The 1,012,552-nt window shown below is 40.4% G+C and overlaps 36 protein-coding genes, 1 long non-coding RNA gene, 451 other non-coding genes and 1 pseudogene across 508 annotated transcripts; 354 read left to right on the top strand and 135 right to left on the bottom strand.

Moving 5' to 3' along the window:
• Positions 1-61,985: 61,985 nt before the first annotated feature.
• traf2a (Tnf receptor-associated factor 2a) lies at positions 61,986-72,656 on the bottom strand. Its single transcript, XM_053420109.1, has 10 exons — positions 72,251-72,656; positions 70,877-70,955; positions 70,362-70,460; positions 69,828-69,989; positions 68,832-68,906; positions 68,631-68,705; positions 67,156-67,641; positions 66,651-66,828; positions 66,392-66,540; positions 61,986-63,756 (listed from the first exon to the last, which is right to left on the bottom strand). Exons 1-10 carry the CDS (start codon positions 72,436-72,438, stop codon positions 63,538-63,540), a joined length of 1,710 nt encoding a protein of 569 aa, XP_053276084.1. The 5' UTR covers positions 72,439-72,656; the 3' UTR covers positions 61,986-63,537.
• A 2,955-nt stretch (positions 72,657-75,611) lies between these two features.
• On the top strand, positions 75,612-91,506 carry rabl6b (RAB, member RAS oncogene family-like 6b). 2 transcript variants are annotated; one of them, XM_053420107.1, is made up of 17 exons: positions 75,612-75,782; positions 77,047-77,441; positions 77,534-77,668; positions 78,023-78,070; positions 78,237-78,266; positions 78,633-78,685; positions 78,880-78,968; positions 81,300-81,440; positions 82,554-82,659; positions 82,833-82,936; positions 83,532-83,911; positions 85,500-85,653; positions 85,818-86,021; positions 86,921-87,173; positions 87,535-87,721; positions 88,144-88,199; positions 88,286-91,506. In XM_053420107.1, exons 2-17 carry the CDS (start codon positions 77,312-77,314, stop codon positions 88,475-88,477), a joined length of 2,262 nt encoding a protein of 753 aa, XP_053276082.1. In that variant the 5' UTR covers positions 75,612-75,782; positions 77,047-77,311; the 3' UTR covers positions 88,478-91,506. The 2 variants fall into 2 exon arrangements, with proteins under 2 accessions (XP_053276082.1, XP_053276083.1); XM_053420108.1 differs by lacking the exon at positions 78,237-78,266 and having other exon boundaries at positions 75,613-75,782.
• Positions 91,507-92,801: 1,295 nt separating this feature from the next.
• On the top strand, positions 92,802-97,613 carry imp4 (IMP U3 small nucleolar ribonucleoprotein 4). The gene is made up of 9 exons (XM_053420815.1): positions 92,802-92,934; positions 93,464-93,572; positions 93,680-93,763; positions 93,893-94,002; positions 95,190-95,322; positions 96,037-96,191; positions 96,301-96,395; positions 96,481-96,554; positions 97,263-97,613. Exons 1-9 carry the CDS (start codon positions 92,932-92,934, stop codon positions 97,373-97,375), a joined length of 876 nt encoding a protein of 291 aa, XP_053276790.1. The 5' UTR covers positions 92,802-92,931; the 3' UTR covers positions 97,376-97,613.
• Positions 97,614-98,414: 801 nt separating this feature from the next.
• Positions 98,415-120,168, top strand: araf (A-Raf proto-oncogene, serine/threonine kinase). The gene is made up of 16 exons (XM_053420814.1): positions 98,415-98,571; positions 99,710-99,932; positions 100,921-101,024; positions 104,526-104,628; positions 104,803-104,957; positions 105,733-105,831; positions 105,942-106,086; positions 106,691-106,718; positions 108,430-108,560; positions 108,740-108,942; positions 109,197-109,373; positions 109,702-109,748; positions 110,521-110,639; positions 112,680-112,811; positions 114,225-114,359; positions 114,594-120,168. The coding sequence occupies exons 2-16, from the start codon at positions 99,822-99,824 to the stop codon at positions 114,732-114,734; spliced, it is 1,830 nt and encodes a 609-aa protein (XP_053276789.1). The 5' UTR covers positions 98,415-98,571; positions 99,710-99,821; the 3' UTR covers positions 114,735-120,168.
• Positions 120,169-120,384: 216 nt separating this feature from the next.
• On the bottom strand, positions 120,385-125,799 carry zgc:64051 (leukocyte surface antigen CD53). The gene is made up of 8 exons (XM_053420816.1): positions 125,649-125,799; positions 124,871-124,956; positions 123,933-124,121; positions 123,567-123,641; positions 122,764-122,865; positions 122,547-122,651; positions 122,362-122,445; positions 120,385-121,041 (listed from the first exon to the last, which is right to left on the bottom strand). Exons 2-8 carry the CDS (start codon positions 124,931-124,933, stop codon positions 120,970-120,972), a joined length of 690 nt encoding a protein of 229 aa, XP_053276791.1. The 5' UTR covers positions 124,934-124,956; positions 125,649-125,799; the 3' UTR covers positions 120,385-120,969.
• A 6,713-nt stretch (positions 125,800-132,512) lies between these two features.
• On the bottom strand, positions 132,513-136,165 carry LOC128438882 (radial spoke head protein 4 homolog A). Its single transcript, XM_053421632.1, has 7 exons — positions 136,065-136,165; positions 135,187-135,409; positions 134,664-134,942; positions 133,998-134,447; positions 133,757-133,898; positions 132,932-133,049; positions 132,513-132,824 (listed from the first exon to the last, which is right to left on the bottom strand). Exons 1-7 carry the CDS (start codon positions 136,163-136,165, stop codon positions 132,596-132,598), a joined length of 1,542 nt encoding a protein of 513 aa, XP_053277607.1. The 3' UTR covers positions 132,513-132,595.
• Positions 136,166-143,463: 7,298 nt separating this feature from the next.
• Positions 143,464-143,536, bottom strand: trnar-ucg (transfer RNA arginine (anticodon UCG)). The gene has a single exon. It is a non-coding gene; the product is annotated as a tRNA-Arg (tRNA).
• A 263-nt stretch (positions 143,537-143,799) lies between these two features.
• On the top strand, positions 143,800-143,873 carry trnai-aau (transfer RNA isoleucine (anticodon AAU)). The gene has a single exon. It is a non-coding gene; the product is annotated as a tRNA-Ile (tRNA).
• A 408-nt stretch (positions 143,874-144,281) lies between these two features.
• On the top strand, positions 144,282-144,355 carry trnai-aau (transfer RNA isoleucine (anticodon AAU)). Its single transcript has one exon. It is a non-coding gene; the product is annotated as a tRNA-Ile (tRNA).
• A 1,073-nt stretch (positions 144,356-145,428) lies between these two features.
• trnai-aau (transfer RNA isoleucine (anticodon AAU)) lies at positions 145,429-145,502 on the top strand. Its single transcript has one exon. It is a non-coding gene; the product is annotated as a tRNA-Ile (tRNA).
• Positions 145,503-146,662: 1,160 nt separating this feature from the next.
• On the bottom strand, positions 146,663-146,735 carry trnar-ucg (transfer RNA arginine (anticodon UCG)). Its single transcript has one exon. It is a non-coding gene; the product is annotated as a tRNA-Arg (tRNA).
• Positions 146,736-147,000: 265 nt separating this feature from the next.
• trnai-aau (transfer RNA isoleucine (anticodon AAU)) lies at positions 147,001-147,074 on the top strand. The gene has a single exon. It is a non-coding gene; the product is annotated as a tRNA-Ile (tRNA).
• Positions 147,075-147,739: 665 nt separating this feature from the next.
• trnai-aau (transfer RNA isoleucine (anticodon AAU)) lies at positions 147,740-147,813 on the top strand. The gene has a single exon. It is a non-coding gene; the product is annotated as a tRNA-Ile (tRNA).
• A 422-nt stretch (positions 147,814-148,235) lies between these two features.
• On the top strand, positions 148,236-148,309 carry trnai-aau (transfer RNA isoleucine (anticodon AAU)). Its single transcript has one exon. It is a non-coding gene; the product is annotated as a tRNA-Ile (tRNA).
• An 840-nt stretch (positions 148,310-149,149) lies between these two features.
• On the bottom strand, positions 149,150-149,222 carry trnar-ucg (transfer RNA arginine (anticodon UCG)). Its single transcript has one exon. It is a non-coding gene; the product is annotated as a tRNA-Arg (tRNA).
• A 264-nt stretch (positions 149,223-149,486) lies between these two features.
• Positions 149,487-149,560, top strand: trnai-aau (transfer RNA isoleucine (anticodon AAU)). The gene has a single exon. It is a non-coding gene; the product is annotated as a tRNA-Ile (tRNA).
• Positions 149,561-150,226: 666 nt separating this feature from the next.
• Positions 150,227-150,300, top strand: trnai-aau (transfer RNA isoleucine (anticodon AAU)). Its single transcript has one exon. It is a non-coding gene; the product is annotated as a tRNA-Ile (tRNA).
• Positions 150,301-150,647: 347 nt separating this feature from the next.
• On the bottom strand, positions 150,648-150,720 carry trnar-ucg (transfer RNA arginine (anticodon UCG)). Its single transcript has one exon. It is a non-coding gene; the product is annotated as a tRNA-Arg (tRNA).
• Positions 150,721-151,796: 1,076 nt separating this feature from the next.
• trnar-ucg (transfer RNA arginine (anticodon UCG)) lies at positions 151,797-151,869 on the bottom strand. Its single transcript has one exon. It is a non-coding gene; the product is annotated as a tRNA-Arg (tRNA).
• Positions 151,870-152,133: 264 nt separating this feature from the next.
• Positions 152,134-152,207, top strand: trnai-aau (transfer RNA isoleucine (anticodon AAU)). The gene has a single exon. It is a non-coding gene; the product is annotated as a tRNA-Ile (tRNA).
• A 424-nt stretch (positions 152,208-152,631) lies between these two features.
• trnar-ucg (transfer RNA arginine (anticodon UCG)) lies at positions 152,632-152,704 on the bottom strand. Its single transcript has one exon. It is a non-coding gene; the product is annotated as a tRNA-Arg (tRNA).
• A 263-nt stretch (positions 152,705-152,967) lies between these two features.
• On the top strand, positions 152,968-153,041 carry trnai-aau (transfer RNA isoleucine (anticodon AAU)). Its single transcript has one exon. It is a non-coding gene; the product is annotated as a tRNA-Ile (tRNA).
• Positions 153,042-153,463: 422 nt separating this feature from the next.
• On the top strand, positions 153,464-153,537 carry trnai-aau (transfer RNA isoleucine (anticodon AAU)). Its single transcript has one exon. It is a non-coding gene; the product is annotated as a tRNA-Ile (tRNA).
• Positions 153,538-153,961: 424 nt separating this feature from the next.
• Positions 153,962-154,034, bottom strand: trnar-ucg (transfer RNA arginine (anticodon UCG)). Its single transcript has one exon. It is a non-coding gene; the product is annotated as a tRNA-Arg (tRNA).
• A 263-nt stretch (positions 154,035-154,297) lies between these two features.
• On the top strand, positions 154,298-154,371 carry trnai-aau (transfer RNA isoleucine (anticodon AAU)). Its single transcript has one exon. It is a non-coding gene; the product is annotated as a tRNA-Ile (tRNA).
• A 422-nt stretch (positions 154,372-154,793) lies between these two features.
• Positions 154,794-154,867, top strand: trnai-aau (transfer RNA isoleucine (anticodon AAU)). The gene has a single exon. It is a non-coding gene; the product is annotated as a tRNA-Ile (tRNA).
• Positions 154,868-155,289: 422 nt separating this feature from the next.
• trnai-aau (transfer RNA isoleucine (anticodon AAU)) lies at positions 155,290-155,363 on the top strand. Its single transcript has one exon. It is a non-coding gene; the product is annotated as a tRNA-Ile (tRNA).
• Positions 155,364-155,706: 343 nt separating this feature from the next.
• On the bottom strand, positions 155,707-155,779 carry trnar-ucg (transfer RNA arginine (anticodon UCG)). Its single transcript has one exon. It is a non-coding gene; the product is annotated as a tRNA-Arg (tRNA).
• Positions 155,780-156,435: 656 nt separating this feature from the next.
• Positions 156,436-156,509, top strand: trnai-aau (transfer RNA isoleucine (anticodon AAU)). The gene has a single exon. It is a non-coding gene; the product is annotated as a tRNA-Ile (tRNA).
• An 817-nt stretch (positions 156,510-157,326) lies between these two features.
• On the top strand, positions 157,327-157,400 carry trnai-aau (transfer RNA isoleucine (anticodon AAU)). The gene has a single exon. It is a non-coding gene; the product is annotated as a tRNA-Ile (tRNA).
• A 422-nt stretch (positions 157,401-157,822) lies between these two features.
• trnai-aau (transfer RNA isoleucine (anticodon AAU)) lies at positions 157,823-157,896 on the top strand. Its single transcript has one exon. It is a non-coding gene; the product is annotated as a tRNA-Ile (tRNA).
• A 343-nt stretch (positions 157,897-158,239) lies between these two features.
• trnar-ucg (transfer RNA arginine (anticodon UCG)) lies at positions 158,240-158,312 on the bottom strand. The gene has a single exon. It is a non-coding gene; the product is annotated as a tRNA-Arg (tRNA).
• A 263-nt stretch (positions 158,313-158,575) lies between these two features.
• On the top strand, positions 158,576-158,649 carry trnai-aau (transfer RNA isoleucine (anticodon AAU)). The gene has a single exon. It is a non-coding gene; the product is annotated as a tRNA-Ile (tRNA).
• Positions 158,650-159,071: 422 nt separating this feature from the next.
• On the top strand, positions 159,072-159,145 carry trnai-aau (transfer RNA isoleucine (anticodon AAU)). The gene has a single exon. It is a non-coding gene; the product is annotated as a tRNA-Ile (tRNA).
• Positions 159,146-159,491: 346 nt separating this feature from the next.
• Positions 159,492-159,564, bottom strand: trnar-ucg (transfer RNA arginine (anticodon UCG)). Its single transcript has one exon. It is a non-coding gene; the product is annotated as a tRNA-Arg (tRNA).
• A 263-nt stretch (positions 159,565-159,827) lies between these two features.
• Positions 159,828-159,901, top strand: trnai-aau (transfer RNA isoleucine (anticodon AAU)). The gene has a single exon. It is a non-coding gene; the product is annotated as a tRNA-Ile (tRNA).
• A 422-nt stretch (positions 159,902-160,323) lies between these two features.
• Positions 160,324-160,397, top strand: trnai-aau (transfer RNA isoleucine (anticodon AAU)). The gene has a single exon. It is a non-coding gene; the product is annotated as a tRNA-Ile (tRNA).
• Positions 160,398-160,743: 346 nt separating this feature from the next.
• trnar-ucg (transfer RNA arginine (anticodon UCG)) lies at positions 160,744-160,816 on the bottom strand. The gene has a single exon. It is a non-coding gene; the product is annotated as a tRNA-Arg (tRNA).
• Positions 160,817-161,079: 263 nt separating this feature from the next.
• trnai-aau (transfer RNA isoleucine (anticodon AAU)) lies at positions 161,080-161,153 on the top strand. The gene has a single exon. It is a non-coding gene; the product is annotated as a tRNA-Ile (tRNA).
• A 422-nt stretch (positions 161,154-161,575) lies between these two features.
• Positions 161,576-161,649, top strand: trnai-aau (transfer RNA isoleucine (anticodon AAU)). The gene has a single exon. It is a non-coding gene; the product is annotated as a tRNA-Ile (tRNA).
• Positions 161,650-162,071: 422 nt separating this feature from the next.
• Positions 162,072-162,145, top strand: trnai-aau (transfer RNA isoleucine (anticodon AAU)). Its single transcript has one exon. It is a non-coding gene; the product is annotated as a tRNA-Ile (tRNA).
• Positions 162,146-162,491: 346 nt separating this feature from the next.
• Positions 162,492-162,564, bottom strand: trnar-ucg (transfer RNA arginine (anticodon UCG)). Its single transcript has one exon. It is a non-coding gene; the product is annotated as a tRNA-Arg (tRNA).
• A 263-nt stretch (positions 162,565-162,827) lies between these two features.
• Positions 162,828-162,901, top strand: trnai-aau (transfer RNA isoleucine (anticodon AAU)). Its single transcript has one exon. It is a non-coding gene; the product is annotated as a tRNA-Ile (tRNA).
• A 422-nt stretch (positions 162,902-163,323) lies between these two features.
• On the top strand, positions 163,324-163,397 carry trnai-aau (transfer RNA isoleucine (anticodon AAU)). Its single transcript has one exon. It is a non-coding gene; the product is annotated as a tRNA-Ile (tRNA).
• Positions 163,398-163,819: 422 nt separating this feature from the next.
• On the top strand, positions 163,820-163,893 carry trnai-aau (transfer RNA isoleucine (anticodon AAU)). The gene has a single exon. It is a non-coding gene; the product is annotated as a tRNA-Ile (tRNA).
• A 343-nt stretch (positions 163,894-164,236) lies between these two features.
• trnar-ucg (transfer RNA arginine (anticodon UCG)) lies at positions 164,237-164,309 on the bottom strand. Its single transcript has one exon. It is a non-coding gene; the product is annotated as a tRNA-Arg (tRNA).
• Positions 164,310-164,572: 263 nt separating this feature from the next.
• Positions 164,573-164,646, top strand: trnai-aau (transfer RNA isoleucine (anticodon AAU)). The gene has a single exon. It is a non-coding gene; the product is annotated as a tRNA-Ile (tRNA).
• Positions 164,647-165,068: 422 nt separating this feature from the next.
• trnai-aau (transfer RNA isoleucine (anticodon AAU)) lies at positions 165,069-165,142 on the top strand. Its single transcript has one exon. It is a non-coding gene; the product is annotated as a tRNA-Ile (tRNA).
• Positions 165,143-165,488: 346 nt separating this feature from the next.
• Positions 165,489-165,561, bottom strand: trnar-ucg (transfer RNA arginine (anticodon UCG)). The gene has a single exon. It is a non-coding gene; the product is annotated as a tRNA-Arg (tRNA).
• A 263-nt stretch (positions 165,562-165,824) lies between these two features.
• trnai-aau (transfer RNA isoleucine (anticodon AAU)) lies at positions 165,825-165,898 on the top strand. Its single transcript has one exon. It is a non-coding gene; the product is annotated as a tRNA-Ile (tRNA).
• Positions 165,899-166,320: 422 nt separating this feature from the next.
• trnai-aau (transfer RNA isoleucine (anticodon AAU)) lies at positions 166,321-166,394 on the top strand. The gene has a single exon. It is a non-coding gene; the product is annotated as a tRNA-Ile (tRNA).
• Positions 166,395-166,816: 422 nt separating this feature from the next.
• On the top strand, positions 166,817-166,890 carry trnai-aau (transfer RNA isoleucine (anticodon AAU)). The gene has a single exon. It is a non-coding gene; the product is annotated as a tRNA-Ile (tRNA).
• A 343-nt stretch (positions 166,891-167,233) lies between these two features.
• trnar-ucg (transfer RNA arginine (anticodon UCG)) lies at positions 167,234-167,306 on the bottom strand. Its single transcript has one exon. It is a non-coding gene; the product is annotated as a tRNA-Arg (tRNA).
• Positions 167,307-180,010: 12,704 nt separating this feature from the next.
• trnai-aau (transfer RNA isoleucine (anticodon AAU)) lies at positions 180,011-180,084 on the top strand. Its single transcript has one exon. It is a non-coding gene; the product is annotated as a tRNA-Ile (tRNA).
• Positions 180,085-180,506: 422 nt separating this feature from the next.
• trnai-aau (transfer RNA isoleucine (anticodon AAU)) lies at positions 180,507-180,580 on the top strand. Its single transcript has one exon. It is a non-coding gene; the product is annotated as a tRNA-Ile (tRNA).
• A 346-nt stretch (positions 180,581-180,926) lies between these two features.
• Positions 180,927-180,999, bottom strand: trnar-ucg (transfer RNA arginine (anticodon UCG)). Its single transcript has one exon. It is a non-coding gene; the product is annotated as a tRNA-Arg (tRNA).
• A 1,145-nt stretch (positions 181,000-182,144) lies between these two features.
• Positions 182,145-182,217, bottom strand: trnar-ucg (transfer RNA arginine (anticodon UCG)). Its single transcript has one exon. It is a non-coding gene; the product is annotated as a tRNA-Arg (tRNA).
• Positions 182,218-182,978: 761 nt separating this feature from the next.
• trnai-aau (transfer RNA isoleucine (anticodon AAU)) lies at positions 182,979-183,052 on the top strand. Its single transcript has one exon. It is a non-coding gene; the product is annotated as a tRNA-Ile (tRNA).
• Positions 183,053-183,395: 343 nt separating this feature from the next.
• trnar-ucg (transfer RNA arginine (anticodon UCG)) lies at positions 183,396-183,468 on the bottom strand. Its single transcript has one exon. It is a non-coding gene; the product is annotated as a tRNA-Arg (tRNA).
• A 263-nt stretch (positions 183,469-183,731) lies between these two features.
• Positions 183,732-183,805, top strand: trnai-aau (transfer RNA isoleucine (anticodon AAU)). The gene has a single exon. It is a non-coding gene; the product is annotated as a tRNA-Ile (tRNA).
• A 1,638-nt stretch (positions 183,806-185,443) lies between these two features.
• On the top strand, positions 185,444-185,517 carry trnai-aau (transfer RNA isoleucine (anticodon AAU)). The gene has a single exon. It is a non-coding gene; the product is annotated as a tRNA-Ile (tRNA).
• A 343-nt stretch (positions 185,518-185,860) lies between these two features.
• Positions 185,861-185,933, bottom strand: trnar-ucg (transfer RNA arginine (anticodon UCG)). Its single transcript has one exon. It is a non-coding gene; the product is annotated as a tRNA-Arg (tRNA).
• Positions 185,934-186,196: 263 nt separating this feature from the next.
• On the top strand, positions 186,197-186,270 carry trnai-aau (transfer RNA isoleucine (anticodon AAU)). Its single transcript has one exon. It is a non-coding gene; the product is annotated as a tRNA-Ile (tRNA).
• A 346-nt stretch (positions 186,271-186,616) lies between these two features.
• On the bottom strand, positions 186,617-186,689 carry trnar-ucg (transfer RNA arginine (anticodon UCG)). Its single transcript has one exon. It is a non-coding gene; the product is annotated as a tRNA-Arg (tRNA).
• A 264-nt stretch (positions 186,690-186,953) lies between these two features.
• Positions 186,954-187,027, top strand: trnai-aau (transfer RNA isoleucine (anticodon AAU)). The gene has a single exon. It is a non-coding gene; the product is annotated as a tRNA-Ile (tRNA).
• Positions 187,028-187,450: 423 nt separating this feature from the next.
• Positions 187,451-187,524, top strand: trnai-aau (transfer RNA isoleucine (anticodon AAU)). The gene has a single exon. It is a non-coding gene; the product is annotated as a tRNA-Ile (tRNA).
• Positions 187,525-187,870: 346 nt separating this feature from the next.
• Positions 187,871-187,943, bottom strand: trnar-ucg (transfer RNA arginine (anticodon UCG)). The gene has a single exon. It is a non-coding gene; the product is annotated as a tRNA-Arg (tRNA).
• A 264-nt stretch (positions 187,944-188,207) lies between these two features.
• trnai-aau (transfer RNA isoleucine (anticodon AAU)) lies at positions 188,208-188,281 on the top strand. Its single transcript has one exon. It is a non-coding gene; the product is annotated as a tRNA-Ile (tRNA).
• Positions 188,282-188,703: 422 nt separating this feature from the next.
• On the top strand, positions 188,704-188,777 carry trnai-aau (transfer RNA isoleucine (anticodon AAU)). Its single transcript has one exon. It is a non-coding gene; the product is annotated as a tRNA-Ile (tRNA).
• Positions 188,778-189,457: 680 nt separating this feature from the next.
• On the top strand, positions 189,458-189,531 carry trnai-aau (transfer RNA isoleucine (anticodon AAU)). The gene has a single exon. It is a non-coding gene; the product is annotated as a tRNA-Ile (tRNA).
• Positions 189,532-189,875: 344 nt separating this feature from the next.
• Positions 189,876-189,950, bottom strand: trnar-ucg (transfer RNA arginine (anticodon UCG)). The gene has a single exon. It is a non-coding gene; the product is annotated as a tRNA-Arg (tRNA).
• A 1,673-nt stretch (positions 189,951-191,623) lies between these two features.
• On the bottom strand, positions 191,624-191,698 carry trnar-ucg (transfer RNA arginine (anticodon UCG)). The gene has a single exon. It is a non-coding gene; the product is annotated as a tRNA-Arg (tRNA).
• Positions 191,699-192,449: 751 nt separating this feature from the next.
• On the top strand, positions 192,450-192,523 carry trnai-aau (transfer RNA isoleucine (anticodon AAU)). The gene has a single exon. It is a non-coding gene; the product is annotated as a tRNA-Ile (tRNA).
• Positions 192,524-193,892: 1,369 nt separating this feature from the next.
• trnai-aau (transfer RNA isoleucine (anticodon AAU)) lies at positions 193,893-193,966 on the top strand. Its single transcript has one exon. It is a non-coding gene; the product is annotated as a tRNA-Ile (tRNA).
• Positions 193,967-194,312: 346 nt separating this feature from the next.
• trnar-ucg (transfer RNA arginine (anticodon UCG)) lies at positions 194,313-194,385 on the bottom strand. The gene has a single exon. It is a non-coding gene; the product is annotated as a tRNA-Arg (tRNA).
• Positions 194,386-194,647: 262 nt separating this feature from the next.
• trnai-aau (transfer RNA isoleucine (anticodon AAU)) lies at positions 194,648-194,721 on the top strand. Its single transcript has one exon. It is a non-coding gene; the product is annotated as a tRNA-Ile (tRNA).
• Positions 194,722-195,143: 422 nt separating this feature from the next.
• Positions 195,144-195,217, top strand: trnai-aau (transfer RNA isoleucine (anticodon AAU)). Its single transcript has one exon. It is a non-coding gene; the product is annotated as a tRNA-Ile (tRNA).
• A 422-nt stretch (positions 195,218-195,639) lies between these two features.
• Positions 195,640-195,713, top strand: trnai-gau (transfer RNA isoleucine (anticodon GAU)). Its single transcript has one exon. It is a non-coding gene; the product is annotated as a tRNA-Ile (tRNA).
• A 343-nt stretch (positions 195,714-196,056) lies between these two features.
• On the bottom strand, positions 196,057-196,129 carry trnar-ucg (transfer RNA arginine (anticodon UCG)). Its single transcript has one exon. It is a non-coding gene; the product is annotated as a tRNA-Arg (tRNA).
• A 13,332-nt stretch (positions 196,130-209,461) lies between these two features.
• trnar-ucg (transfer RNA arginine (anticodon UCG)) lies at positions 209,462-209,534 on the bottom strand. The gene has a single exon. It is a non-coding gene; the product is annotated as a tRNA-Arg (tRNA).
• Positions 209,535-209,798: 264 nt separating this feature from the next.
• trnai-aau (transfer RNA isoleucine (anticodon AAU)) lies at positions 209,799-209,872 on the top strand. The gene has a single exon. It is a non-coding gene; the product is annotated as a tRNA-Ile (tRNA).
• Positions 209,873-210,294: 422 nt separating this feature from the next.
• trnai-aau (transfer RNA isoleucine (anticodon AAU)) lies at positions 210,295-210,368 on the top strand. The gene has a single exon. It is a non-coding gene; the product is annotated as a tRNA-Ile (tRNA).
• Positions 210,369-210,714: 346 nt separating this feature from the next.
• Positions 210,715-210,787, bottom strand: trnar-ucg (transfer RNA arginine (anticodon UCG)). Its single transcript has one exon. It is a non-coding gene; the product is annotated as a tRNA-Arg (tRNA).
• Positions 210,788-211,470: 683 nt separating this feature from the next.
• trnar-ucg (transfer RNA arginine (anticodon UCG)) lies at positions 211,471-211,543 on the bottom strand. Its single transcript has one exon. It is a non-coding gene; the product is annotated as a tRNA-Arg (tRNA).
• A 264-nt stretch (positions 211,544-211,807) lies between these two features.
• trnai-aau (transfer RNA isoleucine (anticodon AAU)) lies at positions 211,808-211,881 on the top strand. Its single transcript has one exon. It is a non-coding gene; the product is annotated as a tRNA-Ile (tRNA).
• A 918-nt stretch (positions 211,882-212,799) lies between these two features.
• Positions 212,800-212,873, top strand: trnai-aau (transfer RNA isoleucine (anticodon AAU)). Its single transcript has one exon. It is a non-coding gene; the product is annotated as a tRNA-Ile (tRNA).
• A 346-nt stretch (positions 212,874-213,219) lies between these two features.
• On the bottom strand, positions 213,220-213,292 carry trnar-ucg (transfer RNA arginine (anticodon UCG)). The gene has a single exon. It is a non-coding gene; the product is annotated as a tRNA-Arg (tRNA).
• A 518-nt stretch (positions 213,293-213,810) lies between these two features.
• trnai-aau (transfer RNA isoleucine (anticodon AAU)) lies at positions 213,811-213,884 on the top strand. Its single transcript has one exon. It is a non-coding gene; the product is annotated as a tRNA-Ile (tRNA).
• A 422-nt stretch (positions 213,885-214,306) lies between these two features.
• Positions 214,307-214,380, top strand: trnai-aau (transfer RNA isoleucine (anticodon AAU)). Its single transcript has one exon. It is a non-coding gene; the product is annotated as a tRNA-Ile (tRNA).
• Positions 214,381-214,802: 422 nt separating this feature from the next.
• trnai-aau (transfer RNA isoleucine (anticodon AAU)) lies at positions 214,803-214,876 on the top strand. The gene has a single exon. It is a non-coding gene; the product is annotated as a tRNA-Ile (tRNA).
• A 346-nt stretch (positions 214,877-215,222) lies between these two features.
• Positions 215,223-215,295, bottom strand: trnar-ucg (transfer RNA arginine (anticodon UCG)). The gene has a single exon. It is a non-coding gene; the product is annotated as a tRNA-Arg (tRNA).
• Positions 215,296-215,978: 683 nt separating this feature from the next.
• trnar-ucg (transfer RNA arginine (anticodon UCG)) lies at positions 215,979-216,051 on the bottom strand. The gene has a single exon. It is a non-coding gene; the product is annotated as a tRNA-Arg (tRNA).
• Positions 216,052-216,315: 264 nt separating this feature from the next.
• Positions 216,316-216,389, top strand: trnai-aau (transfer RNA isoleucine (anticodon AAU)). The gene has a single exon. It is a non-coding gene; the product is annotated as a tRNA-Ile (tRNA).
• Positions 216,390-217,306: 917 nt separating this feature from the next.
• Positions 217,307-217,380, top strand: trnai-aau (transfer RNA isoleucine (anticodon AAU)). The gene has a single exon. It is a non-coding gene; the product is annotated as a tRNA-Ile (tRNA).
• A 346-nt stretch (positions 217,381-217,726) lies between these two features.
• trnar-ucg (transfer RNA arginine (anticodon UCG)) lies at positions 217,727-217,799 on the bottom strand. The gene has a single exon. It is a non-coding gene; the product is annotated as a tRNA-Arg (tRNA).
• Positions 217,800-218,062: 263 nt separating this feature from the next.
• On the top strand, positions 218,063-218,136 carry trnai-aau (transfer RNA isoleucine (anticodon AAU)). Its single transcript has one exon. It is a non-coding gene; the product is annotated as a tRNA-Ile (tRNA).
• Positions 218,137-218,558: 422 nt separating this feature from the next.
• trnai-aau (transfer RNA isoleucine (anticodon AAU)) lies at positions 218,559-218,632 on the top strand. The gene has a single exon. It is a non-coding gene; the product is annotated as a tRNA-Ile (tRNA).
• Positions 218,633-219,054: 422 nt separating this feature from the next.
• trnai-aau (transfer RNA isoleucine (anticodon AAU)) lies at positions 219,055-219,128 on the top strand. The gene has a single exon. It is a non-coding gene; the product is annotated as a tRNA-Ile (tRNA).
• Positions 219,129-219,474: 346 nt separating this feature from the next.
• trnar-ucg (transfer RNA arginine (anticodon UCG)) lies at positions 219,475-219,547 on the bottom strand. Its single transcript has one exon. It is a non-coding gene; the product is annotated as a tRNA-Arg (tRNA).
• A 683-nt stretch (positions 219,548-220,230) lies between these two features.
• trnar-ucg (transfer RNA arginine (anticodon UCG)) lies at positions 220,231-220,303 on the bottom strand. The gene has a single exon. It is a non-coding gene; the product is annotated as a tRNA-Arg (tRNA).
• A 264-nt stretch (positions 220,304-220,567) lies between these two features.
• Positions 220,568-220,641, top strand: trnai-aau (transfer RNA isoleucine (anticodon AAU)). The gene has a single exon. It is a non-coding gene; the product is annotated as a tRNA-Ile (tRNA).
• Positions 220,642-221,558: 917 nt separating this feature from the next.
• On the top strand, positions 221,559-221,632 carry trnai-aau (transfer RNA isoleucine (anticodon AAU)). The gene has a single exon. It is a non-coding gene; the product is annotated as a tRNA-Ile (tRNA).
• Positions 221,633-221,978: 346 nt separating this feature from the next.
• Positions 221,979-222,051, bottom strand: trnar-ucg (transfer RNA arginine (anticodon UCG)). Its single transcript has one exon. It is a non-coding gene; the product is annotated as a tRNA-Arg (tRNA).
• A 263-nt stretch (positions 222,052-222,314) lies between these two features.
• Positions 222,315-222,388, top strand: trnai-aau (transfer RNA isoleucine (anticodon AAU)). The gene has a single exon. It is a non-coding gene; the product is annotated as a tRNA-Ile (tRNA).
• Positions 222,389-222,810: 422 nt separating this feature from the next.
• Positions 222,811-222,884, top strand: trnai-aau (transfer RNA isoleucine (anticodon AAU)). Its single transcript has one exon. It is a non-coding gene; the product is annotated as a tRNA-Ile (tRNA).
• A 346-nt stretch (positions 222,885-223,230) lies between these two features.
• trnar-ucg (transfer RNA arginine (anticodon UCG)) lies at positions 223,231-223,303 on the bottom strand. The gene has a single exon. It is a non-coding gene; the product is annotated as a tRNA-Arg (tRNA).
• A 683-nt stretch (positions 223,304-223,986) lies between these two features.
• On the bottom strand, positions 223,987-224,059 carry trnar-ucg (transfer RNA arginine (anticodon UCG)). The gene has a single exon. It is a non-coding gene; the product is annotated as a tRNA-Arg (tRNA).
• A 264-nt stretch (positions 224,060-224,323) lies between these two features.
• trnai-aau (transfer RNA isoleucine (anticodon AAU)) lies at positions 224,324-224,397 on the top strand. The gene has a single exon. It is a non-coding gene; the product is annotated as a tRNA-Ile (tRNA).
• A 422-nt stretch (positions 224,398-224,819) lies between these two features.
• Positions 224,820-224,893, top strand: trnai-aau (transfer RNA isoleucine (anticodon AAU)). Its single transcript has one exon. It is a non-coding gene; the product is annotated as a tRNA-Ile (tRNA).
• An 842-nt stretch (positions 224,894-225,735) lies between these two features.
• trnar-ucg (transfer RNA arginine (anticodon UCG)) lies at positions 225,736-225,808 on the bottom strand. Its single transcript has one exon. It is a non-coding gene; the product is annotated as a tRNA-Arg (tRNA).
• A 263-nt stretch (positions 225,809-226,071) lies between these two features.
• Positions 226,072-226,145, top strand: trnai-aau (transfer RNA isoleucine (anticodon AAU)). Its single transcript has one exon. It is a non-coding gene; the product is annotated as a tRNA-Ile (tRNA).
• Positions 226,146-226,987: 842 nt separating this feature from the next.
• On the bottom strand, positions 226,988-227,060 carry trnar-ucg (transfer RNA arginine (anticodon UCG)). The gene has a single exon. It is a non-coding gene; the product is annotated as a tRNA-Arg (tRNA).
• A 263-nt stretch (positions 227,061-227,323) lies between these two features.
• trnai-aau (transfer RNA isoleucine (anticodon AAU)) lies at positions 227,324-227,397 on the top strand. The gene has a single exon. It is a non-coding gene; the product is annotated as a tRNA-Ile (tRNA).
• Positions 227,398-228,315: 918 nt separating this feature from the next.
• trnai-aau (transfer RNA isoleucine (anticodon AAU)) lies at positions 228,316-228,389 on the top strand. The gene has a single exon. It is a non-coding gene; the product is annotated as a tRNA-Ile (tRNA).
• Positions 228,390-228,811: 422 nt separating this feature from the next.
• On the top strand, positions 228,812-228,885 carry trnaf-aaa (transfer RNA phenylalanine (anticodon AAA)). Its single transcript has one exon. It is a non-coding gene; the product is annotated as a tRNA-Phe (tRNA).
• Positions 228,886-229,231: 346 nt separating this feature from the next.
• trnar-ucg (transfer RNA arginine (anticodon UCG)) lies at positions 229,232-229,304 on the bottom strand. Its single transcript has one exon. It is a non-coding gene; the product is annotated as a tRNA-Arg (tRNA).
• Positions 229,305-229,567: 263 nt separating this feature from the next.
• On the top strand, positions 229,568-229,641 carry trnai-aau (transfer RNA isoleucine (anticodon AAU)). Its single transcript has one exon. It is a non-coding gene; the product is annotated as a tRNA-Ile (tRNA).
• Positions 229,642-230,559: 918 nt separating this feature from the next.
• trnai-aau (transfer RNA isoleucine (anticodon AAU)) lies at positions 230,560-230,633 on the top strand. The gene has a single exon. It is a non-coding gene; the product is annotated as a tRNA-Ile (tRNA).
• Positions 230,634-231,055: 422 nt separating this feature from the next.
• Positions 231,056-231,129, top strand: trnai-aau (transfer RNA isoleucine (anticodon AAU)). Its single transcript has one exon. It is a non-coding gene; the product is annotated as a tRNA-Ile (tRNA).
• Positions 231,130-231,971: 842 nt separating this feature from the next.
• Positions 231,972-232,044, bottom strand: trnar-ucg (transfer RNA arginine (anticodon UCG)). The gene has a single exon. It is a non-coding gene; the product is annotated as a tRNA-Arg (tRNA).
• A 263-nt stretch (positions 232,045-232,307) lies between these two features.
• trnai-aau (transfer RNA isoleucine (anticodon AAU)) lies at positions 232,308-232,381 on the top strand. The gene has a single exon. It is a non-coding gene; the product is annotated as a tRNA-Ile (tRNA).
• Positions 232,382-232,803: 422 nt separating this feature from the next.
• trnai-aau (transfer RNA isoleucine (anticodon AAU)) lies at positions 232,804-232,877 on the top strand. The gene has a single exon. It is a non-coding gene; the product is annotated as a tRNA-Ile (tRNA).
• An 841-nt stretch (positions 232,878-233,718) lies between these two features.
• On the bottom strand, positions 233,719-233,791 carry trnar-ucg (transfer RNA arginine (anticodon UCG)). The gene has a single exon. It is a non-coding gene; the product is annotated as a tRNA-Arg (tRNA).
• A 683-nt stretch (positions 233,792-234,474) lies between these two features.
• Positions 234,475-234,547, bottom strand: trnar-ucg (transfer RNA arginine (anticodon UCG)). Its single transcript has one exon. It is a non-coding gene; the product is annotated as a tRNA-Arg (tRNA).
• Positions 234,548-234,811: 264 nt separating this feature from the next.
• trnai-aau (transfer RNA isoleucine (anticodon AAU)) lies at positions 234,812-234,885 on the top strand. Its single transcript has one exon. It is a non-coding gene; the product is annotated as a tRNA-Ile (tRNA).
• A 422-nt stretch (positions 234,886-235,307) lies between these two features.
• trnai-aau (transfer RNA isoleucine (anticodon AAU)) lies at positions 235,308-235,381 on the top strand. Its single transcript has one exon. It is a non-coding gene; the product is annotated as a tRNA-Ile (tRNA).
• Positions 235,382-236,223: 842 nt separating this feature from the next.
• trnar-ucg (transfer RNA arginine (anticodon UCG)) lies at positions 236,224-236,296 on the bottom strand. Its single transcript has one exon. It is a non-coding gene; the product is annotated as a tRNA-Arg (tRNA).
• Positions 236,297-236,559: 263 nt separating this feature from the next.
• trnai-aau (transfer RNA isoleucine (anticodon AAU)) lies at positions 236,560-236,633 on the top strand. Its single transcript has one exon. It is a non-coding gene; the product is annotated as a tRNA-Ile (tRNA).
• A 918-nt stretch (positions 236,634-237,551) lies between these two features.
• trnai-aau (transfer RNA isoleucine (anticodon AAU)) lies at positions 237,552-237,625 on the top strand. Its single transcript has one exon. It is a non-coding gene; the product is annotated as a tRNA-Ile (tRNA).
• Positions 237,626-238,047: 422 nt separating this feature from the next.
• trnaf-aaa (transfer RNA phenylalanine (anticodon AAA)) lies at positions 238,048-238,121 on the top strand. Its single transcript has one exon. It is a non-coding gene; the product is annotated as a tRNA-Phe (tRNA).
• Positions 238,122-238,467: 346 nt separating this feature from the next.
• On the bottom strand, positions 238,468-238,540 carry trnar-ucg (transfer RNA arginine (anticodon UCG)). Its single transcript has one exon. It is a non-coding gene; the product is annotated as a tRNA-Arg (tRNA).
• Positions 238,541-238,803: 263 nt separating this feature from the next.
• trnai-aau (transfer RNA isoleucine (anticodon AAU)) lies at positions 238,804-238,877 on the top strand. The gene has a single exon. It is a non-coding gene; the product is annotated as a tRNA-Ile (tRNA).
• A 422-nt stretch (positions 238,878-239,299) lies between these two features.
• On the top strand, positions 239,300-239,373 carry trnai-aau (transfer RNA isoleucine (anticodon AAU)). The gene has a single exon. It is a non-coding gene; the product is annotated as a tRNA-Ile (tRNA).
• Positions 239,374-240,215: 842 nt separating this feature from the next.
• Positions 240,216-240,288, bottom strand: trnar-ucg (transfer RNA arginine (anticodon UCG)). Its single transcript has one exon. It is a non-coding gene; the product is annotated as a tRNA-Arg (tRNA).
• A 683-nt stretch (positions 240,289-240,971) lies between these two features.
• On the bottom strand, positions 240,972-241,044 carry trnar-ucg (transfer RNA arginine (anticodon UCG)). Its single transcript has one exon. It is a non-coding gene; the product is annotated as a tRNA-Arg (tRNA).
• A 264-nt stretch (positions 241,045-241,308) lies between these two features.
• On the top strand, positions 241,309-241,382 carry trnai-aau (transfer RNA isoleucine (anticodon AAU)). The gene has a single exon. It is a non-coding gene; the product is annotated as a tRNA-Ile (tRNA).
• Positions 241,383-241,804: 422 nt separating this feature from the next.
• Positions 241,805-241,878, top strand: trnai-aau (transfer RNA isoleucine (anticodon AAU)). The gene has a single exon. It is a non-coding gene; the product is annotated as a tRNA-Ile (tRNA).
• An 842-nt stretch (positions 241,879-242,720) lies between these two features.
• On the bottom strand, positions 242,721-242,793 carry trnar-ucg (transfer RNA arginine (anticodon UCG)). Its single transcript has one exon. It is a non-coding gene; the product is annotated as a tRNA-Arg (tRNA).
• Positions 242,794-243,056: 263 nt separating this feature from the next.
• Positions 243,057-243,130, top strand: trnai-aau (transfer RNA isoleucine (anticodon AAU)). The gene has a single exon. It is a non-coding gene; the product is annotated as a tRNA-Ile (tRNA).
• Positions 243,131-243,552: 422 nt separating this feature from the next.
• Positions 243,553-243,626, top strand: trnai-aau (transfer RNA isoleucine (anticodon AAU)). Its single transcript has one exon. It is a non-coding gene; the product is annotated as a tRNA-Ile (tRNA).
• An 841-nt stretch (positions 243,627-244,467) lies between these two features.
• On the bottom strand, positions 244,468-244,540 carry trnar-ucg (transfer RNA arginine (anticodon UCG)). The gene has a single exon. It is a non-coding gene; the product is annotated as a tRNA-Arg (tRNA).
• A 683-nt stretch (positions 244,541-245,223) lies between these two features.
• Positions 245,224-245,296, bottom strand: trnar-ucg (transfer RNA arginine (anticodon UCG)). The gene has a single exon. It is a non-coding gene; the product is annotated as a tRNA-Arg (tRNA).
• A 264-nt stretch (positions 245,297-245,560) lies between these two features.
• trnai-aau (transfer RNA isoleucine (anticodon AAU)) lies at positions 245,561-245,634 on the top strand. The gene has a single exon. It is a non-coding gene; the product is annotated as a tRNA-Ile (tRNA).
• Positions 245,635-246,056: 422 nt separating this feature from the next.
• On the top strand, positions 246,057-246,130 carry trnai-aau (transfer RNA isoleucine (anticodon AAU)). Its single transcript has one exon. It is a non-coding gene; the product is annotated as a tRNA-Ile (tRNA).
• An 842-nt stretch (positions 246,131-246,972) lies between these two features.
• Positions 246,973-247,045, bottom strand: trnar-ucg (transfer RNA arginine (anticodon UCG)). Its single transcript has one exon. It is a non-coding gene; the product is annotated as a tRNA-Arg (tRNA).
• Positions 247,046-247,308: 263 nt separating this feature from the next.
• Positions 247,309-247,382, top strand: trnai-aau (transfer RNA isoleucine (anticodon AAU)). Its single transcript has one exon. It is a non-coding gene; the product is annotated as a tRNA-Ile (tRNA).
• A 918-nt stretch (positions 247,383-248,300) lies between these two features.
• Positions 248,301-248,374, top strand: trnai-aau (transfer RNA isoleucine (anticodon AAU)). The gene has a single exon. It is a non-coding gene; the product is annotated as a tRNA-Ile (tRNA).
• A 422-nt stretch (positions 248,375-248,796) lies between these two features.
• Positions 248,797-248,870, top strand: trnaf-aaa (transfer RNA phenylalanine (anticodon AAA)). Its single transcript has one exon. It is a non-coding gene; the product is annotated as a tRNA-Phe (tRNA).
• Positions 248,871-249,216: 346 nt separating this feature from the next.
• On the bottom strand, positions 249,217-249,289 carry trnar-ucg (transfer RNA arginine (anticodon UCG)). The gene has a single exon. It is a non-coding gene; the product is annotated as a tRNA-Arg (tRNA).
• Positions 249,290-249,552: 263 nt separating this feature from the next.
• trnai-aau (transfer RNA isoleucine (anticodon AAU)) lies at positions 249,553-249,626 on the top strand. Its single transcript has one exon. It is a non-coding gene; the product is annotated as a tRNA-Ile (tRNA).
• A 422-nt stretch (positions 249,627-250,048) lies between these two features.
• Positions 250,049-250,122, top strand: trnai-aau (transfer RNA isoleucine (anticodon AAU)). Its single transcript has one exon. It is a non-coding gene; the product is annotated as a tRNA-Ile (tRNA).
• Positions 250,123-250,964: 842 nt separating this feature from the next.
• Positions 250,965-251,037, bottom strand: trnar-ucg (transfer RNA arginine (anticodon UCG)). The gene has a single exon. It is a non-coding gene; the product is annotated as a tRNA-Arg (tRNA).
• A 683-nt stretch (positions 251,038-251,720) lies between these two features.
• Positions 251,721-251,793, bottom strand: trnar-ucg (transfer RNA arginine (anticodon UCG)). Its single transcript has one exon. It is a non-coding gene; the product is annotated as a tRNA-Arg (tRNA).
• A 264-nt stretch (positions 251,794-252,057) lies between these two features.
• On the top strand, positions 252,058-252,131 carry trnai-aau (transfer RNA isoleucine (anticodon AAU)). Its single transcript has one exon. It is a non-coding gene; the product is annotated as a tRNA-Ile (tRNA).
• A 422-nt stretch (positions 252,132-252,553) lies between these two features.
• On the top strand, positions 252,554-252,627 carry trnai-aau (transfer RNA isoleucine (anticodon AAU)). Its single transcript has one exon. It is a non-coding gene; the product is annotated as a tRNA-Ile (tRNA).
• An 842-nt stretch (positions 252,628-253,469) lies between these two features.
• On the bottom strand, positions 253,470-253,542 carry trnar-ucg (transfer RNA arginine (anticodon UCG)). Its single transcript has one exon. It is a non-coding gene; the product is annotated as a tRNA-Arg (tRNA).
• Positions 253,543-253,805: 263 nt separating this feature from the next.
• Positions 253,806-253,879, top strand: trnai-aau (transfer RNA isoleucine (anticodon AAU)). The gene has a single exon. It is a non-coding gene; the product is annotated as a tRNA-Ile (tRNA).
• Positions 253,880-254,721: 842 nt separating this feature from the next.
• Positions 254,722-254,794, bottom strand: trnar-ucg (transfer RNA arginine (anticodon UCG)). The gene has a single exon. It is a non-coding gene; the product is annotated as a tRNA-Arg (tRNA).
• A 683-nt stretch (positions 254,795-255,477) lies between these two features.
• trnar-ucg (transfer RNA arginine (anticodon UCG)) lies at positions 255,478-255,550 on the bottom strand. The gene has a single exon. It is a non-coding gene; the product is annotated as a tRNA-Arg (tRNA).
• A 264-nt stretch (positions 255,551-255,814) lies between these two features.
• Positions 255,815-255,888, top strand: trnai-aau (transfer RNA isoleucine (anticodon AAU)). The gene has a single exon. It is a non-coding gene; the product is annotated as a tRNA-Ile (tRNA).
• Positions 255,889-256,310: 422 nt separating this feature from the next.
• On the top strand, positions 256,311-256,384 carry trnai-aau (transfer RNA isoleucine (anticodon AAU)). The gene has a single exon. It is a non-coding gene; the product is annotated as a tRNA-Ile (tRNA).
• Positions 256,385-257,226: 842 nt separating this feature from the next.
• On the bottom strand, positions 257,227-257,299 carry trnar-ucg (transfer RNA arginine (anticodon UCG)). The gene has a single exon. It is a non-coding gene; the product is annotated as a tRNA-Arg (tRNA).
• Positions 257,300-257,562: 263 nt separating this feature from the next.
• trnai-aau (transfer RNA isoleucine (anticodon AAU)) lies at positions 257,563-257,636 on the top strand. The gene has a single exon. It is a non-coding gene; the product is annotated as a tRNA-Ile (tRNA).
• Positions 257,637-258,478: 842 nt separating this feature from the next.
• Positions 258,479-258,551, bottom strand: trnar-ucg (transfer RNA arginine (anticodon UCG)). The gene has a single exon. It is a non-coding gene; the product is annotated as a tRNA-Arg (tRNA).
• Positions 258,552-258,814: 263 nt separating this feature from the next.
• On the top strand, positions 258,815-258,888 carry trnai-aau (transfer RNA isoleucine (anticodon AAU)). The gene has a single exon. It is a non-coding gene; the product is annotated as a tRNA-Ile (tRNA).
• A 422-nt stretch (positions 258,889-259,310) lies between these two features.
• Positions 259,311-259,384, top strand: trnai-aau (transfer RNA isoleucine (anticodon AAU)). The gene has a single exon. It is a non-coding gene; the product is annotated as a tRNA-Ile (tRNA).
• A 421-nt stretch (positions 259,385-259,805) lies between these two features.
• trnai-aau (transfer RNA isoleucine (anticodon AAU)) lies at positions 259,806-259,879 on the top strand. Its single transcript has one exon. It is a non-coding gene; the product is annotated as a tRNA-Ile (tRNA).
• Positions 259,880-260,225: 346 nt separating this feature from the next.
• On the bottom strand, positions 260,226-260,298 carry trnar-ucg (transfer RNA arginine (anticodon UCG)). Its single transcript has one exon. It is a non-coding gene; the product is annotated as a tRNA-Arg (tRNA).
• A 263-nt stretch (positions 260,299-260,561) lies between these two features.
• On the top strand, positions 260,562-260,635 carry trnai-aau (transfer RNA isoleucine (anticodon AAU)). The gene has a single exon. It is a non-coding gene; the product is annotated as a tRNA-Ile (tRNA).
• A 422-nt stretch (positions 260,636-261,057) lies between these two features.
• trnai-aau (transfer RNA isoleucine (anticodon AAU)) lies at positions 261,058-261,131 on the top strand. Its single transcript has one exon. It is a non-coding gene; the product is annotated as a tRNA-Ile (tRNA).
• A 421-nt stretch (positions 261,132-261,552) lies between these two features.
• trnai-aau (transfer RNA isoleucine (anticodon AAU)) lies at positions 261,553-261,626 on the top strand. The gene has a single exon. It is a non-coding gene; the product is annotated as a tRNA-Ile (tRNA).
• A 346-nt stretch (positions 261,627-261,972) lies between these two features.
• Positions 261,973-262,045, bottom strand: trnar-ucg (transfer RNA arginine (anticodon UCG)). Its single transcript has one exon. It is a non-coding gene; the product is annotated as a tRNA-Arg (tRNA).
• Positions 262,046-262,308: 263 nt separating this feature from the next.
• trnai-aau (transfer RNA isoleucine (anticodon AAU)) lies at positions 262,309-262,382 on the top strand. The gene has a single exon. It is a non-coding gene; the product is annotated as a tRNA-Ile (tRNA).
• Positions 262,383-264,216: 1,834 nt separating this feature from the next.
• Positions 264,217-264,289, bottom strand: trnar-ucg (transfer RNA arginine (anticodon UCG)). The gene has a single exon. It is a non-coding gene; the product is annotated as a tRNA-Arg (tRNA).
• Positions 264,290-264,552: 263 nt separating this feature from the next.
• Positions 264,553-264,626, top strand: trnai-aau (transfer RNA isoleucine (anticodon AAU)). The gene has a single exon. It is a non-coding gene; the product is annotated as a tRNA-Ile (tRNA).
• Positions 264,627-265,468: 842 nt separating this feature from the next.
• Positions 265,469-265,541, bottom strand: trnar-ucg (transfer RNA arginine (anticodon UCG)). The gene has a single exon. It is a non-coding gene; the product is annotated as a tRNA-Arg (tRNA).
• A 263-nt stretch (positions 265,542-265,804) lies between these two features.
• trnai-aau (transfer RNA isoleucine (anticodon AAU)) lies at positions 265,805-265,878 on the top strand. Its single transcript has one exon. It is a non-coding gene; the product is annotated as a tRNA-Ile (tRNA).
• A 1,834-nt stretch (positions 265,879-267,712) lies between these two features.
• trnar-ucg (transfer RNA arginine (anticodon UCG)) lies at positions 267,713-267,785 on the bottom strand. The gene has a single exon. It is a non-coding gene; the product is annotated as a tRNA-Arg (tRNA).
• A 263-nt stretch (positions 267,786-268,048) lies between these two features.
• On the top strand, positions 268,049-268,122 carry trnai-aau (transfer RNA isoleucine (anticodon AAU)). Its single transcript has one exon. It is a non-coding gene; the product is annotated as a tRNA-Ile (tRNA).
• A 422-nt stretch (positions 268,123-268,544) lies between these two features.
• On the top strand, positions 268,545-268,618 carry trnai-aau (transfer RNA isoleucine (anticodon AAU)). The gene has a single exon. It is a non-coding gene; the product is annotated as a tRNA-Ile (tRNA).
• An 841-nt stretch (positions 268,619-269,459) lies between these two features.
• Positions 269,460-269,532, bottom strand: trnar-ucg (transfer RNA arginine (anticodon UCG)). The gene has a single exon. It is a non-coding gene; the product is annotated as a tRNA-Arg (tRNA).
• Positions 269,533-269,795: 263 nt separating this feature from the next.
• trnai-aau (transfer RNA isoleucine (anticodon AAU)) lies at positions 269,796-269,869 on the top strand. Its single transcript has one exon. It is a non-coding gene; the product is annotated as a tRNA-Ile (tRNA).
• Positions 269,870-271,703: 1,834 nt separating this feature from the next.
• On the bottom strand, positions 271,704-271,776 carry trnar-ucg (transfer RNA arginine (anticodon UCG)). The gene has a single exon. It is a non-coding gene; the product is annotated as a tRNA-Arg (tRNA).
• A 263-nt stretch (positions 271,777-272,039) lies between these two features.
• Positions 272,040-272,113, top strand: trnai-aau (transfer RNA isoleucine (anticodon AAU)). Its single transcript has one exon. It is a non-coding gene; the product is annotated as a tRNA-Ile (tRNA).
• Positions 272,114-273,947: 1,834 nt separating this feature from the next.
• trnar-ucg (transfer RNA arginine (anticodon UCG)) lies at positions 273,948-274,020 on the bottom strand. Its single transcript has one exon. It is a non-coding gene; the product is annotated as a tRNA-Arg (tRNA).
• Positions 274,021-274,283: 263 nt separating this feature from the next.
• Positions 274,284-274,357, top strand: trnai-aau (transfer RNA isoleucine (anticodon AAU)). Its single transcript has one exon. It is a non-coding gene; the product is annotated as a tRNA-Ile (tRNA).
• Positions 274,358-275,695: 1,338 nt separating this feature from the next.
• trnar-ucg (transfer RNA arginine (anticodon UCG)) lies at positions 275,696-275,768 on the bottom strand. Its single transcript has one exon. It is a non-coding gene; the product is annotated as a tRNA-Arg (tRNA).
• A 263-nt stretch (positions 275,769-276,031) lies between these two features.
• trnai-aau (transfer RNA isoleucine (anticodon AAU)) lies at positions 276,032-276,105 on the top strand. Its single transcript has one exon. It is a non-coding gene; the product is annotated as a tRNA-Ile (tRNA).
• A 422-nt stretch (positions 276,106-276,527) lies between these two features.
• trnai-aau (transfer RNA isoleucine (anticodon AAU)) lies at positions 276,528-276,601 on the top strand. The gene has a single exon. It is a non-coding gene; the product is annotated as a tRNA-Ile (tRNA).
• Positions 276,602-277,442: 841 nt separating this feature from the next.
• Positions 277,443-277,515, bottom strand: trnar-ucg (transfer RNA arginine (anticodon UCG)). The gene has a single exon. It is a non-coding gene; the product is annotated as a tRNA-Arg (tRNA).
• A 263-nt stretch (positions 277,516-277,778) lies between these two features.
• On the top strand, positions 277,779-277,852 carry trnai-aau (transfer RNA isoleucine (anticodon AAU)). Its single transcript has one exon. It is a non-coding gene; the product is annotated as a tRNA-Ile (tRNA).
• Positions 277,853-278,274: 422 nt separating this feature from the next.
• trnai-aau (transfer RNA isoleucine (anticodon AAU)) lies at positions 278,275-278,348 on the top strand. The gene has a single exon. It is a non-coding gene; the product is annotated as a tRNA-Ile (tRNA).
• Positions 278,349-279,189: 841 nt separating this feature from the next.
• trnar-ucg (transfer RNA arginine (anticodon UCG)) lies at positions 279,190-279,262 on the bottom strand. Its single transcript has one exon. It is a non-coding gene; the product is annotated as a tRNA-Arg (tRNA).
• Positions 279,263-279,525: 263 nt separating this feature from the next.
• On the top strand, positions 279,526-279,599 carry trnai-aau (transfer RNA isoleucine (anticodon AAU)). Its single transcript has one exon. It is a non-coding gene; the product is annotated as a tRNA-Ile (tRNA).
• A 1,033-nt stretch (positions 279,600-280,632) lies between these two features.
• On the bottom strand, positions 280,633-280,705 carry trnar-ucg (transfer RNA arginine (anticodon UCG)). The gene has a single exon. It is a non-coding gene; the product is annotated as a tRNA-Arg (tRNA).
• A 261-nt stretch (positions 280,706-280,966) lies between these two features.
• Positions 280,967-281,040, top strand: trnai-aau (transfer RNA isoleucine (anticodon AAU)). The gene has a single exon. It is a non-coding gene; the product is annotated as a tRNA-Ile (tRNA).
• A 422-nt stretch (positions 281,041-281,462) lies between these two features.
• Positions 281,463-281,536, top strand: trnai-aau (transfer RNA isoleucine (anticodon AAU)). Its single transcript has one exon. It is a non-coding gene; the product is annotated as a tRNA-Ile (tRNA).
• A 346-nt stretch (positions 281,537-281,882) lies between these two features.
• On the bottom strand, positions 281,883-281,955 carry trnar-ucg (transfer RNA arginine (anticodon UCG)). The gene has a single exon. It is a non-coding gene; the product is annotated as a tRNA-Arg (tRNA).
• A 263-nt stretch (positions 281,956-282,218) lies between these two features.
• On the top strand, positions 282,219-282,292 carry trnai-aau (transfer RNA isoleucine (anticodon AAU)). The gene has a single exon. It is a non-coding gene; the product is annotated as a tRNA-Ile (tRNA).
• Positions 282,293-283,210: 918 nt separating this feature from the next.
• Positions 283,211-283,284, top strand: trnai-aau (transfer RNA isoleucine (anticodon AAU)). Its single transcript has one exon. It is a non-coding gene; the product is annotated as a tRNA-Ile (tRNA).
• Positions 283,285-283,706: 422 nt separating this feature from the next.
• On the top strand, positions 283,707-283,780 carry trnai-aau (transfer RNA isoleucine (anticodon AAU)). The gene has a single exon. It is a non-coding gene; the product is annotated as a tRNA-Ile (tRNA).
• A 422-nt stretch (positions 283,781-284,202) lies between these two features.
• Positions 284,203-284,276, top strand: trnai-aau (transfer RNA isoleucine (anticodon AAU)). Its single transcript has one exon. It is a non-coding gene; the product is annotated as a tRNA-Ile (tRNA).
• A 346-nt stretch (positions 284,277-284,622) lies between these two features.
• Positions 284,623-284,695, bottom strand: trnar-ucg (transfer RNA arginine (anticodon UCG)). The gene has a single exon. It is a non-coding gene; the product is annotated as a tRNA-Arg (tRNA).
• Positions 284,696-285,454: 759 nt separating this feature from the next.
• trnai-aau (transfer RNA isoleucine (anticodon AAU)) lies at positions 285,455-285,528 on the top strand. Its single transcript has one exon. It is a non-coding gene; the product is annotated as a tRNA-Ile (tRNA).
• Positions 285,529-285,874: 346 nt separating this feature from the next.
• Positions 285,875-285,947, bottom strand: trnar-ucg (transfer RNA arginine (anticodon UCG)). The gene has a single exon. It is a non-coding gene; the product is annotated as a tRNA-Arg (tRNA).
• Positions 285,948-287,584: 1,637 nt separating this feature from the next.
• On the bottom strand, positions 287,585-287,657 carry trnar-ucg (transfer RNA arginine (anticodon UCG)). The gene has a single exon. It is a non-coding gene; the product is annotated as a tRNA-Arg (tRNA).
• Positions 287,658-288,416: 759 nt separating this feature from the next.
• On the top strand, positions 288,417-288,490 carry trnai-aau (transfer RNA isoleucine (anticodon AAU)). Its single transcript has one exon. It is a non-coding gene; the product is annotated as a tRNA-Ile (tRNA).
• Positions 288,491-288,912: 422 nt separating this feature from the next.
• On the top strand, positions 288,913-288,986 carry trnai-aau (transfer RNA isoleucine (anticodon AAU)). The gene has a single exon. It is a non-coding gene; the product is annotated as a tRNA-Ile (tRNA).
• A 346-nt stretch (positions 288,987-289,332) lies between these two features.
• On the bottom strand, positions 289,333-289,405 carry trnar-ucg (transfer RNA arginine (anticodon UCG)). Its single transcript has one exon. It is a non-coding gene; the product is annotated as a tRNA-Arg (tRNA).
• Positions 289,406-290,164: 759 nt separating this feature from the next.
• Positions 290,165-290,238, top strand: trnai-aau (transfer RNA isoleucine (anticodon AAU)). Its single transcript has one exon. It is a non-coding gene; the product is annotated as a tRNA-Ile (tRNA).
• A 422-nt stretch (positions 290,239-290,660) lies between these two features.
• Positions 290,661-290,734, top strand: trnai-aau (transfer RNA isoleucine (anticodon AAU)). The gene has a single exon. It is a non-coding gene; the product is annotated as a tRNA-Ile (tRNA).
• A 346-nt stretch (positions 290,735-291,080) lies between these two features.
• trnar-ucg (transfer RNA arginine (anticodon UCG)) lies at positions 291,081-291,153 on the bottom strand. The gene has a single exon. It is a non-coding gene; the product is annotated as a tRNA-Arg (tRNA).
• Positions 291,154-291,912: 759 nt separating this feature from the next.
• Positions 291,913-291,986, top strand: trnai-aau (transfer RNA isoleucine (anticodon AAU)). Its single transcript has one exon. It is a non-coding gene; the product is annotated as a tRNA-Ile (tRNA).
• Positions 291,987-292,904: 918 nt separating this feature from the next.
• trnai-aau (transfer RNA isoleucine (anticodon AAU)) lies at positions 292,905-292,978 on the top strand. Its single transcript has one exon. It is a non-coding gene; the product is annotated as a tRNA-Ile (tRNA).
• Positions 292,979-293,319: 341 nt separating this feature from the next.
• On the bottom strand, positions 293,320-293,392 carry trnar-ucg (transfer RNA arginine (anticodon UCG)). Its single transcript has one exon. It is a non-coding gene; the product is annotated as a tRNA-Arg (tRNA).
• Positions 293,393-294,151: 759 nt separating this feature from the next.
• trnai-aau (transfer RNA isoleucine (anticodon AAU)) lies at positions 294,152-294,225 on the top strand. Its single transcript has one exon. It is a non-coding gene; the product is annotated as a tRNA-Ile (tRNA).
• A 341-nt stretch (positions 294,226-294,566) lies between these two features.
• On the bottom strand, positions 294,567-294,639 carry trnar-ucg (transfer RNA arginine (anticodon UCG)). Its single transcript has one exon. It is a non-coding gene; the product is annotated as a tRNA-Arg (tRNA).
• A 759-nt stretch (positions 294,640-295,398) lies between these two features.
• Positions 295,399-295,472, top strand: trnai-aau (transfer RNA isoleucine (anticodon AAU)). The gene has a single exon. It is a non-coding gene; the product is annotated as a tRNA-Ile (tRNA).
• Positions 295,473-296,314: 842 nt separating this feature from the next.
• On the bottom strand, positions 296,315-296,387 carry trnar-ucg (transfer RNA arginine (anticodon UCG)). The gene has a single exon. It is a non-coding gene; the product is annotated as a tRNA-Arg (tRNA).
• A 759-nt stretch (positions 296,388-297,146) lies between these two features.
• trnai-aau (transfer RNA isoleucine (anticodon AAU)) lies at positions 297,147-297,220 on the top strand. The gene has a single exon. It is a non-coding gene; the product is annotated as a tRNA-Ile (tRNA).
• Positions 297,221-297,642: 422 nt separating this feature from the next.
• On the top strand, positions 297,643-297,716 carry trnai-aau (transfer RNA isoleucine (anticodon AAU)). The gene has a single exon. It is a non-coding gene; the product is annotated as a tRNA-Ile (tRNA).
• A 346-nt stretch (positions 297,717-298,062) lies between these two features.
• Positions 298,063-298,135, bottom strand: trnar-ucg (transfer RNA arginine (anticodon UCG)). The gene has a single exon. It is a non-coding gene; the product is annotated as a tRNA-Arg (tRNA).
• A 758-nt stretch (positions 298,136-298,893) lies between these two features.
• Positions 298,894-298,967, top strand: trnai-aau (transfer RNA isoleucine (anticodon AAU)). The gene has a single exon. It is a non-coding gene; the product is annotated as a tRNA-Ile (tRNA).
• A 422-nt stretch (positions 298,968-299,389) lies between these two features.
• Positions 299,390-299,463, top strand: trnai-aau (transfer RNA isoleucine (anticodon AAU)). The gene has a single exon. It is a non-coding gene; the product is annotated as a tRNA-Ile (tRNA).
• Positions 299,464-299,809: 346 nt separating this feature from the next.
• Positions 299,810-299,882, bottom strand: trnar-ucg (transfer RNA arginine (anticodon UCG)). The gene has a single exon. It is a non-coding gene; the product is annotated as a tRNA-Arg (tRNA).
• Positions 299,883-300,641: 759 nt separating this feature from the next.
• Positions 300,642-300,715, top strand: trnai-aau (transfer RNA isoleucine (anticodon AAU)). Its single transcript has one exon. It is a non-coding gene; the product is annotated as a tRNA-Ile (tRNA).
• A 422-nt stretch (positions 300,716-301,137) lies between these two features.
• Positions 301,138-301,211, top strand: trnai-aau (transfer RNA isoleucine (anticodon AAU)). Its single transcript has one exon. It is a non-coding gene; the product is annotated as a tRNA-Ile (tRNA).
• Positions 301,212-301,557: 346 nt separating this feature from the next.
• On the bottom strand, positions 301,558-301,630 carry trnar-ucg (transfer RNA arginine (anticodon UCG)). Its single transcript has one exon. It is a non-coding gene; the product is annotated as a tRNA-Arg (tRNA).
• Positions 301,631-302,389: 759 nt separating this feature from the next.
• On the top strand, positions 302,390-302,463 carry trnai-aau (transfer RNA isoleucine (anticodon AAU)). Its single transcript has one exon. It is a non-coding gene; the product is annotated as a tRNA-Ile (tRNA).
• Positions 302,464-303,381: 918 nt separating this feature from the next.
• trnai-aau (transfer RNA isoleucine (anticodon AAU)) lies at positions 303,382-303,455 on the top strand. The gene has a single exon. It is a non-coding gene; the product is annotated as a tRNA-Ile (tRNA).
• A 346-nt stretch (positions 303,456-303,801) lies between these two features.
• Positions 303,802-303,874, bottom strand: trnar-ucg (transfer RNA arginine (anticodon UCG)). The gene has a single exon. It is a non-coding gene; the product is annotated as a tRNA-Arg (tRNA).
• Positions 303,875-304,633: 759 nt separating this feature from the next.
• On the top strand, positions 304,634-304,707 carry trnai-aau (transfer RNA isoleucine (anticodon AAU)). Its single transcript has one exon. It is a non-coding gene; the product is annotated as a tRNA-Ile (tRNA).
• Positions 304,708-305,549: 842 nt separating this feature from the next.
• trnar-ucg (transfer RNA arginine (anticodon UCG)) lies at positions 305,550-305,622 on the bottom strand. Its single transcript has one exon. It is a non-coding gene; the product is annotated as a tRNA-Arg (tRNA).
• Positions 305,623-306,381: 759 nt separating this feature from the next.
• On the top strand, positions 306,382-306,455 carry trnai-aau (transfer RNA isoleucine (anticodon AAU)). The gene has a single exon. It is a non-coding gene; the product is annotated as a tRNA-Ile (tRNA).
• Positions 306,456-306,877: 422 nt separating this feature from the next.
• On the top strand, positions 306,878-306,951 carry trnai-aau (transfer RNA isoleucine (anticodon AAU)). The gene has a single exon. It is a non-coding gene; the product is annotated as a tRNA-Ile (tRNA).
• A 346-nt stretch (positions 306,952-307,297) lies between these two features.
• Positions 307,298-307,370, bottom strand: trnar-ucg (transfer RNA arginine (anticodon UCG)). Its single transcript has one exon. It is a non-coding gene; the product is annotated as a tRNA-Arg (tRNA).
• Positions 307,371-308,129: 759 nt separating this feature from the next.
• trnai-aau (transfer RNA isoleucine (anticodon AAU)) lies at positions 308,130-308,203 on the top strand. The gene has a single exon. It is a non-coding gene; the product is annotated as a tRNA-Ile (tRNA).
• Positions 308,204-308,625: 422 nt separating this feature from the next.
• Positions 308,626-308,699, top strand: trnai-aau (transfer RNA isoleucine (anticodon AAU)). The gene has a single exon. It is a non-coding gene; the product is annotated as a tRNA-Ile (tRNA).
• Positions 308,700-309,045: 346 nt separating this feature from the next.
• trnar-ucg (transfer RNA arginine (anticodon UCG)) lies at positions 309,046-309,118 on the bottom strand. Its single transcript has one exon. It is a non-coding gene; the product is annotated as a tRNA-Arg (tRNA).
• A 759-nt stretch (positions 309,119-309,877) lies between these two features.
• Positions 309,878-309,951, top strand: trnai-aau (transfer RNA isoleucine (anticodon AAU)). Its single transcript has one exon. It is a non-coding gene; the product is annotated as a tRNA-Ile (tRNA).
• A 422-nt stretch (positions 309,952-310,373) lies between these two features.
• trnai-aau (transfer RNA isoleucine (anticodon AAU)) lies at positions 310,374-310,447 on the top strand. Its single transcript has one exon. It is a non-coding gene; the product is annotated as a tRNA-Ile (tRNA).
• Positions 310,448-310,793: 346 nt separating this feature from the next.
• Positions 310,794-310,866, bottom strand: trnar-ucg (transfer RNA arginine (anticodon UCG)). The gene has a single exon. It is a non-coding gene; the product is annotated as a tRNA-Arg (tRNA).
• Positions 310,867-311,625: 759 nt separating this feature from the next.
• trnai-aau (transfer RNA isoleucine (anticodon AAU)) lies at positions 311,626-311,699 on the top strand. The gene has a single exon. It is a non-coding gene; the product is annotated as a tRNA-Ile (tRNA).
• Positions 311,700-312,121: 422 nt separating this feature from the next.
• On the top strand, positions 312,122-312,195 carry trnai-aau (transfer RNA isoleucine (anticodon AAU)). Its single transcript has one exon. It is a non-coding gene; the product is annotated as a tRNA-Ile (tRNA).
• Positions 312,196-312,541: 346 nt separating this feature from the next.
• On the bottom strand, positions 312,542-312,614 carry trnar-ucg (transfer RNA arginine (anticodon UCG)). Its single transcript has one exon. It is a non-coding gene; the product is annotated as a tRNA-Arg (tRNA).
• Positions 312,615-313,373: 759 nt separating this feature from the next.
• Positions 313,374-313,447, top strand: trnai-aau (transfer RNA isoleucine (anticodon AAU)). The gene has a single exon. It is a non-coding gene; the product is annotated as a tRNA-Ile (tRNA).
• Positions 313,448-313,869: 422 nt separating this feature from the next.
• Positions 313,870-313,943, top strand: trnai-aau (transfer RNA isoleucine (anticodon AAU)). The gene has a single exon. It is a non-coding gene; the product is annotated as a tRNA-Ile (tRNA).
• A 346-nt stretch (positions 313,944-314,289) lies between these two features.
• trnar-ucg (transfer RNA arginine (anticodon UCG)) lies at positions 314,290-314,362 on the bottom strand. Its single transcript has one exon. It is a non-coding gene; the product is annotated as a tRNA-Arg (tRNA).
• A 759-nt stretch (positions 314,363-315,121) lies between these two features.
• trnai-aau (transfer RNA isoleucine (anticodon AAU)) lies at positions 315,122-315,195 on the top strand. Its single transcript has one exon. It is a non-coding gene; the product is annotated as a tRNA-Ile (tRNA).
• A 918-nt stretch (positions 315,196-316,113) lies between these two features.
• On the top strand, positions 316,114-316,187 carry trnai-aau (transfer RNA isoleucine (anticodon AAU)). The gene has a single exon. It is a non-coding gene; the product is annotated as a tRNA-Ile (tRNA).
• A 346-nt stretch (positions 316,188-316,533) lies between these two features.
• On the bottom strand, positions 316,534-316,606 carry trnar-ucg (transfer RNA arginine (anticodon UCG)). The gene has a single exon. It is a non-coding gene; the product is annotated as a tRNA-Arg (tRNA).
• A 759-nt stretch (positions 316,607-317,365) lies between these two features.
• trnai-aau (transfer RNA isoleucine (anticodon AAU)) lies at positions 317,366-317,439 on the top strand. Its single transcript has one exon. It is a non-coding gene; the product is annotated as a tRNA-Ile (tRNA).
• An 842-nt stretch (positions 317,440-318,281) lies between these two features.
• Positions 318,282-318,354, bottom strand: trnar-ucg (transfer RNA arginine (anticodon UCG)). Its single transcript has one exon. It is a non-coding gene; the product is annotated as a tRNA-Arg (tRNA).
• Positions 318,355-319,113: 759 nt separating this feature from the next.
• trnai-aau (transfer RNA isoleucine (anticodon AAU)) lies at positions 319,114-319,187 on the top strand. The gene has a single exon. It is a non-coding gene; the product is annotated as a tRNA-Ile (tRNA).
• A 422-nt stretch (positions 319,188-319,609) lies between these two features.
• Positions 319,610-319,683, top strand: trnai-aau (transfer RNA isoleucine (anticodon AAU)). The gene has a single exon. It is a non-coding gene; the product is annotated as a tRNA-Ile (tRNA).
• Positions 319,684-320,029: 346 nt separating this feature from the next.
• On the bottom strand, positions 320,030-320,102 carry trnar-ucg (transfer RNA arginine (anticodon UCG)). The gene has a single exon. It is a non-coding gene; the product is annotated as a tRNA-Arg (tRNA).
• A 759-nt stretch (positions 320,103-320,861) lies between these two features.
• trnai-aau (transfer RNA isoleucine (anticodon AAU)) lies at positions 320,862-320,935 on the top strand. Its single transcript has one exon. It is a non-coding gene; the product is annotated as a tRNA-Ile (tRNA).
• Positions 320,936-321,741: 806 nt separating this feature from the next.
• Positions 321,742-321,814, bottom strand: trnar-ucg (transfer RNA arginine (anticodon UCG)). Its single transcript has one exon. It is a non-coding gene; the product is annotated as a tRNA-Arg (tRNA).
• A 759-nt stretch (positions 321,815-322,573) lies between these two features.
• Positions 322,574-322,647, top strand: trnai-aau (transfer RNA isoleucine (anticodon AAU)). The gene has a single exon. It is a non-coding gene; the product is annotated as a tRNA-Ile (tRNA).
• An 806-nt stretch (positions 322,648-323,453) lies between these two features.
• On the bottom strand, positions 323,454-323,526 carry trnar-ucg (transfer RNA arginine (anticodon UCG)). The gene has a single exon. It is a non-coding gene; the product is annotated as a tRNA-Arg (tRNA).
• A 759-nt stretch (positions 323,527-324,285) lies between these two features.
• Positions 324,286-324,359, top strand: trnai-aau (transfer RNA isoleucine (anticodon AAU)). Its single transcript has one exon. It is a non-coding gene; the product is annotated as a tRNA-Ile (tRNA).
• Positions 324,360-325,277: 918 nt separating this feature from the next.
• trnai-aau (transfer RNA isoleucine (anticodon AAU)) lies at positions 325,278-325,351 on the top strand. The gene has a single exon. It is a non-coding gene; the product is annotated as a tRNA-Ile (tRNA).
• Positions 325,352-325,697: 346 nt separating this feature from the next.
• Positions 325,698-325,770, bottom strand: trnar-ucg (transfer RNA arginine (anticodon UCG)). Its single transcript has one exon. It is a non-coding gene; the product is annotated as a tRNA-Arg (tRNA).
• A 1,639-nt stretch (positions 325,771-327,409) lies between these two features.
• Positions 327,410-327,482, bottom strand: trnar-ucg (transfer RNA arginine (anticodon UCG)). The gene has a single exon. It is a non-coding gene; the product is annotated as a tRNA-Arg (tRNA).
• A 759-nt stretch (positions 327,483-328,241) lies between these two features.
• Positions 328,242-328,315, top strand: trnai-aau (transfer RNA isoleucine (anticodon AAU)). Its single transcript has one exon. It is a non-coding gene; the product is annotated as a tRNA-Ile (tRNA).
• A 422-nt stretch (positions 328,316-328,737) lies between these two features.
• Positions 328,738-328,811, top strand: trnai-aau (transfer RNA isoleucine (anticodon AAU)). Its single transcript has one exon. It is a non-coding gene; the product is annotated as a tRNA-Ile (tRNA).
• A 346-nt stretch (positions 328,812-329,157) lies between these two features.
• Positions 329,158-329,230, bottom strand: trnar-ucg (transfer RNA arginine (anticodon UCG)). The gene has a single exon. It is a non-coding gene; the product is annotated as a tRNA-Arg (tRNA).
• Positions 329,231-329,493: 263 nt separating this feature from the next.
• Positions 329,494-329,567, top strand: trnai-aau (transfer RNA isoleucine (anticodon AAU)). The gene has a single exon. It is a non-coding gene; the product is annotated as a tRNA-Ile (tRNA).
• A 422-nt stretch (positions 329,568-329,989) lies between these two features.
• On the top strand, positions 329,990-330,063 carry trnai-aau (transfer RNA isoleucine (anticodon AAU)). The gene has a single exon. It is a non-coding gene; the product is annotated as a tRNA-Ile (tRNA).
• Positions 330,064-330,981: 918 nt separating this feature from the next.
• Positions 330,982-331,055, top strand: trnai-aau (transfer RNA isoleucine (anticodon AAU)). Its single transcript has one exon. It is a non-coding gene; the product is annotated as a tRNA-Ile (tRNA).
• Positions 331,056-331,401: 346 nt separating this feature from the next.
• Positions 331,402-331,474, bottom strand: trnar-ucg (transfer RNA arginine (anticodon UCG)). The gene has a single exon. It is a non-coding gene; the product is annotated as a tRNA-Arg (tRNA).
• A 263-nt stretch (positions 331,475-331,737) lies between these two features.
• trnai-aau (transfer RNA isoleucine (anticodon AAU)) lies at positions 331,738-331,811 on the top strand. Its single transcript has one exon. It is a non-coding gene; the product is annotated as a tRNA-Ile (tRNA).
• A 918-nt stretch (positions 331,812-332,729) lies between these two features.
• Positions 332,730-332,803, top strand: trnai-aau (transfer RNA isoleucine (anticodon AAU)). Its single transcript has one exon. It is a non-coding gene; the product is annotated as a tRNA-Ile (tRNA).
• Positions 332,804-333,149: 346 nt separating this feature from the next.
• trnaq-uug (transfer RNA glutamine (anticodon UUG)) lies at positions 333,150-333,222 on the bottom strand. The gene has a single exon. It is a non-coding gene; the product is annotated as a tRNA-Gln (tRNA).
• Positions 333,223-333,485: 263 nt separating this feature from the next.
• On the top strand, positions 333,486-333,559 carry trnai-aau (transfer RNA isoleucine (anticodon AAU)). The gene has a single exon. It is a non-coding gene; the product is annotated as a tRNA-Ile (tRNA).
• A 918-nt stretch (positions 333,560-334,477) lies between these two features.
• trnai-aau (transfer RNA isoleucine (anticodon AAU)) lies at positions 334,478-334,551 on the top strand. The gene has a single exon. It is a non-coding gene; the product is annotated as a tRNA-Ile (tRNA).
• Positions 334,552-334,897: 346 nt separating this feature from the next.
• trnaq-uug (transfer RNA glutamine (anticodon UUG)) lies at positions 334,898-334,970 on the bottom strand. Its single transcript has one exon. It is a non-coding gene; the product is annotated as a tRNA-Gln (tRNA).
• Positions 334,971-335,234: 264 nt separating this feature from the next.
• trnai-aau (transfer RNA isoleucine (anticodon AAU)) lies at positions 335,235-335,308 on the top strand. Its single transcript has one exon. It is a non-coding gene; the product is annotated as a tRNA-Ile (tRNA).
• A 422-nt stretch (positions 335,309-335,730) lies between these two features.
• trnai-aau (transfer RNA isoleucine (anticodon AAU)) lies at positions 335,731-335,804 on the top strand. Its single transcript has one exon. It is a non-coding gene; the product is annotated as a tRNA-Ile (tRNA).
• Positions 335,805-336,226: 422 nt separating this feature from the next.
• trnai-aau (transfer RNA isoleucine (anticodon AAU)) lies at positions 336,227-336,300 on the top strand. Its single transcript has one exon. It is a non-coding gene; the product is annotated as a tRNA-Ile (tRNA).
• A 343-nt stretch (positions 336,301-336,643) lies between these two features.
• On the bottom strand, positions 336,644-336,716 carry trnar-ucg (transfer RNA arginine (anticodon UCG)). Its single transcript has one exon. It is a non-coding gene; the product is annotated as a tRNA-Arg (tRNA).
• A 741-nt stretch (positions 336,717-337,457) lies between these two features.
• trnai-aau (transfer RNA isoleucine (anticodon AAU)) lies at positions 337,458-337,531 on the top strand. The gene has a single exon. It is a non-coding gene; the product is annotated as a tRNA-Ile (tRNA).
• Positions 337,532-337,877: 346 nt separating this feature from the next.
• Positions 337,878-337,950, bottom strand: trnar-ucg (transfer RNA arginine (anticodon UCG)). The gene has a single exon. It is a non-coding gene; the product is annotated as a tRNA-Arg (tRNA).
• A 263-nt stretch (positions 337,951-338,213) lies between these two features.
• trnai-aau (transfer RNA isoleucine (anticodon AAU)) lies at positions 338,214-338,287 on the top strand. The gene has a single exon. It is a non-coding gene; the product is annotated as a tRNA-Ile (tRNA).
• A 918-nt stretch (positions 338,288-339,205) lies between these two features.
• trnai-aau (transfer RNA isoleucine (anticodon AAU)) lies at positions 339,206-339,279 on the top strand. Its single transcript has one exon. It is a non-coding gene; the product is annotated as a tRNA-Ile (tRNA).
• A 346-nt stretch (positions 339,280-339,625) lies between these two features.
• Positions 339,626-339,698, bottom strand: trnaq-uug (transfer RNA glutamine (anticodon UUG)). Its single transcript has one exon. It is a non-coding gene; the product is annotated as a tRNA-Gln (tRNA).
• Positions 339,699-339,962: 264 nt separating this feature from the next.
• On the top strand, positions 339,963-340,036 carry trnai-aau (transfer RNA isoleucine (anticodon AAU)). Its single transcript has one exon. It is a non-coding gene; the product is annotated as a tRNA-Ile (tRNA).
• A 422-nt stretch (positions 340,037-340,458) lies between these two features.
• On the top strand, positions 340,459-340,532 carry trnai-aau (transfer RNA isoleucine (anticodon AAU)). Its single transcript has one exon. It is a non-coding gene; the product is annotated as a tRNA-Ile (tRNA).
• A 422-nt stretch (positions 340,533-340,954) lies between these two features.
• On the top strand, positions 340,955-341,028 carry trnai-aau (transfer RNA isoleucine (anticodon AAU)). The gene has a single exon. It is a non-coding gene; the product is annotated as a tRNA-Ile (tRNA).
• Positions 341,029-341,450: 422 nt separating this feature from the next.
• trnai-aau (transfer RNA isoleucine (anticodon AAU)) lies at positions 341,451-341,524 on the top strand. Its single transcript has one exon. It is a non-coding gene; the product is annotated as a tRNA-Ile (tRNA).
• A 343-nt stretch (positions 341,525-341,867) lies between these two features.
• trnar-ucg (transfer RNA arginine (anticodon UCG)) lies at positions 341,868-341,940 on the bottom strand. The gene has a single exon. It is a non-coding gene; the product is annotated as a tRNA-Arg (tRNA).
• A 741-nt stretch (positions 341,941-342,681) lies between these two features.
• trnai-aau (transfer RNA isoleucine (anticodon AAU)) lies at positions 342,682-342,755 on the top strand. Its single transcript has one exon. It is a non-coding gene; the product is annotated as a tRNA-Ile (tRNA).
• A 346-nt stretch (positions 342,756-343,101) lies between these two features.
• trnar-ucg (transfer RNA arginine (anticodon UCG)) lies at positions 343,102-343,174 on the bottom strand. The gene has a single exon. It is a non-coding gene; the product is annotated as a tRNA-Arg (tRNA).
• A 263-nt stretch (positions 343,175-343,437) lies between these two features.
• Positions 343,438-343,511, top strand: trnai-aau (transfer RNA isoleucine (anticodon AAU)). The gene has a single exon. It is a non-coding gene; the product is annotated as a tRNA-Ile (tRNA).
• Positions 343,512-343,933: 422 nt separating this feature from the next.
• Positions 343,934-344,007, top strand: trnai-aau (transfer RNA isoleucine (anticodon AAU)). The gene has a single exon. It is a non-coding gene; the product is annotated as a tRNA-Ile (tRNA).
• Positions 344,008-344,429: 422 nt separating this feature from the next.
• trnai-aau (transfer RNA isoleucine (anticodon AAU)) lies at positions 344,430-344,503 on the top strand. Its single transcript has one exon. It is a non-coding gene; the product is annotated as a tRNA-Ile (tRNA).
• Positions 344,504-344,925: 422 nt separating this feature from the next.
• Positions 344,926-344,999, top strand: trnai-aau (transfer RNA isoleucine (anticodon AAU)). The gene has a single exon. It is a non-coding gene; the product is annotated as a tRNA-Ile (tRNA).
• Positions 345,000-345,342: 343 nt separating this feature from the next.
• trnar-ucg (transfer RNA arginine (anticodon UCG)) lies at positions 345,343-345,415 on the bottom strand. Its single transcript has one exon. It is a non-coding gene; the product is annotated as a tRNA-Arg (tRNA).
• A 741-nt stretch (positions 345,416-346,156) lies between these two features.
• trnai-aau (transfer RNA isoleucine (anticodon AAU)) lies at positions 346,157-346,230 on the top strand. The gene has a single exon. It is a non-coding gene; the product is annotated as a tRNA-Ile (tRNA).
• A 346-nt stretch (positions 346,231-346,576) lies between these two features.
• trnar-ucg (transfer RNA arginine (anticodon UCG)) lies at positions 346,577-346,649 on the bottom strand. The gene has a single exon. It is a non-coding gene; the product is annotated as a tRNA-Arg (tRNA).
• Positions 346,650-346,912: 263 nt separating this feature from the next.
• Positions 346,913-346,986, top strand: trnai-aau (transfer RNA isoleucine (anticodon AAU)). The gene has a single exon. It is a non-coding gene; the product is annotated as a tRNA-Ile (tRNA).
• Positions 346,987-347,334: 348 nt separating this feature from the next.
• trnai-aau (transfer RNA isoleucine (anticodon AAU)) lies at positions 347,335-347,408 on the top strand. Its single transcript has one exon. It is a non-coding gene; the product is annotated as a tRNA-Ile (tRNA).
• A 346-nt stretch (positions 347,409-347,754) lies between these two features.
• Positions 347,755-347,827, bottom strand: trnar-ucg (transfer RNA arginine (anticodon UCG)). The gene has a single exon. It is a non-coding gene; the product is annotated as a tRNA-Arg (tRNA).
• A 546-nt stretch (positions 347,828-348,373) lies between these two features.
• trnai-aau (transfer RNA isoleucine (anticodon AAU)) lies at positions 348,374-348,447 on the top strand. Its single transcript has one exon. It is a non-coding gene; the product is annotated as a tRNA-Ile (tRNA).
• A 422-nt stretch (positions 348,448-348,869) lies between these two features.
• Positions 348,870-348,943, top strand: trnai-aau (transfer RNA isoleucine (anticodon AAU)). Its single transcript has one exon. It is a non-coding gene; the product is annotated as a tRNA-Ile (tRNA).
• Positions 348,944-349,365: 422 nt separating this feature from the next.
• trnai-aau (transfer RNA isoleucine (anticodon AAU)) lies at positions 349,366-349,439 on the top strand. Its single transcript has one exon. It is a non-coding gene; the product is annotated as a tRNA-Ile (tRNA).
• A 422-nt stretch (positions 349,440-349,861) lies between these two features.
• Positions 349,862-349,935, top strand: trnai-aau (transfer RNA isoleucine (anticodon AAU)). The gene has a single exon. It is a non-coding gene; the product is annotated as a tRNA-Ile (tRNA).
• Positions 349,936-350,278: 343 nt separating this feature from the next.
• Positions 350,279-350,351, bottom strand: trnar-ucg (transfer RNA arginine (anticodon UCG)). Its single transcript has one exon. It is a non-coding gene; the product is annotated as a tRNA-Arg (tRNA).
• A 741-nt stretch (positions 350,352-351,092) lies between these two features.
• On the top strand, positions 351,093-351,166 carry trnai-aau (transfer RNA isoleucine (anticodon AAU)). Its single transcript has one exon. It is a non-coding gene; the product is annotated as a tRNA-Ile (tRNA).
• A 346-nt stretch (positions 351,167-351,512) lies between these two features.
• trnar-ucg (transfer RNA arginine (anticodon UCG)) lies at positions 351,513-351,585 on the bottom strand. The gene has a single exon. It is a non-coding gene; the product is annotated as a tRNA-Arg (tRNA).
• A 741-nt stretch (positions 351,586-352,326) lies between these two features.
• trnai-aau (transfer RNA isoleucine (anticodon AAU)) lies at positions 352,327-352,400 on the top strand. Its single transcript has one exon. It is a non-coding gene; the product is annotated as a tRNA-Ile (tRNA).
• Positions 352,401-352,759: 359 nt separating this feature from the next.
• trnar-ucg (transfer RNA arginine (anticodon UCG)) lies at positions 352,760-352,832 on the bottom strand. The gene has a single exon. It is a non-coding gene; the product is annotated as a tRNA-Arg (tRNA).
• Positions 352,833-353,094: 262 nt separating this feature from the next.
• On the top strand, positions 353,095-353,168 carry trnai-aau (transfer RNA isoleucine (anticodon AAU)). The gene has a single exon. It is a non-coding gene; the product is annotated as a tRNA-Ile (tRNA).
• A 335-nt stretch (positions 353,169-353,503) lies between these two features.
• Positions 353,504-353,576, bottom strand: trnaq-uug (transfer RNA glutamine (anticodon UUG)). The gene has a single exon. It is a non-coding gene; the product is annotated as a tRNA-Gln (tRNA).
• Positions 353,577-353,839: 263 nt separating this feature from the next.
• trnai-aau (transfer RNA isoleucine (anticodon AAU)) lies at positions 353,840-353,913 on the top strand. The gene has a single exon. It is a non-coding gene; the product is annotated as a tRNA-Ile (tRNA).
• A 2,923-nt stretch (positions 353,914-356,836) lies between these two features.
• On the top strand, positions 356,837-357,649 carry LOC128438901 (leucine-rich repeat-containing protein 18-like). The gene has a single exon (XM_053421666.1). The coding sequence runs from the start codon at positions 356,846-356,848 to the stop codon at positions 357,647-357,649; it is 804 nt and encodes a 267-aa protein (XP_053277641.1). The 5' UTR covers positions 356,837-356,845.
• A 2,908-nt stretch (positions 357,650-360,557) lies between these two features.
• On the top strand, positions 360,558-366,143 carry dph7 (diphthamide biosynthesis 7). Its single transcript, XM_053421257.1, has 10 exons — positions 360,558-360,628; positions 360,922-361,094; positions 361,922-362,055; positions 362,138-362,225; positions 362,480-362,574; positions 362,677-362,834; positions 364,120-364,192; positions 364,281-364,346; positions 364,434-364,606; positions 365,055-366,143. The coding sequence occupies exons 2-10, from the start codon at positions 360,963-360,965 to the stop codon at positions 365,486-365,488; spliced, it is 1,353 nt and encodes a 450-aa protein (XP_053277232.1). The 5' UTR covers positions 360,558-360,628; positions 360,922-360,962; the 3' UTR covers positions 365,489-366,143.
• Positions 366,144-367,721, bottom strand: mrpl41 (mitochondrial ribosomal protein L41). Its single transcript, XM_053421258.1, has 2 exons — positions 367,618-367,721; positions 366,144-366,965 (listed from the first exon to the last, which is right to left on the bottom strand). Exon 2 carries the CDS (start codon positions 366,927-366,929, stop codon positions 366,522-366,524), a length of 408 nt encoding a protein of 135 aa, XP_053277233.1. The 5' UTR covers positions 366,930-366,965; positions 367,618-367,721; the 3' UTR covers positions 366,144-366,521.
• A 3,342-nt stretch (positions 367,722-371,063) lies between these two features.
• On the top strand, positions 371,064-491,390 carry pnpla7b (patatin-like phospholipase domain containing 7b). Of its 2 annotated transcripts, none has more exons than XM_053421736.1 (35): positions 371,064-371,178; positions 372,393-372,436; positions 373,683-373,757; positions 374,031-374,118; positions 374,564-374,643; positions 374,853-374,947; positions 375,103-375,243; positions 379,127-379,286; positions 379,475-379,555; positions 379,845-379,973; positions 380,162-380,242; positions 381,335-381,455; positions 381,566-381,643; positions 382,048-382,130; positions 382,489-382,638; positions 382,745-382,822; positions 383,499-383,704; positions 383,806-383,937; positions 384,099-384,222; positions 384,435-384,624; positions 384,838-384,987; positions 385,513-385,576; positions 385,822-385,990; positions 386,645-386,827; positions 386,924-387,042; positions 388,455-388,611; positions 388,847-388,963; positions 389,189-389,258; positions 389,572-389,688; positions 484,709-484,857; positions 487,855-488,007; positions 488,098-488,214; positions 489,316-489,400; positions 490,268-490,398; positions 490,548-491,390. In XM_053421736.1, the coding sequence occupies exons 2-35, from the start codon at positions 372,395-372,397 to the stop codon at positions 490,572-490,574; spliced, it is 3,942 nt and encodes a 1,313-aa protein (XP_053277711.1). In that variant the 5' UTR covers positions 371,064-371,178; positions 372,393-372,394; the 3' UTR covers positions 490,575-491,390. The 2 variants fall into 2 exon arrangements, with proteins under 2 accessions (XP_053277711.1, XP_053277713.1); XM_053421738.1 differs by lacking the exon at positions 371,064-371,178 and adding an exon at positions 371,190-371,443.
• On the top strand, positions 390,269-390,341 carry trnak-uuu (transfer RNA lysine (anticodon UUU)). Its single transcript has one exon. It is a non-coding gene; the product is annotated as a tRNA-Lys (tRNA).
• Positions 390,905-390,977, top strand: trnak-uuu (transfer RNA lysine (anticodon UUU)). The gene has a single exon. It is a non-coding gene; the product is annotated as a tRNA-Lys (tRNA).
• On the top strand, positions 391,539-391,611 carry trnak-uuu (transfer RNA lysine (anticodon UUU)). The gene has a single exon. It is a non-coding gene; the product is annotated as a tRNA-Lys (tRNA).
• trnak-uuu (transfer RNA lysine (anticodon UUU)) lies at positions 392,174-392,246 on the top strand. Its single transcript has one exon. It is a non-coding gene; the product is annotated as a tRNA-Lys (tRNA).
• trnak-uuu (transfer RNA lysine (anticodon UUU)) lies at positions 392,938-393,010 on the top strand. The gene has a single exon. It is a non-coding gene; the product is annotated as a tRNA-Lys (tRNA).
• On the top strand, positions 393,574-393,646 carry trnak-uuu (transfer RNA lysine (anticodon UUU)). Its single transcript has one exon. It is a non-coding gene; the product is annotated as a tRNA-Lys (tRNA).
• Positions 394,210-394,282, top strand: trnak-uuu (transfer RNA lysine (anticodon UUU)). The gene has a single exon. It is a non-coding gene; the product is annotated as a tRNA-Lys (tRNA).
• Positions 394,846-394,918, top strand: trnak-uuu (transfer RNA lysine (anticodon UUU)). Its single transcript has one exon. It is a non-coding gene; the product is annotated as a tRNA-Lys (tRNA).
• Positions 395,471-395,543, top strand: trnak-uuu (transfer RNA lysine (anticodon UUU)). The gene has a single exon. It is a non-coding gene; the product is annotated as a tRNA-Lys (tRNA).
• On the top strand, positions 396,096-396,168 carry trnak-uuu (transfer RNA lysine (anticodon UUU)). The gene has a single exon. It is a non-coding gene; the product is annotated as a tRNA-Lys (tRNA).
• trnak-uuu (transfer RNA lysine (anticodon UUU)) lies at positions 396,732-396,804 on the top strand. Its single transcript has one exon. It is a non-coding gene; the product is annotated as a tRNA-Lys (tRNA).
• Positions 397,357-397,429, top strand: trnak-uuu (transfer RNA lysine (anticodon UUU)). The gene has a single exon. It is a non-coding gene; the product is annotated as a tRNA-Lys (tRNA).
• trnak-uuu (transfer RNA lysine (anticodon UUU)) lies at positions 397,982-398,054 on the top strand. The gene has a single exon. It is a non-coding gene; the product is annotated as a tRNA-Lys (tRNA).
• trnak-uuu (transfer RNA lysine (anticodon UUU)) lies at positions 398,747-398,819 on the top strand. Its single transcript has one exon. It is a non-coding gene; the product is annotated as a tRNA-Lys (tRNA).
• On the top strand, positions 399,372-399,444 carry trnak-uuu (transfer RNA lysine (anticodon UUU)). The gene has a single exon. It is a non-coding gene; the product is annotated as a tRNA-Lys (tRNA).
• On the top strand, positions 400,008-400,080 carry trnak-uuu (transfer RNA lysine (anticodon UUU)). Its single transcript has one exon. It is a non-coding gene; the product is annotated as a tRNA-Lys (tRNA).
• On the top strand, positions 400,644-400,716 carry trnak-uuu (transfer RNA lysine (anticodon UUU)). Its single transcript has one exon. It is a non-coding gene; the product is annotated as a tRNA-Lys (tRNA).
• On the top strand, positions 401,280-401,352 carry trnak-uuu (transfer RNA lysine (anticodon UUU)). Its single transcript has one exon. It is a non-coding gene; the product is annotated as a tRNA-Lys (tRNA).
• Positions 401,916-401,988, top strand: trnak-uuu (transfer RNA lysine (anticodon UUU)). Its single transcript has one exon. It is a non-coding gene; the product is annotated as a tRNA-Lys (tRNA).
• trnak-uuu (transfer RNA lysine (anticodon UUU)) lies at positions 402,552-402,624 on the top strand. Its single transcript has one exon. It is a non-coding gene; the product is annotated as a tRNA-Lys (tRNA).
• Positions 403,188-403,260, top strand: trnak-uuu (transfer RNA lysine (anticodon UUU)). The gene has a single exon. It is a non-coding gene; the product is annotated as a tRNA-Lys (tRNA).
• trnak-uuu (transfer RNA lysine (anticodon UUU)) lies at positions 403,813-403,885 on the top strand. Its single transcript has one exon. It is a non-coding gene; the product is annotated as a tRNA-Lys (tRNA).
• Positions 404,438-404,510, top strand: trnak-uuu (transfer RNA lysine (anticodon UUU)). Its single transcript has one exon. It is a non-coding gene; the product is annotated as a tRNA-Lys (tRNA).
• trnak-uuu (transfer RNA lysine (anticodon UUU)) lies at positions 405,074-405,146 on the top strand. The gene has a single exon. It is a non-coding gene; the product is annotated as a tRNA-Lys (tRNA).
• trnak-uuu (transfer RNA lysine (anticodon UUU)) lies at positions 405,699-405,771 on the top strand. The gene has a single exon. It is a non-coding gene; the product is annotated as a tRNA-Lys (tRNA).
• trnak-uuu (transfer RNA lysine (anticodon UUU)) lies at positions 406,324-406,396 on the top strand. Its single transcript has one exon. It is a non-coding gene; the product is annotated as a tRNA-Lys (tRNA).
• trnak-uuu (transfer RNA lysine (anticodon UUU)) lies at positions 406,961-407,033 on the top strand. The gene has a single exon. It is a non-coding gene; the product is annotated as a tRNA-Lys (tRNA).
• Positions 407,726-407,798, top strand: trnak-uuu (transfer RNA lysine (anticodon UUU)). The gene has a single exon. It is a non-coding gene; the product is annotated as a tRNA-Lys (tRNA).
• trnak-uuu (transfer RNA lysine (anticodon UUU)) lies at positions 408,352-408,424 on the top strand. Its single transcript has one exon. It is a non-coding gene; the product is annotated as a tRNA-Lys (tRNA).
• trnak-uuu (transfer RNA lysine (anticodon UUU)) lies at positions 409,117-409,189 on the top strand. Its single transcript has one exon. It is a non-coding gene; the product is annotated as a tRNA-Lys (tRNA).
• On the top strand, positions 409,742-409,814 carry trnak-uuu (transfer RNA lysine (anticodon UUU)). The gene has a single exon. It is a non-coding gene; the product is annotated as a tRNA-Lys (tRNA).
• Positions 410,378-410,450, top strand: trnak-uuu (transfer RNA lysine (anticodon UUU)). Its single transcript has one exon. It is a non-coding gene; the product is annotated as a tRNA-Lys (tRNA).
• trnak-uuu (transfer RNA lysine (anticodon UUU)) lies at positions 411,014-411,086 on the top strand. The gene has a single exon. It is a non-coding gene; the product is annotated as a tRNA-Lys (tRNA).
• On the top strand, positions 411,779-411,851 carry trnak-uuu (transfer RNA lysine (anticodon UUU)). The gene has a single exon. It is a non-coding gene; the product is annotated as a tRNA-Lys (tRNA).
• On the top strand, positions 412,404-412,476 carry trnak-uuu (transfer RNA lysine (anticodon UUU)). Its single transcript has one exon. It is a non-coding gene; the product is annotated as a tRNA-Lys (tRNA).
• trnak-uuu (transfer RNA lysine (anticodon UUU)) lies at positions 413,169-413,241 on the top strand. The gene has a single exon. It is a non-coding gene; the product is annotated as a tRNA-Lys (tRNA).
• Positions 413,794-413,866, top strand: trnak-uuu (transfer RNA lysine (anticodon UUU)). Its single transcript has one exon. It is a non-coding gene; the product is annotated as a tRNA-Lys (tRNA).
• Positions 414,430-414,502, top strand: trnak-uuu (transfer RNA lysine (anticodon UUU)). Its single transcript has one exon. It is a non-coding gene; the product is annotated as a tRNA-Lys (tRNA).
• Positions 415,066-415,138, top strand: trnak-uuu (transfer RNA lysine (anticodon UUU)). Its single transcript has one exon. It is a non-coding gene; the product is annotated as a tRNA-Lys (tRNA).
• On the top strand, positions 415,703-415,775 carry trnak-uuu (transfer RNA lysine (anticodon UUU)). Its single transcript has one exon. It is a non-coding gene; the product is annotated as a tRNA-Lys (tRNA).
• On the top strand, positions 416,337-416,409 carry trnak-uuu (transfer RNA lysine (anticodon UUU)). Its single transcript has one exon. It is a non-coding gene; the product is annotated as a tRNA-Lys (tRNA).
• On the top strand, positions 416,973-417,045 carry trnak-uuu (transfer RNA lysine (anticodon UUU)). The gene has a single exon. It is a non-coding gene; the product is annotated as a tRNA-Lys (tRNA).
• On the top strand, positions 417,598-417,670 carry trnak-uuu (transfer RNA lysine (anticodon UUU)). The gene has a single exon. It is a non-coding gene; the product is annotated as a tRNA-Lys (tRNA).
• Positions 418,234-418,306, top strand: trnak-uuu (transfer RNA lysine (anticodon UUU)). Its single transcript has one exon. It is a non-coding gene; the product is annotated as a tRNA-Lys (tRNA).
• On the top strand, positions 418,859-418,931 carry trnak-uuu (transfer RNA lysine (anticodon UUU)). Its single transcript has one exon. It is a non-coding gene; the product is annotated as a tRNA-Lys (tRNA).
• On the top strand, positions 419,495-419,567 carry trnak-uuu (transfer RNA lysine (anticodon UUU)). The gene has a single exon. It is a non-coding gene; the product is annotated as a tRNA-Lys (tRNA).
• Positions 420,120-420,192, top strand: trnak-uuu (transfer RNA lysine (anticodon UUU)). Its single transcript has one exon. It is a non-coding gene; the product is annotated as a tRNA-Lys (tRNA).
• trnak-uuu (transfer RNA lysine (anticodon UUU)) lies at positions 420,757-420,829 on the top strand. The gene has a single exon. It is a non-coding gene; the product is annotated as a tRNA-Lys (tRNA).
• trnak-uuu (transfer RNA lysine (anticodon UUU)) lies at positions 421,394-421,466 on the top strand. The gene has a single exon. It is a non-coding gene; the product is annotated as a tRNA-Lys (tRNA).
• Positions 422,019-422,091, top strand: trnak-uuu (transfer RNA lysine (anticodon UUU)). The gene has a single exon. It is a non-coding gene; the product is annotated as a tRNA-Lys (tRNA).
• trnak-uuu (transfer RNA lysine (anticodon UUU)) lies at positions 422,656-422,728 on the top strand. The gene has a single exon. It is a non-coding gene; the product is annotated as a tRNA-Lys (tRNA).
• Positions 423,291-423,363, top strand: trnak-uuu (transfer RNA lysine (anticodon UUU)). The gene has a single exon. It is a non-coding gene; the product is annotated as a tRNA-Lys (tRNA).
• On the top strand, positions 423,916-423,988 carry trnak-uuu (transfer RNA lysine (anticodon UUU)). Its single transcript has one exon. It is a non-coding gene; the product is annotated as a tRNA-Lys (tRNA).
• trnak-uuu (transfer RNA lysine (anticodon UUU)) lies at positions 424,553-424,625 on the top strand. Its single transcript has one exon. It is a non-coding gene; the product is annotated as a tRNA-Lys (tRNA).
• trnak-uuu (transfer RNA lysine (anticodon UUU)) lies at positions 425,178-425,250 on the top strand. The gene has a single exon. It is a non-coding gene; the product is annotated as a tRNA-Lys (tRNA).
• Positions 425,814-425,886, top strand: trnak-uuu (transfer RNA lysine (anticodon UUU)). The gene has a single exon. It is a non-coding gene; the product is annotated as a tRNA-Lys (tRNA).
• On the top strand, positions 426,439-426,511 carry trnak-uuu (transfer RNA lysine (anticodon UUU)). The gene has a single exon. It is a non-coding gene; the product is annotated as a tRNA-Lys (tRNA).
• trnak-uuu (transfer RNA lysine (anticodon UUU)) lies at positions 427,075-427,147 on the top strand. The gene has a single exon. It is a non-coding gene; the product is annotated as a tRNA-Lys (tRNA).
• Positions 427,700-427,772, top strand: trnak-uuu (transfer RNA lysine (anticodon UUU)). Its single transcript has one exon. It is a non-coding gene; the product is annotated as a tRNA-Lys (tRNA).
• On the top strand, positions 428,337-428,409 carry trnak-uuu (transfer RNA lysine (anticodon UUU)). The gene has a single exon. It is a non-coding gene; the product is annotated as a tRNA-Lys (tRNA).
• Positions 428,972-429,044, top strand: trnak-uuu (transfer RNA lysine (anticodon UUU)). Its single transcript has one exon. It is a non-coding gene; the product is annotated as a tRNA-Lys (tRNA).
• trnak-uuu (transfer RNA lysine (anticodon UUU)) lies at positions 429,597-429,669 on the top strand. Its single transcript has one exon. It is a non-coding gene; the product is annotated as a tRNA-Lys (tRNA).
• trnak-uuu (transfer RNA lysine (anticodon UUU)) lies at positions 430,233-430,305 on the top strand. Its single transcript has one exon. It is a non-coding gene; the product is annotated as a tRNA-Lys (tRNA).
• Positions 430,858-430,930, top strand: trnak-uuu (transfer RNA lysine (anticodon UUU)). The gene has a single exon. It is a non-coding gene; the product is annotated as a tRNA-Lys (tRNA).
• trnak-uuu (transfer RNA lysine (anticodon UUU)) lies at positions 431,482-431,554 on the top strand. The gene has a single exon. It is a non-coding gene; the product is annotated as a tRNA-Lys (tRNA).
• On the top strand, positions 432,118-432,190 carry trnak-uuu (transfer RNA lysine (anticodon UUU)). The gene has a single exon. It is a non-coding gene; the product is annotated as a tRNA-Lys (tRNA).
• trnak-uuu (transfer RNA lysine (anticodon UUU)) lies at positions 432,743-432,815 on the top strand. The gene has a single exon. It is a non-coding gene; the product is annotated as a tRNA-Lys (tRNA).
• Positions 433,379-433,451, top strand: trnak-uuu (transfer RNA lysine (anticodon UUU)). The gene has a single exon. It is a non-coding gene; the product is annotated as a tRNA-Lys (tRNA).
• trnak-uuu (transfer RNA lysine (anticodon UUU)) lies at positions 434,015-434,087 on the top strand. Its single transcript has one exon. It is a non-coding gene; the product is annotated as a tRNA-Lys (tRNA).
• Positions 434,640-434,712, top strand: trnak-uuu (transfer RNA lysine (anticodon UUU)). Its single transcript has one exon. It is a non-coding gene; the product is annotated as a tRNA-Lys (tRNA).
• Positions 435,265-435,337, top strand: trnak-uuu (transfer RNA lysine (anticodon UUU)). The gene has a single exon. It is a non-coding gene; the product is annotated as a tRNA-Lys (tRNA).
• Positions 435,890-435,962, top strand: trnak-uuu (transfer RNA lysine (anticodon UUU)). The gene has a single exon. It is a non-coding gene; the product is annotated as a tRNA-Lys (tRNA).
• trnak-uuu (transfer RNA lysine (anticodon UUU)) lies at positions 436,527-436,599 on the top strand. Its single transcript has one exon. It is a non-coding gene; the product is annotated as a tRNA-Lys (tRNA).
• On the top strand, positions 437,162-437,234 carry trnak-uuu (transfer RNA lysine (anticodon UUU)). The gene has a single exon. It is a non-coding gene; the product is annotated as a tRNA-Lys (tRNA).
• trnak-uuu (transfer RNA lysine (anticodon UUU)) lies at positions 437,787-437,859 on the top strand. The gene has a single exon. It is a non-coding gene; the product is annotated as a tRNA-Lys (tRNA).
• Positions 438,424-438,496, top strand: trnak-uuu (transfer RNA lysine (anticodon UUU)). The gene has a single exon. It is a non-coding gene; the product is annotated as a tRNA-Lys (tRNA).
• trnak-uuu (transfer RNA lysine (anticodon UUU)) lies at positions 439,061-439,133 on the top strand. The gene has a single exon. It is a non-coding gene; the product is annotated as a tRNA-Lys (tRNA).
• trnak-uuu (transfer RNA lysine (anticodon UUU)) lies at positions 439,686-439,758 on the top strand. The gene has a single exon. It is a non-coding gene; the product is annotated as a tRNA-Lys (tRNA).
• trnak-uuu (transfer RNA lysine (anticodon UUU)) lies at positions 440,322-440,394 on the top strand. Its single transcript has one exon. It is a non-coding gene; the product is annotated as a tRNA-Lys (tRNA).
• On the top strand, positions 440,947-441,019 carry trnak-uuu (transfer RNA lysine (anticodon UUU)). The gene has a single exon. It is a non-coding gene; the product is annotated as a tRNA-Lys (tRNA).
• On the top strand, positions 441,583-441,655 carry trnak-uuu (transfer RNA lysine (anticodon UUU)). Its single transcript has one exon. It is a non-coding gene; the product is annotated as a tRNA-Lys (tRNA).
• trnak-uuu (transfer RNA lysine (anticodon UUU)) lies at positions 442,208-442,280 on the top strand. The gene has a single exon. It is a non-coding gene; the product is annotated as a tRNA-Lys (tRNA).
• trnak-uuu (transfer RNA lysine (anticodon UUU)) lies at positions 442,845-442,917 on the top strand. Its single transcript has one exon. It is a non-coding gene; the product is annotated as a tRNA-Lys (tRNA).
• trnak-uuu (transfer RNA lysine (anticodon UUU)) lies at positions 443,480-443,552 on the top strand. Its single transcript has one exon. It is a non-coding gene; the product is annotated as a tRNA-Lys (tRNA).
• Positions 444,104-444,176, top strand: trnak-uuu (transfer RNA lysine (anticodon UUU)). The gene has a single exon. It is a non-coding gene; the product is annotated as a tRNA-Lys (tRNA).
• Positions 444,740-444,812, top strand: trnak-uuu (transfer RNA lysine (anticodon UUU)). The gene has a single exon. It is a non-coding gene; the product is annotated as a tRNA-Lys (tRNA).
• On the top strand, positions 445,365-445,437 carry trnak-uuu (transfer RNA lysine (anticodon UUU)). Its single transcript has one exon. It is a non-coding gene; the product is annotated as a tRNA-Lys (tRNA).
• trnak-uuu (transfer RNA lysine (anticodon UUU)) lies at positions 446,001-446,073 on the top strand. Its single transcript has one exon. It is a non-coding gene; the product is annotated as a tRNA-Lys (tRNA).
• trnak-uuu (transfer RNA lysine (anticodon UUU)) lies at positions 446,626-446,698 on the top strand. Its single transcript has one exon. It is a non-coding gene; the product is annotated as a tRNA-Lys (tRNA).
• Positions 447,263-447,335, top strand: trnak-uuu (transfer RNA lysine (anticodon UUU)). Its single transcript has one exon. It is a non-coding gene; the product is annotated as a tRNA-Lys (tRNA).
• trnak-uuu (transfer RNA lysine (anticodon UUU)) lies at positions 448,028-448,100 on the top strand. The gene has a single exon. It is a non-coding gene; the product is annotated as a tRNA-Lys (tRNA).
• On the top strand, positions 448,653-448,725 carry trnak-uuu (transfer RNA lysine (anticodon UUU)). Its single transcript has one exon. It is a non-coding gene; the product is annotated as a tRNA-Lys (tRNA).
• On the top strand, positions 449,278-449,350 carry trnak-uuu (transfer RNA lysine (anticodon UUU)). The gene has a single exon. It is a non-coding gene; the product is annotated as a tRNA-Lys (tRNA).
• On the top strand, positions 449,914-449,986 carry trnak-uuu (transfer RNA lysine (anticodon UUU)). The gene has a single exon. It is a non-coding gene; the product is annotated as a tRNA-Lys (tRNA).
• trnak-uuu (transfer RNA lysine (anticodon UUU)) lies at positions 450,539-450,611 on the top strand. The gene has a single exon. It is a non-coding gene; the product is annotated as a tRNA-Lys (tRNA).
• Positions 451,176-451,248, top strand: trnak-uuu (transfer RNA lysine (anticodon UUU)). Its single transcript has one exon. It is a non-coding gene; the product is annotated as a tRNA-Lys (tRNA).
• On the top strand, positions 451,941-452,013 carry trnak-uuu (transfer RNA lysine (anticodon UUU)). The gene has a single exon. It is a non-coding gene; the product is annotated as a tRNA-Lys (tRNA).
• On the top strand, positions 452,566-452,638 carry trnak-uuu (transfer RNA lysine (anticodon UUU)). The gene has a single exon. It is a non-coding gene; the product is annotated as a tRNA-Lys (tRNA).
• On the top strand, positions 453,331-453,403 carry trnak-uuu (transfer RNA lysine (anticodon UUU)). The gene has a single exon. It is a non-coding gene; the product is annotated as a tRNA-Lys (tRNA).
• Positions 453,828-453,900, top strand: trnak-uuu (transfer RNA lysine (anticodon UUU)). The gene has a single exon. It is a non-coding gene; the product is annotated as a tRNA-Lys (tRNA).
• Positions 454,464-454,536, top strand: trnak-uuu (transfer RNA lysine (anticodon UUU)). Its single transcript has one exon. It is a non-coding gene; the product is annotated as a tRNA-Lys (tRNA).
• Positions 455,100-455,172, top strand: trnak-uuu (transfer RNA lysine (anticodon UUU)). The gene has a single exon. It is a non-coding gene; the product is annotated as a tRNA-Lys (tRNA).
• Positions 455,725-455,797, top strand: trnak-uuu (transfer RNA lysine (anticodon UUU)). The gene has a single exon. It is a non-coding gene; the product is annotated as a tRNA-Lys (tRNA).
• trnak-uuu (transfer RNA lysine (anticodon UUU)) lies at positions 457,970-458,042 on the top strand. Its single transcript has one exon. It is a non-coding gene; the product is annotated as a tRNA-Lys (tRNA).
• On the top strand, positions 458,736-458,808 carry trnak-uuu (transfer RNA lysine (anticodon UUU)). Its single transcript has one exon. It is a non-coding gene; the product is annotated as a tRNA-Lys (tRNA).
• On the top strand, positions 459,361-459,433 carry trnak-uuu (transfer RNA lysine (anticodon UUU)). Its single transcript has one exon. It is a non-coding gene; the product is annotated as a tRNA-Lys (tRNA).
• Positions 460,126-460,198, top strand: trnak-uuu (transfer RNA lysine (anticodon UUU)). Its single transcript has one exon. It is a non-coding gene; the product is annotated as a tRNA-Lys (tRNA).
• On the top strand, positions 460,751-460,823 carry trnak-uuu (transfer RNA lysine (anticodon UUU)). The gene has a single exon. It is a non-coding gene; the product is annotated as a tRNA-Lys (tRNA).
• On the top strand, positions 461,388-461,460 carry trnak-uuu (transfer RNA lysine (anticodon UUU)). The gene has a single exon. It is a non-coding gene; the product is annotated as a tRNA-Lys (tRNA).
• Positions 462,024-462,096, top strand: trnak-uuu (transfer RNA lysine (anticodon UUU)). The gene has a single exon. It is a non-coding gene; the product is annotated as a tRNA-Lys (tRNA).
• Positions 462,649-462,721, top strand: trnak-uuu (transfer RNA lysine (anticodon UUU)). The gene has a single exon. It is a non-coding gene; the product is annotated as a tRNA-Lys (tRNA).
• trnak-uuu (transfer RNA lysine (anticodon UUU)) lies at positions 463,285-463,357 on the top strand. The gene has a single exon. It is a non-coding gene; the product is annotated as a tRNA-Lys (tRNA).
• trnak-uuu (transfer RNA lysine (anticodon UUU)) lies at positions 463,910-463,982 on the top strand. The gene has a single exon. It is a non-coding gene; the product is annotated as a tRNA-Lys (tRNA).
• trnak-uuu (transfer RNA lysine (anticodon UUU)) lies at positions 464,532-464,604 on the top strand. Its single transcript has one exon. It is a non-coding gene; the product is annotated as a tRNA-Lys (tRNA).
• trnak-uuu (transfer RNA lysine (anticodon UUU)) lies at positions 465,803-465,875 on the top strand. Its single transcript has one exon. It is a non-coding gene; the product is annotated as a tRNA-Lys (tRNA).
• trnak-uuu (transfer RNA lysine (anticodon UUU)) lies at positions 466,428-466,500 on the top strand. The gene has a single exon. It is a non-coding gene; the product is annotated as a tRNA-Lys (tRNA).
• On the top strand, positions 467,065-467,137 carry trnak-uuu (transfer RNA lysine (anticodon UUU)). The gene has a single exon. It is a non-coding gene; the product is annotated as a tRNA-Lys (tRNA).
• On the top strand, positions 467,686-467,758 carry trnak-uuu (transfer RNA lysine (anticodon UUU)). The gene has a single exon. It is a non-coding gene; the product is annotated as a tRNA-Lys (tRNA).
• Positions 468,311-468,383, top strand: trnak-uuu (transfer RNA lysine (anticodon UUU)). Its single transcript has one exon. It is a non-coding gene; the product is annotated as a tRNA-Lys (tRNA).
• On the top strand, positions 469,076-469,148 carry trnak-uuu (transfer RNA lysine (anticodon UUU)). The gene has a single exon. It is a non-coding gene; the product is annotated as a tRNA-Lys (tRNA).
• trnak-uuu (transfer RNA lysine (anticodon UUU)) lies at positions 469,701-469,773 on the top strand. The gene has a single exon. It is a non-coding gene; the product is annotated as a tRNA-Lys (tRNA).
• trnak-uuu (transfer RNA lysine (anticodon UUU)) lies at positions 470,326-470,398 on the top strand. The gene has a single exon. It is a non-coding gene; the product is annotated as a tRNA-Lys (tRNA).
• On the top strand, positions 471,091-471,163 carry trnak-uuu (transfer RNA lysine (anticodon UUU)). The gene has a single exon. It is a non-coding gene; the product is annotated as a tRNA-Lys (tRNA).
• Positions 471,716-471,788, top strand: trnak-uuu (transfer RNA lysine (anticodon UUU)). Its single transcript has one exon. It is a non-coding gene; the product is annotated as a tRNA-Lys (tRNA).
• On the top strand, positions 472,352-472,424 carry trnak-uuu (transfer RNA lysine (anticodon UUU)). Its single transcript has one exon. It is a non-coding gene; the product is annotated as a tRNA-Lys (tRNA).
• trnak-uuu (transfer RNA lysine (anticodon UUU)) lies at positions 472,988-473,060 on the top strand. Its single transcript has one exon. It is a non-coding gene; the product is annotated as a tRNA-Lys (tRNA).
• Positions 473,613-473,685, top strand: trnak-uuu (transfer RNA lysine (anticodon UUU)). The gene has a single exon. It is a non-coding gene; the product is annotated as a tRNA-Lys (tRNA).
• trnak-uuu (transfer RNA lysine (anticodon UUU)) lies at positions 474,249-474,321 on the top strand. The gene has a single exon. It is a non-coding gene; the product is annotated as a tRNA-Lys (tRNA).
• On the top strand, positions 474,885-474,957 carry trnak-uuu (transfer RNA lysine (anticodon UUU)). Its single transcript has one exon. It is a non-coding gene; the product is annotated as a tRNA-Lys (tRNA).
• trnak-uuu (transfer RNA lysine (anticodon UUU)) lies at positions 475,509-475,581 on the top strand. The gene has a single exon. It is a non-coding gene; the product is annotated as a tRNA-Lys (tRNA).
• trnak-uuu (transfer RNA lysine (anticodon UUU)) lies at positions 476,133-476,205 on the top strand. Its single transcript has one exon. It is a non-coding gene; the product is annotated as a tRNA-Lys (tRNA).
• trnak-uuu (transfer RNA lysine (anticodon UUU)) lies at positions 476,886-476,958 on the top strand. Its single transcript has one exon. It is a non-coding gene; the product is annotated as a tRNA-Lys (tRNA).
• trnak-uuu (transfer RNA lysine (anticodon UUU)) lies at positions 477,511-477,583 on the top strand. Its single transcript has one exon. It is a non-coding gene; the product is annotated as a tRNA-Lys (tRNA).
• trnak-uuu (transfer RNA lysine (anticodon UUU)) lies at positions 478,147-478,219 on the top strand. The gene has a single exon. It is a non-coding gene; the product is annotated as a tRNA-Lys (tRNA).
• On the top strand, positions 478,783-478,855 carry trnak-uuu (transfer RNA lysine (anticodon UUU)). Its single transcript has one exon. It is a non-coding gene; the product is annotated as a tRNA-Lys (tRNA).
• On the top strand, positions 479,408-479,480 carry trnak-uuu (transfer RNA lysine (anticodon UUU)). The gene has a single exon. It is a non-coding gene; the product is annotated as a tRNA-Lys (tRNA).
• Positions 480,045-480,117, top strand: trnak-uuu (transfer RNA lysine (anticodon UUU)). Its single transcript has one exon. It is a non-coding gene; the product is annotated as a tRNA-Lys (tRNA).
• trnak-uuu (transfer RNA lysine (anticodon UUU)) lies at positions 480,681-480,753 on the top strand. The gene has a single exon. It is a non-coding gene; the product is annotated as a tRNA-Lys (tRNA).
• On the top strand, positions 481,209-481,281 carry trnak-uuu (transfer RNA lysine (anticodon UUU)). The gene has a single exon. It is a non-coding gene; the product is annotated as a tRNA-Lys (tRNA).
• On the top strand, positions 481,846-481,918 carry trnak-uuu (transfer RNA lysine (anticodon UUU)). The gene has a single exon. It is a non-coding gene; the product is annotated as a tRNA-Lys (tRNA).
• trnak-uuu (transfer RNA lysine (anticodon UUU)) lies at positions 482,480-482,552 on the top strand. Its single transcript has one exon. It is a non-coding gene; the product is annotated as a tRNA-Lys (tRNA).
• trnak-uuu (transfer RNA lysine (anticodon UUU)) lies at positions 483,117-483,189 on the top strand. The gene has a single exon. It is a non-coding gene; the product is annotated as a tRNA-Lys (tRNA).
• Positions 491,391-492,867: 1,477 nt separating the features above from the next.
• Positions 492,868-501,020, bottom strand: LOC128438958 (phosphatidylinositol 4-phosphate 5-kinase-like protein 1). 3 transcript variants are annotated; one of them, XM_053421740.1, is made up of 10 exons: positions 500,865-501,020; positions 500,211-500,443; positions 500,079-500,129; positions 499,792-499,946; positions 498,941-499,065; positions 498,670-498,704; positions 498,527-498,582; positions 498,336-498,448; positions 498,077-498,239; positions 492,868-493,724 (listed from the first exon to the last, which is right to left on the bottom strand). In XM_053421740.1, exons 2-10 carry the CDS (start codon positions 500,397-500,399, stop codon positions 493,292-493,294), a joined length of 1,320 nt encoding a protein of 439 aa, XP_053277715.1. In that variant the 5' UTR covers positions 500,400-500,443; positions 500,865-501,020; the 3' UTR covers positions 492,868-493,291. The 3 variants fall into 3 exon arrangements, with proteins under 3 accessions (XP_053277715.1, XP_053277716.1, XP_053277714.1); XM_053421741.1 differs by having other exon boundaries at positions 500,211-500,399; positions 500,865-501,014; XM_053421739.1 differs by having other exon boundaries at positions 500,211-500,404; positions 500,865-500,989.
• A 1,678-nt stretch (positions 501,021-502,698) lies between these two features.
• On the top strand, positions 502,699-508,331 carry fam151b (family with sequence similarity 151 member B). 2 transcript variants are annotated; one of them, XM_053421735.1, is made up of 6 exons: positions 502,699-502,789; positions 503,048-503,173; positions 504,830-504,989; positions 505,067-505,284; positions 506,418-506,553; positions 507,095-508,331. In XM_053421735.1, exons 2-6 carry the CDS (start codon positions 503,053-503,055, stop codon positions 507,252-507,254), a joined length of 795 nt encoding a protein of 264 aa, XP_053277710.1. In that variant the 5' UTR covers positions 502,699-502,789; positions 503,048-503,052; the 3' UTR covers positions 507,255-508,331. The 2 variants fall into 2 exon arrangements, with proteins under 2 accessions (XP_053277710.1, XP_053277709.1); XM_053421734.1 differs by having other exon boundaries at positions 502,722-502,789; positions 502,937-503,173.
• A 2,390-nt stretch (positions 508,332-510,721) lies between these two features.
• Positions 510,722-512,506, bottom strand: ankrd34bb (ankyrin repeat domain 34Bb). The gene is made up of 2 exons (XM_053421733.1): positions 512,304-512,506; positions 510,722-512,210 (listed from the first exon to the last, which is right to left on the bottom strand). The coding sequence occupies exons 1-2, from the start codon at positions 512,504-512,506 to the stop codon at positions 510,731-510,733; spliced, it is 1,683 nt and encodes a 560-aa protein (XP_053277708.1). The 3' UTR covers positions 510,722-510,730.
• A 4,309-nt stretch (positions 512,507-516,815) lies between these two features.
• dhfr (dihydrofolate reductase) lies at positions 516,816-521,356 on the bottom strand. Its single transcript, XM_053421732.1, has 6 exons — positions 521,175-521,356; positions 520,983-521,032; positions 519,616-519,721; positions 519,213-519,336; positions 518,867-518,982; positions 516,816-517,047 (listed from the first exon to the last, which is right to left on the bottom strand). The coding sequence occupies exons 1-6, from the start codon at positions 521,264-521,266 to the stop codon at positions 516,966-516,968; spliced, it is 570 nt and encodes a 189-aa protein (XP_053277707.1). The 5' UTR covers positions 521,267-521,356; the 3' UTR covers positions 516,816-516,965.
• Positions 521,357-522,256: 900 nt separating this feature from the next.
• gtf2h2 (general transcription factor IIH, polypeptide 2) lies at positions 522,257-529,228 on the bottom strand. Of its 2 annotated transcripts, none has more exons than XM_053421730.1 (16): positions 529,120-529,228; positions 528,643-528,690; positions 528,150-528,253; positions 527,357-527,434; positions 526,967-527,003; positions 526,649-526,735; positions 526,503-526,553; positions 525,836-525,890; positions 525,454-525,559; positions 525,281-525,371; positions 524,971-525,166; positions 524,249-524,312; positions 524,034-524,137; positions 523,792-523,894; positions 523,229-523,268; positions 522,257-522,747 (listed from the first exon to the last, which is right to left on the bottom strand). In XM_053421730.1, the coding sequence occupies exons 3-16, from the start codon at positions 528,203-528,205 to the stop codon at positions 522,637-522,639; spliced, it is 1,179 nt and encodes a 392-aa protein (XP_053277705.1). In that variant the 5' UTR covers positions 528,206-528,253; positions 528,643-528,690; positions 529,120-529,228; the 3' UTR covers positions 522,257-522,636. The 2 variants fall into 2 exon arrangements, with proteins under 2 accessions (XP_053277705.1, XP_053277706.1); XM_053421731.1 differs by having other exon boundaries at positions 528,592-528,690; positions 529,120-529,218.
• Positions 529,229-530,745: 1,517 nt separating this feature from the next.
• Positions 530,746-552,228, bottom strand: LOC128437939 (MARVEL domain-containing protein 2). The gene is made up of 15 exons (XM_053420238.1): positions 552,092-552,228; positions 548,992-550,231; positions 547,579-547,611; positions 547,304-547,482; positions 546,065-546,236; positions 545,921-545,971; positions 542,753-542,861; positions 538,132-538,207; positions 535,799-536,513; positions 534,773-534,937; positions 533,643-533,755; positions 533,026-533,130; positions 532,664-532,835; positions 531,640-531,681; positions 530,746-531,542 (listed from the first exon to the last, which is right to left on the bottom strand). The coding sequence occupies exons 2-15, from the start codon at positions 550,216-550,218 to the stop codon at positions 531,444-531,446; spliced, it is 3,258 nt and encodes a 1,085-aa protein (XP_053276213.1). The 5' UTR covers positions 550,219-550,231; positions 552,092-552,228; the 3' UTR covers positions 530,746-531,443.
• Positions 552,229-555,168: 2,940 nt separating this feature from the next.
• sdf2l1 (stromal cell-derived factor 2-like 1) lies at positions 555,169-559,744 on the top strand. The gene is made up of 3 exons (XM_053421331.1): positions 555,169-555,450; positions 557,746-557,942; positions 558,126-559,744. Exons 1-3 carry the CDS (start codon positions 555,273-555,275, stop codon positions 558,402-558,404), a joined length of 654 nt encoding a protein of 217 aa, XP_053277306.1. The 5' UTR covers positions 555,169-555,272; the 3' UTR covers positions 558,405-559,744.
• A 40,554-nt stretch (positions 559,745-600,298) lies between these two features.
• On the bottom strand, positions 600,299-618,071 carry LOC128437688 (uncharacterized). Its single transcript, XM_053419868.1, has 4 exons — positions 618,006-618,071; positions 617,838-617,882; positions 602,167-610,131; positions 600,299-601,432 (listed from the first exon to the last, which is right to left on the bottom strand). Exon 3 carries the CDS (start codon positions 610,079-610,081, stop codon positions 602,174-602,176), a length of 7,908 nt encoding a protein of 2,635 aa, XP_053275843.1. The 5' UTR covers positions 610,082-610,131; positions 617,838-617,882; positions 618,006-618,071; the 3' UTR covers positions 600,299-601,432; positions 602,167-602,173.
• A 298-nt stretch (positions 618,072-618,369) lies between these two features.
• Positions 618,370-648,640, top strand: top3b (DNA topoisomerase III beta). Of its 4 annotated transcripts, none has more exons than XM_053419861.1 (18): positions 618,370-618,687; positions 634,910-635,041; positions 635,352-635,458; positions 635,583-635,657; positions 636,579-636,775; positions 637,245-637,401; positions 637,488-637,601; positions 637,983-638,073; positions 638,586-638,740; positions 638,877-638,982; positions 639,775-639,921; positions 640,816-640,989; positions 641,492-641,620; positions 641,745-641,894; positions 642,904-643,004; positions 645,620-645,821; positions 646,652-646,839; positions 648,184-648,640. In XM_053419861.1, exons 2-18 carry the CDS (start codon positions 634,999-635,001, stop codon positions 648,454-648,456), a joined length of 2,409 nt encoding a protein of 802 aa, XP_053275836.1. In that variant the 5' UTR covers positions 618,370-618,687; positions 634,910-634,998; the 3' UTR covers positions 648,457-648,640. The 4 variants fall into 4 exon arrangements, with proteins under 4 accessions (XP_053275836.1, XP_053275835.1, XP_053275837.1 ...); XM_053419860.1 differs by lacking the exon at positions 618,370-618,687 and adding an exon at positions 630,294-630,544 and having other exon boundaries at positions 648,184-648,635; XM_053419862.1 differs by lacking the exons at positions 618,370-618,687; positions 646,652-646,839; positions 648,184-648,640 and adding exons at positions 630,294-630,544; positions 645,144-645,368 and having other exon boundaries at positions 645,620-645,758.
• Positions 648,641-649,513: 873 nt separating this feature from the next.
• ppm1f (protein phosphatase, Mg2+/Mn2+ dependent, 1F) lies at positions 649,514-661,991 on the top strand. 3 transcript variants are annotated; one of them, XM_053419864.1, is made up of 8 exons: positions 649,514-649,656; positions 651,137-651,370; positions 652,732-652,862; positions 653,896-654,098; positions 656,327-656,515; positions 657,512-657,655; positions 659,880-659,973; positions 661,048-661,991. In XM_053419864.1, exons 2-8 carry the CDS (start codon positions 651,207-651,209, stop codon positions 661,434-661,436), a joined length of 1,314 nt encoding a protein of 437 aa, XP_053275839.1. In that variant the 5' UTR covers positions 649,514-649,656; positions 651,137-651,206; the 3' UTR covers positions 661,437-661,991. The 3 variants fall into 3 exon arrangements, with proteins under 3 accessions (XP_053275839.1, XP_053275840.1, XP_053275841.1); XM_053419865.1 differs by lacking the exon at positions 649,514-649,656 and adding an exon at positions 649,707-649,962; XM_053419866.1 differs by lacking the exon at positions 649,514-649,656 and adding an exon at positions 649,998-650,133.
• A 4,096-nt stretch (positions 661,992-666,087) lies between these two features.
• On the bottom strand, positions 666,088-671,472 carry LOC128437687 (uncharacterized). Its single transcript, XR_008338253.1, has 3 exons — positions 666,659-671,472; positions 666,503-666,577; positions 666,088-666,369 (listed from the first exon to the last, which is right to left on the bottom strand). It is a non-coding gene; the product is annotated as an uncharacterized LOC128437687 (long non-coding RNA).
• Positions 671,473-674,769: 3,297 nt separating this feature from the next.
• Positions 674,770-693,778, bottom strand: LOC128437683 (uncharacterized). Of its 5 annotated transcripts, XM_053419856.1 has the most exons (5): positions 693,681-693,778; positions 693,513-693,557; positions 685,780-685,913; positions 676,777-684,666; positions 674,770-675,941 (listed from the first exon to the last, which is right to left on the bottom strand). In XM_053419856.1, the coding sequence occupies exons 4-5, from the start codon at positions 684,615-684,617 to the stop codon at positions 675,881-675,883; spliced, it is 7,902 nt and encodes a 2,633-aa protein (XP_053275831.1). In that variant the 5' UTR covers positions 684,618-684,666; positions 685,780-685,913; positions 693,513-693,557; positions 693,681-693,778; the 3' UTR covers positions 674,770-675,880. The 5 variants fall into 5 exon arrangements, with proteins under 5 accessions (XP_053275831.1, XP_053275834.1, XP_053275829.1 ...); XM_053419859.1 differs by lacking the exon at positions 685,780-685,913 and having other exon boundaries at positions 693,681-693,719; XM_053419854.1 differs by lacking the exon at positions 693,681-693,778 and having other exon boundaries at positions 693,513-693,654.
• A 47,135-nt stretch (positions 693,779-740,913) lies between these two features.
• LOC128437933 (putative nuclease HARBI1) lies at positions 740,914-742,658 on the top strand. Its single transcript, XM_053420228.1, has 3 exons — positions 740,914-741,583; positions 741,810-741,999; positions 742,604-742,658. The coding sequence occupies exons 1-3, from the start codon at positions 740,914-740,916 to the stop codon at positions 742,656-742,658; spliced, it is 915 nt and encodes a 304-aa protein (XP_053276203.1).
• Positions 742,659-750,849: 8,191 nt separating this feature from the next.
• On the bottom strand, positions 750,850-808,409 carry LOC128437680 (uncharacterized). 3 transcript variants are annotated; one of them, XM_053419852.1, is made up of 4 exons: positions 808,393-808,409; positions 770,398-770,442; positions 752,414-760,327; positions 750,850-751,733 (listed from the first exon to the last, which is right to left on the bottom strand). In XM_053419852.1, the coding sequence occupies exon 3, from the start codon at positions 758,826-758,828 to the stop codon at positions 752,421-752,423; it is 6,408 nt and encodes a 2,135-aa protein (XP_053275827.1). In that variant the 5' UTR covers positions 758,829-760,327; positions 770,398-770,442; positions 808,393-808,409; the 3' UTR covers positions 750,850-751,733; positions 752,414-752,420. The 3 variants fall into 3 exon arrangements, with proteins under 3 accessions (XP_053275827.1, XP_053275826.1, XP_053275825.1); XM_053419851.1 differs by lacking the exon at positions 808,393-808,409 and adding an exon at positions 770,600-770,695; XM_053419850.1 differs by lacking the exon at positions 808,393-808,409 and adding an exon at positions 770,566-770,683.
• Positions 792,203-801,424, bottom strand: LOC128437932 (uncharacterized). Its single transcript, XM_053420227.1, has 4 exons — positions 799,594-801,424; positions 797,844-798,705; positions 793,974-797,440; positions 792,203-793,127 (listed from the first exon to the last, which is right to left on the bottom strand). Exons 1-3 carry the CDS (start codon positions 801,422-801,424, stop codon positions 793,981-793,983), a joined length of 6,153 nt encoding a protein of 2,050 aa, XP_053276202.1. The 3' UTR covers positions 792,203-793,127; positions 793,974-793,980.
• A 6,091-nt stretch (positions 808,410-814,500) lies between the features above and the next one.
• On the bottom strand, positions 814,501-815,897 carry LOC128437682 (C-X-C motif chemokine 10). Its single transcript, XM_053419853.1, has 4 exons — positions 815,616-815,897; positions 815,072-815,213; positions 814,916-814,990; positions 814,501-814,782 (listed from the first exon to the last, which is right to left on the bottom strand). Exons 1-4 carry the CDS (start codon positions 815,668-815,670, stop codon positions 814,677-814,679), a joined length of 378 nt encoding a protein of 125 aa, XP_053275828.1. The 5' UTR covers positions 815,671-815,897; the 3' UTR covers positions 814,501-814,676.
• A 2,443-nt stretch (positions 815,898-818,340) lies between these two features.
• On the bottom strand, positions 818,341-819,633 carry LOC128438557 (C-X-C motif chemokine 10). The gene is made up of 4 exons (XM_053421141.1): positions 819,456-819,633; positions 818,912-819,053; positions 818,756-818,830; positions 818,341-818,622 (listed from the first exon to the last, which is right to left on the bottom strand). Exons 1-4 carry the CDS (start codon positions 819,508-819,510, stop codon positions 818,517-818,519), a joined length of 378 nt encoding a protein of 125 aa, XP_053277116.1. The 5' UTR covers positions 819,511-819,633; the 3' UTR covers positions 818,341-818,516.
• A 13,851-nt stretch (positions 819,634-833,484) lies between these two features.
• On the top strand, positions 833,485-854,395 carry LOC128438995 (neural proliferation differentiation and control protein 1). The gene is made up of 9 exons (XM_053421794.1): positions 833,485-833,554; positions 841,987-842,154; positions 845,754-845,843; positions 845,935-846,162; positions 849,050-849,116; positions 849,554-849,635; positions 850,649-850,728; positions 850,832-850,931; positions 851,814-854,395. The coding sequence occupies exons 1-9, from the start codon at positions 833,485-833,487 to the stop codon at positions 851,880-851,882; spliced, it is 954 nt and encodes a 317-aa protein (XP_053277769.1). The 3' UTR covers positions 851,883-854,395.
• A 1,802-nt stretch (positions 854,396-856,197) lies between these two features.
• Positions 856,198-858,934, bottom strand: LOC128438253 (fucosyltransferase 7). Of its 2 annotated transcripts, none has more exons than XM_053420754.1 (3): positions 858,720-858,934; positions 858,495-858,529; positions 856,198-857,788 (listed from the first exon to the last, which is right to left on the bottom strand). In XM_053420754.1, the coding sequence occupies exon 3, from the start codon at positions 857,733-857,735 to the stop codon at positions 856,695-856,697; it is 1,041 nt and encodes a 346-aa protein (XP_053276729.1). In that variant the 5' UTR covers positions 857,736-857,788; positions 858,495-858,529; positions 858,720-858,934; the 3' UTR covers positions 856,198-856,694. The 2 variants fall into 2 exon arrangements, with proteins under 2 accessions (XP_053276729.1, XP_053276728.1); XM_053420753.1 differs by having other exon boundaries at positions 858,495-858,620; positions 858,720-858,933.
• Positions 858,935-864,076: 5,142 nt separating this feature from the next.
• Positions 864,077-942,681, top strand: abca2 (ATP-binding cassette, sub-family A (ABC1), member 2). Of its 2 annotated transcripts, none has more exons than XM_053420101.1 (49): positions 864,077-864,461; positions 887,242-887,335; positions 899,068-899,179; positions 900,864-901,027; positions 902,657-902,778; positions 909,815-909,928; positions 912,437-912,613; positions 913,649-913,870; positions 914,772-915,142; positions 915,868-916,027; positions 917,467-917,595; positions 917,730-917,897; positions 918,541-918,637; positions 919,338-919,511; positions 920,403-920,505; positions 920,893-921,007; positions 921,193-921,383; positions 922,001-922,151; positions 922,284-922,488; positions 922,577-922,741; positions 923,838-924,018; positions 925,234-925,446; positions 926,546-926,742; positions 927,226-927,399; positions 927,753-927,949; positions 928,167-928,287; positions 928,390-928,680; positions 929,258-929,479; positions 930,068-930,170; positions 930,547-930,872; positions 931,690-931,903; positions 932,601-932,706; positions 932,790-932,901; positions 933,031-933,091; positions 933,300-933,474; positions 933,610-933,725; positions 934,685-934,832; positions 935,141-935,264; positions 935,650-935,782; positions 937,008-937,128; positions 937,747-937,925; positions 938,257-938,398; positions 938,578-938,712; positions 939,090-939,193; positions 939,318-939,410; positions 939,676-939,778; positions 939,911-940,048; positions 940,146-940,352; positions 940,956-942,681. In XM_053420101.1, the coding sequence occupies exons 1-49, from the start codon at positions 864,396-864,398 to the stop codon at positions 940,983-940,985; spliced, it is 7,566 nt and encodes a 2,521-aa protein (XP_053276076.1). In that variant the 5' UTR covers positions 864,077-864,395; the 3' UTR covers positions 940,986-942,681. The 2 variants fall into 2 exon arrangements, with proteins under 2 accessions (XP_053276076.1, XP_053276075.1); XM_053420100.1 differs by having other exon boundaries at positions 940,950-942,681.
• A 17,110-nt stretch (positions 942,682-959,791) lies between these two features.
• LOC128437917 (macrophage mannose receptor 1-like) lies at positions 959,792-960,830 on the top strand. The gene is made up of 4 exons (XM_053420206.1): positions 959,792-959,881; positions 960,162-960,323; positions 960,433-960,549; positions 960,700-960,830. The coding sequence occupies exons 1-4, from the start codon at positions 959,854-959,856 to the stop codon at positions 960,828-960,830; spliced, it is 438 nt and encodes a 145-aa protein (XP_053276181.1). The 5' UTR covers positions 959,792-959,853.
• Positions 960,831-985,017: 24,187 nt separating this feature from the next.
• Positions 985,018-987,564, top strand: LOC128439000 (trypsin-3). The gene is made up of 5 exons (XM_053421801.1): positions 985,018-985,113; positions 985,214-985,367; positions 986,279-986,532; positions 986,891-987,027; positions 987,213-987,564. The coding sequence occupies exons 1-5, from the start codon at positions 985,074-985,076 to the stop codon at positions 987,360-987,362; spliced, it is 735 nt and encodes a 244-aa protein (XP_053277776.1). The 5' UTR covers positions 985,018-985,073; the 3' UTR covers positions 987,363-987,564.
• Positions 987,565-987,929: 365 nt separating this feature from the next.
• On the top strand, positions 987,930-990,005 carry LOC128437916 (solute carrier family 12 member 3-like; annotated as a pseudogene).
• A 3,579-nt stretch (positions 990,006-993,584) lies between these two features.
• Positions 993,585-997,911, bottom strand: paxx (PAXX non-homologous end joining factor). The gene is made up of 7 exons (XM_053420577.1): positions 997,713-997,911; positions 997,130-997,190; positions 996,975-997,024; positions 996,338-996,522; positions 996,156-996,206; positions 994,616-994,709; positions 993,585-994,529 (listed from the first exon to the last, which is right to left on the bottom strand). Exons 1-7 carry the CDS (start codon positions 997,814-997,816, stop codon positions 994,481-994,483), a joined length of 594 nt encoding a protein of 197 aa, XP_053276552.1. The 5' UTR covers positions 997,817-997,911; the 3' UTR covers positions 993,585-994,480.
• A 963-nt stretch (positions 997,912-998,874) lies between these two features.
• LOC128438951 (perforin-1) lies at positions 998,875-1,000,648 on the bottom strand. The gene is made up of 2 exons (XM_053421729.1): positions 1,000,513-1,000,648; positions 998,875-999,411 (listed from the first exon to the last, which is right to left on the bottom strand). The coding sequence occupies exon 2, from the start codon at positions 999,395-999,397 to the stop codon at positions 998,996-998,998; it is 402 nt and encodes a 133-aa protein (XP_053277704.1). The 5' UTR covers positions 999,398-999,411; positions 1,000,513-1,000,648; the 3' UTR covers positions 998,875-998,995.
• A 1,176-nt stretch (positions 1,000,649-1,001,824) lies between these two features.
• Positions 1,001,825-1,004,846, bottom strand: LOC128438949 (perforin-1). Its single transcript, XM_053421727.1, has 2 exons — positions 1,004,688-1,004,846; positions 1,001,825-1,002,310 (listed from the first exon to the last, which is right to left on the bottom strand). The coding sequence occupies exon 2, from the start codon at positions 1,002,294-1,002,296 to the stop codon at positions 1,001,910-1,001,912; it is 387 nt and encodes a 128-aa protein (XP_053277702.1). The 5' UTR covers positions 1,002,297-1,002,310; positions 1,004,688-1,004,846; the 3' UTR covers positions 1,001,825-1,001,909.
• A 1,544-nt stretch (positions 1,004,847-1,006,390) lies between these two features.
• Positions 1,006,391-1,008,097, bottom strand: LOC128438950 (perforin-1). Its single transcript, XM_053421728.1, has 2 exons — positions 1,007,965-1,008,097; positions 1,006,391-1,006,908 (listed from the first exon to the last, which is right to left on the bottom strand). Exon 2 carries the CDS (start codon positions 1,006,892-1,006,894, stop codon positions 1,006,508-1,006,510), a length of 387 nt encoding a protein of 128 aa, XP_053277703.1. The 5' UTR covers positions 1,006,895-1,006,908; positions 1,007,965-1,008,097; the 3' UTR covers positions 1,006,391-1,006,507.
• Positions 1,008,098-1,009,680: 1,583 nt separating this feature from the next.
• LOC128438565 (perforin-1-like) lies at positions 1,009,681-1,011,974 on the bottom strand. 2 transcript variants are annotated; one of them, XM_053421150.1, is made up of 2 exons: positions 1,011,890-1,011,974; positions 1,009,681-1,010,182 (listed from the first exon to the last, which is right to left on the bottom strand). In XM_053421150.1, exons 1-2 carry the CDS (start codon positions 1,011,894-1,011,896, stop codon positions 1,009,782-1,009,784), a joined length of 408 nt encoding a protein of 135 aa, XP_053277125.1. In that variant the 5' UTR covers positions 1,011,897-1,011,974; the 3' UTR covers positions 1,009,681-1,009,781. The 2 variants fall into 2 exon arrangements, with proteins under 2 accessions (XP_053277125.1, XP_053277124.1); XM_053421149.1 differs by having other exon boundaries at positions 1,011,857-1,011,909.
• Positions 1,011,975-1,012,552: the final 578 nt, after the last annotated feature.

Here is a 1,012,552-nt window from a genome sequence, read left to right as displayed (position 1 = left end):
TTCATGCTGCCTGCCTGCTGTTCATCATTTATTCTATTAAAGTCCCTTTCCAAGACTGCTTGTGTGTCTGCACTGGGGTCCTATCACATAGCTGTATGTGGGCCCATCTAACTTTGCTTCTACCATGTGTTGACAGGACAAACTGGTCAAACTGAACCTGTTATACAACCTGGGTGGACTTTACAGTGTCTACGGACATTTTTCTTGAAAACGTGCCAGCTTCCTGAGTCACTGGTTGCATTGTTCGAAAAAAGATCCTGAAAGGTAGCCTTTGCAAGTTGGACGCCCATATCTTGTTTCCCCTAAGCCTATCACCTCTACCGTCCTTTCTGACACGTGGAACATGATAAAGTTCATAGAGCTTTTTTTCTCTTTGATGTGACAAGTGACTAAACTGGTTCATTTTATGTCCAGAGCTATTACAATGTAAATCTTCAAAAGTTCAAAAAGCCTATAATTTATGGGTATACTGTCACTTTACACACCTGTTCTGTTCTTCACCATGAAGGTCAGATTTCGCTCTGGTGTACATACACAGACACACAATGATTTAATATTAACTTTGAAATTGGAGCCCAATAGCTTGCTCGATGAGAATTGACCTGGAGGAGACTGTTTAATAGTGTTTTGATTTGGGTGACTCTACACTGTACAGCTGTTATGCTATTAATTCTTTTAGCAGTATGTGTTTTCGTGTTCCACTTTGTAGATGGTCCCTGTCTACTCACTGCCGGCTGTGCATAGGGACCAAGGGTTTTTCCTCCTGATCGGATCTCTGCTTATTTTTATGAAAATAAAGCTGTAGCTGATTATGCACATTACTCTGACTGGGAGGAGGCTGTTTATTAGTTATTGATCTGTCCAATTCTGTGAATATCTTTCCAACTTTACACAGACAACTACCTCCTGTCATTTCCACACAGAAACATAACTAGCCGAAATGCACTATGGTCAGACAGATGTCCCGTGCACACACAATACTTTCTGGTGAGCACCAGAAACTTCAATTTGCCCATGTCAACTTTGGTGCTCTGTATAAAAGTTTGCCCAATCAACTTAAACGCTGATATTTCAATGTTATGTGGCCAACATTGGTTATTGCAAGTGAAAAAAAGTAATCTAGTCTCATCTTCTGCTAAAGTTCATTTTCACTAGTCCATCTATAATCAAATCGCTTACATACACTGAATTCAATTAAGAGACATTATATGTCCTAGCATGTTGAAAATGTCACTGTGAACCTTACACTATATATTTAGATGGATAAAATTACTGTATCCTCTGTGTTAGTCAATGGGACATGAGCTTAATTAAATTGCCAAAATAATTATTGATAATGATCAATAATTAAAGGTTCAGTGTGTAAGATTTAGGTGAAAGGGATCTATGCAGAAATTCAATATAAATAATCCAGTGATGTTTTAACTAGTGTGTAATCATCTAAATTGAAAAAAATTGAGTTTAATTGAACAAATTGTGGTTTTCTTTACCTTAAAATGAGTCCCTTATATATAAATACTTTATATTTACATCGGGCTGGTCCTCTCTTTGGAGACTGCCATGTTGTCACAGTCGTCCAAACTGGACAAAATTGAGGTTTTATGACAACTAAAGGCTACCACAGGTTATTTTTCTTGTTTGGAAAGGAAGGGTGAGGTGAGGGTTATTCAGCTGCAACATGCAACTTCATCACTAGACGTCACTAAATTCTACACACTGAACCTTTAAATTATATTTTTTCAACGCTGGCTTCTGTCATTTTAGGTACAGCTGATGTTTAATTATATGTGTTTCCAGTGAGTTAGGTTAAAATAAATCTATCGGCAGGACCCCAAAACCGCAGCTCCATCCCAATCAGGACTGCGCACTGACGCCATCGGCACAATGAAGCAGCTCTCAGGAACTTGATTTGATTTCTGGATAGTGGGAGCCAGTGGAGATGTGTTGTGTTATTTTAGTCTCTGGTAAACTGCAGAAGCGGTCAGAAATTGTCACACCACGGGTCAAAAATCCCCATCAGTTAATTTATGATAATTTGATTATTTTTCATTTCGGACTGACCCACAACGGCTGCAAAACTTCATTATGGCAACAACATTCACAGAATCACTTCCTGCTTGGCAAATTGTTTTCAAAGGTAAGACATATCATTTGTTTTGCTGCAATGCTTTAAACCGAGATGAATTACTGACCTCTTATTTTGAAAAGTTGTAAACTTAGGTCTGATGTAATGTATGAAAAAACAACAGCAGTTAGATAAATCATTAAAACTTATATAAACCACATACGTGAACATTAATCAAGTGAATTGAGTTTCATGTTATGAAAATCAATGACAATGAAATCTTCATTGCAGATTAACCAGGTAGGATAAATACAAAGTTTGTTAACTTCACTTTGTACCATAGACAATATAAAAAGCTCTGCACACAACATCTAGCACACAAGCAATACAAAGTGACAGTATATTGTAGAACTGGAGGACTTACTAATGACAACGAATAATTCTGAAGTAGCACTGGAGGAATAATACAAGGAAAGAGAACATACCCGTTCCAAACAGGCAGGTTTAGAACAGGCATAGAGATAGGTACAGTAGAATGTGAGCAGTTAACTGTGGAGGATATAGCATGAAAAATGATATAGATTAACGGTGAAATCTTCAGTGTTGTATTGAGTATTGTAGCGTTTTAGTTGAAAATAAATATAATTCTTGGGAGACAGGGTTGAGTTTAGAAGAGATTACAGCGCCTATAGCTACAAAGAAAAGTGCATTAAATGTGTCAGTAACATTCAAGCAGAAACGAGGCACAAAGGCATATCCAGTTTCAGTAGCTTTACGGAGCAATGCACACATGAACGGATCATATTCAAGAGCTTATAAATTCCTTCAGAATGTCAGTCTGACACATACACGTTCCCTCTGGGGGAAATAAAACCATCCAACATTCGTCATTTTAATTACAGTATAGTGTATACACATGTGGCTGTGGGTTAAATGATCCATCCAGCATCAACTGTCAACATGCTGGGGATTGTTGACACAGCCAAATACTGTGTGTCAGAGGTTGAATGCGGGATGGCACCTTCTCAATCAGACTCTCCCTGTGGTTTGCCTATGACTTCTGCTTGGATATTTTCCATTTGAACTGGTCCATATATGGCATAGGTTTCTTAACAGCCCAAATTATTTAAACCTCAGTTTTTCAAAGGTATCCTATATTGTCTTATGGCAGTTTTGCACCTGCCACACAAGGACACTATTTACCCTGGGAAAAAAATTCTATGGTGTCCTGTCTGCTTTTCTCTTGCATTTTGAAGTTGTCAGATCACTGTGGTTTTCACGCGCTGCTTTTAATGGAAGGGAATAAATATGATTTTATCAATCATGACTGATGTCAGGGCATACAACACCTAGTGAAAATGCATTTTTTCACATTTCCATCCGCAGCACAAATACACCACACGCCCCTGGCGATAAATTTAAAAGTCAGACTCTGCGTCCTTGTTCGGCGCCTTTGACTGGAATCGAGCTACGCACCATTAGTTCATAAATAAAGTCCTCTGTGTGTACAGCCTGTAACAAGATTGAATTTATAAAAAACAAATGTAGGACCTCAGAATATCCGTGGGCAGCACGAAGACGAGAAATCCGTCCTGATAGGTCATCCACTATGCAGAAAATGTCTAAGGGCCAGCAGGCTTTGCCTCTAACCCTAGTACTGTATTGATATCCTCGCCCAAATTAATCAAACAGAAGGTCATTTGTTAAAACTATAGTGCAGTGTCCATTCTAAACCTGCCTGTATGGAATGGGCTGTTTGCTTGTCTTGTGGTAATGCTGGTTGCAGCTCTCATCTGAAACCCTAAACAAAAAGATTTGTAGTTCAGAACTGCTGCTGGACTCAATACACTGAACCTTGAAGCTTCACCACCGTTGCTACACAAAGAGCTGATCACCTGTTTAGCAAAGTTCTGTGAAGCTGGACTCAAAGTGGAGAATCAGCTCTCTTTGACATTGTTGTTAACATGAATGAACCATTGTCATGATCGACAATGTCACTTACGTTGATGAGTCCCAACCGCAGCTGCTACAGAGCACTGGCCGCCTGTTTATTCCGATTTTATTAACATTAAAGAAATCGTCTGTCCTCATCAAACCAAATTCGACACTGCAATTCGACACTGCAATTCATGGGGCGCTAAGATGAACAGTTCCCAAGATATGCGAGCCACAGACAGAGACAGAGATTTGTGGTATTTCAGATACACTACTTTAGAACTTTTAATAGAGAGGATTTGTGGCACCTCAACAAAATTTTGGGAAATACATCAGTCATAACCTTCTGCTGTATCAGTGCGTGTGTGATGCAACTGTTTCAAAGGGCTAGTGTCAGCTGAGCTCCAATAAAAATAATTTTATTGCAGACATTGTGCACATCAATACGTTTTCATCATTCACAAAAAAAGATGTTTCTAAAACACAACCACAGTTTTAAACTGTAACACTACTAAAGGTAGTTAGGTTAAGGTTTCAACATGCAACATGTGTCTTAAATTACAGTTTTGATTATATATAAATTTGACAAAAAGACTTACAATCTATGTTATGTACTCTGATTTATCTCCAACATTTGACATAAATTACAGTACATCCTCTATTTCTGCAACCACTGCTAAACATAAATAATATACCTCTGTGCTAAAAGAAATGACTGTCGAGAACCATCCTCAGAAACCTGTCCTACTTATTTGACATCTGAAGATCAGTCCGTTTACTTTGGTTTTCCACGCAGCACTCAACAACAAGCTGGTGCTTTAATGTAGTAAATAATACATTTGCATCAAATTAGAATTCTGTATACTATATCTGTGAATTAGAGACATGTGATGCAGATGTGTCCTAGTTGTGGAATGGGCGCATTCACGCCTATATATACCCCATTCACACTTAGCTGCCAAGTGTGAACAAGGCAATAGTTCATCAATACCATGTGTGAAAACATTTGAAGCACAAATGTAAACTTAAAAGAAACTGCACAAAGCATCTATAAAGGTTTTACAAAGAGTGTGGTTCAGATTATAAGAGACTTTGAAGACTGACACCAGTATGTCTGTATATAAAGTGCCGACATCCTGTCACTTTATGCCCGAACTGTATTTCGTTCCCCGAAACTATGGTCTATTGCAGTTTAGTTTTTAATCTCAGTTTTATCATGGCTCAAACCATTGATTGTGTTGGTTATTGTTTTCACCAAAGTAATAACTAAGATCTCAGGGGACACATTGCTAGCAGCATTACAGATCGACTCAAGATAATTAATTAATGTACTATTCAATCGGAAAGGTGATTGTATAAAGACAGACAGGAAATGAGGAGAAAGAATCAGAAATGGGTTTTATTGGCAAGCAGTCTTACACATACAAGGAAGGTTTTTTTTTTTTTAAGACTGACACAAATGTTCTTCGGCCTATTCTACGTTGTCCCAGTGTTAAGTATTTACTCATTTGACCACTTTTTGTGAAAAGGAAAAGTGTCTGAAACAGAAGATGGAGTCGGAAATCTATGAAATGAAAGTATTTACATCATCACACAAATCAAGACAGTTACAGAATGTGATTGCAGTCTTGGCCATGTAATGTGTCAACATGTTCACTTGGCTGCTGGTCATGTGAGTAATGTTTATAAAAAGATTCTGCATGTGACTATACAGAATCTATTAGTTAAGGACAAGACTTTGGGGCCATTTGCTATTTAAAAAGAGGGTCAAAGGTGAAGTTCACTCATTATCTACTCACAGCTATACTGATGGAGGGGTGGGTGAATTGTTCCACTATACAATTCTGGAGTTTCTGGGGTAAACAGTGTTAGAGCAGAATGCAATACAACTGAAGTAGCTGGTGACCAAAGCTTTAGACCAGTGGTTTTCAATAGGTGAGGCGCGCCTCCCCTGGGGGGCGCCAAAGAGTCGCAGGGGAGGCGCGAAACAAGCGAAGAAATATTAGCAGTTAGCAGTTACAATAGCAGTTAACTCATTGTTCGTGCTTGCGTGTGTGAACAAGTTGGCCCATTGAAAAATGCATCGCTTTCTGATACAACCACCGAAGTCAGCAGAAAGGGAGGAGCCCACAAAAAAACGTAGGAAATATGATCCCGATTACTTAAAAATAGGGTTTACATGGACGGGTTCCGAGAGCGCACCTCTGCCACAATGTGTGGTGTGCAAAGAGGTTTTGGCTAACGATAGTATGCGGCTATGCAAACTGCGCCGTCATATGGAAACAAAGCACACGACTTTAGTTAACAAGCCACTGGAGTTTTTTGAGAGGAAACGTGATGAATTGCGGTCACAAAAAGCAGTAATTCGTTCGTTTGGCACCACTAACGTCAAGGCAACTGAGGCATCTTATCGAGCTGCTCTCCGTATAGCGAAGGCAGGCAAGCCCCATACTGATGGAGAAACATATCTGCTCCCTGCAGCTAGAGAAATGTGTTCAGTGATGCTGGGAGAAGCAGCTGCAGCTAAACTTGACACGATCCCAGTATCTGACAACACCATCCAGCGATGAATATCCGACATGGCTTACGACGTCAAAGAACAGGTGGTGAACAGTGTTCGCAAAAGCCCCATACACGCCATTCAACTGGATGAGTCCACTGACGTTGCACACTGCGCTCAATTGATGGTGTACGTCAGGTTTATTGAAGAGCTAAATGTGCGCAAGGATTTTTTGTTTTGCATTCCCCTCCCTGCCCGCACAACAGCAGATGAACTTTTCAAGGCTCTGAATGATTTTTACCAGGCCGAAGGCCTTGAGTGGAGCCGGTGTTGTGGCATACTAGGATGGAGCAAGGGCCATGACCGGCCGTCACAGCGGTCTTGTGAAACAAGTGCAGACCGTTGCCCCGGCCGCTGTCTGGAGACACTGCATCATTCATTGCCAGGCTTTAGCAGCAAAAAAGATGCCCAAAGAATTGCGTGCGGTTCTGGATGAGGCAGTGAAAATTGTGAACATAATTAAATCACGTGCCTTAAACGCACGCATGTTTAGAATCATGTGCGATGAAATGGGCGCTCAATTCAAGCAATTGCTCCTGCATTCCGAGGTGAGGTGGCTCTCTCGGGGTAAAGTCCTCACCAGGCTCTGCGAGTTGCGAGAAGAAGCCTTCCTCTTCCTCACCGAGATAAACTCCCCACTCGCAAAACATCTGGAAGACATGAACTGGCTCGCGCTGTTGGCTTATCTGTCTGACATTTTCGAGCGGATCAACACCCTGAATACTTCTCTCCAGGGCAAAGAGTGCAATGTGTATACGGCACACGACCAAGTGTCTGGCTTCATGAAGAAGCTGGATGTGTGGTGTGCCCGTATTGGAAGGGGCTCTGTTGAAATGTTCCCGACATTGGAGGATACGCTGGAGAAGACATTGCAGCCGCTCAGCGCGCATCTGAGCGGGCTGCGTGACCAGTTCGGAGAGTATTTTGGAGAGGAGCCACTGGGAAACCAGTGGGTCCGGAACCCCTTCTCCTTCCCACCCACAGTCCGAGATGATCTGAGCATACACGAGGAGGAGGCTCTTGTCGAGCTCAGCTCAAATGTGGACTTGAAACAGAGACTGGTGGAAATGCCGATTACGCAATTCTGGTTGAGTATCGAGAGCGAGTTTCCCCATGTGTCCGCCAAAGCCATGAGAGTCCTGATCCCCTTCACCTCCACTTACCTATGTGAATGTGGGTTTTCCGCTCTGACCCTGATCAAAAACAAATACCGGTCAAGGCTACAAGTACAGGATGACTTGAGGCTGTTTCTTTCTTCTGTGCAACCTCGCATTGAACAGCTGTGCGCATCAAAGGAGCGCCCGCACTGTTCGCATTGAGAATAGCGACAAGTGTATAATTAGCCTAAAAGTAGGCCTAAATCGGAATATGGAATGTGTTGACGTCTGTTAAATTCAGGATATCTTTATTATTATTATTATTATTTCAGTTGACGTCTCGTGTTGACGCGAGTTCAGTTTGACACTGGCGTCTGTTAAGTTGTCTGCTGTTGAAAACGATCGTTTATGAATTTGCAATGACAGTTCAATTTTAAAAGTAGGCATAGGCCCTCTGTTCGTGATGTTTCAATAAAAGTAGCCTCTGACATTGAAATATTGGATGGACATTTTATGAATAGGCCCTTTTTTGTGAATGTACTTTGTTAAAAGAAATACAATTAAAAAAAACATGTAGGCCTATTGGGCTATCAGTTGTTTTTGAAACAGCATTCCAGGAACACAAAATACCTGTGTGGGGTAGGTTGGGGGGGGGGGGCTTGGTCCTCCTTACCTTTTCCAAGGGGAGGCTCACATTCAATGAAATTGAAAATCCCTGCTTTAGACATTATAAAGCAGCAGAAAAAAACATAACAAGCCTCCATACTACATGTGTGAGGTTATCCTAGTGTCCGCAAGCCCTGACATTCATATTCGACTCGAAACGCGGCATTTACACCGTGTTTGTAGCGTAAATGTCCCCTGATTTGTACCGTAGAGGTTTGTTTAGGGACCGTCGGACATGCTAACGTCAGCTAGCTTAGCCACTTCTGGTTAACATTAGGCTTAAAACACAGTGTAAATGACGCCATTTCGAGTCAAAATTGTATTACATCTACACAAGGACTTCCTTTGACTTAAATTGTATTGGAATTCGGCTTTATCGAATATGAATAGAGGGAATTTTTATTTTTCGGTGAACTATCCCTTTAACCACTCAAAAACTCTACTGGGCACTGGAGAGATGCCAAGTCACTCTGGATTTATCAGTTATAGTGAACCCTCCCACCCGAGTCAGGACTCAGTGTTGATTTAAAAATATTGATTAAAGCAGCTCTTCAGTTAAAAGTTTGGGAAACAATTACAGTTTTATGGCTTAGATGTTGGGGGGTAGCCAGTTGTTGCCACTAATGAACAGTAGCAGTTCTTACCCTGTCGACTATGTGGTGTGCTGCTGAGGCCCATTAGGAAATGCATCTCGTTACCCTGCATGAATGTCAATTATATGTGTGGTAATGACCTGTAGTGGAGCTATTCAACCAGCTAACAGAAACATTGCAATACACATTTAATGTATTTTTTCGTATAGTTTTCTCCATTTCCAGTTAAGATAGAATTTACTGAGAAGAAGCTACTATAAGTTATCACTGTTTAGAAAAAAGAAATGAGAGTTGGCAGATGCTCACAGAGGACAATGATTTCACAAACTGATTAAAATGAATGAAGGACAATAGATTGTATCATATGTATATCTGTTGCCGATTGGAATTTCAGCCTGAACAGGCTCAAATAACAGGAAGTTAAAATGAAGATTATTGACATTTTGTTTCTTCACTTCTCTGCTGTCTTTGCTGACTTAAGAGATATCATTGTCATTCATAGATAACACTTTTGTTTTTTATGAAAAAAAACATAAGGTCAGAATTCAATCATGGTCTATTTGTGTTTTGTCTGTGAAGTTGTTTTGTATCCAGTATTATTCATTTTGTGTCTCTGTTGTCCTTTTTTGACTTTCATCATTTTTGTCAACCATTTTTTTGTTGGACTTTCCAACAAAAGGAACACTATCTGCAAACAGAGGCTCAGGTCCATGGGTCCTTTAACCCTTCCAGCCCAGGGGCATGTGCCTGGTGTGCCCATTCAGATATCCATCCATGCATGTAGTGGATAACCTTTGTCCATACCTGTCAGGTTCTGAAAAGCTATACTCATGTCCTTGTTAGATTAATAGCTGTACTCAATCACTTCCATTAAATATGACTAATTCTAAGTGATCCCGAATGAAAGACAGCTTAAGGTAATTATTTTTTGTTCCATTAGACCACCTACACTTCATCACTCAATGATTGGATTTGAGAGTATGCCATTCACCATTAACTGTCTGCTTTTCTGATTTACTAAAAATAAAGCAAATATCACAGTATATCTAGAAGTCAAAGAGATATATACGATGCACAACAAAGAAAAGCATATACCTGAAAGGAATTGATGTGATGTGGGGGGTTGATCTGTTCATTAACATTGCAAATGAAAGGGAATTTTGTCTAAATATAGAAAATAAGTTTTCTTTTTTTTTTTTGTTGCAAATTTAGGTTAGTGGGACAGAGGAAACTGTCTCGTCTTAAGCTGTAGTCCCCTGAGGTTTGTATTCTCAACATCAAAGCTCTGCTGGTTGGAGCTTGAGAAGAATAAGCACAGTTTTCTTAAACACACACTTGGCTTCATTTTCATGGTAGATGTTTCCAGCAACCAATTATAATTGATAGAAAGTGTGGTGCTGGATGCTTTAGCCACTATGATCCCAAAAGATGTGTTGATAGTTTAGATTAGATTTAGTAATATTCAAATGCAATTTATAATTTAAAAGTGTTCCATGTCCCTGCAATTATTTCAGTCCTTGTTTCTTTTACGTACTAGACATGAAGTGAGCTCTCCCAAATGCAGATGCACTTTAAAAATCAGAAGGTATAGCCACAGCCTTTAGGCATGCTAGCAACTATAACTATAACACACCATGAAAGAAGTGGTTTAACAGTCGTCAAGTTATCGTTACAGTGGCCCTATATAGGGGGATCACATGTATATGAATTATTCATGATTTATTTTGAGAAAAAAAAAATGTCTCTGTCAATTCATCTTGTAGATTGAAATTGTTTGACTTACTGAGTCATCCTCTCTGCAGCATTGACATTCTGTGACAATCTGTCCAATACTTGTTGAGATATTTCTGTTTTGACATTGAAATCCAGATAGAGCCCATCTTTTACAAAAGCAAAGTAATTACTTTTCAAAGTTATTGTATATATAATGAAAGCTTCTGTCTGAGAACAGATATTCCTGCTGGAACATAGTCGAGGGATACATATTGAGAGCTGGATGACACAAAACCTGCAAAAACCTTCATGTGACAGAACAAATAAACCTGATGAGTTTAATTCAGAGTACTGATGTATTAGCTTCAGCTTATGTTTAAATACATTGTTTGATTGTTTTTTGACATGTTGGTATTTAGTACACACAGATAGCCAGGATAGGGTGTGACTCATAGTGTAATTGATTACAGTGACCAAAAAATTGAATATTATATACAGGATGTGAATATTGTTTGAAGTCATAGTTGAAATGAAAAGCATTAAAGGGTGATGCATAATCAGCGTGCACACTTTACACTCCCCTATCAGACAATGCTAACCTTTTAATATTGTTTTAATGAATTTTCAAATCATGTCATCATGACCGGATTTTACCATATAGTGAGGAACAACTGGTTAATAAGATAGATTGTAGATTGTGTTGGTTGCAAAAGTTAATGCATTACAACACTAAATTATGTAATTTTTCTGACTTGATAGTGATGTCATGAATAAATTATTCCTGCCGTATGACCATAAGTTATTTTCAATCTATATAAGCCTCAGGTCTATAGGCCCATACAATTCAGAGATTTCTGAAAGACGTTATTTTCTGACATATGCTTCAAATTGTTTCTGTAGCCCTTTTATGGCCCAATGGCTGAATACAATGTGCACAAAAAGTTGAGGAAAATAAGAATTTATTCACAAAAGGGCAGTGTGCTGACAAAGCATATGTGCAAACTCAGGCTGCTGACAAACTGTGTTTACTCAGATATTAAAAGGTACAAAGAGTCCGTTCCTGCAGTACTATGAGTTTAGGGCAGAGTGAGGCTGAGTGGCTGAACTGCTCTGGGCAGTGAGTGCTTGTATGCGAGAGTGGCTGGCAGATGGAGAGCAGTAGAAGATCTTGAGCACAAGAAGCAACAGGTTTCATTGAGGCAGACAGGCAGGTAACAAAAGGTATATACAAAACTAACCAACTCTGGTTTTAAAATCGGCCGAGGCCTAACTAACACAAAGATTACACAATAATTTGAGGTGGTGTTTGAGCTGTTCTTCATTGGAGAGTCCATAGGTTTGATTGATTGATTCAGACCACATGTGCAGTAGTGTCGGCGGCAGGGCCCAATACAGCAGCGAACTTTCACCTCCCTCTGTAATGAGTGAGAGGGCGAAAAACTTGGTCTCTGTGGTGAAGCAAATCTGCATCATGGAATCACGTGGAGTTCAACTTTGGTAAACTTTGTATGTGCAAGTATGTGTAACTGTGCCATCATACCGACAGGAACATTATTCAGAATAATGACAAGCAGATACAGGCATGCAAACGTCCAAAACAAGAACCAAACAGAAGTTTTTTTGTTGTTATTTTGTACAAACAAACACAAGCATATAAAGACAAGGTGGAAAACGATACCCTGTTACCAGAGCTATGCTGGCACACAGGGTAAAAATGTAGCTAGCATTGCACTCTTTACATTGGACCGCGTGGCCAAACATTTTTACTGAATACTATATAATTCATAATATAATTTATTATATGGTTAATTAGTAGTAAAAGTTCAAAAGTCAAACAGTTAAATAGTAAAGCATGAGAATCATATAAAATTCATATCATATATTCTCTTCTGTTCCCAACTAGCCCACATTTACACAGAAGATCACAGACCTATCATTCACACTGTGCTACTGTGTGTACAGTCAATGGTGTTGAATTGTGCTGTGAAAACTGAGTCACTCAAAGAGATTGAACTGTGTGAGACGACCTCCAGCGAGTCCATCAAAACACAGAAAAACAAAAGTGTTGTCGTGGTGACGGCATCAGACTGGGGAATTAGGTCAACCTTTGGAAATGATAAACCTGTCTGGCTTTCTCTCTCCTGTATTCAATCTTTCATCAGGTAATACGATGCTCAGGCTCCTCGTCTGCTCGGTCTAAGTTGCTTGGTACACCGGCCTCAGCCGCTCTGTTCTAACTCAGTCCATATAGATGGTGATGTCACTGCACAGTCTGAGTCACACAGAGTAGACACGTCTAACCACCAACCACAGCTCATATCTACCAACTCATTCATTCCTCTCCTAGCAGAGACCATGAACATTGAAACTTTCCTCTCACTCACTTAATAGTATGCCTTTGTTTCAAAATATCATGTCATAAACCTATAAAGACTGCATGACGTGTTTCTCTCTGCTTTCAATTTATGTCTTCCTCTTTGTATTAACCTACTCAACAGATTGAACCATCCAACAAACACAACATCTGGTTTAGTCATGTTGCCTTTGTTCAACATTGACTTAACAGTAAGCAGTCCCCCAAAAAATTAAGCAAGCAGCATGTGTTGGTCAATTGTTAATGTCATAGTGGAAATAATCACCTCCGATTTTTTTTGTTTTACCTTGTCTGTCTCCGTGGCAGATGGTTTTCTCATTCACTGCCCCCACCTGCCAGAGAGTGCAAAAAGAAGACTTCAGCCATCAAGCCTGAGCGGAAAGCCCAAGGAAGGAGTCGTGAGGCCCCAGGGAGGCCATCATCCTCAGGTTACCAGGCTGAACATAACTCTCAGTTTGGACACAGGGAATGTGATTAAAGCCAGAGACAGAGGAAGCCTCCTGGTTCCTTTGGTTCCTTTCCACAACGGGAGCTTAACGACCTGTAACCTTGAGCTTCCCATAAACTAAACTTTAAAAAAATCTGTCATGTATTTTACAGTATTCTACCACAAGAAAAAAACAATTAGATTATACATTACCAAAAAGGAAACACAGCTTCAGATAAAGCCTACTGAGAAGCTGACACTGGCCAATCATGTCATCATTTTTATGGCCGTGTACAGTTGTAGGACGAAAACAAGCATCAAAATCACCAAAGCAGTGTTTCCCATTTATTGCAAAGCATCAAAAGATGTTAAGTCTCCAGGGAGACATCCCAAAACCAGGCACTGATCAGAGGAAAAACAGACAGAAACAATGGGCCACTGTTTCCAGCAAATAACCCCCCTGCATACTACCTGCCCAGTCCTCAAACACAGACACACAAAGTTAGAGGCTGGCTAGTGAACAAAGTCTAGTATTTAATCAACTGCAGAGCCACATGAGTCTTGGTGGTGGCTCGAAACAGAGTTAAAGGGAAAGTGAATATTGGACTTCATTAGAATTTAAATACCAAAAGTCTAGTATCAGTTGGACTGAAAATATGACCAAATATTTGATTTTCAAATATAGGTAATGGCTGGTTTCAAACATGGTTATGTGTACGCAACACAAATAGATCACAATGTCCTAAGACCAAATTTCATTATATATATTTGACCAAGAAAAAAATATTTTCCTGCCTTAATCAAAGTTTTGTCAAGTTATACGATGTTTCTGAGACTTTATTAAATACATGGTACAGCGTGTACCGCAGCCAGGGTTACAGTATGTGTCGTCACCCTTGCATGATGCCTTATGGAACAGAAACTTTCTGACCCGGTCTTAGTCATTTCTTCTCTCTCTGTCTCAACTCTCCGTTTAACTTGTATGTTTTTCTGCCCAGAGAAAATATAACGGTGGTTTCAATTCCAAGTTTGCAGACCCGTGACCCTGCTCCCCGGAGACCATGCATTTATGACTCGTCTCTAACCTTGCTTCACCATTATTCTAACATGTGCGACTGGAGCTAATTTGTGACCTCAGGCATTTTTCTAAATTAAGGGAGTAGGTAGATGAGGTATTTGTGCCTTAAAGAACTGAGTGTTTCACCATTGTGTGATAAATGACAGGCGGTGTGTTTAACATCTGGCAGGAGGACAAGAAACTGTGGGAGACCTGGAAGAACTGGGTCAAGTAGTAGCTGCAAATCATCGTGTTTGTTTTAATCTGCATTTGCCGCCAGATGGTTGGGCTTTGCTTCAGCTCAGACAGTAGTAGGTAAGTTGTCAGTCAACGACAGGCAAGCACACACACACTGTTAGAAATATTTCTTGCACGTATATAGTATTTCACACATGGTAAAATCAACAAGTATGTCCTAGCTGAATAAAACATCGATCAAATGACCATAATATAGCAGGTTGGAAGTGATTTCTCCTGAACCGACTCTGGAGTCTGATTCCCTGCTTCCTCCTCAGTCATGACGATGTAAATGTGAATGTGGAACAAAATTAAGCTGTGGTTCCTTTAATGGCCATAAGACAGTGCCATAACAGAAACTGTTACTGCACCTACTACTACACCTACTGAGTTAAAGTGAAAACATTTAACTTCTTATACAACTTGATGAAGAAGTTAAAGGAAGAGGTGGACAATAACAATCGGTCTTTTTAATGAGTCACATAAAACTAGCATTGGTAATTATGGAAGCTAAATGCGACCGATACATGCCCCTCCCATCAGCCCTCTCATCAAAGCTCAGCCCCTAAAGCACATGAACGCAAAATGACAACTACAAGAAGCCGACCTTTCCGTGACTCGCTCTCAAACTTCAGACTATCATGTCTGTGTGCCTATATGGCGGAAGTCTCCAGTCATGGGTAGTGAGAGCACAGGCAGGTCAATCAGTGACAGACAGGAATGCCAGTCCGAATCAAGAATTGGTCATGTTTATTAAAATCCTGTGAGGACCCCAGACAACTTTATTTATGCATGGCTTTCGGGATGTGAAGAGGATTTCAACAAACAAGATCAAATGTGGTTCTACCTTTCAAGGGATAGTTCAACGAAAACTTTAAATGGACTCATTAGCTACTCACCACTATGCCGATGAAGGGGTGGGTGAAGTGTTTGTCTAAAAAAAATTGTTTGAAGTTTCAGGGGTAAACGGCATTGCTGCCAAATCCAATACAATGGAAGTTACTTGTGAAACATTTTTTAAACGTAATAAAACAACAGAAAAAAAAACCTTACATCCCTCCATAGTGCTCGTGTGGTGTCATCCAAGTGTCTGGAAGCCCTGACATAAAAAAAAAAAACATGTTAACCCCTGTAGCTCCTGAAACGCTTTTGTTGATTCAAACACTTCCCCCACCCCTCCATTGGCATAGTGGTGAGTGGATAATGAGTGAATTTTCATTTTTCGGTGAACTATCCCTTTAATTACTTTATCAGTTAGTAATTTATATGCATGTTCTTGTGATGTTAAGTCATAGATTCAGATCCTCATCGACAGTGTTCGATGACAACAGTTCACTTCCATCGCACTGTTATCAACTCCACCCCTGTGAAGTGTGGCTCTTTGGGTTTTAGTCACACGGGAGTGAAATGGAAGACACTGGGATAGATGGCTTTATTGATTCAAGTCGAAGCCTACGAGACAGACGGGTGAAAAATCTCGCTGCAACATGTCTGGTTGCAGGGAGGAAGATCGAGGGACACAGGGGCTCCACAGTCTCACAGAGCGGGTGTGGGGGAGGCAGGCTATGGGTGTGGGTCAATATTTGAAGGGGACATGTAGTAAGTGTGTTTTGAAGGACACTCTCTTGATTGATAGGTGTCTCGACTTCCTTGATCCTCCTTAGCACCTCTTGGCTGAAATGAAAATGTTCTGGTTCTTGCGTGAAGATGTCAGGTACATACGGATGATATCACATATAGTGTCTTATTTTTCTCCACATAAGCGAAAAGATTATATAATGATAGATAATATAGAATTTTTTTCTATATCAAGTTTTGTATCTTAAAAATAATGTAGCACATAGCAATAAGCTTTAAAAACATTATGGTACATAAAACGTTTTATCTGTTTATATGTCTACATCCCCATGTTATTATTAATCACAAATTCAAACAAACACTATCTAACCATAATCATTGTTTAGATCATTGTAAAGCTTACTTTGTTCATGGGTAAATAGTTCGTAATCTATATCTAGAGGATTTTTACCTTATATAAATTTCTCCCCTCTTTTTTCTGACTTTAGATATAGAATCTGAAAAAGCAGATCCATCACTCAAGAGTAAAATAAATGGACACTGCAAATCATGGGAAAAAATACTGCTTTAAACAAACAGATAATAATGTAGCTTGGATATGACATGTTCAGTTTTTCAGAACCTTTTATAAGCCCCCGCGTTCTTGACATATAATAGTGAAATGTAAATTAAAGGCATTTATATGTTGCGTTTCGAGTCATATTGAACATTTAAAGCACATTACAGCACAAGCCAAATTCAGACACGCACATTCATATAATGCTACCATAATCTTCGCTTCTTCTGTTACACACTGCTGGCACAGCCTGCAGGGACATTTTGTGGTTCAGTATCTTGCTCAAGTACACCTTGGAATGTGGACAGGACGATCGAACCACCAACCCCTTTAATGGACGACTCTCTCTACTTCCATAGCCAACCATCCCAAAAATGAAAATCAGGACAAAAATCACATCTTATCAACCCAGGGCTATACTTGCAAAATCTGTGCCCTGTACAAAGCCACCACCTGAATGTCTTAAATGATAACAGTGAGATGAGTGATAGTAAAACTCATTCTGTAAATTCTGGAACACTTTGGGCATGATATCTACAGCCAGAAAAGATGTCTGATGGTTGGCTGAATATGAAAGAAACGTGTGTCAGTGCACACATGACAATTTTTACCTCTCTTGGATTTCATGGTCTTGTTGCTAAACTGCATTTTAATATAACAAAGTAAACATTGTGGGCGTATATGATGTCCCTCTGGAAAGCAATTTGAGTTTTCATTCTCTAGGGAAAGATAGAAATTAAACAGTGTTTCAGACCAGCTAACAAGCAGTGCTGCGAGTCATTAGAAGAAACCGTCCCATGGATACTTCACCTCACTGCTTATTTTTGGAACAACAAAGTCAGCAAAAGGCACATCTTTTCAGTCTTTTTCTCTCTGTTAGGTTTTTCCATCCACATTTGCCTGGTGTCAGTGTTTCATATATAATATTCTTCATGAGACTTAGATGATGTCCACATTTGCAGATGCTGTATCCCTGCGCTCAAAATGTCGGATTCTTGAAAGTCATCTAATCCTTCAGATTGGTGAATTTCAAAGCTTTGACGTTCAACTAAGCTTTCATTTAGTATTCTGATACACTGGTGAAGGCATGGATTAGCGTAACCCGATTACTGACTTGTCCTGCATCTCTGAGAAAGCCATTTATAATGTATACAAGACAAGGTTTTTACATTCTCTAAGGGTTAATGTGATGTTATTAACACTAAAGCAATAGATTACATTAATTTCACCCTCGGCCAAAACATGTTTTAACTAAAATGATGATCACATCATATGATGAGGCGACATCACACTGTCATGTCTTACTGGGACACATGATTAGAATGAAGTCCTTCCTAATAGTTTTGTCCCAATTTAGCGGCCGCCTCCTACGAAGGATGCAGTTTAAGTGGCTCGAAAAGAAGGCTCTCTTCATTGATCACTTAGACTGGATGGTCTGGTCTACAGCGGGTCTCCATGATCAGCGTCACCACCTTCTCACGCCCTTACTGCTGTCGCCTAGCAACAGAGCTGCAGTTGGACACGATGAGAACGTTTTAATGCTCCTTGGTTTTTTAACATGTGTTCTCTGTTAAATTGAACCCTGATACTTGACCGTCTTGTTGATAGGTTGGCCCGAGAAGGATCCACCGGTTGGAGCCATTGTTTCTCGGGGATGGACAGACGCATATGTCGGCTGCTTTGGAAGGAGCCTTCTAGATGGGACAGCCATGCCACTGTGACGCAAGTTGTCTTCAAATGCAGCCTCAGAAGGATGAAGACCCAGCAGACCCAGGATAAGACACAGCTAATGTCATCAGCAACAGCTGTGTCTGTGTTCTGAAAAAGGCTTTGAACCAATCAACCTAACAATAATCAAGAGTAACAAGAGACTATCATGTAACGAAAAAAAGTTAATCAGTAAACCAACTCAAACTAAATTCAACTTAAGTATTAAAATGTTATTTGCTAAGTGTCTGCATTCTGGTGTGGCAAGAAACAACAGTCCAGTTCAGCCTGAAATGCACAGAATGCCAACTGTGTATTCTTAGAAAATATCAGTATGCTAGGTCATCTGTTACCTGCAGAATATACTTGCTGTGCTGAAACTCTTTGAGATTTCATGAAAAATCTATTACGACACAAGGTCAGCATGTAAAGAGAGGGGCCGTGCATAGAATAGTGATGACGGCAGGATGGAGCACAACACAGACACTACTAGGATCTGCTACTTTTCTCCTCAAACCTATGTTCAAGAAAAATACATCACAGATGTAGTGTTAGAGAAAAGGAACATGGAGAATCAAGAGACATGTTTCTCTAAATTGACTTAATGAGTGGATGGAGGCAAGAAAAATTGCTTCAGTCACCTAAACACACTGTTCACTGCTCTTTAAACTAAACTGTTCATCTGGTGGGAAGAAGAAAATGGTTGTTGGTCTCTTCGGAAGCTGACATTTGACTTCCTGGAATGTCTGGCATAAAGAGACTGCTGCCATGGTGATGAATGTGTAGATGACTCCCAAAAGTTGAAGTAGTAAAAGTGAAAAAAGCTAGATAATTACAATAAATACACCACAAAAGAGTTGTAATTTCCTTTGGGCTCTGACCTGTGAGCTGATAGCTGAACATTCTCCCAAAGAAAATTGCTGAGTAAAATGTGACCCTGTAAAGTGTCTCTGGTGCACACTCAGTAGGGACCCTCAAGGAAATTTCAATATAGACTGAGGGTTTGCAGCAGTGGCATCGGAGAAGAAGGGGGCCGGCCCAGTTTTTGGCACTGTCTTCTAGTCATCTATTGAACTGGCCCCGGGTAATGACCTAATTCTCATTGAGCATCCCAGTGTGCCACTGTGCCTCCGTCTCCAACCGCTGCCTCCTGCTTCCCTTCACTCATCGCTGCATTCATTGACTTAAAAAAGATTCAAACACGTAAGCGAGCAAGACGAACCATCAGCTTGATAATGGAGCGAGAGGACTCACGTGAGAGAGAGGTCAGTTCCGTCCCTCACGCCTGGCTTCATCTTCATAGCTCTGACCAACTGTAAGGGATGCGTTGTGAAAATCGAATTCAACAGGGCAGGAGGCATGACCTTCTTCTACGGTATCTTAAAGGACACCGTGTGATTGAGTGAGCTCCATCTCTGAGTACGTCCTTACACACCCGTCCGTTGTCATCATATCCAACACTGGCGTATCATTAACTATGATATGAGATGATTGACTGAAGATGACGACCTCATACAAGTGAAGTGTATAAGCTTGTTTCTTTGTTCAAAATCCTCATCATTCCTCAGTCATATAGCAATGTTGCCGATGAAGCACCCTGTTATTCTTCAACTCACGACTGGATGGGTAATCAAGGAATAAATTGTCCAGACTGCAGGCGACCCCCTGCCTGTCGCACTGCCTGTCATTTGGACTAATCCCCTGTCATCGTCGGGGAAAGTGTAATGGACGGCAATCCTCTGAAGCGTTCCACAAAGCAATACTCTCAGTGATGAGACTATCTTCCAAGAGAAGAAAAACTCTGACATCTCAAATCCCCTTACTTTTCTCACTATTAATCATATTATGTTCCTTATACTGTAGTTCAGATTTTTTTCAAGGGGGGTTTTGGAGGCACATTATCAACTGATGCTGACAACGTGTTTGTCAAATTGATAAAGAATGTCTAGGAAATGGCAGTGCTGGTGTGCAAAGGGAGCTAGATCATCATAATCATCTGATAGCCAGGATCCCATTAGCTATGGGTCTGTGACTTACAATAAAGAAGGGTCAGATTATTGCTGCGATCCAGCTTCATAAACTGTTGACACCACACTGATCTCGCCGGCTTCTGCAGCACGAACTGCGTCAGTGTTGAAATCTCCAATAAGCTCTGATCAACAAGCGCACGATAAAGATCTTTATCTGTGATGGCGAGGACGGAGCACCACAGCTGGTTGATGAAAGGGCCAACAACAATGAATACAGCTGATGTTACATATTACACACGTCCATCATGCACCACTGTATACTTCCTCATTTGAACTGTCCTTGAGAAACTCATGTTTATTGTACTGGAAACTATTCTACATAAACTGGAGGTAGGATTTGTTTTTGTCTCTGACATTTCTTTTTTTTTATATATATGATTTATTCGTAGAAATTTCAAAACAAGACTTAATGTACAATAGTCCTCAAAGATAAGAAATGAGAGGATAACATATCAGACAGCCAAATGGTGAGGATACACATCTGTGACATTTCTATTGTTGTGTCACATTCACATTATCCTTCATATGTGATTTTATATATGGGTTTGTTTTCACAGCAGCAGCACCATAGTGCAATACTGTCTAGGAGCAGTTATTAGCACATGAATAGGCCATATGTTGTTATACATGGGGCTTGGTCATTTGATACACAGAGTATCAAATGACAAAAGTGAAAAAAGAGCTAAAAGAGAGTGAATATTGGACTCTATGTCCAAGTGTGGAAATATAGTGGTCAGAAATATACAGTTAGTCCAGATTTATCGATTATATCTGTATTTATAGTGCTTTTTACAGATATTTTAAATACACTTTTTACATGAACTACATAAAGTTCTATACAATTGTTGGGGATGTAGAATGACTTCTTTAATTTATATATATAAATAGACTATTCTAAATATATTTAAAGGTCCAGTGTGTAAGATTTAGGTGTAAGGGATCTATTGGCAAGAATTGAAAATAAAATAATCCTAGTGATGTTTTTCACTGGAGTGTTTCATCTAAATTGTACAGATTGTTGTTTTCTTTACCCTAAAATTGTGAAGGATGCAGTATGGTGTGAGGATCCAATAGCAGAACACGGAGGCACAGGTAGGAGCAGTTAACAAACTTTACTTCTTGTATATGGTACACGTAAAGGCAGTCCAAACACGAGAACGTGAATCCTATAGGGAGCAGGCAGAAGCAGAGTTGGTAATCGTTAAGGTCCAAGGTCGGTACACAGGCAGGCAGTCGGCGAAGGTGCAGAGTATCCGGCAGGGAAAAGGCAGAGACGAGAAACGTTAAACAGGCAGTGGTCGGCAACAAGAGCGCTATCAAAGAGAAATGCTGGGACGCTAAGAACATGAAGATACAAAGACGAACTGGCAACACGACACAGGAACACAGAGACTAAATACACCGGTTGATTAGGAACAGGTGCAACCAATCGGGGAGGAGCTGACAATCACCAGGGTGGAACACACACACGAGGGAGGGAGTGAGGAGTCTGAAACGAGAGGAGAGATGAGTAGGGACACACAACACAGAACATAAATCATGACCACCCAGGTGAAACAACTTATCGGACCGGACGAGACTTGACAAAAATGGGCCCTTTATATTGAAATACTTTGTTTTAGTATATGTTTCTAATGACATATCTTGGACCAATGAATGTGTGTGAAGATGGACAACGCTACTGTGAAGTCACCTTCACGCCCTGAAGGCTGGTAGCCATGTCGATCTTTACAATACAGTGTAGATCATAAACTCAAAGTGCACACCAAATACATTTAGTCAAAGATGATTTTTGTAATTTTAGGGGGTTCTAAACACACTGAAGGGTGGCTTCAGGGGTGTAGCAGTCTTCCTCTAACCAGAAGGTTGGGGGTTCAATCCCATTGTTCCTCATTGTGTATGACGAAGTGTCATTGAGCAAGATATATAACCCCAAAATTGAGAGAGTGTATTTGTATTGACTTTATGATCAAGTTTGGTTTTAATTATTTAAAATGGGGTGAGACATCATTATTAACAGCTGAGATTGTGCATGTATCACCATAACCACAATAATGCTTCTCAACTATTTCTGCTTCATTTGTGCACAGTGGGAGGAAGTGGCGAGACGTCTACTATTTGTTAGAATATTTGTTTTACATTCTTGTAATCCTCTGACATACCATGAAACTATTAACTAATCTGATATTAAAACCTTGCATCATAACATATTATGTATTTCCACATGCTAATGGAGCAGTTTAATTGTTTGTAAGGTATACAGCTGGACAATTGGCTCTCTGAAATTGCATCACATCTAATTGTGTTGTTGTACACACTTTTCCATCTGTGCAGGGCAGAGTGTTACCATTTCTGTGTCTGCAGGTACAAATGTCTGTTCCATGTGGATTCACAATTCCCCCACATTCAGTACTCTTAGATAAGGTGTTACATAACAGTGGCGACTCTCTTGACAGCTGTCCCACACTTTTGCCTCTTCTGCAACCCACACATCCATAGAGAACTGGATGTATAGCAAGGCAGGGAAAATGATTTACCATACTTACAGTGGGATAATAACCTGACCAGACTTCTGGCAGGACAAAAGCCAAAAACGTATCCCACTAGACCAGGACTAGAGCCGGAAGGCTGGATTCTGATGTGCACTGGTACACAAACAGTAGGGCCAGATAAAGTTCAGTTGGTTCACAGAAATAAAGTAGTAACATATCTGACTGGGAGCAGTAACGCTGTACATATACAAGGACAGTAATATATTAGAAATCCAAATATGAGACGAAAAGTTGCAAGAGGCTATAGAGATTTCTTTTTTGATTTTTGACTGTTTCTTCCATTATAGCTGTCCCCGGTTAACCTCAAAAGCCGACAAGGTAAAGTGCACAAAAGAGACAATAGGTAACATAGCAACTATTTTCGTTTTTTCTTCTTCAGACATATCACCAGTATTCAGGTTTGGCAACAGTCAAATAGATCTGTATATCTGACGGGTGGTCAGCACTTCTGACTCTGCAGAAGTATTCAGATGACACTTCAATGTGGTATGAGACTGTCTACAGGGAGGAAACATTATGATGATTTACCAGGCTGTTGTGGCAAGTGCCACAACGGCCTGGTAAAGCCTGGCTATGTGCTGCTGTCTCCTAAGACTGTAGTTTTACAGCAAGAGACACCAACAAACCTACCTACGTTTTTCGTAAGTGTCAGGTTCTGTCAGTTTAGTTTGTGTATTTCTGCCACTCTGTTTCTGTTTCCTGTTTTATTTTGTATTCTCTGTTCCTTGTGGGTTGTTTCTGTCTTCACTTCCTGTCTTGGTGATTGTCTGTCTAACTCCTCATGTGTTGCACCTGTGGGCAATTACCCCTGCCTTCCCTGTGTATATAAGCCTCTGTCTTTCCCTTTGTCCTTGTCGGATTGTTTGTTCATCTACCCTCTGTCATCCATGGTGCTGTTCTGTGTTCCTGTCCTGCCTTGTCCTGATCCTGATCCCCTGAGACTCTTCACTTTGAACCCCTCTCGTAAGCTTCCTTGTGTTTTTGGTTAGTTAGAGTTTAGTTTAGTTCCTTTTATATTAAATACGTTTTTTGTTAAACATCTCTGCATCTGGGTCCATCTCCTTCCACAAACCGTGACAGAGTTCTGAGGCTCCGGTGGACGGCCCGGAGGCCGGTCAGAAGCCAAGCACGGGAGCTCCTCAGGCGGCCAGCCCGAAGACTGGTCTGGGGCAGAGGCCAAGAGATCCGGCCTCAGCCCTGTACGTGGGGCAGGAACCGGAGTCGCAGCCGGAACCGGGACCAGAATAGGCGCTGTGAGGACTGCTAACGCTGGAACCTGAGCGACGCCAGTCAGGACCCTCCGGCGCGGGACAAGGACTGGAGCAGACTCCGCAGGGGCCTCTGACACCTCGACAGGAGTGTCGTCTGCCGGGACCCTCTGGCATGGAACAGGGACTGGAGCGTGAACTGGACCAGGGACTGGACCAGGGACTGGAGCTGGCACCGGGAGGACCTCCGACGCCGAAACACAGGGGACGTCAGCCGAGAGCCTCCAGCGCGGAGCAGGCACTGGAGCAGGCACTGGAGCAGGCACTGGAGCAAGGACTGGAGGAAGGGCTGGAGCGCGCATCGCGAGGACCTCCGATGCCGGAAAACAGGGGACGTCAGCCGAGAGCCTCCGGCGCGGAGCAGACACTGGAGCAGGCACTGGAGCAGGCACCGTGAGGACCTCCGACGCCGGAATACAGGGGACGTCAGCCGAGAGCCTCCGGCGCGGAGCAGACACTGGAGCAGGCACTGGAGCAGGCACCGTGAGGACCTCCGACGTCGGAATACAGGGGACGTCAGCCGAGAGCCTCCGGCGCGGAGCAGGCACTGGAGTAAGGACTGGAGCAGGGACTGGAGCCAACGCCGCTGTGAGGATCTCCAACGCCGAAACACACGGGACGTCAGCCGAGAGCCTCCGGCGCGGAGCAGGCACTGGAGCAGGCACTAGAGCAGGGACTGGAGCAGGGACTGGAGCCAACGCCGGTGTGAGGATCTCCGACACCGAAACACATGGGACGTCAGCCGAGAGTATCCGGCGCTGGAGCAGGCGCTGGAGCAGGCGCTGGAGCAGGCGCTGGAGCAGGCGCTGGAGAAGGGGCTGGAGAAGGGGCCGGAGCTGGCACCGCGAGGACCTCCGACTCCGTAACACAGGGGACGTCAGCCGAGAGCCACCGGACTCCAACGTCACCATTCCCGGCTTCCAGACGGTTCGAGCCGACAGAGACACCATCGCGACCGGCAAGAAGAAAGGAGGGGGACTCGCGGTGCTCGTGAACAACAGGTGGTGTCACCCCGGGCACGTCACGTTAAACAGCGTGTCTGCAGCCCGGACATCGAGCTCGTCGCCGTCGGACTTCGTCCATATTATTTGCCGAGGGAGTTTACCAGTGTTTTCGCCATCAATGTTTACATTCCTCCATCTGGGAACGCAGAAGCAGCGTGTGACGTCATCCACACTGTGACTGCAGGATTACAGACACAACACCCCGGGGCCTTCATCATCATCACAGGGGACTTTAATCATGCTTCCCTCTCATCCACACTCCCAACCTTCTTCCAGTTTGTAAAATGTGCCACCCGGGAAAATAAGACCTGCTGTATGCAAATGTTAAGGATGCATACAGCTCCACTGCCCTGCCACCACTGGGCAGGTCAGACCACAACCTAGTCCTGCTCTCACCATCATACAAGCCTGTGATTCAGCAGCACCCAGTCACAGTGAGGACAGTGAGGAAATGGTCTCATGAGGCCATGGAAACACTGCGTGGAGCGCTGGAGGCCACAGACTGGGATGCTCTGTATGAGCCACATGGTGAGGACATTGATGGCCTGACTGACTGTGTCTCTGAGTACATTGGGTTCTGCATCGATAACACCATCCCCACTAAAGAGGTCCGCTGTTACCCAAATAACAAGCCGTGGGTTACAAGCGACCTGAAGGCCCTTCTCAACGAGAAGAAGAGGGCCTTTAGATCACGGGACAGAGCAGAACTCAAACGGGTTCAAAGGGAGCTCAAGCGCAGCATCAGGGAGAGCAAGGACAACTTCAGAAGAAAACTGGAGCACAAACTGGAGGACAACAACAGCAGGGACGTCTGGAGTGGGATGAAGGAGATCACTGGTTTCAAGAGGAGAGATGGGGGAGCAGCTGGGGATGAACGACGTGCGAACAAGCTGAACACGTTCTTCAATAGGTTCAACCCCAACCCCCCCACCCCCAGCGGACCCTCCGCTGACTCTACGACTGCGTCTCTGAGCAACAACCCCCCACCTCCCCCCATCACCCCCTGCCCCCCACCACCCCAGTCACCATCTCCCCACACCCCCCCGCTGGCCTTTACCACAGACCTTCTCACACCTCCCACCCCCAGGACATCCTCACATCCCCCACAGCCCCCCACCACCTCCTGCAACACAAACATCTCTGCACCACCCTCAAACCCACCACTGACATCCCCCACCCCCCTGTCTGGACTCCACATCACAGCCAGCCAGGTGAGGAGAGAGCTGGAGAGGCTCAAACCGAGGAAAGCTGCGGGGCCGGACCGCATCAGCCCTCGTGTGCTGAAGGCATGTTCCAGCCAGCTCTGTGGAGTTCTCCAGCACCTCTTCAACCTGAGCCTACACCTTCAGAGAGTGCCAGTGCTCTGGAAAACATCCTGCCTGGTCCCAGTGCCCAAAAAAGGACGTCCTGCTGCACTGGAGGACTACAGGCCGGTGGCACTGACCTCTCACATCATGAAGGTCATGGAAAGACTGGTCCTGGCCCACCTCAGACCGCTGGTGGGCCCATCACAAGACCCCCTTCAGTTTGCATATCAGCCCCATGTTGGGGTTGATGATGCAATCATCTACCTGCTGCAGAAGGCTTACTCCTCCCTGGACAGACCCAACACCTCAGTCCGGATCATGTTTTTCGACTTCTCCAGCGCCTTCAACACCATCCAGCCCAGACTGCTGAAGGCCAAACTGGAGGGCACGCAGGTGAGTGCTCCCCCCATTGCTTGGGTCGATGACTATCTGACGGGCAGACCACAGTTTGTGAGATTACAGAACTGTGTGTCTGATCGTCTGATCAGTAACATCGGGGCCCCCCAGGGAACTGTGCTGTCCCCCTTCCTCTTCACCACATACACTGCTGACTTTAAGCACTGCACAGAGACGTGTCATCTGCAGAAGTTCTCTGATGACACGGCCATTGTGGGGTGTGTTGAGGGCGGAGGGGAGGCTGAGTACAGGGACCTGGTTGACCGCTTTGTGAAGTGGTGTGGGGAGAACCGCATGCAGCTCAACGTGAAGAAGACGAGGGAGATGGTGGTGGATTTCAGGAGTACCAAGCCCCTGCCCTCTCCTGTCTGCATCGGTGGGACGGGTGTGTAGGTGGTCCCTGCTTACAAGTACCTGGGTGTCACACTAGACAATAAACTGGACTGGTCCACCAACACAGAGGCCGTCTACAAGAAGGGCCTGAGCCGGCTTTATTTCCTGAGGAGGCTCAGGTCCTTCAACGTCTGCAACAAGATGCTGCAGATGTTTTATAAGTCTGTTGTGGCGAGCACCATCTTCTTTGCTGTGGTGTCCTGGGGTACGGGCATCAAGGCTAAGGACGCCAACAAACTGAAAAAACTGATTAGGAAGGCAGAGTCTGTGGTCGGCTCTAAGCTTGTCACCCTGGAGGAGGTGGTGGAGGACAGGATGCTGGCAAAACTGCTGGCAATCATGGAAAATCCCTCTCACCCCCTCCACAAAACACTGGACAAGCTAAGGAGCAGCTTCAGCCACAGACTCATTCAACCCCGCTGCTCTAAGGAACGATACAGGAAGTCGTTCCTCCCAACCGCAATAAGACTATACAACTCCTCTACCTCTGTCAGAGCCACCATCACAGAACTGATCTAAATATACCTGTCTCAATTCATCATTTCATACAATAATATTGTCTTTTGCACACTCTGTCTACATATTCTTAAACTCACAGTATATTATATTATCTATTGTATCGCCAAATACTTATATTGATACCCGTACTATATATCATATATTATATCATACTCTTTGTATATTCTTTGTATATATAAGTCTATATACACATATTTTATTTATACATGTGTACATGTTATTATTATTATATTTTACTATTATTATTATTATATATACTGTTGCTGCTATTATTACTATATACTGCTATTATATTGGTATAATTACTATCACATATAAATATATATTATATATTATATACTATATATACTGTACTATCTTTTATATACTGTCTAACAATAACATTACCATCATATCATCAGTACTATTACCATCATCTGCCACTGCACCTTATCTACCTATTTTATCTTTGGTTTCTGTTTTTATTCTTTCTACCGCAATATTTTATATTTTATATTTTATATTTTATTCTATTGTATTGTATTTAATTGTATTCAAATGTACCGGCTGCTATGACGACTTAATTTCCCCTCGGGGATGAATAAAGTAATCTATCTATCTATATCTATATCTGCCTTGTCCTGATCCTGATCCCCTGAGCCTCTTCACTTTGAACCCCTCTCGTAAGCTTCCTTGTGTTTTTGGTTAGTTAGAGTTTAGTTTAGTTCCTTTTATATTAAATACGTTTTTTGTTAAACATCTCTGCATCTGGGTCCATCTCCTTCCACAAACCGTGACAGTAAGTTCACACTTCACAAAGAGCTAGATCAAAGTTGAGTTCAAGAAGATTCATATCTTGAGTTTTTAACCCTTTGAAACCCACCGGGTCGCGATTACAGACACCCATGAGGTAACATATGAAATAAAGTTTTGTCAATATAGACATGTTATACCTTATTGCCCATACCGACGGGCACAGGCTCCACCGAACGAGCCAGGGTGCCCAATGACAGGCAAGAAGCACACGGAGCGAGCGCCCCTCCTCACCTGCCGAGTATTTGGTGTTATTAATTATATTTCCAGCATTCCAGAGATCCCAGTGCCTGCCCCGTCAAGTTCACCCACAGGCTTTTCTCTGTGATGAAGAGGAACAAAAACCCACACAGGAGTCGTCTTAATGATGCACACCTTCACTCCATCTTGAGGGCCAAGAAAAGATGCCAAACATCTGGCTCTGGCACATGTACATAATATAAGAATGTAGTCTACCTAAATATGTACTCCCAGTTTTTTATTTTGGCCCTCTCTATAATTGAGTTTGACACCACTGACCTAAACAAAACACAATTCAAAGATTGAGACTGACCAACTGGTCAGTGGAGGAGGCCCTCTCTGTCCCCCCTCATGGACAAAGGTTGAATCACTTGAACTACGCTCAATGTTTTGGATGGCAAGGCATTAGTAGCAGTTCTCTGTTTCTATTGTTGCTGCAAGGCATTTGAGTAACTATCTCCACGTATACCTACCTTGGGAGAGACTTATTTTACAACCAGTAAGGATATGCATGACCGTAGTTGGAATGGGAACAGTGGGCAGGATGGATCTTCATTCAGCCACTGCTGTAGGTTTTTGAGTGAGGGAAGGATGTCATAGTTTGCTCCAAGCTTTTCTCAATGCTCTCCTATTTCATCCACTGCCCCTGTCTGCCTCTTCCTGACGCCGGATTTCCAGAGCTACCAACTTTTGCCGCTCTGCAGGAGTTGCATTGTTCCACAGGATCTACTCTGACCTAGGCCCAAAACTCCTCTTCCCTGCTGAATGTGAGCATGCTGGAGTGCTGCTTTTGCCTGCTGAGTTGCTTCATGCCGTTGCTTTCTCTGAGAGGGTCATCCCCAGTCTTGTCATATCATATATGTTTACAAAGCAAATACAAACAATTCTGCATCGAAGCTACGCCGTTGCCTACGTGTAGAAATGTACCCTACACAGAGCCCTACGCCGTACCCTGAAGTGCACCTTTGAGGCGACGCAGACCGCAAGAGCTGGGATTTGTCCGCATGGTAGCATTGTTTTTCCAGCATCCTGGCCACTCGTTTTTGATTCAGTGTGACAAGACTGTTGACCCCAGCGAAAACGGACCAGCTAGCAGTCTATGTTCAGATGGACTTTTCCACAAAAGAAGAGTCTTTGACCTTACTTCCACTGAAAAGATACTACACCGCTTTCACAAGTATTGTGACCTCCTGTCCAAGCTTGGGCAGGAATTCGCAGACAGATTCATTGACTTTGAGAAACTTGAGCCCTGTCTGACCTTTACTGCCAACCACTTCATAAATTTGGACATAAGTGAGATTTCAAGACAGATGGCTGAACTATTCTGTGTAAATCCTGTGGAGATGGAGGTGATACATCTCCAAAATGATATCCAGCTAAACTCTACACAGCATTTACTGGCATTCACATTTCTGGTTTTGTTCGGGTGTACTAACCTTTCTGAAGCAGCTTTTTCTGACATTAATGTGATTAAATCTAAGTTCAGAACAAAACTGACAGATGGATATTTAAATTACTCCATAAGAATGAACCTAGGTAGATATACTCCGGCATACACCTCTCTTGTTGACTCCATGCAGTCGCAATCATCTCACTAACCGTAGAAAAGACTGAATACATACCACAGGCATGTGAACTATGGATGATAGGGAAGTGATGTGAAATTAAGGGTAAGTAAAACAACTAATGACACTGTTGTGTTTTACTATGACATTTATTTGAATTTAGTAGTGTGAGCTTGACACAGTAAATGTAATGAAATGCATACAGAAAAAATACATACATAGTGCTAAATTTAAGACGTTTAGAAAAAAAATGAGTGTTTGATATCCAAAAAAATGTAATGTTCACACAAAAGAAGCTCATTCAGCTGGAGAATAGCCATGTTAATAAATGTTACTAATAATATAAAAGATGAGTAGCTCTCGGCCGCTTTCATTTTTTTTCACTCTCAAAGTAAAAAAGGTTGGAGAACCCTCATCTAGATAAATCTAGAAGGCTGTTTTCCAAATCTTTTGAAAGTTTGTGTTAGTGGTAAAATCTCAGTCCTATGAGATTTGTGACATCACATAATTTATCGTCCAGTTTGCAACCTTAGATCTTGTTGAAAGATTTAGATTTAGGTATATCTACTGTATGCAAAAGTTTTTTGTAACAGAGTTGAAATCCGAGTGTGGGTGAGGTATCAGGGTTTTTCTGTATTTCACACAATATTAAAATGACCTAGAATCTCATTTAATCCCAAAGATGTGAGCTGTTGTTTAAATCCTTGCACGCTATACTTTTATGCTCATGATGACTAGTCTTAAAAGAATGCACGGAAATCTAAAAGTTGACTCCAGGCCAAAGAGAAGTAAGTTAGTTTCCTGTATTTTCGCATTACTTTTTTTTACAAGAGGTTCAACAGGATGCGACATTGTTATGGCAGACAGTCTGAAGACAGGGACAGACCAAACACTCGGTAATCCTGTTCATGCTAGCTGCGGGGAATTGAGAGCAGGTCTGGAAACAGTGGCGAGTAGACAATAGTGGCACTGTGAGACAGACAGCTGGGTTTACATCCCCCTCTCTCTCCTCCCCCTCCCCCCTCTCTCTCCTCCCCCTCGCCAGCCCCCACCGAAGTGGCTTTGTTCCACCAGCTTAGTCAGTGGTAGACCCAGGGCTTCCCCAAACCCTCTGACATCACTGCCCAGCTGATAGGAAGCACAAAGGATCCTGCAAAAAAAGGATGCCTTCTATTTATAATCCATGAATGAGCACGGTGCTACAACTGCCTCTGCCTTGGTCGTTTGTGCTGGACCTTCAGGCCAAACACTGAACTGCAAAACATAAAAAAGGGGCAAAATAAATGCCCAAAAAGGCTTTGTTGATCTCCAAAGGGAAACTCATATTGAAAACATCTGAGGTAAACTCTTTACATGGACACATGCTTACACATGCATCAGTGTGAAGTCCAGAGACTTACTTAAATATTTTACTGGAGTACAATAGATTTGGTTTTTCAGAACATTTATCTGTAATGCACTTTGAGGTGAGCTGTGGAGGAAAAACGCATGTAACCCGAGGAATAAGACAAGGACATGTCTTTGAAAAAAGAACACACATTTCCAATTAAATTCACAAGACAAGGTTTGAACATGCCAACAAATTATCAATAGATCCCCGAACACAGGTCAGAATATTTATAGCTCCCTGAGGACGAATCTTATTGACCTTGACGATCCCTTGATCTTTCTTTAACACCATCCACTAAAAGTTATCTTTATTCATGGCAACATCTAATTGATGTATTGACACATCATGTTCCCCATTAGATGAATTGTGGTTGTTGTCATTTTAGTTTTCATCTGATGCCAAGATTAGGTCCAACTTTTATTTGAAATAATCCTTTGCTTCATGAGCAAATAGCTGCAAATATAATGACATTCACATTCAGCTGCACCCTGTTGTTAATGAAAATTAACCAATGTTAGTTTGATAAAAACCTCAAACTTAAGTGGTACTCCTGTTTAACATTATACCTCCTCCATTTTCATTGTGTTTAGCTGTACTGTACACTCCTACACTGAGTCTACACAGGAGGGGTTACAGTGATGCTTTTGTCATTTGTCTCACGCACACATGACCAAACATACATGCTTCTTTCTCAATCAATTCAGCTGTCGACACAGGGTTTGCAACGGTTTGCATTTCATTTGCTCCATCATAAATGGGACCCAGCTGCTTGAAGCCTTCATTCCTCAATAAAGCATCTTCAGTGAAATGGTCGGGCGCTGAGAACTGGCAAAGTGTTGGAATCAACACATTGTACCTGTTGAATGATTGAAAAGAAGAAAAAGAAGCTCACATGTGAAGGTTTGAACCAATTTCACTCTCTCACGTCTCTATGACAGTGACGGTTTTGTGTATTTTTATTGACTTTTCTAGAGGACATATTTTTATTGTGAGGCCTTTAGTTTGAGTGTTATTGTTCACAACATCTCAGATCTATCTAAAATAATCTGACCAAGGACCTGGAATATATTTTAACACTTGATATACGTTTCCTTGTTGAGCCTCAGGTGCTGAGCACTGGCAAAACACAGGTGACCCAACTTCAATATTGTACCTGAACTCATCCTGTATTGACACAGAATGAAACTGAGCTGTTCATGAGCGCTCTTGCAGAGAAATCAATGAAAGGTGAGGGGAGTATTCTTAGGGGCGACAAACAATCTAAGATTTCTAGTATAATAAGGTCATATTATCAGATAAAGTCAAAATTGAGAAGAAAGTCCTAATATTATATAAATATAGTGGTAATAAAACATTTTTAAGAAATAAACAGCAAGGAGATCCTGTGCTTGCTGGAGCTCCATTCTCTTCTGGATCCAAAACCAATCTCACTTTTTCTAGAGAAACTACAAACCCCTTTTTTTGCCTTGAAATGGCCCTAATACTTTGCCATGGGGTTAGAGCAGGTTACATGTTTCGTTGTTTCCTTTGTTAAAGTATTCTAGGTGTGTAATAACACATCTCTGCATCTCTGTTATCTCCATCACTTCATACATACCAAGAAGTCTGTCTCATCATAACCACACACACATTTGAAGACTGGTTATTCCACTTCTCCCTTTCAGACAGCTGAATGAGGTTGGGTGGCCCAGTTCCCTGAGGTTATACTCAGGGGTTTTGATGCGAGGCCGGATGACATACAATAAACTGAGCCAGCTGCAGGGTTGTGTGTGCTCCAGATTTGAGAAATTGTAAAAAAAAATATGCGTCGGGAGATATTCATCCCTCCCTAAAATGCAGCATATGAGGGTTGAGTATGAGGCTGGCAGAGGAGCAGTTCTGCAGATTCTAAATTACCTCACCAAAGGGAAGTGAGGAGTAGTCTAATCGATAAATCTTATATACTACTTCTGGCAGCAGTTAGAGAAGCACAACGAACAGGTACTCTAAGGATCTATCCTGGGATTTCCAACAACTTCATTCTCAGTCACTAGTCATCCACGTCCATTTTATATGGACATATATGATATCCTGTCAAGCCCAATAGATTTATCGGATTGAGCCTAGCGGTCACACATGACTGTTTAAATCAAACGCCATCAATCTAAATATTGACATCCATAAGTGATGGCAAGAAAAACTTATGAAATATAGTTTTTTATTTCAGGACAACCAGACTGACTTTTCCAATACCCTCAAAACTAATTTCTCTAAGGCAGGAGTAGGAAATTACATCAGGGATCATATGTAAATTCAACATGAACTAATAAATGATCCAATAAAGCAAAAAATGACTCAAATAATTGTTTTAATCACAAAGGTCTTTATAAAAGTCTGTAACTTTCATCCAAAATTGTTGCAGTAAAGAAAAATGTATAAGATCTCACGTGTCAGTTACATTCACACAACAACTCTTAACCTTTGTCCATCTCAGTTTATTGAACAGGTTAAATTTGCGGCATTTTTCACATCTGTCAAAGGTGTTTCAGAGACTTGTTTGAGCACAGGGACAGAAAAAAACAAGCATATCTGGAATTTTTATTTACACAATTCACTGAGATTTCCCTGTTTGTTTTCTGTGCCCTGTTGCGCCGATAATCGCTGATACATAAAGGCCTAGATCACACTGGGCTTTGGGAACTGTGGATATTTATTTATCTCTATTTTTTTACACTGTTTTAAGTAGCATTAGCTGGACACTGGACATTAAAAAATGGCATCAGACATTATCTTGGTTTTACTGAACTGATTCTTCTCTATGCATCAAAAATAATAACAGCCAATGTTTATTTCTTTTGACCATTACTTGGATATTTTTTCTGTAAACAAAAAAATACACTCAACAAGATAGGTGGCATATCAACATAACTGCTTGTATGGGTCATTTCAGTGGGAGGATTAGTAGGAAAATGTTTGTCAACAGATAGACCATATCGGATATCATAAATGGTAAATGGTTTTGTTTTTATATAGCGCTTTTCTAGTCTTGATGACCACTCAAAGCGCTTTACAGTACAGTTTTAAATTCACCCATTCATACAGTGCATCTATTAGCAGCACTTTTGTTGTTCTATGAGAGCCAAAACAGGGTTCAGCATCTTGAACAAGGAAACTTCGGCATGTATATGGGGAAGACTGGTGATCGAACTACCGACCTTCAGGTTGGAGAACGGCCGCTCTACCTCTCAGCCACAGCCGCCCCAGCATTGGTTCTGCTTCATAGAAGCATAGCCTTGCCTCTGACACGCAGCATGACTCTGAGACAATTAGCTTCATACTTTTTCAGTCTACCACCACATAATTATTACGTCTTAACATTTTACGGCTTCCAGACTAAAATAAATTCCACTCACATGCTGGAACCGTCGTCATCTCAGTTTCACAGTACTCTAATGCTCTCAGTCGTAGATGTGGAGGGAGAAAGGGTTGTGGGATCGGACTGCAGGCACCAGACAGGACATTCACTCAGGGGAAATTTAATTTTGATTAATGATGGCAATTAAACAGCTGAAAAAAACAGATGCCTAATGAATCTATCAGCGCTCGCTAACAACACTACCACTGCCAAGACCTATGTTAGGATTTCATTCTGTTCATCACCCTATTCAGCACTAATGCCCAACACAGAATGTTATCAGACCTCCCAAATTAGCACGGTCAGTGGGAGATACTAATTGGTAATAATTGCCATATGTTGACTTAATTGAACCTGATGAAAAATCGGTTTTTGTGCAAAAAATAATTGGTTTTAACAGCTGACAATAAAGGTGCACAGTAGATTCAATGCTTAACAAAACGTCATTGGCAATACGTCAGCAGCTCTTTAAACTGAAAAGCAGAGGAAGCAGAGAGATCCAGAGTCCTATCAATCATCAGAGAGGATTAACCCTTACCCCAGGGGCTCTTGATGCAATGGGAAAACCGCTCTATGTTTAAGAAGACTGTCACAGATACAAATCAGCCATGTCTACTGCATGTGCTTTCCTCCCCACACAGACTATGCCAGCCACAGGTCACCACACAGGGCCAGAAGTGACCTCACCTCCTGCTGAATGAGCCCACAAGGAACACCTCATTGGGGTCATCAGCATAGTTTAACAGTGATGTCAGTTGAACAGCAAGTACACGTTAAACAAATGTTATATTCCATGTCATTTCAATCCAACGTAAGACACAAATTGTTAAACTACGTAAATAATCTCCTGATGTTCCTTGCTTTTGCTATCCATTTTATAACATGCCTGTGCAATTACTGCACACTTTAGCCCAGGTTAGTGTTCAGTAACAAATTTGTTTCTGTCTCCTTGTGAAATACACGGTCCTGCAAGCTCAGTAGCGTAGTCACTACTTAAGGGTGTTATAACCCATTAGGAGTTTCGTTCATGTATTTATTTTTGGGTTGGAGTATAGCGTGACATGTAGAGCGAGGTGGTAGGGGACAACTGACACGCCATAAAGAGGCTTGGGGTCAACTCCCCTTTCAGAGGACAACCTGACACACTTAGCTGACAGAGAGTGGGGATCCAACAGACCTGTGGTCAAGACAGGACACTCCTTCATTATGCATTATGAATGGAGCGAGTTGACGCCGAAAAGACCACGGGCTCGATAGTGGAAGACATCAAGAAGATCAGCTAAAAAGCGTGAGTAATCCATAACCTCCCAGATAGTCTGCCTGTATATAGGTAAGTGAACCATATGATGTAAGAAAAGTGCAAAAACCACAGGGATTTCATGGAAAGGTTTTGGAATGTGAAGGAGCTAGCAATGAGAATAGGCCTGTCATTTAATAGTGAGCCAGGTACAATTCAGTTCATCTCATAACAACACCTACGACCTGTGCTGGTAAGTATAAGGTGAGCTAAACAGAAAGACAAAGAGAAACCACACTCAAGACCAAGTTTAGACTCTGGGTTACTGCTGACCTCACAATCCAATCTATCTGCAAGAACAGAGCAGATAAATGCAATAGGTTGACTAAAATGTAATCTAATGCAGCACACTTTACCCATTCTCTGTCACCTTGAGTCTGCCCAGGCCCTCCTTTCTCAGAGACCTAATAGTGCAAACCTGTTGTCACTCTCCCTAATCGACCTGCTAATCTGACCCCACACTACTAGCAAAACAACAATCAAACAGAGCAACATTACTTGCTGTAAAACAAAACAACACACAACTCAACTCAAAAAAGGTGAAATAATATTTAAATGACCAAATGTTTAATGTAGGCCTATAAAAAAAGGGGGGAAAACACCCTTTTCACACTGTCCTTGTAAATGTGTAAAACTTTTTCTGTTGACAAGCAATGGAACAAGTATGAAACATTGACTGAAACATGAAGATAACATGTTATTAACCAGCACTCACTTGCTATGTTTTCCAAGCTGCTGCTCCATATTGTATTTGTTTGTTGGCAGGAAACGTGCTTTCAGACATTTACATTCAAACAGCATTCATGTCCACAAAACTTCAGGTATACTCACTTACGTACATACTTGGTCCAATTCAGAGGCTGAGATTTATGACACCAAGATCAGATCTGAGAAAGTAATCTAGCCAGGGTAGCATTGATTCCAACTCTTGCCGCTCTGGTTACTAAACCTCAATTTATAAAAGTTCCAGACACACATCCTGCTACAATTTATGACCAAACATGTTCCAACCACTTTGTCGATTTTACAAGTGTATAAAAGAAAAAGGTGCAGCAAGAGCTGTGAGAAAAGTGTATTTACTGTTTCTGCAAGGCCAATCACTAAGCTATAAATAAGCTGGTGAATTTATAAATTTACAGATATGTGAATATGAAAATGCTTGTGCTCACAACTTATTTATCTTGTGTTCATAATACAATTTATCTTGAGTGAACAAGATATGACATTTTACCATTCAGAACTTCAATGGCCGTGTAGGTTTTTCCTTTGTGTGGAGTAAATTAATCAGGATTGTGAACATAGGCAAAACACTGTTTAACGAGACAAAGGAAACGAAGACTTCATCAAAAGGAAATTAGATCTCATGATGTCATCAGAACAGACTTGTAATGGTGTAATGGAAAAACACTGTGGCAATGAGCTCATAAAAAGTTTGGATAGAAAGTCATTTCTAGATTCCATGCTTCCTATTCACAAACACAACTCATCTTTCCATCGCAACGAGACTTCTACTCTTGACCAAGAAGCAGCTGGTAGCACTTGAGGTTACATATTCAAGAGCACCTCAACACCAGTTGCTGAAGAGTGGAGAAAATGTTAATCACCTATAACCAGTCTGGTGACTCACATAAACTCCCCCATCTACATGTCAATGCTACCCCTCTAAACTGCATGCCTCTCCTTGGACAGTTTATTATTGTGACTGCTTCCCACACTTAATTTGTAGCAGTCACCCCTGAGTTTTGCCCTCCAGTTCTCAAAAGGGCCATTTTGTCAGGGCGGTTATGTGTCCCTGAGGGGAGGTTACACAGTGTTATGTTGTTTAAAGGTTCAATTTACCCAATGTGATGTCTAGAGAACTATCTCAATAGAAGTGAATGATACGAGGCCCCAAGCATGGGCTGTAGCAGAGGGTCCCTGTCCAGCCAGCAGTCAGAGTCTTGGAGGTCTGTGGAGGTCATTGTTGCCTGACAGGAGAGAAGATCTCACAGAATAGAGAAGCCTTTGTGGCTCAGGCCAAGCCGCTGAACTGTTTGTTCTGTGGTGAGCCACAGGAGTGAAAGAAGTCATGTAGCATTAAAATGAGGTGAGATCACCACCACTGCCCATCACTTTATGTTTATGGAAAGCAGTGTCCCATCTCACCACTGTTTAGTTCCCGTCTACCCATAAATCCTCTACACACCAGTATTTGACTTTGTACATTTAAAACTTATAACATCACTATTTGAGTGACATGGTGAATGTCAACCATTTTCTGCCACATTTTACATGCTGCATCACTTCCAGAACAGGGGAAGATTTTTTTTTTAATCACCGTCTTTTAACAATGTAAGATTTTTTACATCTTCCCTTTTTTTCCAAGGGATTAATTAGGGGCTCTTGATGAAAAAAAAAACATTTAGGGAACTTATTTCCATGAGTGTATGAAATTTAGGGCAGCTTGATGGAGATGAGGACTGTTGGGCCTTGGTCGCCTTGATGGCTCTATTTGGTGCCAATCTATTTCAGTTATATTTGTCTTAGTGTGGATACATTTTAATTTGAAAAAGCTTAACAATTGTTTTTCTTTTAACCCATCAGGTTCTTGAAATAACTTTTGAAGAACTCGTTGAAAAATAGTTCTTTGAAGAACTAAAAGGTAAAATGTTCTTTGCAGAACCTAAAAAGGTTCCCCTATGGCATTGCAGCGGAGAATCACTTTTGGTTCTTTTCTTTAAGAGTTTGATTAACCCACAGAGTAAAATCCCCCAAATCAGCTCAGCTATATGGACTGATGGAGCCGGGAATTTAACCACCGACCTTAGTGGACACTACTGTTCCCCTGGGGATCTCAATAATGGCCGCTATTTACAGGGGTCAATCCCCAAAATGTTTTAAATACTGTAATAAACATCTGTAGAATTGTGGTGTTTTCCGTGATGGATATATGTTTCTCTATACCCTGGTTACACAGATAATTGCCATCAGCTCGAGCCAACAGCTGTACAGTTACGGAGTGAAGCAGAGAACTGCCTTGCAGTTATTGAGATTTTAGCTTGGACAGGTCCCTAATAACACTGACATCAACAGCCTGGTGCACTGCAAACAATTATTTGATATCTACAATGCTTTGCAAATAAACAACTACCAAATTATTTCTCACACAACGGAAATCCTCTCCACTGTTTTAGCTATTGCAAATATTGGTCATATAAGTTCAGACGCCTCATTCCACGTTAAAACCCACCTTTCAAACAGCAGTAAATAGAAATAATGACTATCATTATCATTTCTACTACACAGTTGTACCTTGCAAACTATGAAGAAGATCCAGGTGCTTGTAGTGCACCAGTCTTTGAACTTGAGTGATCAAAGCCTGTGGGGAGGGCTTGAACTGCACATACACAGTCCTTCAGATTGTAAGCAGCAGCAGTAAAGGCTGAACATTTGGTTCTCTGCATTATTACAAGCAGCGCCTGTGACACAGAAGTAAAAGTAGGCGGTAATTGTAGCAGTGGCATGTCTAATGAATGGCTCATTAAAGCTAACTGTATAGCCTCAGCTCATCCAGGCATTTTTAGAGAAGGTGTAAGGGGCAGGACGATGATTTAGAGGTATGGTGATGAAAGTGAAGGAGACTTTTCAATTTTATAGCTGTAAACTCTATCATTCACCTCTTTTAACTACATATCCCAGTGTGCTTCTTGTCTCCAATCATTTGTCTGGCAATCTCACCTATGTCAAGAAACCTTTCATAAGCACACTGCTCTCCTTCTCCACTCAACACCTGTCAGGGACAGTAAGAAAAATGCTTGTCATTCTTTCCACAAACCGGTCACTCCCCCGCGTCGTAAGAAAAGGCTGAATCAGTCCCTTTAGATGTATAATAAGGGGGTGGACAGGATATAGGGGAGAAGGGGGGTCTCTATGCAAAGGTAACAGTCCAAAAGCACCACTAAAGCTCATGAGTTCACGTGTAAGAATCATGTGTGTTCCAGACACCTGGTAAAAAACAAAAATGTGCCATTTTACAGAGGGTTATGTGTCGGACTCTGGATTCATTGTATTACGTTTACTTACATTTCCTCAGACTAACCCACAAGCTCTTGGCTTACACTCAGAAGGAAGCCAGAATTCCACAAAGGACTCATTGCACCACACTTCTGGCCGGTTAATGCAGATGGTCAGAGCGGGGTGCTAATAACACCAAGGTCATGGGTTCAAGCCCCATACTGGCCAGTTCTTTGTAACAGATGCAATAATTATAAAAAATATCCAGCATGAACTGACTTCTAACTGTACCAGTGGGTTTTTTCTCTCACTATTATTTAACCCCCACCCAGACTGCTAGGAACCTGGGTGTGACGCTCGACAGCCAACTTTCCCTTACTGCCAACATTACTTCAGCAATTCGTTCATGTAGATTCATGCTGCACAACATCAGGAGAATATGCCCCCTTCTCACGGCGCAGGTTCTGGTCCAGGCCCTGGTCATCTAACGCCTAGACTATTGTAACTCCCTCCTGGCTGTTCTACCTGCTAGTGCCATCCGGCCTCTGCAGCTCATCCAGAATGCAGCTGCTTGGCTGGTCTTTAACCAACCTCACCCACATTAGAGTGGTCGTCCTCCAACCTGAAGGTCGGCCGTTCGATCCCCAGTCTGACCATCTGCATGCCGAAGTGTCCCTGGGCAAGATGCTGAACCCCGAATGCCCCCCCATAGAACAACAAAGTGCTGCGAATAGATGCACTGTATGAATGTGTGTGTGAATGGGTGAATGTAAAACTGTACTGTGCTTGTGCTTGGAGTTGTCATCGAGACTAGAAAAGCGCTATATAAATACAAAACCAAAACATTTTTCCACTCCGCTCCTCCGTGACCTTCACTGGTTACAAGTGGCTGCCCGCATCCGTTTCAAAAGGTTAGTACTAGGGTACCGTGCTGCGAACGGATCAGGTCCAGTCTACATCCAGGACATGGTAAAGCGCTACACCCCAATCTGTTCACTCTGCTCTGCATCTGCCAATCGGATTGTTGTTCTGGGTTTGTACCCTTATAGTTTAATGCACTAATTGTAAGTCACTTTGGATAAAAGCTAAATTAAATTTAATGTAATGAAGCTCAGTGCTGTGTGTTTATGGTAATAACTGAAAATTTAGATACCTGGAGAGAGAGAGAGAGAGAGAGAGAGAGAGAGAGAGAGAGAGAGAGAGAGAGAGAGAGAGAGAGAGAGAGAGAGAGAGAGCCACAAACTATGGAAGACAAAAAAAAGATGTGTTGTAATGTGAGGAAAATACATGAAAGGCCAGAGGTAGAGAGACAGAAAGAAGATGAGAAGTGCTCAGTGGATGATGAGAGTTACCCCAGCAGTCTACACTGATAGCAGCATTGCTAAGGGAAGGTTCAAGACTCACATGATCCAGATGTAACTATAGGCTTTATCAAAAAAGGAATGTGTTAAGTGTAACCTTAAATGTAAAGATCATGTCTCCCTCCCAAACAGGATTGGTGCTGGTTCCACAGGAAGCAGGTAAGCCTGAGGAGCCTGGTAGCTACCTCCTAACTAAAGCAACAGGAGAACATTCAAACCTAGTTTAAGGACTGGCTAAGGTCAGAGGTGAAAACTGACAATGTAGCAAAAAAACTTTTCGGTGAAATAGATGTAAACCAACCCGATGCAAAATAGCTGTCACTTTAAATTAGAAATATAGAAAAAGAATGTAGCTAAGATTTGTCTTGGACTGGGGCCTTTAAAATAAATGAAATTGCTGAAGGGGTCTGACAGGTCAGTAAATGTAATGATAATGGTGCTAAGTGCCACCACTGCCATGAAAACCCCTGATGATGTGTGGAAACAGTCTGCATAGGTTGAATGATTCAAGAGCAACGGGCTCTGAAGAAACTGAAATACTGGGTGAATGAAAAGTAAACTGTTTTTAGATATACGCTGTGTATAAATGCAGCCATTTACCTTAATTATTTGATCAAATATGAGCAGCAGGAATTGCAGTTGTAGTCTCCAGTGTCTAATTATAATCACCGCTCACACAGCAGGTACCTTCTTCAATTTCATCTTCCAACAAACCAGGAGCTAAAGGTAAAGGCACCATACTTCTCTATCCACCCATGAGCTGTCAGTGTAATAGCCAGTTTATTGGTGGAAAAGGCAAGACTAATATGTAAATATCATTGTGTGTTCTCGGCCAAACAGTCACGCTCTAACTTAAAACAGAGAGCATCAAGAATTAATGCACAGTTTAATTATGTTTGTCATATATTTTGGAATCAACTATTTCACCTCAGAAAAGTGAAAACTAGAATTGCACTCAGTAAAGTGCATACCTCCGTCAATGGCCCAAGTCGTATAGGTAAGGCCATATTGAGTTTCTCAGCAACACATCAGTAATAGTTACAGGTTTTACCTAAAAAAAGCCAATACCCCTTATCAAACCACATTTAAATCATTCAAATCCAGATTTTTATTTGGATCTTGAAATTGCACACACTCATCGATACCATCTACACACATGATTCAGGTCTGCACCAAAATAATGAATTCTTTACTGACTCATACCACATCCTTCCACCATGTTTCATGATGCTTCCATTAACCAGATATTAATCTGAAGTGTTACATTTAGCATCTTAAATTGTACAGTAAGCTGTACTAGTTTTTTCATATACATATATTTGAAATGTGTGTCAGTCTTTTTTGGGAGACAAATGAAGGGTCCAGAGAAACACATTACTAAAGCTGAAGAGAGACTTTTTCTCTTCTTTTTCTTAGAGAAACATGGGGGTTATCTCATCCCATATACAAAGGCAGTAACAGCCTGAACAGGAGCAAAAAAAAACATGCAGACAGGGTCGGAAAGGTTTGTGACTCATTTTTCTGCTTAAATAGAGACATATAGGATCTTAATTTTAAAGATAGGCTTCACACATCTGCAGGTTATTAAACACACAGCCGTGCCACCAGGGAACCACAGTCAGAAGGCCAAGTTTAAATTAGATGACTTAAGCCACTGAACGTGATTTACATCCCTAAACGTGAAATGCAATAAGCATTCATCTCACAAAACAGAAACATCTGTGCGGGAGTCCCTTCGGCGCTAAGCTTGGCTCATAAATTGAAGGTTCAGTATAGAAGGTGTGATAATGAGAAACATATAGAGATTTTCTTCTTTGATAAGGCTTATTTTGTATTGCTCCACAAATGTCAGTCCGTGAGGGAAACACTTAGAGCAGCTCTATCCGTTGACAAGGAAAACACAGCCCCAGTGAGAGGCCCCGGTGAAACACAGGATACTGCCTCCAGCAATGAAAGAAAGCCTCCTGTAAGTCCAGACCATCCAGAGACGGACCCAAACTCTCTGGATCTGAAAGGGATGAATGTTGTGAGGGTTACACAACCGTCCAAAGAATACAGACTTTGTGGGAACATCGCTGCCACCAGCATGCAGAGGAATGTACTGTACATTATGGTTTTAGGAGCATATGTGCATATGTACGGAGCTATAGTGAAGATGTTATTCTCTTCTTCTCTGCATGTTATTTTCTAGCACTATACAAACTAGTTTGTTTCATGTGGGAGGAGCCAGAGGAATGAAACTGTGTTTATGTTTATGCTGGTTAGGTGGTGCAGTGTTAGGCAGTTTGTTGGTTGGTTGGTTTGTTTGTTTATTTATTTGTTTGTAAGCAAGATTACTCACAAACTGCAAGACGGACATCCACAAAGCTTTGGTGACTCTTTGACATGGATATATTGCCCAAGTCTCTGTACTGCCCACTTGTTGCTTATAATGATACAATGTGAATATAGCTTGAGAAAACTAGATAGTCTTGTGCCAGGGAAATGTTTGTGGCTGCAGGGGTCAGCAATTTACACACTGTCGTGAGAAATCTCTTATGTGACTTTATTAATGATTAAATGAATAAAAAGGTAAATCATCTTGGTTTTATCAAATATTAGATTTAGTACTACACAATACCAATCCCTACAGTGGAGACATTGGTATAGATCCTTTTAATATTAATTATACATTTTGTATATATATAAATATATAAATACATCTACTGTATAACTCCTGAAGTTTGCTGACGACACAACCCTTATTGGATTAATCTCCAATGGGGACGAGGCCGCCTACAGAGAGGAAGTTAACAGCCTGGCTTCCTGGTGCAGCCAGAACCACCTGGAGCTGAACGCTTTAAAAACTGTAGAGATGGTAGCAGACTTCAGGAGGAGCCCAGCCCAAACCACCCCCCTCACCATGTGCGACTCCCCAGTTAAAACAGTGGAGTCTTTCAGATTCCTGGGGACTATAATTGCACAGGACCTGAGGTGTCCATCCTCACCGCATCTATCACCATCTGGTTTGCTGCCTCCACTGCCAAGGACAAGGGCAGACTGCAGCGGATCATTCGGTCAGCCGAGAAGGTCATCGGCTGTGACCTGCCGGCTCTCCTAGACCTGTTCCACTCCAGGACCAGTAAGAGAGCTGGCAAGATCATTGCTGATCCTTCCAATCCCGGTCACCACCTTTTCCAGAGACTCCCATCCGGCAAAAGGTTCCGGGCTATCAGAACTAAAACCTTGCGTCATCTGAACAGTTTTTTCCCTATGGCAGTGGGGCTCACAAACAAGCCCCCTGCATCACACTGACTCTGCTGACCCCCCCCCCCCCCCCCCCCCTGCACATAATTTATAACTATATATTATTGGCACTATCACCAATCTCTGCACCTTAGAACCGCACGTGCCCATAACTCTCTTACTGTATATATTGTTGTTCTATTGTTGTTGTTTTTATATTGTTGTTTGTACAGTGCACCAACCACAGCAAGGGGACCATTAGGCCTTGGCGGAGATATGAATAAAGTCATTAAATCCGAATAAGACTATCATTATTATCAAAATATTTGTGACTTAAGATCGGCGTATGCCGCCCAATCTCTCTGAATCAGAAAAAATGATTGTGGCAAGCATGGCTAACAATCATACACTTTTTCGTTTTGAGCTGCAAATTGATTTGTGCATCAAAATACTTTTTTTGGCCAAGCTTGCCACCCTTTGGCAAGTCGGCAATGCCAAACTGTCGGTTGATTGCGAGTGAAAAGCTTACACAGTGTTTCATTTTGGATCTGCAGAAGCTCACAGTTCAGACTGTAGAGTCTGTTTCTATTCACATAAATATTCTGCTCTAAGATATTTTTTGGTGTTGCACAGCAAAGCTGTTCTGTGTCCAAGGAGGATGAGGCTGGCTTCTGTCTGTCAAACTCAATCATGTCCTCAGTGTCAAGAGCTGAGCATAACCATTTATGAGCACAGCTGAGAGTGGGTGGGATATTTCATCGATGGAATATTAGATCTTTAGGCTGAAGATCCATTATGGTTTATCATAAAAAGTGGGAGGAAATTATGTCAATATCATTTATATTGAATGTTCCAGTTTTTTTTCATCCTAAAGAAACAATAACAAACATTTTATATGAAGAACATATGAAAGTCATGATGTAAGCTTTTGGATAGAAATTCTACTGTCTACTGAGGTATTTTACATCATTCCTCGCACATTTTTGAGTATATACTGAAGCATATCATCACATAAGGGATCACACAATTTTTAAGAGATACATTTCACATGCCACTCTCTGGACTTTGGGCCTGTGAGTCAGATTGGGATCACGCCAGAGGTTCCTCTCTGTGGAAAACGTCTGTGCTGGATCTGTGGAGGACAACAAGTTCTGAACAGAGGGCTAACCTGAACCTCTCTCCTCTGAATCACATTGACTGAAATTCAGCTGCTGTTAGTTTCTGATTTATTTTTAAAGTTAAAGGTAGAGTTAAGGGAAATTTTAATAAAAATATAAGCAACAGTATAATAAACCAATCAATTACCTATTTTTAATTGACTTGTTGTAAAAAGTTGTTTGTATATTCTAAACTGTAAAATGTTCTACAAATATTTGTTGGCATAAATAGCAGTTACAGATGAATAAGTTCTTCAAACTTATATCATCACTATCTAAAGTAAAATTAAAGTTGTGTGCTAACGAATAAGGTAGGCAGATTTCAACAGGAGGGATTTTGTCATTATATAATAATTGACTCCGCTAAGAAGGTTGCATCGCAAGTTTGTTTGTTGGTTTATCTATCAACTGATTTCTACCTGGTGGAGGTAAGGGGGCTAGGCCTGGAAACAACCTACTGAATTTTGGTGCAGATGCGGATTGAAGGGCAGATCCAGGATTTCCTTTATACCTTCTTTATGTTTACTTCAAATAACACATTTCTACTTTTCCATTTGTTTTCTATGACTGTAAAACTCCGGAGAGTGTTCGTACAGTTGGGTCCAGAGTTTATCTGGTCAATAAGAGCTCTGGAGCGTTTAGGTGAGGGTTGGTGCATTAACATAATAGTTCCACTGCAGAGATCACGTGTTTTTCTTTGCAGCACATGAACACCAACATTGGCCCTTATCACCGATATCTCTTTTGACATCTTCATTGGTGCTTTGTATGTATATGGCACCAATTTTTCATTCTCGGATATTGTTTTTTGGGGGTTTGTCTATGATGTGTTAGAAACATCATCAAAGGGCCCACTCTGCTGTGAATCCCTTTTTGAATAATCCCTACACATCAGCTCCTTCAGACATTATCCGGAGTTTGTTCTCTTTAGCCATTACCACTGTAAATCTCTTCTTTTAATTTATCCATCTTAGTATGCAGAGGTAAAAAAGGACTAGATATGCTTAGGTTAATGTTCAAAACCGGTGTAATACATGAGGAACATCATTGAATTTCCAACTAAATGGTGTCAAGCATGAAGCTATCAGGGCCAACTCTGTGGATGAGCCTCCTTGTTATAAATGAAAAATTGGTCCCACTGAGCGTCTTCAGACAGCTGCTTCATCATTCCAGTACCCAGGAGATGTGCTGCCTACATCCAACTCTAGCTGACCTCCCTCTCTGAAACCCATCACCATCACAGTGTTGCCCGATGCAGTCCAGCCCACAGAAACAATGACTGTTGGAAAGCTGCAAGACCACCATAGTGTCTTACTCATCTTTGCAGTAATCTGGTCTGGGGTGTGATGTTATAGCTGGGATCTCTGGGGAATCAACAAGTCCTGGCAGGGATATTTCACAGCTTCTCCATGTCAATGGAGGTGAACCCTAACATGACCCTGGTCCTCTTCACCATCTGGTTCAACAGACCAGCTACATGCTTCCATCTTGAGGTGATCACATGGTGACTCACGTGCATAGCACAGACCATTGACATCTGAGGGGGTTTTCTCTATCTGAAGTGACATTTTTTGGTATCAGGGTGGCCCAAACAGGAAATTCTGCAGTGGTTAGGTGATGCTGTACCACACTGAGCCAAACTATGTCCAAGAGGGAAAGATGTCATGGAAACATGAGGAAAACCTAAATAAATACGGAACATAACAGCTCCCCTGCCACAGCCACCCACAAACCTCAACTGCAGGAGCTGTCCATTCATGGGCCTAATGTTAATGATGGGTTAGAGAACACTGACGGGTGATTCATGAACACGACCCATTTCACAGAGCATGTTAAAATCCTTGTATGCTGACGTACTGCATTTCTGTAGACCTTACAATGACCACAATGAAAAGCTAATTGAATAATTGTAAGAAAAGTGCAAGGTGAGGAGGACATGCTCTTTGAAATTTGAAATACCACTTCATACGTCAGCTGGAAATATTAAGGTCCAATTCCAAGTGTGGGCCAAAGGAGACAGTTCAGAAGCAGCCCAAGCACTGAGCAACACAGCAGGTAGAGAGTCGTAGAGCCCAGAGGCATCCTCTGAACGCCATTCACTAATTCATCCAAGTAGTAAAGCATCTGCTGGCCCTGGGACGAATGGACCATAGAACACACAGTGCGTTGTGTCTTTTCAAGCACCAATAAAATAAATAACAATACGTGATTGTGTGCAGAGTGATGTAAGACGAACATAAGAACTGAGCATAGTCCAGTATATCTCTTCCAAGACATATAGCAAGGGGAATGAAATCGTAAAACTCAATATTTGTAGCCTTTGAAAAGACAACTTCTACCCCAAAAAACTTTAGAAGACAATTTTTCAAAGAGGTAATAGCAAACCTCTCAAAGCATATCAAATTAGTTGGAAGACATTGTATACTAGGTCTATTTATTATTATTATTGCTTGTCCAATGATAAGTGAGAGTGCAACTATTTTTCCCATTGGGAACTCAGTCTATTGATTTCCTTTCTAAGAAAAATAAAAATTCAAGGTAAAAAAAATATCGAACTATAGCGAACTATATTGATTTTGCATGGCACTGCTATAACATGCCAAAGCAACAGAGAGGATAAAGAAAAGGATCGAAATCAATACAGCAATGCCAGAGATAGTATATTTTTTATTTGGCACGTATTTCTTCCTTGTCAAAACCTACACCTCATTACCTTGAGATTGGGTTGTGTTTCGCTGGTGCCAGTATATGGAATAGGTCGTGCATCGATAATTATATGTCATTTAGATGTTGAAAAAATATATTATTCAACCAGTCCAGTTATAGCCTGAACATTTAGGCATCTCCACCAAGACAGGTATGTTTTTACTGTCCATTTGTTTGTTGATTGGTTGGTTTGTTTGTTTTTGAGAAAAGATTAGGAGAAATCTACAGGATGGATTACCACAAAACTTGGGGACATGAGGCAGTATTGTTCAGGGAAGAAAGCATTGTTATTATTATTTAAGAAGTTTAGTGCAGATCCAGATCAGGGGGCAGATCCCATTTCTTTCACTTTCTTTAACTTTGCAGGATGATTTATGCATCTTGATGAAAATAATCTGGCATGTTCAGGGGACTGATTCATGAGTGTGTGCATTTCTGTGCACATCCAGATCAAAAGTCTGCATCTAGTTTAGTGTTAATGTGGCGATGTATGAGGACTGTTTGGCCTTGGTGGAAGTATATGCTTTACTGAGTACCATTCAGATTTAATGTGAAATTATTGCTAAATTTATGTTTATTTTGCAACTGGCTAAAAGAATGGCAAAAGGGAAAAGGGAACTTGCAGATGACTAAACTAAGTTCCCAGTACATCGTAAATATTATTGTATTATTCCTTTGTTGATAACAACTGTTAACTTTTGCATATCTAACAGTTAATTAACCAGACATCATTGAAAATATACTTTTTTTGACGCACCATGACATTTTCATGTGTTTAACCTAGAAAATGTACACGTATTCTTGAATTGATTAAATACAAATGTAGCCAAGTAAATACTTACTTGGGAAAAGGATGGATGGGTAAAAGCACGAGGTAAAGGTACATAGTGACAGGAGTTGGTGTCTTGATGGAACTAGTTGCCGTATTTCTCCCCCTGCATTGGGGATACGCTCCATTCAGTGTGCTGCAGCGTAAATGAACTCAGCAGGGAGATGTCTTAGACCACCCACTGTTTTCTGTGAGATTGGATCTTCTGTCTCTAAGTGGGGAAACATAACATTTCTCCACCTAGGCCTCCTCACCAACACTGGGCTGAGACCATGGTTTGCAAACTGTAGAGGATGAGGAGAAATGGAAAGAAAGTATATCATCGAGTGGAAAAAATTTGAAGGTTGCCTCCCTCTATGCCCTTTTGTACTAGGGTATATGGTGACCATGCTGAGGGGGTGACAGGGAGGCCAGGAGAGGAGGATAGATAGATGGATGGATAGATGGAACAAAATACATGTGCGATGACTTTTATCATTCTCCTCACCCATTAGCATTATACCAGGTCTTCCCCCCTGTGGCTCTAGCAGTACACACAGGGTACATACAGAATCACATATTGAGACAGTGGGTGTTTCAACCTATAGAAATACAAAAGACAAACAACAGCACTGTCAATCATACATGAGGCCATAAAGACACAAGAAAATAAACTATACTTAATTCACAATGCACGTTGTAGTGCTGTGTCATTGGAAACTGAGACAAGCCTGCCCTCTACTGATCAGCAACACAGAGAGCCACATCTTTGCAGTTTATTTGAGAGATCTAAATTAAGTTTTTTCATCTGTACCATACTTCAACAATACATAAAGTAATAAAGAGTAAATTTTAAGTCATTGTCACAGGATCATGACATACAATGACAAAAACATCGGTCTGTGGAAAATCTCATAATACTTTTTAAACATTTATTTTACACTTAACAGGATTACAATGCATAATGATATATGGGCCATTCTACAGAATTGGTGCAAAGTATGGTACCCCAACAAGACATTACTCTTCAGAGAAAGGAAGGAAACACAATCTTAACAGGTTAATAATAATACTTTTTTACTATAGTTTATTACTATGTTTCGGTAGTGACAATTTTTGGGAGAGGAAAAACATTCCAACACAGTCTGAAAATACAACATAAAAAATTGATGTTTTTTTTACAAGATATGTGTACTTAGATATGGTACAATATATATACGGAAAAAGTTTTGGGAATAAAACATACAAAATTTCAAAATATTTCCAACCTGACTTTGCACCAATTCGGTAGAATGGCCCATATATTGCTCAGTTAGTGTAAATTGGTTGTACACTACATTTTACAATGAACTGTAGATACACTGAGTTGCAATCGGGTAGAAAAACGTTAATTGACAATATGGACAGCACCACAAAATGGCAAATTCACTATATAGTAGACTAGACTGATTGCAGACACAGCCTGAGTCAACATTGTTGTCACCATGTGTGAAAAAGGCTTTATCTCCAACATACTTTCCATACTAACGTAAATTCACTTAAATAAAGATGAGATGTGGCCCTTTAATGTAGTATTTTTATTTCAATTTGAAAGTGCTCTCAAACCTTGAGAAACTAGAAGAACGTTTAACTGTACAAAATGCCTATGATCTGGACTGCATATAAATCATATTTTTGCAATTGAACCCTTCTCTTCATGGGGTCTGCACCCTAGGAAAGCCTCTCTTAATTCTCTTTCCAGCTTGTAGTTCAAGGCAGCGCAGACCTGGATCAGTGGTGAACTGGAGGGCACATCTCACAAAGATCTGCCTGTGTATACAACAATAGCCTCATTCATAAAAACAGCAGGTAATGTTTCCTCGTCCTTAAGACCAACTCATCGTAATCCTAAGTGGCTGTCACTGGTCATTTCCTTGATTCCAACGGTGCTGACTATTTCAGATGATCTCTGTCTTTGAAGCTTTGGATTCAAAAGAGTTTCCAACTTGCCCAGGATGAATCCAAGAAATAAGTCTTTGTTAAGGCTTTTTCTTGGTTCAGTGTAAGTAAAGATTTCTTTCCATATCACATGGATAAGAAAATTACCTCAAAGATTTTCAAGTTTCACAATGCTGAATGTACATTTCCTAAAACACTAAAACCTAGGATATTGACGTTTGAACAGCAACTATAAGCTGCTTTTTTAAAGTTTGATGTTAAGAGAACATCCAAATATATAAACCATTCAACATATTTTACAATGGATGTAATTTCCATTCATGCTCACTGGCACGGAGTACGATTTGCAGCCTGATCTTCAATCATACACACAGGAGGAAGGCTGTCAGTGGGAGCCTGAAAGAACTTTAACAGATGTGTGTGTGTGTGTGTGTGTGTGTGTGTGTGTGTGTGTGTGTGTGTGTGTGTGTGAAAGACATTAGCTCATAGCAGTTTCAGGGTATTGAACCACTGCTATCAGGATGACATATTAAGGACTCTTCATTCGCTTCCAGTATCTATCTGGATGTGCGTCCAAGTAAATTTCAGATCTTTTGACACCACATGTGCCCGGATGTAACCTGAAGTACTCAGTGAAGGCACTACTCACTATTTCACTGTCTCGGATAAGGGCCTTGGTGACTGGGACTTTTCTCACTCTAGGAAACAATCTCCCTGAGGAGATCCCTCTGGTAAACTCCTCTTCCCATTTTAAATCTCTCCTAATGACATTTTTATAGTTGTTCTCCTTGTTCTGATATTATTATTATTTTAATAATTTGATGTTTTATTTTAACTTGTTTTTACTCTTTTCTCATTGGTTTTACTCTCTCTGCTGCAGTAGAATGAGACAGTTAAAGGTAACCCAAAAGTGTCAGAGACGCTTTTTAATTCATTGGTAGACAAGTGAAGAACGTGACAAGCAAGGTTGAAACCCTACAGAATAAAGCTGTAATCCTGGACCAAAAAAAAAAAAATGCAACGACCTGGACTTTCAGAGACGGAGCAGACAGACCAAAGAGACACAGCTGGTTTCTTACAAGGAGTTTCCACGTTTGTATCTATAATAAACAGAAGTGTTAAACTCAAGCACTAACAAAAGAGAGCTGAGCAGCACATATTATTCTTGATATAACAGTCTAGATGCAATGGCGGTGTATTGCTGCCCCCCTCAGTCTGATCACCAGCATTACAACAGTCATATTCTCAGTTAGCCTGCTGCCTAGAGTCAACTCACAGAGCCCCTATTGGACCTAGTGCCAGACTGTGAGTATGAGCTGCTGCAACAGGAAGCCTCTCTGGAGCTTAAATCAGACACAAAAAAATTGACCCCTTTTACAATGCAGATCTGAGTTAGAGTTTGGCCAAAGTATTAATCCATCAAATACTGGCCCACCTAAAGTGAGTAATCCCCTGGCAAACCAGAAAGCAAAGCAAGGGGAGGACAGAGTCAGTCATGGGTGATTTGAACTATCTGTTGGAGCAAAAATTAAGATTTCGGGCAAGACCTCAGTGGTTTAAACTTGGCTGTTGAAATATGGGAGTTACTTCATTCCAGGCACTGATGGAATGGTGAGTGAAGACACCGTCTCATACTCACATTCTAAGGATGGCGGTTGATGTGGACACATTTTACAGGAAGTGATAGGAAGATGTTGGAGGACAGCAGGCAGAGTTAATAAAAAAATCATCTGTCTGGTTACTCGCAATGCATCTCGTCTTGAAGCTACTGAAAAAGGCATCCATTGAGCAGTATGTGCAGTCAGAGTCCATCATTTGTTTGAAAATGCATATCGACATCCCCCTCCAAAATATCAAAGTCTTTATAGGCTATGAACAGTAAGAGCAACTGTGTCAGTGAATGTGAAGGATACAAAGTTGGAGGAATTCATTGCCTCCTCACTCAAAAGCCCCTGACAGGACAGACACACCCCAGTTACAGATTCTTCTCCACCATCCACAACATCTTCAGATGTCCACATTATTGAAGTGACATGTAATATTCATGGTAAAACTCCACACAAAAAATTGGAACTCAGCCCAAAAGAGGAATATTTGACTCCCAGTTCCGAGCCATCGTAAGTGTGACTGTTGTCTACTGTGGCGGTTTGGGTTTTCTCCCAGCGATCCGGTTCCCTTCCACAGTTATTTAGAAATACATAAAATAATTCAACTTTGACTGAATATTAGCTGTTAATCTAATGCAGTGATTTTCAACCTTTTTTGAGCCGCGGCACATTTTTTTTATTTCCCGGGGCACACCACCAACCAAAATGACACAAAATTATACTCTATGGCCTAATACGGTACATATAATACATATAGTTAGTAATATAGTTTCTAAATGTATTTACACTCACTCAGTGTGAAACCTGGGCCTGTTTACATGAACACAAAACTGATATCCTGGCAGGAACGGAGAAAGACACACACAAAGCTCTTCCTCAACAGCTCACAGTGTCTCTCTGTTTTTAGTTTTTATCGCAGTCAAGCTTGAAAAGCTCAGCTCACACATATGTTGTGGAAAACAGGAGCAATGTCCAAATAGTTTGTTGGCCAGATTGGGGAACTCCTTGGCAGAAGATAACCAAAAACTGTCCAAAGGAAGATCAGCAAAGTTTAGCTTTAAACCACGATCTTGTTTCAGTTCAATGAGTTCCTCTTGCTCCTGTAAAGTCATGTCCTTTCCAGCAACTGATGCTGAGCTGTATGGGTCCCTAACCCAGTCAAGACATTCTGTGAAGGCTCATGAGAAATCAATTGACATCTCCTGTGGCGCACAGCTCCTGCTGCGCAATTCTCCTGCAGCGCAGATGTGCGCACATCCTCTCCTGCTGTGCACATCCTGCGGCGCACATCTCCTGCGGCGGCGCACATCTCCTGCTGCACATCCTGGCGCACATCTCCTGCTGCGCACATCCTGCAGCGCACATCTCCTGCGGCGCACATCCTGCAGCGCACATCTACTGCGGCGCACATCTCCTGCTGCGCACAGCCTGCGGCGCAAATCCTGCGGCGCACATTTCCTGCGGCGCACTTCTCCTGCAGCGCACATCTCCTGCGGCGCAGATGTGCACACATCCTCTCCTGCTGCGAACATCCTGCAGCGCAGATGTGCGCACATTCTGCGGCGCACATCTCCTGCGGCGCAGATGTGCGCACATTCTGCGGCGCACATCTCCTGCGGCGCAGATGTGCGCACATCCTGCAGTGCACATCTCCTGCGGCGCACATCTCCTGCTGCGCACATCCTGCGGCGCACATCTCCTGCTGCGCACATCCTGCGGCGCAGATGTGCACATCTCCTGCAGCGCACAGCTCCTGCGCCGCACATTCTGCGGCGCACATCTCCTGCGGCGCAGATGTGCGCACATTCTGCGGCGCACATCTCCTGCGGCGCAGATGTGCGCACATTCTGCGGCGCACATCTCCTGCGGCGCAGATGTGCGCACATCCTGCAGTGCACATCTCCTGCGGCGCACATCTCCTGCTGCGCACATCCTGCGGCGCAGATGTGCACATCTCCTGCAGCGCACAGCTCCTGCGCCGCACATACTGCGGCGCACATCCTGCGGGCACATCCTTCGGCGCATATCCTGCAGCGCACATCCTGCTGCGCAATTCTCCTGCAGCGCAGATGTGCGCACATCCTGCAGTGCACATCTCCTGCTGCACAACCTGGCGCACATCTCCTGTGGCGCAGATGTGCGCACATCCTGCAGTGCACATCTCCTGCTGCACAACCTGGCGCACATCTCCTGTGGCGCACATGTGCGCAAATCCTACAAAAGCGCAGATGTGCGCACATCCTGCAGCGCACATCCTGCGGCGCACATCTCCTGCGGCGCACTTCTCCGGCGCAGATGTGCACACATCCTCTCCTGCTGCGCACATCCTGTGGCGCACATCCTGTGGCGCACATCTCCTGCGGTGCACATCCTGCGGCACATCTCCTGCTGCGCACATCCTGCGGCGCACATCCTGCGGCGCACATCTCCTGTTGTGCACATCTCCTGCGGTGCACATCCTGTGGCGCAAATCCTGCGGCGCAGATGTGCGCCCATCCTGCGCTGAACATCATCCTGCGACGCATATCATGCTGCATTTCTACTTTTAATTTCCTGTTGTGTTTCTAATTATTATTAATGTTAGTGACATTTCCTTAATAAATGTGTGGAGGTTTTATTACCTCTGCTAAGGAGTTTATGTTTTCATCTCTGATTTGTCAGTCAACAGGTTTATGTAATAAACTACTGGACCAATAACCACAAAACTTGCTAGAAGGAAGTTGCATGGATCAGAGATGAACCTAAACGGCTCTGTTGATCTCTACTGAGTGCCAGTCTAGTAAATGAATCTGGAATCTTCTCTCAAAAAACCTTTCCCCCCCAAGGGGTTCGAAGTGTGAAGCTAATGAGGTGTTTTATAAAGATGTGATCGAAAACGTCAGACCAAGGGAATCAACTTTATTTTAGCATGAACAGAAAAAAAGAAGAGTTTCATTTCACCGTTAGCAGCAGGACAACCTACTGGATTTTTCCTGTCATACGATGAAGGTAACTCTATCTCTTCAGTTACTAATAACGCTCTGTTCAGTTAGACACACAAAGGGATATAAGAACTGGGGTTAATGAAAATGCAAGAGAGTTCAAAACCAACACAAATTAGTCGTCCTTAAGTTTTTCTCAACCTGCGTCCCTGAAATTCAAGTACGTGTCCCTTCCGTATTTCCAAAAACACTTTTAGCATTTTGACACAAAACACTGGCAATGAAATGAATTAAACATGGACACTACAGGGGTTTATCAGACAGTCCATGCCCAACATACTATATTGCCATCTTTCTGCAGCACGAACCTGAGAAACGAGAATACATAACACATCAGTATCATTACTTAGTTTTCCATGGCTGTGACCAAACAGCTGCACCCCAGCTGTTGTCCTGAATGAGCTTTGCTGATGAAAGAATACTGCATAGTCACATGCAGTATGCGTTGAGAGCACAGCATCCTGGTTTAAATGTTACTATCAACACATCTCCTTTGGTGCTCTGTCTGCAACAAGCATACTGTGTCAGAATGAAAATGAATTACACTGCATACAGTACAAGCGACACAAACGTTTTGTACTAATGGGAGAAAACTTCCTTCAAAGTCGTACCAATATGCTATCTATCTATCCATATATGGTGGTGTAGTTGAGGGCGGCGGTGGCGGGCGGCGGGTGCTAACCAGCTTTGGGGGGGCCCAGCTTGCAAAAGTTTGAGAACCGCTGGTTTAGACTAAAACTATTTTATTATCCATTACTAAAAGAGAAATTGCACCAAAGACAAACTAAATAAAGAGGTTAGGAACAAAACATAAACACAAACAACAGTTCACGCTCACACCTCTGGACAAAATGAAAAGCTGAATGAATCTATTCAGAATATCTTAGATACTTATTGTCCCAGTACGTACAGTGATGCTGTGTGCCAGTATTGTCAATAGTGTGCAGGGGTATGGCGGGGTCGCCACACACACACACACACACACACACACACACACACACACACACACACACACACACACACACACACACACACACACACACACACACACACACACACACACACACACACACACACACACACACACACACACACACACACACACACACAGGGGCTGAAGAGCCGCATGCGGCTCCAGAGCCGCGGGTGACAGACACCTGTGTGGAATCGAATTTGTATGATGTATAGGACGTTTTTGTGTCTCCTGTGGCAGCAGTGTCCATCACTTTCAGCTGTCCACTGGAAACACTCCGTTTTCGTTTCTCCTCTATTTGCAGCGCGGTGCTGAGCGTTTGTGTATTTGCTGCGAACCTTTTGTATTTACTGCGCATTTCTGTAATGTGTTGTGTTGTGAAATTGATGCAGATGTTTTCTTACTTTGCTTGTGTTTTGTCAACTTGCATGTGTTTTCTGAAGTTGCTGTTCGTTGAGCTCTCAGGGCCACCGTACCCGGAGTCCGCCCGTGGCAAAATGAGTATAGACACGCTTCTGTATAAAAGGTCCCACACCTCCCTACACTGCGTGTCAGGACAAAAAAATAACTCATGAAGTTCAAGGAACTCCCTGGAGACCGCTGTGATACAAGATGGATCATGTCTCTCCTGCCAAAAAAGTCATGTGCATGCTGAGTTACAACATTGGGACGTTTAAAAACGCTGGAAGTTTGCAGGACAATGAGAGAATGAGGAAAAAGATTGAACTCCAAATAATGTCTGATACAAACCACACATTACCCATCACCTGGCTAAGACCATCACTATGGTGAAGAATGGTGGAGGCAGCATCGTGCTATCAGGGCTCTTCTCAGCAGCAGAGACAGGGAGACTGTTCACAACAGAGAAAGAGCGAATGCAGCTAAATACAGTGGTCCTTCAAGAAAACCTGCTCCAGACCGAGGAGAGGATTCACCATTTATTACGACAATGACCTGAAGCAAACTGCCAAGACAACACGGGATTGTCGTAAGGAGAAGTCGCTGACTGTCCATGAGTGAACCAGACAAAGTCCAAACTTAAACCAGACAGAACATCTGTGCAGAGAACTGAACATATAGTTCACTGACACTTCTCATCCAGTCTGACACAGATAATCTGTCAGGAAGACACTGCACATCCAGCTGTATAAAACTTATAAAGACTTAACCAAGAAGACAAAAGGCTGTAACCTCTACCAAAGGAAACTCTGCAATGTACTGTAAATAAGAGATTTTAGCTATTTTAATAAATTTGCATAACTTTCTAAAAACATATAACATTCTCTTTGTCCTTGTGGGATTCAAACTATATACTTTTGGAGTATGCAAAGCAACAAAGGACTGCCCAAACTCTTTTACAGGTCACAATTACTGTTTTTTTTTTTTTTTTTAAGTTTTCAATATCATGAAATAAAAAGCACCAGCAAATTAACACTTGAAGGAAGTCTCATGTTTTAATATGTTTGCTGCTGGGTTGTATTCCCCCTCTTTTCACTTTCACAAAACATGGAATTTGGCCAGGGGTGGCCAAATGTTTGCATACAACTGTACATCACATTGACATATTCTTTATTCTGTTTGAATAATAATGAGGCACAGTGTGGCATTTCCTACAAGTCAATAACATACAACAATAAATCAGCTTAATTCGTTTCCAGGTTTGAGCCACAGGAGGCGTAAAACACACAAATGAGTTTGTTACATGAAGCAGATGTGGATGAACTGCAAAGCCCTTTTGTTATGTCCGCCAGCTGTGAATAAATCTGAAATCCCAACCCACATTACATTTCACAAGACACAGCATGGATAAATATCAGTGGTGCGAGGCTGCATCTGTCCGAACGAATCTGCACATAGGGCCGAACAAATCTTTTAGCAGCTCTATTTATGGCCAAAGTCAATGTAGTCTATGTACTGTGCAACAATAGCAACACATTCTAAAGGGGAAAAGGGTAGATTTATGTTTCTGTAGAAAGAAAAAAGACATCATAAGCTGCAACCTATCACAGTCAAACTGCAGATGCCTCAGGTCCCTTTTGCTGATAGTCACACTACACATTTTGCTCACATTTTGTATATATTGATGATGAAATTATATACAAAAATAAGAAATAGTGGTCTGTAATGGAAAAGAGTGCCTGATTATCTTATTAGACATCTCATGCACAGAGAGGTTTCTGTATATGTTGAGTATAAAAAACATGTGTTTGGCTAAAGATACAGAACTCATTTGGTGTAAGGGTTAACAAAGGAATGCCACAGTCACACATACGCCAATGTAGCAGTGGAGAACCTTCGCCTGCCTTTAATTTCCAACCAGTGTGAATGAGATGGCGAAAGAACCTTCACTTCGTTGAGGTCAACTTTGGTGAACTTTGACCCGCGAATTTCACTTTACATTAACATATGTGTGACCTGAACCTAATGCTGTATTATTCCCTAGTTGTATAAAAAGGGACAATGGAAACTCTGTCCCTTTTGTCCTTTGATTTCATAACATCAATGTGTCTAGTACACTCAAAGCAGCAAATTGATAAATCAAGGTTTAGGTTTAAACACACAGGAATGCACATCAACAACTTAGTGGGCTGAAGAAGCACAAAAAAGGCCAAAGCTTGCTTGATCATGATCAGTGTGGAAAACTGAGAATTTATATTTAAGACTGTTATCGAATTGCTGGAAACAACTTTCAATGGAAAGTCGCTTAAGCTAAAGATATTATACACTAATAAGCATGGCGTCATCCTGACACATAAGCATCCTGCCTGGTCTGAGCCATTCTCTCCTCTTCTCTGTGGTCACATAAACAGTATCTTTAATACAGACAATTCATTGTACGAAACAGGGACTGAATCCATTAAGACGTCATGTTAACCATGTTCGTCACTTCTCTGCAAAAATTCAGATTTTAAGACCATGATATCATTTGATAAAATCCACATCTGTCAGCTGTGTGTCTGCGGAGGGAAAGCCTGACCTCTCATTCATTGGGCAAAACTGGTGTCACTTCTATGGGAAGTAGCTAAAGTTAGAGTAAACAGTTGCTAGATATGTGTCAATAGATGATTTTTGTGTAAAAAGTCGCTAAAAGGATCGGACAACGTTGAGGCTTATGGGTTTTATTTCCTCTATTTAAGAGTATGGTCTTTCAGTTTGAGAGCTGGACTTCTCTTCATGCTCAAGCTGCTTCTGTGCACTTGTTAAATATCTGCTCTCGAGTTTCTCCTCTGCTCTTGGATTTTTTACCAATCTTTCAAAATTCCACAACCAATAGGATGCCAAGTTTAGTGGTAAATATTGGTGAAATTGTCCCACAATGACACAAGCAGGGTATATACGAGTGGAAGTGTAGGGTTTTGAGTGAGACCATTGCAAAATATGAAAAATCAATGAGTCCTGACCTCAAACTGAAAGACCACGTCCTTTAATAAAGATGGGAATAAACCAATGGGGTAACTGGTCAACCAATGTTGTATCCTTCATCACTTGACGTAATCATTTCTAAGGCTGGCCCTGCTGCTGCGGTCAAGCCAAAAAGGGCCAGGCACTTTTTCTGGTAAAAGGTATATCAGTTCAAAGCTGTAAGAAAAACCCAGAACAGGAACATATAAGAAGAAAATTAACCGTTTTCCTCTTTTAAAACCTCAGCTATCCTTCCATCTTAAGACCTTCACATCTCGACTCTAGTCTCCACACGTGTCCAAGCGTCAACAGAGGCTACACCCATATGGAAATATAACTCAGTGTGCTCACACTGCATTTAGTAATATTACAGGCGTTAAAGTAAATTTGGGCAAGTTGGAAACAGAGCTTATATTTATACATTTTACAGAGCTGATCATGATTATCAAGGAAAACACATCACCCATTGTTGCTCACATTATCTGACACAGATATCTCCACTGAGCAGAACATTTTATAAATTAATGTTAAATACATTTAAATGTTCTTTAAAGGTGATTTATAAGTCCAAATAGCTCACAGCCATGGACAGATTGGGATGTGTGATGTGCCCTTAGGAGCGAGTCACGTCTCGATACAAACTAGAAACATAAAAAGAGCACCACTTTTTCTATGTACACTTAATATAAAATACATGTGCAAATATTATAAGAAACTGAGCTATCGATGAGCTTCTATAACAATTTGTGAGGACACTGAAGAAAATATTTTTTTGATATGCTTAACATGTTGGTAAATATGATTATATCCATAATTCCATTTTGGCCATTTCTATATTTGTACATGCATGTTATAAAATTTACAAATAGAACTTGTGTGCAATTATATGTTTTATTCATAATAAAATATGTTATATTTCCATTTGGGCAAATCCGCTTGACCACATTTGCGGTTTAAGATTTTTAGACGAACAAACCATAAACTGTTGTTATCTACAGAGAATCAGTAACAAATCCAACGTGAAAATAAAACTGCAAATCAGAGCAAATGAATGGAACACACACGCACGCATGGTAGCTAGAACAAGCTCAAGACCAGCTTGATCTATCGCTGTGCTTATCTACAAAGCCAGTACTTTCATGGCTCAGTGTTTTCAGTTTTTAATAATAAAAAACAATAAAAGGAAATATATTCGTGTTTGAAATTTCAAACTTTCAAAATACAAAAATACAATACAAAAACCCCAGGGGAACATCAGGAAACAGAAATACAAGTAGTAGTAGTTTGACAGACAATTTTTTTTTTGATAGCAGCACTACAAATATTTTTACATTAACAATGGGTCATCTGCTGCAGGAACTCCAGCCTAACCCCTAGGTAATGCAAAAGCGGTCCCTCATAGCATCTTTAAACTACTTTTTTTTTTAATTTGTCTCACCACTTTCATCTACCTGGTACCCTATAGCAGCATCAGGCAGCTGTTTTCATTCTAAATGAAAGCTTTGATAAACCCATTGTACACTACCGGTCCAGCACTAAACGGCAGACAAAGCTAGCGGCTAGCTGGTGAACGTAGTAGCAAGCAAGCAAAAGAGCAAGGAGTTGAGACCAAAACTGAGCTCAAAGGATAATTCATATTTAATTTCTCTGGTTGCCAGAGTAGCAACACCTGTTGAATGCTGATGTTACTCTGTGTCTGCTGGATGTGTTCATAAGAAATAATTTGCTAACAAGTTAACCATATCATCTTTTCAAGTCCATAGTTTTCAAATGTGCAATCTTTAGAATTTAACATTAATATTATTAATATTATGAATTAAAAACCAAGATTTAAAGGTGAATGGACATAAAATCCTTGTTAAATCACTTTGAACCTCTCGGTAAAATCAGGTCATTTTGTAGTGGAACTGAACATGGACAACCTCATCTATGGTACAAAAAGCCATAGAGATTACAGACAATGTTTGTAACCATTGTAACAATGTTTTCTACTTATTTCACAAGTATAGTATTTTTTCTATGTCTTGGAATGTGTGACGTTCTGTCATTTTCCTTTTTTGTGGATTTCTGTGTTTTCTGTTTCCTGTTTTATTTTGTAGTCTCGCTTTCCTTGTGTGTTGTTCCAGCTTCTTGGATGTGTCACATCCTGTCTTGGTGATTGTTTTTCCCAGTCCTCATGTGTTGCACCTGTGGATAGCTGTGTCTCTATTTAAGCCTCTGTGTTCCCCTTTGCCCTTTGTCGGTTCGTACTCGTTGTTGCACTCGTTTTACTCGTGGTCATTTATGGGTTTTCGTGTCTCGCTTTCTCGCCAACTTTCCCGTTCTTGTTCTGTGTTCCCTGTGCGCCTTGCCATTCAGCTTCTGCTCCTCTCTAGTATTTCTTGTCTCCAGTGTCACCCTGTAGTGTTTATGTTTTGTTTTTGTCTTGTTTAAGGACTCTTTTTATATTAAATACCCTTTTTGTTACAACCACTGCATCCTGGGTCCATCCACAAACCCTAACAGGAATGTATGTCTCTCAGATTTGTCTGATCCGTTTTCACATACTGCCACCAAAAATCCTTAACAAAACCACAAAGAACTCGACAGAACCTCACAGAGAAATGCCTGTAAATGATGATACAAAAGCCTGTTCAACAAAAGGCAGGGTTGGACTTATGCCATTATCTTTTGCCTAGAGTCCTGTGAGGTCAACGATGGCCTTGATGAAGATGGTTTCATCGCGTATGTAGGAGTTTTTAGAGTCCAGTTTGGAGAGCGAACAGAAGAGTGGACAGCCGCTGGCGATGTTCATATCACTGACGGGCCTCTGGAAGGACGAGGAGGAGATGTCGGGCCGGAAGGCATCAATTATGTGCTCTCTGTTGTTCTGGTCAAGCAGCATTAGGGAGACCTGGGCACAGATTATGGCTGTAATTAACGATTCTTTTCTTTATCGATTCATCTGTGGATTATTTTCTTGATTCATTGTTTGATTCATAAAATGATATTGATCTGTGTCTCCTGAACCCCCAGATGTCCTTTTCAAATCTCTTGTTTTGACCACAAACCAAAGATATTTAAGAAAATGAAATCGTTTTAATTTTATATAACCTTCAAACTGATAATTCATTATCAAATTAGTTGGCGATCAATTTAGTAGTCAATGAATCTATTCATTATTGCAGCCTTAGTAAAACTGTTAAATACTCAATGTTACAAGTCTAAGCTTAAACCTGCTCTGACAGAAAAACTGAAAAAGCAGCTTTGATGACAATGAATAATAATGGATCATAGATAGGATAAATCAAATAACTAAATAATATTGGTTTGAAACCCACTATGAAGTTCAATTGAAACACAAAATAACATCATGAAGCATAGGTCTATATGTCCAATGTTCGTAAAATATTCTGCACACTTCTTTACCTTCTTATTGAGAATCAGTCAAGATGATAAGAATCTCAATATTTCTTGACACTAAAACGGGACAATTTTATTTCTCTGCTGCTGGAAATTAGTTCTTGTCAGCAAGAAGTTTGATTCTAAACTTGCAACATTTCTTCTAAACTGGTAAGTTAAGGCTGCTTATGCTAATGCTAGCTGGAATCAGGATGTAGTTAGCCTACCTCAGCATAGAGGCCATTAGCCTAATTTTAATCCTTACATGAACAGAAGCCTGAAAATGTTGTTTGGTAAAAAATAGTTCACGTTTGTTGCAGAATTTATGCTAAGCTTGGCTAAAATAAAAACTGATGCTAGCTCCGTTCTTAATGAATAGGTCAGACAGTGGTATCAGGCTTCTCATCTATCTCTTTGAAAGAAAGATTTATTTAACTTAACACGTAACACGTAGAAAATGGCCTCTAAGTTGTTGCCAGTTGAAAAATGTCTTGGGATTTTGAGGCAACATCCATTCTGTAAGATTTTCATTCGAAAACACATCAACTGTTCGTCTGATATGCCTGGCGTCCACACTACTCTGCAGTTTTGTTGCCGTTTGGAGATCCCGCTGGCCCTGTTTTAGTTTGAAAACACCGGGGCAGAGTCTTAGTCTGGACGGGCAGAAACTGAAATGTTTGGAAACGATGATGTAGATCAGGGATGCCCAATACGTCGATCGCGATCTACCGGTCGCAAAGGTAGTGTCGGTAGATCGCATCACGCATGCACGATTGGACAAGAGGCATACACGTGGACGCTCCGGCGCTCTCAGACCAAATTGACGTACTCGCCCTTAAAACCACACTTAAGTTACAAGTGCCGTCTACAGGCCCGAACCCTTTCAGACATTCAGTCTCCAGCTACTTACCCTCTCTGGGGTTTTTTGGCCGCCGCCGCCACGCCCTGGACGGTGTTGCGACTGTCGACCGGGGCGGACTATTGTCAGAGCGCCTCAAAAGCGTTGCATCGCTAAGGGAGGAGGGGGGGAACGGGGGGGGCCGTCTTATTAGGTTGGTAGATCATGTTGAGCTGGTCATTTCAAAAGTAGGTCACATGCCTATAAAGTGTGGGCACCCCCGATGTAGATGTTCACAACAGCATGCTGATTGGGTCTTTCGGCCACAACATAGCTTTTGCTGATTTGTCAGGCTCCTATTAAAAACCCTCTTCCTGAAGAAGACAACCAGCATCACCCATGGCTACCAGTTTAGAAACGCAAAATGGATCATCAATTTCAAGAGATGCTGACAAATTGATGTTAAGTAAAATTCTGTATTTTACAATGTTGCAATTACTTACACAAGAATCAGATAAAGTTGTGATCCGAGCAATCTGCAACGCTGAAATGCTTCCCGGCATGTGAACGCCCAGTGTACTTGAGTGATTCGATTTTTCAGGCGTGTTAGTATGGACAGAGATCGTTTTCAAATGAAAACTTAGTATTATGGATGTAGCCTGAGTTTCACCATGAAATATTATCTGTGTGCCCGGTTTGACAGTAGGGGGCTGTGGTTTTTTGACCCATGTGGTATAAAAGCTACATTATTATTCGTAAGGGGACTGAACTTTTTTGTGGGACAATCACATTAGACATAAATTAATCATTTAAATCTTTTAGGTCCCTGAAGACATGGTTCAAAATTGTGTTATTATCAACTACTCATCATTATATGAACAAAAAATTGAAAAACCACAGAGTTTTAGGAATGTCTAATTGAGAGTTTAAAGCTCAAACCCAGCTAATCTGCTTCAGATTGACAGTGTTGTTTAATAATTGCCTAATTTATATACATAATACCAATAAATTCTATTGGTGCACAGAAATCCATGACATCACCCTTTTTCCAAACTCAATTGACAGAGTTCCGGCAGAAATAGAAAAATTCAGAAAAATGTAATAACCGAAATAGTTAAACTGTAGTTGAGGAATGTGTTTTCAGGGTCTGTAGGGTGAATTTTTTATGACATGGACTTAATATTAAACTACTTTGATTAATAGAATTGGTCTTGATTAGTTTAAAGACTTAGGTTTATTATTGTGTCTATCTCAGAATAATTACAGCTATAGAGTAGCATTATCTTTTTCTGATTCTAATGAGTATTACCTTCTGATTAAAAGGCCACTTCAGGAGTGCATCGCTGTGTCCTCTCATCACCACAAAGAACAGAGACAAGTGGGTCCCTCGGCCTGTCCCATCACCGTTCAGGTATATCCGCAAGCACATCTTGTAGCCGTATTTACTGGTATAAAAGGCTGGAAAACACCAATAAAGTTTAATCATGATTGTTATTCAGTGCTTATCAGACAGTTGTCTCATCATTGTCTGGATTATTTCTCATACGTTAGTCATGTGCAGCTGTTACCAGGAGAGAACATGGCAGGGGCACGGCCAGCCACAGCATCCTGCCTCTTCTTGGTGAAATCTGAGATCTTCCAGACAAAGATGCCATCATACGTAGCAGCAGACATCTCTCTCATTTTCCCCTCCATCTCCACGATGGATAGGTCTCTAAGACTCACAGTCCTCTCCAGCTGACGAACCTGCAGCACAGCAGCCCGTGAACAAGGTGGTTTATTTCACTTAACGTTTATTCCAATAGAGTTGTCATATCTTCTACTTTTTATCCAGTCTTTGACTCTATTTGTAAATATGATCTATTCCAAAAGCCCTGTACCAGCATTGGCTGTAAAACACAGTTCATTGATTCATTTATGGCACTTTAAGTAGCATAATGACAGAATTTTGAATACCAAGAGCATCACAGACCACAATCTACAGGAGCTACACTCATAAACCATCCCTGGTACAGTGTGTCAGTTTGCAGTCAAGCTGTGATGTTCATCACAGGTCATGTGTAATTTTGTTACCTTGTTGTTGAGGATCTCTATCTTGTCCTGGTCCAGCCGGTGTTGACGATTGTAGGCCTCCATGGTGGTGCAGGAGCGCTCCATCTCTCGGTTGAGGACGCAGACAATGTTCTCAAACGTGCCAACTTTGAGCTCCAGTTCCTGGCAGCGCCGGCTCAGCTCCGCCACCTTGGTCTTTTCACTCTGGAGCTGTAGCTCCAGGGCGGCACCTACCGCACTTGGCAGTGGGGTGAAGGAGGTAGTTAGAGTCGGGGCGCACGCACCGAGCACGGGAGCTGCACCACCGCCACCACCCAGCTGGCTCATCTTCTGCTCCAGGTCCCTCAGGGACTGGTGGAGTTCCTGAAGCTTGTGGCTGGCCACATCAAGGCTCTGGGGCTGCAGGCTCTCAAGGCTCACCTTGATGCCCATGATGAAATGCAGGAGCAGGTTGAGATGTTCATAGGAACACTGCCGTTCATGGTCATGAATCTTCTCTTTCTCCACCTTGGAGTCAAAGACAGATAAATCAGAAAAACATTAAGAACAAAGAATGAACAATTGTCATATCGTTTACATACATACAATCAGACAGCTGACATTTAAGTGATGTGTGAAAATACGTCACAGCAGAAGAAAACTGTAAAAGCACACAGCAAAAAAATAAAGCTAATAATGGATACATACTCCATACAAAAAATGACTTGATGTTGAAGGGAAAACTGATCCACTTAATTCATTACAAATATAAACCATATGTATTTACACCCTCTACTACCCTGACGAGTCCCATATTTAAAAAATGAAGGATGAAGACTAAAGCCCACGTAAAACTAATTTAGATCACTAATGATAATGAAACTGACTAGTCATGAGAAGGATATAAGAAAATATACAAGGCACTGTAGTGTATATCCCTCTGAGTACAGCTGATCATCTTTCCTGTTTGATAATTTATGTCATAATTTCGTCATACATTATTAATTTAGGAATTTAGAGGCTGCAGCTGTCTTAGTGGCCATGTCACTCTGCTATGTGGCAATATACTTAAACAGTGTAAATCCAGTAGCTTAACAAACTCTGGCTGTACCAGATGAACCACTCCCTTTTCCTTTCCTGCACACGCAGCATTACTACATCGATCCTGTATTCCCCACACGATAGACTCACTGCGGCTTCTTATACAATTTCATAATTGTTGATTAATTTACACAATATTCCTTAATCTAGATTTTTGACTGGTTACAACAGATATTATTAGTGACAGGGACATTACCAAATGCAAGGTGCTATAACTTGAATGTAACAGGGCAGCAGCCAATTCACCTTCTGAAAAAGGGACAGGGTGGCAGAGAAAGCTCTTCTACCAATCATGGGCTACAATGATACAACAGATGTATGGAAGTTGCTGAACACTGAACTAAAAGACATGACTCAGTAGTTATTACATTAACAAGCGTTACATATAGCAAATGATGACAAAAATCTCTACTTACAGACGTATCGCAGCCAACAACATGAAATCTGCATGGAGCTTTAAATTTACTGCAGAACTTAATATGGTCCACATACTGCAAAGCAAAAAAAGAAAGAAGCTAATGATCTATAGAATACGTTGTAGAACTGGATCCCTAGCTAAATGGTGCATGACATCTATCCAACAGAATTATGAAAATCCACTTGATTATCTGGGATACCTTTTCTCTGGGGATCTTTTTCTTTGCACAACCTTCACAAATCATCGGGTACTTTGGACAGATTTCGTCATGAGCCTATAAAAATAAAAGAGTAGAGTTTGTTCACAAACTTATCTCACAGACGTTAGCTATTTTCCGCCTCCTTTAAAATTTGAAAAAATCATTCAAAGTTAAACTGAATTAACGTTTTTCATTTACATTGTGTTTGAACAAAACATTCAAATCTCTTAGCAGCATTGCCCCCTCTTATTTTACTGATCTTCTAATCGGGTACATACCTGCTCCTAATCTCAGATCTGCAGATCGACTGCTGCTCTTGGTTCTCAGGGCAAGGCGGTATAGCTTTTTCAGTAAGGGCTCCACGACTATGTGATAACCTTCCACTGGGAATAAGTCAAGCTACCTCATTTCCTCTTTCAAATCTTGTTCAGGACTCATTTTTATAATATGGCTTTTATCTAGATTTCTCATGTCTTTGTGTCTGTAATTTTTCTGTCTCTATCTTTGTGAAGCACTTTGTAAACTTGTTTTGAAAAGGGCTATATAAATAAAGTTTTATTATTTTTATTTATACTATTTGCGTGATTGGGTAGTGGTCTGTGGCGAGCCTACGTCTAGGGCCCAATAATCCCTCTATGTTTAAGTAAAGTTTACAGCTTCCCTCCCTCTCACTTGTTGTCTTGTTTCTGCAGCAGCATATTACTCTGAGTTAGATGGACAAATAAAGTAAAATAATTTTCATTCAACTTTACTTTGTATTGTGTCAAAAACTGTATATCCACTGATATATTGTCCATATATTTTCATCAAAATCAGCATTTGCCCTGAAGATTCTGTATAGTCCGGCAACAGTTCCAATACGTTGGGCACTTGGACTCATTGAATTTGATGTGGACTAGCCTACTATTTAAGCCTGATGTTTTTATTTTTGTCAAAGGGCCTTCAATTTTCAAGGAGTCCGTAATTGGATTATATAGTCACCCAGAGAAGTCTGACCTTGATGTTCTTCAACAGGAAGGGTTCTTTGCAGTATTTGCAGTTGAGTGTCCTTTCTGGACATTCTCTCTCGTTGTGGCGTTCCTGTTCGTTGGCTCTCATCAGCTCTTTACAGGAAGGACACAGGATGATCATGAAGTCACAGTTGCCCTCATGACTCGCCTGCAGTTGACCAACAGAAAGAAACGCTCAACATTTCAACATTAATCGGTAAACTTGGGTATCCTCTCATAGGTGAATGTAGGCACAGTGTAAGGATGAATCTGACACTTTCAAAAGTGGCCTTCAAAAGTTTGACTTAAACATCAGGGATATATATCTATAATACCAGTGATTGATTAAAAAAATACTGAAAAAATTTTTTTTTCAGTATTTTCAATTCCGATCGAGCGTGAAATCACATTGCCTGCCTGCCTGCCTGCCTGCCTGCCAGCCATATATATATATATAAAGGCTATATAGACTATAAACAAATTAATTATTCATGATGGGAGCAGTTATTAATCTCCCTGCCTCTTTAGCATCAATCTATACCTCAAATTCTTTGATAGTTCCCGTCCACGTGCATCCCTCATTAGGACAAACAGCTGCCAGGGACTCCACTTCTCTCCGAGCTGCATTATCAGGGAAAGCCTGGATGGAAAAGCAGAGCTGTTTGTCAGTGTTGTCTGGTTTGTGTCTTCAGTTACAATCTGAAGTGTAGTGTTACAAACATTCTGCTTCAGATTACTGATGCCCAGGATCCTTGGAGCGCACTTTTCTGTCCTGGCTCTAATTAAGCACATATGGTCTTACATGACTATATTTGTTCCAGCTACTTTGTGAACTGCCAAACCTTTTTAGCGCAAGGACAGTTTTTGTAATGTCAACTATGGACTCATTCACATTAGATCAGAAAAAAATAATAACTTTGACAGAACAGTTCTAACACTCAGGAAAACGTTATCTCTTTTTACTAAAGAGACAACTTCAGTGTATACCAACCAATTCTGCGTTTAATGTAAGTTTGAGAAAATCTGAAATAAATAATAATGTAAAATTATACTTACACCGCCTTGCTTGAGGATAGAGGTGGGTTCTTCAAATAAATCTTCTTTGATGCAAGCACTGCATTTCTGTGGTCCAGAACTAAAATAGAAGAAAAACAAACATTGACATTAACAGAGATACTGCTCCCATGATAAAACACAGACATTGTGTCAGTTAATATGGATATTTAAAGGGATTATAATAACAGCTAATATAATTACTCTTTAAGTTCAGTCACAGCCCTGTGATCAGTCAGTAGAACCATCTCAACTCAAGTTCACATGTCATGGTCTTCAGTTGGGTGCCAGACCAAGTCACAACTCCATTTGCTAATGGAGACCATGAGATAAAGTGTGAAAGCTCCATTTGAAGTTGTGAGCGAACCTTTAGTTGATCAGTTTGTCACACAGGGTTAGAGCTCAATCAACTAATGGATTAATTGATAAACCGATCAATTAAATAACAACTATTTTTCACTATTTTTCTATTGACTAATTCTACAGCTGAGGTTGAGATAGAGTTCCTTGGACCTGACATGTAGTGTGAATTGGGAGACATTACAAACTCAGATGAGACCTTTTCTAAACTATGTGAAGTCAATTCAGTTTGTCACAAGTGGACTACAGTCACATCTCAAGGATAAATGAAGAAAACCAATGACAGAAGAGGGTGTAGCGGCAATTTGCCTATTGTTCTCAGGTTAGATTTTAAAAAGAACATACAATTAAAACAACTGGGAAATAGACTTTGTTATATTAGTCAATGACACAACACACATACACTGTAAGGGATAAAAAACCCTGATCTCACCTCTAAGCCTGTCTTGTGACTGAGCCTTAATGTCCAGACACAAACAATAATCATCTCCTCACTTCTGTTAGTGACAAACAATGAAATATGCTCAGACATATATCCTCATACAGAAAACACTATTGTAGAAAGCAGACGTATTACATTTACTGATCATTGCCAGGTCACTTCATCTGCCATATGGAAGTCATCCTAAACTCGCATCAACACATTTTATGTTGGCTCGCCTCATCAACGAAGACATTTATACACACTCACGCGCGTGCACCATGCACCCACACACAGTGATACACTTGTAGAGATGTTTGCTTCGGTCCGTTTCAGCAGAGGTTAACGGGACTTGTCTTTGAAGACAGCAGGAAAACCCATCACTCAAACTGAGATTTTACTGGGATAAAGTGGTGGCCGGTGAATGCCGAAGGTTGCAGTAGGTCTTCGAAATACACATCGTCTCTTCACACCGCGTCAGCTGTGGCAATGAGCAGCGCAGCGTTAAATTGACAGATATTTTAAGGTTGTTTGGAACCGAGCTCTGGCTGCTACACACACCTAGCTAGCGTGCTAGCAGCCATGCGAACACTCACCTCACTATCTTGTTAAAGCAGAAGGAGCAGAAGCGATGGCCGCACTGAGCTTGCAGGGGTCTTCTCAGGACCTTGTGGCACGAGTTGCACAGATGCTTGTCTTCGAGGCTGTTGGCCAGGATTTTCTTTGGGAAGCCCGGTCTGACGCCTTCCAGGGAAGATGGTGGAGACGGTTCCTGAGCAGCCATTATTTCCCCTGAACAATATCGGGGTACTCCGTGGGGTGTGTTTCGCCCAGCAAACACGGGTCACTGTGGGTTTACAGATCACGACTCATCGCTGTTTGTATGATTTAATTTACCAGGATTTTCCTGCTGATGCCATGTGGCTGATGTTCAGTTGACTAAAAACACACCAGGCGTTTGTGTGATGTGATATAAGTGACAGCTGAGGATGGGGATGCTGCATTCACCTGTAGGTTACTATGTCTGCCACTAGGGGCCGCTAGAGCACCCTGTCCAGTGGACAACAAGCTGCTTGAACTTGGAGTTCACAACCATCACAACTAAATATATGTATCATCATCAATACTAAATATCATCACAACTAATAATGAATATAAATATCATCAACACTAAGTATAAATATCTTCAAAACTAAATAGAAATATAAATATCTTCACAACTAAATAGAAATAGCATCATCAAAACTAAACATAAATATCATCAAAACTAAACATCATCATCACAGATAATTATAAATATATACATCATCATCAAAACTAAATTTAAGTATTAGTATCACAAATAAATATAAATATCATCATCAAACCTAAATATAAATATGAGTATAACAAACAAAAATAAATATCATCATCAAAACTCAATGCAAATATAAAGGTGATTTCCTGATCATCTCATTTTCTCCACTTTTATGAGCTTTCCTACACATCAGAGCCCTTTATAAATCTCCTGGAAACTCTTTTCACACTTCAACACTTTCAACACTTTTCTGGGATAATTATCCGAGACAAATGCCCCCCAAAAAAAAATATTAGTATTCTTCTGTTGATTCTTTTTTTTTTTTATCTTGCCATTGAAATAGGCCATCACTTCTCAAAATAACTTCATGACTTTAATGCTGTATCTAGACCCACATACATAAATTGATTTTGTTCTGTATTGTTAAATGTTAGAATAACAAATTTAATCAAAAGGCTGTTATGTGGGGTGGAACTTCTAGCTCTAGTTCCAACCCTCCTCCTTTGATGTGCGCCGCAGGATGTGCGTGGCAGGAGATGTGCGCCGATGATTTTATTTTTTAATTTTTTTTTGTAAATATATTTTTCATTTATGTGCGCCGCAGGAGATGTGCGCCAGGATGTGCGCTGCAGGAGATGTGCGCCGCAGGAGATGTGCGCCAATGTGTGCCGCAGGATGTGCACCGCCGGAGATGTGCGCAGCAGGAGAGGATGTGCGAATACAGAAGGGACACGTACTTGAATTTCAGGGATGCAGGTTGAGTAAAACTTAAGGAGGAATAATTTGTCTTGGTTTTTAATTCTCTTGCATTTTCATTAACCCCAGTTCTTATATCCCTTTTGTAAATATATTTTTTATTTATGTGCGCAGCAGGATGTGGACAATGTGCGCCACAGGATGAAGTGCACCGCAGGATGATGTGCCCCGCAGGACGCGCCGCAGGATGTGCACGTGCAGTTTTTTATAAATTTAATTTAAATTAAAAAAAAATTGGTAAATATATTTTTCATTTATGTGCGCCGCAGGAGATGTGCACCGACTTTTTTTTTGTATTTTTTTTTGGTAAATATATATTTTTCATTTATGTGCGCAGCAGGTGATGTGCGCCACAGGAGATGTGCGCCGCAGGAGATGTGCGCCGCAGGATGTGCGTGGCAGGAGAGGATGTGCAAATACAAAAGGGACACGTACTTGAATTTCAGAGATGCAGGTTGAGTAAAACTTAAGGAGGACTAATTTGTGTTGGTTTTGAATTCTCTTGCATTTTCATTAACCCCAGTTCTTGTATCCCTTTTGTAAATATATTTTTTATTTGTGTGCGCAGCAGGATGTGCGCGCGCAGTTTTTTTATTAATTTGATTAAAATATATTTTTTATTTATGTGCCGTAGGATGTGCCAGCAGGATGTGCGCGCAGGAGATGTGCGCCGCAGGAGATGTGCGCCAATGTGTGCCGCAGGATGTGCACCGCCGGAGATGTGCGCAGCAGGAGAGGATGTGCGAATACAGAAGGGACACGTACTTGAATTTCAGGGATGCAGGTTGAGTAAAACTTAAGGAGGAATAATTTGTCTTGGTTTTTAATTCTCTTGCATTTTCATTAACCCCAGTTCTTATATCCCTTTTGTAAATATATTTTTTATTTATGTGCGCAGCAGGATGTGGACAATGTGCGCCACAGGATGAAGTGCACCGCAGGATGATGTGCCCCGCAGGACGCGCCGCAGGATGTGCACGTGCAGTTTTTTATAAATTTAATTTAAATTAAAAAAAAATTGGTAAATATATTTTTCATTTATGTGCGCCGCAGGAGATGTGCACCGACTTTTTTTTTGTATTTTTTTTTGGTAAATATATATTTTTCATTTATGTGCGCAGCAGGTGATGTGCGCCACAGGAGATGTGCGCCGCAGGAGATGTGCGCCGCAGGATGTGCGTGGCAGGAGAGGATGTGCAAATACAAAAGGGACACGTACTTGAATTTCAGAGATGCAGGTTGAGTAAAACTTAAGGAGGACTAATTTGTGTTGGTTTTGAATTCTCTTGCATTTTCATTAACCCCAGTTCTTGTATCCCTTTTGTAAATATATTTTTTATTTGTGTGCGCAGCAGGATGTGCGCGCGCAGTTTTTTTATTAATTTGATTAAAATATATTTTTTATTTATGTGCCGTAGGATGTGCCAGCAGGATGTGCGCGCAGGAGATGTGCGCAGCAGGATGTGCGCGCACAGTTTTTTTTAACATTTTCGTCTCTTCTTGTCAACGAAAGTTAAAATAAATTTAGTCCTAATTCTGACAATTTTTTTAATCTCACAGTAATATGGGACAAAGAGCGTCCCTTTTCAGCTCAATACGGGACTGGTGCTTTTGTTTCTAAATACGGGACGATTCCGTTTTTCAAGGGACGGTTGGCCACCCTAACTCTCCAAGTTTCACAAGATGTACTTAAAAACCGTGGTCCTGGTTGTCCTTCAGAATCTGGATAATGCCGAAAAACCATGTCTTAAATGATGGCTTAAGGCAAACCCGAACTGAGATCACTCCGCGATTGTGTGTGTGTGTGTGTGCGTGCGTGTGTGCGTGCGTGTGCGTGTGCGTTTGAGGGAATTGTGTCTTGTTGGAGCTGAAACAGTAGCTTTATTTTGAAGGTGTTTACGGAAGTGAAAGGTTTCTCTGTGACGCTACACGCCAGGGATCGGGTGCTGCTCTCCTTTGCAGAGGAATGTCGCTGCTGTGTTTGTGTGTGTCAGGACCACAGACTGGATGGAGGTCTGACAGATGCTTTGAGTAAAAGATGTCGGGACGGCAGTTTGCTGACATATTGAATAACCGTGAGTATCTGTCGCTGACGATGATGTCAGCTGGAGGAAGAGACCCGGCCGAGCGGCCGCTAAATGTCAGTGAGCGTAGAGAGGAAGCGAAGCTAATATCTGCTGGGTAGCTAGCTAACGAGAGGCAGAGGATAACGTTACATTTGAGACAGAGCAGGTTACTTACCGGGCTGCCTCATCACTGTTACAAGCCTGTGCTGACCTTGAAATGCCAGTTATCTAATATGACTACAGCATTTTATTCGTTGTTGCTTCTAAAATATATAACAATCTCTCTTGTCAGCGGCTGATAGCATGCGCAGCTAATGCTAGCCGGATAACGTTAAAGGGAAATTTCACAGTGTTGTTATTCCAGTGTTCCATTCGGCCACTTTCTCTTTCAGCTTAAGAGAAGCACAATGTACAGATGCTGGTAACGGCAGACGCATGTCTCAGCTGATCTTCATAGTGAATATTGTAACATGCTCTGCTACACACGTATCACTAAACGACGCTGCTTTTCACTTTTCATCATATGAGCCAATCACACATGATTCTTACTGAAAGAAGTACCACCTGACCACATCCTCAAATGCCGCCCCTGTTTGTGACAGTCATGTTTAATCATCAAGTGCGTGGCATAGAGCTGAATAGCAGATTTTCATCGTTTGAAAAGCAAGAACATCTTTTAATATCACCTACAGCTGCTCTGGAGTTTTTATCCGGTACCTCCGAGACTCGTCAGACTCCTCAGTGTAAGATACTTTCCCCCCTAAAAGCTGGTCAACATAAGTCCTTACTCTTTTTGATTGACATGACAAAAATAAAATCAGTTTTGTGTGATATATGAATATGCAAGTCCTCAGTGTAGTGCACAAACCAACAATATTTTAATCATCAAACAGTTACTATGCAGATTATTTGTATTGGTTTGTTCAGTGTAATGTAGTCCAACTGTAAGGAGTGTAATGTAGTCCAAGTATTCTCTTTACCATAATACAAATCATTTGTTTATTGTGTTTCCAGGTGATGGTAAATTTGAAGTGGCTTTAGCCAGAAGATCAGTATAAAACTTATTTTTGTGTTTTTAATCATAGATGTATAATTATTTTTGCAGAAAAATGTCCTTAGACGTTATCGTATCCGGCAGTAAATTTCTGTCACATTTTATTGAAGATTTGATAATGTGTCTGCTTATGTGTTTGTTTATGTCATGCCCTCACCCTGAAAGGGAATGGCTGTTAAACATAACATCACTATTTCTTTGTTATTTTTTTCTTTATAGATGATGCTTATATCAACATGCTAGTTCCCTCCACTACTGACTGTCAAGCAAGAACATTCGTTGAGGTCTAAGAGAACAACTGCCTAATTCAGAGAAAATATTCAGTAATTTGGCATCAGATTCGCTTCTAAGCATGGACCCTTGAATTCCTCAGCCATCAGCACACACTGGTTCTCTATACTGTCAGTTGTGGTGTGACAAATTGTCCGGGGAGTTCCACTGTACTACCACTCGTTTCTGTACAAGCTTGTGAAGCCTCGTGAAGATGTTTTCAGCGCTAAAGAAGCTGGTGGGATCTGAGCCAGGCCAGCTCAGGGACAAGAATATTCCGGCTGGCCTGCAGTCGATGAACCAAAGTCTGCAGAGGCGCTTCGCAAAGGGGGTTCAGTATAACAGTAAGTAGCAGTTGCAGGCTTCAGCAATAAAGAATGTCTTTCCCCTTTGTAAATATCTATATGAATGAATAATCTTTTTTTCCCACTCAAAGTGAAAATAGTCATCCGGGGTGATAGAAACACTGGAAAGAGTACTTTATGGCATCGACTGCAGGGCAAGAAGTTTGTGGAGGACTACATACCCACTCAGGAGATCCAAGCCACAAGCATCCATTGGAATTACAAAAGTAAGTTGGCACATGTTGGAACATTTGACTTGTTTTATCTCTTCACAACTGCTTTGGTTACGTTTCTATTCTGGTTTGTATTTGACATCTGTTTGTGCGTTGGTGATTTATTTCAGTGGCTCCATATCAAGGTAAAAAAGAGACTGCATTTAGATTTAGTTAACCTATTTTTAGAGTAGGTCTGTATTTTTGTTAGGACGTCCATACCAAGCAAACCTTCTTCCAACACTTATTCTCGTAGAGTTATAGTTACTGGATCCTTATTAGTCTCACTTAACAGCCTCTGTGTATTAATGTTTTTACTCTGTGTTCCTAGAACATGAATAATTAACTCACCCTTTCTGTTTCTCACAGCTACTGATGATGTTGTCAAGGTGGAGGTTTGGGACGTGGTTGACAAAGGTGAATGGGAGACACTTGACGTTCTACTGAAGCTGACCTTGCTTTAAGAAGTTACACCCTTTACCTGTCAACGTGTTTCAGTATTTCATGACATCAAATAGATGCACCCCCCCCTCAGTGTTGATATTGTCTTATGTTTTTTGCACCTCTCTTGCACTCATCTCAGGCCAAAAATATCCTCTTCCTGAAGGTGTAGGTGAGAGCCACTATAGTGTGTAGAAACTAAACTTGATTGTGTGCCGTGGGCCTGCCTAGTTTCTCTCTTATCTGAAAGTCAATATTCTGAAGGTTTGACTATTTCTAGGTTTGCTGTGTGGCTATGTGTTCCAGTTTGTCTTTTTTTGCGCTTTGTATGTAGAGAGCATAGGTGTCTTCACAGTGTGAGCCAGCAGCTGGTATTTAGAGGATGAAGTTTGTTGGAATTAAGCTGAAAGTTGCTTTTCCTTAAGAAAAGCACCTGTGCTGCTCTGCTTGCTTAACTCATCATAAAGTAACCAACAACCTAAGCATTGATTGTGAGCTTTTCCTCACCAGCTCAATTAAATGTAACTCTTTTTTTCAGGAAAAGGCAAAAAGCGAGGAGACAACTTGAAACTGGAGAATGAGCCCCAAGAGGTGACTATCACATGACTGTCATGTGCTAAGGCAAAAAAGCTCACTTAAAGTATGTGGGTCAGTAATGGAATTAACCAAAGAGCCCTTATTGGATCTAGACAATAATATAAGTTTTCAAAACGAAAGTATAATGTTTCCTTTGTATATATTTTGTGATTAATCAAGTTAGCTTAATAATAATATATGTGTTGTAGTCAGATGATGTGGCCCTGGATGCTGAGTTCCTGGATGTATACAAGAACTGCAATGGAATCATCATGATGTTTGACATTACCAAGCAGTGGTAAGACTCGTCTTGTCTGAACTGTTGTTCCACTATTGTCTCATCAGGGAGCTCTAATGCTGCAATATGCATGGGGAGATTAGGTTTCAGGGGCTGTGAAGCTCAGAGCCTCCAGTGGTGCGCTTTCTTCAGCTTCAAAGGCTAAAACTTGAACAGACATTTCAGCGTTACTATTTTAAGCATCCTTAAGGAAGCGGATGAGTTATTTTTTTTTTTTTAAACACTTGCATGTCTTAAGAGACATGCACCAATAGTTAATTCAATAATTTTGGTTTCCATGTCTATCTTACTATATACACATTCAGAAATATTTCAATAATTCAGCATATATGTTTTCTGCTATTTACACTTTGCAGTCAAATGTTTTATTGCAAAGGAAATGCCATTTTTTGGTTTATTAGGAATAACAGTGAATGAATATTGGAGAAATTACAATAAATACAAATACTAGTTGTATTCCTATAAATATATCAAATATCATAACGTGATGTAAATTATAGCATAAAGTACATGCATAACTGCATAAGAAAGCAAATAAAGGGGAGACAAATAAATCATACGATGAAGAAAAGAAAGAGGTTTCCGGCACTGACATCTTTTGGTAAATATTATCCACAAAAAGTGAAAACTGTGACTCGTGGTGAAAGAAGAGGTTAAGTCTTCTTTTTAGCAACTGTCAGGCCAGTTAGTACAATGCACCTTTAAAACTTGGTGATAATAAGCTTGGCCAAATTATTTAACAAGGCCGGTACAGACACTGGGATGGTCACTGATACTAAGTCATAGACACTGGGATGGTCACTGATACTGAGTCACACAGCCTGGCTGCCATGTGGGCTCATAACTGTGAAACTAGAGGATTTTCCCTCGTGAAGGAAAGTGAAGGAAAGTAGCCTTCATAGTTGTATAAACTACACAACAGAACACTTGTCGTCTACATCCAATAGTGTTTAAGTAGTATTAGGTGCTTTCTGTGTATATACTTGAAATAACTCAACTCTGGTCAACATTTAAGTAGTTGTAAAAGTTTTAAAACAACTACTTTAGAGATTTCAGCAGTTGTGAATAATCAAGTAGTACAAAGGTCTATGGTTAAAAAAAAAATTGGATTACCAAAAACCAGGAAAATCATGTCAAGGTTATGTTTAGAAATTCCTCAATAAGTTATGAGTAAACAAATTACACTTTTTTCTGCAGCAAATGTAAGGAAATCAAAACTTTTAAAATTGATGCAAGATGATGAATTGAAATTCACCTTTTCTCTTTATAAATACAGTGTTGGAACAGAATGTTACTTTGATACATAATTAGGACAATATTGCACTAAAATATAGTGCTGTGTATTTCTACCAGATTTACAATCAATTAAATTAATCTAATGGATGCTTTGTGATGAACTGAACACAAAATAAAAATAAAGCAAACAGCAAGTGCAATGTGTTAGTGGGAACTTCGGAAACAGAGCTGCTATGTGCTATTCTATCTGATCAGTAGTTAAAGTTAAAATATATTTTTTATTTCAGCAAATTCCACAGTAACCCGAATAAAGCATCAATTAATCCTATTAACAAGTACTCTGTGTAACAAAGCATGATTCATTACAGAGCTTCATTGTTGTTCAAAAACACTGTTGTGAGTTGTTCCTTCATAACCATGAACACACACACAGACACAGTGCTGCTTTTAATATCCATCAGTGCACCAAATTTGATTTAATCTGCAGTTGAAAATAGTCCCTATCAAACTCTTTCCTCCTGTATGAGTAACGGTATTGAAACAAACATACTTGATTTTGACTCGTAATACTTCGGCGTTGGTGTTGGGTCGGCAGAGAAGTCAGCTAGTACTGAAAGACAAAGAGTTGTTTACATCAAGGAAAATGCATCAACAGCCTGATATTCTGTATTAATAGTGCTGACATGTACAGTACTTGTACAATAGCACCTCTAAGACCCATAAATTCTGCCCTCATTTATTTTTACGTCGCGACATTCAGCAGCAGTAAGATAACATGCACGCTGGCCGAACTGGTAAATTATTTCTCAATGGAATATGTGCAAGTGAATAGGCATTTAACCTGTTTAAACCTTTTTCTTGCTTCTCTTAAATATACCTTGTGAACTATTTTTTTCCTAAACTTTACAACTTGTATTGTATTTATTGTAACAACAGAAGTGTAGTAACCTGTAAATTAGTGTTTATAGCAGCTTTTTTTAATTTGAGATATGTGTGTCTTAGAAAACAGCAAACAGTCTTTGATAAATACGTAATATATCAAAGTCTCTAACTTAACCATTGCACACATCGATGCATTTATTTTGTCAATTGCAGGACATTTAACTACATCCTGAGGGAACTGCCCAAAGTACCCACCCATGTGCCGGTGTGTGTTTTGGGAAACCACAGGGACATGGGCGAGCATCGTGTCATCCTCCCTGATGATATAAGGGACCTGATTGCTGGACTGAACAGGTAGAAATCAGCACTCGGCTAATTCTTCACTCATTTTCAAACAAAAACTCTCTGTGATGGTTAATCTGGAAGTTTTATCGACCTGATACAGTGTTTGATTAAATTCATGGAGCTGTTGAATTAAGCCACGTTTTTTGTAATAAACTAAATAACAATTCCATCACAGTGTTTTATATGGTCCCTAAATGCTCCATCTGCTTTTCACTATGTGATGATGTATTGACAAGCAGGGGTGGCACAAAGGAAAATATAACATTTAAGAAAATGACAGCAACAAGGATAAAATGAGTGAGACTCACAGAAAAGTATTTGATATTAGAGATGAGAGAAAAGGGAACATATTTATCCAACTCTAACTAGAACAATTTATGACTCTATTTGAGATGTCCTCAAATTATAATTCTTATGTGGACGAAAAAGTGATTCACTGTATGAATGTGTGTTTGTGAAAGGGTGAATCTAAAATCTGTACCGTAAAGCCCTTTGAGTGGTCATCAGGACTATAAAGGAGCGAAATAAATACAGACCATTTACCATACTTGTAATACATACAATTCCTATATGCAGTTATTGTAATGCATGGTGATTTGGTTAGATCTGAGTATAAGGGGCCTATAGTGTATATAGTGACAATCTATCAGACAGTTCTCAAGTACGAAAGTGCATGTCATGTGGGATATTGTCTGTTGTGGGCAGACACAGTAGTAGCGGCTAGCTGCTAAACATAGTGGAGCAGCTAGCAGCTTAAGAGCTAGATATATTATAGATATATTTCTCTTGAATTAGGGACCAAAGATTGAGCTAAGAGAGTAAATGTGTGTCTTCTTTGATTCATCAGATGTGTACAAAGTTGATTCCTAATGAATGAGCCTGTTGTTCTGGGTTCATTTGATATATAACAATTAAGGGTGATAATATCTTTAATCAACCCCCCGGAAAACAAATGTCCCAAAAAAGTTTTATGCAGGTATAATATGCCAAATATTGTATTCTTAATATACTTAAATGATTAATAGGACATGTACGCCACATACAGTACAGATATACTTTCACCGTTTTTAAATCTATATAATCTTTGATGGTGAATAAACTGGTGATACTTGTGTTTTACAGACCAATGGGATCCTCTTACATCCACTATGCTGAGTCGTCAATGAAGAACGGCTTTGGCTTGAAATACCTGCACAGATTTTTCAATATCCCCTTCTTGCAGCTACAGGTTACTTTTTTTTTGTTGCAATTCTCATTTGTATCATGATCATTTTGATTTCAGACAATTCAGTTCTGTAAATGGGACAATTTGATACTGAGATGAGTATACATGTGAATATAAAGGCTTCATCTGAGCTCTGTGCCCAGGTATTCATGGTATGTGTGTGTGTGTGTTTACAGAGAGAGACCCTCCTGAGGCAGCTGGAGACCAACCAGTTGGACATGGACGCCACACTGGAGGAGCTCTGTGTCCAGCAGGAAACTGAGGATCAAAACTACGAGATGTACTATCTTTTCTTCTTTTTCTCTGCCAGCTTATTGCTGCATGGAGCCCTTACAGGGAAACTAGCATCTTTGTCTTGCAGTTTGTGGTGCACACCAGTTAATAAATTGTTCTGGTTGGAACTCAGGGCTCCATACTGCTGAAAACACTATAGATAGCTGTGCTCATATCCATCTTCCAAAAGTTTAGATCACGTTTCCTGTAAGTTTTCATTGTCGTTGTGAGAAACCTTTTTTTAAATATGTTTTTCTTAAGAATTCATATGTGCAGTTATGGTTCTTGGCTCTCAGCTTACTTTGGCTTGGCGTTTCAAACATATTTATGTGGCAGTGTAAGTACAAATCCACATTTATTTGTTTAGTCAGTGCTGAGTCTATCAAATAATTTAACCAATAGACCACTTCAGTTGATGGTTTTTGCAGATTTATTATACTGCAAATGAGATCTTCTTGACTAACAGATGTTGAGTTAGATTCCCATTGCTTTGTATTTCTTTGTATGGCAAATTATTCTGATCATGCTGTCTTGTATCCCTAACTTAAGATATTATTGCAGGTGAATCAGTTTATTAACCAGTCTTGCTTTGATTTCCACAGTTTCCTTGAGAATTTGGAGACTCGCAGTAAAAGCTATGGCTCTCCTGGTCCAGCCAACGGGTCCTCCTCAGGCTCCCAGTCCCCCATTGTCCCTCCCAGTGGGGCCTCCACAGGCAGCTCCAGCCCCAGCACCCCTCAGCCCCCCATCCCCTTCCAAGTGCTCCCACAGTCACCGTCTGTGTCAGTGTCCTCTCCGCCACCTCCCACGGCGGTGGTTAGCGGGGCACCTTCACCTACTGCTGAGTCAAAACCATCAGCTCAGTCTCCCGAGCACCAACAGGCCTCCGCAGCATCTAGTGGGTTGTCTTTCCAGAAACGCAGCTTCATCTCTCGCTGGTTTGGTCCATCAGCTGCTGCTGATGCTCCTGTTCCTGCGTCAGGTGAGTCTCCTCCTTTCATAACTAACAGTCATTTGTCAAACATCCAACTAGAAGCAGAGATGAAATGTTAAAAGCCATTAGTCTTTTGAATACCATAAGAGAGTAAAATCTGATTCCCTGCCAGCCTCAACTAGGATCTGGAGCTGTTCCAGAGACTTGCAGATAAATTATTTGAAAACCTTTTGCATCACACAGAACTGAGCAACTCATTCAGGTATGAGTTGAGGGTTTGAGAAGAATCTGGGTTCCGGGGTCCTCGTCACTCTCTTTAGCAACTCATCCACGTCTCTCTCTTCCAGCCGATCAAAATTTTGAATAAAGTAAATGGAAATTGTACATGCTGTAAGTATGTATGTATTCTATAAGATGGTTTGTTGTATAAAGACTATATTACAAATTGTAACAGCCCCCCCGCTTCCCCAAACATGACGCAGAGTTTCTCTACTGATGTCACACGGCTCTTTATTGTTCACTTCATCGTAGCCGTAAATACACCGTAAAACTGGAATGACATTAAGTACACAATATTTTAATCCATAAAACCAAACAGAAACGTTAAAATACAAAAAACAAACAAATCTCCACGAGACAAGTCTGATGCGTTAACGTGACATAGCTACTCCCATTCCACGCTACCTGCAGCAAAGTAAATAGGACCAGCATCCTTACCTCATTCCGCTGGCGAGGGGTGTTTAACTATCGTTGTTCGGTCCGTAAGGTTTTGAGAAGTGCCGCACAGCCCGCGTCCGGTCGTTGATCCTGCTCCAATCCTTGTGCCAGGGCTGTACGGCAGGTGTCTTATTGAACTGGTCCGCAAGCGAGGGATCTGGTGCGTCTATTAACATTGTCTGCTCCTTAAACTGCAGGTATTTTATGCGAGGGGAGTCGCTACGTGTAAAACAAAATAAGCCCAACCCAAAATAACAGAATCAAACAGTATGCATAAAGTAGCAGGTGTAGCAGTCAGTTACACAAATACTCTTTAGTGGGACAGCACTAGTAGACTAAGGGGCTGTACCTTTTTGATGCTTTTTAAAGTCTTAAATTGGCAAATTTTTGATCCACACTTCACTAAGCAATGAGCAATCGCAGATTAAACAGGGTTTTAATAAGTACTAACAAGACCACTAAAGGAGATTCAAGGTCCTAAATCTATGAGGATTGACATAACTGAAGTGTATCATAAGATGCCAACATTTTATAGCATTGTTAATATACTCAGCCTTTTTGGAAGAAAGTAGGGCTGTTAATATCAAGGAATGTTGGCTTTATTGGTGTTGGGTACTTTTTCTCCATGTATCTTTGTTATTTCTTAAGGTTTTGTTTGTCTACCTCCTGACAATTTTTGTGGTCACAAATAAGAGAGTGGTTTCAAAATGCTGGCTTATACAGAAATAACTGGGATTGCACCTCATCCAAGACCACATGATTTATCCTACACTTTTGTTAGATTTAAAAAAGTTGTTAAAGTTGTACAAAAGTAGGGAGTTGTGATGAGAGCTTTTTAATTAAATTGCAGTTTTTGATTAATTTGAAATATTTGATTGCTACTCACATTCACATTCATTTGCCTCTATGTTTTTCTCAGAGGACCCTGCTGCACCGATGTGTCCTCTTAAGGTTCAGAGTCTGGATGATTTTGTGCCAGATGAGAGACTGGACAAGAGTTTCCTGGAGGACAGCCTGCCTTTGAAGAACAGGGTTCCTCAACCTGCACCCGCTCGAGCTGTGGACAGTGACAGGTGAGCTATTTGTTAGTAGTTAATCCTCAGATAGGAAGAATTTGTCCATTTCATCTTGTTGTATACACCTTGAAATTAGCTTGTATCATGATGAAAAATCAATAGTTATTTGCAGTTGGATATGAGATTACTGAAAAGAGCAATTATCTTTTTCTTTGTTCCAGTGATGGTGAAGGCAGAGGAAACCCCATGGTGTCTGGTTTCCAGGATGAGCTTGACCCTGACAACACTGAGCCCAGTCTTCCTCAGCCTAAGACCCTGCCTCCCAGTAAAGATATTACTCTAACCAGTGACGAGGAGGAGGGAGTTCCAGCAGCCCTCACCATCACACAGGACCAAGACCTGGACAGTGAACCTGAACTGAAGGCGTAAGTCTTTTTTCAGAACAATACAGGTGTTCACTGCCAGAATTTATCAGAATCCAATGTGAATGCTCTGATATTGAGGGTGGATTTCAATGTCAGAGCCTTGCAGGGATTTAAAGGAAAGATGTGTGGCTTTGAGCATGTCTGTTAAATTAAAACCAACACCACCAGGAGATTATTGCTTCTTGTTATGTAATAATGGGTGGATGTATGATACACAATTCTTTACTAAGAAAAACAGACAAAGCAAAATGATAAGCAGAGAGAGAAATAGAAATTAAAGAAGTATCTTTGAAATATCTATAAAATCTGTCACTCTTTTAAATTATTAACACTTTGCTAAGTTTACAAACACTGCATGAACATTTCCTGCCAGAGATAAGATATGTACTTCAAATAATAATTGATTGAGTAATTGATTAAATTCATTATGTAACTTAATCACAACAGTTTATTTATCTTTAACTGTACTTAACTATAAGTTAAATATTTCTATATTAGCCTATTGCCTACCAACCTAGATTGTCAATAATGGCTATGGGTTTATATCAAGTGGAGCATTAGATTAAACATTTTCCCATGTTCTAATGTTACATCAAAATACAAAAATTGCAATTAATCGTAATATCATATCATAATTCTTCTAGCATGGCGATATACATTGAATTGGTACCCATGTATCGTGATAGGATCAAATTGAGAATCTCCCAGTCCTTCTGTTAACCCAGTTGAGTTTAATGCCGATGTGTAGACTTAACTTGCATTTACATCTGCCACATAAAGATGTGTAAAGGACAATGTAACATTACACTTTCTGTGCACTACATGTGGAGTGAGGAGCATTAATATGTGAATGAAAAAGTATAAAATTGTATATGTGAAATACTCAACTGCTTTTCCAGGCCTGTGGTTCATATCACAAATCCAAAGTTGACATCTAAAGCTCCAGAGCCCAGAGGCCAGACCACAGCGCCCATCTCCCTCACTTTAATCCCAACAACAGAGCAGTCAGCCCGACAAGGCAAGAAGAAGGGAAACACACCCAAAGCTGAGGACTCTGACACAGACCCTGAAGCCCCTGTCGCCCAGCAAATAGTCTCTTTTGTCATGGATGACTTTGAGTCTGAAGCATCAGACACACCAAAAATAGCAACGGTGAAGTAGAACAAATTCACAGCTTCTTTTTACATTTTCATAATATATATTTATTTATCTATATTGTGTGTAAAGCTCTTTGAGCTGCATGTCTTGTATGAAAGGTGCTGTACAAGATAAATCTATTATTATTATTATTATTATTATTATTATTTCTTACTGCTAAGCTTTGATTGAGGTATTATGTGATCTGCCAGTCAGTTGAATTCACAACATGATAGAAAACAGACAGAATGCTCACAGACACAGCGACTAGTAATATTTAATTGCATTACCGCCACACTGCAACATCAAATGCTGTTTTATTTTCCTCTTATTTCTATGTGTAATAGTTCATCTTTGACTGCCCCGTTCTTCCCAGGATGCATTTCCAATCAGGGATGAGCTCCTGTCCGATATCTCTGATGATGACATGCAGATAGCCAAAGTGCCTGAACCTCTGAAGCCCACTGTGATCTCCTTTAAACAAAAGGACGATACCGATCTGTTTGGCCTCGGCATCCAAGAGGAGGCTCCAGCAGCCAAAGACAGCAGCGAGGAACAGGAAGGCAAGTCATGTGGACTTTGAGTGGCAGTTAAAAGCAGAAAAACACTATATAAATACGAAAGGAAAAAGAAGGAATCTTTGGGAAAGGCACGGTTTTATGCGATTCCGATTCTTAACTAATGGCTCTTGATTAATAATTAATAATTTGTTCAAGTGACATCTGATGCTCATCCACAATTAATAAAACTATAGTTACATTATTCCCTATCCAAAAATACAGTGGCTGTGTGGTACCTTGATTATTATATATATGCTGCTGTATAACAATTTTTTTTTAATATTTTGTGTTTTGAATAATTTACTTGGAAGTCCAAAACGTATTCCTTTTCAGACCCAATAATTTATTTTGTTTAGAAATGGACCAAGTCCAATATTGATGGCTTCATTTATTCATCACACTGGATATGTCTGCATCTCTTTCAGAGAAAGAAAGCAAATACTCAAAAGAAAAAAAGAAAAAGAAGAAGAAAAGCAAAGAGGTATGGTGGATTTTGTTCATATTATATGCTTTAAACTATAATGTAATGTAATGTCAATCCATCTAATTCTGTTCTTCCTCTTTCAGGAGGATGATAAAACCAAGAAGAAACACAAACACAAGAAAAAGGAAAAAGAAGATGCTGCTACAGTAGATGACAAAGAGAAGAAGAAAAAGAAATCCCGGACCAAGAAAACAGAAGTGGATGAACTGGAGGACTTTTTGGGCGGAGGAGCAGGATTGATTAAAAGAGATGATGGGGATTATGAAGAACTATAAAAGCTCCTTTGAATTAGGAAATGGAGCCACTGAACCGCAACAAGGGACATGGTTGTTTAAAAACTCCTGGTTCCTTGACTTGTATGTGCAAAAAGCAGCATCTCCAAGCCATACACAATACGCAAGGCTACCAACAACACCCAGGTAAAATAACCAAGGACTCTGGTACCTGTATGTTCCTTCTGACTGATTTTCCTAATCTGCACCTCTGCGGTCACTTCCATTCCAACCAGTAAGAAAAGGCAAGGACGCCCACATGTACTGTAGTGAGCTGTGGTGTAAAAAAAAAAAAAAAAAAATGTTCTTTGTACTTTGACATGATTGAATATGTTGGGTTTAATATTTGTCTTTGATTTGATACATTCTCCAAGTGATCCACTTCAAATTAAGCTGCTGTAAATAAGGATATCATTGTGTCTTAGTGTTTGTGTGGTTGGTGTAATAATTGAGAGCATGCTCAATGTGATGACTGACTCCTTAGAGACTCCATACTGTTCATTTTTCTTTTTCTATTCCCTGTTTGTTAGCTGAAATGGGTTTAAGCAGTTCTTCAGTCTCTCTAAATACGAGCAATGACGAATAGTCCCAAGTGATTTGATATGAGAATCTCGTTGATGACTTCTCCTCTTTGTTCACACTAAGCCGGCTTCATTTTCTCTCCTGTGGTTCTTTGTCCACACTAAACCCATTTTTATCCAAATGTGTTGCTTTCTCAAACAGTTGATACATCTTCAGACATCTGAGTGAAGACTGACAGGCTGTGTCTGTGTGGTAAAATAGTCAAGAAGACACCTTTCAGTTGCCTTCATCTCTCTGATGACCTTTTTTTAATTGACACAGATTGTCAATAGGCTGCTTGGTCCGACTTTCTCATGGTAATAGTGATTGCACTAACTTTTAGGGTGAGCAGAACAGGAAATACAAGAAGATTATTTTAACAAACCGTAATGAAATCACTGTTTACATTAACAAAAGAGAAATCCACAAAAACGCGGTGAGTCAAGTGCTTGATTCTATTAATACTTCCATTTACGGCTGGAATTCAAGCCAATATCGTATCTCCTGTGGCCAAGGAGGTTGTTTTTGTTGTTGAGAATAATTCATGCGTTTTAATGGACAAAATGAGGCATGTTTAGGGGACTGATTTCTATGAGTATGTGCAATGTGGTGCAGATCCAAATAAAAGTCTGGATGTACTGAATTTGGTTTCATAAGGAGACTTTTGGGCCTTGATGGATGTATATGCTCTACTGTGTCTCATTCTAGTTTTCTATCAGCCAGACTGCATGTGGAGCTGGTCAGGCTCAGACTGTTAGTGGATCTCACGTTTCCATTTTGTCTCAGTGTGAATGGAAATGTTTTACAAACGCTCTAACGACAGGTATTGTTTTCACACCTTTTTGGAAATTAGCTGGCTTAGTGTGGATCTAGTGAAACTAATGACAGTCTCCAGGCTAGCGTTGGCCTTTGTCACCACCTGAAGTTTCTTTAGCTGCTACAAACTATCTTCTTGCCCTGCACCATGCACTCCTCTCTGCCACGCTACACAGACTAGATGCTGTACAAGTCCTCTTCATGTTTTCTGCGGTTGCCTTGACGGAGGTTACTACAAAGGACTGGTGTGCCGCTCTCCTCATGATCCATTATTAAGTGTTCTTAATGTAAACGGTTTGGTAATTTGTGGGCTTAAAAATGTCCTAAAGCCTTTTTAGTTGTTGAACAGAATCTGTCATCCTGTTGTAAGATTGCAGTGAATCACTACATGTTTGTTTGTCTTTTTGTTTATTTTTGTCTGAATCTCAGCGGACAGCAACAACACCATTCCTATAAACAGAGTATTCTTTTTCTGTAAGTGCAGCATTTCCAAAACTCTTCATTCTTGTTTTATTTATTGCTTTGGTTTTGTTGTTGTTCTGACGTGTCAGTTTTGTTTGTGTGATTTGTGCTGAAACTGTCATCAACAGTCCAAAAAATCATGTCGCTTTTCTTATGGTATATACTTGTTCACATTTGCGAGCTTTGTCCTGTAAACTATTCTCCAACAGTTTGTCGCCACTTCTTTTGGGAGGAAAAATACAGTGATATGAACTTCCACTCTTCTCATGTGTAACTTCTTTTGTCCAGACGCCTCAAACCGTGGCTGAGACGGAGATGACGTTCAGTATCTTCCATGAACTGCATCACCAAAATGTTTCAAATGAGTAATGTCTTCTTGCATCTAAGAAATATAATATGTATTTTTAGACCCGTTTTGACAAGTGACAGATTTCATAAATTTTTCATCTCCCATACACATGGTTACTATGTTGGTTTACAAAGAAATAATGTTTGATATTCCAAAATTGAAACTATGCAGCATTGATCCTGAATACTGTACGCTTTTTTTTCTTTTTTCTTTTCTGGTCTGTCATGTGATTGAGGATAAATGCTGATAGCAGTTTCAAGCTAAGCATGAGACTTAAATGTACAGTAAAAAGAGAATGTATAAAGTATATAAATGAATATATAAATATATATTTGAAGAGCTTTGTTCCAAAATGTTGTCTACACCATGCAGAAACATTGTCCCTGAAATCTTATCAAATGGTTTTAACAGGACATTTCCAGATGGGATAGGTTACTAGAAATCATGTTAACTAAAGTAATAATGCACTTATATTATACACTCAGTTGTCAGTTTACACATTTATATATAGCCAAAACGTTTGCAGTCTTACTGGACTTCATAATGTTCAGTTTGTGTGGATATTGTTAAAGAGATGATGATTCAACTAAAGAATAATGTCAGTCATCAGTTTGTGAGATGCTGTCGAACTACATTGTATTATGTAGTTTTAGCATGGTGTTCCTAATCAACTGAGTGTATATCAGAAATACTGGATTTGGGAATTTTTTTCTGCATGGATATATCATATTTAGGGATGAAATCCTTCATTTAATTTTCACTCCATGACATGTCTCATCTTTACACTGTGTGCGAGTTTGCTTATGTTTGGTTTGTCCCATAAATGCAAATATTTCTTCATAAAGGCTGGTTCTTGTGTCAATTCTTTAAAAATAGTTTCACCTTCAATAGGATTTGGGGAAAGATCTGTGGAGAAAAACAAGGTGTTAAGTTAGTTTTCTGATGAACACAGAATAAGATGGAGTATGAGATGGCATCTGAATCCCTCATTGTGTGTGTATATATATATATATATATATATATATATATATATACACACACACACAGTCACCGGCCACTTTATTAGGTACACGTTGCTAGTACTGTGTTGGACCCCCTTTTACCTTCAGAACTGCCTTGATTCTTAGTAGCATAGATTAAACAAGGTGTTGCATTTAAACGATGCTCAATTTGTACTAAGGGGCCCAAAGCGTGCCAAGAAAATATCCCCCACACCATTATACCACCAACACAAGCCTGAACCATTGATACAAGGCAGGATGGATCCATGCTTTCATGTTGTTTATGCCAAATTCTGACCCTACCATCTGAAGGCTGCAGCTGAAATCAAGACTCATCAGACCAGGCAACGTTTTTCCAATCTTCTATTGTCCAATTTTGGTCAACTTGTGTGGATTGTAGTAGCTTCAGTTTCCTAACTGGAGTGGTCTTCTGCTGCTGTAGCTCATCTGCTTCAAGGTTCAATGTGCAGTTTAGAGATGGTATTCTGTATACCTTGGTTGTAACGAGTAGTTATTTGAGTTACTGTTGCCTTTCTATCATCTCAACCCACTCTGCCCATTCTCCTCTGACCTCTGACATCAACAAGGCGCTTTCATCCACACAACTGCCGCTCACTGGATACTTTCTCTTTTAGTACCAGTCTCTGTAAACCCTAGAGATGGTTTGTGAGAGAAAATCCCAGTAGATCAGCAGGTTTTGAAATACTCAGACCAGCCCGTCTAGCACCAACAACCATGCCAAGTTCAAAGTCACTTAAATCCCCTTTCTCCCCCATTCTGATGCACGGTTTGGACTTCAGCAAGTCGTCGTCACCGCGTCGAGATGCCTTACTGCATTGAGTTGCTGCCATGTGATTGGCTGATGAGCTATTTGTGTTAACAACAATTGAACAGGTGTGCCTAATAGAGTGGCCTGTGAGTGTATAAAATCAATAGATCTGGAATTTGCTCAGGATGTTGGGTGCTGCAAAGGAAGTTTAAAAAAGGAATGTTCCCCTGTGGATATGAATGTGTTACAATTGCCTTCTGTAAAGGTGAACCTGTATGGCACAAATCTGTATTAATACACACTCTAAACTCTGTTGGTCAAGATGGATGATTTTCTGCACCTAATCCTTGAATCTCGAGCTTTTATTTTGAAAAGCTCACCGGCCAGTATCGAGCGTTCTCATTGGCTACTGTGTTAGCCAATGAAAGATACCCTTGTTCGTCGACTTCCTCCTTCCATGTGAGTTTATCTTCCATGCAACAACCAGCGAGAGAAAAACATGGTAAGTCGAAAACTAAATGAAAAATATATATGAAGCGAAACGTATTTTATCGTTAATTCATGTTGATATCCTAACTGGTGTCACCGTCACACTTTGGCCCCTCTATGTTTTAATTCAGCGAACTAACTTAACTGTCCATGTTCCTTGCCACAGTTATACACGTTGTTTTTGATGAAACCGTCTCCCAACGAGTGTGTAGTTTGTTCAAATGTTAACTACCGTTCAACATTAAATCTTGTTAGATTGGTTTGATCAATAGAATATGATCAGTAAATCTAGGATCAATATATCTAGGATCAGTAAATCTTGGTAATCTCGCATCTTAAAACTACACGTAATCAATTACACAGAATGATGAGATAGATGTACTCACAGTAAAAACCAGCCTGTATCAGCCTGTCTGTCTCACCTGAGAACTTATCCCATGTCTCATCACTCACTTTTTTCTCTTGAAATATCATGTGTCTAGTTAGAGCCTGAATCTTTTCGCAAAAACTTTGATGTAATGATCTTAATGTAATGTGGACAGCTTCGTCGGGAAGTGAGACAGAGGAGAGAGTACCTGTACAGGAAGGCACAGGAGGACAGGCTCCGCACAATAGAGGAGAAAAAACAGAAGTTGAAGGGAGCACTTGAAGGTAGGATGGCACGTTCAGTCGATTCTCTTTTACTCCTTGCCTTGTCTGCACTTTATGATGAACCTAATCCTTGTAATACTTAAGTTGTTTTCTTTCCCTCTCTGCAGAAAATTTGCTTATTCCCACTGAGGTACGCAGAGAAGCTCTGCAGCTACAGAATCTACTGGAGTATGACGATGAAGGGGCAGAAGGTTGGTGTCACGATTTTTTGCTGTTATCAACATCATTCAATCTCATCACTCTATTCAACAAATAAAAAGGCTTATCAGTTTTAATTTATGATTTTTTTTAATTATGCATTTGTCATTTGGTCTGTTCAGGCATCAGCTCTCACATGGATGATGAGTATAAATGGGCCGGAGTGGAAGATCCGAAAGTCATGGTCACTACGTCCAGAGACCCGAGCTCCAGACTTAAAATGTTTGCTAAGGTCAGGCCAGTTTCTCTGTGGTGACTCGCTCAGTTCGGACAGCAGACTGATCATGAGATTGCTAGACGTTAGTGTGATTCAGGGGCACAGGGGCAACAATGAAGTCCACATGTAAACTAGCTTCTCAAAGGTCCATGTTTCTGTCACAGCTCACTGTTTAAGTGTCTGTGAGCAGGGAAGGGAAAGTTATGCTGCAGACACCTTTCACTCTGATCCCCATTATTAACTGCATATGTATAAGCTGTGTGGCGTGATATCTGCAGTAGTTGACAATGAATGTTAAATATTTACTAGAACACTTTGTTGTTTGGGCGTGCTGTGTAGTTTCACACATTTCTGAAAATATTGTTAAAGATTCCTCAAATCAACCATGTAATTTAGTATAGATTAAATTCTAAATGGAAACATTGTTCAACTGGTACACCACCAAATATGGGACAATCTTTTAGTCACTGTACTGCTGCAGATGCACTGAATACGCAAAACTGAAATTTGTGTAACAATTCAGAGTAAAGTTTCTAGTATACAATGAGTCATACATGAATAATCAATTGACCGAACAAATATAATAACACTTACTACCAAATTATTTGCCTTGTATCTGATGAAATTCAATCTAGAATATTTAAGAAATATGACTACAAAGCATAACATTACATTATATACAGCTCTCCGACCTTAGAACAAGATGATAACACTAAATTCAGTCCACCAGCAATCATAATAATAATAATAATAACCCGTTCTTACATTGTTGGCCATTGTTACGGGCCTTAAACAGCCTGAAGCCTGTTCCAGCAAACACAAGGGGTGAAAGGCAGGGAAACACCTTCATCACTCCATATCTATACAGAGACATAATCCTGCATTGATTTGACATTACAGCTACAGGGACTCGAAGTGGGTAAGCTCACTGTTAGCTAACATCACTGTTAACCAACCAAGAAGTAATGCTGCTTATAAACTGCTGTCTGAAAGTAGAAGAAGAACAGTTATTTGGGTGAAACATGTTTATCTGGCTTAAGAGCCATACATATACCTCAGTTACATGTCACTAAAGAGCAACATAAAGCCTCATACAGCTTCCTATTTTACTGTCCATTTTGTACTTAACAATTGATCGGTAAAGAGTGGGAGGAAATATTGAACAGAGAATAACATGACGCACGGTGTGGAACTTGTTACAGGAGGTAAAGCTGATGTTCCCTGGAGCGCAGCGCATGAACAGAGGAAACCATGAGATCGCTTCGCTGGTGCGAGCCTGCAAAGCCAACAATGTTACAGACCTCGTCATCATGCACGAAACAAGAGGACAGCCTGGTATGCACGCCTGTTAACTTAACTTTGAAGCTGACAATAGATGTTGGACAGATTTCTGGCCATTTTTCAATGACATAGCTCAGGAACAGAAGGGGAGATTGTATAATGTTTCATTATTTCAGTACCATACAAGAGTTGCACTGATTTCTTTAAAACCTACTGCAACACCAGTTTATTATGACTTCATGAAAATGTATATCCACATTAGCAGCCTCGTAATTTTTATATTTTTATGTCATGAAACAGCCAAGAACCACTTTGATTGATGAACTTTGGACATATTTGCTATCACTTCTTGATACGGGGGTGATGTCATTTGATGTATATTGGTTCGACTGAAATATCTCACAGATAGTGAATGGCTTGTCATGCAAAACATGAATCCAGAGGAAGTTATTTGAGACCACAAAACCCTTCTAAATTCTCAGGGTAAACAGCGTTTACAATTGAAGTAACTGGTGACCTCTTCTTTAGACGTGAAAAAACATAACATGCCTCCATACTGCTAGTGTGGTGTCATCCAAGGCTCTGCAAGCCCCAACATTCATATTAGACTCGAAACGGCTTCACTTACACCATGTTTTCAGCCTAAAAGTCCATTGATATCCTCCTCTAGAGCTGCAGTCATGTTCACGCCCACACTACGGAAAACCTATACTATAACTGCACTTTGTAGTGTATCTAATTAAATTGTTTGTTCTAATATATCTACAGATGGCCTGGTGGTGTGCCACTTGCCATTTGGACCTACAGCTTATTTCACACTTTACAATGTGGTAATGAGGCATGATGTTCCAGACATAGGCACCATGTCAGAGGCCTACCCCCACCTCATTTTTCATAACTTCTCCTCACAGCTCGGCAAGAGGGTGAGTGAGAGCTGGACCTTGTGCTGTACACGAACACAGACAAACACAATGCTGATATCTTCTTTCACCACTTGTTTGTGCGTAAAACTAATTAATTCTGCTCACACAGGTATCGAATATCCTCAAGTATCTTTTTCCAGTGCCGAAGGAGGACAGTAGGCGTGTTATCACATTTGCCAACCAGGAGGACTTCATCTCGTTCAGGTCAGTGGGAAAGTGCTCCCCCTATATAAATGCTTCACAGATCTTGTGTTACAGTAATAAGAGCAGTAATCCTTTTCTGTTGCAGACATCACACCTACAAGAAAACAGACCACAAAAATGTTGAGCTGACAGAAGTAGGACCCAGGTTTGAAATGAAATGTAAGTATGGAAAGATAAAGATTCTTGCAGTACAGAGATGGGTCCTTGCCTGGTGAGGGTAACTAAGAACAGAAGAAAGGCAGAGTCAGATGTCAAATGTTGGCAGGGATGTTCTGCCTTTTTAATTAACAAAATGCAGGGGGATGAACGGATGACTGACTTAATACACCATGTTAACAACGTTTCTACATTTTACTACTCAATCCAGGCTTATTTTTTTATGAGTAAAATGCTGCATTTTTTTTGCCAGAGTATCCTATTTAGTGAAGGGGTTGTTTTATGTCTAGAAACTGGAAAAGCCAAATGTAAGCTTTTCACAAATCGGTCAATACCAATGAAAGAATTCATGCCTGAGATTTCTTTGAGTTGGTTTTATTTAACCAGGCCTTTGTCTGTACCGGATGTACGTGAATTAAATTTACGGTCTGATACCTGAGGTTTCAAACTGCTTCTTTTAAAATCCAGGATCAGTGTTAAACCACTGGAAGAAGCCAACAGCAGGTTTTTAGTGAAAGTACTGTATCATATGTAAAATATTCACTGTTCATAAACCACCCTTCTGAAAATGTGTTGCACTTGAGGCAATCATTCAGGAATGAGGGGAAAAAAAGAATTATCGAGAAATTTGTCAAAATTCTGTCTAAATTCTCTTTTCTGTTGCAGTTCTTTTGAGATGTTTTAACTGTTAACATCTGTTCTGTTGTTTAGTGTACATGATCAAGCTGGGCACCCTGGAGAATGAGAGCACAGCAGACGTGGAGTGGCGTCACCATGCGTATACCCACACAGCAAAGAAAAGGAGGTTCCTCAGTGTGCAATAAAGGATTTAAAAGGCTCCACCAAAGCTGTCGTCATTAACTGCGTTTTGGACTCGTAAAAGTCTTACGTGAGGTTTCATTAGAATTATCTGCCATCAGTTTTTGCTTTAGTCACCAACTATGGTCACCTTTGTAGTAAATGGGTGATCAGACTGCATCATATCAATGAGTGTCAGTATTTTTTAAATAAGCCTGTTTTGTTGAAACTGTTGTAATAAAGGTTTTTGTAATAACCTGTAAAGGCTCAATGGTATATTGTATTATCTATAGTGGGAGAGAAAATCTTACCTGTCCATGTATAAAATATATTAACACATAATACCAGTAATTGTATATACCTTTTTGAACCATTTTTTTAATACTATTTGTAAAATTCGCATTTTACTTTATAAGCTGCTTTTATCATTGAAACAAAGTGCAATGAAATACACAAAAGAACTGTTTACATTAGGCAGGTAAAAAGGCCCTACTGGCACAATGACAAAAAACACATGCTGTATGAAAAAAGGACGACACTTATAAAGTTTTCCTGAAGTTGTATGTTGTCCAATTTCGTTTCATTCTGTACAACTCTTATCATCGTGGTTTTAAATTTTAGTTATATCGAATTTTGCAGTTATTTTTTCCACTAGGTACATATTCTTTATTCTCTCCTTTCATTGCTCTATAGAGGATAACAGCAGTTTAACACAAGAAAGTCACAATTTTCCTTGCCACCAACAAAAAATGTGTAGGATCTCGAATTAAATTTCTATCTCTCCAACAGATTTTTGTTATATTTGTATAACATTTGAAAGAAATGTAAGGGGGGTTTAAAATATCAAATTTTTAGTTTCCAGTAAAATTTCCACAATGGGCAAATAATAATTTTGTGTCCCTCCTGTCGTTGTAAGCATTTTTATATTCGTCACCCACTTTTTGCACCTCTCTCTGCTAAATTCTCAGATGCATGAATAACAAACGATGTATGTATTTACTTGTTAGTACTGGTCGGTATCATGGTCGGTATGGCTGAGAAGTGTGATTGACGGGACTGGGACACAGTGAGATCCTACCCGCACAGCTGATGTTGTCAAATGACTGGACACGGCTACAAGAATTGACCAATGGCGACTCAGCGTTTCGGAGGTTTTCCGCTTCCCCTGAAGTTCTTGACAGATCCGACTCCAGATTGAAAGAATTCAAGATGGCTGCTACAGGTAAGAGTGTGTTTTGTATCCAAACTGTATTAAAACCCTCTGACGGAGCGTGGTTTCGCTGCTACTATGACAAATATGCACTGAGCCGTGCTGTTTTACGCATGTGATATATTTAAGTCACGGTTGTGTGTTTTGAGAAAATTAGTAAGTAGCTAACAAACTGATGCGCTGGTAAAGCCCCCCAAGTTGGCTAACGATAGCTGGCAAGTAGCGATGTAAGCATTAAAGCTCGATACAGTGACTGTTGCAGGGAGCTAGCTACTAAGTTAGCTGGGTAATCTCCTCTCCCACCCCCGTGAGCATTAAGCTAGCTAGCTAGCTAACACGGTTTCAGTGTACAAAAGCTTCGATAACTAATCGTTTTCTAGCATTATTTCGCCATTATGTCAGTTCTCAACTACTAACGACCACTCTTAAGTAGGGGGTCGGTTATCTTAAGTCATTCAACTTGCGCCCTTAGAGAAACGTGGCCTCTAAAGCTCAAACTGTCATATTACATAGCAGCAAATCCCATGTTAAGCTAGCTGGCTAACGTCAGCTAGCATTAGCATAATTCGAGTTGTTTGCAAGTTTGCTGCGTTACAACTTCGACTGTCAGCCCTTTATTTCATTGTTAAAGTAACTTCCTGCTTGATAACGTGGTTGGTCACAACAGGGAAAGTTAATATCTGTTGTGTTTGGTAATTGGGACTGTAAACACCACTGTCGTTCGTGCAGCAAAGTACTTAAAAGCCAGACCCAACTAAACATTTAAATAATTAAGATAATTGTTTTCCTCCCCTGTGAGAATCAAGACGTAGCCTTCATGACTGTTTAAAGTAGGTCTGAAGTATCGTGTAAATTCAATGATGTTGTGAAGTCAGGATTTTCATTTGAGCCAATTTTGTTATCTGAGAATCAGGGTTTCTTTAGTGTTTGCCATCAATTTGTCTCCATACGACTAAAAGCAGTGTTAAAAGAGTGTAGATGCATTTATCCCCAACAAACATGCAAATTTGATGTATTTGTCCTTTCAAATTTAATTGTTTACGATGATAGGAATTCTGATTTGAGTAGATCTATTATGTTATATTTGATAGAACATTTATTTACACAAGGTATATTTTCCTCTAACGGAAATATGTCTATGTTGTTGCAGGTTGTAAGTAAAGAGGTAACTCCTGGTTCATGCTGCTGTGCATGAAGCTGTCCTGAGGTTGCAGTGTTGCAAGTGCAAGTACTACATCCCCAAGCTCCTCTTGCATCTCATCATGTCCTCCACCTCTTCCTCGTACTCCTCCTCGGGGGAGACTAGTCCAGAGGATGTACCCCGAGGTGGGGGCACCATCCGAGTCTACCTCCCAAACAAACAGAGGACAGTGGTAAGATGAATGGCTCTATAACAATGATGCAGTAGCATACAAAACATTCATGAATACAAATATGACTAGGTTGTAACTAGTTGAATGAGTAAGAGTTGCCAGTTGCCACCTTTAGGTCCGAACTTTGGGGTGTAAGTGTAATTATTCGCACCAAAATTTAACATCAATCACAACAAATTAAATGAGTAAGCTAGTGGGCAGTTGGTTTCAAGTTTCGCAGATGGTGCTTGCTGCCATCTGTGGCTTATTTGACTCATTATTCCTATCAGACATAGATTTAATTATTCTTAAAAATAGTTGATAAATTGTGCTCTCCTGGTGCCATTGTGCTATATTGTTATGTTAGAGATTATGCTGATTGTGCGTTGTAGTGCAAGTGGTGTTGTCGACAATGTGTTCATGTTATTCAAATCTCCCTGTAAGACACCAAACCACATGTTCTAGCGTATACAGTGCAGAGCATCTAGACAACTCAGTCTCCACATATCTACTCTCTACACTTGATTACAATTTGATAACATTTTTTACAGCCTTTCTTTAAATATTGCAGACAACCTATATAGGCCCTCAGCTCTGATATGCTTTGGGGACTGAACAAACAGATGGTTAGAGAGATGCACTGCTTTTATAAAAGGTTCATAGTATTTGATTGGTAGCATAAACAATACAATAGTTGTGACAAATCTTGTGTGGTAAATGCCATTGAAGCAGCAGCTGGGGTTGACTGACATCCCAGTGTTGTCTGTCAGCTTTGTTGCAGTGGGAACAGGAATGTCACATTGTTTGGGGTGAAAAAAAGGATCTGTGCTCTGGACTGAAGTTTTAGTCTGGAAATTCTCTGTCACAACATAGATCATTTGTAGTGTCAACATTTATTCTGTATGTGACTGTCATTTATGCTTCTTAGTACTTTGAGTATGCCTCCATGTTATCTGTGTAAATGTCAAACCAAAGTCACACTTGTACAAATACAATTTTCTGTTAACAGGTGAATGTTCGTGGAGGACAGACTGTGTACGAGAGTCTAGACAAAGCACTCAAAGTGAGAGGCCTAAGTCAAGACTGCTGTGCTGTGTTCCGCCTTCTAGAAGGGTAAGATTACATTATTGTCTGCTGAATGTCCCCATCCACCACACAGGGATAATGGGTTGTAACAACCACATAAAATATTAAGATAGATAGATAGAGCATAAGAATTGTATTAAGTACACATAATCTGCAGTGAAATGATAGTCTAGACACCAGAACTAATACCAAGCTGTCACTCTAAAGAAGTATATGCTAATGGAGATATTGACAATACAGATATTTTAAGTACAAGATGATTGAAAATTTGAGATGAGAGAAGTAGTATAAGGTAGGAAAAGTAACTGAGCCTGAGTATTAAAACCAAATATAAATACAGATTTAAAGATAAATAATGAAACAATACAAAAGTTGTGCATTAGACTATATCCTGTAAAATATGGTACAGCAGATGTTAAGTGTATTAAAAAATAGTGCAAGAATAAAATTTGTATACATAATATACTAGAGATATAAAAATATGAAGATCAGATAAACATGAATATATGAAAATATATAAAGACACACATGCAAATGTGAAAATGGCTAACATAGCCTGTAATGGTGGCAGTCAGCCTAGTAACAGATGTTGGTGATTAATGCATTTAATCGCTCTCATTTCGCCATGTCTGAGAGGAGTTATACAGTCATCTGTAGAAGCAACCGCAAACAATTGTCACTTGTCTCAGGGCTACATAATTGTATCATGTGTTTTGTTTCTACATTAAATCATTTTGAGACTGACGGCAGATAATTAAGTATTGTGCAGGCTTATCTTGTGTATTTAAGTTTTGATTAATTTGTAAAACAAACAAGTATAAATACAGTTTGTGTGTGGGGACAATGCCTGTAGCTCCCGTTTCAATAGTCAATATTATGATACCTGGCTTCAGATTTGTATTGCAATTGTATTTGAAATATTTTACTTATTTAACACCAGACCATGGGGAAAATTACATAATTGTCATCATCAGACGGTGCCCTTTTCACACCAATTATAGTGGTGCTTGTTCCCAAACAATTCAACCATACTAACTGTGAACTGATGTTTAAACTCTTTGATATTACTTTGTTAACTTTCCAGGTTTATGCAAATCATTAATTCATGATCATCTCTCTTCTGATATTTGTTGGTTCCAGTGGTGTATAAAGTACTTGTAAGCCATACTTGAGTAAAAGTACAGATATCTTACCTGCTGAGGTTCAAATAGTATAGGACCAGTGCACCGAACTTCTAGGGACAACAAAGAACCAACACAACAGAATAAACAAGTGCCCCTTGTGTCTGCCTAAGAACACTAATAAACCATAGTATAAACACTAAACATGGACCTTTCATTTTCCGGAGCGCCGAGAAGACGATCAAACTTGACTCTCTAGAGCAGGGGTAGCAAACACGGTGCCCGTGGGCACCTGGGCTCCCGCGAGTCGCCCGCAAGGCATGCTCTAAATTAAAAAAATAAAAATAAATAAAATTGTAAAAAATAAAAATAAATAAAAAAGAAGTCAAACCGCCATCTCACTCTATGCCAGTGATTCTCAAACTGTGTGGCGCGCCCCATCAGTGGTTACTACTGAAACCTGGTTGAAATATATATTCTATTGAAATTATTGACTCAAAAAAACACGCACATAGTAAATTTCAAGTTATTCAATTAAAAACACATTATTGTCTGAACTAGGCATTGGCACTGATCTTTTGATACAATTTTTTTTTTATCACAAAGTGCAGAATCAATTAATCTACATCAGACTAACACCTATTGTATGTAAGGGCTATTTCTTTATCATGGGATCTTAAATTTCGAGAACATTCACCAAGGAAGCTACACACAAAAACAGATGTAAAATTATTTAAACATAACACGTGTCAGTTTTAAGGCCAAGGTTTGCAAAACAGCTGGGCAACAATGCACTGCCTGTCAGTAGCTTGAACTAAGTTCAGCAAATCCTCTTTAATTGTCACTTTTAGACTGGATTGAAACTAAAATACTGCTGTCCAATTAATTTGCACTATAAGTGTTATATAAGTGATCTGCCTGACACGGACTGAAAAATCTATACACTGCTCGAGTGCTTCACATCTCATATCCAGAGATCATATATCTCTTTAACAGACACAAACCAAGGTCAGATTAGTGTGCATAGACTATTTCAGTCTGTCACCCTCATAGATGTGATCTCTAGGTCAGCTACGCCACCGGTCCCCAACTTTTTTGCGCTACGGAGGCCCTCTGGTACGTTGGAAGATTTTTAATATAACAAAATTGACGAATTGTTAATAGGCTGCCTCAAATTAATTATTGCGTGGTAAGTAACCAGAAAGACTGAGACGGACGGATACCAAAGCGCCATTGCTTTGGAGAGTTTTTTTTGTTATTTAAAATTAAAACAATTAAAAAACTCCACCGATGTCACTAGAGGTATTTGGTGGATAAATCTGCCAAGATAAAATGTTATACGACTAGCTGGGGTATTTTCTCAGTATAATAATAAATGTGAAACTGATGTGTATTCTTATGCAACTTTATTAGCAGCGTCCTCGTAGCATGGCACCAACAACACAAAGTGAGTAACAATGAATAAATCACAAATAAAAAACCAATATAAAGTACATGAAACATAACTAACCACAATGCTGAATCAGTGGGAGCCCTGAGCCTGTTTCTCTGCAACAAGGCGGTCCCATCTAGGGCTAATGGGTGACAATGACACCCGAAGTGTGGTGCTGTTGTCCAGTCTACTCCGTAATTTCGTTTTGGTTGCCATCACAGCAGAAAACCCTGCTTCGCACAGATATGATGTCGGAAATGGCAACAGAGTTTTTAGTGCTCTTGTGGCGATCTCAGGGTATTCTGCCGTGACTTTAATCCAGAACACCGGCAGTGTTCTTGTCTCGAACATACTTTTAAGGCCACCGTCATTTGCAATCTCCAGCAGCTGATGTTCTTCTTGCACAGACATGCTGGATTCACCTGGTTTGTTGACAAATGGGTCCGACAAATATCGTGTGGGTTTGTGTTTAGCGAATAGGTCACGTGACCAAGACAAGCATCTTGACTTGCGTAAAGCATGAGTCATAACGGAGAGGATCCTGTCATTTTTCAAAATAAAACACCGTTCAGAATCAGTTAATAAATAAACAGAAATAATGCAAGTTGTTTATTCTTTCTGTGCGGCCCAGTACCAAATTACCCACGGCCCGGTACCGGTCCACTGCCCGGGAGTTGGTAGCTACGCCACTTACTTGTGTAAACCCAAGGCGACTTTTTATAAATTTATTTTAAGACAAAAAATCACATTTATTAGCATGTTGCTGTAACTTCATTTTCACAAAGTAGGGGGGGAAAAGCTATATTGAAGTTGCTGTTGTGTCACAAAAAACAATGTTTGAGTTGGTTGCCCCTCCGGAACAGACCATACAAACAATCAAGGGAAAGGAAAGGTTGTAAAACGGCTGTAAAATAAAGACTGCAACCTGAGTTTTGCCATTTAACTCTTTTCCTTTTTGTGTCTTTGCTTCTTTAGTCGTAAGAGACTGACAGACTGGGACACAGACATCACTCCTCTGGTTGGAGAGGAGCTTTTAGTCGAGGTCCTTGATGATATTCCCCTCACCATGCACAACTTTGTAAGTAGCTGGCCAACACACGTGCCCTGTTTTTTCTTTTTTTTTTAACGTCTTCTCTAAAATACTTTGTGTTTACACAATGCCAGCCTATCCAGAACTTGAAAAAACACCTTATATTTTGTTTCTTGTTTTTTTCCTATTTCTTTTTTTACCATGGCTTCTTTGTTTTTGCAGGTACGGAAAACCTTCTTCAAGCTAGCTTACTGTGATTTTTGCCACAAGTTTCTTTTTAATGGCTTCAGATGTCAGACATGTGGCTACAAATTTCACCAGCACTGTAGTAGCAAGGTCCCTACTGTTTGCGTCGACATGGATACTGTGAGCAAACGGTGAGTTAGAGAAGAATTCTGTGCCTGTCAAAGAATTATTTTTCACCTTGTCACTGTTTCTGTAACAGGTGTGCCACGCATAGTATAGGTCCCCTGAACTTCAAATATTTGTTCAGAATTAAACAAACTGCACCTGCTATGGTAGATGCAATTTTTAAAAAAAAAAATAAAAAAAAAAATGGTGTTTGACTAAATACATCCCTAATAGTCTACTTACTCGATTTTTCATGTGCTTCCAATAATATTTTGCTGTTGTCTAGAGTTAATGGTGCTGTGTCTGGGGTCAAGATTTAACAGTAACAGTCCATGAGGTAGTGATAAGGATAACACAAATCCAACAAATATAAGACAACAATCCTCTTGTTAAAAAAGGATTAAACATTTCTGCCGCAAGCTGAAATGTTGGTGCTACAGTGAAGGGAATTTGGTTGTAAATCATCAGCAAAAAAAATGTCAACATCCACAGATTAAAAATCGGTAAATAGTTGATTATCACATTCTTTTTCGTTATTTCACCAGATTTATATTTTACTGTCCTTAATTTTCATCTTCTATACTATGAGATCAGAAATACCTTTGTCATCAAACAAAAGGTTGTTGATAAATATGTTTTATTGTTAGCTGGCTATCTTTTTTAGGTCCATATTAAAAAAGCAAACATTTCACATAACCAGAGCCTCACCAATCGGATGTCCTTTGTCTTCCCCTTGTTTCATCATGTTTCATTTTGTCTCATGAATCTCGTCCCCTCACTTTTACCCTATGTTTTGTCCAGGTGTGATCCTAATCCTTGCACAGATGAGTACCCACAGATACTATTGCCAGAAAATTCCCCTTCACAGAGCAACCTAGCCTTAACCCCAGAGCCTGCTGGGTAAGCTCCCTCATGAAATAAATTATTTTTAACTAGAAGGACAGCAAGGTCATAGTCTGTGAAATTGATATGTAAATACAAATAGTTGATTATTTCAATTCATCCCACAGGATGGACCTCTTGTCCCCAACCTCGGCCTTTCACTTCCCCATGCCTGGAGGAGATGGCCAGTCCCTACAAAGGCATCGCTCCACCTCCACTCCCAATGTTCATATGGTCAGCACAGTGGGCCCTGTTAGTGCCAGCATGATCGAGGTCAGTGACCATGTTTAGATTAGATTGGTTATTATTGTAACTGTCTTTCATTGTGAAATAATAAAAATGGGCTAACTAAATAACCGCTGTTCACTTGAACTGTTAAGCCATTATCAGCTCTCCTTAGCTGATTGGACCTTTCGATACAAGAGTCAATACAGCGTCTCTATTTAATCTGCTAACAATTAGGACATTTGGTAAACAAGTAAGCTAAATACAGTTTTTAAACCCAGAATAACTTTCCCTTTAGTTAGGCCTATTACAGAAACAGAATATTTTTGCAGTCTATAAAAAAAAAAAGAGTATCTTTATGCATGTGAAATATTTCCAACCAATTGACCAAAATATTTTGAAACAGAGGGAATATACAACAAACAATTATGTTGTTCAAGTTTGGTACCATGGAATAAAACATTAATACGTCTAAAAAGTCTTTCTGCATATTGAAATAAAATTAATAGATTGGATATTGTTTTTTGTATTTTGTTAGAAATCATTAACCAGATTCTCGTCAGACCTCTGATTTGATTTAAACTCTTTTATTACCAATGTATGAATGTTGTCTAATGTGAATTAACAATATGCTGTGGTTTCCTTCTTTTAGGAAGCACTGAAATACAACATCCCAACAGGTAGGGTTTGAATTTTTTGGGTAAATGTTTTTTGTCTATTTCAGTATACAGTGCCTTGCATAAGTATTCACCCCCCTTGGACTTTTTCCCATTATGTACTGTTACTAACTGGAATTCAAATAGACTTAAATAAACTTTTTCCCGTTTGATCAACAAAACATGCATAGTACTTTGGAGGTGCAAAATAAATTTTATTGTGACACCAACAATAATGAGAACAAAAAAGTTGACATCTGTTGGGTGCATAAGTATTCACCCCCCTGTGTCAATACTTGGTAGAACCCCCTTTCGCTGCAATTACAGCTGCAAGTCTTTTGGAGTATGTCTCTACCAGCTTTGCACATCTAGAGATGGAAAGGTTTGTCCATTCTTCTTGGCAAAAAAGATGAAGCTCAGTCAGATTGGATGGAGACCGTCTGTGAACCGCAATCTTCAAGTCTTGCCATAGATTCTCTATTGGATTGAGGTCTGGGCTTTGACTGGGCCATTTTAAGACATTAACATTCTTTAATCCAAACCATTCCTTTGTAGCTCTGGCTGTATGTTTAGGGTCATTGTCCTGCTGGAAGATGAACCTCCGCCCCAGTCTCAAGTCTTTTGCAGACTGCATCAGATTTTCTTCAAGGATTTCCCTGTATTTGGCTCCATCCATCTTTCCCTCTATTCTGACCAGTTTCCCTGTACCTGCTGAAGAGAAGCATCCCCACAGCATGATGCTACCACCACCATGTTTCACTGTTGGGATGGTGTGCTCAGGGTGATGGGCAGTGTTGGGTTTTCGCCACACATAGCGTTTTGCATTGAGGCCAAAAAGTTCAATTTTGGTCTCATCTGACCAGAGCACCTTCTTCCACATGTTTGCTGTGTCTCCCACATGGCTTCTGGCAAACTCCAAACGGGATTTTTTATGGATCCCTTTCAACAATGGCTTTCTTCTTGCCACTCTTCCATAAAGGCCAGATTTGTGGAGTAGACGACTAATAGTTGTCCTGTGGACAGATTCTCCCACCTCAGCCGTGGATCTCTGCAACTCCTCCAGAGTAACCATGGGCCTCCTGGTTGCTGCTCTGATTAATTTTCTCCTTGTCCGACTCTTCAGTTTGGGTGGACGGCCTCCTCTTGGTAGGTTTGCGGTTGTGCCATATTCTTTCCATTTTCTTATGATGGATTTTATGGGGGGGAGAGATGTTCAAAGCTCTGGATATTTTTTTATAACCTAACCCTGCTTCATATTTCTCCACAACTTTATCCCTGACCTGTTTGGTGAGCTCCTTGGTCTTCATGATGCTGATGTTCAGTAATGATCTCCAACAAACTCTGAGTCCGTCACAGAACAGGTGTATTTATACTGAGATTAAATTGCAGACAGGTGGACCCTATTTACTAATTATGTGACTTGCAAATGTGACTTGTGAATGCAATTGGTCGCACCAGATCTTTGTTAGGGGTTTCACAGTTAAGGGGGTGAATACATATGCACTCAACACTTTTCAGATTTTTATTTGTAAATAATTGTGAAATCCATGTAATATTTCCCCCCACTTCCAAATGATGCACTATTTTGTGTTGGTCCATTACATAAACTCACGATGAAATAAATTTTAATCTGTGGTTATACCATGACAAAATGTAGAAAAGTCCAAAGGGGGTGAATACTTATGCAAGGCACTGTATATCAGTCATATTGTTGTGCTTCCTCACAATTCTGCAGGTCCTGAGCCCTCACCGAAGCCCTCCACCAGCCCTCCCTCTTCCCTTGGCTCTCCAGGTAGGAGACCACCAAAGTCTCCCTCAGAGCACAAGGAGCGCAAGCCCTCCTCATCCGATGACAAAAAGAAAGTGGTAGGTAGTCTTTGACCTTATTTACAGATCACTGATTGTCTTTAGACAGGTGTTCAGAAATCTAATAGTGGCTGGAAAAACCTTGAACATCCATTCAAAAAAGCGTTCTGCAGAAAATAAACAAGTTTAATTTATTGTGAGTTATTAGTTCCGAACTCTCAGTCCATGTGTTGTTTCAGCACCGAGGTGGCTACAGAGACTCGAGTTACTACTGGGAGGTCCACTCTCGAGAAGTGACCATTCAGAAGAGAATAGGTGCTGGCTCCTTCGGGACAGTCTTCAAGGGGAAATGGCATGGAGACGTGGCAATCAAGATCCTCAAGGTCACTGAACCAACGCCTGAACAGTTACAGGCCTTCAAAAATGAAATGCAGGTCTTACGGTCAGTAGTGATATATTTGACCCTTTTTTATATATATACTTTTTTTTTTTTTTTTTTTTAGAGGGAGTACACTGGTAAACAACACAGCAGCTTTTTCTTAGTCTTGAAACTGGTTTTCATGTATATCATTTTCTTTTCATGTCATGATCACACTTACTCTGACACAACTATAACGTTTAAATAACTTCAACGTCATCCGGCCTTGAATGAGACAATGGAATTTCTAACTCTGTTATCATTGCTGTTCTCTGCAGGAAGACCCGCCACGTCAACATCCTGCTGTTCATGGGCTACATGACTAAGCCCAACTTTGCCATCATCACACAGTGGTGTGAAGGCAGCAGCCTGTACCGCCATCTGCATGTCTCTGAAACCAAGTTTGAGACAATGAGGCGCATTGATGTGGCCAGACAGACGGCACAGGGCATGGAGTAAGACCTAACACTAGTTTCTATTTGAAATATTTGACAACTGTCAGTTTTTTTTTACCTTTTTCTAGCACACAATAGTATTCTGAAATAATAGATGGCAATTTGGTAGAGATGGATAATTCTTTGAGTTGAACTTCAAACTTATGTAGATTTAAAAAAAATCTCATTTAACTAGTTTACAATATATAATTTCAAAAGCAACAAGGTATTTCACAGTGTCAGATATAGTGCTGGAGGAGAACGTGTAAGAAAACTGATGAGTCTTTTAAAAATGTGTTGGCTGTTCCCTTGATGAAATCAATGATTGAATTATTTTTCTCTCTTTCAGTTACCTTCATGCGAAGAACATAATTCACCGAGATCTGAAATCAAATAGTATCCTTCTTATTTTCCAATGCTTTTGACTGCCAGTAAAGTGTGTGAGACAGGTAGGTGTTTGTGCTTACAATGCTGTAGTCTCGAACAATCACCACGATAGCAATTTTGAACACAATCTTATGCAGTAAGCTAACCACAAACATGAATCAAAGCCTTTTAATAGGCAGATATATATATATTGAGTGGTAGTATTGGCACCGCAAGATGGTCGTTCTTTGTCTTTACCCTGGTGATTTGTATTTGAAATATAACTAGAAAGCGGCTCAGTTGGCATATACCTCTGCCAAGTTTAGCGCCCTAACTTGTCATGTTAAAGAACGTGAAAAAGATTCTTCAATCTACCTGTTTTTTTGGATCCGCTCCAAAATTGTGTTGGTTCTTTGGGTTATGCCCCACTTCTCAAAATTAAATGGGAATGAGTTCAGTAGTTTTTGTATAACCTTGCAAAATAACTTACAAAAAAACTAGGATGAAAACCTATGGCAGAGGTAACAATAACTGTCAGGGTCAAAAAAGATAAACTGGAAAGGTGATAGCATCCATATTGGGTTAAATGTGTAACAGAAGCAATATCCTCATCGACATATATATATATATATAAAGCGTTCTTAGGTCTCTTGAAAGGCGCTATATAAATTCAAGCTATTGTTATTAAAATTATTATTATTAACATGACATAATAAAATCTGAAGATAGGTTTAGTCAGTTTTTGTTGACGGTATTATTGCACCAGCTGTGTGTTGAGATGATTCCTGAGCTCTGCTGCTAGATATTTTTCTCCATGAGGGCTGGACTGTTAAGATAGGTGACTTTGGCTTGGCCACAGTGAAGTCTCGGTGGAGCGGTTCTCAACAGGTGGAACAGCCGAGTGGATCCATTCTCTGGATGGTGAGCTTCTCATTTACTGTATATCAGGACTTCAGACTAACCTTTTCCTTGGTTGCACTGGTGCGCTTAACTTTTTCATTTGGGTGCACCACTGCATATTTTAGTTGCACCCAATATTTCATTTTTAGTGTCTCATCCCATAGACATAGGTAATTCCATATATAATTCTAGAAATTATTGTAAACTGGAACCAACTTTTTCATGAGTATTATCAGTTATTTGAATTTATTGAAGGCCAACTCCTCTTGCTATATTGTAAACAGCATCTGCATTTATTAACTTTTTCATGTTTTCCTCCTTTGCCCCTCTCAATTATATCTTACATCTACATTTTTTTCAAATTCAACTTGTCCTTCTTTTAGATTAAGCAATATGAACAGTCTTGTCAATCCGGGTACATTCTCTTTGTTTGTGTGAAGCCAAATTTTGTATGATACTATTCGATTCAAAAAATCTGATGTGACGCAGTTTTTTATCTGTGGCAAAGTTCAGTCAGAAACATGGACATGGTTAGTTTGGTCCATTAACCTTTATCTGCCTCCAAGATGATGATGATGATGTAGCATACAGTGCTGTGAAAAAGTATTTGCATATTTTTTTGCATATACGTCACACTTAAATGATTCAGATCAACAAACACATTTTAATATTAGACAAAGATAACCCGAGTAAATACAAAATGCAGTTTTTAAATTATTACTCTGTGAAAAAGGAATTGCCCCCTAAGCCTAATAACTGGTTGTGCCACCCTTGGCGGCTTGTTTGAGGTCATGCCACAGCATCTCAATGGGATTTAAGTCCGGACTTTGACTAGGCCACTCCAAAACCTTCATTTTCAGCCATTCAGTAGTGGACTTGCTGGTGTGTTTCGGATCATTGTCCTGCTGCATAACCAAAGTGCGCTTGAGCTCGAGTTCACGAACTGATGGCCGGACATTCTCCTTCAGGATTTTCTGGTAGAGAGCAGAATTCATTGTTCCATCAAAGCAGCCCCAGACCATCACACTACTACCACCACCATGTTTGACTGTTGGTATGCCGTTGTTTTTATGAAATGCTATGTTAGTTTTACGCTAGATGAAACGCAATGCACAACTTCCAAAAGTTCATCTTTTGTTTCGTCAGTCCACAGAATATTTGCCTAAAAGTCTTGGGGATCATCCAGATGTTTTTTGGCAAATGTGAGACGAGCCTTTGTGTTCTTTTTGATCAGCAGTGGCTTTCGCCTTGGAACTCTCCCATGCATGCCATTTTTGCCCAGTCTCTTTCTTATCGTTGAATCATGAACACTGACCTTAACTGAGGCAAGTGAGGCCTGCAGTTCCTTAGATGTTGTTCTGGGGTCTTTTATGACCTCCTGGATGAGTCGTCGATGCACTCTTGGAGTAATTTTGGTAGGCCGGCCACTCCTGGGAAAGTTCACCACTGTTCCAAGTCTTATCCATTTGTGGATAATGCCTCTCACCGTGGCTCCCTGGAGTCCCAAAGCCTTAGAAATGGCTTTGTAACCCTTTCCAGACTGATACATGTCAATTGCTCTGTTTCTCAACTGTTTTTGAATTTCTTTATATCGCGGCATGATGTGTTGCTTTTTTTTAGATCTTTTAGCCTACTTCAGTTTGTCAGACAGGTTCTATTTAAGTGAGTTCTTTATTCAACAGGTCTGGCAGTAATCAGGCCTGGGTGTGGCTAGTGAAATTGAACTCAGATTTCCCAAAAATGTGGTTAATCAAAGTTCATTCATGATTTATGAAAACTGCATTTTGTATTTACTTGGGTTATCTTTGTTTAATATTAAAATTTGTTTGATGATCTGAAACATTAAATGTGATTAATATGCCAAAAATAAGAAACCAGGAAGGGTGCAAATACTTTTTCACAGCACTGTACATAATGTAGTTCGGTCATCACTGTCCAACTTTGGATAATATGATGGTGATTCAATTAGATTTCCTGCACCTATTATGTAGTAATTTATATATGAATATATATATACATTTATATTATATATAATATAAATGTTGTCCTTTTCTTCCTCAGGCTCCTGAGGTGATCCGGATGCAGGACAGCAACCCATATACGTTCCAGTCTGACGTATACGGCTATGGAGTAGTGCTGTTTGAGCTGATGTCAGGGACCCTGCCTTACTCCAATATCAACAACAGAGACCAGGTTACATCACACTCTGTGTTCACATCACACCCACTCAGTCTAATGCAGGGTATCTGATTCATCCAGTTATTCATTTTTGCTGAGCATGGCAATTGAACATGCTTCAAATTAGTTAATTTGTGTTTCATGCTTAAACCAACAACCTACACAACACATTTGATTTTTATAGCCACTCAATTGACGTTTAGACTGTGTTACAGTTGTCTACATCCCTGGAAAGAATGAATTAGTGAGCAATCGGTCAAATGGATGTGCAGAAGAAACTTGCAGAGGTCCAGGTTTACTTGATGATATTGCCTCTACCTATAGCTTGATCCTGTGCAAATGGCAACAGCCAAAGTTTTTTTTTTGATTTTGAGGTGTGTTATTAGGGATTGAAACTGTGAATTTTATTCCATTTAATCCCATTGTGTGCTTTAATGCTTGACAGTGGACATGCCTGGCACTTGGTGCTGGTGCGATCATCTTAACGACAACAACGAATCCAAACTTCCACTAGGGACACACAACATAGACAGTTTTTGTTCTAAGATGCATTGCTAGATGTCCATGTAATGCTATATGGAAGGACACAGGAAATAATCTCTAGATGCTATATCATCAAAGAGCATCAACACTGATCTTTGTTCAGCGAACGCATAGATGACAATTCAAATACACCTGCTGACATTAAACCTGTATCTTCCTCACTCTTCCTGGTGGCAGCTTAAGCACTGTTTGCTTTAAGAATAAAACTTGATCTTAGGATTCAAGGAAATGCTTTGATGCAGCCTGCATTGTGTGTGCACACGCATTCAGTTTCCAAAACAAACTTAAATTTAGCTTAAAAAAAATTGAACTAATTAACCAAAATATGAAAATGCAGTCATAAAAAAAAGGCCATTTAATAAACATCTTCCCTGTCATTTTTCAAGGTTTGGAGCTGTGTAGCTTTAGTGACTGTTTTATTCTTATAAGCCAATTTTATTTTCATATTATGTATTTTGTCTGTTAACGTTTTAATTTGAAAACCGGAAGTGGTTGGAACATAAATATGAATTCTGCAGGTTTTTATAAAGATCAGCTCTAAGTGTGAGTGATTAGAAAATAGAAGAATCTCTTGTTGACCAGTGCAGAGTAATGCGCCAAGGGGGGCAGATCAATGTGGAGAGCACTGATCACTGTTATAGGCTGTTGTAGGCTGATTTTTTTTTTTTTTATTGAAAACCTTATTTTGTTACTAAAATACTTTTTTAAAGCACAAATCATAAGGCTAGGGAAGATGTATCTCTAGTAGTTAAAGTGATAAATAAAAAAAAAAAGAATCATGTATAGAAATAAAATTCTTTGATGTATTGTGAGGTGCCTAGAGATTCCCACACCTAAAAAACACTGTCACTTTTCACTAACGGTCTCCTGTTTTTTCTTTCTTAGATAATCTTTATGGTTGGACGTGGTTACCTGTCTCCCGACCTCAGTATGCTGTATAGTACCTCTCCAAAGTCAATGAAAAGGCTGATTATTGACTGCCTGAAGTTTAAACGTGATGAGAGGCCCCTGTTTCCACAGGTGAGTGGTGTATAGGTAACTGTGGATGTACTGTAGCTTTCATGACTCACTGGAATTTCGTCTGTCATGTACTTATTGATTTGTAAATGCTGATAATGTTTACTTATTGGCAATTATTAAATTAAGCACCTCCTCAGTTTTTGTTAAATCCAGACCTAATAGTAACAACCACATGTATATGAACATCATATACCATCATACAAGTTTTCTTTACATCTGGTTTGCCTTCATCAGATCCTAGTGGCCATTGAGCAGGTACAAGACCTGCTGCCAAAAATTGAGCGGAGTCGCTCAGAGCCATCGCTCCATCGGGCCGTCCATGCAGAGGAACTGAATCCCCTCCTGTTCCACACCACCAGGCTATTGCCCCTCTAAGCTCCCTGCAGCGGTGGGCAGAGAGGCTGTCAATCAGTCCAACACCACGTCATTCCTGTGCCTCGGAGAGGCCACAGCTGGACCTCCTGACAGACCACGACCCCCCCAGCTCACTCTCTGCCCCCACAGAGCCTTGGAGCTTCACCACTCAGTAACAAAGTGCAGAAATAACCTTAAAATGTTGCTTAGAGTGATAGTGAATGTTGTTCTTCTTTATACAAGTGATAAATATCTGGTCACTCATGAAAGAATGGTTGACTGTATCTAGAAGTAAGTTAAAATGCCTACAGAGATCAGGCCAACAGAGAAAATTCATCTAACAGGTTGACTTCATGAGACACTGACCTTATGCGAGTGACAGGATGTTGACTTGTTTTGACAAAAATGTAAAATCATTATGTTTTACATGTGCACTGCAAAATTGCACTGCTCATTTCCAACAGTAAAATAGTCTTACTCAGTCAGACCTTTGAGGAGCACTGTGATCATGGTCAAACATTTTAATCTGTTTAACTCAGCCATGATGCCTGTTGGTTCAGGTCACCTGATTAGCTTACATACTTCAAATACTCTGTGGTAATGCGCCTCTTTTGGTGTAATGTAATGTAAATGAGGTTGAAGTGCTGAGATGTGAAGCAAGTGATTTCAAAGCAGATGAAGTGCCTGTTTGAGAGTGTTTTTTTTTTATTAAAGATAGGATATTTTGTCTCATTTGGAACCTCCAGTCATTACTGCAGACACAAACAATATATTTAATCACAACAACAAAGCAGCCTGAAGAGGCAGAGGGAGATACACTAAGACCTTTAGAATAGGTTTGTACAAGTTTGTCCATACACTGAGCTATGCAGAACTATTGAACTATGTGAAACTGTCTGCATATCGAAGCATAGCAGTGAAAGACCAACTCTTTAGAATAACATTTCTTTATCTGGACAGATGTCCTTAAGCAGGCACTCCTTTGTCTTTCAAATTACCAAGTAATTTTGAACCCAAGCTTCAATCGACCCACCTGTCAACTGTCACAGTTCAAACACCAAAAGAGGATTTTTACGTGTGGAAGTTGAGTTGTCCAAGCAGGACCTGGTCATATTGGCTGTAAATTCAAACCAGAGATAAGCATTAGATAAAGATGTGCATTCTAATTCTCTTTAAAATCTGTTTAGTCTTAAAACCAAATTGTCTGGGAACAATACAACTGGCCAAATTTAACTTGATTCAGTAATTTTTTTCAGAGTTTTACAAACATAATAATGGAATCATGCTCCATCTTAATCCGCTATCAATTCCTGGATCAAAAGGATTTCAAGTTGTGATGTTATTTACCTGACTTTTGTTTTTGCATTAAGTTCAGGTTGAATGCAGGATTCATTTGTTGGGACCAATATTCTCCAGGGAAGAATATTTCTGATATTCAACATTTCCAAGTCAAAATTTTGCGTTACCACACATTTTACTAATGTCAGTGCAGTAAAACAAAACTTTGAAAAAAATCAGTTAAATCACCCAGGAGAATATTTAAATGTTCTGCTTTGGGGCTCAGTAAACCGACCACTATTAACAACTCCCAACATTTCAGACATGGGTGAGTGTGACCGGTTATCTTGTGTAAAATCAAAAGTTTGCTGGTCTACCCCAACACGGTGACAATGAAAAATTCCTGCGTTTTATTCCACAGATTTCTTTTGTACTAGTTTAAAATCAGAATGTCATCACTCTCTGGATTCCAGGATTGGAGATAGGATGGCTTTTACTGAGGTCATATCATAAATTGTCATTTTTAGCCTAACGAGGAACTGACAAATCCTAGCAAGAGATAGTCATAGGTAAATGTTAAGTTGTATTGCTGCTACATTTTGTGACATTTTCATTTTTTTTCTACACCTAGAACATGAGAGACACTTGTCCCACCTGACCGCACACAGCTTAACACGTATTTTGCTACCCTGTCTTAAAACAAATTCTTAATGCCCTCAAACCTTGCATCATGGATTAGCTACTATATTATATGCATACATGCCCACACGCAAACACTTAAAGTACTACTGTGATTCTTCGGTGGAATAATTGACACTGTGAGTGACGTGGTAATTGGTTCCTCAAAATAACAGTTGTAGACCTTACTTAATGTAAGAATGTTTTGTTGCTTTTTTCCAGGCAAAAAGCTAAATTGGGTTTCTATTGAAACAAGAAAGCATGGGAATCTTTTGATGGAAGTATGATGACAGTAATTCAACATGTTCATATTCTTCCACTAGTTTTTCAATCTTTAAATAAAAATTCCTTCTCCTGCTCTCACCTCTGGAAAAAAATGATCGAGCTAAACAGTGACTTGTTGACCATGTTGCTCACAGTGTTATCTCTGCTTTAGTCATGGAACTAGTTCCTGATGTCTTTTGTCCAATATGGTAAATGGACACACACAAAAACCTCCATTCGTTTCCCCCAGTTACTTTATGACCCATGAGGCAATGCTCAGGTGTATCAGGCTTCATGATGCAATAACTTTCCTATAGGTGGATGTATCGTAACTTAAGCTGAGATGGTTAATACAACCTGCCTTACATAACGCTAGCACAGGGTAAAAATACAGGCTACAGCTACTTTAAGACCTTCCTAATCAAAGATGAAACTAAAGTGGTGTTTTGGTTGTAGTTTAGAGGTCAGTGTCTGCTGCATTACGGGCTCTCGTTGACATTGAATTCAACTCAGGATTGGTCGAACATGACGGCTGCTCCAGTTGTTGGAGATTATTTACTGTGCCTTGTTGATCGGGGTGCAGACTGAAACACAGCTCCCACTGAGCAAAATACATCATGGAATTTAATTTTAGTTTGGGACACTGAGCATTTCAAGGATTAAAAATATAATCCCACGTGAAAGCATTGTACACTGATATTGACCCATGAGATCTGGAGGTGGAAGGTGGGACTTTGTGCTGAACCATGCTGAGAGCTGCTCTCTCAGCTTATCTGATCTGTGACACTAGTGGGAGATACTGTATTTCTGTTGTTAGTGTCTGCACTACCAATGTTAATGATTCCAGTGGGGCTTCAACAGAACAGGATTGTGGCGTCTGCTTAGTGGTTTCAGATCTGCTCTGAATAGAAGTAACCACGCTTGGTGTGGTCAGATTATTAGAGACAAAATAAAAGCACTACTTGAGAAACTTTAGCTTTGGCCTTCTGCCAATAAGGTTACAGAGGACAAACGGTAGCATCAGCAGCAGTTGTACTTTGGGTTGAATAAAGGTTCTGTCAGTAGATACATACCTGATCTTTTTAGTCACAGTACAAGTAGTACTTTTTAACACGTTCCTGTTTGTTTCGAAAGCAAACAAGATACAAAAGTAGATGTTTGAATAATAGTTTCTGTAACAGTTTGCCCAATGGTCATAGAATTGTGGATGTTCAGTTTTCCATTTTTCTAAGCACTTTAAGGACTTGATGTGTTGAGGAGTAGATTTTTGTCAAAAACAGCAGCTCTCAGCCCATGATCCATTGAGTATCTTGTGTACTCCATTGCTAAATGGAGACTGCGTTGAGTGAAATGGTCAGAAGCCAGAACAGCCACTAAAAGGACCTTGTTTTAAGTTTATGTCTCTGTTCACTGCAGTTGCACATTGTTGGTCCAGTTTGTGCTACTGGTCAAGGTGTCCACTGAAACACCTGCGGTCCTACGTAGACATGGTGATCGTTGGGTGGATACAAATACAGAGTGTAGAAATAGCAGCACCTTCCTTAATATTGTATCCACTCTTTCAGGGTGTCCTTTACCAGAGCTTTTACGCAGAAATATTTTCTCTAAATGTTCTACATTTCTGTAGCACTCTCCTGTGTGTGACTGGTCTTTTTCCTGGATCTAAAGGTAACAATTAGGGTAACTCTTTGATTTAGTTGTTTATGCACTTGTTGCTACTATGGTTTGGATTTGATCAATTCAAAGCTCACTGTATTAGCGTTATGATTCATATGAGTCTTGGTTCTAGCGTCACACTTGAGTATAAATACGCTTTCAGCAGCTGTGAGGGAGAAGTGTTGGGTGGTGTTGGGTGCTCTGCTGACCGGCTTCCTGTGTAATACTGTATGTGATGTGACTGAGCATGAAGTGGAACAGATGTTTATGTCTGTTAGTTGTTGACGATTAAACCTTGAAACTTTAGTGTTGTGAAACTAGGGGCTGGGAACCCAAACTATTCTTACTCATTCCAGTTATACTGATGGATCATGGTTATGTGTGGGGGGTGGGCATTTATTAACTGGGGTTGGAAAAGGCAGTGCTTGTCTTACTCTTATTTATTTAAGACCATGGCTCTCTGAAGTGGATGAAATGTTTCCACAGACAGATCGCGCTTTGAAACGTTTATTTCTTCTCCACGGCATCTCCAACAAGAATGTTCTTTTAGGCACGGTACTGTCTGTCCCTTCCAATCACTTTTATTCTGATACCGTTTACTGCAGGGGCATTTGTCATGGCTGTTCTTTTAGATATCTTTAGCACAGCGTAGTTTTGGCAACATTTTGTTCATAGGGTTTCACTACGTTAGCATTTATTAATGGCAACACTTCAGAATACTGTAAAAGTACCTTGTTATTTTGGTGAGTGGTGTGATCAACTTGAGCCTGTCCTGTGATATTTAAGTGTAGCTTTTAAGTATTTGTTTGGCCTGAAGCTGCTGAGACGTTGAAAACAAACCCATCATTTCTAAACAAAGCGCTTTGTATAAACTTGAGCAATAGCAAGGACAGAATGTCTTTTTTTTTTTTTATCTGAATGCAAGATCAGGAATACTTTATAACAATGTTGGACCAGGTTTCCTGTGCATCGTTGCTCAGAGCTCAGAGGGACTTGATGTAGCCAATGACTGTATTTGCCTGTTCACAAAGGACATTTAATCATTGTGGCTCAAATTTTTGTTAGTTTGGACTGTAAAAGACTGTCACAGACAATTTCATCAGGTATCGAAAGGAGGAGGGAAGAGAGTGCCTCACTCACTGGAAATCCCTGTAAAAATGGACCGGAATGGCGTCTTGTCTCATTCAAGATACTGTGCTGCCTCTGGAGACTTGTAGAGCCACTGGAGGAGAAAAGTAGTCTTAACACAGCTGATTGTCTGTCTGAGTGAGAAGAGGATGAGAGCTGTATCAGAATAGTTTTTTTTTTTGTCTTTTCATATCTGTAGACGAATTACAATACTTGTGTTTATAGTTACTGAGGTGTCAGGGTTGTTCCGTTTGCAATAAATGGTATATTCTGCTGTGTACAGTTACATTTTTTTATTAAAAAAAATTGTACTTGTTTATATTTTTTGTGTGATGTTTCAGAAGAACAAAATTATTTTAAGTGTAAAGGAAATCTTAGTATTTTTTTAGTTTATTGTCTTAAAATATTGATGCAGGATTTATTCTTTAAATAAATAAACTGTTCTGTGTTACCTGCTTGTATGTAACTTTTTCTGCTTGCTTCGCAGTTTAGTTTGTGTCTGTATTTTAAATTAACATATTTTATCATAAACGTTATTAACAAGGGGAAACTGAACAGATAACAAGTGTTGATTGAACTCTCGACTCTCAAAAGAGGAAGTGGGTAAATATACAGCTCCACCACAGATCAGTGAACCGTGAGCTAAACAGGAAACGCTGAGAAGCTGTAGATGCCTCAAAATGGAGGCTACGGTATCATTTAATACTGTAAACTATATTTTATTGGTATTTTATAGGTTTGATCAAATTTGTCAGTGAAATAACGAGATGTAGATTTATATTGTTCAAAACAATTATTCCTTATGAAATATAAGTGTAGATGTTTGACTGCACAGACACAAATAGCATTTAACACAGCCTTATCTCATCCGACCCAGTGATCTGGATCACGTATGAAATATTTTTAGCTTTACTTTCGAGTACATGAGAAAGTTAGTCAAGTAAAAATGGAACACAATGCAGTGGTCACCGCTGTGTCAAAAAAATTCAAACATGCTTCTGACACAATGAGATGAAAATTGTTACTGATGACCTTTTAAAACTTAGCATAGAGACCGTTGCCCTTTATGGTTAAAAAAAAGACTGTTTTTGTCGCCACGGAAAAGAGCCATCATTTAATCAACAGTTATTTACATTTACCTATAGTAGATTTGTGAATAATAAAGCAAAAGGTTCAGCTCTCTTTGAACGGCCAAATATTTTTCTGAGGGGGCCTAATTTGGTCCATAGGCCACTGTTTGCCTTCCATTGATCTACATCTTGTAGCCCAGTCCAGATCGACTGATGTGGCAGAAGAGCGTCATGGCGAAACACATCCCCAAAACCTGTCACAAACAAGAAAAGACAAATACGGAACATGACATAAACTTGTTACCTGATGTTAGGTTCTGCACTAGAATAAACATGATTATAACATTATTAAAGCCATTTTGTATTTATCGACCACCCTTTATTCTAGTGTCCAAATAGAACATGGACCAAACTAAAAAATATCGATGTTTACGTCAAATAAATTTGTCCATGGTATCTGTCATTTTGAGTTTTAAAATAATGGTGAGACATCATGATTGACAACTGAGATTGAATTGACTGGTCGTGAATTGGCGAGACTTTGACAATACAAGCTCTGCTCCATGAACACTACTGCACAGACTCTGGAACTAAATGACGTCACCAGCACAACATTGCAGTGCCACTCTCTGGGATATTTTGGCTTTTTTTTTGCACAGTGGGAGGTCCATGGTCATATACAGTTGGGTTTATCAGAGCTATTTTACACAGATCTGCTAATAGCACTACTCATTCCTCCACAAGTTTCTTTGTAGAAACTCAAAGCACAATTCATGTGCTTAGATGTTGAGTGGAGAAATAACTCTTTCCTAAAAGTTAGGAAGCTGACCCTGACAGACTCAACAACCACATTGGGAGAACATTTTTTACTCTCTTGATTCTTCTTGTTCTGGGTTTGTACCCTCAAGGTTGAATGCACTTATTCTAAGTTGCTTTGGATAAAAGCGTAATATATAAGTTAATGGAAAGCTGGCTCTGTCCTGGGAGAGGAATTTGAGTCCCTGGTGGAGGAGACAGTGAGGAGGATGCTGAGGAAACTACTCAGTATAGTGAACAATGCCTCCTTCTCTTGGGACCATGGATTATAATCGGACACTTTATTACAACATGCAAAATAGTGCCATATTATCACTCATATGGAATAACCCCATTCACATGCAATTTGTGTAACAAAACTGTTTTGTTCATCGTCACATTCATTGATTATCATGTGCAATATTCTCAATATCGTGCAATATTTTATGTCATTACATTTCAATATAAAGTGCAATATTTAAACTTCAATATAATTTGCAGTATGACATATTACTAACTCCTTGAGCTTTCCTTTCTACTTACCGCCACTGTGGCAAAGTATTCGTTACACATAGTTTTATTTCATTGACAATATATTTATATATTTACTCTATTTTAATCTTCACTTGTATTTTAGACTTAATTCTTTTTAAATAGTTTTTTCATCTTTATATTGTTCTTTGCTGTAATCTTGGAGAAAGCTGGCACAGTTATTTAATAATTCTTAATAAAGTCTTATCTTATCTTGAATACATCCATTATGTCCACCTTTAGCTTACCTCAATCATGCAGAGGACGATGACGGAAATTCCAGTGGTAAGGAAATTGTCCTCGAACAAGGTCGTCATTGTTACCAAACAACCCTGCAAACAGAGAACATGCATTTAAGATTAAACCCAGTGTCAAAGGTGATAATATGACCTCTGACCTCTGGGTCTTAAGCCTACTTCTTTACTGTCTCTACCTTTTCCTTGTAATGAGGCTTTGGGATGCTGCATTCTCCCAGGCAGCAAGATGTCGGCACCTTTGGCTCCCAGTCTGTCACATTTGTGACTCCACAGCAGTTAAACTGAAACAAATCATCCACAGAGAAGAAATAACATATTTGACAAAAACAGACTGAGATCTCTATAGTTATTGAACTGAGTGGACTGTCATTATGTCTGCTCGGGCATACTCACGTTTTTCTGAAGCAGATCCCACTCACTCAGTGTTTGATTTCCAGTACTTCCTTTGGCAACTTCCAAACTCTTTTTGAGATCTTCTGTTATCACTCCAGAGAGCTAACAAGTGAGGTGAGAGTTGTAGGTTAAACATTCATCAAAACGTGACTTTAAATTCCCCGTAAAAATGCACTTTTTAAACAAGTTAATATGTAAACCATATACCTTCTATATGATAAAAGACATATTAGCATGGTTGAGTATTTCAAGCTTGAGGGCAAGGTCACACATATGCAAATTTAAAGCAAATATCGTAGGTGAAAGTTAACAAAGTTGAACTCCGTGTGAAACTTCACTTCACCACAGAAAGTGCATTTTTTAATCGTCCCCTCCTAAGTGAACAGGAGGCAAAGGTTCACCGCTTAAAAATGTGCGTTTGTGTGACCGGGCCCTGACACTGCAGTGAACAAATGGCAGACTATAAAAAGCAGATTCAAACAGCTAGGATTTGTAATGTCACAGGCCTAAGAAACCAATCCTGTCGACTTGTAGTCTCAGTAGCTGGAAAAGGCTCCTCAACTGCAGGTGGTGCTATGTGGGTTAAGAGACCAGGAGCAGTGGCGGGCCATATTAGCATATTCATAAATTCCACTTATGAAATGAGGAAGGAAGATGTGAAGTTATATTTAAGACATTTTTAAGTCTTGAGGGGATTTTTCTGTAACAAACCTTGTGAATATGTAATTTTAAGGAACAAAGCAGAGTTTTAGGGGGTGTCATAAGAACAACCTACAGTGAAACAACTGACGGATGCACCCTACCTGTTCCCCGTACCAGAGTAGCAGACATGCTGCGGTCAGCTCCACCAGCATCAGAAGGAACAGCAGCAGGAAATACTGTCAACAGAGTATATTTCAAACTATTTTCATTTTTATTTGTCACTTTGACCTTCCCACAAAATTGACCAAAGTTTATTGCAACTTGGGTCTAATTGTCTTGGTGTTACCCGTTAGTCTTATCTGTGATAATAATAATTGGCACCAGGATCATTGATATCTGTAGCTATGTCAGATAAAATGTGTGGGGAAAAAAACGCTGCTTTAATAACTGAACAGGACAAGTGCTACACAATCACTTGAACTACTCATGGGATACATAGTTTGTCTGTCTGTGTGTGTGTTTGTCACCATCAGGAGGAGACAGCGGTTCTCCTTCAGAGCACCCAGGAACCCCAGGAAGGACACGCAGGTGATGACAATGCCGCTGATCAGCAGCATGTTGGCAATGTTGACACTGGCCAGGCTGGGGAGGAGTGCGACCATCCTGAATTTCATCAACATGTACACACCAAAGCCCAGAACCGCCACGCCGCACAACTAAAAGCAAAACAACGTGCACCACAGGTTCCTCATTACATCGTCACAGAAACATCCATCTAACAGTCTTCATTGAGCAGCACCACTGCACCAACTACGGCTTCAGTGCCTTGCTCATGGAGTACTTCTTAATTTGATTACAGCAAGAAATATTGTAGTTTTTACTCCATTACATTTATTTAATAAATTAGAAGAAGAAGAAAATATGAAACAATTTTTTTACTGCAGTGTATTTGATTTAACTCAAGCAGCTGCAACATGATATGCTTCTTACAAGTGAATGCATTAAAAAATCTAATCATACAATGTATAGACAATAATATAACAATCACAACATCACCTGCGCTTTATAATGACAATCATTTGTTACTTTGGGTACATTTCACTGATAATACTTTTATTAAACTAAAGAATCGACATCCTTCCTCCGCCACTGACTTTAGTCAGTAAGCTCTGAACTGTGTGCACCACTATCACTTAAAGTGAAACAATCTGAACATGTAAACCATTTATATATTAATTTAGCCTCTTCTGCCACTTTGCTAACTCGTTTTCACATGCTCAGATAAAGCAGGTTTTATTTGACAAACATGTAGATATTATTCGATTATAATTTTTATATTACATGCTGAGCTATACAACAGTGTTTCCCCATAGCACCTGGTCCTCGTAAAAAATCCCCTGGTTGATGCAAAAATAAATGGAAACTAACAACATGTAACATCTGTGAATGAGATGCAGATACGTACAAAACAAAGGAAGTTGGCGACACACATGGTGTATTTTAAAAACTTGAGACATCGTTGAGCCATAATGTGACACCCTCTGACCAGACCTGCAAAACAAAACATAAACAGACAAAGCCAAAACTACTGACTGACTGATCCGCACTCAAAAGCTGCTTTTACTCTTTGTTTCTGTGTGTGTGTGTGTGTGTGTGTGTGTGTGTCTTAAAGTTGACCGAACACCATGTTCACACTGTATGTACAAGTGATGCTGAAACATCTCACTTCCTGTGTTTCTGCTCAGTTTATAGGAAGAAAGTACATTTCATATGCATTCTATATTTATAAACGACATTAATACGGACGTTGCTGATGACATCACTGGGGTGTGGTGTTCTGTGGAATTATCGGAACTTCCTCAAAAATAGAATGAATATGTCTAAATAAGTTATCACAAAGGATTAAGATGTTAATTAAATCCAAAAACATCAGCTTTTTGTTTTGATAGAGAAGAATCACAACTATAAATAATTTTTCTTATACTTGCTATTGATATTTAGGATTAAAAGACAGCTGTGTTGAATTAGTTGTTGTTCTTTTCAGCCTCTTCTACAATCTTTTTTCACAAGTAATCTCATGAGATATAACATCAACTAATTTTATATCAATTAAATTTAAATAAAAGAAGAATTTACTATCTGTTATATTCATTGTATCTATAACACTTCTGATGTTCTAAAAGTTGTCGTTCAAACATTAAGGGGTGACAAATAAAGGAGAAGAAATAAAGTAAGAGTCTTACCTGCTTTGAAGAATAATCTGTATCTGAATAGTCTGTCTGCGTTCTGACAGTGTTGCAATCTTTGCTGATGCTGCTGCTGTTCACACTTCCCCTTCTCGTAGTGCCGCCCCCAATGGGGCTTTCAGCAGCGGTTCTCACTTCCTGTTTGTCAACATGAACACCATGGAAAATGTCTGACTCACAACGAGCAGTTGAGGGCGACCCGAAATAACAGCACCATTATCAGAAGTTGCACATCTGTGATGCACTGATTATATTTAGACAAGATGTGTGTTCAGAATTAAAGCTTCACTAAAAGAGGCCGTCATGGTCAAAAGCTGTGCGTTTTATACAACTTAATATGAGAAGAACTCAAAAGCAAAAATGTCCCTGAACCAGAAGAACAATTTACAATGGTGTTTGAAATCTGTTCAGACTCATGGTGCATGTGTACAGTGCCTTGCATAAGTATTCACCCCCTTTGGACTTTTCTACATTTTGTCATGGTATAACCACAGATTAAAATTTATTTCATCGTGAGTTTATGTAATGGACCAACACAAAATAGTGCATCATTTGGAAGTGGGGGGAAATATTACATGGATTTCACAATTATTTACAAATAAAAATCTGAAAAGTGTTGAGCGCATATGTATTCACCCCCTTTACTGTGAAACCCCTAACAAAGATCTGGTGCGACCAATTGCATTCACAAGTCACATTTGCAAGTCACATAATTAGTAAATAGGGTCCACCTGTCTGCAATTTAATCTCAGTATAAATACACCTGTTCTGTGATGGACTCAGAGTTTGTTGGAGATCATTACTGAACAAACAGCATCATGAAGACCAAGGAGCTCACCAAACTGGTCAGGGATAAAGTTGTGGAGAAATATGAAGCAGGGTTAGGTTATAAAAAAATATCCAGAGCTTTGAACATCTCTCTGAGCACCATAAAATCCATCATAAGAAAATGGAAAGAATATGGCACAACCGCAAACCTACCAAGAGGAGGCCGTCCACCCAAACTGAAGAGTCGGACAAGGAGAAAATGAATCAGAGAAGCAACCAGGAGGCCCATGGTTACTCTGGAGGAGTTGCAGAGATCCACAGCTGAGGTGGGAGAATCTGTCCACAGGACAACTATTAGTCGTCTACTCCACAAATCTGGCCTTTATGGAAGAATGGAAGGCGACAGCCATTGTTGAAAGGGATCCATAAAAAATCCCGTTTGGAGTTTGCCAGAAGCCATGTGGGAGACACAGCAAACATGTGGAAGAAGGTGCTCTGGTCAGATGAGACCAAAATTGAACTTTTTGGCCTCAATGCAAAACGCTATGTGTGGCGAAAACCCAACACTGCCCATCACCCTGAGCACACCATCCCAACAGTGAAACATGGTGGTGGTAGCATCATGCTGTGGGGATGCTTCTCTTCAGCAGGTACAGGGAAACTGGTCAGAATAGAGGGAAAGATGGATGGAGCCAAATACAGGGAAATCCTTGAAGAAAATCTGATGCAGTCTGCAAAAGACTTGAGACTGGGGCGGAGGTTCATCTTCCAGCAGGACAATGACCCTAAACATACAGCCAGAGCTACAAAGGAATGGTTTGGATTAAAGAATGTTAATGTCTTAAAATGGCCCAGTCAAAGCCCAGACCTCAATCCAATAGAGAATCTATGGCAAGACTTGAAGATTGCGGTTCACAGACGGTCTCCATCCAATCTGACTGAGCTTCATCTTTTTTGCCAAGAAGAATGGACAAACCTTTCCATCTCTAGATGTGCAAAGCTGGTAGAGACATACCCCAAAAGACTTGCAGCTGTAATTGCAGCGAAAGGGGGTTCTACCAAGTATTGACACAGGGGGGTGAATACTTATGCACCCAACAGATGTCAACTTTTTTGTTCTCATTATTGTTTGTGTCACAATAAAATTTATTTTGCACCTCCAAAGTACTATGCATGTTTTGTTGATCAAACGGGAAAAAGTTTATTTAAGTCTATTTGAATTCCAGTTAGTAACAGTACATAATGGGAAAAAGTCCAAGGGGGGTGAATACTTATGCAAGGCACTGTAGATGTTTAGGACATTTTATTGGATGACGAACCAATTACTTATATGGCTCATACTATGCAGATACTAAGATGTTTTTTTTTTTTAATTATTTGTATCATTGTGTGTTGCAATTGTTTGTCAGTGATTTTTGCTTCAGTGGAAGACGTGAAAGTGTTGTACCTGAGTGGTGTGTGGGTCCCAGCATACTATAAAAATGTATCAAACTTTGTCACCTAGTCTCATATTTCTGCAGTATTCATGTGTTATGGAGTCAAAAAACTCACCAAAATGTAAATGATTGTCAATGGAAAAATATATATAATGAAATCTGGTACATGGCCAGTTAACATGAACTGAGTTTTAACTGCACCAGTGTGTTTGTTCACACACTATTATGGCCAGTATCCAAGCCAAGTAGTGAACATTGTCTACCATGACAACTCAGAACAATTGAGCTTCTAGTTTCAACCACAAAGGGACTTGAACCCCCAAGATATTGAATAGAAAATGTCTTTACTCATATCATACACTTAGATCTGTGTCGGTCAATTGTTGGTCTTGCTTTTTTTCAGCAAGTGTCTACAAAGTTACTCAAAATGGACATACATTTTTACCAAGCTGACTGGGAATATCAAAGGGTATAGAGGACATGACCAGTTACAGCACCATTGTAATGGTTTCAACCCTATATCGGAAGAAATGTACACCACAGCCAGCATTTCAGTTTTTTCTGGCAGCATTACAGTGTTGATATTTCTGTAAATTGAGTGATATTCAACCACAAAGGGCCTCAAACCCTCAATCTTCTGATCTGAAGTCAGACACCTAATGCTGGAAGCAACATAGTCAATGGCGGGCTGACAGATCTATAATAAGAATTATTTTTTAAATTCATCATCAATTTATTCATTTAACTATGTCGTAAGATAGGAGTAAGGCAAAACATGGAAAATGGATGACACATTTTTTTTTTAAGCAGATAGGGGATTAATTCAGGGATAATTTTGGGAGAACACCTGCACCATCCAGAAAACCTTGGGCCAAACCAGTGTTTAAATAATTAACAAAATAACTATTTGGATTCCTCTTTAGAGCTTTGCCAAGCTCTGATACATAAGTCACGTATCTTTTAAGAGTGTACTGCGAGGGCACACAGGCCTGGGGTGGCCATTTCTGCAATAACTGCAAGAATTTGATTGCGAGCTGAAGAGACACTGCAGCAGTGAGTGGAAAGAATGTGACCCCCAGTGAAGTTGTAGGAACTGCAGTTCCTAGAATTCTGTGTGTCGTGACATCGATTGGCAGCGCTCTACCTAATGTGCTCAGGGCGAAAACAGCAGACAGCCCTAGAGGCGGTGTTGAAGTTTGTGGAGAGTTGTCTCTGTTCGACCCGTGCATGGAGGAGGGCGTCCATCTCGCTGATGGAGGACCAGGTCTTCATTCTTCCGTTGGAGCTTGCTCGAGGCTAGCCTGAGCGCCTAGCGCTAGCCCGAGCAACCACAACAGCTTAGCGGAGACTGCTGCACTGTGTGTCTTTTTCGATTTAGCTTTTCAAGGGGCAAAGGAAGGAGTGGCAGGAGAAAAGCACGGCCACGCCCCCTGATGAAACATAGTTCATATAACTTTAAATCAGAAAGGCTCTAACATGACATAAACCAAATATGAAGTCGATCGCATGAATCTTCAATCTAAAATCCCTGTAGTGGTTGGGCCATAATAATCAGCAAGTATCAATGGGGTCCTTGCACTATAGTGCTCGCCCCTCGGCCCTCCGACCTGTGCAAGTCTGAGTCAGCTGTGGGGCAACGATCAGACACGGACCAGGTGAAACTGCTCCATGTTGTGTGCGTTTTGTGTGCCGTGGGAAGGATAAAGGCGTCACTCCTTGTGTGCTATGGAGGGTTCAAATGTGATGGTGGAGACAATGAACATTGAGCTGACATCACAGGATATAATAATACCAAGCAGACGTTGGGGGCTGCCAGACAGCCTCTTCACCCACAGGGTGTGCTCGATGACAGAGCAGGGGAACAGCTGGATGTCGGAGCCGTAACAAAGAACCCGGAGCTTTTTCACACCGGTTCACACTCTGTCCTTATTTGGGGATCCACATTGCTAAAGACCAAAATCAAGATGCTCCTTAAACTTGTATCAATCGATACAAAAAACTCAGAAGAAATTGGATCAGTGGTTGCAAAGAGACTTATTTTTAAGGCAGTCTTAATTAGGAAGGATGATGCTTTTATCTCGGTTCACTTACACTGCACTGGCCTTACATCTTGATAGTAATGTTAGTAAATCTATTGATTGGATGCTTTTTTATTTTATTTGGAAAAATAATACTAATTAATAATATTAATTAGGCTAAACATTTTCCATCAAAATCCTACTTCATTGTGGAATATTAATCCCCACAACATTTTCTCTGGTCGTGGTTTCCTGGACCTTATTTTCAGTTGTAATTATAATGTTAATAAACTCCCTGTAAAGCTATCCACTTTCCAGAGGTAGGTTCTTCTCGCCTGGTCTCTGATATACAAGCACAACTTCTCGCTACATAGCTATCTAATAATAATAGAGACATTCTGTTCAAGAACAAATCACTTTTATTTGGGAGTTGGGTTCAGAATGAGATTCTGCGAAGGGCTCCCTCGTTATTAAAAAGTTGACTCACCAGCAAGCCCCTGGCTTGTATGTTCGATTGTTATTAGATATAACTCCATGTATACTTGTTTCTTGTTTTGTTCCTTTTACAAAGGTAAAACAACGGTTAAGCACTAAATGAAAATGATTATAACAGTGCTATTTCAAATTAAATATAATGCAGTGTTCTAAAAATATATTTTAACATTTAATAACCCCACACATAGGTGGTGGTTTGAAGCTAATGCTACCAAGCCACTTTTTGTCCTTTTCGGTAAAGATTGCATTCATACACTTTTACATTGGGATGGGGTAGCTGTAGCCTGGATGCCAGACGAACTTAGCCCCGCCCACAACATTTGAGGTCGGGAAGTTCGGTCTGGAGTCGCTCCGTTGGGGAGAAATTATGCCCGGTTCGAAATCGACCGGACCAATCAGATTGTCAGGGCGGGCTTTATACGATGATTGACAGATGATCAACGGTAACGTAATCAACTACGTCATCAAAGAGCGCTTGGGTTGACTTTGTTTTCCACAAACATGCCTGCCGCTGGAGAGCTGAGATGTGTAGAAGGCATTTGTAGATCGAAAAGATGTTTTTGCCATCCTTCCTACGGGATTCGGAAAAAGTTTAATCTATCAGCTGGCCCCGATGGTCTCGAAGGAGATGGGACACGGGAATGTCACGTTTCAACCGTGTTATTAAGTTCTTACAGGACCGACAAATGCGATACGATTTGTTTGATGTGTTGTGGAGCTGTAATCCTAAACGGAGAACTTGTTCGTACGTGCATTCACCTTTACTGTAACTGACTGCTACACCTGCCACTTTATGCATACTGTTTTATTCTGTTATTTTGTGTTGGGCTTATTTTGTTTTACACGTAGCAACTCCCCTCGCATAAATACCTGCAGTTTAAGGAGCGGACCATGTTAATAGACGCACCAGATCCCTCGCTTGCGGACCAGTGCAATAAGACACCTGCCGTACAGCGCCGGCACAAGGATAGGAGCAGGAACGCGGGCTGTGCCGCATTTCTCAAAAACTATAGTTTAACACCCCTCGCCAGCGGAACGAGGTAAGGATGCTGGTCCCATTTACTTTGCTGCAGGTAGCGCGGAACGGGAGTCGCTGTCACGTTAACGCATCAGACTTGTCTCGTGGTGATTTGTTTGTTTATTGTATTTTAACGTTTATGTTTGGTTTTATGGATTAAAATATTGTATACTTAATGTCATTCCAGTTTTATGGTGTATTTACGGCTACGATGAAGTGAACAATAAAGAGCCGTGTGCCATCATTAGAGAAACTCTGCGTCATGTTGGGGGGGGGGGGGCTGTTACATTAACTGTTTCTCTCAATTTTTACAACCCCGGCAAAAATCGTTTTTATTGATCTTCTTCTACTTCTTCCAGCGTGCGTGCAGTTGAGTTCTGTTGACAACAACTATGTGTCGCTTTACATACGTCACATACTACGTTGCTCTGATTGGTTGTAGGTCTATCCAATTGAGCGAAGAGGAATTTTATTTCCTGGTTCGGTTGAAACACGCCCCATAATCACAGCCCAATGGAGCGGTATCAGACTCACATTCTGACTAGAATTGTGAGTATGACAACGTCAGGCTAGGGTAGCTGGCAAGCTTCGGCATTAATTCATGAGAATTGTTATCAGTAGTGCTGATCAGTGGCACTACTAAAAATGTTGGTCCCTATGGAAGAAAATTATATATTAATCAAATACTACATTTCCTTTTTCTTTAAGGTTTGGAAACTCATTTCAGCTGAATTCAATCAGCAGTCTTCTTCTTCTGCCTTTGTTGGAACATAGTGTTTCTTGGTATAATGCCACCACATTTAGATCAGTGGAGCCTTGTTGAAATCATTGTGTGTCAGTACATCACCCCATGTATGTTTTAGGCCAGAGCATTCTAGGGACCAGATAGATCGGTCAGAATGAAGGTGTGCATGTGGATCCAAAATGCAGAAACAAGTAAGATATAAAAAAAGTCTCCTTTTATTAAGGTGAAGGTCATTTAAAAGAAAACACTGGAATCTAGAAAAGACTCAAACAAGGCTAAACTGAAAAACATAGAAACAATAAAAACGGGAACTCTCCATCTTGTCATGACAGGACCCACATGTGAAACATTGTTTCATAAAGCTATGAGTGTTCAAGCCAACTAAAGTGATTTACTGGCCATTGCCTAATAAATAAAACATGAAAGGTCAAACTTAGATTTTTTTTAAATGTGTAACTGTTTTCTCAGTCATCATCTTCATCCTCTCCATCTGTGTCATCCAACTCCTCCTGGGCAGCTTGCTCCTCTTCCAAAGTCTCTTTCAGCGCCAGTTCCTCCTCCGGTGTTGGGTCCAGTGCCTCTGCGATTTCTGGACCGCTAGGATATTCTGTCTGTGGTTGTGATGGGACAGGAGGGCTGTACCCTTCCCCGACATACTTCAGGCCCCATCCAATATAGATGTTGTCAAACTTCCTAAATTTAGAGACAGCAGATGGTTGTTTGTAAATTACAATATTGCTTTCAGTATACTGAGATAAAACAGATTCAGGAAGTCAGAGTATCCTAATCCTTTAACTTACTTTTCACAAGCATATGCAATTGCCCCCGGCCAGAGGTTAGAATGCAGCACAGATATTGCATACTGAGGGATGCGAGTGGAGGACAACCTTGAGCTCCAGGGAGAGGTGCTGAATATATCTGAGACAAGATAAAGTTGGTGTTTGGATTATTGTGGAAAACAAGCTCTGTGATAAAACACAAGTTTATGATATTTACAAGTTTTGCACAACAATGATAATGTTACTGACAAGAACATTTCTGAGGTTGGTTTAGAAGACAGCACAACAGTTAATGTTACAGTGTAAGCTTGAATACATCCAGTTCATTTAAAGGTTCAGTGTGAAGAATTTAGTGACATCTAGTGGAAAAGTTTCATGTTGCATCTGAATATAATGTCCAAGATGTGCATTGATATTTTACAGTTTAAAAAACCTTTCACATCATGTAACAGTTTCAAATAGCCAAGCTGATCTACTTGGCTGCATGATAAGAATAGAGCAGAGGTTAGCGGCATGCAGTGTATGGTTAAGTTTGTTAGAGGAAGAAAAGGCACTTATTTTGATTGGGCAGTAACAGTATACTGTTTCAATGTTAAAATGTTGTCACAAGTGTATGTCGAAGTTGAAAGCACGATAGCAACCTTATCTTTGATTGTTGTTAAATTCTAAAATGTTCATCATAAGATCAGAATTTTTACCCTCCTGACCCCTCTCTCTGGGTCCTACCAGCTTGACAGTCAGAAGACACTTATCACAGAGTGTGGTTCGGGATTTACAATGTATTTTCAAACATTTAACATACCCCTTCCTAGTTTGGCAGAACAATGATCAAAGACAAAGACTGACCCTCATCTTGAGAAAGGGAAGTGAGCAGAGGGGGCCCATCTTCGTGCTCAGGTTCATCAGCCTCCTCTTCTTTCTCCTCAGCCTCTTCTTCATCAATCGAGTCCTCTGGTTCCACGTTCATGTTCATCCAAGTACAACGGCCCTGAAACAGTTCACATTCACATGTTAAATAAGCATACACATACAACAGCTGAGAGAATGGTACTTGCTTTCAAGAGCTTGCTTTTGAGCAGACTAGTACCTGCGGCAGGATGTGCTTAACATGATGAACCCAGTTGGACAGAGACTGAGCCATCTTAGCAGCTGGAATGCATTTAAAATAAGGATTCACTTCATAGCTGTCTCGTGTTTCCTCATCTTCCTCATCACTTTCTTCCTCCACAGTCTGGAAGAAGCCCTGGGGGCTGACCTGTGTGGTAGCAGAGATCCGAGCAATCTGTGCTCTCAGGTAGTTGGCTTCATTCCCAGGAAAAGGTGGGTAGCTGTTAATTGGTGAGTCCAGCTTCCCAGTGAAGAATTTAGGAATCTGGCGAGCAACAACGATCTGGAGAGGACTGACTGACGGCAGCTTCACCCAAGGAAGACCAGGCTCTTTACAAACATAGTAAACAAACTTGTTAACGCCTGTTCCCACGGGCTCCTTAGGCAACACTCGTGGGGGTTTATACTTCGACTGAGGAAGAGGATCCATCTGAAAATATAACCATCAAAGACCAGAAAGATTTATTTCATTTTTTTATCTTCAAAATAAAGTTGTTGGTGAAAATATGTGTAAAGATACAAAGCAGAAAACATTCTGTATGAGTAAAACTCAAAGTCCTCGTCCTCTCGGCACCTGTGGCAGATACTCTCTGAGAATTAATGAGGATTTTCTGGTACATTGATTGGCTACGTTCTAATTCCTCACCTCATTCTCGTCATGCTCCTGAGTCTCTGCCTCTCTCTCCTTTTCCTCAGAGATCTGCTCTTCCTCCTCCTCCCCCTCTCTGCTCTCAGTTTCAGCAACAATATAGTTGCTCTCTAACCCCAGAATCTTCCCCCACAGTCTGCAGCGCAGGAGCTCCTGCGACTCAACAAGCTGCTTGAGCGCGAGAAAAATCATCTGCATCTCCTCTCTGCCCAGACCAGCTCCAGCCTGCTCCAGGTAGAAGCCGATCTCATTCAAATTAGGAAGAGGGTAACCCTCCTGGTGAAGACAAATAACCACAGTCATAATATGAATATTTAGCTTAATATATATATCAGTCAGATTAATAAAATATTCTTCTCATATATTTTCAGGTGACAATGAAAGTTTCTGCCACCTGCCACCAATGAAAGTATGTAGCATGGTGTCATATGTCTAAAAAACGGTTACAAATTAAATTAAATTCCATTTCACCATCATACTGCTAAGACAAATGGACAATTTAATTGTATGTAGCCAATACCAGCTCATCCTCCTGCTCACTGTCCTCTGGCTGACGAAAAAGATGAAGATGCTGTTCAGCGAGCAGCTCAGCAGCTGTAGTGTTTGGCAGGTCTCGCAGGGTGCTTTGCTTGTCTTCAAACAAAGCCCGCTTCAAGTCACGACTAATATCCTCGATCACGTCCACCGCATCCTGTGGCTGCTCATCCATCACCTTTATTAGTAACCGGGTCAGGTGGTCATAGCTGGAACATAAAAGAGCGACACCAGTTCCTGAGCATTGGATCATCCATTGGTCATTAAAGAGAATAAGCCCACAATTATATTCTCACATATAATTGACCTTTTCCTCAGAGAGTGGTATTCTGTATGTTTACTGTATTTACATTACTCTCTCTCTGTTAGTGTTTTTTGTAAAAACTGAGTAAACAAACATATTTGTATTCATAGCTGTAGCTCAGCTAGTGCACAGGTTTTCACTCATTTAAATTTCCAGTTTCCTGGTTTATCCGGACACCTCTACTGAGAAAAACTTTAACACTGCAGTACAACTACGTAGCTTGATTAATTGACAAGAAAACAGACTAAATGTTTACATTGTTTAATAGGGTATTTGCTGTTTTTTCTCCAATATGAGGCTCTCTGTTGTCAATGCTGAACACAGTTATCCAGATAACTGTAGAGGAGGGAGTAACCCTGCCTCTTTGAAAAGGCTGTTAAATGAAACCAACTTTTAACTACATCCGAATTTGAATTAAATAGTTGGCAGTTGTTCAGGTATGGAAATATATGTTTTTGGGAGCCACAACAACTTCTACAGTGTTTTGATCTTGCTAGTGGGCTAGTACAGTTCACAGATTCTACCAAACATGAGCTAACAACAGTACAAGGGGTACTTACAGGTTCAGGCCGCTCTTCGTGCTCTGTTTCAACAGCATAGTCTTTAACATGGCAGCTTCCTGCAGCGTGTGCTCATGGCTGCTGTTCTGCTTTCTCTCCATCCTTAACTCACTGTATTTTTTTCACTTGTTTTGGGAACTATTTCTTGGGTCGGCCACGAACACTGGAAAACAGCAAAACAGTGTAGAGTCAAACCTCCCTGGTCAAACTTCACTAATATGGGGATGATTTTGACGTAATGGAATGATCACAAGTGAAGCCATAGAAGTTCATTGCAGTATGGTGATTGTTGATTTGTCTTAGATTTGTATATTTATTTGCTATATCTATTATCCATGTTTAAGCAATATTTGGAAATGTTTGCCTTGATGCCCCTATGACTCTGCTTTATTTTTTGTAGCAGTTCTGGGTGTTTAATATCCACTTCTTCTTAAAATACCTTATTCCTCTTGCCAAAAAGTAATTCCAGCTCCTTGTTTCTGAATATTTATTTTTTTGATATTCTGTTTGGGGTTCTTCTTGGCTGTTCTTCTTATTAGCAGGCTCACCCAGTCCTTAAAACTTCTGAAATCCCTTTTTTAAATTTTTTCCTATAATCTGTTTCTTTAGATTTTAATAATTGCCTTTAATATCTTTGATGTCTTTATTGAATTGGTCTAACCATAACCCTAAATTGGATGGGCCCAGTAATATGAGTGATTATAATGAAACCATGGCTTTGAATTGAATAAATTAATTGAATAAATGAATGAATGATGTTAAATTACGAATTTATTAATATGGTGTCCATATTGCAAACAAATGCGCAATAAAGTACCAAGTCCACAAAATGTGAGGGGGGGAATCCATTGCGTTTCGCTGCCCCTTATATTTCGATTCGCACACAAAACACACAAACCATTTCCTGACTCAGTCACGTGGTACGGCTGGCTTGCGAGGCTTTGAACGTCACCACATACGTCATCAACACAAGCTCGATACGCGCTTCACAAAAATCTTCCTGGCTTACTAGAGACATGCTTCGAAGCCTCGACCCTGAAGGACACATCACTAATATTTTTAATTTAGTGTATGTAATATAAGAAGAAGAAGAAGAAACTCTATCTGCTGATGAAAACAGTGAGATAAAGATCAGGAAGAAAAGACTGGCGGGAATTGGTTGTATCGAGACACCTCTATCAACATAGCCCGGGACTGGAGTCGAGTGTACTGCAGAGATGTCAGCCTCTCAAGAGCAGCAGGTTGAAAACACAGGAACATGTGCCAACCGTTGAAACCCAGTTTTGTCCTGCATGATGACTCCAACAGTGAAAGAGCTAAGACCATCTTTGAGAACAAAGCATCCCAACAGGAGCTGGGCAGGAATGGGCCATATCAGGACAATTCCTTCAACACAGCCCTTCTTTCTTGAATACAGTAGGTGACGGTAATGCACCTTGATGTGGGTTGCCACCCGCCAATAAACCGACGTGGAAGAAGAAGAAGAAGTAGAAGACGAAGAAGAAGCGCTCAACCAATAGTGCCTCAATTGTGATCATTTGGTTCACAAATACATATCTTTGGTATCACTGTGTAAATAAGCTTAAATTGAACACAATTTGATTTTTAAAGCGCAAAATCATTATATAAATTATCTTAAAGCACTTTACATAGAAGGTTAAGACCTTTAAAATTATAAAGCAACCCAAATAGTTCCCACAATGAGTGAGCACTTTGGCGACAGTGGAGAGAAAAAAACGTCTTTCTTGCTGAAACGAGTGGTTTGCTTCAACACTACCAAAAAGCATGAAAGAGTCAAAATAAAAATATTTCCCTGTTATTAGTGCTCCCTTCAGATTTTGATATTTAATGACAATGATGACAATAATAACATTCTTATAGTCATAGCTACCTCTTAAATATTTTTTTTTATACCACAGCTTGGTTGAAATTACTTTTCTGACGTGTTACTTAAAACTTGGAAAAACAGTCAACAAAATGAGGTTCACCTCTGTCTGAAGAATACCCAAAGTAAATTGAAAGCTGTTCTTGACGCCATTAAGGAATCTGTTCACATTCGGCATAAATATTCACTTGGATTAAATCATTTAATTTGGTGGTCCTCTCTATGGAGGCTGACATGTTTTTAGTCGTCCAAACTGTACAAACTAATCACCTTTTGAGTTTTTTTAGGATCCAAAGGTTCTCCTTCATGTTTGTAAGGGGATGGTGAAGTGAGGGGTATTCAGCTGCAACATGCAACTTCACCACTAGATGTCACTAAACTCTACACACTGAACCTTTAAACTCTGGCTGTGATAATCTGGTATAATTCACTCCCTGTTTTATTTTGTTGTCACTGTTCTTTTGTATGGTGTCTGCTTTAGTTCCTGTAGGTTTCCCCACACACCTATACCTTGTTTGTAATTAAGCTTGCCCTATTTATACCCTGTGTTAACACTTACCCTCTGTCAGATTGTCGTCGACTCCTTTGTGTGCACTTGCTTTCAAGCCTTAATTTCCTTGTGTTTGCTTGCCTGGTTTTTGACTGCCTGGATTACGGATTTTGTGCTTTTTCCCTAATTGGACTTGTTCACTTTGTTTGCTTTGTTTGATTGCTTTCCTGTGTATGACCTTTGAATTGTTGGATTGAAGTAAAGTTTTATTTTGAACTTTTTTTTATGTCTCCCTTGCTTCCTTCTGCATCTGAGTCCCAGCTTTGTACAGAAGTGTCTCAATGGCATCAATTCATTCAGTAGTAAACAACAGTGTGTTGACAAAGTTAATAGCTCAGATCTAAGAAAAAAACAACATGATAAGATGGGTCAAGTTTGATGATTATTAACTTACTACAAGGTTTCTCTTTCAACTTATATGAATACAAAATGTATGATTATTAATTGGCATTGCACAGATGCAGGTGTAGTAGTAGTATACACTACACAGGCAACAATCAAAACTGAATTGTGATCAATGTTGACCTACAGAACTTTAAGCTGTTGTATGCTTTTCATTTACTTCTGATGCTTGTGCTTCCAGACCTTTTCAGTGAGGAAACATACAGATAGTTATATGTGAAGCACCAGCATGTCGCTGGATTGTTTTTCTGCTGTCAAACAGATCATTCTTATGTGACTGAAGCACAATGTAAACTTCAAGAGGCTGGGCTGGACTGTATTTGCCACTTGGATGAGAAACTGGAACCAGATGAAACCCACCTCTAAACCAAAGTCTTCTCTAAATACAGCAGTTATCCCAAATGAAACTGAAAGAGAAAGCTGAATATATTACAAAAAAACATTTTCCCTCAGACAAAGTACAACTGTCTCACTACTGATGATCGGAGTTAGGATTTATGAGTGAGAGAGTCAGTTGAAGGGAGGGCTGATAAATCAGCATCGGCCAGAGAGGAGGGAGAGAGGGAGTGAAAGTTGCAACGGACAGGTACAGAGTTTGTGGATGTTGTAGAGTTGTTAGTTTGAGAGAGTAAGAGATAAAGAAGTGGTCAGAGACATGACGTGGGGTTACAGTGAGGTTAGATGTAGAACAGTATCTGGTGAAAATATAGTCAAGGTGGTTACCAGCTTTGTGAGTGAGAGTAAGGACTGAGTGAGAGAGCAAAGGAGGAAAGTAAAAGTAGTAGGTCAGACGACTTCTGTCTGGAAATTAAAGACACACAGAAGGACAAGTGAAGGGCCATTTTCTGGGCTGTACGATAGGAGGACGTCTTATTCTTCCAAGAAATCTCCAAAAGGGCCTGATGGACGGTAGAGAACAAATATTGTTTATTGTACTGGAAGAGTAACTGTCAAAAGACAGTGGGGTAAAATTTTTAATTTTGGGGTGATGAGTAAACCTGTACCACCACCCCTACCAGTGGGTAGGTCAGTGAGAGTGAGGACAAAGAAGTCAAGTTTTGTGCAATAGTAGTAGACTTGACGTTGGAAAATTATTAATAATCATGAAATATGATTATTAAAATAATAATAAATATTTATTAAAAATACAAATAAATGATAAAGCTATCAATTAAGAATAGTAAAATAATTAATTAGAAATGATACGGTTATCAATTAAGAATAGTAAAATAATTAATGAAAACAATAAAATTATCAATTAAGAATAATACAATCTGTAATTATTACTTATTGTCGCGGGGCAACATCCTGGTTACAGGGACCAACAAGTCAATCTGTAAAGATCAGTCTCAGTTTATAAAAGTTAAATTAATAATCTCAATATTTAATATTAATGATTATATAATAAACAATGAAGGGTTTTAAATTCGAGCACAGGCTATAGTTATCCAGCTGTATTCATATACATATGCACAAATAATCACAAGATACAGATACTTTAATTAGAAAAGGATTTATTAAAAAGGGAAATAAAGTTAATGTTATTCAATGATTCTTCATTTAACAAACTCCAATATTTCAAAAATGACAACAGCAGCAGCACTTATCACAATTTAGAAAACACATGTAATACTGAGGGCATATCTATGTGTGTGTGTGGGTGTGTGTGTGTGAGAGAGAGAGAGAGGGGGGAGTAATGACGCGTTCACGTGGTGACGTAGCCTGGCCGAATTCAAGATGATGTTACGTTAACGTAATTTCAACAATGGAGGTTTACGTTAAGTGTTAAAACTAGTCTCTGCCCATACAATAAAGCCTCCTACTTGTTTGTTGAGCCTCAGGATACATGTGTGATCGGCGGATTCCGGGAAACAAATGACTGATGCCGTGGCCGCTCAAGCTCTGTTGCGCTGGTTCATCTGTGGCAGCGGGCGTCGTGCTGGGCCGGAAAAGAAGAGAATTTGTCTTTCTTCTTCGAAGGAATGAAACTTCGTCCTTCTGCAGGAATAACAACTGTGGCGGAGTTGTTTGTAGATCGTTTAAAAGAAAAGTCTGTGAGCTCGGCCTGCCGAGCGGACTTCCTGTTGCGCTGCCTTTCAAGGTAAAATAACAAAAAGTCCCATCAAAATAAAACGTCGACTTAAAATAAGGATCAAGAAAATGAAAATAAAACAAACGTCTGCGGTTGTCGCCCCCTTTAGCAACTACATCATCTAGATAGACCGGGAACGGTCTGTTGAAGTCTTCAGAGCAGGAAAATCTGCAGTGAGCTCAGCTGATTTATTAACCTGAGGAAGGGCTAGCCCCCTTGAGGTGTGGGCTCTGGGTGATGCAGGCTCTCAGCCAATAGATTGTCAGTGTTCAATCTCAAGGAGAGGCAAGAAACTCAGCAGGGGTCCCCGAAGGACACAAGGGACATCTTCCACCACCAGGGGAAACTCCTAGGATGGATCGGAATGTCCCACAAGGCCTCAAGTTATATGAGGCTTTGTCTCAACCTCTGACCCAGTGTCTGCACTCGTTCCCAACACAAGCGATTGCTGGGTAGCAAAGCCAGAGATGAATTCCATCTTACGGGTATTTGACTGGCAGTTCCAGAGGCCCCTGTGACAAGATGTTGGGTATGTGTGGAGCGGGTGGGATAGATAAAAGAGGAAAGATTATGGTATTTGTGTGAACGAGTGCGAATGTGTATTGTTCAAACAGTCAGCTGTTGATCAGGGGGGAATCATTCGAGTGGTTCAAGTGAAAGAAACCTGCTCCTTAGGAAAATGTTTTTTCTTTATAACCTCGCCCACTTTGGGAACCCCTGATCAGTTAACCTAAGACAGCAGATTCAATAGTAATATAGCAGAGAAGCTTATTTAAAGAATATACTTAACCTAAATCCAAGTAGTCCAGTAGTATGAAACCCCAGAAGTCCAATGCACACTTTTGCTTCACACTTGTGAAACTTTACTTTACAAGTAACCTTCACCCATTCAGACACACATTGATTCATTCATTCACATTCATTCATGCAGAACAGCAGTCAGGGGCAATTAGGGTTTAGTACCGCCAAACTTCTGGTTCAAGGACCACCAATGTGTATCAGCCTTTTTCCCTAAAGATTAAATGTAGTTATCATTTTCAATTCAAATTTGTAATCACCACAGAACACAAAGGACACGAATAGAGTCTGTGAGTTCTTAAATTAATCTTTAAGTGTTTCTCCAAACCAGAAGAAGTCTGAGAGAAGAGAACTCAGGCAGCAGCTGATTTCCTACACATTCGATTTTAATGAGACAGGCTCTATTCTCCTAATGGTGCACACATTTAAGGCTGGTCCAAATTCCTTTGCAAGCAGTAAACCTGCAATAAAAAATGTTTCTGAGTAATAACCAGCATCCTCCTCCTCCAACCAAACCATCTCAGCAGTGGAGCCTGGCTACTTCCGGAACCAGGGTCAGTTGTTGGAGCTGGCTCTGAAGGGGAACAGGATCCACCTTGTGACGGCTGACATGTTTAAGGGAACCGAGCATGTCCGCAATCTGTACCTGGCAGGAAATGAAAACATACGCAGACTGGACTACATATTTGAGCAGATGTCTATAATGCTGTTATGTTTCATTTTCAGGAATTTAAATGGCAAACTCTACATACTTTACAACTACATAGCTATTCAAGATGTATTCTCAGTGTCGTGCTCAGAGTACTGTATATGAAGCTCTGAACATCATGTAGCATTGTGTCCCTGTTGCAGTGTCTGCAGGAGCTTCATTTGCAGACATGTTAGCTGACCAGGCTCTAGCTGGCTTGACCTTCTAACTCCACCTGTGTGTTTGTTCTCTCACTATTATTGCCAGCAGGCACGTGCACAGATAAACCCCTCAAGCACTGGCCCTTTTGCCCTGGATGAGAAAAGTGCCCTTCTGCTGGAGCCCAATTTTTTCTTCATTCATCAATATTTAAGAATAAAAATTATTCTCTTTGTCATCAATTCCCCCCAAATGTGTTTTGATATCTGACCGCATTAATTTGAGTTCTTGTGAGAATTTCGCCCCGACATGCTCCGCGGCGCACGCAATCACATCACTAACCCTAACCCTGACATATTATTTGGTTATTAAATATGGCCTTCTTTTGTCTGATTTTGCCTGTTATTCATTTATTTATTCAAATTGATGATTTGAGTTAGTTTGTTAACGAAAATAAATATATAAGTTGAAAATATCCTACTGTGTTTTTTATTTATTTATTATTATTATTTAAAATTTCATAAATAATTTTGGCGATGGGTACCCTTTTTTGGGGGTCTGAGCACCCACCCCCCCCCAAATGTCTGTGCACGTGCCTGATTGCCAGTATTCTCCCCAAGTTGTGAACAATAATATGATAGTTTGAAGCACAAACATTCTTGAACCCCTGAGATATGGAATAGAAAAGCTACTTCATACAGCAAGAATCATTTTTGTCTTAATCAATTGTGGGTGTTTTTTTTCATTGTGTGTAGACCACATATAGCATTTCAGTTTTTACTTAAGGCACTAGTCTGTAGATTTTTTTGTAAATTGAGGCACTTTCAACCACAAAGGAACTCGAACCCTCAATCTTCTGATTCGAAGTCAGACGCCTTGTCCATTAGGCCACGTGGTCTTAGTTCTCTCATCTAATGTTGAACTCATCGAGATCCAATCATTTATAAAAGCTTCTCTGAATTAAAATACATGGCCGAAAGATTGTTCCATGAAATATCTTACTTTATTGAAGTTTTTTTTTTTAACCATGTGTATTTGTACTAAATATCCAAAAAACGCATAGTGACTCATTCACCTAATCGTACTGCACTTCTACTGTTGTTTTCCCTGTGCAAAATGAACACTGGAATAAAAAATGGAGTCTATCCTCACTCTATGAATGGCCGGTTAGCTCAGATGGTCAGAGCGTGGTGCTAATAACGCCAAGGTCATGGGTTCAAGCCCCATACTGGCCATTTTTCTGTAACAGTGGCAATGCCATTTCACAAAAGCTTCTCTGAATAATGGATGTCAGGAAGATTGCTCACTTGGTGAAATATCCAGCATGGACTGAATTCTAACTGCACCTGTTTGTTTGTTCACTAACTATTATTACCTGTGTCCCTTCCAAGTTGTGAACAATAAAATTATAGTTTAAAGCACAAGGGGTCTTGAACCCCTGAGATATGGAATAGAAAAGCTACTTCATACAGTAAGACTTGTTTTGGTGTTAAGGATTTGTCATTGTGTGTAGACCACATATAGCATTTCAGTTTTTACTTAAAGCACTATACTGTTGATATTTGTTACTGCACTTCCACTGTTGTTCACCCTGTGCAGATGAACACTGGAAAATAAATGGAGTTGATCCTCACTATATACGTGGCCGGTTAGCTCAGATGGTCAGAGCGTGGTGCTAATAACGCCAAGGTCATGGGTTCAAGCCCCATACTGGCCAGTTTTTTGTAACAGATGCAAAGCCATTTCACGAAAGCGTCTCTGAATAATGGATGTCAGGAAGATTGCTCACTTGGTGAAATATCCAGCATGGACTGAATTCTAACTGCCCCTTTCTGTTCACTAACTATTATTGCCTGTATCCTCTCTAAGTTGTGTACAATAGAATGATAGTTTAAAGCACAAGGGGTCTTGAACCCCTGAGATATGGAATAGAAAAGCAACTTCATACAGTAAGACTTGTTTTGGTGTTAAGGATTTCTCATTGTGTGTAGACCACATATAGCATTTCTGTTTTTACTTAAGGCACTGCACTGTAGAAATTTTTGTAAATTGTGGGACCTTCAACCACGAAGGGACTTGAACCCTCAATCTTCTGATTTGAAGTCAGACACCTTGTCCATTAGGCCACGTGGTCTTAGTTCTGTCGTCTAAGGTTGAACTCATCGAGATCCAATCATTTATAAAAGCTTATCTGAATTAAAATACATGTCTGAAAGATTGTTCCATGAATAATCTTACTTTATTGAAGTTTTTTTTTTTAACCATGTGTATGTGTACTAAATATCCAAAAAACGCATAGTGACTCATTCACCTAATCGTACTGCACTTCTACTGTTGTTTTCCCTGGGGTTCAAGCCCCATACTGGCCATTTTATTTGTAACAGATGCAATGCCATTTCACGAAAGCTTCTCTGAATTATGGATGTCAGGAAGATTGCTCACTTGATGGAATTTCCAGCATGGACTGAATTCTAACTGCACCTGTTTGATTGTTCACTAACTATTATTGCCTGTGTCATTTCCAAGTTGTGAACAATAATATGATAGTTTAAAGCACAAGGGGTCTTGAACCCCTGAGATATGGAATAGAAATGCAACTTAATACATTAAGTTTTGGTCTAAGTCAATGGTTGGAGATTTTTTTTTCATTGTGTGTACACCACATCCAGCATTTCAGTTTTTACTAAAAGCACTATACTGTTGATATTTGTAACTGCACTTCCACTGTTGTTCACCCTGTGCAAAATGAACACTGGAATAAAAAATGGAGTCTATCCTGACTCTATGAATGGCCGGTTAGCTCAGATGGTCAGAGCGTGGTGCTAATAACGCCAAGGTCATGGGTTCAAGCCCCATACTGGCCAGTTGTTTGTAACAGATGCAAAGCCATTTCACGAAAGCTTCTCTGAATTATGGATGTCAGGAAGATTGCTCACTTCCAGTGTTAATTTCGTTGACGAAATTTATAACGAAAAATATTCGTTAACGACCCTTTTCTCATGACGAAGACGTAACGAAAACGGATCTTTGAAAATAAAAACTATGACTAAATCTATTTTAACTTTCGTTGACGAGACGAGACGAGACGAAAATGTTGGTGGTTGACTAAGTCACAATAATTTTTAAAACATCATCGTATCAGGCCGTCATGAAGTATCAGTAGCGGGCGAGTGAGTCTGTGTGTCTGTGTGTGTGTGTGTGTGTGTGTGTGCCTGTGCGCTCCCAGATAGCGCACCGGTCCGTAGCTCCACCCCCCGCCCCGCGCACTTGCTCAGGGAGACACAGTGAAAGCAGAGCTCGTTCTCGTGGAGTAGCCGCTCAGTGACTGACTGCTTCTTAACTATGGAAACAGTGAAAACACAGAGTTTCTCTGGTCTCAGCTGCTCAGAGATCAGCGCAGCAGCTTCTTGATCAGAGCAGAAGTTGCAGTTGGTTTGAACCGAGCTGCAGTTTCTGTGTTCGCCTCCAGTCTGACCTGCTCTCACTTTTTGTTTTCACATTTAAAACTAAATATATTTTTTTAAGCTATTAGCCTGCAGCTATATGTTTTTATAGAAAAGGGGTTTAATGTGGCTACTAAATGTGACTAAAATTAGACTAAAATGTAATTCGTTTCCGTCGACTAAAACTAGACTAAAACTAAGAAGGATAAAAATGACTAAATGTGACTAAAACAAATTTTCACTTTCGTCAAAAGACTAAGACTAAGACTAAACCAAAAATAGCTGCCAAAATTAACACTGCTCACTTGGTGGAATTTCCAGCATGGACTGAATTCTGACTGCACCTGTTTGTTTGTTCACTAACTATTATTGCCTGTGTCCTTTCCAAGTTGTGAACAATAATATGATAGTTTTAAGCACAAGGGGTCTTGAACCCCTGAGATATGGAATAGAAAAGCAACTTCATACAGTAAGACTTGTTTTGGTGTTAAGGATTTGTCATTATGTGTAGACCACATATAGCATTTCAGTTTTTACTTAAGGCACTACACTGTAGATATTTTTGTAAATTGAGGGATTTTCAACCACGAAGGGACTCGAACCCTCAATCTTCTGATTCGAAGTCAGACACCTTGTCCATTAGGCCACGTGGTCTTAGTTCTCTCATCTAAGGTTGAACTCATCGAGATCCAATCATTTATTAAAGCTTCTCTGAATTAAAATACTTGGCCGAAAGATTGTTCTATGAAATATCTTACTTTATTGAAGTTTTTTTTTTTTTAACCATGTGTATGTGTACTAAATATCCAAAAAACGCATAGTGACTCATTCACCTAATCGTACTGCACTTCTACTGTTGTTTTCACTGTGCAAAATGATCACTGGAATAAAAAATGGAGTCTATCCTCACTCTATAAATGGCCGGTTAGCTCAGATGGTCAGAGCGTGGTGCTAATAACGCCAAGGTCATGGGTTCAAGCCCCATACTGGCCAGTTGTTTGTAACAGATGCAAAGCCATTTCACGAAAGCTTCTCTGAATAATGGATGTCAGGAAGATTGCTCACTTTGTGAAATATCCAGCATGGACTGAATTCTAACTGCACCTGTTTCTTCACTAACTATTATTGCCTGTATCCTCTCCAAGTTGTGAACAACAATAATATGATAGTTTAAAGCAAAAGGTGTCTTGAACCCCTGAGATATGGAATAGGAAAGCACTTCATACAGTATGACTTGTTTTGGTGTGAAGGATTTGTCATTGTGTGTAGACCACATATAGCATTTCAGTTTTTTCTTAAGGCACTACACTTTAGATATTTTTGTAAGTTGAGGGACTCGAACCCTCAATCTTCTGATTCGAAGTCAGACGCCTTGTCCATTAGGCCACGTGGTCTTAGTTCTCTCATGTAAGGTTGAACTCATCGAGATCCAATCATTTATAAAAGCTTCTCTGAATTAAAATACTTGGCCGAAAGATTGTTCTATGAAATATCTTACTTTATTGAAGTTTTTTTTTTTTAACCATGTGTATGTGTACTAAATATCCAAAAAACGCATAGTGACTCATTCACCTAATCGTACTGCACTTCTACTGTTGTTTTCACTGTGCAAAATGATCACTGGAATAAAAAATGGAGTCTATCCTCACTCTATAAATGGCCGGTTAGCTCAGATGGTCAGAGCGTGGTGCTAATAACGCCAAGGTCATGGGTTCAAACCCCATACTGGCCATTTTTCTGTAACAGTGGCAATGCCATTTCACAAAAGCTTCTCTGAATTATGGATGTCAGGAAGATTGCTCACTTGGTGAAATATCCAGCATGGACTGAATTCTGAATGCACCTGTTTGGTGTTCTCTAACTATTATTGCCTGTGTCCTTTCCAAGTTGTGAACAATAACATGATAATTTAAAGCACAAGGGGTCTTGAACCCCTGAGATATGGAATAGAAAAGCAACTTAATACATTAAGATTTGTTTTTGTCTTAGTCAATTGTTGGAGTTTTTTTTTTCATTGTGTGTACACCACATCCAGCATTTCAGTTTTTACTTAAAGAACTATACTGTTGATATTTGTTACTGCACTTCCACTGTTGTTCACCCTGTGCAGATGAACACTGGAAAATAAATGGAGTTGATCCTCACTATATACGTGGCCGGTTAGCTCAGATGGTCAGAGCGTGGTGCTAATAACGCCAAGGTCATGGGTTCAAGCCCCATACTGGCCAGTTGTTTGTAACAGATGCAAAGCCATTTCACGAAAGCTTCTCTGAATAATGGATGTCAGGAAGATTGCTCACTTGATGGAATTTCTAGCATGGACTGAATTCTAACTGCACCTGTTTGATTGTTCACTAACTATTATTGCCTGTGTCATTTCCAAGTTGTGAACAATAATATGATAGTTTAAAGCACAAGGGGTCTTGAACCCCTGAGATATGGAATAGAAATGCAACTTAATACATTAAGTTTTGGTCTAAGTCAATGGTTGGAGATTTTTTTTTCATTGTGTGTACACCACATCCAGCATTTCAGTTTTTACTAAAACCACTATACTGTTGATATTTGTAACTGCACTTCCACTGTTGTTCACCCTGTGCAAAATGAACACTGGAATAAAAAATGGAGTCTATCCTGACTCTATGAATGGCCGGTTAGCTCAGATGGTCAGAGCGTGGTGCTAATAACGCCAAGGTCATGGGTTCAAGCCCCATACTGGCGAGTTGTTTGTAACAGATGCAAAGCCATTTCACGAAAGCTTCTCTGAATAATGGATGTCAGGAAGATTGCTCACTTGGTGAAATATCCAGCATGGACTGAATTCTAACTGCACCTGTTTCTTCACTAACTATTATTGACTGTATCCTCTCCAAGTTGTGAACAACAATAATATGATAGTTTAAAGCAAAAGGTGTCTTGAACCCCTGAGATATGGAATAGAAAAGCACTTCATACAGTATGACTTGTTTTGGTGTGAAGGATTTGTCATTGTGTGTAGACCACATATAGCATTTCAGTTTTTTCTTAAGGCACTACACTTTAGATATTTTTGTAAATTGAGGGACTTTCAACCACGAAGGGACTCGAACCCTCAATCTTCTGATTCGAAGTCAGACACCTTGTCCATTAGGCCACGTGGTCTTAGTTCTCTCATCTAAGGTTGAACTCATCGAGATCCAATCATTTATAAAAGCTTCTCTGAATTAAAATACTTGGCCGAAAGATTGTTCTACGAAATATCTTACTTTATTGAAGTTTTTTGTTTTTAACCATGTGTATGTGTACTAAATATCCAAAAAACGCATAGTGACTCATTCACCTAATCGTACTGCACTTCTACTGTTGTTTTCACTGTGCAAAATGATCACTGGAATAAAAAATGGAGTCTATCCTCACTCTATAAATGGCCGGTTAGCTCAGATGGTCAGAGCGTGGTGCTAATAACGCCAAGGTCATGGGTTCAAACCCCATACTGGCCAGTTGTTTGTAACAGATGCAAAGCCATTTCACGAAAGCTTCTCTGAATAATGGATGTCAGGAAGATTGCTCACTTTGTGAAATATCCAGCATGGACTGAATTCTAACTGCACCTGTTTCTTCACTAACTATTATTGACTGTATCCTCTCCAAGTTGTGAACAACAATAATATGATAGTTTAAAGCAAAAGGTGTCTTGAACCCCTGAGATATGGAATAGGAAAGCACTTCATACAGTATGACTTGTTTTGGTGTGAAGGATTTGTCATTGTGTGTAGACCACATATAGCATTTCAGTTTTTTCTTAAGGCACTACACTTTAGATATTTTTGTAAGTTGAGGGACTCGAACCCTCAATCTTCTGATTCGAAGTCAGACGCCTTGTCCATTAGGCCACGTGGTCTTAGTTCTCTCATGTAAGGTTGAACTCATCGAGATCCAATCATTTATAAAAGCTTCTCTGAATTAAAATACTTGGCCGAAAGATTGTTCTATGAAATATCTTACTTTATTGAAGTTTTTTTTTTTTTAACCATGTGTATGTGTACTAAATATCCAAAAAACGCATAGTGACTCATTCACCTAATTGTACTGCACTTCTACTGTTGTTTTCACTGTGCAAAATGATCACTGGAATAAAAAATGGAGTCTATCCTCACTCTATAAATGGCCGGTTAGCTCAGATGGTCAGAGCGTGGTGCTAATAACGCCAAGGTCATGGGTTCAAACCCCATACTGGCCATTTTTCTGTAACAGTGGCAATGCCATTTCACAAAAGCTTCTCTGAATTATGGATGTCAGGAAGATTGCTCACTTGGTGAAATATCCAGCATGGACTGAATTCTGAATGCACCTGTTTGGTGTTCTCTAACTATTATTGCCTGTGTCCTTTCCAAGTTGTGAACAATAATATGATAGTTTTAAGCACAAGGGGTCTTGAACCCCTGAGATATGGAATAGAAAAGCAACTTCATACAGTAAGACTTGTTTTGGTGTTAAGGATTTGTCATTATGTGTAGACCACATATAGCATTTCAGTTTTTACTTAAGGCACTACACTGTAGATATTTTTGTAAATTGAGGGATTTTCAACCACGAAGGGACTCGAACCCTCAATCTTCTGATTCGAAGTCAGACGCCTTGTCCATTAGGCCACGTGGTCTTAGTTCTGTCGTCTAAGGTTGAACTCATCGAGATCCAATCATTTATAAAAGCTTATCTGAATTAAAATACATGTCTGAAAGATTGTTCCATGAATAATCTTACTTTATTGAAGTTTTTTTTTTTAACCATGTGTATGTGTACTAAATATCCAAAAAACGCATAGTGACTCATTCACCTAATCGTACTGCACTTCTACTGTTGTTTTCCCTGGGGTTCAAGCCCCATACTGGCCATTTTATTTGTAACAGATGCAATGCCATTTCACGAAAGCTTCTCTGAATTATGGATGTCAGGAAGATTGCTCACTTGATGGAATTTCCAGCATGGACTGAATTCTAACTGCACCTGTTTGATTGTTCACTAACTATTATTGCCTGTGTCATTTCCAAGTTGTGAACAATAATATGATAGTTTAAAGCACAAGGGGTCTTGAACCCCTGAGATATGGAATAGAAATGCAACTTAATACATTAAGTTTTGGTCTAAGTCAATGGTTGGAGATTTTTTTTTCATTGTGTGTACACCACATCCAGCATTTCAGTTTTTACTAAAAGCACTATACTGTTGATATTTGTAACTGCACTTCCACTGTTGTTCACCCTGTGCAAAATGAACACTGGAATAAAAAATGGAGTCTATCCTGACTCTATGAATGGCCGGTTAGCTCAGATGGTCAGAGCGTGGTGCTAATAACGCCAAGGTCATGGGTTCAAGCCCCATACTGGCGAGTTGTTTGTAACAGATGCAAAGCCATTTCACGAAAGCTTCTCTGAATAATGGATGTCAGGAAGATTGCTCACTTGGTGAAATATCCAGCATGGACTGAATTCTAACTGCACCTGTTTCTTCACTAACTATTATTGACTGTATCCTCTCCAAGTTGTGAACAACAATAATATGATAGTTTAAAGCAAAAGGTGTCTTGAACCCCTGAGATATGGAATAGAAAAGCACTTCATACAGTATGACTTGTTTTGGTGTGAAGGATTTGTCATTGTGTGTAGACCACATATAGCATTTCAGTTTTTTCTTAAGGCACTACACTTTAGATATTTTTGTAAATTGAGGGACTTTCAACCACGAAGGGACTCGAACCCTCAATCTTCTGATTCGAAGTCAGACGCCTTGTCCATTAGGCCACGTGGTCTTAGTTCTCTCATGTAAGGTTGAACTCATCGAGATCCAATCATTTATAAAAGCTTCTCTGAATTAAAATACTTGGCCGAAAGATTGTTCTATGAAATATCTTACTTTATTGAAGTTTTTTTTTTTTAACCATGTGTATGTGTACTAAATATCCAAAAAACGCATAGTGACTCATTCACCTAATTGTACTGCACTTCTTCTGTTGTTTTCACTGTGCAAAATGATCACTGGAATAAAAAATGGAGTCTATCCTCACTCTATAAATGGCCGGTTAGCTCAGATGGTCAGAGCGTGGTGCTAATAACGCCAAGGTTATGGGTTCAAACCCCATACTGGCCATTTTTCTGTAACAGTGGCAATGCCATTTCACAAAAGCTTCTCTGAATTATGGATGTCAGGAAGATTGCTCACTTGGTGAAATATCCAGCATGGACTGAATTCTGAATGCACCTGTTTGGTGTTCTCTAACTATTATTGCCTGTGTCCTTTCCAAGTTGTGAACAATAACATGATAATTTAAAGCACAAGGGGTCTTGAACCCCTGAGATATGGAATAGAAAAGCAACTTAATACATTAAGATTTGTTTTTGTCTTAGTCAATTGTTGGAGTTTTTTTTTTCATTGTGTGTACACCACATCCAGCATTTCAGTTTTTACTTAAAGCACTATACTGTTGATATTTGTTATATATAGACCACATATAGCATTTCAGTTTTTTCTTAAGGCACTACACTGCATATATTTTTGTAAATTGAGGGACTTTCAACCACGAAGGGACTCGAACCCTCAATCTTCTGATTCGAAGTCAGACGCCTTGTCCATTAGGCCACGTGGTCTTAGTTCTCTCATCTAAGATTGAACTCATCGAGATCCAATCATGTATAAAAGCTTCTCTGAATTAAAATACTTGGCCGAAAGATTGTTCTATGAAATATCTTACTTTATTGAAGTTTTTTTTTTTAACCATGTGTATGTGTACTAAATATCCAAAAAACGCATAGTGACTCATTCACCTAATCGTACTGCACTTCTACTGTTGTTTTCCCTGTTCAAAATGATCACTGGAATAAAAAATGGAGTCTATCCTCACTCTATAAATGGCCGGTTAGCTCAGATGGTCAGAGCGTGGTGCTAATAACGCCAAGGTCATGGGTTCAAACCCCATACTGGCCATTTTTCTGTAACAGTGGCAATGCCATTTCACAAAAGCTTCTCTGAATTATGGATGTGAGGAAGATTGCTCACTTTGTGAAATATCCAGCATGGACTGAATTCTAAATGCACCTGTTTGGTGTTCTCTAACTATTATTGCCTGTGTCCTTTCCAAGTTGTGAACAATAACATGATAATTTAAAGCACAAGGGGTCTTGAACCCCTGAGATATGGAATAGAAAAGCAACTTAATACATTAAGATTTGTTTTTGTCTTAGTCAATTGTTGGAGTTTTTTTTTTCATTGTGTGTACACCACATCCAGCATTTCAGTTTTTACTTAAAGCACTATACTGTTGATATTTGTTACTGCACTTCCACTGTTGTTCAACCTGTGCAGATGAACACTGGAAAATAAATGGAGTTGATCCTCACTATATACGTGGCCGGTTAGCTCAGATGGTCAGAGCGTGGTGCTAATAACGCCAAGGTCATGGGTTCAAACCCCATACTGGCCATTTTTCTGTAACAGTGGCAATGCCATTTCACAAAAGCTTCTCTGAATTATGGATGTGAGGAAGATTGCTCACTTTGTGAAATATCCAGCATGGACTGAATTCTGAATGCACCTGTTTGGTGTTCTCTAACTATTATTGCCTGTGTCCTTTCCAAGTTGTGAACAATAACATGATAATTTAAAGCACAAGGGGTCTTGAACCCCTGAGATATGGAATAGAAAAGCAACTTAATACATTAAGATTTGTTTTTGTCTTAGTCAATTGTTGGAGTTTTTTTTTTCATTGTGTGTACACCACATCCAGCATTTCAGTTTTTACTTAAAGCACTATACTGTTGATATTTGTTATATATAGACCACATATAGCATTTCAGTTTTTTCTTAAGGCACTACACTGCATATATTTTTGTAAATTGAGGGACTTTCAACCACGAAGGGACTCGAACCCTCAATCTTCTGATTCGAAGTCAGACGCCTTGTCCATTAGGCCACGTGGTCTTAGTTCTCTCATCTAAGATTGAACTCATCGAGATCCAATCATGTATAAAAGCTTCTCTGAATTAAAATACTTGGCCGAAAGATTGTTCTATGAAATATCTTACTTTATTGAAGTTTTTTTTTTTAACCATGTGTATGTGTACTAAATATCCAAAAAACGCATAGTGACTCATTCACCTAATCGTACTGCACTTCTACTGTTGTTTTCCCTGTTCAAAATGATCACTGGAATAAAAAATGGAGTCTATCCTCACTCTATAAATGGCCGGTTAGCTCAGATGGTCAGAGCGTGGTGCTAATAACGCCAAGGTCATGGGTTCAAACCCCATACTGGCCATTTTTCTGTAACAGTGGCAATGCCATTTCACAAAAGCTTCTCTGAATTATGGATGTGAGGAAGATTGCTCACTTTGTGAAATATCCAGCATGGACTGAATTCTAAATGCACCTGTTTGGTGTTCTCTAACTATTATTGCCTGTGTCCTTTCCAAGTTGTGAACAATAACATGATAATTTAAAGCACAAGGGGTCTTGAACCCCTGAGATATGGAATAGAAAAGCAACTTAATACATTAAGATTTGTTTTTGTCTTAGTCAATTGTTGGAGTTTTTTTTTTCATTGTGTGTACACCACATCCAGCATTTCAGTTTTTACTTAAAGCACTATACTGTTGATATTTGTTACTGCACTTCCACTGTTGTTCAACCTGTGCAGATGAACACTGGAAAATAAATGGAGTTGATCCTCACTATATACGTGGCCGGTTAGCTCAGATGGTCAGAGCGTGGTGCTAATAACGCCAAGGTCATGGGTTCAAACCCCATACTGGCCATTTTTCTGTAACAGTGGCAATGCCATTTCACAAAAGCTTCCCTGAGTTATGGATGTCAGGAAGATTGCTCACTTGGTGAAATATCCAGCATGGACTGAATTGTGAATGCACCTGTTTGGTGTTCTCTAACTATTATTGCCTGTGTCCTTTCCAAGTTGTGAACAATAACATGATAATTTAAAGCACAAGGGGTCTTGAACCCCTGAGATATGGAATAGAAAAGCAACTTAATACATTAACATTTGTTTTTGTCTTAGTCAATTGTTGGAGTTTTTTTTTTCATTGTGTGTACACCACATCCAGCATTTCAGTTTTTACTTAAAGCTATATACTGTTGATATTTGTTACTGCACTTCCACTGTTGTTCACCCTGTGCAGATGAACACTGGAAAATAAATGGAGTTGATCCTCACTATATACGTGGCCGGTTAGCTCAGATGGTCAGAGCGTGGTGCTAATAACGCCAAGGTCATGGGTTCAAGCCCCATACTGGCCAGTTGTTTGTAACAGATGCAAAGCCATTTCACGAAAGCTTCTCTGAATAATGGATGTCAGGAAGATTGCTCACTTGGTGAAATATCCAGCATGGACTGAATTCTAACTCAACCTGTTTCTTCACTAACTATTATTGCCTGTATCCTCTCCAAGTTGTGAACAATAATATGATAGTTTAAAGCACAAGGTGTCTTGAACCCCTGAGATATGGAATAGAAAAGCACTTCATACAGTATGACTTGTTTTGGTGTTAAGGATTTGTCATTGTGTGTAGACCACATATAGCATTTCAGTTTTTTCTTAAGGCACTACACTGCATATATTTTTGTAAATTGAGGGACTTTCAACCACGAAGGGACTCGAACCCTCAATCTTCTGATTCGAAGTCAGACGCCTTGTCCATTAGGCCACGTGGTCTTAGTTCTCTCATCTAAGATTGAACTCATCGAGATCCAATCATGTATAAAAGCTTCTCTGAATTAAAATACTTGGCCGAAAGATTGTTCTATGAAATATCTTACTTTATTGAAGTTTTTTTTTTTAACCATGTGTATGTGTACTAAATATCCAAAAAACGCATAGTGACTCATTCACCTAATCGTACTGCACTTCTACTGTTGTTTTCCCTGGGGTTCAAGCCCCATACTGGCCATTTTATTTGTAACAGATGCAATGCCATTTCACGAAAGCTTCTCTGAATTATGGATGTCAGGAAGATTGCTCACTTGATGGAATTTCCAGCATGGACTGAATTCTAACTGCACCTGTTTGATTGTTCACTAACTATTATTGCCTGTGTCATTTCCAAGTTGTGAACAATAATATGATAGTTTAAAGCACAAGGGGTCTTGAACCCCTGAGATATGGAATAGAAATGCAACTTAATACATTAAGTTTTGGTCTAAGTCAATGGTTGGAGATTTTTTTTTCATTGTGTGTACACCACATCCAGCATTTCAGTTTTTACTAAAAGCACTATACTGTTGATATTTGTAACTGCACTTCCACTGTTGTTCACCCTGTGCAAAATGAACACTGGAATAAAAAATGGAGTCTATCCTGACTCTATGAATGGCCGGTTAGCTCAGATGGTCAGAGCGTGGTGCTAATAACGCCAAGGTCATGGGTTCAAGCCCCATACTGGCCAGTTGTTTGTAACAGATGCAAAGCCATTTCACGAAAGCTTCTCTGAATTATGGATGTCAGGAAGATTGCTCACTTCCAGTGTTAATTTCGTTGACGAAATTTATAACGAAAAATATTCGTTAACGACCCTTTTCTCATGACGAAGACGTAACGAAAACGGATCTTTGAAAATAAAAACTATGACTAAATCTATTTTAACTTTCGTTGACGAGACGAGACGAGACGAAAATGTTGGTGGTTGACTAAGTCACAATAATTTTTAAAACATCATCGTATCAGGCCGTCATGAAGTATCAGTAGCGGGCGAGTGAGTCTGTGTGTCTGTGTGTGTGTGTGTGTGTGTGTGTGTGCCTGTGCGCTCCCAGATAGCGCACCGGTCCGTAGCTCCACCCCCCGCCCCGCGCACTTGCTCAGGGAGACACAGTGAAAGCAGAGCTCGTTCTCGTGGAGTAGCCGCTCAGTGACTGACTGCTTCTTAACTATGGAAACAGTGAAAACACAGAGTTTCTCTGGTCTCAGCTGCTCAGAGATCAGCGCAGCAGCTTCTTGATCACATAGTTCTCTCATGTAAGGTTGAACTCATCGAGATCCAATCATTTATAAAAGCTTCTCTGAATTAAAATACTTGGCCGAAAGATTGTTCTATGAAATATCTTCCTTTATTGAAGTTTTTTTTTTTTAACCATGTGTATGTGTACTAAATATTCAAAAAACGCATAGTGACTCATTCACCTAATTGTACTGCACTTCTACTGTTGTTTTCACTGTGCAAAATGATCACTGGAATAAAAAATGGAGTCTATCCTCACTCTGTGAGTGGCCGGTTAGCTCAGATGGTCAGAGCGTGGTGCTAATAACGCCAAGGTCATGGGTTCAAACCCCATACTGGCCATTTTTCTGTAACAGTGGCAATGCCATTTCACAAAAGCTTCTCTGAATTATGGATGTCAGGAAGATTGCTCACTTGGTGAAATATCCAGCATGGACTGAATTCTGAATGCACCTGTTTGGTGTTCTCTAACTATTATTGCCTGTGTCCTTTCCAAGTTGTGAACAATAACATGATAATTTAAAGCACAAGGGGTCTTGAACCCCTGAGATATGGAATAGAAAAGCAACTTAATACATTAAGATTTGTTTTTGTCTTAGTCAATTGTTGGAGTTTTTTTTTTCATTGTGTGTACACCACATCCAGCATTTCAGTTTTTACTTAAAGCACTATACTGTTGATATTTGTTACTGCACTTCCACTGTTGTTCACCCTGTGCAGATGAACACTGGAAAATAAATGGAGTTGATCCTCACTATATACGTGGCCGGTTAGCTCAGATGGTCAGAGCGTGGTGCTAATAACGCCAAGGTCATGGGTTCAAGCCCCATACTGGCCAGTTGTTTGTAACAGATGCAAAGCCATTTCACGAAAGCTTCTCTGAATAATGGATGTCAGGAAGATTGCTCACTTGGTGAAATATCCAGCATGGACTGAATTCTAACTCAACCTGTTTCTTCACTAACTATTATTGCCTGTATCCTCTCCAAGTTGTGAACAATAATATGATAGTTTAAAGCACAAGGTGTCTTGAACCCCTGAGATATGGAATAGAAAAGCACTTCATACAGTATGACTTGTTTTGGTGTTAAGGATTTGTCATTGTGTGTAGACCACATATAGCATTTCAGTTTTTTCTTAAGGCACTACACTGCATATATTTTTGTAAATTGAGGGACTTTCAACCACGAAGGGACTCGAACCCTCAATCTTCTGATTCGAAGTCAGACGCCTTGTCCATTAGGCCACGTGGTCTTAGTTCTCTCATCTAAGATTGAACTCATCGAGATCCAATCATGTATAAAAGCTTCTCTGAATTAAAATACTTGGCCGAAAGATTGTTCTATGAAATATCTTACTTTATTGAAGTTTTTTTTTTTAACCATGTGTATGTGTACTAAATATCCAAAAAACGCATAGTGACTCATTCACCTAATCGTACTGCACTTCTACTGTTGTTTTCCCTGTGCAAAATGATCACTGGAATAAAAAATGGAGTCTATCCTCACTCTATAAATGGCCGGTTAGCTCAGATGGTCAGAGCGTGGTGCTAATAACGCCAAGGTCATGGGTTCAAACCCCATACTGGCCATTTTTCTGTAACAGTGGCAATGCCATTTCACAAAAGCTTCTCTGAATTATGGATGTGAGGAAGATTGCTCACTTTGTGAAATATCCAGCATGGACTGAATTCTGAATGCACCTGTTTGGTGTTCTCTAACTATTATTGCCTGTGTCCTTTCCAAGTTGTGAACAATAACATGATAATTTAAAGCACAAGGGGTCTTGAACCCCTGAGATATGGAATAGAAAAGCAACTTAATACATTAAGATTTGTTTTTGTCTTAGTCAATTGTTGGAGTTTTTTTTTTCATTGTGTGTACACCACATCCAGCATTTCAGTTTTTACTTAAAGCACTATACTGTTGATATTTGTTACTGCACTTCCACTGTTGTTCACCCTGTGCAGATGAACACTGGAAAATAAATGGAGTTGATCCTCACTATATACGTGGCCGGTTAGCTCAGATGGTCAGAGCGTGGTGCTAATAACGCCAAGGTCATGGGTTCAAGCCCCATACTGGCCAGTTGTTTGTAACAGATGCAAAGCCATTTCACGAAAGCTTCTCTAAATAATGGATGTCAGGAAGATTGCTCACTTGGTGAAATATCCAGCATGGACTGAATTCTAACTGCACCTGTTTCTTCACTAACTATTATTGCCTGTATCCTCTCCAAGTTGTGAACAACAATAATATGATAGGTTAAAGCAAAAGGTGTCTTGAACCCCTGAGATATGGAATAGAAAAGCACTTCATACAGTATGACTTGTTTTGGTGTGAAGGATTTGTCATTGTGTGTAGACAACATATAGCATTTCAGTTTTTTCTTAAGGCACTACACTGCATATATTTTTGTAAATTGAGGGACTTTCAACCACGAAGGGACTCGAACCCTCAATCTTCTGATTCGAAGTCAGACGCCTTGTCCATTAGGCCACGTGGTCTTAGTTCTCTCATCTAAGATTGAACTCATCGAGATCCAATCATGTATAAAAGCCTCTCTGAATTAAAATACTTGGCCGAAAGATTGTTCTATGAAATATCTTACTTTATTGAAGTTTTTTTTTTTAACCATGTGTATGTGTACTAAATATCCAAAAAACGCATAGTGACTCATTCACCTAATCGTACTGTACTTCTACTGTTGTTTTCCCTGTGCAAAATGATCACTGGAATAAAAAATGGAGTCTATCCTCACTCTATAAATGGCCGGTTAGCTCAGATGGTCAGAGCGTGGTGCTAATAACGCCAAGGTCATGGGTTCAAACCCCATACTGGCCATTTTTCTGTAACAGTGGCAATGCCATTTCACAAAAGCTTCTCTGAATTATGGATGTCAGGAAGATTGCTCACTTTGTGAAATATCCAGCATGGACTGAATTCTAAATGCACCTGTTTGGTGTTCTCTAACTATTATTGCCTGTGTCCTTTCCAAGTTGTGAACAATAACATGATAATTTAAAGCACAAGGGGTCTTGAACCCCTGAGATATGGAATAGAAAAGCAACTTAATACATTAAGATTTGTTTTTGTCTTAGTCAATTGTTGGAGTTTTTTTTTTCATTGTGTGTACACCACATCCAGCATTTCAGTTTTTACTTAAAGCACTATACTGTTGATATTTGTTACTGCACTTCCACTGTTGTTCAACCTGTGCAGATGAACACTGGAAAATAAATGGAGTTGATCCTCACTATATACGTGGCCGGTTAGCTCAGATGGTCAGAGCGTGGTGCTAATAACGCCAAGGTCATGGGTTCAAACCCCATACTGGCCATTTTTCTGTAACAGTGGCAATGCCATTTCACAAAAGCTTCCCTGAATTATGGATGTCGGGAAGATTGCTCACTTGGTGAAATATCCAGCATGGACTGAATTCTGAATGCACCTGTTTGGTGTTCTCTAACTATTATTGCCTGTGTCCTTTCCAAGTTGTGAACAATAACATGATAATTTAAAGCACAAGGGGTCTTGAACCCCTGAGATATGGAATAGAAAAGCACTTCATACAGTATGACTTGTTTTGGTGTGAAGGATTTGTCATTGTGTGTAGACCACATATAGCATTTCAGTTTTTTCTTAAGGCACTACACTGCATATATTTTTGTAAATTGAGGGACTTTCAACCACGAAGGGACTCGAACCCTCAATCTTCTGATTCGAAGTCAGACGCCTTTTCCATTAGGCCACGTGGTCTTAGTTCTCTCATCTAAGATTGAACTCATCGAGATCCAATCATGTATAAAAGCTTCTCTGAATTAAAATACTTGGCCGAAAGATTGTTCTATGAAATATCTTACTTTATTGAAGTTTTTTTTTTTAACCATGTGTATGTGTACTAAATATCCAAAAAACGCATAGTGACTCATTCACCTAATCGTACTGTACTTCTACTGTTGTTTTCCCTGTGCAAAATGATCACTGGAATAAAAAATGGAGTCTATCCTCACTCTATAAATGGCCGGTTAGCTCAGATGGTCAGAGCGTGGTGCTAATAACGCCAAGGTCATGGGTTCAAACCCCATACTGGCCATTTTTCTGTAACAGTGGCAATGCCATTTCACTAAAGCTTCTCTGAATTATGGATGTCAGGAAGATTGCTCACTTTGTGAAATATCCAGCATGGACTGAATTCTAAATGCACCTGTTTGGTGTTCTCTAACTATTATTGCCTGTGTCCTTTCCAAGTTGTGAACAATAACATGATAATTTAAAGCACAAGGGGTCTTGAACCCCTGAGATATGGAATAGAAAAGCAACTTAATACATTAAGATTTGTTTTTGTCTTAGTCAATTGTTGGAGTTTTTTTTTTCATTGTGTGTACACCACATCCAGCATTTCAGTTTTTACTTAAAGCACTATACTGTTGATATTTGTTACTGCACTTCCACTGTTGTTCAACCTGTGCAGATGAACACTGGAAAATAAATGGAGTTGATCCTCACTATATACGTGGCCGGTTAGCTCAGATGGTCAGAGCGTGGTGCTAATAACGCCAAGGTCATGGGTTCAAACCCCATACTGGCCATTTTTCTGTAACAGTGGCAATGCCATTTCACAAAAGCTTCACTGAATTATGGATGTCAGGAAGATTGCTCACTTGGTGAAATATCCAGCATGGACTGAATTCTGAATGCACCTGTTTGGTGTTCTCTAACTATTATTGCCTGTGTCCTTTCCAAGTTGTGAACAATAACATGATAATTTAAAGCACAAGGGGTCTTGAACCCCTGAGATATGGAATAGAAAAGCAACTTAATACATTAAGATTTGTTTTTGTCTTAGTCAATTGTTGGAGTTTTTTTTTTCATTGTGTGTACACCACATCCAGCATTTCAGTTTTTACTTAAAGCACTATACTGTTGATATTTGTTACTGCACTTCCACTGTTGTTCACCCTGTGCAGATGAACACTGGAAAATAAATGGAGTTGATCCTCAATATATACGTGGCCGGTTAGCTCAGATGGTCAGAGCGTGGTGCTAATAACGCCAAGGTCATGGGTTCAAGCCCCATACTGGCCAGTTGTTTGTAACAGATGCAAAGCCATTTCACGAAAGCTTCTCTAAATAATGGATGTCAGGAAGATTGCTCACTTGGTGAAATATCCAGCATGGACTGAATTCTAACTGCACCTGTTTCTTCACTAACTATTATTGCCTGTATCCTCTCCAAGTTGTGAACAACAATAATATGATAGTTTAAAGCAAAAGGTGTCTTGAACCCCTGAGATATGGAATAGAAAAGCACTTCATACAGTATGACTTGTTTTGGTGTGAAGGATTTGTCATTGTGTGTAGACCACATATAGCATTTCAGTTTTTTCTTAAGGCACTACACTGCATATATTTTTGTAAATTGAGGGACTTTCAACCACAAAGGGACTCGAACCCTCAATCTTCTGATTCGAAGTCAGACGCCTTGTCCATTAGGCCACGTGGTCTTAGTTCTCTCATCTAAGATTGAACTCATCGAGATCCAATCATGTATAAAAGCTTCTCTGAATTAAAATACTTGGCCGAAAGATTGTTCTATGAAATATCTTACTTTATTGAAGTTTTTTTTTTTAACCATGTGTATGTGTACTAAATATCCAAAAAACGCATAGTGACTCATTCACCTAATCGTACTGTACTTCGACTGTTGTTTTCCCTGTGCAAAATGATCACTGGAATAAAAAATGGAGTCTATCCTCACTCTATAAATGGCCAGTTAGCTCAGATGGTCAGAGCGTGGTGCTAATAACGCCAAGGTCATGGGTTCAAACCCCATACTGGCCATTTTTCTGTAACAGTGGCAATGCCATTTCACAAAAGCTTCTCTGAATTATGGATGTCAGGAAGATTGCTCACTTTGTGAAATATCCAGCATGGACTGAATTCTAAATGCACCTGTTTGGTGTTCTCTAACTATTATTGCCTGTGTCCTTTCCAAGTTGTGAACAATAACATGATAATTTAAAGCACAAGGGGTCTTGAACCCCTGAGATATGGAATAGAAAAGCAACTTAATACATTAAGATTTGTTTTTGTCTTAGTCAATTGTTGGAGTTTTTTTTTTCATTGTGTGTACACCACATCCAGCATTTCAGTTTTTACTTAAAGCACTATACTGTTGATATTTGTTACTGCACTTCCACTGTTGTTCAACCTGTGCAGATGAACACTGGAAAATAAATGGAGTTGATCCTCACTATATACGTGGCCGGTTAGCTCAGATGGTCATAGCGTGGTGCTAATAACGCCAAGGTCATGGGTTCAAACCCCATACTGGCCATTTTTCTGTAACAGTGGCAATGCCATTTCACAAAAGCTTCCCTGAATTATGGATGTCAGGAAGATTGCTCACTTGGTGAAATATCCAGCATGGACTGAATTCTGAATGCACCTGTTTGGTGTTCTCTAACTATTATTGCCTGTGTCCTTTCCAAGTTGTGAACAATAACATGATAATTTAAAGCACAAGGGGTCTTGAACCCCTGAGATATGGAATAGAAAAGCAACTTAATACATTAAGATTTGTTTTTGTCTTAGTCAATTGTTGGAGTTTTTTTTTTCATTGTGTGTACACCACATCCAGCATTTCAGTTTTTACTTAAAGCTATATACTGTTGATATTTGTTACTGCACTTCCACTGTTGTTCACCCTGTGCAGATGAACACTGGAAAATAAATGGAGTTGATCCTCACTATATACGTGGCCGGTTAGCTCAGATGGTCAGAGCGTGGTGCTAATAACGCCAAGGTCATGGGTTCAAGCCCCATACTGGCCAGTTGTTTGTAACAGATGCAAAGCCATTTCACGAAAGCTTCTCTGAATAATGGATGTCAGGAAGATTGCTCACTTGGTGAAATATCCAGCATGGACTGAATTCTAACTCAACCTGTTTCTTCACTAACTATTATTGCCTGTATCCTCTCCAAGTTGTGAACAATAATATGATAGTTTAAAGCACAAGGTGTCTTGAACCCCTGAGATATGGAATAGAAAAGCACTTCATACAGTATGACTTGTTTTGGTGTTAAGGATTTGTCATTGTGTGTAGACCACATATAGCATTTCAGTTTTTTCTTAAGGCACTACACTGCATATATTTTTGTAAATTGAGGGACTTTCAACCACGAAGGGACTCGAACCCTCAATCTTCTGATTCGAAGTCAGACGCCTTGTCCATTAGGCCACGTGGTCTTAGTTCTCTCATCTAAGATTGAACTCATCGAGATCCAATCATGTATAAAAGCTTCTCTGAATTAAAATACTTGGCCGAAAGATTGTTCTATGAAATATCTTACTTTATTGAAGTTTTTTTTTTTAACCATGTGTATGTGTACTAAATATCCAAAAAACGCATAGTGACTCATTCACCTAATCGTACTGCACTTCTACTGTTGTTTTCCCTGTGCAAAATGATCACTGGAATAAAAAATGGAGTCTATCCACACTCTATAAATGGCCGGTTAGCTCAGATGGTCAGAGCGTGGTGCTAATAACGCCAAGGTCATGGGTTCAAACCCCATACTGGCCATTTTTCTGTAACAGTGGCAATGCCATTTCACAAAAGCTTCTCTGAATTATGGATGTCAGGAAGATTGCTCACTTTGTGAAATATCCAGCATGGACTGAATTCTAAATGCACCTGTTTGGTGTTCTCTAACTATTATTGCCTGTGTCCTTTCCAAGTTGTGAACAATAACATGATAATTTAAAGCACAAGGGGTCTTGAACCCCTGAGATATGGAATAGAAAAGCAACTTAATACATTAAGATTTGTTTTTGTCTTAGTCAATTGTTGGAGTTTTTTTTTTCATTGTGTGTACACCACATCCAGCATTTCAGTTTTTACTTAAAGCACTATACTGTTGATATTTGTTACTGCACTTCCACTGTTGTTCAACCTGTGCAGATGAACACTGGAAAATAAATGGAGTTGATCCTCACTATATACGTGGCCGGTTAGCTCAGATGGTCAGAGCGTGGTGCTAATAACGCCAAGGTCATGGGTTCAAGCCCCATACTGGCCAGTTGTTTGTAACAGATGCAAAGCCATTTCACGAAAGCTTCTCTAAATAATGGATGTCAGGAAGATTGCTCACTTGGTGAAATATCCAGCATGGACTGAATTCTAACTGCACCTGTTTCTTCACTAACTATTATTGCCTGTATCCTCTCCAAGTTGTGAACAACAATAATATGATAGTTTAAAGCAAAAGGTGTCTTGAACCCCTGAGATATGGAATAGAAAAGCACTTCATACAGTATGACTTGTTTTGGTGTGAAGGATTTGTCATTGTGTGTAGACCACATATAGCATTTCAGTTTTTTCTTAAGGCACTACACTGCATATATTTTTGTAAATTGAGGGACTTTCAACCACGAAGGGACTCGAACCCTCAATCTTCTGATTCGAAGTCAGACGCCTTGTCCATTAGGCCACGTGGTCTTAGTTCTCTCATCTAAGATTGAACTCATCGAGATCCAATCATGTATAAAAGCTTCTCTGAATTAAAATACTTGGCCGAAAGATTGTTCTATGAAATATCTTACTTTATTGAAGTTTTTTTTTTTAACCATGTGTATGTGTACTAAATATCCAAAAAACGCATAGTGACTCATTCACCTAATCGTACTGTACTTCTACTGTTGTTTTCCCTGTGCAAAATGATCACTGGAATAAAAAATGGAGTCTATCCTCACTCTATAAATGGCCGGTTAGCTCAGATGGTCAGAGCGTGGTGCTAATAACGCCAAGGTCATGGGTTCAAACCCCATACTGGCCATTTTTCTGTAACAGTGGCAATGCCATTTCACAAAAGCTTCTCTGAATTATGGATGTCAGGAAGATTGCTCACTTTGTGAAATATCCAGCATGGACTGAATTCTAAATGCACCTGTTTGGTGTTCTCTAACTATTATTGCCTGTGTCCTTTCCAAGTTGTGAACAATAACATGATAATTTAAAGCACAAGGGGTCTTGAACCCCTGAGATATGGAATAGAAAAGCAACTTAATACATTAAGATTTGTTTTTGTCTTAGTCAATTGTTGGAGTTTTTTTTTTCATTGTGTGTACACCACATCCAGCATTTCAGTTTTTACTTAAAGCACTATACTGTTGATATTTGTTACTGCACTTCCACTGTTGTTCAACCTGTGCAGATGAACACTGGAAAATAAATGGAGTTGATCCTCACAATATACGTGGCCGGTTAGCTCAGATGGTCAGAGCGTGGTGCTAATAACGCCAAGGTCATGGGTTCAAACCCCATACTGGCCATTTTTCTGTAACAGTGGCAATGCCATTTCACAAAAGCTTCCCTGAATTATGGATGTCAGGAAGATTGCTCACTTTGTGAAATATCCAGCATGGACTGAATTCTAAATGCACCTGTTTGGTGTTCTCTAACTATTATTGCCTGTGTCCTTTCCAAGTTGTGAACAATAACATGATAATTTAAAGCACAAGGGGTCTTGAACCACTGAGATATGGAATAGAAAAGCAACTTAATACATTAAGATTTGTTTTGGTCTAAGTCAATGGTTGGAGTTTTTTTTTTCATTGTGTGTACACCACATCCAGCATTTCAGTTTTTACTTAAAGCACTATACTGTTGATATTTGTTACTGCACTTCCACTGTTGTTCACCCTGTGCAGATGAACACTGGAAAATAAATGGAGTTGATCCTCACTATATACGTGGCCGGTTAGCTCAGATGGTCAGAGCGTGGTGCTAATAACGCCAAGGTCATGGGTTCAAGCCCCATACTGGCCAGTTGTTTGTAACAGATGCAAAGCCATTTCACGAAAGCTTCTCTGAATAATGGATGTCAGGAAGATTGCTCACTTGGTGAAATATCCAGCATGGACTGAATTCTAACTCAACCTGTTTCTTCACTAACTATTATTGCCTGTATCCTCTCCAAGTTGTGAACAATAATATGATAGTTTAAAGCACAAGGTGTCTTGAACCCCTGAGATATGGAATAGAAAAGCACTTCATACAGTATGACTTGTTTTGGTGTTAAGGATTTGTCATTGTGTGTAGACCACATATAGCATTTCAGTTTTTTCTTAAGGCACTACACTGCATATATTTTTGTATATTGAGGGACTTTCAACCACGAAGGGACTCGAACCCTCAATCTTCTGATTCGAAGTCAGACGCCTTGTCCATTAGGCCACGTGGTCTTAGTTCTCTCATCTAAGATTGAACTCATCGAGATCCAATCATTTATAAAAGCTTCTCTGAATTAAAATACTTGGCCGAAAGATTGTTCTATGAAATATCTTACTTTATTGAAGTTTTTTTTTTTAACCATGTGTATGTGTACTAAATGTCCAAAAAACGCATAGTGACTCATTCACCTATGTTGGGACCTACAGCCACAGAGAACCATAAAATGAGGACTGGTGGAAGATTCCACTCCAGCCTAAAGTACGGGGGGGGAGCAGGCTACAGTTGAAACTGTCAATGACCCCTGCTGTGTCTCTAGCCGCGCCTCAGATTTTGAACTCTGACCTTCCTATTGGCCTAAGACCCTTAGTCCTGCTAGAAGGCGGGAGTCACCTCTAAGGTGCTATTTAAGGGCAAACACACCGAAAATATTTCTTTCCAGTTCCACTCACATTAGAGCTAGCATCTCCAGTTTAGTTCTCAGTGATTCACAGGACACAAAGGAAACAAACTTAACAGCTGTTTGATTTTTCATAAGTTTATTTTAAACTTATCTTTTCGTAGTTTCACTTTTAGTTTAAAGCTACTTTTTCTAATCCAGTTTAAGCTTAATTTATCCTTTTTTAGTACATCGTAAGCTTATTTTATCCTATTTTTACTTAAAGCTTTTAATCTGAATAGCGCGCGGCAGAAGCTCTCCCTCACTCGCTGGCCGAGAACAGAGACACTTTCCCCGCCATCCACGGACAATCCGGCGACGGTTGTTCCTTCCTGCAGACGGGCAAAGACCTTGCCAAGGAGAACGAGAAGCATTCTCTCCGAGACGGGCAAAGACCTTGCCAAGGAGAACGAGAAGCATTCTCTCCGATTCGGCCCAGCGCAATCTCGCCGTCGCCCCCAGCGGCTCCGCGATCAGCGGCCCGAGGCCAGGACATCATCCACTTCCTCCTTCCGGGATTCGCGCTACTCCGGTCGTGCACGAAACCCCGCGAAGCAACACGAAGTAAGAGACATATGTCTGGGCAGAGTCTAGTTTAATAATTAGCGTGTTTTTGTATATGATTGTACTTTTATAGAAAGACCGCCGTGTCGATCTTATTGTGAAAAGCGCGCGGTGACGATCCGGCGCTTCCTGTTTGATTCGTGTTTCCGTCAGGCCGATCTCACAGAAGACGTGCATCTGTTAAAAGACACCTCTTACGTAGCTGGATTGCCGGCCTCACTGTGTGATCGCCTCTGACAGCGTTTTTAAGATCATCTCCGATCTGTGTTACTATATGTTTCTCTCTTTCTCTCTATTGTATTCTCTCACATCCGCCGACATACACATCCTCGCCCACGCACACACACATAGTCGCATTACATATAGTCATTCTGATATCAAGGAGGGCCTGAACGCACCTCGACGCCATTCGGCGCTAAAGCTAAGCTAAGCTAAGACAAAGAACCCCTTTGTCCTCCCTCGACCTTTGTCCCACGTGTGTTTAAGTCGGCCATCTTTGACCATCTTGACTCTAAGTTACGTGGTCCTTCGACCATTGATTGCAATACACATCGAGGCCCGCCCTCCATTCGGACTCTAAATTCCTTAGGCGACTCCGCCATTTTGAGTTGTAGTCCTGGTGTATATTACATCACCAATTTTGTAGTCAAACCCCCAGGGTTAAGCCGGCCCTCTTAAACTTCGTGAGTCATCGACCCCCCTTTCCCTCTCTCTCTCTCACACACACACACACTTCCCCCCACTCACACACACACACACACACGAACACACACACAGCCCTATCAGAAGGATTGCAGTGTGATCAATTGTGCTAAATGTGCTGCGACTGTATTGGAGATAGCGGATTGTGTTAAGTGAAGAATCATTTGGAACAACTTTGACTTTTATATCTTTTTAATAAACCCCTTTTATACTTAAAGTATTTGAATCTTGTGATTATTGGTACGTGTTTATGTGAACACAGTTGGATAACGATAGCCAGTGCTTGAACTCAAACCCTTCATCGTTTATTATATAATCCCTAATATTAACTATTGAGATTATTAATTTAACTTTATCAGATGAGACTGATACTTATAGACTGACTCGTTGGCCCCTGTAACCAGGGTGGTGCCCCTTCTCGAGTATTAATATAGATAGTAGCATTCTTAAATTGACGATTTTATTGTTGTGACTAATTATTTCATTATTCTTGGTTGATAACCTTATCATTATTAATTGATAGCTTGTACTTTCTAAATTGATAATTACTTGTTTTTCATTAGTAGTTGTTATTCATTGATTGATTATTCTTAAAGTTTACATTAATTATTTAATTATTCTTAATCAATAAACTTTATCATTCTCAAATTAGTGATTTAATAATTCTTAATTGTTGAACTTCCTTATTTACTCATTAATGGTTTTATTGTTATTTGATTACTGATCATCTTCAATTAATAATCTAATTATTTTGTTTAATAAATAATCTTTATTGTTTCAATAATCATATTCCATGATTATTGATAATTAGCCAACGTCGAGTCCCCCTACTATTGCACAACATAAATGGTGCCCCGTGTGAGGCTATCTTATTCCAACTGTGTCATAATATCTATGTACAATAATCCAACTTAGTTTTCAATAAATTGATTTTTCAATAAGTTGATTTTCAAGAGATTAATTTGTTTCAATAAATAGATTTTTCAATAAATTAACTTGTCAATAAGTTTAATTTTTCGATAAATTGATTTTCCAATAAATTAACTTTTCAATGAATTTAATTTTTTTTTCGATAAATTGATTTTTCAATAAATAAATTTTTTTCAATAAATTTAATTTTTCGATAAACTGATTTTTTTTTTTCAATAAGTTAATTTTTCAATAAATTAATTTTTCAATAAATTAATTTTTCAATAGAAAATTGATTGATTGAAATTCATTGATTGTTAAGAAAAAAATATTCGAGAGATTTATTTTTCTTTTCAAAATTTTATTTTTGATTCCCTTAAACCTTTGCCAAGCAGGTATATTAGGGCTTTGCGTAACCGTGGTTGGTTGCTGACCGCATTTTCAGTTGTTAGTAACTTTGATTGGAGATTTTCTGCATGTTAGTTTTGATTTTGAGATTAATTGTTGCTTACTAGGTCTAGAGGATTGAGCCGCCGAGCTATCCTGCCTAAAGTTACGTGATAGACACAGGGTAGAGCTCACCCGTGTTTCTGATCGTATAGTGCAATTTAAGATTGTTACATGCTGGTATCCCAGCGAGTTTAAGTAATCCACTGATTGTCTTATAATACTTAGACAATGAGTAACTCTGACCAAAGTGGGGCGCAGGCCTCTCCAAGGCCAGACGACATGCCACATTTGGTCGCAGATCTGGTGAAGCTGTCGGTTGATGAGGTGAGTGAGTTCAGTGGTTACGATGTCAGTGCCTGCGATGACAAGATAAAGGAAATAGTCACGTACATGGAAGACCCTTTTGGCCCCCAACGCTCAGTAACCAAACTTCTGGGCCAACTGGCCATCCTGTACGACCGCCGATCCCAGATGAATGCCAAACAACACTCTGACGAGATCAGTGCCATGGAAGCAGTACATCAGGCAGAGCTTAATGAAAAGTCCCATTTGCAAGGGAGGAATTCCTCTTTACAACAGGAAGTTGATAGGTCCCGTGAAGAATGGGACCAGGCACTGCAGGAGTGCGAAAACCTGCGCGAGCAGGTCAAACGTCAGAGTGAAAGAGAGGCAAGATATATAGGAAACGGTCTGTGGCCCTCTGGAATGGAAACAAGGTCAAGAATTGACACCCTTTCCGGAGGAGCCAGTGAAATAGAGACACCAGAAGAGCAACCGCAAGCACGGCCACGCCAACGTCAGGTGGCCGAAACTGATTCACCCTGGCTTATCACTAACGTTGATCAGAGATCCACCCCGGCCAACGCGAGGACGGAGCCAGCAGAAACCCCTAGGAGCACAGTGACTCTTGACCATCAGGCAACACCGAACGCCCGTCCAGCTGACGTTGGAAATCAACTCACTCTAGAAAGGGCTCCCCCTGTACGAAACTTACCTGCTCCATATCAGGACGACGGAAGAACGCCGCCCTGGATGGCTGAAGGATATTCACAATCAGGGAGGAACCCGGCCAACAACCATCCTCCACCTACCACGCAGGCGGCTGAACGATCTGGTTCTGGGTCACATCCGAACTGGTCCACCAATCTGAAGGCACGCCAAGAAGATGGTTTCTATGACCAGCACCAGGAAGAACCGGATTCGGATGACTCTGAGCACCATGAAGCACCAGTGGTACAGGGAATTCGCACCCGACAGATCGAGTCCCTGTCTAAAGACATCGATCGGTTCGATCCCGACGTCCGAGGGTCCAACGTGGACGATTATCTTCGTGAGGTAGAACGCTGCCTCTTGGACATAACCAACCCCTCATCCAGAGAAAAGCTGAAGCTAGTCTGGAAGACGACAGCCAGAAACGTCCACGCCTTCATGGAAACTCTGTCACATAAGGTCAGAGACAATTATTTCGACCTATGTCAGGCCCTGCGCGAAGAGTACTCACTCTTCACCGACCAGGCCTCCGCAACCCTCGGTGCCTTTGCTGTCCTGCAGAGGAAGAATGAATCTCCGAGGGAATATTACAGACGTCTGAGAACGGCGTACTTCCAAGGGCGTAACGCCCCCGGGCTGGAAAACGACACAGCTTTCAAATCCTTGTTCCTGCACAATCTCCACGATAGTGTGCGATATGATGTTACCATGCACTGCAGAGCTGGTGACCACTCGATGCAAGAGATGAGAAGGTACTCTCAACTAGCCTGGGAGACGCGAACACGCCAAAACAAAGGACAAGAACAGGACGTCAGGGTTCTGGGGATCCAAGCTCAACCCCACATGGATCTGGCGCTGGAGGGTAACGAGATACCTCTGGCCAAAACACACCCCAGGAGAGAGGATCGTGAACGTCGACCCGTCCAACAGGATCCTAGAAGGAACCAAGGAAGGGAGGGGTCAACCCAGCCCCGCAACCAGAGGTCACAGCACCTAACAACCTCTCAACAGAGAGGCAGGGATTGGGCTGAGCGAGGACGCCACGAGAAGTATGACAACAAATATCCCAAACAAGGGAGGTCACAAGAACATGGGAAGAAACAGGACCCATGGAATCCGCAGGATAATTGGAAGAAACAGGACCCATGGAATCCGCAGGATAATTGGAAGAAACAAGAACATGGGAGGAGACAGGGACCCATGAATCAACAGGGACCCATGAATCAACAGGAACGCTGGAATCAACAGGAGCTCCCTCCACAAAGGCATCAACAGATGCATCCACAAATGGAAGATCTGATACGCCGATGGGTATCAGAGGCAGTAGGGAAACCAGATGCCTCTAAGATCCCCACTGCACCGCCTGGCCCCCCAAAGAATCCAGACTGTGGTCCCCCATCAATGTGACTAGAACAGGTGTCCGCCATCCCCACCTCCAGAGTGTACTTTGTCGGTTGGGGAAACTCAAGCACCACTAGACCACACCCTGAAATTTTCACTACAGACACTGCTCCCTTCTTAACTTTCTTGGGCGACCTTGTCCAGAAAGGCAACGCACAGCGCATATATACCTCAGTGGTAATAGGAGGCTGCTTCAGCTCCCTGGCCCTACTTGATTCAGGCTCGGAAATCAGCCTGATGTGTGCTAACACTTTCTCCCAAGTCGAAACAACCATGTTATCCCTTGGAAAACCCCTGCAAATTGAAACCTGCAACATTAATATCACCAGCTACACTCAGGACCAGTCACCCATCACAAAACGTGCCTGGATCGATATCACCTTCCAAGAGACGAGTCTGGCACATCCCATCTACATCTGTTCCATCGACACAGAACCACTGCTCATCGGTCAGGACCTGCTGGATCGATTGGCCCCGCTCATCGACTGTCATCAGGGACGCATTTGGGCTCAAGTCGATAACCCAAAACCTCTCGAGCCTAACGCCAGTCCTCCCATTCAAATCACTGCCATCCAGACACCCAGCAGAATCTCCCCGATGTACCTGCCCCTTCCAGAAACGGACTCCAGCCCGAATCCCATCAGGACCACGGCAAGTGGGCCCGGTCCACCACATGATTCAGGAAACACTTTCAGAACCCATGATTCATTCCTATGTTCCTTAAACAATGAGAACCCGTCATTGTACGTTCCCCGCATCAAAGAAGACGTTTTCCTAAACGGCATCCTGACCTCCAAAACCCTAGTAGCACTCTGGTCCGAGAAATCCGCAATCAGTATGGAAACGTACACTGATCTGTGCAGACTGGAACCCCCACCTCTTTTTGTGCGACGCTGCCACCGACTTCTCTCAGCAGAGATACCACAGACCCCTATCAAAGCGACTGGAGTGTGCGCTATCTCCGTGCGAATCGGAAAACGACAGATCTGGCATTTCGTGAGCGTAGTAGCCCAACTTCCCTTCTCATTCTTGGTAGGAGCAGATCTCCTCATCAGACTTGGAACACAAGTGGACACCATAAACCAAGTTTTGTGGTCACAAGTCAACGCCGAGAGATACTGCCTGTCCAACGACCCAGTCCAGATGCTCTCTGGACAAACGATTCCCCAAGCCTGCCAGGTCGCCAGTGAGGTTGACATGGTCATTCCTCCACGAACCGCCGGGGCCCCGATCCGACTTGAAATCCTCAAGGGACAAAGGTTACCGGGTCCGCAGGCCTTCTTCCAACCGCTGCCCTCCTTCCAGGAACTCAACCTGGCAGTCTGTGGCACGCCACTGCTGGAAGTGAACCACCGAACGACGTATGTGCTTGTGAAAAACCTCACGCACTGCCCCGTTCAATTAAAAGCACACCAAGTGATAGGAATGTTGATTGACAGCTCATTCAACGATTTCGAGCTGACGATACCAGTCATTGGGGAACTTCCCCCTTCTCTAGCCAAAGACGACGCCGTGGATCAAGTCCTTCACACATTCCCAACCAACATGATCACGGTTATGCGTCATGAGTCACTGCAAGATGAAGCCATTTGTGGAGCCTCCCTGACGACAGAAGGGGACATGATGGTGTATGCTCTAGCAACTCAACCAGGGCAGGACAGCCCAGGGGATGCACAGGCTGCAGAACTATATCCCGGGTTCGAGGCTGAGATCAGACAACAACTAGAGAAAGCAGATGCCCTGACAACAGACGCACAGAGAAAAGTGCTCCGGGATCTGTTCCTTGACTTCCAGTCAATTTTCTCCAAAGACTCTACCGATTGTGGAGTCACTGACCTCCACATGGTGCGTATCCCCACGGATCCAAACGCACCTCCGACCTTCGTACGTCAGTACAAAATCCCATTGGCAGCCTACGAGTCCATTCAAGACATCCTCGACACCCTGTTAGAGAAACGTATAATCAGGGAATGTAATTCAACTTACAATTCACCCATTTGGCCAGTGCTAAAACCAACCGGAAAATGGCGTCTCACCATCGATTACCGTCCTCTGAACAAACAAGTCCCCCTGTCCCGCTGGCCCATGATTCACCTTGATCAAGAGCTAGCCAAAGTAAAAGGAGCCACGTTCTTCTCCACCGTAGACGTGGCAAATGGATTCTGGACTATGAAGGTAGACCAAGCCGACCAATATAAACTAGCTTTCTCTTTCGGAGGTAGCCAGTACACCTGGAACCGGTGTCCTTTCGGATATTCAAACTCTCCATCCGAGTTCAACATCTTTCTCCACAAAGACATGAGTGACGCCGCAACACGTGGAAATCTCATTTATGTGGATGACATCCTCATGAGGAGCCAAACCTTTGAGGAACACATAACTGAGATCCGACATGTCCTCAAGCAACTGTCCAATGCAGGAGCCAAGCTGGCTCTCACCAAAGGCCAGTGGGGGTCTCCAAGAAATTCCTCCCCAGCTGGATAGGTCCCTTTGAGGTCGTGGGGAAACTCTCACCGGTAGCATACCGAATCAGGATCCCGAAACAGAGAAGACCCCCCACGTACAAATGGGTCCATTCAAACCAGTTTAAGCCATACCATCCTTCCCCAATCTCAGGAGCAGAGGCCTACCCCACGTCAGAAAGGGGGGAGGCAGCCCAACTCCTAGATGAAAACCACTGAACCACTCACAGGATCAATAGTCGCATGCGTAAAATTCAACCCACCAGCATGCATTAATATAAATCTTCATTCCATTTTCAGTATTAACTAGGGTTTATTTGTTTCAGGATGATGCTCCTTTGGATCCTTGGCATATTCCTCAGTCCCCAAATGGTTCAACCGGTTCAGGTGGTTGAGCAAGGCCCGCCAACCGGGATTGTTCTCCAAAACACACCTGGACTCCTCATCACGCGTTGCGGACTTTATACTCAAAGAGTCTACGTACGACTGGACCCCTGGGATGTGTATAGACTTCACATCCGTTACCCCCCACAGGCGACTGAGGGGAGGTTAAGTTCAATCCAAACGCATGATACAGTGATACAGGTTCCTAGGGGCCCTAGTTCTCGCCGCATCCGCGATCGGATCACTTTTCTCTATTGGCCTATCAGCAGCCAACTCGATCAGCGTCGGTGCACTCCAAAGGCATATGAGTGAACTAGACGACGAAATGCCAGAAATCCAACAGAGACTTAACCTCCAACAAGACCAGTTACAGGACCTGGGAAAAACGCTCCAGGGTACTGTACTGGCTGTCAACCTCCACTCTGCTCTCCTAAATAATACCCGACATGCCTTAGACACTCTGTCAGTTATCGTGAGGGACGATATAACATATGTTCAGGTAGTGAAAGACTTAATGCAGGACCTCTTAAGAGAAGTTGGCTCCACTATCAACAGCTTAAGTGCCGGAAGGATCCCCACCTATCTAGTGTCTTTAGATCTTGTTGAAGAAATCTTGCAGTCAGCTACCACTGCGATCGTGCAGCCCTCTCAGGTACACCTGGCATTTAGTCTTGGCAGTGCAATCCCTATATCAGTAGATCCACAGAACCTCGAAATAGGATTCATAGTCAACCTACCCATCATTGAACAACAGAACGTGTACCACCTAAAGTCCGTTCTCAATGTAGGATTCTGGCAGGGAAATACACATGTTAACCTTAAAACACCACCATTACTCGCCTACCATGACGAAAACCCCTCGCTCTATCTCATCCCAAATTTAAGTTTGTGCACAAAAACGAAGGACATACATTGGATTTGTCCCAGCACACCCTTTATCAGGGATGTTACTAATTACCTCTGTGGTCTGCGAGCCAATGCCCCAGAACAAAAGTGCCAAGGCAGCATGTCCACCAGGAATGAGGAAACTCCTACAAGAGTAGAGCGAGCTGGTGACAAATGGTTGGTTAACACACCCGCCACTGAAGCCATAATGGCCTATGACCGTCATGATTCATCCACTAAACTAAAGCTGTTAAACCAGACGATGTTCTTGGTGGTTCCTCAAGGGGCCACTGTACATATTGGTGACATTGTCCTCCATCATCTCAACTCCGACAGACACGACACAGAGATTGAGATCATGGACACCTTTCAGGGTCACAACCTCACAATTGACACCGCTATCCAACAACAGCTTTTAGCTGAAGGAACAAGGGAGGTAAAGTTCCACGTTAGATCAACTGGACTTACCACCGAATTTGGTAGACACTTTCATCGGACAGCAGGAATTACAGAGCATCCCATTAGCATGGTCGCGCTGGTACTGCTCCTTAGTGGATGGGTTATTACGATAGGTGTGGCTTTCTTTCTGCACAGATACATTCAGAAACTCCAAGCGAAATTGGACTCACTCCTTTTCATTCCCAAAAGAAAGGCTAAGATAGCTCCCCGGGCTACCCAAGACATCCCACTAATTTAAGAAATTTCTGTCTGTCTCTCTTGCGCCTTTTCCTTTCCTTTCTTTTCATTTCACCTTTCGTATCAATTCATAGGTATGTTACAATTACTGCCGAGAAGAGGGTGTGAAACTGAAATCGTGTGCTGTGTTTTTAGAAATAGTAGATAGTCTCTCTGCCTAGATTTTGCCTCTGTCTGCCCAGACATAAATGTCTTACTCTGTCAAGATTATGCCTCCGTCTGCCCAGACATATATGCTCTCTCTCTGCCGAGGACAAACACCTCATGTAAAATGAACTGACTTTTCACTTTTCCCACTTCACTCAAGGATTATCCCATGGATTATAATTGGACTGTTGACCCTTGTTTGCTCTGAAAACCGCGACTAACGTCCCACTCTCCAGACCAAAGGGGGGATGTTGGGACCTACAGCCACAGAGAACCATAAAATGAGGACTGGTGGAAGATTCCACTCCAGCCTAAAGTACGGGGGGGGAGCAGGCTACAGTTGAAACTGTCAATGACCCCTGCTGTGTCTCTAGCCGCGCCTCAGATTTTGAACTCTGACCTTCCTATTGGCCTAAGACCCTTAGTCCTGCTAGAAGGCGGGAGTCACCTCTAAGGTGCTATTTAAGGGCAAACACACCGAAAATATTTCTTTCCAGTTCCACTCACATTAGAGCTAGCATCTCCAGTTTAGTTCTCAGTGATTCACAGGACACAAAGGAAACAAACTTAACAGCTGTTTGATTTTTCATAAGTTTATTTTAAACTTATCTTTTCGTAGTTTCACTTTTAGTTTAAAGCTACTTTTTCTAATCCAGTTTAAGCTTAACTTATCCTTTTTAGTACATCGTAAGCTTATTTTATCCTATTTTTACTTAAAGCTTTTAATCTGAATAGCGCGCGGCAGAAGCTCTCCCTCACTCGCTGGCCGAGAACAGAGACACTTTCCCCGCCATCCACGGACAATCCGGCGACGGTTGTTCCTTCCTGCAGACGGGCAAAGACCTTGCCAAGGAGAACGAGAAGCATTCTCTCCGAGACGGGCAAAGACCTTGCCAAGGAGAACGAGAAGCATTCTCTCCGATTCGGCCCAGCGCAATCTCGCCGTCGCCCCCAGCGGCTCCGCGATCAGCGGCCCGAGGCCAGGACATCATCCACTTCCTCCTTCCGGGATTCGCGCTACTCCGGTCGTGCACGAAACCCCGCGAAGCAACACGAAGTAAGAGACATATGTCTGGGCAGAGTCTAGTTTAATAATTAGCGTGTTTTTGTATATGATTGTACTTTTATAGAAAGACCGCCGTGTCGATCTTATTGTGAAAAGCGCGCGGTGACGATCCGGCGCTTCCTGTTTGATTCGTGTTTCCGTCAGGCCGATCTCACAGAAGACGTGCATCTGTTAAAAGACACCTCTTACGTAGCTGGATTGCCGGCCTCACTGTGTGATCGCCTCTGACGGCGTTTTTAAGATCATCTCCGATCTGTGTTACTATATGTTTCTCTCTTTCTCTCTATTGTATTCTCTCACATCCGCCGACATACACATCCTCGCCCACGCACACACACATAGTCGCATTACATATAGTCATTCTGATATCAAGGAGGGCCTGAACGCACCTCGACGCCATTCGGCGCTAAAGCTAAGCTAAGCTAAGACAAAGAACCCCTTTGTCCTCCCTCGACCTTTGTCCCACGTGTGTTTAAGTCGGCCATCTTTGACCATCTTGACTCTAAGTTACGTGGTCCTTCGACCATTGATTGCAATACACATCGAGGCCCGCCCTCCATTCGGACTCTAAATTCCTTAGGCGACTCCGCCATTTTGAGTTGTAGTCCTGGTGTATATTACATCACCAATTTTGTAGTCAAACCCCCAGGGTTAAGCCGGCCCTCTTAAACTTCGTGAGTCATCGACCCCCCTTTCCCTCTCTCTCTCTCACACACACACACACTTCCCCCCACTCACACACACACACACACACGAACACACACACAGCCCTATCAGAAGGATTGCAGTGTGATCAATTGTGCTAAATGTGCTGCGACTGTATTGGAGATAGCGGATTGTGTTAAGTGAAGAATCATTTGGAACAACTTTGACTTTTATATCTTTTTAATAAACCCCTTTTATACTTAAAGTATTTGAATCTTGTGATTATTGGTACGTGTTTATGTGAACACAGTTGGATAACGATAGCCAGTGCTTGAACTCAAACCCTTCATCGTTTATTATATAATCCCTAATATTAACTATTGAGATTATTAATTTAACTTTATCAGATGAGACTGATACTTATAGACTGACTCGTTGGCCCCTGTAACCAGGGTGGTGCCCCTTCTCGAGTATTAATATAGATAGTAGCATTCTTAAATTGACGATTTTATTGTTGTGACTAATTATTTCATTATTCTTGGTTGATAACCTTATCATTATTAATTGATAGCTTGTACTTTCTAAATTGATAATTACTTGTTTTTCATTAGTAGTTGTTATTCATTGATTGATTATTCTTAAAGTTTACATTAATTATTTAATTATTCTTAATCAATAAACTTTATCATTCTCAAATTAGTGATTTAATAATTCTTAATTGTTGAACTTCCTTATTTACTCATTAATGGTTTTATTGTTATTTGATTACTGATCATCTTCAATAAATAATCTAATTATTTTGTTTAATAAATAATCTTTATTGTTTCAATAATCATATTCCATGATTATTGATAATTAGCCAACGTCGAGTCCCCCTACTATTGCACAACACCTAATCGTACTGCACTTCTACTGTTGTTTTCCCTGTGCAAAATGATCACTGGAATAAAAAATGGAGTCTATCCTCACTCTATAAATGGCCGGTTAGCTCAGATGGTCAGAGCGTGGTGCTAATAACGCCAAGGTCATGGGTTCAAACCCCATACTGGCCATTTTTCTGTAACAGTGGCAATGCCATTTCACAAAAGCTTCCCTGAATTATGGATGTCAGGAAGATTGCTCACTTGGTGAAATATCCAGCATGGACTGAATTCTGAATGCACCTGTTTGGTGTTCTCTAACTATTATTGCCTGTGTCCTTTCCAAGTTGTGAACAATAACATGATAATTTAAAGCACAAGGGGTCTTGAACCCCTGAGATATGGAATAGAAAAGCAACTTAATACATTAAGATTTGTTTTTGTCTTAGTCAATTGTTGGAGTTTTTTTTTTCATTGTGTGTACACCACATCCAGCATTTCAGTTTTTACTTAAAGCTATATACTGTTGATATTTGTTACTGCACTTCCACTGTTGTTCACCCTGTGCAGATGAACACTGGAAAATAAATGGAGTTGATCCTCACTGTATACGTGGCCGGTTAGCTCAGATGGTCAGAGCGTGGTGCTAATAACGCCAAGGTCATGGGTTCAAGCCCCATACTGGCCAGTTGTTTGTAACAGATGCAAAGCCATTTCACGAAAGCTTCTCTAAATAATGGATGTCAGGAAGATTGCTCACTTGGTGAAATATCCAGCATGGACTGAATTCTAACTGCACCTGTTTCTTCACTAACTATTATTGCCTGTATCCTCTCCAAGTTGTGAACAACAATAATATGATAGTTTAAAGCAAAAGGTGTCTTGAACCCCTGAGATATGGAATAGAAAAGCACTTCATACAGTATGACTTGTTTTGGTGTGAAGGATTTGTCATTGTGTGTAGACCACATATAGCATTTCAGTTTTTTCTTAAGGCACTACACTTTAGATATTTTTGTAAATTGAGGGACTTTCAACCACGAAGGGACTCGAACCCTCAATCTTCTGATTCGAAGTCAGACGCCTTGTCCATTAGGCCACGTGGTCTTAGTTCTCTCATGTAAGGTTGAACTCATCGAGATCCAATCATTTATAAAAGCTTCTCTGAATTAAAATACTTGGCCGAAAGATTGTTCTATGAAATATCTTACTTTATTGAAGTTTTTTTTTTTTAACCATGTGTATGTGTACTAAATATCCAAAAAACGCATAGTGACTCATTCACCTAATTGTACTGCACTTCTACTGTTGTTTTCACTGTGCAAAATGATCACTGGAATAAAAAATGGAGTCTATCCTCACTCTATAAATGGCCGGTTAGATCAGATGGTCAGAGCGTGGTGCTAATAACGCCAAGGTCATGGGTTCAAACCCCATACTGGCCATTTTTCTGTAACAGTGGCAATGCCATTTCACAAAAGCTTCTCTGAATTATGGATGTCAGGAAGATTGCTCACTTGGTGAAATATCCAGCATGGACTGAATTCTGAATGCACCTGTTTGGTGTTCTCTAACTATTATTGCCTGTGTCCTTTCCAAGTTGTGAAAAATAACATGATAATTTAAAGCACACGGGGTCTTGAACCCCTGAGATATGGAATAGAAAAGCAACTTCATACATTAAGATTTGTTTTTTGTCTTAGTCAATTGTTGGAGGGTTTTTTTTCATTGTGTGTACACCACATCCAGCATTTCAGTTTTTACTTAAAGCACTATACTGTTGATATTTGTTACTGCACTTCCACTGTTGTTCACCCTGTGCAGATGAACACTGGAAAATAAATGGAGTGGTCAGAGCGTGGTGCTAATAACGCCAAGGTCATGGGTTCAAGCCCCATACTGGCCAGTTGTTTGTAACAGATGCAAAGCCATTTCACGAAAGCTTCTCTAAATAATGGATGTCAGGAAGATTGCTCACTTGGTGAAATATCCAGCATGGACTGAATTCTAACTGCACCTGTTTCTTCACTAACTATTATTGCCTGTATCCTCTCCAAGTTGTGAACAACAATAATATGATAGTTTAAAGGAAAAGGTGTCTTGAACCCCTGAGATATGGAATAGAAAAGCACTTTATACAGTATGACTTGTTTTGGTGTGAAGGATTTGTCATTGTGTGTAGACCACATATAGCATTTCAGTTTTTTCTTAAGGCACTACACTTTAGATATTTTTGTAAATTGAGGGACTTTCAACCACGAAGGGACTCGAACCCTCAATCTTCTGATTCGAAGTCAGACGCCTTGTCCATTAGGCCACGTGGTCTTAGTTCTCTCATGTAAGGTTGAACTCATCGAGATCCAATCATTTATAAAAGCTTCTCTGAATTAAAATACTTGGCCGAAAGATTGTTCTATGAAATATCTTACTTTATTGAAGTTTTTTTTTTTTAACCATGTGTATGTGTACTAAATATCCAAAAAACGCATAGTGACTCATTCACCTAATTGTACTGCACTTCTACTGTTGTTTTCACTGTGCAAAATGATCACTGGAATAAAAAATGGAGTCTATCCTCACTCTATAAATGGCCGGTTAGATCAGATGGTCAGAGCGTGGTGCTAATAACGCCAAGGTCATGGGTTCAAACCCCATACTGGCCATTTTTCTGTAACAGTGGCAATGCCATTTCACAAAAGCTTCTCTGAATTATGGATGTCAGGAAGATTGCTCACTTGGTGAAATATCCAGCATGGACTGAATTCTGAATGCACCTGTTTGGTGTTCTCTAACTATTATTGCCTGTGTCCTTTCCAAGTTGTGAAAAATAACATGATAATTTAAAGCACACGGGGTCTTGAACCCCTGAGATATGGAATAGAAAAGCAACTTCATACATTAAGATTTGTTTTTTGTCTTAGTCAATTGTTGGAGGGTTTTTTTTCATTGTGTGTACACCACATCCAGCATTTCAGTTTTTACTTAAAGCTATATACTGTTGATATTTGTTACTGCACTTCCACTGTTGTTCACCCTGTGCAGATGAACACTGGAAAATAAATGGAGTTGATCCTCACTATATACGTGGCCGGTTAGCTCAGATGGTCAGAGCGTGGTGCTAATAACGCCAAGGTCATGGGTTCAAGCCCCATACTGGCCAGTTGTTTGTAACAGATGCAAAGCCATTTCACGAAAGCTTCTCTGAATAATGGATGTCAGGAAGATTGCTCACTTGGTGAAATATCCAGCATGGACTGAATTCTAACTCAACCTGTTTCTTCACTAACTATTATTGCCTGTATCCTCTCCAAGTTGTGAACAATAATATGATAGTTTAAAGCACAAGGTGTCTTGAACCCCTGAGATATGGAATAGAAAAGCACTTCATACAGTATGACTTGTTTTGGTGTTAAGGATTTGTCATTGTGTGTAGACCACATATAGCATTTCAGTTTTTTCTTAAGGCACTACACTGCATATATTTTTGTAAACTGAGGGACTTTCAACCACGAAGGGACTCGAACTCTCAATCTTCTGATTCGAAGTCAGACGCCTTGTCCATTAGGCCACGTGGTCTTAGTTCTCTCATCTAAGATTGAACTCATCGAGATCCAATCATTTATAAAAGCTTCTCTGAATTAAAATACTTGGCCGAAAGATTGTTCTATGAAATATCTTACTTTATTGAAGTTTTTTTTTTTAACCATGTGTATGTGTACTAAATATCCAAAAAACGCATAGTGACTCATTCACCTAATCGTGCTGCACTTCTACTGTTGTTTTCCCTGTGCAAAATGATCACTGGAATAAAAAATGGAGTCTATCCTCACTCTATAAATGGCCGGTTAGCTCAGATGGTCAGAGCGTGGTGCTAATAACGCCAAGGTCATGGGTTCAAACCCCATACTGGCCATTTTTCTGTAACAGTGGCAATGCCATTTCACAAAAGCTTCTCTGAATTATGGATGTCAGGAAGATTGCTCACTTTGTGAAATATCCAGCATGGACTGAATTCTAAATGCACCTGTTTGGTGTTCTCTAACTATTATTGCCTGTGTCCTTTCCAAGTTGTGAACAATAATATGATAGTTTAAAGCACAATGGGTCTTGAACCACTGAGATATGGAATAGAAAAGCAACTTAATACATTAAGATTTGTTTTGGTCTAAGTCAATGGTTGGAGTTTTTTTTTTCATTGTGTGTACACCACATCCAGCATTTCAGTTTTTACTTAAAGCACTATACTGTTGATATTTGTTACTGCACTTCCACTGTTGTTCAACCTGTGCAGATGAACACTGAAAAATAAATGGAGTGGTCAGAGCGTGGTGCTAATAACGCCAAGGTCATGGGTTCAAGCCCCATACTGGCCAGTTGTTTGTAACAGATGCAAAGCCATTTCACGAAAGCTTCTCTAAATAATGGATGTCAGGAAGATTGCTCACTTGGTGAAATATCCAGCATGGACTGAATTCTAACTGCACCTGTTTCTTCACTAACTATTATTGCCTGTATCCTCTCCAAGTTGTGAACAACAATAATATGATAGTTTAAAGGAAAAGGTGTCTTGAACCCCTGAGATATGGAATAGAAAAGCACTTTATACAGTATGACTTGTTTTGGTGAAGGATTTGTCATTGTGTGTAGACCACATATAGCATTTCAGTTTTTTCTTAAGGCACTACACTTTAGATATTTTTGTAAATTGAGGGACTTTCAACCACGAAGGGACTCCAACCCTCAATCTTCTGATTCGAAGTCAGACGCCTTGTCCATTACGCCACGTGGTCTTAGTTCTCTCATGTAAGGTTGAACTCATCGAGATCCAATCATTTATAAAAGCTTCTCTGAATTAAAATACTTGGCCGAAAGATTGTTCTATGAAATATCTTACTTTATTGAAGTTTTTTTTTTTTAACCATGTGTATGTGTACTAAATATCCAAAAAACGCATAGTGACTCATTCACCTAATTGTACTGCACTTCTACTGTTGTTTTCACTGTGCAAAATGATCACTGGAATAAAAAATGGAGTCTATCCTCACTCTATAAATGGCCGGTTAGATCAGATGGTCAGAGCGTGGTGCTAATAACGCCAAGGTCATGGGTTCAAACCCCATACTGGCCATTTTTCTGTAACAGTGGCAATGCCATTTCACAAAAGCTTCTCTGAATTATGGATGTCAGGAAGATTGCTCACTTGGTGAAATATCCAGCATGGACTGAATTCTGAATGCACCTGTTTGGTGTTCTCTAACTATTATTGCCTGTGTCCTTTCCAAGTTGTGAAAAATAACATGATAATTTAAAGCACACGGGGTCTTGAACCCCTGAGATATGGAATAGAAAAGCAACTTCATACATTAAGATTTGTTTTTTGTCTTAGTCAATTGTTGGAGGGTTTTTTTTCATTGTGTGTACACCACATCCAGCATTTCAGTTTTTACTTAAAGCTATATACTGTTGATATTTGTTACTGCACTTCCACTGTTGTTCACCCTGTGCAGATGAACACTGGAAAATAAATGGAGTTGATCCTCACTATATACGTGGCCGGTTAGCTCAGATGGTCAGAGCGTGGTGCTAATAACGCCAAGGTCATGGGTTCAAGCCCCATACTGGCCAGTTGTTTGTAACAGATGCAAAGCCATTTCACGAAAGCTTCTCTGAATAATGGATGTCAGGAAGATTGCTCACTTGGTGAAATATCCAGCATGGACTGAATTCTAACTCAACCTGTTTCTTCACTAACTATTATTGCCTGTATCCTCTCCAAGTTGTGAACAATAATATGATAGTTTAAAGCACAAGGTGTCTTGAACCCCTGAGATATGGAATAGAAAAGCACTTCATACAGTATGACTTGTTTTGGTGTTAAGGATTTGTCATTGTGTGTAGACCACATATAGCATTTCAGTTTTTTCTTAAGGCACTACACTGCATATATTTTTGTAAACTGAGGGACTTTCAACCACGAAGGGACTCGAACTCTCAATCTTCTGATTCGAAGTCAGACGCCTTGTCCATTAGGCCACGTGGTCTTAGTTCTCTCATCTAAGATTGAACTCATCGAGATCCAATCATTTATAAAAGCTTCTCTGAATTAAAATACTTGGCCGAAAGATTGTTCTATGAAATATCTTACTTTATTGAAGTTTTTTTTTTTAACCATGTGTATGTGTACTAAATATCCAAAAAACGCATAGTGACTCATTCACCTAATCGTGCTGCACTTCTACTGTTGTTTTCCCTGTGCAAAATGATCACTGGAATAAAAAATGGAGTCTATCCTCACTCTATAAATGGCCGGTTAGCTCAGATGGTCAGAGCGTGGTGCTAATAACGCCAAGGTCATGGGTTCAAACCCCATACTGGCCATTTTTCTGTAACAGTGGCAATGCCATTTCACAAAAGCTTCTCTGAATTATGGATGTCAGGAAGATTGCTCACTTTGTGAAATATCCAGCATGGACTGAATTCTAACTGCACCTGTTTCTTCACTAACTATTATTGCCTGTATCCTCTCCAAGTTGTGAACAACAATAATATGATAGTTTAAAGGAAAAGGTGTCTTGAACCCCTGAGATATGGAATAGAAAAGCACTTCATACAGTATGACTTGTTTTGGTGTGAAGGATTTGTCATTGTGTGTAGACCACATATAGCATTTCAGTTTTTTCTTAAGGCACTACACTTTAGATATTTTTGTAAATTGAGGGACTTTCAACCACAAAGGGACTCGAACCCTCAATCTTCTGATTCGAAGTCAGACGCCTTGTCCATTAGGCCACGTGGTCTTAGTTCTTTAATGTAAGGTTGAACTCATCGAGATCCAATCATTTATAAAAGCTTCTCTGAATTAAAATACTTGGCCGAAAGATTGTTCTATGAAATATCTCACTTTATTGAAGTTTTTTTTTTTTAACCATGTGTATGTGTACTAAATATCCAAAAAACGCATAGTGACTCATTCACCTAATCGTACTGCACTTCTACTGTTGTTTTCACTGTGCAAAATGATCACTGGAATAAAAAATGGAGTCTATCCTCACTCTATAAATGGCCGGTTAGCTCAGATGGTCAGAGCGTGGTGCTAATAACGCCAAGGTCATGGGTTCAAACCCCATACTGGCCATTTTTCTGTAACAGTGGCAATGCCATTTCACAAAAGCTTCCCTGAATTATGGATGTCAGGAAGATTGCTCACTTGGTGAAATATCCAGCATGGACTGAATTATAAATGCACCTGTTTGGTGTTCTCTAACTATTATTGCCTGTGTCCTTTCCAAGTTGTGAACAATAACATGATAGTTTAAAGCACAAGGGGTCTTGAACCCCTGAGATATGGAATAGAAAAGCAACTTCATACATTAAGATTTGTTTTTGTCTTAGTCAATTGTTGGAGTTTTTTTTTTTCATTGTATGTACACCACATCCAGCATTTCAGTTTTTACTTAAAGCACTATACTGTTGATATTTGTTACTGCACTTCCACTGTTGTTCACCCTGTGCAGATGAACACTGGAAAATAAATGGAGTTGATCCTCACTCTATAAATGGCCGGTTAGCTCAGATGGTCAGAGCGTGGTGCTAATAACGCCAAGGTCATGGGTTCAAGCCCCATACTGGCCAGTTGTTTGTAACAGATGCAAAGCCATTTCACGAAAGCTTCTCTAAATAATGGATGTCAGGAAGATTGCTCACTTGGTGAAATATCCAGCATGGACTGAATTCTAACTGCACCTGTTTCTTCACTAACTATTATTGCCTGTATCCTCTCCAAGTTGTGAACAACAATAATATGATAGTTTAAAGGAAAAGGTGTCTTGAACCCCTGAGATATGGAATAGAAAAGCACTTCATACAGTATGACTTGTTTTGGTGTGAAGGATTTGTCATTGTGTGTAGACCACATATAGCATTTCAGTTTTTTCTTAAGGCACTACACTTTAGATATTTTTGTAAATTGAGGGACTTTCAACCACGAAGGGACTCGAACCCTCAATCTTCTGATTCGAAGTCAGACGCCTTGTCCATTAGGCCACGTGGTCTTAGTTCTCTCATGTAAGGTTGAACTCATCGAGATCCAATCATTTATAAAAGCTTCTCTGAATTAAAATACTTGGCCGAAAGATTGTTCTATGAAATATCTCACTTTATTGAAGTTTTTTTTTTTTAACCATGTGTATGTGTACTAAATATCCAAAAAACGCATAGTGACTCATTCACCTAATCGTACTGCACTTCTACTGTTGTTTTCACTGTGCAAAATGATCACTGGAATAAAAAATGGAGTCTATCCTCACTCTATAAATGGCCGGTTAGCTCAGATGGTCAGAGCGTGGTGCTAATAACGCCAAGGTCATGGGTTCAAACCCCCTACTGGCCATTTTTCTGTAACAGTGGCAATGCCATTTCACAAAAGCTTCTCTGAATTATGGATGTCAGGAAGATTGCTCACTTGGTGAAATATCCAGCATGGACTGAATTCTAAATGCACCTGTTTGGTGTTCTCTAACTATTATTGCCTGTGTCCTTTCCAAGTTGTGAACAATAACATGATAGTTTAAAGCACAAGGGGTCTTGAACCCCTGAGATATGGAATAGAAAAGCAACTTAATACATTAAGATTTGTTTTTGTCTTAGTCAATTGTTGGAGTTTTTTTTTTCATTGTGTGTACACGACATCCAGCATTTCAGTTTTTACTTAAAGCACTATACTGTTGATATTTGTTACTGCACTTCCACTGTTGTTCAACCTGTGCAGATGAACACTGAAAAATAAATGGAGTTGATCCTCACTATATATGTGGCCGGTTAGCTCAGATGGTCAGAGCGTGGTGCTAATAACGCCAAGGTCATGGGTTCAAACCCCATACTGGCCAGTTGTTTGTAACAGATGCAAAGCCATTTCACGAAAGCTTCTCTAAATAATGGATGTCAGGAAGATTGCTCACTTGGTGAAATATCCAGCATGGACTGAATTCTAACTCAACCTGTTTCTTCACTAACTATTATTGCCTGTATCCTCTCCAAGTTGTGAACAATAATATGATAGTGTAAAGCCCAAGGTGTCTTGAACCCCTGAGATATGGAATAGAAAAGCACTTCATACAGTATGACTTGTTTTGGTGTTAAGGATTTGTCATTGTGTGTAGACCACATATAGCATTTCAGTTTTTTCTTAAGGCACTACACTGCATATATTTTTGTAAATTGAGGGACTTTCAACCACGAAGGGACTCGAACTTTCAATCTTCTGATTCCAAGTCAGACGCCTTGTCCATTAGGCCACGCGGTCTTAGTTCTCTCATCTAAGATTGAACTCATCGAGATCCAATCATTTATAAAAGCTTCTCTGAATTAAAATACTTGGCCGAAAGATTGTTCTATGAAATATCTTACTTTATTGAAGTTTTTTTTTTTTAACCATGTGTATGTGTACTAAATATCCAAAAAACGCATAGTGACTCATTCACCTAATCGTACTGCACTTCTACTGTTGTTTTCACTGTGCAAAATGATCACTGGAATAAAAAATGGAGTCTATCCTCACTCTATAAATGGCCGGTTAGCTCAGATGGTCAGAGCGTGGTGCTAATAACGCCAAGGTCATGGGTTCAAACCCCATACTGGCCATTTTTCTGTAACAGTGGCAATGCCATTTCACAAAAGCTTCTCTGAATTATGGATGTCAGGAAGATTGCTCACTTGGTGAAATATCCAGCATGGACTGAATTCTAACTGCACCTGTTTCTTCACTAACTATTATTGCCTGTATCCTCTCCAAGTTGTGAACAACAATAATATGATAGTTTAAAGCAAAAGGTGTCTTGAACCCCTGAGATATGGAATAGAAAAGCACTTCATACAGTATGACTTGTTTTGGTGTGAAGGATTTGTCATTGTGTGTAGACCACATATAGCATTTCAGTTTTTTCTTAAGACACTACACTTTAGATATTTTTGTAAATTGAGGGACTTTCAACCACGAAGGGACTCGAACCCTCAATCTTCTGATTCGAAGTCAGACGCCTTGTCCATTAGGCCACGTGGTATTAGTTCTCTCATGTAAGGTTGAACTCATCGAGATCCAATCATTTATAAAAGCTTCTCTGAATTAAAATACTTGGCCGAAAGATTGTTCTATGAAATATCTTACTTTATTGAAGTTTTTTTTTTTTAACCATGTGTATGTGTACTAAATATCCAAAAAACGCATAGTGACTCATTCACCTAATCGTACTGCACTTCTACTGTTGTTTTCACTGTGCAAAATGATCACTGGAATAAAAAATGGAGTCTATCCTCACTCTATAAATGGCCGGTAAGCTCAGATGGTCAGAGCGTGGTGCTAATAACGCCAAGGTCATGGGTTCAAACCCCATACTGGCCATTTTTCTGTAACAGTGGCAATGCCATTTCACAAAAGCTTCTCTGAATTATGGATGTCAGGAAGATTACTCACTTGGTGAAATATCCAGCATGGACTGAATTCTAAATGCACCTGTTTGGTGTTCTCTAACTATTATTGCCTGTGTCCTTTCCAAGTTGTGAACAATAACATGATAATTTAAAGCACAAGGGGTCTTGAACCCCTGAGATATGGAATAGAAAAGCAACTTAATACATTAAGATTTGTTTTTGTCTTAGTCAATTGTTGGAGTTTTTTTTTCATTGTGTGTACACCACATCCAGCATTTCAGTTTTTACTTAAAGCTATATACTGTTGATATTTGTTACTGCACTTCCACTGTTGTTCACCCTGTGCAGATGAACACTGGAAAATAAATGGAGTTGATCCTCACTATATACGTGGCCTGTTAGCTCAGATGGTCAGAGCGTGGTGCTAATAACGCGAAGGTCATGGGTTCAAGCCCCATACTGGCCAGTTGTTTGTAACAGATGCAAAGCCATTTCACGAAAGCTTCTCTAAATAATGGATGTCAGGAAGATTGCTCACTTGGTGAAATATCCAGCATGGACTGAATTCTGAATGCACCTGTTTGGTGTTCTCTAACTATTATTGCCTGTGTCCTTTCCAAGTTGTGAACAATAACATGATAATTTAAAGCACAAGGGGTCTTGAACCCCTGAGATATGGAATAGAAAAGCAACTTAATACATTAAGATTTGTTTTTGTCTTAGTCAATTGTTGGAGTTTTTTTTTTCATTGTGTGTACACCACATCCAGCATTTCAGTTTTTACTTAAAGCTATATACTGTTGATATTTGTTACTGCACTTCCACTGTTGTTCACCCTGTGCAGATGAACACTGGAAAATAAATGGAGTTGATCCTCACTATATACGTGGCCTGTTAGCTCAGATGGTCAGAGCGTGGTGCTAATAACGCGAAGGTCATGGGTTCAAGCCCCATACTGGCCAGTTGTTTGTAACAGATGCAAAGCCATTTCACGAAAGCTTCTCTAAATAATGGATGTCAGGAAGATTGCTCACTTGGTGAAATATCCAGCATGGACTGAATTCTAACTGCACCTGTTTCTTCACTAACTATTATTGCCTGTATCCTCTCCAAGTTGTGAACAACAATTATATGATAGTTTAAAGCAAAAGGTGTCTTGAACCCCTGAGATATGGAATAGAAAAGCACTTCATACAGTATGACTTGTTTTGGTGTGAAGGATTTGTCATTGTGTGTAGACCACATATAGCATTTCAGTTTTTTCTTAAGACACTACACTTTAGATATTTTTGTAAATTGAGGGACTTTCAACCACGAAGGGACTCGAACCCTCAATCTTCTGATTCGAAGTCAGACGCCTTGTCCATTAGGCCACGTGGTATTAGTTCTCTCATGTAAGGTTGAACTCATCGAGATCCAATCATTTATAAAAGCTTCTCTGAATTAAAATACTTGGCCGAAAGATTGTTCTATGAAATATCTTACTTTATTGAAGTTTTTTTTTTTTAACCATGTGTATGTGTACTAAATATCCAAAAAACGCATAGTGACTCATTCACCTAATCGTACTGCACTTCTACTGTTGTTTTCACTGTGCAAAATGATCACTGGAATAAAAAATGGAGTCTATCCTTACTCTATAAATGGCCGGTAAGCTCAGATGGTCAGAGCGTGGTGCTAATAACGCCAAGGTCATGGGTTCAAACCCCATACTGGCCATTTTTCTGTAACAGTGGCAATGCCATTTCACAAAAGCTTCTCTAAATAATGGATGTCAGGAAGATTGCTCACTTGGTGAAATGGACTGAATTCTGAATGCACCTGTTTGGTGTTCTCTAACTATTATTGCCTGTGTCCTTTCCAAGTTGTGAACAATAACATTATAATTTAAAGCACAAGGGGTCTTGAACCCCTGAGATATGGAATAGAAAAGCAACTTAATACATTAAGATTTGTTTTTGTCTTAGTCAATTGTTGGAGTTTTTTTTTTCATTGTGTGTACACCACATCCAGAATTTCAGTTTTTACTTAAAGCTATATACTGTTGATATTTGTTACTGCACTTCCACTGTTGTTCACCCTGTGCAGATGAACACTGGAAAATAAATGGAGTTGATCCTCATTATATATGTGGCCGGTTAGCTCAGATGGTCAGAGCGTGGTGCTAATAACGCCAAGGTCATGGGTTCAAGCCCCATACTGGCCAGTTGTTTGTAACAGATGCAAAGCCATTTCACGAAAGCTTCTCTAAATAATGGATGTCAGGAAGATTGCTCACTTTGTGAAATATCCAGCATGGACTGAATTCTGAATGCACCTGTTTGGTGTTCTCTAACTATTATTGCCTGTGTCCTTTCCAAGTTTTGAACAATAACATGATAATTTAAAGCACAAGGGGTCTTGAACCCCTGAGATATGGAATAGAAAAGCAACTTAATACATTAAGATTTGTTTTTGTCTTAGTCAATTGTTGGAGTTTTTTTTTTCATTGTGTGTACACCACATCCAGCATTTCAGTTTTTACTTAAAGCTATATACTGTTGATATTTGTTACTGCACTTCCACTGTTGTTCACCCTGTGCAGATGAACACTGGAAAATAAATGGAGTTGATCCTCACTATATACGTGGCCTGTTAGCTCAGATGGTCAGAGCGTGGTGCTAATAACGCGAAGGTCATGGGTTCAAGCCCCATACTGGCCATTTTTCTGTAACAGGAAGATTACTCACTTGGTGAAATATCCAGCATGGACTGAATTATAAATGCACCTGTTTGGTGTTCTCTAACTATTATTGCCTGTGTCCTTTCCAAGTTGTGAACAATAACATGATAATTTAAAGCACAAGGGGTCTTGAACCCCTGAGATATGGAATAGAAAAGCAACTTAATACATTAAGATTTGTTTTTGTCTTAGTCAATTGTTGGAGTTTTTTTTTTCATTGTGTGTACACCACATCCAGCATTTCAGTTTTTACTTAAAGCTATATACTGTTGATATTTGTTACTGTACTTCCACTGTTGTTCACCCTGTGCAGATGAACACTGGAAAATAAATGGAGTTGATCCTCACTATATACGTGGCCTGTTAGCTCAGATGGTCAGAGCGTGGTGCTAATAACGCGAAGGTCATGGGTTCAAGCCCCATACTGGCCAGTTGTTTGTAACAGTTGCAAAGCCATTTCACGAAAGCTTCTCTAAATAATGGATGTCAGGAAGATTGCTCACTTGGTGAAATATCCAGCATGGACTGAATTCTGAATGCACCTGTTTGGTGTTCTCTAACTATTATTGCCTGTGTCCTTTCCAAGTTGTGAACAATAACATGATAATTTAAAGCACAAGGGGTCTTGAACCCCTGAGATATGGAATAGAAAAGCAACTTAATACATTAAGATTTGTTTTTGTCTTAGTCAATTGTTGGAGTTTTTTTTTTCATTGTGTGTACACCACATCCAGCATTTCAGTTTTTACTTAAAGCTATATACTGTTGATATTTGTTACTGCACTTCCACTGTTGTTCACCCTGTGCAGATGAACACTGGAAAATAAATGGAGTTGATCCTCACTATATACGTGGCTGGTTAGCTCAGATGGTCAGAGCGTGGTGCTAATAACGCCAAGGTCATGGGTTCAAACCCCATACTGGCCATTTTTCTGTAACAGTGGCAATGCCATTTCACAAAAGCTTCCCTGAATTATGGATGTCAGGAAGATTGCTCACTTGGTGAAATATCCAGCATGGACTAAATTATAAATGCACCTGTTTGGTGTTCTCTAACTATTATTGCCTGTGTCCTTTCCAAGTTGTGAACAATAACATGATAATTTAAAGCACAAGGGGTCTTGAACCCCTGAGATATGGAATAGAAAAGCACTTCATACAGTATGACTTGTTTTGGTGTGAAGGATTTGTCATTGTGTGTAGACCACATATAGCATTTCAGTTTTTTCTTAAGGCCCTACACTTTAGATATTTTTGTAAATTGAGGGACTTTCAACCATGAAGGGACTCGAACCCTCAATCTTCTGATTCGAAGTCAGACGCCTTGTCCATTAGGCCACGTGGTCTTAGATTCTCATGTAAGGTTGAACTCATCGAGATCCAATCATTTATAAGAGCTTCTCTGAATTAAAATACTTGGCCGAAAGATTGTTCTATGAAATATCTTACTTTATTGAAGTTTTTTTTTTTAACAATGTGTATGTGTACTAAATATCCAAAAAACGCATAATGACTCATTCACCTAATCGTACTGCACTTCTACTGTTGTTTTCCCTGTGCAAAATGATCACTGGAATAAAAAATGGAGTCTATCCTCACTCTATAAATGGCCGGTTAGCTCAGATGGTCAGAGCGTGGTGCTAATAACGCCAAGGTCATGGGTTCAAGCCCCATACTGGCCATTTTTCTGTAACAGTGGCAATGCCATTTCACAAAAGCTTCTCTGAATTATGGATGTCAGGAAGATTGCTCACTTGGTGAAATATCCAGCATGGACTGAATTCTGAATGCACCTGTTTGGTGTTCTCTAACTATTATTGCCTGTGTCCTTTCCAAGTTGTGAACAATAACATGATAATTTAAAGCACAAGGGGTCTTGAACCCCTGAGATATGGAATAGAAAAGCAACTTAATACATTAAGATTTGTTTTTGTCTCAGTCAATTGTTGGAGTTTTTTTTTTCATTGTGTGTACACCACATCCAGCATTTCAGTTTTTACTTAAAGCACTATACTGTTGATATTTGTTACTGCACTTCCACTGTTGTTCACCCTGTGCCGATGAACACTGGAAAATAAATGGAGTTGATCCTCACTATATACGTGGCCGGTTAGCTCAGATGGTCAGAGCGTGGTGCTAATAACGCCAAGGTCATGGGTTCAAGCCCCATACTGGCCAGTTGTTTGTAACAGATGCAAAGCCATTTCACGAAAGCTTCTCTAAATAATGGATGTCAGGAAGATTGCTCACTTGGTGAAATATCCAGCATGGACTGAATTATGAATGCACCTGTTTGGTGTTCTCTAACTATTATTGCCTGTGTCCTTTCCAAGTTGTGAACAATAATATGATAGTTTAAAGCACAAGGGGTCTTGAACCACTGAGATATGGAATAGAAAAGCAACTTAATACATTAAGATTTGTTTTGGTCTAAGTCAATGGTTGGAGTTTTTTTTTTCATTGTGTGTACACCACATCCAGCATTTCAGTTTTTACTTAAAGCACTATAGTGTTGATATTTGTTACTGCACTTCCACTGTTGTTCACCCTGTGCAGATGAACACTGGAAAATAAATGGAGTTGATCCTCACTATATACGTGGCCGGTTAGCTCAGATGGTCAGAGCGTGGTGCTGATAACGCCAAGGTCATGGGTTCAAGCCCCATACTGGCCAGTTGTTTGTAACAGATGCAAAGCCATTTCACGAAAGCTTCTCTGAATAATGGATGTCAGGAAGATTGCTCACTTGGTGAAATATCCAGCATGGACTGAATTCTAACTCAACCTGTTTCTTCACTAACTATTATTGCCTGTATCCTCTCCAAGTTGTGAACAATAATATGATAGTTTAAAGCACAAGGTGTCTTGAACCCCTGAGATATGGAATAGAAAAGCACTTCATACAGTATGACTTGTTTTGGTGTGAAGGATTTGTCATTGTGTGTAGACCACATATAGCATTTCAGTTTTTTCTTAAGGCCCTACACTTTAGATATTTTTGTAAATTGAGGGACTTTCAACCACGAAGGGACTCGAACCCTCAATCTTCTGATTCGAAGTCAGACGCCTTGTCCATTAGGCCACGTGGTCTTAGTTCTCTCATCTAAGATTGAACTCATCGAGATCCAATCATTTATAAAAGCTTCTCTGAATTAAAATACTTGGCCGAAAGATTGTTCTATGAAATATCTTACTTTATTGAAGTTTTTTTTTTTAACCATGTGTATGTGTACTAAATATCCAAAAAACGCATAGTGACTCATTCACCTATGTTGGGACCTACAGCCACAGAGAACCATAAAATGAGGACTGGTGGAAGATTCCACTCCAGCCTAAAGTACGGGGGGGGAGCAGGCTACAGTTGAAACTGTCAATGACCCCTGCTGTGTCTCTAGCCGCGCCTCAGATTTTGAACTCTGACCTTCCTATTGGCCTAAGACCCTTAGTCCTGCTAGAAGGCGGGAGTCACCTCTAAGGTGCTATTTAAGGGCAAACACACCGAAAATATTTCTTTCCAGTTCCACTCACATTAGAGCTAGCATCTCCAGTTTAGTTCTCAGTGATTCACAGGACACAAAGGAAACAAACTTAACAGCTGTTTGATTTTTCATAAGTTTATTTTAAACTTATCTTTTCGTAGTTTCACTTTTAGTTTAAAGCTACTTTTTCTAATCCAGTTTAAGCTTAACTTATCCTTTTTTAGTACATCGTAAGCTTATTTTATCCTATTTTTACTTAAAGCTTTTAATCTGAATAGCGCGCGGCAGAAGCTCTCCCTCACTCGCTGGCCGAGAACAGAGACACTTTCCCCGCCATCCACGGACAATCCGGCGACGGTTGTTCCTTCCTGCAGACGGGCAAAGACCTTGCCAAGGAGAACGAGAAGCATTCTCTCCGAGACGGGCAAAGACCTTGCCAAGGAGAACGAGAAGCATTCTCTCCGATTCGGCCCAGCGCAATCTCGCCGTCGCCCCCAGCGGCTCCGCGATCAGCGGCCCGAGGCCAGGACATCATCCACTTCCTCCTTCCGGGATTCGCGCTACTCCGGTCGTGCACGAAACCCCGCGAAGCAACACGAAGTAAGAGACATATGTCTGGGCAGAGTCTAGTTTAATAATTAGCGTGTTTTTGTATATGATTGTACTTTTATAGAAAGACCGCCGTGTCGATCTTATTGTGAAAAGCGCGCGGTGACGATCCGGTGCTTCCTGTTTGATTCGTGTTTCCGTCAGGCCGATCTCACAGAAGACGTGCATCTGTTAAAAGACACCTCTTACGTAGCTGGATTGCCGGCCTCACTGTGTGATCGCCTCTGACGGCGTTTTTAAGATCATCTCCGATCTGTGTTACTATATGTTTCTCTCTTTCTCTCTATTGTATTCTCTCACATCCGCCGACATACACATCCTCGCCCACGCACACACACATAGTCGCATTACATATAGTCATTCTGATATCAAGGAGGGCCTGAACGCACCTCGACGCCATTCGGCGCTAAAGCTAAGCTAAGCTAAGACAAAGAACCCCTTTGTCCTCCCTCGACCTTTGTCCCACGTGTGTTTAAGTCGGCCATCTTTGACCATCTTGACTCTAAGTTACGTGGTCCTTCGACCATTGATTGCAATACACATCGAGGCCCGCCCTCCATTCGGACTCTAAATTCCTTAGGCGACTCCGCCATTTTGAGTTGTAGTCCTGGTGTATATTACATCACCAATTTTGTAGTCAAACCCCCAGGGTTAAGCCGGCCCTCTTAAACTTCGTGAGTCATCGACCCCCCTTTCCCTCTCTCTCTCTCACACACACACACACTTCCCCCCACTCACACACACACACACACACGAACACACACACAGCCCTATCAGAAGGATTGCAGTGTGATCAATTGTGCTAAATGTGCTGCGACTGTATTGGAGATAGCGGATTGTGTTAAGTGAAGAATCATTTGGAACAACTTTGACTTTTATATCTTTTTAATAAACCCCTTTTATACTTAAAGTATTTGAATCTTGTGATTATTGGTACGTGTTTATGTGAACACAGTTGGATAACGATAGCCAGTGCTTGAACTCAAACCCTTCATCGTTTATTATATAATCCCTAATATTAACTATTGAGATTATTAATTTAACTTTATCAGATGAGACTGATACTTATAGACTGACTCGTTGGCCCCTGTAACCAGGGTGGTGCCCCTTCTCGAGTATTAATATAGATAGTAGCATTCTTAAATTGACGATTTTATTGTTGTGACTAATTATTTCATTATTCTTGGTTGATAACCTTATCATTATTAATTGATAGCTTGTACTTTCTAAATTGATAATTACTTGTTTTTCATTAGTAGTTGTTATTCATTGATTGATTATTCTTAAAGTTTACATTAATTATTTAATTATTCTTAATCAATAAACTTTATCATTCTCAAATTAGTGATTTAATAATTCTTAATTGTTGAACTTCCTTATTTACTCATTAATGGTTTTATTGTTATTTGATTACTGATCATCTTCAATTAATAATCTAATTATTTTGTTTAATAAATAATCTTTATTGTTTCAATAATCATATTCCATGATTATTGATAATTAGCCAACGTCGAGTCCCCCTACTATTGCACAACATAAATGGTGCCCCGTGTGAGGCTATCTTATTCCAACTGTGTCATAATATCTATGTACAATAATCCAACTTAGTTTTCAATAAATTGATTTTTCAATAAGTTGATTTTCAAGAGATTAATTTGTTTCAATAAATAGATTTTTCAATAAATTAACTTTTCAATAAGTTTAATTTTTCGATAAATTGATTTTCCAATAAATTAACTTTTCAATGAATTTAATTTTTTTTTCGATAAATTGATTTTTCAATAAATAAATTTTTTTCAATAAATTTAATTTTTCGATAAACTGATTTTTTTTTTTCAATAAGTTAATTTTTCAATAAATTAATTTTTCAATAGTTAAATTTTTCAATAAATTTAATTTTCGATAGATTTATTTTTCGATAAACTTAATTTTTTTTATTAAATTTAAATTTTATTAATTTTTTTTTCTTCTTCCAAAATTAATAATTTTTATTTTTTTCTTCTTTTTCCGAAATTTCAAAATTGATCATAATTGATTGTTAAGAAAAAATATTCGAGAGATTTATTTTTCTTTTCAAAATTTTATTTTTGATTCCCTTAAACCTTTGCCAAGCAGGTATATTAGGGCTTTGCGTAACCGTGGTTGGTTGCTGACCGCATTTTCAGTTGTTAGTAACTTTGATTGGAGATTTTCTGCATGTTAGTTTTGATTTTGAGATTAATTGTTGCTTACTAGGTCTAGAGGATTGAGCCGCCGAGCTATCCTGCCTAAAGTTACGTGATAGACACAGGGTAGAGCTCACCCGTGTTTCTGATCGTATAGTGCAATTTAAGATTGTTACCTGCTGGTATCCCAGCGAGTTTAAGTAATCCACTGATTGTCTTATAATACTTAGACAATGAGTAACTCTGACCAAAGTGGGGCGCAGGCCTCTCCAAGGCCAGACGACATGCCACATTTGGTCGCAGATCTGGTGAAGCTGTCGGTTGATGAGGTGAGTGAGTTCAGTGGTTACGATGTCAGTGCCTGCGATGACAAGATAAAGGAAATAGTCACGTACATGGAAGACCCTTTTGGCCCCCAACGCTCAGTAACCAAACTTCTGGGCCAACTGGCCATCCTGTACGACCGCCGATCCCAGATGAAAGCCAAACAACACTCTGACGAGATCAGTGCCATGGAAGCAGTACATCAGGCAGAGCTTAATGAAAAGTCCCATTTGCAAGGGAGGAATTCCTCTTTACAACAGGAAGTTGATAGGTCCCGTGAAGAATGGGACCAGGCACTGCAGGAGTGCGAAAACCTGCGCGAGCAGGTCAAACGTCAGAGTGAAAGAGAGGCAAGATATATAGGAAACGGTCTGTGGCCCTCTGGAATGGAAACAAGGTCAAGAATTGACACCCTTTCCGGAGGAGCCAGTGAAATAGAGACACCAGAAGAGCAACCGCAAGCACGGCCACGCCAACGTCAGGTGGCCGAAACTGATTCACCCTGGCTTATCACTAACGTTGATCAGAGATCCACCCCGGCCAACGCGAGGACGGAGCCAGCAGAAACCCCTAGGAGCACAGTGACTCTTGACCATCAGGCAACACCGAACGCCCGTCCAGCTGACGTTGGAAATCAACTCACTCTAGAAAGGGCTCCCCCTGTACGAAACTTACCTGCTCCATATCAGGACGACGGAAGAACGCCGCCCTGGATGGCTGAAGGATATTCACAATCAGGGAGGAACCCGGCCAACAACCATCCTCCACCTACCACGCAGGCGGCTGAACGATCTGGTTCTGGGTCACATCCGAACTGGTCCACCAATCTGAAGGCACGCCAAGAAGATGGTTTCTATGACCAGCACCAGGAAGAACCGGATTCGGATGACTCTGAGCACCATGAAGCACCAGTGGTACAGGGAATTCGCACCCGACAGATCGAGTCCCTGTCTAAAGACATCGATCGGTTCGATCCCGACGTCCGAGGGTCCAACGTGGACGATTATCTTCGTGAGGTAGAACGCTGCCTCTTGGACATAACCAACCCCTCATCCAGAGAAAAGCTGAAGCTAGTCTGGAAGACGACAGCCAGAAACGTCCACGCCTTCATGGAAACTCTGTCACATAAGGTCAGAGACAATTATTTCGACCTATGTCAGGCCCTGCGCGAAGAGTACTCACTCTTCACCGACCAGGCCTCCGCAACCCTCGGTGCCTTTGCTGTCCTGCAGAGGAAGAATGAATCTCCGAGGGAATATTACAGACGTCTGAGAACGGCGTACTTCCAAGGGCGTAACGCCCCCGGGCTGGAAAACGACACAGCTTTCAAATCCTTGTTCCTGCACAATCTCCACGATAGTGTGCGATATGATGTTACCATGCACTGCAGAGCTGGTGACCACTCGATGCAAGAGATGAGAAGGTACTCTCAACTAGCCTGGGAGACGCGAACACGCCAAAACAAAGGACAAGAACAGGACGTCAGGGTTCTGGGGATCCAAGCTCAACCCCACATGGATCTGGCGCTGGAGGGTAACGAGATACCTCTGGCCAAAACACACCCCAGGAGAGAGGATCGTGAACGTCGACCCGTCCAACAGGATCCTAGAAGGAACCAAGGAAGGGAGGGGTCAACCCAGCCCCGCAACCAGAGGTCACAGCACCTAACAACCTCTCAACAGAGAGGCAGGGATTGGGCTGAGCGAGGACGCCACGAGAAGTATGACAACAAATATCCCAAACATGGGAGGTCACAAGAACATGGGAAGAAACAGGACCCATGGAATCCGCAGGATAATTGGAAGAAACAGGACCCATGGAATCCGCAGGATAATTGGAAGAAACAAGAACATGGGAGGAGACAGGGACCCATGAATCAACAGGGACCCATGAATCAACAGGAACGCTGGAATCAACAGGAGCTCCCTCCACAAAGGCATCAACAGATGCATCCACAAATGGAAGATCTGATACGCCGATGGGTATCAGAGGCAGTAGGGAAACCAGATGCCTCTAAGATCCCCACTGCACCGCCTGGCCCCCCAAAGAATCCAGACTGTGGTCCCCCATCAATGTGACTAGAACAGGTGTCCGCCATCCCCACCTCCAGAGTGTACTTTGTCGGTTGGGGAAACTCAAGCACCACTAGACCACACCCTGAAATTTTCACTACAGACACTGCTCCCTTCTTAACTTTCTTGGGCGACCTTGTCCAGAAAGGCAACGCACAGCGCATATATACCTCAGTGGTAATAGGAGGCTGCTTCAGCTCCCTGGCCCTACTTGATTCAGGCTCGGAAATCAGCCTGATGTGTGCTAACACTTTCTCCCAAGTCGAAACAACCATGTTATCCCTTGGAAAACCCCTGCAAATTGAAACCTGCAACATTAATATCACCAGCTACACTCAGGACCAGTCACCCATCACAAAACGTGCCTGGATCGATATCACCTTCCAAGAGATGAGTCTGGCACATCCCATCTACATCTGTTCCATCGACACAGAACCACTGCTCATCGGTCAGGACCTGCTGGATCGATTGGCCCCGCTCATCGACTGTCATCAGGGACGCATTTGGGCTCAAGTCGATAACCCAAAACCTCTCGAGCCTAACGCCAGTCCTCCCATTCAAATCACTGCCATCCAGACACCCAGCAGAATCTCCCCGATGTACCTGCCCCTTCCAGAAACGGACTCCAGCCCGAATCCCATCAGGACCACGGCAAGTGGGCCCGGTCCACCACATGATTCAGGAAACACTTTCAGAACCCATGATTCATTCCTATGTTCCTTAAACAATGAGAACCCGTCATTGTACGTTCCCCGCATCAAAGAAGACGTTTTCCTAAACGGCATCCTGACCTCCAAAACCCTAGTAGCACTCTGGTCCGAGAAATCCGCAATCAGTATGGAAACGTACACTGATCTGTGCAGACTGGAACCCCCACCTCTTTTTGTGCGACGCTGCCACCGACTTCTCTCAGCAGAGATACCACAGACCCCTATCAAAGCGACTGGAGTGTGCGCTATCTCCGTGCGAATCGGAAAACGACAGATCTGGCATTTCGTGAGCGTAGTAGCCCAACTTCCCTTCTCATTCTTGGTAGGAGCAGATCTCCTCATCAGACTTGGAACACAAGTGGACACCATAAACCAAGTTTTGTGGTCACAAGTCAACGCCGAGAGATACTGCCTGTCCAACGACCCAGTCCAGATGCTCTCTGGACAAACGATTCCCCAAGCCTGCCAGGTCGCCAGTGAGGTTGACATGGTCATTCCTCCACGAACCGCCGGGGCCCCGATCCGACTTGAAATCCTCAAGGGACAAAGGTTACCGGGTCCGCAGGCCTTCTTCCAACCGCTGCCCTCCTTCCAGGAACTCAACCTGGCAGTCTGTGGCACGCCACTGCTGGAAGTGAACCACCGAACGACGTATGTGCTTGTGAAAAACCTCACGCACTGCCCCGTTCAATTAAAAGCACACCAAGTGATAGGAATGTTGATTGACAGCTCATTCAACGATTTCGAGCTGACGATACCAGTCATTGGGGAACTTCCCCCTTCTCTAGCCAAAGACGACGCCGTGGATCAAGTCCTTCACACATTCCCAACCAACATGATCACGGTTATGCGTCATGAGTCACTGCAAGATGAAGCCATTTGTGGAGCCTCCCTGACGACAGAAGGGGACATGATGGTGTATGCTCTAGCAACTCAACCAGGGCAGGACAGCCCAGGGGATGCACAGGCTGCAGAACTATATCCCGGGTTCGAGGCTGAGATCAGACAACAACTAGAGAAAGCAGATGCCCTGACAACAGACGCACAGAGAAAAGTGCTCCGGGATCTGTTCCTTGACTTCCAGTCAATTTTCTCCAAAGACTCTACCGATTGTGGAGTCACTGACCTCCACATGGTGCGTATCCCCACGGATCCAAACGCACCTCCGACCTTCGTACGTCAGTACAAAATCCCATTGGCAGCCTACGAGTCCATTCAAGACATCCTCGACACCCTGTTAGAGAAACGTATAATCAGGGAATGTAATTCAACTTACAATTCACCCATTTGGCCAGTGCTAAAACCAACCGGAAAATGGCGTCTCACCATCGATTACCGTCCTCTGAACAAACAAGTCCCCCTGTCCCGCTGGCCCATGATTCACCTTGATCAAGAGCTAGCCAAAGTAAAAGGAGCCACGTTCTTCTCCACCGTAGACGTGGCAAATGGATTCTGGACTATGAAGGTAGACCAAGCCGACCAATATAAACTAGCTTTCTCTTTCGGAGGTAGCCAGTACACCTGGAACCGGTGTCCTTTCGGATATTCAAACTCTCCATCCGAGTTCAACATCTTTCTCCACAAAGACATGAGTGACGCCGCAACACGTGGAAATCTCATTTATGTGGATGACATCCTCATGAGGAGCCAAACCTTTGAGGAACACATAACTGAGATCCGACATGTCCTCAAGCAACTGTCCAATGCAGGAGCCAAGCTGGCTCTCACCAAAGGCCAGTGGGGGTCTCCAAGAAATTCCTCCCCAGCTGGATAGGTCCCTTTGAGGTCGTGGGGAAACTCTCACCGGTAGCATACCGAATCAGGATCCCGAAACAGAAAAGACCCCCCACGTACAAATGGGTCCATTCAAACCAGTTTAAGCCATACCATCCTTCCCCAATCTCAGGAGCAGAGGCCTACCCCACGTCAGAAAGGGGGGAGGCAGCCCAACTCCTAGATGAAAACCACTGAACCACTCACAGCATCAATAGTCGCATGCGTAAAATTCAACCCACCAGCATGCATTAATATAAATCTTCATTCCATTTTCAGTATTAACTAGGGTTTATTTGTTTCAGGATGATGCTCCTTTGGATCCTTGGCATATTCCTCAGTCCCCAAATGGTTCAACCGGTTCAGGTGGTTGAGCAAGGCCCGCCAACCGGGATTGTTCTCCAAAACACACCTGGACTCCTCATCACGCGTTGCGGACTTTATACTCAAAGAGTCTACGTACGACTGGACCCCTGGGATGTGTATAGACTTCACATCCGTTACCCCCCACAGGCGACTGAGGGGAGGTTAAGTTCAATCCAAACGCATGATACAGTGGGACATGCCAAGCAGACCACTAGGCATATGCTCGAGCAACTGCAAAAGTTGTTGGTCACTGAGAAAGACTTCAGTAACCAAAAGAGACCAAAAAGGTTCCTAGGGGCCCTAGTTCTCGCCGCATCCGCGATCGGATCACTTTTCTCTATTGGCCTATCAGCAGCCAACTCGATCAGCGTCGGTGCACTCCAAAGGCATATGAGTGAACTAGACGACGAAATGCCAGAAATCCAACAGAGACTTAACCTCCAACAAGACCAGTTACAGGACCTGGGAAAAACGCTCCAGGGTACTGTACTGGCTGTCAACCTCCACTCTGCTCTCCTAAATAATACCCGACATGCCTTAGACACTCTGTCAGTTATCGTGAGGGACGATATAACATATGTTCAGGTAGTGAAAGACTTAATGCAGGACCTCTTAAGAGAAGTTGGCTCCACTATCAACAGCTTAAGTGCCGGTAGGATCCCCACCTATCTAGTGTCTTTAGATCTTGTTGAAGAAATCTTGCAGTCAGCTACCACTGCGATCGTGCAGCCCTCTCAGGTACACCTGGCATTTAGTCTTGGCAGTGCAATCCCTATATCAGTAGATCCACAGAACCTCGAAATAGGATTCATAGTCAACCTACCCATCATTGAACAACAGAACGTGTACCACCTAAAGTCCGTTCTCAATGTAGGATTCTGGCAGGGAAATACACATGTTAACCTTAAAACACCACCATTACTCGCCTACCATGACGAAAACCCCTCGCTCTATCTCATCCCAAATTTAAGTTTGTGCACAAAAACGAAGGACATACATTGGATTTGTCCCAGCACACCCTTTATCAGGGATGTTACTAATTACCTCTGTGGTCTGCGAGCCAATGCCCCAGAACAAAAGTGCCAAGGCAGCATGTCCACCAGGAATGAGGAAACTCCTACAAGAGTAGAGCGAGCTGGTGACAAATGGTTGGTTAACACACCCGCCACTGAAGCCATAATGGCCTATGACCGTCATGATTCATCCACTAAACTAAAGCTGTTAAACCAGACGATGTTCTTGGTGGTTCCTCAAGGGGCCACTGTACATATTGGTGACATTGTCCTCCATCATCTCAACTCCGACAGACACGACACAGAGATTGAGATCATGGACGCCTTTCAGGGTCACAACCTCACAATTGACACCGCTATCCAACAACAGCTTTTAGCTGAAGGAACAAGGGAGGTAAAGTTCCACGTTAGATCAACTGGACTTACCACCGAATTTGGTAGACACTTTCATCGGACAGCAGGAATTACAGAGCATCCCATTAGCATGGTCGCGCTGGTACTGCTCCTTAGTGGATGGGTTATTACGATAGGTGTGGCTTTCTTTCTGCACAGATACATTCAGAAACTCCAAGCGAAATTGGACTCACTCCTTTTCATTCCCAAAAGAAAGGCTAAGATAGCTCCCCGGGCTACCCAAGACATCCCACTAATTTAAGAAATTTCTGTCTGTCTCTCTTGCGCCTTTTCCTTTCCTTTCTTTTCATTTCACCTTTCGTATCAATTCATAGGTATGTTACAATTACTGCCGAGAAGAGGGTGTGAAACTGAAATCGTGTGCTGTGTTTTTAGAAATAGTAGATAGTCTCTCTGCCTAGATTTTGCCTCTGTCTGCCCAGACATAAATGTCTCACTCTGTCAAGATTATGCCTCCGTCTGCCCAGACATATATGCTCTCTCTCTGCCGAGGACAAACACCTCATGTAAAATGAACTGACTTTTCACTTTTCCCACTTCACTCAAGGATTATCCCATGGATTATAATTGGACTGTTGACCCTTGTTTGCTCTGAAAACCGCGACTAACGTCCCACTCTCCAGACAAAAGGGGGGATGTTGGGACCTACAGCCACAGAGAACCATAAAATGAGGACTGGTGGAAGATTCCACTCCAGCCTAAAGTACGGGGGGGGAGCAGGCTACAGTTGAAACTGTCAATGACCCCTGCTGTGTCTCTAGCCGCGCCTCAGATTTTGAACTCTGACCTTCCTATTGGCCTAAGACCCTTAGTCCTGCTAGAAGGCGGGAGTCACCTCTAAGGTGCTATTTAAGGGCAAACACACCGAAAATATTTCTTTCCAGTTCCACTCACATTAGAGCTAGCATCTCCAGTTTAGTTCTCAGTGATTCACAGGACACAAAGGAAACAAACTTAACAGCTGTTTGATTTTTCATAAGTTTATTTTAAACTTATCTTTTCGTAGTTTCACTTTTAGTTTAAAGCTACTTTTTCTAATCCAGTTTAAGCTTAACTTATCCTTTTTTAGTACATCGTAAGCTTATTTTATCCTATTTTTACTTAAAGCTTTTAATCTGAATAGCGCGCGGCAGAAGCTCTCCCTCACTCACTGGCCGAGAACAGAGACACTTTCCCCGCCATCCACGGACAATCCGGCGACGGTTGTTCCTTCCTGCAGACGGGCAAAGACCTTGCCAAGGAGAACGAGAAGCATTCTCTCCGAGACGGGCAAAGACCTTGCCAAGGAGAACGAGAAGCATTCTCTCCGATTCGGCCCAGCGCAATCTCGCCGTCGCCCCCAGCGGCTCCGCGATCAGCGGCCCGAGGCCAGGACATCATCCACTTCCTCCTTCCGGGATTCGCGCTACTCCGGTCGTGCACGAAACCCCGCGAAGCAACACGAAGTAAGAGACATATGTCTGGGCAGAGTCTAGTTTAATAATTAGCGTGTTTTTGTATATGATTGTACTTTTATAGAAAGACCGCCGTGTCGATCTTATTGTGAAAAGCGCGCGGTGACGATCCGGCGCTTCCTGTTTGATTCGTGTTTCCGTCAGGCCGATCTCACAGAAGACGTGCATCTGTTAAAAGACACCTCTTACGTAGCTGGATTGCCGGCCTCACTGTGTGATCGCCTCTGACGGCGTTTTTAAGATCATCTCCGATCTGTGTTACTATATGTTTCTCTCTTTCTCTCTATTGTATTCTCTCACATCCGCCGACATACACATCCTCGCCCACGCACACACACATAGTCGCATTACATATAGTCATTCTGATATCAAGGAGGGCCTGAACGCACCTCGACGCCATTCGGCGCTAAAGCTAAGCTAAGCTAAGACAAAGAACCCCTTTGTCCTCCCTCGACCTTTGTCCCACGTGTGTTTAAGTCGGCCATCTTTGACCATCTTGACTCTAAGTTACGTGGTCCTTCGACCATTGATTGCAATACACATCGAGGCCCGCCCTCCATTCGGACTCTAAATTCCTTAGGCGACTCCGCCATTTTGAGTTGTAGTCCTGGTGTATATTACATCACCAATTTTGTAGTCAAACCCCCAGGGTTAAGCCGGCCCTCTTAAACTTCGTGAGTCATCGACCCCCCTTTCCCTCTCTCTCTCTCACACACACACACACTTCCCCCCACTCACACACACACACACACACAAACACACACACAGCCCTATCAGAAGGATTGCAGTGTGATCAATTGTGCTAAATGTGCTGCGACTGTATTGGAGATAGCGGATTGTGTTAAGTGAAGAATCATTTGGAACAACTTTGACTTTTATATCTTTTTAATAAACCCCTTTTATACTTAAAGTATTTGAATCTTGTGATTATTGGTACGTGTTTATGTGAACACAGTTGGATAACGATAGCCAGTGCTTGAACTCAAACCCTTCATCGTTTATTATATAATCCCTAATATTAACTATTGAGATTATTAATTTAACTTTATCAGATGAGACTGATACTTATAGACTGACTCGTTGGCCCCTGTAACCAGGGTGGTGCCCCTTCTCGAGTATTAATATAGATAGTAGCATTCTTAAATTGACGATTTTATTGTTGTGACTAATTATTTCATTATTCTTGGTTGATAACCTTATCATTATTAATTGATAGCTTGTACTTTCTAAATTGATAATTACTTGTTTTTCATTAGTAGTTGTTATTCATTGATTGATTATTCTTAAAGTTTACATTAATTATTTAATTATTCTTAATCAATAAACTTTATCATTCTCAAATTAGTGATTTAATAATTCTTAATTGTTGAACTTCCTTATTTACTCATTAATGGTTTTATTGTTATTTGATTACTGATCATCTTCAATTAATAATCTAATTATTTTGTTTAATAAATAATCTTTATTGTTTCAATAATCATATTCCATGATTATTGATAATTAGCCAACGTCGAGTCCCCCTACTATTGCACAACACCTAATCGTACTGCACTTCTACTGTTGTTTTCCCTGTGCAAAATGATCACTGGAATAAAAAATGGAGTCTATCCTCACTCTATAAATGGCCGGTTAGCTCAGATGGTCAGAGCGTGGTGCTAATAAAGCCAAGGTCATGGGTTCAAACCCCATACTGGCCATTTTTCTGTAACAGTGGCAATGCCATTTCACAAAAGCTTCCCTGAATTATGGATGTCAGGAAGATTGCTCACTTGGTGAAATATCCAGCATGGACTGAATTCTGAATGCACCTGTTTCTTCACTAACTATTATTGCCTGTATCCTCTCCAAGTTGTGAACAACAATAATATGATAGTTTAAAGGAAAAGGTGTCTTGAACCCCTGAGATATGGAATAGAAAAGCACTTCATACAGTATGACTTGTTTTGGTGTGAAGGATTTGTCATTGTGTGTAGACCACATATAGCATTTCAGTTTTTTCTTAAGGCACTACACTTTAGATATTTTTGTAAATTGAGGGACTTTCAACCACGAAGGGACTCGAACCCTCAATCTTCTGATTCGAAGTCAGACGCCTTGTCCATTAGGCCACGTGGTCTTAGTTCTCTCATGTAAGGTTGAACTCATCGAGATCCAATCATTTATAAAAGCTTCTCTGAATTAAAATACTTGGCCGAAAGATTGTTCTATGAAATATCTTACTTTATTGAAGTTTTTTTTTTTTAACCATGTGTATGTGTACTAAATATCCAAAAAACGCATAGTGACTCATTCACCTAATCGTACTGCACTTCTACTGTTGTTTTCACTGTGCAAAATGATCACTGGAATAAAAAATGGAGTCTATCCTCACTCTATAAATGGCCGGTTAGCTCAGATGGTCAGAGCGTGGTGCTAATAACGCCAAGGTCATGGGTTCAAACCCCATACTGGCCATTTTTCTGTAACAGTGGCAATGCCATTTCACAAAAGCTTCCCTGAATTATGGATGTCAGGAAGATTGCTCACTTGGTGAAATATCCAGCATGGACTGAATTATAAATGCACCTGTTTGGTGTTCTCTAACTATTATTGCCTGTGTCCTTTCCAAGTTGTGAACAATAACATGATAGTTTAAAGCACAAAGGGTCTTGAACCCCTGAGATATGGAATAGAAAAGCAACTTCATACATTAAGATTTGTTTTTGTCTTAGTCAATTGTTGGAGTTTTTTTTTTCATTGTATGTACACCACATCCAGCATTTCAGTTTTTACTTAAAGCACTATACTGTTGATATTTGTTACTGCACTTCCACTGTTGTTCACCCTGTGCAGATGAACACTGGAAAATAAATGGAGTTGATCCTCACTATATACGTGGCCGGTTAGCTCAGATGGTCAGAGCGTGGTGCTAATAACGCCAAGGTCATGGGTTCAAGCCCCATACTGGCCAGTTGTTTGTAACAGATGCAAAGCCATTTCACGAAAGCTTCTCTAAATAATGGATGTCAGGAAGATTGCTCACTTGGTGAAATATCCAGCATGGACTGAATTCTAACTGCACCTGTTTCTTCAATAACTATTAGTGCCTGTATCCTCTCCAAGTTGTGAACAACAATAATATGATAGTTTAAAGCAAAAGGTGTCTTGAACCCCTGAGATATGGAATAGAAAAGCACATCATACAGTATGACTTGTTTTGGTGTGAAGGATTTGTCATTGTGTGTAGACCACATATAGCATTTCAGTTTTTTCTTAAGGCACTACACTTTAGATATTTTTGTAAATTGAGGGACTTTCAACCACGAAGGGACTCGAACCCTCAATCTTCTGATTCGAAGTCAGACGCCTTGTCCATTAGGCCACGTGGTCTTAGTTCTCTCATGTAAGGTTGAACTCATCGAGATCCAATCATTTATAAAAGCTTCTCTGAATTAAAATACTTGGCCGAAAGATTGTTCTATGAAATATCTTACTTTATTGAAGTTTTTTTTTTTAACAATGTGTATGTGTACTAAATATCCAAAAAACGCATAATGACTCATTCACCTAATCGTACTGCACTTCTACTGTTGTTTTCCCTGTGCAAAATGATCACTGGAATAAAAAATGGAGTCTATCCTCACTCTATAAATGGCCGGTTAGCTCAGATGGTCAGAGCGTAGTGCTAATAACGCCAAGGTCATTGGTTCAAACCCCATACTGGCCATTTTTCTGTAACAGTGGCAATGCCATTTCACAAAAGCTTCTCTGAATTATGGATGTCAGGAAGATTGCTCACTTGGTGAAATATCCAGCATGGACTGAATTTTAACTGCACCTGTTTCTTCACTAACTATTATTGCCTGTATCCTCTCCAAGTTGTGAACAACAATAATATGATAGTTTAAAGCAAAAGGTGTCTTGAACCCCTGAGATATGGAATAGAAAAGCACTTCATACAGTATGACTTGTTTTGGTGTGAAGGATTTGTCATTGTGTGTAGACCACATATAGCATTTCAGTTTTTTCTTAAGGCACTACACTTTAGATATTTTTGTAAATTGAGGGACTTTCAACCACGAAGGGACTCGAACCCTCGATCTTCTGATTCGAAGTCAGACGCCTTGTCCATTAGGCCACGTGGTCTTAGTTCTCTCATGTAAGGTTGAACTCATCGAGATCCAATCATTTATAAAAGCTTCTCTGAATTAAAATACTTGGCCGAAAGATTGTTCTATGAAATATCTTACTTTATTGAAGTTTTTTTTTTTTAACCATGTGTATGTGTACTAAATATCCAAAAAACGCATAGTGACTCATTCACCTAATCGTACTGCACTTCTACTGTTGTTTTCACTGTGCAAAATGATCACTGGAATAAAAAATGGAGTCTATCCTCACTCTATAAATGGCCGGTTAGCTCAGATGGTCAGAGCGTGGTGCTAATAACGCCAAGGTCATGGGTTCAAACCCCATACTGGCCATTTTTCTGTAACAGTGGCAATGCCATTTCACAAAAGCTTCTCTGAATTATGGATGTCAGGAAGATTGCTCACTTGGTGAAATATCCAGCATGGACTGAATTCTAAATGCACCTGTTTGGTGTTCTCTAACTATTATTGCCTGTGTCCTTTCCAAGTTGTGAACAATAACATGATAGTTTAAAGCACAAGGGGTCTTGAACCCCTGAGATATGGAATAGAAAAGCAACTTCATACATTAAGATTTGTTTTTGTCTTTGTCAATTGTTGGAGTTTTTTTTTTCATTGTGTGTACACCACATCCAGCATTTCAGTTTTTACTTAAAGCTATATACTGTTGATATTTGTTACTGCACTTCCACTGTTGTTCACCCTGTGCAGATGAACACTGGAAAATAAATGGAGTTGATCCTCACTATATACGTGGCCGGTTAGCTCAGATGGTCAGACCGTGGTGCTAATAACGCCAAGGTCATGGGTTCAAGCCCCATACTGGCCAGTTGTTTGTAACAGATGCAAAGCCATTTCACGAAAGCTTCTCTGAATTATGGATGTCAGGAAGATTGCTCACTTGGTGAAATATCCAGCATGGACTGAATTCTGAATGCACCTGTTTGGTGTTCTCTAACTATTATTGCCTGTGTCCTTTCCAAGTTGTGAACAATAACATGATAGTTTAAAGCACAAGGGGTCTTGAACCCCTGAGATATGGAATAGAAAAGCAACTTAATACATTAAGATTTGTTTTTGTCTTAGTCAATTGTTGGAGTTTTTTTTTTCATTGTGTGTACACGACATCCAGCATTTCAGTTTTTACTTAAAGCACTATACTGTTGATATTTGTTACTGCACTTCCACTGTTGTTCAACCTGTGCAGATGAACACTGAAAAATAAATGGAGTTGATCCTCACTATATATGTGGCCGGTTAGCTCAGATGGTCAGAGCGTGGTGCTAATAACGCCAAGGTCATGGGTTCAAGCCCCATACTGGCCAGTTGTTTGTAACAGATGCAAAGCCATTTCACGAAAGCTTCTCTAAGTAATGGATGTCAGGAAGATTGCTCACTTGGTGAAATATCCAGCATGGACTGAATTCTTACTGCACCTGTTTCTTCACTAACTATTATTGCCTGTATCCTCTCCAAGTTGTGAACAACAATAATATGATAGTTTAAAGCAAAAGGTGTCTTGAACCCCTGAGATATGGAATAGAAAAGCACATCATACAGTATGACTTGTTTTGGTGTGAAGGATTTGTCATTGTGTGTAGACCACATATAGCATTTCAGTTTTTTTTTAAGGCACTACACTTTAGATATTTTTGTAAATTGAGGGACTTTCAACCACGAAGGGACTCGAACCCTCAATCTTCTGATTCGAAGTCAGACGCCTTGTCCATTAGGCCACGTGGTCTTAGTTCTCTCATGTAAGGTTGAACTCATCGAGATCCAATCATTTATAAAAGCTTCTCTGAATTAAAATACTTGGCCGAAAGATTGTTCTATGAAATATCTTACTTTATTGAAGTTTTTTTTTTTAACAATGTGTATGTGTACTAAATATCCAAAAAACGCATAATGACTCATTCACCTAATCGTACTGCACTTCTACTGTTGTTTTCCCTGTGCAAAATGATCACTGGAATAAAAAATGGAGTCTATCCTCACTCATAAATGGCCGGTTAGCTCAGATGGTCAGAGCGTAGTGCTAATAACGCCAAGGTCATTGGTTCAAACCCCATACTGGCCATTTTTCTGTAACAGTGGCAATGCCATTTCACAAAAGCTTCTCTGAATTATGGATGTCAGGAAGATTGCTCACTTGGTGAAATATCCAAATATTGTTGATATTTGTTACTGCACTTCCACTGTTGTTCAACCTGTGCAGATGAACACTGAAAAATAAATGGAGTTGATCCTCACTATATATGTGGCCGGTTAGCTCAGATGGTCAGAGCGTGGTGCTAATAACGCCAAGGTCATGGGTTCAAGCCCCATACTGGCCAGTTGTTTGTAACAGATGCAAAGCCATTTCACGAAAGCTTCTCTGAATTATGGATGTCAGGAAGATTGCTCACTTGGTGAAATATCCAGCATGGACTGAATTCTAAATGCACCTGTTTGGTGTTCTCTAACTATTATTGCCTGTGTCCTTTCCAAGTTGTGAACAATAACATGATAGTTTAAAGCACAAGGGGTCTTGAACCCCTGAGATATGGAATAGAAAAGCAACTTCATACATTAAGATTTGTTTTTGTCTTAGTCAATTGTTGGAGTTTTTTTTTTCATTGTGTGTACACCACATCCAGCATTTCAGTTTTTACTTAAAGCTATATACTGTTGATATTTGTTACTGCACTTCCACTGTTGTTCACCCTGTGCAGCTGAACACTGGAAAATAAATGGAGTTGATCCTCACTATATAGTTGGCCGGTTAGCTCAGATGGTCAGAGCGTGGTGCTAATAATGCCAAGGTCATGGGTTCAAACCCCATACTGGCCATTTTTCTGTAACAGTGGCAATGCCATTTCACAAAAGCTTCTCTGAATTATGGATGTCATGAAGATTGCTCACTTGGTGAAATATCCAGCATGGACTGAATTCTAAATGCACCTGTTTGGTGTTCTCTAACTATTATTGCCTGTGTCCTTTCCAAGTTGTGAACAATAACATGATAGTTTAAAGCACAAGGGGTCTTGAACCCCTGAGATATGGAATAGAAAAGCAACTTAATACATTAAGATTTGTTTTTGTCTTAGTCAATTGTTGGAGTTTTTTTTTTCATTGTGTGTACACGACATCCAGCATTTCAGTTTTTACTTAAAGCACTATACTGTTGATATTTGTTACTGCACTTCCACTGTTGTTCAACCTGTGCAGATGAACACTGAAAAATAAATGGAGTTGATCCTCACTATATATGTGGCCGGTTAGCTCAGATGGTCAGAGCGTGGTGCTAATAACGCCAAGGTCATGGGTTCAAGCCCCATACTGGCCAGTTGTTTGTAACAGATGCAAAGCCATTTCACGAAAGCTTCTCTAAATAATGGATGTCAGGAAGATTGCTCACTTGGTGAAATATCCAGCATGGACTGAATTCTAACTGCACCTGTTTCTTCAATAACTATTATTGCCTGTATCCTCTCCAAGTTGTGAACAACAATAATATGATAGTTTAAAGCAAAAGGTGTCTTGAACCCCTGAGATATGGAATAGAAAAGCACATCATACAGTATGACTTGTTTTGGTGTGAAGGATTTGTCATTGTGTGTAGACCACATATAGCATTTCAGTTTTTTCTTAAGGCACTACACTTTAGATATTTTTGTAAATTGAGGGACTTTCAACCACGAAGGGACTCGAACCCTCAATCTTCTGATTCGAAGTCAGACGCCTTGTCCATTAGGCCACGTGGTCTTAGTTCTCTCATGTAAGGTTGAACTCATCGAGATCCAATCATTTATAAAAGCTTCTCTGAATTAAAATACTTGGCCGAAAGATTGTTCTATGAAATATCTTACTTTATTGAAGTTTTTTTTTTTAACAATGTGTATGTGTACTAAATATCCAAAAAACGCATAATGACTCATTCACCTAATCGTACTGCACTTCTACTGTTGTTTTCCCTGTTCAAAATGATCACTGGAATAAAAAATGGAGTCTATCCTCACTCTATAAATGGCCGGTTAGCTCAGATGGTCAGAGCGTAGTGCTAATAACGCCAAGGTCATTGGTTCAAACCCCATACTGGCCATTTTTCTGTAACAGTGGCAATGCCATTTCACAAAAGCTTCTCTGAATTATGGATGTCAGGAAGATTGCTCACTTGGTGAAATATCCAGCATGGACTGAATTTTAACTGCACCTGTTTCTTCACTAACTATTATTGCCTGTATCCTCTCCAAGTTGTGAACAACAATAATATGATAGTTTAAAGCAAAAGGTGTCTTGAACCCCTGAGATATGGAATAGAAAAGCACTTCATACAGTATGACTTGTTTTGGTGTGAAGGATTTGTCATTGTGTGTAGACCACATATAGCATTTCAGTTTTTTCTTAAGGCACTACACTTTAGATATTTTTGTAAATTGAGGGACTTTCAACCACGAAGGGACTCGAACCCTCGATCTTCTGATTCGAAGTCAGACGCCTTGTCCATTAGGCCACGTGGTCTTAGTTCTCTCATGTAAGGTTGAACTCATCGAGATCCAATCATTTATAAAAGCTTCTCTGAATTAAAATACTTGGCCGAAAGATTGTTCTATGAAATATCTTACTTTATTGAAGTTTTTTTTTTTTAACCATGTGTATGTGTACTAAATATCCAAAAAACGCATAGTGACTCATTCACCTAATCGTACTGCACTTCTACTGTTGTTTTCACTGTGCAAAATGATCACTGGAATAAAAAATGGAGTCTATCCTCACTCTATAAATGGCCGGTTAGCTCAGATGGTCAGAGCGTGGTGCTAATAACGCCAAGGTCATGGGTTCAAACCCCATACTGGCCATTTTTCTGTAACAGTGGCAATGCCATTTCACAAAAGCTTCTCTGAATTATGGATGTCAGGAAGATTGCTCACTTGGTGAAATATCCAGCATGGACTGAATTCTAAATGCACCTGTTTGGTGTTCTCTAACTATTATTGCCTGTGTCCTTTCCAAGTTGTGAACAATAACATGATAGTTTAAAGCACAAGGGGTCTTGAACCCCTGAGATATGGAATAGAAAAGCAACTTCATACATTAAGATTTGTTTTTGTCTTTGTCAATTGTTGGAGTTTTTTTTTTCATTGTGTGTACACCACATCCAGCATTTCAGTTTTTACTTAAAGCTATATACTGTTGATATTTGTTACTGCACTTCCACTGTTGTTCAACCTGTGCAGATGAACACTGGAAAATAAATGGAGTTGATCCTCACTATATACGTGGCCGGTTAGCTCAGATGCTCAGACCGTGGTGCTAATAACGCCAAGGTCATGGGTTCAAGCCCCATACTGGCCAGTTGTTTGTAACAGATGCAAAGCCATTTCACGAAAGCTTCTCTAAATAATGGATGTCAGGAAGATTGCTCACTTGGTGAAATATCCAGCATGGACTGAATTCTGAATGCACCTGTTTGGTGTTCTCTAACTATTATTGCCTGTGTCCTTTCCAAGTTGTGAACAATAACATGATAATTTAAAGCACAAGGGGTCTTGAACCCCTGAGATATGGAATAGAAAAGCAACTTAATACATTAAGATTTGTTTTTGTCTTAGTCAATTGTTGGAGTTTTTTTTTCATTGTGTGTACACCACATCCAGCATTTCAGTTTTTACTTAAAGCTATATACTGTTGATATTTGTTACTGCACTTCCACTGTTGTTCACCCTGTGCAGATGAACACTGGAAAATAAATGGAGTTGATCCTCACTATATACGTGGCCGGTTAGCTCAGATGGTCAGAGCGTGGTGCTAATAACGCCAAGGTCATGGGTTCAAGCCCCATACTGGCCAGTTGTTTGTAACAGATGCAAAGCCATTTCACGAAAGCTTCTCTAAATAATGGATGTCAGGAAGATTGCTCACTTGGTGAAATATCCAGCATGGACTGAATTCTAACTGCACCTGTTTCTTCACTAACTATTATTGCCTGTATCCTCTCCAAGTTGTGAACAACAATAATATGATAGTTTAAAGCAAAAGGTGTCTTGAACCCCTGAGATATGGAATAGAAAAGCACTTCATACAGTATGACTTGTTTTGGTGTGAAGGATTTGTCATTGTGTGTAGACCACATATAGCATTTCAGTTTTTTCTTAAGGCACTACACTTTAGATATTTTTGTAAATTGAGGGACTTTCAACCACGAAGGGACTCGAACCCTCAATCTTCTGATTCGAAGTCAGACGCCTTGTCCATTAGGCCACGTGGTCTTAGTTCTCTCATGTAAGGTTGAACTCATCGAGATCCAATCATTTATAAAAGCTTCTCTGAATTAAAATACTTGGCCGAAAGATTGTTCTATGAAATATCTTACTTTATTGAAGTTTTTTTTTTTAACAATGTGTATGTGTACTAAATATCCAAAAAACGCATAATGACTCATTCACCTAATCGTACTGCACTTCTACTGTTGTTTTCCCTGTGCAAAATGATCACTGGAATAAAAAATGGAGTCTATCCTCACTCTATAAATGGCCGGTTAGCTCAGATGGTCAGAGCGTGGTGCTAATAACGCCAAGGTCATGGGTTCAAGCCCCATACTGGCCAGTTGTTTATAACAGATGCAAAGCCATTTCACAAAAGCTTCTCTGAATAATGGATGTCAGGAAGATTGCTCACTTGGTGAAATATCCAGCATGGACTGAATTCTGAATGCACCTGTTTGGTGTTCTCTAACTATTATTGCCTGTGTCCTTTCCAAGTTGTGAACAATAACATGATAGTTTAAAGCACAAGGGGTCTTGAACCCCTGAGATATGGAATAGAAAAGCAACTTAATAAATTAAGATTTGTTTTTGTCTTAGTCAATTGTTGGAGTTTTTTTTTTCATTGTGTGTACACGACATCCAGCATTTCAGTTTTTACTTAAAGCACTATACTGTTGATATTTGTTACTGCACTTCCACTGTTGTTCACCCTGTGCAGCTGAACACTGGATAATAAATGGAGTTGATCCTCACTATATAGTTGGCCGGTTAGCTCAGATGGTCAGAGCGTGGTGCTAATAACGCCAAGGTCATGGGTTCAAACCCCATACTGGCCATTTTTCTGTAACAGTGGCAATGCCATTTCACAAAAGCTTCTCTGAATTATGGATGTCATGAAGATTGCTCACTTGGTGAAATATCCAGCATGGACTGAATTCTAAATGCACCTGTTTGGTGTTCTCTAACTATTATTGCCTGTGTCCTTTCCAAGTTGTGAACAATAACATGATAGTTTAAAGCACAAGGGGTCTTGAACCCCTGAGATATGGAATAGAAAAGCAACTTAATACATTAAGATTTGTTTTTGTCTTAGTCAATTGTTGGAGTTTTTTTTTTCATTGTGTGTACACGACATCCAGCATTTCAGTTTTTACTTAAAGCACTATACTGTTGATATTTGTTACTGCACTTCCACTGTTGTTCAACCTGTGCAGATGAACACTGAAAAATAAATGGAGTTGATCCTCACTATATATGTGGCCGGTTAGCTCAGATGGTCAGAGCGTGGTGCTAATAACGCCAAGGTCATGGGTTCAAGCCCCATACTGGCCAGTTGTTTGTAACAGATGCAAAGCCATTTCACGAAAGCTTCTCTAAATAATGGATGTCAGGAAGATTGCTCACTTGGTGAAATATCCAGCATGGACTGAATTCTAACTGCACCTGTTTCTTCAATAACTATTATTGCCTGTATCCTCTCCAAGTTGTGAACAACAATAATATGATAGTTTAAAGCAAAAGGTGTCTTGAACCCCTGAGATATGGAATAGAAAAGCACATCATACAGTATGACTTGTTTTGGTGTGAAGGATTTGTCATTGTGTGTAGACCACATATAGCATTTCAGTTTTTTCTTAAGGCACTACACTTTAGATATTTTTGTAAATTGAGGGACTTTCAACCACGAAGGGACTCGAACCCTCAATCTTCTGATTCGAAGTCAGACGCCTTGTCCATTAGGCCACGTGGTCTTAGTTCTCTCATGTAAGGTTGAACTCATCGAGATCCAATCATTTATAAAAGCTTCTCTGAATTAAAATACTTGGCCGAAAGATTGTTCTATGAAATATCTTACTTTATTGAAGTTTTTTTTTTTAACAATGTGTATGTGTACTAAATATCCAAAAAACGCATAATGACTCATTCACCTAATCGTACTGCACTTCTACTGTTGTTTTCCCTGTTCAAAATGATCACTGGAATAAAAAATGGAGTCTATCCTCACTCTATAAATGGCCGGTTAGCTCAGATGGTCAGAGCGTAGTGCTAATAACGCCAAGGTCATTGGTTCAAACCCCATACTGGCCATTTTTCTGTAACAGTGGCAATGCCATTTCACAAAAGCTTCTCTGAATTATGGATGTCAGGAAGATTGCTCACTTGGTGAAATATCCAGCATGGACTGAATTTTAACTGCACCTGTTTCTTCACTAACTATTATTGCCTGTATCCTCTCCAAGTTGTGAACAACAATAATATGATAGTTTAAAGCAAAAGGTGTCTTGAACCCCTGAGATATGGAATAGAAAAGCACTTCATACAGTATGACTTGTTTTGGTGTGAAGGATTTGTCATTGTGTGTAGACCACATATAGCATTTCAGTTTTTTCTTAAGGCACTACACTTTAGATATTTTTGTAAATTGAGGGACTTTCAACCACGAAGGGACTCGAACCCTCGATCTTCTGATTCGAAGTCAGACGCCTTGTCCATTAGGCCACGTGGTCTTAGTTCTCTCATGTAAGGTTGAACTCATCGAGATCCAATCATTTATAAAAGCTTCTCTGAATTAAAATACTTGGCCGAAAGATTGTTCTATGAAATATCTTACTTTATTGAAGTTTTTTTTTTTTAACCATGTGTATGTGTACTAAATATCCAAAAAACGCATAGTGACTCATTCACCTAATCGTACTGCACTTCTACTGTTGTTTTCACTGTGCAAAATGATCACTGGAATAAAAAATGGAGTCTATCCTCACTCTATAAATGGCCGGTTAGCTCAGATGGTCAGAGCGTGGTGCTAATAACGCCAAGGTCATGGGTTCAAACCCCATACTGGCCATTTTTCTGTAACAGTGGCAATGCCATTTCACAAAAGCTTCTCTGAATTATGGATGTCAGGAAGATTGCTCACTTGGTGAAATATCCAGCATGGACTGAATTCTAAATGCACCTGTTTGGTGTTCTCTAACTATTATTGCCTGTGTCCTTTCCAAGTTGTGAACAATAACATGATAGTTTAAAGCACAAGGGGTCTTGAACCCCTGAGATATGGAATAGAAAAGCAACTTCATACATTAAGATTTGTTTTTGTCTTTGTCAATTGTTGGAGTTTTTTTTTTCATTGTGTGTACACCACATCCAGCATTTCAGTTTTTACTTAAAGCTATATACTGTTGATATTTGTTACTGCACTTCCACTGTTGTTCAACCTGTGCAGATGAACACTGGAAAATAAATGGAGTTGATCCTCACTATATACGTGGCCGGTTAGCTCAGATGGTCAGACCGTGGTGCTAATAACGCCAAGGTCATGGGTTCAAGCCCCATACTGGCCAGTTGTTTGTAACAGATGCAAAGCCATTTCACGAAAGCTTCTCTAAATAATGGATGTCAGGAAGATTGCTCACTTGGTGAAATATCCAGCATGGACTGAATTCTGAATGCACCTGTTTGGTGTTCTCTAACTATTATTGCCTGTGTCCTTTCCAAGTTGTGAACAATAACATGATAATTTAAAGCACAAGGGGTCTTGAACCCCTGAGATATGGAATAGAAAAGCAACTTAATACATTAAGATTTGTTTTTGTCTTAGTCAATTGTTGGAGTTTTTTTTTCATTGTGTGTACACCACATCCAGCATTTCAGTTTTTACTTAAAGCTATATACTGTTGATATTTGTTACTGCACTTCCACTGTTGTTCACCCTGTGCAGATGAACACTGGAAAATAAATGGAGTTGATCCTCACTATATACGTGGCCGGTTAGCTCAGATGGTCAGAGCGTGGTGCTAATAACGCCAAGGTCATGGGTTCAAGCCCCATACTGGCCAGTTGTTTGTAACAGATGCAAAGCCATTTCACGAAAGCTTCTCTAAATAATGGATGTCAGGAAGATTGCTCACTTGGTGAAATATCCAGCATGGACTGAATTCTAACTGCACCTGTTTCTTCACTAACTATTATTGCCTGTATCCTCTCCAAGTTGTGAACAACAATAATATGATAGTTTAAAGCAAAAGGTGTCTTGAACCCCTGAGATATGGAATAGAAAAGCACTTCATACAGTATGACTTGTTTTGGTGTGAAGGATTTGTCATTGTGTGTAGACCACATATAGCATTTCAGTTTTTTCTTAAGGCACTACACTTTAGATATTTTTGTAAATTGAGGGACTTTCAACCACGAAGGGACTCGAACCCTCAATCTTCTGATTCGAAGTCAGACGCCTTGTCCATTAGGCCACGTGGTCTTAGTTCTCTCATGTAAGGTTGAACTCATCGAGATCCAATCATTTATAAAAGCTTCTCTGAATTAAAATACTTGGCCGAAAGATTGTTCTATGAAATATCTTACTTTATTGAAGTTTTTTTTTTTAACAATGTGTATGTGTACTAAATATCCAAAAAACGCATAATGACTCATTCACCTAATCGTACTGCACTTCTACTGTTGTTTTCCCTGTGCAAAATGATCACTGGAATAAAAAATGGAGTCTATCCTCACTCTATAAATGGCCGGTTAGCTCAGATGGTCAGAGCGTGGTGCTAATAACGCCAAGGTCATGGGTTCAAGCCCCATACTGGCCAGTTGTTTATAACAGATGCAAAGCCATTTCACAAAAGCTTCTCTGAATAATGGATGTCAGGAAGATTGCTCACTTGGTGAAATATCCAGCATGGACTGAATTCTGAATGCACCTGTTTGGTGTTCTCTAACTATTATTGCCTGTGTCCTTTCCAAGTTGTGAACAATAACATGATAGTTTAAAGCACAAGGGGTCTTGAACCCCTGAGATATGGAATAGAAAAGCAACTTAATAAATTAAGATTTGTTTTTGTCTTAGTCAATTGTTGGAGTTTTTTTTTTCATTGTGTGTACACGACATCCAGCATTTCAGTTTTTACTTAAAGCACTATACTGTTGATATTTGTTACTGCACTTCCACTGTTGTTCAACCTGTGCAGATGAACACTGAAAAATAAATGGAGTTGATCCTCACTATATATGTGGCCGGTTAGCTCAGATGGTCAGAGCGTGGTGCTAATAACGCCAAGGTCATGGGTTCAAGCCCCATACTGGCCAGTTGTTTGTAACAGATGCAAAGCCATTTCACGAAAGCTTCTCTAAATAATGGATGTCAGGAAGATTGCTCACTTGGTGAAATATCCAGCATGGACTGAATTCTAACTGCACCTGTTTCTTCAATAACTATTAGTGCCTGTATCCTCTCCAAGTTGTGAACAACAATAATATGATAGTTTAAAGCAAAAGGTGTCTTGAACCCCTGAGATATGGAATAGAAAAGCACATCATACAGTATGACTTGTTTTGGTGTGAAGGATTTGTCATTGTGTGTAGACCACATATAGCATTTCAGTTTTTTCTTAAGGCACTACACTTTAGATATTTTTGTAAATTGAGGGACTTTCAACCACGAAGGGACTCGAACCCTCAATCTTCTGATTCGAAGTCAGACGCCTTGTCCATTAGGCCACGTGGTCTTAGTTCTCTCATGTAAGGTTGAACTCATCGAGATCCAATCATTTATAAAAGCTTCTCTGAATTAAAATACTTGGCCGAAAGATTGTTCTATGAAATATCTTACTTTATTGAAGTTTTTTTTTTTAACAATGTGTATGTGTACTAAATATCCAAAAAACGCATAATGACTCATTCACCTAATCGTACTGCACTTCTACTGTTGTTTTCCCTGTGCAAAATGATCACTGGAATAAAAAATGGAGTCTATCCTCACTCTATAAATGGCCGGTTAGCTCAGATGGTCAGAGCGTAGTGCTAATAACGCCAAGGTCATTGGTTCAAACCCCATACTGGCCATTTTTCTGTAACAGTGGCAATGCCATTTCACAAAAGCTTCTCTGAATTATGGATGTCAGGAAGATTGCTCACTTGGTGAAATATCCAGCATGGACTGAATTTTAACTGCACCTGTTTCTTCACTAACTATTATTGCCTGTATCCTCTCCAAGTTGTGAACAACAATAATATGATAGTTTAAAGCAAAAGGTGTCTTGAACCCCTGAGATATGGAATAGAAAAGCACTTCATACAGTATGACTTGTTTTGGTGTGAAGGATTTGTCATTGTTTGTAGACCACATATAGCATTTCAGTTTTTTCTTAAGGCACTACACTTTAGATATTTTTGTAAATTGAGGGACTTTCAACCACGAAGGGACTCGAACCCTCGATCTTCTGATTCGAAGTCAGACGCCTTGTCCATTAGGCCACGTGGTCTTAGTTCTCTCATGTAAGGTTGAACTCATCGAGATCCAATCATTTATAAAAGCTTCTCTGAATTAAAATACTTGGCCGAAAGATTGTTCTATGAAATATCTTACTTTATTGAAGTTTTTTTTTTTTAACCATGTGTATGTGTACTAAATATCCAAAAAACGCATAGTGACTCATTCACCTAATCGTACTGCACTTCTACTGTTGTTTTCACTGTGCAAAATGATCACTGGAATAAAAAATGGAGTCTATCCTCACTCTATAAATGGCCGGTTAGCTCAGATGGTCAGAGCGTGGTGCTAATAACGCCAAGGTCATGGGTTCAAACCCCATACTGGCCATTTTTCTGTAACAGTGGCAATGCCATTTCACGAAAGCTTCTCTAAATAATGGATGTCAGGAAGATTGCTCACTTGGTGAAATATCCAGCATGGACTGAATTCTGAATGCACCTGTTTGGTGTTCTCTAACTATTATTGCCTGTGTCCTTTCCAAGTTGTGAACAATAACATGATAATTTAAAGCACAAGGGGTCTTGAACCCCTGAGATATGGAATAGAAAAGCAACTTAATACATTAAGATTTGTTTTTGTCTTAGTCAATTGTTGGAGTTTTTTTTTTCATTGTGTGTACACCACATCCAGCATTTCAGTTTTTACTTAAAGCTATATACTGTTGATATTTGTTACTGCACTTCCACTGTTGTTCACCCTGTGCAGATGAACACTGGAAAATAAATGGAGTTGATCCTCACTATATCCTTGGCTGGTTAGCTCAGATGGTCAGAGCGTGGTGCTAATAACGCCAAGGTCATGGGTTCAAACCCCATACTGGCCAGTTGTTTGTAACAGATGCAAAGCCATTTCACGAAAGCTTCTCTAAATAATGGATGTCAGGAAGATTGCTCACTTGGTGAAATATCCAGCATGGACTGAATTCTGAATGCACCTGTTTGGTGTTCTCTAACTATTATTGCCTGTGTCCTTTCCAAGTTGTGAACAATAACATGATAATTTAAAGCACAAGGGGTCTTGAACCCCTGAGATATGGAATAGAAAAGCAACTTAATAGATTAAGATTTGTTTTTGTCTTAGTCAGTTGTTGGAGTTTTTTTTTTCATTGTGTGTACACCACATCCAGCATTTCAGTTTTTACTTAAAGCTATATACTGTTGATATTTGTTACTGCACTTCCACTGTTGTTCACCCTGTGCAGATGAACACTGGAAAATAAATGGAGTTGATCCTCACTATATACGTGGCCGGTTAGCTCAGATGGTCAGAGCGTGGTGCTAATAAAGCCAAGGTCATGGGTTCAAGCCCCATACTGGCCAGTTGTTTGTAACAGATGCAAAGCCATTTCACGAAAGCTTCTCTAAATAATGGATGTCAGGAAGATTGCTCACTTGGTGAAATATCCAGCATGGACTGAATTCTAACTGCACCTGTTTCTTCACTAACTATTATTGCCTGTATCCTCTCCAAGTTGTGAACAACAATAATATGATAGTTTAAAGCAAAAGGTGTCTTGAACCCCTGAGATATGGAATAGAAAAGCACTTCATACAGTATGACTTGTTTTGGTGTGAAGGATTTGTCATTGTGTGTAGACCACATATAGCATTTCAGTTTTTTCTTAAGGCACTACACTTTAGATATTTTTGTAAATTGAGGGACTTTCAACCACGAAGGGACTCGAACCCTCAATCTTCTGATTCGAAGTCAGACGCCTTGTCCATTAGGCCACGTGGTCTTAGTTCTCTCATGTAAGGTTGAACTCATCGAGATCCAATCATTTATAAAAGCTTCTCTGAATTAAAATACTTGGCCGAAAGATTGTTCTATGAAATATCTTACTTTATTGAAGTTTTTTTTTTTAACAATGTGTATGTGTACTAAATATCCAAAAAATGCATAATGACTCATTCACCTAATCGTACTGCACTTCTACTGTTGTTTTCCCTGTGCAAAATGATCACTGGAATAAAAAATGGAGTCTATCCTCACTCTATAAATGGCCGGTTAGCTCAGATGGTCAGAGCGTGGTGCTAATAACGCCAAGGTCATGGGTTCAAACCCCATACTGGCCAGTTGTTTGTAACAGATGCAAAGACATTTCACGAAAGCTTCTCTAAATAATGGATGTCAGGAAGATTGCTCACTTGGTGAAATATCCAGCATGGACTGAATTCTGAATGCACCTGTTTGGTGTTCTCTAACTATTATTGCCTGTGTCCTTTCCAAGTTGTGAACAATAACATGATAATTTAAAGCACAAGGGGTCTTGAACCCCTGAGATATGGAATAGAAAAGCAACTTAATAGATTAAGATTTGTTTTTGTCTTAGTCAGTTGTTGGAGTTTTTTTTTTCATTGTGTGTACACCACATCCAGCATTTCAGTTTTTACTTAAAGCTATATACTGTTGATATTTGTTACTGCACTTCCACTGTTGTTCACCCTGTGCAGATGAACACTGGAAAATAAATGGAGTTGATCCTCACTATATACGTGGCCGGTTAGCTCAGATGGTCAGAGCGTGGTGCTAATAAAGCCAAGGTCATGGGTTCAAGCCCCATACTGGCCAGTTGTTTGTAACAGATGCAAAGCCATTTCACGAAAGCTTCTCTAAATAATGGATGTCAGGAAGATTGCTCACTTGGTGAAATATCCAGCATGGACTGAATTCTAACTGCACCTGTTTCTTCACTAACTATTATTGCCTGTATCCTCTCCAAGTTGTGAACAACAATAATATGATAGTTTAAAGCAAAAGGTGTCTTGAACCCCTGAGATATGGAATAGAAAAGCACTTCATACAGTATGACTTGTTTTGGTGTGAAGGATTTGTCATTGTGTGTAGACCACATATAGCATTTCAGTTTTTTCTTAAGGCACTACACTTTAGATATTTTTGTAAATTGAGGGACTTTCAACCACGAAGGGACTCGAACCCTCAATCTTCTGATTCGAAGTCAGACGCCTTGTCCATTAGGCCACGTGGTCTTAGTTCTCTCATGTAAGGTTGAACTCATCGAGATCCAATCATTTATAAAAGCTTCTCTGAATTAAAATACTTGGCTGAAAGATTGTTCTATGAAATATCTTACTTTATTGAAGTTTTTTTTTTTAACAATGTGTATGTGTACTAAATATCCAAAAAATGCATAATGACTCATTCACCTAATCGTACTGCACTTCTACTGTTGTTTTCCCTGTGCAAAATGATCACTGGAATAAAAAATGGAGTCTATCCTCACTCTATAAATGGCCGGTTAGCTCAGATGGTCAGAGCGTGGTGCTAATAACGCCAAGGTCATGGGTTCAAACCCCATACTGGCCAGTTGTTTGTAACAGATGCAATGACATTTCACGAAAGCTTCTCTAAATAATGGATGTCAGGAAGATTGCTCACTTGGTGAAATATCCAGCATGGACTGAATTCTGAATGCACCTGTTTGGTGTTCTCTAACTATTATTGCCTGTGTCCTTTCCAAGTTGTGAACAATAACATGATAATTTAAAGCACAAGGGGTCTTGAACCCCTGAGATATGGAATAGAAAAGCAACTTAATACATTAAGATTTGTTTTTGTCTTAGTCAATTGTTGGAGTTTTTTTTTTCATTGTGTGTACACCACATCCAGCATTTCAGTTTTTACTTAAAGCTATATACTGTTGATATTTGTTACTGCACTTCCACTGTTGTTCACCCTGTGCAGATGAACACTGGAAAATAAATGGAGTTGATCCTCACTATATCCTTGGCTGGTTAGCTCAGATGGTCAGAGCGTGGTGCTAATTACGCCAAGGTCATGGGTTCAAACCCCATACTGGCCAGTTGTTTGTAACAGATGCAAAGCCATTTCACGAAAGCTTCTCTAAATAATGGATGTCAGGAAGATTGCTCACTTGGTGAAATATCCAGCATGGACTGAATTCTGAATGCACCTGTTTGGTGTTCTCTAACTATTATTGCCTGTGTCCTTTCCAAGTTGTGAACAATAACATGATAATTTAAAGCACAAGGGGTCTTGAACCCCTGAGATATGGAATAGAAAAGCAACTTAATACATTAAGATTTGTTTTTGTCTTAGTCAATTGTTGGAGTTTTTTTTTTCATTGTGTGTACACCACATCCAGCATTTCAGTTTTTACTTAAAGCTATATACTGTTGATATTTGTTACTGCACTTCCACTGTTGTTCACCCTGTGCAGATGAACACTGGAAAATAAATGGAGTTGATCCTCACTATATCCTTGGCTGGTTAGCTCAGATGGTCAGAGCGTGGTGCTAATAACGCCAAGGTCATGGGTTCAAACCCCATACTGGCCAGTTGTTTGTAACAGATGCAAAGCCATTTCACGAAAGCTTCTCTAAATAATGGATGTCAGGAAGATTGCTCACTTGGTGAAATATCCAGCATGGACTGAATTCTGAATGCACCTGTTTGGTGTTCTCTAACTATTATTGCCTGTGTCCTTTCCAAGTTGTGAACAATAACATGATAATTTAAAGCACAAGGGGTCTTGAACCCCTGAGATATGGAATAGAAAAGCAACTTAATAGATTAAGATTTGTTTTTGTCTTAGTCAGTTGTTGGAGTTTTTTTTTTCATTGTGTGTACACCACATCCAGCATTTCAGTTTTTACTTAAAGCTATATACTGTTGATATTTGTTACTGCACTTCCACTGTTGTTCACCCTGTGCAGATGAACACTGGAAAATAAATGGAGTTGATCCTCACTATATACGTGGCCGGTTAGCTCAGATGGTCAGAGCGTGGTGCTAAAAAAGCCAAGGTCATGGGTTCAAGCCCCATACTGGCCAGTTGTTTGTAACAGATGCAAAGCCATTTCACGAAAGCTTCTCTAAATAATGGATGTCAGGAAGATTGCTCACTTGGTGAAATATCCAGCATGGACTGAATTCTAACTGCACCTGTTTCTTCACTAACTATTATTGCCTGTATCCTCTCCAAGTTGTGAACAACAATAATATGATAGTTTAAAGCAAAAGTTGTCTTGAACCCCTGAGATATGGAATAGAAAAGCACTTCATACAGTATGACTTGTTTTGGTGTGAAGGATTTGTCATTGTGTGTAGACCACATATAGCATTTCAGTTTTTTCTTAAGGCACTACACTTTAGATATTTTTGTAAATTGAGGGACTTTCAACCACGAAGGGACTCGAACCCTCAATCTTCTGATTCGAAGTCAGACGCCTTGTCCATTAGGCCACGTGGTCTTAGTTCTCTCATGTAAGGTTGAACTCATCGAGATCCAATCATTTATAAAAGCTTCTCTGAATTAAAATACTTGGCCGAAAGATTGTTCTATGAAATATCTTACTTTATTGAAGTTTTTTTTTTTAACAATGTGTATGTGTACTAAATATCCAAAAAATGCATAATGACTCATTCACCTAATCGTACTGCACTTCTACTGTTGTTTTCCCTGTGCAAAATGATCACTGGAATAAAAAATGGAGTCTATCCTCACTCTATAAATGGCCGGTTAGCTCAGATGGTCAGAGCGTGGTGCTAATAACGCCAAGGTCATGGGTTCAAACCCCATACTGGCCAGTTGTTTGTAACAGATGCAAAGACATTTCACGAAAGCTTCTCTAAATAATGGATGTCAGGAAGATTGCTCACTTGGTGAAATATCCAGCATGGACTGAATTCTGAATGCACCTGTTTGGTGTTCTCTAACTATTATTGCCTGTGTCCTTTCCAAGTTGTGAACAATAACATGATAATTTAAAGCACAAGGGGTCTTGAACCCCTGAGATATGGAATAGAAAAGCAACTTAATACATTAAGATTTGTTTTTGTCTTAGTCAATTGTTGGAGTTTTTTTTTTCATTGTGTGTACACCACATCCAGCATTTCAGTTTTTACTTAAAGCTATATACTGTTGATATTTGTTACTGCACTTCCACTGTTGTTCACCCTGTGCAGATGAACACTGGAAAATAAATGGAGTTGATCCTCACTATATCCTTGGCTGGTTAGCTCAGATGGTCAGAGCGTGGTGCTAATAACGCCAAGGTCATGGGTTCAAACCCCATACTTGCCAGTTGTTTGTAACAGATGCAAAGACATTTCACGAAAGCTTCTCTAAATAATGGATGTCAGGAAGATTGCTCACTTGGTGAAATATCCAGCATGGACTGAATTCTGAATGCACCTGTTTGGTGTTCTCTAACTATTATTGCCTGTGTCCTTTCCAAGTTGTGAACAATAACATGATAATTTAAAGCACAAGGGGTCTTGAACCCCTGAGATATGGAATAGAAAAGCAACTTAATACATTAAGATTTGTTTTTGTCTTAGTCAATTGTTGGAGTTTTTTTTTTCATTGTGTGTACACCACATCCAGCATTTCAGTTTTTACTTAAAGCTATATACTGTTGATATTTGTTACTGCACTTCCACTGTTGTTCACCCTGTGCAGATGAACACTGGAAAATAAATGGAGTTGATCCTCACTATATCCTTGGCTGGTTAGCTCAGATGGTCAGAGCGTGGTGCTAATAACGCCAAGGTCATGGGTTCAAACCCCATACTGGCCAGTTGTTTCTAACAGATGCAAAGCCATTTCACGAAAGCTTCTCTAAATAATGGATGTCAGGAAGATTGCTCACTTGGTGAAATATCCAGCATGGACTGAATTCTGAATGCACCTGTTTGGTGTTCTCTAACTATTATTGCCTGTGTCCTTTCCAAGTTGTGAACAATAACATGATAATTTAAAGCACAAGGGGTCTTGAACCCCTGAGATATGGAATAGAAAAGCAACTTAATACATTAAGATTTGTTTTTGTCTTAGTCAATTGTTGGAGTTTTTTTTTTCATTGTGTGTACACCACATCCAGCATTTCAGTTTTTACTTAAAGCTATATACTGTTGATATTTGTTACTGCACTTCCACTGTTGTTCACCCTGTGCAGATGAACACTGGAAAATAAATGGAGTTGATCCTCACTATATCCTTGGCTGGTTAGCTCAGATGGTCAGAGCGTGGTGCTAATAACGCCAAGGTCATGGGTTCAAACCCCATACTGGCCAGTTGTTTGTAACAGATGCAAAGCCATTTCACGAAAGCTTCTCTAAATAATGGATGTCAGGAAGATTGCTCACTTGGTGAAATATCCAGCATGGACTGAATTCTGAATGCACCTGTTTGGTGTTCTCTAACTATTATTGCCTGTGTCCTTTCCAAGTTGTGAACAATAACATGATAATTTAAAGCACAAGGGGTCTTGAACCCCTGAGATATGGAATAGAAAAGCAACTTAATACATTAAGATTTGTTTTTGTCTTAGTCAGTTGTTGGAGTTTTTTTTTTCATTGTGTGTACACCACATCCAGCATTTCAGTTTTTACTTAAAGCTATATACTGTTGATATTTGTTACTGCACTTCCACTGTTGTTCACCCTGTGCAGATGAACACTGGAAAATAAATGGAGTTGATCCTCACTATATACGTGGCCGGTTAGCTCAGATGGTCAGAGCGTGGTGCTAATAAAGCCAAGGTCATGGGTTCAAGCCCCATACTGGCCAGTTGTTTGTAACAGATGCAAAGCCATTTCACAAAAGCTTCTCTAAATAATGGATGTCAGGAAGATTGCTCACTTGGTGAAATATCCAGCATGGACTGAATTCTAACTGCACCTGTTTCTTCACTAACTATTATTGCCTGTATCCTCTCCAAGTTGTGAACAACAATAATATGATAGTTTAAAGCAAAAGTTGTCTTGAACCCCTGAGATATGGAATAGAAAAGCACTTCATACAGTATGACTTGTTTTGGTGTGAAGGATTTGTCATTGTGTGTAGACCACATATAGCATTTCAGTTTTTTCTTAAGTCACTACACTTTAGATATTTTTGTAAATTGAGGGACTTTCAACCACGAAGGGACTCGAACCCTCAATCTTCTGATTCGAAGTCAGACGCCTTGTCCATTAGGCCACGTGGTCTTAGTTCTCTCATGTAAGGTTGAACTCATCGAGATCCAATCATTTATAAAAGCTTCTCTGAATTAAAATACTTGGCCGAAAGATTGTTCTATGAAATATCTTACTTTATTGAAGTTTTTTTTTTTAACAATGTGTATGTGTACTAAATATCCAAAAAACGCATAATGACTCATTCACCTAATCGTACTGCACTTCTACTGTTGTTTTCCCTGTGCAAAATGATCACTGGAATAAAAAATGGAGTCTATCCTCACTCTATATGTGGCCGGTTAGCTCAGATGGTCAGAGCGTGGTGCTAATAACGCCAAGGTCATGGGTTCAAGCCCCATACTGGCCAGTTGTTTGTAACAGATGCAAAGCCATTTCACGAAAGCTTCTCTAAATAATGGATGTCAGGAAGATTGCTCACTTGGTGAAATATCCAGCATGGACTGAATTCTGAATGCACCTGTTTGGTGTTCTCTAACTATTATTGCCTGTGTCCTTTCCAAGTTGTGAACAATAACATGATAATTTAAAGCACAAGGGGTCTTGAACCCCTGAGATATGGAATAGAAAAGCAACTTAATACATTAAGATTTGTTTTTGTCTTAGTCAATTGTTGGAGTTTTTTTTTTCATTGTGTGTACACCACATCCAGCATTTCAGTTTTTACTTAAAGCTATATACTGTTGATATTTGTTACTGCACTTCCACTGTTGTTCACCCTGTGCAGATGAACACTGGAAAATAAATGGAGTTGATCCTCACTATATACGTGGCTGGTTAGCTCAGATGGTCAGAGCGTGGTGCTAATAACGCCAAGGTCATGGGTTCAAACCCCATACTGGCCATTTTTCTGTAACAGTGGCAATGCCATTTCACAAAGCTTCCCTGAATTATGGATGTCAGGAAGATTGCTCACTTGGTGAAATATCCAGCATGGACTGAATTATAAATGCACCTGTTTGGTGTTCTCTAACTATTATTGCCTGTGTCCTTTCCAAGTTGTGAACAATAACATGATAATTTAAAGCACAAGGGGTCTTGAACCCCTGAGATATGGAATAGAAAAGCAACTTAATACATTAAGATTTGTTTTTGTCTTAGTCAATTGTTGGAGTTTTTTTTTTCATTGTGTGTACACCACATCCAGCATTTCAGTTTTTACTTAAAGCTATATACTGTTGATATTTGTTACTGCACTTCCACTGTTGTTCACCCTGTGCAGATGAACACTGGAAAATAAATGGAGTTGATCCTCACTATATACGTGGCTGGATAGCTCAGATGGTCAGAGCGTGGTGCTAATAACGCCAAGGTCATGGGTTCAAGCCCCATACTGGCCAGTTGTTTGTAACAGATGCAAAGCCATTTCACGAAAGCTTCTCTAAATAATGGATGTCAGGAAGATTGCTCACTTGGTGAAATATCCAGCATGGACTGAATTCTAACTGCACCTGTTTCTTCAATAACTATTAGTGCCTGTATCCTCTCCAAGTTGTGAACAACAATAATATGATAGTTTAAAGCAAAAGGTGTCTTGAACCCCTGAGATATGGAATAGAAAAGCACATCATACAGTATGACTTGTTTTGGTGTGAAGGATTTGTCATTGTGTGTAGACCACATATAGCATTTCAGTTTTTTCTTAAGGCACTACACTTTAGATATTTTTGTAAATTGAGGGACTTTCAACCACGAAGGGACTCGAACCCTCAATCTTCTGATTCGAAGTCAGACGCCTTGTCCATTAGGCCACGTGGTCTTAGTTCTCTCATGTAAGGTTGAACTCATCGAGATCCAATCATTTATAAAAGCTTCTCTGAATTAAAATACTTGGCCGAAAGATTGTTCTATGAAATATCTTACTTTATTGAAGTTTTTTTTTTTAACAATGTGTATGTGTACTAAATATCCAAAAAACGCATAATGACTCATTCACCTAATCGTACTGCACTTCTACTGTTGTTTTCCCTGTGCAAAATGATCACTGGAATAAAAAATGGAGTCTATCCTCACTCTATAAATGGCCGGTTAGCTCAGATGGTCAGAGCGTAGTGCTAATAACGCCAAGGTCATTGGTTCAAACCCCATACTGGCCATTTTTCTGTAACAGTGGCAATGCCATTTCACAAAAGCTTCTCTGAATTATGGATGTCAGGAAGATTGCTCACTTGGTGAAATATCCAGCATGGACTGAATTTTAACTGCACCTGTTTCTTCACTAACTATTATTGCCTGTATCCTCTCCAAGTTGTGAACAACAATAATATGATAGTTTAAAGCAAAAGGTGTCTTGAACCCCTGAGATATGGAATAGAAAAGCACTTCATACAGTATGACTTGTTTTGGTGTGAAGGATTTGTCATTGTGTGTAGACCACATATAGCATTTCAGTTTTTTCTTAAGGCACTACACTTTAGATATTTTTGTAAATTGAGGGACTTTCAACCACGAAGGGACTCGAACCCTCAATCTTCTGATTCGAAGTCAGACGCCTTGTCCATTAGGCCACGTGGTCTTAGTTCTCTCATGTAAGGTTGAACTCATCGAGATCCAATCATTTATAAAAGCTTCTCTGAATTAAAATACTTGGCCGAAAGATTGTTCTATGAAATATCTTACTTTATTGAAGTTTTTTTTTTTTAACCATGTGTATGTGTACTAAATATCCAAAAAACGCATAGTGACTCATTCACCTAATCGTACTGCACTTCTACTGTTGTTTTCACTGTGCAAAATGATCACTGGAATAAAAAATGGAGTCTATCCTCACTCTATAAATGGCCGGTTAGCTCAGATGGTCAGAGCGTGGTGCTAATAACGCCAAGGTCATGGGTTCAAACCCCATACTGGCCAATTTTCTGTAACAGTGGCAATGCCATTTCACGAAAGCTTCTCTAAATAATGGATGTCAGGAAGATTGCTCACTTGGTGAAATATCCAGCATGGACTGAATTCTGAATGCACCTGTTTGGTGTTCTCTAACTATTATTGCCTGTGTCCTTTCCAAGTTGTGAACAATAACATGATAATTTAAAGCACAAGGGGTCTTGAACCCCTGAGATATGGAATAGAAAAGCAACTTAATACATTAAGATTTGTTTTTGTCTTAGTCAATTGTTGGAGTTTTTTTTTTCATTGTGTGTACACCACATCCAGCATTTCAGTTTTTACTTAAAGCTATATACTGTTGATATTTGTTACTGCACTTCCACTGTTGTTCACCCTGTGCAGATGAACACTGGAAAATAAATGGAGTTGATCCTCACTATATCCTTGGCTGGTTAGCTCAGATGGTCAGAGCGTGGTGCTAATAACGCCAAGGTCATGGGTTCAAACCCCATACTGGCCAGTTGTTTGTAACAGATGCAAAGACATTTCACGAAAGCTTCTCTAAATAATGGATGTCAGGAAGATTGCTCACTTGGTGAAATATCCAGCATGGACTGAATTCTGAATGCACCTGTTTGGTGTTCTCTAACTATTATTGCCTGTGTCCTTTCCAAGTTGTGAACAATAACATGATAATTTAAAGCACAAGGGGTCTTGAACCCCTGAGATATGGAATAGAAAAGCAACTTAATAGATTAAGATTTGTTTTTGTCTTAGTCAGTTGTTGGAGTTTTTTTTTTCATTGTGTGTACACCACATCCAGCATTTCAGTTTTTACTTAAAGCTATATACTGTTGATATTTGTTACTGCACTTCCACTGTTGTTCACCCTGTGCAGATGAACACTGGAAAATAAATGGAGTTGATCCTCACTATATACGTGGCCGGTTAGCTCAGATGGTCAGAGCGTGGTGCTAATAAAGCCAAGGTCATGGGTTCAAGCCCCATACTGGCCAGTTGTTTGTAACAGATGCAAAGCCATTTCACGAAAGCTTCTCTAAATAATGGATGTCAGGAAGATTGCTCACTTGGTGAAATATCCAGCATGGACTGAATTCTAACTGCACCTGTTTCTTCACTAACTATTATTGCCTGTATCCTCTCCAAGTTGTGAACAACAATAATATGATAGTTTAAAGCAAAAGGTGTCTTGAACCCCTGAGATATGGAATAGAAAAGCACTTCATACAGTATGACTTGTTTTGGTGTGAAGGATTTGTCATTGTGTGTAGACCACATATAGCATTTCAGTTTTTTCTTAAGGCACTACACTTTAGATATTTTTGTAAATTGAGGGACTTTCAACCACGAAGGGACTCGAACCCTCAATCTTCTGATTCGAAGTCAGACGCCTTCTCCATTAGGCCACGTGGTCTTAGTTCTCTCATGTAAGGTTGAACTCATCGAGATCCAATCATTTATAAAAGCTTCTCTGAATTAAAATACTTGGCCGAAAGATTGTTCTATGAAATATCTTACTTTATTGAAGTTTTTTTTTTTAACAATGTGTATGTGTACTAAATATCCAAAAAATGCATAATGACTCATTCACCTAATCGTACTGCACTTCTACTGTTGTTTTCCCTGTGCAAAATGATCACTGGAATAAAAAATGGAGTCTATCCTCACTCTATAAATGGCCGGTTAGCTCAGATGGTCAGAGCGTGGTGCTAATAACGCCAAGGTCATGGGTTCAAACCCCATACTGGCCAGTTGTTTGTAACAGATGCAAAGACATTTCACGAAAGCTTCTCTAAATAATGGATGTCAGGAAGATTGCTCACTTGGTGAAATATCCAGCATGGACTGAATTCTGAATGCACCTGTTTGGTGTTCTCTAACTATTATTGCCTGTGTCCTTTCCAAGTTGTGAACAATAACATGATAATTTAAAGCACAAGGGGTCTTGAACCCCTGAGATATGGAATAGAAAAGCAACTTAATACATTAAGATTTGTTTTTGTCTTAGTCAATTGTTGGAGTTTTTTTTTTCATTGTGTGTACACCACATCCAGCATTTCAGTTTTTACTTAAAGCTATATACTGTTGATATTTGTTACTGCACTTCCACTGTTGTTCACCCTGTGCAGATGAACACTGGAAAATAAATGGAGTTGATCCTCACTATATCCTTGGCTGGTTAGCTCAGATGGTCAGAGCGTGGTGCTAATTACGCCAAGGTCATGGGTTCAAACCCCATACTGGCCAGTTGTTTGTAACAGATGCAAAGCCATTTCACGAAAGCTTCTCTAAATAATGGATGTCAGGAAGATTGCTCACTTGGTGAAATATCCAGCATGGACTGAATTCTGAATGCACCTGTTTGGTGTTCTCTAACTATTATTGCCTGTGTCCTTTCCAAGTTGTGAACAATAACATGATAATTTAAAGCACAAGGGGTCTTGAACCCCTGAGATATGGAATAGAAAAGCAACTTAATACATTAAGATTTGTTTTTGTCTTAGTCAATTGTTGGAGTTTTTTTTTTCATTGTGTGTACACCACATCCAGCATTTCAGTTTTTACTTAAAGCTATATACTGTTGATATTTGTTACTGCACTTCCACTGTTGTTCACCCTGTGCAGATGAACACTGGAAAATAAATGGAGTTGATCCTCACTATATCCTTGGCTGGTTAGCTCAGATGGTCAGAGCGTGGTGCTAATAACGCCAAGGTCATGGGTTCAAACCCCATACTGGCCAGTTGTTTGTAACAGATGCAAAGCCATTTCACGAAAGCTTCTCTAAATAATGGATGTCAGGAAGATTGCTCACTTGGTGAAATATCCAGCATGGACTGAATTCTGAATGCACCTGTTTGGTGTTCTCTAACTATTATTGCCTGTGTCCTTTCCAAGTTGTGAACAATAACATGATAATTTAAAGCACAAGGGGTCTTGAACCCCTGAGATATGGAATAGAAAAGCAACTTAATAGATTAAGATTTGTTTTTGTCTTAGTCAGTTGTTGGAGTTTTTTTTTTCATTGTGTGTACACCACATCCAGCATTTCAGTTTTTACTTAAAGCTATATACTGTTGATATTTGTTACTGCACTTCCACTGTTGTTCACCCTGTGCAGATGAACACTGGAAAATAAATGGAGTTGATCCTCACTATATACGTGGCCGGTTAGCTCAGATGGTCAGAGCGTGGTGCTAAAAAAGCCAAGGTCATGGGTTCAAGCCCCATACTGGCCAGTTGTTTGTAACAGATGCAAAGCCATTTCACGAAAGCTTCTCTAAATAATGGATGTCAGGAAGATTGCTCACTTGGTGAAATATCCAGCATGGACTGAATTCTAACTGCACCTGTTTCTTCACTAACTATTATTGCCTGTATCCTCTCCAAGTTGTGAACAACAATAATATGATAGTTTAAAGCAAAAGTTGTCTTGAACCCCTGAGATATGGAATAGAAAAGCACTTCATACAGTATGACTTGTTTTGGTGTGAAGGATTTGTCATTGTGTGTAGACCACATATAGCATTTCAGTTTTTTCTTAAGGCACTACACTTTAGATATTTTTGTAAATTGAGGGACTTTCAACCACGAAGGGACTCGAACCCTCAATCTTCTGATTCGAAGTCAGACGCCTTGTCCATTAGGCCACGTGGTCTTAGTTCTCTCATGTAAGGTTGAACTCATCGAGATCCAATCATTTATAAAAGCTTCTCTGAATTAAAATACTTGGCCGAAAGATTGTTCTATGAAATATCTTACTTTATTGAAGTTTTTTTTTTTAACAATGTGTATGTGTACTAAATATCCAAAAAATGCATAATGACTCATTCACCTAATCGTACTGCACTTCTACTGTTGTTTTCCCTGTGCAAAATGATCACTGGAATAAAAAATGGAGTCTATCCTCACTCTATAAATGGCCGGTTAGCTCAGATGGTCAGAGCGTGGTGCTAATAACGCCAAGGTCATGGGTTCAAACCCCATACTGGCCAGTTGTTTGTAACAGATGCAAAGACATTTCACGAAAGCTTCTCTAAATAATGGATGTCAGGAAGATTGCTCACTTGGTGAAATATCCAGCATGGACTGAATTCTGAATGCACCTGTTTGGTGTTCTCTAACTATTATTGCCTGTGTCCTTTCCAAGTTGTGAACAATAACATGATAATTTAAAGCACAAGGGGTCTTGAACCCCTGAGATATGGAATAGAAAAGCAACTTAATACATTAAGATTTGTTTTTGTCTTAGTCAATTGTTGGAGTTTTTTTTTTCATTGTGTGTACACCACATCCAGCATTTCAGTTTTTACTTAAAGCTATATACTGTTGATATTTGTTAGTGCACTTCCACTGTTGTTCACCCTGTGCAGATGAACACTGGAAAATAAATGGAGTTGATCCTCACTATATCCTTGGCTGGTTAGCTCAGATGGTCAGAGCGTGGTGCTAATAACGCCAAGGTCATGGGTTCAAACCCCATACTGGCCAGTTGTTTGTAACAGATGCAAAGCCATTTCACGAAAGCTTCTCTAAATAATGGATGTCAGGAAGATTGCTCACTTGGTGAAATATCCAGCATGGACTGAATTCTGAATGCACCTGTTTGGTGTTCTCTAACTATTATTGCCTGTGTCCTTTCCAAGTTGTGAACAATAACATGATAATTTAAAGCACAAGGGGTCTTGAACCCCTGAGATATGGAATAGAAAAGCAACTTAATACATTAAGATTTGTTTTTGTCTTAGTCAATTGTTGGAGTTTTTTTTTTCATTGTGTGTACACCACATCCAGCATTTCAGTTTTTACTTAAAGCTATATACTGTTGATATTTGTTACTGCACTTCCACTGTTGTTCACCCTGTGCAGATGAACACTGGAAAATAAATGGAGTTGATCCTCACTATATACGTGGCCGGTTAGCTCAGATGGTCAGAGCGTGGTGCTAATAAAGCCAAGGTCATGGGTTCAAGCCCCATACTGGCCAGTTGTTTGTAACAGATGCAAAGCCATTTCACGAAAGCTTCTCTAAATAATGGATGTCAGGAAGATTGCTCACTTGGTGAAATATCCAGCATGGACTGAATTCTAACTGCACCTGTTTCTTCACTAACTATTATTGCCTGTATCCTCTCCAAGTTGTGAACAACAATAATATGATAGTTTAAAGCAAAAGTTGTCTTGAACCCCTGAGATATGGAATAGAAAAGCACTTCATACAGTATGACTTGTTTTGGTGTGAAGGATTTGTCATTGTGTGTAGACCACATATATTATTTCAGTTTTTTCTTAAGGCACTACACTTTAGATATTTTTGTAAATTGAGGGACTTTCAACCACGAAGGGACTCGAACCCTCAATCTTCTGATTCGAAGTCAGACGCCTTGTCCATTAGGCCACGTGGTCTTAGTTCTCTCATGTAAGGTTGAACTCATCGAGATCCAATCATTTATAAAAGCTTCTCTGAATTAAAATACTTGGCCGAAAGATTGTTCTATGAAATATCTTACTTTATTGAAGTTTTTTTTTTTAACAATGTGTATGTGTACTAAATATCCAAAAAACGCATAATGACTCATTCACTTAATCGTACTGCACTTCTACTGTTGTTTTCCCTGTGCAAAATGATCACTGGAATAAAAAATGGAGTCTATCCTCACTCTATATGTGGCCGGTTAGCTCAGATGGTCAGAGCGTAGTGCTAATAACGCCAAGGTCATTGGTTCAAACCCCATACTGGCCATTTTTCTGTAACAGTGGCAATGCCATTTCACAAAAGCTTCTCTGAATTATGGATGTCAGGAAGATTGCTCACTTGGTGAAATATCCAGCATGGACTGAATTTTAACTGCACCTGTTTCTTCACTAACTATTATTGCCTGTATCCTCTCCAAGTTGTGAACAACAATAATATGATAGTTTAAAGCAAAAGGTGTCTTGAACCCCTGAGATATGGAATAGAAAAGCACTTCATACAGTATGACTTGTTTTGGTGTGAAGGATTTGTCATTGTGTGTAGACCACATATAGCATTTCAGTTTTTTCTTAAGGCACTACACTTTAGATATTTTTGTAAATTGAGGGACTTTCAACCACGAAGGGACTCGAACCCTCGATCTTCTGATTCGAAGTCAGACGCCTTGTCCATTAGGCCACGTGGTCTTAGTTCTCTCATGTAAGGTTGAACTCATCGAGATCCAATCATTTATAAAAGCTTCTCTGAATTAAAATACTTGGCCGAAAGATTGTTCTATGAAATATCTTACTTTATTGAAGTTTTTTTTTTTTAACCATGTGTATGTGTACTAAATATCCAAAAAACGCATAGTGACTCATTCACCTAATCGTACTGCACTTCTACTGTTGTTTTCACTGTGCAAAATGATCACTGGAATAAAAAATGGAGTCTATCCTCACTCTATAAATGGCCGGTTAGCTCAGATGGTCAGAGCGTGGTGCTAATAACGCCAAGGTCATGGGTTCAAACCCCATACTGGCCAATTTTCTGTAACAGTGGCAATGCCATTTCACGAAAGCTTCTCTAAATAATGGATGTCAGGAAGATTGCTCACTTGGTGAAATATCCAGCATGGACTGAATTCTGAATGCACCTGTTTGGTGTTCTCTAACTATTATTGCCTGTGTCCTTTCCAAGTTGTGAACAATAACATGATAATTTAAAGCACAAGGGGTCTTGAACCCCTGAGATATGGAATAGAAAAGCAACTTAATACATTAAGATTTGTTTTTGTCTTAGTCAATTGTTGGAGTTTTTTTTTTCATTGTGTGTACACCACATCCAGCATTTCAGTTTTTACTTAAAGCTATATACTGTTGATATTTGTTACTGCACTTCCACTGTTGTTCACCCTGTGCAGATGAACACTGGAAAATAAATGGAGTTGATCCTCACTATATCCTTGGCTGGTTAGCTCAGATGGTCAGAGCGTGGTGCTAATAACGCCAAGGTCATGGGTTCAAACCCCATACTGGCCAGTTGTTTGTAACAGATGCAAAGCCATTTCACGAAAGCTTCTCTAAATAATGGATGTCAGGAAGATTGCTCACTTGGTGAAATATCCAGCATGGACTGAATTCTGAATGCACCTGTTTGGTGTTCTCTAACTATTATTGCCTGTGTCCTTTCCAAGTTGTGAACAATAACATGATAATTTAAAGCACAAGGGGTCTTGAACCCCTGAGATATGGAATAGAAAAGCAACTTAATACATTAAGATTTGTTTTTGTCTTAGTCAGTTGTTGGAGTTTTTTTTTTCATTGTGTGTACACCACATCCAGCATTTCAGTTTTTACTTAAAGCTATATACTGTTGATATTTGTTACTGCACTTCCACTGTTGTTCACCCTGTGCAGATGAACACTGGAAAATAAATGGAGTTGATCCTCACTATATACGTGGCCGGTTAGCTCAGATGGTCAGAGCGTGGTGCTAATAAAGCCAAGGTCATGGGTTCAAGCCCCATACTGGCCAGTTGTTTGTAACAGATGCAAAGCCATTTCACAAAAGCTTCTCTAAATAATGGATGTCAGGAAGATTGCTCACTTGGTGAAATATCCAGCATGGACTGAATTCTAACTGCACCTGTTTCTTCACTAACTATTATTGCCTGTATCCTCTCCAAGTTGTGAACAACAATAATATGATAGTTTAAAGCAAAAGTTGTCTTGAACCCCTGAGATATGGAATAGAAAAGCACTTCATACAGTATGACTTGTTTTGGTGTGAAGGATTTGTCATTGTGTGTAGACCACATATAGCATTTCAGTTTTTTCTTAAGTCACTACACTTTAGATATTTTTGTAAATTGAGGGACTTTCAACCATGAAGGGACTCGAACCCTCAATCTTCTGATTCGAAGTCAGACGCCTTGTCCATTAGGCCACGTGGTCTTAGTTCTCTCATGTAAGGTTGAACTCATCGAGATCCAATCATTTATAAAAGCTTCTCTGAATTAAAATACTTGGCCGAAAGATTGTTCTATGAAATATCTTACTTTATTGAAGTTTTTTTTTTTAACAATGTGTATGTGTACTAAATATCCAAAAAACGCATAATGACTCATTCACCTAATCGTACTGCACTTCTACTGTTGTTTTCCCTGTGCAAAATGATCACTGGAATAAAAAATGGAGTCTATCCTCACTCTATATGTGGCCGGTTAGCTCAGATGGTCAGAGCGTGGTGCTAATAACGCCAAGGTCATGGGTTCAAGCCCCATACTGGCCAGTTGTTTGTAACAGATGCAAAGCCATTTCACGAAAGCTTCTCTAAATAATGGATGTCAGGAAGATTGCTCACTTGGTGAAATATCCAGCATGGACTGAATTCTGAATGCACCTGTTTGGTGTTCTCTAACTATTATTGCCTGTGTCCTTTCCAAGTTGTGAACAATAACATGATAATTTAAAGCACAAGGGGTCTTGAACCCCTGAGATATGGAATAGAAAAGCAACTTAATACATTAAGATTTGTTTTTGTCTTAGTCAATTGTTGGAGTTTTTTTTTTCATTGTGTGTACACCACATCCAGCATTTCAGTTTTTACTTAAAGCTATATACTGTTGATATTTGTTACTGCACTTCCACTGTTGTTCACCCTGTGCAGATGAACACTGGAAAATAAATGGAGTTGATCCTCACTATATACGTGGCTGGTTAGCTCAGATGGTCAGAGCGTGGTGCTAATAACGCCAAGGTCATGGGTTCAAACCCCATACTGGCCATTTTTCTGTAACAGTGGCAATGCCATTTCACAAAGCTTCCCTGAATTATGGATGTCAGGAAGATTGCTCACTTGGTGAAATATCCAGCATGGACTGAATTATAAATGCACCTGTTTGGTGTTCTCTAACTATTATTGCCTGTGTCCTTTCCAAGTTGTGAACAATAACATGATAATTTAAAGCACAAGGGGTCTTGAACCCCTGAGATATGGAATAGAAAAGCAACTTAATACATTAAGATTTGTTTTTGTCTTAGTCAATTGTTGGAGTTTTTTTTTTCATTGTGTGTACACCACATCCAGCATTTCAGTTTTTACTTAAAGCTATATACTGTTGATATTTGTTACTGCACTTCCACTGTTGTTCACCCTGTGCAGATGAACACTGGAAAATAAATGGAGTTGATCCTCACTATATACGTGGCTGGATAGCTCAGATGGTCAGAGCGTGGTGCTAATAACGCCAAGGTCATGGGTTCAAGCCCCATACTGGCCAGTTGTTTGTAACAGATGCAAAGCCATTTCACGAAAGCTTCTCTAAATAATGGATGTCAGGAAGATTGCTCACTTGGTGAAATATCCAGCATGGACTGAATTCTAACTGCACCTGTTTCTTCAATAACTATTAGTGCCTGTATCCTCTCCAAGTTGTGAACAACAATAATATGATAGTTTAAAGCAAAAGGTGTCTTGAACCCCTGAGATATGGAATAGAAAAGCACATCATACAGTATGACTTGTTTTGGTGTGAAGGATTTGTCATTGTGTGTAGACCACATATAGCATTTCAGTTTTTTCTTAAGGCACTACACTTTAGATATTTTTGTAAATTGAGGGACTTTCAACCACGAAGGGACTCGAACCCTCAATCTTCTGATTCGAAGTCAGACGCCTTGTCCATTAGGCCACGTGGTCTTAGTTCTCTCATGTAAGGTTGAACTCATCGAGATCCAATCATTTATAAAAGCTTCTCTGAATTAAAATACTTGGCCGAAAGATTGTTCTATGAAATATCTTACTTTATTGAAGTTTTTTTTTTTAACAATGTGTATGTGTACTAAATATCCAAAAAACGCATAATGACTCATTCACCTAATCGTACTGCACTTCTACTGTTGTTTTCCCTGTGCAAAATGATCACTGGAATAAAAAATGGAGTCTATCCTCACTCTATAAATGGCCGGTTAGCTCAGATGGTCAGAGCGTAGTGCTAATAACGCCAAGGTCATTGGTTCAAACCCCATACTGGCCATTTTTCTGTAACAGTGGCAATGCCATTTCACAAAAGCTTCTCTGAATTATGGATGTCAGGAAGATTGCTCACTTGGTGAAATATCCAGCATGGACTGAATTTTAACTGCACCTGTTTCTTCACTAACTATTATTGCCTGTATCCTCTCCAAGTTGTGAACAACAATAATATGATAGTTTAAAGCAAAAGGTGTCTTGAACCCCTGAGATATGGAATAGAAAAGCACTTCATACAGTATGACTTGTTTTGGTGTGAAGGATTTGTCATTGTGTGTAGACCACATATAGCATTTCAGTTTTTTCTTAAGGCACTACACTTTAGATATTTTTGTAAATTGAGGGACTTTCAACCACGAAGGGACTCGAACCCTCAATCTTCTGATTCGAAGTCAGACGCCTTGTCCATTAGGCCACGTGGTCTTAGTTCTCTCATGTAAGGTTGAACTCATCGAGATCCAATCATTTATAAAAGCTTCTCTGAATTAAAATACTTGGCCGAAAGATTGTTCTATGAAATATCTTACTTTATTGAAGTTTTTTTTTTTTAACCATGTGTATGTGTACTAAATATCCAAAAAACGCATAGTGACTCATTCACCTAATCGTACTGCACTTCTACTGTTGTTTTCACTGTGCAAAATGATCACTGGAATAAAAAATGGAGTCTATCCTCACTCTATAAATGGCCGGTTAGCTCAGATGGTCAGAGCGTGGTGCTAATAACGCCAAGGTCATGGGTTCAAACCCCATACTGGCCAATTTTCTGTAACAGTGGCAATGCCATTTCACGAAAGCTTCTCTAAATAATGGATGTCAGGAAGATTGCTCACTTGGTGAAATATCCAGCATGGACTGAATTCTGAATGCACCTGTTTGGTGTTCTCTAACTATTATTGCCTGTGTCCTTTCCAAGTTGTGAACAATAACATGATAATTTAAAGCACAAGGGGTCTTGAACCCCTGAGATATGGAATAGAAAAGCAACTTAATACATTAAGATTTGTTTTTGTCTTAGTCAATTGTTGGAGTTTTTTTTTTCATTGTGTGTACACCACATCCAGCATTTCAGTTTTTACTTAAAGCTATATACTGTTGATATTTGTTACTGCACTTCCACTGTTGTTCACCCTGTGCAGATGAACACTGGAAAATAAATGGAGTTGATCCTCACTATATCCTTGGCTGGTTAGCTCAGATGGTCAGAGCGTGGTGCTAATAACGCCAAGGTCATGGGTTCAAACCCCATACTGGCCAGTTGTTTGTAACAGATGCAAAGACATTTCACGAAAGCTTCTCTAAATAATGGATGTCAGGAAGATTGCTCACTTGGTGAAATATCCAGCATGGACTGAATTCTGAATGCACCTGTTTGGTGTTCTCTAACTATTATTGCCTGTGTCCTTTCCAAGTTGTGAACAATAACATGATAATTTAAAGCACAAGGGGTCTTGAACCCCTGAGATATGGAATAGAAAAGCAACTTAATAGATTAAGATTTGTTTTTGTCTTAGTCAGTTGTTGGAGTTTTTTTTTTCATTGTGTGTACACCACATCCAGCATTTCAGTTTTTACTTAAAGCTATATACTGTTGATATTTGTTACTGCACTTCCACTGTTGTTCACCCTGTGCAGATGAACACTGGAAAATAAATGGAGTTGATCCTCACTATATACGTGGCCGGTTAGCTCAGATGGTCAGAGCGTGGTGCTAATAAAGCCAAGGTCATGGGTTCAAGCCCCATACTGGCCAGTTGTTTGTAACAGATGCAAAGCCATTTCACGAAAGCTTCTCTAAATAATGGATGTCAGGAAGATTGCTCACTTGGTGAAATATCCAGCATGGACTGAATTCTAACTGCACCTGTTTCTTCACTAACTATTATTGCCTGTATCCTCTCCAAGTTGTGAACAACAATAATATGATAGTTTAAAGCAAAAGGTGTCTTGAACCCCTGAGATATGGAATAGAAAAGCACTTCATACAGTATGACTTGTTTTGGTGTGAAGGATTTGTCATTGTGTGTAGACCACATATAGCATTTCAGTTTTTTCTTAAGGCACTACACTTTAGATATTTTTGTAAATTGAGGGACTTTCAACCACGAAGGGACTCGAACCCTCAATCTTCTGATTCGAAGTCAGACGCCTTCTCCATTAGGCCACGTGGTCTTAGTTCTCTCATGTAAGGTTGAACTCATCGAGATCCAATCATTTATAAAAGCTTCTCTGAATTAAAATACTTGGCCGAAAGATTGTTCTATGAAATATCTTACTTTATTGAAGTTTTTTTTTTTAACAATGTGTATGTGTACTAAATATCCAAAAAATGCATAATGACTCATTCACCTAATCGTACTGCACTTCTACTGTTGTTTTCCCTGTGCAAAATGATCACTGGAATAAAAAATGGAGTCTATCCTCACTCTATAAATGGCCGGTTAGCTCAGATGGTCAGAGCGTGGTGCTAATAACGCCAAGGTCATGGGTTCAAACCCCATACTGGCCAGTTGTTTGTAACAGATGCAAAGACATTTCACGAAAGCTTCTCTAAATAATGGATGTCAGGAAGATTGCTCACTTGGTGAAATATCCAGCATGGACTGAATTCTGAATGCACCTGTTTGGTGTTCTCTAACTATTATTGCCTGTGTCCTTTCCAAGTTGTGAACAATAACATGATAATTTAAAGCACAAGGGGTCTTGAACCCCTGAGATATGGAATAGAAAAGCAACTTAATACATTAAGATTTGTTTTTGTCTTAGTCAATTGTTGGAGTTTTTTTTTTCATTGTGTGTACACCACATCCAGCATTTCAGTTTTTACTTAAAGCTATATACTGTTGATATTTGTTACTGCACTTCCACTGTTGTTCACCCTGTGCAGATGAACACTGGAAAATAAATGGAGTTGATCCTCACTATATCCTTGGCTGGTTAGCTCAGATGGTCAGAGCGTGGTGCTAATTACGCCAAGGTCATGGGTTCAAACCCCATACTGGCCAGTTGTTTGTAACAGATGCAAAGCCATTTCACGAAAGCTTCTCTAAATAATGGATGTCAGGAAGATTGCTCACTTGGTGAAATATCCAGCATGGACTGAATTCTGAATGCACCTGTTTGGTGTTCTCTAACTATTATTGCCTGTGTCCTTTCCAAGTTGTGAACAATAACATGATAATTTAAAGCACAAGGGGTCTTGAACCCCTGAGATATGGAATAGAAAAGCAACTTAATACATTAAGATTTGTTTTTGTCTTAGTCAATTGTTGGAGTTTTTTTTTTCATTGTGTGTACACCACATCCAGCATTTCAGTTTTTACTTAAAGCTATATACTGTTGATATTTGTTACTGCACTTCCACTGTTGTTCACCCTGTGCAGATGAACACTGGAAAATAAATGGAGTTGATCCTCACTATATCCTTGGCTGGTTAGCTCAGATGGTCAGAGCGTGGTGCTAATAACGCCAAGGTCATGGGTTCAAACCCCATACTGGCCAGTTGTTTGTAACAGATGCAAAGCCATTTCACGAAAGCTTCTCTAAATAATGGATGTCAGGAAGATTGCTCACTTGGTGAAATATCCAGCATGGACTGAATTCTGAATGCACCTGTTTGGTGTTCTCTAACTATTATTGCCTGTGTCCTTTCCAAGTTGTGAACAATAACATGATAATTTAAAGCACAAGGGGTCTTGAACCCCTGAGATATGGAATAGAAAAGCAACTTAATAGATTAAGATTTGTTTTTGTCTTAGTCAGTTGTTGGAGTTTTTTTTTTCATTGTGTGTACACCACATCCAGCATTTCAGTTTTTACTTAAAGCTATATACTGTTGATATTTGTTACTGCACTTCCACTGTTGTTCACCCTGTGCAGATGAACACTGGAAAATAAATGGAGTTGATCCTCACTATATACGTGGCCGGTTAGCTCAGATGGTCAGAGCGTGGTGCTAAAAAAGCCAAGGTCATGGGTTCAAGCCCCATACTGGCCAGTTGTTTGTAACAGATGCAAAGCCATTTCACGAAAGCTTCTCTAAATAATGGATGTCAGGAAGATTGCTCACTTGGTGAAATATCCAGCATGGACTGAATTCTAACTGCACCTGTTTCTTCACTAACTATTATTGCCTGTATCCTCTCCAAGTTGTGAACAACAATAATATGATAGTTTAAAGCAAAAGTTGTCTTGAACCCCTGAGATATGGAATAGAAAAGCACTTCATACAGTATGACTTGTTTTGGTGTGAAGGATTTGTCATTGTGTGTAGACCACATATAGCATTTCAGTTTTTTCTTAAGGCACTACACTTTAGATATTTTTGTAAATTGAGGGACTTTCAACCACGAAGGGACTCGAACCCTCAATCTTCTGATTCGAAGTCAGACGCCTTGTCCATTAGGCCACGTGGTCTTAGTTCTCTCATGTAAGGTTGAACTCATCGAGATCCAATCATTTATAAAAGCTTCTCTGAATTAAAATACTTGGCCGAAAGATTGTTCTATGAAATATCTTACTTTATTGAAGTTTTTTTTTTTAACAATGTGTATGTGTACTAAATATCCAAAAAATGCATAATGACTCATTCACCTAATCGTACTGCACTTCTACTGTTGTTTTCCCTGTGCAAAATGATCACTGGAATAAAAAATGGAGTCTATCCTCACTCTATAAATGGCCGGTTAGCTCAGATGGTCAGAGCGTGGTGCTAATAACGCCAAGGTCATGGGTTCAAACCCCATACTGGCCAGTTGTTTGTAACAGATGCAAAGACATTTCACGAAAGCTTCTCTAAATAATGGATGTCAGGAAGATTGCTCACTTGGTGAAATATCCAGCATGGACTGAATTCTGAATGCACCTGTTTGGTGTTCTCTAACTATTATTGCCTGTGTCCTTTCCAAGTTGTGAACAATAACATGATAATTTAAAGCACAAGGGGTCTTGAACCCCTGAGATATGGAATAGAAAAGCAACTTAATACATTAAGATTTGTTTTTGTCTTAGTCAATTGTTGGAGTTTTTTTTTTCATTGTGTGTACACCACATCCAGCATTTCAGTTTTTACTTAAAGCTATATACTGTTGATATTTGTTAGTGCACTTCCACTGTTGTTCACCCTGTGCAGATGAACACTGGAAAATAAATGGAGTTGATCCTCACTATATCCTTGGCTGGTTAGCTCAGATGGTCAGAGCGTGGTGCTAATAACGCCAAGGTCATGGGTTCAAACCCCATACTGGCCAGTTGTTTGTAACAGATGCAAAGCCATTTCACGAAAGCTTCTCTAAATAATGGATGTCAGGAAGATTGCTCACTTGGTGAAATATCCAGCATGGACTGAATTCTGAATGCACCTGTTTGGTGTTCTCTAACTATTATTGCCTGTGTCCTTTCCAAGTTGTGAACAATAACATGATAATTTAAAGCACAAGGGGTCTTGAACCCCTGAGATATGGAATAGAAAAGCAACTTAATACATTAAGATTTGTTTTTGTCTTAGTCAATTGTTGGAGTTTTTTTTTTCATTGTGTGTACACCACATCCAGCATTTCAGTTTTTACTTAAAGCTATATACTGTTGATATTTGTTACTGCACTTCCACTGTTGTTCACCCTGTGCAGATGAACACTGGAAAATAAATGGAGTTGATCCTCACTATATACGTGGCCGGTTAGCTCAGATGGTCAGAGCGTGGTGCTAATAAAGCCAAGGTCATGGGTTCAAGCCCCATACTGGCCAGTTGTTTGTAACAGATGCAAAGCCATTTCACGAAAGCTTCTCTAAATAATGGATGTCAGGAAGATTGCTCACTTGGTGAAATATCCAGCATGGACTGAATTCTAACTGCACCTGTTTCTTCACTAACTATTATTGCCTGTATCCTCTCCAAGTTGTGAACAACAATAATATGATAGTTTAAAGCAAAAGTTGTCTTGAACCCCTGAGATATGGAATAGAAAAGCACTTCATACAGTATGACTTGTTTTGGTGTGAAGGATTTGTCATTGTGTGTAGACCACATATATTATTTCAGTTTTTTCTTAAGGCACTACACTTTAGATATTTTTGTAAATTGAGGGACTTTCAACCACGAAGGGACTCGAACCCTCAATCTTCTGATTCGAAGTCAGACGCCTTGTCCATTAGGCCACGTGGTCTTAGTTCTCTCATGTAAGGTTGAACTCATCGAGATCCAATCATTTATAAAAGCTTCTCTGAATTAAAATACTTGGCCGAAAGATTGTTCTATGAAATATCTTACTTTATTGAAGTTTTTTTTTTTAACAATGTGTATGTGTACTAAATATCCAAAAAACGCATAATGACTCATTCACTTAATCGTACTGCACTTCTACTGTTGTTTTCCCTGTGCAAAATGATCACTGGAATAAAAAATGGAGTCTATCCTCACTCTATATGTGGCCGGTTAGCTCAGATGGTCAGAGCGTAGTGCTAATAACGCCAAGGTCATTGGTTCAAACCCCATACTGGCCATTTTTCTGTAACAGTGGCAATGCCATTTCACAAAAGCTTCTCTGAATTATGGATGTCAGGAAGATTGCTCACTTGGTGAAATATCCAGCATGGACTGAATTTTAACTGCACCTGTTTCTTCACTAACTATTATTGCCTGTATCCTCTCCAAGTTGTGAACAACAATAATATGATAGTTTAAAGCAAAAGGTGTCTTGAACCCCTGAGATATGGAATAGAAAAGCACTTCATACAGTATGACTTGTTTTGGTGTGAAGGATTTGTCATTGTGTGTAGACCACATATAGCATTTCAGTTTTTTCTTAAGGCACTACACTTTAGATATTTTTGTAAATTGAGGGACTTTCAACCACGAAGGGACTCGAACCCTCGATCTTCTGATTCGAAGTCAGACGCCTTGTCCATTAGGCCACGTGGTCTTAGTTCTCTCATGTAAGGTTGAACTCATCGAGATCCAATCATTTATAAAAGCTTCTCTGAATTAAAATACTTGGCCGAAAGATTGTTCTATGAAATATCTTACTTTATTGAAGTTTTTTTTTTTTAACCATGTGTATGTGTACTAAATATCCAAAAAACGCATAGTGACTCATTCACCTAATCGTACTGCACTTCTACTGTTGTTTTCACTGTGCAAAATGATCACTGGAATAAAAAATGGAGTCTATCCTCACTCTATAAATGGCCGGTTAGCTCAGATGGTCAGAGCGTGGTGCTAATAACGCCAAGGTCATGGGTTCAAACCCCATACTGGCCAATTTTCTGTAACAGTGGCAATGCCATTTCACGAAAGCTTCTCTAAATAATGGATGTCAGGAAGATTGCTCACTTGGTGAAATATCCAGCATGGACTGAATTCTGAATGCACCTGTTTGGTGTTCTCTAACTATTATTGCCTGTGTCCTTTCCAAGTTGTGAACAATAACATGATAATTTAAAGCACAAGGGGTCTTGAACCCCTGAGATATGGAATAGAAAAGCAACTTAATACATTAAGATTTGTTTTTGTCTTAGTCAATTGTTGGAGTTTTTTTTTTCATTGTGTGTACACCACATCCAGCATTTCAGTTTTTACTTAAAGCTATATACTGTTGATATTTGTTACTGCACTTCCACTGTTGTTCACCCTGTGCAGATGAACACTGGAAAATAAATGGAGTTGATCCTCACTATATCCTTGGCTGGTTAGCTCAGATGGTCAGAGCGTGGTGCTAATAACGCCAAGGTCATGGGTTCAAACCCCATACTGGCCAGTTGTTTGTAACAGATGCAAAGACATTTCACGAAAGCTTCTCTAAATAATGGATGTCAGGAAGATTGCTCACTTGGTGAAATATCCAGCATGGACTGAATTCTGAATGCACCTGTTTGGTGTTCTCTAACTATTATTGCCTGTGTCCTTTCCAAGTTGTGAACAATAACATGATAATTTAAAGCACAAGGGGTCTTGAACCCCTGAGATATGGAATAGAAAAGCAACTTAATAGATTAAGATTTGTTTTTGTCTTAGTCAGTTGTTGGAGTTTTTTTTTTCATTGTGTGTACACCACATCCAGCATTTCAGTTTTTACTTAAAGCTATATACTGTTGATATTTGTTACTGCACTTCCACTGTTGTTCACCCTGTGCAGATGAACACTGGAAAATAAATGGAGTTGATCCTCACTATATACGTGGCCGGTTAGCTCAGATGGTCAGAGCGTGGTGCTAATAAAGCCAAGGTCATGGGTTCAAGCCCCATACTGGCCAGTTGTTTGTAACAGATGCAAAGCCATTTCACGAAAGCTTCTCTAAATAATGGATGTCAGGAAGATTGCTCACTTGGTGAAATATCCAGCATGGACTGAATTCTAACTGCACCTGTTTCTTCACTAACTATTATTGCCTGTATCCTCTCCAAGTTGTGAACAACAATAATATGATAGTTTAAAGCAAAAGGTGTCTTGAACCCCTGAGATATGGAATAGAAAAGCACTTCATACAGTATGACTTGTTTTGGTGTGAAGGATTTGTCATTGTGTGTAGACCACATATAGCATTTCAGTTTTTTCTTAAGGCACTACACTTTAGATATTTTTGTAAATTGAGGGACTTTCAACCACGAAGGGACTCGAACCCTCAATCTTCTGATTCGAAGTCAGACGCCTTGTCCATTAGGCCACGTGGTCTTAGTTCTCTCATGTAAGGTTGAACTCATCGAGATCCAATCATTTATAAAAGCTTCTCTGAATTAAAATACTTGGCCGAAAGATTGTTCTATGAAATATCTTACTTTATTGAAGTTTTTTTTTTTAACAATGTGTATGTGTACTAAATATCCAAAAAATGCATAATGACTCATTCACCTAATCGTACTGCACTTCTACTGTTGTTTTCCCTGTGCAAAATGATCACTGGAATAAAAAATGGAGTCTATCCTCACTCTATAAATGGCCGGTTAGCTCAGATGGTCAGAGCGTGGTGCTAATAACGCCAAGGTCATGGGTTCAAACCCCATACTGGCCAGTTGTTTGTAACAGATGCAAAGACATTTCACGAAAGCTTCTCTAAATAATGGATGTCAGGAAGATTGCTCACTTGGTGAAATATCCAGCATGGACTGAATTCTGAATGCACCTGTTTGGTGTTCTCTAACTATTATTGCCTGTGTCCTTTCCAAGTTGTGAACAATAACATGATAATTTAAAGCACAAGGGGTCTTGAACCCCTGAGATATGGAATAGAAAAGCAACTTAATAGATTAAGATTTGTTTTTGTCTTAGTCAGTTGTTGGAGTTTTTTTTTTCATTGTGTGTACACCACATCCAGCATTTCAGTTTTTACTTAAAGCTATATACTGTTGATATTTGTTACTGCACTTCCACTGTTGTTCACCCTGTGCAGATGAACACTGGAAAATAAATGGAGTTGATCCTCACTATATACGTGGCCGGTTAGCTCAGATGGTCAGAGCGTGGTGCTAATAAAGCCAAGGTCATGGGTTCAAGCCCCATACTGGCCAGTTGTTTGTAACAGATGCAAAGCCATTTCACGAAAGCTTCTCTAAATAATGGATGTCAGGAAGATTGCTCACTTGGTGAAATATCCAGCATGGACTGAATTCTAACTGCACCTGTTTCTTCACTAACTATTATTGCCTGTATCCTCTCCAAGTTGTGAACAACAATAATATGATAGTTTAAAGCAAAAGGTGTCTTGAACCCCTGAGATATGGAATAGAAAAGCACTTCATACAGTATGACTTGTTTTGGTGTGAAGGATTTGTCATTGTGTGTAGACCACATATAGCATTTCAGTTTTTTCTTAAGGCACTACACTTTAGATATTTTTGTAAATTGAGGGACTTTCAACCACGAAGGGACTCGAACCCTCAATCTTCTGATTCGAAGTCAGACGCCTTGTCCATTAGGCCACGTGGTCTTAGTTCTCTCATGTAAGGTTGAACTCATCGAGATCCAATCATTTATAAAAGCTTCTCTGAATTAAAATACTTGGCCGAAAGATTGTTCTATGAAATATCTTACTTTATTGAAGTTTTTTTTTTTAACAATGTGTATGTGTACTAAATATCCAAAAAACGCATAATGACTCATTCACTTAATCGTACTGCACTTCTACTGTTGTTTTCCCTGTGCAAAATGATCACTGGAATAAAAAATGGAGTCTATCCTCACTCTATATGTGGCCGGTTAGCTCAGATGGTCAGAGCGTAGTGCTAATAACGCCAAGGTCATTGGTTCAAACCCCATACTGGCCATTTTTCTGTAACAGTGGCAATGCCATTTCACAAAAGCTTCTCTGAATTATGGATGTCAGGAAGATTGCTCACTTGGTGAAATATCCAGCATGGACTGAATTTTAACTGCACCTGTTTCTTCACTAACTATTATTGCCTGTATCCTCTCCAAGTTGTGAACAACAATAATATGATAGTTTAAAGCAAAAGGTGTCTTGAACCCCTGAGATATGGAATAGAAAAGCACTTCATACAGTATGACTTGTTTTGGTGTGAAGGATTTGTCATTGTGTGTAGACCACATATAGCATTTCAGTTTTTTCTTAAGGCACTACACTTTAGATATTTTTGTAAATTGAGGGACTTTCAACCACGAAGGGACTCGAACCCTCGATCTTCTGATTCGAAGTCAGACGCCTTGTCCATTAGGCCACGTGGTCTTAGTTCTCTCATGTAAGGTTGAACTCATCGAGATCCAATCATTTATAAAAGCTTCTCTGAATTAAAATACTTGGCCGAAAGATTGTTCTATGAAATATCTTACTTTATTGAAGTTTTTTTTTTTTAACCATGTGTATGTGTACTAAATATCCAAAAAACGCATAGTGACTCATTCACCTAATCGTACTGCACTTCTACTGTTGTTTTCACTGTGCAAAATGATCACTGGAATAAAAAATGGAGTCTATCCTCACTCTATAAATGGCCGGTTAGCTCAGATGGTCAGAGCGTGGTGCTAATAACGCCAAGGTCATGGGTTCAAACCCCATACTGGCCAATTTTCTGTAACAGTGGCAATGCCATTTCACGAAAGCTTCTCTAAATAATGGATGTCAGGAAGATTGCTCACTTGGTGAAATATCCAGCATGGACTGAATTCTGAATGCACCTGTTTGGTGTTCTCTAACTATTATTGCCTGTGTCCTTTCCAAGTTGTGAACAATAACATGATAATTTAAAGCACAAGGGGTCTTGAACCCCTGAGATATGGAATAGAAAAGCAACTTAATACATTAAGATTTGTTTTTGTCTTAGTCAATTGTTGGAGTTTTTTTTTTCATTGTGTGTACACCACATCCAGCATTTCAGTTTTTACTTAAAGCTATATACTGTTGATATTTGTTACTGCACTTCCACTGTTGTTCACCCTGTGCAGATGAACACTGGAAAATAAATGGAGTTGATCCTCACTATATCCTTGGCTGGTTAGCTCAGATGGTCAGAGCGTGGTGCTAATAACGCCAAGGTCATGGGTTCAAACCCCATACTGGCCAGTTGTTTGTAACAGATGCAAAGACATTTCACGAAAGCTTCTCTAAATAATGGATGTCAGGAAGATTGCTCACTTGGTGAAATATCCAGCATGGACTGAATTCTGAATGCACCTGTTTGGTGTTCTCTAACTATTATTGCCTGTGTCCTTTCCAAGTTGTGAACAATAACATGATAATTTAAAGCACAAGGGGTCTTGAACCCCTGAGATATGGAATAGAAAAGCAACTTAATAGATTAAGATTTGTTTTTGTCTTAGTCAGTTGTTGGAGTTTTTTTTTTCATTGTGTGTACACCACATCCAGCATTTCAGTTTTTACTTAAAGCTATATACTGTTGATATTTGTTACTGCACTTCCACTGTTGTTCACCCTGTGCAGATGAACACTGGAAAATAAATGGAGTTGATCCTCACTATATACGTGGCCGATTAGCTCAGATGGTCAGAGCGTGGTGCTAATAAAGCCAAGGTCATGGGTTCAAGCCCCATACTGGCCAGTTGTTTGTAACAGATGCAAAGCCATTTCACGAAAGCTTCTCTAAATAATGGATGTCAGGAAGATTGCTCACTTGGTGAAATATCCAGCATGGACTGAATTCTAACTGCACCTGTTTCTTCACTAACTATTATTGCCTGTATCCTCTCCAAGTTGTGAACAACAATAATATGATAGTTTAAAGCAAAAGGTGTCTTGAACCCCTGAGATATGGAATAGAAAAGCACTTCATACAGTATGACTTGTTTTGGTGTGAAGGATTTGTCATTGTGTGTAGACCACATATAGCATTTCAGTTTTTTCTTAAGGCACTACACTTTAGATATTTTTGTAAATTGAGGGACTTTCAACCACGAAGGGACTCGAACCCTCAATCTTCTGATTCGAAGTCAGACGCCTTGTCCATTAGGCCACGTGGTCTTAGTTCTCTCATGTAAGGTTGAACTCATCGAGATCCAATCATTTATAAAAGCTTCTCTGAATTAAAATACTTGGCCGAAAGATTGTTCTATGAAATATCTTACTTTATTGAAGTTTTTTTTTTTAACAATGTGTATGTGTACTAAATATCCAAAAAATGCATAATGACTCATTCACCTAATCGTACTGCACTTCTACTGTTGTTTTCCCTGTGCAAAATGATCACTGGAATAAAAAATGGAGTCTATCCTCACTCTATAAATGGCCGGTTAGCTCAGATGGTCAGAGCGTGGTGCTAATAACGCCAAGGTCATGGGTTCAAACCCCATACTGGCCAGTTGTTTGTAACAGATGCAAAGACATTTCACGAAAGCTTCTCTAAATAATGGATGTCAGGAAGATTGCTCACTTGGTGAAATATCCAGCATGGACTGAATTCTGAATGCACCTGTTTGGTGTTCTCTAACTATTATTGCCTGTGTCCTTTCCAAGTTGTGAACAATAACATGATAATTTAAAGCACAAGGGGTCTTGAACCCCTGAGATATGGAATAGAAAAGCAACTTAATAGATTAAGATTTGTTTTTGTCTTAGTCAGTTGTTGGAGTTTTTTTTTTCATTGTGTGTACACCACATCCAGCATTTCAGTTTTTACTTAAAGCTATATACTGTTGATATTTGTTACTGCACTTCCACTGTTGTTCACCTTGTGCAGATGAACACTGGAAAATAAATGGAGTTGATCCTCACTATATACGTGGCCGGTTAGCTCAGATGGTCAGAGCGTGGTGCTAATAAAGCCAAGGTCATGGGTTCAAGCCCCATACTGGCCAGTTGTTTGTAACAGATGCAAAGCCATTTCACGAAAGCTTCTCTAAATAATGGATGTCAGGAAGATTGCTCACTTGGTGAAATATCCAGCATGGACTGAATTCTAACTGCACCTGTTTCTTCACTAACTATTATTGCCTGTATCCTCTCCAAGTTGTGAACAACAATAATATGATAGTTTAAAGCAAAAGGTGTCTTGAACCCCTGAGATATGGAATAGAAAAGCACTTCATACAGTATGACTTGTTTTGGTGTGAAGGATTTGTCATTGTGTGTAGACCACATATAGCATTTCAGTTTTTTCTTAAGGCACTACACTTTAGATATTTTTGTAAATTGAGGGACTTTCAACCACGAAGGGACTCGAACCCTCAATCTTCTGATTCGAAGTCAGACGCCTTGTCCATTAGGCCACGTGGTCTTAGTTCTCTCATGTAAGGTTGAACTCATCGAGATCCAATCATTTATAAAAGCTTCTCTGAATTAAAATACTTGGCCGAAAGATTGTTCTATGAAATATCTTACTTTATTGAAGTTTTTTTTTTTAACAATGTGTATGTGTACTAAATATCCAAAAAACGCATAATGACTCATTCACTTAATCGTACTGCACTTCTACTGTTGTTTTCCCTGTGCAAAATGATCACTGGAATAAAAAATGGAGTCTATCCTCACTCTATATGTGGCCGGTTAGCTCAGATGGTCAGAGCGTGGTGCTAATAACGCCAAGGTCATGGGTTCAAGCCCCATACTGGCCAGTTGTTTGTAACAGATGCAAAGCCATTTCACGAAAGCTTCTCTAAATAATGGATGTCAGGAAGATTGCTCACTTGGTGAAATATCCAGCATGGACTGAATTCTGAATGCACCTGTTTGGTGTTCTCTAACTATTATTGCCTGTGTCCTTTCCAAGTTGTGAACAATAACATGATAATTTAAAGCACAAGGGGTCTTGAACCCCTGAGATATGGAATAGAAAAGCAACTTAATACATTAAGATTTGTTTTTGTCTTAGTCAATTGTTGGAGTTTTTTTTTTCATTGTGTGTACACCACATCCAGCATTTCAGTTTTTACTTAAAGCTATATACTGTTGATATTTGTTACTGCACTTCCACTGTTGTTCACCCTGTGCAGATGAACACTGGAAAATAAATGGAGTTGATCCTCACTATATACGTGGCTGGTTAGCTCAGATGGTCAGAGCGTGGTGCTAATAACGCCAAGGTCATGGGTTCAAACCCCATACTGGCCATTTTTCTGTAACAGTGGCAATTCCATTTCACAAAGCTTCCCTGAATTATGGATGTCAGGAAGATTGCTCACTTGGTGAAATATCCAGCATGGACTGAATTATAAATGCACCTGTTTGGTGTTCTCTAACTATTATTGCCTGTGTCCTTTCCAAGTTGTGAACAATAACATGATAATTTAAAGCACAAGGGGTCTTGAACCCCTGAGATATGGAATAGAAAAGCAACTTAATACATTAAGATTTGTTTTTGTCTTAGTCAATTGTTGGAGTTTTTTTTTTCATTGTGTGTACACCACATCCAGCATTTCAGTTTTTACTTAAAGCTATATACTGTTGATATTTGTTACTGCACTTCCACTGTTGTTCACCCTGTGCAGATGAACACTGGAAAATAAATGGAGTTGATCCTCACTATATACGTGGCCTGTTAGCTCAGATGGTCAGAGCGTGGTGCTAATAACGCCAAGGTCATGGGTTCAAGCCCCATACTGGCCAGTTGTTTGTAACAGATGCAAAGCCATTTCACGAAAGCTTCTCTAAATAATGGATGTCAGGAAGATTGCTCACTTGGTGAAATATCCAGCATGGACTGAATTCTAACTGCACCTGTTTCTTCACTAACTATTATTGCCTGTATCCTCTCCAAGTTGTGAACAACAATAATATGATAGTTTAAAGCAAAAGTTGTCTTGAACCCCTGAGATATGGAATAGAAAAGCACTTCATACAGTATGACTTGTTTTGGTGTGAAGGATTTGTCATTGTGTGTAGACCACATATAGCATTTCAGTTTTTTCTTAAGGCACTACACTTTAGATATTTTTGTAAATTGAGGGACTTTCAACCACGAAGGGACTCGAACCCTCAATCTTCTGATTCGAAGTCAGACGCCTTGTCCATTAGGCCACGTGGTCTTAGTTCTCTCATGTAAGGTTGAACTCATCGAGATCCAATCATTTATAAAAGCTTCTCTGAATTAAAATACTTGGCCGAAAGATTGTTCTATGAAATATCTTACTTTATTGAAGTTTTTTTTTTTAACAATGTGTATGTGTACTAAATATCCAAAAAACGCATAATGACTCATTCACTTAATCGTACTGCACTTCTACTGTTGTTTTCCCTGTGCAAAATGATCACTGGAATAAAAAATGGAGTCTATCCTCACTCTATATGTGGCCGGTTAGCTCAGATGGTCAGAGCGTGGTGCTAATAACGCCAAGGTCATGGGTTCAAGCCCCATACTGGCCAGTTGTTTGTAACAGATGCAAAGCCATTTCACGAAAGCTTCTCTAAATAATGGATGTCAGGAAGATTGCTCACTTGGTGAAATATCCAGCATGGACTGAATTCTGAATGCACCTGTTTGGTGTTCTCTAACTATTATTGCCTGTGTCCTTTCCAAGTTGTGAACAATAACATGATAATTTAAAGCACAAGGGGTCTTGAACCCCTGAGATATGGAATAGAAAAGCAACTTAATACATTAAGATTTGTTTTTGTCTTAGTCAATTGTTGGAGTTTTTTTTTTCATTGTGTGTACACCACATCCAGCATTTCAGTTTTTACTTAAAGCTATATACTGTTGATATTTGTTACTGCACTTCCACTGTTGTTCACCCTGTGCAGATGAACACTGGAAAATAAATGGAGTTGATCCTCACTATATACGTGGCTGGTTAGCTCAGATGGTCAGAGCGTGGTGCTAATAACGCCAAGGTCATGGGTTCAAACCCCATACTGGCCATTTTTCTGTAACAGTGGCAATTCCATTTCACAAAGCTTCCCTGAATTATGGATGTCAGGAAGATTGCTCACTTGGTGAAATATCCAGCATGGACTGAATTATAAATGCACCTGTTTGGTGTTCTCTAACTATTATTGCCTGTGTCCTTTCCAAGTTGTGAACAATAACATGATAATTTAAAGCACAAGGGGTCTTGAACCCCTGAGATATGGAATAGAAAAGCAACTTAATACATTAAGATTTGTTTTTGTCTTAGTCAATTGTTGGAGTTTTTTTTTTCATTGTGTGTACACCACATCCAGCATTTCAGTTTTTACTTAAAGCTATATACTGTTGATATTTGTTACTGCACTTCCACTGTTGTTCACCCTGTGCAGATGAACACTGGAAAATAAATGGAGTTGATCCTCACTATATACGTGGCCTGTTAGCTCAGATGGTCAGAGCGTTGTGCTAATAACGCGAAGGTCATGGGTTCAAGCCCCATACTGGCCAGTTGTTTGTAACAGATGCAAAGCCATTTCACGAAAGCTTCTCTAAATAATGGATGTCAGGAAGATTGCTCACTTGGTGAAATATCCAGCATGGACTGAATTCTAACTGCACCTGTTTCTTCACTAACTATTATTGCCTGTATCCTCTCCAAGTTGTGAACAACAATAATATGATAGTTTAAAGCAAAAGGTGTCTTGAACCCCTGAGATATGGAATAGAAAAGCACTTCATACAGTATGACTTGTTTTGGTGTGAAGGATTTGTCATTGTGTGTAGACCACATATAGCATTTCAGTTTTTTCTTAAGGCACTACACTTTAGATATTTTTGTAAATTGAGGGACTTTCAACCACGAAGGGACTCGAACCCTCAATCTTCTGATTCGAAGTCAGACGCCTTGTCCATTAGGCCACGTGGTCTTAGTTCTCTCATGTAAGGTTGAACTCATCGAGATCCAATCATTTATAAAAGCTTCTCTGAATTAAAATACTTGGCCGAAAGATTGTTCTATGAAATATCTTACTTTATTGAAGTTTTTTTTTTTAACAATGTGTATGTGTACTAAATATCCAAAAAACGCATAATGACTCATTCACCTAATCGTACTGCACTTCTACTGTTGTTTTCCCTGTGCAAAATGATCACTGGAATAAAAAATGGAGTCTATCCTCACTCTATAAATGGCCGGTTAGCTCAGATGGTCAGAGCGTGGTGCTAATAACGCCAAGGTCATGGGTTCAAGCCCCATACTGGCCAGTTGTTTGTAACAGATGCAAAGCCATTTCACGAAAGCTTCTCTAAATAATGGATGTCAGGAAGATTGCTCACTTGGTGAAATATCCAGCATGGACTGAATTCTGAATGCACCTGTTTGGTGTTCTCTAACTATTATTGCCTGTGTCCTTTCTAAGTTGTGAACAATAACATGATAATTTAAAGCACAAGGGGTCTTGAACCCCTGAGATATGGAATAGAAAAGCAACTTAATACATTAAGATTTGTTTTTGTCTTAGTCAATTGTTGGAGTTTTTTTTTTCATTGTGTGTTCACCACATCCAGCATTTCAGTTTTTACCTAAAGCTATATACTGTTGATATTTGTTACTGCACTTCCACTGTTGTTCACCCTGTGCAGATGAACACTGGAAAATAAATGGAGTTGATCCTCACTATATATGTGGCCGGTTAGCTCAGATGGTCAGAGAGTGGTGCTAATAACGCCAAGGTCATGGGTTCAAACCCCATACTGGCCAGTTGTTTGTAACAGATGCAAAGCCATTTCACGAAAGCTTCTCTAAATAATGGATGTCAGGAAGATTGCTCACTTGGTGAAATATCCAGCATGGACTGAATTCTGAATGCACCTGTTTGGTGTTCTCTAACTATTATTGCCTGTGTCCTTTCCAAGTTGTGAACAATAACATGATAATTTAAAGCACAAGGGGTCTTGAACCCCTGAGATATGGAATAGAAAAGCAACTTAATACATTAAGATTTGTTTTTGTCTTAGTCAATTGTTGGAGTTTTTTTTTTCATTGTGTGTACACCACATCCAGCATTTCAGTTTTTACTTAAAGCTATATACTGTTGATATTTGTTACTGCACTTCCACTGTTGTTCACCCTGTGCAGATGAACACTGGAAAATAAATGGAGTTGATCCTCACTATATACGTGGCTGGATAGCTCAGATGGTCAGAGCGTGGTGCTAATAACGCCAAGGTCATGGGTTCAAACCCCATACTGGCCATTTTTCTGTAACAGTGGCAATGCCATTTCACAAAAGCTTCCCTGAATTATGGATGTCAGGAAGATTGCTCACTTGGTGAAATATCCAGCATGGACTGAATTATAAATGCACCTGTTTGGTGTCCTCTAACTATTATTGCCTGTGTCCTTTCCAAGTTGTGAACAATAACATGATAATTTAAAGCACAAGGGGTCTTGAACCCCTGAGATATGGAATAGAAAAGCAACTTAATACATTAAGATTTGTTTTTGTCTTAGTCAATTGTTGGAGTTTTTTTTTTCATTGTGTGTACACCACATCCAGCATTTCAGTTTTTACTTAAAGCTATATACTGTTGATATTTGTTACTGCACTTCCACTGTTGTTCACCCTGTGCAGATGAACACTGGAAAATAAATGGAGTTGATCCTCACTATATACGTGGCCGGTTAGCTCAGATGGTCAGAGCGTGGTGCTAATAAAGCCAAGGTCATGGGTTCAAGCCCCATACTGGCCAGTTGTTTGTAACAGATGCAAAGCCATTTCACGAAAGCTTCTCTAAATAATGGATGTCAGGAAGATTGCTCACTTGGTGAAATATCCAGCATGGACTGAATTCTAACTGCACCTGTTTCTTCACTAACTATTATTGCCTGTATCCTCTCCAAGTTGTGAACAACAATAATATGATAGTTTAAAGCAAAAGTTGTCTTGAACCCCTGAGATATGGAATAGAAAAGCACTTCATACAGTATGACTTGTTTTGGTGTGAAGGATTTGTCATTGTGTGTAGACCACATATAGCATTTCAGTTTTTTCTTAAGGCACTACACTTTAGATATTTTTGTAAATTGAGGGACTTTCAACCACGAAGGGACTCGAACCCTCAATCTTCTGATTCGAAGTCAGACGCCTTGTCCATTAGGCCACGTGGTCTTAGTTCTCTCATGTAAGGTTGAACTCATCGAGATCCAATCATTTATAAAAGCTTCTCTGAATTAAAATACTTGGCCGAAAGATTGTTCTATGAAATATCTTACTTTATTGAAGTTTTTTTTTTTAACAATGTGTATGTGTACTAAATATCCAAAAAACGCATAATGACTCATTCACTTAATCGTACTGCACTTCTACTGTTGTTTTCCCTGTGCAAAATGATCACTGGAATAAAAAATGGAGTCTATCCTCACTCTATATGTGGCCGGTTAGCTCAGATGGTCAGAGCGTGGTGCTAATAACGCCAAGGTCATGGGTTCAAGCCCCATACTGGCCAGTTGTTTGTAACAGATGCAAAGCCATTTCACGAAAGCTTCTCTAAATAATGGATGTCAGGAAGATTGCTCACTTGGTGAAATATCCAGCATGGACTGAATTCTGAATGCACCTGTTTGGTGTTCTCTAACTATTATTGCCTGTGTCCTTTCTAAGTTGTGAACAATAACATGATAATTTAAAGCACAAGGGGTCTTGAACCCCTGAGATATGGAATAGAAAAGCAACTTAATACATTAAGATTTGTTTTTGTCTTAGTCAATTGTTGGAGTTTTTTTTTTCATTGTGTGTTCACCACATCCAGCATTTCAGTTTTTACTTAAAGCTATATACTGTTGATATTTGTTACTGCACTTCCACTGTTGTTCACCCTGTGCAGATGAACACTGGAAAATAAATGGAGTTGATCCTCACTATATACGTGGCCGGTTAGCTCAGATGGTCAGAGCGTGGTGCTAATAAAGCCAAGGTCATGGGTTCAAGCCCCATACTGGCCAGTTGTTTGTAACAGATGCAAAGCCATTTCACGAAAGCTTCTCTAAATAATGGATGTCAGGAAGATTGCTCACTTGGTGAAATATCCAGCATGGACTGAATTCTAACTGCACCTGTTTCTTCACTAACTATTATTGCCTGTATCCTCTCCAAGTTGTGAACAACAATAATATGATAGTTTAAAGCAAAAGTTGTCTTGAACCCCTGAGATATGGAATAGAAAAGCACTTCATACAGTATGACTTGTTTTGGTGTGAAGGATTTGTCATTGTGTGTAGACCACATATAGCATTTCAGTTTTTTCTTAAGGCACTACACTTTAGATATTTTTGTAAATTGAGGGACTTTCAACCACGAAGGGACTCGAACCCTCAATCTTCTGATTCGAAGTCAGACGCCTTGTCCATTAGGCCACGTGGTCTTAGTTCTCTCATGTAAGGTTGAACTCATCGAGATCCAATCATTTATAAAAGCTTCTCTGAATTAAAATACTTGGCCGAAAGATTGTTCTATGAAATATCTTACTTTATTGAAGTTTTTTTTTTTAACAATGTGTATGTGTACTAAATATCCAAAAAACGCATAATGACTCATTCACTTAATCGTACTGCACTTCTACTGTTGTTTTCCCTGTGCAAAATGATCACTGGAATAAAAAATGGAGTCTATCCTCACTCTATATGTGGCCGGTTAGCTCAGATGGTCAGAGCGTGGTGCTAATAACGCCAAGGTCATGGGTTCAAGCCCCATACTGGCCAGTTGTTTGTAACAGATGCAAAGCCATTTCACGAAAGCTTCTCTAAATAATGGATGTCAGGAAGATTGCTCACTTGGTGAAATATCCAGCATGGACTGAATTCTGAATGCACCTGTTTGGTGTTCTCTAACTATTATTGCCTGTGTCCTTTCTAAGTTGTGAACAATAACATGATAATTTAAAGCACAAGGGGTCTTGAACCCCTGAGATATGGAATAGAAAAGCAACTTAATACATTAAGATTTGTTTTTGTCTTAGTCAATTGTTGGAGTTTTTTTTTTCATTGTGTGTTCACCACATCCAGCATTTCAGTTTTTACTTAAAGCTATATACTGTTGATATTTGTTACTGCACTTCCACTGTTGTTCACCCTGTGCAGATGAACACTGGAAAATAAATGGAGTTGATCCTCACTATATATGTGGCCGGTTAGCTCAGATGGTCAGAGAGTGGTGCTAATAACGCCAAGGTCATGGGTTCAAGCCCCATACTGGCCAGTTGTTTGTAACAGATGCAAAGCCATTTCACGAAAGCTTCTCTAAATAATGGATGTCAGGAAGATTGCTCACTTGGTGAAATATCCAGCATGGACTGAATTCTGAATGCACCTGTTTGGTGTTCTCTAACTATTATTGCCTGTGTCCTTTCCAAGTTGTGAACAATAACATGATAATTTAAAGCACAAGGGGTCTTGAACCCCTGAGATATGGAATAGAAAAGCAACTTAATACATTAAGATTTGTTTTTGTCTTAGTCAATTGTTGGAGTTTTTTTTTTCATTGTGTGTACACCACATCCAGCATTTCAGTTTTTACTTAAAGCTATATACTGTTGATATTTGTTACTGCACTTCCACTGTTGTTCACCCTGTGCAGATGAACACTGGAAAATAAATGGAGTTGATCCTCACTATATACGTGGCTGGATAGCTCAGATGGTCAGAGCGTGGTGCTAATAACGCCAAGGTCATGGGTTCAAACCCCATACTGGCCATTTTTCTGTAACAGTGGCAATGCCATTTCACAAAAGCTTCCCTGAATTATGGATGTCAGGAAGATTGCTCACTTGGTGAAATATCCAGCATTGACTGAATTATAAATGCACCTGTTTGGTGTCCTCTAACTATTATTGCCTGTGTCCTTTCCAAGTTGTGAACAATAACATGATAATTTAAAGCACAAGGGGTCTTGAACCCCTGAGATATGGAATAGAAAAGCAACTTAATACATTAAGATTTGTTTTTGTCTTAGTCAATTGTTGGAGTTTTTTTTTTCATTGTGTGTACACCACATCCAGCATTTCAGTTTTTACTTAAAGCTATATACTGTTGATATTTGTTACTGCACTTCCACTGTTGTTCACCCTGTGCAGATGAACACTGGAAAATAAATGGAGTTGATCCTCACTATATACGTGGCCGGTTAGCTCAGATGGTCAGAGCGTGGTGCTAATAAAGCCAAGGTCATGGGTTCAAGCCCCATACTGGCCAGTTGTTTGTAACAGATGCAAAGCCATTTCACGAAAGCTTCTCTAAATAATGGATGTCAGGAAGATTGCTCACTTGGTGAAATATCCAGCATGGACTGAATTCTAACTGCACCTGTTTCTTCACTAACTATTATTGCCTGTATCCTCTCCAAGTTGTGAACAACAATAATATGATAGTTTAAAGCAAAAGTTGTCTTGAACCCCTGAGATATGGAATAGAAAAGCACTTCATACAGTATGACTTGTTTTGGTGTGAAGGATTTGTCATTGTGTGTAGACCACATATAGCATTTCAGTTTTTTCTTAAGGCACTACACTTTAGATATTTTTGTAAATTGAGGGACTTTCAACCACGAAGGGACTCGAACCCTCAATCTTCTGATTCGAAGTCAGACGCCTTGTCCATTAGGCCACGTGGTCTTAGTTCTCTCATGTAAGGTTGAACTCATCGAGATCCAATCATTTATAAAAGCTTCTCTGAATTAAAATACTTGGCCGAAAGATTGTTCTATGAAATATCTTACTTTATTGAAGTTTTTTTTTTTAACAATGTGTATGTGTACTAAATATCCAAAAAACGCATAATGACTCATTCACCTAATCGTACTGCACTTCTACTGTTGTTTTCCCTGTGCAAAATGATCACTGGAATAAAAAATGGAGTCTATCCTCACTCTATATGTGGCCGGTTAGCTCAGATGGTCAGAGCGTGGTGCTAATAACGCCAAGGTCATGGGTTCAAGCCCCATACTGGCCAGTTGTTTGTAACAGATGCAAAGCCATTTCACGAAAGCTTCTCTAAATAATGGATGTCAGGAAGATTGCTCACTTGGTGAAATATCCAGCATGGACTGAATTCTGAATGCACCTGTTTGGTGTTCTCTAACTATTATTGCCTGTGTCCTTTCCAAGTTGTGAACAATAACATGATAATTTAAAGCACAAGGGGTCTTGAACCCCTGAGATATGGAATAGAAAAGCAACTTAATACATTAAGATTTGTTTTTGTCTTAGTCAATTGTTGGAGTTTTTTTTTTCATTGTGTGTACACCACATCCAGCATTTCAGTTTTTACTTAAAGCTATATACTGTTGATATTTGTTACTGCACTTCCACTGTTGTTCACCCTGTGCAGATGAACACTGGAAAATAAATGGAGTTGATCCTCACTATATACGTGGCTGGTTAGCTCAGATGGTCAGAGCGTGGTGCTAATAACGCCAAGGTCATGGGTTCAAACCCCATACTGGCCATTTTTCTGTAACAGTGGCAATGCCATTTCACAAAGCTTCCCTGAATTATGGATGTCAGGAAGATTGCTCACTTGGTGAAATATCCAGCATGGACTGAATTATAAATGCACCTGTTTGGTGTTCTCTAACTATTATTGCCTGTGTCCTTTCCAAGTTGTGAACAATAACATGATAATTTAAAGCACAAGGGGTCTTGAACCCCTGAGATATGGAATAGAAAAGCAACTTAATACATTAAGATTTGTTTTTGTCTTAGTCAATTGTTGGAGTTTTTTTTTTCATTGTGTGTACACCACATCCAGCATTTCAGTTTTTACTTAAAGCTATATACTGTTGATATTTGTTACTGCACTTCCACTGTTGTTCACCCTGTGCAGATGAACACTGGAAAATAAATGGAGTTGATCCTCACTATATACGTGGCCTGTTAGCTCAGATGGTCAGAGCGTGGTGCTAATAACGCGAAGGTCATGGGTTCAAGCCCCATACTGGCCAGTTGTTTGTAACAGATGCAAAGCCATTTCACGAAAGCTTCTCTAAATAATGGATGTCAGGAAGATTGCTCACTTGGTGAAATATCCAGCATGGACTGAATTCTAACTGCACCTGTTTCTTCACTAACTATTATTGCCTGTATCCTCTCCAAGTTGTGAACAACAATAATATGATAGTTTAAAGCAAAAGGTGTCTTGAACCCCTGAGATATGGAATAGAAAAGCACTTCATACAGTATGACTTGTTTTGGTGTGAAGGATTTGTCATTGTGTGTAGACCACATATAGCATTTCAGTTTTTTCTTAAGGCACTACACTTTAGATATTTTTGTAAATTGAGGGACTTTCAACCACGAAGGGACTCGAACCCTCAATCTTCTGATTCGAAGTCAGACGCCTTGTCCATTAGGCCACGTGGTCTTAGTTCTCTCATGTAAGGTTGAACTCATCGAGATCCAATCATTTATAAAAGCTTCTCTGAATTAAAATACTTGGCCGAAAGATTGTTCTATGAAATATCTTACTTTATTGAAGTTTTTTTTTTTAACAATGTGTATGTGTACTAAATATCCAAAAAACGCATAATGACTCATTCACCTAATCGTACTGCACTTCTACTGTTGTTTTCCCTGTGCAAAATGATCACTGAAATAAAAAATGGAGTCTATCCTCACTCTATAAATGGCCGGTTAGCTCAGATGGTCAGAGCGTGGTGCTAATAACGCCAAGGTCATGGGTTCAAGCCCCATACTGGCCAGTTGTTTGTAACAGATGCAAAGCCATTTCACGAAAGCTTCTCTAAATAATGGATGTCAGGAAGATTGCTCACTTGGTGAAATATCCAGCATGGACTGAATTCTGAATGCACCTGTTTGGTGTTCTCTAACTATTATTGCCTGTGTCCTTTCTAAGTTGTGAACAATAACATGATAATTTAAAGCACAAGGGGTCTTGAACCCCTGAGATATGGAATAGAAAAGCAACTTAATACATTAAGATTTGTTTTTGTCTTAGTCAATTGTTGGAGTTTTTTTTTTCATTGTGTGTTCACCACATCCAGCATTTCAGTTTTTACTTAAAGCTATATACTGTTGATATTTGTTACTGCACTTCCACTGTTGTTCACCCTGTGCAGATGAACACTGGAAAATAAATGGAGTTGATCCTCACTATATATGTGGCCGGTTAGCTCAGATGGTCAGAGAGTGGTGCTAATAACGCCAAGGTCATGGGTTCAAGCCCCATACTGGCCAGTTGTTTGTAACAGATGCAAAGCCATTTCACGAAAGCTTCTCTAAATAATGGATGTCAGGAAGATTGCTCACTTGGTGAAATATCCAGCATGGACTGAATTCTGAATGCACCTGTTTGGTGTTCTCTAACTATTATTGCCTGTGTCCTTTCCAAGTTGTGAACAATAACATGATAATTTAAAGCACAAGGGGTCTTGAACCCCTGAGATATGGAATAGAAAAGCAACTTAATACATTAAGATTTGTTTTTGTCTTAGTCAATTGTTGGAGTTTTTTTTTTCATTGTGTGTACACCACATCCAGCATTTCAGTTTTTACTTAAAGCTATATACTGTTGATATTTGTTACTGCACTTCCACTGTTGTTCACCCTGTGCAGATGAACACTGGAAAATAAATGGAGTTGATCCTCACTATATACGTGGCTGGATAGCTCAGATGGTCAGAGCGTGGTGCTAATAACGCCAAGGTCATGGGTTCAAACCCCATACTGGCCATTTTTCTGTAACAGTGGCAATGCCATTTCACAAAAGCTTCCCTGAATTATGGATGTCAGGAAGATTGCTCACTTGGTGAAATATCCAGCATGGACTGAATTATAAATGCACCTGTTTGGTGTCCTCTAACTATTATTGCCTGTGTCCTTTCCAAGTTGTGAACAATAACATGATAATTTAAAGCACAAGGGGTCTTGAACCCCTGAGATATGGAATAGACAAGCAACTTAATACATTAAGATTTGTTTTTGTCTTAGTCAATTGTTGGAGTTTTTTTTTTCATTGTGTGTACACCACATCCAGCATTTCAGTTTTTACTTAAAGCTATATACTGTTGATATTTGTTACTGCACTTCCACTGTTGTTCACCCTGTGCAGATGAACACTGGAAAATAAATGGAGTTGATCCTCACTATATACGTGGCCTTTTAGCTCAGATGGTCAGAGCGTGGTGCTAATAACGCGAAGGTCATGGGTTCAAGCCCCATACTGGCCAGTTGTTTGTAACAGATGCAAAGCCATTTCACGAAAGCTTCTCTAAATAATGGATGTCAGGAAGATTGCTCACTTGGTGAAATATCCAGCATGGACTGAATTCTAACTGCACCTGTTTCTTCACTAACTATTATTGCCTGTATCCTCTCCAAGTTGTGAACAACAATAATATGATAGTTTAAAGCAAAAGGTGTCTTGAACCCCTGAGATATGGAATAGAAAAGCACTTCATACAGTATGACTTGTTTTGGTGTGAAGGATTTGTCATTGTGTGTAGACCACATATAGCATTTCAGTTTTTTCTTAAGGCACTACACTTTAGATATTTTTGTAAATTGAGGGACTTTCAACCACGAAGGGACTCGAACCCTCAATCTTCTGATTCGAAGTCAGACGCCTTGTCCATTAGGCCACGTGGTCTTAGTTCTCTCATGTAAGGTTGAACTCATCGAGATCCAATCATTTATAAAAGCTTCTCTGAATTAAAATACTTGGCCGAAAGATTGTTCTATGAAATATCTTACTTTATTGAAGTTTTTTTTTTTAACAATGTGTATGTGTACTAAATATCCAAAAAACGCATAATGACTCATTCACCTAATCGTACTGCACTTCTACTGTTGTTTTCCCTGTGCAAAATGATCACTGGAATAAAAAATGGAGTCTATCCTCACTCTATAAATGGCCGGTTAGCTCAGATGGTCAGAGCGTGGTGCTAATAACGCCAAGGTCATGGGTTCAAGCCCCATACTGGCCAGTTGTTTGTAACAGATGCAAAGCCATTTCACGAAAGCTTCTCTAAATAATGGATGTCAGGAAGATTGCTCACTTGGTGAAATATCCAGCATGGACTGAATTCTGAATGCACCTGTTTGGTGTTCTCTAACTATTATTGCCTGTGTCCTTTCTAAGTTGTGAACAATAACATGATAATTTAAAGCACAAGGGGTCTTGAACCCCTGAGATATGGAATAGAAAAGCAACTTAATACATTAAGATTTGTTTTTGTCTTAGTCAATTGTTGGAGTTTTTTTTTTCATTGTGTGTTCACCACATCCAGCATTTCAGTTTTTACTTAAAGCTATATACTGTTGATATTTGTTACTGCACTTCCACTGTTGTTCACCCTGTGCAGATGAACACTGGAAAATAAATGGAGTTGATCCTCACTATATATGTGGCCGGTTAGCTCAGATGGTCAGAGAGTGGTGCTAATAACGCCAAGGTCATGGGTTCAAGCCCCATACTGGCCAGTTGTTTGTAACAGATGCAAAGCCATTTCACGAAAGCTTCTCTAAATAATGGATGTCAGGAAGATTGCTCACTTGGTGAAATATCCAGCATGGACTGAATTCTGAATGCACCTGTTTGGTGTTCTCTAACTATTATTGCCTGTGTCCTTTCCAAGTTGTGAACAATAACATGATAATTTAAAGCACAAGGGGTCTTGAACCCCTGAGATATGGAATAGAAAAGCAACTTAATACATTAAGATTTGTTTTTGTCTTAGTCAATTGTTGGAGTTTTTTTTTTCATTGTGTGTACACCACATCCAGCATTTCAGTTTTTACTTAAAGCTATATACTGTTGATATTTGTTACTGCACTTCCACTGTTGTTCACCCTGTGCAGATGAACACTGGAAAATAAATGGAGTTGATCCTCACTATATACGTGGCTGGATAGCTCAGATGGTCAGAGCGTGGTGCTAATAACGCCAAGGTCATGGGTTCAAACCCCATACTGGCCATTTTTCTGTAACAGTGGCAATGCCATTTCACAAAAGCTTCCCTGAATTATGGATGTCAGGAAGATTGCTCACTTGGTGAAATATCCAGCATGGACTGAATTATAAATGCACCTGTTTGGTGTCCTCTAACTATTATTGCCTGTGTCCTTTCCAAGTTGTGAACAATAACATGATAATTTAAAGCACAAGGGGTCTTGAACCCCTGAGATATGGAATAGAAAAGCAACTTAATACATTAAGATTTGTTTTTGTCTTAGTCAATTGTTGGAGTTTTTTTTTTCATTGTGTGTACACCACATCCAGCATTTCAGTTTTTACTTAAAGCTATATACTGTTGATATTTGTTACTGCACTTCCACTGTTGTTCACCCTGTGCAGATGAACACTGGAAAATAAATGGAGTTGATCCTCACTATATACGTGGCCGGTTAGCTCAGATGGTCAGAGCGTGGTGCTAATAAAGCCAAGGTCATGGGTTCAAGCCCCATACTGGCCAGTTGTTTGTAACAGATGCAAAGCCATTTCACGAAAGCTTCTCTAAATAATGGATGTCAGGAAGATTGCTCACTTGGTGAAATATCCAGCATGGACTGAATTCTAACTGCACCTGTTTCTTCACTAACTATTATTGCCTGTATCCTCTCCAAGTTGTGAACAACAATAATATGCTAGTTTAAAGCAAAAGTTGTCTTGAACCCCTGAGATATGGAATAGAAAAGCACTTCATACAGTATGACTTGTTTTGGTGTGAAGGATTTGTCATTGTGTGTAGACCACATATAGCATTTCAGTTTTTTCTTAAGGCACTACACTTTAGATATTTTTGTAAATTGAGGGACTTTCAACCACGAAGGGACTCGAACCCTCAATCTTCTGATTCGAAGTCAGACGCCTTGTCCATTAGGCCACGTGGTCTTAGTTCTCTCATGTAAGGTTGAACTCATCGAGATCCAATCATTTATAAAAGCTTCTCTGAATTAAAATACTTGGCCGAAAGATTGTTCTATGAAATATCTTACTTTATTGAAGTTTTTTTTTTTAACAATGTGTATGTGTACTAAATATCCAAAAAACGCATAATGACTCATTCACCTAATCGTACTGCACTTCTACTGTTGTTTTCCCTGTGCAAAATGATCACTGGAATAAAAAATGGAGTCTATCCTCACTCTATATGTGGCCGGTTAGCTCAGATGGTCAGAGCGTGGTGCTAATAACGCCAAGGTCATGGGTTCAAGCCCCATACTGGCCAGTTGTTTGTAACAGATGCAAAGCCATTTCACGAAAGCTTCTCTAAATAATGGATGTCAGGAAGATTGCTCACTTGGTGAAATATCCAGCATGGACTGAATTCTGAATGCACCTGTTTGGTGTTCTCTAACTATTATTGCCTGTGTCCTTTCTAAGTTGTGAACAATAACATGATAATTTAAAGCACAAGGGGTCTTGAACCCCTGAGATATGGAATAGAAAAGCAACTTAATACATTAAGATTTGTTTTTGTCTTAGTCAATTGTTGGAGTTTTTTTTTTCATTGTGTGTTCACCACATCCAGCATTTCAGTTTTTACTTAAAGCTATATACTGTTGATATTTGTTACTGCACTTCCACTGTTGTTCACCCTGTGCAGATGAACACTGGAAAATAAATGGAGTTGATCCTCACTATATATGTGGCCGGTTAGCTCAGATGGTCAGAGAGTGGTGCTAATAACGCCAAGGTCATGGGTTCAAGCCCCATACTGGCCAGTTGTTTGTAACAGATGCAAAGCCATTTCACGAAAGCTTCCCTGAATTATGGATGTCAGGAAGATTGCTCACTTGGTGAAATATCCAGCATGGACTGAATTATAAATGCACCTGTTTGGTGTTCTCTAACTATTATTGCCTGTGTCCTTTCCAAGTTGTGAACAATAACATGATAATTTAAAGCACAAGGGGTCTTGAACCCCTGAGATATGGAATAGAAAAGCAACTTAATACATTAAGATTTGTTTTTGTCTTAGTCAATTGTTGGAGTTTTTTTTTTCATTGTGTGTACACCACATCCAGCATTTCAGTTTTTACTTAAAGCTATATACTGTTGATATTTGTTACTGCACTTCCACTGTTGTTCACCCTGTGCAGATGAACACTGGAAAATAAATGGAGTTGATCTTCACTATATACGTGGCCTGTTAGCTCAGATGGTCAGAGCGTGGTGCTAATAACGCGAAGGTCATGGGTTCAAGCCCCATACTGGCCAGTTGTTTGTAACAGATGCAAAGCCATTTCACGAAAGCTTCTCTAAATAATGGATGTCAGGAAGATTGCTCACTTGGTGAAATATCCAGCATGGACTGAATTCTAACTGCACCTGTTTCTTCACTAACTATTATTGCCTGTATCCTCTCCAAGTTGTGAACAACAATAATATGATAGTTTAAAGCAAAAGGTGTCTTGAACCCCTGAGATATGGAATAGAAAAGCACTTCATACAGTATGACTTGTTTTGGTGTGAAGGATTTGTCATTGTGTGTAGACCACATATAGCATTTCAGTTTTTTCTTAAGGCACTACACTTTAGATATTTTTGTAAATTGAGGGACTTTCAACCACGAAGGGACTCGAACCCTCAATCTTCTGATTCGAAGTCAGACGCCTTGTCCATTAGGCCACGTGGTCTTAGTTCTCTCATGTAAGGTTGAACTCATCGAGATCCAATCATTTATAAAAGCTTCTCTGAATTAAAATACTTGGCCGAAAGATTGTTCTATGAAATATCTTACTTTATTGAAGTTTTTTTTTTTAACAATGTGTATGTGTACTAAATATCCAAAAAACGCATAATGACTCATTCACCTAATCGTACTGCACTTCTACTGTTGTTTTCCCTGTGCAAAATGATCACTGGAATAAAAAATGGAGTCTATCCTCACTCTATATGTGGCCGGTTAGCTCAGATGGTCAGAGCGTGGTGCTAATAACGCCAAGGTCATGGGTTCAAGCCCCATACTGGCCAGTTGTTTGTAACAGATGCAAAGCCATTTCACGAAAGCTTCTCTAAATAATGGATGTCAGGAAGATTGCTCACTTGGTGAAATATCCAGCATGGACTGAATTCTGAATGCACCTGTTTGGTGTTCTCTAACTATTATTGCCTGTGTCCTTTCCAAGTTGTGAACAATAACATGATAATTTAAAGCACAAGGGGTCTTGAACCCCTGAGATATGGAATAGAAAAGCAACTTAATACATTAAGATTTGTTTTTGTCTTAGTCAATTGTTGGAGTTTTTTTTTTCATTGTGTGTACACCACATCCAGCATTTCAGTTTTTACTTAAAGCTATATACTGTTGATATTTGTTACTGCACTTCCACTGTTGTTCACCCTGTGCAGATGAACACTGGAAAATAAATGGAGTTGATCCTCACTATATACGTGGCTGGTTAGCTCAGATGGTCAGAGCGTGGTGCTAATAACGCCAAGGTCATGGGTTCAAACCCCATACTGGCCATTTTTCTGTAACAGTGGCAATGCCATTTCACAAAGCTTCCCTGAATTATGGATGTCAGGAAGATTGCTCACTTGGTGAAATATCCAGCATGGACTGAATTATAAATGCACCTGTTTGGTGTTCTCTAACTATTATTGCCTGTGTCCTTTCCAAGTTGTGAACAATAACATGATAATTTAAAGCACAAGGGGTCTTGAACCCCTGAGATATGGAATAGAAAAGCAACTTAATACATTAAGATTTGTTTTTGTCTTAGTCAATTGTTGGAGTTTTTTTTTTCATTGTGTGTACACCACATCCAGCATTTCAGTTTTTACTTAAAGCTATATACTGTTGATATTTGTTACTGCACTTCCACTGTTGTTCACCCTGTGCAGATGAACACTGGAAAATAAATGGAGTTGATCTTCACTATATACGTGGCCTGTTAGCTCAGATGGTCAGAGCGTGGTGCTAATAACGCGAAGGTCATGGGTTCAAGCCCCATACTGGCCAGTTGTTTGTAACAGATGCAAAGCCATTTCACGAAAGCTTCTCTAAATAATGGATGTCAGGAAGATTGCTCACTTGGTGAAATATCCAGCATGGACTGAATTCTAACTGCACCTGTTTCTTCACTAACTATTATTGCCTGTATCCTCTCCAAGTTGTGAACAACAATAATATGATAGTTTAAAGCAAAAGGTGTCTTGAACCCCTGAGATATGGAATAGAAAAGCACTTCATACAGTATGACTTGTTTTGGTGTGAAGGATTTGTCATTGTGTGTAGACCACATATAGCATTTCAGTTTTTTCTTAAGGCACTACACTTTAGATATTTTTGTAAATTGAGGGACTTTCAACCACGAAGGGACTCGAACCCTCAATCTTCTGATTCGAAGTCAGACGCCTTGTCCATTAGGCCACGTGGTCTTAGTTCTCTCATGTAAGGTTGAACTCATCGAGATCCAATCATTTATAAAAGCTTCTCTGAATTAAAATACTTGGCCGAAAGATTGTTCTATGAAATATCTTACTTTATTGAAGTTTTTTTTTTTAACAATGTGTATGTGTACTAAATATCCAAAAAACGCATAATGACTCATTCACCTAATCGTACTGCACTTCTACTGTTGTTTTCCCTGTGCAAAATGATCACTGGAATAAAAAATGGAGTCTATCCTCACTCTATAAATGGCCGGTTAGCTCAGATGGTCAGAGCGTGGTGCTAATAACGCCAAGGTCATGGGTTCAAGCCCCATACTGGCCAGTTGTTTGTAACAGATGCAAAGCCATTTCACGAAAGCTTCTCTAAATAATGGATGTCAGGAAGATTGCTCACTTGGTGAAATATCCAGCATGGACTGAATTCTGAATGCACCTGTTTGGTGTTCTCTAACTATTATTGCCTGTGTCCTTTCCAAGTTGTGAACAATAACATGATAATTTAAAGCACAAGGGGTCTTGAACCCCTGAGATATGGAATAGAAAAGCAACTTAATACATTAAGATTTGTTTTTGTCTTAGTCAATTGTTGGAGTTTTTTTTTTCATTGTGTGTACACCACATCCAGCATTTCAGTTTTTACTTAAAGCTATATACTGTTGATATTTGTTACTGCACTTCCACTGTTGTTCACCCTGTGCAGATGAACACTGGAAAATAAATGGAGTTGATCCTCACTATATACGTGGCTGGTTAGCTCAGATGGTCAGAGCGTGGTGCTAATAACGCCAAGGTCATGGGTTCAAACCCCATACTGGCCATTTTTCTGTAACAGTGGCAATGCCATTTCACAAAGCTTCCCTGAATTATGGATGTCAGGAAGATTGCTCACTTGGTGAAATATCCAGCATGGACTGAATTATAAATGCACCTGTTTGGTGTTCTCTAACTATTATTGCCTGTGTCCTTTCCAAGTTGTGAACAATAACATGATAATTTAAAGCACAAGGGGTCTTGAACCCCTGAGATATGGAATAGAAAAGCAACTTAATACATTAAGATTTGTTTTTGTCTTAGTCAATTGTTGGAGTTTTTTTTTTCATTGTGTGTACACCACATCCAGCATTTCAGTTTTTACTTAAAGCTATATACTGTTGATATTTGTTACTGCACTTCCACTGTTGTTCACCCTGTGCAGATGAACACTGGAAAATAAATGGAGTTGATCTTCACTATATACGTGGCCTGTTAGCTCAGATGGTCAGAGCGTGGTGCTAATAACGCGAAGGTCATGGGTTCAAGCCCCATACTGGCCAGTTGTTTGTAACAGATGCAAAGCCATTTCACGAAAGCTTCTCTAAATAATGGATGTCAGGAAGATTGCTCACTTGGTGAAATATCCAGCATGGACTGAATTCTAACTGCACCTGTTTCTTCACTAACTATTATTGCCTGTATCCTCTCCAAGTTGTGAACAACAATAATATGATAGTTTAAAGCAAAAGGTGTCTTGAACCCCTGAGATATGGAATAGAAAAGCACTTCATACAGTATGACTTGTTTTGGTGTGAAGGATTTGTCATTGTGTGTAGACCACATATAGCATTTCAGTTTTTTCTTAAGGCACTACACTTTAGATATTTTTGTAAATTGAGGGACTTTCAACCACGAAGGGACTCGAACCCTCAATCTTCTGATTCGAAGTCAGACGCCTTGTCCATTAGGCCACGTGGTCTTAGTTCTCTCATGTAAGGTTGAACTCATCGAGATCCAATCATTTATAAAAGCTTCTCTGAATTAATATACTTGGCCGAAAGATTGTTCTATGAAATATCTTACTTTATTGAAGTTTTTTTTTTTAACAATGTGTATGTGTACTAAATATCCAAAAAACGCATAATGACTCATTCACCTAATCGTACTGCACTTCTACTGTTGTTTTCCCTGTGCAAAATGATCACTGGAATAAAAAATGGAGTCTATCCTCACTCTATAAATGGCCGGTTAGCTCAGATGGTCAGAGCGTGGTGCTAATAACGCCAAGGTCATGGGTTCAAGCCCCATACTGGCCAGTTGTTTGTAACAGATGCAAAGCCATTTCACGAAAGCTTCTCTAAATAATGGATGTCAGGAAGATTGCTCACTTGGTGAAATATCCAGCATGGACTGAATTCTGAATGCACCTGTTTGGTGTTCTCTAACTATTATTGCCTGTGTCCTTTCTAAGTTGTGAACAATAACATGATAATTTAAAGCACAAGGGGTCTTGAACCCCTGAGATATGGAATAGAAAAGCAACTTAATACATTAAGATTTGTTTTTGTCTTAGTCAATTGTTGGAGTTTTTTTTTTCATTGTGTGTTCACCACATCCAGCATTTCAGTTTTTACTTAAAGCTATATACTGTTGATATTTGTTACTGCACTTCCACTGTTGTTCACCCTGTGCAGATGAACACTGGAAAATAAATGGAGTTGATCCTCACTATATACGTGGCCTGTTAGCTCAGATGGTCAGAGCGTGGTGCTAATAACGCGAAGGTCATGTGTTCAAGCCCCATACTGGCCAGTTGTTTGTAACAGATGCAAAGCCATTTCACGAAAGCTTCTCTAAATAATGGATGTCAGGAAGATTGCTCACTTGGTGAAATATCCAGCATGGACTGAATTCTGAATGCACCTGTTTGGTGTTCTCTAACTATTATTGCCTGTGTCCTTTCCAAGTTGTGAACAATAACATGATAATTTAAAGCACAAGGGGTCTTGAACCCCTGAGATATGGAATAGAAAAGCAACTTAATACATTAAGATTTGTTTTTGTCTTAGTCAATTGTTGGAGTTTTTTTTTTCATTGTGTGTACACCACATCCAGCATTTCAGTTTTTACTTAAAGCTATATACTGTTGATATTTGTTACTGCACTTCCACTGTTGTTCACCCTGTGCAGATGAACACTGGAAAATAAATGGAGTTGATCCTCACTATATTCATACAGTATGACTTGTTTTGGTGTGAAGGATTTGTCATTGTGTGTAGACCACATATAGCATTTCAGTTTTTTCTTAAGGCACTACACTTTAGATATTTTTGTAAATTGAGGGACTTTCAACCACGAAGGGACTCGAACCCTGAATCTTCTGATTCGAAGTCAGACGCCTTGTCCATTAGGCCACGTGGTCTTAGTTCTCTCATGTAAGGTTGGACTCATCGAGATCCAATCATTTATAAAAGCTTCTCTGAATTAAAACACTTGGCCGAAAGATTGTTCTATGAAATATGTTACTTTATTGAAGTTTTTTTTTTTAACAATGTGTATGTGTACTAAATATCCAAAAAACGCATAATGACTCATTCACCTAATCGTACTGCACTTCTACTGTTGTTCAACCTGTGCAGATGAACACTGAAAAATAAATGGAGTTGATCCTCACTATATATGTGGCCGGTTAGCTCAGATGGTCAGAGCGTGGTGCTAATAACGCCAAGGTCATGGGTTCAAGCCCCATACTGGCCAGTTGTTTGTAACAGATGCAAAGCCATTTCACGAAAGCTTCTCTGAATTATGGATGTCAGGAAGATTGCTCACTTGGTGAAATATCCAGCATGGACTGAATTCTAAATGCACCTGTTTGGTGTTCTCTAACTATTATTGCCTGTGTCCTTTCCAAGTTGTGAACAATAACATGATAGTTTAAAGCACAAGGGGTCTTGAACCCCTGAGATATGGAATAGAAAAGCAACTTAATACATTAAGATTTGTTTTTGTCTTAGTCAATTGTTGGAGTTTTTTTTTTCATTGTGTGTACACGACATCCAGCATTTCAGTTTTTAATTAAAGCACTATACTGTTGATATTTGTTACTGCACTTCCACTGTTGTTCAACCTGTGCAGATGAACACTGAAAAATAAATGGAGTTGATCCTCACTATATATGTGGCCGGTTAGCTCAGATGGTCAGAGCGTGGTGCTAATAACGCCAAGGTCATGGGTTCAAGCCCCATACCGGCCAGTTGTTTGTAACAGATGCAAAGCCATTTCACGAAAGCTTCTCTAAATAATGGATGTCAGGAAGATTGCTCACTTGGTGAAATATCCAGCATGCACTGAATTCTAACTGCACCTGTTTCTTCACTAACTATTATTGCCTGTATCCTCTCCAAGTTGTGAACAACAATAATATGATAGTGTAAAGCAAAAGGTGTCTTGAACCCCTGAGATATGGAATAGAAAAGCAATTCATACAGTATGACTTGTTTTGGTGTGAAGGATTTGTCATTGTGTGTAGACCACATATAGCATTTCAGTTTTTTCTTAAGGCACTACACTTTAGATATTTTTGTAAATTGAGGGACTTTCAACCACGAAGGGACTCGAACCCTCAATCTTCTGATTCGAAGTCAGACGCCTTGTCCATTAGGCCACGTGGTCTTAGTTCTCTCATGTAAGGTTGAACTCATCGAGATCCAATCATTTATAAAAGCTTCTCTGAATTAAAATACTTGGCCGAAAGATTGTTCTATGAAATATCTTACTTTATTGAAGTTTTTTTTTTTAACCATGTGTATGTGTACTAAATATCCAAAAAACGCATAGTGACTCATTCACCTAATCGTACTGCACTTCTACTGTTGTTTTCCCTGTGCAAAATGATCACTGGAATAAAAAATGGAGTCTATCCTCACTCTATAAATGGCCGGTTAGCTCAGATGGTCAGAGCGTGGTGCTAATAACGCCAAGGTCATGGGATCAAACCCCATACTGGCCATTTTTCTGTTACAGTGGCAATGCCATTTCACAAAAGCTTCTCTGAATTATGGATGTCAGGAAGATTGCTCACTTGGTGAAATATCCAGCATGGACTGAATTCTGAATGCACCTGTTTGGTGTTCTCTAACTATTATTGCCTGTGTCCTTTCCAAGTTGTGAACAATAACATGATAATTTAAAGCACAAGGGGTCTTGAACCCCTGAGATATGGAATAGAAAAGCAACTTAATACATTAAGATTTGTTTTTGTCTTAGTCAATTGTTGGAGTTTTTTTTTTCATTGTGTGTACACCACATCCAGCATTTCAGTTTTTACTTAAAGCTATATACTGTTGATATTTGTTACTGCACTTCCACTGTTGTTCACCCTGTGCAGATGAACACTGGAAAATAAATGGAGTTGATCCTCACTATATACATGGCCGGTTAGCTCAGATGGTCAGAGCGTGGTGCTAATAACGCCAAGGTCATGGGTACAAGCCCCATACTGGCCAGTTGTTTGTAACAGATGCAAAGCCATTTCACGAAAGCTTCTCTAAATAATGGATGTCAGGAAGATTGCTCACTTGGTGAAATATCCAGCATGGACTGAATTCTGAATGCACCTGTTTGGTGTTCTCTAACTATTATTGCCTGTGTCCTTTCCAAGTTGTGAACAATAACATGATAATTTAAAGCACAAGGGGTCTTGAACCCCTGAGATATGGAATAGAAAAGCAACTTAATACATTAAGATTTGTTTTTGTCTTAGTCAATTGTTGGAGGGTTTTTTTTCATTGTGTGTACACCACATCCAGCATTTCAGTTTTTACTTAAAGCTATATACTGTTGATATTTGTTACTGCACTTCCACTGTTGTTCACCCTGTGCAGATGAACACTGGAAAATAAATGGAGTTGATCCTCACTATATACGTGGCCGGTTAGCTCAGATGGTCAGAGCGTGGTGCTAATAACGCCAAGGTCATGGGTTCAAACCCCATACTGACCATTTTTCTGTAACAGTGGCAATGCCATTTCACAAAAGCTTCTCTGAATTATGGATGTCAGGAAGATTGCTCACTTGGTGAAATATCCAGCATGGACTGAATTCTAAATGCACCTGTTTGGTGTTCTCTAACTATTATTGCCTGTGTCCTTTCCAAGTTGTGAACAATAATATGATAGTTTAAAGCACAAGGGGTCTTGAACCACTGAGATATGGAATAGAAAAGCAACTTAATACATTAAGATTTGTTTTGGTCTAAGTCAATGGTTGGAGTTTTTTTTTTCATTGTGTGTACACCACATCCAGCATTTCAGTTTTTACTTAAAGCACTATACTGTTGATATTTGTTACTGCACTTCAACTGTTGTTCAACCTGTGCAGATGAACACTGAAAAATAAATGGAGTTGATCCTCACTATATATGTGGCCGGTTAGCTCAGATGGTCAGAGCGTGGTGCTAATAACGCCAAGGTCATGGGTTCAAGCCCCATACTGGCCAGTTGTTTATAACAGATGCAAAGCCATTTCACGAAAGCTTCTCTGAATAATGAATGTCAGGAAGATTGCTCACTTGGTGAAATATCCAGCATGGATTGAATTCTGAATGCACCTGTTTGGTGTTCTCTAACTATTATTGCCTGTGTCCTTTCCAAGTTGTGAACAATAACATGATAATTTAAAGCACAAGGGGTCTTGAACCCCTGAGATATGGAATAGAAAAGCAACTTAATACATTAAGATTTGTTTTTGTCTTAGTCAATTGTTGGAGTTTTTTTTTTCATTGTGTGTACACCACATCCAGCATTTCAGTTTTTACTTAAAGCTATATACTGTTGATATTTGTTACTGCACTTCCACTGTTGTTCACCCTGTGCAGATGAACACTGGAAAATAAATGGAGTTGATCCTCACTATATACGTGGCCTGTTAGCTCAGATGGTCAGAGCGTGGTGCTAATAACGCCAAGGTCATGGGTTCAAGCCCCATACTGGCCAGTTGTTTGTAACAGATGCAAAGCCATTTCACGAAAGCTTCTCTAAATAATGGATGTCAGGAAGATTGCTCACTTGGTGAAATATCCAGCATGGACTGAATTCTAACTGCACCTGTTTCTTCACTAACTATTGTTGCCTGTATCCTCTCCAAGTTGTGAACAACAATAATATGATAGTTTAAAGCAAAAGGTGTCTTGAACCCCTGAGATATGGAATAGAAAAGCACTTCGTACAGTATGACTTGTTTTGGTGTGAAGGATTTGTCATTGTGTGTAGACCACATATAGCATTTCAGTTTTTTCTTAAGGCACTACACTTTAGATATTTTTGTAAATTGAGGGACTTTCAACCACGAAGGGACTCGAACCCTCAATCTTCTGATTCGAAGTCAGACGCCTTGTCCATTAGGCCACGTGGTCTTAGTTCTCTCATGTAAGGTTGAACTCATCGAGATCCAATCATTTATAAAAGCTTCTCTGAATTAAAATACTTGGCCGAAAGATTGTTCTATGAAATATCTTACTTTATTGAAGTTTTTTTTTTAAACAATGTGTATGTGTACTAAATATCCAAAAAACGCATAATGACTCATTCACCTAATCGTACTGCACTTCTACTGTTGTTTTCCCTGTGCAAAATGATCACTGGAATAAAAAATGGAGTCTATCCTCACTCTATAAATGGCCGGTTAGCTCAGATGGTCAGAGCGTAGTGCTAATAACGCCAAGGTCATTGGTTCAAACCCCATACTGGCCATTTTTCTGTAACAGTGGCAATGCCATTTCACAAAAGCTTCTCTGAATTATGGATGTCAGGAAGATTGCTCACTTGGTGAAATATCCAGCATGGACTGAATTCTAAATGCACCTGTTTGGTGTTCTCTTACTATTATTGCCTGTGTCCTTTCCAAGTTGTGAACAATAACATGATAGTTTAAAGCACAAGGGGTCTTGAACCCCTGAGATATGGAATAGAAAAGCAACTTAATACATTAAGATTTGTTTTTGTCTTAGTCAATTGTTGGAGTTTTTTTTTTCATTGTGTGTACACCACATCCAGCATTTCAGTTTTTACTTAAAGCACTATACTGTTGATATTTGTTACTGCACTTCCACTGTTGTTCAACCTGTGCAGATGAACACTGAAAAATAAATGGAGTTGATCCTCACTATATATGTGGCCGGTTAGCTCAGATGGTCAGAGCGTGGTGCTAATAACGCCAAGGTCATGGGTTCAAGCCCCATACTGGCCAGTTGTTTGTAACAGATGCAAAGCCATTTCACGAAAGCTTCTCTAAATAATGGATGTCAGGAAGATTGCTCACTTGGTGAAATATCCAGCATGGACTGAATTCTAACTGCACCTGTTTCTTCACTAACTATTATTGCCTGTATCCTCTCCAAGTTGTGAACAACAATAATATGATAGTTTAAAGCAAAAGGTGTCTTGAACCCCTGAGATATGGAATAGAAAAGCACTTCATACAGTATGACTTGTTTTGGTGTGAAGGATTTGTCATTGTGTGTAAAGCACATATAGCATTTCAGTTTTTTCTTAAGGCACTACACTTTAGATATTTTTGTAAATTGAGGGACTTTCAACCACGAAGGGACTCGAACCCTCAATCTTCTGATTCGAAGTCAGACGCCTTGTCCATTAGGCCACGTGGTCTTAGTTCTCTCATGTAAGGTTGAACTCATCGAGATCCAATCATTTATAAAAGCTTCTCTGAATTAAAATACTTGGCCGAAAGATTGTTCTATGAAATATCTTACTTTATTGAAGTTTTTTTTTTTAACAATGTGTATGTGTACTAAATATCCAAAAAACGCATAATGACTCATTCACCTAATCGTACTGCACTTCTACTGTTGTTTTCCCTGTGCAAAATGATCACTGGAATAAAAAATGGAGTCTATCCTCACTCTATAAATGGCCGGTTAGCTCAGATGGTCAGAGCGTAGTGCTAATAACGCCAAGGTCATTGGTTCAAACCCCATACTGGCCATTTTTCTGTAACAGTGGCAATGCCATTTCACAAAAGCTTTCTGAATTATGGATGTCAGGAAGATTGCTCACTTGGTGAAATATCCAGCATGGACTGAATTCTAAATGCACCTGTTTGGTGTTCTCTAACTATTATTGCCTGTGTCCTTTCCAAGTTGTGAACAATAACATGATAGTTTAAAGCACAAGGGGTCTTGAACCCCTGAGATATGGAATAGAAAAGCAACTTCACACATTAAGATTTGTTTTTGTCTTAGTCAAGTGTTGGAGGGTTTTTTTTCATTGTGTGTACACCACATCCAGCATTTCAGTTTTTACTTAAAGCTATATACTGTTGATATTTGTTACTGCACTTCCACTGTTGTTCAACCTGTGCAGATGAACACTGAAAAATAAATGGAGTTGATCCTCACTATATATGTGGCCGGTTAGCTCAGATGGTCAGAGCGTGGTGCTAATAACGCCAAGGTCATGGGTTCAAACCCATACTGGCCATTTTTCTGTAACAGTGGCAATGCCATTTCACAAAAGCTTCTCTGAATTATGGATGTCAGGAAGATTGCTCACTTGGTGAAATATCCAGCATGGACTGAATTCTGAATGCACCTGTTTGGTGTTCTCTAACTATTATTGCCTGTGTCCTTTCCAAGTTGTGAACAATAACATGATAATTTAAAGCACAAGGGGTCTTGAACCCCTGAGATATGGAATAGAAAAGCAACTTAATACATTAAGATTTGTTTTTGTCTTAGTCAATTGTTGGAGTTTTTTTTGTCATTGTGTGTACACCACATCCAGCATTTCAGTTTTTACTTAAAGCTATATACTGTTGATATTTGTTACTGCACTTCCACTGTTGTTCACCCTGTGCAGATGAACACTGGAAAATAAATGGAGTGGTCAGAGCGTGGTGCTAATAACGCCAAGGTCATGGGTTCAAGCCCCATACTGGCCAGTTGTTTGTAACAGATGCAAAGCCATTTCACGAAATCTTCTCTAAATAATGGATGTCAGGAAGATTGCTCACTTGGTGAAATATCCAGCATGGACTGAATTCTAACTGCACCTGTTTCTTCACTAACTATTATTGCCTGTATCCTCTCCAAGTTGTGAACAACAATAATATGATAGTTTAAAGCAAAAGGTGTCTTGAACCCCTGAGATATGGAATAGAAAAGCACTTCATACAGTATGACTTGTTTTGGTGTGAAGGATTTGTCATTGTTTGTAGACCACATATAGCATTTCAGTTTTTTCTTAAGGCACTACACTTTAGATATTTTTGTAAATTGAGGGACTTTCAACCACGAAGGGACTCGAACCCTCAATCTTCTGATTCGAAGTCAGACGCCTTGTCCATTAGGCCACGTGGTCTTAGTTCTCTCATGTAAGGTTGAACTCATCGAGATCCAATCATTTATAAAAGCTTCTCTGAATTAAAATACTTGGCCGAAAGATTGTTCTATGAAATATCTTACTTTATTGAAGTTTTTTTTTTTAACAATGTGTATGTGTACTAAATATCCAAAAAACGCATAATGACTCATTCACCTAATCGTACTGCACTTCTACTGTTGTTTTCCCTGTGCAAAATGATCACTGGAATAAAAAATGGAGTCTATCCTCACTCTATAAATGGCCGGTTAGCTCAGATGGTCAGAGCGTAGTGCTAATAACGCCAAGGTCATTGGTTCAAACCCCATACTGGCCATTTTTCTGTAACAGTGGCAATGCCATTTCACAAAAGCTTCTCTGAATTATGGATGTCAGGAAGATTGCTCACTTGGTGAAATATCCAGCATGGACTGAATTCTAAATGCACCTGTTTGGTGTTCTCTAACTATTATTGCCTGTGTCCTTTCCAAGTTGTGAACAATAACATGATAGTTTAAAGCACAAGGGGTCTTGAACCCCTGAGATATGGAATAGAAAAGCAACTTCATACATTAAGATTTGTTTTTGTCTTAGTCAATTGTTGGAGGGTTTTTTTTCATTGTGTGTACACCACATCCAGCATTTCAGTTTTTACTTAAAGCTATATACTGTTGATATTTGTTACTGCACTTCCACTGTTGTTCAACCTGTGCAGATGAACACTGAAAAATAAATGGAGTTGATCCTCACTATATATGTGGCCGGTTAGCTCAGATGGTCAGAGCGTGGTGCTAATAACGCCAAGGTCATGGGTTCAAGCCCCATACTGGCCAGTTGTTTGTAACAGATGCAAAGCCATTTCACGAAAGCTTCTCTGAATTATGGATGTCAGGAAGATTGCTCACTTGGTGAAATATCCAGCATGGACTGAATTCTAAATGCACCTGTTTGGTGTTCTCTAACTATTATTGCCTGTGTCCTTTCCAAGTTGTAAACAATAACATGATAGTTTAAAGCACAAGGGGTCTTGAACCCCTGAGATATGGAATAGAAAAGCAACTTAATACATTAAGATTTGTTTTTGTCTTAGTCAATTGTTGGAGTTTTTTTTTTCATTGTGTGTACACGACATCCAGCATTTCAGTTTTTACTTAAAGCACTATACTGTTGATATTTGTTACTGCACTTCCACTGTTGTTCAACCTGTGCAGATGAACACTGAAAAATAAATGGAGTTGATCCTCACTATATATGTGGCCGGTTAGCTCAGATGGTCAGAGCGTGGTGCTAATAACGCCAAGGTCATGGGTTCAAGCCCCATACTGGCCAGTTGTTTGTAACAGATGCAAAGCCATTTCACGAAAGCTTCTCTAAATAATGGATGTCAGGAAGATTGCTCACTTGGTGAAATATCCAGCATGGACTGAATTCTAACTGCACCTGTTTCTTCACTAACTATTATTGCCTGTATCCTCTCCAAGTTGTGAACAACAATAATATGATAGTTTAAAGCAAAAGGTGTCTTGAACCCCTGAGATATGGAATAGAAAAGCACTTCATACAGTATGACTTGTTTTGGTGTGAAGGATTTGTCATTGTGTGTAGACCACATATAGCATTTCAGTTTTTTCTTAAGGCACTACACTTTAGATATTTTTGTAAATTAAGGGACTTTCAACCACGAAGGGACTCGAACCCTCAATCTTCTGATTCGAAGTCAGACGCCTTGTCCATTAGGCCACGTGGTCTTAGTTCTCTCATGTAAGGTTGAACTCATCGAGATCCAATCATTTATAAAAGCTTCTCTGAATTAAAATACTTGGCCGAAAGATTGTTCTATGAAATATCTTACTTTATTGAAGTTTTTTTTTTTAACAATGTGTATGTGTACTAAATATCCAAAAAACGCATAATGACTCATTCACCTAATCGTACTGCACTTCTACTGTTGTTTTCCCTGTGCAAAATGATCACTGGAATAAAAAATGGAGTCTATCCTCACTCTATAAATGGCCGGTTAGCTCAGATGGTCAGAGCGTAGTGCTAATAACGCCAAGGTCATTGGTTCAAACCCCATACTGGCCATTTTTCTGTAACAGTGGCAATGCCATTTCACAAAAGCTTCTCTGAATTATGGATGTCAGGAAGATTGCTCACTTGGTGAAATATCCAGCATGGACTGAATTCTAAATGCACCTGTTTGGTGTTCTCTAACTATTATTGCCTGTGTCCTTTCCAAGTTGTGAACAATAACATGATAGTTTAAAGCACAAGGGGTCTTGAACCCCTGAGATATGGAATAGAAAAGCAACTTCATACATTAAGATTTGTTTTTGTCTTAGTCAATTGTTGGAGGGTTTTTTTTCATTGTGTGTACACCACATCCAGCATTTCAGTTTTTACTTAAAGCTATATACTGTTGATATTTGTTACTGCACTTCCACTGTTGTTCAACCTGTGCAGATGAACACTGAAAAATAAATGGAGTTGATCCTCACTATATATGTGGCCGGTTAGCTCAGATGGTCAGAGCGTGGTGCTAATAACGCCAAGTTCATGGGTTCAAGCCCCATACTGGCCAGTTGTTTGTAACAGATGCAAAGCCATTTCACGAAAGCTTCTCTGAATTATGGATGTCAGGAAGATTGCTCACTTGGTGAAATATCCAGCATGGACTGAATTCTAAATGCACCTGTTTGGTGTTCTCTAACTATTATTGCCTGTGTCCTTTCCAAGTTGTGAACAATAACATGATAGTTTAAAGCACAAGGGGGCTTGAACCCCTGAGATATGGAATAGAAAAGCAACTTAATACATTAAGATTTGTTTTTGTCTTAGTCAATTGTTGGAGTTTTTTTTTTCATTGTGTGTACACGACATCCAGCATTTCAGTTTTTACTTAAAGCACTATACTGTTGATATTTGTTACTGCACTTCCACTGTTGTTCAACCTGTGCAGATGAACACTGAAAAATAAATGGAGTTGATCCTCACTATATATGTGGCCGGTTAGCTCAGATGGTCAGAGCGTGGTGCTAATAACGCCAAGGTCATGGGTTCAAGCCCCATACTGGCCAGTTGTTTGTAACAGATGCAAAGCCATTTCACGAAAGCTTCTCTAAATAATGGATGTCAGGAAGATTGCTCACTTGGTGAAATATCCAGCATGGACTGAATTCTAACTGCACCTGTTTCTTCACTAACTATTATTGCCTGTATCCTCTCCAAGTTGTGAACAACAATAATATGATAGTTTAAAGCAAAAGGTGTCTTGAACCCCTGAGATATGGAATAGAAAAGCACTTCATACAGTATGACTTGTTTTGGTGTGAAGGATTTGTCATTGTGTGTAGACCACATATAGCATTTCAGTTTTTTCTTAAGGCACTACACTTTAGATATTTTTGTAAATTAAGGGACTTTCAACCACGAAGGGACTCGAACCCTCAATCTTCTGATTCGAAGTCAGACGCCTTGTCCATTAGGCCACGTGGTCTTAGTTCTCTCATGTAAGGTTGAACTCATCGAGATCCAATCATTTATAAAAGCTTCTCTGAATTAAAATACTTGGCCGAAAGATTGTTCTATGAAATATCTTACTTTATTGAATTTTTTTTTTTTAACAATGTGTATGTGTACTAAATATCCAAAAAACGCATAATGACTCATTCACCTAATCGTACTGCACTTCTACTGTTGTTTTCCCTGTGCAAAATGATCACTGGAATAAAAAATGGAGTCTATCCTCACTCTATAAATGGCCGGTTAGCTCAGATGGTCAGAGCGTAGTGCTAATAACGCCAAGGTCATTGGTTCAAACCCCATACTGGCCATTTTTCTGTAACAGTGGCAATGCCATTTCACAAAAGCTTCTCTGAATTATGGATGTCAGGAAGATTGCTCACTTGGTGAAATATCCAGCATGGACTGAATTCTAAATGCACCTGTTTGGTGTTCTCTAACTATTATTGCCTGTGTCCTTTCCAAGTTGTGAACAATAACATGATAGTTTAAAGCACAAGGGGTCTTGAACCCCTGAGATATGGAATAGAAAAGCAACTTCATACATTAAGATTTGTTTTTGTCTTAGTCAAGTGTTGGAGGGTTTTTTTTCATTGTGTGTACACCACATCCAGCATTTCAGTTTTTACTTAAAGCTATATACTGTTGATATTTGTTACTGCACTTCCACTGTTGTTCAACCTGTGCAGATGAACACTGGAAAATAAATGGAGTTGATCCTCACTATATACTTGGCCGGTTAGCTCAGATGGTCAGAGTGTGGTGCTAATAACGCCAAGGTCATGGGTTCAAACCCCATACTGGCCATTTTTCTGTAACAGTGGCAATGCCATTTCACAAAAGCTTCTCTGAATTATGGATGTCAGGAAGATTGCTCACTTGGTGAAATATCCAGCATGGACTGAATTATAAATGCACCTGTTTGGTGTTCTCTAACTATTATTGCCTGTGTCCTTTCCAAGTTGTGAACAATAACATGATAGTTTAAAGCACAAGGGGTCTTGAACCCCTGAGATATGGAATAGAAAAGCAACTTCATACATTAAGATTTGTTTTTGTCTTAGTCAATTGTTGGAGTTTTTTTTTTCATTGTGTGTACACGACATCCAGCATTTCAGTTTTTACTTAAAGCACTATACTGTTGATATTTGTTACTGCACTTCCACTGTTGTTCAACCTGTGCAGATGAACACTGAAAAATAAATGGAGTTGATCCTCACTATATATGTGGCCGGTTAGATCAGATGGTCAGAGCATGGTGCTAATAAAGCCAAGGTCATGGGTTCAAGCCCCATACTGGCCAGTTGTTTGTAACAGTGGCAATGCCATTTCACGAAAGCTTCTCTGAATTATGGATGTCAGGAAGATTGCTCACTTGGTGAAATATCCAGCATGGACTGAATTCTGAATGCACCTGTTTGGTGTTCTCTAACTATTATTGACTGTGTCCTTTCCAAGTTGTGAACAATAACATGATAATTTAAAGCACAAGGGGTCTTGAACCCCTGAGATATGGAATAGAAAAGCAACTTAATACATTAAGATTTGTTTTTGTCTTAGTCAATTGTTGGAGTTTTTTTTTTCATTGTGTGTACACCACATCCAGCATTTCAGTTTTTACTTAAAGCTATATACTGTTGATATTTGTTACTGCACTTCCACTGTTGTTCACCCTGTGCAGATGAACACTGGAAAATAAATGGAGTTGATCCTCACTATATACGTGGCCGGTTAGCTCAGATGGTCAGAGCGTGGTGCTAATAACGCCAAGGTTATGGGTTCAAGCCCCATACTGGCCAGTTGTTTGTAACAGATGCAAAGCCATTTCACGAAAGCTTCTCTAAATAATGGATGTCAGGAAGATTGCTCACTTGGTGAAATATCCAGCATGGACTGAATTCTAACTGCACCTGTTTCTTCACTAACTATTATTGCCTGTATCCTCTCCAAGTTGTGAACAACAATAATATGATAGTTTAAAGCAAAAGGTGTCTTGAACCCCTGAGATATGGAATAGAAAAGCACTTCATACAGTATGACTTGTTTTGAAGGATTTGTCATTGTGTGTAGACCACATATAGCATTTCAGTTTTTTCTTAAGGCACTACACTTTAGATATTTTTGTAAATTGAGGGACTTTCAACCACGAAGGGACTCGAACCCTCAATCTTCTGATTCGAAGTCAGACGCCTTGTCCATTAGGCCACGTGGTCTTAGTTCTCTCATGTAAGGTTGAACTCATCGAGATCCAATCATTTATAAAAGCTTCTCTGAATTAAAATACTTGGCCGAAAGATTGTTCTATGAAATATCTTACTTTATTGAAGTTTTTTTTTTTAACAATGTGTATGTGTACTAAATATCCAAAAAACGCATAATGACTCATTCACCTAATCGTACTGCACTTCTACTGTTGTTTTCCCTGTGCAAAATGATCACTGGAATAAAAAATGGAGTCTATCCTCACTCTATAAATGGCCGGTTAGCTCAGATGGTCAGAGCGTAGTGCTAATAACGCCAAGGTCATTGGTTCAAACCCCATACTGGCCATTTTTCTGTAACAGTGGCAATGCCATTTCACAAAAGCTTCTCTGAATTATGGATGTCAGGAAGATTGCTCACTTGGTGAAATATCCAGCATGGACTGAATTCTAAATGCACCTGTTTGGTGTTCTCTAACTATTATTGCCTGTGTCCTTTCCAAGTTGTGAACAATAACATGATAGTTTAAAGCACAAGGGGTCTTGAACCCCTGAGATATGGAATAGAAAAGCAACTTCATACATTAAGATTTGTTTTTGTCTTAGTCAATTGTTGGAGGGTTTTTTTTCATTGTGTGTACACCACATCCAGCATTTCAGTTTTTACTTAAAGCTATATACTGTTGATATTTGTTACTGCACTTCCACTGTTGTTCAACCTGTGCAGATGAACACTGAAAAATAAATGGAGTTGATCCTCACTATATATGTGGCCGGTTAGCTCAGATGGTCAGAGCGTGGTGCTAATAACGCCAAGGTCATGGGTTCAAGCCCCATACTGGCCAGTTGTTTGTAACAGATGCAAAGCCATTTCACGAAAGCTTCTCTAAATAATGGATGTCAGGAAGATTGCTCACTTGGTGAAATATCCAGCATGGACTGAATTCTAACTGCACCTGTTTCTTCACTAACTATTATTGCCTGTATCCTCTCCAAGTTGTGAACAACAATAATATGATAGTTTAAAGCAAAAGGTGTCTTGAACCCCTGAGATATGGAATAGAAAAGCACTTCATACAGTATGACTTGTTTTGAAGGATTTGTCATTGTGTGTAGACCACATATAGCATTTCAGTTTTTTCTTAAGGCACTACACTTTAGATATTTTTGTAAATTGAGGGACTTTCAACCACGAAGGGACTCGAACCCTCAATCTTCTGATTCGAAGTCAGACGCCTTGTCCATTAGGCCACGTGGTCTTAGTTCTCTCATGTAAGGTTGAACTCATCGAGATCCAATCATTTATAAAAGCTTCTCTGAATTAAAATACTTGGCCGAAAGATTGTTCTATGAAATATCTTACTTTATTGAAGTTTTTTTTTTTAACAATGTGTATGTGTACTAAATATCCAAAAAACGCATAATGACTCATTCACCTAATCGTACTGCACTTCTACTGTTGTTTTCCCTGTGCAAAATGATCACTGGAATAAAAAATGGAGTCTATCCTCACTCTATAAATGGCCGGTTAGCTCAGATGGTCAGAGCGTAGTGCTAATAACGCCAAGGTCATTGGTTCAAACCCCATACTGGCCATTTTTCTGTAACAGTGGCAATGCCATTTCACAAAAGCTTCTCTGAATTATGGATGTCAGGAAGATTGCTCACTTGGTGAAATATCCAGCATGGACTGAATTCTAAATGCACCTGTTTGGTGTTCTCTAACTATTATTGCCTGTGTCCTTTCCAAGTTGTGAACAATAACATGATAGTTTAAAGCACAAGGGGTCTTGAACCCCTGAGATATGGAATAGAAAAGCAACTTCATACATTAAGATTTGTTTTTGTCTTAGTCAATTGTTGGAGGGTTTTTTTTCATTGTGTGTACACCACATCCAGCATTTCAGTTTTTACTTAAAGCTATATACTGTTGATATTTGTTACTGCACTTCCACTGTTGTTCAACCTGTGCAGATGAACACTGAAAAATAAATGGAGTTGATCCTCACTATATATGTGGCCGGTTAGCTCAGATGGTCAGAGCGTGGTGCTAATAACGCCAAGGTCATGGGTTCAAGCCCCATACTGGCCAGTTGTTTGTAACAGATGCAAAGCCATTTCACGAAAGCTTCTCTGAATTATGGATGTCAGGAAGATTGCTCACTTGGTGAAATATCCAGCATGGACTGAATTCTAAATGCACCTGTTTGGTGTTCTCTAACTATTATTGCCTGTGTCCTTTCCAAGTTGTGAACAATAACATGATAGTTTAAAGCACAAGGGGTCTTGAACCCCTGAGATATGGAATAGAAAAGCAACTTAATACATTAAGATTTGTTTTTGTCTTAGTCAATTGTTGGAGTTTTTTTTTTCATTGTGTGTACACGACATCCAGCATTTCAGTTTTTACTTAAAGCACTATACTGTTGATATTTGTTACTGCACTTCCACTGTTGTTCAACCTGTGCAGATGAACACTGAAAAATAAATGGAGTTGATCCTCACTATATATGTGGCCGATTAGCTCAGATGGTCAGAGCGTGGTGCTAATAACGCCAAGGTCATGGGTTCAAGCCCCATACTGGCCAGTTGTTTGTAACGGATGCAAAGCCATTTCACGAAAGCTTCTCTAAATAATGGATGTCAGGAAGATTGCTCACTTGGTGAAATATCCAGCATGGACTGAATTCTAACTGCACCTGTTTCTTCACTAACTATTATTGCCTGTATCCTCTCCAAGTTGTGAACAACAATAATATGATAGTTTAAAGCAAAAGGTGTCTTGAACCCCTGAGATATGGAATTGAAAAGCACTTCATACAGTATGACTTGTTTTGGTGTGAAGGATTTGTCATTGTGTGTAGACCACATATAGCATTTCAGTTTTTTCTTAAGGCACTACACTTTAGATATTTTTGTAAATTGAGGGACTTTCAACCACGAAGGGACTCGAACCCTCAATCTTCTGATTCGAAGTCAGACGCCTTGTCCATTAGGCCACGTGGTCTTAGTTCTCTCATGTAAGGTTGAACTCATCGAGATCCAATCATTTATAAAAGCTTCTCTGAATTAAAATACTTGGCCGAAAGATTGTTCTATGAAATATCTTACTTTATTGAAGTTTTTTTTTTTAACAATGTGTATGTGTACTAAATATCCAAAAAACGCATAATGACTCATTCACCTAATCGTACTGCACTTCTACTGTTGTTTTCCCTGTGCAAAATGATCACTGGAATAAAAAATGGAGTCTATCCTCACTCTATAAATGGCAGGTTAGCTCAGATGGTCAGAGCGTAGTGCTAATAACGCCAAGGTCATTGGTTCAAACCCCATACTGGCCATTTTTCTGTAACAGTGGCAATGCCATTTCACAAAAGCTTCTCTGAATTATGGATGTCAGGAAGATTGCTCACTTGGTGAAATATCCAGCATGGACTGAATTCTAAATGCACCTGTTTGGTGTTCTCTAACTATTATTGCCTGTGTCCTTTCCAAGTTGTGAACAATAACATGATAGTTTAAAGCACAAGGGGTCTTGAACCCCTGAGATATGGAATAGAAAAGCAACTTCATACATTAAGATTTGTTTTTGTCTTAGTCAATTGTTGGAGGGTTTTTTTTCATTGTGTGTACACCACATCCAGCATTTCAGTTTTTACTTAAAGCTATATACTGTTGATATTTGTTACTGCACTTCCACTGTTGTTCAACCTGTGCAGATGAACACTGAAAAATAAATGGAGTTGATCCTCACTATATATGTGGCCGGTTAGCTCAGATGGTCAGAGCGTGGTGCTAATAACGCCAAGGTCATGGGTTCAAGCCCCATACTGGCCAGTTGTTTGTAACAGATGCAAAGCCATTTCACGAAAGCTTCTCTGAATTATGGATGTCAGGAAGATTGCTCACTTGGTGAAATATCCAGCATGGACTGAATTCTAAATGCACCTGTTTGGTGTTCTCTAACTATTATTGCCTGTGTCCTTTCCAAGTTGTGAACAATAACATGATAGTTTAAAGCACAAGGGGTCTTGAACCCCTGAGATATGGAATAGAAAAGCAACTTAATACATTAAGATTTGTTTTTGTCTTAGTCAATTGTTGGAGTTTTTTTTTTCATTGTGTGTACACGACATCCAGCATTTCAGTTTTTACTTAAAGCACTATACTGTTGATATTTGTTACTGCACTTCCACTGTTGTTCAACCTGTGCAGATGAACACTGAAAAATAAATGGAGTTGATCCTCACTATATATGTGGCCGGTTAGCTCAGATGGTCAGAGCGTGGTGCTAATAACGCCAAGGTCATGGGTTCAAGCCCCATACTGGCCAGTTGTTTGTAACAGATGCAAAGCCATTTCACGAAAGCTTCTCTAAATAATGGATGTCAGGAAGATTGCTCACTTGGTGAAATATCCAGCATGGACTGAATTCTAACTGCACCTGTTTCTTCACTAACTATTATTGCCTGTATCCTCTCCAAGTTGTGAACAACAATAATATGATAGTTTAAAGCAAAAGGTGTCTTGAACCCCTGAGATATGGAATAGAAAAGCACTTCATACAGTATGACTTGTTTTGGTGTGAAGGATTTGTCATTGTGTGTAGACCACATATAGCATTTCAGTTTTTTCTTAAGGCACTACACTTTAGATATTTTTGTAAATTAAGGGACTTTCAACCACGAAGGGACTCGAACCCTCAATCTTCTGATTCGAAGTCAGACGCCTTGTCCATTAGGCCACGTGGTCTTAGTTCTCTCATGTAAGGTTGAACTCATCGAGATCCAATCATTTATAAAAGCTTCTCTGAATTAAAATACTTGGCCGAAAGATTGTTCTATGAAATATCTTACTTTATTGAATTTTTTTTTTTTAACAATGTGTATGTGTACTAAATATCCAAAAAACGCATAATGACTCATTCACCTAATCGTACTGCACTTCTACTGTTGTTTTCCCTGTGCAAAATGATCACTGGAATAAAAATGGAGTCTATCCTCACTCTATAAATGGCCGGTTAGCTCAGATGGTCAGAGCGTAGTGCTAATAACGCCAAGGTCATTGGTTCAAACCCCATACTGGCCATTTTTCTGTAACAGTGGCAATGCCATTTCACAAAAGCTTCTCTGAATTATGGATGTCAGGAAGATTGCTCACTTGGTGAAATATCCAGCATGGACTGAATTCTAAATGCACCTGTTTGGTGTTCTCTAACTATTATTGCCTGTGTCCTTTCCAAGTTGTGAACAATAACATGATAGTTTAAAGCACAAGGGGTCTTGAACCCCTGAGATATGGAATAGAAAAGCAACTTCATACATTAAGATTTGTTTTTGTCTTAGTCAATTGTTGGAGGGTTTTTTTTCATTGTGTGTACACCACATCCAGCATTTCAGTTTTTACTTAAAGCTATATACTGTTGATATTTGTTACTGCACTTCCACTGTTGTTCAACCTGTGCAGATGAACACTGAAAAATAAATGGAGTTGATCCTCACTATATATGTGGCCGGTTAGCTCAGATGGTCAGAGCGTGGTGCTAATAACGCCAAGTTCATGGGTTCAAGCCCCATACTGGCCAGTTGTTTGTAACAGATGCAAAGCCATTTCACGAAAGCTTCTCTGAATTATGGATGTCAGGAAGATTGCTCACTTGGTGAAATATCCAGCATGGACTGAATTCTAAATGCACCTGTTTGGTGTTCTCTAACTATTATTGCCTGTGTCCTTTCCAAGTTGTGAACAATAACATGATAGTTTAAAGCACAAGGGGTCTTGAACCCCTGAGATATGGAATAGAAAAGCAACTTAATACATTAAGATTTGTTTTTGTCTTAGTCAATTGTTGGAGTTTTTTTTTTCATTGTGTGTACACGACATCCAGCATTTCAGTTTTTACTTAAAGCACTATACTGTTGATATTTGTTACTGCACTTCCACTGTTGTTCAACCTGTGCAGATGAACACTGAAAAATAAATGGAGTTGATCCTCACTATATATGTGGCCGGTTAGCTCAGATGGTCAGAGCGTGGTGCTAATAACGCCAAGGTCATGGGTTCAAGCCCCATACTGGCCAGTTGTTTGTAACAGATGCAAAGCCATTTCACGAAAGCTTCTCTAAATAATGGATGTCAGGAAGATTGCTCACTTGGTGAAATATCCAGCATGGACTGAATTCTAACTGCACCTGTTTCTTCACTAACTATTATTGCCTGTATCCTCTCCAAGTTGTGAACAACAATAATATGATAGTTTAAAGCAAAAGGTGTCTTGAACCCCTGAGATATGGAATAGAAAAGCACTTCATACAGTATGACTTGTTTTGGTGTGAAGGATTTGTCATTGTGTGTAGACCACATATAGCATTTCAGTTTTTTCTTAAGGCACTACACTTTAGATATTTTTGTAAATTAAGGGACTTTCAACCACGAAGGGACTCGAACCCTCAATCTTCTGATTCGAAGTCAGACGCCTTGTCCATTAGGCCACGTGGTCTTAGTTCTCTCATGTAAGGTTGAACTCATCGAGATCCAATCATTTATAAAAGCTTCTCTGAATTAAAATACTTGGCCGAAAGATTGTTCTATGAAATATCTTACTTTATTGAAGTTTTTTTTTTTAACAATGTGTATGTGTACTAAATATCCAAAAAACGCATAATGACTCATTCACCTAATCGTACTGCACTTCTACTGTTGTTTTCCCTGTGCAAAATGATCACTGGAATAAAAAATGGAGTCTATCCTCACTCTATAAATGGCCGGTTAGCTCAGATGGTCAGAGCGTAGTGCTAATAACGCCAAGGTCATTGGTTCAAACCCCATACTGGCCATTTTTCTGTAACAGTGGCAATGCCATTTCACAAAAGCTTCTCTGAATTATGGATGTCAGGAAGATTGCTCACTTGGTGAAATATCCAGCATGGACTGAATTCTAAATGCACCTGTTTGGTGTTCTCTAACTATTATTGCCTGTGTCCTTTCCAAGTTGTGAACAATAACATGATAGTTTAAAGCACAAGGGGTCTTGAACCCCTGAGATATGGAATAGAAAAGCAACTTCATACATTAAGATTTGTTTTTGTCTTAGTCAATTGTTGGAGGGTTTTTTTTCATTGTGTGTACACCACATCCAGCATTTCAGTTTTTACTTAAAGCTATATACTGTTGATATTTGTTACTGCACTTCCACTGTTGTTCAACCTGTGCAGATGAACACTGAAAAATAAATGGAGTTGATCCTCACTATATATGTGGCCGGTTAGCTCAGATGGTCAGAGCGTGGTGCTAATAACGCCAAGTTCATGGGTTCAAGCCCCATACTGGCCAGTTGTTTGTAACAGATGCAAAGCCATTTCACGAAAGCTTCTCTGAATTATGGATGTCAGGAAGATTGCTCACTTGGTGAAATATCCAGCATGGACTGAATTCTAAATGCACCTGTTTGGTGTTCTCTAACTATTATTGCCTGTGTCCTTTCCAAGTTGTGAACAATAACATGATAGTTTAAAGCACAAGGGGTCTTGAACCCCTGAGATATGGAATAGAAAAGCAACTTAATACATTAAGATTTGTTTTTGTCTTAGTCAATTGTTGGAGTTTTTTTTTTCATTGTGTGTACACGACATCCAGCATTTCAGTTTTTACTTAAAGCACTATACTGTTGATATTTGTTACTGCACTTCCACTGTTGTTCAACCTGTGCAGATGAACACTGAAAAATAAATGGAGTTGATCCTCACTATATATGTGGCCGGTTAGCTCAGATGGTCAGAGCGTGGTGCTAATAACGCCAAGGTCATGGGTTCAAGCCCCATACTGGCCAGTTGTTTGTAACAGATGCAAAGCCATTTCACGAAAGCTTCTCTAAATAATGGATGTCAGGAAGATTGCTCACTTGGTGAAATATCCAGCATGGACTGAATTCTAACTGCACCTGTTTCTTCACTAACTATTATTGCCTGTATCCTCTCCAAGTTGTGAACAACAATAATATGATAGTTTAAAGCAAAAGGTGTCTTGAACCCCTGAGATATGGAATAGAAAAGCACTTCATACAGTATGACTTGTTTTGGTGTGAAGGATTTGTCATTGTGTGTAGACCACATATAGCATTTCAGTTTTTTCTTAAGGCACTACACTTTAGATATTTTTGTAAATTAAGGGACTTTCAACCACGAAGGGACTCGAACCCTCAATCTTCTGATTCGAAGTCAGACGCCTTGTCCATTAGGCCACGTGGTCTTAGTTCTCTCATGTAAGGTTGAACTCATCGAGATCCAATCATTTATAAAAGCTTCTCTGAATTAAAATACTTGGCCGAAAGATTGTTCTATGAAATATCTTACTTTATTGAATTTTTTTTTTTTAACAATGTGTATGTGTACTAAATATCCAAAAAACGCATAATGACTCATTCACCTAATCGTACTGCACTTCTACTGTTGTTTTCCCTGTGCAAAATGATCACTGGAATAAAAAATGGAGTCTATCCTCACTCTATAAATGGCCGGTTAGCTCAGATGGTCAGAGCGTAGTGCTAATAACGCCAAGGTCATTGGTTCAAACCCCATACTGGCCATTTTTCTGTAACAGTGGCAATGCCATTTCACAAAAGCTTCTCTGAATTATGGATGTCAGGAAGATTGCTCACTTGGTGAAATATCCAGCATGGACTGAATTCTAAATGCACCTGTTTGGTGTTCTCTAACTATTATTGCCTGTGTCCTTTCCAAGTTGTGAACAATAACATGATAGTTTAAAGCACAAGGGGTCTTGAACCCCTGAGATACGGAATAGAAAAGCAACTTCATACATTAAGATTTGTTTTTGTCTTAGTCAAGTGTTGGAGGTTTTTTTTTCATTGTGTGTACACCACATCCAGCATTTCAGTTTTTACTTAAAGCTATATACTGTTGATATTTGTTACTGCACTTCCACTGTTGTTCAACCTGTGCAGATGAACACTGGAAAATAAATGGAGTTGATCCTCACTATATACTTGGCCGGTTAGCTCAGATGGTCAGAGTGTGGTGCTAATAACGCCAAGGTCATGGGTTCAAACCCCATACTGGCCATTTTTCTGTAACAGTGGCAATGCCATTTCACAAAAGCTTCTCTGAATTATGGATGTCAGGAAGATTGCTCACTTGGTGAAATATCCAGCATGGACTGAATTATAAATGCACCTGTTTGGTGTTCTCTAACTATTATTGCCTGTGTCCTTTCCAAGTTGTGAACAATAACATGATAGTTTAAAGCACAAGGGGTCTTGAACCCCTGAGATATGGAATAGAAAAGCAACTTCATACATTAAGATTTGTTTTTGTCTTAGTCAATTGTTGGAGTTTTTTTTTTCATTGTGTGTACACGACATCCAGCATTTCAGTTTTTACTTAAAGCACTATACTGTTGATATTTGTTACTGCACTTCCACTGTTGTTCAACCTGTGCAGATGAACACTGAAAAATAAATGGAGTTGATCCTCACTATATATGTGGCCGGTTAGATCAGATGGTCAGAGCATGGTGCTAATAAAGCCAAGGTCATGGGTTCAAGCCCCATACTGGCCAGTTGTTTGTAACAGTGGCAATGCCATTTCACGAAAGCTTCTCTGAATTATGGATGTCAGGAAGATTGCTCACTTGGTGAAATATCCAGCATGGACTGAATTCTGAATGCACCTGTTTGGTGTTCTCTAACTATTATTGACTGTGTCCTTTCCAAGTTGTGAACAATAACATGATAATTTAAAGCACAAGGGGTCTTGAACCCCTGAGATATGGAATAGAAAAGCAACTTAATACATTAAGATTTGTTTTTGTCTTAGTCAATTGTTGGAGTTTTTTTTTTCATTGTGTGTACACCACATCCAGCATTTCAGTTTTTACTTAAAGCTATATACTGTTGATATTTGTTACTGCACTTCCACTGTTGTTCACCCTGTGCAGATGAACACTGGAAAATAAATGGAGTTGATCCTCACTATATACGTGGCCGGTTAGCTCAGATGGTCAGAGCGTGGTGCTAATAACGCCAAGGTTATGGGTTCAAGCCCCATACTGGCCAGTTGTTTGTAACAGATGCAAAGCCATTTCACGAAAGCTTCTCTAAATAATGGATGTCAGGAAGATTGCTCACTTGGTGAAATATCCAGCATGGACTGAATTCTAACTGCACCTGTTTCTTCACTAACTATTATTGCCTGTATCCTCTCCAAGTTGTGAACAACAATAATATGATAGTTTAAAGCAAAAGGTGTCTTGAACCCCTGAGATATGGAATAGAAAAGCACTTCATACAGTATGACTTGTTTTGGTGTGAAGGATTTGTCATTGTGTGTAGACCACATATAGCATTTCAGTTTTTTCTTAAGGCACTACACTTTAGATATTTTTGTAAATTGAGGGACTTTCAACCACGAAGGGACTCGAACCCTCAATCTTCTGATTCGAAGTCAGACGCCTTGTCCATTAGGCCACGTGGTCTTAGTTCTCTCATGTAAGGTTGAACTCATCGAGATCCAATCATTTATAAAAGCTTCTCTGAATTAAAATACTTGGCCGAAAGATTGTTCTATGAAATATCTTACTTTATTGAAGTTTTTTTTTTTAACAATGTGTATGTGTACTAAATATCCAAAAAACGCATAATGACTCATTCACCTAATCGTACTGCACTTCTACTGTTGTTTTCCCTGTGCAAAATGATCACTGGAATAAAAAATGGAGTCTATCCTCACTCTATAAATGGCCGGTTAGCTCAGATGGTCAGAGCGTAGTGCTAATAACGCCAAGGTCATTGGTTCAAACCCCATACTGGCCATTTTTCTGTAACAGTGGCAATGCCATTTCACAAAAGCTTCTCTGAATTATGGATGTCAGGAAGATTGCTCACTTGGTGAAATATCCAGCATGGACTGAATTCTAAATGCACCTGTTTGGTGTTCTCTAACTATTATTGCCTGTGTCCTTTCCAAGTTGTGAACAATAACATGATAGTTTAAAGCACAAGGGGTCTTGAACCCCTGAGATATGGAATAGAAAAGCAACTTCATACATTAAGATTTGTTTTTGTCTTAGTCAATTGTTGGAGGGTTTTTTTTCATTGTGTGTACACCACATCCAGCATTTCAGTTTTTACTTAAAGCTATATACTGTTGATATTTGTTACTGCACTTCCACTGTTGTTCAACCTGTGCAGATGAACACTGAAAAATAAATGGAGTTGATCCTCACTATATATGTGGCCGGTTAGCTCAGATGGTCAGAGCGTGGTGCTAATAACGCCAAGGTCATGGGTTCAAGCCCCATACTGGTCAGTTGTTTGTAACAGATGCAAAGCCATTTCACGAAAGCTTCTCTGAATTATGGATGTCAGGAAGATTGCTCACTTGGTGAAATATCCAGCATGGACTGAATTCTAAATGCACCTGTTTGGTGTTCTCTAACTATTATTGCCTGTGTCCTTTCCAAGTTGTGAACAATAACATGATAGTTTAAAGCACAAGGGGTCTTGAACCCCTGAGATATGGAATAGAAAAGCAACTTAATACATTAAGATTTGTTTTTGTCTTAGTCAATTGTTGGAGTTTTTTTTTTCATTGTGTGTACACGACATCCAGCATTTCAGTTTTTACTTAAAGCACTATACTGTTGATATTTGTTACTGCACTTCCACTGTTGTTCAACCTGTGCAGATGAACACTGAAAAATAAATGGAGTTGATCCTCACTATATATGTGGCCGATTAGCTCAGATGGTCAGAGCGTCGTGCTAATAACGCCAAGGTCATGGGTTCAAGCCCCATACTGGCCAGTTGTTTGTAACAGATGCAAAGCCATTTCACGAAAGCTTCTCTAAATAATGGATGTCAGGAAGATTGCTCACTTGGTGAAATATCCAGCATGGACTGAATTCTAACTGCACCTGTTTCTTCACTAACTATTATTGCCTGTATCCTCTCCAAGTTGTGAACAACAATAATATGATAGTTTAAAGCAAAAGGTGTCTTGAACCCCTGAGATATGGAATAGAAAAGCACTTCATACAGTATGACTTGTTTTGGTGTGAAGGATTTGTCATTGTGTGTAGACCACATATAGCATTTCAGTTTTTTCTTAAGGCACTACACTTTAGATATTTTTGTAAATTGAGGGACTTTCAACCACGAAGGGACTCGAACCCTCAATCTTCTGATTCGAAGTCAGACGCCTTGTCCATTAGGCCACGTGGTCTTAGTTCTCTCATGTAAGGTTGAACTCATCGAGATCCAATCATTTATAAAAGCTTCTCTGAATTAAAATACTTGGCCGAAAGATTGTTCTATGAAATATCTTACTTTATTGAAGTTTTTTTTTTTAACAATGTGTATGTGTACTAAATATCCAAAAAACGCATAATGACTCATTCACCTAATCGTACTGCACTTCTACTGTTGTTTTCCCTGTGCAAAATGATCACTGGAATAAAAAATGGAGTCTATCCTCACTCTATAAATGGCCGGTTAGCTCAGATGGTCAGAGCGTAGTGCTAATAACGCCAAGGTCATTGGTTCAAACCCCATACTGGCCATTTTTCTGTAACAGTGGCAATGCCATTTCACAAAAGCTTCTCTGAATTATGGATGTCAGGAAGATTGCTCACTTGGTGAAATATCCAGCATGGACTGAATTCTAAATGCACCTGTTTGGTGTTCTCTAACTATTATTGCCTGTGTCCTTTCCAAGTTGTGAACAATAACATGATAGTTTAAAGCACAAGGGGTCTTGAACCCCTGAGATATGGAATAGAAAAGCAACTTCATACATTAAGATTTGTTTTTGTCTTAGTCAATTGTTGGAGGGTTTTTTTTCATTGTGTGTACACCACATCCAGCATTTCAGTTTTTACTTAAAGCTATATACTGTTGATATTTGTTACTGCACTTCCACTGTTGTTCAACCTGTGCAGATGAACACTGAAAAATAAATGGAGTTGATCCTCACTATATATGTGGCCGGTTAGCTCAGATGGTCAGAGCGTGGTGCTAATAACGCCAAGGTCATGGGTTCAAGCCCCATACTGGCCAGTTGTTTGTAACAGATGCAAAGCCATTTCACGAAAGCTTCTCTGAATTATGGATGTCAGGAAGATTGCTCACTTGGTGAAATATCCAGCATGGACTGAATTCTAAATGCACCTGTTTGGTGTTCTCTAACTATTATTGCCTGTGTCCTTTCCAAGTTGTGAACAATAACATGATAGTTTAAAGCACAAGGGGTCTTGAACCCCTGAGATATGGAATAGAAAAGCAACTTAATACATTAAGATTTGTTTTTGTCTTAGTCAATTGTTGGAGTTTTTTTTTTCATTGTGTGTACACGACATCCAGCATTTCAGTTTTTACTTAAAGCACTATACTGTTGATATTTGTTACTGCACTTCCACTGTTGTTCAACCTGTGCAGATGAACACTGAAAAATAAATGGAGTTGATCCTCACTATATATGTGGCCGGTTAGCTCAGATGGTCAGAGCGTGGTGCTAATAACGCCAAGGTCATGGGTTCAAGCCCCATACTGGCCAGTTGTTTGTAACAGATGCAAAGCCATTTCACGAAAGCTTCTCTAAATAATGGATGTCAGGAAGATTGCTCACTTGGTGAAATATCCAGCATGGACTGAATTCTAACTGCACCTGTTTCTTCACTAACTATTATTGCCTGTATCCTCTCCAAGTTGTGAACAACAATAATATGATAGTTTAAAGCAAAAGGTGTCTTGAACCCCTGAGATATGGAATAGAAAAGCACTTCATACAGTATGACTTGTTTTGGTGTGAAGGATTTGTCATTGTGTGTAGACCACATATAGCATTTCAGTTTTTTCTTAAGGCACTACACTTTAGATATTTTTGTAAATTGAGGGACTTTCAACCACGAAGGGACTCGAACCCTCAATCTTCTGATTCGAAGTCAGACGCCTTGTCCATTAGGCCACGTGGTCTTAGTTCTCTCATGTAAGGTTGAACTCATCGAGATCCAATCATTTATAAAAGCTTCTCTGAATTAAAATACTTGGCCGAAAGATTGTTCTATGAAATATCTTACTTTATTGAAGTTTTTTTTTTTAACAATGTGTATGTGTACTAAATATCCAAAAAACGCATAATGACTCATTCACCTAATCGTACTGCACTTCTACTGTTGTTTTCCCTGTGCAAAATGATCACTGGAATAAAAAATGGAGTCTATCCTCACTCTATAAATGGCCGGTTAGCTCAGATGGTCAGAGCGTAGTGCTAATAACGCCAAGGTCATTGGTTCAAACCCCATACTGGCCATTTTTCTGTAACAGTGGCAATGCCATTTCACAAAAGCTTCTCTGAATTATGGATGTCAGGAAGATTGCTCACTTGGTGAAATATCCAGCATGGACTGAATTCTAAATGCACCTGTTTGGTGTTCTCTAACTATTATTGCCTGTGTCCTTTCCAAGTTGTGAACAATAACATGATAGTTTAAAGCACAAGGGGTCTTGAACCCCTGAGATATGGAATAGAAAAGCAACTTCATACATTAAGATTTGTTTTTGTCTTAGTCAATTGTTGGAGGGTTTTTTTTCATTGTGTGTACACCACATCCAGCATTTCAGTTTTTACTTAAAGCTATATACTGTTGATATTTGTTACTGCACTTCCACTGTTGTTCAACCTGTGCAGATGAACACTGAAAAATAAATGGAGTTGATCCTCACTATATATGTGGCCGGTTAGCTCAGATGGTCAGAGCGTGGTGCTAATAACGCCAAGGTCATGGGTTCAAGCCCCATACTGGCCAGTTGTTTGTAACAGATGCAAAGCCATTTCACGAAAGCTTCTCTGAATTATGGATGTCAGGAAGATTGCTCACTTGGTGAAATATCCAGCATGGACTGAATTCTAAATGCACCTGTTTGGTGTTCTCTAACTATTATTGCCTGTGTCCTTTCCAAGTTGTGAACAATAACATGATAGTTTAAAGCACAAGGGGTCTTGAACCCCTGAGATATGGAATAGAAAAGCAACTTAATACATTAAGATTTGTTTTTGTCTTAGTCAATTGTTGGAGTTTTTTTTTTCATTGTGTGTACACGACATCCAGCATTTCAGTTTTTACTTAAAGCACTATACTGTTGATATTTGTTACTGCACTTCCACTGTTGTTCAACCTGTGCAGATGAACACTGAAAAATAAATGGAGTTGATCCTCACTATATATGTGGCCGGTTAGCTCAGATGGTCAGAGCGTGGTGCTAATAACGCCAAGGTCATGGGTTCAAGCCCCATACTGGCCAGTTGTTTGTAACAGATGCAAAGCCATTTCACGAAAGCTTCTCTAAATAATGGATGTCAGGAAGATTGCTCACTTGGTGAAATATCCAGCATGGACTGAATTCTAACTGCACCTGTTTCTTCACTAACTATTATTGCCTGTATCCTCTCCAAGTTGTGAACAACAATAATATGATAGTTTAAAGCAAAAGGTGTCTTGAACCCCTGAGATATGGAATAGAAAAGCACTTCATACAGTATGACTTGTTTTGGTGTGAAGGATTTGTCATTGTGTGTAGACCACATATAGCATTTCAGTTTTTTCTTAAGGCACTACACTTTAGATATTTTTGTAAATTGAGGGACTTTCAACCACGAAGGGACTCGAACCCTCAATCTTCTGATTCGAAGTCAGACGCCTTGTCCATTAGGCCACGTGGTCTTAGTTCTCTCATGTAAGGTTGAACTCATCGAGATCCAATCATTTATAAAAGCTTCTCTGAATTAAAATACTTGGCCGAAAGATTGTTCTATGAAATATCTTACTTTATTGAAGTTTTTTTTTTTAACAATGTGTATGTGTACTAAATATCCAAAAAACGCATAATGACTCATTCACCTAATCGTACTGCACTTCTACTGTTGTTTTCCCTGTGCAAAATGATCACTGGAATAAAAAATGGAGTCTATCCTCACTCTATAAATGGCCGGTTAGCTCAGATGGTCAGAGCGTAGTGCTAATAACGCCAAGGTCATTGGTTCAAACCCCATACTGGCCATTTTTCTGTAACAGTGGCAATGCCATTTCACAAAAGCTTCTCTGAATTATGGATGTCAGGAAGATTGCTCACTTGGTGAAATATCCAGCATGGACTGAATTCTAAATGCACCTGTTTGGTGTTCTCTAACTATTATTGCCTGTGTCCTTTCCAAGTTGTGAACAATAACATGATAGTTTAAAGCACAAGGGGTCTTGAACCCCTGAGATATGGAATAGAAAAGCAACTTCATACATTAAGATTTGTTTTTGTCTTAGTCAATTGTTGGAGGGTTTTTTTTCATTGTGTGTACACCACATCCAGCATTTCAGTTTTTACTTAAAGCTATATACTGTTGATATTTGTTACTGCACTTCCACTGTTGTTCAACCTGTGCAGATGAACACTGAAAAATAAATGGAGTTGATCCTCACTATATATGTGGCCGGTTAGCTCAGATGGTCAGAGCGTGGTGCTAATAACGCCAAGGTCATGGGTTCAAGCCCCATACTGGCCAGTTGTTTGTAACAGATGCAAAGCCATTTCACGAAAGCTTCTCTGAATTATGGATGTCAGGAAGATTGCTCACTTGGTGAAATATCCAGCATGGACTGAATTCTAAATGCACCTGTTTGGTGTTCTCTAACTATTATTGCCTGTGTCCTTTCCAAGTTGTGAACAATAACATGATAGTTTAAAGCACAAGGGGTCTTGAACCCCTGAGATATGGAATAGAAAAGCAACTTAATACATTAAGATTTGTTTTTGTCTTAGTCAATTGTTGGAGTTTTTTTTTTCATTGTGTGTACACGACATCCAGCATTTCAGTTTTTACTTAAAGCACTATACTGTTGATATTTGTTACTGCACTTCCACTGTTGTTCAACCTGTGCAGATGAACACTGAAAAATAAATGGAGTTGATCCTCACTATATATGTGGCCGGTTAGCTCAGATGGTCAGAGCGTGGTGCTAATAACGCCAAGGTCATGGGTTCAAGCCCCATACTGGCCAGTTGTTTGTAACAGATGCAAAGCCATTTCACGAAAGCTTCTCTAAATAATGGATGTCAGGAAGATTGCTCACTTGGTGAAATATCCAGCATGGACTGAATTCTAACTGCACCTGTTTCTTCACTAACTATTATTGCCTGTATCCTCTCCAAGTTGTGAACAACAATAATATGATAGTTTAAAGCAAAAGGTGTCTTGAACCCCTGAGATATGGAATAGAAAAGCACTTCATACAGTATGACTTGTTTTGGTGTGAAGGATTTGTCATTGTGTGTAGACCACATATAGCATTTCAGTTTTTTCTTAAGGCACTACACTTTAGATATTTTTGTAAATTGAGGGACTTTCAACCACGAAGGGACTCGAACCCTCAATCTTCTGATTCGAAGTCAGACGCCTTGTCCATTAGGCCACGTGGTCTTAGTTCTCTCATGTAAGGTTGAACTCATCGAGATCCAATCATTTATAAAAGCTTCTCTGAATTAAAATACTTGGCCGAAAGATTGTTCTATGAAATATCTTACTTTATTGAAGTTTTTTTTTTTAACAATGTGTATGTGTACTAAATATCCAAAAAACGCATAATGACTCATTCACCTAATCGTACTGCACTTCTACTGTTGTTTTCCCTGTGCAAAATGATCACTGGAATAAAAAATGGAGTCTATCCTCACTCTATAAATGGCCGGTTAGCTCAGATGGTCAGAGCGTAGTGCTAATAACGCCAAGGTCATTGGTTCAAACCCAATACTGGCCATTTTTCTGTAACAGTGGCAATGCCATTTCACAAAAGCTTCTCTGAATTATGGATGTCAGGAAGATTGCTCACTTGGTGAAATATCCAGCATGGACTGAATTCTAAATGCACCTGTTTGGTGTTCTCTAACTATTATTGCCTGTGTCCTTTCCAAGTTGTGAACAATAACATGATAGTTTAAAGCACAAGGGGTCTTGAACCCCTGAGATATGGAATAGAAAAGCAACTTCATACATTAAGATTTGTTTTTGTCTTAGTCAATTGTTGGAGGGTTTTTTTTCATTGTGTGTACACCACATCCAGCATTTCAGTTTTTACTTAAAGCTATATACTGTTGATATTTGTTACTGCACTTCCACTGTTGTTCAACCTGTGCAGATGAACACTGAAAAATAAATGGAGTTGATCCTCACTATATATGTGGCCGGTTAGCTCAGATGGTCAGAGCGTGGTGCTAATAACGCCAAGGTCATGGGTTCAAGCCCCATACTGGCCAGTTGTTTGTAACAGATGCAAAGCCATTTCACGAAAGCTTCTCTGAATTATGGATGTCAGGAAGATTGCTCACTTGGTGAAATATCCAGCATGGACTGAATTCTAAATGCACCTGTTTGGTGTTCTCTAACTATTATTGCCTGTGTCCTTTCCAAGTTGTGAACAATAACATGATAGTTTAAAGCACAAGGGGTCTTGAACCCCTGAGATATGGAATAGAAAAGCAACTTAATACATTAAGATTTGTTTTTGTCTTAGTCAATTGTTGGAGTTTTTTTTTTCATTGTGTGTACACGACATCCAGCATTTCAGTTTTTACTTAAAGCACTATACTGTTGATATTTGTTACTGCACTTCCACTGTTGTTCAACCTGTGCAGATGAACACTGAAAAATAAATGGAGTTGATCCTCACTATATATGTGGCCGGTTAGCTCAGATGGTCAGAGCGTGGTGCTAATAACGCCAAGGTCATGGGTTCAAGCCCCATACTGGCCAGTTGTTTGTAACAGATGCAAAGCCATTTCACGAAAGCTTCTCTAAATAATGGATGTCAGGAAGATTGCTCACTTGGTGAAATATCCAGCATGGACTGAATTCTAACTGCACCTGTTTCTTCACTAACTATTATTGCCTGTATCCTCTCCAAGTTGTGAACAACAATAATATGATAGTTTAAAGCAAAAGGTGTCTTGAACCCCTGAGATATGGAATAGAAAAGCACTTCATACAGTATGACTTGTTTTGGTGTGAAGGATTTGTCATTGTGTGTAGACCACATATAGCATTTCAGTTTTTTCTTAAGGCACTACACTTTAGATATTTTTGTAAATTAAGGGACTTTCAACCACGAAGGGACTCGAACCCTCAATCTTCTGATTCGAAGTCAGACGCCTTGTCCATTAGGCCACGTGGTCTTAGTTCTCTCATGTAAGGTTGAACTCATCGAGATCCAATCATTTATAAAAGCTTCTCTGAATTAAAATACTTGGCCGAAAGATTGTTCTATGAAATATCTTACTTTATTGAAGTTTTTTTTTTTAACAATGTGTATGTGTACTAAATATCCAAAAAACGCATAATGACTCATTCACCTAATCGTACTGCACTTCTACTGTTGTTTTCCCTGTGCAAAATGATCACTGGAATAAAAAATGGAGTCTATCCTCACTCTATAAATGGCCGGTTAGCTCAGATGGTCAGAGCGTAGTGCTAATAACGCCAAGGTCATTGGTTCAAACCCCATACTGGCCATTTTTCTGTAACAGTGGCAATGCCATTTCACAAAAGCTTCTCTGAATTATGGATGTCAGGAAGATTGCTCACTTGGTGAAATATCCAGCATGGACTGAATTCTAAATGCACCTGTTTGGTGTTCTCTAACTATTATTGCCTGTGTCCTTTCCAAGTTGTGAACAATAACATGATAGTTTAAAGCACAAGGGGTCTTGAACCCCTGAGATATGGAATAGAAAAGCAACTTCATACATTAAGATTTGTTTTTGTCTTAGTCAATTGTTGGAGGGTTTTTTTTCATTGTGTGTACACCACATCCAGCATTTCAGTTTTTACTTAAAGCTATATACTGTTGATATTTGTTACTGCACTTCCACTGTTGTTCAACCTGTGCAGATGAACACTGAAAAATAAATGGAGTTGATCCTCACTATATATGTGGCCGGTTAGCTCAGATGGTCAGAGCGTGGTGCTAATAACGCCAAGTTCATGGGTTCAAGCCCCATACTGGCCAGTTGTTTGTAACAGATGCAAAGCCATTTCACGAAAGCTTCTCTGAATTATGGATGTCAGGAAGATTGCTCACTTGGTGAAATATCCAGCATGGACTGAATTCTAAATGCACCTGTTTGGTGTTCTCTAACTATTATTGCCTGTGTCCTTTCCAAGTTGTGAACAATAACATGATAGTTTAAAGCACAAGGGGTCTTGAACCCCTGAGATATGGAATAGAAAAGCAACTTAATACATTAAGATTTGTTTTTGTCTTAGTCAATTGTTGGAGTTTTTTTTTTCATTGTGTGTACACGACATCCAGCATTTCAGTTTTTACTTAAAGCACTATACTGTTGATATTTGTTACTGCACTTCCACTGTTGTTCAACCTGTGCAGATGAACACTGAAAAATAAATGGAGTTGATCCTCACTATATATGTGGCCGGTTAGCTCAGATGGTCAGAGCGTGGTGCTAATAACGCCAAGGTCATGGGTTCAAGCCCCATACTGGCCAGTTGTTTGTAACAGATGCAAAGCCATTTCACGAAAGCTTCTCTAAATAATGGATGTCAGGAAGATTGCTCACTTGGTGAAATATCCAGCATGGACTGAATTCTAACTGCACCTGTTTCTTCACTAACTATTATTGCCTGTATCCTCTCCAAGTTGTGAACAACAATAATATGATAGTTTAAAGCAAAAGGTGTCTTGAACCCCTGAGATATGGAATAGAAAAGCACTTCATACAGTATGACTTGTTTTGGTGTGAAGGATTTGTCATTGTGTGTAGACCACATATAGCATTTCAGTTTTTTCTTAAGGCACTACACTTTAGATATTTTTGTAAATTAAGGGACTTTCAACCACGAAGGGACTCGAACCCTCAATCTTCTGATTCGAAGTCAGACGCCTTGTCCATTAGGCCACGTGGTCTTAGTTCTCTCATGTAAGGTTGAACTCATCGAGATCCAATCATTTATAAAAGCTTCTCTGAATTAAAATACTTGGCCGAAAGATTGTTCTATGAAATATCTTACTTTATTGAATTTTTTTTTTTTAACAATGTGTATGTGTACTAAATATCCAAAAAACGCATAATGACTCATTCACCTAATCGTACTGCACTTCTACTGTTGTTTTCCCTGTGCAAAATGATCACTGGAATAAAAAATGGAGTCTATCCTCACTCTATAAATGGCCGGTTAGCTCAGATGGTCAGAGCGTAGTGCTAATAACGCCAAGGTCATTGGTTCAAACCCCATACTGGCCATTTTTCTGTAACAGTGGCAATGCCATTTCACAAAAGCTTCTCTGAATTATGGATGTCAGGAAGATTGCTCACTTGGTGAAATATCCAGCATGGACTGAATTCTAAATGCACCTGTTTGGTGTTCTCTAACTATTATTGCCTGTGTCCTTTCCAAGTTGTGAACAATAACATGATAGTTTAAAGCACAAGGGGTCTTGAACCCCTGAGATATGGAATAGAAAAGCAACTTCATACATTAAGATTTGTTTTTGTCTTAGTCAAGTGTTGGAGGGTTTTTTTTCATTGTGTGTACACCACATCCAGCATTTCAGTTTTTACTTAAAGCTATATACTGTTGATATTTGTTACTGCACTTCCACTGTTGTTCAACCTGTGCAGATGAACACTGGAAAATAAATGGAGTTGATCCTCACTATATACTTGGCCGGTTAGCTCAGATGGTCAGAGTGTGGTGCTAATAACGCCAAGGTCATGGGTTCAAACCCCATACTGGCCATTTTTCTGTAACAGTGGCAATGCCATTTCACAAAAGCTTCTCTGAATTATGGATGTCAGGAAGATTGCTCACTTGGTGAAATATCCAGCATGGACTGAATTATAAATGCACCTGTTTGGTGTTCTCTAACTATTATTGCCTGTGTCCTTTCCAAGTTGTGAACAATAACATGATAGTTTAAAGCACAAGGGGTCTTGAACCCCTGAGATATGGAATAGAAAAGCAACTTCATACATTAAGATTTGTTTTTGTCTTAGTCAATTGTTGGAGTTTTTTTTTTCATTGTGTGTACACGACATCCAGCATTTCAGTTTTTACTTAAAGCACTATACTGTTGATATTTGTTACTGCACTTCCACTGTTGTTCAACCTGTGCAGATGAACACTGAAAAATAAATGGAGTTGATCCTCACTATATATGTGGCCGGTTAGATCAGATGGTCAGAGCATGGTGCTAATAAAGCCAAGGTCATGGGTTCAAGCCCCATACTGGCCAGTTGTTTGTAACAGTGGCAATGCCATTTCACGAAAGCTTCTCTGAATTATGGATGTCAGGAAGATTGCTCACTTGGTGAAATATCCAGCATGGACTGAATTCTGAATGCACCTGTTTGGTGTTCTCTAACTATTATTGACTGTGTCCTTTCCAAGTTGTGAACAATAACATGATAATTTAAAGCACAAGGGGTCTTGAACCCCTGAGATATGGAATAGAAAAGCAACTTAATACATTAAGATTTGTTTTTGTCTTAGTCAATTGTTGGAGTTTTTTTTTTCATTGTGTGTACACCACATCCAGCATTTCAGTTTTTACTTAAAGCTATATACTGTTGATATTTGTTACTGCACTTCCACTGTTGTTCACCCTGTGCAGATGAACACTGGAAAATAAATGGAGTTGATCCTCACTATATACGTGGCCGGTTAGCTCAGATGGTCAGAGCGTGGTGCTAATAACGCCAAGGTTATGGGTTCAAGCCCCATACTGGCCAGTTGTTTGTAACAGATGCAAAGCCATTTCACGAAAGCTTCTCTAAATAATGGATGTCAGGAAGATTGCTCACTTGGTGAAATATCCAGCATGGACTGAATTCTAACTGCACCTGTTTCTTCACTAACTATTATTGCCTGTATCCTCTCCAAGTTGTGAACAACAATAATATGATAGTTTAAAGCAAAAGGTGTCTTGAACCCCTGAGATATGGAATAGAAAAGCACTTCATACAGTATGACTTGTTTTGGTGTGAAGGATTTGTCATTGTGTGTAGACCACATATAGCATTTCAGTTTTTTCTTAAGGCACTACACTTTAGATATTTTTGTAAATTGAGGGACTTTCAACCACGAAGGGACTCAAACCCTCAATCTTCTGATTCGAAGTCAGACGCCTTGTCCATTAGGCCACGTGGTCTTAGTTCTCTCATGTAAGGTTGAACTCATCGAGATCCAATCATTTATAAAAGCTTCTCTGAATTAAAATACTTGGCCGAAAGATTGTTCTATGAAATATCTTACTTTATTGAAGTTTTTTTTTTTAACAATGTGTATGTGTACTAAATATCCAAAAAACGCATAATGACTCATTCACCTAATCGTACTGCACTTCTACTGTTGTTTTCCCTGTGCAAAATGATCACTGGAATAAAAAATGGAGTCTATCCTCACTCTATAAATGGCCGGTTAGCTCAGATGGTCAGAGCGTAGTGCTAATAACGCCAAGGTCATTGGTTCAAACCCCATACTGGCCATTTTTCTGTAACAGTGGCAATGCCATTTCACAAAAGCTTCTCTGAATTATGGATGTCAGGAAGATTGCTCACTTGGTGAAATATCCAGCATGGACTGAATTCTAAATGCACCTGTTTGGTGTTCTCTAACTATTATTGCCTGTGTCCTTTCCAAGTTGTGAACAATAACATGATAGTTTAAAGCACAAGGGGTCTTGAACCCCTGAGATATGGAATAGAAAAGCAACTTCATACATTAAGATTTGTTTTTGTCTTAGTCAATTGTTGGAGGGTTTTTTTTCATTGTGTGTACACCACATCCAGCATTTCAGTTTTTACTTAAAGCTATATACTGTTGATATTTGTTACTGCACTTCCACTGTTGTTCAACCTGTGCAGATGAACACTGAAAAATAAATGGAGTTGATCCTCACTATATATGTGGCCGGTTAGCTCAGATGGTCAGAGCGTGGTGCTAATAACGCCAAGGTCATGGGTTCAAGCCCCATACTGGCCAGTTGTTTGTAACAGATGCAAAGCCATTTCACGAAAGCTTCTCTGAATTATGGATGTCAGGAAGATTGCTCACTTGGTGAAATATCCAGCATGGACTGAATTATAAATGCACCTGTTTGGTGTTCTCTAACTATTATTGCCTGTGTCCTTTCCAAGTTGTGAACAATAACATGATAGTTTAAAGCACAAGGGGTCTTGAACCCCTGAGATATGGAATAGAAAAGCAACTTAATACATTAAGATTTGTTTTTGTCTTAGTCAATTGTTGGAGTTTTTTTTTTCATTGTGTGTACACGACATCCAGCATTTCAGTTTTTACTTAAAGCACTATACTGTTGATATTTGTTACTGCACTTCCACTGTTGTTCAACCTGTGCAGATGAACACTGAAAAATAAATGGAGTTGATCCTCACTATATATGTGGCCGATTAGCTCAGATGGTCAGAGCGTGGTGCTAATAACGCCAAGGTCATGGGTTCAAGCCCCATACTGGCCAGTTGTTTGTAACAGATGCAAAGCCATTTCACGAAAGCTTCTCTAAATAATGGATGTCAGGAAGATTGCTCACTTGGTGAAATATCCAGCATGGACTGAATTCTAACTGCACCTGTTTCTTCACTAACTATTATTGCCTGTATCCTCTCCAAGTTGTGAACAACAATAATATGATAGTTTAAAGCAAAAGGTGTCTTGAACCCCTGAGATATGGAATAGAAAAGCACTTCATACAGTATGACTTGTTTTGGTGTGAAGGATTTGTCATTGTGTGTAGACCACATATAGCATTTCAGTTTTTTCTTAAGGCACTACACTTTAGATATTTTTGTAAATTGAGGGACTTTCAACCACGAAGGGACTCGAACCCTCAATCTTCTGATTCGAAGTCAGACGCCTTGTCCATTAGGCCACGTGGTCTTAGTTCTCTCATGTAAGGTTGAACTCATCGAGATCCAATCATTTATAAAAGCTTCTCTGAATTAAAATACTTGGCCGAAAGATTGTTCTATGAAATATCTTACTTTATTGAAGTTTTTTTTTTTAACAATGTGTATGTGTACTAAATATCCAAAAAACGCATAATGACTCATTCACCTAATCGTACTGCACTTCTACTGTTGTTTTCCCTGTGCAAAATGATCACTGGAATAAAAAATGGAGTCTATCCTCACTCTATAAATGGCCGGTTAGCTCAGATGGTCAGAGCGTAGTGCTAATAACGCCAAGGTCATTGGTTCAAACCCCATACTGGCCATTTTTCTGTAACAGTGGCAATGCCATTTCACAAAAGCTTCTCTGAATTATGGATGTCAGGAAGATTGCTCACTTGGTGAAATATCCAGCATGGACTGAATTCTAAATGCACCTGTTTGGTGTTCTCTAACTATTATTGCCTGTGTCCTTTCCAAGTTGTGAACAATAACATGATAGTTTAAAGCACAAGGGGTCTTGAACCCCTGAGATATGGAATAGAAAAGCAACTTCATACATTAAGATTTGTTTTTGTCTTAGTCAATTGTTGGAGGGTTTTTTTTCATTGTGTGTACACCACATCCAGCATTTCAGTTTTTACTTAAAGCTATATACTGTTGATATTTGTTACTGCACTTCCACTGTTGTTCAACCTGTGCAGATGAACACTGAAAAATAAATGGAGTTGATCCTCACTATATATGTGGCCGGTTAGCTCAGATGGTCAGAGCGTGGTGCTAATAACGCCAAGGTCATGGGTTCAAGCCCCATACTGGCCAGTTGTTTGTAACAGATGCAAAGCCATTTCACGAAAGCTTCTCTGAATTATGGATGTCAGGAAGATTGCTCACTTGGTGAAATATCCAGCATGGACTGAATTATAAATGCACCTGTTTGGTGTTCTCTAACTATTATTGCCTGTGTCCTTTCCAAGTTGTGAACAATAACATGATAGTTTAAAGCACAAGGGGTCTTGAACCCCTGAGATATGGAATAGAAAAGCAACTTAATACATTAAGATTTGTTTTTGTCTTAGTCAATTGTTGGAGTTTTTTTTTTCATTGTGTGTACACGACATCCAGCATTTCAGTTTTTACTTAAAGCACTATACTGTTGATATTTGTTACTGCACTTCCACTGTTGTTCAACCTGTGCAGATGAACACTGAAAAATAAATGGAGTTGATCCTCACTATATATGTGGCCGGTTAGCTCAGATGGTCAGAGCGTGGTGCTAATAACGCCAAGGTCATGGGTTCAAGCCCCATACTGGCCAGTTGTTTGTAACAGATGCAAAGCCATTTCACGAAAGCTTCTCTAAATAATGGATGTCAGGAAGATTGCTCACTTGGTGAAATATCCAGCATGGACTGAATTCTAACTGCACCTGTTTCTTCACTAACTATTATTGCCTGTATCCTCTCCAAGTTGTGAACAACAATAATATGATAGTTTAAAGCAAAAGGTGTCTTGAACCCCTGAGATATGGAATAGAAAAGCACTTCATACAGTATGACTTGTTTTGGTGTGAAGGATTTGTCATTGTGTGTAGACCACATATAGCATTTCAGTTTTTTCTTAAGGCACTACACTTTAGATATTTTTGTAAATTAAGGGACTTTCAACCACGAAGGGACTCGAACCCTCAATCTTCTGATTCGAAGTCAGACGCCTTGTCCATTAGGCCACGTGGTCTTAGTTCTCTCATGTAAGGTTGAACTCATCGAGATCCAATCATTTATAAAAGCTTCTCTGAATTAAAATACTTGGCCGAAAGATTGTTCTATGAAATATCTTACTTTATTGAAGTTTTTTTTTTTAACAATGTGTATGTGTACTAAATATCCAAAAAACGCATAATGACTCATTCACCTAATCGTACTGCACTTCTACTGTTGTTTTCCCTGTGCAAAATGATCACTGGAATAAAAAATGGAGTCTATCCTCACTCTATAAATGGCCGGTTAGCTCAGATGGTCAGAGCGTAGTGCTAATAACGCCAAGGTCATTGGTTCAAACCCCATACTGGCCATTTTTCTGTAACAGTGGCAATGCCATTTCACAAAAGCTTTTCTGAATTATGGATGTCAGGAAGATTGCTCACTTGGTGAAATATCCAGCATGGACTGAATTCTAAATGCACCTGTTTGGTGTTCTCTAACTATTATTGCCTGTGTCCTTTCCAAGTTGTGAACAATAACATGATAGTTTAAAGCACAAGGGGTCTTGAACCCCTGAGATATGGAATAGAAAAGCAACTTCATACATTAAGATTTGTTTTTGTCTTAGTCAAGTGTTGGAGGGTTTTTTTTCATTGTGTGTACACCACATCCAGCATTTCAGTTTTTACTTAAAGCTATATACTGTTGATATTTGTTACTGCACTTCCACTGTTGTTCAACCTGTGCAGATGAACACTGAAAAATAAATGGAGTTGATCCTCACTATATATGTGGCCGGTTAGCTCAGATGGTCAGAGCGTGGTGCTAATAACGCCAAGGTCATGGGTTCAAACCCCATACTGGCCATTTTTCTGTAACAGTGGCAATGCCATTTCACAAAAGCTTCTCTGAATTATGGATGTCAGGAAGATTGCTCACTTGGTGAAATATCCAGCATGGACTGAATTCTGAATGCACCTGTTTGGTGTTCTCTAACTATTATTGCCTGTGTCCTTTCCAAGTTGTGAACAATAACATGATAATTTAAAGCACAAGGGGTCTTGAACCCCTGAGATATGGAATAGAAAAGCAACTTAATACATTAAGATTTGTTTTTGTCTTAGTCAATTGTTGGAGTTTTTTTTGTCATTGTGTGTACACCACATCCAGCATTTCAGTTTTTACTTAAAGCTATATACTGTTGATATTTGTTACTGCACTTCCACTGTTGTTCACCCTGTGCAGATGAACACTGGAAAATAAATGGAGTGGTCAGAGCGTGGTGCTAATAACGCCAAGGTCATGGGTTCAAGCCCCATACTGGCCAGTTGTTTGTAACAGATGCAAAGCCATTTCACGAAAGCTTCTCTAAATAATGGATGTCAGGAAGATTGCTCACTTGGTGAAATATCCAGCATGGACTGAATTCTAACTGCACCTGTTTCTTCACTAACTATTATTGCCTGTATCCTCTCCAAGTTGTGAACAACAATAATATGATAGTTTAAAGCAAAAGGTGTCTTGAACCCCTGAGATATGGAATAGAAAAGCACTTCATACAGTATGACTTGTTTTGGTGTGAAGGATTTGTCATTGTGTGTAGACCACATATAGCATTTCAGTTTTTTCTTAAGGCACTACACTTTAGATATTTTTGTAAATTAAGGGACTTTCAACCACGAAGGGACTCGAACCCTCAATCTTCTGATTCGAAGTCAGACGCCTTGTCCATTAGGCCACGTGGTCTTAGTTCTCTCATGTAAGGTTGAACTCATCGAGATCCAATCATTTATAAAAGCTTCTCTGAATTAAAATACTTGGCCGAAAGATTGTTCTATGAAATATCTTACTTTATTGAAGTTTTTTTTTTTAACAATGTGTATGTGTACTAAATATCCAAAAAACGCATAATGACTCATTCACCTAATCGTACTGCACTTCTACTGTTGTTTTCCCTGTGCAAAATGATCACTGGAATAAAAAATGGAGTCTATCCTCACTCTATAAATGGCCGGTTAGCTCAGATGGTCAGAGCGTAGTGCTAATAACGCCAAGGACATTAGTTCAAACCCCATACTGGCCATTTTTCTGTAACAGTGGCAATGCCATTTCACAAAAGCTTCTCTGAATTATGGATGTCAGGAAGATTGCTCACTTGGTGAAATATCCAGCATGGACTGAATTCTAAATGCACCTGTTTGGTGTTCTCTAACTATTATTGCCTGTGTCCTTTCCAAGTTGGTAACAATAACATGATAGTTTAAAGCACAAGGGGTCTTGAACCCCTGAGATATGGAATAGAAAAGCAACTTCATACATTAAGATTTGTTTTTGTCTTAGTCAAGTGTTGGAGGGTTTTTTTTCATTGTGTGTACACCACATCCAGCATTTCAGTTTTTACTTAAAGCTATATACTGTTGATATTTGTTACTGCACTTCCACTGTTGTTCAACCTGTGCAGATGAACACTGAAAAATAAATGGAGTTGATCCTCACTATATATGTGGCCGGTTAGCTCAGATGGTCAGAGCGTGGTGCTAATAACGCCAAGGTCATGGGTTCAAACCCCATACTGGCCATTTTTCTGTAACAGTGGCAATGCCATTTCACAAAAGCTTCTCTGAATTATGGATGTCAGGAAGATTGCTCACTTGGTGAAATATCCAGCATGGACTGAATTCTGAATGCACCTGTTTGGTGTTCTCTAACTATTATTGCCTGTGTCCTTTCCAAGTTGTGAACAATAACATGATAATTTAAAGCACAAGGGGTCTTGAACCCCTGAGATATGGAATAGAAAAGCAACTTAATACATTAAGATTTGTTTTTGTCTTAGTCAATTGTTGGAGTTTTTTTTGTCATTGTGTGTACACCACATCCAGCATTTCAGTTTTTACTTAAAGCTATATACTGTTGATATTTGTTACTGCACTTCCACTGTTGTTCACCCTGTGCAGATGAACACTGGAAAATAAATGGAGTGGTCAGAGCGTGGTGCTAATAACGCCAAGGTCATGGGTTCAAGCCCCATACTGGCCAGTTGTTTGTAACAGATGCAAAGCCATTTCACGAAAGCTTCTCTAAATAATGGATGTCAGGAAGATTGCTCACTTGGTGAAATATCCAGCATGGACTGAATTCTAACTGCACCTGTTTCTTCACTAACTATTATTGCCTGTATCCTCTCCAAGTTGTGAACAACAATAATATGATAGTTTAAAGCAAAAGGTGTCTTGAACCCCTGAGATATGGAATAGAAAAGCACTTCATACAGTATGACTTGTTTTGGTGTGAAGGATTTGTCATTGTGTGTAGACCACATATAGCATTTCAGTTTTTTCTTAAGGCACTACACTTTAGATATTTTTGTAAATTAAGGGACTTTCAACCACGAAGGGACTCGAACCCTCAATCTTCTGATTCGAAGTCAGACGCCTTGTCCATTAGGCCACGTGGTCTTAGTTCTCTCATGTAAGGTTGAACTCATCGAGATCCAATCATTTATAAAAGCTTCTCTGAATTAAAATACTTGGCCGAAAGATTGTTCTATGAAATATCTTACTTTATTGAAGTTTTTTTTTTTAACAATGTGTATGTGTACTAAATATCCAAAAAACGCATAATGACTCATTCACCTAATCGTACTGCACTTCTACTGTTGTTTTCCCTGTGCAAAATGATCACTGGAATAAAAAATGGAGTCTATCCTCACTCTATAAATGGCCGGTTAGCTCAGATGGTCAGAGCGTAGTGCTAATAACGCCAAGGACATTAGTTCAAACCCCATACTGGCCATTTTTCTGTAACAGTGGCAATGCCATTTCACAAAAGCTTCTCTGAATTATGGATGTCAGGAAGATTGCTCACTTGGTGAAATATCCAGCATGGACTGAATTCTAAATGCACCTGTTTGGTGTTCTCTAACTATTATTGCCTGTGTCCTTTCCAAGTTGTGAACAATAACATGATAGTTTAAAGCACAAGGGGTCTTGAACCCCTGAGATATGGAATAGAAAAGCAACTTCATACATTAAGATTTGTTTTTGTCTTAGTCAAGTGTTGGAGGGTTTTTTTTCATTGTGTGTACACCACATCCAGCATTTCAGTTTTTACTTAAAGCTATATACTGTTGATATTTGTTACTGCACTTCCACTGTTGTTCAACCTGTGCAGATGAACACTGGAAAATAAATGGAGTTGATCCTCACTATATACTTGGCCGGTTAGCTCAGATGGTCAGAGTGTGGTGCTAATAACGCCAAGGTCATGGGTTCAAACCCCATACTGGCCATTTTTCTGTAACAGTGGCAATGCCATTTCACAAAAGCTTCTCTGAATTATGGATGTCAGGAAGATTGCTCACTTGGTGAAATATCCAGCATGGACTGAATTATAAATGCACCTGTTTGGTGTTCTCTAACTATTATTGCCTGTGTCCTTTCCAAGTTGTGAACAATAACATGATAGTTTAAAGCACAAGGGGTCTTGAACCCCTGAGATATGGAATAGAAAAGCAACTTCATACATTAAGATTTGTTTTTGTCTTAGTCAATTGTTGGAGTTTTTTTTTTCATTGTGTGTACACGACATCCAGCATTTCAGTTTTTACTTAAAGCACTATACTGTTGATATTTGTTACTGCACTTCCACTGTTGTTCAACCTGTGCAGATGAACACTGAAAAATAAATGGAGTTGATCCTCACTATATATGTGGCCGGTTAGATCAGAAGGTCAGAGCATGGTGCTAATAAAGCCAAGGTCATGGGTTCAAGCCCCATACTGGCCAGTTGTTTGTAACAGTGGCAATGCCATTTCACGAAAGCTTCTCTGAATTATGGATGTCAGGAAGATTGCTCACTTGGTGAAATATCCAGCATGGACTGAATTCTGAATGCACCTGTTTGGTGTTCTCTAACTATTATTGCCTGTGTCCTTTCCAAGTTGTGAACAATAACATGATAATTTAAAGCACAAGGGGTCTTGAACCCCTGAGATATGGAATAGAAAAGCAACTTAATACATTAAGATTTGTTTTTGTCTTAGTCAATTGTTGGAGTGTTTTTTTTCATTGTGTGTACACCACATCCAGCATTTCAGTTTTTACTTAAAGCTATATACTGTTGATATTTGTTACTGCACTTCCACTGTTGTTCACCCTGTGCAGATGAACACTGGAAAATAAATGGAGTTGATCCTCACTATATACGTGGCCGGTTAGCTCAGATGGTCAGAGCGTGGTGCTAATAACGCCAAGGTTATGGGTTCAAGCCCCATACTGGCCAGTTGTTTGTAACAGATGCAAAGCCATTTCACGAAAGCTTCTCTAAATAATGGATGTCAGGAAGATTGCTCACTTGGTGAAATATCCAGCATGGACTGAATTCTAACTGCACCTGTTTCTTCACTAACTATTATTGCCTGTATCCTCTCCAAGTTGTGAACAACAATAATATGATAGTTTAAAGCAAAAGGTGTCTTGAACCCCTGAGATATGGAATAGAAAAGCACTTCATACAGTATGACTTGTTTTGGTGTGAAGGATTTGTCATTGTGTGTAGACCACATATAGCATTTCAGTTTTTTCTTAAGGCACTACACTTTAGATATTTTTGTAAATTGAGGGACTTTCAACCACGAAGGGACTCGAACCCTCAATCTTCTGATTCGAAGTCAGACGCCTTGTCCATTAGGCCACGTGGTCTTAGTTCTCTCATGTAAGGTTGAACTCATCGAGATCCAATCATTTATAAAAGCTTCTCTGAATTAAAATACTTGGCCGAAAGATTGTTCTATGAAATATCTTACTTTATTGAAGTTTTTTTTTTTAACAATGTGTATGTGTACTAAATATCCAAAAAACGCATAATGACTCATTCACCTAATCGTACTGCACTTCTACTGTTGTTTTCCCTGTGCAAAATGATCACTGGAATAAAAAATGGAGTCTATCCTCACTCTATAAATGGCCGGTTAGCTCAGATGGTCAGAGCGTAGTGCTAATAACGCCAAGGTCATTGGTTCAAACCCCATACTGGCCATTTTTCTGTAACAGTGGCAATGCCATTTCACAAAAGCTTTTCTGAATTATGGATGTCAGGAAGATTGCTCACTTGGTGAAATATCCAGCATGGACTGAATTCTAAATGCACCTGTTTGGTGTTCTCTAACTATTATTGCCTGTGTCCTTTCCAAGTTGTGAACAATAACATGATAGTTTAAAGCACAAGGGGTCTTGAACCCCTGAGATATGGAATAGAAAAGCAACTTCATACATTAAGATTTGTTTTTGTCTTAGTCAAGTGTTGGAGGGTTTTTTTTCATTGTGTGTACACCACATCCAGCATTTCAGTTTTTACTTAAAGCTATATACTGTTGATATTTGTTACTGCACTTCCACTGTTGTTCAACCTGTGCAGATGAACACTGAAAAATAAATGGAGTTGATCCTCACTATATATGTGGCCGGTTAGCTCAGATGGTCAGAGCGTGGTGCTAATAAAGCCAAGGTCATGGGTTCAAACCCCATACTGGCCATTTTTCTGTAACAGTGGCAATGCCATTTCACAAAAGCTTCTCTGAATTATGGATGTCAGGAAGATTGCTCACTTGGTGAAATATCCAGCATGGACTGAATTCTGAATGCACCTGTTTGGTGTTCTCTAACTATTATTGCCTGTGTCCTTTCCAAGTTGTGAACAATAACATGATAATTTAAAGCACAAGGGGTCTTGAACCCCTGAGATATGGAATAGAAAAGCAACTTAATACATTAAGATTTGTTTTTGTCTTAGTCAATTGTTGGAGTTTTTTTTGTCATTGTGTGTACACCACATCCAGCATTTCAGTTTTTACTTAAAGCTATATACTGTTGATATTTGTTACTGCACTTCCACTGTTGTTCACCCTGTGCAGATGAACACTGGAAAATAAATGGAGTGGTCAGAGCGTGGTGCTAATAACGCCAAGGTCATGGGTTCAAGCCCCATACTGGCCAGTTGTTTGTAACAGATGCAAAGCCATTTCACGAAATCTTCTCTAAATAATGGATGTCAGGAAGATTGCTCACTTGGTGAAATATCCAGCATGGACTGAATTCTAACTGCACCTGTTTCTTCACTAACTATTATTGCCTGTATCCTCTCCAAGTTGTGAACAACAATAATATGATAGTTTAAAGCAAAAGGTGTCTTGAACCCCTGAGATATGGAATAGAAAAGCACTTCATACAGTATGACTTGTTTTGGTGTGAAGGATTTGTCATTGTGTGTAGACCACATATAGCATTTCAGTTTTTTCTTAAGGCACTACACTTTAGATATTTTTGTAAATTGAGGGACTTTCAACCACGAAGGGACTCGAACCCTCAATCTTCTGATTCGAAGTCAGACGCCTTGTCCATTAGGCCACGTGGTCTTAGTTCTCTCATGTAAGGTTGAACTCATCGAGATCCAATCATTTATAAAAGCTTCTCTGAATTAAAATACTTGGCCGAAAGATTGTTCTATGAAATATCTTACTTTATTGAAGTTTTTTTTTTTAACAATGTGTATGTGTACTAAATATCCAAAAAACGCATAATGACTCATTCACCTAATCGTACTGCACTTCTACTGTTGTTTTCCCTGTGCAAAATGATCACTGGAATAAAAAATGGAGTCTATCCTCACTCTATAAATGGCCGGTTAGCTCAGATGGTCAGAGCGTAGTGCTAATAACGCCAAGGTCATTGGTTCAAACCCCATACTGGCCATTTTTCTGTAACAGTGGCAATGCCATTTCACAAAAGCTTCTCTGAATTATGGATGTCAGGAAGATTGCTCACTTGGTGAAATATCCAGCATGGACTGAATTCTAAATGCACCTGTTTGGTGTTCTCTAACTATTATTGCCTGTGTCCTTTCCAAGTTGTGAACAATAACATGATAGTTTAAAGCACAAGGGGTCTTGAACCCCTGAGATATGGAATAGAAAAGCAACTTCATACATTAAGATTTGTTTTTGTCTTAGTCAATTGTTGGAGGGTTTTTTTTCATTGTGTGTACACCACATCCAGCATTTCAGTTTTTACTTAAAGCTATATACTGTTGATATTTGTTACTGCACTTCCACTGTTGTTCAACCTGTGCAGATGAACACTGAAAAATAAATGGAGTTGATCCTCACTATATATGTGGCCGGTTAGCTCAGATGGTCAGAGCGTGGTGCTAATAACGCCAAGGTCATGGGTTCAAGCCCCATACTGGCCAGTTGTTTGTAACAGATGCAAAGCCATTTCACGAAAGCTTCTCTGAATTATGGATGTCAGGAAGATTGCTCACTTGGTGAAATATCCAGCATGGACTGAATTATAAATGCACCTGTTTGGTGTTCTCTAACTATTATTGCCTGTGTCCTTTCCAAGTTGTGAACAATAACATGATAGTTTAAAGCACAAGGGGTCTTGAACCCCTGAGATATGGAATAGAAAAGCAACTTAATACATTAAGATTTGTTTTTGTCTTAGTCAATTGTTGGAGTTTTTTTTTTCATTGTGTGTACACGACATCCAGCATTTCAGTTTTTACTTAAAGCACTATACTGTTGATATTTGTTACTGCACTTCCACTGTTGTTCAACCTGTGCAGATGAACACTGAAAAATAAATGGAGTTGATCCTCACTATATATGTGGCCGGTTAGCTCAGATGGTCAGAGCGTGGTGCTAATAACGCCAAGGTCATGGGTTCAAGCCCCATACTGGCCAGTTGTTTGTAACAGATGCAAAGCCATTTCACGAAAGCTTCTCTAAATAATGGATGTCAGGAAGATTGCTCACTTGGTGAAATATCCAGCATGGACTGAATTCTAACTGCACCTGTTTCTTCACTAACTATTATTGCCTGTATCCTCTCCAAGTTGTGAACAACAATAATATGATAGTTTAAAGCAAAAGGTGTCTTGAACCCCTGAGATATGGAATAGAAAAGCACTTCATACAGTATGACTTGTTTTGGTGTGAAGGATTTGTCATTGTGTGTAGACCACATATAGCATTTCAGTTTTTTCTTAAGGCACTACACTTTAGATATTTTTGTAAATTAAGGGACTTTCAACCACGAAGGGACTCGAACCCTCAATCTTCTGATTCGAAGTCAGACGCCTTGTCCATTAGGCCACGTGGTCTTAGTTCTCTCATGTAAGGTTGAACTCATCGAGATCCAATCATTTATAAAAGCTTCTCTGAATTAAAATACTTGGCCGAAAGATTGTTCTATGAAATATCTTACTTTATTGAAGTTTTTTTTTTTAACAATGTGTATGTGTACTAAATATCCAAAAAACGCATAATGACTCATTCACCTAATCGTACTGCACTTCTACTGTTGTTTTCCCTGTGCAAAATGATCACTGGAATAAAAAATGGAGTCTATCCTCACTCTATAAATGGCCGGTTAGCTCAGATGGTCAGAGCGTGGTGCTAATAACGCCAAGGTCATGGGTTCAAGCCCCATACTGGCCATTTTTCTGTAACAGTGGCAATGCCATTTCACAAAAGCTTCCCTGAATTATGGATGTCAGGAAGATTGCTCACTTGGTGAAATATCCAGCATGTACTGAATTATAAATGCACCTGTTTGGTGTTCTCTAACTATTGTTGCCTGTGTCCTTTCCAAGTTGTGAACAATAACATGATAGTTTAAAGCACAAGGGGTCTTGAACCCCTGAGATATGGAATAGAAAAGCAACTTCATACATTAAGATTTGTTTTTGTCTTAGTCAATTGTTGGAGTTTTTTTTTTCATTGTATGTACACCACATCCAGCATTTCAGTTGTTACTTAAAGCACTATACTGTTGATATTTGTTACTGCACTTCCACTGTTGTTCACCCTGTGCAGATGAACACTGGAAAATAAATGGAGTTGATCCTCACTATATACGTGGCCGGTTAGCTCAGATGGTCAGAGCGTGGTGCTAATAACGCCAAGGTCATGGGTTCAAACCCCATACTGGCCATTTTTCTGTAACAGTGGCAATGCCATTTCACAAAAGCTTCTCTGAATTATGGATGTCAGGAAGATTGCTCACTTGGTGAAATATCCAGCATGGACTGAATTCTAAATGCACCTGTTTGGTGTTCTCTAACTATTATTGCCTGTGTCCTTTCCAAGTTGTGAACAATAACATGATAGTTTAAAGCACAAGGGGTCTTGAACCCCTGAGATATGGAATAGAAAAGCAACTTAATACATTAAGATTTGTTTTTGTCTTAGTCAATTGTTGGAGTTTTTTTTTTCATTGTGTGTACACGACATCCAGCATTTCAGTTTTTACTTAAAGCACTATACTGTTGATATTTGTTACTGCACTTCCACTGTTGTTCAACCTGTGCAGATGAACACTGAAAAATAAATGGAGTTGATCCTCACTATATATGTGGCCGGTTAGCTCAGATGGTCAGAGCATGGTGCTAATAAAGCCAAGGTCATGGGTTCAAGCCCCATACTGGCCAGTTGTTTGTAACAGATGCAAAGCCATTTCACGAAAGCTTCTCTGAATTATGGATGTCAGGAAGATTGCTCACTTGGTGAAATATCCAGCATGGACTGAATTCTGAATGCACCTGTTTGGTGTTCTCTAACTATTATTGACTGTGTCCTTTCCAAGTTGTGAACAATAACATGATAATTTAAAGCACAAGGGGTCTTGAACCCCTGAGATATGGAATAGAAAAGCAACTTAATACATTAAGATTTGTTTTTGTCTTAGTCAATTGTTGGAGTTTTTTTTTTCATTGTGTGTACACCACATCCAGCATTTCAGTTTTTACTTAAAGCTATATACTGTTGATATTTGTTACTGCACTTCCACTGTTGTTCACCCTGTGCAGATGAACACTGGAAAATAAATGGAGTTGATCCTCACTATATACGTGGCCTGTTAGCTCAGATGGTCAGAGCGTGGTGCTAATAACGCCAAGGTCATGGGTTCAAGCCCCATACTGGCCAGTTGTTTGTAACAGATGCAAAGCCATTTCACGAAAGCTTCTCTAAATAATGGATGTCAGGAAGATTGCTCACTTGGTGAAATATCCAGCATGGACTGAATTCTAACTGCACCTGTTTCTTCACTAACTATTATTGCCTGTATCCTCTCCAAGTTGTGAACAACAATAATATGATAGTTTAAAGCAAAAGGTGTCTTGAACCCCTGAGATATGGAATAGAAAAGCACTTCATACAGTATGACTTGTTTTGGTGTGAAGGATTTGTCATTGTGTGTAGACCACATATAGCATTTCAGTTTTTTCTTAAGGCACTACACTTTAGATATTTTTGTAAATTGAGGGACTTTCAACCACGAAGGGACTCGAACCCTCAATCTTCTGATTCGAAGTCAGACGCCTTGTCCATTAGGCCACGTGGTCTTAGTTCTCTCATGTAAGGTTGAACTCATCGAGATCCAATCATTTATAAAAGCTTCTCTGAATTAAAATACTTGGACGAAAGATTGTTCTATGAAATATCTTACTTTATTGAAGTTTTTTTTTTTAACAATGTGTATGTGTACTAAATATCCAAAAAACGCATAATGACTCATTCACCTAATCGTACTGCACTTCTACTGTTGTTTTCCCTGTGCAAAATGATCACTGGAATAAAAAATGGAGTCTATCCTCACTCTATAAATGGCCGGTTAGCTCAGATGGTCAGAGCGTGGTGCTAATAACGCCAAGGTCATGGGTTCAAGCCCCATACTGGCCATTTTTCTGTAACAGTGGCAATGCCATTTCACAAAAGCTTCCCTGAATTATGGATGTCAGGAAGATTGCTCACTTGGTGAAATATCCAGCATGGACTGAATTCTAAATGCACCTGTTTGGTGTTCTCTAACTATTATTGCCTGTGTCCTTTCCAAGTTGTGAACAATAACATGATAGTTTAAAGCACAAGGGGTCTTGAACCCCTGAGATATGGAATAGAAAAGCAACTTCATACATTAAGATTTGTTTTTGTCTTAGTCAATTGTTGGAGTTTTTTTTTTCATTGTGTGTACACGACATCCAGCATTTCAGTTTTTACTTAAAGCACTATACTGTTGATATTTGTTACTGCACTTCCACTGTTGTTCAACCTGTGCAGATGAACACTGAAAAATAAATGGAGTTGATCCTCACTATATATGTGGCCGGTTAGCTCAGATGGTCAGAGCATGGTGCTAATAAAGCCAAGGTCATGGGTTCAAGCCCCATACTGGCCAGTTGTTTGTAACAGATGCAAAGCCATTTCACGAAAGCTTCTCTGAATTATGGATGTCAGGAAGATTGCTCACTTGGTGAAATATCCAGCATGGACTGAATTCTGAATGCACCTGTTTGGTGTTCTCTAACTATTATTGACTGTGTCCTTTCCAAGTTGTGAACAATAACATGATAATTTAAAGCACAAGGGGTCTTGAACCCCTGACATATGGAATAGAAAAGCAACTTAATACATTAAGATTTGTTTTTGTCTTAGTCAATTGTTGGAGTTTTTTTTTTCATTGTGTGTACACCACATCCAGCATTTCAGTTTTTACTTAAAGCTATATACTGTTGATATTTGTTACTGCACTTCCACTGTTGTTCACCCTGTGCAGATGAACACTGGAAAATAAATGGAGTTGATCCTCACTATATACGTGGCCTGTTAGCTCAGATGGTCAGAGCGTGGTGCTAATAACGCCAAGGTCATGGGTTCAAGCCCCATACTGGCCAGTTGTTTGTAACAGATGCAAAGCCATTTCACGAAAGCTTCTCTAAATAATGGATGTCAGGAAGATTGCTCACTTGGTGAAATATCCAGCATGGACTGAATTCTAACTGCACCTGTTTCTTCACTAACTATTATTGCCTGTATCCTCTCCAAGTTGTGAACAACAATAATATGATAGTTTAAAGCAAAAGGTGTCTTGAACCCCTGAGATATGGAATAGAAAAGCACTTCATACAGTATGACTTGTTTTGGTGTTAAGGATTTGTCATTGTGTGTAGACCACATATAGCATTTCAGTTTTTTCTTAAGGCACTACACTGCATATATTTTTGTAAATTGAGGGACTTTCAACCACGAAGGGACTCGAACCCTCAATCTTCTGATTCAAAGTCAGACGCCTTGTCCATTAGGCCACGTGGTCTTAGTTCTTTCATCTAAGATTGAACTCACCAAGATCCAATAATTTATAAAAGCTTCTCTGAATTAAAATACTTGGCCGAAAGATTGTTCTATGAAATATCTTACTTTATTGAAGTTTTTTTTTTTAACCATGTGTATGTGTACTAAATATCCAAAAAACGCATAGTGACTCATTCACCTAATCGTACTGCACTTCTACTGTTGTTTTCCCTGTGCAAAATGATCACTGGAATAAAAAATGGAGTCTATCCTCACTCTATAAATGGCCGGTTAGCTCAGATGGTCAGAGCGTGGTGCTAATAACGCCAAGGTCATGGGTTCAAGCCCCATACTGGCCATTTTTCTGTAACAGTGGCAATGCCATTTCACAAAAGCTTCTCTGAATTATGGATGTCAGGAAGATTGCTCACTTGGTGAAATATCCAGCATGGACTGAATTCTAAATGCACCTGTTTGGTGTTCTCTAACTATTATTGCCTGTGTCCTTTCCAAGTTGTGAACAATAACATGATAGTTTAAAGCACAAGGGGTCTTGAACCCCTGAGATATGGAATAGAAAAGCAACTTCATACATTAAGATTTGTTTTTGTCTTAGTCAATTGTTGGAGTTTTTTTTTTCATTGTGTGTACACGACATCCAGCATTTCAGTTTTTACTTAAAGCACTATACTGTTGATATTTGTTACTGCACTTCCACTGTTGTTCAACCTGTGCAGATGAACACTGAAAAATAAATGGAGTTGATCCTCACTATATATGTGGCCGGTTAGCTCAGATGGTCAGAGCATGGTGCTAATAAAGCCAAGGTCATGGGTTCAAGCCCCATACTGGCCAGTTGTTTGTAACAGATGCAAAGCCATTTCACGAAAGCTTCTCTGAATTATGGATGTCAGGAAGATTGCTCACTTGGTGAAATATCCAGCATGGACTGAATTCTGAATGCACCTGTTTGGTGTTCTCTAACTATTATTGACTGTGTCCTTTCCAAGTTGTGAACAATAACATGATAATTTAAAGCACAAGGGGTCTTGAACCCCTGAGATATGGAATAGAAAAGCAACTTAATACATTAAGATTTGTTTTTGTCTTAGTCAATTGTTGGAGTTTTTTTTTTCATTGTGTGTACACCACATCCAGCATTTCAGTTTTTACTTAAAGCTATATACTGTTGATATTTGTTACTGCACTTCCACTGTTGTTCACCCTGTGCAGATGAACACTGGAAAATAAATGGAGTTGATCCTCACTATATACGTGGCCTGTTAGCTCAGATGGTCAGAGCGTGGTGCTAATAACGCCAAGGTCATGGGTTCAAGCCCCATACTGGCCAGTTGTTTGTAACAGATGCAAAGCCATTTCACGAAAGCTTCTCTAAATAATGGATGTCAGGAAGATTGCTCACTTGGTGAAATATCCAGCATGGACTGAATTCTAACTGCACCTGTTTCTTCACTAACTATTATTGCCTGTATCCTCTCCAAGTTGTGAACAACAATAATATGATAGTTTAAAGCAAAAGGTGTCTTGAACCCCTGAGATATGGAATAGAAAAGCACTTCATACAGTATGACTTGTTTTGGTGTTAAGGATTTGTCATTGTGTGTAGACCACATATAGCATTTCAGTTTTTTCTTAAGGCACTACACTGCATATATTTTTGTAAATTGAGGGACTTTCAACCACGAAGGGACTCGAACCCTCAATCTTCTGATTCAAAGTCAGACGCCTTGTCCATTAGGCCACGTGGTCTTAGTTCTCTCATCTAAGATTGAACTCACCAAGATCCAATAATTTATAAAAGCTTCTCTGAATTAAAATACTTGGCCGAAAGATTGTTCTATGAAATATCTTACTTTATTGAAGTTTTTTTTTTTAACCATGTGTATGTGTACTAAATATCCAAAAAACGCATAGTGACTCATTCACCTAATCGTACTGCACTTCTACTGTTGTTTTCCCTGTGCAAAATGATCACTGGAATAAAAAAGTGGAGTCTATCCTCACTCTATAAATGGCCGGTTAGCTCAGATGGTCAGAGCGTGGTGCTAATAACGCCAAGGTCATGGGTTCAAACCCCATACTGGCCATTTTTCTGTAACAGTGGCAATGCCATTTCACAAAAGCTTCTCTGAATTATGGATGTCAGGAAGATTGCTCACTTTGTGAAATATCCAGCATGGACTGAATTCTAAATGCACCTGTTTGGTGTTCTCTAACTATTATTGCCTGTGTCCTTTCCAAGTTGTGAACAATAACATGATAATTTAAAGCACAAGGGGTCTTGAACCCCTGACATATGGAATAGAAAAGCAACTTAATACATTAAGATTTGTTTTTGTCTTAGTCAATTGTTGGAGTTTTTTTTTTCATTGTGTGTACACCACATCCAGCATTTCAGTTTTTAATTAAAGCTATATACTGTTGATATTTGTTACTGCACTTCCACTGTTGTTCACCCTGTGCAGATGAACACTGGAAAATAAATGGAGTTGATCCTCACTATATACTTGGCCGGTTAGCTCAGATGGTCAGAGCGTGGTGCTAATAACGCCAAGGTCATGGGTTCAAACCCCATACTGGCCATTTTTCTGTAACAGTGGCAATGCCATTTCACAAAAGCTTCTCTGAATTATGGATGTCAGGAAGATTGCTCACTTGGTGAAATATCCAGCATGGACTGAATTATAAATGCACCTGTTTGGTGTTCTCTAACTATTATTGCCTGTGTCCTTTCCAAGTTGTGAACAATAACATGATAGTTTAAAGCACAAGGGGTCTTGAACCCCTGAGATATGGAATAGAAAAGCAACTTCATACATTAAGATTTGTTTTTGTCTTAGTCAATTGTTGGAGTTTTTTTTTTCATTGTATGTACACCACATCCAGCATTTCAGTTTTTACTTAAAGCACTATACTGTTGATATTTGTTACTGCACTTCCACTGTTGTTCACCCTGTGCAGATGAACACTGGAAAATAAATGGAGTTGATCCTCACTATATACGTGGCCGGTTAGCTCAGATGGTCAGAGCGTGGTGCTAATAACGCCAAGGTCATGGGTTCAAGCCCCATACTGGCCAGTTGTTTGTAACAGATGCAAAGCCATTTCACGAAAGCTTCTCTGAATAATGGATGTCAGGAAGATTGCTCACTTGGTGAAATATCCAGCATGGACTGAATTCTAACTCAACCTGTTTCTTCACTAACTATTATTGCCTGTATCCTCTCCAAGTTGTGAACAATAATATGATAGTTTAAAGCACAAGGTGTCTTGAACCCCTGAGATATGGAATAGAAAAGCACTTCATACAGTATGACTTGTTTTGGTGTTAAGGATTTGTCATTCGGCGTAGACCACATATAGCATTTCAGTTTTTTCTTAAGGCACTACACTGCATATATTTTTGTAAATTGAGGGACTTTCAACCACGAAGGGACTCGAACCCTCAATCTTCTGATTCGAAGTCAGACGCCTTGTCCATTAGGCCACGTGGTCTTAGTTCTCTCATCTAAGATTGAACTCATCGAGATCCAATCATTTATAAAAGCTTCTCTGAATAAAAATACTTGGCCGAAAGATTGTTCTATGAAATATCTTACTTTATTGAAGTTTTTTTTTTTAACCATGTGTATGTGTACTAAATATCCAAAAAACGCATAGTGACTCATTCACCTAATCGTACTGCACATCTACTGTTGTTTTCCCTGTGCAAAATGATCACTGGAATAAAAAATGGAGTCTATCCTCACTCTATAAATGGCCGGTTAGCTCAGATGGTCAGAGCGTGGTGCTAATAACGCCAAGGCCATACTGGCCATTTTTCTGTAACAGTGGCAATGCCATTTCACAAAAGCTTCTCTGAATTATGGATGTCAGGAAGATTGCTCACTTGGTGAAATATCCAGCATGGACCGAATTCTAACTCCACCTGTTTCTTCACTAACTATTATTGCCTGTATCCTCTCCAAGTTGTGAACAATAATATGATAGTTTAAAGCACAAGGGGTCTTGAACCACTGAGATATTGAATAGAAAAGCAACTTAATACATTAAGATTTTTTTTGGTCTAAGTCAATGGTTGGAGGGTTTTTTTTCATTGTGTGTATACCACATCCAGCATTTCAGTTTTTACTTAAAGCACTATACTGTTGATATTTGTTACTGCACTTCCACTGTTGTTCACCCTGTGCAGATGAACACTGGAAAATAAATGGAGTTGATCCTCACTATATACGTGGCCGGTTAGCTCAGATGGTCAGAGCGTGGTGCTAATAACGCCAAGGTCATGGGTTCAAGCCCCATACTGGCCAGTTGTTTGTAACAGATGCAAAGCCATTTCACGAAAGCTTCTCTGAATAATGGATGTCAGGAAGATTGCTCACTTGGTGAAATATCCAGCATGGACTGAATTCTAACTGCACCTGTTTCTTCACTAACTATTATTGCCTGTATCCTCTCCAAGTTGTGAACAACAATAATATGATAGTTTAAAGCAAAAGGTGTCTTGAACCCCTGAGATATGGAATAGAAAAGCACTTCATACAGTATGACTTGTTTTGGTGTGAAGGATTTGTCATTGTGTGTAGACCACATATAGCATTTCAGTTTTTTCTTAAGGCACTACACTTTAGATATTTTTGTAAATTGAGGGACTTTCAACCACGAAGGGACTCGAACCCTCAATCTTCTGATTCGAAGTCAGACGCCTTGTCCATTAGGCCACGTGGTCTTAGTTCTCTCATGTAAGGTTGAACTCATCGAGATCCAATCATTTATAAAAGCTTCTCTGAATTAAAATACTTGGCCGAAAGATTGTTCTATGAAATATCTTACTTTATTGAAGTTTTTTTTTTTAACAATGTGTATGTGTACTAAATATCCAAAAAACGCATAATGACTCATTCACCTAATCGTACTGCACTTCTACTGTTGTTTTCCCTGTGCAAAATGATCACTGGAATAAAAAATGGAGTCTATCCTCACTCTATAAATGGCCGGTTAGCTCAGATGGTCAGAGCGTGGTGCTAATAACGCCAAGGTCATGGGTTCAAACCCCATACTGGCCATTTTTCTGTAACAGTGGCAATGCCATTTCACAAAAGCTTCTTTGAATTATGGATGTCAGGAAGATTGCTCACTTGGTGAAATATCCAGCATGGACTGAATTCTAAATGCACCTGTTTGGTGTTCTCTAACTATTATTGCCTGTGTCCTTTCCAAGTTGTGAACAATAACATGATAGTTTAAAGCACAAGGGGTCTTGAACCCCTGAGATATGGAATAGAAAAGCAACTTCATACATTAAGATTTGTTTTTGTCTTAGTCAATTGTTGGAGTTTTTTTTTTCATTGTGTGTACACGACATCCAGCATTTCAGTTTTTACTTAAAGCACTATACTGTTGATATTTGTTACTGCACTTCCACTGTTGTTCAACCTGTGCAGATGAACACTGAAAAATAAATGGAGTTGATCCTCACTATATATGTGGCCGGTTAGCTCAGATGGTCAGAGCATGGTGCTAATAAAGCCAAGGTCATGGGTTCAAGCCCCATACTGGCCAGTTGTTTGTAACAGATGCAAAGCCATTTCACGAAAGCTTCTCTGAATTATGGATGTCAGGAAGATTGCTCACTTGGTGAAATATCCAGCATGGACTGAATTCTGAATGCACCTGTTTGGTGTTCTCTAACTATTATTGACTGTGTCCTTTCCAAGTTGTGAACAATAACATGATAATTTAAAGCACAAGGGGTCTTGAACCCCTGAGATATGGAATAGAAAAGCAACTTAATACATTAAGATTTGTTTTTGTCTTAGTCAATTGTTGGAGTTTTTTTTTTCATTGTGTGTACACCACATCCAGCATTTCAGTTTTTACTTAAAGCTATATACTGTTGATATTTGTTACTGCACTTCCACTGTTGTTCACCCTGTGCAGATGAACACTGGAAAATAAATGGAGTTGATCCTCACTATATACGTGGCCTGTTAGCTCAGATGGTCAGAGCGTGGTGCTAATAACGCCAAGGTCATGGGTTCAAGCCCCATACTGGCCAGTTGTTTGTAACAGATGCAAAGCCATTTCACGAAAGCTTCTCTAAATAATGGATGTCAGGAAGATTGCTCACTTGGTGAAATATCCAGCATGGACTGAATTCTAACTGCACCTGTTTCTTCACTAACTATTATTGCCTGTATCCTCTCCAAGTTGTGAACAACAATAATATGATAGTTTAAAGCAAAAGGTGTCTTGAACCCCTGAGATATGGAATAGAAAAGCACTTCATACAGTATGACTTGTTTTGGTGTTAAGGATTTGTCATTGTGTGTAGACCACATATAGCATTTCAGTTTTTTCTTAAGGCACTACACTGCATATATTTTTGTAAATTGAGGGACTTTCAACCACGAAGGGACTCGAACCCTCAATCTTCTGATTCAAAGTCAGACGCCTTGTCCATTAGGCCACGTGGTCTTAGTTCTCTCATCTAAGATTGAACTCACCAAGATCCAATAATTTATAAAAGCTTCTCTGAATTAAAATACTTGGCCGAAAGATTGTTCTATGAAATATCTTACTTTATTGAAGTTTTTTTTTTTAACCATGTGTATGTGTACTAAATATCCAAAAAACGCATAGTGACTCATTCACCTAATCGTACTGCACTTCTACTGTTGTTTTCCCTGTGCAAAATGATCACTGGAATAAAAAAGTGGAGTCTATCCTCACTCTATAAATGGCCGGTTAGCTCAGATGGTCAGAGCGTGGTGCTAATAACGCCAAGGTCATGGGTTCAAACCCCATACTGGCCATTTTTCTGTAACAGTGGCAATGCCATTTCACAAAAGCTTCTCTGAATTATGGATGTCAGGAAGATTGCTCACTTTGTGAAATATCCAGCATGGACTGAATTCTAAATGCACCTGTTTGGTGTTCTCTAACTATTATTGCCTGTGTCCTTTCCAAGTTGTGAACAATAACATGATAATTTAAAGCACAAGGGGTCTTGAACCCCTGACATATGGAATAGAAAAGCAACTTAATACATTAAGATTTGTTTTTGTCTTAGTCAATTGTTGGAGTTTTTTTTTTCATTGTGTGTACACCACATCCAGCATTTCAGTTTTTAATTAAAGCTATATACTGTTGATATTTGTTACTGCACTTCCACTGTTGTTCACCCTGTGCAGATGAACACTGGAAAATAAATGGAGTTGATCCTCACTATATACTTGGCCGGTTAGCTCAGATGGTCAGAGCGTGGTGCTAATAACGCCAAGGTCATGGGTTCAAACCCCATACTGGCCATTTTTCTGTAACAGTGGCAATGCCATTTCACAAAAGCTTCTCTGAATTATGGATGTCAGGAAGATTGCTCACTTGGTGAAATATCCAGCATGGACTGAATTATAAATGCACCTGTTTGGTGTTCTCTAACTATTATTGCCTGTGTCCTTTCCAAGTTGTGAACAATAACATGATAGTTTAAAGCACAAGGGGTCTTGAACCCCTGAGATATGGAATAGAAAAGCAACTTCATACATTAAGATTTGTTTTTGTCTTAGTCAATTGTTGGAGTTTTTTTTTTCATTGTATGTACACCACATCCAGCATTTCAGTTTTTACTTAAAGCACTATACTGTTGATATTTGTTACTGCACTTCCACTGTTGTTCACCCTGTGCAGATGAACACTGGAAAATAAATGGAGTTGATCCTCACTATATACGTGGCCGGTTAGCTCAGATGGTCAGAGCGTGGTGCTAATAACGCCAAGGTCATGGGTTCAAACCCCATACTGGCCATTTTTCTGTAACAGTGGCAATGCCATTTCACAAAAGCTTCCCTGAATTATGGATGTCAGGAAGATTGCTCACTTGGTGAAATATCCAGCATGGACTGAATTATAAATGCACCTGTTTGGTGTTCTCTAACTATTATTGCCTGTGTCCTTTCCAAGTTGTGAACAATAACATGATAGTTTAAAGCACAAGGGGTCTTGAACCCCTGAGATATGGAATAGAAAAGCAACTTCATACATTAAGATTTGTTTTTGTCTTAGTCAATTGTTGGAGGTTTTTTTTTCATTGTATGTACACCACATCCAGCATTTCAGTTGTTACTTAAAGCACTATACTGTTGATATTTGTTACTGCACTTCCACTGTTGTTCACCCTGTGCAGATGAACACTGGAAAATAAATGGAGTTGATCCTCACTATATACGTGGCCGGTTAGCTCAGATGGTCAGAGCGTGGTGCTAATAACGCCAAGGTCATGGGTTCAAGCCCCATACTGGCCAGTTGTTTGTAACAGATGCAAAGCCATTTCACGAAAGCTTCTCTGAATAATGGATGTCAGGAAGATTGCTCACTTGGTGAAATATCCAGCATGGACTGAATTCTAACTCAACCTGTTTCTTCACTAACTATTATTGCCTGTATCCTCTCCAAGTTGTGAACAATAATATGATAGTTTAAAGCACAAGGTGTCTTGAACCCCTGAGATATGGAATAGAAAAGCACTTCATACAGTATGACTTGTTTTGGTGTTAAGGATTTGTCATTCGGCGTAGACCACATATAGCATTTCAGTTTTTTCTTAAGGCACTACACTGCATATATTTTTGTAAATTGAGGGACTTTCAACCACGAAGGGACTCGAACCCTCAATCTTCTGATTCGAAGTCAGACGCCTTGTCCATTAGGCCACGTGGTCTTAGTTCTCTCATCTAAGATTGAACTCATCGAGATCCAATCATTTATAAAAGCTTCTCTGAATAAAAATACTTGGCCGAAAGATTGTTCTATGAAATATCTTACTTTATTGAAGTTTTTTTTTTTAACCATGTGTATGTGTACTAAATATCCAAAAAACGCATAGTGACTCATTCACCTAATCGTACTGCACATCTACTGTTGTTTTCCCTGTGCAAAATGATCACTGGAATAAAAAATGGAGTCTATCCTCACTCTATAAATGGCCGGTTAGCTCAGATGGTCAGAGCGTGGTGCTAATAACGCCAAGGCCATACTGGCCATTTTTCTGTAACAGTGGCAATGCCATTTCACAAAAGCTTCTCTGAATTATGGATGTCAGGAAGATTGCTCACTTGGTGAAATATCCAGCATGGACCGAATTCTAACTCCACCTGTTTCTTCACTAACTATTATTGCCTGTATCCTCTCCAAGTTGTGAACAATAATATGATAGTTTAAAGCACAAGGGGTCTTGAACCACTGAGATATTGAATAGAAAAGCAACTTAATACATTAAGATTTTTTTTGGTCTAAGTCAATGGTTGGAGGGTTTTTTTTCATTGTGTGTATACCACATCCAGCATTTCAGTTTTTACTTAAAGCACTATACTGTTGATATTTGTTACTGCACTTCCACTGTTGTTCACCCTGTGCAGATGAACACTGGAAAATAAATGGAGTTGATCCTCACTATATACGTGGCCGGTTAGCTCAGATGGTCAGAGCGTGGTGCTAATAACGCCAAGGTCATGGGTTCAAGCCCCATACTGGCCAGTTGTTTGTAACAGATGCAAAGCCATTTCACGAAAGCTTCTCTGAATAATGGATGTCAGGAAGATTGCTCACTTGGTGAAATATCCAGCATGGACTGAATTCTAACTGCACCTGTTTCTTCACTAACTATTATTGCCTGTATCCTCTCCAAGTTGTGAACAACAATAATATGATAGTTTAAAGCAAAAGGTGTCTTGAACCCCTGAGATATGGAATAGAAAAGCACTTCATACAGTATGACTTGTTTTGGTGTGAAGGATTTGTCATTGTGTGTAGACCACATATAGCATTTCAGTTTTTTCTTAAGGCACTACACTTTAGATATTTTTGTAAATTGAGGGACTTTCAACCACGAAGGGACTCGAACCCTCAATCTTCTGATTCGAAGTCAGACGCCTTGTCCATTAGGCCACGTGGTCTTAGTTCTCTCATGTAAGGTTGAACTCATCGAGATCCAATCATTTATAAAAGCTTCTCTGAATTAAAATACTTGGCCGAAAGATTGTTCTATGAAATATCTTACTTTATTGAAGTTTTTTTTTTTAACAATGTGTATGTGTACTAAATATCCAAAAAACGCATAATGACTCATTCACCTAATCGTACTGCACTTCTACTGTTGTTTTCCCTGTGCAAAATGATCACTGGAATAAAAAATGGAGTCTATCCTCACTCTATAAATGGCCGGTTAGCTCAGATGGTCAGAGCGTGGTGCTAATAACGCCAAGGTCATGGGTTCAAACCCCATACTGGCCATTTTTCTGTAACAGTGGCAATGCCATTTCACAAAAGCTTCTTTGAATTATGGATGTCAGGAAGATTGCTCACTTGGTGAAATATCCAGCATGGACTGAATTATAAATGCACCTGTTTGGTGTTCTCTAACTATTATTGCCTGTGTCCTTTCCAAGTTGTGAACAATAACATGATAGTTTAAAGCACAAGGGGTCTTGAACCCCTGAGATATGGAATAGAAAAGCAACTTCATACATTAAGATTTGTTTTTGTCTTAGTCAATTGTTGGAGTTTTTTTTTTCATTGTATGTACACCACATCCAGCATTTCAGTTTTTACTTAAAGCACTATACTGTTGATATTTGTTACTGCACTTCCACTGTTGTTCACCCTGTGCAGATGAACACTGGAAAATAAATGGAGTTGATCCTCACTATATACTTGGCCGGTTAGCTCAGATGGTCAGAGCGTGGTGCTAATAACGCCAAGGTCATGGGTTCAAACCCCATACTGGCCATTTTTCTGTAACAGTGGCAATGCCATTTCACAAAAGCTTCTCTGAATTATGGATGTCAGGAAGATTGCTCACTTGGTGAAATATCCAGCATGGACTGAATTATAAATGCACCTGTTTGGTGTTCTCTAACTATTATTGCCTGTGTCCTTTCCAAGTTGTGAACAATAACATGATAGTTTAAAGCACAAGGGGTCTTGAACCCCTGAGATATGGAATAGAAAAGCAACTTCATACATTAAGATTTGTTTTTGTCTTAGTCAATTGTTGGAGTTTTTTTTTTCATTGTATGTACACCACATCCAGCATTTCAGTTTTTACTTAAAGCACTATACTGTTGATATTTGTTACTGCACTTCCACTGTTGTTCACCCTGTGCAGATGAACACTGGAAAATAAATGGAGTTGATCCTCACTATATACGTGGCCGGTTAGCTCAGATGGTCAGAGCGTGGTGCTAATAACGCCAAGGTCATGGGTTCAAACCCCATACTGGCCATTTTTCTGTAACAGTGGCAATGCCATTTCACAAAAGCTTCCCTGAATTATGGATGTCAGGAAGATTGCTCACTTGGTGAAATATCCAGCATGGACTGAATTATAAATGCACCTGTTTGGTGTTCTCTAACTATTATTGCCTGTGTCCTTTCCAAGTTGTGAACAATAACATGATAGTTTAAAGCACAAGGGGTCTTGAACCCCTGAGATATGGAATAGAAAAGCAACTTCATACATTAAGATTTGTTTTTGTCTTAGTCAATTGTTGGAGTTTTTTTTTTCATTGTATGTACACCACATCCAGCATTTCAGTTGTTACTTAAAGCACTATACTGTTGATATTTGTTACTGCACTTCCACTGTTGTTCACCCTGTGCAGATGAACACTGGAAAATAAATGGAGTTGATCCTCACTATATACGTGGCCGGTTAGCTCAGATGGTCAGAGCGTGGTGCTAATAACGCCAAGGTCATGGGTTCAAGCCCCATACTGGCCAGTTGTTTGTAACAGATGCAAAGCCATTTCACGAAAGCTTCTCTGAATAATGGATGTCAGGAAGATTGCTCACTTGGTGAAATATCCAGCATGGACTGAATTCTAACTCAACCTGTTTCTTCACTAACTATTATTGCCTGTATCCTCTCCAAGTTGTGAACAATAATATGATAGTTTAAAGCACAAGGTGTCTTGAACCCCTGAGATATGGAATAGAAAAGCACTTCATACAGTATGACTTGTTTTGGTGTTAAGGATTTGTCATTCGGCGTAGACCACATATAGCATTTCAGTTTTTTCTTAAGGCACTACACTGCATATATTTTTGTAAATTGAGGGACTTTCAACCACGAAGGGACTCGAACCCTCAATCTTCTGATTCGAAGTCAGACGCCTTGTCCATTAGGCCACGTGGTCTTAGTTCTCTCATCTAAGATTGAACTCATCGAGATCCAATCATTTATAAAAGCTTCTCTGAATAAAAATACTTGGCCGAAAGATTGTTCTATGAAATATCTTACTTTATTGAAGTTTTTTTTTTTAACCATGTGTATGTGTACTAAATATCCAAAAAACGCATAGTGACTCATTCACCTAATCGTACTGCACATCTACTGTTGTTTTCCCTGTGCAAAATGATCACTGGAATAAAAAATGGAGTCTATCCTCACTCTATAAATGGCCGGTTAGCTCAGATGGTCAGAGCGTGGTGCTAATAACGCCAAGGCCATACTGGCCATTTTTCTGTAACAGTGGCAATGCCATTTCACAAAAGCTTCTCTGAATTATGGATGTCAGGAAGATTGCTCACTTGGTGAAATATCCAGCATGGACCGAATTCTAACTCCACCTGTTTCTTCACTAACTATTATTGCCTGTATCCTCTCCAAGTTGTGAACAATAATATGATAGTTTAAAGCACAAGGGGTCTTGAACCACTGAGATATTGAATAGAAAAGCAACTTAATACATTAAGATTTTTTTTGGTCTAAGTCAATGGTTGGAGGGTTTTTTTTCATTGTGTGTATACCACATCCAGCATTTCAGTTTTTACTTAAAGCACTATACTGTTGATATTTGTTACTGCACTTCCACTGTTGTTCACCCTGTGCAGATGAACACTGGAAAATAAATGGAGTTGATCCTCACTATATACGTGGCCGGTTAGCTCAGATGGTCAGAGCGTGGTGCTAATAACGCCAAGGTCATGGGTTCAAGCCCCATACTGGCCAGTTGTTTGTAACAGATGCAAAGCCATTTCACGAAAGCTTCTCTGAATAATGGATGTCAGGAAGATTGCTCACTTGGTGAAATATCCAGCATGGACTGAATTCTAACTGCACCTGTTTCTTCACTAACTATTATTGCCTGTATCCTCTCCAAGTTGTGAACAACAATAATATGATAGTTTAAAGCAAAAGGTGTCTTGAACCCCTGAGATATGGAATAGAAAAGCACTTCATACAGTATGACTTGTTTTGGTGTGAAGGATTTGTCATTGTGTGTAGACCACATATAGCATTTCAGTTTTTTCTTAAGGCACTACACTTTAGATATTTTTGTAAATTGAGGGACTTTCAACCACGAAGGGACTCGAACCCTCAATCTTCTGATTCGAAGTCAGACGCCTTGTCCATTAGGCCACGTGGTCTTAGTTCTCTCATGTAAGGTTGAACTCATCGAGATCCAATCATTTATAAAAGCTTCTCTGAATTAAAATACTTGGCCGAAAGATTGTTCTATGAAATATCTTACTTTATTGAAGTTTTTTTTTTTAACAATGTGTATGTGTACTAAATATCCAAAAAACGCATAATGACTCATTCACCTAATCGTACTGCACTTCTACTGTTGTTTTCCCTGTGCAAAATGATCACTGGAATAAAAAATGGAGTCTATCCTCACTCTATAAATGGCCGGTTAGCTCAGATGGTCAGAGCGTGGTGCTAATAACGCCAAGGTCATGGGTTCAAACCCCATACTGGCCATTTTTCTGTAACAGTGGCAATGCCATTTCACAAAAGCTTCTTTGAATTATGGATGTCAGGAATGCCTGTATCCTCTCCAAGTTGTGAACAATAATATGATAGTTTAAAGCACAAGGGGTCTTGAACCACTGAGATATTGAATAGAAAAGCAACTTAATACATTAAGATTTTTTTTGGTCTAAGTCAATGGTTGGAGGGTTTTTTTTCATTGTGTGTATACCACATCCAGCATTTCAGTTTTTACTTAAAGCACTATACTGTTGATATTTGTTACTGCACTTCCACTGTTGTTCACCCTGTGCAGATGAACACTGGAAAATAAATGGAGTTGATCCTCACTATATACGTGGCCGGTTAGCTCAGATGGTCAGAGCGTGGTGCTAATAACGCCAAGGTCATGGGTTCAAGCCCCATACTGGCCAGTTGTTTGTAACAGATGCAAAGCCATTTCACGAAAGCTTCTCTGAATAATGGATGTCAGGAAGATTGCTCACTTGGTGAAATATCCAGCATGGACTGAATTCTAACTGCACCTGTTTCTTCACTAACTATTATTGCCTGTATCCTCTCCAAGTTGTGAACAACAATAATATGATAGTTTAAAGCAAAAGGTGTCTTGAACCCCTGAGATATGGAATAGAAAAGCACTTCATACAGTATGACTTGTTTTGGTGTGAAGGATTTGTCATTGTGTGTAGACCACATATAGCATTTCAGTTTTTTCTTAAGGCACTACACTTTAGATATTTTTGTAAATTGAGGGACTTTCAACCACGAAGGGACTCGAACCCTCAATCTTCTGATTCGAAGTCAGACGCCTTGTCCATTAGGCCACGTGGTCTTAGTTCTCTCATGTAAGGTTGAACTCATCGAGATCCAATCATTTATAAAAGCTTCTCTGAATTAAAATACTTGGCCGAAAGATTGTTCTATGAAATATCTTACTTTATTGAAGTTTTTTTTTTTAACAATGTGTATGTGTACTAAATATCCAAAAAACGCATAATGACTCATTCACCTAATCGTACTGCACTTCTACTGTTGTTTTCCCTGTGCAAAATGATCACTGGAATAAAAAATGGAGTCTATCCTCACTCTATAAATGGCCGGTTAGCTCAGATGGTCAGAGCGTAGTGCTAATAACGCCAAGGTCATTGGTTCAAACCCCATACTGGCCATTTTTCTGTAACAGTGGCAATGCCATTTCACAATATAACTAATATCTTACTTTATTGAAGTTTTTTTTTTTAACAATGTGTATGTGTACTAAATATCCAAAAAACGCATAATGACTCATTCACCTAATCGTACTGCACTTCTACTGTTGTTTTCCCTGTGCAAAATGATCACTGGAATAAAAAATGGAGTCTATCCTCACTCTATAAATGGCCGGTTAGCTCAGATGGTCAGAGCGTGGTGCTAATAACGCCAAGGTCATGGGTTCAAACCCCATACTGGCCATTTTTCTGTAACAGTGGCAATGCCATTTCACAAAACCTTCTCTGAATTATGGATGTCAGGAAGATTACTCACTTGGTGAAATATCCAGCATGGACTGAATTCTAAATGCACCTGTTTGGTGTTCTCTAACTATTATTGCCTGTGTCCTTTCCAAGTTGTGAACAATAACATGATAGTTTAAAGCACAAGGGGTCTTGAACCCCTGAGATATGGAATAGAAAAGCAACTTCATACATTAAGATTTGTTTTTGTCTTAGTCAATTGTTGGAGTTTTTTTTTTCATTGTATGTACACCACATCCAGCATTTCAGTTTTTACTTAAAGCACTATACTGTTGATATTTGTTACTGCACTTCCACTGTTGTTCACCCTGTGCAGATGAACACTGGAAAATAAATGGAGTTGATCCTCACTATATACTTGGCCGGTTAGCTCAGATGGTCAGAGCGTGGTGCTAATAACGCCAAGGTCATGGGTTCAAACCCCATACTGGCCATTTTTCTGTAACAGTGGCAATGCCATTTCACAAAAGCTTCTCTGAATTATGGATGTCAGGAAGATTGCTCACTTGGTGAAATATCCAGCATGGACTGAATTATAAATGCACCTGTTTGGTGTTCTCTAACTATTATTGCCTGTGTCCTTTCCAAGTTGTGAACAATAACATGATAGTTTAAAGCACAAGGGGTCTTGAACCCCTGAGATATGGAATAGAAAAGCAACTTCATACATTAAGATTTGTTTTTGTCTTAGTCAATTGTTGGAGTTTTTTTTTTCATTGTATGTACACCACATCCAGCATTTCAGTTTTTACTTAAAGCACTATACTGTTGATATTTGTTACTGCACTTCCACTGTTGTTCACCCTGTGCAGATGAACACTGGAAAATAAATGGAGTTGATCCTCACTATATACGTGGCCGGTTAGCTCAGATGGTCAGAGCGTGGTGCTAATAACGCCAAGGTCATGGGTTCAAACCCCATACTGGCCATTTTTCTGTAACAGTGGCAATGCCATTTCACAAAAGCTTCCCTGAATTATGGATGTCAGGAAGATTGCTCACTTGGTGAAATATCCAGCATGGACTGAATTATAAATGCACCTGTTTGGTGTTCTCTAACTATTATTGCCTGTGTCCTTTCCAAGTTGTGAACAATAACATGATAGTTTAAAGCACAAGGGGTCTTGAACCCCTGAGATATGGAATAGAAAAGCAACTTCATACATTAAGATTTGTTTTTGTCTTAGTCAATTGTTGGAGTTTTTTTTTTCATTGTATGTACACCACATCCAGCATTTCAGTTGTTACTTAAAGCACTATACTGTTGATATTTGTTACTGCACTTCCACTGTTGTTCACCCTGTGCAGATGAACACTGGAAAATAAATGGAGTTGATCCTCACTATATACGTGGCCGGTTAGCTCAGATGGTCAGAGCGTGGTGCTAATAACGCCAAGGTCATGGGTTCAAGCCCCATACTGGCCAGTTGTTTGTAACAGATGCAAAGCCATTTCACGAAAGCTTCTCTGAATAATGGATGTCAGGAAGATTGCTCACTTGGTGAAATATCCAGCATGGACTGAATTCTAACTCAACCCGTTTCTTCACTAACTATTATTGCCTGTATCCTCTCCAAGTTGTGAACAATAATATGATAGTTTAAAGCACAAGGTGTCTTGAACCCCTGAGATATGGAATAGAAAAGCACTTCATACAGTATGACTTGTTTTGGTGTTAAGGATTTGTCATTCGGCGTAGACCACATATAGCATTTCAGTTTTTTCTTAAGGCACTACACTGCATATATTTTTGTAAATTGAGGGACTTTCAACCACGAAGGGACTCGAACCCTCAATCTTCTGATTCGAAGTCAGACGCCTTGTCCATTAGGCCACGTGGTCTTAGTTCTCTCATCTAAGATTGAACTCATCGAGATCCAATCATTTATAAAAGCTTCTCTGAATAAAAATACTTGGCCGAAAGATTGTTCTATGAAATATCTTACTTTATTGAAGTTTTTTTTTTTAACCATGTGTATGTGTACTAAATATCCAAAAAACGCATAATGACTCATTCACCTAATCGTACTGCACATCTACTGTTGTTTTCCCTGTGCAAAATGATCACTGGAATAAAAAATGGAGTCTATCCTCACTCTATAAATGGCCGGTTAGCTCAGATGGTCAGAGCGTGGTGCTAATAACGCCAAGGCCATACTGGCCATTTTTCTGTAACAGTGGCAATGCCATTTCACAAAAGCTTCTCTGAATTATGGATGTCAGGAAGATTGCTCACTTGGTGAAATATCCAGCATGGACCGAATTCTAACTCCACCTGTTTCTTCACTAACTATTATTGCCTGTATCCTCTCCAAGTTGTGAACAATAATATGATAGTTTAAAGCACAAGGGGTCTTGAACCACTGAGATATTGAATAGAAAAGCAACTTAATACATTAAGATTTGTTTTGGTCTAAGTCAATGGTTGGAGGGTTTTTTTTCATTGTGTGTACACCACATCCAGCATTTCAGTTTTTACTTAAAGCACTATACTGTTGATATTTGTTACTGCACTTCCACTGTTGTTCACCCTGTGCAGATGAACACTGGAAAATAAATGGAGTTGGTCCTCACTATATACGTGGCCGGTTAGCTCAGATGGTCAGAGCGTGGTGCTAATAACGCCAAGGTCATGGGTTCAAGCCCCATACTGGCCAGTTGTTTGTAACAGATGCAAAGCCATTTCACGAAAGCTTCTCTGAATAATGGATGTCAGGAAGATTGCTCACTTGGTGAAATATCCAGCATGGACTGAATTCTAACTGCACCTGTTTCTTCACTAACTATTATTGCCTGTATCCTCTCCAAGTTGTGAACAACAATAATATGATAGTTTAAAGCAAAAGGTGTCTTGAACCCCTGAGATATGGAATAGAAAAGCACTTCATACAGTATGACTTGTTTTGGTGTGAAGGATTTGTCATTGTGTGTAGACCACATATAGCATTTCAGTTTTTTCTTAAGGCCCTACACTTTAGATATTTTTGTAAATTGAGGGACTTTCAACCACGAAGGGACTCGAACCCTCAATCTTCTGATTCGAAGTCAGACGCCTTGTCCATTAGGCCACGTGGTCTTAGTTCTCTCATCTAAGATTGAACTCATCGAGATCCAATCATTTATAAAAGCTTCTCTGAATAAAAATACTTGGCCGAAAGATTGTTCTATGAAATATCTTACTTTATTGAAGTTTTTTTTTTTAACCATGTGTATGTGTACTAAATATCCAAAAAACGCATAGTGACTCATTCACCTAATCGTACTGCACATCTACTGTTGTTTTCCCTGTGCAAAATGATCACTGGAATAAAAAATGGAGTCTATCCTCACTCTATAAATGGCCGGTTAGCTCAGATGGTCAGAGCGTGGTGCTAATAACGCCAAGGCCATACTGGCCATTTTTCTGTAACAGTGGCAATGCCATTTCACAAAAGCTTCTCTGAATTATGGATGTCAGGAAGATTGCTCACTTGGTGAAATATCCAGCATGGACCGAATTCTAACTCCACCTGTTTCTTCACTAACTATTATTGCCTGTATCCTCTCCAAGTTGTGAACAATAATATGATAGTTTAAAGCACAAGGGGTCTTGAACCACTGAGATATTGAATAGAAAAGCAACTTAATACATTAAGATTTGTTTTGGTCTAAGTCAATGGTTGGAGGGTTTTTTTTCATTGTGTGTACACCACATCCAGCATTTCAGTTTTTACTTAAAGCACTATACTGTTGATATTTGTTACTGCACTTCCACTGTTGTTCACCCTGTGCAGATGAACACTGGAAAATAAATGGAGTTGATCCTCACTATATACGTGGCCGGTTAGCTCAGATGGTCAGAGCGTGGTGCTAATAACGCCAAGGTCATGGGTTCAAGCCCCATACTGGCCAGTTGTTTGTAACAGATGCAAAGCCGTTTCACGAAAGCTTCTCTGAATAATGGATGTCAGGAAGATTGCTCACTTGGTGAAATATCAAGCATGGACTGAATTCTAACTGCACCTGTTTCTTCACTAACTATTATTGCCTGTATCCTCTCCAAGTTGTGAACAACAATAATATGATAGTTTAAAGCAAAAGGTGTCTTGAACCCCTGAGATATGGAATAGAAAAGCACTTCATACAGTATGACTTGTTTTGGTGTGAAGGATTTGTCATTGTGTGTAGACCACATATAGCATTTCAGTTTTTTCTTAAGGCTTTAGCATTTCAGTTTTTTCTTTAGATATTTTTGTAAATTGAGGGACTTTCAACCACGAAGGGACTCGAACCCTCAATCTTCTGATTCGAAGTCAGACGCCTTGTCCATTAGGCCACGTGGTCTTAGTTCTCTCATCTAAGGTTGAACTCATCGAGATCCAATCATTTATAAAAGCTTCTCTGAATTAAAATACTTGGCCGAAAGATTGTTCTATGAAATATCTTACTTTATTGAAGTTTTTTTTTTTTAACCATGTGTATGTGTACTAAATATCCAAAAAACGCATAGTGACTCATTCACCTAATCGTACTGCACTTCTACTGTTGTTTTCACTGTGCAGATGAACACTGGAAAATAAATGGAGTCTATCCTCACTCTATAAATGGCCGGTTAGCTCAGATGGTCAGAGCGTGGTGCTAATAACGCCAAGGTCATGGGTTCAAACCCCATACGGGCCATTTTTCTGTAACAGATGCAAAGCCATTTCACGAAAGCTTCTCTGAATAATGGATGTCAGGAAGATTGGTGAAATATCCAGCATGGACCGAATTCTAACTCCACCTGTTTCTTCACTAACTATTATTGCCTGTATCCTCTCCAAGTTGTGAACAATAATATGATAGTTTAAAGCACAAGGTGTCTTGAACCCCTGAGATATGGAATAGAAAAGCATTTCATACAGTATGACTTGTTTTGGTGTGAAGGATTTGTCATTGTGTGTAGACCACATATAGCATTTCAGTTCTTTCTTAAGGCACTACACTGCATATATTTTTGTAAATTGAGGGACTTTCAACCACGAAGGGACTCGAACCCTCAATCTTCTGATTCAAAGTCAGACGCCTTGTCCATTAGGCCACGTGGTCTTAGTTCTCTCATCTAAGATTGAACTCATCAAGATCCAATCATTTATAAAAGCTTCTCTGAATTAAAATACTTGGCCGAAAGATTGTTCTATGAAATATCTTACTTTATTGAAGTTTTTTTTTTTAACCATGTGTATGTGTACTAAATATCCAAAAAACGCATAGTGACTCATTCACCTAATCGTACTGCACTTCTACTGTTGTTTTCCCTGTGCAAAATGATCACTGGAATAAAAAATGGAGTCTATCCTCACTCTATAAATGGCCGGTTAGCTCAGATGGTCAGAGCGTGGTGCTAATAACGCCAAGGTCATGGGTTCAAACCCCATACTGGCCAGTTGTTTGTAACAAATGCAAAGCCATTTCAAGAAAGCTTCTCTGAATAATGGATGTCGGGAAGATTGCTCACTTGGTGAAATATTCAGCATGGACTGAATTCTACCTGCACCTGTTTTTTCACTAACTATTATTGCCTGTATCCTCTTCAAGTTGTGAAGAATAAAATGATAGTTTAAAGCAAAAGGGTTTTTGAACCCCAGAAATATGGAATAGAAAAGCAACTTCATACATTAAGACTTGTTTTTGTCTTAGTCAATTGTTGGAGGTTTTTTTTCCATTGTGTGTACACCACATCCAGCATTTCAGTTTTTACTTAAAGCACTATAGTGTTGATATTTGTTACTGCACTTCCACTGTTGTTCACCCTGTGCAGATGAACAGTGGAAAATAAATGGAGTTGATCCTCACTATAAAACTGGCCGGTTAGCTCAGATGGTCAGACTTGGTGCTAATAACGCCAAGGTCATGGGTTCAAGCCCCATACTGGCCAGTTGTTTGTAAAGAATGCAATGACTTTTGACAAAAGCTTCTCTGAATTATGTATCTTGTCAGAAAGATTGCTCACTTGGTGAAATATCCAGCATGGACTGAATTCTAACTGCACTTGTGTGTTTGTTCTCTTGTATTATTTCCAGTATCCTCCCCAAGTTGTGAACAATAATAATTGTTTAAAGCACAAGGGGTCAGGTACTCAGTTAGCTAATCAGAGATTACTCAGATTGTTTTGTTTTTAGTCAAATGTTGGTCATGTTTTTTTCAGCATGTGTACGAAGTAACACAAAAAGCATGGAGACACATTTTTACTAGCTTGTTTGGAATATCTCCTCAATATGCCTTACATTCGCCGGTGGCCACTGTGATGGACATCTGGAAATACAAGAGGCTGGAACACCATATTTGTTTTTGTGTATTTTAATAGGGGCTTTCTGCAGAAAGGAATAGCTCAGAGAGTCACAAGGATCTCAGAGTGAAGATCCTGGACAGTCAAATGCAAGGATCTTATATAGGAGGACTAAGGCTATCTCTCAGAACCAGTTCAGACTGGTTCTGTAGGCGCAGGTTGAGAGAGGAATCTAAACAGAGACAACTGATTCATATATGTTTCCTTCAGAGACAAGCAGCCATACATTCAGTTATTTGGGGAGTAAATAGTGAAAGGGTCTGATAGTTTTCAGGTCATAAACAGTTAAGACCATTTGGCAGTTCAGGTCATAATATTTGGACATGTTGTATACACACACACACATAGGTTTCAAACACACTTAGTTCCTTTTTACATGACACAACTTACACTTGATAACATCTACGGGTTGTTGCTAACCTAAATTGTACATAATACCCTCAAATGTACTAGGGTTATTCAACATCTAGTCGGATATTCTAATAATTGTAGCCGGATGCATCCAGTTACCGCTATGAACAAGGGAAAGACCTTGTGATGGTGACAAAATCTGACAAGAAGCGCCAGGTGTGATCTTATGGATTGAGGAAAATAACATTGGCAAAGGTCCTAAAAATACACCAAGTAAAGTAGAAGGACTCTCAGTCGAGTAAAGTCAAGCGACATGGCTCAACCCAAGGTTCGCTGGAAATCAGTCCTCTTGTATCCGAGGAAGTTTATTCTAGCACAGAGGAAGTAGCAGACAGTAGGAGGGTATAGAGTCCACTCAGCCTATTAAACCAACAAGGGATATGAAACCTTTACAGTTGAACTGGCCAGGAGCTTCAGAGAGGGAGGCCACCAATGCAGACCTAAGCACTATCCTTGAAAGATAAAGGAACATTTTGGAGTGACACTGAAAGAACGAATAACACTAAAAATGGAAATCAAGTCCAGCAGGCGCCTGGGAATAGAACGCTTGGTACAAGCGAGGAGGCAGCTCAAAAAGCAGTGGAAGAAAGCCTCGGAAGTTCAGAATGGGGGAATTAACATACTGCAGGAGAACAACAAGAGCAAACTGACAACCTTAAGGCGAGCAGGGCGCCCCAAGCTTGGCACAGAGCTGGAGGATTACTGATACCAAAAGAGGAGGAATCCTCAAACATCAGCCAATATCAGCTGATCTTTAGCATCATAGCCAAAGGCTGACAAGCCATCTGGTAAAAACTAGCTGGTGGATACATTGGTCCAAAAAGCTAGAATTCCAGGGTTCTCTGGACGTTAAGAACACACTAGCATGATCTGGCACCAAATCCTATCAGCCAAGTGGGAGAAGCGAGATCTGTCATTTTCCTTGATCTTGCTAATGCATTTGGGTCAGTACCACATAATGTCCTCTGTGCTGCTGTTGACTTTTTCAAAGTACTAGAGCCTATCACAAAACACAATAAAAAAATACATAAAAAACAATGTATTCCATACACAAAATATGTATAGTAGATATTATTTACGATATTTAAAAAGCTAACTGAAACTTCAGTGAGACTGAAAAAAAAAGTTTGAAGAACGAGAAAACACTATGAGGAGATCAAGTTGGACCCGAGAGTAACAGTCTGGTATCAACAGGAATTGAACAGTGGGCAGTGCGGAAAATGGTAGTACATCACATTGTGTAAGTTGGGAATTTAACCAGGCAAAATCGTACAAGGCTGCAACATCTTATCAAAGGATAACTCACAGCTTTGAATCTCTCCTTCAGAGATTGAATGTTCTTTGATCTTGCCTAAGATCGACACCCTGTGATTCGGTCTCATTTGCAGCATTGTTTCTCAGAGTGGAAGTTAATAATACTACAAACTTTATTTTTCAGGTTTGCACCATAACGCAAATGCTGTATTCCTGATCTTTCCCTTCAACTCAGCTACATTTTGTGAAATAGGATTACCAGGGCCAGAGGCTTCAAGCTGAGGGCCAGTTAATAGGAACTAAAGCTGTTGGCAAGATCGCTCGATTAATTTTGTCCTTGAAAATCTAAGACAAAATATGTATCATGCCCAAAGGAAAGGAAGTTAAAGGAAATAAGATCACCCTCAAGATAGCCAAAAAGGAGATACGGATGACACCAGATGGACATCGCAGATTGACCCTTAGCAACATGGGTATAACCATCTTCCCAAAGTGTCTCCTCAAGCTCACCAATTTCGATGAGTTGGACCTCAGTCGCAACCTGATTAGGAAACTCCCGGACAGCTTTGGGAATTTCTCATCACTTCGATGGCTTGATCTGCACAGCAACAAACTGGAGTCTGTGCCAGAGTCAATCGGTAACCTGGTGGTGCTTAGCCACCTCAACCTCTCTAACAATTTCCTAACCTCGGGAGGTTTACCCTCCACTCTGGGTTCTCTTATCAGTCTGAAGTGTCTCAATCTGGGGATGAACAAGCTGGATAACCTACCTCCCACTTTAGTGGCTCTAGGCAGTCTCCAAGAGTTTTGCCTGTTTGATAACCTCTTCATCAACCTACCAGACTTTCTGCATATCCTACAAAACCTCACCAAATTAAACACGAAACGAAATCCTCTATCGTATGTGCAGGAAGATGGTGAGACGCTGCTACAGAAAAAATCTAAACCAGAGGAGGAAATGTACCTGGTATGTGAGAAGAGCCTGTGTAGGCCATGCTTTACAAGATGCAAAGAACAGAGGGAAAGGCTTACAGGAGGAGAAGTAAGTAATATGATTGAGGAGAAAAAGATAAGGATTTATGCAGGACTGATGGTGCCAAACTCAGTAGCTGCACTCAATCAGGATGTGTGGAGGATCAGACAGGTGGAGCAAGAGACAATCAAATAACCCAAAGAGCTGTTGGAATATACAAACTGAACAAATGGAACAGGTCTCATTATAGGTGGCCACAAAATGTAAAATTATTTGTCCATAATATTTCGTTATATATCACATAACAATTTTTTACTACTTTCCATTTGAGTAGATGAAATAAAAAAGAGGTGATTTTGTTACATCCCTGAAAATGGAGATTTCCCCAAAAAAAAGTGTGATGTGAGTGTTATTTCCTCAGTAAGATCCTTACTGAAATGAATTTGTACAAAATAAAATTACATAAGAATAGATACACAGAGAGTGCATATCTTGTTTACACTAAACCAGTTTTCAAAGTATTACCTGAGATGTTTCTCACTGTCTCCGATACTATCAAGTAAAAAATAGCTTAATCTCAGTATACTCACACATAACACCCTTCGGTACTGAGTTAAAGTTCGTAAAAAATATCATACAGTTCAAATAAATAAATTGTCAATATTAAATATTACTATCTGTGTACATGTAGATTCACAAAAATGTGGCTTCACTTGACACAGCTACATCTACACCGTTTACACACGGGAACTCACATACACGCAGTCCAGAAGTGGGATCGCTCGAATAAGGGTTTCTGGACACTGGCTTTGCAGGTCATGTGCACGTCCTGAATAAAATTAACCTGAGTTTAGAAATTAACCTTGCCAGGTTAAATGATGTGAAGGTAATGCTCTGAGTTGTCTGCGCAAAGAAACAAAGCATCCACATTCTCTGCTCTCCGAAGAAAGACAAAGAAAAAAGAGAGCAAGAGCTCACAAAAAAGTATACCATTAAATATAAGTCATATTTTTGGGGGAAAACTCAAATTAATCAGTTTCTTTACTGAATAGAAGTCCTGTGGAGATTCAATGAAGACCTAATTCCTACATACATTTTTCTATTTTCATTTCATTTTTTTTCCACTATGGGTGCAAATGCCAGTGAACATTGTCACGAACTAGCTCACGGTTAAGACATACAACAGGAGTGAGGGTTTATTAAAGCAAACTATTTACAAAAAGAAACCAAGATGCTAATAAATCTGTAAAATTCAGTAATGTACTGCAGTGCATGGATCATTGGAAGACACAACCTGTTAAGTGAACACAAAACCCAAGACCACATGTGGGAGCTGAGAGAGAGACTGAGCCAGCCAGATGAATAGGCTCGAGAACAGCCGCCCAGGTGAACCTCATTCTCCCCTCTAGTGCCACTTCCTGAAAGGGAAAGCACACAACCAAGACAAACAGAATAGAAGGGGAGGGTCATCACAACATCAACAGGACAAAGATGTTGTCAGAAGTCCAAACATCTTATACATGAGCACAAATTAAGGTGACAAAACTGTTGTTGGATTACAGAACGGGATTTACATCGATAAGAAGTTTTAGTATAAGGCAATTAACTCAACTAAAGTATAAGTTAGAGGAGAAAGAAAAAGAGACGGAGGGAAAGAAAGGCAAACTTAGTTGTAATGCGACATGGAAGCATTCAGTTTATGGTTTGATGAACCACAAAAAAGTGATAGAAAAACACAGGCAGGGACATATAAAATCATCTCATCTTGCACACACCAAGGTCAAGTCCCAAGCCCAAGCACATGCACATTAACCCCAATACCTTATTGTGATCCGATGCTTAAACATCAAGACCTGGACAAACTTTCAACGTCCTCCAGCCCCTGGAAGGTCATGGGTCACGCTTTAATGTATTAGATGTATGTTTGGTCCATGAAGAAGAACATTTTAAAGAAAGACAAATAATTACACATCTACATATACATTGTTTGTGGGATAGGAAGAGGAGGTGGCAGAGGCAGAGGTGGCCTGGGAGGACATCGCCTGCCAAATGTCTGTTTCACTTATGGTGAGAAAGGGCATTGGGCCAAAGGCCAACAGCCAGAGCAGTGACTGACTTCTAGTGGATGCTCAGGAGGGGGAGGAGCCGACGCATTAGACCATACTGATGCATGATGAGAGATAACCTACACAACAAACTGTTGAAAACATCACACACACACACACACACACACACACACACACACACACACACACACACACACACACACACACACACACACACACACACACACACACACACACACACACACACACACACACACACACACACACACACGACGGAAGCAATAGCAGCATTAGAGAATAGACTAAATTTAGAAAACACACCATCTATAGGCACAAACATGCATTATTCATCTGCAGCCAATCAAAATATGCCAACACACACACTTCTTGTACATGGCAAACTTGTCACATTCCTTGTAGACTCGGGAGCTACAAATTCTTGCTTCAGAATGCTGCCCAATAAATATTATGGGGAGGGATGTGCATGTTGGGAATCTGTCTGATTTCGATCTGTATTGAACGTTAATCTGTATTGTACGTTAATCGTTGTGAAACTCTGTACTGTGAATCTGGACTTACTCCTACATTGGCCGACTGTCCTGCTAAGATTTGAACAAACCTGAGGACGGTGTAACTTACCGTTCAGAAATATCCTGTTGAAACCTACTGTAAATATGTGGCTGGTCTTCTATAGCGGTATCCAGACATAACAACGGGACAAATACCTCAAATTAAATCCCAGAAAAGTGTGAAATATGGGCCCTTTAAGAAGTTGACAAAATGCTATTTTTACTGGTAGCTTGTTATTTACATAGCTGGTATAGACAATACATCATTGTTGTCAAATATATAACACACACAAAATGAAAGGAGCAAATACTTCGAGGGGCATGTATGTTTACAGATCTCCACACACTTGACTTCCAATACGGGGTAACATTGACAGAATAACAAGAACTGTACATATGTCCCTATATAACTTCTTTGCTCTACCACAGTCCATGTTCAAGCTGACCTCTCAGTCATGACGTGGGCGGTACTTAGTCATGTGACTTGTCGTCACTACTGTCCAGACTGTCTGGAACTAGTGCACCGGGCAGAACAACATGTGAGTTTTGTTGACAATGATGAGTTGCATGTATGTTCACTATTGATGAAAGGTTCCTTTGACTCCATTTATCACCGAATATATCTGTTCACTCTCTGAAATGTCCGCACATGACAGTTTGCGCTGCGTGAAACCGCAGTGAGTTAATAATAGCCTGCTAGCTAGCTACCAAACAGTTAGCTCAGTTAGCCAAGGTAGCTAGGTGATGTTGCTCCAGTATTGACGTGCTACTTACAGATGTATCTGAGTTCACTGTTGGTTCTGCAGCTGAGACGTGTTGTTGCTGCTTTCAGTTAGTGCACCAGCACAGGGATGTTACGCAGAGCAGGCGGTCATGGCCTGGAAGTCGAGGACCCGCAGTCTACAAGTGTTTGACACGGAGCTGAGCGCTGACACGGTAGAGTGGTGTCCTGTGTCCCAGTGCCACAACATCCTGGTCTGCGGGAATTATCAGTTACACAAAGGGGTGAGTTAAAACAAGATCAGGCCTAACGGTGTTGTACATCCTTCACCTGTCATATGGACACAAACTCATGCCTGTCAACACTAATTTAGTTCCGTTTGCATATAATTTAAAGTAAACATTTGTTTGCCTTTGTTGTCAGTAAGTACATCAGGTATAAATACACAGACATATCAATATCAGTGTTTATGTTTACGAAATTACATTTAGTACAGTATAAACAATGTAGCAAAGATAAGTATTTTGTGTATAATGTTTATTTGTTCTGTGTATTTGATTGTATGTTTTTTTTATTTATAGTTATTTATAATAGTATGTAACTGTAAAACATCAAGCCTCCGAGACATTTCTTTCTCATAAGGGTTTGAAATAAACATGCGGAATCATTAACTTTTTCATATTCCAAATGTATTTAAATCTGTAATATGGGTATTGGCTTGGTTCCCAAAAAATCAATATAGTCAAGCTCTATTTTCCACATCAACTCTAGGAATCCTAATCTACTAAACAAAACTTCTTATTAGTTTGTTTTTTAAGATTAAATGTGTCGAAACAAGTAAATGTTGAGGATTGAACTTTGGTTGACTCATCAAAGAACACTGTAATTCAATTAAATGCCAGAATTTTAGTTGTTTTGTAATGTCCACCATATGAAGCCTGTATAGTGAAATCCTGAGATTCATTGCAAACAAAAAATACTGAGTCATTTTAGGTCTGCTTTTTGTGATTTAATTTCATGCAGCAGTAGCAGGTACACAATAGCCTTACACTCATTCAAGCTCCTGTTTGTGTCCTGCTGTAGCCTGATGCATTATACATTTTTCCTGTAGGTAGGGGTAGAGGATGCCACTCCGAGACGGACTGGTCGATTGTACCTTTTTGACTTTCGGCGAGAGGAATCAGTGGGTCCTCCTCTCACCGAGCTGCAGCGCATTGACACCGCTGCTATTTTAGATCTAAAGTGGTAAGAAATCAGGCTTGACCAATGTGACTGTTGTCTTTCACTGTATTAATTCCTCCTTATTGATTGGTTTGCATATTCTTAGGTGCCATGTGCCAGTGTCAGGAAAGGCAGTCCTGGGAGCAGCAGCGGCAACAGGGGAGCTGCAGCTGTACATACTGTCTGACAGTCAGGTGAGAAATTATGACATCAGAGTAATCACAGTCACTGAAGTCTTAAATCATTCTGCATTTAACTGATGTTTGTTTACAAAGTCAGCATATATGTTTTTTGATAGCACACATGATCAATTACAATCGACATCTCAGAACAAACATGTGCTATGTTGGTTGAAAGCAGCCTGTCATACCACAGTAAATCCAACTGTCAGTTAGACTTGTTGTGGCTGTTTTTGTGGTCTGCACTTATGAACGTGTGTATCCAGTAGGATGGCAGCCACAGTCTGCAAACTCTGAGAAGTCTGGAGGTGGGCGCAGATCGCCTGGCTCTGTCATTAGATTGGTCCACTGGAAGAATGGACAGGTGAGACAGTTTTCCAATGAACAGTATTCAACTATTTTGTACATCAGTCAGTGTGATTGTGTCAAGTTCTGATTTTGATGTGTCCCCTGTTTGTGTCAGCAGCAGTGATGTGCGGATAGTCTGCAGTGACTCCGCAGGCTGTGTAAGCGTGCTCTCTCTGGCTGAGGGTGCTCTGACATCTATTTCGCAATGGAAGGCTCACAACTTTGAGGCCTGGATCTCAGCCTTCTCATACTGGAATACACAGCTGGTTTACTCTGGTAACGCCCATTTAAAACGGTGGTCTGTCACCTGCTGTACCTCTTTCTTCTTTGGCCGTAAGCCTATCGAAATGGTCATATTTGATCTCATATATAAACATGGATATACATTTTTATTCTGACAGGGCCGTATGTCAGAATGCAAATGTCTGCATCATAGTCTCTTGACACTCGCTGGAGTTCCTCTGGCCAGCGCCCTAGTAAGAACTTTATAGAGTATATCCTGCTGTGTTGTTCACGTGTGAAAGGCAAACTCAGAAAACAGTCTGGACCCAATTGTGCAGACATCCTTCTGAGTTCATGTCTGACAATGGCTTATGTACCTTTTATAGGTACTTATCAATTGAAGAAGTTAATATAACAACTATAGTATGTCATACAAGAGCATATTGTGTATGATGTTATTTTATTGTCTTAAACTTGTGGATAAAAACAAACACATTCTCGCTATGTGTAAGCTCAGTGTCACTCAGTGGACTTATAGTACTTACTGATCTCAACATGGTTTCACAAACACAGCTCTTTGTAGCCTGAGTTTAGTTTCAGGTTCCTGAAATATTTGATAATCTCACAGAAGAAGAAAAAAGTTAGACAGTGAAATCAGGGTTGTTTTGCCTCCTCCACTTTTGCTGGGATGTAAACTTAGTCGACTAATGCTACCTTAACAAAGCAAATCTGGGATCAGCAGATTGGTACTCTCAGTTAAAGGAAATTCTCAGCGCATGACCTAAAGACATCTATTATTTGTTCCTCTATCCTTTATTGACACATGAAAAGGAAAGATAAATATTGAATTAATGGTCTTGTGTTTTTCTATATATATATCAGGGGACCAACTCAGGAGGCAAGACCTGACACGGGATATTTGTGATATTTGCTTTACTACTCTTTCTACAACACATTGTCCAACTTTTATGCAGATAATAAAAGCGTTTACATTTACTGATAAACAAAATTAGTACTCCTTTTCAAGTATTTATAAAAGCAAAAAAAAATTCAGTAGCATAAATATGGCACTTACCTATAGCACTTTGTAGTTTGGCTTTCTTGAAGAAAATTGCACTTTCTTGATTCTTGTTCTCAGTTTGTATCCTACCCTCATTGTTGAATGCACTTATTTAAGCTGCTTTGGATAAAGCGTCAGCTAAATGAAATGTGATGTAATATAAGTTTCATATCAGTGTCTACTTCAATATATGTGGGAGCAACATACCATCAGTGTCTTCATCAACCATAACTAGTTTTTAATCCCTGCATGTAAACATTCTATGTCTTTCCTTACCAGGTGGTGATGACTGCAAACTTAAGGGATGGGATCTCAGGGTGGGTCCCTCCTGCCCCACATTTACCAGTAAAAGGTGAGTACTGATGCATAAATCAGGACTGTCCAGGTAGAGGCATAGAACTATAGAAGCATAGTGACACGTTTGTCTTGTTCTCTGAAAGGCATTCAATGGGTGTGTGCAGTATTCATAGCAATCCACATCGGGAACACATCCTGGCTACAGGCAGGTAAATATTCCAGAGACATGAATTGTTATGTGTTAATTGTGATTTCAATGTGTTTTTAAGTCTTGGTATTGGCCTCTCTTCCTGCAGCTATGATGAGCAGGTTCTGCTGTGGGATGGCAGGAACATGCAGCAGCCTCTTAGTGAGAGTGCCATGGGTGGTGGAGTGTGGAGGCTGAAGTGGCATCCTACCAATCAGGACCTGCTGCTGGCAGCCTGCATGCACAACGACTTCCAAATCCTTCACTGCCGGCAGGCCCTAGGTGAGCATGAAAGAGAGATGAAAAAGGCTCTGGTATCAAATGTGAACTTTAAAATTCAACATACAAACGTGGAAATGTAGTTTCTTCCAATGGCTGTAGGAACTTTATACATTAATCCACCATTACTTTGACTACTTCAACACAAAAAGTTTAATTTCTAGCTGCTTGCATTGTCTCAAGTTAAACCTTGATCCGGGCAACCCTTCATACTGTATACATCAGATAACATATGTTATTATTATTAACATTTAATGTCACAACATTTTGTAAGTATTTCACAAGAAAGAAAATTCTTGAATGACTTTTTGCCTTGTGTTTTGGTGTTTGTTTGTTCATGCAAAAAAGGACCTGAAGAATAAAACATGTAGCTGTCGAAATAGTGCTCAAAGAGTTGCTGTTTGAGCACAGAGTTTAACTGTAACCTTGTTGTTCTCCTTTCAATGTCCAGAGGCCAGTGGAGGAGCCTGTCCTGTCGTCGCATCCTACATCCTCCACAACTCACTCGCGTACGGAGCTGACTGGTCCCGACTGTCCCTGGAGCAGCCTGCTCCCAGCTCCCCTCCCCCTGCAGAACCAAAGGAAAGCCTCATAGAGACCAGAGGAGGGGGACACCTAAGGATTCAGTACGAATCTCCCACTGCCAGCTTTGATACGTCCCTGGAGGATGATGCCGGACGATACATCCCAGAGGATATTGAAGCACCGTCCTCCACCCCTACAGCAGGCCCTACCCTCAACCCTGATGGCGATGTCCCCTCACTGTCCTGTCTACTCGCAAGCTGCTCATTCTATGACCATATGATGCATGTGTGGCGCTGGGACTGCACGATAGATGAGGCTAATAAGGAAACTGAGCAGCAAACATCTTCTGTCAAATTATAAAATGAACCAAAGCTCAGCAGAATATAAAGCCCAGCTATGACATACTGTCATCAAGCTCCTTTCCCTCTGCAATACCTTACCACAAAACGTCTAGGTAACAAAACCCTATATTTTATATTGATTTTTATAAACTTCTATTCAAACAGATTATGTACAGTCCTTATACGGTTTATTACAATATAACCACTCACCCAAAGCTCATTCTCATTTTGTTTGACATTTTTTCTCCGAAACACCTTGTTTGAAGACCAGCATGAATTTAACATACAGGGAACCATGGAGCATGTATGAATTTTTCTGATGGCTGTTGAGTCACAAAGGGAAATTATCTCTGTGATCCTCTGCCTCTTCAGGCTCCTTGTATCTTTGATTTAATTGTTATTGGCATTTTGATCAGTTTTAATGTGCTTGATGTGATTTTTATCCCCGACCAGCTTGATGAAGGATGATATCAAGACTGAGTAGTGAAGCTCCTCCAAAAAAAACCTCTTCCATCTGTTAAGTCAGCGTCTGTGCTGCTGGCCTGAAATCTGAGATGATTTTTGCCATTTGATGATTTTGGAAAAATCACTGTTGTAGATTAAAATGTGAAGGTCACTTTTAACCGCTGTTTACATTCATTGCACTTTCTGACCAATAAATTACAACTTCTGCATTCACTGTGTTTCTCAACTTTGTCACTAGTGAACAGTTGTTTTTTTATTAAGAAGTGCAGACAAACAAACAAAAACCCCTCTGAACAATCATGCTCATTTGTAAACACGCAACCCACATGTAAATGCTGATCAGCTCGAACTGTTGGCTGATAAGAATGCAATAATGAATGAACAATTCTGTCACATTGATCTCAGATTTATTCTTAATTAACAGAAAAATCTACGACATTAAGGAAACTAGTTTTCTGAACTTAAAGGCCAGCCTTATTTGTGATGTGTCTCCTCAAGGTGTCACATGTGTGGATCTGCAGCTTTATGTCCAGTTGATCAGAAACCTGTGTCTTCACTTTTGAAAACATTACAACAAGAGTGTGTCTTTAACGCACATAGTTCTTGGGATAGAGTTTGAAGAGCTTCCCTTCTTGTGTGGGCTCAAATCCATATTTCTCCAGCTGCTCTTTGCTAAAGGTGCCGTCTTCAAAGTCTTTCTGGATCTGAGGGGCAACCACCTCAGCAAACACACTCTGTGCTGTGAGTGGAGGCTCCATTCCTCTGGGTGCGCGATACGAGACGTAGGGCTTTAGCTTGAATCCCTCCAGGTTGGGCACCACAAACTCAGGAATCATGGCTCTTATGGCCAGAAACTTTCTGCTAGAGAGATTCAGTCCAGTGGGCCTCGCGCCCCTGCCTTTATTATGAGTTCTTGATCCTCGCTTGCTGGTGAACTCAGACATCCTGTCCGCTCCTCTCACCAGACCCCTCATCAGAGTAGATAACACACCCATGGTGCTACAGTTTCCTCCTCAAAGAGTATAGAAAACCTGCAGAGAAAGCATGAAATTGAATGAAGAAAATATCAAGTGCGAGAGGGGAGTTGGGATTCTCCACCAGCATAAGGTGTCATCTTGTTTCTCACAAGGAACAGTTACTTATAACCATGTTAATGCAAATGAATAAGGAACATACAATATATGGCAAGCATTAAATAAGTCCAATGGAATCACCGTCTTCAACTATGATGCGTTCAAGTTACTTCCAAATGTTTGTTTTGGCTTCTTGAGCTGATTCATGGTTTTCATAGATTGTCAATCCCCCAGATATTTTGTTGAGTGTTAGGTTTTGTTCCTATATGTTGCATGCCCTCTGGCCAAGACAGTGTTGTTGTATACAAGCTACAGTTTCCCCAGTTGAGTTTATAAACAGAATTTGTTAACTTCATTTTTAACCACACTGTTCGATGTGGAGTAGAAATCAGATCAGGAAAGCATGATAAACCTGCTATGTTGCCTGCAGTAAACTGACATCTCGTTCACTCGCTAGCTAACTTACAAGCTATTGGATGCTACTTCGTCTGCTAAAAAGCTAGCTGTGGATTAAGATGAAATATTAGATGCAGTTTAAACTATTATAATTGTACACCGCTCTCACATTTATATATATAGTTGAAATAATGCAACATTTATCTCTTCTCACCTTGAGCATACAGCTACTCCTGTGTCAGTATCGTGTGTGACAGTGTAAAGAAATGTGCAGTGATTGGCTGAGTTTGAGCGCCGCCATCGGCCAATCAAATCCCGGGATACTACGTCTCATCTGTTAGGGACTGCGTGGGTGAAGCTAGAGACAGGAATAGAGTTACCCTCCAAAATAAGATGTAGAAAAAAAAGAATCTGTCGCTGTGCTTCACATCATTTCTACGATACTTTTATACATTACTTTTAAGATGTACTGTTAGATTAAAGTAGAGAAATTGGAAATGGTAACCTCTGACTGGCATTGTTCCACATACATCAATGTAAAGTGGTAAAAACTTCATATTGTGTTTTTGAATGAAGCCGTTTTTTCAGTTCATTGTCTACCTCCTAAAATATAAAGCTGATACATTCAATTGTTTATATTTCACATATTATATATCTGTTATTAGTAGGGCTGTCCAACATTAACATTTTAACTATTCACGATTAATATTCAAAAGATAAATGAAAGAAGGCAGACACATACATTTAACATGTTTTTTTATTGATGACAAGCCCAAATGATAGTTATAAAGATTGAAAAAGAGTTTTCTTCAATCTAAAACATACCACACCATAATTAAATGTGGCTGTCTCTTTGCTATGCCTCAGAGCAAACATAGGATGACTTTAATTATAACTTTTTTTTCTAACCAACTCAAAGAACCTATATCCTAAACAATTGGGGCATCTTAGCCTTTGCTCTCTCTTTTTTTTGCAACTATAGGATGGATGGATATAACTTTTTTCTTCTCTTTTTCAAATCAATCAAACAACTAAACCTTTACACAATTAAATGTTAATGTGAAATCTGAATCTTGGCCCATCTGTAGAAGCAGTATTGAGCCAGTTCACATTTAAAAAGAACGAGTTCCAAGTTCAGTATATGCAGATGAAAATTAACTTATTCACGTTCATAGTTACTATTTTTTTACTGAGAGGATTTAGGGGATAATGGTACGGTCATGTGTTTGGTTATGAACCGATGGGGTCGGTGTTGTCACACTGAATCTGTGCGTGACAATTTGGAAATGTAAAATAATGTTTACAGAGAATTCTCTTACATTTAAGTGGGATTGTTCCACAGTTAAATGACCTGGGTGAATAAGTGCTGTTGGAATTGTATGGAAACTGCAGAGGTATGCCTTGTGCGTCGATGAGACACAGAGAGATACCACAGACCCAGTGGTAGATAGAGTTGCATCGTAAAAGCAGAGGCTTATAGTGAACCAATCGATATCAAAATGTTCATTTTTTCACAGCCATCACATTGTTTCTTTAGCATTTTATTGATTCCGCTCCCTGTCTCTGTAGCTTCTCATGCAGACTATTAATGTAGGCTATTAACAGGTTCAATAGTGCAATCAAAGTTGACAAATATAAAGTTGACACACTCCACCTCATATCCTTATACATGTATTTGGAAATGCTTTTTTGAGAGTACATCGAACACCATGGAGGAAGGTAAGACACCTAAATGATATTCAGTAACAATTAATTAATTGTTTAAAAAATAAAACAAAATCCCTTTTCAGTTTAAAGGGGAGTCATTTTGAAAATTTAATTCAGTCTTTACTGATATAATGTCGCTGACACTCAGAGATGTTCTACTATCATGTTGAAGTGGAATGAGTCTGTGAAAACAGGAGGTTCCATCTAAATTTGAATGTGGACATTGCATAGTCAGAGGCTCTATGAACAGGAATCCACTGGAAATACTCATAACCTATTAATGAATATCTTAAAATTCCATCCAAAGATGTATATTGGGCCACTTTCACAGATTTGAACTTTAATTTTCTCAGTTATTATACAGTAAAAATACACAAAAATGTCAGCATAGTCAGAGACACCACAAACAGGAATCCACGTGAAGTAACTTATAACCTCTCAAGGAATATTTTTTATGAGCTTCCAAATATGGTAACATTATGAATGCATTGGGCCACTTCCCAGATTTGCCCTTTAATTTTCTCAGTTATTCTACAGTAAAAGTGCCCCAAACTGGGTATCAGCATAGTCAGAGACACCGTGAACAAGAATCCACGCGAAGTAACTTATAACCTCTTAAGGAATATTTTTTATAAGCTTCCAAATATGGTTACATTATGAATACATTCGTCCTTTTTCACAGATTTTCCCTTTAATTTTCTCAGTTATTCTACAGTAAAAGTACCCAAAAATTTGTATGAGCATAGTCAGAGACACCATGAACAGGAATCCACTCGATGTCTTTTATAACCTCTCAAGGAATATTTTTGATAAGCTTCCAAATATGTAACATTATGAATACATTCGTCCTTTTTCACAGATTTTCCCTTTAATTTTCTCAGTTATTCTACAGTAAAAGTACCCAAAAATTTGTATGAGCATAGTCAGAGACTCCATGAACAGGAATCCACTCGATGTCTTTTATAACCTCTCAAGGAATATTTTTTATAAGCTTCCAAATATGGTTACATTATTAATGCCTTTGGCCACTTTCACAGATTTGCTCTTTAATTTTCTCAGTTATTCTACAGTAAAAATACTCCAAACTGTGTATCAGCATAGTCAGAGACACCATGAACAGGAATCCACTCGAAGTAACTAATAACCTCACAAGGAATATTTTTAATCAGCATCCAAATATGGTTACATTATGTACACATTTTTTTTTTTACAGACTTGCCCTTTAATTTGCAGTAAAAATACATGATACTTGACATGAGCAGATACGCCATGAAGATTAAAAAATTAAAAAAAATTAAAAATAAAGTTATATTTGTAGTAATTTTAGGCCGTTTCAGCCAACCATGCTGTTTTACCGTAAAGCCACAAGTAGACGCGCAAAAAAACCCGGTGGCGGATGGCTTCCCAGATGACGGCTCACTTTACTGCAGTCGTGTGTCGCTCTGAGCGTGGGGGCGGGTATGGGTACATGGAATGGGTCATTCTGCGCATGCGTTGATGCGTTAAAAAAATTAACGCGTTAATTCCACAAATTAATCATCCCGCGCTTACGTGTTACTTTTGACAGCCCTAGTTATTATACATTATATATTATCTGTTTATATTATTCACATTACAAGTTCTCTGTTTTTGTTAAACTACATTATATATGACTTGTGTATATTATCTATATCATATGTAATTTGTCTATATTACCAATACTATGTTTTCTCTGTTTACTTTACCAGTATCATTTTTTATTTGTTTATGTAAGACTATGTTTATAACCCCTGTTGTTGTACATCTGTTCGTTTTGATTTGATTTTCTAGAGTATGTGTAGTTAAGGTTTATTTGAATAATAAGATGTGAACAAATTACGCACAAAACAAAATCGCATCCAATTGCTCTTATATATAATTTGTGTTGCTGAAAATCCACTTAAAATACAACCTGTTGCGGCAAATCGGCGTCGCCGCACATTTCAGTGTTTTAGTTTGAAGTATGACCGGAAATACAGTTTATGTGGCAGCCTGCTCTCTTTACACTGTTGTTGAGGCATGTATACTCAAAAACTTTGAGAGAAAAAAGGTAAGTGTGAAAAACTGTTTGGTCAGTGTTGTTGGCAGATGTTCGCTGAAGCTAAGTGTGTTAGCTCGTGTTAGTTGCGTTGCCTGTCAGTACGCACATGCTGCGTGTTTGTTTTACATGTGTCTCGTCCTTGTGTAGTGCAGCGGGTTGTAACCTCAGGGGAAGGATGAGCCCAAAGGCACAGGCTGTCAGAGAAGAAGTTAATGTCTACTGGTTTGAACGTGAACTTTCACCTCTCTTCTTTCTCCATAAGTATCAGCTACAGGTTAATATCACACCATTAAAAGTGTGACTTCATCTGCGTTACCTGCACACTGCATGTTGTCATGTCAGCGGGGACATGTCCCACTGTGGTCAAAGTCTTCTGGCTCGCTGTTAAAATGACTGATATTATTTCACTGGACCGTTTTCCAGATTTGTGTGTTTGTGGCCATGTTGGACTGAATCAGTGTTAAAGTGCAGGGGAGAAGGAGGTGGACTGGGGTGTCTGGTTACAAACACCGAGTGTGTGACCTCTTTTGCTTCAGTCTGGTGGGGAGGTGGTCTTTCACCCACAGACCTTTGCCTCTGTGAACTGAGAGTCAGCTGACTGCACGTCCCCCTACTCAGTGTGGCTTGAGTAAAGTCCATGTGTGATTTGTTTTACAAGTGTAGGAACCCTGGGAATAAAACATGACATCAATGTTTCTATGGTCAAGGCTTCTAGTCATAAGCTATTATTAATATGTAATGGCAGCAGCTTTTCACCTGTGGTCTTCTTAATTATTGCAAAAACTAAAACTCAAATGAAATGTTACAGTTCTTAGTTTAAAATATAAAAGGTTCAGTGTGTAGAGTTTATTGATATCTAGCGGTGATGCTCCAGCTGAATACTGCTCACCTCACCCTCCCCTTCCAAATATTAAAGAGAACCTGTGGTAGCCTTCAGTTGTGTTAATATAGTTTGTCCAGTTTGGACGACTGTAAAAAGCATGTCAGCCTCCATAGAGAGGACCCTCTCCCAATATAAATATAAAGTATTTAAATATAAAGGGGCCATTCTAGTGTAAAGAAAACAACAATTTCTACAATTTAGATGAAACAGACTTGTATTCAGTTTCTGCCAATAGATCCCTTTCAAACACTTACACACTAGACCTTTAAAGTGTTGATCACATTTTAATTTCACTTTTACAGACTGCCTTTTAAAATGTTGTATTATTGTCTTTAAACAGGGATGGAGGACGACAGTGAAGAGGAGAGCTGCATCATATACCCAGTATGTCCTCAACACCTTCATGCACTTCATCTACCTACTAATTCCTTAAACGTCTGTCTGTCTGTATGTGGAATCACTCATTTTATCGGCTTCACTCTTGGCATGTGTGTTTTACTGACTCAAGGAAGTGCAGTGTCAAATCTTGCGTGTTTTGGACATATGAATCGTCAATTTTAATAAACTGTGAATAAAAAGGTGACCATTACTCTGTAGCAGTCAATGGGGGCGGATCAGCATGCCCTCAGTCTGGGAACTGAGGGGAGAATGCTTTCTTCTACAGCAGTTCTCGGCAACAGGATCAAACTGTCATAATCAATGCCAGATTATAGAAATAATTTGTTTATTTTTTATTGGACCTTATTGGACCTACACAAACATTCAGGTGTGTCTCAGGTGCTGGCTGATCTCTGTCATAGCATCAACATTAATAGAATAATTTCCTCTTTGGCAATTTGAAAAAGCACAACCTATGTTTTGTTGCTATCATACTTAATATCGAGCAGAATTACAGGGGGTTCATTTTGAAAAGTTGTGAACTTGGTTATGAAGATTGTGTCGGTTTCTTAACAGACATCTGAAATTGACAACATGCAGTATATGAAAAACAACAGCAGTTCAGAAATTATTCAAGATCATATGCCACACATGAGAACAATATTACATAATAAAGCAGATTCAGTTTTATTTTGTGAAAAACATTGACTATAAAATCATAATTGCAGATAAACCAGGTAAGATAAACTCAAAGTTTTTTTAACTTCACTCTGCACCATATACTGTATATAAAAAGCTCTGCACACAAACAATAAAAAATGAAAGTTTATTGTAGAACTGTTTGAGGAGGACTCACTAATGACAAAGAATAATTCTAAAGTAGTTCATGAGCACAGGACAAGAGAACAGCCCATAACAAACAGACAGGTTAAGAACGGGCACTGCATTAGTTGTTTAAAAGTTAAGCTCCACGTCCTTGGCAAATCACAAGGTTATGACAACACTTGAGATTTAATAGCTCTGTGGATGAAGAATGCTTTACAAATACTCCACAATGTGTTATGATTTTCAGCTGATTATTGTGCCTTTATTTGGAGACCTTTTAAAGAAAACGTTGGGATTAAGTTTTTGTTGTCAAATTTTCAACTGAACATAATCCTTGTTCTGCTCTGTTTGCTCACACACGTTGAACACAGCCGACCCCCAAGTCCAGTTGATGTCATTCCCCCTGTGTTGTTTCTTATTGTTTCAGAGCCTGGTTCCTCTCGGCAATGAGCTCAAGGCCAGGATGCAGCAGCTTGTGGAAGAAAGGATGGAAATCAATATGGTGACAGTCAATTTCTGCCTCCAGTCATTTGACTGAGGCATATAAATGGCAGTTTTTTTGTTTTTAAGGAATGCAACGAACATATTATTATCAGTCTTCATTCACTTGTCTTTTAGCAGAAATATATATATATATTTTTTGGGTTAAGCATTCAAGTCACGGCAGTTATTGCAGACAAGCATGAACAGGCAGGGGCTTCTTCAATGACCTGTTGAACTGTTCAGTGAACTGTTTAGCATAAATGTTTTGATAATTTAACTGTTTTTCTTCTAGTGGACGGCAGTGCTGATTGGATCTGGGATAGTCATATCAGTCGTTGGAGTGGTTGTGTTCCTTCTTTACAGAAGATACAAACTATCAAGTCAGTGCCCAGCATGAAGTACACCCTGTTCTATTCTAGAGCACATTTATGTCTAATTTAAATCAAAACATTTTCAGTGTATAAATAAACACTGGTTATACCGGTACATTAACTAGCTGTTGACTCATATTAGTTGATTTTACAATTTGTTAGTGTTTAAGAGATAACATTCACTGTTCATATGAGCATGCAGCTTATGAGTTAGGTCTAAACAGTTATAAGTTAGGTAATTGATAATATTTAAAAAAAATTGTACATGCAAATGTAAAAGTAATCAGGTAGTTTATTCATTCTTTAAAGGAAAAGTGTACAGCTCAAACATTGTTCACTTGGTTTTGAGTGCATGGATTTTCTTATTCTCAGGTGTGAGCATGAGAGGAATTGACTGGTTGATAGATTACTTAGATTGCAGATGGTCTTACAGAGGCTGTGTGGTTTGTTTCAGAGGTGGAGGCTGGTGCTCCTCATTATCGTTTCAGGAAGAGAGACAAGGTGATGTTCTATGGCAGAAAGATCATGAGAAAGGTCAGTGTCTTCTTAAACATCAGACACAGTGTCGCCTGTGATTATAAACATAACATGTATTCCACATTTAGCAAAAGGTAATTTCTATCTCATGGGTCCCCTGCTGCTGCAACATGGATTTTTTTCTCCCAAAATGAGGATATTAACTATCACTAATGCTGCCATAGTTTGTTTCAATAATCCAACTGATTCATCTTTTGCTGTTGCAGGTTCAGACGTTGTCGTCTCCCCCTGCCTCTAACTCCAACTCAGCCTCTCGACAGAGAGTTAGGAAGAGGACCAAAGTTCTGTCTATAGCTCGCAAGTGAGTCTAAACAAACTATTTAAAGATAACTACTAAAGGCTTTATAAAATAATTGTTAAGAGATTTTAATTTTGAAGTCGCAGCTCTTGTATCAAACATGGCTTGTAGACAAAATATATGACAAATGTGTTTTTTATATGTGCATGTCATGATAGGATCCTGCGTATCCAGAGGGAGCCCCCCACCCTTCAGCCCAAGGAGCCCCCTCCCTGTCTGCTGGAGGCTGACCTGACTGAGTTTGATGTGCAGAACTCCCATCTCCCCTCTGAGGTGCTGTACATGTTGAAAAATGTCAGGTATGTAAAACCGAGCTGCTCCTCAGGAGAAGGAATTAAGTGTTTATGTGGTCCCACAGTGACATAGAACTAATCAATGGTCATTTTATTAGAATGTGAACAATACAACTGCGATGATCAATCAATCAAAGAAAAGTTTGGAAGTTGAAAGTGAAGTCAAAGTGAAGTTTTAAGCAAATCTTCTCCTGTTGCAGTTGGAAGATATAGATCTTGAGATTCATAAAATTAGATCGCTATTTTCCCTTTTTATTCGAAATATAAAATATATTTTTTAGACCAAAGGTTTGAATCTATATATCGCAAGCTATTATGATTTTCAACATCAACAAGCATGACTGTGGATGGACAGTTACTATCAAGAGGATTGCAGTTCCTATAGCAACCATCTGTTAAAGGAGCAGGCATGTTAATCCCCTTAAGGTTTTTATCACTATGTAACATGTATTCGGTTCCATGCATGCTGCAACAGTCATTCAATGTAATGTATTTGCGTTCTGTTATTGTAGCTCTATTACTTTTTTGAGTAATTCTTATAACTTTTTCAATGTTAAACAAAGTCCAGCAATAACCATTAATTTCCTTAAATAAAGAAAAAAAACATAAATTCATACACTAACATTATAATTTCTAATGGAAATGCCAAAGAAAGAGACGACATGTCTCACTATTAGTAGTTTCTCTTGTTAACGGTGGAGCCTAAGTTTCCACTTGTGTACCCATGGAGGATCGAATCACAGGACACGACAGTATCACTGCATAGTCCAGGAAAACCACCGCCAATCCACACCTTTATCTACACACATCACATAATGTTTAAACCCTAACACTGTTAGTTTAAATCTGTAGACTTCTGTATTAAAACTACACGACACATTCAAAACTAAGATAAATCAAAGATAAGTTTTGGCTGAGTGGTAGAGCGTTTGTCCTCCAACCAGAAGGTCAGTAGTTCAATCCCCAGTCTTCCCCATCTTACCTAAGTGTTCTAGGACAAGATGCTGAGACCCGAATTTCCCCTCATAGAACAAAGTAGTGCTGCTAATAGATGCATTGTAATATGAAATGCTTTCAGTGGTCATCGAGACCTGGGAAACTACTATATAAATACAAACCATTTACTCATGGTGTGTATGCTGTGGTAAATACTTTTGTGCTTTTGAAAAGAACTCGAGAGACATACATTTCAGCCACAATCCAGTACGTCAGCTACAGTGGCGTGGCGCAAAATCCCGGGCCCCCCCGCAAGGAGCTGGCGGGGGCCCTTTCGCAATGGAGGTGGCTCTCAGACGGTAATATCAATAAATTTATTTTATGGCTGCATACAGCATAGACCATATGGTATTAAAACACAGCTATATCAGCTACAGCGCGGCCTATTTGCACGCAGACACATAGGATAGTGTGTGTGTGTGTGTGACTGTGCGCCACGGGTGGGTATACACATACGGGTAGCTACAAACATCCATATACATACGGGTAGCTACACACGTCCATACACACACAAGCGCAGGCCTAAGGCTGGGCCTGCATCTTACCCTGATTCCATGTTTAATAAATATCCCTAATATAATTAAATATGTATTCTTAGCTTTAACAATGACTAAAACGTCCCTTCCACCTTGCGTTTTTCAGTGCAAATTCCTTGACAATGTTATTTAAATTCATCTGGCGAGTGCGCTGGCGTTCGATGCCGAGTGGCACTTGCCACAGGGACAGGTATGGTTAAAAAAAGATTGAGAACAGTAGCCACGTCTGTGAAATAGCAAAATAGATGCATCTCTCAGGAGCAGGAGCTCGGTCAGAGCTTTAATTGAACCCATTTCAATTCTTTTTATTTCTGATTTCAGAGCATTTCGAAATGAAAGCAGCTGTTATAGAAAATCCGAGGAAAGGTAATTCTTGTAGATCAACGCTAGTGTCTCGGCGAATGCGTGAGGCTCTGATTCTCACAGAGCTCATCAAACTGTCGCTTTGTGCGTCGTGTGCGTTTCTGAGTGAAATGACAGTAAGTGCCCCAAGAAGCTGCAAGTCCCTGTGCTCTACTTTTGATGTGTTATAACTCATCCCTTAGCTGTGATAAGGTGTTGCATGCAGTGCCCAGTAGGCCTGTTGCATGGAAAAGATCCATATCCTTCTTCTGCAATAACTTCGATACTATATCGACCGACTCCAAAATCTTTTCCTGCATCACAGTAATCATTGCAAATTCGAACGTTTCAATTGACTTAGTAAATCCACTGGTTTTTTTTGAGTGAAGACAGATTTTGGTCAATGCCTGTAAAATGTCAGCATAGCGAAATCGCGTAAATAGCATCTTGCCTAGACACCCATTGTGTTGGACAAAGTCGTTTCAGTGTTGGTTTAGAATTAAAGTGGTTTTCCATCATTTCCCATCTGTTGATGCTCTGGCAAAAAAAAAACTAAAGTCTCTGTACAATGTCATAGTACTCTTTGATTTCTGCAATCTGTTGGCAAGCATCATTCAACACTAAAATCTAATTATGTGCTGCATAATGTATATATACAGCATTCGGTTCTTTATCGAGGATGCGTTTCTGCACACCAGAATAAATGCCACTCATAACGCTGGCTCCGTCATATCCTTGCCCTCTGCACTTTTTAAATGACAGTCCCTTACTCTCTATCAGTTGAAGGATTTTTGCTTCGCGTCCTCCTGCTGATTGATCTGAGATATTCTCAATCCTAGAAAACTCTCTGTAATGTCAACTCGGGTGGAGTTATCATTGTCGTCTTTGCGAAAGGTGATATATCTGAAAACTTGACAGAGTTGACTGACCTTACTTAAATCCTGAGTAGTGTCCATTATGATTGAATAAAACTCTGCTTCCTTTATTTCACAAACAATCTGGTCGTGTACTTTCTGTGATAACAACGCAATTAATTCGTTTTGAATTATAGGGCTCAAGTAAGTAACGTTTTTCCTTCTATCAAGTTACTCTTGCAAAATGGGATCATATCGAGCCAACCTCTATAATTGACATAAAGTTCCCATTGTTAAGCTCACCCACTTCCTCACGATGCCCCCTAAAAGCAAGATTACAAGAAGCTAATGTCATAGTGACGTCTGTGATTCTTGTTAACACTTGGGTCCAAAAATTAACATGACGTTTGTCAAGGTGTCAAGTTGTGCATCGACTTTAAGGTCATTTTTCCACGTATCAAATACCACACATTCCGCTAGATGAGCACACGACGATTCGTGTTTCTTTATTTTGCCAGAGAGCCCTTGCCAATCATTAATCCCTACAGTCCAGGAGAGTTGCCGGGATGGAAAGCTCACATTGTGGGTTTTATTTTGGCTGCCTACTCTTCCTGCTTCCACAGCAAGCCTCTATATAGCCCACCTCGACCCCAGCCCCTCCTTTTCCTACTGAATCTGACCTAATCAGTGTCATGCGTTGATGTCTGCTCTGTTCTGTGCTGGGGTCTTTTAGCTGTTACCCTCCCTGCCTTACTTTCCATTAAGGCTCATGGAAGGGTACCTTATGCATATACATGAGGGCAGGGAGGTCTCAGAACAGAGCTATTTCACCAAATATCACTTATTGCAATTATTGAAATCAAATAAATAAATAAATCTTGATGAAAGTGGTTCTGACTGAACTTGCCTTCACTCCCAGTAGCTACAGGTGTTGTCAAACTAAGGTTAAGTAGAGCAACAGATCAGAACATAAGGACAGATCACTGTCATGATTCAGGTGTACAGAATCAGAAATGGACTTACTCTACCTCAGATACGACGACTGAACAGACCTTAATTTCTTTTTTTACTGTATGAATTCCCTAACTTGCATTGTTATGTAACGTGAAATTTTGGTAGTTGTCATAAGTAGTAATATAATATCTTATGTGCTGTCACCAGGGTGCTGGGCCACTTTGAGAAGCCTCTCTTTCTGGAGCTCTGTCGTCACATGGTGCTGATTCAGCTGCACCAGGGAGAGGGACTCTTCCGACCAGGTGACACCGATGACAGTATTTACGTGGTTCAAGATGGCCGCCTGGAGCTGTGCATCCGTGAGATTGTAAGAAAACAACGCTGAAAAACCTACAGCATCACAAAGTCACTAAGACGTTCAGTCTCTGTGGTGGATTGTCAACCATTTGCTCTCTACTTTGTGTATATTGGTGATCAGTGTGTGTGGGAAATCTAACCTGTGATCTGAAAGTTATTTTGCTGTCATATTAAAATGTGATTGTTTTCTCACTGCAGGACGGTACAGATGCTGTGGTGAAGGAAGTTTTACCAGGAGACAGTGTTCATAGTTTGCTCAGTATCCTAGACATTATCACTGTAAGTTTGATGTTACTTATCACCCTTTGTCTCCTTTTGTCCCGTTTAAATCTACACAGTATGGGGGGAAAGTGGTCCAGTCACACTAATTATATTATATAGTTACACCACCAAGCTTGCTTTAACCAGAACAGTGACTTACATTCTGTAAAATGTCTATATTTTATCTTCATCTTCTGTGCTGTTCACTTAATTGTCATTACAACATTAAACACAAAATTTACTTTCTGTGAGTTTTTCCTGTAATAGGGTCCGGTTTTCTCCACAAAGTTTTCTTTTTCTATTTCAGGGCTACCCAGCACCGTACAAGACAGTTTCAGCACGAGCTGCAATTCCCTCCACTGTCCTGCGTCTTCCAGCTGCCGCCTTCCAATCAGTTTTTGACAAATATCCCGAAACTCTTGTTCGAGTCATTCAGGTAAAGTGTCCACTGACAGATATAGACATTGCAAGTACCTTATCAGTCAGTGTGCAAAATTCAACAGCATCATTTTCAGACACCGTGTGTCCATTTACTCAAGTGTTTTGTCTTTCTTTCTATCAATCTTTCTATTCTATTATTTGTATGAACAGTACACTCCGTCTTATCCTGTTTCCCTCTCATAGATAATCATGGTGCGTCTTCAGAGAGTGACTTTCCTTGCCTTACACAACTACCTTGGCCTGACCACTGAACTTTTTAATACGGTATTGTTTCTCTTTTTTAACTCATCTATACTTTGTCTGGTCTAACATCAAAATATTTGACATCAGATCACCTCTCTTTTATCTCGTGTGTTACTATCGTTGTCAACCCCACACACATCTACCTTATTCTCTACTCTGGTATGCAACAATGTCTTGAAAGTAAGAGAAAGAGTAGTAACTCAGCAGTGGGGAAACTTGTTCCCTCAAGGGCCATTTCAATATTTAATACCATGAGGTAGATAAGGTTGTCTGTTAACAAGAAGGTTGGTAGTTCGATCCCTGGCACGGAGGGAGAGAAAGCGCTGTGTATCGAAGCAATGCATGAATTTGTTGTCATAATATAATGATATAGTTGTTGTTATAATATTGTTATATATATTATATATTATAATGTAAAATATAACTATATTATTATACTTTATTTAATATATAATAATGATGTAGACTTGTGATTCTCAACCTGGGGGCCGGACCCCAAAATGAGTCACAAGATAATTTTTGGGGTCACTAGAGGGTTGTATAGAATAGAATAATTTAGTGTATTAAAAATAAAATGACATATTGTAGACAAGGGATTTTTTACCCTAAACCCAAATTAGGAGGTCCAGAGTCAAGTCTGAGAAAACAGTCAAAGTTGAGCACAATTTAATCATGAGGTTCAGAATTATGCGTGGAAGACTATGATACAGAGAAACACATTTAAGCTTCCTCATCTGATCAGTCAGGACTGTTGGGGTACCACCAGCGACCCAACCCATCCACCAAACCAACAATAGTGAGTGGCGGGGCAAAAAAAACTCTCATCATAAACAAAGCATTATTTCTAAATGTAACTAAAAATATAAGGAAATTTGTGTAGGAACATCTGTTGATAATTGCAATTCTAAAATGGTAAATTGTGACTCAAATAGGTTCAAAATCACTGATGCAGACTATTATTAAATCTAATAAACCCATCAGTTCACAGGTGGAGCACATTTTGGCTGACCTCCTCCCACCATGTCCCTTTAATCATATTCGACCACTCCGTAAGAGAAGCTTTACAATTGAACATAATTTTTCATTTACTAATGCTAATTGCATGTGTTACAGGAGAGTCAAGCCATCTCCCTTGTGTCAGTGGCGCATGTTCTGGGTGAGACTCATTCACACAAAGGCCTTCGCAGGCAGCCTTCGCACTCTGATAATCTGGGCACCGAAAAAACGGATTCAGGTTGGAAACAGCAGCATTCTTTCCACATTTTCCCTGACTGGTCACAGTAATTTGTGTGTATAAAGATTTTCTAAAGTTCTGTTCTAATTTCTTGATACACACTACAACAGAAACGACCAACTTCTCTGACATCTCCTCTTCAAAATACAAGAAATCTCGTTCTCTCTCTACTCCAGTGGCTGTTACAGGTAATGTATACACACAATGTACCAACTCTTAGATACACACATAGAGTTTATCATTTTATGTATTTCTTGTCTTGATGGGGGTAGAGATTGTGTCATTTATGATGAGTCATTGAATTATGTTAACTCTGCATGCACTTGTAAGTCTATACAAACTGTGTAAAATGTTTAAAATAGAAATATTACACATGTGAAAAGTAAATAAACATTGAAAATAAAGACACTTTCAAAACCACTTTCAAAACCAAAACTAGCACCAAGAGAAGTATCAGCAGTTCATTTAAAAGTAACAGAGGCTGCATCCTCTAAGGCACATCAGCTTAGTGACATGCTTGCCCATCTGATTATTTTAACTGGTGTAGTTTCAATGAGTATTGTTGCTGATACTAAACCTTTTTTTCCTGCAGGTGAAATGTCATTCGCTCTCAACAGAGTTTATGAGCGCGACAGTGCTGCCAAAGAAGAGACAGTGCCTCACAGTCCTGTGAAGGTCTCTGGATAAGAATTGTCTTTCCTACACCTTGAGAAGTTTGCTAGTTTTAATCCTGACAGGTTGCATGGCAGGAATTTAAGGTCAGGTTTACTGAATATGTGAATTCAGACAACTAGTTTTTCCCCCTTATGGAATTAGAAGCCACCCGGCCCAGTAATTGGGATTCACAGTAATTCTTTTCACAAAGGAAATTAAGCTCAATCTAAGATTAGATGATAGTGTGTATCACTCTCTTTCTAATGCATTTGTAAACTAACATGGTACACGGTAGGGTCTCTTATAATGAGTGCCCAGTTGTTGTTTAATGTCCATTATATGTACCATTATGTTTTTCTGTGTCTCTCTGTCTGTTCAGTCTATTCTGAAGAAGAGTGTCACAATGCAGCACACTCCGTCAGCTGTTTACCAATATAGTGATGCTGGAACAGGAAACGTCCACCAGAATAAAGTCAATGCAATTTTCCAAGCTGCCAAAAAGGACCTGCTGCAGGTCATCCAAATACAGGTAGCTTAGAATACCAAGCACATGTACTGCATCAAATGTAAACGGAAAAAAGTAATTGGTAATAATGAGTCCTTTTTTTCTTTAACCTGTCATTTGATGTCATCAGGACCACAATCTGCTGGAGGGGAGGGTGAATCTACGCCAGGTTAAAGCTGGCACTGTTGTGGCCCGTCAGGGAGACCAGGTCAGTCTGTTGGACCAACACTCACAGAAACTTAATGTGTTGCTCTTTGAGGAGCACCAAACAAGGGCTACGTTTTCTTCTCAGTACATACGTACAGCACAATCCCAAAATGTCCTAAAAGACATGATCCAATTGCAACTATTAAAGAATTGGTCATTCTTAACTTCAGGTAACTTTAAATTACAGTAATCACAAAGACGCAAAACAATATCGTCTGAGGGTGACTGAAGAGTTGGTGATAATTCACAGTTTTTTTCACTACAACAGAGCACCTACATTACACATAGACATTTTGTAAATTATTTACGTACAAATGTTGATCAGTGTAGCTTTAATGTTTAACAAAGATAAGATAAACCAAATGGTGTGTGGTAGTTCTGCCCCTATAACGTGTGTTGGCTGAGAAAGAGGGAGGCAAAGAAAGGGCCTCTTGTCTTGAGGGGGAACTGATGAACAGGAGCAGTTGAAGTATAATTTGAAAATATTTTTATTTAGTTTATCAAATTAAGCTTATTCATTTCTGTGGACTCTCTTCACAAAATGCATTTTCAATGTTTGTTAAGGAGAAACCTTCGTTGATTATAGCCTATAGTCCCACATTATATATTGAATTGAAAGTAGCAGTTCAACAGTTTTGCAGATTAACTAAAGTGTGAATATTTGTATCTATCTACAGGATGTGAGCGTGGCGTTTGTCATCTCGGGTTTGCTCCATGTTTACCAGCGTATGATTGACCGCGAAGAGGACACCCTGTTGTTTATCACCCGACCGGGTGAGATGGTGGGTCACCTGGCTGTTCTGACAGGCGAGCCGCTAATCTTCACTGTCAGAGCTCACCGAGACTGCTCCTTCCTCTCCATATCCAAGGCTCATTTCTACGAGTAGGATCAGGCTCAGGCACAGGCACAAAACATTCAGTTACTTATTTTTAGGTTCAGACAAATGTAAACTGCAGACATGTGTGTTTTTCTTGTGTTTGCAGGATGATGCGCGAGGAGCCCAGGGTGGTGTTGAATGTAGCTCACACTGTGGTGAAGAGGGTGTCCCCATTTGTCAGACAGATTGACTTCGCCCTGGACTGGATGGCTTTGGAGGCCGGCCGTGCTGTCTACAGGTATCTTCTCTATTGAGCTAAAGAAGAAAATTTAACGTCCTTGGTGAAGGTGTTTAATGTCCACTGTTTTAGAAGAAGAAATAGAAGAAACACTGGTTGTGACAGCAGAAGGCATAGTAGGGTTGGAAGTTGCCATTTCCTGATTGCCTTATTGTTTTTAGACAAGGAGACAAATCAGACAGCACCTTCATCGTCCTCAGTGGCCGACTTCGCTCTGTCATTGCAAAGGATGATGGAAAGAAGGAGCTGGCTGGAGAGTATGGTCGCGGTGACTTAATAGGGGTGGTGAGTCATCGTAAACTGACATGCGTGTAGCATTCTGTGCTGGGTTTGAATTGTGATTCTTTTGTTTATTATAATTAACTGCAAAAACCATAAGGTCAATGTGAAGAGAACATCTATTAAATTTAAATAAATAAAGACACACTTCCAGGAGAAACACTACAATACACTACACTACAAATTGCAGTACAACTCTTGTTGTGTGGATTGATCAGGTTGAGGCCCTGACACACATGAACCGAGCCACCACAGTCCACGCTGTCAGAGACTCTGAGCTGGCCAAACTTCCTGAAGGAGCTCTGAACTCAATCAAGAGGAGGTATCCTCAAGTTGTCACCAGGCTGATTCACCTGCTGGGACAGAAGATCCTGGGCAACATGCAGCAGATCAACGGACCCCTGGCTGGTACATACGTTTTATTTCTGTTAGTGTATGTCAGCATGGGACTGAATTCATCTGCTTTATGAACAATAGGTAGATAACTTGTTATCATGTGAAGACTTTAAAATTAACATGAGTAGTTAAATATATGGAGTTCCTGTTAGTATATTATATTGTATATGTGTTTTAGTGTCTATAATATAGTATCTAGTAAGAGAAACATCCTTCATTCTGCAGCTCGTAGTCTGGCTCTCAGCACCCCGACCAGTAAGTGGGATGCAGGGAATCCAGCTTCCAACCTGTCCACTGTTGCCATCCTGCCTGTATCTGAGGAGGTTCCTCTCACCTCCTTCACTCTGGAGCTGCAGCATGCGCTCAGTGGCATTGGTACACACAGACACACACACACTCATTCATTCACACACATTAAAAAAAGCTAGACAACAATTGCAAAACACAAATTATACTAATTCAAATGTTTTATAATGATTTATTATTGACCCTCTTACAAACTATCTTAAACATCCAAACATGTACCATGAGACTGAGCAGATTTCTATTTCAAACACCATTTTGAATAGTTTATTCAAATTGGAGTTTACATAACAAATGGATAGACATTTGATTCTCTATTCTTGAAGTCTAAAGTTTTAGGTGTGTGACAAAGAAACGGTTGCTACAGACTGAGATACAAATCACACAGATAAAGATAATGTACAGCAGTGAGGACCTGTGGTACTAACAGATGATTAAATCTACTTTATATAAAATACGTGTCCACTTGTTTGAGGTTAGGAGAAGAACCAGACATTGAATCTGCTCTGTGATGCATTCTACTTCACTTTCATTCACAGCATTTTTTCATAGGTCTTGTTAAAAAAAACTTGCATGACATTTTTCTGATTTCTGAAGGTCCCACTCAACTCCTGACCAGTGACATTATCAAACAGCGACTCGGCACTGCTGCTCTGGACAGGTAGACATTTGATTAAGTAATTTCTCTGTAAATAGTAAAGTAATGCCAGATGAGACTGAGTTCAGATTATTTTAAGTCTGATGAGATATCACTGGTTATGTTGTCTGGTTCTTTCTTTCGGACACAAGCGGTGTTGGTGAATTGTTATAGTTAAATTTCTTAAAGACAAAAATAATTAAGAATCAGAGATGTAATTTAGTTTTAACAGTTGACATGGTGCTGATGTTTGTATGTCTCCTCTTTAGTGTCCACGAGTACCGTCTGTCCAGTTGGCTTGGGCAGCAGGAAGACATCCATCGTATAGTCCTCTACCAGTCAGACTCTGGCCTCACGCCTTGGACCCAGCGCTGCATTCGCCAGGCTGACTGCATCATTATTGTGGGACTGGGTGAAAAGGAGCCCACTGTAGGCGAGGTCAGTGAAAACCTGAGCAGCTGCTCAGGTGTGCCTTCTTGAGTTCATTGAGTTAGAATGAAAAGCATCAGGGGGATGATACCTCAACCTAGGCAATGTTAACTTTTTATATTGTGATAATAATTACAGAATGGTTTCTTCCCCCTGCTAAGGATCCGCAACAAAATTAACATAAACTTATTCTCAATGTCACACAATTTCCCCCTTGGATCAATAAAGTATTTCTGATTTCCGATTCTGATGTCACTTATATGACATCATATGATGGGGAATCATTAGGCATGCAGGGTAAATATTTTATTTAGTTTCTCTAGCTCAGGTATTTATCTGGAGTGTGGAGATGCTTCAATACAGAACAGTTAAATTAAATTAGTTGAATCAGGTTCAATCTTTACTTTTGTGACATTAGTCTCACTCTTAACTACTGTTTTAAGCACAGAGGAGAAAGGCTTCGATCACCTATTGGTAGTATTACCGTCAGGTAGGCCAACTTAGCTACCGTGTTTCAAGTTTAAACTAAGCTGATTCCTCTTAAGTTACTACTTCCCTGTCACTTGTAATGCTATTATGTATAGCTACATCCATAAGTATTATATTTATATATTCAGTGTTATATTCTCTTTCTTTTACATGCTAAATTTTTTCCACCTGTAGCTAGAGCGAATGTTGGAGAGCAGTGCAGTTCGGGCCCAGAAGCAGCTGGTGTTGCTGCACAGGGAGGATGGCCCGCAGCCCAAAGGGACGGCAGAGTGGCTCAACATGCGGAGCTGGATCTCCAGACACCATCACTTGTCCTGCCCCCGAAGAATCTTCTCCAGGCGCAGTTTACCTCAGCTGGTATTAAACCCTGACTTACTCAAGTCTGTTATTGGGCAATTCTAGCCAGTTTGCAAATGCTTAATACCTGCTTTTGTTTGTGTGTGTGATCTCCAGAAAGAGCTGTACCAGCGTGTGTTTGAAAAATGTCCAGATCGTCATTCTGACTTCTCCCGTTTGGCCAGGATCCTGACAGGAAACAGCATCGCCCTTGTATTTGGTGGAGGAGGTGCCAGGTATTGAAGATTTGAACACAAACACATTTAAAACACTAACATGGTGAGATTGAGTCTCAGAAATCAAACACATATCCTGCAATCTCAAGCTGAATCAAGTTCACTATTTTGGGAATCAGGTACTTTCACATATTACTTATGTTTTGGTCCAGTTGACGAGAGTAAACTTTAACTAAAATTTAGGAATTGTATCTAAAATATTTATGAAATTTATTTTACTTTCTACTCCACTTTATTTTTGCAATGCATTGTGTTAAGTGTTCACTTTGTTTTTTATATATTTGTGGCAGTTGACCATGCCATGGGGCCATCACCATAGCAGCCAGAGACGAACCATTCGGATTGAGCATTTTTTTTAAGTTCAGACACACACTTGAACGAACATAAATTAACCTCAACTAAAGGCAACTAGCTTTACAGCTCCATTGGTGTCCGAGTCTTCCCAAGTGTTCTCCCAGTCCTGTGTGTCTGAGTTTTCCCGAGTGTTCTCCCAGTGCCCCTGAGGCAGGTCAGACGCTGCCTCTTAAGCATGAGGACCGATCAGCTAACAGATCTCACCTGTGCTGATTGATCCTCTGTGGTGAAGGTGAAGGGTGCTCTCCTAGCCCCCTCACCTCAACAATTTCAATAACAAGAAATAATAGTAGACATTGCCTCCTTCAATGAGAGCAGTGTTCCCGCAAAATAGTAAATCTTATGGTGTTATTCAATCTTGGATTAATTAAACCTACGTCAGAATCAGTCCAGTAGCGGACAGCACTGGAGGACATGTGAGAAATGTCATTACGTGTAAAGCAGATAATTATCTGCATTTCTGACTTAATTTATTTTAGTATAAAATGAAACATTAGAAGAGGATAAATGGAACCTTCGTGCATAACTATCAATACAGACAATCACCAACTGATAATCAGTTTACATTAGTATATGATTTGTGTAATATGGACATTCTGATTATTTATGTTTCCTTTTCTCTCTGCTGCTGTTTGTCCTGGAGCTCTGATGAGGTAGGGACTGTGTTCCCCTCATTTGTGACACCTGGTAGTAATATGACCACATCAGATAGATGATGCTCTCCTTGCCTACGTTGTTTGAGTGGGTTTTTGTGCTGAGTGCCACACAAGTATCTGTGCTTTGTAATTTAACAAGTTACGTGACATATGTGAATCATCTTTAAATAACATTCTCTTATATTTTTATTGGGAATGGACACATTATTTCTTAACAAAGTCATAGAAATATATCAAACCTCACTCCACTGGGGTTTTTATATAATGTAGAAAATCAGACTGTGAATATATGAGACTCACATTTAAAAAAATATTTTCAACAGTACTTGGAAAAAGTGATACCAAGTACTAGTGAAAAAGGTATACTTGTAATATTTTTTTATGGATCTTTTTTTTTTTTAGGGGTTGCTCTCAGGTTGGAATCCTACGGGCATTGAATGAGGCAGGGATCCCCATCGACTTGGTGGGCGGCACCTCCATCGGCTCTTTCATGGGGGCGCTGTATGCTGACGAGAAGAGCTACAGTCGCGTGAGGGTCCGGGCTCGAGAATGGGCTATGGTATGATCACAATAAAGATACAAAACTTATGTTCGAAAATGTTTCTCATACTGAAAACAATGAATTTCTCTAGCTGAATATTTGTCAGTAATAGAAATTTTTTGTAAATCAAGTTCTTTTAGTTATTATGACAACACACCTTGTTTGCCTGCAACATGTTTTAGCAGGTATGATGTTTACCGATCAGTACATAACTTTCTTTTACCTTACTTTTGTAACTTCTCTCCTTCCCCAGGACATGACCTCATACTTTAAGAAGATATTGGATCTTACCTACCCAGTTACTTCCATGTTTTCTGGAGCATCTTTTAACTCAAGCATTAGCTCTGTCTTCAAGGACAAACAGATCGAGGTAAGATGAGAGCTTTATTTAAAATATTTAGTTTTAACCTCTCAGCTGCCAGTAATATTAAGCCACAGATGTACGTATCTAAAAGTGTCACATTAGTTACAAAGAGCTAGAGCTCAGCAGTAAGGCAGAGCCGATTTTTAGAGTTCTATGATTATGGTCTTATTATAATATGCATAAGTGTTTACAGTCATGCTCACAAATGTTGCTTTTTCTTTCATCTCCTAGGACCTGTGGCTACCTTATTTCAACATCACAACAGATATCACAGCTTCCTCCATGAGAGTCCACACTGATGGTCTGTCTGACTTTTATTTCTACTTAAAAAAATGACATCAACATTTGACACATTTCTGTCATCCCTAATGCATCGCTATAGACTTGCTAGCTTGCAGCAGAGTGATTTATTGATCAGAACGACTGTCCAGAAATGGAAATGGTCTGTTCATTTCAATACACATTCGACAAATGACAAAATCCTTGCATGTAGGCAGTGGAAACTGCTAAATCTTGGAAACAAATCTGCGTATAGAGCTGAAGATTTTAAGATTTTTTGCATTTTCAGACATCTCTCAACCAGTCAATTATACCACTACCTCTCTCCTAATCAGGCTCGTTGTGGAGGTATGTCAGGGCCAGTATGTCCTTGTCTGGTTACCTGCCCCCTCTGTGTGATCCTAAAGATGGACATTTACTCATGGACGGAGGCTACATCAACAACCTGCCTGGTGAGGAGCTCTGTTTGGTTTATTAGCATGTTGATAGGGCATAACTGACAAGGATGATGAAACATTTTCTGTTATGGATACAGCTGCTGCCTATTGGAATATCCTGATGAACTCAATCAAGCTTCTTAAACAGGCCTTGCATTGTACTACAAATTATATAGTTTCCTTTTGCAATGGTTAAGCATTTACGATGATTCATTTTAGGGTGTTGTTATAGCTACTTGGAATGTGTACCTGCTGTCGTCATGGATCTGTATCTTCTGAAGTGTGTATGCCATAACGGGTATCCCTGAATCAAGTCAATAAGTATCCTCTGAAGAGTGTATGTCATCAAAGGAATCCTTGAATCAAGTCCATAATCCTGCCAGTATAGAGTTTTCCTTTGATTTAGACTCAACTTGGGCTGTGGGCCTGTTATACCACAAGTACCCAGAAGTACTTGTTTTTCTTTGCCGTACATGCCCTTCGACTGCCCAACTGTATGAAGTGGTAGTTTTCTGTTGTTAGAAGTCGCGCTTGTGTAAGTAATTGGAATTTTGACTTTTGTTCAAACTTTCATCGAAAGGGTGTAGCTATCGAAGCCTGGATAGCTCAGACGGTAGAGCATCAGACTTTTAATCTGAGGGTCCAGGGTTCAAGTCCCTGTTCAGGCGATATATTCCTCTTATCGGACTTACATGGACAATACTATTATGTAGGGTAATAAAAAAACAAGTCCTGTACCACTGTCATGTCTTTGGATGCATATGTACCCTCAATGTTATCCAAGATGGAAGTTAATAGGTGAGTTAAGGCATTTTTCACGCTGGAATTGTGTCCTCTTAAGAGAGTATATGTCATCACAGGAATCATGGATCAAGTCAATAAGTCTGTATATATACCCTCACAGTTACCCAAGATGGAGGTTTATAGGTGAGTTGAGGCATTTTTCACGCTGGATCTGTGTCCTTTGAAGAGTGTATGTCATCACAGGAATCCTTGAATCAAGTCAATAATCCTACCAGTATAGAGTTTTCCTTTGATTTAGACTCAACTTGGGCTGTGGGCCTGTTATACCACAAGTACCCAGAAGTACTTGTTTTTCTTTGCCGTACATGCCCTTCCACTGCCCAACTGTATGAAGTGGTAGTTTTCTGTTGTTAAAAGTCGCGCTTGTGTAAGTAATTGGAATTTTGACTTTTGTTCAATCTTTCATCGAAAGGGTGTAGCTATCGAAGCCTGGATAGCTCAGACAGTAGAACCTCAGACTTTTAATCTGAGGGCCCAGGGTTCAAGTCCCTGTTCAGGCGATATATTCCACTTATTGGACTTACATGGAAACTACTATTAGGTAGTGTTATAACAAAACAAGTCCTGTACCACTGTCATGTCTTTGGATGCATATGTACCCTCAATGTTATCCAAGATGGAAGTTAATAGGTGAGTTAAGGCATTTTTCACGCTGGAATTGTGTCCTCTTAAGACAGTATATGTCATCACAGGAATCCTTGAATCAAGTCAATAAGTCTGTATATATACCCTCACAGTTACCCAAGATGGAGGTTTATAGGTGAGTTGAGGCATTTTTCACGCTGGATCTGTGTCCTTTGAAGAGTGTATGTCATCACAGGAATCATTGAATCAAGTCAATAATCCTGCCAGTATAGAGTTTTCCTTTGATTTAGACTCAACTTGGGCTGTGGGTCTTCTATACCAAAAGTACCCAGAAGTACTTGTTTTTCTTTGCCGTACATGCCCTTCGACTGCCCAACTCTATGAAGTGGTAGTTTTCTGTTGTTAGAAGTCGCGCTTGTGTAAGTAATTGGAATTTTGACTTTTGTTCAGTCTTTCATTGAAAGGGTGCTATCGAAGCCTGTATAGCTCAGACGGTAGAGCATCAGACTTTTAATCTGAGGGTCCAGGGTTCAAGTCCCTGTTCAGGCGATATATTCCACTTATTGGACTTACATGGAAACTACTATTGGGTAGTGTTATAACAAAACAAGTCCTGTACCACTGTCATGTCTTTGGATGCTTATATACCCTCAAAGTTATCCAAGATGGAGTTTTATAGGTGAGGTGAGGCATTTTTTACGCTGGATCTGTGTCTTCTGAAGAGTGTATGTCATCACAGGAATCCTTGAATCAAGTCAATAAGTCTGTATATATACCCTCACAGTTACCCAAGATGTAGGTTTATAGGTTAGTTGAGGCATTTTTCACGCTGGATCTGTGTCCTTTGAAGAGTGTATGTCATCACAGGAATCCTTGAATGTAGTCAATAATCCTGCCAGTATAGAGTTTTCCTTTGATTTAGACTCAACTTGGGCTGTGGGTCTTCTATACCAAAAGTACCCAGAAGTACTTGATTTTCTTTGCCGTACATGCCTTTCGACTGCCCAACTGTATGAAGAGGTAGTTTTCTGTTGTTAGATGTCGCGCTTGTGTAAATAAATGAAATTTCGACTTTTGTTCAATCTTTCATCGAAAGGGTGTAGCTCTCGAAGCCTGGATAGCTCAGACGGTAGAGCATCAGACTTTTAATCTGAGGGTCCAGGGTTCAAGTCCCTGTTCAGGCGATATATTCCTCTTATCGGACTTACATGGACAATACTATTAGGCAGGGTAATAAAAAAACAAGTCCTGTACCACTGTCATGTCTTTGGATGCATATGTACCCTCAATGTTATCCAAGATGGAAGTTAATAGGTGAGTTAAGGCATTTTTCACGCTGGAATTGTGTCCTCTTAAGAGAGTATATGTCATCACAGGAATCCTTGAATCAAGTCAATAAGTCTATATATATACCCTCACAGTTACCCAAGATGGAGTTTTATAGGTGAGGTAAGGCATTTTTTACGCTGGATCTGTGTCTTCTGAAGAGTGTATGTCATCACAGGAATCCTTGAATCAAGTCAATAAGTCTGTATATATACCCTCACAGTTACCCAAGATGGAGGTTTATAGGTGAGTTGAGGCATTTTTCACGCTGGATCTGTGTCCTTTGAAGAGTGTATGTCATCACAGGAATCATTGAATCAAGTCAATAATCCTGCCAGTATAGAGTTTTCCTTTGATTTAGACTCAACTTGGGCTGTGGGCCTGTTATACCACAAGTACCCAGAAGTACTTGTTTTTCTTTGCCGTACATGCCTTTCGTCTGCCCAACTGTATGAAGAGGTAGTTTTCTGTTGTAAATGTCGCGCTTGTGTAAATAAATGAAATTTCGACTTTTGTTCAATCTTTCATCGAAAGGGTGTAGCTCTCGAAGCCTGGATAGCTCAGACGGTAGAGCATCACACTTTTAATCTGAGGGTCCAGGGTTCAAGTCCCTGTTCAGGCGATATATTCCTCTTATCGGACTTACATTGACAATACTATTATGTAGGGTAATAAAAAAACAAGTCCTGTACCACTGTCATGTCTTTGGATGCATATGTACCCTCAATGTTATCCAAGATGGAAGTTAATAGGTGAGTTAAGGCATTTTTCACGCTGGAATTGTGTCCTCTTAAGAGAGTATATGTCATCACAGGAATCATGGATCAAGTCAATAAGTCTGTATATATACCCTCACAGTTACCCAAGATGGAGCTTTATAGGTGAGTTGAGGCATTTTTCACGCTGGATCTGTGTCCTTTGAAGAGTGTATGTCATCACAGGAATCCTTGAATGTAGTCAATAATCCTGCCAGTATAGAGTTTTCCTTTGATTTAGACTCAACTTGGGCTGTGGGCCTTTTATACCAAAAGTACCCAGAAGTACTTGATTTTCTTTGCCGTACATGCCTTTCGACTGCCCAACTGTATGAAGAGGTAGTTTTCTGTTGTTAGATGTCGTGCTTGTGTAAATAAATGAAATTTTGACTTTTGTTCAATCTTTCATCGAAAGGGTGTAGCTATCGAAGCCTGGATAGCTCAGACGGTAGAGCATCAGACTTTTAATCTGAGGGTCCAGGGTTCAAGTCCCTGTTCAGGCGATATATTCCTCTTATAGGACTTACATGGACAATACTATTATGTAGGGTAATAAAAAAACAAGTCCTGTACCACTGTCATGTCTTTGGATGCATATGTACCCTCAATGTTATCCAAGATGGAAGTTAATAGGTGAGTTAAGGCATTTTTCACGCTGGAATTGTGTCCTCTTAAGAGAGTATATGTCATCACAGGAATCATGGATCAAGTCAATAAGTCTGTATATATACCCTCACAGTTACCCAAGATGGAGGTTTATAGGTGAGTTGAGGCATTTTTCACGCTGGATCTGTGTCCTTTGAAGAGTGTATGTCATCACAGGAATCATTGAATCAAGTCAATAATCCTGCCAGTATAGAGTTTTCCTTTGATTTAGACTCAACTTGGGCTGTGGGCCTGTTATACCACAAGTACCCAGAAGTACTTGTTTTTCTTTGCCGTACATGCCTTTCGTCTGCCCAACTGTATGAAGAGGTAGTTTTCTTTTGTTAGATGTCGCGCTTGTGTAAATAAATGAAATTTTGACTTTTGTTCAATCTTTCATCGAAAGGGTGTAGCTCTCGAAGCCTAGATAGCTCAGACGGTAGAGCATCAGACTTTTAATCTGAGGGTCCAGGGTTCAAGTCCCTGTTCAGGCGATATATTCCTCTTATCGGACTTACATTGACAATACTATTATGTAGGGTAATAAAAAAACAACTCCTGTACCACTGTCATGTCTTTGGATGCATATGTACCCTCAATGTTATCCAAGATGGAAGTTAATAGGTGAGTTAAGGCATTTTTCATGCTGGAATTGTGTCCTCTTAAGAGAGTATATGTCATCACAGGAATCATGGATCAAGTCAATAAGTCTGTATATATACCCTCACAGTTACCCAAGATGGAGGTTTATAGGTGAGTTGAGGCATTTTTCACGCTGGATCTGTGTCCTTTGAAGAGTGTATGTCATCACAGGAATCATTGAATCAAGTCAATAATCCTGCCAGTATAGAGTTTTCCTTTGATTTAGACTCAACTTGGGCTGTGGGCCTGTTATACCACAAGTACCCAGAAGTACTTGTTTTTCTTTGCCGTACATGCCTTTCGTCTGCCCAACTGTATGAAGAGGTAGTTTTCTTTTGTTAGATGTCGCGCTTGTGTAAATAAATGAAATTTTGACTTTTGTTCAATCTTTCATCGAAAGGGTGTAGCTCTCGAAGCCTGGATAGCTCAGACGGTAGAGCATCAGACTTTTAATCTGAGGGTCCAGGGTTCAAGTCCCTGTTCAGGCGATATATTCCTCTTATCGGACTTACATGGACAATACTATTAGGTAGGGTAATAAAAAAACAAGTCCTGTACCACTGTCATGTCTTTGGATGCATATGTACCCTCAATGTTATCCAAGATGTGAGTTAAGGCATTTTTCACGCTGGAATTTTGTCATCTTAAGAGAGTATATGTCATCACAGGAAACCTTGAATCAAGCCAATCAGTATGTATATATACCCTCACAGTTACCCAAGATGGAGGTTTATAGGTGAGTTGAGGCATTTTTCACGCTGGATCTGTGTCCTTTGAAGAGTGTATGTCATCACAGGAATCATTGAATCAAGTCAATAATCCTGCCAGTATAGAGTTTTCCTTTGATTTAGACTCAACTTGGGCTGTGGGCCTATTATACCACAAGTACCCAGAAGTACTTGTTTTTCTTTGCCGTACATGCCTTTCGTCTGCCCAACTGTATGAAGAGGTAGTTTTCTGTTGTTTGATGTCGCGCTTGTGTAAATAATTGAAATTTCGACTTTTGTTCAATCTTTCATCGAAAGGGTGTAGCTCTCGAAGCCTGGATAGCTCAGACGGTAGAGCATCAGACTTTTAATCTGAGGGTCCAGGGATCAAGTCCCTGTTCAGGCGATATATTCCTCTTAACGGACTTACATGGACAATACTATTAGGTAGGGTAATAAAAAAACAAGTCCTGTACCACTGTCATGTCTTTGGATGCATATGTACCCTCAATGTTATCCAAGATGTGAGTTAAGGCATTTTTCACGCTGGAATTTTGTCATCTTAAGAGAGTATATGTCATCACAGGAAACCTTGAATCAAGCCAATCAGTATGTATATATACCCTCACAGTTACCCAAGATGGAGGTTTATAGGTGAGTTGAGGCATTTTTCACGCTGGATCTGTGTCCTTTGAAGAGTGTATGTCATCACAGGAATCATTGAATCAAGTCAATAATCCTGCCAGTATAGAGTTTTCCTTTGATTTAGACTCAACTTGGGCTGTGGGCCTGTTATACCACAAGTACCCAGAAGTACTTGTTTTTCTTTGCCGTACATGCCTTTCGTCTGCCCAACTGTATGAAGAGGTAGTTTTCTGTTGTTTGATGTCGCGCTTGTGTAAATAAATGAAATTTCGACTTTTGTTCAATCTTTCATCGAAAGGGTGTAGCTCTCGAAGCCTGGATAGCTCAGACGGTAGAGCATCAGACTTTTAATCTGAGGGTCCAGGGTTCAAGTCCCTGTTCAGGCGATATATTCCTCTTATCGGACTTACATTGACAATACTATTATGTAGGGTAATAAAAAAACAAGTCCTGTACCACTGTCATGTCTTTGGATGCATATGTACCCTCAATGTTATCCAAGATGGAAGTTAATAGGTGAGTTAAGGCATTTTTCATGCTGGAATTGTGTCCTCTTAAGAGAGTATATGTCATCACAGGAATCATGGATCAAGTCAATAAGTCTGTATATATACCCTCACAGTTACCCAAGATGGAGGTTTATAGGTGAGTTGAGGCATTTTTCACGCTGGATCTGTGTCCTTTGAAGAGTGTATGTCATCACAGGAATCATTGAATCAAGTCAATAATCCTGCCAGTATAGAGTTTTCCTTTGATTTAGACTCAACTTGGGCTGTGGGCCTGTTATACCACAAGTACCCAGAAGTACTTGTTTTTCTTTGCCGTACATGCCTTTCGTCTGCCCAACTGTATGAAGAGGTAGTTTTCTTTTGTTAGATGTCGCGCTTGTGTAAATAAATTAAATTTTGACTTTTGTTCAATCTTTCATCGAAAGGGTGTAGCTCTCGAAGCATGGATAGCTCAGACGGTAGAGCATCAGACTTTTAATCTGAGGGTCCAGGGTTCAAGTCCCTGTTCAGGCGATATATTCCTCTTATCGGACTTACATGGACAATACTCTTAGGTAGGGTAATAAAAAAACAAGTCCTGTACCACTGTCATGTCTTTGGATGCATATGTACCCTCAATGTTATCCAAGATGTGAGTTAAGGCATTTTTCACGCTGGAATTTTGTCATCTTAAGAGAGTATATGTCATCACAGGAATCCTTGAATCAAGTCAATAAGTCTGTATATATACCCTCACAGTTACCCAAGATGTAGGTTTATAGGTGAGTTGATGCATTTTTCACGCTGGATCTGTGTCCTTTGAAGAGTGTATGTCATCACAGGAATCCTTGAATGTAGTCAATATTCCTGCCAGTATAGAGTTTTCCTTTGATTTAGACTCAACTTGGGCTGTGGGTCTTCTATACCAAAAGTACCCAGAAGTACTTGATTTTCTTTGCCGTACATGCCTTTCGTCTGCCCAACTGTATGAAGAGGTAGTTTTCTTTTGTTAGATGTCGCGCTTGTGTAAATAAATGAAATTTTGACTTTTGTTCAACCTTTCATCGAAAGGGTGTAGCTCTCGAAGCCTGGATAGCTCAGACGGTAGAGCATCAGACTTTTAATCTGAGGGTCCAGGGTTCAAGTCCCTGTTCAGGCGATATATTCCTCTTATCGGACTTACATGGACAATACTATTAGGTAGGGTAATAAAAAAACAAGTCCTGTACCACTGTCATGTCTTTGGATGCATATGTACCCTCAATGTTATTCAAGATTTGAGTTAAGGCATTTTTCACGCTGGAATTTTGTCATCTTAAGAGAGTATATGTCATCACAGGAAACCTTGAATCAAACCAATCAGTATGTATATATACCCTCACAGTTACCCAAGATGGAGGTTTATAGGTGAGTTGAGGCATTTTTCACGCTGGATCTGTGTCCTTTGAAGAGTGTATGTCATCACAGGAATCATTGAATCAAGTCAATAATCCTGCCAGTATAGAGTTTTCCTTTGATTTAGACTCAACTTGGGCTGTGGGCCTGTTATACCACAAGTACCCAGAAGTACTTGTTTTTCTTTGCCGTACATGCCTTTCGTCTGCCCAACTGTATGAAGAGGTAGTTTTCTGTTGTTTGATGTCGCGCTTGTGTAAATAATTGAAATTTCGACTTTTGTTCAATCTTTCATCGAAAGGGTGTAGCTCTCGAAGCCTGGATAGCTCAGACGGTAGAGCATCAGACTTTTAATCTGAGGGTCCAGGGTTCAAGTCCCTGTTCAGGCGATATATTCCTCTTATCGGACTTACATGGACAATACTATTAGGCAGGGTAATAAAAAAACAAGTCCTGTACCACTGTCATGTCTTTGGATGCATATGTACCCTCAATGTTATCCAAGATGGAAGTTAATAGGTGAGTTAAGGCATTTTTCACGCTGGAATTGTGTCCTCTTAAGAGAGTATATGTCATCACAGGAATCCTTGAATCAAGTCAATAAGTCTGTATATATACCCTCACAGTTACCCAAGATGGAGTTTTATAGGTGAGGTAAGGCATTTTTTACGCTGGATCTGTGTCTTCTGAAGAGTGTATGTCATCACAGGAATCCTTGATTCAAGTCAATAAGTCTGTATATATACCCTCACAGTTACCCAAGATGTAGGTTTATAGGTGAGTTGAGGCATTTTTCACGCTGGATCTGTGTCCTTTGAAGAGTGTATGTCATCACAGGAATCCTTGAATGTAGTCAATAATCCTGCCAGTATAGAGTTTTCCTTTGATTTAGACTCAACTTGGGCTGTGGGTCTTCTATACCAAAAGTACCCAGAAGTACTTGATTTTCTTTGCCGTACATGCCTTTCGACTGCCCAACTGTATGAAGAGGTAGTTTTCTGTTGTTAGATGTCGCGCTTGTGTAAATAAATGAAATTTTGACTTTTGTTCAACCTTTCATCGAAAGGGTGTAGCTCTCGAAGCCTGGATAGCTCAGACGGTAGAGCATCAGACTTTTAATCTGAGGGTCCAGGGTTCAAGTCCCTGTTCAGGCGATATATTCCTCTTATCGGACTTACATGGACAATACTATTAGGTAGGGTAATAAAAAAACAAGTCCTGTACAACTGTCATGTCTTTGGATGCATATGTACCCTCAATGTTATCCAAGATGTGAGTTAAGGCATTTTTCACGCTGGAATTTTGTCATCTTAAGAGAGTATATGTCATCACAGGAAACCTTGAATCAAGCCAATCAGTATGTATATATACCCTCACAGTTACCCAAGATGGAGGTTTATAGGTGAGTTGAGGCATTTTTCACGCTGGATCTGTGTCCTTTGAAGAGTGTATGTCATCACAGGAATCATTGAATCAAGTCAATAATCCTGCCAGTATAGAGTTTTCCTTTGATTTAGACTCAACTCGGGCTGTGGGCCTGTTATACCACAAGTACCCAGAAGTACTTGTTTTTCTTTGCCGTACATGCCTTTCGTCTGCCCAACTGTATGAAGAGGTAGTTTTCTGTTGTTTGATGTCGCGCTTGTGTAAATAAATGAAATTTCGACTTTTGTTCAATCTTTCATCGAAAGGGTGTAGCTCTCGAAGCCTGGATAGCTCAGACGGTAGAGCATCACACTTTTAATCTGAGGGTCCAGGGTTCAAGTCCCTGTTCAGGCGATATATTCCTCTTATCGGACTTACATTGACAATACTATTATGTAGGGTAATAAAAAAACAAGTCCTGTACCACTGTCATGTCTTTGGATGCATATGTACCCTCAATGTTATCCAAGATGGAAGTTAATAGGTGAGTTAAGGCATTTTTCACGCTGGAATTGTGTCCTCTTAAGAGAGTATATGTCATCACAGGAATCATGGATCAAGTCAATAAGTCTGTATATATACCCTCACAGTTACCCAAGATGGAGCTTTATAGGTGAGTTGAGGCATTTTTCACGCTGGATCTGTGTCCTTTGAAGAGTGTATGTCATCACAGGAATCCTTGAATGTAGTCAATAATCCTGCCAGTATAGAGTTTTCCTTTGATTTAGACTCAACTTGGGCTGTGGGCCTTTTATACCAAAAGTACCCAGAAGTACTTGATTTTCTTTGCCGTACATGCCTTTCGACTGCCCAACTGTATGAAGAGGTAGTTTTCTGTTGTTAGATGTCGTGCTTGTGTAAATAAATGAAATTTTGACTTTTGTTCAATCTTTCATCGAAAGGGTGTAGCTATCGAAGCCTGGATAGCTCAGACGGTAGAGCATCAGACTTTTAATCTGAGGGTCCAGGGTTCAAGTCCCTGTTCAGGCGATATATTCCTCTTATAGGACTTACATGGACAATACTATTATGTAGGGTAATAAAAAAACAAGTCCTGTACCACTGTCATGTCTTTGGATGCATATGTACCCTCAATGTTATCCAAGATGGAAGTTAATAGGTGAGTTAAGGCATTTTTCACGCTGGAATTGTGTCCTCTTAAGAGAGTATATGTCATCACAGGAATCATGGATCAAGTCAATAAGTCTGTATATATACCCTCACAGTTACCCAAGATGGAGGTTTATAGGTGAGTTGAGGCATTTTTCACGCTGGATCTGTGTCCTTTGAAGAGTGTATGTCATCACAGGAATCATTGAATCAAGTCAATAATCCTGCCAGTATAGAGTTTTCCTTTGATTTAGACTCAACTTGGGCTGTGGGCCTGTTATACCACAAGTACCCAGAAGTACTTGTTTTTCTTTGCCGTACATGCCTTTCGTCTGCCCAACTGTATGAAGAGGTAGTTTTCTTTTGTTAGATGTCGCGCTTGTGTAAATAAATGAAATTTTGACTTTTGTTCAATCTTTCATCGAAAGGGTGTAGCTCTCGAAGCCTAGATAGCTCAGACGGTAGAGCATCAGACTTTTAATCTGAGGGTCCAGGGTTCAAGTCCCTGTTCAGGCGATATATTCCTCTTATCGGACTTACATTGACAATACTATTATGTAGGGTAATAAAAAAACAACTCCTGTACCACTGTCATGTCTTTGGATGCATATGTACCCTCAATGTTATCCAAGATGGAAGTTAATAGGTGAGTTAAGGCATTTTTCATGCTGGAATTGTGTCCTCTTAAGAGAGTATATGTCATCACAGGAATCATGGATCAAGTCAATAAGTCTGTATATATACCCTCACAGTTACCCAAGATGGAGGTTTATAGGTGAGTTGAGGCATTTTTCACGCTGGATCTGTGTCCTTTGAAGAGTGTATGTCATCACAGGAATCATTGAATCAAGTCAATAATCCTGCCAGTATAGAGTTTTCCTTTGATTTAGACTCAACTTGGGCTGTGGGCCTGTTATACCACAAGTACCCAGAAGTACTTGTTTTTCTTTGCCGTACATGCCTTTCGTCTGCCCAACTGTATGAAGAGGTAGTTTTCTTTTGTTAGATGTCGCGCTTGTGTAAATAAATGAAATTTTGACTTTTGTTCAATCTTTCATCGAAAGGGTGTAGCTCTCGAAGCCTGGATAGCTCAGACGGTAGAGCATCAGACTTTTAATCTGAGGGTCCAGGGTTCAAGTCCCTGTTCAGGCGATATATTCCTCTTATCGGACTTACATGGACAATACTATTAGGTAGGGTAATAAAAAAACAAGTCCTGTACCACTGTCATGTCTTTGGATGCATATGTACCCTCAATGTTATCCAAGATGGAAGTTAATAGGTGAGTTAAGGCATTTTTCACGCTGGAATTGTGTCCTCTTAAGAGAGTATATGTCATCACAGGAATCATGGATCAAGTCAATAAGTCTGTATATATACCCTCACAGTTACCCAAGATGGAGCTTTATAGGTGAGTTGAGGCATTTTTCACGCTGGATCTGTGTCCTTTGAAGAGTGTATGTCATCACAGGAATCCTTGAATGTAGTCAATAATCCTGCCAGTATAGAGTTTTCCTTTGATTTAGACTCAACTTGGGCTGTGGGCCTTTTATACCAAAAGTACCCAGAAGTACTTGATTTTCTTTGCCGTACATGCCTTTCGACTGCCCAACTGTATGAAGAGGTAGTTTTCTGTTGTTAGATGTCGTGCTTGTGTAAATAAATGAAATTTTGACTTTTGTTCAATCTTTCATCGAAAGGGTGTAGCTATCGAAGCCTGGATAGCTCAGACGGTAGAGCATCAGACTTTTAATCTGAGGGTCCAGGGTTCAAGTCCCTGTTCAGGCGATATATTCCTCTTATAGGACTTACATGGACAATACTATTATGTAGGGTAATAAAAAAACAAGTCCTGTACCACTGTCATGTCTTTGGATGCATATGTACCCTCAATGTTATCCAAGATGGAAGTTAATAGGTGAGTTAAGGCATTTTTCACGCTGGAATTGTGTCCTCTTAAGAGAGTATATGTCATCACAGGAATCATGGATCAAGTCAATAAGTCTGTATATATACCCTCACAGTTACCCAAGATGGAGGTTTATAGGTGAGTTGAGGCATTTTTCACGCTGGATCTGTGTCCTTTGAAGAGTGTATGTCATCACAGGAATCATTGAATCAAGTCAATAATCCTGCCAGTATAGAGTTTTCCTTTGATTTAGACTCAACTTGGGCTGTGGGCCTGTTATACCACAAGTACCCAGAAGTACTTGTTTTTCTTTGCCGTACATGCCTTTCGTCTGCCCAACTGTATGAAGAGGTAGTTTTCTTTTGTTAGATGTCGCGCTTGTGTAAATAAATGAAATTTTGACTTTTGTTCAATCTTTCATCGAAAGGGTGTAGCTCTCGAAGCCTAGATAGCTCAGACGGTAGAGCATCAGACTTTTAATCTGAGGGTCCAGGGTTCAAGTCCCTGTTCAGGCGATATATTCCTCTTATCGGACTTACATTGACAATACTATTATGTAGGGTAATAAAAAAACAACTCCTGTACCACTGTCATGTCTTTGGATGCATATGTACCCTCAATGTTATCCAAGATGGAAGTTAATAGGTGAGTTAAGGCATTTTTCATGCTGGAATTGTGTCCTCTTAAGAGAGTATATGTCATCACAGGAATCATGGATCAAGTCAATAAGTCTGTATATATACCCTCACAGTTACCCAAGATGGAGGTTTATAGGTGAGTTGAGGCATTTTTCACGCTGGATCTGTGTCCTTTGAAGAGTGTATGTCATCACAGGAATCATTGAATCAAGTCAATAATCCTGCCAGTATAGAGTTTTCCTTTGATTTAGACTCAACTTGGGCTGTGGGCCTGTTATACCACAAGTACCCAGAAGTACTTGTTTTTCTTTGCCGTACATGCCTTTCGTCTGCCCAACTGTATGAAGAGGTAGTTTTCTTTTGTTAGATGTCGCGCTTGTGTAAATAAATGAAATTTTGACTTTTGTTCAATCTTTCATCGAAAGGGTGTAGCTCTCGAAGCCTGGATAGCTCAGACGGTAGAGCATCAGACTTTTAATCTGAGGGTCCAGGGTTCAAGTCCCTGTTCAGGCGATATATTCCTCTTATCGGACTTACATGGACAATACTATTAGGTAGGGTAATAAAAAAACAAGTCCTGTACCACTGTCATGTCTTTGGATGCATATGTACCCTCAATGTTATCCAAGATGTGAGTTAAGGCATTTTTCACGCTGGAATTTTGTCATCTTAAGAGAGTATATGTCATCACAGGAAACCTTGAATCAAGCCAATCAGTATGTATATATACCCTCACAGTTACCCAAGATGGAGGTTTATAGGTGAGTTGAGGCATTTTTCACGCTGGATCTGTGTCCTTTGAAGAGTGTATGTCATCACAGGAATCATTGAATCAAGTCAATAATCCTGCCAGTATAGAGTTTTCCTTTGATTTAGACTCAACTTGGGCTGTGGGCCTATTATACCACAAGTACCCAGAAGTACTTGTTTTTCTTTGCCGTACATGCCTTTCGTCTGCCCAACTGTATGAAGAGGTAGTTTTCTGTTGTTTGATGTCGCGCTTGTGTAAATAATTGAAATTTCGACTTTTGTTCAATCTTTCATCGAAAGGGTGTAGCTCTCGAAGCCTGGATAGCTCAGACGGTAGAGCATCAGACTTTTAATCTGAGGGTCCAGGGATCAAGTCCCTGTTCAGGCGATATATTCCTCTTAACGGACTTACATGGACAATACTATTAGGTAGGGTAATAAAAAAACAAGTCCTGTACCACTGTCATGTCTTTGGATGCATATGTACCCTCAATGTTATCCAAGATGTGAGTTAAGGCATTTTTCACGCTGGAATTTTGTCATCTTAAGAGAGTATATGTCATCACAGGAAACCTTGAATCAAGCCAATCAGTATGTATATATACCCTCACAGTTACCCAAGATGGAGGTTTATAGGTGAGTTGAGGCATTTTTCACGCTGGATCTGTGTCCTTTGAAGAGTGTATGTCATCACAGGAATCATTGAATCAAGTCAATAATCCTGCCAGTATAGAGTTTTCCTTTGATTTAGACTCAACTTGGGCTGTGGGCCTGTTATACCACAAGTACCCAGAAGTACTTGTTTTTCTTTGCCGTACATGCCTTTCGTCTGCCCAACTGTATGAAGAGGTAGTTTTCTGTTGTTTGATGTCGCGCTTGTGTAAATAAATGAAATTTCGACTTTTGTTCAATCTTTCATCGAAAGGGTGTAGCTCTCGAAGCCTGGATAGCTCAGACGGTAGAGCATCAGACATTTAATCTGAGGGTCCAGGGTTCAAGTCCCTGTTCAGGCGATATATTCCTCTTATCGGACTTACATTGACAATACTATTATGTAGGGTAATAAAAAAACAAGTCCTGTACCACTGTCATGTCTTTGGATGCATATGTACCCTCAATGTTATCCAAGATGGAAGTTAATAGGTGAGTTAAGGCATTTTTCATGCTGGAATTGTGTCCTCTTAAGAGAGTATATGTCATCACAGGAATCATGGATCAAGTCAATAAGTCTGTATATATACCCTCACAGTTACCCAAGATGGAGGTTTATAGGTGAGTTGAGGCATTTTTCACGCTGGATCTGTGTCCTTTGAAGAGTGTATGTCATCACAGGAATCATTGAATCAAGTCAATAATCCTGCCAGTATAGAGTTTTCCTTTGATTTAGACTCAACTTGGGCTGTGGGCCTGTTATACCACAAGTACCCAGAAGTACTTGTTTTTCTTTGCCGTACATGCCTTTCGTCTGCCCAACTGTATGAAGAGGTAGTTTTCTTTTGTTAGATGTCGCGCTTGTGTAAATAAATTAAATTTTGACTTTTGTTCAATCTTTCATCGAAAGGGTGTAGCTCTCGAAGCATGGATAGCTCAGACGGTAGAGCATCAGACTTTTAATCTGAGGGTCCAGGGTTCAAGTCCCTGTTCAGGCGATATATTCCTCTTATCGGACTTACATGGACAATACTATTAGGTAGGGTAATAAAAAAACAAGTCCTGTACCACTGTCATGTCTTTGGATGCATATGTACCCTCAATGTTATCCAAGATGTGAGTTAAGGCATTTTTCACGCTGGAATTTTGTCATCTTAAGAGAGTATATGTCATCACAGGAAACCTTGAATCAAGCCAATCAGTATGTATATATACCCTCACAGTTACCCAAGATGGAGGTTTATAGGTGAGTTGAGGCATTTTTCACGCTGGATCTGTGTCCTTTGAAGAGTGTATGTCATCACAGGAATCATTGAATCAAGTCAATAATCCTGCCAGTATAGAGTTTTCCTTTGATTTAGACTCAACTTGGGCTGTGGGCCTGTTATACCACAAGTACCCAGAAGTACTTGTTTTTCTTTGCCGTACATGCCTTTCGTCTGCCCAACTGTATGAAGAGGTAGTTTTCTGTTGTTTGATGTCGCGCTTGTGTAAATAAATGAAATTTCGACTTTTGTTCAATCTTTCATCGAAAGGGTGTAGCTCTCGAAGCCTGGATAGCTCAGACGGTAGAGCATCAGACTTTTAATCTGAGGGTCCAGGGTTCAAGTCCCTGTTCAGTCGATATATTCCTCTTATCGGACTTACATGGACAATACTATTAGGTAGGGTAATAAAAAAACAAGTCCTGTACCACTGTCATGTCTTTGGATGCATATGTACCCTCAATGTTATCCAAGATGTGAGTTAAGGCATTTTTCACGCTGGAATTATGTCATCTTAAGAGAGTATATGTCATCACAGGAAACCTTGAATCAAGCCAATCAGTATGTATATATACCCTCACAGTTACCCAAGATGGAGGTTTATAGGTGAGTTGAGGCATTTTTCACGCTGGATCTGTGTCCTTTGAAGAGTGTATGTCATCACAGGAATCATTGAATCAAGTCAATAATCCTGCCAGTATAGAGTTTTCCTTTGATTTAGACTCAACTTGGGCTGTGGGCCTGTTATAACACAAGTACCCAGAAGTACTTGTTTTTCTTTGCCGTACATGCCTTTCGTCTGCCCAACTGTATGAAGAGGTAGTTTTCTGTTGTTAGATGTCGCGCTTGTGTAAATAAATGAAATTTTGACTTTTGTTCAATCTTTCATCGAAAGGGTGTAGCTCTCGAAGCCTGGATAGCTCAGACGGTAGAGCATCAGACTTTTAATCTGAGGGTCCAGGGTTCAAGTCCCTGTTCAGGCGATATATTCCTCTTATCGGACTTACATGGACAATACTATTAGGCAGGGTAATAAAAAAACAAGTCCTGTACCACTGTCATGTCTTTGGATGCATATGTACCCTCAATGTTATCCAAGATGGAAGTTAATAGGTGAGTTAAGGCATTTTTCACGCTGGAATTGTGTCCTCTTAAGAGAGTATATGTCATCACAGGAATCCTTGAATCAAGTCAATAAGTCTGTATATATACCCTCACAGTTACCCAAGATGGAGGTTCATAGGTGAGTTGAGGCATTTTTCACGCTGGATCTGTGTCCTTTGAAGAGTGTATGTCATCACAGGAATCATTGAATCAAGTCAATAATCCTGCCAGTATAGAGTTTTCCTTTGATTTAGACTCAACTTGGGCTGTGGGCCTGTTATACCACAAGTACCCAGAAGTACTTGTTTTTCTTTGCCGTACATGCCTTTCGTCTGCCCAACTGTATGAAGAGGTAGTTTTCTGTTGTTTGATGTCGCGCTTGTGTAAATAAATGAAATTTCGACTTTTGTTCAATCTTTCATCGAAAGGGTGTAGCTCTCGAAGCCTGGATAGCTCAGACGGTAGAGCATCAGACTTTTAATCTGAGGGTCCAGGGTTCAAGTCCCTGTTCAGGCGATATATTCCTCTTATCGGACTTACCTGGACAATACTATTAGGCAGGGTAATAAAAAAACAAGTCCTGTACCACTGTCATGTCTTTGGATGCATATGTACCCTCAATGTTATCCAAGATGGAAGTTAATAGGTGAGTTAAGGCATTTTTCACGCTGGAATTGTGTCCTCTTAAGAGAGTATATGTCATCACAGGAATCCTTGAATCAAGTCAATAAGTCTGTATATATACCCTCACAGTTACCCAAGATGGAGTTTTATAGGTGAGGTAAGGCATTTTTTACGCTGGATCTGTGTCTTCTGAAGAGTGTATGTCATCACAGGAATCCTTGAATCAAGTCAATAAGTCTGTATATATACCCTCACAGTTACCCAAGATGTAGGTTTATAGGTGAGTTGAGGCATTTTTCACGCTGGATCTGTGTCCTTTGAAGAGTGTATGTCATCACAGGAATCCTTGAATGTAGTCAATATTCCTGCCAGTATAGAGTTTTCCTTTGATTTAGACTCAACTTGGGCTGTGGGTCTTCTATACCAAAAGTACCCAGAAGTACTTGATTTTCTTTGCCGTACATGCCTTTCGTCTGCCCAACTGTATGAAGAGGTAGTTTTCTTTTGTTAGATGTCGCGCTTGTGTAAATAAATGAAATTTTGACTTTTGTTCAACCTTTCATCGAAAGGGTGTAGCTCTCGAAGCCTGGATAGCTCAGACGGTAGAGCATCAGACTTTTAATCTGAGGGTCCAGGGTTCAAGTCCCTGTTCAGGCGATATATTCCTCTTATCGGACTTACATGGACAATACTATTAGGTAGGGTAGTAAAAAAACAAGTCCTGTACCACTGTCATGTCTTTGGATGCATATGTACCCTCAATGTTATCCAAGAATGTGAGTTAAGGCATTTTTCACGCTGGAATTTTGTCATCTTAAGAGAGTATATGTCATCACAGGAAACCTTGAATCAAACCAATCAGTATGTATATATACCCTCACAGTTACCCAAGATGGAGGTTTATAGGTGAGTTGAGGCATTTTTCACGCTGGATCTGTGTCCTTTGAAGAGTGTATGTCATCACAGGAATCATTGAATCAAGTCAATAATCCTGCCAGTATAGAGTTTTCCTTTGATTTAGACTCAACTTGGGCTGTGGGCCTGTTATACCACAAGTACCCAGAAGTACTTGTTTTTCTTTGCCGTACATGCCTTTCGTCTGCCCAACTGTATGAAGAGGTAGTTTTCTGTTGTTTGATGTCGCGCTTGTGTAAATAATTGAAATTTCGACTTTTGTTCAATCTTTCATCGAAAGGGTGTAGCTCTCGAAGCCTGGATAGCTCAGACGGTAGAGCATCAGACTTTTAATCTGAGGGTCCAGGGTTCAAGTCCCTGTTCAGGCGATATATTCCTCTTATCGGACTTACATGGACAATACTATTAGGCAGGGTAATAAAAAAACAAGTCCTGTACCACTGTCATGTCTTTGGATGCATATGTACCCTCAATGTTATCCAAGATGGAAGTTAATAGGTGAGTTAAGGCATTTTTCACGCTGGAATTGTGTCCTCTTAAGAGAGTATATGTCATCACAGGAATCCTTGAATCAAGTCAATAAGTCTGTATATATACCCTCACAGTTACCCAAGATGGAGTTTTATAGGTGAGGTAAGGCATTTTTTACGCTGGATCTGTGTCTTCTGAAGAGTGTATGTCATCACAGGAATCCTTGATTCAAGTCAATAAGTCTGTATATATACCCTCACAGTTACCCAAGATGTAGGTTTATAGGTGAGTTGAGGCATTTTTCACGCTGGATCTGTGTCCTTTGAAGAGTGTATGTCATCACAGGAATCCTTGAATGTAGTCAATAATCCTGCCAGTATAGAGTTTTCCTTTGATTTAGACTCAACTTGGGCTGTGGGTCTTCTATACCAAAAGTACCCAGAAGTACTTGATTTTCTTTGCCGTACATGCCTTTCGACTGCCCAACTGTATGAAGAGGTAGTTTTCTGTTGTTAGATGTCGCGCTTGTGTAAATAAATGAAATTTTGACTTTTGTTCAACCTTTCATCGAAAGGGTGTAGCTCTCGAAGCCTGGATAGCTCAGACGGTAGAGCATCAGACTTTTAATCTGAGGGTCCAGGGTTCAAGTCCCTGTTCAGGCGATATATTCCTCTTATCGGACTTACATGGACAATACTATTAGGTAGGGTAATAAAAAAACAAGTCCTGTACAACTGTCATGTCTTTGGATGCATATGTACCCTCAATGTTATCCAAGATGTGAGTTAAGGCATTTTTCACGCTGGAATTTTGTCATCTTAAGAGAGTATATGTCATCACAGGAAACCTTGAATCAAGCCAATCAGTATGTATATATACCCTCACAGTTACCCAAGATGGAGGTTTATAGGTGAGTTGAGGCATTTTTCACGCTGGATCTGTGTCCTTTGAAGAGTGTATGTCATCACAGGAATCATTGAATCAAGTCAATAATCCTGCCAGTATAGAGTTTTCCTTTGATTTAGACTCAACTCGGGCTGTGGGCCTGTTATACCACAAGTACCCAGAAGTACTTGTTTTTCTTTGCCGTACATGCCTTTCGTCTGCCCAACTGTATGAAGAGGTAGTTTTCTGTTGTTTGATGTCGCGCTTGTGTAAATAAATGAAATTTCGACTTTTGTTCAATCTTTCATCGAAAGGGTGTAGCTCTCGAAGCCTGGATAGCTCAGACGGTAGAGCATCACACTTTTAATCTGAGGGTCCAGGGTTCAAGTCCCTGTTCAGGCGATATATTCCTCTTATCGGACTTACATTGACAATACTATTATGTAGGGTAATAAAAAAACAAGTCCTGTACCACTGTCATGTCTTTGGATGCATATGTACCCTCAATGTTATCCAAGATGGAAGTTAATAGGTGAGTTAAGGCATTTTTCACGCTGGAATTGTGTCCTCTTAAGAGAGTATATGTCATCACAGGAATCATGGATCAAGTCAATAAGTCTGTATATATACCCTCACAGTTACCCAAGATGGAGCTTTATAGGTGAGTTGAGGCATTTTTCACGCTGGATCTGTGTCCTTTGAAGAGTGTATGTCATCACAGGAATCCTTGAATGTAGTCAATAATCCTGCCAGTATAGAGTTTTCCTTTGATTTAGACTCAACTTGGGCTGTGGGCCTTTTATACCAAAAGTACCCAGAAGTACTTGATTTTCTTTGCCGTACATGCCTTTCGACTGCCCAACTGTATGAAGAGGTAGTTTTCTGTTGTTAGATGTCGTGCTTGTGTAAATAAATGAAATTTTGACTTTTGTTCAATCTTTCATCGAAAGGGTGTAGCTATCGAAGCCTGGATAGCTCAGACGGTAGAGCATCAGACTTTTAATCTGAGGGTCCAGGGTTCAAGTCCCTGTTCAGGCGATATATTCCTCTTATAGGACTTACATGGACAATACTATTATGTAGGGTAATAAAAAAACAAGTCCTGTACCACTGTCATGTCTTTGGATGCATATGTACCCTCAATGTTATCCAAGATGGAAGTTAATAGGTGAGTTAAGGCATTTTTCACGCTGGAATTGTGTCCTCTTAAGAGAGTATATGTCATCACAGGAATCATGGATCAAGTCAATAAGTCTGTATATATACCCTCACAGTTACCCAAGATGTAGGTTTATAGGTGAGTTGAGGCATTTTTCACGCTGGATCTGTGTCCTTTGAAGAGTGTATGTCATCACAGGAATCATTGAATCAAGTCAATAATCCTGCCAGTATAGAGTTTTCCTTTGATTTAGACTCAACTTGGGCTGTGGGCCTGTTATACCACAAGTACCCAGAAGTACTTGTTTTTCTTTGCCGTACATGCCTTTCGTCTGCCCAACTGTATGAAGAGGTAGTTTTCTGTTGTTTGATGTCGCGCTTGTGTAAATAAATGAAATTTCGACTTTTGTTCAATCTTTCATCGAAAGGGTGTAGCTCTCGAAGCCTGTATAGCTCAGACGGTAGAGCATCAGACTTTTAATCTGAGGGTCCAGGGTTCAAGTCCCTGTTCAGGCGATATATTCCTCTTATCGGACTTACATGGACAATACTATTAGGCAGGGTAATAAAAAAACAAGTCCTGTACCACTGTCATGTCTTTGGATGCATATGTACCCTCAATGTTATCCAAGATGGAAGTTAATAGGTGAGTTAAGGCATTTTTCACGCTGGAATTGTGTCCTCTTAAGAGAGTATATGTCATCACAGGAATCCTTGAATCAAGTCAATAAGTCTGTATATATACCCTCACAGTTACCCAAGATGGAGTTTTATAGGTGAGGTAAGGCATTTTTTACGCTGGATCTGTGTCTTCTGAAGAGTGTATGTCATCACAGGAATCCTTGAATCAAGTCAATAAGTCTGTATATATACCCTCACAGTTACCCAAGATGTAGGTTTATAGGTGAGTTGAGGCATTTTTCACGCTGGATCTGTGTCCTTTGAAGAGTGTATGTCATCACAGGAATCCTTGAATGTAGTCAATATTCCTGCCAGTATAGAGTTTTCCTTTGATTTAGACTCAACTTGGGCTGTGGGTCTTCTATACCAAAAGTACCCAGAAGTACTTGATTTTCTTTGCCGTACATGCCTTTCGTCTGCCCAACTGTATGAAGAGGTAGTTTTCTTTTGTTAGATGTCGCGCTTGTGTAAATAAATGAAATTTTGACTTTTGTTCAACCTTTCATCGAAAGGGTGTAGCTCTCAAAGCCTGGATAGCTCAGACGGTAGAGCATCAGACTTTTAATCTGAGGGTCCAGGGTTCAAGTCCCTGTTCAGGCGATATATTCCTCTTATCGGACTTACATGGACAATACTATTAGGTAGGGTAATAAAAAAACAAGTCCTGTACCACTGTCATGTCTTTGGATGCATATGTACCCTCAATGTTATCCAAGATGTGAGTTAAGGCATTTTTCACGCTGGAATTTTGTCATCTTAAGAGAGTATATGTCATCACAGGAAACCTTGAATCAAACCAATCAGTATGTATATATACCCTCACAGTTACCCAAGATGGAGGTTTATAGGTGAGTTGAGGCATTTTTCACGCTGGATCTGTGTCCTTTGAAGAGTGTATGTCATCACAGGAATCATTGAATCAAGTCAATAATCCTGCCAGTATAGAGTTTTCCTTTGATTTAGACTCAACTTGGGCTGTGGGCCTGTTATACCACAAGTACCCAGAAGTACTTGTTTTTCTTTGCCGTACATGCCTTTCGTCTGCCCAACTGTATGAAGAGGTAGTTTTCTGTTGTTTGATGTCGCGCTTGTGTAAATAATTGAAATTTCGACTTTTGTTCAATCTTTCATCGAAAGGGTGTAGCTCTCGAAGCCTGGATAGCTCAGACGGTAGAGCATCAGACTTTTAATCTGAGGGTCCAGGGTTCAAGTCCCTGTTCAGGCGATATATTCCTCTTATCGGACTTACATGGACAATACTATTAGGCAGGGTAATAAAAAAACAAGTCCTGTACCACTGTCATGTCTTTGGATGCATATGTACCCTCAATGTTATCCAAGATGGAAGTTAATAGGTGAGTTAAGGCATTTTTCACGCTGGAATTGTGTCCTCTTAAGAGAGTATATGTCATCACAGGAATCCTTGAATCAAGTCAATAAGTCTGTATATATACCCTCACAGTTACCCAAGATGGAGTTTTATAGGTGAGGTAAGGCATTTTTTACGCTGGATCTGTGTCTTCTGAAGAGTGTATGTCATCACAGGAATCCTTGATTCAAGTCAATAAGTCTGTATATATACCCTCACAGTTACCCAAGATGTAGGTTTATAGGTGAGTTGAGGCATTTTTCACGCTGGATCTGTGTCCTTTGAAGAGTGTATGTCATCACAGGAATCCTTGAATGTAGTCAATAATCCTGCCAGTATAGAGTTTTCCTTTGATTTAGACTCAACTTGGGCTGTGGGTCTTCTATACCAAAAGTACCCAGAAGTACTTGATTTTCTTTGCCGTACATGCCTTTCGACTGCCCAACTGTATGAAGAGGTAGTTTTCTGTTGTTAGATGTCGCGCTTGTGTAAATAAATGAAATTTTGACTTTTGTTCAACCTTTCATCGAAAGGGTGTAGCTCTCGAAGCCTGGATAGCTCAGACGGTAGAGCATCAGACTTTTAATCTGAGGGTCCAGGGTTCAAGTCCCTGTTCAGGCGATATATTCCTCTTATCGGACTTACATGGACAATACTATTAGGTAGGGTAATAAAAAAACAAGTCCTGTACAACTGTCATGTCTTTGGATGCATATGTACCCTCAATGTTATCCAAGATGTGAGTTAAGGCATTTTTCACGCTGGAATTTTGTCATCTTAAGAGAGTATATGTCATCACAGGAAACCTTGAATCAAGCCAATCAGTATGTATATATACCCTCACAGTTACCCAAGATGGAGGTTTATAGGTGAGTTGAGGCATTTTTCACGCTGGATCTGTGTCCTTTGAAGAGTGTATGTCATCACAGGAATCATTGAATCAAGTCAATAATCCTGCCAGTATAGAGTTTTCCTTTGATTTAGACTCAACTCGGGCTGTGGGCCTGTTATACCACAAGTACCCAGAAGTACTTGTTTTTCTTTGCCGTACATGCCTTTCGTCTGCCCAACTGTATGAAGAGGTAGTTTTCTGTTGTTTGATGTCGCGCTTGTGTAAATAAATGAAATTTCGACCTTTGTTCAATCTTTCATCGAAAGGGTGTAGCTCTCGAAGCCTGGATAGCTCAGACGGTAGAGCATCACACTTTTAATCTGAGGGTCCAGGGTTCAAGTCCCTGTTCAGGCGATATATTCCTCTTATCGGACTTACATTGACAATACTTTTATGTAGGGTAATAAAAAAACAAGTCCTGTACCACTGTCATGTCTTTGGATGCATATGTACCCTCAATGTTATCCAAGATGGAAGTTAATAGGTGAGTTAAGGCATTTTTCACGCTGGAATTGTGTCCTCTTAAGAGAGTATATGTCATCACAGGAATCATGGATCAAGTCAATAAGTCTGTATATATACCCTCACAGTTACCCAAGATGGAGCTTTATAGGTGAGTTGAGGCATTTTTCACGCTGGATCTGTGTCCTTTGAAGAGTGTATGTCATCACAGGAATCCTTGAATGTAGTCAATAATCCTGCCAGTATAGAGTTTTCCTTTGATTTAGACTCAACTTGGGCTGTGGGCCTTTTATACCAAAAGTACCCAGAAGTACTTGATTTTCTTTGCCGTACATGCCTTTCGACTGCCCAACTGTATGAAGAGGTAGTTTTCTGTTGTTAGATGTCGTGCTTGTGTAAATAAATGAAATTTTGACTTTTGTTCAATCTTTCATCGAAAGGGTGTAGCTATCGAAGCCTGGATAGCTCAGACGGTAGAGCATCAGACTTTTAATCTGAGGGTCCAGGGTTCAAGTCCCTGTTCAGGCGATATATTCCTCTTATAGGACTTACATGGACAATACTATTATGTAGGGTAATAAAAAAACAAGTCCTGTACCACTGTCATGTCTTTGGATGCATATGTACCCTCAATGTTATCCAAGATGGAAGTTAATAGGTGAGTTAAGGCATTTTTCACGCTGGAATTGTGTCCTCTTAAGAGAGTATATGTCATCACAGGAATCATGGATCAAGTCAATAAGTCTGTATATATACCCTCACAGTTACCCAAGATGTAGGTTTATAGGTGAGTTGAGGCATTTTTCACGCTGGATCTGTGTCCTTTGAAGAGTGTATGTCATCACAGGAATCATTGAATCAAGTCAATAATCCTGCCAGTATAGAGTTTTCCTTTGATTTAGACTCAACTTGGGCTGTGGGCCTGTTATACCACAAGTACCCAGAAGTACTTGTTTTTCTTTGCCGTACATGCCTTTCGTCTGCCCAACTGTATGAAGAGGTAGTTTTCTGTTGTTTGATGTCGCGCTTGTGTAAATAAATGAAATTTCGACTTTTGTTCAATCTTTCATCGAAAGGGTGTAGCTCTCGAAGCCTGGATAGCTCAGACGGTAGAGCATCGGACTTTTAATCTGAGGGTCCAGGGTTCAAGTCCCTGTTCAGGCGATATATTCCTCTTATCGGACTTACATTGACAATACTATTATGTAGGGTAATAAAAAAACAAGTCCTGTACCACTGTCATGTCTTTGGATGCATATGTACCCTCAATGTTATCCAAGATGGAAGTTAATAGGTGAGTTAAGGCATTTTTCACGCTGGAATTGTGTCCTCTTAAGAGAGTATATGTCATCACAGGAATCCTTGAATCAAGTCAATAAGTCTGTATATATACCCTCACAGTTACCCAAGATGGAGGTTCATAGGTGAGTTGAGGCATTTTTCACGCTGGATCTGTATCCTTTGAAGAGTGTATGTCATCACAGGAATCATTGAATCAAGTCAATAATCCTGCCAGTATAGAGTTTTCCTTTGATTTAGACTCAACTTGGGCTGTGGGCCTGTTATACCACAAGTACCCAGAAGTACTTGTTTTTCTTTGCCGTACATGCCTTTCGTCTGCCCAACTGTATGAAGAGGTAGTTTTCTGTTGTTAGATGTCGCGCTTGTGTAAATAAATGAAATTTTGACTTTTGTTCAATCTTTCATCGAAAGGGTGTAGCTCTCGAAGCCTGTATAGCTCAGACGGTAGAGCATCAGACTTTTAATCTGAGGGTCCAGGGTTCAAGTCCCTGTTCAGGCGATATATTCCACTTATTGGACTTACATGGAAACTACTATTAGGTAGTGTTATAACAAAACAAGTCCTGTACCACTGTCATGTCTTTGGATGCTTATATACCCTCAAAGTTATCCAAGATGGAGTTTTATAGGTGAGGTGAGGCATTTTTTACGCTGGATCTGTGTCTTCTGAAGAGTGTATGTCATCACAGGAATCATGGATCAAGTCAATAAGTCTGTATATATACCCTCACAGTTACCCAAGATGGAGGTTTATAGGTGAGTTGAGGCATTTTTCACGCTGGATCTGTGTCCTTTGAAGAGTGTATGTCATCACAGGAATCATTGAATCAAGTCAATAATCCTGCCAGTATAGAGTTTTCCTTTGATTTAGACTCAACTTGGGCTGTGGGCCTGTTATACCACAAGTACCCAGAAGTACTTGTTTTTCTTTGCCGTACATGCCTTTCGTCTGCCCAACTGTATGAAGAGGTAGTTTTCTTTTGTTAGATGTCGCGCTTGTGTAAATAAATGAAATTTTGACTTTTGTTCAATCTTTCATCGAAAGGGTGTAGCTCTCGAAGCCTAGATAGCTCAGACGGTAGAGCATCAGACTTTTAATCTGAGGGTCCAGGGTTCAAGTCCCTGTTCAGGCGATATATTCCTCTTATCGGACTTACATTGACAATACTATTATGTAGGGTAATAAAAAAACAACTCCTGTACCACTGTCATGTCTTTGGATGCATATGTACCCTCAATGTTATCCAAGATGGAAGTTAATAGGTGAGTTAAGGCATTTTTCATGCTGGAATTGTGTCCTCTTAAGAGAGTATATGTCATCACAGGAATCATGGATCAAGTCAATAAGTCTGTATATATACCCTCACAGTTACCCAAGATGGAGGTTTATAGGTGAGTTGAGGCATTTTTCACGCTGGATCTGTGTCCTTTGAAGAGTGTATGTCATCACAGGAATCATTGAATCAAGTCAATAATCCTGCCAGTATAGAGTTTTCCTTTGATTTAGACTCAACTTGGGCTGTGGGCCTGTTATACCACAAGTACCCAGAAGTACTTGTTTTTCTTTGCCGTACATGCCTTTCGTCTGCCCAACTGTATGAAGAGGTAGTTTTCTTTTGTTAGATGTCGCGCTTGTGTAAATAATTGAAATTTCGACTTTTGTTCAATCTTTCATCGAAAGGGTGTAGCTCTCGAAGCCTGGATAGCTCAGACGGTAGAGCATCAGACTTTTAATCTGAGGGTCCAGGGATCAAGTCCCTGTTCAGGCGATATATTCCTCTTAACGGACTTACATGGACAATACTATTAGGTAGGGTAATAAAAAAACAAGTCCTGTACCACTGTCATGTCTTTGGATGCATATGTACCCTCAATGTTATCCAAGATGTGAGTTAAGGCATTTTTCACGCTGGAATTTTGTCATCTTAAGAGAGTATATGTCATCACAGGAAACCTTGAATCAAGCCAATCAGTATGTATATATACCCTCACAGTTACCCAAGATGGAGGTTTATAGGTGAGTTGAGGCATTTTTCACGCTGGATCTGTGTCCTTTGAAGAGTGTATGTCATCACAGGAATCATTGAATCAAGTCAATAATCCTGCCAGTATAGAGTTTTCCTTTGATTTAGACTCAACTTGGGCTGTGGGCCTGTTATACCACAAGTACCCAGAAGTACTTGTTTTTCTTTGCCGTACATGCCTTTCGTCTGCCCAACTGTATGAAGAGGTAGTTTTCTGTTGTTTGATGTCGCGCTTGTGTAAATAAATGAAATTTCGACTTTTGTTCAATCTTTCATCGAAAGGGTGTAGCTCTCGAAGCCTGGATAGCTCAGACGGTAGAGCATCAGACTTTTAATCTGAGGGTCCAGGGTTCAAGTCCCTATTCAGGCGATATATTCCTCTTATCGGACTTACATTGACAATACTATTATGTAGGGTAATAAAAAAACAAGTCCTGTACCACTGTCATGTCTTTGGATGCATATGTACCCTCAATGTTATCCAAGATGGAAGTTAATAGGTGAGTTAAGGCATTTTTCATGCTGGAATTGTGTCCTCTTAAGAGAGTATATGTCATCACAGGAATCATGGATCAAGTCAATAAGTCTGTATATATACCCTCACAGTTACCCAAGATGGAGGTTTATAGGTGAGTTGAGGCATTTTTCACGCTGGATCTGTGTCCTTTGAAGAGTGTATGTCATCACAGGAATCATTGAATCAAGTCAATAATCCTGCCAGTATAGAGTTTTCCTTTGATTTAGACTCAACTTGGGCTGTGGGCCTGTTATACCACAAGTACCCAGAAGTACTTGTTTTTCTTTGCCGTACATGCCTTTCGTCTGCCCAACTGTATGAAGAGGTAGTTTTCTTTTGTTAGATGTCGCGCTTGTGTAAATAAATTAAATTTTGACTTTTGTTCAATCTTTCATCGAAAGGGTGTAGCTCTCGAAGCATGGATAGCTCAGACGGTAGAGCATCAGACTTTTAATCTGAGGGTCCAGGGTTCAAGTCCCTGTTCAGGCGATATATTCCTCTTATCGGACTTACATGGACAATACTATTAGGTAGGGTAATAAAAAAACAAGTCCTGTACCACTGTCATGTCTTTGGATGCATATGTACCCTCAATGTTATCCAAGATGTGAGTTAAGGCATTTTTCACGCTGGAATTTTGTCATCTTAAGAGAGTATATGTCATCACAGGAAACCTTGAATCAAGCCAATCAGTATGTATATATACCCTCACAGTTACCCAAGATGGAGGTTTATAGGTGAGTTGAGGCATTTTTCACGCTGGATCTGTGTCCTTTGAAGAGTGTATGTCATCACAGGAATCATTGAATCAAGTCAATAATCCTGCCAGTATAGAGTTTTCCTTTGATTTAGACTCAACTTGGGCTGTGGGCCTGTTATACCACAAGTACCCAGAAGTACTTGTTTTTCTTTGCCGTACATGCCTTTCGTCTGCCCAACTGTATGAAGAGGTAGTTTTCTGTTGTTTGATGTCGCGCTTGTGTAAATAAATGAAATTTCGACTTTTGTTCAATCTTTCATCGAAAGGGTGTAGCTCTCGAAGCCTGGATAGCTCAGACGGTAGAGCATCAGACTTTTAATCTGAGGGTCCAGGGTTCAAGTCCCTGTTCAGGCGATATATTCCTCTTATCGGACTTACATTGACAATACTATTATGTAGGGTAATAAAAAAACAAGTCCTGTACCACTGTCATGTCTTTGGATGCATATGTACCCTCAATGTTATCCAAGATGGAAGTTAATAGGTGAGTTAAGGCATTTTACACGCTGGAATTGTGTCCTCTTAAGAGAGTATATGTCATCACAGGAATCATGGATCAAGTCAATAAGTCTGTATATATACCCCCACAGTTACCCAAGATCGAGGTTTATAGGTGAGTTGAGGCATTTTTCACGCTGGATCTGTGTCCTTTGAAGAGTGTATGCCATCACAGGAATCATTGAATCAAGTCAATAATCCTGCCAGTATAGAGTTTTCCTTTGATTTAGACTCAACTTGGGCTGTGGGCCTGTTATACCACAAGTACCCAGAAGTACTTGTTTTTCTTTGCCGTACATGCCTTTCGTCTGCCCAACTGTATGAAGAGGTAGTTTTCTGTTGTTTGATGTCGCGCTTGTGTAAATAAATGAAATTTCGACTTTTGTTCAATCTTTCATCGAAAGGGTGTAGCTCTCGAAGCCTGGATAGCTCAGACGGTAGAGCATCAGACTTTTAATCTGAGGGTCCAGGGTTCAAGTCCCTGTTCAGGCGATATATTCCTCTTATCGGACTTACATGGACAATACTATTAGGTAGGGTAATAAAAAAACAAGTCCTGTACCACTGTCATGTCTTTGGATGCATATGTACCCTCAATGTTATCCAAGATGTGAGTTAAGGCATTTTTCACGCTGGAATTATGTCATCTTAAGAGAGTATATGTCATCACAGGAAACCTTGAATCAAGCCAATCAGTATGTATATATACCCTCACAGTTACCCAAGATGGAGGTTTATAGGTGAGTTGAGGCATTTTTCACGCTGGATCTGTGTCCTTTGAAGAGTGTATGTCATCACAGGAATCATTGAATCAAGTCAATAATCCTGCCAGTATAGAGTTTTCCTTTGATTTAGACTCAACTTGGGCTGTGGGCCTGTTATAACACAAGTACCCAGAAGTACTTGTTTTTCTTTGCCGTACATGCCTTTCGTCTGCCCAACTGTATGAAGAGGTAGTTTTCTGTTGTTAGATGTCGCGCTTGTGTAAATAAATGAAATTTTGACTTTTGTTCAATCTTTCATCGAAAGGGTGTAGCTCTCGAAGCCAGGATAGCTCAGACGGTAGAGCATCAGACTTTTAATCTGAGGGTCCAGGGTTCAAGTCCCTGTTCAGGCGATATATTCCTCTTATCGGACTTACATGGACAATACTATTAGGCAGGGTAATAAAAAAACAAGTCCTGTACCACTGTCATGTCTTTGGATGCATATGTACCCTCAATGTTATCCAAGATGGAAGTTAATAGGTGAGTTAAGGCATTTTTCACGCTGGAATTGTGTCCTCTTAAGAGAGTATATGTCATCACAGGAATCCTTGAATCAAGTCAATAAGTCTGTATATATACCCTCACAGTTACCCAAGATGGAGGTTCATAGGTGAGTTGAGGCATTTTTCACGCTGGATCTGTGTCCTTTGAAGAGTGTATGTCATCACAGGAATCATTGAATCAAGTCAATAATCCTGCCAGTATAGAGTTTTCCTTTGATTTAGACTCAACTTGGGCTGTGGGCCTGTTATACCACAAGTACCCAGAAGTACTTGTTTTTCTTTGCCGTACATGCCTTTCGTCTGCCCAACTGTATGAAGAGGTAGTTTTCTGTTGTTAGATGTCGCGCTTGTGTAAATAAATGAAATTTTGACTTTTGTTCAATCTTTCATCGAAAGGGTGTAGCTCTCGAAGCCTGGATAGCTCAGACGGTAGAGCATCAGACTTTTAATCTGAGGGTCCAGGGTTCAAGTCCCTGTTCAGGCGATATATTCCTCTTATCGGACTTACATGGACAATACTATTAGGCAGGGTAATAAAAAAACAAGTCCTGTACCACTGTCATGTCTTTGGATGCATATGTACCCTCAATGTTATCCAAGATGGAAGTTAATAGGTGAGTTAAGGCATTTTTCACGCTGGAATTGTGTCCTCTTAAGAGAGTATATGTCATCACAGGAATCCTTGAATCAAGTCAATAAGTCTGTATATATACCCTCACAGTTACCCAAGATGGAGGTTCATAGGTGAGTTGAGGCATTTTTCACGCTGGATCTGTGTCCTTTGAAGAGTGTATGTCATCACAGGAATCATTGAATCAAGTCAATAATCCTGCCAGTATAGAGTTTTCCTTTGATTTAGACTCAACTTGGGCTGTGGGCCTGTTATACCACAAGTACCCAGAAGTACTTGTTTTTCTTTGCCGTACATGCCTTTCGTCTGCCCAACTGTATGAAGAGGTAGTTTTCTGTTGTTTGATGTCGCGCTTGTGTAAATAAATGAAATTTCGACTTTTGTTCAATCTTTCATCGAAAGGGTGTAGCTCTCGAAGCCTGGATAGCTCAGACGGTAGAGCATCAGACTTTTAATCTGAGGGTCCAGGGTTCAAGTCCCTGTTCAGGCGATATATTCCTCTTATCGGACTTACATGGACAATACTATTAGGTAGGGTAATAAAAAAACAAGTCCTGTACCACTGTCATGTCTTTGGATGCATATGTACCCTCAATGTTATCCAAGATGTGAGTTAAGGCATTTTTCACGCTGGAATTATGTCATCTTAAGAGAGTATATGTCATCACAGGAAACCTTGAATCAAGCCAATCAGTATGTATATATACCCTCACAGTTACCCAAGATGGAGGTTTATAGGTGAGTTGAGGCATTTTTCACGCTGGATCTGTGTCCTTTGAAGAGTGTATGTCATCACAGGAATCATTGAATCAAGTCAATAATCCTGCCAGTATAGAGTTTTCCTTTGATTTAGACTCAACTTGGGCTGTGGGCCTGTTATAACACAAGTACCCAGAAGTACTTGTTTTTCTTTGCCGTACATGCCTTTCGTCTGCCCAACTGTATGAAGAGGTAGTTTTCTGTTGTTAGATGTCGCGCTTGTGTAAATAAATGAAATTTTGACTTTTGTTCAATCTTTCATCGAAAGGGTGTAGCTCTCGAAGCCAGGATAGCTCAGACGGTAGAGCATCAGACTTTTAATCTGAGGGTCCAGGGTTCAAGTCCCTGTTCAGGCGATATATTCCTCTTATCGGACTTACATGGACAATACTATTAGGCAGGGTAATAAAAAAACAAGTCCTGTACCACTGTCATGTCTTTGGATGCATATGTACCCTCAATGTTATCCAAGATGGAAGTTAATAGGTGAGTTAAGGCATTTTTCACGCTGGAATTGTGTCCTCTTAAGAGAGTATATGTCATCACAGGAATCCTTGAATCAAGTCAATAAGTCTGTATATATACCCTCACAGTTACCCAAGATGGAGGTTCATAGGTGAGTTGAGGCATTTTTCACGCTGGATCTGTGTCCTTTGAAGAGTGTATGTCATCACAGGAATCATTGAATCAAGTCAATAATCCTGCCAGTATAGAGTTTTCCTTTGATTTAGACTCAACTTGGGCTGTGGGCCTGTTATACCACAAGTACCCAGAAGTACTTGTTTTTCTTTGCCGTACATGCCTTTCGTCTGCCCAACTGTATGAAGAGGTAGTTTTCTGTTGTTAGATGTCGCGCTTGTGTAAATAAATGAAATTTTGACTTTTGTTCAATCTTTCATCGAAAGGGTGTAGCTCTCGAAGCCTGTATAGCTCAGACGGTAGAGCATCAGACTTTTAATCTGAGGGTCCAGGGTTCAAGTCCCTGTTCAGGCGATATATTCCACTTATTGGACTTACATGGAAACTACTATTAGGTAGTGTTATAACAAAACAAGTCCTGTACCACTGTCATGTCTTTGGATGCTTATATACCCTCAAAGTTATCCAAGATGGAGTTTTATAGGTGAGGTGAGGCATTTTTTACGCTGGATCTGTGTCTTCTGAAGAGTGTATGTCATCACAGGAATCCTTGAATCAAGTCAATAAGTCTGTATATATACCCTCACAGTTACCCAAGATGTAGGTTTATAGGTTAGTTGAGGCATTTTTCACGCTGGATCTGTGTCCTTTGAAGAGTGTATGTCATCACAGGAATCCTTGAATGTAGTCAATAATCCTGCCAGTATAGAGTTTTCCTTTGATTTAGACTCAACTTGGGCTGTGGGCCTGTTATACCACAAGTACCCAGAAGTACTTGTTTTTCTTTGCCGTACATGCCTTTCGTCTGCCCAACTGTATGAAGAGGTAGTTTTCTGTTGTTTGATGTCGCGCTTGTGTAAATAAATTAAATTTCGACTTTTGTTCAATCTTTCATCGAAAGGGTGTAGCTCTCGAAGCCTGGATAGCTCAGACGGTAGAGCATCAGACTTTTAATCTGAGGGTCCAGGGTTCAAGTCCCTGTTCAGGCGATATATTCCTCTTATCGGACTTACATGGACAATACTATTAGGTAGGGTAATAAAAAAACAAGTCCTGTACCACTGTCATGTCTTTGGATGCATATGTACCCTCAATGTTATCCAAGATGTGAGTTAAGGCATTTTTCACGCTGGAATTATGTCATCTTAAGAGAGTATATGTCATCACAGGAAACCTTGAATCAAGCCAATCAGTATGTATATATACCCTCACAGTTACCCAAGATGGAGGTTTATAGGTGAGTTGAGGCATTTTTCACGCTGGATCTGTGTCCTTTGAAGAGTGTATGTCATCACAGGAATCATTGAATCAAGTCAATAATCCTGCCAGTATAGAGTTTTCCTTTGATTTAGACTCAACTTGGGCTGTGGGCCTGTTATACCACAAGTACCCAGAAGTACTTGTTTTTCTTTGCCGTACATGCCTTTCGTCTGCCCAACTGTATGAAGAGGTAGTTTTCTTTTGTTAGATGTCGCGCTTGTGTAAATAAATGAAATTTTGACTTTTGTTCAATCTTTCATCGAAAGGGTGTAGCTCTCGAAGCCTGGATAGCTCAGACGGTAGAGCATCAGACTTTTAATCTGAGGGTCCAGGGTTCAAGTCCCTGTTCAGGCGATATATTCCTCTTATCGGACTTACATGGACAATACTATTAGGCAGGGTAATAAAAAAACAAGTCCTGTACCACTGTCATGTCTTTGGATGCATATGTACCCTCAATGTTATCCAAGATGGAAGTTAATAGGTGAGTTAAGGCATTTTTCACGCTGGAATTGTGTCCTCTTAAGAGAGTATATGTCATCACAGGAATCCTTGAATCAAGTCAATAAGTCTGTATATATACCCTCACAGTTACCCAAGATGGAGGTTCATAGGTGAGTTGAGGCATTTTTCACGCTGGATCTGTGTCCTTTGAAGAGTGTATGTCATCACAGGAATCATTGAATCAAGTCAATAATCCTGCCAGTATAGAGTTTTCCTTTGATTTAGACTCAACTTGGGCTGTGGGCCTGTTATACCACAAGTACCCAGAAGTACTTGTTTTTCTTTGCCGTACATGCCTTTCGTCTGCCCAACTGTATGAAGAGGTAGTTTTCTTTTGTTAGATGTCGCGCTTGTGTAAATAAATGAAATTTTGACTTTTGTTCAATCTTTCATCGAAAGGGTGTAGCTCTCGAAGCCTAGATAGCTCAGACGGTAGAGCATCAGACTTTTAATCTGAGGGTCCAGGGTTCAAGTCCCTGTTCAGGCGATATATTCCTCTTATCGGACTTACATTGACAATACTATTATGTAGGGTAATAAAAAAACAACTCCTGTACCACTGTCATGTCTTTGGATGCATATGTACCCTCAATGTTATCCAAGATGTGAGTTAAGGCATTTTTCACGCTGGAATTTTGTCATCTTAAGAGAGTATATGTCATCACAGGAAACCTTGAATCAAGCCAATCAGTATGTATATATACCCTCACAGTTACCCAAGATGGAGGTTTATAGGTGAGTTGAGGCATTTTTCACGCTGGATCTGTGTCCTTTGAAGAGTGTATGTCATCACAGGAATCATTGAATCAAGTCAATAATCCTGCCAGTATAGAGTTTTCCTTTGATTTAGACTCAACTTGGGCTGTGGGCCTGTTATACCACAAGTACCCAGAAGTACTTGTTTTTCTTTGCCGTACATGCCTTTCGTCTGCCCAACTGTATGAAGAGGTAGTTTTCTGTTGTTTTATGTCGCGCTTGTGTAAATAAATGAAATTTCGACTTTTGTTCAATCTTTCATCGAAAGGGTGTAGCTCTCGAAGCCTGGATAGCTCAGACGGTAGAGCATCAGACTTTTAATCTGAGGATCCAGGGTTCAAGTCCCTGTTCAGGCGATATATTCCTCTTATCGGACTTACATTGACAATACTATTATGTAGGGTAATAAAAAAACAAGTCCTGTACCACTGTCATGTCTTTGGATGCATATGTACCCTCAATGTTATCCAAGATGGAAGTTAATAGGTGAGTTAAGGCATTTTTCATGCTGGAATTGTGTCCTCTTAAGAGAGTATATGTCATCACAGGAATCATGGATCAAGTCAATAAGTCTGTATATATACCCTCACAGTTACCCAAGATGGAGGTTTATAGGTGAGTTGAGGCATTTTTCACGCTGGATCTGTGTCCTTTGAAGAGTGTATGTCATCACAGGAATCATTGAATCAAGTCAATAATCCTGCCAGTATAGAGTTTTCCTTTGATTTAGACTCAACTTGGGCTGTGGGCCTGTTATACCACAAGTACCCAGAAGTACTTGTTTTTCTTTGCCGTACATGCCTTTCGTCTGCCCAACTGTATGAAGAGGTAGTTTTCTTTTGTTAGATGTCGCGCTTGTGTAAATAAATTAAATTTTGACTTTTGTTCAATCTTTCATCGAAAGGGTGTAGCTCTCGAAGCATGGATAGCTCAGACGGTAGAGCATCAGACTTTTAATCTGAGGGTCCAGGGTTCAAGTCCCTGTTCAGGCGATATATTCCTCTTATCGGACTTACATGGACAATACTATTAGGTAGGGTAATAAAAAAACAAGTCCTGTACCACTGTCATGTCTTTGGATGCATATGTACCCTCAATGTTATCCAAGATGTGAGTTAAGGCATTTTTCACGCTGGAATTTTGTCATCTTAAGAGAGTATATGTCATCACAGGAAACCTTGAATCAAGCCAATCAGTATGTATATATACCCTCACAGTTACCCAAGATGGAGGTTTATAGGTGAGTTGAGGCATTTTTCACGCTGGATCTGTGTCCTTTGAAGAGTGTATGTCATCACAGGAATCATTGAATCAAGTCAATAATCCTGCCAGTATAGAGTTTTCCTTTGATTTAGACTCAACTTGGGCTGTGGGCCTGTTATACCACAAGTACCCAGAAGTACTTGTTTTTCTTTGCCGTACATGCCTTTCGTCTGCCCAACTGTATGAAGAGGTAGTTTTCTGTTGTTTGATGTCGCGCTTGTGTAAATAAATGAAATTTCGACTTTTGTTCAATCTTTCATCGAAAGGGTGTAGCTCTCGAAGCCTGGATAGCTCAGACGGTAGAGCATCAGACTTTTAATCTGAGGGTCCAGGGTTCAAGTCCCTGTTCAGGCGATATATTCCTCTTATCGGACTTACATTGACAATACTATTATGTAGGGTAATAAAAAAACAAGTCCTGTACCACTGTCATGTCTTTGGATGCATATGTACCCTCAATGTTATCCAAGATGGAAGTTAATAGGTGAGTTAAGGCATTTTTCACGCTGGAATTGTGTCCTCTTAAGAGAGTATATGTCATCACAGGAATCATGGATCAAGTCAATAAGTCTGTATATATACCCCCACAGTTACCCAAGATGGAGGTTTATAGGTGAGTTGAGGCATTTTTCACGCTGGATCTGTGTCCTTTGAAGAGTGTATGCCATCACAGGAATCATTGAATCAAGTCAATAATCCTGCCAGTATAGAGTTTTCCTTTGATTTAGACTCAACTTGGGCTGTGGGCCTGTTATACCACAAGTACCCAGAAGTACTTGTTTTTCTTTGCCGTACATGCCTTTCGTCTGCCCAACTGTATGAAGAGGTAGTTTTCTGTTGTTTGATGTCGCGCTTGTGTAAATAAATGAAATTTCGACTTTTGTTCAATCTTTCATCGAAAGGGTGTAGCTCTCGAAGCCTGGATAGCTCAGACGGTAGAGCATCAGACTTTTAATCTGAGGGTCCAGGGTTCAAGTCCCTGTTCAGGCGATATATTCCTCTTATCGGACTTACATGGACAATACTATTAGGTAGGGTAATAAAAAAACAAGTCCTGTACCACTGTCATGTCTTTGGATGCATATGTACCCTCAATGTTATCCAAGATGTGAGTTAAGGCATTTTTCACGCTGGAATTATGTCATCTTAAGAGAATATATGTCATCACAGGAAACCTTGAATCAAGCCAATCAGTATGTATATATACCCTCACAGTTACCCAAGATGGAGGTTTATAGGTGAGTTGAGGCATTTTTCACGCTGGATCTGTGTCCTTTGAAGAGTGTATGTCATCACAGGAATCATTGAATCAAGTCAATAATCCTGCCAGTATAGAGTTTTCCTTTGATTTAGACTCAACTTGGGCTGTGGGCCTGTTATAACACAAGTACCCAGAAGTACTTGTTTTTCTTTGCCGTACATGCCTTTCGTCTGCCCAACTGTATGAAGAGGTAGTTTTCTGTTGTTAGATGTCGCGCTTGTGTAAATAAATGAAATTTTGACTTTTGTTCAATCTTTCATCGAAAGGGTGTAGCTCTCGAAGCCTGGATAGCTCAGACGGTAGAGCATCAGACTTTTAATCTGAGGGTCCAGGGTTCAAGTCCCTGTTCAGGCGATATATTCCTCTTATCGGACTTACATGGACAATACTATTAGGCAGGGTAATAAAAAAACAAGTCCTGTACCACTGTCATGTCTTTGGATGCATATGTACCCTCAATGTTATCCAAGATGGAAGTTAATAGGTGAGTTAAGGCATTTTTCACGCTGGAATTGTGTCCTCTTAAGAGAGTATATGTCATCACAGGAATCCTTGAATCAAGTCAATAAGTCTGTATATATACCCTCACAGTTACCCAAGATGGAGGTTCATAGGTGAGTTGAGGCATTTTTCACGCTGGATCTGTGTCCTTTGAAGAGTGTATGTCATCACAGGAATCATTGAATCAAGTCAATAATCCTGCCAGTATAGAGTTTTCCTTTGATTTAGACTCAACTTGGGCTGTGGGCCTGTTATACCACAAGTACCCAGAAGTACTTGTTTTTCTTTGCCGTACATGCCTTTCGTCTGCCCAACTGTATGAAGAGGTAGTTTTCTGTTGTTAGATGTCGCGCTTGTGTAAATAAATGAAATTTTGACTTTTGTTCAATCTTTCATCGAAAGGGTGTAGCTCTCGAAGCCTGTATAGCTCAGACGGTAGATCATCAGACTTTTAATCTGAGGGTCCAGGGTTCAAGTCCCTGTTCAGGCGATATATTCCACTTATTGGACTTACATGGAAACTACTATTAGGTAGTGTTATAACAAAACAAGTCCTGTACCACTGTCATGTCTTTGGATGCTTATATACCCTCAAAGTTATCCAAGATGGAGTTTTATAGGTGAGGTGAGGCATTTTTTACGCTGGATCTGTGTCTTCTGAAGAGTGTATGTCATCACAGGAATCCTTGAATCAAGTCAATAAGTCTGTATATATACCCTCACAGTTACCCAAGATGTAGGTTTATAGGTTAGTTGAGGCATTTTTCACGCTGGATCTGTGTCCTTTGAAGAGTGTATGTCATCACAGGAATCCTTGAATGTAGTCAATAATCCTGCCAGTATAGAGTTTTCCTTTGATTTAGACTCAACTTGGGCTGTGGGCCTGTTATACCACAAGTACCCAGAAGTACTTGTTTTTCTTTGCCGTACATGCCTTTCGTCTGCCCAACTGTATGAAGAGGTAGTTTTCTGTTGTTTGATGTCGCGCTTGTGTAAATAAATTAAATTTCGACTTTTGTTCAATCTTTCATCGAAAGGGTGTAGCTCTCGAAGCCTGGATAGCTCAGACGGTAGAGCATCAGACTTTTAATCTGAGGGTCCAGGGTTCAAGTCCCTGTTCAGGCGATATATTCCTCTTATCGGACTTACATGGACAATACTATTAGGTAGGGTAATAAAAAAACAAGTCCTGTACCACTGTCATGTCTTTGGATGCATATGTACCCTCAATGTTATCCAAGATGTGAGTTAAGGCATTTTTCACGCTGGAATTATGTCATCTTAAGAGAGTATATGTCATCACAGGAAACCTTGAATCAAGCCAATCAGTATGTATATATACCCTCACAGTTACCCAAGATGGAGGTTTATAGGTGAGTTGAGGCATTTTTCACGCTGGATCTGTGTCCTTTGAAGAGTGTATGTCATCACAGGAATCATTGAATCAAGTCAATAATCCTGCCAGTATAGAGTTTTCCTTTGATTTAGACTCAACTTGGGCTGTGGGCCTGTTATACCACAAGTACCCAGAAGTACTTGTTTTTCTTTGCCGTACATGCCTTTCGTCTGCCCAACTGTATGAAGAGGTAGTTTTCTTTTGTTAGATGTCGCGCTTGTGTAAATAAATGAAATTTTGACTTTTGTTCAATCTTTCATCGAAAGGGTGTAGCTCTCGAAGCCTAGATAGCTCAGACGGTAGAGCATCAGACTTTTAATCTGAGGGTCCAGGGTTCAAGTCCCTGTTCAGGCGATATATTCCTCTTATCGGACTTACATTGACAATACTATTATGTAGGGTAATAAAAAAACAACTCCTGTACCACTGTCATGTCTTTGGATGCATATGTACCCTCAATGTTATCCAAGATGGAAGTTAATAGGTGAGTTAAGGCATTTTTCATGCTGGAATTGTGTCCTCTTAAGAGAGTATATGTCATCACAGGAATCATGGATCAAGTCAATAAGTCTGTATATATACCCTCACAGTTACCCAAGATGGAGGTTTATAGGTGAGTTGAGGCATTTTTCACGCTGGATCTGTGTCCTTTGAAGAGTGTATGTCATCACAGGAATCATTGAATCAAGTCAATAATCCTGCCAGTATAGAGTTTTCCTTTGATTTAGACTCAACTTGGGCTGTGGGCCTGTTATACCACAAGTACCCAGAAGTACTTGTTTTTCTTTGCCGTACATGCCTTTCGTCTGCCCAACTGTATGAAGAGGTAGTTTTCTTTTGTTAGATGTCGCGCTTGTGTAAATAAATGAAATTTTGACTTTTGTTCAATCTTTCATCGAAAGGGTGTAGCTCTCGAAGCCTGGATAGCTCAGACGGTAGAGCATCAGACTTTTAATCTGAGGGTCCAGGGTTCAAGTCCCTGTTCAGGCGATATATTCCTCTTATCGGACTTACATGGACAATACTATTAGGTAGGGTAATAAAAAAACAAGTCCTGTACCACTGTCATGTCTTTGGATGCATATGTACCCTCAATGTTATCCAAGATGTGAGTTAAGGCATTTTTCACGCTGGAATTTTGTCATCTTAAGAGAGTATATGTCATCACAGGAAACCTTGAATCAAGCCAATCAGTATGTATATATACCCTCACAGTTACCCAAGATGGAGGTTTATAGGTGAGTTGAGGCATTTTTCACGCTGGATCTGTGTCCTTTGAAGAGTGTATGTCATCACAGGAATCATTGAATCAAGTCAATAATCCTGCCAGTATAGAGTTTTCCTTTGATTTAGACTCAACTTGGGCTGTGGGCCTATTATACCACAAGTACCCAGAAGTACTTGTTTTTCTTTGCCGTACATGCCTTTCGTCTGCCCAACTGTATGAAGAGGTAGTTTTCTGTTGTTTGATGTCGCGCTTGTGTAAATAATTGAAATTTCGACTTTTGTTCAATCTTTCATCGAAAGGGTGTAGCTCTCGAAGCCTGGATAGCTCAGACGGTAGAGCATCAGACTTTTAATCTGAGGGTCCAGGGATCAAGTCCCTGTTCAGGCGATATATTCCTCTTAACGGACTTACATGGACAATACTATTAGGTAGGGTAATAAAAAAACAAGTCCTGTACCACTGTCATGTCTTTGGATGCATATGTACCCTCAATGTTATCCAAGATGTGAGTTAAGGCATTTTTCACGCTGGAATTTTGTCATCTTAAGAGAGTATATGTCATCACAGGAAACCTTGAATCAAGCCAATCAGTATGTATATATACCCTCACAGTTACCCAAGATGGAGGTTTATAGGTGAGTTGAGGCATTTTTCACGCTGGATCTGTGTCCTTTGAAGAGTGTATGTCATCACAGGAATCATTGAATCAAGTCAATAATCCTGCCAGTATAGAGTTTTCATTGATTTAGACTCAACTTGGGCTGTGGGCCTGTTATACCACAAGTACCCAGAAGTACTTGTTTTTCTTTGCCGTACATGCCTTTCGTCTGCCCAACTGTATGAAGAGGTAGTTTTCTGTTGTTTGATGTCGCGCTTGTGTAAATAAATGAAATTTCGACTTTTGTTCAATCTTTCATCGAAAGGGTGTAGCTCTCGAAGCCTGGATAGCTCAGACGGTAGAGCATCAGACTTTTAATCTGAGGGTCCAGGGTTCAAGTCCCTGTTCAGGCGATATATTCCTCTTATCGGACTTACATTGACAATACTATTATGTAGGGTAATAAAAAAACAAGTCCTGTACCACTGTCATGTCTTTGGATGCATATGTACCCTCAATGTTATCCAAGATGGAAGTTAATAGGTGAGTTAAGGCATTTTTCATGCTGGAATTGTGTCCTCTTAAGAGAGTATATGTCATCACAGGAATCATGGATCAAGTCAATAAGTCTGTATATATACCCTCACAGTTACCCAAGATGGAGGTTTATAGGTGAGTTGAGGCATTTTTCACGCTGGATCTGTGTCCTTTGAAGAGTGTATGTCATCACAGGAATCATTGAATCAAGTCAATAATCCTGCCAGTATAGAGTTTTCCTTTGATTTAGACTCAACTTGGGCTGTGGGCCTGTTATACCACAAGTACCCAGAAGTACTTGTTTTTCTTTGCCGTACATGCCTTTCGTCTGCCCAACTGTATGAAGAGGTAGTTTTCTTTTGTTAGATGTCGCGCTTGTGTAAATAAATTAAATTTTGACTTTTGTTCAATCTTTCATCGAAAGGGTGTAGCTCTCGAAGCATGGATAGCTCAGACGGTAGAGCATCAGACTTTTAATCTGAGGGTCCAGGGTTCAAGTCCCTGTTCAGGCGATATATTCCTCTTATCGGACTTACATGGACAATACTATTAGGTAGGGTAATAAAAAAACAAGTCCTGTACCACTGTCATGTCTTTGGATGCATATGTACCCTCAATGTTATCCAAGATGTGAGTTAAGGCATTTTTCACGCTGGAATTTTGTCATCTTAAGAGAGTATATGTCATCACAGGAAACCTTGAATCAAGCCAATCAGTATGTATATATACCCTCACAGTTACCCAAGATGGAGGTTTATAGGTGAGTTGAGGCATTTTTCACGCTGGATCTGTGTCCTTTGAAGAGTGTATGTCATCACAGGAATCATTGAATCAAGTCAATAATCCTGCCAGTATAGAGTTTTCCTTTGATTTAGACTCAACTTGGGCTGTGGGCCTGTTATACCACAAGTACCCAGAAGTACTTGTTTTTCTTTGCCGTACATGCCTTTCGTCTGCCCAACTGTATGAAGAGGTAGTTTTCTGTTGTTAGATGTCGTGCTTGTGTAAATAAATGAAATTTTGACTTTTGTTCAATCTTTCATCGAAAGGGTGTAGCTATCGAAGCCTGGATAGCTCAGACGGTAGAGCATCAGACTTTTAATCTGAGGGTCCAGGGTTCAAGTCCCTGTTCAGGCGATATATTCCTCTTATAGGACTTACATGGACAATACTATTATGTAGGGTAATAAAAAAACAAGTCCTGTACCACTGTCATGTCTTTGGATGCATATGTACCCTCAATGTTATCCAAGATGGAAGTTAATAGGTGAGTTAAGGCATTTTTCACGCTGGAATTGTGTCCTCTTAAGAGAGTATATGTCATCACAGGAATCATGGATCAAGTCAATAAGTCTGTATATATACCCTCACAGTTACCCAAGATGGAGGTTTATAGGTGAGTTGAGGCATTTTTCACGCTGGATCTGTGTCCTTTGAAGAGTGTATGTCATCACAGGAATCATTGAATCAAGTCAATAATCCTGCCAGTATAGAGTTTTCCTTTGATTTAGACTCAACTTGGGCTGTGGGCCTGTTATACCACAAGTACCCAGAAGTACTTGTTTTTCTTTGCCGTACATGCCTTTCGTCTGCCCAACTGTATGAAGAGGTAGTTTTCTTTTGTTAGATGTCGCGCTTGTGTAAATAAATGAAATTTTGACTTTTGTTCAATCTTTCATCGAAAGGGTGTAGCTCTCGAAGCCTAGATAGCTCAGACGGTAGAGCATCAGACTTTTAATCTGAGGGTCCAGGGTTCAAGTCCCTGTTCAGGCGATATATTCCTCTTATCGGACTTACATTGACAATACTATTATGTAGGGTAATAAAAAAACAACTCCTGTACCACTGTCATGTCTTTGGATGCATATGTACCCTCAATGTTATCCAAGATGGAAGTTAATAGGTGAGTTAAGGCATTTTTCATGCTGGAATTGTGTCCTCTTAAGAGAGTATATGTCATCACAGGAATCATGGATCAAGTCAATAAGTCTGTATATATACCCTCACAGTTACCCAAGATGGAGGTTTATAGGTGAGTTGAGGCATTTTTCACGCTGGATCTGTGTCCTTTGAAGAGTGTATGTCATCACAGGAATCATTGAATCAAGTCAATAATCCTGCCAGTATAGAGTTTTCCTTTGATTTAGACTCAACTTGGGCTGTGGGCCTGTTATACCACAAGTACCCAGAAGTACTTGTTTTTCTTTGCCGTACATGCCTTTCGTCTGCCCAACTGTATGAAGAGGTAGTTTTCTTTTGTTAGATGTCGCGCTTGTGTAAATAAATGAAATTTTGACTTTTGTTCAATTTTTCATCGAAAGGGTGTAGCTCTCGAAGCCTGGATAGCTCAGACGGTAGAGAATCAGACTTTTAATCTGAGGGTCCAGGGTTCAAGTCCCTGTTCAGGCGATATATTCCTCTTATCGGACTTACATGGACAATACTATTAGGTAGGGTAATAAAAAAACAAGTCCTGTACCACTGTCATGTCTTTGGATGCATATGTACCCTCAATGTTATCCAAGATGTGAGTTAAGGCATTTTTCACGCTGGAATTTTGTCATCTTAAGAGAGTATATGTCATCACAGGAAACCTTGAATCAAGCCAATCAGTATGTATATATACCCTCACAGTTACCCAAGATGGAGGTTTATAGGTGAGTTGAGGCATTTTTCACGCTGGATCTGTGTCCTTTGAAGAGTGTATGTCATCACAGGAATCATTGAATCAAGTCAATAATCCTGCCAGTATAGAGTTTTCCTTTGATTTAGACTCAACTTGGGCTGTGGGCCTATTATACCACAAGTACCCAGAAGTACTTGTTTTTCTTTGCCGTACATGCCTTTCGTCTGCCCAACTGTATGAAGAGGTAGTTTTCTGTTGTTTGATGTCGCGCTTGTGTAAATAATTGAAATTTCGACTTTTGTTCAATCTTTCATCGAAAGGGTGTAGCTCTCGAAGCCTGGATAGCTCAGACGGTAGAGCATCAGACTTTTAATCTGAGGGTCCAGGGATCAAGTCCCTGTTCAGGCGATATATTCCTCTTAACGGACTTACATGGACAATACTATTAGGTAGGGTAATAAAAAAACAAGTCCTGTACCACTGTCATGTCTTTGGATGCATATGTACCCTCAATGTTATCCAAGATGTGAGTTAAGGCATTTTTCACGCTGGAATTTTGTCATCTTAAGAGAGTATATGTCATCACAGGAAACCTTGAATCAAGCCAATCAGTATGTATATATACCCTCACAGTTACCCAAGATGGAGGTTTATAGGTGAGTTGAGGCATTTTTCACGCTGGATCTGTGTCCTTTGAAGAGTGTATGTCATCACAGGAATCATTGAATCAAGTCAATAATCCTGCCAGTATAGAGTTTTCCTTTGATTTAGACTCAACTTGGGCTGTGGGCCTGTTATACCACAAGTACCCAGAAGTACTTGTTTTTCTTTGCCGTACATGCCTTTCGTCTGCCCAACTGTATGAAGAGGTAGTTTTCTGTTGTTTGATGTCGCGCTTGTGTAAATAAATGAAATTTCGACTTTTGTTCAATCTTTCATCGAAAGGGTGTAGCTCTCGAAGCCTGGATAGCTCAGACGGTAGAGCATCAGACTTTTAATCTGAGGGTCCAGGGTTCAAGTCCCTGTTCAGGCGATATATTCCTCTTATCGGACTTACATGGACAATACTATTAGGTAGGGTAATAAAAAAACAAGTCCTGTACCACTGTCATGTCTTTGGATGCATATGTACCCTCAATGTTATCCAAGATGTGAGTTAAGGCATTTTTCACGCTGGAATTATGTCATCTTAAGAGAGTATATGTCATCACAGGAAACCTTGAATCAAGCCAATCAGTATGTATATATACCCTCACAGTTACCCAAGATGGAGGTTTATAGGTGAGTTGAGGCATTTTTCACGCTGGATCTGTGTCCTTTGAAGAGTGTATGTCATCACAGGAATCATTGAATCAAGTCAATAATCCTGCCAGTATAGAGTTTTCCTTTGATTTAGACTCAACTTGGGCTGTGGGCCTGTTATAACACAAGTACCCAGAAGTACTTGTTTTTCTTTGCCGTACATGCCTTTCGTCTGCCCAACTGTATGAAGAGGTAGTTTTCTGTTGTTAGATGTCGCGCTTGTGTAAATAAATGAAATTTTGACTTTTGTTCAATCTTTCATCGAAAGGGTGTAGCTCTCGAAGCCAGGATAGCTCAGACGGTAGAGCATCAGACTTTTAATCTGAGGGTCCAGGGTTCAAGTCCCTGTTCAGGCGATATATTCCTCTTATCGGACTTACATGGACAATACTATTAGGCAGGGTAATAAAAAAACAAGTCCTGTACCACTGTCATGTCTTTGGATGCATATGTACCCTCAATGTTATCCAAGATGGAAGTTAATAGGTGAGTTAAGGCATTTTTCACGCTGGAATTGTGTCCTCTTAAGAGAGTATATGTCATCACAGGAATCCTTGAATCAAGTCAATAAGTCTGTATATATACCCTCACAGTTACCCAAGATGGAGGTTCATAGGTGAGTTGAGGCATTTTTCACGCTGGATCTGTGTCCTTTGAAGAGTGTATGTCATCACAGGAATCATTGAATCAAGTCAATAATCCTGCCAGTATAGAGTTTTCCTTTGATTTAGACTCAACTTGGGCTGTGGGCCTGTTATACCACAAGTACCCAGAAGTACTTGTTTTTCTTTGCCGTACATGCCTTTCGTCTGCCCAACTGTATGAAGAGGTAGTTTTCTGTTGTTAGATGTCGCGCTTGTGTAAATAAATGAAATTTTGACTTTTGTTCAATCTTTCATCGAAAGGGTGTAGCTCTCGAAGCCTGTATAGCTCAGACGGTAGAGCATCAGACTTTTAATCTGAGGGTCCAGGGTTCAAGTCCCTGTTCAGGCGATATATTCCACTTATTGGACTTACATGGAAACTACTATTAGGTAGTGTTATAACAAAACAAGTCCTGTACCACTGTCATGTCTTTGGATGCTTATATACCCTCAAAGTTATCCAAGATGGAGTTTTATAGGTGAGGTGAGGCATTTTTTACGCTGGATCTGTGTCTTCTGAAGAGTGTATGTCATCACAGGAATCCTTGAATCAAGTCAATAAGTCTGTATATATACCCTCACAGTTACCCAAGATGTAGGTTTATAGGTTAGTTGAGGCATTTTTCACGCTGGATCTGTGTCCTTTGAAGAGTGTATGTCATCACAGGAATCCTTGAATGTAGTCAATAATCCTGCCAGTATAGAGTTTTCCTTTGATTTAGACTCAACTTGGGCTGTGGGCCTGTTATACCACAAGTACCCAGAAGTACTTGTTTTTCTTTGCCGTACATGCCTTTCGTCTGCCCAACTGTATGAAGAGGTAGTTTTCTGTTGTTTGATGTCGCGCTTGTGTAAATAAATGAAATTTCGACTTTTGTTCAATCTTTCATCGAAAGGGTGTAGCTCTCGAAGCCTGGATAGCTCAGACGGTAGAGCATCAGACTTTTAATCTGAGGGTCCAGGGTTCAAGTCCCTGTTCAGGCGATATATTCCTCTTATCGGACTTACATGGACAATACTATTAGGTAGGGTAATAAAAAAACAAGTCCTGTACCACTGTCATGTCTTTGGATGCATATGTACCCTCAATGTTATCCAAGATGTGAGTTAAGGCATTTTTCACGCTGGAATTATGTCATCTTAAGAGAGTATATGTCATCACAGGAAACCTTGAATCAAGCCAATCAGTATGTATATATACCCTCACAGTTACCCAAGATGGAGGTTTATAGGTGAGTTGAGGCATTTTTCACGCTGGATCTGTGTCCTTTGAAGAGTGTATGTCATCACAGGAATCATTGAATCAAGTCAATAATCCTGCCAGTATAGAGTTTTCCTTTGATTTAGACTCAACTTGGGCTGTGGGCCTGTTATAACACAAGTACCCAGAAGTACTTGTTTTTCTTTGCCGTACATGCCTTTCGTCTGCCCAACTGTATGAAGAGGTAGTTTTCTGTTGTTAGATGTCGCGCTTGTGTAAATAAATGAAATTTTGACTTTTGTTCAATCTTTCATCGAAAGGGTGTAGCTCTCGAAGCCTGGATAGCTCAGACGGTAGAGCATCAGACTTTTAATCTGAGGGTCCAGGGTTCAAGTCCCTGTTCAGGCGATATATTCCTCTTATCGGACTTACATGGACAATACTATTAGGCAGGGTAATAAAAAAACAAGTCCTGTACCACTGTCATGTCTTTGGATGCATATGTACCCTCAATGTTATCCAAGATGGAAGTTAATAGGTGAGTTAAGGCATTTTTCACGCTGGAATTGTGTCCTCTTAAGAGAGTATATGTCATCACAGGAATCCTTGAATCAAGTCAATAAGTCTGTATATATACCCTCACAGTTACCCAAGATGGAGGTTCATAGGTGAGTTGAGGCATTTTTCACGCTGGATCTGTGTCCTTTGAAGAGTGTATGTCATCACAGGAATCATTGAATCAAGTCAATAATCCTGCCAGTATAGAGTTTTCCTTTGATTTAGACTCAACTTGGGCTGTGGGCCTGTTATACCACAAGTACCCAGAAGTACTTGTTTTTCTTTGCCGTACATGCCTTTCGTCTGCCCAACTGTATGAAGAGGTAGTTTTCTTTTGTTAGATGTCGCGCTTGTGTAAATAAATGAAATTTTGACTTTTGTTCAATCTTTCATCGAAAGGGTGTAGCTCTCGAAGCCTAGATAGCTCAGACGGTAGAGCATCAGACTTTTAATCTGAGGGTCCAGGGTTCAAGTCCCTGTTCAGGCGATATATTCCTCTTATCGGACTTACATGGACAATACTATTAGGCAGGGTAATAAAAAAACAAGTCCTGTACCACTGTCATGTCTTTGGATGCATATGTACCCTCAATGTTATCCAAGATGGAAGTTAATAGGTGAGTTAAGGCATTTTTCACGCTGGAATTGTGTCCTCTTAAGAGAGTATATGTCATCACAGGAATCCTTGAATCAAGTCAATAAGTCTGTATATATACCCTCACAGTTACCCAAGATGGAGGTTCATAGGTGAGTTGAGGCATTTTTCACGCTGGATCTGTGTCCTTTGAAGAGTGTATGTCATCACAGGAATCATTGAATCAAGTCAATAATCCTGCCAGTATAGAGTTTTCCTTTGATTTAGACTCAACTTGGGCTGTGGGCCTGTTATACCACAAGTACCCAGAAGTACTTGTTTTTCTTTGCCGTACATGCCTTTCGTCTGCCCAACTGTATGAAGAGGTAGTTTTCTTTTGTTAGATGTCGCGCTTGTGTAAATAAATGAAATTTTGACTTTTGTTCAATCTTTCATCGAAAGGGTGTAGCTCTCGAAGCCTAGATAGCTCAGACGGTAGAGCATCAGACTTTTAATCTGAGGGTCCAGGGTTCAAGTCCCTGTTCAGGCGATATATTCCTCTTATCGGACTTACATTGACAATACTATTATGTAGGGTAATAAAAAAACAACTCCTGTACCACTGTCATGTCTTTGGATGCATATGTACCCTCAATGTTATCCAAGATGTGAGTTAAGGCATTTTTCACGCTGGAATTTTGTCATCTTAAGAGAGTATATGTCATCACAGGAAACCTTGAATCAAGCCAATCAGTATGTATATATACCCTCACAGTTACCCAAGATGGAGGTTTATAGGTGAGTTGAGGCATTTTTCACGCTGGATCTGTGTCCTTTGAAGAGTGTATGTCATCACAGGAATCATTGAATCAAGTCAATAATCCTGCCAGTATAGAGTTTTCCTTTGATTTAGACTCAACTTGGGCTGTGGGCCTGTTATACCACAAGTACCCAGAAGTACTTGTTTTTCTTTGCCGTACATGCCTTTCGTCTGCCCAACTGTATGAAGAGGTAGTTTTCTGTTGTTTGATGTCGCGCTTGTGTAAATAAATGAAATTTCGACTTTTGTTCAATCTTTCATCGAAAGGGTGTAGCTCTCGAAGCCTGGATAGCTCAGACGGTAGAGCATCAGACTTTTAATCTGAGGATCCAGGGTTCAAGTCCCTGTTCAGGCGATATATTCCTCTTATCGGACTTACATTGACAATACTATTATGTAGGGTAATAAAAAAACAAGTCCTGTACCACTGTCATGTCTTTGGATGCATATGTACCCTCAATGTTATCCAAGATGGAAGTTAATAGGTGAGTTAAGGCATTTTTCATGCTGGAATTGTGTCCTCTTAAGAGAGTATATGTCATCACAGGAATCATGGATCAAGTCAATAAGTCTGTATATATACCCTCACAGTTACCCAAGATGGAGGTTTATAGGTGAGTTGAGGCATTTTTCACGCTGGATCTGTGTCCTTTGAAGAGTGTATGTCATCACAGGAATCATTGAATCAAGTCAATAATCCTGCCAGTATAGAGTTTTCCTTTGATTTAGACTCAACTTGGGCTGTGGGCCTGTTATACCACAAGTACCCAGAAGTACTTGTTTTTCTTTGCCGTACATGCCTTTCGTCTGCCCAACTGTATGAAGAGGTAGTTTTCTTTTGTTAGATGTCGCGCTTGTGTAAATAAATTAAATTTTGACTTTTGTTCAATCTTTCATCGAAAGGGTGTAGCTCTCGAAGCATGGATAGCTCAGACGGTAGAGCATCAGACTTTTAATCTGAGGGTCCAGGGTTCAAGTCCCTGTTCAGGCGATATATTCCTCTTATCGGACTTACATGGACAATACTATTAGGTAGGGTAATAAAAAAACAAGTCCTGTACCACTGTCATGTCTTTGGATGCATATGTACCCTCAATGTTATCCAAGATGTGAGTTAAGGCATTTTTCACGCTGGAATTTTGTCATCTTAAGAGAGTATATGTCATCACAGGAAACCTTGAATCAAGCCAATCAGTATGTATATATACCCTCACAGTTACCCAAGATGGAGGTTTATAGGTGAGTTGAGGCATTTTTCACGCTGGATCTGTGTCCTTTGAAGAGTGTATGTCATCACAGGAATCATTGAATCAAGTCAATAATCCTGCCAGTATAGAGTTTTCCTTTGATTTAGACTCAACTTGGGCTGTGGGCCTGTTATACCACAAGTACCCAGAAGTACTTGTTTTTCTTTGCCGTACATGCCTTTCGTCTGCCCAACTGTATGAAGAGGTAGTTTTCTGTTGTTTGATGTCGCGCTTGTGTAAATAAATGAAATTTCGACTTTTGTTCAATCTTTCATCGAAAGGGTGTAGCTCTCGAAGCCTGGATAGCTCAGACGGTAGAGCATCAGACTTTTAATCTGAGGGTCCAGGGTTCAAGTCCCTGTTCAGGCGATATATTCCTCTTATCGGACTTACATTGACAATACTATTATGTAGGGTAATAAAAAAACAAGTCCTGTACCACTGTCATGTCTTTGGATGCATATGTACCCTCAATGTTATCCAAGATGGAAGTTAATAGGTGAGTTAAGGCATTTTTCACGCTGGAATTGTGTCCTCTTAAGAGAGTATATGTCATCACAGGAATCATGGATCAAGTCAATAAGTCTGTATATATACCCCCACAGTTACCCAAGATGGAGGTTTATAGGTGAGTTGAGGCATTTTTCACGCTGGATCTGTGTCCTTTGAAGAGTGTATGCCATCACAGGAATCATTGAATCAAGTCAATAATCCTGCCAGTATAGAGTTTTCCTTTGATTTAGACTCAACTTGGGCTGTGGGCCTGTTATACCACAAGTACCCAGAAGTACTTGTTTTTCTTTGCCGTACATGCCTTTCGTCTGCCCAACTGTATGAAGAGGTAGTTTTCTGTTGTTTGATGTCGCGCTTGTGTAAATAAATGAAATTTCGACTTTTGTTCAATCTTTCATCGAAAGGGTGTAGCTCTCGAAGCCTGGATAGCTCAGACGGTAGAGCATCAGACTTTTAATCTGAGGGTCCAGGGTTCAAGTCCCTGTTCAGGCGATATATTCCTCTTATCGGACTTACATGGACAATACTATTAGGTAGGGTAATAAAAAAACAAGTCCTGTACCACTGTCATGTCTTTGGATGCATATGTACCCTCAATGTTATCCAAGATGTGAGTTAAGGCATTTTTCACGCTGGAATTATGTCATCTTAAGAGAGTATATGTCATCACAGGAAACCTTGAATCAAGCCAATCAGTATGTATATATACCCTCACAGTTACCCAAGATGGAGGTTTATAGGTGAGTTGAGGCATTTTTCACGCTGGATCTGTGTCCTTTGAAGAGTGTATGTCATCACAGGAATCATTGAATCAAGTCAATAATCCTGCCAGTATAGAGTTTTCCTTTGATTTAGACTCAACTTGGGCTGTGGGCCTGTTATAACACAAGTACCCAGAAGTACTTGTTTTTCTTTGCCGTACATGCCTTTCGTCTGCCCAACTGTATGAAGAGGTAGTTTTCTGTTGTTAGATGTCGCGCTTGTGTAAATAAATGAAATTTTGACTTTTGTTCAATCTTTCATCGAAAGGGTGTAGCTCTCGAAGCCTGGATAGCTCAGACGGTAGAGCATCAGACTTTTAATCTGAGGGTCCAGGGTTCAAGTCCCTGTTCAGGCGATATATTCCTCTTATCGGACTTACATGGACAATACTATTAGGCAGGGTAATAAAAAAACAAGTCCTGTACCACTGTCATGTCTTTGGATGCATATGTACCCTCAATGTTATCCAAGATGGAAGTTAATAGGTGAGTTAAGGCATTTTTCACGCTGGAATTGTGTCCTCTTAAGAGAGTATATGTCATCACAGGAATCCTTGAATCAAGTCAATAAGTCTGTATATATACCCTCACAGTTACCCAAGATGGAGGTTCATAGGTGAGTTGAGGCATTTTTCACGCTGGATCTGTGTCCTTTGAAGAGTGTATGTCATCACAGGAATCATTGAATCAAGTCAATAATCCTGCCAGTATAGAGTTTTCCTTTGATTTAGACTCAACTTGGGCTGTGGGCCTGTTATACCACAAGTACCCAGAAGTACTTGTTTTTCTTTGCCGTACATGCCTTTCGTCTGCCCAACTGTATGAAGAGGTAGTTTTCTGTTGTTAGATGTCGCGCTTGTGTAAATAAATGAAATTTTGACTTTTGTTCAATCTTTCATCGAAAGGGTGTAGCTCTCGAAGCCTGTATAGCTCAGACGGTAGATCATCAGACTTTTAATCTGAGGGTCCAGGGTTCAAGTCCCTGTTCAGGCGATATATTCCACTTATTGGACTTACATGGAAACTACTATTAGGTAGTGTTATAACAAAACAAGTCCTGTACCACTGTCATGTCTTTGGATGCTTATATACCCTCAAAGTTATCCAAGATGGAGTTTTATAGGTGAGGTGAGGCATTTTTTACGCTGGATCTGTGTCTTCTGAAGAGTGTATGTCATCACAGGAATCCTTGAATCAAGTCAATAAGTCTGTATATATACCCTCACAGTTACCCAAGATGTAGGTTTATAGGTTAGTTGAGGCATTTTTCACGCTGGATCTGTGTCCTTTGAAGAGTGTATGTCATCACAGGAATCCTTGAATGTAGTCAATAATCCTGCCAGTATAGAGTTTTCCTTTGATTTAGACTCAACTTGGGCTGTGGGCCTGTTATACCACAAGTACCCAGAAGTACTTGTTTTTCTTTGCCGTACATGCCTTTCTTCTGCCCAACTGTATGAAGAGGTAGTTTTCTTTTGTTAGATGTCGCGCTTGTGTAAATAAATGAAATTTTGACTTTTGTTCAATCTTTCATCGAAAGGGTGTAGCTCTCGAAGCCTGGATAGCTCAGACGGTAGAGCATCAGACTTTTAATCTGAGGGTCCAGGGTTCAAGTCCCTGTTCAGGCGATATATTCCTCTTATCGGACTTACATGGACAATACTATTAGGTAGGGTAATAAAAAAACAAGTCCTGTACCACTGTCATGTCTTTGGATGCATATGTACCCTCAATGTTATCCAAGATGTGAGTTAAGGCATTTTTCACGCTGGAATTTTGTCATCTTAAGAGAGTATATGTCATCACAGGAAACCTTGAATCAAGCCAATCAGTATGTATATATACCCTCACAGTTACCCAAGATGGAGGTTTATAGGTGAGTTGAGGCATTTTTCACGCTGGATCTGTGTCCTTTGAAGAGTGTATGTCATCACAGGAATCATTGAATCAAGTCAATAATCCTGCCAGTATAGAGTTTTCATTGATTTAGACTCAACTTGGGCTGTGGGCCTGTTATACCACAAGTACCCAGAAGTACTTGTTTTTCTTTGCCGTACATGCCTTTCGTCTGCCCAACTGTATGAAGAGGTAGTTTTCTGTTGTTTGATGTCGCGCTTGTGTAAATAAATGAAATTTCGACTTTTGTTCAATCTTTCATCGAAAGGGTGTAGCTCTCGAAGCCTGGATAGCTCAGACGGTAGAGCATCAGACTTTTAATCTGAGGGTCCAGGGTTCAAGTCCCTGTTCAGGCGATATATTCCTCTTATCGGACTTACATTGACAATACTATTATGTAGGGTAATAAAAAAACAAGTCCTGTACCACTGTCATGTCTTTGGATGCATATGTACCCTCAATGTTATCCAAGATGGAAGTTAATAGGTGAGTTAAGGCATTTTTCATGCTGGAATTGTGTCCTCTTAAGAGAGTATATGTCATCACAGGAATCATGGATCAAGTCAATAAGTCTGTATATATACCCTCACAGTTACCCAAGATGGAGGTTTATAGGTGAGTTGAGGCATTTTTCACGCTGGATCTGTGTCCTTTGAAGAGTGTATGTCATCACAGGAATCATTGAATCAAGTCAATAATCCTGCCAGTATAGAGTTTTCCTTTGATTTAGACTCAACTTGGGCTGTGGGCCTGTTATACCACAAGTACCCAGAAGTACTTGTTTTTCTTTGCCGTACATGCCTTTCGTCTGCCCAACTGTATGAAGAGGTAGTTTTCTTTTGTTAGATGTCGCGCTTGTGTAAATAAATTAAATTTTGACTTTTGTTCAATCTTTAATCGAAAGGGTGTAGCTCTCGAAGCATGGATAGCTCAGACGGTAGAGCATCAGACTTTTAATCTGAGGGTCCAGGGTTCAAGTCCCTGTTCAGGCGATATATTCCTCTTATCGGACTTACATGGACAATACTATTAGGTAGGGTAATAAAAAAACAAGTCCTGTACCACTGTCATGTCTTTGGATGCATATGTACCCTCAATGTTATCCAAGATGTGAGTTAAGGCATTTTTCACGCTGGAATTTTGTCATCTTAAGAGAGTATATGTCATCACAGGAAACCTTGAATCAAGCCAATCAGTATGTATATATACCCTCACAGTTACCCAAGATGGAGGTTTATAGGTGAGTTGAGGCATTTTTCACGCTGGATCTGTGTCCTTTGAAGAGTGTATGTCATCACAGGAATCATTGAATCAAGTCAATAATCCTGCCAGTATAGAGTTTTCCTTTGATTTAGACTCAACTTGGGCTGTGGGCCTGTTATACCACAAGTACCCAGAAGTACTTGTTTTTCTTTGCCGTACATGCCTTTCGTCTGCCCAACTGTATGAAGAGGTAGTTTTCTGTTGTTTGATGTCGCGCTTGTGTAAATAAATGAAATTTCGACTTTTGTTCAATCTTTCATCGAAAGGGTGTAGCTCTCGAAGCCTGGATAGCTCAGACGGTAGAGCATCAGACTTTTAATCTGAGGGTCCAGGGTTCAAGTCCCTGTTCAGGCGATATATTCCTCTTATCGGACTTACATTGACAATACTATTATGTAGGGTAATAAAAAAACAAGTCCTGTACCACTGTCATGTCTTTGGATGCATATGTACCCTCAATGTTATCCAAGATGGAAGTTAATAGGTGAGTTAAGGCATTTTTCACGCTGGAATTGTGTCCTCTTAAGAGAGTATATGTCATCACAGGAATCATGGATCAAGTCAATAAGTCTGTATATATACCCCCACAGTTACCCAAGATGGAGGTTTATAGGTGAGTTGAGGCATTTTTCACGCTGGATCTGTGTCCTTTGAAGAGTGTATGCCATCACAGGAATCATTGAATCAAGTCAATAATCCTGCCAGTATAGAGTTTTCCTTTGATTTAGACTCAACTTGGGCTGTGGGCCTGTTATACCACAAGTACCCAGAAGTACTTGTTTTTCTTTGCCGTACATGCCTTTCGTCTGCCCAACTGTATGAAGAGGTAGTTTTCTGTTGTTTGATGTCGCGCTTGTGTAAATAAATGAAATTTCGACTTTTGTTCAATCTTTCATCGAAAGGGTGTAGCTCTCGAAGCCTGGATAGCTCAGACGGTAGAGCATCAGACTTTTAATCTGAGGGTCCAGGGTTCAAGTCCCTGTTCAGGCGATATATTCCTCTTATCGGACTTACATGGACAATACTATTAGGTAGGGTAATAAAAAAACAAGTCCTGTACCACTGTCATGTCTTTGGATGCATATGTACCCTCAATGTTATCCAAGATGTGAGTTAAGGCATTTTTCACGCTGGAATTATGTCATCTTAAGAGAGTATATGTCATCACAACGAACCTTGAATCAAGCCAATCAGTATGTATATATACCCTCACAGTTACCCAAGATGGAGGTTTATAGGTGAGTTGAGGCATTTTTCACGCTGGATCTGTGTCCTTTGAAGAGTGTATGTCATCACAGGAATCATTGAATCAAGTCAATAATCCTGCCAGTATAGAGTTTTCCTTTGATTTAGACTCAACTTGGGCTGTGGGCCTGTTATAACACAAGTACCCAGAAGTACTTGTTTTTCTTTGCCGTACATGCCTTTCGTCTGCCCAACTGTATGAAGAGGTAGTTTTCTGTTGTTAGATGTCGCGCTTGTGTAAATAAATGAAATTTTGACTTTTGTTCAATCTTTCATCGAAAGGGTGTAGCTCTCGAAGCCTGGATAGCTCAGACGGTAGAGCATCAGACTTTTAATCTGAGGGTCCAGGGTTCAAGTCCCTGTTCAGGCGATATATTCCTCTTATCGGACTTACATGGACAATACTATTAGGCAGGGTAATAAAAAAACAAGTCCTGTACCACTGTCATGTCTTTGGATGCATATGTACCCTCAATGTTATCCAAGATGGAAGTTAATAGGTGAGTTAAGGCATTTTTCACGCTGGAATTGTGTCCTCTTAAGAGAGTATATGTCATCACAGGAATTCTTGAATCAAGTCAATAAGTCTGTATATATACCCTCACAGTTACCCAAGATGGAGGTTCATAGGTGAGTTGAGGCATTTTTCACGCTGGATCTGTGTCCTTTGAAGAGTGTATGTCATCACAGGAATCATTGAATCAAGTCAATAATCCTGCCAGTATAGAGTTTTCCTTTGATTTAGACTCAACTTGGGCTGTGGGCCTGTTATACCACAAGTACCCAGAAGTACTTGTTTTTCTTTGCCGTACATGCCTTTCGTCTGCCCAACTGTATGAAGAGGTAGTTTTCTGTTGTTTGATGTCGCGCTTGTGTAAATAAATGAAATTTCGACTTTTGTTCAATCTTTCATCGAAAGGGTGTAGCTCTCGAAGCCTGGATAGCTCAGACGGTAGAGCATCAGACTTTTAATCTGAGGGTCCAGGGTTCAAGTCCCTGTTCAGGCGATATATTCCTCTTATCGGACTTACCTGGACAATACTATTAGGCAGGGTAATAAAAAAACAAGTCCTGTACCACTGTCATGTCTTTGGATGCATATGTACCCTCAATGTTATCCAAGATGGAAGTTAATAGGTGAGTTAAGGCATTTTTCACGCTGGAATTGTGTCCTCTTAAGAGAGTATATGTCATCACAGGAATCCTTGAATCAAGTCAATAAGTCTGTATATATACCCTCACAGTTACCCAAGATGGAGTTTTATAGGTGAGGTAAGGCATTTTTTACGCTGGATCTGTGTCTTCTGAAGAGTGTATGTCATCACAGGAATCCTTGAATCAAGTCAATAAGTCTGTATATATACCCTCACAGTTACCCAAGATGTAGGTTTATAGGTGAGTTGAGGCATTTTTCACGCTGGATCTGTGTCCTTTGAAGAGTGTATGTCATCACAGGAATCCTTGAATGTAGTCAATATTCCTGCCAGTATAGAGTTTTCCTTTGATTTAGACTCAACTTGGGCTGTGGGTCTTCTATACCAAAAGTACCCAGAAGTACTTGATTTTCTTTGCCGTACATGCCTTTCGTCTGCCCAACTGTATGAAGAGGTTGTTTTCTTTTGTTAGATGTCGCGCTTGTGTAAATAAATGAAATTTTGACTTTTGTTCAACCTTTCATCGAAAGGGTGTAGCTCTCGAAGCCTGGATAGCTCAGACGGTAGAGCATCAGACTTTTAATCTGAGGGTCCAGGGTTCAAGTCCCTGTTCAGGCGATATATTCCTCTTATCGGACTTACATGGACAATACTATTAGGTAGGGTAATAAAAAAACAAGTCCTGTACCACTGTCATGTCTTTGGATGCATATGTACCCTCAATGTTATCCAAGATGTGAGTTAAGGCATTTTTCACGCTGGAATTTTGTCATCTTAAGAGAGTATATGTCATCACAGGAAACCTTGAATCAAACCAATCAGTATGTATATATACCCTCACAGTTACCCAAGATGGAGGTTTATAGGTGAGTTGAGGCATTTTTCACGCTGGATCTGTGTCCTTTGAAGAGTGTATGTCATCACAGGAATCATTGAATCAAGTCAATAATCCTGCCAGTATAGAGTTTTCCTTTGATTTAGACTCAACTTGGGCTGTGGGCCTGTTATACCACAAGTACCCAGAAGTACTTGTTTTTCTTTGCCGTACATGCCTTTCGTCTGCCCAACTGTATGAAGAGGTAGTTTTCTTTTGTTAGATGTCGCGCTTGTGTAAATAAATTAAATTTTGACTTTTGTTCAATCTTTAATCGAAAGGGTGTAGCTCTCGAAGCATGGATAGCTCAGACGGTAGAGCATCAGACTTTTAATCTGAGGGTCCAGGGTTCAAGTCCCTGTTCAGGCGATATATTCCTCTTATCGGACTTACATGGACAATACTATTAGGTAGGGTAATAAAAAAACAAGTCCTGTACCACTGTCATGTCTTTGGATGCATATGTACCCTCAATGTTATCCAAGATGTGAGTTAAGGCATTTTTCACGCTGGAATTTTGTCATCTTAAGAGAGTATATGTCATCACAGGAAACCTTGAATCAAGCCAATCAGTATGTATATATACCCTCACAGTTACCCAAGATGGAGGTTTATAGGTGAGTTGAGGCATTTTTCACGCTGGATCTGTGTCCTTTGAAGAGTGTATGTCATCACAGGAATCATTGAATCAAGTCAATAATCCTGCCAGTATAGAGTTTTCCTTTGATTTAGACTCAACTTGGGCTGTGGGCCTGTTATACCACAAGTACCCAGAAGTACTTGTTTTTCTTTGCCGTACATGCCTTTCGTCTGCCCAACTGTATGAAGAGGTAGTTTTCTGTTGTTTGATGTCGCGCTTGTGTAAATAAATGAAATTTCGACTTTTGTTCAATCTTTCATCGAAAGGGTGTAGCTCTCGAAGCCTGGATAGCTCAGACGGTAGAGCATCAGACTTTTAATCTGAGGGTCCAGGGTTCAAGTCCCTGTTCAGGCGATATATTCCTCTTATCGGACTTACATTGACAATACTATTATGTAGGGTAATAAAAAAACAAGTCCTGTACCACTGTCATGTCTTTGGATGCATATGTACCCTCAATGTTATCCAAGATGGAAGTTAATAGGTGAGTTAAGGCATTTTTCACGCTGGAATTGTGTCCTCTTAAGAGAGTATATGTCATCACAGGAATCATGGATCAAGTCAATAAGTCTGTATATATACCCCCACAGTTACCCAAGATGGAGGTTTATAGGTGAGTTGAGGCATTTTTCACGCTGGATCTGTGTCCTTTGAAGAGTGTATGCCATCACAGGAATCATTGAATCAAGTCAATAATCCTGCCAGTATAGAGTTTTCCTTTGATTTAGACTCAACTTGGGCTGTGGGCCTGTTATACCACAAGTACCCAGAAGTACTTGTTTTTCTTTGCCGTACATGCCTTTCGTCTGCCCAACTGTATGAAGAGGTAGTTTTCTGTTGTTTGATGTCGCGCTTGTGTAAATAAATGAAATTTCGACTTTTGTTCAATCTTTCATCGAAAGGGTGTAGCTCTCGAAGCCTGGATAGCTCAGACGGTAGAGCATCAGACTTTTAATCTGAGGGTCCAGGGTTCAAGTCCCTGTTCAGGCGATATATTCCTCTTATCGGACTTACATGGACAATACTATTAGGTAGGGTAATAAAAAAACAAGTCCTGTACCACTGTCATGTCTTTGGATGCATATGTACCCTCAATGTTATCCAAGATGTGAGTTAAGGCATTTTTCACGCTGGAATTATGTCATCTTAAGAGAGTATATGTCATCACAACGAACCTTGAATCAAGCCAATCAGTATGTATATATACCCTCACAGTTACCCAAGATGGAGGTTTATAGGTGAGTTGAGGCATTTTTCACGCTGGATCTGTGTCCTTTGAAGAGTGTATGTCATCACAGGAATCATTGAATCAAGTCAATAATCCTGCCAGTATAGAGTTTTCCTTTGATTTAGACTCAACTTGGGCTGTGGGCCTGTTATAACACAAGTACCCAGAAGTACTTGTTTTTCTTTGCCGTACATGCCTTTCGTCTGCCCAACTGTATGAAGAGGTAGTTTTCTGTTGTTAGATGTCGCGCTTGTGTAAATAAATGAAATTTTGACTTTTGTTCAATCTTTCATCGAAAGGGTGTAGCTCTCGAAGCCTGGATAGCTCAGACGGTAGAGCATCAGACTTTTAATCTGAGGGTCCAGGGTTCAAGTCCCTGTTCAGGCGATATATTCCTCTTATCGGACTTACATGGACAATACTATTAGGCAGGGTAATAAAAAAACAAGTCCTGTACCACTGTCATGTCTTTGGATGCATATGTACCCTCAATGTTATCCAAGATGGAAGTTAATAGGTGAGTTAAGGCATTTTTCACGCTGGAATTGTGTCCTCTTAAGAGAGTATATGTCATCACAGGAATTCTTGAATCAAGTCAATAAGTCTGTATATATACCCTCACAGTTACCCAAGATGGAGGTTCATAGGTGAGTTGAGGCATTTTTCACGCTGGATCTGTGTCCTTTGAAGAGTGTATGTCATCACAGGAATCATTGAATCAAGTCAATAATCCTGCCAGTATAGAGTTTTCCTTTGATTTAGACTCAACTTGGGCTGTGGGCCTGTTATACCACAAGTACCCAGAAGTACTTGTTTTTCTTTGCCGTACATGCCTTTCGTCTGCCCAACTGTATGAAGAGGTAGTTTTCTGTTGTTTGATGTCGCGCTTGTGTAAATAAATGAAATTTCGACTTTTGTTCAATCTTTCATCGAAAGGGTGTAGCTCTCGAAGCCTGGATAGCTCAGACGGTAGAGCATCAGACTTTTAATCTGAGGGTCCAGGGTTCAAGTCCCTGTTCAGGCGATATATTCCTCTTATCGGACTTACCTGGACAATACTATTAGGCAGGGTAATAAAAAAACAAGTCCTGTACCACTGTCATGTCTTTGGATGCATATGTACCCTCAATGTTATCCAAGATGGAAGTTAATAGGTGAGTTAAGGCATTTTTCACGCTGGAATTGTGTCCTCTTAAGAGAGTATATGTCATCACAGGAATCCTTGAATCAAGTCAATAAGTCTGTATATATACCCTCACAGTTACCCAAGATGGAGTTTTATAGGTGAGGTAAGGCATTTTTTACGCTGGATCTGTGTCTTCTGAAGAGTGTATGTCATCACAGGAATCCTTGAATCAAGTCAATAAGTCTGTATATATACCCTCACAGTTACCCAAGATGTAGGTTTATAGGTGAGTTGAGGCATTTTTCACGCTGGATCTGTGTCCTTTGAAGAGTGTATGTCATCACAGGAATCCTTGAATGTAGTCAATATTCCTGCCAGTATAGAGTTTTCCTTTGATTTAGACTCAACTTGGGCTGTGGGTCTTCTATACCAAAAGTACCCAGAAGTACTTGATTTTCTTTGCCGTACATGCCTTTCGTCTGCCCAACTGTATGAAGAGGTTGTTTTCTTTTGTTAGATGTCGCGCTTGTGTAAATAAATGAAATTTTGACTTTTGTTCAACCTTTCATCGAAAGGGTGTAGCTCTCGAAGCCTGGATAGCTCAGACGGTAGAGCATCAGACTTTTAATCTGAGGGTCCAGGGTTCAAGTCCCTGTTCAGGCGATATATTCCTCTTATCGGACTTACATGGACAATACTATTAGGTAGGGTAATAAAAAAACAAGTCCTGTACCACTGTCATGTCTTTGGATGCATATGTACCCTCAATGTTATCCAAGATGTGAGTTAAGGCATTTTTCACGCTGGAATTTTGTCATCTTAAGAGAGTATATGTCATCACAGGAAACCTTGAATCAAACCAATCAGTATGTATATATACCCTCACAGTTACCCAAGATGGAGGTTTATAGGTGAGTTGAGGCATTTTTCACGCTGGATCTGTGTCCTTTGAAGAGTGTATGTCATCACAGGAATCATTGAATCAAGTCAATAATCCTGCCAGTATAGAGTTTTCCTTTGATTTAGACTCAACTTGGGCTGTGGGCCTGTTATACCACAAGTACCCAGAAGTACTTGTTTTTCTTTGCCGTACATGCCTTTCGTCTGCCCAACTGTATGAAGAGGTAGTTTTCTGTTGTTTGATGTCGCGCTTGTGTAAATAATTGAAATTTCGACTTTTGTTCAATCTTTCATCGAAAGGGTGTAGCTCTCGAAGCCTGGATAGCTCAGACGGTAGAGCATCAGACTTTTAATCTGAGGGTCCAGGGTTCAAGTCCCTGTTCAGGCGATATATTCCTCTTATCGGACTTACATGGACAATACTATTAGGCAGGGTAATAAAAAAACAAGTCCTGTACCACTGTCATGTCTTTGGATGCATATGTACCCTCAATGTTATCCAAGATGGAAGTTAATAGGTGAGTTAAGGCATTTTTCACGCTGGAATTGTGTCCTCTTAAGAGAGTATATGTCATCACAGGAATCCTTGAATCAAGTCAATAAGTCTGTATATATACCCTCACAGTTACCCAAGATGGAGTTTTATAGGTGAGGTAAGGCATTTTTTACGCTGGATCTGTGTCTTTTGAAGAGTGTATGTCATCACAGGAATCCTTGATTCAAGTCAATAAGTCTGTATATATACCCTCACAGTTACCCAAGATGTAGGTTTATAGGTGAGTTGAGGCATTTTTCACGCTGGATCTGTGTCCTTTGAAGAGTGTATGTCATCACAGGAATCCTTGAATGTAGTCAATAATCCTGCCAGTATAGAGTTTTCCTTTGATTTAGACTCAACTTGGGCTGTGGGTCTTCTATACCAAAAGTACCCAGAAGTACTTGATTTTCTTTGCCGTACATGCCTTTCGACTGCCCAACTGTATGAAGAGGTAGTTTTCTGTTGTTAGATGTCGCGCTTGTGTAAATAAATGAAATTTTGACTTTTGTTCAACCTTTCATCGAAAGGGTGTAGCTCTCGAAGCCTGGATAGCTCAGACGGTAGAGCATCAGACTTTTAATCTGAGGGTCCAGGGTTCAAGTCCCTGTTCAGGCGATATATTCCTCTTATCGGACTTACATGGACAATACTATTAGGTAGGGTAATAAAAAAACAAGTCCTGTACAACTGTCATGTCTTTGGATGCATATGTACCCTCAATGTTATCCAAGATGTGAGTTAAGGCATTTTTCACGCTGGAATTTTGTCATCTTAAGAGAGTATATGTCATCACAGGAAACCTTGAATCAAGTCAATAATCCTGCCAGTATAGAGTTTTCCTTTGATTTAGACTCAACTCAGGCTGTGGGCCTGTTATACCACAAGTACCCAGAAGTACTTGTTTTTCTTTGCCGTACATGCCTTTCGTCTGCCCAACTGTATGAAGAGGTAGTTTTCTGTTGTTTGATGTCGCGCTTGTGTAAATAAATGAAATTTCGACTTTTGTTCAATCTTTCATCGAAAGGGTGTAGCTCTCGAAGCCTGGATAGCTCAGACGGTAGAGCATCACACTTTTAATCTGAGGGTCCAGGGTTCAAGTCCCTGTTCAGGCGATATATTCCTCTTATCGGACTTACATTGACAATACTATTATGTAGGGTAATAAAAAAACAAGTCCTGTACCACTGTCATGTCTTTGGATGCATATGTACCCTCAATGTTATCCAAGATGGAAGTTAATAGGTGAGTTAAGGCATTTTTCACGCTGGAATTGTGTCCTCTTAAGAGAGTATATGTCATCACAGGAATCATGGATCAAGTCAATAAGTCTGTATATATACCCTCACAGTTACCCAAGATGGAGCTTTATAGGTGAGTTGAGGCATTTTTCACGCTGGATCTGTGTCCTTTGAAGAGTGTATGTCATCACAGGAATCCTTGAATGTAGTCAATAATCCTGCCAGTATAGAGTTTTCCTTTGATTTAGACTCAACTTGGGCTGTGGGCCTTTTATACCAAAAGTACCCAGAAGTACTTGATTTTCTTTGCCGTACATGCCTTTCGACTGCCCAACTGTATGAAGAGGTAGTTTTCTGTTGTTAGATGTCGTGCTTGTGTAAATAAATGAAATTTTGACTTTTGTTCAATCTTTCATCGAAAGGGTGTAGCTATCGAAGCCTGGATAGCTCAGACGGTAGAGCATCAGACTTTTAATCTGAGGGTCCAGGGTTCAAGTCCCTGTTCAGGCGATACATTCCTCTTATAGGACTTACATGGACAATACTATTATGTAGGGTAATAAAAAAACAAGTCCTGTACCACTGTCATGTCTTTGGATGCATATGTACCCTCAATGTTATCCAAGATGGAAGTTAATAGGTGAGTTAAGGCATTTTTCACGCTGGAATTGTGTCCTCTTAAGAGAGTATATGTCATCACAGGAATCATGGATCAAGTCAATAAGTCTGTATATATACCCTCACAGTTACCCAAGATGTAGGTTTATAGGTGAGTTGAGGCATTTTTCACGCTGGATCTGTGTCCTTTGAAGAGTGTATGTCATCACAGGAATCATTGAATCAAGTCAATAATCCTGCCAGTATAGAGTTTTCCTTTGATTTAGACTCAACTTGGGCTGTGGGCCTGTTATACCACAAGTACCCAGAAGTACTTGTTTTTCTTTGCCGTACATGCCTTTCGTCTGCCCAACTGTATGAAGAGGTAGTTTTCTGTTGTTTGATGTCGCGCTTGTGTAAATAAATGAAATTTCGACTTTTGTTCAATCTTTCATCGAAAGGGTGTAGCTCTCGAAGCCTGGATAGCTCAGACGGTAGAGCATCGGACTTTTAATCTGAGGGTCCAGGGTTCAAGTCCCTGTTCAGGCGATATATTCCTCTTATCGGACTTACATTGACAATACTATTATGTAGGGTAATAAAAAAACAAGTCCTGTACCACTGTCATGTCTTTGGATGCATATGTACCCTCAATGTTATCCAAGATGTGAGTTAAGGCATTTTTCACGCTGGAATTTTGTCATCTTAAGAGAGTATATGTCATCACAGGAAACCTTGAATCAAGCCAATCAGTATGTATATATACCCTCACAGTTACCCAAGATGGAGGTTTATAGGTGAGTTGAGGCATTTTTCACGCTGGATCTGTGTCCTTTGAAGAGTGTATGTCATCACAGGAATCATTGAATCAAGTCAATAATCCTGCCAGTATAGAGTTTTCCTTTGATTTAGACTCAACTTGGGCTGTGGGCCTGTTATACCACAAGTACCCAGAAGTACTTGTTTTTCTTTGCCGTACATGCCTTTCGTCTGCCCAACTGTATGAAGAGGTAGTTTTCTGTTGTTTGATGTCGCGCTTGTGTAAATAATTGAAATTTCGACTTTTGTTCAATCTTTCATCGAAAGGGTGTAGCTCTCGAAGCCTGGATAGCTCAGACGGTAGAGCATCAGACTTTTAATCTGAGGGTCCAGGGTTCAAGTCCCTGTTCAGGCGATATATTCCTCTTATCGGACTTACATTGACAATACTATTATGTAGGGTAATAAAAAAACAAGTCCTGTACCACTGTCATGTCTTTGGATGCATATGTACCCTCAATGTTATCCAAGATGGAAGTTAATAGGTGAGTTAAGGCATTTTTCACGCTGGAATTGTGTCCTCTTAAGAGAGTATATGTCATCACAGGAATCATGGATCAAGTCAATAAGTCTGTATATACAGGACTGTCTCAGAAAATTAGAATATTGTGATAAAGTTCTTTATTTTCTGTAATGCAATTAAAAAAACAAAAATGTCATGCATTCTGGATTAATTACAAATCAACTGAAATATTGCAAGCCTTTTATTCTTTTAATATTGCTGATTATGGCTTACAGCTTAAGAAAACTCAAAAATCCTATCTCAAAAAATTAGAATATTTCCTCAGACCAAGTAAAAAAAAGATTTATAACAGCAAAACAAAATCAAACATTTGAAAATGTCCATTAATGCACTCAGTACTTGGTTGGGAATCCTTTTGCACGGATTACTGCATCAATGCGGCGTGGCATGGAGGCAATCAGCCTGTGGCATTGCTTAGGGTTTATGGATGCCCAGGATGCTTCAACAGCGGCCTTTAGCTCATTTGCATTGTTGGGTCAGGTGTCTTTCAGCTTCTTCTTCATAATACCCCACAAATTCTCTATGGGGTTCAGGTCAGGGGAATTGGCAGGCCAATCGAGGACAGTAATGCCATGGTCAGTACACCAGTTACTGGTGGTTTTGGCACTGTGGGCAGGTGCCAGATCATGCTGGAAAATGAAATCCTCATCTCCATAGAGCTTTTCAGCAGACGGAAGCATGTAGTGCTCTAAAATCTCTTGGTACACAGCTGCATTTACTCTGGACTTGATGAAACACAGTGGACCAACACCAGCAGCTGACATGGCTCCCCAAACCATCACTGACTGTGGGAACTTCACACTGGATTTCAAGCAACTTGGATTTTGCTCCTCTCCAGCCTTTCTCCAGACTCTGGCGCCTTGACTTCCAAATGAAATACAACACTTGCTTTCGTCTGAAAAGAGGACTTTGGACCACTCTGCAACTGTCCAGTGCTTCTTTTCCATAGCCCAAGTCAGACGCTTCTTCCGTTGTCTTGAGTTCAGAAGTGGCTTGACCATGGGAATACGGCTATTGTAGCCCATTTCCCGGACACGTCTGTGAACAGTGGCTTTTGATACCTGGACTCCAGCTTCAGTCCACTGTCTTTGAAGCTCCCCCAAATTCTGGAAGCGACCCTTCTTCACAATGCTGTTAAGGCTGCGGTCATCTCTCTTGGTTGTGCAGCGTTTCCTGCCACATTTCCCCCTTCCAACAGACTTTTTGTGGATGTGCTTTGAAACTGCACTCTGTGAACAGCTTGCTCTTTGAGAAATTTCTTTTTGTGTCTTACCCTCCTGATGGAGGGTGTCAATGATGGTCCTCTGGACAGCAGTCAGATCAGCAGTCTTCCCCATACTTGTGATTTAGTTTACTGAACCAAGCTGAGTGTTTTTCAAGGCTCAGGAAACCCTTGCAGGTGTTTCGAGTTAATTAGACGATTCAAGTGATTAGTTGAATACCCTACTAGTATACTTTTTCATGATATTCTAATATTTAGAGATAGGATATTTGAGTTTTCTTAAGCTGTAAGCCATAATCAGCAATATTAAAAGAATAAAAGGCTTGCAATATTTCAGTTGATTTGTAATGAATCCAGAATGCATGACATTTTTGTTTTTTTAATTGCATTACAGAAAATAAAGAACTTTATCACAATATTCTAATTTTCTGAGACAGTCCTGTATACCCCCACAGTTACCCAAGATGGAGGTTTATAGGTGAGTTGAGGCATTTTTCACGCTGGATCTGTGTCCTTTGAAGAGTATATGCCATCACAGGAATCATTGAATCAAGTCAATAATCCTGCCAGTATAGAGTTTTCCTTTGATTTAGACTCAACTTGGGCTGTGGGCCTGTTATACCACAAGTACCCAGAAGTACTTGTTTTTCTTTGCCGTACATGCCTTTCGTCTGCCCAACTGTATGAAGAGGTAGTTTTCTGTTGTTTGATGTCGCGCTTGTGTAAATAATTGAAATTTCGACTTTTGTTCAATCTTTCATCGAAAGGGTGTAGCTCTCGAAGCCTGGATAGCTCAGACGGTAGAGCATCAGACTTTTAATCTGAGGGTCCAGGGTTCAAGTCCCTGTTCAGGCGATATATTCCTCTTATCGGACTTACCTGGACAATACTATTAGGCAGGGTAATAAAAAAACAAGTCCTGTACCACTGTCATGTCTTTGGATGCATATGTACCCTCAATGTTATCCAAGATGGAAGTTAATAGGTGAGTTAAGGCATTTTTCACGCTGGAATTGTGTCCTCTTAAGAGAGTATATGTCATCACAGGAATCCTTGAATCAAGTCAATAAGTCTGTATATATACCCTCACAGTTACCCAAGATGGAGTTTTATAGGTGAGGTAAGGCATTTTTTTACGCTGGATCTGTGTCTTCTGAAGAGTGTATGTCATCACAGGAATCCTTGAATCAAGTCAATAAGTCTGTATATATACCCTCACAGTTACCCAAGATGTAGGTTTATAGGTGAGTTGAGGCATTTTTCACGCTGGATCTGTGTCCTTTGAAGAGTGTATGTCATCACAGGAATCCTTGAATGTAGTCAATAATCCTGCCAGTATAGAGTTTTCCTTTGATTTAGACTCAACTTGGGCTGTGGGTCTTCTATACCAAAAGTACCCAGAAGTACTTGATTTTCTTTGCCGTACATGCCTTTCGTCTGCCCAACTGTATGAAGAGGTAGTTTTCTTTTGTTAGATGTCGCGCTTGTGTAAATAAATGAAATTTTGACTTTTGTTCAACGTTTCATCGAAAGGGTTTAGCTCTCGAAGCCTGGATAGCTCAGACGGTAGAGCATCAGACTTTTAATCTGAGGGTCCAGGGTTCAAGTCCCTGTTCAGGCGATATATTCCTCTTATCGGACTTACATGGACAATACTATTAGGTAGGGTAATAAAAAAACAAGTCCTGTACCACTGTCATGTCTTTGGATGCATATGTACCCTCAATGTTATCCAAGATGTGAGTTAAGGCATTTTTCACGCTGGAATTTTGTCATCTTAAGAGAGTATATGTCATCACAGGAAACCTTGAATCAAACCAATCAGTATGTATATATACCCTCACAGTTACCCAAGATGGAGGTTTATAGGTGAGTTGAGGCATTTTTCACGCTGGATCTGTGTCCTTTGAAGAGTGTATGTCATCACAGGAATCATTGAATCAAGTCAATAATCCTGCCAGTATAGAGTTTTCCTTTGATTTAGACTCAACTTGGGCTGTGGGCCTGTTATACCACAAGTACCCAGAAGTACTTGTTTTTCTTTGCCGTACATGCCTTTCGTCTGCCCAACTGTATGAAGAGGTAGTTTTCTGTTGTTTGATGTCGCGCTTGTGTAAATAATTGAAATTTCGACTTTTGTTCAATCTTTCATCGAAAGGGTGTAGCTCTCGAAGCCTGGATAGCTCAGACGGTAGAGCATCAGACTTTTAATCTGAGGGTCCAGGGTTCAAGTCCCTGTTCAGGCGATATATTCCTCTTATCGGACTTACATGGACAATACTATTAGGCAGGGTAATAAAAAAACAAGTCCTGTACCACTGTCATGTCTTTGGATGCATATGTACCCTCAATGTTATCCAAGATGGAAGTTAATAGGTGAGTTAAGGCATTTTTCACGCTGGAATTGTGTCCTCTTAAGAGAGTATATGTCATCACAGGAATCCTTGAATCAAGTCAATAAGTCTGTATATATACCCTCACAGTTACCCAAGATGGAGTTTTATAGGTGAGGTAAGGCATTTTTTACGCTGGATCTGTGTCTTCTGAAGAGTGTATGTCATCACAGGAATCCTTGATTCAAGTCAATAAGTCTGTATATATACCCTCACAGTTACCCAAGATGTAGGTTTATAGGTGAGTTGAGGCATTTTTCACGCTGGATCTGTGTCCTTTGAAGAGTGTATGTCATCACAGGAATCCTTGAATGTAGTCAATAATCCTGCCAGTATAGAGTTTTCCTTTGATTTAGACTCAACTTGGGCTGTGGGTCTTCTATACCAAAAGTACCCAGAAGTACTTGATTTTCTTTGCCGTACATGCCTTTCGACTGCCCAACTGTATGAAGAGGTAGTTTTCTGTTGTTAGATGTCGCGCTTGTGTAAATAAATGAAATTTTGACTTTTGTTCAACCTTTCATCGAAAGGGTGTAGCTCTCGAAGCCTGGATAGCTCAGACGGTAGAGCATCAGACTTTTAGTCTGAGGGTCCAGGGTTCAAGTCCCTGTTCAGGCGATATATTCCTCTTATCGGACTTACATGGACAATACTATTAGGTAGGGTAATAAAAAAACAAGTCCTTTACAACTGTCATGTCTTTGGATGCATATGTACCCTCAATGTTATCCAAGATGTGAGTTAAGGCATTTTTCACGCTGGAATTTTGTCATCTTAAGAGAGTATATGTCATCACAGGAAACCTTGAATCAAGCCAATCAGTATGTATATATACCCTCACAGTTACCCAAGATGGAGGTTTATAGGTGAGTTGAGGCATTTTTCACGCTGGATCTGTGTCCTTTGAAGAGTGTATGTCATCACAGGAATCATTGAATCAAGTCAATAATCCTGCCAGTATAGAGTTTTCCTTTGATTTAGACTCAACTCGGGCTGTGGGCCTGTTATACCACAAGTACCCAGAAGTACTTGTTTTTCTTTGCCGTACATGCCTTTCGTCTGCCCAACTGTATGAAGAGGTAGTTTTCTGTTGTTAGATGTCGCGCTTGTGCAAATAAATGAAATTTTGACTTTTGTTCAATCTTTCATCGAAAGGGTGTAGCTCTCGAAGCCTGGATAGCTCAGACGGTAGAGCATCAGACTTTTAATCTGAGGGTCCAGGGTTCAAGTCCCTGTTCAGGCGATATATTCCTCTTATCGGACTTACATGGACAATACTATTAGGCAGGGTAATAAAAAAACAAGTCCTGTACCACTGTCATGTCTTTGGATGCATATGTACCCTCAATGTTATCCAAGATGGAAGTTAATAGGTGAGTTAAGGCATTTTTCACGCTGGAATTGTGTCCTCTTAAGAGAGTATATGTCATCACAGGAATCCTTGAATCAAGTCAATAAGTCTGTATATATACCCTCACAGTTACCCAAGATGGAGGTTCATAGGTGAGTTGAGGCATTTTTCACGCTGGATCTGTGTCCTTTGAAGAGTGTATGTCATCACAGGAATCCTTGAATGTAGTCAATAATCCTGCCAGTATAGAGTTTTCCTTTGATTTAGACTCAACTTGGGCTGTGGGCCTTTTATACCAAAAGTACCCAGAAGTACTTGATTTTCTTTGCCGTACATGCCTTTCGACTGCCCAACTGTATGAAGAGGTAGTTTTCTGTTGTTAGATGTCGTGCTTGTGTAAATAAATGAAATTTTGACTTTTGTTCAATCTTTCATCGAAAGGGTGTAGCTATCGAAGCCTGGATAGCTCAGACGGTAGAGCATCAGACTTTTAATCTGAGGGTCCAGGGTTCAAGTCCCTGTTCAGGCGATATATTCCTCTTATCGGACTTACATGGACAATACTATTATGTAGGGTAATAAAAAAACAAGTCCTGTACCACTGTCATGTCTTTGGATGCATATGTACCCTCAATATTATCCAAGATGGAAGTTAATAGGTGAGTTAAGGCATTTTTCACGCTGGAATTGTGTCCTCTTAAGAGAGTATATGTCATCACAGGAATCATGGATCAAGTCAATAAGTCTGTATATATACCCTCACAGTTACCCAAGATGGAGGTTTATAGGTGAGTTGAGGCATTTTTCACGCTGGATCTGTGTCCTTTGAAGAGTGTATGTCATCACAGGAATCATTGAATCAAGTCAATAATCCTGCCAGTATAGAGTTTTCCTTTGATTTAGACTCAACTTGGGCTGTGGGCCTGTTATACCACAAGTACCCAGAAGTACTTGTTTTTCTTTGCCGTACATGCCTTTCGTCTGCCCAACTGTATGAAGAGGTAGTTTTCTTTTGTTAGATGTCGCGCTTGTGTAAATAAATGAAATTTTGACTTTTGTTCAATCTTTCATCGAAAGGGTGTAGCTCTCGAAGCCTGGATAGCTCAGACGGTAGAGCATCAGACTTTTAATCTGAGGGTCCAGGGTTCAAGTCCCTGTTCAGGCGATATATTCCTCTTATCGGACTTACATGGACAATACTATTAGGTAGGGTAATAAAAAAACAAGTCCTGTACCACTGTCATGTCTTTGGATGCATATGTACCCTCAATGTTATCCAAGATGTGAGTTAAGGCATTTTTCACGCTGGAATTTTGTCATCTTAAGAGAGTATATGTCATCACAGGAAACCTTGAATCAAGCCAATCAGTATGTATATATACCCTCACAGTTACCCAAGATGGAGGTTTATAGGTGAGTTGAGGCATTTTTCACGCTGGATCTGTGTCCTTTGAAGAGTGTATGTCATCACAGGAATCATTGAATCAAGTCAATAATCCTGCCAGTATAGAGTTTTCCTTTGATTTAGACTCAACTTGGGCTGTGGGCCTGTTATAACACAAGTACCCAGAAGTACTTGTTTTTCTTTGCCGTACATGCCTTTCGTCTGCCCAACTGTATGAAGAGGTAGTTTTCTGTTGTTTGATGTCGCGCTTGTGTAAATAAATGAAATTTCGACTTTTGTTCAATCTTTCATCGAAAGGGTGTAGCTCTCGAAGCCTGGATAGCTCAGACGGTAGAGTATCAGACTTTTAATCTGAGGGTCCAGGGTTCAAGTCCCTGTTCAGGCGATATATTCCTCTTATCGGACTTACATTGACAATACTATTATGTAGGGTAATAAAAAAACAAGTCCTGTACCACTGTCATGTCTTTGGATGCATATGTACCCTCAATGTTATCCAAGATGGAAGTTAATAGGTGAGTTAAGGCATTTTTCACGCTGGAATTGTGTCCTCTTAAGAGAGTATATGTCATCACAGGAATCATGGATCAAGTCAATAAGTCTGTATATATACCCCCACAGTTACCCAAGATGGAGGTTTATAGGTGAGTTGAGGCATTTTTCACGCTGGATCTGTGTCCTTTGAAGAGTGTATGTCATCACAGGAATCATTGAATCAAGTCAATAATCCTGCCAGTATAGAGTTTTCCTTTGATTTAGACTCAACTTGGGCTGTGGGCCTGTTATACCACAAGTACCCAGAAGTACTTGTTTTTCTTTGCCGTACATGCCTTTCGTCTGCCCAACTGTATGAAGAGGTAGTTTTCTGTTGTTTGATGTCGCGCTTGTGTAAATAAATGAAATTTTGACTTTTGTTCAATCTTTCATCGAAAGGGTGTAGCTCTCGAAGCCTGGATAGCTCAGACGGTAGAGCATCAGACTTTTAATCTGAGGGTCTAGGGTTCAAGTCCCTGTTCAGGCGATATATTCCTCTTATCAGACTTACATGGACAATACTATTAGGTAGGGTAATAAAAAAACAAGTCCTGTACCACTGTCATGTCTTTGGATGCATATGTACCCTCAATGTTATCCAAGATGTGAGTTAAGGCATTTTTCACGCTGGAATTTTGTCATCTTAAGAGAGTATATGTCATCACAGGAAACCTTGAATCAAGCCAATCAGTATGTATATATACCCTCACAGTTACCCAAGATGGAGGTTTATAGGTGAGTTGAGGCATTTTTCACGCTGGATCTGTGTCCTTTGAAGAGTGTATGTCATCACAGGAATCATTGAATCAAGTCAATAATCCTGCCAGTATAGAGTTTTCCTTTGATTTAGACTCAACTTGGGCTGTGGGCTTGTTATACCACAAGTACCCAGAAGTACTTGTTTTTCTTTGCCGTACATGCCTTTCGTCTGCCCAACTGTATGAAGAGGTAGTTTTCTGTTGTTTGATGTCGCGCTTGTGTAAATAAATGAAATTTCGACTTTTGTTCAATCTTTCATCGAAAGGGTGTAGCTCTCGAAGCCTGGATAGCTCAGACGGTAGAGCATCAGACTTTTAATCTGAGGGTCCAGGGTTCAAGTCCCTGTTCAGGCGATATATTCCTCTTATCGGACTTACATGGACAATACTATTAGGTAGGGTAATAAAAAAACAAGTCCTGTACCACTGTCATGTCTTTGAATGCATATGTACCCTCAATGTTATCCAAGATGTGAGTTAAGGCATTTTTCACGCTGGAATTTTGTCATCTTAAGAGAGTATATGTCATCACAGGAAACCTTGAATCAAGCCAATCAGTATGTATATATACCCTCACAGTTACCCAAGATGGAGGTTTATAGGTGAGTTGAGGCATTTTTCACGCTGGATCTGTGTCCTTTGAAGAGTGTATGTCATCACAGGAATCATTGAATCAAGTCAATAATCCTGCCAGTATAGAGTTTTCCTTTGATTTAGACTCAACTTGGGCTGTGGGCTTGTTATACCACAAGTACCCAGAAGTACTTGTTTTTCTTTGCCGTACATGCCTTTCGTCTGCCCAACTGTATGAAGAGGTAGTTTTCTGTTGTTTGATGTCGCGCTTGTGTAAATAAATGAAATTTCGACTTTTGTTCAATCTTTCATCGAAAGGGTGCCCTCGAAGCCTGGATAGCTCAGACGGTAGAGCATCAGACTTTTAATCTGAGGGTCCAGGGTTCAAGTCCCTGTTCAGGCGATATATTCCTCTTATCGGACTTACATTGACAATACTATTATGTAGGGTAATAAAAAAACAAGTCCTGTACCACTGTCATGTCTTTGGATGCATATGTACCCTCAATGTTATCCAAGATGGAAGTTAATAGGTGAGTTAAGGCATTTTTCACGCTGGAATTGTGTCCTCTTAAGAGAGTATATGTCATCACAGGAATCATGGATCAAGTCAATAAGTCTGTATATATACCCCCACAGTTACCCAAGATGGAGGTTTATAGGTGAGTTGAGGCATTTTTCACGCTGGATCTGTGTCCTTTGAAGAGTGTATGCCATCACAGGAATCATTGAATCAAGTCAATAATCCTGCCAGTATAGAGTTTTCCTTTGATTTAGACTCAACTTGGGCTGTGGGCCTGTTATACCACAAGTACCCAGAAGTACTTGTTTTTCTTTGCCGTACATGCCTTTCGTCTGCCCAACTGTATGAAGAGGTAGTTTTCTGTTGTTTGATGTCGCGCTTGTGTAAATAAATGAAATTTCGACTTTTGTTCAATCTTTCATCGAAAGGGTGTAGCTCTCGAAGCCTGGATAGCTCAGACGGTAGAGCATCAGACTTTAATCTGAGGGTCCAGGGTTCAAGTCCCTGTTCAGGCGATATATTCCTCTTATCGGACTTACATTGACAATACTATTATGTAGGGTAATAAAAAAACAAGTCCTGTACCACTGTCATGTCTTTGGATGCATATGTACCCTCAATGTTATCCAAGATGGAAGTTAATAGGTGAGTTAAGGCATTTTTCACGCTGGAATTGTGTCCTCTTAAGAGAGTATATGTCATCACAGGAATCATGGATCAAGTCAATAAGTCTGTATATATACCCCCACAGTTACCCAAGATGGAGGTTTATAGGTGAGTTGAGGCATTTTTCACGCTGGATCTGTGTCCTTTGAAGAGTGTATGCCATCACAGGAATCATTGAATCAAGTCAATAATCCTGCCAGTATAGAGTTTTCCTTTGATTTAGACTCAACTTGGGCTGTGGGCCTGTTATACCACAAGTACCCAGAAGTACTTGTTTTTCTTTGCCGTACATGCCTTTCGTCTGCCCAACTGTATGAAGAGGTAGTTTTCTGTTGTTTGATGTCGCGCTTGTGTAAATAAATGAAATTTCGACTTTTGTTCAATCTTTCATCGAAAGGGTGTAGCTCTCGAAGCCTGGATAGCTCAGACGGTAGAGCATCAGACTTTTAATCTGAGGGTCCAGGGTTCAAGTCCCTGTTCAGGCGATATATTCCTCTTATCGGACTTACATGGACAATACTATTAGGTAGGGTAATAAAAAAACAAGTCCTGTACCACTGTCATGTCTTTGGATGCATATGTACCCTCAATGTTATCCAAGATGTGAGTTAAGGCATTTTTCACGCTGGAATTATGTCATCTTAAGAGAGTATATGTCATCACAGGAAACCTTGAATCAAGCCAATCAGTATGTATATATACCCTCACAGTTACCCAAGATGGAGGTTTATAGGTGAGTTGAGGCATTTTTCACGCTGGATCTGTGTCCTTTGAAGAGTGTATGTCATCACAGGAATCATTGAATCAAGTCAATAATCCTGCCAGTATAGAGTTTTCCTTTGATTTAGACTCAACTTGGGCTATGGGCCTGTTATAACACAAGTACCCAGAAGTACTTGTTTTTCTTTGCCGTACATGCCTTTCGTCTGCCCAACTGTATGAAGAGGTAGTTTTCTGTTGTTAGATGTCGCGCTTGTGTAAATAAATGAAATTTTGACTTTTGTTCAATCTTTCATCAAAAGGGTGTAGCTCTCGAAGCCTGGATAGCTCAGACGGTAGAGCATCAGACTTTTAATCTGAGGGTCCATGGTTCAAGTCCCTGTTCAGGCGATATATTCCTCTTATCGGACTTACATGGACAATACTATTAGGCAGGGTAATAAAAAAACAAGTCCTGTACCACTGTCATGTCTTTGGATGCATATGTACCCTCAATGTTATCCAAGATGGAAGTTAATAGGTGAGTTAAGGCATTTTTCACGCTGGAATTGTGTCCTCTTAAGAGAGTATATGTCATCACAGGAATCCTTGAATCAAGTCAATAAGTCTGTATATATACCCTCACAGTTACCCAAGATGGAGGTTTATAGGTGAGTTGAGGCATTTTTCACGCTGGATCTGTGTCCTTTGAAGAGTGTATGTCATCACAGGAATCATTGAATCAAGTCAATAATCCTGCCAGTATAGAGTTTTCCTTTGATTTAGACTCAACTTGGGCTGTGGGCCTGTTATACCACAAGTACCCAGAAGTACTTGTTTTTCTTTGCCGTACATGCCTTTCGTCTGCCCAACTGTATGAAGAGGTAGTTTTCTGTTGTTTGATGTCGCGCTTGTGTAAATAATTGAAATTTCGACTTTTGTTCAATCTTTCATCGAAAGGGTGTAGCTCTCGAAGCCTGGATAGCTCAGACGGTAGAGCATCAGACTTTTAATCTGAGGGTCCAGGGTTCAAGTCCCTGTTCAGGCGATATATTCCTCTTATCGGACTTACATGGACAATACTATTAGGTAGGGTAATAAAAAAACAAGTCCTGTACAACTGTCATGTCTTTGGATGCATATGTACCCTCAATGTTATCCAAGATGTGAGTTAAGGCATTTTTCACGCTGGAATTTTGTCATCTTAAGAGAGTATATGTCATCACAGGAAACCTTGAATCAAGCCAATCAGTATGTATATATACCCTCACAGTTACCCAAGATGGAGCTTTATAGGTGAGTTGAGGCATTTTTCACGCTGGATCTGTGTCCTTTGAAGAGTGTATGTCATCACAGGAATCATTGAATCAAGTCAATAATCCTGCCAGTATAGAGTTTTCCTTTGATTTAGACTCAACTTGGGCTGTGGGCCTATTATACCACAAGTACCCAGAAGTACTTGTTTTTCTTTGCCGTACATGCCTTTCGTCTGCCCAACTGTATGAAGAGGTAGTTTTCTGTTGTTTGATGTCGCGCTTGTGTAAATAAATGAAATTTCGACTTTTGTTCAATCTTTCATCGAAAGGTGCTCTCGAAGCCTGGATAGCTCAGACGGTAGAGCATCAGACTTTTAATCTGAGGGTCCAGGGTTCAAGTCCCTGTTCAGGCGATATATTCCTCTTATCGGACTTACATGGACAATACTATTAGGTAGGGTAATAAAAATACAAGTCCTGTACCACTGTCATGTCTTTGGATGCATATGTACCCTCAATGTTATCCAAGATGTGAGTTAAGGCATTTTTCACGCTGGAATTATGTCATCTTAAGAGAGTATATGTCATCACAGGAAACCTTGAATCAAGCCAATCAGTATGTATATATACCCTCACAGTTACCCAAGATGGAGGTTTATAGGTGAGTTGAGGCATTTTTCACGCTGGATCTGTGTCCTTTGAAGAGTGTATGTCATCACAGGAATCATTGAATCAAGTCAATAATCCTGCCAGTATAGAGTTTTCCTTTGATTTAGACTCAACTTGGGCTGTGGGCCTGTTATACCACAAGTACCCAGAAGTACTTGTTTTTCTTTGCCGTACATGCCTTTCGTCTGCCCAACTGTATGAAGAGGTAGTTTTCTGTTGTTAGATGTCGCGCTTGTGTAAATAAATGAAATTTTGACTTTTGTTCAATCTTTCATCGAAAGGGTGTAGCTCTCGAAGCCTGGATAGCTCAGACGGTAGAGCATCAGACTTTTAATCTGAGGGTCCAGGGTTCAAGTCCCTGTTCAGGCGATATATTCCTCTTATCGGACTTACATGGACAATACTATTAGGCAGGGTAATAAAAAAACAAGTCCTGTACCACTGTCATGTCTTTGGATGCATATGTACCCTCAATGTTATCCAAGATGGAAGTTAATAGGTGAGTTAAGGCATTTTTCACGCTGGAATTGTGTCCTCTTAAGAGAGTATATGTCATCACAGGAATCCTTGAATCAAGTCAATAAGTCTGTATATATACCCTCACAGTTACCCAAGATGGAGTTTTATAGGTGAGGTAAGGCATTTTTTACGCTGGATCTGTGTCTTCTGAAGAGTGTATGTCATCACAGGAATCCTTGATTCAAGTCAATAAGTCTGTATATATACCCTCACAGTTACCCAAGATGTAGGTTTATAGGTGAGTTGAGGCATTTTTCACGCTGGATCTGTGTCCTTTGAAGAGTGTATGTCATCACAGGAATCCTTGAATGTAGTCAATAATCCTGCCAGTATAGAGTTTTCCTTTGATTTAGACTCAACTTGGGCTGTGGGTCTTCTATACCAAAAGTACCCAGAAGTACTTGATTTTCTTTGCCGTACATGCCTTTCGACTGCCCAACTGTATGAAGAGGTAGTTTTCTGTTGTTAGATGTCACGCTTGTGTAAATAAATGAAATTTTGACTTTTGTTCAACCTTTCATCGAAAGGGTGTAGCTCTCGAAGCCTGGATAGCTCAGACGGTAGAGCATCAGACTTTTAATCTGAGGGTCCAGGGTTCAAGTCCCTGTTCAGGCGATATATTCCTCTTATCGGACTTACATGGACAATACTATTAGGTAGGGTAATAAAAAAACAAGTCCTGTACAACTGTCATGTCTTTGGATGCATATGTACCCTCAATGTTATCCAAGATGTGAGCTAAGGCATTTTTCACGCTGGAATTTTGTCATCTTAAGAGAGTATATGTCATCACAGGAAACCTTGAATCAAGCCAATCAGTATGTATATATACCCTCACAGTTACCCAAGATGGAGCTTTATAGGTGAGTTGAGGCATTTTTCACGCTGGATCTGTGTCCTTTGAAGAGTGTATGTCATCACAGGAATCATTGAATCAAGTCAATAATCCTGCCAGTATAGAGTTTTCCTTTGATTTAGACTCAACTTGGGCTGTGGGCCTGTTATACCACAAGTACCCAGAAGTACTTGTTTTTCTTTGCCGTACATGCCTTTCGTCTGCCCAACTGTATGAAGAGGTAGTTTTCTTTTGTTAGATGTCGCGCTTGTGTAAATAAATGAAATTTTGACTTTTGTTCAATCTTTCATCGAAAGGGTGTAGCTCTCGAAGCCTGGATAGCTCAGACGGTAGAGCATCAGACTTTTAATCTGAGGGTCCAGGGTTCAAGTCCCTGTTCAGGCGATATATTCCTCTTATCGGACTTACATGGACAATACTATTAGGTAGGGTAATAAAAAAACAAGTCCTGTACCACTGTCATGTCTTTGGATGCATATGTACCCTCAATGTTATCCAAGATGTGAGTTAAGGCATTTTTCACGCTGGAATTTTGTCATCTTAAGAGAGTATATGTCATCACAGGAAACCTTGAATCAAACCAATCAGTATGTATATATACCCTCACAGTTACCCAAGATGGAGGTTTATAGGTGAGTTGAGGCATTTTTCACGCTGGATCTGTGTCCTTTGAAGAGTGTATGTCATCACAGGAATCATTGAATCAAGTCAATAATCCTGCCAGTATAGAGTTTTCCTTTGATTTAGACTCAACTTGGGCTGTGGGCCTGTTATACCACAAGTACCCAGAAGTACTTGTTTTTCTTTGCCGTACATGCCTTTCGTCTGCCCAACTGTATGAAGAGGTAGTTTTCTGTTGTTTGATGTCGCGCTTGTGTAAATAATTGAAATTTCGACTTTTGTTGAATCTTTCATCGAAAGGGTGTAGCTCTCGAAGCCTGGATAGCTCAGACGGTAGAGCATCAGACTTTTAATCTGAGGGTCCAGGGTTCAAGTCCCTGTTCAGGCGATATATTCCTCTTATCGGACTTACATGGACAATACTATTAGGCAGGGTAATAAAAAAACAAGTCCTGTACCACTGTCATGTCTTTGGATGCATATGTACCCTCAATGTTATCCAAGATGGAAGTTAATAGGTGAGTTAAGGCATTTTTCACGCTGGAATTGTGTCCTCTTAAGAGAGTATATGTCATCACAGGAATCCTTGAATCAAGTCAATAAGTCTGTATATATACCCTCACAGTTACCCAAGATGGAGTTTTATAGGTGAGGTAAGGCATTTTTTACGCTGGATCTGTGTCTTCTGAAGAGTGTATGTCATCACAGGAATCCTTGAATCAAGTCAATAAGTCTGTATATATACCCTCACAGTTACCCAAGATGTAGGTTTATAGGTGAGTTGAGGCATTTTTCACGCTGGATCTGTGTCCTTTGAAGAGTGTATGTCATCACAGGAATCCTTGAATGTAGTCAATAATCCTGCCAGTATAGAGTTTTCCTTTGATTTAGACTCAACTTGGGCTGTGGGTCTTCTATACCAAAAGTACCCAGAAGTACTTGATTTTCTTTGCCGTACATGCCTTTCGACTGCCCAACTGTATGAAGAGGTAGTTTTCTGTTGTTAGATGTCGCGCTTGTGTAAATAAATGAAATTTTGACTTTTGTTCAACCTTTCATCGAAAGGGTGTAGCTCTCGAAGCCTGGATAGCTCAGACGGTAGAGCATCAGACTTTTAGTCTGAGGGTCCAGGGTTCAAGTCCCTGTTCAGGCGATATATTCCTCTTATCGGACTTACATGGACAATACTATTAGGTAGGGTAATAAAAAAACAAGTCCTGTACAACTGTCATGTCTTTGGATGCATATGTACCCTCAATGTTATCCAAGATGTGAGTTAAGGCATTTTTCACGCTGGAATTTTGTCATCTTAAGAGAGTATATGTCATCACAGGAAACCTTGAATCAAGCCAATCAGTATGTATATATACCCTCACAGTTACCCAAGATGGAGCTTTATAGGTGAGTTGAGGCATTTTTCACGCTGGATCTGTGTCCTTTGAAGAGTGTATGTCATCACAGGAATCATTGAATCAAGTCAATAATCCTGCCAGTATAGAGTTTTCCTTTGATTTAGACTCAACTTGGGCTGTGGGCCTGTTATACCACAAGTACCCAGAAGTACTTGTTTTTCTTTGCCGTACATGCCTTTCGTCTGCCCAACTGTATGAAGAGGTAGTTTTCTGTTGTTTGATGTCGCGCTTGTGTAAATAAATGAAATTTCGACTTTTGTTCAATCTTTCATCGAAAGGGTGTAGCTCTCGAAGCCTGGATAGCTCAGACGGTAGAGCATCACACTTTTAATCTGAGGGTCCAGGGTTCAAGTCCCTGTTCAGGCGATATATTCCTCTTATTGGACTTACATTGACAATACTATTATGTAGGGTAATAAAAAAACAAGTCCTGTACCACTGTCATGTCTTTGGATGCATATGTACCCTCAATGTTATCCAAGATGGAAGTTAATAGGTGAGTTAAGGCATTTTTCACGCTGGAATTGTGTCCTCTTAAGAGAGTATATGTCATCACAGGAATCATGGATCAAGTCAATAAGTCTGTATATATACCCTCACAGTTACCCAAGATGGAGGTTTATAGGTGAGTTGAGGCATTTTTCACGCTGGATCTGTGTCCTTTGAAGAGTGTATGTCATCACAGGAATTATTGAATCAAGTCAATAATCCTGCCAGTATAGAGTTTTCCTTTGATTTAGACTCAACTTGGGCTGTGGGCCTGTTATACCACAAGTACCCAGAAGTACTTGTTTTTCTTTGCCGTACATGCCTTTCGTCTGCCCAACTGTATGAAGAGGTAGTTTTCTGTTGTTTGATGTCGCGCTTGTGTAAATAAATGAAATTTCGACTTTTGTTCAATCTTTCATCGAAAGGGTGTAGCTCTCGAAGCCTGGATAGCTCAGACGGTAGAGCATCAGACTTTTAATCTGAGGGTCCAGGGTTCAAGTCCCTGTTCAGGCGATATATTCCTCTTATCAGACTTACATTGACAATACTATTATGTAGGGTAATAAAAAAACAACTCCTGTACCACTGTCATGTCTTTGGATGCATATGTACCCTCAATGTTATCCAAGATGGAAGTTAATAGGTGAGTTAAGGCATTTTTCATGCTGGAATTGTGTCCTCTTAAGAGAGTATATGTCATCACAGGAATCATGGATCAAGTCAATAAGTCTGTATATATACCCTCACAGTTACCCAAGATGGAGGTTTATAGGTGAGTTGAGGCATTTTTCACGCTGGATCTGTGTCCTTTGAAGAGTGTATGTCATCACAGGAATCATTGAATCAAGTCAATAATCCTGCCAGTATAGAGTTTTCCTTTGATTTAGACTCAACTTGGGCTGTGGGCCTGTTATACCACAAGTACCCAGAAGTACTTGTTTTTCTTTGCCGTACATGCCTTTCGTCTGCCCAACTGTATGAAGAGGTAGTTTTCTTTTGTTAGATGTCGCGCTTGTGTAAATAAATGAAATTTCGACTTTTGTTCAATCTTTCATCGAAAGGGTGTAGCTCACGAAGCCTGGATAGCTCAGACGGTAGAGCATCAGACTTTTAATCTGAGGGTCCAGGGTTCAAGTCCCTGTTCAGGCGATATATTCCTCTTATCGGACTTACATGGACAATACTATTAGGTAGGGTAATAAAAAAACAAGTCCTGTACCACTGTCATGTCTTTGGATGCATATGTACCCTCAATGTTATCCAAGATGTGAGTTAAGGCATTTTTCACGCTGGAATTTTGTCATCTTAAGAGAGTATATGTCATCACAGGAAACCTTGAATCAAGCCAATCAGTATGTATATATACCCTCACAGTTACCCAAGATGGAGCTTTATAGGTGAGTTGAGGCATTTTTCACGCTGGATCTGTGTCCTTTGAAGAGTGTATGTCATCACAGGAATCATTGAATCAAGTCAATAATCCTGCCAGTATAGAGTTTTCCTTTGATTTAGACTCAACTTGGGCTGTGGGCCTGTTATACCACAAGTACCCAGAAGTACTTGTTTTTCTTTGCCGTACATGCCTTTCGTCTGCCCAACTGTATGAAGAGGTAGTTTTCTGTTGTTTGATGTCGCGCTTGTGTAAATAAATGAAATTTCGACTTTTGTTCAATCTTTCATCGAAAGGGTGTAGCTCTCGAAGCCTGGATAGCTCAGACGGTAGAGCATCACACTTTTAATCTGAGGGTCCAGGGTTCAAGTCCCTGTTCAAGCGATATATTCCTCTTATTGGACTTACATTGACAATACTATTATGTAGGGTAATAAAAAAACAAGTCCTGTACCACTGTCATGTCTTTGGATGCATATGTACCCTCAATGTTATCCAAGATGGAAGTTAATAGGTGAGTTAAGGCATTTTTCACGCTGGAATTGTGTCCTCTTAAGAGAGTATATGTCATCACAGGAATCATGGATCAAGTCAATAAGTCTGTATATATACCCTCACAGTTACCCAAGATGGAGGTTTATAGGTGAGTTGAGGCATTTTTCACGCTGGATCTGTGTCCTTTGAAGAGTGTATGTCATCACAGGAATTATTGAATCAAGTCAATAATCCTGCCAGTATAGAGTTTTCCTTTGATTTAGACTCAACTTGGGCTGTGGGCCTGTTATACCACAAGTACCCAGAAGTACTTGTTTTTCTTTGCCGTACATGCCTTTCGTCTGCCCAACTGTATGAAGAGGTAGTTTTCTGTTGTTTGATGTCGCGCTTGTGTAAATAAATGAAATTTCGACTTTTGTTCAATCTTTCATCGAAAGGGTGTAGCTCTCGAAGCCTGGATAGCTCAGACGGTAGAGCATCAGACTTTTAATCTGAGGGTCCAGGGTTCAAGTCCCTGTTCAGGCGATATATTCCTCTTATCAGACTTACATTGACAATACTATTATGTAGGGTAATAAAAAAACAACTCCTGTACCACTGTCATGTCTTTGGATGCATATGTACCCTCAATGTTATCCAAGATGGAAGTTAATAGGTGAGTTAAGGCATTTTTCATGCTGGAATTGTGTCCTCTTAAGAGAGTATATGTCATCACAGGAATCATGGATCAAGTCAATAAGTCTGTATATATACCCTCACAGTTACCCAAGATGGAGGTTTATAGGTGAGTTGAGGCATTTTTCACGCTGGATCTGTGTCCTTTGAAGAGTGTATGTCATCACAGGAATCATTGAATCAAGTCAATAATCCTGCCAGTATAGAGTTTTCCTTTGATTTAGACTCAACTTGGGCTGTGGGCCTGTTATACCACAAGTACCCAGAAGTACTTGTTTTTCTTTGCCGTACATGCCTTTCGTCTGCCCAACTGTATGAAGAGGTAGTTTTCTTTTGTTAGATGTCGCGCTTGTGTAAATAAATGAAATTTCGACTTTTGTTCAATCTTTCATCGAAAGGGTGTAGCTCACGAAGCCTGGATAGCTCAGACGGTAGAGCATCAGACTTTTAATCTGAGGGTCCAGGGTTCAAGTCCCTGTTCAGGCGATATATTCCTCTTATCGGACTTACATGGACAATACTATTAGGTAGGGTAATAAAAAAACAAGTCCTGTACCACTGTCATGTCTTTGGATGCATATGTACCCTCAATGTTATCCAAGATGTGAGTTAAGGCATTTTTCACGCTGGAATTTTGTCCTCTTAAGAGAGTATATGTCATCACAGGAATCATGGATCAAGTCAATAAGTCTGTATATATACCCTCACAGTTACCCAAGATGGAGGTTTATAGGTGAGTTGAGGCATTTTTCACGCTGGATCTGTGTCCTTTGAAGAGTGTATGTCATCACAGGAATCATTGAATCAAGTCAATAATCCTGCCAGTATAGAGTTTTCCTTTGATTTAGACTCAACTTGGGCTGTGGGCCTGTTATACCACAAGTACCCAGAAGTACTTGTTTTTCTTTGCCGTACATGCCTTTCGTCTGCCCAACTGTATGAAGAGGTAGTTTTCTTTTGTTAGATGTCGCGCTTGTGTAAATAAATGAAATTTCGACTTTTGTTCAATCTTTCATCGAAAGGGTGTAGCTCACGAAGCCTGGATAGCTCAGACGGTAGAGCATCAGACTTTTAATCTGAGGGTCCAGGGTTCAAGTCCCTGTTCAGGCGATATATTCCTCTTATCGGACTTACATGGACAATACTATTAGGTAGGGTAATAAAAAAACAAGTCCTGTACCACTGTCATGTCTTTGGATGCATATGTACCCTCAATGTTATCCAAGATGTGAGTTAAGGCATTTTTCACGCTGGAATTTTGTCCTCTTAAGAGAGTATATGTCATCACAGGAATCATGGATCAAGTCAATAAGTCTGTATATATACCCTCACAGTTACCCAAGATGGAGGTTTATAGGTGAGTTGAGGCATTTTTCACGCTGGATCTGTGTCCTTTGAAGAGTGTATGTCATCACAGGAATCATTGAATCAAGTCAATAATCCTGCCAGTATAGAGTTTTCCTTTGATTTAGACTCAACTTGGGCTGTGGGCCTGTTATACCACAAGTACCCAGAAGTACTTGTTTTTCTTTGCCGTACATGCCTTTCGTCTGCCCAACTGTATGAAGAGGTAGTTTTCTTTTGTTAGATGTCGCGCTTGTGTAAATAAATGAAATTTCGACTTTTGTTCAATCTTTCATCGAAAGGGTGTAGCTCTCGAAGCCTGGATAGCTCAGACGGTAGAGCATCAGACTTTTAATCTGAGGGTCCAGGGTTCAAGTCCCTGTTCAGGCGATATATTCCTCTTATCGGACTTACATGGACAATACTATTAGGTAGGGTAATAAAAAAACAAGTCCTGTACCACTGTCATGTCTTTGGATGCATATGTACCCTCAATGTTATCCAAGATGTGAGTTAAGGCATTTTTCACGCTGGAATTTTGTCATCTTAAGAGAGTATATGTCATCACAGGAATCCTTGAATCAAGTCAATAAGTCTGTATATATACCCTCACAGTTACCCAAGATGGAGTTTTATAGGTGAGGTAAGGCATTTTTTACGCTGGATCTGTGTCTTCTGAAGAGTGTATGTCATCACAGGAATCCTTGAATCAAGTCAATAAGTCTGTATATATACCCTCACAGTTACCCAAGATGTAGGTTTATAGGTGAGTTGAGGCATTTTTCACGCTGGATCTGTGTCCTTTGAAGAGTGTATGTCATCACAGGAATCCTTGAATGTAGTCAATAATCCTGCCAGTATAGAGTTTTCCTTTGATTTAGACTCAACTTGGGCTGTGGGTCTTCTATACCAAAAGTACCCAGAAGTACTTGATTTTCTTTGCCTTACATGCCTTTCGACTGCCCAACTGTATGAAGAGGTAGTTTTCTGTTGTTAGATGTCGCGCTTGTGTAAATAAATGAAATTTTGACTTTTGTTCAACCTTTCATCGAAAGGGTGTAGCTCTCGAAGCCTGGATAGCTCAGACGGTAGAGCATCAGACTTTTAGTCTGAGGGTCCAGGGTTCAAGTCCCTGTTCAGGCGATATATTCCTCTTATCGGACTTACATGGACAATACTATTAGGTAGGGTAATAAAAAAACAAGTCCTGTACAACTGTCATGTCTTTGGATGCATATGTACCCTCAATGTTATCCAAGATGTGAGTTAAGGCATTTTTCACGCTGGAATTTTGTCATCTTAAGAGAGTATATGTCATCACAGGAAACCTTGAATCAAGCCAATCAGTATGTATATATACCCTCACAGTTACCCAAGATGGAGGTTTATAGGTGAGTTGAGGCATTTTTCACGCTGGATCTGTGTCCTTTGAAGAGTGTATGTCATCACAGGAATCATTGAATCAAGTCAATAATCCTGCCAGTATAGAGTTTTCCTTTGATTTAGACTCAACTTGGGCTGTGGGCCTGTTATACCACAAGTACCCAGAAGTACTTGTTTTTCTTTGCCGTACATGCCTTTCGTCTGCCCAACTGTATGAAGAGGTAGTTTTCTGTTGTTTGATGTCGCGCTTGTGTAAATAAATGAAATTTCAACTTTTGTTCAATCTTTCATCGAAAGGGTGTAGCTCTCGAAGCCTGGATAGCTCAGACGGTAGAGAATCAGACTTTTAATCTGAGGGTCCAGGGTTCAAGTCCCTGTTCAGGCGATATATTCCTCTTATCGGACTTACATTGACAATACTATTATGTAGGGTAATAAAAAAACAACTCCTGTACCACTGTCATGTCTTTGGATGCATATGTACCCTCAATGTTATCCAAGATGGAAGTTAATAGGTGAGTTAAGGCATTTTTCATGCTGGAATTGTGTCCTCTTAAGAGAGTATATGTCATCACAGGAATCATGGATCAAGTCAATAAGTCTGTATATATACCCTCACAGTTACCCAAGATGGAGGTTTATAGGTGAGTTGAGGCATTTTTCACGCTGGATCTGTGTCCTTTGAAGAGTGTATGTCATCACAGGAATCATTGAATCAAGTCAATAATCCTGCCAGTATAGAGTTTTCCTTTGATTTAGACTCAACTTGGGCTGTGGGCCTGTTATACCACAAGTACCCAGAAGTACTTGTTTTTCTTTGCCGTACATGCCTTTCGTCTGCCCAACTGTATGAAGAGGTAGTTTTCTGTTGTTTGATGTCGCGCTTGTGTAAATAAATGAAATTTCGACTTTTGTTCAATCTTTCATCGAAAGGGTGTAGCTCTCGAAGCCTGGATAGCTCAGACGGTAGAGCATCACACTTTTAATCTGAGGGTCCAGGGTTCAAGTCCCTGTTCAGGCGATATATTCCTCTTATCGGACTTACATTGACAATACTATTATGTAGGGTAATAAAAAAACAACTCCTGTACCACTGTCATGTCTTTGGATGCATATGTACCCTCAATGTTATCCAAGATGGAAGTTAATAGGTGAGTTAAGGCATTTTTCACGCTGGAATTGTGTCCTCTTAAGAGAGTATATGTCATCACAGGAATCATGGATCAAGTCAATAAGTCTGTATATATACCCTCACAGTTACCCAAGATGGAGGTTTATAGGTGAGTTGAGGCATTTTTCACGCTGGATCTGTGTCCTTTGAAGAGTGTATGTCATCACAGGAATCATTGAATCAAGTCAATAATCCTGCCAGTATAGAGTTTTCCTTTGATTTAGACTCAACTTGGGCTGTGGGCCTGTTATACCACAAGTACCCAGAAGTACTTGTTTTTCTTTGCCGTACATGCCTTTCGTCTGCCCAACTGTATGAAGAGGTAGTTTTCTTTTGTTAGATGTCGCGCTTGTGTAAATAAATGAAATTTCGACTTTTGTTCAATCTTTCATCGAAAGGGTGTAGCTCACGAAGCCTGGATAGCTCAGACGGTAGAGCATCAGACTTTTAATCTCAGGGTCCAGTGTTCAAGTCCCTGTTCAGGCGATATATTCCTCTTATCGGACTTACATGGACAATACTATTAGGTAGGGTAATAAAAAAACAAGTCCTGTACCACTGTCATGTCTTTGGATGCATATGTACCCTCAATGTTATCCAAGATGTGAGTTAAGGCATTTTTCACGCTGGAATTTTGTCATCTTAAGAGAGTATATGTCATCACAGGAAACCTTGAATCAAGCCAATCAGTATGTATATATACCCTCACAGTTACCCAAGATGGAGGTTTATAGGTGAGTTGAGGCATTTTTCACGCTGGATCTGTGTCCTTTGAAGAGTGTATGTCATCACAGGAATCATTGAATCAAGTCAATAATCCTGCCAGTATAGAGTTTTCCTTTGATTTAGACTCAACTTGGGCTGTGGGCCTGTTATACCACAAGTACCCAGAAGTACTTGTTTTTCTTTGCCGTACATGCCTTTCGTCTGCCCAACTGTATGAAGAGGTAGTTTTCTGTTGTTAGATGTCGCGCTTGTGTAAATAAATGAAATTTTGACTTTTGTTCAATCTTTCATCGAAAGGGTGTAACTCTCGAAGCCTGGATAGCTCAGACGGTAGAGCATCAGACTTTTAATCTGAGGGTCCAGGGTTCAAGTCCCTGTTCAGGCGATATATTCCTCTTATCGGACTTACATGGACAATACTATTAGGCAGGGTAATAAAAAAACAAGTCCTGTACCACTGTCATGTCTTTGGATGCATATGTACCCTCAATGTTATCCAAGATGGAAGTTAATAGGTGAGTTAAGGCATTTTTCACGCTGGAATTGTGTCCTCTTAAGAGAGTATATGTCATCACAGGAATCCTTGAATCAAGTCAATAAGTCTGTATATATACCCTCACAGTTACCCAAGATGGAGGTTTATAGGTGAGTTGAGGCATTTTTCACGCTGGATCTGTGTCCTTTGAAGAGTGTATGTCATCACAGGAATCCTTGAATGTAGTCAATAATCCTGCCAGTATAGAGTTTTCCTTTGATTTAGACTCAACTTGGGCTGTGGGCCTTTTATACCAAAAGTACCCAGAAGTACTTGATTTTCTTTGCCGTACATGCCTTTTGACTGCCCAACTGTATGAAGAGGTAGTTTTCTGTTGTTAGATGTCGTGCTTGTGTAAATAAATGAAATTTTGACTTTTGTTCAATCTTTCATCGAAAGGGTGTAGCTATCGAAGCCTGGATAGCTCAGACGGTAGAGCATCAGACTTTTAATCTGAGGGTCCAGGGTTCAAGTCCCTGTTCAGGCGATATATTCCTCTTATCGGACTTACATGGACAATACTATTATGTAGGGTAATAAAAAAACAAGTCCTGTACCACTGTCATGTCTTTGGATGCATATGTACCCTCAATGTTATCCAAGATGGAAGTTAATTGGTGAGTTAAGGCATTTTTCACGCTGGAATTGTGTCCTCTTAAGAGAGTATATGTCATCACAGGAATCATGGATCAAGTCAATAAGTCTGTATATATACCCTCACAGTTACCCAAGATTGAGGTTTATAGGTGAGTTGAGGCATTTTTTACGCTGGATCTGTGTCTACTGAAGAGTGTATGTCATAAAAGGAATCCTTGAATCAAGTCAATAAGTCTGCAAGTATAGAGTTTTCCTGAGATTTGGGCTTTTCTTGAGATTTGGTGCTGTTCGACCACAAGTACCCAGAAGTACTTGATTTTCTTTGCCGTACATGCCTTTCAACTGCCCAACTGTATGAAGAGGTAGTTTTCTGTTGTTAGATGTCGCGCTTGTGTAAATAAATGAAATTTTGACTTTTGTTCAATCTTTCATCGAGAGGGTGTAACTCTCGAAGCCTGGATAGCTCAGACGGTAGAGCATCAGACTTTTAATCTGAGGGTCCAGGGTTCAAGTCCCTGTTCAGGCGATATATTCCTCTTATTGGACTTACATGGACAATACTATTAGGTAGGGTAATAAAAAAACAAGTCCTGTACCACTGTCATGTCTTTGGATGCATATGTACCCTCAATGTTATCCAAGATGGAAGTTAATAGGTGAGTTAAGGATCTGTGTCCTTTGAAGAGTGTAAGTCATCACAGGAATCACTGAATCAAGTCAATAATCCTGCCAGTATAGAGTTTTCCTTTGATTTAGACTCAACTTGGGCTGTGGGCCTGTTATACCACAACCACTTTTCTTGAGATTTGGTGCTGTTCGACCACAAGTACCCAGAAGTACTTGTTTTTCTTTGCCGTACATGCCCTTCGACTGCACAACTGTATAAAGTGGTAGTTTTCTGTTGTTCGATGTCGCGCTTGTGTAAGTAAATGGAATTTTGCCTTTTGTTCAATCTTTCATCGAAAGGGTGTAACTCTCGAAGCCTGGATAGCTCAGACGGTAGAGCATCAGACTTTTAATCTGAGGGTCCAGGGTTCAAGTCCCTGTTCAGGCGATATATTCCTCTTATCGGACTTACATGGACAATACTATTAGGTAGGGTAATAAAAAAACAAGTCCTTTACCACTGTCATGTCTTTGGATGCATATGTACTCTCAATGTTATCCAAGATGGAAGTTAATAGGTGAGTTAAGGCATTTTTCACGCTGGAATTGTGTCCTCTTAAGAGAGTATATGTCATCACAGGAATCCTTGAATCAAGTCAATAAGTCTGTATATATACCCTCACAGTTACCCAAGATGGAGGTTTATAGGTGAGTTGAGGCATTTTTCACGCTGGATCTGTGTCCTTTGAAGAGTGTAAGTCATCACAGGAATCACTGAATCAAGTCAATAATCCTGCCAGTATAGAGTTTTCCTTTGATTTAGACTCAACTTGGGCTGTGGGCCTGTTATACCACAAGTACCCAGAAGTACTTGTTTTTCTTTGCCGTACATGCCCTTCGACTGCACAACTGTATGAAGTGGTAGTTTTCTGTTGTTAGAAGTCGCGCTTGTGTAAGAAATTGGAATTTTGACTTTTGTTCAATCTTTCATCGAAAGGGTGTAGCTATTGAAGCCTGGATAGCTCAGATGGTAGAGCATCAGACTTTTAATCTGAGGGTCCAGGGTTCAAGTCCCTGTTCAGGCGATATATTCCTCTTATCGGACTTACATGGACAATACTATTAGGTAGGGTAATAAAAAAACAAGTCCTATACCACTGTCATGTCTTTGGATGCTTATATACCCTCAATGTTATCCAAGATGGAGTTTTATAGGTGAGTTAAGGCATTTTTTACGCTGGATCTGTGTCTTCTGAAGAGTGTATGTCATCACAGGAATCCTTGAATCAAGCCATCAGTATGTATATATACCCTCACAGTTACCCAAGATTGAGGTTTATAGGTGAGTTGAGGCATTTTTTACGCTGGATCTGTGTCTACTGAAGAGTGTATGTCATAAAAGGAATCCTTGAATCAAGTCAATAAGTCTGCAAGTATAGAGTTTTCCTGAGATTTGGGCTTTTCTTGAGATTTGGTGCTGTTCGACCACAAGTACCCAGAAGTACTTGATTTTCTTTGCCGTACATGCCTTTCGACTGCCCAACTGTATGAAGAGGTAGTTTTCTGTTGTTAGATGTCGCGCTTGTGTAACTAAATGAAATTTTGACTTTTGTTCAATCTTTCATCGAAAGGGTGTAACTCTTGAAGCCTGGATAACTCAGACGGTAGAGCATCAGACTTTTAATCTGAGGGTCCAGGGTTCAAGTCCCTGTTCAGGCGATATATTCCTCTTATCGGACTTACATGGACAATACTATTAGGTAGGGTAATAAAAAAACAAGTCCTGTACCACTGTCATGTCTTTGGATGCATATGTACCCTCAATGTTATCCAAGATGGAAGTTAATAGGTGAGTTAAGGCATTTTTCACGCTGGAATTGTGTCCTCTTAAGAGAGTATATGTCATCACAGGAATCCTTGAATCAAGTCAATAAGTCTGTATATATACCCTCACAGTTACCCAAGATGGAGGTTTATAGGTGAGTTGAGGCATTTTTCACGCTGGATCTGTGTCCTTTGAAGAGTGTAAGTCATCACAGGAATCACTGAATCAAGTCAATAATCCTGCCAGTATAGAGTTTTCCTTTGATTTAGACTCAACTTGGGCTGTGGGCCTGTTATACCACAAGTACCCAGAAGTACTTGTTTTTCTTTGCCGTACATGCCCTTCGACTGCACAACTGTATGAAGTGGTAGTTTTCTGTTGTTAGAAGTCGCGCTTGTGTAAGTAATTGGAATTTTGACTTTTGTTCAATCTTTCATCGAAAGGGTGTAGCTCTTGAAGCCTGGATAGCTCAGACGGTAGAGCATCAGACTTTTAATCTGAGGGTCCAGAGTTCAAGTCCCTGTTCAGGTGATATATTCCTCTTATCGGACTTACATGGGCAATACTATTAGGTAGGGTAATAAAAAAACAAGTCCTGTACCACTGTCATGTGTTTGGATGCTTATATACCCTCAATGTTATCCAAGATTTAAGTTAATAGGTGAGTTAAGGCATTTTTCACACTGGAATTGTGTCCTCTTAAGAGAGTATATGTCATCACAGGAAACCTTGAATCAAGCCATCAGTATGTATATATACCCTCACAGTTACCCAAGATTGAGGTTTATAGGTGAGTTGAGGCATTTTTTACGCTGGATCTGTGTCTACTGAAGAGTGTATGTCATCACAGGAATCCTTGAATCAAGTCAATAAGTCTCCAAGTACAGAGTTTTCCTGCGATTTGGGCTCAACTTGGGGTATGGTGCTGTTCGACCACAAGTACCTGGAACTATTTGTTTTTCTTTGCCGTACATGCCCTTCGAATGCCCATCTGTATGAAGTGGTAGTTTGTTGTTGTTTGAAGTTGTGTATGTGTAAGTAAATTGAATTTGGACTTTTGTTAAATTTTTCATTGAAAAGGTATAGCCCTTGAATCCTGGATAGCTCAGATGGTAGAGCATCAGACTTTTAATCTGAGGGTCCAGGGTTCAAGTTGGTGTTCGGGCGATATATTCCTCTTATCGGACTTACATGGACAATACTCACAGGTATCCTTGAATCAAGTCAATACGTTTTGAGTTTTAATGATATTTGGGCCAGTTTTTACCCAAAAGTACAAATTTAACCATGCCGTGGTTGCCCTTCGTGTGCCCAACTGTATAAAGTAAGCTAAATTTAACTTTTAAGCCCAGCTGTGTTTCTAGTCCATGAAAAGGGGGAAAAGTTCATTTTTATGTGCTGTTTGAAGTCCAGTGAAGAGGTCTTGCTAGTTTGTGACTCCTGTCGTTATTGTTGTGCTGCCTGCAAGACTCTTCTTGGGTTGAAGCCCTTAATCAGGCTCTCAGTGTTGCTGCCCTTTTTGGAAGGCTTCTGGCAGGCCTGCATGGAGGTTAGAAGAGCTTGGGTTGGGAGAATGTCTCCCTGGCTGGGGGAGCAGGAGAGGTAAACCTCCCCTCCAAGAGTTATCAGGAAGAGAGAGATATTGAGATTTACATATTAAAGTTAATTCTTTGTTAAAAACCTCACTCATTTTGGCTCAGTCCTATGTATGTTGAAGAGAAGAATGCCATGAAGAGATGACCTGTTGCATTTAAGTTATCAGAATCTACCATGTACAAGGTTTTTTCTGTTGAAGTAAAAAGGGCTCTGGTGGATTTTGTTACTGTGGCAGTGCAGTGCTGATGGTCTGTTAGCTCACATAACCTAAGCATATGGGAATAATTTAAGAATGACAGTAGATTCAAGAAAACCTGGTTGTTAGCAGGAAAATGTTTAAAGAACATAGACCTAGGTAAAAGATACAAGTCAAACCTTTTCATGGTCAGTTTTTAGAAATACACTCTAGACCTAGAATGCTGCCTAAGTGCATTTGTCCTATTTTTGTATCTAGCTGATGTGGCACGCTCAATGGGGGCCAAGGTTGTGATTGCAATTGATGTTGGAAGCCAGGATGAAACCAACTTGACCAACTACGGTGACTCGCTGAACGGCTGGTGGCTGCTGTGGAAACGATTCAACCCACTGGCTGAGAAGGTCAAGGTACATTATTAATTAACCTTTTATTTCTTTTAATCACCCAGTTCACCCATTACACATTCATTTGTTGCTTAATTTTAGGGGTGCACGATATGTGGGGTATGTGGGCTACCGATAATTACGTGATCACATGGCCGATACCAATAATAATTCACGTTTCTTAAAAAGTTCATAGCCTGCAGTTTATGCACACCTGAGGGTAAAATTGCAAAATATAGTAAGCAAATATTGATGAATTAATATTACATTGTTAACACAACAAAAACGGTTCTGACTGAGTTCTAAGTGTACGTATAGTTTTTTTTTTAGAAATTTTTTCCTTCAAATAGACTTTAAATAAAATATTTTGACATCTCAAATAAGACATGTCAATGTATTCAAATATTAATTCAGATTAATTACTGAGCTGTAAAGCTAGTCGCCAGCAGCTTTAAGTTTAAGAGTTTCTATTAGGGATGCACCGATTTATCGGCCGAACATCGGTAGCGGCCGATATTCGCCTCGTTTACTGATATCGGCTTATCGGTAATAAACTTGACTTTCACCGATATCATTGGCCGATGTTCATATTTGTGGTGAAACCGCTGTGCACCTCTCCGCGCCGCCGGAGGCTCAGCGTGCGGCACCGGGAGGTCCTCATCCGGTGGCACCTCACAGCGTCGCTGTTGCGGGGGCTTTCTTTCTCTTGGACCGCGGGGCGGTGTCCATCGCCGGCGCGGAAGGCGGGCTGTTGGAGGGGACCGGGTACGCGGTCAGCGGCGGCGACTCTGGACGCGTGTCGGGCCCTTCTCGCGGATCACCTCAGCTACGGCGACCTGGGGGAACCCTCTGTTCGCGCGGGGGGGGCCTAGCAGCTGACTGAGAACTGGTGCGGACCAGGGGAATCCGACTGTTTAATTAAAACAAGCATCGCGAAGGGCCACGGTGGGTGTTGACGCGATGTGATTTCTGCCCGACACTCAAAACAGGTAAAACTGAGGAGGGCTTGTTAAGTTATCTTGACTCACGCAGTGTAACTTGGCGTAAAAAGTATGAGCGTAGCGTCTATTTAAGTACTTTATTCTCATGTGCACCGGCTCTATTCATCCGTCTCATGCACAGGTAACAAGGGAATTGACAACACACGTCATACACACATAAGCCGTAACACATCTAATAAACGGGCAATACTGCTACCGTAAATCAATGAGAAGAGCATCCTCTAATATGATACTTTAACAGGGGTGTTTTAGACAGGGTAACAAGGTGCTGTTTTAAATTATCCTTGTGGTATTTTGACCAAAATATGTTACAGTAATTTCATTAAGATCCCAAGGAAACATTTCAACTTGCGGTAAAATGGGCAGAATATGTCTCTGTTAAATAAAGTTTAGTTAAATCAAAGATTGTTTCATAAATCTGATTCAATTTGAGCTCATTAAAAGATAAGAGTGATGAAGGGCTGACATTTTTTTAAATAGTGCTTTTTAAATAATGATTTAATTATTTTTCTGGCACAAAAAGGTGAATGAATAAGAACAAAAAGAAAATAAACAAATATCGGTATCGGCTATCGGCCAGATTGTTATTTTAAATATCGGTATCGGTATCAGCCAAGAATTTCCATATCGGTGCATCCCTAGTTTCTATGTTATGTTTTCACCTGGTTCATTTAATAAAGATGCTGAAAAGCACCTGCACCGTCTCTGGCTCCACACAGCGGAGAGATGCGGACCGGCAAGCGCAGATGGCGCTGGTATGTTTTTTTTTGCTAACCCTGGCTGCAAGTGCCTCATGTTCTTGCCATACATCGACATAACGATGAAGTCATGAGCGCAACCAGGCGCGCTGTGTTTATCGGAAGTTTCATCGGCTATAATTTACGATTCTGATAAATAAATAATAATATAAAATTCCCATTATAGGGCCGATATATATTGTGCATCCCTAATTAGTTTAAATATTAAATAGTATATTGGCTCTTTGTTATTGACTGATTTTGACATTTAGCAGCCATTTTCTTTTCAGCTTGATACTAGATTTTAACAAAGCCTATTTCAGAAGAATAAAATGATCTAAACAGTACAAACACTTTCCTCAGAGAAAACAAAAGACTTCATAATATAACCAAAACAACAACAATCCAAAATACTCATCGTAAAAAAGAGGCAAAGTCCAAGTAATGAGTCCATGATGAAAACTGAAAATACTCTTATTTAAGAGTCAAAGTCCAGAGTCATGACACACCTGAGCTCCTGCCGCTGTCAGTGTGTTTCCTCCAAAACAATGTGCTGGACCTGCTATTGCCCCTTTTTACAAGCAGCCAAGCCCCTGAGAACGTATTCACCTCTGGCTGTTTTTGTCTTCATATGATCCATTTCGATGTACTAGCTAGTAGTGATGACATGGTAGTGACGTTTATTTGAGTGAAAGGGAAGTAGTTTAAAATTATTACAGGATTTCACAATGAAATAAATCCTTGTGCAGACTAGGCTTCATAGAAGCGGATTTAAAATAATGCACAATATTTAAACTCCTCATTTATCCAGAAAAAAAACATACAAACTTTTAGTTGCTGGCCCGCGTACAGCGCAGGTACCAGACCCACTGCATGATTCTATTCTGCATGACCATATTTCACAAATACTATGCTCCCTTATAGTCGACAACAACTACAGGTAACAGACTCTGCTCTTAAATGGTAAATGGGTTTGTATTTATATAGCGCTTTTCTAGTCTTGATGACCACTCAAAGCGCTTTACAGTACAGTTTTACATTCACCCATTCACACACACATTCATACAGTGCATCTATTCGCAGCACTATGTTATTCTATGGGGGGCCATTCAGGGTCACTTCGGGACACTTCGGCATGCAGATGGGTCAGACTGGGGATCGAACGGCCGACCTTCAGGTTGGAGGACGACCACTCTACCCCTCAGCCACAGCCGTCTTAAGTGATGCGGTTTACAGAGATACACAGATTCTGTTCCGATCAGTGGTTGAATTTCCACTTGCAGGTCCTGAACATGGCAGAGATCCAAACCCGGCTCGCTTACGTTTGCTGCGTGCGGCAGCTGGAAGTGGTCAAAGACAGTGAGTATTGCGAGTACATTCGACCACCCATCAACCACTACGGCACACTAGAGTTTGGCAAGTTCGACGAGATTGCTGTGAGTTTCCCCTCTGTTTTTCTCAATGACATTCTCCTTGTCTCCTCCACCCGTAAATCTCACCCTAACCCCTTGTCACTGTGGCCTCAGGAGGTTGGATACCAGCACGGGAAGACACTGTTCGATGTGTGGCAGCGCAGCGGGGTGGTGGACAGTATGCTGAAGGACAGACATCTGGAAGACTTCCACAAGACCAAACCTGGCGATGTGAGTAAAATCTAGATTTTAAAGCTGTGTCATTATTGTTGCTGATGAGGCCCACCACTGCTGTGTTATCAGCAAGCCCCACTGGTAAAATAAATAAATAACACCCACTAACATCTAGGTTTTGCCTGAAATGAGAGTGGATACAGTCAATATACACTCCCAGATGAAATTACTTTTCAGTAGTTTTAATTGTCTTTGATTGGCAGTGATGGAAAATTGACAACCAGGTGAACACGCTAATATGCCAAGAGAGCAAGGTGAGAGAGCGCCTGAGAAAAGAAAAGTGTGTTGTGGTTAGAAAAGCCCCAAAACTCACAGTTTCATCTTGTGACACCTACAACATTATTCCTCTTTAGCTTGTTGGGATGAGTGCTTGGGCCCGAGAGATGTTGTAGACATCTGCAAGGAAATTTTCTAGTTGTCCAGCGTAGGACCTCTGACTTAACCTGGGATTCTGTGTGGCTCTTCTGCTTTGTGAGGGTTTGAGCCTGGAGAGGGTCTTACACAGTCTGCAGTCACATGATGGTCTTGATTCGCTGCACAAAACTCGTTCAGCACATCCGACAGGGAAGCATGACTGTCACAAGTCTGTGAGGGGGTCATATAATCTGTGAAGGCCATGTGCTATGTTTACATGTCCTCAATCTCCTCCTCTTTTATTGGTACACTGCTTCCTTGTACTGCAATGTACCAATTTACTGCCCCCAACTTCTGTATCTTGAATTGTCCTCTGCAACTGGGAGCAATACATATCAAATCGCTTGGTCTATGCAATATATAGACCAGGTTTTAAATTTGCACAAAGTTACACAAAATGCCAGTGCATGCAATCAAGTTTGCATAGATTAAAATATGTAGACAAGTTTTATATCAAAATTGGAAAGCTATGGCTATATCAAATAGGTGAAGATTTTGTCATCACAAGGTCTCTGTTGATCTCATAGACTGTAGGTTGATGTACACAGACACGAAAATAAATATTTTGTTATTAATACTTTTAGTAGGTGTTTTTTTGATGCCAGTTGATGTTAAATGTATTATCTAAATATGATGTACTGATGCTGATACATACACATTGGAATGATGCAATGTGTCTTTCAGGTGGTCACCTGCCCGAACGCCTCTTTCACAGACCTGGCGGAGATTGTGTCAAGAATAGAACCTGTGAAGAATGCCCTAATCAATGGTTAGTTATCAATAACATATTGAACTATCAACTGAAAATGTCATATACATTTACAAAATATAAATGGCTGCATTTGATTCATGGTATTTGATTTAGGCAATAGCTTTGAAAGCTATATATTTGACAAAATCTCTAATACAATTGAAGGAATTACAAAGACATGATCTGCAGTGTCAGATACATGTCTGATATCAATCAATTAATCAATCAAATTGTATTTGTATAGCCCATATTCACAAATCACTATTGGTCTCATAGGGCTTTAAAATGGTGTGACATCCTCTGTCCTTAACCCTCAACAAGAGTAAGGAAACAATATTAAAAACCCTTTTAACAGGGTAAAAAGAACATAGACACCTCAGAGAGAGCCACATGTGAGGGATCCCTCTCCAAGGACGGACAGAAGTGAAATAGATGTCAAATGTAGAGGAGAACATCATCAGGTTAAAGGTTATAGCAACATTGATAAGGGTAAACATTTTGAAGGATAACTGAAGGTCAATGAATTGATGGATAATTGTCAGTAATGGTCAAATATCTGAGGAGAAATACTATATATCAAGCAGTCCTGCTGCAATCATAGTCTCTGGTTAGCAGCCAGCCATATCATGATCCACCATCAAGATCGGATGCCACTATAGTCCATAGTCATTCTCCACTGCCACGATATATAATATGATATAATATCCATATACATTTTTTTACCTATTGTTCATATCAAACGTTTGTAGATAAGATCTGACAAGGGTTTTTTAAGTCCAAATTATCTAATATCTTTGTGAAAAGCTATATCATTAATACAGAAAAATGATTTATCTAAAATGACAAAAATGGGTTGACATGTTGTCTTGTCCTGTCTGTCTTTAGAGGAAATCTCTGATGAATACCAGACAGACTATGACGAGGAGGCAGTTGAAAGCGCTCTGTCTGACTTTGAGGCGTTCACTGCCGGCAGCGAGCAAACAGAGGGAGAGGAGACAGCGGACACGGCTGAAACAGTATGTATAAAAAAATTATAAAAATAAAACTTCCCAATCTCTTGTTTTATTTTGATTAATACAGACACACAACACAAATAACTAATAATAAAAGAATATAAGTATATATGAGTAATAATGTAACTTTTGATTTTCCATCTTTTTCACAGGATGAAGAAATTCATATCCGAGGTTGACCCCGCACAAAGAATGCATCCATCAAGGCTGCGACTACCTGCCAACTACTGGTCCACAACACACATGTGTGAATGAAGTAGGGTACAGACATGTTGCTGATACCCGTGTCCAGTGACTTGCTCAAGGAGACTTCAGCAGAACACAGAACTGTAAATGAATGCAGTAAATTTAATCAAGTATCAAACCTGCTAGTAAAATAAAATAGTTTTAATTGTGTCAAGATTCCCAGTGTGTCTCTTAGAAAGTGATTTTAACTGTTCAGTCAAAACAACCCAGGTTTGTGCTTGTCATGGAGTTTGTAAGACACTGCGCATCTGTGAGAAGAGTGAAAATGGGAAAATACAAAGAACTCCATAATTTCTCAGGAGGAAGTCCAAGAGCAGCAGGAAAAAATTTGAATGAGCTAATTTAGCAACAGGGTGTAATATTTGTTTAGCTTTTCTCAAACATAAATTAAAGTGTATCTTAGTTACAATTATGAAATTGTATGTTAATGCACTACAGTCTTTCAACTTACATTTCATCATAAGCAGTCACTTTTTCCTGACAGTTTTATGTACAGCTAGTTCCTACTATAATAACCTCAGAGTCCTGAAGCAGTATAATGCAACTCATCATGTTTACTTAGAAGTTCAAACAGTAAACATATGTTCTTCGTGTGGCTGCAGTAAACTTCAACAAGTGTTAACCTCATTTCTGTATGAAAATGAGGGGATTTCTTTCTCTCCTTTTTCAGAGCAGAGCCATGTGCAAACTATAGGTGTGACAAAAGAATGTGAAATGTGACTAATAAACTTTCAATAATTTACTTCTTACACATGTCTGGTCTTTTTTTTGTTCATCACCAACTTCATACAGAACTAACCAAGTTTTGAAACAGTATACCCAGTGCCACTCCCTCAATGGTTCAATTTAAACCAGATTTCAAAATGGAAATCTTTGTTGGCTCGACTCCCACTGGGAGTCAAATTGATTTAAAGATAATTAGCCTGCTTGCTTAATGTTTGACTGGTCATGGTTCATGAGAAATCAACACAAACATCTACAACCTCTTGCCTTTCTGGACTTTGTTACTTCACTTCTTCTTCCAGCTCTTGTGAGTCAGCAGTCATAATTACTTCAGCCGTCACACACTATTATTATATTCTATAGTAGTTTCTTGCCATTTGCTGACTCAAACACCAAACTTAAATATGGCCTAAGTTATGAGGCTAGAGATAAAAATATAGAAAAGGAATGATCCTGTAATTCTCTATGTTTTTACTGAAGTGTATTCAGTTAAAAACAATAGCACATAAATACATTTTGCAAATGATGGGAGAAGTTTGATGCCTTAAAACTTAATTTCGTTGTCTCTGTTCTTTGCTTTGTTCATCATGGACTCTCGGCCCTCTGCGTCTTGCAGCTAGAGGCAGCTTGGGGTCTTTGTTCTTCTTGACTACACTTGTGCAGATTATCATAATTTGGCCTAGAGTACTTAACTGGAGCGTTCTTGATCTTCAGGCAGTTTGAAGAAGCTGTTTAACTCTTTGGTGAGAGAGGATGACCATTTCCGGTTGGTGTCCTGATGACCAGCCACTGATGAAGGAACTGGGTAATATTTTAATTAAGACCAAATAAAACAGATATCAGTGTGTCCTGTTTCAGCCAATTGCCCTCCTTGTTTCTATAGTCATGTTTAAGAACTGAATTAGAGAAAAATGAGTAAGTAAAATGTTTACATTTTAGAGACAACTTGCACTTAACAGAGAGATCAAACTATGTAGTCTACTCTGAACAACAAAAACACAACCATAAACTCAGCTCTATGTTCAACCAGTGCAACAAAGTACAATCTATGGTATTTTTGATGTTGGATCACAACACCTTCAGTACCTTCACTACCTTGCCCACTCAATGCCAGGCAATAGTACAATTTACAGTGCCTTTCTTTTTCTCTCTCTCTCTCTCTCTCTCTCTCTCTCTCTCTCTCTCTCTGTCCCTCTCCCAGTCCATCCCTCCCTGCCCTCCTTCTCTACCATTTTTCTCTGCTCAACCCAAATGGTCAAGACAGATACACAGTGAGTCTGGTTCTGTTGGAGTGTTTTTTCAGTTCAAAGTATTTTTTAGTTTTTCTCGCTCCAGAGTCACAATGTGCTGCTCATTGTGGGAACTGTTGGTTTCTCTATAGAATTGTAAGGTTCTCGATCACTATGTGAAGTTCCTTTAGAGTTGCTGTGATTTGAATTAAATTCTTCAACTCCAGAAGTTAATAAAGAAAGTCACTTAGAAGCACACCAAACATGACGGATGTATGTCTCATACGCTATTTATTCAACATTCAGACAGATTCCTATGTGTGGTCTCTACTCGTTTCTCACTTTCTTTGAAAAGTCTCTTTAATTGCGTTGTTCATTTACAATAACGTAGCATAATTCAAGCAGGAAGAATGTACCGGTGTTACTGCTATAAGCACATACAACACAACTACTGGTGTAACAACTCAATGTTACACACACACATGTACAGAGTCACATTGAATTGTTTTACTTAATCTTGTGGTTTTGTCTTTGAAAATAAGAAATAAAAATAAGAAAACCACTTGGCTTTTGGACTCCACAGTATAGTGAATTTCAAACTTCAGAGTCAGTGTGAAACACAGACCCATCCAGTGGACTTTTTGGATTATATAGCAGGCTGTGTTTTTGTCAGTGAAGAATGTTTTTTCTTCATTTTGTCATTGAGTGTGTTCCTCCATCCACTGACAGAATCTGCGTGAGTACTTTGTTGGTCTCACCGTGGAAAAGGCTCTGCCTGGGTAACGGAGGCTTTTCCACAGGTTCTCCAGTTTTTTCTTCCAGTTGTAGACAGTAAAAATGTCAATGATGCCCACAAAGTAGCGTCGGTCCGGCCCATCAATCACATGAATGGCATTTTTGCAATTGGGCAGAAGCCTGTGATGATGCTCGTGAAAATCCTGGAGCACTGAGTCAGTCCTGTTTTCTTTAGCGGCCCAGTTTATCTCCTGGAGGGGGATACCTTCAGTGGCACTCTCAGCTGCTGCCTGTGGCTGGCCCGACCCACAGTCTGTGGTATCAGCCCGGGTCTCTGATAGTAGTGGGATTGTGGGGGGGTCTACCTCTGTGGGACTATCATCTAAGTCCACAGACCTATAAAAAAAAAAAATTGCAGAACACAAGCAGAGTTTACTGTGAAACTCCAACAAAATCAGTCTAAAAAACTGGATTCATGATTTTCATTCATTCATGACATCAAATCACATAAATACACAAGACTGAAGAATATTGCTTAAAGGGATAATCCTTGTCTTCTCACCACTATGTCAATGGAGGGGTGGGTCAAGCATTTTGGTGTCATTTCAAGTTGAATTTAAGTGTCGGGGCTTACAGAGACTTGAATGACTAGAGAAGTATGGAGGTATTTTCAGTTTTTTCCTCCTTTTTTTTCGTTTTTTTAGAATCAGTCACCATTTACTTCAACTGTATTGGATTTGGCCGCAACAATGTTTACCCCTGAAACTAAAGAAGTGTTTTGTGGACTCAAACACTTCAACCAACCCTCCATTAGCATAGTGGTGAGTAAATAATGAGAGAATTTTCATTTTTCTGTAAACTATCCGTTGAAGGTTTCTGATTAGGTTTGTTTGTGGCTTTTGAATAAGTGTTTGACCCTTTCAAAGTATCAGTGTTTCTCACACCTAAAGGAGCAGGATGCCAATTTCAAGAGTGCTATGATGGGTAGTGTAGATCAATGAATGACACTGAGATGTCAGGGCTAAACCATATTGTGGTCCTATTCTCATAGATGTCCTTAACTTTCTTTGCTGAATGAGAATTCCAATAAATATTGGTGTCCTAAAAGTTGACTTAGGGCCAGATTTTCATCTCTAATGTTTTACATCTATGGCAAGTAATTCCAATTACTGAGAAACTGAGATTTTATCTTCTGAGTCAAGTCAAAGTCAAAGTGACTTTTTACAAAAAAATGTACACCTTCTCCCTTTGCCATTGTAGCCGTAGGGTCTCCAACATAACTCATGACATGAGTAGAGCATGGCGTTCGGGATATCATCCAAAAAGCCAGAGAAATGCTGAAGCTCATCTCTGATGGTGACCAACTCTAATGGGTCCACTTGTTGTTAAATTACAGACTAGATTAACACGCAGTAGCGCGCAAACCTCCACCAAGACTCCAAAATCCCCATAAATTCAATCAATCTTCAAATTTCAACCCACTGGATTTATAAATATATAAAAAATCTGTTCCTTTGTCCTGATTCAAGGGAACATTTTTTATGTGTTTAAATCACTAATTAAGTACACTGTTCTTAATTTTTTGACTTCATTAAGTCTCTTGTGCTTCGTGAGTCACATTCAAAACTTGCGAATATTCAGCCATAACTTGCAACTTAGTTTCATCTAGAGAGGAGGCAGGATCAGGCAGCATGTGTGTACTTTTCAGGCTCTGTAAATAAAATGAAATAATTAACCCTAATGGACATGAATTCCCAATGATCATTAAGTCATATTTGGCCTAGTGGAAGTGTATAGTGAAAAAAGTAGAATGGAACCTAGAACAGAGCTTTAAAGCACTCTGTTCCCAGAGGAGCCACCACTGTCTCCCTTTGACACACAACAATCAGTAGGGGAGAGCGGGGTAATGTGGGACATCGGGTGATGTGAAACACCCCCTGTATCTAGGCAACGGAACACATTTGTGGTCATGTGACAATTATGTTTAAAAGCCCTCTCCCATTCCCCCCTTGCCATGAAGGAGAAGTTGGTGCTGGTGCTGTATGTATGTTTTTTCACAAAAATGTGTTTTTGTAAAAGTAAATTTTCTTGCTTTGAACTTAATCAACTGTTGTGTCAAAACAAATTGATTTAGATTTAAAATTATATCATACATGTTGGTGAACTTCCAACATACAAAACCATGTGATTGATGCTAGCTGAAGATTAGCCTGAATTGCTAAAAGATGTTGTTTTTCTAAAATTGTGGCTGTGGGGTAAAGTGGGACAAATGCTGTGGGGTAAAGTGGGACAGTGTCTCACTTTACCCCACCATGAAGCACAAGTTAAGTTTAGTCTTAAACATATTTTAGTGTTATATTACATTATATATGTTTTATTTTTAATGTCATAAACATTGTAGAAAAGCCATCATGCCAAGAAACTATACACTAGGAAGACAACCTGGGGCCAAACACCCCTCGCAGAGATGGAGAGTGCAGCCGCTGAGGTCATGCAAGGAAAGAAGTCCTTAAGAAAAGCTGGAAGGGATAGAAATATTGATAAGACAACCCTCAAAAGATTCATAAAGAAAAAAGAGAAAGGGAAAGTAAAATCAGTAGCCTGGGGTGCAGTAGCTGAGGTAAAGAGAATATTCACATATGAGATGGAGGAGGAGCTTGCCAAACACTTGAAACAACTAGCTGACCAGTTCCATGGCCTTGCTCCAGTTAAGTGCCGTGAACTGGCATTTGAATACGCAGAGAAAAACAATATCCCTGTCCTTGCCAATTGGACAGAGAAACAATGTGCAGGTAAGCTAGAGATCAGATGAATCATAATAATCATAAATGTGCTTAATTGACCAATCCCCATCATTCTGTTACTAGTCCGATATTAGTGGTTGTCAATCTAGCTGTCGGGATTTTAACTATTACAACATGTGTTGTTAGGGTAGTTTTAAAGTGGAAAAAGTAAGTGGACCACTTTACCCCGTAGCTGGGGTAAAGTGGGACACAAGACCACTTTTTTTAAAACAATCATATTTTCACTGCAGTTTGTCCTGAAGACATTCTGATCATTTCCATTGCTAGAAAACATCCTGAATTAATGGGAAATGTGTACATTTTACTGATATACACTCCTGATCAAAATCTTAAGACCAGTTAAAAAATTGCATGAATTTGCATTTTGCACTGTTGGATCTTAGGAAGGTTCTAAGTAGAGCTTCAAAATGCAAAAAGAAGAAATGGGAACAAGAGACCAAAAGTTGTGAGCAGGCAATTTATTGAAAACAATAATTTAACTCAAATAGGCTGTTCATCAGCTGATCAAAAGTTTAAGACCACAGCCTTTAAAAGCCAAAATCTGTGCAAAAATTTGGATTCCATGTCATTTCCTGTCAAGTGATCACACTGTGAAGATCTCTTGATGGCAAAGGCAAAAAAGCTCACCGTCTTTCAACGTGGTAGGATTGTTGAACTGCATAAACAAGGCCTCTCACAACGTGCCATCGCTGCTGAGGTTGGACGCAGTAAGACAGTCATTTTGCATTTCTTAAAAGATCCTCAGGGTTATGGAAAAAAAAATCAAGTGGTAGACCCAAAAAAAAATCTCACCGGCGCTGAGCCGGAGGATCCGAATGGCTTTCCGTCAAGACACGGGACGATCCTCGTCCCAAATTAAGGCCATTACTGGTGCTGAATGCAGCCCAATAACCATCAGACGGCATCTGCGAAGGAAGGGCTTCAAAAACAAGAAACGCCTTCAAAGGCCACGTCTCCTTCAACTCCACAAAATTGCCCATTTAGACTTTGCAAGGGAGCACCAAACATGGGACATTCAAAGGTGGAAGAAAGTTTTATTCTCTGACGAGAAAAAATGTAACCTTGATGGTCCTGATGGCTTCCAACGTTACTGGCATGACAAGGAGATGCCACCTGAGATGTTTTCTACACGGCACAATGGAGGGGGCGCCATAATGATCTGGGGTGCTTTTTCCTTCAATGGAACAATGGAGCTCCAGGTTGTGCAGGGGCGTCAAACAGCAGCTGGCTATGTGGAGATGTTGCAGCGGGCATCCCTCATGACTGAGGGCCCTCGTCTGTGTGGTAACGACTGGGTTTTTCAGCAGGACAACGCTCCAATTCACAATGCCCGTCTGACCAAGACTTTTTTCCAGGAGAATAACATCACTCTTTTGGACCATCCTGCGTGTTCCCCTGATCTTAATCCAATTGAGAACATTTGGGGATGGATGGCAAGGGAAGTTTACAAAAATGGACTTCAGTTCCAGACAGTGGATGCCCTTCGTGAAGCCATCTTCACCACTTGGCGCAACATTCGCACTAGCCTTATGGAAACACTTGCATCAAGCATGCCAAAACGAATTTTTGAAGTGATCAACAATAATGGTGGAGCTACTCATTACTGAGTCAGTTTTTGACACTTTAATTTCTGTTTTAGGAGTTTTTTTTTTTTTTTACTTTTGATCAGCTGATGAACACCCTACTTCAGTTAAATTGTTGTTTTCAATAAATTGCCTGCTCACAACTTTTGGGCTCTTGTTCCCATTTCTTCTTTTTGCATTTTGAAACTCTACTTAGAACCTTCCTAAGATTCAACAGTGCAAAATGCAAATTCATGCAATTTTTTAACTGGTCTTAAGATTTTGATCAGGAGTGTATCAGTTTAGCTCACCTAGAGGGGAACAAATGTAAAAAATGTCTCACATTACCCCGCTTTCCCCTACCTGCTCATTTGAAACCTACTTTGTGGCACGAACAACCAGATTTGCCAAAGAGTGTTTTCCTTCGCGCTCGTCTCGGTGCAGAGGTTGATGGGCCAGCAGGAGACTGTAGTCCAGCACATTGAGCCCCTGAAGAAAGGCAGTGTCCACTTTCACTTGATCTGCAAACCAGGGTTTGTCTTGACCTGCAGCAACCACACAAACATTTCAATTCAGTGTGCCCTTTCAATTTTTATGACTATGGAAACAAGTACAGTAAGTGCAGGGGTGAGAACACTCACCTAATGCAATGTACTGCCCTTCAAAGTTATTGTCCTTCAGCACTTTTATCATTTGTTTTCCCCCGGTGTCAGGGTTAGTCCGTCTACCCACTTCACAGCCTTTAATGTCGTATCTGTGCAACAGAAACATCACTTTATAGACCAGGCAGAGATCCACACAGCAGAACTCACTGTGAACATAGATGCTGTACCTGATATTGATCCTCTCATCAGGGTAAAACACACTCTGCATCACGATGAAGTACTTCTGGAGAGCGGACAGACATCACTGCATTGTAGTACTGGTAATGTAAGGATATATTGGATATAATGACTTGTTTTCTGGAGGAAATACCTTTATTTGATTTGGAATAACAATCTTGAAGACACCTGGAAAGACAAAAAAAAGGATGCATACTATTAAATCATGATTTTGCTATATGCTTTAAAAAGTGATACTGTTAATATAAAAAATTGGGAAGCAGTGAATTCAGGTATAATAAGCAACACTTCTTTTGATTGGAAAAGTACAGGTTAGTGGTCTTAGCGGACCTGTAGTCCTCAACAGAATGTGTCTTGATGGAACAGGACACAGGTGACTCACCCTGTTAACCCAGACCTCTTACCTAGAAATCTCACCATCAGTGAGTGAGGGTATTTCTCCAGGTGGTCCATGTATGCCTGCAGATTGGACAGGAGAAACCTGACCTCCCTTCTGCTCTGGGTCTTTAGGAAGAACCACTTGTCATTCCTGAAACCAACCACAGCTACATCAATCTGATTACCAGCGTATTTTTTACATATCCAGAGTCAAACATTTTAAAATTCTCCCTCTCTACACATGCGTGGAACTGTATAGTTAAGGTTAGTGAAAGCTCATTGTTTAAGTTAAATTATTTAACTGTATTGGCAGAGTTAGATGTGCTGCATTTTGTGCCACAGCTGCTGACATGAACTATGGCAACAGAGGCTCCAGATCTGCAAACCTAACAGTACAAATGGTGATAACATATTTTAAATCCTTACTTTACCATTCTGAAGCAGTCTTTAAATCTTAGAACAAAAGACCAGAATGGTAGAACCCAACAAATTATTCAAAAACAAAAGTTGAAATAGAAAATTATAAAAATCTTTCTTAAAAACACACAAACCATTGTGGATCTTCTCTGTGTGGGGGTACTACACACAGCATATGACCCAATCACTTATTGTCATTATTTTTCATACGTTTCACTCAACCTCCAAACCCCTAACACCTTTATAAGAGCCACACTACTTCCTCCACTGGCCCTGCAGGTTTGAGGTGCAAAATCCTTAAAAGTGGACATACTTCCTGGGCTGAAGCATGTACATGTGAATATGTGTGTGTGTTCTTGTGCTTGAAAATAGGCACTTTGGTGTCAGATTAGTTTGAAATCAGTCATCATGAAATTAGGTAAAGGGTTAGTCAACGTGTGTTTCAGATGATCATGCTCACGTGACAAAGAAATCTGCCTTGCTTTTAGAGTTGCTGACAAACTGGAGGTAGTAGCCACCTAAGCAGAGGGAGTTCAGGTATTCCTCCTCTGTGATGTCCAGTGAATGCCTCAGTTTAGCAAACACTGGTGCTGCAAACGTCTGTATCTCAAAGCCCTGGAAGTTAAGGATTAAAAAACATTTTAGAGGAAAATTATGAATAGCCAAGGGCATTCAAATATTCAAAGCATTCAAAGTTGCTGTTAGAATAACAGGAACATTTATTTATAAATGGATATGATCACTTGCCTCGTGGGTTTGAGTTTCCACTGCCTTGAAATGCTCCTCTGTGAGTTTATCCTGTGTAAAAAGGCCAAGAGTTCCTAAGATCATTATCATGTTTACATCCAACTAGTGGCCTCAAATGAATTGAACGTTTACCTCAGGTGGTGTGTCCATAGAGGCCTGGATTACAGCCTGCATGCCTTCTTTAATTACGCATGTCAGATAATAGAACTCGTGCTCTGGGTTGATCTCAAACACCCCCAACATCCTCCATTGCTGTCTCAAACGCCACCAGACCCTTTGCCTGGTGGCGCCGGATGTGCCGACAGCTTTTTTCCGTGGCATCTGTGCTGCCAGATAGCCATCAGTTCAACAAAAAGGCATTAACTCTGTTAAACATGAAATATTAGTAGTAGTAGAAGTATTAATAATCTATTCATCAGGCTTTATGAACGTTAACATTTCATGAATTCATATATATGGATAAAAAGAGACAACTATAATTTAAAAACGAACTATGTAATTTTGCATACACAATTGTAGCCATAAATCGGAATCATTGCACAGAATTTTATGTTTGTGTCACATAATAAAGGTTTAATAATAAACCTTAAGTTGTTAAATGTAGATACACACATACTCAGGGCAGTTTAAACCGCCATACCACAGGCAGGGCTGAGTACACTGTTCTATCAAAGAGAGAAGCCTCAATAGGTCAAAACATATGATTTGTCCTGAAAAGCTAAACACATAAGTACTGTATATATATATATATTTATATAGTACTGTATATATTCAGGGAGCTCTTACCTGGACCGTCTTGCTGGCTGACTATAAGACACAGCAAATGGCTCATACAATTTGTCTGCCCACACAGTCTGTCTTGCCTTTGTGTATATACTGCTCCCTCCTACTAGCTCTGCATTCCTGGCAGGTTAGACCAGCTCTGCAGGGTGTGCCACATGCAAAAGCAAAGGTGTGTGGCGTGTTATTTTTCTTCCCTGTTCTACAAGGAGGCAACCCTGAAGAGAGCAGTCACCCTATACCAGTGATGAGATTTTAAAGTCAGTCCTTTCACAGGATCAAGAGAGATGGTGTAACTTTAATTCAGTTTCAATTGTATTTGTAGAGCGCCAAATCGGGACATACATTAACTCAAGACACTTTAAATCGAAGGTTAGGACCTTCAGAATTTTATAGAAATCCAACCCACAATGAGCAAACTTTGACGACGGACCTGGCCTCGAAGATCATAACAGTGTGTTAAAATACTTGATGACACAACTATACCCTTAGCCAAAATTGATCTGCCTCTATAGCATCTCTCAGGTCATGAGATGAAACCCTTTCCTGTCACCTCCGTATGATGTGACCTTGGCATGATCAAATCTTTTGCTACCATTCAGCCAAAAGAGTCTCAGTAAAATTCCTGTGCCAGGATATCCTATCATGTCCAAATGTGTCATACCTCTCTTTAGTATTTAGGATCTGTGTTTCCCTCCTGTTTTTGTCAGTTTGTCTTGTTACCTTGAGCACAGCATTCCAGCATTTAGTCTGTCCAGTTCCTATGTGTATGACCTTTATCACCTTTTAAGTTTTGCCTTTAAGCCTGTGGATTTCTGGTACTTTAGCTTTCATCGGATTGATTCCTGTGTTATGAAATCTGCATTAAAAAATCACTTTTCTTTTAGCTGGAACCTGCTTCCGTGTCTGCTCTTAGGTCCTCTATGACCACTGTGATACCACCTGTGTTGGCTGGTTCTGTCTAGCTTTTGTCCTAGTTCATCCCAAAAATGCAAGTTGGGATTAAAATCAGGCCTCGATAAAGGCAGAACCATTTCTTCAACATTCAAAGGGGAACCAGCATTTCTTCATAGACCTGGCTTTAATTGTACAGGGGGCTTCACATATGTTGGAAAAGGGAAGTTTCTTCACCCAACTGCATGGTGTGTAAATGAATTGTGATTTCTCTCCTTAATAATTAATGTACGGAGCCACACACTTGGGACATATCAAGTCAAGTCAATTACAACTAAATATCTTAAATACCTTTTCTTTCTTTAACACACAGTAAAACACAGAAATATGTTCAGAAATATTAAGCAATTGTCTTCATTTTTGATGAACCAGATTCACAGTCTACAGATACTGAAACAATTTACCACAGAGAAGTAACTTTTCTTCAAGATGAAACTCTCATGCCCAGCATGTTCATTTTTAGTCCTGCACCATCATGTCAGGAGTGTGGGTGAAGACTTTCTGCCTGATTGTGAAACATCTGTTATCACTGGCTCTTCTGCTGGTTTTTAATAAGAGCACTTAATGACATTTATTTCATATCCAGAGGGTTGTTTTTGTGAAATGACTCATACATATACACTGAAACCCTGTAATAAGTGCTTGAATAAAGGGCGTCTTGTTATTTAAATACAGTACATATTAAACATGTCTTGAATAATAAAAGCACAGAATATATTTTATGCACAGGAGGCCCTCTGTAAAATATTGAATAAATGCTAAAATTGGTTAAAATGCTCGTGATAAAAATGACAGGGCGAAGAGGACAGGGAAGTTAAAGATGGAGGGTTAAAGGTTTTAATTACAATAATGTCACCATTTTGTCTATACACTCCCTCACACGTATTACTTGTTCTTTTATTTTGAGAGCGCCTAACCGGAAGTGGAGTGTGTATTTCCTTGCTGATGTGACTGTGAGCCCGTGTCTCTTGGTGGAGGTAAGACACTAATATTTCCACTTCTGTCTCACTGGTTTACTTTGAAGCGCTTTTTTTTATATTTTATGTTGTGTGGAAGTGAAAGGAGAGAAACATGTGAAGTGTGTGAACTATTTTCAGCTGCGCTCCGTGATATATTATTCACAGATGTCTTGCTAACATCACGGCGGACGCTTATCGGTTAAGTCAGCTGAGCTGCGTGTCATGGCTCTTGTGTGGTGGTGAACATGGACAACACCATTAACTCTGAGTTCACAGGCAGGATGTGTGACGGGACTCTGGACTACTTGTTGAGTCGGAGGCAGATAAAGCGGAGGGACGGTGCTGAGGTGAGATGGTGTCACGCAGTGAACAGCAGGAGCAGACTGCACGAGGCGGTGACAGGTGTGTGTCTCTACAACATGACTGATCACTTCACTGATGGACTTTATCATGATAACACCTCCACCCAGCTCACCACACATTGATGTCTTTTGAAGACCATTTCCACCAGGGAAAGAGAAAGAAAATGGGAATTCATCCTCGATAATATACAACACGCATGCTATTATGAGATAAAAAGTATAAAATAGAGCTTCAAAGTTTTATATCACAACTATAACTTTGTGTTTTCTAATATCAAGGCCTTGTTTTGTTATTTTGTTGTCAGAAATAGGGCTTCCCAAGATATCAGCTTATTTGAAGTTACAAATAAAATTGAAGGCACTGTTATGTGGCCTTAAATCACACTTTGTGTTGGGCCAAGGAATCAACTTTATTTTCAAACAGTTATATCTAATCACCAGCTGACTTTTAAATGCTGAAATGTTGCTGAAGAAGTTAAAATGATACATTCTCTCTATTACTGCACTCTGCTCACCTCCTGGTGGTTTCATTGGTATTGACATAAAAGCCAACTGTCCTCATTATGTAAGTTTGTAGAAAAATCAGTTTCACTGTCAGTGGTAGTTAATTGTGTCATTCATACATGTGTTCACAGATCATTTAGACTAATAAAATACTGTTCCTGTGGCAACGCTGATTATTATAAACACTCTAACTTTGCTTTCAGTATGGTAAATGGTTTTGTATTTATATAGCGCTTTTCTAGTCTTGATGACCACTCAAAGCTCTTTACAGTATAGTTTTACATTCACACATACAGTGCATCCATTAGCAGCACTTTGTTGTTCTATGAGGGGCAATTCGGGGTTCAGCATCTTGCCCAAGGACACTTGGGCAGATGGGGAAGACTGGCCGGCCTTCATGTTGGAGTACGACCCCTCTAAGAGCCACAGCCGCCCATATAACACTACAGCTGATTGCAGTCTGTCTCTGTAGACACTGTAGTCATCAAACTGCCTGTTGAGAATGTATGTGGAGCAGAGCTGACTGACTGATCCATTAGAGAAAAGGATAAACAAATATATATATATTAACACAATCTTTTACTTATTTAATGTGAAGATTTGCAGCTTATAGCTCCTCTGTACTGCTATAATGTAGAATTCATTTTATTGATCAGACAGATAATCAAGAATATAATCTGTAGATCAATCTGTATCAACATGAAAGAAGTCACTTGTTAGAGCTTAAATACAAATGCGTGCCTCAGTCAAGTGTCAACGTTTTGTTGATTTTATGATTCCTACATAATGAATTGATCCAAAACTACAGCACTAAAGTCCCAATGAGATGAAAGAGAAAAATAAGTGCTCACATCCTGTTAGGACTAAGCCAATATCAAGTTATCTGAACATTTATTACATATTAGAAGCATTTCCACCTATTAATCCTACCCTCTAAGGTCCAGTGTTGTTGACTCCTTGTCACAGAGACACTGATTTAAATCTATAATGGTTTGTCAGGCTATGTGAATTAGGCATATTATTTTAACCTTCCATACACACATAAAAACTTCCCATAATGTAGGTTTAAATATAAACAACCCTAAATGAGTAAATCAAATATGCAAATTGTGCATATTGTTTTTCAAAAGTATTGGTATATTATCACCTAATGGGTTTTTCAATGACCAGTTTGACCAACTGTGACCCTTAGGTACCACTCATATGATCGAGGCAGACATAATCATGAGAGGTCATGACCCCAAAGAGCCAATCATGGCACACCCCCCTGACACAGACAGCGACATCACACTGAAGGAATGGCTGGAAGCAGTGAAAGAGCACCAGATGGGAATAAAACTCGACTTTAAGAGGTGAGACTCTCTTCTATTCTCTAACTAATGCATTGCTTTGTGTGGGATGCTAACCCTGCGGTTAACTCTCCCTGCAGCCTGGAGGCAGTGTCTCCATCTGTGGCTCTGCTGGAGAAAGTGCTGCCTGACCTGAGCTGTCCTGTGTGGATCAATGCAGATATTCTCTCTGGTCCTGGTGGACGGGCCACACCTCTGGACCCTCACGCATTTCTTTCTGCCCTGACAACTCTCCCCACTCAAGCTGTGCTGTCCCTCGGCTGGACAACAGGATGGACTGCTGGGACAGACAACCCAGGTGATGACACTTAAGGCCAATGTATGCTTCTCCGTTTTGACGGACACGGACAGATAGGACCGCCTTCTCCAACGTGGAACGCCCTCTCCGGGCCTCTCCGCGGCTCCTCGGAGAGCTTTTCGTGCAGCTCTCATTTTTCTAACTACACGTCGAAATGGCGGAGAGCCCACAGACAAACATTAACACTCAGGTTAGATAATTTTCTCTGTTTATTCTGTGAACTTCAATGATTATCTGTTTATGACACAAATGTATTTACAACAGTAAAAGCACTCCAGCTTTTCACTTTCTCAATCCACTAATTTGTTCCATCGGAGCTTTGATTGTTATCGACAGACCGAAAGATGCGCATCTTCATACCTTAGAGTCCTGACATTTAGTTTAGTACATAAACCAACTTGTTCTTGGAGGACAAGAGCATGCGTCTCGTTGGCCAGTAGCGGACACACAGCGCGTGTGAAAAACAGACAACCGACACACACCTGATCTGCAGCGCGACGACAGCCAGTGAGTCCAGAGAGTTGGGGGATCGCCAGTGAAAACTGGGAGATCGACCGGTAGATCGCGATCGACGGGTTGGCGACCACTGGTCTAGATTCTAGACATTAAAAGTTACTCCTCTGACACAGCAAGCCAACATCAGTCTAAGCGATTTTGAGCATGATGTTGTAAACTTATCATCCTTACCAAGACTATAATTAAACCCATACTCAAATTCAAATATTCTTAGATAAGTGTTGTTTTTTTGAGCTGTAGGTTGTGATTGTCTGAATCAAAATAACTTTTTTTAAACATTTAAGTTGACTTGTAATGAGTCTAGAACATGTTAGATTTTCACTTTTTTAAATAACTAATGAAAAAAAAATATATATTTTTGTATTCACCTATAAGGGTTTGTCTGCTGAATTACTAGAGGGCTTTACTTTGAAACGGTTGAATGTTGAATTTGTAGTAAGAGCACACTGCTAACTTAAACGGGTGCGGAGGAAAACCACCAAATAAGACCTTTAACCTTAAGCAGTTGAGATAAACAAAGGCTCTGGTCATTATTTGAAGAAATGCAGAAGATGGTTTGTAAAACTGTAGATACCGTGAGAAGGCAGCCGTTGATGTGTTGTTTTCATTTCTTCCAGGATACAGCTGGGATATGGTGCATGGGATTGAGGAGATATGTAGATCCCTGAAACATCCAGTCACCTTCCCAGTACGTGCAGCTCTCCTGGCCCAGTCGTTCTCACAGCTCACATGGCTGCTGCAGCAGTCAGACAGGTAATTATATACATGGTGAGGCCAGTCAGTCGCATTAACATTACTTCATCACTGCTGCACTGTCACACGAACCATCCTGTCATTATGCCATGTTGGAAATGTGGGTTGTACTAACTTTGCTCTCAACCTCTGTTGACTAAGAAAACAGAATTTATTTGGCCATCAGTACATTTGAATATTTTTCAGGAAAGGGAGCAGTTTTGATAATATAAATACTCAAATAACAGTTTTTGATTCAGCAACAGGTAAATGGCTAATTTGAATGCATCTAAGATTTGCAATTATTAAAGGTAAAGATTTTAATCCACTGCTTGCTTGTGGGTTAACAAAGGAACCGATACAGTGTCATTACCACACACACACGCACACACACACACTATGAGCCCGATGTCACAGTTGCTAACAGTTATGGTTAAGAGTAGAGAAAAGTCTTTTTTTAATTATGGTAACGGATAGCCACAGATAACCTCTTGAATGAGTAATTTTTTGTGGCACTGACATATGTCACTGAAATGTTTATGATCTCTCATGTCATTCACAGGTACAGTCTAACTGTGTGGACCAGCCAGAGTGACATATTTTCACCACAGGACTTACTGCCCTACAGAAAAAACGTTGACATCAGTAGGATCTACTATGACCTGCCTGACTGTCAAAGGACAGAGCTCAGTCTGACAGGAGGAGACAATCTCTTAGAATAACTACACTGCAAACCAAGTTGTTTTCAGAAATCTGACAGACGACCGATGCCCCCAGGTGACATATCGCTAACGAACCGCTGATCTTCTGGTTAGTGGACAACCCGCTGTACCCTCTGAACCAGAGCTGCCTGTAGCAGTAGTATTTCACTGTTGTAGCTGTTTCAGCTGTAGCTGATTTAATGCCTTGATACTTGTTATCAAAGCAGTACATTGGTTTAATGTGCTGTATGAAAATGCACCTATTTTACATTGATATCAAGTTGATCTTCAGATTTAAAATCTTTATATGCAAAGTAAGTTAGGAAGAAGCTGAAGCTGTAAAAAAGAAGTAATAGTAAGTACAGTGTATAAAGTAGTGTACAGTAGTGATTGAGCAGCTGTGGCTCAGGGGGGAGAGTGGTCATCGTCATGCCAGAATTTGGTATTTTGATCCCAGTCTTGATCACTCCACATGCCAAAGTGTCCTTGGGCAAGATACTGAACCCAAAAATTGCCCCTTCTCATAGACAAAGTACTGCGAATAGATGCAGTGTATGACTGTGTGTGTGAATTTGGGAATGGCAAAAACCTGTACTGTAAAATTCTTTGAGCGGTCATGAAGGCTATAAAGGCTCTTTTTAAATACACAGAGCATTTTTCCATTTAAAACTATGGTTAATAGATCAAGTGACAAAGTACAAGACACAATATGAATAGGAATGTTTTCAAATGTATGTACATTGAGCCCTAAACAATGAGGTAAGTAAATAAGTCCACCGAATACTGTATTTGTATTGTATCACATCTGGTTAATTCAGACTTAAGGAATGCACTCAGAATTTGAGTAGTTCAGATAATCCACTCACTATACATTGTAGTGAACAATGTCAATGTAAATGGAATTTGTCCTCTAACTGGTGTCAGTGAGCTGGAGGTAAATATTAGTTTGGATGATCTGTGGTGAGCAGAGATTTGTCAGATTATCTTCTATCCAACTGTGAGGTTGAAGACATTAGCAGATGTTAACAGCATTGTGTTTACAGTGTATGGATATGAGATGGAGCCTGGAACAATCCTTTTAATAAAATATTTACTCAAGTTGTTTGATCTCATTATCACTGGCATCACAGTTCGGCACTGAGAGCTCTGCTGATAACTGCTTTTATTCTCTGCAAATAAATTGCTGAGGAAAAAGTCAGAAGCAACCTTGTTATCACTTTATGCACAATGGTCACCAAAATAGAAGATCATCATAACTTAAAGTGACTCTTCCTGATACAAAGCAACTCATTATCAATTGAATAGCTTTACTGAAAATATGGCATATAATACTACACAGTTTGTAGAGGAACATTGAAGGTTGAATGCACCACTAAAGTTTTGCTTCTGGCCACTCTAGGGAAACATGACATGGATTTGAGCGGTGTTCTTGGTGCACAGGAAGACAACTGCTGCCCACAAATGAAGCCATGGACTTCCAAACTATTGTACTTTTACATTAGTAAAATATTATTATACTTATTATATAGTATAGTAATAACAAAAAAACAGCATTGACCACAGTCTTTCTCATGTACAAAAAAAATCACACAATACAAATGATTGACAAATGATATACATCACATCTGACACCCAATGAAATAGCTTGACTGTATGTTAAAGATAATGGAAATGAAAACACTGCATATGGACAGTAAAGGCAAATACTAGTAATACTATAGGGAGACGAGACCCCCTTGTGGAAATTGATATGGAATATATTTTATTATAAAAAAAATAACAATAAAGCCATATAAATGATATAATAAATGTGTTATTTTATTGTTGGAGGAATACAGAGCACCTTCACTAAACCCACACCACTAGAGCAAACAACAGTCACATTCATAAAGACAGCTCAGTACCGGGAATCAAGAAGAAGCCTTTATGGGTGAGACGTGAAGAATCTTCAAGTCCTGTAGCCTACATACATTCGCACAGCTCCTTGATAAGCTGTGTTGTTGAATAATGCATTAAATGTGATACCATAATATGGTGTGCCTTTCGGCATTCAATAAATTCGTTTATCGAAATAAAATATTAAATATTAATATTGCATTATTAATATAAAATCATAACTTTGATTGATTAAAGTTACCTCAGGGTACCACCCTTCAAGGGAAGGGAAAAGATAGCCAATTTATTGATTAAGTCTCATAAAAGTGCTAACTACAAATTTGGAACTGATTAACAATTAAATTAATAACTATAATCAAATTTACTGTCTAGATAGTTAGCTAAGTTGAAGGATATGGAGTTCTTGACAATGTAGAGGTTGGCAAAATTCACTTATGAAACATTAATGGAAAAAAAACAGTTATTATGAGTATAAGTATAAAAACACAAATTACTAACAATGTACTATCTAAACAAAGATGTGTATTTGAGTGTGTGTGCCTGTGAGCCAGACACACACACTCCCCATTGGAATGTTTACATGTAGCGGGGGTCCGAGCTAATTAGGTGAAGATTATGCGTGTGTCTGTGGATGCTAAGTCAGAGAAAGGGTCAGATAGATATATAAGAAAGACTGTAAAGAGCCTAACTAACATTAACTTTCAAATAACTTATAACCACAATATCACAACACAAATCAAACTTATAAACACCACACAGAATCAAATAAACAGTCTTGCTTAGCCTTGTATAATTATTAGGCCCAGTTGTGTTAGCCGTCTGTGGAAAGGGGAAAAAGGAAGTTGCTGTGCAGTTCGCAGTTCTGTGAAGTCGATTTAGATTTAGAGTTAAAGCCAAAATTGTGTAAGCCTTTGATGGTGGCCATGTTTAACTCATCCACCACCATTCACCTCCCAAACACACCTGCTACCATGTAGTGCAGGAGTAATAAAGAATAATTATTTTAAAAAGATAATATTTTGTGTATGAGCAAACCTCAGTGTTTAATATATGAACCCTTGCAGACAAGCAGCATGCACACACTCACTCGGTATGACCAAGGAACTAAAAGCCACTCTACACTCATGCTACTTTAATAGTTCTGTGTTCAGGAGATTAATTACATGAAGAGGAAACATTTTTAGTACCTGTTCTTTTCTGTGTGATTCTTTCTTGTAGCCTTGAGATGATGAGATTTGTATGTGGCAACCGTTGACATGCACTAGATATGCTGACTAAAGACCCAGCAGATCTGGGTGAGTTTAATATATTGAAACTTGTAAATTATTGCAGTGTTTTAATCTTCTGGAATTACCATGTTTTAAGCATTGAATTGTGTTTCATATTTGCAATATTATTTCTCACTTTTGAAACTTTTCTGTTGTAGGAGCTGTTGAGGAAAATAGTTTCAGCATATGCACACTTTGAAAATAAAACATTACTTTCGATTCTTTTTTCACACTGAGTTTCATACTGAGGTCACATGAACTGGCCTCAGTAATGGTACCACATGTATAATACAGAAATGTATGATATGGAAAAAAGCACTTACATCTTCTATACTAGTGGCCAAAAGTTTCCTCAAAGTCGACCAGCTGATTTATCTGCTCACTCTGCATTGAGTGGCGTCTCCACATAATTTTCTTGCCTTTTAGATTCCTTGGAAAAACAGGGGCACATGGTAGAATAGGCTTTGACCCTGTATTTACACCATTCAGTGTCTTACTACTTCCACTCAAAGGGTGGGAAGTGCTAGAGCTCACCCCGATATCAGGTATGGGAGCATGGGGATTCAGGGGAGGAAGGTATCCAGGGCGAGTGTGGGCAATATGATCCAGAAGATAAGTCCCTGAGCCTCTACGCTCAAGCCTGGCTGTGTCTCGTCTCTGGGCGGAGCTCTCCAAGGACTCCCTGGATCCTGAGAGAGTGGAGGACCTGCTGATTACTAACTTGTGCCTTCCTGATCCCACTCCAGCTCCACCACTGTTCTTGGTGCTATTTTCTCTGCTGCCAAACTGTGGTAACTGAGAGTCTGAACTGTAGTGGTTCATGCCAATGTTTCGCCGACGGACCACATTTTTTAGACTTGAAATATTCAGTTGTCTAAGACAGAGGGAGGAATCTTCGTCCACAGGAATGTATTCATGAGGAAAGGGGACACTGTCCTGATGCAGGTTTGGGTGTGAAGTAAAATGCAGTGAACTTGCAGCACTGTCATATGACATCTTTCTACCAAAGCCTCTTCTTCCACCTCCTCCCCTATTCTCATGTACTGGCATGTTCTCTTGTGCTTTCAGTAGCCCTGTTGTGTCTTTGACATCGATACTGTGGTGGCGTGATACAGCAGGTGGTCTTCCATGGATAGCAAAGCTCGTGAATCTGAGAGACCAGTCCTCCTCAACTGTAACTTCCACTGGCTCCTCCGTCAGGGAGCAGGTCTGGCTCTGCTGGAGCAGAAGGGAAGGACTTTTGGTCCGAGGCTCCGAGTGTAGTCTGTGGAGATTAAGTCGCTTATCCACTGTAGGAACACATAAAGGACTAGGATGTTGGATTGGAGAAACTGGTTGAGATATGACTATGCCAGGCCCTGAGCATAAACACTGGGAATCCCTGTGGCCAAGAAAAGGGGAAGCACCCACTGAGGAGCCCTGTGGATAAGTTTGCAGCTGGACCTCGTATGCAGACATGCAACCAGGTGGAGTGTAATGGAGACGCTCCTCGAGGTCAGGAGGTGGAGGAACATTGAGGTACTGTTTAGTCACCTGATGGCCAGATGGTAGTTTGTTGGTAGTGATGATGATAACTTCTTTACCCTTCACCTTGCAGGCATCCAGGAGGACCCTGAGGACATCCCTGTTTCCTGAATTGACTGCATAAACCAATGCTGATAATCCTGTGTGATCCTCCAGGGTTGGGTCAGCTCCACTGCTCAGAAGAAGTGAAAGGATTTCAGCTCCAGCTTGTTCGAGGCATGCGTGCATCAGAGCCGTTTTCCCTGTCTTGTCTTGGATGTTTGGATCAGCTCCACTTTCCAAAAGATACCTATTGGGAGTAAGATCACATTTACTACACCAGGAAAAGGGAAGGTAGTAATCCTCAACAAAAAACACATACTTTCACCAATCATGAACTTACAAAACCATCTTGTGTTTGGGTACACTCTGGGAATCTGTGTGACGTGTCTTGCAGGCTACCATAAGCGGCGTCTCTCCATGTTCGTTACTCTCATTAATGTAGGCCCCGCCTTCCAAGAGGAGCCGAGTCAGACGCAGACGACTCAGACACACTGCCTTTAGCAGAGAATTGCCATCTGTTCGAACCTCTGATGACTCATCCATTTTAAGGATCTTCGTTAACTTCAGTTCACCTTCAGTGTTTGATGGGAGATCCACAGCCGAGTGCCTGCAATAGAGAAAGAAGAAGTTCTCAGGTATGAGGTGGGCAGCTGTTGGTGGCTCTACATTGGGGGTCCTCAAGTCAGAGCCTCAGAGAAACTGCCATGCACATGTCTGCATGTATTATGATCAGATTGCACATAGAAATACATACGACACGTGTTAATATTGACTATTTTTGTATTTCCTAGATGTGCAGTGTAAAAACATAATATGTGTGTTATCAGTTTTGTGAGCACGCTACAGTTACAAGTTCCAAAATATTTTTTGCAGGTAAGACTTGAATTTTCAAAATCTGAACATTCTCATGCAGTAAACTATTTTTCTGCTTAGTCATTGGGCAGTATGACCAAGTGCTACATTTCCATATAATATTTTCTATTGGAAAAAGTCAGTTCCTCCGCCAATTTTCTGAGTATTCTGACCATCACCTCTGTTGTTTTGCTGTCATAACTGTCTACAGAGCAAAGAGAGTACAGGACCAAAAGCCAAACTGTCTCATACAATACACGTGGCTTTATTGATCTGGACAATAAGAGCTCGTCTGATGTGCTCTGTTTGCTCTTCTCTGTTACTCTGTCGCTGCAGGTTAGGCCCTTATATAAACGGCACTCACCTACACAGACCATAGAAATGATAACATATGTCTTTATATCTTGGGTGATGTTGCTTTTTCAACCTTGAACTCTGAAGACGACGCACAGGTCTGCATTTGTAAAATACTTCAGAAATCCCTTGTATAGTTGCCAGTGTACAATAAGGTTTAACAATGGTAACAGTTAAAGCTCCATACATTCCATCAGCTGTTCAGAAGATGGGAAGCGATGCAAGAGTGACAGGTAAGGGCACAACATCTGTTCGGTCCTTTTTCCAGCGTCAGACATGAGAACACAAAGTGATTTTCATCTCTCCTGAACAGCCACTATTCCTTCCTTCAGCAAATTGTGTGTGTGCCCTTGAGTTTCTCAGAATCTATCAAACTGTGACTAAGAGTAGATTGCGTGTGTGTCAGCTGGGTACGCATGTACGTGAATACATTAGATGACACATTTTTAGTGGTCAAAGTGTGGGTGTACTTTTCAGTGTATACACTGTGGCATCTGAATTATCTGTACATCTTGATTGTGATGTAACCTAGCCTAACAGAGACCACCTTTATTAACCAAACAGATAAAGTCCCATCACTGCACGTCTGTCTGATCCTAAAACTAGATTTAACCCAATGACATCACCTCCACAATGTGACATGCATGTGTAATACTGTTAATGATCAGGCCATATTGTGCTTCACACTAACTCTTTAAGCTAATGTTAAAGGGAAACTGGTGTTTTTCTAAATGTGGTAGTTTTCTAAATGTGGATGTGGAGGGAATGGTACTTACAAAAGAGTCCACATGCCGAAGTTGTGCAAGATACTGACCCCTAAATAGCCTCTTCCCATAGAGAAGTGCTGCACATAGATACTCTGTATGAATGTGTGTGTGAATGGGTACATGTAAAACTGTACTTTTGATGAATTTTCAGGGGTAAGGGGTGAATTGGGACAGGCCCGTAGTACACGGATTCCAAAAGTGCCAGTCATTTACTGTAAGTGCCCACATTTATAAACATATAGGGCCAAGGTTGAAATATACTGCACTTCCCCTTTAAACTATCCTACTACCGATCTAAATGCCAAATATTTTAAGTTTTCAAAACATCGAACATTGCATCCCATTATATAACTTTAAGTAACTTTAATTTTAAGTAATTTTATAAATTGTTACTTAAATGTTTGAAACAACTTGAGAGCAGAGTTTGTGGGCCGATTGTTGAAGCTCTTGTGAAATATACAGCATGGCTTGATTTAGACAATCAGACATGTAGATACTATATAATTGGGCTATTGTTTTTAATGCAGCATCACATTAGCAACATTTTGCCACTGTAAGTGGTTAGAGAGGGAGCTCATTTTAACTGCGGTATAAACTGTTGTTTGTTTGATCTGTAACACTGAATCATATTTTAGTGGTTAATAGATTAGTGTGTAAAATCTGTTACCAATAAAATAACCAATAATATAAACCACGGAGATTTGAAACTAACCCGTTTTACAAATCGGGTGCTTGAAGACACTGTGATTCACCCAACAGTGACGGGAGATCAATATACTATTGATCGCATTATTGGAAATACAGGAACTAAACATTTTAATCACAACTATAGGTGCAACATAAGAACTACAAATAGAGATATCTTGTGCTATTCTGAACAGAGGTTGAACATTGTTCCTTCAATCTGCCTCTCATAAGTCCACTAACTTTATGGGTATGCATTACTAAACCTAGTGCTATTGTAACTATCTGTACAATGCTGTAATGGTTAATTAGACAGGACTAAAGCTGCATTTGTGGAGATCAGGAGGGTTTAACCTTTGTTAGCAGCCTGTTCTGTTGGTTGACATTCAGCCTCATCTGTGCTTCTTTGAGCGACCGGGCCTGGCCTTCAGCTCGCACCAAAACAGACAGAATAGCTAATGACAGAGGCAGGAGAGAAAATGCCATTCCTTACCATTACTCCACAAGTGAAGGCTAGATATGTTTCATTCCATTCTCTCAGGTAAAGACATCAGTATGATTATTTATCCAAGTAAAGTACTGGGGTTTTATGTACCAGGAATATATATATATTTTTTGAAAGCGACAGAAATAACCCTGCAAGGACAATTTTGTTGAAAAGAATCCTGTGCTGCCGGTCATTTACCACAGGAACAACATTTAGTGATAAAAGTTATGACTAAATGACTTTACTGGATATACCACATTGTTGTCTAACAAACCAGGATGAAACATGCTTAGTGACGAGTTCTGTTTGAAGGCCGTAAAACGTTTTTTTGAGGTAGAGGTAATCACACAACGATTTTACATAAGTTGAATCAGACTTAAGCATGATGAGGTGTTTATCATAATTTCTACTGTTATACATATAATTCTTACTGAATAGTTAAGAGAACATTTCAGAAAATGTATGGCACACAAATGCAGCAACACAATATAAGATTATTTCCAAAAGCACAACTGTTAACATTGACACTAATTTCAAAACTTCAGGTCATCGTTGGTATGTGCACAAACTTACCTGGATTTGTCTGGTTCTTTACCATGGAGGCTGCTCAAACTGCAGGACCCCTACAGCTGATGGGTCAGAGTCGCTGTGCAGGCTGAGGAGAAACCAGTGTGGAGAGCAGACGTCCGTGCAGGGGAATGACAGATGAGAGTGAAGAGTGTGGAGACAGATATTCATCAGATGAGAGCGAGAGGCTGGCCTATGGCTGCTGAGGAGCAGGAAGCACTCAGCCAATGACAGCACATCCTATTATGAGCAGCAGACGGTGGTCTTTGGTGAAGCATTTGCGCAGGTACGACTCATTTTTCACCTTCACGTATTTAGACTTAAGATCGGCGCGATGACAATGGTGCAGCTGACGTCACCGGAAAGTTCAAGGCTGCAGACAGATTTGTTATGGTGAGAATTATACAACAGGAATTTTCTCTCACTTTGAGGACACATTACTATATTCTGAAGTTAGTGATGGAGTAAAATAGAAGTCACCTATCGGCTTGAGAATGATTTCGATTTTCTAACTTTAGGAGAAAAATAATTGTCTCCTATGTGTGACCGTTGAAATGTTTTATAAAAGCCCATGAGGTTTAAATTGACTTTTCTTTTCCTCATACTGATTCACCTCTTGCAATTTCCTGATAACTGTGTAACTTGAAACATTATAGGGACCTTTTCACATCAAACTCAAACTATGTCAGGTGATATTGTGTTCAATTATTCCTCTGCGGATCTGGGATTATTTACATGCACATGTGGCAGAAAGTGGAGTCTAATTTACTCACAAAAATCTAAAATAATGTGGTTTTAAAGGAAATTCAAAAATGTTCAGATGCTTGTAGGTGTAGTATATACAAAACAGCAACGACAACACAATAGTGTCTTCATATATAACAGGGTGCAGAGAGCTGCCGATGCAGCTCAGAGAAGCACAATGTAGCCAAATGTGATGGATGAAATAATGAGAAATAGATTAGATTTAAGTTGTTAGCCTTTGATTCCATAACTGGAGTTGATTATGTGTCCCTCACACAGTAACAAGCTATTTACCTGGTGTCGCTGTAATATGTTGAATAAAATATGAAGTATTTAAGATAAACCCTTTTCTAATAATGACATTAATTACACGCCCCCACTGTAAATGACTGCAGAATGGCTGAAATCAAAATTTATTGCAAGAAAATATATAGAAAATACAACTTTGTATGACAAAACCCAACAGTACAAATCACATTTAAAACCAGCAGTTATATTACTCTGGTGCCATTTACAAAATCACAAGGCTTTTTAAAATGTTTCTTCTTCATTGCTCTATGCTCTCATAGACTTCAAATCTGTACTGGATACCGTTCTCCTCCTGCAGCTCCTGTGGCACTCCTGGGAACCTGTGGCAGACACAAACTTTACTGTGCAGCCCATCTGGTGTATACATGAATGATAAAAGGTTCAACAACACTATTTGTGTATAATCAGTATCTAAATTCAACAGCTAAGAGGTGGATTAACCAGATACCCCTGGAGAGACATTACTGAGAATAAATCTGGTTTTGTGACCATGATGCAGATGTTAGCTAATATCAGCATTAAAGGACAACGTGGGTTTTATTTTAAACTGTTGGTTTGTTTCAAAGCAGTCGGATCATCTGATTTCTTCACTTATCTGATGCGTTCTTCGCGCCCCAAGACCTCAGCAATTAACTAGTTAGTACAATAAAAACCTTACTAACTAATATTTGCCTTTCACAGACCAATGTCATATTATGTTTGTGATATACGTTGATATTAAAACGTTTTGTCATAAGGGATTTATAATGACTTATTAGGAATCATTAATCGAATCGTGTTTAAGTTAGGGATGCACCGATTTATCGGCCGAACATCGGTAGCGGCCGATATTCGCCTCGTTTACTGATATCGGCTTATCGGTAATAAACTTGACTTTCACCGATATCTTTGGCCGATGTTCATATTTGTTGTAAAACCGCTGGGCACGTGCCGCAGCTGGGGGAGCAGTCGCTCCGTCGCCCTCCTCTCCACAGCCAGAGGCTCAGTGTGCGGCACCGGGAGGTCCTAATCCGGTGGCGCCTAACGGCGTCGCTGGTGCGGGGGCTTTCTTTCTCTTGGACCGCGGGGCGGTGTCCATCGCCGGCGCGGAAGGCGGGCCGTTGGAGGGGACCGGGTACGGCGGTCGGCGGCGGCGACTCTGGACGCGTGTCGGGCCCTTCTCGCGGATCACCTCAGCTACGGCGACCGCTGGGGGAACCCTCCGGCTGGCGCCTAGCAGCTGACTGAGAACTGGTGCGGACCAGGGGAATCCGACTGTTTAATTAAAACAAGCATCGCGAAGGGCCACGGTGGGTGTTGACGCGATGTGATTTCTGCCCGACACTAAAAACAGGTCAAACTGAGGAGGGCTTGTTAAGTTATCTTCACTCACGCAGTGTAACTTGGCATAAAAAGTATGAGCGTAGCGTCTGTTTAAGTATTTTATTCTCATGTGCATCGGCTCTATTCATCCGTCTCATGCACAGGTAACAAGGGAACTGACAACATACGTCATACACACAGAAGCCGTAACACCTCTAATAAACGGGCAATACTGCTACCGTAAAACAATGAGAAGAGCGTTCTCTATAATGATACTTTAACAGGGCTGTTTTAGACAGGGTAAAAAGGTGCTGTTTTAAATAATCCTTGTGGTATTTTGACCAAAATATGTTACAGTCATTTCATTAAGATCCCAAGGAACCATTTCAACTTGCGGAAAAATGGTCATTATATGTCTCTGTTAAATAAAGTTTAGTTAAATCAAAGATTGTTTCATAAATCTGATTCAATTTGTGTCATTAAAAGATAAGAGTGATGAAGGGCTGAACATTTTTTAAATAGTGCTTTTTAAATAATGATTTAATTATTTTTCTGGCACAAAGGGGTGAATGAATAACAACAAAAAGAAAATAAACAAATATCGGTATCGGTAATCGGCCAGATTGTTATTTTAAATATCGGTATTGGTATCGGTCAAGAATTTCCATATCGGTGCATCCCTAGTTTAAATGTATATATTGGCCAATATATCAGTCTCTGTTCATTTCTACTCCCCAATATCGGCATCTGCTCAAAAATCTATACTGGTCGGGCTCTAATCATAACGAATATGGTTGTAGTTTAATCCTAAATGACCCAGATGTGTGCTGATCTTACTCTGACAGCTGCCGGTATTTGTCTGGACTGATTTCCGGGAGGAAAGTGTCACAGTCAAACTGCTTCAGTATTCGTGTGACAAACAGTCTTCTGGTCCCCGGGCTCTCCATCATCTCCTTGTAACCCAAAGCATTCAAGGAATAATTATTACAGAGAGAAAAGGGGTTTGTATATGATGCAGGAGTGTGTGGAGTTTTATTTTAGGTGGTTCACCACAACCATCAGGTTTTAAAATTGTCAAATTTTTTAAAAATGTCTGTGACTTCAAATTCCCCATTGTGGTTATTTATTTATATTGGTACTAAATCTTAAGACAAGTGCACACCCTGGGTGCTCCATGCAGTACCTTGTAGAGAGAGCTGCCTCCTATAACCCAGACCTGGTCGGCCTGATCAGCGAGCTCTGTGTCGACGAGCCTGAGAGCCGAGCTGAAGTCTGCCGATAGATGATGTGCTCCTGCAGGGGGCACTCTGTGGGAACACAAGGAGTATGAAGTCACTCATTATATGTAGCATTAACTCATTCATTCAAAAAGAAAGGAACATGGCCTCTGAATGTAATCCAGCCAGCAATTACATGTTAATAGCCCTCAGTATTCATTTATATGAGGCAGGGTTACTGGACTACTGCTGCAGAGGCTCACAAAAGAACCTGAACACACTGAGAAACTCAGTCAAATAGAAAGCATAACAAGCAGGCTGCAGCGTATCTACAGTTGTGCGTCAGCTATAACTGTGTGTGACACATACTTGCACTGCCTGCTGAGGACGATGTTGATCCTGTTGTTCAGAGGTCTGTTCTTCTCCGGGATGGAAAACCAGGTCTTCCTGCCCATGATCACCACATTCTGTTTACCTGCAGGACAACAAGGTTAGAGTCCTCTCCACGATGCTATAAAGGAAATCAATGGATATTAAGTGCTGTTCACATCACTGGCTTCATCTGTTGAGATGAGGGCTTTATGTCATTTAAGTATTTGTCCTTTTTTACAAAATGGCTGTTAAGAAAAACTTGTATATCTACGGTAGGTACCACATCACCCCACTAGAGCACTGCGCTCCCAGAACTCAGTATTTCTTGTCGTCCCTAAAGAATCTAAAAGTTAATTAGGAGCCAGAACTTACAGCTATCAAGCTCCTCTCCTGTGGAATCATCTCCCACTTTCAGTTCGGGAGGCAGACATCATCTATACGTTTAAGAGTCGGCTTAAAACCTTACTTTACGATAAAGCTTATAGTTGGAGCTGCTCCAGGCTGGTCTTTGACCTGCTCTTAGTTATGCTGTTGGACTAGATTGCTGGAGGACACGTGACACATGGAGCTTCTCTTTCCTTTTTTCCCTTTTATCACATTAATGTCTCATCAATACATGGTATGGAGATGAACTCTTCCCAGAAGTCCTTGTGCTTTATCATTGCAGATCTAGGATCATTGCTGCGGCCACATAGTGGATCGTGATCGAGGATCATGATGATGCATAGTGGTGCCAGCTGATAAGAGTATGATCAACTAGATTGCATAGAAATACAATATTCCTCCTCACGTATAATACCATTACTGCTCCCTTCATCACCCTCAGAATTTTTTTTTGTATAAATACTTTAAACATTGATACACATCTCCATTTAAGTTAGACAGTCTTTTTTCACAAACATGTACTGCTCTCTGTCGGAGACAAATTTGTGAATATGGGCTATACAAATAAAATGTGATTGTTCATAGGAACTGCATAGCCTGATACTACATCCAGACTATTTACAAAATAAGCTTGGTGTAATGACTATAATGTTACATTACAAATATTTTATAGGCAGTGTAAATCCTTTAGCTGTTGTCTGGTTGTAAGACACTAAACCTGTTTCTTTACTTCAGTTTATCTCAGCTTCTGCTCTAGTACATTCATTTATTATTTGTTTCTTATGTTAACAGTCTATGGTTTCAAAATACCTCAATAATGTAAATGTTTAACTACGATATAAAACTCTTTCAGGCTTTAGTGTGTACAGTCGTGCAGTCTGTGGTTTCAATAAACCTGTAAACAGTGAATGTTTAACTGTGGAGGGCACTCTGACCTCTTAACCAGGCAAGATTATAGTGAACCAGGTGAACTTTGGTACCTTTCTCCGATGGAGTCGCTGTCATGCTTCTGAAATGTTTGAATTCGTTGCTGAAAGAGAAGACGACCGGATTTATTTGTTTCTGCTGCAGTGAGCCGCCGCCATGTGTCTTCCTCTGTTGTGTAAACAGATGCTAACCTGCGGCTCGTAAACAGACTGCAGCTTTTCATGATTTCAATGAAAGAGACTAACCTGAGTCTGACAGGGTGCCAGGGCAGGTTCCCCGTGTTCCCGATCCCCAGGTCAGGACATACCGCCACGATTCCGTTCAGAATACGGGACATCTTGTCACGGTGCTGGACACTGACGCTGCTGCTATGTTCACACTACTGCTTCCCGCCAGCCACTTACATACGGACCGGAAATGACGAGAGACTCCTCCTCCTCTTTCTTCCGGATAAGGTAATTTTCTTTTAATGATGATTTGTCAAATTAAAGTCCTCCACCAACTTTAACGATTTTATTATATAATATTATTTGTACATGGAGACAGTAGCCCTTACCAAAAAGTAAGTGCACTTTTTTATTATAAAGAATGACTTTCTATGACCCTAGATTTCATTCATCACATGTGGTCATCTTTTATTTAGATATATTAAATTAAATGAGCTTGTTTGTTTATATGTAATTTTACTGTTTTTCAAATAACTGGCAAATATAACTGAAAAATAAATTATTCTTAGTTGAAATCCAATTCCTTGTCCAGCTCCTTCGTCAATTAGTTTTTTTTGATTATTATACTTTACATGATTATTATACACATATATTATCATATTGACCTTAGGCACCACTGACAGGTTGATTGTATTAGACCAGAGGACATGTCTGGATATTAATTTCTTAAATGATGCCTAAATGCTATATTTTTCTATTGATATGTGACATATTGTTCAGTGAAGATTTATTTATAATTTTGTTTCCAGTTTTCTAGCAGCTGATTATAATGTCATTAGATCTCTGCCATTTTGAGGCATGAAACACATCCACCAGTCTTGTTAATATATATATAACATATCAACAGATCTTTATTATTTATCATTTTTAGATTTTTCATTTTCCCCAGAGGTAACTCTTTTAAGTTCTGTGCATTTTCCCCCAACCCCTTCAAGTCATTACCACACTCCCAGCAGTATACTGTGTTTCTCCGATTTGGAAAGGGTGACTCTTATTTATTTGGTCCAAAATATCCAGTGTGGGATTTTTTATAATATATAACATATTTCCTGAAAAATACCTTTCAGAATCAACGTGTTTTCAGTGGTTTATAAAACACATTGACAATTAAAAAACGTTTTATTGTAACTGCTACATTACAATCAGAACTATAGTACAAATTGTGTATAAAATATACATACAAAAAAACATTTCTTAAATTAAGTGGCTCAGATGCAGGAGCTTTGTTCCAACTGAGAATATACACGTCTCCTTCCCTTAATGATCATCCAGTATTTTCTGCCAATCTTTGAATAAAGGCCGCCTCTGTGCATCATATCCATGTGGTCAAAGGTGGACAACACTGCTGTGATGTGTATGATGATCCAGTATGTGCTTGATGGGTAATCCCGACGCATACAATATGGCCACTACATACAAAACGTGTAGTGACAGTACATACTATATACATCAGTCTCTGTCTGGCGACTGGCCTCTCAGCTTAGGGGACGCTGTTACAGTGAGCACAGCAGGGGCAGCAGTGGAGTGAGTCATGGATGAAGATATCACACTCCAGACAGAACACACTGTGACAGGATGGACAGTTGAATACCTAGAAATATGGGGACCAAGAGGAAGACAGAGCAGTTAGAGATGGAAAGAGGGATTGAAATTGTAATAAATAGTATTTGTGTGAGTATTTCCTCCCTAAATTTAAATTATCTGTGTATATTTCTAATCAAAACATAATTCAATCAGTGATCCACCAGTAACTCCTAAGCAAGACTATCCTGGAAGATGTTACTTTTTAACTGTAACATGTCTAAACTTTCTGTGGCAAGTAAACTGAACTAAAGTGAACTACCCATGATTGTTAGGAAAATAAATACTTAACAGAATTAAACTGTTCAGCTGTGTAATTGTGCCATATCGTTATTGTGTATGGTTGTGGAATAAAGGTACAGTGTATAATATATGCGTCAGTGCAGTTTTCACTGTGCCACTAACTACAAAAACTACATAGATCAAAGTATGCATATACATTATTGGTATAACAGTATAAACAGTGAATAGTATTCAGCTAATATACTTACACTTTTATCCTTTAACCGGCCTTGACAAGCTTTACAGAACCTGAAACCAAATCATAACAGATTTAGATCACTCTATATTATGATGAAGTGTCTCAATTTCCTCCCACTACCCATAAATGAAGCCAGAATAAATATAAATGCTGCATCTCACACATTTTAAGACAGTCTGCACAGTAGCGATCTGGGATGGAGAAACTATGACAATTTCCCGCCGATACACACGCTCGACTAATCGTAAGTTGGTCTCAGCTTTCAGTCATCCACTCAGGAGTAGTCTGCTGTGTCTAATGCGAGGAGGACAGGTTGGACTGAATTAATGAATGTATATTCATATCCAAACTTTTTTCTTAAAACGATCCCAAGTTGAACCATCTCAAAACCAGCACTAGCAGTAGGACAGCACTGGCACTAAATTCTCTTTGGTGGGATTTAAGACCTATACTGCAGCCATCCACAGGGGGGCGATCAAGAGGGTTGGGATTTACTTTATGGGAGTTATGTTGTCCATCATTACTATACAGTCACAGCTGCAAAGTATGTGTTTGTGAGTGTATTAAAGACACCTTTCTCCTTTGAGCTCCTCCACAGGACTCTCTGCAAAGGTCTGGAGAGGGAAGAGGTGGTGGAAGGATCTGGCGAGATGTGGGGCTGACACCAGAGTCAAACCTTGGAGACAATACACACCAAGAAAATAATTACATTGAGGTTTGATGCCACAGGAAGAAAATACAAGTTTTATCTTATTCTGATCTCACACACACAGAGAGTGAGAGTGAGAGAGAGAGAATCCTCCCTTTAGACGTACCACAGACTTTACACTCCACAGGAAGCTCTGTGTACTTTGCGTGGCACTGTGGACAGTAGTACCCTCCCAGAGAGAGACCGGGACCATTGCTGCCATCCAGATGACTGGGAGACACACAGCAGGAAAAGTTCAGTACAAAGACAAGTCATTCACATACAAGCAGGCCACTCATTGACCAGGCCTGAATATTTAAAATCATACCATATCCAACTTACGACATGCTGAATGAAGGCTTGGCATCCTGATCAGTCAGAGCAGCGATAGTGTGCTGAGGAAAACCTGAGCAAAACACAGGATTCTAATTAAGGGGGTCTGAGACGAATATTCTGGAGATGCTTTCACAGCTTTATACTTTAATGAGGAACATGAATCCCCTGAATGCACATTCTTTACCTTCCGTGTAAAAATTCACAAATTTGGATTGGTGTTGGTGTAAAAGTTAATTACTAATTGTTCAAAAATGCTTTACTGCAATTTCCTTTCAAATTAATTATTTCAAAATCTAATCAATTCTAGCTCACAGGGAATAAGGGGTGTGTCTCCAGACTTCAAATTAGATGGTTGATGTTATTCAGCATTTCTACTCCGTTTAAATGGAAACATTTATCATTTTGCAGCATTTTGCGACATCGACATAGGACCAACAGCTTGATAAGACATGTCCTGGGTGTAAAAACAATGAAAAAATAGCTCCATTAAATAAATACTCTACTTTCATAAAACAGCTGGACACTGCAGTAACAAATACTACTCGAACAGGAAGAAACACTGCTTTTGTTTGGAAATATTTTCATTGGCACATTAATCAACGTTCAGCAACTCTAATGGAAATTCGGTGCAGCAGGACGCTGGATGTGCTGTTAGATTTGCTGTTATTTAACAATTGGTCGCTCTGACTTTATTTACATTTCAATGGAAATAGCATCTGTATACTGACCCATGCGTATTAAAGAGCATTCAGATGAGGAGCTGGCTGGCGGCGGTTTGATGTGCATAGTCAGAAGCTCTTTGAAGTGACTCTCGTCCAGGATAACGTGGTATAAGCCACCCGTCTCCCTGGTCAACACCGTGCACACACGGACCTCTGCCGACAGGCCAATTACCGACACCCGCACCTTCAGAGACTTCAGGGTCTGACCAGGGGACCACACGGTCGTACATGAAGGAAAAGCAGACCAGAAACACATGTCAGATATACACAAGGTCACTGATGACATTGCACCTCATTGGTAAGGGTGTGACTTCACCTTGATGAGTTCATAGATGTTGGCTGGGTCACATGTGGTAAGGCTGCTAAGGATTATAAGGATCTCCCGGCTGGTGTGTCCAGGCATGTGCCTTCAGAAAAAGACAGGAGCGAGCTCAGTGACAATCTGTAACATTACAGAGGGCCGTGTAAGACAAACACTGCAGAACCTACTTAAGGGACTGTATGGCCAGGTTGAGAGAGTTGTACAGGGAGGGTTCTCCGACACACACAGTGTCCACAGCTTTCTTCAGAGCAGAAATGTGTTTCTTCGGGTTTCCTGGTGGTGAAACAAGACAACACATCACATTAAAGAGTGTGGCTTAATCTGGACAGAGTGATGTTCACAGCTGTTTATAAAGATAGAGACATATGGATAATTTATGACATTGATCTCTGTTGTAGTTACAACTGGTTTAAATAAAAAATTCTAACAATGATAACTTGCCCCTGTGGCTTTAAATGATAAAGTAAAGGACCCTCAAGATGGTCAAATTATTCATTTTGAATATTAACCATTAATAAAAACATGACAAACAGTTCATATGACCCTCACCTGTCAGGTCAGTCAACTTCTCAGCCCTTTTATTCTTTGTGGTGATAATGCCCACCTGAGGACACAGCATACACACTGGTTTATTAAAGCAGTGACATTCTTTGATGACATTAATACTCACTCACTCACACACGGACAGACAGACAGACCGACAGACAGATTACTGTATAATAATAATAATCATAATTTCAAGGTATACAGAGTATTCTGCATTTGTGTGAGTGAGATGCCAGTTGACGACAGGCAGTCAAGGTCACAGTTGATATTCTATATTTTATTGCCTTTTTTACCCAAATACCAGAAATAAGCAAATGTACATGGTATGATAACCATCAATTTTCATACCATGGTATAAATTAAAAGTGGGATAGTGCTGCAATACTGGATGCAAATTCCAATCAAATATTAAGAGATGTCAGAAATATCTTCAGATTGAATGTGTGGTTCAACCATTATTGCATACTAATGTCTACAGGACAATGAAAGGAGAGAAAGCATCTCATTTGCATCTGTGGGACACGTTGGTCAAAACTAGTTGTGAGTGCAGTAGCAAGTTTTTCCAATAAACTCACCTCAACCTGTTAAGTTGAAAAAAGAGCTGAATGGATTTAAGTGTGAAGTCTCAACACAGTTCAGTATAAAATAACTCATGACTGAACAAACAAACCTGACTGATGGGGTTTTGGTCGAAATACTCATCCACAAAAGCTTCCATCAGCTGCAGAGAAAAGGAGAGAGGGGGTTCTGCTTTACAGATCATCACATTGCATGACTGCTATTGTACAGTGTGATGGTTCTGCTACATGTATTTACCTTTAAGGTCGCGGTGAGGCGGTTAGGTCTCAAGTCATGGTCGTCCATACTTCTTGAACAGTCAATCACCACATAGAGGTGACGCATCTAGAGCACAGTACATACTTTAACAGCTTCTCTCAAAGCAGAGTTGCACTACACAAATTTAAACAAAAGTGGTATTGGGAATCTTGGTCCTTACAAATATGTATAAGTAATTTTGCAACACTACTGTCACCATGTTGACATGAGATTTAAGAGAACTTGGTGATTAGATCCATTAAGATAATACCTGAAGTGATAATAAGCTTCTGTAGGAAAGAGGTGGAACTCTCTTACCATTCCAAGCCTCACTTGTCCATGGCTTTCAATCACCCTATGACAGAAACAAACCAGCAGGTTAGTTCAGAAGTGAAATAGCCTTCTATAGAATCAATCAATCAATGAAGAGCTCATGTATAACAAATAAATATAGCAGCAAGGGGAAACATTCCACTTAAACTAAATACCTGTATAAGTGCAATACACATTATGATACAGTGCTTGAGTTTTATCTCCATCAGGAGAAAATTGAAATATTTACAGCAGAGAAGTATTGAACACACACACACACACACACACACACACACACACACACACACACACACACACACACACACACACACACACACACACACACACACACACACACACACACACACACACACACACACACACACACACACACACCTTTTCCTTTTGGACTGGAACAGTATCTCTTCTACTGTGGCTTTAAGGGAGCCAGATTCATCCTCCTTCAGAACCTCCCTGTAGGAGAAACACACAGTCACAGAGCATGTTATTAGGAACATCTGTACACTACATCTTATTCATGCAATTTTACGTAAGCCAATTAGGCGGCCACTCATGCAGACAGGAGCTACAATGAATGTCCATCTCAAATATCAAAATGGGGGAAACAGCATCTCAGTGACTTTTACTTTTTCAGTCGAGCTGGTGTGAGTGCTTCTGAATCTGCTGATCTCCTGTGCTTTTCACACACAACAATCTCCACAGGTTTTACTCAGACACCCAGCCTGCCTCCTGTCAACAGCCCAGACTGCTGGAAGTTTTCTTGATACACTTTGATCCATTAACACCAATCAGTCAGGGTTTGAATGTCACAGTCTATTTGAGTGTTGTTAGAGACCATGTTCGTCCCTTTGTGGTCATACTTCATTAAATGACCACTTCCTGCAGTATAATGCTCCATGTCACAAACAGTAAAGGTCTCAAACTGAGTGTTATGAACATCACAGTGGGATCAGTGACCTAAAACCTTTGGCATGGTGTAGAACAGCACATTTGAATCATGACTGTGCAGAAACTACATGATGTTGAATCTCAAATAAGGTTTCCAACATCCAGAGCAAAAGGAGGAAGTACTAATGTGGTATTTCAAATAAAGTTAATTACGGCTGCAATGCTTCACGCATGACAACAAATATCTCAAGTTGAATGTCTCTTAGTATAACAGTCTTACCATGTCCTCTCGTAGCCTCCTTCCCAGCGCTTCGCTCTCTCTGGTTCTTCATCCATTATGTCTCCAGGCACGAAAGGCAATAAACGATATCAGGCAAAAAATAACTGAGGAACAACAGCTTCACATTAGTACACACGAGTCCACTAGACATAGTATGAACACACCTATCTCTGATTTTAACAACACGCTGCCTCTAAAGCTGGCGAGTCTCAGCGGATAGAAAGAAAAAAAGACAAAGCCTTACTCAACAGGTATATGTATATTTCATTATTTTAAATGAAATATCATTTGTTGGTTACAAGTGACAACGACAAGTCTGCACCTCTGACAACAGCTAAGCTAACAGCTAACTTCTCCGTTGACGGACGTTGCTTGAGGTTGTTCTTGGAATTAAATGAATTAACATAGAGTTTTAACAGGTAATAATCTTTAGGGTTAATACCTTTTTCTATTGTGTGTGATACCGATTCATAACTAACTACAACAACTGTACCTTGAATTACAGCCGGTGCAACTCAGTTGTCTTCCGGAAAGAAACAAGCTGTCGAGAAAAAAAAGATATTAGTTCCGCCCATAGGTTCCGCTCGCTTCTTGTTCTTCTTTTGTGTTTTTTTTACGAGTTGCAATAACACGTTTAGATGCATACCGCCACCTATTGTACCAGAGTGTGTAGACCAGGATTCACTACAGATTAATCTGTAATAATGTAAAAGAAAAATTATATTCAACTGAACAATCAGCTCGAACTAAAACTCATGTTACTGTTCTCTGAGTTTCCCAAACAAATCTTCATCCACCACCGTCCACAGCATCTCACCCTTTGTTGTTCATTATATTGACTCAGTATTTTCAGTGTCCACACCAGCTTCTAAAAACCTGAATTATTTCACTCTATGTGCTCTATAGTATGTTCTGCCCTAACTGCTGTCATCTCACAATGTTTCAGTATTTCTTTGGATTTGTGCTTTACCTTCCTCTTTTCCAAACAGAAGTATAGCTTCATGTTGGTTGATCTTATCCATATCCTGTCTGCAGATTCATTATTAATTCTGTAAACCAGCGGGACTGCTGCAGAGCCCGGAAACAGCTCTGCAGCTCTGCAGACGTGACAACAACATTGTCACGTCTCTGCTTCCACCCACTGATGACCAACAGTCACTGCCATCCCATCAGCTGTACAAACAGGTCAGCTGCAATTCTGCTCCCTGAATTTTAAATATTGGAATTTAGACTCCTGTTCCTACTCAGTATGATTATTGACATTATTTGAGCCGGCCGTCAAAATCTGTAAGTAGCAATACAAATGATAATTTGTATACTGGTTTGCAGAGTACCCTATTTGGCTCTTCACCCAATCTTCCTTTTAGCGCAATGACACTAACACCAACTTTAAGTAAGATTTACTGATCTTTCTTCTGTTGTGACCTCTTTAGTACCATTTCCATCATAAACACTGACCTTGTTAGGAACAGTAGTCCTCATGGGGCCCAAAGCTCAGTACTAATGATGAAGAACTTCACTTCTGAGTGCCTGGTCAAGGTTTGGTATGAGGTATTGGTTAGGCTGTTCTCAATCCAAAGCCCCAATCAGAAAACCTGTATGTGTGGTTCAGGTTTAAGCTGTCAATCCCCTCCTTCTCTATATCCCCATCATAAATGTGACACAGTTAACTCTGAAAATCTGGGAGCCATATGAAAAACACTTCACCACCACTGTGTATATTGGCTGAGCTCTTACCCAACATGTTAGCTTAACACTGTATCTGGATACAACTATTCTCTGCATCCTCGAGAACTGAAAATCTTTTCTTTCAAAGTTCAGTGAGTTGCAGTAAGTGGCTTAGCAGTGAAGTATTGAATCAATCTCCTCATACTCTTTCCAAACATGTATGACACCCTATGTGGACTTCAGGCAACATGAAGTTTGCTTTATCTAATCTGGGCTACTTTAGAAACATTGCGGTGTAATGTTGTGGATTCTGTGGAAAAGGCCTGGCTCCTGAATTTGATATAAAGGTCTCATTTCAAGGAAAACCTTACTATCAGTAATTCATAAAAGCACATTGTCAATATCTCCTTTCAGGTAATTATGTAGCAGTATGGAGGTGTAAGCTGATTCTGGAGTCCTTAAGAATTCTCCTTCACCTCAGGATATTTTCCTTTGATATGGACCTCCAACCTCACTGTAATGGTAGTAGCATTCCAGCACCAGCTGAACGCAAGTCCTCCGAGCATTGATTTTGTTAGATCTACCACTAGATCATCACAATGACACCTGGACTTCGGAGGAAAGGCGGTAATAAAACTCCCATTTTGATGATGTACAGATCAGAGAAACCTGCATGATTTAAAGAATGGACGATGATTGAAATTAGATTTCTTGGTAGCAGCCTCAGATCAATAGAACACAGAAGTTGCTCCATCAACACTTTTCATACCTTAAAGTCTGTTAAAACCTGATGAACACTGCACCAACTGATTTTAATATTTAACTGATGGGGTGCATCAAATGGACATGTTTGAACTGTAAACTGTTCCTTTGAAATTCATTTTATGAATAAAATTCATAAAAAAATATATTTGACAAAGTGAAATAGTTAGAGGGAGAAAGGAATTTATTGGCTTTTGATTCAAAATAACTGAAGTACATTAGAAGTCAAATGTCCAACAGGTTGTTGACACACCCTAAAAGAAAGCACTCAGTTACATTTGGGGGATTCCATTTGAGAACCGAGGTTTCATCATTCAGATAAAACAGCAAAAATAAGTACAGAAAAGCTCTTTATACAAGAATTAAAAATATTTGCAAAGTTAAAAAATTAACATAATTTACAAAGGGCGGTCAGTGACTTCATATCCCACAAATTCATGTCTAAGCTGCACATTCATTGTACAGGAATAAATCAAACATGATTTTTTTTTTAAACTATAAAAGAAACACAATAAGTGCTTCACTAGTACTGAAACAAAGACAATTCACATCACATCCCTAATTTTCTAACTTCAGAAGAGATTCACAACTTAATTGTTCGTTAAAAAAGTTTTTCATGATAAACTTACAGAGGTTAAGAACCTTAAAAGTCGAATAATATATATCTATAAAAAAAAATAAACATCAATATTTCCTTCACCTACTTGTCTTTGAAAAAGTTCAATGGCTCAATACAGATGTAACATAAAGCAACAGGCTTTTCACTATAACGATCACATATCGGTTTGTGATCAATCTCAACATGCTGCGGTGGAAAACTGCAGATTAGTCACTTTCCCTTTGTGAATGGGTCAGCGGTAAGGTTCATGGTCGTCGGTCATAGTCACTGATCTTCCTCTTGATGTGTGACAGTTTTGACCTGAGATATTTACACCTCTTCTTCTTTATCTGGTAGTCTGGGGTCTGCAGAGGTTAGAAAATAATTCAAGCAATTAGATATTTTTCTCTATTTCCAGAGGACTTTATTATACTGTAAAGAACAGCACTGTGTGTACATTACCTTCTTGTGATTCTTCAGTCTGGTGTATTTATTCATGGCATCCTGAGATAAGAACAACAGCGGGTTAACAATCTGACCAATCAGAGGACTCCACCATCCCATTCATACTAACATTTCTCAGCCTTTTGTTACCCTTGAGCCATTCATACTAACATTTCTCAGCCTTTTGTTACCCTTGAGCCAATTTTTTTGTCCAAATATTAAATTTAATTGTATTTTTTTGCACCAGACCACAACATAAATTCTCTCAAGGCACTTTACATAGTAAGGTCTGAATCTTGCTATGACAGTATTCCACTCTTAATGTATTTCAGTCATGATCGGCAGAACACTGAATCAGGGAATTCAGTTAACTATAAACTCATGTGGGTTGCCATGGTAGTATGTATGAATTTCGTATTCAGTAAGGTTTCACGTTTCAGTCCTTCTTTGTTTACTGTCAGCTCAATAGCTTTGAGCAAAGCCAAACACCGTTGAATCAAGGCTTGTTCAAGCACATTGTGTTCTTCAAATAAACGTAGACAATTAAAATTCTTAACACAGTGTCATATTACTTGTTACTATTGTTGTAAGTGAGAAGTTTATTAATTTTTTTAAAGTTTTAGGGAAGTACTGACAGGACAGGGGCACTTCAGGGGTCAGTCAGAATCAACTAAGGCCAGTGTCCAACTGACCCCATCCTTGGATGCCCTGCCACTGTCCGTTAATAGGCATTGTGCCCATGTTCATCATATGAAAAAAAAAGAATCTTTAAAACATTAATACTTTTCTGGTTCTGGAACATTTTATCAAAAAGGCTGAATGTACTTTGTAGCTCTAGGTTAAGGATAAAAAAAGGACCCAAAACTCACTTTCAGACACATATGGACCGTTTTCCTACCTTTGTTCTCATTACCATTTGAATTTCTCAAATGTGACTGAACCTATTCTAATCGTAATCATAACCACACATCGTACACAGAGGGGTGGAATAGTCATCATCACTTCAAAGACACAAAACTTTAACTGTTACGTCACCACTCACCAAGAATTGTGGACTGCCCTCAGGCTGTCGGTCGAGCTCTCTGTTCAGGTGGGCCAGGTCCTGGTTTATGTTGTCCAGCTCAGACTGCAGGTCCTTGTACTCCTGGTGATCCAGGTCAAACTCCCGCTTGTAGGTCAGACGTTCTTGCTCATCCACAATGGAAGGAAACAACCTGCAGACGAGAACAGAATGAAATTAACACACATGGTAATACATGTATAATACAATAATAATACATTATTAGCCTCCAGTAGGGCCTCTAACGGATACATTTGGCAGTGCACAGAAGATGGATTTTTGGTATAGAAACACAAATGTCATAATCATTACAATTGTTGGCTAACAGATCCCTTCATACTCACATGCTGAAGTCCTCCTCCTCCAGGTCATCTCCAGACTCTGCACCAGTGTCATAGTCCTTCAGCCTGGGCTTCAGGTTTCCCACAGAGCTGCTTATGTCTGAATCTCTGTGAACAGAATTATTGATTTTATTTATACACGTTTGTGGCTGCCTTGTCAGGTACCTCTTGCTTCACACGTCGACCCACTCCTAGGTCCCCTGGCGGCAGTTTGGCTGTAGATGGTGAAGTCAACATGGCCCTCCACTTCATTCTACAGCACCTGGACTCTTCAGGATACTAAGCTAGGACCCTGATTTGGGAATTAAGCGGTGCCTATAACATTATCGAAGTTGGAGGAAGGGAAGAATGAAGGAAAGCTGTCCAAGCTGAGTGTGACTCCACCTGCCTCCACCTTAATCATACTAAACTTTATTGAGCTTAGTCCTAGACTGCTTATTCACTGCTTAGTGTTCACTGTAGGGCTGTCAAACAATATACATGAACAGTACCTTACTATTTGTCAGACGGAATACTGAGTAAACCATCAGCACAGTGTAAATATGCTAACATTTAACTGAAGGAAGTCTGCAAACAAACAACAGGCACTTGTGAGGTGTACTGCGAGATGCACAGCTTACCCTGGGAGGTAAAGAGGCTTGTTGTCCAGTCGGTCCAGATAGTCTCTGGAACCCCCAACTTTGTCATTATAGTCATTCACCATTATCTCTGGGTCACCAGTCACATTGTTCACCTGAAGTAGAGATTTTTCATCAGTATTAGTCACTGCCGATATAACAGTGTTTATACAGTGTACAACAAAAATGTCCCAAAGTTACTGTTACAGTACAAATTATGTCCATTTAATACAATTTTATCTTTTTCTCAAGCAAGCTTAGCAGAGAAAAATAATCAACACGATAATAGCTTTCACTTTTTCTTCTTAACTGACTCAAGCTATTTAGTTCGATTTTTCCCCTTGATTTTAGTCATTGTATTTCAAAGATAGGTTTTTTGCAACCTACTATTTTCTTGCCTGAGGTTTCGGTCAGGTTTTCCTCAGGCTCCTCTGATACTTGTCCTCATTAAGGCTTTAGAAACCAGTTCATACCATAAGATAAACACTCAAACAAGGACTAACCGGTTTTCTCTGCTTTTCCCTGCACGCTTGAATACTAATGATACAAGCATTACCATCAACAGGACGCTTGAGACAATGTCCCTCAGGCAGCACTGCTGAAATGTTTGAAAAAGTTCACACCTGGAATGAAAACTATGTTGGTACGAAACTAGTTTTCAGGTCAACACTTTCATTGGTGCTGACTATTTAAATATGGGAAATGTCAGAACACAAGAATTTATTTATGTTAATTTGCACATCCACTCATTAGAATTTAAAGTGTTCTTTAGATATTGTAGTTTTTATTTTTAGAACAAATCATCCTGACAGCACAGCACATGTAACTTCCAAGACCACACCCAGAAACTGCTAGATGAAACCATCCAACCTGCCCGGTTTGTCACCTGACACACACTTCCTGTACTTCTGCCTTTGTAAGGAAACTCATTTACATTTGGCATTCCCTTGCCTCAACCCTCCCAACTAAACACCTAAACTCAACCCTTACCATAACCCTGAACATAATCATAACCATGAGGCTAAAGTGTTTGAAGATATGTTAGTACGTAAGGACATGACAAAATGTCCTAATTCCAAAACTGGTCTTTAGAATGTGAAGCCATACAAGTACACAGACAAACACGCACTCACCCACTCCCCGACACTGTTGTGTGGACCGTCTGTGAAGACCTTCACTTCCTCCCAGAGAATGCGCTCTGGGCCCCAGTGCCTGATCTGCGAGCGAGTCTTGACAGCGAACACCAGCAGGATGATGAGACCGACAAACACAAGGAAGCCCAGGACAATGGCGATGGCCTGCAGGAACCAAAGCATTGTATGTTACTGGGGTGAAATTACACTCACTTACATGAATAGTAAATACCATGGGGGTGGATGAGTTCATAGAAATCCATTCACAATCCCAAACGTTTGACATCAGCCTCAAATAGAAATCGATCATTAAAAAACTCAACAACATATCTAAGTGGAAACAAAGTCCTGACTCAGAAAAATCCACGGATGCAGAAGCTGTGATCTGCTAGTTTTTATCCATCACTGATCTTAATGACATGAGCTGTGTACACCACAGGACTCCTCAAGTTAGCAACAAAGACATGTCTTTGAATGTGATGGATTACCTACAGTTTCACCATGACGTTTTACATTCGTCAAATAAATGGAGTGGCTGGATGAGGCATTCAGAGACACTTTAGATAATTGACTTCAGTGAATAGTTAGCAATGATAATGTGAAAGCACAAGTGATATTTTGTAAGTGAGGCTAAAACAACACTGATATTATCTTCCAAGACTTTTGGAGTTGCCTAAACCTAGCTCCGACATGTGAAGAAATGGTTTAATCAAACAGGCAGATTTCAGTAATTCAAGTAAATTAAATAACTAAAAATTTGGGATGAAGACTTTTGCAGAGTTTGCTTCTCTTAGCAACTTTTTTTTTTTTCTTTAAGTGTTTATTTTGAAGCAATGGTTCTATTTTCGTGGTCATTTGTGTCTTTAAGTGGAAAAATACTTTTAATTATACAGAATAATCTGCAATATTGGTGATTATCTATTACTGGAGACATTATTGGATTTTTGGTCAAGGAGCCTTGAACTGCACCCTGCCCCACAGAATGACAAAAACAATCTCAAAAAAACAAAATCAAGCATATCTCACCTCTTGAGCCTCCACCACACAGTAATGGTAAAGGTATTGGTTTAGGAAGATGCCCTGGGCCTGGGTCTGTGTCTGGTACTGGGAACACAGCTGTCGGATCTGGCTGGAGTAGACAGACCCTGTGGACTGGGCTGTTGGGTTCACCGCTACCAGGTACACTATAGTGGCAATGATCATCAGAAACGCTAAGATGGCGCTGATGATGATGGTTGCTAGGTAGAACTTTACTGAGCGGGCAGCATTTTGCCTCGAAACAACCAACACGAATATAATGAGCACAGCTATAAAGGTAATGGCTGAAATGCCGATGATGAAGCCTTTGCCAGTCTTGGGATCCATTTGCATTTCTCCACCTCCGTAGGAACTGCCACTGCCAGCACCGACGCCTCCATATGAGCTGCCGTAATTGCCGCCATAGGAGCCACCATATGAACCGCCATACGAGCCACCGTATGCGCCACCACCACCACCACCATAACCTGGCATCAAGCCAGCTCCACCTCCAAGACCCATGAGACTCATATCGTAGTCCCAGGCCAGCGTGGAGGCCACACAGGCGAACACGGCCACACACATGATGACGATGATGATACACAATATCTTCATCACACCCGGGGGTGAGGTCCAGCGGTAGAAGTGAAGCATCTTGTCTCCTGGGTGGTAGGAGAAGGCTGGGTTGGACACAAGCTCACTGCGCCTGTGTCTGCTGCTGTGGCTGCAACAGACGAGGAGAGAGCTCAATTAGAGTTGTAAGATAACAGACTGATCCGTCACCTCCTCACTAAAAGTCATGACAAATACAACATGATAAAAATAGAAGGCCGCTATTCCAGTGATACTGGACAAGCCTGACATGAGTGGTGACAACTTACTTGTCCTACTGATGAATATTTTTTTTTAGGGTCATCTATTTCTGATTGATAATTGATGGAGAGGAAAAGTGTTGTGTTAAAGGGATAGTTCACCTAAAAACTAAAGTCCTGCTTTCCTAACTGCTTTAATTGATTACAAATAAGCCTATATGTTGGTGTTCACATGTTTTTGTGCATCCGATTAGCAAAAAACACACCCATACATTTCATACAGAGTTGGTTTAAAAAAGACAAGACAAGCAGCTCCTGCCACAGAGATTCACTTTAAATAACAAGGAGGTCATACAGAGTTAAATTATGAATGGTGAAAAACAAGGGGTCATTGAATAACACACATACATGTGCACAGTGACACTAAAAGTAAAAATGTAACTCCTCTCGAGAAACAAATACAGTTTGCATGGGCTTGAGTTAAAATATGTTTCATGTCCTGTGTAACCAGTAGAGAAATAAGAAATCAGAAAAATGTATTAATTAAAAGAGATATTTTAAAAAGGGAGAAAGTCCTTATATTCAAGAAGCTGAATCAGAATATGTCATAAACAACCATCCAAATTGTGGGGAGTAATCTGTTTGGATTGACTGATTTATTGAGTATCTTTTTCATTGGTAATGCTGAACTGGATCAAACAAAATAGAAAAATAAGCCTTCTTCTAAAAGCACTTTCGTGTCGTGTGATTTTTTCGTCAGGCTATTTATTCCTCTAGTTATAATGTATACTTGATCTTCTAATCCATCCGCTGTGATTGAAGAGCACTTGGAAAACTCCTGTGGTTTTTAAATGTGCTATGCAAATAAAAGTGACTTGAATTAAAAAGGAACACAATGTCTCTGAGCCTTTTACCAGTTCAGTATGAGCATAGTATTGCCTGGCCAAATATGTAAATTCTAAATACATCCTCAGAGGGAATAGAAATCATATCTGCTGGAGCAGTTTAGCTGGACAGAAATTTAATTTTTAGGAGACAGGGTTGTCTGGAAAGAGGAAAAAACTATGATGTGAATGATGGAGCCCTCAGCTAGTAGAAGAAGAAGAAGACGAAGAAGAAGCTCAAGAGATGCGAATATCGGTATATCTCCAACTGAATTTATTCAATTGTGTGAGTCTGTTCATGCCTCACATGACAGATCCAATCACAAGTGGACGCTGACTCAGACCATAATAAGAAGTGGGACGCATGTGGCCACATTCTTCAGTGTGAACATGCATCCTGGACCACATTAAAGGACCAACGACTCTGACCTACAAACCGAAAGTATTTTTAAAATTAATAGTGACCATCACATGTTGATCTTCTATTTGTTTCTTTGGCTATTTCAAATGAATCTTGGTCTTTGATCAGTGTGTTTATTTGCGTATATAGCAGGTAAATAAGATCTGATTATAAGTAGTCAGTCCTAGGTGACAGGTGTGAGCTCATGTACTTGTAGTAGTAAGGGAAAGATGAGGATCGACTTACTGTTTACTGCCACCTGCCGGGTATGCTGGGGGGCCATGTTTGTCTCTCGGCATTCTGATATCCAGCTGGCACTCACCTTGTTAAAAAAAAACTGTAAAATGCTCATCATGAGTATCAATGTCACAAACTGTTGTGTCATCCTCTGTTTTTTCCATCAAACTCAATACAGTGACGACGAATGCTAATTTTCAGACTATTTCCCGCACATCAAATATTATTTACATTAATGTCACAATTTTACAAAGCGCTGGAATGTATTTTCCTGCCTCACAGGCAGCGCTGCTTTCATTTGTAAACACATTTATTCAGAAATGGATTTAGTGTTGCTCAAATTATGTTTGGGTATAGCTTGAAAATGGTCAGTATTAGTGCCAATATGACAATATTGATATTAATACTAAAATGAAAAGATTTGTAAAACCTATCATTGGGAAATATTCAAACGTTTCTCTAGAAAACCTTTTGTTTCTAACAAGAGCCAGAACTTTTAGCAGATAATACATTGTCCAAAATGACAAAATTAAGTAAACAATAACAGGGCAGCAAATCTAACGGGATTTACAATGCCTGCTTTCAGTGGTTATATTTTTTGATTCTCTGTGCTCTGCATTTCTGCTGAAAACAAGTTGCAGCAGGACAAAATAAAACACAAGTCTTTCCCTTGTGTGTGGGAAGTAAGCACATTCTACAGAGAGCATGGGGGATGGACCCCTGCATTCAAAACAAATGTTTTGATAGTCATACAATAAGCACAATATAGACAACGTTAACAAAGTATAAACACTGTATTAAATTGCAACTGAACTGGCTAAGGCAAAGAAAAAATGCTCATGTTGTAGATGTCTGCCAGTATTCTTATCAAATTATACCCCGAGAAAAAAACGTCACACTTGTAGCCTTCAAAAATAGCTTTGTAAATCATTACTTTAAAAATCTAAACAGAATTACTCCTATTTTACCAAAATCAATTACTGTAGCCTGTGCACTGACGCCTTACAAATGCATCTCAGATCATAGTGGATCGCTTAAATTAAATAAACATTTGTACAAAGTCGGAGATTTGGATTTTTTCCTTTGTTTTATAATTTAATAAATCACTGAATTAAGGGGATTTAGAATCAAATGGATTCGGGTGATAAAAGTACTTCGTTTTTGTGGAGAGACAACAGAAACAGTGACCTTCCTCAGGTATCTGCTGAGGAAGACATTCATCACAGGTTGTTTGTGGTGAAACAAAGCAGCAGCATGTGGGTGGAGATGTTCTGGCGCACAAACAGAGACTCCCTCACTGCTCAGTTAGTTTCTATTTACACTCAAGTTCACAGGGAAACAGACTAAAGACAAACACAGCTTCCAGGCTTTTGTATTTAAAAAAAAAAAAACATCTCTAAGGACGACAGAGTAAAGAAATGCAGATAAAACAGTCTTTAAAAACATAAAATGACGCAAATTCCTCAACAAACACAGAAGAAAATTAAGGCAGGTGAATATGCAGGTACATTTAGTCAGAGAAATGGCGTCGGCCTAATTAAACTGTTTGGTAATTTGCTGCTGTTATCCGCGTCTCGTTAGGTCATCTGTGTATCACACGCCAAGCCCGGGTTATTCTAATCATACACAGCCGGAACATTTGAAACACACTCACCTCTACACGATGCACCGTCTGATCCTGACACAAACAGAAGCGACGCTAGTCTAAAACACTAAGCGCGTGGCCCCATACTCTGCAGCGCGCACTCGCGGAGTAGAAAAAAGACGCACCTCCAGGTGTGAGCCGGTCACGTGAGCTGTTCCCCAGGTATGACAGGACTAACCTGTCCTCTCTCTCAGTCTCTCTCTCTCTGTACCTGCTGTTTTCACCACAGGTATAAGGGAAAGGCCTCCATCCATTCATCCATCTATACCCACCTACTCACCCACCCACCCACCCATCCATCCATCCATCCATTCATCTATCTATCTATCTATCTATCTATCTATCTATATTTTTATTTAAGCGACTTGAATGTGATTAAGCTTCAAACTCTATTTGAAAGGCCCAAACCTCATCTTATTTAGATTGTCAAGTAACTCACCGTCTCTTATATATGTTTTTCTAGTATTATCAAATAAACGTTTGTAATTTACATTTTTTTGTTGCAGTTTCTAAGAAATTATTTAATATGATTGATTTCATAAACAATCTTAAAAGAGTATAAACACTGCTTGTATTAAATTGTGACTGAATTAGCTAAATTTAATGAGTAAAACGGAGCTTGTGTCAATAGCTTCATTTTTAAGTATTTCCATATATTCTAATTTCCCCCAACTATTATCAACTTAATGTTTTTAACTTACATAAAGCATAAGAATGTGTAAGAAATCCTACCTATTTATCCTACATAATATAAATGTGGATTATATCACTAAATAAAAATGCTGCACTCAGTAAATGCTCATTCTGATTGTGACAATGGATTAAGTTTCAGTAGTGAATTACTAAAGGCTGTTTCGTTGGGTAAGGCATCCTCACTGTTGCCAAACTTGATCCTGCTAAAAACACATTGCTCCAGGCTTAGTCAGTTCAGGAGGGTGTGTGAGTTTTTTATTTACTGGTGCTGTTCTCCAGCTCATCCACGTCATTTACGATTGAAAGGATAGTCACTGCCCCTGCATTTGACTGTTTTATAGACTGAGAATAACCTGTATTTCCCACAGAACCAGTCATCTGAGAGCAGAGCCACGCCTTCAGTAGTAAGCATGGATTCTTAATGGATTAGTTTACCTCCACCACCACTGTAAGAACTAATTATAGTTCAGTTTTCAATGCATGGACACTCTGTCTAACTCTGTATCAAAATAATAGTGATTAATTAAACATATTGTGCATCATTTGATATTTAAAAAAAGTTAGACCACAATTTGAAACAAAATTATTATTGGTTTCGATAAACACATTGTGTAACTGTGTTAATCAGACTGCACAGTATTACAAAGTGTGTCAACCCTCTGGATGACCTGGTTTTCTACATTAAATGGCCACAAAATGTGACCTAATCTAAAATCCCACGTACAGTCAAACACAAAGTGATTAAACCATGATAATCCCATGAGTCTTTAGTGGACACACCCATTTACCATTTGGAAAAGTTAGCCAACCATTACATTTCAGAGCTGGTTCATGATGATATGCTGTACATAGTGCTGCATGATGAAACATTTACCCAGCAGTGTTGTTGAGTCTCATTTTGTCTTTGGTAGATTTTAGGTCTCTGGAGAGTGCTGACTCATGCTCTACACATTCACCATTGACTTGTGTGTGGTTGATTCATGACTACAGATGTTAAACCCCAATGATTCCTTAAAATCTTCAGCTGTGGGCTTCATTTTCACCTAATCAATAATTTTGCAGTTAAATTGGTTCGTATCACTAGACTTTAGAAGTAAAACATCCAGGTTTACTAAATCCTGGCTGTTGGCTTCAGAAGTTAATAGCTGAGAATTTCACACACATTTTCCAACCCACACTGTGAACATTTGAATGAAGCTTTCAATATGGACAAGCACTATACTTATTTGCATTAGATTAAAATGAATTGTTTGATTAAATTGTGTGTGATCTGTTGAAATAAATGTATACATAAATGCAGGTGATTAGAAAGATTTCTGTGACCTTTTCTTGCCACTGAAGATAATAAAACCCTGACATTTCTACTGTACTGAGGATAAACAATGATTTCAAACAAAGATATAGAAGCTTGTAGCTTTGTTCAGATTTTCCATATGTTTCCCCCACTGACTTCCCTCATTCATTGCCGCTGCCCTGCAAAACTGAGCTTAAATGGCCACAGTGAATGACAGTCACAAAAACAGTAGTTTCATGGTTAAAGTTTTCTTTTTTGTAAAGGCAAAATACATGTAAAAAAAAAAAAAAAGGTGCTTAATTGGTAATAAAAAGATGAACACTAAACAATTAAACGTGAATATACAAATAAGTTTACAAATTGAGGGAGTAAAAATTATTAAAACAACAATCTTTAACTTCACTATTTGTAACAGGTTGGGAGATGGTTCAAAAATTCAACTGGGCGAGTTTTTAGTGACCATCTAAAACCTTAACACTAATAGCATGACGAAAAAGTAGATCAGCCTCCATTGTATGACATGGAGTACAGTATAAAGAAACATATCCGAACAAATATAAACTGTTAACCTAACCAACAAGTCTTCTACAGACACCTCTGTCTGTTGCAGAACGACTACTCTTCCTTTATACATAAGCCTTCATTAACTTCGCCATCTGCTTTATTTACAGCCAGATCATTTGCCTCATCTTTCCAGGCAATGTTGAGTCAGCCACAAAACCCATTTCTTGTAATTACTTCAGCAAACACATGCATCCAGCGATGTGCACCACAGTGTCTTTAACATCCACAGATTGGCCTCTTTGCAGGAGCCAGTTGAACAGTTTCCATCCATTGCCACATTTTTCTGCTACCCTGGACTAAAGACATACCAAACTTGAGACACAGTGATGAAACTGGCTGAAATGGCAAGTTGATGACATCAGCACCACGACAATGTGTGATGCAGACTGCACGTGTTGTGTCATGTTAAATGTAAAACCCCCATGTTTATTTGCCATCGTTCCAGTCAACAACCTTGTTGTACTCATGAATCTTCTGTTTCATGTGAGAGAGCTTGTTCTTCAGGTACTCACACCGCTCCCTTTTTTCCAAATATGTCGGGTCCTGACGAGAAAAACAGAAAATAATTTTATAGATTTCATCTTTGGTTCCCCTCCTGGTGATCACACTCCTCTATATCAAGGGAAAGTGTTCATGTCAGTCTAATATAGAGAAGAATACATGAAAGTATTTTATTTTAAAGTAAAAGCTCTTTATCATAAAACTGTATTTGTTAATTAGTTAAATTACTTTTTGCAGTATAGACCAACTTGTTGGGTATGACGTGATTAGCTTTTTACACCAGGGGATTTTCTGCTGACACAAAACGAGACTCCTCTCGGGGCATTCTTGAGAGAACACATTCACAAGGGAAAAAAATGTGGTTTGTGATATCACAGTGATCTTGACTTCTGACCAAAATCTAATCAGGTTATCATTGAGTACAACTGAACATTTATACAAAATTTAAAGATAATCTTTAAAAACATTCTTGAGATGTGTAATGTTCACAACAGTGTTACAGATGGAAAGACGGATGGGCAACCCCAAAACAGAATGCCTCTGGCCACTGGCAATTGTCCAGAGCATGAAAATAGACACTCTATAAATTAGAAGTTTCATAATAGAGCTTATAGCATCTCTTTAGATACCTCATACCTTATTTCAAACCCCACTGGACCAGTGTTTACAAGCTTTCTATTGAAAATGAAGTTACTATTTCTGATTCTCCAAAGCTTTACATAATGTCATAAGATAAGTATTACCTTCACGACAAATAATGTCAAAAATTAAATACTACTCCATTAACTAATGTTTAGCACAATTGAAATGATCAGCCACTATAATTATACATTATAGTGAGTAATCATCAAAATCATTTGAGTGCATTTATTTTGAGCATCCAGTTTAAAATCATAGTTGAAAGTCCACCACCTACTTAAATACTAAGATTTAAGATCATCAAACCTGTAGATGATCTCAGTATGTTTTACATTTGACTTCCTCTTTTTTTATAATGTACAATAAGGCTCCTAGTTTCTGCCGGCTGATTACAACATGGTTACATTCTCAAAAGTGTGACTCACTGCTTATGACAACAACACTGAGAATTCAAACACTCCTGGTTTGGTTTCTAACAACTCATTTGACAATGGTCCTACATTTTTAAGTTGCTAGCGCATTGTGCTGATGCATTTTGTGATCATTTTATATTAAATACTGTAATATGGTCTTCCGGGCCGAGTGGCGCTTTCCTTGGTGCTGAAAGGGGCAATTCTAGCAACTAGGTGTTATACAGTCCTTAACTTCAGCCTCAACAAGTCTTTTAAATTGTATTTATTTTCAATTTCGTAAATAGTTATTTAACCGTCAAGCTGCTAATATTTTTTTCACGTTCAAGTGATATTTGTGGCACGTGATGTCAAGTGGGTGAAACTTTTACTGCTAAATCTATTTCAGTATATCTTTTTGGTTTGTATTAATCTGTTACATCCTGAGGGTGTATCACTGTCAATGTTTACTGCGTATATCGGTCTTGCTCTATTTGTAAGTTAAAATAAATCACTGTAAATCCTTTTCAAGGTTCATTCTTGCTTCCACAGCAGGTAGAAGGTAGTACAAGAAAACAATTGGTAGTTCAAGAAATAATTAAAAGGGGTGAAGCCTGGACATCAATCACACTATGGTGCATTATACATTTCCAATTTCAACAGACACTTCTAATTTTATGGCTCTGTTTGAACAATCTGAGCACATGGTCCATATCACATGGCACAAGTGAGTTAAGCACAGTTTGCTAGTGTAACAGTGGGAAAACAAAAGTTGCCCCACCAGGAGCATAGTTCAAAAAGGTCGGACATAATCTCATAATGAGTGGGTTTTGCTCATAACATGAACAAATCCAGAGTGCCATCTCCCATTCCCGTTAAACCCCTGGATCACCTAGGCGAATTGTTATTATACAAGCAGATGTTTCAGGTATTAAGAGAAATGTTTCTTTGTAGAAGAGGTTCACTTGCTTTACACATGAAACACTGCAGCACTGACTTCAAACCAGGTTTTTGTGGTCAAAAGCAAAACCACCTTCCCATGTTTTAATTATGTGCCTGAACACATTTTTAGACCACCGATACAAATACATTTAATAATGTGGGTGTTGTGAAACGTCCCAATATTTTTTTTGGGTTAGTTTGTTCCAATGATGTTAATACATTTAACATTATTTACTGAGCCTTAACATGAGGTGATGCATTATTACTTTAATTAAATGAAACAGAAAGTCTGAACTGTGTTCATCATGGTTGAAAGATTTGGGTTTAACAGACAAGCAGGGTCTGAAAATGACTAGAGTAATATATAGAACATGACCATTTCAAACACTTGTCTGACAGAAGGGGTCAGCTAACTTATTGGGGTCCATATTTCTTTGATATGTCTTACATCTAGTGATAATTATCGAACACAACTGTAACTTTTTCTCTTAGATACCATTGTAATTTTGTGTGGTTAATCAAGATGTTAACCAGGTAGTGGTGTGACAACAATACACTCCCTCAATTAGGGTTTTATATGTTTAAATGTCTATAAATGTGTGCATGTTTGTCCAACTGGCCTCTTTCTTCTCTTCAGTGGATTTAGGTGAGGCTGAAATAAAAGTATCCAGGACAACAATGTTGTCCAATAGATAGATTTAGCTCCTCAATCGTTTACTCCATTTCAAATAAATACAAAGTAAAATCGCCTTTCTTTGTGATGGTCCACTGGGTGATCAACCATCATACTTGGCTTTTTAAGTCGTCTTTTAAGAGAATATAACCCCAGTGACAGTAAGCCTCATGTGAACAAACTAGTATGAGCAGATCAGGGGTGATTAGATCAGCCAACAAGATGCCCTGGAATTTGTCTGCTCTGTGCCAGGCTGCTGTGCACTGTGTTTCTTTTCATTGAGACTCAGAGACAAGTGTTTGAAATGATAAATACAAAAACCTGCTTTATTCGTAAAGCTGGGGTTCATGCTACTTGCCCCGTAATACTATGTTTTGTGAGAGTCTTTGTTCCCCTGAATCTGAATAACAGAGGTGGAAGCGCAAATATTATTAATCACATTTATGACGTTTACTTACAGTTTTCTTTCTCTGATATTCCATTAAAATGCCACTGATCCGCTCCTTCTCCTGAAACAAGGCAACATGTTAGTGGACATAGCTGTGCAGTGTGTATACAAGTATATTCCAGGTTGTTTGTGTGAATGTGAGTGAGATTTGTACCATTTGGCTTGACGGCCGGGAGGGAAGATTCTGTATCATCTCGTCCATATCCTCAAACTTAGAAGCCATTGCCTGAACCTCACTGTGCAGCTCCTTATACTCAGCATATTGGTCATTGAACACAGCCCTGTACTGGTCCCTCTCCTCCTCTGAGCGTATGCTGGGGTACTTCCTGGAGAAAAGGACAAAAGAAAACACACGTTCTTAGGCAATGTGATGCAGCATGGAACGTAGCACAAACCTGACAGTTCCTGAATGCACGTTTTGGGAAACGGCATGAACAAAATTTGGTCGGTTAGAGGTTTTAAATGTCGGTTTCGATAAATTTTCTGTTAATTGCCCAGCCCTATTATTGACCTTAGTCAAATAAGACATTATTTTGAATATGGTTGAGTATGAGTTGTTAATACCTTATTAATTTATATTCTGTTTACTTGTTACAGCATAGCATAGCCCAATTATGAGTTATGTTCAAAATACACTTCATTTAAGATTATTTCGCCTAAATCTCTTATATCCTCTGAGCCGCGTTCATGTTCGCACGCACACCGGAAACGCACACACAATGCACCCAAGCTCTCCCCCAAGGGCATCGCTACATCCACAAGCATCGTTACTCCATGTTGAGGACGTTTAGGCTTAAAACTTGGCGTAAATGATGCAGTTTTTCAATTATAATTTGACTGTTGGGGCTTACGGACCCTTGGATGACACCACACGAGCAGTCTGGAGGCATGTTGTGTTTTTTTTAAACAGCGTTTGAAAAATGTATAATCAGTTTCTTCAAATTTGTGAACTATCCCTTTAAAACCCCAACCTGAAATAATTACAATGCTTCCATTTGGAGCATTTTCTTTAAAATTTTACAAAAGCTGCAACTGCTTTTTTTATTTTACACCCAGGCATGTGTCATCAAATCTGGTAAAAGTATTCAGAAAATGCTGTTGACATGAAGGTGTCTTATTTACACTATTATCTTAATGGGGTTAATATTGGAATATAGGTATCCAAACCTCTTCAGTGTTTGACAGTGTGATCTATGACCACAATTTTGGTTTGATCACCAAAGAATTCCCCTCAAGACAGAACTAAAAACTAAAAAGAATTAAAAACTTTGTTGATGTGGGAACCATGGAGCATTACAACAAATCCAGGGACTATATTTTTTATGAAAGATATGTGTCTTCCTCTATAAAAAGTGATTTCTTGGGAAAGTGTGACTTAGAAGGTAATACTTACGCCACATAGTCGGCTATGACTACAGGTTTGGGGATGTATCCGGCTGGTATGTGACCTTGCAGGATCTCTGGCTCCAGCATCCTCACAGGAGCAGCTGCAGAGCTGTTTGGGGCGTCCATGAGGTCTGGCAGGATGGTGGGGAGAGGAGTCTGCTCTGAGGCCCTGGAGCCTGGACCCAGCTGCAGCAGAGGATCACAGTCACGTGGTCAATTCATGTACACTGTTTACAATTCAATGTCTACTAGAACACAAAATAAGCAAAACTTGATACTTACTATAGACAGAGGGAATGATGATGCAGTTTTCATCTAGGTTTTTTTTTAAGAAGAAAAGGTAAGTTATTTATTATATGTGCAGTGTTCCAAGTTTTATAAAAAACAATTAAAAGTTATTGTGTTATTTACTTTTAATTCTACAAATAACTATAAGTTTTAATAATTTATTTCAGCCTCACAACATAATGTTTTCGAAACATGGAAATGTTGAAGAGAAGAACAGACATGCACTGAATATTTTGTCTAAACTGCAAAAGATAAGACTTTTTTATAACATATGAACATGTTAAAGAGAATATTAAGTCACCAAAATAGTCACTAATCCTTAAGTTTTACACACTGGTGTGTATATATTAAATGGGTCACAGCTACAGCTTTTAGTTAAAATGTTACCTATGCTAATTAGGAACATATGAAAACATTACATTCAGATTAAAACATTTTTGAAGTTTAAGAATGCATCATGAAACCAAGGTAAAGGGTCTTAAAAAACTTCTTAAGAACAAATTTGAGATAATTCTTACGAAGATATTGATGAATGAGGCCCATTGATTTCATGGTCAAATTTGTAAAGCTTTCCCTCGAAACCCTACACTTAGACTCAAATATTCCCTTCTTGTGCCTAGTTTTGCTCTGCTTGGGTTCAAACTGTGAGCTTTCATTCACACGCAGATCTCCTGGGCTCCAGCCTCAGCTCTTCTTCCCACGCTGCTTCTTCCCATATGTGAAATGTCTGCACTCGCATTTCCCCTTTACGGGCGGTTACTTGCACTCCAGTACAGGACTCTTAAAGAAGTAAAGCCAACCCACCCACAACGAGGGCAGGACAATGTCATTTGTCAACACTAAAGCTGGCCTTCAATTTTTCTTTCACGCGTGCACAGAAGCAGCTGAAGCTGGGGCATGCATTGTGTCCATGCAACATCAATCTGTGCAAGAGCATTGTTTGAGCACAAGCAGAGCAAATATAAGCACAAGTAGGGGCTTTTGGGTGTGAGGGCAGGATTCTGAGTAAAACAAACCTATCCAGGAGTTTAGAATTTTTTTATGAACACTGACTCTTAGTCATTGTGCTTTGAAAGCTATGGTTAGTTTCAGAAAATGGTCTAAAAGAAGAAAACATTACAAACAACATACGATTAAATCTTCTGGCATTCTTTGTGACAAGGCTTTAAGAGATTAAGCTTCAAACAAACACTCAGTTAATATTATACTCAAATTGATCATTCTATTTTGCCTGAAAATCTATAAAAAAAAAAATACTGATATAACAGATATAGCATCTGGCCCCATTTTTTGGGGGTTTGAGATAACTGAACTGAAGCAGCGGGAAAGTACTCTGAACTGTATGCAGAGATTTTCAGCAATTAGCGATCTATAGCTTTCCAGTGTGTTTGTAGGTGTGTGTCAGACCTCCTGTTCCAGTGCCTCCCTCCTCATCCTGGCTACTTCATGCCTCCACAGCTTCAGACACACTCCTGCACTAATGAGGTAGAGCACCATGGTGATGAAGAGGAAGACGATGGCTGCATTCTGGCCAGCCTCTGTGCGACAAAACGCCCCGTTTATTCCATTATTGAAGACTGGTATGTTGCACATCCCTCCTCGAGTGGTGTCCCTGACATACACCACCCCTGCTGCTATGTAGAGCACAGCCAACACAAGGTTGATGGAACACTCTGTGAGTGGCCACCAGGAAGAGTCTAGAAGGATGGCTCTGTAGTACATTGACATCCCAAGAACGACTAGAATAACAGTCACTATCCATGCCATACCAGCCACCACCAGGACAAATGGAGTTTTGGGGCCTGTGTAGTAACTGCCCCCCGATCCACCTGCCCCTCCACCAAGTCCTCCAAACAGCTGTGGCCCAGAGTATCCATACATATTAAACCACTCGTTGTCTTTATGAACATATGCGCAGACACAGGCAAACACAGCAGCTCCAAGCAGTAGCTCCACGCAGCCAAGGATTCTCAACAGGCCAGCCCAGGACTTCATGTAGGCGTAGCGCATGTGATACTCCTCCACCCGCTCCTGATAGGTCTGTGTTGATAGATTGGTGGGCACTGCAGATGCAGAGCTGAGAGCTTCAGCACCCAGTAGCAGTCCGTCTTCCTTGTGAGCGTTGTAGCTGCTCCCGGAGCCTCCGTTGTGGCCCCAGTTGGAGCCAGGAAGGGACGGAGATGGAGGAGCGGAGTGGGGGGGTGAGCAGGGGACCCCTGTTGTGGTGCGGCAGTTGGAACTCTTCTTGGATGAGGGTGCAGGCGAGTGAGGGGCAGTTGACGGAGGGATGGACGGTCCCTGGCTGTCACGGTTGCCGCTATTGCCCCGGAAAAAGTTCTTGACTGAGTCAGGAACAAAACGATGGACTGGCTTAATGTCCATGGCATCATGATCGCCCTCCGTTGGGTCTTCATCGCTAGAAGGGTAGAAAGATTCAGGACCAACAGCTGGTTGACCAGGTAGAGGGGGAGGGGGAAGGGGGTCTAAGCTGAGAGCTTGCACTGCTCCATTCATGGGCCCCGGGGGAAAGGGAAAAGTATTATGCCATAAGGGGTCCAAAGGGACCTGGTCATAGTGAGGGATCTCTCGCACCCGGTCGAACCTGGGGACAGAACCAACTCCTCCTGAAGACATCCGGACCTGGTCTCTATAAAGAGAAACAGTGTTTGAACAGATGCCGACAAATGGATCCACATTAACTGGAAAGGAAACGTATTAAAACTAGAAACTACTTTATTTTTGTAGCTTTGAAAAGATTTTCTAAGGATTGTGACATTGCAAACACCAACCAACACCAAGCAGTCAGGTGACCTCACAGGTTATAAAAAAGCCATCAGTGTATTCTAAAACGAGAGGACATTATATATGAGCCTGATATGACCCCCAGCATCAGGAACATTTTTTATTTCACGGTGTGTGTCAAGGTTGATGACAAATGACACTGAATTGGTGACTGAAAGTAACTGAAGGTGAGCGCATCTGAAATGTTCTTCATAGTAACACTGTGCACACAACTGAAATAAGTACACAATGTCACAGGTGAAGCTTGAAATTATCCTGTAAACTTTGATGGATTTTTGGACAGTTCGAGAACTATTTTTACCTCTTTGTGTTAAAAACTTTTGACTGACCTGGTAGTTTGTTTCAAACTTGTTTCATTATGTGATTGCTTATTTCTAATGACCTTTTTTTGTGATTTCAGTTAAAAATCATCTTGGCAACTTAAACTTAAAAAAGTAAGATGAGTAAACTTTTCAAATTGCAGTAAAATTGTAGACTATAAAAATATTCCCTCAATTTTACAGTTGCAGACAAGAATAAAAGCTTTTTATCATTTCGTTTGAATTCCAACTTTTTTTGAAGTCTCTAGAAAACTGTAAGCTTCACATTATTACGATTCATTATAGGGTAGTTTTAGCTTATTTTAAACTAAATGATACTTTCTGATACTCCAAATACAATTAAAAAGCAATCATTCAGACTGCAAACAATAGGAATAAAACTTGCTTTCATGCATCTTCACTGACTTCTTTAGTCTTTGTGGTGCACAGTTCTTCTTGTTGTTGCTTTTTTTCTGATGCACATTCAATTTCTCTTCTTGTCCTTTTGGTTTTTATTCAGTTTCAGCCAATTACAGATTAAATAAGATAGGACTATATATTCTGAAGGAACGTCCTGTGTCAGCCTGATCCAGATTACAGTAATACAATATCTGAGTCCAAAGAATAATATTTTTGTATCAAGTCTAAATAAATATCATTAATGTACACATAATGGTTTAGAGTGTATTATAAGCTAAAATACAAAATACTACTACTAAGTGTATACGGAGTAATTGCAGAACCTGTGCCTAATAGAAATAACGATAGAAATTTCAATAAAATAAATACTTTTATAGTGACAAAAATTGACAAACCTCTTGGTGCGATTCAGTTCAGACAAAGTGAACTTTATATATCCCACAGTAAACCATTGGTGTGTTGACTTTTGAAAGGTCCTTGATAATAAAACACCAGGTCATTGATAACAATGATAACTAGTTCCCTTCATTATTTATATTAATTCACTTTTTTTTTTTTTTTTATAATTCAGTTGAGTATTAATTATAAATCCAGTTGAAACAGTGAAGGCACCCAACTAAAAATCATTTTAAGCGTTGACGGTGAGGCGTCTGTTCCTTTGGCCACCGGTTGTCGCTGTGTTTACTTCAGGTGTCATCCGCCCATCACTACATTGGGGCTAATTAATAGCACCAATCTATGCTTAGCTAAGTTCGCCGTTTAACATTACTCGTGTAAACGTTTCGTCCAGTGGTAAAAAGCCTGAGGAAAACTGCAGCACTGGTGATAGCACTCAGCCACTTCGACACTGAACCAGAGACAACGGAGAATATTAACTGCGGTTCACACTCAGACGCTCGTTGAACGCAACGTATCTCGGCTGTCGGCTGTTTTTACGTGTTTAAATCGACGTTAGTGTCGTTAAAACAAAACTGACCCTGACCTACCTGCTGATATTCCTCCGTGTGTTGGTCCTCAGGTTAAAACCCGCCTGTGAGTCGCCCTCCTTTTGTTCTGGAGCAGATGTGAGCTGCAGGTGAAACTCACCTGTCCTGTCTGACCCGATCACGGTGCGTTCACGGCCTCCGCTCGCATCCGACTTCACAACACCTATAAACAAGATTTCTACAACAGACTGATGTGTTGCTGTGATCATGGGCAGTGAGGGACGATGCTCTGTGTATGTGTGATTGTTTTAAGCTATCTCTGTCTTTTTATTGGGAAAAACACAGGAGTGAGCTTGGACACGAGATGAGTTAATATGAGTGTTCAGATGAAGAAGCTCTTCACATGTGGTGAAACATTTGACTTTGACCTGGATTCCTGTGACTGAATGAACCCATTGCAAAGTCAATGTAACCAAATAAACCGCGTAACAGAGCAAGAGGCTCTTATAGCAGGACCATTTTAAAAAATTGTATTTCTAAAGCTGGATTAAAAATTACTAGGTTCAATCAAAGTGCTTGGGGTTGATACAAAGTAATTCAAATCTGGTTTAGTAAATAATGACAATAACAGTAAATTAAACAATTTGGTCATTATACTTCACCTCAGTTTGATTACCTTAGTCAAGCACAATTCGATCCTTATTATTTCAATTCAGTCCCTTTTATTCCAAAATGATTTAAACACTTCAGCGCAACACTATTAGACCTCTTATTTATAGCAATATTTGTTTAATAGTATTACCTAGTAATACTTTGCTCAGCTACACCTATTTCAGAGCTTTATTGTGCACCTGATACAATCAGAAAAAAATTGCCATATTACAGTCTAACACATCAGCATGAGACAATAAGAGTGACTTACTTCTTCCAAATAATACCAATTTCTACACGTCTACTCAGCTATTTCGGTCTTCACCCACATTGTTCCTGGATGAACATGTCAGTATTATTAGATTTTTTCCTTAACTTGATTCAAATGTATGTCTTGAAGTTGAAGTTTGACAGCACTACTTATTCCTTTCATATTAACATTGTGTCAATCTTTTGCTAAATACATAGTATAAAATAGAAAGATATGGAAAAAAACGTATTTTGTTAGAAAATTTACCTGAAAACAATAATCACAGCTGAATGGTTTTAATCAGTCACTCACCTTTTCAACCAGGTCAGGATTAAAATATCCACTAGACACCATCTACAGGACAAACTGTGCTATAGCAGGAAATCAACAGCGTTTGGATCTGAGGCTCAGAAATAAATTATAGGGGAAGTGAAGAGGTCTGTGTTCCTGTCCATACCTGTTTACCCTTATCTTAACCTGAAACTAAACTTATCCCCAACTCCAGCCAGCCTTAGTACAGCCTTAGCCTGAGATGGGGTAATTCAGCACTTTGTTTACTTTAGGTGAACATGAAATTAAGAAAGAAGGATTATTACTAATTTACGAAAAAATAAGTCTAATTTCTTTTCTCATAGATTTTAAATATGATACAAATATCTAGCCTTAACAACCATTAAGATCCTATTACAGAATGTTCTTGTTAAAATGTCCAAGACTGCCATATTATACATGTTGCTGTCCCCTAGCATCTATCAGCAAGTATCAAAGCCCCTTTATATTTTTGGAATGTTTCAGTGAACTTCAGGGAACTGAAGAGTAGTTTGAGACAGTGACAGCATGAAATATTCTTTGAAAAATAGTCAACAAAAAAGTAAACTATATGAATGTTACATCCTGATCAAAGAAGTCAATGGTCCACTTACAGATCATTAGGTTTTTAAACCAAAAAAAAATAGCAACCTTTTAAAAATGTGCTGCTCAGTTACTTACTATACTGCTTAGTAGCTCTTTACGGATAAATAATGAAGTTAAGAAAAAGAGATCACAGGTCTGCCCACATTTTATTTTCTTGTAAAACAATTTGGCAACTTTTAAATAATTGAGCATGGTAAATTAAAAGTTAATAACAAGGATCACTTGCTTTTCTCACACAACACAGATACATTATAACGTAGAAGGAGAAATTGGAAAAAAACGAATTAAATTGATGAATGCAGTTGAAATGCCCATTTATCAGGTATAGAACAGGATGGCTTGAAAAAGGACAAAATTCCCAGTGTTTCTTTCATTTGAAAAAATGTTGTTCAAGTAATAACAATATCAATTGGCTAAATATGAATGGGGTTTTCACAGGTGAGGTGAAAAGTACAGGATCTCTTCAGAATTATAACTGACCTGAGAGATGAAACCACACTGTTCTTACAATCAGACATTTTCTTAAACACAAATCTCTCTATGTACATTGGTTTAGAACACCATTGTGTTGGTGGATCAGACTAAAGATGGTCTTCTCTTTACTTGTGAGCGGTTTCTGACCGAATATTCATGTGTCTTTAACATACCCCCTTGGGCTGTAATCCCAGCAATCTCAACACACACTCCCACAAACAAAACTAGTTCTTCCAGTTCTTCTGGTTCTCTGAGGAACTAACAGAGCTCCACAGAGTTTTTCTTTTAACCTCATCTATAAATTATCTGCAGCTAAAAGAGAGAGACATTGTTGTAATTAGTTTGTGTTATGCATTTATTTTGGCACTGCCCAGTTGTAAGGAATTTATGTCTAAACCTGTATATTAGAATTGTTGAATTTGTTAAAGGAAGTTTCTTCTTACTTAAGAATATGTTGTTTGGGCACCTAACAACTAATATGGACCAACAGAAGTACACTTAATATTATAATAGCCTCATTCCATATCATGTCAATGTCCTTTTCAGATAAGAAACGGAATGTGATTTCGTTTAGCAAAGGACTGGAAAACAAATCGACCTAAATTAACTGTTCAAACTTTTCACCGTGTTATATATTTTATATCTATATTTTTAATGCAGCTCCTTCAGCTGTAATGTATTTAATAACAATTATTTAGAAATGTAATTTAGTACTTGAAAGAAGATTTTGATAGAAACATATTAATGGGAAAAAAGGTGCGTGCGCTGAAACAGAGGAAGAGGAAACTCTATCTCGACCAATCACAGGTCGACATTTACTTCCTCGTGTTTGGACTTGTCAAGTTGTGATTGGCTGAGGGCAACAGTAACGTTTGAAAGAGACAGGAGCTGCAGATCATCCTCTCAGTGACTGTGTGTGTGTCTGTAGTGACACAATAGACCCACAGAGAAATGGAGATCATCCACACTGTGCAGGTCCTGGTCAGGTCGCTGCTGCTGCTGCTGCTCTGCTCGAACTGTGACGGCAGCGAGTCGGAGTTAAACTACGTGACGTGCGGCTCCTTGGTCAAACTGCTGAACACCAGACACAACGTCCGCCTGCACTCACACGACGTCAAGTATGGCTCAGGTAACATGGTGACTCTTAAACAGTGTCTGGTTGACTCCAGCTGCTGCCAGCTCTTAGCTACATGGGCTGCTATGTTCTCTAAGATAAATGGAAGCTCATTGAAAAATCTGTCAATTTAAAGCGTCCTGTCTTATCCGCTAACACACATAAATAACAAACCACAGGCCTGTGAGGATTATAGCCTGAAAGATGATGTACTGCAGGATGTGCCGACTATATCTTGATTGATATTTACTTTATATATGACGTCCTCTACGACCGCGGCCCAAATCCTGCTGTGGGGATGGAGGACAAGGGTAATGGCAGGTGAACAGGTGAACAGATGATATAACTTGAATTTTTGTTAAAAACAGACGTTCTAACCCACATTTTTCCCTCGCCGAATTTTACAGGGGGTGGTAACAGTTAGTGGGATGTGTTGAGTGATGGCCTAAAGTGTTTTGCTCTTGCCCGGAAAGCAGGACAATTTAAAAGTGTAATTTCTTCTATGTAGTCTGGCATGTGTAAAAGCAGCACAGCAGTATCGAGAATCAAACGTGTCACTAAGATATATGTCTCCATTTTAACATTTTACTCTTGTTGAGGGTTAATGGCAGATGATGTCACGACTTGTTAAAGCCCTATGAGACAAATAATGATTTGTGAATATGGGCTATTCAAATGCAATTTGATTGACTGATCTCTACTGGTGACTGTGGTTTATTGGTTTTACTTGATCCGAATCACATTTCCGCTGGGAAATAGCTTTGTCAGAATTTCTCTACACACAGTTATGTAAAAGAAGTAAACAAATAAAAAATTAAAAAAACATTCAAAATCTAGCCAATGAAAAAATAGTCAGTGATTAAAAAACTGGACCAAATGCAGTGTGCAGATAGAACTATGGGACAAATGAGAGGGACAACAACAATACATTGAATAATGTTGGTAGACAAAATGACCAGTGTAGTGTTGGTCAACAGTAGGTGTAGTGAAACAGTAGAGTATTGATGGAGAAGTGCAGACAGAGGAGGAGTTGTCTATCTGGATATTCACAGGAAGGAAGGAGCCCTTGTGGTGTCCAGTCGTTAGCCGTTGTCAGTCATGACCCACGAGAAAGTCCGGACAGTCTGGTCCGGATTCTCTCTGGAGTTTGCCTTTCACATTTGGACAATGCAGCAGGAGATTCTCCGCTCAGACACGTTCACAACAACACAGAAATGTTCGGCGCGCTCGGTGAGGGATAGTGCAGCATACCGAGACGGGACGTAACGTATTTATTCTGGTACACCCCCAGGACCGAGATGGTATCCTGAGTCAGATTGTTGTGTCTGTTGTTGTCTGCCCTGGCACAACACAGCATAGACAAAGGTACTGGCCACCACAGACATTCCCAGCGTGTAACAGATGGTGAAAGAGCCAGAACCTCTACAGTAAAATGAGCAGATTCTGGCCCTTCCTGCTCAGAGACACATTCCTGGTCTGGTCCAGTTCGATGACCAAGTGGACACCTAGGTAATTGTATTCAAGTACCTGGGACTTTTTCCAGATGTAAGCTGAGGTTAAGGAGGTTCTGGAGTGTGTTCGTTTATTCAGACAGAGGATCTGAAAGTGATACAGCAGCATTCTGAATGCAAATCAGCCTCCTGTGTGGCTCAGGAAGAGAGAGGGCTGTAACATGACTCTTAAACCATTCAAAACAGGCTCATATTATTTTTCAAGTAAGACCTAAGAAAACTGTCATGTGTGTGTTAAATTTGGACACATTAGATATGATGTTAAACAAGATGTTACATAAGACAAGCCACATGATAAAGTACCAAAAAACGGTATCCCAAAGCGCTGTTAAAAATTAAATCACTTTAAAAATCTTTCTGCTTGTTAGAATCAAAACTATTAGTCTGATGATTATGAAAGTGTCAGACTGAACATGCATCATTCTGTAAAGTGACGGTCACACATTTCTGGGGACTTGAAATGAGGGTTTACCCAAAAAATGATTATTTCCAAATGTCACAAGGTAAAAAATATCAGTTATGTATATCATAATGCTATTAAATGTTATAGCATGGTTATTCCAAGGACGGTGCCAAGGTTTCTGAGTGCCACTGGAGTCATATGTCAGTCTTATTTGATTATTTTTCTGATACAGCGGAGAAGCTGCTTCTGCTATTTGTTACTGTTGACATGACTCATCCCTATGTCAGTTCATGTTAGTAAGTTACTCAGCAGGCAGAGAATCTGCATTCTGCTGAGCCAACTATCACGGCTTCTAAAGTAGTACTTCTGTCTGTGCGTGTGCGATTGTGTGTGTAGGCAGTGGACAGCAGTCTGTAACTGGCGTGGACAACGCAGACGATGCCAACAGTTATTGGCAGATTCGTGGGAAGCCAAACCTTCCATGTCAGCGCGGGGTGGCTGTCAGGTGTGGTGAGTCCATCCGCATTACCCACATGAAGACCGGTCGAAACCTCCACACCCACCACTTCAGCTCACCCCTGTCTAATAACCAGGTAAAGACACATGCTCACTGTTGCACTTGTGGAGCTCACAGAAGACACAAGAAGCATGCTGTCGATCCACTCACAATACAATACACTTTACAATTTACTGACAATCACTACAACAAATTGTGCAGCAGATAAATCAGTTTGCCAATACCCAGTCTATCTCCTGTCTGTCCGTGTCGTTGTCAGGAGGTCAGTGCCTTTGGAGAGAACGGCGAAGGTGACAACCTGGATTTGTGGACAGTGCAGTGCGATGCCGTCCACTGGGAGCGTGACGAGTCTGTGCGCTTCAAACACGTGGGCACCGATGTCTTCCTGAGCGTGACAGGCGAGCAGTTTGGCCATCCCATCCGCGGCCAGCGGGAGGTGCATGGCATGAGCTCCTCAAACCAGCACAACTGGTGGCGCGCAATGGAGGGCGTGTTCATTCAGCCCAGCCAGGAGCTAATACGCCACGATGAGCTCTGACCTCATCACGGCATGGACATGTGTGTGGGTGTGTGTGTGCACAGTCTGTGGATTCCTGTGGCTGTGGTGGTTTTATAGTTCACCTGGACCAAATGCTGTTATGTGTGAATGATGTAGAATATTTGAATGACTCGTCTCTGTACACGTGAAGCACTCAGGGTGTTCTGAGGCAAAGTGCAGGAGAGGTGTTGTTTCCCCTAAAAGTTTGAAGATCACTGATATTGTGTAGTGCAGCCGCATGGTTTATTTATTCTTCAGTTTTCTCCTCAGAGGAATTCATAGTAGAGAAAATCAAGGCTGGGTAACTGGACATAGCGACTATTGAAACTGAAATGGTGAGAGGCCCTGTGTCAAATAAAACGTACATATGAATATATACTGTGTGTGTATATATATATTTATATATCATAGGGTACCCTGATGTCGAATTTCTCACTGAAGTCCAGTTAATTGGTCAGAGCTTGTCTCAAAACACATGTCCCCTATCAAGAAAAGGATCAGCTGTTAGCGTAAAGTCCAGGAAACGTGTGCAAGTTGATTGTACCCAAAAAGTAAGGTATGACAGTGTACAAACACACACACTTTTGAATGTTTTTTTTTTAAGTAGAAGATCTGCCTCAACCCTGCCTCTGATTGGTTTACCTTGATATTGTTACTCTTAGTCTAATAAATCACTCCTCAATCCTAAACCTAATCTGCGAACAAATGAAGGCAGCGACTCCAAGCCAATTGGAGGCAAAGTAGGGGTAGTCTCTTCCTGCCATGGATGAGAAAGAAGATAAGTCTCCCTGGGTACATATGAACGATTCACTCTGAGGCAAAATGCATATATATGTTTCTCAGTTATAAAACGCATCACGTTTGCTACGTTTATGCATGGCGTCCACTCTACTCCAGAGTTTTCGTGCCTCTGTAATAACCATGTTCAAGGGTAATGCATTACAAGTATTGCTAAACTTGACTGTCAGTAACAGTACCACATCCTTGTTGATCCAACAAAAGAACTCCAGGGTCTTTTCACCATTACTGTTACTCGTTCAAAATATTTTCTGTAAATAAGAAACCAATCTTCTGAGTAGACAATCTGCCCCACCAGCATGCACATGCTCAGTGTACATGAATGGTCATATGATGTGTTTTCAGTTGTTGGTATGGCAGGAGAATGTTTATAATATGAAGCTAAATCACTGGATGTTGTTTAGGTTTGAAAACATCATTGCTTAAAAAAATTAAGCATTTGTGTCAATAAAAGATTGATAGTTATAGGTGATCATACACCGATAAAACCATCCCTAAGAATTGTAAATTCCATTTCTGCCAATAAATCCCATTAAATCCTACACACTGGTTCTTTAACATCCTGCTTGCTTGTTTTTTTGGTACTCTTTTGGATTTGTGCGAAGGCAGACATTTTTATTAATGTGTCAAACCGAATTTAACCCTGGTAATAATTTACTCTGATTCCTAAATATACAAAAATAAAGCTGTATCTTCTCTGCCTAGTGTTGTTGCAGCTCACCCTTTAATCCAGCAGGTGGAGACAAGTCACCATATAAAAGAGACGGGCAGACAAGAGGATACATAAGGTCTGCGCTCCTCAGCATCTCTCTCTCCCTCAGCTCCCTGCATCAGCTGCCTGTCCGGTGTGTGTGTGTGTGAGCGTGTGGATTCAGAGGATGTTAAAGCAGCAGCAGCAGCAGCCTCATTGAGCCATGTTCACTGCAAATATATGTATGGAACTAAACACCAAAGAAGCGGTGGGGTCAAGAAAAAACAATATCACAGTATTCTAATCTTCTGAGTGTTAAATCAATATTCCACACAATATGACAGAAAAACCAGCAGATACATTTTTTTCAGTTTTGTTCGATACAAAACTTAAACATCTTACAAACTGTTTATGTTCATCATATTATTTACCCAGAAGTCTTTTACCTGACACACATTCATCACATGGCGAGCCAGAGGTATTCCCCTGAACTAATTTTCCTTACTCTAAGCTGTTAATATGGTGCATTTCTGAATCTGTTGGTGACAACAGGTCGGTTTGTTACTTCCTGCACGGCCATGTGATGATTCTGCTCTACAGTCTATACCTAAAGATATTTCATATATTTAAATGGTGGCAGTTTGAAAAGCTAAAAAGGTTCTCTAAATTAAATTCTGTTCTCGAAACGATAAGTTCCTCTGACAGTATTGTGACACAGAGAAAAAAACTAATGTTCATGACAAAATGTACAATATTTTTTTATTTACAATAAATATAAAACATGATGCATTTGTGCATCTTTGACATTGTGTAAGGTAGTTTATACCTGAACCAGGGATATTATAATAAAGCAAATGGATGAAAAATGCACCATGATGCAAGGAGTCATTCTTAAGAATAATATATTTTATAAGTACAGTTATAGTTGACAATTATGTTTTGACTTTTTTACTTAAGCCTAATGATGAATTCAGGAAATTTAGTAGGGAATATTTAACAATATAGTGGTCCACCTCAACCATTCACAATTACTGGATGGGGACTAGATGTAAAATATGGAGAAGTATGTCTGAAAATAAGTCTGATGAAAGCAGATAATTTGGCACAGAGCTGCACAATACCCACACTGTGACTGGTGCAGTTGATACCAGACTGTATTGTCCTGCATTACGACCTATGCTTTTAATGGGTCACATAAAAACACTCAAAATAATTTCCTTTCAATTTATATTTATAGAATGCATTTAACCCCTTCATCAAAAATGCATATAGTTCATTATTTAACAATATTAAACTAGTGTAATTAGTAGAGGAAAGTGTATCGCTGACAACACTGTGTGTTGGTGATTTATTGCTGATATTTGTCCTCCTATATCCTCCAGTCAGAGGTGCACTGTTGCTGACCTTTAATGGGACTTTAGTGGTTGATGGGGTGGAGGTGCAGAGGGAGGTTCCCAGCCTCACTCATGAGTCCCAGCAGGCCGAGCACAGGAAATGTAAATGTAACCACCCACCTCTGTGGAGGAAGTGGCGTGTTGATCTATTAGCTTGCCCGTGTTCCTCATGTTTCCACAGCCCTGGGTCTGTTTCCACACAAGCTCCCTGTTTCACTGCAGAGCTACGAGCTGCTCACAGTGACTGAGGGAGGCTGTTTCTGTGATACCTGCGGCTGATTGGCAATATGTGGGCCAGAGTCCTGCACAGCTCTAACCCATATTCGTATATTTCTTTATTGAAGATGAAAAAGAGGAATGCTACACTGCTTAAAACCATATTCAGAAACAAAATAAAGTATAGTTTAATCCATGTCAATCTTCAGATGTGTTCTGTGATTTAGTTCTTTCCATGCAACAGCTGGAAATTTGGTTTTTTTTTCAAAACGTTTCTGATGATTTAGCAGTTTTCCTTCTCTATAATTTAGTGATGAATCATAATTTTCAGCACATTAATGTTGATATTAAAGTCAGTCATATATTACAAGTTCTAGTTTAATAACAGACAGCTTAATGAAAATACATATCTGTTTGATTTGATCTGACTCAAGACTCATTAATGTTGCTGAAATTGCTTTTTTTTCTTATACACTTTTCGATAAAGCCTTTTTTTATTTAACCAAATAATTACAAATTGTTCAAAGTCTAATCAAAGGCCGGTAAACAATAACTTTTAACAAATCTAATTAAAATGAGGGGCTAAGGGAGTGATGAGCTAATACTTGTTACCCCCCATTGGAGCCTACAGGTGGATGTGGTGGAGGGGCTGAAGCAACAGGTAGCAATACTGCCGCAGCAGTGCGAGCAAGAGGGGTTGATGGGAAATGTCTCTCTGGTTAAATAGACCACCTGATAAGGTGGGTGTTATTATAGATGGTTGTGGAGATCGAGGTATGTCACATGATGTATGTCACATGATGTATCTAACATGATGTATGTAACATGATGTATGTAACATGATTGGTGCAGCACAGCTCGAGTTGCCTGCCAGAACTAGCTCGCCGGCAGCGCCACATTTCGGACACATGCTCTAGTATTTATATCCCTAACTCAAAGATGATGGTAAACAAAGAAATGCCATTTGGCTTTTAGTTTTGTTGTATTATTTAGGTTGGTTTAAAAACCTACAAATATCCTGTTTTACATAAAATACATAATTTTGCATATCAATTTTTAAAGGTCAAAATTCTTTCAAATAAAATCCTTAGCCTATGTATTTCTCACCAGTATTCAAATAATAATTCACAATTACTTTTTTTGCGTTTTTATACACTTATTTTTGTTTTATTCACCAGAAAATACATATTACTCCTGTAGTTGCCAATTTGTATTTAGTTACTTTTATTAAGATATACTCCACTCCAATATAAAGACATTTAAGCATATAGGCCATATCGAAGTAAATGAAAACACATTTGTGGAAATCACACTGATGTAAAGTTAGAATCACTAAAGTCTTGCTGGTGGCCAGCAGGACTGAGGAGCGTTCATTTTTTTTACTGAATACTGATTTTTACCAGTGACCATATCAAGTTTGACAAAGTTCATTAAGTCTCCCAAACATTTAGACAACCAAAACCCATTTGTTCCAGGTTGACCCCCTATGTTAGTGTCCCAGATATGGTCTCTACCATCGTACAGTGCGGGCAGAAGAGTAATGTCAAAATTAATTTAGATAATACATTTGCAATTTAAACATTACCAACATATCCATGTACAAGATACAAATCACTATTTCAAAATAGATTAAATGAATAGTATAATTAACTGATGAAATGAAAAAAGAAACGAGTCACTGCTCACTCGTTGAACCAAACAAGGTAAATGATATCTGCTGAAGTGTGTGTGTTCCCCTTCATCGAAACACGCCCCCGGAAGTATAGACCTCACACAGAAAGAGAAAGTGGGGTCTCCCAAAATACGTGGCTGTGTGTGCACTTTAGTGACGGGGAGGCTTTCCAGCCGCATCACACTAATGTAAACAAAACCTGTCTACAAAGCTAAGTAACTTAACATGTGCAGTTTGGGTGAACTATGTTTTTAAATAGATTTAATAACTCATTTCATCATTTTATTTTCGTCTACGTGTTTCATTACTGTCTAAAATCTGAATTTGCTAGTTTTCCATCTGACATTGTTTTTTTAGTGGAATGAAAAAAACCTCTCTCCAGATGAACTCTGTGCATCAATGGTGTCAGCTTCCCATGACCCTTAGTAATATAGCTCAGAATAAAAAAACCTACAGAACTTTATTCAATCTCACCTTTATTGAAGTAATTGTGATGCCCAGATAAAGGCAGGTAAGAGCATTGTTATGTTACCGATGGGTCGTGGGATCCTCAGGCGGAGTAGCAGGTTGAGGGGTGGGGAGGGAGCTAGGCCCAGCTGACTGATGCCCTTTCATTATTGCACTGCTTGCTGCAGCTTCCACAGTAGTGCAACAGGGAAAGAGTGTCAAGCAGAGGGCGTCCCGACACAGGAAGGGCAGGGTGGTGTCCTCACCGCCCTCGTGGGGTGATGTCCTTTCGAATCACAAGTTTTGAAGTGTCTCTCTTCAATTCAGTGTTAAGTGAAAGAGAGAATACTGCAGTTGTACATTTGGATTCATTTTAAGTCGAAAAAAGGAAAGAAACTAAACCCAAAAAGCTGTTTTCTGCAGCCTTTGTGTTTTATCCAAATGTTTTATCCCAACATTCAGTGATTTTTAACACTTTGCTGAGGAATGACTGAACTGTGTGAGCAGACTGAGCTGAGCTTTATTACACAAAACAACTGGATGAAGACAATCATAAGAGGAACACAGTGAAGGTCATTAAGAATGTATTGCATATTTTGCATTGATCTGTGTCGAGCAAGTTCTAGATATCATGACACTTTTTTTATCATGTACACTCTACCCTGATGACATGGATCCATGCTGTGTTCACAAACAACAAAAACTTCTCACAACAAAGCTGTGCTGGTTGGCCACATTCTATCATGTCTATCATAGGATGTTCCATGTGGGACATATTACAATACAATACACAGTCCATAGTGTCTTTTCAAGAAGAAATAGTTCTTAAGAAAACTGTGCGGTATGTTTAGCTATAACGATACAGTTTGTGTAAACGTCTTTCCAGTGCCGTGGGTACCAAATACTGCAATTCACCTTCATAGTGTTTGGGAGGAGGCAAAAATATAGGCGAAGGTTCTAGGTTTTGATCCATCGATAGACCACTTGAGGAAAGAAAGAAAATATGTTTTTATATATTATTATGGTGAACCAACTCTTTCAGTATTTCATATTGTATTAATGAAAAATTTACTAAATTTTCTTGAGCCAACATGTGTCAATGCACAATCAATCTCTGATATCAAATGTTATTCATCAACTATCATTTCATCATCATATATCAAATCCTATTTTTAACATATGTTGAAAAATTGTTTATCTACACTTCCACTTTATGAGGAAACAATTAAAGCTCAAAATTAATGTAAGTGAATATCAGTTCACTATATTATAACAATAATCATGTTTTACAAAAGCATCAAATTAATTCAAATAGTTAAAACTAAACAGTTATTTCAATGCACAGCAGAGAAAACACTCCGATTCATTAGAAATTACATTATTGGATGAAGACAATTAATACTCTGCATTTCTCCCACAGCAAAGCTACGATCGTGAAAGTTCTGACAGAGCTTGTATCACTGTGTATGTTGACCATCAGTGAGACGAATGGTCAACAGCAGCAGAATGGCCCTCACTGTAATGTCATGGACAGAATGAAGCCCTGTGACGTCAGCTGCATTAGAGGAAGACGAACAGCCCTCGGAGCCGAGACCCTATAAGCAATATTGCACTACTCTGTTAACTCTCGCGAAAGCAGAGGCAATATTGATAGGGTCTCGTCTGCGAGGAGACGGTGATTAGACGAGACTTCTTCTCAGACAGGGGGAATCTCAGTCTGAGGCCACAGGTGGAGGACCGGAGGACACAGAACACAGAGGAGGTGGACGACAACAAACCCACACACACACCAGGAGAAGACCCAAACATCAGTGTCTGGAGGTTCACTTCCATTTCACTGCTCAAGGATGGAGTTTGATTTCTGGCTGTAGGCTCAAGTGATGTTGTGAAGAAGTTGTTATTTTCTTTTATTTTCAATACAAATGCTCTATAGTAACTTTTCTGCCAATCAGAAATGTTGCTACCAGAAATATACTAACCTTTTTGATTCTGCACATCAGGATCAGAATCTTAAAAACCCTTAGTTTCTTTTTAATTATGACAGCAGTTAAATATTAGCTTCTCTAAAAGTAAAAGTAAAAGTTTCCCTCATGAGGTGATACCACTTATGAGGAGGAAAGAAATAAAAAGACAAATGAAAAAAAAAAAATCTAAGGAGAACAAACACGTGGATGTCATCCACCTCCTACTCATGGTGACACTGTGAGAATGACGTGCAGCTCTGAATTCATCAACTAAGTGCATTTAATTCAAAGCATTTGGCTTTTGTTTGCCTTCTGTAATTACACAGAACATTTAGAGACACTGTTTGGACTAAACAAGTAATTTGCAGGCATCACCTTGGGCTTCAGAAAGCTGTGATGGGCATTTTAGATTTGTCACATCTGTTTCCAAGTGATGGTTTTAAGTTGAGAGGAGAGAAAAGAAGGATTCATCACACTCCTACTTTTACTTTGAATTTTTGGATGGAAATTAGATAAACTCTCCTTCTCACAAACTTATTCAAAGTTCTCCCTGACGCATTTTCTATACTTAAAATGCTCCAATTAATGAAGAGCTTGATGGCTGCAACACAAAAACAGGATAAAGCATCTTCTTACACATGAATTACAAACATCTGGTGTGATAGTGCCAAATTATTCTAATCATAAAATATTATATAATTTGAAGCAATATTTGCATTTGAACATTTCATAGGATTTTGTTTGCACCTTATCAATACAACCATATAGATCTCGTTTCTATTACTTCTCTTAAATCTCCATTATATTGACTTCCTGCTTCAGTTAAGGTTTATTTTTTCTACTTTATGGGCTTGTATTATATTTTAAATATGTGTCACATTAAAATGGATGGTATGAAGAATTTTACACAAATAAAATGAACGTTGATTAAGTTGGTTCATGTTTATGCAAAAATAACCCCAGTGAGATAACGCTTCCTGTTGTGAGCGTACATGTGATTCAGCATGTGATCAGTTGAGCCGGAGTTATCAGCTTGATAAATGTATCTTATCAGTGAGAGAGCTATTCGGAAAAAAAAGACTGTGTGGACAAGATTAAAAAACCCTGGTTTCACTGCTGCTTTACCCATATTATAAAAATATTCTATGTCTGGATTCTTACAGGATGGAGAAAAGAATTTAAGAATTTCCTGTGAGATCACACTAGAAGAGTTTCAAAGTTAAAGTTAAAGTCTGACGCTTCTAATCGATCAAATAATCCTTTCAGATATGTCCCAGAATCCATCAAGTTTACCTTTGTAGCAAGCAGCACTAACTGCAACCGTGTTTTAAGAGGCAAAGGTTGTGTCTATACTTAAATCTCATAAAAAATGAACACCTACCTCTAACCTGAGAAAACTAAAAAAATACTATTTCTGTTTGTCTACATTTCTTTCTTTTGCACACATTATCCAAAAGTCTCAGCCATTTCTCCATTCATCAGCACTGAGGAAGCAGTTTGGTCATATTGAAGAGAAAGAGCTTGTGAGGTGCCTCCACTACTTTTAGTGTCGGAAACACTGAACTCTGACCCTCATTAAAACCAAATACTTTGCAGACATCAGACATGATAAATTCCTACCCCCTTCCTCCTTTTTTTTTTGCTCTTTTAGGAATGGTCAGGGGCCTCTGCACACACATTGGCTCTGTAACAACACAAACTAATCACTCTAGGAGTGAAAGGTATTCTTTTACAGCTTGTGTTGCAAGTTAGACTCAAAACATTGATGAAAAAAAAATCTAAATCAGAAAATAAATACAAAATGTCAAAAACGATTCATAAAATCCTATCTACACACAAAATCCCCTTTCTCAATTCAAGGTCAGTTTTGGTGTTCTAACTACTGCAGCATAAACAAGATCAACCAACACTGCTGTCACATGTACACTACCTCCACCCCTGTCATGACATCGGACCTAATGTATCTCCTCAAAACTTTAAAATGGACATAGTGGCAGCACACTGCAGCGGATCATTTCCTCTGTCAACATGATTCACTCTTACTTGGTGGAATTCCTTCAAAGTTCCCATTTATGAGCAACATAATTAGTGCCATTTAAACAAATTTATACAGTCGTGACCTTGCAATATGCCCACCTCAATTTATGAATATGACTTCCGAATATTCTGTATTATGTAAGGTCGACAGAAGCCTCGGGATAACAAACAGCGGGTGTTTCCCACTGAATGCATGAGGGATTATAATGACAAAATCATAATGTGCCGCTTAGGGCGGGAACCAATATTTATATTCAATACAGAATAATCCGCCAACTGTTCTCAATTAATCTCGAAACAGAATCTGAGCAAAAATAATTGTCCACCACAAGTTCACTAGTCTTTCCTGCTCAACAAAGGGTGAGTCCATGTTCCAGACAGATACAATTCACTTTAGAGAAGCTACAACCAGTGAATCTGTTTATTAATTAATTGATTTAATGATATAAAATACGTGCTGATTAGTTTTCTTCTAATCAGCTAATCACATAAGATTCACTGTTCCAGCTCTGACCCAGATCCTGTGATCACACACCTCATTCTTCCTCAATGCTTCCTGCACCAACATATGATCAGAAATAAACTGGCATGCTATAACTCTTTTTGCTTTATTTGTTCTTTGTAATTTGTCCCAGCAGCAAATCATTTTAACACATGGCAACATAAACATTTATTGTTTTTGAGGGCCTCATTGAAGCAGCAAGCAGTATGGATGATGTTGTGATATTAGACACACTCTTCAGCACATTTCACCTGACACGTTGCTGGACTTGTGCAGGTAATAGGATCAACAGGATCTTGGTTTCAGGTGTGTTTACACATACTGGTGAGCAGGATGGGATTGCTCTGTAGCCGATCACTCCGGACACAAGCTGATGGCATCTGTGACAGCAACATTAATTCCTTCTCCATTTAATCACCCACAATTCATGTAGAACCAGTCTGCTCTGGTATTTGCCTGCCAGCAATTTGAAAAAGGCAAGTTTCTACATGCCCATCATCCCGAGGCCCACTCCATGCTAAAGAAAGAGTAAAATAATTATGCATTTGACAACAGGCCACAATCACCTCATGGAGGTTTTGATTGGTATCGAAGGGCCTCCTATGTGAATCCACAACAAATGCATTTGTAAAGAGCAATAAAAGGGAGGGAAACTGGGACCTTATCTATACAAAATGAATTCTCATATTGTTTCTATTTAAACTCCCTGTTCTAAATTTAGAACAATTTATTGAGATTTATATGCATTAATATCAAACTATTCTACCAACATGTACCACCACGTAAATGTGATCAAATCTACTCAACTTTGCAAAATCCCTCAGTCTTTTGTAGTTAACTTTCGCTGTGACCGTCCACCAACAGTACAAGTAAATGTTGATGTAATTTGATTTATGTTGGTGAAAATAAATCAGCAAAACACATAACTGCAAAAAGGAGGTGCTCTCTGCTCGTAGCCTCCACTCAATCCCTCAAAGACACAACAAACAGCAAATTCCACAGTCACTTGCAAAACAGTGGCTAAATATGACACTTAAGACTCACACACGCACGCGCGCACACTCAGACACACACAGAGCGGCCCTGCCCTCCCCATTCCTCACAAGGAGCCCCATCCCCCCTACGACCTGCCCCAAATAGGAAACTTACCCCCTTTTTCCCACCCACACCGTGACTTCTTCAAGCCTGCACACTCAAATTATACTTTCAAAAGCTGACAGAGAAAGAGGGAGAGAAAGAAAGAAAGAGAGAGAGAGAGAGAGAGAGAGAGAGAGAGAGAGAGAGAGAGAGAGAGAGAGAGAGAGAGAGAGAGAAAAAAAAAGGTCTGTGCTCCACACAAACATAGGCCTTTCGCACGGCCATAACAAAATGACTGCAGCGTTAACCTATAGGCTCACACATTCCTTCACAGGGAAGCCACGCACATTGCTCATTTTACCCAACAAAATAAAAGGCTCTTAAGAAGACAGCTTGTATGTAATAAACAACACATGTGTATGTATTAAGTTGTAACCAAACTGTATTCCAAAGTGGACCATTTTTAACAAAAAGTTTTGTTATTTTCATACATAAAGAATTGAAATAATTATAATTATGGCAGGCTTATTTATATTTTTAAAAAGGCCATTTGTATGTAAATAAATTATAAATATAAGTAAATAGAAAATTTATATCAGTAAATTGATACACTAAAATTAACAAGATAATATTGATGTTACAAAACCAAAAAAAGATATCCCTTTGTGACTGGCTCTACACACTGATACATGACGACAGATTTATTTCTGAGTCATTTAGATTTGTGTGAGGGATTTTTGCTAAAATGAAATAGGTTTTAGGCTTGAATTGTGATTCCATTCCTTGAATTAAATTGCCTCCATTTGATTGAAATTGATTGAATCACTTTAAAATCTTTGGAACTTATAAAGCCGGTACAAGCAGGAAGCTTTATGGTAGATTTGATGCAGTGCTTGACAGGATAACACACTGTTAGCCAGCATGAAGCAACTGATACTGTCTAAAAAAATATGTGTGAAACGTTGGGAAAGTTGACCTCAAAGCATGTTACTTAATCTGACACGTGGTGTGCACTGCAAACCCAGACAGCCGCTGAAATTCAGCGAACAAAATGTTCTTTTTTTTTACAGAAGGCGTGGTCCAGGAGGCCTGTGTCTCCCAGTGTAAAATACGGCCTAATAATGCAGCGTGGTTGAACAGCAAAGCCACAGACTCTTCATGTCAAATGGTCATCTGGGCTTAGCCACCACTTCCCAAACTGTGGACTGGGGACCTCCAGCCTTGAGGGACCCCCCAAAAAAAAAAATTGGGTTTTTGGTTTCACTCAGTAGAAGAGCAAATGTAAATGTCATGTGTTAGCTGGAGCTGTATAGGGATATTCCTTCAATTGTGTTAATCTGGATCTTTGAGTTTAAGAACTTATTATAGGATAGAACCTTCCTTGTAAGCCCTAAGTTGCCGGCAATGTACAAATTTAATACATAATCCTTATGAAGATATGGAGCAACCAAATTTAAAGAAATTAGAAAATTCCAAGCAAGCACGTCTATGCTCAAAACCAGTTGTTTATTAATATTGTATTCAACTCCCTCTCTCTGAGATATATATATATATATATATGACCATCTGGCCTATCATTTATTTCTTTATTGTGGTCATTTATCTTGTGAATGTTTCTGAAACGCAAACCAAATTTCATTTTACAATAAAAAAATGATATAAACAGCATAATATTCTATTCAAAATGTTGAATAAGACAGTTATTGATTAGAGTGACTTGATAAGAGACAACATCTTGTGTCAGAAGTTATTGCTTACACTAGACTTGTATTGAAATTCCTTCTAATCACAAAGCAGTTTTTGATGTTAACTGACAATTGGAATTAGATTAAGGGTTTTTTTCCAGTGTATTACAGTGACCTTACACTGGCCAAAAAAGACCAGCTGTGGTATAAAAAAAAAAAAGGCTCAACACAAAATGAAGGACCTGTGTCATGTGATTGTTGCTGTAAATGTGTGTGGGTATGGGGGGGGCTACCTTTCAAAATGGACCTACATGGTTTCTATACTGTCTCCACTGAGCAGTGTCTGTTTGCTGCTGCAGCTGTAGTGTAGGGCGAAGGCCGAATGCTATGACAATACTATTGCACTGCTTTAGCGGATGGTACAGTAGTGCAACATCGTCAAAGCAGCTGACCTCTGCACGCTGGTGTACACACACACAGACACACACACACAGTGAATGGCAGCCATACCTCACACATGCATGCACCACATACCACGACAACAAAGTGATGTCAAAATATATTAAAAGCTGTGGCACAAATGCTGCCTTGCTAGTTGCTGCAGGGAGGTATAGGCGTCCAATCCATTAAATGCGAACAAAGAGCCAATTCTATATTTTCTTGTCACGTTTAAATAAGATTTGAAAGAAGAGGAAGTGGGAGACGGGAGGGAGGCTTAGGAGGGAGGAAGGGGGAGGAAGGGGGTGGAAGTGTCTGCGAGAGTGTGTGTTGTTGGTGCCGGGGGGAGGGGGAGAGGGTGAAGAGGGGAGGGGGGTTGTCAGCCAATGCCCTTTTAATATTGCACTGCTCATCTGATTTCACAGTAGTACAACAGAAAAAGGGCCTCGGACACAACACAACACAACACGGGACTGCTCCTCACATCCAGGCGGCTTCTTCTTCTATAGAGACAACGACAGCCGTCAGCTCCACAGCCCAGCTTAAAGCATGCTGCCATTGCGGGGGCTATACTGCATGTGAGCCCACCACCATACACAGACACTAACATGGTGGTGAGGTTCAAGCAGCAGCCGTGAAACAACCGAACAGGCTTACTAGGTTTACAACACAATGCAGCCTGTATAAGGCGGCAAATGGACAGATAGTAAAGCCTCTGTTCTGAGCAACGTGGAGAGGAAGTGTCAACATATATTCACAAGTTACTTCAAATTTAAAAGAAAGGCTTTTATTTGATGTCTTTCTTGGTGTAAAAAGGGAGGTGTGGGCTTAGATTGCATAATTTTCATTAAAGTTTAGTTTTTTATATAATAATTGACAATTGTTGACTATTTGCACAGCCTCCATAGACACACTCATTTACTTATGTACAAAATCTTTTTTTATTGGTTTTAGATCACATTTTCCTCATCCCCTTATATTTTACTGATAATTTATTGATCATTTGCATCTATCTATCCATATAAAAGTGAGGCCAGAAGCAATGGCTCTGTGGGCTGTGGACTCGCTGCGAACTCGCTGCGAACAGGCAGCAGTGTGCAGGACTATGCCGCCTGGAGGAAATGAGGGTGGAGAGAACATATATAGGGCAAAGAGCACACAGAGCGATACAATACCAGAAACCTTCATTTAATACCTACTATTCCTGTCCCTTTAGCCAAAGTGGCAACATGAAACCCTCCTCGTTTAGGAAACCCGGGGTTTGGGGCCTGGGTGTGTGTGTGTGTGTGGAGGAGGGTATGTCTGTGTGTGTGTGGTTGGGGGCTTTGTTATTTCCAGTGTTCAGAAGAGAAGTTTACAATCAGCCAAAGTGCTCGCGCAACCACCGCCCCCCCCCCCCCCCCCCCCCCCCCCCTTTTGCTCGTGCATGCCGATTTCAAAGTGAACAAACAGGACCATCGGCTTAAGCTCAAACAACTCTCAACCTTTACCTCTCATAGTTAACATTTGGACAAAAATATTAAAAAAAACTTTTCTGTGAACGAGAAATGTCTGAACGTCGAAATGCGAATTTATTTATGCTATATGTAAAATTATTTCCTCCAAAGGCTCCCCTATACAGCATATAGAAGATTATTGTGTCAGAGGGGCTGAAAAGTCTGCTCTGAAAGGGACAGATAGATCTCAGGAATGTGAAGATATTTGGGTTTGTGGGGGGGATGTCACAGGGTGGACCAGTCCTATGTCCTCTGTGTAAAATGTTACCTTTTGAAGTGAGGTTTTTAAAAGCACATGTTTTACAAACTACAGTTTAGCCTGCTATGTGGTCACAGACACAGGGATTTAAACGACATGATTGAGCCTTGGATCAGCCTACATTTAAACGTGGAAATAAAGTAAAAACTTTAGTCACTATTGTCAATAATACACCAGCTCCTGTTGACAGGTTTAAGGCCAGTGGTTGGTTATAAAGCTGCCCTGTTTATACTGGTTATAGAAGGAGACACCTGCAGCTGTAGGTCTACTAAACATGAAATAACTGGGTAAAGTAAATATCTTGTTTTTCATATAACAGTAATTAATAAGTCATTAGTGGTTTTGTTGGGGTCCAGAGGCCACACTGGACCCCTGGGTGGAATTAACCCAAAGTAATAATAACCTACTTAGTTCTGATATCTCAGTTTGCAGCCAGGAATAATCAGTTGTAAGGGATCCTACCTGTCAATCAAAGCCTTTACGTGTACGCGCACTCACGCGCGCGCCCGCGCACACACACACACACACACACACACGCGCAAGCAACAACGCACGCACACACACACACACACACACAATAGCTCCTACACATTTTTGTTTCGCGGAGCCTCTTCGCGGCCAATCAGACCCACCGAAATCCACGTCCTTTTGCGGGCTCCACGCCATCTGCGCCCTGCTGCAGCAGCGCTCTCCTCGGGCGGGCAGAGGTTCTGGTGGTCGGTACCTGGCGGAGGAAGGCCAGTCCGTACACTTCAACACACACAAGGAGGCAAGTTACCACTTTAACGGGGAAAACGTCCGGTCTGTTCCCGTCTATCTCCAACATGCTCGTCCCTGTCGACCGAAGTAGCGGTTCGCGGGGTGTCGCGGCTCCTCCGTCGTAAAAACCGTATTTCGTCCATTGGCAACCTCACGGCCTCCCAGCTCCGGACTCCATCTTTGACTAGTTGACATTCAGCTCTTGCAGACACACATTCCTTATTTACATGCCCGCCCTGCCATTGGTCCGTTTCCGCGCTCGTCCCTGCCCTCATTGGTGGAAAATGTATCTCATCACCTTCGGGATTGGTCGAATACTGAGGAGACGTCATTGTATAGTTTAATTTTAACAATGAACACAAATTCCCTCTTCCATTCACAAATTTATCATTACCCGCCTTTGAGCTGCTACGTGTTGTTATTGTGGTTCAGAGTAGCGACGGGAAAAAAACAAACAGCCAGAAACACTGTCAGCTGAACAAGGCAGGTGTACAGAAGAGGGGGATGATGGAGAGACCCTCTGTCTCCTCTCAAGACCACCCTGAGTTTAAACTAGGCTACATAAGGATACTAGCTCCTGTTATTTATAGTGGAGATCCTTTTGGTTAGCACATTAGTTCTTATTTACGATATTTGGGTATAATTAACTGGTGCTGATCTTATTAATTAAACCATTGCATCAAAATGGGACTCCTTATATTTTCATTTCAACAACCAGTTCAACAAAGCATCTCTCTCTCTCTCTCTCTCTCTCTCTCTCTCTCTCTCTCTCTCTCTCTCTCTCTCTCTCTCTCTCCCTCTCTCTTGTCTCCCCTCTTTTCCACCCACTTTCTCCTCTCTCCCCCATTTTTCTCCACTCACCCCAACTGCTCGAGGCAGATGGCCGCCAACACAGTCTGGATATTTTTTAGGTCTCTAAGGGAGTGTTTCTCTCCAAATGTTGCAATGTGTAAGGTCTCAACCGTACTGTAAATTGTATTAAGATAATGTCTATGACTGGCATTGATTTGAATTAGTGGTCAATTCCTCTTAACGTTCTGAACATATTGATCACCTCAATGCAGGAATTAGACTTCATCCACTAAAGAGACTTTGCAGCTATGTTCTGGTGTTGTTTAATCTGAAGTCAGTTCTGAAGATGTGGAAGAAAGTTCCACTGATGAGGATCCGTCACTGCAGTGTCGGGTGGTTGCAGGGCGGGCAGAGGACGTCCTGCAGGGTGGGAAGAGGCTAAAGGCGGCGGGGCTCAGTGGAGGTGCTGCGGTCGGACGCTTGGAGGAGGGCAGCGGCCTGTGAAATCTTGCATTCCTGACCAATGGAGCTGAAATAATTGCATTGTCCAGCGGGAAAGACTCGCCTCCCCACCAGCCATCCCTCTCTTCCTCTGTTCCGAGGTTTGGCGACCTGGAGTCGGTTTATGGAGACAGAGATGATCTGACACGTTTGAAGACGTTTAAACTTTGCGTTCACACAGTTTCTTCACACAAGAACCATGTTTCACTGCAGCTCATTGGAGACGTGTGTGAAACGGAGCCTTCTCCCTCATTCACATCAACAAAGCCTGCTGGGTTTGAGTTGAGAATGAAAGGCCTCCACCTCCCTACCCCCTCCCACAGCTCAAATGACTGCAATACATTTTATTGTCAAGTAGCCTATCCCTAACTCACACACACTCAGAGCATTACAGCCTTTGCAGAATTGCTGCATAAAGAAAGTGTGTGTAACTATTCTTCAGGCTGTGTGGTTGTTGTGCAGCAGTGTGTGGAAGTGTCCCCCATCCTCAGCTTCACTTTCTTTACTTTGCCACCGAGATTTCAGAAGAAACCTGTCCGCCATGACGTGCTTTAGAAGCTATGTAAGGAATGCGCGTTCACGCTCGCCCCTGCTCATGTGTGTAGTGTGGCGCGCACGCCCGCGTTTGTGCGCGAGCGGAGGTGCCGAGCGAAGTATGTGGGGCCGCAGGAAGCGTCATGCCCATATTTGGCCGTGACGGCTGAACGATCCCAGTTGACATGCTGCCCACTTTAAACTACACATCTGACTTCTGCTCGGCAGGTCTGTAGCTTTGAAGGCTGTATTGTAGCTGATCAATAATTATGCAAATAAAACCATAATGTGCTGTTTGTGCAGATGATGCAAAAAATATTTAAATGGATGGGGGATCGTTCAAATATACAAAAACAACAGCTGACAACCCATGTTGACCCACTTCATAAAAAGATGTTACTTAAGTTGAGTATTTTAAGTAACACTAAAATATTGTTTTCTCACAAGCCTAAACCTACATTTCATTAATTTTTCAAATAAGGAGTTGGCCACATACGCATTTAAAGCATTCTTACATATGCACCAACAGAGAAATAAATACATACAAATATAAATAATAATTTCTTAACATTTAAACTGCGATCATTTCTACTGAATACAGTTTCCCATTTTTCTGGCAATTCAACTTTCACAGCCACAGTCTGTTAGAACAGATCACAAAGTCTCCAAAAAACAATAATAAAAATATCTGGTTAAATTTTAAAGGAATATTAAATAATGAACAGACATGTTGGTTTGCTATGAATACAAATTTGGTGAATTAAATTAGCTTCACTGGAGTGGAGGAAGGAGATACAAAGAACAGAATGTTTTTAACACCTTTTGTAAAAGTTTATAAAGAATCAATGTTATAACTTTTAATGTTTAAAAAGGTTTAACCTCATTCAATGTTACAGACAAGGAGGTAGACAAAGAGTACAGACGGATTTAAGAATAAGCAGCTCAGTATCAGTGAGGCCACATAGGTTTAGAAAAGAAAAATAATTAACATGTGGGCTGATGACAATTTTAACTTTGATGTGTGTTACCACCAGAAATTAGGTCAATGAAAATTGCAGCATGCATAAGGTAATAACTTGAACTTTGTTGATTCACAACAGAAATAGGTTAAACAGAGTGATGGCTCTAGTGACAACTCAGAGCACAAATAATAAAGAATAAATGGACACATTTATTTTGCAAGCTTTAGGGGAGTTTAATTTTGCCATATTGGCTTGTGTTGTTGCCTTTTGGTATGAAGTACACTGCAGCACAGATAATTGTCTTTCACTCCAGAGAGCTTTAATCCATTGTGTTAAGAGATTTTTAATCATTATCATGACCCTACTTTCCTGCATGTCTCTTTCATAATGTTTGATATGTTTCAAAGTTAGATAAAGTAACATTGGATCACAAGTAGGATAACATTATGGATTATTTCATGCAACCTACATGGTCTCATCAAACTGAAAAAAACAAGACTGTTTGTCTTTATTTCAGAAAAGTTGCAGGTTTTTCTCTCAAAGATTTCAGCATGCCTATTCCCCTCAAATGTACCTTTAGACATAGTTTGAGACATTTCCCTACGCTATGACAACTTCTTACTGACACTTCACCTCTAATAATCTGTTTTTTTTCCAGCAGCTTTACGTCAACTTAAAATACGGCCTCTGCCTGATCTATAACATTTATTCCGTTTAAATGAATTAGAATATAATTAAGTTGTTTTGCACAAAGTGTTTGTGCTGACTGAAACACTGTAGAGAACTCAATGTAAAGACACTGCATTTTGCTACGAGTTCAGATGTGTCATGCATGGCCAGGGTCCAAACTTGTTTGTCAGCGCAGGTCACACGCAGTGGGTTAATTTTTACTGAAAGTTGTGCAACAGATTGCACAGAGCACAAGTTGACATACATGTACGTAGGTAGCAGGAGTGTAACTCCCAACCTTTTACACATGTAACTTTGAGTACAACATGTTCTGTGGTCCTCGGCCATACCACATTGATTTTTTTCCCTCAACATTTTAATGAGACCTATTTTTACACTAACATTTTGAAAAACTAACAGAATAATCTTAAAAGTAAGTATTTTAACCTGCAAAATAAAGAAAAAAAGGGTTTCTGATACCATTTGGAGAGTTTGACCTGTTGAAGGATTGTGTTGAGGGATATTTGTGGAATTCACAGCAGAAGATTTTTTGTTCATTATTTGTTTATTTTGTCCTTCATCTCAGCGAGAGCCCTCAGATGACCAAACAGGCCTCTGCAAGTGTAGCTTTTGAGCTAAGGTCCTATGGTCACATGCTTTAAAAACACTTGTTTCCTCACTGCATTAGCACAACAGGTATTTTTCAAAGTTCAGTGTCTTTACAGTTTTTGTGGTTTGTGGTTTGATTAACATTTTTTTTTAAACACAGTAACACCTTGAATAATTTTTCTACATTGTAGAAATTTCTTATTTAAGTATGAAAGTTTCAAGGAGTGGACCATGTGCACTCCACAACATTTATTTAAGAATTTATCTATTCATATAGTAAGGTTCAATATGACTGAAATTAGGATCTACACAGTATGCACAGTCGATAGGATGCACAGTCGATAATGCACAAAAAACATGTTGAAAATGTATGTATTGTTTTCCTGCTAGTTCTGTAATCATTTTTCTAAGGATATGAAATTCTTCTGGTTGCAGAGTTTTTCTGCTTGACTTCGTGACTTCAGTTTAGTCCGAGTGATTATGACCTCCTGAAAAAAAAACGTACTTTTATGGTTCCATCATAGCTCTGTTAGATGTTCCATATTGACTCTATTTTAATCCTCCTCAGTGTGTGTGAAGCCTTGATGCAGTTCCACCGGCTCCTCACAGTGACTACTGTCCTCGCAAGTTAGAACAGGAAGAAAAAAAAGGCTCAACAGTGTCACATTGTTGCTCTCAGCCAGTCACAGCTGAAAGAATTCAGACAGACAACTTGTGTTGGTCCTGGTCCCACCCCTGGTGCAGGTCATGTGACCAGTCAGCAGCAGGACACACCTCTGGCTCTCACAGGAAACCACCATTGGCCCAGAAATCAACTGGGAAAGTGGGCCTACTGCAGCTCGATGTCCGATTCTACAACCTCAGTGTTGGACAGACACAATACAGATCAGTTGTAGGACAATCAGAATGAGCACTTTTGTTTAAAGTTCACTAAAATATTGCAACCTTGTCACTTTTTGATACAACTTTTTTTGTCACACAAATTGTTCTGTGTTGTAATTTATACAATTTATTGAAATATGTAAAAATGCAATGTATACAGTTGTGTAAAATAAATTAAACATTTTAATCAAGAAAAAATACTGACATCGAAGCATTAATGTATCAAATAGTTGTGATGAAGAGAATTTGGTTATTTTATTAATAATGTGTAAATTGATTATTATTATTACTATTTCCATATTAAAGGGTAATGTAGTTGGGCTGAAAGTAAGCTCATTAAAACTACCTTGTACAGTACTGTTGGGACATATAGGTCTATCATATCGTTTTGTGTGTAAAATGTACATTACCTTTAGACATTTTGTGAACTTTAAGTATATAGGAACATAACATAGAAATACCCAAGTTAAGTGCCATCACATTTACCCTAAATGTACTGTATTCACAACATTGACATATAGTGTCAAGAACCTGTGTTAATGATAGGGATACATACAGTGATGGCCTTAAAAAAATCTTCTGTTTCTTTTACTGGTATTTCTGTGTGTTTGCTAGAAATTAGTTTAAACAGGTGTGAGCCGCCTCTTGGAAACAAACATTTGACTGCTCACCTGACAGACAAAGGCTTTCACCCTCTCCCGCCTATACTCAACTTTGATATGTCACCAAAGTGACAGTATAAAAATGGAAACATTATCTTTAGATAGTGTGAAGAACTCCCTTAGTTGTGTGTGACCACGTTGAGATTCAAGCAGTGAGGTAGGGGGCTGACAGACACCTTTCCACCTTAGGCAAACTGAAACTGTTCAATGCTTTAACTCGTACAAACCTGTGAACACTAATTGCTCATACCAGCTCTTCTACATAGCTGCTGCCCGCTGACACATTATCCAACAAACTGCAGCACATACAGTGCCTTGCATAAGTATTCACCCCCCTTGGACTTTTTCCCATTATATACTGTTACTAACTGGAATTCAAATAGACCTAAATAAACTTTTTCCCGTTTGATCAACAAAACATGCATAGTACTTTGGAAGTGCAAAATAAATTTTATTGTGACACAAACAATAATGAGAACAAAAAAGTTGACATCTGTTGGGTGCATAAGTATTCACCCCCCTGTGGCAATACTTGGTAGAACCCCCTTTCGCTGCAATTACAGCTGCAAGTCTTTTGGGGTATGTCTACCAGCTTTGCACATCTAGAGATGGAAAGGTTTGTCCATTCTTCTTGGCAAAAAAGATGAAGCTCAGTCAGATTGGATGGAGACCGTCTGTGAACCGCAATCTTCAAGTCTTGCCATAGATTCTCTATTGGATTGAGGTGTGGGCTTTGACTGGGCCATTTTAAGACATTAACATTCTTTAATCAAAACCATTCCTTTGTAGCTCTGGCTGTATGTTTAGGGTCATTGTCCTGCTGGAAGATGAACCTCCGCCCCAGTCTCAAGTCTTTTGCAGACTGCATCAGATTTTCTTCAAGGATTTCCCTGTATTTGGCTCCATCCATCTTTCCCTATATTCTGACCAGTTTCCCTGTACCTGCTGAAGAGAAGCATCCCCACAGCATGATGCTACCACCACCATGTTTCACTGTTGGGATGGTGTGCTCAGGGTGATGGGCAGTGTTGGGTTTTTGCCACACATAGCGTTTTGCATTGAGGCCAAAAAGTTCAATTTTGGTCTCATCTGACCAGAGCACCTTCTTCCACATGTTTGCTGTGTCTCCCACATGGCTTCTGGCAAACTCCAAGCGGGATTTTTTATGGATCCCTTTCAACAATGGCTTTCTTCTTGCCACTCTTCCATAAAGGCCAGATTTGTGGAGTAGACGACTAATAGTTGTCCTGTGGACAGATTCTCCCACCTCAGCTGTGGATCTCTGCAACTCCTCCAGAGTAACCATGGGCCTCCTGGTTGCTTCTCTGATTAATTTTCTCCTTGTCCGACTCTTCAGTTTGGGTGGACGGCCTCCTCTTGGTAGGTTTGCGGTTGTGCCATATTCTTTCCATTTTCTTATGATGGATTTGATGGTGCTCAGAGAGATGTTCAAAGCTCTGGATATTTTTTTATAACCTAACCCTGCTTCATATTTCTCCACAACTTTATCCCTGACCTGTTTGGTGAGCTCCTTGGTCTTCATGATGCTGTTTGTTCAGTAATGATCTCCAACAAACTCTGAGTCCGTCACAGAACAGGTGTATTTATACTGAGATTAAATTGCAGACAGGTGGACCCTATTTACTAATTATGTGACTTGCAAATGTGACTTGTGAATGCAATTGGTCGCACCAGATCTTTGTTAGGGGTTTCACAGTAAAGGGGTGGAATACATATGCACACAACACTTTTCAGATTTTTATTTGTAAATAATTGTGAAATCCATGTAATATTTCCCCCCACTTCCAAATGATGCACTATTTTGTGTTGGTCCATTACATAAACTCACGATGAAATACATTTTAATCTGTGGTTATACCATGACAAAATGTAGAAAAGTTCAAAGGGGGTGAATACTTATGCAAGGCACTGTATGCAGAAGCTTGCTGAAGAGTCTGTTGAGGGGTCACCAGTTTCATTCAGGTAGCAGATTAAGATGGGATATGTGCTTGTAGGCCTGTGAATGTTACCCCTTAATTCCCATAGTGAGTTCTAGTGTTAATGATTGTTTGTATTTTGATTTAATATTGTCAGTTTTTATTTTGTAGCTCTGGTACTGTCATGAGAAAACATACAATTTGGTAGAGTATTCTTGTTTATTTACTGTAATTAAAATACAATAGGCATCAACACAATTGACCCTTGTTGATTTTATAAGTTATCATCTTTATGTTGCCTGCTGCTGTTTAATTTTGTAGCAAGATAATTGTATATTGTTTGAGTACTGCTCACTACCCACATATCATATCCTGCCTGACATGATCATGGCCAGAAAGATGTATGCATCATCAATCTCTGGAAACCTGAAATACTTGCACTAAATCCCTCTAGATGTTGCTGTCTGTCCTTATATTTTCATAGAAACATTTGTTGCATTCACTGTGTATAGTATATCTGTGGTGATGTACAGACCACTTTATAAATGTGATGCAAATGGAGAATCAGATATCAAATCCTTTATAAGTGTTCTCCCACCCACACAACAATGAACACACATTGATTCCCCGTCACCTTTTGAAGATTGACGCTTGTATGATATCTAGAACAATGCTCTGTGTTTGGCATCACACAGGTTACAGGGGACTGATAGTAATGGATGCCAATGCACTTTTCTGGCTCAGGCAACAAAGATTCCAGTTGGGAAAAGACTTTTCTTGTCTTTTACTTTAAATAACTTTTTCTTTACTGTAACTACTTTACTACAATCTTTCTCTTATGAATAAATAGATAAATTACAGCTATAAATAAAAGTTGGCATAATCCCTAAATAAATGGATAAATATATACTGTATATATATATAATACCGTTCAAAAGTTTGGGGTCACCCAGACAATTTCGTGTTTTCCATGAAAAGTCACACTTTTATTTATCAAATGAGTTGCAAAATGAATAGAAAATATAGTCCAGACATTGACAAGATTAGAAATAATGATTTTTATTTGAAATATTAATTTTGTTCTTCAAACTTTGCTTTCATCACAGAATGCTCCATTTGCAGCAATTACAGCATTGCAGACCTTTGGCATTCTAGCTGTTAATTTGTTGAGGTAATCTGTAGAAATGTCACCCCACGCTTCCTGAAGCACCTCCCACCAGTTCGATTGGCTCGATGGGCACTTCTTGCGTACCATACGGTCAAGCTGCTCCCACAACAGCTCAATGGGGTTGAGATCTGGTGACTGCGCTGGCCACTCCATTACAGACAGCTTACCAGCTGCCTGCTTCTTCCCTAAATAGTTCTTGCATAATTTGGAGGTGTGCTTTGGGTCATGGTCCTGTTGTAGGAGGAAATTGGCTCCAATCAAGCGCTGTCCACAGGGTATGGCATGGCGTTGCTAAATGGAGTGATAGCCTTCCTTATTTAAACTCCCTTTTACCTTGTACAAATCTCCCACTTTACCAGCACCAAAGCAGCCATAGACCATCACACGACCTCCACCATGCTTGACAGATGGCGTCAGGCACTCTTCCAGCATCTTTTCACTGTTCTACGTCTCACAAATGTTCTTCTGTTTGATCCAAACACCTCAAACTTTGATTCACCTATGCATAACACTTTTTTCCAATCTTCCTCTGTCCAATGTCTGGGTTCTTTTGCTCATATCAATCTTTTCTTTTTATTGGCCAGTCTCAGATATGGCATTTTCTTTGCCACTCTGCCTAGAAGGCCAGCATCCCGGAGTCGCCTCTTCACTCTAGACGTTGACACTGGTGTTTTGCGGGTACCATTTCAAGAAGCTGCCAGTTGAGGACCTGTGAGGCGTCTATTTCTCAAATTAGAGAGTCTAATATACTTGTCTTCTTGCTGATTTGTGCACCGGGGCTTCCCACTTCTCTTTCTACTCTGGTTAGAGCCCGTTTGTGATGTTCTCTGAAGGGAGTAGTTCACACCGTTGTAGAAAATTATCAGTTTCTTTGCAATTTCTCGCATTGAATAGCCTTCATTTCTAAGAACAAGAATAGACTGGGGAGTTTCACTTTAAAGTTCTCTTTTTCTGGCCATTTTGAGAGTATAATGGAACCCACAAATGTGATGCTCCAGATACTCAACTAGCTCAAAGGAAGGCCAGTTGTATAGCTTCTCTCAGCAGCTAAACAATTTTCAGCTGTTCTAACATAATTGCACAAGGGTTTTCAAAGGTTTTCTAATCATCCATTAGTCTTCTAAGGCGATTAGCAAACACAATGTACCATTAGAACACTGGAGTGATTGATGGAGTTGCTGGAAATGGGCCTCTATACACATTTGTAGATATTTCATTAAAAACCAGATGTTTCCACCTAGAATAGTCATTTACCACATTAACAATGTATAGAGTGTATTTCTGATTAATTTAATGTTATCTTCATTGAAAAAAACAGTGATTTTCTTTGAAAAATAAGGAAATTTCTAAGTGACCCCAAACTTTTGAACGGTAGTGTATATTTACGTAATTAAATTAAATTAACAAATGTATTTATAGATAAAGTCAGTTTTGATGCTCCTCAAATCCTAACCTCAATCAAGCACAGTGAGTTCTGTGATCAGAACTGTAGATATGTCTGATCACACAGGCACATATTGTGGGCGAGTATGAAATTAATTTAATTTAATCTAAATTGTAAATAATTTGCGAATGTGTTGAGGGAACATTTGAGACTTTGCATATAAATTATTTTAAGGTACAGAAAACTTGACGAATACTTTTTCATCCATATCTATATAGGTATATGCATGCTGTACTCATCAAAGCATTTAAGTTAAACTAGTAGCATGTGAATATTGTTCAAAGGAGTTGTCTATGGGCAATTAACTAAACAGGAAAGTGAGGTTAGCATCAAACAAGCTCAGCTTTTTGACGCTCACATACTCTTCTCAGGTAGTATGAGTAAAAAATACTTGTGTAGGTGTTCCATTGTGCCTTAGGTCCTCAACACACCAAACACTGTCTTCTCTTACAATGACAAGAAAACAGTAATGATCTCACACTATGACACAAAGAACTTGTGATAAAAAACATCACAATAAAATACTGGTATCATTAATTTCTTCTGCTCTAAAAAAAAAAAGAGTCTAGTTCGACGTCTGTTTGCTTTTGGGTTTGGATATCATCGTCGACATTGACAGTCGACAGAATCTTTGGGGTTATTGCCATAGCTAGTATATTTTCGGACATTTATCTGTAATATCAGTGGTAACACAGACGGCAACTCAGTCATGATCGACTGCTCTATGGCAACAGTTCCATGCTTGGGTGAGAAATGCACAGGGGAATTTCCAGGATGAGCGCACATGACAGGCCACTCCCAGAGCAAGGGGTCCTAGGACACTCTCCGGGAATAAATCTGAACCTCACAGCTCTTTTTCATCATTTAAACTTGTGATTAAAACAAACTTGACTTATTTGATACGACTGCAGTAGCAACAGCTTTTCCATTAGTTACAAATAAAATGAAGTATATGGGTAAAATGTTGTATAGTATCATTGACCTAAGTTGTATATATCATTTTAAAATTGTAATTATGATTACCAATACCCTGCAACATGATGCTTTGTTTAGTGAACAGTGGTTCTGGTGCATCACAGCCCTAAAGTGATGCATTTAAAAAAAAAAAAAAAAAAAATGTATTATGTAATACCAACTATAGTATAATATATAAGAATACATTTATTCTCTCTCTATCTCTCTCTCTATATATCTAAATATCATTAACACTATCATCTTCTCAGCCCCCTTGAAGAAGCTATTCACTGGCACTGAAAAGGAAACTCTACATGCGACCGCTCCCCCCATCCCTCCCACACTATCTGACCTGTGACCTCACGGGGTCAGCAGCCATAGAGAAGCCAGATGTCGGGATGGGGAAAGGGTGCTTGGGGTGGGGGGTGGTTGGCTGACATTACGCAATGCAGATAGCAAAATAGAGGGACACGCTGAGCACACTGCAGAAAGGATGTGTGCCCCCTTCCCCTTTTTTTCTCTGTTCTGCTACCCAATCATGTATACACGTTTTCAGTTTTGCAAGAATTTTCCAGGAATTTGATAATCTGAATGCTATGGCAACATGGACTTCAATATTAACATTACTGTTGGTGTCAAGAAGCCACAGAGACTAGCAGACATATTCAATAGTGCAAGACAAAGGCATAATGACAGGGGAAAAAAATTTGACTGTTGGGATTATGAACATTTTGTTCAGAATAAAAATGTTTAGGAAAAACTGTGCGTGTCTAAAGTAATGACACATATATTGATTTAACAGGAAAAATGAATCCTCCGCCATTTTTAAGAAGGTCAGGAGACACATTTTAACCTGTGAACTATTGACTACTGACCATATGACCACTAACATACAAACCAGTGTGGGGAGTTACCTGTAAGCAACACATTACTATAACATGTAACTTGCTGGGCGCGGCCTGTCTGGTCACCTGCTCGAGTCCTCCTGCACGCTGTATTTCATTGGCTGACAGAGCACCCACCTGAGTGCAGTATATACGGCCTGGCTCTTCTCTTCCTCTCCACCACAGCAGGCAGTAAAGTGTGGCAACAGTCCCCAGCCTCAGCTGCTCTGCCTGACCACTCCAGAACCTCAGTAAAACAACCTCTGCCTGAGCTGCTCTACTCTGTCAAACTGGTGAAACCTCAGACTCGCACTGCTTCAGTGAATTACATGTCAGCTATTTTGAGTAGTTCTCCCCCTGCTCTTGCAAGGGACTGCACAGCTCCTGTCAAATGGGACCATCACAGTGGTTGGCATTGGTTATTTGTTGTTAATAAATCTTCAAAACTTCCATAAAACCTTAATTTCACACAAAACCTATTTGAAAATATTCTTAACAATAGCAGACACATCCAACCATCCCCTGCTGGTTTTGCGAGACCACCAGGATTTGTCCCATCAGCCAGATGGCCAGTACGCCACTGCTTGACATTATGATGTATGACACCGCCAATTAAATAGCCCACTATACCAATAGGAGATTATGATTTCCCCCTGTTCATTTTTTTTTGCAAAACTTGGTAAAAGGCTGGGAAATGAGTCAAATAAGAACCTTTTTAACATTATCATAAATTTCCCAGTGAATAATTCATGGCTCTTGTTGAAAGAAATCACATTTCATTGTACATGTACTATGTGCGATGACAATAAGGTTGATCTAAATGTATGGCACAAATATAGTAGTCTTTTTTCAGCTGCTGTACTATAAAAGTTTTTGGCATATCTCTCGACAAAGGGGTACATCCTGGATTTTTTTTTAATCAATTGTGAGGTAGGGCCCATGGCAGATGTATGCATTCTACTGAATGTCAGTCCAGTCTACATTTGTAGTGGCTGGAACGTTGTTTTATTCAACTTAAGCTTCTGAGTGGTCATATAATTAAACAAAAACATTGTCTTTTATTAATTAATTATTTATTTTAACAAAAAATGTCCTATGTATTATGTCCTGAAATATGCTCTTCAGACTTTGTAACCCAAACTGCCTCCTTTTTTTTAAAGATAGCTAACAATAAAGCAGAATTCCTCAATGTATTGAATACATAAAGACAGATTTAGCATATGCTGTAATTGTCAGCCTCAACTTGTAAACACATCTGGGATATGCAAAGTTTATAGTAAAACTCTACTTCAGGTAGTTAGCACTGACCTGAGGCCAGTTGAGTTTATGTGTGTCACAGTTAACACTGAACCAATCCAGCAACAAATTACCAATATGGCAAGGTAAAAATGTTTTATTATAAGTTACAATCAAAGTAAAAGTATTCATGGTGAAGAAATCTGATCCCGGGGACTAATTTTAAACTATTATCACATCATGCATAAATGGGTATAAGTAGTGAACATACAACATGTAGTCTGAAAAGAGTCTGAGGATTCACGAGATGATAACTGGGAAAAGAGATAAAAACAATGTTGAATGAGTCTTAATTATTTTTTCTGAAATAGACAGTTTTATAATTTACAATGTAAAACCTTAATCTGAAAAACAACAAATAATGCATCATTTTTTAAACACGGTGGTACTCGACCGTTTGTCTTTGTAACCCATTAAATGAAGCAGTGTCATGAGCCCTCATAACATATGGTTTATGGGTCTAGTGTTTGTTGTTTTAGATTTATGTCATTCATAGCACTGACAAATTTAGAGGAAATTGGAAATGTGAACAATGCAACCATTTTTCTTGACCTTATCATCACCCAGTGAAAATAAAGTTACAATTAACTGACATGTTGGTATTAAATTATGTCATTTAAGATGGATATGTCACCTTATTTGATATTGTGACCCCAGGGATTATGGTCCATATCTTTAGAGTCAACACTTATCGGGGATCACAGGCAGAGAGGGTTGAACCTCGTATATTGATTAAACAATTAGTATTTATTAATGGGTGATTTATATTCAATGAATTATATCAAATTTCATTACATTACAAAACCTTTAAAATGCACATAAATCATATAAATTAAGAGGGATCACACATATGTCGTTCCTCAGTTATTTTTTACAATTGTTGTAATTATTATATTGCTTTTTAATTGTTATTTTGATAAATATTTATTGTGATTTCTCCTAGAGAACATGTTTTGCCAGTGACTTGTGAATGGTGCCACAAATAAATGAATGTCTGCAACCAATTTGTTGCTCAAAACTGTTTTAATTTATTTAATTTATGTATTTATGGACTTGTGTCCACTTGTGACTGCATGTTGTTTGGGGCTTGTCTGATTTTCTGTTGTCTGAATATGGCAATGCTGACTCATATAGTCATGTGAGTGAAAAAATAAATATATGGTTGTTTTAAGATGTGGTATCTTTATTTCTTTCTTCGTCACCAAATAATCTCCCACAGTAGATTATAATATACTGACTGTTTATTTAGCACTAAATCTGTGTGTCAAATAACATATAGAGTTGTAACAGGGCCAATGAGAGACACAGCTCACATATGTCAAATAAACGTTTCCCATTGGACGAGCTGCAGGCTTCCTGCTGGCTCAGCCCATGCAGGGTCTAACCCTGCCGCTCAGTGTGCCCCCTCCCACACTCATATCAGTGTGTTTTTGAATGGTGTTCCTTTAGAGGGGCGGGCTACAGCCCTCTTGCATTCCAGAGGGAGGTGCCTAATATTGGAGCCTTGTGCTGCATTCATGTGACACAGGAAAGATAGGAAATCCAGGAGATTGAGGACAATGTCTCATCTCATTTTCAGTCACCAGTTTAGTTGCTCCTGACAGACACACAGTTTATGTGTTGATGAATAAAATAGACCTACCACAAGAACTTGCTGTCCCTGTCAGTGTTGAGACATTTGTATCATGTGGAGAGGAACAATGTTTAAGCCCAGTTAAACAAGTTACATAACAAAGAATGAAATATTTATGTGTTAAAAAAATCACCCTTCATAATTCAGCCTGATTTATTTGCTGTATGATGCAAATGATAAATATAGTCTTACCAGTGTAAGTATGTATACATTTACAGTCAACTTCTAGATGTTTATGCTCTAATTTTATTATTATTTATTATTATTTTTGTTTTCTGTCTGTGGGTTTCAATTACGAACCGATTCTTTAAAAGTCGTTTTTCAAAATAGTTTGCTTATAAAATAATTCATATTCTGAGAGTGTATGGAAATCGACTTTCCAGTTAGTCTTTTCATTCATAAAAAATGTATACTTCAATTACAATATCTCATACACTATAGCACAAATACAGTATACACTCTCAATCACCTTTCATTTCTTTACAAAAAATATTTCCATCAGTAGTGAAAGGAGTGTATTACGTTCTTATTCTCTGTTTTCTTTTTTGTATTTAACTGCTAATTTTACGCCGTTCTTAAACTTTCACGTGCTCTCTTGTCCACCTCATTCTGACTCCCTGCTGCCATACTGAACGAATTTCCTCATCGTTGGACTATCAAAGTTCTCATAATCCAATAATCTTCATTCAGTGATAAAAAGAGAGATCCAAAATCCCCTCAGTAAAAGCCTATGGCTCTAATAAGTCAACAAGATGATCGATCTTTGAATAGATAGCTTCATATAATAATCAGATGTCTTTTATGAACTTTTTTGGAGATTGTCACATTTTAATTCAACAATGCTTAATTTCCATATGTAGAGTAAGGATAACAAATTTATTCAATGTGTGATAAAGAATATTCGTCAGATTTATTTGAGCCTATTTACCTGTAGTTTCACCCCTTAATACGATATGTTTATTTCGAAGTTGATCCCGTGTTACGTGAATGCAACATTAACCTATGAAGACCTAACCACAGATAACATATCAGTCCGCGATATGTACATTGTGGCTCAGACGTATAAGAACTACGTAACCATAGAAACACGCCAAAATGGCCTATCTCTGTGCCGCCGAGGGACTATTTTTCCCGGCAAGGTGTTGGGTTAAGAACAGTTGGACCGTCGGTATGGACTTGCTCTGTGACGCTTCCTGATAAAATGGCTCCTTTAATAGCATTCATTTAACACTTTGAGTGGAATCGGGTTTTTCGTGTGTGTCTATGAGGGACGGACGGATCACAGCCGTCCCTCTGCGGTGCCGCAGCGCCCTCCGCCAGTGAAAGGGTTAACCCGGGAGGCTGGTGCTGGACCACACATGTTGGAGGAAGCCGTGCGCTGACCAGACCGGTTTACATCAAGCCGAGCTTCATTTATCCCGGGACAGGCCAAACTAATGGGCTTGACAGGATTAACGCCGAGAATCAAACTATGAAAGGTCAAAAATAATTTCTTTACACATTCCGCGGCGGGGGATTTCAGTGCCAATATGTCCGACTGAATTATTTCGAACGAATTTCAAGACGCCAACATCCTGCTTCATATGATTTGGATGATTTTGTCATGTTTCTGATTATATTACATGAAACACAATAAGGCTCTTTCTTTGATGGATTCTCCCATGACACACATATATATAAGCAACAATCCGAATTATACTATACATGTTAGAAATATATTATTGTTTTGCTTTGCTCAGTACAAAGTGAATAATAAGTTTGATCTATAGGCCTTCAACACTATATATTACAGGCCTACAAGATTCAAATTAGTCGTATTTGATTAGAGAAAATCTGCTATTACTTTTCATACCTCTTAAAATACGATCATATACTAATCATATGTCATATTAATTGTAGTCATCATTATGCTGTCTGTATCAAGTAATTTAATACAAAAGGCAAATTATTCTGAAGAGAACCATTCCATAAATTACTGTGGTTTAAATGAATACAAGAAAATTCCCAATACTGCTAAATGTCCAATTCTATGCTTACACTAATATATAACCTGTATTAAAGATTTTGTGTCTTTCGTATTTGTATTTTATTTTTATTTTGATATATGGGTGTGGTTTTCAAAAGCCATTACTGATTTCTGCAACACCCCACATATTATTTCATTGATGTAATTTTGTTTAGACGTTGTGAGAACTAAATTAAACTAAACTAAACTAAATCAAAAATAGCAAAAATGTTAGAAAATAATCATCCATGTCATCACGAATATGAACTATTAGAAAAAAATAACCATTAGCATTAACTATAGTGTCTTTTCATAGGCCTATTCATCATAACAATGTCCACATATCACGCAAATCTTCATTTGTATTTAGTAAAGGTGGCTTTTATCAAAAAACAGTTTGTTCTAATCTGAATTAGGAAGACATGTCTTGTCCTTCAATGACAATCTAAAAATATTTCATCTTTCATTTCATGAAACTTTTTGACCCATTTATATGGAAAAAGCAGCATTTCAGCACCATTGAGTGGAAATGAGTCAGGTAAGTCTATTATTAAACAAGTTCACTGCTGATTGATCATCTTGCTGCTAATGATCTGTCTCACATGTAAACATTTTATTTAAGACATGACTGTGCTGCAGCCATCACGTTAATATCGTGGAGTTAAAAAGCAAACTGGGAAAACTCCAGTGTGATACCTTTTCAGTACAGGGATGACTCTCCACATCAGTCTCGCACCCTGTGAGGGGGATGGAAGAATTGCTTGGATCCCTTTTTTGCATCAATTTAAATATATGCCAATATAACTAGGGGTGCTATAATTACAGACATTATTTTGAGCAACATTTTCTCAAAGCAATTACATAAAAAACATGGGCTGAGTGACTACTGTCAGGGTAATATGTTCACACAGTAGGCCTATATTACCATCTATCATAATGATTATTATTTCCTGTTATTAGTGTTATTTTGGATGATTGAGGTGGAGCTCTAATTGTTTATATTATATGTTATATGATGTATTACATATTTGAACACTAAAATTGTATTGGATGTATTAATAATGATTAGTTACTATAGTTCCCAAATAAATAGAGTAAAAGGTAGAATCGTCAGACACAAATCCCATCTGAACTGTCAACATATATGTTGTGGAATATCCAATATATTCCAGTACGATAATGTTAGATATAGTGATTGATGTGACATGTGGCCTGTGACAAAAGGTGATGAAGCAATTTACCTTTGACACATTACAGATGACGAATCTCTTTTTCTGTCCCTCTGTCCGTCAGACCTGCATTTTCTCAACCTGTCACCCATTGCTACTGTGTCCCTCAGGATTCTCCAGGATTTTCAGTTTAGGGGAATCTCCAGCAATCTGTTAATTTAATTTACCAGTGTTTATGGGCCTATGCTAATTGAAGATGTATCAGGTCAATGGGGGATATTTGCCAAGTCCTTCTCTGTTGTTAACCCTCAATAAATATAGCTTTACACTTTCAGCTGATGTCTCTTTTTGAACAGCACGTAGGAGTTACTGCTCTCAGAATAGACTAAGAAGTGCACTTTGCTACCACACATGTTCAGCATATTCAAACAAATAATCCAGGTCTTTTTTCTCGATAGTTACTGTAAATGTAATGGCTACAAATCAATGTGTACAATCCCTGAAACAGATTCATTAGAGCAGGGGTTCTCAAACTTTTTGGGGCCAGAGAACATTTTTCCCAAGACCTCCTCATAATCCCAACGCTGACTTTGCAAGTGCCTACTGCCATTTGTACTCAGATGTCAGGAATAATTTGTATTTTAAAACATTTTAACTTAAATTCTTCAGACCTGTTTCATGGTGACCAACATAAACACATTTCAATTTGAAAAATGTTAATCCAACTTACATACTTTTAGACACAGGATAATTTTATTCAAATAGCCTTTGGACTGGTGATTCATGCTAATTAACGTTATAAGTCACAATCATATCAGAGTTGCTATTGGCCTAAATCTAACATTGATGGCAGTAAATGGGACAATAATGTTGATTTTGACAAAGTCTCAACAGAGATGAGTTGAACCTCAATGTAAAAGATCTGCAGCAGGTTAGAGTTAAAACATCAATGACTGTCTGGTCTGAAAAAAAGCTTAATTACCTGATTCACTATTGTAGAAAAAGGAGCTAAATAAAGCTGCTATGGCTGCAACAGCTTCCCTTGTTACATATTTGATGGGAAACGTTTCCTTTAACCCAACTACTTACTTTCCTGAATTATCTGATGACATAAAAAAACATACCAACAGTATTCGAAGGTGCTATAGGTACAAGGATTGTTGCTGGGAGCAGGTGGTGGTGATGGTCACTCTTCAAAAGCTTCAACCATCATTGTCTTTACAAGACAAGAAGTTGGAATACGTCCTCTGAGCACAGCTACTTCTTCAGGGCAGACCGGAGACTGGAGTGATTCAATATTGGAGTGTGAACACTAGGTTGGGGCTAGCTGGCTAGCATGCTAACTTCTGTAGCAGTAAAGAAGTGACAGAAAGAGGAGTGAAATGAGAGTTAACATTGGTGCTGTTTTCCACCACTGGAGTGAAGGAATGAAGCATGATGCTGAACTGACATGGTAAGTAAACAGCTTTTAATGCTAACACGTAGCAATAGAACATCTACAAACAGCTCCAATGGTAGACTATTACAAGCTGAATTTCCATCAGTTTAACGGAGTTCACATGTTTGATACTGCAAACATTGGGAAAAGCTATACATTGTTAATCAGGAAGATTTGCTTTATAATATAGATTGGCTAAAGGCTATTTACCCTTAAAAGAATATTTCAGTATTACACACTCAGTATTGTTATTTATAATCAGTTTAAGGGACATTTTTACAAGCTCTGTTTAATCATGACTGGTGTTTCTCAACCTCTTTAGTCTGAGTTTTGTCTTGGAGACTGCAGCTTTTTATTTTCAAGTCTACAAACTGGGGATATGAAGACTGAAAGACATGTGCATTTATAAAACATATAATCCTCATTGCACACTGTTGAACAGGAAAACAGGATTTCCTGTCAGGACAAGAATTTGTACCATCATTGCCTGTTATTTTAAATCTTTAACAAAAAACTAAATTAATATAAAAAGTGAAGAAATAGGTCTCTGGCCTTTCACCTGTTTCAAGAGAAGTGCAATACTTGAGTACCATGTGAGTATTTTCCTATTTCTATACAAATATTTTAACTTATTTAATATTTCATTTTATCTCAAATTGTTATATGATATTATTATTATTATTATTATTATTATTATTATTATATTATTATTATTATTATTATTATTATTATTATTATTATGTGATAGTAGACAGCAATCAATGCTTTGATTCTAAATATATATAATAAAAGTGAAAATATTTGGATCTAAAACTCAATTCAACAAGAAATGAGGTTGATAGATGTTTTTTGGGGTCAAGTGAATGTTTTTTTTTAACTATTAAAAAAACTGGCATTTAAAGAACAATAAATAGTATTTAATTAGCAAAAATAGGAACTTATCAACCAGTAAAATAATCATCCCTTACTTATGATATGTAAGGGTATACAGATATGAAATCAATGAAAGGTTAAAACAGTTCATTAGTGAAGGATTTCATAGATTTCATAATTGTAACTGATAATTGCATTGTTTAAAAAAGATTTATAATTTAAATGTTTAATAATGATTTTCAATTTGATGTTTTCTTTATTTAAAATTCTTCTCTACGCTCAGTGCAGTTGTTTTCACAAATCTTTAAGCATTATCAGTCAGTATGATTCATCTCTTTCCTTTGTGCATCCTTGAGGAGCCCAGAGCTCTTGTTGTTTATCTGTCCTTTCTACCTCTTTACTTATATAACGTCCTATCAGAACTTGTGCACGAGGAGGGCTCTTCAATTAAGTTAATTTCAGCAATGTTGCTGTAATATTAATTTGAGATTAGAGTTAACATGAATGATTGGCTGTCAAATATATCTGCTATTTTTTTTTCTTACCAAAATGGTAAAGGATGGATTTGTGCGTAGTCATCCCTGTTTCCTCAAACAATTTCTGTAGCTGTGTTTAAATGGAGATTTCCTTCATAAAAAGAACAACAGCGTCAGTCATAAGATGTAAGTTCTGTGTGGGATTCCAAAGGGCTATTACAAATCATTGAAAAAATGTAACTAGCTGTTCTTGACCTGAAAACCCTTTAGTGGTTATTATCCTGTTACTGAAATGACCTGAAGGTGCACTCACTCTCTCATCCACACCCTCTCTTCTCCCTGTACACCACCCAAGAGGGAATGGACTGAAGGCAGCCAGGCGTCTGCTTCCATCTTCCTTCACAACATGACCATACAATTGACAATCTTTTGTTCACCACCTCAACCACTAACCAAATAAAATTAATACCACAGAAATAAATTCATGCAAGATTAAGACAAACACAAGCGCAGGCCCAAAATTACACAACCAATCCAAAATAAACAGATAAGTAAGTGCATAAAAAAATCGGAAGACCTGGTTAGTGAAAGGACATGGTTTGTGCTTGTGTGCTGCAAACTCCGTTTTAGACATAAATCGGGGGGCATCTCATTGCTAATATCTTCACCATAATAATTTATGGCAGACCTCTGGCCGACACATTCAGCACAATCAAACACAAAGTTACATTAATAATCATTTGGAGAAGTGTTTTTATTCACACGATGGAGGTCTCCACCTAAATAAGAGGCTGAATGATGCAAAGCTCCAGAACACAGAGGGAAACTGCACAGTTGGTGACTATTCTCTCTGGGTTCTTCTGTCATGAAAGATAAGAGCAACTTTAAATATGAACATGGAAACAGGTTATGTTACTGTGCAGTACAACCGATGGCTCTGACATAATGTCTAATCCTCTTTGTTTAAATACATATCTACTCTCCACATTTGACCTCCTGAGCAGAGCCGAATTATTCAAACTGCTTCCCTAACAATCCATCATCTTACAGGGAAACTGTGTGAACATAGAACATGCACATTACAGACCAATGTTGAATCAGGAAGTCTGTAAGCTATAGAAAATAGACTGGCTGAAAGAGGAGAATACCCAGATCATAGCGTCTTTCACTGGAAGAAATGAGTAAATATGTTAGAACCTAACGTGGGCAAGGGCTGTGAGTTGCTCTTTAGCTCAAAGCTATGTCTTATAAACATATTGATGTCTTCTGATAGATTTTTATTATATGTACGTTCTGCCCTACATGCTCCTGTAAAGAGTCCTGTGTGTGTGCCCTTGTTTGTATACGAATGTTGCATAGGAATCAATGCTGAACACCTCCCTGACTCTGTCTGCATGGGATCCATACCATAATATTCTCAGCCTCCTGCACCTCCGGATCTGAGCATGCAATCTGAGCTCCATTCCGAATGAATCCGGCATCATGGGGGGAAAATGGGAGTGTGTTGCCATAGCAACGGCGCCTGTCGCATCCATTCGCATGGTATAGGAAGAGAGGAGTGGTGCAGGCTAATGTACAAGCAGTCTGCAAGGTTCCCTCGTGCTGAGCTGCTCAGCTGTTGTTTGCAGGGAAGCAGCAGATTTTTTTTGGCAGTAAACAGTCTGAATGCTACGAGAGGTCCAATAGATGACACAGGCAGGGGATGCATAATGTGAGGCAATGAATTAAAAAGTGAAGGTTTTTCACATTCCGACAAGATGTACGGACTGAGGTTTTTAAGCTGTAGTTGAAGAAACCCACGTTGGAAGCAACAGGTTCTGCTGATGTTGCCCTGTTTCTACTGGATCAGATAATCATTAAATTATTTAATTTAATTTGTCAGGTCACACTTTTCTTTTCAAACCTTCCAAAAAGATAATTTCCCATTTTTAGTAGTTTTCGACTCGGTTTAGTTATGCCTATGGATTTTGTTTGTAGTTATAGTCAAGGTTTTAGGATGAGGGTTAATGTTACATTGTCATTAACTCGCTTATTTATTTTTCATTATTTAGTATCCATTTCCTGTGCATTGACTCCTGTGCAGATGTGGATTCCTTAAAAAGCTGGCCATTTGTTCGAAACAATTTTTAGTGATGATTTAATACATAGCTCTAGTAAGCCTTTCTGGCATTTCTGGTGTGATTGTGTGTGTCTTCAATAGGTTTAATCAGACAATAAGTTATGCTCTTTTGTACAGAGTACTAAGACAAATCAGAATGTGACATACACAATTCCTATTGTTGGGTTGTTGTTGTCAATTTTTGTTGTTTCTTTATAAGAAAGAAACATCGAGAAAAACACCACAGTATAGGACTAGTGGGTAAAGTCCTCTTCTCAGGTTTTCCTGTGCATCCATATTTTACAGAACACCAGCAGCTGTATTGATATCACGTGTCATGTCATCTTGCTCACAATTGTTTCTCACCTCAAACCTTCCTCATCGCCTTTTCCCCTCTGTCACTGATACCTGCTTTTAAAAGCTGCCCTTACAGCAGGATATTAACATGCGACAGTCAACTGTACAGTGCTTAAACACACATAAACACACACACACACACACATACACACACACACACACGCACACACACACACACACACACACACACACACACACACACACACCTACGCACATGCATCAACGCCCATACTAACAACATGCATAGATTAGCATTAAACCTATACCTCACATCTTCAGTTTCCATTTTCTTTCAAGTGCTTTGTGTTGCACTCTTGTTCATCCGCAGACATGACATATAATATATATCATAGAATAAATAGCAGAATTAGGCCACAGGGACAGTCACGGCTTTCGCTTGAATACCTGCTCCTTCCTTCACCCGCTGTCATCATCTGTTGAAGGTGGACTAACCTGCTAACTACTGCACTCCCTTCACATAAATCTATGACGCCTAATGCCTTGTGCTGTTTTCAGTTGCAGAAGGATGCGGGTTAAGTGTGGATACAGCGCTTGTTTTTACTGATTATTGTTACTGTTGGCTAACAACACAGTGACTGACAGTAAACACCATTCTGGCTCCATTTCAATGATTGAACTGTATTTAGCTTTATTCTTTACTGCTGAGCAGCCTTCACTGTAGGACACTTTAGTGTAGCTACTGGATGATGTAACTGACTATCTCTCTGACTGGAGGCACGGTAGGAAGAAGATCATCTCATTTCAGTAAAGACCATCCTTTAGTGGCAGCAGTCCTTCTGTTTCATCAATCAACTCTAACCTATCAACATGTACACAAATGTGCCGAATAACCATTCTCCTGTAATTATGTGTTATAATACATGTTAAGAATAACTGCAGATGTTTGTCACAAGGAGTTCATTTGAAGAAGGAGGCTAAACAAAATGCTCCTCATGTATATTTTATCAGCTATTTCTTATTTGTTTCTATCAGATTGTTCTCTTTCATTGTGAAGCACTCTGTGACTATTGTCTGTGGAAGGTGCTTTATATAATGGACATTGGTAGTTTGCAATGCAAACATTATGAGACACTATCAAATCATTTTTTTGTCTAACAAATTAATAGTTTTTTTGTGCATAGATTAAGATCCAATTTAGTTGATTGTGGAGACTGAAAAGATATATAATTTGTAATCTTGGAACAGAGAACAAGTTACAGACACCTCATGGTGATCTTTGGCTAGTAGTACTGATTTTTTTATATCAGTGATGAAGTTTGATTGAAATCTTTGGCATGGCTACTCACCAGCAGCACAAGCAGTTTATGGTCATCTCCCAGAGTTCCTTGCAGGATGTGACTCACAGTTTGTTGGACCACTAGAACAGCAGTACTGTAGCCCTGATATAATTTGTCCACAGGTGGGTTTCGGACCAATGTCATTAAGGCTAGATACATATTACTACTTTTGATTTTACAATGTATCACCTTTGTTACATTTACATGCAAGTGTCCACACTACTCTAGAGCTTTCTAGGCCCTAAAAATAGAAGAGTTTGAAAATACGAAAGAAATCACTTAAGTAAGACAATACAAGCTGTGACCATTATAATGCTAATTATTTTGCTTTGTGTATATCATTGTTAAATTTTGGGTTGCAGTTTAGGTTGCGATTCCACATTTGCAATTTAGAAAAAAGACAAAACTAATGGCAGACACCTCTCCTTTAATTGTTGCTTTAGCTTCAGTGTTATTTAAGGCATTTTTAAGGCTTAAACAAGTTCTGGTCAACTGAGACAGACACTGGTCTTCTATTGGAGCAGATCAAATCTGACAGCCTTTATCAAATTAAGCAAAAATACACTTTATGATATTTCTACAGTTAATACTGTGATCTGCGTATGTGCCTCGGTAGAAGTGAAGGTAGAGCAACAATATCTGAGCTAAGGACCAGTCCAGTGGCAAATTATTGCTTCTGCACTTTAAGAGGCTTCCCCAAGTTGTTCAGCACATACAGAGATGTAGATATATTCACTCTGTGTGTGCGTTGAGATCCTTGGGTCAATCTACCCCTACCTCCTCCAAAGCACAAGCCCCCCCCCCCCCCCCCCCCCCCCCCTGGAAAATGCAAAACATCCAGACTGAGTCATATCCGTAGGCCTGCATCTGCTCACAGGGATCTGCTTACTCGATGGACGGCTTGGAGGGGCAGCAAAAGGGGGATGGTGGTGGTTAGGGTGCATTTAATTGATTACCCACTTGGAATGGTGGAGGAGGGGATGGATGAAACACACACACAACAAACATGCAGATCTTTCCTCAAACCATCTGCCTGGGGGTCCACATCCCACCACCTCACCAAAGGATGAGGGGAAGGTCTCTCTGTGACCTATAGGCTCAGAGAGCAGTATGGGGTGGATGGTTGAATGGAAAAATGGGTGGTTAGATGAATGAATGTTTCCACAGCTGTGTTTTCAGTGCATTGGCAAGACAGCATTCTGGTCAACTTCCATGTATTTTATGCCAACAAACTCAAGGGAGTTATCAGATAGTTTGAAACACTTTTATAAATGTTTCAGAAAAATTCCTTGAAGGTCAAATTCTGTGTTCCTCTAAGATACTTTCTTCTCTGCTGCTGGGATAGATGAGTGAATGAAGGGACTGACGCTGTATTATTTCATGTCCTCTACTGCCATCTGGAGTCCACAATTGGGAATAGTGTCGAGGCTTCTTATTTTTCAGGTCATTGAGGACTTGCTGATCAGCTAGTGTCTCACAGATAAGCACAAGGCAGCTGTACAGGGACACACAGGGTTGTTTTAAGTTGACTCCAATGTTGACCAACTGCACCTTCAACAATCTTAGATGCGTTGTGCTTAAACATTTATAGTGTTTCATTGCATTTTTGTACCTCATTTTATTTGATTGTGTGTGAGTTCTATCATGGGTAGTGTTTTATTTATTATCAGCCATATCATGGGTTTGTTGTACAGTACTTTTTCATGGTATGTATAATGCACATGACTATATTTGGAATTCTATAAGACAGGTCATTTTATTTCAGGTTGCCTCAAGCAGCAATACAGATGGAACCTTTGTTGAAATAAACACCAATACTTATGTTGTTGATAATTTGATTTATTTTTAGATTTTCACACAGCCCTGACAAGCCAAAGAATGTACGACTGAACACTCTATAAAGGAATAGACAGTGCAGATTAAGGGTTGGGATTAGAATGTCGGGTATGCAGTACCCTATAAATCTCAAATATACTTGCACAGGAAGTTCAGAAATGAGTTTAAGTGACATTGTAGAGAGTAAATCTAGTCACTCCAGTAGATCACAGTTTATGGAGTCATGACCGATACCGCAGTCTTCTAGTATTACAATTTCACACACTTTGTTATTAAGTTTCCATAACCATAATGAATATCAACAAATTCTTCACTGTGTAAAACAGCTAAAGATTATATCGAGGTATGATAAATGTCAGACAGTGTATATATACCATATATCTGAACATAGATACTTACAGTTCAACACCCACACCACACCTTCACCAAAACCCCTAAATTAACACATTCAAATGAAATGAAGTAAAATAAAGAGGAAAATTCCTTTTTAGTTGAGGATCACATTGGAATAGATGAATGCTCTTTAGTTTAACAACAGCTTGTATCAATCATGTGGTTACTACAGAAAGCAACAGAGCATCTCTTGTGTTTCAATTTGAAAGTTAATACAATCAAAGTTAAAAGGCTAGAAAAAAACATTTTAAATGTGACATAAGCAACAATAAACACAACCTGAAATACACTTATCCCATCGCAGAACAGCATTTAGGATTTCTCTGATTACACATCTAGATTTCTTGATGGCATGTATGATTGTTGAAGCGATCTGAATAACCACTGGCAGACAAAATATTTTACCATGGAATTTACTTTTTCAGACTTACTTTAAAACAGGCTTTCTAAAACACATGTGAAATACATAGGATAAGATTTGCTTGCTGTAATCTTTGGGTTATGTAGCAAGTTGCAACTCTTATATTTTCATTTGAATACTAAATTCCAATGTATGATAAGATATATCTTTAAATCCCAAACAGCATACATTTTCCAAACCCCCAAAAAACATCCTTAAAATGAATACCGACAGGTGTCTACACGAACGTCATGACAGGTATGTAGACCTCTGTAGTTTTCCTGACTACTTTGCCAGCCATATTGTCAGGTGTCAACATCCCTCTGTAAAAAGAACACAAGTACATTTTTCACTTAGATCAACTGCTTACCTTAATAGACCATTCACTGTAAGTCTTCTCTTGTGTGTACGTTTAAGTGAATAAACAAAAACAAAGTAAAGCTCTTTGAAAATACAAAAAAAATAAAGGAACATTTTGCTGCCCAAGATTATCCATAATTTTTATCCTGGTAAATAAATCACTGACACAAATAAAGATAAGAGGGGGAGGGACAGAAGTCGGATCATTAAAGATATGGAATAAGGATCAGGTTGAGACAAGAAGAAGACCATTTCTCAGGAGCTACACACATACAAGTATGAGGAAATAGTCTAAATCTCATATTGATCTTATATTAGCTTGGAGCAACGGATAGACAAAGACGAGATCATATTAGAAAAGGTTATATCCTCTTGGAATAAATATGATCAATCTGACTAAACACTGCTCCTTTGATCTACATGGTAACTATCCTTTATGAATTGGTGCCATGCTAGGTAGAGTGCCAAGCATGTGTTGCTGATGCTTTTTGAAGGAAATTAAGTGAGCACATGTTCAGCTGACACTCAGATGCCTGGTTAGTCAAGGTGAGATTTAAAAGTTAAGTTAAAATGTATGATCTGATCAGGTATGGCTACAGCATGGGATGCAAAGCTGCTCTGTGAACACGTGCCTCTATTATATTTACCATCCAACCAGACTCCCTTATCAAACACTTTACATTAAATGTCAAATTACCTTTGCATTAGAGGAGGTTGGAGACTTGCTTCCTGTGTGGGTCAGTTGGATTCTCGTAGACCTTGTTGTTGATCCATGCGGTAAGGGTGTCAAGATCAGCCTTTGTCATGACACCCTTGTCTTGAAGATGGTTGAACCATTTGTTCACCAAATCTTTAGAATGTTGCTCAAAGTTTTTTTCGAAAATGGCAAGCCTGGTTTTACTCACTCGGTTGTTCCGAAAGTCTCTGTAGTTCTTGGCACTATTGAACTTGAATCTGGGCATTGCACCTAGAATGGTCAGTTTTAGGGCACTCACAACATTATCCTGGCTGATTGTGCGAGCCAATAATTTCCTGAATTGTTTTGTTGTTGTACTGGGAAACTCACGTTGTATTTCTGTTGGCACATAAATAGTTGGAAGTCCAAGGCCTTTGTAATTTTTCACATCAGCAGTTGACTTTGTTACCACTTCAAGCATGGCTTTTGCTAATTTGCTATTCTGATTCAATTTTCCAGCTTGCGATATACTACTCGCTGGTGGTTGGTGAGCTGCTTTGATGAACTGTCCAGTGCTTGGCTTGCTGTTTACATTTTTTACCCAGTCGTTGTACTTTTTCACTTTTCCATCCTTGATCACCTTTTTGTTTTCTTTTACTGTCTCTTTTAGTCCAGCTTCCTTTGCCATATACCAGTCTCCTCCTCTGATTTCATCCGTCCTCTCTTTGTACTTGAGGAAAGGCTCCCATTGATCAGAGTGTTTCACTAGAATGTCGGCCTCCAAAGATCGGAGGCGGCCTGCTTCCAAGGCAATCTCTTCTTTGGTGGCCTTTGGTTTCATGCCTTGTGCCAAAGCATGAAACAGGCTGCTCTTTTCTTTGGTGGTTACTTTCACAGTCTTATTATTGATGGACACATCATAATGGCCGTCTGGGTGTTGTGAACTCTTTGGTGTGTAAATCAGTGTCACCGTTTGACTGGCAGATTTGGTGCTCGGGCTCAGCTCCTGCATTTTGGTAAGCTTGCCATGGCTGTCTTGTGTTAGGATGACAACCTTAGTGCCAGTGGTTTCTGATAGGACTCTGATATCAAGAATAGAAGTGGCTGTCGAGGAGTCCTTGATCTTTTCAGCATGAGACTCTGAGCGTTTACCAGACTCGCTGTCCTGTTTACGTTTTGAATTCATGTCTACTGACATGTGTGAGATGTATCTGTTGTTTTGTCCAGCCCTGAGTTTGTCCTCTGTTTTTTCACTCTTCAAGCCAGTTCTTACATAATCACCTATGACATTATTCACTTGGCCTACGGCACTGGAAACAAAGTGACTGGAGAACTTTTGGTGGAACACTTCTACCAAAGCATCTGCTAATAAAGCACTGGTTTCGTTGACTAAATCCTGCTTGAAGTCTTTCAGGATCTTCATTTCTGAAGCAGACAGATCATTTCGTTTCACTTTCTCTATCAAATTGTTATTCTCTTTAAATGTATTCAGCTCTTTGTGAAGGTTGGAGAAAAACTGGCTTGAAAGGCTCAGCACTGCACTAGTGGCTTCTGCTGCCAGTGAGGCCATGTGAATGCCTTGAATTACTCTCAGAACTGCAAGTGTTTTGCCTTTGGCCTCTGATGCTGCACTGTCAATCACTGTGGCGATTTGTGAGTTCAGCTTGTTCTGCCATTCGAGGTCAGCGTAGAATGGCTCTAAGGCTGTTTTGCTTATCTGCTTGAAAATACCCAGAAGTTTGCTCTTTCTGTTCTTATCCTGCAGGAGATCAGACATTTGTTTTTTATCCTCAAGGTGAGAGAGCAAAATGGAGTCTACCAATCCAGCCAAAGGATCCTTTTCCATTTTGGTTTTTACATCATTTGCAATATCCTTTGTCAACTGATTCTTAATGCCTTTCAATATTTCTTGCAATACAGCATCTTCTGCCTTCCCAAATGCATAGCTAATGATTTCTTCTGCCATTTTCTTTGCTGTTTGTTTCACTGCATTCTTCATGTTTGTCTTTGTCACAACACTCAGGCCTTCTTTAACCTGTTTTGAGAAAAACTTTGGTAATGCCTTAAGTTTTTTTCCTACTGCCTTGACCAACATTTTAGCAGCTTTGAAGCCCTTTGTGACCAGCTTTCCAACCCCAAACCCAATGAGAGAAATACCAATAGATATTGCTTTTTCTATAGCCCATGATTGCCAACTAAATTCTCCTGTAATCATGGACTCAATGCCAGTGATGCAGTCTGATACTCCTTCAACGATCAGCCCAATGCCGACTTGAGCTAATGCTCCACACGTAAAGGCAGTGAGCAGTGCCCCTCCAACGATCTGCAGAATGCCGAGACAGAACACCAGCAGAGCTTCCCATGGGAACCGAGGCTGCTCTTCCACGGAAAACACATATTCCAGACCTTTACTGTACAGATTGTAGGCCTCGGTTTGGAGATCTTCATCTGTGCTTGACACCAGGGAGAACATGGGTAATTTCTTGGTTGTTGCATCCCTTCCTTTGTCTTTTATTTCCTTCAGCTTCTCGATAGCCTCACAAATGTTTTTATCAAAGTAGCTGAACAAGTTGCACTTGGTTGTTAACTGTTTCTCAAGGCTGGTTGGTTGTTCACTTCTTTTTAATTGAGCAGAGGCTATTTTTACAAACTGCAGGCAGACCAAGCATTCCTCACTGAGGTACTTCAGCGACTCCTGTGCTTTCTTGAGATCATTGCTGGCCGTAGTCAGGTAATCTCCCTTCTGCTGTTTTATAGAACAGTATGCATGATTGTAAAAAGCTATGGCTGCCCAACTTTCATCTTGTCCCATTGCTTTTTCAAATAGCTTCATGCTGACATCCCATTTTTTTTCGCCCAGTGCGAGATTCCCAAACTTGATATAGTGGTAAATGCTGGAGCATGGTGAAGTCTGACTTTGAGACTGACTTTGTGCCACGGACAAATCAGCTTTCAAGCTCTTTTCCAATTCATTTCTTTTTAAGTTGTCAATTTCCTCTGATTTAGTTTGCAACCAAATCCCCCAGAACTCATTCATGATGGCAACAACAACTCTTTGCTCATCTCCATCGGTGTTCCTGTAAATTCCGTGGAGGGTCTTGCAGTACTCTGCGAAAAGGTCCTCCCGCAGTTTCATCTCAGTAACATCAGCCATCATGTAATTTATCCTTTCTGCTGCAAGTCTATTCCTTGTTTCCTTTGCCTCCTCCAGAGAAGACACTGTCTTGAGGGACTCCTGTACATGATCAGTGGTCATGATTATCTGTGCAGATCCAGGTTTACCCTTGCGTGCAGTTCGGCCAAATGCCTGAAGTTCCACTCTTGTGTTCTCAGAGAGGAAGGAGAGGACCACAAATAATCCTCCATTTTTGTTCACCTTTTTAGACACTTTGATGTTGGTGCCACGTCCAGCCAGGTTTGTGGCAACAATGACATCCCCAGGATCCAGTTTCTTATCTATTTTGCTCAAACTGTCTTTGTCACTCCGACTGTAGAGGATGATTTCACCTGGGATGACACTTTTTAGCGTTTCATAGAGCTCTTTGGCTTTGGTAATAGTTTCACAGATCACCAAGGCTGCTCTCCCCTCTCTGAATGAATTTGGGCAAATTTGATCCATAACCACATGGGTAATTTTAGATTTCCACTCTTCAGCTGAAGTCTCCAGATTGCCCTTGACCTCAAATAACTTCCTCCGGTTGAAAGTTGGCATTTTACAGGCTGAGAGATTGGGATATAGATCCTGCAAAAAGAGCATGTCTTTTTCACTCCCTAGTGTCCCCGTGGTCCCATATATTTTCCCATTGTATTTTTCAAAAAAGGAGAGGTTAGAGATAAAGTTTGTCACTGTTGAAATCGTGCTCATTTTGATTTGATGTTTGATCTCAACAAACTGCTGCAGGCCATCACCCCATTTCTTACTTAGTTCCACAATACCCGTGGATCTGTAGTCAACGGGACAGACACAGTCATTTTCCACAACATACTCTCGTCCTTGCCTCAGTCTCTTTGCCAGAAAGGCATTCTGAACCCAAACTGGCAATTTACTCTCGATCAGATTTTTCAAAAATCCAGGGATGCTGATTTTCCCTGTATTGTTTGTGCATGGAGTGTACTGAATCTTTTCTAAGATGAATTCTGTGATGGGATTGGCGAGAACTTCCTCAGAATCATAGAGAGCAGAACACAAGCCATCATCCAAAACAAGAAATGTAAGTTCTGGAATGTCTGGGTTGTTGTACGGTGTGGACTTTCTAAGAGAGAGCAATCCATTATCATCTAATGTGTACACAGTGAAACCATAGGGGACAAACTGCTCAATCTTTTGAAAAAAATCGATCACGTCATCCTGACTCACAGTTTTAAGTTTCCTGAAAAGTTTGTCTTTTTCGCTATTGTACATTTCCTCTGTAAATCCCTTAGGCACAATCCCTGACTCTTCAGCAATATGTAAAACGTCCATGGGGTCATCAATTCCATCCATGTCAATTGAGTCGAATATGCTCTTATAGAATGAACAAGGGGGACCCTGTACGAATGTGATGTGTCCTGTGGACAAGAAGCCATACTGGCTGGCATGGCCCCAGATCATGGCCAGGATAACATTCAGGTGCTGCATGGAGACCATGGGGCTGGAGAGATATGTCAGCTGCACTCCCTGATCCAACAGCAGTGAGTCAACTTCATCGATGATGATACACTGATAGCTGCGATCTGTTCTCACATCCTTCATCTCAAATATCTGGCGAAGGTGATCTGCAGCAAAGGTTTCAATTGTTCCATAGACCACGTCCTTCTGGTAGCATTTTTTTCTATCCTCATCTTTAGTCTTGTTTGTGTTTGTGTCAGCCGTGATGTCAAAGTACTTGTAGAAGTGGTTCCATTCTTCTGCATCTCTTTGACATAACACAGATGAGCTGGACACCACATCAACCTTTTCGCCCCGGAGTACACGCAGCGCTGCAAACATTGCTATGACACATGACTTGCCCTCTCCAGTTCCCATCTCCAGAAGCTTTCCAGTGTCAGACAAGGCCAAGAAGCACCAGCTTGTCAACTGAGTGGCTCTGGGCCACCACTTTTCTTCAGCAATGCACACGTGTACAGCATTGCATAAGACTGCTAGGATCTCCTGCAAGTCTTCTGTCTTTGTGCTATGACTCAGCTTCTTAGCTTGCTTTAGATTAGTATGTTTTTTGATTTCACCCGATTTAATCATGTTTTGAACCCCCTTTATTATAGTATAAGACTTCTCCAGGGTTTTTTCATCAATGTTTTTCATCTGCCGTATTTCATCAAAAAGAGTATCAAGGCTTTTTATTTCCTCTTCTTCAAAGCATCTATCCAAATGCTCCATCACTTTCTTAGTATCAAGGATACTCAAGAGCTCAAGGAGAGACTGATTCTTCCCATCTGTCCACTTAGAAGACACTTGATATGTTTCTATCAGATGTAAAATCTTCATGATAGAAATACAGTCTTTATCGTGATGGTGGTCAGTTAATGTTACAAGGAGGGCTATAACCTCCTCTGGTGGCCATCTTTTTTGTGCTGTAAGATTTGACACCATCTGGAATTGCCCTGCATGGGAAAAAAGAATCTCCAAACACAAGTTGCCAACCAGGGATGCCCCTTGTTTCTCACATTCCGTTTCTCCACTAAACTCATGGAGGAGTTTCTCAAGAATGGACAGGATGTAGACCTTATTGGAAGGCAAATCTTTTCCAGTGCATTTCTGTGAAATGGCTATGACTTTACTGTCTTCATCTGTGCGTTTGTTAAGGTTAGAATGGAGGACTAGAAAAAGAGCCTTGATAAATCTGTCTCTCAGTTCCATCTCCTCACTGTAAAAAATACCCATAAGGCTTTTCAGAGTATCTGCAGCAAACACTAAAGCATCATTTTCCTTGAGCACTGAGAGTTCCAGATTATAGGAAGCACTGAGGCATCTGTCTTCAATGAGAAATCCTCGACTAAGGAGAGGGCTCCCAGCTTCCATTCCCTTCAAGCCACATTGAAGGTAATCAGACACAAAGTCATCCATTGTACCATACACAATGTCGGCTTCATAGACATCCATCAATGATGTATTATCTTTCCTCAAGTTTGTGTTGAGTGAAATCCCCAGGTGCTTGTAGAAGTCAGACCACTCTTTAGTTTGATTGAGTGAGTAAATGTTAGAGCTCAACACAATGTCCACTTTCTTACCCATGAGGACTTTTGTGGCTGCAAACATGGCTGTGACACATGGGTCCAGCTTCACACCAACCAATCCAAGTGTTGCAGTCTTCTCTGTCAGCACCAGCACACACCACCTCAGCATCTGCACTACTGTTGGCCACCAGCCTTTGGTGTCAGACACTGCTTTGCACAGCTGACAGAGTGAATTTTGGATTTCATTTGTATTCAGGTTTCCACTTTTGAAGGATTCTCTCATAAAAGGTTCACCTTTTGGGGCATTTTCTGAATATTTTAGGACACCGTTGGTAATGTTTTTTATCATGGTGACAACAGACTCATCTAAGTTATTGAGTGTTTTTAATTCTGCTAGAGCTGAATCTAGACTGCTCTCATCTTGTTTTCTGAGAGTCTTACAGAAGTCCAGTAGGAATCTTTCAGGGCCAAGGACATCCAGAGCTTGGGTGACGGAGTGTCCAGAGTCATCTGTCCACTCTGGTGATAGGTCATATACTTGTACTAATGTGAGCACTTCAGTGATGGGAGCATCCTCTTTATATTTCTCTGACAGCACTTTGAGCAGAGTCACTGCCTCAGTTGGTGTCCATTTGCTTGTTTGCACAATTCTGAGGAGTATTTCAATGCATCCTACATGTCTCTCCTTGCCATTTAGATGTTTGAGTGTGGATAGGAGAAGCTCCAAGCACTGGATCTCCATCTTCAAAATGAACGTGGAGGCTCTTCCAACTGCACTCTGTAGTGATGTTGTGAGTGTGCCCAAGAATTCTATAAGAAAGAGATCTTCAGCTGTGAGGTCCTGCTCAGCCCATTGTTTAGCTATGAAAGCTGCATCACAGCTGCCAGGGTCAGTGAAGAAGTGCATCAGGTTCAGGTACAGGGCTTGAGTCAGCAGGAAACTCTCAGAGACATTGCATGCTGATTGGCTGATGTGGCTCACCAGGGACTGCACATGATTGGAGATGCCCTTCAGGGAAACTCCCTCAGATATCTCCAGGGACAGGGCACACAGCTCTGTGATTAACACCTGGGCATGCTGCAGAGTGCTCAGAGATGGAGGAGCACTGATCCATTCATCAAACAGGAGATTGTCCAGGGCTGTCAGGATGCTGCCCAGCTGGTCAGCACTCAGCTGAACTAGACTGAGGTCTGAAACTGGGATGCTGCATTTTGATGAAAGAGTTTCCAGAAGATCATCATAATCAGATTCGTACTTTGCATCAAATTCATCCAGATGGCTTATTAGAACACGTCGCTTGGTCACAAGTTCCTCTTTCATGGTGCTCTCTTCATGCTCTTCCGCTTGCCTTTTTGATTCCTCAAGCCTTTGATTCAGCTCTTCTTGTCTCCTTTTTTCAGCCTCTTGAGCCTTTCTCTTTCTCTCCTCTTCTTGTCTCTGCTGCTCTCTCTTTCTCTCCTCTTCTTGTCTCTGCTGCTCTCTCTTTCTCTCCTCTTCTTTTCTCTGCTCCTCTCTCTTTCTCTCTTCTTCTCTCCTCCTCTCCTCCTCTCTCTTCCTTTGTTCCTCATCTCTGATTGGCTTATAAAAACAATGTTGGCATTTGTATTGATTATTGTAACCGACTTGTCTGTAGTATTCGCCTCCATTGAAGACATGAACATGTTGGCCATGGATAGTAGTTTGGTACAAATCGTTGAAAGAATGGCACGGAGGCAAGACTTTATCACATACAATGCATCTCAGGCGGTTGCCCATATTACTCTCTGATGGTACGTTCCCCATTTTTAATTAATTTCTCAGTCACTTAGCAATGAAGTGTGACCAGATAATTCCTGAAAGATAAAAGAAATACACAAACACATACAATTTAATGACTACCAGCAACTTTTTGTATAAAATTGAACTTCGTGACATTATTATCTACCTTCTAATTCTACAAACTGTCTGTCTAAATTTGGAATGTATATCTCACAATCCAATCATCTTATCAACTTCACATTTGGTATGTGTCTAGTTATTGTGCTAGGGAACGGCAGTGTCGAATTTATTCATACACTGTATGTTTCATTTCAATACAAATTTTATAAACATGTGATCAGTGCACTGTAGCAGTCAGTGGGCCTGAGTCTGAGGACCGAGTTGAACATGTTCTCTTTTTACGTCCTCAGATCAAATTCAACAGCAGTTGAATTTGAAAAAAATTCTAAAATAAAAAAATTGTTACCAGATTTGATAATTTTTTTTCATCATTCACAAAGCATTTCACTATTTCAGAACATTCCGTTTCATTTCATGAAAAACACTGAATATAAAATCTTCATTGCAGATAAACCAGGTAGGATGAACACACTGTTTTGTTTTTTTACTTCACTCGTGGTGCTAATAACACCAAGGTCATGGCTTCAAGCCCCATACTGGCCAGTTGTTTGTAACGAATGCAAGGCCATTTCACAAAAGCTTCTCTGAATTATAGAAAATATGAGAAAGATTGCTCACTTGGTGAAAAATCCAGCCAGGACTGACTTTTAACTGCACCTGTGTGTTTGTTCTCTCACTATTATTGCCAGTATCCTCCCCAAGTTGTAACAATAATATGCTAGTTTAAAGCACAAAGGGTCTTGAACCCCTGAGATATGGAATATAAAAGCAACTTCATACAGTAAGATTTGTTTTGGTCTCAGTCAATTTTTTTTTTTTTCAGGATAATGTTTGAGGAGGACTAACTAATGACGAGGAGCAGACCAAGTACACAGCCCATTCCAAACAGGATTAAAACAGGTGTTGCGTTAGTAATGGTGAAATGTGCAGCATCTAGCAGTCTTATAAAGAGCGACTTCCCTTTATCATTCATTTTCAAGAATTTCTCCATTTCTAATTCAGCCAAGAGATTGGAAAACTTTCCCATTCCTTTTAGGGTTATTGCTAACGGAAACGCCCCCTTCAAATGTCACAGAAATAAAAACAGATACAGTTTCCACTGCCAACAGAGACAAAGTCATGTCCAAGGCTTGATCCAGTGCCACCCCTGAGGACTGGTAAGCGTTCATACAACAAAGAAACATCGGTACTACTATGATCAGAAAATCTTTATAAACTGAGTATCAAGCTCACATTGTCCTCTTCACCGGCCCACCCAATTGCACCAGTAGATGGTAGCAGTGACTCAATGTTTATTATAAGTCTCTTTCCAGTCCTCTCACGTTGAATTCATGTCAGCTGCTTTTATGGATATCACTTGTAGGGGAGAGCGGGGTAATGTGAGACATTTTTTACATTTGCTTCCCTCTAGGCAAGCTAAATGATATATCAGTAAAATGTACACATTTCCCATTAATTCAGGATGTTTCTTAGCAATGAAAATGAACAGAATGTCTTCAGGACAAAGGGCAGTGAAAATATGAAATATATCAAGGGGGTTAAGTGATCCACTTACTTTTTCCACTTTAAAACTACTAAAATAACACATGTTGTAATAGTTAAAATCCTGACAGCTAGATTGACAACCACACATTCCAAAACTAATATTGGACTAGTAACAGAATCATGGGGATTGGTCAATTAAGCACGTTTATAATTATTCAGATTCATGTGATCTCTTGCACACCCTAGCTTACCTGCACATTGTTTCTCTGTCCAATTGGCAGGGACAGGGATATTGTTTTTCTCTGCGTATTCAAATGCCAGTTCACGACACTTAACTGGAGCAAGGCCATGGAACTGGTCAGCTAGTTGTTTCAAGTGTTTGGCAAGCTCCTCCTCCATCTCATCTGTGAATATTCTCTTTGCCCCAGCTACTGCACCCCAGGCTACTGATTTTACTCCCCCTTTCTCTTTATTCTTTATTAATCTTTTGAGGGTTGTCTTATCAATATTTCTATCCCTTCCAGCTTTTCTTAAGGACTTCTTTCCTTGCATGACCTCAGCGGCTCCACTCTCCATCTCTGTGAGGGGTATTCGGCCCCAGGTTGTCATGATGGCTTTTCTAAAATGTTTATGACATTAAAAAAAAAACATATGTAATGTAATATTACACTAAAATATGTTTAAGACTAAACTTAACTTGTGCTTCATGTCTCACTTTACTCCACAGCATTTGTCCCACTTTACCCCACAGCCAACATTTTTGAAAAAACAACATCTTTTAGCAATTCAGGCTAATCTTCAGCTAGCATCGATCACATGGTTTTATATGTTGGAAGTTCATCAACATGTATGATATAAGTTTTTCTACCCGAATCAATTTGTTTTGACACAACAGTTGATTACATGCAAAATACACATTTTTGTGAAAAAACATAACTATCACATCACCAGCACCAACTTCTCCTTCATGGCAAGGGGGGAATGGGAGGGACTTGAAAACATAATGGTCACATGACCACAAATGTGTACTGTTGCCTAGATACAGGGGGTGTCTCAGATTACCCCATGTCTCTGATTACCCCGCTCTCCCCTACTACTCAGGTTATTTAACAATATTTTACCTTTTATGTCAGGATATCCTAAGAATCCAACTGACATGACAAGCATGTTTAGTAGGCTACATTTATTAATGAAAATACATCAATATGGAAGTTATAGGGCTGACAAAATATTAGCTTGCATTGATTTTATGGACTCAAAAATATCAAAGTAGTTATGGACTTAAAAGTGAATACAGATTTAGGACAAAAACCGCCTTCAGCTATTATTGTGCTATCATTGAGACCAGCGCTGTAATTAAAATATGTACATGGAATATTAGGGGCAGACATAATATTTTTTTTGGGGTGGGGTTAACACTTCACAAGCCCAATGATGAGCAAATAACAGAGTTTAACATAAGTTTGGAGGAAATAACTAATGTTGAAGAAATCAGTGTCTTAGGTTGGAGGAGTTCCTCACCTCCCCGCTTCGATGTATAATTTTCTTAAAGCCTGTTTTCCAGATCCGTTTTTTTCTGCTGTTACCTGAAACTGTTTTTGTTGCCATGATGTTTCCAAAAGGAGTCGAAAAGCTTAATTTAGTGGCAGCTGCAGCCACAGAAGTGGTTGAAATAGTTGCAAATGTGACAATAGCTCCTTCCTGAGATTCACACAAAAGACTTGAAAATTTGTGTAGTGTTATTTTTCATTTTGTTGGTAATATTTACTATGTTTTTGATACTCCAATAACAGATGCTTGAAAAGGAAAGACCTTTTACCCAATAATCACCCGAGTAAAGGCTGGTGCATGGTTCTGCGTTTTCAGAGACACGCAGGTACACGCAAGTGCAAGAGCCCCTTGCGTGCCCCTTGCGTGCCCCTTGCGTGCTTTCGTAGCGTCGCCCAATTTTTGTAACTATACGACAAAGCTAAGCAAGCCTCACGCAGCCCGCAAGGCTCTTGCAAGTCTGCTAACTTCATCCTTTCCAGGGTCACATTTCCGGTTTCATGCCCCATAATACTGGCAGACACAAAGTAAGATTTAGAAGAACGAATATGGACCAAATAGAAGAGCGTTTGGCAGAAGAGATCCGAAAGTGTGACCACATGTATAACCCCTCATTGACGGAATACAAGGATGTGCAGATGGCCTGCAATTCCTGGAAGAAGATATCGGCTAATGTCGGTTTGCAGGTCGACGTGTGTACGAAGCTGTGGAAGAAGATCAGGGACAAATTTGTCCGCCAGAAAAAGGCTATGAGCAGCAGCAGTGGCGATGTAAATAAACTGTCGACGACGACTGCCACACACAAAGAAGGCTAAGGTCCTACAAAAAACTTTACTTCATCTAGTGCTCTGGCGGTGAATTGCTTTGAATCACGCAATCCTTGGAGAATCATAAATCATAACGAGTCGCCGACCTAATAAAACCTGTACACTGCTGCCCTCTAGCGGCCGGTCTAACAAACTGCACCAAACATCACAGTGCATCGCGACCAACAGGCAAACATTCACCACAACAGACAACAGATAAAAGTATCATGGTCAAGAAAACCAATAGGATATAGACGCAACATGAGGATAAAATGTACCATAAAGGTTTACTGTTACACAGTCAAACTTCCTGAGGACGTTGGGGGTTGGACGACCAAGGGAGACCTGCTGGGTCAGAATCATCTCTACCAACAGTACACTAAAGGCTGGCGCATGCTTCTGCGTTTTCACGGCCCCGCAAGCGCAAGAGCCCTTCCGGGCCCCTTACGTGCTTATGTATCTCGTCTTACGTGCGTCGCCCAAATTTTCTAACTAGACGGCAAAGCTCCGCAAGCCTCCTGCAGCCCGCAAGGGATGTGATTGGTCTGCTAACTACATCCTTCCGTAGTCACATTTCCGGTTTCATGCCACATAATACCGGCAGAAACAACGGAAGATCTAGAAGAACGAATTTGGACCAAATAGAAGAGCGTTTGCAGAAGAGATCCGAAAGTGTGATCACTTGTATAACCCGTAACTGACTGGCGGATTTGTCCGCCAGAAAATGGCTACGAGGAGCCGCAGTGGCTATGTAAATAAACAATCGACGAAGAAGAAAGAAGACGTCTTTGACAAAAAACATTACTCCGCCTAGTTTTCTGGCGGGGAATTGCTTTATAAGATGCGCAGCGCTTGGGGAAGCTTGGGGAAGCATGAATGACAAAGAGTCCTGCGACACAGCTGCGTGAAAAGCCGCCTAGCAGTTGCAGAAGCATGCGCCGGCCTTCTGACAGTGTTCTATTTGTGGCTTCAACTGTTGCTGTTTTAAATACTTTAAATCTTTTTGAGTGTGTGATGATTTCATATCTTTTGTTTATTTTATGTTTATTTTCACGCCTGCAGCAATTGATTGATGCTGTTTGTGTTTAGTGTATTCATGTGAACTGTGTGTTAATGCCTGCAAACCCATTCCCCCTCAGTTTAATATCAAAATTCAATTTTCACATTTGATACTGATACTGCAGTTAAAATATGGACCAAGCCAAGAGTCACGCCTTCTTTTATGTTTTGTTATTTTATCTTTTATTCAGTTAAATCCTTTATTTAGTAAAATATAACTACTTTAAAAATCATACTCAGACTATGATTAAATATGCAAGTATCCTACAAGTAGGATAGCTGTAAAAATATTTATTTGCAGTTCCATTTAGACAGTCAAGATATTTGATATAGTTTTCATATGATAGTAAAATACTTGATGTAGTTTAAGAACCACAGTATTAGTGTTTAATGTGCTTATCAAGTATCAAGCTTAATCATTTGATGCAGTTAACCAATCAAAGGAAAGTTTTTAATGTTGCTACAGTATGACAGTAAAAGCACTTTAAGTAGTTTATGTAGTTAAAAATTAACAGCAAAAGTATTTCATGTGGTTAAAATATCACAGTAAAATAATTTAATGAAACTAAAGTATGACAATGAAATAATTTTGTAAAGTTAAAATACATATATTTTTAAATTACATAAAAGTTTCTTTAATGTATCGCAATAATAGTATTTAATCTACTTAAATGATCAAAGTAAATGTAGTTAAAATATGACAATAATGGTACAAGATTTTCTTAGAATATAAGAGTAAAGCTATTTAATGTTGCTAAAATAGACAGTGAAAGTAATTTATGGAGTGAAAATATCAGTCATCACTAAAATAGAATAACAAAAGATTTTAGAGAGAAGCTAGTGTCTGTGTCCCTCACAGGACCAATAATTTGGACCAAATGAAATAATTGTTAGGCGTGTCTGTCTGTCACAGACCAACCAGCCTACTCGTGCTCTCACTGCACATGACCATATTAATAGCGTGGCATTAAATTTCATCAACTCGGAGTTAAAAACGAAATTGCTGTAACTTCAGTGTTCATGGTTCTATCTCACTCAAACTACATGTGTGTATCAACAGCCCCCCCCTGAAGATATTCATATATTTTTAAGAAATGGGCGTGGCAAAAAAACTGACCAGCGCCCCCTATAGGGCAGCCCCGGCACTACGATTGGCCGACATTTACAAAAATCAATTGGGGCATGTGTGTTTACATAACAAACAAATAAGTCTCTTGGATAAACATGCTAGACCAAACAGGAAGCCCGCCATTTTGGATTTAGTGGCCATTTTAGCCATATTCCACATTTTTACTACGACATACTTGTCCCAGGGCTTTCATCAGATCAACTTCAAATTCAGATGAGTGTCATCACAACAAGATGGAGATAAAAACTGACTTAAAAAATCTATTTTTCGTGACCCCGTGTGACCGTGGCATGGCGTCAAATTTGATTAAACGCCATCAAAACACGAGGTTCTGTATCTTGGACATACACGGTTCAATCGAGTCCAAACTAGACATGTAAGACAAGAGTCCCGGCCTGATGACATCTACACAGAAATGATGACTCGAAATCTCAGCGCCCGCTGGTGGCTACAGGAAGTGATATGTTTTACACTTTGATGAACTGCTCCTGGTTGCTTTACAATATACAGTTCAAAAGAGCTCAGTCATGGTCATAATTGTGACATTTCCTCAAACTGTGTAAACATTGATGTGCGGCGAAGGACTATCCTTCATATGTTTATGGCGGAGCTCTGATGAAAGGACCGATTGAAGTGGAATGTATCCGTTGCATATTTTCAAAGTATAGCCTGTTCTTGCTAAGATTACCAACCCTATCTTTAACTGATCAAAGTAAACATATATCATGTGGTTAAAGAACCAATGTAAAATTAAATTATTGTGCTGTGATGTGTCTACTGTGACTGATTTCCAGTGGTGGGAAGTAACGAAGTAGAAATTTGTTGTTACTGTACTTAACTCGATTTTTTCAAATATCTGTACCTTACTTGAGTATTTATTTTCCTGATGACTTTTTACTTTTAATTGCTACATTTGCACACAAATTTCTGTACTTTCTACTTCTTATATTCTCAAATCTGGCTCGTTGCTTGAGCATTGTAGGTTGGCGCACCTTGCGCCTCTATGCAGGGCGCACCTCTCTCTCGCCCAATCGCGTGCCTCCTGCCTCGGGAGATGTGCAGGTCCGGCTGCGTAATTTTGGTACTTTTACTTTTTATACTTAAGTACATTTCAACACCAGATACTTTTGATACCTAAGTACATTTAATATGAGCTACTTTAACACTTTTAGTCAAGTCATTTTCTGACGGGTGACTTTTACTTTTACCGGAGTCACTTTCAGGTAAGATATCTGTACTGTAACTCAAGTATGGCTTTCAAGTACTTTATACACCACTGCTCATTTAAAATTTTGGCTGACATGATACACTTGGATAGACAGTTATTGGAATGAGCACAGCGCTGCTTATATTTGTACCGTTAGCCACTACTTGTTGAGACCTGTCCTGTAAGGGGCTATTTATCCAAAGCATATAATTTTAACATCTCAACTCTGTCTAAACATATGCTGCACATAATTCAACGCCATGATCCCCTGACATATGACAAGACATCTATCTTTGACATCTAAGTCTTGGCTAGTGTCCAAATACATTACTCACAATAATCACACAAAACAATTAATTTGTAAACAAAACAGTTTGTAATAAGTTCACTCAAAATACATTTTCCAGAATAAAATCAATTACTTACTGTCAATGTAGTTTGAAACTGACACTGAAGCTCATGACCTCCTTTCTGAGTGAGACAGAAGCACAGAGAACAGACACAGCTGTGTCAGACAAATACTCCTGACAATAATACCATACAAACAATGAGATACAGTGAAATGAAAAAAAAAATCATCTGTAAGCTTCATACCTCCTCCAGAGACAAGTGTGAGTCTCAGACCCACCTGTTCAAATGAACCTGACTTTTATACTGTTGACCACACCCTAACGGGGTGGGTCAATGGGTCGGACTTATAGAGTAATGGAAAATTCCACTGATCAATGTCTTACTGTCGTGAACAATGTCTTAATACTGTTTTGACTGTTTTCTGTGCACTTAGCGGATGCAACCTCAAAGTCCATAAACTTACTTGATAATTTCACCTCCTGTTGACCTTTATCTGTGCAACTGGATGCTGGGGTTGATTCCTCTTCCCGTAACAGTGATGCTAGACAGCAGATGTATCCTCTCTGCTTTCCGTCATGTTTCCTGTTTATCACATTGTATAAAAACCTTCATTTTTAACTACTTGTGTTCGCCCTCTGAGCCATGTTGCTGACTGTGTAACCCTCTGCAGAGCCAATAATCAAAACTCAAAGACAACTTCGGTCTGAGAAACTCCTTATTTCACATCCCAAGGTAAATTTCCACTACAAACTTGGCGTCACAAACAGGATCCCTTGAAAGATCGTCTTGACCCGAGAAGTCTTCGGTGGTTGGCAACCCGGGAGAGAAAAATCTGACATTTAAGAAACGAGAGGACTCAAGTGACTGGGATTCCAGACCGTCTTCACAGGGATCCAAAGACCTCTCTTTGGTCATCTTATATCCGGTAAGATGTTGAAACTGTGATTTTTCATGACTGTTTAGTAGATTTTTGAAATAGAAAATCAAACAGACATAGGAAATAACATGTTTATGGTTTATATGGAACGGGTGTATTAGTCATTGTATCTGGATTATTGTTGTTATTGATGTTTATCTGACTCATCCTCGAAACAATCAAATACGATTATAATAATTCTTAAGTAACACAGTGATGGCATTTTACCTAGTTTTGCTGGAGAAAGAAACAAGGTTCCATGGAGACATCCATGTCTTAAATTGAGTGTGCAAGGGAAATTGTGAATGATTTTTTCCCTTTCGTACACTTAATTAATAAAGATAAGTAGTGACGGAAGTAAAAGTCTTCCGGACCCAGAGGGTCACAGGGTGGAAGCTATGATTGCGAAATATTACTTTCTTTAACTGTTTTCTGTGCACTTAGCCGATGCAACCTCAAAGTTCATGTCCTTACTTGGTAATTTAACCTCCTGTTGACTTATATCTGTGCAACTGGGTGCTGGGGTTGATTCTTCTTTCTGTACAGTGATGCCAGACAGCAAATTTCCACAACAATATTTTAAATTGCTGAAGTAACAATGACGGACAGGTTGACTTGACAAGTGAGCGATCACATTAGAACTGCAATACGTTATCGTGCGCTTAATTTAAGATGAGATGCCATATACCATCATATGTTCGTCATATCAGTTTGTTGAATGATGTACAACTTACACATCTTTAAATTAACAGTAAAAACCTTATTCTTCCTTATATGCTGTCTTCCTTATATGCTGCTCCTATAAATATAATAGTGAGGATACTAATATATTTTATTTTGATGTTCTGACAATTTAGTGCCCTATTTTATAGAGTAAAGTACAAGAATAGCCTGTGATCTGCAGAAAATTATTTAGTTAAAGTATAATCAGTGTAATAAGAGTTGCAGGGTTAACTTTTGTACAAACACTGTACCAGTAAAGTCCATACCAGCACTATTAAATGAGCAAAAATCACAGTTCTGTGTCTCTATATATATGTATTCAAGCAATCAAGCATTTTGGACCTCCACTGACACACCTCTTTTCTAAAGCTCTGCGTTGATCAGGCTTGAGGTGCAGACTTTTATCACATTCCTTAGGTTATTTTATTTTAAGTTTATTTTAAGTTCAGATTAATGGGTCTTCTATTCTCCATTAATGATACATTGAATATGATCAGGCTTCTGTATTTATTGTGGGTCAAATTTCTTTGTGCTCTCATTAGTTGATATCAATCTACATTGTAACAAATTGTTTTTTAACATTACAAGGGATTATTTAACAGTGATAGATTTCAGCCTGCAGACACTGTAGTTATCCTGTAAGTGAACGTAACAACAGTGCTTTCAAGAATAAAGAGTAAATAGTAATTATCCTTCCATCCATTGTAACACTACGGCTGTGATCAGCAGCTACGACCTGTATATTTACAGGTGTAGGGATGTATAGAGGTACAGGGGCTACTCTTTCTCTGAAATAGTGGGAGCAGCAGCTTCTCTCTTGTCCTGTTTGGACTTGTTAAACTTTTGTGTCTTTATCTGCACCGATCTGTCATGATTTGTTACATGAGCAGCAGAGGCTGAAAATTATCACATCTCCTAAGGCATTTTCCCATCAAAATCTAAACAGGTGTTATCAACCCTTTGACAAGACAAGACACAGACACATCAGAACACATCTGATTACATGTCCACATTCCATCATCAGTGTGACCCGGGCAACATTGAAGAATCTTCCTCTGAGACTTTTTCAGAAAGAAGCATTTATACGACTCTCTCAAACAATCACTTATTTTAATATCAACATTCACCACCTATTGATTTCATTTTTTTTGACCATGCTATTTTAATTGATTAAATCTCATTCCATTGTAGAGTTGTGTCATGAGCCACTCCCCCCCACGTTAACATCTCCCAAGATTTTACAAGACTTTCCCAGCTACTTATTTTAATTTCCCAACCATTAATCTTACCAATGGTGTGTTGTTTTTCCAGTGTTTGATTACCTCATATATTTTGCATCATTTGAAAGTAAGTAAAGTTGCTCCTGCTGACCTGACATTACCATTATTTCCTCTTCTCCATGTCAGCTGAGAATCCTCATGTCTCTTTCTCAGACTGACTGGAGAATCCCCACCAGCTCAAGTAAAATGTGTGCAAGGCAGAGGTAGGGGCACAACCTCCTTAACATTTCTGTTTCTGAGATGTATCTACTAATTCCACAAATCTGTGTCTGTATTTGAAGTTTTCTCGCAAATTGTTCATCTGAACGTCTTCCCACTTGTGGGCATGTGTGTGCATGTGTATCGTTAAGGGCCCAAGGAAATGCAGTGTCGAATTGTGTGCGATTTGGACACAGGATACGTACAATTTTAATAAACTTTAAATAAAGAGGGGACCAGTGCTCTGTAGCAGTGCTGGTTTGGAATCATCAACTTAAGTGATATTGTTGATCACGACTTTCACTGAACTTTTAATCGACAGGTGAAACACTGTTTGTGCAGCAGCGGTGACTTCAGGGCTCTGTGGACTGAGACCTGCACTCGGTTTTTCAACCAGCATCACCACAAACAGCCCGTTGCAAACAGGCAGGTTTAGAACAAACACTGCACTAGTTCAATGAAGTTAATGACAAATGATAGTTCCAGAGTTTGACTTGCTCTCTGCAGCTTTTTATGTGGCGACGCCAGCAATCGCAGGCAACTCGAGCTGTGCTGAGCCAATCATGCTACATGCTTCATGTGACATACCTCACTCTCAACACATATCTATATTACACACCCACCTTATCAGGTGGTCTATTTAACCATAGAAACATTTCCCATCAACCCCTCTTGCTCACACTGCTGCTGCAGTATTGCCACCAGTTGCTTCAGCCCCTCCACCACCCCAGCATCCACCTGTAGGTTTCAAGTATTTGCTCATCACTCCCATCATTCCTGTGTTATCATATGTGGGAGTGATTAAGTGGAGCCTAGACGCTAAATACTAAATCTATTGTAATATTGCAATAAATGTTCGAACGTGAGTTGTCTTACTGAAATTTGTTTATTGCTTTTCATTGTAAATCTGAAATTAAGTTATTCAAAACACATTATGGCACTGAAGTAACATTTTTATGTTGAATTTAATTTATTTTCATGCATTTTTCAGATAAATGGGCTGTAGTGTAACCAGTCAAGCTGTAGTTTCCTGTGCAGACTGCTGGCACAGAGTATTGAGTGACTCTTCTATCATGTTAGAAAAAGGCACAGGCACTCAAAACATGTACTTACATGTTAATTTAGGCAAGATGTCCTGTTGAAACTACATCTGAAGCAGATTGTGAAATACAGTCCTCAGGGATATTCCCACGAAGTGTCTTGTTTTGTACAGATCAGGACACAGTGTTAGACCCACTGCATATTGAAGATGGAGGATATGAAGAGGGAGACAGTCTGTCAGAAAGTTCAAGTTTCAAATATTTATTGCAACAGCAGAACATGTTGGTGTTATGGCGTCTAGGCAACAACTTTATAACTCCCCAAGACATGATTACATGATATAATGGGAGTGATGAGCAAATATTTATAAGCCCCCAGTCGGAGGCTACAGGTGGATGCTGGAGTGGTGGAGGGGCTTAAACTACTGGCAGCAAATAAAGGGTAGTATTATAAAGGAGAGTGAAGTATGTCACATGATGTATGCCACATGAGCAGCGCAGCTCCGGTTGGCTGCCTGAACAAACTCGCAAGCATCGCTCCATTTATTGTAATATGTGAACATTATTCAGGATTTCAGTATGAGTGCCATGATTCACCTTTTTTTCCAAACTAGTTTTCTGATCTTACTTGTTCCATCTTATCCTGAATATGTTGAAGGCTTTTGTGTGCAAACATAAGAAACATGATAAGATGGACAAAGCATTGAACAATAAACTGTATTTATCATGGAGCAAGTATATATCAGTGTTTCTGCTACATACAATTAGATACATACATACGACTGCTACTGCTTCAGGATAGTCACACTAAACCACTTGTCATTGTCCCCCCTTCCCATTCCCCCACCGACCTGCACTCATACCACACATTAATGTTCCAGGCCTGATCACAATTGACGTTAAGCACTCTGGGAGCTTTTGTTGAAACGCTGTTATAGATATTTCTATAAATAATCCTTTTTTATTTTTTTAGGAATTTATTCAGGTGGCATCTTTCTCACTCCTTCCTCTTAATATCATATTTTGCATCATCTCTTAGTTGCACTACTTGATAGTGAGGCTATAATATCAGAATTGCTCGCAATGCACAGCCATTTATTGTGGAGTTACTGTGTAATCCTTTGTACAAACACAGTACTACATCCCAACACATGTAGTTATTGGAGAACAAGACGTGAAGATATGAACTGAGAAGGTTACAGTTTGGGATCTTACAAAGAACTTCCTAAATACCTATTCTACTATTACCGGATATGCATTGGTAGTTGTGTGAATGAGAACTTTTACACCTTGAAACATAAAGGAGCTAAGTTTATAAAGTAAAATCAACGCATGGAGCCTCAACAGTTCCTGTAAGTGAGAAGGAAATAAATATTAAAGTCTCCTACTTACAACCATGAATATGTCAATGTTGAAAAATTACAGTAAAATGCTCCTTATAGTTTTTTTTTGTGGGAGTTACATATGAGTTGTTTGACTGTTGAGTGGTGAAGGAGGTGATCTAATGAGGATATCCATTTAGGAGTAAAAGCTCATTGTACACAATAAAAAGTCTCAGGCTATTTGTTTTGAAACATAACAATTGATATGGTTTATGTACTTGTTCAATCAAAAGCATAGGTTATGAATTAATTATTTATGGGCCAGTGTGATTCTCTGTACTACTACCTGTCTGCCTGTCTACTACCTGCCTGCCTGATTATGACTGGTCTGCCTGACTATTAGCTGTCTGACTGACTAATCCCTGATTGTCTAATCCCTGATTGTCTGATTATTACCTATATATCTGCCTGACTACTACCTGTCTCCCTGATTATTACCTCTAGCCTTACTAGATTATTATCTGCCTGGATACTAGCTGGCTCGCTGACTGACTACTACCTGTCTGCCTTGATACTAACTGTCTGTCTGGATACAAGCTGTCTGCCTGACTATTACCTGTGTCCCTGACTACTACCTGCCTGCCTGATTATTACCTACCTGCCTGATTATTTCCTGCCTTTGTGATTATTACTTGCCCACCGGATTATTAACTGTTTGCCTGACTGCTACCTGTCTGCCTGGATACTAGCTGGCTGCTTGACATACTACTACCTCACTGTCTGATTATTACTTGCCTGCCTGATTATTAACTGTCTGCCTGGATACTAGCCGGCTGCCTGACTGACTGCTACCTCACTGTCTGGCTATTACATGCCTGCCTGATTATTAACTGTCTACCTGGATACTAGCTGTCTGCCTTACTACTACCTGACCGCCTGATTATTACCTGTCTGCCTGACTACTAGCTGTCTGCAGGGATACTAGCTGTCTGCCTGGATATTGGCTGTCTGTCTACTCGATGTCTGGCTGACTCTTACCTGTGATACGTTTTTTACCTTGCAGCTCAGTTCATTTGGATTAATGGAGAAGGGAGAGGGAAGATGGAGAATCCACAGAAAACACAAGTTTAAAAAGTAAGCATTAATAAACTACTTTAGGAGCACTGGGTAGAGGAGCAGTGATCCTGAGTAGAACATGATGAGATTAAAATCAAAACAAGGTCTGTTTGAAATGCAGCAATAAAAAATCCTAATAAATGTGTATTATACTGCCATAATATATAAGAAATCGTACTTTACTTTGTACGTTTTTTGTTTACTTACTGAATATCTAATTTATATTATGAGTAATGCTTTGTGGAATCATATCTCTGCATGTCAGGAGTGTTGCAGGGCGATGATCAGGGATGTAGCTTAGATGATTTTTTCCCTGTTTCTTTAATTTATTCAATAGACACTCGCCCCCTGCTTTCTCTCTGCCCTTTTCCAACAAGGCAGGTCAACGGCCAGTTCAGAGCTGGTACCCGTCTCAAACCAGTTCTTTGGCAATCGAAACACAAAGACTGGTTGGACTCTGGTTCCACCAGTTTGCTTGTTTATAGAAATGCGTACATCAGAGGCCAGGGTGGGATTATTACGTTATGTGTAATCTGCAAAGAAGATTGAATATTTTTAGAATAAAACTGAAAAAGAATCGTATTCACTTCTGTCCATCCTGGCAGAGGAATCCCCCATTTGCAACCCTCTCTGATGTTTCAGCATTTTTCCTATTTGCAAATTGTGATTTGTGAATATGGGCTACACAAATTAATTTGATTTGATGTGAAATGAGAAGCTGTAGTCTGCCATTGTGGAGGTTGTGCTAATTTTGCAGGAAAATAAGAGTGACGTTCATACAGCAAGAAAATGATGTGGCCCTATGGTGACTCCAGCCTGTGGAAAAGCAAACTGGTTCTTAAAAGTTAACAAGTTGAACCTCTGAACCAGCCGATTGCAGAAGATTCACCTCGGTCAAATAGGGGTATATGTTTCTCCTCACAAGCCATGTCCTCCTCACTTTCACTCCCTCTTCTCTCAGTCTCCACATCCCCTCTTTTCTCATCATTTGAAAGTGATTTAAGTAGAAGACACTGCGCTGTTCATAGTTTAAATATTGAAAGTCATAGTATTCTTCACAATTTATTTTAATAAAAAAATACTACTGTACTTTTAATAGCTGTGAAGCCCGTTTTTACAGGTGTAGGGATGAATCGTGGTGCAGGAGCTCTCCTCTTTTTGAGATAGTGGAAGCAGCAGCTGCTCTCTGCCCGGTCTTGCCGTTTGTTCTTGACAAACTGGTCTATCTCAATAGGTGCACAGAGTTTATGTGATTGAGAAAACATCGACTCAGCTTTGTTTTATCAGATATTGGCTAAATTCCACTTTTCAGAAGAGCAGCCAAACCTTTAATTTACCACATATCCCAAGGCATTTTCCCATCCACAGCTAAAAAGGTGTGCCCAACAGTTTTTCTCTCTAATATGAGGAAGAGAGGGCACCCAAGAGAAACTGAAGACACATTTGAGATCCGATCCCTTGATAGTGATCGGATTGGAGATGGTCTATGTTACATGAGGCCACATTTGTTTAGCAGTGTGAACGTGAATGTGTTCTGGGCTAGATTGAGGAACCTCCCTCTCAGCTGACATCTGCTGAACCGCTGCAGTTCATAAAACCTAGGCGTATCTTTACACTTCTCACTGGACCTCATTACTTAAACCTCAGTTTATCTTAGCACTAATGAAACGTTAAATAATTTTTCAAAAATCAATTCGGATTTAAAGTTCCTTCCCATCCTCAACAGTAAAACCCTCTTTGATCAAGGCCTGTACTATGTCCATATGGTGTTTTACGCTACCTATCATTGTCATTACTATTCAATTCATAATTCTGTGTCTCTGTAGATATGGGTTAAAATTGGCTACAACAATTTTCCAGTAACTACTGTCTTTGCCAATGTTTTACTTACAACTTCAGCATTTCTGCTGTCACATTTGTGAGGTTATTTAAGTGATGCTGTTAGTATGTTCATGTAGAATTGTGCACATTCCATGTTGTGTTTCATGCTCATGCTAGAGTTAGTTAACATTCAAAAACAAAAAAAAACATGCTGGAGATTATCACTTTCCGCACCTCCAGTGGTTTTATGTTGGGCTTTCTGCCTCTGCTGTTTTTGACTGCCAGTAGAGTTGTTTGCAAACGCATGTAATGTTAGTATAGAAACATTATTATCTTTGATTATGTTTGTTTTCATGCATAAATCAGCTTAATGGTGTTGTAGCTTGTCATGCTCAAGCATAATGCTGGAGCTGAGAACATGTACTTACATGTACAGGTTACATGTCAAATATATTAATAGCTGACTACTAGCTGTCTGCCTGGATACTAATACTACTACTGAAAAACTACATTTTGTGTTCGATTGTGAAAAAGTTGCTTTGGGACATTCTCTCTACAGAACAGGACACAAAGTTAGTTGCACTACAGAGAAGATTTATCAAGAAGGTGTAGGGTTTTGAGTGCGAACATAAGAAACATGGTAAGATGGACAAAAATGTGTGTAATAAATTGATTTTATTGTGGCATCAATTTCTCGGTGCTTTTTACAAATGTAACCAAAGGATGGTAAAGAGGGAGTCTTAAAAATAACCAAAGTTAAAAAAGGGCATGCAAATAAGTAAATAAATAAATGGTTCATACTCCAGGGGAGAGCTCCTGAAGGTAATAGTAGTTACTGTAGATATCTGAAGTGCTGTACTTAGATCAGCTTTACGGAACCTATGCAATATCAGTCCCATTTTCCACCTCCAGTATAAAAATGTTTCTTGATGCAAATGCATATCACCCATTTGCATTTAGATTTACATTTTTCATTTAGCTGACGCTTTTATCCAAAGCGAGTAAGCGACTAACAATAAGTGCATTCAACCATGAGGGTACAAACCCAGAACAACAAGAATCAATAAAGTACAATTTCTTCAAAAACAAACAATTACAAAGTGCTATAAGTAAGTGCCATTTAAGTGCTACTAGATTGTTAGTTCAAATTTGTATTGAAGGTATTGTCAGAAGAGGTGTGTTTTTAGTTTGCGGTGGGAGATGTATAGACTTTTTGCTGTCCTGATGTCAATAGGGAGCAAACAGTCGCGATTTGTGTTTAGTTCGAGGTGAGGGAGCAACAAGCCGATTGGCAGATGCAGAGCGGAGTGAACGGACTGGGTGTAACGTTTGACCATGTCCTGGATGTAGACTGGACCTGATCCGTTCCCAGCAGCAAGTACCAATGTTTTGGAACAGATGCGGACAGCCACAGGTAACCAGTGAAGGGAGCGGAGTAGTGTGAGTGAATTTAGGTTAAAAACCAGTCGAGCTGCTGCATTCTGGATGAGGTGCAGAGGCCGGATGGCACTAGCAGGTAGACATGCCAGAGGGAGTTACAATATTCTAGGCGTGAGATGACCAGAGCCTGGACCAGAACCTGCGCCGCCTTCTTGGTGAGAAGGGGGCGTATTCTCCTAATGTTGTGCAGCATGAATCTACAGGAACGTGTTGTTGCAGTAATGTTTGCAGTAAGGGAGAGTTTGCTGTCGACTGTCACAGCCAGGTTCCTATCAGTCTTGGTGGGGGCTAACATGGAGTTGTCAAAGGTAATGGTCAGGTCGTGGGTGGGAGAGTCTTTCCCTGGAAGGAAAAGTAGTTCAGTCTTCTCAAGGTTAATTTTCAGGTGGTGTGCAGACATCCACTGAGAGATGTCAGTCAGACAGGCAGAGATTTGTGCTGCTATACCTGTGTTTCAAATTAGGGAAAAGAGAGGATTAGTTGGGTTTTATCAGCATAGCTATGGTAGGAAAAGCCATGTGAGTGAATGACAGAGCCCAGACAGTAGGTGTACAGAGAGAAGAGGAGGGGACACAGGACAGAACCTCGAGGGACCCCAGTAGTGAGAGGACAAGATTCAGACACAGATCCTCTCCAAGTTACCCAATAACTGAATGCAAATATTCTATACATGTTTTCTTCCATTAACATGTTTCAATTTGTAATTGCACTGCATGTATTTTCTGTTTTTATGTCTGTGACTTTGTAAACCTGTTATTTGAAAACTGCCATAGAAATGAAGATTATTATAGTTATTATTTACATTACAGCTCCTATGACATCTCTGTAAGTAAATGTAAGACAAGGGGATCTACCACAGCAAATGTATCTTACCTACTCTATAATGACAGAGAACAGGAAATCATGGGAGGGCTAACTAAATGTACCATGTATGTATTTGGTGTGATTAATACTTTTTTTTTGGTATAAGGGTATATTTTATTTCACGGAACAGGTGTAAAAAGTGAAGCATATACACCTTGAGGAGCTGAATGGTAAAAGACAATATCTAGGGATGATAACTGTATTATCAGTTGTATATAGTATTACCTAAAACAAAATCAAGCAGCTCGTTCTGCTAGTCATTCATAAACATAAAAGACAAACATAAACAGAGTTAAGTAACAGTTCAGTTTGTTCAGCAACTTACCACTCAGTTTGTCTGTGATCATCATAGAATGGAAGAGTCAGTTAGTTCCTTCTGTTCAAGTCCTTTATCCACACACAAACAGACACACACACGCATATGCACACACAATAAAGACAATAGTTGGACTTTATACCATAAGATAGAGAAACAAGGTGAATGACTTTTACAATATCAAATCAGGCTGTTGTTTTATCAAACACTGATGGTTCAGGGCAAAGAAAGCGATCTATTGCTATGTTATGAACCATCCAGACCCCTCAGGTTGTTTGGAACAGGTCTGCTTTCTGTCCCCACAGTCAAAACTGAACATGGAGAAGCAACATTCAGTTTCTGTGCTCTGCAATTGTGGAACAAGCTCATGGAGAACTACAGGTCCACTGCAAATCTTAGTTTTTTTATTTAAATGCTGAAAACGTTCCTGTTTGCTATAGAATTTTATTAAATCAAATAATTTCCTCACACTGCATTTTCACTCTTTGATTTCTTATTGTATTTATTCAATTATTTCACTGTCTATGTACCTCTTTTAATTTTTGTCACAGTGTTTCACTTTTTACTGTACTGTGCTGCTCCTAGATAAATAACTTCTTATACACACTCCATACAGTTAAATTGATTCATTTGCAACAAATATCAATCTACACTTTTGTATGTAATCAGTTTTGTATTGTATTTGACTTCTTTACAGTAAGCCTCTTTCTACCCTGCTTTTATTTTAATTAAATTATTGCATTGCTGAGCTGACCGGTTTCTTTTAGCCAACATCTTTCATTGTACTCTTTACCAGGGCCGTGCAGAGACCTTTAGAGGGGCAGGTGCTCAAATTTCCAAAGGGGCACATGGAAAAAGGCACATATGCCGACATAACTTAAAGCTACAATTTGCTGTTGAGTGGGTTGCTGGAGAGGTTGCTGCTGTCAAAGGGCTGCATGGTTCTGAGACTCTAGACATTAGAAGGAACTGAGGAGAGATATTAGCTGATTAACAAGTTACGTGACAACGGCAAGATGCAAACACTTGTAAATATTACTGTTGCTGCTGTTGAAATCATATTTTGTCATATTACAAATCTAATCCTCTGAATTCATACATGTATTATATTTTTGATGATAATTAAATAAATAAAAAACAAGTAATGATAATTGGGAGGATGAGAAAATCACAGTTCAAATTCATTCACTTTAAGACTTATAATTAAAACACACACACACACACACACACACACACACACGCACACACACACTGTGCACACTGCTGAAAACCCGGCGTTGACGTTTTTCGTCCCGCTGTCTCAGACGGCACTGCAGTGTCCGCACACAAAAAAGAAAAAATATGCTCCGGCACACCCTCCTCCCCCGTTTTATGACCGCACAAGACAAATACAAATTGAAACTTAAACTTGTCATGGCGTCAGTTATATTTTATCCTGCAGAGGGCAGTATTACGCCTCGTAGTGTCTACGCTGCCAAATTACATGAGAAGAAGACATGTCACCGGAAGTAAATAACCTGAACTGCCATGGCAGCCCGCTTACTTTGTAAAATAAACGGGTAACAAGTATTTACGGGCAACATTGGTGATTTTTGAATAGAAGAACTGTTTCTGATCAGCGGAACTTATTGATAAAACTTCACTAGCTGTTCCTGAGGAAGTGGCAGCGTTTCAAAATGAGGACTGTTTTAATGGTGGCAGAGAAACCCTCCCTGGCTCAGTCCATCTCCAAAATCCTCTCTAAAGGTCAGTACGGGTTTCTAAAGGTGTAACCGGAGAAGTCATTATTCAGCACATAAAGACAACGCCAGGGTAAAAGCAGCAGATGAAAGTATCGTTGTCCTTTCGCTTTGTGGCAGAATACACTGCCTTCATTACTACAGCACATCGTGTCTGTGAACAGCCAGAAGATGGGAGGGAGCTGTATTAGTTAAAGGCATGTGGGTCAATAATGTAGATTTGAGTCGCTTTCCCATGCCCACATTCACCAAACCAGACAATTCTACATAAATACTTTCAAACGTTATTATAAATTTATATATTTTTTATATATATTTATAATTTAATTAAACGTGTTAAAACGTAACTGCTTTGCTCTCTGCACCACTGCAGTGTGTCTCACTAGAGAATATCAGGATGAACTCTTTACCCCTGCATTGACAAGCACAATACTCCATATGGACACAGTGATACCAGTTAGTGGAAAATACCTTTATTCACATTTATATGTATTGAATGGGGACAGTCTCAGTGTGCACTGGAAAACAAAAACAGTGAGTGATATGGACCATTTCTCAGAAAACTACCATCTCTGTCTGATTTAAACACATATTCCTGTTGTTGATGTTAGAGCAGTCCTTCCTATTTAGCTGTGCCTGGATATAGCACATATACAAGCTATGGTGATGAGCTCAAACTCCAGAGAGTAGCTGGTCGTGGGGAAGCAGCTGGGGTTTTTCTTGAGGACGGGCATCCTCAGGGACACAGGGATGGTCTCTAGACCAAAAGCGTTGTCAAGGCCCCTGCAGGAGTGGCTGGTGTGGCAGCTGGCCTCATGGATGACCTGAGGCACCCGGTTCAAGTCGATGTTCTCCCTGATGAGAGATGAGGAACAGGGGAGATCATAGTCGTTCTCCAGTTAACCTGGCAGACAAGCTGTCATGTGTACTATAAATAGACTGTTTGTGGCGGAAGAAATCAAGTGATAGTCATCTAATGGGTTAATTAACCCTCTGATCCATCCACTAAATTCTGCACTATGTAGCTCTGCCGTACAGAGCGATCTCATACTTATTAGACATTACACTATATTGGGGAAATTTATTTTGGCACATAAGAAGTAATATTTAATTTATATTTCAGTTTGTATACAGAATCCATCACTGGTTTTCTAACCTTTGGTGGCTCAGATAAGAAAAGCAAATGTTATGTTGAATGTGATCTCCTTTAAATCACATTGAGATAAGAAAAAGTCATAAAACAAGTTGTGCTTGAGTGTATATAACATTATATATATTTATACTAATATATACATTTGTTACAATATGGTAGTTTTATGCAAAACCACGTAAAAGTCTGGTACTGAAATGATGAGTCAACAATATCTCAGCCACTTGACAGAAAATGTATCGACTACCTCAACAACTTTAACAATTACTCAGCAATATCTCAAACAAAAATACCCAAACATTAACTTGTTAGGATTTTGTCCTATAGCAAAGTGAGTGACATGAAGATGTCACATCGGATGGGATATTATTCAGTACTGAAGAAAATCTTGAGTTGCAGCCTGACATAAATACTGACATCAGTGTATGCCACACCATAAAAGATGGATAAGGTTTGAACTGATGTCTAGTGCAGTGAATTGTGCTCTACGATTATGCTTGACATCATACAAAGTAGATTTCAGTTTCAGATTTACAACTTCTAAATACTTTATGATTTCTGCTTCCAGCTTCTTAAATGTTATTTTTACGTTTTGAATAGTCTTCTATGAAAGTAGATTTATTATCTTTGGACTATTGATCAAACAAAACTAAACAGTTGATCTTATGACTGGAATTGTACTGACCAAAAAATGTATCTATCGAGTCATAAAATAATTGGCAAATGAGTTAATAATAAATAAAATATAGCAACCCTTGTTTAAACATGAACATGATGCGTTGCCCTTATTCTCTACTCAGTTGATACCTCTGCAAATTATTGAATCTCTCCACTATGCAAAGTGGAATCAGATTCTGGGCAGCCACAATTGATTATTTTCATTACTGAATAATCTGTCATTTATTATTTTCTTCAATTATTCAGTTAATTGTTGGTCTATGAAATGCCAGAAAGCCGTGAATTTGTCAATATGTCTTCTTCTTATTTTAACAACAACCCATTTAAGAAGCTGGAAAAGTTTGTTTTTTTGGCATTTCTTGAAAATGTAATATAAATTAATATACTATAAAATTATTAATTGTTAAACTCCCAGTTCTTATTGTTACTAAACTATCTAAATCTCAAGTTTTGTCAGATGAACGTTGCAAAATCTGAAAATCTTGAATTTGAAATGAAGATTTGAGAAGCCAGGTGTGCAATTAAATAAATCGTATAATCTATTCATCCACTGACCCTTTCTACACCAATCGCTTCTGTTGAGGATATTTTTTTGGGTTGAAGATTAATTACAAGCGATGCGTGTCCCTATGCACTCACACATAGCTCCAGGTTGCGATGCTGCGCTCGTTGATGTGGCTGGGCAGGTTGACAAGCTGGCTGTAGTAGTCCTGCAGGCTGTACGTGCAGAAGGATTCGTCCACACACTGATTGCCTAGTGGGATAGCCGAACACTGGTGGAGGGCCAGCAGGCCCAGCAGAAAGACGCGCAGCAGCTAGAAACAAAGAAAACCAAGATTGTTTCAAGTGTTGACTGATTTCTCTGCATCAGCTGCCTGGAGATGTATAGTGTTTGTCTTATTGGCCTTTTACAGAGCTGTACACATTTAAACATGTTAACGTGACCAGTCACTGACTTTCTTGATCCGCCTGTCTTCTTCCTTTATTAGGTCACAGGCAGAAAACATGGACTGGCAGGTGTTTCATTCTGTATTTACAGAGTTTTTAGTTGCTCACCAAATTGACAGTGAGCTGACTTAGAATTTCTTGTGTGAGTTGTTATTTTGATTCCTGTTGATCTTGTTTATTTACTCTTTGATAAAATAATATATCATGGTAAATAAATCTGTAATTATTTAGCACTTTTCTAGTCTTGATGATCCATGTGTTGCTTGACCAAGATAACAAGATTGCTCTTGCTACATCCGTCTTGTGCATCTTCAGGAGCACTGTCTGTAATAAAGCAACACTAGACTAAAAATGAAGAAAAAGAGGATGATTGTATCCAATTGTATCCCTTTTGTATCGTCCTTACAGCAATTGTCTTATCTTAATTTGTTTTGCTGTGGTGAACGTCTGTCAGTCCTTTATGCAGGTCCTGACAAAAAAATCGGAACAACCATTGGGTTGCTATGGTGAGCCCCAAACCTTTTAACTAGTGACTTACTCAGCACAAAGTACAATTTTGTACAGTACTTCAAAAGCTGATCAACCAGTTACATTAAATATGAAATAAAATATTTTTAGTAAAAACACCCATAAAGATTTCTAACTCAGACTGCTGAAATCTCACATCAGCTTCCACTGGACTGCTGAGTGCAGAGAAGTGACCTCACCGTTCACTGTGAAAGGAAAGAACGATTACAGCTAACAATAATCTTTTTCAATTTGCGTAAAGGTAAACTGGGAACGGCCAGTTGTATGTAACCCACTTGGTAGCTGTGGAAAACAGTTTGTTTGTGACCCAATTTTTTAAAAATAAATACAAATTTAGTCACAAAAAAAGAAGGGTTTCAGTCATCGTCAACATCAATGTAACGCCAGATGTCTTACCTGCAGCTGTTCCATTTTTGAGGTTTATGAAGTGAGGAGCGTGTGATGGAGATTCTGTTCTTTTCCTTGAGGATCTTTTTGTTTGTCTGACAACCATCTCTGATCCTGCTTTTATATATATACACTGTATTTCTTGCAGTAGATACTATCTGACAGTAGTGACGTTTGTGTGTGTGTGTGTGCGTGTGTTGGGTGGGGGTCACTCGTGTTCCCATCACAACAGTTTGTGTCCATGTTCCTGTCATTAGCATTCAGCCTTGAGACAAGTCATTTCATTCAGAGAGGACATTAGCATGTAGCATTGAGCCAAGATAAAGGACTTCTGCCCTGACTCGCTTGCCACCGCTCTGACGTTCTTGAAGTCCACTTCTGACTCATTGCCATTATGTGAAGTTTTTGAGTGTTTCAAAGTTTCAGCAAGATCAACTAATTTGATATTCCCAAATAAATATAACTATATAACTAGCTCACTTTCCTTGGAAACTGACAGCATAACTTTGGAATCCCATTATTGATTGTTCAGAATTACTGCTATTGATCAGTTTGTGTTCATTTTATTAAAACAACTTTAGTAGGCTACAAACAATTGCATTTGAATGATCTTGGTGTCCTGTAAGTGACTACATTTTTTTCTATAGGCTGATTAACAAATCATTCGTTCTCGGCTTTTAGGAAGTTGTACGAGTCGCAAGGGGCTCAATGGAGCATGCTCAGTGCACGAATACACCGGCAGCTTCCAGGGCCAGAGCGTACGCTTTAAGATGACTTCTGTTTGTGGACATGTGATGAGTCTGGATTTCATCGGTGGGTATCTTTTACTTTAGAACTTGCTCACTGTCTAACACAGACTTACACACAGCTCATCGCATATTTTTCAGTTATCTTTATCTGCATTAGGAAATAAAAAAATCCTCGGTACATTCCATAATAGGAGTTCATCTTAAACGGTCAACTTCTTCATTATACTCCTCATTATGTCTTGCTTTATACAAAAACTAGGAAAGACATTTTACACTTTGATTTGCATTTATTTGGGTTTCAACCACTTCAGTTTGATTTTAATTTCTTGGAGTTACTAAGTAGTTTTACCGCTTGGTCCTTTTATTTTCTAAAGGAAAGTACAACAATTGGGACCAGGTGGATCCTGCAGAACTCTTCAGCACAGCTCCAGCAGAAAAGAAGGAGGCCAACCCTAAACTCAACATGGTCAAGTTCCTTCAGGTACATTATTAGAGGTTGACCCAGTAATTGGGTTTCAGAAGACATCATGTTGCTTTCTGTGTGACCTGGAGGTCAGTGTATCATGCCTTGTTTTTTTCAATACTCTTTTCTGTTGTCATGTCAGGTTGAAGGTAGAGGCTGTGACTACGTGGTTTTATGGCTGGATTGTGATAAAGAAGGCGAGAACATCTGTTTTGAGGTAATTCCGACCCCATTAACATCTGACAATAACATGTGATCTGTATCAGGTTATGTCATGTTAATAATGACATCCAACCCATGGCTCTGTGCATTTTAACCTGGCATAAAATGCGTTCTTCCTATCCCAATTGTGAAACTGCAAATGATTTAAAATGGATTCACTCACTAGTCAATAAACATGCCCTAACTCTAATCCTAACTCCTCCCAGATCAGGTTCACAAATATTGCTGTACAAGCTTTTCTTTTTCCTTTGCTGAAGGAGGGATCAACCCAAACAGGCCCCTTTTCAAAAGGGTCAAAAAATCCATTAACACCCACTAACATCTGACTTTTATCTTAAATGGGAAATTATTTAATCTGTGTTCACTCCCGGGTCAGGATGCTCTGCAATACATGTTTTAACCTGGGTGAACGTGGTGATTTCTTCGTCTTCATCTTTTTGGCAGTATGGAAGCTGGCCACTGTACTTTTTCTGCAAAATGTTATGATGCGCAATGAACAAGTACAATGAAAGAAGCTACAGTGCTCTTGTAAGTCTGAGGGAAGCTGCAGAGTTGCTGTTAGTTATCTTTTTCTTCATCAGTATTAGCGTCTCCTGTCACATTACACATAGTCATTGTGCAGCTTTATTTACAACCAGTCCAGTAGTAATGTAACCTAGTGGTGACAGCCTCTCTGGTTTGTCTACACCCTGAATAACAGTGATGTACAAGTTTTACCCTATGTCATAGCTTAGTGTTACAAATGGAACTGAGCATGCGTGACCAAACCTAGGTGTGATGTTGTAGTTGCGTGAGAGATTTGTACCAACCAAGCCAGAGCAGTGTTTTTTTTCCCTCGCTAGGAATCACAAGGTTTCTGTTCCTGCAAATAGTTAGATTTTTCTACTGCTCAATTATATTTATTTTGCCTTTTAAGGTACTGGATGCCATCCAGCCAGTGATGAACAAGGGGAGTTCCATGGATCAGAGTGTTTACCGCGCCAAATTCAGCTCCATTACCGACACTGACATCTGGAATGCCATGAACTGCCTCGGAGAGCCCAACCGCAACGAGGCGCTGTCAGTGGATGCTCGACAGGAGCTGGACCTGCGTATTGGCTGTGCATTCACCCGGTACACTTCTCTCTCCAGCCACATGCAACAGCCTAGAAATTTGATGCTTAGCTAGAAATAATCTGACCAAGGAAATTCTGAGGCTAAGAATGATGGCCTGATTCCTTTTCAAGACATTGATTACCAGTACATTATTAATTTAATTGATTATTACTTTGTAAAATTCAGGGGAAAATATATTATATTCACATAATCAGCTGTTATTAGATTGAAAACCTTGGTTTGTGATACAGAGGTTGAAACATAATAACCACAAAATGGTGTAAATTTTTGAATGCAGTTGTGATGTAAGAAAGATGCGGGGTCAGTCACTATTCCAAGTGTAATTGCACCCTCATACAAAGTTCTTTGTCCATGTAGTTAGAACTGCTGATTTAATAAAAAAAAAAATTGGATTCATTAGATTCTTTTAGCTTATTAAACCATCCCACAGCAACTACCTGACAACTGTGGGTCAAATATTTTTCAGGTTCCAGACCAAGTATTTTCAGGGCAAATACGGTAATCTAGACTCTTCCTTGATCTCATTCGGACCATGCCAGACCCCCACCCTTGGCTTCTGTGTGGAGCGCCATGACAAGATCCAGTCCTTTAGACCAGAGACTTACTGGATCCTCCAAGCAAAGGTAAATCTCCACGTTCACTCTCCTTGATGCGTGTCAACGATCGTTTGCTGCAGTACTACAGTTTCAGACATGCTCTGTGTTCACAGGTGTTCAAAGGAAAGGATAACCCACTGATGCTGGACTGGAACAGGGTGAGGGTCTTCGACAGGGAGGTTGGTCAGATGTTTGTCAATCTTGCTAAGACATCGAGGGAGGCCAAGGTAAGAGCAAAAGCCTATTAACGCCTAGTTTCCTCTGGTCACTATTATCAAGTGTATTAATGTATGTCATCTAGAGTGACAGTAATACAGACAATTTTTTTTCAAATGTAATTTGAATGATTTAAATAATACAGAACCTCCTGTAATAAGGTATGTAACCCTAACCCTAACCCAACCTTCAACATAAGTTTTTTTTTTAAATTCCTGAGGAATGATGATTTGATCGTATAGACCGAATTGTCTGATTATATTAACTTGCCTAACTTCTACCTTACCTCAGTCAGCGTTTTTTTTCCATTGTACTTGTAGGATGAGATAAAGGTATTTTTCCTATCAAACCGGACCGCTGATGTAAGCTGTTTAATACTTCTCCTATTACAGGTGGAGTCGGTGAGTGAGAAAGAGAAGGCCAAGCAGAGACCCCAGGCCTTGAACACAGTGGAGATGTTGCGAGTGGCCAGCTCTTCTTTAGGTACATTTACATCAACATAAGCAACATTTTGTTTGTGAATATTTTGTGATTATGTAGTGACCGAGCCCGACCAGTGTTTTGTTTTTTCCGTCCGAAACCGGCTCGACGCATCGGGTAGTCACATTTTACAGCCGGTCACGTCACAGAGTAATGGAGTCTTATCACATTATGAGAAGAGAGTTGTTCACTTCACTCTTAAGTAACTTGCAGCAGTGAAATCTAATGTTAAAGATCAAATAAACACTGAACTGATTTTGAACTAACACACCATTTTTTTCGTTAAATGTCCAGTGTAATCGATTGCCCCTTTGTTATCATGAGTTTATTACACAGTAGGAAGGTTTCCACAATGTTATAAAAACATTTTCTGCGAAAACTTAAAAGAATTATAGACATCATTCAAGATCACTCTATTTTCTAATCTCAGAATAATGCAACTTAACTGCCAGTTCTTAGCTTTGCGACTATGTAAGAAAAAGAGAAAATATTCCTGAGAGTTTTTTTTACCCCAGGCATGGGTCCCCAGCATACCATGCAGATTGCGGAGCGACTTTATACACAGGGATACATCAGCTACCCACGTACTGAGACAACCCACTACCCAGAGAACTTCGATCTGAAAGGAACACTGAAGCAGCAGACCAACAATCCCTTTTGGGCAGAAGAGGTGAGGGTCGCCCTGGGTTCAGGGATGCATTGAAGGTCAGCTGTCTGTGCCTACAAAAACGGGTTCATTTTATTCATGCTCAAGAACAGGAAGTGAACACAAGAATTTGTTTCCAAAAACATGTTTCCCATCTCAGGTGAAGGCTCTGCTTTCAACTGGACTGAACCGACCCAGGAAAGGATCTGATGCTGGAGACCATCCACCCATCACTCCGATGCGTGCTGCCTCCGAGGGGGAACTGGGTGGGTCATGTAACTCATTACATAATTGATTATAGTAATTGATCATGAATATCAACTCTTAGAGTGAGAGAGAGTATAGGGAGAGAGGGTGAGACATCATCTGTCAAAGCAGCTCTTCTTTACAGAGCCCCTCTGGTGACATTTATGAAAAACAATTCCCTGGCCACGAAATAATAACGCATGGGAACAAGATAATAAGTTGTGGCCCTGAGTTATGGATCTGCTCTGTAATAAGACCTGGTGAATAGAACTTGGGAGCCTCTTGGAATAAGACATGAACGTTTCACTTAATCACATGATGTAGCTTCTATAATGGGCTTGAGGCCACACTCTGGTGGAAATGTTTGCAATTAATAATAAAAAGTTAGTGGCCAAGCAATATTGTTTTTCCCCTAATGTCACTAGAGGGGTACTTGTCTTATGATTGATGGAATAGAAATATTGTTAGTGAATGACAGCCAGATTTTTATGACTTATTAACATTGATCACTTAATCACTTGATTTACTGAATTTACAAACATCTCTTTTACCTCTTCGTATCATCCCTGCAGATAATTTTGTATTTTTATGGCCAGATTTCTGCCTCTTCCCCAATTCAATGGAGGTTAATGAAATTTAGTTTGTCTTGATGTGTCCTATAAAATTCAGCATCAATTTCAATGTCACCATATCCTAACTAAAACAGTGTCCCTATCAATCAAGTAAAGATTTTTGCTGCTCCTCACTTTGACAGACATATTTTCACTCTTAACCTCTAACCCAGGAGCCCTTTCTCTTCTGCTCCTCCACAGGCAGTGATGGCTGGCGGCTGTACGAGTACATCACACGGCATTTCATTGCCACAATCAGTCAGGACTGCAAGTACCTACAGACCACAATAGACTTCAGCATTGGCCCAGAGGCCTTTTCATGTTCTGGCAAAACCCTGATCTCACCAGGTACACACTCAGTCAGCTGTGCTCATAAATGCAAATGCTTGCTTCTTGAGTACCAAGCTGCTTACACTTTGCACATTTATAGCTCCAATGCTAACAATGATTTTTGATAAAGTAAGGACTATAGTTTGGTATATATAGTAAAGTGATTAAATTATCACACATGTATCTCTGTTTAATTAGTTTAGTGTATTTTCTCTCAGCTTTTGAGAAGTTGCTTGTCTGGCTGCTGCTGCTACTACTGCTACTAATAATAATGTGTTCTTAAATAACATTTCAAAACAATAATCCAATATACCCTAACATACATTTTTTCTATTTTAACTCAAATCTGATCATTTTAGCATAATCTGATCATCCCACCTATGCAAACTTCATGAACTAGTGCACTGCCTGTTCTAAACCTACTGGTTTGGAATGGGCTGTTTGTTTGCAATGCTGCACATAGAGCTAAACTGAAGAATCAGTTGTCATAAACGCGATATTGTGGTGATGGTCAATGTCACTAACATTGATGAGTCCCAGCCGCCAGTGCTACAGAGCGCTTCTCACCTGTTAATTAAAACTGCAATCATGTCGAACGTTTGTGAACTTGTGTCCAAATTGCACCAAGATATACGTTCAATTCGTTCCATGCAACTCTGAAACACACATTTCTTCCCGAAACAATATGTGATTCCCCAGTTAATGTGATGCAGTTGATTGATTGATTTAACAGATTTACGAATGTTAGCAGGTGACTGATTTACACATTACTCAGGTTTCCTTAAATTTTATTGATGCAAGTCTATTAAATCAATAGTTTATTATGTGCTAGTTAGGAAAAACCTTGTGCACAAATGCACATGATTGATAACAACTTAGTCCTTGCTAAGTGTATTTTTGATTGATTCCCAGGTTACACAACAGTGATGCCCTGGCTGGGAATCCCGCTGGAAGAGAACTTGCCAGAATGTGAGCGTGGAGATACTTTCACAGTAGACGAGATCAAGCTGGTGGAAAAGCAGACCAGCCCCCCGGAATATCTGACTGAGGCCGAACTCATCACACTCATGGAGAAACATGGCGTTGGTATACCTCAGTACTGCCTATTGGATAAACAGTTATTAATGTCTTATAACTGAAAATATAAGAAAGGAAACAGACTGCGCAAAATGTTGAACTCATGGTGATAAGTATTAATACAATTTAATGAGGGTTGAAAACACGAGTATAGGAATTGTCCCAAGTGCCCTCTCATCCATATAGCTAAGGTTCTATGTTCAGTCTTAACCTTGGACTCAGAGGTTGGGAAGCTAATCTCACCACTGGTCCACTGATTTTTATTGATCATCAATCATGAATGAATCATGAATCATAATAAGGTACTGATGTCAGTTTCTTGGCCACCCATACTAATTATATCTAATCAATAAGTTTTTTTGGACTTTTATGGTTTATAAAACTTACCTCTTGTTACTGTTCTTTATTAATCTTTATATTTCAAAGAGGACTTGCATCAGAGCATTAATCTGTGAAGGAATAACAATAATACCAGGAGAACAGTTTTACAGTTTCTGCCTCTCGCCTCCAGGTACTGATGCCAGCATTCCTGTCCACATCAACAACATCTGCCAGAGGAACTATGTCACAATAGAGAATGGACGCAAGTTGAAGCCAACAAACTTGGGCATTGTCCTGGTTCACGGCTACTACAAGATAGGTAATTTGCCTTTTATTATTGTGCATTCTCCTACATCTATTAGAGATTGCTAGATGCTAATCCATTACAGGTTTTTTAAATAATGCTGAATCATCTTTGAAAACTGTGTGTCTGTGTTTTACAGATGCAGAGCTGGTTTTACCCACTATACGCAGCGCAGTAGAGAAGCAACTGAACCTTATTGCACAAGGTAAAGCCAACTTCCAACAGGTCCTTCAGCATACGCTGGACATCTTCAAGAGGAAGTTTCACTACTTTGTGGATTCTATCACTGGTACGTTCAACGCAGCTCTGTCAATATCTGCAAACATTTGAGTTTTCTTTAATTACATCTGACATAAACAAGCATTGGCTCTGACATTAAACTGTAGGCTGCTGCAATGTAGCCACGAAAGGGTTACTGTGTTAAAGGAAGTACCATGTGTTGACCTTAAGAAGTACCATGTGTTGACCTTAAGAACGTGGATTGGCTGCTTATGTTTTCCATTTTTTTCTGATGCTGGTGGACTTTGTTGAATTTGAGGACTAAATTAATCAGTAAAATTTAATTTGTCTAGCCCATATTCATGAATCAAGATTTGCAACATAGTACTTAACAAGGTACAACCCAGGTCAACAAGAGTGTGGAAAAACTACCCCAAAATACCTGTTAACAAGGAAAAAATTTAGAAACCTCAGAGAAGGTTGCGAGTTAGGGGATCTCTCACCAAGGACAGACAGAAGTGTGATAGATGTCACGTGTAACGGATCACATCAACAAAGTAACAATATTTAGAACATTGAAGAGAAAATACTGACAGATGAAGGGAGCAATAATGACAATGACAATTTTAATGATTTGATATATTGCAAATAACGTTACTATATGTGATTATATATATTGATGTCAAAGCAATGTAGTTGTAATCATAACTTGTAGACTATTTTCTTTTTAAGTATCCTATAATTAAGCAATTACATTGCAAACCCTCTGCTCACAGCTCTATATGAATCAATGAACATAAAGCATAGCCACTGCACAGTGGTCATCTCAGTCTTAGTAATGATGCATGTGGAAATGCTTATAGTGGAGATACGGTGCATACTGTCACACATCCAATGCTTAAATTCAATTTAGCTGAACCCCTGTGAGCTAAACTACCTTGCTGTCGTCAATTCAGTTGTTTCCCACAGTGTTCTGCACCTCATTATGCATCAAACTCGTAGACGTAATGAATGTATATGAATGAATATTAATCTAAGTAATGCAACTCCATCTCACAGTGTATGTCTTTGTTTTAAAGGTATGGATGAGTTGATGGAGGTCTCCTTTTCCCCCATTGCTGCCTCAGGGAAGCCACTGGCCCGCTGTGGCAAGTGCCACCGCTTCATGAAGTACATCCAGGTCAGCAGAACTGTCTAAAGTCCAGTTAGAATTTAAACCGACTAGATTTTATCATCAGCGAATCTACATCATGACATCATGACGGCCGGCATCTTCAGCCACTGTGTCCTGGTTCTGTGCGTTTGCAGCAACAGCAGACACTGGCCAAGTCGAGGACATGTTTAATATTTGTTGCTGCTGTCTTCTTCAATAGATGGCTATATGGGGATAAGCCAAATCTGCAATGCGATGTTGACATCTAATAGAGCTGTGCGCTAAAAGCTAAAGCGGCGTCAGTTTCTAGAGCCACCATACAGGAATCATAATTTCCCCAATGTCCCATGTAAACACCATATCCTGAATGTGATCAATATCAGGACAAGCTTCACAACTGGGATACTAGTGCCCATGAAATTGAGTCCTAGGGGCAACCAGCCCAGGGGCCTCATTAATAAAACAGTGTGTAGGATTCATACTAATAGCATACGTGTATGCAATAGCCAAAATTGGCGTAAACAGAAACTATCAGAATGTGAGGGGAATTATTGTATCAACTGTGTGTAATTTAGTTATCCAAAACGGAAAGATTATTAAATTCAGAGCAGCTCACATGTTCCTAATCTATCAAATTTAACAGAATTATTATTATTATATGCACGGAATCAGTTCAGCACAAAAATCACAGATCACAGATCTATAGAATCTATATCAGCTGATTAGTCATCGCTGAACCCTTGTTTCCTCCTTATCCTTCCATTCGTGTGCATCCATTACGCCTGAGTGTCACCACAGTATTTATATATTTAGAGCATCGGACCGAATACTTCACACATCAGTGTATCTCAACCTCCACTCTTGGATATTATTTGGAAATAGAAGATTGAGTAGTTTTTCTTTATATTTAGTGAGTGATCTCCAGTGTGCTCTGTGCGCCTGATGGCACAGTCATGTTCATTGCAGCAATGTTTCAAACACTCGTCCTGGATGATAGACCTAAAGTGTTAGACGATATTATTAAAAACAAATAATGACTCAGCTCTGCAACTCCGCTGTTTAATGGTATCTGAACCTAATTTGCTGTAAATTGTTTTATATCTTTATCAATTGAAGGTACTTATGGAACAGTTATGTTGCTAGAGCACAAATAACACTGTTGGTTTTAATGTTTATGAAGAAGTTGATTAATAATCTGCCTCAGGCCACCACCTCATGTCTGCATCGTCATTTTCCCATCTACAAAATGTTCGTACGCATGGGCCAGAGTTTGCGTGAGAAGAGATCTATGCCATTTTTAGGTCCCGTTTTGTGCGAACGCAACGGTTATAAAAGAGGACCCTGGCTAGAAGACCTCAGTGCATGGTGATATAAGGTAGAAGCAGTTCTAAGATGTACTTAGGTTCCTGACCATGCAGTGAGAACAAGAACTGTAAAAATAATCCTGAACTTAATTGGAAGTCAATGTGAGGAACATAGGAAAGGTGTGATGTGGGTCATTTTATTATTATTATTATTATCTCCCCACTTGCTACTGTACATCCTTGTGACCATTAAAAGTCACACAGTGTCCCAACTCGGTTAGCCCTTGTGGTTTGCATTGTCACTAAGTGATTTTGTCTTGCTTTGTGTGGAACAGTGAATATTCATTCTTAATTTTCTTATTTAATAAAGAATTGTTTTTCGTAATTTTTTATTTTCCTTTTAAATATGTCACTATGTTCATAATCACGTAGAAATTAAATATGCAATAGTTTAATCAGTTTGTATGGAAGTATAGTGGTAAATTTTGGCTTTTACAGCTAATTGCTGGTTGCTTCATTTCCTTTTAGAAAGCCATGGGAGGGATCATTAAGGCACCATTTATCGTCCTCTCCGAACCACATAATGTTGAGCTCTGGCCTTCAAAGTTCATCTGACGTACTTAATTACCAATTCCACCTGATGGAAGAACTACTTTTGAATTCATGAATAAACCATGAGGCTGCAGATCTAAGTCATTGACATTCAATCTGAATATGTGTGTAATAGGTTACGTGTGATTGTTAAGTGCCGTGTTCTAGTGGAAACCACAAGGTAGGCCTTGTATGAAGTCCTATGGGAGGCACGTCAGACGAGGAACTATGTACGTCAGTGTAGGTCCTGAAAGTGTACATTTCCTTTTAGAAAGCCCTGGGAGGGATCATTAAGGCACCATTTATCGTCATCTCCGAACCAAATAATGTTGAGCTCTGGCTCTGGGGCGGTGTGGCCAATGGGGTAGAGCGGGCGTTCTCCAACATGAAGGTTGCCGGTTCAAACCCCACTCTTCCCCATCTGCATGCCGAAGTTTCCTTGGCAAGATACTGAACCCCTAAGTGGCCCCTCATAAATGTTGAGTATACTAAAAATGTAAGTTGCTTTGGACAAAAGCGTCAGCTAAATGACATGTAATGTAATGTACATATACAAGTTTATGTAACTACTGATATTTGCATAATGGTTTCAACTGCTTAATGTTAAATTAGACATACAGTGGCTTTTTAACATTATAGCCCCCAGTGACCACAGTACCGGTAACTGGTTAGATGAAGACTGTCTAGAATGTTTGATACAAAGTGAAAAATTGTTTCATCACATCTGATCCAAAAATGTATCTGCAGGCCAAGCCCAGCAGGCTCCACTGTTCCCACTGTGATGAGACATACAGTCTTCCACAGAATGGAGCTATTAAGCTGTACAAGGAGCTCCGCTGTCCACTGGATGACTTTGAGCTGGTGCTGTGGACCTCTGGGGCCCGGGGCAAGAGCTACCCACTATGCCCTTACTGCTACAGCAACGCACCTTTCAGGGACATGAAAAAAGGTAGAAAAGAAACCTGTATCTTAAGTCAGTCATTCTTGTTGTTGTGATTACTAATATCATAAGTCATAAGTCACATAAGTCATAATTACATGTATTCATTTTGTCTGATTTTATTTTTTTCAAAAGGGTTACTTGGACATTTAAACAGTTTCAGGCTGTCAAATACATCTTGGAGATTTTTTGGGGGACTGTACAGAAGTTGGTGTATGAATAACAATTTGTCACATACTAACACTCTACTATTAGGTGAATATATACAATCTCCCTAGTAACCCCACATGGGGTAGTATGTCTTCCTCAAGTCCGGCTCCTCTACCAGAGGCCTGGGAGTTTGAGGATTCTGCATAGCCACTCTCCCAGTTTTGGGGTCACAGCCCCTAATGCTCCTACTAACACAGGGATTGCTTTGGATTTCACCATCCACATCTGTTGTAGTTATTCTTTCAGTACGTGGTACTTCTCGATCCTCTCATTTTTTCTGATGTAACTGTCAGCTGGAATTGCCACATCTATCACTACTGCCCTCTTCTGTTCTCTGTCCACCACCACTATGCCCAGTTGGTTAACCATCAGCAGTTTATCAGTCTGGAATCTGAACTCACACAGGATCTTAGCTCAGTTGATCTCAACCACCTTTGGTGGTACGTCTCATCGGGACTTGTGTACCTTCATACTCGGGACAGATGATCCTGTACACTATCCCAGTTAATCATGAATACGTGAAAACCCAACAATTGTGGCAACAAACCAAATGCAAACCTTTTTCTTGTAAATCTGACCATTAGTCCTTTGTAATCTTCTTACGTCTTTTTAATACCTGTTTTTCTCAGGTATGGGATGTAATGAATGTACTCATCCATCCTGTCAGCACTCTCTCAACTCTTTGGGCATTGGACAGTGTGTGGAGTGTGATACTGGGGTGTTGGTGCTGGATCCCACCTCGGGGCCAAAATGGAGGATGGCCTGTAATAAATGCAACGTGGTGGTCCACTTCTTTGAACATGCACACAGAGTGCAGGTAAGACTAGTCCTACATCTTTTCATGAAAATCATATTTACATATACGTATAAATGTATATAGTAGGGCTGTGAAATGATTACAATTTTTAATCAAATTAATCACAGGTTTCTATGGATTAATCATGATTAATCACATTACCGATTTTTTCGGAATATTTTTGTGAAAACAAGATTTATGACATTTAACTTTTTTTTTGTGCTGCAACTCAGCAGTTCTTCAGCAGTTATCATTGCTTTTCCATATGGAACATTAATATAATCTTCATACTAAACAGAATTCGGGCTCCTTAGCCATTGTGTGGTTGAATAAAACTTTTTTTTTTAAATTAAACAGAAATTATTTGAGCTTCTTAGCCATAGGATGGTTGACCTTTTTTATATCTTTTGTCACACAACCATTAACCACACCATGATACAATCTAATGCCTCTAAAGGCCCTCTTAGCTACTCGGTCTTTAGCCAGTTGGTGAGGCAAACTAACTTGTTCAAATTCTCTGACAGTAAAGCTGACCGCTTCTTTTGCACAATGTGTCCGGCGAGTGAGTCTGGTTTGGCGCATTCCACTTGAACGCCCCTCGCCGACCAACACATGCTTCGCGTTGCGGTGGTTAGGCGGGTATTGCTACGGTGAAACGATAACGTCTTCTCGCAGAGTGTGCATATCACCTTGGTTTTACTGAATGTTCGATCTTTGTTTTTTTGGAACACGATCTTCCCGTCCAGAAGGTCCTCAGGTTCATCAGAATTATCCATGTTGTTTGTTTGTTTGAATGGCAGCTGCCGTCTGACTGCATTAGAGCGGCGACTAGTGCAGAGGCGGCGGAATTGGAAGGTCCTTCTGCGCATGCGTTAAATGCGTTAAAAAAAACAAACGAATTAATCCTGTAATTTAATCATAACGCGTTAACGCGTTATTTTTCACAGCTCTAGTATATAGTTTACCAACCAAGAAAAGAAGCCATACAAACATATGATTTATCTGATAAATGCTCCTTTAGCCAGTACCGATGCACTAAATTTAAGTAAATTATATTTCCCTTTTTTTGTAATAATCAGTTCCATGTTAATGTATCACTTGAATGGGTATCAGTGAAGGGATATTTAACGTCTGTTAAATTACCTTCAGGACACACCCAGATTTAGTTACTCCTGTCTCTTCTGAAAGTGTCCACAGTTCTCCTTTTTTCCAACATTTTGAACGCAGTCTAGGAGATTCAGTTCTTAAAAGTGAATTTTAAACTCAATTGTGGTCTGATTTGAACTCAACTCTTTAATGTTTCATCATCGTATTAATCACCTCTAACAGTTTCTCTTGATCCTGTATGCTTCTTTCTTTCCTTAGGTTGCTCAGGAGAGCTGTGATGCCTGTGAGGCCTCTTTGGTTGCAGTTGACTTCAACAAGACTCGCACTCCACTTGCTGCCGGTGAGACCCAACACACAGGCTGCGTTTTCTGCGATCCAGTTTTCCAGGATCTGGTGGAGCTCAAACATGCCACCATGAGGTACCGGGGTGGTGGTGCGAGAAGAGGAGGACGAGGACGAGGCAGGGGACGCCGTGGCAATCCCAAAAAACCTAAGGACAAAATGGCTGCATTGGCTGCTTACTTTGTATGATGTCAATGTGTAGTGTGTCCTTTATTTGCTTGGCACAGTATGAAAGAGTACATGCCAGTAAGAAGAGCTCTTTTTTCACTGTTTCACATGTTTAATTACAATGAAGTAAACTATACATTAAAAAGTTTTCTGTTAATGTGTTTGTTCACCACTATAATTCAGTTCACCAATAAATTGATTAATTAAATAAAAAGGTAAGTAGTGTAGTGGATACAAAAAATCTGACTTTTAATTAATATTTCAAAATGTGGATATTGTATCCAGCATTGTGCTAAGAGGAGTACTAAATAAGGTATCAACACCCCATCAGGCAGAATGCTCTTTGTAGAACATTCCCTAAACAAAGATTTTGGGCGACACTAGTGGTGCAGAACTACTCATGACTTGGACAAAACCAGAGTATAAAGATATATGATGCTGTCGCATTTCCTCACTCTTTCTGAGGATTAAGGGCAGAGGAGGTCTCGCCTTGTTTAGCCCAGTGAGACTAATTGTGATTTGTGATTATGGGCTATACAAAAATGTGATTTGACCGACGCTGACCTGTGGGTCAGTCTTAATCGAGAGAGAAATAAAAAGAGAGAGAGGTTTGAAGTAAGTTGTCATAGAATTCATGTTGTTCTGAAACCAAATTTCTCCAAGCTGTTGAACAGGTAGTCTCAGTATTCTCTTTTGAATCTGTGGAGAGAAGGCACTGAGTGTCTTTATCAGGGGAGTAAAATGTTGAATAAATGCTGGATATAAAAGTGTTTTTAAGCATGTTGGACATTGGGATGGCATAGTAAGAAGGTTGCCCTCAAGCATACATGTCAGAACTTTAACCGTATTTAAGTAATCATAATTTAATAGAGATATTGGATTGCATCACATGTATTTTAAATTGTCATATTTTGCAGCAATCTTATACAGGCCTGACTAAATCCCCTCCCAAAAAACAATACAAAAAACTTTAAAGGTCTTAAGTGGTCATCAACAGCAGAAAGGTGCTTTGTGCAGACTTGTGCAATATGTGTAATCCATTGACCGTATAGGTGTAAAGAGTGTGGCACTTTAAATATAGAGGACGGAAGACGGAAGTATGATGACGTACAGGAGAGTGGACCAATGGGGTGTAGAGTCTGCTGCAGAGCGCTCCACATTGACTGAAGTCTAGGTTGTGATATTATCATTAGTGTTTTACCATCAGCTTCACCAGTGCAGGTTTGTATATGCGAGCGTGTGCGCGTGATCAGTTCATCTCATAGACTGTGGTCCATCTATTTGCGTGTGCGTGCGTGTGTGCGTGTGTATCTATGTGTGTGTGTTGTGGGCGGAACACCACACTACAGAAAGTGCTAACTCAGCTAGCCCCAGCTAAGATAAAGTAACCACCGCCAGCTCGTTGCTTAAATTATATATTTTTTAACAAACTCAACCAGTAACGACTATAGTTGAGTTGTTGATACACATTTATTACAGTTTAACTATTGGTGTTTCACCCGTCGTTAGAACTACGGAAGACCTTAGGTTCGTACCATGGTTACTTCCATATACACTTATTTACCACACGTCAAACTGCGACTTGTGTAGGAAAACAAAATGCTAATATGTGAAGTTACATTAAGTAGTTGCTAGCACGTATTCTCTAGTCAAGCTCCAGGTCACCATCTCCAGCTCCATTAACATGAGATTGTAGTGGTACGGTTCTTGAACTTTCTTTTTATCACATATTCGCTTTTATATCTCGTTGCATAGTTGGTTTAACTACAAGCACAGTTTGCAAAATCTTTCCAACGCATTTGTATTGTTTCTCAGAACTAAAACTGTTGCTCAACCCAGTAACTCACTAAATATCTTTGTGGGAGTGAGTGGGGCAACTCCCAGTCTGCAGTATCCGGCCGGATGCAGATGGAGTTGGGCCTGTAGTCGCACTGTGTTGAGCTGTTTGTGGGTAAAGTTTGTTACACAACCTGGTGCATGTCTCTGCTCAGTGTTACTAAACAACTTTACTTTTTACATTCACTGCTACATACTAGTATTGTGCTACTGACTATACTAGGGGAAAAAACTATTTCTAAAGATAAACCACAAAACACGCATCTAATTGAAATAGATTGATGATGAAATACAATTTCTGGTGGATGACGAAACAGAATCCCACCGTCAGTGCTGACTGGTCTCATGTCAGGCTAAATCAGTCTGTGAAAATAAAACATGCAGGTATCACAATTTAAGGCTTTTTAACCTGAAATGTTTTAGGTTATATGAGAAACTAATAAAGCCAATAAACATGTAATTAGGTCAAATATCTGAAGAATACTATGCAACATTTTGCAAATCAAAATATTGATTTCTGTAATAAAAGTTAAGATAATAATTCAAAGCAACTCGGTGGAGCATTTCAGGCGTAATCGTTTTACTGCCATTTGGACAGGTTTTAACTATATGATTATAAAAAATGACATGGTGTAGCCAGTTACATCAAAATACAAGGCAAAAATACACAAAAAATAAATACAAATGTGCAAGGTGCAGCGGCATTGAAAATATGACCAAAGGCAATGTTTTACAATGATGTATAATGATGTTATCATTGATTCATGCATGTATCTCACAAATGTGTGTGTGAATTGTATGCTACATCATTTTCTCATCACACACTGTCAGGGTGTAATTTAAAGCCTTTTTCTCTGCCGTACAGTTTCCACTTGTGAACATCGAGCCCTGATCCCCTGTTCATTCAAGCGCGTGCTGCAGACAAAGTCAGCGAGATGGAGGAAGAGGCCCAGTCTTTCTTGGGGAGGTTTGTGGACGAGTTCCCGGCTGCTCTGGAGGAAGACAGTCCGCTGCCTGTCATCCCTCTGAGTCGCAAAGTCTCTCTGGAGGAGCTGCATGGAGAGAGCCTGGAGCTGGGCCTGAGGCTGCTGACTGCCAGGTATGACTTGAAGCAGGAGCAGCACCTCAAGCGCCGGCTGTCGACCAAATAACTGACTGCTCTTGTTGCAGCCTTGGATTCTGATCCCTTGTTTGATTTATATAACTGGCCATATTTTATTACAAAGCCACGTCTATCTCCTTTGTGTGTGTGGGATAATACATTTTTGTTTTCCTAATTTTCCTTTTAATTCATTGACTGCATGTCAACAATTAGGTAGATATCTCATTAAAATATGCCTTAAGTAAGCTCAGTGTGAAAAAAGGAATGGTGGCATTGAAATGTACCTGAATTTAAATAATCATAAGATTAGCAGTCTCCCTTCCATGTAACCTGCATGGATGAAATTATGAATAGCCTGAAAAACACAATGTGAATGTAAACAGTAATTCTGCCATTGAAGTTTAACTTTTAAAATCCATAGATGCTGCAGCGATTGAGAGAAATTACATCCTTTTTTCTTCATGTCATTATTTTCCCGTTTCTGTGGAGCAAATGGAAACTACTGCAAGAAACATGTCTAAGTACAGTAATATATATATACACTATTATTTCATAATGACAAAAACCATCACTTTAACATTAAAGGGCTTTTGGATGTAGAGAAGACTGATGTGTTTATCAAAAACTCTTTAATAGTTTTCCATCCTTTCACAGCCCTTTACAGTCTAGTTTTTACATCACAGGCACAGTTGTGAGTTTAAAAAGAAGTTTGATTTCACACCATCGTATTTTCAGTATTATTATATTGTGTCAGTGTAGTGTGTGTGTGTACTTGCAAAGACATCTCTGTGCATAGATGTACAATCGTGTGTGTGTCTGCATTCTGCTCATTCCTGACAGATCTGTTCTTGCCCTGCTCATTCAGGCTGTGTTATTGACAGGGTGGAGTAATAGTTGCTGATACAGTGTAAAACTGCAACCAGGCTTAGCTGTTGTCTGGGTTCTAGGGCTACTGGGTGGTTTGGAATTTTGTTTTTTCAGGGTTGTGAATCTCTGGGCATCTTAAAATAAACAGAGGAGCTAACTTGACCATAAATGATGGCAAAACATAGTGGATAACTGTTTTTCTATTTTTTTTCTTTTCATATTGAAGATAATAGAGAAAACTGGTCTCATCCTTGCTTTTATTATTACCTCTGCCTTTGTGTGAAAGTTGTCTGAGATCATTAGTCCCCCTCTATTCATAGTCATATTCTTGCAATGGAGAGTCTTGACCTAGTGCTGCTTTTTCCATTTGTTTTTGTTTGTTCGTCTCTAAACTCATGTTGATGTGTCAGCTCTGGCTGTACAGTTGTGTACTTGGCTTTATATCTTGACAAAGGACACAATATGTGCTCTCCTGGTGTTTGTTATTTCAGGGGTGCTCCTGCAGTCCTCAGCGCCCTCCTGTGCCAGGCAGCGTTTTCTCAGCTGCTGCGGGAGGACCCTTCACGTTTCCACTGCCCAGAGGAAACCGAGGCTAACCAGGAAGAAGAACAGAAAGCAGTCTGTGAGTTTTATTTTATTACCCTCACCAAGGAAGTTTTCTTTTTGTCTGTGTTAGTTTGTTAGTCACTATGATTGCGCAAAAAGTACTCATTTGATTTCCCATTATTTTTGTGGAGGGACATGACTCAAGGAAACATTCTACATAAGGGGGGAATTTGATTTAAATGTTTTTTTTATATTTTAACACAAAGTTAGAGATCTCTTATGTATTAAGAGATCTGTAAAAAATGTAATTACTATGAAAATGTGGCAGGACAAATTAAGTCTAAATAATCAAGCTGCAAAAAGTCTAAATAATTAATGGAATACACAGCTTTGATATGTTCAGATGGTGCATTAGCCTTGGTGGAGGTATGCACTCTGTTCTGAGCTCTGTTCTAGTTGCTCATTTTGCTGCTGTTGAAGCTTAGTTTGTAGAATTTAGTGACATCTAGTGGTGAAGTTGCATGATACAGCTGAATGCTTTCCTAACTCAACCCTCCCCTTCCAAACATGAAGAGAACCATTTGCAGCCTTCAGTTGTCATAAAAACTCAAAAGACGTTTAGATTATCCAGTCTATCCAGTTTCAATTAAGAAGAAAACAGCTAAATAGTAGTAGAATTAGTTAATATTCAATTTCTGCCAATAGATCCCTTTCACCTAAATATAACACAATGAACTTTTAAATGATTGTGTCATAATTGGGTCCAGCTGGACAAGATAAGTGCAAAATTTATTATTTTTTGTAGAATTCTTTTAGTCCCCACTCACAAAATATATCAGCTCCTCAGCTGTTGAATTCTCCAATGTGTTCTTCAGCCAATGTCCTGCTTTTTCGGTCTGCTGAGAACAACTGCAGCATTAGTGAAAATCTCTATGTCCCATAGACAGTCTATGAGTCAGGATGTCTGCTATGAACAGCTGTTTTTTTTTCATTCTCTATCTTCTGTCATGTATTGTGCTGTATTTACCAACAGCAAAAAGTAAGAACCCAAAGTAAGAACCCAGAGACTGTTTTATGTCTTGTTTATGTCTGTTTTATCTAATCGTCAGTACTTCAGTCAGAGGCAGTCCAACGCCTCTTCCTGAATAAGGTGATTGATGTAGCTCTGGCATGGCATCAAAACTTCCCCAAGCCTTCCCCGTCTCCTTCCCAGTTCCATCCCTGCTCTGTTCATGCCATCAAGAACACGAGGAGAAAGATGGAGGACAAACATTTGGCCTTAGCTGAGTTCAACCAGCTCTTCGGAATCCAGGTACAAGACTTTGACTGCAACACCAAGCATTTCTTGTCACTGGATTTCTTTTTCTTCTTTCGCCTGTTATTTAGTGATTGAAAAACTTAAATAATACAGAAATAAAATGGCTTTATGATTGAACTTTACAATAGAGAGGATCTACCTGTACCTTATTTTTGCTGACTATCCCTTGCATTATATCTAAAAATGCTTCATATATTAAGGTGTCTAAGGTAAAAGGTTATGTAAGTCATTACATCTTGATAAAAGATAAATGTATTGAAATTGTCTTAAGTTAAAAAAAGATTTTTTCATCCAAATTTGTCTAAATATACACATACACATTGATCCAAAAGATTTCTACATGTAGAAACATGAACAAATATTTGTAAACATACAATTATTTGATCTATTTCAGTTTTTAGATTTAGTTTTCCCATCACTTATTCCACCTCACATGACATCATCCCGAGCATACAGCATGATGAGGCAGGTGACAGAGGTCTTGGCAAAAGGAAAGAATGTTCTACCTGTTTTGTGCAAACAACAGTCTTTGCTCACGGGATGTCCGTTTTCACAATAAACATATACAGTGCCTTGCATAAGTATTCACCCCCCTTGGACTTTTTCTCATTATGTACTGTTACTAACTGGAATTCAAATAGACTTAAATAAACTTTTTCCCGTTTGATCAACAAAACATGCATAGTACTTTGGAGGTGCAAAATAAATGTTATTGTGACACAAACAATAATGAGAACAAAAAAGTTGACATCTGTTGGGTGCATAAGTATTCACCCCCCTGTGTCAATACTTGGTAGAACCCCCATTCGCTGCAATTACAGCTGCAAGTCTTTTGGGGTATGTCTCTACCAGCTTTGCACATCTAGAGATGGAATGGTTTGTCCATTCTTCTTGGCAAAAAAGATGAAGCTCAGTCAGATTGGATGGAGACCGTCTGTGAACCGCAATCTTCAAGTCTTGCCATAGATTCTCTATTGGATTGAGGTCTGGGCTTTGACTGGGCCATTTTAAGACATTAACATTCTTTAATCCAAACCATTCCTTTGTAGCTCTGGCTGTATGTTTAGGGTCATTGTCCTGCTGGAAGATGAACCTCCGCCCCAGTCTCAAGTCTTTTGCAGACTGCATCAGATTTTCTTCAAGGATTTCCCTGTATTTGGCTCAATCCATCTTTCCCTCTATTCTGACCAGTTTCCCTGTACCTGCTGAAGAGAAGCATCCCCACAGCATGATGCTACCACCACCATGTTTCACTGTTGGGATGGTGTGCTCAGGGTGATGGGCAGTGTTGGGTTTTCGCCACACATAGCGTTTTGCATTGAGGCCAAAAAGTTCAATTTTGGTCTCATCTGACCAGGGCACCTTCTTCCACATGTTTGCTGTGTCTCCCACATGGCTTCTGGCAAACTCCAAACGGGATTTTTTATGGATCCCTTTCAACAATGGCTTTCTTCTTGCCACTCTTCCATAAAGGGCAGATTTGTGGAGTAGACGACTAATAGGTGTCCTGTGGACAGATTCTCCCACCTCAGCTGTGGATCTCTGCAACTCCTCCAGAGTAACCATGGGCCTCCTGGTTGCTTCTCTGATTCATTTTCTCCTTGTCCGACTCTTCAGTTTGGGTGGACGGCCTCCTCTTGGTAGGTTTGCGGTTGTGCCATATTCTTTCCATTTTCTTATGATGGATTTTATGGTGCTCAGAGAGATGTTCAAATCTCTGGATATTTTTTTATAACCTAACCCTGCTTCATATTTCTCCACAACTTTATCCCTGACCTGTTTGGTGAGCTCCTTGGTCTTCATGATGCTGTTTGTTCAGTAATGATCTCCAACAAACTCTGAATCCGTCACAGAACAGGTGTATTTATACTGAGATTAAATTGCAGACAGGTGGACCCTATTTACTAATTATGTGACTTGCAAATGTGACTTGTGAATGCAATTGGTCGCACCAGATCTTTGTTAGGGTTTCACAGTAAAGGGGGTGAATACATATGCACTCAACACTTTTCAAATTTTTATTTGTAAATAATTGTGAAATCCATGTAATATTTCCCCCCACTTCCAAATGATGCACTATTTTGTGTTGGTCCATTACATAAACTCCCGATGAAATAAATTTTAATCTGTGGTTATACCATGACAAAATGTAGAAAAGTCCAAAGGGGGTGAATACTTATGCAAGGCACTGTATCTCATTCTCTCTCCACACCATGGCCCAGGATGGAGTGGAGCGTGCCTACTACGCCGTTTTTGATGGACATGGAGGGGTAGACGCTGCCACCTACACAGCAACCCACCTCCATGTTGCCCTGAGTAAACAGGAAATGCTACCGAGCGACGCAGCCACTGCCTTTAAAACTGCCTTCAAACGCACAGATGACATGTTCAGAGACAAAGCCAAGAGAGAGGTACTGACGTAGCACTGATTACACCCTGAATACTCTGCTTTCAGCTTGTACTTACCCCTGACCTGACCTGAACACTAGTGTGAGTGTGCCACTGGAATAATCTCCTCTGCAGTACAAAATTAAAAGTTATTATGATATAGACACATTTTAATCGATAGTTCACTGAAAAATGTAATTCTGTCATTACCTACTCACCACTATGCCAATAGAGGGGTGTGTGAGGTGTTTGAGTCCTTAAAACACTTTGGAGTTTCAGGGGTAAAGTGTTTCAGCAAAGGCGACCTCTTCTTCAGACGTAATAAATCTGGAAAAAACACAACATGCCTTCATGCTGCTGGTGTGGCTGGACTTGTACCGGCTTGGTGGGACTGAGAGACGAGTGCGATTCCATGATGACATCAGAAGGGAGAGGAAGTACGATTAAGAGACGTTTCAATAACATATTTCTTATAATGGAATGAGTGAAAAAGTCCACGGAGTGGCTGTTTTCATACTTTGAGGGTCCCTACTGACCCCCTTCAAGTAAATACCGATAGTTAAAGCCCAGAAAATGTATTTTACACAATATGGGCCCTTTAACTGTTATGTGAACTCAAACACTTCACTGACCCCTCTGTATAGTGGTAAGTAGTTAATGAGGGAATTTTCCTTTGTTGGTGACTGTAACAAATTAGATAATTAAGGTACAATTTGAGTCACACATTTCAACTCTGTGTTGATCACGAATTAAAATTCTAAATAGAACCACAATATTTAAGGCTTTTGGATGAAATTATTTTTAATTTCCAATTACCTTTTACGATTCTAACGACCAATCATATTCCATTACGCAATTAGATTTTGTATGTGGATTGATCTTTGATAATTTCTAGTTTTTATGTCATATTTGCCTTAATTAACATTTCTTTTTTAAATTAAATTCTAATTCCAGCTGTTTTTCCCAGTGTGCATTGCTGCAGAGAACCCCAGGCTGATAAATATCCTGTGTGTTTTCAGCGTCTGCGGAGCGGCACTACAGGCGTGGTGGTGCTGATCCAAGGTCAAGAGCTGACTGTGGCCTGGCTAGGAGACTCTCAAGCAATGCTGGTCCGAAAGGGTGAAGCTGTTACACTCATGGAACCCCATAAACCAGAGAGAGAAGTAGGGATACATCTCTCTCTCACACCTACACACACAAGCACACACACACACTAACACACAAAAGACGTTTTCCGAAAGGCACTTCGGAGAATGTCTGCACGGGTCAGGGGTCGGATTTATAACCGTTGCGTACGCACAAAACGGGCCCTGAAACGTGCGTACGCCACTTCTCACGCCAAAGTTGGGATTTATAAAAACGAACTTGCCAGGAAAATTTGCGTATTTCTAAGCAAACTCTGACCCATGCGTACCAACGTTTTGGAGACGGGAAAGTGGCGATGCAGACATGAGGTGTTGAATTGAAGCAGATTATTGATCCACTTCATCATTTACATTAAAACCAACATCTTAGTTTTGCTCGTGCGACATATCTGCTCCACCCGAGCCTTTTAATTTAAAAATATATAAAAACAACTTACAGCAAATTACGTTCATATTCTATTTAACAGTGGAGTTACAGAGCCGAGTCATTAATAGTTTTAATAATATCTTCTATAATATCTTCAGTACGGTACTTCTTTTCACGGCAGTGAACGTGACCGTGCCACAGAGCGCACGGAGCACAGAGATCACTTAAGAAATTAAGACACTTTCCAAATAATATCCCAGAGTGGAGGCAAGGATCCACAGATGTGAGGGAGTCAGTCCGATGCTCTAAACAAATAAATACTGCCCTGACAGTGGTGCGGGGTTCTGCATGATGTGTGCATGTGAATGGAAGGGCGGGGAGGAGGCGAGGGTTCAGCGGTTTCTGATCACACACATTGTGTTATCCCCAGCAGCGGGTATCAGTGTATTTTCTTTATTACTGACATCATTGCTGTCCCATAAAATCGCTCTTCACCCTCACTAACGAACACCTCAATGTCAGTGTCAGAAAGTTTCACTTCCTCTTCACATCGCTTGATGCCGTGCCTCCGACAGGACTCAAGGTGGAAACCCATTGGTCAGCGGCATCATTAAATGTTCGTGCCGTGCTTTGCATTGACCAATCATGGTTGACGGTGGGCATGTGGAGGGCGGATTTGGAGGCAGATCCACCTACGAATGTTTCCAAGTGGACTGTGAACATAGCGTTCAGGTGTGCGTACACACGGTTTTATAAATCGGAATTAGCCATTTCCGGCTTTTGTGCGTACGCACACTTTTAGTAAGAATCCTACGCACTCTTTTATAAATCCGACCCCCGGACCTTCTCCGTGGGTTTGCTTTCATACGTGAACAATGCAGCAGGTCCACAACAACTAAGATATATTTGGAGTGTTCAGGTAAAGGGTGGTGAAGCAGGCAGAGGCAGGAAGTTCCGTATTAATCAGTTGCGAAGAACAAGTGTTGTTGTTTACAGCACATTGACACCGGTGTTGGCCCATATCTGGAATCACCTTTTCTTTCCAAGTTAACCTCATTCTGTTTTCTACGTAAATGGATCCTTTCTTTCATCCTTAAATATTTATATTGTTTTTGTTTGTTTTTGTCAGTATCCTTGAAATGCCACAAACATGGCCATTCACTCGTGGCTGAATCTGTATCTGCTGTACTCTCACAATGACTCATTTAGACATTATAACATTCTACTTGGAGGCTGGAAGGAGGAACTCTGGAATAACTCTGACTCCGTGATTTATGTTCTCTTATACAGACCCTCCGGTTGATTTCAGGAGATTATCTGGAATTTGTGGGTGTGTGTGACCTCACAGTAAAGCATTTGAATCCATTTTTTAATATGTTTGAAACAACCATTATCATAACAGACAAGTTGGTTATCAGATTCAGCACATTAACAGCCAAAGAGAAGCCATAATAAAGGTACTTTCAGACCTGCGCTGAACTCCGGAGATCCTCTGCATCTCTGGAGGTGGTGATCATCACTGGATTCACCGCGAAAGAGCGGGAGGGATGATGATGCTTCTAATACGCGACAGATGCAAAAATACGAAAATCAACAAAAAGAAAGCTTATATCTCTCGTTGAAAACACAGTTGTCGATGTGCCCAAAGCAAAACCATGTGATCTCTGCAGCAGATTATGACTTAATAATTATTTGATTAATCCCCCCAAAAAATCATAAATTAATTACAAATGAAAATATGAATCTTTTGAAGCCTTAGTTGACAAACTTGGGACAGGTCAATATTAAATAATCACTGATGCCTGTTCCAATAACTTCCAACCCATGAAAAGGTGATCCGATGGTAAACTGTCTTTTATTTTCCCCGCTGTCCAGGATGAGAAACAAAGAATTGAGGATCTTGGCGGCTGTGTCACCTTCATGGGATGCTGGCGTGTTAATGGCACCTATGCCGTTTCGAGAGCAATCGGTAAGTCAGTCACAACCAGCAGGATCTTATAATTAGTGCTGATACAAAGAGGGTCTCCACCCTTGTTTTTCTCAGCCTTACTGCACGTTGTCTCTTGTGTATTAGCGGGGCATTTGGTATTTAGTTTATTTGTTCACAACATTAGTCTAACTAACAGTACCGACCATATGTATTCGGACAAAAGTACACATTTTATGTTCCTCTGGCTCAATGCTTCAGCACATTCAGTTTGACAAAAGATAATGGATACAAATTGCCAGGTCTCAGCTTTAATTTGATTAGGTTTACATCGTTATAGAAAGAACTGCATAAGAGTAGCCCTTTTGTGTCCGAGCTCATTGACATTTACCAGTAACCAACGACAGCCCCCCGAAGACACACACGCTGATAGTGAGTGCCCTCTGCTGGACAAACTACTGCAGATAGTCTGCTTCTAGAATGTTTTGAATTTGAATGGGTCCTTACAGGACGAAAACAAACTTTTCAAACCCATGTTCGATATAGTATTATATCCAGGAAACCATATATTAGGATTGTATTAAGTCTACAACACCTGTGATCAGTTTTTTGCAGTGAAGCAGAGAATATCCTCACTTATGGCTGCACTGTACTGAAGGTTAAGGGGCAAGGTATTCATTTGGTTGCAATATTCATCGGTCTGTATCCTGTTTTGTACATCTTTTCTAAATAAAATAAAAAAGACTTGTTAATAAGATGATTTGTGGAGGATAACGGTCTATTTCTCTTTTTAAAGACTCTGGTTTAGATTATTGTTTTACACAGCTGAACACTAAACATGGTTGTGACTAAAAATTGTATTGGCATGAGACAATACTTTAAAAGGTTACTACTACTGTTATCAGCTATAGAGCTGCAGTTTAGCAAATTAATTTGACAATTAATCTAAAAAGTCCATAGTTTATTGCCCAATAAAAAACTATAACCATAACTGACATGTTCAACAATTACCTGTGATTTGATAAAGAGACCCTCAGGTCTGGACTCTATCCGCCTGATGATTTCCTTCTGTACTTAGCTGCAGCTACTAACCACACATTCATACCTTTCCTCCAGGTGACTTTGACCAGAAGCCTTATGTGTCTGGAGATGCCGACTCCTCAACGGTCCAGCTGTTCGGTGATGAGGACTACGTGTTACTGGCGTGTGATGGCTTCTTTGATACAGTCAAACCTTCAGCTGTCCCAGATCTGGTCTTGGATGCACTGCAGCAACTTGGTGACCCTGAAGGAGGAGACACTCAGCAGAAACAGTCTGAGGAGATTATTGGACAGAGAGTCGCTCAACATTTGGTAAGTCATGCTAAGGCAGCTGGCTCAAGTGATAATATAACGGTGATGGTGGTGTTCCTGCGTCCACCAAAGCAGTTGCTGTCTCAAGACCCTGCTACAGGAACTGCACAAGCTACTGCGGACTCCACTTCCCAAGATGCTCGACAGCAGTGAAGGAGGGAATCTGCTGTCCAGACACCACGTTGCTAAGCTACTGCCTGAATCAGTATATCTCAGCCTTTTTTCACTCCCCGGATCCTGACAGACAGGATGTCGTCACACTATGTTACTACTTTGCAAAATAGCAGATTCAAGTGTTACTAAACCAGACCACATGGTCACAACGGTCTGATGGATGGAAGGCTACAGGAACCTGTACAGCTACCTGTAATGGAACAGCACGTACTGAGATCCCAAACATGTTCTCACAATAGAGATGTGCATTTTTTATCTCATCAATAACCAATGCTCATGAGTAACCATTAACTGACAAGAAACAATTTTTACAAGGATACATTTTTACATGTGCAAACAACAGCCTTAACAATAAAATAGACCAATAATTCTACAGTTTTTCCCAATGAGTAAGCTACCTAGACTCCATCAAAAGCATCAGGATCAAGGCCGGTGCATGCTTCTGCAACTGCGTCTGCGGCTTTTCACGCAGCTGTGTCGAAGGACTCGTTCTAATTTATGCTTCTCTAACGTGTGCGCGTATGCAACGCAATTCGCCTTAAGGCTGGCGCATGCTTCTGCGTTTTCACGGGCCCGCAAGCGCAAGAGCCCTTCCGGGCCCCTTACGTGCTTATGTATCTCTTCTTACGTGCTTACGTGCGTCGCCCAATTTTTCTAACTATACAACAAAGTGCCGTGAGCCTCACGGAGCCCGCAAGGCTTGTGATTGGTCTGCCTACTACATCCCGTCCGGAGTCGTTTCCGGTTTCATGTCCCATAATACCGGCAGAAACAACGGAAGATTTAGAAGAATGAATATGGACCAAATAGAAGAGCACTTGGCAGAAGAGATCCGGTAGTATGATCGCTTGTATCGTCACTGACTGGCGGATTTGTCCGCCAGAAAAAGGCTATGAGGAGCCACAGTAGCTATGTAAATAAACAATCGATGAAGAAGAAAGAAGGCGTCTCTAAGGTCGTCTTCGACAAAAAACATTACTCCGCCTAGTGTTCTGGCGGGGAATTGCTGTATAAGACGCGCAGCGCTTGGGGAAGGTTGGGGAAGCATGAATGACAAAGAGTCCTGCGACACAGCTGCGTGAAACGCCGCCGACGCAGTTGCAGAAGCATGGGTCGGCCTTTAGAGACGCCTTTTTCTGTGTGTGGCAGTCGTCGTCGACTGTTTATTTACATCGCCATGGCGGCTCCTCAGAGCCTTTTTCTGGCGGACAAATCCGCCAGTCAGTGACGGGTTATACAAGTGGTCATACTTTCGATCTCTTCTGCCAAACGCTCCTCGATTTGGTCCATATTCGTTCTTCTAAATCTTCCGTGGTTTCTGCCGGTATCATGGGGCATGATACCAGAAATGCGTCTCCGGAAAGGATGTAGTTAGCAGACCAATCACAGCCTTGCGGGCTGCTTGAGGCTTGCGGGGCGTTGCCGTATAGGGGCCGTATGGGCGACGCACGCAAGCACGTAAGAAGGGGTAGGTAAGCACGTAAGGGGCCCGGAAGGGCTCTTGCGCTTGCGGGCTTCTGAAAACGCAGAAGCATGCGCCGGCCTTTAGTGTGTCGGTAGACCTTTAAACATCCATTAAGTTTATACCATCCTTGGATGTCAGGCCAACCTAATATTGGTTCTAAATGCTGCTTTGTTGATTATGAAAGTAAACTGCTGCATATACAGTTTGCAATTAGAATAATCAACCCCCATAAACAAGGGCTTTATATCTTTGTGGGACTTTAGCTGTTTAGTTTTATAAGAGATACAATTAATATACATATTGCAATTATTGAGTCTTTGTTTCTGTTATGGCACTTTTGCCTCTGATGAAAAACTGTACTTTAGCAGATGTGTGATTATGACATGAAAGGCCAAGATGATTTCAATTTTTAAGCTGAACACTGAAATGTGAAATTTAACCACTAGAGAATACTTAATACTGTGTCTGCATTGAAAGATTTTAATGTGAAAACCGTTTATCTGACTGTGTGGTTTGAATTGAGCTCTTTTTAAATTACATTATTTTTAACTTAAAGGTTTTTTTCAGCTTCACAAATTCACATAGAAGTTCCAGTTTCCCAAGTTTTCAGTCACTCATCTAAACTTTTGTAAGAGACAAAAGTCAAATTTCACCACAGTGGCACATTTAACTTCCATTTTTTTTCAGAAGTTTATGAAGTAATGTATCCTTTCTATAAGATAGGTAGCCAGAAACCGATTTGTATTATTCGCAGCTAATTAAGCTAATTATAGCTACATTAGTCCATCGGAAATGATATCGATCTTCTTCCACAAATGTCTGTCTGTATGTGAAACACATATTTTTCTAAAAATACATTTTTATCAACTTCACAGTTAGTTTGTGTATTGTAGATTGTCTGAGGAATTGCAGTGCTGAGTGTGTACGATTTTAACACATGATACATTCAATATTAATAAAATGTGTATAAAAAGGCGACGATTCGCTCTGTATCAGTCAGTGGGGCAGTGTGCCTTCGGTCTTAGGACTGAATTGAATCATCATCTTCATCTTTAGATAATTTACAGCAGTAATGAAGCAATTTTAGTTTCATTTAATGAAAATCATGAACTATATTGCACATGAATCAGGTCGGATGAACACAACGTTTGAAAAAATACGTCCGGCACACAAACAATCAAAAAGTGACAGTAGGTCTGTTTGAGGAGGACTCTCTAATAACGAGGAGTATGTGTGAAGTAGATACTGGAGCACAGGCCAAACCAACAGCTCATTCCACAGGCAGTTTTAAATAAAGGCATTGCACTAGTTGTGCAAAAATACTATGTCTAAGGCTAATGGCTGAGCGTCTTCATGAACTACAGGTCTATGTATGTAGCATTGTTCTTTAGCAAAAGCTTTTTTACACAAGCGTTTGGGACCAGCCTCACATAGCAGGACATTCTACACACACGAGCTACTTCTTCAGATACCAAACCAGGTACAATGATTTCGATAATTTCTGTATGATGAAGGGTTTCAGCAAGTTCAATTCAAATCACACATGTGGATGGTTTTTAACTAAGGTAATGAGCTCAGTGGTATTTTAATCACATTTAGTGATTCACCACAAAAGTGTATTTCCTTGTAAGATTCAAGTCATTCCAGCAGTTCCTTGCTCCAGTATTCTCTGTGGCAGATTTCCAATACTCTTATTGTCTGTTACCTTTATTTGAACTGTTATTATTTTTTGTCAAACTTAAGTTCTCATCTACCACATCTACTGTACAGGGTGTTTTCTAAAACTCAGTATTACATGCAGTGTTTGGAAATGACCAGGTGTCCAATAACGATGTATAAAAGTCTGCAGTGGGAAGTGATTTCTCACAAGTAACCTTAACTGTGCTGCAGTGGATTACTTCCACATTCATTTTAATCTCTAACGCCAAACAGTATGATGATCAAGAATATTACACTGTGCACCTTGCAGAAAATGACTTGGATTAAGTCAGTTAACAGACTAATGAAAAGGTGTTGATGAGATGTTTTCAATCTCCAACCTGCTGGTTCTGTGCTTTATATAGGAAAAAGATAATACAGGGATAACTGACTATCTGCTTAAGCTTGTGTGTTGCTTCTTTAACTGGATCACAAACTCTGACAGTATTTCTAACGCATAAAATGTTTCCTTTCTTTCTTTTATACATTTTTAACAGATCTTCATATTTTATTGTGAACATTAAGATATCAGCTGTAATGATTTTGGGATGTATTGATACTGTTTTGCTCACAAGATGGTTAACTTTTTTATATAACGACTGAATAAAAAGCTATGAGTTTAATATATTTTGAGGATGTGTATGCTGCTTATTTAAAGAAAGGTTATGGGTATAATTTATGTAAACTTAGAGCATATAAAGGAATGTTACGCTGTAAAAATATCAGATTGACATCTGGTAATGAGTTATTTAAGTAGAGGACTAGATGATGTCTGGTCCACTTGGTGAGAGTCATTTAGTTTGAGAAAAACATTAGAAGATTTGAAAGATTACTTTCAGAATGACATCTGGTAAAAAAATACAACTTTGAAAAACATTAATACCATGACTCAAACACAGTGAGTTTCCTGAAATAAAGCAAACAACTAGGTTTAATTCTAACAAAATGTTTTATGAGAAAAGAAAAGACCCCAGATGAAAGCTATGTGCAAAGTACTGACGATCCTCCAGGGATCACTACAATGAGCTCTAGCCAAGTGGCAACCCACCATGACATCACCCGATTTGGCACCATCTTTGTTTTTGAAACCAAAAGTAGCCATATTAGAGTCTGACTAAGAGCTTGAGGACACTCCACCCACTACCACCTAAATATCTCATGGAGAAATGGGTTTATGGTCCCTCGGTGCAGGAGAACACGATGACCGGCCTGCACAACAATAAACAAACCCCTAGGGATGGTCAGGAATGCTGAGTGGGAGCAAATCCCTGCAGCCAGTTTGTCCAAATACTTTTGGCCATATGTAGTGTTGACCATATATACCTCACATATGATTACAGCTGGTTTTATCTCAACTACTGACTTTTACATTGCTGTAATTTCATTGTAATATATTGACTGGTGAAGATAATCACAGACTCAGTTTGTGTTATGGTTGGCGTAATGAAAAAACATCAAGTACAGGTAGACCATTCAGTGTTTTTTATTATTGTAAATATATGTACAGATTATTTACTTCATATATACAGGTGAAGACAAGTTGAGAACATGAACTGGTGATTGGCCACTGAGAACATTTGAACACTTATAGTGATAACATGACAAAGGTAAGCTTCTATTACAACAACAGGGTTTCTGTGCCGTTACATGGTCGTTGGAGCAGAGTCTGTGGGGAGGAGTCTTGTTGAGCTCCATGCATTTGTTTGACTGGAGGTCGTCGTCATGATCGCAGCTCTCTTGTTCTCATGCCTGAATCAACAAAAGAAACTGTTAGTTAAAAAGCAATTGGAATGTGAAGCAGCCACAGTGTTGTGGGAGATGCCTGTCCTGCCCCAACACTGTGTCATGTTGTCAGATGTTTGTACAGTCGAGCTGGACTTACTTATTTTTGTTTTTGAGAAGACATTTTCCGAATCTTGACTGTGGATTCACGCATTTCTCCTGCTTTCCTATGTTTCTGTGAGAGAAGAACTAGTTGTGTTAAAGAGAACCCAATGAATGGCACATAAATGTGAAATCATTCAGCTCATCTACTCACATAATAATCTCGATTTGTTGGCAGAAGATGTTTGGGTGGTGTATGACTGGCTCTTACTTGATCTGCCGGATGAACCTATCGTTGACCTGGCCGATATAACCGTTTAAGCACTTGCATTTTCTGGATCTACTGTCTGGTAGTCCTGTGGGAAGAGGAGACAGGCATTTAAGGTTAAAGGTCAGCTCACTCAGACTGTACGGAAGCCTGGTTACAAAAATACATGGCATTGTGCAAGTTAGATATAGCTACTGCTATTCCCTCTCTTTCATGATTTTTTGTTTACAGATCTAAGGACATATATTTTCTTGTTTGCATAATGATATAATTGGCAAAGTATCAAAAACAGATTTTAAATTTTTCTGTGACTGAAATAAAATGTTCTGATTTCAGGAGTTTGAACAACAATACTGCAGAGTCAAGTATTAATTCTATGAGAGTTAATCAACACCAGTGACCCTATGAACATTACACACATTGACATTGTCGGAATAGCATAGGACGTTTCTGTCTTTTATATACTGAGGGGAAACACTCTGCTTCTGCTATGCAACACTTACCTAGCATCATCACTTTCATTTTCTCTGCCCCTTCCCATTTCTTCTAGTAATACTGTTTCCGAGAATCAGAGAGAGCTTTTCTCTGGAATAAGTTTGGTTCAGAGAACCACTGTAGTTTGCATTATCCCCTGCACATAAAGCTATTCTGTTGTGGGGGTTGGCCAGTCACATTGAATATGTATTTGTAAAATGAAAAAAATATTTATTTTTCCTCATTATTTTCAATGATGGATAAAAATGTAAAAACAAGCAAGCAAGTCAACAAACAAACAGGGGCGAAAACCTAACTGCCTTGGCGGAGGTGGAAGTCAGCATTGCCTGATTGGGGTATATAACACATGCAGGCTTTACATCACTCCTCTTTATATTTTCTGGTTTGGTTGCAAAAAGACGTACATACTGCTGTTTTTAATGTATATTCCTCTCTTTGAGATTAGAAAAATAATCCAAGTCTAGCTCATCTAGTTGCATAGGTCAAAAGTTACCTACAACCCAGGTTGGAATTAGTGAGGGACATGCAGGTAAAATAAACCCACGTCCTCAAGATGAAATCATTAAGACCAAATGAGGCTCAAAGGCTTTTATTTTAGTGTTTTGAACTAAATGCTAAATGCTTGAGTTGGGTTGAGAAGGCCATAGTATAGCTGAACCTTCTTGTAGTGTCCCACCATTATTGATGTTTCTAGGTTACCATTTTATTTCAGTTCGGCCTCCATGATCTGCAGCTCCTGAAAGGAGAGACAGCTGTTATGTCAACTAAAGACACAGGTTGCAGGAAAAAGTATTAGCTTTTAGCTGGCATTGGTTTTTAGAGACCCAGTGCACTGCCTCTGCCCTTTCATGTGGCAAATGGTCTTAGACAGTGGCATCAGTGCAGGGCACCAATACCACAAAACTGCTCTGTTCCCAGTTTTTCACAAACATTGTACAGACACATTTTTTCAGAGTGAAGCAGCCACCTTGTGATGGAAATCTGAAAACACAAGAGGCTGGAGCACAAATTTATCTACGTGTATTTTTTATAGGGGGTTTCTGCAGAACGGATCATACATAGAGAGTCACAGAGATCTCAGAGTGAAGATGGAGAACAGTCAAATGCAAGGATCTTATATCGGAGAACTAAGGCTGTGTGTCTTAGCCAGTTCAGACTGGTTCTGTAGGCACAGTTTGAGAAAGGAATCAAAAAACAGAAATCGGATTTACTTATGTTTCCTTAGGAGATAGAGCAGACATAAATTCGGTTCTCTGGTCAGTAAATAACTAATAAAATAGTTCATAAAGGTTTCAGGTCATAAGAGTATTTAGACATGTTATATAGGTTTCAGGTCACAAACAGTTCAGTTCATAAAAGTATCAATCAGGTATGCAAAAACGTACTTTTCAACAAAAAAATGGGTTTCACCCACACTTAGTTATTTTTCCACTACAGTTGTTAACCTCAATAAATATAGCTTTACACTCTCAGCGGATGTCTCTTTTTGAACAGCACCTAGGAGTTACTGCAGTCAGAATAGTGTAAGAAGTACACTTTGCTACCACACATGTTCAGCATATTCAAGCAAATCCTCCAAGTCTTATTTTAGATAGATACTGTAAATGTAATGGCTAAAAATCAATGTGTACAATCCCTGAAACAGATTCATTAGAGCAGGGGTTCTCAAAGTTTTTGAGGCCAGAGAACATTTTTCCCAAGACCTCCTCATAATCCCAACGCTGACTTTGCAAGTGCCTACTGCCATTTGTACTCAGATGTTAGGAATAATTTGTATTTTAAAACTTTTCAACCTAAATTCTTCAGACCTGTTTCATTGTGCCCAACATAAACACATTTCAATTTGAATAATATTAATACCACTTACGTACTTTTAAACACAGGATAATTTTATTCAAATAGCCTTTGGACTGATGATTCATGCTAATTACCGTTGTAAGTCACAATCATATCAGAGTTATAGCACTTTGTAGTTTTGCTCTATTTTTGAAGAAATTGTACTTTCTTGATTCTTGTTGTTCTGGGTTTGCACCCTCGGGTAGGGGAGAGCGGGGTAATGTAGGCGAACTTAAATTATATATCAGTAAAATGTACACATTTCTCATTAATTCAGGATGTTTCTAGCAGTGGAAATGATCAGAATGTCTTCAGGACAAAGGGCGGTGAAAATATGCTTGTTTTTAAAAAGTGGTCTTGTGTCTCACTTTACCCCAGCTTAGGGGTAAAGTGAGACAGACCAGAGAAAACAAGGGGGTAAATTGATCCACTCACTTTTTCCACTTTAAAACTACCATAACAACACATGTTGTAATAGGTCAATTAAGCGCATTTATGATTATTATGATTCATGTGATCTCTTGCACACCCTAGCTTACCTGCACATTGTTTCTCTGTCCAATTGGCAGGGACAGGGATATTGTTTTTCTCTGTGTATTCAAATGCCAGTTCACGGCACTTAACTGGAGCAAGGCCATGGAACTGGTCAGCTAGTTGTTTCAAGTGTTTGGCAAGCTCCTCCTCCATCTCATCTGTGAATATTCTCTTAACCTCAGCTACTGCACCCCAGGCTACTGTCTTCCCCTTTCTCTTTTTTCTTTATGAATCTTTTGAGGGTTGTCTTTTCAATATTTCTATCCCTTCCAGCTTTTCTTAAGGACGTCTTTCCTTGCATGACCTCAGCGGCTTTACTCTCCATCTCTGTAAGGGGTGTTTGGCCCAAGGTTGTCGGCCCTGGTGTAGTTTATTTGCATGATGGCTTTTCTACAATGTTTATGGCATTAAAAATAAAACATATGTAATGTAATATTACACTAAAATATGTTTAAGACTAAACTTAACTTGTGCTACATGTCTCGCTTTACCCCACAGCATTTGTCCCACTTTACCCCTCAGCCAACATTTGAGAAAAAACAACATCTCTTAGCTAATCTTCAGCTAGAATCAATCACATAGTTTTATATGTTGGAAGTTCATCAACATGTATGATATAAGTTTTTCTACCTGAATCAATTTGTTTTGACACAACAGTTGATGCAAGAAAATGTACTTTTAGATGCAAATGAGTTGGAAAACTTTACAAATATTCGTAACCAGAAAGCCGATGGTTAATATTAAGTTTCTAAAGAAGGAAACACGATTTGTGCTGGAATATGGAACAGAAGTTGATGAAGTACAAAAGAAAAACTCATATTTTAACATATTTAATTTTTAATTTGACCTCAAATTGTTATGCGATATTATAACTATTATAATTATTATTGTTTTTATTTTTATGTGATAAATCTTGTCAATTATTATTTCAGCATTTATTTTGATTATAAATATATATAATAAAAGTACCAATATTCTTATTGAAAACTAAATTGAATGAGAAATGAGGTTGATGGATGGTTTTGGGGTCAAAATGAATGTTTGTTTAATTATTAATAAAAATGGTATTTAAAGAGCAAAAATAGCAACTTATCAACCAGTTATAAAGTGAACATATTTAAAATAATCAGCCCTTACTTATGATATGTAAGGTTAATATAAAATCAGTGAAAGGGCGATTTCATAGATTTCATAATTGTACCTGATATATGCATTGTTCAAACAAAATTATAATTTAATTGTTTAATTATGATTTTTTCATTTTCTTTATTTAAAATTCCTCTTTCTGCTCAGTGCAGTTGTTTTCACAAATCTTTAAGCATTTTTCAGTCAGTGTGATTTATCTCTTTCCTTTGTGCATCCTTGAGGAGCCCAGAACTCAATTTTGTTAATTTCAGAAATGTTGCTGTAATATTTATTTTAGATTAGAGTTAACATGAATGATTGGCTGTCAAATATATTATATCAAATATATACTCACCATTATTTCTCACCTCCAACCTTCCTGATCGCCTTTTTCCCTCTGTCACTGATACGTATCTGCTTTTAAAAGCTGCCATTACAGCAGGATATTAATATGTGACAGTCAACTGTACAGTGCTTAAACACACACATACACCCATACACACCCATGCATCAACGCAAATACTAACAACATGCATAGATTAGCATTAAACTTATTCCTCACATCTTCAGTTTCCATTTTCCTTCATGTATTTTGTGTTGTACTCTTGTACATCCACAGACATGACACATAATATATATTACAGAGTAAATAGCAGAATTAGACCACAGGAACAGTCATGGCTTTCACTTGAATACCTGCTCCACTGAGTGTTGATCCATCTCATGACATTGCTTGACATTGACTGATTATTTATTTCCAGTAGAGCTGATGAGATTCAGTATGAATAAAGCTAAATGTGTTTGTTTTCAATGTCAGTATGTTGGATTTAAATGCAGACTGTTCATTATATCTCTTTCAAGTTGTTTAACTTGGCACTAGGGCACCTAAAACGATTCCTTCCTTCACCCGCTATCATCATCTGTTGAAAGTGGACTAACCTGCTAACTACTGCACTCCCTGCACATAGATCTATGATGCCTTATGCCTTGTGCTGTTTTGAGTTGCAGAAGGATGCGGGTTTAGTGTGGATACAGCACTTGTTTTAACTGATTATGGTTACTGTTGGCTAACAACACAGTGACTGACAGTAAACACCACTCTGGCTCCATTTGAATGATTCAATTGTATTTAGCTTTATTATTTTCTGCTGAGCAGCCTTCACTGTAGGAAAGTTTAGTGTAGCTACTGGATGATGTAACGGACTATCTCTCTGACTGGAGGGAGGTTAGGAAGAAGATCATCTCATTTCAGTAAAGACCATCCTTTAGTGGCAGCAGTCCTTCTGTTTCATCAATCAACTCTAAGCTATCAACATGTACACAAATGTGCAGAATAACCATTCTCCTGTAATGTTGTGTTATAAAACATGTTAAGAATAACTGCAGATGTTTGTCACAAAAAGTTCATTTGTAGAAGGAGGCAAAAGAAAATGCTCCTCATGTATATTTTATCAGCTATTTCTTTATTTGTTTCTATCTGATTTGCTCTCTTTCATTGTGAAGCACTCTGTGACTATTGTCTGTGGAGGGTGCTTTATATAATGGACATTGGTAGTTTGCAATGCAAACATTGTGAGCCACTATGGGGCGGCCGTGGCTGAGGGGTAGAGTGCTAGTCCTCCAACCTGAAGGTCGGCAGTTCGATCACCAGTCTGACCCAACTGCATGCCGATGTGTCCTTGGGTAAGATGCTGAACCCCGAATGCACATTATGAATATGTGAATGTAAAACTGTACTGCAAAGTGCTTTGAGTGGTCAAAAAGACTAGAAAAACGCTATATAAATACAATACCATTTATCAAATCATTTTTTTGTCTGACAATAATTTAACAAATTTATTTATTTTTTGGGCATAGATTAAGACCCAGTTTATTTGATTGTGGAGACTGAAAAAATATATAATTTGTAAACTTTGAACAGAGAACAACTTACAGACACCTCAATGTTATCTTTGGCTAGTAGCATTGAGTGATGCAGGATTGATTTAAATCTTTGGCATGGCTACTCTCCAACAGCACAAGCATTTTATGGGCATCTCCCAGAGTTCCTTGCAGGATGTTACCCACAGTTTGTTGGACAACTAGAACACCATACCAAAAATACGAAAGAACACACTTAAGTAAGACAATTCAAGCTTTGACCATTATGATGCTAATTATTTTACTTTGCATATATCATTGTTCTGTTCTATTTCTTCATGATAGTTCATTTTTGGGTTGCAGTTTATGTTGCGATTCCACATTTGCAATTTAGAAAAGAGACAAAACTAATGGCAGACAAATCTGCATTAATGTTAGACACTGTCTTATCTCATCAATGTTGAATGTGATTTGATTTGTTTTGATTGATTGATTGACTTGTATTTTCTCCTGTAAAAGTGAAACATTGTTTGAGAAAACAAACAATGAAGTGTTAATGTACCTCTGTGTTGTCTGTGTAACATTTTCTTTCTAAACAGGATGCTGACAATGTGTGGGGCTTGTTGCTTTAGCTTCAGTATTATTTAAGGCATATTTAAGGCTTAAACATGCTTCTGGTCAACTGAGACAAATCTGACAGCCTTTATCAAATTAAGCAAAAATACACTTAGGATATTTCTACAGTTAATATTGTGATCTGCATATGTGTCGCAGTAGAATTGAGGATAGAGCTAAAATATCTGAGTCAAGGAATATGTGCGCTGAGATTCTTGGGTCAATCTATCAATCAATCGATCAATCAAATTTGATTTGTATAGCCCATATTCACAAATCACAATTTGTCTCATAGGGCTTTAACATTGTGAGACATCCTCTGATCTTAACACTCAACAAGAGTAAGGAAAAACTACTAAAAACCCTTTTAACAGGGTAAAAATACATAGAAACCTCAGAGAGAGCCACATGTGAGGGATCCCACTCCCAGGATAAACAGATGTGCAATAGATGTCAAGTGCAGGAAAACATCATCAAGATAAAAGTTTTTAGCAGCAATGATGAGGGTAAACATTTTGAAGGATAACTTCAATACTATATATCAAGCAGTCCTGCTGCAATCATAGTCTATGGTCAGCAGCCAGCAAGATCATGATCCACTATCAAGATCGGGTGCCACTAAAATCCACAGTCATTGTCCACTGCCGCCAGTTAGGATCCATCATCAGCTTCCACCTCGGCCGTGGTCCACCACCATTATCTGACGCGAAACCCGACAAAGGATCCGCCCATTCCCACTACGATCAGCCGGGAACGACATAGAATCCACCAGACTGGATCCACCACAGCGACCTCCGACTCGCGATCCATAAATCGCAATCCATGATGATGTGGCCACAGCTGCGGACCTGGATCTGTGGGCGATAAGGCTTGGGGACTCCGGGGAAGGGGTCAAGTCAGAAACACCTATTGATGTGATATGAATTAGTTTGATGTGATAAGGATGAAGAAGAGGAAGGAGAAGCTGAAAAGAGCAGCTCCCTGTGTCATAACTTCCCTTTGCACCATCAGGTGTTTTTGCCTTGTAATCAATGATACAATGATACAGGCCGAACTTGGGGGGGCTAAGGCTCAAGGTAAATCTGACTGGCTACTGGTTTGTATGGCAGTACTGTGAAAAACCATGTGGCCCACTCAGAAGATCAGACATCAATACCTCTATGCCTTTTTAAACTAAACGCTTCCTATTTTAGAACATAGGACAAGTTACGTTCTGCCGCACTAAATAATGCATACCGCCAGTTGATGTTATCGACCTTCTAGACCTATAGCAGCATAACTAAGAGCAGGTCTGAGTCAAGCCTGGACCAGCTCTAACTATAAGCTTAATCGACAAGGAAGGTTTTAAGCCCACTTTTAAACATACAGATGTGGTCAACCTCCCGAACTGAATGTGAGAATCTACCCCTACCTCCCCCAAAAGCACAGCACAGTTCATTAACAGCCATATCATGGGTTTGTGGTGCAGTAATTTTTCATGGTATGTATAATGCACATGACTAAATTTGGAATTTTATAAGACAGGACATGTTATTTCAGGTTGCCTCAAGCAGCTTTACAGATGGAACCTTTGCTGAAATAAACACAAATACTTATGTTGTTGATAATCTGATTTATTTTGAGATTTTCACACAGCAATGATAAGCCAAAGAATATACGACTGAACATTATATAAAGGAATAGCCCTAACCCTAACCCTTAACCTAACCCTAGGAATTACGGGTTGGAATTAGAATGTCCGGTATGCAGTACCCTATAAATCTCAAATATACTTGCACAGGAAGTTCAGAATTGAGTTTTGGTGAATCTGTAGAGAGTAAATCTAGTCACTCCAGTAGGTCACAGTTTATGGAGTCATGACTGATACTGCAGTCTTCTAGTGTAACAAATTCTCCACACTAAAATGTTCACAACCATAATGAACAAATTCTTCATTGTATAAAAAAGCTGGAGATTATATCGAAGTGTGATACATATCAGACAGTGTATATATACCATATATCTGAACATAGATACTTATAGTTCAACAACCAAACACCTCACCAACACACACACCTTCACCCAAACCCCAAAATTAACACAAACAAATAAAATAAAGAGAAAATTCCTTTTTAGTTGAGGATCACATTGGAATAGATGAATGCTCTTTAGTTTAACAGCTTGTATCAATCACGTGGTTACTACAGAAAGCAACAGAGCATCTTTTGTGTTTCAATTATATGGTTTAAGTCTGTTATATAATTTTAAAGTTAATACAATCAAAGTTAAAAGGCTAGAAAATCCCATTTTAAATGTGACATAAGCAACGGTAAACACAACTGAGCCTGAAATACACTTATCCCATCGCAGAACAGCATTTAGGATTTCTCTGATTACACATCTAGATTTCTTGATGGCATGTATGATTGTTGTAGCGATCTGAATAACCAATGGCAGAAAAAATATTTTACCATGGAATTCACTTTTTCAGACTTACTTTAAAATATCTTAAACACATGTGAAATACATAGGATAAGATTTTCTTGCTGTAATCTTTGGGTTATATAGCAAGTTGCAACTCTTACATTTACATGTGAATACTAAATTCCAATGTATGATAAGATATATCTTTAAATCCCAAGCAATATAAATTTACCAAACCCCCATAAAAACATCATTAAAATGAATACCGACAGGTGTCTACACAAACGTCATGACAGGTATTTAGACCTCTGTAGTTTTCCTGACTTCTTTGCCAGCCATATTGTCAGGTGTCAATATCCCACTGTAAAAAGAACACAAGTAAATTTTTCACTTAGATCAACTGCTTACCATAATACACCATTCACTGCTAGTCTTCTCTTGTGTGTACGTTTTAGTGAATAAACAAAAACAAGGTAAAACTTGCACATTTATGCCACTTTCTGCCAGAGTGGGATATTTGTCAGGTTTTTTACAAATTTTAGTAAATACCTAAAAAATATAGGAACATTTTGCTGCCCAAGATTATCCATATTTTTTCTTTAGGGGAATAAATCAAATTTTTTTCCCCAATTTTTCCCTTTCAAGGAGAAATGGGGAGCAAGAAATAAGATCTATTTGAGATGAATTATCCTGACCAGGAATTCTTCCACTGTGTTCTTTGCCTCTGTGATTGGAATTTGATCACTGAAACAAATTCCAGAAGTTGTGTAGGCTCATGTGTAAGCCCGTCACATTGTGTTTTGGTTCTCACTGACACAAATAAAGATTAGTTGGGGAAGACAGAAGTCGGATCATTAAAGATATGGAATAAGGATCAGGTTGAGACAAGAGGAAGACCATTTCTCAGGAGCTATATACATACAAGTATGAGGAAATTGTCTAAATCTCATATTGATCTTAAATTAGCTTGGAGCAACGGATATTGTTTGAGGGAAATGAAGTGAGCACATGTTCAGCTGACACTCAGATGCCTGGTTAGTCGAGAGAGGTTACATTTAAAAGTTAAGTTAAAATGTATGATCTGATCAGGTATGGCTACAGCATGGGATGCAAAGCTGCTCTGTGAACACGTGCCTCTAATACATTTACCATCCAACCACACTCTCTTATCAAACACTCATTAAATGTAATATTACCTTTGCATTAGAGGAGTTTGGAGACTTGCTTCCTGTGTGGGTGTTGACACATAAATAGTTGGAAGTCCAAGGCCATTGTATTTTTCCACATCAGCAGTTGACTTTGTTACCACTTCAAGCATGGCTTTAGCTAATTTGCTATTCTGATTCAATTCTCCAGCTTGCGATATACTACTCGCTGGTGGTTGGTGAGCTGCTTTGATGAACTGTCCAGTGCTTGGCTTGCTGTTTACATGTTTTACCCAGTCGTTGTACTTTTTCACTTTTCCATCCTTGATCACCTTTTTGTTTTCTTTTACTGTCTCTTTTAGTCCGGCTTCCTTTGCCATATACCAGTCTCCTCCTCTGATTTCATCCGTCCTCTCTTTGTACTTGAGGAAAGGCTCCCATCGATCTGAGTGTTTCACTAGAGCGTCGGCCTCCAAAGATCGGAGGAGGCCTGCTTCCAAGGCAATCTCTTCTTTGGTGGCCTTTGGTTTCAAGCCTTGTGCCAAAGCATGAAACAGGCTGCTCTTTTCTTTGGTGGTTACTTTCACAGTCTTATTATTGATGGACACATCATAATGGCCGTCTGGGTGTTGTGAACTCTTTGGTGTGTAAATCAGTGTCACCGTTTGACTGGCAGATTTGGTGCTTGGGCTCAGCTCCTGCATTTTGGTAAGCTTACCATGGCTGTCTTGTGTTAGGATGACAACCTTAGTGCCAGTGGTTTCTGATAGGACTCTGATATCAAGAATAGTAGTGGCTGTCGAGGAGTCCTTGATCTTTTCAGCATGAGACTCTGAGCGTTTACCAGACTCTCTGTCCTGTTTACGTTTTGAATTCATGTCTACTGACATGTGTGAGATGTATCTGTTGTTTTGTCCAGCCATGAGTTTGTCCTCTGTTTTTTCACTCTTCAAGCCAGTTCTTACATAACCCCTAATGGTATTATTCACTTGGCCTACGGCCTTTGAAACAAAGTGACTGGAGAACTTTTGGTGGAACACTTCTACCAAAGCATCTGCTAATAAAGCACTGGTTTCGTTGGCTAAATCCTGCTTGAAGTCTTCCAGGATCTTCATTTCTGAAGCAGACAGATCATTTCGTTTCACTTTCTCTGTCAATTGGTTTTTCTCTTTAAATGTATTCAGCTCTTTGTGAAGGTTGGAGAAAAACTGGCTTGAAAGCCGGGAGACTGCACAGGTGGCTTCTGCTGCCAGTGAGGCCATGTGAATGCATTGAATGACTTTCAGAAATCTAAGTGTTTTGCCTTTGGCCTCTGATGCTGCACTGTCAATCACCTTAGTGATGGATGAGTTCAGCTTGTTCTGCCATTCGAGGTCAGCGTAGAATGGCTGTAAGGCCGTTTTGCTTATCGTCTTGAAAATACCCAGACGTTTGCCCTTTCTGTTCTTATCCTGCAGGAGATCAGACATTTGTTTTTTATCCTCAAGGTGAGAGAGCAAAATGGATTCTATCAATCCAGCCAAAGGATCCTTTTCCATGTTGTTTTTTACAAAATTTGCAGTAACCTTTGTCATCTGATTCTTAATACCTTTTAGTATTTCTTCCAATACAGCATCTTCTGCCTTCCCAAATGCATGAATAATGATTTCTTCTGCCACTTTCTTTGCTGTTTGTTTCACTGCATTCTTCATGTTTGTCTTTGTCACAACACTCAGGCCTTCTTTAACCTGTTTGGAGAAAAACTTTGGTAATGACTTAAGTTGTTTGCATGGTCCCTTGACCAACATTTTAGCAGCTTTGAAGCCCTTTGAAATCAGCTTTCCAACCCCAAACCCAATGAGAGAAATACCAATAGATATTGCTTTTTCTATAGCCCATGATTGCCAACTGAATTCTCCGTTAATCATGGACTTAATGCCAGTGATGCATTCTGATATTCCTTCACTGATCAGCCCAATGCCGACTTGAGCTAATGTTCCAAACGTAAAGGCAGTGAGCAGTGTCCCTCCAACGATCTGCAGAATGCCGAGACAGAACACCAGCAGAGCTTCCCATGGGAACCGAGGCTGCTCTTCCACGGAAAACACATATTCCAGACCTTTACTGTACAGATTGTAGGCCTCTATTTGGAGATCTTCATCTGTGCTTGACACCAGGGAGAACATGGGTAATTTCTTGGTTGTTGCATCCCTTCCTTTGTCTTTTATTTCCTTCAGCTTCTCCATAGCCTCACAAATGTTTTTATCAAAGTAGCTGAACAAGTTGCACTTGGTTATTAACTGTTTTTCAAGGCTGGTTGGTTGTTCACTGCTTTTTAATTCAACAGAGGCCATTTTTACAAACTGCAGGCAGACCATGCATTCCTCACTGAGGTACTTCAGAGACTCCTGTGCTTTCTTGAGATCATTGCCGGCCGTAGTCAGGTAATCTCCATTCTGCTGTTTTATAGAGCAGTATGCATGATTGTAAAAAGCTATGGCTGCCCAACTTTCATCTTGTAACATTGCTTTTTCAAAAAGCTTCATGCTGACGTCCCATTTTTTTTCGCTCAGTGCGAGATTCCCAAACTGGATGTAGTGATAAATGCTGGAGCATGGTGAAGTCTGAATTTGAGAATGACTTTGTGCCACGGACAAATCAGCTTTCAAGCTCTTTTCCAATTCATTTCTTTTTAAGTTGTCAATTTCCTCTGATTTAGTTTGCAACCAAATCCCCCAGAACTCATTCATGATGGCAACAACAACTCCTCGCTCATCTCCATCGGTGTTCCTGTAAATTCCCTGGAGGGTCTTGCAGTATTCTGCGAAAAGGTCCTCCCGCAGTTTCATCTCAGTAACATCAGCCATCATGTCATTTGTCCTTTCTGCTGCAAGTCTATTCCTTGTTTCTTTTGCCTCCTCCAGAGAAGACACTGTCTTGAGGGACTCCTGTACATGATCAGTGGTCATGATTATCTGTGCAGATCCAGGTTTACCCTTGCGTGCAGTTCGGCCAAATGCCTGAAGTTCCACTCTCGTGTTCTCAGAAAGGAAGGAGAGGACCACAAATAATCCTCCATTTTTGTTCACCTTGTCAGACACTTTGATGTCGGTGCCACGTCCAGCCAGGTTTGTGGCAACAATGACATCCCCAGGATCCAGTTTCTTAATTATTTTGCTTGAACTGTCTTTGTCACTCCGGCTGTAGAGAATGATTTGACCTGGGATGACATTTTTTAGCATTTCATAGAGCTCTTTGGCTTTGGTAATAGTTTCACAGATCAACAAGGCTGCTCTCCCCTCTCTGAATGAATTTGGGCAAACTTGATCCATAATCACATGGCAAATTTTAGATTTCCACTCTACAGCTGAAGTCTCCAGATTGCCCTTGACCTCAAATAATTTCCTCTGGTTAAAAGTTGGCATTTTACAGGCTGAGAGATTGGGATATAGATCCTGCAAAAACAGCATGTCGGTTTCACTCCCCAGTGTCCCTGTGGTCCCATATATTTTCCCATCGTATTTTTCAAAAAAGGCAAGGTTAGAGATAAAGTTTGTCACTGTTGAAATCGTGCTCATTTTGATTTGGTGTTTGATCTCAACAAACTGCTGCAGGCCATCACCCCATTTCTTATTTAGTTCCACGATACCCGTGGATCTGTAGTCAACGGGACAAACACAGTCATTTTCCACAACATACTCTCGTCCTTGCCTAAGTCTCTTTGCCAGAAAGGCATTCTGAACCCAAACTGGCAATTTACTCTCGATCAGATTTTTCAAGAATCCAGGGATGCTGATTTTCCCTGTATGGTTTGTGCATGGAGTGTACTGAATCTTATCTAAGATGAATTCTGTGATGGGATTGGCTAGAACTTCCTCAGAATCATAGAGAGCAGAACACAAGCCATCATCAAAAACAAGAAATGTAAGTTTTGGAATGTCTTGGTTGTTGTACGGTGTGGACTTTCTAAGAGAGAGCAATCCATTATCATCTAACGTGTACACAGTGAAACCATAGGGGACAAACTGCTCAATTTTTGGGAAAAAATTTATCACGTCATTCTGACTCACGGTTTTCAGTTTCCTGAGAATCTCATCTTTTTCGCTATTGTAGATTTCCTCTGTAAATCCCTTAGGCACAATCCCTGACTCTTCAGCAATATGTAAAACGTCCATGGGGTCATCTATTCCATCCATGTCAATTGAGTCGAATATGCTCTTATAGAATGAACAAGGGGGACCCTGTACGAATGTGATGTGTCCTGTGGACAGGAAGCCATACTGGCTGGCATGGCCCCAGATCATGGCCAGGATAACATTCAGGTGCTGCATGGAGACCATGGGGCTGGAGAGATATGTCAGCTGCACTCCCTGATCCAACAGCAGTGAGTCCACTTCATCGATGATGATACACTGATAGCTGCGATCTGTTCTCACATCCTTCATCTCAAATATCTGGCGAAGGTGATCTGCAGCAAAGGTTTCAATTGTTCCATAGACCACGTCCTTCTGGTAGCATTTTTTTCTATCCTCATCTTTAGTCTTGTTTGTGTTTGTGTCAGCCGTGATGTCAAAGTACTTGTAGAAGTTGTTCCATTCTTCTGCATCTCTTTGACATAACACAGATGAGCTGGACACCACATCAACCTTTTCGCCCCGGAGTACACGCAGCGCTGCAAACATTGCTATGACACATGACTTGCCCTCTCCAGTTCCCATCTCCAGAAGCTTACCAGTGTCAGACAAAGCCAAGAAGCACCAGCTTGTCAACTGAGTGGCTCTGGGCCACCACTTTTCTTCAGCAATGCACACATGTACAGCATTGCATAAGACTGCTAGGATCTCCTGCAAGTCTTCTGTCTTTGTGCTATGACTCAGCTTCTTAGCTTGCTTTAGATTAGTATGTTTTTTGATTTCACCCGATTTAATCATGTTTTCAACCCCCTTTACTATAGAATAAGACTTCTCCAGGGTTTTTTCGTCAATGTTTTTCATCTGCCGAATTTCATCAAAAAGACACTCAAGGCTTTTTGTTTCCTCCTTTTCAAAGCATCTATCCAAATGCTGCATCACTTTCTCAGTATCAAGGACACTCAAGAGCTCAAGGAGAGACTGATTCTTCTCATCTGTCCACCTAGAAGACACTTGGTATGTTTCTATCAGATGTAAAATCTTCATGATAGAAATGCAGTCTTTATCGTGATGGTGGTCAGTTAATGTTACAAGGAGGGCTATAACCTCCTCTGGTGACCATCTTTTTTGTGCTGTAAGATTTGACACCATCTGGAATTGCCCTGCATGGTAAAAAAGAATCTCCAAACACAAGTTGCCAACCAGGGATGCCCCTTGTTTCTCACATTCCGTTTCTCCACTAAACTCTTGGAGGAGTTTCTCAAGAATGGATAGGATGTAGACCTTATTGGAAGGCAAATCTTTTCCAGTGAATTTTTGTGAAATGGCTATGACTTTACTGTCTTCATCTGTGCTTTTGCTAAGGTTAGAATGTAGGACCTGAAAAAGAGCCTTGATAAATCTGTCTCTAAGTTCCATCTCCTCAATGTAAAAATTACCCATAAGGCTTTTCAGAGTGTCTGCAGCAAACACCAAAGCATTATTTTCATTGAGCACTGAGAGTTCGAGATTATAGGAAGCACTGAGGCATCTGTCTTCAATGAGAAATCCTCGACTAAGGAGAGGGCTCCCTGCTTCCATTCCCTTCAAGCCACATTGAAGGTAATCAGACACAAAGTCATCCATTGTACCATACACAACATCGGCTTCATAGACATCCATCAATGATGTGTTGTCTTTCCTCAAGTTTGTGTTGAGTGTTGCAGCCATCTCAGTCAGCACCAGCACACACAACCTCAGCATCTGCAGCACTGTTTGCCACCATCCTTTGGTGTCAGACACTGCTTTGTCTGGTTCATAGACATCCATCAATGATGTGTTGTCTTTCCTCAAGTTTGTGTTGAGTGTTGCAGCCATCTCAGTCAGCACCAGCACACACAACATCAGCATCTGCAGCACTGTTGGCCACCAGCCTTTGGTGTCAGACCTTGCTTTGTCGGCAATGTCGGCTTCATAGACATCCATCAATGATATGTTTTCTTTCCTCAAGTTTGTGTTGAGTGAAATCCCCAGGTGCTTGTAGAAGTCAGACCACTCTTTAGTTTGATTGAGTGAGTAAATGTTAGAGCTCAACACAATGTCCACTTTCTTACCCATGAGGACTTTTGTGGCTGCAAACATGGCTGTGACACATGGGTCCAACTTCACACCAACCAATCCTTGTGTTTCAGTCTTCTCAGTCAGCACCAGCATACACCACCTCAGCATCTGTAGCACTGTTGGCCACCAGCCTTTGGTGTCAGACACTGCTTTGCACAGCTGAGAGAGTGAATTTTGGATTTCATTTACATTCAGGTTTCCACTTTTGAAGGAATCTCTCATAAAAGGTTCACCTTTTGGGGCTTTTTCTGAATATTTTAGGACACCGTTGGTAATGTTTTTCATCATGGTGACAACAGAATCATCTAAGTTATTGAGTGTTTTTAATTCTGCTAGAGCTGAATCTAGAGTGCTCTCATCTTGTTTTCTGAGAGTCTTACAGAAGTCAAGTAGGAATCTCTCAGGGCCAAGGACGTCCAGAGCTTGGGTGAGGGAGTTTCCAGAGTCATCTGTCCACTCTGGTGATAGGTCATACACTTGTACTAATGTGAGCACTTCAGTGATGGGAGCATCCTCTTTATATTTCTCTGACAGCACTTTGAGCAGAGTCACTGCCTCAGTTGGTGTCCATTTGCTTGTTTGCACAATTCTGAGGAGTATTTCAGTGGATCCTACATGTCTCTCCTTGCCATTTAAATGTGTGAGTGTGGACAGGAGAAGCTCCAAGCACTGGATCTCCATCTTCAAAATGAACGCGGAGGCTCTTCCAACTGCACTCTGTAGTGATGTTGTGAGTGTGCCCAAGAATTCTATAAGAAAGAGATCTTCAGCTGTGAGGTCCTGCTCAGCCCATTGTTTAGCTATGAAAGCTGCATCACAGCTGCCAGGGTCAGTGAAGAAGTGCATCAGGTTCAGGTACAGGGCTTGAGTTAGCAGGAAACTCTCAGAGACATTGCATGCTGATTGGCTGATGTGGCTCACCAGGGACTGCACATGATTGGAGATGGCCTTCAGGGAAACTCCCTCAGATATCTCCAGGGACAGGGCACACAGCTCTGTGATTAACACCTGGGCATGCTGCAGAGTGCTCAGAGATGGAGGAGCACTGATCCATTCATCAAACAGGAGATTGTCCAGGGCTGTCAGGATGCTGCCCAGCTGGTCAGCACTCAGCTGAACTAGACTGAGGTCTGAAATTGGGATGCTGCATTTTGATGAAAGAGTTTCCAGAAGATCATCATAATCAGATTCGTTCTTTGCATCAAACTCATGCAGATGGCTTATTAGAACGTGTCGCTTGGTCACAAGTTCCTCTTTCATGGTGCTCTCTATATGCTCTTCCGCTTGCCTTTGTGATTCCTCAAGCCTTTGATTCAATTCTTCTTGTTTCTTTTTTTCAGCCTCTTGAGCCTTCCTCTCCTCTTCTTGTCTCTGCTCCTCTCTCCTTCTCTCCTCTTCTTTTCTCTGCTCCTCTCTCTTTCTCTCTTCTTCTCTCCTCCTCTCTTCCTCTCTCTTCCTTTGTTCCTCATCTCTGATTGGCTTATAAAAACAATGTTGGCATTGGTATTGATTATCGTAACCGACTGGTCTGTAGTATTCGCCTCCATTGTAGACATAAACATGTTGGCCAATGACAGTAGCTTTGTACAAATCGTTGAAAGAATGGCACGGAGGCAAGACTTTAGAACATACACAGCATCTCAGGCGGTTGCCCATTTTTCTCTCTGATGGTGCGTTCCCCATGCTTATTAATTTCTCAGTAGCTTAGCAATGAAGTGTGACCAGATTATTCCTGAAAGATAAAAGAAATACACAAACACATCGTTTTGTATTTGTATAAAATTGAACTTAATGACATTATTATCTATCACACTTGGTAGTTGTGTACCTACAATATTTACAACAGCAGCAGATGAAGCCACAAATAGAAACACTGTTAGTGTTGTGTTGGTAGAGATGATTCTGACCCAGCAGGTCTCCCTTAGTCAATGTCCTCAGGAAGTTTGACTGTGTAACAGTAAACCTTTACGGTACATTTATCCTCATGTTGCTTCTATATTTGTATTTTTTGTTTAGACCATGATACTTTTATTACCGGTCTGTTGTGGTGAATGTTTGCCTGTTGGTCCTGATGCACTGTGATGTTTGGTGCAGTTTGTTAAAGCAGCCTCTAGAGGACAGCAGTGTACAAATTTTAATCCTGCACAGATGAGGCATAACTCGGTGATTATTGGGTAAAAGGTCTTTCCTTTTTAAGCATCTCTCATGAGTTTCAGAAACAAAGTAAATATTACCAACAAAAAGAACAATTACACTGCACACAATGTCAAGTCTTTTGTGTGAATCTTTGGCAACTATTTCAACCACTTCTGTAACTGCAGCTGCCATTAAATGGAGCTTTTAAACATCATGGAAACAAAAACTGTTTCAGGTAACAGTAGTAAAAACCGATCTGGAAAACAGGCTTTAACTATGATTTCTTCGACATTAGTTATTTCCTCCAAGGTTATGTTAAACTCTGTTATTTGTTATTTTTGTGTGATCTGGTGTCATGGCGGAGTGAGGACGTCCTGTGTAAAACTCTCCTCGCCTATTTTGTACTTTCTTCTGTTTAAAACACGTTTTTAGTTTAGAGTCAAGTTGCACAAATTTTCTGAATGTTCAGGCCACGCCGCCCGAAGCCGGTGATGGAAATCAAACGTCAGACAATCCCAGATTGGAGCTAACACACTGGGCAAGTAGAGAACGCAAAGCTACACGCTAAACTGGACACATTCTTGAAAACTTCTCGAGGAGGACCAATATAAGGGTGACTGGTCTGGAAGAGAAGATTGAAGGAAATCATCCCTCTGTCTTCATAGAAAAGTTCCTGACCGAGGTGTTTGGAGAGGAAAGTTTCACTCACCCACCCGTGGTGGACCGTGCCCATCGCACTCTGAGACCGCCACAGCCGACAGGTCCCCCGAGGCGCTATGGTGGTGCGCATGCATTACTACCAGACGAAGAGCAGATTCTGCGGATGTCGTGGGAGAAGGGCAGCTGAAATACAGAGGAGCTCATATTAGCTTTTACCCCGATCTCAGCGCAGACTTACTATGTAGAGGAACCTCGTTCCTCCCAGTCAAGAAACAGCTTCGGGAGGCAGGAGTGAAGTACTCTCTGCTACATCCAGCAAGGCTCTGGTTCTTTTTAAATGGAAAGAAATAGGAGTTTGAAACTTTAGCCGAAGCGTCTGCTTTTGTCAAGTCCAAGATTCTACCAGCGGTGACATCAGAAAACAACGGAGAGTGATGGTACTTTATAATTTCTACTGCCCTATCTTCTAATGTTATTCTTTTAAATTATTATTATAATATATATATATATATATATATATATATATATATATATTTCCTACGGGTTCATACTGTAAAATGAACGTTTAATGACCTGCTTGTAGAAGATTGGATGACAATATAACCTCCTTCATATTAGTTGGACTTGTTTTTCACCTCGGCACAAAATCAGAGGCTTTAATTGAGTGAGTTTGATGGCTAAATGTGTCAGGCAGAATATAGCCTTGTGACAAATACCAGATAGACATCTTATCAAAGGAGGTAAACAACATAATAATTGACTGTTTAAACGTGTTTCATTATCTTATGTTAAGAGGAGGAGAGTTAGGTGCAAGCGATGTTTAGCTGATATGCACCTTTTCGCACTTGTTTTTTGGGGTATTAATACACTTAGGTTGGGTTAGTGCTGGGGGAGTGGGGAAAGCATCCTTTTTACTTTTTTGTCTTTTTGTAATGTACATGTCGCATCTTTTAGTTTTTTGAATGTGTTATTTTTATTATCTGTGGCCATCCTTTTTTATTCTGACACCCTTTATACTACACAGAACAATGTTCTGTCTCCTTGCATTATATATGCTATTACAGCACAACTCTGTAAAGTATGAGTAGAGTTAAGGCCAGCGCATGCTTCTGCGTTTTCACGGGCCCGCAAGCACAAGAGCCCTTCCGGGCCCCTTACGTGCTTATGTATCCCTTCTTACGTGCTTACGTGCGTCGCCAAATTTGTCTAAATATATGGCAAAGCTCCGGGAGCCTCACGCAGCCCGCAAGGCTGTGATTGGTCGGCTAACTACATCCTTTCCGGAGTCGCATTTCCGGTTTCATGCCACATAATACCGGCAGAAACAAAGGAAGACTTAGAAGAACGAATATGGACCAAATAGAAGAGCGTTTGGAAGAAGAGATCCGAAAGTATGTCCACTTGTATAATCCGTCACTTACTGGCAGATTAGTCCACCATAAAAAGACTATGAGAAGCCGCCGTGGCGATGCAAATAAACAGTCGACAAAGAATAAAGAAGGCGTCTATAACCGTCTTCAACAAAAAATTTTACTCCGCCTAGTGTTCTGGCGGGGAATTGCCTTGTAACACTCGCAACGGTTTGTGAAGCATGAATGAGAACGAGTCCTTCGACACAGCTGCGTGAAAAGCCGCAGACACAGTTGCAGAAGCATGCGCCGACCTTTAAGAATAGTGGTAGAAAAGTGAAGCTCATCTCTTGGAATGTGAAATCCCTGAATCACCCTGTGAGGAGGAACAAGGTACTGGCACATTTAGGTCAACTTGGGGTAGGGGAAGCCTTCCTCCAAGAGACACACTTACGAAGTGCAGATGTTTTAGGTATTCAGAGGAGTTGGGTGGGAAAAGTCTTTCATTCCAAGTTTAACGCTAGGGCCAGGGGCGCAGCTATTCTTATACACAAAAGTGTTACCTTTGATAGTGATCAGATAATTGCAGACACGAATGTCCGTTTCATCATCATCACCGGTCATCTTTTCAACAAACCTGTTGTTCTTGCCAGTGTATATGCTCCAAACTGGGACGACAGCGCTTTTATTAACTCCTTTTTTCGACTGTCCCTGGGGTCAATAGCCACCACTTGATTGTTGGGGGTGACTTTAACTGTGTTCTTTGCCCCAGTCTTGATCGGTCTTCTACCAGACATGCAAAACGGTCTAAAATGGCCACAGCTATTAGTACCTTTATTGAGCAGTACGGAATGGTTGACCCCAGGCGTCTTCACTTCCCTACAGGAAAGGCTTTGTTTTTCTTTTCACCAGCTCACCATACATTTTCTAGGATGATTATTTTATTCTAGATGCGTGGCTTATACCCTTTTCTAGCCCTCCCACTAATCATAGTATAGTTATATCTGACCACGCCCCCCTATTCTTTGAACTAAATTTTCCTGATCATCATTCCCCATATAAACAGTGGCGCCTGAACTCTCTTCTACTGTCTGACAGCGCTTTTGTCAAATTCCTCCAAACCCACATTGAGATCAATGCTTCACCGGAGGTATCTCATAGAATCATATGGGAAGCGCTGAAAGCATTCTTGCGAGGCTAAATCATTGGCTATGCCTCAAATACCAAAAAGGCAAGGATGGCTAAAGTGAAAGAGCTTTCTGTAAAAATCTCACAGCTGGACAATCAGTATGCCTCGGCGCTTACTCCAGAGCTTTATCAAAAGCGGATTCACCTACAGACTGAGTTTGATCTAGGCTCTACCTCAGCAGCAGAGCAGCTGTTACTAAAGTCCCGACATTCGTTTCATGAGTTTGGCGACAAAGCAGGCCAGCTTCTTGCTCAACAAGCGCGCCAAACTGCAGCCTCACGCCAGATAACTCAAATTAAGACCACCTCGGGTTCAGTGACCACAGACCACAAGGAGATTAATGATCCCTTTGTAGCGTTTTATACAAACTTATACTCGTCTGAATATGATGTTGTAGCTTCGAAATTTGAATCTACCAACCCTTGAGAACTCCCAGAAAGATTGATTCCCCCCTGACGCTGGAGGAGGTTTGTGATGCCATTAAATATATGCAATCTGGCAAATCCCCCGGACCAGACGGGTTCTCAGTGGAGTTCTTTACAGAAATTTACAGAAGACTTATCCCCAATACTACCATCTAAGTATCTATGAATCATTTTCAATTGGTCATCTCCCTGAACCTCTGAACCAAGCCTCTATCTGTCTCCTACCTAAAAAGGGCAAAGACCCCTTGTTGTGCGGGTCTTAAAGATTTCCCTTCTAAATGTGGACTGTGAAATTCTTGCTAAGTCCCTTGCTCTGCGGCTTGAAAATACTCTTCCCAAACTAGTGCTACCTGACCAAACCGGATTTATCTGAGGCAGATATTCGCATTCTAATATCCGTAGGCTCTTCGATATTATTTATACTAACACCTGTTCGGAGGATCCTGAACTTGTAATTTCCTTAGATGCAGAGAAAGGCGTTCGACCGGGTGGAGTGGGAATATTTATTTATGATCATGAGGAAATTTGGCATCGGTGATGAATTTATCTCCTCGGTTAAATTGTTGTACGCCTCTCCTTTAGCCTCTGTCCATACTAATGACTCTTTCTCAAAATATTTCCTACTACATAGAGGCACGAGACAGGGCTGTCCTATGAGTCCCCTGCTTTTTGCTCTGGCGATTGAACCGCTTGCGGCTTCTATTCGTCAATGCCAGGCAATTGAAGGAATAACTCGAGGAGACACAACACATAAGCTATCGCTTTATGCCGATGATTTACTTTTGTACATTGCTAACCCAGTATCCTCTTTGCCGCACGTCCTGTCTACTTTGGAACGATTTGGAAAGTTTTCAGGTTACAAACTGAATTTAGAAAAAAGTGAACTTTATTCCATAAACAAAGCAGCTCTCGATGTCCCAACCCCAGCCTTCCCATTCAAGAGAGTGTCTTCCCATTTTAAATACCTTGGGGTAGTGGTGCGGCGATCTTTTCCCAAGTTGTATAAATTAAACTTCACACCATTACTGGATCAGTGCAGGCAGGACATAAACCGCTGGCGCAAGTTACCTTTATCATTAGCTGGCCAGATCAATCTAATTAAGATGAATGTTCTTCCTAGGTTTCTGTATTTGTATCAATGTATTCCCATTTGCATTCCCAAAAAACACTTTTCTAAACTCGACAAAATACTATTTGCATTTATATGGGATAGCAAGACCGCCCCGTATTCGCAGAACTTTTTAACAAAGGCCAAAAAAGTTAGGAGGTATGTCAATGCCTAATTTCACTTCACTATTACTGGGCTTGCAATGTTCAAAAGGTCATAATGTGGGCTAATAGTGGTGCAGATGTGGAAACTCTTGCTTGGGTTAAATTGGAATCTTTTAAATTACAACTCCATTCACTGGTTACAGCCCCCTTGCCTCTTAACGCTGGTTCTTTTAAATACCCTGTAGTTGCCCATACTGTGAAGATCTGGGTACAATTTCGGAAGCATTTTGGCCTGCAGAGTGCATCAATACAGGCTCCTATTGCAAATCATCTTTTCTCCCCTTCCAAGTCAGATCTGGCCTTTTGGGCCTGGCATGGTAATGGGATTAGACTTGTTAAGGATCTCTATGTTAACAAGGTGTTTGCCTCACTTGATCAATTGTCAGACAAATATACGTTGCCCCGTTCCCATTTATTTCGATATCTACAGATTAGGCACTTTGTAAAAAGGGTTTACCACCCTTTCCCTGAGCAACCCCCAAGCACGCCCTTAGATAGTCTCCTAGAACTTAAGACTGGTCTCAAGGTCACCATCTCTTGGATTTATGGGGAGATTGACACAATAAACCCACAGTCTCTGAATAACCTAAGGACAATTTGGGAACAAGACCTAGGCCTTTCATTTGCTGATGGTCAGTGGGCTTCCTTGGCCAGGTTCACTCCTCTCACCCCTTTGCTAGGCACGGTCTAATACAGTTTAAGATAGTTCAACGTCTCCATTTCACCAAAGAGAAATTAGCAAGAATATACACTAATACTGATCCCACATGTGACCTATGTAAGCTAGCCACTGCAACCTGGCTACACATGTTTTGGCTATGTTCGAGCCTCCAAACATATTGGGAGAAAATCTTTGCATCGCTTAGTGACATCTATGACATGACGATTGAACCTCAACCTGTCATTGCACTCTTTGGGGTGATGCCTGAAGGCACAGTAGGGCCAGTTGGCATGCATGTTGTGAGCTCCTTTACCACTCTGCTAGCTCGGCACCTTATCCTCCTTAACTGGAAGAGGCCGGTGTCACCATCTCATACAAGATGGCTTAAAGAGATCATGTTCTACTTGAAGCTTGAAAAGATTAAATATACACTGAGGGGAGTCACAGACACATTTTAGACCTTTTCTTATATATTATGACAATTTAACCCAAATAACCGCCTTGGTCTATTCATAATATCTTTAGCATAAAACAGTGCATTACATGTTTATTTATTGTTGTTGTTAAGGGGATGCTGGGTTGGGGAGGGGGTGGGGGGAGGGCACATGGGACGGGAATTATGTAGAATGCATTTCAAATGCTGACTGTGAATTATCCTGCTTTCTATTGTGTGTGTAATTTATGTTATGAAGATGGAGATTTCCTGCAGATCTTATAGATATCAAGTCAGTGTTTATTGCAGTGGTAAAGCTCAGAGGTGAGCTCGTAATCTTAAAACCTGTCACGGACTGGAAAGTGTGTTTGAGACAAGAGACAATTTACTTGCTGTATAATGTGACAATTTCAATATCCACAGATTTGCAATTTTACAAAATGGAAAAATCATGTTATTATTATTATTATTGTTATTATCATTATCTTTATCATTCTTTGCTGTTTTTTTGTTTTTTTTTCTCTCAACACATTAACTGTGATTATGCCTGCAATTGAAATGTGATGCATGCTACGCTACTCTTCTAATTGACTTTATCATGAAATGTATGTTTTGCAAACAATTATAAAAAAACAAAAAAACTCTGTTATTTGCTCATCATTGGGCTTGGGAAGTGTTTTGCAGCTCCTATGACATCTCTGTAAGTAAATATAAGACAAGGGGATCTACCCCAGCAAATATATCTAACCTACTCTATTAATACAGAGAACAGTATGAGAACATTTGTTAGAATTTTTCTTCCCTCAAAACATTGGAGGGCAAACTAAATGTACCATGTATGTATGTGTTGTGATTAATACTTTTCATTTTATTGAGGTATAAATTTGTATTTTATGTCACGGAAGAGGTGTAAAAAGTGAAGCATATACACCTTGAGGAGCTGAATGGTAAAAGACAATATCTAGGGATGATAACTGTATTATCAGTTGTATAGTAATACTAAAAGAAAATCAAGCATCTCGTGCTGCTAGTCATACATAAACATAAAAGAAAAACATAAACAGAGTTGATTTTATTATTTGAGTTTTTATATGATGGTAAAATACTTGATGTAATTTAAGAACCACAGTATTAGTGTTTAATGTGCTTATCAAGTATCAAGCAAAATCCTTGGATGCAGTTAACCAATCAAAGTAAAAGTATTTGATGTAGCTACAGTATGACAGTAAAAGTACTTTAGCACTTTAAGTATGATGATATAAGTAAGCTCCTTTATGCAGTTAAAAAAGAACAGCAAAAGTATTTCATGTGGTTAGAATATAACAGTAAAATAATTTAATGAAGCTTAAGTATGACAAAAAATTTGTTGTAAAATACAAATATTACATTTTTTAAATTAAAGTTGATTTAATTTATGGCAATAATAATATTTAATCTTCTTAAATGATCAAAATGAATGTATTAATGTGGTTAAAATATCCCAGTAAAAGTATTTCATGTAGTTAGAGTAAGAAAATAGCAATGTTTAATGTAGTTACAATATAACATTAGGAGTATTTATCATACTAAATGTATGGCTTTATAGTTAAAGGTAGTGCTCGAAATTTTTTTCTGAAAAACGTTGCATTCTATTTGTTCAAGTCCACATCCCGACATCAATTACATTTTTTTTTAGATAGAAGCTAGTGTCTGTGGCCCTCACAGGACCAATCATGTGGACCAAATGAAATGATTAGTGGGCGTGTCTGTCTGTCACTAACCAGCCAGCTTACCTGTGCTCTCACTGCACATGACCAGAGTCTTCACAAGCCAGACAGAGATACAACGCTGAAGCAGAGCTAATAGTCAGTAATTTGCGTGTGAGTCAAAGAATCATTGGATTCTAGTAGTAGTCAGTCAGTGCAAGTTCATATGTTTTATGGTGTAGCTTTGATGAAAGGACCGATTGAAGAGGAATGTATCAGTTGCATATTTTCAAAGTGTAGCCTGTTCTTGCCAAGATTACCACCCCTATCTTTAACTTATCAATGTAAACACATTTCATGTGGTTAAAGAACTAGTCTAAAATTAAATCATTGCGCTGTGATGTGTTTTCTGTGACTAATTTCTGATTTTGGCTGACATGATCTGATACACTTCGATAGAGAGTTATTGAAATGAGCACAGCGCTGCTGATATTTGTACAGTTAGCCACTACTTGTTGAGACCTGTCCTGTAAGGGGCTTTCATCCAAGGCATATCATTTTTAACATCTCGACTCTGTCTAAACATACGCCGCACATAATTTAACGCCATGATCCCATGCAATATGACATGACATCTATCTTTGACAAGTCTTGGCTAATATCCAAATACATTTATTACAGTAATCACGATCACACAAAACAATTTATTTGTAAACAAAATAGTTTGTTATAAGTTAAATGGGAAGCATGGAGCTCAAATTTACTTACTGTCAGTGTAGTTTGCAGCCAACCTTGAATCTCATGAACTCCTTTCTGAGTCAGACATAAGCACACAGAACAGACACAGCTGTATCAGACAAATAATCCAGACAATAATACCATACAAACAATGAAATACAGTGAAATTAAAAAAATGATCATCTGTAAGCTTCATACCTCCTCCAGAGACAAGTGTGAGTCTCAGACCCACCTGTTCATTAAACCTGATTTATATACTGTTGACCACACCCTAATGGGTTGGTTTCCATGGGTCGGACTTAAAGTGTAATGGAAAATTCCACTGATCAATTACTACCGTGAATAATGTCTTACTACTGTTTTGGCTTTTTCCTGTGCACTTAGCGGATGCAACCTCAAACTTCAAGCACTTACTTGGTAATTTCACCTCCTGTTGAACTTTATCTGTTACATGTCTAGTTTGGAGTCGATTGCACCATGTATGTCCGAGATACACAACCTCGTGTTTTGATGGCGTGTAATCAAACTTCGACGCCACGCCACAGTAACACCGTGTGACGAACACATCAGATTACATGTCCACATTCCATCATCAGTGTGACCTGGGCAACATTGAAGAATCTTCCTCTGAGCCTTTTTCATGAATAAGTTGTCGTAGAAATTTATCATGAGATTTGAAATAATGAGTTTGTCAGACCAGAGTGGCCTTAAAGATTTAATTATTAGCTCTGCAGAGGGTTACACAGTCAGCAACATGGCTCAAAGTGCAACAACGAGAAGTTAAAAAGGAAGGTTTTTATACAGTGTGATAAACAGGAAACAAAACAGAAAGCAGACAGGACCGTCTGCTATCTTGCATCACTGTTACAAAAAGAGCAATCAAATCCAGCACACCGTTGCACAAATAAAAGGTAAACAGGAGGTTGAAGACATCAATGTTGTATCAGCTAAGTGCACCGAAAAAAGTCAAAAGAGTAATAAGACATTCTTCACAGTAGTAAGACATTGATCGGTGGAATTTTTCATAACATGGGTATTTAAACAATTCTCACTGTTTTACAAACATATTGCAATTTGGACACAGGATACGTACAATTTTAATAAACTTCACATAAAGAGGGAACCAGTGCTCTGTAGCAGTGGTTGTGTCATGTGCGATGAGGCAGATGGACCCAGGATGCACAGTTTAACAAAAAGTGATATTTTTAACAGGAAAAAAATGTTTAACAGAAAAAACAACTAAAAGCATACAGAGGAAAACACTGTAGGCTTAAATGAGGAGATGCAGAGCACGGGAGCTCAGGAGACAAGGGATACAAAAACCACAGGAGGTTAAGACAAGAAGTCACGACATACATTTAGACAACAAACCGACAAGGACAAAGGGAAGCACAGAGACTTTATATAGACACAGGGAAGGCAGGGGAAATTAAACACAGGTGGAACACATGAGGACTGGTGCAGGCAATCACAGATGGGAAGTGAAGAAAGAAAACACACGAGGAACAGACACTACAAAAAAAAAAAGGAAACAGGTCACAGGGAGTGGGAAAACATGTGACACAGAGACAACACATATATAAACTAAAACACAAGGAACTGCAAGAAACACCAGGAGGAAGTAATTAAACTGAAAACACGGAAAACCGCTGAAAAGCAAAAAAATATGACAGAACCCCCCCCCCTCAAGGGCCGAATTCTTCATGGCCCAAAACGCGAACTTAGACTGGAGGGAGGAGGAGGATCCTGAAGAGGCAATCCGTGAAGGAGCTCAGGGCTCAGGCGGGCGATGCGGAGGCCGGTCAGGGGCAGAGTACAGAGGCGCGGGCGGTGGCACCATGGCCGATCAGGGACGAAGCATGGGGGCTCATCAGGTGAAAGGCCCAGAGGCTGGTCCGGGACGAAGCACGCTGGCTCAGGTGGACGGCCCGGAGGCCGGTCAGGGTCGAAGCACTGGGGCTCAGGATGCAGCTGTCCAGAATCATGTAGGGTCGTTTACCTCAGCCCCGGACATGGGGCAGGAACCGGAGTAGCTGCTGCCGGGACCCCCGATGCCGGTGTCTGCTGGGACACCGACACAAGAATCGTAGCTAGGACCCACAACGCCGAAACACAAGTTGCATCTGCCGGAACCCTCCAGTGAGGAACAGGGAGTAGTTGCTGCCGGGACCCCCGATGCTGGAAATCAAGTTGCGTCTGCCGGGACCGTCCGGCGTGGGAAAGGGACTGGAGTATACACTGCCGGGACCTCCAACGCCGGAACTGGAGTAACGTCAGCCGGGATCCTCCGGTGCGGGACAGGGACTGGAGTGTGTGCTGCTGGGACCCCAAACACCAGAACTGGAAGCGGTTGCCTATTGTGACCTACTCGCCATGCATCGTATGTTTTAGGGCCCGAGCACTGACAGGCACTGACAGACAGTGAGGCCCTACTGAAATTGTAAGGATTTTTATTAAAAAAAGATTCAGGCAAATGAATTGGCTTTTTGAGGGCTTTAACATGCTCAAATTCTTACAGTATGATTAAAACTCAATGTTTTGTATCGCGGACATAAATGGACCATGAATCCTTTGATGCTGAGCCATAAACAAACAACTACGGCGAAGGTTCATCCGTCGCCAAAAGGAGACGATGTTGTCATAACTCCACTGTGCATTGTCCTATCACCACCAAACTTCTGTCTCATGATCAGAGTCCAAGCCTGAACAGCTCTATCTTTGAATATTTCCTCAGGGTCATAGCGCCACCTACTGATCAGTGTGAAAATTAAGTTGTTGTAACATTGTCTAATTGACACAAAATTGCTAAAGCTACATCAGAGCCACTACTTGAACAGCTCTATAAGTCTGTATGTCATAATACTGATCGCGCCATCTACTGGCAACAGGAAATAAGTTTTGTTTAACAAGTATCATTCAATTTACATAAAATGTTCACAGTGGGATATGAAATTGATACCGTTGACCGTTATGAGCAATTAGCAGGCAAGAATCTACATCACATGTCAAGGTCAAGTCCTGAGACAAGAAAGGGGGCGGAGCTGGATTGCGAGGTGTAGTCAACTGACCAAGAAGCTCAAGACCCCTCAAAAAATCTACCCACAGCAGCACGTTGACGTCTCGCAGCCACAGGTAGGTTAACCTATTTTGGCTTTGCCTGCTCACTATCTGACACGCTACACTGAAAAAAAACTGGAACTAAATGCCCAAAGTAAGTGTGATAATCTTTAACAGCTAATCAGTTGGATCCCTGTCTCTGCTACGCCACCCTTGCACAACATTCAGCTTCATAACACTTCGTTATGGGTGTGGGTGGCTAGCTAATGACAGCGCAGATCTTTCAAGACCACAACGCCTGAGACCACATCCAACGAATAATCATACATAAATGTTAATGTGTTACAGGCTGTTGTGATCATTCCATGAACTCTGTGGTAAAAATATATTGCATAACTAAATCTGAGTTACTTGCCCAGCACCGAGATATTTACAGAAAAAAAAAAAATGTGGACACATGACACCCATTCAAACACACAAACACCAGAAAGCAGCTTTATGATTCTCACAGGGGTTTTCTGTAATTAGTCAAACCATAGTCTGTGTGAAGGACTTGTCTAATCGCCTAAATCTATATCTGTTTCCTTCCTTGTAGCCTGCATAAACTCAGTAGTTCCCCTATATAAACCCAGCAGTTTATTTTCATGTAATGGTCATTAACCCGATGGTACTTTCCAACTGAGCTGTTGTTGATAAGCGGGTTCGATTTTAGGGACTTTCCAGGCTTGGTAAGTTTCACTTCCTGTTTCTCTGTAATGTGATAACCCTGCTTAACTTGCTCAACCATAAAGATAACTAAAAGCTTAAAGGGGAAGGAAAAAAAAAAAGTTAGTACTGTACTTCACCTCATACTCTTTTATAGTGCCCGTCCAATTGCAACCGTGGTTCAAACACCTGGCTTGAAGACTTGCAATTTCTCGACCTGCTGTATTGTTTGGAAACGCCTGGAGGAGCAACAAAGAACAACAAGCTCAGTGAAGCCAGAAATAAAACCAGCAGGCAGACATAGTATGATGTATTGTATGAGGCTGCTGTGAAGTAAATGCCCTATCACAGGCAGTGGAATGTGGGATTGGAGTCACACATTTCCTTTCAATCAGTGTTTAATCAGTAAACCATCTTTTACCCCCAGAGGATGGTTCACTTACCTCTTCATTACTATGAAGGGTGGATATAGGCTATATTTCCTCCTGGCGGCAGGCCTCACAAGGCTTAGGCCCATAACTGACAAAAAAACAGATTTGTGACTTAAGAGTCAAATAAAACCGAAATGTGGGAAATCAATGAAATGTGAAATATTCATTAACTCAAAAATCTACGTGTAACAGGTTACTTTGAAAACATCTACTTCACATCAAGGATCAAGTTCATCTCAGAAGTTCACATGACCCAGGCACTTCTTGCTTTTAGACTTTTCATAAGTAGAAACACAAATGTCAGATGAGCTTTTTTGCTGTGGTGTGAATGTTTGCAAATTCATCCATCCATCCAGGCTTCTGCTTGAAAACACAAGCAGAAGCCCCTGTTTCATTTATGTTTTCTTAAAACTGTTCAAATCAATAATTCTCTTGCATCTTATATCTAATGATACTGTTAAAGTATCACTGGACATAGCAGTGCCTTGTATTCACAACATTATTAGTGCATTACTAAGCAACCAGTGAGTCAATGAGAGGAAAGAAAACAATGGACACCTTTAGCTTGAGTGAGCCAGGTCCTTGTGATACACTGACATCAGTATTAGAGTCCAGGGATGAGTGTGCATTAAGCAACTGATCTTGGGAGCACCAAAAAAGGAAAAATAATCAACAGAGGCGAGCAGAGTTAGGAACACAGGATGGGCTGTAGCATGTCAAATTAGAGAGTAAGCAATAGGGGGTGGAAGGATGGGGGGGTTGCATGCCACACGGTTGTCGGTGGATCTCCAGTCTACCTGGTGAGCTGCTTGAAGCAGTGTTCACAGGAGCGATGGCCGCAGTGAGCCTGAACGGGCTTCCTCAGGACCTGGAGACAATGCTGACATTTGTATTTATTCTCCATGGGCACTGAGAGAACTATGGAAGCCCATTTCTGCCACATTGATGAAAATTTGTATCTCATAAATATGACTTAGTATCTCATAATTATGACTTAGCATCTCATTATTATGTGATAGTATCTCATTATTATGACTTAGTATATCATAATTATGACTTAGCATCTCATAATCATGACTTACTATCTCATTATCATGAGTTAGTATCCCATTATTATGACTTAGCATCTCATTATTAGGAGATAGTATCTCATTATTATGACTTAGTATCTCATTATTTTGACTTAGTATCTCATAATTATGACTTAGCATCTCATAATCATGAAGAGGCATTTTTTTTTTCCTGGTTCGGTTGTAATGTCACAGAGTTAAGAATGTACTGTATTTATTTTTATTTATAATTTGTATTTGTGAATTTTAATTTTGTTATTATTTTATTTTGTTAACACTACCTGCGGAAGTGATGTTGCTGTGCACCACCTTTTGTGCTCCCCAAAGTTTTTACTTCCTGTCGGCTCTTCTTTCCCTCAGTGTATTTTTGTCTCACTGAGGGTAAGTCACCTGTGGATAAGCTTCGTGCTGTTTTATCGTTTTCTTTGATAAATGACCGGTGTAAATTTCATGTTGTATTTATAAGTACGTTGCGCTGTTGTTTTGAGTGTTGATATGTTTTGGCAAATGCTGTAAATCAACATAATTTAACGTCCACGGAGATGTAATGCGGCCACCATTTTGTTTGCGCACCAATTATTTTAAGTAAATTTATTCTATTTTGTAGATTGTTGAACGGAGAAAAAGGTTTTCACAGCGAATCTGTTGGTTTCTGCAGGTATGTGGGTTTCCATTTTGATTTAATTACTGATTGGTAACAATATGTTACTGGCGTGTGTAGTTTATGTAATTGATAAGGGTGTGTATACTGTGTTTTATGTACTGTAAGAAAAGTAGGGAGTGTATTTTTGTCTCACTGAGGATTGTCGAACGGAGAAAAAGGTTTTCGGAGCAAATCTGTTGGTTTCTGCAGGTTTCAGCAGATGAATAAAGAACCTCAAACAAAGTCCTGAATCACGTGTCCACATCTTTTACAGTAACACGCCCCATAATCACAGCCCAATGGAGCGGTATCAGACTCATATTCTGACTAGAATTATGAGTATGGCTAGAAACGTCAGGCTAGAAAATCAGTATTTTGGTTGTAAAAGCTGCATATTTCTTCACACAGATATAACATTTTAAATTCCAGGTCAGGAAAGAAGTGGTCATAAATTAAATTGATGACATTTGTTGTGCAATAGTGCTTAAAAAGTGTTACCATAGAATGGTGTGCCTTTAGGCACTCAATAAATTTGGTTATCAAAATAAAATGTAAAACATTAATATTTAAAATATTAATATTAAATCATAACTTTAATTGGTTAAAGTTCTCGCAGGGCACCACCCTTCATAGAAGAGAAAAGATAGCCAATTTATTGATTAAGATCAGTCTCATTTAGATCTAGTTCAATTAGAAATCTCAATATTTTACCATTAAAGATTATATAATGAACAATGAAGGTTTATGGAGTTCTTAACAGTGTAACAGTTGGCAAGATTCACTTATGCAATATTAATGACAGAACATTTGTGAAAGAAGAACATTTATTATGAACATAATAAAGTATAAAAACACAAATTACTAAACAATCAAACTAACTAACAAGGAGGTGTGTGTGTGTGTGTGTGAATGTAAATTAGCATGCTTTAAAAATGGTCCCTAAGATAAGAGCCCCCCCCCCCCTTCTTCTGAGGTTGCTTTATGGCCGTTGCTTTACGGCTGAGGGGGAAGGTTTAACTTGGAGAGATGCTATACGTGTCTGTGTGGATGTTAATCAGATAATGATAGTCAGGGACAAAGCCTGTGGCGAGTCTAACTGCCATTAACCTTCATTTAACTCATACCTACAACATCACAGCATATATCAAACTTATAAACACACACCGATCAAATAAACAGTCTTGCTTAGCGTAGTATAATTATTAAGCCCAGATTATGTTACCAGTCCGAGGGAAAGAGGGAAAGAAGTTGCAGTCCAGTTGCAGTTCTGTGACGTCTCCTGGGTTGGTGGTCGTAGAGTTCTGCATTCGCGATTCTGTCGAGCCGTGTGCTCAGATGCTGGTTGAAGTTTTCCTGCAGGACATCGCGTCGCTACAAGGAGTTTTGTAGAGCTTGAAGGGCGAGGAGATTTCCTTGAGAGGGGTGAGCTGGGAGCTGCACCTCTGACCTCCGGTTGTGGGTTGGATAGAGAGAGACAGCCTTCCGCCCTCGGCGGGATGAAAGAAGAGAGAGATTTTAGGCAGACCTCTCCTTATATTGGCCCCGGTGACCTCACAGGTCTTGGACCAGAGTGACCAATAGGAGTGACCCCCCAGGTTCTTGACACCTTTGTGTGATATTGCCCAGATCCCAGGAAATGCAGCATCCTGTTACGTCCTCTGGGAGACGGAGTTCCTTGACTGTCTTAAGACAAAGGGAACATGTGGCACTCTGGGAGACTGAGTTCACTCCAGAACATGCGGCTCCCTTGTTTCAAGTTTGACTGAAGGGAGGCCTGTGGTTTGCACAAAAACCATGTCCCAACATCCCCCCTGTGGCTTCAGGGATCGCACCTGACGTGTGTTCCTGAGGGCATATCTGAACATGTTTAGTGCAAGGCTGGAAAAGTCAATTGTCAGTTCATTTGGACGGTAACCTCTGGGCATTTGTATATACTATCTAGTTAAGCTAAGCAAGATTCAAATTAGACAAATCATTCAGAGTAAAGTAACAGTACAATATGAATAACCTGTGCTGTTCACTACGTTTAAGGAGAAAACAGAAAAAATGTGACATTTGTAAATTGTAAGACAAGATGAAGAGAGAGACACGTACAATGGTAAGGTCATCTTTTTTTGGGAATGTCCAAGAGTTTTGTTACCTCATTGGATCTTACTTAATGTAGTACTCAGTCGTATCTGTTAGACTTAACAATTTAAAACTCCTCAGGTTTCCTGTAGAAGGATGTCATAATTTTCAAAATCTCAAAATTCAAATGACTGTATCATTGTTTCTGTAATAATATGCTAATGTCCTAACCTGTGTGGTATGGACTTTTATTATGATATGAAAGGTGTTCGATCCAAACATATTTACAAAGTTGGCAGTGGTATATAAGTTTAATCAGAATTTAGGTTTTTGAGTTTGCTGCTGATGCTAACAAAAACAGTTTTCCTATTTAACTGCATGAAACTTAATACTGACTGTCCGTACAGGATTTAACTGTGTGTTGGTTATGGCCGTGAGGAGCGAGCTCTTGATCGCCTGTGTCTCGGCTCAGGGCTGTAACGCGCTGCGGGGCCAGGCTCTAAGTTGCGTTCAGAGGCGCTGTCACTGTGTGCTCGGTCATAACCATATTTTGAACTGTACTCAGAGATGCTGTCGTCATCTTCTGAGTAGTGGTTGTCTGTTTGGGCCAGAATGTCCGAGTACGGCTTCCTGCAGCTTCTACTGTGGGAATGCCTATCTCTGGGAAGTTGATGGATATGGCGGATACGCTCTGTGTCCCCACGCTGCCTGTTGTCACCCCCCTCGTTTTGTTGTGAGGGGGCCTTTTTGAAGCTGTGGATAAATTTGACACCTTGGTGTTTGTTTTGACAGGCTCAGTTGCACCAACTGTAGCCTTGAGAGTGATAACAGTTTCCCAAGCCACCTGTGACATCTTCCTGATCTGCTGCATTGAAGGTTTTTCTTCCTGTGTCATCAGTACAACATGTGTGCGTATACATGGATGTAAATTGCGTAAGAACATCGCCTTGAAGGTGGGATTTTCTTCTAGGCCTGGTTCGTTCTTTCCTTGAAAATAAACATGCCTCAAACGTTTGAAATAATCCTTGGGATTTTCGCGACGTGAATGTTTAATTTCGGATGCTGTAACAATGGCTGTTATCTCATCAGCAGTAGAAGAGAATTCCTCGACTACTGCTTGACGGAGCTCTGTGTAGTTACTTGTGACACTGGAAGGAAGTGACCGAATTAACTTGTGAACAGCTGTAGAGCTGGTTTTTAACACAAGTCTAACCTTCTCTCTTTCTGTTGCATTTGCCACATCACTTAAGCTGAGATCTAGTTCTCTAAAGTAATTATCAATGTTGTGATCACAGTTGTCTGGATCAAATTGTTCAATATCTTTAGCTAGAAACTCCAGCAACTTGAAGCGCGGACACTGTGAGGTCCGGCTGCGTGCATCACCTGCTACAGGTCTCTCTGGTTGAGGGGGAGGTGCTAAAACATTTTTGACTGTTGAAGTCCCCCCTTTCGAGAGTTGTGCACGGAGCAATGTGTCATGCAGCAGTGGATGAGAAGTGTATGAGGCACAATGTGTTCTTGAAGATAAACTACATGTGTCATCAATGTCAGTCTCAGAGTCAGAAAGATGGGCGGTTAGGAAGCTGTTACCTCTTCCTGTCAGTGGAGGATCAGAAAGTGACTTCATTCCCAAAGACTTCGGGTCCGATGGGATTCTGTCCCATCTTGGGAGTGAAGAGGGAGTTAACCGTACACTATCAGAGGAGTATGAATCGGAGTAACCAGAATCACATTGGTTCAAAAACTGATGTGAGGCCGCGCCTTCTAATCTAAGTTTTAACAATTCCTCCTTGTGTGAAAACAGATCTGACTCTGCTGAGTGCAGGTCTTCCAAATAGTGCAGAGTTTTCTTACTAGCAGTCTGAACCTCCTGGAGGAGAAAAGCATTTTGTGCTCTAAGGGCATTTACCTCCTGTTCCATGGCTGCTTTGCTCTGACAGACAAGGTTGATTTGCCTGTGGAAATTAAGAATCATACATCTCAACAATGGACCCTTTGATGCTGTTTGTGCATCACACCTGTCATTAAGTAAAGAATCTATTTCTTTATTACACTCATTGAAGTTCAACTTGTTGATGAATTCAGGATAGCCAGGGGTCAGGCTCGTTGCTAGGGAAGAAACAAACTGTTCTACACAGGGATTCTCCATTGTTGGATCTGAAATGTAGGGATTAGATTTAAGTTTATAAATCAACAACAGTGTGGTTGGCTTTGGTGTTGCGATGGCAGACACCTTGTAGTGTGGATTTGATTGTACACTAGCCTAACCAAAACTATGGTGAGTAAAACAATTCACCAAACTTTGAATCACAATAACTGATATGCAGGGCAGTAACAGTTAAGGGTTCTATAAATTCACAGGGCTGTAAGCACGCTGTGGCTCTTTCTCATGTTCTCTTATCCAACTTGGGCTGATATGCTAGGCAGTAACAGCCAGGTACAAGCTCTGTTACATAGGGCCGGTGGCACGCTATGTCTTAATTCAAAAGCATTTAACAGTTACAGGCAATTTCGCAGCTTGACCAGTTAACATTGAATATGTGATATTCAAATGTTAAAAGAAATTCTTAAAATTTCAACAAAGAACGTTCAACTACAATTATTAGCAACAATAGCAATCTTTTAGGGTAACACTATGGGACTTAAAGTGGTAGTTCTTAATAATTAATTAACCTCTTAAGAGGCGGGTGAAATTCGCCTAAAACGCCTGTTTGGGGACACCCAGATTATATTGAAAGCTGTTCTTGAACCATTTGGAGTACATGCATGATCTTGGTCTCTTTTGAAAGGTAACATTCTGATCTTCCCTCCCCAACAGTCAGAATCACTATAAGTGCTACTGGCATTGAGTAATAGCAGTTGGCACACAGTGAGGTAGAAGGTTTTTATTTTCGCCTGAATATTTTTGGTAAACAGATGCCTGCTGATGACTCTAGCTGGGACTTATGAGCTGGAAAACACAATGGGACCCTAGCATGAAGCCTTGCCTAGCTAAAGTTCAAATTTGAACACAATACGAAAGAAAATGAATATTTTACAGATGTTTTACTAAGGGCATGTCTGGGCGTTTTCCAAAAAGGCCATTTGGAGGCTCCAAAGGACCCTTGGTACCCATGGTAACCAAATAGGCAAAAAGGCTACTTTTACACTAAAAATCATACTTTTATATAAAGGAGACAAAACTGGTCATATGGTTTAAAATTTATTCAAATATACATCTTTCATATTTTTGGATACATGCCAGCCATTGTAGCAGTCACGACCGGGGACGAAACACAAAGGCACACCGCAGGAGGAGGCTTGTGGAGGACTTTGTAGTGCCCTATCAGGATGTCACCACCCATGCACCTCTATATGGGAAAAGAAAAATAAGTCGGGAGCAATTAGAAAAGCCGTACAGATGTGGTAAATATCTATCCATGATAATAAACATAAATAATACTTAGCTTTGACATGTTTTTGGCAACATGCCAGCCATTGTAGCAGTCATCTATGCACCTCGATGGATCTATATGGGAAAATAAAAATAAGTCGGGATTAATTAGAAAAGCCATACAGATGCGGTAAATATCTATCCATGATAATAAACATAAATAATACTTACATTTCACATGTTATTGGCATCATGCCAGCCATTGTAGCAGTCACCCATGCACCTCGATGGATCTATATGGGAAAATAAAAATAAGTCGGGAGCAATTAGAAAAGCCGTACAGATGCAGTAAATATCTATCCATGATAATAAACATAAATAATACTTACATTTCACACGTTATTGGCATCATGCCAGCTATTGTAGCAGTCACGACTGGGTACCAAACACAGAGGCACATCGCAGGAGGAGCACTTCAGTGGTGTCTTTGCATGGCACTGCCTGCAACTCAGTCGACCATTGGTGCTGTGCCCAGAGATGTAAACTGGCTTGTGGTGTGTTGTGACTGGAGCAGGAGGTGGTACAGTTCTGGCTGTGGTGGGAGATCCCGCCTCTGCCAGCTCCTCGATGAGGGTCTCTCTGAAAGTCTTCTGGGCCATATGTGCCTGTCCTTTAGCCCGTGAAAGGTCTTTATGGAGGAGAAAGGCATTCACTATCCCGATGTCCATGAAGTGATAGAAGAACGTCTTGTACCACCTCATCGTCTTATGGAGGACTTTGTAATACCCTATCAGGGCGTCAGAGAGGTCCACTCCACCCATAGACCTGGATGGACAGAAAAGCACAAGATTGAGAAAAATATACTAAAACATAACTATATGAAGCAGAACAATTATTACATTTCAAAGGGCATAAAACATCAGTGAATATACAATATGTACCTGTTGTATTCCTTCACTGCTGGTGGAACCGGGATGTTCTTCAATGACCACTGCCCATCTGCACCTTTGACTCTCCTCTGCACTGTCTCCTCTGCATGTGCTGTGTGGAGTGTTGAGCACATGGAGACGTCCCTCGTGTCACGCCACTGGACAAAGAGGAGGGAGTCCTTCCTGATCCAACGGATGCTGCCACGGGGAGACTTCGAGACCAGAGCGTTGACATTGGTTTTTGGGAAACCAATTCTGTTTGTGCGAATGGTTCCACACGCCCAAATCCTCTTCTGAAGGAGGTCGCGGAAAAGGGTGGGACTTGTGTAAAAATTGTCCACAAAGAGCTTGTAGCCCGATCCCAGCAGTTTTGTGTCAACGAGCGCCATAACAGAATCGTAACTCAGCCCCTTGCCAGTAGTTCCCTGTAACTTCCCCTGATAGACAAAAAAAGTCCCATGTATAACCGTTCCTGGAGTCCGCCAGAACGAAGAGTTTGTAACCCCAGCGAACAGGTTTGTTCTTCATGTACTGTTTCAGTCCAATGCGGGCTTTGGAGGCAACCATGCGCTCATCGATGGAAATATCTTGGCTTGGGTGATAATTCGTTTTGCAGGTGTCTCTCATCTCATTATAGATGGGTTTGATTTTGCAGAGTCGGTCGTAGTCTGCTGTGCCTCTGTTCTTCTCGTTAGCAGCATCCGCCACCAAGCTACTGAGGTGAAGTGCCCGGGAGATCCTGAGGAACTTCCTACCACTCATTACCCGTCTCGGGAATGGCAAACTGTACAGGTTGCTCTGTCGCCAATAGTCGTTATATCCACAGCATTTTACAATACCCATGTAAATAACCATGGACATGAATGAAAGCATGTCCCCTAATGTAACAGTAACCCATGGTTTGGTGGGTGTGGAGTAGTTATTTGAGCCAAAGTCATTTGTGTTCCTTATGACATTCAGTAAAATTGTGTTGGTAAAATAAAGTTGAAAAAGCTGCAGGACTGTGTATGTTTCTGTAGAGATGAGCCGGGGTCCTGGTTGACGTTTGGGTCTGAAGGTGGGCTGTGGTGGTGTCACATCTGCATCATCAAGATCATTCCATCTCTCTCCAGATGGGATGGCAGACACACCGGCTTGACTTCGGCTGCTGCCGCTTCTCCCTCTCGCCCTACCTCTCCCTCCTCTGCCTCCTCTGCCTCTTGGTCTTCTCCTGCTGGCAGAACCTCTCTGAGGAGTTGGGGGATTGGGCTCCTCTCCTGAGGAACTGTCCTGCTGCTCCACTCTACGTGGTCGCTTGCTGGCTGGACACGATGCAACCGGCTCCCAAGCCGTATCTGAATCAGCTGATTGCCTATTTTTTGAAAATAAAGAAAAAACGGTTATTTACTACTCTAGATAAAACTTGTATGAGTTTTACACAAACACACATCTCCCCCCATATGTATGTGCACACCTGTTCACATTCCAATCGTCACACAAAGGCAGCACACCTCTCCCCGCCCCATATATATTTACACCTATTTACATTCCAATATTCCCACAAAGGCAGCACACATCTCCCCGCCCCATGTATATTTACACCTGTTCACATTCCAATCGTCACACAAAGGCAGGACACATCTCTCCCACAACTCCCACAAAAAAACACATACACGAACACACACAGTAATTTATAAGTTATATATATATTATAATAAAATACGTACTTGTCAAGAGTAATGTCTCGTCCTTCCAGAAACATAACCTCTGCCTCGGAGTCAAACGACGTGTCGCTGTCTTCCTCTGATACGTCGTCATCAGACTCGTCGCTGGCACGCCGATAACACAGATCCCTGGCTTCTTCGGTCGTGAAGTTCCGTTTCTCTAAACGTTTCACCATACTGTAGCTCCAAAACGCTCCAAAGCAAGACTGAATTCTGCGCACGGATCTCACAGCAACGCTCTCGGACTTTTACGCACGGATCTCACAGCAACGCTCTCGGACTTTTACGCACGGATCTCAAAAGCACCACTCACTCACTTTTACGCACGGAGGCGAGATGCTCGGGAAACAGGTGTTCGCTGTTTTGCAGTGACTTGCTGTGTGTTGTTATTTATCTATCGCGTCGAGCAGGACACGTAGGTGCTGGAAATGTAATTGGCTAATCAATACGCCAGTCATAACAACAATCGATTGGAATTGGCTGAGCCTGTTGTGACGGCCTCCTGCCTGTGGATGCGTGTATGGTGGCCTCTGCTTTGTCAACCTGCAGGTGATGAGCTGGTGGGCGTGGCCAATTCCCAAACCTGTGTTAAGCTGGTCCTTCCTCCTGCCTCGGTCTCTTCCTGACATCGCCTGGCTCCGGAGGGAGAGCGGTGTGCCGCTCCGCCGCAGCCCCTCATTTTCTATTGTGTTCTCTTGGTTTGCTTTGCCGTCATGTTGGTCCTTTGTGTTAGGGAAATAAATTATCCTTTTGTTACTTTTACCTGCGCAGTTCCTTTTATTTGTCCGACCATGAGCCGGGTCGTGACAAATGTGGGGGCTCGTCCGGGATCCGTGTGCGCTAGTAAGCCAGAGTTGTGAATGAACTCACGGGAGTTTGTGAATGGAACCGTTTTGGCGGCGTTACTATTGAGTGGCGTGGGAACCCGGAAGTCGCGAGGGCTTGTGTGTGTGGTTTGTACGCCACGGTTTAGCTGTGAACTGCGAAGGTAAATTTTGGGCCATGGTTGTGTTGTTTCTCTGGGTCACTTGGCTTTTGTTGCTGCTTGAAGATAATTGTTTTGTCCGGGCATCCTGATCAGTTAGCCGCCGGGTGAGCAGATCTCGCCACTTTATTATTTTGCCTTTGTTGTTTTGGTCGGTAACCCTGAGGAGGGAGTGCGCTGGCTTTGGGTTGTTGCAGCTGGCCAGTCTCGGTCAGATGTAATTTCCTGCGGTTGGTGTCTCTTCGAGCTCGGCAAGCCGACGAAGACTACGTGAGGTTTAGTAAGTATTGTGGTAGGTAGTTAGGGGTTGGGGTGTCTCGGCTTGTGTTTTTTCGTAGCTCCTTGTTTGGGAGTTACCTGGTAAGTAGCAGCAAAAGTAAGTGTCCTGGAGTTTTTTATTACTGTGTGTAGAGTATGGCGGATGTGGCGTTTTTTGTTCAGGCTCCGTCGGAGGAGTTGCTGGATAAGTGCACGCGGGAACAATTGTTTAAAATAGCGGAGCATTATCGTATCGATATCCCAGATAGAAGAGTGAAAGACGCGACAATTCAGAATGTTTTGTTTGCTGCATTATGCGAGTTGGGTATATTGTCGGTTGCTGCGCGTCCTCCCCAGGCCAGGGTGGAGAGTTTGGCTCCACTGGCTGCGAGCGCGAGTGACCTCACGTTTGAGCAGCAGAAAGAGTTACTGTTGTTGCAGTTGGAGCATGCTAAGACGTTGAAGTCAGTTGAAATAGAGAAGCAGATTGCAGTGGAAAAGCTCCGCTACCAGACGGAGCAAGCGAAGCTGTCGGTAGAGCAGTCTCGGCTGGAGTTGCTGAGGGCTGGATTTTCGGGTGGAGCCGCCTCTGGAGCGCAGGAGAGTTCCTCCGTTCGTCCCGGGGGCGGAGGTGAGTGTTTTGATGTGCTTGGCAATCTGCGGTTACTTCCGAAGTTTAATGAGCGGGATCCAGAGTCGTTTTTTTCTTTGTTTGAACGTATGGCTGAGTCACGGAAATGGCCTGAGTCAGCCCGCACGGTGATGCTCCAGTGCGCACTTACTGGCCGTGCGCAGGAGGCGTATTCTGCTCTGTCGGTGGCTGATGGCCAAGATTATGAGTGTGTAAAGTCTGCCGTATTGAAAGTGTACGAGCTCGTGCCGGAGGCTTATCGTCAGCGCTTTCGTTCATGGAAGAGAGTGGAGAAGCAGACGCACCTCGAGTTTGCTCGTGACCTGACGGGTCATTTTGCGCGTTGGTGTGCCGCGTTAAAAGTGGAGACGTTTGAGGATTTGTCCGAGTTAATTGTGTTGGAGCAGTTCAAAAAGTCCATACCTGAAAACATTGCACAACACATTAACGATCTCAAGGTAGGACGTGTGTCTGAAGCTGCTTCAGTGGCAGATGACTATGTGTTGACGCATAAACGCTCTTTTGGTGAGTGGCGCGCGCATAGTGGCAGCCGTGGTGGACCGTTTGCAGAGCGTGCTGAGGCAGCTCTGGGGAGTTATGTTGGTCGTTCAGGTAAATCCGACGCCAGGGAACGTAACTCGAGGGGTTTTGAGAAAACCTGCAGTTATTGTCATAAAAGAGGTCATTTCAGAGCTGATTGTTACGCACTTAAACCCAGGGTTCCCCAGGGGGGTCCCATGGCGCAGCCAAAAGGTGCTTGCTGCGCTGTCTCGTTGCCTCGCGCACCAGCGGTGAGTGAGGTGGGTGGGCCAGCTCGGGGTGAATCCGTGTCTGTGGGGTTGGCGTCTTTTCTGCCGTTCATTTCTGGTGGCCATGTTTCTCTGGTGGGGGGCAGGTTGAAGGTGCCAGTTAAAATACTGCGCGACACAGCGGCCTTTGGTTCCTTCATTCAGGCTTCTGTGCTGCCTTTTTCCGCTGAGACTCACACAGGTTGTTGGGTGCCTGTTGTAGGTATGGAAATGAATGTTTTGCAAGTCCCTCTGCACAAAATCACATTACACTCTGATCTCTTCCAGGGCGAGATAGCTGTGGGTGTGAGGCCGGCGCTGCCTGTTGAGGGGGTCACTCTGATCCTGGGTAACGGTGCTGCAGGTGAGCATGTGTGGGGTGATGTGGCCCCGTCTCCAGTGGTTTCCTCAGTTCCCCTGGTGAGGAAGCAGCCTGATGAGGATGAAATAAGTTTCCCCGAAGTGTTCACAGCGTGTGCGGTGACGCGGTCTATGTCCCAACATTCTCCACCAGAGCCGCCTGAGTGTGGCGTGGGTGATGGTGAGGCAGTAGATGGGTGGTGTTTCTCCCTGTCTGATGTTTCCCTTTCAGTTACGCAGGAAGAGTTGGAGAGTGAACAGCGAGCCGACGCGTCCCTGAAGGGATTGTTTGACATGGTGTTGCCTGCGTCGGAGGTAAAGAACGACTCTCACTGTTACTTTCTGTTGAAGGGATTGCTCATGAGAAAATGGGTGCCTCACGGGGACGATTTTGTAGGGGATCCCGTCCTCCAGATTGTCCTGCCTTCGAAGCTCCGGGAGACGGTGCTTCGCCGGGCCCATGATGACTCGGGTCACTGGGGGGTGAGAAAAACATACAACCGAGTGCTGAAACATTTTTTTTGGCCTAAATTAAAGAGGGATGTGTCTGAGTATGTGAAAACCTGTCATACCTGTCAACTTGCGGGGAAGCCAAATCAGGTGATTAAACCAGCTCCTCTGTTTGCGATTCCGGCTGTGGGTCAGCCATTTGAACACCTTATTATAGACTGTGTGGGTCCGTTGCCACGTTCCAAGTCGGGTGCTGTTTATTTGCTTACTGTCATGTGTCAAACCACCCGTTATCCGGCAGCGTATCCTTTACGCACGATCACGGCGCGTTCTGTGGTGCGCGGCCTGACACAGTTCATTGCTATATTCGGTATCCCGAAGGTGATTCAAACTGACCGCGGATCAAACTTCACCTCTCACCTGTTTTCACAAGTTTTGAAACAGTTGGGGGTTAATCACAATAAAGCATCGGCATATCACGCTCAGAGTCAGGGGGCCCTGGAGCGTTTTCACCAGTCTCTGAAGTCGTTGTTACGTACATATTGTGTGAAACTGGACGGAGACTGGGAGGAGGGGTTGCCCTGGTTACTGTTAGCGGCGAGGGAGGTGTCCCAAGAGAGCACAGGGTTCAGTCCCAACGATTTGGTGTTTGGGCACACTGTGCGCGGCCCTCTGGATCTTTTGTGCGAGCAATGGAAGGATGCTGCTCCACCAGAAAATGTACTTGATTATGTAAATGGGTTCCGTCATAGGTTGTATGCTGCAGGGGTATTGGCAAAGAAAAACTTGGGTACTGCACAGAGTAAGATGAAGACACTGTATGACCGGAGGGCTGAGAAGCGTGTGTTCAGGGAGGGGGACCGGGTCTTGGCGTTACTTCCCATCGTTACTTCTCCATTTCAGGCGAAGTATGGAGGTCCTTATGAAATAAAGAAAAAAACGTCTGAACATAACTACATCATTGCTACGCCTGATCGTAGACGGAGTGTCCAGATGTGTCATGTCAACTTATTGAAACCTTACTATGAACGTGTCCCTCCAGGTGAAGCTGTCTCCGCCTCCTCTGTGCCTGCGCGGCCTGTGTGTTCTGTGAGTAGAGTGTCTGTGGTTTACCCTCCACAGTCGGTGCCTGCCGGGGTGGAGGATGGTCTGCCCGACGCTGATGCTGGGGTGCAGCAAGGTCGTTTAAAAAACTCTGAGTCCTTGAACAAATTACATCTTCTGTTGGGCCATCTGTCTGAGTCACAACAAGCCGACCTAGTTGAAGTGATAAGTTCCTTCCCATCTCTGTTTGGTGACACTCCTACTCAAACAAATGTAATTGAACATGATATAGATGTAGGTGATGCACTCCCAATTCGCCAAAGGTTTTACCGCGTTAGTCCTGAAAAACGTGTGTCCCTTGATACGGAAGTGAAGTATATGTTGGATAATTGTATTGCTGTTCCCTCCTTTTCCAGTTGGGCATCTCCCTGCATTTTAGTGCCGAAGCCAGACAAAACATTCAGGTTCTGCACTGATTTTCGCAAGCTAAATGCTGTAACGAAACCAGATTCTTTCCCGCTGCCTCGTATGGAGGATTGCGTTGACCAAGTGGGCCACGCCGCATTTGTGAGTAAATTTGACCTGTTGAAAGGATATTGGCAGGTTCCGCTGTCCGAGCGTGCACGTGACCTGTCTGCATTTATTACACCAAATGGTCTCTTCTCGTATAATGTTATGCCTTTTGGTTTAAGAAAGGCTCCTGCCACGTTCCAGAGGCTCATGACCAGAGTCTTGGGGGACTTAGAGGGGTGCACTGTGTATTTGGATGACGTGGTGGTGGTTTCAGACTCGTGGCGGTCTCATGTGGAGCGTGTCCGTGCGTTGTTCTTGCGCTTGGCTGAGGCGCGCCTGACCATCAACCTCGCCAAGTGCGAATTTGCACGGGCCACGGTGACGTACCTGGGCCTGGTTGTGGGTCAGGGTAAAGTCCGTTCCGTTGCAGAGAAAATAAGAGCTGTCCAGTTCTATCCTCCGCCCACTACTAAGAAGGAACTGATGAGGTTCCTGGGTTTGGTGGGGTATTACAGGGGGTTTTGCCGTAATTTCTCAGAAGTCGTTGCACCATTAACTGATCTACTTAAAATGCGTGTCCCATTTGTGTGGTCTCCTCTCTGTCAGCAGGCGTTTGAGAGGATAAAGTCTCTGCTGTGTGAAGCACCGGTCCTGGCCGCTCCGAGGTTTGACCGACCTTTTGCGCTTCAAGTCGACGCTAGTCACATCGGAGTAGGTGGCGTTTTGTTGCAAGCCGATGAGTTGGGTTTGGAAAAACCAGTTTGTTTCTTTTCCAAGAAATTTAACTCATATCAATTGAACTATTCAACGATTGAAAAGGAGGCACTGGCCTTAGTTTGGGCTCTGAGAAACTTTGAAGTGTACTTGGGCTCTGGAGCGGTACCCGTAGTGGTGTACACTGACCACAACCCACTTTTGTTTTTGAACTCGCTGCAATGTCCTAACCAGCGTCTGATACGTTGGTCGTTATTTCTACAGTCACATTGGCTTGATATTAGACACATAAAGGGTGCGGAAAACGTCGTAGCCGACGCACTGTCTCGCGTTCCTCAGGATTGAGGTTTGAGCTAAGACTTTATTGCTGTTATGATGTTGTCCTGTTGCGCTCCTGTTCCCTCTTCTGTCATCCTTCCCTCTTAAATTGCTTCCCACTGGTACCAGGTTGCTGAGGTGGGGGTGTGGAAGATGCGCGTAGTGAGCTGTGTGGTTCTCAACAGCAGCTGGTGTTCCTGTCCTCGGATGTGTGTGCCCTTGTGTGTGTGCCTTAAACATTGTAAACTCTATACGTGTAAAAAAAAAAAAAAGTAAAACTTCAAAGTAAGTAGAATGTATATATTTGTGAAGAAAATAAACTTTATAGTAGGTAGAATGTGTAGCCTATATATGTGCAAAGTAAAAAAAAAAAAAAATTGGTTTTGGTTTAATAATGAGGGAGCCATTGTCGAGTTCGGGGTTGGGCCCCGTTTTTCAGGGAGGGGGGTGTGACGGCCTCCTGCCTGTGGATGCGTGTATGGTGGCCTCTGCTTTGTCAACCTGCAGGTGATGAGCTGGTGGGCGTGGCCAATTCCCAAACCTGTGTTAAGCTGGTCCTTCCTCCTGCCTCGGTCTCTTCCTGACATCGCCTGGCTCCGGAGGGAGAGCGGTGTGCCGCTCCGCCGCAGCCCCTCATTTTCTATTGTGTTCTCTTGGTTTGCTTTGCCGTCATGTTGGTCCCTTGTGTTAGGGAAATAAATTATCCTTTTGTTACTTTTACCTGCGCAGTTCCTTTTATTTGTCCGACCATGAGCCGGGTCGTGACACTGTACACGTCACAAGAAGGACGCGCACTCTCTGTCAACGAGGGCTCTCGTTGGCTTTTGCTGGCTGTGGACAACCCCTGCCTTCTTCAATTGGGTCGAATGAGCTGTCAATCTAAAGTTCAGAGTGCAGCCACCATTTTGATATCCAGAGAGCTGCTTTGTTTACATGCGAACAGAAGTTAGAATGGAAAATAAATCAAACTTGGCAGGTAGCTGCGGGCTAATCTGAGATTACGCATCAGCTGGCTGTAGCAATTCTTTTATGAAATAGTGTGTTATGGAGTGATTATGTTACTGGATTGGATCGTCTGGACCTTTGGCAATGTACCAACACCGTTTTTGTTGGAATTTTATCGATCTGTGGATTAATATGGTGCTACATAGGTGAGTGACGTCGACTATTTTTTTTTTTTTTTAATCTAAGTTGTCTGACTGTTACGTTGATTGTACCGGCTGTTGTGATCGGATCTTGAAATGGTTTACATCAGTGGAATCAGAAGAATCTTAGCTTTCTAACGATATGTTGCATTAGTACCTAGCTTTACGATGCAGTTCTGTAAATAAAAATGTTTGATGCTGATAGGTAAAAAAGCACACCTGGATGGCGCCGGCGGGGGGATGGTACTTTAACTGGTTAATAAACATTTAATTTATGAGTAAATTAAATTTCACCACAATGCACTTGTTTGTAAATACGGTTGAATGTCTACTCCGGTAGCAGACTAGTGGAATTGAATTCAAGCCTCTGGCTTGACTGAAAATTCCAAATTCACCTATTTCTGGCTTTTGCCAAAAATTAAAAACACATTAATATTGCATAGTCATGAAGTTTTTTGCCAACTGTACTCTGCCTTTAACGGGGCTGCACCATTTATGTTAATTAGGTGCAGCGTTCCGGCCTCACACGGGGCACCATTTATGTCGTGCAATAGTGCTTAAAAAGTGTTACCATAGAATGGTGTGCCTTTAGGCACTCAATAAATTTGGTTATCAAAATAAAATGTAAAACATTAATATTTGAAATATTAATATTAAATCATAACTTTAATTGGTTAAAGTTCTCGCGGGGCACCACCCTTCATAGAAGGGAAAAGATAGCCAATTTATTGATTAAGATCAGTCTCATTTAGATCTAGTTCAATTAGAAATCTCAATTCTATTTTACCATTAAAGATTATATAATGAACAATGAAGGTTTATGGAGTTCTTAACAGTGTAACAGTTGGCAAGATTCACTTATGCAATATTAATGACAGAACATTTGTGAAAGAAGAACATTTATTATGAACATAATAAAGTATAAAAACAATCTAAACAAACAAACTAACTAACAAGGAGGTGTGTGTGTGTGTGTGAGAATGTAAATTAGCATGCTTTAAAAATGGTCCCTAAGATAAGAGCCCCCCCCCCCCTTCTTCTGAGGTTGCTTTATGGCCGTTGCTTTACGGCTGAGGGGGAAGGTTTAACTTGGAGAGATGCTATACGTGTCTGTGTGGATGTTAATCAGATAATGATAGTCAGGGACAAAGCCTGTGGCGAGTCTAACTGCCATTAACCTTCATTTAACTCATACCTACAACATCACAGCATATATCAAACTTATAAACACACACCGATCAAATAAACAGTCTTGCTTAGCGTAGTATAATTATTAAGCCCAGATTATGTTACCAGTCCGAGGGAAAGAGGGAAAGAAGTTGCAGTCCAGTTGCAGTTCTGTGACGTCTCCTGGGTTGGTGGTCGTAGAGTTCTGCATTCGCGATTCTGTCGAGCCGTGTGCTCAGACGCTGGTTGAAGTTTTCCTGCAGGACATCGCGTCGCTACGAGGAGTTTTGTAGAGCTTGAAGGGCGAGGAGATTTCCTTGAGAGGGGTGAGCTGGGAGCTGCACCTCTGACCTCCGGTTGTGGGTTGGATAGAGAGAGACAGCCTTCCGCCCTCGGCGGGATGAAAGAAGAGAGAGATTTTAGGCAGACCTCTCCTTATATTGGCCCCGGTGACCTCACAGGTCTTGGACCAGAGTGACCAATAGGAGTGACCCCCCAGGTTCTTGACACCTTTGTGTGATATTGCCCAGATCCCAGGAAATGCAGCATCCTGTTACATCCTCTGGGAGACTGAGTTCCTTGACTGTCTTAAGACAAAGGGAACATGTGGCACTCTGGGAGACTGAGTTCACTCCAGAACATGCGGTGACGTTCACGTTAATAATATGAAAACTGATTCGTTAAGTTCAGCGTTCGCTAAACATATGCACAACATTGTACTGTACAGCCACTGCAGAGGGGCCGAAGAGCCGCGGGTGGCCGAGCCCTGTGTGGAACCGAATTTGTATGGTGTATTGGACGTTTTTGTGGCAGCTGTGTCCATCACTTTTAGCTGTCCCCTGGAAACACTTCCCTTGTGTTGTGGCCTCTTCTTGCTGCGCGTTTGGCTTCTTGCTGCACGTTTGACTTCTTGCTGCGCGTTTCTCTATTTGCAGTTCGTTCCGGTATTTGCAGCGCTTTTCTCTTTTTGCAGCGCGTTGCTGTAATGTGTTGTGTTGTGTTGTGAAATTGATGAAGATGTTTTTTTACTTTGCTGGTGTTTTGTCAACTTGCATGTGTTTTCTTAAGTTGCCGTTCGTTGAGCTTTCAGGGCCACCGTATTATTGTGAGTCACTGACCATTTACAACCAGGCACTAAAAGGAAGCTTAAGATCATTAGAGATAGCACCAGGAAGAGCAAATTTTGTATATGTTATATATAATAGATATATAATTTAATGATTTGGGATTTGAGCTCCAACTGAAGAATATTGTGAAAATGATACTGTAGCTCGCTTAAAATATTTAGCTGCATAAGGTCATAAGGCAAGCCTGAAAAACTGCAGTTTGTAAAAGTATAGGTTTGTAAAAGAACAAGTTAAATTTGTAGGGCATGTGATCACAGCAGAGGGCAAATCCCTCTCCCCTAATAGAGTAACAGTAATTCAAAGATTCCTAAACTGTTACAAAGAAATAGGTGATGTCATTCCTGTGAATGTATTTTAACTATGCTGTCCTCGAGGAGTCCCTCAGCGCAATCGCACATGGGCTAACATGCATAGTGTTGGGCCAGAGCCCAGAGGCTGACCACCAGACACAGGAAAGAGGTTAACACAAAGAAAATCTAAACAAAGGCCTGTATAAATGAAGGCTTTGTGGAACATTCCAATTCACCTGTGAGTACTTTTACCTGGCAGTTTCAAGTAACCCCTAGCAGGTTTCAAGACCCCCGTAGGAACACGGGGGCCCCTGCTGGGCCTGAAGAGGTTAAACAAAGGGTTGTTTTGGAGTGGAGGGAAAACATTCTCAAGCTAGCCCAAGAATCTCCCCCTGGTGGTGGAAAATGTTCTGGGAATGCCTTGGAACCCCGCTGAGTTCCAAGCCCCGCCCACTCAGATCGATTCCTGACAAATCAATTGGCCGATGTCCTATGACCAACTCCTCAAGGAGGAGGACCTCTCAGGTAATTTAAAAGCCCTGGCACCCCAAAAATCTTAGCCATTTTACCCCGCTCTGAAGACGTCAACAGACCCCTCCGGGTCTTCAGATGATTTAGTTGCTAAAGGGGGCAACCTTAACTTTTTGCTGCCCATTCCCAATTCCCTGAAGATAGAGCTGACCTTTCCAGTTAGTTGATCCGGAGGTAATTTTAGGGAGCAATTACAGACGTTTGTTTTAATTCCATTTTTCTTTTATTTCTTTATTCAGTTGACTGTTTTTTCAGCCATTTTTCTCCCTGCTAAGGACATCGACCAGGCCCCTTCAGGGCCTCCCAGATGTTCCAGCTCTAAAGGGGCAACCTTAAGTTTAAGTTTATCAGCCATTTTACCCCGCTCTGAAGACGTCAACAGACCCCTCCGGGTCTTCAGATGATTTAATTGCTAAAGGGGGCAGCTTTAACTTTTAGTTTTATCAGCCATTCTCCCTGCTAAGGACTTCGACCAGGGCCCTTTCCGAGGTCTCTCAGACGTTCCAGCTCTAAAGGGGGCAACATCTACAAAAGTTTGTTCTAGCTTCTATTTTCTTTTAGCTTAAGTCAACACTTATTTTGAAAGACTATTTCTGTTTTTAACTCGAAAAGGCCACGCAACAGGAAGCTCATTCGCCGGCCGAGACAAAGATTTTTCTTTTCCACGATCTCCAAAACAACTGTGCCACCGCTGTTCATCACTGCAGAAGAACGACGTCATCCCGTAGAGGAGCAAGACGAATCCGCTCCTATTCGGCCCAGCCGACGACGCTGCCACAGAGGAACCAGCGCCACCGAGCTTGAGCGGCCACGATCATTCACTGGACTTCCGGAATATCCGCGCGACACGCGCAAGCAACACCGTGAAGGTCACAGTAAGAGGCTTATTAATTGTCTGGGCAGAGAACTAGTTTAAATACTTAGCGTGTCAATTATTTGATTGTATGTTGTTTTAAGATCACCGAATCTATTTTAAACCGTGTAACACGACGAAACGACACGTCACTTCCGGTTCCTTGCTAACTTTGTCGAATGTTTTAAAGTGCCTCGCGCCGTGACAGAGAGCCTCCGGCAGCACTGTTATCGTCCGACTAAGTTTGCAGAGACTTAACCTGTTAAAAGATCGGTGCACAACTCTAATTTGTGTACTGAGTGGTGAAGTCACTGTAGCTTGTCTCAGACGATGTTTTTTGATGTCTCTCTCTCTCTTTTCTCCTAAACCTGTTTCTTACACACGTCCCGACCTACACTTATACATTTCATGTTACGTGGATAAATCTAGATTGAAAAGAGACTTAATTCATCTCGACGCCGTTGGCGCCAGAACCAGGAGATAAGAAATCTCTTTGTCTAAAAAGTTCCTTTGTGTAACTGGCGACCAAACGCCATCTTGTCTTCGACCTCATGTCGTCACCGGGGTCATAAACCTCCATCTTGAACGTAACATCTTGATCTTGGCCAGACTACGTCACCACGTGATCTTGTCATTACGCCATAGCCACTCCCCTTTCTCTTTCTTAGACACACACACACACATAGAGACACTGACAGGCAGACATACACGACCACACACACACACCAGTAGATACTCAGTATTACATGTTTGACAATTTTGATAAGTGCTGCTGCTGCTGTTGCCATCTTTGAAATATTGGAGTTTGTTAAATGAAGAATCATGGGATAACATTAAGTTTATTTCCCTTTAATAAATACTTTTGTAATTAAAGTGTTTGTGTTTCTGTGATTATTTGTACATGTGTATGTGAATGCAACTGGATTACTATAGCCTGTGCTCGAACTTAAGACCCTTCATTGTTTATTATATAATCATTAATATTGAATATTGAGATTATTAATATAAAGTATATCACTTGAGACTGATATTTAAAGATTGACCAGGGTGGTGCCCCGCAACGATAAGCAATAATTACAGATTGTTCATTCTTAATTGATAATTTTATTGTTTTCATTAATTATTTAACCATTATTAATAGATAACGTATCATTTCTAATTAATTCTACTATTCTTAATTAATAGCTTTATAATTTTTAATTATTTTTAATAAATAATTTATATTTTAATAATCATTTCTCATGATTATTAATAATTAGCCAACATCAAATCTACTACTACTATTGCACAACACTTTGGACTGACTACCTGACTCCTGACCCCTGCTCTGTCTACCCTGGATTATCTCTGGCCTGTTCCCTCTTGGATTTGTTTGCATCGGACTGACTGCCTGGTATCTGACCCCTGCTTCGTTCAATAAACCAAGATCTCTGCTAATTCCCACTCTGCCTCATTGTCGTTGCTTTTGGGTTCATGTCTGCCATTCTGCCAGTCCTGACAGTTAGTCACTTTCCGGGGCCGGATTCTTCTTAAGTCTCTTGTTGACGAACTGCAGGGCCTGGTCCAGGTCTTCAAATCTGTGGGTCTGGCCGCCAGACATGGTGGTGTGTAGAGTAGCCGGGTACCGGAGGCCGAATTTAACGTTGGCACAGGCATGGAGCTCCCTCTTCACTTGGACGAAAGCCGCCCTCCGCCTGGCCACAGTCGGTGTAAAGTCCCCAAAAATTTGCACCCTCTCTCCGTTGTGCAGGAGAGGGGAGCTCTGTCCAGCACGGCAAAGAATAGCATTCCTCACCTGAAACTGTGTCACCTTGGTTTAGCACGCAATGTGCGGTGAGCCCTGTCGAGCCCGGGCATCACGTCGAGTCCCGGCAGGTCCAATAAAAATTTGGCAATAGACTCTGTAGGTTGGGGATCCCTCGGGCAGACCCACTAGTCGAATATTATGCCATCTAGAGCATGCCTCCAATTCTTCACATTTCTTGCCCAGAGACTCCACCGTAGCAGATAGCTTAGCCATGTTCACCTGCATACCAGTCAGCTGGTCCGAGTGCTCATTAGTGGAGCGCTCCAGGTCACTAATAGTTCCACTTTGCAGGGAGACTTTTTCCTGCAGCGGTTTGATAGCAGTTGCCACCTCCTTCTTGACCAGCTCCGATATGATTGACTCGAATTTTGCCACAATTTCAGTTCGTTGGTCGTCCATCATCACCTTAATGCTACGTAGCATCTCCTCGTTAGCACCTGGCCTCTCCGGTGACATGGGCTCCGAGGGCTGGAGTTGCAGCCTGTTCCGACCCGACTTCGTAGGCTCATTTTTCGCCCGAGAGCTCATCATTAATGTGGTTCCGACTCACATATGTCTAAAATCTTAGAACAAGTTGTAGCCAATTTGTGTGAGTTTCTCCAGGAAAATAATATATATGAAGACTTTCACTCTGGGTTCAGAGCCAATCACAGTACAGAGACAGCCTTAGCAAAAGTCACTAATGACCTTCTAATAGCTTCAGATCAGGGACTTGTGTCTGTCCTCGTTGTGTTAGATCTCAGTGCAGCCTTCGACAAAATTGACCATCAAATTTTATTAAAAAGACTTAAACAGTTAATTCACATTAATGGAACCGCCCTTAACTGGTTTAAATCTTATTTTTCTGATCGCTCCCAATTCACGCAAATTAATGATGAGTCATCTGTGCGCACCAAAGTTAACCATGGTGTTCCACAGGGCTCTGTGCTCGGCCCAATTTTATTCTCATTATATAAGCTTCCACTAGCAAACATTATCATTACACACTCGGTAAATTTCCACTGCTATGCTGATGACACCCAGTTATACTTGTCATTAAAACCTGAAAAAAGTAATCAATTAACTAAACTTAAAGCATGTCTCAGGGACATAAAAACGTGGATGACTCAGATAAAACAGAGGTTATAATACTTGGCCCTAAACACCTTAGAGAAACATTATCTCATGATATAGCTGTGCTAGACGACATTGCCCTGGCTTCCAATGAAACAGTCAGGAACTTGGGAGTGATCTTCGATCCTGATTTATCCTTCATCTCCTCCTCCTTATTCACGTGGGAGTGAACGCTGGCGCGATTAGCTGCCGCTGCTCTCTGGTTGTTTTGAATGATTTTATGATTATCTGCACAGTTTGCAGCAGACCATCTACTCTCGGCGAACGTGGTACTGTTGATTATATCCTGATCCTACTGTCAATACGATCGATTTTGTCAGTATCCTGTTTTAGTCTGTTCAAACGTACCTGTAGCGTGTTGGCTTCTTCTCGCCTGGCCACTGCTCCTGCTGTTCGGTGAACGTAACATCTGCCCATTCATCATGTGGATCTACAAACTCGCTGTGAGCTTTGTGCTCTTCTGGACTGTCCTGTCCTTCCTATTAAAACCAGCGTCAACCCTGATCCAATACATGAATGCGGAGCTCCTCCAATTTCGGTTCCTCCGGTCCGCTCCCCCGCCGGTGCTACACCACTTCCCGGACATCGACCGCCTTCCCTGTCAGAGGTACTCCCACCGTGGTTCCGGACGAAGCTACCACATCGATGATTCCACTGCTATCGGCTCCTTCTGGTCCTCATCCCGCTGCCGACCTCCAAGAAATGCCCCCAGGAAGGTGGACCACAACGCGTTAGCTAGCCTAGCCAGGTCGGCTAATGCTGGCTTCTCCAACGAACACAGTAGCATCAATCTTGGATTATTTAACATCCGCTCCCTCACTGACAAGGGACAACTACTACAGGACCTCCTCCTCGACTGCAAGTATGACTTTCTTTGTCTAACAGAGACGTGGCTGTCATGGGAATTTCTCAATAGTCAAGCACAAGTCATTACAATGTCTTTCTGGAAGTTTATTCTACATCTGCAGATGGGCATCAATGTACAAGACCATGGAATAGATTTCATACAATGAGCAATGGCATACAAGAAAAGCAGCACTTTATACATCTCCAAGCCCCTCCTAGAGAGGAGACAAATGTTATCGGTCAACCTCTTTCATGTTAAGCAATAGGTGACCAATACCCTGTCACCTACTCTTTCTCAGACCCTTGGAATGTAAGATCTGTTTTCAAAATCCCTTTCCCAATGTTTACAACTACAAATCCCCCGTTCTGTTAAGTCTTTGTTAGGTGACCCTGTCAGTGAGGACGTCATATAACAGGTTTGAGTGCAACCCTGACCTCTCAGGGATCATTTGTTATCTTTTGAAACATCAAAGTCGTTCCTAATATCAATCATTCATTGCCCTAAGAGTAAAATTTCTATCACAATCCTCCCATTGAGCCCTAAGGGCTCAACATCCTCTAAACATCTTCAAATCATCTAATCATCCTGAAAGGGAAGTGTCCAAGATGGATGACTTTCAGGAAGTTGAACATATTGTCCAATCATAGACTTAATTAGGGATGTAACCATAGTCTTAACACGAGGAACAATAAAACATGCCAACAACACTAATACACAAAATGAAATCAAAATAGGCATAAAAAATTTAAACAATACATTTTTCCAACCTGTTACAGTTAACCATGACTCCCAATCCCATCCTCCAGGAATTTGAGAGTCCTTGTTCTTCTTAATCAGTGTGTTGCCTCTCTTTGAATTTTAGAGACGTGTAGCTCCGATGATTTCCACACCCCTTTACTTGCGGGCACGAAACAATCGAAGGCTGAAAGCACACCTGCAGACATCAACGCACGTTCTGTCCTGAAGAATCCTCCCCTGGCTCGGGTACCCTCTTGCAATGGCTTGCATGTATCCAGGTCGCCCTCACCGCAACCTTCACTGCCGTCTTTGTGGTGAGAAGAACTTGATATGGCCCGTTCCACCTTTGTGCTCTCCAGTTCTTCCTCCTTAGGTCCTTCACCACAATCCAATCTCCTGGTTTAAGATCATGCAGTTCGGCGTCTCTGGATTTTGGTAGGGCGTCTTTTACCCGTCTGTGGATATCAAAGAGAACAGAGGAAAGATTTACACAATATCGCAACATTTCATCTTCACATTGACTGGTCTGAGGAAGCTGCCTTTTAACAGGACCGATTCCTGTCTCCATTGGACGCGCAAAGAGAATCTCATATGGACTCAAACCATTCCTACTTCTCACCCTGGATCTCATGTACATAAAAACAATAGGCAACGCTTTTGTCCAAGTCAGCCCTGTTTCCTCACAGCACTTTACCAGTTTGGTATGCACAATGTTGTCTCATATCGATACCAAAATACTCACCAACACTCTTTAAAGCTGCGCTTACAAATGGTGTGCCATTATCACTGGATATCTTTCTTGGAATTCCCCACCGAGGAATGAGTTCCCCGAGCAGCGCCTTTGCCACTGCTGAAGAATCCTGTTTCGATGTGGGGAAAGCCTCCACCCATTTGGAAAACATGTCAACCACAACAAGACAGTACTTCTTTCCCTCGCTTTGTGTTAGTTCGATAAAATCCATCTGTAAATGATCAAATGGTTCGTCCGGTGATGGATGTGCACTTTGTGCAATCTGGATACCTCTACCTATGTTGTTTGTAGCACAAATCACACATTTCTGACAGAATTTTTTTGAGTAGTTTGAAAATCCTTTTGTAAACCAATACTTCTGTACAGGGCCGGGTCTAGGCAGGGGCAAGAGGGGGCCTGGCCCCCTCAAATAAATGTTGTGCCCCCTCAAACTAAATAGGGTTAGGGTTAGGGTTAGGCACAATGCCCCCTCAAGATTTGTGGCTGCCCCCTCATACATGCCTGTCTAGACCCGGCCCTGCTTCTGTATATCTGCTTGCATTCCCCCTTTTGATACATGGTCCTTACCGTGTATCAACTTAGCATAATGAGGAAACATATATTTCGGTAAACAAGGTTTTCCATCTGGGCCACACCAAATTTGGTCAGAAACAGAACAGCCTGCTTTCTTCCAAACAAGTTTCTCCCCTGGTGTTGCTCTTGCTTGCAGCTCCTGTAAATCAGCATTAGGTGTCACAGGCACATCCAAAACAAAAACATCATTCACCGGCAGGCTACGTTTTGCTGCAGTCTTTGCAGCAATATCTGCCCTTGCATTTCCCTGTGAAACTGAGTCAAGTTCTTTAGTGTGCGCCTCACATTTACAGATTGCAATGGGGTCTAGGTAGCAACACAGCATCAAGAAGAGCAGCAACTAGGGTATGGTGTGTGATGGGTTTACCTGTAGAGGTTAAAAACTTCCTATTAGCCCAAAGTCTGCCAAAATCGTGTGCCACCCCCCATGCGTATCTACTATCAGTGAAGATGTTGACACTCTTGTCTCTTGCATATTTGCATGCTTCAGTCAACGCAACTAATTCTGCAGCCTGTGCAGAATACTGTGATGGGAGTGGTTCAGCTATTATTGTATCATACAAAGTAGTTACTGCAAAACCCACTTGGTTTCTACCAGTTGCTGGATCCCTTGATGCTGAGCCGTCAACAAACAGCTCCATATCTGCATTTATCAGTGGTATATCCTGTAAATCTGGTCTGGGAGAACAAATTTCAGTTATTACTGCAACACAATCATGTGGCTCTCCATCACCTGGTGTAGGGAGGAGAGTAGCAGGGTTAAGAACAGTGCACCTCTTAATAGTGATGTTTGGCATTTCAAGTAACACTGTATTATACCTGAGCCATCTAGCTGTTGAAAGGTGAGAAGTTTTCTGTTCAAGCAAAATCATTGAAACAGCATGTGGCACCAGTAACGTCAGATCAGAATAACCCACAACATCACGTGATGCAATCACAGCTTTCTCAGCCGCTGCTACAGCTCTGAGACAAGTTGGGAGTCCTGCTGCCACAGAGTCAAGTCGTGAGGAGAAATAAGCTACCGGTCTCAGTCGTCCCCCATGGTCCTGCAGCAGCACAGATGTCATATACCCGCCTCTTTCGTCCACAGTCTGTGTAAAACGCTTGGTACAGTCTGGTAGGCCTAATGTCGGAGGAGATTGCAAAGCTAACTTCAAATCAACAAACGCTTTCTCAGCTTCAGTTGTCCAAGTGACTCTGTTATTTGCAGTGAGGCCTTTTCCATACACAATTGCTGCTAATGGTGCCTCTATTTCAGCATAATGTGGAATCCACTGCCGACAATACGAAGTCATCCCTAAAAAACTCATGACTTGTTTCTTTGTTTCCGGCTTTGGGATAGTTTGAATAGCTTCAATTCGTTTGGATGAGAGGGTTTTACCCTCTGAATTGATTATATGACCCAGAAAGGTAACTTTTTCCGAAACAAACTGCATTTTAGATAAACTAACTTTATGACCATTTGTCGCTAAATGTTTGAGTAAAGCCAGTGTGTCCTGTACACATGTCTCCTTTGTGGGGGAACAAATCATTAAATCATCCACATACTGCAAAAGGGCACTACCTCCTGGTAGTTCCAGTGATTCCAGATTGTCCTTTAATGCTGCATTAAAGATTGTGGGTGACTCACAGAACCCCTGGCAAAGGCGTGTAAATGTGTACATTTTCCCCTCAAACGAAAATGCAAACCAGAACTGACTGTCGGGGTGAATGGGAATACTGAAAAATGCATTTGACAAATCAACCACAGAAAACCATTTACTCTCACAGGAACCTGTGAAAGAATAGTATGAGGATTCTGAACATTTGGTGTGCGAGCCTGGACTGCAGCATTCACTGCTTGCAAGTCCTGCACAAATCTCCATGCTTGTGGTTATCCAGGTTCCTTCATTTTCCTAACAGGAAAAATAGGTGTTCGAACAGGTGATTTTTCACATGGAACTATCACACCAGCCCTTAAAAGAGATTCAAAAACTGGTTTAATACCTTCCACTGCCTCCTTTTTCAATGGATATTGATTTTGACATGGTCTATATGATGATTTGGGGATTATTACTACTGGGTCTGCTCCTTTGATTAGACCCACATCATATTTGTGCTCAGCCTACACACATGACGGTACCTGTTTCAATTCAGGAATGTCATTTATGTTTAACACAAGACTGAATCCTTCATCACTCATATCAAAAGGTTTTCCTATTTGCGGTGCATGTTTATCATTGACAAATTCTATATCAGAAATGAGTTCAACACTCCTGATTGCATTTATCACTGCAGGAAATCTCTTACGATTCACCTTCAAACCTCTGTGAAACTCAATGTTAGGATCAGATGTTTTCTCCCATCCAGTAGCTGCATTACACCTTTTGGTCCAAGTCTGCAAATCCTTCCATTCTTTCTGTCTGGGTTTGATTAGTGGCACATGGGGATAAGAATTTGGCATTTTAAACAAATCGTGTTTGAGTGAATCAGTCAGAGCTACTGATACAACACAATGATTATTGTTCCAGTACAGCCAATCCAACATAAGTTTATCTTTACCCTGGCCTTCTCTGAACCAGTATTTCTCAAACAAATGATATGCTTCAACAGAGATGTGTGCTCTACAATGTAAGCTTTGTGCTGTCATAACATCTGTTAATACGTCTGTACTAAGTGACTCTGCGTGTTGCAGAAGAGTGTTATTTAAAGCAGTAAAAGCAGAGTCTGGAATATTCCATTGATATGCATGTATCAAATCCTCTTTGCCATACTTCACAAACACTGATGTTTGTGGAACTCTAGTTACGACTATTCCCTGTGATGTTGAGATTAACATAATGCCCAATGAACACATCAAATCTCTACCCATAAGATTTAATGGACACCGTGGTGACAGCAAGAATGAATGTTTAAAACTCCCTTCAACCTCATCATGGCAAAACAATGGTACAGTATATCTCTCTGTCACTGTAGTACCAGGTGCTCCCATCGTTCTGAGATATCTTGCACTCATTTTAGGAGTAATATCAAACTCTTCACATTTAATGACTGATTCTGTGGCCCCTGAATCTACCAAAAATGTGATGTCTTTACCACTCACTACAATCGTATGTTCTGGCATTTGTTTATATGCATCGTGTGAATATTTAGCATAAAGCTCAATGAGCCCCCCTTTATCCATCTCCTGTTTAATCTCACAATGATTAATAGCCTTCCTAATCATCTGCTCTGTGTCCAACATTAATTTGCATGGTGTGTGTGTGTCAGTGTTCTTACGATACTGCTGTGAGGGATGAAACTCCCTCTCCACGTTTGCCACACCTGGATCCGTATCTGTCCCCAGCTCCGCCGCCAGTCAATCGCACTGTGTGCGCTGATTCATAGGACACTCTCTCGACCAATGCCCCATTTTTCCGCAATTAAAGCAAGCCTCAGCTCTTCCTCGTCCTCTTCCCCTCCATCGACCTCTCCCTCTCCCGCGGACTTGTTAGTAGGGTCAGGAACCTCAATTCCGTGACCATTCTCTGGCAAATATGTTTTGACGACTGATTTGACTTCTTTATACCTTTTATAAAAAAATTTGCCCCCATGTCGGCATTTTTCGCTAGAGGGCCAAATCCAAAATGGCAGCCGCACTATCTTGTAAAAGTTACTTTTTTACCAGAGCACCTAGAATAATGTATGAATACACTTTTTTGTGGTAAATTGACCATAAGGATTGTGATTCTGACATCATTTTGCCATTTAGACATCGTCTTGACCCCGAAATCCAAGAGTGCCACCATCTGGTAGAGCGAAAACATAATTTTTGATACACAAATTAACTTTTTAACCAGAGCACCTAGAATAATGTATGAGGACACTTTTTGTGGTACATTGACCATAAAGCTTGTGATTCTGACATAATTTTGCCATTTAGACATCATCTTGACCCCGAAATCCAAGATTGCCACCATCTGGTAGAGCGAAAACAAAATTTTTGATACACAAATTAACTTTTTAACCAGAGCACCTACAATAATGTATGACGACACTTTTTGTGGTAAATTGACTGTAAAGATTGTGATTCTGACATCATTTTGACATTAAGACATCCTGTTGACCCCAAAATCCAAGATGGCCACCATCCGGGAGAGCAAAAATGTTACACAAATCAGCCCCCAGGTCTCCAGGAGTTGTGGTAGGTCGCTTTACAGTGTACTGTGTGAAAAGAGATGCAAGGGAGAGTGTGCTTGGAGACAGATCTACTACCCCCTTCTTCCCCTGCAGAGAAGATAGCAGTTGAACAATGAGTGGTGAGAACTCTTCCTCCTCCTCTAGTTGCTCGACTCTCGGAGGCCATGGGACAAGTTTGATGGACTTGACATCATCTCTGAGCCGCTCAGCTACATTGTGCACAAGTTGCTCACTGCTGACACCAATGGATGAGAGCGCTGCTTCGACATATGTACCTCCCCCACATGTATCATAGACTAGGTCACTCTGGTTCCTCTGAGGGCGTGAGTTGAAGCCAATCTTACCCCCAAACTCCCGGGTAAGGATGTCTTTGATGTAAGATGACTTTACCCTGGATCTTGGGAAGCCGTACCCAGATATGATGGATGTGTAGTCATGGAGGAGGCTCTGTATTGATCTTAGTTCATGTTCTACAAAGATAACTGTTTTGACGTGGTCAAAGAACATTGTCTGAGCCTCACGGAGAGTGACATTGTGCATCAATGGAAGCTTGTCATCTTCACTCATTTTCTGGTATCTATGCACATGTTTCAACCAGCATTTTAGGTGATATCTGATCTGAAGTGCGTAGGGTTGATCAGCCGCCGAATCTATGAGACAGTTAATTCTGTCGCGCATTACTTGATCTTCCAGGGCCACTGTGTGGCTCTTGAATGCTGTCCATGCTTGATCATATGAAATCAAGTGCAGCTTTGATTCTGGGTGCTTCTTCGACTCTGGAGCACAGCACCAGACACATTTAGTTTTGTCATGGATCGGCCCTTGGCTTGATCGCAGCCGTTTGGAAGCTGAAGCCACATGTGGGGAACCAACATCAGACATAGACGAAGACTGACATTGGCCTTCTTCAAACTCTTTTTTTCTCTGTCTTTTGTTGGCTTGTTCTAGTTTTTTGGTGTTGGAAAAGGTCAGTATACATGTGTTATGAACACATTGTCCAATCGGACCTTTATCCCAATCGACAGTTCTGTAAACATCTCCAAATTTGTCTAGACCCTTCCATAACAGGGCCTTTTTTTTTTATTTTTCCACCTCTCCATTGAGGTAATTGAATCAGTGTCTTTATCGCAAAGCCTGCCACACTGAAGGACACATGGACTGCCTGGCATGTTTGCAATTGTCAATTGTCAATTCAATTTGCTGTTTCGCATACACTGGAAAGACTGGAAACAAGTGTTTGTTAATAATGTGTGAGTTATTATATGATTGAAGGTTTTGGGTGTAAAAGAACCTTCGCGAAGCTAACCAAACCCTGTCTGTGACCACCCGCAATGAAATTACATTAAAAGAGGACCTCGTGTAATCTGTGTATAAATCTTGGATTTCCGGGTCAAAATGATGTCTAAATGGCAAAATGATGTCAGAATCACAATCTTTATTGTCAATGTACCACAAAAAGTGTCCTCATACATTATTCTAGGTGCTCTGGTTAAAAAGTTAATTTGTGTATCAAAAATTTCGTTGTCGCTCTACCAGATGGTGGCAATCTTGGAATTCGGGGTCAAGATGATGTCTAAATGGCTAAATTATGTCAGAATCACAATCCTTATGGTCAATGTACCACAAAAAGTGTATTCATACATTATTCTAGGTGCTCTGGTAAAAAAGTTACTTTTACAAGATAGTGCGGCTGCCATTTTGGATTTGGCCCTCTAGCGAAAAATGCCGACATTTTTGCGAGGGACATGGGGGCAAATTTTTTTATAAATGGTGTAAAGATGTCAAGTCATTCTTCAAAACATATTTGCTAGAGAATGGTCATGGAATTGAGGTTCCTGACCCTACTATGTGTTTGATAAGCCGCCAGCTGTGCCATCTGTAGCTTCTCTGTAAACTCAGAAGTCTTTTTCTTTGTCTTACTGTTCAAGAGTTTTTCGGCATGGGTGGCATGCAACTCGACCTTCTCGAGAGTTGCAGACTCCCAAGCGATGCAGCTTGTTTGCACCATCTCACTGATCTCCGGTTTGATGCCGTGGATGAAGCGATCTCTCAAGTGAGCTTCCCACGGGGTGATAGGATTCTGTCCCCCCATTGCATTCGGCTTCTCGAGGCCACTATTTGCCGTGTGGATCACTGAGAGCCTGTGGAGATAATCGGTCACAGTCTCATCTTCACCTTGTTTACACATCGAAATTTTACTCATGTCCATTCTTGCGGGAAATTGTCGTCTTATTTCTTCACACAGTTCATTGATGAAGTCTCTATATTCATGGTTATCATTATGGCCCCATGCTGGATTCACCAATCTCCGCTCCTGTGCGGGGAAAACTTGCGTTACTTTGGAATAATGAATCCCCATCTGCGTCATCAACAGTCTCTGCAGTTCAGTACTAGTTGGTTTAAACTGTTTGCAAAAAACTTCCAATTGCACTGCATACTGTGTTCCCCCACTTACAACTTGTGGGAGAAATGAAATGGTAGATTCCTTCATTTCAGTGAATGTCCATGGTCTGTAAATCAACTGAGTGTTTCCATCTCCTGCAGCCACCTCCACCATTGGTGCTTGCACGGATGTTTTTAAACCGTAAGCTGTGCCTTTTCGGGTGAGGTTTGGAGTGTGAGCTGCCGACCATGGCGTGCTATACGCTGGAGGGCTGTCTTCCCCCTCCGCCGCAGGGAGGTCGAGGTCTGGGTAGAGTTGAGAGACGGCTGGAACTGCCGCTTGCGCCATCTGCACCGGTTGTGGCTGAGCATTTGGCGGGCCATCGTGCAGCACCGCTGCCGGCTGTGGTCGTCCCCATGGCGGAGCTGAGTCGAGATCCGGATCTAAGCGGAGAAACTGAGACTTGGAAATAATATCAGTCCCTACCTTCTGTTTTTTATCTCTGATATTTGCCTCTGTTACCCAACATTCACATGCGGGCCAGTTCGGTAAAAATACTCTTTCATTCTTTTTCCTTTTTTGTTTATTTTCTTAACTCCGTTCTTCTTTAACTAGTAGTTTAATTTTGAGCTGCTGTAACTGGTTCAAACTCAAACTTCCTGTGCTTGGAAAGCCACAATCCCCAACCCATTCACTAAATTGTTCAGTACAACATTTGCCGTAATTCGTTTCCATGTACTGAAAATTAGGAGATGAAGGCTGAGGTGCATTTACAGAAACCTTCCTCTTTCCTTCTTTACTGCTTATTAAACCCATTTTTACAGACCAAAAGATGTACTGATACGGGAGAAAAAATAAAAATGTTCCTTATTCCTATTTTATTTATTTTATCTATATTTCTTTTATTTATCTATTTTTTAATTTGAATTTTGATTTGAGATTATTTTCTTTTCCTTTTTAGCTTTAATAAACCCAATTATATCTCGTATTTAGTTACTTTTCCTAAATAGGAGGTTTTAGAAAACCTCTTTTCCCCTTTTTTTTTTTTTTTTAAATACCCTTAGTGCATCATAATAATTTTAGAGAAATATCATTCAAATCTCTAGACACACTCTTCTTTCTAGTAATACGCCTCTAGGTATTAAATACTTGGAAATGCTATTACTTATTTTATGATAACAGTTATTTTATCATGAACTTGACGTCAGAGCTTTCACTTAAAGGTGTGTTTAAATAAATAACCACTCCATACATTTACAAATACCTTGTTAAAACCGTTAACATTGGGACCTTTTTTTTTTTCCCTTTTTCCTGAAAGGTTCCAACCTGGAGCGCCCCTGGATCCTACACCGATTTTGTAACTCAAAACCTTGCCATGCAAACACGTCTGTTCCTCACTAAATGAGTGGATCTCTTTACCCTTCACCTTTTTCTAAAGATCTAAAACAAGAATTTTACTTACCAGAAAGAAAACTGTAGCTTGTCGTACTCGGTTCGCTTGATCACTTCAGTGAGAGGGCTCTCCTTCTCTTCAGCATCCAGTCCCCACTTCTCCAAACTGTTTAGGGAGGTTGAGGTAAGAGTCTTTTAGACTCTTTTGTGCACTATTACCTTCAGCTTTGAGATCCAGAATGTCCTCTCACATCAGTGATCCTGCCAACAACGCCAGATTGTCATGGGAATTTCTCAATAGTCAAGCACAAGTCATTACAATGTCTTTCTGGAAGTTTATTCTACATCTGCAGATGGGCATCAATGTACAAGACCATGGAATAGATTTCATACAATGAGCAATGACATACAAGAAAAGCAGCACTTTATACATCTCCAAGCCCCTCCTAGAGAGGAGACAAATGTTATCGGTCAACCTCTTTCATGTTAAGCAATAGGTGACCAATACCACTCTCAGACCCTTGGAATGTAAGATCTGTTTTCAAAATCCCTTTCCCAATGTTTACAACCACAAATCCCCAGTTCTGTTAAGTCTTTGTTAGGTGACCCTGTCAGTGAGGACGTCATATAACAGGTTTGAGTGCAACCCTGACCTCTCAGGGATCATTTGTTATCTTTCGAAACATCAAAGTCGTTCCTAATATCAATCATTGCCCTAATAGTACAATTTCTATCACATGGCAGCAACCCAATGACTTTTCTCAGCTGAATGAGTCTACTCCACGTGTGTTTGTTTACACTTCTCAACCCCGTCTCACCGGCAGAGGAGGTGGTCTCGCGATAATTCACCGCGAGACCTGGAAGGTTTCGCCTGTCACTGTGCCAGGGTTCCAGTCATTTGAATCTGTCGCTCTACTGGAACCGTCACGTTATCGTGGTGGAGAGGTTTGCGTGTCCCTGTGAACCTGAGGGCTGTGTTGTCTGGAGCCTTGTGCTCCTGGTAGGGTCTCTCATGGCAGAGTGGTCTCAGGTGAGGGGCCAGACTAAGAATGGTTCAAAAATCCTCAATGAATATCGACAAAAGAGGAGATGTGACCCGGCCCGGAGGAAGCCCGGGGCCCCCGTCTGGAGCTAGGCCCAGACGGAGGGCTCGATGGCAAGCGCCTGGTGGCCGGGTTTGCCACGGAGCCCGGTCGGGCACAGCCCGAACAAACTACGTGGCACCCCCCCTCTCTTCATCTCATGGGCCCACCACCTGTGGGAAGACCCGTTGGGGTCGGGTGCGCAGCCACATGGGTGGCAGCGAAGGTCAGGGGTCTCGACGGACCAGACCCGGGCGGCAAAAGCTGGCTCTGGGGACGTGGAACATCACCTCGCTGTGGGGAAAGGAACCGGAGCTTGTGAGGGAGGTGGAGCGCTATCAGTTAGATCTGGTGGGGCTTACCTCCACGCACAGTCTCAGCTCTGGTACCGTACTCCTGGATAAGGGTTGGACTCTATTCTTCTCCGGAGTTGCCAAGGGCGTGAGGCGCCGGGCGGGTGTGGGGATACTCATAAATCCCCGGCTGAGCGCCGCGGTGTTGGAGTTTACCCCGATAGACGAGAGGGTCGCCTCCCTGCGCCTAAGGGTTGTAGGGGGGAAAACTCTGACTGTGGTTTGTGCGTATGCACCAAACAGCAGCTCAGAGTACTCGGCCTTCTTGGAGACCCTGAATGGAGTCCTGTATGGGGCTCCAGTAGGGGACTCCGTAGTTCTGCTGGGTGACTTCAACGCCCACGTGGGCAATGATGGAGACACCTGGAGAGGCGTGGTGGGGAGGAACGGCCTCCCTGATCTGAACCCGAGCGGTCGTTTGTTATTGGACTTCTGTGCTAGTCATGGATTATCCATAACAAACACCATGTTCAAACATAAGGGTGCTCATAAGTGTACCTGGTACCAGAGTACCCTAGGCCAAAGATCAATGATCGATTTTGTGATCGTGTCATCTGATCTGAGGCCGCATGTTTTGGACACTCGGGTAAAGAGAGGGGCGGAACTGTCAACCGACCACCATCTGGTTGTGAGTTGGATCAGAGAATGGGGGAAATTTCCGGATAGACCTGGTAAGCCCAAACGAGTAGTGCGGGTGAACTGGGAACGTCTGGAGGAGGCCCCCGTCCTAGGTATCTTCAACTCACACCTCCGGCGGAGTTTTACTGGCATTCCTGTGGAGGTTGGGGGCATTGAGCCGGAGTGGGCGGTGTTCAAAGCCTCCATTGCTGAAGCTGCGGCGGCTAGCTGTGGCCTCAGGGTCTTAGGCTCCTCAAGGGGCGGTAACCCTCGGACACCGTGGTGGACACCGGTGGTCAGGGAAGCCGTCCGATTGAAGAAGGAGGCCTTCCGGGATATGATATCCTGGAGGACTCCTGACTCGGTTGCAGGGTACCGACAGGCCCGAAGGGCTGCAGCTGCTGCCGTGTCGGAGGCTAAGCAGCGGGTGTGGGAGAAGTTCGGAGAGGCCATGGAGAAGGACTTTCGGTCGGCACCAAAGGGTTTCTGGAAGACTATCCGGCACCTCAGGAGGGGGAAACGGGGAACCATCCAAGCTGTGTACAGTAAGGATGGGACTCTGTTGACCTCAACTGAGGAGGTCGTCGGACGTTGGAAGGAACACTTTGAGGAACTCCTGAATCCGAATAACACGCCCTCTATGTTGGAGGCAGAGCTCGAGGTTGATGGTGTTTCGTCGTCAATTTCCCTGGTGGAGGTCACTGAGGTAGTCAAACATCTCCGCAGTGGCAAAGCCCCAGGGATTGATGAGATCCAGCCAGGAATGCTAAAGGCTCTGGGTGTTGAGGGGCTGTCATGGTTGACACGCCTATTCAACATCGCGTGGGAGTCGGGTACAGTGCCAAAGGAGTGGCAAACCGGGGTGGTGGTTCCCCTGTTCAAAAAGGGGGACCAGAGAGTGTGTGCCAATTACCGAGGTATCACACTTCTCAGCCTCCCTGGTAAAGTCTACTCCAAGGTGCTGGAAAGGAGGGTTCGGCCTATCGTCGAACCTCAGATTAAAGAGGAACAATGCGGTTTTCGCCCCGGACGTGGAACTACGGACCAGCTCTTCACTCTCGCAAGGATCCTGGAGGGGGCCTGGGAGTATGCCCATCCGGTCTACATGTGTTTTGTGGATCTGGAGAAGGCGTATGACCGGGTCCCCCGGGAGAAACTGTGGGAGGTGCTGCGGGAGTATGGGGTAAGGGGGTCTATCCTCAGGGCCATCCAATTCCTGTACTCCCAAAGCGAGAGCTGTGTTCGCGTCCTCGGCAGCCAGTCAGTTTCGTTCTCAGTGGGAGCTGGTCCCCGCCGGGGCTGCGCCTTGTCACCAATCCTGTTTGTGATTTACATGGACAGGATATCGAGGCGTAGTCGTGGTGGGGAGGGGTTGCAGTTCGGTGGTCTGAGGATCTCGTCACTGCTTTTTGCAGATGACGTGGTCCTCATTGGATCATCGGCCTGTGACCTTCAGCACTCACTGGATCGGCTGGCGGCCGAGTGTGAAGCGGCTGGGATGAGGATCAGCACCGCTAAATCTGAGGCCATGACTCTTAGCAGGAAACCGATGGATTGCTTACTCCGGGTAGGAAATGAGTCCTTAGCCCAAGTGAAGGAGTTCAAGTACCTCGGGGTCTTGTTCGCGAGTGAGGGTACTATGGAGCGTGAGATTGGCCGGAGAATCGGAGCAGCGGGGGCGGTATTGCGTTCGCTTTACCGCACTGTTGTAACGAAAAGAGAGCTGAGCCGCAAGGCAAAGCTCTCGATCTACCAGTCGATCTTCGTTCCTATCCTCACCTTTGGTCATGAGGGCTGGGTGATGACCGAAAGGACGAGATCGCGGGTACAAGCGGCCGGTTACTTAGAAAGGAGTCAGCTGAGGTGGTTCGGGCATCTGGTAAGGATGCCCACTGGGAAATCCAAATCATCCGCCTGCCAACTTGACCCCCTGCCATCCTCCCTGGTTATAGCCTCCCTCCCCTCTCTACTGCCCCTGATAACTGCCATTATACATTCTTCCATGACCTCTGGTTCTGTCCCATCTTCTTTTAAATCTGCTGCAGTGACACGACGCTGAAAAAACCTGGTTCGGCTTCCGGTTGGCCACAGAACAAGATGGCGGGTTGAGCACTTTGCTCCCGCGAGTCAGCGTATTATTAACCCCCGCTAACTTAATTAAAATATAACAAAGTGGTCTCTTTTAAGATTATGATGGGGGGAAAGAAAGGCAGAGGTAAAGGGGCGCAAGATACAGCAGAAAATGATTCCCACCGTGTAGAACAAGCCGAGGACGACATGCGGGGAGATGAGGGCCAACATGGCGGCGACTCAACACCGGGAGCGGTGCGCACAGGGCTTGAAACTATAAGTAAGCAGATCAGCGAACTCAAGTCTGAACTAAAGGAAGACTTAAAAATGTTCAAAGACGAAATTAAACATGACATGAGAGAAGAACTCATCGAGTTCAAGCAAGATGTTAACCGGCAGCTAGCTACAAACATGCTAGCCATGCAGGAGCACAACGAGAAAATCAACGAGATGGCCACGCGGATCGACGACACCGAAACGTGGAGCACGGAGGCTAACGCAGCCCTTCAGCAAACCATACAGGATCAGCAGAAGCTAGAAGACAAGCTGAATGACATAGAGTCGAGGGCAAGACGAAACAACCTGAGGATCCACGGTGTGCCGGAGGACGCAGAACGAGGCTCGGTGATGGAGTTTGTCGAAAAAATGCTCCGGTCTGAACTCAAGCTGAACGACGATGTGGATTTACAAATACAACGCGCACACAGAGCCCTGGCGCCCAAACCGGGCCCAAACTCGCCTCCGAGGTCTATTATCATCAATTTCCAGCAATACAGCACCAAGGAGATTGTTATCCAAAAAGCATGGCGACAGAAAATCACAATGGGAGAGAAACCGCTGTATTTCGATCATGACTATACAGCTACCGTTCTACAACAGCGCAAGGCGTTCACCAATATCAAAAAGGCTCTCAAGGAAAAGGGCATTCGTTTCCAGACGCCCTTCACGCGGATGCGCATTCACTGGGAGAGCGGTGTGCAGGTGTACGGCAGTGCCTGGGAGGCAGCGCAGGAGCTCCGGCAGCGGGGATACAGCGTGGAGGTGCCAGAGAGACCACCCGGTAGGAGTCACCTGTTGGAGCTTCTCCAGCGGGCTACACCGTGGCAGCGAGTGGGATCAAATGCAGATGTAGGCACTGCCAGACGCGCTAAAGAGCGCCTACGGAAATTTCAGCATAGACGCCAGGAAGAACGGTAGTGTTTAAAAAACTGATGGTATACAAGCGACCCTTAACATAGAGATAAACATTGTATTCATGCGCTGGCTGGCGGGGCAGCAAGAGTTCGGCCCTACCAACGGACTCACACGTAAGTTCAAGTGACAGTTTGTAGCGGACTAATTGGGGAGGGGGCCCTTTCCTTGTGAGAGGTTTATTTCCCCCTCAGCTGAAAACTGGAGAATGCTCTTCAGACTTTGGAAGTCCTTTCACTTTACTGTTATAATGCTTGTTCTAAGCCGTTCTGGGCTTGTTATTGTGTTCCAGTTATCATTGGTTACTAAGTTAAGCCTGTGGAAACATAATGTTGTAAGATTGACTCAGTTAAGTTATGATGCAGCCTGATGAGGTAAAGCTAGTGTCCTTAAATGTGAACGGTTTGGGAAACCCGATTAAAAGGTCTAAGGTAATGGCAAAATTGAAAAAAGAGAAGGCAGATATTATTTTTATGCAAGAAACCCATCTCTCCCAACAAGAGCATGAGAAATTGAAACGATTTGGTTTTAAAAATACTTTCTATAATTCATATCTGCAAAGTCATAGAAGAGGGATTGCTATTCTGGTCGCTTATAAATTCAAATTTGAATCTTTTAAAGAAATAAAAGAAAAGGAGGGCAGATATCTCATTGTTAAGGGTAGGATTGAACAGGATATAGTAACCTTAGTAAATGTATATGCACCAACTGATACTAACAAACTGTTTTTCAAATCATTAATGGATGTGATTGCACTGGAAGCTGAGGGTGTCTGTATATGTGGTGGAGATTTTAATGTAGTATTAAATCAACATTTAGACACAACTAGCTTAACGAGAAATAGAAATAAATTATCAAAATTGATTAACACAGCCTGGGATGATATCGGGTTTTGTGATGTCTGGAGACATATTAATCCATTTGACACAAACTACACTCACTACTCGGCTCCACATTATACTTACTCCAGAATAGTTTATTTTTTTATGCCAAAAAGTGACTGTTATAGGGTGAAAGAATGTAGAATTGGGGTAGCTGATGTCTCTGACCACAGTGCTGTGTACTTGACAGTTCAAATACAAGGAAGGAAGAGGAAGACGGGTTGGAGATTAAATGTAGGTATGTTAAATAACAAAGTAGCTGCAGAACAGATAAAACTGGAAATTAAAGATTATCTGAAGATAAATGACAATGGAGAGGTGGACCCATCTATACTGTGGGACTCATTGAAGGCGGTGATGAGTGGGAATTTGATTGCTTTAACAGCATTAAACAAAAAAGAAAATCATGGAATATAATAACCTGGTATTAGATTTATCAAATGTGGAGCAACAACATAAAAAAAACAGAGACCCAGAACTGCTGGTGCATATAAAACAATTAAGGAAACAGATGAATGATCTATTAGAACAAGAAGTTGAGAAGACGGCCCGATTCTATAAGCAGACCTATTATGAATCAGGTCCTAAAGCAGCCAAATTACTTGCCCGACGCTTGCGTAAACAACAAGTAGATAGTACCATCCATAAGATACGGGACCCAGAAACAAATCATTTGAAATATCAACCACAGGAAATAGAGGCCATTTTTCTAAATTATTATAAACAATTGTATACAGAGACCTCTGATACCAAAGTGGAAGCCATGCAAATGTTTCTTAATGAGCTTGATTTGCCTTGTATTGGCAAAGTACAAAATTATTTCATTATAGCAGATTTTACACTAGAAGAAATAAATAATGCAATTGGCAACTTAAAATCAAGTAAGACTCCAGGTAGTGATGGCTTCCCTGCGGAGTGGTATAAAACCTTTAAAGAAGAACTAGCTCCACTCCTGCTAAAAACATTTAATTGGATTAAAAGAGAATGTAAACTTCCGCCATCATGGAATGAGGCAGTCATTACAGTACTCCCAAAGGAGGGCAAAGATAGGGAATATAGTAGTAATTATAGGCCTATTTCAATTCTCAATGTAGATTATAAAATGTACACAGCCATTATCGCAAAAAGACTTGAGAATATTCTCCCAGAATTAATAGACGAGGACCAAACAGGATTTGTAAAAAGCCGACAAACGCATGACAATATTAGAAGGACTCTACATTTGATGGATAGAATAGAAAGGGAAAATAAAAAGGCAGTAGTGCTAAGCCTCGACGCCGAAAAGGCTTTTGATCGGGTCAATTGGCAATTCCTGTATCAAACTTTAGATAGATTTGGCTTCAATGAGCAATCTGTAGATTTAATAAGAACACTTTATCAACAGCCAACAGCAAAAATCAATTAACTCATTAATTAAAATTAATGGGTCATTATCTCCATCATTTATATTACAAAGAGGAACTAGACAAGGTTGTTGTCTCAGCCCCACATTATTTGCTTTTTATATTGAACCCCTGGCCCAGACAATCCGTCAATATGAACAACTACAAGGCATCACAATTGGACATAGAGATAATTTAATTAGTTCATTCGCGGACGATATTTTGGTCCATTTAGTGGATCCTGAGAAGTCGTTCCCCATATTGATGGACATCCTCGAAAGAATTTAATTATTATGCTGGTTACAAACTAAATATTACAAAGACACAACTTTTGTCATTTAATTACAAGCCTTCAGAAGAAATAAAACATAGGCATGATTTAAAATGGGATATGGAAGAAATAAAACATTTAGGGGTAATCATTACAAAAAATTTGAACAGATTATACGAGGCAAACTATAATTTGATTAATCAGAATATTAAAAAGGATATTGAACGATGGTCCACCTATCCATTGGATTTTGGCAGTAAGATAAATGTAGTTAAGATGAACATGTTGCCTAGATTGCTATACCTGTTTCAAGCTTTGCCAGTAGGGGTTCCTAAACACCAGGGGCCTCATGTACTAAGGTTGCGTACGCAGAAAAACATGGCGTACGTCCTTTTCCACGCTCACGTTCAGATGTACAAAACGTGAAATGACCGTAAAAATGTGCGGTCCCCACGCCAGCTCCAGAGCTGTCGTACGCACGTTTCTACAGCTATTGTTCCTTTGGCGACACTTAGAGGTGATGCTGGGAAACTGGGAAAAAAGGTGAAAACAATGACTCATCAGAGTGATTTGCAAATCAGAGACACACTAATGAACAATTAACACACCTTGCAATTATATGGGTGGCTATAAAAGCATGCGCAATGGATGAAGAAAATTGTTTTAACAATGGCTGTGTTAGCGTTGTTAGAGGACATCGCAAATGGTCACATCCAAAGGGAACGTATATTTAGGGAACGCGAGGACTTACTCGCAAATGATGACGATTGGCTCATGAGCCGATTTCGTTTCCCCAGGCCAGCATTACTGGAGCTGTGCGCAGAGCTGCGGCCGGCCCTAGAGCGCCACACAGCCAGGAGCCAGGGGTTGTCCGTGCCCACACAGGTGCTGACCACGCTGGGGTTCCTGGCAACAGGGGCCTTCCAGCGGGAGCTGGCCGATCGGTCAGGAGTGTGCCAGTCCACCCTGAGCCGAGCCATGCCAGCTGTGTGGGACGGAATCATCCGAATGTCATCCAGGTACATCAAATTCCCATACAATGCTGTTGAACAGGCCCACATTAAAGCGCAATTTGCAGCAACAGCCGGTTTCCCTAATGTAATCGGAGCTGTTGACTGCACACATATTGCCATAAAAGCGCCATCACAGGATGAATTTGTTTACGTTAACAGGAAACACTTTCATTCTATCAATGTCCAAGTGATATGTGATGCGCAAATGCAGCTCCTTAACATCGTGGCAAGGTGGCCTGGTTCAACGCACGATTCATTCATTCTGACCAACAGCATGGTTGGGAACAGGCTGGAGGCTGGCACTGTACGCGATGGGTGGCTTCTGGGTGAGTAAATGCTTTATTCGTGTAATTGTCCCGTATGTATAAACCAGCGTAATGCACATCTGGGGCTTGTGCACATCCAAATATCATGTTTCTCTGATGTGTTCAGTATTCACGTCAGTAAAAGCGGGCGTAAAGTTAGAAATGTCGCCCGCGGTGCACTTCTGCATTCATTCATTGTGTGGTTTTTACGTTGTGTATTGTATTCTGCGGCTTCATCTGACCCCAGGGGACCGTGGCTACCCCCTAAGAACGTGGCTGATGACCCCTCTTACGAACCCCAACACCGACCAAGAGAGGAGGTATAATGACCTCCATTCCCGGACGCGAATAATTGTGGAGAGGGCAATCGGCCTGCTGAAGGGACGGTGGCGATGCCTGGACAGGTCGGGGGGATGCTACTCTACAGACCTGAGAAGGTGTGCCACATTGTGATGGCCTGTGGCGTCCTCCACAATGTGGCACACCGCCATGGCATACCACTGCCAGAGCAGCACAACCCCCCACTGGAGGAACCGGATGCCGGACCCGTCAACTGCAACCCACCCCGAGGAGCCATAACAGCAACCTAAACAGCAACAATGGTTTGATGTCATTCAGGAAATAAGGACAATGGAACGACTGACTTGTGTGATACGTTTGAGGTTAGATTTGTATGCTAAGAGATGGCAGAAGTGGATACTTTACTTAGACGAACTATAAGGACACTGGCTCACAGTCTGTTTGCATTCAAGTGTAAGGCAGCTACTTGAGCTGCACTTAATCTTTACATAGGTATGTATTTCATCTTTTTATCTACACCAAGTTTTCCCACAGGCTCCGTTTTTGTTTGTTTTTGTTATAATTGTTTGTTCATTACTGTATGTTTGTTTTATCTGCACTGAATTAACATCTGCATCTCAATTGGCATAACTGACACAACCCTAGACTGGTTCCGCTCATATCTCCATGGCCGTACTCAGTTCATCCAGTTAAAATCATTCACATCCCACCCATCCCCACTCTCCCCCTTGTGTTCCCCAGGGCTCTGTTCTTGGGCCTATCCTATTCATCATCTACCTCCTACCACTTGGATTGATCCTCCGTAAAGTCAACATTCATTTCCACTGTTAGGCAGTGGAAATGAATGTTGACTGCAATTCCCTTCTCTTTGGTCTCCCACACAAACTCCTCCATAAACTTCAACTGGTACAGAATGCTGCTGCCCGTATCGTCACTAGAACACCATCCATCAGTCACATCACCCCTGTTCTACATCAACTCCACTGGCTTCCTATTAAACACAGCATTGATTATAAAATCCTCCTCCATACATTTAAGGCCATCCATAACCTCGCTCCTCCATACCTCTCTGACCTCCTCCATATCAATGTCCCTACCCGGTCTCTCAGGTCTGCCTCCTCCATCAGCCTGACCGTCCCCCGAGCCCATCTGTCCACCATGGGATCTAGAGCCACACTAGTGTGCCGTGAGAGATCGTCAGGTGTGCCTTGGGAAATGATCTAATATCACCTAATCAACCATTATCGAGTGTCTGTGCCAGGGGTGCCCAATACGTCGATCGCGATCTACCGGTCGATCTCACGACTGGACAAGAGGCAGTCACGAGGTAGCTCCGGCATACGTATCCCCTCTTTTTCTTTTTAATCGCTGCTGCCACGCCCCCAGTAGTTCCCTTATATAATCCCAGCAGTTTATTTTCATGTAATGGTCATTTAACCCGATCATACTTTCCCACTGAGCTATTGTTGATAAGTGGGTTAGATTTTGGAGACTTTCCAGGTCTGGTAAGTTTCACTTCCTGTTTCTCTGTAATTTGATCACCATTTTTAAACAAAAAACAAAATTAATATAAAATGTAAAAAATATCAGTCTAGCCTTTCACCTGTTTCAAGGGAAGTGCAATACTTGAGTACCATGTGAATATTTTCCCATTTCTCAAAAGTTTACTTTCAAACATCTCAGAATGTCAGTTCAGTTGAAATGTGTATTTTTGCACATAAATTTCTACATTTTGTTGCAAATATTCGTAACCATAGAGCTGATGGATGTTATTAAGTTGCTAAAGAAGGAAACAAACACGTTCTGAGCTGGAAAATGTAACAGAAGATGATGAAATACAAAAGAAAAACGTATATTTTGACATATTTAATATTTCACTTTACCTCAAATTGTTCTGTGATATTATAATCATTATTATTATTATTATGTGATAAATAATCTTGTCTTATCTTATCAATTTATATTTCAGCAATTAACTTGATTATAAATATATATAATAAAAGTGAAAATATTCGGATCAAAAAATCAATTCAACAAAAAATGAGGTTTATGGATGTTTTTGGGTCAAAGTGAGGGTTTGTTTAACTTATAATAAAAATGTTATTTAAAGAGGAAATAAATAGTATTTAAATGGCAACTTATCAACCAGTTATAAAGTGAACATATTTAAAATAATCAGCCCTTACTTATGATATGTAAGTGTATATGAATATGAAACCAATGAAAGGTTAAAAGATTTCTAATTTAATTGTTTAATTATGATTTTCCATTTGGTGTTTTCGTTATTTAAAATTCTTCTCTACGGTCAGTGCATTTGTTTTCACAAATCTTTAAGCATTAATCAGTCAGTATGATTCATCTCTTTCACTTGTGCATCCTTGAGGAGCCAAGAACTCGTATTGTTTATCTGTCCTTTCTACCTCTTTGCTTTTATAACGTCTTACATGTGCTGTGCACGAGGAAGGCTCTTAAATTTTGTAAATTTCAGCAATGTTGCTGAAATATTAATTTTAGATTAGAGTTAACATAATGATTGGCTGTCAAATATATCTCTTATTTGTTTATGTATATTTTTCTAATCAGAAAGGTTTGAGGATTAACTCTTACTTGACAAAGGATGGATTTGTGCGTAGTCATCCCTATTTCCTCAAACAATTTCTGTAGCTGTGGTTAAATGGCGATTTCCTTCATAAAAAGAACAACAGCATCAGTCATTATACAGTCGTAATAATAAGTGCAAGTTCTGTGTGGCGTTCAAAAGGGCCATTATAAATCATAAAAAAAATTAAAAAAATAACTGCATGCAAGATTATGACAAACACATGCACAGGCTCGAAATTACATTTAAAAAAATCTCAAGACCTGGTTTGTGGAAAGACAAGGTTTGTGTTTGTGTGATGTAAACTCCGTTTTAGATAATATCTTCACCATAATAATTTATGGCAAACCTCTGGCCGCCACATTCAGCACTATCAAATACAAATTACATCATACTAATTTGGAGAAGTGTTTTTATTCACATGATGGAAGTCTCCACAAAAATAATGCTCCACTGAAGCTGCGGGCCATAAAACAAGAGGCTGAATGATCCTGCAAAGTTCCAGATCACTGAGGGGAACTGCACAGTTGGTGACTATTCTCTCTGGGTTCTTCACGTCTGTGATGTTCTTTAAATATAAACATGGAAACAAGTTATGTCACTGAGCAGTACAACCCATGGCTCTGACATAATGTATAATTCTCTTTGTTTAATTTCATCTCTACTCTCCTGTTAGGATCAACCACATTTGACCTCCTGAGCACCAACATACAGTATTCAGTGCGTATGAGCCAGATTATTCAAACTGCGTCCCTAACAATCCAACATCTTACAGGGAAACTGTGTGCACATAGAACATGCACATTACAGACCAATGTTGAATCAGGGAGTCTGTAAGCTATAGAAAATAGACTGGCTGAAAGAGAAGAATACCCAGATCATAGCGTCTTTCACTGAAAGAAATGAGTAAATATGTTAGAACCAAATGTGGGCAAGGGCTGTGAGTTGCTCTTTAGCTCAAAGCTCTGCCTTATACACACATTGATTTCTTCTGATTTATTTGTATTATATGTACGTTCTGTCCTACATGCGTAAAAAGGGTCCTGTGTGTGTACTCTTGTGTGTATACATATGTTACATAGGAATCAATGCTGAACACCTCCCTGCCTCTGTCTGCATGGGACCATACCATAATACTCTCATCCTCCTGCACCTCCGGATCTGAGCCGACAATCTGAGCTCCCATCCGAATGGATCTGACATCATGAGGGGTAAATGGGAGCATGTTGCCGGAGAGGTGCAGGCTAATGTACAAGCAGTCTGGAAAGTTCCCTCGCTCTGAGCTGCTCAGCTGTGGTTTGAAGGGAAGCAGAAATTTGTTGTTGGTTGTCAACAGTCTGAATGTCACAAGAGGTCCAATAGATAAAAGATAAAGATTAAAAAGTGAAGGTTTTTCACATTCTGTAGGGTTATTGTGCTATGTGCATGCAGTTTTGATGACTAAAAAGATGAAGGGGCTGAGGTTTCTAAGCTGTAGGTGAAGAAACCCATGTTGGAAGAACCAGTTTCTTGCCGCAGTTTCTACTGGATCAGATAATTTAATTATAGAATTTTATTTGTCAGTTCACACTTTCCTTCTTATACCTTCCAAAAAGATAATTTCCCATTTTTAGTAGTTTTCGACTCAGTTTAGTTAGGCCTATGGTTTTAGGATGAGGTTTAAAGACACACACAAACACACAGAAATGCCAGAAATGCTCACTATAGCTCTGGATATGTATTAAATCATCACTAAAAATAGTCCTGAACAAATGTCCAGCTTACTATGGAAACTACTTCTGCACAGGAGTCAATGCACAGGGAATGGATACCAAATAATGCAAAAATAAATTAGCCAGTTAATGACAATGTAACATTAATAGGTTTAATCAGATAATAAGTTATGCTCTTTTGTACAGAGTACTAAGACAAATCAGAATGTGAAATACACAATACTTATTGTTGGGTTGTTGTCATCACAGTATCAGACTAGTGGGTAAAGTCCTCTTCTCAGGTTTTCCACACAGCATGTGCATCCATATTTTACACAACATCAGCACAGGGTAAAAAATGTACATATTTTTTAGGGGGCAATTCTTGCCCCCACTGACTGAAATCAAGGGGCCTCCTTCTCCGCCCTTCCACCCCCCTCCGCGAGCCTCGCCGGCCTTATCCGGTGGCCAACAGACCTGACAGCGATGCGCGTCAGCGGAGGCAGGGGGGTGGCGGATGCTGCGAGGACAAGTTCATTAAATTATCATTATTATTGGAGGAAATTATCGGGATTTTTTGCCCCTCTCCTAGTGATATCTGGGGCAAAATTGTATTTCTTAGGGGCAGTTTTGCCCTTTGCATTTCCGACGCTGAATCAGCAGCTGTATTGATATTAAGTGTCATGTCATCCTGCTCACCATTGTTTCTCACCTCCAACCTTCATCATCGCCTTTTTCCCTTTGTCACTGATACGTATCTGCTTTTAAAAGCTGCCATTACAGCAGGATATTAACATGTGACAGTCAACTGTACAGTGCTTAAACACACACACACACATGCATTAACGCACATACTAACAACATGCATAGATTAGCATTAAACCTATACCTCACATATTCAGTTTCCATTAACCCTTCATTTGCTTAGTGTTGCACTCTTGTACATCCACAGACATGACACATAATATATATATATTTGTGGCAGTGGTGCATGCCACGGGGCTCTCCAACACACAGCCAGAGACGGAATGATTGCTCTTGAACATATTTATTAATCACCACACACACGTGCACAAACAAATAAACTTTAACACACACAAAGTCACTCGCTTTTCAGCCGAGTCCGGCTTCTCTCAGGTCTCTAGTCTCTGAGGCGCCCTGAGGCAGCGAAAATGCTGCCTTTTAGGTGTGAGGACCAATCAGCTAACAGCTCTCACCTGCGCTGATTGATCCTCTGTAGTGCAGGTGAGGGTGCTCTCCCAGCCCCCTCACCTCAACAATATTATAGTAAATAGCAGAATTAGGCCACAAGAACAGTCATGGCTTTCACTTGAATACCTGCTCCTCTGAGTCTTGATCCATCTCATGACATTGCTTGACATTGACTGATTATTTATTTCCAGTAGAACTGATGAACTGATGAGATTCAGTTTGAATAAAGCTAAATGTATTTGTTTTCAATGTCAGTATGTTGGATTTAACTGCAGACTATTCATTATATCCTTTTCCAGTTGTTTAACTTGGCACTAGGGCACCTAAAACGATTCCTTCCTTCGCCCGCTGTCATCATCTGTTGTTGGTGGACTAACCTGCTAACTACTACACTCCCTGTACATAGATCTATGACGCCTAATGACAGCGCTTGTTTTAACTTATTATTCTTACTGTTGGCTAACAACACAGTGACTGACAGTAAACACCACTCTGGCTCCATTTGAATGATTCAATTGTATTTAGCTTTATTATTTTCTGCTGAGCAGCCTTCACTGTAGGAAAGTTTAGTGTAGCTACTGGATGATGTAACTGATTATCTCTCTGACTGGAGGGAGGGTAGGAAGAAGATCATCTCATTTCAGTAAAGACCATCCTTTAGTGGCAGCAGTCCTTCTGTTTCATCAATCAACTCTAACCTATCAAGATGTACACAAATGTGCAGAATAACCATTCTCCTGTAATGTTGTGTTATAATACATGTTAAGAATAACTGCAGATGTTTGTCACAAGGAGTTAATTTGTAGAAGGAGGCTCCTCATTTTATCAGCTATTTCTTATTTTAGTTTCTTTATTTGTTTCTATCTGATTTGCTCTCTTTCTTTGTGAAACACTCTGTGACTATTGTCTGTGGAAGGTGCTTTATATAATGGACATTGGTAGTTTACAATGCAGACATTATGAGCCACTATCAAATAATTTAGTTGTCTGGAAATAATTTAACAAATTAATTTGTGTTTTGTGCTTAGATTAAGACCAAGTGTAGTTGATGGTGGCAACTGAACATATATCTAATATGTAATCTTGGAACACAGAGCAACTTGCAGACACCTCAAAGTTATCTTTGGCTAGTAGTATTGATTTTTTTAAATCAGTGATGAGGCATGGCTACTCACCAACAGCACAAGCAGTTTATCTCCCAGAGTTCCTTGCAGGATGTGACTCACAGTTTGTTGGACGACTAGAACACCATACCAAATATGCTAATTATTTTACTTTGTGTATATCATTATTCTGTTATATCTCTTAATGATAATTCATTTTGGGGTTGCAGTTTATGTTTGATTCCACATTTGCAATTTAGAAAAAAAACAAAACTATTGGCAGACACCTCTCCATTAATGTTAGACCGTCTAATCTCATCAATGATTGATTGAATGACTTGTATTTTCTCCTGTGAAAGCGAAAGATACTGTTTGAGGATACAAAAATAAAGTGTTAATGTAACCTCTGTGTTGTCTGTGTAACATTTTCTTTCTAAACAGGATGCTGACATAAAGTGTGTGGCTTGTTGCTTTAGCTTCAGGGTTATTTAAGGCATATTTAAGGCCTAAACAAGCTTCCGGTCAACTGAGACAAATCTGACAGCCTTTATCAAATTAAGCAAAAATACACTTATGATATTTTCTGATCTGCATATGTGCCGCAGTAGATTTGAAGGTAGAGCAACAATATCTGAGTCAACTTACTCAACTTTAGAGGCTTCCCCAAGTTGTTCAGCCCATACAGAGATGTAAATATATTTACTCTGTGTGTGCGCTGAGTCAACCTACACCTTACCCCCCCCCCCCCCCGGGAAAATGCAAACCATCCACACTGGGTCATATCCGTAGGCCTGCATCTGCTCACAGGGATCTGCTGACTCAATGGACGGCTTGGAGGGGCAGCAACAGGGGGATGGTGGTGGCTGGGAAGCATTTAATTGATTACCCACTTGGGAGGGTGGAAGAGGGAATGGATGAGACAGACACATACAAACACACATGCAGATCTTTCCTCAAACAATCTGCCTGGGGGTCCACATCTCACCACCACACCAAAGGATGAAGGGAAGGTCTCTCTGTGACCCATAGGCTCAGAGAGCAGTATGGGCGGATGGTTGAATGAATGTTCCCACAGCTGTGATTTCAGTGCATTGGCAACATAGCATTCTGGTCAACTTTCCATGTATTAGCTGTCAGCTCAACAAACTCAAGGGAATTATCAGATAGTTTGAAACACTTTTATAATTGTTTCAGAAAAATGTCTTAAAACTCTAAACCTGTGTTCCTCTTAACTTCTATCTTCTCTGCTGCTGGGATAGATAAGTGAATGAAGGGACTGACGCTGTATTATTTCATGTCCTCTACTGCCATCTGGAGTCCACAATTGGGTCCAGTGTAGAGGCTTCTTATTTTTCAGGTCATTGAGGAATGGCTGATCAGCTTGTGTCTCACAGATAAGCACAAGGCCTCTGTAGAGGGACACACAGGGTTGTTTTAAATTGACTCCAATGTTGACCAACTGTACCTTCAACAATCTTAGATGCGTTGTGCTTAAACATTTAAAGCAGAGATCTTCAACAGGGGATCCGCGGAGGTACTGCAGCGGGGTCGCAAATTCTTTGGTTGATTAGAATTTTTTTTTAATTTGTTATAATTTTCTATTTATTTTCGAACCAATTTTTTTCCCACAAATTTAAATGTCTTTAAATACACATTAACATGCATCCAACATATTGTGAGGCTTATTTGACCCTCTGCCTGACAACATCCATCCATCCAAGGTTAGATAAGTTGTTTGCTATCCATCAGGGTCCGACATCTCACTAATGTGGGAGTATGTGTGCCATCCACAGATGGCTTGAGGATTCACTCTCTCTTCTACATGCATGTTTAAAATAAAAACATGAATCTGTGAATTACTTTAATAGCTCAGTGTTGTATGCAAGATGTATATGTTTATAAATGGCAATGGCATGGCCACCCTATACCTTGCACATGTTTAAATTAAAAACATGAACATATGAACCTGTGTAATATTTGAGTAGCTTAGTACTGAATGCACATAACAGGGTAGCTATGTTTATAGATGGCACTAGGCCCAGTTTAATATAAATCACAATTTTATACAATATATATATAGTAGGGGTCCCCGCTCCATCTTTCCACCATTTGGGGGTCCTTGGGCTGAAAAACGTTGAAGACCCCTGATTTAAAGTGTTGCATTGTATTTTTGAACCTCATTTTATTTGATTGTGTTACAGTTCTATCATGGGTAATGTTTTATTTATTATCAGCCATATCATGGGTTTGTAGTACAGTCATTTTTCATGGTATGTATAATGCACATGACTATATTTGGAATTCTATAAGACAGGTCATTTTATTTCAGGTTGCCTTAAGTTGCTGTACAGATGGAACCTTGATGAAATAAACACCAATACATATGTTTTTGATAATTTGATTTATTTTTAGATTTTCACACAGCAATGAATAGCCAAGGAATATAGAACGGAACACTCTATAAAGGAATAGACAGTGCAGATTAAGGGTTGGGATTAGAATGTCAGGTATACAGTACCCTATAAATCTCAAATATACTTGCACAGGAAGTTCAGTGATAAATGTCAGACAGTGTATATATACCATGTATCTGAACATAGATACTTATAGTTCAACAACCAAACACCTCACCCACACCCACACCACACCTTCACCCAAACCCCAAAATTAACACATACAAATAAAATAAAGAGAAAATTCCTTTTTAGCTTGTATCAACCATGTGGTTACTACAGAAAGCAACAAAGTCTGTTATATCATTTTAAAGTTAATACAATCAAAGTTAAAAGGCTAGAACATCCCATTTTAAATGTGATATAAGAAAAAAACACAACTGAGCCTGAAATACACTTATCCCATCGCAGAACAGTTTAGGATTTCTCTGATTACAAATCTAGATTTCTTGATGGCATGTATGATTGTTGTAGCGATCAGAATAACCAATGGCAGACAAAAATATTTTACTTTTTCAGACTAACTTTAAAACATCTAAAACACATGTGAAATACATAGGATAAGATTTGCTTGCTCTAATCTTTGGGTTATATAGCAAGTTACAACTCGTACATTGTCATGTGAATACTAAATTACAATGTATGACAAGATATAGCTTTAAATCCCAAGCAATATAAATTTACCAAACCTCCATAAAAACATCCATAAAATGAATACCGACAGGTGTCTTCACGGACGTCATGACAGGTATGTAGACCTCTATAGTTTTCCTGACTTCTTTGCCAGCCATATTGTCAGGTGTCAATATACCACTGTAAAAGGAACACAAGTACATTTTTCAGTTAGATGAACTGCTTACCATAATAGACCATTCACAGTAAGTCATCTCTTGTGTGGACGTTATAGTGAATAAACAAAAACAAGGTAAAACTTTCACATTAATGCCACTTTGTGCCAGAGTGGAATCTTTGTCAGGTTTTTTCCACATTTTAGTAAATAGACAAGAAATATAGGAACATTTGCTACAAAAGATTATCCATAATATTTCTCATGGGAAATAAATCATCACATTTTTTTCCCCTGAACTTTGCTTTGTAGGAGAAATGAGGAGCAAGAAACAAGATCTTTTTGAGATGAATAATCCTGACCAGGAATTCTTCCACTGTGTTCTTTGGCTTCTTTGTTTGGAATTTGATCACTGAAACAAATTCAAGGAGTTGTGTAGGCTCATGTGTAAGCCCGTCACATTGTGTTTTGGTTCTCACCGACACAAATAAAGATTAGTGGGGGGAGACAGAAGACGGATCATTAAAGATATGGAATAAGGATCAGGTTGAGACAAGAGGAAGAAAAAGTTATGTTAAAATGTATGATCTGATCAGGTATGGCTACAGCATGGGATGCAAAGCTGCTCTGTGAACACGTGCCACTTTTACATTTACCATCCAACCACACTCTCTTATCAAACACTCTACATTAAATATCATATTACCTTTGCATTAGAGGAGGTTGGAGACTTGCTTCCTGTGTGGGTCAGTCTGATTCTCGTAGACCTTGTTGTTGATCCATGCAGTAAGGGTGTCAAGATCAGCCTTTGACATGACACCCTTGTCTTGAAGATGGTTGAACCACTTGTTGACCAAATCTTTAGAATGTTGCTCAAAGTTATTTTCGAAAATGGCAAGCCTGGTTTTACTCACTCGGTTGTTCTTAAAGTCTCTGTAGTTCTTGGCACTATTGAACTTGAATCTGGGAAGTGCACCTAGAATGGTCAGTTTTAGGGCACTCACAACATTATCCTGGCTGATTGTGCGAGCCAATAGTTCCCTGAATTGTTTTGTTGTTGTACTGGGAAACTCATGTTGTATCTTTGTTGGCACATAAATAGTTGGAAGTCCAAGGCCTTTGTAATTTTCCACATCAGCAGTTGACTTTGTTACCACTTCAAGCATGGCTTTGGCTAATTTGCTATTCTGATTCAATTCTCCAGCTTGCGTTATACTACCCACTGGTGGTTGGTGAGCTGCTTTGATGAAATGTCCAGTGCTTGGCTTGCTGTTTACATTTTTTACCCAGTAGTTGTACTTTTTCACTTTTCCATCCTTGATCACCTTTTTGTTTTCTTTTACTGTCTCTTTTAGTCCAGCTTCCTTTGCCATATACCAGTCTCCTCCTCTGATTTCATCCGTCCTCTCTTTGTACTTGAGGAAAGGCTCCCATCGATCTGAGTGTTTCACTAGAGTGTCGGCCTCCAAAGATCGGAGGCGGCCTGCTTCCAAAGCAATCTCTTCTTTGGTGGCCTTTGGTTTCAAGCCTTGTGCCAAAGCATGAAACAGGCTGCTCTTTTCTTTGGTGGATACTCTCACCGTCTTATTATCGATGGACACATCATAATGGCCGTCTGGGTGTTGTGAACTCTTTGGGTTGTAAATCAGTGTCACCGTTTGACTGGCAGATTTGGTGCTTGGGCTCAGCTCCTGCATTTTGGTAAGCTTGCCATGGCTGTCTTGTGTTAGGATGACAACCTTAGTGCCAGTGGTTTCTGATAGCACTCTGATATCAAGAATAGTAGTGGCTGTCGAGGAGTCCTTGATCTTTTCAGCATGAGACTCTGAGCGTTTACCAGACTCTCTGTCCTGTTTACGTTTTGAATTCATGTCTACTGACATGTATGAGATGTATCTGTTGTTTTGTCCAGCCATGAGTTTGTCCTCTGTTTTTTCACTCTTCAAGCCAGTTCTTACATAACCCCTAATGGTATTATTCACTTGGCCTACGGCCTTTGAAACAAAGTGACTGGAGAACTTTTGGTGGAACACTTCTACCAAAGCATCTGCTAATAAAGCACTGGTTTCGTTGACTAAATCCTGCTTGAAGTCTTCCAGGATCTTCATTTCTGAAGCAGACAGATAATTTCGTTTCACTTTCTCTGTCAATTGGTTTTTCTCTTTAAATGTATTCAGCTCTTTGTGAAGGTTGGAGAAAAACTGGCTTGAAAGCCGGGAGACTGCACAGGTAGCTTCTGCTTCCAGTGAGGCCATGTGAATGCCTTGAATGACTTTCAGAACTACAAGTGTTTTGCCTTTGGTCTCTGATGCTGCACTGTCAATCACCTTAGTGATGGATGAGTTCAGCTTGTTCTGCCAATCGAGGTCAGCGTAGAATGGCTGTAAGGCTGTTTTGCTTATCTGCTTGAAAATACCTAGAAGTTTGCTCTTTCTGTTCTTATCCTGCAGGAGATCAGACATTTGTATTTTATCCTCAAGGTGAGAGAGCAAAATAGAGTCTACCAATCCAGCCAAAGGATCCTTTTCCATGTTGGTTTTTACATCATTTGCAATACCCTTTGTCATCTCATTCTTAATGCCTTTTAGTATTTCTTGCAATGCAGCATCTTCTGCCTTCCCAAATGCATAGCTAATGATTTCTTCTGCCATTTTCTTTGCTGTTTGTTTCACTGCATTCTTCATGTTTGTCTTTGTCACAACACTAAGGCCTTCTTTAACCTGTTTGGAGAAAAACTTTGGTAATGACTTAAGTTTTTTTCCTAGTCCCTTGACCAACATTTTAGCAGCTTTGAAGCCCTTTGAAATCAGCTTTCCAACCCCAAACCCAATGAGAGAAATACCAATAGATATTGCTTTTCCTATAGCCCATGATTGCCAACTGAATTCTCCTGTAATCATGGACTCAACGCCAGTGATGCAGTCTGATATTCCTTCAACAATCAGCCCCATGCCGACTTGAGCTAATGTTCCAAACGTAAAGGCAGTGAGCAGTGCCCCTCCAACAATCTGCAGAATTCCGAGACAGAACACCAGGAAAGCTTCCCATGGGAACCGAGGCTGCTCTTCCACGGAAAACACATATTCCAGACCTTTACTGTACAGATTGTAGGCCTCTATTTGGAGATCTTCATCTGTGCTTGACACCAGGGAGAACATGGGTGATTTATTGGTTGTTGCATCCCTCCCTTTGTCTTTTATATCCTTCAGCTTCTCAATAGCCTCACTAATGTTTTCATCAAAGTAGTTGAACAAGTTGCACCTGGTTGTTAACTGTTTCTCAAGGCTGGTTGGTTGTTCACTGCTTTTTAATTCAACAGAGGCCATTTTTACAAACTGCAGGCAGACCAAGCATTCCTCACTGAGGTACTTCAGATACTCCTGTGCTTTCTTGAGATCATTGCTGGCCGTAGTAAGGTAATCTTCCTTCTGCTGTTTTATAGAGCAGTATGCATGATTGTAAAAAGCTATGGCTGCCCAAACTTCATCTTGTCCCATTGCTTTTTCAAATAGCTTCATGCTGTCATCCCATTTTTTTTCGCCCAGTGCGAGATTCCCAAACTTGATGTAGTGGTAAATGCTGGAGCATGGTGAAGTCTGACTTTCAGACTGACTTTGTGCCAGGGACAAATCAGCTTCCAAGCTCTTTTCCAATTCATGTCTTTTTAAGTTGTCAATTTCATCTGATTTAGTTTGCAACCAAATTCCCCAGAACTCATTCATGATGGCAACAACAACTCTTCGCTCATTTCCATCTGTGTTCCTGTAAATTCCCTGGAGGGTCTTGCAGTATTCTGCGAAAAGGTCCTCCCGCAGTTTCATCTCAGTTACATCAGCCGTCATGTCATTTGTCCTTTTTGCTGCAAGTCTATTCCTTGTTTCCTTTGCCTCCTCCAGAGAAGACACTGTCTTGAGGGACTCCTGTACATGATCAGTGGTCATGATTATCTGTGCAGATCCAGGTTTACCCTTACGTGCAGTTCGGCCAAATGCCTGAAGTTCCACTCTTGTGTTCTCAGAGAGGAAGGAGAGGACCACAAATAATCCTCCATTTTTGTTCACCTTGTTAGACACTTTGATGTCGGTGCCACGTCCAGCCAGGTTTGTGGCAACAATGACATCCCCAGGATCCAGTTTCTTATCTATTTTGGTCAAACTGTCTTTGTCACTCCGGCTGTAGAGAATGATTTGACCTGGGATGACACTTTTTAACGTTTCATAGAGCTCTTTGGCTTTGGTAATAGTTTCACAGATTACCAAGGCTGCTCTCCCCTCTCTGTATGAATTTGGGCAAACTTGATCCATAACCACATGGGAAATTTTAGATTTCCACTCATCAGCTGAAGTCTCCAGATTGCCCTTGACCTCAAATAATTTCCTCCGGTTGAAAGTTGGCATTTTACAGGCTGAGAGATTGGGATATAGATCCTGCAAAAACAGCATGTCGGTTTCACTCCCCAGTGTCCCTGTGGTCCCATATATTTTCCCATCGTATTTTTCAAAAAAGGAAAGGTTAGAGATAAAGTTTGTCACTGTTGAAATCGTGCTCATTTTGATTTGGTGTTTGATCTCAACAAACTGCTGCAGGCCATCACCCCATTTCTTATTTAATTCCACGATACCCGTGGATCTGTAGTCAACCGGACAAACACAGTCATTTTCCACAACATACTCTCGTCCTTGCCTCAGTCTCTTTGCCAGAAAGGCATTCTGAACCCAAACTGGCAATTTACTCTCGATCAGATTTTTCAAGAATCCAGGGATGCTGATTTTCCCTGTATTGTTTGTGCATGGAGTGTACTGAATCTTTTCTAAGATGAATTCTGTGATGGGATTGGCGAGAACTTCCTCAGAATCATAGAGAGCAGAACACAAGCCATCATCCAAAACAAGAAATGTAAGCTCTGGAAAGTCTGGGTTGTTGTACGGGGTGGACTTTCTAAGAGAGAGCAATCCATTATCATCTAACGTGTACACAGTGAAACCATAGGGGACATACTGCTCAATCTTTTGGAAAAAATCAATCACGTCATCCTGACTCACAGTTTTAAGTTTCCTGAGAAGTTTGTCTTTTTCGCTATTGTACATTTCCTCTGTAAATCCCATAGGCACAATCCCTGACTCTTCAGCAATATGTAAAACGTCCATGGGGTCATCTATTCCATCCATGTCAATTGAGTCAAATATGCTCTTGTAGAATGAAGAAGGGGGACCCTGTACGAATGTGATATGTCCTGTGGACAAGAAGCCATACTGGCTGGCATGGCCCCAGATCATGGCCAGGATAACATTCAGGTGCTGCATGGAGACCATGGGGCTGGAGAGATATGTAAGCTGCACTCCCTGATCCAACAGCAGTGAGTCCACTTCATCGATGATGATACACTGATAGCTGCGATCTGTTCTCACATCCTTCATCTCAAATATCTGGCGAAGGTGATCTGCAGCAAAGGTTTCAATTGTTCCATAGACCACGTCCTTCTGGTAGCATTTTTTTCTATCCTCATCTTTAGTCTTGTTTGTGTTTGTGTCAGCCGTGATGTCAAAGTACTTGTAGAAGTGGTTCCATTCTTCTGCATCTCTTTGACATAAAACCGATGAGCTGGACACCACATCAACCTTTTCGCCCCGGAGTACACGCAGCGCTGCAAACATTGCTATGACACATGACTTGCCCTCTCCAGTTCCCATCTCCAGAAGCTTTCCAGTGTCAGACAAGGCCAAGAAGCACCAGCTTGTCAACTGAGTGGCTCTGGGCCACCACTTTTCTTCAGCATTGCACACGTGTACAGCATTGCATAAGACTGCTAGGATCTCCTGCAAGTCTTCCGTGTTTGTGCTATGACTCAGCTTCTTAGCCTGCTTTATATTAGTGTGTTTTTTTATTTCACCAGATTTAATCATGTTTTGAACCCACTTTACTATAGAATAAGACTTCTCCAGGGTTTTTTCCTCAATGTTTTTCATCTGCCGTATTTGATCAAAGAGACACTCAAGGCTTTTTATTTCCTCCTCTTCAAAGCCTCTTTCCAAATGCTGCATCACTTTCTTAGTATCAAGGATACTCAAGAGCTCAAGGAGAGACTGATTCTTCTCATCTGTCCACCTAGAAGAAACTTGGTATGTTTCTATCAAATGTAAAATCTTCATAATAGAAATACAGTCTTTATCTTGATGGTGGTCAGTTAATGTTACAAGGAGGGCTATAACCTCCTCTGGTGACCATCTTTTTTGTGCTGTAAGATTTGACACCATCTGGAATTGCCCTGCATGGGAAAAAAGAATCTCCAAACACAAGTTGCCAACCAGGGATGCCCCTTGTTTCTCACATTCCGTTTCTCCACTAAACTCATGGAGGAGTTTCTCAAGAATGGACAGGATGTAGACCTTATTGGAAGGCAAATCTTTTCCAGTGCATTTTTGTGAAATGGCTATGACTTTACTGTCTTTGTCTGTGCGTTTGTTAAGGTTAGAATGGAGGACCTGAAAAAGAGACGCGATAAATTTGTCTCTCAGTTCCATCTCCTCACTGTAAAAAATACCCATAAGGCTTTGGAGAGTCTCTGATGCAAAGACTAACGCATCATTTTCCTTGAGCACTGAGAGTTCCAGATTATAGGAAGCACTGAGGCATCTGTCTTCAATGAGAAATCCTCGACTAAGGAGAGGTCTCCCTGCTTCCATTCCCTTCAAGCCACATTGAAGGTAATCAGACACAAAGTCATCCATTGTACCATACACAATGTCGGCTTCATAGACATCCATCAATGATGTATTATCTTTCCTCAAGTTTGTGTTGAGTGAAATCCCCAGGTGCTTGTAGAAGTCAGACCACTCTTTAGTTTGATTGAGTGAGTGAATGTTAGAGCTCAACACAATGTCCACTTTCTTTCCCATGAGGACTTTTGTGGCTGCAAACATGGCTGTGACACATGGGTCCAACTTCACACCAACCAATCCTTGTGTTTCGGTCTTCTCAGTCAGCACCAGCATACACCACCTCAGCATCTGCAGCACTGTTGGCCACCAGCCTTTGGTGTCAGACACTGCTTTGCACAGCTGAGAGAGTGAGTTTTGGATTTCATTTGTATTCAGGTTTCCACTTTTGAAGGATTCTCTCATAAAAGGTTTCACCTTTTGGGGCTTTTTCTGAATATTTTAGGACACTGTTTGTAAAGTTTTTCATCATGGTGACAACAGAATCATCTAAGTTATTGAGTGTTTGTAATTCTGCTAGAGCTGAATCTAGACTGCTCTCATCTTGTTTTCTGAGAGTCTTACAGAAGTCAAGTAGGAATCTCTCAGGGCCAAGGACGTCCAGAGCTTGGGCGACGGAGTGTCCGGAGTCATCTGTCCACTCTGGTGATAGGTCATACACTTGTACTAATGTGAGCACTTCAGTGATGGGAGCATCCTCTTTATATTTCTCTGACAGCACTTTGAGCAGAGTCACTGCCTCAGTTGGTGTCCATTTGTTTGTTTGCACAATTCTGAGGAGTATTTCAATGCATCCTACATGTCTCTTCTTGCCATTTAGATGTTTGAGTGTGGATAGGAGAAGCTCCAAGCAGAGGATCTCCATCTTCAAAATGAACGTGGTGGCTCTTCCAACTGCACTCTGTAGTGATGTTGTGAGCGTGCCCAAGAATTCTATAAGAAAGAGATCTTCAGCTGTGAGGTCCTGCTCAGCCCATTGTTTAGCTATGAGAGCTGCATCACAGCTGCCAGGGTCAGTGAAGAAGTGCATCAGGTTCAGGTACAGGGCTTGAGTTAGCAGGAAACTCTCAGAGACATTGCATGTTGATTGGCTGATGTGGCTCACCAGGGACTGCACATGATTGGCGATGGCCTTCAGGGAAACTCCCTCAGATATCTCCAGGGACAGGGCACACAGCTCTGTGATTAACACCTGGGCATGCTGCAGAGTGCTCAGAGATGGAGGAGCACTGATCCATTCATCAAACAGGAGTTTGTCCAGGACTGATAGGATCCTGCCTAGCTGGTCAGGACTAAGCTGAACCAGACTGAGGACTGAAACTGGGATGTTGCATTTTGATGAAAGAGTTTCCAGAAGATCATCATAATCAGATTCGTTCTTTACATCAAACTCATCCAGATGGCTTATTAGAACGTGTCGCTTGGTCACAAGATCCTCTTTCATGGTGCTCTCTTCATGCTCTTCCGCTTGCCTTTGTGATTCCTCAAGCCTTTGATTCAGCTCTTCTTGTCTCCTCTTTTCAGCCTCTTGAGCATGTCTCTTTCTCTCCTCTTCTTGTCTTTCATGCTCTCTCTTTCTCTCCTCTTCTTTTCTATGCTCCTCTCTCTGTCTCTCCTCTTCTCTCCTCCTCTGCTCCTCTCTCTGCCTTTGTTCCTCATCTCTGATTGGCTTATAAAAACAATGTTGGCATTTGTATTGATTATCGTAACCGACTTGTCTGTAGTATGCGCCTCCATTGTAGACATAAACGTATTGGCCAATGACAGTAGCTTTGTAGAAATCGTCGAAAGAACGGCATGGAGGCAAGACTTGAGCACATACACAGCATCTCAGGCTGTTGCCCATGTTACTCTCTTTTGGTCTTCCCATTTTTAATTAAAAATGAAGTGTGACCAGATAATTCCTGAAAGATAAAAGAAATACACAAACACATACAATTTAATGACTACCAACAACTATATATATGAAATTGAAGTTAATGACATTATTATCTACCTTCTAATTCTACAAACGTCTGCCTGTCTGTCTGAATGTGGAATGTATATCTCACAAACCATTCATCTTATCAACTTCACACTTTGTATGTGTGTTCTTATTGTCCTAGGGAACGGCAGTGTCGAATTAATGCATACACAGTATGTTCAATTTCAATTATTATTATTTGATAATTTTTCATTATTCACAAACCATTCCACCATTTCAGACCATTCAGTTTCATTTCATGAAAAACAATAGCTATCAAATATTCATTGCAGATAAACCAGGTAGGATGAACACACTGTTTTTTTTTTACTTCTCTCTGCCCCATAGATTGCTTATAAAAAGCTATGCACAAGCCATCCAGCACCCAAACATTAAAAAGTAAAAGGATAATGTTTGAGGAGGACTCACTAATGACGAGGAACAGACCAAGTACACAGCCCATTCCAAACAGGATTAAAACAGGTACTGCGTTAGCAATGGTGAAACTTGCAGCATTGAGCACTCTTATAAAGAGCGACTTCCCTTTATCATACATTTTCAAGAATATTCTCCATTTCTAATCCAGCCAAGAGATTGGAAAACTTAACCCAGCCTTTTAGTGTTTCTTGTATTACCAGATACAGTTTCCACTGCCAACAGAGACAAAGTCATGTCCAAGGCTAGTTCCAGTGCCACCCCTGAGGACAGTTTAGCGTTCCTACAACAAAGAAACATCTGTATTTCTATGATCAGAAAAGCTTTACAAACTGAGTGTCAAGCTCAAATTGTCCTCTTCACCCACCCTACCGATTGCACCAGTAGATGGTAGCAGTGACTCAATGTTCACTATAAGCCTCTTTTCCACTCCTCTCACTTTGATTTCATGTCAGCTGCTTTTGTGGATATCACTTGTACTAATGGAGCTCAGCGTTAGTTCAATAAGGAAGACTTAAAACCCCATACAGATCAGCTGACTGCGGGCGGTCCTAAATATCGGGAACGCCCACAGGAGGGCTTAACCTGCATGCTGTCAGCTGATCGTGGGCGTTCCCAAACATCCAATCAGGCCCGCGCGGTTTCCTTCAGCCAGTCACACAGCAGCTGTCAAACTTTAAAAATCCCTTCTCTTCTCTTCCTCAGCAGTGTCAATGCAGCGACTCTCACAACCCCTCCTCCACCCCAATCTCCTACAGTCCCGAGAAGAACATTCATCACCTCTTCCGGATCCCGAAGACAACCGATCACGGACTAAGGTGGCAGCTGACGTACATTCCTGTACGACGCTCTGCTCCACCCCCTTCTAATCCTGATGACATCACACAGGGGTCTAAAATGCCAAAGACTATAAATATTCGCATTCTCTGTGCACTGTAAAAAATAAACTCATTGAAAACCAAGTCTCTCCTGATTGAACTTAGGTTCTTTAACAATTTTTTTACCTTTTATGTCAGGATATCCTAAGAATCCTACTGACATGACAAGCATGTTTAGTGGGCCTTATTTATTAATGAAAAGACATCAATATTGAAGTCATAGGGCTGACAAAAAATTAGCTTGCATTGATTTTATGGGCTCAAAAATATCACAGTTGTTATGGAGTTAAAAGTGAATACAGATTTAGGACAACAACCACCCTCAGCTATTATTGTGCTATCATTGAGACTAGCACTGTAATAAAAATATTTACATGCAATATTAGAGGCATACTAATAATATGGAGTTGTTTTTTGGGGCGGGGGTTAACCTTTCCCAGGCCCATTGATGAGCAGATAATAGAGTTTAACATAACAATGGAGGAAATAACTAATATTGAAGAAATCAGTGTCTTAGGTTGGAGGAGTTCCTCATCTCCGCGCTCGATGTTTAATTTTCTTAAAGACTGTATTTGTTGCCAAGATGTTTCCAAAAGGAATCAAAAAGCTCCATTTATTGGCAGCTGTAGTCACAGAATTAGTTGAAATAGTTGCAAAAGTGACAATAGTTCCACCACTGAGATTCACACAAAAGACTTGACATGTTGTGCAGTGTTATTGTTCATTTTGTTGGTAATATTTACTTTCATTTTGAAACTCATTTAAGAGAAGCTTAAAAAGGAAAGACCTTTTATCCAATAATCACCCGAGTCACGCCTCATCTGTGCACGATTAAAACCTGTACACTGCTGTCCTCTAGCGGCTGGTCTAACAAACTGCATCAAACATCACAGTGCATGGCAAGGGCAAGTTTGTAATCGACTCCCAGGGTGAGAAGAGGCAGCTTGTGAGATCTTGGAATGAAGACAGTTTGATACGGCATCTAAATTTGTTTTCCAACGGAGGATACAGTATTGAAGACCACCGGGTGAGGTCTGAGGTAGAGTGACACTACTTAGGGGTGACGACCCATTGTTAAAGGAATAAATGAATAATGTCATTCATCTAATCTCTGTTTGCTGGTAAGTGAGTGACTGCGAATTTATCGAAATTGGGAGACTTAATAGCAAACCTTTTACTGAAGTGTGTGATCTAATGTGCAAAAATGATGTGTGAGAAATATGGTGCTGACTCCTGTAAACAGCTTCTGGTGTGGATAGGAAAGTTTGCATTTCCTGAGAACGGTAGTTTGAGTATAAATCGAATACAGGCGCTACAAGATGAATTGGGAAAATATGACAAAATGAAGGGTAAAACTAAAATAAATCCGAAAGCATTGATGATGTGTGAATCAGAAAAAGGAAAAGAAACACATAACAAAGAAGTGAGCAGGGGCGCAAGAAGGAGGGTATGGGAAACTAATGAATGTCCTCAGCTCTCACATTCACAGAAAGAACTGGATATCCTCCCTGCCTCAGCCACTCATCAAAGCCACCTGAACCAACAGCCTGCTCTCTCATACCGAGACATCCAAGGACAGTCTGCCTCAACAGGACGCACCACATCAGGCGCAGCATCCGCTCCTACCCCATATCACCAGAAGCAGGGTGAGGCTGCTGCAGCAATCGCGGCATAAGACAGTCTCTCGTCAGACAGAATCAGTCCCATATCCACAAGAACAACAGCATGGAACGTCCACAATCTCCCAATGATTAAGGTGCCTAATCCAAGAGCAGACGCCGATGCAGTGACGTATGTCTACAGAGCCTTGACACCAGAGGAGATGCGTTGAATTTCCAGTGAACTGCTAGACATAGCAACACAAGGAGGGCCTGCTGTTGTTGAAGTACTGGCCCAAAGTGTACAACAGTAAAGGCAGACTTTGAGAGAAACCAGAAGTCTCTTGCTCCACAGCATGAAACTAAAATGGGGCGGAGTATTAGGAGAATGGCTAGAGACAGACATGCGCTAAGACTGGAGAACAGATGCTGTGCATCGCGGACATGTGGACATGAGAACAGCCTGCTGAAAAGGTGGTCAGATTGATTAAAGTCTTCAAAGAAAACCGCTGAATGTTGCCACCAGAAGACCCTGACAACTGTGCGAGAGACTGTAACAGAACAAGGTTGAAAAGGGAATCAACTGGATTTTTTTTTTCATGTATCCCAGAGACTGCACAGTGGATGAGGCATGGCTTGCGGCAGCGGCGGATGTGAACGCACCCCCAACACCACATACACGTACAAATATTACTAAAAAAAATGTAACATGACAAAAAGCATGTGAATCTGAAGTTTTACCTGAAATAACTCTACAGGTAGCAGGCAAAATATCACATTTCTGGTTGATGCTGGGTCCATAAAACAAAAATGATCTTCCAAAATTGGGTGGTATATATATTTTCACTGTTAGGACATCAGGCACCACGATTAAATAATCATATACTGCACCAGTGTCTTTTACCAAAACAGATGGGGATATAAAAAGTACATGTTGACTTGTTAGCAAGACACCAAATGTGTTTCTAAGGCTTGATTTGTGCATTGTAAACAGGAAGGGGTTAAAGTCACCAGAACATGAGATATCCCAGGTGAATATGTACAAACAGACTAAAGTGAGACACACTGTCTCACTTTACCCCACCATGAAGCACAAGTTAAGTTTAGTCTTAAACACATTTTAGTGTTATATTACATTATATATGTTTTATTTTTAATGGCATAAACATTGTAGAAAAGCCATCATGCCATGAAACTATACACCAGGAAGACAACCTGGAGCCAAACACCCCTCGCAGAGATGGAGAGTGCAGCCGCTGAGGTCATGCAAGGAAAGTAGTCCTTAAGAAAAGCTGGAAGGGATAGAAATATTGATAAGACAACCCTCAAAAGATTCATAAAGAAAAAAGAGAAAGGGAAAGTAAAATCAGTAGCCTGGGGTGCAGTAGCTGAGGTAAAGAGAATATTCACAGATGAGATGGAGGAGGAGCTTGCCAAACACTTGAAACAACTAGCTGACCAGTTCCATGGCCTTGCTCCAGTTAAGAGCCGTGAACTGGCATTAGAATAAGCAGAGAAAAACAATATCCCTGTCCCTGCCAATTGGACAAAGAAACAATTTGCAGGTAAGCTAAGGTGTGCAAGAGATCACATGAATCATAATAATCAATTTGGTCAATGTGCTTAATTGACCAAACCCCATGATTCTGTTACTAGTCCGATATTAGTGGATGTCAATCTAGCTGTCGGGATTAATCTAGCTGTCGGGATTTTAACTATTACAACATTTGTTGTTATGGTAGTTTTAAAGTGGAAAAAGTAAGTGGACCACTTTACCCCGTAGCTGGGGTAAAGTGGGACACAAGTCCCACATTACCCCGCTCTCCCCTACCTACACCAATGGGACCTGTTACCTTCTGGGCCCAGGTACATAACCTCAGATCTGCTTGAAATAGCACACACACACACACACAGCGTCATGCAAGCATCTGATTTACATTGCACAGCCACAGTTAGTGAAGGACCAGACACAGAGTTTGGAAAAAGCTGGTTCCAGGAAGATAAAGAAAGCAAATGTATTACTAGTGATTGGGTGTAATACGATATTATAATGTACGGTTGTGTTGACCCCCACAATAGCCAAATTCTTTAATATACATAACTCATCACCACATGTGTCTCTAGCTAAAGCAAATGATGTGCAGTGGGAAAATTTAGCACCCAGGGTCACTCAGTGTTCACAAGATTGTATATGGGAGGATAAGGGAGAAGGAATTCAATATTCATCCTGAATGCAAACATACAGAGGCCCATTTCAGAGCACCTTTCTGGGGGAAAACGAACTGTGCATGTAGCACAAACTGCTAAATTTAAACAAAAGGTTGGGAGTTAACCATTGACTCTTCAGAGTTACAAGAAGTGCAACAAAAGTTATGGTCTAATGATAAGTATGATCTGGGATTAGTTCAAACTGAACCTCTCAATGTGACACCAAAGAGCCCATACCGTTAAAGTCAAAGCACAACATCCACTCAAACCAGAAGCAGTAGAAGGGATAGCGACAGTATTTTAAAACCTGGTAAAAACCGGAGTCATCATTCCATGTGCACACTCACCAGTAAGAATGCCTATTAAATAAATTTAAATTAAAAAAAAGAGAGAATAATATACAAGTTTCTCTGGTTCAAACAGAAAGCATGTGGTTTTTGTTTATTTTGAATTGATTTGGCTAATGCATTTTTCAGTGTCCCAGTTCATCCAGACTCTCAGTATTGGCTTGCTTTCACATTCCAGGGCAAATCATATACGTTCAGACGTATGCCCAAAGGCTTTGTGGAATCCCCTGCAGTCGACCCACAGGTATTGCATGTAAGTCTGGAGGACTTCGCATTACCAGCAGGGAAGCGCGCTGATACAAATGTTGTTGATTCGATGATTTGTTCACCACAAACACAGGCCTTTAAAGTCGACCTGGTAGCATGCTAAAATATCTTGCAGACCAGGGCTGCAAGGCCAGCCTGGCTAAGCTGCAATTTGTCCAGAAAAGTGTAACTTTCCTAGGACACGAAATTTCTAGCAGCAGTAAAACATTGAGCTCAAAGCGAGTGGAAGCCATCCTCAAGATTCAAACACTGCGTACCAAAAGACAATGAACGTTATTTTTAGGGATGACAGGCTACTGTAAACAGTGGAACTGTGATTATGCATCCCTGGAGGCTCCACTCTTGTATGTTATGCATGGCCAAGGACTGACACTAACCGACAACCTGACTTGGACGACAGATGCTGACACAGCATTTACCCTGCTTTTTTCTGACTTCTACACCTACACTGGGACTACCAGATCATTTACACATGTTGGGGGAGTAAGGTGCCTTGCTCAGGGGCACTTAGACAGTGGGTCGGGGTAGGCACTTTGACAGTGGGGAACAGGTCCAGGTGTTGTCCATCCAGGTATGTTTTTTTTGTAGTCGCTCCATGGAGTCGAACCGGAGACCACTGTCAGATTTTCTGCCCATAGTCCAACTTTCTGCCACTAGTCCACCGACTGTAATTGATACTCCTTTTTCATTTCTCTCACAGATTTAGCAGAAGCACAGAGCCATGCTAACGACATAGAGAAAGCAGCCTGTAAAAGGGCTGAATGTACATGTGTTAACAATGTACTATGTCAATCTGAGGATGGCCGTCCACGACTGTTTAAATGTTTATTTGTTGTTTTGTTTGTTTTTGTTTTTATTGAAAACTGACGGGTTTCACAAATTACTCACAATGTTTTATTTCAAAATGTTTACATTTTCTGACAAGCAACACTACAAGAGGCCGGGACATACAAGCCCCTGGCCAACCGTTATATCACTAGCAAATGGGTTTCATTGAACTAACACCATGTGAAGGAAAGGAATATTGTCATGTGGCTGTTGACATTTTATAAATAGATTGAAGTTTTCCCTACAGGTAAAGCAGATGACTCTGCAGTGACAAAGGTGTTAGTGCGAGAAATCATTCCCCCTGGGAATCCCACATGAAATCAACAGTGATAACGGAACTCATTTTGTAAATAATGCAAATAATCTACTTTCAATATTTTTTGGTATCAATCTGAAACAGCATTGCACCTATCATCCACAGAGGGGTGGAGCAGTTGAAAGAGAACATGGAACAATTAAAAACAAACTGGTCAGTGCTGTGATGACACAGAACTCGCATAGATAAAAGCACTACCGGTAGTCTTAATGACCATGAGAGGGAGGGGAAGGGCCAGAACAGGTCTGGCACCATTGGAAATTCTTCCAGGCAGACCTATGAATACCTGGATACCCACCCCCAAGAAAACCAAGTCCTCAACTCAGAAATCCTAGAAGATGTGATGCTTAGTTACTGTGTGCCCATAACCAAAATGTTGAGCCTTATACACACAGGTAAATGCAGCAATCCCGCAACCAGCAGAGGGCCAGTAGCATAACCTGAAACAAGGAGACTGGGTGCTGATATAAGACCAAAACAGGAAGCACTGGAGGAAACTCAGATGGACAGTACTCTATCAAGTGCTCCTCACCACACCTACAGCTGTTAATGTGAAAGAAATCCCCACCGGGACACACGCCAGCCATTGCGGAAAGGTGCCACCACTTGAGACGGAGGCCCAGGGAGAGAGTCCCGCTTCCCTCACAGACGATGAACAAAGCGACAGCTCTCACTGAGGTGTAAAAAACATACCAACAACCAAAAGCTGTTGCAGACCAAGGAAGAAACGGCAAAAAAGAGACAGAAGGAACTAAAAAAAACTCATCATATCCGACCCGACAGTGAACATCATTTATTTTATCTTATCATTATTTAACAGAGCGTACAGACCAAGTGAGTTCAAAACTGACTGTGGAAAATATCCAAATTCGAGACCATTGTGCATGCAATGCTCCAACATCATGTAGCTTCAATGATACAGAATGCTGGCCAATAAGTAATCCAGAATATACTTATAGCATCATGCCAGGAGTGTGGATAGCCCCGTGGAAAACTCAAACCCAAATAATGTTCTTAGGTTTTAATGTACGTAATTGTTCAAAGCCTATATTCTCGGCGAAATCCTCAACCCGCAATTGCTCAGTCGCTTGGCCTCCTCTGCGAGTGCATCCTATGTCAAATGTTTCTTCTGTGTACAGGATCCTAGCCACATGATTACAGCAGATATTACAAATCAAAGAAAGAATGTTTCTTTTAACGGACAGTCTGCACTGCCAGAGAAGGTGTATTTGGTCTGTAGGGACCAGGCTTACAGTTGCTTTCCAAGATAATCCCACAGTCGTTGTTATGTAACAAATTGAACTCTACCAAATACCAGATTGGATCCACAATATGAGGATGTTGAAGATCTTGGCACACAACTGAAGTAGCCTCAATTGGTCCACCCCTGATAGAGTGGGATTCCCCCACCTTATAAAGTGTTTACTTTAAGCGTTGATCCAATATGATCACAAGGGGGAATTGTAAGAGAAATATAACATTTAACCACAATATGATCATGTTTATTTCCCCTTTGATTGATCTCATACAATGTAACCTTGATCATGCTGTATCCTGTACTACTGAATGCATCTTGGCCTGATTCCTTTAACTAGGCATTGTTGTTTTCATGCCATCAGAAGATCCCAGCCTTTGACTTTGTAACAACCCCAACCAGAGTGGGAGGGGTTAGCCAAATGTATAAAGACAAAGAACTGTTTCCCATCGGTGTGCATATTACAAACTAACCTTTGTGATATGCACCATGCTCTGAGCATTAAAGTGTGACAATACTGTAAGAGAATTGTTTCCCATTTCCTTGTTGGTAGAGTGGGATTGTAGAAATTGCCATGACAAGGTTTACTGTTACACAGTCAAACTTCCTGAGGATGTTGATTAAGGGAGAGCTGCTGGGAAAGAATCATCTCTACCAACACGACACTAACAGTGTTTCTAAATGTGGTTTCATCTGCTGCTGTTATAATAATTAGAGGTACGTTTTTCTTTGTGATGATTTCATATCTATTGTATATTTAGGGTAAATTTTTTATGCCTGCAGCAATTGATTGATGCTTGTTGTGTTTAGTGTATTCATGTGAACTGAGTGTTAATGCCTGCCAACTCATTCTCCCTCGGTATAATATCAAAATTTAAGAGAGTTGTATTTATTCTTCACTCTTGTTACTGATACTGCCGTTAAAATACGGACCCAGTCACACCTTCTGTTATGTTTTGTTATTTTAACTGACATCTTTTATTTAGTAAAATCCTTTATTTAGTCAAATATTACTACTTTAAAAATCGTTCTCAGACTATGATTAAATACGCAAGTATCCTACAAAAAGTATAGCAGTAAAAATATTTATTTACAGTTATTTTATGACAGTCAAGATATTTGATATAGTTATCATATGATAGTAAAATACTTGATGTAGTTTCAGAACCACTGTATTAGTGTTTAATCAGCTTATCAAGTATCAAGCAAAATCATTGTATGTAGTAAAGTAAAAGTAAAAGTACGTGATGTAGCTGCAGTATGACAGTAAAAGTACTTGTAAAAGAATTGTTGTCTTCTAGTAGTAGTCAGTCACTGCAGGTTCATATGTTTTATGGCGGCGCTTTAATGAAAGGACCGATTTGAAGGGGAATGATTCGGTTGCATATTTTAAAAGTGTAGCCTGTTCTTGCCAAGATTACCAACCCTATCTTTCACTGATCAACATAAACGTATTTCATGTGGTTAAAGAACCAAGTGCTGTGATGTGTCTCATGTTACTGATTTCTGATTTTGGCTGACATGATCTGATAAACTTGGATAGACAGTTATTGAAATGAGCACAGCGCTGCTGATATTTGTACTGTTAGCCACTACTTATTGAGACCTGTCCTATAAGGGGCTTTTATCCAAAGCATATAATTTTTAACATCTCGACTCTGTCTAAACATACGCTGCACATAACTCAACGCCATGATCCCCTGACATATGACATGACATCTATCTTTGACATCTAAGTCTTGGCTAGTGTCCAAATACATTACTCACAGTAATCACGATCACATAAAACAATTCATTTGTAAACAAAACAGTTTGTCATAAGTTCACTGGGAAGCATGCAGCTCAAAATACATTTTCCAGAATAAAATCATGTACTTACTGTCAATGTAGATTGCAGCCGACACTGAAGCTCATGACCTCCTTTCTGAGTCAGACAGAAGCACACAGAGCAGACACAGCTGTATAAGACAAATACTCCTGACAATAATACCATACAAACAATGAGATACAGTGAAATGAAAAAAATGATCATCTGTAAGCTTCATACCTCCTCCAGAGACAAGTGTGATGCTCAGACCCACCTGTTCAAAGGTACCTGGCTTATATACTGTTGACCACACTATAATGGGGTGGTTAATGGGTCGGACTTATAGAATATAGATATGAAAGTGAATGTCTTACTACTGTTTTGACTGTTTTCTGTGCACTAAGCGGAAGCAACCTCAAAGTTTCATGTCCTTACTAGGTAATTTCACTTCCTGTTGACCTTTATCTGTGCACTTGGCGGATGTAACCTCAAAGTTCATGTCCTTACTAGGTAATTTCACTTCCTGTTGACCTTTATCTGTGCAACTTGGTGGTGGGGTTTATTCCTCTTTCTTTAACTGTGAAGACACAGGTCTCACATGGACAAAGGTCCTGCCTCTGGTGCTGATGTACATGAGGATGAGGAAACAAACCAGGTCCTGGGAACAGCAGCTTCTCTCAGATTGGTCTTGATAAACTTTTGTGTCTTTATCTGCAGCCATCTGTCATCATTTGTTACATGCTCAGAAGAGGATGAAAATAAGGACATCTCCTAAGGCATTTTCCCATCAACAGCTGTGATCAACCCTTTGACAAGACAAGACACAGACACATCAGAACACATCACATGTCCATATTCCATCATCAGTGTGACCTGGGCAACATTGAAGAATCGTCCTCTGAGCCTTTTTCATGAAGAAGTAATTTTACAATTCTCACTGTTTGACAAACAAACACTTATTTTGATATCAACATTCACCACTTATAGATTTAACTTTTTTTGACTATGCTATTTTAATTGATTAAATCTTATTGCATTGTAGAGCTGTGTCATGAGCCACTCCCCCCACGTTTCCATCTCCCTAGATTTTACAAGATTTTACCAGCTCCTTATTTTAATTACCCAAACATGAATTCTCCCAATGGTGTGTTCTTTCTCCAGTGTTTGATTACCTCATATATTTTGCATCATTTGAAAGTAAGTAAAGTTGCTCCTGCTGACCTGACATTACCATTATTTCCTCTTCTCCATGTCAGCTGAGATCCTCATGCGTCTTTCTCAGATCGACTGGAGAATCTCCACCAGCTCATGTAAAATGTGCAAGCCAGATTTAACATTGTAATTTAACTTAAATGTAGGTGAAAAAATTTCTCACAAATTGTTCATGTGATCGTCTTCCCACCCTGTTGTGTGCGATTTGGACACAGGATACGTACAATTTTAACAAACTTTAAATAAAGAGGGGACCAGTCTTCTGTAGCAGTGGTGCGTTTGGAATCATCAACATAAGTGATATTGTTGATCACGACTTTCACTGAACTTTTAATAGACAGGTGAAACGCTGTTTGTGCAGCAGCGGTGACTTCAGGGCTCTGTGGACTGAGACCTGCAGTCTGTTTTTAATTGCCACGGCTAAATTACTGCTGGTCACTTACAAAGTTGCAGATAAAAAGCTGCAACCAGCCTCACCACAAACAGTCTGTTGCAAACAGGCAGGTTTAGAACAAGCACTGCACTACTTTTTATTTGTTTGCTTTTGATTGTAAATTGTAAATTAAGTTATTCAAAACACATCATGTCAGTGAAGTAACATTGCTATGTTGAATTTAGTTTCTTTTCATGCATACATCAGATAAATGGGCTGTAGTATAACCAGTCAATCTGTAGTTTCCTGTGCAGACTGCTGGCACGGAGTATTGAGTGACTTTTCTATCATGTTAGAAAAAGGCACAGGCACTCAAAACATGTACTTACATGTTCATTTAGGCAAAATTTCTTGTTAAAACTACATCTGCAGCAGATTGTGAAATACAGTCCTCAGGGATATTCCCACAAAGTGTCTTGTTTTGTACAGATCAGGACACAGTGTTAGACCCACTGCATATTGAAGATGGAGGATATGAAGAGGCAGACAGTCTGTCAGAAAGTTCAAGTTTCAAATGTTTATTGCAACAGCAGAACATGTTGGTGTTATGGCGTCCAGGCAACAACTTTATAACTCCCCAAGACATGATTACATAGATATAATGGGAGTGATGAGCAAATATTTATAAGCCCCCAGTCGGAGGCTACAGGTGGATGCTGGAGTGGTGGAGGGGCTTAAACTACTGGCAGCAAATAAAGGGTAGTATTATAAAGGATTGTGGAGAGTGAAGTATGTCACATGATGTATGCCACATGAGCAGCGCAGCTCCGGTTGGCTGCCTGAACAAACTCGCAAGCATCGCTCCATTTATTGTAATATGTGAACATTATTCAGGATTTTAATATGAGTGCCATGATTCACCTTTTTTTCCAAACTAGTTTTCTGATTTTACTTGTTCCATCTTATCCTTAATATGTTGAAGGCTTTTGAGTGCAAACATAAGAAACATGGTAAGATGGACAAAGCATGGAACAATAAACTGTATTTATCATGGAGCAAATATATTTCAGTGTTTCTGCTACATACAATTAGATACATACATACGACTACTACTGCTTCAGGATAGTCACACTAAACCACTTGTCATTGTCCCCCCTTCCCATTCCCCCACCGACCTGCACTCACACCACACATTAATGTTCCAGGCCTGATCAAAATTAAAGTGAAGCACTCTGAGAGCTTTGGTTGAAACGCTGTAATAGATGTTTCTATAAATAATCCTTTTTTATTTTATTTAAGACTTTATTCAGGTGGCATCTTCCTCACTGCTGCACCCTTCTTAATATCATATTTTGCATGATCTCTTGGTTGCACTACTTGAAAGTGAGGCTATAAAATCAGAATTGCTCGCAATGCACAGCCATTTATTGTGGAGTTACTGTGTGATCCTTTGTACAAACACAGTACTAAATCCCAACACATGTAGTTATTGGAGAACAACACAAGATGAAATAAGAAGGTTACAATTTGGGATCTTACAAAGAACTTCCTAAATACCTATTCTACTACCACAGGATATACATTGGTACTTGTGTGAATGAGTGCTTTTACATTTTAGAAGAAATGTATGGCTTGAGCCTTGAAACATAAAGGAGCTTATACAGCAACCACAGCGCATGGAGCCTCAACAGTTCCTGTAAGTGCCTCAACAGTTCCTGTTAGTGAGAAGGAAATGAATATGAAAGTCTCCTACATACAACTATGAATATATCATTGTTGAAAAATTACAGTAAATGCTCCTTATAGGGATTTTCCTGTATTTATCTCCTCACCAACTCCACCTCTCACTCTATAAGACCTCTGCTCATCTCCCCTGTCATCGCCAGATCGTCCGTTCACCAGTGTGGTAACTTATCTCGGCTTCTTGTAACTAGATGTCTCTTGCTTTGCTGTCCTCATAATGGGTCATTCAGTGTCGACAAAATTTTACTCCTAAGAGAAAAACCAATAAAAAGCTCAAGGTCACAATGTGTAAAGACAGAAGATAATAAGAAATGTCTTGAAATGTAGAAAAAATTATTTTCTCTGCTGACTGAAATACAGGAAGTGAGGGGGGAGCAGGCGGAGAGAAGACGACTATGTTGAATGCAGCTAAGGGAATTATGCTTTAATATCAAAAGTTAGAATTTAGAACAATTAAAAGATTCATTATTAACACTACGCAGCAAGGGTTATTTATAAATAGTTTGCATGAATCTGGCTCAAACTGCTTCTATCTTTATTCATTTAGAGTTCAGTAAGACACAGAAAATAGCTAAAATATTGAAATCCTGACACTACCCACAGAGGATCAGAAAAGATAATTGAAACACGCACGCACACACACTCACACACACACACATAATGTTAAATACAATAATGATGCTTTTAAGAAAATGCCTCATCTCGAACTGTGTGTTAACAGTCACAAACACAATTGCATGGTCGACTCTGGTGCAGGTTATTCTGTGGTTAGGATGTCAGATTTGCCCACATCTCCTGAAATGAGTGGATGCTTTATTTTCTCTCAAGGCGCAAGCAGCACAACAGTAAATGAACATTTCACAAAATCTCTCCCATGCACAGTTCAATTTGACAAACATTCAACAAGGTTTGAACATGATTTTCTGTTGTCTCCCTGTTGCCCAATTAACTTATTAGGAAGAGATTTGATGATTGTGTTAGGCCTCAATTAGGTTTCCTCCCCTGATGGAGTGACAGTTACGCATGAGTCCTGTTCACCTCCTTTCTTCATGTCACAAACCACACATGAGCAGCTGTTTGTATATCAGTGGCATCTTCCTATAAATACCTCAACTGATCTGCTCTCCATGTCACGCTCTGTCGTCATCCTTTTTCTTGATTTCATGCACACTGATTCATTGCACTGCACCTCACATGTGACAGACACACCAGATCACATTTATGAATCTCTGTTTTTGCCTTTTCCCGATGATTCTCTGAATGTGTCCAATATTTTTTGGTCTGGTTCCAGAAGTGCAGCTGCCATCTCACTCACTGACCAGCAGATGGCACTTTTTAGCGACTCAAATTCAAGCCCTCACATCTTGCTTTCCAAGTCCCATGATGACCATTGTCACGACTTAGGCCCATTTGTCAGATCATGCCAGGCGGCCGTTGATTTGCAACCCACAACTAAGCTTGACGTAATGTATCCGCCTAGTCTGAGTGCATTTGATCTAAAAGTTTCTCCAACTAGTCACACGCTCACTGATCGTCGTTGAAAATCACCTTCTGTTTTTATGCCATCTTGTTCAGCCCCTCTGATGTTTCTCCTTTACTTTCAGATCTACCTGAATCACTGTGGGCAGACGCTTCATATCTTCTCCAGAGACAGAGTCTCAGACCCACTTGTTCAAATGTACCTGACTTATATATTGTTGACCACACCCTATAGACGATTGCTGCGAATTCGCATCAAACCGCTTCTGGTCTTAATGCCGCCGAAGTGGCGTTTGCTAATTTGCCTCATACCTAAATTTAAATCTATTGTATGTGCTATATTGAAATTAACCACTTAATTTAGCATCTGCATGACAGCAAAAAACACAAATAATGTTTTTTTTATATAATTGTAAATAAATTCAGGCAATAATGACTTGTAGTGTAATGGAAAAATCCAATGATCAATGTCCAACTACTGTGAAGAATGTCTTATGACTGTTTTGACAATTTCTGTGCACTAAGCTGATGTAACCTCAAAGTTCATGTCCTTACTTGGTCATTTCACTTCCTGTTGACCTTTATCTGTGCAACTTGGTGGTGGGGTTGATTCCACTTTCTGTAACCGTGAAGACACGGGTTTCACATGGACAAAGGTCCTGCCTCTGGTGCTGATGTACATGAGGATAAGGAAACAAACCAGGTCTAATCTTTTACCTTCTCAGATTCATTTAGAAGTTAGGGTTATATTTACAGGTGTAGGGATGTATAGAGGTACAGGGGCTCACTTCTTTCTGAGATGGTGGGAACAGCAGCTTCTCTCAGATTGGTCTTGATAAACTTTTGTGTCTTTATCTGCAGCCATCTGTCATCATTTGTTACATGCTCAGAAGAGGATGAAAATAAACACATCTCCTAAGGAATTTTCCCATCAAAAGCTAAACAGCTGTGATCAACCCTTTGACAAGACAAGACACAGACACATCAGAACACATCAGATCACATGTCCACATTCCGTCATCAGTGTGACCTGGGCAACATTGAAGAATCGTCCTCTGAGCCTTTTTCATAAAGAAGTAATTATACAATTCTCACTGTTTGACAAACAATCACTTATTTTAATATCAACATTCATCACTTATCAATCAAATTTTTTGGACTATGCTATTTTAATTGATTAAATCTTATTCCATCGTAGAGCTGTGTCATGAGCCACTCCTCCCACGTTGCATCTGTCTAGATTTTACAAGATTTTACCAGCTCCTTATTTTAATTACCCAAACATGAATTCTCCCAATGGTGTGTTCTTTCACCAGTGTTTGATTACCTCATATATTTTGCATCATTTGAAAGTAAGTAAAGTTGCTCCTGCTGACCTGACATTACCATTATTTCCTCTTCTTCATGTCGGCTGAGAATCCTCATGCTTCTTTCTCAGACTGACTGGAGAATCTCCACCAGCTCATGTAAAATGTGTGCAAGGCAGAGGTAGGGGCACAAACTCCTTAACATTTCTGTTTCTGAGATGTATCTAGTAATTCCACAAATCTGTGTCTGTATGTGAAAAACATTTCTCGCAAATTGTTCATCTGGTCGTCTTCCCACTTGTGGACATGTGTATGCATGTGTATTGTTCAGGGCCCAAGGAAATGCAGGGTCAAATTTTGTGCGATTTGGACACAGGATACGTACAATTTTAATAAACTTTAAATAAAGAGGGGACCAGTGCTCTGTAGCAGTGGTGGTTTGGAATCATCAACATAAGTGATATTGTTGATCATGACTTTCACTGAACTTTTAATAGACAGGTGAAACGCTGTTTGTGCAGCAGCGGTGACTTCAGGGCTCTGTGGACTGAGACCTGCAGTCTGTTTTTAATTACCATGGCTAAATTACTGCTGGTCACTTGCAAAGTTGCAGATAAAAAGCTGCAACCAGCATCACCACCAACAGCCTGTTGCAAACAGGCAGGTTTAGAACAAACACTGCACTAGTTCAATGAAGTTATTGACAAATGATAGTTCCATAGTTTGCTCCTCTACAGCTTTTTATTTGTTTATTGCCTTTGATTGTAAAATGTAAATTAAGTTATTCAAAACACATATGTCAGTGACGTAACATTGCTATGTTGAATTTTGTTTATTTTCATGCATACATCAGATAAATGGGCTGTAGTATAACCAGTCAAGCTCTAGATTCCTGTGCAGACTGCTGGCAAAAAGTATTGAGTGACTTTTCTATCATGTTAAAAAAAGGCACAGGCACTCAAAACATGTACTTACAAGTTCATTTAGGCAAAATTTCTTGTTTAAACTACATCTGCAGCAGATTGTGAAATACGGTCCTCAGGGATATTCCCACAAAGTGTCTTGTTTTGTACAAGTCAGGACACAGTGTAAGACCCACTGCATATTAAGATAAGATAAGAAGAGAGGCGGTGGTCTAGTGGCAGAAACTTGGTCTATGGGCAGAAAAGGTCTCTGGTTCGTCTCTGGTTCGACTCCACGGAGAGACAACAAAAGACGAGCCTGGATTGATCTGTCCAAAAATCCAAGAGTCTCCCTACCCTACAAGGCACCTTACTCCCCCAACATCTACTCCCTGAGTGCCGTACATGGCTGCTCACTGCTCTGTGTGTACTGCACCAGATGGGTCAAAAGCAGAGATTAAATTTCCCTACCTGCATGAGTGTGCCTTTGCATGACTGTGCATGTGTTTGGGACAAATAAAATGCATCTTATGAGCAAATATTTATAAGCCCCAAGCCGGAGTCTACAGGTGGATACTGGAGTGGTGGAGGGGCTTAAACTACTGGCAGCAAATAAAGGGTAGTATTATAAAGGATTGTGGAGAGTGAAGTATGTCACATGATGTATGTCACATGAGCCACAAACACTTATATACATATGAATGCTACTGCTTCAGGATAGTCACACTAAACCAATTGTCATTGTCCCCCCTTCCCATTTCCCCACCGGCCTGCTCTCATACCACACATTAATGTTCCAGGCCTGATCAAAATTAAAGGGAAACACTCTGGGAGCTTTGGTTGAAACGCGGTAATAGATGTTTCTATAAATTATCCTTTTTTATTTTATTTAAGACTTTATTCAGGTAGCATCTTCCTCACTGCTGCACCTTTCTTAATATCATATTTTGCATGATCTCTTGGTTGCACTACTTGAAAGTGAGGCTATAAAATCAGAATTGCTCGCAATGCACAGCCATTTATTGTGGAGTTACTGTGTGATCCTTTGTACAAACACAGTACTACATCCCAACATTGTGTTGTTATTGGAGAACAACACAAGATGAAATAAGAAGGTTACAATTTGGGATCTTACAAAGAACTTCCTAAATACCTATTCTACTACCAGAGGATATACATTGGTACTTGTGTGAATGAGTGCTTTTACATTTTAGAAGAAATGTATGGCTTGAGCCTTGAAACATAAAGGAGCTTATACAGCAACCACAGCGCATGGAGCCTCAACAGTTCCTGTAATTGCCTCAACAGTTCCTGTTAGTGAGAAGGAAATGAATATGAAAGTCTCCTACATACAACTATGAATATATCATTGTTGAAAAATTACAGTAAATGCTCCTTATAGGGATTTTCCTGTATTTATCTCCTCACCAACTCCACCTCTCACTCTATAAGACCTCTGCTCATCTCCCCTGTCATCGCCAGATCGTCCGTTCACCAGTGTGGTAACTTTTCTCGACTTCTTGTAACTAGATGTCTCTTGCTTTGCTATCCTCATAATGGGTCATTCAGTGTCGACAAAATTTTACTCCTAAGAGAAAAAACAATAAAAAGCTCAAGGTCAAAATGTGTAAAGACAGAAGATAATAAGAAATGTCTTGAAATGTAGAAAAAATTATTTTCTCTGCTGACTGAAATACAGGAAGTGAGGGGGGAGCAGGCGGAGAGAAGACGACTATGTTGAATGCAGCTAAGGGAATTATGCTTTAATATCAAAAGTTAGAATTTAGAACAATTAAAAGATTCATTATTAACACTACGCAGCAAGGGTTATTTATAAATAGTTTGCATGAATCTGGCTCAAACTGCTTCAATCTTTATTCATTTAGAGTTCAGTAAGACACAGAAAATAGCTAAAATATTGAAATCCTGACACTACCCACAGTACTACACTTTCTAACACATGTAGTTATTGGAGAACAACACAAGATGAAATAAGAAGGTTATAATTTGGGATCTTACAAAGAACTTCCTAAATACCTACTATTACAGGATATGCATTGGTAGTTTTGTGAAAGAGAACTTTTACATTTTAGAAGAACTGTATGGCTCGAACCCTGAAACATAAAGGAGCTTATAAAGCAACCACAGAGCATGGAGCCTCAACAGTTCCTGTAAGTGAGAAGGAAATGATTATAAAAGTCTCCTACATACAACTATGAATATGTCATTGTTGAAAAATTACAGTAAATGCTCCTTATAGGGATTTTATTGTGGGAATTAAATATGAGTTGTTTGACTGTTGAGTGGTGGATGGAGGTGATTAAATAAGGATATCCATTTAGGAGTAAAAGCTCATGTTACATGATAAAAAGTGTCACGCTATTTGTTATGATACATCACGATTGATATGGATTCATGTACTTGACTGTAACCTACCTGCCTGAATATTACCTGTCTGCCTGACTACTACCTGTCTGTCTGATTATTACTTGCCTGCCTGTTTATTACTTGTCTGCCTGTCTGACTATTACCTGCCTGCCTGATTATTACCTGTCTGCCTGATTGCTACCTGACTACATTATTACATCTCATTTTGCTGACGCTTTCATCCAAAGTGACTTCCAATAAGTGTATTCAACAATGAGGGTGTTAGGACCAGGTTTTCCACCTCCTTTTGTGCTCATTGTTTTCCCTTCCCCCACTGTTTCTCTCCTGTCTGGCTCTACCTGGATCTGGGAGGAGCCTCCTTTGGTATAGCTGCGCAGCTGACATTCATCTCCTCACCAACTCCACCTCTCACTCTATAAGACCTCTGCTCATCTCCCCTGTTATCCCCAGATCGTCCGTTCACCAATGGGGTATCTTATCTCGGCTTCTTGTGACTACATGTCTCTTGTTTTGTTAAACTTATTTACCCGGTGCTCCCTTTGCAACCTTTCGTTTGTTCGACGTTATCTGCTCCGGCCGTCAGGACTTTTGGATCCCCACTGCCTGCCACCACCACCCCAGCTCCAGCTTTGAAGTATAAACCTTTTTTACTTCCATGCACAAGCTGTGTTTGTGTTCTGCATTTTGGGTCCGCCAAGAAAACAGATCATAACAGAGGGTACAAACCCGAAACAACAAAAATCAAGAAAGTACTATTTCCTCAAGAAAGCCAAACTACAAAGTCCTATAAGAAAGTGTCATTTAAGTGCTACTATATATATTTTTTATTCAAGGTATAGTCGGAAGAGGTGTGTTTTTAGTTTGCGGTGGAAGATGTATAGACTTTCTGCTGTCCTGATGTCATTGGGGAGCTCATCCCACCATTTAGGAGCCAGAAGAGCAAACAGTTGTGATAAGCTCGCAGTGAGGGAGCAACAAGCCGATTGGCAGATGCAGAGCAGAGTGAACAGGCTGGGGTGTAACGTTTGATCATGTCCTGGATGTAGACTGGACCTGATCCGTTATTACGTTGCAGATCAGTTGATTTGGATTAATGAAGAAGGGAGAGGGAAGATGGAGAATCCACTGAAAACACAATTTCAAAAAGTAAGGTCAAACATAAATACTTAAAGTATTATACAATTGCATTAATAAACTACTTTAGGAGCACTGGGTAGAGGAGCAGTGATCCTGAGTAGAACATGATGTGATTAAAATCAAAACAAGGATTTGTTTGAAATAAGCAGCAACACAAAATCCTAATAAATGTTTATTATACTGCCACATAATATAAGAAATCGTACTTTTCTTTTTATGTTATTTATTTACTTACTGAATATGTAATTTATGTTATGAGTAATGCTTTGTGGAATCCTATTTCTGCATGTCAGGAGTGTTGCAGGGTGATGCTTCAATGATTTGTTCTTGTTTCTTAAATTTTGTATCAATAGACGCTCGCCCCCTGCTCTCTCTCTGCCCTTTTCCAACAAGTCAGGTCAACGGTCAGTTCAGAGCCGGTGCCCGTCTCGAACCAGTTCTTTGGCAATCGAAACACAAAGACTGGTTGGACTCTGGTACCAACAATTTGCTTGCTTCTAAAACTGTGTTGGGCCAGAGCCCAGAGACTGACCACCAGACACTGAAGCCGAGAGGAACAAAGGGTTGTTAAACTTTCAGCGGGAAAACATCCTCCTGCAGGCTCAAGAATCTCCCCCTGGTGGTGGAAAATGTTCTGGGAATGCCTTGGAACCCCCGCTGAGTTCCAAGCCCTGCCCACTCAGATCCATTCCTGACAAATCAATTGGCTTAAAGCCAGCATCATCCTATGACCAACTCCTCAAGGAGGAGGACCTCTCAGGTAATTTAAAAGCCCTTGCACCCCAAAAATCGCTGCCATTTCCTGCTCTCTGAAGACGTCAATAGACCGTTCCCGGTCTAGCTAGATAGTTTAGTTGCTAAAGGAGGCAATCGCCATTTCTCCCTGCTAATGATTTCGACCAGGCCCCTTCGGGGCCTCCCAGATGTTCCAGCTCTAAAGGAGGCAACCAGAGTTATTTTCTTTTATCTTAAGTTGAATCTTATTTTGAAAGACTGTTTTTATTTTAACTTGAAGATGCCGCGCACAGGAACTCGCTCGCCGGCCGAGCATCACAGACTTTTCTTTTCACGATCCCCACAGCTGCGTCACAGCTGTTAATCCCTGCAGGACAAAGCATCATTCTGTCGCAGAAGAGACGAGGCCGAATTCCGTTCCACGAGCAAGACGAATTCGCTCCATATCCGGTCCCAGCACGAAGCCGCTGCAACAGATGAACCAGCTCTATCCAGCTCAAGCCATGACTTCTTCACCTAATTCCGGGGATTCGCTGACCGCATGTACCCCGAGGAACACAACACGAGATTCACTGGACTTCTGGAAAATCCACGCCACGCGCAAGCAACACCGCGAAGGTCACAGTAAGAGGCTTTATTGTCTGGGCAGAGACTAGTTTAAATACTTAGCGTGTCATGTTTATTTGAGTGTGTTTGTTTGTAGATCGCTGATCTGTTTTTAAGCCGTGTAACACGAGGGAACGATGCGTCACTTCCGGTTCCTTGTTTACATTGTCGAATGTTTTAAAGTGCCTCGCGCCGTGACAGAGAGCCTCCGGCAGCACTGTTATCGTCCGACTAAGTTTGCAGAGACTTAACCTGTTAAAAGATCGGTGCACAACTCTAATTTGTGTACTGAGTGGTGAAGCCAGTTCCTGCTCTCTGAAGATGTTTTTTGATGTCTCTCTCTCTTTCTCTCTCTCTCTTTTCTCCTAAACCTGTTTTTACACACGTCCCGACTTACACTTACATATTTCATGTGGCATAGAAAATTCTAGATTTAAAGAGCCTTAATACATCTCGACGCCATTCGGCGCCAGAACCAGGAGATAAGAAATCTCTTTGTCTAAAGTTCCTTTGTGTAACAGGCGACCGACCGCCATCTTGTCTTCGACCTCATGTCGTCACCGGGGTCATAAACCTCCATCTTGAAAGTACGTGAACGTAACATCTTGATCCTGGCCAGACTACGTCACTACGTGATCTCGTCATTACGTCATAGCCACTCCCCTTTTCTCTTTAGACACACACACACCCACACACACACACCAGTAGATACTCAGTATTACATGTGTGACCATTGTGATAAGTGCTGCTGCTGCTGTTGCCTTCTTTTGAAATATTGGAGTTTGTTAAATGAAGAATCATTGAAATAACTTTAACTTTATTTCCCCTTTTGAATAAATACTTTTGTAATTAAAGTATTTGTATTTCTGTGATTATTTGTACATGTGTATGTGAATACAGCTGGATTACTATAGCCTGTGCTCGAACTTAAAACCCTTCATTGTTTATTATATAATCATTAATATTAAATATTGAGATTATTAATATAACATATATCACTTGAGACTGATATTTAAAGATTGACTTGTTGGTCCCTGTAACCAGGGTGGTGCCCCGCAACGATAAGCATTAATTACAGATTGTTTCATTCTTAATTGATAATTTTATTGTTTTCATTAATTATTTAACCATTATTAATTGATAACCGTATCATTTCTAATTAATTATTTTACTATTCTTAATTACTAGCTTTGTAATTTTTAATTATTTTTAATAAATAATTTCTATTTTAATAATCATTTCTCATGATTATTAATAATTAGCCAACGTCAAATCTACTACTACTATTGCACAACAACTGCTAACGTCAGACGCCAGGTTGGGATTATTACGTTTGTTTTTTTAAAAGCAGAGATTGAATATTTTTTATAAAACTGAAAAGGCATCTTATTCACTTCTGTCCATCCTGGGAGAGGAATCCCCCATTTGCAACTGTCTATGATGTTTCTAAATTGTTCCTTTATGCAAACTGTGATTTGTGAATATGGGCTACTACACAAATAAATTTGATTTGATGTGAAAAGAGAAGCTGTAGTCTTTCCTTGTGGAGGTTGTGCTAGTTCTGGTTCTTAAAAGTTAACAAGTTGAACCTCTGAACCAGCTGATAGCAGAAGGTTCACCTCGGTCAAATAGGGGTATATGTTTCTCCTCACAAGCCATGTCCTCTTCACTTTCTACTACTGTTTATACTTTTAATAGCTGTGTTGTCAGCTGTGACGCCCGTATTTACAGGTGTAGGGATGATTGTGGTGCAGGAGCTCTCCTCTTTTTGAGATGGTGGAAGCAGCGGCTGCTCTCTGCCCGGTCTTGCTGTTTGTTCTTGACAAACTGGTCTATCTCAATAGGTGCACAGAGTGAATTTAATTGAGAGCACATCGACTCAGCTTTGTCTTATCAGATATTGGCTAAGTGGACTTTTCAGAAGAGCAGCCAAACCTTTAATTTACCACATATCCCAAGGCATTTTCCCATCCACAGCTAAAAAGGTGTGTGCAACAGTTTTCCTCTCTGATATGAGGAAGAGAGGGCACCCAAGAAACACTGAGGACACATTTGAGATCCGATCACTCAGAACACATTTGGAGATGGTCTATGTTACATGAGGCCACCTTCTTTTAGCAGTGTGAACGTGAAAGTGTTCTGGGCTAGATTGAGGAACCTCCCTCTCAGCTGACATCTGCTGAACCGCTGCAGTTCATAAAACCTAGGGGTATCTTTACACTTCTTATTGGACCTCATTACTTAACCCTCAGTTTATCTTGGCATTACTGAAACGGTAAATACACTTTTTTTTTAATTTCTTCCCATTTCATATAGTAAAACCCTCTGTGATCAAGGCCTACAATATGTCCATATGGTGTTTTACACTACCTATCATCCTCATCACAATTCAATTTATAATTCTGTTTCTCTGTAGATATGGATTAAAATTGGCTACCACAAATTTCCAGGAACTATTTAAAGTGATCGTCTCCAACTCGCACAACATTTTTTGTACTTGGCCTAATGGCCTTGCACTCCTTAGCAGACCTTCTCACCCCTTTAACCCATGCTCTCAATTTCCTTTCTGCTAACCAGCTGTTATTCTCAGTACCCTGGGAAGCTCTATACAGAGGGAGGGAGGGCATTCACTGTGGAAGAACCTCCCTCTCCGTCAGACAAGCAACCTTAGTGTCCTCTTTTAAAAATGCATTTTTAAAAATCTTTTGTTTGCTTTATTGATATATTCAATAAATTTGTTCTTCCATTCACATGTTTATATTTGTAATTGCAATGCATGTATTTTCTGTTTTTATATCTGTGACGCACTTTGTAAACCTGTTATTTTAAAACTGCCATAGAAATGAAGATTATTATTATAATTATTTACATTATGACGTCACTGTAAGTGAATGTAAGACAAGTGGATCTACCACAGCAAATATATCTAACTTACTCTATTATGACAGAGAACAGTATGAGAACATTTGTTACAATTTTCTTCCCTAAACATGGGAGGGCAAACTTAATGTACCATGTATGTATGTGGTGTGATTAATACTTTGTGTTTTATTGAGGTATAAATTTGTATTTATTCCACAGAACAGGTGTAAAAAGTTAAACATATACACCTTGAGGAGCTGAATGGTAAAAGACAATATCAAGGAAGAAAACGTAATACTTGATGATAACTGTATTATCAGTTGTGTATATAGTATTACTAAAACAAAATCATGCAGCTCGTGCTGCTAGTCATACATAAACATGAAGGAAAACATAAACAGAGTTGAAGTAACGGATCAGTGTGTTCAGCAACTAAATTTCCAGTTTGTCTCTGATCATCATAGAATGGAAGAGTCAGTTAGTATCTGTTCAAGTCCTTTATCCAGACACAAACAGACACACACACAGACATATGCATACACAATAAAGACAGTAGTTGGACTTTATACCATAAGATGGAGAAACAAGGTGAATAGCTTTACAATAAAGAAGCCAAAAAGGTGGATAACGTCATTCCAGTTCTGAAATCTTTACACAGATTCCCTGTTTGTCAAAGAACGAGCTTCAAAATCAGGCTGTTGGTTTATAAAACACTGATGGTTCAGGGCAAAGAAACGGATCTACTGCTACGTTATGAACCATCCAGACCCCTCAGGTTGTCTGGAACAGGTCTGCTTTCTGTCCCCACAGTCTAAACTTAACATGGAGAAGCAGCATTCAGTTTCTGTGCTCTGCAATTGTGGAACAAGCTCCTGGACAAGTACAGGTCTGCTGCAAGTTATTTTATTTAAATGCTGAAAACATTCCTGTTAGCCATAGCCTTTTATTAAATCAAAAAATTTCCTCACACTGGATTTTCACTCTTTGATTTCTTATTTTATTAATTCAATTATTTCACTGTCAATTGTGATGGAAATCTGAAAATACAAGAGGCTGGAGCACCAAATTTGTCTTTTGTGTAGGGGCTTTCTGCAGAAAGGATCAACACAAAGAGTCACAGAGATCTCAGAGTCAAGATGGAGAACAGTCAAATGCAAGGATCTTGCATAGGAGAACTAAAGCTGTTTGTCTGAGCCGGTCCAGACTGGTTCTGTAGGCGCAGTTTGAGACAGGAATTAAGACAAAGGAAAATGATTTGCATACGTTGCCATTTGGTTCTTGGGCAGTCAACTAGAAAGGTCATAAAAGTATTTAGAAATGTTATACAGGTTTCAGATCACAAACAGTTCAGATCATAAAAGTCTCATATAGGTATCGAAAAGTTACTCTTCAACTACAAAATAGGTTTCAAACAGACTTTTTTTCCACTACAGTTGTTAACCTCAATAAATGTAGCTTTACACTCTCAGCTAATGTCTCTTTTTGAACAGCACCTAGGAGTTACTGCAGTCAGAATAGTGTAAGAAGTGCACTTTGCTACCACATGTGTTCAGCATATTCAAACAAATCATCCAAGTCTTGTTTTAGTTAAATACTGTAAATGTAATGGCTACAAATCAATGTGTACAATCCCTGAAACAGATTCATTAGAGCAGGGGTTCTCAAAGTTTTTGGGGCCAGAGAACATTTTTCCCAAGACCTCCTCATAATCCCAACACTGACTTTGCATTTGCTTACTGCCATTTGTACTCAGATGTCAGGAAAAATTTGTATTTTAAAACATTTCAACTTAAATTCTTCAGACCTGTTTCATGGTGACCAACATAAACACATTTCAACTTGAAAAATGTTAATCCAATTTACATACTTTTAGACCCAGGATAATTTTATTCAAATAGCCTTTGGACTGGGGATTCATGCTAATTATATATATAAGTCACAATCATATCAGAGTTGCCCTTTGCCTAAAGCTAACGTAGATGGCAGTTAATGGGACAATAATGTTAATGTTGACAAAAAGATAAAAAAAGACGACTTGAACCTCAAGGTAAAAGATCTGCAGCAGGTTAGAGGTAAAACATCCATGACTGGCTGGTCTGAAAAAAAGTTTAATTACCTGATTCCCTATTGTAGAAAAGGAGCTAAATAAAGCTGCTATAGCTGCAACAGCTCCCCTTGTTATTTATTTGAAGGGAAACGTTTCCTTTAACCCAACTACTTACTTTCCTGAATTATCTGATGATATAAAAAAACATACCAACAGCAGTCGAAGGTGTTGTATGTACAAGGATTGTTGCTGGGAGCAGGTGGTGGTGATGGTCACTCTTCAAAAGCTTCAACCATCATTGTCTTTACAAGACAAGAAGTTGGAATACGTCCTCTGAGCACAGCTTCTTCTTCAGGGCAGACCAGAGACTGGAGTGATTCAATACTGGATTGTGAACATTAGGTCGGGGCTAGCTGGTTAGCATGCTAACTTCTGTAGGATTAAATGATAAGAAAACTAGAATGATAAGTAAACAGCTGTTAATGCTAACACGTAGCAATAGAACATCTACAAACAGCTCCAATGGTAGACTATTACAAGCTGAATTCCCCCAAACAGGACAAGAAATACTTAACTGAGAGATGGGCTGTCAAGATGTTTTTACTTTCACAAAACATGGAATTATTTAAACTGAGCAGTTTAACTGAGTTCAACATGTTTCAAATGTTTGATTCTGCCAACACTGTGAAAAGCTATACATTGTTGATGAGGAAAAAGTGCTTTACAATGTAGATTGGCTAAAGGCTATTAACCCTTAAAAGCATATTTCAGTATTACTCACTCTTTTTTTGAGCTTTTTATCTGTAAGTCTACAAACTGGGGTTATGAAGACTGAAAGACATGTGCATTTATAACACATCTAATCCTCATTGCACAATGTTGAACTAGGGAAGTGCAATAATTGAGTACCATGTGTGTCTTTTCCTGTTTCTCAAAAGTCTCATTTTAAACAACACCCAGAATATCAGCTCAGTTGAAATGTTTATTTTTGCACATAAATTATTACCTTTTGTTGCTGAGTTGGACAACTTTATAAATATTCGTAACCACAGAGCTGATGGTTATTATTATGTTGCTAGAGAAGGAAACAAACACGTTTTGAGCTGGAATATGCAACAGAAGATGATGAAAGACAGAAGAAAAACTCATATTTTAACATATTTAATATTTCATTTGACCTTAAATTATTTTGTGATATTATAATTATTATTATTATTATAGTTATTATGTGATCAATCTTGTCAATTATTATTTCAGCATTTACTTTGATTATAAATATATATAATAAAAGTACAAATATTCTGATCGAAAACTAAATTCCATAAGAAATGAGGTTGATGGATGGTTTTGGGGTCAAAATGAATGTTTGTTTAACTTTTAAACAAAATGGTATTTAAAGAGCAATAAATAGTGTTGAAATAGCAAAAATAGCAACTTATAAAGTGAAAATATTTAAAATAATCAGCCCTTACTTATGATATGTAAGGGTATTTAAATATAAAATCAATGAAAGGTTAAAACAGTTCATGAGTGGGCGATTTCATAGATTTCATAATTGTACCTTATAATTGCATTGTTCAAACAAAATATAATTTAATTGTTTAAATATGATTTTCCATTTGGTGTTTTCTTTATTTAAAATTCCTCTCTCTGCTCAGTGCAGTTGATTTCACAAATCTTTAAGCATTTTTCAGTTAGTATGATTCATCTCATTCCTTTGTGCATCCTTGAGGAGCCCAGAACTAAATGTTGTTAATTTCAGCAAAGTTGCTGTAATATTTATTTTAGATTAGAGTTAACATGAATGATTGGCTGTCAAATATATTATATCAAATATATACTCACCATTGTTTCTCACCTCCAACCTTCTCATCGCCTTTTTCCCTCTGTCACTGATACGTATCTGCTTTTAAAAGCTGCCATTACAGCAGGATATTAACATGTGACAGTCAACTGTACAGTGCCTAAACAAACACACACACACATGCCAGCCATGCATCAACGCACATACTATAAACATGCATAGATTAGCATACATTAGCATATTCCTCACATCTTTAGTTTCCATTTTCCTTCATGTATTTTGTGTTGCACTCTTGTACATCCACAGACATGACATATAATATATATTACAGAGTAAATAGCAGAATTAGACCACAGGGACAGTCATGGCTTTCTCTTTAATAACTGCTCCACTGAGTGTTGATCCATCTCATGACATTGCTTGACATTGACTGATTATTTATTTCCAGTAGAACTGATGAGATTCAGTATGAATAAAGCTAAATGTATTTGTTTTCAATGTCAGTATGTTGGATTTAACTGCAGACTGTTCATTATATCTCTTTCCAGTTGTTTAACTTGGCACTAGGGCACCTAAAACGATTCCTTCCTTCACCCGCTGTCATCATCTGTTGAAGGTGGACTAACCTGCTAACTACTGCACTCCCTGCACATAGATCTATGATGCCAATGCCTTGTGCTGTTTTCAGTTGCAGAAGGATGCGGGTTAAGTGTGGATACAGCGCTTGTTTTAACTTATTATTCTTACTGTTGGCTAACAACACATTGACTAACAGTAAACACCACTCTGGCTCCATTTGAATGATTGAACTGTATTTAGCTTTATTCTTTTCTGCTGAGCAGCCTTCACTGTAGGAAAGTTTAGTGTAGCTACTGGATGATGTAACTGACTATCTCTCTGACTGGAGGGAGGGTAGGAAGAAGATCATCTCATTTCAGTAAAGACCATCCTTTAGTGGCAGCAGTCCTTCTGTTTCATCAATCAACTCTAACTTATCAAGATTTACACAAATGTACCGAATAACCATTCTCCTGTAATTATGTGTTATAATACATGTTAAGAATAACTGCAGATGTTTGTCACAAGGAGTTCATTTGTAGAAGGAGGCTCCTCATTTTATCAGCTATTTCTTATTTTAGTTTCTTTGTTTGGTTCTATCTGATTTGCTCTCTTTCTTTGTGAAGCACTCTGTGACTATTGTCTGTGGAAGCGGCTTTATATAATGGACATTGGTAGTTTGCAATGCAAACATTATGAGCCACTATCAAATAATTTAGTTGTCTGAAAATAATTTAACAAATTAATTTGTGTTTTGTGCAAAGATTAAGACCAAGTGTAGTTGATGGTGGCAACTGAACATATATCTAATTTGTAATCTTGGAACACAGAACAACTTACAGACACCTCAAGGTTATCTTTGGCTAGTAGTATTGATTTTTTTAAATCAGTGATGAAGAGTGATTTAAATCTTTGGCATACTCACCAACAGCACAAGCAGTTTATGGGCATCTCCCAGAGTTCCTTGCAGGATGTGACTCACAGTTTGTTGGACGACTAGAACACCATACCAAAAATGCTAATTATTTTACTTTGTGTATGTCATTATTCTGTTATATTTCTTAATGATAATTCATTTTGGGTTAGGGTTTATGTTTGATTCCACATTTGTAATTTAGAAAAAAACACCTCTCCATTAATGTTAGACCGTCTAATCTCATCAATGTTGAATTTGATTTGATTGATTGATTGAATGACTTGTATTTTCTCCTGTGAAAGTGAAACATACTGTTTGAGGAAACAAAAATAAAGTGTTAATGTAACCTCTGTGTTGTCTGTGTAACATTTTCTTTCTAAACAGGATGCTGACATAAAGTGTGGGGCTTGTTGCTTTAGCTTCAGTGTTATTTAAGGCATATTTAAGGCCTAAACAAGCTTCCGGTCAACTGAGACAAATCTGACAGCCTTTATCAAATTAAGCAATAATACACTTATGATATTTCTACAGTTAATACTGTGATCTGCATATGTGTCGCAGTAGAATTGAAGGTAGAGCAACAATATCTGAGTCAACTTACGCAACTTTAGAGGCTTCCCCAAGTTGTTAAGCCCATACAGAGATGTAAATATATTTACTCTGTGTGTGCGCTGAGTCAACATACACCTTAACGCCCCCCCCCCCCCCCCCCCAGAAAATGCTAAACATCCACACTGGGTCATATCCGTAGGCTTGCATCTGCTCACAGGTGTCTGCTGACTCAATGGACGGCTTGGAGGGGCAGCAATAGGGGGATGGTGGTGGCTCGGAAGCATTTAATTGATTACCCACTTGGGAGGGTGGAAGAGGGGATGGATGAGACAGACACATACAAACACACATGCAGATCTTTCCTCAAACCATCTGCCTGGGGGTCCACATCTCACCACCACACCAAAGGATGAGGGGAAGGTCTCTCTGTGACCCATAGGCTCAGAGAGCAGTATGGGTGGATGGTTGAAGCCCTATGAGATGAATTGTAATTTGTGAATACGGGCTATACAAATAAAATTTGATTGATGATTGAATGAATGTTCCCACAGCTGTGATTTCAGTGCATTGGCAAAATAGCATTCTGGTCAACTTTCCATGTATTAGCTGTCAGCTCAACAAACTCAAGGGACTTATCAGATAGTTTGAAACACTTTTATAATTGTTTCAGAAAAATGTCTTAAAAGTAAAACCTGTGTTCCTCTAAGCTACTTTCTTCTCTGCTGCTGGGATAGATAAGTGAATGAAGGGACTGACGCTGTATTATTTCATGTCCTCTACTGCCATCTGGAGTCCACAATTGGGAATAGTGTCGAGGCTGCTGATTTTTCAGGTCATTGAGGACTGGCTGATCAGCTTGTGTATCACAAATAAGCACAAGGCCTCTGCAGAGGGACACACAGGGTTGTTTTAAGTTGACTCCAATGTTGACCAACTGTACCTTCAACAATCTTAGATGCGTTGTGCTTAAACATTTAAAGTGTTGCATTGTATTTTTGTACCTCATTTTATTTGATTGTGTTAGAGTTCTATCATGGGTAATGTTTTATTTATTATCAGCCATATCATGGGTTTGTTGTACAGTACTTTTTCATGGTATGTATAATGCACATGACTATATTTGGAATTCTATAAGACAGGTCATTTTATTTCAGGTTGCCTTAAACTGCTGTACAGATGGAACCTTGCTGAAATAAACACCAATACATATGTTTTTGATAATTTGATTTATTTTTAGATTTTCACACAGCAATGAATAGCCAAATAATATAGAACGGAACATTCTATAAAGGAATAGACAGTGCAGATTAAGGGTTGGGATTAGAATGTCAGGTGTACAGTACCCTATAAATCTCAAATATACTTGCACAGGAAGTTCAGTGATAAATGTCAGACAGTGTATATATACCATGTATCTGAACATAGATACTTATAGTTCAACAACCAAACACCTCACCCACACCCACAGCACACCTTCACCCAAACCCTCAAATTAAAACATACAAATAAAATAAAGAGAAAATTCCTTTTTAGTTGAAGATCACAATGGAATAGATGAATGCTCTTCAGTTTAACGGCAGATTGTATCAATCATGTGGTTACTACAGAAAGCAACAGAGCATCTCTTGTGTTTCAATTTGATGGTTTAAGTCTGTTATATCATTTTAAAGTTAATACAATCATAGTTAAAAGGCTAGAAAATCCCATTTTAAATGTGACATAAACAACAATAAACACAACTTGAAATACACTTATCCCATCACAGAACAGCATTTAGGATTTCTCTGATTACACATCTAGATTTCTTGATGGCATGTATGATTGTTGCAGCGATCTGAATAACCAATGGCAGAAAAAAATATTTGACCATGGAATTCACTTTTTCAGACTTACTTTAAAACATCTTAAACATATGTGAAATACATAGGATAAGATTTGCTTGCTGTAATATTTGGGTTATATAGCAAGTTGCAACTCTTACATTTACATGTGAATACTAAATTCCAATGTATGATAAGATATAGCTTTAAATCCCAAGCAATATAAATTTACCAACCCCCCCAAAAAACATCATTAAAATGAATACCGACAGGTGTCTACACGAACGTCATGACAGGTATGTAGACCTCTGTAGTTTTCCTGACTTCTTTGCCAGCCATATTGTCAGGTGTCAATATCCCTCTGTGAAAAGAACACAAGAATATTTTTCAGTTAGATGAACTGCTTACCGTAATAGACCATTCACTGTAAGTAATCTCTTGTGTGTACGTTTCAGTGAATAAACTCTGTGCCAGAGTGGGATCTTTTTCAGTTTTTTTCCACATTTTAGTAAATAGCCCAGAAATTTAGGAACATTTGCTAACCAAGATTATCCATAATATTTCTCATGGGAAATAAATCATCACATTTTTTTCTCCTGAACTTCCCTATGTAGGAGAAATAAGGAGCAAGAAACAAGATCTTTTTGAGATGAATTATCCTGACCAGGAATTCTTCCACTGTGTTCTTTGGCTTCTTTGATTGGAATTTGATCACTGAAACAAATTCCAGAAGTTGTGTAGGCTCATGTGTAAGCCCGTCACATTGTGTTTCGGTTCTCACTGACACAAATAAAGATTAGTGGGGGGAGACAGAAGTCGGATCATTAAAGATATGGAATAAGGATCAGGTTGAGACAAGAGGAAGAAAAAGTTATGTTAAAATGTATGATCTGATCAGGTATGGCTACAGCATGGGATTACATTACATTACATGTCATTTGGCTGACGCTTTTGTCCAAAGCGACTTACAATTATTACACTCAACATTTATGAGGGGCCATTTAGGGGTTCAGTATCTTGCCAAGGACACTTCGGCATGCAGATGGGGAAGAGTGGGATTTGAACCGGCAACCTTCTTGTTGAAGGACCACCACTCTACCACCTAGGCCACACCGCCCCAAAGCTGCTCTGTGAACACGTGCCTCTTTTACATTTACCATCCAACCAGACTCTCTTATCAAACACTCTACATTAAATGCCATATTACCTTTGCATTAGAGGAGGTTGGAGACTTGCTTCCTGTGTGGATCAGATTGATTCTCGTAGTCCCTGTTGTTGATCCATGCAGTAAGGGTGTCAAGATCAGCCTTTGACATGACACCCTTGTCTTGAAGATGGTTGAACCATTTGTTGACCAAATCTTTAGAATGTTGCTCAAAGTTATTTTCGAAAATGGCAAGCCTGGTTTTACTCACTCGGTTGTTCTTAAAGTCTCTGTAGTTCTTGGCACTATTGAACTTGAATCTGGGCATTGCACCTAGAATGGTCAGTTTTAGGACACTCACAACATAATCCTGGCTGATTGTGCGAGCCAATAATTTCCTAAATTGTTTTGTTGTTGTACTGGGAAACTCATGTTGTATTTCTGTTGGCACATAAATAGTTGGAAGTCCAAGGCCTTTGTAATTTTCCACATCAGCAGTTGACTTTGTTACCACTTCAAGCATGGCTTTGGTTAACTTGCTATTCTGATTCAATTCTCCAGCTTGCGATATACTACTCACTGGTGGTTGGTGAGCTGCTTTGATGAACTGTCCAGTGCTTGGCTTGCTGTTTACATGTTCTATCCAGTTGTTGTACTTTTTCACTTTTCCATCCTTGATCACCTTTTTGTTTTCTTTTACTGTCTCTTTTAGTCCAGCTTCCTTTGCCATATACCAGTCTCCTCCTCTGATTTCATCCGTCCTCTCTTTGTACTTGAGGAAAGGCTCCCATCGATCTGAGTGTTTCACTAGAGCGTCGGCCTCCAAAGATCGGAGGCGGCCTGCTTCCAAGGCAATCTCTTCTTTGGTGGCCTTTGGTTTCAAGCCTTGTGCCAAAGCATGAAACAGGCTGCTCTTTTCTTTGGTGGTTACTTTCACAGTCTTATTATTGATGGACACATCATAATGGCCGTCTGGGTGTTGTGAACTCTTTGTGTTGTAAATCAGTGTCACCGTTTGACTGGCAGATTTGGTGCTCGGGCTCAGCTCCTGCATTTTGATAAGCTTGCCATGGCTGTCTTGTGTTAGGATGACAACCTTAGTGCCAGTGGTTTCTGATAGGACTCTGATATCAAGAATAGTAGTGGCTGTCGAGGAGTCCTTGATCTTTTCAGCATGAGACTCTGAGCGTTTACCAGACTCTCTGTCCTGTTTATGTTTTGAATTCATGTCTACTGACATGTATGAGATGTATCTGTTGTTTTGTCCAGCCCTGAGTTTGTCCTCTGTTTTTTCACTCTTCAAGCCAGTTTTTACATAACCCCTAATGGTATTATTCACTTGGCCTACGGCCTTTGAAACAAAGTGACTGGAGAACTTTTGGTGGAACACTTCTACCAAAGCATCTGCTAATAAAGCACTGGTTTCGTTGACTAAATCCTGCTTGAAGTCTTCCAGGATCTTCATTTCTGAAGCAGACAGATAATTTCGTTTCACTTTCTCTGTCAATTGTTTTTTCTCTTTAAATGTATTCAGCTCTTTGTGAAGGTTGGAGAAAAACTGGCTTGAAAGGCTCAGCACTGCACTGGTGGCTTCTGCTGCCAGTGAGGCCATGTGAATGCCTTGAATGACTTTCAGAACTACAAGTGTTTTGCCTTTGGCCTCTGATGCTGCACTGTCAATCACCTTGGCGATGGATGAGTTAAGCTTGTTCTGCCATTTGAGATCAGCGTAGAATGGCTGTAAGGCTGTTTTGCTTATCTGCTTGAAAATACCCAGAAGTTTGCTCTTTCTGTTCTTATCCTGCAGGAGATCAGACATTTGTTTTTTATCCTCAAGGTGAGAGAGCAAAATAGAGTCTACCAAGCCAGCCAAAGGATCCTTTTCCATGTTGGTTTTTACATCATTTGCAATACCCTTGGTCATCTCATTTTTAATGCCTTTCAATATTTCTTGCAATACAGCATCTTCTGCCTTCCCAAATGCATAGCTAATGATTTCTTCTGCCATTTTCTTTGCTGTTTGTTTCACTGCATTCTTCATGTTTGTCTTTGATACAACACTCAGGCCTTCTTTAACCTGTTTGGAGAAAAACTTTGGTAATGACTTAAGTTTTTTTCCTAGTCCCTTGACCAACATTTTAGCAGCTTTGAAGCCCTTTGAAATCAGCTTTCCAACCCCAAACCCAATGAGAGAAATACCAATAGATATTGCTTTTTCTATAGCCCATGACTGCCAACTAAATTCTCCTGTAATCATGGACTCAACGCCAGTGATGCAGTCTGATACTCCTTCAACGATCAGCCCCATGCCGACTTGAGCTAATGTTCCAAACGTAAAGGCAGTGAGCAGTGCCCCTCCAACAATCTGCAGAATTCCGAGACAGAACACCAGGAAAGCTTCCCATGGGAACCGAGGCTGCTCTTCCACGGAAAACACATATTCCAGACCTTTACTGTACAGATTGTAGGCCTCGGTTTGGAGATCTTCATCTGTGCTTGACACCAGGGAGAACATGGGTAATTTCTTGGTTGTTGCATCCCTTCCTTTGTCTTTTATTTCCTTCAGCTTCTCGATAGCCTCACAAATGTTCTTATCAAAGTAGCTGAACAAGTTGCACTTGGTTGTTAACTGTTTTTCAAGGCTGGTTGGTTGTTCACTGCTTTTTAATTCAACAGAGGCCATTTTTACAAACTGCAGGCAGACCATGCATTCCTCACTGAGGTACTTCAGAGACTCCTGTGCTTTCTTGAGATCATTGCTGGCCGTAGTCAGGTAATCTCCATTCTGCTGTTTTATAGAACAGTATGCATGATTGTAAAAAGCTATGGCTGCCCAACTTTCATCTTGTACCATTGCTTTTTCAAATAGCTTCATGCTGACATCCCATTTTTTTTCACCGAGTGCAAGATTCCCAAACTTGATGTAGTGGTAAATGCTGGAGCAGGGTGAAGTCTGACTTTGAGACTGACTTTGTGCCAGGGACAAATCAGCTTTCAAGCTCTTTTCCAATTCATTTCTTTTTAAGTTGTCAATTTCCTCTGATTTAGTTTGCAACCAAATTCCCCAGAACTCATTCATGACGGCAACAATAACTGTTTGGTCATCTCCATCGGTGTTCCTGTAAATTCCCTGGAGGGTCTTGCAGTACTCTGCGAAAAGGTCCTCCCGCAGTTTCATCTCAGTTACATCAGCCGTCATGTCATTTGTCCTTTTTGCTGCAAGTCTATTCCTTGTTTCCTTTGCCTCCTCCAGAGAAGACACTGTCTTGAGGTTATCCTGAACATGATCAGTGGTCATGATTATCTGTGCAGATCCAGGTTTACCCTTGCGTGCAGTTCGGCCAAATGCCTGAAGTTCCACTCTTCTGTTCTCAGAGAGGAAGGAGAGGACCACAAATAATCCTCCATTTTTGTTCACCTTGTTAGACACTTTGATGTTGGTGCCACGTCCAGCCAGGTTTGTGGCAACAATGACATCCCCAGGATCCAGTTTCTTATCTATTTTGCTCAAACTGTCTTTGTCACTCCGACTGTAGAGGATGATTTGACCTGGGATGACTTTTTAGCGTTTCATAGAGCTCTTTGGCTTTGGTAATAGTTTCACAGATTACCAAGGCTGCTCTCCCCTCTCTGTATGAATTTGGGCAAACTTGATCCATAACCACATGGGAAATTTTAGATTTCCACTCATCAGCTGAAGTCTCCAGATTGCCCTTGACCTCAAATAATTTCCTCCGGTTGAAAGTTGGCATTTTACAGGCTGAGAGATTGGGATATAGATCCTGCAAAAACAGCATGTCGGTTTCACTCCCCAGTGTCCCTGTGGTCCCATATATTTTCCCATCGTATTTTTCAAAAAAGGAGAGGTTAGAGATAAAGTTTGTCACTGTCGAAATCGTGCTCAATTTGATTTGGTGTTTGATCTCAACAAACTGCTGCAGGCCATCACCCCATTTCTTACTTAGTTCCACAATACCCGTGGATCTGTAGTCAACGGGACAGACACAGTCATTTTCCACAACATACTCTCGTCCGTGCCTCAGTCTCTTTGCCAGAAAGGCATTCTGAACCCAAACAGGCAATTTACTCTCTATCAGATTTTTCAAGAATCCAGGGATGCTGATTTTCCCTGTATTGTTTGTGCATGGAGTGTACTGAATCTTTTCTAAGATGAATTCTGTGATGGGATTGGCGAGGACTTCCTCAGAATCATAGAGAGCAGAACACAAGCCATCATCCAAAACAAGAAATGTAAGTTCTGGAATGTCTGGGTTGTTGTACGGTGTGGACTTTCTAAGAGAGAGCAATCCATTATCATCTAACGTGTACACAGTGAAACCATAGGGGACGTACTGCTCAATCTTTTGGAAAAAATCTATCACGTCATCCTGACTCACAGTTTTAAGTTTCCTGAGAAGTTTGTCTTTTTCGCTATTGTACATTTCCTCTGTAAATCCCTTAGGCACAATCCCTGTCTCTTCAGCAATATGTAAAACGTCCATGGGGTCATCTATTCCATCCATGTCAATTGAGTCAAATATGCTCTTGTAGAATGAAGAAGGGGGACCCTGTACGAATGTGATGTGTCCTGTGGACAAGAAGCCATACTGGCTGGCATGGCCCCAGATCATGGCCAGGATAACATTCAGGTGCTGCATGGAGACCATGGGGCTGGAGAGATATGTAAGCTGCACTCCCTGATCCAACAGCAGTGAGTCCACTTCATCGATGATGATACACTGATAGCTGCGATCTGTTCTCACATCCTTCATCTCAAATATCTGGCGAAGGTGATCTGCAGCAAAGGTTTCAATTGTTCCATAGACCACGTCCTTCTGGTAGCATTTTTTTCTTTCCTCATCTTTAGTCTTGTTTGTGTTTGTGTCAGCCGTGATGTCAAAGTACTTGTAGAAGTGGTTCCATTCTTCTGCATCTCTTTGACATAAAACCGATGAGCTGGACACCACATCAACCTTTTCGCCCCGGAATACACGCAGCGCTGCAAACATTGCTATGACACATGACTTGCCCTCTCCAGTTCCCATTTCCAGAAGCTTTCCAGTGTCAGACAAGGCCAAGAAGCACCAGCTTGTCAACTGAGTGGCTCTGGGCCACCACTTTTCTTCAGCATTGCACACGTGTACAGCATTGCATAAGACTGCTAGGATCTCCTGCAAGTCTTCCGTGTTTGTGCTATGACTCAGCTTCTTAGCCTGCTTTATATTAGTGTGTTTTTTTATTTCACCAGATTTAATCATGTTTTGAACCCACTTTACTATAGAATAAGACTTCTCCAGGGTTTTTTCCTCAATGTTTTTCATCTGCCGTATTTCATCAAAGAGACACTCAAGGCTTTTTATTTCCTCCTCTTCAAAGCCTCTTTCCAAATGCTCCATCACTTTCTTAGTATCAAGGATACTCAAGAGCTCAAGGAGAGACTGATTCTTCTCATCTGTCCACCTAGAAGACACTTGGTATGTTTCTATCAGATGTAAAATCTTCATGATAGAAAAACAGTCTTTATCGTGATGGTGGTCAGTTAATGTTACAAGGAGGGCTATAACCTCCTCTGGTGACCATCTTTTTTGTGCTGTAAGATTTGACACCATCTGGAATTGCCCTGCATGGGAAAAAAGAATCTCCAAACACAAGTTGCCAACCAGGGATGCCCCTTGTTTCTCACATTCCGTTTCTCCACTAAACTCATGGAGGAGTTTCTCAAGAATGGACAGGATGTAGACCTTATTGGAAGGCAAATCTTTTCCAGTGCATTTTTGTGAAATGGCTATGACTTTACTGTCTTCATCTGTGCGTTTGTTAAGGTTAGAATGGAGGACCTGAAAAAGAGACGCGATAAATTTGTCTCTCAGTTCCATCTCCTCACTGTAAAAAATACCCATAAGGCTTTGGAGAGTCTCTGATGCAAAGACTAACGCATCATTTTCCTTGAGCACTGAGAGTTCCAGATTATAGGAAGCACTGAGGCATCTGTCTTCAATGAGAAATCCTCGACTAAGGAGAGGGCTCCCCGCTTCTATTCCCTTCAAGCCACATTGAAGGTAATCATACACAAAGTCATCCATTGTACCATACACAATGTCGGCTTCATAGACAACCATCAATGATGTATTATCTTCCCTCAAGTTTTGGTTGAGTGAAATCCCCAGGTGCTTGTAGAAGTCAGACCACTCTTTAGTTTGATTGAGTGAGTAAATGTTAGAGCTCAACACAATGTCCACTTTCTTTCCCATGAGGACTTTTGTGGCTGCAAACATGGCTGTGACACATGGGTCCAACTTCACACCAACCAATCCTTGTGTTTCGGTCTTCTCAGTCAGCACCAGCATACACCACCTCAGCATCTGCAGCACTGTTGGCCACCAGCCTTTGGTGTCAGACACTGCTTTGCACAACTGAGAGAGTGAATTTTGGATTTCATTTGCATTCAGGTTTCCACTTTTGAAGGAATCTCTCATAAAAGGTTCACCTTTTGGGGCTTTTTCTGAATATTTTAGGACACCGTTGGTAATGTTTTTTATCATGGTGACAACAGACTCATCTAAGTTATTGAGTGTTTTTAATTCTGCTAAAGCTGAATCTAGACTGCTCTCATCTTGTTTTCTGAGAGTCTTACAGAAGTCAAGTAGGAATCTCTCAGGGCCAAGGACGTCCAGAGCTTGGGTGACGGAGTGTCCGGAGTCATCTGTCCACTCTGGTGATAGGTCATACACTTGTACTAATGTGAGCACTTCAGTGATGGGAGCATCCTCTTTATATTTCTCTGACAGCACTTTGAGCAGAGTCACTGCCTCAGTTGGTGTCCATTTGTTTGTTTGCACAATTCTGAGGAGTATTTCAATGCATCCTACATGTCTCTTCTTGCCATTTACATGTGTGAGTGTTGATAGGAGAAGCTCCAAGCACTGGATCTCCATCTTCAAAATGAACGTGGTGGCTCTTCCAACTGCACTCTGTAGTGATGTTGTGAGCGTGCCCAAGAATTCTATAAGAAAGAGATCTTCAGCTGTGAGGTCCTGCTCAGCCCATTGTTTAGCTATGAAAGCTGCATCACAGCTGCCAGGGTCAGTGAAGAAATGCATCAGGTTCAGGTACAGGGCTTGAGTCAGCAGGAAACTCTCAGAGACATTGCATGCTGATTGGCTGATGTGGCTCACCAGGGACTGCACATGATTGGAGATGCCCTTCAGGGAAACTCCCTCAGATATCTCCAGGGACAGGGCACACAGCTCTGTGATTAACACCTGGGCATGCTGCAGAGTGCTCAGAGATGGAGGAGCACTGATCCATTCATCAAACAGGAGATTGTCCAGGGCTGTCAGGATGCTGCCCAGCTGGTCAGCACTCAGCTGAACCAGACTGAGGTCTGAAACTGGGATGCTGCATTTTGAAGAAAGAGTTTCCAGAAGATCATCATAATCAGATTCGTTATTTGCATCAAACTCATCCAGATGGCTTATTAGAACGTGTCGCTTGGTCACAAGTTCCTCTTTCATGGTGCTCTCTATATGCTCTTCCGCTTGCCTTTGTGATTCCTCAAGCCTTTGATTCAGTTCTTCTTGTCTCCTTTTTTCAGCCTCTTGAGCCTTTCTCTCCTCTTCTTGTCTCTGATGCTCTCTCTTTCTCTCCTCTTCTTTCCTCTGTTCCTCTCTCTTTTTCTCTTCTTCTCTCCTCCTCTCCTCCTCTTTCTGCCTTTGTTCCTCATCTCTGATTGGCTTATAAAAACAATGTTGGCATTGGTATTGATTATTGTAACCGACTGGTCTGTAGTATTCGCCTCCATTGTAGACATAAACGTATTGGCCATTGAGAGTAGTTTTGTACAAATCGTTGAAAGAATGGCACGGAGGCAAGACTTTAGAACATACAATGCATCTCAGGCCGTTGCCCATGTGACTCTCTGATGGTACGTTCCCCATTTTTAATTAATTTCTCAGTAGCTAAGCAATGAAGTGTGACCAGATAATCCCTGAAAGATAAAAGAAAAACACAAACACATACAATTTAATGACTACCAGCAACTTTTTGTATAAAACTGAATTTAATGACATTATTATTTACCTTCTAATACTACAAACGTCAGCCTGACTGTCTGAATGTGGAATTTATATCTCAAACCATTCATCTTATCAAATTCACACTTGGTATGTGTGTTGTTATTGTCCTAGGGAAGGGCAGTGTCGAATTTATTCACACACGGTATGTTTAATATGATTACAAATTGATTAAACAGGTGACCAGTGCACTGTAGCAGTCAGTGGGGACGGGGCAGTGGGCCTGAGTCTGAGGACTGAGTTGAACATGTCCTCTTTTTACATCCTCAGATCAAATTCGACAGCAGTTGGAAAATGGGTTGAATTGTGGGTCGAAATTGCGACCAGATTTTTTTTTTTTTCATCTTTCACAAACCATTCCACCATTTCAGACCATTCAGTTTAATTTCATGGAAAACATTGACTGTCAAATATTCATTGCAGATAAACAAGGTAGGACGAACACATTTTCTTTTAATCTTCACTCTGCCCCATAGACTGCTTATAAAAAGCTATGCACAAGCCATCCAGCACCCAAACATTAAAGAGTAACAGGATAATGTTTGAGGAGGACTCACTAATGACGAGGAATAGATCAAGTACACAGCCCATTCCAAACAGGATTAAAACAAGTACAGCGTTAGTAATGGTGAAACTTGCAGCATAGAGCACTCTTATAAAGAGTGACTTCCCTATATCATAAATTTTCAAGAATATTCTCCATTTCTAATCCAGCCAAGAGTTTGTAAAACTTTTCCCAGCCTTTTAGTGTTATTGCTAACGGACATGCTCCCTTCAAATGCTACAGAATTAAAAACTGATACAGTGTCCCCTGCCAACAGAGACAAAGCCATGTCCAAGGCTTGATCCAGTGCAACTCCTGAGAACTGGTTAGCGTTCATACAATAAAGAAACATCTGCACTACTATGATCAGAAAAGCTTCATAAACTGAGTGTCAAGCTCACATTGTCCTCTTGTGAATTCATGTCAGCTGCTTTTGTGGATATCGCTTGTACTTCTTAGGTTCTTTAACAATATTTGACCTTTTATATCAGGATATCCTAAGAATCCTACTGACATGAAAAGCATGGTTAGAAGGCTACATGTATTAATGAAAAGACATCAATATGGAAGTTATGGGTCTGTGGTTGAAATAGTTGCAAAGGTGACAATAGCTCCACCCATGAGATTCACACAAAAGACTTGACATATTGTGTAGTGTTATTGTTCATTTTGTTGGTAATATTTACCTTTTTTAAACTCAAATAAGAGATGCTTTAAAAGGAAATACTTTTTACCCAATAATCACCCAAGTAACGCCTCATCTGTGCAGGCTTAAAACCTGTACGCTGCTGTCCTCTAGCGGCTAGTCTAACAAACTGCACCAAACATCACAGTGCATCAGGACCAACAGGCAAACATTCATCACAACAGACCGGTAATAACACTATAATGGTAAAGAAAACAAATACAAATATAGAAGCAACATGGAAATAAAATGTACCGTAAAGGTTTACTGTTACACAGTCAAACTTCCTGAGGACATTGACTAAGGGAGACCTGCTGGGTCAGAATCATCTCTACCAACACAACACTAACAGTGTTTCTATTTGTGGCTTCATCTGCTGCTGTTTTAAATATTTTAGCTACTTTTTTTTGTGTGTTATGATTTCATATCTTTTGTTTATTTAATGTACATTTTTACGCCTGCAGCAATTTATTGATGCTGGTTGTGTTTAGTGTATTCTTGTGAACTGTGTGTTAATGCCTGCAATCCCATTCTCCCTCAGAATAATATCAAAATTGAAGAGAGTTGTATTTATTATTAACACTTGATACTGATACTGCAGTTAAAATAGGGACCCAGCCAAGAGTCACAGCTTCTTTTATGTTTTGTCATCAACCAATCAAAGTAAAGTATTTAATGTAGCTACAGTATGACAGTAAAAGGTACTTTAGCAGTTTAAGTATGATTATATAAGTAAGCTTCTTTATGTAGTTAAAAAAGAATAGCAAAAGAATTGCATGTGGTTAGAATATCACAGTAAAATAATTGAATGAAGCTAATGTATTTTGTAAAGTTAAAATATTAATTTTTTCAAATGACAATAAAAATGTATTTAATGTATTTTGTGGTATGCCCCAAAATATTTGATTTAATTACATTAATAGTAATTTGAGATTATTCCTAATAATATACGTGATAGTCACATGGGTTTATGTTTCATATGCATTATGGAGAGATCAGTAAATGACAGCAGCACTCCGGTGGAATGTTTGGCACAGGAGCAGTTGCACCCCGTACTGTTTCTTTGGAGGTAACTTCCGACCACATATCAGATGCAGCCTGGATGATGAATTTAATGCTCACTGTCTTTATTGCTGCTGCATTTATTTCAAGTCTCAAGTTTCAAGTTTCAAGTTTAATGCTGTATTCTACAGGTTAGCAGTGGGTGAGAGTCACCGACATTAACTCACCACAAGTGTCATTGAGACATATTGATGTTGTTTTGATCATCTTGTTAGACTGTGTAGTATATTCCTGCAGCCAATGGAAATACATAGCACAGTTACAAACCATAAGTGATATGTGAATATCCAGCTAATGATTTTCTCTAGCATAGGTATAGATCATAATGACATGTTAATATCTTAAGGCACCTTGGATCTTATGTTCAGACCTTTAAGTATTATCTCCAGATGTGTTCAGTTTGTTTCTCCTTGTCTGAACTATCCTTGAACTGCCTATGGAATAATAAGAGGAGAGATGGTTTTCAGCTGGTCCTTAAATCTTAATGTACGACACATTCCCAAATTTAGGCAACGGGCCCGGTTGTGTGACGTAATTGTATCTCTAGGTCTGTAGTAAACAAGTCCCCTATAAAAGGGGACTTGCAGAGGCAAGTCCGATTTTCACCATTTGGCTGTGTGATGTCTCCGAGTCTCTAGAGCTCGTCCTGACCTGTGAAACTTCTGTGTAATAAATTCTGTTATGCTGCAGGTTCTGGGTCTGCGTCTCCTCTCTTCAAACACCGACTTTGACAAGACACTGCTGCTTGAAAGATACGACAACTGTTAAAAAAACTTACAAACTCCGCTGGACAGTGAGGTGGGAGACACTCAAGCCACTAGGCTGAGGGGTAGAGTGGTCGTCCTCCAACCTGAAGGTCGGCAGTTCGATCCCCAGTCTGACCCATCTACATGCCGAAGTGCCCTTGGGCAAGATGCTGAACCCCGAAGGGCCCCCCAAAGAATAACTAAGTGCTGCGAATAGATGCACTGTATGAATGTGTGTGTGGATGGGTGAATGTTAAACTGTACTGTAAAGCGCTTTGAGTGGTCATCAAGACTAGAAAAGTGCTATATAAATACAAAACCATCTACCATTTACCATTTAGGTGAGCGGTGACTACATTCACCTTTATAGGTGTTTGTTTTACCTGCGCGTCGTCTTTGCAGGGGGTTGGCTATAGTAAAGTGTTTACTTTACACTATGTGTATTGATGATAGGAGCTGTGTATTTCAGCTCCGACACACGCACTCTATAATTAAGTCATGTATTGTTATTGTGTCTTATAAAGACCAGTTATAAGCTATTGTTCAATATATTTATATTGAAAATGTTTGTATTTCTTCCTGAGTGAAAACTGTTTTATGATTAAGTGTGCATGTCCAAAATTAATTTCTGATGTCAATACAGTTAAGTATCACTGTAACCTGCACTATGTGATTATAGTAGCACTGTTCACTTACAGTCCTGTGAAAAAGTATTTGCCCCCTTCCTGGTTTCTTGTTTTTTGGCATATTTGTTACACTTAAATGTTTCAGATCATCCGACAAATTTTAATATTAGACAAAGATAACCCAAGTAAATACCAAATGCAGTTTTTAAATGACGATTTCATTTATAAAGGTAAAAGCTATCCACCCCCCCCCCCCCCTCGATAGATCATGAATGAACTGTGATTAACCACATTTTTTGAAAAGCTGAGTTCAGTTTCACTAGCCACACCCAGGCCTGACTACTGCCAGAACCGTTGAATCAAGATATCACTTAAATAGAGCCTGTCTGACAAAGTGAAGTAGCCAAAAAGATCTCAAAAAGCAACACATCATGCTGAGATCTAAATAAATTCAAAAACAGTTGAGAAACAAAGTTATTGACATTTATGATTCAACAATAAGAAAGACACTGGGCAAAAATGGCATCCATGGGAGAGTTCCCAGGCAAAAGCAACTGCTGACCAAAAAGAACACAAAGGCTCGTCTCACATTTGCCAAAAACATCTGGATGATCCCTTAGACTTTTAGGCAAATATTCTGTGGACTGACGAAACAAGTGGAACATTTTTGGAAGATGTGCGTCCTGTTACATCTGGCGTAAAAGTACCACAGCATTTCATAAAAACAACATCATACCAACAGTCAAACATGGTGGTGGTAGTGTGATGTTCTGTGGCTGCTTTGCAGCTTCAGGACCTGGACGACTTGCCATAATTGATGGAACCATGAATTCTGCTCTCTACCAGGAAATCCTGAAGGAGAATGTCCGGCCATCAGTTTGTGAACTCAAGCTTAAGTGCACTTGGGTTATGCAGCAGGACAATGATCCGAAACACACCAGCAAGTCCACCTCTGAATGGCTCAAAATAACAAAATGAAGGTTTTGGAGTGGCCTAGTCAAAGTCCGGACTTAAATCCAATTGAGATGCTGTGGCATGACCACAAAGAAGCCATTAATTCACGAAAACCATCCAATGTGGCTGAATTAAAACAATTCTGCAAAGAAGAGTGCCAGAATTCCTCCACAGCGATGTGAAAGACTCATTGTTATCGCTTGATTGCAGTTGTTGCCACCAAGGTTGGCACAACCAGTTATTAGGTTAAGGGGGCAATTACTTTTTCACAGAGGGCCAAGTAGGTTTGGATAGCTTTTTTCACTTAATAAATGAAATCATCATTTAAAAACAGCTTTTTGTATTTACTGGGGTTATCTTTGTCTAATATTACAATTAGTTTGATGATCTGAATCATTTAAGTGTGACAAATATCCAATCAAATAAAAAATCAGGAATGGGGCAAATACTTTTTCACAGCACTGTATATATGAGTGATAATGTGTATTAAGATGTTTGAAGTAAAGAGACATAAGATGAACACCAGAAGTGTGAGTAACACTGAACACATTCCATTACAAAGGAGAGGATACTTGTATGTTTTATGCACTTTAAAATTAAGTTATCAACTGAAACACTGACACTCAGAGAAATGTTTGTATTTCAAATTGCGTTGAATTTGAATAAGATGCAGTCTGGATGATGAACTGAAAGCTCCCTGTCTTTATTGCTGCTGCATTCATGCTGTATTCTACAGACATACTTTGTTGCTGTGGTACCAATCCTGGGACCCGTAACAATGGCCATAATAATATTTAATCTACCTAAATCAGGGGTGTCAAACATACGGCCGAATCGGCCCGCCAGGGGACCCATCTCGGCCCGCCGGGTGCAAGGCATGCTCTAAATAAAAATTTTAATTTAAATTTGAAATAAAAATAGAAAAAAATCACTCTATGCCAGTGATTCTCAAACTGAGCGGGCTCAGAGGCATAACAGGTGGGGCACGCGACCGGGAGACGGAAATGTGAGGCGGAACTTGTTTTCACGTCCGCATCTCTTTGACGGTGGAACAATAAACGAATCGTTCTTTCGCCGTAGCTAGGAATGGCCAGCCGCGGCTCTGCAGCGGCATCCTGTACAGTGTTGTGCAAGTCGCGAATATTTTCTGCAAACAGTGAACTCACGATCACGTTAATTTGTTAATCGTATCAGGCCAGCATGAAATACCAGGAGCGGCAAATGTGCGTGTGTCCCCAGACAGCACACACACTCAGGCCCCGGGACTCCGCCCCCACTCATTCGTTTAGAGAGACTCAGAGTGAGATCAGAACTCGTTCCTGTGAAGCCACCGGTCAGTGACAAACAAGACAGTGTTCAAAAACCAAACTGGGGTACGGGGTACGCGAAGTGGTTCAGGGGGTACGCGGTATTGTGCACGAAGCCCCGGGGGGCTGGAATCCCACCTCAGCAGGCTTGCGCCAGCCCTCACCTTTCACTTTCAATGCGTGCGTCCGTGTTCTAATACGGGTCGGACCCCAGTTATGCTGGTTTCATGTTGGTATCCGCCACCGCCAAGCCGTAATAAGTTCACTTGGAAGCATGCAGCTCAAAATACATTTTCCAGAATAAAATCATTTACTTACGGTCAATGTAGTTTGAAACCGACACTGAAGCTCATGACCTCCTTTCTGAGTGAGACAGAAGCACACAGAACAGACACAGCTGTGTCAGACAAATACTCCTGACAATAATATCATACAAACAATGAGATACAGTGAAATGGAAATAATGATCAACTGTAAGCTTCATACCTCCTCCAGAGACAAGTGTGAGTCTCAGACCCACCTGTTCAAAGGTACCTGACTTATATTCTGTTGACCACACCTTAATGGGTCCATCGGTCGGACTTGTAGTGCAATGTAAAATTCCACTGATCAATGTCTACCATGAATAATGTCTTACTACTGTCTTAACTGTTTTCTGTGCACTTAGCGGATGCACCCTCAAAGTTCATGCTCTTACTTGCTAATTTCACCTCCTGTTGACCTGTATCTGTGCAGCTGTATGCTGGGGTTGATACCTCTTTCTGTAACAGTGATGCCAGACAGCAGATGTATCCTCTCTGCTTTTTGTCATGTTTTCTGTTCATCACATTGTATAAAAACCGTCCTTTTTAACTACTTGTGTTCGCACTCTGAGCCATGTTGCTGATTGTGTAACCCTCTGCAGAGCCAATAATTAAAACTCAAAGACAACTCCGGTCTGAGAAACTCCTTATTTCACATCTCAAGATAAATTTCCATGAAATTCTCAGACTGGAGTTGCCTATGAGTCTTTTTAATATTAAGCTCTGCAGAAGTTACACATCAAGCACTGGTGCTCACAGTAGAACTGGCCGCAACTCCACAAAAGCCAGAAGTTATACAAAGAGGCGTTTCATAAAACATTATATTAAAAAAAACATGAAATCATCAACTGTGTCTATCTGCTGTGTCTATCCGCTGTAGCAGTTGTAAAAAAACATAACAGAATAAGGGCATACACCCTGTTTGTCAAGGTCATAGCAGTGAGACACCGCCAAATAAGGGTTGCATCCTGTCAGGTGGACAGTATCACAGCAGTGAGACACCTGGTAAGTGGATTTTTCCATTATCTTTAGACAATGTTCCTTGGAATCTGTCATTACACAGAGAAACAGGGAGTGGACGTGCAATCAATGTTTCATGTGCTGTTACCAGAGAAGTCCACTTGATTTGCTCCTGTGTATGCATGCCAGACGCTGACTCATCCATAAACAGTTCAAAGTCTAGATTCTGCAATGGTGTTTCCTGCAGTCTGGTCTGAGGGAACAAACTTCAGTTATTGTTACTATGCAGCTGTTACTCTCTTAGGGGAGAGGGATTTGCCCTCTGCTGTGATCACATGCCCTCAAAATGAAACTTGTTCTTTGACAAACTGCAGTTTTTCATCCTTGCCTTATGACCTTCTGCAGCTAGATGTTTTAGGAGAGCCACAGAAACCTTTTCACGTTATTCTTAATCCAATAACAAATCATTTAATCATCAACATATTGTAAAAGTGCACTTCCTGGTGTTATCTCCAATGATCTTAAGCTTTCTTTTAGTGCCTGGCTGTAAATATCATTGACACAGGCGTGTGAATGTATAACTTTCATTGTTAGAACCATGCAAACCAGTATTGGCTGTCTTTATCAATTTGAACGCTGAATAATGCATTTTCCAGATCAACAACAGAGAACCATTTACAATCCGGCGGAACTCGCAAAGGATTGTGTAAAGATTTGGATTAGAAGGAGCATGTTGTTGTACTGCGGCGTTGACAACTTACATATCTCGCATGAATCGCCAATCATCAGGTTGTGATTTATCAACAATATGCTTGACCGGAAAAAATCGGATTGTGCACTAGTTAATCATTGCAAGGAACAATAACCCCTGCCTTCAATAGAGAGTTGAAAACTGGAGTAATACCATCGATGGCTTTCTGTTTCACTGGATATTGTCAGAATTTGGTGTGATAACCACATGTGGTGTGATAACCATGTTTTGAATTAAAGCCACATCATGATTGAGCCCTTGAAATGATGTTTGTATAATGTAAATATGCATGTTCATAATGCGTGTCTGTATGTGTGTCTGGTACCAGTTGAACAGTCCTGTGAGTGTTTGAACAACAGATGTAAAACGTTTTCTAAACACTTAAAAAAATTGATTATACTGAATTACAGGATCATATATCTTTTCCCAAATGTCAGCATTGACACATATTTTTATCCACAGGCCCAATTCTTGCCATTTATAATTTCTGTGCTCTGACAGCAAGACATATGAGTGTGAACCAGGAACATAAAAAAAGGAAAGCATCCTCTGAACATCTCTCAAGGAACTGAGAGGGTGAATTATTTTGTGGTTTGAGTAAAATTACAGAAAAAGCACATCTATGTTCATTCCAGAACATGCAACTTAGCATTAACTTCTCTCTCACACATCGTCTTTACAAATTTCTCGAAACCATCTTTTTCCTAACCTGTATATTTCCCTTTGTGTATGTGTGCAGTGCAGTGTAAATTTTCTGGATGCATATAAGTGGTGTCTGCTCTTAGTGTGACTGAATGTGCCTTATCCACTAGATCAGTGTGGATTGATGTTACAAGAGATGAACAAAGCTTCCAGTCGTTCGCATATAACAATGAATCAGCATTATACTTAATGCATGTGTAAATATGTGGCGGATCCAGATCAGCTATCGATATGACTCCTAATGGGGTGAAAACGAGAGAAATACCCAAAAGACACATTACATCACTTCATGTCAAATTAATTGAACAACATGAGGATAGCAAAAATTAACACAAATTCCTGTGATTCTATCAATAGATATTAAGGAAGTCATGAATTTGTCCTGCGGACATCCGCTTGTGATGGAGCTTGGTGTTGTTCAGGTTGTCGTCTTCTCGGCGGAGCAGAGTCCAGGTCTAAACCTGCATTTTGAGACACTGAGACACCTGTGAGGAGTTATCTGTCCCTGCCAGTGTTTATTTTCTGTCCCTTTGATGCAATTCTTCTAACCACATTCCGCATATCTTCCTATCTGCCTGATATGTAAGTTTTACTTTTCTGGCCTAACATTCTTTTTTCTTTCTCCTCTGGCTTCAGTCTCAGCTGTTTTAGCTGTCTTATACTAAATCTCCCCCAGCTGGAAACCCACATTCTTTCATTCACACTTGTATTAGACTTAGTGCTGTGTCATCATACCTCCAGGGGATAATTATGGTTGCCACAACGCTACCTGAGGAGTTTCACCTCAGGAATATTAATATGTATAATGTGTGCGACAGTACAGGTTCTTTAGAATCACTGGGGCAAGAGACGTGTTTAAATCAATAAGGAATTACTTTAATAAACAAAAATGTATATAATCAAAACACAATAAACACACAAAAAAAACCACACTTGAGTTAAAATACGTAACTACTGGACAGGGCTGTGACTTACTGCGGCGACGAGAACCAAACAAAAGGGGAAAGGGATTAATAAAACAAACCACCCGTGAAACAGCACACAAAACAAAACAGGTCGTGAAGAACTCCCACCACCAGGAATCAGAGCTGCCATCTGTCACACTTTCGCCCTGTGACACACGCTTTTGCATGTTTTCACACGCACTCACGCCACACATCCAACTTCTCACATCCCCAAAAAAATCTGATTTTGGGCCGAGACATGTTCGTTCCTTTTCAAACTCCCCGATGTTAGATGGCGCTAAGGAGCGCATCTGTAACCCTATTCGCTGCAGAGCAAAACATTGACCTTCACACATAGACATCCAATTTACCCCAAAGAGTATAGGAGTCCCGAAGTTAGCGACAGAAGAAGAGTTACAAAGACAACCACGGGAGAAACGCGGGAAGAGAATCTATCACTGAAGAAAATGTTCATCTCCAATATGAGCAGAGACTAGGTATGTTAATGACATGTGATTCAATTAAGAACTCACTCTCTTAAACTTTAAATCTTGAAATAAGTTATTCGTTTGTGTTTGTTAGTGTGAACTTGATTTTGTGTGATGAATGTACACTCAGCTGTCATAACAAGCAGCAGGAGAGCACCTTGTTAACCTCGTGGTATACTGCATGCTCAAAACATCATAGCATTTTTTATTAAGGATGTGTCATTTTTTGCTGAACATAAATCATGAACTGCTCTTAAGAATACAATCATTAACAATATAGGTTAGGTTTCAGTTAAGAATTAGTTGAATACATTGTAATCAAAATGTCAATCAACCTACCTTGGTCAAATCTTAAAAACAGTTCTATTAATTCGGCTATATTGTGGTACATAGACAGTCATTGAGGCTCAACAATAGTTTGATGGTTGAATGTTCAGCTCAAGTCTAGATGGCCCTAGAAGTCATGATCAGATGAATCAGAATAAGTTCAGGTATTGCACATCTTTAGCATACCACCCAAAAATCCACTAGAATGCAGGAAATAACATCTACTTAAACACAAATTTCCTGGGGGTGGACCTTCAGCTATGTCTTTGCTTCACAGAATGTAACCAATGGTGTCCATCTCCAGTAGGCCGCCCCTATCAACGACTTTGGCCTCCACAAACCACCAGAATGCAGCGCAAAACATGGGTAAAACGCCGAATTAATTCCAATTCCCTGATATTTGAGCCACCAACGTGTGTGACTGCGTGCACGGCCAAATTTTGGTCACCCCCGACAAAATCTCACTCCAAGGTTTTTTGAAAAGTTGGCAGCTCTGAGGAATTGGGATGCCGCCTCTGGGCCACAAATAAAAGAAGATTAAAACAAGTCAAGGTTTAAAAACAAGTTAAACAAACAAACAAAACAATAAAATAAGACATACAAACCTAATCTAAACACAATATGACTGGGTTAAAAAGGTAACTCTTAAATATGGGCGTCCCCCTGGACGTGTTCTCTCCAAGCGCCATGAAGGTGTAGCGCCGAGTGTAGAACAAAGATATTTGTAACCACGGAGTAGGTCCGTCGGCAGAGCCGAGTAGTGTCTGTCTCACTCCTGGTCTTTGTATGGGTTACTCAGATGCTTGCACTACAGTTGAGGTCATGTGATATTCTTGTGATATTAAAAACAGTATAAAACCAGAGCTTCAGCAAAGGCCCCAAACTCCAGTGCTGCCAGAACAGCAGGTACACGTCCTGAGACACAGGGCTGCTAGTAGCCGATGAGGGGGCAGGGCCTCACCCTATCAAACAAACAATTTCAGAGATGGACCATACAAATACACAATTGAGGACTTATGGGACCATACGCACCACCGTGTCAGGCCAAGGCAGCGTCTCCGTAACCCGGAGGGAGGCATCTTCTCAGCGTTAGCCGAGTCTGGTAGCTTAGCTGTAAGGTTGAATAATGTGTCAGCTAAAGCGAGGTAAACGCGAGGTCGGCAGACAACGTTACTTACCACGCTGGCGTGCAACTGTACTCGTCAGTCCCCGGTGGAGCGATTCCGTGCCGTCCATCAATTCAGCAACTGCAATGGATGAGCAGCTAAGTGGCTAATTAAGCCTATTAAAGCTTCATTAGTCCATCAGAAATGATATCGATCTTCTTCCACAAATGTCTGTCTGTATGTGAAACACATATTTTTCTAAAACTACATCTTATCAACTTCACATTTGTTTTGTGTATAGTAGATTGTCTGAGGAAGTGCAGTGCTGAATCGTGTACGATTTGAACACATGATACGTTCAATATTAATAAAATGTGTATCAACAGGCAACAAGCGCTCTGTATAAGTCAGTGGCCTCAGTGAACATTCAGATATCAGCTGTAATGATTTTGGGACGCTAGAAAGATGGTTTACTGTTTTATATAATGACTGAATAAATAGCTATGTGATTTTAATTTATTTTGAGGATGTGTATGCTACTTATTTAAAGCAAGGTTATGGGTATAATTTATGTCAACTTAGATCATGTAATGGAATATTACGCTGTTAAAATATCAGATTGACCTCTGGTAAAGAGTTGATTCAGAAGAGGATTAGATGATTGTCTGGTCCAATTGATGAGTCATTTAGTTAGAGAAAAAAAAATTACATCTGGTAAAAAAATTACAAGTTTGAAAAACATTGATACCATGACTCAAACACACTGAGTTTCCTGAAATAAAGCGAACAACTAGGTTTAATTCTAACACAATGTTTTATGAAGCAATGCTAAGAAAAGACCCCAGATGAAAGCTATGTGCAAAGTACTGACGATCCTCCAGGGATCACTACAATGAGCTCCGGCCAAGTGACAACCTACCATGACATCACCCGTTTTGTATATTGACTAGTGAAGATAATCACAGACTCAGTTTGTGTTATGATACGTAAAGAAAAAAACATCGAGTACAGGTAGACCATTCAGGGTTTTTTATTATTGTAAATATATATACAGATTATCTACTTCATATATACAGGTGAAGAGAAGTTGAGAACATGAACTGGTGATTGGCCACTGAGAACATTTGAACACTTAAAGTGATAACATGACAAAGGTAAGCTTCTATTACAACAACAGGGTTTCTGTGCCGTTACATGGTCGTTGGAGCAGAGTCTGTGGGGAGGAGTCTTGTTGAGCTCCATGCATTTGTTTGACTGGAGGTCATCGTCATGATCGCAGCTCTCTTTTTCTCATGCCTGAATCAACAAAAGACACTGTTAGTTAAAAAGCAATTGGAATGTGAAGCAGCCACAGTGTTGTGGGAGATGCCTGTCCTGCCCCAACACTGTGTCATGTTGTCAGACGTTTGTACAGTCGAGCTGGACTTACTTATTTTTGTTTTTGAGAAGACATTTTCCGAATCTTGACTGTGGATTCACGCATTTCTCCTGCTTTCCTATGTTGCTGTGAGAGAAGAACTAGTTGTGTTAAAGAGAACCCAATGAATGGCACATAAATGTGAAATCATTCAGCTCATCTACTCACATAATAATCTCGATTTGTTGGCAGAAGATGTTTGGGTGGTGTATGACTGGCTCTGACTTGATCTGCCGGATGAACCTATTGTTGACCTGGCCGATATAACCGTTTAAGCACTTGCATTTTCTGGATCTACTGTCTGGTAGTCCTGTGGGAAGAGGAGACAGGCATTTAAGGTTAAAGGTCAGCTCACTCAGACTGTACTGAGGCCTGGTTACAAAAATAAATGGCATTGTGCAAGTTAGGATATAGCTAATGCTATTCCCTTTCTTGTTTCCCTTTTTTACAGATCTAAGGACAAATATTTTCTTGTTTGTATAATGGTATAATTGGCAAAAAGCATTTCACAGATTGACAATGTCAGAATAACACACTTGTCGCACAAAGATCAGCCACTTTTGAGCTGCATTACTGCTCGTACTAGATAAAAAGGAACAGCCAGTGTCTACTATTTGCCTTTCTGCAGGTAAGTCCCCATTCACAACCCAACATGAAACAAATCAGATCATGAACGTGAAGGATTTACAGAACAATAAAGTTTTCCCATTACCTTGAGCACAGAGGACAAGCAGGAAGCTGAGGAAGGTAATAGCAGATGAGTTCATAGTTGTGGCTGTAGACAGGTTCTGGCTCTCCCTGCAGTTTCTCTCTTCAGTCTTTACTGCTGATGATACACAGCACAGGACGTTTCTGTCTTTTATATACTGAGGGGAAACACTCTGCTTCTGCTATGCAACACTTACTTTGCACCATCACTTTCAGTTTCTCTGCCCCTTCCCTTTTCTTCTAGTAATCCTGTTTCCGAGAATCAGAGAGAGCTTTTCTCTGGAAAAAGTTTGGTTCAGGGAACCACTGTAGTTTGCATTATCCCCTGCACATATAGCTATTCTGTTGTGGGGGGTGACCAGTCACAATGAATATGTATTTGACAAATTAATAAATCATTTATTTGTCCTCAATATTGTCAATGATGGATGAAAATGTAAAAATAAAAAAACAAGCAAGCAAGCAAACAAACAGGGGCAGAAACCTGACTGCCTCGGCGGAGGTGGAAGTCAGCATTGCCTGATTGGTGTATATAACACATGCAGGCTTTACATCACTCCTCTTTATATTTTCTGGTTTTGTTGCAAAAAGACGTACATAATGCTGTTTTTAACGTATATTCCTCTCTTTGAGATTAGAAAAATAATCCAAGTTTAGCTCATCTAGTTGCATAGGTCAAAAGTTACCTACAACCCAGGTTGGAATTAGTGAGGGACATGCAGGTAAAATAAACCCACGTCCTCAAGATGAAATCATTAAGACCAAATGAGGCTCAAAGGCTTTTATTTTAGTGTTTTGAACTAAATGCCAAATGCTTGAGTTGGGTTGAAAAGGCCATAGTATAGATGATGACTATTAGCATTCATGACATGGTGAAAGTCATTAGCTGTGTCAAAAGCGAACAGTCACAGTCTGCCCTGTTTCAAAAGGCTCCTTCAAATGCAACCGAGAAATGCTTCCTTCCATCCCCAAGAAACGAAGGCTCTAAAGGTTGGATCCTTCCTGGCCCTACCTTTCCCAAGATCCATTGCGCTTCAGTGATGAACCGTTTTTCATAAAGGTGATTAAAGCAATTAGACGCCCAATGCTTAAGTGTCAGGCTTCAACTTAGCCAGTAGAAGAAAAGAAAAAACCTTCTTGTAGTCAGTGTCCCACCATTATTGCTGTTTCTAGGTAACCATTTTATTTCAGTTCGGCCTCCATGTTCTGCAGCTCCTGAATGGAGAGACAGCTATTATGTCAACTGCAGACACAGGCTACAGGAACAAGTATTAGCTTTTAGCTAGCAATGGTTTTTAGAGACCCAGTGCACTGCCTCTGCCCTTTCATGTGGCAAATGGTCTTAGACAGTGGCATCAGTGCAGGGCACCAATACCACAAAACTGCTCTGTTCCCAGTTTTTCACAAACATTGTACAGCCACATGTTTTTCAGAGTGAAGCAGCCACCTTGTGATGAAAATCTGAAAAAACAAAAGGCTGGAACACCAAGTTTGCTTTTGTGTATTTTAATAGGGGCTTTCTGCAGAAAGGATCAGATAGATAGATAGATAGATAGATGGATACTTTATTAATCCCGTGGGAAATTAAGGTCATCCAGTAGCTTATACACTTAACCGACATACATACATAAAACACATATACATAGGTAGAACATTGGAATCAACACAGAGAGTCACAGAGATCTCAGAGTGAAGATGGAGAACAGTCAAATGCAAGGATCTTATATAGGAAAACTAAGGCTGTTTGTCTGAGCCAGTTCACACTGGGTCTGTAGGAGCAGTTTGAGACAGGAATTAAGACAAAGGAAACTGATTTGCATACGTTTCCATTAGGTTCTTGGACAGTCAACAAGTAATAGAAAGGTCATAAAGGTATTTGGAAAGGTCATACTGGTTTCAGGTCATAAACAATTCAGGTCATAAAAGTCTTAGAGAGGTATACAAAAACTTATCTTCAATTACAAATTAGGTTTCCACTACAGTCTTTAACAAGCTCATGCTGGCCATTAATCAGGGGAACTGTAGTTTTACATATGTAAACAAATTACAGAACCAGCAGAGACCAAGATTTTATTTGTCTTCATATTCACTACCTAATTAAAAACAGTGGGTCTGACTGACTAAAGCAACATGAACCACATTCTTCATTCATCCCCTTAGTTTCCTGAAATAAAGCAAACAACTAGGTTTAATTCTAACAAAATGTTTTATGAAGCAATGCTAAGAAAAGACACCAGATGAAAGCTATGTGCAAAGTACTGACAATCCTCCAGGAATCAGTCCAATAAGCTCTAGCCAAGTGACAACCCACCATGACATAACCCGTTTTGGCACCATCTTTGTTTTTGAAACCAAAAGTAGCCATATTAGAGCCTAACTGAGAGCTTGAGGACACTGCACCCACTATCACCTAAATATCTCATGGAAAAATGGGTTTGTGGTCCTGCGGTGCAGGAGAACACGGTGACCGGCCTGCACAACAATAAACAAACCCTTAGGGATGGTCAGCAATGCTGAGTGGGAGCAAATCCCTGCAGCCAGTTTGTCCAAATACTTTTAGCCATATGTAGTGTTGACCATATATACCTCACATATGATTACAGCTGGTTTTATCTCAACTACTGACTTTTACATTGCTGTAATTTCATTGTAGTATATTGACTGGTGAAGATAATCACAGACTCAGTTTGAGTTATCATACGTAAAGAAAAAAACATCAAGTACAGGTAGACCATTCAGGGTTTTTTATTATTGTAAATATATGTACAGATTATTTACTTCATATATACAGGTGAAGACAAGTTGAGAACATGAACTGGTGATTGGCCACTGAGAACATTTGAACACTTATAGTGATAACATGACAAAGGTAAGCTTCTATTACAACAACAGGGTTTCTGTGCCGTTACATGGTCGTTGGAGCAGAGTCTGTGGGGAGGAGTCTTGTTGAGCTCCATGCATTTGTTTGACTGGAGGTCGTCGTCATGATCGCAGCTCTCTTGTTCTCATGCCTGAATCAACAAAAGACACTGTTAGTTAAAAAGCAATGGGAATGTGAAGCAGCCACAGTGTTGTGGGAGACGCCTGTCCTGCCCCAACACTGTGTCATGGTGTCAGACGTTTGTACAGTCGAGCTGGACTTACTTATTTTTGTTTTTGAGAAGAAATTTCCCGAATCTTGTCTGTGGATTCACGCATTTCTCCTGCTTTCCTATGTTGCTGTAAGAGAAGAACGAGTTGTGTTAAAGAAAACACAATGAATGGCACTTAAATGTGAAGTCATTCAGCTCATCTACTCACATAATAATCTCGATTTGTTGGCAGAAGATGTTTGGGTGGTGTATGACTGGCTCTGACTTGATCTGCCGGATGAACCTATCGTTGACCTGGCCGATATAACCGTTTAAGCACTTGCATTTTCTGGATCTACTGTCTGGTAGTCCTGTGGGAAGAGGAGACAGGCATTTAAGGTTAAAGGTCAGCTCACTCAGACTGTACTGAAGCCTGGTTACAAAAATAAATGGCATTGTGCAAGTTAGGATATAGCTAATGCTATTCCCTCTCTTGTTTCCCTTTTTTACAGATCTAAGGACATATATTTTCTTGTTTGTATAATGGTATAATTTGCTAAAAGCATTACACACATGGACATTGTCGGAATAACACACTTGTCGCACAAAGATCAGCCACTTTTGAGCTGTATAACTGCTTGTACTAGATAAAAAGGAACAGCCAGTGTCTACTATTTGCCATTCTGCAGGTAAGTCCCCATTCACAACCCAACATGAAACAAATCAGATCATGAACGTGAAGGATTTACAGGACAATAAAGTTTTCCCATTACCTTGAGCACAGAGGACAAGCAGGAAGCTGAGGAAGGTAATAGCAGATGAGTTCATAGTTGTGGCTGTAGACAGGTTCTGGCTCTCCCTGCAGTTTCTCTCTTCAGTCTTTACTGCTGATGATACACAGCACAGGACGTTTCTGTCTTTTATATACTGAGGGGAAACACTCTGCTTCTGCTATGCAACACTTACTTTGCACCATCACTTTCATTTTCTCTGCCCCTTCCCTTTTCTTCTAATAATCCGGTTTCCCAGAATCAGAGAGAGCTTTTCTCTGGAAAAAGTTTGGTTCAGGGAACCACTGTAGTTTGCATTATACACCGCACATAAAGCTAACCTTCTTGGCGGAGGTTAAAAGTCAGCATTGCCTGATTGGGGTATAAAATACATGCAGGCTTTACATCACTCTTCTAGTTGCAGGTCAGAAGTTACCTACAACCCAGGTTGGAATTAGTGAGGGACAATGCATGTAAAATAAACCCACGTCCTCAAGATATAATAATTTAGTCCGAATGAGTTCAAAGGTTTTTCTTTTAGTGTTTTGAGCTAAATGCTAAATGCTTGAGTTGGGTTGAGAAGGCCATAGTATAGATGATGACTATTAGCATTCATGACATGGTGATAGTCATTAGCTGTGTCAAAAGGTTCCTTCAAATGCAGCCGACAAATGAGTCCTTCCATCCCCAAGAAACGAAGGCTCCAAAGGTTGGATCCTTCCTGGCCCTACCTTTCCCAAGATCCCTCGCGCTTCAGTGATGAATTGTTTTTCATAGAGGTGATGACAGCAATTAGACGCCCAATGCTTAAGTGTCAGGCTTCAACTTAACCAGTGGAAGAAAAAAAAAACTTCTTGTAGTGTCCCACCATTATTGCAGTTTCTAGGTAACCCCTTTCATTTCAGTTCGGCCTCCATGTTCTGCAGCTCCTGAATGGAGAGACAGCTATTATGTCAACTGCAGACACAGGTTGCAGGAAAAAATATTAGCTTTTAGCTGGCATTGGTTTTTAGAGACCCAGTACACTGCCTCTGCCCTTTCATGTGGCAAATGGTCTTAGACAGTGGCATTAGTGCAGGGCACCAATACCACAAAACTGCTCTGTTCCCAGTTTTTCACAAACATTGTACAGCCACATGTTTTTCAGAGTGAAGTTTTTTTCCACTACAACATTCACCAAGCTCCTGGAGAAAACCGACACAATCTCAACACAGAAAGACCTCCACCAGCAACCCAGCTGTGATTAACACAGGGTAGTTAGTTTTTCCTCCTGAGATTGATTGATTTTAGTTGAACTGTAGTTTTACACATGTGAACAAATAACAGAACCAACAGAGACCAAGATTATATTTGTGTTCACATTCACCACCTAATTAAAAACAGTGGGTCTGACTGACTAAAGGAACATGAACCACATTCTTCATTCATCTCCTCATGATATTGTCTTGCCCCCTTTTAATTCTCCTTTACGATTTGAACACATGATAAGTTCAATATTAATAAAATGTGAACAAAAAGGCGACGAGTGCTCTTTATCAGTCAGTGGCGGTGGGGCATTGTGCCTTCAGTCTTCAGACCGAATTGAATCATCTTCATCATCTGTAGATAATTTACAGCAGTAATGAAGCAATTTCCTCATATAATGAAAATCATGAACTATATTGCACATGAATCAGGTCAGATAAACACAACGTGTCTGTACAGTATTGGAGAATTTGGTATTAGTACTTAGTATCTGCACAATTTGTATGCAAATACGGTATAAAAGTCACCACACTGCAGTAGAATGACAGCAGCTCAACCAGCTACTTCACCGGAAACAGATGTTGTTTCTCAATTCTCCAGAATGATCTAGCCCCAACCCCTTCTATCCACACAACTTTCATTGCATCAGTCAATTCGTTAGAGGCAAAGCAGAATTCCAAACTATGTCTAGCCTTAGTTTAATATTAACCCTACCCTTTATGTGGAAGTTTCCACTTCCTTCACAGTCACATTTTCAGGGCTGCAGCAGGATATACAGAACTTTCATTTCTCAAAAGCTTGTTTCCGTTTTTTCGTCATCTTCAGTGGGATAAACTAGGAAACAAAGAAAGGATGCAAGTGAGGAAGTGAGAACTGAAATTTACTCATGGTGCTTCAGTGGATAAGGGTGCTTGTTGAATAGCGTAAAATTAAACTAACCTGTAACCTTTGCCAAATAGTTTCCACTATGGTCACAAGTGACATGTACTGTATATTAAAGTGTCAAAACCAAAACATGGTTTAACAGTAACAATCGACAAAAGGAATGCAGTAATGTTAAGTCACAGAAATGTCCAGTCAACAGTTAACATGTTAATATGCCAACACAAGCATAAACTGACTTATATGGACAAGTAACGCAATGGCCGCAAAATTATTTGAATTGAGCAATGTGTTTAATGCTCATCATCATTCTTCCTTTTTCTTCGTCATCGCACAAGTTGACTTCCTTTTAAAGGAAACACTGGCCTTCTCAAGGAAATGTGCATGTGACTGACCTGTTGTCTGTATTTTGACAGAGATTCAAACCAGCGTACAGTCAATACTTGACGGTAATAGCTACGGTCATTTGTTCCAAGGAAAGCTTTTTTTTAGCAGCACATTAGTGATGAAGCAGATCCCAGAGCGTTTTGGTGTTACTGCAGCATGTTATTGTAAACACATGTGGTGCCTCTGTCATGCACTGTCAGCAAATCTCTCAAGTTTTCCAAAGAAGTGGAATGTGAAATTGAAATGAACAAGCTGAGGGAAATGTCGTCAGCGATGAACCACCACTGACTAAAATGTATTTTGAATCTGTCAATTCAGCACTTTTGTGAAATCAAATATTAACTGGGCTGAGGAAATTCTTTAGCAAATATTTCACATATTTACACTTTTACACACTATAACAGCCCATATTTAATTTAATTTTGTATGACCAGATTAAAACAAATCAAGATGAGCAGGATATTAATCATTTTCTACAAAATGGTTCTGCCTGCTTGATAACATTACATTTCCATGTGTAGTGGAGTGTATACGTAGACATTGAATAATGTACTGAATAGATAACATTATTCTTGAATTAATTAAAACAACATGACATGAGTCATTTTTTTAAATACACTGTGTCCATACATGAAACATACATACTAATACATACACTGAGAGTTCCATTGATTATAGACTTTCACTGCATTTGATCAGGTCTTTCAGAGCTTGATCTAAGTCCTGAGCAAAAGACATTCATAATCAGACAGTGACACGAGTGGCACACAATAATAAAAATGACAAGCATCAGAAGGGTAAAAACACCCAAATTAGGCAATTCTAAAATGACACTGTAACAGAGATTGTAATGCTATTTCATTATTACATCATGACTTCATTATATTATGCGATGACTCATGAATCTTTTTAATAAACTAATCCTATGGTTGCAAACAACTTCCACCATGTGTCCCTTTCCTAAGTAATGTTAATGTTGGCGCCACTAGGGCAAAGACTGGATCCGTTTCCGGTCTCCTCAGAACACTTACAGCTCCAACCATCCGGCTGGCTACTCTCCAAAGCAAGAAACAAAGAAGTCCAGCTTTAACCACAAACCCCGATCTCAGTGTTAGAGTAAAACACCTGGTTTTAATAACTTATTTATAGTTACTAAGTTTCTATCATTCTCCGTTTTTGCCTTCATGTCTTCCTTTGACAACAGAGCTCTTTTTCTTTTGCAAGGTAGTTTACACAGTTGTTCTAATGTCTGCCACTATTCCACTATCTGGGAAAAGCTACTTGTATATGCTTTTATTTGGTGGCAAATGCTGTAGAGTCTTACATTTTCCTATTTTCCTGTCAAATGTCATCCTGGATGGGATTATAGTACATCCATGGACCTATTCAACTTATAGTGAAAGTGAGGGAACCAATCTAAATGCAGATAGCGTCATCATTCTACAGTCAATAGTTGATGCAGTCAGCTTCATCAATAATAATGAGTAAAATAAGAAAGCAGTAAGATTTGCTGTTTCTATAGAAACTTGTTTGTTCGACTGCTCAACTACGGGTTAGGGTATAATCTTCCAGTTGTCTTTCAGCTGCTCTCATGACGATACTCAACATATTTAATTATTGTTTTCTTTTACTTAGTTGTTCCTTTCTGGTACAACCTGGGTTCAGGTGAACAGGAAATCAAAACACTATCCCAGGGAACAGCATCTAACCCGCTCTACCACCTGAACCATGATAAAGGATTAGGTGCTAAGGGGCCTTTGTACCCAGAATGTTGATAATAATAAATCAGTTTTTGGTGTAGTCCTTTCAGCTGGGTGTGCAGAATGATGTGTGTGCAGATTAATGTGACAAAAATGTGCTATGGCAACCTGAAGCATCCAGTGCACATACAATAAATATGGAGAAGGAACAGAGACTTTAATGTGAAGCTCACTTGGAGCTAATGAAATCTAAAAGGGAAGATATATTGACATCTATAGGTGAGGTTGCATACTGCAATCAACCAAATTCCCCTCACCTCACCGTGTTGGCACTGGGTGGAGGTACGTGCTCTACTGAGTAAATTCTATAATCATTTCTGTTCTCCTAAGATCAGTATTTCTCACTACTGTGGCTATTTTTGGAATTTCTTACTGCTTAGGTCATATTCAATCAATCAATCAAATTTATTTGTATAGCCAATATTCACAAATCCCAATTTGTCTCATAGGGCTTCATCATGGTGTGACATTGTAACAGGGTAAAAAGAACGTAGAAACCTCAGAGAGAGCCACATTTGAGGGATATCTCTCCCAGGACGAAAAGAAGTGCAATAGATGTGTAGTAGAAAAATTAACTAAACATGCTTAACAAACTATTTTGTATTTGGATAGTAAGTTTCTGCAGCCTTGTAAGAGACTTTTATGACTTGTATTTACATACACCAAATTGTTTAAGACTTGAGCTGTTTTATGGTCGGGACTGTTAGTGTTGAAATACGTTGAGACCATTTGTTACTTAATTACCCATCAAAGGAAGGAGTGGATGTCTTCTTATCACCTAAGGAAACACATGTGAATCAGTTGCTAATGTTTAGATTCCTCTCCTTCCCCCACCCATGTATCCTTCCTGGATTGGTTCAGAAGGACAGCCCTAAATCCTCCTATATAAGATCTGTGTTTTTGACTGTTCTTCATCCTCACTCTGAGATCCTTGTGGTCTCCCTGTGTTGATCCTTTCTGCAGAAAGCCCCTTATTAAATACACGTAGATAACTTTGTTGTTTCCAGCCTCTTGTATCTCCAGATTTCCATCACAATTTGGTGTCAGAAGTGGGATTGCACGTCTGGACGGATCTGGACTCGGGTCAACGGTTGACCGATCATCTTGGAAAAAAGTTTCCAACCTTAACCTCCCCATACGGGTGAGATGCAGGGACTAAAGACCCGAGTCCCGGATCGTCTCAGCGCTGCGATCTATCTGGTGAGAATCTGAGATTTCAAGTGTAATATATACCAAGCAAAGCATAGTGTTACGGAGAAGTTGGTCTAAGAGGAACGGGATCCTCCAGACAGGTGAAAGCCCTGTAAATTTTTAACCAAGGTTTAGAAGAAACCTGGAAGGTAGACTGACGAGGTACCTTAAGGAGTTGTTTCGACTGCAACCACAGAGAGGACATAATACTGAGTGTATTTGCATTGTGTCAGACAACTCAAACAAAAAGCGCGCTATGTAGAGAACTTCTTTAAGGCACTATGATTTGTATTGGTGAGGCAGGATATTTGAAAGTGTATTTAAAAAAAATAAATAAATAAATAAAAAAGAAGAGATGAATTGAGAAACTAACAGTAACCAAGTAATTATAAGGAAATTACTATTGAATATAATATAGGAGGTATAACGTTATTTTGACGATGTTTATATTACTAAGTTTTATATTTGCTCCTTAAGATAGCGTTTAGGAGATTGATGAAGACTAACTAATACTTAAATTAAAATAAAAAAAAATCTTTACATAGGTAAATGAGAAAATAAGATTTGGGTAATAGAACTGAATTGAGTAATCCTTATGTGAACTTCATGCGAAGGAACTATGGTGACACAGTACTTAGTCTGATACAAGTATGGATGAGTGAATGTGGTTTCCAGCTGGGGGGAGTTTTCGTGTAAGGAATGTGGTTAGAAAGAAAATTGCATCAAAGGGACAGAAAACAGACACTGGCAGGGACAGATAACACCTCACAAATGTCTCAGTGTCTCAAAATGCAGGTTTCCAACCTCGACTCTTCCCCGCCGACAAGAAGACAACCAGAACAACACCAGGCTCCACCAGAAGCGGATGTTCCACAGCCAGGAGCCCAGGCTCCACAACAACCTTTTCCAGCTAATAACGTTCCAGACCCGCAACTCCTCTCTTCACCTTGCACCAGACAAGCAGGCAATATGGACTGGGACAGGATCCAGCCCAAATCGCGAATTGTTGAAGTGACCTGATGTTGCCAGCCTGTTAAAACGTACAGGCATCAAGTGGGACTCAGGAAGAGCTTAATAAAAACACATGCAGTTCATGCGAAGAAGAAGAAGAAATAAGACACTGATCTGCATAAAGCCTCACTGACAATGTTCACAGGTACATCGCGGATGCAGAAGAAGAGGATTTCAAGGAAGGAGAGGAGACGGCACGTGGAAGGATGATTGGGACATTTGTTTTCTCTGTGGAGAGAAGGGACATTGGGCAAAACTAAAAAAAATTGCAGAAGAAACAGCAACTTTACAAGGTGATTGAACCGAGGCGGGGATGGAGGAGAGGGAGGAACCAGCAACTTTGAACACAGAACGAGGCCGTGAGGAACACTTCACACATCAAGAGGGTGAATGCACCACACCAACACAAACACCTATCACAGAAGTAAAAGATTTTTTAGGAAAGAAACACAAACTACTGATAGGAACATATGATAAATATTAATGAAATGTATATGTTCGTATGCCAACGCACACACTCACAGTGCTAGGGAAAGAGAATATATTCCTTGTTGTTGTGGGAGCAACACATTCAGTCATCAACAGTGATATGTTTGACACACATCCTAAGATGAGCGAATGAGTTGTTAGATCTGTGTTAGATTCAGGAAGCACCGTGGTTGAAAATTCATGACTCCCTTAATATGAGGTGATATTATAATATAATATAATATGAGGCATCACTGAAAAATTCAAGTGTTAATTTTTTGCTATCCTCATGTTGTCCAAATTAACATGATGGGAAGAGATGTAAAGTATCTTTTGGGTATTTTATAGTTTCCAACCCATTAGGAGTCATAGTGATCCAAACGGCTGATCTGGATCCACTACAGATTTACACGTGCATTAAGTGTAATGCTGATTCACTGTTAAATGCGTATGAATGGAAGCTCTGTTCATCTATTGTCACATGGATCTAGTGGACAAGGCACATTCAGTCATACTAAGAACATCCAAAAGATGTACACTGCACTCAAACACAAAGGGAGAGATGCAGGTTTTGAGAAAAGATGGTTTCGAGAAAGTTGTGTGAAAGATAATTTAACACTAAGTTTCATGTTCTGGAATGAACATAGATGTGCTGTTTCTGAAGTCACCCTCTCAGTTCCTTCACAGATGTTCAGAGGATGCTCTCCTTTTGAAATTCCTGGTTCACACTCACATGACTTGCTGTCAAAAACAAAAATGATGAATGGCAAGACTTGGGACCGTGGATACAAAAATGTGTCAATGCTGACATTTGGGAAAAAATATCAGATCCTGTGGTTAGGTAAAATCTATTTTTGAAATTGTTTAGAAAGGGATTTACATCTGTTGTTCACACTTTCAAGGTTGTTTAACTGGTACCAGACACACGTAAAGAAGCCCAATATGCACATGCATATTTAGATTATACAAACAACATTTCAAGGGCTCAAGGTAATCATGATGTGGGTTTAATTTAATACATGGAACCTGTGGTTATCACACCATGATCTGAAAATATCTACTGAAACAGAAAGCCATCGATGGTATTACACCCGTTTTCAACTCTCTATTGAGGGCAGGTGTAATTGTTCCTTGCAAGGATTCACTAGTGCACGCTCCGATTTTTTCTGTTGAAGAGTATTTTTGATAAAACACAACCTGATGATTTGCGATTCATCTGAGATTTGTATGTTGTCAACGCTGAGTACAACAACGCGCTTCGTCGGTTCCAAATTATTAAGACAATCCTTTAGCAAGTTCTGAAGGATAGTAAATGGTTCTCTGTTGTTGATCGGACAAATGCATTCTTTAGTGTTTAAATTGATGAAGACAGCCAATACTGGTTTGCATTTGAGTTCAACAGAGAAAGTTATACATTCACATGCCTTTGTGAAGGCTATTGTGAATCACTGACCATTTACAACCAGGCACTAAAGGAGAGCTTGAGCTAATTTAGAGATAACAGCAAGAAGAGCACATTTATGATATGTTGACAATATAATGATTTGTGATCTGGCTCCAACTGAAGAATATTGTGAAAATTATTCTGTAGCTCTACTAAATTATCTAAATGCATAAGGTAATAAGGCAAGCCTGAACAACTGCAGTTTGTTAAAGTATACGTTTTTTAAAGTATAAGTTTGTAAAAGTATAGGTTTGTAAAAGTTAAAGTTTAATTTTTAGGGCATGTGATCACAGCAGAGGGCAAATCCCTCTCCCCTAATAGAGTAACAGTAATTCAAAGATTCCTAAACTGTTAGAAAGAAATAAGGGATGTCATTCCTGTGATCGATTCTTATTGCAGATCATTTATACCTAGCTATGCTGTCCTCGAGGAGCCCCTCAGCGCAATCGCACACGGGCTTACAAGCATTTAGCAAAGTTATATGGACTGATTACGCAGAGAAAGCTTTCACTGACTTGAAACTGACCCTACAATCGACCACCCGACTTTATGACTACCCGACCCTGACCGACCTTTCACACAAGCAGTTGACGAGAGGGGGGAGTAGATGACATCAGTGCTGCTCCCAGACCAAGGGGGGCAAACAGAGACCTGTTGCATTTTTCTGAGCAAAACTTGATCCAGTTGCTGCAGGGCTGCCTACTTGTCTCAGAGCTGTAGCGGCAGCAGAGAAGGCCGTAATGGCATCCAGGGATTTAGTAGGGTACTCCCCACTCACCCTGTTGGTACCACATGCTGTGTCTATGATTTTGTTGGAACAAAAGACATCTCATTTGTCTGCTGCACGCTGGCTCCGTTATCATGCTATTCTGTTGGAAATGCCTAACATCACTGTGAAAAGATGTAATGTTCTTAACCCAGCTACTCTTCTTCCAACAGAAGGAGATGGTGAACAACATAATTGTGTAGTAACAATAACCGAAGTTTGTTCCCCCAGACCAGATTTACAGGAAACACCACTGCAGAATCCAGACCTTGAACTGTTTGTGGATTGATCAGCGTCTCGCAATTCAGACACAGGAGCAAATCAAGTTGGTTTCTCTGTGGTTACAGCACATGATACATTGATTGCATGACCACTCCCTGCTTCCCTGTCTGCACAGGCAGCAGAGCTCACTGCTCTCATTGAAGCATGCAAATTGGCTAAGGGGAAAAGGGTTAACATCTACACTGACAGTAGATATGCATTTGGTGTAGTACATGATTTTGGCACGATTTGGAAACACAGAGAATTCCTTACATCAGCAGGCAAACCAACTGCAAATCATGCTCTAGTGTCTCTGATGCTTGATGCTATCCTCCTCCCCAAACATGTTGCTGTATGTAAATGTGATGCTAACACCTCTAATAATGACCCAGTATCACAAGGAAATGCCAGTCACTGCAAGAGAGTCCCAGAACCGGAAATTCTAACTGCTGCACCCACACTGAATAAGTAAAGCGAAAGATCGGTGAAGAGGGGGCAGTGCTGACCAGCACAGCTGTTAGTAATAGTTGCTTCAGAAAATCACATGATACACACACCGCCGAGAGGACGACAAATGGAACACTGACCTCTCCAGTCAGCTGGGTCTAAGTGGCAGTAGAGGAACTGTTCTCTCAATAATGATGACAGCGATCTCCCGCTGACACGCTTGATACGAATTTCGTTTTTTGTGGGTTTCAAGCATCCTGTGCGATATGATGATTTGTTTTCCTTTGAAGCTACAGAAAGTGTTTGCTTGTTTGAACATGCCACACTTCTATTCGCACGTATGTCTCCCCCACATGGCACCTTTATACTCACAGTTTGGTTACTTTAGCCTCCATGAACCTTATAGGGAAGGCCAACTGTGTCCCTATTGTTTGTTCTGCCAGATGATTAGAATTAGATCTACAGTGACGACAAGATAAGGTGTGTTTCCCCTCCCTGAGTGGTTTCCTCCCCAGAACCCTTTGATAGTGATAAAGAATGTGATGTTACTGTGTGGTTGTGTAATCTGCTCTTATCATTCCTTCCTCCCTTTTAAAGACGCATACCGTTCGCGACAAATGCAGTTTGCTTTACACTACTGTGATGATGATGGTGAATTGATGTATTTGATTTTTTCATTCTCATAAGTTGTCAATAAATGACAAAAAGGAGGGAAATGTAGTAGAAAAATTAACTAAACATGCTTAACAAACTATTTTGTATTTGGATAGTAAGTTTCTGCAGCCTTGTAAGAGACTTTTATGACTTGTATTTACATACACCAAATTGTTTAAGACTTGAGCTGTTTTATGGTCGGGACTGTTAGTGTTGAAATACGTTGAGACCATTTGTTACTTAATTACCCATCAAAGGAAGGAGTGGATGTCTTCTTATCACCTAAGGAAACACATGTGAATCAGTTGCTAATGTTTAGATTCCTCTCCTTCCCCCACCCATGTATCCTTCCTGGATTGGTTCAGAAGGACAGCCCTAAATCCTCCTATATAAGATCTGTGTTTTTGACTGTTCTTCATCCTCACTCTGAGATCCTTGTGGTCTCCCTGTGTTGATCCTTTCTGCAGAAAGCCCCTTATTAAATACACGTAGATAACTTTGTTGTTTCCAGCCTCTTGTATCTCCAGATTTCCATCACAGATGTCAAGGGTAAAGGAGAACATCATCAAGATAAAAGTTTTAGCAGCATTGATAGGAATACACATTTTGAAGCATAACTGAAGGTCAATTAATTGATTATTGTTAGTAATCGTTGAGTATCTGAGGAGAAATACTATATATCAGTGGCGATTTTGGCCTGAAATTTCTGGTGGGGCAATTTTGTATGACATCATGTCACCGTAAAAAAATAGAGGTAGCTGATTATTATAAGCAGTAGGCCTATAAAGACCAGTAAGATATACTATGGGCTGCATTTTGAGTGCCAGCAGGGAGCACAAATCCTATTTCAAATACATTTTACATGCTTTAGCGCTCAGCGCAAATCTTTTTACTTTGCAACAAAGTAAAAAGATTAGACAGACACATAGCTTCACATCAACGTCAACATCAATACTCTGAATAAAGAGCTTTAGGAGATGTAATGCTACTTTAAACAGCTGCTCTTAAAATGCAGATGTGACTTTAAATATTCATGTTTCAGTTGATCACAGTAAATCTCATCCTCATAAACTCTAACGCTTTTCCTCGCTGGCTGGAACGGCGCATTTCGGTTCATGTCGGTTCATATCGGTTCATTTCGGGTCAATAACTCAGTACGGTCCCGTTAGCATTGCCTGCAGGCTAGCGGAGCTAAACTAACAAGCCATGTACAGGTACCTGCTCATCACTACTAACACAATACTAAACGCACATCATCCTGCAGCGCACATCATCCTGGCACACATCATCCTGGGGCACAAATTGGCGCAAATCATCCTGCGAAGCACATCGTCCTGCGGCGCACATCGTCCTGCAGCGCACTTTGTCCTGCAGCGCACATCATCACTGCACGCACATCATCCTCCAGCACATATCATCATCACCACACATCATCGTGCGGCACACATCATCCTGCGGTGCACATCATCCGGTGCACCTCATCGTGCGGCGCACCTCATCCTGCGGCCCTGCGGCGCACATCATCCTGTGGTGCACATCATCCTGCGGCGCACATCATCCTGGGGCGCACATCATTGCGGCGCACATCATCGTGCAGTGCATATCATCCTTACCGCAAGATGTGCGGCGCACATCGTCCTGTGGCGCACATCATCCGGCGCACCTCATCGTGAGGCGCACCTCATCCTGTGGTGCACATCATCCTGCGGCGCACATCATCCTGGGGCGCACATCATCCTGGGGCGCACATCAGCACACATCCTCTTACGGGGCACATCATTGTGAGGCGCACATCGTCCTGTGGCGCACTTCATCATCACCGCACATAGTGCAGTGCAAATCATCTTGCGGCGCACCTCATCATGCCGCGCACATTATCCTGTTCCTGCCGCGCATATCATCATCACCACACATCATCCTGCGGCACACATCATCCTGCGGTGCACATCATCGTGCGGTGCACATCATCCTGCGGTGCACTTCATCCTACGGCGCACATCATCCTGCGGCACATCAAAGGAGGAGGGTTGGACCTAGAGCTAGAAGTTCCACCCCACATGACAGCCTTTTGATAAATTTGATATTCTAACATTTAACAATACAGGACAAAATCGATTTATGTATGTGGGTCTAGATACAGCATTAAAGTCATGAAGTTATTTTGAGAAGTGATGGCCTATTTCAATGGCAAGATAAAAAAAAAAAGAATCAACAGAAGAATACGGAAGCGTATTGCATTCACTTTTATTTTTATTTTTGGGGGCATTTGTCTCGGAATTTCCGAGAAATCCACAATCCCGCCCTCCCCCTGCAAGGAGGTCGTAGGGGCCCTTTCGCAACGTTAGGGGGACCTCAAGACGGGGTCTTGGACGGGGTCTTGGGGTCCTCACCAACCACACTCATATTCCGAATTGCCAAAGCTTGCTTCAGTCGCATGGTTTTTATCAGTGTCAGAGCATGTTGGATGGATTCTCCCTTGTCTGCCTGATCTTTGAAACTTCTTTCGTGCCTTGTCTCAAAGTGGCGCTTAACACTGGACGTTCGCCACACAACATTTTCCAAACATAACTTGCACACAGCACGGTCCTTATTAAAAACAAAGCCATAGTCTTCTGCCCATGAGGGCTGAAATGCCCGTACCTTCGGTGTTTTAGATAGCGGGCATGCCATCATCACCAATACACCTGAGCGGCTGCACTTCACAGAGATTCATGTGGGGAAATGCGAGTAGCGCCGGTTGGGAGGCTTCTTCTTCTTATTGTTATTTAATGGCGATTGGCATCCAGCCTATGGCGCATTACTGGCACCTAGTGGCTGGGATGTGTTAACATCAGTCAAGCTAAATAATAGAGGCTGCGTGACGGCAAAACCTTTGAATATTTTTAAATAAGAAATCGCCTTTGTGCCAATGATTATCGCGCCGCGTCCCTTTTTAAATTGAGTCTTGTCTTTTTTGATTTCCTCCTATTCCCACACTCTCAGAATCATCTGTTTTTGACTCGTCTTGTCATAACATGAAAAGAATACGCAGCAAAAAGAAACAATCATTTATCGTCTTCAACTAATAGGCAGATGCATGAATAAGGCAATTCGTGTTTAGTGTTAGATTATCAGTGTGAGTGGAGAATTCTGCTGTCTGCTAAAATGTTAGATTTAGAACTGCTATTATTACACCAGGGTGAACAGGGTGACGTACAGATGCACCTGAAGGCAGCACGTAGGCAGCGCAGCAGCGTGCTGACGTCACATACGGACTTGCCTCCACCTCAGGAGAAACGTGAATCAGAGGATCAGTCAGTGATGGTTTGTGCTGCAGGTCTGTGCTGAGGAGCGGACTCTTCTTCTTCCGATCTACTCGGCTGCCTTTTTCTCTGACTTACTCAGATCTCCTCGGTCTTCTCCACCCTGAGCCCAGAGCGATGGGGGAATGATCATCACCGACCAACCTCCTCATCCTCCTCTTTCTCCTGCTCCTCCGGTCGCTCTCCCCTGACAGTCGTCGGAGCTGTGCCCAGGATGTGGGCCCCGCTGCTCGGCCAGGCTGCGGTGTTTGCGGCCCTTGTGGCGCTGAGCTCCTGCTTGACAGGTACAGATGTGCTGCTGCTGTCACTCCCAGCGGTGGGACGTGGCTGCCCGGGGGGGGGGCTGTGGGGCTCTGGGATGTGCTCAGCTCCCACTCACTGAGAAACCCTCATGTTGCTGTTCTGCTGCCATGGTGTGTCACTCGGGGTTGTCTCTTCACTCAGCTGAGTGGGTGCATCCTGGACTTTCCATGCCTGACTGCATTTCTGGGTCTCTTTTGTGTTTAGTTTAGTAATTTTACAACGTTTTGTGATGATAAATCTGAATAGGATGTAGCAACAGACGTGAAACGAGTACGCACTCAATTGAGTGGTTACTCAACAGAAGATTAATCAGCAGCTAAAATTGATTATTGGTTTTAATTATTCAAGCAAAACCAGTCAAATTTGTTGTCTAGTTATGAGGGTTTAATTAGCATTAAATGTAGAGCAGAAAAAACTAAATCTATGTATTATATTATATTTGAACTCAGGATAGAGGTTTTTAATATATGTCTCATTTAATTCATATGTTTTTACTGTGAATAAGTGAGATGAGGAGAGATGGTTCCCCAGTTTCAAACTGGGCGCTGAAAATATAAGTCAAAAATAGATTTAGATGATCATTGAGTATTTCTCAGAACTTTATTTTCCTCTGGTTTAATCTTCTCAAACCTCTAACATCATTGTAAAAAGGACTTGTCTAGGTTTTGAGTTGTTGATTGTGGAGATAAATGTTTGAAGCCTGAACTTTTTGCTTTGGGAAACCCTTATTGGCATGTCAGTAGATTCATTGGTCAAGTACATTATTGTTGATGTTACTGTTCGTAGGTGACGCTCAGAGAATGCACTTAGTGTTGATTTACAGAACAGTATGTGACTGTGAGTATATTTTTGTGAGTATAGTATAAAGTGTTTTATCTTCAAGCTTCTGGTTGCTGAGCAACTAATCAGTGAATTGTTCTCTCTAGTTAGTTGTTTAGTTATTTATTGCCTGTTGAAAGGGAACATTTATTTTAATAATTTGTTTTTTATGTTCCGAAGTTGACTAAGATTATCAACGGAATGGGATGAGGTAACAGTTTTGAAATTATCTAAAATACATAAAACCGTATGTGTTGCAATGAGACAGTATGTACTAAAGTCAGAATGCTAACCAGCTAGTCCTGGCCCAGCTTGTCTCGTAGTACTACTTAGCAACTCAAGAGGCGTTGAAGAGACATAACTCACACACCACCATGACAAATTAGAAGTAATAATGCGTTGCAGCCGTCGTATCTGCGACATGTGTCCACTGTTTCTTCAAACCCAGTCCTACGACACGCATGCAGCATGTACTCATGCCTACCCCGAATGACAGTCACAGAGAGAAGGTCGGTAAAAACTTTATGGAGTTACCCACCAAGATTTGTCCTGGAGTGCTCGATCCCCAGCCTGACTACAGCACAGGGGAGAGGAGGGTTGAAGAGGGACAAAGAGAGCCTTTCCTTTTCTTATGAGAGGATTGGACACCCTCCTGGACTTTAATATTGTCCCCTCTTTGTTTGCAGCAAGAATTCAACATTTGGACAATTCTCACACTTTGCCCCTTCACTATTATAAGACAGTATTGAAATCTGAAAGTTTATAATGAGTTGTGTTATATTTGCATTCTGCCCTCATGCCAGCCTTTCTTTATTGAAAATTGTGGTATGTTTTCAGAGATGAAATTGCACAGCAGTAACTCTGCAGTACAGGTTAGTATGATGCTCTAGCCAATAAGTCCTCATTGGAACATTCAGTATAATGATACAGGATAGAAATATGAAAAGACAGAGTGTTAAGGCTTGTTGTTGTGACATCCAGCTTTCAAATGTGAAACTGTAGTGTCTGTGTGTTAGTGCAGTCACGACCTGTCACTCACACAGTTGGTGCCACGGTGGCGCTGGGCTTTTCCACCCTGTGACGTGTGTTGCTTCGTGTGGCTGCGAGGCATTATGACAGATAATGTTGGGCAGTGAGGTGGTAAATAGATGATTCAGTGCAGTTCAGATGTGCTCTGGGTGTGTCACTTGATACTATACGTTGGTTGTGTGATAGGCCCACTTATCATAGCAGAGGTATTGGCTGTGGTCTTGCTGTCTTCAGAAACACATTCCTGTTGTCAGAGCTCAAGAGCTCTCCGTCACTGACCTGGATGACCATATAAGGTCACACACTTGACTGTGAGATCCACACAAACCCCTTCTGTAATTTTTGTCTGCATGTAAACAGCAGTGCTTAAACTCTGATGCTGCAGTTGTGTCTCTACAACAAAGAAAAGTGAGTATAATACCAAAAATGGCTTTTAGATGATTGTCTGACACAATTACCCGACAACAATTTGAGGTACATTCTTTAGCACTGGAAACACATCCTGAAATGCTCAATAGCACAATCCATAGGCCTACTTATGTTAAGTAGTCATACCAGAAACTTCACATGGCATCTCCACATCAGGCAGACCACATACAACAGACGGCTGCGAGATGTAGACGATTAGCGACACAGCCGTCATGTTCTGCCCATGTGTGTTCCGGCGTTCGACAAAATAGTTATAGGTACAGTGCCTTGCATAAGTATTCACCCCCTTTGGAGTTTTCTCCATTTTGTCATGGTATAACCACAGATTAAAATGTATTTCATCGTGAGTTTATGTAATGGACCAACACAAAATAGTGCATCATTTGGAAGTGGGGGGAAATATTACATGGATTTCACAATTATTTACAAATAAAAATTTGAAAAGTGTTGAGTGCATATGTATTCACCCCCTTTACTGTGAAACCCCTAACAAAGATCTGGTGCGACCAATTGCATTCACAAGTCACATTTGCAAGTCACATAATTAGTAAATAGGGTCCACCTGTCTGCAATTTAATCTCAGTATAAATACACCTGTTCTGTGACGGACTCAGAGTTTGTTGGAGATCATTACTGAACAAACGGCATCATGAAGACCAAGGAGCTCACCAAACAGGTCAGGGATAAAGTTGTGGAGAAATATGAAGCAGGGTTAGGTTATAAAAAAATATCCAAAGCTTTGAACATCTCTCTGAGCACCATAAAATCCATCATAAGAAAATGGAAAGAATATGGCACAACCGCAAACCTACCAAGAGGAGGCCGTCCACACAAACTGAAGAGTCGGACAAGGAGAAAATTAATCAGAGAAGCAACCAGGAGGCCCATGGTTACTCTGGAGGAGTTGCAGAGATCCACAGCTGAGGTGGGAGAATCTGTCCACAGGACAACTATTAGTCGTCTACTCCACAAATCTGGCCTTTATGGAAGAGTGGCAAGAAGAAAGCCATTGTTGAAAGGGATCCATAAAAAATCCCGTTTGGAGTTTGCCAGAAGCCATGTGGGAGACACAGCAAACATGTGGAAGAAGGTGCTCTGGTCAGATGAGACCAAAATTGAACTTTTTGGCCTCAATGCAAAACGCTATGTGTGGCGAAAACCCAACACTGCCCATCACCCTGAGCACACCATCCCAACAGTGAAACATGGTGGTGGTAGCATCATGCTGTGGGGATGCTTCTCTTCAGCAGGTACAGGGAAACTGGTCAGAATAGAGGGAAAGATGGATGGAGCCAAATACAGGGAAATCCTTGAAGAAAATCTGATGTAGTCTGCAAAAGACTTGAGACTGGGGCGGAGGTTCATCTTCCAGCAGGACAATGACCCTAAACATACAGCCAGAGCTACAAAGGAATGGTTTGTATTAAAGAATGTTAATGTCTTAAAATGGCCCAGTCAAAGCCCAGACCTCAATCCAATAGAGAATCTATGGCAAGACTTGAAGATTGCAGTTCACAGACGGTCTCTATCCAATCTGACTGAGCTTCATCTTTTTTGCCAAGAAGAATGGACAAACCTTTCCATCTCTAGATGTGCAAAGCTGGTAGAGACATACCCCAAAAGACTTGCAGCTGTAATTGCAGCGAAAGGGGGTTCTACCAAGTATTGACACAGGGGGGTGAATACTTATGCACCCAACAGATGTCAACTTTTTTGTTCTCATTATTGTTTGTGTCACAATAAAATTTATTTTGCACCTCCAAAGTACTATGCATGTTTTGTTGATCAAACGGGAAAAAGTTTATTTAAGTCTATTTGAATTCCAGTTAGTAACAGTACATAATGGGAAAAAGTCCAAGGGGGGTGAATACTTATGCAAGGCACTGTATAGGTGGCTGCGTAACATCTCAGACACAACAGTTATCCTGCATTGCACATTACAAAATATTTCTAATTACTTTTATCCCCTAGTATTTTGGGATCAGACTAGCAAGAAGATTTAATCTTTTAGGGGACCAAATCTCTGCATATCGATCAGCAGTGTCAAAATCTGTGAGAACACATTCACACACACACACACACACACATACACATACACATACACTACCGGCCATTTCCATTTCAGGTGCTTATGGATGTAAGCTGGCCTCTGCTCTGCGGACTGTCATTTTTATCTCAGGACAGCAGAGAAAAGAAGCTTTTGATGACATTTGCATTCTCCACACAGGTCAGTTTGTCTGGAACATCGCAACAAGACAGGCTTGGAATTAGGTGATGTAGTGTTCAAACAGTCGACAGCTGAGGTAGACTGCAGAGCATTGTAACAGTGATGATTCATTAAATTACATTTCATCACAACCATCCACCGACACCCTTTGGCCTGTTATTTAAAAAGATGAAGACTGACTAAGACATTGGCCCTGTAATGATCATTGATCACCTGACAGACGGTTTCTATTTCTTCATCTGAATTAACTCGTAGTCTATTTTAAGGCCTCAGATGGATGGAGCTGCTAAATTTCACAAGACGTGAATAAGGAATAGAACATGGGCGTATATAATTTTTTCTCTCATTGACTCATCCAGATCCAGTGTAAGGGCGAGATGATGTCTTGAGACGATGCAGACCTGTGGGAATGGTAGAGTCTTCTCACAGAAAGAACAGATCAGTTAAACAGTTAACATTATATAGTGGTCTGAATTAAAGAATCGGATGTAATTTATTTGAGTGAGTTTTTTCAAATAAAAAGAAACTAGGAGAAGCAATCGCGCCATACAGAGCTTTGTATACGTAGAGAAGGTTGGTCTTTGATAGCAAGTGCTCTCATGTCATGCAAGGGAGGACCTAGGCCCAGCAGGGCCTTTATGAAACATATGTAACTTCTTAATGCATATTTGCTTGTTAAATTCACTTCTTCCTTTTTTCTCTATTTCCCTTTCCTGCCCTCCTCTATATTCCTCTTGCCTTGGCCAACTGTTGCCATGTGTCCCCTCTTCCTGTATTCATCAGCCACTAACTGTATGTATCTGTAAAACCCATCCAAAGCCTGTAAAGACACGCAATTCAGGGCAATCAGTATAAATCCTGTACCTGAGGTAAAGTCAAACAGCATGGACGTGTCTCATTTCTTTGACCAAACACAAGAAAAGAGGTTGCTAGGAAACTGTAAGACGTTATCACAATGATACGGTGATAATGTCACCGGTGAACATCAGTGCTGAGAAGCCCAGATAAAGCTACTCTAGTCGGTTTTATTTGAATGTGGAGGTATTCAAAGCAGTGCAGCTGAAGGAGTAATGAATTCAGTTTTCAGAGTCACTACTCCTCTTGGGTGCAACAGGTGCACCTCACACTGTCTAATCAAGTAAAATGACAACATGTCAGTGATTATTTTATCAACACACCTTATTTTCACCTAGATCTTACGAGTGTTTTCTCACAGTTGGAACATCTTAATGTTCAGTTCAGGTTGGTGCTGACCCAGCTGCTGTATAATATTCTTCCATTGTCCTCCCTGAGATGATTTCTTAAGCCTTCGGACAAATGCAAATGTTAAAGCTTATTTTGGGGGTTTGAATTTGTTTCTGGTGATGCTGAGAGAAACAGTAGAGTCTCAGTGCATTCTAATCTCCATCATCCAGTTACAAAGCTTTGCATAGATTAGCTGCTGCTGTCGTAGCTTCCAAGGTCAGGCCATTGTGTGGATGTGTGAGATGTATAAAGCTGCTCCACCTGTGGCATTAATTAAAGTGCAGCGAGGAACATTTTGAAAACACGTTAGCGTTAGAAAAGTAGTAAGTCATAGAAAGGTTTATTTTATTATGCAAAAATTTAGGGTTCTAGAAAACATGTTCTAAAATAGTGTAAAATAATGGGGAGCTTTGCACTCTGCAAATGTTGTTTGGGTATCTTATTATGCTGCAGAAGAAGAGTGAGTCTCTGTCTTCCTCGAGTTTACAGAAATTTGCACTTCACCCATTTCTATAATTGCAGTGATCATCGAACGTGTGAAAGGAACATTATTCATTTAATAGCCATCTTTTACATTTCCACCATGCATTTGTCATCGTTGCCTTTTTCTACTCAGTGCACCAGCCTGAGACAAACCATCCATCCTTGACTTGCATTCGTCGGTGACTCACCCCTCGATGATGTCACACCTCCTCAGTTGCCATGGAAGTCGTCATGGCAACCATTGTCTCGGTTGCATTAGCAGAGACGGGAGCAATTGTGTCGAGGAAGCTGAAGGGGTTAATATTGATAGTTGACTCTAATTATTTCCCCCTGTGATATCGAGAGCACTGCCACTGGCTGTGCAGCTTTATTCTGCTCTTTGTGCTGCTGTTGTGCTCAGATGGTGTTCTCTTAGAAGGATGGATGCAGTATCACACCTAAACCACAAGTGCAATAGATACTCCCAGTGGGGAAGCATGTGCAGCAATGCTCTGCCTTCTCAGTAAGAGTATTGTGAGGGTGTTATAAGGATAGAAGCAATTTAGCCCATTTTAACTCCTTCACGCTTTACAAGTGATGTATTCTCTTTAGAGAAGCTTTGATTAACACACTACATGAAAGTATCACTGTGATGCAACAAGGATCAGGAGATACCGGATGCTCACCTAGCACTTTGTTATAAACTTAATGATCAGCAACCTGCAGATACAGGTTGGGAGCCTCAGTCTATGTTCGTTTCCAATATTAGAATGATGAAGACATTTTTAGGTGTTTTTTTTCCCACAACATTCAGTCCAACTTTGGGCCCCAGCCTCCAGGCCACATCCAAACCTCTACCTTTTTATCTGAAAACAGTATTTTCAAACCGAAATAATCTCCCCTTAAAATCACATGACTTCTCACATAAACAGGGCATGTGCATGCCGGTGTACAAAGGAATTGCTAGAATATTAGCTCCATTCCTATTCATGTGAACAGTTGTCTCAAAGTAAAATACATAATTTATTTACACATCAGCTTATAACAATGACAACAGGGTCAACAACAGTTGTAACTGATTATCAGTGTTGCGTTTTCAACTGGTGGCCGAGGCTAATGCCAGTTATTTTTTAAGGTGGATGTCCTAACTCCACCCCTATACAGTACTCTGAAAGGGACAAAAAACAAAAATATTGCCATATAGGATTTTTTGCATTTTTGATATCCATAATGAATCTTTTCTACATTTTTGTTCATTCTGTTGTCTTATCTCTGTATTCACCTGCTATCCCATTGACCTTCCAGGAATATCCACCCACACATCGTTCCATATCACACCAGCTGAGCAGCAGTGGCCGGGCTGCTGCCACAGCACAACATTATCACAGCAGCAGCCCAGACCATGTCAGGTTGGCTGCTCTCATCTGCTCTCAAGTTACAGGGAATTTACTCAGCTGGCATTTTCCTTGAAAGGCCTTGTAACAAAGTTTGTCTGTCATCTCTGACCTTGACATATTACAGCTTTGCTCAGTTTTGAGTAGTCTGTTTTGCAGCAAAAATCATTAATTGCTTATTTGGAGATGAAGCTAGTTGTTCCAGAAGATAAAACTGTTCTTATGAAAGCAACACAGATTCGACACATAAACTCTGCTACATAAAATTATATTTAAAAAAAGATCAAAATGAAAAACATCAAAATGACCAATCAAATCTTGATGTTGATTTTTTTTTTCTCTGCCTTAGCTTGGAAGTAATCACCTTGTAGAAAACACATAGGGCTTTTCCATGCAAAAAAATATTGACACACAAAGTGGAAAGTTAACATTTTATTGCTCTAACCCAACAAACAAAGGATCATTAGGTTAAAAATGAAACCCACCGGATGTTAAAGACCATGATCTTAACATCTATCCATGGTGTACAGAATGACGAGATATGGTGAACAGGTATTGTCATAAACAAAGACATGAATATGTCACACAGCCTGAGTGTTTGTGTGTTTGTAATTTAAATGAATAGCTGCATTGCAGTTGATACTGGTCTTCTCGTGCAGCTTATTACTAGAAAATTCAATTTGTGTGTTTTAAAATGCAATATGAAGATTTTGGGTTGTTATGAAAATGGAAAAATCGGATAATGAAGAGATCAGAGGTGAGTTATTTATAAAGGCTGTGTCGTACCATTCTGTCTCTTTGTGAACAGGGTCTCACCTGTGCCCCCGGAGTTTAGACTGTGCCCGAGCAGGACGACACTTCTGCCCGCCCAGCAGCTCACACTGTGGCCCCTGCCTGCGCCCTCTGGTAGAGAACTCCCATGGCAGATGCGTGTTGAAGAGGAGACACGCTCCTCACTCAGCTCACTTCAGTAAAGGTAGGTTCTATAGCACCTCATCAATTGTTCCAGCATAACAAAGCAACATATATGTTCCTTAAAAGCAAGATTCCCATTTATAAAATAGGGTGAAGACCAATGCATTCACATTTAGGGACTTTGACTTTGAACTCAAATTTTGAAAAAGTAGTGAATGATTTGTATCCTCAGCAGCTGTGAAATTATAATTTATATGAATACAGAACACAAATGGAACAACAACCCTATGAACAGTCGGCAGAGTGCCTCTAAATATAAGCTGTGATTGCATTATGCCTGGTGGCCGACATAAGCTCCTGCTTCTCTGGCTTCCTCTACATGCGTCATGTATTTTACCATAGTGTGACGTGTGACTCCCAGCGGAGACACCATTATTATTTCCATCCACCATTTATCTTGGTCAGCAGTGTGTGTCCTGATAATTTCCAAAGCTAATGGTCCGATTGACAGCACTGTTCAGAAGTGACAGTGAACCAGTGACTGTCCGGAGCAGAGCGGCTTTTCTACAAGACACAGGGATCCTTTCTGGAAAACTTCTGGAATTATGGAGGAAAAAAAATCACTATTGTTAACTGAGATAAAGAGGAAAACATCACAATTGTTCCAGTCAGAAGATCCCTATTTGATGCTATATGATTGATTGGATCTCTCTGTAGCTACCCTGATGATGATGAATGAGGAAGATAAGAGTTCTCAGGAAGTTACATTCAAAATAATTCACCAAGAACGGACTGAAACTACTGAAACTACTGAAAGCATTAAAAAAAACAAAAGATACAAATCTTTGATCATGAATAAAGAACCATGCAATTGTTACAATTTTTCAATTAATTTCGAGATCACAAGGAGCTGGTGGTGAACAGAAAGGCCAGAAATCTAAAGTTTTTTTCTGCTTCACTCCAAGGTTGGGCGAAAAGCCAGCCGTCATTGAGGAGAGAGATATGACTGGTTCAAACATTCTGCAGGAACTCATTCATACTGTTTCACACACTTTACGTCATCAAAACAGCCAATCATAGTGCATTTACCTCCTTAACCACTGCTACATCAATCGTTTATAGAAATGGTCAGAGGCCCTTATACCATGCTAGAAGGGTGGAGGTATCCCACCATCCAACAATCACTTCAGACAGTATAGAGCAGGTTTGACAGAGATGGTGCTTCAGGGAAGAGGTGTTCCTGTCCTCCACCATAGTTTGGGACTGATCGACAAAACTAAACTTTCTGCATTGAACTAGTTGATTTTGCAGTTTAGGTGAACTGAACCTTAACTATCAATCAATCAATCAAATTTTATTTGTGTAGCCTATATTCACATATCACAATTTGTCTCATAGGGCTTTAACATGGTGTGACTATGTGTGTGTATAACAACAAGGAAGATCTAAAAAAAAAAAATCTTATCCATTATAACATTCAAAGCACAAGTTTGTCTTTAGTCAAATCCAGTCTGTGGGGTGCTTTGTATATATACAGACAAGATCTTTCTGTTCTCAGCCCCTCATCCTCTCACTCTCCTCCCTTTGCCGCAGTGACGCTTTTCATTCATGATTCTGAGGAAGACCCACTCCAACACCCACATACGTCTCTTTCCTCATCTGTGTCCCTCTTCCATTCTCTCTTCTTTCCCTGTGTTTATTGCCATCCACCCACAAGTTGAGCAGCGGTGCATGACAGTAGATCACAGTCATCCACACAGTATTGCACTGACCCGCACACACGAGAGAGAGAGAGAGAGAGAGAGAGAGAGAGAGAGAGAGAGAGAGAGAGAGAGAGAGAGAGAGAGAGAGAGAGAGAGAGAGAGAGAGAGAGAGAGAGAGAGAGAGAGAGAGAGAGAGAGAGAGAGAGAGAGAGAGAGAGAGAGAGAGAGAGAGAGAGAGAGAGAGAGAGAGAGAGAGAGAGAGAGAGAGAGAGAGTCTATTTTCCCACCCACAACAAATGGTAAACTCTGATGCACTTGATACATTTACACCCCCATCCAGCCTCCGCACACACATTTATCCTCTCACACAACAGACCTCAGGCAGTGCGATGATGCACAGCATCGCAGGATGTGGTTCCCTCATTAAAACATTCATTGCTGCAGGGTTTTCAATAATGAAGTTTCACCCAGTTATCATTCAATCAACATTTCACTAACATACCTTAGTGTTGTAAATACAATCCTAAAATGTCAGAAATCACAGAACAAATGACAGGATTGATTTTTAGTTTGACCGTGTCCTATCCACTCGATATAGGAGGGATTGGATTTATGATTTATGCTGCAGCCAGCCACAAGGGGGTGATGTAATCCATCTTAACCTGATCTTAACGTACAGTAATTCGGTAGAAAAGTCACATTAACTTTCATCCACAGTACTGTTTTGTTTTTTGTGAAGAAAGAATATTTTGAAAGACAGTATGATGCATTTTAATTATTGAAAAATCCATATGCTATGTAAATGGTTTTAAATGGTTTTGTATTTATATACCGCTTTTCCCTTTTGTAAAGGGCTTTGATGACCACTCAAAGCCCTTTACAGTACAGTTTTACATTCACCCATTCACACACACATTCATACAGTGCATCTATTCGCAGCACTTTGTTATTCTATGTGTGTCTTCACTGTCTTGTTTTCCCTTTTAGCAGCCTGGGGTCATTCAAATGAGCACAAACGATCTTATAAATGACTTGGACTTAAACAACAGTGAGACTTGAGTACCTCAAGATTTTCCTTGACTATCAGCAAAACAGATTTGAATTGGTGAAGTGGAGCAGTAAAAAAACATTGCTCCTCCTTCCGGCAGGCCCTGCATTGCCACACGGCTCGAATACATAATTATTAGACTTTAGAATGGAAAGGACTAAAACCAGATTATGTCAATTTTGCCATAAATGGAACATATAAAATCCGAGAAAATAACTGCAATGATTTCTTAGGCTTGGTTATCTCAGCACATGCTGCTTGATGCTACCAAAATCTTTTTTTAAACCTGTGTCTCCTCGGTCTCTATGGAAGTGCTTGACTCAATCACTGTTGTGCTTATTATTTAAGTTATCTAGTTGTTATTTTTTCTCAGAAACGTAAGAAGTAGATTTTGGCCAACATAGTGTTTTATGCGTTCTGTGTCTGAGTCCCGCTGGATTACCCCTTTAAATATTTGTCATCTGGTGGGTTGTATAGAATCATAGTATATGCTTCCCCACTATGAAGCAGGCTCACCATACCCCAGTTAACTTATTGGGCTTGACTTAACCTGACAACCGTCATCCTGATAACCTGTGCTATGAAGCTCACTATTAGCTATCTCAGTTAACTCTGGGTTTACCTATCCAGCCTCCATTGTGTTCCTGTGGCCGAGGCAGAGTTGTTAATTATAGGCAACATCATCAAAACCATCAATGAAACTGATATCTGCGAAATATAGCAACATACAAAAGGGACATTCAACAAAATGAAACACAAATGATGATCACAACATGAAGTTAATAAACGATACGACCTGTGCACCATTCCTCTCCAATTATTTATAATTATTATTTTTCAATATAGTAGGTGACATCAGACTGTGTTTCAATCAAGGCAGTGATGGATTTTGGTGTTCTGTTCCTCCAGGTAACACCAACACATACCCTGAGGTGGATGAAGAGATCGACTTCCTGTCTGCTGTCATCAGTGAACAGAGGACTGAGTCTCGGCTGCCAGGTAGTGGAATGTTGTCTGATTGGCCCATGTTTGTATATTTACAACTACATTGCTGGTGAAATGCCTCAAAACCTCTCTTTCTTTATCCCAGCTTCACCCTCCCAGTATGCCTCTAATCCCAAAGCCAAGCAGCTCAGTGAGCTCAGCGACGACCACAAACCACCTATCACAGAGCCGCCTGCGAGCCAGAGAGTCCAGGTCACCACACTGGCTCCATCCACCACCACCAACACCACCACCAACACCACAAAGACCACTCCCACTTTGCTCAGAGACCCCATCATCCTCACCTACCCGTCCAATGACCATGTCTTCATTAGTACGTATTTTCTGTTGTTCCTCTTGAGTTTAGAAAATAACTGACTGTTGTTCTGGACCTAAGATTTGGTTCGATTACTGTATTAATATGTTACACATTTATTAAAATCACAAATTATAAAAAATAAGTACAATTTAAAGTAATTATTGAAGGGATATAAGCACTTACAAGTAACAGATGTAGCCAATCTAATGGTTGATTTTCCCCAAAAGTTTGGGGTTGATTTCCAGAAGTCTGACAGCCTCCGGGAATAACCGAAAGGCCGCTTCTAGCTTATATAAGAAGGCACATAGTTATTATAACCTTGGTATACATGGGGGCTTAAGCCTTATCATCAAATACATTTACATGTATATAAAAGATTGATACAGAAAAAAATGGGTAACCAATGTAGAAAAGCAAGAATTTGTTATATGCTCATGTTATCTTGAACCAGTGATAATCCTAGCAGCAGAAGTTTCAACCAATTGAAGGCAATTTAGCAAAGCCTGGGTAATACCCATCCAAAGGGCATTACAGAAATTTAGTTTAATTTCTAAAAAAATATAATCTTATAAATGAATTGCAGGACTAAACAACCTTCTGTACTTGCATGATCCTTAAATACAACCCTTAGATTTCATGCAACTAGCATAATATCATTTGATATTGCCCCCAGATTGCAGTCAATATGACTTTGTTGTGACAAACAGAGGGTTTCTGTTTTATCATCACTAAGTATAATAAGTCCAATAGTTTAACTCACATAGGCTGTCAGTAAGTTGAGTTAGTTGCTAGGATAAATATGGGCAGCATAAAATGGAGATGAATAACACACCAAGAATTGACCCTTGAGGAACCCCATGACTGAAATTAGCAAACTAAGGAGTGGGAGTTTCCAAAACAAAGACAGTTCTATTTGACAAACAGCACTGTACTATATTAAGAGCAGATCCTTGTAGGCCAACCAAGGTTTTTAGACACTTTAACAAGCAATAAAAAAAGCAGATTTCGATGTCAATTTGTGCCCTTGTATGGTGCGTCGCGTTCCACTGCTACAAACAACACAAGACTTAATGTGACGCACGCTGTTAAAGTAAGCAGAACGATCCGGAGTCATCATGCAACATCATCGATTAATAACTAAATACAATTGATTATCAGTTTGTGTGAGGAGAAACAGAGAGCGAGCCACACACACACACACACACACACACACACACACACACACACACACACACACACACACACACACACACACACAGATTATGATGCAACACAGTGTTTTAACTGCATTGTTGCAGAAGAAGCGACGCCCCGTTTATCCAGGAACATAATTTGAACTTAACCGTTTTTTATAAAGATCAGTTCTACGGCAATGATTAGAAAAGGAGCAGAGTCACTTGTTGACTACTGGAGTAATGTGGCTCAGTGCAGTGGCGGTGCTAAGGGGGGTCAGGCGGGGCTACCTTGATACAGTTAATGCTGTAATCAGACTTTGTCTTTTTAAACCTTAGGTGCAGCACACAAGTCTAAACTGAATAAATGTCAAATCAGTGTGGAGACCACCGACCACGGTCATAGACTTACTGTTGTAGTCTGATTTATGAATTGAAAACCTTATTTTGTAAATTAATGCGAAATCTTAACAACAGTTACAGTCTCTAGTACCTTTTTAAAGCACTTTCTTAATAAAAACGGAGTTCAAGTTCACCAATTTTATTGATTGATGAAAAAGCAGGAATGTGCAGTAATATAGAAAATTGTGGATGTGGTACATTGAAATGCATAGTTGTGAATCAAATTGTTAACTGCTGAATCGTAATCGAATTGAGAGGCTAGTGAAGATGAACACCTAGTATACGTAGTGTAGGTAGTTGGTTCTTTGTGTAGAATAGGTTTTGCTCGTTTTGTTGTTTCTATTTACCTGTTCCTGAGCAGGGGACTACAACTGTAAATAAACAAAGTAGCTAATTTTGGTTCAAAGAATCTTTGCTTTGTTTAAGATGATGAATTTTCACAATTTTTTTCCCCATTTCCAAATTATCTCAAGTATCTTTACCTTTTGTTTTATTCTCTCAGTCTTAATGTTTGCTGGGACAACACCATATCCAATATAATAAAAACTCAGGCTTTTTCTGTTCAGGAACAACACCATATCAATGACGCCTGAAAGTAAGACTTAAAGGGATAGCTCACCCAGAAATGAAATTCCCTCATTATCTACTCACCACGCTGCAGATAGAGGGGTGGGTCAAGTGTTTGAGTCCACAAAACCCTTCTGGAGTCTCAGGGTTAATCGAGGAATCAATCCCCGTTGACTTCAACTGTATTGCATTCTGCTCGAACAAAGTTTACTCCTGAAACTTGAGTAGATAATGAGGACATTTTCATTTCTGGGTGAACAACCCCTAAGCCTTTAGCTGTGATAGTTGCTTGGTCATTTGTATTGCTCCAGTCCATTCATCAGTGTGAAAACACACAGGATTTGGAATGAAGTTTTGTAATTATTATGACTTCAGGTTTCAATGCTAGCACCAAACCATCTGCTCTTTCAAGGTTTGTGAGTGCTGGGGGCTATGTCATCTCCTGATGACTCGTTTTAGAACAACACCAAAATGGATGCGATGCTAAAGTGTTTAGATCAGTTTAGTAAATAACCTTCTTTGTTAGACCAAATGTTGGCCCTGAACGCTCTGTTTATTAGTTCTGCTACACTCCATTACTGTTATCAATGTTGTTTTCACTGTTAGTGCTGCAGGGTCATACCCAACACAGTTATTTTCATCAGCTCATCCCTCTGCTGCACACACATCTCCAGAGCAGTCCAGGATCATGTCTTCCTTTGACACATTCAGGCCTGCGCACCGTTTTCTGCCTCTGACTGTCTGTATGTATTTCTTTTCAGTCATGAGTAGCGTGTTCATCGTGGCAGGGACACTGGCTTTGATAATGGCAGGGGCCTGTTGGGTCAGGTAAGATATTTACTCCTCTCTCTGTACACTACTATATTAATGTCCCCAGATGGTTCCCTTTCAGGATTTGATGGAAGAGACTGCAAGTATGTATCTCAAACAATTTAATGGATTAGTAAATGTTAGAATCTAGTTCTTCAGCTTATAATGTAAATATTCAAGGTGGTGCTCCTCTAATTTCATATTTTACATCTATCATATGAAAACCTGTGATAGATGGACTTACAAAGAAGAGTATCCTTGCTCCTTTTCTCCTGCTCCTCTTCTATATAACCCCTTGACATAATGATAGGGTTAATGTAATATAAAGGAGTTTTAAAGTGTCTGACTTTAGCGTCAACCAGTAGCAAGTAGACTTTGCAGTGTTGTACTGCAGCTTGTATACCTCTTGAATTTTGATGAATCTGTCAGCAGCCGATGTTCTTTTTTTCTTTCAGATTGCAGAAAGGTCTGCATCTAACTCAAAAGATGGACTCTCCTGTACATCGACTGATCAGAGCCCAAGCTTTTGATAATTTGGTGAGCATGACATCACTATCGCGCTGCACACACAAGTACTCAGACTTGAAGGCAGAAACCTGGTTGTAGCTTCCCAGCCAGATCATGTACTATACATGGAATGTAAAGTCAATGTAATATTCATCTTTAATATCAGCATTCAGGAAACAACTGTAAAATAATCAAATACTAATCAAAAGTATTTGATTATTACTAATACAGTTGGTCAAAAGTTACCTGCGCCTTGTTCAAACCTGGTATTGGTATAATTGATGTTAATAATATTTAGTGTGGGGCGGTATACAGCTCACCTTGTAGAGCTGCCGCGCCATCGAGGCTATGCCTCACCCGTAGTGTCTTGGGTATGATTCCGACCCACATTCCAAGGTGATTCGGGACGCATGTGACATCCTCTGATCCTCTGACTACAGTTTCATAATAAATATGTTTACCTTTTTCTCAGTGTTTCGCATACACTACTACAATAAATGTGATAAACACAGATCACCTCATGCAGATTTTCTATATTGTTGCCATTTCAAATGAGTACTATGTTGCAGGTTTCATTTTATTCAAATTTGAAAAAGCAGGAAAAAAAATAGAGCATATTTATTTTTGTTTTAGCTGTGATTGAACTGCGTCAAACTAAAAGAGCTCATAATAAACAATGCAGAAACATTTAATCAAAGAAAATAATGATTATTCATATCTTTTTGAAGAATTAGAAAGGTTTGAGGACATAATGCAAGAAATAATCAATTCATTTTTTAATTAAAAAATTGAAGAGTGCAAGGGATAAAAAAGAGTTAATAGTACAGATGGCTGGATGGAGTAGCTCTAGCCATTAATACAGTAAGCTAGATTTATTAGTCTAGAAGCCTACATGGACAAACACACCTGTCCTTTCAAAAAGGTCACAAGTTGAACACGTGCAGTAGGGACACATACCGTAGAGTGAATGTCAACTGAACAGTGTGACAGGATATACTGTTCCACTGATTTTCTCATGCCTTCTCTGCCCCTTGTGTGTTCAGCCTGGGGACAAGAAGCTGGCCCACAGTGCCCAGATGTACCACTACCAGCACCAGAAGCAGCAAATGCTTTCCCTGGAGAAGTGAGTATTCCATCAAGCCCAGACACACTCATCTTTCCTTGACTTGTTGGCTTCCCCCCCATCTGTACCAACCTCTGACTTAATATGTTTGTGACATAAACAGGAACAGGGATGAGCCAAAGGTTCCTGACTCAGGAGCATCAACAGATGAGGAGAACGAAGATGGGGATTTCACCGTATATGAGTGTCCTGGATTGGCACCAGTGAGTAAACTCTGTGTAAACTACTGTTTATTATCGTCACGTCAGGATATAGATCCACGGTTTACAGCAGAAATCCCTCAACCAGAATGAAAGAATTAAATTATGGCAAATGACTGAATTCCATTACTTTTCAGTCCTGATATTTATTCATAAAATGAAAACCACATGTCATTTAATACATTTTGAAAACTGTTACTTGTGTGATGGCAATTCATCTTGACATTTGAAATAATGAAATTCTCCGACTGGAGTTGCCTTTGAGTTTTTATAATAGTAAGCTCTGCAGAGTTTACACAACAAGCACGGGTACTCAAAGTGGAACTGGCCGCAAGGTCACAAAAGCCAGAATTGTACAAAAGGTGTTACATAAGACTTAATATGAAAAAAAGAAGACATGAAAGACATGAGATCATCATCTGTGTCTTATCTGCTGTGTCCGTCCGTCCGCGGTAAAAGGTTGGAAGAAAAACATCACTAAATAAGGGATCTTTGAAGAAAAGGAAAATTCTGAAGTGCATTTGCCTCAAGAAATCTCACATCTCACATCACATTTGTGATTTGATTTTACAATGAAAGGTCACTGTGAAATGCAGATTTGATATTTGCAGAAAAGGCTCTGAGATGTGTCTGACAAATATGCATGGATTTATGTTGACCGAGGAGAATTATTTCAGATTTGTTTTATTTTAGCTGGAGAAGTTATTTTTTACAATAATGATAGAACAGGATCAAAATGTGTTTTGATTTATTAAATATTATATTTTTGAGCCAAAAAATGTCAAAGCTAAGCCTGATCAAAAAGCATAACCCGTGGAGAGAATAATGCAATTTCTTATATCGAACTGTGTTAACCAGTATCCTCTCCCCTCTCTCCTTCTTTAGACGGGGGAAATGGAAGTGAAGAACCCGCTGTTTGACGACTCCCCCCTTTACCTTCATAAGTTTCACTAGGAAACTGGACATTCAAATTCTGTCACACTTCACATCGAGCACTTGTGTGCAAACATAATAACATTTAAAATAACGCGCACACCACATACACTGCTATACCCAGCCCAGTCCTTTTATGGACAGTATGGAGAGTGTAAGTACATGAAGGAGGAAGGGGAGTGAGGCATTCATGGACATTTAAAGGATGGTTTATTTGTTCGAGGCAGAACTGAATCTGGGACCAATGTCTCCCACTCTGTAACCACATTGTTTGTGCTCAATCTTTTTTCCTAGTATTGTTTACAACCTTACAATCAGCCAGTATCAAAGAACTCCACACGAATTCTGTCAGGTAGCAAACACGCTGATTATCATAAAATAAACTACAGCAGATTCCAGTGCACAGCCAGTTTTCTGATGCCGATGACCAGAAACAAAGAATATCTTTATGTCAATTTGGATAGATTGTTATGAATATTTGTGTTTATTAATCAGTAAATACTCTTTAATTTATTGAGCTCTTGCTGCAGGCCTTGGTTTTATTTAAATATTTATAAAAAGAAATGTGATTTTAATATTTCATGAACAAACATGCGGCACTGTGATTTGTATCACTATGTTATGTAGCCATTGTGTTCTCAGTCTAGTTGCTCTATGCATGAATTAATGATGCTGTGTAAGAAATATGAGAGTCAATATGCATTTACAGTGTTACAAGTTTCTTGTGTAAAACAGATTTCACAGGATTTTGAAACTTCTATATCTAGAACTCTGAAACAGAGTGAGGCTGTCCAGTATATATGGTATCGGACTAACATGACTAGTCCCCACGGTTTTCTGATCTGTATATAGCTGCTAATATGTACAGAAAGAGATTTCACCTCTCACTCAGTCTGTTACTACACATGTTCCTCTAGATTGCCGAGTGCTGTGTCAAATATTGAGCTAATTGCTTCCTCCTCACTGACTGTTTGCAGGGCCTCTACACATGTGGGAAGTAGATGTAGTGATGTTCAGGTCTGGAAAACATATTATCCCCATTATACAGTTTTCTACTAACATGAACCTTAGGAGGTTTCAATTCTACAAAGATTTTATCGGGAAAAACATGACAAAACGGCCAAGTCTAACTTGGTGAACATTATTTAAAATGAATAAGACCCCATGAGCTAGAAAATAATGATGATCACTCATCATTATCTTTCCTCAGAAATGTAGAGTATATGATAATTACAGTTACAGGACGAGCTGCCATTTTCCTTATAAAAGTCTTTATAAATTGGAAGTTGCCAATTTGAAAATTAAACTTACAAAAACACCCTCATCAACACACATGGTAGCACTGGTCAGAAACCATGTGATGCACCAAACAGAAACCCTGTTTGTGGACAATCACATGTTGCAGCTCTGTGGAAAACAATTTGACAACAATGGATGTTCAATGGAAAAATTTATATTCATTATAATTTAGCCACAATAAGAAAACAATTCATATATCCTCATACAAATTTAATTAGTAATTATGCTTTTTCAAACATCAATCAAAACTCAAATTTGTACATGTTAAGTTTGTTATATTTAAGATTTTTTTGTTGATTTAATGATATTCTTTAATCATTGGCATTTCTGGAACGATATAATCGGGTGTGCAGATATAATGAATCAATCTCACTTTGATGATATGAAGGCCGGTCATGACTGAATGAAAATTTGATCACTGTGTTTTTATGATAATTTAATTTGCAATGTTGCTCATATGTCAGATTGGATTGATGGATCCCTGATGGATCCCTGTTTTTTATTTTGTTTCCTGGACCTGCTACATTCTCCTGTCCTAACCACTTCACAGGACTTGAGGTGCTGTATTTTGCAGCTGCTTATATTTGTCCCACTGTGTAGCTCATGGATTATATTCCACCCCAGGATGATTCTTTAGCTCCAGTCACAGGAGTGTATACCTGTGGCCTCTTGCTGTCGTCTCTCAGGAAAGCCTCTCTCTGTGGCTCCCCTCTTCAGCCTGCTCCCACTTTGTCAGCCTCTCTGCTCTCCCACAGTGGAAGAACCTCTTTAACTCTACATGACCTGCACATACACGAGTGTCACTATGTAAAAAGAAATATATACAACTGATACCATGAAATATTAAGACTGGAGATCTTTATTCCAACCCACTGAGCTTGTAGAACAAAATGAAGGACATATCAGTTGGATGGATAAGGAATTACCAGAAACTATAATTCTCATGTTGTTTGCCTTATTTAATTCTACCTTGCTTGGCAAAAACCGAGCTGGTTGTCTTGTCGTGGTCCTTCTCAATCTGATGATGATGATGATGATGATGATGAAGACTTGGTTTATTGAAGGGAACCAGAGAACGAGTAACTATCCAGGCAAGCTCTCTTTGATAAAGACTGTTTTCAGACTACATATTATACATTCTACACACTAAGGAAGATGCCTGTGTGTGTTTAGCATGCATGTGGATATACCAGAGCTGAAATGAAATAAATAAATATTTATATAATCTGAAGTCATATATTTTGTGTTGTGGAGTCTATTATTTCAAATTAAGTACCCTGTGGGAAACATTTGTCATATTTTGGAGAGTTTGTGATTAAGTCACAACACATTAACAGACCGTTTCTAAATAATAAAATGATTGACATTTATTGTGAAGACACCAGCACATTGCTTCCGGAAAGACACTGATTATGATTATATATTTGTATATATATGTAATTTTTAGCACTTTGATTTCCACATATTCATATACAGAGCCCAAAAATATCTTCATTTAGAGATACAAATTAAGTTTTCCTTGAAGTTAAATAATGATGAGATCTCTTTGCACATTCTGCCTGGCTCCTCTATGGGTTGACTATTTCCATCACCTCCTTCCACACTGTCATGTCCCAACGTCACTATTTTCAGACCAGCTATCTTTTGCGATTACTCAGACCAACTAATCACTGGATATCATGCATTCTGTCTTAATGTCTTACAGACTACATGTTGTAATCGACCTACTCCCCATTACCACCACAGCGTCCATGATGTTTAGGGGCGTTAATGATGTTAAGTTCGCGGTCCTGTTTTCCCTCCTGCTTTCATATGGGCCTTCACTTCAAGAAGATGCTTCACGCTCCAGGAGTCTAATTGACAAAGCTTTCTCTGTTGCTTTCTTTCGATGTTGTTCCCTTTTATTTGATCTCTTCTTATTGTAATTCTTTCACATATAAATGGATGCAGTGCTTTGTAAATGAAACCTTGGAGGAAAATCAGGTTAAGACCGCCATCTGCTGGCATTACATGGAAATGCTGGGCTACAGTGTGACTAAATTACCTTTATTATCAGGAGCAACATTAGGATGAATGTTCAGACACTTTTAGGCAATCTGATAAAAATTTAGTTTGAAGCATAGGGAAAAGGTAAGGACTTATGTTACAGTTACACTATGTGGACAGCAGTGCTTTCCAACTAATCATTGGAAATATGTGAAGTCTCAAACAAAGAACCCAAAGCATCCACCATTAATCTGTCATTTTCTCATTTGTGCAATTTTAACCTAATGGTTAGTGCTGCAACACTCAGGTCTGCACCAGAATCATCTTAAGATGTAGAAATGAAACTTACTTACTTAGTGCTTCCAAGGTTGTGCATATGAAACACCCTTAATGTGACACACATGTTAACACTTCTGCTTTCTTGTAAGAATTGTTTAACTTGTGTGTACTTCCTCACTTTTGACCAATGATGCATTCCTTATTGAGACTGTTGTGAATGTTATACCTTAAGCGTGACACCATTACATGGTGTCTTTAGGCATTCAATAAATTCAGAAAAAATTGAATATTAGTATTACAGATATTAATATTCATTAATAACTTTAATTGATTAATTTTTTTTTTAAGATGTATGTTTATAAATGGCAGTGGCACGGCCACCCTGTACCTTGCACATGTTTAAAATAAAACATGAATATATGAATCTGTGTATTATTTGAATAGCTTAGTATTGAATGCACAATAACAGGGTAGCTATGTTTATACAAGGCCCAGTTTAATATAAAACACAATATTATACTATATATAGTAGGGGGTCCCTGCTCCATCTCTAAATAAGTTTGGGGCTCCTTGGCCTGAAAAACGTTGAAGACCCCTGGATTAAGTCTAATGAAAGTACTAATTACAAATTTGGAACTCTGATTAATAATTTAATTAATAACTATAACTCAAATTTTTATATATTCAAGTTAGCAAAGTATAAGTATATGGAGTTTTTTGCAGTGTAGAGGTTGGAAAAATTCACACTTTTGCAACATTAATGAAGACAATATTTGTTAAAGAAAAACATTTATTATGAAAGTGATAAAAGTATAAACACACTAACTAAAGGTGTACTGACTTTAAGCAGTGTGTGTGTGTGTGTGTGTTGTGTGTGTAAGTTTCAAAATAGCGGGTGGCCAATGTGAGAACAAATGTTCACATGGGGCTTATATTGGCCCGGTGCCCTCATCGTTCATGGGGCCAAGGGGGACCAATGGCGGTTGAAAGTTGTGTCCAGGGGAAGTTTTAACACCTAGGTGGGAAGTTGAAGCACCCTGGGAGATTGAGTTCTGGAGGTTCTCTTTTGTCTCCAGAACAAAGAAACATGTGGTAACAGGCTTTGGCTAAACATGTAGGCCGAACTGTAGTTCACAAGCTCTAGGTCCCAACAGACACATCCTATATACTCTTACTGTATGGTATTTCGCCATACACATGCAAGCATGTGGTGACCAGGCAGTAACAGCAAAATAGCCCAGTGACCTGACAACACGAGGAGACAATCTCTCAGCTGTTAACCCAGCTCTCCAGGTCCTGGTAGACCCTGTTGGCTGGTAAACTGGGGTACTTGACACATATTTGACACAGCCTTTCTCGCCAGTCAGTGTAAGTTTTTATTCTGTGAGTGTGGTGCCACTGGAAGTACCTATCATATATTTGCCTGTCTTGAGCCACATGCTTCAGGTAAGCAGCCAGATCTGCTGTGCTCTTGTAATCAGCCACATGGATAAAGGACTGAGGGGGAGCCAGGGCCTCGTAGGTGGCCCGGCTCGGGCCGAGAACCACTGGTATGGCCCCTGCTTGAAATGCATTCCTCCAGAGCTTCTCACTTATGTAGTCCTTCACCTCAGAGTTCTCAAAAGACAGGTAAAATAGACAATTTGCAATGGTGGGCAGAAGGTTCTTGTCTGACAGCAGCTTCTTGGTCAATCTGCCATACACCTCTATGGGGATGTACTTCTTTAGACTTTTGTAAACTCCAGACCGAGCCTGGTGAGCCTGATATCTGCTGACGACCCAGCTAACAAGGCAGGAGCGATTCGGAGCAGCCTGGAAGCTTCGCTCATCACCTCCTTGAATTGTCTTTCCGTAAGGTATGGATATGTCTGCATCACGTCTGTAGCTCATCGTCCAGTTGAAGATACCATTGAACTGTGCTAAATTTATATTGTTGACAGGAGGCTCCAGTGACATCCACACCCAGCGCTGGGAGGCCGGGCGATGAAGGTGCAAGGGCAAGGACGACACACCTCTGCTGATTTCCTGGTGGTGGAACACGACCACGTCAGCAGTTGAGAAGGCAGAGGTGTTATCAGTGAGGAAACAGCGGCTGATGTTGTACATCGCAAGGCATTTGTCTCCAGCAAGACTGTATGAGCGGCCAAATGGCCAGTGCCACAGCAGGATGTTGATGTTTCTTTGAGAAACTTCTGGATCATGTTTCTGCTGATGAAGCCCATTTTCTACCAATTTGTAGAAGAACATGGCTGAGAGGAAGCTGAAGGGGATGATGAGGAGGAGGAGAACTCGGAATTTCGATTGCGTCATAGCAATGCTGGGAGTTCCAGTTCAAAATGACACAGATCACTGATATGGAGCACCTAAAAAGGAATGCAGGGTAGAGATTATATGTTTTCACGTGTTCTCCCCAGGAACTTCAGAGGGCAAGACCTCAACTATAAATGTATCTACTGCAGAAGATATTTCATTTTATCAAAACCTGAAATGAGTATTTGTTTCTCTGCATTAGAGACATATAACAAGCACAAATAAAATACTTTGTTATCATTGTGATTTTTTCTCATATGGTTACGATGATATAATTATGATAAATGATGGTCACTTCATTGCAACTGGTAAAACAGCTGCATTGCTGTCAGCGTTTTCAGCATCTTGCTGTATGAACACACTACACACAAAAATTAAAAATATTTAAAATGGAACGATTCAATGAAATCAAAAACACTCATATAATGAACAGATGACTGGTCAAAGCAGCAGATCACATGTTTACGTATATGTTTTGTCTGGGATGATGATGAAGCATCTAGAAATGATAGTGACGGACATTTGTAAAAATGGAACTGGCGGACACCTAAGTACAGCATGAACCCTTTAAGCATAACATTTTAAGATTAGATGAAGGATAAATTCTGGATGAAAAATCTAAATTCCAGTAAGACCCGATTTTTACACATTTTCCATCAACTGCAGCATTCTGTACACAATGAATCTGTAGTGAAAACCTTGATAACAGCTCAACAGAAACCTAATAGATATAAGGTTGCCAAAGATGCTGGCTCTTACCTGGGTGTGGAGGGTGGCATCAAGCCGCCTGCTTCCTGTAGAACAGTTAAAAATATATGAAGGTAATCCAGCCCCTCTCAAATGTTTGACTCATCTCTTTCTTCACACTTCCTACATGTAGCCTCCCTGTGTATGAGTTACAACTCAGATTGTTGGTCAGCAGAAAGAAACTATTGGCAAAAACATGTGTAAGTGAACATGTTTGGATACTGAGCTATAAATTACCATCATAAAGATTCTCTTTCGTCGCACTCCTGTTCTGTTAGCATGATAATAACAGTAGCTGGCAGTCAAAAAGTCCTACAGATTTGGGTTCGTAAACCACAAGCTGGTCTTCCTCTTCCTGTGTTCTTGCAGCTCTGCGAATGAGGGCACATGGTTACACAGCTCTTGTAGGCACCAACCACATCATAACTGTCACATGAGCACTTTCACACTCAGAGCTGAACCTCCCTGTAGAAGCTCGGTGTTAAAGACAGTTTTGACTCTTTGTGCCCAGCAGTTGGCAGCAAACTGAGACAGCTGACTTCTTCCTCAAACCTCATCTATGCAAAGAGCATCTTGACTCACTTTCATAATATCTTATCTGTTCAGGCAAAGTATTAATGTCTTAAAAATCCCATCATTCTAATAGACACCAGTTGTCAAACCCTCTCATGTAAGTCATGTGCCTTCTTGACCAAAGGGAAAAACAAGGGTAACTGTTGGTGGACAGGCTTGCATTCGGAAAATGGGGGAGATCAGACAGGATTTATTATTATTCTACATGTGTCTGTGGTGAGTGGGGTTAACAACGGTTAAATGAAGAGGGTCTGACATTACCACCCGGGGAATAAGACTATTGGAAATCATATGAAAAACATTGAATACTGTTTGAGTTTCAAATGAGAAGACACACAGACTTGTTGCATACCAGACACAGATTTGTTTTTTGAATACCTCAAATGCTATTATTAGAAAACTCTAAATAATCAACTGATAGAGGTGTTTAAAAAATGAAGATTTCTTAAGCTAGAGAGGTACTCAGACAGCATTTACCTCTGCCAAGGCCCAACAGTTGCTTTATGAAACAACATTTAAATTCACTACATTGTAGATTTTGATATCGATCTACAAGAGACAGAGGAGCGAGAACCAGGAACAGTAATGTACTATCAGGTTATAGCTCAGACTAGTTGGTATAATAAAAGGAATGATGATTTTGGATGTAAAGATGTTAGATAGCTGCAACAATTCATATAATAATTATTATTATTATTAATAATAATATATAATATTTATCTGAATCACAAAGGCAGTGACATGTAGTAAAATAGATGAAGAAATGTGGGGTAGAGAGACAGGAAGAAGTCCCCTAAATGCCTGGTTTCGTCAGGATCCATGAATTATTATAATCTATAAATCCAAACAGAAGAAGCACAACCAATATCACAAATTAAATATAGTTAAAACAGCAGCTGATAAATTTACAAAAATTAAAACAGAATTTGCCCCCCACTCACCCTGCAAATAAATATTTAATTTACATATATAGCATTAACATTGTGCCTTTGAATTGGTATTTGGTATACTCTCTTTATCTTCTTTACATAGGTTTCATTGTACTGTGTTATTAGTATTGTATAATATGTCTATATTCCAGATGAATATATATTTATGTAACATTACCGTTTATGTTATCATGTATTAATCTTAATTATTCATCACATATACATATACATTATGTATACTTACAGTATTATTATAGTAGTGTCATCTCCCCTGTTTACCATCTTGTCTTAATTTATCTTAACTTATCCAAGTAAACTCACTTGATAAATAACACTGACTAAATAATATATAATGTTGTTTATTTAAATGTAACAAGTTCCAGTAAATAACAGAACTTTTTTCTCAAAGTTTAAATAGTGAAAATTCAGAAATAAAATTAAATACATACTTGTTTTCCTAATGCAACAGCAGCAATAAAAACTTTCCCCCAACCTGCATGAGACCCTGAAAGAAGCAGACTTGTTTCATCCAGCCCTCTGCGAGCATTTGCCAATGCTCTGTAAATAATCCCAATTTGGAAACGGTTATGTGACCTTGCCAGCCTGGAGGCTTGTCAATCTCCCTGCTTTTCAAATTTTCACTAAAGCTCTTGAAATCTGTCTAAATAAGTCCAACATCTGGACCGAGAAACGTTCCTGTCCGAACAAGGACATAATTTAACCAAGAGGACATCCCGATGTCCAAATGTATAGCATAACACAAGATTACAGGTTGAAGAATTAAACCACAGACAGTTATTTGTTCTTAGAAAGTTATTTAATTCTCAACTTCAAATATAATATATCTGACTCGCTCGCAAAAGTTCTATCCAGTCTGGGTATAGGGCCTCCTACTACTGTGACACTGCATTGGACCAAACTTCAGATGGAAGCCACCCAAGAACAACCTTGATCAGACGCCCAAAACCACGTTAACTGGAACCTTTTGATTTACAGCCCTGGTTCGTAATCCTGCAAAAGCTATAAGAGCAGGCTAACCTTTGAAAAATATGCACCTAATCAGCCCCACCCACTCCTATCGGCCCACTCGTCAAAGCTTCACCCATATGAACATATACTATATTGCCTACAACCACTGGAACCTGAATTGTCTTCTCTTTTTAATTCGTTTTTAAGTACTTTATTGCAATCATGATCTTGTTTTATTTCTACACCATTGCACATTTAAAAAAAAACTTTTTATACATTTTAAGTTGAATGATAATGGAAAATTAGCAAGACCATTAATTGCTTGACCCAGAAAACCAAAGGAAGCTCAAAAACTAAATGAACCAGCCATGCAAGAACAGCAACAAAAAATCATTTAAAAAAGGTCAGGGCTGTTTACCTGTTTATACATGTACTAGACTAAATTAGAGTACGTTGCTATTTTAATGACTCTATGTTGAGGGTACATTTTATTCCATTTTGTTATGAGGTCTCTTATTGCAAAAGTGAGTTTTTCCTTGTCCAAAATTTGTTCTATTGTTGATAGCCATTAGGTAAGGTTTGGTGGGTTTGGTTGTTTCCATATCCTTGTCACCTGATTAATGGAAGCCACATTTTCTGTGACTCGCTTTCAAATTTCCTGCTTTCATCTCTGCTTCAGCAATGTATGTCTTTCCAGCTGAAAACTATTTGCAGTGAGATCAAGGGCAGGGTGCACACAGGTAGACAGGCAGGTCAGTGACAGACAGGCAATAGTTTAATTTAGAAGATCGTGCGAGGGCCACAGACACATGTGGTCTCTTCAGACTCAGAAACTTGAACTTGCATGGACACAACTTGATTTATTGATGACCATCGGGAAACGTGAAGAAGATTTCAACAAATGAGTTAAAAAGAGTGTCCATTACCAACCCTACCTTAAAAACTGTCACACGGAAATAAAATAAATCTGGATTCAATCAATCAATTAATCATCAGAATTGGCCTCATAGGGCTTAAAAAGGTTTGTCATCCTTTCCCTAATCCTCAACAAGAGTCATGGAAAACTACCAAGAAACACGAGGATGGACAGAAGCTCAATATGTCATGTGTAACTGATCCTCAACAGCATTACAACATTTCCACATTTTTGAGAACAGACAATAACAAAAAAGGATAGTTATATCAATGTTTATAAAAAATAAAAAGTCAGTCAGAGATGTAGGGAGGAGCAATGACAATCATAATGATAGAGGTATTAACAAACACCTCGATGTCAGTGTCAGAAAGTTTCACTTCCTCTTCACATCGCTTGATGCCGTGCCTCCGTCAGGACTCACGGTGGAAACCCATTGGTCAGCTTCATAATTGAATATTCGTGACGTGCTTTGCATTGACCATTTATAGTAGAAATTGGCCGTGGCGCAGAGCAGAGCCTGGGTGTGGGGCGCAGAGCCGGGGCGCAGAGCAGAGCCTGGGCACAGAGCCTTTTTTTTAATCTTTTTTAATCTTTTTTTAATTTAGGATGTGCACCACCCGCAGGATTTGCGCCGCCCGCAGGATGTGCGCCGCTTGCAGGATGTGCGCCACAGGATGTGCGTGCACAGTTTTTTTATTCATTTGTTTTAAGAATTTTTTATTTTTTTTATTTAGGATGTGCGCCGCCCGCAGGATGTGCGCTGCCCACAGGATGTGCACCGCAGGATATGCACTGCCGGATGTGCAGAGCCGGGGCCAAGACCCCCGGCCTCGGTAAACTAACCAGGGACAAATCCCCAAAAAGAAAAGTCTGGGAGGTCAGTAGAGAGTTTAATTTTGCATGGACAGATTAATTTGCTTTCACTGCCAACGATGCTGGTTTACCTGTATGCTTGATATGTGGCGAGGAATTAGCAAACACAAAAAAAATGTAATGTTTAAAGACATTTCCAGAGCAAGCACACAGCATCTGCTGAAAAGTACCAAGCTGGAGATGAGCAAAAATAGCATAGTTCTGTGTTTCATTTATTTCAAGTAGGCCTACACATGTATTATGTTCTCCTCTTCATAAGAGTTTGGTGTTTTTTCCTTTTTGGTAACAGGTAAAAAATAGCAGTTAAATGTCAAAAAATAGCAGTTAAATGTCAACAGTATTTTTTATTTTCGTTCTATAATTTAATAAATGTAACAAAATAGTTTTTATATATATTGTATATTTATATATATATACCTTTATACCCTGTGTTATAAAATATGGTTTGCGGCTCCAGCGGCGAAAAAAAGAAGAAGAGCTGGTACGTGCGCCAGAACGTCCTCATGACTGCCTCTTGTCCAGTCGTGCGATCGACCAACACTACCTTCGCGATCGACCGGTAGATCGCGATCGACGTATTGGGCACCCCTGCAAAAGAGAGTTACGCGAGTAACGAACTCATTTAAATTTCAGTAATTGTAACTGCGTTACTTGATTTAAAAAAAATACTTCGTTACATGCTCGTTACCGCTAAAAGTAGTGGAATTACAGTAACGCATTACTTTGTACCGTGTTATTCCCAACACTGATTGCCAGTTTTAGCAATCTAGCTGTAATGATAATCCCCTATCAGCTGCCACCATAGTCAGGATCCATGATGTGGCTGCAGCAGTGATCCTGGATGTGCGACACTGGGGAAGAAGTCAAGTCACTTGATAAAGAGGAAAGAGAAGCTCCATGTGTCATGTGGAATCTAGTCCAACAGCAGCATACAACGAGCAGGACCAAGACAGACCTGAACCAGCTCTAACTACCAGCTTTATCAAAGAGGTAGGTTTTAAGCCGACTCTTAAACGTAGAGAGGGTGTCTGGCTCCTGAACTGGAACTGGGAGAGGAGCTTGATAGCTGAAGGCTCTGGCTCCTACTCTGCTTTAGGGACAAGTAAGCCTGAATTATGGGAGCACATGCTCCAGTGGGATGATGTGGTCCTATGATGGTGTCATATCACTAAGAGCTTTGTGAGGAGGCTTTTGATTGAAAATATAAATAAAACACGCACCTTTTGGAGGTCAATTAAAAAACGTCAAAAGGACTAAGTGATGCTTTCTTTGAGCTTACTAAATTGGTAGGGCTCTTGCTTTGAAAGGCAGAGTCGGAAGTGTTGGTTGTCATCACTGTGGTCAGCTTATATTCGGATGGTGTCCTTCTCCAACTCACATCACTTCGGTAAAAAGCCGAGCGCACGCACAGAGTAGCTCACCGACACACGGAGGATGACAGACCAAACACCTACAGTGTCGCTCGCTGTGTAGACGAGCTCGATATCGTTTATTCTCTACGAGGGGCAACACATTTCAGCACCGGGAGAGGTGCGCGGACATACCGGGAATGGGGATAGAAATCCCCCCGGTGATCGGATTCCAGTCGCAGGCCACTGCCGTCATGCTCTCTTGGTGAATTCAGGACACGGAGGAGCAGAAGCTGGAGGCGAGATGGGATTCCTGCACCAGCTCCATCTCCTGCTGTGGAAGAACATCTCCCTGAAGAGGAGGGGGCCGGTAAGACGTTCACATCTCTGTGCGTGACATTGTTGTGAAAGAGGAGCAGAACAAGTGTGTGAGGCTGTGTGCGTGTCTGTGGAGCAGACGGGCGTGGGTTCAGCTGCTGCATTGCTCACTGTCTGAGCTCCTTCTACCACAGCACCTGCCTCTGACTGCAAATGTTTCCTCCATCACACATTAGAATAACACTGCAGTGAGCGCAACACCCAGCACGATGGTGATGAAGATGCTGCTGCTGCTGCTGCTGTTGGGAAGCGCAGCCCGTTCTCTGTATGAGCCTCCTCTGTCAAACAGGTTGTTGTTGTAGCTGTGCACCAACAACAGTTGTGTAAGCTCAGTCTGTATTCATTAGCCTCAGCTTTGAAGAGGCCCGTGCAGTGTTCAGTATACAAGAACAGGATGTTCTGTCGAATTGGCTCTTTTTATTTTCTTCTTTATATCCACAAGGCTGCAGGTAATCTGACAGGCCTGAGTGATGTTATTGTGAGCTTGCAGGGCGAGGTCATGTCAATGATTTATAACCTCACAACATGTGGCACTGTCAGACTTCACCTCCTGATCAAAAACGAATGAGGTGCATATACATATCTACATGTATGACACGTGGCAAAACTGTAAAGAAGTTAAAAGTGGTCGTTAAGTCTAGAAAAGCGCTAGATAAATACATATTTATTTACATTTATGGGAACGGGAATATTACACAGAATGTTGAGATGTAGGATTTAGGTAATTATCAGAGGTTAATAACATGAAGTGCCCATAATATGCTCTACAGGTTTTTTCAATTCTCCTAAAGTGTCACAGCTTTTTCATTCATGTCAAAAGGTTTGCCAAGTGACAAAGGTCAAAGAGAGCCCTTCTCTCCCACAGAATACACGGCTCCTGAGGAGTGTTAAACTCCTTGTTTTTTCTGTAAAGAGTTTACATCACCAAATGAGTTTTGGATAATCTCCTGAAATTATCGGGGCTGTATGTGAGAAGACACTCAGGAGGTTCTCTTGCCAGCAGCCTAGAAAGAACTATAATGTGCCAGTGAGCCCATGTGAGAAATAAGGCAAGGGATTATCTGGAGCATTCTACCACGCGCAATGGAGGCAAATACAAATAAAAATAAAACACCCCAAAAAGAATACAATTATCCTTAGACGAAAAAGAGGAGCCATACATGCAACTGACACAGATGCCAACTTGGGAAGACTATGAGATTTGAGAGCTTTTGGTGATAAGCATCGATTTTGGTTTCGACGTGCTGTAAACACAAACATCTCTGGAGTTGAATCTATACACCACGTCCCACCTCTTGCAGGCTACCCCGTGCCTGAACCCTGAGGCCGTTTCTGTGTTGTTATGAATGCGTCTGACTGGGGTTCATGCCTGAAAACGGCTCAAACATGTAACACAGCTGCCTACTGGAAAGTTTGCCTCAAGTTGATATAGAACCAACAGCTATGTTACTGCGGTTACATCAGTGTGAAGTTAATCTGAAGGTTGACCAACCTAAACAGAATGTTTCAGACAGAGGTTTAAAAGGGTCACTGCAGTGAACAATGTGAGAAAAATAACGTATTCAAAATAGCAGCATGAAGATATTCTACTAAAGCCACAAATTAAAGTGATCAACATTTAATGTCAACATTGGCCATCTTGGCTACATAACAGCGTAAAGGCTCCAAGAGATAGAAAGAGAAGCACAATTCTTGGTATTAGGTCAACACAGTGGAAAAGGTGGACCTTGGGTCTCAGGAAGTTACAGAACACCAATGCTCCTTATCATATTCCAAATGGCTTGGGATTGGGGTGTTCAACCAAGGCTTGAATCTTGGAATACTTGGTCAATATGGGTCCCATCCAGACTTTTCCTATCTCTATCCTCTCTTGTCCTTCCCTCCCCATCTGTCCGTCCCTGAGCTATCACCTGTCCCTAATCCATGTTCCCTTCCTGTCTCTGGAGGTCAACAAACATTGATTATTTTATGAGTCAGTTCAGGCTGGTTACTTTTCAGTGACAATGTACCAACACTGTGTCTGCACCCACGTGAATGTGAATCAGTCTGTGTGTGTTTGAGAGAACTATCACCAGTCACTGCGGCCACAGAAAAGTGTTTGCCATTAGAGGTAGTCATGTTATTTTAGTCAGCCACAGTGTGTAGGAAGTGGTACAGCAGTGCTTGGTGAGCTCTTCGATGCCCTACTGTATGATTTTATATCAGCTATTGGGAACATTTGGAAAAAGCTTAATAACAGACTTAAAAAATTGGATGGTGTTTAACCTTACTGAAAATGTTTTGACTATTTGGGATTTTGACTCAATATTCAAGTCAAATTTATTTATATTGCACATCAAAAACAACAGGAGTTGAGCCAAAGTGTTTTAGGTTTCAAAATTTGGCGATAGTAGGAAAATACCTAATGTGTTGCAGAAAATGACAACAGAGAAAGCTTGATCCCGTTTTTGTCCCATATTGGTTTGTTCTGGAATTGATATTACATTTTCTTTGTTTAGTTCTTAAAAAGTGTTCAATTCAATGCGCAAATTCCCTGATAGTGGTGTTTGTGCTGATTTTCAAAGGTTAAGTTGGGTCTGTTCTCAGTTCAACAGTGCCCGATGCCTTTACTGCTATCCTGATAGTTGGTAGGGTTTGAGGTTTTGTGTATGGGGTGAGGATGGGGGGGGGGGGCAGCTATTTTTAGCCCATCTACCCTCAGACATCAAGCTCAGCAGAGGCACAGGACAGCCTCTGGTATAATAATAGTAACAGCTGCATCATCCCTGCCTATAGATTTATAATCATGCTGCCCTGTTTTAGCCTCACTGCCCATAGGATTGATGATGAGAGCAGAATGATGGTGTCAGCACTTACCTGAGATACCATCCGTCTCATGTGTTGGTCCCTCTGACAGAGACAAGATAACACATAGAGGGGCATCATGGCCCAGCTGCTGTAACATTTACTCTACCTAACAAAATTATAACAGATTTTCTCAGGTACAAATCTGATTTACTTGCTTTACTTTCGTATTTCCATTTGTAAGCCTATTTACTCCTTGATTCAATTTGGAGGTAGCGAATGCAGCTGGCAATGGTAATGATTGAGACCTCGCCCAAACAACAGAGTGTTTGTTTAAATTTTCTTTAACATGGTTTCCCTAACTTTACCAAGATCTTATCATAAGTGTTCATGTTTGATTTACTACTTATTTGATGCTTGGAAAACAGGGTGAAACCTCAAGAGTGACTGCTCAGACTGACTCACGATTGGTTGGGACATCGATAATGTCAGCTCCACACTACCGAGCGGACTCTGGCTCCATATGAAATTACTTGCATAAGAGTATAAGGAAGTGGGGATGCATTGGCCTTTGGTAAATACAGTCCTTGGTCAGTACTCAGCAGTCCACCTCAGTGGACAAGCAACACTAGTTTGTGGAATTATGGCCTGAGTAGATTGACATGTGACTTTTTGAAAGAAGAGGGAGAGAAATATGCTTTCAATGCCAAACTGTAATGACCATCACTAAACAGAGGAGGCGTCGTGCGTCATCTCAGACAGTTAAACACTCATTCACACAATGACTCATGACCTTAACCACTCACATGTGAAGACCTCAAGGTGTTGACCCTGCAAGAGGTTCAACACTTAAAACCCCATACTGGTCGGAGCAGTGATAATGTAAATATTAATTTCCATAAAGGTGCAATTATTTTAAATAATAATAATAATATAATCATTGCTTTATTTATTTATATTGAATATATACAACATTCAAAATTCAAATAAATCCTGGAGGGGAGGGTTTGGCTGAATGTAGAACAAACATAACAAAAACACTGGAAATAATCTAATGCAAAGAAAAGTATTTACATATATATATATATATATATATATATATATATCAAAATCTTAAGACCAGTTAAAAAATTGCATGAATTAGCATTTTGCACTGTTGAATCTTAGCCTATTTGAGTTAAATTGTTGTTTTCAATAAATTGCCTGCTCACAACTTTTGGTCTCTTGTTCCCATTTCTTGTTTTTGCATTTTGAAGCTCTACTTAGAACCTTCCTAAGATCCAACAGTGCAAAATGCAAATTCATGCAATTTTTTAACTGGTCTTAAGATTTTGATCAGGAGTGTATATATATATATATATGTAATTGTAGATAGCTTTAAAGCAGGGGTGTCCAAACTACGGCCCGCGGGCCATCTGCGGTTCACCATCCATTTTAAATTGGCCCCCCTAAAAAAAAAAAATGTAAATACTTTTTTTTTTTTTTTTATACCAGCAATTTAGTAGCACTTAAATGGCACTTACTTATAGCACTTTGTAGTTTTGCTCTACTTTTGAAGAAATTGTACTTTCTTGATTTTTGTTGTTCGGGGTTTGTACCCTCGGGTACCCTTGAATGCATTGATTGTAAATTGCTTTCGATTAAAGCGTCAGCTAATTGAATTGTAATGTAATGGACTATGGCCCACCGTATTGTACTTCTCAGTTTAGATACTAGGTGGCGCCCATCTCACCCCTGACCTGACAGCTGTCCCTCAGAATGTCGCCACGCCCCCCGCCCTGAGCGACGCAATTGAGGCGCACTGTCAACGGTCCAGGGCAGGGGGGCGTAACTGCCCTTTTTTGTCTTGGTGTTGTATGAATGCTTTGTCTGACTCCTCCATGCCTTCCATCTAATCCATATATATCCATAAATGTATCTGTCTTTAGCTGCTAAATTATCCACTATGTTCAGCAGCTATCTCTAGCTTTTCCCTGTTTGCTGTCTGCGGCTGGCCAGGTTGAGTGCAGTAGATTTTTTATAGCTTTATTGCTGAAAACAGCTGCTTGCTGCTGCTCAAAATGGGGCTGATGGGATAACAGTTTAATGGGGCATATAATCCCCACAATGAGCTGGAAGAGACTGAGACCTCTTCTGTGGGTAACCTATGTCGATATCATTACGTTACCATTTGTCTGTCCTTAGTTAATTGTGGAAATTTGTTTTGATAAAAGAGAAAGCGTTTAAGTAAAACAGCAATGTGTTGATAATTTTAGGAGAGCCTTATTAAAAAGTCTGTAGAGCTTAACTACATAGTAGCTGTCCTCCCTAATATTACATAATTTGATTTCTCTCGTGGACCAATGTAGGGTTACTGGTGTGGAATGACATCACTAAACTACAGAATGAATCACCTGTCATGTTGTATAAGTCAGTCTGAATATTAACTAGATCACAACATTTTTTATTTTACTGGTAGAATATTGAATCTTGGCACAGGAAGTGGAGTTGTCCGCAAATATTCATAAGGTGCAACAATTCCATCCCAGCTCCAGAGCATGTCTTGGGGAAGTCACTGAACCCCTAAACCCAATGCTGCGTCCACACTATGTGTCAGTAGGTGTGTGAGACATGCATTGTAAAACATTGAGTGGTTGATATACTTCAAAAGTGCTTTATAAATGCTTTACCACGTACAGCTTCATGTATTAATATGGTTTTCTTTATTTCTGCAGTGTAGATGCAATATGGTGAAGGTGAGTCTGACCTCAAAACCAATGTAGCATGCAGTAACCAAACACACTGCTGGGATCAACTGAACACTTAGTTAGTCTGACCTAGATCTAGTATGTCTTTTAATGATAGTCCTACATTGAGCTGGGTAAAAACACATGGCTGGGTAGCTAGAGAGAGAAAGCTGGGAGAGAGAATTTTAAAATGATAATAAAAAGAAATTCGACAGGAAAGTGGATAAGAGAAAGAGACAGAGGGAGCTTTTACAGACGGAGGGGATGGAGGATAAAGTAGCTGACTGATAAGGGAGCGTTAAAATTTGTAGCAGAAGGTTAACTGACAGCCAAATTAATTATATATGCTATCTGCAAAGTCTAATAGACTAGCAGCTGGTTCACTGAGGCCTCGCACTGGAGACAGGAGAGGATATCTATAATATCTATAATATTGCTCAAAGACAAGATGTGCTTCGTTTAAAAACGTATACACTCAACCTTCCCTCCAAATCATTCTAGACAAATCCCTAAGACTCTACAGAGGTATGTATGAATGCAACAGATCATGATTTGCTATATATTGTATATAACATAGTGTGCAGAATATAGACATCATACTCATCATACTTTATGCCTAAAAAGAAATTGAATATAGATGAAATTATGTTTTGGCCTTAATTGAAATGTTATGACTGTATGAAGTTATAAGGGCGTCAACCACCAAAAGTCAACACAATCTCTATTTTGATAAAAGTCTTAACATACAGTCGCCTTTTTACAGACTCCGCAACATTTAGAGTGGGGTTTGTGTTATAGTTAGAGTTCTAATAAATACAAATTAAACATTATCTCCTTTTTGCTCTGAGAAAAATATCTGTCTCTTTAGCAGCTAAATGCTCTTTTGTTCGCCAGATGTGGTCTCTTACTCTGTCTGACTGCTGTTGGTGCTGAGCAGGTGGGTTTGTCAGTTATTTTTTAATTGACAGCAGCTGTTTGCTGCTGCTGGAATTTAGGGACATGAGATCAGAGTTTATTAGCCATAAATTCAAACCAATAACCCAAAAGTGACTAATCACTCTGTGAAGCTAGGGGGAACTGCAGAGTGGGCGATAACAATCAATTGTCTGACACACATTACAGAAAGAACAAGAGCGTGATACACTTTCCACAAAGTCCACAAGTAACCAAGTCGTGTTTTTGCTATTTCAATTCAATGCTAATGTGAGGCAGGCTTCAGTGGAAAAGAATCAGACTCCAACTGTAAAGCATAGAGCATTTGTCTGAGTCGTGAGTTTGTCCATTGAAGAGTGACTAAGGACCAAGCACTGATGTGTCATCTTGGACACCGAGGACTCATATCTGGCTACAACCTCAAAGCAATGAAAATGAGTAGACAAATTTGATTATGGCTGTAATTTTCAATCCTTAATGCTTTATAAATTAAAAAAACTTGAGGACACTCACGTCCTCGCGTGCTCACATTGAGCTTTGGGTGTGGTATCCATACTACCAATGACAGAGCAGACAATGCTGATTGCCAAAAAAGTGTGCCCTGCGTTATTCTCTTCCTGTTTCTCAATGTTTTTGCTTTGAAAAAAAGACAGGTAAGTGTTTCTGAGGTGACACAAAGACTATCTGAGGAAACTGGTGTTTTAGTGACTGTTCAGAGAGTGCCAGGGGCATTTCATCAAGTCAACCTCTTTGGACGGCATCCAAGAAGAAAACCATTACTCAAACAGCAAGATTGAATTGTTATATGTTTGGTGTTGAACTGGCCAGGACTACCACAGAGACTACCAACTGTTTAACATGGAGGTGGGAGTGTGCTAATATGGAAAAGAGTGAAGGGTGAATGATATTTACAGACATTATTAATATAATTTTGAATACCTAAATGCTGCATGAAAGGATGACTCAGTCTCAAAAGGGGAGTTGTATAATGTTTGAGAACAAATTGACTTATCAGCGATCAATTGAAACCAAAATAATCAACCCATTTAGGGCTGGATTCCAAACTACACTTAAAATGAAGGTAAACATTTTTAATCACAGGCTGACCCAACTCGCTTGAATATTCCACATACCTGTATGCACTACTGACAACATCTGGACATGCTCCTGCTGAGTCAGCAGATGGTATCCTGGGGATCTGAACCTGGATCAGGGCTCATTGACAGTTTGTGGCGGTAACTGGCAGAGTTGGATGCGGAAAAAAATAACGTCCTATAGGTGCTAAATTGGATTTAGGTCAGGGGTATGTGAGGGACAGTTAATGGCATCAATGCCTTCATCATGATGTTGGGCATTGACCTGCACCAGGAGTAACCCAGGGCCCACTGACCAATGTAGGGTCTGACAATCATTCTGAGAGTTTCATTCCGATACCTAACAGCAGTCAGGGTACAGTCGGCCATGACATGGAGGTCTGTGCAATATGCCTCCCCAGATCATCACTGACCCACCGCCGAACCGGTCATGCAGGTTGATGATACAGTCAGTCTTGCATCCAACAGAACATCTTTGGAGTTATTAAAGTATTGAGCGAAAAATTCCCACAGCAGCTGAAATTGATCATCACACGTTACTCTTCTTTAGATTAGTGTTTGATGGGATGCATGTCCAGGACAATCCAGCATGTCCTCAAAATAAAGGCTTATCTAATACTGATAATCTGAATGGGCTCTCCTCAATAAAGGTTTTATTTGCTTTGATTGGACTTGGTTCTTTAATATAGCTTTTTCATTATAATGTTTAATTAGTAAAACATTACAGTTTTTAAAATTAATTAACTTAATTCTCTGAAGGTTTTGATTTAAAACCAACAAAATTTAAGTTAATAGACAGAACTTCGGTTTGGGTTTATGTAAAGCTCTACTCAGCATGGTTGCCCTCAGCACATCATACCATCACAACTTTCCTTCAAAGGTTGATTCTAAAAACTAAATAACTAGCACCAACAGAAAAGACTGATTAGCACATTAATGGATACAACTATCTATTTATATATAAATAAATAGATGCATAAATCCAGACCTGTCTGCTGTCTTTTGTCAGGTGCATATAGCTCCACTCACCCAAGACTACTAGGGCTTCAAAATGATCAATACAAGTTAAATAAGAGCTACACGGAAACTTGTTAAGAACTGCTAACGTGTTAATATGTATATGTGAGGGTAGGGGGGCAGGTTGGTGGCTATAAATACATTTCATCCCAGCGAGCACTGAACGGTACAGGTAGGACCATAGTTGGTCTTGTATATTGTTAGCCTGGATGCCAGACGAACTTAGCCCCGCCCACAACATTTTGGTCGGGCAGTTCGGTCTGGAGTCGCTCCATTGGGAAAAAATTATGGGGCGTGTTTCAACTGACCAGGAAGTAAAATTCCTCTTCGCTCAATTGGATAGACCTACAACCAATCAGAGCAACGTAGTATGTGACGTATGCTAAGCGACTCATTGTGAGTTATTTACTAACCCGGGTTCACACCGGACGCTTCAGCGCAGCGCCAAGCCTTAAATAACAGCTGGCTCCCATCCACTCCCATGTTAAAACTTTGTGCCGGTCACACCGGAGGCTGAAGCACCGCGAGGCAGCCTTGACGCAGCGCGGTGCTTCAGCCTCCGGTGTGACTGGCACAAAGCCATGCAGCGATCTACTGGATCAACGGGTGATATTATTAGCGCTGCCCGGCGGTTCAGCGTCGCTTCAGCGTCCGTTGTGAACAGCCAAGCGCCGGGGTGATAGGGATTAGCGCGGTGCTTTGGCGTCGCCTCCACGTTCTGTGTTCCTCTTTCAAACTGAATGCGCTGTCGATGTCTTCTAAAACAGACTCAATGGCAGCATCTACACATCTCAGCTCGCCAGCGGCAGGCATGTTTGTTGAAAACGAATTCAACCCAGGGGCACTGTGATGACGTGGTTGATTATGTTACCGTTGATCACCTGTCAATCATCGTATAACGCCCGCCCTGACAATCTGGTTGGCCCGGTCGGGCCATAATTTTTTCCCAATGGAGCGACTCCAGACCGAACTGCCCGACCAATTTGTTGTGGGCGGGGCTAAGTTCGTCTGTTATCCAGGCTAGTATATTGTCCCTTTTATTGCATAATACAATTTAACTCAACATTGGTGCTGTGTATTATTTTCTCCTTTATTCATGGGCAGCTTGATAAAGCAAATTCCACAACACCATCCAAACAGCAAAAATCACTATTCAGTATAGCCCTCTTTGGTTTAGGCATAGTACAACAGCTGACAGACAGTCCTTCAGTACCCTTGGCTGACAGTCTGTGCCAGACAGTGTTGGGAAGTAAAACGACACTTAGAAACACGTTACAGTAATGTGATCACTTTAGTCAGTCATGGAGAACAATATCAAATTCAACTAGGGCTACGTTGTAGCACTGAATGGGCCCGAGAACACGCAACTCTGGACCTGTTGCTGTTGGTGGAGAGAGCGATCGGTGAGCAGGTACAAGGCTCTGAGTTGCTTGCTTTTTGTGCACTGCAGGAAGGATAAACGCCTCTCTTACTGCGTCTGTCACGAGACGTCGATCCTTGCCTGCTAATTGCACATTACGGTCCACGGTATCAATTGCAGATGACACTGTGAAAATTGTATGTAAATCGAATAATAGTTGTAAAACAAAGCTTACTTCCTGTTGCCAGTAGGTGGCGCCATCCCTATTATTACATACAGACTAATAGGTCTGTTCAAGTAGGGGGTCTAATGTAGCGTGAGCAATATTAAGTCGATTGGACAATGTTACAACAACTTAATTTTCATACTGATCAGTATGTAGTGCTAAGACCCTGCACTAATATTAATATATGAAGCTGTTCAGGTCAGGATTGTGAGCATAGGTCAGAGTTTGGGGGCCAGTTGGATAATGCAGAGTGGATTTACAAAGAACTTCCTGTCTCATGACAAATCAGTAGGTGGAGGAAATATTGACAAATGGAGCTGTTCATGCTTGGACTCTGATCATGAGACAGAAGTTTGGTGGTGATAGGACAATGCACAATTGAGTTATGACAACATTGTCTCCTTTGGCGAAGGATGATCCTTCGCCGCACCTCAATTCTTATATCGTTTGAGGAAATGTCACAATTCTGACAATGTTTCTATGACTTGACAGAGCTCTTTTGAGCTGCATATTGGAGCAGTGCATCAAAGTATAAAAAATGTCACTTCCTGTCGCCAGCAGGTGGCGCTGTAATGATGAGTGAATATTGACACATGGATCTGATCTGGGCGGGACTATGAATGTGTGAATGAGGTTTTAGGTTAATAGAACAATGCACAGAGGAGTTATAATAAATCCCTCTTTCTTGGCGAATCATCAAGATTCTACGCCACGGTGACACAGTGTTATGAAATCATATATACCAATGTAGTTTATATCTCCATCTTGTTGAGATGACACTCATCTGCTGTTGCTACTCAAATGTATTTTGAGAGAGGATGAACCTTGAACACCGAAGTTACAGCAATTTCATGAGTCACGGCAAGTTGAAGAACTTTAATGCCATCCCACTACTATAGCATTTGACGAAAAGTCACAATAATCGTATGCCTCCATTATCAATGTCTTGAGACCCTTTTGACAAAGTTTGACATGGTTGAGGTCAATGGATGAGGAGGAATACATCCAAGTGTAAGACATGCAAAAAACTAGACATTTCCTTTTGCCGCCAAGGGGTGCTCTGATTTTATGTCATGATGTCTATGTATATGTCATCAGGCGAGGACTCTTGTCTTACATGAATTTGAGCATGTCTAGGCCCTGAAAAAGCCCAAAAAGGGAAATAAAATCCCTTCCGAAATACAATAGGGCCGCCCACCGTCCGTGCTCGGGCCCTAATAATTACTTGACTGCTTCTAATCCCAGTAAAGAGCTGATATGTTCGACATTATTGAGGCCCTATTGTTCGCTGTCTGACTGATGGGTTTGATTGAGGGTCGATTGCAGTTTGGTCTCACTGTTGACTGGTCTGGAACCAAGGGTTAAAATGCAGTGTGGGTGGTAATATCTAACAAAACACCTCCAGACAATTCCAAAGTGGTCTTATTTAAATGTTGTGTGTTTCTGGCTGGGTCGATGTGGCAGATGTTAGCCACAGCTAAAATTATATTCAAGAGTTGCCTGAGCTTGAGAGTGTTTAACCTCTAGGGTCAGGATATGTGGAGTTATTTTCTTTTTTTCTCTGTTAAACAACCACATGTTGCATCTGGTGATACATGTTGCATCTGGTGATGCAACATGTGGTTTGGAATATTTGGAGTTATTTAAAGGCACCTGTGACCAAGCTGACAGCTAAACAACTAAAGTAAATGCTAGTATAACCCCTTACGTTTGCTCTTGAGTAAATAGGGAAGTACTATATATACTTTTCATTGAGAAATTAACTATAGTCTTCATGCTATGTATGCAACACTGGTGCCAGTAGGTTTTAGCTGTGTCAGACAGGCAGCAGTAGCAGTCGATGGTGCTGGAAAAAGAGGTTCAGACAGCCTATGAATTATTGAGAGCTTCTTCCTTCCTCCAGGGGAAATGCTCCTGAGACGGAAAGAGAGACTTAGATTATATCTTCAGATGAGAAAGAGAGAAAATAAAACAAGAGATAGAAAGAAAAGGCCTTAACAGGCCAATAAGGCATTGATTGGTTCATCTGTCAAAGCAACATGAAGTAGGATGAAGGGAAGTTAAGAAGAGGTATATGGATGCCTCCTACTAATTGAGACTTCAAGTGGATCCAGTTAGTGAAATGATAAGGTGAACCTCAAAGAATGTAATTAAAGAAAAAGTAAAGTAAAATGACAAGAAGAGTCAAACCAAGAAATCGGCATGGCCAGTAGGTAGGGCTCCATAATATTAGGTGATTTCAATTCATCACAGAAATATCTACATCAGCAAATATATGCGTTTAAATAGAATAAACACATCTAGATCAGTTTGTTTACAAACTTGATAAAAAAAAGAAGCAAATTTTACTTTGTTTAGTTGTTGATACATTTAGATGATTAATGCTTTGGTGCTCACAAACTCCATACAATTAACCTATGGATTGAATTATGGAGAATCTACATAGCATGTCCCTGGACAAAAAATATATGCTAATCCGCTATGATGATTGGTGTGTGTGATGTCTGCAACCCGGTAATGTGTGGACAATTCATTAGTGACTTAAGGTAACAAATTCTCTCTCTATTTTAGCTCTGGTTTGGTCTCCGCCCTAGCTGTTGTATAAAAATGGACGACATTACAGCTCAAAAAATGTAAAAGCCAAATCATCTGTATTGCAGTTTATGTCATAAACCCTGCCTCCTCCATGTCAGCAGATGGGACATAGACTAAAATAGAAAGTCAAAGAGGTCAAATACGTTTTTTCAATTTACCTCGATACCATGGCTACATTTCACAGTCATCACATTGCAGACTCCTGCTCCAAATGATGTCACACAAGAATGCAGCACCTGTATTCAAGACATTTTGGCTTTATTTTAGTATCGTGGCAAGAAGGGGAAAGGCATCGTCCATCTTTATATACACTCTTTCCACCAACACCTGAGTTGAGTTGACAAACGCTCAACTGTCCCCGGCAATTCTTTAACTTTCACTGGTGCTGAACAGGCAGTGTACAGTGTCATTTTAGAGCCTTTTCTCTGAAAAAGGTTGTCATCTGTGGCCTGAAAATGCCCCAATGAGAGTGAACCAATATTATTTTGTTACATCTAGTATAATTTTTATAAACAATGAGAGTAATAATTCCTTGTAGCTTCACCACTACAACCACCACTTTTACACTGCTATAATTATTTACACATTGTCATTTGATATATTGTTACTAAATTGTGCTACTTTAATATGAAGCTTATTGGCAATTGTCCCACTTTGCAATATTAAGACCAAGATAAAATCTTGTCCGCATAAATCCACAACTTTAAAACCAACTTGGAATGTCTATTTGGAGCAAAACAAATTGGACAAGTTTGTGAACTATGTGGATCAGTCTGTGGTTGATGTTTGGCTTTTTGCTGTGAGAAACAGTCACTTCCTCTTTGAGTCTGATTCAAGAGAAATGTTTGTCTATTTCTCTCTCAATCCACCCTATTGTTCCCACAATTTAAATCTGCGAATAGCAACCCTCCATTCTCGGTGGAGAAAGAAAGAGAATACGTTTTTGAAAAGAGACTACAGCACTGTCCATTCTCTGACTAAATGATTCTTGTTCTTCTCTCTCTTTATCTAAACAGATATTTATAAGCTTGGAAGAGCACTGCAAACCGGCACCTCTTTGGTTTCACCCAAAAGATTTAAGTTGTGTTACTTAAATTCATCCCCCAGAAACAGAATTTCTTGTACTGTACCGACCTGAGAGGGAGGAGAATGAACATACAAATGGCTTAAATTCTGGCATGATAGCAGTTGGGTGCTACATCATGACAACGCCCAAGGCTTCTATAATTCATAGCCCCCCATGTTATCCCATATTGTTCTGTGTGCAATGACATGGCACAAAATAATTTTAGCTGCCAAGTTTCCATTGGACAGTAAATAGTTTTGATATTTGCACATGGATTTTAGTAAATGTTCTACCCTAAGTGTCTTAAATGCTTGTTTAGACAACTATATCCTACATGAGATTTGCTCAATATTGGTAAAATATAAAGAAAATTGGGATATTTACTAAGAATGCGCAGCCTCTCTCAAGGCACAGTGATGTTATAGTAGTCCTATAGTAGAATAGTTGTAAACCCCACAACTGGGTTTGACATAAGCCACTTGTTTTGTTTTGCTCATGTCCTCATCCCTGCTGCATTAGGTAAACTCATTGGACTTTTGGACTCTCTAAGCTCTTTCAACTCCATGTTCCAGGCAAATACATCTATATTGAATTATACCACACCCCGTGGTTTATGTCCAACACCAACATTTGGAACCTGTGTGGATGGTAATGTGACCTTTTTATAAGTGTTAAGTGTTAGGTTCAGGAAAACTTTCATACAATGGACTGGAATTTGCATTCTGTCACAGATGTATTATTAACACTAGGTGTTCATATATCTTAACCCCAGTTTATTTGCTCACACCATGTCTCAGATTAACCAATTGTAATAATATAATGACCCTGAAACAAACTAGTAGGTCAATGTAGGTATTAAGCAGGTAATGTTCCCAATATTTAATTGTAAATTCACATATATTCAAAAAGACTATACTTTGCCTCTATAGATTGGGAGATAGCTCTCTCAAGATTGTCAACAAATGGCTGTAACAGTTTAGCTTTTGAATTGATGCAAAATCCTTGATTTACTCTTACACTCCTGTGATTTGTCTGCTATTTGTTTCTTCAAAGCTTCTGGTCCAGCACAGATCATTCATGTAAGCATCTTCCTCTTCCATGAAGAGAAATGGTTAGCAAAAAGCAATGTGTGTGTGTGTCCTGAGGGAGGACACAGCAACATTTGTACCTGTGGTTTAGGCTTGGAATTATCTTGTTTTGATCACCTATTTATTCTGCTTGACATACAACATAACTACCTCACATTATTAACTACTGTATTGTAGTGGGCCGTTGCTAATCCAGCCAACACGCTGAGTGTCCTTTAGTTCCTTTATTGGAGGGCAAATTCATATTCATCAAATTCTTAAGCCAAATGAAATTGTGCAGCAGCGGCTATAATTTGGACATACTCCATAAATGGACCTTGTTCTTTGGCTGAAGTGCCCTTTTAAAAGATAAGCGTTATTAGAAGGAGAGGCTGCAGCATGTAGCAGCCAGACTTTAGATGACAAATCCATTAAGAGGGAGTGAATTCCTCCCACAGAGGGGAGAGGAGGGGGGGGGGGGGGTCTTGGTTCCGTCTATACTGCAGCAGGTTGTTGGTGATGTTGTGGAGCAATGCTCTGTGATGACTGAACTGAAGTGTGAAAGTTGAGGAAGTAGTCCTCACAAGAGTATGAAAGTCCGTATCCCTGAGAGATCTTACATCTCGTTCTGCTCTCTCTTTTAGCTTCAGAACTCTGCAAACATAAAGGACTCATGGAAGGGCAGTGACACATAGTTTTGAATCAGACATAATATTGTGTAAATGCAGGCAACCTGATTTTTTTCTGATATTACTTTATACGTAATTTTTATTTTAGAATTACCGCACTCATTCCATAATCAATATATTATTATTTACACTGAGGTCTTGTCATAGCAGTTAGCCACAAACCTAGCTGTTAAGCATCAGCAAGTAAACAGGAGAGTTGTTAGTTTGTTTAAATGGCGGCTTATCACAGTCACAGTGAATACATCCTTATGTTTAAGGACTGGTAACTAAAAACTGTGACTCTCAGCTAATTGCAAACTTCAGGTCCTACATGAGCGCGTCCTGGCCTTTAGTAAAGGTGCAAATACAAACTTGGTTTGGTGCCTCAATTTTTTTGCTCTCTTCCGGCTCTTTCCAGTTCCCTCCAGACAAAAAAAAGCACATATACGTTGAACACAATATCAATGTACAGTTGCCTTAGGGTTTTCATAGGTAACTGTTGAGAAAGACATCTGTTCTACCTGATATAAAGTCATCTGTAATGGATCATATTGTCTTTTTCATAACTGTGTCGACAAAGAAAGTCAAAGAGGTTTCAGAGAAAAACATGTTCTCAACTTGCATTGGGCCCTCGAGACTTATGCAGTTTTTTAACATTACAAGACTGCAACATTTCGAAACAATGAATTCCGTCAGTTCTATCAGCAGCAGCAGATCACATCATAACAAAGCTCATAACAGTGCATCACTTAGACTCAAGATATTTAAATCCTTATTTAAGGAGCCAAATCTCTATTTATATAAAAATGTAAAACTACATATTAGAATTTTCACATTTCTAAAAAGGGCATCAGTGGCCTCTTTGGTTTTACACTATTCTATTACAGCTCTGTTTTAGCTAACCAACATAACCTTTCAACAAAAATCCCATGAAAGCAGTTTGTAATTTTGACAGTTTGGACACTTGCAGTGTTTCATTTTGTTTCTACTAATATTGTGAAAACTTCATATTCCCTTTGTGGTTCTTCTTTAGCTTGTCATCTCTCCTGATTTATCTCTTCATTCTGCTGGTGAAAAGACCGTTTGTTCATTTTCAACCACTCTGCCCACACTGACTCTCTGAGTCTCAAACACTGTGTGCTTTGTGGTTCCAAATGTTGTGAATGTCGTCACTGGTGTGCAACACATGATGACAGTCTCTAGTTGATGAATAATAATGATTCTACAGTCAGCAGAATCTGTTGTGTGTGTGTGTGTGTGTGTGTGTGTGTGTGTGTGTGTGTGTGTGTGTGTGTGTGTGTGTGTGTGAGTCTGTGTGTGCTGGTGCCTGGCTGTACCATGCTTGCATGTTAGTACAGTAGTGTGTATGTGAATGATTGTGAAGAGTGAAATTAAAATATGAATTTGGGCAAAGTTCTTATTATTCTCCTCTAATTTGAAATTGGTTTGATGTGTCAATTTATGTTTAACCTAATAATGGAATAAGTAAAATCCTAAACAAATTTTGATTTGCATGGCTGTAAATGAACAGCTATCTCTCCTATTTGGTTAGTCAAATAGTTCCAAGCTCTTAAGTAACAGCATTACCTACAGTTTTAAGGATATAGTGGCATTTACTTGTGAAGTTTCATATTGCATCCGACTGAATACCACTCTTCTAAGCTTAAAGGAGAACCTACATTTGTTTTCAGGTACAATATAAAGGTGCATGGCTCTCTCTAGAGCCATTGGACGGTTGGTCTGTTCTGGGCTACTGTAGAAACATGGCAGAACAACATTTGGGACTCTGTGAAAGAGCATCTGCTCCCAAGGAAATATAAAGCTAATTTTAAAGTGACAAAAGAAACTCCAAAGCGATTGTTAGTTTCATGTGAAAACATCATTCAAAATATAATTTTAGACCTACATACAAATACAGGTACAGACTGGGTTCAAGAGATCTCAGTGGTAAAATAAACATCCTAGACATTATTGAAATGACTGGAATGAAAGTTTGGCCAGTAAACACTGGACTGCAGTGAACATGAGCAGAAGAACATCGGATTTTAAAGGTTCAGTGTTTAGCATTTAGGGACATCTAGTGGTGAAGTTGAATGTTGCAGCTGAAAACCCCTTACCTCACTCTGCTTACAAACATGAAACAGTACTTGTGGTAGCCAGAAGGTGTTTAGTTCATCCAGAAAAGAAGAAAACAACAATTTGTACTATTTAGATGATTACACACTAGTGAAAACAGCACTAGGAGTATTTTATATAAAATTTTTGCCAATAGATCCCTTTCAGATTAGTCTTACACACTGAACCTTTAACCATCATCTGATCATAAGGTGACTGTGTATGTTGTTGGTGGTGGTTGCTTTCAATGGAGGACATGGTAGATGTCCAAAAGTGAAACCGAAGCGTCATGCTCACCCCCTGGTGGTTTGCTGTGGTACAGGTAAATAAACCCTCCCATCTCCATGTTAGCAGATGGAACATGGACCGAAATAAGAAGCCAAAGTACTCGTCTCATCATTTTTTGGGTTTTCTAGTGCAAACATCATGATTGACAGCTGAGACTGACTTTAATACCGCAACGTCATCTCCCATCTGCTACTTTGCATAATCAGTCTCAAAATGTGACAGATGGCAGCCTTTGTATCCAGGATATTTGGGCTTAATTTCTGGATAGTAGAAGAGAGTGGACACGTGGTGTCCATCGTTATATACAGTCTACAGTTGGTGACCTGAAAATATGTTTTCATGCATAAATCAGCTGAAAAGACCAAGGCACCATTTAAAATCCCTCTTTGAGGATTTCATTTTTACCACTGTGCTGTATCACACTACTCTGATGACTCATAGAGTGTGGCATGTTCTCTACACCAGTTTTAAGTCAGGGGGGGGGGTTTGTTCAAGGATATTTAAAGGTTGTTACATTGTCAGTTTTAGTAATTTCTTTCAGTAATAACAATATTTTATTCTATATCTATTTATATCTCTATTTTAACTTATTGAGAGTGGCGACATCCCTACAGAATCCAGTGGTCTAAGAAACAAGAGCAGTCCGACACTCAAGCTGCTTTCAGACATGCACTGAACTCCAGTTTCTCTGGAGGAGGTGAATATGTGAACGCAAATGTTTAAGTGAGAACCTGTGGAGTTTCTGCAGAAGAAAATAAAGCAAAAGAAAATATGAAAAGCAGAGCTATATACTTAGACGAGTTTTTGTGGTGATAGGATCCAACACCGGTGTCCATGTTCTGTAAACAGGAACTTGTGATCTCTGCAGTGGAATTAATACATTACATTATGCATCATGCCCGCTGCACCAACCATCAACTGAATCCGCTGTAGCATTGGTTACTATTGTTTGTGCAGGAAATCCTCTGTGGCGCTGTGCATGTGTGAAAGGTAAACTGCAGAAACAGTCCAGACACAATTTTCTGGAGATCCTCTGCAGGGCATCAGATAAGGCTTCAGATAACTCAGACACAAAGCAGCAGTTTACTTGGACATAGAAATAAACCGGTGCATGACCACGTTGTCGCAAATACAGCAGGTCTAAGCAGAAGCCCTATAGGGCAGTAAAACTGAGTAGGATTTTTAGAAAAGAAAATTATTTTATTACTAACCTTCATCTTCTCCTCCAAATAAGGAAGACTAACTGATGGTTTGTTTTCAATCTGTCTGATTGTCTCACTGCTCATATTTCTTGACCTGTCGGACAACATGTGTAATAATGTAATAACTGATAGAAAAGAAAACTAAACCAATTCACTGACTTCTAATAATCTGCAGATATTCTTGAAAGTACTTTATCTCCACACAATTATAAGCCATATTTGGGAGTTTAACCTTTACTACTACCTTCCTAACAGTAACTCTACCTTCCTCTAACCTTAAATCTAAAAACATATGACTGTGTAAATAGATGTAGGTCCCCAAAACAAGAGTAATATCTGGACCACACACACACTTTGTCATCATGATCCATGTTGGAAGGTTCAGTGGCCTTACATGGCCTTGCCATCATACAGTGTGGTATTAGAATTTATAGAGAGAGATAAAAGGGAAGCCTTGGCAGCTGTGGCTCAGTAGGTGAAGCAGTTCATTCATTAAACAAAAGGTTTGGGGGTTTGATCCCAGGCTTTTCTATTCTGTGTGCCAAAGTTTAATTTGGCCAGATACTAAACACCAGTTGCCCCTGACAGCTGTGCTGACAGTGTGTTAGTGATGTGTGATAGAGACAGAGCAGCACATAGATACACTGTATGAATGTGTGAGAATAAGTGAATGACAAAATAGGATTTTGAGTGCAGACCATTTACCATATATATTTTAAATACAGATAATTTACCTTGCAGCTACTAGAAGTTCACTTTCTGTTTGAAAAACACTGAGTTACAATGGCTGCAGCTGAGGGTTAACAGTAAAAGAAGTAGGACAGGACATTGACCTGAGGTCTAAGGGCCTTTTCAACACACCACAATCATGTGACCTGTGGCTTTAATTATTACATGATAGTCCAGAAGGGTCATGAAGTGCCACGAGGTGAAATTAGAAATAATATTTGAATGAAACAATTCAACTCTGTGTTTACATTCATCATAATCTGAAGACATAGGCTTGGTTTTTATTGTCAAGTTAGGAAAACACTTGCACAGGGTATGTTCTTAATTGTTACATTAAATGAAATGCATGCTATCTACCTGCTCTGCACTATGCTTCTTAGAAATCTTGATGATTTTGTCCCCCTGGGAGAATTCAAAGCAATGATAAAAACTGTTTAACTGCGGTTCAAAAAGTATTCCTAAACTGGATTTTGCCTCTTTTTCAAAGTTTTTCCACTTTTCTATGAATTTCCGAAGAATAAAAAGCAGAAATATTAAAGGAGATAAAAATAATCACTGTGTGCAGTTTGGTGCAGCTTGATTGAACTTAAGGGGACTGCTGGGCCTATGCACTCAACTGAGTGCCAGTTTAGTTTGAAATGCTTTATCTCTATAATTTATTAAGCTTGAAATGGTGTGCCATCTCGGCCAGGTCAGGTCGATGCACTTCCCAGGTTAAATAAAGCTTATTTCCTTTTTAAACAAATTCAATTAATTTATTTATTTTTAAAACTTATATTTAATATTAAATATACAGTATGTACAGGGGCAAACTGAAATAACTTTAAAACGTAAGATTTGTTTCAGATGAGACAAAAGACCAGGATGTATCCATTTTAAACAGCATAGAGTGAATTTACATTTGATCCAGATTCAAATAACTCATGCAAACAACCCATGTAACTCATCTGACCTGTCATTTACATGTATAACTAGTGACAGCCGGTGCTTCTACCTGATTGTTGAGTATCTGAAGTAGGATTAGATGAAGTTTAGAGTTAACCATGCTCTCGTCTATACTTTTCATTCATCTGGTACTTTACTGATCCACTTATTGGTTCTTTCTTTATAACAAATGTTTTTTTTAATCAAAAGTATTTCCTAAACGGGAATTAAATTTGTTGTATTTTAAATATAATAAAATATAGAGTATCAACAGCATAATTACCACAAATCTAACTGACATTTCCCTTGGAATTACCTCTAGTTGTGAGTTAGTTGTGAGTTAGTTGTAAGTTAGTTGTAAGTTGCTATTCCTGTTTCATTCTTTCTTGCTACTGGTCTCCACTGGAGGAGCAGCTGGTAGGAACTTCCTCAATAGTGTGGTGAATAAATTTCTACATACAGTTTTAGGGAGTGGCTTGTTTATTGCAGTTAACCTATAACAAGCTTTGATGGAAAGAAATATCGCTTCTCTGCAAGTTTATGCCTATTTAATTAGTGTTATGATAAATCACTCTACACTATTAGCTTTTACTTTGTATTCAACATTTTCATATGTAAGAAAATTTGGAATAATATAAAAGTACAAACTATAAAAAAGTGTGCAGTTTGACAATGTTCACACTTTCACACAATTTAGATTTTTTTCTAGATCCAAATTTTGTATGTAGCTGTTCACATTTTTTTTTAAATGTGGCCAGCATCAGACTACAAGGTGAACTTGTCATGGCCCTGATGTGACTAACAACAAGAAGTCACACCCAGCATGCAGTGTACAGAGGTAAACAAGGAGAGGAAGTTGGTAAAATACACAGAGGCGACAGATCTGAGCATTCACGGTAAAATGTTTCTCTTGATGCTTTCAAACACAGTCCAGTTACAATCCGATCACTAAAGTTTTGTTTGTACAGTGTCACCTGTAGTGAGGTCTTAAACCTCGCTGTCCCTCCACTGACTACCTCTGTCGCAGCTGTCTTCCATGTTTGTTATCCCCAGGTGACTATGGCCAGCCCCTTCGCCTGAACAAAATCATGAGGATACAAGTGGCATTGAATTTGGATACAGGTCATGCGATTTGTGCTGTTCACACTGTCATTGAACAATCAGATCTGGGTCACACAGGGAGGAAAAACCAGTTTCGGGCCACTTGGGCCTGTTGCGTGAACCTAGTCATTGATCATTTATATCCAGACATACTCATCATCACTCTGTTGTTTCGCCTCTCCTCTCCTCACGAGCAGTCTAAAGGTGATTTATGAATTGCCAGCTTTGGCAATGTGCATGCTACTATGTGTCCAGTTGAAATTATGCTGGCAAAAGGAATTATTTACTACCGACTGTATTTTTTGTCAGACTGGGTGCTAATGAAAGACAAGAAAAGGAAACAGAGTGAGGACAGACGGGGAATAGTTTGTTAGAAGATAAACGTCCTTGGCACTTTTACAGTATAAAACAGCAGCTCATAATTGCTTAGTGAGGATGAGTGTGTAGTAGGACAGACAGTACTGGAATAAACTCTAATCAGTGTGAGTTCATGTGAGTGTCTTTCCTTAATATGTCCACTGTGCGCAGTAGATAGGCTGCAACACACATACGGATAATACATTGCACATGTTTTGAAATGACTGCCACAGTGGAAAGGTTTTGTCAGTGGCAGCCATAAGCAGAAAGTGCATGTTCAGCAGGCTGTACATCCTTCACACTCCCCCCCTGGTGTAATGGATTTCTGTGTGACAGTACGCAAACGGAATCTATTCCACAGTGTGAGCCACGAGCAGGGAGATGGGAAGTGACAAGGACAGTGTGAGAGTATGTGAGGTAACCATGGAGGAGGAGCTGAAACTGAACTTAGTGTTAGCTAGGTTTCCCAGAAAATGCAGCACAATTAACATTCTCCCTTTTTTGTCTTATTACCATCCAGTGGGTCCTGGCCTTTGAGATCTTCATCCCGCTGGTCCTCTTCTTCATCCTCCTGGGCCTGAGGCAGAAGAAGCCAGCGATTCCTGTCAAGGAAGGTAGGCAGACACATTGGGACATACACAGAGACGGCAATGTGAAGGCTCGTTATTCAAGTCTATCGACACATTAATTACATTGCACCACTTCTCCCTGCCTGTTGAATGGCTCACAGAGTGTTATTAAGCATATTGGGATATTTTGGCCTAAATGATTTTTTTAAAACCCCACACTCTGATCCCTTGACCTTGTTAAAGCAGTATTTATACTGATATCTATACTGGTCTTATCTGCTATTTCCCCACATACATCTGTCTTCTTGTGGGATAAATGCATGTTTCCACTTACGAAACAGTCTTCTCTCTAACTTATATTCAGTTCAGCAGCAAATTTATTTTCTGTGTGCTCCATTAATTGCCACATGTGCATGTAAACAACATTTAATGCAAATAGGAACCCGCAGCTGGGCTCTTTTGTATCTGCAGGTTTAGTGAATACACCCTTCTAATTGTGGTGACACAAACTGCTTACTGATGGAGGAACAAATTTGTCTTTTCTTTTCTGTACATGGTGGTAATAAAAAGACGTGTTTTCTGTGCCTTACAGATGATTTGCCCCGGAAGAAGCATGTGTATAGTAAAGGGAATTTCTTTAGCTATACATCACCTTTTTAAAACACAGTAACATAGCTAGAAAAATAGTAATATGAGTAGCCTAATAATTCAAAAACGTTCACTATAAAAATACCCAGAAAAAGCCATAAGGCGAAAGGGAGTTTTAAGAATACATTTAAAATTGGACACTATTTTAAATATCTGTCTTCGCTCCTCAGTCAGCAAGCTCAACTGTTGATGGGTCTGTACAACAAAGGCCTGGTCACTGTCAGGAACAAGTTGAGATCTGGAGAGCATTTGAAATCGATTAGAAATAACAGTGGATCACAGATATGAACTGGTGCCTGAAGTTCAAGGCTTGAAAAAATGGCTGTAAAACCCTAAATTCAACTGTAAAATTCACAGTAAACCAGTGAGGAGCAGGCAGGATGGGCGTGATGTGGTTGCTTCTCTTAGATTGTTTTGATAGCCTGGCAGCAGTGTTTTGTATCAGCTGTGGTTTTTATACGTTTCACTTGCTGAACAAATATGAGGGGACCAAGAATAGACCTTTGTGAAACCTTAAAAATAGAAGAGCGCTAAAGGAGGAAGCTAGTTAAACCAAGGATAGAACCTGTTAGAGAGACAAGAGCCACACCACTTATGCCGAGACTGTTTTTCACTGATTAACCCCGCTCGTCCCCAGTGCCAGAGGGTCAGCTGAAAAACAACAGAGCCTTTCGTCAAACTGTTTCAAATCAATATGCACTGTTTTTTTTGTGCAATCCATGAGCCCTGCTTAGAACAGAGCACTGATATCTACGACTTATTCCACAACTTTCTGTCTGTATGTGGCTGTCTCATTTCAAGAAATGTTCTTCTCTCCCCCTTCACACATGAGATGACATGATATTGTTAACCGCTGCATGAGCAGGGGGCTTCAGCAAGTCTGAACCTCTATCAGACAATAGAGGTCTCGCTTGTTTCTCTGCGCATCGCATGGGGTTCAAAGCAAAATAGACTGAAAATGATCTTTCACCACAGTTTCAATGTTCACGTGTGGAATATGTGGAATATTTTTATTTGATTAAAGACAGTAATTATACCAGAAACCTCACAAAGCAGCTCCGCAGCAGAACCTCAGCAGACCCACTGCCAGTGTGAATGACAGACAACTGTTGGCGCTCCTTCATGCGAGCAGTGAGGCCTGCGCGTTATGGCCTGAGGAAGTGCAGTGTCAAATTTGGTACAATTAGGACGTGCACAAAAGATAAATGTTAATAGAATGTGACCATGACAAATCCAACGAAAACAGATTCTCCAGTTTTGGGCTCTGAGTACTGAATCGTGCTTCATCAAACTTTAATACACTTGTGAACTACTCTTTTTGCAAAGAGACTCTGAAACTGCAATCGTGAGCTGCAGTAATTGAGCTGCAGCAGGTCTTTGCTTGCTGCAGCTCAATTACTGCAGCTCACAATTGCAGTTTCAGAAGGAAAGCTGCAACAAACAGCCCATTCCAAACAGGCATGTGTAGAACAGCCTAATCTGTGAAGTCCCATTTAAATTTAAGATTGCAACGCTTCTGCTTTAATGATGTGAGAGATCAGTTTTTATACTAATTTGAATGCATCTCTGAGTTGGCATGGGTTTCAGTAGAATGATGTATTGACATTTTAAGAATTATATTATTGTTGCACAAGTATTTAGTTTCCTGTTGTTGATAAAATCTCCACAGTGGCAGCGTAGTGACAAAGTGAGAGAATCTGACGTGGCTCTGAGATCTGAGCTCTCGCATCTTCAAAGTTTTTAGAGGCATCTTCCATTAATGTTCCACAGACTGATTTCATTCCTTATTTAAATGTGGACCTCCTTCCACTTGTGCACACAGCACAACATCTCTGAGGGGTTGAGGGGAGGGATGGTGGAGGTTTACACTTGTGTTAGAGTGACGTCCTCTGTCCTCCACTCCACCTTAATTTGTATTATTTGATGTTTCAACTATAGAAAGTGAACTCTGCTGACTCATTTTTGCCTGAATCTGTCTCCATTTTCAAGGTTCAGTGTGTAGAATTTAGTGGCATCCAGTCGTGGAATTGCATATTGCAGCCAACTGGTTCCTCCTCAATATCACCTTCCCTTCCAAGAATGTCAGAGAACCTATTGTGGCCCTAATGTTACATAAATATATGAGAGAGCCTCTGTAAAGCCTCTGTAGAAAGTTAATCAAAAAAATATTCTTAATTTCAGTAGATTTCATAAAAATCATTATAAATATAATATTTTCTTTGTTCATATGCTGCTGTTAGAAATATGTGATTTGCCTTCCACTGTGTTCTGTGACTCCATTAGTTCACCTTTTATTATTTTGTTGTTCTGTCCTAATTTTGACTTTGTTCTCAGTGGTAGCCACTGTAGCACCCAATTAATTTGTTTTTTGTGTTTTCACTTTATCTCTGTCTTGTCTCTACTGTTCTTCCTTTTTTGTTCCTTCTTTCCGGCTCTGTTTTTCTTTCTCCTCTGCATGATGCATGTTCTCAACGTGTCGGACGGACCAGTGTGTAAGTGTCACCATCACCTCATTTTATCCTCACACCTGATTGTGGCTGACGTGATACATTCAAAACATGATTAATTTCCTGGTTTTGTGGTCGTGTTCAGCCTTTTACTGATTTCTACATATCATGGATGACCATCTCTAAGAACCTTTAGGTTACTTTCGTAACCCCGGTTCTCTGAGTAGCATGAGTGAGATGTCTCACTATGGGATACGCCCCTCGCGCGTATTCACAGAAGCACTTATTCCAATTCGCCAGCCCTGATAGGCTGGCAGTCGTGACGTCCGCGTCAAGGTGCCGCACCTTAAATACGGTGGACGCGGCGTCACACGTCATTCAAAACAAGCACACCTCTTCTCGCTTCACCCCAGTAGCAAGAAGGGCGGTCTGGTGAGACATCTCACTCATGCTACTCAGAGAACCGGGGTTACGAAAGTAACCTAAAGTTCTCTTTCTTAGCATTCGTTTCGATGTCTCACTATGGGATATGGAGACTCCCGTATTGCCAGACAAGCTTATCTCGGTGACTGACCGCCAGCCCCCCCCATCACTTAAAAGTGAGATCCACATTGGAGCCCACGCTCAAGACAGCGTGGGTCAGGCCAGGGGATGTGACAACCAACCTGTAGTACCTCGCAAATGTGAGGGGAGAAGACCAGCTAGCTGCAGCGCAGATGTCTTGGATAGAGACTCCCTTGAACAGGGCCCAAGAGGTCGTGAGACCTCTAGTAGAATGTGCCCGTAAACCAGTCGGAACCTGAAGGCCTGAGCTGGAGTAGGCCAATGCAATGGCGTCCACTATCCAGTGAGAGAGTCTTTGTTTGGTGACAGGTTTGCCCCAGTGGGGCTTAGCCCAGGACACAAACAACTGATCCCCTTTTCTAAAGCTCCTTGTCCTTTCCACATATGTGTGTAAGGCACGGACAGGGCACAGCATGTGTAACCGCTGCTGTTCTGCAGAACCATAGGGAGGTGGCTGAAAAGCTGACAGTTCCACTGGGGAGCATGGTTTAACAACCTTTGGAACAAATGCAGGATTCGGTCTCAGCGTCACCCCAAGGTTCCCCGGGGTGAACCGCATACATGCTGGATGTACAGATAAAGCGTGAATATCACTTACACGTTTAGCTGTAGCCAAAGCCAATAACAGAGCCACCTTCAAGGATAACGTTTTCATGTCCACGTTATCCAATGGTTCAAAAGGATGACTAGAGAGGGCTCCAAGCACCACTGTTAGATCCCATGATGGTGACATAGTCTTAGAGACGGGCAGCAACCTCCGTGCACCCTTCATAAAACGACAAACCAGGGGGTGTTGGCCCACTGGTTTCCCATCAAATCCAACATGGCAAGCAGAAATAGCTGCCAAGTAAACTTTGACAGTAGAAAATGCCCTCTTTTGATCAATCAAGTCCTGCAGGAAGGACAGGACTGTACCAACTGGACATTGAAAAGGGATTTCCTGTGCCTTAGCACACCAATCCTCAAACAATCTCCACTTACAGTCATAAAGAGACCTAGTGGATGATGCTCTGGCATTCTGAATTGTGTTAACAACATTCTGTGATAATCCAGTCAGGCTCAAATTAAACCACTCACGGGCCAAGCCCACAGGGCGAGGCGCTCCGGATGAGGGTGAAATATCTGTCCGCACGCCTGGGAGAGCAGGTCCCTGCGCAGCGGGAGAGGCCATGGGTGACCGTGGAGGAGCTGTCTCACTTCCGCCAGCCAGTGCATGGACGGCCAGTGAGGAGCGATTAAAATTAGTGATAGACGATTCTCCCGCACCCTGAGCAGTGTCGGGGGAATCAGAGCCAGAGGTGGAAAAGCGTAAAGCAGGACGCGCGGCCACTCGTGAGCAAACGCATCCAGCCCCAGCGGTGCGCTCTGGTCGTGCAGGGAGAAGAACAGTGGGCACTGTGTGTTCCCCCTCGACGTAAACAGATCCACTGTTGCGCGGCCGAAATGTGACCAAATCTGAGCTACTACAGCCGGGTGAAGTTTCCACTCCGCATAGAGAGGATTTCCCCTGGACAAAAGGTCCGCACCCACATTCTGAATTCCGGGAACGTGGGTCGCTCTCACTGAGAGGAGATGCTCCTCGCCCCATAATATCAGTCTGCGTGCAAGAGTGTGTAACTGTAGGGAACGTAGACCCCACTGACGATTGATATACGCCACCGTGGTCGTATTGTCCGTCCTCACTAACACATGATGTCCCCGGAGGAACGGCAGAAAATGTTTCAGCGTCAGAAACACTGCCATCAACTCCAGATAATTTATATGGGCATGTTTGAGATCCGTGCTCCACATCCCATTCGCGGATCTGCCCTCGAACAGACCGCCCCAGCCTGACAGGCTGGCGTCCGTTGTGACCACTTTTCTGGCAGATATTGCGCCGATGCGCACCCCCGCTGTCAACATAGACGGGCGTTGCCATGGTAGCAGCGCGAGGGCGCAGGACGCGCAAGCCGTCACACTGCGGCGTCTGTGGCGCACAGGATCCAGTCTGAGAGAAGCCACCCAGCGCTGAAAATCTCTCATGTACAGCCTGCCCAGCCTCACCACCAATATTGTTGAGGCCATCAGTCCCAATAACCTGAGGCACAGTCCGTACGTGACCCGACGTGTTATGGCAAAATGAGAGAGAGTGGACCTGAAAGTGTGCACTCTCTCGGCTGACAGGCGAGCCGTGTAGGTTAGTGAATTTAACGTGAGACCCAGAAAGGCAATTTCCTGACTCGGCGTTAACACACTCTTTTCCCTGTTTACCACAAAACCGAGATCGGCCAGGTGTGTCAGTACAATGCTCGTGTGCGCCGCAGCCTCTTGTTCTGAGCGCGCCAGCAGCAGCCAGTCGTCCAGATAAGTGGCCACGCGTATACCCCGCTCCCTGAGGGGGGCTATAGCGGCGTCGACACATTTTACAAAGACCCTCGGGCTCAGTGACAGGCCAAATGGGAGTACCAGGTACTCGTACACTGTGTCCTGAAAAGCGAACCTCAGATATTTCCTGTGCGGAGGATAAATGGGAATGTGAAAATACGCGTCTTTCAGATCGATTGATGTGAACCAGTCCCCCGGTCGGATCAAACGTATCAGCGTTGAGTGTGTCAGCATGCGAAACTTGTATCTCCTGAGATACGAGTTCAAAATGCGAAGGTCCAGGATGGGACGTAATGAGGTCCCCCCTTTCTTTGGGACCAGGAAATACCTCGAATAGAAACCCTCCAGTCCCTGACTGTGTGGCACTATTCGTATGGCTCTTTTGTTTAATAGAGCTGATATTTCTTCCCGTAACACCCGGGCCGAATCTCCCTGCGCACGGGAAGAGACGAGGCCGGGAAAACGGGGGGGGCATTGTGGCGAATTGAAGCCTGTAGCCTTTGGCCAGTGTTCTCAATACCCATTCTGACGCTGTGCATGCTTTCCAACTCTCTAGCCTCAAAGTTAGGGGTGAGTGAAGCTCTGTCTGACACAGACGATCTTTGGGGGCCCGTACCAGCTGCGCTCTTCCGAGTATCACTGCGCATGCGCGGTCTGATAGGATCGGAGCGAGCGGAACGGGATGTTTCACCACAGGTGGGACGCTGTTTCCCCCTTGTGGTGTTATGGGGAACCACAGTGTGCTCTGCACCTCTGTGTTTCTTTGGTTTTGTTTTTGTTTTTTTATGATTTTGCAACCCTGCGCCCTCGGCTGTGAGCCTGGATACGTCAGTGGAAAACTTTTTATTAACACAAACTCTGTGTGCGTGCTTGTGAGACATTGATGTGGCGTTGAACAATCCCACATCTGAAACATGTCTCTTCGCCTCTTCACTGGGACGCACGAACTGAGCTCTGGGCCCACGCGTCGCCGAGAGGGATGGGTGGCACTGGGTAATTTCTCCCCTAACACACGGGATAGCTGGGCTGCCAGTGAACAGGGAACGGGTGGCAGCTCCGCTCGCGGTGGGGTTAACCGCTAAGTCGCCTTCTTCTTCCGCCTGGCCTGCTGACTGGGTGTCGGGCCCGGTTGAGCAGTCTGGGTTGACGGGGAATAGAAGGGCTTTCTCGGCCAAGCGGGCTTCGTTTCCGTGGGGCCGTTGGTGTTCGCACCCGGTTGAGCCCTGGGGCGCTTCGGGATGCGAAAAGCAGGAGCGGCGCTCCTAGAGGCAACCTGAGCGAAAGTCTGCCGGGGGGGCGGAGGCGCCGCGGCAGGTGTTTTCCTCGGAAGGCAGAGCTGTAGCGCCTCATCCTCCTTTTTCTTCGCCTCACAGCGCTTTTGCATTGAGGCGTGGGCGGAGCCGAAGACACCCTCGGGGACAATAGGCATGTCCAGGATGTCCTCCTTTTCTCTATCGGACAGATTGGTCAGATTCAGCCATCTCGTCCTCTCTTGTAACACCAACATCGACATGCACTTGCCTGCCGCCTGTACAGCGCATCGCTGGACGCGTAGGCAGATATCCGCGATTGTGGTGATCTCGTCCCACGCGGAACTTTCGGGCATGTCGGCTATGTCGTCAAAAAGCTCCGCTTGGTAAGCTGACAACATGGAGGTGACGTTGAGAGCCCTCACCGTCAAAGCCGCTGCTTTATAAGCTCGTTCAGTCATGGCAGATTGGAAGCGATCGGCTTTCGTGGGAAGTGTGGGGGCCCTGGATGAGGCAGCTGACAGCCGTGGATGAAGGTGTGCTGCCACCAGGGGCTCCATGGGAGGCATGCGGGCCATGGCATGCTTATCCATCCCCTCAATATCCAAGGAAGACGCACCTTGAATGGTGGTTTTGCTGGAGTAAGGGTTCTGCTTCCATGAGGCGGTAACTTCCTCCAGGAGTTCCGGGAACACCGGGAGAAGTTGTCTCGCAGCCCTCTTTGCTTGGGGTAATTTATTCCCCTCGTAGCGGGACCTTGGGGCCTCCGCCACGACCGCGGGCCATGGAATCTTCAGTCTCTCTGCGGCGCGTTTACACACATCGTGCATATCGCCACTGGGCTGGGGCGTAATTGTCCCAACCGAGCCCTTTGCAGGGCTTGGAGAGCTGAGAGCCTGTGAAGGTGGGACAAAGCAGGATTCATAATCCTCGTCGTCACCGTCCGACACCAGACAATCCCCGCCGTCGAACTCATCCTCCTCCTCATAATCCAACATGAGGGGTGGCTCCGTTAGCGGGTCAAGCAAATCCAGCGTGGAGCCCCAGTGCCGAATCTCTGATTCGGGAGCGTCCTCCTCGTCCACACCGGGTTGGGGTTCCTCGGTATTGGCACTGGAAAGGATCGGGTCCCTCTCAGAGACGCTAGCTTGGCGTGCTAGTCGTAGGCGGAGACTCTTCGCTGTGAAGCGGGCGCAGTCGGCGCACGAGCTCGCGTTGCTGACAGCGGCGCGGGCATGTTCCAGCCCGAGACACGCGGAGCAGACCTGGTGAGTGTCCATGCTCGATATTTTATTTCCACAGGTGCACAGGCGATGTGCATCGCCTGGTTGCGAGGTGGAAGGAAGCTTTGCAGCTTGATCCATTTAGCTTGGTGTGCTAAAGGGGAGCGAATTATCTGGGATGATAGTCGCTGTTAGCTAGCTCCGGTGGCAGGCAGTGTGGTGACCGCAGGCTCCCGGTGCCGTTTAGCTATTCAAATAGAAGCAACTACCTATGGTGAAGGCAGTCGGATCGCCGTTTATTCCACTAGCGTCCGGCGATGGAGGTGTTAGCTCCGGTCTGTGGACAGCAGCTAGTTAGCATAAATGCCGATTAGAAAAATGCTTGTTCGTGAAGCGAGAAGAGGTGTTTGAATGACGTGTGACGCCGCGTCCACCGTATTTAAGGTGCGGCACCTTGACACGGACGTCACGACTGCCAGCCTATCAGGGCTGGCGAATTGGAATAAGTGCTTCTGTGAATACGCGCGAGGGGCGTATCCCATAGTGAGACATCGAAACGAATGCTAAGAAAGAGAACTGCACATTTCATCCACTCAGCGGCTCATAACAATTTTGTTCTTTGATATTTGTTGAATTCAGAACTCCAGTGTTTGATTAACAATCTTGTTTGTATGAAGAATCACTTATTCTGAATGAGAAAGTTCTCTTTACTTAAAGTCATGGAGGAAAGAACAAAGTGGAGATCTTGTAAAATAATATCAACACAATGAAAAAAGATGGAGCAGCTCTGTGGCTGCTCCACATGCACTTTGCATGTTTCGGTTTTGGTTGTTCTGCCAGGATAATTGGTGGATAGAATCAAACATAAATGTAGAGCACTCTATACAAGCAGTACTTTTTCTACCACACACCATTCATCCACTGTCAGCACAGCTGTCAGGGACCATTTGGGGTTCAGTATCTTGCCTAAGGTCACTTCCGAATACAGATTGGATAAGATTATCGCACCACCTTTCTTCTGGTCTGTGGACGAACCTCTCTACTTCCTGAGCCGCAACCGCCCAATGTACAGTAGGCTTGATTGGCAACTGCCTAAGTTGTGCATAGTACTGTTTTGATAATGAGCCAAAAAATAACAGTAAAACACTACACCCCTTCTTTACGAACAAAACCACTTTGCTCTGGCACACGATAAAATTCTGGTAAAACAATGAGCATGACACTCTTTTCAGTTTGTACAGTTCATTTATAACTTCTGCCCACCATAGATTCTCATTGAATTGTCTTTAGTGGAAGAGATCTTTCTTGGAAGAATAGATTTTTTTTCTTTACACATGTTTCCAGCTTCCACCCTTAATGAGCCACTGATTGACTAAAGTGTGTGTGTGTGTGTGTGTGTGTGTGTGTGTGTGTGTGTGTGTGTGTGTGTGTGTGTGTGTGTGTGTGTGTGTTTACATTAATTTACCTCCCCCTGTGAGTGTGTTCCTCTCAGTGACTGAGCTCCACCATCACCACAGAGGAACACACTTACATGAATACTGATGTAAATAATCTGATCTGTACACACAGTCACAGTGTTCACAGTAAAGTCAATGAAACAATAGCTGATTATGTGACCGATCATTGTCACCCTTTTGGTTTTATTATTTCTTTCAGAAGTTAACAAAAGATTTTAACATTTGCTCTTCATATTTGCTTCCTGTGACTTTAAATGTGCAGCCGCTGCCTGTGTGCTGTGGTATTTGTGGGCACAGAGTCAGTTAGACACATTTGACTGAGTCTGTGAAACCGCGTAATTCTTGTTCCATACATGAGGTTGTGTACTAAAAGCTGTCTCTGTTAACTTAACAATGGAGTGATGATGTAACACCTTTATTACCTTGCAGGTCAGAGGGGACCCATGTCAATGAGCTAAAGAAATTGACTTATTCCATATCTTTACATTTTCCACTTGCTCCCGGACTCATTTCCATTATTCAGACTCTAAATGACACTTAATTATCACATGATAATTGTTTGCTAGACCCTTTAACCATCAACAAGGCACCTTTGTATTATCCAAGGTGATGCATATGAATCGTAAAGCTTCTCTTACAAACCTTAATATGTTACAAAGTAGAAGATACATACGAAGGATTTAAATAAGTGTCCTAAAATACATGGTGCAAAAATGTTAAGGTCTGCTCAATCATAAATTAAGTTAAATCTAAATTAGAATAATACAGATAGCTGAATTTAATTTATACTGAGAAGGAGTCAAGCTCCTCATTGTCTTTATTTGAATACCTGCATCTCCTGCATGATGTTACATATGTTTTGAATGCTGTTGAATGCATTATATAAATAGTCTCTATCTATCTATCTTTTCACTGGAGTGTCCTAGCAGCAGGACACAGGACACGTTACATGTAAAATAACAGCAGCCAAAATCCCTGACACGTAATGATGGATCCGAGGGTTTTACAGTCAGCAGAACGTAACATTACTGGCTCACTTTGTCCGATTGATAGGTCAACAGGGCATGCAATAGGTCAAACCGACAGTGATTGCTAGATCAGGAGCCAGAAAGCCTGATGCACTTCGAGACAGTAAACTTTGTTAAATACAAACTTTTCCCTCCCACGTTCAAATGTATAAGAAATAATAAAAAGAAGTAGTTAAAATATAAAACACATTCTTCATAATGTCTTCATGTAAAACGTAATTACATATTATTCCAACCGTTGAAATTAATGAAATATCTCTATTCTTGTTATCAGAGAGGGACAGGGGGATGGTGTGGATGATGAGAGGGAGTGAGCTGGAGGACAATAGGAAGTGTATGGTGGGTGGATGTACCGCACTCAAGCACAAGCCGAGCCGTACAGTAACCATGGAAACATTGTGCAATTATCAAGAGCTGAAGTTCCCTTTCTTTCCCTGAGCTAGTGAGCATTCATGGACAGACGAGAAAAAATATCACAGGCAGTTTCTGAGAAGCAACACGATGAAAGACCTGTGTGGTCAGCATTGACATGTGGGAGCCTCTCTGACCATTAGCTGCTCTGCTGCCCTTCAGGTGGCGTGTCTGACATCTTTTACTCCTGTCCCACTCTAACACAGATTCTCTCCTTCTGCTTTTCTATTGCTCATTGTCTCTTTTTGCTCCCCTGATCTTCTTTTCATGACAAACTCCCTACCTCATCCTCCTCTTTTTCTACATCTTCATCCTCTGTATTCTCTTTACCACCATCCTGCCCCTCTTCCTTTGTCTGTGGGTTTGTCCCCCCCCCCATGTCCAGCCTTTTACAGCGCAGCCCCGCTCACGTCGGCTGGCATCATTCCCATCATGCAGTCTCTGTGCCCAGATGGACAAAGGGATGAATTTGGTTTCCTGCAGTACAAGAACTCCACGTGAGTAGATGTAGTCACTCATAAGTCTCATGAATCATTTTTAAGTGAAGTTGTTTGTCTTGAGTTATTCATTTCTATCTGACATTTAGTCTGTGAAAACCCATGAGATCAGACAGCTTTGTTTAAAAGAGTCAATCTTCTCCTTCATTTATTGGAGACATTCCAGTTGTCTGACAAAAAAACTAAACCCATCTCAACTTTTATTATTTCAGTACCACAACGGTTTTCATATGCATTTTAATTTTGTATAATGACCACACGTGATACTGACACATATCAAGTTTTGAATTTCCTGGAAACTCATTGACATCAATGTCTGAACAAGCAACACTCTGGACAATAGAAAACAGTTTCTTATTAAAATAAAATGAATTCACTAGTTACATTCATCAGTAAGATAAGTATCATCAATATAAATAGATGATATTTCCTAACTTGAAAGAGACTGGTAGTTCAGAAATAAAGTCAAAAAATTTGAAAAAATACCGGTATTGATCACAAACTAAAAAAGGCAAACAAAACAAATTGACATTAAGCAGCCTGAGGGAATGCATTTTGTTGATACCAGCTAAAATCCCTCTTTGATGAGGGAGCAAAATTGACCAAATCACTGCTTCTCTTTGCTGACACACTTCAGAATTTGACTGACCTTCTCTATTTAGAAAAGATCACATTTTTATTGGGGTGCAGTTCTTATCTGTGCATTATTTTTTAAAACCTTAACGACCAAGACTTTATTTAATATCACTGTGCTAATGCAGTTGCAATATATTATTTCAATCATATATTACAGTCATTGTCGTAATTTTGAAATCCTTACTAATGGAGAAATTGCTACATTTGTGGGTCTCTCTCCCATCTTGACGGTGTATTGGGATTTTTAATACATAACACGACAAAAAATTATCTTCTGGTTCATACAATTCAACCTAGCTGCGGCTAGGGGCCAGAGCACTTTTGTCACTTTCAGACTTTGAGTCAATGGCTCTGAACAATGAAATCACATTAGCTATATAGTAAATAAGCCCCTCCTTTCACAGAGGAAGAATGTTTATCCAATCAGCTCTCTGCGTGTTGTCTTCAGGCTTAGATTTGGTCACCTTCAATCTGAATGAGGACCCCCTTCGAAGTCTCACTACACATTTACATCAGGCCTCTGCTGAGTGTGGAAACCTGTTTCTCTCAGTGAAACCCACGTCTCTCAGACCCCCTCGTCTGCGCCGTTTAAACACCTATGGTCACTCTGTTGCAGACAGTAAGATGGCCCCTGCTGTGAAAACCCTTTTGTTTCAGCAGCAGGACCGGGAGTCTCCAGACAATACAGATCAGCACAGAATGGTACCAGTCTAACTGCAGAAAACATCTTAGGATATAACATTCTATATATATACACTTGTCATTATTTCATTAAACTTATCTTAATACAAAATGTCCCATCACAACGGGGATTCGCAAGGCATTCTGGGAAACTGTCATAGCCCTCTGTTTAAATTGTGGATCAGAAAAATCGCACTTTCGAGGGCTGTACAGCCCAAACACTTTGCCCTACTCCTACGCGTGAACAGGCCAAAGGGAGAGGGCTAAGGGGTAGAGAGAAGGGGTGAAACGGTATACTTCCATATGTCAAGCTTTTCTTTTCTTTTTGATGGAGGACATTTTCTGTACATGTTGTCTTGACTCTTAGTGTTACCCAGCTGCTGGAGCGGATCCGTGAAGTGGTTGAACAGAATCGACTCTTCACGTCTGACCGGCCTGGTTTGGGTCAGGAGTTGGAGACCCTGCAGCGGCATCTGGAGAGTCTCAGCTCCAACCCCTTACCACCGGACTACAACTTCAACAAGAGCCAAGGTCGCACACACAGCCATTCTTTTTCTGAGGTGTTAGTGTGATGATGACACTTTATTTTCCAGGTGTCAGTCTATTCATTTGACTAGATAAAAAACATGTGACACAGTTGTAGAGAATGTTTATAAGGAAGGGAGAAGTTGTCATATCGGATCATTCTAGCCTACAGTTACTCTGATACCAATTAGATTAGATTACACTTTATTGTAAGAATGTCTTCTGAAATGTGTCTTGCATCCAATAACGACAAACATATATCGATATGAGTGATAAGTCAGTATCAGCAGAGAAAAAAATCGATCTAAGGTGGGACTTAGAGCATACATTCTATTATAATATGTAAAGTCTATACTGGGCAAATAATCAAACGTTTAACTGAACCAACATCACTAGCCTATTTTCAGTCACATTAGTATGCTCAGTAAAGTCCTTCTTTTAAACAGGCTGCTGCCGACCCCTTGAAAATGCAGAGTAAGCAGAATTGGCATTGATCCACTCTGCAGTTTTTTAGTGTGTCATGTACCATGCAGATGAGCCAGTGGACATTCGTCTCTCAATCTATGTGCCATGTTCATACCTCCATCCCATGGTTGTGAATACTATAACTCAGGAAAGTGTCATCAACTTCAGCACATTATGGGACTCAATGACCTGAACTGATTTGAATATGGTTTTCAAAGGTCACTAGGACCTGACTTTTATTATATATATCAATGTCATCACTACACATGAGTCTTGACAGACAATGATGCAAATGGCAGTTTGACTGGTTGGCTGAGGGATACACCCATGAGGTTGTTCCTGTGTGTTGAGTAATTCTCGCATAAAAATATAAAGTGACAAAAAGTGTTGATGTTTGAATATCAACGGTAATAATAAAGCGGATAAAGGATCAAAATGACATCATAGCTCTTGTTGATAAAAGCATCTGTGTGTGTTTTTATGAAAATCACAGCACCAGCACAATGCAATCGGCATGGGCTTCATGATTAATTTGGAATCACAATAAAGCAGGAACAATTTAAGCAGAGGTGGACGATAATACAAATAAATATGTGCTGTTTTTTCTTTGTCTACTTCTTTGTGCTCCTCTTTGTCTTTAAACATTTTCTGTTGAAGGTGTCACATGACAAAGAAGGCAACAGTGCAAATAGAAAACCCTAACCCTAATCCATTTTCATCACCATCACCATATAACTGCAACAAATAGGTATTATGCTATACTTTATAGAAATTAGTATTATATAAGATAATATAAGAAAACATGTGAGCCTTTATTATTAAAATTTTACTTCAGAGGCAATAATGTTAGGGCAGAAATTAAACAGTGATCTTAAATCTTTGCTGGATCAAATATGTTTGAAGGAGATGGCTCCAGTTTAGACTTCATAATCTTTATAATATGATGTCACAGATAATACTCCAAATAGACTAAATCTTAGATGTTTAACTGTGTGATCTACTCGACTATAGGATATAAACAAATGTTATGTTGGAATGTTGAGACTGACAACTGGTAGTTGTCAAGAAGCTGATCAAAGCTCTCACCTCAGAGAATACAGTATGGATCCACAGACAGAAAGATCACTTCGTAATTATTATGTGTGTATGTCTGTGCGTGTGGGTGTGCAGGCTTCACACTGGCCAGCGTGCTGAAGAGTCAGTCGGCTTTCCATCAGTTCCTGGTGAAGAACCTCTCCCTGTCCAACTCCACTAGCAGCATGCTGCTCAACATTCCAGTCAGCATCAAAGAGGTGCTCCACTGTTTCTTAAGTGCAGGCCGTTAATATGATCAAATTTGAACAAATACATGTTTTTTGCTTTTCTTGTGTAATGGAACATTTTATTACATTTCACAGCAAAGACAATTATCAATTCTGGTTCATACAATTCTACCTAGCTGCAGCTAGGGACCAGAGCACCCTGTCACTTAGTCAGACTGGGTCAATGGCACAGAACAATGGAATCACATTTGATTTATACTAAATAAGTCCCTCCTTTCACAGAGGTAGAATGTTTATCCAATCAGTTCTCTGCGTGTTGTCTTCAGGCTTAGATTTGGTCACCTCCAATCTGAATGAAGGACCCCTTCGAAAGTCTCACTACACATCAGGCATCTGCTTAGACTCCAAGTCTCTCTTAGACCCCCATCTCTGCTGGATGACCCATGAAAGAGTCTAGGTGTGAAAACCTTTTGTCCCAGCAGAGGCACAGACGAATCTCTAACGAATACACATCTGAGTCTCCTAAGCTGACCCCCACATGTTATAGTCTAAACCCACAGAAATACATCTCAGAATAACATTCCCATCTATAACTGTCATTCCTTGCATGAAACATAACTAAATATAAAATCTGCCATCACAATCCTCCCTTTTGAGACTATTGTCTCAAACATCTCCATAACACCTTATCATTATATTTAGAAAGAGTCCAGGATACATGAGTTTCAAGAAATCGAACATTTTGTCCAATCATGGACTTGGTTAAGGAAGTAACCACAGTCTTAACAAAAAAAACAATATAACAGTTTGTAACACCTGTACATAATTAAAAAAAATCAGAATCTGTCTCAACAAATCAATAACATATTTAGCAATTATTCAAAAGAAACCATGACCCTTAATTCCCACCCATCAGGAATATGTCCTTGTTCTCTCTCTGGACAATAGATCATTTTACCTTACATTTAACAATATGCACCATATTATCGAATTGTTCACTGTGCCACACTTCATATGTGTCGAAGTCCTCCTTCAGCTGACGAACATCTTATTTCAGAGCTTCCTGTAGATGCAGAGTTTCATTTCCTAATGTCCTTGAACTAACTCTTAGAGCCAGCTCATCTGTGTGTGTGTTCTTCACAGTGCCCCCCCATGGGACAAGCTCTCCAAACCATCCCTTGTGGAGACTCTCACACTGTTGAATGCTTTTCTCGCACACAATGAGTTGAATCTTGTCTGTTATCATCATGGTCGCCTACCATGAAGCTCTCCAGGCTCTATCAGTTCATCAGGAAAGTTAAACATAAGCTCTATTTGCTCTTGACCATAGATGCTCAGGAATTTGTATTATTCCTCCTGCCAAAGTAACACATTTAACATGTTGGTGGCAAGACGATGATAAAAGCATCCGTAGTAGGGAAACCATTTTTCCCTGAACTGCTCCTCAGTCGTCCAAATCATCTGTCGTTGTTCCCCTGTCTGTGCGGTTGTGACAGCAGTGACCCTCTTCAATGTGTTTTCCTCACATTGCAACACCCATCAATTGAAGGCTCACACACTGGCACAAAGCACTATCCGTCCTGTAGAATCCACCCGTGGCTATCGAAATCCTCCTGCGTTGGCCCGCATGTCTCCAGGTTGCCCTCTCAGCGACCTTCACTTGTCATCCCTCTGGTGAGAGGCATTTGGCTTGCACTCGTTCCATCGACGTCCTCTTCCAATCTTTTCTCCTCACGTCCTTCAGTACAATCCATTCTCCTGGTTCCTTCGCATGCAGCTCCCTTTCCATGGATTTCCAATAGATTCTCCTTCATCTGCCTGTGGATTTTAAAGAGTACAGGGAACAAGTTCACAACATATCCATCAGTTCATTTTTCAATGTACTGTTAAGTTTTAATTTTACTGCCATCTCTCTCTCCTGTACCATCCCTGGCGGGATGTGGCACGATTTTGCCTTGTGTTGATACCCCGATACTCACCAGCATCCTTAATGCTGCGCTTACAAATTGGGTACAATTATCAGTGGACATCCTTTTAGACTCTCCCATCATGGATAAGTTCTCCCGAGCAGTGACTCCTTCACTGCTGAAGAATCCTGTTTAGATGTTGGGAAACTTCTGCTTGCATAGAAAACATTTCAATGAAAATAAAACAGTATTTATTCATTTCCCTAACTTACATAATTTTTATCTTTATCAAATCTCTTTATGAATGATCAAGTTGTTTATTTGGAGGTGGATGTTCACCTTGTGGAATCCAGATTGTTTTACCTTTTTATTTTGTAACTCAAATCACACAACTCTTCTAAAAAGTTAAAAAGTTTTAGTGAATATTATTAAGTGTGTATTGTCTGTACACTCAATATACCTATATTTAATTTCATTTCATATGTAACTCCTCCCTTTTGACACTTAGACACCAGTCTTGTGTCAATCCAACCTAATGAAGAAACATATTCAAAATGAAACTATCAAAATCATCTTTATGACCCACATTTAAACTAATCAACAACCAAATAAACTCCCGTTAATCAAAACTACTTAATTCCTAAATGTATTAAGTCTAAATTCTAAAAAATTTAAGTTCCTATGTAACTTTGCTTACAGCTCCTATAAGCCATATCAAATGTCAATATTCAAATCTTCAAACCGTAATCCATGTTCTCGGCCAACTGCATACTGCTTGCAAAACACAAATACCACAGTCAAGCAAAAACAATGGTGTTAAAGTTAAGTTCATGAATGTCTATTCAGCCCCCCATCACATGCAAACCTGCTGTCAGTGTAAATCTTGACACTCTCGTCTCTAGCATATTTGCATCTCTTTGGTCAATGCATATAATGTGAAGGGGGTTGATTTCCTCTGTGTCCCACAGTCGTAACCCACTTTGTTATCACACTGCGGAAACCTTTGAAGCTGAAACAGTCACAAAACACTTCACGTTTACATTTATCAGCTTGATTACCATTTAAATCCTAATTCAGGAGAAAAGCTTTAGTTTAGTCTAAAACCTCTTCTACTGATGTAGCTAAGAGTTTCCTAGTTAAACACTTTCTATCTGTAATAGTAATGTCTATCATCTAAAAAACAATACTGTATCCTAGCTGAACCACCTAGCTGTTGAAAAGTGATCATTTTTTCTCAAGCAATATCATTGTTACAGCATATGACACTAGTAAAGTCTTATTTCAAAGTATCACATATCACACATCACATATAACAGTTCTCTCAGCAGCTACCATAGCTCTGAGACATGTTTGAAGCTTTGCCTCCCTTGGTTTATCCTTGAAGACAAAAAAATGTATGTTAAAACAGAAAATTCACTTTCCACAAGAATATTTACAGAATATTCTTTTCTATTGCGTCTGCTCCTCTGATCAGACCAATACCATTTTTGTGACCAGTTCACAAACATGATGGTACCTGTATCAACTTAGAAAATATCATTAATTTTTACAACAACAAACTAAAAATATCAATCCAGTACCTCAAAGATACTTAACATTCAAAAATGTGTTAAAAACTCCTTATTTAATTTATCTATACAGAAAATCGGTTACGATTAACTGTTAATCCTCTTTAAAAAATTTTAATGTGCTTATATGTATTTTATTGGGATTAAATGTCTTTTTCCTCTATTTAATCCAAAATTATAAAACCTTTACTCTTGTTTCTGGTTTTATTCATCTTTCATATGAATCAGAAGTTAATCATAAATCTTTTAGCCAATGAGTCTATCAAAGACTACTAAAACAACACAGTATTTACTAGTCCAAATTTCAAACTTACATTATCCTCAATGTATTTCCTATAAATGCTTTTTAAACTAAGTTCTCTTACCAAATGGTTAAATTCCTCTAAGAAAATACATTTTATGATCTAATTTATTTCTCCCCCTGCTCTTCGCACGAGGATGTTACTTTAGACCTGAGAAAGGTGTCTGGGATCATTCTTTGATATGCTAGTGTTAAATCCCCCTCTCTCTCTCTCTCTCCTTTAAATAAATGTAGATGTCATTTCCACTTTTGTTCTAACAAATGCCCTGTTGTGTCAAAATTTAGCATACTCTCCAATCTAGTTGTTTTTATCAAGCAGCTTGGTGACAACAAAATAAATGTTTAAATCTTGTATTTAACCTCTAACACATATAAAAAACACAATGATAAAAATGCATCTCTCTATCACTTTTTGCACATGTTTTCCCATCATTTATGAGCTATCTAACAATCATTATGAGAGTGATATCACATTCTTCACATATATTTAATGTTGATTCTAATCCCTGAATCTACAAATATATTTGATGTCTCTGCCAATCACTCTGATTTGTTTGTTTTAAATTTAGTTCACATGAATCTTGTGAAAGTATTTAGCTAAGGCACAATGGGCCTCTCTATAGTAATTTCTAATTTAGCTCTTATAATGTTAATCATCTGCTCTATGTAACATTAATTCACATGGTGTATGTGTGTCAGTGTTCTTACTTAGATGAAGTTTTTGTTGAACCTCTTTGTCTCCCTCTTCCACGGGCTTGGCATCTCCAAGCTGTTATTTGTGCCATTTTCAGCGTCTCTGAAAAATTTGCACATCTTTCACATGTAAAATGGTGAAAACTGAAGGTATGCTCACCTTCTCCTCAACAACAAAGTTGAATTCCTGAAGTGTGGATTGGGACGGTTGAAGCTGATGCATTTTCTGTCTGCAGCGGTCTCCCTCTTAGTGGAGATGCATCAAGATCAGAACTTAATTGGAGATCCTGGGACCTTGAGATTATTTCAGTTACAACCTCCTGAATTCTTTCTCTGATATTCACTTCAGTGAACCAACATTCAAATGCTCTCAAGTCTGGCACAAATATCTCCACATCTCTCCAATGGTATGTTTTAACAGTTACGTCTTAACTCTAATTTATTTAGTAAAATACTAAACTTCGGGGACTAAAGTTTACCTGGTATGGAGAATGACCCTAAAAGCTCCCTAATTTATCTTTAAAACCAATTGTTTTCCTTATATCTTAAAAATGTCTATTTTAAATTTATTTTAAGATTTGTTTTAGGCTATTTCCTTTTTCCTTCTGTTATTATTCTTTAAAAAGCCTACTTATATCCCAAATATACTTAAAAATATACTCACCTTGCTCCAGTGTTGAGAATTTCAAGAACTCCTCTCACTCCTCTCTTTTTCTTTGTCAGCTGTAAATTCTCAGACTGGTCTCATCAAATCTTACAGGTTACTTGTACAGACACTCGTAATCAAACCAGCAACACTTGTGTAACGTTTATAGTAACCTTATACCTTCAACCAATCTAAAAAAAAAACACTCCCTTAAGAGACATTGAGAAAAAATACCCTTAGTGCATCCTGATACCTTTAGAGAAATATCATTCAAATCTCTACACACACACTTCTCTCCAGTTATACGCCTCCAGGTACTAAATACTTGAGAATGCTATTACTATTTTATGAAAATAGTTATAATTATCATGAAACTCGACGTCAGAGCTCAATCTTAAAGTTGTGTTTAAATTAATAAACACTCCATATATCTATATCTATTCCGTTTGACTCAGTTGAGCTTTGTTTTTTTTTTGCAGTGGTTCTAAACCCTGACTTTGTTAAACCCAGTTAACTTGTTGTTTTTTTTTGCAGTGGTTCTAAACCCTGACTTTGTTAAACCCAGTTAACTTGTTGGTTCCAAACCCTGACTTTGTTAAACCCAGTTAACTTTTATTGGTTCCAAACCCTGAAGCTTCTTGGATTCTACACCGGTTTCCAAAACCTTGCTATGTAAGCACGTCTGCTCCTCACTTTGACAAATGAGTGAATCTCTTAACCCTTATAAACCTAGTTTATTTTTCGAAATCAGAATTTTACTCACCAGAACGAAATTGCTTGCCAATCCCCCTCGGTTCTTTCGGTCATCTTAGTGAGTACTCCTCGCTCTCAGGACATCAGGCCCTCTGTAAAATGAAGGTTTAGTCCGAGACGTACTGCCCCGATGCAGTTACTTACCGTCAGCTCCAAGAGCCAGAGTTCACTATATGATGGCCTCTGCCGACAATCGCCAAATGTAATGGAACATTTTATTACATTTCACAGCAAAGACAATTATCAATTCTGGTTCATACAATTCTACCTAGCTGCAGCTAGGGACCAGAGCACCCTGTCACTTAGTCAGACTGGGTCAATGGCACAGAACAATGGAATCACATTTGATTTATACTAAATAAGTCCCTCCTTTCACAGAGGTAGAATGTTTATCCAATCAGTTCTCTGCGTGTTGTCTTCAGGCTTAGATTTGGTCACCTCCAATCTGAATGAAGGACCCCTTCGAAAGTCTCACTACACATCAGGCATCTGCTTAGACTCCAAGTCTCTCTTAGACCCCCATCTCTGCTGGATGACCCATGAAAGAGTCTAGGTGTGAAAACCTTTTGTCCCAGCAGAGGCACAGACGAATCTCTAACGAATACACATCTGAGTCTCCTAAGCTGACCCCCACATGTTATAGTCTAAACCCACAGAAATACATCTCAGAATAACATTCCCATCTATAACTGTCATTCCTTGCATGAAACATAACTAAATATAAAATCTGCCATCACACTTGTCATGTAACATACAGATCAGACAGGAAACAAAGCCACAGAGTTCCAGGAAAACACCCACACAAAACGTAACAGAGAGTTTAGAAAAGGGCCATTATTTTCCTCTGCATTCAAATGCTCCCCGAAAGGTCCCATTTTCTAAGATGTAAAGTCAAGTGATTTGAAGTCGAAACAATACTATAAACAAAATGTGTTGTATTTGAGTTTTTTAAATCCTAAATCCATGTTATCAAGTAAAACATACATTTGTTATTGTAGTAACAACATGAGGCCTTTTTTTCGCCTGAGTAGTTAGTATCATGGTTTTGAGAGCCACAAACTTTTAACAAAAAATGATAATTTTGTTGCATGTCATAATCATGTCCTTGTGTGTGTGTTTGTGTTTGTGTTTGTGTGTGTGTGTGTGTGTGTGTGTGTGTGTGTGTGTGTGTGTGTGTGTGTGTGTGTGTGTCCTGTAGGTGCACAGTCTTATCTTTGGGACATCTCTTAGAGCTGGTGGACAGACCCAAAGTTGGATTCAAGGGGCAAAAGACAGTATTAAAAAACCTGGAGATAGAGTTCTTAATCTGGAGGTAAGTTTTTACACTACTCAGACTATATAGGAAATATAGGAAATGATAATAATCTTTGTGTGGCTGCCATGTCATTCCAGTGTTTGTTGAATTTGGAATTTGAGAGAAATATTGTCAGTAATTTAAAGAATTTAACATATAATAGTAAAACCAGAGAAACTGCAGTGGTCTTGTTATTTCTTCCTAGTTTTCTAAACAGTCACACTATTTTTTATATATCTCGTTGAACAAGGAAAACAGCACTGTTTTTAAAATGTTTTCTTCATTTCAGCATACTTGATAATGAAAGCAGTGCTGGTCTGGATGTAGCCTGGATGCCAGACGAACTTAGCCCCGCCCACAACATTTTTGGTCGGGCAGTTCGGTCTGGAGTCGCTCCATTGGGAAAAAATTATGGGGCGTGTTTCAACTGACCAGGAAGTAAAATTCCTCTTCGCTCAATTGGATAGACCTACAACTAATCAGAGCAACGTAGTATGTGACGTATGCTAAGCAACGCATTGTGAGTTATTTACTAACCCGGGTTCACACCGGACGCTTCAGCGCAGCGCCAAGCCTTAAATAACAGCTGGCTCCCATCCACTCCCATGTTAAAACTTTGTGCCGGTCACACCGGAGGCTGAAGCACCGCGAGGCAGCCTTGGCGCAGCGCGGTGCTTCAGCCTCCGGTGTGACTGGCACAAAGCCGTGCAGCGATCTACTGGATCAACGGGTGATATTATTAGCGCTGGCCGGCCGTTCAGCGTCGCTTCAGTGTCCGTTGTGAACAGCCAAGCGCCGGGGCGATAGGGATTAGCGCGGTGCTTTGGCGTCGCCTCCACGTTCTGTGTTCCTCTTTCAAAATGAATGCGCTGTCGATGTCTTCTAAAACAGACTCAATGGCAGCATCTACACATCTCAGCTCGCCAGCGGCAGGCATGTTTGTTGAAAACGAATTCAACCCAGGGGCACTGTGATGACGTGGTTGATTACGTTACCGTTGATCATCTGTCAATCATCGTATAAAGCCCGCCCTGACAATCTGATTGGCCCGGTCGGGCCATAATTTTTTCCCAATGGAGCGACTCCAGACCGAACTGCCCGACCAAATCTGTTGTGGGCGGGGCTAAATTCGTCTGGCATCCAGGCTAGTCTGGATGCTGAGTCAGGGCTGAGAGCTCATCTCAGTACTGATACACCATCAAACAACTTTATGTGCAAGAAAAACTAAACTGAAACTCACACTTTGTTTCTGAAACAGTTTATTTTCCATATAAGATACAAGGTCAGCTGGGCTCTTCTTAGGTGTGTTTGAAACGTTTTGAGTAAATGGGGTTAAACACTGATTTTACAACAGTTGAACAACAGTAGAATTTCGACAAGCTCAACTCATCAACAGTCAAATATACAGGTGCTGGTGTACAACACAGGCATTCACACAACTGACTAGTGCAAAACACTTCAAGAGTACTGCAGCCTAGACATTATACTTGTGTCCTATTCACAATACTGTCCTATACTATCTGTTTAGTCTGTATTCTCTGTGTTCCTTTTTTGTGAAAACCAAATGACCAACAACTCTAAAAGTTATCAAATTCCCAATCAGCTAAAACTCTACAGCAGTGATGTTATGATGGGTCCCTCACATTATCTCTTAGAACACACCACAAATTGCTATCATACAACAAGTAGGTGAGTGGGGGCCTAAGCTCCTGGCCTTATCCCCGAACCCTAACCCCTTCCTCAGCAACCCCCGGACTTTTGAATTATGTCACTTTTTGAAAAAACAGTTTTTCATGTTTCACAACAGTATTGTATGGCTGTCAGTTCTGTCTCGTCAACACCTTCTCTTTGTCTTGTGGGAAAAAGTTTTTGACGAAATAATTTCTTCATAATTTCAGTTTGCAAATAGAACACCATGTCGTGAGTAGTGAGCTGCCCAGCTGAACGTGGGCCAAGTCCATCAGCCTTAAGTTAGTCTGAGTTACTGTAGCTGTGCTTTAGCAGCTGTAAATGATGTGCCATGTAAATGTATGAATATCAAACCTATAATTATTTAACAATTAAAATCATCATCCAACTGTCACCTGAAGCACTATAAAGCGTCTTTCTTTCTGCTCGCCTCCCCTCTACACATGTCAAACTGTTACTGGCTCTTTTCAGGAGGCAGGAGTTTGGCACAGCTCAGTAGCTCAGTATGAAATGTCTTCATTCTTGGCATAGACACAGACCAGTGGCTCGAGAGAATAATGAAAACCCTCTGATGAAACCACTGTCCACAACCTGCAGCAGACGGACACAGTTGACAACAGCTGATGAACATATTGAAACGTATAACAGCTAAAGAGCCAGATATTATCTAAGGAGCTAGACAACATGAAACCACAACTGAGAGTCAATTGAAGTGAATATTACTCATGAAATGATTATAACCCTATTACAGCTGTATCGAGTAGTATCATATTTCAAAATAAGCAAGTGTGTATGATCTTATTAACAGTGATGTCTATCTCCTTCGCCCACCCCTAGGAGAGGCTGCTGGGAGATGTCCAGGGTTTGGATGGAGGACTGATATACAAAGCCTTATGGGACCCAACAAAGGCAGCACACAGACAGGCTCTGCTCACACTGATGTCTCAAGCCTTAGGCCTCACTGAGGTGACAGGGAACCAAGGAAATGACCAGAAGGCCCTGAAGGAGGTTGAGGTAAACCTGCTGATTCAGGCGTTTGTTCACATTTGCACATTAACAGTCCTGCACACTTACACAGATTTCTTCAGCTAATTCCACCGCCGCACCGCCATGCTATACCTGGGGACTGCATTAGGTTACCAAAATCCAACTCATAACAGAATCAACATGAGCGTGCAATGCCGATTCTGATTAAATGCCTTTCTCACTCCTAAGTGACTCACTTAGGAATAATTATTAAGACCTTTGGCTGATTATTTAAGTACCGGTAGGTCTAATTTACCCCTTGATGATGATTAACATTGTTAGGAAATGTCAAATAGAAGGGGTATTTACACAGAAAATAAGCTTTTTTGCATATACTCTCTAGTAACTTTTCTCAAATCTACAGCTGCAAGTATCTGTATAGATCATGTGACTGTCCATGGATGTGGGCTTGACATACTTTAAGTCAATATGGTTCTAAACTATGACCAGTGTGTCTATGACAGTAGAATGCCCTGTGTATATCTAGGACTGTTTGCAGGGAAAACTATTTAAAAAGTTTTAACACATTTACAGATTTTTCATTGATTATCCCAATCGTCTGACTTGTCACCAAAAAGTGTTTTTTTCACCTGTATTAACTTAACAGTTTCCACCACGTTTGCATTTCTTGTTGCCTTTTGTGCTCCTAACTTTTTAATATTCAGAATATTTGATGTCTTCAAAGATTTCTCATTGTTAATTAAGGGGCTGCAGAAATCAGATTTTGTACACTATCACCATGAAGTTAAGATGACATTTAATATGGATAATAGTCAATTGTATTTATCTTTTTATACTAACTAATGGCAATACACAGAAGCAGAAACTGGGCTCAGTATACCCCCAATTCTATTTGTGCTCTTTACACATACACAACTATTTCTGTAGCTTTGAATGTGTAAAGTAGAGTGGCCAACTGCAAATGTCTCAGTGGAGAGATTTTTTGAAAACATGATCTGTTATGTTCATATGTATACATGGTTGTTAATGGCTCAGCTCTTCAACCTGCTTCTGTCTTCACAGGGGATCCTCCTGACTGGAGCCGTGCTAGAGACCCTCACCTGTGGGGAGGGCGGAGTCAGTGAGCTCAGTAACATCCTTTTGGTGCCTGAGAAGCAGCAGCTGGCGCTGCAGGCCTATCGCAGTGCATTGTGCAGTGGAGGGGAGGGTCAAAGGTCAGAGCGCTTCAGGCAGATGAGCCTGGAGCTGAGAGAACAGATCAACACACAGAGTGTCACTGAGAAGGTACAACCGTCTATCCAGATCAACTGCTGCTATCAGCTACGTCATACTTCATTTTATAGAATTAATAAGTTAAATGGGACTTATGGTTTGTCTCAACCTGGGCCCTATCTTTATATGTGTAGTTGTTTAAATTAATGGTACATACTAAAACATTTGTCTACAATGGCAGCCGCGACAGAGCAGTGGAAACTGTAAATGGTTCACTAAAAGCATTTTTCACAAACCTTTTTCCAACTCGTGCAGAAGCTCTCTCTCTCTCTCTCTCTCTCTCTCTCTCTCTCTCCCTCTATCTCTGTCTCACCAATTTCTTGGAGCTCAAACAACCAACTACCATTGAAGTCAAATGTTTAATCAACCTTGTTCACATCGGCAAAAGATTCCGCATTAATTATTTCTCACTGTAAAATCCAAAAGAAAGAGACTTTTTCATTAAGCGAGACATGTGTCATGTTGCCAGACCTTTAACATGCAGACAATTTGAGCCTTTTATTGGTGAAACAACACTTTTTCTTGAACATTTCGTGGACTATTGCAGTTACCTCATAAAATAACTTTGTAGACATTGCTGTTGTGTCGCAGCTGTTGGAGAGCCCAGGTTGAATTTAATATTTAAAAGAACAATACATTTTACTTTCTGCATCAGCTAAGTTATGTTGAAAGCACAAGGAGACCATGAATTAATGTATTGATCAAATAAAAAAAATGACAAATGCAATTTGACTCTCATTCAGCCACAACACACAACCATAGAGGCACACAACACAAACACTTTACCCCCCCCCCCCCCCCCCCCCACACACACACACACACATACACACTTTATTCCCTCACTAACTCTCCCTCCTCTGTCTCTTCCTCTCCTCCTCTTCCTCCTCCTCCTCCTCCACCCTCATCCCACCAGCTTCACCTGGATCAACCCAACTCCTGGGCCCCACTGTCTCAGTCCCACCTGGGGTCGTTGTTGAAAGACCTGGTCGATGTAGAGAGGCTTCTCAAGGACGTGGACATGCTCTCTGGCCTGGCCCGCCTGCTGCCCAAAGGAGCCTGTGCTGGTCGCTCTCCGACCTCCCCCCCGAATATGACCTGGCCCCTTAACTCCACCACCTGGGGCCCCAATGCAACTGACATCCCCAGAGAGGAGGGGGAGAAAGGATCCGAGGGAGGGGGAAGAGCCAGAGAAGGGAAAGAGGAAGCAGAGAATCCTCATTCTCAGTTTTCAGCATTTGTACAACTGTGGGCTGGACTGCAGCCAATTCTCTGTGGGAACAACAGGTGGGTGAGACGCTACAAACCATGACAAGACGAGAGCTGCAGTACAGTGTTGTTTGTGTGAAGAACATTTGCTTGTGTTGTCATGGAGACATTTGAATCTATTTAAAAGATCATTTCTCCCCATTACAATTTGGCTTGTGTTTTATTGTTTGTCACTTTAAACATTTCATATTTCTATATTAAGCACTCACTGCATATTCGGTGATATACACCTGAAATTTAGTTGTTCTAAAAGATGACAGCAAAGTTTCTTACTTTTTAGCTCAAGTTCTACAGAATTTATTTTTGTGGCCACTTTCTGTCTCCTAACAACATTTTCAGTTTAATCCTGATTGAAGTGTAATTTTTTTAAACATAATATCATATCTAATATCTTAAGGGCCTCTAAAAAGAGCAGCAGTTTGTACTTTTCACGAGGAGGTTTTCAGCTTGTTCTGGATTATTTTTCAGAGGCTCAAAGCACTGATAAATGCAATACAAATTAGTTTTGGAATTATTCTCTGATGTTTATGCTCTGCATTTATGTGGCATTCAGTGTCCTAAACAATACTCAGTCCTCACCTTTTTGTATATTTATCATATTTACATTAGTTTTAACATTGAAAAGGAAACAAATAATAAGAAATCAGATATAACAGTTGTTCGGCGTGAAAAATGTGTACTGGGAGCAGCGAGATACGATTGATATGATCAACTTGTGATGCATTCAATTGCTCGTGTTGCAGGATCATTGAGCCAGAGGCTTTGAAGCAGGGCAACATGAGTTCTTTGGGATTCACCAGCAAAGAACAAAGGAATCTGGGCTTACTGGTTCATTTGATGACTACAAATCCCAAGATCCTCTACTCCCCCATTGGCTCTCAGGTGGATAAAGTGATTCAGAAGGTAAGTAAACACAACTGCCTGTGTACTTGGTGTATGAGCAGAGTTGGCGCGTTATTCTCCCTGACAGCTCTTTCCCATGTTGAGTAATTCTGACACTATGGCTAATTTAGTGTGTCTGCCACTAGGTGCTAGCAGGTTGTGTTATGTGCTGTGAGTTTAATAGAGCTGTATAAATTAAAGCCATGAGTTAAATAATGCTAGAAAGATCCGTAGAGATAAGGGTAATCACAAACTGAAAATTATATTACTGTAGACAAGGTCACAGAATTGAAAAACTATTTCATCCCAAATTCCGTTTAATAGCTTTCAAAAGCATCTAACAGTCTTCTACAATCACATGTGAGGATGTTGCAAACAAGTAATTGGACTTGACATAAAGTGCATTGGTCCAAATTCAAGAATAAACAGAGTAATGCAGCTTAAATGGATAAAGGCCTGTACACACCTGCTTTTAAACCGCAAACTATATCAAATCTAGCATCTAACTGGAATTTGCTCATTGATTTGCTCATGGAGCCAAAATAAGTGAACTTTGATTCTCAAGTTTGTGCTGTGAATTTATAAGAAGCCGTCTTGATGGTGCTGACCTTGTAAGGAAATGGAAGTGTGAACATGCTGTGTTGGATTATAAACTGCTTTGGTTTACATACTGTACAATTCTAATTCATTCTAGGATTAGGGCCATGTTGAAGAAAAACAATTCTCAGGTTGGGGAATTAAGTCGTAATATTATGGAAACTGTACTGCAGCTGTACAGTTAGTTGGGTGGTGTGTATAATGCACAATTATCCATAGATAGTTGTAATTATTTTGGATATGTCAGATTGCCATCTCAAAACTGGCTAGGGACAACAGATAAAAATGTGCTTCTACATCTAACCCTGACTCATTTGGTCAGTTGATTAATGAGCACTGTCACTATCAAATAAATGAATAAACATACCTCTATTACCTGACTGTTTGAACTAATGGAATAATTGAGAGACAAAGACAGTAGTGAAGACAGAAAGGACTCAGAGGTGGACTAACAATAGTTTAGTTTGATAGTGCTGCATGGGCAGAGAGGATGGCACTCCTAGTATGAATTATGTGAGGTCAGGGAGACATTTATCATAAAGTAAACCTTTAATGTCTTTTGTTTTCAATACACAAAACATGAATCACGAACAGTCACACAGAGCCACCTTAATAATCTCTCTCTACAGCTTGTATGGCCTCGATACTCTAAAATGATCTCAAGCACCGAGCATCTGTTAGTTATAGATTATTGGCAGAAGCTAATGTATAAACATTAGATCTCTTATCTGTGCAATTGGGCTTAAACCAATGAGATATCAGATAGTGTTGCAGGGTGAGAGATGGATGAATAAGTGGTAAAAGGACTATAAACCAAATGCAGGGAGAACTAATGAAAGAAAATGAAATATTTCTTCACTCAGGCAAATGAAACATTTGCATTTGTTGGGAATGTGACGCACTACACCCGGGTGTGGCTGAACATCTCCGCCCAGCTCAGGACCTTTCTGGAGGAGGGTCGTCTGCACAGTCAATTGGTGTGGCTGCATCAGGTACACTTACATACAAGTCATCTTTGACATTATTTATTGTTCTGTATTCTCAGGATATTTTTCCATTAAATTCATCTTTTGGTAAACACGTTAGGCTCCACTTATCATCTCTCTCCCTGTCTCTTACTCTCCAGCTGTCCTCAGAGCTCCAGCTGCACCCGGAGCTGTTGAATGGCACAGACAGTGAACTGATGCAGAGTCTGATTGACGGAAACTACAGTCTTCCTAATACCTCCACCCTGCTGGAGCAGCTGGACACCATCGACAACGCTGCCTGTGGCTGGACAAACTTTATGTCTAAGGTCAGTACAGTGTGTAGTGAACAATGGTTCCCAACAAAAATATGATTACAAGTTGATGTAACTTAACTTTAGTGGATTTCGCATCGCAACAAACAATAAAGTATCAGCCACATGCAGAGGACATGCCTCATCTGAACATCACCTGCTGCTGCTTGGAGTTCATGAACACTAGTAAGACATGCAAGAGAGCACTGAGATCCAACAAACTTATATTTATGTATCAGTATTTAAAAGCGAACCCACTAAAAATGATGCCAAGCCTAAACAGTGACAGTTGAAGGATCTTTATACTGTATCTAGTATTCGAAAGGTAATGTCTTAATTATTTTATATAACTTTGGTTTTAAGTGAACAGTATCCGGTTCATGTCAAAGGTAGATTGATAGGTCACATTTAAAGATTGCTGAGACTCCTCCACCTAGTTCTGTCCCTCAATGAATATGAGTATAATACTGTTGGCCAACAATAATATGTGTTGACTTGCGCAGAGATTCACTTCGAGAAAAACACTTCTCTGCTGAGCACCTGTAAAAATACTAGCGTTGCAGGAATCAAGTCTGATGGCTTATCTTGGTGCTGAGTTTCTTACCAGAATCCATTTGTGCTGTGGAACATTATTTGAATGTTTGCTCTGGGCTCTCAGGTCAGCGTGGATGTCTTCAAGGGCTTTCCAGATGAGGACAGCATCGTCAACTACACCCTGAACCAGGCCTATCAGGACAACGTGTCTGTGTTTGCCAGTGGGTCATCTGTCTGTTTTCATGTTTTGATCATCTCACCTCAGCTGCATCAAGTCCACCAACCTCTGATTTGACCCACAGGACCATTTACCTAATTAAATCCCCCACTAGCAGCAGGAGTTCACTGTTAAATAAATGGATTTCCAACCCTTTTATTTTTCCTAGCAAGAGTTATAGGAAGATTACAGGACCTTTGTAGTCATGGCTACAAAAATACGGACACATAGTCATGGTTAAAATATAAATCCTTGACAAGTCAGTGAGAAACAGAAAACAAATGGCAGTTTATCACATTGGAGTCTGGTGGTTATTTCACCTGGATGTTGTAAAGTGTTCAAGTTATATTTCCTGCGGCTGCTCCAGGATTTTGTCACTTGAACGCAAACAGATGTCGTTTTGAGGCATTTGTTGTAAAGAGTTATGATCAGTAGATGTTACTTGACAATGAAACATGGAACTTAACTATCAGTGGTAATAAAGTGCTTGCACAACCTCTGAGGTCAGTATTAATGAGATGACAGCCTCCTTAGTTGACAGTCAACAAAGTAATAATAATAATAATAATAATAATTAGAAAGACCAGACCCTTCATTCACTAGGGCAGACTCTGCACGGTACAGTGGTGAATCTATAGTATGATGTTGGTTCGCTGCCTGAGCCAGGACGAAATTGACTTGGTGTCTATTCTTTTTCTTGTCAGGTGTGATTTTCCAGACAAACAAAGATGGCTCCCTGCCACCTCATGTTTTGTACAAAATCAGACAGAACTCCAGCTTTACAGAAAAGACCAATGAAATCAGACGGGCCTACTGGCGTCCCGGGCCCAACACTGGGGGGAAAGTCTATTTTCTCTACGGTTTTGTTTGGATCCAAGGTAAGTGACTGAAATCTAGTAATGCCTTGATACATAAGCTACGTTTTAGTGCACTGTGCAGATAGCAGTACTCGGTGCTATAGATCAAGACCCAGACACAGGTCCCCAGGGGAGACAGACTATGGCGTCAAACGCCTTGTGTAGTTTGTTATACTTAGAAGATGATTTATTCTGGTAAAGTGCTTACTACTGTGCACTGGGAAGTGCGCTCACCTGTGTTGATGCCATACAAGCTGCAACAAACACTTTCTCACTGTAAGTTAACTTTTATTTAAGAGCAAAGAGCAGAGAAGATACTCCTCTGACACAGCAGGGCCTATTTCCATGAACCTGTCAGTGAGGTGTAGAGCACAGTCACATGATGCTCTATGTGCCGAGGACATAGACTCCCTGTCTCGACACACAATTACAGTTTGGTAATCGTAGATTATAGTTAGATTCACACTTTGATTAGACAAGTTAGGGTTACCATATTTTCCATGCACAATAGTGTCTCATAATGATCCCTAACCATCTGCTGACTAATTTCACCACGCTGCAATATGTATTTAGAAGGTAGAAGTTATAGTCTTGTTTTTTGCATATTTTTTATTCCTGTTATTATTTTGATTTTTTAATGTTTAATTCAGTCTAGATTTGCCTGCTTGGAAATAATTGCAGATGTCTGATAAAGATAAAGATGTCTGCTTCATCATCATACTGTAACATAAGCATGATAATGGTAAAGATTTTTTAGGGTGAATTCTAATATGTTTTACGCTACAGATTACAGAATACCCTTTAATATAAGGTATTACAATTACTTCAGCATTGTCTTACTGTTACTCTCTCTTGCTCTCTCTCTCTCTCTCTCTCTCTCTCTCTCTCTCTCTCTCTCTCTCTCTCCTCCAGATATGATAGAGAGAGCCATCATAAACACATTTGTGGGCCATGACGTGGTTGAGCCTGGCAACTATGTTCAAATGTTTCCCTACCCATGTTACACCAGAGACGAGTGAGACGTGAACTTTGTGTAATGTTGTACTTGTGATGTTCTGGTTTCTGTCGTCCTGTTAATGTCAATGTTGACGACGAAAATGGCAGTAGCAAGTAATTAGTACATTAGGTAGAGATGGAAATTATATATGTTATGTTTTATGTTACTAAAACATAATCTATATAATTATATAATAAGTGTAATATAATATATATTATATTAGGTATGAAACACTGTTTCATGAAATGATATCCTTAATACTTGAAAATTATTAATGTTACACATTTTAACATGTTAAGACACTCTGACGATCCTATGCAATCGGTATATAGTGTTGGCTAAGACTGTACTTTTGTGTATCTTGTCTTTACTTAACTCCCTGTGCTGTGTGTGTTATTTTTCCAGTTTTCTGTTTGTGATTGAGCACATGATGCCTCTGTGCATGGTGATCTCCTGGGTTTACTCAGTAGCAATGATGATTCAGCATATTGTGGCTGAGAAGGAGCACCGGCTCAAAGAGGTGAGACTATGACAAAACTACTATATCAGCATGTTTGGTGTGTTGTATCACAATGGCTCCTCCAAGAACACGACTTCTTAATATTAAATCAATATGCAGACACACACAAACACACACAAGACTATTCGTTAACGGGGCTGCAAAGTACAGTTACAAATTGTGTAACCATCATGCCACTTTCTCAGGTGATGAAGATGATGGGTCTGAACAACGCAGTCCACTGGGTGGCTTGGTTCATCACTGGCTTTGTCCAGCTGTCCATCTCCGTCACTGCTCTGACAGTCATCTTGAAGTATGGCCGGGTGTTGCTCCACAGTAACCCCTTCATCATCTGGCTCTTCCTCACTATCTACGCTGTGGCCACTATCATGTTCTGGTGAGATCTCCGACCTCCTCTTAACAGCTCAACAACTGACTGTACAGTACAGACAAATATAGGAGACACTGCACTCACAGCACTCTAAGTGCATATTGTTCAAATAATAACAGCAATGCTTCTAAAAGCTGCTGATTACTGACCTGCTGCATGTATGCATGGTCAATGTAAACACAGCCCTCCCAGTAAAAGCAAGACAAGAGCAGAGCATCAGCAGCCTGAGTCCATCATCACAGGGTGTGTTCAGGGACACAGAAAATAGTATCAGAATAGATTATTAGTAATTTTTGTTTGAATACTTCACTGTGTCTAGGAGTGATATATTGAATGTTGTTTGGTCTGTATTATATAGCATTTTTCCTGGTATATCGCCACTAAAAGTTCTTTACACTGGAAGCCATATTCACTGCTATGCTTCTATATGCTGTGTTTATTTTTATCACCACTCACACATTGACGTCAGATCAGCCGTCAGGTTCAACTTAGGGTTCAAGGACACTTTGGCGTGCAGACTCTACCTCCTTAGCAACTGCTGTCCACAGATTGATTGGATATTTTTGTATCATGAAAACTACTGAGCAATAAAGAAACTCATGTAACTTCCATTTGTTTTCCAGTTTTTTGGTATCAGTAATCTACTCTAAGGCCAAGCTGGCTTCAGCCTGCGGAGGAATCATCTACTTCCTCAGCTATGTGCCCTACATGTATGTGGCCATTAGGGAGGAGGTGGCCCATGATAAGATCACTGCCTTTGAGAAGTGCATCGCTGTAAGTCCTCTTCTCTATTTTCACCTTTTTATTTTAATCTAACTAATTTGGGCTTAGATCATAAAATCTGCTCACAGAAGTAACCCAAATTATGCTGATATGAATAAATTCTTGCTTCCACGTCTCCTCCAGTCTCTGATGTCCACCACAGCCTTTGGTCTTGGCTCCAAGTATTTTGCACTGTATGAGGTAGCAGGTGTTGGCATCCAGTGGCGGACCATTAGCCAGTCACCAGTAGAAGGCGATGACTTTAACCTGGGTCTGTCCATGATGATGCTCATCATCGATGCCAGTGTGTATGGTGTTCTAACCTGGTACATTGAGGCTGTGCATCCAGGTATGAAATCACTCTCCTCTGAATTCTAACTCAATAATTTACATTGAACTCCTATTGGCAAACACTTAGTGTTTTTGCTCTCTTATAGGAATGTACGGGCTGCCCCGCCCATGGTACTTTCCCCTGCAGAGGTCCTATTGGTCAGGCAGTGGCCGCGTTGAGACCTGGGATTGGCCATGGTGTGGAGGCGGGGCTGCCAGGCTTAGTGTGATGGAGGAGGACCAGGCATGTGCGTTGGACCCGCGGAGATCTGGTATGGACAATATCTAAACCAACTCATCAACTTGGACATGTTTAGTTATTCATGTAACAGTAATGACCTACTTACTTTCTGTAAATATTCTGGTGGTCTCATACTGATTATGCACACAACACAGTGAATTCCCTTTCCTAAGTATTGTGATTGACACACACACTGACTTCTGAATTGAATTCCTTGTTTAACATCCATAAATCAAACAAATTTCGTCATTTATTTTGTCTAGATTAAAACCTATTGATTTAGCCAACCAGACATTTTGTCAAATAAGGTTATTTGCTTTCTCATAAAACATGTCTATTAAATATGAAGCTTCAGCCAGTTTAATTTAGCTTAGCAAAATGACTGAAAACAGAAGGGCTAGCTTAAGGTGAACATGATTTAGTTTGTGGTGCTTTCAGCATTGAAAAGTGACAGTAAATCAAAACAAAATGTCTTTCCAGAAACAGTGTGCCCTTGATACTTTAGATAAAATGCACATATTTTTCAGCAAATATTGGAGGGACAATTCAAATACAAGGATTAAAGAAAACATTTCACAGTGGGTTATCAGAGTATCAGGCATCAACCAAATTCCATTCATTTACATGTGTACAGCACTGTCTGCATGGAGAGAGAGAAGTCAAAGAGAAAATATTGCAATTTAGAATTTTGTGTATGATCCTCATGACAAATCCTTATACTTTTGCTATTATTATGGAAAGTCCCAATATCATGTTTGGACATTGGAAGGTCTGCTTCGTCCATGTGGAGGGTGAACAACACTGGAGTGACTGAGAACCTTACAGGAATGACACAACATCTACGGTGTACTCTATGTCTTTATCATAAGAATGATCTTTGACATTTCTGAATATTTTAGACTTATTGTCAAGTTGTAGTTCTAGGCTCTATTTCTAAGTCGTGCAGCAATAATTACTCAAGTTACACTGACTGCACCAGGCTCAATTCTTACAAAACTGAATAATGTAGGTATGTATGTGACCCAAAAATTAACCGGTGAGAGAGAAAGTTAAGAAAATAAGTAAATGAGATTAACAGAGTATTTATTTGTATGTACTCTATCTCCTTTTTTTCTTTGTTACTGCAGAGGAGATGCGGGGCATAGAGGAGGAGCCGAGTCACCTACCCTTGGTGGTGTGCATAGACAAACTCACCAAGGTTTACAAGACCGGCAGCAAACTGGCCCTGAACAAACTCAGCCTCAACCTCCATGAAAACCAGGTGGTCTCCTTCCTGGGACACAATGGTGCTGGCAAGACCACAACCATGTGAGCGGGACTAGTGTGTGTTTACATGTGCTTGTTTGTGAAAGTTACAGTGAACACTGAAGATAAGAGACTTTTTACTGAGTAAAGAAGATACCACCCCACCCCACTCAAAGGAATTACACTATGGCCTTTAGTGTCCCATTAAATCTGTCAATACAATCATCAAAGATTCCTCCACTGGTGGCTGGATTTTAAACAGCTGTTACTACCCAGTTTTAGACAAAATTTGAATAACACACAGGTCATTCAAATGAATTCAAAAGGTCAAGCTGATAGTGTTGTTTTTGATGAGACACCATTTCATATGTATACTGTTTTAATTGGAACAGACCCTTTCATAGAGCATGACATTTGCAGAAATAAAAAACAACTGGATAAAATAAGATAGTTAAAATTAGTATTAACACTGAGTGGCTCAATGCTGGGTAAATTATAGAACAACTAACCTTTGCTGACCAGCATAATGTCCTCTGCAGCCACATGGGGTAATTACAGGACACTGGTAGATTAAACTTTTCAGACAGTCAGTACCTGAGCACTTACAGACATAGGAAGTAACGTCCCTAGATACTAGTGGCTCATATACAGAAAACAAAGCCTATCAGTCGCTCAGGCAACAAATTAAATTTTGTGCGTCTGTCATTGTCAGACTAGCCATCAGCAACATGGGAAGAAATCTTACCGCTCCAGTGGTCCTGTGAACCCTCAAAGTATCTTTAAAGTTTTCACTATCCTCAACAGGCAGGGAGCCCTGGGCTTTACACACTTATGTTGAGGGGATAGTTTAGTGACAGTCTGGTAACTGTGAGACCTGGGGCATAAAATACTCACTCAAATGATGACCCAGGGTGTTTTTAATCCGATAAATATAGCATTAATCCGTCAAAATTATTGTTGTCAGTTAACAGTTAAACAGTTAATCACTAGTTTCATTAACTCATTAACATTGTTTGCCTGGACCCCTGGACAGCCAGAGTGTATCATCTTTGAATGATGTTTAGTCTGTTATCTGTTCATGAAAAACTGCAAAGTCTTAAGCTTGTTATATTTCAATATGTGCATCAAGAAAATTAATCAACTCATCCAGACCAAAAGCATTAAATAAGTTTCACAGGATCCAATGTACTATTGTGCACAACATACAAAAATGGCTTGAATTGTCTGACTATTTCACTATTGCTTCATCCACTGACCCTCATATTGGAATTGCCATAGGTCCATCCTTACAGGCTTGTTCCCGCCCACTTCTGGCTCTGCAACAATATATGGTCATGACATCCGCACGGACATGGAGCGTATTCGCCAGAACCTGGGCATGTGTCCGCAGCACAACGTCTTGTTTGACAAGCTGAGCGTGGAGGAGCACCTGTGGTTCTACTCCAGACTCAAAGGCATGGCTGAAGAAGACATTCGCAAGGAGATGGACAAGTCAGTATAAGGTTATTCTATGTCTGTCTGTAGCAATCAGACAAATACAATACATAACAAATAAAGGTTGTCAATCAACTCACACAACCAGACACATCAGACATATTTCATAGCTGCCTGCTCAGCTGGAAAGTAGAATGGGGGAAAGATCTTCAGGTTGGCCCTGTATTTAAAAGACTTACCTGCTTCCTGATAGCACCCCTACTCGCTTAAACATTCTCATTCTCATTCTCGCTGCACCTGTCTTACCATGTATGAATCACAGAACAGCAAAATACCACATTATCGCGGGGCTTCAAACTTACCTCACACATTTATGATCTTATTCACTTTTTTGTATTTTCTAATCATCTATTGCTTAAATATAAAAGAAAAACATAACAAATGATAACGATAACACAGAGAGTTGAGCGTCTCCAGAGTTGAACAATAGAGGATAATGAGGATCTGTGTGTCATAGTGTAGAAGTGTAAAAGTTGTCGTCGTTTCCTGTAAATGACACCTTTCTTTGGGTCTTATGAGTTTAACATCATATCAATAGGTATTTACTTTTTACAAATAGAGGTCAAGGTCTTTATTTGGAGCAGGCTCCTTCTTTCTGTTCCCTGGTCTTCCACTTGTATCTGTGTCCTTTAGATTACTATAATGCTAGTTTCCCAAAACACCAATAACATGACACGGGGCATACTCGCCTCTCTGCTGCTCTCAGATTCTCTTCTTTAGCTCAAATACAGACTGTATACACTTGTAATATTTTCTAGTTCCACCTCATCATTTTGTAGCCTTAAGCTTCTGTCAGTTAAGCTCAACACATGTTTCTCATTGAAGATCTTCCAGTAGCTTAATCGTTCCTCTCCTCTTACTCTCTGGATGTTCCTATTTTGAAACAATGTGAAAACGTTTATGTTAAACAGAACTTAATGGAACTAATGCTGTGAAAATATACATAATAATTAGATTACGAGTTACAGTTGGAGTGTTAAACCACTACAATTCAAATCATAAAAAACATTATCTCGTACATAGTGAGGTTGAGACCTTAAAAAATGTACCGCAAGTAACCACTTGTGTGTTTGTTTGTCTGTGTTTGTATCTCCAGGATGATTGTTGACCTGGAGTTATCAAACAAGCGCCACAGCTTGGTGCAGACTTTGTCCGGTGGGATGAAGAGGAAGTTGTCTGTGGCCATTGCCTTCGTTGGCGGCTCCAGGGCCGTCATCCTGGACGAACCCACAGCGGGGGTGGACCCTTATGCCCGCAGGGCCATCTGGGACCTCATCCTCAAGTACAAACAGGGTGAGTGGCAGCAGAGTGCCTTGCATCATAAACAGCTGTTCTAGTTGCAGTTTAAGGTTGTTCTGACACTTTTAGATGCAAATTGAGGCAAAAAAAATTCAGGTATCTGCTGTTTTAAAGCATATCCTTCATTAATATCGGACCCTTTGCACATCAAAGAATTCCTTGGCTTACTTTTCTGCCTGGAGATTTTTCTGCAGACTCAAAGAAAAACTTCCGAACTGTGTTTTAAACTCTCAAGACTTGACATGGATACAGTTGTTACTGTTACTTAAGATGCGCAGTGTCCCTGCATGAAGTGAAAAATATTCTTGAATTGTATTGATCTCCTTCTGGATTCAGTTTCCCATCAATTTTGCAGATGTATTTCCTCAGATTTATTTCCTGTCCTTTTAGTCTTCCTTGTGATTTCTGGTTTGATATTTTCAGTGCAAACCAGCTTCTTTATGTGTGAAATAAGAGTGTGTTGTACCTCTGCATCAGGTCGCACAATTCTGCTGTCCACCCACCACATGGACGAAGCAGACCTTCTGGGAGACCGCATTGCCATCATCTCACACGGGAAGCTCAAGTGCTGCGGCTCACCGCTCTTCTTGAAGAGCACCTACGGAGACGGATACAAACTGACGCTGGTCAAAAAGCAGAGCGAAGACCCAGGTGTGTGAACATGCAGATTTTCTGCCTTTTCTTAAGCTAAATCGGCCATCAATTATCCACAGTTTGGTGTCAAACTAATAGAAGGTAATGTCACAGACTGTGCAATTTTTCTCCGCTGTTTGACTTCTGTTATATAAACTGTCTTAGCTACACATGAATCACCAGTTTTGGGAAAAAAAGTTTGACACGGTATTTGTTGTTCCAAAGGTTTTCAACACACCACAAATATAGAAATGTCAATGTTATAGTGTTCTTATCACATCTCACTCCTTGCCATGTCTCTTTAATCATCCCGTCCTCTACTGCTCCATCCCTCCATTCATCTCCTTGCCTGTTTTCTTTTCACCCTTCAGGCCAGGGCAGCCAGGAGCTGCCTCCTTCGTCTCTGTCTCCGTCCTCTTCTCTGTCACCTTGCTCAGAGGCCCGGGTCACCCAGTTTATTCAGCAGTTTGTTGCTAACTGCCTGCTGGTGTCTGATTCCAACACGGAGCTCTCTTATGTACTGCCCTCCGAGGCCGTGAAGAAGGGCTGTTTCGAGAGGCTGTTCCAGGTACACACACACACACAAACTTAGTGTCCTGTGTACGGTCTTCTGTTACTAGATAAACAGTAAAAGCAGTTACTAAAAGACCTACTAAAAAGGCCATTTTCAAAATGGCAAGACATGTTTTTACGAAGAACTGTATTGTTAATGGGGATCATTGCCAATTTGTCATTAATCCACTGTACAGTTATGTATCTTTCCCCTCTGCTGTTGGTGCCTCCAGGCTTTGGAGCAGAGTTTGGACAGCCTGGCCCTGACCAGTTTGGGGGTGATGGACACCACCCTGGAGGAGGTGTTCCTCAAAGTGTCTGAGGAGGACCAGTCTTTGGAAAACAGTGATGCTGGTGAGCGCTCCGTGCAGCTCAACACCTTCTAGTTTAAAGTTCAATCTGTGGCTCCAAGCTGAGACAATAACCTTCTCCTTCTCTGTCTTTGTCTATGAGCAGACATAAAGGGTTCCCCAGGGGGCAACTCAGTGGGGAAATCCTCAGTGGGCTCAGGAGGCCTGGGCGGGACACAGGGTGAGACTGGACCCTCAGCGGAAAGTGTGAAGCCGGAGGTGGAGCTGAGTAACCTGGTGAGGTGTTCCAAGCTGACCCAGAGCCAGTCCTCTCTGAAATCCTCCTCGTCCATCGGCTCAGTGAGGGGGGATGAAGGAGGACAATACGTAGACTTCTATGGAGACTACTGTCCGCTCTTTGAGAACAGCCAAGAGCCCGACTCTGCCAGTCTCAGGGGTAAGACAACAAGATTGTAGATGTACTTTTAGGTCTAGTCACTGAGCCTCATGAAAGCTGGAAACAAGGGCTCTTGGATACATAACGTTTTATATTTCTGTAACAGTCAGAGACCTGTCATGTTCATGTTATTTGAGACAATCTGTTGAATTTTCTCTCAGGTTAAACACACTTAACGATTGGCCTGTGGTGCATGGCTAGTTCTGATCATCTCAACACAATACCTTGATCTGAATGAATGTGGAGTTTAAATATGTCACTGAAATCAACTAAAACAAAGGACAGCTCAACACAGTGCTACTTCAACTATACAAAACACAAGCTAACTGAGAAAACGTCATCAATTTGACAACACATGTGCTACAAATACACATGTATTCAGTAAGTAAGAAGTGAGCCCTGGAGACCACATTAGCTTCTACTAGCATATCACTTCCAAATCTTCTACCAAACTGTCAACGGCTGACTTGCAGCATGGGTAATGAAGTATCCAGGTTTTGACAAGGAAGAAGAATGCATGAATCTTTTCATTATTTGTGCATTTTTGTTTATCATGTGATGTTTCCTTCATCTCCAGGAGATGCAGAGAACCCTTCGTCCCCAGAGCCAGAAGTCCAGGAGGGACAGGGCAGCTTCAAGTTGGAGGGTTGGTGGTTAAAGCTGAGTCAGTTTCATGGCCTGATTGTCAAGAGGTTCCACTGTGCCAAGAGGAATACCAAGGGCCTCTTCTCTCAGATCATGCTGCCTGCTTTCTTCGTCTGTGTGGCTATGACTGTGGCCTTATCTGTGCCTGAGATTGGTAAGTTTAAGAAAAAAACAGGTGACCACCTTTGTACAGCTGAAGTGTTCAATGCTACTGTTATTCATGAATCAGTTCTCAGTTAGCTGAGTGAGAACCAACAGAGACATATAGATCAACAACTGTATTTACCCTACTATTATTTCAAAACTCTCCATGGATAATATGATAGTGCCGGAGATGTAAGATTATTATTAATAACTCCTTCATATGTAATATCACACTATAAAACACTTAATCATAAGTCAAGTTCTGCAAAAGCTTACTCTATTAAAATAAAGAAATTACAATCAGAAAGATGTAGTTAAGAATCTAATTTAGATAAACATCATCATGAAAAATGTGCTTTAATTGCATAAATCACATCCATTACTAATATTATTGAGTTCTGAATCAGTGGATATTGGTAATTTCAAAGTATTTTAAAATAATTGACATGATTCAGTAAGCAGACGTAAATGTGCTGAATAATGAATGTATCATATTAAACAAAAAGATGAATTATGTGTCAAACAAGTAAGAGAATAAGCTGCTTAAACCTTTCAACACTAACTGGTGGAAGAACATTTCATTTGTCTTGTTTTACAGGAGATCTGCCTCCACTGATCTTGTCCCCATCTCAGTATCATAACTATACCCAACCAAGAGGCAACTTTATTCCCCATGCCAATGAAGACAGACCCCAGTACAGGTGAGAAGACAGCTTTACATTTACATTTTTTTATCCAACACAACATCTGCGATTGCTTTCATTATATTAATTAGTTAATGGTAGAAGGTTTTGAAGACAAATTAAAAACTAAATGCACAACAGACAGATCAGCAGCGTTTTAGAAGTCGATGTGCAAAATCATCAGTTGTACTGTTTACGTCAACACATTCCAGCAGATCCGTAGAGTCTGAGTTCTCTGGTGTGCCCTCTAGAGGTAGCCTACAGTGACACATGTTAGGAATTTAACTCTATACAATGTGCAATGTATGCAGTAATGTGTTGTGGTATATGTATTATGTGTAAAGAAAACTATGTTTACTACAATCTGAGAATAGCATATTTATCCACCGATCAGGAGTAAGTTTTTGCCAGACGCAAGTCCACAGAAGATCATCAACACCCTCCATCTGCCCTCGGGCGTGGGAGCTACCTGCGTCCTCAAAACCCCCTTTAACAGCACCCTGGACCAGCTGGCCCAGACCCTCAACCCCAGCGCCAACAACTCCAAAACCCTGGCCGCCCGCTACTTTGACTCCATGTGTCTGGACTCCTTCACGCAGGGGGTCCCGCTCTCCAACTTTGTACCCCCTCCTCCTTCCCCGGCACCTTCAGATGACCCAGACCCTCGCTTCGAGGACGGACTGTGGAACTTCACCGTTGCCCCTCCAACCACAGTCCATGGTGAGTCTATCTAATCATGTGACCCTCTTAATTATTAGGTTAATAGCTTGAGTTTTTGTAAAACTGCTGTTCTCCTGGGATATTCAAGAAGAGGTGTACGTTTTACTTAGAATGGAGTAAACAGCAATTCTGTGATGAAGAGAGGTGTGAGGGGAAAGGTCAGACTGGACGTAGCTGACAGAAAAGCTACAGTCACTCAAATAATCACTCTTTACAACTGTGATGAGCAGAGATGTTTTTGAGAACACATCTAGCCATGAGGTGGATGATCTACAACAGCAGTGCAGGTCAGGTTCCATTTCTGTCAGCCAAGAACAGAAATCTGAGGCTGCAGTGGACACGTTATTGTCAACAGCCCAGGCTGCTGGGGATTGTGGTATTAACTTAACACACCCACACGTATGCAAGGGTACACGTTTTACCAAGCTGTATACTCTCCAATTAAGCCTTAATTATACTACTCACAGCTTCAGAGTAATGGACATGTAGTTGTTCTTAATAATTCGTATAAGTCTACTTGGAGTCTGCTAAAAGGAGTTGGTGCCCATGTAGTGTAAGAGCTTTGAGGATATAACAAATAGACTTTCTGATGACATAATTTACAATTACAGTTAACGGCAAAACTGTATTGTAAAGCATTTACGGTGGTCATTATGACTAGAATGTTGTAAAGGTGCTGAATACAAACCATTTACCATTTATAACAAGAAAAGCAGAGATGCATTAAATTACATTAATGATGGCTGCATTCCATTTAGGGGAGGGTACGTTATGTTCAGACCCATTGGAATAATACCCCTCTCTATTGTTTTGTCAGAGCCAGTGACATCCCCTCCCACCCTCCCGCTATCCATCCATGAACCAGTGCGATGCACCTGCTCCATGCAGGGCACAGGCTTCTCCTGCCCCAGTGGGGTGGGAGGTCGGCCCCCCCTCATGAAGGTGGTGACAGGGGACATCCTGGTGGACATCACAGGCCGCAACGTCTCTGAGTATCTGCTCTTCACGTCGGACAGACTGCGCCTGCACAGGTAGAACTGCTATGGGAACATTTCATTCAGAAAGAACCATTTGAAATGAAATACTGACAACTTGAAGAGTTTAAAAGTACTTACTTACTTTAACTGTCACTCTGAAACTCTTTACCTCAGCCATTGTGTTGTGCCACCTCAGCTGGACGATCACTTCTAGTGAGAGAAGCAATCAAACTTAACTGTCTCCACTTACAGACATTAATTTGTTAACCTTTCCAACTTTATGCAAATGAAAAGTCTTTTGAGATGTAAGACATGGTTTACATCAGAACTTTTTCAAACCCACACTGTGAAGTTTTAAATTATATAGATATTATGAACAACATCAAAAAGATTGTACGTAAGTGCAGTAAATGTGATTAAACTACTGTTGCACCGACTGTGTAGAGTTCAGCATCCTGCATAAATACTGTTAATATGGCAGATTTGCATCAGGAAATATTTGATAATGGATCATTTTTCACTTTCTTTAACATTGACAGATTTGTCAAGATTTTTGTTGATTTCTCAGAGTAATTCATTTATATTTTTTAGTGTGCACATTTTGGTCCAGATACAAATAAAAACCGAGTGAATTTAATTTGGGTCTTGGCATAGATATGGACTCTACTGAGTGCCATTGAAGTGGAATCGCTTGCTCTAGTGCCTACTTATTTTTATTATTTATTTAGTCCATTGACTTTCCTCTCTATAGATATGGTGGTTTAACAGTGGGGAACATCCAGAAATCAATCCCAGCATCCTTTGGGGTGAATATACCTCCAATGGTTCGCAAGATAGCAGTCCGCAGATCAGCTCAGGTAAGATGGCGCTCTCCAGGTGCAACGAGACGTTCACAAACACAGTAGAAATGTTGGCTGACAGAGCGACATCCTGTGTTCAGGTTCTTTACAACAACAAAGGTTACCACAGCATGCCCACGTATCTGAACGTCCTCAACAACGCCATCCTACGCGCCAACCTCCCGGCATCCAGGGGCAACCCATCTGCCTATGGTAATCACATACCAGTCCGATAATCATACAAACAGTGATGTTAACTGAAGCTGATATTACCATCTACACAAATTAGGGTGTTGTGATGTGTTGAGTGTTATTGTTTTGTGTGTTTGATGTGTTTTGCAGGTATCACCCTGACAAACCACCCAATGAATCGAACCAGTGCCAGCCTGTCTTTGGACTACTTGTAAGTTGCTCAGCAGCACTAGTATTAAAAATAATAAGAAATAATACTTATAGTTTTGACCTTTATTACTAGTGCTAATATTAATGATGCTTATAGCCACAGTTAATGACTGATATGCATGAACACCACCAGGTTTCTCTGGATTTTAGACAATTTCCAGGATAGTGAACTTATCAAACATTTTCTCTCCTCTCCTCTGTATATCCAGGCTGCAGGGGACTGATGTGGTGATCGCTATCTTCATCATTGTGGCCATGTCTTTTGTGCCAGCCAGCTTTGTGGTTTTCCTGGTCGCAGAGAAATCCACAAAGGCCAAACACCTGCAGTTTGTCAGTGGCTGTGACCCTGTCATCTACTGGCTGGCTAACTACATATGGGACATGGTGAGGATGATGAAATGCAGCTAGTCGTAGAGGGTTGTGGATGTATGGGTGAACTATTCATTCTTCTTCAGTCATACTGCAAATATTGTCGTCTCTCCAGGTCTGATCATGTTCTTTTCCCTTGTCTCTCCTCAGCTGAATTACCTGGTACCTGCCACATGCTGCGTTATCATTCTGTTTGTCTTCGACCTGCCAGCCTACACCTCGCCAACTAACTTCCCTGCAGTCCTCTCCCTCTTTCTACTCTATGGGTGAGCTTTTGATCTAATTTCTCATATATTGCATTAATGGTTTATAATTATTTACGTTATTTGACATCAAAAGTCAACAGGATACCAGAGGTGCCCAGATTTCCAGTCCACCCTTCTTTATCCACTGCATAAAAGGAAGATAACAGGCGTCTACTTTCCTCTGAAACAATAGCTTCAGTGAATTATCCACAGTAACAGGGAGAGTTATTTTCCAAAAGCAATTAGCAGCACAAGCTAAATTCCATTGAGCTTCATTGTATTGGTGTTTAGACAAAATTTGTATTAAACAACATCTCCTAACAAATACTAGGAAAATGAAAATGTATTATCGTCATAGAATTATCTAATAGAATGAGAAAATCTAGCCTTTGATTACATTTGGAGATTAATTTCCAAAGTAATATTTTTACCTCAAATGTTGCATAAGTTCTTCTTGCTGTCATATTTAGCTTGTTGTAAATACAGTGTGTGCCCATATTGCTGTAATATGCTGAAGGGAGGGGATTACACACCACAGTTACATTTGGTTACATTGTGTGAAAAGACACATGGCACAGATAAAAGTTCCAAACAAGTAGAACTGTAAGGTCTCCGATCCCAGAGGCTTTATTCTTGAATAAAAGTTAAAAGAATCGGAACAAGAGCGAGTAGAGATAGAATGTTGAAGGTATTGCTCTTAATGTTTTTCATCTAGATAATGAACTGAGCTGAGGTCATGCATTTTCTTCATTTTGATGTTCAGTAACGTATGTGACCTAGAAGAACAGCAGCAGTGCTGGGTGTGGTTGGCTGTGAAAACATAATCATCTGTTCAGGATGCAGTGTCACACAACTCTCCAAAATAAACATATTGCATCTTCGTGCTTTTGCTCTGACCTGAATAACATCACCAAGTCTCCAGCTCTGTCTGTCCTTTCATGTCCTGAAGCTTTCCTTTGCCATTTTGTTTAACCTTCCAGGTGGTCCATCACTCCCATCATGTACCCAGCATCCTTCTGGTTCGAGGTTCCCAGCACAGCCTATGTGTTCCTCATAGTCATCAATCTCTTCATAGGCATCACTGCAACTGTTGCCACCTTCCTCCTCCAGCTCTTTGAGCATGACAAGGTCAGTTTGACTCCTGATGTTATAACATCACATCCTGCAGTAGGCCAAACACATTCTGAGGTTTAAACCCTTAATGTCAAACTTCACCATTTTATTCTCAAACTACAGCTACAGTAATGATTTGATTGTACAGTCAGACACCTCTTCCAAATATTTAGGAGAACACAAGATAATTGAGGAAAATATGTCTCTCATTAGTTCTAAATGGGGTATTTTGTGAAATGATCTATTTTCTTATGTACTGTAAAAGCATCTAATGTGGCCTTTTGGTGTTTCTGAATTTATTCCTTTGTCATTTGCTTGTCCAGGATCTGAAAAAAGTTAACAGTTACCTGAAGACCTGTTTTCTCATCTTCCCCAACTACAACCTTGGCCATGGCCTGATGGAGATGGCCTACAACGAGTACATCAACGAATACTACGCTAAAATAGGTACATCAATCACAGAGCTGTCTCACACAGGTTTCCCCACTGTCCCACATGTTTAAGTAACAATATCATTCTACCAATCTAACAAAAAATGTGCATGACCGTACAGATTACACAGCAGTAATCACAGTACAGAAATACTGAAGCAAAACACAAAGACAGAACAAGACCCCAATGTTGGGGTGTTGCATATGACTACTGTTGATTAAGGTGCAGAGTGTGCACCCATATGTAGAGGAAGATGTCAACCAGTGCAAAAGTGTGGCTCAATGCTGTGTTAACCCTTTCATTCACTGTTACTTCTTGGATTTTTTCACATATTTCGTTATAAGTTTTAGAAAGAGATGAGTGTAAGAAGATATAAGTTCCTGGGAATGTGTGATTTCAGGCCAGTTTGACAAGATGAAGTCACCGTTCGAGTGGGACATTGTGACTAGAGGTCTCGTTGCCATGACGATTGAAGGCTTTGTTGGCTTCCTCATCACCATCCTCTGCCAGTACAACTTCCTCAGAAAACCCCCGTGAGTGATGTGTGATTCTGTTTTCTGTGTGAGGCAACAGGTCTCAATGGCGCCCCCCTCAGAATTATAGAGCCCTTTTTTATCAAGCTGCCATTGTACTCTACAGTCATCAGTTATCCATCACACAGACGACTGTAGAGACAGAAACCAACAAGGACTTAGGTCAACATGGAAAAGTCAATTTGTTGCTCACTTAAATTATTGTCTCTACTTATTATGGAATGTAAAGACATACTGACCCATGAGTCTGAAATGGACACACTGAATTCTGTATACAAGCCATCTGCATCAACATGGGTGGAGTAATATTAGTTACTCATCCAAGACAGCGTCACAAACCCCCCTTCACTTGTTAGAAGCAGTATTTAGTCTTTACAGTGAGTAAATCAAATTAAAAAGGTTACTGTGTTTTATCTTGACTAATAAATCATCAGAGTCAGAGTTTTTCTTCAGCATCAGATTCCCCCACTTGATTGTATGGACAATGTGAACAGTGTTGTCTCTCAATGTGTAGATGAGCCCAAAACATGGAGCTGTGGTTAGTTTCATATATTTATACTTTCAGTGATGTTCATCCTCAATAAACTTTATCTTTTTTCACCAGATCCATTGTAGTGGAGAAAGCTTAGCTAATTATCAGATATTTTGAGTGTATGATCAATAATTTACATTATTATGAACATTATTGATTCTTGCCTGATTTGACAGTGGACAGGATACTGATTTGCTGGAATTAGGGGCCATCTCAAAAGTGCCAAGACAGCTTCAGTGATTTTTTCATTGTTTATAGACAGAAAAATAATTACTGGTATTTAACATGTATTTCCCACTGTTACACATGGAGCTTTTCATTAGACTGAGTTAAACTATTTATTCATATTAACCTTAAAGCACAGTCGATGCTTTAAGTGTTAATTTAGGGACAAGACATCAATTTAACATAGAAAATTAGGCGGTCTAGACAATTACTGACAACCTAAATCAAGCCCTCTCTAATGTTAACCCAATCAGGAATATTTTAGTACACTGTAACTACAGAGAAACGGGTTTTATTTTTATCACCAGCTACATGCTAGGTCCAGAGGATGGTGCAACCAGCTCATACTGCTCTATTATTTAATAATTGTATAAAATGACTTACTGAGGTTAGAGGTACAGTGGAGATAAGAACAACACTGAAGTTGTGTGGGTATGTGTGTGTGTGTGTGTGTGTGTGTGAGACCAGGAGGATGCCAGTCAGCTGCCAGCCTATTGACGATGATGATGTAGACGTGGCCTGTGAGAGACGAAGAGTGCTTCGAGGAGATGCCGATAACGACATGCTGAAGATTGAGAACTTGACGAAGGTACAAAACAGTCAGCTCATTAGAAAACAGTTCTGTTACAGAAGCTTTACCCATGCAAATTACATACCAATTTGTAAAAAACAAAAGCCTCTGTATTCAGATACGTAAGTACAGCAAATTAACCTCCCAGTGAAAATATTTGTTTTACATGGGGGCCATTTAATTATTCTCAAAATTTGCACTCATAAAATCAACGCCCATGCATGTGATACAAGTGCACAGAACAGTATCCGCAAGTGTGAAACTAGACTCAAGAACACAACTGCAGTTCTGCTGGCACGGGGCTGAGAGTAGTGTGAACTCGCTCCTCCCTACCTGCTCAACACAAACTGACAAGTACTTGCCGACAGTGAAGAGCTCCTCTCTCTCCTCACTCCTCTCTGCACCTGCTCGCCAAACCATAGTTGTGCACACAGCGCAGAAATGCTCGCTAATGAATATGGTTTTGAGCTCACAGATACTGTTCTGTGCACATGTATCATATGGGCCCATGAACGTGGTTTGGCCAGATTTGAAACACGATAAAATAAACACTACATGATTTGTAGCTGGGGAGTTATAACTTAGTAAAACAGTCGTATGCTCCTTTAATGTGTACGTTCCATGGATCTCCCTCAGGTGTATAAATCCAGGAAGATGGGTCGTATCCTGGCAGTGGACCGGCTGTGTCTAGGCGTCCGGCCTGGAGAGTGCTTTGGACTGCTGGGTGTGAACGGAGCCGGGAAGACCACCACGTTCAAGATGCTGACAGGAGATGAGTGCACCACTGGAGGGGAGGCATTCATCAACGGAAACAGGTCAGTGCCAGCAGAATTAGCATTTACCTGTAGTGCAAAGAAAAGACTGATTCGTCAGACCGAGGTTAGAGAATTTAACAATCATCAGCAAGAAAAATAACAAATATATAATGACAGCTGACTTTAGGAGGTCCAGCTTCCCAGAGTCAAAACTGGGGAATAAAATCAAGTCAAATACATAATGTCACTCATTAACTCATGAGCATGCATTAGACTGGTTGGTGGAGCTCAGAAATCAATGATGTTTTCTCATATTTGTGTGTGTGTGTGCGTGTGTGTGTGTGTGCGTGTGTGTGTGTGCGTGTGTGTGTGGGGATGTGTGTGTGCTCAGTATCCTAAGGGACCTGTTACATGTGCAGCAGAGTATCGGCTACTGTCCACAGTTTGATGCCCTGTTCGACGACCTGACAGCCAGGGAACATTTGGAGCTCTACACTCGGCTTCGTGGCATTCCCTGGAAGGACCAGGAGAGGGTAAATCTCTCACACACACACACACACACACACAGAAAACCTAATTCATCTTCCTTTGCTAGTGAGTACCACAATTTTAGGAATGTTTGAAGTAATATAATTTGTTTACCGCCATCCCCTCTTCTCTGTAATCAGTTATATCTCCATCGCAGACTGATATTTCCCATTACCCCCTCTAGGTGGTGCAGTGGGCATTAGAAAAGTTGGAGCTGTCAAAATACGCAGATAAACCTGCCTGTACTTACAGTGGAGGAAATAAACGCAAGCTTTCCACTGCCATTGCCCTGATTGGATACCCCTCACTCATCTTCCTGGTAAGAGGTTGGAATGGAGGCCTTATATGATTTATAATGATTCTCATGTGAAATGAGAAATGGCTCAATTTCACCACTCTTAAATGTTCTCATTATGTAATGACTCACCACAGAATCTCCCCATGAATACTCTTATTGGGTTATGGTATTTTACTTTTGTTTCATTTGCTTATCACTTGTGGGGGCCATCATATTACATTGTTATCTGCTTATTATTAGAATGTAGTCTTCTTGTTATTAGTCATTATTGCCTCTTAATAATTGGTACTACTTTTTAAATCTAGGAAATGTTTGGTAGAGGAGCAACAGTATAATAATAACATTATTATTTCTCACCAGCATGTAAGTTTCCAAACTGTACTCTGTTGTTTTCTCAGGATGAGCCCACAACTGGGATGGACCCAAAGGCCCGAAGGTTCCTCTGGAATTTAATCCTGGACATCATCAAGAGCGGACGCTCAGTAGTGCTGACGTCACACAGGTGAGACACAGAGCTCTCACATGCAGCAGGACATCCGTCCAAATACCTTTGTATTGCTGTGACTTATTTTCACCTCTTTTTCAGCATAGTTTACCAAATATGTTTTTCATGCTGTCCTCTGCAGTATGGAGGAGTGTGAGGCTTTGTGCACCAGACTGGGTATTATGGTGAATGGCAGGTTTAAATGCCTGGGCAGCATCCAGCACCTCAAGAACAGGTCAGGAGGTTAAAAATACACCTTTATTATATATATATATATATACTGTATATATACTGTATATACTGTCTAATATATATATATTTTATCATTTGATGTGAGCGTCCTCCTGTTTCTCTCAACTGTCTGTTCCGATCTTTTACACACCCTCGCTTTTGCTATATGTTATTTGATACTTCTGTGATACTGCTTTGCTGCTGTTGTGACTTCAAAAATCCAAATGAAGTGTAAGGGGGAAAAGTCACGTTTTGTGATCATGTCCCAGGTTTGGTGATGGTTACATGATCACAGTGAGGACCAAGAGCAGCTCAAGCGTGAAGGAGGTGGTTCGATTCTTCAACAGAAACTTCCCTGAGGCTGTGCTGAAGGTAAACTAAAGTGAAGAAGTATTTCACCAAAGTGAAGTATTTCCCCAGGAATATATATATATAAATATATATATATATATATATATATACACATTGTCTCAGATATGAAAACATCTGTTGTCATGTCTGCAGGAGCGTCACCACACCAAGGTCCAGTACCAGCTGAAGTCGGAGTTGATCTCTCTCGCTCAAGTCTTCAGTAAGATGGAGCAGGTGGTGGAGGTGCTTGGTATCGAGGACTACTCTGTCAGTCAGACCACTCTGGATAATGTGAGTCTATGTGAATGCTCTGGCTCAGCCACACACAAGCATTCAACAAGAAACCTTGGAGTAAATAAATAAATAACCCTCTTCTTCCTCTGCCCAGGTGTTTGTCAACTTTGCAAAGAAGCAGAGTGACAACTTAGAGCAGCAGGAGGTGCTGCCCCCGGGTGGGGCACAGACCCTGCAGCACATCTTAAACCTGCTGAAGTCTCGGCCGGCCAACACAGAGCTCAATGCTCTGATCAGTGAGGCGCCGGAGGAGCTGGAGAGCGAAGATGATGAAGGACTGATCAGCTTTGAAGAGGAAAGGGTGAGTGGATTATGTATTATTTTATTATTAATTCATGAGTCACACCACTTATCCTTTGAGGGTTGTTGAAGGCCTGGAGCCAATCCCAGGTGACCACGGGCAATAGGGGGGGTACACCCTGGTGAGGTCATCAGGGCTCACAGGATCAACATACTGAGACAAACTATGTCTAACTAAACTGCTATGAAGGAAGATTTGACCAATTTAAGAAAAGTGTCAATCATTATGTATCAGTTTTGATATTCTGGCTACAAGCAAATCAACAAACTGACATTTAAAAGTGGACACATTTGATTAATTGACAAACTGTAGTGGTCGTAGAACATCAGCTGCATAGGCAGTCCTTTGCTCCTCCAAATGTGTGATTGGATCTCAGGAGGCATTGAGGAGCCATTTGGGTGCATTTAGAGCCTGACACTTGTGATGAGATCACACAGGACTGATTTTAATACCTGGTTCGAATATGGGCCATTGACTTCTCCAGACATAGATGACGTGCTTTCACAGACCCAGATGTACTTCTAGATAAACTTTGATATGTTGGTTAAATTGTTGGTTTTGTGTGTGTTTGTGTGTGTGTGTGTGTGTGTGTGGCAGGTGCAGCTCTCTTTCAACACAGACACTCTCTGTTGAAATAAGCCACTAACAGAGCAGAGAGTCGAGGGGAATAAAAAGAGAAGGAAGCTCAAGACCCATCTGTGTCTGAGCTCTGAGGCCTGGAGGGACAATGCAGCTGCTGATCTAACCCTGAGGAGGACCAACACTCTCTGCACTATGGAACACGGGACCAGTAGTTCAGTATTTTAGCCTCAAATGTCCAGGAGGAGGTAGTTTGGGGTCAGATCACATGAAGCGCAGGGAGAGATCCAGCAGCAGCGGTCTAGCAATTGGAATGAACACTTAATCCTGGAATGTTTGCATATTCATTGTTTCTGAGAATGTATCTCACTGATGGATACAGTAGATTAGCTGCCTCTGCTAGCGACTGGTAATAAGTTCAAAACCAGCACAGGCTCCTCTGAATTGGTCGAACACGCTCCTTGCCAATAGGCTTCATGTAACCAGAGCGGGCCCTTTTTACTAGACCTTTCTTAAGAGCATGCTGTGATGAAGCTGATTCCCAGTGGTAATGTAATACAGTCTATTTTTCTGTGGCAAGAAGAAGAATGATTTATTTTGGATATCGAAGCAGCTACAGACAGGCGTGTGAATTATTTTGCAATAACAGAGGATTTAATGAAAAGCCCTTTGGGTGTGTGAGCTGTTTTCCTTTTCTTTGAAGCTCATGTCAGTGACACAGGGGGATGTACGTGGAGTGGTGATTGTCCGGATGGTGCCTCCCTTCTAACCACTTGTTTTGACACTGTAATATTTGGTCTCTTTCATCTGAATGCTCTCTTTTGTGCTTTTAACATATCATTATGTTGTGGATTCTACCTAGAAGATCCTCTATAAACCGGGCACAGTGTAATAATTGAAACTCCATTTCATTCACGGTTATCAGTGTCCTAACAGATTGAAACTGAGGTGAACTCTGCTCCTGTTCCCCGACAATGACTGCACTATCATCACTGTGATAATGAAGACAACTCTCAGATCAGATGGTGTTAACTCAAGTACAGGACGTGTTTTATGATTTGCAGACGATCTTATCATGTATTTATTGAATTTGGCCTCAAAATGTGACAAATACCCACATTTATAAAACCATGGACATTTCACTGACCTTAAGTTGGCATGTAGTTTTAAATGCTCTCTCTCATGAGTTTTGTGATAACTGAGTTGTAAAATGTCCTGTCAGTTAATGTTTCATTACTTTCATTACTCACAGCTAAGTGCAGTCATTTTTTTGGTGATTATGGCTTTTTTCCCCCTAAATGGAGGGGTTATCATTAAAACAAGAAGAAGTGATTGTGATTGTTTTGTTCTCTGCGACTGTAAACTGGAGGGACGTAAATAGTTGAATGAATTATTATATAACCAACTGTCCATACAAGAAAACATATTTAAGACCATAGCACTGATTCATGTGAAGTTAAACCTCAGCGGGAAGTTTGAAAGTTGTTTTCACTGAAATGACAAAAGAGAAGAATCAGAGATCAGTCTAATTACAGAAACAAACAGTCATACAATGAAGAGGTAACTCATGTCACCAGCAGCCACTGGAGTTAGGTGCAATCATAGATAATAAAAATGTATCAAATATAAATGTGTTACTTTTTTCTATATTTAATATGGATGTATGACTGTAATTTTTGTTGTCATTTGGACAAAACCGCTGAGCTTAGCGTTGAAGTTCATGTATGATTAAACATGTCTTGTTTCTGAACTCTGCCTTGTGTTGGATGGTTGTGCTTTTATTTTGTTGTGAATTAGAGAATTAGACTCAGGAACTTGTTTTACTTCTAGTTTCATCACATGGACATTCAAGCTTCACCATACAGGAACATTTACATGTACAGTCTAGAGACTGTTTATGTTCATCTGCTCCACCTTCTTTAATTCAAATGTTGTCCCGTATATCTATGAATATTAAATACTAAATAAGATATTTAATATATAGCTGAAAGCTCTGGCTCCTACTGTACTTTTAGAGACTTTAGGGATAACAAGTAAACCTGGGTTCTAGGAGCACATTGCTCTAATGGGGGGATGTGGTACTATGAGCTATTTATGATGGTGCCATGTTATTTAGAGCGTGCAGGAGACTAGAGCATGTAACTGGAAGCTGAGCTCTCTACCAACAATACCTTCTTGCTGTGAGGTGACATCCCAGCACCACCATGCCACCCTTCCTTGTTCATAATGCCATTTTTTTTTTTGTCTCTAGCAAAATATAAAAGAGGCCGTCTCATCAGTGCACGTAATGCTTTTAATGCTTTTTAATCATATAAAATATTATTTTCTTAAATATTATAGATTAATTTGTCTTACTATATATGTCTTTTCTACTCTCCTGTATTTTATACCATGCCTGGCACTGTTCACATTGTGTCCGTGCTGACTGTGTGTGGAAGCTGGGGGGAAGCTAGCTGCCTCCGTGTTTCTTCAAGCTGTTGCAGCTGTTGAATTAGCAACGCAGTTTGGAAACAAGACCGGGGAACCGCTGCGTTAAGACACGATAACAAAAGCATTTTGACCCGCTGGGTTTCACTTTATTTCAGCAAAACTGTCGCGTCATCAACAGCCCTTTTCTGTTAGTTGCCATCGTTCACTGTGTGTGAGGAGCCGGGAGGACGTAAATAAACCAGCGTGGACTTCTTCTATATACCTCATGAGGTAGGCTTCTCTAAGCTCGACTTCCGTTGCGCCATCTACTGTTCTGGCGGTGAATTGTTTTCGGAACAAAAAGGCTCGTAGAACTATAAATCAAAAAGGGTCCGTCCGTCAGTCCGCAACGGACTCGGAGAAGCATACTGAGGCCTTAAGCCTGCGTGGGGACGGTCGGCCGGTGCTGCTGAGTCCTCTGAGGCTGCTGGTTCTGATGCAGCGGTTCCGGCCGCGAGAGAGCCGGTGGCTGCGGCGCCGGCTGCGGTGGTGCCGGGGGCCGCGGTGGTTCTGGTGGATTCCGGGCTGGGTGCGGTCGGTCCGGTGGGCCGGCTCCAGCTGCTGAAGGTCCAGCTGTTGTGAGGTTCCCTCTGCTACGCCTGTTTCTGAGTCCTTGGCGAGGCAAGAGAAGAGAAGTGAGGAACAGGTCGTAATAGGAAAGGTGTTGGTTGCCAACCCGGAGCAGGGGATGCAGTGTGGTCCTGCTCAGCAGGCTGAACAGATACAGGCTGAATTAGACAGCACTCAGGTTAGTGAGATGGACGTGGAGGAGGACTATGAATCAGACAATGTGTCTCTGGCTGACAGCGTCTCAATTAGCACAGATTTATATTCATTAAAGGAGGTCAATGAGTTTTTAGATGAATCCTTTGGCAAAGCAGTGGAGGTAGCAGAGTACTTCCCAGATATTAAAAAATTCATACAGACAGTCAGTACCCTCCAGAAAGAGGTAGGGGCGGATGTCCTGGATGAAAAACGCAGATATAGGCTCAGGAAACATGTGACTGCAGCAAAAAAAGTTCTTCCATGTAAGATACGGTCCAAGAGAAGGAAAAATTGTAAATAAAATTGACAATGACCATTCATCACTGGGTGTTTTCATTCTGCTGTGTTTACCTGTTTGTCCTTTTACGCTCTATTTTTTATCCTCTCATGGCATTAAAGGTAGCCTCATTAAACATGAACGGGGGTAGAAGTGCTCACAAAAGGTTTTTAGTATCAGAACTTTTTAAAGTGAAAAAGCTGGATGTCCTATTTTTACAGGAGACTCACAGTGATTCACTGAATGAAACAGACTGGGGAGTATGGTGGGGGGGTCAGCACGTACTAAGCCATGGCTCTAACCTGAGCGCTGGAGTCGCTGTTTTATTTTCTCCCTCATCAAACATGACATTTCTATCCAGCACAGAGATCGTGGCAGGCAGGGTTCTGAGTATAAGAGTGGAAATACACAGCATTATTTGTAATTTTATCAACGTGTATGCACCAAACCAAGGTCCTGAACGGGTTACTCTTTTAAAATTATTAAAAAACAAGTTGGACAGTGTGGCTCAAGGGGAGTGTATAATAATGGGGGGGATTGGAACTGCTGCACAGACGTCACTTTAGACCGGACAGGACAGGAGCTCCATCCTCAGTCCTCCTTGTTTCTGGGCCAGACAGTCGGAGGCGGATCTAATGGATGTGTGGAGGAGGAAACATCCTTCAACCAGGCAGTATACCTGGATCAAAATAACAGATGGCAGGGTCAGTGGGGCCTGGCTGGACAGATTTTACATATCAGCTCCTTTTATCACACGTGTGACCAACTGTCAAATCCACCCGATTGGTTTCACAGACCATCATTTGGTTTTAGTAGAGCTACTTTTATCTCCTGCTAGAAAGCCTGGATCCTTCTGGCATTTTAATGTTAAGCTTTTAAATGATTTAAATTTCTGTGAGAATTTTAAACTGTTCTGGGCCAACTGGTGTTCCAAGAAAGACTAATTTCCCTCCCTGGGTCAGTGGTGGGAGGTTGGCAAGGATCAGATTAAGGTCTTCTGCCAGCAGTACACTGCATACTCTACGAGGAACATTAAAAGAGCGATGGAGCAGTTGGAGGAAGACATTAAGGAGCTGGAGAGCGTACCTACCAACACAGAGAATTTTAAAAGCTAAAAGACAACAACTTAACTCCTTTCTCCAGGAGAAGGCCAAAGGAGCTATGGTTCGAGCTCGGTTCCAGAAATTAAAAGACATAGATGCACCTACCACGTTCTTTTTTAACCTGGAGAGATCCGTGGCCCAGGGGAAGCAGATGGTGGGTCTCCTGCTGCCGGATGGGAATATTACATCTGAACCAGCAGAGATGAGGAGACACGCGGTGGACTTTTATACCGACCTGTTTGGGGCAGAGGAGTGTGACGGGGAAGCTGTGGCCGAGCTGCTGCAGGACCTCCCACAGCTGAGTCCAGGTGAGCGAGACACCCTGAGCGCTGACATCACGCTGGAGGAGCTGACTTGCTGTATCACAGATGGCTGCAGGCAAGTCACCAGGGTTGGATGGATTACCAGCAGATTTTTTAAAACATTTCTGGAACAGTATGGGACAGGATCTGCTTGATGTCCTGAAGGAGGCATTTGGGAAAGGGCTTCTTTCAGCCTCCTGCAGACGGGCTGTAATATCACTGCTACCAAAGAAAGGAGAACTAACACTGCTGAAGAACTGGAGACCAGTCTCTCTTTTATGCAGTGACTATAAGGTTTTATCTAAGGTTTTAGCAAATAGACTCAAGGTCTTTATGGAAGTATTTATTAGTGCTGACCAATCTTATTGTGTACCAGGAAGGTCAATCCAGGACAATTTGTTTTTAATGAGACATTTTTGATTTGTGTGCAACATATAGCATTAATATTGGCATTATTTCCATCGACCAAGAAAAAGCCTTTAATCGTGTCGATCGTGCATTCTTGTTTGCCACACTGCAGGCTTTTGGTGTCGGAGAGCATTTTCTGTCCTGGGTGAAGTTATTATATAATGATACATTTGTGTGGTGAAGGTGGGGGGAGGACTGAGCGGACCAGTACCAGTCCAAAGAGGGATCAGGCAGGGATGTCCAATATCAGGCCAGCTCTACAGCGTGGCCATCGAACATCTCATGTGTCGCCTCAGAACTCGGCTGAAAGGCCTGCGTCTGCCTGAGCTGCCTCAAAGTCCCCCGATAATAATATCAGCTTATGCTGATGACTTAAACATTCTTGTCCGGGATCAGGGGGACATACAGGAATTAGAGGGCAGTCTGGCATTGTATGCAAAGGCTACGACAGCCAAGGTGAACTGGGAAAAGAGCGAGGCATGTGTGATTGGTCAGTGGGACGCAGGGAGAATACCCCGTCTCCCTGGGAACCTGACATGGGGAGTAAAAGGGTTAAAAGTCCTCGGTTTGTTTTTAGGCAGTGAAGAGATAGAGAGGCAGAACTGGGAGGGAGTGCTGGGGAAGGTGCAGCTCAAGTTGTCTAAATGGAAATGGTTGCTACCCCAGCTGTCCTACAGGGGAAGAACTCTGATCGTCAATAACCTGGTTGCAGCATCCCTGTGGCACAGACTCCTGGTGCTGACTCCTCCACCGGGACTCCTGCAACAACTACAGAGGCTGCTGGTGGTCTTCTTCTGATCGGGCCATCACTGGGTGCAGGTGTCCGTGCTGTACCTTCCTGTGGCAGAGGGGGGCCATGGACTGACAGACATCATATCCAGGACTGCTGCTTTCAGACTGCAGGCAGCCCAGAGGCTGCTGTACGGCTCCACACGGTGCTGGTCGGCTGTGGCCCGCCTGCTGCTCTGGAGAGCCGGGGGCCTCGGGTACGACAAACAGCTATTCCTGCTGAACTCTCCTCTACACAGACTGACTGGGCTCAGTCTTTTCTATACATCCGTATTAGATGCATGGAGGACTCTCACCTTCAAGAGGCCTCCTGACCCAACGCCTGGGATGTGGCTCTTTGAGGAGCCACTGTTTAACAATGGTTTCCTGGTCCTAACATCCACATCCTCATCAACTACAGTACAAAACAAGTTCAGGGAGGCGGGAATAGGGAAGCTGGGCCACCTGACACGGACATCACTGGAGAGGCTGGCGGCGGTGACGGGGATAAGATCTACCAGGATACTGCGGAGCCTCGTGGACGAGGTGTGGCAGTCACTGCCCCAGCCTCTTCGGATCTTCGCCCAGAGCCAAAGCCAGGCTGACCAGTGGACAAAAACAGAAGAATACCAGTTTCCTGTCCTGAATGTGAGTCCTACAGTGGGGGAGTGGAGAGAAGAGAGCGGCCGACTGCTAACCCTCAGGACTCCAGCACTGGGCCCTTTCAACACCTCTGCAGGGAAACAACTGTACTGCAGCTGTGTGAAGGTCCTGAACTGTCGCTCTCTTGAAGGAGTCAGGGAGTCGAAATGGACGGAGGTTTTTGGCTCAGATTATTCCCCTAGTGGCAGCTGGCGGGTCCTGTATAAACCTCCTGTGGAGAAACGGATGGCAGACATCCAGTGGAGTATTATACACGGAGCTCTAGCTACAAACAGATACAGAGCTCACCTGGACCCAAGCACTGAGGGGGGGTGTCCTTTCTACCCACTGCCAGAGACCCTGAAGCACTTAGTAGTGTCGTGTCCCAGGTTAGCTGACACTTTTAAACAACTGCAGGAATGGGTGGGGGGTTTAGGAGAGGTATTCTCGCTGCCACTCTTTGTTTTTGGACCAAAGTACGTTGCAAGGAAAAAACATACTATGGTTTTAATGAATTTTCTCTTCTCTAATGCCAAGATAGCATCTGGGTTAGTAGAAAAAACAAAATGGCGGGGGGAGGTTGGACAGATCCACTGCTCTGCCTGAGGGGTTTGGTGGCAGCTCGGCTGAGAGTTGAACATGCGTTTTTTACACTTACGGACAATCTGGAGGGTTTCAGGGCTGTATGGGGGGTGGGACAGGTCCTTTGCTCACTGGGGGACAACCAGTCTCTGGTTTTAAAATTTTAACAGAAAGTCTGGTAATTGTATCGTTGGTGTATGATGTATGTGTGCCTGGAATGTTTTTAACATTTTCTGTTACACATAATTTTGAATAATTAAGGATTTATTTTGACAATGTGACTTAAATAAAGTTATTCAAAAGTCAAAAGTCTTCTTCTTCTTCTTCTTCTTCTTCTTCTTCTTCTTCTTCTTCTTCTTCTCATCACCGAGCAAGAACAGGCTCGGGTACGCGACACTGGCAGCCGGGTCGGTCAGGCGTCGCGAGTCTAAGGGTCACGGAGACCCCCTATCGGATAGACGGCCCTCAGCGCGAGCCTTCGGGTCAAGGGGACCCCGACCGACAAGCGACAGGGCTCACGACACACCGGCCCTACGTCTTTGCGCGTGTCGTTCGGCTATAAGAGAAATAATAAAAATGGGTTCATTTTTTAATTCTTCTTCTTCTTCTTCTTCTTCTTCTTCTTCTTCTTCTTCTTCTTCTTCTTCTTCGCATAACTGAACAGGAACAGGTTCGAGTACATAACGCAGGGAGCCGGACCGGCCCGGCGTCGCGAGTCTCAGGGTCACTGAGACCCCCGATCGGAGAGACGACCGTCATCTCGAGCTACAGCGCGATCCCCGCTGCGCAAGCCTTCGGGTCGCAGAGACCCAGGCCGAAGAGACTCCCCAACGCGGGCATCCCAGGGGTCCTACGTCACACCGGCGCGCAACTTGGAGCGTGGCATGCGGAGATTACAAAAAAAGTAAAAAGCTTTGTCACTGTATCGTAATTTTGTTTTATTTTCAACGACCACTGAGCAACAGGAGGCTCGAGTACAAGACGCGGGGAGCCGGACCGGCCCGGCTTCGCAAGTCTCAGGGTCCCGGCGACCCCCTATCGGATAGACGGCCCTCGACGCGAGCGGCAGCGCGAGCCCCTCGGCGCGATCCTTCGGGTTGCCGAGACCCACGCCGAAGACACTCCCCAACGGGGGCATCCCAGGGGTCCTACGTCCCACCGGCGCTCAACTTGGAGCGTGGCCTGCGGAGATTGCAAAAAAAAGTCAAACGCTTAGCCACTGTATCGTAGTTTTTATTTGCTTTTCAACGATCACTTAGCAACAACAGGCTCGAGTACACGACGCGGGGAGCCGGACCGGCCCGGCTTCACGAGTCTCAGCGTCACGGAGACCCCCTTTCGGAGAGACGGCCGAGCGAGAGCTCCGCTGCGCGAGCCTTCGGGTCGCCGAGACCCAGGCCTAAGAGACTCCCCAACGCGGGTATCCCAGGGGTCATACGTCACACAGGCTGTGTCTACAGTTCACAGCCGGACCGGCCCGGCTTCGCAAGTCTCAGGGTCGCGGAGATCCCGACCTGTGAGACGGCAGTTACTAACGATGAGTCCAGGGTACAAGTCGGTACAACACCGTGCCGTTCTCCCTGACGAGGTCACGCGATGTCACGTCAAGAGCGTTTCACCAGAGACCAGGTTCTCCAACAGCTGTTCTCCTGGCGACAGTCCTCTGAACAGGAAGAGGACCAAGATGAAGAAGACGAAGAAGAAGAAGACGAAGAAGACTCCGACGACTGCGGCGACGACGACTACGACCTGGTGCGTAACGCCGCTGCTGCAGATTCCTCATGGTGCACATCCTCGGAAGAAGAAGAAGAAGAAGAAGAAGCAGAAGATGAAGAAGAAGAAGAAGATGATAATGATGATGATGGAGGAGGAGAAGGACTCGTGGAAAGAGAGACCTTCCTGTCCAAAAACTGAGAAATAACATGGTCCTCTACGCCGTACCACCGCGAGGGCCGCTCCACCTCCACCTCCTCTTCTTCCTCCTCCGCTATGCCCGTCGGGGTCCCTTACCCGGGTCCCACGACGCACGCGACGTCCGGCGTCAGCGACGCGGTCTCGACGTTTTGCCTGTTTGTCACGCCGATGGTAGAGAACATCATCCTGGAGATGACTAAACTGGAGGGTCGTCGGAAATACGGCGACGTCTTTCACACGTACTCCAGACTGCTGCGATTCGACGACCGTGAGACGAGACGCGAGAGACGCGCCTCCGACAAATTGGCGGCTGTTCGAGAGGTCTGGGCCGCCTGGGCGGCGAGGCTGCTGCTCCTCTACAACCCGGGAACCCGAAGTGACGAGCAACTGGTTCCGTTCAGAGGTTATTCTTTTTGTTATTCTCTTCTTTGTAATTCTTTTTTTTCTTTTTATTATGTTATATTGTGTATTTTTTGTCATTGCGTTATGTTACGTGGCCTCATCGGTTGTCCACCGGTATGCACCTGGCAACTCTGAGCTTTTTTCTTCTTCTTCTTTTTTTTCTTCTTCTTCTGCTTCTTCTTCTTCCCTGAAGATATTGTCGATATTCACGTTTCGTCTCTTCTCCTCTCCTCTCCTCTCCCCTACCCCCCCTCAAACACGCACACGCACACTTACAAACACACACACACACACACACACACACACACACACACACACACACACACACACACACACACACGCACACGCACGCGCACGCACATTCACACGCCAGGCCGGTGTCCTTTCCGACAGTACATACCCAGCCAGCCGGCGAAATACGGGATCAAGTCGTGGGTGGCGTGCAACGCCGTCTCCAGCTAAGCTTGGAAGATGCAAGTCTACACCGGAAAGCCGAGTGGCGGGCGCCCGGAGAGGAACCTGGGGCTGCGGGTCGTGCTCGACGTCACGGTCGGATTGAGCGGGCGCAACGTCACGTGCAACAATTACTTCACCTCCTACGAGAGGAACGTCACCGTGGTCGGCACGGTCCGGAAGAACAAGCCCGAGCTCCCGCTCCGGCTGCTCTCGGTCAAGGGACGAGCGGCGTTCTCCTCCGTGTTCACCTTCACGCCCGCCGCCACTCTGGTGTCTTACGTCCCGAGGAAGAAAAACAGGAACGTGGTGCTCCTGAGCACGCGGCACTCGGAGGCAGACGTCAGCGACCGCGCGGACGGCAAACCGGTAGTCGTCCTGGACTACAACCGCAAACAAAGGAGGTGTGGACAACCTGGACAAGGTGATCGGAACGTACAGATGCAGGAGGAAGACCGCGTGCTGGCCTCTGGTTGTCTTCCACAACATCCTCGACGTCTCTTCCTACAACGCCTTCGTGATATGGCGAGAGGTCAACCCCGACTGGATGTCGGGCAAGCAGAAGAAGCGGAGGGTGTTCCTCGAGCAGCTGGGAAAGGCTCTCGTGGCTCCGTACATCGCGCGGAGGGAGCGCGTCCCTCGCACAGAGACGTCCGCCGCGGTCGTGAAAGCGGCCGCCGCCGGCGAGCTGGGAGACGTTGACAGCGACCGAGAAGACACTCGGCACGAGCGTCCGGCCGCCCCTCCGGGCCTAACCCTGCAGCAACAACTGGGACAACAACAACAACAACCCCAGGGTCCGGCCTCCTGTTTAGCCCAGGTCGTCGCAGCCGCCGCAGCCTCCGTGGCAGCCCCGCTCGCGGCGAGTAAGAGGGAGAGGTGTCAGATATGCCCCAGGAACAAGGACTGTAAAACTCACGCAAAGTGCCGCGGGTGTGACAAATACATCTGCAAGGGCTGTTCGCTTTTCTATTGCCCATCTTGCGCGTGCTGATGTGTGGTGGGCTGTGTGTTTCAAGCAGGGGGGGTGCGTGCGCGTGCGTGCCTGTGTGTGTGTGTGTGTGTGTGTGTGTGTATGTGTGTGTGTGTGAGTGTGGTTAGTTCAATCATTACCCAAAAGCTCAAAGCCAACAGCTTGGGGAAGCAGGGACAACACAAGGGTTAAACAGCTGCTCTTAAAATGCCGATGTGACTTTAAATACTCACGTTTCAGTTGATCATAGTAAATCTGTTACTGCAGAATAAGAATCTGTGTAACGTAGTCAAGTCAAATGGGTTGACGAGTAAAACAACTTTACATACCAGATTATAGATTATACTCCAAACACACTCATCCTCATAAACTCTAACGCTTCTCCCTGCTGGGTGGACCGGATCATGTCGGTTCATGTCTTGTCAATAACTCCGTACGGTCCCGTTAGCATCGCCTGCAGGCTAGCTGAGATAAACTGACAAGCCAGGTACAGGTACCTGCTCATTACTACTAACACAATACTAAACTTGACTAACCACAGAAACGGGAGCGCAGACGTCTTTAGCTTCTCCGTCAGGAGAACAACCCGAACATCAAACCGTATTATTCATCCGATATGTGAGTGAAGCCTCTCCACATCCCCGGTCAGTTATCACTGAGGGATAGCCTGTTAGCATGTTAGCCTGTTAGCTCAGGTGAGCCAAGCAGGCAACAGGCTGGAGCTGGAGTCGGGTTTCGCGTTATTCGAGTTGAGTTGCTATGCAGATTTCGTGGGCGGGGTTGGGGCATTTTCAGATGTGCCCCAGCTCCGGCCCCCTCCCAATGTTAACTTTGGCCTGTGTGGTTCACGCTCATTGGTGTTTCCATGGCAACAGTCGTAAGATTGGGCCGTTGCCCCCAGAGCAGAGACGGACGGCAAGAGAGAAGCGTTTCATAGAGCAAGCACACAGACAGCAACACACACGAATCAAATGACTCCAAAACAAGACTATAATGCTTGTGAGTCAAGTTTATTCACACACATGCTACTTTGCATATAAAATAAAATAAAATATATTTTGCCACAAAATACAGATGAATTGAGGTTTCTGCACAACAGCGACATCTGGATCTGGATGCAGTGCCCCACCTGCCACTAATGTAGAAATGCCACTGCGAATTCGTATGATGTATTGGACGTTTTTGTGTCTCCTGTGGCAGCAGTGTCCATCACTTTTAGCTGTCCTCTGGAAACACGTTGTCGTTTCTCCTCTATTTGCAGCGCGTTTCTCTATTTGCAGCGCGGTGCTGCGCGATTGTGTATTTGCTGCTCACTTTTTGTATTTGCTGCGCACGTTTTGTATTTGCTGCGCATTTCTGTAATGTGTTGTGTTGTGTTGTGAAATTGATGAAGATGTTTTCTTACTTTGCTTGTGTTTTGTCAACTTGCATGTGTTTTCTTAAGTTGCTGTTCGTTGAGCTCTCAGGGCCGCCGTAGGATCTGGCATCCTAGGGCTGCCCCGTTGACAACAGCAAACTCCAAACTCGCCACCGAAAAACTATCTGTACGTGCATGCATGACATATCCTACAATCAGCAGACAAAGGTTATATCTCTTAAACCAATAAAGCACTTCTACCTTGTGTGACTTCAATTAGCACTTAGCCACTGCACTGATTCACAAAGCTCATGGTGTAAATGTTTGCCAGGCACAGGGTTCAAAAGGGTGGTACTTAAACTTTGAACTAATCATGCCGGTGTTTTATGTGTAACATGCAATAGAGAAATCTCTCCTCTCATTCACTATAAAGGATAACCAATCCTATCCACCACCTGTCCTCTAGATGGAGGATGGACTCACTCTGTAGCTGTGACGACACTCATTGGCTAAACCAATTCTAACCCTGACCATAAAACCAAGTCTTAACCCTCAATCAGTCTATTGAATTTGTGAAGACTTTGCAAAATGTTCTCACAAAGTCAAAATGTCCTCACAATACTGGTATGGAACCAAAATTGGCCTTCATAACAACAGATAGACATGCGCACATGAGACCTTTGGTTTAATTTGTATTTAGGATGCCCAAACTGCACTGACAGACTGGTTTGTTTCAAGGAGGCTGTGAATGCAACTCTAGTCTGTCAAAGTTGAACAGGAAGCATGTTTTTAAAGAGAGAAGCTTCAATATCTATCTGTCTGTCGTCAGAAATTCTTTAAGATTTATTACAAGGCAAGTTTGAAATACAAATAGCATATAAGCCTATGCAGGTGATGCATGCTGGTCCAAATATGATGGTGTGGAGCATAATTTTAACAGATTTTATTCAACTTTATAAGTGTATACTCTCTGCAGATGCCCAATTCTCCCTCACCAACAAGGCCACTGGGTTTTGCCTGTTGACAAAATGTACCCGTTGCCTTGACATCCGCTGGACGACCGGTAATCGGTTTTTCGCTCCCACGACCAAAAAGAGCCTGGGAGCGCAGGGTAAAAGTGTGGGGAGCGAAGTGAGCCTCTACGACCGACCTCCAAAAGTGGGAATGCAAGAATAACACACTGATCGCCCTGAAAGGCAAAGAGCTCTACATTGAAGTCAAAGCCGACGAATCCATTGCTCTCTCCAAAACGGTTTGGCCAAATAACCACTTCACAATCCAGGGGACATCCAGTGGTGCCTGCTCAGGAACATACAGAGGTAAAGTATGGAAACCACTGCTTTGGAGGGCACTAGTATTGTATAGCCATGACAGTGAAGACCACGGTCTAAATTTGGTCATATGATTCTGTTTGGCTGCAATAGGCCCCTATGGGCAGGTTATTACTGGACTTTAAATTCAATCAAGCACAACACTTTATCAAGATCCTTGACATTAAACTTTGTCTGTGCATGTCTCGAGTAAATAAATAGTGAATGCAACAATCAAATGAGTTAAGTATGTCCTAAAATAATGGCTTAACAATACACCCATGCAGAAACATTTGTGACAGTGCAATTGAAGCAGATGTTATTTGACCAAACTCAAATTTTCTCTTTTAGAACTTTATACACTTGAAGGAAATGCGTTTGGCAAAGTCTGCATGTTTCCCTTCCTGTACAAGGACCGGTGGTTTGGGGAGTGTACCACGTACGACTCCTCAACAAAGCGACTTTGGTGTTCAGTTGAAACTAAATATGAACATGAGCAGTGGGGATACTGCCCGACTTCCGGTGAGTACTGTTTTCAGGACCCAAATCTTGCGACAGTGAGTTAGAAGGAAGCAATGAATCTTGTATATGTAAGCATTATATCAATCAATCAATCAAATTTTATTTGTATAGCCCATATTCACAAATTACAATTCATCTCATAGGGCTTTAACAGGGTGTGGCATCCTCTGTCCTTAACCCTCAGCAAGAGTAAGGAAAAACTACTAAAAACCCTTTTAACAGGGTAAAAATATGTAGAAACCTCAGAGAGAGCCACATGTGAGGGATCCCTCTCCCAGGACGGACAGAAGTGCAATAGATGCCACGTGTAGGAGAACATCATCAATAATCAAAGTCTCTAGCAGCATTTGATGAGGGTAGACATCCCGAAGGACAACCCCAACATGACATGCCAAGCAGTCCCGCTGCAAGCACAGTCAATGCTCAGCAACCATCCAGACCACGATCCACCATCCAGACCAGACGCCACTCCAGTCCTCAGTCACCGTCCACCGCCGCCCACCAGGACCCATCACAAGCCACCACCGCGGTCCTGGTCCACCGCCCGTGCCCAATGCCAACGCGACACAGGGTCCGCCACCAGCACCACGATCAGCCCAGAATCCGCCACAATGGATCCACCACCGCGACCCCCGGTGTACGATCCACAAACCGCAATCCATGGTGCGGCCACAGAGGCCCTGGATCTGCGGGTGATAAAGCAAAGGGATTCCGGGGAAGGGGGATAGGGATGGAGAAGAGGAAGGAGAAGCTGGAAAGAGAAGCTCCGTGTGTCATGTGTCATAAAATAGAACAAGTAACGTTCTGGCGCACTAATTAGCTCTAACTATAAGCTTTATCAAAAAGGAAGGTTTTGAGTCTACTCTTAAATGAAAAGATGGTATCTGCCTCCCGAACTGAAAGTGGTAGATTATTCCACAGCCGAGGGGCTTGATGGCTAAAAGCTCTGGCTCCTACTCTTTTTTTAGAGAATTTAGGGACGACAAGTAGGCTTGAATTCTGGGAGCGGAGTGCTCTAGCGGGTTTATAAGGTACTAACAGCTCTTTAAGGTAAAAAGGCGCCATATTATTAAGGGCCTTGAAGGTGAGGAGGAGAATTTTAAATTCTATTCTAGATTTAACTGGAAGCCAGTGTAGCGACGCTAATACTGGAGAAATGTGCTCTCTTCTCTTTGTTCTCATCAGGACACGTGCTGCGGCATTTTGGACAAGCTGTAGAGTCTTTAACGACTTACTGCTGGAGCCAGATAATAATGAATTACAATAGTCCAGTCTCGATGTACCAAAGGCGTGGACTAGTTTTTCTGCATCTTTTTGGGAAAGGACATGTCTAATTTTGGAAATATTACGTAAGTGGAAAAAAGCGGTCCTAGAAATTTGTTTTAAGTGAGAATTAAAGGATAAATCAGGATCAAAGATCACTCCCAAGTTCCTGACGGTTTCATTGGAAGCAAGGGCAATGTCGTCTAGCGCAGCTATATCATTAGATAATGCATCTCTAAGGTGTTTGGGGCCAAGTATTATAACCTCTGTTTTGTCTGAGTTTAATAAGAGAAAATTGCGGGTCATCCAGGTTTTTATGTCCTTGAGACATGTTCGAAGTTTAGTTAATTGATTACTTTGTTCAGGTTTTATTGACAAATATAACTGGGTGTCATCCGCATAGCAGTGGAAATTTACCGAGTGTGTCCTGATAATGTTTCCTAGTGGAAGCATATATAATGAGAATAAAATTGGGCCGAGCACAGAGCCCTGTGGAACACCATGGTTAACTTTGGTGCGCACAGATGACTCATCATTAATTTGCACAAATTGGGAGCGATCAGAAAAATACGATTTAAACCAGTTAAGGGCGGTTCCATTAATGTTAATTAACTGTTTGAGTCTTTGTAATAAAATTTGATGGTCAATTGTGTCGAATGCTGCACTGAGATCTAACAGAACGAGGACAGACACAAGTCCCTGATCTGAGGCTATTAAAAGGTCATTAGTGACTTTTGCCAAGGCTGTCTCTGTACTGTGATTGGCTCTAAACCCCGATTGAAAGTCTTCATATATATTATTTTCCCGGAGAAACTCACACAGCTGATTGGCAACAACTTTTTCTAAGATTTTAGAGACGAAGGGGAGATTAGATATTGGTCTGTAATTGGTTAAAACCTCTGGGTCTAGGGTGGGTTTTTTGAGTAGGGGTTTGATGACAGCTATTTTAAAAGACTGTGGTACATAACCTGATGATAATGACAGATTGATGATGTTAAGTAACGAACTATCAATTAGGGGCAGAATTTCTTTAAGTAATTTGGTAGGAATGGGATCTAAGATACAGGTTGTTGGTTTAGAACCTGAGATTAATTTGGTAAACTGATCACGGGTGATCAGAGAGAAGCTGTCTAAGTAATGGGTAGGATTCTCAGCCGTTTCTGAGATCTCTGTTGTTGGTAGGGTATTAGTGCCAATTGAGGGCAGGAGATGGTTGATTTTATTTCTAATAGTTTGAATTTTATCATTAAAAAAGGTCATAAAGATATTGCTATTTAGGGATCGAGGAATACTGGGTTCGGTGGAGGTGTGACTCTCTGTCAGCCTGGCTACAGTGCTGAAGAGAAACCTGGGGTTGTTTTTATTCTCTTCTATTAGTTTTGAATAGTAGGCGGCTCTTGCTTTGTGGAGAGCCTTTTTATATTCTTTAACACTATTCTTCCAGTCTATTAGATTTTCAACATGGTTGCTGGAGCGCCACTTCCTTTCTAGTTTTCTTGATAATTGTTTTAACTCATTTGTCTGGGAATTATACCATGGAGCTAATTTACTATGTTTGACATTTTTCTTTTTTAGAGGCGCTATTGAGTCTAATGTTAATCGTAATGAGTCTGCAGAGCTATCGACGAGGTGGTCGATCTCAATGGAGCTCAGGGTTTTAAAGAATTTGTTGTTTATATCTACTGCTAATACGGGTTTAAATGTAATTGGGATTATTTCCTTAAATTTAGCTACAGCACTATCAGGTAGACATCTAGAAAATGAATTTTTTATTAGTGGCATATATTCAGTTATTGAAAAATCAAAGGTTATTAAATTATGGTCTGATAGAACTGGATTGCGCGGAAGTACTGTTAAATTTTCAATTCCGACACCGTACGATAATACAAGGTCAAGTGTGTGGTTACCACAATGAGTAGGTTTGTGCACACACTGACTGAAACCAATAGAGTCTAGTATTGAAATAAATGCTACGCTAAGGCAATCTTTATTATTATCAACATGAATATTAAAGTCACCAACAATAATAATTTTATCGGTCTTTAGGACTAAGTTTGATAAAAACTCAGGGAATTCCTTTAAAAATTCAGTATAAGCCCTGGGAGCACGGTAAACTACGGCAAAAAAATTATATGCATCTTTAGGAAGACTATTTTTAACTCACCACTTTGTTAGACCCCTAACCCAATTCTACATAAATGTTTTGGTCGCTTTTGGATGATTCATTTAAATGTAAGACTAACTATAGCTTGTCGTTTGCCATATTTCTGTATCAATCCTCAGTCAAGGAGAACTGGGCCAAAAACCTGGTAACAGGATCATATTACCAGCTCAACACTCAGTCAGCTCTAACTGGCCGCAGGCTCAGGTCAACAATTGAAACAAGAAGCCCATTTTTAAACAGAGATGGGATTGAAACACTCGTTTTCAGTTTAGTATTGATGTACTTGACAAATTAAGTATTTTTAACAGCATGCTAATGTATTCATTTAAAAAAAATGTCTCCTGTAGAAACATCTACGTCGTCCTGGGACCTTTTATCAAAGATGGAATGAGGTAACATTTCAAGGACCAAAAAACACAAACTTAAAATGTTCATGTTGGGGTGAAAAAAAATTAAAATGTTTAAAACTCATCTGTACTCTACCAGGAAAAACTGCGTTGTGATGAACAACAATCCTTCCATTGGCACAGGGAAATGGTTGATTAGGTCTTGCAATGACTCCAATGGTTTTGTCTGTCATTGAAATCTTGGTGAGTTCATCCCGTCTGTGTTTTGAAAGTGACGATGGCCTAAAAGCTCATCATGCAACATTTTGTTTAATAATAGTACGTCTTACATTGAGGCCCCAAGTGCAAATGGTATACAGAACCTTACGTCCCCAAAAGTCAAGGTTTACTTTAGTTACAGCCCATGTATTAAGAGTAAGATATAGAAACATTATTTTGGAAATTGGTAGCCGTAATATAAAGACAATTTTTGTAGATAATTGGCAAAGTTCTTATGTGAAAGAATAAGCTAATCGCTTAATTTCTGTCTTGCTCTCTACAGACCCAAATAGCCCGTCTAAACCAGAACCAGTAGTTCCTAGCATCTACATAGCTCTGGGAAACGACAGCATCAAGGCTGTGACTCAAAATCTGACCTGGGACGATGCTCAGAGACATTGTGAAGGTGAAAAAGCCAACCTGGTTAACCTACGAAATGAATGGACACAGGCCTATGTGGAACAGCTGGCTATGAATCTCAAAGCTCCTCTTTGGATTGGACTGAACAAGCAGCAGGTAAAATGCTACAAATGTCTAAAATGTCTGTACTATTGCACAAAAACTCTCAGTTCAAGGAAGGGACCAACCTTGTGTGTACCTGGACTTGGATGGAAAATGGAGGTCTGCTTTTTGCGATCAGACCATGAACAGTGTGTGTATTCAGTCTACAGGTACGTGTTGACCAGAAACATTAATTGATACAGTCCACCATTCATTCGAAGACTCAAACTGTGCAGGATTACATTGTAAATTTGGAGTTACAAACTGTACAGGTAAGAATGATGTTTGCTTGTTTCTCCTATCCCTTAACTGTGACTGTCATGAGGTACTGTACACATGTTGTTGTATAACAATGATCAAGAGTTCCAGTATGTGAAGTTTTCATCGAATGTCAGTGTAAGAAATCCCGTTATATCTTGATCTCATCATCACCATCTCTGTTCCTCACAGATGTGGCACCAACAGAATCAACCAAGTTCCCCGGAGTTTGCCCGGAAGAGAGTGTACAGTACCACCAGAGCTTTTCCTGGCTGCCATTCAGGGGCTACTGTTATTTGTTTGTCACAGAGGAGAGTGAATGGGCAAATGCAGCTAGCAGTTGTGTACGGCATGGTAAGAGACAATCAGTTCAGAGAGAATGTCACTTTCACTAGTATAGACTGAGAAAAAGCTGCAATATTTGCCCATTAATTGCTTGAATCTGTCTCTTTTTTGTGTGAAGGTGGAGTGCTGGCTAGCATTGAAGATCCCTCTGAGCAACAGTTCCTCAAAAGCAACGTGGAAATATTTCTAGACAGCCACAGCTCGTTCTGGATCGGCCTGTATAAAACTCATAAAGGTATCAACACTCATCAACACTCATTATCAACAATCATTTCAAACGATTCTACTAACTAAAATTAGTTTAGAAAAAATTAATTAGACAAACCAATCATAGATTTTCAGATACAGCTACTTAATGATATGGATATGTTTGTGTTGCGCACAGGGACATGGTTGTGGTTGGATAAAACCATCATGGACTACACCAACTGGGCTGAAGCTGAGCCCGATTCGGAATTTGGAAGTATCGGAACCTCAGGTGGGACTTGGCGATCAGGTCGCAGATGGCATGATTGACTCCTAAAGGTATGATCATCACACCCACACAGTTTAAACAAATATATTTTAATAATTACATTACATAAGCCAATGCAGTAAGACAAAACAATAGAAAACACTAGCAAAAAGCTAATAAAAAACACATTTTAGTTTTTAGGAGATATTTGCTTTTTAGCCTATATTGGAAGATATTGCTTTCTGAGCACAAAAACAGAATTCGGGGAGATTGAGGGTAACAGCGTTCGCGGTCATGGTCGAGTCGTGTTTGTGAATACGTCAAGCAAACAAACGTCGGGGTCACCAGTGTGGAAATTGTATTTAAACACAAAAGGCAATTCCTCAAGTTTGGCACACAAGTCTGGGTCCCGTTTATTTTTACATATCAAAACACTGAAAACAAAATGACGCTGTCCCGTTACCCAGCAAGCCTTGGGCTCAACGTCATCACGTTACCCAGCAATCATTGGGCTCAACGTCATCACACACATAGGATATTTAAAGGGACCACGATCCCGGCACAGTCATACTTTTAGGCCTAACACATTAATTAAATAACTGCATGAAACAACAGTGTATAGAACCACACTAAGAACAAGGATGAATCATGTAAGTCACATTCACTACAATAGTGTAACTATATTTCACTAAATCAAAATCTCCAATATAACACCAAAAAGAAAATAAACTTATGATCCGCAATAGTTTGTAAAATGTCATTATTGCAAGATTGACTGTTCTCAGAATCAACGCTTCTTGATTGAGCAGCGAAAATTGTCGATCAACCGAATAAGAATCAACAATCTGATCAATTCATCCTTTCAGTTATTTCACATATAAACCTTTTGTGGATCAAACTTCTCCAATGTGGGAATATACTCTTCTGTTTTCTATAATATATGATAATTTACCGAATATCTTGGGTAACAGCCTCGGTGGTGAGACATTTGAAATTTCTTACTATTTTCTGACCAAAAAAAAGCAAAAAAACAATTTGAAAGGATTCATTGATAGTGGAAGTAATTGTTAAATGCAGCCCTTTTTTAAACCAGAATACTTCATGAGCTAAGAGACGCAGCTTAGTTATGAATAATGTTTCTGCAAAAATAAATACAGACAAATGGATTCGATGAAAACAATTCAGACCAAACTGTGCCCTACAAGGGCTAAAATCCCTTTAACAAAGAAAATGAAAAGGGGACAAAGTATGTGTGTGTCTGTGTGTTTGTGTTTGTGTGTGTGTGTGTGTGTGTGTGTGTGTTTGTTTGTGTGTGTGTGGCAAACAACATCAGGAAAAACTTTTTCTACAAAGAGGACACATTCTGCCCTGTCCATTAGTGCATTATAACTTGAGCAGCATAAAACCATGCACCGATTCACAGCCGAGAAAAATAGTCAGGAGTGTGTGTAAGAATATTTTTGCCATTGTCTTCCGTCTCTGTCTCTACCTCGATCTCTATCTCTGTCTCTTTACCTGTCCTTGTGCCTTTCTCTATCTCTCTCTTTGTCTCTGTCTCTGCCGTGATGATGATGGTAGTTGTGTTGATTGTGTACGGGATAGTGCTCCGCGTTGTGCGTCAGCGTTGGAATGTGCTGGTGATGCCTGTGCTGCCGATTGCGTTCATTGTGCTCCTGCTCATAGTCCTCTTTGACGCATGGCTGACTGTTGCCACTGTGATGCTGATGGTGGTGGTGGTGACACTGGTGGTTGCTGTTATGATGGTGGTAGTTGTGGCACAGATGGTTGTAGCGAGCCTCCTCCGTGTCCTCCTCAGCAAATCGCCATCTGTTTTACCTGTGTGCCACACCTCATCCACACAACAAGAGTCTCTGGTTCACCAGGATGCTTAACAATAAACTTCAGTGTACCTGAAAATAGGAACACACAAACAGAACATGTTCATTTAGGGGAATAGGCTGAGAAAAACAGACCTATTAAATATTTATCTTAGAAAATGCTGTAAATATTGTTTTTGCATGTACATTTAATTTGATCTGGAAGGGCTGTATGAACAATGACGGCTCGTACCTATGCTGTTGCCAAATATGTGGTGCCAGAAGCTCACACATATTTGACCTGCAGGTTGAGGGAGGCTGACGAGTCTGGCTGCTGAGGAGATGTTTAGATTGTTTTTGGTTTCTATGAGTATGGAGTAGCCTGTGGAAGAAAAAAAAAGATTTGCAACTACTAAGGCAGAATCTAACGGAATCCAGTAAAATAAGAGTAAACACAGATTGCTAATATGGGTGAACAAAAACATGGTCAGTAAGTGCTGCAGGGGCTGTAACTGGTATCTGCTCTGAACCCACGTAACTTTGTGTCTTATAGACTGACTAAGAATTAAAATAGCGTTTTAAGGCCTTTATTCTTATAAGTTTGTATTGTGCTTAGCCCAATATAACTGTTTCCACAAAGTAAAACTGAATTCCTAGATTTAGAAACACTCACCATTCCTATTAAGGTTTAGCCAGAGCTTGTTCTTCCTTTCCCAAGAAATGCTTGCAGTCTTGTCATGGTACCATGAGCATCTGTCATTTTCAAAATCACATGAGAGTTGTTCCGATCCTGTGGGGACATCGGCCTCGCCACAGTTTTCAAATCTGACATCGTCCAGCATAAATTCATCGGGTCCATATGAAGGCGCTTTGAATGAAAAGAGCAGCGTTCCAGGTGGCGCTGTTGAGCCAATATGCCATGCCCATTTCTGAATACCCCAGAATACGTAAATTGTTATCACTTTCTAATTTACTGCAAAGTTTAGAAATTTTTTGAGCATGTTGAAGCCCTCAAAAAGCCAGTTCATTGGGGTTGTAATAATAGAAATAACAATAATTCTTTCAATTTCAATAGGGCCTCTCACCGTTGGTGCTCGGGCCCTAATAATAATAATTATTATTATTTAAACTTCAATAGGGCCTCCCACCGGAGGTGCTCGGGCCCTAATAATTGCCAATAAAGTGAATCGTCAGTTAACCAATACGGCTCCGGTATCCATGGTCACAGTGGGTGTGTTTTGGGCTATATGGTGGTCACGTGAACACATTATGCCGGACAACACTCAAACATGTCATAGCTTCATAAACACACAACCTAGATACACACATACAAAAGATGGTACAAATAAGAAATATATGAGGCGACAAGCTGCTGAGAAACTTTCAACGACACGGTGCTGTTTGGGCTTCGACGACCAAACAGACCAAATGAGTGGAACCTGTGTCGTTGATCCTGAGGCAATGGCAGCTCACCGCTCAGCTACTCCTCCTGGTCTTATCACACAGGTCTTCTGACGATGCTACGGCAAATTCAAACACAACACAACTGTCTCAGTTCATCACACACAGACACACACACATACACTGAGTCGTATCCCCTATAAGCACCAAACCTTTGAAAGAACAAATCATGAGAACTAGCTTTTTTTTAAATACTTTTTATTGTCTTGAATGTTTTTGCAAAAGAAAAGTAAGAAAAAAGAAATGAATTCAAGACGTAAACATGTCGTCCTGCTGTAAGGACATAGTTCTACGCCCTGTCCACCGGGGGTCTCCCCTCGTCAATTATCTTGGGAGTCCGCCTCCCGCAGCCAGATGAAGAAGGCTGTGACGGACTTAAGGGCCTCGGAGCTGGCGTCCTCGTCGCACTTACATTGAAAGAAAATCCGGAGGAGGTCTGGAGAACAAATACATGTCAGTCATCGTTTCAGCTGTGACGAAACGGAAATAAATCTCATTGTTCTGTGAAGTGAGACCGATTCCTAATCTTATCAATTAAATTAATGCTCTTTGTATCTAGATATCAATCAAAAAACGTTCTGGTTTAGAAATGACTGAAGACGGCATTGTGTTTTGCAAAAGTTAATTGGAGTCGGAGTGATGTTCCTCAAATGACCAAATCAAGTTAATGATAGTGAGGAACAAATTTGTGATTCAAAGTTTTAATCCAAATTGTTCCAAATGTCCTTAAAGTGTCCTTAAAGTGAGATACTTTGGAGTGAACTCTGATGCAGAACTTACTTGGAGGCCGATCGAGGGTGACGATCAGCTCCTGAAGTTCTTGCAGAGCTTCCCTCTGTTGCTCCTTCTCCGAGTTACCGGACTCGAGTTTTACAGGCGGTCCCTGCTGAAGGAGGGCGGCGTGCACCCGACAGTTGGTGTTTTCTGCACAGTGAAGCAGGAGGCAGAGTAAATTCATTCGCTCGGCAGAGAGTACATATTGTAATCAGCGGTGTGATTTGAGCAGAGCAGAGGAGTCTCTGCTCCGGCTGGTGGAGAGCTCACCTTTCACTGCTGCCTGACACACAGCCGTCATCAACTCCCTCAGGTAGGGAGACGAGCTCATCTGACTTCTCTCCAGCTTCTCCTGAGAAACGGAGAACAGAGGAGTATGTTTTCATTGGTTTAGTCAGTTTGTCAGCAGGATTCATCAAAAACTACTGAAGTGATTTCCATGAAGGTTTGTGGACCCAGGGAGGAAACCGTAACATTTTGGAGCACAGGTGGATCCAGGAATTGTATTGATGAGATCTTATCAACAGTCGTGGACCAACATTAGCCTCAAGGTCCGAAATAGAAGTATATTCCGTTACTTTACAACGAGGTTTAACTCAGACCCACTCCGTCTGCCCTTCAGGATTATTACCACTAACTCGCAGAGACTGGGTGATTTCACTTTTCGTACCTTCACACAGTGAAAGATCTCCTTGTCACTGGCCATGTCCTCCAGCAGGATCCTGACCATCTGCTGCCTCAGCTCCCAGGGAGACCAGCTTCCTTCAGGCAGAGTCGTGGCCAGAGTGCTTGGTGCGTCTAAGAGAGGCCTGTCTGGGATGGGAGGGTTAGGTGGTGACAAAGAGGGTTTCTGCTCCTCGGCTGAGGACTCCCTGTCTGAGGGACGTGGACGTTCACTTGAGTTGGCCACTGCAAGTTGGAGATTGAACCGGGGGCTGAGCGAGGCGGGGAGGGGAAGCTCTGGGTCACTAGCGGGAGGAGTTGGCTGAGCTTCCGGTGTCTCCACGGGGGCATCAGGTGTCACAAGCCCAGGTGAGCTAGACCTCTGACCAACTTGCTGCAGTTTTGGCCCATCAACTGGAAGAAGGAAAAGTACAGATGTCTTCAGAATTCAATCAGCAAAAGGTTATATTTGTATCACAAACTACACTTAACAGTTCTTCACATATAAGTAATGTAATAAAAAAATATAAATCTGTTTACAAGCTGTGACATTTTGTGATTGTGACAGCTTCAAGTTCAACAAGCCTCCTAATTAATGGAGATATGATTTTTCCACGTTTATTATTTAGGGGTTCTCTGACTTTGACTGGTCATATCTCCATTAACATGAGAAATATTTCTCATATCATGTTAAAAGCTCTGGAGTTAAAACTGCTCGGTTAGATTGTTAAGAGTTGCACTCCTTCCTCTTAGGATCTGTGGAAATAGCTTAAAACAATGGTGAGAGTGTTGGGTCAGACCTGGCCCTGGTTTGGTGTCGGAGGCCCCTTTTTTGTTCATCACTATTGGCTGAGTAATGGGGTCGACCGCTTTACCAGTCTGTTTGCCAGGCCGTTTGGAGTGCTTGAGACAAAAGAGACAAAAAAGCCACAGTGCAGGTTTAAACGAGAGAAGTGAATGGGAATGGCGGACCCGAGTGGATTCTGTAGAAGCATACACACAGTAAATAGGACATCTACTGTAAGAGACAGCGAGTGATAAGACACAGTGACAGGAAGGAAGAAAGTATAAAATGAAACACAGTACATTGAATTTACTGTACAGCTATAAGGAAAAATTAAGTGAGAAGTGTTTTTTCACAAGTCATGGCCTTTACCCACAACTTGTTATCAGTAAGTCCTTAATTAGATAATGTCTTGAGCGACAGCCAACAGACATGTAACAGTTTGGAGTCATGGTGATCTTCTTATGAGAAAGTGAGATGTGTAAATGACACAGGTGTGCCCTGTCTGCCACACACATGGTGGAGAGCAGAAAGGATTAGAGCTGAGCACTCACACTGCTACCAGGCAACAATCTCTCCATCCCTCAGCTAAAGATCCAGGCTGATGAGCTGCCGATTACTCTACACTACCTCTAACTACTGTTGGTGAGAGATTAGGCAAAGGTGAGCGTGTGTGTGTGAGAGAGAGAGAGAGCCAGAGCGAGAGAGAGAGAGAGCCAGAGCGAGCCAGAGCGAGCCAGAGCGAGCCAGAGCCTCACCTGTGGTTGGGTGGGGGGAGAGGAGCGGTGACCTCCAGGAGGCGACGCATTCCATCTTCCTCGACCCTCTGCCATGGTCTCCTCTGTGACGTCCCTGCCACGCTGATTGGGGTCCCGGTCACGGACCTGGGAGGACAATGACACAATGTGTGTGAGCCGTCAGCTGTGTTACACACTGTGAAGAACTTATACATGATGTATCAAATCCATTACCATGGACATGAACTATAAATTGAAATAAAACATAAATACAAGAAAATATAGAGAAATTATATCATCTTGTTTAAATTTTTCATTCTGTAAAATAATACCAATACTGATATGTCTATGAAAGGCCCTTATCAGCTGACATCATAAGCAAAACAATAAATTATTCTATGGCTTTGTGTAAGAAAATGTAGTTTTTGCGTTGTATTCATAACATTTTGTAGCAATTAAATCTTAAAGTTAAACCAAATCTATTCAACTTAACATCTGAACTCATCTGAAATGAACCATTGAGCTCAGCTGAACCATTTGACTCAACTGACCTCAATTAGAATCTATTCAACTGGACCCGAGTCAATGATTGAACTGAACTGAACTCAGGGATGTAGTTCCTGGCGCGGCCATCAGGAACTCCTAAGATACTCACCATTCTCTTCGCACCGGAGTACACTGGCCGTTCTGGGAGGAGAGGGTGCCTCCCCTCTGGCCCAGGACGAGGTTCGTAGGTGCGATGGTCATGATACTGCTGAGAAGGCCTCACATAGGGTTGCCTGTGGCGATACTGCAAGTAAAGAGTAGAAGGAGAAACCTATTATCAACAAACAAAGGGAGGAAAATACAAACATTGTACAGAAATGGTGCACTTTTACAATCAGTGGTATGATTTTATCTTATAACATGCAAATTAAATTGTATCCATTTAATGTAGCACATTTCCCACACATTCAACTATTAACAAGAATATATACATTAACATGATGATAAATGAATTGCAGATTTCCCAAATATTTTCAGTTTCCAATTTGCATCCACACCCATTTAACCAGACAGCTGATTAGTTCCTCCACAAAGGAGGTTATGTTTTATTGTTACAGTTTCACTTTCAAAAGAATAGAGTGGTAATTTCCATAAACAGGTGAGATCTAGGGTAGATCCAGATTTTGTGAATCAAGGATTAGAGCGGAGCGCTCACACTGCTACCAGGCAACAATCTCTCCATCCCTCAGTTAAAGATCCAGGTTGATGAGCTGCCGCTATCTCTAAACTATCTCTAACTACTGCGGGTGAGAGATTGGGCAAGCTTGAGCATGTGAGCGTGTGAGAGAGAGTCAGAGAGAGAGAGAGAGAGAGAGAGAGAGAGACTCACCTGTTGTGAGGTGGGGGGAGAGGAGCGGTGACCTCCAGGAGGCAACGCATTCCATCTTCCTCGACCCTCTGCCATGGTCTCCTCTGTGACGTCCCTGCCACGCTGATTGGGGTCCAGGTCACGGACCTGGGAGGACAATGACACAATGTGTGTGAGCCGTCAGCTGTGTTACACACTGTGAAGAACTTATACATGATGTATCAAATCCATTACCATGGACATGAACTATAAATTGAAATAAAACATAAATACAAGAAAACATAGGGAAATTATATTATCTTGTTTACATTTTTTCATTCTGTAAAATAAAACCAATACTGATATGTCTATGAAAGGCTCTTATCAGCTGACATCATAAGCAAAACAATAAATGATTCTATATCTTTGTGTAAGAAAATGTAGTTTTTGCTTTGTATTCATAACATTTGTAGCAGTTAAATCTTAAAGTTAAACCAAATCTATTCAACTTAACATCTGAACTCATCTGAAATGAACCATTGAGCTCAGCTGAACCATTTGACTCAACTGACCTCAATTAGAATCTATTCAACTGGACTCGAGTCAATGATTGAACTGAACTGAACTCAGGGATGTAGTTCCTGGAGCGGCCAACAGGAACTCCTAAGATACTCACCATTCTCTTCGCACCGGAGTACACTGGCCGTTCTGGGAGGAGAGGGTGCCTCCCCTCTGGCCCAGGACGAGGTTCGTTGGTGCGATGGTCATGATACTGAGGAGTAGGCCTCACATAGGGTTGCCTGTGGCGATACTGCAAGTTAAGAGTAGAAGGAGAAACTTATTATCAACAAAAACAAAGGGAGGGAAATACAAACATTGTACAGAAATGGTGCACTTTTACAATCAGTGGTATGATTTTATCTTATAACATGCAAATTAAATTGTGTGCATTTAATTTAGTACATTTCCCACACATTCAACTATTAACAATATATACATTAACATGATGATAAATTAATTGCAGAGTTCCCAAACATTTTCTGTTTCGAATTTGCATCCACACCCATTTAACCAGACAGCTGATTAGTTCCTCCACAAAGGAGGTTATGTTTTATTGTTACAGTTTCACTTTCAAAAGATTAGAGTGGTTATTTCCATAAACAGGTGAGATCTAGGGTAGATCCAGATTTTGTGAATCAAGGATTAGAGCGGAGCGCTCACACTGCTACCAGGCAACAATCTCTCCATCCCTCAGTTAAAGATCCAGGTTGATGAGCTGCCGCTAACTCTACACTATCTCTAACTACTGCGGGTGAGAGATTGGGCAAGCGTGAGTGTGTGAGCGTGTGAGAGAGAGAGAGAGAGAGAGAGAGAGAGAGAGAGACTCACCTGTTGTGAGGTGGGGGGAGAGGAGCGGTGACCTCCAGGAGGCGACGCATTCCATCTTCCTCGACCCTCTGCCATGGTCTCCTCTGTGACGTCCCTGCCACGCTGATTGGGGTCCCGGTCACGGACCTGGGAGGACAATGACACAATGTGTGTGAGCCTTCAGCTGTGTTACACACTGTGAAGAACTTATACATGATGTATCAAATCCATTACCATGGACATGAACTATAAATTGAAATAAAACATAAATACAAGAAAATATAGGGAAATTGTATTTTCTTTTTTACATTTTTCATTCTGTAAAATAATACCAATACTGATATGTCTATGAAAGGCTCTTATCAGCTGACATCATAAGCAAACAATTAATTATTCTATAGCTTTGTGTAAGAAAACGTAGTTTTTGCTTTGTATTCATAACATTTTGTAGCAATTAAATCTTAAAGTTAAACCAAATCTATTCAACTAAACATCTGAACTCATCTGAAATGAACCATTGAGCTCAGCTGAACCATTTGACTCAACTGACCTCAATTAGAATCTATTCAACTGGACTCGAGTCAATGATTGAACTGAACTGAACTCAGGGATGTAGTTCCTGGAGCGGCCAACAGGAACTCCTAAGATACTCACCATTCTCTTCGCACCGGAGTACACTGGCCGTTCTGGGAGGAGAGGGTGCCTCCCCTCTGGCCCAGGACGAGGTTCGTTGGTGCGATGGTCATGATACTGAGGAGTAGGCCTCACATAGGGTTGCCTGTGGCGATACTGCAAGTTAAGAGTAGAAGGAGAAACCTATTATCAACAAACAAAGGGAGGAAAATACAAACATTGTACAGAAATGGTGCACTTTTACAATCAGTGGTATGATTTTATCTTATAACATGCAAATTAAATTGTATGCATTTAATGTAGCACATTTCCCACACATTCAACTATTAACAAGAATATATACATTAACATGATGATAAATGAATTGCAGAGTTCCCAAACATTTTCAGTTTCCAATTTGCATCCACACCCATTTAACCAGACAGCTGATTAGTTCCTCCACAAAGGAGGTTATGTTTTATTGTTACAGTTTCACTTTCAAAAGATTAGAGTGGTAATTTCCACAAACAGGTGAGATCTAGGGTAGATCCAGATTTTGAGAACCAAGGATTAGAGCGGAGCGCTCACACTGCTACCAGGCAACAATCTCTCCATCCCTCAGCTAAAGATCCAGGTTGATGAGCTGCCGCTATCTCTAAACTATCTCTAACTACTGCGGGTGAGAGATTGGGCAAGCGTGAGTGTGTGAGCGTGTGAGAGAGAGAGAGAGAGAGACTCACCTGTGGTTGGGTGGGGGGAGAGGAGCGGTGACCTCCAGGAGGCGACGCATTCCATCTTCCTCGACCCTCTGCCATGACCTCCTCTGTGACGTCCCTGCCACGCTGATTGGGGTCCCGGTCACGGACCTGGGAGGACAATGACACAATGTGTGTGAGCCGTCAGCTGTGTTACACACTGTGAAGAACTTATACATGATGTATCAAATCCATTACCATGGACATGAACTATAAATTGAAATAAAACATAAATACAAGAAAATATAGGGAAATTATATTATCTTGTTTACATTTTTTCATTCTGTAAAATAAAACCAATACTGATATGTCTATGAAAGGCTCTTATCAGCTGACATCATAAGCAAAACAATAAATGATTCTATAGCTTTGTGTAAGAAAATGTAGTTTTTGCGTTGTATTCATAACATTTGTAGCAGTTAAATCTTAAAGTTAAACCAAATCTATTCAACTTAACATCTGAACTCATCTGAAATTAACCATTGAGCTCAGCTGAACCATTTGACTCAACTGACCTCAATTAGAATCTATTCAACTGGACCCGAGTCAACGATTGAACTGAACTGAACTCAGGGATGTAGTTCCTGGAGCGGCCAACAGGAACTCCTAAGATACTCACCATTCTCTTCGCACCGGAGTACACTGGCCGTTCTGGGAGGAGAGGGTGCCTCCCCTCTGGCCCAGGACGAGGTTCGTTGGTGCGATGTTCATGATACTGAGGAGTAGGCCTCACATAGGGTTGCCTGTGGCGATACTGCAAGTTAAGAGTAGAAGGAGAAACTTATTATCAACAAAAACAAAAGGAGGGAAATACAAACATTATACAGAAATGGTGCACTTTTACAATCAGTGGTATGATTTTATCTTATAACATGCAAATTAAATTGTGTGCATTTAATTTAGTACATTTCCCACACATTCAACTATTAACAAGAATATATACATTAACATGATGATAAATGAATTGCAGAGTTCCCAAACATTTTCCGTTTCGAATTTGCATCCACACCCATTTAACCAGACAGCTGAATAGTTCCTCCACAAAGGAGGTTATTTTTTATTGTTACAGTTTCACTTTCAAAAGAATAGAGTGGTTATTTCCATAAACAGGTGAGATCTAGGGTAGATCCAGGTTTTGTGAATCAAGGATTAGAGCAGAGCGCTCACACTGCTACCAGGCAACAATCTCTCCATCCCTCAGCTAAAGATCCAGGTTGATGAGCTGCCGCTAACTCTACACTATCTCTAACTACTGCGGGTGAGAGATTGGGCAAGCTTGAGCATGTGAGCGTGTGAGAGAGAGAGAGAGAGAGAGAGAGAGAGAGAGAGAGAGAGACTCACCTGTTGTGAGGTGGGGGGAGAGGAGCGGTGACCTCCAGGAGGCGACGCATTCCTGCTTCCTCGACCCTCTGCCATGGTCTCCTCTGTGACGTCCCTGCCACGCTGATTGGGGTCCAGGTCACGGACCTGGGAGGACAATGACACAATGTGTGTGAGCCGTCAGCTGTGTTACACACTGTGAAGAACTTATACATGATGTATCAAATCCATTACCATGGACATGAACTATAAATTGAAATAAAACATAAATACAAGAAAATATAGGGAAATTATATTATCTTGTTTACATTTTTTCATTCTGTAAAATAAAACAAATACTGATATGTCTATGAAAGGCTCTTATCAGCTGACATCATAAGCAAAGCAATAAATTATTCTATAGCTTTGTGTAAGAAAATGTAGTTATTGCGTTGTATTCATAACATTTGTAGCAGTTAAATCTTAAAGTTAAACCAAATCTATTCAACTTAACATCTGAACTCATCTGAAATGAACCATTGAGCTCAGCTGAACCATTTGACTCAACTGACATCAATTAGAATCTATTCAACTGGACCCGAGTCTATGATTGAACTGAACTGAACTCAGGGATGTAGTTCCTGGAGCGGCCAACAGGAACTCCTAAGATACTCACCAAACTCTTCGCACCGGAGTACACTGGCCGTTCTGGGATGTGAGGGTGCCTCCCCTCTGGCCCAGGACGAGGTTCGTAGGTGCGATGTTCATAATACTGCTGTGTAGGCCTCACAAAGGGTTGCCTGTGGCGATACTGCAAGTTAAGAGTAGAAGGAGAAACTTATTATCAACAAACAAAGGGAGGGAAATACAAACATTGTACAGAAATGGTGCACTTTTACAATCAGTGGTATGATTTTATCTTATAACATGCAAATTAATTTGGACCTACAGGAGGCGTTGAATCCCTACTCTCTTGACCCTCTGCCATGGTCACCTCTGGGTTGTCCCTGCGTCCCTGATTGGGGTCCCGGTCACGGACCTGGGAGGACAATGACACAATGTGTGTGAGCCGTCAGCTGTGTTACACACTGCTAAGAACTTATACATGATGTTCCATATTGTTGTTTTATGTTGTTTTATATTGTTGTTTTTCGATTGTTGTTTTTATATTGTTGTTTTATATTGTTGTTTTATGTTCAGTGCACCAACGAACGACACCAAGGCAATTTCCTGTATGTGCAATCGTACTTGGCAAATAAAAGAATTCTGATTCTGATTCTGATATCCATTAACCATGGACACAAACTATAAATTGAAATAAAAATATAAATACAATATATAATAAATAGAAATTGTATTATCTTTTTTACATTTTTCCTTCTGTAAAATAAAACCAATTCTGATATGTCTATGAAAGGCTCTCATCAGCTGACCTCATGATAATCAAGTATATATACATTAACATGAGGATAAATGAATTGCAGAGTTGCCAAACATTTTCAGTTTCCAAATTGCATCCACACCCATTCTACCAGACAGCTGATTAGTTCCTCCACAAAGGAGGTTATAGTTTATCGCTACAGTTTTACCTTTCAAAGGATCTTGATGTTTACAGTGGTAATTTCCATAAACAGGTGAAATCTATTGTGGATCCAGATTTTGTGAATCAAAATAAGTATTTTTAGGGAGGTGTCATCATTCAGTTATATCAGAGAATGGGTATTTTGCCTGTGTTTAATGTGAGTCGTCTGCAGAACATATTTGAGTACATGCTACTGATCCTAATGCAATATAGTGATAACGTGGAAAAAAGGTTCCCCTACCCCTGAATGAGAGCAAACATTAACTGTAAACAGGTCAGTGTGTTTTCTTTCACCTTTGGGATGTCGCACTGTTCAGCCTGCCGGGGAGGGCAAGGCCTGGGTGCCCTGTGCTTTCTGTCTGGCATATTAGTGGCGTAGACGGAAGTAGGATTCTGTGATACAGGCCGCATGAAGGGCGTGTCTTTCACGATGTAGGTCCTAGCAGTCTGTAGCTGAGTCCTCTGGAATAACTGTAGGTAAGATGGGAGAGAAACACTGAAGACATTAAGTAGGATCCCAGAGACAGCCGACTCATTTCTGCATGCTGCCATGCTTTAATCTAAAGTACAAACAAGTTCAGTTTTTCAGACGACTTCACCATTTGGCCAACACATCTCTCACAGTGAGGAATATTATTAAGTTTTACCAATAACCAGGGAATAATTTGTGATCATTTTTTTTTTACATGCAGGTACCAGCAAACTGATATGATGATGATGAGGGTGAAAGAACAGAAATAGGAAGGAATTTACAGTTGGGTAAATTACCTGAATATGGATCAGTCGAGGTCCCGTAGCAAACTGCTTGAATGTGAGAAGAGGTCCAGAGTGACACAGAGAGGTGATTGTTGAAAATCTGTTCAACAAAGGAAAAGGATTCTAATGACTACGCTTAAAGGCAGATTTAAAATCTGCCTTTGACGACCAAAGGCTGATGCTTGAAAATACAGAAGAACATAGGAAAAGGACTTTAATGACATAGATCATCACTCAGGAGTAGGGTTGCAAAATTCCGGAAATATTCTAAGTTGGAAACTTTCCTATTGATCTAAAGGGAATAAATGGGAATAAACGGGAATTAACGGTGATAAACTGGAAATTGTGTTGGTAATTGATATTAAATGTATTTACCTTGTCATTTACCTTAAAGAGCTGTTAGTACCTTATAAACCCGCTAGAGCACTCCGCTCCCAGAATTCAAGCCTACTTGTCGTCACTAAATTCTCTAAAAGTAAAGTAGGAGCCAGAGCTTTCAGCCATCAAGCTCCTCGGCTGTGGAATAATCTACCACTTTCAGTTCGAGAGGCAGTCACCATCTTTTCGTTTAAAAGTAGGCTCAAAACCTTCCTTTTTGATAAAGCTTATAGTTAGAGCTAATTAGTGCGCCAGAACGTTACTTGTTCTATTTTATGACACATGACACACGGAGCTTCTCTTTCCAGCTTCTCCTTCCTCTTCTCCATCCCTATCCCCCTTCCCCGGAATCCCTTTGCTTTATCACCCGCAGATCCAGGGCCTCTGTGGCCGCACCATGGATTGCGGTTTGTGGATCGTGCACCGGGGGTCGCGGTGGTGGATCCATTGTGGCGGATTCTGAGTCATGTGGGCTGATCGTGGTGCTGGTGGCGGACCCTGTGTCGCGTTGGCATTGGGCACGGGCGGTGGACCAGGACCGCGGTGGTGGCTTGTGATGGGTCCTGGTGGGCGGCGGTGGACGGTGACTGAGGACTGGAGTGGCGTCTGGTCTGGATGGTGGATCGTGGTCTGGATGGTTGCTGAGCATTGACTGTGCTTGCAGCGGGACTACTTGGCATGTCATGTTGGGGTTGTCCTTCGGGATGTCTACCCTCATCAAATGCTGCTAGAGACTTTGATTATTGATGATGTTCTCCTGCACGTGGCATCTATTGCACTTCTGTCCGTCCTGGGAGAGGGATCCCTCACATGTGGCTCTCTCTGAGGTTTCTACATATTTTTACCCTGTTAAAAGGGTTTTTAGTAGTTTTTCCTTACTCTTGCTGAGGGTTAAGGACAGAGGATGTCACATCCTGTTAAAGCCCTATGAGATGAATTGTAATTTGTGAATATGGGCTATACAAATAAAATTTGATTGATTGATTGATTGATTGATATACAGACATAAATATAAACATTTAGTTTTGTCATAGGCTGATTTGAGCCCTGAGGGAACTTTGGGCACTTGACTATATGCTTCTGGATATTTGTGTCATTCCTAACATAGGTCTTTGCATCGTATTTGCAAATGTACACAGCCTTTCCTTCTAAATTGGATGGGCTGAAATGTCTCCACACATGAGACAGTGCACGTGGAAGTGTTCTGTACAATAAGATGAGAAAAAAGCTTGTAAAAAAGCACTAAAGCAATGCCAGAGATATAAATAGATGGCCAAACAATTGGAATCGTCTTTAAAAATATTTTACAATTTGATGGATAAATAAATAGAACTAGGCTAGATGGACAGATGAACAATCCTCAATCAGCATGCTAATATATTTTCCCCAGTAATATCATCGAAACTTACCTGACTAGTCCTGCACACTACAGCAGGCCTCAATAGCTCTGCTGTAGTGTGCAGGATGATGGGAATTATCTGTGCATGTGATGGAGAAATGCACAGTGCAGGGTTGAATTTCAACGTGCAGCGTGTGCTGCATTCTATACATCTTTAAAATAGAGTTTTGAATGATGTTTTTATTGCTCTCAGCGTTTAATTTGCATATATTTTTTTTCTTCAAAATTCCCGAGCTTAATATTCCCATGGAAAGTTTCCGGAAATTTACCGGAAATTGTCCACAGCTTTGCAACCCTACTCAGGAGCAAAAAAAATCGGCCTATAAATAAAAAAAAAGAAAGATGATGTGACATTTTTCGTGATATATCACCCAGCCCTTGGACAATGTTTCGAATTCCAAATTGTCAATAAGTGATAAACACAACAGATTTAAACAAAGCATTCCTGCATGAGTGAATATACTGACTCAGGTCGGGTTAGTCTTGCTCTCTTGATTGAAAGGAACCAATCAATATGAAGTGTAATTAAACAAAGAATGTTGGAAAATATCACATTTGGATACTTCTTACTAGGCTTGTTGCTTTGGGAGATTTTGCAGAAAAGGTCTTAATGTGTTACTAGTACTACCCATCTTAACGTAGACTACACTGGTCGAACCATATGAGATTGACATTACAAATCAAATTTATAACTTATAACATATAAAATATCCACAGCCAGCACAAAACCCTCCATTACGGACAAAGTCCCAACTCTCAACAACGGTTATCATAACAATCACAACAGCTGGTTGCTCTGAGGTGGGGGAGCTGTAAATGAAACACCGGAGGGACAATCACCTGGAGACTGTGGCTGTGCATTTATTGGCTGTGTCTGAGGAGAGTCCACTAGAGAGGGGGAGTCCGCATTTTGTCCCGGTTTGTAGGAAGACTGTGAAGAGAGGAGAGGGACAGAGGACAGAGGGAGACGGCTTGTTAAACACAAACCAGGAGCTGTGCTGCAATCTGTCACTCTTCATTTATTCTACACAAGTCACACTTTACAAGAAGACATTATGCACATACTCAAGGTCATAATGTTCAACTGTAAACTGGGTGTTTTGGACACATTGCATCTATGGAAGCTAAGACTTCTAATGGAAGAAATTATCCATGACAAGGGTTTAAATATGTTAACATACGTCTGATGTAAGGGTTTAAAAGGACTAACTCTAACATAGCCTAACAAAACTTTTTTCCAAACTAATTGAGGGAAGTAAACCTTTCCTTCAATGGCTAGCCTCGATTTACCAGCTGGTCTTCTGTATTTAGTTATTTCCCCATCCAGCCTGCATCATATATGGATACCATTGTGGTTACAAGCAGAGAAGAAAGTTGCCTTTATTGTATATTAACCAAACCTCTACCATCCGCGGATTTGAGATCTTGTTTAAATTCAACCGAGAGCTTCTGCTCTTATAGTCCGGGCAAAGTAGACCGACGGGGGTCTAGAGGCCAGTCTAAAAGCAGCTTTGCCATCACCCATTGGCAGTAGGATGATTGGATGAAGATTGGGCCGATGTATTTGTCATACATATGAATGGTGTTACTACCTATGCAAATTAGGACATATTCAATAAGTGTGGAGCACATATGCATGTTCAAATTCCTTTACGAAGAAACTTGTAAAACAAACAAATTCACTTTTCATGGGTTCTTTCATTTTTTAAAGTTTCATTTTGATATGAGTAAAGGAACAAATTAGCCCCAACGGGGTGTATTGTTGCCTGGCCTTATTGGCCCATATTGATGACAATTAAACATATATCCTCAACTAGGATTTCTTAGGACTTTTAGTATGTTGTTCTTGACACCTCATAGAAATGATCTATGCTTAAAAAAATATTTTACAATTTTGCAGTTACTAACGATGCGTCCGGGGTACAAGTCGGTACAACACCGTGCCGTTCTCCCTGACGAGATCACGCGATATCACGTCAAGAGCGTTTCACCAGAGACCAGGTTCTCCAACAGCTGTTCTCCTGGCGACAGTCCTCTGAACAGACGGCGGAGGCTGGAAAGGGATGGACGTGACCGACCTGCGCGCCTACGTGAGGCTGCTGATCTTGGCGGGCGTGTACAGGTCCCGGGGCGAGGCCGCAGCCAGCCTGTGGGACGCCGAGAGCGGCCGCGCGATATCCCGCGCCACGATGCCCCTGAAGGTCTTTCACACGTACTCCAGACTGCTGCGATTCGACGACCACGAGACGAGACGCAAGAGACGCGCCTCCGACAAATTGGCCGCCGTGCGAGAGGTCTGGGCCGCCTGGGCGGCGAGGCTGCCGCTCCTCTACAACCCGGGGCCCGAAGTGACCGTGGACGAGCAACTGGTCCGTTTGGAGGTTATTCTTTTTGTTATTCTCTTCTTTGTAATTCTTTTTTTTCTTTTTATTATGTTATGTTGTGTATTTTTTGTCATTGCGTTATGTTACGTGGCCTCGTCGGTTGTCCGCCGGTATGCACCTGGCGACTCTGAGCTTTTTTCTTCTTCTTCTTTGTTTTCTTCTTCTTCTGCTTCTTCTTCTTCTTCTTCTTCTTCTTCTTCTTCTTCTTCTTCTTCTTCTTCTTCTTCTTCCCTGAAGATATTGTCGATATTCACGTTTCGTCTCTTCTCCTCTCCTCTCCCCTACCCCCCCTCAAACACACACACGCACACACGCACACACACACGCCAGGCCGGTGGCGTGTGTGTGTGCATGTGTGAGGATCAACCATGTCCCCATAGGACCATCATTGAACAGCAATGCGCACCTGAATGGCCGCCATAGTTCCCATTGGGAAGGAGAGATCAAAGAGCTGTGTATGACAGAACAGCCCAACCCAGGGAGTTCCAAACGGGGGACAGAGTCTTAGTTCTGGTGCCCACGGTAGAATGCAAATTCTTGGCTACCTGGCAGGGACCCTACGAAGTCATTGAGAAGGTGGGGGAAGTAAGTTTTAAATACGACAACCTGGAAAGCGTAAAGGTGAGCAGATATACCATGTTAACCTCTTGAAAAAATGGCATGACAGAGAGACATTGTTTACTGGCTTTGTCCCAAGGGGGCAAAGAGAATTAGCCCGGGAAGCAGTGAGTCTTGGTCCCGAACTTTCCCCTCACCAGCTACAGCAAGCAAAGGAGCTGGTGGAACGCAATCAAGATGTTTTATCCTCCCTCCCGGGCTGCACACACCTGGTGGAGCATGAAGTACGCACCCCGGAAGGAAAGACTGTAATCCAAAGGCTGTATCGGGTACCAGAGGCCTGCAGGAAAGTGATTGAGGAAGAGGTAAGCAAGATGTTGGATCTGAATGTCATTGAAGAGTCGAAGAGTGCTTGGTCAAGCCCTATCATCCTGGTGGCCAAGCCTGATAAAACAGTACGTTTCTGTAATGACTTTAGAAAGCTGAATGCTGTGTCTGAATTTGATGCCTACCCCATGCCTCGTGTGGAGCTCATTGAAAGCCTGGGTAATGCACAGTTCATAACCGCTCTTGATCTTACCAAAGACTATTGGCAGGTTCCATTGGCAGCAGAGTTTAAGGAAATAAACAGCCTTCGCCACTCAAGAAGGTCTCTGGCAGTATCGGATGTTGCCTTTCGGTTTGGCTGGAGCACCTGCTAGCTTCCAACGCTTAATGGATCAGGTACTGAAACCTCATAAAGAATATGCTTCTGCGTACTTAGACGATGTGGTGATCCAGAGTCCTGATTGGGATAGTCAATTACCTTGGGTGGAGAAGGTCCTGGAGTCTATAAGAGAAGCAGGCTTGGTGGCGAACCCGAAAAAATGCAAGCTGGCCTACAGTGAGACAAACTACCTGGGGTATACCATTGGCCGAGGCCTCGTCAAGCCGCAGGAGGCGAAACTGGCTGCCATCCAGGAGTGGCCAATCCCGTTGACAAAGAAGCAGGTGAGATCGTTTCTAGGCCTTGCAAATTATTACAGAAGATTCATTCCTGAGTTTGCTAGGATAGCTGCTCCACTCACAGAACTGACTACAAAGAAGCACTCGAGAATGGTGACATGGACCCCGGAAGCAGAGGAAACCTTCTGCAATCTGAAGAGGGCCTTATTTTCAAAACCAGTCCTCATGGCTCCGGACTTCAGTAAGGAGTTTGTGGTCCAGGCAGATTGGGGAGGAGGTTCACTCTAGTAACAGATCATGCTCCATTACAGTGGATGGCCAAAAACAAGGAATCTAACAGAAGGGTAACCAGGTGGTTTTTAGGGCTCCAACCTTTTAACTTCTCTGTCATTCACAGGCCCGGTCGCAGTCATGGAAACGCTGACGCACTATCCCGCTGTGAGGCCTGTTGGTCTTCATTCAACCTGCCGAAGACGTCAGGTCCGAGGGGAGGGATGTGTGGCATCACAAGAGGGGGGGTTATAGAGGGGCATTATGTGCCTCACTCTGGGAAAGGCTACCTCCCCACAAGATGGCTGCCGGGAGGGCTGCATCTCCCAGAAGGCACTGCTGGAGGAGGGTCCAAGCTCTCAGGCCTCATTAAAGCTGGACCACAGGTGTGGGGGCGAGAGAGGAGAACAAAGGAGTGGTGAACCATCTTCATTATTAGTTATTATTACTTTTTAAGCTTTTTACTTGGAGGTTTCTAAAATGGTTAGTCGTCACGTTTATTATGCACCATCTTTTAGAGCAGCGTCTTTTGGACCAACTTAGTGGACTGTTTTGGACAATGTCGGCTGTTTCTCAGGAATACGTAAATAAATGTACAGAATTTCACTCAAGGGCAAAGAGGAAGAGTGTTAAATCAATCCTGAGCAAATAATCTTTTGTTTGGCTTTTACTCGATTGTGATTAATAGTTTCACCAAATCCTCTCATCACTCGTCACTCATCGTCATCCGCTTATCCGAGGTCGGGTCGCGGGGGGAGCAGCTCAAGCAGGGGGCCCCAGACTTCCCTTTCCCGGGCCACATTGACCAGCTCTGACGGGGGGATCCCGAGGCGTTCCCAGGCCAGTGTTGAGATATAATCTCTCCACCTAGTCCTGGGTCTTCCCCGAGGTCTCCTCCCCACTGGACGTGCCTGAAAAACCTCCCAAGGGAGGCGCCCAGTGGGCATCCTTACCAGATGCCCGAACCACCTCAGCTGACTCCTTTCTAAGTAAAGGAGCAGCGGCTCTAATCCGAGTTCCTCATGGATGACTGAGCTTCTCACCCTATCCCTAAGGGAGACGCCAGCCACCCTTCTGAGAAAACTCATCTCGGCCGCTTGTACCCGCGATCTCGTCCTTTCGGTCATCACCCAGCCCTCATGATCATAGGTGAGGATAGGAACGAAGATCGACCGGTAGATCGAGATCTTTGTCTTACGGCTCAGCTCTCTTTTCGTTACAACGGTGCGGTAAAGCGAACGCAATACCGCCCCCGCTGCTCCGATTCTCCGGCCAATCTCACGCTCCATAGTACCCTCACTCGCGAACAAGACCCTGAGGTACTTGAACTCCTTCACTTGGGCTAAGGACTCATTTCCTACCCGGAGTAAGCAATCCATCGGTTTCCTGCTAAGAGTCATGGCCTCAGATTTAGCGGTGCTGATCCTCATCCCAGCCGCTTCACACTCGGCCGCCAGCCGATCCAGTGAGTGCTGAAGGTCACAAGCCGATGATCCAATGAGGACCACATCATCCGCAAAAAGCAGTGACGAGATCCTCAGACCACCGAACTGCAACCCCTCCCCACCACGACTACACCTCGATATCCTGTCCATGTATATCACAAACAGGATTGGTGACAAGGCGCAGCCCTGGCGGAGACCAGCACCCACTGAGAACGAAACTGACTGGCTGCCGAGGACCCGAACACAGCTCTCGCTTTGGGAGTACAGAGATTGGATGGCCCTGAGGAGAGACCCCCTTACCCCATACTCCCGCAGCACCTCCCACAGTTTCTCCCGGGGGACCCGGTCATACGCCTTCTCCAGATCCACAAAACACAAGTGGACCGGATGGGCATACTCCCAGGCCCCCTCCAGGATCCTTGCGAGAGTGAAGAGCTGGTCCGTAGTTCCACGTCCGGGGCGAAAACCGCATTGTTCCTCTTCAATCTGAGGTTCGACGATCGGCCGAACCCTCCTTTCCAGCACCTTGGAGTAGACTTTACCAGGGAGGCTGAGAAGTGTGATACCCCGATAATTGGTACACACTCTCTGGTCCCCCTTTTTGAACAGGGGAACCACCACCCCGGTTTGCCACTCCTTTGGCACTGTACCCGACTCCCACGCGATGTTGAATAGGCGTGTCAACCATGACAGCCCCTCAACACCCAGAGCCTTTAGCATTTCTGGCTGGATCTCATCAATCCCTGGGGCTTTGCCACTGCAGAGATGTTTGACTACCTCAGTGACCTCCACCAGGGAAATTGACGACGAAACACCATCAACCTCGAGCTCTGCCTCCAACATAGAGGGCGTGTTATTCGGATTCAGGAGTTCCTCAAAGTGTTCCTTCCAACGTCCGACGACCTCCTCAGTTGAGGTCAACAGAGTCCCATCCTTACTGTACACAGCTTGGATGGTTCCCCGTTTCCCCCTCCTGAGGTGCCGGATAGTCTTCCAGAAACACTTTGGTGCCGACCGAAAGTCCTTCTCCATGGCCTCTCCGAACTTCTCCCACACCCGCTGCTTAGCCTCCGACACGGCAGCAGCTGCAGCCCTTCGGGCCTGTCGGTACCCTGCAACCAAGTCCGGAGTCCTCCAGGATATCATATCCCGGAAGGCCTCCTTCTTCAATCGGACGGCTTCCCTGACCACCGGTGTCCACCACGGTGTCCGAGGGTTACCGCCCCTTGAGGAACCTAAGACCCTGAGGCCACAGCTAGCCGCCGCAGCTTCAGCAATGGAGGCTTTGAACACCGCCCACTCTGGCTCAATGCCCCCAACCTCCACAGGAATGCCAGAAAAACTCCGCCGGAGGTGTGAGTTGAAGATACCTAGGACGGGGGCCTCCTCCAGACGTTCCCAGTTCACCCGCACTACTCGTTTGGGCTTACCAGGTCTATCCGGAAATTTCCCCCATTCCCTGATCCAACTCACAACCAGATGGTGGTCGGTTGACAGTTCCGCCCCTCTCTTTACCCGAGTGTCCAAAACATGCGGCCTCAGATCAGATGACACAATCACAAAATCGATCATTGATCTTCGGCCTAGGGTACTCTGGTACCAGGTACACTTATGAGCACCCTTATGTTCGAACATGGTGTTTGTTATGGATAATCCATGACTAGCACAGAAGTCCAATAACAAACGACCGCTCGGGTTCAGATCAGGGAGGCCGTTCCTCCCCACCACGCCTCTCCAGGTGTCTCCATCGTTGCCCACGTGGGCGTTGAAGTCACCCAGCAGAACTACGGAGTCCCCTACTGGAGCCCCATACAGGACTCCATTCAGGGTCTCCAAGAAGGCCGAGTACTCTGAGCTGCTGTTTGGTGCATACGCACAAACAACAGTCAGAGTTTTCCCCCCTACAACCCTTAGGCGCAGGGAGGCGACCCTCTCGTCTACCGGGGTAAACTCTAACACCGCGGCGCTCAGCCAGGGATTTATGAGTATCCCCACACCCGCCCGGCGCCTCACGCCCTCGGCAACTCCGGAGAAGAATAGAGTCCAACCCTTATCCAGGAGTACGGTACCAGAGCTGAGACTGTGCGTGGAGGTAAGCCCCACCAGATCTAACTGATAGCGCTCCACCTCCCTCACAAGCTCCGGTTCCTTTCCCCACAGCGAGGTGACGTTCCACATCCCCAGAGCCAGCTTCTGCCGCCCGGGTCTGGTCCGTCGAGACCCCTGACCTTCGCTGCCACCCATGTGGCTGCGCACCCGACCCCAACGGGTCTTCCCACAGGTGGTGGGCCCATGGGATGAAGAGAGGGGGGGTGCCACGTAGTTTGTTCGGGCTATGCCCGACCGGGCTCTGTGGCAAACCCGGCCACCAGGCGCTCGCCATCGAGCCCTCCGTCTGGGCCTAGCTCCAGACGGGGGCCCCGGGCTTCCTCCGGGCCGGGTCACATCTCCTCTTTTTCCGTTATTCACCAAATCCTTTCTTCATGAAATAAGAAGTACATTTCTCCACCAAGAGTCACCAGTTCAATTAAATTCAACCAATCAGCACCACATTTCACATACTCATTGAAATCAAAAGTGATGAAAAACGTCTCATCTTGCAATGTTTAGGAAATTGAAAAGAAATTCCTGGATCTGCGCCCTGATTCAGATCCACACCAAAATGTTATGACCAAATCTAAATGACAGGTAATAACAGGTTAGTTGGTTAACTAATAACAGTTAACATTTTATATATGGGGACTTAAATAAAAATAATTGCTGATTGCATAACGGTCAAATGAAGAACACTGTTAAATCAGAAAGAGACCCGATGGGTCTTATCACTCAGTTTCCATGTTGCACAAGGTCTTTCTGTTGCTTTCTGCCATATGGCTCTTTCCCAGAACACTTTTCACCGTCCGAAGTTGAAAATATAATGAGCTGCAGGGGTTTATATAAAGAGTTGAAGGGTGGAGCTTCTCTTATGTTTAGACGATTGCCAGCATGAGGGACCTGATATTCCTGGCACTGCTTGGAGCTGCGTGTAAGACATCGACCAATTTTTAACTTTTCTGTGGATACAAACAACTAACACATACTTATTTTACCGCTTTAACAATTTTTTAATTTGTTTGCTGGTTTAGTTGCTGCAGCTGAGGATGATAAGATTGTCGGAGGGTATGAGTGTCCCAGACACTCTGTTCCCTACCAGGTGTCTCTGGATGCTGGATACCACTTCTGCGGAGGATCCCTGATCTCCAGCCAGTGGGTGTTGTCTGCTGCTCACTGCTTCATGTCGTAAGTACAGGAATTCTATCTTTCTGCATGACTCTGCTTGCTTTACTGTCCAAAATACTTATTGAAGACCATCTCCAGACAAGAAGCATAATGCTTGGGAAAGATTAACTGCTGTACACAAGATTATCACTAACTGTCAGTGTTGTTTAAATGGTAAATGAACTGTATTCATAAAGCATTTGAATACCAGTCTCCTGTCTGATTGAACACTAAATGGTAAACACAGAATGAGCCACATTCACCCATCCACACATCCATTCATACTACACTGCACTTTCTCTATAACACACAATTCATACAATGTTGGCACAGCTGTCAGGGGCAATTTGGGGCCTCTGCAAACATCCAGAGCCAGAGCAGTTTAGGTTTCACACTGGATCATTATTGGCTTAGGGTTTGGGCTAAGAACACATGATATAAGGTGAGCATGGAGAAATGTTCTGCCTTCAGCCGATCAAAGTGGACATTTTCTACTGTTAAAATATTTACCAGTGGTTAAATGGCGGGGCATAGACGCAGCAGCTCAGTGCTCCCTAACACTTGACTGTGGTTTGGTTGTTATTTGTACTGATCATTAAATATGAATGTGGACAGATGTGTGTGTAGGAATGTGGGTATGGATCATTTTTTAAGGTGCTGCACAGCACATTTTGTTCTACTGTTTTGTGCAATCTTATAATCTTGTTAGAAAAACTGTTTTAGAATTTAAAATACAACAAAAATACTTTAGTTTTAGATGTAATTTATAAGAAATACAACAGAACCATGCTCTGACACACTCACAGGTTTGGCTGCTACATGCTATGATCAGGAGCTTATGGTGGATCAGGAGAGCCAAATTTGAATGGATATAATTTTTTTATATTTGTTCAGAAAACTTGTATGTTCTGTAACTTTCCTGCCTCCTCCAGTCGTATCCAAGTCCGACTCGGTGAGCACGACATCGGCGTGAACGAGGGCACCGAGCAATGGATCGACGGCTCCAAGATTATCAAGCACCCTCAGTACAACAGCTACAGCCTGGACAACGACATCATGCTGATCAAACTGAGCCGCCCCGCCACCCTCAACAGCTTTGTCCAGACCGTGGCCCTGCCCTCCCACTGCCCCGCGCCTGACGAGGACTGCCTGGAGTCCGGGTGGGGCAACACGTCGGCCGACGGCAGTAAGAGATGAGACATGAAGGAGCTGAGTGAAGAGGGGTTGTAAAGAACTGAAATGAGAGACAGCAGCAGCCCTGAGGAGACTGTAACCTTGTCACCGTGTGGAGGGGAATGAGATCATTAAATCCTTTTTTATTGTGTAAGGAAATAAATAAAGTTTGTCTAATAATGGTTTCAGGGTAAGGCAACAGTAAAGTTAAAAGATGGACCTTTTGAAATAGTTGTATAAAGTCTTCTGTGGCACTAAATGCAGATATAATTGTGAAAATGTCACCCTGATATTACGTTCAGGGTTATTTTGGCTCGGAAAATAAAAATATATGTTGATCCAGTGACTGAGACCTGCTTCCTGCTCCACAGGCGACTATCCCGACAGGCTGCAGTGCCTCAGGCAGCCCATTATCGATGACAGGATCTGCAGGAACGCCTACCCAGACCTCCTCACCGAGAACATGCTCTGCTCCGGGTTCATGCAAGGGGGTGCCAGCAGCTGCCAGGTGAGTTCACCTAAACCCTCGGGTGGTACATGATGGTGCATCACCTTCCAGCACTCAACTAGAGACGGCAGCAAAACACTGCATCTTCACCCTGGTGTCATCTTCACCTTTTGTTCTTGAGTTACGCACTCACCATGACGACAAATCATATTGTGTTGTTGTTCTTCTTGTGTGTGTGTTTGCAGGGGGACTCTGGAGGTCCTCTGGTGTGTAGTGGTCAGCTGCAGGGGATCGTGTCCTGGGGTTATGACTGCGCCATGAAGGGACACCCCAGCGTCGCCACCCGTGTGTGCCGTTACAACAGCTGGATCAGTTCTGTTATGGGCAACAATTGAAGACACACAACCCCCCCCCCAACAACTAGTGTACATACAATCTCACACTGCAACACCACACTAGTCATACTCTGTTTATTTGGAACACCTTAGGTATTATTATCAGTCATTTACATCTCATGAACAAAAAGATAAGGCCCAATTTCTGTAATCAACAGTCATGATGAAGAATAAATAAATAAATAAAATAATTTAGCATCTATTTAAATTGTTTAGTTGTTTCTTTGAGTTTCACAGTTGTTGCAAAGACATCTTTAAAATGCTCAGTGCCTCTGTGTCCGTTCTGTTCTCGGTCACGAGGCCACCGCTGTCCTGACATTCATCCGGAATTTCAAACCAAAAGAAACGTCCATGTATGATATCTTTAATTTGTACTATAGACACATGCATGCCTATGAGATGCCTTTGGTACTCGGTTAATGTGGCACCGCAATGATGAGGGAAACAAGCATTTCACTGCTATGGATTCTCCGCGTGCATTCCTCAGACGCCGCTTTGTAAACTTTGCTGTTTCTTTTTGCTGAGGCGTCCTGAACAGACAAGTAAAACACAGAGAGCGCAGCAGGGATGGTCATACAGCGCGAGCAACTCAACAAGTAACTCCATCTTGTTGTAATGACACTCATCTCAATTTGAAGTTGATCTGATGTAAGCCCCTGTACAAATACCTCAAAGTAAAAATGATGAATATGGCCAAAATGGCCACTAAATGCAGAATAGCAGGCTTACTGTTGCGTTTTTCCAATTCCACCTATAGACTTTTTTGTTTGTCTGGTCATGATACACCTGTGTATCGCTTTTTGTGAAGAGCGGTCAATTTGAACGCGTTCCAGGGGTCTGTGGGAGGCTTTCTTATATTCTGCAAAGTTTGGTAAGAATTTGAGCATTTTAAAGACCTCAAAAAGCCAATTAATTTGCCTGGAAAATTTTTTAAATAATAATCCTTACAATTTCAATAGGGCCTCACTCTGTTCGGTGCTGTGTGTGCTGAGAGTGAAGGAGGGACTGGACGCCTCTCATCCATCTCAGTCTCACGGTGATAGTCTTAATTCAAGCCAGAGAGAGACAGTGTGATCCTCCTTCCATCCTCCACCTTCTTCTTTTCTCCTGTCAACTGTATTATCTCGATCCATACCCTGAATATTATATATTCTCTATTATCTAGGCCTCACACTGCTGCTGCCCTACCTGCTGATTCGCAGGAAGCGCTGGGCCGGATGTAAGGTCTGAGTGTTTGTGGGAGGAGACACCGACAAGAAGGAGGAGCAGAAAGAGGAGTAAACACTTCAACAAACATGAACTAATTAACAGCAGCAGGTTTAACTAGCAACAACATTTTCATGATTTAATTATTGCAGTTGGCCACTTGAGTGAAGCAGAAACTATAAAGCTATAGACGCAGCTCTAAGATTATTATCACCTGAAATTTATATTATATAGTTCAACCTACTTGTTCTTATATTCAGAACTTGTAAAAACTTGAAGTCTTAAGCTCAGACTTCTAATCTTCCACAGCAAATTGAATTGCGAAAGTCAGTCGTGACAGTGAACCAGTATGAAGAACACCAGCAGCCTGGAACTGGGACAGTGAAGGTTGATATTAATTTGTGTTATTAACTACACCTGTGCTTTTCCTGCTTTTCCTGCTTTGACAAATCAAATTCTTTCTGTGAAATTCCCTGTTTATACATCAGATGGACTTTGTTTCAGGGTGCTGGCGCTGATCAAGAAGTTCCGTCTTGGTTTCCATGACGTCGAGGTGCTTCCTGACATCTACCAGCATGAGGAGTAAGCCTGGGAAGTAAGGACGTCAAAGCGTTGTGCTTCTCTGCTTTAACATTTCTACTGGGAGATGGCTTCACCACGATCACTGACATGTTGAGATGTTTAATGCAGGTTTAGTTTTATCGGCCCTGTCATTAAAAGATTCCCTTCATCAGATCTAGATTTAAAACATCTGTTATTTCAGTTACTTGAGATGCAGAACACTAAAATAATGTGGAATATGCAAAGAGGTAAATGGAGAGTTTACATTTGCAGGAACATGTTTGTTTCCATGTTTACTGCAGGGATCAGGGTCTAAATTAATTTCTAGTTTAATCTGATTAAACCTCAATAAGTTCCTTTAACCCGGCCTCCATGTGTCCCCCCAGTGTGGTACAGTTTGAGGACTCAGTGAATCGATTCAGGCTGGAGACGAATCCCCAGCAGTACTCTGACTCTGGGCCACAGCGGCAGCAGCAGGAGGAGCCGTGGAAGATCACTGAGCAGGATTTAGAGAGGAACAAGGCAAAGGTCTGACCCCCCCCCCCCCCCCCCGTACACACACAGACACACAGACACATATATGGACACAGCACGTATACAGTCAGTCTGAAGTTTGCAGGTTCACTCCAGAGAAGCTGCTCTCATCGTGATGTGAGTTCATTCCTTCTTCTGTTTGTAGACGGCGTGTGACAGTGTCCTTACTTGAACAGAGACAGTTTTAATTTAACGTCTCGACAGCACGATGCCCCTGGGAGGAGAGGGGTGTGTCCCAGTACCCTCCTGGCATGGCTGGACGTCCTGTCAAGTGACCTGAGGCCCCCGGTCCTATCGGTCAGAGGAAACCAGGAGAACGTCCTCACCTTCTACTGCCAGTGAAATGTCTCCATAGCTGTGTCCCAGTTCATGGTCATGGGACACTCAGGCCAAACTGAAATGAGACCGTCTGATTTCTGTAATCTAATCACCAGCTTGTCTCGTCCTTACCGCTGGGACTCTGTCTTCAGCCCCTGAACTGGGACACAGCTCACGACTCCAGTGCACTTTCAATGAAGCAAATGATTAATCCTGACATTTTTAATCTTGTGTTGACTTTTCCTTGATGACATCTGATGATCATCTAATCCCGTTGTTAATTAATAATCTCGCAATGCCTTTTATTTAAAAATATTGATGATATACACGTTTTATAGATTTAGCAAAAGTGAATCAGTCCTCTACATTTTGTGCCTGTTCCTTAAATGTATAGAACAAATTAACAAAACAAAAGAGTTAGTTATTTTATTAAGTATGACAAAAAAAGACTTGGAGCACTGTGGTGACTGAACAGTTACAGCACATTGTCCCTGGTTTGATTCTGGGAAACTTTAACGTTATTCTCTCTCTCCTCATGTCTCCTGTCATGTGAGTGTGTGTGTGTGTGTGCGTGTTACATAATGAGATGTGTGTTTTCTCCACATGGTGTTAATCAATTATCTGTGTGCTGATTCCGACCGGTTCCACATATTTAACGTATAAATCTGTCCAGAGTTGTTGACTCATAATTCACAGTTTCATTCATGTAGAATAAACACGTAGTTAAAACTATTTGTTGTGTATTTGTACATGTATATAAACACATGCTTTAAATACATGCTGTAGTAAAGCAGGCCACATTGTGCCGTGGCAGTCGCGCCTCAAACCCTGAATCCTTATCAGCATCACAGGTGTTAACATACATTGACCTTTGACCTTTACAGGGAGGTTCATATTTGTTTTTCCAGTTTGTTTATTCTGTATCAGACGCTACAGAAGTCCCCTTAACCAGTTTGCTGCACCACAATATATCCTTACTAGGGTGTGTGTTTCTAACGACTATTATGAAACACTACATCACAGCATAAAAATATCTCAGGGGCACTGAGTTGAAGTCTGTGCTATCTGCAAGTCACTGGCATCAAAATGTCTTTTAGGTAACTGGAGTGTGTATAATGTGTTTTACCTTCATCAGGAAACACTGTCGTTAATGATGATGACGGTCTGTGGCTCGTTTTGACAAGTTTAACCTCATCACTTGTTTTTCAGAGGACGTGGAGATCAGATGTAGTTTCTTTGAGCTTCTCTTGTTACTCATATGCTCTGTTGTGATCTGTGACTTTGGCCCCTCCCTGCACATGCACAGTTTGAGTATGTGTGCACACCGTTACCCGGAGGACGAGGCTTTGGGCCCTGTGCTGTGATGGAATACCTGTGTGTCGGTTAAGCATTGCTAAAGTCTGCACAATTAAGCAGCTTGTATAGCTTCAAGCGAAAGTGAGACATCATCATTACGATGGAGCTGAACACTAAAGGGCACAGCAGGGAGCTCAGATTTGCATAAAACATCAACAGGACAAAAACGACCACAGAGAAAAATAAAATGAAATTTAAATGTGTGAACAGTTGTTTGTGGCCTTGTTTTATTTCCTTGTGGTTAAAGCAAGACGTTTTCAATCTACTTAAATAAATGAAAACTTGAGCCTCAGGTCTGTGAACACAGGTGAAAACAGTTTAATGATTTAACAATGTCCGAAAACAGCCATGCAAAGTAATGAGGCTGCATCTTTCGGGAAAAATGTCCTGATCAAGGATCCTGTGTCACTGTGATCATCTGCAGACACGTCCATGAGGCTGGTGAGAAATAAACCGACTTCTCTGATTCACATCAGTTCACTGTGCACAAGGAGAAACACTCAACTTGGGAACAAATCACAAAACATTTTCTATGGATCAGAAGAAGGTTCATCAGCGCGAAAAGAAAAACTGCAGAGCCACATGATGGAGAAATATAAGTTTATATTCATGCACCATTTTAAAACAGAAAATACTTCCTTCTTCCGCTTAGGAAAAGAAACATGAACACATCTTTGATCTTAATCACTTTTATACCTATAAAACATATTAGATTCTGCTTTTCCCTGCAACACGAAATTATTTATCTCGTAAATACATTTTACCACATGAAAATTGAAATATACACAATTTATTCATTATATACATAAACAAGCTCATATTAAGCTGCTGCTTTAAGGTGAAAAAGTTGCATAATTTTAAGATTTGCTCGGGGCTTCAGAACAAAGAAATTAAACTCAGAACATTTTCTTGGTATAGTGACAAATCAAGAAATTATCATATTCACCATCTGTACTTTTGATTCACTGAGTTTGAGTTAAACTTCCCTCCATCCATCTGAATCGTACACTTCTGACCTTATGTTGTCTCAGTCAAGGTCATCTCACAAGTTAATCTGTTTGTAATGATGCTGTTAAAACTGACATCGTAACTTTTACTCCTTGCAGAGGTTTGTAGTTGACTGTTGTGATTATATAAAACCCCAAATAAAATGCACCTTAATACAATAAACCACTTTCAGCAGAAGTAAACAAGAGTATATCAAGTGAAGGTTTGAAAATAGAAACTTCTGAACTTCATGTCTGGTAAATCTGAGCCTTTGTTTTTGAGGCTTTGGGGAAATAAATGTTCAGAAAGTCGTTTTTATAAATTATTCTTCATCATGTGTGTAATTCATGGTTGGAATGGTTTCCTGGTCGACTCTACAATGTGAAACCTTTAATAGTTCCTGTACTGAGTCTTGTTTGATCACTGAAGCGGGCTTGGTACTTGGCCTCAGGCTCCTCCTGCTCGGCTCAGGTCAAATAAAACCAACCCTCCAAGTAGAGTCACAGGCAGTTCCCTCAAACTACAGAACATGGCTCCGTCCCCGTACTGACCGAGCTGCGTCCGATACATCCACTGCTTCTTAGGAAACCTTCTGAGTGGTTCTTAAAGATGATTCTGACGTCCTGCATGGAGCTGCCAGGTGTCTGCGACAGCGTCCACTGGCGTCATATGGACCCAGAGCTCCTCAGTACGTGGTCAATGGGAAGGCCCCATGGAGGGTCTGGACAGGTCTGGTTACTACCAGTGCTACGGGGACGGCAGCAGCGTTGCGTCCCGTGGGTCTGATGCTCCGACTGGATATGACACAGTGGACGCGCCACCACACTCTGATTTTTACACCAACACTGAGGTGTGGGGCCGTCGGAGACGCTTCTGACCGTCTCTGTACCAACTGTCCGCCGACCCTGAGGTCACCAACGTCTGCTTATATCAGCTAATCTATCAGCTGTCAGTTTAGTCGTGGCAGATGTTGAGATCAGAATTCAGGCCTCTTGGTACGTAATCAGTAAACATTGTTCTCAAATCTTTAAAACAGCTCATACACTAAAGAACAAAGCAGAGTCCTGATCAATATCACTATCACTTTGTTAATACCCAAGATGAAAGTCTATTACCTAGAAATTTTAAACGAATTTAATTAGAACATATTCCATATTCATGATAGATGCCATGTGAGAACATCATACATTTGAATTTCCCTGACATGCACACACATGCCAAACACTCATGGGTTTACACCAAAAAGTTCAGTATTCAGTGTTCAAACAATGTATTCTTTATTTATTTATTTAAGTACAACATGACACAGTGTTTCCTTGAGCACACTGCCACCAGCGCACACCCCCCCTAGCATCTGCCCCGCCCCCCAAGCACCCCTCCCCCTGTAGCTGTAAACCTAGGGGAAAAACTGTGATAGATTATGTTATTATTCTTAAACAAAATAATTTAGTAATTAACAGAACAAAAGAAGTTGGCAAATATCACCAGTTACAAAAGAAAGTTAATTTCCTGAAGTTTTTCATAATTATCGAGAAGAAATGAAGAAGATGCTATCAGCTATGAACTCCTCTATACAATATTTTGTCTGTGAAGAGATCTCTCTGTCACATTTCAACACTCTGACCTGTGTATATGAGAGGAATGATAAAATCCAGTTAAAACATTCGTTTACCAGAATTAAAACACATTTCATAATCAAAATTTCACATGATTAATTGTAATAACAGAGGATTTAGGGGAAAGCACCTTGGGAATATGAGCTGTCTTTTCTTTGTCAGAGACATAGGGGGGGTGTAAGTGTTTGGTTATTGTCCGGACGGTGCCTCCCTTCTGACCACTTGTTTTGACACTGTAATATTTGGTCTTTATGTTGAGAATGATTTCTACAATACTATTTGTTTTACACAGTCAGAGCTAACAACTTGTTTTTTATTTCATTTTCAGATTAAATATCATAGGAGTTACTGCATCATTCAGGAAGAAGACCTGATAATATAAAAACACTGTTGTCATTGTGATTGGTATCTTATTTCATAAAAGTAGTAAAGCAGCTGTACTGAAATAAACGTCCTAATGTTGAGTGAATGGGTTAAAAGCATGTTTCGTGTTGGTAGTGCATTAGCAGTGTGAGAACAGGATCTGACTGATCGACAGGATCAGTCGTCGTCTGCTTCATCGAAGGCCACGCCAGTCGCTTGCATCTTTCTGCAAAACACATGAACAGTTGTTAATTTCCTTCACAGAGCGAGTCATGGGGCTACTGGTGTGAGTTCATGGGAGATAAACTGTACTTTTTAGTTCCTGGGTTGATGAGTGAAGCCCCTGGAGCTCGTCTCTTCACCGTCACTGATGGACCACAGCTCTGCTGCTGCCGGGGCTCAAACTCTGAAGAAGATAAAAAGACCATCTCTTTAACTTGAATGAACTCAGCTGCTGTCAACACCAATAACAACAACTCACCATATTTATTACATGGCTACTGACAATCCTGATTAGTACAAACTTTTACTAACTGCAGGTTAGGATGGCCACAGCTTGAACTAAGGTTATTATGTAACCACCAACCACAACCACATAGGAGGAGCATTGGTTTCTCATTAATAACCATGCAAATGTCCTTTTAAATGTGTATCATGTTTGAAAGCTCAGGAAGATGAGCCTGATTCTGGAGAAGAGCTGCAGAGGGAGGAGAGGAGACGAGACGAGAAACGTGGCTGATACCACACAGAAAATAAAAAGAGACAGTAACAACACAAGTGGAGACTGACAGGCTCAGAGGGGTTAAATGCATAAATGAATGGGTTTAGTTTGATTGTGTGAGGAATTTTGTTGGTCACAGTATAATTGGGATATTATACCCTACAAGTGTTTATGTTGCATGATTCAGTCGAGGCTAGTGTCAGCTTAGTATTTGCTTTTAATATCCCCCCCCGGGATCCATTAGTGATATAAGTTTGTCTATGTAGTCAACTAACTGTTTAAGTCCTAATGAGAATGGATTTAATTTAGTTTAACCTTGTTGGGTTTCTCTATAATTGTTGAGATCTTAACCTTCTGTGTAAAGAGACTTGAGATCATGTATATTATGATTTGGCACTTTACAAATGCAATTGAATTTAAATGATTTTGTTTCCTAGCTCAAGAATTTTCCTCTATATACCTGCTGTTAGCACTTTTCCAATGATTGTGCATGGGATAAAATTTGTATGTAGGTCACTGTAGAAGTTGCAATACCCACTGCAGCCACTACATTGACATTATGTCACCCACTAGCTCAGGCTTTTGTCAACTAAGGCCTATTTCAGTAGTTGGTTGATTGGTTGGTATTTATGTTTAAGAGCTTGTCCAGTGTTGTTCAGGGTTTTGGTATATGATGAAATTACTCAAATCCTGCTCTCAGTTGTCTATAATGACAGCAGTGTACATAAATAATCTAGTGAACAGTCCTGTTGCTTGGGACCTTCAGTGTGGTCTGTAGACGCCCCCCTGTGGATACACCAGGTCAAACTAGCTATATGCCGTACAGGGCCCTCAATTTTTTAAACCAGCACTATGCGCTGCGATCAACATGACAGGACTTTGACTGTGATAAGCAAACAATAATTAAAACATCATAATATATATTATCTCAAGGCACTTGACGTAGAAGGGCAAGAACTTAAAAATAAAGGGAAACCCAACCGTTCCCACAATGAGCAACGCTTTGGCGACTGTGGAGAGAAAAACAGCCTATTTAACTGGAAGAAACCTCCAACAGAACCAGAGTCAGTGTGTGCCTTGTCAATGCGGCAATCTGCCTTGACTGGATACAGCTTAAAAAAACATACGTACCTGTGTGATTCCTCTGATGGTTTTTTAGTGGACTGAGTGCCGGTGTTCTAACTAGAGGGGGTGACAAAACACATCCAGCACTGATTCCAGAGTGACCATGGGGTTCAACTCTACAGAAGTTCTTACAAGCTCAGATCTGAAACTCTACGAAGCACCGGCAGTGAATCATAAGAACAAAGTACCTTTACTGTCAAGCTGAGTGAGGCTGTCTGCCATCCTGAACAGCAGCTCCTTCAGTTCCTCTGTAGCCTGTGGGCCCTGCAGCCTGGACAGACTCACACTCAGGTCAACTGACCCTGAGGACACCTGGAGCTCTGCCCCGGTGTCATGTACCACGACAGACACGTCCCCAGTAACACAGGCAGACCTGAGGGAAGACGGAGGAACACTGATATCATGATGACACTCTCTGATCACCAGTCGCACACACACAGACAGACACACGCACACACACACACACAATGCACATGACGCACCTACACACACTATGACATGTGGTAATGGTAAATAAACTATTTGTCAAGTGCTTTAACCCATTCACACTCATTCATACAGTGCATCTATGTGTAGCACTTTCTCTATCATACATAACTCATGAAACTCTGGCACAGCTTCTTCTGATATTTCAGCATCTGGAATGGGGAAGACTTGGATCAAACCTTGGATTTTCTGGTTAGTAGGCAATCTGCTCTGCATGCATGCTAAGCTACAGCCACTGATTGGAAAGCTACTCAATATGCATCAATGGCATCAATAACAAAATAATTCAGATTACACAAAGGGTTTTAAAAGGAGCACATATTGCATGTATAATCTTACCTGAGTTTGAGAATATAATCCTCTGTAGATTTCAAGGCCACCTTCTTTCTCTGCACAGACAGGTGGGGTTAGAACCAGTGGCAGATCAGGAACAAGACTGTGTTTCTCTGATGCTCTGTGAGAACCATGACGGCTCAGCAGCAGGTGGAACTTACAAACTCTTTCAAGGTGTCCTCTGTGTACTCTGTGCTCCAAACATCTGCAGCATCTGTCAGACTATAAAAACACACAGTCAGCTGACACACTGACATAAACTCCACATTTACACCAGTATAAGGTAGAATAAAGGTGAGCAGTTGTTTTATTCACCCTGGACTGCATGTGTTATCATTACTGTCTCAGTACACACACTTAAAGGAAGACTTCTGACCCAGACTGCATTTAAATATTTGTAAATATTACATTTCCTGGTAAATAAACCAATATAAATACACAGTCAGAGTACCACTGATGATTGTATTATTGATTCTGGGGGTTGCTCTTTAATTCCACATAGATTCAGCATAGTAACAAAATAGTTTTCAGCCAACATGTCGGTACGTTTCTATATCATATCAAGACTGCATGCTGATCTGAGGAATATATCTTTCCCGCCAGCTACTAATTTAATTTAACCTTATTGTTACATAAGTCGTTATCCTGATAATTAGCAGGTTCAGGGTTAAACTGTCCTATTCTAAAAAAAGCTGTCTCCCTTCAGTAGAAACACTGTTGAGTTTATCACCAGCTTCGACTCACCAAATATAAAATAGCGCATTTCTCCGGTGTGTATAACACAGATACTTGGACTGGCTCTTCCCGTCCAACACAGTGCAGTACGACGATGGCTTCACATCCTCCATGTTTCCTCCACTGTACAGTCCACACGAGCGTTTATATTTATTTACATTCAGTCTTTCAACACAAGCAGGAAGCACAACACAAAGAGCCTTCTTCTTTGGGGGTTAATAGGCTGTTGAGTAATACCGCCACCTACTGGACCGGAGAGAGCGGTAATTATGAAGGAAAAGCAAATGACCCCATCAGTGATTATATTTGTTAACAGATTCTATGGGTTCACTCTTGTCTGTGATGTCTTCTGTGTCCCAGCTGCTTTACCGCAGCTTCTTGTCCAATTCTCTATGGGTGAAAATCCATGAACTGAATCAGTTCATAGTATATTATATTATCTATTGTATAGTCTAACCCTAACCCTTATATTTATACCTCTACTATATATCATATCATATTATATCATACTCTTCGTACATTATTTGTATATATAAGTCTATATACACATATTTATACATGTGTACATGTTATTATTATTATTATTATATTTACTATATTTACTATTATTATTATGTATACTGTTGCTGCCATTATTACTATATACTGCTGTTATATTGGTATAATTACTATCATTTATAAATGTATATTATGTTATATTATATAATATATATACTGTACTATTTTTATATACTGTCTAACAATAACATTACCAGCATATCATCAGTACTATTACCATCATCTTGCCACTGCACCTTATCTACCTATTTATCTTGTGTTTCTGTTTTTATTCTTTCTACCTCAATATTTTTATTTTATTCTATTGTATTGTATTTTATTGTATTCAAATGTACCGGCTGCTATGATGACTTAATTTCCCTTCGGGGATGAATGAAGTAATCTATCTATCTATCTATCTATCTATCTATCTATCTATCTATCTATCTATCTATCTAAAACCAAATCCTGTGATCAGTCATAATCAATTCATTGTGTGTTACCTGAATTAATTAAGGATTGAATTGTATGTGAATGGGTTTAACTTCCGCTGAAGTATGTATCCTTTTAATTGGTAAACAATAGCAATTTGCTTGTGGATAAACAATGTGGCAGGGGAAGAAGACAACAAAAATTGGATCTCTCAGTTTAATCTGAATATGTTTAATCAGATCAAAACCTGAAATATGGATTACAGGACATTGAGAAAACCACACATGGAGATGTGTACAAGCTGCCTGTAACAACCAAAGGTCTCAGGCCTGATGACCTGCACCGAGGGTATATGAGTAATGGAGGGTGCCACCTTTCTTCAGGTAGCAGTCGTGCTCATGGGTTCCCGGCTTGATCTGACGCTGGCAGACTCCCAGCAGGTCATCAATGAGGATGTCACTGTCGTGAACCTCCAGCCTCAGTATGTCGTTCTGCTGGGCCTTGAAATGCGTGAACTCCTCCTCCCACCAGGGGTTGGGGTTGTTGTTGCGAACAGATGTCTCACCAAGGTCGGCCGAGCCACAGAACACCTTGACGTAGCCATCTGTGGTTCCCAGGAGGTTAGAGGGCAGATCGCTCGCCTGCAGGTTGAACAACCTGAGCTGGGCTTCAGCCACAGTCAGACTGCACAGGAGCAGCAGGAGGAGTGGAAGACTGGTGGCCATGGCTTCGCAGGCAGCTGTGGAGGAGGAACAGCTTTTCAATCTGGGATGTTATGTAACACATGCTCAGCTGTCTGTGCTTGTGTCTGCACAGTTTTACACTTCAACTCACGCCTTTGTTTGAAACTAGGGTTAACTGAATATATAAAAGTTGTCACTTATAGCACCTGAGTTACTGAAGAAAAGCATCTGTGTCAACCCCACACGACTCATGAATCATCACTTATGACTCAGGGAAAGGTCAGAGGTCAGGGGGGAGTTACATCATGTTAAAATGAACAGAGTGAGAAAAAGTAGCCTGATAACAGCTGGGTTTATTTGGACGGTTCTTCCATTCATTGCCAACTTATCTCTCATTTCCATTCGCCACCATCTTTTCTCTTATCATCCCAGTTACATGCTGTATTTCTGTTGTGGACAATTCCAACAATATGTCTCCTATTTTATTTCAGACTTACTGTCACCCCAAATGTATCCATCACCTAGTTTGGTTATATCATTATAAGTTACCTATAAGTTCCTATTAAAAGAATGAACTCTAAGTCTTAACCTTAAAGATGGGTTCAAACTCTTTGTCATGAGGCTGAGAGAGAAGGTTCAATTTGTTTAGTTACTTCATTAAATATCTGTTATTATCATAAGATGATAGGATGGTTTTTAAACAAGATCATTTTTTCTTGACAAAAAAAATTATTCTTGGTTGTTTGACACATACATTAACAGTCATATTTAAAATTTAGGTATCGTTTAATTTCAGTCGGAGTTGCAGACATCAGGTTTGTCTCAAACAAATGTACTGAGAATGTTGGGAAATGCAACAAAGTTTTGTTAAAAGTAAGAGTTGTAAGTATTAGAGAGAAAACTAATTCAAAAGCATGTTTCATCCAGCAAATGGAGGGATGTCAAAACATCATGTGATCAAATAAAAAAATTATAAAAAATCCCTAGAAGCTACTCTTTCAATTTCTATTCCTATAAATGATTCAAAGTCTGTTTTCAGAATCATACCTAAGAGGATGATAGGTGACAAAGTCACAGAGCAGAAATGGTCTAAAGCTTGAAAAAATGAAAACACAAATCCACACTAATCTAAATCACAGTGACAGTAAAAATCGTACCTGTAGTCTTGACTGCTTTGACTGTGTGTAGCTCAATATGGTGTCAAAGGCAGGTGGAGCTAATATCAGCTTCACGTCACCCACCCACAACAACACAACCTGTTACACTCTCAGCATTACATAACACAACACCACTAGATTTTTTTTTCTGGCTCATTGCTCACCAAAACCGCCCCCATGAAGGTCAAAGACCCCAAATATTCCAGACAAAAAATGATTTCACTAAGTTGTAGTTGGTCACATGGTCACAGTGTATTTACTCCCGATAACACAAAGCTGTCGATATTGTTTTAACTCCCACAAATCAAATATTGGGAACATATTATTTGACATGATCGAATTTTAATCTACAAGTGTTTAAATATGTTGTTTCCTGTCCTGGAACGCTGTTGGGCTTGGGTAAGGTCGAGACTCGTCCCCTGATCGACAGCAATTTGTTTCAATGCATGAACAGAGGCTTGGAAAAGATGACTGCAGGCTGCTAAACATGAGTATAAACAAAGCTGGATTCATACATGTGAAGTACTCTGTTTCATGCAGACTTTGGAAATGTTTTTTGATGAAGGAAACCTTATTGACTTGTGTATGATGCTGTGTTCACACCAAACATGAAGGAATTTCCGTGTCATGGTCCTCATACAAGTTTGGCCTTAGGATAAGGTCACGGCCAAACATATGGAAATGAGAAGTGAATTTTTTTTTTTGCCCGACGTTAAAAAAGGTTGTCTCTGTATTGACTTTGTATGTAATCTCATCGCCCATCGCAAATTTGCTTTGTATTTGGAGTGAGCGCAGCCTGATGGATACACACATGGTGAATAAAACAGAATCTTTTCACAACTCAACTGTTTGATGTCTGTTTACAAGAAATCTCTACGAGGCCTCTTTAGGTTCCCAATGGACCAGTTTTAACACTGACGTGAATGAGCAGAGAGACCTGAATATGAAGCATGTGGTTAAACTCAGTCACATAGTTTATAACTAGTGAAGCCAGAGGGGGGACATACTGGAGGAATACTTTGCCAAAATATTAGAACGACAAGTGCAACATAAAACATGGAGAATAATTTGTGTTCTGAGCTACAGCCACGTGTCTGGAAGTCGAACACTCTGACCTCGACCTTGTGTTCTGATGCTATTCTGTTCTTTGGTCGGTCGGGAACTCACATTGTCTTTTGTTGCTCTTCATAGACTTGCGTAAGGTTCATACGGAATTAATTATACTTAGCACTGTACAAGTATTACATTTCGCAATATTAAACTGATTCACTCCCACAACATGATGATAAGGAGTAATCACACAGAGACAAACTTCTTTGAGAACAGTTTATTGTTCAGTTTCAAGGTATGAACTACCCAGTGACTGATCTGTACACTGTATCTGCCCGATGATTGTCTCAGATGAGGCTGTAGGTGTATTGGAGGGTGCCACCTTTCTCCAAGGAGCAGTCGTGCTCATGGGTTCCTGGTTTGATCAAAAGCTGGCAGACTCCAAGCAGGTCATCGAAGATCAGGTCCTCATCGTGAACCTCCAGCCTCAGTATGTCGTTCTGCTGGGCCTTGGGGTAGGAGAACTCCTCCTCCCACCAGGGGTTGGGATCGTTGTGACGTATGGATGTCACACCCATAGAGGCAGAGGCACAGAACATCTTGATGTAGCCGTCTGTGATTCCAAAGATGTCAGAGGGAAGACCACTTGCCCGCATGTTGAACAACCTGAGCTGGGCTTCAGCCACAGTCAGACTGCACAGGAGCAGCAGGAGGAGAGGAAGACTGGAGGCCATGGCTTCACAGGCAGCTGTGGAGGAGGAACAACAAATCCAGATTGTAGCTAGTATTCTGAAATGTTTTCTCAAAATGTTTCATGATTTTAAAATATTGTCATAATGGTACCAAAATGTTTTCTTTTATACATTTTACTGGGACCTTATCCAACATTTAAGTATTAGTTTGTCTGCAGACAAAATGTAAGTGGGCAGAAGCTGTCAGTCAGATGTCAGACCTCACCAGAACCCAGTCTTACATCAGAAAACTAATTTAATCAACAAGCCAATAAAAACAATTTGTCTTCAATGTACCTACTCCAGGATTCAGCAATTTTTTTCAAATGGATAAAACTATCCAACATTAACAAGTATGGGCATTTTTTTATCATTAGTTTTATTAAGACATTAATTAGAACTTTACATGACACCCATGATCCCTCATAAACGTAGAACTATCTTGAGATTAATCAAGGATTTAAAAGATATTTGGTCTAATGTTGTATAATCTTTTTGTAGTAGCAACTGATTTTGATTGATTTTTTATTGTTTTCTTATTTTCATTGTTTTCCTTATTCATCCTTTGTTATACACTTTTCAAAGGTGCAATATGAGTTATTTCTATTTCTGTTATTATTATCGTTTTTTAATTATTATTATTATTATTATAAACCCTATAAACTGATGAATTGTGGAAATACTGAAAATTGGAAAAGGAAAACAAGTTTGTTCAATAAGAAATAAGAGCTGTGAAAAGGCCATTTTGCACCTTCTGTGTTTACTCTAAAAACAGCTCCTCCCCTTACAGATAACAGAAGCCCACATGGTTATCTTCTTCCCATACACAAACTTCAAAAATAGACATTCATAAGATATTGCATCATCCTCTCTGGAGGCGAGTGTGAAAATTTAGCCCCACAACAGCTGGATTTGTTTGCTCCTTTCACATCTCTACCTACATTTACAATATCCTTTAGACATTTTAGACACTTATAGGAATTATTCACTTTTATTTTCTGCAATTGTAAAAAGCTATTTTGCTATTTTTATAAATTTACAATCTTTTATTCATATTTTTTTCATCATCTGTAATTTTTACTGTATTTTTTGTTTCTAATCCATCAGCAGCCAGCAAGTGGAGAAATACGGATGTCAAAAAATTTGAAAAATTGAATGGTCTTTTTGCACAAGGATTGAGCAAGCTCGCATGGCTACCAATGTAATAAGGATGCAACCAGTGCCAACAAAGGATAGCGGTCACTCATGTACAGGACAACAAGTCTTCTTTTGAACTTTTCATCCCAGATTCCATCCAGAAGATCCTAATGGATATCACTAATTTGGAGGGACAGCATGTTTTTGGAGAGAGGTGGAATGAGATTGACCGAAACCATTTAATATGCATACTTTGGGGTTCTTATCCTTGCTGGGGTTTTGAAATCCACAGGGGAATCCAGAGAATCCTCTCTGAGATGCAGAAACTGGCAGAGAATTTTTCCGAGGAATAATGTCTCTGGAAATCTTCCGGATTATTTCCAGGATTATGTGCTTTGATAACAGAGACGACAGACCAGCTCGGCGGCAGAAAGACAAGCTAGCTGCCATCAGGACAGTATGGGACAAGTGGGTTTTGCAACCCTGGGCCTAATGTCACTGTTGATGAGCAGCTGATGCCATTAAGGGGTCGCTGCCCCTTCAGGCAGTACATACCGTCTAAATCCGCAAAATACGGAATCAAGATCTGGGCTGCCTGTGATGCTGCTTCATCGTATGCCTGAAACTTGCAAGTGTTGCTTGTGTTGTGTAGACTGCCAGAGTGTGTTCAATTTATAATTGAGTTCCAAGAACTAAATATCAATACTGATATTTGTTTTTTCCACCTAAATCTTGATTGTACTTGATTTTTCTTTTTTAATTGCATTTTATCACAAAAACGAAAAGCATTTTTATTCTTAAATGTAATTTAACTGGGGTAAATGACAAATATAAACCATATATGCTGTTTATATGGCTCGTTATTAGGACAAAGTAAAAACATCTATTAAGTATTTTTACATAAATTGTTATAGCTGTACTGATTGAAAGACCCAATAATGCAGTGGGTCCACCAAACCCGCAAACAATGGCTGAGCGACAAAAACATGACCACCACACAAGGGTTGAAAGTAGCAGTAGCTGTAGTGGTAGTAAAAGTAGTAGTAGTAGTAGTAGTAGTAGTAGTAGTAATAGTGCTGCTGCACTAGAAGCAATGGTTGAAGTAATGACTTAGCTCCTGTAACAGTACTAGTGTACTACATCTGTTCAATTATAAATAGGAGCAGTGAGACACAGGAAACATTGTCAATTCAAGACACGAGAAGAGAAAACAAAAGATCTCTCATTTGGCCTCATGAAGGATATTACAAGTCTTACCTGTCGTCTTGATACCTTGGTTTCTCACCTCTCTGTCTGCAGTCCCGTGTTTTAAAGACCAGCGCAGCTCGTATCAGCTCGCAGTGACGACATGTTGTCCACTTGTCTGAACTTAATCCTGCCCTGTCATTGTCCCTGTCTTTGACAAACCTTAAAACCCACTTCATGCTGTTTGAACCACATCAGTTTCCACAGGAGTTTCAGTCATTACTTCACTCAGCAGATTGTTTTCACCGAGCAGGGCTGAGGTGCTGTCGTCATCTATTTTTTTTATGTTTTTTTTTTCTCTGTCTGTAATTTTCAAATTTTGGGGATGTGACAGAAAATCCTAAGGAAATGAGATCTCTATCCTCATAAGTTCCAAACTTTTCTTTTCACTTATATGTAGAAACTGGAGCACAGTGGACAAACTTCAGTCCTTAATGGTTCTAAACACGACAAGTGAAGAACATCTGAACACAGGCGCTGTTAGAGAAACATGTGTAATCTGATGCGGCTTGTGAGTTGTTTCACCTCTGAGTGGCCTTCAGTAACATTAGGAGTATTGTGTGCCATGTGTGGGTGCGAGTACAGACTGTACCATTGGCAATTCACTATGGTGATGGGCATCTCAAACCAAGTGACGTAAAAACATCCACAATTCTTATTTGCGCAATAAATCTCATTAATCAACAGAAAATCATTTCCAGTATGAGGAAAATTCTCAGAGGTGGTTTTCATTAACTCGTCGCAGGGCACAGAAAGAGCACAGTTGTGATGTGGCTGCTACAAAGCAGCAGGCCAATCAGCTGAAAGATCTGCTATGATCCACCGCCAAATCATCGCCATGTCCTGGCACGGACTTATTCGAATACACTCACTCTCTCACACTTCAGGCCAGCTTCCAGTCAACCTGTCAGGGGTATTGTAATTCACACAACATCCTACAACACGTCCCACAGGATATCTTAGCGGGTCGGCTAAAAACACCCACTGACCCCACTCAACGGATCATCACCATACATTACCAAATCATTGGGCATCTAAGAAGCTGCTTTCTCTACTGCTTCCTAATTGCCCCTTGAGTCTTGAGAGGGACAATGTGCAGAAGGACATCAGGCAGAGGGTAGTATGCAATGTTACCTGCTGGGATGCTCCAAAGTGGAACGGCTGCACTTCCGGACTGTGCTTACAGGGATAAGTACTGACGAGTCAACATGAAATAAGCCTTAAACTCAGTCATATACTTTATTACTGAAGCCAGAGGAGGGAAATCATGGAGGAATACTTTGCCATAATTTTAGAATGACAAGTGCTACATAAAAAATGGGGAATAATTTGTGTTCTGAGCTACAGCCTCGTGTCTGGAAGTCGAACACTCTGACCTCCATCTTGTGATCTGATGCTATTCTGTTCTGTTTGGTCTCTCAATCATTTTGAGGTTTCAACTTTCAGATGTTAAATTGAAATTTACAGCAGACATGACCCACTGCTTCCTACACAGTTTCATGCGGTGGAAAACATTCTGATAAGTGTGGGTTTCTTCAGTTATATGGGATGAATGCATGAGAGGGGTGACATATATATGTATGCAAAAATAATCAATCTCACTGAAGAAATGGGAAATGTGTGTAAAAAACTATTTTGCTGCTCTCCATAGATATTTTGCAATATTAAACTGATTCACTTCCACAACATGATGATAATGAGTAATCACACAGAGACAAACTTTTTTCAGAACAGTTTATTGTTCATTTTCAAACTGGGAAAAAGGTATAAAATACCCAATGATTCAGTGGGACGTGTTCTGATCTGTTCACTGTATCTGCCCGATGATTGTCTCAGTTGAGGGTGTAGGTGTATTGGAAGAGGCCACCTTTATCCAAGTAGCAGTCGATCTCATGGGTTCCTTTATTGAGCTGACGCTGGCAGACTCCAAGCAGGTCATCAAAGATCAGGTCCTCATCGTGAACCTCCAGCCTCAGTATGTCGTTCTGCTGGGCCATGGGGTCGGAGAACTCCTCGTCCCACCAGGGGTTGGGATTGTTCTTACGGACAGATGTCACACCCAGAGAGGCAGAGGCACAGAACACCTTGACGTAGCCGTCTGTGATTCCAAAGATGTCAGAAGGAAGACCACTTGCCCGCATGTTGAACAACCTGAGCTGGGCTTCAGCCACAGTCAGACTGCACAGGAGCAGCAGGAGGAGAGGAAGACTGGAGGCCATGGCTTCACAGGCAGCTGTGGAGGAGGAACAGCTTTTCAATCTGGGATAACATCTAACATCAACTCTCATATGGACCAAAAATATGAAGCCTTAGATAATATGAAACAGGAAACAGTAAGTTAATCTACAACACATACACATATGCTGCATAGGACTGAAATGTCATGTAGAACCTGGGTTACTGAAGAAAAGCATCTGTGTCAACCCCACACGACTCATGAATCATGACTTATGACTCAGGGAAAGGTCAGAGGTCAGGGGGGAGTTACATCATGTTTAAGAGAACAGAGTGAGAAAAAGTAGCCTGATAACAGCTGGGTTTGTTTGGACGGTTCTTCCATTCATTGCCAACTTATCTCTCATTTCCATTCGCCACCATCTTTTCTCTAATCGTCCCACTTACGGTCACCCCAAATGTATCCATCACCCAGTTTGCTTATATCATGATAAGTTACCTATTAGGTCCTGTTAAAAGAATGAACTCTAAACTCTTAACCTTAAAGATGGGTTCAAACTCTTCGTCATGAGGCTGAGAGAGAAGGTTCCCTTTGTTTAGTTACTTCATTAAAAATCTGTTATTATCATAAGATGACAGCATGGTTTTTAAACGTGATAATTTTGTCTTTAGAAAAAATTGATTCTTGGTTGTTTTACACAAACACATACATTAACAGTCATATTTAAAATTTAGGTATCGTTTAATTTCAGTCGGAGTTGCAGACATCAGGTTTGTCTCAAACAAATGTACTGAGAATGTTGGGAAATGCAACAAAGTTTTGTTAAAAGTAAGAGTTGTAAGTATTAGAGAGAAGACTAATTTAAAAGCATGTTTCATCCAGCAAGTAGAGGGATGTCAAAACATCATGTGATCAAATAAAAAAAAAAAAAAAATCCCTAATAGCTACTCTTTTAATTTCTGTTCCTATAAAATGATTCAAAGTCTGTTTTCAGAATTCATACCTAAGAGGATGAAAGGTGACAAAGACACAGAGCAGAAATGGTCTAAAGCTTGAAAAAATGAAAACACAAATCCACACTAATCTAAATCACAGTGACAGTAAAAATCGTACCTGTAGTCTTGACTGCTTTGACTGTGTGTAGCTCAATATGGTGTCAAAGGCAGGTGGAGCTAATATCAGCTTCACGTCACCCGCCCACAACAACACAACCTGTTACACTCTCAGCATTACATAACACAACACCACTAGATTTTTTTCTGGCTCATTGCTCACCAAAACCGCCCCCATGAAGGTCAAAGACCCCAAATATTCCAGACAAAAAAGGATTTCACTAAGTTGTAGTTGGTCACATGGTCACAGTGTATTTACTCCCGATAACACAAAGCTGTCGATATTGTTTTAACTCCCACAAATCAAATATTGGGAACATATTATTTGACATGATCGAATTTCAATCTACAAGTGTTTAAATATATTGTTTCCTGTCCTGCAATGCTGTTGGGCTTGGGTAAGGTCGAGACTCGTCCCCTGATCGACAGCGATTTGTTTCAATGCATGAACAAAGGCATGGAAAAAGACGACTGCAGGCTGCTAAACATGAGTATAAACAAAGCTGGATTCATACATGTGAAGTACTCTGTTTCATGCAGACTTTGGAAATGTTTTTTGATGAAGGAAACCTTCTCGACTTGTGTATGATGCTGTGTTCACACCAAACATGAAGGAATTTCCGTTTCATGGTCCTCATACAAGTTTGGCCTTAGGATAAGGTCACGGCCAAACATATGGAAATGAGAAGTGAATTTTTTCGGCTGCCCGACGTGACTGATGAAAAAAGATGGTGTCTCTGCATTGACTTTGTATGTAATCTCATCGCCCATCGCAAATGTGCTTTGTATTTGGAGTGAGTGCAGCCTGATGGATACACACAAAGTCAAAAAAACTGTTTGATGTCTGTTTACAAGAAATCTCTACGAGGCCTCTTTAGGTTCCCAGTGGACCAGTTTTAACACTGACTGTGTGAATGAGCAGAGAGACCTGAATATGAAGCATGTGGATAAACTCGGCCACATAGTTTATAACTAGTGAAGCCACAGGGGGGACATACTGGAGGAATACTTTGCCATAATTTTAGAACGACAAGTGCAACATAAAACATGGTGAATAATTTGTGTTCTGAGCTACAGCCACGTGTCTGGAAGTCGAACACTCTGACCTCGACCTTGTGTTCTGATGCTATTCTGTTCTGTTTGGTCACTCAATAATTTGAGGTTTCAATTTTAAGCTGTTAAATTGAAATTCACAGCATACATGACCCACTGCTTCCAACACAGTGTCAGAGGTGGAAAACATTCTGATAAGTGTAGGTTTCTTTAGTTATATGGGCTGAATGCAAGACATCTATAGCACTTCTGTCCGTCCTGGGAGAGGGATCCCTCACATGTGGCTCTCTCTGAGGATTCTACGTTCTTTTTACCCTGTTAAAAGGGTTTTTAGTAGTTTTTCCTTACTCTTGTTGAGGGTTAAGGACAGAGGATATCACACCATGTTAAAGCCCTATGAGACAAATTGTGCTTTGTGAATATGGGCTATACAAATAAAATTTGATTGATTGATTGATTGAAATAAACAATCTCACTGAAGAAATGGGAAATGTGTGTAAAAATGAACTGGAACTCATACTGTCTTTTGTTGCTCTCCATAGACTTGTGTAAGGTTCATACGGAATTTATTATACTTAGCACTGTTTAAGTTTTTACATTTTGCAATATTAAACTGATTCACTCCCACAACATGATGCTTATGAGAAAGCACACAGAGACAAACTTCTTTCAGAACAGTTTATTGTTCATTTTCAAGGTATAAAATACCCAATGATTCAGTGGGACGTGTTCTGATCTGTGCACTGTATCTGCCCGATGATTGTCTTAGTTGAGGCTGTATGTGTAATGGAGGATGCCCCCTTTCTCCAAGTAGCAGTCGTGCTCATGGGTTCCAGATTTGATCTGACGCTGGCAGACTCCCAGCAGGTCATCGAAGACCATGTCATGATCGTGAACCTCCAGCCTCAGTATGTCGTTCTGCTGGGCCTTGAAGTAGGAGAACTCCTCGTCCCACCAGGGGTTGGGATTGTCATTACGGACGGATGTCACACCCAGAGAGGCAGAGGCACAGAACGCCTTGACGTAGCCATCTGTGGTTCCAAAGATGTCAGAGGGAAGACCACTTGCCCGCATGTTGAACAACCTGAGCTGGGCTTCAGCCACAGTCAGACTGCACAGGAGCAGCAGGAGGAGAGGAAGACTGGAGGCCATGGCTTCACAGGCAGCTGTGGAGGAGGAACAACAAATCCAGATTGTAGCTAGTATTCTGAAATGTTTTCTCAAAATGTTTCATGATTTTAAAATCTTGTCATAATGGCACCAATACTGTGTCTTTTATGCATTTTACTGGGACCTTATCCAAAATTAAAATATTAGTATGTCTGCAGACAAAATGTAAGTGGGCAGGAGCTGTCAGTCAGATGTCAGACCTCACCAGAACCCAGTTTTACAAAAGGAAACTAATTTAATCAACATGCCAGAAAAAAGATTTGTCTTCAATGTATCTGCTCCAGGATTCAGCAAATTTTTTCAAATGGATAAAACTATCCAACAATTAACAAATGTGTAGGCATTTTATCATTAGTTTTATTTATACCTTTATTAGAACCGTACAGGACATGATCCCCCATAAACGTAGAACTACTTTGAGAATAATCAAGGATTTAAAAAAATTGGTCTAATGTTGTATAATCTTTTTGTAGTAGTAACTTTTTTTTATGATATTTGATTGTTTCCTTATTTTCCTTATTCGTCCTTTATGATATACTTTTCAAAGGTGCAATATGAGTTATTATTATTATTATTTCAATTTCTGATATTATTATTAGTATAAACCCTGTAAAACATTGCTGATGATGTGTGGAGATACTGAAAACTGGAAAAGGAAAACAAGTTTAGTCATTAAGAAATAAGAGCTGTGAACAGGCCATTTTGCACCTTCTGTCTTTGCTCTAAAAAAGAACAGCTCCTCCCCTTACAGATAACAGAAACCCACATGGTTATCCTCTTTCCACACACAAACTGCAGAAATAGACATTTATAAGATATTGCATCATCCTCTCTGGAGGCGAGTGTGAAAATTTTGCCCCACAACAGCTGGATTTGTTTGCTCCTTTCACATCTCTACCTACATTTACAATATCCTTTAGACATTTTAGACACTTATAGGAATTATTCACTTTTATTTTCTGCAATTGTAAAAAGCTATTTTGCTTTACTAGTCATCCTATTAAAAGTGAACGTATAATAATCTAATAATTGTTTTGTCAATAAACACTTGACAAGACGTTGTTTGGCAACCTGTGGTCAGAAGAAACAAAATGTGAATAAGTTGTCAAATAGATGCACATCGACACTTATGAAGCGACTTTTTTTACACTCACCTTTCTAATTTTAACTTGTTTAAGCTGTGTTTTGTCTCTACAACATCCTGTTATATAGCTACATGTTCTATTAGGTTCACCAGTGAGTTTCTAACAGTTTCTGTCCGTCATTTGATGCAAATTGGCAGCACCCAGTGGTTTCACAGCTTTCCTGTCCAGGCCCTAATCACCATCCGACAGGACCAAAGGTGACCGGGCAATCTTCATTTTTTTATAGATTTACAATCTTTTATTTTATCTTTTTTTAATCATCTGTAATTTTTCTGTATTTTTAGTTTCTAACGCTGTGTGACCTTTAAAAGTAGCAGTAGCTGTAGCAGTAGTATAAGTAGTACTAGTAGTAGTTGTAGTTGTAGTAGTAATAGTGCTGCTTCACTAGAAGAACTGGTTGAAGTAATGACTTAGCTCCTGCAACAGTATTGGTGTACTACAGCTGTTCAATTATAAATAGGAGCCATGAGACACAGGAAACATTGTAAATTCAAGACACAAGAAGAGAAAAGAAAAGAAACTCTCATTTGGCCTCCAGAAGGATATTACAAGTCTTACCTGTCATCTTGATACCTTGGTTTCTCACCTCTCTGTCATCAGTCCCGTGTTTTAAAGACCAGCGCAGCTCAGTTCGATATAAAACCCTCCCATAAAACATGCTACACTCTCAGCATTACACAATAGCACAGATATAGAATGACCCCGACATATTTTGGCTCCTACACAAAAATGTGGAGAAGACTGCACTATTATCAAAGCACTTTATACATGTTCTAAAATGTCCAAATAATACTTTTGCTTAAAACGAAAAGTGGATGGTTGACTTGGTTGAGATTTTTTTCCTATGCAAACATGAACCAGTCACTGTTTGAGCAACTACAGTCTCTGCTACTTAGTGTAAATGCTGCTATTTCCCTCATCATGTGGATGAACATCACTTGTTTCCACTATAGTTATACACTGCAGTTCATATCTACCCTGTGCCTTTTTGACTGGGTATTCATCTATCTGTTGTATACTTACATGTTGCTTGTGTACTTTCATGTTGGTACTTATATGTTGCTTACTTATGGGACTGCTGCGCAAGGCTACTGGGAGACTGACCGCCTGTGAGTGCGTTGGGACGGCGAAGGGGCTCACGGCAGCACCTTCTGCTCGTTGAGGATTAAGATTAAGAAGATTTATTTGTCCCAAACACATGCACAGACATGCACAGGCACA

The sequence above is a fragment of the Pleuronectes platessa genome, chromosome 4, assembly GCF_947347685.1.
Source record: "Pleuronectes platessa chromosome 4, fPlePla1.1, whole genome shotgun sequence".
Classification (NCBI taxonomy): Eukaryota; Metazoa; Chordata; class Actinopteri; order Pleuronectiformes; family Pleuronectidae; genus Pleuronectes; species Pleuronectes platessa.
The sequence above is the reverse complement of the archived record's forward strand: the minus strand, read 5'-3'. Positions and strand labels throughout refer to the sequence as shown.

Bases quoted from the DNA above. Each gene is read 5' to 3' on its own strand.
- traf2a (XM_053420109.1), bottom strand. From the start codon at position 72,438: ATGGCTGCTCAGGAACCGTCTCCACCATCTTCCCTGGAAGGCGTCAGA. The intron at 70,956-72,250 runs GTGAGTGTTCGC...CTTCTATTTTAG, and splicing joins TGCTTTAACAAGATAGTGAG to TTCTGGACCACAGAAATGCA. The intron at 70,461-70,876 runs GTAAGTATAATT...TTTTCCATCCAG, and splicing joins CTATCCTCAAGCAAGGCGGT to GCTTTCCCTGATAATGCAGC.
- rabl6b (XM_053420107.1), top strand. From the start codon at position 77,312: ATGTTTTCAGCGCTAAAGAAGCTGGTGGGATCTGAGCCAGGCCAGCTC. The intron at 82,660-82,832 runs GTTACTTTTTTT...GTGTGTTTACAG, and splicing joins TCCCCTTCTTGCAGCTACAG to AGAGAGACCCTCCTGAGGCA. The intron at 83,912-85,499 runs GTGAGTCTCCTC...TGTTTTTCTCAG, and splicing joins TGCTCCTGTTCCTGCGTCAG to AGGACCCTGCTGCACCGATG.
- imp4 (XM_053420815.1), top strand. The intron at 93,573-93,679 runs GTAGGATGGCAC...CCCTCTCTGCAG, and splicing joins GTTGAAGGGAGCACTTGAAG to AAAATTTGCTTATTCCCACT. The intron at 94,003-95,189 runs GTCAGGCCAGTT...AACTTGTTACAG, and splicing joins GACTTAAAATGTTTGCTAAG to GAGGTAAAGCTGATGTTCCC.
- araf (XM_053420814.1), top strand. From the start codon at position 99,822: ATGTCCTCCACCTCTTCCTCGTACTCCTCCTCGGGGGAGACTAGTCCA. The intron at 106,087-106,690 runs GTCAGTGACCAT...TCCTTCTTTTAG, and splicing joins TTAGTGCCAGCATGATCGAG to GAAGCACTGAAATACAACAT. The intron at 112,812-114,224 runs GTTACATCACAC...TTTCTTTCTTAG, and splicing joins ATATCAACAACAGAGACCAG to ATAATCTTTATGGTTGGACG.
- zgc:64051 (XM_053420816.1), bottom strand. From the start codon at position 124,933: ATGGCTCAACGATGTCTCAAGTTTTTAAAATACACCATGTGTGTCGCC. The intron at 124,122-124,870 runs GTACGTATCTGC...TTTTGCTTTTAG, and splicing joins TCGCCAACTTCCTTTGTTTT to TTGTGCGGCGTGGCGGTTCT. The intron at 122,652-122,763 runs GTGAGTATGCCC...GATTTGTTTCAG, and splicing joins GGGATCTGCTTCAGAAAAAC to TTTAACTGCTGTGGAGTCAC.
- LOC128438882 (XM_053421632.1), bottom strand. From the start codon at position 136,165: ATGGAGAGAAAGCAGAACAGCAGCCATGAGCACACGCTGCAGGAAGCT. The intron at 134,448-134,663 runs GTGAGGAATTAG...TTATATTTTCAG, and splicing joins AGGAGCATGACGAGAATGAG to ATGGATCCTCTTCCTCAGTC. The intron at 133,899-133,997 runs GTACTAGTCTGC...GAACTGTTTCAG, and splicing joins TTAAGCACATCCTGCCGCAG to GGCCGTTGTACTTGGATGAA.
- LOC128438901 (XM_053421666.1), top strand. From the start codon at position 356,846: ATGCCCAAAGGAAAGGAAGTTAAAGGAAATAAGATCACCCTCAAGATA.
- dph7 (XM_053421257.1), top strand. From the start codon at position 360,963: ATGGCCTGGAAGTCGAGGACCCGCAGTCTACAAGTGTTTGACACGGAG. The intron at 364,193-364,280 runs GTGAGTACTGAT...GTTCTCTGAAAG, and splicing joins CCCACATTTACCAGTAAAAG to GCATTCAATGGGTGTGTGCA. The intron at 364,607-365,054 runs GTGAGCATGAAA...TTCAATGTCCAG, and splicing joins TCACTGCCGGCAGGCCCTAG to AGGCCAGTGGAGGAGCCTGT.
- mrpl41 (XM_053421258.1), bottom strand. From the start codon at position 366,929: ATGGGTGTGTTATCTACTCTGATGAGGGGTCTGGTGAGAGGAGCGGAC.
- pnpla7b (XM_053421736.1), top strand. From the start codon at position 372,395: ATGGAGGACGACAGTGAAGAGGAGAGCTGCATCATATACCCA. The intron at 380,243-381,334 runs GTATTGTTTCTC...CATGTGTTACAG, and splicing joins CCACTGAACTTTTTAATACG to GAGAGTCAAGCCATCTCCCT. The intron at 484,858-487,854 runs GTACATTATTAA...TTCCACTTGCAG, and splicing joins CACTGGCTGAGAAGGTCAAG to GTCCTGAACATGGCAGAGAT.
- LOC128438958 (XM_053421739.1), bottom strand. From the start codon at position 500,910: ATGAGCCATTTGCTGTGTCTTATAGTCAGCCAGCAAGACGGTCCAG. The intron at 500,130-500,210 runs GTAAACGTTCAA...CTTTTTACACAG, and splicing joins CTATGGACACACCACCTGAG to GATAAACTCACAGAGGAGCA. The intron at 498,583-498,669 runs GTATTTCCTCCA...TCCGCTCTCCAG, and splicing joins TTATTCCAAATCAAATAAAG to AAGTACTTCATCGTGATGCA.
- fam151b (XM_053421734.1), top strand. From the start codon at position 503,017: ATGGACAACACCATTAACTCTGAGTTCACAGGCAGGATGTGTGACGGG. The intron at 505,285-506,417 runs GTGATGACACTT...CATTTCTTCCAG, and splicing joins TGCTGGGACAGACAACCCAG to GATACAGCTGGGATATGGTG. The intron at 506,554-507,094 runs GTAATTATATAC...TGTCATTCACAG, and splicing joins CTGCTGCAGCAGTCAGACAG to GTACAGTCTAACTGTGTGGA.
- ankrd34bb (XM_053421733.1), bottom strand. From the start codon at position 512,506: ATGGATGAGTCATCAGAGGTTCGAACAGATGGCAATTCTCTGCTAAAG. The intron at 512,211-512,303 runs GTAAGTTCATGA...TACTCCCAATAG, and splicing joins CCCAAACACAAGATGGTTTT to GTATCTTTTGGAAAGTGGAG.
- dhfr (XM_053421732.1), bottom strand. From the start codon at position 521,266: ATGTCCCGTATTCTGAACGGAATCGTGGCGGTATGTCCTGACCTGGGG. The intron at 519,337-519,615 runs GTATGTGTCACA...GTGTTCCCACAG, and splicing joins GTCCTCAGCAGGCAGTGCAA to AGTGCCCCCTGCAGGAGCAC. The intron at 517,048-518,866 runs GTAAGATCAGCA...TGTCTGCCACAG, and splicing joins AAATACCGGCAGCTGTCAGA to GTTCCCAGGAGTGCCACAGG.
- gtf2h2 (XM_053421730.1), bottom strand. From the start codon at position 528,205: ATGGATGAAGAACCAGAGAGAGCGAAGCGCTGGGAAGGAGGCTACGAG. The intron at 526,736-526,966 runs GTAAGAGAGTTC...ACTGTGCTCTAG, and splicing joins GACAAGTGAGGCTTGGAATG to ATGCGTCACCTCTATGTGGT. The intron at 525,167-525,280 runs GTGAAGTCACAC...TCCCCTGGTCAG, and splicing joins ACATCTATGAACTCATCAAG to ACCCTGAAGTCTCTGAAGGT.
- LOC128437939 (XM_053420238.1), bottom strand. From the start codon at position 550,218: ATGTCTTCAGGAGGAGTTGGTTCTGTCCCCAGGTTCGACCGGGTGCGA. The intron at 547,612-548,991 runs GTCTGACACACA...AAAAAAACCTAG, and splicing joins GGGAGGCACTGGAACAGGAG to ATGAAAACTGCATCATCATT. The intron at 531,543-531,639 runs GTAATGTACACA...TAACCTCTGCAG, and splicing joins GACTGAAGAATCACAAGAAG to ACCCCAGACTACCAGATAAA.
- sdf2l1 (XM_053421331.1), top strand. From the start codon at position 555,273: ATGGAGATCATCCACACTGTGCAGGTCCTGGTCAGGTCGCTGCTGCTG. The intron at 555,451-557,745 runs GTAACATGGTGA...TTGTGTGTGTAG, and splicing joins CGACGTCAAGTATGGCTCAG to GCAGTGGACAGCAGTCTGTA. The intron at 557,943-558,125 runs GTAAAGACACAT...TGTCGTTGTCAG, and splicing joins CACCCCTGTCTAATAACCAG to GAGGTCAGTGCCTTTGGAGA.
- LOC128437688 (XM_053419868.1), bottom strand. From the start codon at position 610,081: ATGGGGAACGTACCATCAGAGAGTAATATGGGCAACCGCCTGAGATGC.
- top3b (XM_053419860.1), top strand. From the start codon at position 630,475: ATGAGGACTGTTTTAATGGTGGCAGAGAAACCCTCCCTGGCTCAGTCC. The intron at 635,658-636,578 runs GTAATTCCGACC...TTGCCTTTTAAG, and splicing joins GCGAGAACATCTGTTTTGAG to GTACTGGATGCCATCCAGCC. The intron at 638,074-638,585 runs GTACATTTACAT...TTTTTACCCCAG, and splicing joins AGTGGCCAGCTCTTCTTTAG to GCATGGGTCCCCAGCATACC.
- ppm1f (XM_053419864.1), top strand. From the start codon at position 651,207: ATGGAGGAAGAGGCCCAGTCTTTCTTGGGGAGGTTTGTGGACGAGTTC. The intron at 652,863-653,895 runs GTGAGTTTTATT...TCTAATCGTCAG, and splicing joins AGAAGAACAGAAAGCAGTCT to TACTTCAGTCAGAGGCAGTC. The intron at 656,516-657,511 runs GTACTGACGTAG...GTGTGTTTTCAG, and splicing joins GAGACAAAGCCAAGAGAGAG to CGTCTGCGGAGCGGCACTAC.
- LOC128437683 (XM_053419856.1), bottom strand. From the start codon at position 684,617: ATGGGGAACGCACCATCAGAGAGAAAAATGGGCAACCGCCTGAGATGC. The intron at 675,942-676,776 runs GTAATATTACAT...TTCTTTTTACAG, and splicing joins CAAACTCCTCTAATGCAAAG to TGGGATATTGACACCTGACA.
- LOC128437933 (XM_053420228.1), top strand. From the start codon at position 740,914: ATGGCTGTGTTAGCGTTGTTAGAGGACATCGCAAATGGTCACATCCAA. The intron at 741,584-741,809 runs GTGAGTAAATGC...ATCTGACCCCAG, and splicing joins ACGCGATGGGTGGCTTCTGG to GGGACCGTGGCTACCCCCTA. The intron at 742,000-742,603 runs GTGTGCCACATT...TGTGTTCCCCAG, and splicing joins TACTCTACAGACCTGAGAAG to GGCTCTGTTCTTGGGCCTAT.
- LOC128437680 (XM_053419852.1), bottom strand. From the start codon at position 758,828: ATGAGAGAATCCTTCAAAAGTGGAAACCTGAATACAAATGAAATCCAA.
- LOC128437932 (XM_053420227.1), bottom strand. From the start codon at position 801,424: ATGAAAGAGGAACTTGTGACCAAGCGACACGTTCTAATAAGCCATCTG. The intron at 798,706-799,593 runs GTGAGAAACAAG...CCTTTGCTGCAG, and splicing joins GTTTAGTGGAGAAACGGAAT to ATCACCTTCGCCAGATATTT. The intron at 797,441-797,843 runs GTTTGTTGAGAT...CATCCTCTACAG, and splicing joins TGGGGTGATGGCCTGCAGCA to TCGGAGTGACAAAGACAGTT.
- LOC128437682 (XM_053419853.1), bottom strand. From the start codon at position 815,670: ATGAACTCATCTGCTATTACCTTCCTCAGCTTCCTGCTTGTCCTCTGT. The intron at 814,991-815,071 runs GTGAGTAGATGA...CTTCTCTCACAG, and splicing joins CAACAAATCGAGATTATTAT to CAACATAGGAAAGCAGGAGA. The intron at 814,783-814,915 runs GTAAGTCCAGCT...TTGTTGATTCAG, and splicing joins CTTCTCAAAAACAAAAATAA to GCATGAGAAAAAGAGAGCTG.
- LOC128438557 (XM_053421141.1), bottom strand. From the start codon at position 819,510: ATGAACTCATCTGCTATTACCTTCCTCAGCTTCCTGCTTGTCCTCTGT. The intron at 818,831-818,911 runs GTGAGTAGATGA...CTTCTCTTACAG, and splicing joins CAACAAATCGAGATTATTAT to CAACATAGGAAAGCAGGAGA. The intron at 818,623-818,755 runs GTAAGTCCAGCT...TTGTTGATTCAG, and splicing joins CTTCTCAAAAACAAAAATAA to GCATGAGAACAAGAGAGCTG.
- LOC128438995 (XM_053421794.1), top strand. From the start codon at position 833,485: ATGTGGGCCCCGCTGCTCGGCCAGGCTGCGGTGTTTGCGGCCCTTGTG. The intron at 833,555-841,986 runs GTACAGATGTGC...CTTTGTGAACAG, and splicing joins GCTGAGCTCCTGCTTGACAG to GGTCTCACCTGTGCCCCCGG. The intron at 850,932-851,813 runs GTGAGTAAACTC...CTCCTTCTTTAG, and splicing joins AGTGTCCTGGATTGGCACCA to ACGGGGGAAATGGAAGTGAA.
- LOC128438253 (XM_053420754.1), bottom strand. From the start codon at position 857,735: ATGACGCAATCGAAATTCCGAGTTCTCCTCCTCCTCATCATCCCCTTC.
- abca2 (XM_053420100.1), top strand. From the start codon at position 864,396: ATGGGATTCCTGCACCAGCTCCATCTCCTGCTGTGGAAGAACATCTCC. The intron at 917,898-918,540 runs GTCAGTACAGTG...CTGGGCTCTCAG, and splicing joins GGACAAACTTTATGTCTAAG to GTCAGCGTGGATGTCTTCAA. The intron at 927,400-927,752 runs GTGTGTGAACAT...TTCACCCTTCAG, and splicing joins AAAGCAGAGCGAAGACCCAG to GCCAGGGCAGCCAGGAGCTG.
- LOC128437917 (XM_053420206.1), top strand. From the start codon at position 959,854: ATGAACAGTGTGTGTATTCAGTCTACAG. The intron at 959,882-960,161 runs GTACGTGTTGAC...TGTTCCTCACAG, and splicing joins TGTGTGTATTCAGTCTACAG to ATGTGGCACCAACAGAATCA. The intron at 960,324-960,432 runs GTAAGAGACAAT...TTTTGTGTGAAG, and splicing joins TAGCAGTTGTGTACGGCATG to GTGGAGTGCTGGCTAGCATT.
- LOC128439000 (XM_053421801.1), top strand. From the start codon at position 985,074: ATGAGGGACCTGATATTCCTGGCACTGCTTGGAGCTGCGT. The intron at 986,533-986,890 runs GTAAGAGATGAG...CCTGCTCCACAG, and splicing joins CAACACGTCGGCCGACGGCA to GCGACTATCCCGACAGGCTG. The intron at 987,028-987,212 runs GTGAGTTCACCT...GTGTGTTTGCAG, and splicing joins GGGGTGCCAGCAGCTGCCAG to GGGGACTCTGGAGGTCCTCT.
- paxx (XM_053420577.1), bottom strand. From the start codon at position 997,816: ATGGAGGATGTGAAGCCATCGTCGTACTGCACTGTGTTGGACGGGAAG. The intron at 997,191-997,712 runs GTGAGTCGAAGC...GTGTTTTTATAG, and splicing joins AATGCGCTATTTTATATTTG to TCTGACAGATGCTGCAGATG. The intron at 994,530-994,615 runs GTACAGTTTATC...TGTGTTTTGCAG, and splicing joins ATCAACCCAGGAACTAAAAA to AAAGATGCAAGCGACTGGCG.
- LOC128438951 (XM_053421729.1), bottom strand. From the start codon at position 999,397: ATGGCCACCAGTCTTCCACTCCTCCTGCTGCTCCTGTGCAGTCTGACT.
- LOC128438949 (XM_053421727.1), bottom strand. From the start codon at position 1,002,296: ATGGCCTCCAGTCTTCCTCTCCTCCTGCTGCTCCTGTGCAGTCTGACT.
- LOC128438950 (XM_053421728.1), bottom strand. From the start codon at position 1,006,894: ATGGCCTCCAGTCTTCCTCTCCTCCTGCTGCTCCTGTGCAGTCTGACT.
- LOC128438565 (XM_053421149.1), bottom strand. From the start codon at position 1,011,896: ATGACAGGTAAGACTTGTAATATCCTTCTGGAGGCCAAAT. The intron at 1,010,183-1,011,856 runs GAGAGTTTCTTT...CCTCCTCCACAG, and splicing joins TATCCTTCTGGAGGCCAAAT to CTGCCTGTGAAGCCATGGCC.